A 937,531-nucleotide genomic window follows, 5' to 3' on the forward strand; every position below is an offset into this window, starting at 1 on the left:
GAAGATTGGGCTAAATGCCAAAGATGTTTGAAATCAGAGATCTGTCCCCCCAGCTTCCTGCATGGCTTGGACAAGTCATTTAACCACTCTGTATCCCTATTTCCCTATTTCTGATGGCTACAATCCTAACATTCACCTTCTACAGAACAGCAAAGCTTACTTCACTGATGTGCAGAGCTTTGCAAATGATGTATGCTAGGTATTGTGGCAGCATAATCAAAGGGACACAACAATGGCTGGATAAAAGAGTTCCTAGCTATGCAGGATTCTTGCTTACCGAGTGGAAGATGACATTCAGTTCCTTCCGATATCCTTTGCAGATTCCTCCTGAATGAATACCCTGTCTTCACTGAATTTTCTTATTACAGAGGATTATGCAACTCTATTACCTCTTGAAGTTTTGTAAGGAGATCCCTGCATAGTCTTTCATGTTAGGCACAAAAACATTCTGCTGCATTTTCCTTTGGCACCTGTTCTCTGTAGAAACCTGGAAGGTCAAGGCTGGTCTCACCAGTTTTGTCCACCAGTCACCACACCCACACAGTAAACAGGTTTCTTTCTGATTCTCCTAGCCTGCTTGTTTTTAGCTTACCAATCCATGGCTGTAGGTATCTGTTTAATTTATGACAAAGATTTATTAGTAGAAACCAGGCTAATGAGGCTGGTCGAGCAAATTAAAGGTGAAGAAACAGTGAATGAATACATCGGGTCCACTCCGCGCAGTAAAAGTCACATATTCTGATAGGCATTCAAGCATCATGACAGAAGACTTCCATGCTGTTTTGCCCCATCCTCAATCATCCAAACCAGGATGATTTTTTCTTTATAGTTAGTATTCCCTTAAGAATACAAGCCACGACCTGGCTGACTATACCCAGATAGGCCAGTACTATGTCTATGACCCTTATTTCTTTGTTGCTTTTATCCAGCTGAGCTACAAAGGAACATGATATCCACTGCAAAGACAGAACTCTGCACAGGGCTTGCCTTAAGAGTTAAAACAGCCTCCTCTATTATGCAAGATAATCTCTGCCTGAAGTCTCTCCTAACAAGGACAATGGGTGTGTGTGTGTGTGGGGGGGGTACACATACACATGTGAGCGTACCCATAGACATCCCTGGTTGTTACCCAGAATGTATTAATGCCAAAAGGCGTACCCATAGACATCCCTGGTTGTTTCCCAGAATGTATTAATGCCAAAAGCACGTTATTTCCATTAGTGTCCCTGGACTCTGTTCCTGTGAGGCAAGACTGAACTGATGCTGCTCAGTAGTGTCTCTGAAAGGTCAGCATACCAGCACAATTTCCCAAATGATCACTTCCACTCTTCCCCAAATATAGCTTAGGTGTTTTCACCTCCCCGTCTTTCTGTGTGTGCCTTTTTTCACACTCCCCTATAACCATCTCTCTCCTTGTTAAATAATGCCAGTTCCTGCTCAGTCAATCCCCTGTCACAAAGCATTAATGACACACTAGGCAATGAGATGGAGGAAGGTCTCCCCTAAAACTTCCCAATAAAATCATAAGTGCGTGGGATTTTAATGCTCTTGCTCCTTAGAGTTCACTCGAAGGTCTTCCCCCAACACACAGGGGACATATGGCAACGTTTCACGATCCCCCAAAGCCACATCTAAGTGCTTGCAAGAGAACTGTGAATAGCAGTTCTTTTTTAGGAGGAGTCTGTGAACAGCTTCTAATCCTGGTGATCCTGTTTGCATCAGTTTACATTCCCAGGGCTATCTGTGAACAGAAAAGACTGGAAACACACCTTTCAGCTCATCTGAATCAGAGATCTCATTTACATTACTTGGTTCCTCACTTCAGGAAACCCTTGCTATGGTGCAGGTTTTGCCGATCTGAAAAGGCAAAACAAGAGTAGTTTTACACTCAAAATCACCCACTTAAAAACAGTTGCTTTTTGTTCTGTGGCCTTACACCTTTTGGACACTCAGTCAAATCTACTGACATGCTGGCCTAAAATCAGGTCTGACTGCTCGTTACACCTCCTGGATCTTCAGCACCCACAGTGATTGGAAAGGAGACCTCTTTTTTACGCTTTATGGAAATCATCAAAATTGTTCATGGATCATAATAAACAGGAGTTTATTACCCTTAGCCAGGTTACTTATTGATAAATATAATAGAAAGCACACAGTTTCTCAGACCCAAGGTTGTAAGTTTGTGAACTCTTAAGGCAGTGGATGAGGAAGGGCAAGGGAAGGTTATTTTTGAGAAATTAAGAAAACCTGCACAGTGTCTAGCAGCAAAGGCCCCACCTGTCACTTCTCTGGTATTACATCCACAGCGCCCACACCCCCAGCAAAACTCCACAGTGAGTCCTAAGAACCTAAACCACACCAAAGACTCAGAGGAGTGATGAACTTGCAAGGAAGCAAGCAGGTTCCTCTAACATGCGTTTTCCTTTGTAAGTCCTTCCCTGGGGTTCAGAGTTCGCCCTGCCTTCTGCACGCTAACAAGGTAAGCAAAAACCAGGACCGTTATCAGCAGGGCAGCCAAAACCAGCCTCAATTATTCAAGTCACTTAAAAAAAAAAAAAAGAAATCACTAAGTCGCCCTGGGAAAAAAAAAAAAGGATAGCAACACCTAGAAGTGCCACTCGGGGCGGAGAGAAGAACGGGTGCTGGAGAGGCTGCGAAGGGCCCCGCAGGCGCTGCCGGCTCCCGCCCCTCCCCGAGGGCTCCCCTCAGCACCGGCCGCTCCGCAGCGGAGCGACGCGGCACCTCCCAGACGCGGCCGGAGCGGCGCCCGCCGCCTCGCTGAGGGGGGAGTGTGTGTGTGGGGGGGGCACGGCGGCGGCGCCCCGCCACGCCAGCTTTCCTCTCAGAAGCACCGGCCCGGCCCCCGCACCGGGACGGGACCCCCCGCCACCCTCCCGCGCCTGCGCGGCCCGGCCGGGGGGGTCGGGTGGGGGGCGGGGTCTCTGCGGCGGATCCCGCCCCGCTCCCCTTCCCCCGGCCTCGCCGTGCGTGGCGCGCGGGGGCCGAGCCGGGCGCGCGAGCCGCCTCGCCTCGCCTCGCCTCGCCTCGCCTCGCCTCGCTTCCCCTCCCCTCTCTCGCTCTCTCTCGCGCGCGCGAGCGGCCGTCGGTCGCGCGGGTGCGTGCGTGCGTGCGCGCGCGCGCGCGTGGGGCGGTGAGGCGCCTCCCCGCAGCCCGCGCCGCTCTCGCCGGAGCGCCGGCGGCCGGGCAGGGGGGCCCGGGCCGGCAGCCGGGGCATGGAGAGCCTGCTGGAGAACCCGGTGCGCGCCGTCCTCTACCTGAAGGAGCTCACCGCCATCGTGCAGAACCAGCAGAGCCTCATCCACACCCAGCGCCAGCGCATCGACGAGCTGGAGCGGCGGCTGGACGAGCTGAGCACCGAGAACCGCAACCTCCGCGGGCAGCAGCCGGCCCCCGCCGAGCCGCCGGCGGCCCCCGCGCCACCCCAGGGCCCCCCGCCCGAGCAGCCCCCGCCGCCGCCGCCGCCGCCGCCGCCGGGCCAGCCCGACCCGCTCCAGCACCACCAACAGCTCCCGGCGCAGCAGCCGCCGCCGCCGCCGCCGGCGGGCAAGCAGGCGCCGGCGGGCCCCGGCGGCAGCGGCCGGGCTCCCGGCCACCAGCACCCCCCTCTCCAGCCCCACCAGCACCCCGCGGAGAAGGACGGCAGGGAGAAGGGCTGCTGCGCCGCTCTGCTCCAGCACAAGACCCCCCAGGCCATCGGCAAAGGCGTCCTGAGCCGGAGACCGGAGTAAGTGAGAAGGGGGAAGGGGGCGGGCAGGGCTGGCGGGCGGTGCGGGGGGGGGACAGAAGATTAGCGGGCTCTTCCCGGGCCCGGATCCAAGAGGGAACTGGGTTATACCCCCCTGCAGCCTTGCACAGGGAGAGGCAGTGTGTGGGTGGGTGGGGAATCCCTCCCTCGATGCGTTCTCGGGGAGAGCAGGCGGAGTGCAAAGAGGAGCCGGGTTGCTGCTGCTTCCGAGAGGCGTTTGCCTCCTAGTTCACCGCTTTTATTTTAACGTACAAGTGTCCGTGACCCGTTTGAACCCGCTCGGGCCGCTCACCCGCGGTGCTCACACACAGCACCGTGCCCTCATTGTCTGTCATAAATAAATGAGTCTTTGATCGCAGATGAGTGCGGTTTAGCCCAGGCAGGGAGAAGCTTTGCAAAAGACAGCAGCGTTGTGGCAGCTTCTGTTTGCCTTAAGTCGCTGGTATCTGTAGAAAAACCCCATCATCCTTGGAGTGAGCCGGGATTTTCCTGCCCTCGCTGATGTAAGGTGTCTAGGGTATGCATTATATTGCACACGATGCTCGTAGAGATACAGATGCTGTACATATGTTTGACATTTAGGATGCTTATTGCACTTGTGTGTGGGTTGGGGTTTTTGGGGGGGGGGTTTTTTTTTGGTGAGTGGCACCTGATACTGATCCAGCTCTTCAAAAGGACAAAGTATTTTTTGCTGGTGTTTCCTCTTAAGTGAAAAAAGCGTGACTACTACTCCTGAATACTGATAATGGTTTATGTGCATGCATGTATGGTAAACAGGGATGAGCATTCCAGCACTAGAGGTGGTAGAAGAGGCTACTACTGAGAGTCACATTTTCTTGGATTACGTATCCAGTATACGCCATCAGTTTACCAGCTGGTAATTACAGCTGCGCTCAGTATTGTATTGTCCTTTGTTTAGGCACTTTGAAAGCAGGGGAATGTTTTCTGGTTGAAAGCCAGAGTTAGTGAAGTTAGGAAGAGAAGCATAGTTTCTGATGTGGCTTCTTTTATGTAAGAAAGAGGCTAATATAAGTAGTAAAACTAGATTGGAATTTCTTTCCTAGAACGAACTCTATTGTTTTGGTTATAGTAATGTCAAAACAAATGAAGTATGCAGCACACTGTATAGCCCCAAACATCTTCCTTGTCTGACACTTTAAATAAAAGGGCCCCTTCTCTCTCATGTTTGTTTTGAATACACAAGCATAGCTACAACATGGAGCTGGATTTTCAGCTCCAGCTTCTGCGGTGTAAGTAGAGTTACACCACTTCATAACAGCTAAGCATCTACCGTGATTCTGTGAAAATCAGTGGAGAAATTACTACTGAAAGGAATACTATCAAAGGAGTATGTATGGTCAAGGCATGCTTGAATCGAAAAAGACAGATCCATACTTCTAAAATACTGCACTGTAAGACACAATTTTGCAATCGCAACTTAATGGAAGTGAGTGGGCTACTTAGAGTATTAATACAGGTAGTAAGCATTTGCAGGATCTGGCCCTTATTCATCATGCAATAGATGGAGTTTTAAAAAGACATAGGCCCAGATCCTGAACTCATGCCAATTGGTGTAAATCCAGAATAGCATAGCTGATAAGTCACTGAAGTCAAAACAGTAAGAAACCCATCTAAAAATGCATAATCAACCTCTTTGTTTTTTCAATAGTGAACCCCTGCAGTGAAGGCTCTGTTAGAAACATCGTATTGGCAAGGGCTTTCCTTTCTTCTGAACAGAGTTTCTAACATACGTCATTACACAGATTGAAGAATCAATTTCTATGCATAAGTTTAAATACCTCTTTCTTATCTGAGCTTTTTTTGCAGTGGGGTTTGACTGGGGGAGGAATTGTAGATTTTTTTCTTCATACCAAAATGCACAAAGAGAAGTGCATTAAGAACACAGCTGATCGCTGGTATATCATATGATAATCTTTATATTTCAGATAGACAGATAGATAGACCGTTTTTGTGGAAAGTCAGGGCTGCTGCTGGGGATAACAGAGCAATCCCTGCAGCGTTCTTCACTCAGGAAGGTTAAAATAGACTGCTTCTATTTCCTTCTATAGCTTAGGCAAACCAAAATCTTTGTATAGAAAAGGAAATATGAGAGATGCAAAACAATCTACATTTCTGACTCCTGCAGGTTCTTTTTTTTCTCCCCATTGATTGTATATGCTGGGTTTCATCCCCTCTCATCTCTGGCTGTTAGAAGGAAATCAAAGAGACTGCAAAATCTAACTTAAAGACAACTTGGATGGAGGGTGAGGAATCTTTCACCACCTATTGACAGCATGCCCAATATCCCTTATGATCCAGCTGGCCAACCTGAGAGTTGTATTTTTGCTTTTGTGTGACAGCAGGGGATGTATACTTTAATACCTACACAGACTAGGTATCTGCACTCTCTTCCTTCCTCCCCACATCTAAACATGTTTTTCCCTCTATTATAAACCCTGAAATTCAATGTTATCTAAATTTTTTTCTCTTAGCCAAGAGCTTAGGAACTGACTGTTGGCTACAGAAAATGGCCACTCTAAACAGAACAGAAATGATATTTTAGCATGTCAGGATGCGGTGGCTGAAAGCAAGGGTTAAAGCAGCACCCAGGCAGTGCCTGGCTGTCACTGCTCAGTAATGGAATTTCCTCTGCCTCTCACAAAACAGGAGGTTCTGGCAGCATGTTTAAGTGTACTTGTGCTGGCCCTTCTCACCTCAGACACAGCCCAGGGATTTTGCTCATTTTGAGTCAGGATTGGGTTTTTTTTCAGCCCAGCTCACCTCAAGCCCTGGATAGAATTGAAGACCCGAGCTTTTGGACATGCTGGGGCAGTCTTCTGTAAGGGGCTTGGAAGAAAAAACAACTGAAGCATCTCTCTTATTTTAAGGAGAAGTTCAGTGTTATTTTCATTGTTTGCTTTTACCAGAAAACTGATAAGTTTTCTTTTTTTAAAAGCCATTAAAAAAAAAATAAAAGCCTACATTTTAAAAGAGTACAAAAACCAAGTCCATCTCTAGAAAGGAAAGAATTCCTGAGTTATGCAGAGGCCCGCTAATTGTTGCTGCATGTCATTGTGTGAGAAAGGTATCACTGGGCTTACCTATGAAAGGAGAGGCAAGGAGAAAGATTTTTGCAGAGATTCTCAGCAAGAATTAGGCTGATTATTATTCCGCGGCATCTGTCTCTTTCTACCTTAGGAGTCTATTGCATAAGTGCCTCAGAGCTTTAAAAACAAAAAAATAAGGTCATTCGTCATGGAATGTTTTGCTTCAAAAATACAGGTTGCCAAATTAGCATAGCTTAGATCACCCTTACTAGGCAGCCTCTTGTCTTAAGGGACCATCCCAAAGTATCGTGAAATCCTGTGAGTATAAATTTTCCTTCCCTTCTTTATCAGAATACTACCTTCTTTGCCAATCTCCAGTACCTTTCGTTGAGTATCAGGAAAATGCCACAGGGTTGAATTTAGCAGATTAAGTCTAAATGGCCCAAATCCTGCTGGTTTTTATCAGTTAAACTCTCAGTAGGAGCTCTGCCTATGGAAGGGCTTCAGATTTTGAGCCCCTGCATTAGCTGAAAAACTCACTTCCATAAATACAATTAGAATAATAGCTAATAATCTGTTATAGTTCCTTCCATCAAAAGACATGGGTGCAATTTACAAACATTCTGCATTAAAGTGGCATTAAAGTCTTCTTTTAACTGTGTCACCAACAGTGAAAACAAGGCATAGAAACAGTATTTGTCTAGCATGACATAAAGAATCTAAGTACTGCCTTTAATAAATTATTAGCCTGTGTTTGCTCAATGAGATATCTCCTCATGCAAAACAAACTCTTAGAACTCTTGGAAGAAATTTTCTAAAATCAGGTTTTCCCAGAGGTCTTAAAGCTAATCTAGATTTGCATTGGGCTGAAAACTATTTTATTTTATTTTATTTGGTATTGGTTTAGGATAGTATTTTTTATCTTAGTAAAGAGGCAAGTTTTAAAAGACAATGTTAGAGTCACTTAGTTGCTGTTGTGGTCTGAGGCTGTTTGCTATATTTTTGTTTAATTTCAAAAGCTCAATTATGTAACTTTAAAAAGAAGATATTGCATATGCAGAGGTGCTGTTTTCCATAATTCTTCTTTTTAACTATGCATTAATGTTCTATTCTATGGATTATCTCCAGGGTAAAGGCATTAGACAAAATCCCACTGATTTCAATGGATACTAACAATAACTGTAAATATTGTGGCTTACTATTAACATATTTTGCTATATTTGCGCATTGCACCAGCACAAAAAAAAAAAAAAAAAAAAAAAAAAAAGAAAACCAGAACAACTCTGAATGGCTTGTGTACCCCAGGTACCCATTCCTTTCACTTTGGGTGCACTAGGAATGCTACATTTGCCCTGTGCTTTCATTCTTTCAGGTTCAGATTTCTCCCAGCCTGTTTCAGGGTTTAACTCCCTTGAGCTTTCACACAGCAGAAGTAGTTGCATTGGTGCTGCTGTGGGTTCTGCAAATCCCTGCTAGCAATGTACCGTTTCAGCATCAAAAGTTATTTGGGGTAGAGTGCTGTAAGCTGGTTTCAAATGACAGAGGTCTGCATTGGCATAGGTACACAGATGCTAAAGCCCTGCTTAGATGATTTTGAAATGAAGAGCATAACGAGAGATAAAAAGAAAGTAGACTCTCTGCGACTATGTCCCATTTAAAGATACATCCATATTGGTTCCATTCACATTGTAATCAGCCTAAGACATACTTTCAGACATGAACACACCTGCGTCGTATCTACAGCAGGGCCTGTAAAATCCCAGGCAGAGGCATATGGAATTACTGATTCACAACAATATTTAAGAAATAACAGATAAGTGAGAGAAGGAAAAGGTCTCAGCTTAGGAAGGGCTCAGGGTGAAGTTCTAGGTATAAAATTGCTGAGTAAAGACGGCATAAGGAATTCCTTCCACAGGGACAGCACCTCAATATGATGCTGTATAAAGTCCTGTCCAGAGCAACACAGTGTCAAGGCTGAAAATACTGTTGCGGGAAATCTCACTGGCGGGATGGGAGCCTCAGGAAGTAATAACAAGGAAGGAATCTGTGTGAAATACTGTCTAGCGGTGCTTTGGACAGATACTACCTGTGTATCTGTGTCCTGAGCCCAGTTAGAGCAGTACCTGCAGTAACAAAGACTCATACCCATCTTTTAACAAGAGAAGCCAAGGGCTTAGCAAAAAAGGTGAATTTTTTAATGCTTAAATGAGGAAGGATGCAAATGCATTATTTTGTTTTTCTGATAAGACAGTGATATTTTTATGTCACTCAGCTATATGTTCTGTTGCAGCCAGGCTGCTCTTCCCTGGTGGCACGGGTACGTTTCTTCCACATGCTTTGTGTTGGCCCATTTGGTGTCACTTCCCAGGCAGATCCAAGGTAAGGCTTTATGAGAGGACTTTAGGAGCAATGGGCTCACATGACAACACTGTTAGCATTCAAAAGAATTCACGCATGGCCATTTGAAAGAGGTATAAATGGAAAAATGTCCCAAATTAATAGGTATTAACAATGCCCTTGAGAATTCCTGCCAGGGACTCAGTGCCAGGTGACTCCTGGACTGGCTGTCCCATTCTTTGCAGCACGTACAGTGTGGAAGGACACCCGTTGTTCTGAGATTGCAACAAGCAACTGATACTTCCATGTCCTTCATAAAATGATGCGCACACAGGCATATACAATTTAGGCATGATTCATACGGTTTATGCATGCAGCAAGTGGCTACTTATATGAGGCATAGACTGTACACATTCACACCTACACCATATTTGAAATTATTTGCACTTTTAGTCAGAGTAAGCCAGAGAAATCTAGCCTTGGGATGGTCTTCTAGTCCTTAGATGGTGCCAGACCAGAGCATGTCAGCTAGAAGTCTGGTCTTCTATTAATCATGGCTTCTACCTACTTATTCAAAAAAAGTGTTCACATGATAAAATGAACTACAATTCTGCAAGCAGAAACACCTCTAGACAAACAGCTGTGTTAGACTGTAGAAATTTCCCAGTTTTATTTTCTTTACTTCTGCATTGGAATCCAAGTAGAAACAGTAAAAAAGAGCTACTGTCTCTCTACCTTAATCTTTCTGTATGTAGGGTTTATTCATCTTCTGCTTTCCTGTTATTTTCCCTATAAATGCCTTGTTAGGTTGCTTGTTTTCTCCTTTCTTTCCTAGTTCAGGAGTGGTTTATTTCTCTTTTTCCATTGTCAGTTATGAAACCTTTTGTTGTTTCTCCCTTAGGAAAACATTATAGAAAGCCAGAAATATTCCTCTCTTTAACAGATGGAAAATATTTCATTTGTTGTAAAATTACCTGTACCCTGTGATTGATACTTGGTCCACACTCCATGGAACCATATAAGAGCAAATAAGGAGAAAAGAAAAGAGTCATTTATGAAGACAGAGCCTGAAATGTGACCATTTTCCCTTTCTTTTTCATATATTTTTTTAAATTATGTATAAATTTTTTCACTCAAAGAGGTGTATCTTGAAACAAACTAGTATTATTCTTGTATTCGTCTATTCTGGAGTTTGTAATTTCATTTAACTAAGCCCTAGGTGAGAAAATGAGAGTCTTGACTATTGGATTTGTTCTGCCCAATGAATCTGTTTAAGACCTCTTAGTTAGAGCATCAGACTAACAGTCTTAAGATCAAAGTTTAATTCCTCCTAAATGTATTTTTAACAGACTTGTGATGCTGGACAGTCCCTTTCATCTCTGTATTCTAAGATCTGTAGCAAACCAGTTGGAGATCTATTGTTACAGGTAAGAGTGGGCAGATAGATCAGGAACGATCCTTTTTATAAATTTCAGCATAGGAAGCAGCATAAAGCTCCTGTCATTACTCGCAATGTGTATTCCAAGGCGATATGTATATTTGCACATAGAAGAGAGAATGTATTTGCATGAGCATTTGTCTACAGTAAGTGTCTAAGAGAAAAGTTGAAACAGCACCTACTTTCTGTGCTTTTTACATACAGAAAAGCAAATCGCCTGCTGGAGGAAATCTATCTTTACTGACGTCAGTACAGCCACGACAATTTACATCACCTGAGGACCTGTACCAGATTTTGTGTATCTGTCCTCATACACAAATACACATACATCCACTAGTGTAAATGAGTGTTGACAATAGCAATAGATAGCAACTCATCACAGAAATAACAGTGAACAATGAGAAAACCATTAAGCAACATTCTGCTTCTTCATATAATAGGTTTGTAATGTTTTCTTATGGTATTTTAATATAAGGTGGTAGGAGTTTTGTTGCTGCAGGGTTATAAAGATGTGTTTGCTCTGTTTGATAATGTTTTTTCTTTTCTCTACGCTGTGCATGCACCCTCAGCCTGCTTCTCACACAGGTATTATTTTTATTGCTTTTGCTAAGATTATGGTCATTGATCAGCTGTTATTTTCATGTGCTCTCAAGTTGCACTTTCTGAGGGGGACAGAAAAGGATCAATATTTTCCATGATAAGTCACATCTAAGAGGGGACATTTTGGTGAAATTGAAGTGATTTTGAATAAGAAATAAAAAATGGCAAACCTTATCCTTCCTGCCATCTTCTAGCTGAAAACAAGAGGGTCTGTGAGCTGCAGAGCTAATGAAGCTTGACTTCCAGAAGATTTAAGTCATGGTTACATTTTCTGATGCCTAACAAGATGTGAGTTCTGATCTAAGCTTCTCCTGGTGTTGAGACTTTTATAACATCTCTCTCCAACATGGAGACTTCTGTGTAGAGTAATGGCTTCTGTTCACTCGGCAGCCTTTCACTCAGTGGAGAACCTACAGAGTTCTCTCTGTTACACCCCACAAGCTGTTTTCATGGAACTCATAAGAGGTTAGTATCTCTGAGATCAGTGTTACTCACTCAAATTTGGTTGAAACTCACAGTGGGATCTGCAGTTACAAAGTAGGAACCAACACAGACACCCACACCCACACAGAGACACACATGCACAGAAGGAAAAAGGAAAAGATATATGGTCACAGAAAACTTATTTTGCTTAGGAACCCAGGCAATAAAGACCAAGTCCTAGATGATTTTTTTAATTAGCTCACCAATACATCAAAATGGCTGAACAGTCCACTCTGGATCTGTGACCCTTTCTTGGAGCTGGTGTTCTATGTGTAATAGCCTCTTAAAAGTCTTGGAATATTAAAGTTATAAAGAATTGGGAAATTACTGTAGGAATTCAGGGGGTGAAACCTACTAGGTGTAGGTTTACCACTGGCAAATGAAGTCTGTTGCTCTTCCTTGCTTTGCATATGAAGTTGGTGGATCATCTTAATCCACCTGCCAACATTTGCATGGGCATGGGCTGCTGCTGAGACAGTTACTACTAGAGGGGTTAATTTATGTTTGCTGAAACACACTAAAGCATCTATGTCATTCTCAAGAGCAGCAGAAAATTGACACTGAAATTATTACAGATTTAAAGGATGCTTGGGATTTTCTTCAGGTTTTGCTGTACTTTGGATGTTTGTTCAAATTCTGACCTTTCTATTAAAATTCAGGACCTTGCTGTCAATCTGTTTGTCTCTGTGATGTTGATTTCCAGTCAGTCCTCCAAAGTGGTTCACACATACTATCCTGCTCCAGTGGGAGACTTGTTCTGACAGCACTTCCTTCAGCCTCAGCATCCAGCATCTTGGTGTTGCAGTGCCTGGGTGGGCACTACCTCCATGGAACATCCTCGGATCTGCCTCCTGGAGCAGTGTGGTTTTGGCCCTGAGGTTCTTAACAGACTTTATACGTGATAGCATTTTCCAAAAGAGAGGATACCTCTCCAAATTTATAGAGATTATCACCTTTCTTTCTACTTCCATTGTGGAACCAAGCTCAGACCTGTCTTTCCTTGCTTTTGCCCCTCTGTGAGTAATACTGTTTCTGTCTCTGTTGGGCTGTTCCAGGAAAAGTTTCAGCTCTGTAGTCAGTCCAGAATTCTCACAAATGTCCTTGTCTTTCATTTGCTGGTTTTTAATTTGCAAATCCATTCCCCGTAGGACACCAGTAAATTGCCTGTGTCTGCCTAGGTACTCACATGGCCCCCTTCACCATAGTAACTGAGTATCTGGATTTGTCCTGAGGGCCCATGCTGATATCCATGCACACTGGACCACTAACCTTCATCTGAACTAGCAAAGACTCTGAGGAATCTCCTCCCTTTTCTCTGAGCATTCCCTGGTTCTCCTGCCAAAGACCTCTCTTCAAGCAGTTTTCTTCTAGAATGTTTTTTATGCCAATAAATCTGTATCTAGTCAAACTCCTGGTGTAGAGAGTCTGCATGGCTCTGATCAGTAATTTACACTATTTTACCATCTAGGTAAGTCTAAAAGCCAGATTCTGTTACCACTTAACTGTAAACCTGAGTGGCTGAACTCGCTTAACTAAGTGGCGTCAAATTTGAAGAGACATGAGATAACACTCATACATAACTTCTGATGTTATGGATCTTCTTGAACTGACTTCTGTCCCACCACTGGAGCTAGTTAGTTTGAGTTAGCTATTAGCCTATTAGATTCTGTGCATACTTTCCATGGCAATCATTTGGGATGGCACAGCCAACTGCTGTAATGTTTCCCCCAAGAATTCTTTATTACTCATTTGGGAAAATACTGATCTCCATGTTAGCTGCAGCAACATCCGCTGCTGGTCCCTTGTTTCTGCCAAGAAAGGAGTGAGTTTCTCATCTTTGTCAAGCTGAATACATAAATATTGACTTCACTGGACATGCTCTGACTGGAACTATTATACCACCTTTATCACCTCATTTACTGTGGCTCTTACACAGCCAAGCAGATAAGGAATACCAGATTGTATCCTTGATGGATAAAAAGCATTGGCAGAGAGTTTCAGTCTCAGACATTCAAAGGTATTTAGCTTCCCAAAGGTGGAAGAAAGAATCTACTCGTTTTTAAGGGAAGGATCAGACTTCTGCCAAACTTCATTTGCTTTCAGCAAGTTATTTTACAGGTAGGCAGAAGAAAGGAAATACTGGTGACAGGGGAAGGGGGAAGAAGGGGATGAGAGGCATGTACAGTGTGTCTCTACTCTCTGCTAAGGGCAACCTTCAGGCTGGTTTTAAGTCTATATTAATCTGCTCTTCAAATCCCAAGCCTGAAAGCATGGCTGGAGCGTTGCCTCAGGACTACATCCCAGCGGTGTGCACATCTGCATGCTCTCCAAAGCCTCTGCAGCAGTCATAAGATAGGGTATACCATACTTCTGGGTTCTGCAGAGGTTGTCTGTGCAGGGAGGTGCAAGCTGGTGGAAGAGTGGACAGCAGTGAGGAGGAGTTACAAGGGAAAAGGGAAGGGGCCCAGTGGAACCTAGAGAATGCAGGAGGGCCAGGAGCCCCATAACCTTATCCTGCAGAGGCTGTGAAGTTTTTGAATGCCTGGCTCATTTACGTGTGCGACTGTAATGATGCTTTGATGTAGTTGCGGGGAGGGAAGGAATGACAGGGGTTTATGTTCTATTTTTATGAAGCCTCTTACACAGGAGAAATTAATAATAAACAGCACACACTGAACATTATCCTTAACAGATACTGACTGGTTGAAGCCACCTCCTCAGTAGGCAACTCCTGGGCTTAAGGAAGGAGCCCACTACTGTATGCCCAGAGTCTATGTGACTAGTTCTCACACTCATCAGTGTGGGATGGGAGGTTTATCAGATCTCATAAAGCAATGCAGTTTAACCTGGTCGGGCAGTGCCTGGGAGATCTCCCAGAAATACCCTGAGTGCTAGGAGAGGACAGTGGAGTATGTCTGCAGATAGCATCATTTTCAGGATATCTCTGCCTGGCATTAGCACCTGTTTTTTCAGATTAGATGTTGGGGGCCTTGATCAGCTGTGTTCGCTCAGAGGATATACACAGAGAGAGCAAATGTGTTATCCCTATTCACATGCTGGTGTAAATTTGTCATCACATTCCTCTCACTGTTTTGCTTAATTGACAACAGGCCCCATTCTTCATTGTCTTCCTCTTGTGAAGTTGTTTTCTTTTGTGTGACATGAGTTTGAGATGCTAGCAAATCCTCACTGAGCAATTTTCATCCCACTACCTCAAGCACAAATGATAATATGACTTATAAAGCATAAGGAATCAGGGCCATTTTTCTGCTGCATTTTTTTACAAGGCTTCATTGCAGGCTGCTATGGCCAACTCAGATCTAACACCAGAAACACCTGCTTTTCAGAGATGAGCACATATGCACAGTAATGTTACATTTTCTGAAGTCCTTTGGGAAGTAATGCGCTTATTCACAGGTGGAATATTGCTAGTGTATGTCCCTACCAATATCTAAAAGTGCAGCAAGTAGCAAGTATGTAAGCTTTTCTTCTAGTACACCCCTAACCATGGCGAGATCTCGCTGCTGGATGAATGATAGAAATACCATGCAAAAGTAGGTGGTAATAAATAATAATAATAATAATAATAATAATAATAATAATTCTGTCTCTTCTGCATTACTCTTTACCCGTAGACCCTTCAGTGCTTACAAGGGTGGTCCTCATTTTACAGAAGGGCATGAAGACATGGAAAATGTTTTGCTTGAGTTCACCAGCTAGTCAAAGCTGAGAGTAAAACCTGTGTCCCAGGGCTGTGATCTGTCAAGTAGGCTACAGTGCCTTGAAAGAAGGAGACAAACAGGACAAGAAGTGTTAAATGTTATGAGGTCACTTCTATGGCATAAATAACATTGGTCTAAATCCTGAAATCTGATTCACTCCCTGGACAGCTTGATATTGGGAAAACTTTCGGCCAATTAAAGATCTATAACTTGGCCAAAAATCCTTAACAGCCATTCATGATTGGTGTCAGTTACATACACTAGTAAGAGTGAGCAGTGGAGGCTGGAGATAAAATTGAATATTGAATTTGAGGACAAATTGAGACACGTGGTTTCAGGTTGGCAGGGCTGTGAACGTGTATTGCGTGCAAGTCCAGCAAGGTTTACAAAAGCAGCTAGTCCAGCAAAAAAATGTGTCAGAGTGAAAAAGTGGTGTAAATGTGTTGGAGTAAAAAAGTGCAAGAAACCACACATGTATGCTGGAGCATGTTTTGTTTCTTGCAACAATGAACCAGTTATGGATTGTACAGAATGATGAGGGGTAGCAAGAGAAGGTAGGTTAAGAGTCTATAGCCTCTGCTGTTTCAGTCTGGTTTGATGGGAGAAAGCTCTGCAAGCACATGGAAAACACCAAAAATATTCCTCTCGTGGGAGCAAAAGGAAAAGCCTCCTACGGAGGTAGGCACTGCATGTGAGCTAAGGAAGCGGAAAGTAATTATCACATCTGTGTATGTGAATGAGTTGACAGAGTACCTTCTCCAAAAAACGCTGCCTAGCAAGACGCAGTTTCTTATTAGCACAGCTATATTTTCCCTCCCCCTGTTCTCCTATTAAATACAGAGGCATACTGGGGTCTGCTGCCTCCATCCCCTCCTCCCCTGAGACAATCACAGCAGTACATGCAATCACCAAGTCATGCAGACAGTTTCAAAGTCTTGCTCTGTCAGATTTTTCCTGCCTCACCCAAGGAGAACTCTTGCATGACTGATATGTGTGGCTTAATGGATTCTGAGCTGAGGTTTTAATTTCCAGTAATAAGAGTGTTTGCATTCCCCCATCCCTCCTGCTTGTGGTACAGGGCTTGATGGTAAAAACATTTCATTAGCTCAGTCTGATTAGCTGTTACCTGGGGACATCACTTTGAGAGGGATCCTCCATCCTGCCTGTTTTTTTCATTTAGTATTGGGGCAGGCCCCAGTGTTTTACAAACCTGAAGGGTGCTCTCTGGCACACCCTTGTGCATGTATGAGAGGGGGGCACACTCTGGGAATTCTTATACAACTTGAATACATTTCCCACAGTCAAGGGGTGCATTCAGTACAGACCTAGGCTGCATTTGATAATGACAAAGGTGGCAAGGGACATCTGGAACAAGGGCAAGAATGCCTTCAGGATGTGAATGTGCATTGGATGTTTCTGGAATTCCTTTCTCTTACCAGCAAGGAGCTACTTATGTTGGTGACTTTTTCCTCTCAGCTTGTGCTGTAGGAGTATACTGATTTCCTCAATTTTAAAGGACTCAGCACCTCAGAGGATCAGGACCTCACTCTCCTTTATCTTCCAGCTCTATTTTTTATTTCTCCATTCTGCTTTTATTTGCTGCTGTTTTGAATTCCCTGAGGTGAACATTAACCAGAGGCACAATTAGTAACTGTTCCCTTGGGATCCAGTATGGCACTAGTTGGAGATATGTCACCAAAAATAGCTAAAATATGACCAATTTAATGACATTTCTCTATTACTACTCCTTTTATTGAAGTCATAAAGAAAGGTTAGGAACTGAGTGGCTCCTGATAGCACAGCGGCATTTGCAAAGTTGCCAACAAGAATGAAACTGGCCTTCAGGAAAAGAGCTTGGAGTCCCTCTCCAAACTTCACTGGCTCCTTCCAGACAGCACCTCCCTCCTGTTTATCTTTACTTAGCTCAACCTTGTTGCTCTTTCTCACTTGCAGTTACACCCTCTCTTTCCCCCAAAACCTCTATTCTACAGCTCTGCTGCGAGAGTAGTGTAGGTGGCAGCTACACCACAATGGCAGCATATGAATACAGCACTGCTGAGAACAAGGCTGTGATGAAGGTTTCTGTTGCTGGATTCCCAGATAGCTGTTGGGAGGATGAGGAGCATGGCATGACCGCATGTACTGAACTGTGAATGGGTAGGGTGAAGTGGCATGTGAATGATACATCTGCATCCCCATGAGAATACGTCTTCCTTTCCCTCTAGATATACATCTCTGTGTGGAGAAGTGAAGTCTGAAGGAATGAGGGGTTCAAAAGTATATAAACAAATATATTCACTCAACTGTCTGGGTGAACAGTCTAAGTGAGATGTGCTTTATGTCACATATATCCAGTTTTTATAACTGGTGGCTTACATGGGTTTCAGGAACCCACAGAATTAACAAAATCATCAATAAGGGAAGATGGAGGGGAAGATTTGCCCAATGGTTTTTTAAAAAACCTTAACATTTAATTGTTTTGTTTAGTGGTGTGGTGTGGTGAAACTACAGAAAAAAATCAGCTCTTTTGACCTGTGTTTTGTGCTTCAAATAGTGACTACATTCTGAACCTGGAACTAAGAAGGCTCCAGAGATAGCTTAGGCAAAGGTCTGAGTAAGCAAAAAAGAAGTCATGCTACAAGAAGGAAAGAGCTAAGTAGAGGCTTCTAAGCAAGAGGAAGTCAAGCTTGGGAAACTTGTGAAAGTGTGCAAAAAAACACAGGTGGGACTGCTCAGGAGGCAAGCAAAATGCTGACTGCCTACCTGTTACCCAGTTCCTGCTATACACTGAAACAAAGAGCCATAGTTACATATACTACTAAAATCAAGTGTAGCCTTCCTCAGTATTAGTTGCCAGACCACAGTCCATGGAGCTAAAAGATGTATCAACCTTTCTTGCCACTCCATTTCTGAGCTGTTGTAGCAGACAGTGTGGCAGGTGCTGTAAGATCATCAGCAGCCACAGCTTTGTTTTGACACAAACTTTAGAGATGTATTTATTGATACTGAAACAGTACATTTTGTCTACTACCACTACCCTCTGCTAGGTGGGGAGATCTCTGATGGCAAGCAGTCCATACAGTGGTTGTCATGCCAGTAGGCTACCATAGGTCTGCCTTAGGAGAAACTAGAGTGAGCTTAGTGATGTTTGTCTACCCTTTATGTAGGTATTTCCCCAGGTGGCAAACCCAGGTTTGCTCAGCAGAGCTGCTGTGCAAGTCCAGAACTGCATTTGTGAGGTAGGAGTTACTGGGCAGAGTTGAGATGAATGCGAGAGGTCTGCATTTTGAGGAAGAGACGTGGAGAACTGGAGGAAGTGATACTGCAGGACTCAGACAAAGACTGAGTGTTATGCAAAGGACTAGCAGATGCTGCATGTGGTGAGAGAGGTGAAGGAGCAAGACTGGAACAGCATGAGAAAGAGTAAGACAGGATTCTAATGCATCAGCAGAGCTTCATAGACAATTCACACTGGAATAACAAGCGATAACATAGGCAGCTTTCTGCATCAGCAGCAGAGCTATGTGGATGAACAGGTATGGGCTAGCAGTATTTGTGTGTACTGGCAGCTGCACGGGTGCTCAAGACTAAGATAATGGAGGTGCTGCAGGTGAGGAGAAGCTGCAGAGCTGCACAAAGGAAGCCTGCCTGTGCTCTGCTTGGCACCAGGCAGTTGCTGTTAACTTTTCACTTCCCCAAGCACTGATATTCATATAAATTATGAAGAAAAAAAAATTCCTCAAATGCAGCAGGAAAGGCTCTTTATAACTTCATATTTATGAACTTAGTTAAAAGATAACTTGATATGAATCTGGAAAAGTGATATCTCAGTTTTATCCTGCCCATCATGATGATGAGTGCAAGCGTGGGTTGATTACTTGCTACTGACCCCTCCCTTTCCCTTGTCCTTTGTAAAGTTCTGTTTCTCAGAGAATTACTTTTCACTTAACAGTTCAGGCTGTTCTTTGTCCTTACAGCCTTGTGATTTCCACTAGCACCAAGCCAGAAATTGCCTCATTTGCTAATAGGTATTCTAGTTAATAATAGCAAATCCATCCACTGAGGATATTTCTGGCCTGCTTTGCAAGACAGGAATGCTCTTTTAATGGCACAATGCTGGCACAAAAGTGGGAATGCTTGCACCCATTTGTGTAGCTGCATGTTGCACACAGTCTATGCACCCCTGAGAACTTGTGATGCCCCACACCGCTCACCAAACCATAATTACGATGGTGAAGAGAGCATAACAATTCCATAGATAGCTGAAAATCTCCTGGGTAGAAAGGCTTGCTGAATTTTCATGGCACAGGATTTCTGGGTATGCGTTCATTGGCTGTTTGGGGATTTGACTATGAAGAATTGAAACCAATTTTCTCAATCAGGCTTTTGATGTTGTTGTTTTAATTATTAATTACATAAGAATAGGTTTTCAAGAAAAGATAGATCAAGCCATCTCCCAAACAGCATTCAAACCAGTCTCCAAAACAGATTTTCTACAGAATGAACTATAGATATAAACAAGAAAATTACTCACATATTTTGTCTGTTCCCAATGTCTTCTAGATGCTTAGTGTATAATTCCTGTTTTGTTTACCTTGGCACAAATGGAGAGTAACCATTGAAGGCAATGAAACCAATGCAGTGGAAGCCCACAGCCATGATCAGACATAAGTGAGGAGAGAGCAGAGGCCCTTAGAGTTCTAATGGGCCCACAGGCAACAGATGCAGATTTAATTAAACTTTTAGTAGCTGGATTGAACAGTTAATAGGGGAGGCTGTTTCAGTCTTGGTAGAAATACAGGCTGCGCTGCTAACTAAAAAAATATCTTGAATAAGCAAACAAGAAAGGTAGCGCTGTAGTCAATAGTGGCTGTTGTCTGTAAGAGAACAATTGGCTGTAGTAATGGACATGGCTTGGGTCCCAATGCCACAGCAGCTGTTCCGTGCACTGCTGCATATCTCAAAGTTCATGCCCATCCTGGTTCTATCACGAGTGAGACAAAGATGCATCAAGAAACATGTTTTTCTTTTAACTTGCCTTTTTTCACCCCAACAGATTTTTATTTTCCAAACACTTAAAGTATGAAGTCTTCATTCCCCTATTTCCTCCTTTTTCTTGAATTCAGTAAAGGATATTGGAGAATCACAAACAGGAATGTCACATGAAGCCAAAACTGACAGTACTTCTTCATTTCCACACTCCAGTATTTAAATTAAAAAAAAAAACCTCAAAGAAAATCATCATCATCATCATCAAAACCCTCCTAAAATGGAATAAAAGTTACTGTACCTTTATGCCTCATCCCCTAGTTCTTCCCTGACAGACACTGTCAAGACCAAAAGCCCCAGGTTCCTTTAAGTAAGGATCTGACACAAAAGAAAAAGGAGGTAAGGCTGAATAAAATCTGTGAGAGGAAAGAAGGTATGAAATTAAAAATACAATGTCATATGAAGGCAGCCTTTATAAATGCTGAAGAAGCAAAAACCAAACCACTTTATTTTCTGTGGAAAGCATTTACAGGGGCACAGGAGTGCAACAGTCTGTCTGTTGTAATACATGCATAGTTTTTAGTACACTTACGCAGTTGCCTTCATTTTGCCTCCTCCTTTAACAGACTGAGGGTCTTGAGACAGGCTGCAGGCCTTCCCAAGGAGTGATAATAAAGAGAACATTGATACAAGAACTTGTTAAGATAAATGAGTTTCCAGAGAGTGATTTATTTAAAGGATCTTGTAATCACTCCAACCCCAACACTGCCTGACAGCAGTTGTTTTTATGAAGGAAGTTAAACACAAGAGTGACTGCTGCATAGCCTTCTCCTTCAGAAGGCTGGGTTAATTAAACAAAACAAAGCAAACCAACAGAGCTGGAAGGAGAAGATGAGGTAGTAGCTAATGCTATCAACTGATAAGATCTGCTACATTTCAGAGGCCCATGCCATCCAGGAGTCACAAAGCCTCAGCACATTCTGCAAGATGGCATTTGGTCATCAAAAGTTTCTGCTCCTGGGCCAGATGGCCTTATTGCTGTTGCATGTTGAGCAGTCTATTCTCAGATGCCAGCATTGTTGTTTTGTGGAGAGCTAAGGGTGATGTAGTAAGTTTCCCATTCTCAAAGGTGCTAGTATTGCTTGATCCCTCACAGCTTATTGTATTATATATGGAGCCCATCACTAGAGGAGCCTACAGATTTGTCTTTGAGGACCAACCTCCAGGTGCATTTGAATTTCAAATCTATAAGGTTGTACAATTCCATTTTTTTCTTTCTTCTTGACTGTATCCTCTATCTCCTTCCATTATTAACAATTCCTCATCTTATCTTCCATTATTAACAATTCCTCATCTTATTTTCATTGGAGCACTCCTTGGATTGATGTAAAAGCCCTAACTTAATTAGTCACCAAAGGAGAATTAGGATGCCCAAATCCCATGCTAACACTCCACATCTACCTCTTGTACTTCCATCACTCTCTGTTCCTTTCCTTTTTCTGTCTTGCTCCTTGTAGGTTTGTCTTCCTATGAATCTCCCATTGGTCAAAAACATCACATAACCAGAAAGATAGCAGATTTTTATTTTGTCTGAGGTCAAACAATAAATATAAGTGCCATCCCCTTGGTCTTTTTGAGATGCTGAGGCTGCCACAGTCTTTCTGAGTGATTATAAGCAAGAGAAAGGCTGAGGAAGGGGAATGAAGTGCAGGTACCTCCTGATTTCATCCTGACACTTGGAGCTCTCAGTACCAGCTGTTACAAAGTCACTGATTCTAGTTCCTTGCAGACAAAAGCAGCCATGCAGTAGATATCTAGTAACAAAACCACACAGCACTTTTATTCTATGTGCACTGCAGGCAGCAAACCACTTTCCAACAAATTTGCAGTCTCAAGCAAAAAAGCAAAAGAACAAAAGCCAAAACTAGAAAATGTCACAGAAAGAGAGCAAAGGACATCAAGAATATTACAGAAGTCTTAATTACTGTAGAAGTAAGGTGTGGTAAGTCAAAGTCAATGACCCTAGAAAGCAAGCCATGCTGTCTGCTGAAGAGAGGACAATCAGAAAATAATGATAGGCTGAGAAACGGCATGAAATAATATGACAATGCTTTTGGTTTAGAATCTCCCAGAAAAAAATGAAGGAGTGGCACTGACTTACATACACGTAATCAAACTCCTTCCTCCCCAAACATAACACCTCAGCAGCCCACAATTAAGGAACCTAAGTCTATTCCTAGGCACTCACAGAATTTTGTTCAGAGCACTTAGCACATGAAAAGACCAACCTGTTGAGTTGGACTAAGATGGCGTGCATCTCTCATGTCTATGTAGAGACTATGAAACTTTGGGTACTATATAAAGGAGAAAAAACCCAACCCAACAGAGATTCAAAACGCTATCACTCCTTCTCTGCTTGCTGGCATCTCATTAGCACCCTCTGGCCTCAGCTGTGTTTTAGCTTCTAAAAGTTGAGGAGTCAGTCTAGTTACAGACATACTTTCAGAGGTTTAAGAGTTCAGCTCTGGATTATGGAGAAGAGGGTGATAGGGAAGGACCCAAATAATTGTCTTTCCCATTTTAAGGATCATGAAGGAAAATGTAAGGCTATGACACTGAACTGCTGAGTAAAGAATATTGAGGAATATCCTGCCAACCTCTAGTATCTTACCCATTCCAGCTAACCACTGTTAGATTTCCAGTCAGATTTCCAGAATCAGTGTAATGTGGAATTGTACACACATGTGAAAGTTCAGCTTATCCCTTAGTCTCTTTGCTATTTAATTTTCCTAAGGAAAGTCTGGCATGCACTTCCCTTCTGCACATGGCCCTCAGCAGTGCCCAGCCCCACAGGTCATCCACAGAGCATCCCTTTGACACAACCATGCTATACCTTCTATTCCAAGCATGCTCTCAAGGTGCCCATGACCATTCCAATGGATTCCACTTCTCGTGCTCTACGATCCCAATTCTATGGTCTGCTAGAGGCTTTGGTGTGCATTTCACAGGGGTTCTTACACAGCAGTGCAATTGAATTTCCATTAGTTTCTGATAGTTGCATGAACTTTATCAGAGGAGTTCTTGGCATTCATACCCTGCACTGAAGCACTAGCTGAAGCAGTTAAGAAATTCTCTCCCTTCATACATAGCCTTAACGAGGCTTTTCAGAAGCATTATTCCCCTTAGAAAAGAAGAGTTTGTGAATTAAGGAGTTCAGAGGATATGTAATTGGAAACAGTTCCATCAAATAATGGCTGTAGACTGGAATTCCCTTCTTGCCCTGAGGGACATTATACTATGTTTCCAAGCCAGAACAATATTAATTTCCATTTACAGAACGCTGCTTCTTTCTAAGCACTGAAACTGACCATTACCTGCCACTGAGACACAGCTGCCTCTGGGACAGAAGGCAGCAGTCCCCTCTGATCACAATTGCCATTTCTTCCACAAAATCTGCTGTGCAGGTGTTAGGCTAACCAACTGAGACTAGGCCATTAGCTGGTGCATATGACCATAGCCCCAGTGATCTCTGTTAACCAAATGGAGTTTGACAGAAGACTCCAAGTTTAGACATGCAAGCATGGAACAACAACAACAACAACCACCATATATTTAGTCTTACTACAAGTTCAAGTGACTTCAGCATTACATCTTGCTAGGGACACTGAACCTTACAGCACCGTGCCATGGCAGTGGTGCAGTGATGTCTCAAAAGGAAGACTACCACTCACTGCAGCACCCCCTTCAGTTTTCCTTGGAAGTCTTCAATCCAACTTCACCCCTAGACTGACTCACTTAGCTTATAATAGCTGTCATGAGTGCAGCCTGAGGAAGCATAGCTGTGGGTCACTGAGTGTTGCTAAACAGGCTTTTTCAACTTGGTGAAGGAGGTCTAGCAACTGCAGCGAAAACTTGTCACAGTCTGTCTGCTTTGGAGTCACCCTGATTCTGACTTTGCTATGAATTTTGTCATCCTAAACACAAGGATCTCACTCCATTTCTTTTTAAAGGAGAGAAACATACCCTTGCATGTGGCAAGAATATGACACAAGCAATGCCTAGTCTTATTCCTAAAACATTTCTAACTGCCAGTCTTGAACTAGATGAGCCTCAATTTGTGCCTGTTGTCAGTATTTTCACATTTTTTCTTATATGAAGGCTCCTTATGCTGCAGTTTCTACTGGTGAGAGGAAACTAAGCTATCAAACACAAGCTAAAGGGTCATTTTCCTTTTTGTAATCCAATCAACTGCAACAATTTAGTCAGAAGTGCAGAAAGACTAGTGCAAAGTGATAAAGAATCACACAGAAGCTTATGGATGGTCTAAAAGCAGTAGAATGACATACTCTTCTGGGAACTCACATAATCCAGCCTGTACACTTGCTCTAGGACAGCAGAATAAGCTTAAGGAAACCAGTCATCTTTCAAGGAACGTTGGTTTCTGAGGACATGCTTCAGTCATATGTGGGATCTTCAGCTTACCTGCAATCTGTAGTCAAGCAGGACAGCTCTTAGTTCCTATCCAAAATGGCTTAGTGATCTAAGCATTTATTTTCAAAAGGGGTTCAGTTCAAAGGCGAAGAAACTGGCTTCTCAGGAGCTCATGGTGGAGCAGCAAACCTCAGATTTGAAATCTGAATGGTAGCGTTCCCATCTGCTCTGAATGACTTAAAAAGGCTGAGTCTTCCAAAGTCACCGAGAGATTTCAGGTGCTTAGTTTCCATTAACACTCACGGAAAAGGAGCAGTTATATCCTCCTGGGCAGCCTTGAATCCCTAAATGATCTTCCAGTATATTTTGCAAGAAAAAGGGTTTGTTTAGATATCCCTGGCTCAAACTCCTCCTTACACAGCTCTGCAGCATACTGACTGCCAAATCCCACCTAAGAGATGGCTAGACATCAATGGCGCTCTGTCTGTTTCTTTCTCCCCACTACCCCTTTTATAAAGCACTTAGGGGATTAGTGGAAGTATTTAAAAATTGCTTATTGTTCTTACTCCAAACAGCTGCTCTACCTTAATTTTACAAAAGATATTAGTAGTGGGACACAAGACACTAAAGTTTAGCATCAAAACATCAATTTTTATCTCTTCCACATCTTCTCCAGCAATCAGGTTTCTAACGTTTTCCCCTCCCCAATACGAATGCAAGCACATATGTATCCTTGGTCACTGCTACTGCATGAGAAAGAGCACATGATATGTCCCAGATCAATGAATAGCATTGCAATGTCTTTCTCACAGCTACAGCTTGAACAAAGACATCATAATGCCAGTAGATGGGGTGGATGGGGGAGAGGAGGTGAGTGTGTCTTCACAGGTAGTTTTGAACAGTACTAACACCAGTTTACAGGGCGGTAAACTTCACTTCTCAGGTGAAGTTCAGCCACCCTACACTGAGCTGGATCATGCTACCAAATGAGGGAGAAAACACTGCACTTAGTCCATGATGATGGAATTGTGCTACCAGAATAACAGCATCTAGCAGCTAATCTCCAAGAGGATAGGTTCTCCATGTTAAGAAGTAACACAGATTACTTAGAAATCAGAAGCCCTTTCCATTGAGCACAAGCATAAGGAGTTTTTGTAATCTCTCTCTGGCACCATTTGAGAATATTTATGAACACTAAAACTGGCTAAGAAACCACCCACACATTTTCAATGTATGATAAGGTCTCATGAGAGCCTGTATCTTTCAATAAAATGTGACGCTTAAGAATCAGCAAACTGTTTTTTTGTTCCTAGATTTTCCATTGGAAGGTTGTTAAAAAAAGTTAACCAACATTTAAAAATCTTTAAGTGTTCCTTCTGGGCCAGAAAAGCACTTCTTGTCAGAAGAATGTTTGGACTCTAGCAATTTTTGACCAGTTGTTGTTTAATAAATTGTCATTCAGACAGAAATTTGAATGCTTTGACTTCTTTTTCTTCAACCAGAAGTGATATGGGTCATGGCATCTTTGGAGCAAGCCGTCAGAAAACAACTCAACAATTTTGCCTCTAATTGTACCCATTAACAGAGCAAGGAAACTTCCTACTCATTATTCCAGGAATAGCAACAATGTCTTTTGAAAGTGGATTAGCTGAAGTTTCAAGTGTGCCAGTACTCCTCAACTCTGAAAGCTCTTCTATTGACACCAAGCAGCAAGATTAGTTTGCAGGAGGAGGGAGCCTGCACAGCAGTGATGTGGTGTTCAGGACTGATGGTGTAAGTTGGAATGTGCTGAAAACTCCTAGCTATTCTGTATCAGTAAGCACAGTTATAGCAAGATGGCCTTCCTACTGGCAGGCTCGGCAGAAGAACTCATGGGTGTGGGAATCTGCAAAGGCTAACAACCTTTTCAAACCTAAAACCAAAGACAAGGCACAATGCTAGAACAACATGGAAGGGGAAAAAAAGGCTGCTTTCCATTCTGTATGCATCATATGGCTGGTTGCTTTCATGTTCTTTCCTCATACTGGAAATTCCACATAAAGGAATATGTGTTGGGATCAGTCACAGAAGGGGATAAACCTCATTATGTGGGGGCTGCATTTTGTTTGTCTGTGTTGTTTGATAAGGAGAGAATGTCTCAAATGCTTATATGAAAGTTTGTTGGTATTTGTTCCTGTTAGCTGTCTGAGGCTTCCCTTTTGCTGGCTCTCCATTTTATTTTTTCCTTTGCTTGTAGTAGCTGCTAGTGACAATCAGTTAGTAAAAGAGATTTATAGTTCCCTCTTAGGGCATGTTGCAACTTTTCAGTCTGATTATTTTATTATATCAACCCAAATTAAGTATCTTGCTTATGCTGCACTTCCCACCTCCTGATAGACCTGCTGCCTGAATGGAAGCAGGCAAGGTGAGAGGACTCAAGTATATTGTTAATCTGTGCCCTGGGGAAAGTTAACATTTTTAATGATCCTGCGAAATAGACCCAAATTCTAGACATATCCTTTATCTCTAGTTGTCTTTGTGCATATGTGCCATCTGCTTTTTGCAGTGTAGTAGGAGAGATGGAGAATGTTTAGTTTAAGTAAGCCTGGAGACTGGAGGAAATAATCCCAATGACACCTACGCATTCTCACAGAAATCCTCTTTTAGCTCAAGCAGGAGAGGGTTCTTTCTCCATAAGAAGACATCAGGGGCTCCATTTCTCTACTGTCAACATACAAGCAGATGTTTAGCCAGGTGCTGCTGTGCCCATTTGTATGCTGCTGCAAGACTTTTATGAGCTTTAGTGGTGATTTCAACAGAAGGGTGTTGCTTATTTGGTGTACTGGCAAATAACTGGAGGTTCTCACTGTGTTATTGAGGCTTTATGTTCTCTTCTGGAGAGGGGGAGACTGGTTAAAATACCTGTAAAGCTAGCCTATTAGTAACAACTGAGCAGTACAGGTCAGCTTCATTCCTGTTCCTGTGGTTTATTAGTGATGTGAACCATTTCATTCCAGTTTATTTTATGTTGCCTTTGCTACTTGTAATGAATGGATTGGTTTGCTCAGCCTGGAAGGACGAGGTTTATACTACTCTGGTTCAAGGCCTTTTTCTGGTTATGTGAGCTCATTTGCTATTCCAGTGACAAGTTACATAGCATCTGCAGCCCTGTCAGAGCAAGGATAATACTTAATTCAGATAGGCACAGCATAGTGCTTCTGAGACAGACATATTCTTCTGGAACCACAATTTAGGCTATGTAGAAGAGCACCAGGATTCAAATGCCATTATTTTCAAGGAGAAGTGCCCAGTTCTGTTCCTTGGGGCTCCTATCCAGTAAAGAAACTTACAGTGACCTTTAGTGACCTTACCTGGCCAGGTGAGCTACTGGGCAGAAGTGACTTGCGCTCTGTTATCTAGAAAGTTTCTCCCTCATTCAAAGAGGCTTTTTGCTCTGCAAATTATCACAAATCAGGGCAGGGGGAAGCAGTATGGGAGGGCTAGATTTGAAAACTACAAGATTTAGCAGTTAAGCGTAGGTTGTTTCTGTCTCTTAATCAGTACTTGGGTTCTTCACCCCCCAACTTGTTGAATTCTTTGTGCTAGTTTCTTCCTCTCCTGTGAAATTAATTCTTTTGGCTCCTGTTCAATATGGTGTTAAGTACCTACTTAATCCTTTGCAGTAGTTTGAGCTGCTGAATAGAGAGGAAGCTTGGGCTATTGCTTAGAAACCAGGACTGAGGTGTTAGAAAGGTAGGAGCTTCATGCTACAAAGAGAGTGAGAGAGTGGGCAAATTGTATTGCCTCACTTTACTTTAGCATCCCCCTGTGTGACTAGATGAGTGTTACTCATTTCCCTTGCAGGGGGTAGCACAAGGTGTCTGCCAGTGGGGATTGTAAAGAGCTTTGAGAATGCTGCTGTTGAAAGATGAACAGTTTTGCTGCAGTGAGCACTGGATGACTGGACATGTTTGACAGCACTTTTGTGGAGCAAAGAAATTAGTGGGACTGTGCATTATTGTCACAAAGGGGAGACAGTTTCTGAGACAGCTTTTGAAGTTGAATTCTATGTATCATTTTAATGCAAGAATATATTTTAATTTAGACACAATACAAGGTGCCACAACTTCAAAAATTAGAGTAGAGGCTGAATCAGGCAGCCATACTGGAACATTCCTAGTGCTGCCCCAGAGCCAGCACTGAGCTTTGGATCTTGGGAGCTTCTGATGGAGAGAGTCACATACTATGCCTAACAACTCCATTTTCTCTTCGAGTCAGCTTAGGTGGAGCAGTTTGAGGTACAAACACTGTTTGGTGAGAGAGCTCTCAGGATGGAAGTTTTAAATGGCTTACCCAAATCCCTATTTTTCTAGCACCTCAAAGCAAGCATAATGGTTAAGACATATGGGTGACAACACAACTTCCTATCCCAACAGGTGGAAGATGGACCCTGAAAAGAGGCAAGAGTTGCCTGGGAAAGGTCAAGGAAAACAAAAACAGTGAGACTGTTCTGCTAGTCTCTGACAAAGATTAATAAAATTTTTGGTAGTTAAATATGTTTTGATTATTAAATCTGTAGATGGGTATGGCATTCCAAATGCAATGGTACAATTTGCCAGTGAGAATACTGAGAAAAAAATGTGGAGGCTGAAATTCAGATCCAGCTTAGCATTTTTGCAGGTAATTTTTTTGGATTCAGAGCTCATTTGGGAAGGGAGGGAGGCATGGGTTCAAGTCCCTGCAGATTCGGAGCAAAGGTTTTCCTCTCCAGTCACTCTGAATTAGGTAGAAGAGGAACACAGCTCACTCAGTCTTCCACGTGCTGTATCAACAACTGGAAAAGCCCATTATGCAGGTCGTACATGACAATCAGAGGTCTCCTTTTGGCCTTCTGGCACACTCATGAGAGGACGATGTAAGACAAGATATGAGATAACTAAACACAGAGATCATTCCTGCTGCTCTTTTCCCTTCAAACGGAATTTAGCCCTGGTGAGAAGTTCAGAATTGACGTTACTAAGGTCTGAGATTTCCTGTTTACCTCAGAAAACAAGCACAGCACAGGCCGTGATAGCTCAGGCTTCCATGGAGTGCCTCAACAAATCATCGTCACCCCTCACCCAAAGGGACGTGCCACAGGAGCACAGGGGTAGTATCCTTGCAGCCACCACTACTTTGCTCTTTCAAAGTGTCTTCAGCCCAAAGCTCAAAGGTCTTTCCAGACATTCCTGAATGATGTGCCTAGCACCCACAAGAGGTTCACTGATCTCAGTGAGGAGATGGGGCAGCTAAGAACTACTGCTTTTTTTTTCCTAAAAGTGAAGCATGCACTGCCTTTTACTGCAAGCTGTGCCTGCTCTCAGCATCAACTTAGTGGGACACAGTAAGTCATGTAGAACTTTGTAGTACTGGCATGCAGACTCTGCACAGATAAGTGGGACAGTTCACACCTCTCTTGCTGTTGCTTCAGTCTTTTTGTGGCTCATGCTGGATCATATGATGTGGATTATATGTGAGCCACAGATTTTTCAGAACTGCATGCATGCACACATAATGTCTCTCTAAACCCATGTGCAGGAAGTATTCAGCATGGAATCATTAGGGGCTCTTAAAATCAGGCTGTTGATTCTGCTACCCATAGAAAAATATTGCCATTTGAAAGTGTTTAGTTACAAATGTAAAAAGATTGAAGCCAGAGAGGACAACATAGGCATTGCTAGGGAAGGCTGCTGTGTGAGAGGCCATATTGTTTACTGATTCTCCTGCTTGAAATGGCAATAAATGACATTTCTCATGCAATAGACACAAGAATAAGATCTGTTCATAAGTAGGAAGAGCCTTCATTTGAATGCAGATAGCATTTGAGCCAGGACAACCCTTAAAAGCTGAATTGGCTAGGATTCACTGCATGGGACTTGAAATCAGATCATATACGAACTCAGTGGAAATACTGTTTTCGTGGGAGTTGGAGGAGATCCCAGATGAATAACAATCAGATTCCATTTCAACCCTTACTCTTGGCCAGCTGCTTCTTTTGTATGTGCTGGGAAAGATTAAAAAGTTTGGAAACAGGATTCATGTGGCGCCATATTGCAGTTCTGGGGCATTTTCTCTCTCTCTCACTGTACCAGAAGTGCTAACAGTTTAATAAGACCAGGGTCTGTGGTTTAACAGTGTAATGTTAAAGGATTGCATATAGCCAGTCAGGGTACATTCTGTTTCAATCAAACCCATCCTGCCTTGAGAAAACTTCAAGGACAAAGGATGATTAGATGTAGAACTGGTGCCTGCACAAGCAAGTAGGTAGTCAAAGACATTACAAACTTTGTTTACCCTTTTCTGGCTAGCGTATTGATAGCAGTTATATGTTTCCTCTGAAAAGAGTAAGAATTGCATAGAGGCCTCCAATCTCCTTCCTTGTGTTCTGTACCATGGACTCTATACAGAGGTCTCCCTGTCCATCATTGGAAACCTTTCGGTCTTCTGGAATCCTTCCAGTCTTTTTGCTTATGGGGAATCTCCTAGTACATTTATGTTTTGCTTATGTTTTATTTATGGGGTATCTTCTAATATGGTTATCCTTTGCCAGAATCTCTGATCCTGTCTTAGAACTGTTGATAAGTGGATTACATGAAAACATTACCATGGCACCTGTGAAGTTCTCCAACAGAGCTGGACAAACTGATTCTACAGTAAGAAATATCACAAATTACATTGAATATATTATTAATTGATTTTTACTTTATTCACACAGCTACACGGTGAATAAAAACAAATTATAAAATGACTCAGTCATTTGCCTAGCTACTATATAAGTACAGAATCCTGCTTCTCCTGATATCAAGCACTGCCATTCCCATTAAACTTGTTAATTAGATAGGAGCTACAAGTCTCCAAACCAGATCCATCTGTGCATAGGCTATGTAAATGCCATTGATGCCAGTAAATTTACAGTAGGGTTGTATTTTGCCTTAAGTGTCCTTTTAGATGATTCTTCTCCACAAAATCCAGTCTCCCATTGGTACTTTAATTTCACTGTAACACAAATTCACCCTCGGTTTGACTATTGATTTTTGTTTAAAAAGCCTCATATCTTGAAAACACACAAATAAGATAGGCATTTTCAGCTGTGTAAGCAGTGAAAGCTGACTATTCCAGACAACATCTTAACAATGGTACCTGAAACATGCAGTTGCATCATGGCATACAGTTACATCCTGTGCCTGAAGCAGCAAAGAAACCCTATTTTTTTCTCTATTGATGCCTTCTATACAATTCAGCATTGTTTTGCAAAGAGGCTTGAGCTGTCCTATGACAGTAATCACTATGAAATCTCAATAAATGTGGTCCATTCCAAGTGCAGCCTAACCATGAAACTCCAATCTGTAATGCAACCTTTTTTTCAAGATGGGAAATTCTGTCTCCGTCCAACTAAGAATGGGTCACTGTTTGGAAGTGAATTTGGGAACAGAATCCAAGTCCTGCTATCATAAGACCTGAAGAGAAAGACAGTCTCTTCTACTTAAGTTATTTGAAGAGCATTACTTTGGCAAGAAAAGAAAAAATATTGCTATTCTAAGACCTTGCAGGTTCCAAAATAACATCCCTCTGGAACATCCCAACATATTCTTCCAGTGAGCCTTGTCTGTGGTGGGTCAAAACTCTGGCAATATGATCTTCATTGTCTTAGTACTGTATAGTGCAGAGACCAGTGGTACACAAGAAGAAAATTGTTAAGGCAGTGGTTGTTCCTAGAGATACAGGAATTAAAGTGTCTAGTAACTGAGGACATAGAAACAGAGTCTGAAATGTCTTATGTATTCCAGTTATTCCATTAATTTACTTTGGAAAAAAGAGATGGTGGTCTTCAACATGCCTAAAAGGGTGGAAGAATTCAACTGTTCTGCACAAAGGTGAAAAACCCAAGCAAATGCACTCAAATGCACAGTGGCACCAATTACCCTCAACTTAGGAATTTGGAAGATATGCTTCAAATAATGGAGTGAAGCAGAAACAGACTAAATAAAACACAGCCAAGTATGACATTGCCCTTTACAGACAGAGAGTCATGGAGTGAAGTAGCAAAGCAGGAGATACCACGGTTAACCAGAGGATAATTTTGCAAGGGAAACAGAAAAGGCTTTAGAATCTGCCCTTTCCTTAAAGAGACAAACGTAAAGCTTTTTATGTACTTGCTGTCCCCAGCCCCCAAACTCCACTGTGCTTCTTTAAAAGAGGGAGCCTGGCACCAGCAGAGGGAATTCCACAGAAGCGCAATTAAAAAATGCCGTCAATGAGAGAAACTTCTGACTGCAAGAATCAACTTAACTTTATTTTTCGGTATTCATCTTTATACAAAATGCCTGTTACCTCAGGACTGTAATATACTGCTTCTTTCTACCACATACAGACACACACCAGTGCTTTTAATGACATCTCTTTGGTCATTTTGTAAAAGTCACATAATGCATCCTTGCTTGCAAAAGCAAAGTTCCTCCTGATAGAAACTGCCTATCAGAGTACCCCATCACATAATCTGTAGTGACCACTGTTATTGTCCTCTTGCCAAAGTATCTCCTGCTTATAATTATTCAGATCCCATCTGAATCTGTGCTGAGCCCCATCCCAGTTGTATGGTGGGCATAACTGCTGCCACACAGACCAGAGAGATTAATCTGTTAGCATCAAGCTTAATTTGAAAATATGGTGGGTAGAAGGAGAAACAAACACATCAATGAAGTGTGAGTTTATATGGCTTGAGTAAGCAGTGCCCAGAGTGGTGGTGAAAGCAATCAACGTTCAGCTGAGAAAGAACTGCTAGGAGAGGTGCAATGAGAAGGGGAAAAAAATGAAATGAGAGTCAAGTTTAGACTGAGCTGGGAGATCAGCTATTTGATGGAGAAGTCAGCCGAGAAACATGGAGCTATCAATACAACTGTTCTCATCTACGCAGGATATGATGTTGGCCATTGTATTGAAGTAATCATGATCAGGGAGGAGGCAGGGATAAGGAAAGTCCTGAGGAGATACCTTGCTAGTTAAAATAGAAAGCAAGTGTATAAAAGGTAGATTTGCCTCTCAGTGTTATTTACTTGTTGGTTTTGCAAGCAAGGCAGAACAACTTTTAGCTCAAAAATAAAGAGGATGCCCCTTTCTCACCCTATTTAGGTGTTTTTATCAGTTTGCTGCAAGGATGTTATTCAGTATTACTTGCCCTCCGCTATGAATCACTTCTGATCTTTTTTTTAATCAGGTGACTGCTGACTGTCTAGCAAGAATTTCACTTTACAGATGGTCCCCAGATCACTGTCCAAAATGACCCTTGGAGGCCTCAGCCTGTAGAGACTAAATAGTGGTCTGCAGCTGCAACTCAAATTCTGCTTTTCTCAGGGGCACACAGGCAGGAGCCCAGGACAGCATACCTGCTTCTTCATACATTTCAAGAGCATTTCTGCTGTGTGAGCGTGCTGGGCTCTGCTAACTGTGTAGAGAATCAGGTACTAGTTCTTTAGAAGAGGAAGTAGCAGCTGTGGGAAGACAGGAATTCTGGCAATCCAGAATCAAGACACAAGGCACGAAGAATTGTATCTCCCTGTAGATTAGGACTAGGGTGGAGCAGCAGAGCTGCATGTAAACAGCATTGAGCTAGATGACCCTGGAGACAGAGCACCCCTCCTAGCACAGGAGGGAAGGTATTTAGTCTCCATGGCACATTGACTGAGCTCTACTTCATTGCCATGAAAGAAATCCCGTGACTAATGAATCTCTCACAATTCTTTTCCTCTGGCGTCACCCTGAGAACAATTATTATATGTAGCTACTCCCTGGATGCAGGGGGCTGTGTTTCAGCTACAAGCAAGGCTGACCCTCCTAGACTAGGAGTGTGATAATTGCTCTTGCGTATTCATACCTGTGCTTAGAGAATAGGAAGATGGCTGTCGTTTCTAATCCAGAGTTCTACCTCTGTGCTTCTCACTGTTTGACACTTGTTTGATGAAAATCTTATTTTTACTAGGTTGCTTTTCCTGTGAGAGACTTCATTGTCTCTTCCCAACACCTTTTCTACAGCTCTGGGATCTCTTCATGCACTATACACTTTTTATGCAGAACAGCAGCTGCCAAAAGTGGAATTTCCCCCACCACACAGCTTCCAAGGCTGAACTAGGGTCTAGGCAGAATCTGTTCATCACAAGAATCAAGATTTCAACAGCTCCTATTGCTAAAGTAACCACAGATGCAGATACCGGCACTGCCGTTGCCTCTTCCCAAGATGGGAAGTATTGTCACATCTCAGCATCTAGGGTCTGGAACCATCACTGATGTGGCTTCACAGCTGAAGCGTGAAAGCACAAATAGCACTGCCAGCTTATGCTGAGCCACATGGTGTCAGCTTATGCTACAGCCCTGTTGCCACCAGGGTACTGAAGCAAACTTGTTAAATCTCAGTTGTTAAAGGAGATTGCCCAGCTGTAAGTACCACAAGGTTCAGAAGGTCTGCATCAGCCATCTTGTTTCAGGAGCAGAAACATAATCAGTCCCACAGCTCCTTGCTCTGATTTCTAGTAATTGTTTTTGCAACTTTCCTGAAATATCTTGTCAGAAATCAGGCTCCTATAATACAGGAAAATCTCTTATGTTTATGTTTCCAGAACTGCACCTTTTTTTTTTTTTTTTTTTTTTTCCCAAAATAAAGGGAAGGAAACAAAGGACTCCAGCACATGGTGGGAAGCTCAAAGCTTTATTAAGTAGAGAACAGTAAAGGATTTGTAAGTCAGATGCTTTAGCAAGTTAAGACTCCCCACAAGGCACAAGCTAGCTGCAATAAGGCACTACAGCGAGATCCAGTAGTGTAGACAGGCATAAGCAGCTCATGTAATTCAAGATAAGCTGTACATTTGGTTGCAGATGCATGCTATATAGGTTCCTATAGACATCACTGACTGAAGCACTGCTCTTTTGGCCAGGTATATGAGAGTAAGATGACATTTGTATCTCAGTTCTGAGATAGAGCATGAATGAACAATTAGTGTATGCAAGGCATCAGGTCAAGAAGTGATGCCTTCTCCATTTTTGTGGTGATTTTTTCCCAGTGCTGCCGCACCAGACAGGCAGTATAAAATAATCCAGCTCCTGGGACTAAGACTCACCTAAACTTTCATCGTCTTGATAAATTGACTTGGCAGTACATTCTATGTCCTACTGGTTTTAAATCCCAGGAATTACTGAGCAGTTAAGATGGGGAAAGGGAACAACTTTCATAGCTTTTCCAAATCTTAGAATACCTCATTAATTCCACCTGCTCTTCTGCTACCTTAGCAAGGTCAGGAGTTTATGAAGCCTCAAGAAACTGTGAAATCTCCTCTTAACCCAAAACTGAATATCCGTGATGGTCAAATTTTGAGCATAAAAGTCGCGTCCTCTCCCCACTTGCATTACTGCCAAATGATACTTTCCTTCCAGGGCAATTACATATGCAAATTCAGCTACTCCTGGTGTCACCAGCTGCTGTGTCCACAAGCAGTCTTGAACACTGCCTACTTTCCATATGTCAAGACCCTGGGGGTATGTGAAAAGGAAATGGGGAAATTAAATTTCCCCTGAAGCAATGGTGACTATGGCTACCTGTCACCTGAGGTGTTAGAGTCAGCTCTGCAACTGGTCCTGCCTTTTTCCTCTGCTCTTCCCCTTCCTACAGCAGAAGCAGCTCAGCTCTGAAGTATCAGAGAACAGCAAAATTTGGTCTTGTGTATGCCACCAAGCAGCCTATGTCCGGTTCTGCATTCCTAATTCTCCTTGTTGTCCTTCCCAGTTAGGAAACCACTTTCAGTTGTAGGTGTCATTGATGCAACAGCCCCAGATACCTGCAGGCTGGGTAGTAACTGGGTTTCCATAGCCAAGGTCCCAAACCAAGGACCTGAAGCAGCCTTCTGCAAGCTAAGCTGAGCCAAGCCAAGCGAAGCCATGATCTTTCTCACTGCATTCAACTGCACTCCTCTTACACTGTTTTGTGTCAAGCCTCAACATACAGTAGAGTCTAAGCAGCTCAGTACTAGGCAGCAGGACTTACCCCACAGAACAATCTTCATAATCTTTGGTGAGTATGCAGAATAAAACCAATACTTAAATTTAGTGCATCAACCCAATGTGGTAGTAGCAAGCTTTTAAGCTTGTCTTTAATAGCTGATGCATTTCACTGTCATGCTACACTGATATCTAGCATTGAATACGGAGCTGCCTGCAAGGGCACAGAACTGCAGTGATAAAAGTAGCAAATCTGGCCATCCTTTTCCATGCAGGGGCAAGTCTACAGAAGGCCGTGTTGCTACGGTGCTTGAAGCGCTCAGTGGTGAGCCATTTATGTGTATGCAGCTAATTTGCATGTGTCCTGGTTTTGGCTGGACAATTTTCTTTCTAGTAGCTGGTATAGTGTTATGTTTTGGTTTTAGTATGAGAATAATTTTGATAACACACTGATGGTTTTAGTTGTTGCTAAGTAGTGTTTATACTAAATCAGGGATTTTTTAGCTTCTCATGCCCTGCCAGCAAGAAGGCTGGAGGGGCATAAGAAGTTGGGAGGGGACACAGCCAGGACAGCTGACCCAAACTGGCCAAAGGAATATTCCATACCATGTGACATCATGCCTAGTATATAAACCGGGGGGTGTTGGCTGGGGGGGTGGATTGCTGCTCAGGAAATAACTGGGCATTGGTTGGCGAGTGGTGAGCAATTGCATTGTGCATCACTTGTTTTATATATTCCAATTCTTTTATTATTATTGTAATTTTATTATTGTTGTTGTTATTATTATTATTTTCTTCCTTTCTGTCCTATTAAACTGTCTTTATCTCAACCCACAAGTTTTACTTTTTTTTGATTCTCTCCCCCATCCCACTCTGGGGGGGGGGGGCAGGGAGTGAGCAAGCGGGTGTGTCGTGCTTAGTTGCCAGCTAGGGTTAAACCACAACAGTATGTTTATGGGATTCTGAATTATTGAACAGCACTGCTTCATATAGCTTTGTATCATTCTCCGGTGCTGAGGGACAGTTTGATTTTAGCCTCTGGAAAATTCCAGGGCTTTCTTCCGGTCCTAAGGGGTTAAACATGAGCCACATGAGTGAGAAGCCAGTAAGAAGTCTAAGCGTGATTAAAAACACATCTAATAGTCATAACAAAAATCCTTTTACTGAGTCCAATTCTGACACTTCCTCAAAAAGTAAAGATAATTTATTCTTACTGAGGAAGAGACCTAAATTCTGTTTATATCTCACAGTCCCAGTAATTATGAAAAGGGTTGCCAATTCCACTAACACAAGCCTTAGCTTTTTTATAGTGTTTATACATATTAGCCCAAAATAGGAGAGAAGAAAAAAGGTGTTTACTCTGCTAGCAGAGCATTCAGGCAGAGTGCTAGTTCTGGATCTCTGTAGGAGGACCACGTACTCATTGGTATTAGGCTGACAAACTATAATTATTATATGAAGAACTGGAGGGGATTTGGAGAACGCTCATCAGTGTAATTAAAAGTGAGGTTTTTGCCAGCTATTTCCATTTTATGTAGTTATAAATCTATTATTTGAACAAAGAAGAAAGGGCCTTTGTATAGTACAAAACAGAAGAGGTATGAAAAGATGTTTCAAAGCTACAGAAGGTTGCTATCAGCATGCATTTGCAGACGTGTAATTATTTCATTACATATATAACCTTTAAAAGAAATTATGATATTGAAGATAGTTGGAAGTGAGGGATGCTGTCACGGAATAGTAGTTTTGTATTAATATACCATCTTTCCATTAAGAAATTAATCGATACAACTTCTGTTTATGGTAATGCTTTAATTGAAATTATTTCAGGAACTTACACAAACTCCCCCTCACACATGCTTCAGATTTACATAGCAGCTTCCTAGTTGTGATATCTGATGTATAGTTTTGGCTACAATTTATTAAACCTCTGCTCAGTCCCAGAGAGTGTTGCATGTGTCACTGGAGGATCCCCTCCACATGATTAGCTGCGCACATACACTTAGAATATCGGATTGCTCTTTTATACAGTAGCTTTTTTCCCTGAGTACCACTATTCACCCTGTTAGCAAGTAGAGCAAATGATGTTGTGACTTGTCTATCACAATAAGTCATCAACTGTTTCTACCATTGACAGAGGATCTAAGCAAGACTGGTGGTGCACATTTGGCTATTGCATAGTCCAACATGCAGCATTTCCTCCCATCATGGCCACTTTGCCTTCTTCCTCTTAGTGCTTACAAAGCACCAGTCCAATTAGCAGACAGCCATGCTCTATGTGGCTGATGTTCCTCTGGAAGAGAGAAATCCAATTTAAATGGAGTGAATGGACTCCCCACTGACATGTGATTCAAAGACATTTCAGGAGAGGCAGCCTCCCCAACCCCTCTAGCAGGTGATGAGAAACTCTCTTCCACCCAGGAAGTTTATTCCTGGGAATTGCTTAGCAAGTACAACCATTTCCTTCATCCCTGTTCCTACTGTGCCTTAGGAAAGAAATTAATGGCAAGAAGAAAAGCTTCTGAGTGAATCATTTCCATTGGGCAAATACGAGAGCATGAGAAGCATCCCCCATAAACCCAAAGAGTATTTCCTCAACTAGTAATTCTGTAAGAGACACCAACATAGCTACATCAGAGATACAAGTACCCCCTACAGAGAGCTTTCAGCGATGCAAGCTTCTCCCAGGCCATCCACGTGTCCCAAGTCTGAATGTTTTGTTCCATCCAAGTTGAGTACTATTTCCAAATCTCTTCAAGCTGCTGCCTTTTATTAAGGCATTGCATGTTTATGCACTACATTATGTTTACTGCTTTAAGGACCAGACTTTCTTTGTACAGCAGATACTTGATCTTAAGTTTCCTCCTGTGGACAATTTCTGTGACCTAGACTGACTCTGGTTATAATGAAGTTAGTCCACAGATAATTGACAGTGAGTGTATCATCCTTAGTTCACCTTAAGTAAGTTATTTCATCCCACTGTAGCTGAAGCACCAAGAGCCACAAAACTGCACAAAGAGTAATGCACCACCTAGCATAAGAATTGCTGGAAATGCATCCAAAAGCTGGCCCCAGACATTGCTTCTGGCTGTGACAAGGAGATTATCTGGCAGACTGGACCCAGAAGCCAGTATGGATTCTCCCCCTCCAGTTGACTCCTGGGGCATGTTCCATTCCTTTTCTGCTCTTGCTCATTTCTAGCAAGTAGGGGAAATCTGGCAGTTAGCCCAGCCACTCCTTGTAGGCTTAACAAATGGATTAGATTTCCTTCAAGTGTTTCTGGGTAACAAAATGCACTTGTCAGCAGCAGTTTTCACTGAATACAGTGAATCCACAGGTGACATCTTTCCAATCTTCCTCACTCTTGCTAGTGATGTCTGGAGCCTAGATCCTTGGGTAAGGAAACTTCTGTCAAGTAGCCCGTCACCAACAAGAGAAAAGAGAGTGTCTAGGTCTATGGCAGAGGAGCAGATCCCACTGAGCCAGAACACGAGAGGCCACAGCTCATTTTCACCATCTCCCAGACACATTGGTGACTCTGACCCTATGCCCATGAATGCCAGCTCACATGATCCCTTCATGCTCAGACCCTCTTTAGTGCACATCCACACACATTTGTCCACCGGTCATGTTCTTCATACTGAAGTTGGTGCAAAACACCCCAAATTATTTCCAAAATCCATGCACTCATCTGCCAGTCATGCCCACACTTTTCTGCAAGAATTTCTTCAAGGTGAAAGTGAGGATGTACAGGAGAAATACCTGCCACATATATGGACTAAAGTAAGCTGAGAAACCAACTGTTCAGGAAGATATGGCATTAATATCTCCATCCCTAGGAGCAGATGGTGATAAATGAATGGCATATTTGACATAGCTGTTGTAGTCACCCAACTAGTTAACCAAAAAAAGATCAGATCACAGCAGCATTGGCTCAGATCTTCTTCCTCCAACACAGGAAATTCCATTTCCTCAGCACAGTGCCTTGTGCTTATCCTCCCAAGCTGTGCTGTTCTGAAGAACCCACAATAGCTCAAAGACACACATTTGCGTCAGCATGTCACATTGAATTTTCACTTTCCAAACAGTAGTGTATGCATATGGTATTTTATACTACCAAGGTGAATTTGTTTTAAGATATTTTATAGGGTCTCTAAAGCCAACAAATTCTTGTGAGAAAGTGGAAATACTCTGTCAATGGGAATACCATCTTCATCCCATGCCCTAGCACTTGAAAAAAAATTTATAGTAATGCTATACAAAGGATGTATGACTTAAAATGAATTTGTACCAAGAAAGAATATGATGATTAAGTAGGTGCCAGGTAGGTTTTGGAGGATGGGCTCTGATCTTTTGATCATTACATTTCTAGAGAAACATCATGGAAGAAGACATTCTCTCCAACACTGACGAGGTGTTCAAGGCAGGCCAAGTTCCAGACTACAAAACATATTTGATTTTTCATTTCTGGCAGGCAAGCAGAGAGAGTAGATGCTCCTGGTAAGTTCTCCCCTCTTCACCCCTCCCAGCATGACTTTAGGGGGTGGAGGAGGGAAGAAGGAAGAAAGCTTTGAGAATGCTAAAGAGCGAGCTGTGGAATGATAGGCACTCAAGGGACTGAAAGAAGAGCTACCATGCATCCTGGCAAGGCTGGGCATGTATGTGTATGTTATACACTCATCCATCATACTGACATTGCCAGGGGGTTTCTTCAGCAATTTGTTTTTGTAGACAGTAGTTATGTGCTGGCATCTAGACACATCTTCATTTTTTTCATACAATTAATTAGATATCTAAGCCTGTGAAGGGTTACAGGCAGAGCTAGACAGTCCCTGGTCTCAAATAAGTTAAGTTAAGAAAATCCTAGATCTGGCATTCTGCACATAGATACATTATGAACATCTACCCCTGTAGACAACAGATCAGAGAGTCAATGACAAGTATGTGGAACAGATATAAAGTGGTTCTGCATAGACTATAGTGGCATATGCAAGCCCTTTACAAATATGTCCCTGACCTTCCAGATAGCTAAAGGAATAAGGATAGTCACTGCCACTTGAGAGGATGTTTCTGATGAGGGAGTTGAGACAGTGATAACTTGGAGAGCAGAGTAAATCTATAGCCATAAACCCAACAGATGTGGAGTATAGGAAGAGGCAGAGGCTAAGAAGTTAGGAAAGGGGAAGTAAAACCAAAGTAGCCTGAAGGTGTCGGTAAGAGCTTGCTGGGTCAACACACACAAATTCCAAATCATCTTCCTATCATCTTTTGCTTAATTCTTCCCACTGCTTCTTTTGTTGTATTTTCATCCTCAGCAATCTACCATGCGAATCTGACTCCAGACTGCTTCAGTCTTGTTCTCCTCTTTGGGGTTTAATACTGGGACATTTTGTGACGGAACACAGAAGTCTCTGACAATTTAAAGATTACCAAATCAGTCCATTACTAAAATGCCTCCCAGGGACTCTCAGGTTGGGATTGTTGTAGTTACTGGGAATGTAAAATAAAATGACAGTTTCAGTCTTGTTGCACTCCTATATTTCAGTATCTTGGCTACTAAGCCCTTTAAGACAGGATTTCTCAGACAGTCAGATTTGTGAATCTCATTTGTGTAGCTGTTTTTCAGAGATAGTCAACATCAGATGGTCAAGAAGGAAGAGCAAGAAGAGTCACCGTAGATAGCTGTGGGACATCCACAAAAGCCTTCTTCTAATGCTGAAAAGTTTGAGTCCTATACATTGGCTTTGGGAAGAATCTGCATTAAGTATTCTCATAGGATAGTCTTTAAAATGTCCAGTTCCTCTCTGAATCTTGTCAAATTCTTGTCATCCACAGTATCCTATAACAATGAGGAGGCCATCAGACTTACAAGAAGTTAAGGAATGTAAATTCCAGATATTACCTTGAATTTATTTTTAATCATGTATGGTTTCCCTACAATATAAACTCTGCCCATACTCAATTCCCTCCAAAATACCAGTCTAATGACCTACATTTGAGATGAATAATTAAGACAGCTAGAATGTTTTAGTGAGGGTATTTTGGAATGAAGAATGAAGAACCGGGGGAGAAACAGCTAGTTGCTAGCAGGTGCTCTTTTGGAAACACTGCCTCTTTCAGATGTCACTTCAACTCTCAGTTCCAGATTGACTGGAGTCAGAAGTAGATCTAGCACAGGAGGGAGATGATAGAGCAAGTAAGTCCTGTAGCTAACCTTTGCTAGGTTGTGTCACAGCTCCCTTGGTAGGTAGAGGTAGCATTGAGCTATACATTCTGGGAGAGTTAGAGGACTGTGCAACTGGTCTTTCATAAACTTAGCATTGCTAAATGGTTCCTGTTTGTGGTTCTCCAGTCCTCACCTTAGGAAAGATAACGGACAGTAAAACTTATCTGAGATTAATTCAGTTCTCCTTTGAGTCTTTCTGCCTTTAATCTTCCCCTTCTAGGCCATGATTTTCTGTGACTCCATCTGTTCTCTTGGCAGCTATCCGAAAAAATGCAAGATAGAGACAAGTAGCAAAAGACTCCAGGAAAGCTGAGATATCCAGCATTACAAACAAATACTTTTGGCCAAAGCCTCTAGCATTTCTTCAAAAGGTGGAGTTTTAAAGAGAAACCAGAAAGGGTTGGACTAATTATTTACTGATAGAATACTGCTTGAGGAATCACCATTTGCCTTTCAGCATTGTCGAATTTCTAAGAACTGATGTGCACTTGGGCCAAGGGCAAGGCTACTGAATATGCAGGCCAGTAAGGCCCAAGTAAGTACCAGGCTACAGAGGTTAAGCAAGTACTGGCAGTTGGAGAACCCAGTAGTCTTCATTGTTCTTGGAGTAGGGGCCATTCCAGCTATCCTGCATAACTGACGAGGGCAGCAGTCATGGTGGGATACACAGGTGATGCAGCATGTTAGAGAAGCACGCTCTGTGTACTGGTAGTGAGAGCAATTTTCATTCTGTCTTATTTTGGCATTTCTTGTAGTCTAAAATCATTCATGCAGAAAAACACAGAGCTGCTCTTTGTCCATGCGAACAGGCCACACTGGATATTTGTTTAATTAAAGCTGACTGCTGGAGAGCAGGGAGCACCACCATTTTCCATATCCTGTCTGGGTTAGGGGTTTGCTTTTGTGAGGGGCAGGAGAAGAAGAAAAAGGGGTTAGAGTTGTTTGCTGTAATACAACTCTCAGCAGACAGGCATCTCTGTTTCAGGACAGCTATCATCAGTGCTATAATAGTGGGCACTGATGCTTAGGATGGGCAAAACCACTGAATGAACACAAAGCCCCAGGCACTTGTCCAAAGGGACGATACAGCATTAAGGCAATTTTAGGAAAGTTTGCACTCCCTGGCCCTGTGATATGCAATCTAGGTAGTTACAGAGACTTTAAATTTTTGGAGCTTAACTCTTGTACCCTCTGCAACACCAGTTTTTAAGAGAAAAGAGGCTTGGCTCTTTGGGATCCATAGCTGTAAAGACCAAGGCAACATGAGCCAGGGGGCCCCTTTGCAACACACTCCAACTTTCTAAGTCAGAAAGGTAGAGCTAACTCCTGAGCTGACTAGACAGCTTGTGCTAGCCAGGAGGTTTGGCACAGGCCTCTCTGAAGTTCATCACAGAGCAGGAATTGCTGTGGCCGGACAGTTCATTCACAGATACCACAGATGAGGCTGCAGGCAGCTGGCTGGAGGATACCTCTTGTCAGGAGCAATGTTACAAGACAACTGAATAAAATTCAGTCAGTTGTTTTCTCTCAGAGGAGAGGGGGCTAACATTTCAATTGACAGCATGGGTTACTACTGGGCCAAGTATAGCTTCCTCTGCATTTAAGATAGGTCTAGACTGTCAAATCCTGGCCTCCAGAGCATGCGTCCCAGCTAGAGGGAGCAAGGCACTGACAGGCTCAGGCTGTTCCCAGTCCTCCTTTTGCAACTGTGCTTGCCCTTGTCCTCTGCTGCTCCTCCACACACAACTCACATACTGCTGGCAACATTTACCTCCATAGGCCCTCCTCTCTGTTAGCCTGTTATCTCTTTTGTACCACCCAAATCCTCTTCACTCACCTAGAACACCTTTTCTTCTTGCTGGCTTTTCCCTTCCAAGCTTTCATCAGGGTGCAGCCCAAGAGATAATAATTTGCTTGTTTTTAAAGCAATAAATTGGAAACAGAACAGTTCAACAGTATCCTGACAGACGGGAGAAATCATCTCTCTTCACAATCACCTGCCTGATCTGCCCACAACGGTGTTTTTTTAGCTGCAGTCTCTACGATGGTTTGCAAGTCTGAGGAAGGCAAGGTCAAGGAGGTAGAGGAAGAGACAGAAAGGTGAAAATGCAAGCCCTGGACCTACCTTTTAAATTGGTAGACCATTGCCACCTACCTGAAGTATTTAAAAAGAAAAAAAATTACAGATCAGCACCCCAAAGTAATGAGTCTGAATCAGCTGTCACTGGATTGGAGGCACGTTGCCTTCCTCCCTGTTTTGCAAAGGCAAACCAAGCCTTATGCTTTCTGGTGTGTAACTCCTCAGAGGCTGCACATTCAAGTTTTCTGTAGCCTTTCTGACTTATGAAGTAAGATTTGTTTAAAAACGAAATAAAAAGAAAGAACAGAAATGAAAAAAAACCCACCATCAAAAGTCTTACACTGACTTCAGACAGATACTAAATATCTCAAGACTCACTTTAAAGCTGCAAAGGATGACAACACCATAGGGGAATGAAATCCAGGTAGCCACCAGCCATTACAACCCTGCCAGGCCTTCTTGAATCACAGCAACAAAAATAACATCTTACCTGAAGACTTCACACAGTTAAGAAGACAGCTGCTTTCCTAGAGCACTTACCTTAGGCTTAGAAGTGGTAGTAAGTCCCTAGGACACTTGCCTTTTGCACGCAAATGAGAACTGCTTTGTCCAGACAGCAACTAATACATCCTCTTCGGGGTGGGAACAGGTCCACTTCTTCCATAGCAAGTTAACCCTCTCCCACCTCCTGTCTGAGCTATGCATGCTATGCTGCAAAGGCGAGGGCATGGATTTGCAAAATATCAGATATATGCAGGATAAAGAGATGGAAAGAAAGAGGAAAAGGAACAGGGATAGTCTCCAAGATGGAACCCAGTCCCTGTGGTGTATGCCTGCATAGCACAAAAGAGAAAGAGAAGCAAGATGTAAAAGAAGAATGTAAGTAGACCCAGATCTCCAACTGCTCTTGGGCATTCAGGGAACTCAGATTTAATAGGAGTAATAAGATATCCTTCCCTGCCCCCAGTCAGGGGAAGGCATTTCAGCACAGTCTTGGAATACCCATTTACACCTCATATATTTACCTCTATCAGGCAGTGTCTGCTCCACCACCTCCCAGGTGGCTTCTCCATGGGAGGCATGGCCCCCAGAGTGGGACTCAAGGATCCCAAATGGCCTGGAGGCAGATTTCTGCCTGTGGGCATGGTCAACATCTGGTAGTAGTATATAAGGTGCACAACTACTCCAGAGATCTTGGGATCTCAGAGGTTCAAGAGGACTCTGGTTTGGGCAGAAAATACCCAAGGTTAGTATTAAACACACACGAAAGATCATAAGAACCAGAGTCAACAGCTGACTGCAGCTGCAGTGCTCAGAGCATACTGATTCTCTGAAGAGTATCTGTGAGGTGTTTTTTCTGAAAACACCCACAGGATACTGAGCCTCAAGTCCTGTAACTTCACATCACTCTTCCTTTCCCTGTTTCCCCTTTGCTTTTCTCTGTGTTTCTATCTGGATAATTAAGTAGCAAGGCATTTCATCTATATACAGGCTTCTATTCCTCAGTTTTTTGTCTGTCCTTGTTCCTTCCTCTTTTTACCTATGTTTTCTCTCCCTGTTGTTTGCTTTCTTCATGTGTAATTAGGAATTGGAGTGGTGCATCTGCTGGTCAAATAAAAGCAGAGAACAGTGTAGTTCATTTAGGGAAGCGCAGAGATTAGAAATGGCTGAAATTTGGGGTCCATTTTATGGAAGATTCCATTTGGAAGCTGGTGAAGCTGGTCTAGAGAACAAGTCTTCCGAGGAGCAGCTGAGGGAACTGGGGTTGTTTAGTCTGGAGAAAAGGAGGCTGAGGGGAGACCTTATTACTCTCTACAACTACCTGAAAGGAGGTAGTTGTAAGGTGGGTGTTGGTCCCTTTTCCCAAGTAACAAGTGATAGGAGGAGAGGAAAAAGCTCAAGTTTTGCCAGGGGACGTTTAGATTGAATATTAGGAAAAATTTCTTCACCAAAAGGGTTATCAAGCACTGAACAGGCTGCCCAGGGAAGTGGTTGAGTCACCATCCCTGGAGGTATTTAAAAGACATGTAGATGTGGCGCTTAGGGACATTATTTAGTGGTGGACTTGGCAGTGTGTCCTGGTTTTGGCTGGGATAGAGTTAATTTTCTTTCTAGTAGCTGGTATACTGTTACATTTTAGGTTCAGTATGATGGATCCTGATAGATTCTAGGTGGAAGCAGAATGACAAGATGTAGGAGCTGGAGTATTTGTGTGAACCTGTTTGAACATAGACTCAAATGTGATCCCACCACTTGTTTCAGTAAAAAGACAACACAAGTAATTTATGGACACACCAGTCAGATATGTACTTGCCACCTGAGAAGTTTAAATTAGAAACAACATACTGAGAACCAGCAATAACCAGGCTGGCAGGAGAGAAGGGATGTGAGCTGGGTAGTTACAGAAATGGAAGACCAGGAGGTGAATTTGGTATGCCAAACAAACATGTCCTCTCTTTTCCAGCAGGTTGCATGTCACAGGCAGGGACTGAGGGCATGGACAGAGGTCTGTGAGGTAAAGCTAATGCTTTCGTCTTTCCCCTGCTATATTGCTCCTGCCAATCCTGTTGTTTCTAAGGAAAGATTCCTTTGGAGAATGCATTGGAAGCCAAGGAAGCAGAAGAACTAAGCAGTTTGTTATATTAAGCTATCCGGGATGCCACAAGGAGGTGGCTGGGAACAGTATCATCATTGTCTGTAATTTAGCTATCTTTGTGGCCATGTCTGTCATATTTTGCGAAAGACAAAGGTGGTAAGCTTCATATTTCAGAGTGACGGAAAGTGTGGCAGGGCCTTTGGAAGAATCTGAGACACTATGACAAGTCAGGAGACTTAGCTTTACTGCTTATGTCTGGGTTAGAAGCTGCAAAAATATTTTTAAAAGGAGATGATCCTGTTTGAGCCCTAGGTCTCTGCAGCAGCACTGAGAACAGACCTCTAAGTGCTGTTCCACGGCCTTGGAGACAGGGTGATTTTATGCCATCTGAGGATTCAGCCTGCTTTACCTCCCCTGCTCTTCTTCTCCTGTTTTCGTCTTCTTTTCCATTCCCCTAGTGCTTTCCCTCCTTGGCACTGTGTCTCTTTTTAGTGACTCCTTTTCATTGATGAAGGTCAGTGTGTTCAAAATTGGCTGTTTATTTGTGCTACCTATGACAAGTCAAGGGCCTCCCTAGAGGTATCTTAAAAGGATATAATTTTCAGAGGTGCTGAGCAGCTCTTATTGGGTTCCAATGCTGTGTTAAGTGCCCAACACCCCTGAAAACCAGGCTCCTTACAAATGTTTCTGGGCAAGGGACCCAAGAACAAGTCACTCAAGATTAGTGAGCAGTTTTGGAAGTTTGATCTAGGATTTCTTCCTTTGGATGAATTCTTTTGCCTTTCTTATCTAATAAACACATTTTTAGCCTTTTGTTTTCCTGTTTTGCTCAGGTTTGTTGCTTCTTATGGTTTTGCTTTTCTTTGCTGTGATTTCTTCCTCTCATCATGATCTCAGCCTCCCTACTTGTGCTTGTCTTGTCAGTTTTCCGCTACTCTTTCTGGTGGTAATGCCCAGTGCTGATGTGCTGAGGCCGTTTCTGTGCTCTAGAGAGGTTTCAGGAGAAATGTCTGCAGAGTTAATTTAGCCAGTGTCAACAAAAAATCAACTTCTTTGCATTACAATGTATAGGAAACATATTTAAGGGAACACGTCTAAGGAGGTGTTTCTGTCCCAAAAGAAATAAAAGTTAAGAGACAGGCAAACCTGGTTTTCCTTAGATGTATGGGATCATGAGACAGATATTGATAGAAGGAAAACTTTTTATTTGGGTGCTTTTGTCCCCTTCTCTATAGCTTGACATCAGCAGCAGGACAGGTAAGGTAGGGGAATAGAATTGTCAGCCCCCTTCTCTCCTGCTCCCCACCACCTCGGAGTGCAAAACGTTCATGTGATAATCAGATTTCTCTTTCAGCATCACTGGAAGTCACTTTTCCCTTGGAACAGCCCTGGGAAAGGCATTCTCCCTTGAGATTTCTGCTGAGTGAGCTGAACACTGACCTGCTACGGTTTGTTTTTTCTTACAGGAATGAAACTGTTTTACACCAGTTCTGTTGCCCAGCAGCTGATGCAGAGCAGAAGCCTTCATCTCCGGACTCCTCACCAAGGTGGGAAATTGCTGCCAGCAAGACCTTTTCTTTTCCATCCCCTACTTCCTTATCATCCATCACTCAACTTACTGCCCCAGAAAAAGCTCATATATTATACACACCCATCCTCCTCCATTCTCCCTTATATCCCATGTCCCCAGCACAGCTGTCCCTCTTTTACCTCCCAGAGATTACTGTTCATACTGTTGTGCAATTACTCACAAACCCCCTCTGGCCTCCACTCACACACACCCATGCACCTCTAAAAACATATTTTCAGGCTCTCTTCAAACATCTACTTCCATCAATCCACATTCACGCTTGTACCTTTTTATACCCTTCTGCATCACTTTGACACCAACATGCTTCACTCTTCTCCTTCAAATTAGTTATCCCACTTTATAAGGTGCCTGGACACACACCAGTGTAGACCCATAACCTTTAAGCTACAGCAGAAGTCACCAAACAAACTCCGGGTTCAGTCCCACACCCTGAGACAGGGTGCGGGGCACAGTTTTACATGTGTTGAAATGGTCTCAGCTTGCCAATGAAGAAGAGTTGTAGACAGGTACTATTAACTATTACCAACTTGTATCCTGTGCAGCCAGGTGTGGGTATACCAGCAATTGTCATAGCTCTCCCTCATCAGTAAATGACTTCAGTGCCAAGACCAAGGGGTCCAAGGAACTTCAGAAATACTTGAGATGCACATACTGCGTATAGCTTCCATGCTCGGCCTTGTCCTTCTGTTCTTGCCATCTCCTTCTCTCACAAATTCTTACACCTCCATCTCACAGACCTACTCCTTTTTCTCACACGTCATCACCCTTCTGTCAACAGCAAACAGGTTTCTCTTTAAAGATTTCCCTCATCACACTGCTAGACTTTTACATCTGACCTTTGGCATCTGTATAAGAAGCTTGAGTTACTAGGGAGGGCTCTGGACAGAATTGGGCAGCTGAATTGCAGTAGTAAGGCTACAGCATTTTTAAAATTATAGTTCCTTTGTTTGTTCTGCTCGCTGGAGCAGACTGTGGTTTCTGATTTCCTTCCAAGGAAAAATGTGAGTGCTGGACAACTGTGAAGAGAACAGGGAGGGAGTGTGTGTGTATGTTCAAAAGTAGGGTTCAGCCACACTTGGAAACAGGGTAAAGAAGCAGGACCCCTCCTGCCCATTTGTGTATGAAGATGGAAGGGTTAACCCCCATGATGTCTGTGCTGAGGGCTTTCAAGTATTGGTGAAGTTTGCATGACAGCCCAGTGGAATATCTGCAGTGCACCTCCATGGCAGATGGGGAGATGCTGCAAGGAAGAGGAGGAGACAGCAGAGGTTTCTGTGGTAGGGACAGCCACCTCTCCCTTGCATTTCTGGAGAGAGAGAGTTTTGGTTATGTGCTATATTTTGTCTGAACCAAGGCTTAATTTTTCCATAGTGTTCTATCTTCATACCCTGATCCTTGACCCTGCCCCATTCTTGTCCCAGCTTCCATCTTATTTCTGATCAGTTCCCTTAGTTTCTAGCATTTTCTTATCCTACAAGGCTGTCACTCCTATAGTGTCTTAAGCTCTAGGGTCGTTTTTGTCATGCTCTTTGTCAGGCCCTGTCAGGCCTTCCTTTTGTCCCAGTGACCCCCAAGGGCCCTATCCATCCCTTGAGTCTCAGTTTGCCTGTCCTCCTTGTGCTGGGAACCACCAAATTTCTCACCTGGGGTTTGGCAAGTAAAGTGAAGAGGAAGCAATCATTTGTTTTAGTAGTTTAGCAACTTTGGCAAGTTGCATCCAAAGATGAGTCTGAGCCAGGAAAGTCAGAAGTGGGGATGAATGACAATGACCTCTACAGCATGTTACATCTGGGCTTCTTCTCATACTGATCTATGCCTGTCCATTTTATGTCTTTTGTAGCCTGTCCCACTCTGCAGGCATTCTGCTTTCGTTACTTTTTCCCAAGGCTTTCTCTTGTCCTCTCCATTTCTAATGACCCCAGACCCCCAATAGCAGTCTTGAATCTGTCTGTGTGTGACACAGTATTCTATGTAGAGATAGAGATGGTTGAAGCCACCATGGCTATTTGAAGGTGAGAAACAGGCACACAGAAATTTTGCTTATTGAAACAGAGCAGCTTTTATATGTGATCTCTCTATGTGACTGATTCAGGTGAGAAAAGCATCCCTACTTCCCACACTGTGCCAGAAGAAAGGCAAAGCACATGCAGGACTATTAACTCACTGGTCAGCTTTATGGTGGCCAGAAGACACCTCCTAGCCTCTGCCAGGTCTTACAGTCAGCCATGGGCTTCCTTCATATCTGAAGTTGCATATACAATGCAGTGAGGAGGGCAAAAAAATGGCAGAGGGAAAAACACAGGGTCACCGTGGAGCTATGTCTATAGCTAATAGCTATGCTGCTCTGGAATGGCTCAATACACTGCTGGGAGATGCTCGTCAGATCATTTACAGAGCCTGTCACCCTGTTCAAACCATGAACAGGCTCCCCATTGAACCAAAGCAGAACAAAAGTCAATCAAGACTGAAATGTGTGGGTCAGACAGCCTGAATAGGCAATCAGTTCCTGGGTGAGCCAGGCATATCCCTAAATAAGCTCATCAGGGCTTCTGATGGGAGAGCCTGGGACACAGGGGCTCCCTGCGCAGCTCTCCTGAGCCCTGCTGAATGGACAGCCAGTCATAAGTGGTGCTGTGGTGAATTTGATAAAACCAGCTCGGGTTTATTCTTTCTTTTCCCCCTCCATGATCAGGCGTTTCCCTAAATGAGATAAATCCTGTCAGAACTGATGCCACTAATAACCATCAGCCGTCTAGTTTTAATTAGAGTTTGCTTCATTAATGCCCCAACTCCTCTCTGCGCAGCAGATTAAATAATGTACTTGCAGCTCATTTACACAAACCCCCAAACTGCAGGGCTGAGCTGCAATCCTTTAATTAAACAGCCCGGCTGATCCCTACCGCTGCCTCGGCTCATCAGTCTAAGCCGATTAAAGAGAATAGGGACTAATAAAGAGCATAAACAGGGAAGTGACTCTCATCTCTTCAAGGGACTTGGAGACTCCAGTGGTGATCAACTGCTTTCTCCTCCTCTACCAGGAAACTTACCTCAGCCCACATCACTGCATTCTGGGACCTGCAAGAATGGTCCTGCTTTCAGCAGGAAACCAGCCTTATCTTGTGGGACAGAAATCCTTTGGGAGACTGAGGGAACATGGGCAGCAGGAGGGTAACGCAGCAGGGAAGGTGAAGGTAAAGAGGGGCATCAAGGCAGTAAGAAGAGTGACTGCCTGACTGCAGGAAAGACCAGCAAGAGCAGCCATATAGCTCAAGCGTGGGGCAGCAGAAGGAAACACAGGGTGTAACAGTAGGAGGTTGGCTGTCAGGAACAGTCTGGGACAAAAGTTTGTCTCTGCTTGTGGTTTGTGATGGCCATTGTTGCTTTTGTGTCGTCTCCCCTAATGTTTGTCCTGCAAGATTTCTGACTCTTTCTTTGCTACCTGTCCAGCTAAAAATGCCCTGGCTTTACCTGGGTGAGAATGATTAGGAACATGTCAGTGTCTAACCACTCAACAGAAGCCAACTTGATGAGGCGGTTGCGATTATTCCCACTTGTATTGTTCTGCTTTGCTTCACTGACTGCCACAAGCAATGTTAGCCCCCTTCTCTCCTCCAGCATGTGAATTCCTTGGGGGGGGGGTTACAGCTCCATGTGTTTATGTTTAGCAATGTGAATTTCCCACCTGGCTGCTTAGCTGGGTTGCACCAGCAATCATCAAGACTGGTGCTGTAGGCCATGAATATTAGGAGACAGATTTGATCCCAGCATCTGCCCTCAGTTAGCTCAGAGCCAAAGTAAAGTATGAGGTGATGGCAGCAGCAGGCAGATTTCTGTTCCTGAACTCTTAGGGCGTCCCCATTTCAAAGTACAGTGTAAATCCTGGACATGGACCACCATTGCCTCCATGGGACTTCTAAACCACTGGCTTCATGACCGTAACTCATCCTGCAAGTTGGGCGTCCACTGGGGAGGCCAAAGATCAGGTTGAGGGGAATGATGAGGTACCATGGATGGCAGTAGGAGCTAACCCTGCTCCTTTACTGAGGTGCTGATTAGAATCTGATTTAGCCAAACCCTGTAATTTCATAGAGCAACTGCTCTTTTTCTTGCTGGCTTCTGCCTGTTAACAGCAGGGTTTCATTCTAGGGATTTGAATAGCCTAGTAATTGCATTTCCCACTTCTCCCAGTCTCACACAGTGGAGACTGGCATCCCAGAACAATGACCTTAAAATGTGTCCAGCAGCAGCCCAGCTCTAACAGGATTACATACCATTTTCCTTTGTGTGAGGTAATAGGGCTGAGATGAGAAAGATTTGTTTCTATTAGAGTAATGAGGGGAAATGATGGAGTCACAATTGGAGGGAACAGTATATTCATTCAGTTGCCTTTCATAGACTTTTTGGAGCCTGCCTCTGGCTCGCCTGCAGTGCTGAATAGGAAATCAGCAGAAAATCACCTCTGCTTTAGTGATGGGAAAAGTTCTACATAAAACTTTAAGCGCCTGGGGCAGGTCCACTTTGGCAATGGACATGGGGATAGCACTGGAGGGCTGAAGGATCATGTCACAAAGGAGACTGGATGGGATCTGGGTACATTTGTGTGAAGGGCAGGATCAGATAGCCCTTTGGGAAGGGAGGATGTTCCACCTGCATTTGTGTGAGAGAGAAGGTCCTTCCTATCTGGAAGAAGTGCAAATGAGACCTGACCTGGTTTTAAGGCAAAGGAGGCAAAGAGTCCTCCCAGGAAGAGGAGAGGTTGGGGATCTGAACACAGTCTTCCGGAAGGGCTTGGATGTGTACTGAGCAGAATGGCTAGGGTCTGAAACATCTGTGGAAACATCTAAGGAAGAATAGGGCAAGCTCTGCTCATATTTTCCCATAACATTTTCTCACTTTCCAGTAGGGAGGCTGCTGCTTAGATCAGGGTTGAAACACGATTAGTGCAACTGGCAAGTGTTTACTTCATGATTATGGACCAATTAAATTGTAACTCAATATAGTTTAGACTTCAAACAGCTGTGTACTCATTTCTAAAGTGCCTGCTGGATTAGTCACCATCACAGATTGGTTACTGCCTGGCATCACAGCACCAATTAGTGGTGAGGAGACATGTAAGCCATTGGCTACATCTCCAAGCCAGCCTTCCTTGCAGTTTTGGTGAAATTCCTTCTTGCCCCACTTCTGACTTACCAAAATACTCAAATGGAAATATGTGTTCTTGGTAGAAGAGGTCCTTTGTGCTTGTTGCTCCATTTTTGTATGTGGAAGGGTGAAAAGTGGATGGACAGATTTTGGACAGTTCTTTGAAATCAAACCTTCAAAGCATTTGACACTGTCCCACATGACATCCTTGTCTCTAAATTGGAAAGACATGGATTTGACAGATGGAGCACTCAGTGGATAAGGAATTGGCTGGATGGTTGCCCTCAGAGAATTGCAGTCAATGGCTTGATGTCCAAGTGGAGAGCAGTGATGAGTGGCATTCCTCAGGGGTCAGTATTGGGACCGGCACTGTTTCACATCTTTGTTGGTGACATGGGCAGTGGGATTGAGTGCACCCTCAGCAAGTTTGCCAACAACACCAAGCTGTGCGGTGTGGTCAACACACTGGAGGGAAGGGATGCCATCCAGAGGGACCTTGACAGGCTTGAGAGGTGGGCCTCTGCGAACCTCATGAAGTTCAACAAGGCCAAGTGCAAGGTCCTGCACATGGGTCGGGGCAATCCCCAGTACAAATACAGGCTGGGTGGAGAATGGATTGAGAGCAGCCCTGAGGAGAAGGACTTGGGGGTGTTGGTTGATGAGAAGCTCAACATGACCTGGCAATGTGTGCTTGCAGCCCAGAAAGCCAACTGTATCCTGGGCTGCATCAAAAGAAGCATGACAAGCAGGTCAGGGGAGGTGATTCTCCCCCTCTACTCCACTCTCTTGAGATTCCACCTGGAGTACTGTGTTCAGCTCTGGGGCCCCCAACATAAGAAGGACATGGACCTGTTGGAGTGAGTCCAGAGGAGGGCCACCAAGATGATCAGAGGGCTGGAGCACCTGTCCTATGAGGAAAGGCTGAGAGAGTTGGGGTTGTTCAGCCTGGAGAAGAGAAAGCTCTGGGGGGACCTTACAGCAGCCTTCCAGTACCTAAAGGGGGCCTACAAGAAAGCTGGAGAGGGACTTTTTACAAGGGCATGTAGTGACAGGACAAGGGGTAATGGCTTTAAACTGAAAGAGAGTAGATTTAGATTATATGTAAGGAAGAAATTCTTCGCTGTGAGGGTGGTGAGGCACTGGAACAGATTGCCCAGAGAAGTTGTGGATGCCCCATCCCTGGAAGTGCTCAAGGCCAGGTTGGATGGGGCTTTGAGCAACCGGGTCTAGTGGAAGGTGTCCCTGCCCATGGCAGGGGGGTTGGAACTAGATGATCTTTGAGGTCCCTTCCAACCCAAACTATTCTGTGATTCTATGATCTTTCTTCCCAGCTCTCTGAGCTGCATAAGAGTATGCTACACCCTAAGGAGCGCATGGTTAAAAAACAAAATCTGATTTAATTTACTTCTGGAGGTCGGCTGTCTCTGACTCTCCATGTCTCTTTACCTGAACTCTCTGTTTCCATTGAACGTGCATTTGTTCATTGTTCTATGAAGTCATGCAGGAAGACATTGGCACAAAAGAGCCATGAATATTATTCACTGCACAGTCACAGCATCATGTCCCTCTTTGGCTCCCCACTGCTGTAGCCCAGGAGCATCCCTCCTCCCAGTCCAGCTCTCACTTTGCCCTTGGGTCACTCTAGGTCCTCTGACAGTTAGATCCTCCTGAGAAATCCACAAGACTTTGGATTGTGAATGCAATACCCTTTAAGGCTGAGGCCCATGAAGTTGATGAGAACTGAACCGCTCTCCAAGTTGATTCTCCTTTTAGATACCACTGAAGCATCTTGATAAACAGGTGGGGAATGATGATTTTCCACCAGTATCCATCACTCTAAGCATTACAGAAAAACAACTGAGCTACCCAACATGTTGTCTGAACTTGTAAAAGATTGACCTTGCCTGACAGAAAGAATGCAAATCTAGTTTATGAAATGGGAAATTAGCCTTTCTGTTTTAGGATTGCTGACAGGATACTGGATATATAATCTGGAGGTCAGTGCTTCCTCTCAGCTCAGAGGTACTCAGTGGCTCTGGCCCAGGTGTGAAACATGATAATGATTCTAGTCTGTATCAAATCGGATCTATAACCTACCACACAAAACAGCATAACAACTCTGACTAATTGGCCCCCAGCTGGCAGTGTCAAGTGCAAGCTCCTACAATTAGTGGACCATGGAGGCTGAATTCTTCTCTGATCTTAATGGAGAACACTCCAGGTCAGGCTTACAGCGCCTGGACATGCCAGTGCAAATCAAGCTTCTACGCTCATGGTCTGTGCCTTGTGTGCTCTAAGGATGAACGACTTCACATACAAAGCTCTTCAGTCTGACTTCTTTCATTTGTGCTAAAGTCCTCCACAGCACTGTTTTTGAAAACACACAGAAGTTTGAGCAACATTTCTGCTTTGTTAGCACATCCTGTTTGTACTTCTTTTCTCATTTCTTTTCCTTATTGAGGTCACAGGCATGAAGAGAGGATTTTTTCTGCTTAACAGCTCATCTACTTCTTATTCTTTCCTCCCTGTAGACTTAATAATCCTGTTCAAGATATTACCATTGGAGGTTGTGGGGATGCGGCAAACAGGCAGGGATGGGTCAGCAAAGTTCACATAAATATTCCTCAGGCTCACAGTTGTCAGAGTTTTGATTTTAGTCTGACACAGAGATGTGGGTGAGGAGTAATGTCTAGACCCAGATTTGAACTCTTCCTAAACTTGGGAGTGAGTAGATTCCTTGCTTTTTATGGGTGTTTTGTACAGTCAGGACTAGCAGCTTTCATTGCTTTGCAGGAGCCTAGGTCCAGAATCACAAAGGTACTTAGTGCATGTAGATTTAGGGGATATATGGGAACACTTACAATTATAAGCAAAAAATGTTTAGAGAACATCCATAACATCATAGTTGCCAACAACCTTGGGAATCTCTTGCAGGGAGGTATAGTTGGCAATTCTTCTGGTACTAGGACCTGGGAGGAATGGCTCTTTCTGGAAGCATCCAGAGAAACAGGAGGTGAGTTTCAGATGCAGTGTCTCAGTCCTGTAAAGGAGATCCACCAGGATATTTTGGCACTATCATCTCCCACACAGGCATTTCTCTGCTCCTTCTCTCCAACAGCTGGTGCAGCCACTTTCAGGCAAGTTTGGAGAACGTGAAGGTGGGGAAGTAAAGCAAGGAATAGATGGAAGCTATTCCTCTTCAACAGGAAAAAAAATTTCTGGCAGAAACTGGAGTCTCCCTGTCACATTGGTTGCTTTGTTTGCCTCTATCAACACCTTTCTTCAGGAAGGCAGAAGAAGGCTGGAGAGAAAGGCCAAAGAAAACCTGTCTGAAGTATCCTCTTTTGAAACTGCAAAGATACCCATCAGACACATGTTTTCTTAGAGCCTGAAGCTGTATCCAGCCGTTGCCTGGCCACATGTTCTTCCAGTCCTTCCTTTTCCCCGTTGCTTCTGTTGCTTACATGGGTCCTACCCTAGAGGAATTTGGACTTGGATTCAGGTACTCTTCTCCCACATGTGACAGTGCTTGCCATTTCTTGGGCCACAGCAACGGTAATGTCAGTGAAAGAGAATTGATCATAGGCAACCTTATAGTTGAGAGAGTCACTTTCAACAGCTATTGAGATCAGTTAGTTGCTTTAATACTAGGTAATTCCCTCATGGCTTGCAGATGATCCCCATGATCTCTTTCCTATATTGCAAAGAATTTCCTGCCCGTAACATGCTAACTTCTTGGTACCAGTGGAATGCAACATAAACACCTGCTGTATCCTGTGTTTTCTGTGTGATAACACCACAGAGGTGCATGAGAAGAGGCTATGACAGTTTTGGAAATAGTCCTGTATCTAGCACTGGAAAACAGGCACAGATGGTTAATAAAGTAATGGCAGAGGGACTGTGGTGGAGCTCACACCATTCATTCTAATCCTCTGCTGATATCATCTGACCTGATCTGCATCAGTCAAGATGCACCTACCCCCAAATTGGGCCATTCCAGATCTTTTGTACACTAAAGTGTGTTCTGTTGAACTTGACAGATAGTTTCTGGGGACCCTCTGTCCACACACTTGTTCATGGCTTACAAGGCAGAGACAGATGAGGCAAAGAGATGGAAAAAAAAGCCAGTGAGAAAGAAAGAGATACAGACTCACCCCAACAAAGATAACAGTGCTACTGCAAGGAAAATGGATGGCAAACATGCTATACAGAGAAGAATGACAGGAGGGAAGGAGCAGGAAAAGCAGGAAGTTAAAAAATAGTGTAAATGAAAGAAGAAACTGGAGGGAACAAGAACATAAGAACAGGAGATAAATGAGCAGGTCCCTTGGCTGGAATATTCCTGTTCATGCATGCATTCTTTGGCAATGACAGCAATGAGGCTGTGGCCTTTTATTACACATTTTCTTGTAGTGTGATGTCAATCCAAATGCCTTTTGTCTTTTCTGTGTGCTGCAACACTAACTCACTCCTATGCAGGTTTATCTTCTCACCACCCCCATGGGGCAAGCTCTGTGCTCAAATGCGATAAGCTCTCCTTTTGGAAAAACATGTCTGCTCCAAAGTTCCTTCTTCTGCATGTGGCCCTGGCAGGCTTTCATATGTTCCAGGAAGAACTGAAGAGTCTGAGATACTGAAGAGGAGCACACTGTACAGCTGCTCAGGCCAGGCCACTCTATTTGGGCTCTGCAAACAGCTAGATAGCTGAGGCAGAGGGTGTAAAAAAGTTGGGAGATTTTTGGGACTGTCACCTGGCCTGATCAAAAACGGCAGAAGAGCTGGAGACCACTCCATCTTCTGTGAGGAAACATCATAATGAAGAAAAGCATCAAGACAGGAGCTGAGTTCAGTGAGATTTTTCTTTTGAGTGAGGAACCTAACTCTGGCCACACCATTTGGAAGTGTGTTCTAATAGCTTTTAACAATCTCTGGTTGGCACCTTGGTTCTTTCCACACACAGATTGTACCATCATCCCACCAGGAACTGTATTTGCCTAGGGACTACAGCCATGTGTCACCTTTGTCATGTCCCACACTGGTATGTTGCTGCTTTCCTGTAAACAGGTTATGATGCTGTAATTATTGCCTGCGTATCTGGGTTGACTGCAATCTCTCTCATTCCATCTTTTGGGGAAAGAGGGAAGATGGGGATAGGCTGCCCTATGTGCACATTGCTGGTACTCTTTTGCACATGTCTTCTGGGGTGACTAGCAAAATATAACAGATGCCTGTAACTTCCCAGAATACACTAATGTGAGAGTGGTAGGTCAAGATGCACAAAAGTGGATGGTGCAGAATGGCATTGTGAAAAGGATTGCTGTGCTGTTACAGCACAACTGGATCTGATAAGCATGTTGCAGATTGTCTTAAAATACAGCATATTGGGCTAGATCCTCCACTGACTTTGGTGCAATCCACTGGCATAATGCCATTTAGCACCAGCCATAGTTCTGCTCAACAACACAGTAGGATTGGTTGTGTCAAGGCAAACTCCTATTTTTCTTAATGATCTTGCCCCAAAAGGTCTGTGTCTGAGTACAAAGTGTAGGGATGGGAATCATTTTCACTCCTCATAGGGAAGAAAAGTTTAAGTGGCCCTAGGGGAATATGAGCTTGTATGACCAAATGTGTAAGCTGCTAAGTCACCCCATTTTCCAAAAGGGAATGAAGAGAGATAGAAAAGGGAATAAGGCCTCAGTGATGAGAAGTGAGATGAAGTGGATCAGAGTGTGAGTGAAGCAGCAGTGACAAAATAGGTTAGAACTTGGAAAAGTGGAGCTTTATGCCTGCTGCATAAGGCCGTGGGGGTGGTCACTAGATTGGGAAAAGGAGGAAGGAATGCTAACCATGCTGTTTCTGTCTTGGTCTTCAGCCATAGGCCAACCCAACACCCTCGATCTGAACACGCTGGCAAAGTTAAAATCTGGATCATATCTGCTTTCCTAAAGCTGGTGAATGGTGTTTGGACTGTCTGTAACACTGGCTGTGTTACTCTTTATGTTGACCAGGCTTCCTTCTCCTTGGTTTGACACAAGCAGTGGCCTTCTACTGGGCTGCAGTGATCACAGGAGACGAAATAGCTGAGGTACTTGAGGACAGAAATAAAATTTATCTGGGTTACACAAAGATCTTCCTGTGAAGCAGCTCACTCACTGCCTTCAGAAATCAGTTACCCTGATCCCTTAGGAAGGAACCCAGAGGTGGCAGTCCAACCTAGGGTCTGTCACAACGGGTGGAAAAAGAAGACCACAGAAGCCCTTGCCTAGGTCTATAAACGCCAAGAGTTGCGTCCCTCACCCAGCTCACAGGCAAGCTGGAATAGGAGAGCAACGGGCTGAGGGATATGCAAGGTTTCCTTGCCTTGTAGAGGCTCTGCTGCCTCCCAGCCCTGAATTCATCTCATTTTAGCAGTGAAATTCTATCATCTTCTGCATGATTGCACCGGCAGGCTTTTGTCAGCGAATTTGGTGATGTTCAAACCTGCCTCAAGGCTGAGGAGCCAAGAGATCTGAGTCGAAGTGGCAGTAAGGCTGCTGCTGAGAAGCCAAGTTTCTCTTTCCCGGGGTGCTGAGCGGGCAGTTACACTAATGCAGGATGCCATCTGTTTATTCCTTCTCTAAAAGGTCGTGTTTACCAAACATTGCAGAGGCAAGAGAGGTCTGGGGTTAAAGTAAAAGAAATTAAACCCTGCAGAGCAGGGACCCCCTACGCCTTCACTGTCCACTTGGTGCTTTTCACACCTCAGTGATAAGCACAGGTGCCCTGTTTGACACAGCCACAAGTAACCCCCTCGGCAGTGACAGGGTGTGGGACCTCCTCCTAGTCTAACCTGCAGAGACAGCACAGCAACCAGCCTTCGGCATCAAGCACGGAGGTGTGACGGGCAGCTGAGAAAGGGGCTGTACTTCCTAAGCTGAGCCCTGTGCTCCTGCAGCTGGTGAAGCAGGAGGCATGGCTGGGAAGGGAGGAGGAAAGAGGGTTACAGCAGAGAGGTGGCCCAAGTGTCAGTCTGAGGTGTCACGCAGACACATATAGGAACTATAAGAAAAAAACTGTGACAGCCACACCACCCAGAACAGCCAGCCTTGCACCATAAACACCACTTCTCATACACTGGGAGCTGCCTTAGCTGTTCCAAGTAGCCTTCTGGACGAGCCTGTCTGTCTCCATGAAAAAGCAGAGTTCCTAGTCCTCAGATGGCTGAAGTTAGTCATTGAGAGCTGGCCCTCAGACAGGCAGCCAGCCCGGACTGACACCTGGACAATCATCTTTGTACCACAAGGGCATGGGGTGCATCAGAAAAGTTTAGCTCCTGCAATGCTATTCAGTAACAAAAGGCACAACAATACAACAACATGGGAATTACACAGCACATGGGGATCATGTTTAAATATGAAATCTGAAATGGAGCCCCCAACTTTGGCATGTTGGACCCTGTGGGACATGAGGCATTTGCTAGTATGATTACATTTTCTGTCTCCTTAATATACATCTCACCGAAACCACTTTAAGCAATGTTGAAAAGATGTTGCCTGGTTCAGTCTGTGCTAAAAGATGTTAAATTTAATTGATTTCCAATATATTTGCCATACTGTACTGTCAAATCTATTTTACAGGTGTGCGTGCCAGCCTTTTTATGAAAAAAGTAATATATTCTGGGATGGGTAATAAGCTTGGCTAATTATCATTAATTCCTCTTGGGTAAAACTAGCGTGAGAAGATGGCTTGATGCCGCTGCTTTGCAAGGTGCTATGTGAATGTAGACAAAATCAGAATCTTGTTCCTATATTTGTCTGTGTTGGGGGAGACTGTCTGAGAAAGCTGCAGCTCGGCTGGCAGGGGATGATTTGCCAAGATCAAGTTCCAAGTTCCCTGCCTCTCTGGCAGGAGAGACTTTTGCCTTCCATCATTTTCAGCATGCTCCCAGAGAGCATTGCCTCCAAGTCACCCTAAAACCTGAACTTAAAAGCAAATCAGAAGCAATTCTTTTGCGCTCAGACCCCCAGCATGTCAGAAATCTCTGAACTTTGAAAAGATCCCATAATATGTTACCAAGACTGTCTCAGCCATTTTTTTCACTGAATTCTGATCAATCCACTCACCATATGTTATGGGTGTCCTCAGGGAACACTGAAATGATGTAAACTGAAAAGGCACTTTGGACCCTGCTAACTCAGCAATTTATTTTTATATTTTTTTCTGACCAAGGAGAGGTGAGAGGACAGGGGAAATGCTGAAATGTCTTAAGACAGAGTGAGCACAGGTTCTTGCAGCCTTGGGGTCTGGACTCTGTTCTCTTGGCATTAGCTAGTGACCTCTTTTTCTAATTCTCCATATGGCACTTTGTAAGGGTTTTTTATTCTGACATCTCTGAAGCTTTGAAGTCTCATATGGCTCTCAGGCCATGATAATACTAATCGCTTACAGCACTTCAGAGCAGCATATATACAATAACCAACTGATCCTCATAAGGAGCTCTGTGAAATGGATTCATAAATTTTTGTGGTCCTTCACAACTAGTCCATGTAGTCTTTGCCTCAGTTACAGGTCACAATCCTGCACATTGACCTTTAGTACCACAAAGAAGGTGTTTGGTAAGTTACACACGGGAAACAGCAATGTGGTATTCTCCTGGAGTGACATAGGGACACAAAGAGGAGGTGAGATCAGTGTCCGTTGTACATTTGTAACACCTCACACCCATAGCTTCCTCCTATCCAATTAGCTAGATCTTTTTTGCATAACCACTATACCTGCCAACAGGGCATCTGAGCATCCTCTTCTTGAGTGACTGGTTTCTTACAGTGCCGTCCAAGTCCAGAAGAGCCATTGCTATTTTTGTTACTCTGTTATTGCTCTTATTTATCTGCAATAATTTTTCTTCTTGTAGGAGAGGAGCAAAGAGATGAATTTCATGTCTTGACCACCTGGGAGCTGTGTAGCTCTGGAGTCATCAGTGAGAAAGCTCAGTTTTAATTTCTTACAGGACTAACATTACCATCCTTGAGAAGAGTAGCTCTCCTGTCCCTAGAGCCCTGTTGAGTCACTCAGCTACCCTGTAAACACCTTTCTGAGAGCTCTGAAAATTACTCTTAGGCCATCAACTGTTTCTGATATTTGACAGGGGTGCAACGGAATGTAGTGTCTGGAGCATCCAACTTCTGTGTTCCTGCCTACAGGTCTAGATTGAAATTGTCTTGAAATATTTGGGGGGAATGGGCTGCATGTTCTTCCTCAAGTCATCAGGTATGGGAATGTTGAAGCCTGACAGTCAAGATCCAACAGATAACCATGGTTCAGCTCCACAGCTGGCAGTTAGAAGCACAGATCCTTGCCAAGCTGGAATGTATTTCCAGCAGCAAGGAGGTGGTGGGGAGTATGCAAGGAAGTGCACTATCTGGATGCTGTAGGAACTGAAAAGCAGTCAAATCTCTCCCAGGACAGAGTATGGTGCAACAACTCTGTACAGACATGGTGAGCTGATTCTACTAGGAATGGGCAGATGGGCTTCTCTGGTTTGATAATTTAGTATCACTGATTTGGGCTTTAGGTTTCCAAAATACCAGGATGGGAGAAAAAAGGAAGTCATAAAAAAATCTCTACATAATACCATTTTTCCTCTATCATCTCCCTACGTCCTTCCCTCGGTGTACTCCTTATAGAAAATCTTCCTGAGAAATCTCCACATAGAAGCTAAATATCATAAGTCTTGCTTACCCGTGCTAGACAAAAATATTTAAGGGTGCCCAGATGAATTGACTCAGTGAGAGCTTTTTCACCGTCCTGCTTTCTTGAAACAAACACCAGAACCCTGATATCCCTGTTTTGAAATGCTAGACTAGCTATAGTATTTCATATAAGCCCTGAGTCAGATTGTCTGTAGTCACCATCTTTGTTAACAAAACTGGTTTCTGTATGCAGCGGGCATATACAAGTCAGCAGTGCAAAAGTAGCAGGAGATACCTGAAAAATGAAAGCTGTTTTCTACAGCAGATGAAATCTATTTGTAATAATGACTAAGCTAGTTGCTATGGGTCATAAAAGTCACGTAGGAACATCGAGGAAGAACAGAACAGCTGAATTTGTAGTCTTCCTTTTTTATCTGATTGCAGGTGATTTACATTAATATTACAATTTTCAATCAAACAGAATTCAAAGACATTACAAACCTTCCCTACCTGATTGCATGACTAGCAGAAAATTGCTTCAATTATCATGCAAGAGTAGCTATAAAAACTGTGAAAGATAGTGGTATATGATACTTCAGGACAGCAAGTAAAGAACACTGATTACAGTTGAAACTGCAGGGGTGATGCTGGGATACAGAACTAAATTAACCTAGTTGGAGTTTGGCCAGGACATTGGGATTCACACCTTAGACTCTGCATGGGACTTTTAATTATTACAAGTGGTTAGAAAAATTTTCTCATCCAAGAAACAGAATATGCAATAGCTCCATTCCCTTCCTTCATCCCACAGCCAGCGAGGATGATTGCTCGCTGGCCAAGGGAAAGCAAGTAGATCCCCATAATGTACTTAATATTTTTCCCCAGAGATTTTCCATGGTGTAGTGTCTATCCTTGCCCTGCTTACTTTTCTTACTGTTGGGGTCTTTTGTTACTATGATTATAATAGCTCCTGAGCCTTCACTTACTAACAAAAACTGTGCTCTGTCAATGCAATCAACTGTGTCACTCAGGACAGAGGTAAAAAATCAGGATTGTTAAGGTTTTAGCCTATATTTCACTGCAGCATCAGCTTAGATCTTTAGCAGTGTGTTTTGTCTCTCATATGGGGCGTTCATCAGTCACTGCTACTGGACAACAGAGAATAGGCCTCCCCACAACACTTCCTCAGAAACAGGTTCAAGATGGGAGTAAACCTGGGAGGAATACAGGGTGGTAAGTGGAACCATAGGGCTGCAATGCTAACATTCAGGCTACTAAACAAACTCTGTCTTTACCCCTTTTTTCCATTGCTTATAAGTCATTGAAGTTTACCAGCTGAAGCTGAAATTTCCCAGGTTTGATCTCTTGCCCAAAGGTGAAGTAAGTTTGTCTTTTTTGGGGGAGAGATTTTTTTTTCCCACTAAGTAAAAGTGATTCAGCCATTTTTTTTCCACCAAAGAACATGTAGAAACTATTCCCACTTCGGCAAGAGTATTTGCTATTGCTTTCTGAACAGCACAACAGACAAACCAGCAGGGGGTTAAAAAGTTTATATTTAGCATAAAAACATCTAGCTGAAAAATGCCTTTGAGTGCTTCAGTGGAATCTGATTTTGATTTGACCGAGTTTTGACCCTCAGAAAATTCCACGCATAAGCACAATACATTCTGTATGGGTGTATTCACTGGGCTCAGAGCATGCATGGAGGAGGAAGGCAAGGTTATACGTGTAGTTAACTTACGTCCTTATCCTAGAACAGTGTCTTTAGGGGCTTCAGTTATGCACTGTGAGCAGGAGCACTGAGCTTGGTGGTGCTTCTCACACATCTGTGACTGAATGTGTGCACTCAGTGCTCAGTCTTAGGGCCCTCCTGTGTCTTTAGTAATAACCTAAATGCCTAATGAGGTTAAAGGGGGCTTCTGAGCATTTTGGGTTGGTCCAGTGCCCTCTGCCTCATTGGCCAGGGTAGGAATCAGGTCCAGTGATGGTACCTAGGGTCAGACACAGCCCAGTCATCAATGGGTAGGTCCATGGTGATGAGGCAGGTCCAAGGTCAAGCTGGGGAGTCAGTCTGCACGTCAGAGTCCAGCCCAAGTGGGTTCATGGCCATGGAAAGGCGAAGGCTGCGGCAGAGCTGGAGATTAGCACTCTTACAGTGTTGCTGGGGCAGCGACTGACTGCGCCGGGCTGGGCTGAAAAGGGACAACTGTGCAGGGGATATTTGAGGGGGCCCCCGGTGAGGCTGGTCAGGCCATTAAGGTCTACTAGTGCACTAAGGGCCCTGACGAGGCTCTCCAGAGAGCCTGGGGAATCTTCATGTCTGGAGATACTCAAGAGTTTACTGGAGAAGGCCCAGATCAACCTTCTCTGTCTTTGAAAACAGCCCTGCTTTAAGCAGAGAGTTGGAATAGAGACCTCCAGCCATCCCTCGCTGCCTAGCTTATTCTGTGATTCTACAAAGCCTGCTGGTTTTTCTTCTACATTAGCACTGCATGCAGGATATCCTGTCACTATGAATGTTACTCACTCAGACTCTAAACTGTGTGTGACAGAAAACCAAATAGGTAGCATGCACTAGAGATGATGTACAGCCTTACAGGGCAATGGGCCCGAATGCTGCAAACTCTTATGTGCACACTTCACGTTCTACCATGAGCAGTCAGTGGAAGTCCTCAGAAAAATAGAGTTAAGCATATGTGAGAGTGTTTAGAGGACCATCACGTCAGGGAATATTTGCTGGCATTTAGAGTCCATTCATGCTCCAAGGGAAGTCAACTAGCTCTCTGGTCTACTGCCTCGGGCCCTGATCTGCCCTAAAGAAAGTCTGCATAGCACACTGTGCACTGTGGCCTTGACTCAGCAGAGCAATTTGGGATATGTGTCTTGCTGAATCAGATCTTAGCGTCTAGCTGACATTGCTTTATTGGGCACAGTCCGGTTCCCACTGAAATACTTGTGAGGCTTTTGGCACACACTTCAATGAAAACGTGATCAAATCTATGTTCACCTAGTCATCCCTTGAGCTGAGGATAAAAATTACTGCTCTGCTGGTTAAAATGAGAATGGATAGAACAGAGGCTACCAATAAAAATGTTACAATGAGAGCTGTAAGGGAAAAGTCTTTTATTAATGTTTCCTGCAATGTGGATGGACATAGAACAGAAGCAGTTAAAATGGGTACATACTTTACATGTACATCTTTAGGTGTAGAAAAAAGAGTGTTCAATTATATAGTATCAGGAATAGAACAAGGAAAGATTTTATAAGGTGTACAACCTAAAAGGACAGTTTTATGCTTCATTTTAGTGGTGGTATTTCCTGATTGATGAATATGCAGATATGTCATTTTAATGTGCTTTGCCGAAGTTGGTTATATAGCATTTGTGTAAGAGACTGGTTTCTTCTGTGAATTTATTTTTTAAGTCTAACTGGTGACTACATGCATGTGTATAAAAGAAGAAAGTTTCTACCTTTAAATCCTTCATCGTTCTTAGTTCTGAAGTTGTGGTACTGTCTTTGGCTCATCAGATTTGGAGCCCTTTTAGAAACTGTGGGAATATTTCTAAATTTGATTGTTAAATCTACTGAACAGAAGAGCTGCCATTGGAGAGAATAAACTTCCTTCTAAAGCACTAGTAAGTATGCAAAAGTGCTCCGAGGCTTAGGAGGCAAAGTCTATTTACAGTTAGAAGACTTGGGCTCTTAAGTGCTTACAGCACTTTTGAAAATGAGACTTAAATGCTTCTAAGTAATTTGGGCACTACAGAAAATCATATCTAATTTCCCTGATTTTGCTCTGACATCAACACCAATCATAAAGTGATTTGTTATCTAGATGACAGCAGAACTGGTCGTATGTGGAGCAAATCCAAGAGAAAGAAATATGATTCAGAAGTGAATTAAATAATTTAATGGTGTTTAAATATGGGAGGCAGTACACATCCTTGGTTTCAATGGAATTAAATGCATTGGTTCTGTAGTAATTATTTCCAAACTAGATGTTGCTCTCAGCTAAATACTTGTCCCCTGGAAACCAGTGGAGCTGATGTACATGGTGCAGTAGAACCCAGAGTTCATGCGGACTGGCCTGCACACTCCTGGAAATCATAAATTATTCCTCTGTAGCCACTGGAAGGAGACTAATGTAGCAACAAACAAACACTCTCATGGTTCAAACAGTCCCCCAGAATACCAAAATCTTGTTTGAATTTGGATGATTTTGGAAAATATTTGGGAAAAGAGGTTAACAACAGACTTCCTCAGTACTTCAATGGATCAGACATATGCTAATCCCACCCTGTCTGGAGCAACACGTCAGGTCTCTTAGAGTTCACTGTTGTCAGCCCCTGGTTTCACACAATTACTGCTGTGGCTGACAGGAAAAAAGAGTGTTTCCCTTTCTCCACGAGATCTCAGTGGCACAGCAATCTGTGGGTCAGAAAAAAATGGCTTCTTTCATGGAAGCTCTGCAGTCTGCTATGGCTGTATTGCAGACATGCTGTAAAGAGTCAGGATCTCAGGGCTGGCTGGCTCTGTTGCATCTTTATACTCTCAACTCTCCAAGAGTTCCTCTGGAAACTCTGCAATATTCAGCTGCCCCTGCCCCATTTCCCACATGCCCTTAGAAACTCCAGCGGAAAACTGGATCCTTGGGATCCAGGCTCCATGCCAGATGGGACTCTGGGATGCTGAGCAACAGGCAGCAAGGGCACAGGGGTGACTGCCAGCTGCTAGCTGCTCCAGAGAGCGGTAGAGGTGTCCATAGGCCATGACACCCTCCTTGGCCCCTCACCTCCAACTGCAGCACCTCAAGCAGAGGCAGCGGGGCAGCTCCAGGAGTCACAGGACTGGTTCATACAGTGTATGCAGCACAGGTGCCTGCTCTTAGGGAGGGAGGGATCAGAGCTTTGGCTGCATCAACCTGAAGTCTTGATTCGTCACTGAGAGAGACCGCTCGCAGCCCAGGCTCCCTAAACATTTAAAAGGCAGCTCAGTGAATGAGTATAGCGAACAACAATAAACTTAATCATAAATAAAATATAATAAAAACAAATAAAAAAAGCGAAACGTTGCGTTTTGTTCACAGTGACGATCCCAGCGGTTCCACAAGCAAGAAAGCCGGGTGTGAAACGGAGGATCCGAAGGAGGCCGGCAGACAGAGTGGCCAGGAAGGCAGGTCCGACACCCTGACGCTAAAAGCCCAGCATGCGGAGCTCCAAGAAGAGCAGGCAGCGGGGTGTTCCCCTCTGGTGCAGAAGGCGAGCCTCCACCACACGGGCTCCCCAGTGAGAGTGCAGCGCAGCAAAGGGACGGCCTCGTGTTCCCATGCAGCTGCCTCCGATTATGAGCTCTCCCTTGACCTAAAGAATAAACAGGTACAGAGGCTTCCTCCTCAGGCTGTGGGAGAAGGGGACGGGGTGGGTGGGACTGCATTGGCACTGTGGTGGGACGTCTTTCAGCAAATACTTTAGCCTTTTGTTCACCTTGAGCTTTTGCCCTGCCTGAGCAGGCGTGGCCCTTTGGCTACGTGGGGCCGTGGGGCCGATGGAGGAAGTAGCTTCCCCACCTCTGACTGCAACACCCCTTCACCCAAACCTGCTGGGCTCTGCTCTTTGTTGCCTGGGTTCTGTGGTCCAAAATGGACCCAGATACTCAGTTCTGGCTGTAGGCTTTAGAGACGCGTTGCAGGCAGCCAAGAGCTGCGGCATCCAGAGATACTGCCTTGCTCACAAGCGTACAGTGCCTGTAGGGCTCGCAGCAGCTGATTGTCCCAAAAGACCTCCCTCATGGGAGAGGTCTCCAAGAGCCATCTTTCCCTCTTGGATCACGCTGGGCAGGCCCCCAGTGCATTTCCACATTAGCCTCTTCAAAGTGTCCTGCACAGTGTCTACCACGATGGTTGTGTATTGCTACCATCACTGCTTTCAATCCAGCGATGGATGCTGAAGAGGCAGGCAGGTTTACCAGGCTGAGAGAAAATGATTCAGTTCTTGAAGTTGCAAGCTTTGTCTCCTGTGCCCGAGGCTACAGCCTAGCTCCGGAGCACAAGTGTACCCATCTCTAGCTGCATCTCCTGATGGGCTCCCAGCAGGGGATAGCGGGACAGGGACTAATAGCAGCTGGCCTCCTTACTCAAAAGCAATGAGGTGGAACGTGCCCCCCTCTCCCTATGTCTCTGCAGATTACAGCCCAGGAGAGCTGTTGTGCAAAACAAAACCTAAGGTATCCTTTCTGACTTTTCCCTGGGAGGCAGCTCAACCAGAGGCTGTTTGATACGCAGACCCTGCGGTATGTGAGATGAGGAGGACAAGCAAACGCTAGTGAGTGTCCAGATCACCTTCAGTGGGAGAATTCAGTGGAAGCTGTGCTATTGCAGGTGAAGCATCTCAGCTAATGAGGTTCCCACAGAAGAAGCTGCTGCTTCTGGGCTGTCTCTCTGCCACTTCTCTCAAGGCGTTGCTGGTGTCCCTAAACATACATATCAGATCAATGGCCCAATAAATTCCTGAGCAGAAAAGAGACCTTGGCTCTTTAGCTCTGTCTTTCTCAAAATACTGCATAGTCAGACAGAATTCTTGCTTCACACCAGGAAAAGAAACAAGAGAGACTAATTAACTGGCTTCACAACATAATGTGACATATCCTCAGGGTGGGCCAGATCGTGGCTGCTATATATGGGCTTAGCCTCCTAGATGTCCTAGAGCTGCTCTGATTTGTCCTGGGGAGTGTCTGTCCTGTGTTATTGTAGCTTTAAGGTCATGTTGTGCTATCGCTGTTCTTGCAGCAGAGGCCAGAGCTGCCCTGGATCCATGTGAGACAGGGAGACATGTTAGCCACTCGTTCATTGGATTCTGGTGCCTCACAGTACTGACCTTGCAGGGACCTAGCTCATCTCATAGGTGAAACCACTTTTCTCACAGCGAAGGGGGCTTACAGTATGTGTGCTCCTCCACCCTGATGGATGTCCTCAGTGGATTGCCTCCAGTTCTGGAGGGGGAGATTTTTAGGGAGTGAAGAGTATTAATTCTTACAGTCTTGCACTCTAGTATGTGTTCTCATAGGTATTCCTATCAATTTACTTGTTGGGTAGTTCTCTTGAATGGGAATAAGGATGATAGGAACCTCACAGCACTGTCCCAGTAGTTCCCTAGTCATAGCACAAATTGTAATACATTAATAGAACTTACAGTAAGAAAAACAGGTGGAAGGAGACATTTTTAGTTTCACAGTGCAGTGGAAGTCACATTTACCTTTTGGGAGAGGACTGAGCGCTGGTAAGAAGGGACTGTAGCGTACAGCCTCCTCTGCAGGGCTTAGAGGTGCAGGTCATCTACCAGGTCTACCATCTGCAGGCCATTGCCCCTCAGCATCATACTACAGGGTTGGTGAGTGGGCTTATGGCTGTCCTTGCTCTCTATCCCGTGAAATAGAGCATGCTGACAGTGTGCAGAGCAGAAGTACACTATGCTGGGAGGTTGGAAAGGAAACCCAAGTGCTAAAGTTCCCCTATGTTTAGACTCTATTGTAACGTTGGGAAAATGGAGGGGATCACAGGAGAGAGGAACATGCTTTCAGTTGTACATACTCTTCCGCTGTGCTGAAGGGCAGCAGATGTCCTTTGGATAAAGGAAAACATCCCATTAACACATGTCTCTTATAGCAATGTCCTTCTACTGTGAAAGGTTGGTGGGAGGGAGAGGCATTAAGAATGGGTGATAGAGAACGTATGCTCTGTATGTCTTTTTTTTATTTTTTACAATGCATGCATTGACTTGAGTGACTCAGATTCTGTTACTGAGCCTGATTCTCTTCTTGCTAACGTGATGGCATATTGCCATGCTCAGTGGCAACCTGGGTGGAAAACCAGTGCTAACTGAGAATAAGATCAGGCCCGTTCTCCTGGCAGATTTATGAATTTTTGCCTATAGGCAACAAAGCCATGGGGTGTGCACCTCAAATGTTTGGCCATATCCAGGCCTGGCACTTTGGCTTGCCTTAGGCTGACCTTGTTAAAGCTCCCTTCATGTGCAATCCCTCATGGCAATGGATATTTCCCAGCATTTCTAATTCAGCCACAAGGCCTGAATTGCTCAGACTGAGTGTTCATATTGAGGCCCAGAAATGTATTACGCTAATTATTCTTTGAAATCCCCACCAACCCCCCTCCTGCTTTTCCCTTCCTTTGGCACCGGCTGTCGGATCATTCCCTAGAGAAGAGTAGCTTTAAGTAGGCAATTACTTGTGATTCATAGGGTTTATTAGGAGTGAGAGAAGGCCAATCATGTCTGGCCTTTCTCGCCTCTCAGATGGAAAGAGAAGGTTCCTTCAGCAAGCCAAACATACATCTCCATTACCTGTGACTGCTGTGGTGCTAATGGATGCCCTTTCCTCCTCTTGAGAGGGAGAAAACAGGCCACAGCTGCGTGAAATCCTTAATTCCTCTGAAGTGTCAGTTAGCTTGACCTGATAGCAAATGTGAATGTCTCAGACATCAGTAAACAGTAAATGACTGGGCTACATCAAGGAGAGAGACACAGAGACCCACTCCTACCAAGCAAGGGTGGGGACGGCACTTCTCTATGGGGGTGCTGCTTCTGGCTTTGCCAGTCTTCTAAAGCATCCTTTGGACCAGTCCTCTGTCCTTGTACCCCAGATGCCAGACACTGTAGGACCCCCCTTGCTTTGGGCAGGGCTGGATGGCAGTGGACCACATGCAGAACCTGTCCTTGCACACCTGGTATGAGCTGGAGAACAGACTAGGTTGGGAGTCCTCTCACTTTACATCTTGTTCTGCTCCTTAATGCCTTAGCCCTTTGGGAAGACTGAGATAATGGACTGCAAAAAGCTGGTGATGTTTTATCAAGGTACTGACAGCTTGCACCGTTCCTTTAAACTTTTAGAAGGATCTCTCTTCTTAGTAGTTGTTAAAGTCAGCCTTTTCGGGAACTGTCCTTGCATGAGATAAACTGGCCTTTTACTTCAGATGAGCAATGACATCGTGTCTTGGCCTCTAATAAGATCAGAGCATATGAATTTCATGTTTTCAGAGTTGCTGTCACCTCCTTGGAAACCTCAGATAATTGTAAGGCTCTTGCTTCTGCCTTATTTTGCATTTTACTATTATTCTGTCCCTCAGATAGCTGTGTCTGTCCTTCCCATGTGTTCCTCTTTCCCTCCCAACACAATTAGCTCTACATTTTCATTAACCAGACCATTATATTAAGTGCTCATGGTCAGTTGTCAGTAATAACTGTCTGGGTTGGGCCTGTGCAGGTTATTAGTTTAATTTGCATTTATCTGCATGAGCCTTCCTCCTGAAGGGAAGGGCCAAGGGATAGCTCAGTCTCTTTCCAGGGAGGCCAACTTTGAAGAGATGTGGCAGGAGTGCTGGTTTTATGGTGGGATTTAAGATGGTCATTTTGGAAAGAAGGACAAAGAACCCCAGCAAAACCTTTCTGCCTGCTACCCAGAATCTCTTTTTGTCCCTATATTCCTCTTTCCTGCCATATCAAACTCTGAGGGTAAGCAGAGACCTTGTTTATCCAAAAAGCCTACTGACAGGTCTTGGGGCAAATGAACCTGAATCCATGGTCATTGTGTGGGTGATTTTTAGCACCAGTTCTGCAGACCCTTTCTGGGAGGGCAGCAGGGCAAGTATTAGGCCAATGTTTTTTAAATCAGGGGTAAGCAGAACTCTGAGGCAGCTGCCTCTACAACTGCAGTGGCCAACCCCATTGCTAAGCAGCTAGTATTTCTCAGTGCTGGGCTTTGATGCTTGCTTTGGACAGATGTGAATTCAAGGGCAAGGCAAACAGAAAACAGAAGCCCACCTTATGTTTGAGCACAAGGCAAAGGGTCCTTACTTCATTTCCAGAGAGGGAAATATGAAAGGATGTGCCCCCCTCCCCCTGCTCCCTTGCAGAAATGGCAGCCTCCCATCCAGTGCAGCAGGATCCCTAGACCTGTTGCTGCCTGGGGTGCCAGTGGGCAAGGCCTTCCGTACTTAGTCCAGCGGCCAGGATACCAGTGCAGGGACAGAATGGCTGGGGTCATGTTGTTCCTCTCTTCCTGTCGTCTCCTCAGGTCATATTGTCTTCCCCTACTTCCAGAGTAATTAGTATTGGAAAGATGCCAGAGGTGATTTAGACTTCTCACAGCTGTCATTCCAGGCTTTCAGTTGTACCTAGATCAGTTACTGATGGTTTTATCTGCAACTTACGTAGTGTTACAAAAAGGAAAAGAAGAAGGAAGCAGATGACATGACATGACTCTGTGAGCTGAGGCTCATGCCTCAGTCTTGCTTTGAATACAAAACCAGTTTGCACTTAAACTCAGATCTTCTGTGAGCTCAGTCCTTCATCCTGTTAGTACTGGGCCAGCAAGGCATGGTGAGGGGCAAGTTGTATCTGTCTGGGGATAAGGATGCAGTCAGTAAAACTCATCCTTTGGATCTGCTAATAAGCTAATACTCACCACATGAATGATGTAGTGAATCCTCTGTTAATTCAGGACTGATTTTACCAGCTCTCCCAGTCCTGCACTTCACCTTTTTTTGGCTTTCCCACATGTGCAAAGACACATATAAACACTACAGTCTGCACTTGCACTCTGCCCTGTGAAATGCTGACAATGTAGAGTTTAGCTCATAGTTCAGCCAAAACCTCAGTGAAAGTAGTTCAAGTTCATCCTTTTTTCTTCAATCCCATCATCCACCATCATCTTCACACTATCCCACTTGTCGTCCATCAGTCACTCACTGGAACCAGGTGTTCTAACATTCTCCTGTATCATGTTAGTCAAGGCCCAGCTGCAGAGGAAGAGTGAGGGGATTACCAGGAAGTATAAATACTAGACTACAGAAGAGAAATTACCATACATACTTGCTTTGTTGAAGCCTGTTGAGATGCCACTTAGCTGTGTGTTTATGTATTTACAAGTGTGTTTGTTGTTACCAGCTCAGGAAGAAGTAAATCCTCCTTCTACTTGTTCTTAATATCTTGTCTCAACATTTAAAATCAGAATTTTTTACCTTTCAAAGCTGAGAGTCTTTCTTGTCTTGGGTAGTTTTCATTTCACTGCTGGCTGACACCTGAAAAACTCAGATATCAGGAAGGAAGACACTTTGGGATTCAGAGTGCTTTTTAAAAGACACTGAACAAACCCAGCCTCCACTAACTTCTGTGGAAGCTGATATTTCTCACTAGCTCCTATGATCAAACCAGCATTTTCTGCATTTAAAAATTAACTTTTCTTTCCTTTTTCTGAATTGTTTCTCCTTTCCCTGAGAGTATTTCCTAAGGTGACCAAGGAGGGAAGGAGCATTAGTAACACTCTGAGACAAGGGATGATGCTTGACATTACCAGAGCACTGCTGAGCAGGAAGACATATTGCTGGAACACTGTATTTGCCGTGATGAGCTTGCCCTAAAGGCCATCAGAAGTGGGTCTGCAAGGGAAGGGCACCCCCAGTTTGTATGGCTGGCAGTCTAGGAAGAGGCATGATCATGTTACAGCTGTGAGGAAGCTCACAGTACTGATGCTTCAGCCAGCCATACCCAAAGGCTGTTGAAATCAACTTCTGTTGAAATCAGGGGCACGGCAGTGCGGGAAAAAGCTAACTCAGTGTTAGAATTTCCTCTGACAGTCATTACAGACTAATCAGTGTAGAAACTGGAGTAACAGAAAGCCATCAGAAGTCAATTAGCAAAAGATAACGTCTCCTGTTTTTGTGTCTTTCAGATCGAAATGTTAGAGCACAAATATGGCGGTCACCTGGTATCTCGCAGGGCAGCCTGCACCATCCAGACTGCTTTCCGGCAGTACCAACTCAGCAAGAACTTCGAGAAGATCCGCAACTCACTGCTGGAGAGCCGCATGCCACGCCGCATCTCTCTGAGGAAAGTCCGTGTCCAGAACTCAGAGAGCTTCTCCGCTGAGAAAGCCCTGGTGGAGGGATACAACTTTGTGGGCATCCCATTGGTGAGGTCCCCATCTTTGCCAGCCACCATCAGTGGGGCTCTGACTGAGCTGGAAGACTCCTTCACGGAACAAGTTCAGTCCCTGGCCAAGTCTATTGATGATGCCCTGAGCACCTGGAGCCTGAAGACCATGTGCTCACTGCAAGATGGGGGCTCATACCAGATAAGGGAGACCTTCAGTGCTAGCTCAATGCAGCCAAACCAAGACTTAGAAGCTGAGCTGCAGGACAAGGAGAAGGAGGAAGGGCTCCTGCCAGATACCCTACCCAAGAGCAGCAGCACTCTCATGATGGCTTTTCGAGATGTCACAGTCCAGATCGACAACAAGAACATCTCTGTTTCATCGTCTACCTCGGTGTCCATGGCAAACTGCCTCAGCAGCAATGCCCAGGCTGGGCTCTCTCAAGCTACCAAGGCTGAAGAAAGCCCAGGAGAAGGGGAGGGAGAAGCCAGTGAACCACCGGCTGCCCCAGAGAGCTTACCTGAGTCCAGAGCTTTCCAGAACAGCCACACTTCCACCGAGGTGAATGTCAGTACTAATGGCACAGGAGACAGCGGTGCTGAGCCTGGGCAGATGGCAGTGCAGAAGCTCCAGTTTGATGCTAGCAATGAGACAGGGCAAAGCAAAGGCTCTGAGTCTGAGAATGCAGACAACTCAGAGCAGCTGAGCAGCAGCAGCACCTCCACTTCAGCCAAGTCAGCCTCTGAGGTGTCCTCGAAAGAAGCACTGCAGGCCATGATTCTCAGCCTCCCAAGGTACCACTGCGAGAACCCAGCTAGCTGCAAGTCCCCCACACTTTCCACAGACACCATGAGGAAGCGCCTCTACCGCATTGGGCTGAACCTCTTTAATATGTAAGTGACTTCCTCTTTTGTGTTTCCCAGCCTATTTCATGCCTCACGGGAACAGATGATGGCAGCCTCTTGGTCTAGATCCACCTCTGGCAAAGTTCTTTCATATTCAAGGGCATCTGGGTATGCAATGCAGACCACAGGTTGGCTGCCCAGAAGCTTTTTCCCTAAAGTCCCCCAAGTGCTGTCCTGATCTTCTGCCCAACAGAGGAACAAGCCTAGTGCCCCATGAGTAGTGCCCACGCTCTCCTGAATTCTAAACCTTCAGTCCCAGTCGCTGTCCATTTGGCATCCACCAGCTGAGCCTGCGATCTAGGCTCCTGCTCTACTCTGTTGCAAAGGAACAAGCACATCTGGGATTGTAAACCCAGCCCTGGTTACTTAACATGGGGCATTTCCAAGTAAAGAGAGAGGTATAGTTGAGCTTAGCTAGCCCAGTATGAGTGCTCTGGCTGTCATTTTCCGTCTGGTATTTGGGTGGATATTCACCTGACAGACCAGGTTTAGTCATCTCAGTCTCTCACACATCTGAGTGATATCCTATGAAAAGGCTGTAGGTGTGAAAGCAAAAGCAGAGCAGCCCAGAGATTACCATCAGAAGAGGTTAACTCAAGGGGTGACACATAGTCTATTTTGGATTGGCAGAAAGCAGCTGAGCTCCTATAAGGAGCTTTAGATTTGCTCGTTGCCTTTCGATGAGAGTTTTCTCATCAAAACAAGCCATGAGAAATACTGGGTTTTGCTCCATCATAACACTCTCATCTTATGCTGTCTTGGTTTCCATCTGAGTCCCCTGATGAAGATGCTGGGGATATAATGCACCCATACTAGAAGAATGTTTTGCCACACATTGGCATAGGCCTTCTGGTCAGAGCAAGGACTAAAGATTGTGCAGTCCTAGGCAGAAGTTTTGCACAGATAAGAGGGCAATGCACATGATTTATATATGTGTAGCATGGAGGCTGTGGACTCCAGGAGCGGGAACCTAGAAGAGGGGTTTTCAGGGCTGGGCTCAGAGCACATCCAGAACTGAAGTGATGTTAGAGCAGAGAGATTTGGGACTCTTACAGAACTGCGGAGGCCATTTTACTAGCTTTGAGATCAGGTTGTGAACAGGTGAGTCCATGTGTACATATCAAAGTCAGGCTCTAGGGACACACAGATTTGCCTGATGAACAAAAGCAGGCTGGAATGGGAGAAGGTAGGCACCAGACACAGGTGGGGGATGATTATGATGGAGATAGCTCCAGGTCCACACAGGTATTCTGGTGTTTGTGTTGGGATAGGTGTACTTCTGGAGGGGGACGTGGGGCTCACGTCTCTGCTACTAAGTGTTTCAGTATTCTCAGCCATGCTTGGCAGGAGTCCCTCCACCCAATGTGGTTTCCTTTGGTTCCTGCACAGTTGACATGAGCACTGATGTGAAGATAAAGCAGGAGGGAAAATGCTTTTTTGCACTCTCTCCTCCTCCCCCAATCTGCCTGGCACACATTCATATGACATATTAGCAGTGCCAGGTCTGTTCTGGGGAAGCAGCTTTGCTGTCCTCCTTCATTCAGTGACCTGGGTTCACTGCATCTTGCAGTTCCCTGTGGGATAGAAGACTTTCTGTGGAGCTCCGAAACACAACTTTCTAGCCAGGCCTCCCCTGCTCCCTTGAAACTAGCTGCTGAAATAATGTGTGGTAACCTGTAAGGCTCAGTTCTCTTGACAAAACATTGGAGGACAGGGAGGGAGGGAGGGAACTGATGTGTTAGCTCTGGGGTAGCTCTGGGGAGTGAAGCCTTTTTTTATGCTCTGCGTGGGACCTAAGGGACACCTGGCTCCCCTTGTGACACCGTAATGCACCTCCATCCAAGGGGCTGGGAAGGCCATTCAGCTTTCTGGAGTTATTTGGTTGGTGGTTTCCCTGTCAATTTCTAGCAAGGAGCCAGTTTACCATTGTAGGATTTACAATGTGGGCACCAATCTGTAGGGCATGGAGCTGAGGCCATGTGTGCGTGTGCGCGCATCCTTTTTGCTGACCGCTCCCCTGGACCAAGAGCTGAAAGCCTGCCGTTGCTAGCAGCACCTGCCATAGTCTATCTGGCCTTGCATTGCGTTTTCAGAAAGCAGCGCTCTGGCTTGGAGCAGGCCCCTGGGAACACACTGATGCTGCGCTGCTGTGGCACTTTCCCCATCCCCACTCCACAGTGAGGGGGTGGAATCCCTGGAATGGAGAATGCTTCATTATGCAGCGCTGCTGTAATAACTCAGTGTGTGTGGGCAGCTGGCTGCGTGGGCAGAGGGAAAGCCAGCAGGACGTGAGGAATCCCGCAGCATTTGCTGGCCGTGCTTAACACCCCTGCAACACTAAAGAAAATAGCAGGGACCAGGCTCAGGAGAGATGGAAGCGAAGTTGTCTGCTGCACATCTGGGTAAAAGCTGTATGCTGCAGTACATGGGATGCGCAGGCGTTCAGTGGCAGAGATGCTGTACTGCTAATCAGGATTTTGTAAAGAACAAATTGAATCTCGGGAAAAACTGATGAAAGGCTGCTGTTCATGGAAGAATAGTGTGTGCAAGTATATTTGCGTTACAGTCTAGGCAGTGCAGGAGGGCTGTCACAGCTGGACTGTTTTATCCTACATCCTCTTGCATTGTGTACGCCATCTCTACTGGAATCTGAACATCCATGCCAGTGTGTGAGCTGCATTTTTCTGGCCATATTCAGCTCCCACCTCCTCTGGAGTGAATCCAAAGTCAGTGCAGTGGCTTTCGAGTCATACCAGTGTAGCTGAGATCATCCTCGTCCTGTGAACATCATACTGTCCCTTGCCAGATACCAAAGTGTGCAGGTGGAGGTGCATTTTATGAATCTCTGTTGCTTAGCTTGACTTTAGTCCTGACCATATGACCTTTGCACTTAGCAGAGAACTTTGCCTGTGCTCTTCAAAGGTGAATCAGGAGATCTGTGTGATAATACAGAAGGTGCACTGTTGCTTTTCCCTGAAGAAGGCCCGTGTTTTTCAATATCAGATCTTGCAGCTTTCCAGTTCATAAACTTCATGGGCTGACTTGTTCTCCCAGCCACTCTCCCCAGGGATGCCACACTGCCCAGGATATTTTCTTTGTGACATTACAGAGTAAGCAGAACTATTTCAAGCCCATCTACTTTTTGTATACCCATGAGGGCCCTGTAAGGAGCCGGCCATTCTCCTGAATGCTGATCTCCTTGTAGCTAGACATATGTTGCTCACCCACATCCTTCACCACCTGACAGTGTCACAGTCTGTGCCTGTGCATATCATGCATTCACGTGCTCTGAAATCTCATCCTATCTTTTCCTTACCCCAGGAAACTGCCTGAGCAAATTCACTCCTTGAGCTTTGACAGAGATCTCTGAATTTGGGTTAATGATGGAAGCATGGCATCCTTTCATGAAGAAGCTACCCTCTTACCTCTCCCCACTCACCAGCTCAGAGAACCAAAGGAATGTGGAAGTCTTCCTGGCACTGCACTAATTCCTTTCAGCAAGAGTGCATCATGACAGACACCCTTCAGTGGGGCAGACTGAAATATAGAAAGAAAACCTCCTGCACAGTACACATAAACACACTCATTCCTGTCACCACATGGGCTCACAGCCGCTCCCAGGATACATAGAAGCATGTGTGCTTATAAGAGACATGAGGAGAAAGCCAAAATACGCAGACACATGGGCTCTGATGAGCATGTATGGTGCAAGAGAAATCTGCATGTACAGGACATGGACACACACTAACGTGTGCTTGTTGAGACATGCGCTATCCCCAAGAGCTGTGTATGTGGGCACAGACACTGGCACACTAACAAGCAGAAAATCACTCCCACAACCAGGCAGTCAGGCCCACTCAGAACCAGACCTGTTCTCAGAGAGGCACTCACAGCCACAGAGGGAGAAAAACCCTCCGTCTGGGAGCTGCACGCAGCTCTCTCCCAGCTCTGACAAGGCATTCTCCAGGTGTGTGCTCTCATCCACCCACACACGGAGATTTCTGCCTCAGGGGTTAAATCAGCAGAGGAGGGAAGAACAACACAGCTAAGGGTGGGGAAAGCGGAGGAAGAGATAGGCAAATCTGAGCATGGGATTTCTGTTCAGGCAGCCAGCACTAGGCTCAGGTGAGGAAGGTAGAAAGTGTCACTCAACACTGAGCACTAAAAATGTGTGAAAAAGAGAACTATTTTTTTTACAGAAAAAGTGCCCACCTTTGGTTATCCCCCTTTGTGTCTTGAGCCTCAATTGCCCGTAGACTGTGGCAGCAATGTTTCCCAAGTCTCTTCACAGCCGCGTTTTTTCCCTTTGCCTTTGTCTGCCCTATAGAGGGTGCAACCCCAGCTCCCCTAAAGCAGAGGGCCACGTGCCCAGCTCTCACCGCCGCTCCTTGGGGACAGCTCTCTGTGGGTTGCATTTGGAGCAGCTGAACGTACTAATATTTCCTGTGCTGTCTGTGTGGGACACACAGTCTAATCATGTCCTCACAGGGACCCTAAACAAACCAAGCTGGGGCAGGGAGGATACAAAAGCCTTTGACCCTGGAGCAGATGGATGGCAGAAGAGAGTCACTGATGAGGCTGTTATCGTGCAGCAGGATCCTTTGCGGCAGTGGGATGGCACTTGTGATCGCCAGGTGACAGCAGGTGCTGCAAGTGACACAGCAGGTCCCATGCCATCCTTTTGTCCTCAGTGGCAACTGGGGGGGACTCCTCCAAGTCGCTTTTCCTGGCCCTCACCAGTCCCATCCCTGTCACACACATGAACGCACAGGAGCCCATGCACATACTGAAGGCTGCATTGCTGCAAGCCATGAGGTGGGACAGAGGCAATAATGCCTCAGAGAGATCGTGCAAACTCACCGTGTCTCTGTCCTTCCCTTTCAGAAACCCAGACAAAGGGATCCAGTTCCTGATCTCCCGAGGCTTCATCCCGGACACCCCCATTGGGGTGGCACACTTCCTGCTCCAGCGGAAGGGCCTCAGCCGCCAGATGATTGGGGAGTTCCTGGGCAACAGCAAGAAGCAGTTCAACAGGGACGTCCTGGAGTAAGTGTGGAAACCTCTTCCCCTCCTCCCTGCTCTGTAAAAGGGTTGCCAGCCCCCTCTGCCCCTGACTGCACCAGCAAGCACCCCGTCCTCCATGCCCCTCCATCCGCGCTCTGCAGGAACTTCACCATTCCTACTCCCTCTCTGGCACCTCTCAGTACACTGCCCAGCAACGTGTTTCCCCCTTAATGTCAGCAGCCCTTTCATTTCAGTCTCTCCTCAGAGGGCCTGTGATCATCTAGCAGGAGCTCAGCACCGTCGGGTGGTAGAACTAGTGATGCTGGGAGGTTTTGTGGCTGGGAAACTCTGTGACTGGGGTCTTGCCCCATCCAGATAAAGCACCTCTGATGCTTTCTGGGAAGTACTAAAAGAAGCAGAGGAGGAAAAATAGCTGCTCCTTGCTGCAAGACCAGCAGGGAGCAGTGAATCCTGTCTCCACACCTGGTTCTCTTTCTGTCCAGTTTTGAGATGGGTGGCCTTTTCAGTTTGTCCAACTGCACTATGGGGATAATAAGAGGCAAGCTGGTCCTGTTTGTGGTAATGAAGAGGCCTGCATGAGGAAGCATGCTACTAAAGGTTTATCGTTACCACTGCAGTCGCAGAGCACTGAGGAACATCCCCACTCCAAAAACTTCAATGGGCTGAGCTGTCCCTTTTCTGAACAAGACCTCAGGTTTCCTCCCTGCTTCTCTTCAGTGGCTGCCTTTGCTGGATTGCTCCCTTGAATTCTCTCACCATGACCCTCTCCTGGTCACACAAGCCATGTATCTCTCAGCAAACACCTCTCTTCTCTTTCCAGTCTTGCAGTTTGGGCTGCAAAATCCTGTGAATGTACCTATACTACCTCAGTGCCTGCCTGTTGCTCTGCCTTCCACGTTGTAACCATTGCTAATTTGTGAGCCCCCAGCATCTCAGGAGCAGGGTCTGGAGCGTTGGGAAGAAAAGCATCTTACCTGTTGTTCTGAGCGTTGTCCAAGATGACAGGCTTTCTGCAAAGATAGGCCTGGGGAACTGAGATGAGCCTTTGTTTCCTGCTTGGTCCTGATCTACTTCAGATGAGGGAAGAGGAGAAAGCACAGCTCTCTGTATGATAAAAAGGGGACATCAGGAACAGGGGACACCACCTCTCCCACCCTGAGAACCGCTAGAGTGAAAGCAGAGCGAGTTTGCACGAGAGTGTGAATGTGAGGCCTGCCGTGCAGGGTGATGTGACCTGTGTAGTCAGGGGGCAGCAAGCTCATTCAGAGACCCATTTCAAGGGATGACCAGCACTCAGCTGGGTCTTTCTTTTATTAGGCAGAAGCACAGTTCTTAGTGAGAGCTGCCTTTCCGTTAGGCAGGAAGTCCTTTGCACTGGATCCTTTATTATATTCTCCCATTCTCCAAAATGTTCTCTATATCCCTTGAATTTTGCAGTGCTTTCTCTTGAACCAAGCCAAACAGAAACCCTAAATCCAATACACACACCACTTCTACTCCAGGGAAAGACTGGAGGATGCCAGTTCAAGCGACAAATCTGGGCCCAGATTTCAAAATTCATTCCTGCTGCACTTGCTGCTGCTTATTGCTGCAGGTACCTGACCTTTGGTCCAGCTCTTTTTTTAATATACTGTATTATATTGTATTGGTATTGATTTGGCCAGCAACGAGACACATGTTCTCTCCAGTCTCTTCATGCTGAGAGATACAATTAAAAGTAATTGCCTCTTTTTCTTCAGCAAGTGATGTGTGGGCTGCTTCCCCTGACAGATACTCTGCTGAAGTCCAAACCTAGCCTCTGCACAGACAGGGAAATATTGCAATAGCAATAGGCTGCACTTCCTTATAGTCCTAAATTTGGCATCATCCCTGCAAATGAGCATGTTCTTCTGCCTCACATGTGACTACAAACTCTGTGTCAGCAGCTCCTGGGAACAGGCCCTATTGCAAAGCTTGGTGTCTGCCTCCCAGCTTCAATGCCCAGGAGCTGCTATGTTGTGGTTGCCTGTCTTGTCTCTGCATGTTGCAGGAGGGCCATTAAAGCAGGTGGCCTTACTCCATCACGCTGATTACTCTCAGTTTCCACTGCACCTCTCAATGTAGTGCTCCAAATGTTCAATGAAGGAGTGACCCTGCCATCCTATTCACAGACGTATAAAGCAAGGCTCAAGATGGGAACTGAGCTGTTGAAGCTATGTGTACATGGACATATCTTAGACATGGACTGTGGGTACACGGACATATATCAAGCAACTGAGTCTAAATTCTGGGTTCAAACCTGTGTCTGATCTCTCCAGGCAACAGATGATGTTCTTACACTAACAATCTGTGCTGCCATCCCTTCTTCACAACAAATTGCTGATTCGTCTTCCTTAAAGGCAAAGATAAAAGTAGACATAAAATATACACAAAATGTTCTGAAACAGGAACGAAAAAACACATACATTCAGCTGGTTGTATCTGTGCAGTTTGCAGGTACTTTCACTTTCCTCCTGTGTCAGTTCTGAGCTTGGGGATAGCAATGGTTAGTGGGTTTTGCAAGCAAATTTTCATCAGCTGCTTGTGAGAGCTGGCTGGGCAATGGCTGCACACCCAGCAGTGTGACATACATGGAAACAAGGCATTGCCAGGAGAAATTCTGGCCCAGGATTATCATCCTGGATATTTTTCCTGTCCATGCTGCAGGAAGAAGAGGGCTGGCAGTGTAGTACAGTGTGCTGGCTTTTCCAGTGCACTATAGCTCAAGGGCTGGTCACAACTTCTGAGCTGTTTGTGTGGTAGCAAGAGGCAGCTCAAAGACCTTTTGGCATTTTAGAGCTGTCTAAGGCCTAGACTGGTTCTCATTCCCGATCCATTGCCAATCAAAATAGCTCGGGAACACGGGCGCAGGTTCCGAGAATGGACTCTGCAAGGGCTATCTCGCAGTCCCCACATCTACACACACCTAGCAAGCCAGTGTTAGGGTACATGGTATTCCCTGGAGAGCAGGTGGCAGACAGGATAGCTCCTACAGTAGCTTCTGCACAATTTGCCCAATGCCACAGTCATTTTTGTGGCCCAAGTGGGCAGAAGAAGAATAGGCACTGCTAGTCCTGGCAAACTCAAATGCCCAGGCAGGATGGCCATGAGCAGGCAGTAGTTGTTGGACAGACTCTGACCTGCAGTGAGCAAGATGGTATGCAGGGGGAGATGTCTCTGCTCTTTCACATCCCAGACCTGGCCCTGGAGCCTTCCTGGCCCATCCTCTCCCTCCTGAAAGCAATTTCAATTATTGATGCCACTTGCTGTGTTAGTTTAGCTTTTGCTCGATGTTAAAACTTGTGTTAGAATTGTGTATTGTAAGCATTGTTTCTATTGCAGCCAGGTTGAATTAACCCAACTGCATGAATAAATAATAGGACAGCTTTTAAAACATCTGCAGAAGTGTCAGCCTCCCTTGTGCATTTGGAGGTGGGGCAGAGTTGCCCAGGTTACATGCTAGCCAGAGGAACAAGGGAGAGAGCAGGGGATTTTCAACAGTATTTGACTATAATTGGCACACATCCTTTGGTAACACTAAACTGCTCAGGCCTGTCTGTTTAGGGAGATGCAGTACGTCATTTTCTCTTGCAGAAAACGCTTCAATCTTTAAAAGTAGGATTTATCTCACCTATTGTTAGCCACCACCAAGTTTAGTGTCTTCTATCAATTTATGAATTCCTTTAGTCAATGGAGAGACACAGGTCCCTCAAGAGTATTGTTTTTCTCAATGTGCTAGGCTGGACATCTAGCTTTTAGGCATTTTATGGTACATGGGATAAATCCCATCTGTAACCAATTTTGAGCATCCCATAGTAACAACCACTCAAAGTGATCCAGCACCCCACAGTAAGATCCAGCCTCTTCTGCTGGGAATCTGCTTCCACAACCTGCCCTGCAGCCAGCTCGAGGAGTTACTGGGGACCTGTTTACCAGTCCAGGGAATACAGCTGTAAAGAGGTAGCCTAGGCCATTAAAACACTGATCTGGTGCTGAGCAGTTTTGTAGAAAAATCATTTTGTTACTTTGAAAAAGTCAGGCCCAAGGCATTAACACATATTTTTAATAGGAGACACATCGTCATTCTTGCATCCTTTCTTCATTCCTTTCTTTTGTATTACATGCTCAGATGTATTGTTTATTTCTTTTTGTGCACTCTTCATTCTGTGTTTATTTGTTGCTTTTGTTCTCCTTCATTCATACGTCCCTTCCTTTTAGTTAATTCTTCCCCTCCACCTGTTTCTGACTCAGGAATTGCTTCCATTTACAGTTCATTCATGAACAAGATAATGTGAGTGATGCCGTGAATGGAGTTGGCTGTGCTGCTGGTACTGGATAGTTTGCGTTCAGGTCGCAGGACTTGGAAGTGCAGAAGTGGCTGTCCTGGTGCATTTGCTGCCAGAGGAGAAAGGGGCAGGGATTCAAGCAGAGGAGACATTGTGCTGAGTCAGGGGCTGGTTGGTGTTAGACTGTAAGTTGTTGTTAGACACACTCTCCCTGTGGGTGAGCAGCTCTTCTGTCTGTCAAGTCTGTATTGTCTTCTCTTTCTCTCATGGGAAGTCAGGGAGAGAAAAGCTGCTCTTAGGAGTGTAAGTGCAGAGCGGGGAGCCCAGCGAAGAGGCTATCTCTCAAAGAAGTATCCTCTTGGACTGGCAGAGTGAACTTGACAGGTTAGCCCAAACTAGCCTCCTTTCGCCTTCTCACTGAGGACATTACAGAAGATCAATAGGGGTCTTGCATTACAGGAGGGTTTGAGCAGCACAGTGCTGCAGCTTGTGCTGTGGAGCAACAGATAATGAAGTGATGGAAACAGGACAGAGGGAAGAATGTGTTAGGCAGTTCTGACCTCCTGCTGCAAGCAGAGCTGTGGCACAGATCAAACTTGTGAACAAGAGCAGCTTCTCCATGCCAGGCTTGCAAAGACTGAAAGTGCAGCTTGAACCTGCCTAGGTGCCCAGGGAAACAGTGATTTCCTTTGTCCCTTGGGGGACAAGGGTTCCCAGCATCTCTTGGAGGGGAAGATGAAGGCTGGACAGAACCCTCCCCTGCATGGCCAACGTGCCTAGAGTGGGAACAGCTCTCCATCTTGCAAGGCAGCTCTGGTGCAAGGCATGGTACACTAGGCAATTTCTTGTTTAGGAAGGAGTGGATGCCCAAGTGAGTAGCCATGTGACCTGCCAACGACCCTGGGAGGACAAGTAGGCATGATTCAGCCCCAGAAAAAAACAGGCAATACATGTAGTGCAACATCCCCCAGAAAGGGAAGACTGGTGTAGGCCATGGTCTCCATTGTAGAGACTACCCTCGCACAAAGAGGGCATAGAGGGCAGGATTGGGCCACATGCCTGTGCCCACTGGTGCAAGGAATCAGTGAGTCCTGCTCACTCTTCTTTCTGTGAGCCTCAGTTAACGTGCAGGGCAGCTTCCTCCCAGGGAGCTGAGCTCTTCCTCTGCAGTCCACCCTAAGCCTTGTTCAGCTTCAGAAAGCTTATAGGGTTAGGGAAGCTGAGATGAGGGATGTTTTTTATTAATATCTTTGTGCCTTGTGGTTTTAAACTTTCCACCTGGCTGCCTCCCCCCTTGCTCCCTCCCTGAGCATGGGCTGCAGGTTCATTACAGACGCTTTTAGTTGCAGCCCAGCTCCTGCTGCATTGTCACCTGAGTGGAAAAGCTTGAAAATAGGTCATTATGCTTGGGTGAACAGATCCCAGCCCCACACGATACAGCTGCTTCTTGCCTTCACTGAACCCTTTCACCACAAGGCTTTTTTGCCATGCTTAGCCCTGTGCTAAATCCTCACAGCTCTGATGCCACTATGTCCACCCCCTTTTGGGGGGATCTGTGCCCTGCAGCCTAGGAGGCAGTATGGCCACCACAGAGGTAATAGCTGAGCAAAATGATCCAACTAGGAGCCCACCCTTTGCTCCTGGCAACTGGCATGCAATTCTTTGTAGTTGTCAGGTGCCTGTCTGCCAAGTGCCTTGGGACAGACCAAGCTCCCCATGTATACAGGTGCCACAAGAGCCTGCAAACTCCACCACCTTGTTTATGAGGCAGGGTGTCCGCACTTTTCCTGCTCACTTCAGCAACATGATCCAAACAGCCAAAGTCCTGTCCCTGCGGGTACTGGGCTAAGTGCATCTCTGGATGCACTGTGAGCTCAATTCAGTGGCTTGGTACAAGTCTGTGAGAAGGAAGGAGTTGAAACAGGAGAAGTTTTTATAAGGTCATTACTCTGTCCCTGCTTCATTATCCTTCAGACATGCTGGTGGTCCTGGAATAGGCATCTCACAGGCATTCTGCTGTTTGTGCAAAAATGAACTCAGCACTGGTTTTGGCACATGCACATAAGCTGCTGGTTTATTCCTCGGACACAGAGAGCCTTCTGCTCTCAGCTCAACCTTTGTCTTTACATTGGCTAATCCAGTTCTGGGGAGAGACACTCCCCTTATGCATGCGGTTACACTGCCTTTCACATTGCAGCTCTGCAGGCTGATGAGATCAATGTACTTTTTGCAGTACACTTGACAAGGTATCTTATGTCAGCTTCCAGGGTCTCTACCTTGCAAAGAAAAGACTTCCTTGCTCTGTTTTCACAAAGAAAAGTTGCATTGCATTTCAGGGGAGCTCTGACATAGGCACCACCGTGCGTTTGGAAAGTTAACGGGAGTCTGTACAGGAATCTGAGGTCAGGCAAGACAGCAAAACTTGTAGCCACCTAGAAGAGGAGCAGGAACATGGCAGCCCCATGGCACAGAGCTCTTTGGCTCTTTGAATGGACTTTGCTGTGTCAAATTTACTCACAAAAAATATTAGACAGCTATGACAGACTTTCTGTCTGTCTAGCAGCAGAAAGTAGCAGCGTACCTGATGGCTCCTCTAGGAGCTATTCCTCAGGCCTTTGGCACAGGCTTTGTCAGATAAATCAAATGCAAGCTCAGGCTGACTTTGCTTGAGTCAAACTTTCTTCCTAACCTGTTCTTTCTGCCTGGTCAACTTTTCTCAGGAAGCAGGACAGGGAGCACCCTTCTTTGGGCTGAGAGACAAATGGAAGGGAGTCCCAGGAGTTCATCTTAGAATTGACAAAGTAAACCTGCATCTGTCAGTCTGTGAAAGAAAGTCTCAAAAGGAGAAGCTGAGCATAACTCATGTAGCAATGCCTGTTTGAGTTTGAAAAGAGCTATAAGCAGCTGCCTTGTCCTACTTGTGCTAATAAAGACTTGATGCTTTCTGTATCAAGGGCATTGACTTTATTATTTGAGATTTGTACACAAAGGGGAGGATGTGTTAGAGCAGCCTGTGTGGAGGGGAAAGGATTGATCAATGAGGGAAGAAGCAAAAGATACATGATTTAATGCTGGTGGATTGGGGTTACTAGGTTGACCTCAGCAGGTCTCACTGGTGTGTGCAAGGACTCTGCTTTCACATGTCTGGAAGCAGACAATAGCAGCAAAATCACTGGGGTCAGTGCTGAGAAACATCACACATTGGAAAGGATTAAAAAATAATAACAGAAGTCCAACTGCAGAGGTGGTTGCAGCTGTGAACACAGTAACGACCAACCACAGAAAAACTTTTCTTACTATCAAAGATAAATTCCAAGAAGCAGAATGCCTTGATGTCAACGCAAGGGACATGTGAGTATAAGTATGAGAAAAATAAAAATAACAAAGGAAAGAGGCAGTGGAGGAAGTTTTTGCTATTGCCAGAAACCATTTGTGAGTGTTTCTGCAGTCCACCTCTTGGAGAGGAAAAAAAAGATTTCATCTAAGATTTTCTATGAGAGCAGCCCCATTGATTCTCTGCCCTTGCTCCTCACCCGTTGTTCCTACATTTTGATTATATGGAGTTTGTGCAGGGAAAGACCCCACATTTCCTAGTTGAGGTTCCAACCTTTGAAGGTACTGAACACTGTGGTCAGCCAGAGCTCTTGGTAAGTTATTCTGTGGGATTCACTCCAGTTAAGCAATGATATCTCAACTCTTGAATCAATAGGGGAATGGAGGAATGGAGAGAGGTCTCTGAGCATTTGAACCCTGTCCCTCACCCATTTGAGACATCATGCAATAGATTTTTATTCTAGCAAGGCTGCACATGGCATTCAACAGCCTAGCTCACAAAAGACCTCCCAACAGCCTACAGCAAACTGCAGCACTGTATAAAATACCAACAGACACATCTCCAGTTTATCACAGAAAGGAAGAAGAAGAAACTGATGACAGCACAACCCTTTATTAACAGAGGTTTGTTTGGTAAAATTTCCAGATAATCCTAGGAAGTGGAAGGATCCAGAAGAGAGCTAATCCCCTCCCCCTCTATTTTCCTCATACAGTCCCAGACAACCTGTCTTCGGGAAAGTTTCCTCCTAACCTTAAATTTGGGGTCAGTTTATCCTTTACAACATGAGAAAGCAAACCAAACACAATACAGAGGATGAAATAAAAGTGGGGGGAGAGATAGAATTAGCACCCAAGGTATATAAATATGAAGTCCTTGAATTTTTAATATACTCGTAATGTCAAGGTGGTGCCATGTGACTGAAGATGAGCAAATTAGTAACTTTGTATTTAAGAAAGGCTTAAAGAAAATGGGATTTTGGCACCTGTGAATTTCTTGGTCTGTCAGATAGAATGTCAGCTTTGAGAATTTATTTATGGGAAAGAATAATGGCAGACAGGAAGGTAAATGGTACATACCAAAGCCAGTGGAGAGTAGATTAATTCGGTGTCTGTCTTTGTTAAAATAACTGGTTTTCTAGACAAGGCACATGCAGAAGGTAATTCTAGACTTCAACAAAGCATTTGACATGAGAAATTGTTACTTGAGAGTGGAGAAATTAGCAGAGGAATCATAAACGGGGGAGAGAATTGGCTGATGCAGACATTAGTGCCTACATACTCTGCTGAAATGGGAAGTTGGGCCTAAGGGAGGTTATGAGCAGTTTTCTGAGTCGTCTTGTGATTAATGCTTGCAGTAATGACCTGGACGCAAAAGGTAGGAATATGCTAGCAAAATGTGCTGAAGCCACATGGGGAAGGTGGTGTCATTACAAATGACCAAAATAGCATGCAGTAAGAATAAGAACAACTAGATTATTTGACTAATGCAGACAGCAAGAACTGTAGTAGTAGGTTTTGGAGACTAACAGTAGGACTTTTATAAGCTAAAAATGCTTCAGCAGGAAACAAGAGAGGTGGCATCCCCTTCTGTGGGTATCTAAATTGGCTCTGAATTACCAGTGTGCAATGCATCACTGTGAAAGGAAAAGTGATACCAGATGTATGAGGTGAAGGATTTCCAGCAGATAACAGGGAAGCATGGCACTGAAGTATGGTGGAAATGGAAAAGATTGTGTGGAATGGGTAGAAGTGTATAAAGTGAATAGGGGTTTGGACAGAGTGAATTGTTGGGGACTCCTGGTGTTTGTCTACATGGCAGAGTTTTACCTAGCCTTGATGTTACAAGCCAGCTGATCTTGCAATGTTAATTCTGTGCAGCAGCTTCCATTTCCTATTTTCTCTGAGCTGGCTCTGGTCTTTAAAGACATAATGAATGTTGTTGCTGCAGTGGTTGAATGGGAGTGAAGAGTGGCGAAGAATGGGGATGTGTACTGGACAGAATGGAAGGTGAGGAGAGGACAAGTGCAGGAACAGCCCAGTGAATAGAGCTAAGAGAAGGATGGATAAGCGGGTAGTGAACAAGTGGATGTGCTGAGAGGGAGGGAGGAATGGACAACATGTGAAGGATTACCACATGATAGGAAAAGCAGAAATATATGGATCTGTATCTATATTGATATTGGTTTGATAGAGGTGTCTAAATATCTATGTCAATATAGATGTCTAGATATCTGTATCTGTATAGGTACAGATAAATATCAATACATACATATTTTTTCTCTGTATATGTATATGTAAACATATATGCTGTATATGGTATGATATGATGTATATATATGTCATGGTGTATATACATACACACGCATATATATATATATATATAGTTAGGCACAAGAATTGCTCATCTGCTGTAGAATGCAGGAACCACTTGTCTGAAATTACTGCCCATTTTAAGTATATTCTGGGCAGCTGTAGTGATGTCTCGGGCCTCTCCCATGGTATTTCCTTTGGGGACTGAACCTTGGCACCGCAGTGAAGGAGCCTGCCTGGCGTCCTCCACGGTGGGAGGTGCTGATGGAGGCTGTGTCCCCCTCCCACAGCTGCGTGGTGGACGAGATGGACTTCTCAGGCATGGAGCTGGATGAAGCCCTGCGGAAATTCCAGGCCCACATCCGCGTGCAGGGGGAGGCGCAGAAGGTCGAGCGGCTAATTGAGGCTTTCAGGTAAGAGAATGGGCCCTGCAGCCCCGCTGCTGCAACCAGGTGGAAGCAGAGAACACATCCAAGGCAGAAAACATGCAGCAGCCATGGAGTGAATGGCCAGGGACCTCTCTTCCAAAGAAGGTGGTCACGGTGGGGCTTCTGAAGCACGGAGTCCTCTGTGCCACTGCTGTGGCAGAGCCATGTTCTTGTCAGATGTTCAGTGGCATGAAGAGTACCAAGGGCCAGAGTGAGGCCAGTCCTGACATGTCTGCCAGCAAGGGACTCCCTGTTCATTGGTGACTCACGGGAAGAGCAGCACTGGGGATTGCAGGGGTGCTGCGTTGCTCCTTTGGTGCATCCAGAGGAGTGCTTTGCCCTTAGCAAGGCAGGCTGGGGTAGACACCTCCTATATTAGCTTTACATAGTGACACCAGCCTGAGTAGTCCTCTAGTCTCACTTGCTCTTTGGGTTCTTGAGGACAAGAAGGCTGAAGTTTCAGTGGTCTACTTCAGCCATTGGTGGGTAAATTTGCCTTCAGAGAGCAGTCAGTTCCTTCTCATTTGCATGAGAGGTGGAGTTAAAGGAGGAATTTGATCCACCTGTGATGAAGCCATTGCCACCCTGGAGCAGAGGACTCCCGTGTTCCGTGTTAAGTGTGTGCATCCCTCCTGCTGCAGCCAGAGGTACTGCATGTGTAACCCAGATGTGGTCCAGCAGTTTCACAACCCGGACACCATCTTCATCCTGGCCTTTGCAATCATCCTCCTCAATACGGACATGTACAGCCCCAACATCAAGCCTGACAGGAAGATGATGCTGGAGGACTTCATTCGCAATCTGAGAGGTGAGGGTCCTGCTTTGATTTTTTTGCCCTCTTTCTGCTCTAAATTCTGCCTAGGTGAAGGTAGCAAAAACCTAGTGGAGCTGCCTTTCTCCTGGGCTGCTGTTGCTCCCTGTGAGCCAGACATGGAGGGCCCTTTGAGGTGTCTTCTAGGGTGCTGGGGAAGGGGAAAATTTAAGCTTTGTCTTCTGCAGAAATTTGTCCAGCCTTCTCAGAAACCAACCATTTTCCTTGAGAGATGGTTTCATCTTTTAATAGATCTCGCTGCTTGGAAGCAATCCATTGTATTACATTTTCCTATTGTTCAGCTCCATCCTTCTTAGACCCTGCTGGATTGTGCTAAACAAGCCCTTCCCCTCCTTGCTTCTTTGAATACATGAACACATTTTCCTTCTGTTCAGGCTAAATCTTCCCCTTCTTAATTGCTTGCAATTACTTATAGTAACTGTAGGTGTGACAGAGTTCATGCATACATTACCTCTTTGCAATTTCTGATACATCAGTTCCCCAAATCAATTTTCTTCTGTTTTTCAAGGTCAGTCCTTCCCGTCTTGGTAATAGGTTGCTAAAAGCACTTTTTCAGATGTGGTCACAACATACTCATATATAGAGCCACTGCTGCCTCCTTATTTTCAGATCTGCTAATGCAGTTTGGTATTGTTTGGCCTTTTTGACATTATGTCTAGACAAATCCTTGTCTAATTTCCAAGCCATGTTCACTCCTAAGGTCATCCAAGGTCAGCCATCTTCCAAGTGTCTCTTACTGCACATCTGCAATTCAGATGAAGCTCCCTCAAAGTTTTTCCAGTGTAAATCCCTGTCTAGATTTTGAACTTTTGTGGGTTCCTTTGACTTGTTTCTTTGTCCTGACTGCTGTTGAGAAAGTGTCATCTCAGCCTCCCACATCTTCCCCAATTTGTCATCCACTTCAGACTGGTATAATGTGACACTGAGGCCCTCTTTCAAGTTATTTCCTGAGATACTGAACGGGGCTGTTACCTGCCATCATCCCCTTTTGTATTACAGATGATAGCACTAACTCAAAAGGTTTTTTTATGTTAACTTACACTTAGAGTTGCTTGAAAATCTGCCAGTTCACATCACAATGAATTTGGCCAACGTGAGGATCACTCACCTCCAGTGTGTAACACACCACAACTCACTAGAGTGAGTGAATGTCACCCCATTACAGACAAGGGGAGACAGTTCATTCCAGACTCACCTGCAGGCCAGTGCCCAGGTCATTAGCTTCACCAGCCTGTGTTTGAAAAAAGACAGAGTATTCAGGCTACATTTGCAAGGACTTGGGTGAGGGAGCCAGGAGATGACAATGCCTCTCCATGCCTCAGCAGTTCCTCACCTGCATCACTCAGGGTAGTACATCTCAGACCAGGGAGCTGGAGGGAAAGCAGAGAAAATCAATATAAAATGACTGAAGGAATTCAAGAAAGAGGAAAGACTGGCAGTTTAATTTGTGGTGTTTGGCTTAGGGAAGGGTGAAACAAAACTTTTCTGCCAGGCTCTGCAAGGGTCAGACAGCAAAATTTGGAGAGTTATCTAAGATGTAAAAGAGGAGAGGGACAGGGCCAAGACAGAGGTATTGCAGACAGAGTAATAGGAAAGTATTACTCCTAGGAGACATCACAGAAGGAAAATGGAGGAGGCCACCAAGCAAACAGGAGAGCTGACGCTTGTATTGGCAGGAGGAGCAGCTGAATCCCATCATAGATCTCCTCCACATCTAGCACTTCTGATGATATGAAATCAATGCAGGGGTTGCTGCTGAGTGGCCCAAGATATATGAATGTGAAATTGTGGCTATAAAACCTTAGGGAACACATGGAAAGGAGCCACCATGCAGAGCAATGGAATAATGAAATCTTCTGCATTGGCCTCAGAAATGTCAGTCTCTTCTGCTGGTGCATTAGGTGTGTTAGAGCAAGAAAGAAGACAGCCTAAAGTGAAGCATTACTTTTTCCCTTCAGCCTTCCCAGCACTGCACAGTGCAGAGGCAGTAGTTGCCTGTCAGGGACCCCCAGTTCTTCCCTTTCTTTTTCTCCTTGTGTAGCCTGCCCAACATTTTCTGTGTTTGGCAGGGGTGGATGATGGTGCTGACATCCCACGGGAGCTGGTGGTGGGGATCTACGAGAGGATCCAGCAGAAAGAACTAAAATCCAATGAGGACCATGTGACTTATGTCACCAAAGTGGAGAAGTCCATAGTTGGAATGAAAACGGTGAGCACCCATAACCCCGCTGCCACCCACTCACCCCTCTCACCCCCACCTCCCTCACTGCCCTCTTTTCAGCCTTTTTCCTCTATGCCCCTCCTCCTCTTCTGTAATACTTTCCTTGCTTGTCTTGATGGATTCACTCCTTTTTCTCCAAACACTTTCTTCCTTGCTATCATCTCATTCATTCCTAATTTTGGGGGATCTTGGCCAGAGTTTACAGTATCTGGTGCGGTAATTGTTTGCCCAAGAATCTCATTGCAGGTTCTGCCTGCCAATGCAGGTCCTGCCTGCCAATGCTCCAGTGATAGCTCTGCGGTGTTTCAAACTTTCAGAACTTGTGAGGGCATAGGAAGCAGAAGGCAAAGTGATAGAGAACAATTTTACCCATCTGTCTCTAAGAAGTTCCCTAAGGATTGCTGGCATTAAGAGACCCCCAAATGCAGAGACAGCTTCTTTAGCAGTAACCAATCTGTAATGCAAAAACATATATACTGTTTACCCAAAATGAGCAGAATAATTTCTCAAAGACCAGGAAACCTGCAGATGTCCAGTGGCATAAGAGAGGATGAGCAGTCACCCAGTGATTGGAAGCCAGAGGTTTATGAAGATAGGATGTGTGAGCAAGAGCGTTGCCTATAGCCTGTCCCACTCCTCTGGTTTATCCAGATCACAGAGGCATAGCTTGCTCTGCTATTGCACCAGGAGAAAAAGTGGTGGTGAGGAGATGATTTGAGTGGGAAGAGCGGGCTGAATTGGCATGTGCTACTGTCACTGGGCAGGGCTGTGCAGACTGAGTGTGGGGGAGACCCACAGTGGCACCTCCGTCAGCCTCTGCATGCTCTTATCGGTCTTCTGCAGGTTCTGTCCGTGCCCCATCGCCGGCTGGTCTGCTGCAGCCGCTTGTACGAAGTGACTGATGTGAACAAAGTGCAGAAACAGGCAGCTCACCAGAGGGAAGTTTTTCTCTTCAATGACCTGCTGGTGGTGAGTGTGCTCTGGCAATTAGGCACTGCAATGATAAAACTTGCCCTGATTTCTTTATAGAAATCTAAAACCAGTCCACGACATCCATTTCCCCCCTGTCCTAAGGACAGACCATCTCCTGGTCCATCAACATTGTAAGACACAGCTCTGGATCCTTCACTGTTAAAAACCTACCAAATCTAAAACTCCTCTAACTCTTGAAAAAACAAACTGTCACATCCCACAGTCATCCAAGTAATGTCATTGCTCTCTCTCATGCCTTTGCCAGCAGGGAGGTTCATCTCATGAAAAGCTGGTTCATTTCTTTGTCTGTTTGTACTATAATAGACGGTGGCCTCCCATGCACTTTAAAATCTTTCCTGCCAGACACTTTAAAACCACTGCCTTCTAACATTGCAAAGGCTGTAGGAGAGTAGGTATTACTCACTGGAGCCCCATATGTGTATAGCACTTTTAAAAGTGTTCTGCCCTGGCAACCTTGCAACTGGGTTCAGACAGGTACAAGGGAAGGCAGAGGTGCACTGAGACTGGGAGGAGGCCAAACGAGATGGAAGTTCTGCTGAATTTAATGGCAAAATGAAACTGTGGATGTTGCAAAGGTAAGGCTAAAACCAAATCCTTTCGTAGGAGCAGAGGATGAGGGCTTTCCCCACCAATTCCTCTACACCCATTTATACAGTTGTGAACCTGGGGAGAGGGTCTGCTCCTTGCTATCCTTCTACTCCATGGGATAAATCAGATCTATAAGAACTAGTGCTGAGGGAGTGAGGGCAGCACAGCATTCACATATACTCTTGTTCCCAGCTCTGATGTATTTCTGACAGGCTTCCCTTTGCCTTTTGATCTGGCCCTCGGTGAAGAGAATTGCAAAGTCAGAAATGTGGGCATCAAAAAGCCAGCACCCCTGGGAGACAGGGAGCTGAGTGGGCCCCAGGGCTATGCATACAGAATTTCAGAATTGTTGTTAAAAGTGCAGCATGCCAGGCAGCTTTCTGGGCAAAGAGCCTGTCAGTCACCAAGAGTTACTCCCATGTACAATTAACAGAGCTTGCAAAAAGCTTTTTTGCTTTGAGCAGTTTGCATTGTTCTTGCCTCACTGTTCCACAGCACCCTGCCCAATGATGCATCTCTCCCTCCAACAGATCCTCAAGCTTTGCCCCAAGAAGAAAAGCTCCTCAACGTACACATTTTGCAAGTCAGTCGGCCTGCTAGGGATGCAGTTCCATCTCTTTGAGAATGAATGTAAGTTCATTGCTCCTTGGTTGCCTGGAGGGGTTTGGCAGGGAAAAGGAGGAGGGAGGGGGCTGTGTCCCCCAGTGTGAGTTTGCATCAGAAGAGAGATTCCATCAGGGTTACAAGTGTAGGGGAGAAAACTGACGCTTGGTGCTGAGGAGATCACTGTGCAGTTACAGTGTGATGAGAAGAGGCTCCTGGTACCTCTTGCTAGGTCTGAGCACCTGCAGAAGGGCTGAACTTTGAAGCTCATTGAAGGATCTGGCTTGTCATGGTGGCAGGGAGAGCACTAGTGGGGAGGAATGAGGGAATCAATCCCTGGATACATCTCACTGAGCCCTCAGGAGCCAACTGTAGGTGGAGAACCTTGTTGACAAAACTGCTGCTGCCAGCTTTAGCCCCTCTCCCCTCATGCCCAAAGTCACAATTCCCACCTCTACCTTCGACATTGATAAAGGCTCAGGTGCTGCTGCTGCCTCCCTGCACTCTGCCATGCTGTGCTGTGCTGAAAGCTTCCCAAGACAGAAGCAGAGCCCTTGGAACAGCACCCACCAAAGCATGGCAAGAGGCCAGCCCTAGCCAGCCTGACCTTGATGGTCTGGGAATAGAGCCATGATGTGTCATGATTGAGGCTGGTTGTGCAGTGGAGGAGTTCCAGAAACAGGCAGGCTTCCTGCTGGTGCAGGCAGAGGGGCTGCACAGCAGTCCCAGGCAAGCATGGCTGATGCCCACTGGGGTTTTTGTGAGCACCTGCAGAACATGCTGCAAGGAAGGACGACTGTAGCAGCATTGTGGCTATACTAAGTTTTTTACATCCTCCCTCTACCCTATTGGCAGCATGAGTCACTCTCTCAATACCCTACCCTCTGCAGCACGCAGAGGCTTTCACATCCCTGTATGTACAAAAGAGTCATTCATAACTGAGTATCCCCAGGAGGCACCATCAGAGGTGGGATCAGCTTTCAAGGGTATCGTGACTATCCTGTGAGTGCCCAAGGATCTTCTGGCAAAGGCATCCTGTTGTGTATCCCCTGCAGAGACAGAAAAGCAGATGTCCTAAAAGGCTTGTGATCTGAACAGATGAGACAGACACAGGGTGGGAAAAGGGGCCTGGGACACAAACGGGGGAGCTGAGGGCTGGCAGCAAATAGCAGGTTGGTCCTTTGACTTGTTTGGTAAAGATTGATAAAGGAAGCGGATGGGAAAGGCAGGCAGATGCAGGAGCAATGGAGGAGAATAGAAAGCAGGACAGCAGAAGAGAGAAATTAAATATAGAGGAAGGTGAGGTGGAAGGAGAAAAGGTATTGAAACCACTGGCCATTGAGCAAAAGGTAGAGACAGTCCAGTCACAAGTGTAGCAAGTTCTCTGCACGCTCTCGTTCTCCTGCTTCTGTTGGCTGAATCTCCAGCCACCACCCCCTTGCACCCAACCTGATCTTTAGAACACAAAGCCTTTTGTTGTGATATTTTCACTCTCTGGGCATGTCCTTTCATTTACATTCCTGTGTGTTTTGCCTGTTGGGGAGTACTAAGCAGAGACCTACAAACCTATGTCTTTCTCTTTGTAGTTCTCTCTGCACAGCACAATGAGCTCCCCACCCATGCTGTGCTAACACCCCTGCGATGTTCTCTGCTGATGGACGTAGAGACTGGGGAGAAGTCCTGCCACTGTGGATGTTAATGGCTGCTCTGGCTTTGACTCCAGGAGCCAACCTCTCCTGCTGCATCTTCCACAGGAGAAAAAGTGATGTTGGCCTCCTATGTATACTGTTTACTCCTCCACAGGTGCAGAAGGGCTTTACAGTCCTACCCCTGTGCTCAGGTTCCCAGAGCCAATGTTGCGCTAAGTGTAACTAAGAACTAGAGTTTTCTGGTTTTGGCAGCGCTGTGGTGCTGGTGGCACTTGGCTTGCTGCTGCAGCTTGGCTATTCTGTTCCCTTGGAGGGCTACAATGCTGCAGGTCCCCACAGTTTGCAGTGTGACAAACTCTAGGTATGCCATTCCTTTGGACTCATGTTGGATACTCTCTGTCCTGCAGAGGTACTAAAGCGGCCAACTACTCCAGCATGAATGCCTAATGCCTCTTTATTTTGTTGACATATCTTCTTTACAGATTACCCCCATGGCATCACCCTGGTGACTCCAGTTTCAGGCTCAGAGAAGAAACAAGTACTACACTTCTGTGCTCTGGGTGCTGAGGAAATGCAGAAGTTTGTGGAAGATCTGAAAGAGTCAATAGCAGAAGTGACAGAGCTGGAACAGATACGAATTGAATGTAAGGGCCTCTAATACAATTCACGCTCCAATGCCATCACACTGCATGTGTCTACAAGGGAGAAAGGGTAAAGGAAATGGGTTCTTCAGGAACAGGGGGAAAGAGGATGAGTAGCACAAGTCTGCACAGGATTGTTCTTGTGTTCACCAATAGGGTGAAAAAGCAGTCAGGCTCTGTGATCACCTGCCAGCAGGAGGAATGGAAGAACTTAACTACTTATGATGTTTATGAAACAGGGTGTATGATACAGTGGCCTGGAATAGTGAAGCTTAGACTGGCAGACCCAGAAGACTCTTCTTCATCCCACACTCCTTTGACTATGCAAATATGATCTGTAGATAGCTGGGAAGTACAAGACAGGTCTGGTAGCCTTAGCAGAGTTGTCCTTCACTCCAGGAATGTCTAGGGGACAAGCAGTATGTACTGTGTCCCTCTGTGGCCTGTCTTACACATATTAGATATCCATGTAGCCTTTGATGGCCTTTCCATGTATAAACTGATGAGCCAAAGTAGCTCAGCATCAGTGGTTCCTTCCTGTGCAGCAATAGCCTGTATAAATGCAGGTCATACATAGAAGGTCATGTGGAGATATGCAAGTTCCTCCATATGTCAACTCCTCTCCAGTTTCTGTTTTTTTCTTGGCTGTTCCTCTCTCCCTCCCTTCTTGACGCTCTTTTGTCATTTTCTTGCATTAATTCTCCTTGCTGACTTCCCATATTGCTCCTTCAATGTGCTGGTGTCACTCCCTCCCTCCGTCCCTCTCCTCATTCACTTCCGTCTGTCTGTCTTGCAGGGGAGCTAGAGAAACAACAAGGGGCAAAGACTCTCTCATTAAGGACCAATGGAGCCCAGATGGAACTGCAGGCTAAGCAAGGCTCTCCAACAGGTAAGAGGACACCCAACTTCTCTTGGTCAAGCAGTGCTGCCTTTGCAAATGTGTTCTTATTGATTCCTGTGAGAATAACTGCAAAAAGAAATGTTCAGTTTTGTATCCTTTAGCCTTGGGCAAATAGTGGAAATATGAGAACATATGCATTCTTCAAATACCCTAGAAAAGCCATTAAAGTCTCATTACGCAGTCTGTAGCTGTAACATATAGCAAAGAGACGTTACTGATGGAGCATAGGTAACTGCTGGAAAACCTGGCCCACTTTTTCTTCCCTGAACTGATGCAACACAGCAACTGCCCTTTTAACTTCCTCCAGCCTCCTCACCAACACTTTGGACCAGCCTCTTTGTATCAAAGGCTTTGTGTCCATTCATGCCTTGGCTTGTATGCCAGCAAAAATCAAGCAGAGATGTGAGTGGCTACCAACTCACTGAGTTGTGACAATGGCACTGAGTTCAAGACCTAAGGATAGGACCCCAAAGGGGCCTCCTCCTATGCCACTAAGCAGCTATCATCAGGTTGGAAGAAGGTCTGGATTTGTTCTTGCAGTCAAGAGTCTTGTTTGGACCTGCACCCCTCCCTTTAGCTTTCCAGTCCACAGTATGAGAGCCAGCTCTTGACTAGAGGTACAGACCTCATGAGTGAGATCTTTTGTTTTATTTCAAAGGCAAGAAGGATTTGGGAGAGAAGGTCTCAGACAGCACAGTGGAGGTAAGTAGAGTGCAGAGCAGCTGAGGTAAGTAATTCTCTCTCACTTCAGCTCTTCTCACATTCTCTGTTGTTTCTTTTCTCAGGTTTTAATCAATGCCTCCCCAGCCAGACTGACAATTTTACCAATTTCCAGAGATACAATTAAAAGTTACTGCTAGGACGGGTAATACAACTTTCAAATCCAAACTAAACTTCAAAGCATTTTCAATCCGTTTTTATAACTGTAACATCCCTCATGGACCAAGCTCCCAAACGCTGTAGACTAACCCACCCCACTGCTTATGGGGAGACTGAGAACCCCACTAAAGACTTCCCTGACATGCTAACTCCATGCAGCATCACATGCAGATTCCCCGCAGCCCAGCTTTCCTGCACAATCTCTGCAGCTCTGTCTCTCCATCCCCCCTTGAAGGGGATTAAGCATGGCCTTTGTATATCAGAGACTTTCCCTAGAGCTTCACCTTTCTAGGCAGGGAGCTTGGCTGTCCTGTGTACGTCTATCTTTGCAGGGATGTCTAGCATCCAGTGGGTTGCCTGTTTCTTCACAGACACCCATACTCCCACTGCCTGTGAGGAAACAGGAAAATGCAATCTTCACACTGAAAGTCTTATCTACTACTTCCTACTCTCTCCCTGTCTGGAATATCACAATTGTCCTGAATTTGCCCTTTTCCAGGGTAGTTCCTTCCCCTCTTGTCATAGTATATTCACTTGAAGAGTTCAGTTTCTCTGTGGGGAGTGGGTGCTGCTTCTTTTCCCTGAAGACCACCCCATTTCCCTGCAGACACCCCCTTCCTGGGGAAGGTGTCTCTCCGAGCCAATTTCCTACTCCTGTTGGGAGGAGTGTTTCCTTGTGGAGAATGGCTTCCATGTATCCTAATGTCATTAGCACTTCGTGGCCCAGCAACCAGTTTTTCCCATGGGATGTTCCACTGCCTGAATAAATATTGACACAATATTATGTCCTGCTGTGCAGTGAGTCTGAGCAACCTCCATGCTTGAGTAGGGACAGGCAGGTCATCCTTGTTCCAGCATGGTGGGAAACTTGGCCACTCCACAGCTTTTCCTTCCCAGTTGCTGGCGCTGCTGCCCAACATGCCAGACCCAGTCCCATCTGCCCATCTGTACCCCAGCCTAGCTGGAAGTGCCATGCCAACCTGCAAGCACTTGTTTCCTACCCAGGGTTTGTTATTTGACTGACGTTCTGTTTTGAGCCGGCAGCTTTGCTCTGGTTTGGGGTCTCCATTAGCCCATGACCTTGCCAGGAGGAACTATAACTTCATCCACCATTCGGGAAGCACCATTTTCCTGCTGCATTTCCCCTCTAGGGACCTCCAGTCCAGGACAGCTCCTCCTTTTCAAACTGGACTCAGTGAGCTCCCTTATTTGACTCCATTATCAGCATCTCTGTGGGAACCCTGATGACCTCCTGCTTCCCTTCCCCCTCTCAGCTGCCCAAGTAATACTCTGCCAGCAGAGGAGCATTTCCATTTCTTTGAGATTATCTAATCTGCTGCCATTTCATCATGAATTTCTTTTATCATTGTATGAGCTAGACGGGCATTTTTTCTTTCTTTTTTCTTTTTTTGAAAATCATTTCCTTTCACTGACAAACCATCAAATGGATCAGAGGGAGCTGCCTTTTGCTAGAGTATGTCAGATTTCTGCTTTTTCCTTTGTAAACAGATTAGCCAGTCATGTGGTATACCTTCCTACTCAGAAAGGCAGGGAGCTGGGAAAGGCTTGAGTCTCTCTGTCTCTCTCTATCTCAGATTCAGCTACTGTCATTTTGCTGAAACGTACAATCTCGATTATCTGAAACCTTGCTGTCTGGTTCCCCTCTCCTTTTTGCTGGTGGGGACAAGGGCATGACCTCCGAGGTCTGTTCGTTACCATGAGAATTCACGGATGCCTCCACTCCTAGGTTGATTTGCGTTCCCTGTGCCGTTTGGATAATCAAAGTCGCACTGCATTTGGGAATGCCGGCCCTGCTGCCTTTGATGTGATGGAAAGGACAGGGGCACTTAGGCCTAGATGGGGACAATGGGGCTATTGGGGGGGGGGCTGTGCAGCCTGGGGTTCTGCCTGTTCTGGTTTTTTTTGGGGGGGAGGATTTAATGCATGTGAGGCCAACTGGTGGTGGGGGTTCAGGGCAGCCAGTAGCAGCAGATGGGAAAAGTCTTGTAACATTTAATGCTTCTTTGGCTGTTTCTAAACTAGGTGTCAATTCACAACAGGCTTCAAACGTACCAGCACAACTCCGCCCTGGGGCCCGAGAGTGGAATGCAGCCCAGCACGCGTCTTAACATGCCACGGGAGCGGCTGGAGACAGCACTGGTGCCCTCGCACCCCGCCTCGGCGGGGACACTTGTACAGTGCCAGCAGATTGTCAAAGTCATTGTCTTGGACAAGCCGTGCCTCGCTCGAATGGAGCCGGCCCTCAACCAGACTCTGACACGCTACGTCACCTCTGATTCCTGCACCTCCACCCCCTGGCGCAGTGTGGGCAGTGGGCTCCCCGGGACCCCCATGAAGCTGGTCCATCAGCCTCCCCTCCCACCTCCACCACCTCCCTACAACCACCCCCACCAGTATTGCCCCCCTAGCTCCCTGCTTCAGAGGCGCAGGTACTCCAGTGGCTCACGCAGCCTCGTGTAGCCACACCACCAGCACCAAAACAGCACAGACTTCCCCGCTTCCCTTCCCCACCGCCTCCCGGGGACCCTTTCTGCCTACAGAGATCTAGTTTGTGATTTATTTTTTTGTAAAAGAAGAAGAAAAGAAAAAAAAAAAGCCGACTGACCTAACTCTTACCCTGTCTCCCTCAAGATGATGCTAATTGTGAGGAGCCATCTGTAGAAACTGCCAACCTACATGCTCACACATCCTCACACCCTGCCAGCCCAGCTGGCCTCCTGTGCTCGTGCCGTCCCCATGTAGCACTTTGCTGCCCTGTTCCTGAAAGACTTGATGACCTGCTGCTTTCTAGGCACTGTGTCTTCCGTTTGCTACTCCTCGACCTCCTCCCTGCCTTGCATTTACCTGGCCATAGGTTTGTACCCACCCCAAAACTTTGCCAGCCTCAGAGAGAAATGGACTCACCCGTGCCAAGGACCAACCTTGGGGCACTCCCGGGGGTGGAGTTCCCCCTGCCACTACTGCTGCTGCCTGCTAAGCTGGAGCTGAGAACTTGTACCACTTGCCATGCTTTCTCCTCATCGCTTTTCAAATATTATCTCCTTGCAGCAGCCGGTTCCAGGCAAAGAAGTGCACGAGTGAAAGAGAGCTCGAGAGGAGGAGAGACTGTCCTGAGCTGCAGTACGACACAAAGATGGCCTCACTCCGAACACCAAAACTCTTTCTGTTGTTATATTGGAGCATTGTACCAGAGACCTCTGCTGAGATCTAGCAGACCTCATCACATGTAAATACACCTGTATGGTAGCATATGTATGGCGCATGCTTACTAAAGGAAACACCAAGCAGTTCTGAGGGAGCAGAAGGGAGGGATTAAGCCCAGGGATCTTCCTGGAATGGATGAGTACTCTTCCAAAGAGACGGCACCAAGAGGTGCCCTCCCACCTCAACACAGACACAGACAGAGACACACACACACGAAGATTATCTTCTCTAGCATAAAACAGACCCACCTCTGCTTTCCTCCTTCTAGCTGGTTTTGTGTTTCCTGCCCACCTGCTTTTTTATATTCTGAAAGCAAAGCCAAGTGTTATGTCACCTTCTGGGGTGGATGTTCCCTTCACTTGGCTCTTCCTCCTGTGTTAGAGGGAAGGGGCTTTTTGGAGACCACCCACATGAGCTCCCATCTGTATCTCTTGCCTGGCTGTACTCATGCCTCCATCAGCCTTTCCTATAGGACAGCTGCCCAGATACCAGACTCTAAGGCCTCTTCTCCTCTCTCCCTCCCTATCCCAGCTTCAAAGTGAGGGGAGGGGAAGATCCTGAGAGAGAGATGACAGCTCAGCTCCTCTGCTTTATTGGGGACACTGATGTGAAGGAAGATGGCATTAAAAATGGGCTAGGGATGTATTTTTAGAAAAAAAAAATCTCTTTGAGCGGTAGGGAGGGAAGGTATTAATTAGCTTAAAGGCTTTGGTCTTGCTCACTCACTCTCTCTCCCTTCGAGGCTTAAGAAGATCAACTTTAGGATTTTAAAATAGCACAGAATGCCTTTTAGGGCCTTCATTTTATTTTAAGAGGGAAAGAAAGAAATGCTGTTCCTTCCTGTGCGAGGCTGAGATGTGAGCACTGGGTGCTGATGACACAGCCATTGGGTGAGGAGTGGCAGGAGTTGTTGGCAGTGGTGGGGATGTGTAAAATGTCAGGGAAAGGGAGACAGTGAAGACAGATGCAGGAAACACCTTTTTACCTTGTGGGGTAAAAGCCACGCAGCAATTTCCTTAGGGATTGTGCCAGTATGCTCATCTCTGGGGCTATTGCCAGTGACAAAAACCATTGTGCATCAGGGACTGGCTCCCCTCAGTGCTCTTTGCATGTCTTCTGGCTCTGCTGAAATGTTCAGATGAAAGAGTTCACGTATTTGACCTGGGCATAAGCCCAGCTGGGGTTAGGGGAGCGGACAGGGGCTGACGTGAAGGGTCTCCTGTGCTTGGCCAGCCCTCCAGGGCAGGAGACTGCTCGCTTCCAGATCCCCTTATTTCTGAGCCTGACCCATGTACACAGGTCTGTCTAAGTTGTTTGCTTCGCTGTCTGGAGCAGGGCACTAGGCTGCCACTTTTATACGCAATAGCAAATGTACTGACCAGGAACCAACAGCCACAGTCTCAGGGAGGACCACAGAAGCAGAAGACAGAAAAGATTGTAAGAAAATCCTGAATAGAAGCCCAGTCTCCCTCTGGACCAGAGAAGCTTTCTTCTAGCCAGCCCCTCAGGGCAGTGAGGATGCTCCACATCTCAAAGCCGGGCCCAGGGAGAGGTCCTCACCCCCAGCCAGGGCTCAGCTCCTCACCCTCCAGCCAGCTGTGAGGCACAGCTGGCCTGATCTGCCGCTGCCCCCTTCCAGGGTGACACGCTGCAGCCTCACAGCCGCTGGGATCTCAACCGACCTGCCTGTAGCTTCCTGGGAAAGCACACATGTGGCATCTGCCATTGTCCGGTCAACATAGTGTGTGGCTGCCATTTTCTTTTTACTCACTGCTGCAGTGAAAGGAGTGGTATCCAGGAGGCACTGGCACTGCCCTCCCTTCTCAGTGGTTACTTGCTGTCTGAGAGGAATGGCAGTCCTTGTTTGTTTGTTTGTTTTTTTCCCAGAGTGCAGTGAGCCACTGAAGGCCTGTGTGTGTGTTAAAATAAATAAATTAGATTTTACTTGACATTTAACACGAAGTGACAACAACAAAAACCTTAAAGTACTTGATAAAATGATTTTTTTTAGCTAAAATATTTATAACAATGTCTGTGAAGTTCCTACAAGAGAGGTTTGCTGCTTTAATAATTGATTGGGAGAGCTACATGAATTTAAAGAAGAAATAAGGAAGCTTCCGTGAGACTTCCTTCTTTGTGCTGGATGAAGGGCAGAAGCGAGTTAACTGAAGTGCTGAGGCACCTGAGGCACAGCAGTCTCTCAGGGCAAGTTGGCTCCAATTCCATGACCTTGCAAAGGCTAATGCCTTGAGCTTTGGACCGAGAAGCAAACGTAGATAACCCTTGCTGTCTTCTAGCCTGGTGGCAACAGCATCTTCTGTCGGGTTTAGCTGGAGAGACACCAAACTACTCTATTCCAGGTTGTTGTGGAACAGGTTGCTCTAAATTCTACTGTGTAGCTGAGCCCTTCGGAATTCACTTCAAATTATGGATTTTTTTGCCTTTGAAGGTCGGTCTCAAAGGATGACAAGCACTTTAAAGCATGTCTACACCTCATCTGATCTATTATATTGTCTGCTCCCACAGCCCTCCCACATGCAAGCAAGACGCACAGACTCAGTGTAGCTGTAGTACTGTGAATAGACACCCTTGCACACAGACTGATCGTTGGCAGGGTGCAGGCTAGAGAGAGCGTGTCAGTGACAGCCTAATGAAGGACAAAAATGTATACCACAGCTTGCCCACAGGGACCAACCCAAAGAAAATTCACTAGCTCTTGACAGCAGTGATTCTGATCATGAACCTAGCACAATCTTTCAGGTGGAGGAATCAGGCAGGAAGCTGCTGCAGAGATTAGATCGACCCAAATGAACCAGTGGCTTTTTGCTGCTGAATTCATATCCTTCTGTATTAAAAAAGGAAGGGAGGAAAGAGAAAAGAGAAACCAAGTAAAAAGTATTCTGCAGTGAGTGTCGGTTAGTCAGTGGCCAAACAAGAAGGTGGCTCTGCTGGACGGTGGAAGAGAACAAGGTGTTACAGAGATCTACAGAGATGCATTACACAAACCATCAGGTTCTGTCCTGATTCTCTTGGCTTATGCTAGTGCAGGTCCAGTGAAATTAATCTGTTTACACCGGTAGCAAAGGGATGGAAAAATGCAACAGGAGAATCAAGCTTAGTGCAAACAATTTGGGTTTAATGCACTGTTTGTCTGCTGTTGTAATACTTCTAATGCCATAGTCTGGGCCACTGTGGTAGCAACACTTAGTGCTTTCTGCAAGACCTTCAAAGTATCCCACTGTTCACGCTTTCTCTCCTCCCTGTAGATGAAAGGTGTGGGAATGGTCCACAACCAGAATTTCATCAATACTAAGACTTCTTCACGAAAAGGTACCACCAGATTTGGAAGTATTTGAGGGCCTCTGAGCTGTAAGAGTTTGAGTTTAGTTATATGTTTTTCAGAAGGCTCAACCTGCAACTATCTGCACGTTTGTGAGGTTTCCAAAACAAATCTGAGCCCTAAATCAAGGAAGCTGCTGCCTGGCAGAGTCTCTGCTTTGAAATGCAAGTTGCTGAGCAAGCTCCCCCATCTCCCACTCCACCAGCTGCCTCACTGTGCTAGTGTAGGCTCCAGGGACTGCCAGCAGTGTTTTGTGAGCTAGAGCTGTCCTTGTCCTGCCCGCTCTTTCACAGCCATGCCTGGGACAGCAGCTTTGAAGTCACCCAGCTCTTCAACACTAGTCACAACCCCATCTGAATGTGTCTTTTTAAAAAATTCACAACAGAAGTGTTAACTGTGTGTAGGCTTTTGAAAGCACCTGTCTGTCTGTACCTGTTTCCTGCTGTAAATATCACCAAGAAAAGCTTCCTTTGGGAAAAGTGGTGTGGTCACACCTAGCAAAGAGTCCAAATGGCTAATATTTTGTAACAAAATAACAAAAATAGATCAGAGGTATTTTATCTGTTCAATTAATAGAGTTTTAGAAATTATATTGAGATATGTCACTTGTGCGCTAATGTCTTCTTTGCCCCAGCCCCCCCCCCCCCCCCCCCGTGTCCCTGGGCTCCAGCGGCGCGCGCAGGCGCACGGGTGACACACCACGGGTGTGCTACCGAGGAGTGCTGAGCATCGTGGCTTCCTGCTGGCCTCAGGGGCAGCCCACTGCGGCTACTGCTGATTTTTCATCGAATGCAGCAGGAGCTAGCTCAATGCTCAGGCTCTCTGAGGATCAGATCCAGAGGAAACCAGGAAAAAATAATCTTGTCCAAGAGACAGCAACTCAATGTGAAATTCACCCCTGCAGTGAGGCAGAGGAAAATGGTGAGGGGGAAAGGCAAAGCCCTTCTGTGCTGCAGCTCCTTCCTTTCCATCTTGCTGGCACGCAGCAGAGCCAGCCCCAAACCCTCTGCTCACGTATGTGTAGCTCTGCACCTCTGGAGAAGGAGGTCCGCACACCCATGCAAAGTGCATGCTGCTGTGTGTGCATGCTGTGGCAAGGAGAGCAACTTTGCAAGCCGCATGTGCCAATGCATGTGTTGGACACCAGCTGGCCACAGAGAAACTCATGCACCCAGAGACATCAGCACATACTGTGTGTTAATGCACACACCATCTGCCAACATGTAGGACTATATGGCAGATAACATGTAGGCACCTCTACTATCCACACAGCTGAACATGCTGTACAAAAATATCAGGCATATGCAGCCATGTGCTGCTGCCTGAGCGGGACAGCTGTGCTGGCTGCAGTTACCATCGCAGCACATCTCACAAGCTACGTAGGCTCAGGCTTGGTTAACATTTGGATGGGAGACACGTAAGGAAAATGACATTTCCCATGCAAATCAGATATATATGCATATTTACACAAAGCATAACCCCAAGGTTAATGAAACTGACCTTTGTGAAGTTCTGCACAGGGATGAGAGAGATGATCAGAGACAAACACATGCACACAAAGCAAGTTCTCCTCTGCAATGGATGGGGAAAGGCAACCTACATCTTTGCAACTGAGTTGAATGGAAGCTGGGTTCAGATTGCACCTGCTAAAAAAACCTGTCTATAGGTTGCAAATTCTTTGCTGGCTTCAAAGAATCCCTTAGATCCCCAGGCCCATGGTGAAACACTTGGGAGGACAGAAATTCCTCTGAGACATAGACAGGAAATTTCCTAGGTATTCAGAGGCTTCCATTTATGTTTTTGTGTGCCACGGATATATTATAAATCAGCTCATCCCAAACAGTCATTTTCTAAGATGCTTTGAAACAGCAGATTATTGGAGAAGTTTCTGCCTGATGTTTAGATCACACACCTGGCTGTAAAGATGAAAGCAATAAAAACAGATTGTCTATATGTGAAATACTCCTAACTTACTCCAATGTGCACATACTATTATTAATTGGAAGAGGGAATGTCCCTTTGGGATAGATACTATGTAGACACATACAGGTAGTGCTGGTACAAAAAGATTACAATCCCAAAAGCATATACCACAACTGTCACATTGCATCTCTACACTGTTATATCTATACAGTACACATAATGTGCAATAACATATATATATAGTGCGTTCAGAGTTGATCAAAATACACCACTTGTTTCCACAGAGAATTTTGAGATGCAATTTTTCTCTGAAACTTTTAAGATGGACTTTATATCAAGCACATCCCTCAAGTGCTTTGCTGTAAGTGGGTTCCACCCACCCCTGTCAAGCAAGATGCGGAAGACTTGCCGCTGAACTCAACACTGCACAGCCTGCTGTCTCCTGTTTTGCAGATGTTGTCCCTGGGGACATCCCAAAGCCAACACAAAGAGTGGAGCCCTGAGGGAGCAGTGTGGTGGCGGGAAAGTTACCACAGACCCAAAGCTGCTGTGTCACAGTCCCTTACCAGGGACAGCGAGGGGACAGCGCCTGCAATGTCACTGTTGTGTGCGGGGGGGCCCTTTCCACCTCGTCTGGGGGACTCTGGAGAGATTGTGCGGGTGCCTTGGGGACAGCTGATCGCAGAGTCGGGCTCCACCATTCCCCACAGGTTCAGGTTTCCCATCACTGCCAGCTGCTGGGGAGAGGTGCCCCTCTGTAAAGTCACTGCCCAGATCCTGAGTCTAGCAACCCAGTCATGCGCGTACTCCTGTCTGACCTAAGAAAGGTGGCTGAAAGCAGGTGTCTCGAGGATGAGGATGACTGGTGAGTAGGGCTGTGGGATTTAACCAGTTTAGGAGCTCTGTCACACTTGGCTGGTCTTGGAGCGTCTTTCTTGCAGCTAATGAGTGCAACTGAGGTTAAAAGCTGGCTGAGGAGCTGTGTTTTCTGCCGTAATCCATACAATCCACAAGCTGGGATTGTTCTCAAGCATGTAGGGTAGGATCTTATTTTATGTAACACCCATGCTCTAGCCTTGGGGTCTGACAATATGGCATAGTCATCAGTGACTTCTTGAAAACAAGAGTCCTGTCTTCCTAAGCCTTCTTCCTTATGAAGGGTAGAGCCTCCCAAACAATCTCAAGTTCATTCAAAAAAAAAAAAGAGTGGAAGGAGAGAGGGAAGGCTCTTCCTCCACAGGGCTGTAAGGCCAAGGCTGTAGCAGCAAAAACACTCTAAGTGCCTCCTCACAGAGAAATGTGCCCATCCTGATATCCCATATACACCTTCCTATTCCCTCCCATTATGGAAGGCTTGATTTTTTCGGTATGTTTCAGCTCTTCATCTCAAATGTGCAGAAGCCTCATGCTGACTACTCATAGACTTGCTGATCGAACAGGAGTCACACAGTGCCAGCGACAGGAGCAATTGCCCCTCTCCTCCACTCACCCACCCGCACGCTCAGGTTTTCCCTGAGCTGGTGGGCGCCTCTTCGCTACCGTCACGAATTTCCTAACGCTAAATCAGACACAACAGGGCAGCCTCCTCCCACACGCTGCTGCAGACCGGTGTCCACCCAGAGGGTGCTAAAGCCGCCCCTGTGCTCCCATTGCCGCCCCGTGCCATTTGCACAGCTGGCTGGGAAAGAGCTGGGTCAGTCCAGGGCGCCGTGCGCCGAGAAGGCGACAACCTTGCAGGGCTCTGCGCTGGCAGCGGCCGCGGGTGCCCTGACGCTCCTCCGCACGACTCGCAGCCCCACGGCGGGGGGACGCCCGCTCCTCTCACGGCCGCCATCTCACCGCCGGTACTGCCCCACCGCAGCTGCCTCCGCGCCGCCATCCCGCCTCCCGCACCGCCTGCGGCAGGGGAAGCCTTTCCCCCTTCCTCCCCTCACCGCCTTTCTGAAACCAGCCGTTCGTTACGTTTCATGAAAAAACTTGGAGGAAAGTGTTTGGGCAGCACGGGAGAAGGAGGACAACGTGTTCCCTGCACGAAAACGCGAATCCATGTATTCTGAGCAGACATCTGGGTGCTGGCTCCAGCTAGGCCCAAAACAGCTAATGCTGGCGCAGGCAGGCAGGGCAGAGCGCGGGGGGCTGCCAGCCGGGCTCTGACGGCAGCTGGCTGGACACCGGCCCTCCTGGGACGCTACGAGCAGGGCTTTTTCCCCGCCAGGACAAGCGGTCCTGGCAAGAATAGGAGCGACCTGGGACAGCTGATGTTACAACTGTTGTAACTATCCAAGTGAAAGGCAAGAAAAGCCACCAAAACTCTCTTCAGCTTCCTAGGGAGGGGGAAATAAAAGCGGGGGGGGGGGGGGGAACAGCAAGTGGTGCCACAGCCCCACTGTGCAGGGAGCCCAGAGTTGTACTTACCCTCTCACTGGGGCAGGCATCGCCAAAGAGCTCGGTGGTAATGGTACCAAGTCCCCAGGACACTTGGCTTTGAAAACTATTTAGGAAAACCAAGTACAGAGAAAGCCTGCTAAAAACAGGGAAAACAGTCACTGAAGTGAGCCTGGCTGTGCCAGGGCCTGGTGCCGGTGCCTCCGCTGAGGCATTGCCACAAAGCGCTGGTGCCCAAAGCCCCCTCCTCTTTCCCTGGCCTTCGCTCTCATGCAAAGGGAAGCTTTCCCCTTGCTCCCGGAGCAGGTCCAGAAGGGTTTGGGTCCTTGTACATCCACTTCAGAGCCCAGGAGATAGCAACAGTGGAGAGAAATCCCAGCTTTAGCGTTCTGAAACAAAACCTGGTGCGTCCATCGAGCACACCAGGGCAGGAGGCTGCAGCGAGCCCTCCCTGTGCCCGCATGCGGGCTGCACCTGCTGCCCACCCTGCTCAGCTCCCCAGCGCTTGAGAGCTGCTTCTGCCCCAGTAATGATGAGATCCCAGCCGCTGTGCCCTGCTAAGATTTTGTCTCACACTTCAGCCACGTGGCTTTCAAGTACGATAGCCCAGGCAGACCAGCAGCCATCAGTCGTCGGCGGCAAATGTCACACGTGGCTCTGTGGAGTATCCCAGGCAGCCCCACTTACTGGCTGGCTGAGCCTGCCACTGTCAGCTCTCCCTGTCTTCCCAGTCACAGCCTGTGACCCTCTGCCTACAGAGGGAATTACCTCCTTTGCACCCAGTGGGCCACAGCAAAGCCGATGGCAGCATGAGACAGAGCACAGGTCAGTCCCTGCAAGCCAGATTTCAGCTGGCATGAGTGGGCAGCATGCTGGTTTCAGCATTTACATCAGCTTTCTGCACACTTAGGATCTGCCCTGTAGGACCCAGCATTTGACACAGCCCTTCTCACCTCCTTGTGGGGACTGGTTCTCCATCACGTCTTTTTGTAGGGAGGGATAGTGTTGCTCAGTAAGGGCCACATGCACCCAGGCAGAATTATCTTGTCTTTCTAAAGGGAAAGAAAAAACCACATCCCCTGGGATCTTGACCTCAGCCTTCAGCCTCAGCTCACATCTTCTGGCACCCCCAGTGAAAAGGACAACCCATCCAGCAGCTCAGGACATGCAGCCAGGAAAGAAATGTGCAAGGGAAAAACAGGAACCTTTATTAAATAGCTTGTTCAAAGATAAAACCCTGGCCATCTGTCGACTTGTCCTAGAAGAGGCACTGCTATAATAATTAGCAAAGAGAAAGGCAGCAGATATGCCAAAAAACCAGCAGTTTGCTAACATTTCACACAGGTCTGCCATGAACGCAGTGGGAGGAAGGAGCAGGGGGGAAAAGTGCAAAAGAGGAAAGAACACGGTGCCTCACCAGGGCAGACGGTGCAGGGCAGAAGCCTCCCAGGGGCTGCAGGACACTTAGGGCTGCTGCAGTTTGGCACTTGGCACCCCAGGAGCAGATGCTGCCACGGGGGACTGGCAGCAGCTCATCTCTCAGATCCCAGGGCTCTGCCCTGCAGAGTCCCCACAGCTGGGGGAAGGTCCTGGGGTCTGTGGCGCTGTCAGGGACCAGGGCAGCCCCAGTGGGGCTGGGTGCATGTGGCACCTCACCAGGCGGGGGCTGGGATGCTGCCACGGGGACCGTGCTGCCACACACCTCTCTCTGTGGCTGTGCTGCTCACCCAGCTCGCTCCCATTTAAACAGTGATGGCTAATACAGACTCACCCCCCCACCCCCAAAGGCAGACATCCCTCTTCCTTTCCAAAGCTGAAAGCATCCAGGAACCCCTGAAAATCCACTGGGGCAGCCCTATCGCAGCACCTACCCAGTGCTCAGACACAGTCCACAGTGCCCAGCCATGGGACACCCCCTGTACCCTGGGCTGCAGAGCACCCCCCCCCCCCCCCCCCCCCCGAAGTGTCACCCCACACAGCCACTGCTGGAGCCAGGAGGGCACCACCGAGGTTCAGCTGCCCAAGCGCCTGGGGTGGCTGGGGCTGTGACAGCTGCTCTGTCACCCAGCTCCCCTAGGAGCATCACACTGAAGTTGCCCTCGCAGAGCTGAAAAGCCGCTTTAAAATAAGAATCTTGGATTATAATTCCTAATCCCTTCATTTGCAGTAAGTGCAGAGAGGGGACAGAGATGCTAGCTCTCTTTCTCTCCTTCCCACAGGACGAGATACGCTCCAAAAACACATCGAAGCATTTGTGCCACGGGCTGGGCACACAGCGACCCGGAGTGGCCACTCAGCTGGGACGTTGTGGCACTGTCAGGAGAGGTGGAGGGGATGTTGTCCCCCTCCCACCAAGAGCACTCATCCCTCTCTGTCTCTCGTCCTTGTCCCCACCGAGGAGTTATTTTTAGAGGCGTGTCAGTCAGCTCTGGCATGTTCTGGAGGGGGATGCACAGATGAGGGGGTGGCGGGTGGTCGGGCTCAGCTACGCAGACAAGGGAGAGCTGCAGCCGAAAGGCACACGGGCTCTTCGGGGATGGGCAGGGAGCGGGGCGGGCGGCCAGTGCTGCCTGCATGCTGAGACACGAGGCACAGGTACCTCCGTGTCCTGCCCCTCGTCCCCCAGGGCCAGCCCGGGGGCTGATGTACCTCCAAGACTGTACGCAGCTTTGGAGCCATTGAGCAGACAGGAGGCAGCGTGCTTTAGGCTGATGGCAAGGGATGAGTTCACATTTGAAGAACCCCGTATCTGGACAGATATGGGCCAGGTTTTGTCTGGAGCCGGGTCAGCAGCATCAGCACAAAACTCAGGGGTGTTTTTCTTTACGGGGTCATTGCGAGGGTATTTGTGTTTTCCCAAACGGCATGATGCAACGCAAACTGGCCAAGAGCCTTCTCCAAGCCACGCAGCCTTCAAAGGAAGAAAAACATCCAGCTGGGCAGCCGGGCCCTGCTCTGCTGGTGGCCCCCGCGCTCACAGGAGATGTGGTGTCTGGGCAGGAGTGCCCCCCTGGGCAGGTTACCTGCCCCATGCTGTGGCTATGGGGCCGTCTGAGGCTGCTCCCCCCATCATTACACCAGTGACTAGGGCAAGTCCCTTCCTTCTGGGTTGGGTTTCCTTGTCTGGAAGCAGAAACACCTGGGCCCCCCCGGGGTCCCCTGGAGAAAGCTCCTGTGGTGCACTAATACAGCCAGGGTGAACCCCCCCCATGGTCACTCTGCATGGGGCTGCAGCTGTGGGGGTGAGGGCTGCTGGTCCCCAGCGGCCGCGGTGGGGACACGTGCCACCCCACAAGGAGCCATGGCTGGTCCCTGGGGTCCTGATGAAGGCTGGTGCCGTTTTCTTGGCAGCGCAGCGGCATCATGCTGGGCTGTCGGGAGGCATCTCCATCAGCGTCACAGCCGTCAGGTATCGGCACAGGGAGCACTAACCTCTCCTGAGCGTCTCCAGACACAGACACTTCCCAGCTGACAGCATCACTGGGATGATGGACATGTGCTTGACAGGAGGCCCACACTGCCCTTGGCGGTGCTGCCTCAGCCAGCGCTGCAGTGGGGACACCGGGATGCCACCCCGTCCCCTGCCACCCCCCGGGTGTCCGCCCCGGGGCCACCACCTGGGGCTCCCCCATGGGCATGGCCCGGGGGCTCAACAGCTGCACATGGGTCCCAGCCCCTTGGGACGTGCCAGGGCAAGCACTAAAGCCAGGGGAAATGCCACACAGCCCTGCAGGCAGCCCTCCTGACACGCCACCGGGGCACGGGAGGGGACATGTGAGGACCTATGCTGGATAGGGCACCCAGCGTGCTGGAGGGAGGGACGCCAGCCCCGGGGGTTCCTCCCTGTGGGTTGAACAAACCCTGAAGGCCAGAGTAGTAATGTCACTGCCACCACGCAGCTCTGAGCAAATCTGAATGCCTGCCTGGACCTCTGACCACAAGCACCACTTTAACATACTATTAAAGACGCAGATAATGGAGGAAAGCTGTTAAAACATATGGGGTGCACAGCGCTGCGGCTTTTGCTTTCACAGCACCCTTCTTCCCCTCCATCGAGGCTATGGAGGGCTGTCAATAGGGGAGGGGAAAACATCTGACACCCCCGTTAGATGTCAGTGAAACAGCACTGGCTTCCCGCACCAAGCAGAAGTGCTGCTAGCAGAGGCGGTGGGAAGCTCTGGGGAAGAAATGAGGCAGGGACCCTGCACAGGAGTGACTGGGTGAGCAGGGAAGGGACAGCACCCCAGCCTCTGTGCAGAGCCTGCCCCGCTGCTTGCTGCCAGACTGCCCGCCTCAGGCATCCCCTGGCCCAGCAACAGGCACACTTGTCCAGCGTTTTGGGCTGACAAGTCACTGGCACCAAGCAGGGCTGAGGAGGAGAGAAAAGCTGGCATGGGCTGGCAAGCCTCTCCCCAAAGAGGGACGGTGAGACAGGCAAGCAAGAGGATGAAAAGCAGAGAAGGGAGGAAGAAGAGACACGTACCCGACTCAAGGGCTGCTGCAGTAGCCAAGATGGTGGAGGGGGAGAAGGTAGCTAACCCCCATGGGAGGCCCCATCTTTCAACCCTCCCTTGACATCCTTTCTGTCCCCTTTCCTAGGGCATTGAAAGCGTGCAATGATCAGAATGGTCTTTGCACTCATTTTTAAGAGCTAGCTCCCAGGTGTCATCGGTAGGTTTCAGAATTTCCAGGCTTTTTCTTCCTACCCCTGAGCTGCTTAGGTGGACTCTGACTAATAGCTGGAGATGTACAGAGACAGGATCAGACATCAGGAGAGGAAAACCATGCTGTATGGGCACACTGCGTGGCCTCCAGTGCCAGTACTGGCATCCAATGCTGAGCACTGTGTTTCATGTGCTCAGTTCCTGAGAAAAGCAGGCAGCGTGCTTGGTGCAGGCTCCCTCACCATGGGTGGGCTGGTAGCCCTCAATACAAGCAAGACCACAGCGGACATGCCCCTTAGCGGCACAGACCCCCCTCCCCATTTGGCCATCACCACCAAATGCAACCAGGGTCCCCCAATCCAGAGAGAATCCCCCTGGGACAGGAGAGGGATAAGGACAAATTGTTCATCCAGAATGACACCGGCTTTAAGGGCACCCCCAATGCACAGCACAACTGCGCCCAACACGTCATTTAATAGAGCTGTGGAGAGACTACAAGCTACGCAGCAGTCGGCTAGCCGAAGCCTTACAGTGCCACATGGCATCGCTATCGTGTTGTGGATGTTGCACACGTGTTTTACAACCAGCTGCCAGCTGCTGGAGAACATCTGGGAGAATGGCAGCAGGAAGAGCTCCCCTCTCCTGGGGGAGAGGATCGCACTTGCATCTCCAGGGGGAGTGACACTTGCGCAGCAATGAAGCAGTCTTGCCTTTCCCATGGCCCCCTCAGCCCCCACTGCTGCGGCAGAGGGTGGGGGCAATGGCGTTTATTTTATATTTCACAGCCCTCAGGAAAAAGAGGATTTCAGGAGGATTTGAACACAGCTCCCTAAATAGCTCCTTAGAATTAAGAGGTTTCACGGGGGATTATTTTGAGTGGCTGCCTGTGGCGGGAGGGAGAGGCTGACGGGTGCTGGGGAGGCAAGGGGGCAGAGAAAGGGCAGGAGCGCTGTAGGTGAGCACAGGGGAGTGGGATTCCCTTCTGAACCGCAGCCTGGGGGAGAGGGGAGCATCCCACCCCCCGGCCATGCACGTATCCTCTCTGCTGGGTGAGCCAAAAGGAATGAGGAGCAGAGTGGTGGTCAGCAGAAGCGACGCACAGTGGGAACAGCACAAAAGCACTTCTTACAGAGGAGTCACTGGCACCGAGCACGGCACATGCCTTTCAGCTGGTATCCGAAGCCTGATGTCAAAAAGTCAACGCACAGATATGGCTGCTTCGCTGGACCTGCCTGTAGTGGCATTTCTGAGGCATGGGGTGAGCTCAAGGGGCTAGCCCCATCCCTGCCTTCTCACTAGATGGGAAACCCGCGTATGATGGAGGTGGGAAGGCTCTTCTAGCACTGAAGATGGGATGAGTTTGAAATGCTGGAGGAGGGGATCAGTCAATCAGACTGAGCTTGACTAAGGGCAAATTCCTCCCTGCAAGGCTACGAACGCCTGACTTTGCAGATCCAAACATTCATGGTGGAAATAAAATAGTGCAAAACCAGGAAAGGCCACAAAATCTTTCGGAACAGGCACAGCTCTGCAGAGACTGGTGGAATATGGGTTGAAATGTCTCTTCTAGTAATACCAAGAGATAGCATTGCTTGGCACAGCGCTTTCTGGTGCAAAGAGGAAGAGAGGATAGCTGGAACTTCATTATAATTTTGATATTGGGATGGAAATTGGTTCTTAGGGACCGGATCCTGCAAAAAGCTGAGCTCCTCCACGGGGTCCTGAGCTCCAACTTTCAGCAGGCAGAAGGGTTGAGCATGCGCACAAAGAGCAGCTGAGCCACAGGCATGAAGGGATAAGTAATAAGGCTGGAAGGAGAGCACATGAAAGAAGCAGAGAAGTGAGGTGGTAATAATAGAGATATAAATGAGGAAAGAATAGAAAGGAGAAGAAAAAGGAAGGAGAGATGTAATTTGACAGTAGTGGAAGCAAAAAAGCAGGAAGAAGCAAGCTGAGGTAGATAATTGCCACTGAATGGATAATAGTGGGGAAGAAGTGAGGCAAGAGAAAAAGAGCAGGGCAGGAGGGAGAGCGAAGGAGAGTGTCACAGGCAGGAAACTGAGCAAATGGTTAAATCTCATCAAATACTGCTATTATGGCAGCCCATGTGTGGGGTAGCCCCTGCTGCTACACCTGGAGTTATGTTCTGCATCTGCCACATGCAAGGCCACAAGTCAGAGAGATGCTAGGACTAAAATCCCAGCAGGAAGGATTTAGGGATTTCCTCAGCCACCAGGGAAGGGACTTTGTTTTCTGGACCCTCCCTTCTCCAGTCCCCTGGAGGAACAACCTGGATAGTACAACCCTTTGAACAGCTCTCTCAGCAACTGAGCTCTTTGGCTAACAGTTTCAAAAAATGACCACTGACACAGATTTGGTCTACCTCAGACCTGAGCTGCCCCAATGAAGCTGGAAAAATTGGGATCTTCCATGGTTTTAAGGCCTCGCTCAAGAATTGACTCCTTTGCCCATCACCCACCTGCACAACTCTCAGTCTGCATTTAAGGGGAGGGAGGTTACATGACCTGGATGCACAGGCAAAAGCAGGTTTCTAGTAAAGGTCATTACTGGAAAGCTTAGAGGTTAACATCTGTTTTCAACACAGATGTCCCTCTCAAAGGACATAGATGTATATAGTGATCTCCTTTATTCCCCAGTTTATAAAAATAGGTGAAAATGGAATAGAAAATTTCAGCTATGCTAGCGCTGGCAATTATGGCACAAGGAAAGATGACATGTGTGTGACTGGCTGAGATTAATTATGATGAACTATGATTGCAGCTTTCAGTGTTTGATGTTCGGCTTTACAAGACCAAGCCTGTAAATTCAGCGTTTCCTCATGTCTGTTTAACAGCTGCGATTTTTTTGACACAAACACCCTAATGATTAGGTGCGGGACAGGGCATGATCTCAGCTTGTGATGTTGGAGACTGCAAAACATGCACTCAAGAGCCAGGACACAGGACGTGCCACGTATAAATACAAATTGGTTACACATCTAAAGCAACATTAATCGAGATGCATTAGCGAGTTGGCAGGGGAACCAACCACAAAGGTGACTGACTTCAGCTTTAACCAGACAACTCCTTTCCTCTTTACATTACTGATCCTCAGGCTGGGAGACCAGTGGAAGAGCGGGCTGGCCCCATGCACCGGCTGGTCCCAGGGACAGGCAGCACAGGGCGACCCACATCCTTCCACAGCGCCTGTCGGAGTGCAGGGCAATTGTGCAAAGGCTCATCACTCAGCCGGCACCTGCGGTAGGACCCTCCGGGGACTTCAGCCTGTCACCTACAAGACCAGGCCCTTTGGTAGGAAGCGTGAGTGGGACGTACCTTTTCTTGGACATTCATTTATGAATTTGTTGATTCTGAACTGAACCTGGGAGTGCGAGCAGACCTGGGAACGCTGTCAGGGTGCTAAGGGAGGGGAGAGACGAATTTGCACTGTCACACTGTGCGTGCACATGTATGATGGGTGCTCGTCAAATGCTCCGAGTACATGGGTATCTCCACATGGGGTCATTGGGAGGCTGTCACAAATGGGAGCATCACTGTCACACCTGCACACGGTGCTATGATGAACCACCTCCTTTCTCAAGGCTTCATAACCAAGAAATATGCTGCTGCTTTAGGATTGCTCTGAAACACTTCCCAGCCTTCTCTGAGGTGTTATACATTCCTCCAGCATCATGTACAACAGCTCACGGCCTCCTGCGTTGTGTGTGCTAGGAGTCAGGATGTGCCAGCACCAGCAGCTGCCTGTACAGACACTTCACAAGGGAAATTAGCACTGGTTCACAGGGGCGGCTTTAAGCATGGTGGCTACATCCTATCAGCTCCCCTAGGAGCTCCTGCCTTCCACCGGCTGGGATTTAGGTGTTGGCACTTCCCAAAAAAGGCATGAGCTAAACCAGCCGTGGGCACTATGCTGCATGTTATTGCTTCCCACCCGGGGACACAGCCGGGGAGGGTGTTTGGCAGGAACCACCCTGTTCCAGCTGCGCGGGAGATTTGCACAGAGCTGGAAAGTCTCCTCGTCACACAGCAGACCTCTTGCCTCTGCACAAAGCTGATTGCAGCAGAGAGCGGTCAGTGTAGGAGACTCGGACAGCCTCTGGCAAAGAGCCCTCCACGTACCCTTTAAACTGCATTTTAGGATCAGGGAGTGGCTACTGCACACAGCTGCAGAGGGCAGGACGTTCCAGAAGAAAAAGGCTGCCTACTCTGCTAGGCTCTGGCTCACAGTGCCAGCCCCAATGGATGCGGTGAAAATGGCTGGAGACTGCACAGGGCTGAACCACAGCACCTGTGAGCAGCACACACTGTCCTGATGCCCTTCTCCAGTTTTGGCGCGATGTCCTACAGCTACTAGCACGCTGGACTCGTCAATGGAACGCCTCATTCTGCCACATCCCCTCCAGCTATGCATTTGCTAGTGTTGGTTTACGCTAGATCAATCGCCAGCCATCTGGGATTTGAACCTGGTGTCAGCTGGCTCTCTGGGGTGACAGCACAGCTGTGTGCTATGGGATGCTCTGCGGAGGTTCACATGGAAAGGCAAGAAGAACAATTGATCAGCGATCAGTCTAAGCTCTCTAGAAACACCACCTCTCGTCAGGAGGAGGAAGACCTGGGCACCGGCTGCTCCTCCCCGAGAGCCTGGACCAGGATGTTGCAGGATGAAGACGGTCACCGCACAACGCCCTGGTAGCAGCTCGTGCAGGGCCTTGGTAGGCTGGGCCAGGAGGAGGAGATGCGAGAGGGTTCCTCTGCCAGGTCCTCTCTTCAACAAGCGAAAGCCACCGTGGAGCCAGGGACAGCAAGCTGTGCCAGAGGAGCTGAAGGGACAACATGGTGTGAGCAGCTACGGGGCAGGGCGAGGAGGTCTGGGCTCTCCTCCTAGACGGTGGCATCCGAGACCCTCCCGTTCAAGGACATCTTCGGCTGGAGGCCGTTGTTCTGAGTGTGCACCTCTGGCTTGGGCTGTGTCATCTGCTGCAAACGCTGCCGGGGAATGAAGGGAGAGAGCGTGTCAGCCAGGGGCAGCAGCGGTGGGACAGCCGGCATGTGGCAGCAGCTGAGGGCTGGGACCCCTCGCCCCAAGCCTCAGAGGTGGCCCTAGTTACAGGGCGAGGGGACGGTGCACGCAGCAGGAGTTACTCCTCCAGCACCATTCAGCAGTCCACTGAAAGCCTCTGCAAGTCACCTTTGCTTTGGTGCTGCACACAGCACAGCAGCTCCTCCTTTTATCTGAAATACAGGGATCACCCTTATAACACAGGCAAACTGTTACCAGGCAATACCAGCTGCAAGTAGGAACAAGAGAGAGCTGCAGTCACAGGCATCGGAGAAGACCCATTTTCCCAGTTTCCATAATTTTTCAACTAGGGCTGATTATAAAGCATTACTAGCTAGCTACAGCAGGCTGACAAGGTTACCTACCGCCTGTGCCACTAATGCAGATCAGACCAGTCCACCTGCACAAACCTTTGCACCAGCAGCAGCAATTCCTGTCACCCTGAGTTGATCAAATGAAAATGACAGAGCCAAGCAAAGTGAAGCAAGAACCCAGGAAAATATGGTGGGGCAAGTCATTACTGGAGGCGTGTGGACTGAGCATCAGGAGTGATGCAGAAGAATGAATCACTTTTGTCTGTCAGGGAGGGACTAATGCTGTAAGTTGCAGAAGAGGCAGCAGAGGAGGATTGAGCCTGGCCTGAATAGACATCACTAAGTCAGGAAGAAGCTCTTTCCAGCAAAGGGAAATAAGCTCCTACTCTCCAATACCGCTGAAGTGGCTGTTGCTGGGTGAAGTCCCTGAAACATTCACTGAGCTGCTTCTGCCATTCATGGTCTTTTTTTTCCCCTCACATTCATGCTCAGGAGGATCAAAATGACTTGTAATCTTTCCTGTCTGTCAAAACCACTTTATTCAGCATTGGCATCTAATTTCCCTCCAGCGCCAGCTCTATTACAAGCTAATCCAGGATCTGTGCATATAAGAGGCCAAAAATTCTCTCTGTCTCTCTGATACCAACACACACACACACACACAAACACACGCACACAGAGAGAAACCGACTTTCTTCCTGCTGCCATCTGCTGCTCACTCCTGGATCTAGGAACAGTGGGGAGGAGGTCTGGGTCTCCTGATGTGTGTGGGTGCTGTTAGAGGGAGAGCAGGACAGAGAGGGTGCACACCAGCCACTCACGCTGCTGGCTGGCACTGCTGGTTTGCACGAGGTGCTGAGGGGATGGGTGGAAACGTGCTCATGAGCTGCCCCTGGATGCCAGGACATGCTTTCACCATCCCTAGTGGAAACAGGATTGAGCCTAAGCAAAGGGTTGAACCTGTATCTGTAGTTGCAGTCTTCACTTTTCCCTCCTGTCCAGCTCATATTATGAGGGGATAAGGAGCCCTTGAAACATCTGAGAAAGGACCTACTACTGGAGTTGCTGCTGGCCTTCAACACAAAATGCCAAGAACCTAAACTCAACCCCACATGAGAGACCAGAAACTGAAAGCAGATCTGAGACACCAAACCTGCCCAGTTCCCCCACCAGAGCCCATCCAAATGGAGAGCTGGGAAGAAGGAAAGTCAAATTCACCTGCAACTTGACCTCAGAGGTAGAGAGCCTGAAGCTGACCTCAGTACAGCAGTTCCAGCCAAAACATTTCTGAATTAAACATTATTCAAAATACAGTATCCATGAGGTAAACTCATGGGATTTAGATGGTGCCTGGTGGCTGTTGCAGCTGGGCTGGGAAAGCCATAAATCAGCACCCCTGTGATGACTTCTTACACCTGTAGCTTGCAGCAGACAGCATCGAGCCACGGACTTTGTACACAGTGCTCTCAAGACCGAATGTCAACACTGTAAATAAAACCTTAACAGTAATTACTAGGTATGACATACAGACTCATGATTCACTGCTACATAAAACCCTGCTCAAATTATTAAAAAAAATGTTTTAAACAAGATCAGAGTTGTGGGTATTGAGGGTCCTGCATAAAAGTCTGCATCAGTTCTTAACCCCTCATTCACTGAGTGCCCTTTACAGAGCACACGACAAACTACTGCTGTGCATGCTTGTCACTAGCAGGTCCTAGCCCTGAGCTATTTCAAGCTTCATGCTTGGAGGATGCTGATCTCTCTGCTGAGGCATGCCAGGTAACCATGCTCATAGCCATGGACTGCTAGGAATTGGGATTTCTCTGGGTTAAGAAACCTCAAAGATTTCTTCCCAATCCCTTCCAGGGCTCCAGTCCCCTGCACCAAAGTGCTATCCAGGGAAAGAGGGCTCCTTTTTTGTGATGGTGAAAGCACAAAGCTCAATGAAGGACAACAGACTGACCTAAGGACAGACTACCTGAAGGTCTATCCACTTGGCCGGACGCAGGCAGCCACGTGCTGCCCAGCAGTACTCCCAGCCATTTAGACACGTTAGTGCTCAGTTGTGCTAGTAACTCCTCTCCAGCGAGCCCGTGTTGCTGGAGGCCGTTCTTGTGTGCTGGGGCTGATTTGAGCCCTCCTGGAGGAGAGGGTACACAGAGCTCCTGCAGCACCAACCTGAAGTACTCTGACAGCTTTGTCAGAGCAGTCTGCTTGGTTCTTCTTAGGCTTAGTTCAGGGGAGGCTTACTCTAAGCAGAGAGCAGAAGAGGAGTGGTGAAGCTGTTCATACCTGCCGGAGACTCCCCGTTGAGGTGAAGAAACAGTACAGCATGTATCCTGGAATCAGTACCATGGAGGACAGAGCCATAAGCCAACCAATGCCTTGTCCCCATGCGGGATAGACGTATTTTCCCAGTGTCAGAGGGGTCATTTCCACCACACTGAAGAAGAACACACCCTGGGAAAAGAGCACCAGCCATTGCAGGTGAAGGTGTGCAAAATCAGGGTCCATCCTTCCATTCTTTCCTTTACTACCCTCTTAGCTCCCAACAGTCTTATAGCAACCCAACAGCTCCTTAAACTAGTCCAGATGCTCTCAGCCCACAAGATGGTAATTTTACATTATTTCTTATTATCCTATATAAAAAGCTGGAACTGGAATACTGCTGATTTCCTTCTCCACTGCACTACTCAGACAAGCAGTGCCCCCACACCAGCTCCTAAGCAAGTTAACAGCATTCTCAGAGCTGGCCTCAGGAGCCTGTATCTTCATGTTGTTGGTCTTCTCACACCATTCCCTGTACTATTCCTGCTGGAAGCACAGGAACCAGCAAAGGCAAAATTGCGCCACAGTTGGTTATACTGCATTTGCTGATGGCTTTTGCTCTGACAAGCCTATCAGGGGCTGAGGCTGGAGCTGGACTAGCTGAGAGCTTTCCACAGAACCAATAATAGCTCTTTAAAAGAGTAAATTATTTGCTTATCTTTTGGCATCTCAGAAAGAATGAAGAACTGAAGGCCTCATTTAGATTAAAACAATCATCTAGAGATTTTCTTACAAGTGATTCCCAGCGGGCAGAGTGAAAGATGCTCCTCTATTACTTCACCCATCTCAAGTCTGCATAGGCCCACCTTACACCAGACCTATACTGGATTGAGAACATCGTGTTTCCCCTACAGCCTATCCAAACTAAGAGGCCCTTCTGGATGCACTCCTGCAGATAGGATGCCCCAGGTCTTACCAGGCAGACAAGAGGAGTGAAGAAGGCCCAGCAGATCTTCCACCAGATGCAAGGTTTGTAGCCAATCATTTCTTCGATGTTCCTGTAAAACCTGTTCACACCTACAAGGAGAAATGAGCGTTGAAAAAAACATCCCATCTCAGCACCATGGTCATCATCTCTTCTTGTGACACAGGACAGGCCAGTCACAGCAAGAAGGTAACAATGCTGTGGCATGAGAAACAGTATCTGGAGGGGATGGGGTACAGGCACACAAAAGCAATTTGTGCTAGCAGCTTCCATGTTTCTGGTGTCCTCTTGAAGGACCAGAGGGGAGGACCCTAGGCATCTGCCAGTTTGTGCAGAGGTCTTTGTGGTGGCCTGGAGGAGTGAGATGACAGCCTTCCGCTCCCGATTTTTTGGAGTTATCAGCTTAAGCTATTGCTTAAGTTGCAAAGTTTTCATTGGCTTCACTGTGGGAGGCTTCTGAAATAACTCACTGTGCCCATGGAGAAAACAAACGAACAAGGTCTTTTGTGCTTACCATAACACCAAGAAATTGAGATGGTCTCAAAGAAGACAAGAAAGAGAAGACACATGCCACTGGCTGAGTAGTAATCAAACAGCTTGAAGACATAAATCCCACCCTTAGGAGACAAAACCAGGGTCAAGGAGTTTAGTTATAGATTATGATCAACAATATCAGCCAGCTGCTTGGATCGCTACTATCTGTATCTATTGGCTTTAATGTTAATTTCCTTGGACATAAAGCCAGCATTGCAATGTTTCCACTGGAGTCTGGTTCCCTGTAGCAAAACTGATGTACTCTTGCAGACAATTAGCCAGCGTCTTCAGGCATGGCCAAGGGTGAGGAGAAAAGCAGAGATTCACTAGGATTTCTTTCTTTTCCCTATTTTAGATGGAGTCACTTAATTTAGTCTGCTCTGCCCCTCCCAAGAGTTTTGCTGCCTTGCCTCCTCATGAACCTACAGTGCTCCACAAATGGTCTCCAGACCACTCAGCCCTAACCTCGACACACGTGAACCTTGGCTTCAGCCCCAGAGGTTCAGGGGCCCAACAGACTGGTCTTCTTTATGTTATCTTAACCCTTTGCACCAAGCATTCCCTCAGCTTGGCCTCTGTTGGCTTGAGCCCTTATTGCAAATTGCAAAATAACAAGCCAGACTGACAACAGGGTAGTGGTAAAAATTATGGAGGCATCCTAAGTCACTTGAGATGTAGCAGTGGTGAGCAAGCCCATTTATCCATCCTTAGGATGGCTCCTAGGGATGCTGTCACTTCTAAAGCTTTCAGTGCTGGTGTGCTATGCCAAAGTAGCTAGAAAGGTGCCATGAATGGAGGTACAAGCACGGCTCTCTATACCTGGGTGATGTTGGAGAATCCAATGAGATAAGAGATGAAACAGACTACTGCGATGAAGACCTTCTTCCTGGCTCTCAGAAGATGAGGATACTCATCCATCAGGGCTGTAATGAACCCTTCCACAGTGCAGAACTATAGGAAAATGTATACACCAAAGACATATATATAAGTATCTTAGCCTGACATCATCACCTCCTACATTTAACTCCAACGTTGAGAGCCTCATTGCTTTAAATGCTTTCTGCAGACACTAGAAAAGGAGGCACCTTTACACAAAGTTGGTCCAGACCATCTTCTGAAAATGCCTCTCTCCCTCCACTGAATATAGAGGGAGCTAAAAGCACCAGGTTTAAATACCTGAAATTAGCTGAGATAAATCTCTGCTTTCTGCATCCCATGGAAAGCCTCCTCTTTCTTCACCCAAACTCTCCAGAGCTTCCCCACCACTGCCCTGCTCCCCCCGCTGAGAGGCTCTCCGTCACAGCAATGCGTCTGTCTGCTGCTGGGACACGTGCAGGACCTTGCTTGCTCTTCTTTTTCCGTGTGTGCTCTTCTCAGTCTATTGCAATAGCACTTGTGCTGTTTAATGATCTAAAACACTCATTAAGGAGCTGCATTACCCACTTCCCAGTCTCACATGCATGTGCATAATAACAACATCTCTGACTACGCAGTCCTTGACTTTATTTCATTTTTTCAAGCACGCTATATTAAATGCATGTAGCACATTAAAAGCCCATCCTCACAGCACATGGTCTTTCTAGAGCTGAAAACACCTGAATGGCTTGTGTAGTGCTATACCAGGCACAGTATATTAATGGTGTCTGCACCATAACGTGTAAAGAAGTCCCCATGAGTGTTACCTTCAAATCAGGTTTCCTACTAGTTCTGCCCTATGGCATGAGGACAGTTTGACTGTATACATGTGAAGTGCATCCTTCCCTCCTATTTCTTGATAAATTGTGAGATTCACTTTTATATCTCACTCCCAGAAACCACTGGTAACATACAGCTGACAGAGAGCGCATCATGCCTCTAGCAAAAATCCTGGGAAGTTTATGAAAGCAGCAAGCTCCTAGCTTCCCTGGTCACCCTCAGTAAATGTACAAGCCAGGGCAATGAAAATGAAAGAGGTTTCATTGCTCTTGGATGTCAGGGACCCCCCTGTCCCTGGGACAGCACTCCAGAAAGTGCTGGCATTTGTCTTTGAATAGGGAGGCAAGAAGGAAAAAACCCTAGAGTAGGGGTGGAGGTAGAGGTACACAGACTAAAAAGAGCAGCAGAGGACTGGAGAGATGTATGGAAGAAAAGTGAGGAGTCTGAGCTGTGCCTACAGCTGGGCAGGGACGGTGGAAGAGCTTGCACATCGCTGGCTGCTGGGCCTGGCTTCCACCTGGGCACAGAGCGAGGCAAAGGGCGATGTTTCTGCCCAGGGTTTTATATCAGCATGGTGCAGTGCGGAAAGTTGATATTCCCAGAGCATCAAAGCTCAACTACTTCAACTCAAATTTTTAATGAGATAAGCCTTTTATGTTGGACACAAGTGCTATTAAAGCATCTTTTGCCATTCGGGCATGGGTTAAGTTGCGTTTATACTCATTGACAGCAAGCTCTTCACCCCATAACACCCGGCTCTTTGTCTGGAAGAGTCAGGACTGAGCTGGCACCACAGTGTGAAGAGCCGGCGTGACAAAAAAACCCACTGTCGAGAGCTATTCCTTCCACGTGGATGCGTGGCCAAGCACTGCTGGAGCCATGGGCAGGGCCAGGTGGTCTGGCACCACGCAAGGCAGAGAGGGAAAAGGGTTTGGAGGGTGGTCAGGGGCAGAGGGTGGATGTGAGGGTTGTCCATTGGAGAAGAAGCAAAGAACAAGATACCTCAGATAACGGGACGGAGTAAAACCGACAGCCCTTTGGTGCAGGAAGAGGGATCAAAGTCAGGGAAAGCAGAGAGGGAAAGACAGGGAGACGGGTGGTGGGGAACAGGGCTACAAAGTGAGTTGAAATCTCTTTGCCTCCTATGAAAATTAAGCTGGTCTGTAACGGATGAGGTGGGGAACCAAATGGTGGTATGCTGCTTTTTCTAGCCATAAAACAGGCAATGGCCTTCATACCATTTACTGAAAATTGCCTCATGCCAGCCTCAGGCTTCAGAGGTGATGCAGCCTGGAGGAGGCTCAGCTTTCCAACCCTGGGGACTGTGGCTCCCTGGCTGGCCTGGGGTCCACATTTGCCAGCCTGCATACCCAACCTTAGGTGCTCGCATGAGATAAGCAGGCACCTGAGTGAAAGCATGCTGCTTTCAGGAGTGATGAGGATCTGGTCATTGTGATGCCTTCTGGTCTCACCCTTGCCCTGTGTGCACACTTGTGCCTGTGGGTAGACAAGCACACACATACCCCCCCCCCCCAACCACCACACGCTTCAGTCTGCTTTCCAAAAGGTTTCATTTTTCTCAGCATCTCCAGCTACAATTTTTAGTACGTATTCTGTTCTTCCTCATGCCTCACCCCATGCTATTGTTTCTGTCCTAAAGATTTTATTTCCCTTCACCTTCCTCTTTTGCTTTTTTTCCCCTTCAGGGGCTTAATCATTACACAAGCTGCTGGGTCTGATAATCTGGGCTTGGGAGTCAATATAGATGGCACCTTGGTCTGAAGGAAAGTCTCTGTCCCACACTCTCCCAGTGTCAGGGGCTTGCTATTCCCTCCTTGTCCACGCAGAGCACCCTGACCGGGACCCATGGGCCCATGGGGGGGGTCCGACCACAGCTGCCAGATGTGCAGCAGAGAGCCACAAGAGTGGGTCTCACCGCTGTCAGCTGGAAATCCTCACGAATAACCTGTGAGAGGCAGCCTCACATGGGACAGACACAGGCTTGCAGTCACAAGGCTTGCTAGCTCCCCTGGGGAGAAAACGCCTGACCTGGAAACTGGTAGGTTAAAAGAAAGCATTAACATATTATGCAAGAGGGTCTAGACGCAAGAGAGCTAAAGTCCAGATGGATCAGAGGCAGAGCAAACATTAAGGCACACGAGCGGCAAGTGGGGGCATGGGAGGAAGGCGCGTGTCTATCAATATAGGTCATTCATCCATTCAAGTAACTGCAGATGGGATGAGCACCCTGGCAGAAAGAGGCAGATGTAGCGGTGCTGCATCTGCAGACTTGCTATCAAAGCTAATGGACACGGATCGACCTACTCCCACCATCGTTAAAGGGTTTGGGCTTGTCGCTGCATCACAAATGCAGATCTCAGCCCTACCTTCCTTCGCTAGCCGGGCTTCTGGGCACCTCCGCTGTGCCTACAGACCCGTGTCCAGCCGGTGACAAGGGGCAGCCCCAGCCCAGCAGCCCTGGGGGTGTAGGGTGCAAGAAATGCCCTATGGCCCTGCCGTGCCTCATGGACTGGGCTGCTGACCCAAATGAAAAATGAGTGCTCCCCATCTGCAAATACCACAGATGATATTTAATCAGCACATGGCAAAACTGTCTCTTTTTTGTTTGTTTGTTTTTAACTGGACGCTTCAAAATGCATGTGCAATTGCAGCTGTTGTTGCAGCCTGTGTTACTTGTTTTATACGCAGAAGCTGCCATGCTGTTAATGGTCTGTTTGATTGAATCAGAGCTCCAGCATGCAGACAGAAAGCTTCTTCACATGTATTTATCTGTGCTTTTTAAAAGGCTTGTTTTCCTTTTGATGCTTCGTTCCCACCCCCCCCCTCCAGGCAATGATAGCCCCCCACAGACTGCCTGCCCTCCGAACCTAGCTGTCAGAAGGGACTTGGAGAATTTCAAGTGGTATTTCAGAAGCAAATGCAGCAAATAAATTCCACACAGTGCTTAGAGGGCTTATTGTCATGTCTCAAACTATTTACCAGTGCTGAGTGAATAATCCATGGAGAGTAATTTTTTTTTCTGTAAATGTATCTTCTTTTGGAACATTTAGTCATTATTTGAAATTATTTGCCAAATAATGTCTGTGGTAATGCAGACGTGAGCTTTATGATGTATTTGTGGGAGTGTGCCATAACTGAAAACCAGATTTGATTGATTAGATTTTCCTGGAAACCAGGTGTGACATTTCAGGAATAGGTCTGAGTCTGATTATGAAGTAGACTTGGGTTTATGAACGCTACCTGTAATCCAAGAGAGCATCCATTTTATATTTGTGGTTTGCACTGCAAGGAAAGAGCACGCGGGCACAGGGGAGGATGTGACAGACCAAGCACAGGCTTTTGAAGGAGCCTTTGATTTTGATGCACTCAAAAGTGAGGCATGCTGCAATTCACTGCTTCACTAGGTAGCTACATTTCTGCTGAATTATCAGAAGAAAACCATCACAGCTTATAAAAACACAGAAACCATGATTTTTTTTTTGTTTGTTTTGTGAGGGCTCTGAGGGGGGGCAGGGTAGAGACCTTTGGCTACATCCAGCTGCTTCCCCCTCAAATATCTTGTAAGACTTAACTGATGGCAAAGCAGTCAGGGTACCCAGGCACCAGCCCTTCCCAAGGCATGGCTCCTTCCTTCTGCCAGGATCTACCCCTGCTTATCTACAAACCAGACCAGGGTGCTTCAGCTCCGCCTAGGGCCACTTTTGTTATCAACAACAATCCCAAAACGCTGCATCAAACCACCACCCTCACACCACAGGAGAGCCCTAATTCAAACACCGCATTGCTGCTTTTCTCGGTGCAACCTGTCGATGCTGTGCCAGAGCACTGGGTCTGGCACCTTGTGTAGAGATGCCCCTTCCAGCTCCTGGGAGTAGAGAAGATGAAGACTTTCTACACTAACCTATGAAAGTAAGCCAAAGTAATGACACTTTCTTGCCTCACAAGAAATGTAGTTTGGTCAAGGTGACACAGTAAGAAAATCCAAAGCATCCAAACTGAGCTTCTCACAAAATACCAAGTCAGCTGCGATGACCACAAACTATTATCATGCAGGCACGAAATGAAGCAGTTAATACTGAATTCCCTTATTTCACATACCTATTTTGGGGGTTGGTGGAATCATGTCTTACAAGAACAAAGCAGTTATTACTTGAAAGAAATCTTTTTCCTTTTTCCCTTGCCCCAAAAGTATTTTGGCAGGGATAGTTTCCCACTAGCTCTATTTAGAGGCTGTAAGCTCAGCTGCCAGGGTCACCCAGCAAGATGGGGACATGCTGTGCCCACGTAGCAGCACCAGCACTCCACTAGGGCCAAAAATTGATCTGAACAGAGAAAAGCTTTCCAGAGATCCTCTCCTCCTCCAGGGAAACGGTGATTGCCCTGTAAGGCTGACTGGTTCTGCTGGGCTACTGGAAACTGGTCATTATTCCTATTTTTAATTGGCAGCAAGACAAGGACTGGTGCATTGGGTAGTGGTCAGGTACCACCACACTTGCAGTATATGCCAACGTTAGGGAAGAGTGCAGAGGCGATGACCACACGGGAGGTTTTGTTTCATGCAGCTGCATCTCACCATGAAGAGTAAGAAAAGACCCTGCTCAGCACTGTCCCAAGGTGCAGATGAGGACACCACCACTGAATCCGAAGATATCTTCGTATCTTACCCCACTTTGTCCCTGGGTCATCTCACCTGACTATCCAGACCCAACATCATCAGCATGGAGAAGAAGAGGATCGACCAGAGCGGGGACAGGGGCAGCTGTGTGACAACCTGCGGGTAGGCGAGGAAAGCCAGTCCAGGGCCTGTGGTAATGAAAAGAGGGATGAGCCCATGTTTATAAAGCATTTGATGGAAAGTCTGAGCTAAGGAGCACAGCTGAACAGAGAGACAACCATCACAGTGAAGAATTGCAGGTATTTAATATAGGAGCTAGAAAAACCTGAGCCTTCACCCATGACACACCATCCCGGTGGGGTGCACAGGGGTAGGATGGGGAGGCAGGAATGACAGGAGAAACACTTTGCCTTTTCTTTTCCTGCAAGCAAGAAAGTCATCAAATTACTGCTGCCAAATGGAGCTAGAGCACTTTGCTAGAAAAATAAACTGATATTCAGAACTGGTTATAACTTTCCTGATATGTTTTTTTTTTCCATCACAAAATGCTGTTTCTTGAGATAAAAGCTTTCTCTGGGAAGACAGCAATTTCACAATATGTCTTTGTGCAAAAAGACACAGTCCCATATTGGTTAAAAATTATTCTGAGATTACAATTTCAAAATTTCTCGTGGAAAAGGGACTCCAAATTTTGATCACGTCTGCTGAAAACATAGACAGTATCTATTCTCCACAGGAAGGTTTCAGAAAGCAAATGGCCTAAATATTTCACTGCAGCAAAAGCACGTAAAAATTCAGCACTAAAAGAAGGTGAACATTAAAAGCAGGCGGAGATGTCCCTTGCAGCCAGAGTACAATGAATATCAGCCACAGGTGCCTGAGACCCATCGTGGTGGGAGGGTGTGCAAAAAGGGTTGCGTGCTTGGGTCCCGGTCAGGAAAGGCCTGTGAGCATCCCATGCTCACGGACAAATTGCTCTCAAAGGTTGCTGTTGCCTTTGAACTTGGGTTTCTGCTTACCTGAGGAGGCCAGCTCTGAGATCGACTTCTTCGTGATGTGCGACATGAAGCCAACAATAGAGAAAATAACAAATCCAGCAAATATGCTTGTGGTGGAGTTTATACAGCAGACAATAATGGAGTCTCTGGAAGAGAGAAAGAAAGAAAAGAAACCACCTGCTGGTCCTTACCAAGAGGCCAGGAGTGAAGGGTGGGGTAAACAAAAGACCAAGCCCTGCCGAGAGCTGTTCCTGTGCCTTGGAGAGGTAGCGCGGGTGATGTGTTAAGTGTCCTGCGGGCAGGAGAGCCCCACTACAATGATGGCAGCATGCCTTAGGCTGCACGTTGCCAGCGAGGGGACGTCGGAGATCAGGCACCCCAGACTCACCATGACCCCCTCCCTCACCCGCGAGCACTCCCTGCCATGCAGGAGGCTGGAAAAAACCCAACAGACCTGTAGACATTGTTGTGGAAAGTGTTGTAGCTCCCCAGAGCGATCAGGGACCCCAGACCCAGGCCGTAAGAGAAGAAGATCTGTGTGGCTGCGTCCATCCAGACCTGCGGAGAAGGAGCCGGGAGAGGAGTGCAGCGGGAGGGACTCCATGCTGCAGGCGCGTCTCCTGCAGCAGCTCAGTGCAGGGCTAGCGAGGGGGCTGGATGCAGACCGTGGGGCTGTGGACTTGGCCATACAGCCCACTGGGGTGGTCAGGACCTGAGGGCACCCTGTCACTAGGGCCACGGGTGCCTGCAATGCTGGCTGCTGACCCAAGCTCCAAGGAAATGCTTGGTTCGGCGGCTGGAAATGTCCCAGGAGCCACCTTGAAACCTGTAGCTGTGTTACTGCCAACCGGGCTGAACACGTCTGAAGAACAGACTTTTTTCCGTGCCTTTCTGAACACCTATCTCCAGGGCACGGTAGAACTCAGAGATGGTGGTGCAGGTGGAAAGGAGAGTAACTGAGATGGCTGGCGCAGCCCCGCTTTACCTGCGGGCTGGTGATGCTGTGCATTTGTGTCGCACAGATGTGACCAGGGCATGCCGCCTTCTGGAGCCACTGCACGTCCCACAGCGATGCGGGGTCAGCAGGGACCTTGTGCCTCCCACCCGGGGGAACAGGGCTGCCGGGTGTCTTTAAACCAGGGCACTGAGTCGGGGATGTGGCGTATGCCTCTCCTGCCTGCAGTGTCAGCAGGGAGCCTGCTAGAGAGCAATGCTCCCCGGGGAGGAGGAGCAGGGGGTCTGCATCCTTCCCACGTGGCAAGTGCATCAAGAATGCCGTCTGGCCTAGCACCAGACGTACGTCCCCAGCCCTCCGAAACCTGTGGCTCAAGGCTGCTTCCAGGGATGGATGGGAATGGAGGAAGGGTTGTGCATCCCATTTTCTGAACCGCGTCCCTCAGCCCCTGGTGCAGGTCAGAAAGGACTCGCGCATCATCTGAATTTGTGTGTGTGCTTGCTTTATCACAGCTGCTCCCTGAGGGGTGTTGCTCCCCTCGGAGACCCACGTCCCATGTTCAACCCCTCTATTCCTCTTCCACTAGCATGTCTTTGATTTTCCAACACGGAGTTTCTTGTGCAAACAACTGCAGAGGACAGCTTGCAAAGCTGGTCCCGGTGCCTTAAGGTCTTAAAGGCTAGAAGGCACAAGAAAAGGGGGCAGACTCTTTGTTTCTTAATTGCATAGTATTTAAATAACTCTTCTGGTCTTGAGAGCCCTGTTTCCAGCATTAGAGCCAATGTAGCTGGCAGTACAATTACAGTGAGTGTCTTGCGAGAGGGATCACTGGGACCCCTTGGGAAATGATGGGTGTCCAGTTGTCCCTGCTCACACGTGACTGGTGACTCTGGAGCCACAGGAGCATTGCTGCTGCAAAAGGCAGAGTATGTGTCTCCTGAAAAACCTTGCCTTTGCAAGCCTCCATACTCCTCCTGGGCTCCCTCTGTGCTTCCACTGACCAAGGCAATGCTACTGGCCACCACTCGTCATTTAAACACTCCCAAAAATTGCTGTTGTGTGTACTGTTGTGCTTGTGCTGCTTCTGAGACCCCCATGCCAGCAACACCACACAATCCTTTTTCTGGGACCACCAGATCAAGACCAAATCACCTGCCCTGGGATGGTCAGTGAAATGAGGCATTTCCAGCCCAGAAGGGATTTTCCTTCATTGGGGTAATTTCTGACCCCCCCCCCCCGCCCTATGGATAACACTGCTTGAGTACAACAGAGCTGCTGCACAGATTTCCACCCGCAAAGGTCCTGCCCTTCAGCTTTGTCTCAGCCTGTGAGGGCTGTGACTGCTTGAATAGGGAACAGTTCCAGCTTTTTTTTAATACTTAAAATATTCAAGGGAAGTGCCCAGGGAAGACTAATATGGAGACAACCGGGAGGTAGGAGCTTTCCTCACTAGGCTACAAACCTCGGAGTCAGAGAGCTTTCTGAAGTCAGGCGTGAGGTAGAAGAGGATCCCCTCCTTGGCTCCCGGCAGCGTGACTCCCCGGAAGAAGAGGATGAAAAGCATGAAGTAGGGGTAGGTGGCTGAGAAATACACCACCTGCGAAAGACATCGTGGGAGAGAAGCCATGAGCCCACCAGTGCCCAGCAGCTTTCCTGCCCGTGGTGGCATTGCATCCAGCGTGTCCCCCTGCGAAGGAGATGGGCTCCCCATGCACCGCTGGTTTTGGCAGCATTTCCTGGTGTTTTCTGTCTCCCGTTCCTATGCTAGTAATGTTTCTGGCTGTTTGAGGTTTCTCCCTGCCAATGACATGCAAGGACACACTGATCACGAAAGTAGCATGCTAAAGTCTGGATGAATTGCCCAAAGACAAGGGAATTGCACAGGGATAAATTTAGTCCACAAAAGTAATCCCTTTAAGTCATCACATCCTTATTTGCAGAGCAAAAGCTGGTGTTTCTCTAGTCCAATGCATCAAGCAACGTGAGTTGTCTTGACTCCGCCGCTTTCTTTTCAGCACTGTTTCAGGGACTTGCAGGTACATGCCATCCCTCATCACAAGGCCTGCACGGGCAATCACCAGGGCTTTGCTGCGGCTGCGTAGCTAAAACCTGTTTGAAAGCCGCTGCAGAAGTTAACAGCTTAGGTGACCTACACCTGAAGCGCTTCTTTCTGATCTCCCCTCTAGATTATTCCTTTCATAATAATGTCCCGCTACTTCACGCTGTGCTCTAAATAACACATCTCAGTATCTCAGCATCGCTGTTTCACTAAACTAACCAATTACCTTTCTGCTGTGCTAGTCTGAAATGCTACACAGTGAATAACAACGTGCTTCTGATCTGAAGGTCTCCCACCAATACCCAAAGGGCAACAGGAAAATTTTCAAAGGAGGTGGTGAGGTTTTTTTCCACCAGCAGCATTTTAAGAGACAATGATTTTCAAAAGGGGGAGCCCAGAAGAGGCCTCGCTCTCTCAAAGGGCTGTCCCAAGGTGGGAATTGTAAGTAATCTCTGAAAATCTCTTCCCAGAGAGACTAAGCGCTCAGACCCATGACTTTACAGGGAAGAGCTATTCTCTATGCTTAGAATGAAAATTACCATAAACACAGTAGCATTTTTTACGACCGTGAAAGGTAAATGTCAGGAATTTAATAGCATCTACTGCAATACTGCCTCAAAACACCATAACCTTAGTTATAGGCACTCAAAGAAAATTGAGTCCGGAGGACATTTCAACAGCCAAGACCCGAGCGTGGCAATGAGAGGCAGCACCGAAACAGGCGGTCCTCGCACCGTACCTTGCCCGTCCACTCCACGCCCTTCCAGATGGAGAAGTAGACCAGCAGCCAGGCCAGGGCCAGTGTGCCGGCCAGGGGCCAGCGGATGGTGCCGGGCTCCCCCAGGCCCCCAGACATCTGGTGCATGTTCCTCCTGGGGGGGAGAAGTTGTGTTAAGGGGATGTCCGACCCTTGGCGGCAGAGGGATCGGAGATGCTGGCGGCAGCTGGAGGGCGAAGCGCCAGGTGCAAAGCACGAGAGCCCACAAAACCCTCAAGGGACCTGAGGCTCGTCGTGATGGGATAAAGGAAGGAGAAGAGAGGCGCAGAGGCCGCTATCCTCTCTATCCATCTGACCTGCAGCTGCACAGCACGCTCCATGCCCATGCCCACCCTGGCCGATGGCCGGCTCTGACGCCCTCCTGCCAAGGCTGTCCGAGGAAAGGTGCCAGCGGGCACGGCCACAGCCCCGGCGAGCAGGCGTGATGGCCGCGGTGAGGGTGAGAAACCTGGTGTAGGCAGGCTGTGGACGTACTCCCAGAACTCGGTGACGGCGCTGGTGAGGTTGGTGGTGTCGCCCAGGGAGTAGTTGGAGAAGCAGCGGTCGGTGTTCCAGGCGTTTCCACAGCTCTGCCATGGCAGGTCCTGCACCAGCATAAGGACAGCAGGGTTATCATTAATGTGGCATCTCCCAAGGCCAGCGGCGAGAAGCGAAATTTGGCTTCTTTTAAACTGAAACCCCATTTTTTTTGTAAAGAGGATGGGCGGCTCCTCTGGATGGGCAGGGACCTTGCATCGAAAAGCCTGAAACAATTTTCCAGAATAATGATAAGTTGTGACACGGATTTTCCAGGAAACAATACCACGATGTGATTAGGGCAATGCTGTAGCAATAATAAATTGTTAGCAATTCCCCAGATAGAAAGCCATTTCGAATTAACTGTTGGTAATTAATAGCTACTAATTAAAATAGCTACTGGGGGATATTGTTTTTATAATCATTACAGCTTTTGGCTAGCTTCACTCAACAAGTGGTTGGAACTTAGTGCACAAAGAATAAACACTGATTTGTTTCCTATCTCTCATTTATACCAAGCTTCAATGCTTAAAAAGCAACATGGCATTGAGAATGGGGGCTAATGGTTTGTCTACACGAATAAACTACTGTAACATAAGCCCAGGAGTAAATTTAAAGCGTAGTAGTTATTTCATGCTGTCCCCTGCCCTGATTATAAGGAGCACAAAGGGATTCCTGGGAGATATTTACACTGTAGGTAGCAATGTGACGGCAGCACACTGCTACAGATTTAATACAATCAGCTCTGGTGCTGCAAGCGATGAAACCGCAGCGTCAGAGGCTGTGCGAGCACACAGGGCAACTCACCCATGCTGTGTAGTGCCACAGCCGAGGCAGCCCAACAAGAGCAGCTCAGATATGCCTCCATGTGCAGCAATCTCATTTCCCAAGTGCAGTGCATGTAGATAAATGCAGAACGGCTATTCTGGATTATTTTCCTCTGCAGACAAGACCTCAGGCTCCAGCTCAACAAAGCTTTAGGAAGATGTTTGTATCCATTCCTATTCATCCACGAACACAGACCCCTTTAGAAATATTATCTGTTTTAAGTGCTTTGTGGCATCACTGCCTTTAAGTGCTGCCTTCATCCCGCATCTAAATCAGTTCACTCCAGCAGATGATACCTCCTAACATGCGTGCTGGCTTGGCAGAAGAAGGGCTATGGGAGGGGCAGGTGGGGACAGGACAGCCAGGCTGTTTGCACCCACCCGGTGATTTCATTGTGGACTTGCTAATTGCACTGAAGCAAATGCAATGGCTCAAGCAGAGCAGCACAGCAGCCCTTCAACCAAGCAGTTTGCACATCAGAGACGCTGTGCAGCTCTTATAAGGAGGGCCAGGCAGGGGGATGGTTTGTTGGTGCTTCATTTCCTCCGAATTTCAGAGGACAGAAACTACAGAAGGCAAGCTGGGTTCCTGTTCAGGTTCAAAATACTTCTAGTCAAATTTAGGAGGAATAGGGGACAGGCATCAGCCGAGCTTTTTTATTTGTACTTTGGCTCCTTTGGGGAATCTGGAATTATCTCTGGAAAAAAAGAAGGCCTTGGGCCAAACATCTGGAGCTGCCTGTGTAGAGACGAGCACTGTCACCAGTCAGATGTGTGACACCTGACTGTACCAAAGCCTCATCCTGAGAAGCATCCTGCCCAGGGCAGAATGGGGATGTGTTCTTTTGGGGTAGACTTTTGTTCATTTGGGAATCCCCCAAGGGTGCACCTAATCATCCACGACTGACAATTTTATTCTGGACCCAGGAGCCTACAGTGAGTATTGATGGTAGAAACACAGGTGGGAATGCCAAACAGAATATTTTAGCAAAAGTCTTGATAGATACTTGAAATTTTTGATCAAACAAAAAGTGAAACTGGATGTACAATGTTCGTAACAGCATTTCAGGGTTATACCTAAATGAAAAAAATCCCATTTGAACCACAGAGTTGATGTCTTTAAGGCTGCAGGTGCTCAGAGAGTTAAGGGAGCTCTTCCCAGCTGCTAGGCTGAAATTAATCATTCAGCTACCAAGAAGTTAATGTGGGGTGTGATTCTGACCTTGTATGGTAGAAGACCCTGCTATGGAAGAGGAAGCCACTATAAACCACAACACTAAAGTACATGCTAAGGGACAGTCACAAGCAGATGTCTAAATGCTTTCTGAATCATTGTTCTCAGCAGAACCGCCCCCCCCCCAGGGATTTCATTTGTCAAGAGAAGCATAAATGAGGACTAATTAAGGTCAGGACTAGGTCCTGGGCAATAAGAACATGTTGTGACAAAAACAGTTGTGGAAATGTGCAGCTCTTAGATTCACACAGCTCTGGAAACCTGACAGAGACACAGGGTGGGTTTTAACGTCTGATGTAATTGGCAACAGGTGCCAGAGAGGGGCTGGGACCATCCCCTCCAGAGGACAAGCATCAGTACCCATCAGCACTACACGACTGCCTCCAGGGCTGATGAACCTCTTTGGGAAGGGTCCAGCAGGGTGCTGAAGAAGGCCCTTTGCACAAACTACAAGCGTGTTTTGTGGCATAAACAACTCTTCCACGAAAAGCAGGGAGTAAGGACCCATAGCACAGACAATGCCATGCTGTAGATATGTCTGTGACTCACCGTGGTGAAAGAGTTGAAGAGATAGTAGAGAGCCCAGGCAATGATGACAATGTAGTAGATGTTCAGCCAGAAGGAGAGAACCACAGCTGCCAGCCCCACTCCTGCGAATGAAGGCAGAGAGCAGCTTCAATCCAGGTCTCTGGTGCCCAACTGCACTCACGGACATCACAACAGGTTTTGTGGCAGAGAAAAATCGAACCAGCTTATCGACGCAGCACCTGATACAGCTACACTGAACTGGTCAGCAAGGGTGGCTTGTTCCCTCACATCTCTCACCCACCCATTTCCACTGGTACCTTTCAGTATGCTACAGGTACTTTAGGGACAGAGCTCCATGAAAACAACATCTGGTCACTTCCCCGGCAGAATTGCTCTCTCCCACATCCAAGGCATTTCTAAATCACCACTGGTTTCCAGAATGCTGCTGCTCCAGACACAGCAACAGGTTCGTGTCTCCTATCTACAGCTTTCCCATGCAATTAAAGTAAGCCCACATGGGAAGGCTTGGGGCAGGTCTTCTGCAACCAGAGCCCCTCCATCACAGTCCCTGCTGCTCATAAAGTGCCTTGTCACCACACAAGACTGTTTGAACAAAGCACAGTGATGATAGTGACTGCGGACATCAGGGTCAAGGACAGCTTGATAAAGACAGAGGGAAAAAAACTCCCCTCACCTGCCACCCCATCCCAGTCCCCAGGGATTTGCTGATTTGATTCCCAAACCATTAAAGGCTTTTTGTCTGTAGTTATGTGCCGTCGCCTTCACAAACTTGCAGTACAGTACCTTTAAACATGGGTGCTAATTTCCAGACTCCCAGTCCGCCGACAGAGGTATACTGGCCCAGAGCAGTTTCCAGCAGGAAGAGAGGAATCCCAGCAAACACCAGTGTCAGGAAATAGGGAATGAGGAAGGCCCCTGAAAGAAGGAGCAATGCTATCAGACGGCTCCCCCTTTTACCAAGAAGTAAATGCCTCCAGCTGTGGTTTCTTGTTCTGCAGCACCCACGTGATGAGGAGCAGACTTGCTCGGAGGTGACAGTTTGCAACTGGAGTTGGTGTGTTCAGTGAGTCTCCCATTAAGATCATCACTGCCTTGCCCTTATCTGCTCCTATCACTATGAATATATATGTATCATATATACATATATACTGGCATCACTAGCTATGTGATGCCAGTCTCACTTTGTTGTTAGATATTTAGGCAATGCTAAGCCCAATCTGACAAGAAACCCAAAAGCTTGGACACTGACATGGATAACTTGTTCTTGTTAATGTTTTCTGTCTTACCTGCAGCAGCTCCCAGTTCTTCACCTTGAGGGAAAAGAGCACAGGAATATCTGGCATTGGCCACTACTTACTTTGTTTATACCTATTTCAGTCTTTTAAGGAAACTGTGGCTAAGACTGTATTTGCTCTTGTAACAGCCCTATAGACCTCTCCACACTTGTTCTAGCTTTTAACCTTAAAATTCCCGGTGAAACCATTATTCTTCTTTATGGACCCTATGGAAATCATCTCATCACTAGAAATGAGGCAGTGCAGCTGTTCACTAGAGGTATTACTTGTACCCCATTATTAGAAGAGCAAACAGAATAGGAGAGTCTTGCCGTGTGTACATGTTCAGGTCATCCTGACTTCTAGGACCTGGGATAAAGCTCATTTTCCAGCTTCCTCATGCATGTGCTGGAGCATGCCATCATTCCTGAGGAGGACAAACTCTTGCAGAAGATGCTGGCTGGGGAGAGAGAGGGGACACTCAGTTTGCTCAGAAGCAGCTGGCCGTGTTCGGGACGGCACTGGTTTCTGCGCTAGCCGGAGGGCTGAGCTGTCAGTCTGAGTCTTCTTCTCCAGATATTAGTGGGAAAGCAAACACGGAGCTAGCAAGCAAAGCCACTCTGGAGAGCCGCAGCCCAGCTTGCACCTGGCAGAGCCAGGCTCCAGCAGCTGCTCTCCAAGGGCAGGGAAGCAGCAAGGCACAGCCAGGGATGCTGGCTCAGGGGACACCCAGCTGGGGACGCCTGCCTGCCAAGCGGGGAGCAGAGCCCAGCCGGGAGAGGCAGGCGCCAGCACCCGGTGTGGGGGTCCGTGGGAGGCAGCGTGCAAGAGGAGCTGGCGGCGGGTGGTGGGGAGGAAACGCGCTCCGGGCCAGCAGCTCAATGACCATAAGCCTGAATTGCAAGCTGGCGTGGAAGCACGGGCTCTTGGCTTCAGCAGCCGCCTGGCGTGGAGGAGCGAACGGCTTTGAGCATCACTGCAGGAGGAGCACTGCCTGCTCAGCATCCTCCCCTGCGCTCTCGCTAGCCGCCGCAGCCTGCAAGGTCCAGCCCCTGAGGAGCCCTGCAGGAAGCCAGGGTCTGCTCTGAGGACACAGATGCTGCCTTGCTACTGTTGTGCCTCATTGTAGAGTTTGGAGACTGAGCTTCTCAGCAGTCACACTGCCTTGCTCGCTTCTGTGCAAGCAGCTAAAGCAATTTGGCCACAGCCCTGATGATCCTGCATTTTTCATCTACAGCAGGCCAGGAAGGTTTGTGAGTGAAAGATTTTATTAGACTATTGAGAAAAAAACAGACAAACTTTTGGACCCAGGTCATTTATCCTGGCTTGACAAAAATCCCCTAGAATAGGGGAAAATCTACAAACCAGACAGCAACCTTGAACGGAGGGCTGTTGGCAATGACACTGCCACTCTGGAGGGTCAGGTCCCCCAGCAGGCACGGATAACATCCCTGGGTGCTCTACAGCTGGAGGGGAAATCAGTTCTGAAATTTGTACCTAAAGTTTGCATGCCTGTGACTAAATCCTTGGCACAGAGAGAAAGGGATCGTCTTTAATCTCTGGCCCTGGATGGGCTGCTGAAAGGTCTGGTTCAGTTCCTGGGCCTGCTACAAATGATCGTGTGTGACCTTGGGAGAGTCCAAACTTGTCTCCACTGTCCATGGGTCAAAGGGGTGATGGTGCTGGTCCTGCCCTGCCTGCTCAGGGCACTGGCCCTTGGAGGCAGGGAAGGATCACACAGTGCCTTGCACTCACTGTGCAGCCCCAAACCTGCCTGCCATCTCCAGCTCCTAATGCTGTACAGCAAGGAATAATAATTAATCCTTAAAATGGCGAACACTGCCCACGGATCAAAAGTTGAGCATTACAAGCTGTTACATGCCGTTGCTTGGAGTCTCAACGTGTAAATGAGAAATGCATGATGCTTATTTAAAGAAATGTTCTTCTCTCAAGTTATTCAAGCTCAGGATCTCACAGACAATTTTTAGCACCTACTGAGCTGCATTTAGAGTCAATTTAGAGTCCGGTAAAATCCTGTTGACATCAGAAGGACTGCATGAGGTTAGAAATCAGTGTAGAGGCTGGAGCGTTAGTCATAGCTGGGCACATTCAGCTGTGTGCAGAGCCAGCAGGGAGCCCAGGCATCACTTTGGGTTAAAGCCTGCTCCCTGCAGCAGATGGGCCTTGCGCTGGGCTGCTGTACCCTGGCTGAATATCCCCTAATTATGTGCCCGATTACAATGCTGAGGAAATCAGCCATGAGCTGATACAATGTGACAGCGGTAAGTGAGACGACAATATTTCCATTCAGTTCAATTTGCCTGTGCGTAATGGAAGCAGCCCACACGACCGTGCTCTGAGCAGCGCACATGCAGGACGCTAAAATTAGAGTCCCACCCACAGTCTGCTCTGCTCCGGAGGCACCTCCATTGGGACAGAGCCAAGATGGTGCCCACCCAATTGCAAATCAGATGCCTTGCGACCCTGCCTCGCTGCTCCGCATCGGCTCCCAGTGACGCTTTTGTGCGTCAGCTCTCCCGCCTGTCTCCGGCATCAGCAGCCTCCACTTGCTGCTCATTATTGCCGGCTGCGGGAACAGTCGTGCCTGTGAACAGCCAGACTGGGTAGGGGTGAGAGGAACAAGTGATACAGGCTGCCACGAACGGCATGAACAGACAAGCGAGGCAGGGCGTTTGAGAGGAGGCAGGCGCCGATTGCTGCACTTTATCTGTCCGGTGTTTTTGCTCGCAGCTGGCTGATCCTTCTGCGTGCCTGCAGCTGCCGGGGCAGAGATCACCCTGTGTGCCATTGCTAACGTTAATAGTTGCGCTCCACACCCCACAGCACCCTCCGTCCTAGGATCTCAGCTGACTTTATAAATAGGATTAATTTTAGCTTCAAAACACCCCTCATCTGATCATAGATATTGTCATCCCCACCTTTATGTTTGAGGAGACAGAGCCACAGGCAGCATGGATCTGGTGTGTTTGAGATGGCACAGCAATCACAGGGCAGAGACTGGGCTAAAAACCAGTGCTGGGACTTAGTCACGGGGCTAATGTCTTATGAGGAGGGCTAGCACAGTCAGGTGCCATAGTGTGGCTAGATAAAAATGGCAGACCGGCACCACAGCTCTGGCGATGGTGTCACAGGCTCCCCTAGGTAGACCTGGCTGATCCCCACAAACCTCACCTGGCTCAGCCACACACTCGCGCCTCTGCACAAAATGAAATACTGAATTAGAAATCATCTTGTCAGAGTGGATACTGTCCAGTCCCCCACTGGGACTCGCTCCATGTGCTTTAGAGAAAGGGCCAAGATCTCCCTAAATGCTGTGGAACTATATGGACAGACAGCTGCAGGGAGCCAGACCCTTCTCCTCTTTTCCAGGGTGGGAGAAGAACATCCTACACCACCTATAGCATGGGCAGCAGAAACGGGCTGGCAATATGAGGAGAAGTCATATTCATAAGCTCTCATAAGAGCCAGAGGCAAAGCAGGTTTTGAAAAGGGAATTCAAGGCAAAAGGAAAAGAAAAAAGGTGTGGAGAAGATGCATGAGAAGAAACCCTCAGAGCAGCATGAATGAATGTGGCACTGGGGACAGGGACTCTGGACAGTAAAGAGCTAAGAGGGAAGCAAAGAACAACATGGCAAGACTAGCAGGCGATACTAAAATTATATACACAGCCTTAAAGGTGAGGTGAAGGGGTTTGGACTTGTGCGGGAAGTCTGAGAAATGGTTCAAGGAGGTGAGCAGCACTTCAGGGGGGAGTGAAAGTTATTTCAGTAACAGGCACAAACAATGGGAGAGCTGGACATGGGGGAGGAGAAGAGCGAGCCTCTGCTCTACTGACATCAAAGCAGGCCATATTCCCCTCCACACAAGCACATCCCTACCAAGGCGGAAGAAATAGCACCATTTTAGAGGGGAGCTGAGGCACAAGGGTGTATTTTCTGACTGGGTCCAAGACATGCAGAAAGTCTGTAGCTGGGCAGGGAGCTGATCTCCCAGATCTCTTGATTTCTAGCCCAGCACTGTTTCCCCATCTGCTTGCCTTTCTCTAGCCTTGCAACGGTTTGGCAAAGTCTCAGCTGAGGAGTGGTAAGGAAAGGATGTAGTGGGGCAATAATAAAAAGAGTAAAAAAAGCTGGTGTTAACTGTCCACAGAGGAGGGCACTGCTACCAGCTGCATAACAGTTACTGTAAGTCCTTTGGCAGCTGCTGCCTTCTCTTGTGGCCTCTGTTTTCCAAACATTAGGATGGAAATGATAACTGTGACCTTTCTCACAGCACTGTAGTAAGTCAAAGCTAATTTCCTTCCATAGATGATGACACTTACTTGTGCCTGTGGACATGTACATATGTATGCATGCTTGAATATATGTCTACATGGCCCTGCTATGGCCCATGCAAAGCTTCTGATCAAAACTCCTCAGACATGTGACCCAAACTCAGATGCAAAACTGTTACCCCTTGAGAATACACTAGACTGAGGAGAACCCCACCATTAGCAGATATAAACTGATTTCCCTGGGAACGCCCCAGCAGCCAGCTGGGTACCTATGTGCATAGCCCTCCTTGTAAATAAATGAGGTCCCCAGACACCCTTTGTTGTAGCCCTGCAAATTTGGACTGCAGAAGCTTGACAAAAATCAAACTTTTTGTTATATTTCTTTGGGCTGCTTCTTCCCAACCTGCACTTGCTAGTAAAGGCCACAGACTGTGGAAACTAGCCTCCCGACAGCTTAATAACTCACATCATGAGGGAGCGCTCTCAGCCAGGGGACCAGCTGCTTGCCCAGACCCCCACCAAACTGAAGCCCATTCAGGGGACAAGGCTGCTTAGGGGTGAGAGCAGGTGCTGTGCGTTTCTCTCACCTCCTCCGTTCTTGCCGCAGAGATACGGGAAGCGCCAGACATTGCCCAGCCCAATGGCATAGCCCACACAGGACAGCAAGAAGTCAAATCTCCCCTTCCAGGAACCTCTGTCTGGGATCTCCTTCTTCTTCTTGGTGCTCACAGCCTCCGGGGCGATGGGCTCCGATTCCTCCAGGGCTGCCTGCTTCACCTCAGAGGGAGAGTTCAGCTCCACGGAGGTGTTGTCCATCTTGCCCATGGTGACTCAGAGGTACGGCCACTCTTGCTCAGGGGCTGGAGGAGCAGGAAGGGCAGCCTCTACCCTGGCCAAGCGTGGGTGAAGTGGGAAGCACTGGCAAAGCTCCTGATGAGAAAGTAGGGAAAGAAGGTATCCTGTGTTAGTGTAGCAGGCTTAGGGGAGGGCCTTGCTGGGTCTGAGGTGGACTCACTGGATAGACTGGTGCACATCAGGGCAGCCTGTCCATGCCTCCCTGCTTTCCCCAGACAGAAAAAGGGGGATGATTTTGCCTTGCTCCACAGCCGCCCTACTGAGGAGTGATGGTCATGCAAACTGCTAATGACAGGCTCAGATCTGGTTTTTACCAGCACATAGCAAACCCCTCAACTCTCATCCTATCTCCTCTTCATCCCAACACCTGCTCTGCAAAAAAAGCTCCAGGACCAGTATGCATGCAGGGAAGTCACAGCCTGTGGGTGACCCACCACAAAGCATTCCAGAAATATATCTGGCATGTCTGAGCGATGGTGGAGAAGGGCATGATGGAGGTGCCACATCCCCCAGGCCTGCGGCCCAAAACTGGCTGCACCAGCCACGGAGCCATCTGAGAGATCGTGTGGCCCAGCCAGCCATGCATGGCTGTGACAGCGTAGCTTCGCAACGGCACCTCTGCTACGGATGTGCCCCACATTGCAATCCTGTGCCCTAAGCCCCTGCCACTGCGGTGACACAGCCGTGATCACAGCTGTGCACCTACAATGCCTGGCAAGGAAATTGCTGATCTGCTCAGCACCTCCTTGTACACCATGTCACATGTGATACTGTAATTGCCAGGTGTATTCAGGTGATGCTTGCTAGTGACTACGGCCAGCCTGCGAACCACTGAAATCCCACTAAGGCAGGACTCCAAAGTCCTGAGGATTAATTGGACAAGTCTGACTAAAAGTTTAATGAATATTTCCATTGATTTTAGGCCCTAAGAGGTATATAACCAGCACACCAAAACAATTCAGAAAGAAAATGAGAACAGGCTACATTATTACACCATTGTCTAAACTGATATTGCACTCATGTCTTGAAAACTAAGTGCAGTCCTCCCTTCCCCTTACAGAAGCTATTGCAAAGTCAGAAAAAGGCATGGAGGAGAGCCAAAAGGATGTTCAAAAGTGTGGAACATCTTCCATGTGAGGAAAGGCTAAATGAACTAGGATCCATCATCCTGTGGAAGAGGTGACTGACAGGGGCCTATAAACTTATCAGTGTCATAGAATATGAGTATTCACCATTTCTGACACAAGAACTAGGGGGGATTAAATCAAGACAGCAGGTGGTAGGTTCAAAAAGAGCAAAAGGTGATACTCCACAAAATGTACACCTATGGAGCAACTCCCCACCGCAGAACATGCTGGATGTTAAGAGTTTACATGACTTCAAAAAGGAAATTAAGAGGAAAAATAATGGAAGGAAAATCCACCGGGACCTACCACTGCTGTTCAGAAAATCCCTGAGCTGCATGTTGTTGGAGGTTGAGGGATTCTTCCAAGGAAACATCACTCCCTACTTTTCCTGGTTTTACCCTCTCCCATCAGCATCTGCCCTCAGCCGGTGCAGAAGACAGGGTCTGGGACTGGCATGATGTTGACTCTTACCAGTTCTCAGCCCATTTTACACAGAGCCGAATTTAAGCCTCTACCAGGGTCTGTAAGGGCGACCAGTGCTACAGTCTCCCAGAGAAGTCTGTTGACAAAACCATTCCCAGATGCACACATTAAAAAAAAAAAAAAGAAAAACTGAGTGGGTATATCAGGAAACAAAGCAATGCTATGAAGAGGTTGGCATGCTCTAGCAGTTAAAGCTGGCCTTGCTTGAGTTGCTTACGCTTGGCAGTCTTGTCTTCCAAGCAAACAGTACCCATTTGCCCCATGGGATGCTTGGGGGACTCATTAACTAAGGTTTCTAAAGAGTCCTGAACAGAGATGGTATCCCAAGCCCAGGCTTAATGGCAGTATCAGCTCCTGCTTACTACAATTGACACCCCATGATTACAGCAGATGGATTTCCTTCCCCCCCAGAATTTGTCGCTGAGATTAGAAAAAGTGTGTCAACTGTGAAGGGAATGGTTGAACCAGAAAATAACTGTAATTCATTCTGGTATATCAGTGGAGAAGCCAGAAAACTCCTTGCTGCGAGATGAACGCTGTAACCAAAGCCCTCAGAGCTATGGAGCCAGCCCCAAGCCTCACAACTCCTCTCGCCCAAGGATGGTTGCGGGCAAGCCCAGAAGCATCAGCACAAAAAAGCCTTCTGGGGAGAAGAGACCATTTCACATAGCCCATGAGGCAGACACCAGAAGAAAAGCATTGCTGGACACACGAAGCAAAGGCTTTGGTTAACAGATCCCCTTTCTGTTGTACACCTTGCGATAGCACTGTCACACCAGCTCCTGTCTCCTCAGTAAGGCAGGGAGCAAAAAGATTATACAGAACATGTAGGAGGAAAGTAAAATAAAGACAATTTATAAATCAAAACAGAAGAAATAGCACCAAAACCCCTGGGAAGAATTCAGAGCTGGGCTAAGTCAGGATAATTAGCTATGCCTGGAGACATAACAAATTAGGCTTAGCAGAAGCCATTTTGACTCACTTTTTTTCTGAGACAAAAAACAGTAGGTAAGCTGCTATCTTAAAAAAGTATGTATATATCCTGCTCTCCCTGTGCTCTTTCCCCTGTTCTTGCTGCCACAGTTCTGCAGTGATACTGTAGCTAGATGATCACATCTCATATTTCATATACTTGGGGTAGGATGATAGAGGAGTAGCAGACCATACTGGCAGTTTCCTCTTACCTGACAAGTGAGGTCCTTCATCTCCAGCTCAGAAAGAATAAACTAGATTTATAGAGCTTTCTCCACAGTCAAGAAATAGAAAAACAGTCAAGAGGACCCAATGAAGGTTCATCCCACCTACTGTCTTGTCTCCTACAGTGATGGATGATTAGGGCAGAAGGGCTCACGCATGTCCCGCAGCCCGGCTGTGCCATGTCCTTCCCCGGACACGCAGCTCTGACCAGGAAAAATACAGGCATCGGTTGCTCCAGGCTAAGTGTTTGACTCCTATGTTTAGACATCGGCTCACATGCTGGACAAGTGGTCCTACTGGGAGAAAATGCACCAGCCCCTCCACTTATCCACATGGGTCTCCTCTAGCACAAGCACAGGGCTCTGCCCTGCGCTGACAGCCTAGAGAGAGTGGAGTCAGTTCAGCAGCTCTCTGTCATGTCACATTATTTGTTCTGAAAAGCATACAGCGCTTTGGGCACAGCAAAATGCCTGAAGGACTCAAAATGATAATCAATAAGAGCAGAGCTACAAGCTGGAGGTGAGTTCTGTTTTGCAAGGACTTGAAAACAAGGTCAAAGAGTTTAAACATGACACTATAGCAGGTTTCTCATTCAGCTTCTTCTAAATACATAATATTCTGAAGCGAAGACTTTCAAAACAATCACTAAAAGCTAGGGTCATAAATCCCTGGCAGTAAAGTAGTGACCCGAGTTCCACCGAGTCATGCAGAAGGCCTGGTCTTCTGCTGCTCAAGTCAATAAAAACAACTGTGTGGTCCCCAGCGGGTGCAGAGCCAGGCTGAAATGCATTCTGGGAAACAGTCCTTCCCCTCCTTTTTTTGAGGAATTTCACTTCAAACAGGAAAATAGCCCTGAAAAAGTATTACCTCCACTTGAAAAGTTGCCGCCTGAAACTGCTAACAACAGTGACCTTTTTGCTTTCCCCTGCTTCAGTGTGAAATATTAACAGTCTCCTCAAATTTGACAGAAACCAAAAATTTCAAGGGCATAAAATTGCCTGAAATGAAACAGCAAAATTACCTGTGGAAACGCATGTAAGAAATACTTTCACATCTCCCCACCTCTTATTTGTCAGTGCTTTAACAGCCACACAAATCACTTCTGACCCATGCAGGTAGACCCACAATTAGTCTAATTACATGGCGCAGGCTGTTGTTCAGTCAATTAGACTTTTCCTTCCATCCACACCATTTTAATGACAGCCAAGTAGCCCCAAGGCTCTTACGTCTTGTTTAGAGCCGTGACCGGCTGATCAGGGCACAGCAGACTCCCGGCCGATTTTCTGCTCGCTGCAGCAGCAGCATATGCTTGAGCTTTCCGCATCCATGAAAGCCGGAGGGTCCGTGGAAGAGCCCCCTGTGAGACCCTGAGGATGCTGGCGGGGCACTGGCCCCACGTGGAGCCCGCTCAGGGCTGGAGCATCGCTGTCCTGCCCAGCTGGGACAGGGCTCGTGTTTCACAGCCCTCTCCACGTGCTGCCCAAGAGGCAGCCACTGCAGCCACCCAACCTTTCATCTCCCTTCCCCTGAAGAGAGATTGCTTGGTTACAGGAGAAATCAGCACTCACAGAGGACGCGAGAAGAAAATGTCAGCTCTCCTGCGTGATGGAGCTGCAGGGTGGCCTCCACCTCCACCCCCTTTTTCCACCCTCCTGTATGAGATTTGGGTTGCTGATGTCCGTGTCTGACCTGCAGCTCTTGCCCAACCTCCTCCTCCACCAGCAGCCCCGGGTGACCGCGTTGCTCCCGATAACGTGGCAGGTGAGGTTGGCACCACACCTCAACCCTACCCAGATGAGCCAAGGGGGCAAGGGGGGCATGAGCCGTGTTTCGTAAACCATTAAACGAACAGGACGTCCACACGAGGCCAGAATACATCTCCCAGCCCCTGGCCGTGATCCTGGGAGGGCTGTGGCAGTACCTCAAGGCCCTGAAAAAACGGTGAAGAACTGCTGAGCTCCTGGCGCTGGCTGCAACCTACTGCATGGTCGCTTTACCAAGCAGCACCTTGATTTTTGCATTACACACACAAGAGGAATTGGGTCAGCTATCGCAACGCCCTCCCTGGCTCCGGATGCCCACTTGAATCTCTTCTGGCTCCTCATCCCGCAGGGGGAAGCGCGGTCGGATCCTGCTCCAGGCAGGCTGTGCTTCACCCACCACTGCTGCTCTTGCCTCAGTGGCTGGGGCCGCCTCATGTTGCCTCAAAGGAAAGTGGGGAGTTTGGGCCTTTTCTGAACGGTGCAAACGATGCAGCCTCTGACCTGTTTTAGTGCCCTCGTTTAAAGCTCATCCTTGCACCTGAGAAGCTTCCCCAGGGAGCGGAGAGCTGGCAGGGCTCTTCCTCAGCTCCCGCAGACTGCCCAGACCCAGCCCGAGCGACCGCAGCAGCGTGAGGGTCGAGGCCGGGCCACGTCCCGCTCCCCTCATGGCAGGCTCCGAGCAGACTGCAGGCAGCTCCCTGAGCCCCCGACGGCTTCGAAATTGGGCAAGACAGACAAGTGGCTTAAAGGCATCCCCGTCTCCATCCTCCTCAGCGAAACTACCACATTAAAAAGATTAAAGGCCTATTTCTTCCCATTATAAATGTGCTGATTAAATTAAGAAGTGTTTTCCTTTTCCTATATAGTGCAAGCTGGCATGCTGGGATGCCAGTTTCACGACAGTGGTAGTTTATACAGTTTTGCTATGTTATGCTTTTGCCTTGCCTGAAGCAATGCGGACATTTTTAGCCCAGCTTGCTTGTACAAAGACCCATTTGTCTGTTCCCAACCCCAGTTACTTTTTGAGCACGCTCACGAGTTTCACCCATACTTGAAAAAGGAGCACAGCCCTCAAAGACATCAAGTTCCTCAAGAAGTAGGGAATGGAGAGAGGGAAGAGACTCAGGCTAGGGCTTCTCCCGAGGAAGGGCTGTGGGGTGACCCCGGGAGTGCCCCGTTGTGCACCACGCACCAGGGAGGAGGGAGGCAGCTCCTGGGAGGGCAGCCTGGAGACATGGGAGACAGGCAGGAGCACTGAGGATGGGGTGGTTTGGGGGACTAGAGAGACAGTAAACACTGCCATAAGGGACCTGTCATGAGAGGTGGAGGGACAAAGGGCATAATGAAGAGAAAAGCAGGTATCATTAGTTCTGCTGAGCAAAAAAACCCAACTCACTATTCCTCCTCTAGGACAGAAGCTGCTGTTTTGCACATATGTCTCCACTTTTTTTGTATGCGCAACCCAGGAATAACAAACATTCAGGGGCCTCCTCTGCCTGCCTCGTTCCTTGCGAAGAGACAATCCCACTCCAGGGAGGCTAATGGAAAAAACCCTTCCAGTGACTTCAGCAAGAACATCGCTGGGACAGAAGTGCCTAAAAATGAACACAGAGGGCAATTTCAGCTGGAATTTGTCGCTTGCCTATACCTGCTGTTCCCTTTCATTGCAGCCCAGCATGGTGTTCAGGCACTGCCACCATGGTGCGGGTGGGCATCCCTGCTGCCCCTTCACTCTTTCCCCCAGAACGGCTGCAGTGCCACAGCTCAGCTGATGCAGCGTGAGCTAATGCTCCCACCAGCCGCTACCTTACCAAAACTGTGCCTCTGAGCTAAGATTCTAGCTCAAACCCTGAGCTGCAGCAACATCGTCAGTGAGACTGCAGCCTTCACAGGGGTAAATTTCCCCATCTCGCCGGGAATCATAAGTACTGTGCAAAAGGCACAGCTGTGCAATGTGTGAGGGGGGGGAAATAATAACTTCATACACGTAGAGCTGGATTTGATGCACCTCCAGAGATGCTGCAAATAATGTCAGTGGTTATTTGCTGTATTGGGCTTGATATGTTTTGGCGGAGGGGGGGTTTAGCTTTTTCTTTTTCTTTTTTTTATGAAGTCATTGAACAGAGCAAATTGTGCAACATTGGTCTTGCAATGGAAAGTGACGACCTTCACCTGAGAAAGTTACCTTGGACTTTGTTGCCACAATTTAATAATGAAAAAGTGAATAAAGAAAAAAAAAAATGACAAGGAAAGAGCAGAAAAAAGTGTGAGAATGATCCAGAGACTGACCTGAAGCATCCAGCATGGCAGGGGAGCGATCTCTCCTCTCCTTGTGTGGCAGAGGAGCAAAGGACTGGCCACTGTGTGTCCCCTGTGGCCTGGAAGCTCGCAGCTGGGAAAAACGACCCATCTGCTGGGCACAGACAAGTCCAGCGTGCTCCACACTGGCCAGCACCTGCTGCTCTTGGAGTAAGATAAGCAGGTAAAAACCCTGCACTGCCTCAAAAATCTCTGCTACTGCATTTGGCTGAAAGCACAAAGGGGAAGGTAGATGGGAGAAGGAGGAGACAAAACGCAGACCTTCCCCCTGCTCCTTCTGGGCAGGGTCCCAGCAGCTACCGAGCACTGGATCAAATCACCAAGAGCTCATTCAAAATGTGGCACCTGTGAAACTGCCCGGCGCGATTCTGGCACACGTATTCAGCTCCAAGAAAGACCGGAGCCTCACCATGCAGAGCACAACATCGCTTTCCTGCTGCAGCACAGCCAAGCCAGAGAGGAAATCTGTGTCCCACTTTCAGATGCCAAAATCTTTGTTCTCCTTCTCCATGAAACCAGAGAGATAATCATGCCTCAGAGCCCTGAGGCTGCTGCAAGGCGCCATTTGTTCGTATGCTTTTTTGGGGTGGAAAATAGAACATGGCAGAGCCAGCTCCCTCCACAGGAACCATGCATGAGCATTGTGAGCCAGCAGTCCCTTGGCTGAGGTTTTCCTCGAAAGAGCCCAGAAAACTTGCTCATTACCCAGTAAGGGCACCATCCCCCGCCATCTAGGATCAGCCTGCAACTAGTTGGGCATTATTATCTCTACTACTTTAACACCCAGATCTCCCTTCTCCTCTCCCTATTTCTGGTGCTAAGTGCAAAACAGCGGTGCAGAAGGAGCAGCTCTGCCCCCGGGGCCTGTGATATCAGGAGATAAGGCAGATGAAGGAAAGGCCGTTGTGCCTGTTGCCTTGGCTAGAGACCTGAGCCACAGCTCACACAGCCAGTCTGTACCAGGGTGCAGACTCTGGCCCGCCGGGGCCAGGCACAGCCTTTACTGCATGAGCATCTCCACAGGAGCCAGACATGGCACTCACTTGCTCTATCCCCAGCGAACAGAACCCAGTGTCATGGGGAGGTCCACCCCCAGTATAAGGACATTAGTCATTTGTTCCTTGTGCCCATTAAGTTTCCCCAGAAGAAAACACATTTCCAGCTGCATGTCTTTGGCCTGATTTTTGTTCTTCTCAGAACAAAATCTGAAACTGTCGCAGAGCTTCTCTTGGAGGGAGGAGAACCAAAATTAAATGTGCTGGAGGTCTCCACCAGGCGCTGGCAGAATCACAGCAAGGTCACCAGTGGACTGTGGAGCCTTTGGTAGCCAGGCTGCAGCTGTCTCTTCTTCCAAGCAGCACTCACAGGAGTTGGGGAGCAGGGAGAAGGTAGGAGGTGAGGGAGGGAGGGACGGGGGCGAATGAGTTTGGCCAGTTCTCCAGTGCTGTGGAGACAGAATAGGGATGGGGAGAGCTTCACCTAGGAGGTGAGGCACCTCCTTCAGGGTCAGAGTCTCTTGGAGATAGATAGATAGGAAGGAAGGGTACAGACATAGCCCCCTGAAACACCCCAGCAGCTGTACAGGCAGGGAAGCTCAGCTCCACTGTCAGAGACTGCCAGAGTTTGCAGGACCTCTGCAAAGGGGAGACAAGAGCCTGAAACACTGTGTTTCAGGTTGATCCTTGGGACTGCAGCACACAAGGCTGGTAAGGGCTGTCCCAGCCCCCGGGAGGGACAGCTGTACTGATCCCTCTTCTGTGCATATCACCTAGCCCATCCCCTGAGCCCTACCCACTGGACACCCTCCCCAGGGAAACGTGCGCGGGGTTTCACCTAAGTGCTGTTACAGCATCTTTACTGAGCCATCATTTAAGCTCACTACATCTCCCCCCAGCCCATAGGCACTGTGAGAAGCTTTCCACTTTTCAGGAGCCACATACCACTTTTGGGTGCTGCTCTGGGACTGCCATCCTCCCCCTCACCCTGCCTGGCAGCACCAGCTCCCCAGATGGGAGAGGGGTCCTGCTCACCCGGCAGTGCAGGGGGCAGCGCCCGCAGATCCTCCCCAGCCACCCCTGCTGCAGCATGTGGGGGATGATGGCTTGTGCCCTGCTTCTCCACTGCAGCAGAAACACCCTCCCCTGCCCTGGCTTTTGCTCAGGGTGAGGGGATTTTGAAGCGGAGGTTGGTTGCTGCAGCTGCCTGTTAGTACCGAGGGGAATCCTGCTAGCTCTGCGTGCAAGTGACAGATGGGAAAGACGCTGCCTTCCCAGCAACTGGTGTCTTTCTTGACCGAGAGAACATTGCAATGGCAATGGCAATAGCAACTGGCAGAAGAAATTTAGGCATAGCAGTGATGCAGCTGAGGGTAAATTGTAGACAACACCTGCTCCTACTTTGGGCAGCATGCCCGCTTCACACCGCCCCAGTTGAGCGCCAGGCAGGCAGGTCTGCCCCCATTTGCTCAGCTCTCCAGCACCATTTGGGAGGCAGAAACCATCCTTCAGCCTGCCTTGTCTTCAGGGTGCTTAGCCCCTCAGCCCCACATCCAACCCAGCGTGGATGGCGGAGAGCTCAGCACCTGCAGCAGCCCTTCCCCAGGAATACTTATGTGGGCAGGCGGCTCTTCCCCACCACCGCTGCGATGCTCCCTTCTCCAACCCCAGCACTCACGTCCCCAGGACCAGACACTGCTGTCCCAGTGGATGCACCTACCTCACGGTGCCCGCTGGCTGCAGGTCCTTGGGGTGCGCGGAGCTGCTCAGGGAGACACCAGCCCAGGGAGGCACATACTGACCTGCCTCTACACACAGAGGGGACCTATGAGCCCCTCCTGCCGCGGGGCCCCTCTCCCCCTGCCTCACCCCACGCAGCTCCTCATTGCCCATATTGATGAGCCCTTAATGAGCTTTGAGCTCACGTCCAGTCAAATCAACACCCTGCATGTCGCGGGTGTGGGGCGGGGGGGTACCCGGAGCCACTGGAAAAACACACGTCTCTGGGAGAGAAGAGGCTCCAAGGGCATCGGCAGGAGGGAGGGCAGGAGCACAGGCAAAGGGCCTGGCACCGAAAAATGGGGGAGGCAGCAGGTGAGCATGTTGCATGGGATTGGTTGCACCCATGTTGCTGCAGCAGTTTCTGCAAGGATGGCTGCAGCAGTACATAAGAGGCCATGCTAAAGGGACTGTGCACACCCCTTGCCCTCCATGTTTGCAGTTGGACGGTCTCCATCTTCTCTGCCAGCAGGGCTGGCTGCAGCCACACAGAGGATGCAGAGGTCCGGCACGCCATGCGTGGCAGGGAGGTTGGGTCTCTGTCCATGAGCCTCTCCTGCTTTCACACAGCCCTGTCCAACACAGCCTTTGCATAGGGCCAGGCTTGCAACAGCGCAGCCCTGCAAAGGGGGAACAGGGCAGGCAGGGCTCAGGAGGAATAGTCCCAAAGGACACAATGGTGTCACCGGTCAGGTGCACTACTGGCTGTGGCTCAGGCTTTTGGGGTGGAAGGGGAAGGCAGAGGAAGAGAGATACTCCTCACTGAAGTGTCAGGTACCGGCCACCAGCCAAGGAAAGGAGCCACATGCGAATGACCAGTTGCTTAGCATGTAAATCCTGTCATTGGCTCTAAAAGGGGTTGTGTGGAGCCTTTATTTCCCTTTTCTTTTTCTTTCTGGGGCCCAAGACAATTTGCATCCACTGGGAGCACGGAGAAGTCTCTCTCAAAGGCAGCATGCAGGAGCTGCCAGCTCTGTGAGCATCGCCTCGTTAGTGGCAGCATTTTCAGAGGTGCAGGGGAAGGAGCCCAACTGAATTAAAGTATAATTTTGCCCAGAGATCGCCGGTAAAAATGACACCTTCTCACTCACCAGCTCCTCTCTTTGTGTGAAAGGAGAGCTAGGTATGTTTAAATTAGTGACAAAGGTACACTTAGCATCTTTCAGTGCTGCGGAGACAACGCAGCCGGTGACCTGAATTCCCCCCATACCCCCCAGCCCGTACACAAGGGCTTGCTTCACCCCAGCCATGACCCCGCACCAGCTCCCTGGGTGCTCAGGTGGGCTGAGCGTACCCCAGCAATCCCACATGTTTTATTCCTCATTAGAAAAACTCACGTTCTTTAAAGGTCCCCCATGTCTCCTTAGAGCAGGCAATCACACCCATAACCCATCACAGCTAAACCTAACGCAGCTCATCTGCCAAAGCCCTCAATCCATATGGATGGGAGGGAAAACATGCTGCCTTACATCTTTGCTGGGGTTGCTGCTTGTGGTCCCATCTATGTCTGTGCTAATATCCTGCCAATGGGCTATGTTTAAAGATCACATTTCAGGCGAAGCGGGCACTAGAGGAGCATGGGGAAGGCAGTAAGACCCCACCAGTTATTTCGGCCATTAAAGGAGAAAGGCGGTGGTGCCAGGAGGGCTGGCAAGGCTGGCAAGAGGGAAAATGGAGAAAGAAAATTATTTTTGCTGGGTAAAACCAGCAGGGTTTCGGAGCTGAGTGGGAGGATCACATGCAGGCTGGAGGCATCCTGACAAAAAGGCATCTGCTCTGAGCTGAAGCAAATGCTGAGCTGGACTCCCTACTCCCTTCTGAGAGCGAGCCATGGGACTGACAGAGCACCCTGATCCCTCTCCTCTGCCAGGGAGCCTGTGTTCCCCACGCCACTCTGTGAGCTTGAGTACCTCTTATTTAGCAGCTAATAAAGTTAAAAGAGAGGTAAACCACAACTGTCTCAGAAATCTTTCCTTTAGACTTTTGTCTGGGATAAAAAACAACCAGTGAAAATGTTGTGCTGCCCTCGCTCCCTAGAAAACCCATTCTGCATTTATGCAAGGGAGCACAGCCTGCACTGGCCAGACCTGCAAGGACAGGGAGCATGTAGTGCAGAACAGGGGAATCATTATTGCCTGTCATGCCATGGAGCTCTGCTGGAATTGCTGCCGGCTGAGTCCCGCAGGAGCAAGGTCAAGTCCCTGCCCAGTGAGCCAAGGCTCGCAGTGTTTCGGAAAGCTTCTTCACAGCTGTTGGTGAAAGCAGGACTGGCAGAGGCGTGCTTCGCCCGTCTCCTGGGGAATGCACGGGCACAGCCCTGGATGTGCTGGACCATGTGGGAGGCTCAGCTCTCCCTCGTCTGCCAGGCTTGCTTTGCAGCCACGACAGGGCCCAAGCCAGGAAAGGGCTTCTTGAATGTAATGCTCTGTTACCAGGTCAGATTCGCTTCAGCTAAACAAACCAAATTAGAGCAGGTACCTGCAGATGGTAGTTTCAGTGGGGAGCCAGCAGCAAAACCCCTGGCCTCCTTTTGTCAAAAGGAATGAAACTTCAGCTACCGTGATATTATAACTCGCCCTTTCCTGAGCATGCCGTGCCTGGCGTTATCGTGTCCATCACTGTTCCCTCTTGGTCTTCAATCTCTCCTCAAGACCCAGTGCTGATGTGACACCTCCTAAAATAAAAAGACAGAGAAAGACAGTAGCAGTTTGCTTGCAGGGCAGGTGCAGATCTCACGCCTGAGGGAACCAGCCTGTTATATGCGTTTTGACCGCTGCCCACACAATCCTGGCTGAGGAACACCTGAGAACCACGGTGGGTCGACTGGAAACACCAGTTGTCATAGGCAAAGACATTCATTCCTTTCACTGGAAGCATGGCAAACCATCTCCCAGTCTCATGCACTGCTGGTCTGGAGAGAAAACAGGCCAGAAAGCAGCCATTTCCACTGAAGGGATAAAAACTCTAATTTGAAAGCAACAAGTGTTTTCTTGTTCGACTTAGAGGCAGAAGCAAGTTAGAGGCAGAAGCAGGCAATGACTATCAAAGGCACTGGGAAGCAAGAATGTCTCTCAGCATCAGTCTTAGCAACCCCTTCCCTTCCCAGAAGAATGGAAAATGGGACCAAGAAAAGAAGAGAGTACATGGGTATTTCATACTTGGCTAGAACTAGACACGGGCTGGTAAGCCCAAATGAATTTGGGAACATGCCTTAGGAGAGAAGCAGAGTTTGTTTGGAAGGGTGGGATTTGGAGCTGTTCTCTTGGTTGTTGTCCATAAACATTGATGAGACTAAATTTTGATTCACCAGCGTGTTCCCAGAAAATGGGAGCTTGGCAGATACTCAGACAAATACTCGCTGGCTTGAGTATTTGCATTTGAAGCGTTTGGGCTGCCACTTCCAAAGCTTTTGGTGGCTTGGGAAGTATCCAGCAAAAGAGCCCAACCCCACCATATAATCTGGGTGAGTAAACACAAGTGCAAAGAGTGTTCTCTGAATAACAGCTATTGGATGCGATGACAGCAGTAAAAGCAGCCAAATAATCAGGCTAGCCATCTCTTAGTTTAAAATTCATTTGCAAAAATCATTAGCACAATCACTGTAAAATAAGCAGAAGCATAATCACTCGAGGATAATTTGCAAAGAGGAATAGGGCTGCACTCACTGAAAAGAGCTGCTACTAGCTGTGAGGCTGCCTGGCTCTGACTAAGCCCACCAAGTCCGCCACCTCCAAAGGGAAGCAAAGCTGGCCAGCACAGCAGGTCTGGCAGGCGTTGCTTTTTTGAGCCCAGCCTAAGGCATGGCCTTCTCCTCCGCAACCTCAGCGATCCTGCCAACCTGCAGTGGGGGTCAAGCTGGCTTGCATCCTTCCTCCCTGAGCAGGCTCAGAGCTCAGGTCTGGTCTGACTCCTGCCACCCAAGCCATCCTCCCCCAAACGGTGGTCAGTAGGGTACAGACAGGGAAAACATGTAAGACCAGGGTAGGTAAGGCAGGACAATTCCTGGGCTCAATCCTCCCAGCTTCCACCTTCCACCCACAGGTGCTATACAGGACTCCCAACCCAGGTGGCCTGTTAAAAACTCCCCTGGTGGGGTCTAGGGTTGCTTCATCAGCAGTGGCTGGGCTGTTAATACCCAATAATGTAATCACTTCCCAGCCTCGCTGGCCTCTTCACCCCAGGAAAGCTGCCAGATCCTGGGCTCCTCCGGATCTTGGGCACCTTGTGCAATCGCTCCCAGGCAAGGTGGGACGAGCCAGTCCTACGGCATAGGGAGAGGTCTTGCCCCACACATTTATAGTTATCCACAGGCTGCCAACCACGCTCCCGGGGCACACAGCTTCTTTGAAATATCCTTCCCACGGAAACCTGCCTTCAAAGAGGTCACAGTGGCATTTTCCCTACTCTTTCTTTCAGTGAAGAGCCTTCACTTCCAGTTCGTTTGGGTAGAGTACTTCCAGGTGTGTGACCAATTCTTCCATTTGACTGAAATAAATAGGGCTGAAGTTTCTGAGAGAAGCGCACCGCTTCACATAGGGTTAGCATGCCTATGGCTTTTGTTAACAGCTAAAGCACAGCGAAAGCTCGGGTCTCTGCACTGTCACAACATCTCCTTCCCCGGCCGCAGCAAAGATGATGATGGTGCTTGAGGACGGCCCGTACCTGTGGGCAGCCCAGCCCGTTCATCTGATCATGCTGATAGCTGCAGCACCTCACTGTGACACAGATTCAGTTTCCTGCTGGGCAAAGCCAGACCTGATTTGCCCTTCCAAAGTGCGAGGTTTGATTACCAGCGCCTGCCTCCCAGGAGCTGCCAGAAAGCTCTTGAGCTGATTGCTGGTTAGTCTCTAAGCACTGGCAAGGGTACGGCACCTGCCTGTGGGCTTTCAGCTTTTTCCAGAGATGCTCCAAAGGCCGGAGTCCCCAGAGCGCAAGCGTGCCTGGGGTCCAGGTGACACAGGGACACTGGTGTTCCCAGGGGGCCCAGGAGGCCACGTACCACTGGTGTCCATGGTGGGATTGGGGAGCAGACTCTGAGCACAGCAGAGTCTCCCCTTGCCCCTCTCTTCGCAGCTATCTCCCCCCCCCGCAGGGGTATCTGAGTGAAACTGGGTGTCCAAAGTCCCTGTGATGTGCACCTCCTGGCCAGCACGCCAACAAGGGGCACAAGGCCCCAGGAACCAGAAGCGAGAGCTATCGCGGACACCAGCCACAGGATTTCTGCAGGGAGAAGGACTGCCAGCGGGATTTGTGTAACAGCAGGGTTACAGTACCTACCCACTGCAGGGAGCTCTCTTGCGTCTTGTCTATGCATATGCAACCAATGTGCCCATCTCAATCAAAACCAGTTAGTCTAAGTTAAACCAGAGCAGCCCACTTTGCAAGCATGATTATTCCAGTTTAAAGACCATTTGGGTGATAGGTGGACATAGTCACACTGCTGAAAGTGTGCCTGTGTCTGCAGGTTGTTTTGATAAATGTAGTTAAAAAACCTGAGCATCTTTGTATCAGTGAAACTGCTGTCACAAGGGACTGTGATAATTTAGCTCTATTGCTTCTAATCCATCCAAAACAGTGTGAAAAGTAACACTGTGTTCAACTTAGCTCAAACTTGATCCTGATGGACTTAATATAAATTAAAATTAGTTTGAATGGAACATAAATAGAAGTGTCCTCACATACTTTGGAAGATTTAACTGAAATCACATACTGTGTTAAACCAACCTAACTTTAAAGTAAATGTGCCCTTAGGCCTAGTTACACCATTGGTATAGCTCTGCCAGGAGAGCGTATGATTTTTTCCCTCTTTATTAAGAGGCTTATGCTGATAAAAGCTCCGAGGTAGACGCTTTAAATCAGCCTAAGTACAGTTATACTGATAGAGCTTATGCCACTTCCCAGTACAACTGTATGGCAACGCTCTCCTACAGGGAGAAGCAGCATTATTGCGCAGCTGCGTTTGACCTCAAAAGCACAGGGGTGTGGGGAAAAGCGTAATAGGTGTGGAAGAAAAAGAGGATAGATTTGGGTATGAGATGCAAGCCAGGACAAGTTAAGAACAGAGGTAGTATAACCACTGCCTACCACAGGTGCTCCATCACAGTAAGTACACGGGCCTTGGGGACAAGAGGAGGAGGAAGGGCAAAGGCCTGGCTCCCCTGCGAAGTGCCACGCAGGTGCAATCTCATTTATCACCCTGTAGGAAGGGACGGTACCGTGAGGAAAAACATCTCCAGCCTGCAGCCTTGCTGCTGCTTGCCCATGTGATGCACACAACCAAAACAAGCCCTTGTTTGCAGCAATCGCGTTTCACCCTCCAGGGGATTTGCTTCTATTGATAGAATCGGATGTTGGGAAATTACTTTGCTGTCGTTCGATGTGCCACATGTCAGCCCGTCCGAGGAACTTTGTCCAGAACAACCAGAAGGTGCTGCTGACACCTCTGCCTGGGGTCAGTAAAACACCCTTCCCTTGCTTCCAGAGAGGGAAGAAATTTTGGAAAGTTTTACAAAGATTACAAATTACCTCTACTTATAGTCAAGGTTTGGAGGCTCACAAACTTGAAATGCTGGCAGCAATGTATTTACGCACCGGTCTCTGTCACAACACGGACATCAGTGGTGTGATTAAGACACAAAAATACCAACGTGTAATTCTCCCCCTCAGATGCCCTGACACAGGATGTGTCTCCCGTGGAGATGCTCAACATCTCAGATCAGTATCTTTAACTCTCTGAAAAGTTTTGCATTTCTCCTCTTCACACGAGGCCCCGTGGGAGCCCAAGGATCCAACAGCAAAGGTTTTGCTGCTGCCTCCCCTGACGTCAGGCTGTGACAGCTGCTTGCAGGTACCCCCCAGAAGCAACTGCACAGGTCAGCACCCCCTGCCCTAATAAAGCCCAACCCAACTGACTGGAGAGCAGGAAAGCAGGAAAGTTGGACTGAGCTCGACCACCCCCAAATGCAAGGGAAATGCCACCCTTTTCTTGAACTGCAAAAGAGGCTGGTGTGAGGGTTATACTGAAAATTACATTATGTAAAATTTTAGGCACCAAATAACTTTTAAAAGCTGGATCTTTTAACTGCTGGCTAGGGCAGATAACTCATTTAAAAAAAAAAAAAAAAGGAAGGAAATTAATTCCTGGCATTTTCCCAACTTGTCACCGTAAAATCAATATGTTCTTAAAGCGTTCAAATATCCTCCACCCACAGGCTCTGAAAAAGCCAACTGTGCCTGACCAGCACCACTCGCCCACGTGGAGACATGCACTCCTGTGCTTGCGGTCCTGGACAAGGAGGTTTATGGGACAGGACAACTGGAGGTTGCCCCGGGGCTCCAGTTTTACTTAGCTGGTAACTTAAGCTTTAGCTAAGCAGCAAGTGTAAGGCTGAGCCCTACAAAAGCAGCTGGGAATGGGGGAGCCCTGTGTTGGTGATGGGACAGACACCCATGGGACAGGACTGCATGGGGCACGGGAGAGAGGACTCCACCGCCGTCTCTCTGTTACAGGACTGACGTACACATCATGCTGGTGCCAATGGAAGCCACAGTCCCCCGACCTGCCTGGGGAATTCATACCTCATCCAAAAGCGTAACACAGAAAGCTAACGCTGCCTGGACATGGTTTCCCCAAAGTTATGAGATTAAGCCTCAGCACTGGGCCAGTTCCCATTGCCAGGCTGCCTCCTGCCATCCTGAAGAGGTTAACCCAGGGTTTCCGATTTACACCGCCGTGCCTTGCCACTGGTGGGATTTCTCTTCAGCAGCTCCTGGGTCCACCTGTGCACTGCTTGCAGCATCCCAGCACAAAGCCCTTTGCTCCCGGAGAGCCTGGTCAAGAAACGCCGGGCTCCAGCTCTTAGGTCATCCCCACTTCAAACCTAGTGCATGGGGCAGGAGGCTCATGTTGCACAGTGTGGCAATGGCCCTTCTCCAGGATGTGGGAAAGTGACAGGTTGCTTTTTTGTTTGGGGCTGTGTTTATTGCTCCATAAGAAAAAGAAGATCGTTTTATCTCCTGTTAAAAAGTGAGGTCGAGAAAGGCACCAGACTCCCTGTAATCACTTATTCTTCTCCAGAGACCACTATCTACACCATGGCACAACAAAAGCCTCACACTTGATAAAGCATATTTTGGAAAAGTCTAGTGGCCACTGGCAAATAACGAACAAGCATGAGCATGCCTCCAGTCCAGAGCAGCTATCCTAGACAGCTAGCGGGGTGAAACTCCCCATCCTGGCTGTAACCCAGGCTGGGCAGGAAAGTATCCTACAGCCTGTAAAAAAAGGAGAAAAAAATCAAGAGACCGTTTCACAGCATGGTCTTGGCATGTCACCAAAAGCAAGACAGGACAGAGTCATCCACGAGTGGCTTTGCACAGCCATTGAAAGCATTTCTCCCTGGGAATCTCTTTCTTTTCCACATGGCTTTCCAAGCACAGGCTTGACAAACCAGAACAGACAGCTCCGAAAATACATGTCCTCCTTTGCAGAGACAGTCATGGGTTAGGGATTCAAAACAGAGCCAGGATCATGCTCCAAGAGCAGTTGAGGGGGCAGAGCTTATTCTGGGTTTCAAAACAAAACAAAGCAAAATAAACTCCCCACTGCCTCCCCCCCCCCCCCCCCCCCCCCAAGCACTGTTAGACACATTTCTTCTCTTCCCTTGGCCCCAGCAAGAGATTCAGGACTAAAGTCTCTGACTTTGATGCCCCAGCCCTTCCCTGCAGCCTTGCGGGGGCAACTGAATGGCAGCATATACACATCTCCTCATCCCCTCGGGTCTTAAACTTCAACCCTTACTTTTTGAAACCTTGTATTATTTTATCTTCTCCTTTGATGAACGTTACTCCCCTTTTACCCTGTTCAAACCCAACTTAGCTAATTAGTAAGAGGTTACTGTACATAAGTGCATGTAACCTAATAAATCAAAGAACAGCAAGATGACCTGACGGTCTCTATAGCCTCATGACTGCAGACTGCCTCTTTCCTGGCCCTTGTTGGCTGTGCAGCCAAGTCACTTGGCTACTGTCTCTTATTTCTAGCTGGGCAAGGCCCACCGCCCTTCAGGACCAGAAAAGCACCTTACCAAACCCCTCCTGCCACACACCAGGGAAGCTAAAGCTCAGGAAAGTCCCCAGATGCAAGCACAAACCACACAGCTGCTGCAGAGCACCCATAAATCACACAACACAAACATGACCCAAGGTCCCTGGCATCTGAGAAACCGGTCTCCCCTGCTCTTCTAAGGGTTTTCACAAACAAAAATGCCATTTCCTCCAGCTCAGTCCCTACTCCACTTTGTCCTCTACTGGCCCTTGGCAAGATGCAAAACATGCACAGGATCAAGGGAAAATCAAGAGCTTTGCTCAGGGTGGAGCTGTGGCTCCAACCCTTGGTAGCTAACCCCTGCGCTAGGGCTACTCTCCACCCAAAAATCTAAGATGAGGGCTGGAGGGAGAGCACAGCTGCATCTCCAGCTCATTGGGAGCTACAGCAGATTGCTGTCCTTTGCCTGAGGGCTACCAGGGTCACCTGGGGCAGGGGAAGGTTTGAGAGCCGAGCTCCAACCCAGATGAAACACCACTGCAATTCTCCTCCCCCAAAAAACTATATTGAGTGTTGGAGTCATGAAAATTGAAGATATCCTGACGATGAGAAGAAATACATATTACTTCATGCTGGACGAAGGTAGAAGTACAAGAATTGCTATAAGAGTCCTCCAGAGCCGGGATGCACCCTCCAGGGCCAGGATGGATAAGGCTTCCCAGCCGGCTGCAGCCCCAGGGCTGTGTGAGGGACACAACAGTGTCTCCCTACCTGACCAGGCAGCAGTCCAGCCAGACCAGGAATCACCTTCATTCAGATCAGGGAAGAGGCTCAAGAACAAAACGTTTCTCTTTGTGAAAAAGAAACTTGCCAGAAGGGCATGGGAAGGGGCTTGTTTGGTGTACGCAGGGGTGGACACAACCTCTCTGGCTGGGAGGGTGGATGAGCAGTGGGGGGAGCGTGGCAAGCAAATAACTCTTAACAACTTGTTTGGCTTGTTTGCCATTTGTTTTATCTTTCTTTTTTTAAACTTTGTCCAGTACAAGTTTTGAACTGTCATTTCCTTCTCCTTTTTTTTCCATTTGGCACTGTCGAAGGGAGAAGGGAGGGAAGGCTGAAGGGGACGGAACGGGAAAAATGGGAAGACAAGAAACAGAGAATGAAGAAAGGAGAAGGAAAACACAAGACCTTTTGGCTTGATTTCTTTTTTAACAAACTATTTTCTTGGCTTTCCTTTCTGGAGAGAGAGGTGAAAATGGTCTTTTAAAGAGAAAAAGAACCAAAACCTGAAAACCCAGAAGTGATAATTAGGTGCTTGATGGTCCTTTCTTCTATATACAGTGGTTTTCCTCCGACCAGGAGGAGCAGCACAGTATGGCCACCTTGTAACTTCCCTTGGCCTTCAGCTTCAAATACATCATGTCTTGGCCTTTTATCAACAGTTCCGGGGGGGTGGGGGAAATCTCTTCCTCCTTTCCACACCACTCCTTCTATAGTGTATTTACATGCTGATGGTGCACAGGAAAGGAGCAGTTTCCCATCAGATAGAGGTCTCCAGAAGTGCCTTCTTCCAGGGGCTGATGGAGACCTGTCAGATCTGTCATATGCGTGCAGCAAAGCCTGAGATGTTTGTAGCCGTTTAGCAAACCATTACCTGGTCTCTCACCACATCTGCATGCTGGGAGTCTCATAGCAAAAGACAGCCATTGGCGGCATTTTCCCCTGTTCCCCCAGCTGGGTGTACCTGGGTCACTGAGCTTTCCCTTAAACTTCCTGAGACTCTGTCAATCCCATCCAAAGTGTCTGGATGAATTTCCTGATCCTGGGAATTTTGTAATTGCTTTCAATGGGGACAGCAATACCTCCTCTGACTTTATTAAAATATGCTGCTTCGTGGCAGAGGTGGGATACTACTATCAGATTATACATAAGCAACAGAGGAACCAGTTCATGCAGTATTTATTTTCAATAACACAGCCCCATATTTGTGCTCAAAATTGAAAAGTGATTTATTTCTGTCTAGGATTTTTGCAGTGTTATTGGACTACCTCAGAAAAAGGAGTGAATACATCTCCATGACTAGTCTGGCAGTACACCACTACCTTACATCTTAAAGGCATGGCAGCAGGAGCAAAGGGGTTAAATGACCTACCAAGGGTCATACAAGAAACCCGTGCTAATGCCTAAGGCTGAATCTGTATGGCAAGTCCCAGTCCTTTAACTTTCTTTTCTGCTGCTTGAAGAAGAGAAGGCAGGTTTCCTTCTCAAAACCCATACCACCATTCTGACCACTGCCAAGGCAGCTGCAGCCCATGCCTGAAAACAAGCCTCTTGCGCACAGCCCTGCCGCAGCTCCGAGCGTGGGGAGGCAGCCACAGAGCAAGCAACCGGCGAACACCCGGCACCCCCCAGGTGCCGGTGATTCCTCCAGCTGATCGGGCTGTGCCACCGTGGCAGCCACTGGCTTTTGCTCCGGCTGCGTGTAGAGAGCTGCCGCAGGGAGCTGCTCCCCCCACCAAATCGTGAGCAACACTGCTGGGAGGGAGAGGAAAAACCACCAAAATACTTACCATGAGGCCTGACTGCAAGCCTCTGGATGTTAAGCTCTTCCCACGACCATTGCTGCAACGTGACGTTCAGTTCTTTGAAAAATAAAAATAAAATAAATGGTATCTGATGGGGTGCTGCAGTCCTTTGCAGGGAACAAGAATGAGGTTTGCCAGCTATCTCTACCTTTTACAGTAGATCATCTCCAATCAAACGATAATGTCACAGGTACAAATTTTGATACTTGACTTTTAGTGTTCATTTCACCAACAGTTTTTAGTTTTTAGTTTTTAAAGGGAAGGAAATTAAATGGGGAGAAGATTGCCCTGTGCTAATTCATCAGTTAAACTCACAGGAAACTGCAAAAGATAAGGTTCCCATAGCAATTGGAATAGGTACCGCATTGCACAGATGAGGCCCGATTTTCCCGCTTACTTTCAGTGCTGGTGGTTTATCTCCACATAGCACAGGGAAAAGCAATTACTTGGAACGAGGAACAAGGGAAAGGAGCCTGTGGCATCTCTGATTCTTTTTAATGGCCATTCTCCAGTGTGGTTTGATGCACCACTATTGCAACACAGCCGTGCACTGGCACGTATGCCCTCGACCACGGCAAAGCTCCTGCGGGGATCCTGCCACTGTCTTTTCTTGTGGTTTTAACTGTGAAATTCTGATAGGCATTCAAGTAAGTTTTGGCAGGGAGTTTTACAGCCCCAGCCTCCACAGGACAGAGCTGCGTGGCACCGCACCAAATGCCGCATCCGAGCACAATCCCTCCCAGCCATCGCCTCACATTCATGACTACTCTGGCAACAAGAGACCCTTCATTTGACACAATCTGCTTCCAAAGAACCCATCTTACCTATTAATTATTGCTTTATCTTGCCTGAGCTTATGATTATTGCGCCTGATTATGTCTTCCTTATCCCCTGAGCAGTCATCTGCAGCAAAGCCGAGAGAGCGCAGTCCTTCTCCCACCCTCACCCCAAAGCTTACTCTGCAGCACAGAATCAGGGCCATCAAATCCTTCATTAATTGCTCTACAAAATGCCCCAGCAGTGCAGTTAAATTTGTAGGCGTGCAGTCCCAGGGTCTCATTTCTCCCTGCTGTGCTGCAGCTCATTTTTTTTACCAACTGCTCTGGGACTTTTCCTGCACTCCATGAATTTTCTGAAAGAATTGTCAAATATTCAGCTGTTTCACTCTTGGATGCATTTTCATTGGGCCATGTAGTTTTGACCAAGAGTGAGTCCCCCAGATAGTTATTCCTCACCCCCTTTCCAGCCTGAGACTGCCTTGAGATCCATCATCAATAACTATGATTGCATTGAGCATCCTGCCACTCTCTTCCCTTTCAATGACAACTGAAGCTGTAACTACTGACGCTGCAGCCTCCTTTTATTATTGCCTATGATATGTTCCTGGCTCCCTCTCACTTGTACGTAGGTGACCTAGCAATGCACTTCCCTTTTGTCATTCTCCAGCTTTTTATGTACTTCTGAACCAACTTACTTATTCCCTGCGTTAACGCCCCATCATTTTGTGCCTCTGCATCCCTAACTTTGCTCCTGCACACCTTTATTCTCTGCTCTCTCTCACCACTGTGGTTTCCTTCCCTCCTCCAAACACGACTGCTTTCTTTTTTTTTCTTTTCTTTTTTTGTTAATACATTGTTTTTTTCTTCCCCACCAGTGTCAGTAGTGGAGGACGCTTCTGACAAAAGCGTGTTGCTCTCTCCCCAGCTGCTGACAGAGAGTTGTTCCCAGGGTGTCAAAAGAAATGCTGTCCCCAGTGGGTGCAACCAGCTGGCTGGAAGAAGAGAGTGTCCCAGATGCTTCTGTCTCAGATGTGAAGGAGAGAAGGGAAGAGCCCAGGAGAGAAAAGAAACCACTTCGGGAAGGAGAGAGCGAATCAGTCCGGGGTATGGAGGAGACATCCCCAGTGCCTTAGAAGTGGGTTTCTCTCTCTGTGATACTGAGCACCTCCTGGACCGGAGGGGACCATCCCTTCCGCTTCAGTTCGGACAGCCCCGGCACATGCTTCTTCGGCTGCGGCAGATCCTCCGCCGGGTAAATCAGCTGTGTTAGCCGCTGTGGAGAGGAAGTCTGTTAATTAACTTGATAAGCAAACTGACACCCAGTAGTGACCCACAACCATTGCAGGGGGCAAAGGCATCTAGAGAGCTAAGGCTCCCAGCTTCCTGCTGTCTCCTGCCGAATGGCTGTGATAGGGAGAGGAAGGAGAGCAGGCTTGCTTTAACTGCTCTTGGTGACAATTATTCCACCTCTGGGCTCAAACCCGGGCCGTGGACTGACAATCTGATGTACAGGGCTCCTCATAGACATGTGTCTGGGAGTAAGGGTGCTAGGGATTAACCCCACATACATTTTCTGCGGCCATGGAAAAAACGCCATAGAGCCCTTTTTTTCCCTGTGCCAAGTAGCCATGCTTCCCGTTGACTTTAGTGGGAGCTGTGGAGCCTTCCAAATGGTCTGACCATCAGAAAGTGCTGGGCATCTCCTGCTATGGTCCAAAACAGGGTGGCAGGTGATACCTACCTACCTCAGCGGCATTTCCCTGGTAAAGCCGTCCCTCCGCAGACTGGTTCCTGCCCCCAAGCCATCCTAGCTCCCCTCTTCCAGCCAGCCAGACCGCGATGGTGCAGGCAGGGGTTGTGGGGCAGCTGCCTGCCCTGAGCTCCCCCTGTCCTCTGCAACGCAGGTGGGCTGCAGGTTGTTCCACACACATACACTAGTGTTGTGTCAGCTTTGGGGAGTTTATTCTTAAAAAATGCAAAGAACTTGGAGCTCTTTGGGCAAAAGGTGCTGGCCCGCAGAGACAGCTGCTGTGAATTTCTGGTCTTTCTCACCCCGTTTTTGAAGCCCCTCTGGTATCGCACACCTTCCTGAGTGCCTGGGCTCCTCCCAAAGCCAAGTAACATGCAGCGTCCTGCAGCCACCTGCCTGGCTCCATGGGCCGGTGTATCACGTCTGTGCTGAATACCAACTTTCACAGTTACTAACTTTTTCTGTCACAAGTTGTTCAGACCAGTGCATGCTCCTCCCTTGCAGAGCACATCACAAGCAGAGCAGGCGATTCATTTGTCACTCGTTGGATTAATTTCAGTGCTTCCACTCCTTGTGAAGTGCCTGCCAGAATTCCATATTTTGCTCATTTATTCAAAAGTATTTGTCCCAAGATTTCCGAAATTGGCCTTGGCCTGCAGCTGCTCTGTGAGCAGTTCATTGCAAGTTTGCAGTCTTTGGAGCTTGAGCTGTCCTAATCAGACTCATTAGGAAACCACATTTGTGTTTCTTGGTCAGTCAAGTGTAAGAAGAGGAATCAGTTCGTTACAGTGACTGATCATGATTACCAATTACAAACTTGCTTTCACTGAATGCTTTGCAATACTAAGTTGAAAGGCACTGTTCCTGGAAGCATCTATGTCAGGAAATTAATTCACTGCATTTCTGGGGTGTGACTGGAAAAAGGGAACAGGTATATTTTGAGAAAACCAGTTGTCAAAACCAGAGCAACTACTCCAGGAGGTATTTATTGTGTGGTTGGCTTTGATTCTCCCCTGAATCAACCCAGGCTTAGCAGCTGATTCCTTCCTACATACCTAATCCACATCCTTGGAAGTTTCTTCATACTAATATAACTGAGAAGTCCCTGGAAATTACAACTAATGTCATCTAAACCAGGGCAAATAGAAAAACCCTCAATCTGAAATTGGCCAAATCAATTCCTTGGATGTGCTGCAAAATAAGCATTAACACTACTTACAGCAATGTTTCAGTCCAAAGGCTCAAAGCACTTTGCAACAGGTGAGAAATACTGCTTATTTAGCAGGCAGGACATTTGGGCAGTTACTTCACGGACAGCTCCAAGTCCTCATTCGGACATACGAACCTCTGAGCCTGTGGGGATTCAGCTGTTGTCAGCCACCTAGTCAAACTCTTCAAACCAGCCGTGGGAAAGGACAGATGCATTACCGCTAAATGGCCCAGAGCACAGGAGAGGCTGTAAGAGGCAGGACTCAACATCTGAACTTGGAGCAAATCTTATCATAGCACCCTGCCACAAGATTCACCTGGAGTTCCTCCTATTGGGACGTGTACAGTTTCTAGCTCCCTCCCAAGCTTGTCATCTCTTCATGGCCATCAGTGGCAACCAGGAGGGCCAAAGGTAGCTAAACAGGAACTATTTCATAGCATCGTACTTCTCCTCCACCTCCCTGCCTGCATGGCTTATGCCCCTCTCGCTGTGTCACTGAAGACTTTCATCACTACCGTTCTTCTCTGGGCAATGCACTGTATCCTCTCCTTAGCCTGAGATGGGCATTAGCCAGCTCTGCCACAACTCCTGTCACTCCCTATTAAGTCACATCTCCCAGCCAGCAAATAAGAGCCCCCATTGGCACAGATTCACCTTCCCTGAGGCAATGGAGCTGATGGGGACATCCTGCACCCAGCCCAAATCTGGCTGTGTTGGCAGTGCAGGTTCCTCCTCCCCATGACCCCACAATGTGACTGTCACACCTGCACCAGAGCCACAGGGATGCTCCTGTCACCTGTTCACCTGCTCTCCACCCCAGCCAGCTGCAGATGAGCCTACAGTCAGTGGGGTCAGGGAAGGACCAGAAAAGAAATTGTGCAGAAATTTATATGCACTGTACATCACTCAGGTCTTTCTTCATGGGACAGGTGGGGTGTCATCTCTATGACACCATCTTCCTACACACGCTTCTTCCTAGGACAAGGTGTCTACACTGAAAGAGGACAGGCTTGGGCAGGGCACAGGGTAGACATTTACAGCTTTGTGAGCATGACCTCTTTAATAGCTACGTGTCATTTCTTCAGAGAAAATAACACAGTCCTGACCCAGGACTAAAAGGGGAGCAGAGGCAAGGTACAAGAAGTAAAGGCAAAATAGATGCTGGTTTTGCACCTGGTTTGTGCTGGCAGTAGTCAGTAACAAAAGAGGAGGCAAAGGTGATGACATGCCAACCTTACTTACATGGCCAGCAGGACCGCCTGAACCATAAACCAAACCAATCAGCCTGTGGCCTCAGGTAGCCCACGCTGAGGGGGTCCTCTGCCATCCGGTGGAGCCAGTGTCAGAGATGCCCTGCATATGTCTACATATTGCTCTAAGCATGGTGGTACAACGTCTCATGGGAGACTCTGGACATTTGATGATCAATCTGGAAGCTGTGCTGAGACTCTCCAAGCCCTCCAAATTGCCAGCAAGAGCTACAGGGCATTCTGGGGAAGGACCACTCACTCCCCTTGTCTTCTCACAGGAGAAATGTGACATGTACATCTTCCCTGGAGCCCCTCCCGTTAGCTGTCTGGGAGAAGCAGCAGCAACTCACCCAGTGACCACAATCCCAGTACCTGCTTCAGGGATCCTTTGGTTTTCAGGAGGATGAAGATGGCGTAGAGAGGAATGCAGACCATGGAGGAGAGTGCCATCAGCCAGCCCACCACGTAGCCCCAGGGTGGGTACACGTAGGAATTGTTGTATTTCAAGGGTGTGTACTTGATCAGGGAAAACAGGAAGACAGCCTGAGGAGCAGAAAACACAGACATAGCCAGAGCAAAAGGAGCAGCAAAGCGAGCTGCAAGCATTGGCTGGGTGGCGATGAGCGTGATGTTTTGCACGAGCTAGCGCAGACCTTGCTAGCTGCAGCGAGGCAGGGCTTGGTGCATGCTGACTACTCAAGGAGTTATCTCAGAGCCAGGGCCAGGCTTCTCAACAGTGTAAAGCCTTCAGGCTTCTTAAGGGTTCAACCTAAGCAAAGTTGGCAGCAGCTTTGAGGGTCCAGCAACATTAAGACATCCATTTATTCATATCAAAGTCAGGAATTGTTGTTGTCCCTGGCAGAAGCCCTCCAAAAGTACCACACGGGCACAGATTTACCTGTCTTGGGGCTCTCTAGCCACAGAGCTCTCAGATGATTTGGGCTGGATCAGGCTTGCTTTGAAAATTTCCCTGATATTCAACTCCTGCTGGAGCCTGAGGACAAAGGACTAGAAATCTTTTGTAAGCTGTAGCTATAGATCCCATCTGTGTTCCCACTGAGGTCAAAGAAAACAACTCTCAACATCAGATGCAGGAGCAGAATTTGGGTGAGAAATCATGTAAAACTCAGTGGAGCAAGACTGGACATAAACTCAGAACAGGCAAGAACTTGCCTGTCTTAAGGTACATTTTCTTTAAACACAGTTGTCACAGAAGTTTTAAAAGAGATTTAATAACAGAAAGCAAATGCCCTGGCCGTGGAAAGATATTTCTGAACCATGGGAGGTCACAGGAACACGGCCTGAAGCAAGTATTTCAGAACAGGGTAATTCTCACTGGTCTTCTATTCAAAAGTAATTTGACCAAACCTCTCCAGACTTTGAGGACACATTTCCCTTTGCCTTCACAATAAACAAGTGGCTTTTCAGGCTCAATTAATTTTCTAAGAAAAAGAGAAGGCTTCACAAAGGAAATAAATTGCCACCTCAGCTATGGACAAGCTTCTGCTTCTCCATAGCAGTTTGAAAAAATTACAGCAGCACCTTGAAGACAAATCAACCTTTTCTACTGAGAACCCAGGGACCCAGAATAATATGCCATGCTGTCATAATGGCACTTACCAAGCACAGACCTGGGGTGAACACCAGCCAGCATATCTTGATCAAGGGCCACGGCCGGAAACCAATCATGTCCTCAATGTTGTCGTAGAAGCGGTTGGCACCTTGGCCACCAGCCAGCACAGAGACAAAGTCAGAGGTCAGATCATTGTTGTTTCCTTCAACCACTATTCACATCAGATCCCAACTTTCTTTATCCTCAGTGTTTACTCCTGGCAAAAACATGGCTATCCTAATAATATAGCAGCAGGTAACAGACTTTTCTGGCATTGAAAAGGCCCATCTGTGGCTAAATACAGATGGAGGTTTTTAACTTCAGCCATAAGTTATCAGAAAGCTTGACACAGAAGAAATGCCCTGTCCCTCAGACAGCAGCAGCTGTAAGTGAGAGGATGCATCCCACGTGCCACTAAGAGCTGGTAAGGACCAGCACAAGGCAAGGAGAGGTGCCTGGTTTATAGGTCAGCAAGGGAAAGCTCTTGCAGGTTGAGCACATGGGATTGTATGAGCCTAGAGTGCTAAAAGGAACAAAGAGAGTGGGGGACACCAAACAAAACCCTCTTTTTGTAACCAGATCGGCACACCAGGGAAGTCATGTCAAGAATCCCCACTGAGCTGGGCATTTCCTCTCTCATCAAGAGCCTGCTTTCCACAGAATATTTTATTTTTGGCATAAACCCAGAAGACCTGGCAATCCGAACTCTGCTGGAAACAAAATCTTCCATCTACAAGTGCTGCTGTACTGTCCAATGAGAGACGTCCTGTGGGTGCCTGATCTCCTTCTTTACCTCTCATTAGTTTCACTTACTAGATTATGTTGTTCACAGTATGTGGGACCCACCTGAATCTCGTGGTACACCAGAGTGGGATATACCTCTGAAGAGCATCTAAAAGTCCTGCCACTGGCCAGAGCCTATCCCTTGACTCTTCCCAACCCAAAGCACAAAGAGGAAATGTAGGCAATGGTATATAGAGGAGACGGCATAATGCAGATGGACTTCAGCAGACCTTGTAGCAAGCTCTAAGATGTCTTCAAGGAACAAGAGCCTAACATTGGCCAAAAAGAAATGTAAAATGAAGAAGAATAAAAAAGTAATTCGTAAGATGCCCTAACTTCTTCCTAACTAGAGCTAAGCAGAGGTACTAAATCAGGTAAAATAGAGTAACCTGCCTCAGATAAAATAGAGTAACAAAATTAGACAAAAAAATGGAGCTAGACTGCCCATAGAAAGGGTTACCAATTAAGCACCTCTGGGATAAAATAATACCGTGTTTGTCTTATTGAAGTTTAATCACAGTGCTTAGCTGATAAAGAAGGGCTGTGCCTTTAGGGGTGTTCATCCTGCTGTGAACTCAAGGTCATGCCACAGTTCCCACCTGCAAGCATGATGAGACCTTGCTTCTTTGCATCTTAACACCGGAAGGCTGGTCTGGGCAAAATATATGCCTAGAGGACTGGTGACACTTGCGAGTGTTTGGGGTTTGGCGAGTTTTATTTTGGTTTGTGTTTTTTATGTCTTAGAATTAAATTGCTGTATTATGTTTCCTTCAAATATATGAATTCTACAAAAGCACATTATGTGTGCTTTTCTTTTTTGTAATTCTTTGCATTATTTTCTATATCCCATGACTAATGTTTGCAGGAAAGCTCTTTTAAACCCAGCTTTTTGAAGCATTTAGGCTGGGGAGGGCAGGTTCCTTGAACAACTATGGTTCCCATATTGAGTTGGCAAGTTAACAAGTAGTCTCAAGCAAAGACAACAAGCTGTGGCTTATCAAGGGACACGCAGCCTTTTGTGGGAGCCCAGCCTACACCAAAAAGCAGAAGCCTAAAACTTTCAAGCTGTAAATATCATGAGACTTCAGATAGCATTTCTGAAAATATACTGGGGATGAAAGGAAAATGGTATAAAGAATTTATTTTGCCAAAAAGCCAAAATCTTCCACAGGGTGAAAAAAAAGGAGAGAGATATAAATGATGTGACTTGCAGTTTAAAATATGAGCTTAGCACAGTCTCTTATACCATACAGTGTTTCCACAGAAACACACTATGATGATAAAACACATATGACGGATAAATTCATTTGTAATACCACTTTGTGGAAGCTAAAGTTTCACTGCAAATTCAGATCTAGGATCTAGTGGAAGAGACATAGCAATTAAAGAAATACAAAAATGCCAAACAAAAAGAAAAATGCAAGAGACATCCATCCTCCACCAAGAAAACAACCCAAAACTTACACTGTTAGTTACAGTGTGCCTCCACCTGTCCTTACCCCTGTTCTCTGTAGTACAACCATCAGGTCCTGCACTTCCCCAGCCACTGTGGCAGTCAGTAGGTGATGTGATGAAACACAATGGGGACTGACATGAACATCCTCAGAGAGTATATGAACAGGAGGTTTTATATGTTCTACATTTTGCAGGCAGATGAAAAAGTAATCAAGCTTAAGAAGTCATCAGTTCAACGACTCAGTCTTGGCTTTTTGAGCAAATTAGAGGCTAGAGGACACGTGCAGTCCCCCTTCCTTCCCAGCACATTAGAAGGATTAAATAAAGCTCCTGCAGACAAAACCATAAAGATTTCCTCAAAGAGATTTTTGTTGGAATGAACAAAGATGTTTGTTGTTATCCCCCATATCCCAAGGCAGGAAGAATGGTATGCGGGCACAGGGTGGTTATCCGTGCATGCTGGTACCACTTCTCTTGTGCTGACCAATCCCATAAACCTTCAAATCTGTTGCATGCTTTTCTGGCAAATCATTTAATTTTGCTACATAAATTCATGGGAATAAATTTCACATGAACCCAACTAGAGATTTGTTTAGATCCTTATGTCTTGTCCTTATGGAGCCCTTCTCATTTTATGTAGCTTATAACAACTGCAAGTGATGCCCAAAGTAAAAGGGACAAAGATTTTATTTTATTTTTACAATATCCAGAAACAGTGAGTTTCACAGATCTGCTAGTTTGGAACCTATGAAAAAGCCCTCCCCTTTAAATCTTTTCTCCCAAGCTGCATTTATTTGCATTCATTGATATCGAATTTCATCCACAGGATTTCAATAGGTGATGACCCCGGCACTATGCCATAGTGCTAAGCTTGTATCTGCTCCCTCTCTGTCTCAAACCTGCGGCATCAACACCTGCACCAAACCTGTGCAAAATGCCAGCAGCAGAGGCCGTTGTGGCATTGCAACAACTGCGCACCCTTTGAGTACCAGGTGCACAGAGCAGGCCCCTTATGGTCCATAAATAAGCATGTAAGATTGCCTGTAGCCAGTGCATCCAAGAGGATAAAACACACACAGCCCGAGCAAGCCCGACAGGCAGGATCCAGGCAGAAGGAGGCTGCTGCTTCTGGTAGCCATGCTGCATGTGAGCAAGAGAGTGAGAGAAAGATTTATACCGGCACAACATGGGTTCACCCTAGGGCCACCCACAGGTACCTGCTGGCATCAGTTTGCTTTAGCTTTGTAAACAGTCCTAATGGTTTCAGCCCTGGCTCTCCTGCAGCGATGGAGGCACTCGCTTTCTCCTGGAACAGCTGATCCTAATGTGCATGCTGTGACTGCCTGGAAAATACCCTCCCTGCAGCACACTTTGGTGGCATCATGTTGTGAATCCCAGTGCTCAAAACCCATGCCATATAACCTTATATGAGGGCTGCCTGTCCCAACGGGGAAGGGAGAGAGACGAAGGGGGGGGAACCAAAACCCCTCCAGCACTCCCCTCTAGGGAACATGATCAGCAGGTCTGATTCCACACGATCCTTTCATAGGCAGAGAGCTGTACGTGAGGAAATCCTCAGATCTTTGCGAGAGCAGCTGCCTGGCAGCGGAGGGAAGCTGCCAAGTGGTGGGTGGCTGGTGTATGTGCTGGGAGAGGGGAAACTCAGAATGCATATTTGTGTTAGCAAAAACGCTGTAATTCTTCACAGTGTAAGCAAGAGGCTCAGTCCTGCCAAATCTGAGGCTGGGAAAAAAAAAAACAAACTGGCACCAGGCACTATTTTTCCACTAAGATGCCTCACCTTGGCCCTCTGACTACATTTCAGACCAGAATCAGCCCAATGGGTGCAAAGCAGAACATCAAGAGGGTAAAATCCCGATGTGTGGAGTGGGGCAAATGAATCCTTGGTGGTGAGGGAAAGGGCCATTTCTCAGTCCCCAGCTGCTCAGTCCCCTTCCAGGCTGCTGGGGCAGCATCACCTCTCCTGCTGCTCATTGTCTGCCATTGCTCCTCTCCATGGGTCATTGGAAAAGGCATGTGGCCTCTGTGACCATAAAATGGCAGGGGGGGTTCTACACATTAAAGCATAATTCAGCTTAATGTACCTGAGCATGGCCATGATGAAGCCCTGTCACAGATGGATGGGAATCTCCATCACCCTGTAAATCCCACAGGGACTGGGTAGAAGGCATCTCTAAATTAAAATCTGGTCAGGGTCTAGTATTGCAAGCTCTCAGGTGAGCTTCCCTTGCAGGAGATCTCTCTAAAATAAATCTCTCTTACAGATCTGCTTCTCTTGCATTCCACTGAGGCCAAGCCCAAGCAGCTGGACCTGCTACCATTTCAGTAAGAGAGGAGTCCATTCAGACTAGCAATTGGCTCCTGCTGTACATAAAATATTTGGAGAAACTGATAACCCCTTTGTCAGCAACTGCACTACAGCCAATGCAACCTCTATAAAACTGTAAGCACCAAAGACAGCACACAGGCACTGACTGTTCACTGTCTCTTCGAAAATAAGACAAAGGTGGCACCAAATGAAATTAGCAGGTGGCAGATTCAAAACAAGGAAGAGAGAGTGACTCCTCACACGCCTGACCAAGCCTTGGAGCTCCTTGCTGCAGCATTTTGTGGATGATAAATGCTTGCCTGAGTCAACTGGAAAAATTAACAGGAGAGAAATAAATAGATTTTACTTCTGCCTCTGGAAATCCCTGGGCAACAAGCTGAGCATTGCATCTGGCTCCGGGGCCCCCAGCACAAGAAAGACATGGACCTGTTAGAGTGGGTCCAGAGAAGGGCCATGAAAACAATCAGAGGGCTGGAACACCTCTCCTGTGAAGAAAGGCTGAGAGTTGGAGTTGTTCAGCCTGGAGAAGAGAAGGCTCCAGGGAGACCTTGTTGCAGCCTTTCAATATATAAAGGGGGCTTGTAAGAAAGACAGAAAGAGACTTTTTACTAGGGCTTGTAGTGACAGGACAAGGGGTAACAGTTTTAAACTGAAAGAGGGTAGATTTAGGTTGGATATGAGGAAGAAATGTTTTACTATGAGGGTGCTGAGACACTGGAACAGGTTGCCCAGAGAAGTAGTGGATGCACCATCATTGCAAGTGTTCGAGGTCAGGCTGGACAGGCCTTTGAGCAACCTGATCTAGTGAAAGATGTGCCTGCCCATGGCAGGGCAGGTGGACTAGATGACTGTCGTGGTTTAACACCAGCCAGCAGCTAAGCACCACGCAGCCGCTCACTCGCTCCCTGCCCCCCCCCCCCTCAGTGGGATGGGGGAGAAAATCGGGAAAAGAAGTAAAACTCATGGGTTGAGATAAGAATGGTTTAATAGAACAGAAAAGAAGAAACTAATAATGATAATGATAACACTAAGAAAATGACAGCAGTAATAACAAAAAGATTGGAATGTACAAATGATGCACAGTGCGATTGCTCACCACCCGCCGATCGACGCCCAGTTAGTCCCTGAGCGGTGATCCCTGCACCCACCCCCCCAGTTTATATACTAGAGGTAACATCACATGGTATGGACATTGGCCAGTTTGGGTCAGCTGTCCTGGCTGTGTCCTCTCCCAACTTCTTGTGCCCCTCCAGCCTTCTTGCTGGCTGGGCACGAGAAGCTGAAAAATCCTTGACTTTAGACTAAACATTACTTAGCAACAACTGAAAACATCAGTGTGTTATCAACATTCTTCTCATACTGAACTCAAAACATAGCACTGCACCAGCTACTAGGAAGACAATCAACTCTATCCCAGCCGAAACCAGGACAATGACCTTTAGAGGTCCCTTCCAACCCAAACCATTCTATGGTGCTGTAATAAGTTGTTAGAAGCTGGAAAAATATTCACAGGAAGTATCATTGCTAACTTTTCTGCTATTATACTCCTTCCTGAGCATCCACTCCCGGCCATTGAAAGACACACAACATGATGCTCATGCCTGCAACCTGTTCCTTAGGTTAGGATGGCCATGCTGCTTGGCATAGCTAGAAGCCAGCAGATGCGTGATTGGGGGATGTTGAGGGTCTGGTCTAAGCTGGCATCTGCTATAGTTTTGCATGATTCCTTACAGATACTGAGCTCCTGTAGCTCCATGAAGCTAAGAAGATAGAGCAGCTGCTCTGCATCACACACAACTAGACCCTTTGCCTGAAAACCACCAGCCTCGACACGAGCTTCAGGGAGATGAACTGCAGCCTGTGTGCTCAGGCACCTTTCAGCAGGGAAGAGATCTCCCGTAGGATATCACAGGATACTCTTCTTACTGCACAGACTAACAAGCAGTTGGTTTCCTTCTGATAGTTCGTGGAGCTCAGTTTAATCCTGCTCCTGAGTAGTTTAGTTAGAGACTTCACTGAGAGCCAAATCAATCCCTTCCATTCCTTTTAGAAGTGCCATCACAGCCCGTGCAAACAGGAAGCATGTATCATCGCAGAAGTAGCACACAGCAAGTCTGCATCCCAGCATTTTGTGTTAAATTAACTGACAGGGCTAAACTAAAGCCACAAGGTAAGCAGACGGTAACAGAGACCAAAGAACGGCAGTCACTCCTCTATAGCTCATTTTCCAATTCAAAGGGCAGATGGAAAGAGCAGCAAGGTAGTTCAACATGAGGAACCTTCAGAGAAGGAAAAACCATTCCTACTCTAAATGTGGAATAATTAAGAAATGTTGTGAGGAAACACGGTGGAAACCAGACAAGAAAGAGGGTAATTACAGCATTTCTTTGCCCCCTAAGGATCTTTTCTATCCACTCCCACTTCTCAACCCCACATCCTTGCCTTGAGAAAGAGCACCACAAGTTTTTGTCCTCCACTTACCATACACCCATCCTACACAGATGACTTCAAAAATGGCCAGGAATAGCAGGCAGGTGCCGCTGGCAGCATAGTAGTCAAAGAGCTGGAAGATGTACATCCCACCCTGTTGAAAAGGTAGAGAAGAGAGAGTCAGGGAAGGACTATTCCATGTGAGGGAAAAATAACTGAAACAAGCAGAATAGCAGCAGAAACACTGCACCTAGAGCAGGTAGGAGAAGAAAAGCCTTCTCTTGGGGCTGCCCCCACTCTGTCCCAAAAAGACAGTCAGGCCTGGTGGCAGGAGAGCATTTCATGCCCATTTTATGATACTGCTGGGCTAGGCTGGTTTCTATGTCCATAGGAGCAGGAGCCAGTTTGTTTGCTTGTTTTAAATCAGTTAGCAAGTTTCCAGCATAATTTCAAAGTACCATGTAGCAGTGCAGAGCTTTGCACCAAAGAAAATGCGATCCTGAGGATCAGGACATTCAGATACCTCATTTTAGCTGCCTCCATCTTTACATACTGCTCAAGGTCCAAGCCCTGCAATGGCAGAGGCATGTGGCTTCCCTGCTGCCTCTGCCTTCGAGCTGAGCCCTGCATAGTTGCCATCAGCTACCTCTCCAGGTCAGTGGATGACTCCTTTCTCATACTTCATGTGTTTTCTCAAAGAGAAAGCCCCTCCAACACAAGTCAAGCAGATGCTTTCAAATAGTGCTGAAGGACTCTATTCACTGCCAGAGTAGCAGAGCAGTTAGCCCTTCATCCCACCACATATGAGGTGACATCCTGCAATGATAGGAGTAGATGCCTCCTTGCAAAGGGGCATGCAAAAGCCATGAGAACCCTTAATGCAGTTTCACTCAAAGCTCTCTTGATCGCAGTGAGAGCTGCCTTCAACAAATCCTTAGCCAGGATCCTGTTGGAGGATCATTCAGCAGTGCCTAAGAGGTTTAGCAGGAATTAGCTGTCACTACACAGCACATGGAGGCAGCAGAGAGGAGTGCTAAGACCCCCACCCAAGCGTGCAGTATGCATGCACAGCACAGCACACCACTGTGCAGGAAGAGGTGCTTGGCTATTAGCTGCAGAGCAAGGCAAACACTGTGTGCATAGCATCGCACCAACACAGCTCTGCTCCTTCTGGTCCCAGGGATCATAGGCTTCCCACTGGCTTAGGCAGGGTTAAGGTGCAGCCATTACCCCCAGCCTCCTCTCCTGCTGCTCTGCTTCTTGGGGAAAGCAGCCAGCAAATGATTGCTGCCCTTAGAAGAGCTTCTGCTTGTGCAGCTCAGCTTGTTCTAGCCACCAGGCCTGGTATTTGCACAAAGCTATATGTCAGGCAGCCTCTCTCGGCTGTGGGACTGTCTCTCCGGAAGGCTCAGTTATGCAGCGAGTACACTAGCATCACACAGGGTAAAAGCAGCACCGGCTGTTAGACACACCAGCTAATGCATTAGAAATGAAGGATAATTAACAGCATCAAAGACAAGCTTGCTGTCTACCCACTCCTCCAGAACAGTCTAGCAGGGTTTCCAGTGCTTGGCTCTATACCCCAGCTACTCCTTTCTTACCTCAGTGACCAGCAATAATCCCAGCAGGTAGCATATGACTGCAATGGCCAGGATCAGCAGTTCCCGACGCCCCTTCTTCCGAAACACTCCCGGGAACATGTCAATAAGAGCTGTCACCATGCTTTCCACACAGACAAACTGCAGAAGACGACAGGTCAGAAAAATCAGTGTCTCCCCTTCCCCAAGCACACACTGCCTCTCACTGTCCTTTTTTCCTCCAGCCACCCAAACTCTTATTTTTTTGTTTTCTTTTTTTTGTCCACCAAGGGCCAGCTGCAGCTGCTAAGGACCCAAACACAGCTCGATATATCAGTGAGGTCTACTCTGGAGCTGCAGACCAAAGGGGTTAAAAGCACAGCCCCATGTTGGGAGGATGAACTGTGAGATGTACAAGGAATTGTGTCAAACCCAACAGAGCATGCTCCTGCACAGCAGGAATGACCAAGGGATGGGGATGCAAGGGGCAGACTGTGCCCCTCGAGCAGGGTGAGGAAGCACCTGAGATGGCACAAGGAACCCTTGTGACAGAGGGGAGCTTCCCCTGCCACCATGAAGCTAAGGGGAACCAGGTGACTGTGGGGGCACAGATCAGCCCTAACATGAAGCACACCCCTCATACCACAGGACTGACTGCAAAATATGCCACAACTGCCTGGGACAACCCAATAGAGTGTCTGGCCAGGGGTCCTGCAGGTGAATTGCTGGCTTTTGGGGATGACCGTGGGGCAGAATCCCTGCTCATCACCACGTGGCTCTCGGTCCCACAGCACACACCACCCATAGGGTACATAAAAGAACATCAGCCACTGCTAGGGCAGCCCAGCAAGCATGAAGCAGAGCCATAAGCTAATGAGGCAGGAGGGGACCTTGACCCAGAGAAACAGAGGAAAGAGACCCCATTCTCCAGGTGCAGGGGCTGAGGTGCTGCAAAGGGGAGCCCGAGCAGAGCACCCTGCCTGGCAGACATGCCAGGACATCCCCGCTTCCCTCATGCCAGCACACCACGGTTGCACACTGTGCACTGCAGGGTGCTCTGCTGGGTTTTGCTCCTGGCATAACAGGGGTATGGGAGGGTAAGAGATGGGCACACCAGTGAGGAGAGCACACAGGGACTGCTCTGGTGAGATGCAGCTGGGAGAAAACAGCCCCATTCCCCTTCCCAGACTGCCCTGCTCTGTGCCAGGCCTTACTCCGCAGTGTGCATGGTTCTGGTGCTGGCACAGAGGTGGGAGGGGATGTAGCTGGGACACTGTCACGTACACACAGGGAGAAGGATGCCAAACAGAGATGCCATCACACATAACCACTGACATCCCATCAGCCCTGGGTCTGAGCTCCCACAGTGTGAATGTGCTGTGGACAATGTGGAGAATGTATTTGAGGTACCAGCAAAGTACATAATGACCTTATTCTATCCCATGGCCTTCAAGAGTGCTTAGGGTAGGGACAGGCACCTGGGTGTTAGATGAGGAGAGGGCGTTTGCTGTACCTGGCTGTCCAGTCCCAAGAAGATCAGCATAAGGAAGAAGAGGCAGGACCAGAGCTGAGACACGGGCATCATCGTTACTGCTGTTGGATAGGCTATGAAAGCCAGACCAGGACCTGCCAACAGACCACAGGATGACCACATGTGCCCCCCACACCACTGCCTGCCACCACCACCCTGCAGCACAGAGTGAGCTCACATAGTGCTTCAAAGCTCATATCACCACGGCTCCTTGCCCACACAGGGCTGAAAGCTGTGTCAGGGAGCAGTGGTCCTGCAGACCTTGCTGCAGACACCCATAGCGATAGAGGATGTAGGTAACATCCTGGGCTCCCCTTCAGGCATTCTGTTTTGCCTTGGCTCTGACGTGTCCTGGAAAAACGTACCTGATTCAGCCACTTCTGCAATGGGTACACCCTGCTCTCGGGCCATGAAGCCCAGCACAGAGAAAATGGCAAAGCCAGCAATGAAGCTAGTGGCACTGTTCAGGAAGCAGAGCATGATGCAGTCCCTGCAGAGGGGGAGATCAGAGAGAAATCAGTGTTTCCCACTGCAGAATGCGTCCACTTGGGATCATGTCTGTACTCAGTTTCCCCAATCAGTCAGCATGGACCAAGGAACAGCAATGCTGCTCCTGAACTCCCTCAGAAGTAAAAAGCTCAGAAGAGAGCCAAAAATCAGCCTACCTACCTTGTACCCCACTGTTCAAGAGTTATAGGTCTATATGTGGCACAAAGAGAGACATCGGGCACCACCAGTAGCTTGAGAATAGGATGCCACAATGATATACGTAGGGACATGGCAACAAAAAAGTTGACAGGAGTCAAGAGAATAAGAAAAACAACAGTGAAAATGAGGAAAACAGCAAATTAGAAAAGGGAAGAGGTTGCAAAAGTAAACATAGTCAAGAAAGAGGAGCATCTGAAAGCATGAACACATACAGGTTCAGCAGATCTGGTAAAACAAGGACTAATGGTTTACCAAAAATCCTCACCTGACAAGGGTTGTGTCTGCACTGTCTTTATTAACTATGCTCAGATGGAGGCTCGAATGTACTACGCCACTTGTCCTGAAGTGTTTGTGCACTTGGTCCCTGTGAAAACTGGGCACCAGCCTGAGCTGGCTGGGCTGGAAACCCCACACCCTGGGATTCTGCCTGGGCAGCTGCCAGCACTGACCCACAGCATCAGCTGCTATGGGGCAGAGTGGGCACCCAGCACATTTGGGCCACCCAAAGCTAAGCTGCCAGTTCAAGGCACCTAAGGCATTAGAGGAAGGCGTCAGCACACTGCTCCAGTGGTGACAGATACATTTCAGGATACCCAGGGGAAAGTATTAATTGCCTGACCAACAGCCATGGCAGCACCTTTTGAAGAACAGAAAAAGAGGAGAAATAATTGATGTGTCCCAAGTACCATTACATTTCCCCATCCATGTTGGAGCAATACATGAAGGAATAACAAAGCCCCTGCTCCTCAGGGCTCTGTGGAAGGTGTCAGAAATTGTCCTGATGGCTTCACTGAGCAACGTGTCAGGCCATGGATAAAATAGATCTGTAATCCAAGGGCAAGGAGGAGGCCAGACAGACTTGATTAATCTCCTTGATAGGATAAAAATGCCACTGGCAGTACATTACCCTGATGGTAGTAAAGCACTGGAGGCAGGGAGCCCAGCCATCATCTTTGTACCATCTCCCCTGCCTAGCAAGTGACAGCAGAGCTGGCCGTGCCACCCCTGCTCACTCACCCTGTCAAAATAGCCTGTGGTGTCTCCACAGTGGCTGGAGGCACTCTCCATTTTCATTCCTCCCCCTCCTCCAGTCTCTCCTGTTTCCAAGCTGACTCACACAGGAGAGCACTACTAAAGCCATTTTCTGGAGCTCCTGTGTTCCCTCAGCCACTCTCCATCCCTACGCTGAGTCCTCTGCAGCTTCCACACTCTGAGCAGCTCGTTAGTCAAAGCAGCATGACCCAAGGTCTCCCCTGGGGACAGAGCCTGCCTCAGATGCGGCTCTGTGCTGTTTGCCTCTGAGCAAATTTCCAGAAGGATACAGGGAGTCCAGGCTCCTCTTACCTGTAACAGTTGTTGGTATATTTGTTGTAGCTGCCCAGAGCTGTCAGGCACCCCTGGCAGATGGCATAAGAGAAGAGGATCTGAGTGCCTGCATCCATCCACACCTGGAACAGAGAAGGTCAGTGGTCTCCAGACCTGGCAACAAAATAAACAAATGGCTGTGTCCTGTCTAGCAACAACCCCTCCATCCATGCAGAACAAACCCTGTGACGCAGAGAGGGGCTCGGTGGATGTAGAAACCAGGATACCACTCTGGGAAAACTGAGCTATAGGACTGAAAGTCCTCTAGGAATAGTCTCCTGAGGGGACCCTATTTTCACATCCCACTCAAGGTGACACCGGTTCTCAATCCTGGGCCTTTGCATTCTGGGTGGAGACAGCATCCCTGATAGCATGGCTCTGGCTGAAGTTGACACTGCAGATCTCTGTGGACCCTACATGGCTCAGGGTTCACAGAGCCACTGGTGAGTCATTCCAAATGAGGGCCAGTGAGTCCTTTGCATGATCAGTGTACTCCCCTCCCTGTTCCCCAGTCTAGTTTCCCACATCTCTGAGGCCACGGTGCAGGGTGAAGGGCAGAAAATTGCCAGGCTGAGAGATTTCAGGTTGGCGGGGTGTCGGGCGCCGAGGTTCCCCTTTGCTCTGGCATTGCATGGGAAAAGCTGGGTGGGCTTGTTCACCGCTGCTCCAGCCTTCCCCCGTGGAGAAGTCCCTTCACCCCGTGCGTTGTGGGCTGCACTGCAGCTCCGCTCTCACAACCCTCCCAGGGAAAGCCCTGAGCTGCGAGTTAGCAGGCAGGCAGGAAAACAGCCCACCTTGCTGTTTGTCTGTGTTCCCTCTCACTCTCTTTTCCCTCTAAGCAGCCCCCAGCTGCAAACATCCAGGCAGCTGCAATTTGGCAGCTTTCAAAGAATCCCAGCCCAGTCATTGCTGCTTAAATTCACGCAGATCTCTCACAGACAGGCGTGTACGTGTGGGCCCTTCAGGCACGGGCACAGGCACACATCCCGCTTTACACCAAAGCTCCACATTCTGCCTGAACTCAGTAGCAAGATCTCTCACTCCTGCTGTGCTGGGTTGCAGCAGCCTGGAAAGACCATGTCAGCTTTAGTTAGGCTGTGAAAGGTAGGGAGGTTTTCAGTGAATAGGCTCTGTCCATGAATAAAACACTCAGCCCCAGTCACCCCCTTGTTATTTATTTTGATATTAAAATGCCATTTACATTCAGCTGGCTCTTCGCGTTCAGCGCACCACAGGTTTTGTATTGACAACACATAATTGCATCTGAAAGCCATTTGGGGGAAGACAGTGTGTTTGGCAGCTGGTTTGGGAGCAGTTGGGGCTTTAGCCATCTGGGAAGATGCGGGAGGTAAACTGAGACTGTGGGCTAAGCATATTGCTTGGCTGCCTCCATGAAAAGATTCAGCGGTGCAGTGTCATTTAAATGCTCTTCTGGTATCGGGGAGGGGGGGTGTCTGCATTAACACCTCCCTGGGATGGCAGAAGCAGCCCGCACAGCGTTGCTGAGCCCACGTGGGGAAGGGAAGCAACCTGCTGTTACAGAAAGGTGCCGGAGCAGACACCCCGGGGGGATCCTCCAAGGGGTCCTGCTGCCTGCCCTCTGCAGCCCCCAAGGGTGCTGCCCACCTCCTGCGCACTTGGGCTACCTTGCAGGTCCTGGGTTTGGGCTGTACCCTCTGCCCTAATCTGGACTTGCCCTCCCTGGGTACACAGCATCCTCCCTGCCGGGGGGGGGGGCTTTCCATGAGCTCCAACGAGTAGTGGCAGGGGCTGACCCTTTAACCAGCCCCCAGGACAGGTGAAGGGAACCTGCTGCCCAGCTGGGGCACAGCCCGCGTTACCTGTGTGCATTTGGTCTCTGCAAACAGAGAGGACCTGCACTCCCTGGGAGGGCCCTGTTGGAGCCAAACAAACTGCTAACCAGGACAGAAAAAATGAAAAACGATAGATTATTTTCCCCCTCTCCTTCTTTAATTATTTGCATTTAAGACCCTGCAAAACCATCTGTTACATGCTGAATATTTCATATACTCTTCCGGTTTTGCTGAGCCCATGAGTGGAAATGACCTAATATGCCTATATGCTGCAGATGTATGAGCAAAAAGGCTGTGCTGTGCAGGGGGACTAGACCCCTCTCAGCTCTTTTAAGGAGGTCTCACTGGTTCACCGGTCTCCTTTCAGAGAAGACAGGTTAGATCCGCAGCTAGCAGCAGATTCAAGGGCCAGGGCCCTGGAAACCTTCCTGTGGCCAGCACTTGCCTGACCTCCACCCACCTGTGGGTCTGCCAGCCTGGAAATGTCCGGCTTCAGGTAGAAGATGATCCCCTCGGCAGCACCCGGCAGCGTGACTCCTCGCACCAGCAGGATGATAAGCATCACATACGGGAAGGTGGCAGTGAAGTAAACCACCTGCAGGTGCAGGGAGACAAGAGGAGAGAGGGTCAGCGGGGAGGGGGTGCAGGCATCATCTCATTTCATCTGCAGGCCCCCACCCTGGCAAACATCCCTGGACTCTGCTGTTGGCTACAGCTGCTACTGCTAGCATAGAAGAGGGGTGGGAAAGAAATTAATCAAGGTTACATCTCACCAGTGATTTAGTTAATCTACATTTTTTTCCTCACCCAAGACTCTTCCACTGGTTGCTCTGCTTTATTTTCTCTTTCCAGTCAGTGTAATTTCCCCGCTCTCCAGCTGTTCTCTTCATCTTTCTAGAGCTGCAGCAGAAACCCAGATCTCTTCCTGTCACTGAGTTTTAATGAGGAGTTATTAAAATGGTCCTGTTCCCAGCAAGAGTTTTCCAAATTAAATAGCAACTTCTGCTGCCCAATTTGAGACACCTCTTAGGGGTCTCATTTCCAGGAGTGCTCATGCAGCTCCCTCATCCCTTCAATGCCTCTGAGCTCACAGGTAAAAAATGGGGGGCACCTCAAAGCCTTTAAAGAAAATGTAGACCATTATTTTTGTAAAACCTTCTTTTCACCTCTTCTTGTGTGTGATGTAAATAAATATTACAGTAGAATTAATCATCTCTAATCCATTGTCTAATGTAAATTTTTTTTTCTATTTGCAAAATATCCATGAGCAAGCTGCAACTTTCTAACATTTATTCATTATTAAAATTCATCCAAGTAATGTGAAGTCTTGTTTACACTATGGATTCATAGTGAGGGGCTTAAAATGACATTTTTTCTGCTTGGTGATAATCGGTTGAATAAGTCACAGTAGGTGGTACTTTTGCTGTTCCCCGATTGAATGAGAATGCAAGCACTTTTGGCACAAGTACTAAAATCTACCTTCAGAAATCACTTCTGGGGAACACTTATACACATCAGCTGAATGCATAAGGAAAGGAAACATGGAAGGAGCACAAGAGTGGGCAAAATGAATAAAAGAAAAAGGCTTTTAAAGAAAATGAGTCTTCATGGAGTTATTTGAAATTATTTTCCTGAGGTCACTATTGTTTCTTTAAGTTTGGACTCCTTAAATCACAGAAGCATAAACACAAGGGTCTGGCAGGGTTATACGATTAGAGCAGCCTCTCAGTCAAGCACAACATCCTGTTTACTCTGCAGCTGTTAAACAAAATTATGCACCTACTCAGAATTCCTGGGACCTCCCTGCTGCTTATCCTAATACATAGTCAGCAAGGGAAAAGAAGGAAGGAGCTGATTTTTTTGACAGTGCTCCAGTAAAACTCGAAATGACTACCTGCAGAGAAGACAACTGGCCTGTCTGACCTGTGGTATGTCTCGGGACAGAAAAACCTATCCTGTATTGCTGCACCATGTCCGTAACATCTGGCTGGTAAAAAGTAAGCCCTGTATCCTACAACTTGTGATGGAAAAATCTTCTGTGGTCCGAGAAAAACCACTTCCAACTACTACATGCACTCACTGTTACCTCTCACTTTCTGGTCTGACTTTGCCAAACCCGATCAGCCCAACCAGCCTGACTGAACTTCTTTAGCTTTCTCCTTGTGCTGGCAAGCTCTGCACACCAGGGCAGCACCAGGCAAAGGAGAGACTCGGTGGAGAGGGCTGAGAGCTGAAGAGAGCCTGGGATGACTTAGTTACACTTCCATGTGGATCAAACACCTCTCAGACCCAGTCTCCCAAGATCAGAATGATACCTCTTGTGAAGATGGCACTGTGGCATTCAACCAGGGAGCATCAGAGAATTGAGATTTAAAATGTGGACCATTCCCTGTCCCCATAGATGTGGAGTCTGGCTCTCCCTTCTTGAGAAATAGTGGACAGCAGCTCAGCACCAGCAAGAGCCAGAGTCATCAGCAAAGACTGGGAGAAACCTAGTGAGCAGAACAAGCTATACTCTTGCTCTGTTAAAATGGGTGCCCGGTGCAGTTTTAAGGTGGGAAATGGGATCTGACACTGAAACATGGGTGTCCAGTACTACAGGGAACATGGGTGTCCAGTACTACAGGGAACATCTGCCAATACCAGGGATAGTGATTTGAAGGAAGAAGTCTGTTGCAGAAATTGCTTCCCCTCCCTTTGCTATTGGGACATCCACTGGACACCCACAAGACCCAACCATCATTAATCACCCACCCATCTCATTGCAGCTCCAGGAAGGAAGGAGTTCCTGAACAAGTCATGCCCATAGCAACATCCCTAACACCTACCCCAACGCATTACACACTCATTCACTCCAGAAGGATAACAAGTCTACCTGATCTATGGGATCAACATCAGGAGGGAGCACTGGCTCCAGCCTCACTAGCATAATGCAGAAAGTGACCTGCTGAGCCAAAAACTTCAGAGCCAGGGAGAGTACAAAGGAGAGAACAAAGACACCTCTCCCACCCCAAGCATTTTGCAGGATAAAGAAGCAGGAGAGATTCATTATCTATTCACTGAGCTGGTTACAAGCAGCAGCTTGTCTATTTTGCTCAAGTGTTTAATTATTGCCAGGGATAGGAAGTTTGCCACTGCAGAGGATCTTGTTAAAAACACCAGTAAGCCACACTAGGAAAACACACTGGTGAGTGGATGATTCCCAAGGGCACTTGGGGAGTATCCATCAGCCACTGTGGGTATCTGCAAGGGAAAAGGTGACCCAAGACTACCCTCAGTTCCCAGGTCTTTCCCTGTTCTCCCCTCCCTGTTTGACCTAGTCTTTTATTCTTCCTCTTATGGGTTAAACACAAGCAGTGTAAATCAGTATGGCCCCACCAGGTTGTAGGTTTGACTTTGATGCTGTGTGTCTACTGCCTCTACTTCATGAAGAAGGAAAAGAGATTGGGGAAGAAATGTAAGATGGGTACAAGGAGGCTTATGGACCAGGAGAACAATCTCCATTCCTACTTTGCCTGTGGACTTGACCCCTTTCCAGATGCAGAAGTAGCAGATGATCCACGCCAGCAGAAGACACAGAGCCAGCTCCCAGCGCACAGTGCCCAGTTTGTGAATACCATCCGTGAGCCCCAGGACTCGCTTCCTGCCAGTGTCCAGGGACAGGGAGAGAAGCATTAACACCCCAGACCCCACTCATCTGTACAGACCTTTCCCATATTATCCCATCCAAAGACTTAACAGACTATCTACAACACATCTGCCCAGGGCTCCCAGCCATGTGAATCACCCCAGCTCTGCCTAGGGCTTGCCTCTCTGTCATTCCTGCTGATGCTGGTCCGCCATGTCCTGTAGCTGGCCTGAGCCCTCCCACTCTCCAAGCCCACGGCACCATGCCCATGAGACCCTCACAACACAAAATCACCACCTGCTCCCCATTGCTCACCCACCCTGGCATCTGCCCAGCAGACACTACTTAATCCAAAGCAGACCACAAATGCCATCATCACCCCATGGCCACCGCTCTTCCTCCGACCTCCCCGTATACTATGGACATCCTAAATATAAGCATAAATAGCCTTTACGATTCCCATGCCTGTCCTTCAGCCTCATTCCTTGAAGACTCACCATCATGAAGGTGGGACACATGAGAGCTCAGCACTGCAGCTCATGCAGTCCCCAGAAGCCCAGCCACACACTTATGATTCCTCTGCACACCCTTCTCCAAACCTGTCCCCTCAGGGTCCCCTTGCCCTTGCAACCTCTGCAGAAAACCTGAACGATCATTTCAGAGGGGTCACAGCTCTCGCTAAATAGTATGTGCAAAGAATAGGGCAGGTGAGGGCCTCCAGCACTGTGCAGACTCTTTCTGCACCCATGGGCACATATCACCTTCTATGTGCCCTATGGTGGCTGGAAGGGGCAAAGGACACTCAACCCTCTCAGAGGCACTTTAGGAGCCATAAATGGGAAAAAAAAATACTGCTGAAGCTGACCCCCTGGCACCCCTCTTCTTTATGACACCTTCCTCAGTTGAGTGTGGAGAGGTAGTGTGGCTCCGGCGGCCATTTCAACCTCTCCAGGCTGCAGTGATGACCCTCTCTGGGACACTGTCTGGCCTGCTGCAGGACCGCTCCCTCAGAGGTGTTTTATTGCTTCCAGCCCCATGAACAAACCTCCCCGAGCCCCCCTCTGGCATCTCATGCATGCACCTCAGATCCCTGCTCTCCAGAGATGAGCCTGGGCAGCCTGATGGACAACTTCCCTTAGGCACCAAGCAAGACATGGTCAGAAGAAGGGAAAAGGCAGTTTTGTCCCTTTCTGTTTCACTGTAGAGGAATGTTCAGTCTGCCCTGGCCTCTCATGCTTGCCTGCCAACCGCAGCATGCAACACCCAATGCAAGTACCCCCTGCTTACAGCAAGTCCTCATCTTTTGGTGTCTCTTTCTGTGGCCACACTCACCCAGGCACCTCAGTGCCAGAAAGGGAACATGCCCGTGCATGTGTGCATATAAGAACCCTTGGGCAGGCACACTGCAAGCAGCCTTCGGGGCGTATCTTGTCCCCAAGCCCCTTGGCTCTGTGCTGATCTCTTTGGCAGCTCGGCGCATTGTGCTCCCCATGTTAGCGTCTGACATGTGGCACCTCACTTGGTCCTACAGAGACGCACAGCCCTCCGCCCCGATACTCCTACAGCTGCAGCCTTTGGATGAGAGAGGAGCCTGAACAGAGGGAAAGCGATCACGTACTCCCAAAACTCAATCATTGGGGAGGTGGCGTTCGCAGGCAAGGTCCTGTTGTCCAGGCTGGAGCTATTCAGAATGTCCACACAGAGATCTACCAAAAGAAAAGGAAGCTGATGAGCCAGAGAAATTCTCCAAGGCTCCTCCATGAAGGATGCTCCTTCCCCTCTGTACCCTAAAGCTCACTCTGGCAGCACACAGACCCTTCACCCTGTGCTATAGAGCATCTCATTAAACTCTTGCATCTCATTAAGCATCTTGTTAAACTCTGGCTCTCCCCAGTTACGAATCCCAATCCAGCAGTAGCCAGAGGGCTTCGGGAAGGGGAGAGGGGAAGGAGGGAGCAATTCCCTGCCAAATGGAAACCAGATGGCTGCAAAATATAGATTATTGAGGGATAGCCACTATGAGTAGCCAGGGTAGAAAAACGCATTCTCCTCCCACACAATGCACCATTCCCTGTCCACACATGCATGCATATGTTCACACACTCCGCAGATGCCTTCATGTTCCACACTGCCATCCACAACCCTGTCATATAGCATGGAATTACTAAAAACAGAGGAGATGCCACACATCCAAGAAAGGCACCTCATCTTGCATGTGGCAAGAAAAAGACAATCCACTGGAAAACTGAGGAAGCCCAGCTCTTGCTGGGAAGCTTCTGCCTGTTGAGAGAACATCTGTAGCTTTCCTCGCAAACAAACCCATGCTGGGAGAGCTGAAGGAATCAGATCAACTCTTTAAAAGGCTGGTTACCTCTGCTGGGATGAAGGGATAGAGGAAGCTGTGAGTGAATGGCCTATGGGGTGGAGAAATTTAACACATCACAGAAATGAATCATCTGACCCAAGAGAAAAAGTGAGGGAATGGAGCTGCTGCCAAAGCTCTTTCCAGCCTGGCTTTCCACTGAAAGCAAAACAACCTGTTCAACATGGTAAAAAAGGCCTGTCAAGGACATCAGATCCATGAGGATTACTTCACATCTACCCCATCTTCCCAGGAACAGCTCAAGTGCCTTGAATAAAACCAAGGCCAGGTCTTCTCTGCTGGGCACAGTTATGTGAGTTGTGGGCACAAGGAGATGAGACGCCTGGCCAATGTAATGATATAGAGGCTCATATGGATGTGATTAGACCAGAAAAACTGTGCCTTTAGAGTTTTGTGTTGCTGGTTCCTGCATTAGGAGACCTGTACTGGCAAAATTCTCCAGTGCAGGCTTGGCCTGATTTAGCCAAAAGCTAAGTGCACAAAGAAAACTGTTCAGTACGTGGCAGCAACTGCCCCAGTAACTCAGAAGGAGTGGGGTAGAGTGAGGGAACTGTAAGATAAATCATTGTAGCAGAGCTAATGAAAAGCTCCTGCCACGTGAGGAGGACTCTACATTGGCTTGAAAACTGTCCCAACCCACCTACCTCTCCTGCTTGCCAGAAAATGTGGATTTTTCAGTGAAATCTCAACGTCCGAAACATCTCCATGCAGAAATAGTTTTACTGTCCCCTGCTGCTAGGCATAGGGTCATACCACTCACCCTTTGTGACACTTGCCTATGGTAAATTAAGACGGTTGCCTTTGCAGGAGTCCCTAACCACAGTGCAGCTCATGAGAGCTCTTTATCTGAATAAAAAATATTTTCTACAAAACCCAAATAATTTCTGGGAATTGGGAAGGAGCTAGAAGCCGACCAAGGGAAAGTGTACCTGAGTTCCAGGGATTATTGCAGCTGGCCCATGGTAGCACTGCAGTGAAGGAGCTGAACAGGTAGAAGAGCGCCCAGGACAGGATGATGATGTAGTAGATATTCAGATAGCACTCAATGACTTGTGAGGCATACCCAATTCCTGTGAAGGAAAACAAAGGAGGTGAGGATGGGGCTGCCAACCAACTCCCAACACGTCAGGCTTAACCCCAAACAAAGACATAGACCCTGCCATGTTAAGAAGGGTGCAACACCAACCACGTGGCTCACTGGAGAATAGGGCAAGACATATTTCAGGGAAAGAGGAAGGATTTTGTGACTGTGCATGCAGACAGGAAACGTTGTTGGTATCTCTAGACAGGTCTATGGCGAAACAGAGAGAAAACCTTCCGCTGATGGGAAAACTTTTTTCTGATCACTACCGTGCCACCGCATTACACTGCCTCTCCTGCAGGAAAGCCAGCTCTAGCCTTTAAACAAAAGAAATGCAGGTGAGTTTCTTCCTTCTAGAAAGAGTCAGGAAAAAAGGGTTCTCACAGCTGATATATATCATGCGTAAAGTATGGTGTTGGGGCAAAAGTACAGACTTAGGAGCTGAGCTCTGGTCTTGGTTCCTGCTTGTGCCCATCGCCCACTGAGACATCAGAACGGTAATTGGGTCAGAAAGGCCCAATTAATTTGTTTAAAACTGGTTGTCAGTGCCCTTTGAGATGCCACTGCTGTCCACCCCCAGGCCCGTGCCAGAGCGCAGAGGCGTCCAGCGCAGGCGGTCCCGGGCTCCCCAGGGAGTTTCAAATATCCCTGCACACCTGTGCTGGAGCAAACTAACCAGGCCTTTAATCTGCCTGAGCACAGGTTTCTCTGCCTGCAAAACGTGGGTAATAAGCTCTCCTCTGGACAGGAGAATTGTGGATGTTGAACTCATTAATGTATTAATGCCATTAAATAACCTTCCCCAGGGCCCCAGGAGTCCTGGTTCTTATACCTGGGCCTGAGCCACAACCCCAGCCCATCTCCGGGCTGTCAGACCAGTGCGTGCAGTGTGATTCCCCCCAGTTTGCAGGACGACAGCCTGCAAATGCTGCCACAGCAGCCCCGGGCACAGCGACGGGCCGGGAAAGCGCCCTAAGCCGGCCAGCCTTCCTCACCCTCTTCTCTCTGCAGTATTTGCCCTGGACTACATGCCGGTATTTGTGTATTGACACTTCCATCCTCCAAGCAGGGCTTGCTGGCCACCCTGCTTCTCCTCTCTCCTGGGCTCTGAGCATCTCGAAGCAGAGGTGGTGGCTCGGCTGGACCAGCACGGCCCCCAGCCAGCACCACACACCCTCAGTCACCTACTGGGGGGTCAGGGCACTGCCCCTACACACACAGCAGTCACCAGGAGGGATAACACGGCTGGGAGAGAGAGGAAGGGAGGAAGAATAAGTGAGAAGAAAACAGAATAACATTTCAAAAAGAAGGCTCTGAGCCACTAACCGTTAGAAAGTGCTGTCGGTAATTCCCGTAACTTCACTGACCTTCAAAGATGGGACAGATCTTCCTCCAGGCTGTCACCCCTCCCTGGCTGGTGTACTGCCCCAGCGCCGTCTCCAGGAAGAACAGGGGGATCCCGCAAGTGAAGAGGAAGATGAGGTAAGGGATGAGGAAGGCTCCTGCAGAGAGGGGTAAGATGCTGCCTCAGAAACCTCTTTAAAACCTTATCCCCACCACCCCTTGCCAGGTACCTGGGGCCACAGCTGGAATCAGCTAGATAAACACAAATATTTCTCTGAATTAACTGTGGTGCAACCTCTGCTAAAAAACCAAGGTTTCCAACACCATCATTTCTTGGAAAAAAATACAAGTGTGGTCTGTCTTGTGCTACTGCAGTACTTCTGCATTTGGTCTTGGCCAAAACCTAGAGGTAAGGAGTACCCAGGCAAGGAGATAAAAAAAGATAGCAATGGAGAAGTTCTCCCTGCTTCACTCTCCTGACCTCATTCTAGCTTTCAGCAGGAGTCAGGCAAAGCAAAAGGAGTCCTTGTTTTACATAACCACATTTGTTCTGCCTTTCCCGGGAGTCACAGCAAAACTCCCACTTGCCCAGAGGATAGAAACCTGGAGGCTGGTGACATTTCCAGGTAAGTGATAAATTTGCCAGGATATAAATTTACTTGAGACATATTTCATATCAAATTTGAAAAGCAGTTTGCACCAAAAGAATGGAAATAGGGGAAAGGCAACAGAGTATCTTTCCAGCATTTTCAAAATGAAAAGGTTTAACTTTTCAAATTCAATTTTTTCGTTAAAATATAGAGAAATGTCTTAAGAGAAATCAGCCTGAAACAGCCCTCAGATTAACCCTTGATGAAATGGAAGAGGAAGGGGAGAGAGAACAGGTTTCTTTCCAGAAACACTGACCAACAAAAACAAAGCATCAGAAAAGAAAAAAAAAAAAAAAAAAAAAAAATTAATGCCCTGCTCAGCTGCCTGAACCTTTTTTTTCCTTCTTTTTGTTCTGCTGCCAAACTGAAACACCTGATATTTTCACTGTTCTGCTCAAAACTGCTCCTGAGATCTTAGTTTCACTGCTGACCTTCCTTCTATCACATCAGTCTTTCTCCCCATCATTAGTGTAGGTTTTCACATTTTTGCTCCCCTCCAAACAGGCCAAGGCGACTGCCTTCCTTGCTGGAACAACTGTCGAGGTCTTGCCATCCCATACAGTAAACTTTTGGTCATGGGTACCTCCCACTGCCAGTGCCTGGAGAGCATCTCAGCTGTTTGCAACCGAGATGAGGGCCCCTTTCTCAGCTGAGCCAGACATTGTCCCCCAGGCCCTCTCCTCCCCTGCCAGGACAGACATTCGCACTGAAATTCCTTCCCATGACAATTAGCAAGTAGGAACGCTTCCTCTTGTTTTTAAGCCAACAATGTTAGGATAACAAGCAACATCCAAATTTCCCCTAAACACAGCTGTGCTGTAGCCGCAGGGGACCTGGGGCCAGAGGGAGTGAGGCTGGTTCACAGCGTCAATCCAGGTTTGCAGAGCAGGGAATGGGAACTGCATATGCTGAACCAGAGGCAGCTGCTACTTTCGGTGCTGCAAGACATCTGTCTGTATGCCAAATCTGCAAGACCGTTTTATTATCCTGCACACAGATGAGCCTTTCAGCAGGTCCCAGGCCCTCTCCTCTGATACCATTTGTCCCAGAGGTTGATCCATTTTGGCCTGAGTAATGAGGGCTTTCTTACACCTCTATTGTCTTGTCTCTCTTAACCTTCCCAGAGCAGTTTCCAGCTGAAACTCCAGTTGTGATCTCCTCTCCAGTTTGCTGCTCCACTGGAGGAGACTCAGCCCTGAGAGGGGCCCCCAGAAACAGACGCTCTTTCCTTATGAGTCAGTAACGAGTTCAGGATGCTGAGCAATTAGATCAAATTTGAAAGTGCAACCATAGACAAGTTTACACTTGGTTGCTTTACAGCAAGTTACCACAATTGTTTTTATGACCTCTGTCTTTAAAGCTTTATAACCATCTCACTACATCCAAAGGTGGAGAAAGGTGACAGGACAGCAGTCTCCAGTTTGGGGGGGGTGGGGGGGATGGGGATGTGGAATTTATAGGTGGAAAATGTCTTTTTTTGCAATTTCAAGGACTTTTCCAGTGGTGAGAATATCTTTGAGTGTCATGGGAAAGACAGTGCCTTGTCCCATACTGGTTTGTCAGCCATATGGTCCCTAGAGCCCTAGAGAGAGGAATGTACCTTCTACAGTAGTAGCACACTTTCTGCAAAGGCAGTGTGTAAGCTGTGAGGGAATGACTGTCCCATCTTAATCTTTCTCAAGCCTAGCCTTGTTGGCCTCTGAATCACAGCCTTAGATATTCCAGAGTAGTTTAATTTAAAAAAAAAAAAAAATAAAGTTATTCAACAGATATCTAAAATGAACAAAAGTAGCCTTTTCACTTACACTAATTAGCATAGAAATTGCAAGGACTACTGAACTGGATACCATAGGCGTAAACTATGCAAAGATATCATCTGAGCTCAGGAAGAAATTTTCCATACAAACCCCATGACTTCTCTCTCAAAGCATCACTGCAGAATGGGCTGTTCAATCAGATGCACTGCTAGTGTTTACTAACCCATGCTGGTCTGACTTGCTTTTGGTGCCTCCAGTACCTACCATCAAAACCTCAGAGAAGGAGACTGGAGAATCTGCTAAAAACCATTCCAGGTTCAAGAAAAACTCAATTCCATTTTCTTTAACCATCCTTTTATCCAACCCCCATTTATTTCAGAGGAGACATTGTATTGACTCCTGCCTGATTTGGCTAAACTGCAGTAACAGCACAGGGGACAGGAATTCGGCAGTCCTGGGATGAACTACAGCTGAATCACTCATCCATTGGTGAAAGCTCACAGCACCTTGGGAAAGAAAGGCCTTCGTGGCAGAGAAAGGAAGTTTAAAGTGGGGGGGAACATGCAAGTCCCAAAGCATTATTTCAAAGGTGTCTCTAGAGAACAAGAACAAAAGACAAGTTATTGCTGTATTTGACGTGTAATTTATTATTCCTCCTTTTCTTTTATAAAGTTAGATTTTGATTCACAAAGAAAAGTTAGTGACAGTCAATTATTCCCTTCCTCTTTCCCAGTTTCATTTTAATGTTATGAGAAAGTTTAGTTTTTAACCATGTAATGATCTTACTGCAGTATTATTGGAAAAGGAGAGTCATGCAAGAAACAAAAGGGAAGGGGAACAAAATCTTCCTGGGAATGGGTTTCCCTAGCAGTGGGTTGACCACTGGGAGAACTGTTCCTGGGGAAGAGGTAGCAATGTCCTTCTAGGGTGTATCAGGCCATGGCAAGGATACCAGCACCATCAAAGCCTTTCCTCCTCTGTAACAAGGGCCTGAGAGAGGTGGGGGTAACACAGAGAGTGGGAAAAGGGAATTATGTAGAAGGACGTTGCTGATGGCTTTCTGACCACTCACAGCATTTGATGGTTTCGGAAGACCATCTTTTTCTTGAGTTGCCCAAGAGCCTTAAAGAGTTACTAAAGTTCAATTCAGCATCCAAACTTGGGAGGGCTGCTTTTGAGAAACAGTACCCACTGGGGAGCTGGATTCACCCCTCAGTTTTTATTCCTCCTGGTTTTGGCAGGAGATAACTTGCCGGAGGATAGAATAAGGAAATGCATGTGGGGGCACATGAGGCGTAGGAGAAATGGGTCCAGGCACATACGTATCTCTTGTCGTGCTTACAGACCTAGGACAACTCACGCGTGCTGTGAACTTACCACCACCATTCTTGTAGCAGAGGTATGGGAACCTCCACACGTTACCCAGACCAATGATCTCACCAGCCACAGACAGCACAAACTCCATTTTGCTACTCCACTGTCCTCTGTCTTCCATTTCCTCCTTTTTTATCTCTTCGGGAGCTGCAATGGCCCCATTGGGCTCTCCTTCCTTAGCCACAGCTCTCGTCATGGCTCTGTGGGACAGAGAAAAAAGAGAGCATGGGACGTACAGAGTTGCTGCAGGACACACTGGTGGGAAGAGGAGGGAGAGGACCAGTCACCACAACAGGTATGGTTCTAGTATCACTGTGAGGTTCCCTCATCCTCTGGAAAATGGCTTCTTTAGCATCAGCACAAGGCATTTTCCCCAAGTTATGTCTGTGGGACAGAAAGTCTGTGCTGAAGGGACAGAGGAAAGGTCACTGGTCAGGTGAGATGGGCCACCTGCACCACCCATTCACTGGACTCACCCCCAAATTCACCCCACCACCACCCCCAACCCCCTTCCTCATCCTTCCCAGATCACCAGCCTTAGTGTACCTCCATTTGCCCCTCCGCACCCTGACTAAATGCTCTGCATCTCCATCATTGCTGGAAACTTGGCTGGGACTTTGGAAACAGCAGTTCAGAGGAAGAGAAAAAGAGCTGGAGCTGAAGCAGGGCATGGGGGCAGAAGGAGTTTCCCTTCCCCATGTGCTATTTATACAGCAACTCTCTCCTTCTGCAGTAGTTTCAGAGAGCAGGACAGAAATGCTACGGATTAATAGTCTGAACAAAAATGGACAACCTACTGTCTTACTTCAAGGCATCGCTGTCTTTGAGCCCCTGAACACCATGTTACACCACCATACAGCCTGCCACCTCAGCAACATGCTTATTTGGTCTAGGGTGCCTTCAGTAACAAACAGGCACGAGCACCAAACCTCTGCCTTTGCCCAACCCTGCAAACAATACAGGGGAAGGAAACAAAGCCCCTGAGGTGAGCAAAAGGACCTCATACTCGTGAGGTGTTTCCGATCTGGGCAAGGGAGTACTGAGATCAGACAAATTCAATTATTGCAGTGAAAATGTTAGTAGGAAAAAAACCCAGTCATGGAATCATGGAGAAAAGTCACTGTTGGAGGAGGTACATTGAATGTGACTGGGCCTGTACGGTGGTACAAGGAAGACATTCTCCGGTCTATACTAAATCCTGAATTATGTTTAGCATCTTCTTAATTAAGCAAAGTTAGTGGCTGCTTGTTACAAGTTACAATTTTCTACCATACACAAAGTCCTTTAATTGGCTAGTTAATTTAAATCCAGCCCAAATTCACACAGACCAGACTGAATCTTCTTTTTGACAACATTTTCATATTGTTTACAGGCATTTGATTATGAGAAGAAACTAAAGGGTGACAAGAGAAAGCTCCCTTTGACTTAGCTAAAAAAATTCTCCTTGAAAGCTTGCTCTAATGAGTTACCTGAGGTAGGGATGCACATGTGAGTCCAGCCAGAAAGCACAGACCTAACATGAGCAAGGTAGCTGATGAACTATGCCAGGGAAGTCCTAACTCTAGCTACATCTCACTGGTGGCATTACTGAGCAGAAGCTGACCTTTGAAGGGGTGATTGGCATCAGCAAGGGATACACATTGCCATGTTGGGATTCGAAAACTACACTGGAAGCAAGCCTCTCCAAAGCAGCAGTATCTCTGCCTCCGTTCCCACCAGCTGAGAGCGGGAAAGAAATCAGGGCTTTGTTCCTCCACATTAACTTGCAGATTCAGTTTGCTGGTGGCTTGATAGGTTTTTTAATAGCACATCTATCATTCCTTCCATGCCTCCTAAGGGGACATCCCCAACTCCAGGGAGCAGCAGGGACAGAAATCTGCATCACCCACACTACTTATCTCTTCCGCTGCCCCCGGATCTGCTCTGGACTACTTCAGCTTGCTCTCTCCCAAGCAAAGTGCAAGCACGGCTCTGGAGTCAGCTCAAGCCAGGGACCTTTCCCAGTCAGCAAGTCACTGATGAGCAACACCTCATCACCCTTGATGTCCTCTACCTGATAGGACCACCAAACCTGTCCATCAACCTTTTGCACCAGGACCATGATGGCAAACTATTCCCTCCCTCCTTGTGCCTGGTCTCTCTCCAGTCATCTCCCTCTGGGCTAGCATAAGGGTATGAGCCGTATCATGAGGAGTAGTGACTACCAGGGAGTCTGACCTAACTGGGAGTAAGAGCAAGTGTAGTCCTAACACCAAACTGGCCCAGCAGCTTAGAAACACCATGGCACTTGTTTTGGTGTACTTTTCAATGAAGCAAGGGGGAAGCAGGAGCAGGAAGTGGTTGGCCATGCTTGCACTTACTCCACACAAAACAGCATCATTGTCACCGTGTCTCCTTTGCTTCTGTAAGTTGTCCAGTGCAAACGAAATTATTTCCTAAATGCTAACCCTCTGGATATATCAGGCTCTGGGGCAGAGAAAAATGCTTGCATATGAAAAGACAACTTCTACTGAACGTTCATAGCAAAGCAAGCAGTGTTTTGGTACAAGGCATGTTTCTTACCTCTGTCAGTCAAGTAAAGAAAGGAAACCAGATCTCACAGTGTAATACACCAATTGGTCTCTAAATGCCCAGGGCAACAAGAGTCTTTGTTCCCCATCTGCCTTCGTGCTTGTGCTGGTTTTGGCTGGGGTATACTTAAGTTTCTTCATAGTACTAATAAGGGACTATGGTTTGGATTTGTGCTGAAAACAGTGTTGATAATTCTGGCATGTTTTCATTACTGCTGAGCAGTGCTTACAGAGCGTCAAGGCCTTTTCTGCTTCTCACACCACCCCACCAGTGAGTAGGCTGGGGGGGCACAAGGAGTTGGGAGGGGACACAGCCAGGACAGCTGACCCCAACTGACCCAAGGGATATGCCAGACCATATGACGTCATGCTTAGCATATAAACTACAGGGAAGGCTGGCCAGGGGCCGCTGCTCGGGGACTGGCTGAGCATCATTCGGTTGGTGGTGAGCAGTTGTTTTCACTTGCATCACTTGTCTTTAGTTTTATTTGTCTCTCTTTCTTTTAATTTTCCTTTTCATTACCATTTTTTATTATTATTATTTTATTTCAATTATTAAACTGTTCTTATCTCAACCCACAATTTTTCTCACTTTTACACTTCTGATTCTCTCCCCCATCCCAGCAGGGGGGAGTGAGCAAGCGGCTGTGTGGGGCTTAGCTGCTGGTTGGGTTAAACCACGACAGTGCTGAAGGGCCCATCCTATTCCCTTTGAAATCAGCAGCAGATTTCCACGGACTCTGAAAGCAGAGGGCTGAATCCCATGCAAAGCATTAACACTGCCTTTGGTAAGAGGGGCTGCAGCAAGAACAGGGGAGCATAAACTACAGAGGAGGGCAGTCAGGGGTCAGTGAAGACCATCCTCCAGACTATATAGCTGCCTCTTCAAAAACATTGCGGAAAGATTCTGGTTCCCTATTAAATTTGAGAGATTTTTAGAGTTATTTCCAATAAGGGCTCATATAGGAGCAGTACCGCAGTGGGCACAACCAGTTCCAGTGCCAAATGCAGATGCAGCAGGGGACTAAGGAAGCAACCTCCCTTTTTTCCCCAGCTCTTGCCCTTTATGGTCCATATGTTGGAAAGCACCTATTTACTGGTATGGCTTACGCTGCCCCAAACCCACTAAGTACTACAACATGTGTGGATCTACACTTGAGTGCGAACCTGAATCAGTCCCCTAACAGGCTCATACAAACCTCTAACTGTACATTTAAAGAAGGTGGTGCAACCCAGAAATCAAGGCATGCACCCTAAATGCTGTCTGGTCCGGAGCTAGCAGCTCTGCAGCTCACCAGCACAGAGGTCATCCCGGCCCCAACTTTGCCCCCTTCACTTAGCTCGCCTGCTGGGTTAGATCGGGAGGTGGAAACATCAGGTCCTCCCACCAGTCTTTTCTCCGCTTCTGAAGCCCAGGCAAGGCCCCTTTCCCCACTGCCTGCCTGCAGCAAGGCCTGCCAGCTGGCTAATCAGTCCATTCAGATGCTGCAGCACAGCCTCCTCATCTCTGAGAGGAGCAGAGCTCCACGCACTGTCAAATGTGAGAGAAAAAATAACACATACTTAATGAAACGTGTTTGATCTGTCACAGTCCTTGGCACGTTCCAATTTGCTGCAGTCCAGGGCACATTATCAAGTACAATGATGCTTAAGTCTGGGTTTATTGAGGATGTCATGAGAAGCTGACAGGAGAGGACTTAGCTAATTCTTTGCTTTTATTCTTTTAATGCAAGGTGGCTCCAAGAGCCAGCCTATTTCTACTAGTATTTGTGTTTTACCTGTTTTTGTGTTAGACCGCTTTTATTCTTCTAATGCAAGGCGGCTCCAAGAGCCAGCCTATTTCTACTAGTATTTCTGTTAGACCTGTTTCACACATGGAGGCGGGGGAAGATCACAATCAGGGAGTCACCCCCTCTCACCTAACCCCAGGAAGGGAATGTCCTGAGTGCCAGCCCGCAGTCTCAACCCTGTCACCAGCCTCCACCTCAGGGATACCTAGACCAGGACTTTGATTCTGTACCTGTCCTCTGACTCCTGAATAGACCAACATGAAGGACAGAAGCTGGGACACTGCAACAGGAAACAGGGCTGGGACAAACACAGACCAGCAGGGAAGATGCGGCACTTGTGGTTTCATTTTCCTATTTTAAAAAGGGGGAAAGCACACTGGTTATGAAATCAAACCTTTTCAACTGGGAACAGGTGGTAGATTAAACTGGCACCCAAAGTTTTGGCCCTTTGTGCCACGAACTTCAGCTTCTCCCTTCCCAGAAAAAGCGATGCGCAGTATTTACACATCCCCACTACTTCTCTCTCTGCTTTGCCTGTTGTTTCTATGAGAAAGCCTATTCACACACCTCCTGGCTCTTTTCCTGAACATCTAATCCTACTGTGCCCCCGCCCTATATGTTCTCAGGCCAGATGGGGACTCAAATAACTTCTTGTTTCCAGCTAGGAACAATTTGGCTCTCCCACAGGAGCCACAGCCACCCACTGTGTTACATTCTCCCTGACAGGCAGACATTTTCCTCTCCCTTTGGATGCCCCTCTCCTTAATCCATGAGTTCAGAGAACTTTGCCCCTCGCTGCCTGCCTGCACTTTTTCTGCTGTTCCTTCACCAAAGGTTGGAGAAAAATCCTCTGACTCCTTCATTCCCAGCCTCTTTTTTCCCTCTGCCATAAAATTTTTCCAACTGTTAAGATGCCACCTGATGCAGTCCACAGTCTACCCCTCTCCAAGAACCACTCAGCCACCACCACCACCACCACCTTCCCTCCTCAGCTCCCTCTGACCTTGCCAGTCTCTTCTAGAGGTGCCCTGCTGTATTTCCAACCCTCAGCACTTTGAGGATGTGCCTTTTTCCAGGCCTGGAGTACCTTTTCCAGACATGGCCCCCAGCCTGTCGTCTTCCCACAGAGAGGAGGGGGCTTCCTCTGTTCCCAGTGCAACAGGCAGCTCCATATGAAATGATACCAAACTTGGTACTGGGCTTGGTGCATGGAGGCAGCCACATTTTCCCCCACAAGATTTATTGCCAAGAAAATGAGAATACACCCAGATTCCCCCAAGCACTCGAAAGAGAACAGGCAGCATGCAGGCAGTCATAAACAGAGACCACACCAAGAAGTTCCCTTCTTCCATATTTGAATGAGGTAGCCCAGTCTCCCCTTGGTCACGAATTTTGGGCTGTGTTTGTCCCACACCTACCATCATGGGATCCTTCAAGTACGGCCACAAAAGGCAAGGAAAGGCAAGGACACCTCTGAAGTGCTGTGGACACTCACCAGCTGGGTCCGACGTGCCAAACGCACGATGCAGAGATGCAGGAGAACAGATTTGTTGGCTTTATTTGGGAACAAGGTGCAACTAAAGAGGGGAGGCAGGAATCAGAAAAAGAGGAGAACAAAAGTGTCCTTTGAAAGCAAAACATGGTGGTATCCTCAGCTTCTCCCAGGGCAAAAAGGGCTTATTCAGGGCTGTTCAGGTGAGACAAGGAACAACAGAGACGAGAGAGACAAGACTGAAGCCACCTGGGGTTTTGGCACCAGAGGAAGAGGCCTTTAGAGATTCTCCTAAAGCCTTTCTTCCTGCAAACTTACTGCCTGTTTCCAACTGCCATCACACAGGAGCTCCTACTGGCGGGAAGTTAACATCCTCCGTTTGACCTCTTCTGCTGTTTTATCTTAAGGCAAGTGAGAGGAGGACAACCTCAAGAGTGAACAGTGAAACAGAGCGAACAGCGGACAGAGATGTTAAAAAGCAGCCGATAACACTTATTAGAGAAAGCAGTTTTAAAGCACCTTTGGACACTCCATAGGTGCAGCCTGAGCTGCAGAAGGCAGAATCACAGGTGACGCTGCAGACCGCTGCACCGCATTTTATTTCGTGGTTTCATTTTGAAACAAGCAGCAACCAAGCACGTAAACTGCAATTTAAGGTGCGGAGGGAGGAATCAGAAAGCGAGCAGTCTGGCCTGTGTTACAAAAGGAGGGGCAGGAGGACACAGAAAATTCTCTGGTTGCACAATATGAGCCAGCAGTTAGTCGGCAGCTGAAATCCTGCGTTGCATTTTGATGGCAGGAGGCGGGGGCGGTTGTGGGAGCAGAGACAGAAAATCAGGGCTCAGTGAGGAACAGCAGTGCCAAGGTACAGCTTAAGAACAAACCTAGTTAGATTAGTGCGTGGGGGCTGCTACTGGAATAGGTGGTATCTGCAAGATGGACAGGAAAATATTAGCAGAAGTGAGTGCTTTCCAGCCAATCTAAGAGGAGCTACGTGACTGGGGACAGCTGCTTCAACCATGGCTGCTTCCAAACCCAAATGCTGCTGGAGAATGGCTCACTCCAGCTGCAAAAAGGAGAAAAGCAAGGAAAGATGTCGCAAGAGAAAAACCGATCAACTCCAGGACAGCAGTCGAAATTAAAATGCCTTTCATTTCAAGCTGTTGAAAGCTAGTTGGCTTCTTTACACCTTCTAATTAACTTCCAGGTTGTGTGGGCTGTAGGGCATTCTCAAAGCATCTGTTCAGCAAGGTTCATGGGGCACCAGAGGCTGTCACAAGGATCAGATCCTGCTTACATTTTCTCGAACGTGAAACAGGAGCAACGCTTCTGCAGTCAGTGAGTTTGCTGCTTACTGACACCAGCAAGAGTAAGATAAGAAGCAGCTGTGAGTTTACTAATGACATGTATATCTGTGATACAAGCTGCAAGGATTATAGAGCATCACCCTTCAGAGCACACACCCCCCAGCTCAGGAGGGGACCAAACAGCTCCTGCCCTGTCCTCTGCTGCCAGGACAGGAGAGCCTCCCAAGTACCTAACAGTGGCTGGACTTTCCTGAGGATCAGTGGCAAATGCCTTGCTAAAACCAGTGTAGGCTGTTGTTCTCGGTGCCGGTTCAGTCTCTGCCGGTGTCTGTAGCTCACCATCCCTGCTCTGGGCTACAGAGACACAGAGGTGGTTTCTTACTTCAGCCTAGAAAAAAATCAAGACTAACTGATGAAGTCCATAAATAGGGTGTAAATATGATCAGAAACCAGCCTTTACCTTTGCATCACACCAGATGCTCTTGAGACCTCCACTCAGCCCATAGTCTTGTATCCACTGCCATATAGCAGGAGGCCCAGTAGCACGCAACCACGGCAGATCCTTCTTTCTTACAGAGCACCACAGTGACAGGTCTCCTGCAGACACGGAGCCAGGCTGGCCCCAGCCCGGCCGCGGGGGAGCCCCTAGAGCCACCCACCTGGCGGCCAGAGGTGTCTGGCCGAAGTCCTGCAGCTGCGTCAGGCTTGCTCAGAGGTCCTCGCGCACAGCTGAAGCGTGGGGACAGCATGGCTCCTGTCGCCGGCTGGAGGCGCGGAGCAGGTGAACGCCACAGAGGGTGAAAGCCACGCTGCTCCAGCACCCGCTCTGCAAACAGGCTCGGCAGGGGCATGGCAGGGCAGCGACCCGTGGTGCAGCCCGGAGGTGCCCCGCAGGGACGGGACAGAGTCCGCAGGAGGGGACACGGTGGCTACGGGGCTGCCGCCTAACCGGGGCGGCAAAGTCACGGAGCGAGGCGTGACGCCCGGCAGTCCTGGGTAGGTCCGGTGGAGGGGGGGAGGGAGGCTGCCAGCCCCCAGCGCCGCGGCTTAGCAGCCTGCTGCTCACCCAGGTCAGCCTGAGGCTGGAGGCCAAGGGGTTAGGGGAAGAGTGGGCAGCAAAGCAGCTACGCTCGGCAGGTTCGCGCAGGCCCGCACAAAAATCCTAACCTCTGCAGCGCCTAAAGTCTTAGCCTTGCAGCCGCTTCTCTGGGGCTGCTGCTTTGGGGCAGGAGAGCAGAGGAGCCAGCTCTGCGGGCAGCCAACATCTCCAAGGGTCCAAGTGGGTTGGAGGCAGGAGAGCAGCGCGGGGGATTTGGCATCACACTACTCTAGGCACTTCTAGCTAAACTCCCTCAGGCAGGCACACCCTAAGCACAGCCTGGGGGCATTTGCTATCCGGGTGATGAGAAACAGGGGACATGGAGGAAGAGTACTCAAGCGAAACTGTTCCGAAAGGCAGGTGAGGTCATGGCATGACACATTATATTTTGCCCTCCAGCCCAGAGGACGAGGAGAGCCAACAGCTTATTTGGCAGAGCCCGGTGCCTCGGCACAGATGCGTGCGCAGCCATCACAGAACAGCAGAGCAGTGCCGCGTGGGCTCCGCACCGTTATTGTCCCTGCACCGAGCTCCCTGTTCGGCCCTGCACAGGGAGCCCAGCACCCCACACCCTGCTTAGGTGCAGGCTGGGGATCTCCCTGGCTGAGCCTGGGCAGGCTCAGCCACCTCCAGTTGGTGCACAGGACAAGGCACGTCAGGTGAAATTGGGGCAGGCAGAGGCGTGTGGGATTACGACTCTAGCAGTGCCGTAACCCCTTCCTAGCGGTGCCTGCTGTAACGCTGTATTGCAATGCAATGGGACTGCATCCCACCTGCACCCTCCAAGAGTCGAGGTATCTGCTTTCCAACCTGGGGCACCAAGATTTTCCTATAGCCCTGCCCAGGAGCATGGGCAGGTAGAGATACGGCGCAGGGCTCATTAGCCTGCCCTCTGCAAGGACCACATCTGCACCCATGAATCCAGCAAAGGTAGGCTGTTGCAGAGCTGCAAAGGTCAGGTCCAAGGTTCAGCCTCTCGTATCAGCAGCTGTCAAAGAGGAAAAACTGGGGCAATGGCATTTCCAATGGCATTGGATGAAAGCCCTGATTGGCAGTGATTACTTTAAAAGCACTGTTGATTTAAGGAGACACAGATCAGGTGTTATGAAACCCCCATGTGTTCTGCCTGGGTTTGTTCACAAATATGCCCACAGATCCCCAGAGTTTAGCACATGCCCAAACTGTGCTGTCTCCCTGCCTCACCCCTACACGGCAACAAATTTGATGAAGCCTCTGAGGCAAAAAGGAAAAGGAGCACACTTCCAGGCACACCTTTTAGAGCTACAGCCCCCAAGTCAACGTGCCAGGGCCAGCACCTCTGCAGGGCAGCACACGAGGAGAGAGAGTCACTGCCTCGCGTTTGCAGGAGCTGAAATGCCTACAGCCTACCTCACTCCTAGCACCTTTCCTCCTGTACCTATTATCACCTAGCCATCGCTACCCTTCTTCCCCACCCCTGCCTGGCCCACTCTCATCTCTCTTCTCAATCTTTCTGCTGTTTGAGTCCTTTTCTTTCTCTCTCTCTACTGCCGCAACCTTCAGTACCAATTACCCATCCTTCAGGCATCCCTTTGCTCTGCAGCTTCCTGGCAGCCCCCCAGCAGCATCGCTGCCTGTCCTCTCCTATAAGAACCACTGAAAGAAAAACCTCTTCCCTGGGTTGATCCAAATTGATTATTTGCTCCCTATCCTGCAGCGCTCTCTTCCTTTCCTTAATGTTGGGAAGCTTTTCCCCTTTACAGTTTTGCTGGCCCACTCACCAGAGCACGGCAGGCAGCTGGCACGTAGCAGCTGGCTGCGGGAGGACCGGAGACAGGGGCACTCCCAGTGTGACACGCACATCCAGCCAGATTTGCTCAACGAGCAAACACCCAACTCACCTGAACCCAGCGCAGGTCTTCCCCAGGCAAGCCCGTCCTGTCCTGTCCCACTGGAGTCCAGGCAGGGAATCCACTGAGTGCCAAAGAGATACAGCAAGAATTAAGGCAGACTCCCCTCTCTCCTCCTCCCGTCCCTCCCCCTCACCAGCTCCCCCCACCAAGTTAACACCCAGCTCACGTGTGGGTGGTGGGATGGCAGAAAGGGAGGTGTATGGGGCGGGAGTACTTTCTCCCCAGCTCCCTTACAACATACGCCTCTCCAGACCTTGAACTGTGGCCCTGACAGGAAAGCAAGAAAAGAAAGCAACCACTGTCAGGCAGGGTGAAGGCCCAAAGTTTGCAAATATCAACGACAGCAGTCAGTAGAGCGACTCCAGGGCCTCTCAGCCTCAGCAGAAGGGAGGTCTCCGCTTGCAGACCCCACTGCACGGCCCAGGCTGGCTGCTACGTGTCCCCACTGCTCTGGGGCTTCAGCGCTTTAGTGGGATAGTGGCATCTCTTAAAATCATCCTGCAAATGTGCAGAATGAATCGTCTCCATCTCCAGGGACCACTATGCTGAACCTTTTACAGTGGCCAAGCTCAAGGTTCACCAACACCATCAGGTCGATGGAGCAAAAGGCAGAAAGCAGGTGGAGGGGGGACATTTGTCTCAGGCTCACACAGACCTCTCTGTGCCTGTGCCATACGCTGTGAATGCAAACACAGCTCATAGGAGAGAGCTCTGTCAGCAGGGAGACGTGCTGCTGGAGTCTTTATTTTTACAGTGTCTGTGTGCTCGCTAGAAGTGAGCAATCCCTCTGTGTCTTTGTCCTACCAGCTTGCTTTCTATCCACCTCAGCCCCAATGCACTTTTCCAGGGCTTCTTGTGACCAACACCAGCAGCAGGCATTCCAGTTATACCATTTTTCTCAAGATAGTTCAGCTCAGATATTTTTTTTAACATTACATTTAATGCTATTACTGTTTTGTCTTTTGCTTTGTCTGTTAATGTGCCTGCCAAATTCCTATTGACCTTTTCATGTACTCATGTGGTCAAACCACAGCAGTGCACAGGATGGAAGCTAGAACACATCCAGCACATGCTCCGATCTGCTTGCCTGTGTCAGAGCTCACCAGATGAGCATCCTCCAGCCCCCTCAGTGGGAAACCTGGGAACTGACAAAAGCCCTCACCACTGCAGAGTGGGGAAGCGGTAGGTTTACATGCCTGCACACTCTGTAGAGGTCGTTTGTAATGTTTTCTCAAAAAAATCCTCCACGGGTGTCAGAAGCCAGTGAATCAGATCGCATTAAAGCATGCTGGATTGCCCTGGGGACAAGGGATGCTGGAGACACGCGTGAAGGGAGTCACCCTTGTGCCTGGTGGGATCCTCAGGATAAACCACTGAGGCTAATACTGGAGGCAGTAGGGGAATATGTCTCCTTCTATTTTGGGGGTGTTTATTTACTACCTCAGCTGACACTGGGGGCAGCCAGTCTGAGCCTACGCTGCTGGGGAGTGCAAAGAGGGGGCAGAGCAGCTCATGGTGAGCTCTGGGGGATGTCCTGGGGCTGGGAAGCTCTGAGCCAACCCAGCCCTGTCCCAGAGGCCCCAGTCGGGCAATGGGGCCATGAAGGCAGAGGGCTGGGGTGGCAGCTGGAGCAGGCAATACCTCTTCACAAGCAGCCAAAGACAACGTGCAGTACCCTGTTTCCAGGATTAAACTTTCCAAGCGTGCCACTTTTTAAATCCCTGGCTTTCACCTACCATTTGGGCTGGTTGAGTGGATTGGTCCCATACCCAAAGAAATACAAGCTGATTCTTCCCTTGCATGGGTTGGGATCCGTATCAGAGGGGCCAGGATCCATCTTCTGCCTTTTGGGGGCTGTCTCTGAAGTCCTGAAAGACTGCAAGGTGAACATCGTGTGCTGGCTACACAACACAGGCACTGCACTGCCTCCACATCCCTCCTAATGAAGGACAGTGCCGCTGCCCATCCTGCCACAGGGGACTGGTGTGACCCAGCGCAGCTGGGGAAAAGGTGCAGTAGAGGTTATCCAGATATGAAAAGGGGATTGAGATAAGCCTAGGTAAGCAGAGCTGACCTAAAAACTTGATTTATCCACACTGAAGTGTTTCACAGGAACATCACAGTTTTTTGCAAAACCGTAGATGGCAAATGACCTGTGACATTAAGGTAAAACAAGAAGAAAGCCAACCTAAATGAGAACTTTATCCAGCAATGTGTGAAAATCATTCTTCAGAAGGAAAAAAGGCTGCTATTTCTGCTTTCCAGCCCAGAAGTTACACTCAGGCTTCAGAGTTTCTGACCAGGCAATAATTTACTGTGTTTTTAAAACCTGCTATGGGCATGGGGCACCTTTATCCCACCACAGCAGCCTCCACGTGAGGGATTGCACTAGTGTGACAGCCCAGACTGAAAACCAGAAATCACCTTCTGGCCTTCTCAGCTGTGGGGGTACGGACCGTGCTCAGCCCCATCCCGGGAGAGGGCAAGTGAAGGGGTGACGCACTCCCTGATCACTAATTGCCCCCTTCGCTGGCAGAGAGAGCCCCTGAGCAGGCACCCTGGGCTGCGCAGCTGTGTAGGTAGGGCAGGGCTGCTAAAGGACGCGGCAATCTGACTGCAGGTCTCCCCACCGCACGGGTTCCTCCTCCGCCATTTCCACAGGCAGAGGCAGCTTCCCACAGGGTCTACTAGAGGGATTATGTGGCAGGATGCAAATCTGCGAGCAAGGCCCAAGGAGAGGAGCCATAGCCAAGGCTCAGCCAGCACAGGGGACAGACACCGGCAGGGATGAGCCCTGGGAGCTTCTGGGGGGGATAAATGCCAGCCCCAGGGAAGGTGTCTTGACACAGGGATACAGAGGGAGCTGGGGGGGGAAGAAGCAGCCCTGCTGGCAGCAGGGATAGGGAGAGTATGGGTGAGGCTGCTCTTAAACTCTCCATCCCCAAAAGGGAAGCGCTGTTTGCAATAACTCCTGGAAACATTCAAAGCACCCCCCCTTCCCAGCCCCTCCCCAGGCAGCATGAACCCCTCTCAGAGCTGGGACCCCCGCTGTGTGCGGCTTTGACACCGGCAGCACCCAGCTCTCCATAGCCCTCCCCACCGTGCATCCCAAGGCATTTTGCGAAGGAAGGGATGGCAGCATCCAGTTTTGCGGGCAGGAACACCAAGACAAGAGGAAGCCCCGCTGCTGTGCCCGAGGGCGCATGGGAGGAATGGGAAAGCACTGCTGTCCCACCACACAGAAGGACCTGCTCCCTCTGCACCTGCCAGCCCAGAGCCTGCCGCATGGGTTTCCATCCCCTCCTGTCAGCAGAGGGGGAAAACTCTCCTCGAAATGACCCGATTCCCTCAACCTGCCAGGCCCAGGGCAGCTGGAGACCAGGACTCAGCCTGCCGCACTAGCCTTTGCCCTAATGGACAGCTAACCCCAACCTCAGAGATGTCCTGCACCTCCGCAAAGGTCTCCTCCTCCCCACCCCGCTCACTGCCTGCCAGCTGGCACTGCACCCTTGCCTCCCTTTTTACCTTCCCTTTTCTTTTCTCAGAGCACGTGTTGGCTTTTCCCATTATTTGGGTCTCCCCACCGTTCCCTCCCTTTTGGCTGGCTCTGACATGCCTGCCAAAGAGCCAGCCCAGAGCAGCAGGCTGCCAACATCAGCCCACACTGGGGCCACGCTCCCTGGCAGCAGCCAGCCCCAGGCCCCACAATGCTTCCCTCCTCCACAAGCCAGCAAGACACAGAGCTTTGAGCCAAAATTAACCCCTTCTCACCGCAGCCCAGCTGCTGGGAGAAGTCTGGCGGTGTGACACCCTATGGGCACATCCGAAACGTGCTCCTGCTTTCCAAACGTTAGGGGCTGGGGGAACCAGGCATCGGGTTTTGTGTGGGAGACAGAGGACCCTGCAGCCCTGGCTGCCCCCCTCGCTGGGCAGCCTGCAGGAGAAGCCACCACTGCCCTTGCTCGTCCAGACTAATCCCACCTCTTGACACCTTTGCTAATGACATGGGAAAAATACTGGTTTCCCCATGGGTACAGCACAGCTGCTTCTTTGGTCGGGAGCTTGCCTAGCTGACTGAATTCTGTGTTTGCAGAGGAGTTTCCCCTAGGCATTTGTATAATTTATTTTTTATGTTTATGGCTAATTTCTGCTTAAGTAAGCCTGTGACTTCCTGCAACAGTTTCACCATAACTAATCACAAGTGAACATAACCAAAGTAACGACTGCTAACGAGGCCCCACAGAACCGTGATGGGCTCCAGCAGCCGCAGCACCACTCCTATGCCAGGCTCCTGGAGAAGAGGAGCCTGTCAGGAGCCTCCACCTTTGGAAGTATGAGCAAGGTGAGACATTCCCTATTTTACAGCATCCCCAGTCTGGGAGAAGATGAGGCAAGGGCAAAAGGCTTCGGAGCCCAGTGTCAGCAATAAAAGTGATCAGGAGGGAGGATTAGCAATGCTGGGGAGACATCTGTGGTCTAACAGCCTCTCTGAGTCTAACAGCAATGCTCGCTGTTGATCAGGACCAAGGAGAACCACAGGAAAAAGGCAGGCAGAAAACAGGTGGGTACGTGCCTGCTTGCTCCTGCTCGCCCTCCCTGCTTCCTCAGGGCCGCTGAGCCTGTTGCCGTGGGACGTGTTGTGACAGCAAACACCTCTGATGCACAAGGGCACAAAGGACAAGGTCAGCCTGCGGGGACAGCGAAGCGCATGTCCCTGCCCAAAGCGATGTGACTCTGGACTGGTCAGATGGAGAAAGAGGTAACCGAGTCACTGGTAACTTCAAAAGTAACGACTTCCCGAATCTGTCTTTGTGCTCCCCCGTGCACGCTTCCCTTATCTGCGCTGTGCAGATCCCCATCCTGCAGGCTGCTAACCACATTAGCAGACAAGGACTCAGCCAAATACCCTGCTCTAAGGGATATGCTCATTTGCAATGGCTTGCAGGACACACTGAACAGATTATTTGGGGATCTCTGCTTCACAGGATTACATATCCCACATGTTAAGATGTCAATCTTACTCTGTTTTCTCCATTTATGCACCATGGCCTGTCTTCTCACCACACATCCACCTTTATTGTCACCTAAACACGCAACACAACTTACACTGCGTGATTCTTCAATAGCCACAGAAAACTGTCTTATGTATCACTAGCGGCAAATGGATAAGGACCCCTCAGGGGATCTGTTCAAACACGCTGGGAGCCCCAGGGTTTGGGCTGCTCCCCACGGGAATAGATGCATCCTGGTCCACAGGTCCGTCCCCAAGATCTGAAGTCACTGCCCTGCCCTATGTGGTCATCTCCATCCATGGAGGAGGACAGCAGCATCAACAGTATCTTGTTGCCCAATTAGGGGGCTGAGACTCTTCCCCAGGCACCACTGATGCAAGCACCACAGTGTGGGAAAAGCAGAGCCCGGTTTTCATAGACAGATGAACAGAAAGGTCAGTCATCCTCTTCAAGTACTAACAACCCAGGACAGGATCTCAGGGACTTCTTTATTTTTATGTGAACTTCTCATTTGAAACTGGGAGGGGGGGGGGGGAAGAACCAAACAAAAAAACACCATGAAAAAAAATGGGTCTTTAATCTCATCCCCATTTTTCTGAAACTAATGGGTTGAATTCTGAGGCTAAGTTGCAGATTTTGGATTCTGAAGGTGGAAAATTTCCAACAACCACACATTTCCTGTCTCAAGGGACGTCAGCATCTCCCCAGGTGGAGAAGGTATGAGTAGGAGTAAATTCCACAGACTGCAAGAAGAGCAGCACTGCGCTGATCTTGAATGCAATGAAAATCCCTTTCACCATATTCCAAATCATGAACAATCACCAAATTCTAAAATCGCCACGTTCTGAATTTCACCAAAATTCCCTCTAACCGAGGGGCCTTAAAAAGTAATGTGAAAAACGTCATGTCTGGAAGTTTAAAATATATTAATTTCAGATTTAGTCCAACAACCTTCTCAATGAGCAATACAGAATATACTCAATTCATATTTCAAGGCAGGTGTCATAGGTTCCAATAGTTTGTCCTGAAGTCCTACCAAAATAAGACATTTATTTAAGAATGTCTAGCAAAACCTTTGGTTTTCTTGCTTATCTGACCTGCCTAGCTCATCCAAAGCTTTACAGCAATTGGGTCATGTAGGAACACAGGCCTGGGAGGTTTCCTGGCTCATATATAACCAGATCAATAAACCACATGCCCAATTCACTGGACACCAGACTATTTTGAAACAAAGCAAGTCACAAGCCTTTCAGCAGAGTCCCGCTTTGCCTACATGCAGCTGAGCAGGCTTTCTACATCAGCCATATTTTGGAGATAGCTGTGGACAATTACTATTTTCTATTTGGTTTAAAATACTTTCCCAGTGGGCCAAACCTCTTATAGACATTACTGGAAAATGAAAGTATAAGTTTGTTTAAGATTAGAATGACATGAATAAAAATATCTGTTGCTGGAGCTTCTAGTATGATTGACTCAAAAAGCCAACAGAAAAAACACTTCTGTATTAAACTTCCATTCACTCATTTCCATGAGTAATTTCTACCAGCCAGTACCATATTCAAGTGGAATGGCAGCTGGGTGGCTCCATCCTCCATCACATTGTGGGTCTTTTCCAAAAGGGCCTAGATTTCTATGCTCTTTCCTACCTTCAGCTCCCACATGAGCACCATAAAGCACTGTGGCATCTGGGCAATCTGGAGCTTTGAGGCCGCCCAGGAAAACTATGACAGCCAGTTCAGCCCTGAGCTCCCGCTCCCCAGCCCTATACCTTCAGCATCACCAGCATCCTCCAGAGGCAGGGAGGGAGGCGTGCAGAAACCCAGCGGCTCAGCTTTTGACAGGGAAGGTGCAGGGCTGACCACGGGGCTTCACCCATGGTTGCACACGCAGCCTAGCAAAGGAACCCAGCTGCCCTCACGTTCTCCTGGAAAATGGACTGGCTAAAGGGAAAATGGGTTGGAAGTGAGATGACGTTTCCACAGGCATGCTGGAACAGAGCCAATGAAGCCCCAGAGGACCACAGACCAGTGGGCTCTCCCTCCTGGAGTTTCAATCTGCACTCTCAGAAACCCTCCCAGCAACAATCCCCCCGGTACTTGGTGCTCACCAGAGTTCCACAGCCTCCGTGAGTGAAAGCTCATGACCCCTTTCCATCATCGACCTATCTCCCATCTCAGGTCACCAGGCTCCAACAACACTAAACTGGGGAAAACCAAGCCCAAGAAAACCAAGCCAAATAACTTGCCATTGCCTATAGGTCCTCGGGAACCTAAACCAGTGTTTGCCACAGCTGAGGTCACCGTTCCCTGTGGGACGCAGCTCTCTGCAGAGAAAACCTCAACAGGCAACGAAGGGCGAAAACGCCCACCCAGGTCATCGTGACCCGGGAGAAAATCCCTCCCCAGCCCTACAGCCGGTGGCCAGGCTGCCACCGACCCTCAGAGCAAACAGCCCCCCAGCTCAGAGGATCTTCCGAAGCGGGGGGAGCGGGCGGTGCCGGCCCGGCTGCGGGGGTGCCCGCTGCCCCCCGCCCGCCCCGCGGGGACCCCGGCCGGCGCTGCGGCGGTGGGTGAGGTCCTGGGGCCACCTTGTGGCTAACGGCGCGGATTGCTTTCATTTGCGTCTTCCTCTCCCCGCGGCACCGGCAGCCTTGGCCGGAGCGCGGTACCCACCCGTGTCCGTGGGCGCTTCGGGAAGCCGAGAGCCTCCGGCCGCTCGCTCAGCTCTGCCCGGGCTCCGGCTTCCTCGGGGTTTCCTGGGAGCCATCCAGCTTCCCGGGGTTACGTGTCCTCTGGCTGCCCTCCTCGGACGCTGGGGCTACAGCACTTAAAACACAAGCTCTTTGATTTTTTTTTAATTTTTTTTTTTTTTTTTTTTTTTACCCAAACAGCCTGGAAACGAGGGGCCCCATTTGTTGACATAACATGCAGATCCCACTTCAGCCATGCAGCCCTTCTTCCATATGCAGGAAAACCAAAATGACGGGCTCTAGAGCACCTGGAAGGCAGTCAGCACAAAAAAGACACAGACCTGCAGAGACGAGGGAAAGTCTCCCATGATCCTTCACTTGCATGAAGAAAATGCAAACCCACGCACTTCTCTCAGACCCCGGGAATAGCCCAGTGACTCATCAGCCAGATGACTCTCTTGGCTGCGATCTGGCAATGGCTCCAGCGGGAGGTGGCATTGTGCTCTCTGCTTCACCTAGGTACCCCAGGCCTACCACTTATGGGGGCCTCCAAACCAGTGTTCCCTGTTTTCCTTCCTACCCCAACCAAGCTTCCTCTCCTCTGGCCGCCCTCCCATACCAATCTCCCAGTGCAACAGAGATCTGGACCTGAATGCCCAGCACAACTCCACTAACACACATCCCGCCTAACACGCTGTGAGCAAGGGATGCTGGTGAGACAAAACTGAGACAGAGCAGATCTAGAAGGGAAGAACAAGGATTTAATGGAATGAATGGAAACGCTCCCAAAGTCCACACTGGAGCCGCATCTCTGTGGCTCTCTGACACTCTCCACTCCAGGATCAGTCCTTCCTTTCTACCCACCAGAATGCTGGGGATGCTCAGGAACACCGGTGCTTGATCTGCCCATTCAGAGCCCTCTCCAGGGAGAGGATTAAGGTGCATTGCTAACTCCACGCAGACCATCTCCACGGCAGCCTCTTCCTCAGCCCTTCAAATCTTCCAGAGAAGGGAGCTCAGGCCCGAAATCCCTCTCTCCTTGGCGAGTGAAGAATCCTTGCATTATCCAACAGGTGGTAAAGGCTGTATAGAAACCGTCCTGGGGGGAGGGAGGGAGAGCCACACTGGTCCTAGCAGTGAGATTCGAGCTCTGTCAGCATCAGGAGGCCAGCTCTGGTGGAGGGAAGGGGATGTCCCATGCCTGGCCTGGAAGGCAAGTCCTCAAGTGGGCAGGTGAGTTGACGGAGCCTCTGGAAGGCAAAGGCAGGCATTGAACACAGCCACAAGGACAAAAGGTGACCCGGGCCCTCCCCTTCCAGTCATGGGTATCGTTTCAGCCAGCCAGGCAAGGCTGCAGGTCTGTTCCCTAAATTGCCAGCGATGTCCCAAATAAGGACAGTCAGCACTTCAGAAACTGAGGGAATAAACTCATCTTTCAACCACTTGTCCCAAGACAAGCACTGAGCACATGAGAGACCTGAGACACAGTAGGAAAGCTCTGTCCTCCATCTGCTCCATGCCAGGGCTAGAAAGCAGTCCAAGGAAAGGTTGGTGCCCAGGTGCCACCAGGTCATCCCCTCCACCGGCACAGACTGCAAAGGGAGAGCCCGTGCACACAGGTTTGGCTTTAACTGGGACAGCAAGTGCATAAGGAGCTACCCTCTACATCATGCAGTGTGATCCTTGCCGTGCTCCTGCAGCTGTGCCCCCTCCTCCCTGTCCATGCCGGACACGGTGATGAGGGGCCCTTTGCTGTCACAACCCATTCCTGAGCACTTGCTGGAGGCAGAGAACAAGTGGGATCCTGGGGTGTCAGGATGTCTGTGAAACTTCCAGTGAGCCATGGCAGGGACAAGATGCCTGTCTGGAGTAAGGTCTGCTTTGCCAGGTCCCTGGCTCTCCCAAGGCACATTCAGGGCAGCCAGCAATGGGTCACAGCAGCTCCAGGAGCTGGGCAGGCTCAGGCCACTGACACTCAGCTGCCTGCAACGCTCATGGGATCTGGAGCTTTCTAAAAGCAAGGCCCCAGGCCTTAGTCATGGGCAGCCTCCAAACTGACTCAAGGCACTGGAGATCATCTTTATCCTCTCCATCTAATGAACTTTTTCCTAATGGTGCTTGCAAAGAGACAGAAGCAATAAACAAAGGGCACCAAGAGGCAACAACCAGCTTGGAGCAGTCCTCCAGCCAGGCAGAACTTAATAAAACCAACAGTCAGTTACAGAAATAGACTCATTCAATCGATTTATTCTAGGCTCCCTGCTAATTAACCTGCAACACACAAATGATCCCCCTGCAAGGCTGGACTTCAACACAGAAGCACAGCCCATGCCCTGATCCCAGAGCACCAGCCTCACCTCTCTAAGGGAGCCTTTGATGGTGGAGAGTTTGTAGACTATCCAGAGAGGGATGCACACCATGGAGGAGAGGGCTAGCAGCCAGCCCAGGGTGTCTCCCCACCACGGGTACACATACTTCTTGTTGTAAGTCAGCGGGGTATATTTGATCAGAGAAAACAGGAAGGTTGCCTGGCAAGGTAGAAGAGACCAAAAGAAAAAGAGCAAAAAGATCAACAGCATTAGTCAAGAGAGGTCTTCCTTGTGAGTCCACGCCTGCGCAGAATCTCATGGTAACAAAGAGCTTCCCAGGACAGCAACAGAGGAGGCGCAAGTCAAGCAAGCTTTGCTGGGACCCATGTGCAGCACTGGGCATGGCAGCAATGAGCTCACCCCACCAGTAGACACCTCTGTCACTGCTGAGCCAGACCCCTCTCCCCGTTGTTTAGCCCCATGCCTGGCCCCCAAAGCCACAAACACACAGAACAGGCTCCCATAGTACAGGCCACATAAACCCCTATACATACACACATCTGCACATCCCTCTGTATATATGTAGGCATCTCTATCTCAGAGGCACCTAGGTCTGCCCATCTTCCCCCCCACAGCTCCTCTTCCTATGGGCCCTCACCATGCAAACTGCCGGGGTGATGAAAAGCCAACAGTATTTGATGATGGGCCATGGCCGGTAGCCGATCATATCTTCAATGTTATCGTAGAAGCGCTCGGCACCTGTGAAAGAGGAGAAGGATGCCTCGCTGTTACCAGGGAAGGAGAGCAGCAGGGTCTGTATGTCTGGGGTCCTGCTTCACAATTGTTTGGGTACTCCCCAGAAGATGAGGCAGTAACTCAGCATAGCTGACAGCCCTGTCGGGGAGCTCGCCAGGAGCGTGGCCAGCTTTAGTCTTTGTCCTGGACTAACATCCTCTTGCCCCAGAACAGCCCAGTGGGTCAACAGGTCCAGCCCCTCAGCACCTCCCAGGCTGGGACTTGAACTCAGGTTTTACCCACCCCTTGTGAATGTCAAGGCTGAGAGAGGGCTCTCAAAAACGTTTGAGGGTCTCAGACTCCTCTATACACAGGTTGGGAAAAGATTTCCCAGCCAGCTCCAAGTCCCCAGGGAAGAAGGACCTCAAAAGCAGGGTTGCATAGGAACATGCTGGGGATATCTGCCAAGCAGATCTCCCAGGGCGTTGCTGCGAGGAAGCCCCTGCCAACTGAGTCCAGGGGCACCAAAGCAAGGGTTTAGAGGTCTGCCTTGCACTGTGAAGCACTTGCCAAGATGAGCTATAGACCAGCGTTTTGAGGATGGACCAAGCAAGAGCCTGAGAGACCAGAGCTGGGGACATCCCTTGTTCATACTCACCATAGACCCAGGCGATGCAGAGAGTCTCGAAGATGGCCACAAAGAGCAGGCACATGCCACTGGCAGCATAGTAATCAAAGAGCTGGAAGACATACATCCCACCCTAGGAAGGGCCAAGTGGGCAGCAAGGCGAGGTGGGGAGGGAGAGAAGGGAGATGAATCAGGCACAGGCAAAGAGTATTGTGGGCCCAGAGGCTGGCAGCCTGGCTGTTTCACTGCCCAGGCTGCAAGACTGTCTACAAAATGGGCCTGAGAGTAAGTCCAGGCACAAAGCTGCAGATGCAACACTGAAGGCAGCTTTTTCAAAATTATGCCCAAATGAAAACAGAAGATGCAAAGAGCATCATGGCAGCGTCAATCCACACACACATACTGCTAGGAGAAGTTAAAGCTTTTAAACAAGTTTAACTCCCAGGCAATTAATCAAAACAAGGGAATATATGGGAAATCACTGTAATAGATATGGAGCGCACTCAGGCCCACCAAGTTTCCTTACACCAAGTGTTCATGTAGCTCTATCCAAGACGAAAGAGAAGGACAAAGGCACTCCCCTCACCATGCAACAGGCTACAGCTGTAAAGGTTTGGCTCACATAAAGATAAATCTGTAACCAAAATATGGGCTGTCCAGAGCTCCAATTATCAGTCTTGGCAGGAAAAGTGTCAGGACTCTGACCGGCATAAGGGGTGAGGGCTGGAAGGGAAAATGCGAACGACATGGGGAGGGAAAGGCAGCCTCCCCCAGGCACTGTGCACCATGATGGGCCTCACCAGCAAGCTCTCGGCCCCAGCACAGACCCCACCACCTGCCAGGCCCCCCCCCTGCAGGGGGGCACGCAGACCAAATAAGCACCGCGCAGATGGTCTAAGCCCAAAATACCTCTGTAAGCATCACCAACCCGACCAGATAGGAGAGGACGGAGACCAGCAGGATGAGGGTCTCCCGGCGGTTCTTCTTGCGGAAGATGGTGGGGTACATGTCCACAAGAGCTGTGACGAGGCTCTCCACGCAGACAAACTACAAAGAGCAGAGATCCCACCTCTGTCAGCCTGTCCTGACCGGCTCCCCAGCCCTGCTGCCCCCACCTCAGCCAAGTTCAAGCCTGTCCCAAAGGGACAGTGGCTTTTGTCTGGCAGGGAACCGCCCTGCACCTGCACCTTTACCTGGCTGTCCAGTCCCAGCAAAACAACCATCAGGAAGAAGAAGCATGCCCAGAGCGGGGAGAAAGGCAGCATGACCACAGCCCGAGGGTAGGCGATGAATGCCAGGCCAGGCCCTGCGGGGAGAAGGGCTTTCAGAGCAGGCAGCAGCATAGCAGCGGCATGGCACAGCTGGTGCAGACCTGCCCGAGGCAGCCACCCAGCCAAGGCACAACCTGCAGCCATGCAGCCTCTTGCTCCAGTTATACCAGCGCTGTGCACAAAACCCAGGATCCTCGCGGGGTGGAGGAGCCCAGCAGGAAGGGAGGGAAAGGGGGCACAGCAAGCTCTGGCTGCATCGCCATCGCCAGGGCTGGGAGTCAGGGAAAGCCTCTGAGCCCAGGGGAGCACAGCACAAACCCGGGCGTACGCCATGCAGGCACCTCACCCCCCCACTGAGAGACAGCAGCTGCCTAACCCTGACCCTTATAGGCAGCTTATATCGGCCTCGAGACATGGCCATTGCATCTTAATATTTCATGAGCGTGCATTTGTTTCTCCCTGGTTTTTGGAGGCAGAAAGCGGAGCTGCCCACCAGGATGGGAACCCGCAGCTGCAATACTGTTTGCCCCACGGTGGGTATCCTGTGGGCATGCTCCCCTTGCTGAGGGGGGGGGCCAAAGAGCAGCACCCCCGCGGCTCCATCCCACCGCAGCCCCACTCACCCGACTCGGCCACCTCGGCGATGGGCACGCCCTGCTCCCCCGCCATGAAGCCCAGGATGGAGAAGATGGCAAAGCCGGCCACGAAGCTAGTGCCGCTGTTGAGGAAGCAGAGGGCCACACAGTCCCTGGGAGGAGGGGGCACAGCGTCAGCCAGGTGGGGGTCCAGGTATGACCCACACCCCAGGGCAGCCCCCGTTCTCCCACCCCAGCCACTGTGCCCACAGCAGGGCCTCTCTCCCAGCACCCCCACAGCTCAGCACCAGGAGCTGCAGAAGGATGATGGCCCAGGGTGGGCAACAAAGCAGGATCTCCCCCTGGAAAAGCCTTCTCCAAGGACAGCATAAAGATGCATTCCTCACCTAAGCTCCTCGCTTATGAGATAGTCTTGCTACACATCTAAATGCGTGATTTTTTCCTCTCTCTCCCCTGGGCCTTCCTGTAGCAGAGACTACCAGAGATGCTTTTTGTCTGAGAAGGGGGCATGGTTTTTTTTCCTTAATAGATTTCTCAGACCAGTTACCATCTCCTTGGTTCTCAGCGCTACTAGATATCTCCTGGTCCTTGCATTATGAGAAAAAGATGAACAGAGCCATCCAATTTATTTTCTCTGATCTATTCCCTTTTGTCTCTGTTTCATCTCATTCTCATCCATCTACTCTTTAGACTAAACACCTCTTATCTATCCAATTCCTTTTCACGCTCCAGTCTCCCTAGTCCTCTTGTGACTGCAACCCTGGGGACAACAATAACATTTGCAGCATCTTTCAGAGATATTCTGAACCAAACTGAACGCACCCCTTCTGGGATTTCATGGCCCGCTCTGACGTTATTAAATGCTACTCTGCAAATCCAGTGTCATTTTCTGTATCAGTCTTCAGGTATCTAGCATTCTGGGGGCTTCATGCTCCTCCCTGCACATTAACTAAATCCATTCACAGTCTGCAACCATTTCCAGACAGTACAGTTCAGGCAGAGCCCTTGCGCTATACAAATTCAGATTATTCCTTCCAAAGCACAGCTCTTTGGATTGTCAAGGACTGCACAGCACCTAACACTACTGCTCTGCCTTTGCATGTGGTTTCTAAGGCAGGAGAGTGAAACAGGCCTGCAGGGTGAGCCCCTGCGAATCTCCTGGCTGGTAAGGAGGGTCACGCTCCACCAAGCTCAGCTAACCCGGTGGGAAGCCCATGCCAGAACCTTGTTTCTCTTGTTGCTATAAACCACCTTTTCTCCACTCAGATTGTGTTCTCCATCATTTTATACAAGTTCCCATTTATTTCAAATAGTTTCCCTTCCTTCCTGGTGTTTCTCCCTCTTTCCCCTGGAGGTACGCATGACAAGTCAAACGCTCCTTGGAAAGGCATGGGCTGGGAGGTGCTCTGCAGTGACCTGGCAGGTGGAAAGGGGTGTTGTGGTGGAGGGTAGCATGTGAGGAATGGCCAGAGCAAAGAGGTATCTCCAGATTTTCACCTGAAGGGGAGCCAGGGAGCCCTGATGATGTCCCTTACTGCCCCAGAAGGCGAGAAATGGTCTGTTCCATTTGGCACCATCTTGGACTGCTGCCATACAAACAGTGGTCCATCCTGCCCACGTCCTCGTCTCTTCCAGGTCACCAAAGGTTACACCTGGCCTGAGATAACTGAGTGGGGCACCACGCTGGTGTCCCTCTGCCCTGTTAAAGCTGGTTCCTGTCTTCCTATGCAAACCAAGGCTGCAGAGCACAGAACTGACTCATTAAAACTGGGGCCATGCCTGGGAACAGGCTGCTCAGATGTTTGACATCAAAACTAAGAACAATTTCCCTAGCAAAGCTGAATAGCATAAAGCATTTGCGTTGCAACAGACATGTCTCCCCTTTCTATAACGTCTCCCAGCTGCAGCTACAGAAGCTCTTTACAACCTTGCTGCTAAGCAGCTTGTGTCTTCCTCTCCATGTTAACACATCCAGGCTGGAGATGCAGAGGGCTAGTGCCCAAGGACATGCAGCAGGCCAAAGCCAAATCCATTATCTCTTCTTCTCCCAGAGCTTTTTCTCTCAAAACCTCATCTGGGAGAAGGGACACGAAAAGGAAGAGGAGTACCAACCCAGCTACTGTTGGAGAGGTATCTCCGCAGCAGGAGTGAACTTCTAAGGTGAAGAGAAAGATGCCAAGCAAGGACTGTGTAGCCAGTGGTCTGCCTGGACCTTCCATGGCAACAACCACAATTTTTAATTTAAAAGGTGGGGGGAGAACCCAGTGCCAGGAGCAACACAGTCAGCAGAGAAAGGGTGGGAAGGGAGGTGTGTAGTTTTACCTAGAGGTGGCCTCCTCCACTCACACTAGCCTTTTACCCCTGGGGATGTAGCTCCAGATGCTGGATACATCTACAGCAAAATTAGTTTATTTTCACCTGACCACTCCAACTTGACAGCCTGATTCTATTTGGCAACATGGCCCATCTCTATTCAAGGGCAGTCCAGCACAGGGAGAGTATGGAAGAAACAGAAGTTACATCTGCAGGCATATATGTAGACCATAGGCAGCACACAGGAACCCAGAGCACTGACAATTGTGCAAGACACTAGGTCCAAATGAACTTAGGAAGAATAAATCACAAGGTGAAAGGACTCCAGTCTACAGCCATTAGATCTCACAGCTCTGCTTCCCCTATGGCTACTCATGCACCCAGGTAATAGGGGAGGTTGTGATGTGGGCTGGGCTCACAAAGCTAGTGAAGAGGATCTGACTTTGCTGGGTCTCAGCTGGTGTGGAAGAGGGGATTTGTCATCCATGGCACAGACAGAAAGTTCCCTTGGGTAGAAAGAACAGTGAGCTGGATTTGGGAAGAAAACACGTGGAAAGAGTTTTCTTACATCTTGAGTAGAAACAGAAAACATGACACTTCAAAAGGCCAGTAACCTCCAGCAGTTCACCAGCCTATGTACACTGATGTTCAGGGAGGTGAAGGCTCTAGGCAGCAGAGCCGTGCTCCAGTTACCTGTAGCAGTTGTTATGGTATTTGTTATAGCTGCCCAGAGCTGTCAGGCATCCCAGACAAATTGCATAGGAAAAGAAGATTTGAGTGCCTGCATCCATCCAGACCTGCAAGGGAGATGCAAACACAGGTGAGAAGACAAGGCCAGCACAGAGCACAGACACTGCATGGATGCAAAGAGGCAGAGCCCCGGGGGCTGCCGTAACAAGCAGAAAGGCCAGTGATCGGGAGGTCAGCAATACCCAGCATTTACACAAGCCTTTTCTAGGGGCAGGTTATACAGTGCCAGGAATTACAGTGCTCAGTGAGGCACCCATGGGGTGCTAAGAGTGCCAAAGGGAAGGGATGCACCGGGAGCCTTGCAAACCCACAGCACTTATGGCTCTTCATCATTATCTTTTTCTTCCTTGGACAAATCTGCAGAACCCTGTGACTCTCCAGAGCCTCCCAGCAGCGAGAGACTGGATGAACATTTTCCACAAAAGCTGGAGGAGCCCTATGCTAGCAGAGGAGGGGGACTTGATTTGGGCAAGCCTGGTCTCCCTCTGGGTGGCACGGGTACATACAGCTTCTGGTGGTGGCCCTTCTCTCCAATACCTAATTTAAAGGCTCCAAAACTTAAAAGAAAATCAACTGGGGAGTAGAGGAGTACTAGAAATAAACAGAGTTGTTTGCAAAAGACAGCTCCAAAAAGAAAATACAAGAATGCTGTTAGTCCCACGAGGCACCTTTGAACTCTGCTTCACTCTCACTGTCAATAACACGTCCCAGTGCTCCGAGGCTGACATTTGTCAATGCCAAATTTGATCTGAAAGCCTAGCTGTGTGCAGTCACCAATGCAACCACTGCCTTCTGCAGAGAACAGCAAAAGCAGGAAGCAACAGTGAGAAATGAAGCGATGACAAAAATTATTAATTAAACCCTCTGTTTTCTAAGATCTTTCTTCCTAAGGGGTTTATAAAATAGAGATAAGACAATCACTCAGCCAATGCTGAAGGGTAGCCACATTCTAGAGACAAAAGAGAAGCTAGTCAGTAAAGAAAAGTGGAAGAAAAGTATTACTGGGACAACTTTAATGAGAAAAGTCTCCATTTGGCTATACCCTCCTTCCCCGGAGTAGCAGTGCCGGTGAGCCCTCAGGCAAATACCAGCCTTGCCCCAGGATCCCCTCTGAGAAGAACAGAATTCAATGGAAAGCACCACAGCGGTTTTGATGACCCCAAATCACACCTGTACCTGTCAGCCAAGACTTCATGTCCTGAGGCAATGGTCATCTGGGCAGCACCTGCCCAGCCACCCCTGTTGCTCAGGCCACCCTCACCAATGCGTGGTTCTGCCTTTCCTCTTCCATACTGGCCAAAGAGCAATCATGCAGCGAGAGGTTTTGTTTCTTATTTACCTCTTCTCCTTCCTAGGCTGATGGGCCTTATGAAGGGATATTATGATCCCATTAGCTGTGATTTTCCAGAGGAAATTCTGGTTTTGGCTCAAAGAACAGCTGCACAGAATGAATCCTCTCCCTGCCCACTGCTGCAAGACCCAGATGCTCAGTCCACAGGGAGAGAAAGCAAAGCACTGCTAGGGCTAGGTTCGGTGAAACTGCTCTCCCTGACTGTCCTGTGAGCAGTTCAGCTAATGTTCAGCCCAATCGCCTTCTCTTCAGTCTATTGAAACCCTGCTCACCATTTCACAAGGAGTCAGATCAAATCTCCGATTTGTAGAATGGGAAGGGACAGGTGATGAGGTAGGACTGTGACAGCTAGTTTGAGACACTGGGATGTTGAAAAAGTAATTAATTGACCTCAGTGTATTTTACTCTTTTTGGAGGAGCTGCATGGGGAGGTGGGTTTAAAAGAGCAGAGTATTAGTTCATTTTTGCATTTCAAAAAGATTAGAAAAAAATCAAAGCCCTTTTTATAATTGATTCCTAAAGCATCATCACTCTGTGGACTGTAAGGGCACAGCCTTCACTTTTCAGCTACTTTTTAGGCACAGCAAGGCACTGAGGCGAGCTGGACCAGCTGACACCTTTGCAGCAAGAATTTAAGCATCTTTGCACAGATTGGGGTGAAATGTTTTGTTAGGTTTGCTTTTTATTTTGCTGTTCATTGCTGGAGCTCTGGTTTTTCATCAAATTCGAGCTCAAATCGCACCCTCTCGTGGGCTTTGGAGCCCTTGTATTTCAATTTGTCAGGATAACAAGACTTTTGCCATCAAACTGCCTACCCCGCATTTGCCATAACATTGGACCCAGTTGACAAGTTTCAACCAGATTTAACAGTTGGTAGAAACCTCAAGGATATCAACTACCTACAAATTTCACAACAGCCAGGGAACAGGAAAAAGACAGGAACTCAGCATTCCCCACTGAGCAGAAAGCTACAGGGAGAAAGAGTCAACCAGTGTTAAATATCAGATAAATCACACAAGCAAGAAACATGAGAAATGTCCCAGTGTCAGGAAAAGAACTGGTGCTTTACCAGCCATGGCAGAAGCCAAATATCAAGACACCAAGTTTCATTAGCTCTGTGGCTTATGAAGTGGCTCATTACTAAAACTCAGTGATACCCTTGACTGTGTAACAGAGACCAGTGCAGAGTCTGTGGGCTCCCCTCTCCGCTGCCTGCTCTGCCCAGCACAACACCCATGGGGTGCACACTGGGCTGTGTGGGAGCCCGGCCCCAAAAGGATATCTTTAGGGAATACAGGACCTGCCTTAGCATTTGAAGCAAAGCAGCCTGTGGCTGAAACAGTAAATAAAGCTAAGCTTGGCTTGCAGAGCTTACGATCCTACTTAGTCAACATGACTGTGAGCACCAGCTCGGGCTGCATGCAGTTTATTTCCCATTTTAAAAGGTTACTGCAGCTCTTGGGCCAAAGAAGAAGCCACCTTTGCGTCCCTCCCAGTCCCCTGGCAGTTCCCAAATTGCTTGGGGGTCAATGGACTGCAACAAGACTGATGCCATAGGTACTGCTGACCCACTAGTGACAGAGCTGAGTAGCGGCAGCAAGTCCCAGGACTGCAGGAGCACTGGGGTCGGAAGGGGCCTCAGCCTGTCTGTGGTCCAGCCTCCTCCTCAAGCCTCTCACAAGCACCACCACTGCCCACCCGGCCCCGTGGGCTCAAGGGGGCTACACAGACTACTTGCTTCAGAAAACAGCAACCCAAATCTTCCCTCCCCAACCTGCTACCTGTGTTCATTTCCCTCCCTGCAGTGACTCAGAGAAATAGTTTTTTCAGCCCATCCAAGACCTCCCCTTTCCCTTCTGTGCTGCTGATCAACAGCGTCTCATTATTTTAATATTTCCACTCTGACTAAAGGGGCTCACTCGGGTCAGGCGGGGCTCACTAGGGTCAGTCAGGGCTCTCTTTCCCCTGCAGATAAAAGCATGCTGCTGTTCTCTGGCCACTGCTCCCAAAGAGACTGGTAAAATTTATCCTGTTCAGATTTCACCGGCACATCGGCAGCATGGGTATTTTGATTTGATTGTTGTCTGCAGTTTTCTAAGCCATCCAGTTTATTTAATTCATAATTCAATTTCCTTGAACAAGTTGTTTACTCCAGTTTGTAATAACCTCCTACTCTCTGTTTTTAGCCAAAGCCTTCACACCTGAGCTGCAGTTATCCAAGATGGTTATGGCCTGTGAGAGGACCTATTCCTTCACCCCTTAATTTTCTCAGCAATATTTGCTTTATTACATGTACTGAAATTTAATAGCCCCCTGTACTGAAAGAGACCCTTCCTTAGGAAGATCTCAAAGCACTTACAAATAACAGTAAAGACCATTTTCAAGCAAAATGTTATTGAACCCCAGTGTATGTCATACATCAAGTACAGGCGCCGTGCTGAGAAGTGCCAAACTGTCCCCATCAGCAAGGAGAGATGGTACATCACAGAGTGGGTACACGCTGCGTGGAGGGTCATGCTCAGTGTAATGCAGAGCAGAGAGTAAAAACCACTCAAGTCTTGAGCTGCAGTTCAACCAGCATTTCTTTTGCTCCTGGCATCACGGCTCACGAGTCATCCTGTGGCGCTACCCACCAGCCACCCGCTGCTGCACCATGCAAACACATCGCTTCGGCCCAGCCTTGAAAGGGGAGATCTTGATTCCTAAGATTTCACCTCAAGACGCCCAGGGCACCATTTCCAGATTATTGCCTTTCCCCCTTCATTCAGGACTGGCCCACAGGCCCCAGCCCAATGACCCAGTCCACATCCCACAGCACTGCAGCGGCACAGGGCTGTGCAGCCCTGGGGTCCTGCTGCAAAGAACCCACCGCTGTGCTGCACAGCCCAGGCCAATGCTTTTCCTCATCCACATTTACCCCAGGAGAGAGGAGGCAGGGAACGAGTCACTGCCATTTCTGTAAAGCATTCCCATTCCTTCTGTCCCATCCTACGCCCCCCACCAGGCATTATCTTCCCAGCACCAAGCCCTAGCTGCTCAGAAAAGACTTCCTTGGGCTCCTTGGGAGTGCAGGATGGGTGCTTTGTTCCCGATTAATCTCCCTGTGCCGGCACTAAAGGCCTCGCAATGCCTCGCCAGAGAGCACCGACCTCACGTAACCCCCACATCTCGGGGCACCTGCCTACCCACAGGGACGGTTTACACCCAGGAGGGCCCTCCTGCTGCTGGGGTTTCTTTAAACACCGCAAGAAAACAAACAAGTTTCTAGTTCCTCCCAAAGACCACAGCTGCCTGCCCCAGGGTGGTGTGGAGGGGCGAGGGATGCTCCAAGGGATGCTCCTTGCTGTCTGGGAGGCCGAGCTGTACGGTCCTCCCTGCCCTGCTGCCTGCAGGCGGACAGAATGTCGGCTTTATTCCTTCCTGCTATGTCAGCGCTGAGATCAGACTCAGCAGGGCTGCGTGGCAGTGGCCAGCCAGCCACCCGGGTCCACGCCGGCAGGGCTGGCGATAGGCATGGGAGGAGGAGGAGGAGGAAGCCCTGCAAGGTAAATACAGCTGCGGTTCACCCCACGAGGATGTATCGCTCCAGCAAGGCGGAGGAGAGGATGCCAGCCCCGAGCCCCTCCGGCACGCTGTGGGAGCCGCCAGCTCTCCCTCCCTGCTGCCCGGTGCCTGCCCTCTGCCCCCCAGGCAGGGCAGGCAGTGGTGCCTGGGCTTGCAGACCCTCCACAGACCCTCTGCCGGGGCTGGGGGGCACAGGGCCCCGGGCCGGGGCACGAGGACGCGTGGCGGGAGCAAGTGCACGGTGCCGGCGGCAGCCCCGCCGGCACATGCATCCACGCACAGGCGCAGCGGGTCGCCCTCCGGCACGAAAACAAACACGCTCGCCTTCAGAAAGGGGAAGCGGGGGGCCGGCAACAGCACAAACCGAGCGCACAGGGTCAAGTTAAAGGCTGCTGGGAAAAAAATAAATAAGGGGAACAAATAATATTTAGCAGGCCCACAGTTGCCCTCCCCTCTTGCTGGGAAGCAGCCGCTCTCGCTGGAGCAGCAGCAGGAGGGGCCTGAATTTGGAGAGGATCTGGGGGCTCTGACCCCTTCCCCAGGGTGGCTACAGAGGGCCCCGGTTAACCCGCAGGTCACAGCCCTGCAAGATGCACGCACGTCCTGTCCTCCCTGTGGTAGCCCGAGGGGCTTATCCTCAGCGCAGCCTCGGCAGCAAGAGCTGCTCTGGTGCAAACTGTAAGCCAGACACTGGCAGCCTCCCTCTCTGGCCACAGGCACAGCAAACAGCCCCCCAAAGAGCTGGGGGCATCTTCATCTCTTGCTTCCCCTTCCTGCCACATCCATTGGGAAACAGGAGCCCGTGGGGACTCTGCAGGGGCAAACACTCTCCAAAAAGCAACCGCCAGGGAAATGGGTGAGAGAAAATGAGAGGGACATAGGGAAGATTATTTGAAAAAATAGTGCAGATGAGAGAGGGAGAGACAACGAGAAGCAGAGGTTGGATGAAGGTAATGCTCTGAATTTGGCTGCACAGAGCAAGTCAGGGTGCCCCGGCACGGTGCTGCGCAGGGTCGGGTGTCCGGTGCGGCGGTGAGGACTGCTCGCAGGGGGTCTGCAGAGCTGCGGGTCCTCTGCTAGTCCTCAGCACCGCCAGCGCTTCCCTGCCCCCCGGACCAGGGGCACAGCCCCCACTGGGGCCTTCGGCACGTCTGGGCTGGATGGAAAGCAGCTCGTAACAGAAAGTTTTCCTTTATATAAAGACTGGACAAAGTACAAGCACATACAACAAGGTGGTGGGTTTTCTGGGAATTTCAGGAGGAAAACAAGAGTGGGAGGTTTTGAGAAACATTTGCTGCTTTTCCAGAGAGGGATATGCTCAGAGGCTGCTGAATTTAACTCCTCCTCTATTCTCACTCATTAAATCTAATGAAATTTAGCTAAAATCTCTTGAGACTTGATACCAGAGTGAAAGGAGACCATTACATTTCTTCTCTTTAAAGCAAACCCAAACACACAGCCGGCACTTTCTGCATCAAGCCCATCAGTCCTCTCTTTACATCTGTCTATTAAAAAGGTGTCTGATTGTGGTATGAAAGCATCAAGCAACGGAGAGCCTGCCAGCGCCTGAGAAAAGTTCTTCTAATGCAACTTTCCCACACTTAAACCTTATTTCTACTCGGAATTCCTCGCATTTCAGTTTCCCACTAGTGGATCACACTGTGCATCCCTCTCCTTAATCACATCCATAAATCCCCAGCGTTATCTACGGAAATAAACAATTGATAAAATTGCCGCAAAGATAACTGCAAAGGGAGGAGTGATCTAAAGTGGAAATAGTGAACAACTCTGAGACCCCCTTTTGGTTAAAAACACAATCCACGCTATGAAATAAAAATAGGAACCTTCTGGAGCATAGAAAATGCAATCAAGGAGGGGGAAAAAAATTTGGGCCTAGTAACAGCTGGCACGCTGACATCATAATACTAAATATTATACAAACAAAAAACAAACTATGGGGTTGCTTTTTTGGATTTTTTAGTTTGGGGGCATACAGTTCAAAATAGATGATCTCCTTGGCGGTTTTGCTCTTATCTGCTTGTATTTGAGCAGAACTGGACTTCATTATTCAAAACTTCTGTTTGGCAGTTTCTCTATATAGTCTGATCTACCTATCAAATGCATTTTATTTACCATTTTAATTATGAGTATTTCATAGATTTAGAAAATGAAGGTGCGGGAAGATTTAGAGCACTGTAGACTTCATGGCCAGAAGAGCCCACCATCAATCAGCTAGCCTGAGCTCTCATAGGCAGGATTTCCCAGTTCTGTCCAAGGTCATTTGGCAGGTGAAAAGCAATGATTTCCACACACCAGTTGGGTATTCTGACACTTAATCACATCTCGGCTGCTGCTGCTCCCCTGGTAGAATCTGCTAAATAATTCATCCCCTCTTTTCACCTAGTTTTTCATATACTTTAAAGGAGTTTTGATTTTGTCCCCTTGTATATTGTTTGCCCTTTGTTTAAACCTCCCCTCGAGATGCCTTACCATAACAGTCAGATTGGAGAGGGTATTTTTTAATTATTTTTTTATTTATTTCCAGAATTCCTTCCCAGGTACTAAAGAATCTTCCATTTTTCTGGACAGTACAGGATTGCGGATAAACAATTACAGCTTGCTGTCCTCTGAGCACAAATCAATTATAATTGACTTGGCTCTGATGGGCTGGCAGGACTCACCCTGTCCCTGCACAGAGAGAGGGGGGCACAGCCACACACGTGTGGGGCTTAGGGCACTAACACTTCCCTTCCCTCTCTGATGGGAAAATGCAAGAGAAACCTCAAGCCCTACTACTAGGTTCAGTAGGATGGTTAAAGCACGCTGGAGGAAGGCAACCGCTGCTACTGACTCCTGCTTTTCTCCCACAGAAGAGAAGCATTCATCAGGGCATGATGAAGTCAGGGAGGGAGGAGCAAGTTTTCCTCCCCTAGCCAAGGATAAGCCATCCTCTTGCTCTGAAGGGTCACTCTGCCTTTCCACCAGCACATTAGCATTTTCCAGGCTGGAAGGAAGCTGTGCTTCTAAAGCTCAGGCTGTAATTGGAAAAGTTTGCCAGGACAGACCTAATGAGATCACAGCTAGTACCAGCAAAACCATGCCACGCCTGAAGTGGTTTAATTCAGTCCCCTGGGCAACACAGCCACAGTAACAGGACTTTTCATAAGTGAATGAGCACCATTTGAAAATGTTATTTCATTTCAGAAGTCTCTTGCACCTCATCAGCACGAATGGAGCCACAAAGACTGCAAACACAGACCTGTCCTCACCCCCTTCCAAGCCTTGCTGCACCTTCACACCAAGGTAGCAGCTGTCCTACCCACCTCCTGTCCACAGGCAAACGGAGAGAGCAAGAGAGCAGCCGGCACTGTAAAACAAGGCTTTTCACCCCCTGCTCAGGCGCAGCCTTGACCAGAGAGCAACTTCCAGAAATCTGAGCAGGAGCTCTGAGTCCTTCCCATGATAAAAACCAGACCGCCTGGAGCTGGAAACCGGACACTCGTGTTTAGCTCCCTGAATCGGAAGCCATAAGTCAAACTGATTTGCACAGAGCCACACCGCACCAGTGGCACAGGCAGGACCCGCGGATGCCCTGCAGCCCCTGACACGCTGCTAGCCCCTACCCACAGGGAACAGGGATCCTCTCTCCTCCATCAGGGAGGGCAGGATCAGCCAGAGCCATTCCTCCCCCAGCACTTATGCCCCCGTTCGCAAAATTAATAACCAAGACAGCACTGGGGCTAGACCAGAAAGAGTTAATGGGGTTACGAAGGGTTTTGCTGGCCTATTTTCCAGGCAGGCACTCTTTAATCTCCTTTGGAAACACCTTCACACAAAGGCTGGTACAGCAGCTCAGCTGGAGCCAGGATTTAACGTGGAAGAACTTGTCCCAAAGAGATTAAAAGCAGCAGTCGGGCACTGACCCTCTCGTCAGGCAGGAATTTCTCACCAGGGATGGGGAGGCAAGGAGGGCGGCTGGGTCCCAGGGACTGCTGCTGCAGCATGCCATGGCTCCTGCCATCCATGCACCCGGCATGCTTCCCAGGGAAGCCGGAGCAAACATGCCAGGAGCAGGGCTCATCCTCATGAGCTGCCAGCATGCTGCAGAGTGGCACCCCATGCACCGGCTGCCTTCACAGCAGAGGAGTCTCCCCAAGAAAGGTGGGCAACAAAACCAGCTGGTGCCAGTCGTGATGAAGGGTTGAATCCCATTGCCCATACCCCTGGGCAACTCAGACTAGAAAATACGTAACAGCACAGGTGAAGGCCGAGGGCAAGAGAGCATGGGGATCATCAGAGTATGCACCAATATCACGGCCCTGCCTTATGCCCACAGAGGGGAAAAAGAGGAGACAGACAGAAGAAATTGGAAAAAAGAGAGTGAGAAAATGAAAAGGAAGGAGAGAGGACAGCCACAGGCGTCCGTGCAAGCACAGCTCAGCCATTCAGTCCCCCTTCCACCTTACCTGGGGGTCCCCAAGGCGACTGAGGTCTGGATAAAGGTAAAACAGGATTCCCTGGGACGCCCCAGGCAGGGAGACTCCCCTGATCAGCAGGACGACCAGCATGAGGTATGGGAACGTGGCCGTGAAATACACCACCTGGGAGGAGGATGAAGGGACAAGCGTGAGCGAGCAGCGCGGGTCAGAGCACACAGCGCTGGCCAGTGGCACAGCACCGACCCCCAGGCTGGGGGAGATGGGCAGCAGCAGGGGATGGGTCAGGCTGCCTCACCAACCACCTTGCTGTCACCTGCGGTAGAAGCAAATGCATTTTGAAATGCGCCCAGGAAACTTGTGACGTGCCATGGCACGTCTGGAGCCAGAGAAAACCTCTCTAGCCCTAAGAGCAATCCAGACCCTGAGTCAGGCTGTCACCAGGTTGGAGTCAGAGTAGCTCTACTGAAGCCGACGGTGTAATATCTACACGCATCAGAGAAGGAGCTGCCCCCAGTATCCATCTGCACATCCCTACCCCAAACAGAGGTCTGAGCCACACACAGAAAGTCTCTTCTCCTCAGCATTTAGTGGCAAGGGTAAAGGGCTGTGCAGATAAGAGATATGCTCTGAAACTCCCAGCCGAACCCAGGACAAATGTGATTGCTTCCGAAGGACCACCAAGGACAACACTGGGGCTCCCCCACTCAGGGCTGGCACGGACAACTGGCTTGTGCCCACCACTCCCCACTGCAGTGACCCACAGCCTCTGCCTCTGGCTGACGCCTGTTCAAATACCCAACATGGGCACTTCAGACAGAGCAGGGCAGCACATCTCAGACTGCCACCAAGGATGCAGACCCAAACAGGACCTTTAACCTGTGTCCTCTTGCTTTTTACACCCCTAGCCCCAAGAGCAATGCAGACATACTCAGGTAGGGTTGAAATCCCTTCCTCTAGCAAAGGACCCATGACCCTTTGGGGAATGCTGCAGGCCAGTATCAGCTAATCCTTTCAAGGACTCCATGTCTGGTAAATATAACATTCAATTTGGGGATTACCAGGGTACTTTGAGGACTGTTCAGGGTAATTGCTGTAGCATGCCACAACAACATGTTGTAGTCTGTGTTTCCCACACAAACAAACTGATACCAAGGGCTCATGAAGTCTTCCCAGCAATTCAAGTAGTGTCATTAATCCCTTTGCATTGCTTCCACACCTTCAAGACTTATTGACCACCTTGAAAAAAAATTGTTCAGTCTGTTGTATCATGCTAGGCCAAAAAAGAAATGTTGCTCCTTCAGGTTTTTCCTGTGTGGACATGCTGAGTGAGGATTCGCATCAGCATGCTTCACCTGAATGCTGCCCTACAGCAATTTTCTCAGCTTGGGCAGTTACGCACCAGAGAGCTAAAGCTCATCTCTGAAGGAACTGCAAAATGTAATGACGTGAAATGATCTATTTCTCACACCTACCCATTCATGCAGAATGAGTTGTTTCAAAATCCACCTAAAGCCCACCATCCCTGAGCGGGGGTTGCAGGCTCTGCCACAGCTATAGCAGTTTCTGCATTAGAAGAGGTCCTACTAAGAACAAGCATATGATTTCTCTGGATAGTATGACCACTTTCACTCTGCCCCTGGGTAATCCTTATGATCTGAGTAGTGATTAAAAAAGAGCTTTCTTCTGGATCCACCCTGATATACTCCATCTGAATAAAGCAATGGTCAAAGCACCTGACACTGCAACACAAGTCCTCCTTAAAGTCGAGATGTACACTCTCTGGTGATTCAGTTTTGTAATGCACAAGGATTTGAGAGATATCCCATCCGTGAAAAACCACACTACTGGATTATCATCTCTGCCTGCAGCTCCAGGTTTTCTATGCATTTCATGTGCCCTGCTCTATATATCATGGCAGTCTTGGGTAATGCCACAGAGGTCAGTGAAAAACACCTCCTTGCTGGGGCTCATGATTGCCTGAGATGTCTGTGTGAGCAGATCCATCCCTGTCTCTCTGAATCTGCATCCTGAACATTGAAGGAACTCAGGGACAGTCCTTCAACACAGGCAAACATCATCATTCATTTCATTCTCAAATGTTCAAGGAGTCTCTGATTTAGAGCTTTACAGTGACAGTTAATCAAATCTGCAGGTCCTGCAAGTTTAACAATCATCCCTGTATTTACCACACAACCAAATTCTTCCTTCAGGAAATGACAGGATGCAAGTCTAATCTTTCTTAGCTCATTAAAGCAAGATTAAAAACAAAAATCATAAAAACAACCCATTACCTTTGAACCCTAGTGCACGTTCTTCTGGGATGCCAGGTTGCACATTCTTGGCTGGATCCCTAAATAACATCAGTTTTAGGAGCTCAGAATACAAACTGGTAGCTGTCTGGCATATTATTTGGAGTCACATTTTGGTAACATCCTATGTGCTTTACAGCCTGCGTGAACTAGTGTGTTAAGCTTTTCACTCAACAGTTGCTCGCATCTGCATTGAGACCAGAGGCCTGAATTTGGAGAATGTTTTGCTGGATTAAGAGTGCCAAACTTCTATCTAACAACAGGAACATCTGGATCCAATGAGATATTACTCAGTGCTTGGCTCAGACCCAATCTTTTTATTTCTCGGGCATTGTTAGCACTAACTACATCACTAGGAACCTTGCCGGGATCAGTGTGATTGTCCTGTCACATGCTGGTCAACAACATCCAGGGTTTTATTTGAATCTGATCCACATGCCTTGGCAAAGTGGTTCCATCTGTTACAACCTCCTGCATCTGCGAACACTCCTTGGGGACAGGCAGTCCCCACGTCAGAGGATGCAAACCGCTGCTGCTGCTCTGAGTAGGGTGATTTCAGCTCATGGTGTTTGCCCCTCCACAGGCAAATCCCCAGAACTCTTCCCCAGTGTAACTGTATTCCCACAGCCATCATTTTAGCTGGATTATTAAATATGCGGAGGGTTGATAAACCTATGGACACTGTTGCTTTACTGAAAGAAGTTTTCTGTTTTCAAGAAGATAAGATCTCACCATCGCTAGTCCTTTTTGCTAAAAAGCACTTGCATTTAACCTAGAACTTGTATCTAAAATAGATTGAATTTGTTCTCAGCACTTCCCACACTATGTTTGCTGTATCTTAGTATCATATTTGCCGTTATTATACTGCCTCTGCATTCTTTTACCAGGCCACCACAGCAAGCAGTTGCTCTTTTCTTCTAATTTTACTCCATGGAAACCAGAAAACATCATCTCTGCAAGCTGCTTGATTTCCCCGTCATGTTTCATAATCCCAGACCATTCTGGAAGCAGGAGAAACTGCTAACATCCATGCCATCAACTTGATGGAAACGGATGCAGCTAAAATTTACATCCCATCACACATGATGTCTTGTTCAAAGCATGCAGAGAAGACACAATTTAGATAACATACTAAACCTTTTCATTTCCATCTGTTCTTGCTGGCTCCAGACAAAGCTGGCTGGGAATTGGTCAGGAGGCAGTAGCAGAAACTAAGTAATAGGGTTAGTGTAAATGAGAGTGGCACACTCTGCAACAGAGGGAGCACGAGATGGAGCTGGACAGTCACAACAACCCTTCCCAGAAGCATTCAAAGAAATACCTCTGCAGTGACCAGTGTGGGGAAAAAAAAAGATGACCTTTTCTGCTGGGCAATATGAGCAACTGTAGGAAGAGTTGGGACAAACAAAAAGGAAAAAAAAAAAAGAACCCCATAGTGATGAGGCAGAGAGAGCTTTGAGGCCATCAGAGTTACCTTCATTACTACATGTCTAATGAATCTGAAGATTTTCCAGCTGCACTTGTCAGCAGAGGCAAAAACTCGTTGCTTGCTCACAGTGCGGGGGGAGGGAAGGGAACACGCAACCACCCCATAAATAGGAAGACTGCAGGGTCCTCCGGGCCTGTGGATAGGGAGGGACCAGATGGTGATATACATCTTGGAAGTTAATGCTCTGAGATGTCTCAGCGCCCCCATCCTTTCCTACCCAAAACATAGGGCCTGGCTCACACTCCTGCTTTAAGTTGAGCCCCACAAGCTCCTGCCAGCTCATTTAGAGAGGGGCTCCCAGGGGATCCCTAGGACCTCTCTAAATGTACAAATGTGAGTAGATCAAGCACTCCAGCTGTGAGCAAGGGAAGAGGCTTGATCTGAACCAAGCACTCACCTTGCCTGTGGACTTGACCCCTTTCCAGATGCAGAAGTAACAGATGATCCACGCCAGCAGGAGACACAGAGCCAGCTCCCAGCGTAGGCTGCCCAGGTGCTGGATGCCATCAGATATCTTCAGTACTCTCCTCCTGCATTGGGGGAAAGCAAAGGAGCATCCAAGTGTCGCTGATGTTGGCCACCAATGTTTCCAACACCACGTTGTTTATCACCGCACCTCCACAGTGCCTGATGGCTTTGGGGAGAAGGGACGTCTTACTAGCAAGGCCCAGGTCTGAGCTGCAAGGATTCCTCAGAGGAATCAAGCAGTGCTCCCCTCTTAAAAGTACTACCAGCCTGGTGGATCACACATGGACACCTGCTTCTAAGCTCACTCCAGTGCTGGCCTGTTGGGCCAAGACATTTCTTCTCCTATCCTCCTCCTGCCCTTCATCTGTCTTGTCCTTTTTGGGGAAAGAACTCTCTCTCTGCAAGAACACGCAGCACATTGCACACACAAGCTCCACCTGGGCCTTCTTTTATGCACATTACAAAGGTCACCTACATTTCTGACATGCTTCAAACCTCAAAGTGAATGATATGTTGCACTTACCACGCAGAATTGATCAGGACCACCCAAGACGCAAGGTTCTCTAACCCCTTCTCCATAGCACTCTTCTTCTGTCTTTAGGAGAAGCTACATATTTCACTTCAGGGCTCAGAGCAGCAGAGCATCCCATGCCATGACAAAGACCCAGCCAGAACCACAACAATCTCCAGTGTGTGGATGCCCTGGGCGTCCTCTTTCAGCCAGTGTGGAGATAGGATCCTGGGCTAGATGGAACTTGGTTCAGCTAAGGTCTCATGGTCTCACCCTGGCCATATAGCACCTTTCCATGTCATGTGTATGTCAAATCTTCCTCATCACTTACAGAAGTAAGGACTCACCCTCCTCCATCTCCTACACCACACAGATGGATCTGGGTGTGAAACACTATGGTGCAGTCCCAAAACCCCAAGCCTGAGACAGGCAGAGAAGGACATGCACTACCCTGGAGCCCAGCAGCAATGCCTACCCTGCTGCAAAAGACAGAAATTATCTTAAAATAAAGGCTGCGCTGCTGGAGAACCGCAGTCTAAGACACACTGCCTCCCTTCCTCCCCCACAGCCTTGCAGCAAGCAGATTGAGAGGATGAGAGAGGGGTTGGAAAAATCACTCTGCTCCACCAGATACGTTTCATCATGTTGCTCTCCCTGCTTCTAAGGACACGGACCCTAAAACCAGTGGGGAGAGGGTGCCAGCAGAGCATACCTAACTGGGCACTGTACCACAGCCAGAAGAGGCAACGGAAGCGTGCCATCGGCCCACTGGCAGGTCAGTGCTTCTTGAGGAAATGGCGGCCTCCTACCTCCCCGCCCAGGGAGGGCAGGAACAGATGCTGCATCGGAACCAACGGACAGTGGAAATTTCCAGTCTCGTGTGCTGATTCCCCAGTAACACAGGGGTGGTCACAGCAGTGATGGGAACATCAACTTCTCCAGCAGTCAGCCTCAGGAAAAGTAGTCTAAGGCAGGCCACCATCGATTAGATGTGAGCAGCAGGCAGAGGGAGAGTGCGGGCTCAGGGAGCACACAGGAGACAAAGAAAATTTAAAGACTTTAAAGTCTAAAAACAGCGTCCTTGTGCTGAGCTGGGGATGCCCTGGAGGTACTGTGTGCTCCGTGCGCTGACAGCACCCAGCAGCGCTGCTGAGGGCAGCGAGGGCAGAGCCCTCCATCCATCTAAACGCACAAGGGAAATTCATGGTGGCAGCAGAGGGGTGACTTGCACAGTCTATTAGCCAGGGCTCAGTGCTTAACTGGGCCTGTTCTCCCAGGAGATGCTGAGGATCATCAAAGATCCCAAGCCAACAGGCCTATGCCTTTATGCCAGAAATAAAGCTACTCTGTACCTCAGGGTAACTAACACAAGGGGAGGAAACAATGAAAATGAGGGAGCAAATTTCAGCACGGATTAAGCTGACCCTAGCACTTCATTTTGATTTTGGTGAGCTTCTCTCCTCAGGATAGCTTGCATATTAGTCACTTTAAAGTGAAAACATCACCTCTTTTTCTATTTTTAAGATGAAGACTAGCCCACATACAAAAGTCACCACCCACCATGCCAGAGCCTCCTGGGAACATGCTGGTATCACACAGTAGCACATATTCAAAGGAAAGAGATCGCCTACTGCATCACTAGTAGGGACTCCTGCAGTATATCACAGGACTTTAAGGTCTCTTCTTCAACAGCTGAACACGCTACAGCTTGCAAAACATGCAGACAAAACCCCATCGCAGAGCTGCTGCTTTGTGGATCACCACAGATCTCACCCCACTCCCACCTATAGTCTTGGCACCCGTGTCCTGAGCACAGTTACACTGGATGCAGCTACCAGGCAGGTCAAGGACTTCATGGGGCAGACTTCTCCAAACAGAACAAGAGAAATGCATAATCCAGCAGATATATGAACTGTAATCCAAACCATAGGGTAATGGCCACTATACCCTGAGGGAGTGCCACTAATTTTATTGAGGTTTGCACCCTGGGTAAGTCTGAACCAAAACTTCAGGTTGGGGAACAGGCAGCCAATTTACCTACACTGCAGGAGGAAACAACTGTAAAGGAAGCTCACAGCTGGCAATGAAGAAGAAGGGAGGAGGCAGGGAGAGGAGCAGCACAAATGGAGAAAGGGAGAGTGCAACAGCAGAGGAGGAATAAGGGAGAAAAGGACAGTAAACAAAATATCAAGGACCAGAGGAGTCAAAGCATCGGTGAGGTAAGGTCTTGCACAGTCAGCTAGCCATCGCTGAGGTCAGTGAGACCAAGAAGCCCGAAAGGTCCAGAGGGACAGGAATATAGCGTCAAAGAAGGACAAAGTCAGACGGCTCTGAGGCATGCCAGCACAGCTCCAGACAAACACCACGAGCCCAGCGATGTTACCCTTGACTGATGGTGCTGCCCCTGATAACCTTCACTCTGACCTGCCTAGCTTCCTCTCTTGTGTCCTCTTCTGGCAAGGAGGGGTTAATAGGACATGCCGCTGCAGGGTTTGTTCCTTGCCCAGGGAAGGTATGTCCCGGAGGAAAGGGGGTACAGGCCTGTCCTTTACTTACTCCCAGAACTCGATGACAGGGGAGGTGGCATTTTCGCTGGTCACGTTGAGCGTCGAGTTTGCCTTCTGGAGCTCCACGCAGTTCCCTGCAGGAGAAGCCCAGGGAGAGAGGGAGCGTAAGTAGCAGTGGCTGAAGTACCAGAGGATCTGAAAAATCCCCACCTTTCCATCCACAGCGTCAAAAGTCACTGACATTAACTCTGAGACAAATTTTGTATAGTCCCAAAAATGCACAAGAGGAGTCACCTCCAGGGTAAGGCTGGCATGAAACCTAGGACAATTAAGATGATGGCACTTAATTTTTCCTTCCAGTGGGCACAGTCAGCAGTCCCGACGAGCACTGGGTCTATGGCTAACACACGGCTCAGGGTGACTGGAAGATGCCAAGAAAGAAGGTGCCCACAGTGCCTGGAACCCAGAGCAGGAGCCACTGGGGAGGCCACCACTGCACGGCACTGGCCGGCTGCTGCAAGTGGTTGGGCAGCGCCAGCACTGCTGCTATCTAGCAAAGACCCAGGTCAACCGAGCCTCTTCCCCAAAAGTGCCAGCAGCACTGCAGCGACCCAGCACTCCACACCCCTATGACCTGCGGTCCCACCCACGCAGGGGCCAGCCACTCTCCTGAGGTTTGGCCCTGGGTAGCAGCAGGTTTCCCTCAGCCAGGATCTGGTGGAGGATTGGGAGGGGGCTCCACACCCACCTGTGTTCCACTCGTGGTCGCAGCTGCCCCAGGGGAGGTCTATGGTGAACGAACTGAAGAGATAAAACAAGGCCCAGGCCAGGACAATGATGTAGTAGAAGTTCAGCAGTACGACGATGACCTGCGAGGCGTAGCCAATTCCTGCAGAAAGCGAGCCCCGAAGGCAAGTGACCCACGTGCCGGGGGAGGGGAACAGGAGTCCCCTTGGGAGGTGCTCACCCAACATTATCATCTGCTGCTCTGCATTTTGACTGCACTGCCGGACGAATGCCAGTGGGGCGGCTGCCAGAGCCATCATCCCCTCCCCAAAGCCCACCATGCTGCATCAGCGGTGGTCTAAGCAGGGGTCCCGGGGACCCCTCTTCCTTCCACCCCACTACAGCCTTCCCTGGTGAAAGGGTGGCAATGGGAAGGAGTCTGGGCAGGGGATGGGCAGCTTATGGTTGGAAAGCCACCCAAAGAGACAGAAACGTATGTCAGTGTTCCACCTGCTGAATAGCACCTCTTCTACCAAAATGCGCTTTTTATTTTGTTCACTCATCCCTTTTCACTTTTGTTTGGGAAGCTTTTGTATTAACACCACGCACCTTCTCTGGGAGGTGCTGGAGGAGCAGCTAAAGGTTTTAGTACGTGGGGAAGAAGCAACTGAGACTTTCAGAGAAATTACGGAAGGTGGCTTGAGGCTGGGTGACTGTGCTGAAAAAGTGCTACAAGTGGATCTGACTGCTAATGATTTATTAAGACAACCAACACCTTCCACCACTAAGGTTTTGAGCCATCTGCAAACTCAGGAAAATGACATAGCATTGACTTAAAGTAGTAGTATGTTTTAGGTTCCTCATAACAGTCAAAAGCATTTTTATCATTTAGCTCTTGGACAACCTTGACTGGGCACAAAGCTCCTGGCCAGAGCCGCAGCCATGAAGAAGGAAACCGGGATGCAACGTAACAATGGGAACTGTTTGGTGAGAAAGGCGATCAATTTTTCCAGCATGATTTTGGAAAGGAGGCAGCCAGTGGCAGCGGATGCATGGAGGCAGGTAACAATCCAGGCTGTGGGGAGGGGCATCACCGCTCGTCGCCCAGGGGCCCCACTGTCCCCCCCACTTCGCCATGCCCTCCTGGGCTCACCCGACTCACCTTCAAAGATGGGACAGATCTTCCTCCAAGCTGTCACCCCTCCCTGGCTGGTGTACTGCCCCAGCGCCGTCTCCAGGAAGAAGACAGGGATCCCACAGGTGAAGAGGAAGATGAGGTAGGGGATGAAGAAGGCACCTGGCAAATTCAAGCAGCAGATAGGAAAAATAAGCCCTGTGGGGTGACGAGGGTCAGGCCATCTCCAACCTGGCACCAGGCAGGTCCCTCCTGGCAGGGGACAGCGGGGGCGGGAAGACCATGGATGGGATGCCAGGAAAAAGGGATTTTCCTCACGTTTCATCTCCTGAAGTGATGTGATTGCATGAGAAACTCATCATTTAGAAAAGATGGAGAGGAAAGAAAAGCTTCTAGGCCTGATTTTTGTGCAGAAAAGAGTGAAACGAGTTCTCAATAGCTGTATAGAAATACAGGAGAACACCCTGCTGTAAAACCATTGTGACTTTTAATCAAGTTGGTGACTCCTTTCACATTGATTATTCTGACTGAATAAGCTGACAAGCCCATAGATGACAACACCAAGGCACTGAGGAGCACGTAAAGACTGACACCTTCATGCAGTCTGTGAGTTTGCTCAATCATTTGCTCACCAAAAAGCAGCAGATATAAACAAAAAAGAAGTAGTGCAGGAAAGTATGTACCTCGCACCAGCAGCCAGGGCTGCCCTCCTGGTCAAGCCCTGTCATGAAACCAGGCAGGGAGGGATAAAATGCATCAGGCTTTTGATTACCCCAGGCTTTTACCCCACAGAGCACAGAAGACAGCCCTGCAAGACGGTCTGTGCTTTCTGCTGCACTCATGTGCCACGGAAGCTGCTCAAGCCATGCTGCAAAGGCAGGGACACGGGGAGCTGGCGTGGAAAGGGGTCACCTCGAGCGGAGAGCAGCAGCCGGGCTGCAGTAGGCTCAGAGGGGCATGCAGGGTCAGAGGTGGCAACCCAGCCAGCCACTAACCACGTTTTCCATGCATAGTCCTTTTCTGTGCCGGTGAGATGCTAACTGGCTCTGGGGTCGGGTGGGCGGGGGTGTATGGGGAATAACAATCCTGGTGCACAAGTAAACTCAAAACCCAGGAGATTTCATTAAGAAGCTTATCTAGCATGCAGGGGCAGGGAGAGGGAAGGGGGACTTTGGGGACCAGCCATAAGTCCCACCCCGCACTCATCCCAGTGGGGTACAGAGCCAGAGTCCTCCCCTCCCTGCTAAAAAGCAATCAATGAAATAGACAGGGGGAGCATCTCCACAGCTCCCTGTGGGCAAACAGCAGCTGAAGGGCAGGATGCCGATACCTGGCAGCCATGGGGGAATGACAAGCATGCCCACATGCTCTCCCTCTACCAGTAAAAAGAAATCAGTGAAGGCAAAGGGCGGGGGTTGTATCAACACCATCCCCTCAACTCCCAACTTGTGTGCAATCATATTGTCGTAAAAGTGGTGCCTATTTTCAAGAGATATTATTCTTGTATAGAAGTTTGTATTTAACTAAACTGCAGCCAGGGGATCCCAGGGGAGGTGTCTGAGGTGGCAGGTCAAGCTCCCCAGCCTGGGTTTCCCTGATTTCCAGCCTGGGATCTGGCCTTTCCCCTTCCTCAGGTTTGCTGGCAGGTTTCACGCTTTGGTAGTCTAACTGGATGGTCCCGACACGCGGGCTGTGTAATGATGCAAAATTATGGCTGGGTAGAGGAATTTGCAGAGACATATTTGGGCCAGGGGCTGTGATATGCCCCCCTGCCCTCGCCCCCCAGGTAGAGGGACAGGCAAGGTGGGATGACCCTGACACCAGACCCACCACCACCCCCCTTTTCATTTCAGCTGGCAGAGGACTACTGCTTGCCCGCACAGGCAGGAAAGGCGGCAGGCAGGATGGCCTTCAGGCAGGGACTGCAAGGAGGAAAAGCCAAGGTGAGGTGCCCAGCAGAGCTGCCCCGCACAACCACTCTGGCCTGGGGGGTGGCAGGGAGGGCAGCCCGCAGGGGGGGGGGATCCAGCAGCACACCTGAGCAGCCCCCCAGCACTGGCTGATGTCCCTCCAGCCCAGCCCCATCCGCCCTTCCCACGGGTGAACCCCGACACCCGGCAGAGGTTTGCCCCGCCGAAGGGGAAGGGGAAAGCGCTGCCACGTGTGTCCCCTCCACTACGGCCCCTTCCCCTCTGCGCGTACAGGGACGGTGGCGGCGGTGGCCCTTGGGACCGGCCGGTTTGGGGAGCGCTGGGGAGGGGTTGTGGCACCGGCAGCCACACCACCAGACAGGCTTCCCCGGTATTTCCCAATCGGAGGGGCCAGCCTGCCTGGGGAGGGCCTGACACCACCATGGGAGGCGAAAGCAAGAGCAAACAAGAGCAAAAAGAACACTTTTTGTTCTCCACCCCCCCCCCCCTCCACTGTTTAGGACCTTGGTATCAGACACTGAGCCCTAAATATGTAAGGGACTACTCTTTCTTTGCTATGTGGAAATATCCCTAAAGAAAGGAAAAGTGACCGGCTGCCCCTCTTTGCATAGCTCAGATTTTGCAGATACCTTTTTTGCGAAGAGCCTCACTTATTTAGGGAAGCGAAGCACGAGCTGAGGGTGCTTATCACCACTGCCTACACACAATTCAGTGTGGGGGAGAAAAAGTCAGCCAGTGGGGCAGAGCTGTTTCAGCCAGACGGTAATGCTGGCACAAGAACAAATGGTTGTAGACTGGACATGATTGACCTAGAGCTGGAAATTAAATAAAGGTCCCGCACCTTTATTGAAGTAACAGGGAAGGAAGTGCCTGGACCAGCCTTCCCAAGGGAGTACAGGACAAAACCTCTAGCAGCCTTTAAAATTAATCTTAAGGCATTACAAGGGATTTGATGCAGCACCAGCTGGGGCAGGCCGGACTCCATAGTGGAGGAGGGAGCCTCAAGTCCTGCACAGCCTCGTCGCACTGCCCTGCCCCAGGAGAAGTCATACCCAAAACGCTTTTCTCTCTGCACGAGAGTCTCGTGCCCCATTCTTGCTCTAACCTCATGGGAAGGCGGCCAGAGATAAAAGATTTGCCTGAGACTTCAAACTCCTCATTGTCTCTGCCACTTCACAGGGCTTTGCTTCAGGCCCATTTCTTGGGGGAAAAAAAGGCTGAGAAATCCCTTCACATCTTGCCTCTGCTCTCCAGCCACACACCGTGGCTCCCCTTTCCCCAAAGCCCTCCCTCAGGTCTCCCCCAGCCCCAGTGGGGGGGCACGGCGGGGGGAGCAGCAGGGAAAAGGGTGACAGAACAGGGTCCTGGGTCCCGCTCCCCCTGGACAGGATGGCGCCCGGGAAGGGTGCAGCAGTGGGAGCAGACACAGCTCAGCAAGCAGCCAAGAAATGTTCCCTGTGGAAAGAGAGAACACGAAAAATCGTCCTTTTTCAACAGGGAAATAAAATGCCTGACCACCTGGTGAAAAGAAACAAGCGCTGAGCAAAGCATGGCGTGAAAGTAGCTAAACAGCAGTTAATCCTCTTTTATGCCACTGGGATGAAAGCAGTTTAGTGAGGCCCATGAGACTACCCCAAGCTCAAGCCAGGGGATTTCAGCCCCAGGTCCCCAGCACTCGCTCCCTGCCAGCTCCCAGCCAAACGCCGTTTCCCTTCTCCCCTGCTCTTCCAGAGAGCCCAATTAGCAACTAATCACTAGACAGGGAGAGCAACTCTCTCTCTCCACGTGCCACCGAGCCAAACCTAGGAAGAGCTTCGGGCTCTCGGTTTTTTAAACAATTTCTTCCCTTAAAAGGCAGCCACAAACTAAAAGCAGGCACAAACACCTGCAAAAGCAAGCCCAGCTCCACCGCCAAGCTGCGGGGCAGCCTGGCCTTACAGAGGATCGACCACCGGTCACTGCCGAGCACAGCCTGAGCAGCACCGGTGCCGGCACCTCGGTGGTAACAGCAACCCTCCGCTCCCTCTCTCTCCATCGAGCACGTCCACCCGCGCACCTCACAGCCCTGCCGTGTGGCTCAGAGGCAGGGGTCCCCTCTCCCACACGCTCGCAGCTCCGGCGGATGCCAGTGGGCACCGTGGAGCGCAGGAGGGGTGCTGTGCTTCTGCACCGAGGCGAGGAAAACCCCCTCACTCTGCCCTGTCCCTGCCACCCGAGTCCAGCACCCAGGGGCTATCCCTCCACAGTCAGACACCAGACCAGGACCCGTGGCCGTGAGCCCCTTGCAGGCCCCCCGAGAGCCCAGGAAATGCTGCAGCTCCTCACAGCGCCTGCAAAGGCATCGATGCCCCACGGCCTCCTGCACCGCTTCCCTGCTATGCTGCCGGCACCCGCCGTCTTATTTGCGCAGGGTGCCCAGCGCTCCTCAAGGAAGAGGTGCCTGGAGTGAGTCACAATGCTCAGGGAGCCGAGCCCCCACCCTGCTCCTCCTGCCTCCCCCTGCAGATGGCCACCCCACCTCACCAGCAGGACCAGGGAAACGTGGCTACAGCCACCAGAAACCCTGGGACACTGTCACTCAGTCACCCGCATCCCACCGGGTCAAAACAACCCTGGCTTGTGGCCCGGAAGGCAGCACTATGCCGGCAAGGTGGCACCCTCTCTTCAGACTCATGACTTGGGCATTGCTGAAAAGCGGCTGCCAGGGGCGAGCGGGGCCGGACACGGATGTCGCAGAGGCAGGAGGGACCGCGGAGGGACTCCGGTGACCAGGCACCCCTGGGGCTGGACGGGGCCAGGACCGCACTTACCTCCACCGTTCTTGTAGCAGAGGTAGGGGAAGCGCCAGACATTTCCCAGGCCGATGATCTCCCCAGCCACAGACAGGACGTACTCCAGCTTGTTGTTCCACTGCCCTCGCTCCAGGGTCTGGTCCTCCTCCTTCTCCTTTTCCATGCTAGGGTGTGCGGGCACCGTTTCGCCATTGCTGACGGCGCCGGGGACTCTGTAATCCATCCCACCTTCAGAAGGAGTTTCCTTTGTTATGTTCAGCACAAGCCATGCAACGAGGTAGAAATTTGGGCTACAGGAGGCAAGAGAGGGGAGAGGACACGCGCATGTCCTCTCTTGCCCCTTCGTACCGATTCTGGCTGGCAGCAAGGTGCTGAGAGCATGTGTGCGCTTTCACTGCTTAGTCCAAAACAAGTCCTTAAAAGCCGCTATCGGTTCCATTATTTTTAACTGACTCATCTCAAAACACTCCTGCTTCTGGAAGCCCATCCTCTAAGCACAGTGTTACACAGAACACCCAGCAGCTCAGCCAGGCTGGAGCTCCCACTGCGGCAGGTACAGGGAACAGACTTAGGGCTGGAGGGGGATGAGACTGGGATCAAATACTTGACAAGATATTTTATAAGGGTTTTTCTTCTCCCCTGTTGCTGCTTACCAAGGTCTGGTTTTACAGACCGTGCAATGAAAGCCACAAAACACGCAGAAGTCTTGGATGCGGGAAGAGGACAAACTGAAATAAGAAGGAAGCAAGTTTTTGCTTTTGGTGGTGGCAACCATTGCTGGCAAGCTACTAGGCTACAAGAAAAGATGATTTTTCAGAATGGTGCTGTCCTTCTAATAGCAGGAAAAGAAATGGTGCAGATCCACGGCCATCTGGGATCTCTCCTCTCCCAGGGTCTGCCCCTCCAAACATCTGCCCGTTGCCTGCAGAGGCTCCCCACAGTACTGTTCTCAGGAAGCTTTGGCACTGCAAGAGCTTCTCTCGTCTCTAAACAGATCTCTGCTAAGAGAAGTAGATCGGCACGGAGTAAGTGAACACCTCTCCCACTGTCCCACCTGCCTGCAAAAACGTCCGAGAGGACAACTCTCCTCCCATGAAAGCCAGGGCACAGCATAAGTGACTGTTGGTGCACAGCTGGTGCCTCAGGGCACAGCGAGGAGATAGGTATGGGCAGCACGGGTGGCATCAGCTCTGCTGCAGCCATTTAGGAGGCTCAAGGGGTGTTTGACCCTGCTCCTCATGGGCAGGACGCCCTCCTGGCTGACGAGCCCCGCACGGCAAAGGGTGAGGACTGCGGTTCCCACCAACACCCGGTGTCAAAGCTGGGATCGCTGAGGACCTCGTGCCAAGGAGGGCACCTTCCTTTGCACAGTGCCAGCCCTCGAGCCTGCTCGTGCCCTGCAGAGGCAGCTCCCCCAACCTCAGCCTAACATTGCCATTCATTCCCGCCTGCAAGTCCCTCGCCAGGAGAGCAGGAAAAGGCACTGGCAGCAAATGACACTCTCCCCCATCTGGGGAGAGAAAAAAAAAGGGCAAAGCAGCACTTCCAACCTCTCCCCTCCCCCAACATAGTCCCCTATAAAACACTTTGAGACGTGAAGAGGAGCAAGAAACACTGGCAGGCGTTTGACAGCGACTGCAAGGAAGGACTGGGAGGACCCCTCCACGCTAGAAAATTATTAAACAGGCAGAAAGCACACCGTGACCTCTCATCCAAGGCAGACCCGGGTGGGTGCGGGGTGCGGGGGGAGCAGGGCAGAAGAAAACAGGGGCAGAGGTGTTACCTTGTGGACGGCGCTGTTGGGGCGCGAGCCGACAGGAGACGCGAAGGCAGGACCGAAAGGTGCTGGCTATTTAAAGTGTGGAAAGAAAAAATTCGGCAGTGGTGTAATCCTAGACTTCGCCCAACCCACATTCCTTCCCCCACCCCCCAGGGCTGGACAAAAACCTACACATGACTGATTTCATGGCCAGTGCAAGGGGGCTCGTTCCCCCCCGCCTGTGAGAAGGACTCACGCCGCCTCCGCCAGTGCTCTCCCTCCCGGGCCGGGGACCGCTTGGCTCCCATTCTCCATCATCTCTCTGCCCAACGCCGTCCCCGGAGACGTGGGAGAAAGGGGAGACCACCGCACACAGGTACCTCCACAGCCCTGCCTGAGGGAGCCAAAGCCCTGAGACCTGCTGGGAAGAGGTAAGACAAAATACAAATTCACGGTGAATTCCCATCACGGGGTCTCTTCTTGGCAGGGAGGACGTGGGCACAGGGCAAGGTCCTGCATCGCAGCCCGACCCGCAGTGCCCAGGGGGGCAGCCAGGCTGTACGGTGACCAGGAGCAGTCGTGGGCAGCAGAGCTCTGAGCTGGAAATAAACTCTGCTAAACTCTCTGCTGTTTCTTACTAAGGGCCCAAAACAGCTTCATTTGGCAACTCAGCAGGTTGCAAACTCTCTTCCCTCACACACAGGGACTTTGCCAGCGGTCTTTCCCAGGAGCAGCACTGCCCCGTCCTAGGACATCACTCCAGAAGCCGCAATGGGAGCAGGCAATCAAGCAGTAGATGAAAAATCACACACAGCAGGGAGAAAAACAGCCCCAGTTGTGCATACCCAACACTGGGCTGCAAAATTAGCTGTGGCTGCTCGGGAAGGTGGTCTTGGGATTACTGCAGGTAGTTACCTGACAACAGCAGCTCCGCGCTTTGAGGCCATAAAAAAGGCAAACAGAACAGGATATTGTTCATGGTAGATGTGTTACAGCTGTGATGGTCCAAGGATGTAAGTGAGGCAAAGTTTTAAAGTATTTTTATTACATCTGTTGATGAATATCTGGGGCAAGAGAGAACAACAAAAAAAAAAAAAAAATCACGCTTTTGGGTTCAGTGTCCTTGTATCAGGCCTGCAAATCAACAGCAAAAGCTGAGCTACATACAGGCAGTTTGAGAAGGTATTATGAAAACAACAGGAACGAAGCAGCAACCACTGCGGTGTCACCACATTAATCTATGGTATACCCACACACCACCGGACGTCTTATAGGAGAAACAGGGAAAGGGAAGAGAGACAGGCAGAGGTAAAGAACAGACTCAACCAAGGAGTGATCAAATACACGACAACTCATCTTCTTGGGAAGAGATGCCTCGGATAAAAAGAGGTTGACAACAGAGGTCTAGGAAACAAGGAAAAGACAGAGAAGATGAATATATCATTCACAACATCTTATAGTGCAACAGCTAATGGTATCTGATGAACTATTCAGACTTAGAACAAAAGGAAATACTTTTTCCTCTCACTGTGCATAATTAATGAAATGTGGTACCCATGGCCATTGCCACAGAATATCGTTTGGAAAGGAACTAGGCAAATTCACAAACAGCTGCTCCTCAACAGCAGCGATTAAACAGGATTGTCCAAATAAAACAGTCAGCTCCAGTCCTCAAATCAGTGATTGCTGGAAACCAGGGATGATGTTCCAGAGGAGGAATTACACAAGACGGTGAGAAGCAGAGAATATCCCTGCATGGAAACCATCTCACTCTGAATAGTGTAGTTGTTAAATAGTTAGGGTAAGGATATAGGGATTAAAACACAACAGCAAAGCCAAATAATACCTTGCCTTGTGCAACAGACTGGGGTAAGGAGAGAGGAGATTTAATAAGGAAACATTTCTAGAGATTCTCAAAACTATTGTGTACATCAGAATTGCTGCTCAAATATTCCTGGATAACCACGATCACTACACGCACCGAAGGCAATAATCTTATCAACAAGAAGACAAGCTAATTGGCAGGAACTAATAGACTATGATAGGAAACTCTGTAATCGATTACAAGCTATGTGACTTCCGCCCAGCAAGATAAGACTGCGCTGAACACAACAATAAGTTGAAAATGAAAACAAATGTTCGGTGTAAACATAAGCAGCAAGGGGAAATATTAAATCTACAAGTGCAAAAGCAAGCTGGAAAATCCTGAGCGAAGCATATTTAAAGTAAAAAAATCACTTTACACATCTTCTGGGGTGAAACAAGAAAAAGTCCATATGGTTTTGGGAGATGTTACTTGAGAGATTAAAAAAAAAAAAAAAAAAAAAATCTTTTTACTGAAGATAGGAAGAGAACCAACAAATATTACAAAGGATCAGTTAAGACTACAGAAAAAGACATTTTCAATACACATTTTTGAAACTGCAGAAGGCAAAGAAACTGGGAGGGTTTTTAATCAGCCTGTCAGAAGTAATGAAAATCTAAAGGGAAAAACGCAAAGGATGAAATCTTGATGTCTAAGATTTTGAGTCTGTAACCATACCTAAGCCAAGTGGAAGAACAGGGACGGTTGGAAACAAAACCTTAGGAAACAGATTTGCAAGAAACAAATAAGAGAGATGGAAGAATGTGAATCTTTAAAAAAAAAAAAAAAAAAAAAGGAACAAGCCTAGATAACGTGCACACTGTAGTAGCAGAACAACAATTTCATCCTGAGATCTACTGAGATAATGCCATTTAAAAAGATTTGGATAGATACACATACATATATTTTATTTATATGAATAAGGAGAATATTTTATTTATATGAGTAAGGAGAACACCAGGGAAGGGCTTTTGCAGCAGCGTGTGCCACCTGGAGTTGTGCGAGCTGAACCTCACTGGGTGGCTGCAGCCTATCTTCCTCCCAACGCCGCGAGTGCTGGCACGTGGCAGCGCTGATGCTGGCGCCCGTCCCCCGTGCATCGCTCTCATGCCACCCCCCAGGATGGCACAAAGGGGTTATTTTGCAGGTGGTCTCCCCTGCCAGAGGTACGAAATGAGAGGCTGCCTATTTAGTAACCACCCAGAGCACAGGGCTGAAGACGGTGCCAGCCGGAGCAGCCGCGCTCCTCCCAGCCCAATCCCAGGCGGCCGGGCCATGACCCGCCGTTTCTTGGGACAGCCTGTGCTGGAGCGATGCCTCCCCGAGCAGGTCCTGAAGCAGCTTCCAGGTCCAGGCAGGCTGCCAAGCTGCCTTTGCTGGTGCAGAGCAGCACAGCGCTGCTGCACGGGGCACGAGTGGGCCACGGCGGGCTTAGCCACTTCTTCCCAACGCCCGTTTTGGAGAAGATCAAGAGTGTTGAACCAGGGGGCTCTCTGTCAGTGTACCTCCCACCTCAGCCAGGACGAAGGCTGGAAAATCCTGATCCTAAAGGCTATTGACTCATCTCTTGAAATTTATGTTGCATTTTGCTTATCTTTCTCTTTACCTTACAACATTTGCCAAGATTTCTGTCTTCAGCTTGGTCCCAGTCTTCTACCAGCAGCTGAAGCTGTGTTCCTGGGGAAGTGCTCATAGGCCAAACAAAGCAAGCCTGGAACGAGCTTCCTCTGGAGATAATGAGGTACTTCAACATTTTCTGGGTCAGACGTGCACAAGAACTGGCCCCAGCCCACCACATCCTGCACAGCCAGCACACAGGAGCTCTGGCCCTGCGTGCTCTAGTAGGAACCACACGACCTACTCCCAGGTCTGGTCTTGCTTCATGTCTATGTCCAGCTGAGCAGGGAACGAGTGTTAATTAGATTTCTCTCCTCCAGAGCACCCAGCCACCTCGAGAGGCAATTCAAACCTAAAAGGAGGAGACATTCAAAGCCACACACTTAGAGGGATGATGAGGGGAAAAGAGAAGGAAATGGTTACTGGGAGACAGGCACAATCTCTTACTGCTCCGCAAGTAGCAGCGACTTTTAAATGAACTTATGCTCCTAACCCACCAAAGCGCTTTTAAGAGAGCAGCCAGGGCACAATTGCTGCTGCTGCTTCAGCATTCCCAATGGGAAGAAGCCATCAGCCGCATCTGACCTCCGCTGAGCACCGAGAGCAGCTACGCTCCCCACTTCCACCTCCCCCTCTGCTCCTCTGTCACACGTGACAAACTGCCTCCATGCGTTTTGGGGCCGTGTAATCTTGCAAGCCACCTCCCAGCTTCCAGGAACACAATTCGCCGTTATATTATCTGGGAACCAAAGGCCAGAGCAAATACGATGCTTTTCCTCTATCTGATAACCACCCCGCTACTGGCCTTTTCAGCCTGAAAATGCTATTCAGCTTAAGTGACCATGGCTGTAGCAAGCAAAATTGTCACAAATACGCACTGAAAGGGGATAAATAGAGCCTGATACTGGCTGGCACGTTACAGGAACCTGGAGACTGCTCAGCAGAGAAAGAAGCCAAAGTAAGCACAAAGGATTGACTCCTGCTTGAGCCACTAAGTTCCCTCCCAGAAAGACACACATATTTTGAAACTACAGTGGCAGAAGCCAAAAGCCATTGCAAGAGCCTGCAGCCAGATGATCTTACTGCTGCCATTTGGACAGCCTCATTCAGACGCAGCCTCCCTAGCAAATACCCACTTCCAAATAACAACCCAAACGACCAGAATCCCAAGGCAAGAAAACCCCTGTCCCCACCAGATGCCTGCAGAGCAGCGGAGGCCTCACTTTTGTGCCCAGGCTGTTTGTGGGGCAAGATATGACTGTGGACACCATGCTCTGCATACAGGAGATAAACAGATGACGCTCCTGTGCTAGCCAGAGCTCAGAAACCAGCTTGAATGCAGGACGGCATGCTCACAGTGAGAACAGCACTGGAGAACCCTTGTCTGCAGATATCACTGCTGTACCCCCTGCTCCTCTGCCTGCATAAGCTAAGGGTGATGCTTGTACTGTGCTCAGTGCATAGGCTGACAGCATGCTGGCGAGTCCCTCTCTATGCACCTCCGATCAAAGGTCAAAAGTGGTAGAGCATATGGGAGATAAGTTGAGACCAAAAGGACTGTGCCCCCAGACCTGCTTTGGCCATAATGTGAATTCCCAGCCACGTAAGGGAGGGGCAGGAACAGAGCTGCTGATTCCCATCGCCACCGTCTCAGCTACGTCCAGTGCCAGCGGTTTCCTCCCCAGAACAGGATGGAAACAGCAGTTCTTCTTGGGTGTGCACTTGCCCGTCTGGAACAGCAAACCCAAGACTAAGGCAGGAATGTGCAGGCATTTTTATTGCACGCACAAGCGCAGTAGGAGTGCCCAGGCAGGCAGATCTGCAGTGCTTCGCATCTTACCTCTGCTTTCACTTCTGCTTAGTAGCTTCTCTCAACACTCTGGCCCTTTGCACAGATGAACAAGGAACAGGGTTTTTTCTGCTCAGAATTCAAAAGCATGTCCACTTCGTTTATGGACAAAAACAAAAGCACTGCAAGGTTATGCAGTTATAAGCACTTGCGTATGGATACCTATATATATGCTTATAATATAATACATAATATAAACAAGAGTCGAGCAACAAGCCAAGACTCCCAAGTCTGGAGTCTTCAATCCTTTTAGCATCTCCTTCTGCTTTCCTTCCAGCTCCATCAGATACTACCAGTTCCCTCAGGGCTCTTCCTAGTTCCACTTCGCCAGCAGCTGGGCAGCCTGAACATACCCTTGCAGAGTAACTGTGGGAATGGAGCCTGAGCACATTTTAGGGAGAGGGTAGGAACACCACCCTTCCGAAGACTAGTCGTCAGCAGCCTGATGTGAAAATTGGTAGTTTGTACCAAGAAAATAAAACTCACCAGTTTGTTCTTGCAGCCAAGGAGCTAATTAGAGGACATTTTCATATCAAGAATGATATGCCAAAAGAAATCATAATTTCAGGCTAGTAACAATAGCAGTACTGCTTAAGTGGCCCAGAAGTGAGAAGTATAAGATCAGCAGATTGATTAGGTACAGGGTAGATAGAGGGGTAGAGAAGAAACTGTACATTAGGACCATCGGGATGATGGTCTTTCCTTATGCTCTGCACACCTTACTCCTCTGAGGTGAAGATGATAAATCTGAAACAGACTCACCCGCACAATTAAGTCAAAGGCACTGATAAGACTGGGATTTTAGATGACCCTGTGCCCCATCTGCCTGGAAGAGGGATGCTCTGGCAGGAAAAAGAAAAGCTCTTCTCAGAGGTGAGACAGGGTTGCACCCACTTAACTGATTCTTGCACAGAAACCCCATAATCTGGTTTTAAACAGGGAAGGTCAGAGCATCTGTTCATGCTTATTTACATACTCTAAAAAAAAAGTAAAAGGATACTTTTAAATTCAGGAGACCTACTGTGCTGGTAACTACTCAGAATACAGAGTTTCCATTCTGGGAGAAAATCCAATAGATAGTCATGGGTGGACAGAATAAGAGAAAGTTTTAAAAAGTTTCTCAGAAATAAGTTTTCTAAGTAAGAGATGACAAAGTGAAAAACTTTGGCATTTCGAAAAATGTCAGTAAGAAATAAAACATGGCTTCAGTTTTTCCAGCCTCCAAAACTCAGAAATATAGCAGATTTTTAGAAAGCCCGAGCATTGCCAGGAGGCGTTACCTCTTCAATACATCCCAGTCAGCCCTCATCTCAGCATGAGGAGTGCCCCAGCTGAGCTCCTGGGCCAGCACAGTGTACAGGGACACTGTGCTTGGAGAAGCACCACCTGGGAGTCCAGAGCCCACCCCTGAAATGCCGCTCATTCCCAGGCACCCCCCAAGGCTCTGCAGAGCGTCGCTGCGATCACCACAGAGTGCAGCCGCTCCCAACTGCTGCTCATCGCAAGTGTCTCTTGCTTTGCTTCTGCAGGCGCCGGCAGCCTGAGGCAGGGAAGGAGGAAGCGGAGGGACCTGTGCTGCCCGTCTTCTCTAACCTTCCCCTTGGCTGCCCTGCAAGGTAGCATAGGTAGACACTCGGAGTACTGAGTTACTTCTGCAGACAGATTAATAAGGAGCTCACATACTGGAAAAGTGCTCCCTACCACTCATCTACTGAACTGGTTCAGTGTGTGGTGGGGATTTGAGACATAACATGAGCAAGACCTAGAGCCTTTAGACATCTTCCTAGACGGATGGGACTCTGCCTGAAGCAAGATTCACACCGAGGCTGATCTCCTGTCTACAAGTCATTCCTGTTCTGGTGGTCAGTTGCAACATATGATGGCACCGAGTCTCTCTCTTTCAGGCTTAGACATTTTTTCCTCAAAAATTTAGGTAAAGAGTCATTTTCGAGTTTTGATAACTTAAGGCAGATTGCCTTAAGTTTTTCTATTGATGAGTGCCAGAGATGAAAAAGCTAAGCCTCAAATTAGATCCAGCTGATGTCTGAAGAAAGCTAACCCTTCCCGTCAAGAGGAGGAATGGCAGTGGAGCAGGGGCTTTGTGCCCAGGCACTAGGCACAGAGATATTAGCAAAGCCACACGCTACATGGAGTAGGTAGCTTCTTGGCATTGCTTGAGAGCAGCCTTCTCCAGAGGGAATGAAAGGGGTGCTGCTGCTCATGTGCTTCACTCTGTCACTGTTGAATACCAATTCCAAGCCACATAACCCTCTTGCCACCATGAATTCAAATAATGATGGCCATCTGAAATAAAACATACGGGGGCTGACCTGACCAAGAGGTCAGAGAAAAACACAAAACCACAAGGTATTTCCATCATGAACATTAATTACTTTCCTTCAGCCACACAAGCTCAGAGCATCACCACTCTTTGATAGAAGACACTTCACTCCTGGCCACTGCAAGCTAAGGCAGAGGGTCAGGTACTGCTTGCCAATCGTCTGACAAGCATCCATGGTGATATGTCCAGATGGGGGAAATAATTAAAAATATGGAGCCAGTTATACCTTTAATCTTGGTATTCACCATAACTGGGTTCTTGGGGGAAAATGAGACTAGTCTTTGATATTATTTACCCTGCAAGTTTCCTACAGCAATGCTTGAACTGCGTAGCAGTACCAGCATACACCGTACTGCTAGAACAGAGGCTGTGGATTTACATCCGATCAAACCAGAAAACAGCCCTTTTTTATTGCAGTCCAAATCTGGTCCTAACGATGCTAATGGACATGGACATAGCACTCGGCTCACTGAGGAGGAAAGACAGAGGATAGCGGCACTTTGGGAGACAGGAACTTACTGGAGAGATAAAACTGGGTTCTGTCCATGCAGCCACAGTGAGGAACCCAACCAATGCTCCACACAACCCATTCCACTGTCAAAAGTAGTCTGAAGTTGCACGTGCCCCTGCACCACTCCCAAGCTCCCACAGAACCTTTCTGCTTCCAGCAACCGGCTGGTTGAGAACTGGAGGATCAGCCAGGGCTGACAGGACAGCAGCAAGGTGCTAACCTGCATGGAGGATGCTCTGGCTTGGAGGTGGAAAATGACAGCTCCACACTTCTCTGCAGTGGGGTAAGGAAATACTGAGCTGTAAGGTAGGAAAAGCTCCGGAGAGGCAGTTTGCAGTCTCACAGCTTCTCTGGAAGAAGACAGGCAGCCCGCAGCCCTAGAAGGGTGGGAAGTGAGGTCTCCCCTGCTGGGAAGGGAAAGCAGCTGGGGAGAAGCAAAAAGAGCCTGCAAAGGGAATTTGTCCAGATTTCCTTTGGCCTCACTTCCCTCAGAGCAGGGATTTCCCAAGGTATAATGGGAAGGCCCCAGGGAAGAAAGCAAAAAGCACATGAAACAGTTGTGTTTCTTTGAGATCACTGGAGCCAAGAGACAAACAGGGACTTAGAACAGCTGTTTCTTAGGACAAAGCAAGTTTCTTTTTGCAGAAATCTCAGGTGTTGCTTGTGCAGCAGCAGTCTCTGCACACTCTGTAAAGAGGAGCTACAAAAAAAAAAAAAAAAAAAAAGTGCCTGCTTTCTGCTCCAAACAGGAATCTGACACATCAGCTTCCTAGAATTGCCTTACTCAGCAAGAAAAAAAACCAAACCAACCTTTAACTTGTGAATAGCTTTTCTGTTGCTGTGTAATCTTCCATTATTTGTTATTTGTTCAGTTTTGTATATTCTCTAATTTTCTAACACCCCTAAATCCTGGGGTGTGACCATTCCAAATGTATTCCTACCAGAAGCCAGGGGAAATCAGTGTTCCAGCCTTCAATTTCCCTGTGCACACATGCACGTTCAGGAACAGGGCAGGATCCTTTCAGAGCACTGTATTGCATCTTTACTATCTAATTCATAACCTGCCATCCATTCCCTTCTAACAAAGGAAGCTTGCAAAAATACTGGAGAAAGGCCACTAAAGTATCATAAACATCATGGGCAGCACTCTCCTAAACCCCTTCATTCTTCTGAAAACCACTTAAAATCCACTTTCTTCTACACCTACATTCCCTGCAGCCACGGCAAGTGATAGTCCACGGATTAGGGCATCAGTGCCGGACTACATCAGCTTCTTCCCTCCACATTCAGTAGGCACTCCAAACATGCTGATTACAAGGAAGCCTGTCCACCCCTCAGTGCAAAGACTGGTTTCCCTCTGGCAAGCTACTCCACAGTCTCCTTTCATACAACAGTAACTGTGAAAAAGAGTAGCCAGGACTGACAATCCGCCAATCTTGGTTAAAATCTATAGAAAAGGCATGGTGTGAGGCAATGCCTAGAAAACAAGCAACCCAGCTGTCTTTAAACCTTACCAGTATGGATACAAACCTGGATAATGGTTTGCAGCTGCACCAGTAGATCACCACCTTCTAGCAACAGGTGAAGAGCAGAAGTACCACACACTCACCTGGGGGTTCCTCAGCATTAGGCAGGGTTGCTACCAGATGATTCCACTTCTTTATCAGGTATTCTCAGACACTGGTGAGCAGCAATTATGTCTCCCAAGAAAGTTTCTAGATAGAGCTAATTCATCTATCTCCTGCCTCCCTCCTGCATAAGAGACTATCAGGAAAGCTGGCAAGGAAATAATGGGATGCAACACTATCAATACACTGATAATATCCAGATTTTGATCTTTACAGTATTTTGCTCTGATAATGCCATTGTAGGGACACACACAACACCTGGCTAACTAAATTTCCAGCTGTATAAAGGGAAAAGTTAAACCATTAGCTGACAGAAGTAAACAGAATGTGCTACTCATCTCACATCCCACGAAAATCTGAGCTATTTCTCAAATTCGTAACTTGGTTTTGTGTAGGCACCACTGCTATTGTCATAGAACAGCAGTAGCAAACACCTTATTTCTCTACAGAGCAACACAGTGTGCCCATTGCCTGGTGGGTGACTTGAGTTGCTGCAAGACTGAGCACAGACTGCATCAACCTGGAAACGGATGCAGCAGTTCGATCTGCTGGCACATCACCCATCCATTAAAAGCAGATGCCAGGCTGGCTAGTGACAACAATGGTCTCAGGACCTGCATGTTCAGAGATGGCTGCTCTCCTCAGATATTAATACCCACAGCAGTTCCCTCTGGCACATGGCTTTAAACAGCCTTTTTTTGAAGGGTTGGGGGTAATACACAGACTGCCAAAAATTGGTCTCTGAAAAGCCTCCAATTGAGACACAATGCCCCATCTAGGACTAAAACTATTCACTGCAGCAGAACTTTTGTTTCAAAGGCATTCAGAGCATGTCTCCTTACAAATATTTCTGTTTTTCAATAAATCCTTGCTACTTTCATTGCCTTTACCTTGCAACTTAACATTCATTTGTACCAAGCCATCTCATTACATAAGGCTCAATGCTTTCAGTGTCTTGCTGTGCAGTTTCCAGCTGTCCTATACATTTATCACCCTCCCAAAGCCAGCGTGGCTAGAATTTTGATAAGGACTGGATTTATTGCATCTCCCCACTGCCTCGGTGGTCCAAGCAGAGTTCCTGTTTGGTTCAGGCAGGCTGACCAAACACATTCTTAGTAACCGCAGCTGGAGAGGATTTGAAGGAGTTCCCTGCTTTTCATTTTCATCTAACTCAAGGAAGCCTCAAATCTTGCTTTTAGCAGATGACAGTTCTCAACTTCTTACAGAGGCATTAACAGTGATTTCAGGAATTATTGCAAGAAACTTTTTCCACCTTTTTAAAATCCTTCATTCCCAACATACAGCGGTTCTTTAAATCAGTCATTATTTTTAAGGTATGCAACATGTACCTAGAATGACAGTAAGGCACATCTGATAAGCAATTGATGAATACCTGAATACTTTTTACATTACTTTGCTACAACTCTGTGCTGTGCTTATTCTAATAACTGTTATTAGAACAACCCAAAATAAAGGTGATAGCTATCCTTGGATGGCTGCCTAGTAAACAGACTACTGTTGAATGAACAAAGCTGTAGACTGTTCCATTTCTCCTAGAAGATTAGATGCCCCTGGTTCATGCTCATTCCTATGATGCCTTTCTTCCAGTGTGAAGAACTCTGTACCAAAGGACCATGCATCAATCACATCAAATTCAACCTGACCAGCTTAGACTTTTATCTGCATGTATGGGACTGACATAATTGCTCACTAGCCCACATGGAGTTTAGGTATGAGCAGCACTTGGAAGAAGCTTGGTTCTGCCATTTACTTTTCCATGCATCTTACAAACAGTAATTCAAACAGGTTGTTTTTTTCCTTCAAATCTTACACACCACAAGGATGAACAAAGCCTAGGAAAATGTCTGTATGGAAGATCGTTTTCTTGATGGATTCTGATGAACCCCTCTGCACATCATGCCCCATCATGCCCATTCAACAAAGAGGAGAAAACGAGGAGGGTGAGGGGAACTACAGGGCAGCTAGCCTCACCCTGGACCCTGGGAAGATTATGGAACAAATCTTCCTCAAAGCCACATCCAGGTCCATGAGGGATAAGGTGACTGGTAATAGTCATCACTATAATCTTAGCCCAGTCTGGTTGCCTTCTGTGATGCACCCTGCAGACAAGGGGAGAGCAGTGGCTGCTTACCCTGACTTACAGCAAAAGGACACTTACAGAGTAGATGGACAGCCTACAGTGGGGGTGAAAAATGGGGTGAATTGCTGTGCTCAGACTTTAGTAGTCAACGATTTGAAATCTAGAAGGTGGCCAGCTGCAAGTGCAGTACCTCAGGGGCTGGTACTGGACACTACTATTTTAAGTCTTACCCACCTGGGTGGTGGGATAGAGCACACTCAACTTTGCAGATGACACCAAACAATGTTGGTGGAGGACAGGAACGGGACAACCCAAAACATGGGAGGAGAGGGCTCCCATTCAGTTAGAACTTGAGTGATGTGCTGATGGAAAGTTTAAGTTCATCAGTCCTGCACTTGAGAAATAATAAACTAAGGGACCTGGGGCTAACAGCAGACACAATGAATAGGAGTCAGCTATGTGCCCCCTTGCAGCTATAAAGGCCAACCCCATACCAGGCTGCACAGTAAAAGCACAGCCAGCACACTCTTCAAGAAGCAACAGGCAAGCTACAGCAAGTGAATCTCTGACTGTACATTAGACCAAAGTTTGCACTGAAGATGCTACAAAACTGAAACAGGAAGACAGAGAGGTTGCCGAATGTCCATCCGTGGAAATACTTAAAACTTGATTGGACACAGCCCTGAAAAACTTGACCTACTTTCAAAGTCAGCCCTGCTTTGGTCAGGAGGTTGACACAGATGACCTCCAGAAGTCCCCCCAACCTAAATTACTCTATGATTCTAAAAACTGAAAAGATCAATGCAAACTTCACAGCGTGGCTAAGAACCACACAGACATCTGTTTGTTATCTTATGCTGTGTGACTGTATTCAAAGCCCTTAAGATAATTTCCATAATATCATCAGTCTTACCTTAAGCCCTCATTATCAAATAGTCCAGGCTGTACTAGCATTCAGCTACAGACGATCTGTCAAAAGCACAAATCCTAAATGTAACGATACTGAAGTTCAGGAGTGACATTTATCTCTATGCAAGTAAAGCTGCCCAATTCCAGGCCCTCATTCTCAAAAAAACACTTGAAACCTCATGGTTTGGATAAGATATACAACTCAAGTCCTGGCCATTTTTAGTTCCTCACAACAGCTCAGGTAATTTCTTTGACCTTTTGTGTCAGACACAGTAAGAGAAATAACATGAAGAGTGGCTAGTATCCTTTGTAGAATATAGCATTGAGACGTACCTTTCTAGATACACGAGCTAAGACTTTGTGTATACTGAGATTTTGTCCCCAAAGCTTGAGAGATTTTTTCCTACAGCTGTAGCAGACCCATAAGAAAATTAATTCCTTAGCTTAACTTGCTTGCTTCTTTGCATATGATTTTTATAAAAATTCAAAACCCTAAGATCTGGAGACAATACCACAGCTGTAGCTTTAGGTTTTTCAACCACTAACTACATATCTACAGATTTTTCCAAAAGTTAACATTTATTTGTAAGTTCATACTATTAGCAATCGTTTGATAGGAATTATGCTCTTAAAAAATAAGCTTGAACAGTAAGATGTAAAGCTAATAATGGTCTTTCGTTTATGAACGCCTTACCCAAAAGTAGATGAGACATCTGTAACTATAAAGTGTGGCAACCTCCTTTCGACAGTGTAATAAAGAGCCTCTCCATTTGATAATATGAAAAAGAGCTACTAAAAATGTGACATTTTGCACATAATTTGCACATTTTTCTGTTGTTTACTCTTTTCTATGCTTGTTATAAGCAGAATGATTGACCATTGCATCGTATAGCTGTTTGTTTCCTTCTCCTTCCAACTAGTGCTGCTTTTAACGCTCTCCACCACACCTTCTACTCAGAGAAACAGGAACATTCAATGCAGATTTACTAAAAGATCTCTTTTCCAGTTGATGGTAATTACATATAACAATGACTTTATCACAACAGAGAATGTAGGAATGGTTAAGAGGATACGCTCAGTGGCTAACAGGATGTGCTAACCATATTTTCCCTGTTGTGTCACGATTCTAGGAGTCAGGAAAGAATACAGAACACTGGGATTCTTTAAGAAATCTTGTACTAGTCTACTTCTGGAACGATTAAAACATCTGTGACAGATAGTCTATCCACTCCATATAGGGAAACATTTATGTAGTACCATCAGTTAAAGCTTGAAGGAAAGTAACATCTGTTCAAACCAGTTTACCAAAACTAAGCGTACATTGAGAAGAAAAAAATGTAACTGGAGGCAAAAGGAGGGTATGTCTAGCTATAGCATAGACTCCTTCATAAATAAGTAAACAAATAATACTCTTAAGCTTGCTAGGGTGCCCGTTCAGCCACATGCTTAACCACAGCTTGCTTTTGCTTTTAACACCATATCAGTCTTTAAGGAGCAGGAATTAGAAGTCTGTGCCCAATTTGGACTCAAAGCTCCCAAGACTCTTTATCTTCCGCCCTCCATCTTAGTTCTTTTTCTTTTGCACATCTTCCTCTTCCCAGGTAGCAGGCACAAATAAAACAAACCAATAAAGTTCGTCTACCTGAGCTGAATTTTTTTTTGGATGGATAATTCTGCCAGATAAATAAACTTCCAAATATTAGAGAACAAGAGAAGGGACACAGAACAGTCAAGACAGAACACTTTTGTTTTTGTCAATGTTTCTTTAAATCCCAATCCAGCTCCTAGTAAGACTGGACACTACTTACAACACTCCTAGAACTGCAGAAGAATGGAAACACAATAGGGAGCGAGTGGAGAGGGGGACAAGACAGCCCAGTGGCTGGCTTCAGACATTCACATACACAAAGCCAGCATCCACTGGAGTCATTAAGGCCCAGATGCCCCACTAATAGGAACAAACCCAAACACAAAGGTAGCACATGAAATGTATTTACCTATTTAAACACAGGCAGCTGGTCAAGCTAGAATGGGGAAGGTAACTGCTAATTCCTTGTACTACAAGGAAGGAATGGAGTAAAAAAACCCAAGCCCACGGGCAGGTTTTTGCTTTGTGAACCTCTGTCTGTGCTGCTGGTTAACAGTGGTAAGTATAAAAAAATCAAAGAAAAATAATCTATTTATAGAACAAGTCAGTAGTCTGAGACATTTAGAAAAAAGTAAAAACAAGTCCTTCTTTAAAAATGGATTTACTAAAACAACTGTCACCCAGGATGACCCCAAGCCCTCTGGTCCTCTGGCAAAGCCAGGGGCAACTTCAAACAAGAACTGTTGCTGATTGTACACTGGTACACATCCAGCAAAGCCAGCAGGGAGGGGGATTTGCGCTGCGAACAGTATCTGCAGACTGCTTGCTGGTATCGCTTGAGGCCATGCCCGTAGCCTGGTGATACTGGAAATAGTTGTGAGTGAAACTTTTCACAGAAGCACATGTCAGTGTAACCTCTGAGGTAAGTGGGCTGTCTTCTTTCCTTCCCATCCCTGGGTACAGATCACAGAAGCTGGTGCCCTGGGTGCTGTACCTCCTTGCCAGCTCCATCCTGCGTGAGACAACTTTAATGTGCAGGAGTGCAGAATTCTAAGCAAAGCCTAGAACAGGAGAGGGCAGCCCTGTGGAAAGGGAAGCACTCTGCTTTTCACAAGCTCTGGTCTAGCTAGACATCTTCATCAAGGTTTTCTGGCCCTCCTCAGGACAGGAAGATCAGCTGTTCCCCACTAAGGAAAAAATTTTGCCTAGTGGAGTAGAGTTGGGTTTCTTTTTTGGTAAACAGAACCTTTGCTGATTTCTGAGATCATGAGCTCCTCTGCCCTTTAGCTACAAAAGAGAAATTAAAAGAAATTCATCCACTTGCTCCCATCCTTATAGTGTAGTGTTAGCTGCCTGGATATGGAGGCAACTTAACTCTCCCAAGACATTGCCCTACTCACTGGGTTGGCATGGGGAGGCAAAAGATAACTTACAAAGTCACCTCCTTAGGGTAACCTGGTAGGCCTAAAAGCTGCAGCCTATGCCCACCAATTCCAGGCCAGCTCCACTGCCAACATGTACTTCTAACACCCTGAAGTGTCTAATCTAACAGCCTTGGGTTTGCTCAGTCTCCAAGAGCAACAGCCACACTCAGAGATGGAAATACTCGAGTCAAAAAACACTAGCTGGAACTCCTAATCAGGCGGTGGCTGCATAGATGAGTTGGTACCACTGTGCCTTGACGTCCCCATTGTATGAAGGAAGCCAGCTGTAAGGAAGGGACCAACTCTGCTGCAGGTCTGTACATCCTTGGAAGTGAAGCTCAGTGGCTACATTAGCTTCAAACCCTCTCTTTCTGAAGGGTTTCAGTGGTCCATTTCCCAAAAAGTTCCAAACATCGAGTAGCTGCTAACTTGTCTCCTTAAGATCTTCCATTGGTAGTTTGTAGCTCAATAAGAATGGAGGAGGTGGTGCATGAGCAGGGCTACTTGGTCCCTGCATTGGCTTCTTTGCACAGTTTATACAGATGTAATCCTCATTCTCAGCCATTTCTGGAGAGACACCAACACAAACTTGATGAAACCACTCATCGCAGCCACCATCACACTGCACCCAATCCACCTGCAAGAGATCAGATCAGCAACACATAGCACATTACAAGGAAAGACAGATAGGCATAGTTTCTATGAAGAAAATACCTTCTATTAAACCCACCTGATACACCTAGAACACAAAAGCTTTTGGGCACAAATTAAGGCCTTATAGAGCTTGTTTTAACAAGCTGCTTCAGTTTAATAAAAAATAACACTCTTCCAACAAACCTTGCTCCTCTTGCATCCTTAGACCACACCACCACAAACACACACTACTACTATTGAGGAAGATGACACTCAGCTCTCCTCAAATGAAAGACAGGTTATGCGAGAACACATTTAAAATAGGAGCATGCTCAGGGACAGTTACTTCAGCATAATTGAGAGTCTACAAATACACATCCTAAATTATATATATCCCCTTAGACCGCATTATCAAATAGTAGCTTTTGCAACTTAAAAAAATACAGAAAACAAAAGGACTTGATTACTGCTTTTGGCTAATAAAAAGCCACGTGACATCAGCAGCTTTAATACTTTTCTACCAGTTAGATATTGGGTATACAGCTGGCCACCAAATACCAAAAAAACGCACACAAACTCTAACTCCAAAGTGTCAGAACATTTAAGCTAAAGTATTTCAAACTTTGAGCTGAACTTGCTATAGAACAATTAAGAAAAGGCATAAAAAGTAAATTAAAGCCTAGGAAGGAAAAAAGATGAATTATTAGATTTCTGTAGTTCCCCGAGTAAAAGTACATGTTAATTTGAGACAGTGGGCAGAAACTGAGATCTGCAGGATAAGGAACACAGACTCTTAATTTTAATGGCATGCACTGGTACAGCTATAAAAATTGTTACTGCTGTAGTTCTGCCTTCACCTTGCAGGGGAATGTGACAATGAAAATATATTACAAAAATAACAGTAGTGGCAACCTATCTAAAATGAAGAAATATTATCAGCTCAAGATTTTACTTTAGTTTGTCAGAAAACTGCTCCTGAACAAATTTTTAAAAGTGACTAGTAATGGACACTAACAGCTGAAGCTTCAGTCATTACATTCCTGTATCTGCCATTTTTTACTTGTATGGCATTGACCTGTTGAATGTACAAAAATACATCCAACCTTATGGCAAGACAGTCATTCCGTTAAAAGCTTTGATTATACAACCAGTTTCACTTATGGCAGTTTGATAAATTTAGTACAACCTTCTTTATAATATGAATTTAAAGGCACTCTCCTCCTTCTTGCAATCTCAATTTCTGTAAAAATGTACTAATATGAGCTAATTATCATCTATGAAGTAAAGAGAACAGTGGTACAAAGATTGTATCATCTTTTGAGCGATTGAGTGTAATTTCTAACCTTGGTCTAAGTTTAAGACTTCAAAATTGGTCTTTTAACTGGTCTTTTTAAATGTTCTAATGAACACTTGAATTCTATGTTTCAATTTTGCAAAACAAGAAATAAAAGTTCTTGGTATTTGTAGCTGTCCCTACTCCCTCTTGTGCAAGCCAGTGCAGTACAGTGTCAATCCCACAGTTACTACTGGGAGTGGTTTTTTCCTTCTTTCTAAAAAGCAGAAAATAAACATTCTGAAAAAAAATTTTTTGATCATAAATTAGTCCATGTTAAAAGCTGACAATCAGGCAGTACCACAGAAAGAGGCAGATCAAGTTTCTTTTGTAATAATCCAATCAAGTCTAAAATCACTGATTATTTATCTCCAACAAGAAGTATGAAGCAATGCAGTTTGTAGATCCCCCAGCCTGCAGCATCACTGTTCACAGGCTGTAGGCAAGAAATACAGAAAATTTTTCATTTAGGAACCTTGCACATCCCACTTCTGTTCAGAAACACACTGAAGTCAGGAACATTTCTAGCTGAGTCAAAGAATTAATCCTCTGAATCAGCCAGTGCATGTTGCACATAGCTAGCAAAAAATTAAATAGCTTGAACAGGTTAAACTTCCTAACCAAGACAGAGGACCTTTTCCCAGATTCTAATTTTCCACCTTCTCCTGTTTTAAAGTACTTAAGAGAATAAGGAAGTTCTATAGTTTTATCTACTACATCTGTGTACCTAACGAAGTACTACTCAATCCTCTCTCACTTCTATCATACCACTTTTGTTGCTCATGCTGTTCAACCTAATTATTAAATTACACTGGGGTTTTCGACTTTGCATGGAATTGCCTATGACAGAACTAAGTGAAAACTCACTTTGTCCTTGCAGGGCCTCTGGCAGTTCTGTGCAGCACATACAGCATTCTCATCATCCGACTCTTCCGCTCCTGACCAGTCATACTTAGAAGGAATATCTAGAACCTTCTTCTCTCTTTTTTTCTCTGTGCTCTCCTTTGCTAGTTCCACCTTTGTGACAACTGTCTTCTCTCGCTTCTTCTTTCGCTCCTCTTCCTTAGCTAGTTTCTTTGCTAGCTTGTTTAGCTCCTTTGTCTTATCCATGGTGAGTTTTAGCTTCTTTTTCTTGGGTTTTTCCAGTTTTTTCAGCTCTTTAGATTTTTGCTTCATATCTCCAAAGAACTGCTCTGCTCTCTCCAGCTTTCGTTTCCGCTTCCTCTCAGAAGAGTCTCTCCCTCTCATTTTCAGTGGTTTCTCATCCATGCTGTCATCCTTCATAGAAAGAGTGAAAAGAGATTTTTTTTTTTTTCAAATGCAATTTTCCATATACTGCAAACCTGTGGTTTGAGAGGTGAACTTACCTCCACCATTACCCTGACACTGTATGAAGAAAGCTATTCAACAACATACTGTTACAGATTCTAAAGAAAAAGGGGCTCAACTTTCATTTCGCCATACTAGAAAAAAAATCGTAAGTGGTATCAACTGTGTCAAAGTACAATGAATCAAAAATGTCCAGTGCGAAAACTAAATCATCAGCAAGTGTAAGGAGGCAGAATAAGGAATAATTACAACTCCCTTCTCGCATTGCTTTTTAATAAAAGTTGAGAAGATTAATCATTTGTTACATGCTTTATTTTTCATCCTAGATCAGTCTTGTCTGTAATTATTTTTGAGAGAAAGCAATTGCTATTCTGGAGATTAAGAAAGAGCAATTGGTGAATTCTTACTCAAGCAAAAGAAGAAAGTTAACAGAACCATTATTTGAATAGCTTCCAAACTGGCACACATTGTAAATATCCTGGCATCATTAACAACTCTTAAATAGCAGATTCAGATCATAGTGAGGCTTAAAATTGGCAAACTCTGTCACACAGGTAGCATACACAGTGACAAGTTCTATTTATATCTAAAAGATTCACATGTATAGCTGTACAAACAGGACTGACAATTTCAGTTAATTCAACTATATACTTTAACCTTAATAATTAATAGATTAAGGACATACTATAAGCCAATAAAGACTCTGTTTTACTGTACATTACTTAATATAGCTACTCCACCCAAACCCAAATCCTCTGAAGATTATTTTACAAAAGTCTATTTACATGCAAAATAGGTAGACACAGAAAGGTATTCAATTCAAAATGAGCAGTTCCGGTCAAACAAGTATTCATAAGGGTTAAATAGAAAATGCCATAACACACACATCCTCTTAGCCCCCTCCCCCCCCCAAAAAAGCTGTGCTTAACTATTCATACAACAGTCTGGCATACTATTTATAAATTGTTATTTGCTGGCATTCAAACTGCTTCTTCAATCAGTTCCATGCCAAAACCATTACATTAAAAGAACATTAAGCTTATGAAGTGAAGTACTTGGGACAAAACATGGTAAAGCAGTACTTCTTTGGAGGCAGGGTCTGCTTTATACTACTGTCTTAAGTGATGGCAGTTTGGCAACACTTTGACTTATCCATTGTATACGGATGGCACTCAGAAAAGGAGACAACCCAACTAATATGCTCATCTAACCTCACTGTTCACAGCACGTAACCTTCCATCTTATATTACTGTACACTACCAAAAAGTCAAGAATGAACCATCTTCAATATATTTCCTGTGCAGTTCAGTAACCCAAAAAGCAATCATATACTCCATAACCACACATGGTCAAACTGACCCCTAACCTCAGCTGACAGACGATAAAGGAGGGGTTCCAGTACAGCTCCTCAACACAAGAGTTTACCTTCTCTTCCAGTGCACCCCTCATTCGCACACACCACTTACCTACTGCATGAATGAGGCTAAGTGATTTGGACTAGACCTCAGAATCAGCAGATAAGCCTGCCTCATTCATTGTCAGCTGAGCAGTGATCAGCACATCTTCACAGTATGTTAATAAAAAAATTGCTATGTCTATGTTATTCTGAGGAAGAATAGGAATCTTATTACCTGCATTACCAAACCATGTTTTATTAAAAAAAGTGTTCTTTCCCCAGTAACAAAAAAAGTTCAGCAACATACAAGTATCAAGTTGTATAAACTAAGTGCAGACTTTTCATCTTCCTAAATGTTTCTTGTAATTCTTTTGCAGATCAGTTTTGATTCCAAGAGTAATTGAGAACAGCATTTCCTTCCCTAACCTTGTATTTTCTAAAATAAGGTTTGCATATGGAACTGCCTGAGAAAACTGTTCTAAATATGGTTAATTGTGGAGGACAGTGCTACAGCATGAGTGATCAAGAATTGAATTTTTGGATCTCTTATTCTGTTATTTTCTGGAATCTACTATTCCCCAGTTGAAATCCAAACGTGTCAAGTAACTAAGCACTCAACTACCCAAGATTATATTTAAAAAAAAAAAAATACCAACACCAAAATAATGTGGGTTGTGGGGTTTTTTTGTACCAGAGTATTTCTTCAAGTTCCATACCTCCATGACATGAAGGAATCTGTCTTCAGAGGGTGGATGAGTAGCCTGTAAAATCCGCCAGATGTGCTGCGTCTCATCCAGTGATACCTCTAGTAGATCTCCTACCATCATTAGATCTTCTAGCTGAGCTTTCGCTCCAGGTGACAGCTCCAATACAGGGGGCTCCAAACTGCGAGGTACCAGTGGACTCTTCCGAGGCTGCTTCCTTGGAGTGCTAGAACCTTTCAGACAGAAAGGAAGTCATACAAGGATAAAAGGAAGAGATAAAAAACAAAAGAAATGACATAGTTTCTGCAACAACAATCTAAGGAGGGAGACAATCCCAAGCAAAAACATTGACATAGGTTTATATATCGGACTTCAGAAAACTAACTGCAATGTAACACTACCTTCTTCCAAACAACATATCCTTTACAACTAGCACAGGTAACAGAGCAGTTACCCTCCTTACTGACTGCTCATCCCAGCTGTCTGTTCAATTTTATCTCAATGTATACAAAAGCAAATACCTTGAGAGCAGCTTTTAGAAGCAGACGAATACGCATGTTCGGCACAGAATGAGGGAGCAGTCCACATGTGTGTCACCACTTCCTCTGATTTAATGGGGATTTCCTCATCACAAAACAAATTTGGCTCCAAGCTGCTAGAAGATTTTACACTGGCATTGTCCTGAAAAAGACCCACAGAAAACATGTAACATCTGGATCCAGAAAATACCTACTTTGAAGTAAATTCTACTAAGACTGACCAATCTGGTGTTCCTAAAACCCTACTTTGAAGCACCCCACCAGAGACACCAAGACCACGTAAAAGGTACAAGTTACATCCCTACTTAAATAGTGGATGAACACAGCAACTATGAAGATAGGTCAACAGATTTATAGCTAGTGCATGAGAAACACTGGAAAATTTCCCCCACTCAGCAGTTCCTCAAGCATGGTCTTCAGAAGTCAACATAATGAACAGAGGCTTACTCTTAGCCTATATAATTTTTTTTTTTTTTGCTTGAAAAATTTGACTGCAAGACCATCAAGACCAGCATCTTTAGTAAAGCAGGGGTATGCTGAGTAAATGATGTTTACTGTAGAAAGAAATTATTAAAGATCTTATAGGTGAGGAAAACCAGGGTGTTCCCAGCATAGCAACAACATCAACACAATGGCAAACAATCAAATGTTGCCCTGGGATCAGGACTTTTATGGCAGTCTTGAACCATTTTAAGATAGGGCCAAACACTGAAAGGAACAGGGCTGTCAAGACTGTTGTGAGTATTTCCATGAACAGAATATGATGGCATTGGCTTGTGCTCAGCTCAATGCATTGTGTAGGATGGCTGCTTGACTTTTTAGATGCATCACGCTCTGAAATGGGACACATGCCTTCAGGTGCAGGTGGATCCATTAAGAGAAAAGATACTAGGAATCTCTTAGCAGTGGGAGAAGCTTTGTTTGACTTTGCATTACATTAGGCAGAGAATCCAGAGAAGGCACAAGCCCATTTGAGTAGATTCCCTGATGCTCCCTATTACTAACTTCTCCCTCTTCTTACTCACCCCTGCAGGTGAAATTAATAATCTCCTCAACCAGCTATTTCCACAACAACTCCCAGAACTTAGCTACCCCATCACATTTGTGATGAAACTGGCCAACGCATTAAACATACTTAGCATCCCATGTAAGACTGAAATCTTTCAGAAAACAACAAAAACCAAGAAGCTGGCTTAAAAGAAGAGAAAGGCTGTAGAGCAGTTATTGACAATATTTACCTGAAGATTAGCCGTGTGGGTCCCAAAATGGCCAACTCAGGAAATTGTACCACCCAGACACTGTCATTTCATGACATAAAAAGGGAGTTTGAGAATGTAATCTCTCTCTGGCTTTCAGTTACACTCTTAAAAGGAAGTGAAGTGCACACTAATGATTTCAGTACAGAACCAGAAGTGGGAAATTCAGATTTAAGTTGCCCAGATGAAAAGGTAGAATAAATATATTCAGAAAGAGGAAGATATTTCTCCATAGTAAAGGTTTCTACATAGTAAAGGTTGTATATCTCATGTAATATCTTGTTCTGGATATCACATTATACTAAAGAAAGTTCAGGGCCAATAAGCAAATTAATAAAAAGGTATCACCATTTGGTGGCCATAGGCAACACAGGTGCAAAGGAATGAGAAAAAATACATGAGAAAAAAATGAAGGCAATTAAAGGTGAAATTTTACAGTAAATTTGACCAGTGAATTTGTCTGACTGTTTGGAATAAATCTTAAAACAAGTCTAGTTATTGCACTCATAATGAAGTATTTGCTGGCAAGAATCATGTTTTAATTAGAAGAAGCACAATATAATCAAACAGGCCTTTTCACATGTTTTTTAACCACTGCTGCACTTGAGATGTCTGAGACCGTGGTTTTGGAAATACAGTCTATGGACCCTTAGGGATCCAAGGATTACTTCTACAAGGTCCATAGGAAGTATTAAGAGCAAATTCATACATGATGCATCATAATCTATATACTTTTTTTTAACACATCACTCCACTGGAAAATGTTTATAGATCACAAACTGAAAAAACCCAACCCTTGAAAGCCAACAGTATAAAAATAATTAAACTCTGAGCAACTTTGCTAGCTCTTTTGAACTTTGCTGCTTCTAGTTCAGACCTGAAGAATTCGGTTGCCTGAAAATTTGTCTTCTATTCCTACTATGTTAGCTGACCTACCAAAAGACATTTTGGGCCCCTATCAGCTTTACTTCAACGGATCTTTATTTTTAGGTTTTTCCAATTACATATAGTGATGAACAGCCAAATCAAAAGGGCTAAGTAACAGACTTTGAAATCATGACAACAGAATCATTATACAAATGAAACTAGACTCCTGCAAAACCCTCAGATCCTGACAAGCATATGCCATTTTTCTTGACGTATGCTTTATCACAGCCTCAGAAAATGCCACATCTTTCAGAAATCCCTTATTATGACTCCTGATGCAAAGAACAGTTTGGAAATTATTATTTTTTTTTTATATAAAACTAATTTAATTAAAAGCTGTAACATCCAATTGCCATGTACTCTTGTTGGCATTTCACATAGGACTGTAAGACAAATGTGTTTATTTGCATAAAGCTGCCTAGAAACAAAATACTAAGAGACTGAGGCAAATCATACCTGGAAAATTTGCTGTCCCTTTATAAACCAGAAGAGCTGCCTCAGAAGAATTTAAGCTAGCATCTTTTAAGGTAGATATGACACTATCACTAAGAAGAAAACACTGCACAAGAAGAAACAGCGGCATTGATTTTGACTCTACATATATCAAAAGGACATTTCAGAAGTTCTGAAGTGAAACACTTGGCTATCTCTACAATTGCCTTTTCTCATGACACTTCTTCTCTAATTAATATATTTTAAAAATTTAACTGCAGTTACAATTTCTGAACTGAATCCAGACACTAATTTTACAACATGATCCAGACATCTAGTTCTGAGTATTTCCACACATCCAAAATTGAACAGATATACCTCCTTTATACGAGGGCTGAATGAAAAGAAAGGTATGGAAACGTGAAAGCAGCTCTGGCATCAGGAAACTTGGTACAGCATATGCAGTTTTCAAAGACTAATTTTTTGCTGTAGCAAAAACTGTTGAAGAACTCTCCACATAGACACTTATATGATGTTTATGATTCATGGTGTCTCTGAATGGGGCATAAAGACAACGTCCGTCCTCCATGGTATTATAAATACAAATCCCTTGAAAAGTGTATCTTTTTCCTTAGCACTAAAAAGCACCTTCTGAAACTCAATCACAGGACATTTGGAAATTTTGAATAAAAGCGTTACAAAAATTCCCCTTCTGCAACAGGAACCTGGGCAGAATGTATAGAGATAGCTTCAGATAAGAAAAATATTCTTAAATAAATTGAATTAATAAAAAACAGGTGTTCTAGATTAATTCCATGTAGACAAGCCAAACTGGACTACTTACCTTTATGTCATAGCCATACGTCTCCCTGATGTCTTCATCAGAGTCTGTCTCTTCATCATCATAATCTAAAGTCTGCCGTGGGGATGAGGACACACTCCCTATCACTCTGTTAAAGGCTGATTGCTGGAAACTAGTCAAGTGTCCCTAAGATAAAAATGGAATATAGGAATGAAACAATAAAATTTCCAGAAAAATCTATAAAAAAGCTGAGTTACTGACAAAGAAAACAGTGGTTCTTTTGGCCTGAGTGTAACTGCCTAGGCAGTCACAGAAAAGCCTAGTTATAGCCAGATGTGAAGAAAAATAGGCAAATATCCAAGGAAAAGGTTCTATTACATTTTATTTCCATGTTTGTGAATAATAGTGACTAGAAAGATCTAGATATTGCTGTTCAGTGCTACCAAATTATAGCCTGTGGTTGTACAAACTTCTTCACCACAGCATCATCTGATTACTGGTCTCAATCTCAAGATGAAGAGGTCAGCTGTAAAAGTACCAGTGTTTGCCTATAGTCCTCACTGGAATTTACTAACAGGACACCAACTGCCTGAGAATGACAACCCATGAGAAATTATAAATATTGAGACCTTCAATTCTGTCAAGAGGGAAATGGAATTTGGACACCAAAGCAGCCACTGCTTTACACATCTTCAGGCTCTCAGCCAGCTGTTACATCTGAACCAGGGTTTCTTACAAGCACCTTCAATGGTTGCTATTGACAGTGAGTACAAAGTACAGGCCTGTCCCCGGAGCACCCTGTAACTGACTGAAGCCAGCCATAGCCTGAGGAGCACTGAACTAGATAATTTTGGTATGTCTAATTCTCAGCCTTTAATTGCCCTCCCCTCTCCCCCAAGCTTCTCCAAGAAAGGTAAGGCATTTAGACACACCCCAGAAGGACAAGCATGGTAAAGAGCAAGATATCCACATCTCTACCTGCAGGTCTGGGTTAGCTGCTGCTTTCTGGAGCTCTGCACTGATTATTTTCTCTGTCTTCTCCCGTGCTGCCTGCTCCACCATTCGCTGGCTGAGCACAGAAAGCTTAGCCAAAGCAGAGGACAACTCGTCAGTGGCCAAAGCCTGCCGCGCTCGGTCCTGCCAACTCATGGCACGTTCTGTCAAGCACTGCAATGCTTCCCCTTCTGGCAGCCGTACAGGCAGCTTCTGCAGGGACACCAGCAGAGACAGTATTGTCTCAAGCCGTGGCCTTCGAGAACGCATGCAAAGTGGACACAGAAACTTTACTTCTTTGGCCTGCCAACTAGAGCCCTTCTTCTGAGAACTTGTTTTGGGAAGGGGCACGCAGCCACTATGAAACCAGTCTTTGCACAGCTCACACTGTAGCATGAATCCACTAGCTGTTTTGCGGCAGATACAGAATTTGACTTCTTCGATCCGATCCACCATAGTCATCTTGGCCAGGTTAGCTGCCCTGAGAGCATGCATGGCTTCAATCTCCTTCTGTTCCCGCTCCTTGAATATAGCCACCTACCCAGCAAAGACAAAACACAGTTCATGACCTTCACAGCTAAGAGAGATCACATTTATTAGCAATGTCAGAAAAGGGAAAAAAACCCAACTCCAAAACGTATGGAGATCTTCCCACTTAAACTAGCCCAAAATTTAGGAACTGTGTGACCTAATTAAAACTTTAGCTAAAATACCTCCCCCTCAATTACTCATTAGTCCCCTGAGTCCTTCTGACAGAGACTTTATGTAAACTTTAGATAATGTTCTCTGTATCTACAAAGTTTCTGAAGTTCATAATTAAATCTATCATAAGGCACCAGAAGAATAGGTTTTGACTCCAGGAAAGAAGTCAGAATCCATTCCACCCACCTGTCTACCGAGACAATGCAGCTGAGCATTGTTTCAATGTTGACTCAGCACCAGGAGTGTGAGACTGACCACCTATCTCCTGAAGCAACTTGCATTTCCTCAGTGTCTCCATTCAAGTAACTATTACAAAGCATACTAAGGTAAAATAGACTGTGTATATGGCACATCATTGAGCCTGCATATATTTTTTTTGTTCCTGGAGAAAGGGAAGCCAGATGACAGCAAACTCTTCTGATAAACTGCATCAATATCCTCCCAACAAGGAGGAATCAAATATAACATTCCCCCCAGCCCAGTTTCTATGACCAATAACTTCCAGGCTGCCCTCAAAATCAACCTAACCAAATATGTCTTGGTACTGTTCAAGGTAGAGCTGCACTTCATTCCACATTTTGACGGGATTTCAATAATTGTTAATAATACTAGATGAGCAGCCACAGATATTAACCCAAGAGCATTTAAGTCTTACACATAGCCCAACACATATTAAATACCAGCACTTACGCTCTGAATTGTGCTTCCCTCTACTTTCACTACAATTAAAGCTGAACTATATTCTTGTGTCAAACATATTATGAGATATAAGTTTCAGTGAGATTAATTTATCAGTTCTTCCATAAGATTTCTACACAGATTAGAGACAAATTAAACCCACGTATCAGGAGACACTACCTCTCATTGCTCCTTACCACAGCTGCAGTGTCCCTGGCCTCCTCCAGCCCATCTTCCAGTTCACTTAGGGATTCCAAGTCAAGATCTTTCTCCTTTTCCTTCTCCATCAATTCCTTTGCCCTCTTCCGCCTATTCTTACTGCTCCCATAAACACCAATATCAGTCCGAGGGCTCAGAACCTGTAAACACCAAGAAAACTTATACTGTCAGAGCCAAGGATGCCAAGAACAGAAAAAAGTTCTGATCTATAATGTTATGATTTCAGGGACACGTATGAGAACGTCTAATAAAGGAATTACAACAGAGTCATCAGAGAGCAAAAAATACTCGGTAATCTAACACCTTTGATATCTGTCAATTAATGCTAGGAAGAGGAGAAATGAACGGAAAAGGATACAAGTATTTCATACCATATGGAATTTGAATGTAATCAGCACCACAGTGATGTGGCAGGTCAACTTGAAAGCCACTGTGTTTTCATAATTAAATTACAAAATCTATTCAAATTAAGCTGTCATATATACAGTTAACTGAAATATTGTATGCAGTTAGATATCAGTAGTTCAACATTCACTTCAAGTGCCTTCATCAATTTCAAGTCTTAAAGATCTGCCATGATTTCCTATTTACATCAGCATTTAGTGGCTGAAACAAAACTAAAAAATATGCTATGAGCCTTTTAATATCAAACATGAGAGGCTGCAAAGCACTTTTAAGGACAAGAATTAAATTTTAAGTAATCTTGATTAGTTGGAAGGCATACTTAAATATAAAATCTATCAAATTAAATTCAATATAGTAAAGTTCAAATTGATACATTTAGGAAAACAAACAGTCAAATGCAAAACCAGTACACATTAAATAACTAGTTAGGCAGAAAAAATACAGAGAAAAAATTTGGACCTAGAGTGCATCATAAACTGAACAGAAATCAGTGTGGTTATGTTGCAATCGGGGCAGATCCCATTGGGAAACATTAAACAGCAGTATCCCCTTTGAGACACAAGATATAATTACTGCACTTCACATGGCACTAGGGAAGCTATAATGAGAAGATTCTGTCTGGTTTTGGACATCACACTAGCAGTGAGGACAAACTGCAGAGAATAGCAACAAGATAAGAGTATGAAAAATACAGCCTACAAGAAAGCATTGAAAGAACTGGAAATGTTTTCCCTAGAAAAAGGAAGCCTGTCAAGAAGATATAATAAATCTTCAAACACATGAATGATTTTTATAAAAAAAAAGACAATGACTACATTCATAGTGAAATAAAGAGTAGCTGACTGATTTTATAAGCTGTTTAACTATAAGAAAAATTATCTAATCCATTTTCTTAGAATTTAAGCAGTGGAACAAGGTAAACATCCATCAGTTAAAGACAGCTTCTACGTCCATTTCAGGCCTGCATTTCCACACTTACACAAAAAAAGAAATCCTCCTCTTTCCCTCCCAAAAAAGAGAGTTTTGTTTCTTCAAAAGTAACAGTTGAGGTTGTCTATACCTAAAACAAAACTAACCAAACATGGACTTTTTGCCTTTTCCAGTGTTTTCACCCAAGAACAGCTGAAGTTTTTTATTATATTCTATTATCAAAAGGAGCTGTAATCTACTGTAACTGAACCAGCTGTTCCCTCCAGACCACAGAGGGCCATCAAGATCAGTTTCTGAAGGCTGACAGAAGGGTCTGTTGCTCACCTGTAACAGACTGTAGCTTGAGTTCTTCTTCAGGAAGGTCCTTCCTGTGCGCTCTCTCCAGCCACGTGCTGCAGCTACTTGCGACTCCAGCTGTGGCAGGGCATCAAGACGCACTGGTATTGGTCGGCCTTTGGCAGACAAGCTCTCCAGTTGCTCCAAGTAGGCATAGTTGCTCCCATTCTGGGGTAAAAGAAATTTTTCTAAGCCAACGATTCCACCATTATATCAGTGGGCAGCTTAATTTCAAGCCATATACTATTTTGTCACCAGCTAAAATAGATTTCCATAAGAAAGGAAAGGAGGGCAATGTTTCAATCTTACTGGTATTTTAAAAAACTACCTCATACAGTTTTTATTTTAACAGTCATTCTGACTTGGCCAGCTGCCTTAGGGAGTAAGACAATCCATTTCTAGATGGTTGTCTTAAATGCTGTCTGCTTAACAGCAAGCTACTATATCTGAGAGTTGTACAGGGGCTGATGTGAAACCAACTGGGATTCTCACTTCAGTTCCCAACAAATACCTGATATAAGAATAGCAGTTGCAATCCAGAGATTAACACCCAGAAACATCACAGAAGCCATCTCCCTTTTGGATCAAGTTGCATGGGTAGACCAATAGAAGGGGAGGGTACTGACCTAACGATGTCATAACTTCATCTATTTCAGATTGAAAATTTTGGCCATCAGTGCCATTAAATCTTACACCATTTGGGGGAGAAAAAGCGAACAAAATAAAAAAACCATTTCCATAGCCAGCTCCAAAACTGAAGACCTGTGAGCAGAACATCTTCTGCTGCAGCTAAGTATTTCCAGTGACAGTATGCAGAATAGTTTCAATACCAAATACCCTTTGAGAGTTACATTTGTATCATAATGAATTTGCTGGCTTTTACATCCCCAATGAAATGCATAAAAGGAAGGGAAATAGAAATTGGATAGCCAACAGGGAAACACCAGCACAAAAAGAAAAAGAAATTCAAGCACATGAGCTATGATAAGCACATTTAACAGCTATAGCAAGGCTTCCCTTCAGGTCACCTTTGTGGGTAGAGGGGCTGGGAATAAAGAACATGTCTAAATAAAAGAATGGAAGCAGAAGATTCCAGTCCCTGCTGTAACCCCTACCTGAATGGCCTCCACTTTGGCTGTCCAGTCTCTAGCCCGCTGCAGGGCTTCTTTCAGTGCCAGCACATTGGGCAGGTAAGCAGGGATGTTCTTTGCTTCATTCACGATGCCCTCCAGAGCCATCATACTTTGGCGTGGTCTAGAGTAAGAAAAACCCAATTCCAGCCTTCTCTCAAAATGCCAGTCAACTAAAGCCATGAATTGGCCAGGCTAGTGATGCAACTTCATCACTACACTGCAGTGTGGGATACCATGGCTCAATTCTTGGAGGGCGCTACTGGCTACCAAAGAACAGGAGAGGTGAGAAAGCTGATGGACTTTGCACAATTAAGTTCAAAAGGGCATAGCATCAGAACTCCTTAACATCGAGGAAGCTGTCTCGTGTAGCATACTCGGTGTTTTTTGTTGAGGGGGATGAACAGCAAAGACAGCGGCAACACTCACAGCCTCCTGCCACTGTGCAACATGATAGGGAGTCAACTGTTCTGCAATTCATCAACAACCTCAAATCCAACTCTTGAGCAATCAAACTGCTAGGAGTTAAACAAAACCAAACCGCATTACAGCTTCAAAGCCCCTACTTTTCACCACACTCCTCAAAAGAGGCTGAGAATCCTGGAAGAGTGTAAGCTGTAAGAACAGTTTGCAAAGGAACACTCACCTGGCCTGGAGGCAGACCTTGGCCTTCTCCTCCCACCTCTCTGAGACTGTAAGCAGCTCCTGCAGCTCAGCCATGGCTTTCTCTACAGCATGGTGTGGTGCCAAGCCCACACCTGAGTCAATCAGCTTCTTCATCACATCTAGGGTGACCCTCTGGGGATCCAAGAGGGTGGACCTCACCTCATCCAGCCACCGTGCCTGCTGCAGTTCTTGCTTCAACCTTGGCAGTTCAGGAAGTTCTACATAAAGGCCAGAGCCCATGTCTATCAGCTCCTGCAGCTTGGAAGAGTCTGGGATCTCATCCATCATAGCTTCTTGAGCACGCTCATGAAATTCTTCCACATCATCAAGAAGATTCTGAAGTAGCATACAGTACAAATCAATTAGGAAAAAATGCCCATACAATCAAAAGGGAAAGTTGACTGAAGGATCATTCAGCTGTCAATTTGTATATGATCATCACATTATCAGTCAGAGCTTCTACACACAATGCCACCCAGTTGTCACAAGCCATCAAGTCTGATCCATATTAACTAACAGACCATCTAAACTCATTTGGTGGCCCAATGTTTCATCCACAAGGCATATTAGTTGCATCAAACTCTGCACCTAAAATAGTACAACTGCAACTGACCACAGCTCCCAGCAAAACAGAATATTAAGCATCGCCCGGACAACATTAATTTTAAAATAGTGGGGGGAAAGGGGACTTCTGCAAACAGGTCGTCCTTTCAATCTAGTGTCAGGGTCTTTACAGTAATGATCGTAATATACAATAGAACAAAACATGCTGAGGAGAAAGAACAAGCCAGAGTTGTACGAGGACACGAATACCAAAAGATCACTAAAATAACAGTGGTCAAGTATGAAATTACTATTTACTACAGCAGGCCCACCACTTAAACACATCGGGGTTTTATTGAAGAAAGGAAAGAAATGAAAATGCAAAATCCTCTAATGAAAGGAGACAGTTTCACAGAAATCCAACTGCACTGCTGCAGTTGTCCTCATCCTCATGTTTTGGCACTGCCAATGAAAAAAATCAGACAGCAAACAGACAGGAAAGAATGTCTGCAGGAAACTCATTCAAGGACATTCAACCAGTATACTCAATTGATTCACTCCTGAGTCTCTTACAAAGAGACAGGTATTTCTGATAGCAAGTCAATGGCACAATGAGGAGCAAAACCTGCCTTTCCTAACCCTTAGCTTACTGCCTGTTTTGTCTGATGCTGCTTTTCATGACTGTCTGGAAACCAGAAGGCATTTACAAAAAAGAACAAGACCTACATTATAAATGTTTTTATTTAGGGAACATATGCTGAATGCTTCATAGTGACAACAGTAAATTATTACAGTTTAATAATTATAATGCCTTTTGTGTTAGAAAATACTCATCGTGCAACATGCCAATTATTTTGCAATTCATTATGATGGATAATTGCATTCAAATGCCATGTTGAAAGTTAGTGAGTGCTTAGGCATAAATGATCATTATCTAACTTCATTCAGAAACTAAGAGACTATGGATAGTAACCAGTAAAATGATAATATTTATTTTATTGGCTAGTGATTATGTTGAAGCTTCAAGAACATACACATGCACAGAGTACTTTAACAGAACGAGTTTCGTAAGGCTGAGGGGCGGGGGGAAGAGAGACTAGTTGGGAGAAAATATTTAGACAAAAATACAAATTAAAACTATTAAGAGCTTATTATATGCCTGCAGCTCTGTCATCTATGACTTATATCTTAATTAGAAGCAGGTTTTAAATACATTAGAAACAAAAAACTCCTTTGAGAACAATCTTATAGGTCTATTAATAGATGATGATAAAATTTCATGAATATTAGTAAATGTTTCTGGTTTGTATGTGGAAAGAAGTGTAGTAAAATCATCCTGTCATATGAGGATGATAATATACTTTCCACTCGATTAGCTGCTGGGAAACACATTAAAGAACATCTCTGAAGGATAAAGACTAGCATCAACAGGCCTGGAAAATCTGCGTCCTAGAGTCCTATAGTTTTCTGAAGGTACTTGTTTTCAGCAACAACATGCCAATATCATAAAGACAAGAAGAAAGTCCAATACAAAGTCTCTCTGTGATATCAACTCTGAACTACCATGGAAAAGTTAATACAGAATTCATGAATGAAGAAGGACACAACTAACTAGTAAACACTTACGGAAAAGAGGCCTTCTCAAGCAAGACTAACTTATTTTTAAAGTATATGTTTGGTTATATAGTGGTAGCTGCACATACGGTAATGTTTAGAATTTTAGGCCCTCAATGTAGCACTACAGAACATTCTTAAAACTGTATCATCAGAGAACATGTGCATTAATAAACAGTTAACATACAACTCAAGAACCATTTCTCAAGGTGAAAAATCTATATTAAGGATGTCTCTTGAAAAGTTTTCTAGAAGTTGGTTAGTAGGCGAAACACTACTTAACATTTCATCATCAGTGACAGAGAAACAAATTAAGATTGCTGCTGAAAACACTTGCTATGATACAGACTGCCAGAGTGATAAACGATAATAGCAGCCAGGGGAATCAGTATGATCTGGATTACTTATTAGTCTAGATTCATTCAAAGACAGGTGCAAAGATATATATGAAGGACAAGAAATGCAGGCCATGCATACAGATTAAGGGGGCTGTAACCTGGAAAGCAAGGATGAGAAGTATTTACAGAACAATTGCTAATGTGGTACTGCTTTCCCTCTCCCCTAAAGAAGCACACCAATATAACCTTCAGAAGTTTCTATAAAAACACACAAAAGGTAGGATTTAACCAGAAATTCCACCACTATACATAGCATTAATGACACTGGAATAAGAGTAACTGGTTCAGAGAGATAAAACCGGGCCACCTGGACAGTGACAGGTGGGGGGGGATCTTTCATCTTGGTGTAGCTACAGTGAGACCACCACATCTGACAATGCCCATTGCAACAGACACCTTAAAAAGTGTACACAGTCACGTAAAGAGCTCTGTTTTTTTGCCTAAATGCTGACCGTCACGTGCAATACCCCACACTGTCTGAAACTGCTACACAAGAGCAAAGGTATTCTTCCAGAATGGCAAAGGAGGCCAGGTGGAATATTTTAGAGCACCTCACAGGGCACTAGATATCCACACTTAGGCTACCAAACTGAGCCCAACATATTCAGCTGCTATAACTACACTAGCATAAAAGTACAAACGCCATCATTGCTCACTTAGAGACATGCTTGCAAATGAGCAGAAAATATATGTTACCATTCCATTACAGAGAGATAGCAACATGTCATCAGCAAAACTTCAATGACAACAGCAAGATTACCCAGTAAAGCAGGGAAACACTGAGCTAGACGTATCCAGAGTCTTTTACGTCCTTTCTTGAGGCCACAAATATCATTGCAAAGCAGCTATTTGCTTTACATTAGAAGCTAGAAATGAAACACCCCATTAAATCCATCTCTGCCAGTGCAGGACTGATTCTTAAAGAAAAAAGCCTTTCATCCTTTACACCAGGCAACATTATCTGTTAAAAAAAAAAAACAACCAAACAACAAACCCACACCACAAAAACAAAACAAAGTAAAAAGCATGACATTATCTGAGGAGTAGATACAAACTTACCTTTACTTGTCGGGCCTGGCTGATAACACAGGGCAAGCTAAACAACTGCTGTACAAATGCTTTAAGCTCCTCCATAGTTAGCTTGGTCCGTGTCCTTCCACTATCTTGGCTCTGTCTGCTGTATGAATGGACATAATTAAACAGTATTAGGAAAGAGGTAAGATGATGATCCCTGGATTTACTCCCAGTGACAGAAAGCTATCAAGATTATGGAGAAGTTATGAAAAAAACTTCATCACTTGAGAACTCAAAAAACCCCAAACTCCACAAGAAGTCCAAAATCTTGAAAACTAAATTTAATATAATTCCTCTAAGCACCTTCAAGGGAATTTACCCTGCTCTTCAGAGGTAGGAGTGTCTAGATGACTTTCAAATTGAGTTTGCTCCAAACAGGTGAAAGAACAAAAAGCCTGCTTTAGGCAGCTCAAGAAGTTGACTGCCATGACAGGCACTGACAATAAGTCTGAGATATGTAACAGCAACAAGCTCTGAAAAGAAGTCTTATTTTCTAGAGCGCTCTCTTGTAACCAAAGAACTGCTGAAACTGGCCTTGCAACAGGAGAAGACTGCTATTGAGTAGGACATGTTCTGCAAAGACACTTCCATTAAATATCACTCGAAGCAAGTATAACAAGCCTGCTGAACGCAGTGAAAGACTTAAAAGCAATACACTGCACAAATTAAACTCTTGGTATAGGTATCACTGGCAGGCACAACAACTTCACAAGCAGGACAGATTTTAAACACTGAAGAGTTGTTCCTTGCTAACAAATCCACAGTTTATTACTAAAAAAAACATTAAAAAACCCAGAATTCGATCTTTCAACCTATGGACTTAAATATAATCGTAAAAGTAAAATTTTGATTAATGATCAAATATAATTACACATTATCTAAAACTCAGAGGGGAAAAAAAGAATACTGCTGGCTTTGACTTGCTACGACAGACAGTAAGAAGGAGCGGTGGCTGCATGGGACCTACCGTGCCTCCAATACTGCTGCGCGAGAGCAAACGGGGTGCAGTGCTCCAAGACACCACCGTGGGAGAGCACACTGTCTGAAACATTGCACTGGCGTTCTGTCCCTAGTCCAACCACAGAATGCCACAGCATGAGATGCTGCACAAAAAGATACAACTATCCCTGCTTATGGAAACTCACAACTTTCAATAGCAGGGAGAGATACGGGATTGGAATATTGGACACACCTTCACAGCTACACGTTACCTATTTTACAGGTTTATATATAATTAGATGCATAAGGGATAGATTTTCTTTTGCTACATTTGACCATGAGTTTATTGCTGCTTTAATCCCTGCCAAATTGTTCAGTTTGAACACTCACTTTTAATTTGCCTTTTCAATAACCTTATCCTTTGCGTAAATGTGATCCTTCTCAATGTATTAAATATGAAGATAAATGTTAAAGAAGCTGAACATGACCTCTATGTTTATATTTCCTAACACTGTTCATCAAAATATTTCTCGAACCTCAATTTTGTAACATATTGCTATTTAGCATACAACAGCCCTCAGACATATAAATAAGTCCTTTTTTTTGCCTCATGGAATTCTTTCAGCTTTAGATCAGACACACCATTGAAAGTTGTCAAATCTTTCTACCCCTTGTGTTTCTTGGGATAGTGCTGGTAATCCACCAAATAATTAACTGAAGGCAAGCCTGTTGAGAGCATGCTGACACACTCCAACAGCAGGAGGAGGAGGAAGCAGCAACAGACCAGGAACACCTGGGAGCTACTAAAATAATTAAACTTCACCAGGAACAGGGCAATGCAACCCCTGTAGCCTTGCTTTACTCACCCAGACCAGAGTTCTAAGTGACCATACCTCTGTGGTAGTGGGATCCCACAAGCAATAAAAACCAAACAGAAGAGCCTTCTTTCCCCTTCAAATACAGCAAAAATGCTTCTGTATTTAATAATAGCTTTCCAATTACATCAGGTATTATACTTCGGTCTGTGGTGTAACACTAATATCTCAGTGTTCAAATTCAAGCAATTATGACATGCATTATGTTCTGTGTAGCAAAGTTGGGTATTATAATTAACAAGGGATTTACGTTTTACTGCCTCCCTTGAAAAGTCTTAAGTAATACACAAAAACTACACATGCAAAAAACCCAACCAACTACAAAGCCAAATTTTATACTTGGCAGAGGAAATGCAAGCTACAGAAGTTTACCATACCACCTCTGGCACACTAATTACTGTCATCCGATCAAATGATTTTCTATGGGACTTTTATTCAGTGCACAGAATGCATAGTAGAGAAAGAAGAACATGTTGCTGAAGGTTCGTGACAACAGAACAAGGGGACACTTCCAGCAGAGTGCTGAGGTAGGGCCAGGGGACAGAGTTAACACTGAAGCAGCCACAGGCAAGCAGACAACACAGACAACTAAACTGCCAGAAGTCACTGAGGCAAGCCACTCCTTTTCAGCCACACATCACTGCCTCCCATGGTCCTTCCCAAGAAGGAAAAGACTGGCTCAAACTATTGCTCTCTGCACTGTTCTGCTCCCCAAGATCTTTTTGTCCCAGTCAGTGCCGGCAAGACACATTTCCTTTGCATCTTCCAGTAACTCCACCAGCATGACAACACATTCTGCAACTTGAGAACAGCTGGCAAAATTGTATTTTTGAGAAATGCTGTACCAGAAGATAAAATTGTGCTTGCCTCACCAATCGTAATTGGTATTTCCTACTTTTCAAGCATTTTGCTTTGCAATCCAATGTTTTAGCAGATTTTCTTTCCATAGCTTTAAGCTATGTACTTAGCCATGCCATCTAAAATACAAACATTCACGTCAAGACTTACTTTCATTACATTTTTTCCTCTTGTCTTTCCCTACAACTCTCCCACACGTTCAGAGAAATACCTGATCAGCAATCAAACAAGACAACTTCTCCAAAGGATTTCACATTTCAGTACGTAAGTCAGCTGAAAACAGTATGTTTAACACTTCCAACCAAGTCCACTTTTTTGGCCCTTTGTGTCACCATATCTGCCTCCCCTACCTCTCAATGAGTCACAGCACTAAGGACAGGAAACACTGAAAGAAGTTAGTAGGCAGTGAGACCTCAGCGTTCTGACATTTCCAGGTCCAATCAAGTAACAAAACAGACAGATGGAAACTTAAAAAAATGCCTGTCCTACCTGTGTTTTTGCTTTTTGCTCAGAAGCAGCTGTGCTACTGAAGCACAGGTCTCTGCTTCTTTCACAGCATCTCTGAGCCTGCGGAAAAGATCATTCTCTGGATATTTCCTGTCTTCAGCATCCTCCAACATTACCCTCAGCTCAATCACATCTGTAATAACAGTACATAAATAATTTGTATGCAAAAACAAAAGCAATTTTAGACTGCTTCAAAGGCCTTCAATCAAGGTTCCAACAGGCTAGTTCAATTTGAAATGCACAATTAAGAGTTGCATTACACTCTCAGATTAGCTCCTTTCTTTTTTCCACTAAACAATACACAGTGTTTCTCTCATTAAATGAGAGCACAGAACAAATGTAGGAGTTTCAGGACATCCTACTATGAACGATAGAAGTCTGACCTTTCTTGTGGTTGAGATTGGCAGACAGAGCCTCTGTAACTCTACTGACCCAAGTGTCATAAGACTGTGCTCTAACTTTCACTCCGTACAGCAAAGAAGGAAGGTCTTCTAGTGGGTACCGGTACCTGGAGATATGGAAGAAAAAGACAGAAAGAGTATCAATGCCCATACAAAAGCCAGGATATTGCTTATATCGAGTTTTTCCAGCTACAACAAGGCCAGAAAGACAGAACATATATAATACCTGTTGCCTTGGAACCAAGAAACAAGCAAAGAGGATAAAAATACTCCTTAAATAGAGGAAGAGAGAAGTGTAGCCAAATGTTATGTTTGGTCACTGGTCTCCAGCAAACTATTGGATATGGAAGAAAAGTTGGGGGAAAAAAAAAAAATCCTGTGTACCTTAGACACTTCTTCTGCATGGGACATGGACATAAATCAGATGGATGGTATAAGCATACCAGACGCTCAGGATTACAGGAACATGTAAGAGCTGACAAGAAGCACGTGGTTCTGCAAGCTGTGCACTGACGCTCATCATCTGGAACCAGTTCAAACACCTCTTCTTCAGACATCAACACTCCCTAACAAAAAAAAAATTAGACACTTGCTAAAAAACTCTAAGCCAGGCAGGGGGAGGGGGAAGCAAAAGTTCTTTTGCAAGCAAAGTAAGAGTTGTCTTTTATTACTCACCATCTGTACAACAGACTCCCTTAACCGTGTCTCCTCCTCTATCATTAGAGTCATCTCCTTGCAGACCATGGCAGCCAGCCCAACATCCAAGCACTCTGGATCTGCAGCCATCTTGAAGATCAGCTCTTCATGGGAGAAAACACAATGACGTCCTAGCCTTCGGTAATGGCTCACACACTGACGTCCAATGGGAAGCTACAAAAAACCAGCATCTGTCATTCTGGGAAAAGACGTTTCAAGATGATCTCTTAGCTCCCATTTTCCTTCCTTTGACAAAATCTGGGAAAAGACTGAGACTAAGAGTTGTATCTTATGGGACAGAGACAATTATAACAACCTTAAATCACATCACAGATGAGGACAAAGATGATATCCATGTTGGGGGGGCATAACCTTACATGCCTAACTTTCAGGCACAAGTTTAAGAGTTATCCTAAGCTCTTTTTACTTCCAGTGGAAAGAAACTGGCACCAAAAAGAAGTCATCTGGTCTATGCTAAGGTGAATGCATTGCCCTCTGGATATTACTATGCTTGGACATAGACATTTACCACAAGATGCCTAAAGTTAACCAAAATTGATATCACTCATTTTGTGCCTTTTAAAGCAAAAAATTTAAAATGCTAGATGAATTTGCTACAGATTTCTGGTTACATTTTGCATAAGCAAAGGAAATTTCACATGGTTGCTGTGAGTTTAGCAGTTTTTCGCAGAGGCTATACACAGATTACATCATGAGCACAGGAGAGAAAAAGAACACTGACACACTGTCAATTCTGCAGACAATTTTTCTGATGAATGAATAAAATTATCTGATTAAGTACTAAAATTCCTATTTGAAGGTAATAAGAAGTTAGAGATAGATAAACTACAAATGAGATGGTAAATTCCAACTGTAAACCCTGGATAGTGATAGGACACACTTTTGACAACTTACTGAAGAATCCGCGTAAGCTATGCTCTAGTGTGGCATGGCTATTAGAACAAGTACTAATATAATTTAAAAGGTACAAAATGAGCTGGCACAAAAAGAGAACAAAAGACTGTTATATGCCTATCTCCAACATTGAAATGACAACAGCTGTTTGAGACAGTACATTAATGTGTATTAAATTCAGAAAGAGGCATCACAGAAATACTAGCTAAAGGTACTGTGATATGTCACTTTTTGGTTAGATCAATACTTAAAAAGGAAGACCATGTGCCAAAATTTCAGTTTGAAGCTGCTTAAAATTATGTGCTCATCAAAATTATTTTGGGTAACAGAAACTCACATCAGTCTTTAACTGTTGTACCAGGAACTATAAACATAAAACAAACTATGTAACTTAAAAGACTATTCTTCAGATAATTAAGTTACTAACACGCTCCTTGCAAAGATCACCTAGCAAAGACATAGCAAACATATACAAAAGAACAGACCCAGTCAGCAGTGCAGAAGTTCACAGCTTCAGCAAAATTATATCCCTGGTTAAATCCAGAGTGATAGGCACGAGGAAAGGTCACAACAAATTCGCCAGCACACTGATTGGTTCTGTATACCTAATACAAGTGAGGATAAAAGGAAAAAAAAAAAAAAAAAAAAAAAAAAATATGAAACTTGCAAGAGAGTTTAACACAAGTAATTACAAGACATTTGAACACCACTTTCTTTACCTATAACACACCACATGCAAGGTAGCTACCCCAAAAGTGGTAAAGATGGGTTCTGTCTTCTTAAAGTGAATCCTCAATTTATAGACTTGCTCAAAAAAGCTGAATATATAAGCCAATGGTTGAAAATTCACTTTATGAATCACAAAAGCAATGTTTCTTTATCATTATTTAATCCATCCACCACAAAGGCAAAAGCTTCTGGAAACTGTTTATTGTTTGCTTTGTTGGGGTATTTGCTAGGGAAGCAATCTATCCTAAAACAAAAGCAAATGATAATGACTGCTGCTTAAAGGTCTACAGCCAATTATTTTTGGTCAAAAAAGCATTTTGTAATGCTGAGATTTCTACTGAACATAAGACAAGTATTTTACTGTCAAAAGATATTAAACACATTTCACAAACTTTCTGCTATGGCAGGGTGGGGATCTTCTTAATTAAAAATTACATGTAACACAATGTAGACTTGTTCTATAAGATTTTATGTAAAAAGCTTGGCACACTCACTTCTGATATAAGATAATTTAAATTTCACGGTGAGTCTAGGGAAGATTCTAGAAATTAGCTTTAAAAAAGCACCCCATAACTAATGAATTGAATATGTAAATGTCCACGACAAAAATTCTTCAGAGTTATGCCAAACCATTGTTACACAAATCTGGCACAGAATGAAAAAAAGAGAGCGCATAGGAGTACTTATGTAAAAAATGCTCATGTGCTACTCACTGGTACACCATGTTCCATCAGCACATTGGGGTTCATAATAGTGACCAGCTGATGCAGGAGGTCAGGCTGGGATTCAAATAGCTCAGGAGCCAATTCCTTCATCACATCTTCTAGCTGCTCTGCCGCATGAGAGGGCACGCCATACCATGTCTTTGGCTCTCCCCTAACAAAACACAACCACAGTAATAAACACATTGCTTAAAGGAAAGTAACAGTGCTACCCAACTGCAAAGTACACCTCAAATCTAGCACCACTGTCCACACAAGCCAAATATTTTGCACATAGACACAAAAATGTCTTTAATCAACAACCGTCGTCTTCAGGGTGTATCATTCTAATTTGAAAAATCAATTACACTACAACAGAATTCTGAACATACCTGACAGCAGATTTGCCATGACAAGCCTAACGTGGAAGATATTTATCATTTACCATGCTCTAAAGGGATAAAAATGGGCAATTATTTTCCTGTAGGAAGAATAAAGTAAGTTTAACAAACAAAACCTTGGCCGTCGCAGCTAATGTTTAAGAGAAAAGAGATCATGGTATTCCTTCACTCACTCAATTAGGCTTGGAGTAGTCGTATTCCTGAAATCAATGAAATAGTATACCAACTAAACAGAAGTGGAAAGAATAAAACACCAGACAGTGCAATGACATATAAGCAATCCTTCTAATATACATAACCAATTACTGAAAACCAGTGGTCCACTGGACTCTTAAGATAAAAAAAATGCCTGATAACATGAATTAGTTAAGTATGAGGAAAAAAAAGATTAACAAGACCAAAACTAAACAGAATATTACCTGAGAACATATTACTCCAGTCCTTCCAGTCCTGTCTTAACCAAAATAAACTGTAATGATCTAGTATCTATAGTGCTGAGGTTTATTTTTTTAATTTTATTTTATTACGAAGTACAAGCAGTAGTCTGCTGAAATATCTGAAACTGTTTACATAGCACAATTTAACTGTATTAATAATCTTGGCATCAACCATCCCAAAAGTTAGATAAGACACAATGCAGCATTTTCTGTCGTTCCTGCAGGCTTCAGTGACACCTGCTGGTAGGACACAGCTACTAAACCCTAGTAAACGACTACTACTCTGCATCTGGGCTGCTGGAATTCAACAGCTGACACAAAACCCTCACATGCTGATCTAGTTAATAGCATGCTGAGGACAATACCTGAACTCGAAACAAAATAATTAATTCAGATCTTACTAGCAAACATGTTTCTCCAGAAATATGCAATCACAGTCTAAAGGCTATCAACTCATCCTTACCAGATGTACAGTAAACTTTCTATTCTAAAGGGGTGCTTCCCACAGCTTTCCCCTCCTTCCCCCCAGTTCCATCCACCATGACTGAGCCTGATGAACTGGAAAGACTGCAATGCAAATAGTTAATCTGTCACAATTCTTCTTTTTGAACACGAAAGCTGAACACCAGAGCACTTCTAGGGTTGTTCTCAAAGTCAGAACTACTTTCAAATTTCTCTTGACTAGGAGTATTTCTGTGTATACATAGATCTGCTGCTGAACTGGCAACTCTGATGCCTGTGTAAGCCACTAGGCAGCAGCCTCCATTTCCAGCATAGGGGCATACCAACTTTAAATTATAAAGCGGTGAACCAGTGAACTGTAACTCAGTTCAAAACCAAAAGCTTTCTTAGAAAACACGTGAGCCTGTAAAGCATGATCTTACAGTGACACTGGATTTTTTGCAACACAAGAATATTTAATCTGTTAATGAAAAACACTGAAGCGCTTCAAACAGTATCTGTAGTCGCTTTTAATCAGCCTCAGCTAAGAATATGGACCGCTCAGCTAATTTAGCTTTTTGATTAAAAATGTCATCAGCATGCGTAGGCATTTTCAAGTAGAACTACAAATTTACTAACAGCAAACAGGGCAGTGTAAGGTAGATGCACAAAGGAAAGACCATACCAGTGCAGGTAGTTGATGGAATAGCTCCAGTGATCTTCAATATGCCAGCAAAATGAGGAGAAGCACATCCCTACATACAGCCAAGGTACCTTCATGCCAGAGATATCTGCATTGATGTGAGCAAGGACTGATTGTTCTAGAATTGGCATGTTATTCAAGTTCCAACCAGAAAGTGCATAATCCTGCCAAAAAGAGGAGAAAATTCTGAACAAATCAGAAGAACATAAAGACACCAACTCCAGAAAAGGAAAGAACAAAGGAAGAGATCGGCCTATCCATTTCTATAGTAGACAGTGGGTAATATTCTGCAACAATGAAGCACCAAAACTAGGAAATAATTTCTTAAATACCTTAGTCAGCAATTAATCAGACTAAGATTTAAGGCCAGTCCTGGTATTTCAACATATGTAACCCATCTTCTTTGGATCAAGGCTTACATACATAGGCTTTGATATTCTTCCCCCCAAGTTTATAGGTTTCATACTTTTCTAGTGAAACAAAATACCAGCAACACTAATAGAAGAACAAAAGATAGAAGTCTTCAATAAAATAGGATAACTTAAGATTGTAAACAATGCAGTGAATCTTATGTTGTTATTTCAGCTTTTTTAAAACCTGCTTTACTGCACTGCAGTTTATCTTGATCTTCTTTATATATTACTTCAGAAAGTTTTCTTAAGAGAAGAAATTCCTACACACTCATTTCTGAGAAGACAGCATCACTAGTTAAGCAATCCCACCTTTACTTTCAAATACACACAATTTGTACAAAAAATGAGAATCCAAACAGACTGCCTTAAAAGCTCACTACTGTGCTTTAACATTAGTCTACTTTCCACCTTAAAAAAAGCTGTTAACACAGATTCACATGTTATGTGAATGTCATTTTAGGCATATCCCATAGATGCTGAAAAGACTGGTCACACCCTCAGCTCAGCCACACATTCCTGCTGTTTCCTTTGCTCTGACACTATAAAGACAATGCAGTGAGTCAGATGACTTAAGTGACCTGGCTAGAAAATATTTTTTAAAATTACTACTTTCATACAGATAGATCAACAAGCAGTTCTGACTCATTAAGCAGCTACACAATCACTGCATAGCCAACAAAGGTACAGGTAGGAAGGTGCAGGTATGGGTGGAAGAAAATAGTGAGGAGGATTACCTCTTCCAGGGAGCAGTATAAATTGATTTGGGGCTGTGTAATCACGAAACCACACCTTTACTCTCATTTCGTTTGAATTTAAACATATAAGCACCAGAAAATTGACATGCTACAGTAAGGTCTGAGGGAAAATAGGTAATATACTTAGCAGATGTTCTTTATAAAATTTTCTATAGTAGGATGCTGTATGTACATGTTTTCATTCTTACAGTATGCACAGTCAGAGAAACAAGCTAAATCCAGTTAGTTTGTTTTACCTTTTACGAACCTCCCAAGGAGGTTAGAATCATGTTTCTGTAGCTAACTCTATAATGAAAAGGTTTGGAACAAGAAAAAAAAAAAAAAAAATCTTATCAGTGTCCTCATACTCGGACATACTGTTACAACTTGCACATCTTTGCCTGCTAAGATTAAGTGATACAAAACAGGTGTGACTTAAATCATGAAAAGCAGCTTAGCTATCAGCAACCAGATCTGTAAAAGAACCTAAAATATCAGATTAATGCCCTGCTCAAGAGGAATGTTAAGTGCCTGCAAAAGCCTTAAGCAGTTTCTTCATGAAAAAAATCCATGCTGATTTCTGACATAAATTCTTAATGTGAAATCCTATGCAGAGCAAAGAATGGGGTCAGTTTGCATATCCTGTTCCTCACCTCCTCCTCTGGCATCAGCTTTCGTCGGCCATCCTTCACTGGGAAGCCACTTCCAAAGTCCTTGGATGAGATATCAGCCCCATATTCCACAATGACGTCTTCTTCTATGCTGCTCACCAATCGCCAGAATTCTTTTTCTACGAGCTCAGTGGGAACCATCTGAAAGCGGAAAAGATATTAGGGTATGTGCAGATAAGACCCAACATAAAAGTTATCATTCCAGCAATAAATCATTACTAATCCCCCATGAATTTTCAAACGCCAAAGCCACTCCTTCTCTCCCCCCCACCTCTTCAAAGTCATACAGTTTGGTCTGTATTCCTTAGTAGCGGCTGCAGTGTAGCAGAAATAGAATGCCACATCATAGGGAATGGAATGAACAAAAAAGAAGATGGGGTTACCAGAAGTACAGCTAAAAAGAAGGGCAGAAGGAGAGCCAGCAGAAACCGAGCAGCAAGCAGAATGAACAGCATGCAAATTCCAAACTATTTCAAAGGACAATGACCAGAACTTCTGAGTAACAGGAAGGAAATTCAGATAAAGAATTGTGTTCAAGAGTGTAGTCTTCATATAGTTCATTACAACTCTTACTTGTACGCATTTATTTATGAAGCTTATTTGTAAAATAAGCTTTGTTCCTTGCTTTGCTCTGTGTCCCAAAGTTGCATCAGAAATTGGAGTCCTTAAAAGCTAGAGGCTTTAGCAAGAACGCACATAAATTACCAAAGAACCCTGAGAGGAGAAGGAGTTTGGTGCTGCATGCAGTCTACAGGACAGCGGAATTGCGGAAGTGTGCCAAAGCAGAAATGCTAGTTTTAAAAGTGCTGCTGAGATGCAGAACAAAAAAAAGTGATTATCAGACAGACTCAGTCTACTGACTTGTCTGCAAGAAAAGGCTGCAACAGGGAGGAAACCAATGATTTCTCCTCTGAACAAACTAAACCATGACAAAAGCCATAGGAAGGGCAGGAGAAAGACCCCTTTGCCAAACAAGAACAAGACACTTGGTTCAATTAATCAAAAAGGGCAAGAACTTCAAACTAGGGTACGGCCAATAAGGTATAACCTAACAAGTAATAAAGCTAGCTATCTGTCACAGGAGAAGGGTGAAATGAAGTTGAAATGAGACCAGATGCCAGAAAGCTATATCATTTGTTTACATGTTTGAAGCTTATGGTCCCTCTTTAAACAAAGCTAAGATGCCTCAGCAAAAAATCCAGTATCAGCTGAACCTCTTTTTCCCCTACAAGGAATCACAACAGAAGTTGAAACTCACATGGACTGGCATGTTGAAATAATCAGACTTGAAGTTATCAGCCATTTCACCAAAGCTCTGGAGAGTATATTCCCTGACAGCTTGTTCAAATCCAAAGGCCTCACGGGGTTTGTTGCATTCCTAGGAGATGGAACATAAAAATATTGTTCCCTGCAGCAGATTATTACACAGCTACATCTTTAGCAAAAAATCCTAGTGTCCATCAGAGTCCTTACCAAACACAATAAGCTATCAATTTTGAGTGCTTTTCTCAGCTGCGGAAGTCCTACCACAACAGAAACAGAACAGAATTAATTGTACAGGAGCTAATTTAACATGGTAAACCCCAATGCTACACGCTTCTGCTTTCCTGTCCAAAACTAAGTTTCAAAATCTACTGCTGCCAGCCAGAGTAAGACACTGCACAAGATGCTTAGACTGCCATAAGACATTTCTTAGACACATTGGATTCAAGCACTTGCATAATAACTGCACAGGAACAAACTCTGCAAGTGCTTCAGTTTTATCAAGTCAGCAAATCATCAACGGATTTGGTGCTGTGAAGGTATATAGGAGGAAAGAGGAAGAAGGAAATTAAAACAATGCAACACAGCTAACAACAGACATGGTCCATCTGACAGAAAACCTCCAAGTCTTCCACTGTTCTATCACCATTCATCCAAGAGGGCAAAAAGTATTAGTTCCCCACCCATTTCTACAGCGTCCTTTTCAGCATCCTTTGTATCTGACACAATGTTTATATATACACAAGACATATTTGAACACAAACATGACACAGAACTATCTGACAGTCAGCTGTTCAGTCATAAAGAAACAGGAATGGAAAGGAATTCAAAAGATCAGTAGTTTCTTTTTCTTTGAGAGGAACTATCCTTAGACTATGCCCAACACTTATCAAAGTAGTTCTTAAATGGAGCCTGCAACAGAGAATCTACAACTTCTGTAAACACTGTCAAACATTGACCTGAATACATATAAAGAGCCCTTACCCTATTCTTCCTAACTTCTGTTCCAGCACCCTGCTGTTAACATTACATTAAGCATCTGTGCACAATTAACATTTAAAGTAAAAACTGATGCAAAAAGCACTACTGAGCATTTCAAAGATCTTTCTGGCGTTACTTGTTTACTCTCCATTACATAATATAGCTATGTTTTTTTCCCTTCTTCCTCTTACTTCCAATGTATTTCCAGAATTTTTCAAGTACTTTCTGTATCATTTGCTACTAACAACTTATTTGGCACTTTAACTTTCCTGATTTTGTCCCTATATGCATATTTTTTTCCTTGGGAACAACATATCCCTGTTTTTACTAGCAGTAGTAGCAGTGAAATTTCTTGTGAGTTTCCACATTCCTAAACCACTGCAGTCACTATATTTACTACTATATTCTCTAAATTAACTCCACATTGGATTGCTGTAGTTTGCTAATACTCTCTTATTGCACTCTCTTAAGGGAACAATAAACAGGCAGCTTAATCCACTCTGTGAGCGGCAGCCCAAAGGGTTTGTTGCATCTTTTCCCTTGCCTGTAACTATGAACTTCCACCTCTCTCACAGCAGCATTTGCCCGAGTTGATCTGATAACCTTCTCTCTCTTGGTGAAGGGTTAGAGCTGATCCACCTTGTTATGTGGCTGCACAACTATTCATACACCACCACAAAAAAACCAGCAGAAGCCCACAGCTGCGAAGGGTGTGGCAGATGTAGGGGGAAATGGGCATATACATGTGTGTGTGCAACTGCCCCTTTGGATAAAACATGGTTTAAGAAGTTAAAGCCAGTCACAAAATTACAGATTTAGAAACAGTAAGCTTTTTTCTCTGAATCCTACATCTACCAATTTCCTGAGCTTGTGAAATTTGTTTTCTTAAGACAAATACCAAGCCAATCAAATGATATTAATTGCCCTTAGGGTGTTGACCAGTCATCTCTTGGAACTTGGTAGCTCTTCTTTTTTGAACAATGAAATTCAACTAGCTTCCACTTTCAGAGCCTCAACAGCTCTTTTTTCAGTCTAAACCAAATCTAAAATGGCTACAAATTTTTCAATTAGTTCTTCCACTTTCTGCCACAAGCTATTCTGAACAATGCCATAATGACTTGCCAATAATCAAAGCTCCCTGTTATGCCCAAATCACATACATTGATGACATCATAGTTTACAAAGTCTCATTGTTATGCTGAAACACCTATCACAACCCTACTTCTCACCCTAATTTCCCACTACCAATTTATCAAACTGAGTTTCAGCTCTTAGCATACAAAGGCCAAAGTTTTAGCTGTCATATGGCTGTTTAATAAACAAAGGTTACGCTGAAGCTCTAGAAGGAACATTTCTCTCTCCTTACGGCTCATCAAACAAGAACAGCTGGAGATTCACAGCTCATCTTGACAATATTCCAAACAAAACTATGCCTTCTACCCAGATGGAATGGCACTGAGCTGAACTGCCCTTCTGATCTTTCCAGGAACACAAGTATACACACAAAGCTAGAGTAGTTCTTGAACTGTACCTCAGCAACACACTTTGGACACCTCCAGTCACCCTTGGGTACATCAGGTAAAGGAGGAATCAAGCAAAAAGTGTGATAGCTGTCATCACATCCATCACACAGAAGCAGTTTGTCCTCGTTATTTCCTCTGCCACAAAATAAGCAAACATACAGATCAACCTGTGGAGAAAAAAGAAAAAATAGGGAAAAAAAGTTACAAAAAGTTTCCTCATCCAGAACCAGCCTTCTTTAAACTAAAGAACAAAGGATGTAATCCTAAAGTCCAATATATGAACATCAACGCAATCTCCTCTGGTTTTTGAGAAGCATTGATAATGAACAACTACACTTCATTTTCCCAAAGCAGTAATACATGGGGGGCAGGAGGACTTTGGGTACTGCAAAATAACTATCCAGTTCAGTTGGACAATTGTTTTCTATGTAACTCAAAGTAGCATCTCATTTACTTTATTCTAAGACAAAAGAGGAAGTTACAGTTTTTAGAACTTCATGCTCTCCCTCTCTTTGGGCCTATGGAAAACAATTCAAACTAAATCCCCACAAAGAGCACGACTGAGGAAAAACTCCAAAAACTATTTCAGACACATACATGCCATCACTTAGAACAGTACAGTGACTATCTTTGCAATGGAAAAGAAGAGGTAACAAAACCCACAAACCTACAGATTTCAATCTAAGAATCCAAGGGGAAGGGAAGGGAACTCCATGTAAAGGTACCAACTTCTTCCTCATTTTCTCCAAAATAGAGGATAAAAACTCCAAATGGTAAGAGACAAGTATTAATCCCAATGCAATAGCAAACAATTTTTGCAGGTGTCTGTCCAAGATAATCTCTCAACAAGAACAACACTGACTGGGAGATATTCTCAGAGGCTAAAGAGAAAACCTTATCAACAGGTTTGAAATTTTCTTTGCTGTTGCTTCCTGTGTTGTCCAAAGGACTTTCAATTTAATATAAACATTTACTATACTACTGAAGATCTGTAACATCATCTAAATGAGAAAACTGTGTATTACTTTATCACAGCTAAATAATTATCTTACATACAAATTTTTACCAAGAACATGAACTTCATGAATAATACTTGCTCCAAATTCTGCTACTACTCCCATCAGTCACTGGGCAACTCAGGCTATGCATATTTCCTTCACACAGCTCAAAATAACATCAGAAGCAGTGGGGTAGTTTTTTTGGTGTCTGTTATTTTCATGAAGATGTCACAAAAACATGTGCTTTTCAGCTGATTAGGTTCACACAGTTGTGTTAAATACCTGATGTCAACCCCATCTTAGTTACACCAGCCTAGTTAGGTATGCAATTTCCTACCTATGCAATAATACACTTAAGAAGATTGCTCAGGCTTCTTAAGAAATAGTTTTAAAAAAATAAAGCAGTTCTATTAAGAGACATATAATTTTCCCCTTTTTAAAAAAATCCACACATTTACCTTCATGGAATATCAAGTCTGTCTAAAACACCAAACTAGTTGCTTTTGTTGCAAGTATGTAGAAGGGAGGGAGAGTACCTTAGCAGACATTTCCAGGTTCTCTTCCCAAAACTAAACATGCATTAAAAAGGCGATCATAAGAGGAGGCTATTCTATGATACTCCATAGTTACCTATCACTGATAATACCTTCTCTCCAAATTCATATTAACATATGCAATCTTTATGCTAGCCCAAGTGATGATTTGTCAAATAAAAAGACTGCATTGAAATAGATATTCACAACAAGCAGATCAGTGATTATGCAATAACCACAAATAAGCCTTCTAGCCATGGAACAAAACAGAGTCAGATTATGATGATATATAACTATATGGATCAAGAGGAGGAGGGGATAAAAAGAAAAAAGTGTATTTTATTTCACAGTTAGCATTTCACAAAAAGATAAACGGATGAGGGAGAAGTATAAACAAAACTGCACCACAGTATTTTTCAGACAAAAGTTATATAAGGCTAATGTATCACCTGTGTACTTCAAAAACTGCCTTCCCTGAAGATCTCTCATCCAAGTATAAAAAAAAGTGTGGAATCAAAATAGTACTAAGTCACAGAAATTCACAAGATTACAGTTACAGCAATACAGTTCCAAAACTTTAGTTCTGTTACTACAGTATTTTCACTTTCTCTTATAAATAAGAGTTAATGGAAAGACTAAACATATATAATTTTCTATAAAGAAACAGAAACTAGATAAAATATTTTAAAATTAAAGCATACTTAAACAAAATGGTCACAACACTTACACAGCCTAGGACCACCATATACTCAGAAGTAGTAGCACAACTGAAAAAATTCAAGTCACACAAATTCTAACTTAACTGCAATGGCACAATGATCTGTTTTTTAAATATCCAACTTCTCCCACTTTTTTTCCCCCCAGGAGGCATTTCCACATATAAAAATGTCATTACTAGAGATTTTCAGTTGCCTTGGCCTTCAATGGTTGAAATTTAAAATAAGCTCTTGTAAGTGTTCTCAGGCTAAGATAAAAGAACAGCTGAATTATTAGTGAAGAGTCTAATTCTTAAGACATTAAAAGCAGGAATCTTCATTCATGGTTATGTACACATGCTGAATTATGACATTTTAAAAGTAAAAAGTCACATGCTATGAAAGACATTAAGAACAACCATATACTGCTTTTCCATGGTTAAACATCAGAGCGCTAAACATTTCATTTTTCCCCTTAGGGGTTTCTCTTGCATGGACTTGTATAATGACTAGTTTAAACTCAACAGAAAAGACATGAAAGCTGGAATTGCTAAAAAACAAACTCCTGAAGTACTGGAGCACCTCAAAATATCTTTTAAAGAAGACAAGTAGTATTATACTTGTCCTACAAAGGGGAGCTCAAATAGAAAGTGAGCAACTGAAGGCTTGCAAGAAGTATGTGGCAAAGCAAGCCCTCAAACCCATGATCAACAAGTACCTTCATGTTGCAACATCCTTCCTGTCCGAAAGATTAAAACAGAGACTTAGAGCATAGCATAAATTATTTTTCAAAATACTGTTCTTCCCATAACAGTATCACCTCCTGCAGTGTTCAACCATTCATCTTGGGGGGGTGGGGGGGAGGTTAGAAAAAAAATCATCTTAGTAAATCAATTAATTTCTTATTATGAGAAATCACTGCAAAGAATCAAACTTACGAAGTTGACAGAAAGAGTTCCTTTGCGTTGCCTCATCTGCATTCCAAATGCTTCTGATCTGGTTCCCTTGCGTCTTCGTGTCACCTCGTCTTGAAGTAAAATAAAAGTTAAATCTTATCAGTATCACATCAAGATAGACTTAACTTGCAAAAACAACACAGATATCCAGCCTGGAACCCTGCCTTTCATATCAGAAACTACCTGACAGTTCAAAGAAAGCAAAAATGCCTTGTTATACCTGGCCAATTTAAAATCAACAAGGATTCGGAAAACATATTTTGCTTACCCTCACAGGTGAACCCAATTGCCTCATGAAACAGAGTGAATTACACTCATAATTTGTGCACTTAGCTGGTAGAATCAGTTTCAGTATTGTCAAATCCTGTTTTCACTTCCAGTCACTCAGTTCATAGAACAGCTGCTTAATTGTTATTGTTACTATACAACACATAAAGAGCTGAAACTATGCCAAGTTACATGAAGCACCCTGTAAATCTTTCTCATGAATGAAACCCTAGAATACTTAAGCTTCCTTTTTCCAGTTACAATGATTTGCTTACTTCTTAATGTTGTCTCTAGAGACATTCAGAAAGATTTAACAGCTATGAGCCCAAGATTTAATTACCCTCTTTATCCTTTGCTCCCAATGCCAGTCCCATCATCTTGGGTCCAGCTCCAAAGATCTGCAGCTTCTTTAGTTCAGTATTTCTACTCATTTCTCCTGCCTCTGCCTAAAAACAAAAACAAGACCACATCAGCACAAAGCATCAGTATTTCCCCTCCAGGTCTCTTCATAATTTGTTTATATTCCACTCTCCCACAACATCTGCTCATCAAAAGAAAGGAAACAGAGGCATAAAAAGACACGATTTTCTGTTCCTAAAGCCAATGAACAAATGCAAATGGAATAAAAGACACCATTTTTGTCCCAACCTCCCAAATTATTTCCCATTTAGTATTACAGAAACTACGGAAAGTCAACCATACAGCAAATAAGAGAACTAGGTTTGACATTTAGCAAAAAATAAATAAGAATGCTGCCACAGCAGTATTTTCCAAAATAACCATGATTCAGTCAAGTGCCTGGATGTTAACACATACACTGTTTCAACAGATATTTTTTTTATCTGCTTCCTTGAGTAGACACATACACATGACACTAATGAGTTCCAACCTACTGCCTGAAGCTTGGCTGCTCCTGGGTTTATTTGTGATGAAATGTTATGAGTACCACTCTGAGATCACAGCTACTCCTGCTGCCCTTGCAATCTCAAAATCAGAGATGAAAAGACCGAATAGGTGACAACTCCATGCCCCTACCAGTGTTGTTCCCTGAAGTGTTCTCTTCAACTGAACTTCTTCCCATTTTCCATCACCGACCTACGTCATTTTCTTATATCATTGCCACTAACCTAACAATAAAAAGAACCTCCATATTCTGTTTTTATCTGTAACACAATCACCTTGGTATTTTTCTTTATGTTGCCTCCTTATACTTTGCAAACTCTTTCTCACCTGGTATAGTAGGCCACTAAACTCTCATCATTCACAATCTTCCTCCTGAAATTCACTGATTTTAAAAGATCTCAGAAAATCTATCAATTTTGAAGGTGGGTACCTAATCCTAAAGAGATCATTCTTCAAGTAACTTCCCGATGATACTTCATCTGTTATTTTCCACAGAGTTATGGCCTGATATATCATGCAGGAAACAAGCTCCCTTGGGGTGACATGCATTCACAGTTTTTAATCAAAAATCCCAAAAAACTCTTCCAAAAAAGTGCTTAAAATAAGTTCAAATGCATTTGCAATAAAGCTAAAAGAAATAAGATGATTTCCATTTATTCAGCCTAAATCAGTTGTTTTTCTTGCTTCTGAAACACATTAAAAGAGATATAATTTCCTAGGCATTACTCCTCTAAGGAATTTTTAGTGATAGAGTCCCTGTTCCCACTGAACTGTGTATGCAGTATGCTAACTGGCATCTTTCCAAACTGATTATTGCTGATATTCTGATTTTGAACATTTATGAATTCTATGTTGCTATTAAATTATTTTCAGTTTAGATATATGTTACCAACTTTGTAAGTCCACTCTGAAATTGCATGCTAACTGGCAAATTTCTCTCATAAATTCCTCACTTTTTGGCTAACAAGCCATAAGGAAACAGTGACTTTTTTGCTGTACAAGAGAGCCTACCACCTGGAGACTTCATAGTCCCTCAGTTGCAATTTGAAATTCATTGACAGCTCATCCATTCTCTCAACTAACAGAACCTGATAGAATCAACCCACATTACATTTCTCAGCACAGTACAATTTTCCATCATTTCACCAACATGTATGAATGGTCTCCACAATTCTCCTCTCCTGCTTTTGCGACCTAAGGTAATTTTCTCAATGCTACCTGAAAAATAAATTTACTATCATATTTACTAAAGGTAAATCATTAATGTGCAGCAACCTCTCTTCCGTTTTATAGCTTTGTTTAAAAATGCATTGCCTAAATATATTTTCAGAACTCCGTCGCCCAGATTTACTTGCATTCCACTAGACCTAAGTGGATGCAATCCATTCACACTCAGGTGGAAAAAAGCTATACAGTTTTCAAAAAGAACAGGTTGGATAGTGAAATGGAAATGTTTTTTAAAAATCAGATTCCTATATAACCTTATGAACACTGCCAGGATATTGATAGTTTAAGGCGTGAATACCAAAAGCATTCAGAAGCCTCAGTGAGTACTCTTTCTGTGGTGTCCTTTAAGACTGTATAAAAACACCAAACTCAAAACTGTGAGCGGATGGAAGCAGAAATCTTGCATTTCTTGCCATTTTCTCATTGCTCACAACGCAAAACTTCATCACACTTTTGCATTATATTTTTTCCATATAAGCAAAATGAACTTGATTAAACTGTGATTCTATGCTCAGTATTTTTCTTTTACCTTCTCAACTGCAAGCACAACCCAAAGGCTTTTCTTGTATATGGGCGAATCCAGTTACACTGGATTCACACACTATCTTCTTCTGTTGTCCTACCCTCATCAACATTTGCATCCCCACCCCTCCACCCCCCATATGCAAGACCAGAATAGTTACAACCAAGAATCAAAATATTTACGTGTTTTGGGCATTTGTCAGCATCTCCCAGAGTTCTCCTTTTTCACACGATTATTCCCATGGAAGGAAATCTTTCAAGTTAAAAAATGGAAGCTTATTTTATTAATTCTGTTATTCTGCAGTCATTTGTAAGAGAAACCTGAAAGCCGATATACTACTTTGAATTGGTTTTAACTTTTCAGAAAATTCTCTGGACGTTAAGTTAATATCCTTTGAAAAGACAGCACTTCATTGTCTTTTTTTTCCAGTACTGCATTTCTCTACCAGAAATCATCATGATGTAACCTCCTTAGACAAATCCCTTGCCAGTTAAAATACATCCTAACAGATCATCTATGAAGATATACTACCCTTTTCTAAGAAAGAAATATTCTCCTAAATTTAACCTTTCCTTAAGTGTATTCTCTTTTCCTAACCTGAATTCATTCTACCTTTTGTTGTCCTCTTCTTTACAATCCTTTAGTAATTCAGTTGCCCTTCTCCGGTTTTTATTTGTGATAGCTTTCTTCAGAGAAAAGGGAAAAAGAATGAAGCATTAAGTTTATTTTTGAGCAGAATCTCTCATCACCAAATTATCCTCTTCCTATTCAATGTATTCAGCTGACATTTGATTGTAGTATCCAAAGATTCCCAACGCATCTTTCACAACGGAGAATTCTCATTCCCTATTTTCTTTCATTTTTCACTTTGTTTGCTTTTTGAAAGTCTGCCACGCCCTTCTACCGCTGAGGATCTTTGTTTATTTCAGTAATTTCTGATTACTATCTTTATGCTTCCTTATTCATCACCCATTCTTAGGTAAGTTATCTGCAAGAAGAAGATGCAGAGCATTTTTGGAAAGTACTTTTAGCACTTGGAAGAAATCTACTGAGATGCAATGTCAGTGTAGTTATGCAAGCTCACTACCCAGGCACTGGACTACTCAGCACGCTACACAAAAATCATTCAGATGTTTCAGCTAGAGCAGAATGACATTTCTTATTTAGCAGGTTTTTACATTACTTGCATATTACCTGTTCTCTGAAGACTATCTAGACAATCTCTGGTACAATTCCAGGTAAGCACTTCAAACAATAAACAGAGTCCTGTCTACAATAAGGAGGTGCACTGAAATTTGGAAAAATTTCTCAGCATTCCCCAGATATTTACACCTCTACCATTTGGGGCCACTGAGGACAAATCTCTGTTTCTAAACACAGTTCCGGAGTTGACTTGATAGTTACACATAGCTTCCAACACAGCCAAAAAAATACTTCTCCTGACTATGCAAGTAGGTTGAGATTTTCCTGCATTAGAGAACTCCTTTCAGCCATTTTAATAACTATAATGCTTAAAAAACAGCGTGGCTACAGGCCTAGTAAAAGGCATTTAAAAAAATATATATATCTATATTTACTTTTTGCAGACGATCCAGATAAAATCACCTCTCTCATTTCTGAGATGCAGCCCCTTTAAATGAAATGAAGCAGCTGTACTGCACCAGAATCACTTTTTCCAACAAAGAGAAATGAGAAGTACCATTACTCTACCAAAATCAGCAGGAGAAAAGATCCCACAGAATCTTAATAACATAGTGACACTTTTATACCGTGTATGAGAAAAAGGTCATACTGGCATTATCCCATGAGATTTGTTCAAATCCAAAGCAGAATTCTACATAATGAATGACTGCTTCAGTTCCTGTGGCATTCTCAGTTTTTCTGGGTAGCTCACTAACAATACATGATTCGAGAGATCTGGTAAGATCACAGGCTGGGACTGCTTGTGTGATGCATTGTTATATGGCTAGGATAAATAACATCGAGTCAGCTTCAGTAAGTTAAGAAAACAGATAAAAAAGACAATTTAGTTGAAATCAATCGACATCAGAGAAAAAGATGAAAGTTCATAAAGGATACTCTATCTCAGTGACAAGAAAGATGCATTTGAAAAAAAGCAGTTTAAAAGCATCTGAAAAAACTTTATGGTGCTTAAAATAAGTCTAGAATGGCATCAAGCAAGTAGTAAGTTTGTTGCACATATATCCAGGTTTCACCCATGTTCCGCTGACTGGCCAGCAGGGAGCCACTAGACCTGCTGTAAAGGGCCTTAGGATACTGCCTGCAATAGATATCCTTCTCAAAAGGTGAAGGACTACTTTAAATAGTGCAATAGAAGCAATGAAGCCATCAGAACAAGCCTCCAAGCCTATTTCTAACGATACAGCATTTAAAGTGATGGCGCTTCAGTTTGAATTGAGATTTACTGGGGGGCATTCCCAGGATTTAATATCACCTAGTAGAATACCAGAAGTTCCTGTAACACCATTAATCCAGAATAAACTGCTTTTCAGTAGCAAAACTGTGGAAATACTCTTGAGTTCCAGTCATCGCTGAGCATCTCCCCACATATCTGTTTCATTTCTTCAGAAAAACAGTCTGTCCAGCTTGAGATAATTAGTCCCAAGTGCAATTTCCACAATTAACGAAGACTTATCTACACATATTTGCATTTGTGTAACTAAAGGGGATATTTGAAAAAGTTTTAAAAAACTTTTCAAACTTTGCACAAGCAGAAGCTTCAACATCATTTCACAAATGGCTTTTTATCTGTTTAGTTTTCACAGATATGTTCACTAGAAGGGTACCTAGGCCACCTGTCAATAAACAAAAAGCAGCTTTTAAAAGTTTTCAGATAAACAGCGCATCTACCATAAGCAAACCAGGCCTCAGACAGACATCCTTCTCTGGATTTTATTTAAATAAAGACTGCTTCCTAGTGGTGCTTTTAAGCAGGCTCCTACAGCCAGACAAAGGCTGTTGCACTGCCAATGCTGATGCGCTGGTGGAAAGAATAAGTGTTCTCTGTTCCTAAGAGCCAGTTAACAGGGGTACCTGGGATTTGACACGCCTGGTTCTCTTCAGCACGACATTCATTCTTGAAGCCTGCTTTGGGGAAGCCTGGGCATCTGAGCTGAGGTCCTCAGCCTCCACTTTTTCCTTAAGGTCCAAGTTTGGCTTTTGGATGCCCTAGAGGATCAGAGCACAGAACACCAGGTTGATTGATCAGGCAGCGCTAATCATTTCATGGTCTGTGAATCATTCTGTTTGCTAAGAAACAGGATGAGTGAAATCACACAGCATTACACATGCCATTTGGACAAGAGGACAATTAATCCACACACCCTTCAAATAAGGAAACTGAATCTTAACTGCCAGCTTATCAAAAGAGAGAGGAAGATATCTTTCCAATTAATCATATCATCTTTTGCTCTGTTTTCCTTCCAAATAGGGTTGGCCTCAGTCCTATAAAGAAATGGCTATCAGAAAATAACTACATAAGGACACATTACAACTTCTAGCACTATTCTGTCACAGGTAAGTATGAGGGTGGTTCTAGGTTTGTTTACATAGCTAAAGCTTCTAAAAGCACCCTAGTTTTGTACACAATAACAAGTAGCATTCTAAATGCAGTTTGGGTCCCCTCTTCATATCATGAAAGAGACACATCTCACCATAAGGCTGACCCCAGACTGGAAGAGCTCATAGGGGTATAAGATACGTTCATAGTGAGACTTCAGTAACGACCCTGTGCCTTTTCCTGGCAGGTAGCCAAGCCGACTTGCCACTTTAGACCACTTCTTCTCTTTAGTGACTACTTCAAAGCCTCCTTTGCTGGCAACAATCTGAAACACATAAATAAAAAAGTTAAGGGTTTTGAGCTGCTCTCACCACCTTGCATAAACCAAGAATCAATTAAACCAACCAAATGTTAAAAGACTCTATTAAGTGACAGAATCCTGAATTTAGATTTTGTTTCCTGAAGAACTAGTACTTAAATAACTAAGGTCTTATCCTCATTACTTAATACATTTAACATGACAATTTTCCTAGTAAATGGAAATTGTGTACTGTCCTAGACAGGAGGAGTCCAACAGTTAAGACTTATGACATGTTGGAAAGAATACAAACCCCACCATCAGAACAAACTGAAAAGTTAACTCTCATGAGACTTGTACTCTGATGCAAAACACAAGTCTGGCCAGAAGCGAAGCCCATTCTAACAGACCCCAAGCAGAAGGGAGCACTGGAGCTCACAACTTCAGAGTTACAGAAACTCTCACAAAAGCCTGAATGGCAGAGAGAGAACTGTAAAAAGAGGAAAAACTGAATTTACCTTCTAATTAACTCAGTCCAGTTTTTACACCTGCCTTCAAATTGGTCTGAGTCTAGTAATTCACATACAGAACTATCACTGCTTACATATAACTAACATGTACCTAGAATGAAAAACAAGAGACCATTTGCCTCCAAGCAATGATCCTAACAGCATATGAGTTGCTTCCTCAGAAACACTGGGCACATTTCCACTGCCTCCCTTCCCTTTACAGTTTCACTGCCAAGTAGCTTAAAACCCAAATGGATTGTAATTTCAATTATATTATTGCAAGACTAATAGCATTTCTACAACAGTGTAGTTTTGCATTACATTTCTTTACACAAGGACCAAATTTCACGCTTAATGTTTCACAGACTGTTAGAAACCTCAATGCAAAAACATTTTGTTACTGGAGTGAAATTTATGGTTTATTTTTGAGGCTGAGGTAAATTCAAAAGTCTAATTGTGACAGTGACAAATAAATTAGTTAATTCTGGTTCCTCCTATAATCAGAGATGGATACACTTAGATAAAACAATAATATTATTGATCATTATTTTTCCTCATATTTACAGCAAAGTACTAGAAAAGCCATTTTAAATGAAACCATTCCTAAATTTCAACTTATCTTCAAAATGTACATGAAAAATTGATTTCTAAAATTATCTATACATGAACAATGACTAGAGGAGCCACTAAGTAACTAAATAAGCTTAGACCTGCGTATCTGCAGTCAACTAAAATGTTCTAGCCTGTAACAGTGACCCAGATACTTCTCAGTACCACTATGATATTCTGCATACCCCAGCAAACCACCACAGACATGAAAAGAAATTAAAAAAAAAAATACTGAAAGACATTTTATGAGCTTTTCTCTGCATTTTATCAGCAATTCCAGACTGCCCAAAAGACTATGACTTCTTTCCTTAAAAATAAAATCTATTCAGATCTTTACATTTTTACTTACCAAAGAGAAAGAAATCTTGATGGGGAATGGAAACTGATGCTCCAACCTAGAAGCACTAGAACTACCTTGTTTTAATTCCTTACCTTGCAAGAAGAAATCTACCTATTTATAATAACAATCCATCCTTAGCAGGTAAGTTTATAACAGTACATATATTTTACCAATGCAAAAGCAAATTGCAACAGAGATTTTATTTGTGTGCAAACTTTGAAAAAAACACACCAAACACAACTACAGTAGTGTAAATTTCTAGCCAGCCTTAAGCCTAGCCTGTTTTGGAATTTAATTAAAATAATTATTCCAGAAGTTGACATTATAAACTCTCAAAAATGCATGTTTATGTCATGTGAAGAACCTCTATTGGGATAGAGGAGGAAGCAATTACAACAACAACTCATTACAGAATTGCTAGGTCAGGACCTGAACAGTGCACAAGTATACCGCTGCCTTCTCAAAAACCACCTCAAACTCCTGCAGCTCTACCACTTGTAAAAAGGAGAACTAAAAAGTGGCCAGCTGACGTCAGGATGTTCAAGCTGTATACAAGGTAACGAATACATGCTGTATAGAATCCAACCAAAGGCAATTGATTTAACTGTGCTTGACATGTCTGCCATAACCATTCAATTTAAAAATTCTCTTTCACTATTTTTTTTTCCAGTCTTTTCTTTAATCTCTGTATTAAAGAGATTAATGCTGTAAAACAAGTCCTCCCTGTTGCTTGGCTCGAATGAAAAACAAGGTCCCTATCTGACCAAGGTCTACAATTGCTTACTCACCTTGCTCAGACTGTAGAGATCCAGTATTTTTCTCTCCACCACAGGGATTTTTAAATTGGATCCTTGGAGTTCCCAAAATTTTGCTAACTGATCCAAGAAGTCCAGCTTCACTCTTGTCATTGCCTGCAATCAATAAAGGAAGACAAATGTATATGTCCCAAAACAAGCGTGACAATACCTTGCAGTCCTGAGAAAAAACATGACAAGTTTTTATAGAGTTTACATTTTCAAAGTGCAACTAGGCAAGTGAGGTATTTCTTAGTCATGTAAAAAACCCCTAGAAATAGAAATATTGATAAAAAGAAAGATCTTTACAAGCAGAAAATTGTATATGCTTTTCTCTCTGCATTCAAGAACCTATAAACCAAACTCCTACCCAGCAATTTCTTGGTTTGAAACCAAAATGCATACATATGAGAAGTCAGCATTCCAGGGAGAAACACAAGAGCAATTATTAAAATATATATTGGGGGGGGGGGGGGGGGGGGGGGGGGGGGAGGGGAGGGGAGTTATAAACAGTTTTAATATATGCCTTAACCATGCAGAAAGGCCTCCTCCCTTGAGTATTTTTGGAGTACTCAAATCACTTTCCATAAGGAGACCCATTTACAAGCCAAATGATACATGACGTTTTGGTATACGAACAGAGCAAGGCTTTGAGAAATATTGTAGAGAAAAGGAAAAACCAGGACAGAATGGAACTCATACTGCTTTCAAGAAAGCTCCCATACATTTTTGAATCATAAAATTAACTAACTATAATAAGCCTATAAAAAAATCAGTTCATTTTAAGGTTTAAAATGCATTATCAAGACAGTATAAGGTAACCAGAGGCTTCAGAACAGCAGTAAATATTTTAAGAAAAAAAAATTCATTGCCTGTAGATCTCTGAAGGCTAGACACTGGCTGCTCTTACTACACAACATGGTACTTGGCATTCATTTTAGACATTTCCAGTTGAATGTGAAAAACTCTTGTGGTTATTTTGGGTAATAAAATAAAAACCAGACTTTTCTCAAAGCCGTGGAGAGTTATTTTATATGAACTCTGCCACTGCCAAGTATAAACACTGATGTGGTCTATGGGTTTCTAAAGTCTCCCCCATCCAGAAACCTGCCAAGATGCAAATCTCAAGCAAGGAGACCTACTGCTTTCAGTGCAAACACAAAATTATATCAACAGTGGAAAAGCTCACCTCCAATTCATTCAGGCGCTGAATTCGCGGAGTGAAACGAAAACTTTGTACTTCACATGCAAATGGAGGCTGCCAGTCCTAAACAGACACAAAAAGATATTTTATTGCTTCAAGAAACTTCTCAAAAAAACTCATAAAAGAGAAGACCCTAACAATGTCTGCGTAAACAAGCTCCCAATAGTAAATGAGTTTCTCAGTACAACTGGTGATATCATTTTCCGTTTTTATGACATTCTTGTGCTTTTAAAATAATGTTCTTCCCACAGTATTTTAGTTTGGAGAAAGAGATCCTCACAGAATGAAAAATATAAAAGAAAATAAGGTTCAAAGCATTTCAGTATGCATTACCTCATACTGAGTTTAAATAAGAGACGTACCCAGTAGCTTGTTGGTTATTTATTTACTTTTAAAAAAAGTTCCCTATATCCTGCACATTGCAAAATTCTCACCATCAACAGTGACAAACACTAAATAAAGCACGTTATTATGCATCTAACTTTTCTCATGTTCGTCTAGAGTCATTTCAATAAAGATAAGACCACCGGTTGGGAGTCCAATTCTTTAACAGGAATGCAGCCTTAAATAATGACTTTCTCAACACAGTCAGCAGTTGGTTCAACCACAAGTGCCTCCTAGCCCCATCTCTCAAAACTGTATTATGACATCAAAACAAGTATAATTCAGCTTTTCAGTACTTTTTAAGAAAGCTTAAGTTACAGTACGTTGTCTACCTGGCAATAAATACAATAGAGTAAGGACACCTCATTGCAGGTGAACAAGCTACACTAAGTATTTATTATTTGCACTGCTCCAGCATATGAAGGCCTCAAGCACAATTGTAAAATATTTACAGCTTCTAATAATGGAAGAGAATAATAAATCAGTAAGGTTAGTATAAAGCCTCTGATTTAGTACTTATTGCAGGTTGCAAATCAACCTGACGCATGCATCCTGCAAAACCCTGCAATGCAAACAGCTAAGCAATCATGGAGAAATACAAATGCATTCAACGGCCAGGAAAGTTCTAGTTATTCTCAATGAACACGATCTGGATCAGTTTCTTGTGGCCTCTCAACCTAAGCCATTCTGCTTATTTTAGAAAGGGCAAGCCCTTAGAGGTCAAGTTTTCACCATGTCATTAAACCAACTAAACAGATTCCAGCAACCCGGACAGGTCAGAAGGAGAGGAAGGATCATGAAATCTAATCAGTAAACCCCGTATCTAAGTTGTTCTCAGTTACATGTTTTCTTTTCAGTTTTTCTCACCTTCTCTCTCAGTATTTTCAACTCTCTTGTTTTACAGCCATATTTAAAGTTTATTTGCACTTTTGCCAAATTGCCTGATGTTCTCATCTAAATGGTTTACCAGGTCACAGGGCAAGTCATCACAAAATAACGATCAAGTCATCGGAGAGATTAAGCTTCCACCTTTTAAACTGCTACGCATAAACATAATTCCCCTGCACAAGCAGGCTGGGGGCACTTCTTTTAACAGTTTAAAGATTATGTTTCTAAACAATGAGCCATTAAAGAGAAATACCCTTCCTCCTCCCTCTCCCCCTCCCGGAGCAAACGCCTGATTTCACCTACAATGCCTTCGCAGTTTTCACAAGTAGGCTGTTGGGGCGGTGGTTGTTTTTTTTTTTTTTTTTAAAAGTAAAAAGAGCGTGAAGTCCCGGACGCCGCCATGCGCTGCTAGCTTCTCACCTGCTCGAAAGCAACCTCTGCAAAAGCCAGGTCTGCGGTCAAAGACTATACAGGTTCCTTGGTGTCCCTGGCACGGGCACCGAGGCCTATGGAAGGCGACACACGAAACCCCCAGCGAGCAGCGGGAGCGGGGGAAAGGGCTCCCCGGGTGCCCGCGTCCGCCGCTCCGCCACCGAGACCCCGGGCCCGCTCAGACCTCCCGGTCCCCCCCCCCGGGCCCAGCCCGGTCCCCCGCCCCAGGCCCCAGGCGGGCGGTACCTTGGGGGGCCGGATCTTGCAGATGCCGGTTTTCTCGGCCAGGCCGCGGATGCGGCCGATGAAGCCGAGCGGGTCGCTGAACTCCTCCCAGCTGGGCTCAAACACGGGGCACTCGGGCGGGGGCACGAACTCGGCCGCATAGCGCGACCCACCGCCCCCCGACATGGCCGAAGGGGGAGAGCGCCGCCGACGCTGGGGAGCGCACCGAGGGCCGCGGCGGGGCAGGGCGGAGCGGTGCGGCCGGGGGGGGCCCTCAGGGGCGGCCGGCGGGGCTGGGCCGGTGGCCGAGGCGCATCCTCCGGCGGCGGCTGCCGCCGGGCGGGACGGCCGCCGGGGGGGGGGCGTGGCGGGGCGGCCGTGCGGGGCGGCGGGGGCAGCTGCTGCCGAGTGTCGTCGTCCCGTCCCCCGGGGCTGCCTCCCCCCGCGCCGAGCCCCTCTCGCTCGCGTTCCAGCTCGCCGGAAGTTACGCGGCTCGCTTTGAACCCTCCCCCGGAAGGAGCGGCAGCCGTTGCCTTCCGATCCAAAAAGTAGTCCCACCGCCACCCGTCTGGCGAAGCGGCTCCCAGCGCCGAGGAGCCGGCCGCCTCCCGGCCCCACCGCTCCCGGAGACGCGCCTCCGGCAGAACCGAGAGCGAAACTGCTCCGCCCGCAGCCCCTCCGGACACGCTACAGCGGGCGTCGGCGGGAGGGGGGGGGGGGCGAGGAGGGCGGGTCCGGATCCACTTCCGCCGCGGAGGAATGTGCGACGAAACTCGAGCCATTCACTTCCGGTGCTGAAGGGCCGTTTCGCCCATTGTCTGAGCCGGACGTCAGGAGGAGGGCCGGGAGCCCCGCCCCCTGGCGCAGGCCCCGCCCCCTGGCGCAGGCCCCGCCCCGCGGCGGCCGTTGGGCGCGGGGAGCGGGAGGGGTCGGGGGCGGCCTGCCCTCCCTCAGGGCCCGGGGAGCCGGGCGAGCCGGGGGGCCCGAGCGCTCGGGCCGCGTCTGCCGGCCGCTGGCGCCCAGCGTCTTGCGCGGGTTCTTATCTTCTGGTTTTTCACTTCTGCAGAAAGTGAGCCGGCAGCGCCCCGGCGCTGGGGGCGGCCGCCGTCAGGGCCTGCGCCTGTGGCCCTGCGGGGCTGCTGTTGGGGCAGCTCTTGAGCGTAATCAGAATGAGCCGGTGCTAACGGCAGTCGGCGCACGTTTCTGCTGGCACCTCCACCATCGCTGGCCCAGAGCGTCCCTCTCGCTGCTTCTCCATCAAGATCTCAGAAGCCCGGTCAGCGATGAGTACTCCACGAGCTACCCCCGCCCCCCGCGTTACCTATAGACAGATACTGTGCTGATCTCCTCCCCGTACAGAATCTTTTATTTCCAAAGTCAAGTACTCACAAGTTGGGACTGGCACGATACCTCTTTCACCTATGCATTACAACTTGGGTTTTCCAAAGAGAACTGCGTGTAGGGGGGTTTTTTTAACCAGAACCCTGCCTTCAGCGTTCACCATACTCCACATCTCACTTTATTCTTACTGTGTATTCCAGCCTTGGTCCTGGTGCACTATTTCAGTCTCAGAAAAAGTTAAGTTCCTCCCCCCGTTCACCATGAGGCTTGCAAGATCAGCTTCAGACAGGCAAATACATTTATCTGCATCGCTTCCCTGCCAGACTGAAGAGGCGTCACCCACATTTTACATACGGGAAACAAATGGCTCCAATGCGAATAGCTAATTTTGACAAAAGTTATACGTAAGAGCAAACTGATCTTACAAAACACTGAATGAATTTACCAATTGTTATTGTGTTGTTGCAATGTCTTCTTATATTTTGCAGGGGGTTCCTGACATGGATGCTTGATACATTTATGACTGTAAAAGCATGTGGAGCGCAGATGTTTCCTTAGCAGTATCGAGAAATTATATTTCTACATACTCCTGCCATTTTTTTCTTTTATTATTTGGTTGTGTCTCTCTTCTGATGAGCTGTACCAGATTTGTTTGAGGAAATGTATCTGTATGTATATTGTATTCCTAACAGGAGAATCAGAAGCAACATACCCGATTTCCAAGATAAGCAGCGATTTAGCCAGGAGTACTAGAGGGAAAAAACTCCATGCTAGAAAGCACCTAATCCATGCAAAAGCTTTGTTTTGAGAACCAGTCTTTTGCTGATGTCCTTCTAGACCGTTCAAGGTTGTTTTGGCTTTGTGTTAATATGTTTGGGGTCGTGGAGGGCTCTGGAAGGCGCTGCTGGGAAGGATGCGGGTTTTCCTAACAGAGTAAAAAGCTAAAAATCCCAAATAACCTGTGAGGGGGCATTTTTTCATTTTATCTGTTCTGCAAGATACCCTTTTTGAAACAGAATTTTACGCTTTTCTCAGTCACTGCCTCCGGTTTGGGGACCTCTGACACACTGGGCCACGCTGGGACTTGTGTACCCCACATCAATCCTTGTGTACCCCACATCAATCCTTATTCTTCTTGGTCATCTGGAAGCATTTATCACTTCCTCGAGAGAAGACTTCAGCCCCTTGTACAATATATTGCACTGCTTTATGAGAAACGGAGAGAGCAGCTAGCCTAACCAAGGATAATAGCAGCCTTTCTTCTAGACTTTGCCCAGAAAATGATCTACCCTCCTCTTTCCTCTATTTATTGAGAAAATTGATTTGATGGAGGACCTCATAGTTTTGTAAGTAAGCCTAGATATTTTTTTTTTTAAATACAGATAGTCCATTTCTTTAAAGAAATGGTTAAGAAAAAAAGCTGGCTTATTAGCATGCAGTTTTTTTCCACCACACTTAGTAAGTAAATTAGGAAAATGAGTAGTAAATTAGCGTACTGCGCAAATTGTGAGAAGAATACTAGGCACTGCTGGCTAAGGGAAGACACATGTGGGGACGAAGAGGCTAAAAAGCATCTAAACAATACGTGTGGATATTCAGCCAGAATTCGAACCGGTGACTGCTTCACAACCCCCGCGTTTCCTTCAGTCCATTTTCGAAGACAAACGGCTGTTCGGGTGGTTTGTGTGGCGCTGCCGACGACATAAGTCCCCACTGCAGGCTGCCTTTCTTCCGCCCGGAGCCCTAAGCCCCGCCATCATAAGGACGGGCTAACTCAGCCCGGGCCCCATCTTTCTTCCCCAAGTGAGCGCCCCGCCCACCGCGCCGGCCGCGCACGCGCACTGCCGCCCCCACCCCCAAGGACTACAACTCCCGGAGGCGCCGGCGCGGAGCTCCTGTCGCCCGTGTCGCGAGCGCTGATTGGTAGAGGCGGTCGGCGCCGCCTGGAAGGCTGCCCGTGATTGGAGGAGGAGGCGGGCGGCGGGTTGCCTCGCCGTTTGAGTTGTGGAGGGCCAGCGGCGGCGGTTGTTTTGCCGTTGGGGGCCTCTGGCGGTAGAGGCTCGTGAGGCGGCGGCGGCGGCGGGTGGTGCCGGCTTCCACCCGCGCTGCCTCGGGAGCTTGTCCCTGGGTTGTTCGGCAGGGGGTCCCCCAGGGCCCCTGCGGCCGTTCCCAGCGGGGCCTACGACGCGCCTTAGCTTGCGTTTCCGCCGGGCACCCCCACCTCCGCCAGCTTCCCGGGGTACCCGGCGCCGCAGGCGGCCCGGCTGACCCCCGGCTCGAAGCTTCTGTCCCCTACCCGCCGTCAGCCCGGCCCTTCCTCAGGGGCGCCATGAGCGCGACGGACTGCTCTCCGGGGAGCTCCCCTCGCTCCAGAAGGTAGTGTGGGGGCTGCCTCCACAGTCACCCCGCGCCGAAACTGCTCTGGGGGCTCTGGCCCCGCAGCTCTTCCCGTTCTGTCCGGTAGCCAGGCTTAACGGAAGGCACCGTTTTGTCCGCTCTTGTACCTGCTGTGCTTCCCTGTCCTTAGGCCTTTCCGTTTCTACTGTTCCTTAGTTCAGTAGTAAACTATTCACCTTGTGCCTATGTTACCTGTTTTCTTCTCGTACTGTTATTTATTTTTCCAAGTGTGTTGTTTAAGGCATTTCTGGGCACAGCTGGAGGGAGAGTTCCTATGTTAATTGATCGTGTTATTGTGCATTTAATACTTTCCTACAGTGCCAGGAGTTAAGGAGCTTGGCGTGTTTTCATGGATGTAGCACATTGGGGTTCTGATCTAAGCAGCTTTGGTGAGCTGGTCCTTAAAGGTCACCGCTGCCTCAGTGTCACCTGACAGATCATTTTATGATCAAAGTTCTGGCACTGGCTCCAGAATCAGATTCTGGACTGTGTTTTTGTTAAGCAGATCTTTAGTAAAGAGGCTTCTTAGCTGTAATTCTGTTACTCATGCTATCGTTAAAAAAAAAAGTGTTTGTCAGATCAACATAAATAACAAAAAGAACACTTCCCAAGGAATTTTGAACTCTGTGTGCAGCTCTATTTGCAAATTTGGTGCTTGTTTGAGCAGATTAACTCTTTGAATGCAGTAAACATTGTTTAAAAGAAAAATCAGATATGTAATTACACATACTTATTCTTGGTTTGACTTATGTAATATTGACATGCTTTCCATCTAGTACCTCAACATAAGATTCAAGAACTTGGAAGCTTCTATTTCACTATCAAGGGTGAACAAGTGATGTGGATAAGACCATCAAGTACACCAGAAAGGAAAGCATGTAGATTCCTAGACCTACACCTTAAATTCTGGCGGCTGGTGCATCAGCTAACCTGAATTATTGTGTTTATTCGACAGTCTTTCTTCTGAAAGTGTTTTTCTCTCTGGATATCAGATAGTGATTCCATCACAGATTATGTCTTCCTGTTTATCTCACAGTGGCTGCTGCTTCTAATTGCACAACAATGGACTTTTTGTCCCCTTTGTTTTCTCCTTTTCTTTCCTCCTCTTCCTTTCATGTTCACTCTCCCCAAATAACCTATGAGACTCTCCTTCAGTAACGTTTTTCTTTCTCCCTTTTCCATCAGTTGGCCCCATCTCCACAGTATATAGTAAGCCTGCAAGCTGTTCTATATCAAAGCTTTTGGTTCTCCATAATGCTGTGATCTCCTGTTAATACCCGGAGCACAGACAAGCTAATCTGTGTTTGAAATTGAATCTGAGTTAAAATTGAAAATCTTTTTTTAACTATTTTAGAAAGGTTTTTTCATTTTATTGTCTGAATCTTACATGTCATTAGAAACTGTTTCTGTCCAGGCTTGCAACCCCCCATGTCTCATCCAGATATGCTAGTTCTCAGTCTCCGAGTCAGCAGGACTTTACTCCTCTCCCTTCAATCAATGAGCGCTTGGCCTTTCTCCGGCCCTCCCGGGAGCTGCTGGAATACTACCGCAAGAAGATTGATGACTTTGATGAGGAACATGAGGATTTGGTGAAAAGGCTGGAGAGATACAAAGAAACGTATGATGAGCAGGTTAGGAAAAGTTTTTGAATTATGATGGACTATGTATCCTTAGAAAAACTTAATATTTTTCTTCAGTTGAAAACTCAGCACAGATGGTCTTAAGATTTACCAGTAACGTGGTAGAACTAAGCTAAGAAGTTGATTTGAGGGTTTGATTGTAAAATCTAGCTGTCTGTCCTCTGTCAAAGCAAACAAACATGCCTGGAGGATATTCTTCTATTCTTAAATTATTATAGTTTGGTTATATCTTCACAGTGGGTTGTTTGTTTCTGGTTTTTTAAAATTAAAGCCTGAGTTTAGACGTTCAGTTCCCATTTTGTCCAACTTCTTTCCCTTGTTTCTCACAGTGAAGAATGAGTGCTCTTTTGTCCAAATTTAATGGGCTTTGAGATACAGATATAATTTGTACTTACTGCAATGGAATTCATAAGCTTGGCTGTAGGCTATTAAGCAGTATACTACACAGCAAATAAATACGAATTTAAAAGAATCTCCAAAACCTAAAAAAAAAAAAAGCCTTTTAAGAGGAAGAAATCTTAGAGAATATCTGTAAGATATTCAGTGCTCTGATATGCCTTACAGCATACATCTGTCTAGCAGTCATATTTTTAATTGTGAATGGCACTTTGGGAATAGAATGATCACTTCTGAGGTGATTGAGGTGCCTCCGCAAGTACTGGCCATGCTTGAAGCAGCCTGAAAGCCCTCGGGAAATATGTGGCATACAACTTACTTTCATTCAACACATGGGAAAAAGAGGGGCAGGTTCCAAAATAGTGTCTTCTCTCCTACAGGAATGGTTTTCTGAAAGGTTTGTTAGTTTTCCGCACCAGGTAGAAAATCATTAATGAAACCTAGTAACTAGCCAGATTTCTTACTACTAAACCATACGGACATTTTAATGTTTATTCTTCAGTAATTTCTTTTAAGAGTAAGTGCTATTACAGAGGCTTTGCTAAGTTTTTGTTGACATCAGACTCCCCATACCTGTGCCACACTGACCGCCAGTGCAGAAGTGCAACCACTGGAAACTGGAGATCCTAGCTTAGGCCTTATTTGACTGTTGCATAGTGACAATGATTTTCAGGGCTCTGAAATCCCTGTTGAATCGTTTTTTAATAATTTTTCAATACTGCCCTCATCTGGTCGAATTTTGTAAGAGAATGAAATAATTCACTCGAACTAGCAGTTGCTCAATACCAGTTACAGGCTTGGGGCACAAGCAGTTTGAAGTTTCTAAGTGTTGCCCAATGCTGTGTATCATTTCAAGTACCTCCTTCTCTCTACCTAGCACAAATTGCAATGGGAAGTACATCAGCGAGAAGAGGAGATTGCAGAGTTGCAAAAGGCTTTGAGTGATATGCAAGTCTACCTCTTCCAGGAGAGGGAACAGGTCCTTCGTCTTTACTCAGAGAATGACCGGCTGAAAATCAGGTGTGCTGTCTTAGCTGGTGGGCTGGGTCACTGGCAGTAGCAACTGCATGCTTTATGTTCTAATTCTCATCCAGATCTGGAGTCTTCAGAGAAGCACTTATGCCGTGCTTCCCAGGGAGGGCTCCTATGAAATTGTACCAATCTTGGAGGTGGGATGCAATCTGTTGGGCTGCTAAATATGTTTCCACTTATTATTCCTCCTATTCCGATAGTAGAAGCAAGAGCAGAAGTTGAACATATTCAGATTTGAATTGTGAGTTGCCAGTTTGAATATGGAGGTTCTGATTTAAGCAGACTGTGGTGGGTTGACCTTGACTGGATGCCAGGTGCCCACCAAGCTGCTCTATCACTTCCCTTCTCAGCTGGACAGGGGGAGAAAAACTACAACAAAAGGCTTGTGGGTCAAGATCAGGGCAGGGAGAGATCATTCACCAATTACCATCACGGGCAAAACAGACTTGACTTGGGGAAATTCATTTATTACCAATCAAATCAGAGTAGGATAATGAGAAATAAAAACAAATCTTGAAACACCTTACTGCCACCCCCCTTTCTTCCCCGGCTCAACTTCACTCCCAGATTTTCTAACTCCTCCCACTGAGCGACACAAGGGGATGGGGAATGGGGGTTGCAGTCAGTTCATCACATGCTGTCTCTGCCGCTGCTTCCTCCTCACTCTCTTCCCCTGCTCCAGTGTGGGGTCTCACCCACGGGAGACAGTCCTTCATGAACTTCTCCACTGTGGGTCCTTTCTACAGCGTGCGGTCCTTCAGGAACAGACACCACGCCAGCATGGCTCGCGTGCAGGGTCACACGTCCTGCCAGCAAACCTGCTCCAGTGTGGGCTCCTTTCTCCGTGGGTCCCCAGGTCCTGCCAGGAGCCTGCTCCAGCACGGGCTTCCCATGGGGTCACAGCCTCCTTTGGGCATCCACCTGCTCTGGCGTGGGGTCCTCCACAGGCTGCAGGTGGATATCTGCTCCACTGTGGACCTCCATGGTCTGCAGGGGGACAGCCTGCCTCACCATGGTCTTCACCATGGGTTGCAGGGGAATCTCTGATATAGCCCTTAATGTAGTTTGCTTTAAAAACAATGGACACTTACAATCTGTTGAATGAAGTATCTGAAAGGATTTTAGGTAGTTCATAACTCTGGAATGCAAATTCTTTACCACCACGTGCTATTGCTGTATCAGCCTATGTAGTATCATATTTGAAAAGAGCAATGCTCCCCAGTGCCAGCAGAATTGGTGGTGTTCTTATTGTATTGGCAACATCAGTAATGTCTTTGGGAGTTTGTTTTTAAAGCAGTATTCTCAAGAACTGCAATAGCTTGGAAAACTTGTAAGCATTAACAAGTAAACTAGAAAGACAGTGTTCCACAATGTCTTGATGTACTTAAAAATAGCAATGTGCTGACCACTTTCTTTGAATTCCAGGGAACTGGAGGATAGAAAAAAAATTCAACATCTCCTGGCTTTAGTGGGAACAGACAGAGGAGAAGTTACATATTTTCACAAGGAGCCTCCGCATAAGGCAAGTTCCATTTGTCTGTAGAACTCTGCTTTTGATTGTAACTTGAAGATCTGTACCACAGAGGCTGACCACAGACCAGATCTGTCCCGCAAGTCAAAAGTTGCTAAATGAGTCCAAAGCAGGAGGTATCTGTAGCTCTGTAGCAACATCAGGTTTTAGTATAGCTGCTGACAGATAAGTAGCACACTGGAAGTAGGTCCTCTTAGCATCAGTCCCCTTCTACCTTCAAAGCATACTTCCAGATCAGCCTCCTAAATGTCAGATGGGAGTCTGAAGCCATCTGGCAAATGGTCATTGAGAAGTTGGAGAGAATACCACAAAGAGAAAAAGAAAAAAAGGAAGTGCAGAAAATGACCAGGTGCGGTGTTTGAAGATCAGCTATCTCAGAGTGCCTGTCTCTTAGGGCCTCGGTAAAGAGTAAAGCTGTGTTGAAGTTGCTGCAGTAGTTTCCTGGGCAAGAGACTGCAGAATAGCCATCCCCTCTAGGCAATATTGTATTGCATATTTCAGAAATAATGTCAAATTGATTAAATGGCAGTGGCTATGAAGTGCAGTGTAGTTGAACCTACTTAAAGTCAAGAATCACAAATGATTTGGACATACAGAGACTATGATGGAATATAGGATTTATCTTGGATTAAGGTGCAGAAGAGGCTGAAATATGCTGCATTGTTTGTGGTTGTTCTACACTGCCCAAGCAGTTAAAAAATCTTGCAGAAGCTTTAAAATTCCCTGATACAGGGTAGCTCTAAAATTAGGCCTATTATATAGCATCAACCTCAAGATAAGCATTGGGGTTATAACCTGCTCCCTCATGGCCTTCGTTTTTTTTTAAGTGGGTTTCAGTTCAACAGTTGAGTTGTTTCAATAGTTTTATTGGTTAGCTTTTATTCCAGGCTTGTTCAGTAGCTTGAGTGAATGTGCTGATAAATCAAGCTTCATGTTTCTCTGTCTTGCTAAGGCAAGAAGGAGCATGAAAGAAGGAAATAACGTAATCTTCATCTTCACCTTCCTCCTCTTCTCTCTGTCCCCAAAATGCTCCTTTTCCTGTTGAGGGTGCTGACTTTCATCCTAATGAAGCCAGCAAAGGCAGGATTACTTTCCAGTTACCTTTCAGTGAAAAAAAAATAGAGGCAGAAATGGCAAAACTCAGCCATGATAAACGAAACTTTTCAATGTGGACATTACACTTGTGAATGTCTTCCTTGTCTTGTGGTAGAAGTAAGGTAATGCTGTTCTTTTGGATATTTCATTTTACTCTTTAAGATTTGTTCTTGACCATTGCAACTTTGGAGAAGTCAGATGTTTAGCACAGATATCTAATCTTGTTTCTGTAGGTTACTGTTCTGCAAAGGCCAGCTAAATCCAGAGAGTCACATGAACGAAATGATACTTCTAGAACAGGTACCACACCAAGCTGATGAACAGCAGCTCAGCTATTGATACTTATTTCTCTGCGTGTTTGTGTCTGGTATACCGAAATAATTCCTTACTGTGAATACTTTAGTATACCTCCATTAAGCTCCCTAAATGTATCCATGTGTACATACACATATATATGCAGTACTCTTGGCTTCTCTTCGAAGTCTTTTAAAATAACCTGAGCTGGCTCTCACGTCCATGATCTGCTCAGCTAAGAAAGAGGCTGGTATGACTGTGGAATGGCTGTTATGGAACTATGCAGGTACCAACTGGACAAGCACCCTTAGCCACAGCCATTCCAAGGTGTGGGGTTCTGCCTGCCTTTAGTGTAGACAGCAGTGTGGGTCTGTATGCCTACTTACTGATTTTCTCTTTTGAAAGCACTGCCTCTTCCAAATTGACTGAAATTAGCTAACACTCAAAACTCATTCAAGGCTTCATGCTTGTGCAACTGTGTCATCTGCCTCTTCATCATTTATTTAAGAAAATTTAAGTTTGTTTTCTATATATGCCAAGAAAATTAGTAGGTTGCCTAAATATTGTGGTGTGATAGCATGGGATAAAGGTATAGGATCACCATAAGTTCTGAAACTCTTTTCTTCCAGCTAGCCCTGCTAGAAGTCCTTGTGACTGCAGCAGTGGCAAGTTTTCTCCTGTTCTTGTAGGCCTGCCAGAACATACAGTATTTCGTGCTTGGAAAGATACTGCAGGTAGATTGGAAAACCCTTTTCTACTTCTGTTACATTTCTGCAATAGGCACCAAGAGGAGCATTTCAAAACCAGCAGCAAAAGGAGAGAAACCAGAAGGTCCTGAGAGATATCAGAGAGATAATCAAACACTTCTACTTCAGGTAAAAACATTTGCTAAGTGATGGTCATAATTCCTGGCTGTCCAAGAAATTATGATAGACAAATATGCTGTCTGCTTAGATAAGATGTAGACATACCAATTTTATCAGTCCCCACGTCTTACTATAGATTCCCACCTTCTATCTGTTTACTTAGCTGTTTCTTTGCGATGAATGTAAGCTTAGATTTAAGAACTTGCATCTGATTCTGGAAGCTTTACGTAAGTAGATGTTCCAGTAATGTCAGCTGGAATATGTTGCCCTTAAATACAGAAGGTGTAATTGATATTATCTCCTGTAATTTGATTGTGCCTATGAATTTACATTAAACACACAGAAGATTCTGCAGGGTTGGATATTTTGTGGAAGTCTGACAAAAGCAATGTGTCTGAGATGGAATTGGGCAGCCCTGAGAAGATGCAGTAGTACAATGACATGTTCCCTTTGCTAGACTTCAGTGAAAGATAGGGTGTAGACAGCATGACAGAATGAAAGATAAAATGTACAGAATCATGAATTGGGGAAGATACCAGAAGCTGTGTGTAAAGCATGAGGAAGTATGAGTCAAGAAAAGCAAATTAAAGAGCAAATTTGTACAGCAGATAGTTTGGGTTTTTTTGTTTTTTTTTTTTTTTTTTTTAAAGTTTTGTTGTTGTTCGAGGGCAGTGGTGACTGACCTAGTAGCCAGTTAGCTGTCTAACAACATTTATTCTGGAGCAAGAGCATTATACAAAATTGTCATAAAAATAAGCTATCTAAATACATGCAAAGTTTTTTCAGATAGTTTCTTACACATAGGCCAGATGCATATTTTTCAATTGCTTGTTCCAATTTGTCTCCCTGACTATGTGCCCTAGATCAAGATTCTTTGCATCCCTCTCCTTCACTCATCTTGTTTACATTTAGTAATTCATTCTGGTTGAGTAATTTCTTTTGTTCAAGATATGTGGACTTGCTGCCTTCCTAGAATTTAGGGGGTATTTTTATATCACCGTTTCATCGGAAGATGGTAGCACAGGGACAGAAGTGTCTCTGCATATTCCAAAGGATTTGTCACATCCTTTGTGCAATTTAAATCTTTCCAATATCTTCGATCTATTGTTGCTGCTTATAATATGCCTGTCTTGCCTTTAGCATGATTTTTTTCTTAAAATGTTTTAGCTGTTTGAAATACTTAGCATTAAAACAAAAATAAAAATTTGAGAAATTAGAACTCTCAAAGGTATTATGGGGTAGAGTCTTTGAGCTGAATCTTGGAATTTAAGAGACTTGCAAGGACAGGAGCAGAGTTGCTGTGAGGTCTTATTCAGTAATGTGTTTGTTTACTTATTCAGGTGGAGGCCCTGCAAGCTCAGATAGAAGAACAGACACGATTATCCAAGGAACAGGTTGAGGCACTACTAGAGGACAGGCGGATTCACATGGAGGAAGCCCAGCTCCAGCATCAGAGGGACCAGGACAAGATCAAAACTATAACAGATAAGTGAGTGTGAGAGAATAACCATGATGTAGTCATGAGATGAGAAGAGAGGGGAACAATAGAAATATTTTGGCTTTCAGTATGTTGCTTCCTGCAGCAGGCAGAAAAGCAAATTGTGAGCCCTCTCTTTGGTAGCGTGTGTGGAAGAAGATGGAGTAATCTACATACTAAAAATCCTATTTCACATTGGAAGAATATCACTTCTTTCATTAGATAAGAAGAGCTAAACTCATTAGGAAAACACCTATCTTTCTTCCATGCTTCTTCCAACTTGCAATGATCACTGGGGAAATTAAGGTAGGAACTAGGAAAGAAGTTAATTAACTCCACTGCGATCCCTTTTTACAGACTCCATAAGACCCAAAATCTCTTATATGAGAGTACCCGTGACTTTCTTCAGCTCAAGTTTGATGCCCGAGCCAATGAGAAAGCATGGATGGCAGAGAAGGACAGTCTGCTGAGGAAACTTGACAAAGATCTGGATCAGCTTACTATCAGTAGGGAGCCAGGAAGGAAGAAGAAGCAGAGAGATACCAAGAAGATGCTTCGAGCAGATGATGGAGCTTGGAAACTCCAGAGCAGAGAAATAAAGGTAATTTGTTTTTGTCCTAGGTAGAGGCTCTTTAACAACAGTTTTTGACTAGAAAATTGGAAGCATCTGGGTTTTGCCTAGATAGGCAGTAGCTAGCAGCTGTTTCAAAGCTGTAGTGGCTTGCCATGACTTACGGTAGCACTTCACTGTCAGTTTCTCTTATGCCCAGGACAATTCCTTACTTCTGCAAGCTGTGTGATATGTGGGCCAACAGTTCTTAACCTGCTTGTTGCACATGCCTTTCTTTTAGTGTAAATGGTCTCAGCTAATGGACTTAGAATGCAGTGTCTATATGTTCCTTGCTGCTGTTGGGGGAGAATAAGTCCTTTCAATAGATGTGCCCCAGCTCTTCTACGGTAGTCAGGATTTTATTTCCACTTCAGGTATACTTCCAGTGAGAAGTTGGGAGATCTGAAGTGGGTAAACAGGCAATAAGGAATTGGAAAGTAAACAAGTAATAGGGAATTGTTTTCATCTACTACTGAATGAAATGCAGTACTGGGCAAGCAGCTGTGAAAAGTGGAATTACAGCATTAGTTGAATATTATTTTTAAGGGGAAGAGGAGAGAGTTCGTTGATGATGAGCAGTCAGGCAGAACCGATAATCTAATGAAAAGGTTTTGGTAATGGAAGTGGGTTTAGAATATTGTCCTTACCTGGTTATCTCCTTAGCTGTAGCTCCAGTTGTTAATTTTTATTTGCCTGTCATATTGTCAATCTATCACACTTGCTTTTCCAGAGCAGTTGAAATTTTGTGAGCACTGGCTTTTGAGTTGATTCTTTCTGTTCCTCCTATGTCCTAGTCACTGCAAGAACAGCTAATGCAGGAACAGCGCCTATCAAACATGTATAGAGAGCAGTGTGTCACCCTGGAAGGTGAGCTGGCTAGGATTCGTGAGGAGGGAGATGTTGGCAGAGAACTCTTTAAGGTAATTAGTCTGTAATCATCTGCTAGCTGTGTGATGATCTTGCAGGTTTTATTTTGTATACCCTATTGAGTTTTCATCTCCATAGGAACGCTCAGAAAAGATGGGGAAGCGCCTGAAGCTGATGACTCAGCGATATGAAGCCTTGGAAAAACGTCGTAATATGGAAGTGGAAGGCTTCAAGAATGACATTAAACAGCTTCGGCAGAAGTTGAAAGATGTAGAGAAGCAGCTTTTTATGGTAATTGCTAAGCATTTCTGAGGCAGACTATTATGAGCTTACCCTATAGAGGTGTATTCTCAGTATTTAAATGCAGTATTTCCCTAGAATTAAGGAAATAATTTCTTTCCTAAGTGTTCCTTTAGATATTAATATTGGAAAAAACTTGCCCTCTTGTGTATTTTATGAAGCAAAAAAGATTTGTCTTTGTTAATCAGGTATCAAGCTTGCCAGGAACTGTCCCAATTATACATTAGCTGTGTATTTTTGTTGCAACTCTGAGAGTTCTTATCTGATGCCTGTAGCTCACTTTACTGCTTTGCAATTTTGAGACAGCTAAGTGGTTTGTTTCAGAAGTATATCCTGCAAAGAAAATGCTGATTGGTTTTCTTTCTGGGGGCCATAGTGTTTGGTTTTGTTCCAGTAAGAGGTAGATCATTGACTTAAGTATTGTGAATATTCTATTTATTCCTTTGCTAATATCTCAGTTGTAACTGCAAAAATCGCTGCAGGAACAATGGCTGGAACTTGAAGCTGTGTACTCTCTAGTACCTTCCAGATGTGTAGATGAAGATCAGAACAGCTTAGAAGGGAAGTCACAGCCTTGATGTTGCTTTGAGTTTAGGATGAGATATTATCTAAGATATGCTTAGGAGGTTGATCTAGGCACAGTTTTTGTTCAACTGACTCTCCTTCAGGAGTCTGGCAGTGCCACCAATTCATTTGTTTTCTGTACTTTTGGCACACAGTTCAGTTTAGTTAGACTAATGCACTTGTCTTCCCTAATGACTTCAATTTTTTGTTTGTTTGTTTTTGTGTTGGGGGTTTTTTGTTTGTTTTTTTTTCTGTTTTTTTCTTGGGCTGTGAGTTTTTAAACTTTATTCTTTAAGGACTAAACAGCATATGTGAATGGGGGAAAAATTGCCTATGATACCTTTACTACAGACCTGTATGTTTTATAACTGTGTCCTCTTAATTGTATTCTTAATTTCTTTACACTTTTAACCACAAGAGGGCAGAGGAACAAAATACTTGCTAGAAGTCTTCAGAGTGATCTTTAAATCCTCCTCATCACTTGAGGTCAAAATGACTACAGATGACTAAATTTTCTGATTTGCATATTAAAGTCTTTGACCAAGAACTACATGATGACAATGAGATGCCCCAAAGGGTCGAGAGAAAAGAGGGCTTTGAGAGCAGCTTCCAAAGCTGTGCTGCTCTGCTGTTGAAAGTGACTGGGCTCGCATGCTATCTATCCAGTTCCAGGGTGACAGGAAATGGCAGCCCTGGCTAGCTTGCCATGACGAATTCTGATTATCCAGCAGCCTTTGTTCGGCTCAGTATGGGCCATATGGCATGGCCTGAGACTAAGCATTGTACTTGAACTGCTCTTGAATTGTATGCCGTTCAGAAGGCAGCAGGTTGGCCACAGCTGTTAAACCACCTCTAGTTCTAGTGGCAAAAGATGACAAAATGTCATCATATCAGGTGAGGTACTTAGAACCACATAAAGGTTAGCTGATAAATAATTTAACTTCCCTTTTTTTGTGGGTCTATAAATAATGCAGGAATTAGAAAAGAGTTGACAAGTTATGGGTAAACTTGATTATATTCTATCCGGATTTCTTTCTCACAAGTAATACAATACCATAATGTATCAAAGCTTTGTTCTTTATTTTTGGTTCTGGAGCACCTTTCTATTGGTGATATGTATTAGCCTAGTGATATTAGCTTAAGCATCCTCTTTGCTAGCTACAAAGGGTCTCCTTTAGCGTTCTCTCCCTCATATCCTCATCATAATACTCTCTAAATTGTATTCTGTACTGCTTTGTTTTCTTAATTTGTTTTTCTTTTCCTTTTTAGGTGACTCTGAATATTGGACCAGACCAGGATCTTGCAATTCTCCATGAGGTCCGCCAAGGAAACAGACTAACCCATAAAATTCAAGGAGAACTAAAAAACTTAAAAGCAAAAATCTATGGCTTAGAGAATGAACTACGGGTCTGCTGAAGCTGAGCTATTAGCTAGCATCCTAGTTTTAGGAATGGGACATTGCTAGACTGGAATAGTCATATGTGAGAGCAGCTCCTGCCTGTCTGTTTCCTGGCATTCAGTGACAGAAGGCTTGAGGAAATCTGCAGTTACTGTCATAACACTGTACATGAGCCGTTCTTAACATGCCAGATTATATTGCTGTTTCTGCTGAGAGATGGCACGTGATAAGACTGACATAGAAAGTACATGATGACTGATATATCAGGAATATGCTTATGACTTCATCTTACCTTCATATCTGTGGTAGGGGTCAGTGTATACTGGCCTTCACCTTTATTTGGAGCACATTATAAACCACATATATGGTTATAATGACATTAATAATCATGGAAGGATCTAGTTCAAGATCTGAATTGCTTGACTGACCTTTTCCTATGTGAGAAGCAGCTTTTAAAATGGTTTAAATGATTATTGTTTTGGTGCTTAGGCACATCAGGATGTAACTGGACATTTTCTTTGAAAAAGACCACGTATAGAAAGTACATACTAAAGTGTATTACATCTGACTCTCCCCTTGACAGTATAACTATTTTAAAATGGCTTCCCTTTGCTTGGTTCTAACCTCATTGGGACAAACCTGACTGATTTAATATGGTGGAAAAAGATAACCTGTTATAGAACTCATCTGCAAGAACCAGCAACACCTACACTTGTTTTGAATGTTTGGAGGGGAGGGAAATACTACACTATCGAGTGTTGTCACCTCGTCCCCTTCCTCCCATTTTATCTTAACACACAGAGAAAACCTATAATAAAAGGCATCTAGTATCTTCCTTAACCACCATATTATCTATCTTTGTAGCTTTAAACAATATCTTGGTTATGTACCAACAAATCATGGTCAACTTTTGCTACAGCAGTTGTTGCTACTGAACTGTAACTGAAATTGGGGTGGCAGAGCAGGTGCCTAGTTGCTGCATGATAAATATAACTCTATGATGATTATCTTCATACCAGACATCAGGACATCACAATTCTAGAAAACAGATGAAATCATGAAAAGGGTTACAGCATGGCTTCAGCCCACTTTATAATTGCAGGTATTCATGCTTTTACTGTAGCATCAGCAAATCTTGTCCACCTTGTAGGCTGAGAGCAGATCTGTGTTGGGAAAAGGATTTCAGTGCCTCTGTTTCCTACTGTACCTTGTTAAATGTGACAGAAGCAGAATAATGTCTTTCTGAAGTATACACCTATAGGCTACCAGTACTTCCTTTCCTGTTGAAAAGAATTTAGTGTGTGAAAGCAGGCAGTTTCTTTTGGACGTGGTAGTGGCCATGGAGATCCTCATTCAGTGTTTGGGAGAGGTAGATATGCAAAAGATGGTTTTGTACTGTCAAGATTTGGAGAAAGAATTGTTTTTATAGCACCAGCTAAAGCAATGCAGGATGGGAAATTCGCTCAAGAAGTCAAGGCCCACTTCAACTGTGTTTCCTTTTTGTGACAAACTTGCTGTCTCTCCCTTATGGTCCTGTACTGTGGCTTTTATTCTGTGTGTGTTCTTAACACCAAATTCATCACAGACGGACTGTAGTGTTGAGTGGCTGGTAGTCTGTATGTAAATGCTCAACTACTACTACAACTTAGGAGAGGCTGTTTTAAAGTATGTTGCACCGATTAGTTTAGCTGAAAATGCTGAACTGTTCAGAAACTGATTCATGAGCAACTTGGGTGCCAATGCTATGTGGACAGTTGAGGAAAGTTATTAAATAATGCTATCCATTATTCAGTCTCACTCTTTCTTTGTTGACTAGTACTTTCTCAGATAAGTCTTGCTAATTAAGGTGAGTTTGTATGTGAAATAACATGCTACTGGTTTAAAGATAAGATATCAAAGTTATCACACGTCCTGGAAGGCTGCTTCTGAAAATTGCTACATAATGAAGTATTAACCACTTATTCAGCAGGATCCATCTACTTAAATTCACCTGATGGGAAGCTAGCAAAAAGGTCTCTTGAACCTATAGAAATAAATGGGTTTCTGTTTATTTTCAACTCTTCCAAGCTAAAGAATTGCCTGTGAAATCACATTTTCCTCACTTGAAAGCCCTGAAGCGTGTCTGGATAAAGACTGTAGGCTTTGACATTCAGGTTTGTAAGACTGGGAGGAAGTATTGGGGGAAGAAGGATGTAAATGTTTAATTTCCTGTCTTCCTTACAGATATTCCTTATTACTTAAAAGACTGAACAGAATAAAATTACTACATTCCTAATATATCTGCTGGTGAGTGGTGGGGCTGGGGAAATTACGGTAGTGCTGATCTGTAAATCCATTTTATTTGGAAGCTTGAGTATTTGTCCAAGGGCAGGAAGTGCAAAGTATTGTACATGCTCTTTCTGCGTGACATCATGTGATCATGTGAAATTGAAATGTTGCTTTATATTGCCAAAAGAAATGTAGACCTTCAAGTCAAGAACTGCCTTAAAGACCCAAGTGCTTCCTACCACTGACAACTACCCTTTAAGATGTCAGTAAAGAATTACTGGCATTTCCAAAAGGGTTTCCTGGGAAAGGTTCCAAGACCTATATTAGTCAATTTTCTTCCACAATTTTTTGGGTAGAAAGCAAAAAATGGCATTTACTCCAGAGACTGATTAACTTTTTTTTGCTAATTTAAGTTAGTAACGTGTGACTTGTATCATTTCAATACAACTAAATGCCAGGTTATGTATGTAGGAGCACAGAATTTGAGAGATCTCCAAAATGGCTGATTCTAGGAATACAGAGACTATCCTGCAGGGGATTAAAGGTTAGAACTGGACAAATGTTCTTACTGTGAGCCAAGACACTAAAATGTTTCTTGTATAAATAGGAGAAAAGTGAGCGGTAGGGAAAAACTTTATTGTGGTGTAGCCTTATTTAGGTAAGGAAGGAATGCATACATTTCAGAAAGGATGTTGAAATATTGGGTAAGGCACAGAACCACAGATGATTCAGCAGAAGAGAAAAGGTTGTGCAAGAACTCATATTGTATTGCATTAAGAAGACTGATTAATATACACATATCTTGAAGATTAAAAACTACCAAAGGCCTCTATATCCCAGCAGAGATAGGCTGAGCAAGAACCAGTAGCCCAGACCTGAAGTTAATTAAAAAAAGCACACATTTTTAACAGGAAGATTGTGCTTTTTCCCTCATTACAACAAACTATTTGTGGAGGTAACAAATTCTCCACCTCTATCTTCAAATCAAAAAATGATTACACCTCTGGAGAAGGTAGCTTGCTTTAATAAGTTACTGGGTTTGGCACATTAGAACTTAATGAAATATAATTATGTGAACTAACAGGAAATCATTTAAAGGTTCCTTTTGGCTTTAAACCTATGATTTATTTATATGCAATATTTGTAGGAGTTTTTCAGCACTCATGCAGTTGCCTTAATTATAGGAATGTATGCTGTGTCAGCTCACCCTACACAGCAAAGTTACACAAGGTAAAAAAAAAAAAAAAAAAAACAAAAAGCAAAAAACCCCCAAAAATTCCCTCATGATCTTCCTATACCACAACTTGCAGTAATTCCCAAATTAATGGACGCTGTCACTGCACTTAGAAAGGCAGATTAACAGTAGCCACAGTTCTGATAGCTGTCAGAATAAATCTAAATAGTAGTATAGTATATAGTTGTATGCAATGGCTGTACTTGAATTGCTTATGTAAGTAGTAGTATCAATTCAGAAACATGCACGTTTTACCAGGATGGATGGATTCTGTGGGCAGCCTAATATTCTGGAATTGTGATGTCTCTGTATGTAGGCCAGGAAGTAATTCTTTGATAATTTGGTACTTTTCTGAGACTAGCTGGGAGCAACATCCCTGTTCTGGTAGGTGTTCATATTCATGAAAAGCTATGTCTTTCAGACTTTTAATTACAGCTCACAAACACATGTAATTCTGCTACACTAGAACGTATCTGTGCCTGCTCAGTCAAAATCCTAAAAAAGATGTCTCATTTGTACCCATTCAAAGTGGCATTGTAGGTCATTTGTATATAAGGGACATTTTAGGATTTTTCTTTCTAATTTTTCAGCAATATTTTGCTTTTATATTCCCAAGTTGCTTTGAATTATAAGAAAGATCCCCTTTACTCCCTAAACAGTTATTCTTAAATTTGCAAGTCTAGCTGTAGAAGTATACACGTTTTTTAGCATGTGGACTGGGATTATGTACCAAAACATACTTGGATACAGTCTAGAAGGTGTGAGAGGTGAAAGCTGCAATGATTCCTTTTGGCTGCTGTATTCATAGGGTTTAGGCACAAAGAACAAAGTTTGTTTTGATTCTTATGTTGCATCAAAAGTTTAGGACTTTGTCTGAAACAGGTAGTCAGAGGTAACTGGAATTTAACTCACTAGCAGGAAACATTTCTGCTATGACTGAAGTATTTGAGAAGAGTGGGGTGGACTTCTGATATTTCCCTTTTAACACCAAATGAACTGTTTGGAGAAATGGCATCTCTGAATACGAATTGAAGTGGCTGCCCTTCAAGTAAGGTCCAAAAATACAGTTTTACAGTATCAATGGGGTTGACTATTCACTTATACTGACTAAATTGCACGTTTTAAGAATTGCAATGCTGTTGGACTGTGGACAGATTACAAATGTGTAAATATGGATTATTTGGTTTTATTCAGAAAAGCCAGAGAGGCTTTCAACACATAAGTGTTTCAATGTTAAAGCAAGACAATGATTAACTACACAGGCATGAAGGGTTTCATTGTTGAATGGGTTCAATTTGAATAAAAAGCTCTGGATTTACTCTGGTGAAGCATGCCCAGGATGTGCTGGATTCTCCTGTATTGATTCGGAGATCAAATTGCCTTTCTTTCACTGTAAACACTTATCTGAGTATAGAGTCACTTCTAAACTGTCTGGCAAAGCAGTTTTTTTCCTCTTCAGTGCTAGCTTGGTTAGATAGAAGTCTGCTCTGTGTTGTCACAGGCAGAGCTGCTCAGCTTTGTGTTCTGTAGCATCCTTAATAAAATGACTGTGGCACATCTTTGGAACTTCTTGAAACATAAGGATGATGAGCACAGTCTGGTACTTTTAAGACAGGTGAAGGAGGAAATTTAGGCAAGACTTCAGTCAGATTCGAAAATATGGATTTCCACAATGATCAAATATGTAAATATATCTTTCATTAAGGTAAATGTCTAAACCCTGAAAAGTCTTTTGAAAGTTCTCAGCTTAAAGTCTATAAAAACTTTTTTCTGGAAGTGCAAACACGTGCTTTAGATATTGAGAGATTGTTCTGATGTGCAGAAAGCAATTCAGGCCAATTCATGGGACAGGAACTGCAATAAGGAGGTGCTCCTACAGGTGCTGGGTGAAGTTCATGTAAAAATGTGTCCTCTGTACAGCTGAAAAAGAAGGGCAGCCATTTCTATGTAATTTTATCTGGACAGCTAGGGCTTGAGACCTATGGAAAGAGAGTTACACAGTGAAAAGATAGAATCATGAATGAGGCTTTCCGCCCAGACAGGTAAGTTGTAGGAGAGCAATGGTGTGACTGATGCTGTCAGTCGAAGTCAGAACTGAGGGAGCATAGCCATGTGAACAGTGAAAGCAAGAGGAAGTCTCAAACCCCGGCTCAGGCCAGTTCATTCAAATGTTGGCAGCCTAACTGTATTGGTAGAAATCACATTGCTGATTAATATAACTGTTAGCAAAACCCACCATATCAGCACAGCTTAACTGGGCAAGAAGGTTCTTTTGTTAATAGTTTGTTAATTGCAGGACCACACTGATTCCCTTACTGTGATGTTAAACTGCAGCGTTGACAGGGATTTTTCTGGGATAGCTCCACCAGTAATGCCTTTTAGAGCCCAGTCCATTCCTGAGGAGCCAAAAAGGGAAATAATGGGGAACTGTGTCTTCAGAGACTGCCTTTTCCTCTTAGAAACACTTCTGCCTTTGAGCCGTTTTGATTATGAATGTTGAGATGAAGTCATTGTTTGTGCTTCAGAGCATAGCTGAGGTTAGGAAGAGGGGTGTGGAGCCACCAGGGTGGTGAAAGCTAGGGACAGTTGGGTATCTTTGGTATGGAGCTGGTAATTAGTGTTAAAATGAAAATTACACAAGAAGAAAAAAGAGAAGGAGCAAACGGCAGATAATTGAACCTTTGGGGAGCCTACAGAGAAAGGATGTTGGCACAGAGCTAAAAGTAATTTACAGAACAGAGAAACAGTTGTTAGATAACGAGAAGCAAAAGCATCATAACAAGAAGAGGCAGGGATGCACAGAGACAGAGCTAGAGAGGGGAGCCAGGAGGAACAGGAGATGTGTGTCGTTAAGTGCTGCACTCATATCAAAGGCTGCTTTTATCATGAGGAAACATAGCCAAAATAGAAAACAAACAAAGGCCCAAACAAAGCAGAAAACACTCCAGTTGGCTCATCTGGCAAATAGTTTCTTTGAAGTGGGTATTCAGGGTAGGCTAGGAGAGGTGTATCCCGAAGCAAGCAGCGATCTCTCCGATGTTCAAGGATGGTCCGTCAGGGCAGTCAGCAGTGTCAGCTCCCTGTCTGAGTCATCTAAATATGACACAGACCCTATTCCTGCATCACCTGCTTCCAGTTCACTTGCTGTTTCTTTCCCTCATGGGGTTGACCCCAGCGTATGGGACTGTTACGAGCTGTAGTTTCCACTGGTACCATATGGCACCCAGTGGAGGTGAGAGATGTGGAGGTCTGGGCACACGTGTGTGTGACTGGGGATGCGTGAGATACTGGGAATACAAGACTGCTGGTAGACTTGGGATAAAAACATTCACGTGAGGTGTCTTTAAAACATTACTGTAAGTGGTAATCTTATTCCTGGGCATCAGTGCTTTCCGCAATGAAAGTAAGTGGTCCAAAATAAGTTACTTTAAGTACAATGTAGGGCTATTCAAATTCTTCATTCCACTATTTATTACACATCCAGCTTAATTTTGTTCCTTAATATTGTTCTATTATAACTACATCATAACAGATAGACATCAACGTGTCACACTTACTTCTTTAAGCTTTTTCTCCAGAGACAAGAGCTTTTCTGTATCTTCATTATAGCATAGTTCTATCAGGAAAAAAAATTTGCTTCTTTACAAGTCAACAATACTACTGTTAGCCTATAATTTCACTTTTCCCTCCCCTCCATTTTAGTACCATGTTCAGAAGAGAAAAATGTGCTTACTTATTTTAATATTTTAATATGCAGCAAAGTTTCAACAAAGTGCAGTTGTCATTTTTCAAACTTAAGGTTGTTCATTTAAGAAATGCAGCCAAATTCCTGCTGAGAATCCATCATTCAATTCTCATTCTTTAAATGGTAAATCAAGTTTAATTTAGATCTGTATTTATTACACATTTTTTCCTAGTATTTTCCTCTCTTTTTTTTTAACAAATATGAAAATCTTGGTTTATTTCTTTCATGCTGGAAAAAAGCCAAACCAACACACCACCAAAAAATTTCAACAGTAAGTGTCATACCCTTACATGAGATTTCTGCCTTGAAATGATTAAACTGGCGCGCACCTTCAGGTTTTTAATCGTGTGGGTACTGGTGGTGGCTGGGTATTGGCAGCCTTTTCTGTTTGCACCGGAGGAAGTAGCACCATGATTCAAGCTTGGATCGGTGCCACGTGCATCTGTGGCCACTAGCAAGGTAGGAAGGATGAACGCAATTGTTGCACCCTCGAAAGCTGCAGAATGGACCTTGTCCCCAGGGAGGCAGGGGAGCCCAGGGACAGAGCTGCTCACTGGCCTCCCCCACTGCAGTTGTTTCCATCTTGAGAAACGTCATGTCTTTCTACCTCTACGATGAGGTATAAAACTCTCTGGATGCACTTTCCTGAAACAAGAAAAATCTCTCCAACACATTGCTGAGAGGAGATGGTTCTGAAACCTTTATGAGACGTTCAGAAAAAGGAAACTTATCATCTGTCTGTCCATCCCAGTGTGTGACAGCTAATAGCAGGGTCTCTAGGTGTTGCCTCGACTCTGGGAACATGGTGTTCCGCACTTGATGCCAGGGACTACAGATGCTGCTTCTGCCCCCAACCACTGCAATACTTGGGATGCTGGCACTCTGTCAATGTCAGCCTGTCCGTGCTGGGACTTACACTGCTCTTCTGTCGCCCTCCATGCCATTTAAAAGGGCTTTGGCACGTTTTCTAAGCCTTTCAGAAAGCTGCTGTGAAAGGAAGATGGACCCTCAAAAAAGGTCTGTCATTGCATGCATTTTAAAAATTAACTTCAGCCTGAGGGTTGCTCTTCATGGTTGCACAGGGGCTGCATCTGTGCAGGAGCAGCTCTGCAGCAGCAGAAACGTGAAGAGAAATGGTTGGTGCCCATGACCCAACACCCACACCATACATGTTTGGAAAGAGGTTTTTCTGGACTAGCTCCCCAGCTGGATGCATTATGTGCACCCCAGACAGCATCTTCCAGTTTAGTTTCACCCAGGAGGAATCCAGTTTGCATCCTCTGAGACCGCTTGGTGATGTGAACCAAATCAAGAGCATGAGGGGGACAGCTGGGAGAGTCACTTCAAAAGCGCGCTTGAGATGTGAAATGAAACACTAAGCACACCCGAGGAAGGTCCTGGTCTTCCTGTGGGCCTCCAGCGTCCTCCCTCTGGTGGGTCTGAACGGTGTAACATCGCACCTGATCAGCTGCTTCAGAAAGCAGATTTGGAGACTTAGTGAGTCCTGTTCCTCCTGACTGAGCAAAGCACTTTGAATTAAATACACTCGTCGCAGCAGGCGCAAGACACTTTCAAATGGATTCAGCTGTGTGTAACTGCGTGAATTTGAACGGCCCCGCTCTCGTCCTGCTTCCCTCCGGGCGGAGGAGTTACTATCTCCCGGCCCCCCTCTCTCGCCAGAGGGATCCAGCAACGCTCCCACCGGCACGAAAACCGGCTCTGAGGAGGATCTGCAGCCTCCTCCGCCACTGAAACAGCTCTCCCGTCGCCTTGGCAGGAGCGGAGACCTCCGGCAGCGCTGACCCCGCGGGGCCCCCGCGGCCCGGGCGGGGACGGTTGCGGCCCCGGCGCCCGCCAGCCCCCGGAGCGGCCGGGGGGCGATGACGGCTGCGGCCCCGGCGCCGCCGAGCCCCCGGCTCGGCCCCCGCGGGGCGGAGGCAGGTGCGGGGGGCGGCGGCAGAGCCCGGCCGGGAGCTGCGCCCGCGGGGGCGCGGCGCCGCCCCGCACCTGGGCCCGCCCCGCGGAGGAGGGGGGTCGGAGGCGGCGGCGCCGGGCCGGGCCGGGCCGGTGCGGCGCGGCGGCGGGAGCATGCCCCGGGGCGGCGGCGGGGGGCCGGGCGCCCTGAGCGGCGCCATGCGGGGCCGGCTGCTGGCGCGGCTGCGGCGGCGGCGGCGGCTGCTGCGGCTGCTGCTGGCCCTGGGCGCGCTGGCCCTGGGGCTCTGGGCCGCTTACCTGGAGCTGGTGGCGGCGGCGGCGGCCGGCGGCGGGGCTCCCCCGGACCGCGGTGAGTTACCGCGCGGGGCGCCGGGGGAGGGGAAGGGGGGGGCGGGGGGGTCCCGTCCCTCGCGGCCCGGCGCCGTCCCGGGCTCCCCCGGGCGCTGCGTCCCGCTCGGGAGCCCGGTGCAGTGCCCCCGTTTCCAGGCCGGCCGGGGAGGAGGGGGCGAGCGCAGCCCGCTGCAGCGGCGGGCGGCAGAGCGCTGCCGGCGATCGGGGAGCCGCTTCCTGGGGAGCCCTCGGGGCGGAGGTGGGTTTTGTTCCCCGGGAAGGAGATGGGTGTCGGGGGGTTTCGCTTTTCTGCCTTTGGCCTGTCGGCTCTCACCCTCCTCTCTGTCAGGAGACCTGTCAAAATGTGACCTTGCTGGAGTTGCAGAGCCCGGAGCCACGGCGTTGAGGTGGCTCTTGTTCTCGGGGCTCGGGTGCTAACCTGGAAGGCAGCAAAGATGCTTTGAATACTGCTTTGATGAGAGAAGAAGAGAATGCAAAGGAGGAGGGAATGCATACCCTGGAGATGCGCACCACTCGCCTAGTAACGGGTTCATTTTGTGCAAACTTTTAGGAGTACGGCGGGGCTGATACTAAGTGCAGTTAGCTGCTTTTTTTCCAAAGTAGAGGAAAACAGTTATTTCTATCAGTGTCGTGTGGGTTTTTATGCTTCTCATCTCTTTTACAGTTACAGGAAAGTTTTGAATGGCCCAAGGTTTTGTAAAAGCCTATGGTGTTGTTGCTGCTCTTTTTAAAATAATCTCAGTGCTTGGTGCCAATCTAATTCAATAGTAGTTTTTCAAGTATATCTGAGCTTTTAACTATTAATACTTTTCAGCGTCTTGGTCCCTTCGTTACACGTTATAAAAGACCTGATTCTTACTCCCATGAGTCAGGCTTGGTTTCAGTCTTAAAGCCTTAGACTGTGGCTGTGCAAGGAGTTGCATGAACATCTACTCCCACAAAATCCATTACAGGACTTCAGCTTGTCCATTTGTTCCATATTATATATGACGTTAAGGCTAAAAACACATATTTATTGTTCCAACGGCGTAAGAGATCTGATTTCTTTGGCTAGGATAAATCCTCTAGTTATAATCTGCTTTTTATGCCTGGTGGATTAGTTGGGACACGAGAAGATGGGTTGCACTATGAGTCTACTTCACATTACATCTTTCATGTAATCTAGCCAAGCCTCTTACTGTACACCGCTTTGCCAATAGCCCCCAAAGATCTTTAGAGGAGACTGTAGAGGTATGTAGAGGACTTCAGCGGTGCAGCAAGGGAGAAAACAAACTGCTTGGAGGTATTTTAAATAGTGGTTATAAGGAGAGGTGGGCTGAGTCAGGTATCTGGAGCCGTACAGCTGATGGTCATTTCGCTGATAGCAATGCAAAGGGAGAGGGAGGGAATGGGAGAAAGAGGCAGAGAGTGTAATGACAGAAGAGATGTGCAGGAGCAAACAACTTTTACGAATTGGGTTCTTCCTCTTTGCTTTTAGACAGGGTTATTTTTACATCTCTGTTACAAAAGTCATTCTGTTTTAAGACTGAAACTGGAAACAGTGACATGACTACAGTCACTACCAACTAAAACAGAAGGTGAGGAAAATTAATTACATTATATTGAAGTTCAATTACATAAAAGTTCGGATTCTCCCAAATCCACCAGAGACATTGCCGCTCATTGCATGCAGAAGACATTTAAACGCTGCTGGAAAGGGTGGGAGAGTGAAGCCCTCCAGCAGGCAGCTCCTCACGGCTCTGCAGCATCACGGAGGGAGAGCAGCTGTGCCTGGAGAGCCGAGGCCCTGCAGGCGTGCTGGGCGCTGGGCGTCATGTTTTCCTGGCCTCGTGGCCGGGATCCTGGAACCTGCTAACAGGAGGAAGGTTAATCTGTGACTGTCCCCACCCTTCCTCTTGCCCCAGTACCTCTAAAAGTATGTTTTGTTTTAAGAGAAATCAGAAGTCAGAGTGAAAGACAAATAGTATTTGTTTTCTTTTGGCTGTTAAAACTAAGTAATGTTTTCTTCTCTGGAGACTGGGGCGGCTGCGTTTGTGACTCCATGTGGTGACTTTCCAGAGATCCCAGGGAGCTGGTGTAGGAGGGAGTGACTCTCAGAGCAATTAATACTTTTCCCCTCTCATTTCTGCATTGTTTTCTGTTGCATGTCCCAGGTGGGAGCCCTACTGTAAGTCACGCCTGGGACCAACCAAGATCTACCACCTCAACTTATCTGATGCAACAGCCTCCCCAGTTATTAATGACAAAATACAAAGGCTGTTTATTGGGTAATTTTTCTAGACAAAAGGCTAAGAGGCTGCCTCCATTGGGGCCAGAAAGCTGAAGAGATGCTGGGCTTGGAAGGAGATCTGCAGGACATCACTGTTTCCATCTCCTATGCCTGTAACAGAGTTTCTTCTTGCGTCCCTAAGAGGCCTTGCAGAACAGCCTGTATATAGAAAGCCAAGTATGTTTTCTCTTTCCAGAGAGGTAAGCCCTCCTCTTGCAAGGCTGTAAGGAGTCACAGAAAATATTCCCTTTCCTCTTAGCCACGCATGGGATGGAGCACAAGCCACTGTGACGCCCTCACGCCGCCCCTGCTCCCAGGTCAGCGCCTTAGAGCAAGTCTTCAGACATGGTGGATCCTCCCCAGCTTTATGCTCCTCTCCTCCTCTTCCCCCACCAGATCAGTTTGTGGTGGAGGAAGTAAAGGTCAGATGGCCTGGGTGTGAGTGTTTGAGTAAGCAGTGCTTAAAAATTGAGGCCCTGACTGTCCTCCCTTGATGTATATGCAGCTCTGCTATGCAACAAAGTTAATCATATGAGTGAGTGAGTTTGGATGAAAGAGAATAAATGGCCTAGGAGAATATGCTGTAATCATCGGTACGCATTGGCTTCCATGGCACAGCATCACTGTACACTGGGAGAGGCTCTGGCTTTGAGGTTCATTTTGCTGTAATGTTAAAGTCAAAGGTTGAGGGACCAGCCTGAGGTGCAGAATTCATGCGCAGTATACCCCATAGGTTGGGATTCATGCATGCCTAAGTCGATCTGGGCCCTTTTCTAGCTGCCAGGGAGGTTTGGGATGGGCTGGACAGGGATGGATGATAGTATGGGCTCTCATGAGTGGTAGCTTTCCTTTGAAGGTGATACTGAAATGAGCAGTCAGTCTGGTAAAAAAAAATTATTTTTTTTCTTGTGATGTGGCTGCATCAAGGTATTCCTACATATTCTTCCTGGAGAGCCTTATTGGCAGGACTGTTGTCTCTCATGGGCAGGAGGGTGTTTCTGTTGTTGTTGTGGGGCTTGCCTTTTTTTCTTTTCTTCTCCTTTCTTCTCCTTTCTTCTCCTTTCTTCTCCTTTCTTCTCCTTTCTTCTCCTTTCTTCTCCTTTCTTCTCCTTTCTTCTCCTTTCTTCTCCTTTCTTCTCCTTTCTTCTCCTTTCTTCTCCTTTCTTCTCCTTTCTTCTCCTTTCTTCTCCTTTCTTCTCCTTTCTTCTCCTTTCTTCTCTTCAGCTGGTCTGGTGCCCAGTAGGTATTTATAGAAATCTTAAACATATTTACAGCTGACTGAAGAAAAACAAGCAGGCTGATGTGAGTTGAAGATGGGTACAACTCTCCTCACATGAAATGTGGCCTGTTGTCATCCAAAACAAGTTGTAACAGGCAGGACACTGCCTCCCTGCCAAGAAACCCGAGGAGCTGGAGACAGTCTGTTTACTCCTGCTGCTGACAGGCACTAACCTCTGTGGAGTGGGCTCTCCAGTAGGAATGTTTTTCTCATCTTTACTGGTTTGCTATACAGCACACTTTGCTCCCGCAAGTGAATGCTGGAGACAGGAAACTTTCTTATTTCAAGGTTGAATGAGGTGTTGGGGAGGGAGAAAATACCAGTAAAGCACAGAGCAGCCAGGTCTGGAGAGTGACTCCTGCACCCCGCCTTTACTCCTGTAATGCCATGGGCTTGGCAGAACGGCTGGAAGAGGCAGGGGCAGGGACAGGTCTTCCTCGGGGAAGATTCCACACCCCAAGACACTGCCTCTTCCCAGAGCTGCTGCGATGCTCTGTTTGGACGGAAAGGCTGGTGGGTCGGGGACCTCCTGCTACTTCTGTTTTTCTCTTCTGTGCCCAGCAGTGCCTCATCTCACCCGCCCATGCAGAAAGGTATGACTCTGAGGGAGCAAGGCTAGCATCAGCGAGCTGTGCTTGCAGGCAAGGAGGATGTGCAATGATCCCCCTTTGCTTTAAAACCTTGTGTCAACATAGTAAAAGCAAATCCTGATCCCTGAAGAAACTTGGAGGTGAGGTCGTTCCCAGCCGTTGCTGTGCAGACTTTTTCTGCTGCAAGGACCATGGTACCTCAGGAGACTATAAATCACTTGCACTGATTTCCTTTATTGCAGGTGTAAGCGTCACACTGGGCCAGGCACAAGCAGGGTGTGTAGCATTAGATTAGATTGCTGGGAGGTGTAGCTTGTAGGAAAAAGGGATCGGGGGGCCCTTCTTTAACCTTCCTCTCCTGGCTGCTTCAGCCTACCCCTGTTCCTCCACATTTTATTGTTGCGTGTAAATAACACTGGGAGTGTGTTATCTTCCTATCTTGGATTGTGACAAGTGGTTTCTGTCTCACTTCTAGTGTCTCAGACTGCTGCTTTTCTAACTCAGTAGCATGCAGTCCTACTCTCTGAAGTGGGAAATAGGAGGGGTTCAGAAGAAACAGTGGAGATATGCAAATAAAAAAGTCCTTGTGGCAAGAATTCCACCTCCCCAGTATGTACATCTTCAGTGTTCCTTTCCTTCCCCAGCAAATTGGTTTCTTACCCCCCCCCCCCCCCCGCCATGGTGAGCTCCCTGATGTTCAGGCATCCAGGCTACTACAAAGCCGTGCAAGTTGCTTAAAAACTGACCTTATTTCTGGGGTGACAGGGGGATCCCAACACCTAACTGTATTGGAGGCTGAAATAAGCCTAAATGGGAATGAGGGGCAGAAACACCCCATTGTGACTGGCCCAGAGGCTCCATGCATCCTTGGCACAGACTTTCTCAGGAGAGGGTATTTCAAGGACCCAAAAGGGTACTGGTGAGCCTTTGGTATAGCTGTCTTGGAGATGGAGGAAATGAAATGGCTGTCCGCCTTGCCCGGTCTTGTGGGGTTGCTGAGGGTTGAAGAACAACAGGTGCCAATTGCTACCACAATGGTGCACCGGTGGCAATATTGCACCGAGACTCCCTGATTCCCATCCATATGCTGATTCATCGACTGGTGTGAATGGGCAGGTTCATGTGTTTGTATGAGAAAAGTATCTGGCAGAAATCTGAAGTTGCTCATTTATTGTAATGCACCAACTTCCTTCTCTAGCCTCCCTGCCCAGGCACCCTCAGAAGCACCTATGCATAAGGGTAGGCACACCCACATATGCAGGTTCATTCACATGCACACGGGCTGACTTTTGCAATCGCTCACACGCAAGGTTACTTGCCTGTACGTGCACAGTATCGCTCTTTTGCATAGCTAATTGCAGCGAAGGTTACTGAGTGCCCATGGGGAGAGATTGGACCCTGTGGCTCTCCAGTGGTGGCTGAAGTACTATTTCCTTTCTGTGGAAACTGTTAACCCAGAGGAAAAATTAAACTAGGTATCACCCCCAAAGCACCTCATCCTGACTGAAGAAAAGTGTTGGCAGCAGGGAAGCATCTATATCATGAAGTTTGCATATGATACTTCTGTGCTTTTGAAGACACTAGTGAGACCTTCATTCATAGGGATCTGTGCCAAGCAACACCATTCCCCAAAGTACATCGTGGGCTGCTGTAGCTGTGGGGAGAAGGATGGGCACTGCAGGTGGGGCAGATTTTTCACATTCAGGTGGTCAGTTCAGTCCCCGTGGAGGATGATCAGAAGTGCTGTCACATCTTGCTTTGCACTGGTGTATGTAAAGTGGAGTCAGCATCCCCAGGCCTGTATTCACAGCATAGACTGCTATCACAGACTCAGCGGAGAAGTCAGGGCCACTGAGAGCGATTTGGATCATACTCTAGCTTAGTTGTGAGGTTCATTGACACAGCAGCCAGGGGATGCCTGGACCCCATGCTAGCTATGCCATACTTGTCCTGGGCCAGTGTATCCTTTCACTGCTGCTGGGACATGTACTGCAGGTAATTTGTGAACCTGGCTTTTTTCACCTCTTGACTTGAAGTCAGGTAGGAATTTGACTCTTAAATAACCTTTTTGTGAAGCAGCACTGAGTGCCTGGATCCTTGTGCGCCAAATGAGAATCGTGAGTGTTTGTTTTCTTGGAACCTGGCCCACAGTTGGTCTGGCCCCAGAAGATCCCCAGATCATTTGCAAAGATTACATATTATCATTATAAATAAACTCTTGTGACATCCCTTTATGTACACGTTATCTGTGACAGATTTGTGTAGTGGTGTGCCAGCACAGCACGTATTCCTGCACCACACCTTCCTCTCTTGAGTCAGATTGGATGACTTGGATCTCACAGAGTGGTGCCCTCCTGTGCATCTCCTCCATGCTGTGGGGTTGGCAGAGGAATGCTATTGTCATCTGGAGATGCGTTTCTGTGTATTGTATAATAACATGAAGGCTCTGCCTTCTCTTGCCTGCAAGCTCAGGCAGATGTGAAGGAAGAGCGGCACTGGGATAGATGATGGATGTCGTCTTTCATCTTGCAGTTTAGAATTACCAACATCTGCAATATGGTAAAAGGCAGGATGTTGTCCTGAAGGCAGAGGTTGCCTTGTAAGTCGTGGCAGTGGGGAACGGAGTGATGATGGGGTTCTTTCTCCAGTGCTTACAACAATAGCCTCGAGAATTGATGGGGTTATATATTTTGTTGTACTTTGAGTTTCCCTTCCCTATTTGTCTTGCTGTGCATTAGTGTTCCCTTTTCCAGTCACTTCCCAATGCAATTGCTTTTTTCAGGCTTGCAATAATAGCTGAGAAGGGCTTTCCAGAAAAGCAAAAAAGCTGTCTTTCTTAGATGTGGTGTGAGATTTAAGAAAGATTCATGTAATGCCTTGGGTGGAAACAGATATGAACCTGGTCCTTAGATACTTATGCTTTTCGTGATGTTAGAAATTCATTGTGTGTGTAATTAGCCAAACCAAAATGCACTGGCATCTTGACCAGAGCTCCTCTGTACTTCTGTTTTCCTGAGAAGACTTTCCCACACCAAAGCACAAAGGCTTTCATATTCCTGATCTGGAGAGAGTCCCCTACACTTTGAGATGCTAAGATGGTCTGGGGCAATGTTGCTGTTAAGTAAATCAGCCTTCTCCAAAGACATCTCAGAACAATAATTCATGTTGGCATAATAAGGAATTTAAATCAACTACACAGAATAATGAGATTCAATTAGTCTTTGAGATGCTGGATCATTTCAGACAGTCCAAAGATTGTCAGGTGGACCTGTGAGTCCCCCTGAAGCATTAGTGCCCCTCTCAAAAGGTCAGTAATTCTAATTTTATCATTTCCTAAGGCTTAGTTATTTCAGCATTCTGTGACTATTTCCCATTTGAGATTTTTTTGAGGGGAAGAGAGGTCAATGTGGCTTCTTATCCCCCTTGTTTTTAGAAGTTGGAAAAGCTGTCACCTATTACTTTACATTGTAGGTCTATCTGATACCCTTATGTGGCAACAGTATTGCATCTTGTACAATTCTTGCTTTTCTGTGTCACCGTTTTCCGTCAGAGATGCAAATGGTAAGTCCCAGACCTTTGCATCATCCATGGGGGTTTTCTTCCTTCCTGGTTTCCATCTTGGTTACCTTGATGTTGATTTCAGACAGTCTAAATATTCTTGGATTTTTTTCCCAGTCAAGCCAATATGAGCAATTGACAGCCAGTGCTACTCAGTAATGTAAAAAAAATGAATCCACATCACAGACTTGACTATGGGGCCTTCCATAACAGGCAAGTTTTATCTTTTTAACTTTCTTTTCCACTAGCCCTCTGGACTGTGAGTATTATGAACTAGTAGGCTTATATGGAAGCCCGTGTGTCACTGAAATTCTGTTAGTTCACACACACTAAACAGTAGTTCATTGTCAGATGCTGTTATATCCCATTTACCAGTAAAAATATTTGATCTGCATCATCACCTGTTAGGCTGCAGAATTGCCTAGTAGAGCTGTCTTGAAGTGAGGACAATCTACATTAATTATATGTGTATTTTTTCCTGGCATTCTAAATAAATCTGTTTCTGCCTTGCTTCAAGAGGCCACTTATTTCCATGTTATTAGTGTGGGCTGTTTGACTTGGCCCGTATATTTGGTGTTGGCAACTCCGACAGCTTCCTCCGTGCTGCTGTTCATTTCAGCCTGGTTAAGATATCTCCAGCCCTTCTCGTAAATACTTCACTTCCTAAATTAGTTTTATTTATATTTTGTAATGTTATTTTCTGTAAAATTGCAGTAGTCATGTCTGGGTGCTGTTAACCCCATCAAAGCTGCAGAACAATACTTACAATGGAAAGAGAATATCCTGTCCAGACCACTCTGTACTAATAGCCTCAATTACCTGCTGCAGCAGCTTGCTCAGCATTAGCCGGCACAGTCCATGTTTTGTTGTAAGCAGGCCAGTTGGGTTTTGTTTGTTTTCAATTAAAAATGCAAAATAAACCAACCATCTGCCAAAACCAAGTTTTCCTATCAAACCTGACTGAACTATAGTTTCCAGAGGTGTACCTTGAAAATAAATTGTCTGCCTAAGATAAGGACTAAATATAAGAAGTCTCATTTTGCAGTTGCTATGTCTTGAAAACATCAATGCATGCCTGTTTCAGAGGAAATCTTGTGAACGGCAATTATGACCCATAGTCTGTACTCTCATACCAATGGGAGGGAGTAATAGCATCTACTTAGAAATTCAAAATAACACCCGAGCCAAGGTGTTAAGAATGAACACATTATTAAAGTCTTTCCCAGGTCATATGTCACCCCTATCTTATTAGGAAAAAAAAAAAAAAGCAGTGAGAAAGTTTGTCCTTAAAACTAGAGATCGGAGCAAAGGTGAACCTTGGAGTGGAAAGAAACCCCGCCACCTCCAGGCCCCACGGACCTCGCTCACTACCCGCGGACAGACTCCTCGTGTTGTGCCGGCACCGTGGCCCCAAGGACGCTGGGCTCTCCCCTCTCCCTCGGGGCTCCGTGCAGAGGAGATGGCACCTCTCCAGGGGCAGGGACGGGGGACGGGAAAGAAGGGCCCGTGCAACACTTGGCAATCAACAGTGACTTTATGGAGCGCGGGGAGACCTTGCGCCGTTGTGGCTTGGAACGCCGTGGCCACCGTCTCATCCAGGGGACCCTGGGCACAGGATGAGGAGGGTGATGGAGCCTAGGGCGCACGGTGGGAGGCGGAGGGCAGTCCCTGTGCCCAAGGGGCAGCAGAATGGCGCAGGGGAGCGATCCCCAGGAAAGGGGCCCTTAGCCCCCCTGACCTTTCTCCTCCTCTCACAGTAGGACATGTTTCAGGCCACAGGCCCCCCAGCTCCCAGAACAGCTATCTCTGGCCACACGCGTTGCCATCGCAGTGGCCTCCTGATGTCACGAGCCATCTCGTTGCCTTCTGTTCTGGGCCCTATAAATACAGGGACCCTGGCCACTGGCCCACAATTTGCTGAGGCCCTTGGTTTCCAAGGCTGATTGAAAGGAGGTCCCACAGCAGCAAGGCAAGCGGCTGCCCACTTTTGTGTGGGAAGGCAGATAGGCGGTTGCAGGAGACGTGGAGGAAGAGGAGACAGCATCAGAGGGGGGACACCATCAGCCACATGATAGGGATGGCCATCGCTCATGTGGCTGATGGTGTGGAGCCCACAGAGGTGGATCAAGAAGAAACTGATGGAAGTGGATCTGCCCCCAGCATGGCTCACCTGGCACCACTACGCTGTCCCAGGGCTCCCCTCCGTGACACCATGGCAGCAGTGTTGCAGGAACACCCAGCCAGTGCCCCACCATGGGCCCAGCCTCCGAGCCCGGCATTAGCTGGGAGGCCCAGTCCCCGTGCCTGGCCATCCTGCGGGCTCACCTGTTCCATCTCCTGGCATCAACAATTATTTTGTTGATTGCCACGGGTTGTGTGAGCCCTTCTTTCCCATCCCCCACCCCTCCTGAAGGGGTGCCATCTCTTCTGCTCTGAGCCTCGAGGAAACGGGACGAGACAACCTGGCTTCTGCCAGGCTGCTGCGCTGGAGCGACACGAGTCGTCCCTCGGAGGACCACCGAGGTCCCTGGGGCCTGGGCATGGGGTTTCTTCAGTCTGAGGATGAGAAGGCTGCCTGATGGGTGGCTGAAGATGAAGCCAGACCCTCCGTGGTGGTGCCCAAAGAATAGCAACAGATCAAGCAAAGAAGTTAGAGGGACGGCTGTTCCTATGGAGAAGGAGACTGCAGTTCTGCCAGGAAGAAGTGCTGGCCTTCAGCATTAAGGCTCCTTCTAGCTGCTTCATTAGGAGATCTTTTCAAGATTGGCAATAAACAATTAAAAAACTAACCACAAAACAAGAAAGAGAGCAGTAAAAATGCTTTTGCCCTCTCCTATTTGGTACTTTGGTGACTGCATCTGGACTCCTCCGTCCCCTCCTTGTCTCCCTAGTTCAGGAGGGATGCTGGTGCGCGGTGTGGGCCCAGCCCAGGGCCTTCGAGATGGTGAGGGGCCAGGGCACACGGGGGCAGGCTGAGGGAGCCCTCTCTGGTCGTGCAGGTGGTGAGACACTGGAACAGGTTGCCTGGAGAAGTTGTGGATGCTCCACGCCTGGAACATTCAAGGCTACGTTGGAGGGGCCTTTGAGCAACCTGATCTAGCGATAGATGTCCCTGCCCACGGCAGGGGGGTTGGACTAGGTGATCTTTAAAGGTGCCTTCCCACCCAAACCATTCTATGAGTCTCTGAGACAGGCAATAGTATAATATGCTGCTGCACTCAGTTGCCCAGCAATTTTGTGCCCTGTGCTAGCAAGTGTCTGCAATCACCATCTCTCTCTTTGGCTTATATTCAGTTTGTAAAACAAGTGTGTACAGCAAAACCAACCAATGTGTCAGCTGTGAATCGCTGAATTACTGCTGCTTTGCAAAATACCAAGCCCACATATTTTCTTTTTCAGTTTCTTAGCTGAAACTCAAGCCCCATGCCTGTAGGATGCTTTAGCTCTGAAGGACATTTTTTCAAGCATTTATAATTTGTCTGATATAAGTCACTATTCCAAGAGTCGTTGTGTCCCTTCCTGCTGATTTTGACAGGCACCCTGACAGCAGCCTAGGTGTTACTGTTGCCAACCGCTTTACCTTTCAATTTTTATTTTTCTTTTTGCCACATAGGTTATATAGATGCTTTTGCTTAAACCCAGCAGGTCTAGCTTTTCTCAAGCCTCCAGTGATGATCCTCTAGGACCGTCCCCCTGCCCTGAGTAAACATCTGCGTGGATCTAAGTTCACATGCATCCTAGAAAGAGCTTCAGTGCCAAACACAGCCCGAATGCTGGTCTGTGGAAAAGGGTTTTGCCAAGTTGACGCTTAGTTTATCTCCACACGCTGGCCAGATCACCCACTGCAAGCACCTCAAGAACCAGAAGTGGTTTGGTACCATCATTCTTCTCTCCCCTCACAGATAGTGGCAAACCCCTCTTTATAAAGGTGTTTAATTCTTCAGGGCCTAAGCAATCAGGTTTGCGGCAGGGGTTGCTTCATCACCTCTTTCTGCCCAGGCACGTGGGCTGCTCCCACTCTGTCGCTGATGCCCAGGGCTGTTCCCAGTCCAGCTCTTTTGCAGCCGCTTCCTCAGGGCAGGAAGAGCTTTGTAAGGTGTGCGAGTTGAAGGACAGTTGTAGTGCTCTGGATTGTGCTATGTTGGGAGCTTATTTATTCTTGGATGGATGTATTCTAATTCTGTCTCTGCTGTTTTGATCTCCTGCCTCTTCAGGGAATTGGATGCACTTTGTGAGACCAGGGTTTGACAGACTTTAACCTTGGTAATGGGTGTTTTCCTTTCCCCGTAGTTACTGGCTGTAGCTGATTATGTGTATTTACTTGTTTGTGTTGTTCACCTGCTCCAGTAGTGGAGCTAAGATCGCCAGCATTCAGCCTGAATTTAATTTGCTTTTCCTGCCAGTGCCTTTTCATCCATTGGCAATTTCTCTGTTGCCGGCAAGGTGCTGCTCACTTGCGCTTGGTCTGCAGCTAATAAATGGCTCCACCTTCCATGTTGCTTTCCCCTCTCGCTAAGCCCTCATTTTCATCCCTGCTGCTCCTCTGAAGAAGTCCTGATGATGCTAATGTTGCTGCCACCCTGTAGTTGTGCTCTGCGCTTGCGATTCGTCTGAACGTGCTGCTGTTCCTTGCAGGTGTTGCAAGGTGTTTCCACGTGCATCTCACTGACTCGCACCACTTGCTGCAGTGGGGAAGAGGGTCTTTTGTGTGTGCTGGTGGTGCAGGGGAGGATGCAGTCCCTCTTTGAACTCCAACTGTCCCCCACCTCAGTCTAGCTAGTATTATTTCAGTTTGTCTGTACTGTCTGATCGCTGTCTGCATTCCATCAGCTTCAGCCATGTGGCCGATTTCCTTTGCATCGCAAATTGTAATTGCTTTGCCAATTAACTCTGGGTCTTCCAGTACTCTCTCTTGATTGCTTTGTCCCAAAACCCCGTGCTTCACCAATGGCATGATTAGTTGGGTTTTTTCCTAAACTTAGATCCTTCGTAAATTCTGTTTTCACCTTTTTCTTCTAACTCTGTGTTTGAATTAGATATCTGACATAGGTATATCAAGGAGAGGAAAGAAATATTTCAGCAAGTCTTGCAGCTCATGCAGAAGTAGAGGAAGAAAAAGTGAAAGACAAGACAAGCAGGAGAGAAGAGGTAGCATTTGGGAATAGAGATGACTGGGGTTATTTAACAAAAGTAAGAAGCAGCCAAAAATGGGGCATAGTAAGATGAGTGTCGGAGCAGAGTAATCAGAAAATGCCAATGGCCACTAAAAAGTTGTAAGGGGGAAGGAACTGAAGGCTAAATTAGAAGCAAATACTTGGCATTTCAGTAGAGCAGAGAAGCTGGAATCAAGACTCTTGGATGCAGAGACCAAAAGGAGGAGATGTAGAAAGGAGTCGGAGGCCACAGAGTAAACCACTGACTCAGTTTTAAAAGGAGTGGAAGAAAATGCAGGGATAATAATTACAGAAGCTGGTGGGGACCATAAGCAGCTCTACTGAGATGGTTAAGAACGTATTTGGTGTCATAAGGGTGTTTGGTGCCTTGTAAATTAGTACCATGGTGGCTTCTTACTGTAGTCGGTGTCTGCCAAGACATCTGGTTTTCCTGTGTAGAGCATTGTGCTCAGTGCTGCAGCTGCTCCACTTGATTTGCAGAGTGTGGTTACCTGTTTTGTCCTGGGTGTCTAGCAAATGCTCAGCACTTTGCCAGTTGTTTCTGTAGAAAAAGGATTTGCTAACGTAGTCAGGAATTTTTCACGTGTCTCAATTTACAAAAGATATAAAGTCCCTTTTCTCTAGATACAGTGACAATCAAAGAAAAGATGCTTGGTTTGTGCATAGTCCTATGGTCCGTGGTTGGGTAGCATTTAATCCAGAAACTCTCTGGATTTGCTGAGGTTCATGCTACCTCTGTTCCTTTCATAATCCTTGGAGCTCCCTTTCTGTCTTTCTTTCCATGCCCTTTTGGGATTTTTCCCTTACACAGAGGGGCAGGCATTGTTTGCTGGAACCAGCGCAAGTTTGCATGCAGGCACGGGGGAAAACTTGTCCCACTCGACTCCTACCCCAAGCACTGACTCCCACAGCACAGAGTGTGATGTTACAGCTATCAGCCTCAGCAGTGAGGGCATCCCGCCCCCAGGTAACCATTTTGTAGTAGGCAGCGTGGTGGAGAAAGGACTGTTACGGGAAGGGGCTGGACCAGGCTCTCGTATAAGCCATGTTTGCAAGTGGTGCTTGCTCAGCATGGCATACTGGAGTCCAAGGTGCACTGCCTCCAGATCTGTCCAAAAATATGTAAAATACATGGGATCCTGTTGTGAGTTTGCAGTCTAAATTGTCCCTCTGGGCAGAAAGTGAGTCCTGCAAGCACTGCCCAGGTCGAGGAGTAGATCCTTTTAGGAGCTGCAATTTGTCCTTGCTCTGTCTCTGGGCGATGAGGGAGGAATTTGCTTCAGCCCAAGCCAGGGTTGCTCCCCACTGCTTACCACTGGTGTATATTTAGCTGGCAGCATGTGGCCATGTGGGCCATTTGAAGGCAGTGTCTCCCAGCCCTCACCTTGGTGCTGCCCAGCTTTCCATAGCGGTTGAGCTGCTGCTGCCTGGGTGGAGAGCCGGAGGCTAAAATTAGCAGGGAGCTCTTCTCTTGCCAAATGCTGCGTCTGACCCTGCCGAGCCTGGCAAGGGGGAGAGGAAAATGGTCTTAAATCTCTCCATGCAGAGCACCCAGCATGCCTGCCAGCTTCTCGGGGGTCCCATTGTGAGGGGTGGGGATGCCCCACTGGGGGGTGCTTGGGGGGATGCTGAAGCAGCAGGGAGAATAAGACATTGCCAGGCTGGTCTTGGGATACGGTAGGAAATCCTGATTCTCAGAGCTCTGTTTCCTTCTCCGCCTCCCTTTGAATATCATATGAACAGTCAGGGAGGCCAATTCTTGCTCCTGGATGTCTTAAGAGCTGTAGGCGTCTCCCTGCTTAGGGAGAGGTTTTCTGGGTTGATGTGGGGTTTGGCTGCCATAAGAAAACTAGTGTATATTCACTGCTCCCACCCCACCAGAAAAAGCTGCTGAAGATTTCGCTGCCCCCAGCAGCTGCCCACCCTAAATGAGCAGTTGTTCACTCTGTAATAGAGTAGTCTCCCAGCAGAGCAGGCTCCAGGAGGGGCTGTGGTCTGGTGGTTACAGCACAAATTGGGTGAATGGGGATGCACGCCATCCCTGTGTCTGCTGTTGAGCAGCCAAGACTTCAGAACGAGCTGCTTCAGCAGCCTGTGCCTCAGTTAGCCTCTACAGCAAAGATGTTGATGATAATTGTTACTTATCCTTTCGAAATACTTAACGTCCATGAATGGAAAAGCATTAATTGGGCCCCAAATGACTTCAGTGCAAGGGGAAAGGATGTTGTTTCATTATTGACTATTCTGCCAGACCCAGCCTGCCCTGCTGGTACAGTCCTGCTGGTTTGGCTGCCCCAGGCATGCCGCTACCCTGTCTTTTGAGAACCAACTTTGCTAGTGTGTGTAACGCAGCGGCAGGAACTCGTCTGGGCCCTCAGAATAAAGGTCTCACCTCTGACCTTTCCCATTGATTGCACTTGCCTGAATTGCACAGCCTGGGGCAAGAAATGGGTGGAAGGATGCAGCTGAGGTGGGGACTTGGTCCCTAAACCCTATTCCTTTTACCCGTGGCCTTTGGAAAGACCCGGCTGCAGTGTTTGCAAGGGCAGCACAATAGCAAACTGTGACCATTGCAGACAGAACTGCTGTGGGTTTTGCACATTATCAGTCCTGACAGCTCAGGAGAAGGCAGTCTAAGGGACACCATGGGTGTGGTGGAGCAAAATGAGCACCCCCTGACAGCTTAATAAAGGCCAGAGTCAATGTAAACAAGGTTTGCATTGAGATTTCTGTTTTTTCAGCAAGGGTTGGTGGGCACTGCTCATGGGGAAAGCTGGGCCAACTGCAGGAAGAATTAAAAAACCAGGAAGGCACATTCACGGTCTGCCTGACCTGTTTCTGCTGAAAGGGAGGTGAAATTCCCCTTTTCCTGCAAACAGCAGAGAAACAAGAGCAGTTGGGATGGCTGCACTAACTGTGTCTTATGCATTTGACCAGCTAACTTGGAAAGTGGCTTCTCTTTGTGTCTGGAGGTGTGTACAGAGGATGCGTGCTAGCCCTCTGCCAGGTCTCCATTATGTTAGGTGTATGGGAAGGAGAGAGCTCCAGGAACTGGAGGGGTTGTAGTACTGGCAGGGTCCGTCCTTGCTCCTGTCTCAGCTCCAGGCACAGGTGCCTCCCTACTGCGAGCACTGCTCTGCAGTTTTATTCCGGTGAAGTAAAGGAAACAAAACTTTCAAGTGAGTCCCTGGCTTCCCTTTCCTTTTCCCTGCCGGAGGTAGCCGGAGGAGTGTCTATGTGAAGGACATCAAGGTATTTTTAGCAAGGGTAAAGAAAAGCAAAATACAAAATACATGGGAAAATATGCCTCCTGCAGCTGCAAGAGGAACTGCGCTATATGTCAGACCAGCTCAGGGCTACTGTTTTTGCTGGGAAGGATTTATTTGCCTGAAACCCAGCAAGGTGAAGAAAGCACCACCAGCTGCAGACTAACTGGGAGGCTGGGGGAGAATGCGGCTATGTCCTGCTCGTTCCCCTTCACACAAATCTGGTAAGTCCTCTAGTAAAAGATTTCTTCCTGACACTAGCACCCCGCACTCCTGGCAGCTCCTGGCTCTCTGTGCTGGCACCGGGAACGCACAAGGCTGGGGCTGGAGTGACCCTGCGGGGCACTGGCACTGCTGGGGCTGGGGGCTTAAGCCAGTTGTGTCACTTCAGCTCACAAGCCTGAGAGGATGGACTTGTCTTTTCCCAGCTGAATGCTGTTCTGTGATGGAAAAGTGGCTTTTTCCTGTACTTGCTGGTAACAATGAGAGGGACCTCCTTGCTCTTAATAATCAACATTTACTGAGGAGGGGGGGAAATTGTTCTTCCCCTCACTGAACTCTGTTCTGGTGTTGACTACTGGCAAAAATACTGATTTCTAACCAGACAGCCACTTGAAATGGCCTGCCTTTGCTGTCTGAGGCTATCCAGGAAGGGTCTGTCTTCCAGCTGCAGTGCTGGGCTCCTCTGTCCATGCCAGACAGGCTGTCAGCATCCCTGCCCAAGGCCCTGCAGAGCTGCTGCGAAGATGCTACATGACAGTAAGTAGCAGGCAGTACAAGTACGAGACAGTAAGTAGGTGCCATGCTGCATGGAGGCTCTCCCACCACCCTAGAGAAGGCATTGGGAAGGGGCTGGTGCTCCCCTGAAGCTGGGACAGCATGCATTGCCAGCACTTTGGCAAAGGAAGAAGGGCTGGAGTACAACTTGGAGGGTGGCCCCATGTCCCTGTGCTAAATTTACTTCTGCAACCAGCCTGTTTAAACTCCACCGTTGCGATATTCTGCTGCCTCCCCTCTGCAGAGCTGGACATTTGCAAGGTCTGCTAAGATGTATTCTCAGTCAAGCTGCTAAAATCCAGAGATACTTTTCTTGGGCTCTGCAGCTCTGAAGACTGCTTATAATTCTTCTCTCAGACCCTGAAACTGGAGCGGTTCGAGTGGGGTGACCTGCCACTATTTCCCCGAGGTGGTTCATTACCAGGCTGAGCAGGACCCCCACATCCTGTGGTGTTAGATCTGGGTGCATTTCCCTATTGCTGAGTGATCCAGTGCAAAGGCAGCTTAAGGCTTTAGTTAGTGGAAAGCTTTTTTCAGGAGAGTGGGGCTTCATACATTGCTTGGCTGAGGTAGAGGCCCCTGCAGGGAGGACAGCTTGGGTGAATGATACTGGGCTTGTCCTCGAACTGGGCATTCCCTGCGCAGGTCTCCCAGAGCAGCCATGTTCAAGTAAAAGAAAAAAAAAAAAACAAACAACAGAATGAAAGTGGTGATGGGAGGGAGGAAAGGATTTGAGCCACCTCTTGTGCTGGTAGCAAATGCTCAGGACAGCCCTTGTCCAGCCCTGGCCACCTCAGCAGTTCCAGAGGAGGTGCTCTGCTCCAAAGACAGGGCAGAGTCATGGGGCATTGGTGCTTTTTCTCATGAACGTAGTAGATACATTTGTACAGTTGCAGGCACATAGGCTATGATTCTTCTTTCACGCTTTTGGATTTTACCAGCTATGTCTGTTGTGGGTGCTTGGGATTTGTCATCTCCCTATATGGCTTAAATGAAACTGTACAAATCCCTGTGTGCATTTCTTTGCATTCCTTTGTAAATAATCTGATTTTTTTTAATTATTATTTAAAATATATGTGATAGTACTGTCTGGATCTGTAGCTTTGTAAAGAAATGGCTGTAACTTTACTCTCTGCAGGTGTGCGTATCTCAGATTCTAAAGGCATTTCCATGGGTAGCATTTTCCACATATAAAGGGTCTCTGCGTGCTCCAAGTGCTACCAAATCAGCCCAGAGTCCAGAAACTAGCAATTGAATCTCCCAAGAAAACAAAGGTCTCATCTAATTTTGCATTGTGTGCTAAGATAGACTCATGATAGCACCTTTTAAGTGTGCTGTGCTCCGAAGGCACCTGTGGTCCTCATGTTTGCTGAGCGCATCTAACCAAACCTGTTTGCTCCAGGTTAAGAACGGTTATTTCCCAGCAGAAGAATTGCAGCTCCTACACTTCATTTTGTGTTGTTTCAGGTGGCCAGGGAATTTGATGCTGTGCTCCATTGCACGGCAGACAGCTGGGCTAATGCTAGGGCCATTTTACATGCACTTAGTTGACCCAAGGTGGCCTGCATGGAGCTGGTGTGTAATGAACATCTAGTTGCAGCTCTTCCCCCCTCCCTCTGAGCCCAAGGAGGCCACAGTGTGAAGTGGAGGTGAGGTGAGGGTTTTCGCTGCTAAGCAGCATGCTGCTACTCTTAAATGACCTGCAGACGATGCTTGGTGCATTGTTTTATAGAGTAGAGGCATGTCTCCCATGCCAGCTTTACTATTCTGCGTAAAAGCCTTGCAGGCTGTAGAGGTTTCCTTTGTATAGAGCCAAGGTGTGGGACACTTCATTACACTCTACCCTAATGTTAAAACATTAGGGTTAATGTTAAGACCCAGCTTCGGATTTGTGAGATCACAGATTTGGATGCTGTGTTAAAACACCCTGAATGATGCAGGCTGCATTCTGCACTTGCTGTCAACCAGGGGAGCAAGTGGTTTCAGTCACTGTTAAAAGAGCTTTCTCTCCAGTGTTGGTCCCTTGTCGACATAGGATCTCTCTTATTGTCTTCCTTCATGCATGGTGATAGCCAAGGATCCTCTCTGTGTAGGATACTTATGCAGTGAAAGTGCCCCAGGTGAGAGACTTCAGTAAATAGTATTTGTCTAATGGGTGCTGCCGTCTCCCACATAAAAGTGTCCTAAGGAATCACTGTACCTATGTAGGCACATCACAGATGCGTACTGCAATTTCTATACCCGCTCCCTGCCAAGGGGAAGTGAGCAGCACCTGGATAACCCAAGCATGTGCATCAATGCTTGCAGCATGTGCTCATTCCTATATGCTGCCGCACCAGTTTTCCTCACCTCCTGGCTTCCCCACCTGCACCGGCATGGAGGCACACCCAAAGCCTTGCATCGCTCTGCTTCTCCCTGCAAAACATCTCTTCTCCCACCGATAAGCTCCATCTGTTCATCTCTGAGGCTGTCCATCTGCCTCATCTCACAGCTTCACACTCCTCTCTGTGCTCTCTGGGTGTGTAGATGTGCTCCCCGTGTATTCACTCCTCTTCATACATACCTGTCCACCCCTGCATGCAAGTACCTGCATGTTCCTGACCTCGCCTACTTAGTGCTCTTTTATAGTGTTCCCCTGCATGTTTTCATGACCTTGAAAGCCTTGCTCTCTCCTGCCAAGCTCCTGGGACTACACAGCTTGCTATGCATTACAGTGTTTTTCCCTTCTGGGGTCCTTTAAGGTGGAGAGCAATGTTCACGAATGTGGTAGGTCAGATCCTGGAATAAATAAGACATGACATGGCCATGGCACTTGCAAGTTTCCTTTCTAGGGTTGCAGCCGTGCATTTCCATTTCAAATTCTGACGCTATCCCACACCAGCTCCTCACCAACTTGGTCTGTGCACCAAGGAGGGGAGTCACAGCCTCCCCCAGCACGGCTCTGCCAGTGCATCTGAACGCAGACCAGCAGTCGGTCCCCCCAGCTGTTGCACACCTGCCCCCTCTCTTCCTCTGCACAGGCCACTCTCTCTAGTCCTGCCCTTTCCCACCAGGTACATAGCTAGCAACGCATGTGCCTCTTCGCACCTCAATGTGTGTTTCGGCTGCAGTGAGCTAACTGGGCTGAAGTAGCGGAGCTGGAACAGGGCGGGAGCCTCTGTGCCCCTAAGGAGAGTGCAGCAGCATGCAAGCAATGTATTGGCAGTATACAGTCACTTGCCTTTTTTTGTTTTTGTGACCCCTCTCAGCTGCTTGGTGCAGCTCACTCAGAGCTTTCATACGGCTTTTCCTTGCCTTGCCCTGCAGCATTCCTTGCTCTTCCCACCTTGGGTCTTTCTGCACAATGTATGGGCCTCTGCAGACCAGGAACTATACCCGGAGATGTGTATATTTAAAGCCTGTAGTCAATCAGGGACTGTACCCATGTTCTTTTTTAGCATCCTGTTCCACAGTTGTTTTACAAAGGCTTTCTTAATCTCATTTTGCTTAATCAAAGCTGCAAGATCTTCCTGTTTCTCTCCCCAGATGTTTCTTTAGTTTTCAAATGCTGGCAAGTATGCAAGTACCTGAAGGTGTTGGGCACCTTCATAAAGAAAACACAAAGAAACTATTGTTATCTGAGCAGGCAGAGATCTTAAGAGTAAAGGGTTGTCATTTGTAGCTCACTAGGATGAAAAGAATGTTGTTGCTGTAAAAAAAAAGTTTAAAATTCTGATAAATCGTTCTTAATTTCTGAGAGTGTTGTTTGTGCTCCCATTAGCGAGGATAACAGATACTATTACTAGTTGTCCGGTTACTGCAGGACCTTCTTAGAGGCTAACAGGGCACAGCAGCACACAAATGGCACCAAGGCAGTCTGTAGGAATCTTGAAATTTCAACCCTATAACAAATTCTCCCCACTTTTCTATATAAAACTTAACAACTTAGTTGTGTCCTTCTGCCTCAATGACACCCATGAGAGGGCCAGGTCTGCCTTGTCTGCATCTGAAGGGAACTCGTGCAGAGGGTCTCCTTGACAGCCCGCGTGCTTTGTGGCGTTTGCCAGATTTCCCATCCTGGCACAGCCCATGAGTGCCTGACTTGGTAGCTCTCCTGCAGGAAGGCTTTGATGTGAAGGTCTGTATGGGGAGTTGTTGTCAGTTACTGCGTGCTGCCTCTCCACTTGCCGGGGAAGGCTGTATTGGTTCCCAAGAGCAGGGTGTCACAGGGAGTCTGTCTGCATTCTCCCAGCTTTAGCTCATGGACCTTCTCTGCCTCACCTGAGAAATTTAGCTTTAGGAATTGAGGATAGAAAGAAGCAGGGGTGCTTGTGAATCGATCAAAATGCACGATGTCAAAACCCCTCTGCCTTTCATTGTGGTGCTGGAGGTGCTGCAGAGAGGAGGCTGAGAGGTCATGGCCAAGGGAAGTGGATGTGAAGTGGGTGACGCTGGCTGATGATGGGTGGAAACAGGGAAATTAGGGGGATGAAGCCAGACCCCAGCCATCCCCCTGGCTCAGGGTGGGTTGCTGATGGTCTCTGGGGACCTACCTAGGTCTCCTAATGACCCAGAGAGAAGTGCAAGTGAATGATAGACCTTGTTCCCACATGACCACTGTCACCTGCTCTTATCCAGTCCCCAGTTCGGTGCTGCCACTGTTCCCACCCAACTTGTCTTAGACAGAGCTGCCTCCTGGGCCAGCTGCACATGGAGTTGAGCTACTCCTGTCACAAATAACAATCACATGGGTAGTGCCACAGTTTAGGACACTTCCTTCTGGCCATGTGCACATGGTTATTTTTATCCGTCTACTCAATCCAAGGGCAGATGCTGGCTCTATCAGGTCATCTGGGCTTCTTGGCTTCTGGGCAACTCCTTGAAACCTCCTTATGCAGCTATGGGCTGCTGGTGGCAGTAAGCAACAGTAACTCTGAGGTACCCCACCACGAACGTGGCCTGAGCAAATCATTACCTGTGCCACAAGGCTGCTAGGCAAAGGTCTGCAGGGACTCAAGTAACAATCCTGTGCACTTTGCTTGGGGATCTGGCAATGGTGGAGTACGAAACTGGGTAATCAAGAAGGACTCAGTATAGATAGAGGCTAAACTGTGGTATGAGAAAGGGTTACAGCTGGACCGGGTGCCAGCATAAACCATAATATTTATGCATTTCCTATGCATATCTTTCAGCAAAAAGGTATAAGCCAAATGGTTTTCCTCTGGAGATCAGTGGCAAAAATCCTATTGACCTCAAGTAGAGCAAGATGCAGCTTACTGCAGCTGGTTCTTCAGTGCCTTGTGTGAAGGGGAGGTGGGCAGTAAAGCAAAATGGAGCTCTTTCCTTGCCCCAGGGTACACTTGGCTGCTGCTAGCACAGACCATCAAACCTGCAAAAGTCATGCCTGTCCACCATGCAAGCCTAGTAGGAGCATTTCAGTGCTGGTTACTTTGAATGAGACTTGTATTCAGACGCTTCAGTCTGACGCTGTTGGAGTTGCACAGTTTGGGGGAAAAGGCTGTAGGTGATACAGGCCTCAAACAAGTGAAATGGCTAGCAGCGCTGATAGGGAAGTCACAGAGGAGGAGGCTGCCGTGCTCGGACTGTGTCTCCTGGAAGGGTTGCAAAGGGAGCAAGAGACAGGGAGGCCAGGGTTCAATGGGAAATAGCCAGAGCATAGCTAGGATTAGGGTTACAGGTAAGCAACCAAGGAAACAACAGCAGAGTGGTCAGGATTAGCGGGTAATGGAAAAGACTAGAACTGGGGCAGGTGGGTGGGAATAGTCAGAGCCAGCAGGTCAACGCCATCCCCGAGGTGGATGAACTAACCCCTGGCACCCCTTTTGGGACGGGGAGCTGGTGAGGAACTGTCTGCAAACATGTTTGTACAAGTGTATTTCCTATATGAGTGGCCAAATGCTGTCGGTTGCTTCCAAGAACCTCATGTAGTTTCCAGACCTTCAGTAGGCCTGTACCTCAGCCAGGCTATTTGTGGTGCACAAGGACATGGTAACAGTCAAGCAGTCCACGCTGTTTGGATATCTGTATGAAGACAGCACTGGATTGGCAGGAAGATGTCCACGTAGGAGCAGCATTTGGCAGCATTGTGCACTGCAAGGACGAGAAGGTGCAGGGAGCTGCTCGTGGGTCCTGTGAAGCTGTGGGCCAAGCACAGCTCTCGTGTGAGCAGGTGAACCTCTGCTGAGATCCTCATCTACGGGGATCTGAACTGAACTGAACCTGGGAGGAGTAACACCCCTTGGCTGCATCCAGCTTCAGCTACTCCACAGCAGGACACTCTTTACCCTCCTGTCCTTTGCGCTGTTGTCAAGCCGGGCTGAAATGCCTGGGTTTCCCCAGGAGCTGGCTTTAGGCAAGCCAGTCTCTTCCCCAAGAGTTCCTACGGGAGGGGAGCATAGGATGCCACAGCAAAGTCGTGACTGGAAGAAGTGCCCTGCTTGACATGGATGAACTTGCTGGTTTTGGGGCAGCTGGGTTTGAAAGCTGGGCCCTGGAAGTCTGGTTTTGCCCAGAGCTGCTCTCATGGCCGTTTACTGATCAGGCCTCGCAGGAGTGTAAAAGAAGGTCAGAACTTCACCGCAGGGGCCCAAATGCTGTTCTCAAAACTCTGCTCCTCAGGGGAGTTGCTCCAGATTTACCATGGCGTTTCTGAGATCAAAACCAGGCCATAAGGAGCTAATTAAAGTCAGGCTAGTATGATATTTGATATGGTCAAACCAATACATCCTTCATCTGCATAACTGGATCCCTCTGAGTTACTGGAGTTGTCTGTAAAGGCCACAGTGAAACCAGACACCATTGACATGAAACTGAAAAATCCAAGCAAACGTCTTTCAAAAATTGTCACGCAGGGAGCTTCTTAGGAGGCTGAGCGACCCAGGAGTTACTCACTAGGCTGCATGGTAAAAATTGGCTAAGCAACAAAGCTGTCTGCTTTGCTTGCTGCAGCTAATCAAAACGTAAGTAGAGTGAGGGCCAAGGGCTGGATCTAAGCCCACAGAAGCCAGTAGAAGGGCTCCCACTGGGTTGAAGCCAATGTGGTCCAGAGCAGCTTTCTTTTAAAAATGGAAGAGAACATAAACAGGCATGACTGAGCTCTGATGTTCCCTTGAACCCATACACGTCTCTGGAGCAGAGCAGCGAGCTCTGTGTGCTTCAGTGCTCGGGGATATCATGAGGTCTGAGAAGGACCAAGGGGAAGGAATAGCAAAGGTGGCTGAGGCAGAAGAGATTTACTTGTGACAGGATTTACTCGTGTAAGATATCTAGATCTACTTTTTCTTTTTTTTTTTTTTTTCCCCATGCAGAGAGGAGAGTTAAAGCTGGTCCTACAGCAGAATTCAAAGTGGCTCTAGAAATGAAATCAGTCTCTTGGTTTCCTTCAGCTCCGTAGCATAGGGGAGTTACGCTATTAAATTAAAAAGCATTATTTGTAAAATAACTCTATTGTGTATGTGCTGGGTAATTTCAGCATAGTTAATTCAGTGCTGCAGGAGCCAATGATGCAAGTGGTGTGGCTGGATTTTTTTTTTTAAGGGTTGGATAATTTTATGACTAATAGTAACACTTGCAACTACACAAAGAGAAGAGTAATCACAATTTGTGCTGCAGGGCATAAGCTGACTGTTTGCATAGGTCATGAGGACATTTTTTTTTCTCTGTAAAGCTAAAGGTACTTTTGAAGGTTGTTTTCTTCTGCCTTTTAAACATTAGGTGTTGGCCACTGGTCAAAGGTAGATTATCTGATGGGATGCACCAAAGGTCTGATCTGCTAATTACTAAATTCCTACATAAGGCTTTTACTTCCTGCTCAGGGAAGTACTGTGCATACGCTGTGCCTTTTCAGAGAGACCTTTTTTTTGTAAGATGGAATTAAAGCACCAGCTCTGGTCCCTAATTGAAACCAGCAGCATTCAGTAAGTTTGGACCGCATCTGCGTGCTGAGTAGCCCTAGGCGGGCCTCTGTGGTTTCTGTTCCATGCACAGGAACTGTATTTCTGGCAGAAGCTCTTAGAGTTGAGTGAAGAAATTGCAATAAATAATCTACCATATTTATTTCACTTTGTGTGTTTTCTCATGGAACTTCCAGGAGCAAATCAAAATCTCCTCACATGTACTTGATGTTGTTTAGCAACAGTTCATTACATGGACATCTTTTTTTCCTCCTCCTGATTTGGCTAAGGCTAGCTCTTTGATAATCCAGGCCTGTCATGAATGCTTGTAAGAAGAGAATTAAAAATTGGCCCTCTCTGAGTAAACAAAAACACGGGTTGAAAATATGTTGGGGTTGATTCTTCCAGGGTGGTTCAATCACCCAGAAAACTGGGAGAAAGCTACCTTAATTACTGGGAAGATGAGTGGTAAAAAGAATCTTTTTAATGTTGTTGGTTGTGGCAATTTGATTTTGCTCTGTTCCTTCCGCTCTATAGCTGTACAGCTCCGTACAAATTGTATACAGCTGTGCACACAAATGAGCAGCTGGGCAGTTTTGACCATTGGGCAAGATCCCTGGTGGGTGGTGTTTTTTTTTTTAAAGAGCAAAAAATAACCTGGCTTGTTTTTTCAGCTTGTGGTTTGCAGCACCATCGGTTAGAAAACATCCCTTTGATTTAAACACTGAGCAAACTGTAGCAAGCTACTGAAAGAGAGAAAATACGGGATACTGAGATGCTGTCCTATATCACCTCTTTGACTGTAATTGCATTTTGGTGTCTCATGGGTCCCGATTAAAGCCTGCACGTCGGCTTGCTGAGCAAGTGTGCTCCATTGCGGCTCCTGCCTTGCTCATAGTGTTGAAGCAGTCAGGATTTCACTAGGGATTTAATATTCTGTCTCAGGTTCACAAGTACTGGGGTCTCCCCAAATCCTGCTCCCACCAATCCATTTGAGTTCAGTGCTGTGTTTTGTGAGACTGGGGAGGGGAAAGGACTTCCTTTGCTGTAAGAAATGTAAGGACATACATAAGGACATACATAAACCATAAGGACATTAGCACTAAGGGTTCCCCCCAGCCCTTGTAGCAGGTCAGGAGTCAGCAGGGCCGTTTGGTGGCCGTCACATGCAGCCCTTGCTGGGGCTCTGGGAGTCTGCTGAAATGGTTTAATTGGTGCTTTTCTCATGTCTGAGGTGGGGAAGTCCTGGGCAGGAAAAATAGCTTATAGATTTTTCTCATATGACAATTATTCTTTGTCTCATCTTTGCTTGTTTTCTTAGCTTTACCCTGGGGTGAGGGATGAGTCACAAAATCTAATGGGTTTTCATGAGAACAGCCTTGGGCACCGAGCAGGGAAGGACCAGGGAGTGGCGGCTGATTTCTTGGGGGCTATGACGGAGGCACGAGCTGTCCGCGGCCTCCAGACGAAATGTGGTGGTGCCTCGAGATCTGATGGCGTGGGAGGCTGCTGGGGAAGCCCCCTCAGTGGAGGTGTTCCCCAGGGGGTGCTGGGCTGGATGGGAGCCCTTGTTGTCCCTTAAACTGGACCCATCAGGTCTTCTCCACCCAAGGAGCCGGCAGGAGGCTGGGGTAGGTGAGGAGAGCAACGTCTTGGCTCGCTCACCAACCTGCTTAGATGGCGGCCTGGCCTGGAGTCAGCCCTGGGGCTTGACGTGGCAGCACCACAACCTGGCCCGGGCGGGTGCTTGCTCATTGCCTCGGCAGCAGGCGGATTGCTTACGGCCAGAGAAAAGGAGATGAAAGGGAGAGGAGGGACTAGCTATCATTTATTAATGCTATCGGATTGCGTTTCTTTCCAGTGCTGTAAGACTGGGGCAGGGCTTGCAGGCAGCTGATGAAAGAGGAGACAGAGCTCACCAGGAAACACGAGAGAACTTGAAGGAGGAGGGTCACTGGGAGATGGGAAGGTTTGGGTGTTCCCCCAAAACTGTCAGAGGCTCGAAGAGTCTGAGAGGGCAAGGGAATGACAGGGAGAAAGAAATTAAACAAAAAGCATGGGGAGGCCAACTGAGAAGGGATGGGAGAAACTGGACAGTCATTTTGTTATGGCAGAGCTGGTAGAAAAAAACATGATTTTTTTTCTCTTCTGTGGTGTTTCCTGTTGGCTAATAATTTTAAGACAGTGTTATGCCTGGAGTGTCTTTCCTGTCATTTGAGCTGTTGCTGGGTGAGAGCTTACCTATACAGAGACCCTACCACATTGCTAGCATAAGTGAACTCAGGTTTTATGAAGAAGACCCATAGGAGTTTCAAGGTTTAGCTACGGGGCTCAAATTTAGAAGCATGCTAAAAATTTCTGTAGAGTTTGGTGGAAAATTATGCATGCTCTGTGTGGTTTTTGTAACTTTCTTTAACAGCCTGTAGCAGGGATAAAGTTGCTAATTAAACTCTTCTTTCATTTGAGATGGCCCAAAATAGTTAGAGATGTTCATAAAGGGCATCCTTCCGCAAGGGTCGCTTACAGCAGCTGAATGCTTCAGCAACCAGATTTCACCAAGAGTCTGGGACATGCTGTGTCTCATCTGGTTTTGTGACAATCATGCTTTTGATCATATGCAAAGATGCATAAAAAATGTTGCTCTGACATTTCCCAATTATGCAAAGTTATAAGCATTTGAAGTTAAATCCAGTGAGGCTTACTTTGCCAGCTTCAGAGCTGCAGAGATGCGAAGATTCCTAGATGAGATTTTTTTTTTCTTTTCCTAGAAAGTTTTTTTTTCTTATTTCTGATGAGGATCAAAGTGCCCAGGGGCCTGATTTTTCCGATAGGACCAGCAGCATTTCTGTAACAAGTCCGTGTGAGCCTGAGTGCGCAGACCATGTGAATCAGACTCTCCATCCTTGTCACTTTTGGTGTTTTAGAAGGTGAGATAACCGAGCCCCCCAGTACTCCTGGGAAGCAAACAGATGTCTGTTATTCTTACCATCAAATGGCAACTGAAAAACAGTCAAGGTGAGCATGCCAGCATCCAGGACGTGCCAGAATTTCACCAACTGTGTGAATGCAGTTGCATTCGTGGGCTCATGCGTCCCTATTGACACTGGTGCAGTAGTGGCTTGTACTTGTTCCATATTTGCTCTTCATGATGTTTGTCCTGTTACTTCATCAGTGCTGCTGTTAGGATTACTGAATTTTCAAACATCAGCACAACTGCTTTTCAGACAGGGTGAAAGCCCCGTCTTCACAGTGATGAGATGTCAAAACCAGTGCTGAACGAACACCTAATATTTCAGTCAGTGTTGCCAAAAAAAGCATGGTAAAATTCAGTCAAGCAGCCCAGATCCTTAAAAGCAGGTAAAAATCAAGTGTGTGATATATGTTGTGTGAGTGTCACTCTTGGTGTCAGCTAAAAGAGTGAAGGCGCAAGAAAGCCTTGGTGGGCCGTTCTGAAGTGGTGCTGTCTCCATTTCATGCACTACACCAGGTCTTCCCCCTGGCTTAACTGTCGCCGAGACTCAGGGCAGAGCAGCAAAGAAATGAACTCGGCAGAGGTGAGCAATTTTTGTTTGTTTGCCGGTTTACCTGTTAGCGTATTGCATCACAGCAGGACTTCTTTGGAGGGATAAGATCCCAGACAATAGGCTGCTGACAATCCCATTGCATCATTTTGGCATCAGTTCTCCAAGTAGAAGAGCATGTCTGACAGTGGCAGTTACGTGTATTATAAAATATAATAGACAAAGCCCTAACATCCTGCAGCAAACAGGATTTACATTCTGCTCCAAGTTTTCTAAATCCTGTGAACTGCTGATGTGGTAGCATGGATATTATGCTGTAGTTGCTTTATTTGGATGAAAAAATCGGTATCTCATTAATATAGAAGGGACATGAATAATAGCTTACAAGACCTCTCATTATTCCTTCTAGCATTCAATCTCTTTTGTCCCTCCATTCTCATTTTTCAGAATCACAAACATTTTTGATCACAGACTTGAAACTTGCTGTGGAGAAGGTGGATTTCTAATGGGCAGGTCGAGGGCACAGAAAGACAGAGGAGGGCTCAGTGATTTTGCAAACTCTGAAGTAGTTACTTGTATTGCTGTTTTAGGTTGGGCTCTAAAAAGGCACATGTGTGGCTTGGCTCAAATCCTAGCACTTTCCCTTGGGACTTCTGCTTCCAAGGTACTTACAGGCAGATTTTTCAAAAGCAGTGAAGTTGTAAACTTTTGGGGCTCAGAGTTATCAATGTATTTAGATGACTGGTTGGTTTAAAACTACTTTCATAAATGATTTTTGCCTCGTGTGGTGAACAGACTGGAGTTAACTTGGAACAAGGCCAATAACAGTCGTGGACTTCAGGAGAGCAGACTTTGCCATGTTCAGGGACCTGCTTCAAAGAATCCCATGGGAGACAGTCTTAGGGAGCAGAAGAAGAACCTCATGCCCCAGTACAGGCAGCTTTGCAGGAAAGGACCTTGGGATCCTGGTGGACAACAAGTTGAACATGAGCCAACAATGTGCCATTGCAGCAAACACCAACATCCTCCTGGGCTGCATTAGGTCAGATTGAGGGAGATGATCTTTCCGCTCTGCTCAGCCCACGTGAGACATCTGTAGCACCATGTCCAGTTTTGGGCTCCCCAGATGAGAGACATGGACATGCTGGAGTGAGTCCTGCCAAGGGCCATGAAGATGATCACAGGACTGGAGCATCTGACATACAAGGAGAGGCTGAGAGAGCTGGGGCCGTTCAGCATGGGGACGAGAAGGCTCAGGGAGATCTTACCCATGTGTATAAATAGCTGATGGGAGCGGGTAAGGAATAAGGAGACAGACTCTTCTCAGTGGTATCTAGGGAGAGGACAGGAGGCAATGGACACAAAGCAAGACAGAAGAAATTCTGTTTAAACATAAGAAAACCTTTTTTTACTGTAAAGGTGGTCAGACATTGGAACAGGTTGCCCAAACAAGTTGTGGAGTCACTGTCCTTGGAGGTATTCAACACCTGCTTGGACGTGGCCCTGCACAACCTGCTCTAGGTGATGGTGACCGTGCTCTGAGCAGGGGTTCGGACTAGATGACTTCCAGAGGTGCCTTCCACCCTCAGCAATTCCATGTTTTTGTATTAGCATGCAGAAAAGATAGATTAAAAGAGTAATCAAGAATGGACTGCCCTGGGCTATTTGTGGAGCCTGGGAAGTCACAGGCACACACAGTCCTCATCTCCATCCCAGGAGACACCACATTAGGAACTTTTCCCATAAAATAGTGTGTAGCATATAAACTGTACTGTAGTGTTTCAGGGCACCAGACCTGAGGTCTGATGCTCTCCGAGCTATGTGAAACCTGGAGCTTTGTGAGTTACTGGGGTCAGAGGCACACAAAGGACAGATGATGAACAACTAGTCCTTTTGCAAAATGCAGTAGAGAGGCCAGCTGCTTTCACTGGCCTTCAGTTTTGGCAGAACATGCTAGAAATGGGTATTTTGACATATGTGATTAAGTTGTATAAGGCGGTACACTCATACCGTCATGGAAAGGGAATGAAATTGAACAGTCAGCGGAGCTCAGTAGGAATCACACCAGGAGGCTGTGGAAAAGGTCAGTAAAACTTAGCAAAGAGGCTGAGAACAGTTTGGATGAAATCTCAGGTCAGCATGTAAATAACCAATGTCAGATGGCATTTTCATTGGATATTTATTCTGGAGCCAGTGCAGGAATTACTGTGTGAGTTTCCTGTACTGAATTACACAAGAGGTGGACTGGACAGTCGTTAACAGTTTCATTTGTCCTTACATTCATTAGGCACTTGCTGGACAAGTGCTAGGCAGTAGGAACCCCTCTTCCTTGACTTACGGAAATTTCCAACGCGTTGGGAAGAAAACGATAATTTTGCGATCAGTCCTCGCAAGCCACCTTAAGCAGTTGGCAGGGCAATTTTAATGCTCTGGTAGAAAGCTGTAGCACGGTTAAACATTCTACTGAAACAGGATAGCTCTGTAAGGCACGCTGGCCCAGCTCCAAGGCGACTAACCCGGCCGTCTCCTTCTGGGTGAAGGATCACCTCCTGGAAGCCCTCAGGAATGCCTGCTGGTGCCAGGGATTGCTTGAGGAGAATGGGGGCCCCGCAGCAGCATTTGGCTGGCCCCTGCAGTCTGGGCTCCAAAAAGTTCAGCTGCGTCTCAGCTTATGAATGGCTCCAGGTTTGTTCTCTCTGGGACAAAGTGGTTTCTGTGATCTCCTCCTGTTTCCCACTTTCTTAGTGATATTTGTCAAGTGTGTTGCGCAGGCTGGTTTGACACCCAAAGCCGGACATTGACATAGGATTTAGTCAAGGAACAGGAGAAACAATATTTCAGAAGTTGGTATTTTGGAATTATGTCATTGGGTAAGAGCTCTATAAAGAGAGTTTACACAACCCTGATTCTTCCCCATGGCAACCCGTGTTGTGTAAATAAAGCCAGCCCAGAAGCAAGTGTCTGTGCTTTGCAGCCCTTCCCATTGCACAGGGTACATTTGCTTGGAGGCAGGATGCCCAAAGGGAGGACTGGCGGCTTGTTTTGTCCAGGTGGATCTTGAGCCTGTGTCATGGAGGAGCTCGAGCATGCTCTTGCCCCCTTAGTACTCTGAGGTTTGATAAAGTTTTTAAGACATAGGTATATAGGATTTTCCATCACATATCAAACCACTAGTCTATCTTGCATGTTTGTCTGCCCTGATTAGCAGTCGGTACTTGATGATGACTCAGAAGAAACTGGTGTTACAAATCACACCTTTGCTAAATAGACGTGGTGGTGTTGGGTTCCGAGGCATATGCACGGTTCCTCCACAAAGAGAGATGAAGGCTGGCATTTAGGGTTAGAAGCCAAATGAAGCTTTGGGCTTAGATTTGGTGTTGTCAGCATCTGATGAGAAATTTCAGATGTTCTTGAAGAATATCCTGAAATTCCTTTTTGCTGCCTTTTTAATCAACATTTGATCATATGTAAACCTGAACCAGAAGCTGTAGTTTTGAATTTTGAATTAGAATCATGGAAGTAAACTTGTACACAGGGATTGCATCCAAGTTCCTGAAATTCTTGGAGTAGTTTTAGAGCCTCATCCAAAACCCATTAACATTAATAGAAGGACTTCATCTGACTCAAAATTCAGTCATCAAATTGTTTCTAATCTGACGTACCTAGAAAGCAATACCAAAGCAGTACCTCAACCACTGCACTGTCAGTTCCTCTTTGTTATTTAGAAGACTTGTTATATTTCTCTGGTTTTGATATTCATCAGCATGCCTGCTTTTGTTTCCTCCTCAGCATAGCTGTCAGATAACTGCTGTGTTGCCCCACATTTACAGGTGTCTCTGTCTTCAGGGCTTTGTTCGGTGTCAGAGCAGGGCATCCCATGCAGAGCCCTGGGAAGACCAGTTGTTCTGCTACCCTCAAGAACACAGGCAAATGAAATAATTTAAACAAATCATAAGATATTTCTGGAGTGGCCTTCAAGAGTGTTGAGTTTAGCTCACTTCCTTGCCTCAAGGTCGGGTCAACCCTACCTGCACCATTTCTGTGGATATTTGTCCAGCCTGTTCTTTATCTTAATTCCTCTCTTCCTTTAGTCTCGTCCCTAGACTGCCTCCAGTCACCACTGAAACTGATAGGGTAAGGTAATAATTTTGTTGCAATGCTCACAGAGACCATGGAAACAATACATTTCAGTGGGAGTGGATTACTGCCTTTGAGGTGAATTCAGGGGAAGAAAATGACTACAGCAGCTTTGAGCAAAATGGCAGATAGAAACAGCAAGTAGAGAAATAAATAAGGTGTGAGGTTTTTTTCATGGAAACAGTGGATGACATTTTCTACCGCACAAAGTTCCACAGAACTTGACTGAAAATCAAGCTGCAGGCAGATATTTTGGGAATGCTGCATCTACATGGAAGTGGCAAGCTGTTGAAGCTTTAGGAAAATGCCCATCCAAGATAAAAGAAATAATGCGTTAGCTGTGTTTGGTAATGCAATAACAAATGCTGACTTGAAGGTCTATTGGCACAGTTGATGTTCACATCCTAGACAGCTCGTGTATAAAAAAATCTCTTGGAAAGCTCTTTGAGCAGTCTGTGTGCTGCAGTGTTTGGATCAGTTGAGAAAAATGCACTTACCAAAGCTTTCTGAAAGCTGCATGGATGACTTTGTTGAACTTTCTTGGGCACAGTCTTGTTGCAAAAAGAAAAACAGACGGCAAATATTGCTGAGCATTGATTTGCCATTTTCTTTCCTTCTTTATTTTTGCAGGTACCTCCCTGTGCTCGGGGGACGGAAGCCACATACATGTGTTGCTTCTTATTAATTGCATTTATTCAGATACCATGGACATCAAAGTAACACATCAGTTCATGGTTGAAAGCATTTAGAAACATGCTCCTTTTTGCAAGAAGTCCTTACTGCTGTTAATGATGCTGTACATATGAATAAAAGTGGGCAGGAAGCCTCCCAGGTCTGTCTCCGAGTGCAGTGCATATGATTTGCGGCACTGAGCTGGTGATATATGGAGGCAAATGTTAGCTTTAATTAACTTGTTACCACAGTAGGACAGGCCTTTATTGCCTCTTGTGTCTCTAAGGGCATGGCTTCATGGGTGCCTCCAGACGAAGGGGAGAGTGCCAGAAATACCACTTCCAGTGAACATAACCAGGTGGTACATCTGCTTTTCATGCCAGTCACCTTGAGAGCCAGATGGGAATTTTTTAAGTTGTTATTATTATTTTTACTTAAAAAAAAAAAAAGGCGGCAGACTGTGTGCAGAGCTGCAGAGCGTGAGTCAGCAGTTGAGGATGTGGTCACTGCCAGTGAATTGGTAGAAACCCACGTAGATGTTCCAGGTTTAAAGGTATTTTTGTTCCAAAAATAACGTCAGATGTTACCGTTTACCAAAAAAACGAGTGGGAGAAAAAAAAAGAAAAGCATGAAACTGGAGTCCACGAAATAGAAAGTTATTTTGATCTTAAAAGCAGGAATAAAAATCAAAACTTAGACTTGTATCAAAACACCTGATTCTGTGCTCTTCTGTCAACCTGCCAATTCTTCCAAGCGCTGCAAGTATTATAGTTCAAGCAAGTCAAACATCTTGATCTCCCATCAGTAAATGGTTTGATGCAAATCCCATGTTTTAAAGACAATGACTGGCAAAAGCCTGGCTTGGTAAGTGTGATACCGTGATGTGAACTACTCAAATGCTCTTAATCTTGGTATGACTGGAAGCAGCTCTTTTTAACACCGGCTGTGGCTGTTTTGGGAAATCTATTGCTGTGCATGAAGAATATAAAAAGTGAGAGACTGTTTGCTTTTGATGGCAGTATCTTACAAGGAGGCAGATACAGAGTCAGCCTGTGTGCAGCACAACACCTCGGGGACAAGCACACAGTAATTGCAGGACAACTGCCACGTGTTCTGTAAATTAAAGAGTTGAGCTTGCCAGCAGTTAATGATTTTAACTGCACAGCTATTATGGCCATAATGTTAAAAACATATTTTATTATTTAAAAGCTTCTACATGTGTTTTGTGTGGTTAAGATGAACTAGTGGATTACTGCGAAAGGGCAGCAGAATAGAAAGCATTTCTCCCCCCTTTGCTGTGGAAGTTAGCAGTGCCAAAATCACAGTCTTTATCTCCTCTTCCTAAAATCAGCAGGACGTGCTCTTCTTCTCAGGCTTCATTTGAGTCAATGTTGCCTCCTTACTCTGAAAAACAAGTGCCCTGCTCTTTCCCCTTCCCCAGTCTAATCCTTCAGGGCTCCTTAGTGCGACTTGCAGAAGAGAGAAAGGTGAGGAGGAATTAAGTTGCATGGTCGGAGAGGTGGGCATGGGCAGGAGAGGACATGTCTCCATTGCTCAGGGCCGCTGTTGGCTGTAATCGCCTCAGGCAGGGGATTACAGCTGCACAGCCAAAGCTGGGCCTCTGTGGCCAGGCACCTCAGCTGGCTGCAGGTCGTAGCCGCCCTTCCATGCTGGCATCGGCTCCTGAACCTCCTCTGCCTTCAGCTTGGCAAGTGCAGATAAGCAATAGTTTGCAGTTGTTTTACTGTAGCACACACTAGGTTGAAACAGAGGCATTCGTGGAGATGACTTAGGAGCTCAGCCCCATAATTTTGAAGGATAGTGCAACTGGCAGCAACATCGTGGGCTTTCTCACTCAAATCCAGCCATGCGTATCCACGTGGATATCCTTCCTCTCTGAGCTTTCAGGAGGCAGGCAATGTTTGCTAGATAATCTTGTGGCATAGGTGGATTTCATGATTTAACTAGGGCAATGGAAAATTTTAGTGGCAGAAGCAAGATTTGAATTTTATCTTCCACAAAACAGGTTAGTGCCCCAGCCATTGCTTATCAGTTCCTCCCTTCCTGTATGAAATACATTTCCTATACCTAGAGGGCAACAGCAGCAAGGTATTATTTGGTGCGTGAGTCTGGAAGTGAGGCTGCATGAGTGCCCTGAGTAGTTAGGTCTGCTCATTTTCCTCTCTCTCCTGAGTACAGTGCTCTGCCTTTTCCTCCATCATACTTCATGTACTTCTAATGTTCTGCAGCTTATTGTCAGAGTTTGCAAATTCACAGACAGCAAAGCTATGCAGTTTCACAAAGCAGTGAATCAGAGTTGTAACTGGAGGAAGAATGGAGTAATTTATGCCTGCAGACACAGTATCTAACTTGTGATTTATCCCTGGAGAAGGTCAGCAATCACATTTGCAGGGTTCTGCACTCACCAGAAATGAGAAGGTTTGCAGGGCTCCCTCTATAACACCAGGTTTCATAACTTCTTGAATCCTTTTAACTCCAAGAGTGTTGTTCTGATCTTGATCTGAGGGCAAGAAGTTCACCCTTTTCTGCCTATGCCTTTTATTGAGTTAAATAAGTAACCAGCGAGACTCTCTTGGCCCGGCTCTACCCTTGAATGATTTTTTAGGGAGTTTCTCTGGCCCCCCCGTCTGTGTTTCATGACTTGACCTAACTTTCATTCACCCCTATGGCCAGAAACCATTGGCTGTTCCTTTTCACTTTTATCATTCCTCCATATCTCTGTTTTTAGGAGGTTAGTTTACATCTCACATTTATGCTTTGTGCATTTACTGGTGTGGGGCTGCATACAGGGGTGTGTCGTAGACCAGGAGGTGGGTGTTGCTTCTCCTGGAGCGTGGCATTAACAGTAGGGGTTTGCCCTGGTCAGGGTGCATGAAAGGCATGTCAAACTCTCTAAATACTCTCTTCCCCAGAGCATGATGCAGTGCTGCCTTGGCCAGGTGACAAAGAGATGGTCACTATCAGGCTGTAGCTGTGAAACCATGCTGCCTGGGGTGCACAGCACGGCAGCTTGTCCCCATGATCTCACTGGCCAGAGGTATTTGGTTGCTGGACCACAACCTCACTGCCCGTGACACCCAGCGTCATGTGGCAGGGTGAAGGCACTCCTAGTGCACTGCCTGTGTGAGTGGGGTATAATCTAAATGAGAGTAACTGGGGCGGGAGGTTCGTGTTCAGGGCAGGAGGCTTGTTGCATATGTGTGTGAGAGACTGCAAATAGCTCCCTGAGTTGAGCTCCTACGTCATGTTCAATTTCAAGCAACCTTCCCCAGCATCTTTTGGACTAGTATGTTTGCAAGGCACCTAATGGTAATATTTGGGGGTATTGCCCGCATACCTGTTCAGCCAGGAATAATACTGGGAAAGACCTCAAATCACATTGAAGTTCTGTGGGATAACAGCAAGTTGAAAAAATTCAACCAGGATAAGAGGAGAAATAAGACCATCCAAGAGAGGGTTAAAACATCATGCCATCTTGAGGGGGCTGTGGGCACGGTGGGTAATGAAGAACAAAATCCTGCTTCATAACTGCCAGTTTTTTCTTGCCCCATCCCTGCAACAAAACAGGAGGAGGATGGTCTCAGATCAGAAGGAAAATACTGTTTGTGCCAACCAGCCTGTGGACCTGCTGTTTCCTGAGGCTGCTGAGTGAAATCATTTAGCAGGATTACAAAAGGGCTGGGTAGCATGTGGGTGTTAATAGCATTTGCAGCTATGTAAGCAGCAGTAACAACAGCAGAGTAATCAAATCTCATCCTTCAGAGGGGAAGCTGATCACCTGAGTGGGTCTGGGATTTCCCCCTTGCATAATTGCCAGGTACCTTCACAGGCTAATTGAAACGTCGAGTGCTGGCTGGGGCCAGGGGGCAGACAGTGGCTTGATGGATCTAATCTCCAAACAGACAGCAGCTCTGGTCACGCTCTTGCCCCGAGGCCTGATAGCTCCCCAGGTACTGCTATCTGTTATCTCTGGCTGCTGCTTTCTGCTTTTTTAATTATTTTTTTTTTTTCTTTTGAGCTGGTCTTCAAGTGCATTGCTCTGGCAGAGTCATAACTGCTGGATGAGATCTCCCCATCTCCACTTGCTATTCCTTCAGCTTCCTTCGCTGACTTTAAACCTGAGAGCAGTAAAAAGCACAGCTGAAAAGAGGCAAACATGGCCCTGGGCCCTGACTGGACCCAAGGCAAGAAAGATCTTCATCTTATTTCCTCTTGTTAAAGCTTTTCTGTCCCTTAACAGTTGGTCTGCTGGCTCTGCAGGCAACTGGATTCAGACCAGTTGCTTCTTGCGGGGGTTTCTGCTGTAGGATGCAGCATCTGTCTCAGCCTCCTCTTCAGGCTCTTTTCCTTTTCTCTGTGTCCACTTGCCTCTATTTCCAGAAGCAAGCTCAAGTCCTGAGGGCTTCCCATCTCCAATCCAGAGGGGCAGCAACCAGCCTGCCTGACAGGAAGAGGGAGAAAAAGGAGCCCTTTTCTCTCATGAACAACCTTCACATTTCTGGGCAGTGGCTGATCCCTATGAAGCTTGAACCTTGGTCCACTGGTGCAGAAAAGTAGAAAGAAAGGTGGATGTCTGCTTGTTGAAAGGAGGTCAGCCAAGTGTCTGGTTGCAGACATAGGGAAAATGTCCTGGAGGTTGGAGCGAGGATAAAAAATGCAGTTTGAGTGCACTCTGCGCAAACCCCTTGTCACTGCCATGAATCTGTCTGCCCTTCTGCCCCTCCACAGTGCTTTTGAGAACCTTGCTCATCAGGTCCCTCTCGGTGCAAAATCATACAAATCTCCCCATCCACCATGCTCTGGTGCTAGTAGCACCGTCGCAGGAAGCGATGGTGAAGGAGCAGGTCTGACATCACCCCGTGCATGGTATAAGTGCAGGTCGCTGGAAGCGTGGATGCTGCTCTACCCTGGCCACAGCGGCATTCCCCTCCCTGGGGTCTGCTGTGGTGCTCGCATGGCCACCAGCCAGCTCGGCTGGGCAGGCTGGCCCAGCAGAAAGCCATGTGCCTTTCTTTCCTCTGGGCAGGATTTTGGGTGAATCACTGCCCTGAACCATCCTTTGTGGCAGTGGGGAGGCTGGTCCTGATGCCAAGGAGGGGGAGTATGTGGTAGCAAGGCTGGCTGCTCCTTCTGGCAAGCTGTGCCTGCATCAGGGCTGCCTTCCTTGGAGGTGTTTGGGGTGAAAAAATAGCCTTGGAAATCAACCAGTGTGCTTCGGGAAGTGATGCCCAGAAGAGAGAAAGGCCAGGAGCTGGCTGGTGCATCTGTCTGACAGGCTAATGCCAGCAAAGCCTGGCCCAACATCTTCAGCTATTCACCTGGCTGTGGGACAGGCTCTTCACAAGCCTTTGATTTCTGCCTTTACAGTTTTTTGCCTTTTCCCATCCTAACAAGAACTGGTTTTGTAGAGGGGCTGGAGCAAAACCATCAAAGCTAATACTTCTGGCATTCCCTCTTAGTAATACTGAAGTGTTTGCTAAGGTGTTCTAGTTACTGCCTACTGCTTTTTTCCAGGCATATTCTTGTTTATTTTAAATAGCCATCATGAAAGTGCTCCAGCCAGCAGGGCTGCTGAGCAGTGCTCATGGAGAGCTTGAGGACAGGCTGAACCTGTGGTAGACCACCTTGCTCTGGTCCTCTTGAGACAGAGCAGTGGATGTAGCCTCAGGGCTCTGCTCTCCAGCTGTCATGCAGGAGAGGACACCTGCAAGGCAATGTCTTGAATCCTGTGGCCTGTGCTGGGGAGAAGACCTCGGTCAGCAGTTGGCCACAGGAGGTCTTCTGGCTGCAGGAGGCTGGAGCAGCTATGTCTCTTTTCTATAGCTCCCTCCCTCCTCCTAGCAAGGAAAGCATAGGCCAAGCCAGGCCCTTCTCCAGGGGTGCCCCATGGAGATCCCCAGGGAAAAGCCCATCTTCTGAGAAGGAACTGGAGCACCAAGAACTTTCTCCGAAGGGAGTGTTTATCCTACTATTTTCTGAAAATCATTTCCTACCATGTTGGGGAATTAGCCTGCCAAAGTACAAATTACCCAGCAAGGAAATCACTACCTCCAGATTAATTCCTAGCTGTTCGGTCTCTTCCATGTTTGGCTGATCTAACTGTTAGGTAAATACTTGTACAACACAGAGAATTAGCCCCCTTTCTTCTCTTTTCCAAGGGTCAGAGAAATGTCAGCCATTGGCACTTGTGTGCAGCCGGGCTTCTGTGTTTGCTGCGAGGCGGGCTCCGTGCCAGCCGCGCGCAGGATCCGAAGCGCAGACGAGCCCGGGAGTTGCCACAGTGGAGCAGCCAGGTGTGGTGGCCAACATCCTTTTCCCAGGAGTGGCAGGTTCCTGATGCTTTGTCCTGAGCTTATTCCAGAGAGCAGTGAAGTCCTGAGTTTAACAATGAAGCCAAATAATCTCTCGTCTCTGCACAAAAGAAAAAAACTGCTTCTGTTTGTGTCCTCCTTCAGTGAATCTCCAGGAGTGAACCGACTTTTGTTGCCATTTTTTAATTTTATTCCTGTTTTAATTGGTTCCTCTCTAATGTAGCCAGTCCTACTCTTCTAGGTGTCTCCTCTGAAAAAAAGTGTGCTCCCCTCTCCCACTAGTACAATGAACCCTCAAAGTAGTGAGTGCTGAATTTCATGTGAACTACAAAGTCTGTTTCAGCCCCATTGCAAGTGGGGCCATGTATCCAGCTGCAGGACACTCAGAAACAGTGGTTCCTGCTTCATTGCTCTGAACAAAGTGGAAGCTTACCAGTTATACATTATTTTATGTGAAGACGCAAGAATTTCTCCTTCTTTCCCATCACAGTTAGTCCCTGAAGCATGAGATGTGCTTAGCTCCATTAATCAGTAGTTTACTCACCCAAATCGTCTGACTGAAAAATCTTCTGCAGAAGATAAATATTGATGTTGATATTTTCAGTCATAGACTTAAATCCCTCGCTTCAGATCAGAATCTGGGGGTGGGAAACCTAGATCATAAATTTGTGGCTGTTCAGCATCTAACAGGGTCTGAATGAAACCCACACATCTAAGCCAACACTCATGTCAGGATAGCAGGACACTCTAGTTGCTTCTGACTCTTGTCTCTCAGTTGCATCTCTTACTTACTTTCACATTTTCCACATTTCTTGCACTTTCTTTTCATTAATTTTCCCCTTTTTTCACCACGTCATAGGAGGCAGCTTCAACATCTTCTCTTTCTGCTCTCCTCTGCCAGACCCCGCAGCACCCAGATTCAGAAGCGAGTACAGACAGAGTTTTGCAACCCTGTTCGTAGGTGCAGTAACAGGCCAAGAGCTTAGCACAGCCAGGGAGGGGGATCTGTCAAAGGGTCGTTTGTGAATTCTAGTTCCTGGGGTTGTTTTGGGTTTGCCTTGGCCTCTACATAGCTCAGAGATGTTTTGGAGCTGGTCTAGGTCATGTGGCTTGTAAATGCCCCCTCCAAAGCAAACTGATGGAAGATGCTCCTACTTAAGGCACAGCGAGTCTCTCATGCTGCTGGGTTGGGTGGGCAGGGTGAAGATGGGTGGGCAGGGTGAAGATGGGCATGCTGGCTCTGAAACAGTAGAGGTTTCCCCAGCACTGGGCTGTGCTGCCCTCTCAGAGCATGTTCCCTGCCTCTTCTGGCTGCAGGAGCAGTGCAGAGGGCTCAGACCATTCATCTCAACACTCAGACTTTAAGCTGGGGGGATGGTTCCCTTCATATACCAAGGCAGCCAACTTCTCTGGACCTCCTAGAGCTTTGGGGATGATTTCCATTTTTAAAGAAAATGGGCAGAGAGCCTGGCTCCGGTCCCTGGTATGTGGATTCGCCACGTATGGTGGTGGTCTGCCACCAGCCTGGGAGAAGCAAGTGCTTGCGGAGGTTTTGGCACTTGTGCTCTTCACAATTAAGCTATCGTGCAGCGTGGCCACAGCACTGAGCTGCTGGCAGGTTGGTTAGCTGCTGACTCAATGCCAAAATGTTTAGTCGATCTGAAAACTGCATGGTGTGAGCCACCATAACACTGCTGGGAGGCGTGAGCTCTGCTCACCAGCACTGTCTCGTTAGTGATATGCATAGCGGTTACGGAGAGCTACTAGGTTATGCTACATCTGTTCCTCTTTGTCCCTCCTAAGCCCAGGAGGCTAATGGAGTTGTAGGAGGAGACCAAAATTGATCCTGGCTCCTTGATCAAGCAGACTGGGAGAGGGGAGGGAGTGTCAAATGAAGTTGCTTTGAACCTGGAAGCTGACTTCACTGAAGTAGCGATGTCCTTAAACACATCACTGCTAATATTTAGGCATTACAGCTGAATGTCCCATCAGGTGCCATCATTTCCTTCAAGAAAACAAGATTGAAAGGTTTTATTGTGCAAATAGGTGCATATTCAGAAAAATATTCTCTTGATGGTTAAACTAATTAGTAATCTGGTTATTGTCCTATTTTTCTTTGGGATTGCTAGTTAAAAAAAATTGATGTTCTTTAGTTTGACCAATGGGATTATCTGAGGGATCTACAGAGAGGTTCCAGTCCTGTGGTGATTAATGAAATGTCTGACATGTATTTTAGAACTATGATGAATCTTTAATAAAACAAATTAATAAGGAGGGAAGAGCTTTTAATGAAGACAAAGGCAATTTCTGTCTCCGTGTCAGTCTGCCAACTCTGAGTAACGTAAACAACTCCTGGTCTCTGCTGGACTGTTCCAGCATGTTAGAGGTCTCTCAGCCTTGTGAAGGACCAGTTTATTCTGGTAACTGCTGCAGCTTCTTTTTTTAGCCTGTACTCTGACATCTCTTTCTGTTTCCTCTGTGCAGGATACGAAAGCTGGAGGGAGCTGGCTAAGGCTCTGGCAGACACAAATGTCCCAGGTGGGGACCCAAGTGTTCAGTTTTACTATCCGCAGAAGCTGGGACACCAGGTGAGGAGGCTTGGGATGTCTTCTGAATGTTTAGAAGGGCAGACCTTCCTTTCTGATGCTGGCCCCAAGAGACAGCTCTCTCTTCACGCAGGAAAGAGAGCATGCCACAGGGCAAAATCTGAGCTGACTCACGGCAATGTGAATGTACAATGACTCCACTGTAGTAAATTAAGTTATCTTAGATGTACTAAGCCACAGCGGTGGGCTGAAGATGGCTCGGTATGTGGCACAGGAAGGTAGCACTAAGCGAGATGGAAGCAGAAATGAAAGGTCAGGAGAGAGTTTGTAGCTCTCTAGTGAAGCACATCTCAGTGCTATTGCCTGAAGGAAGTGTTGGAAGAACTATTGTTTGGACCTTTTTGAAATAAGGATGGGGAAAAAGAAACAAAAAAAAAAAAAAAAAGGAGAATGACCTAAGTTTTAACTCTGTGCTAGCAAACAGTTATAAAGTGCTGGTATCTTTTCCCCTCAGTAGCCCACCATGGAAATTTGCTGTCAAAAAAGCCAAGGAGCATTTTCACCCCACTATGGCCATGATAGCTGGCCTGTCCTTTGGAAAGGGAGCTTGGGAGCTTGCTTTTTTCACACATGTTCTTGTGACCAGGTTTGAGCCCTCTTGTGTAGGTGTCAGTGCTAGGTCATTTATCAGGTTATTTTGACTTTCCTCTACTTGTATTTCAGAACCAAGAGCTGCAAAGAGGTGGGAGGAATAAATCAAATTATGCAGCTGCGGGCAAGCCTGTCCCATGGATGCCAGAGGTGGGTGCCTTTCTCCATCATTTTGTGTAAGGGATCTGTAGCTGGAGACCTGTGCAGAGAGAAAGGAAGGCAGGGACCTCTGCCTGGAAATTAATTTGCTTCACTAGAAGTCCATTCCCTATCACCCCCTCCTGGCTTAATGACACTTACAGACCTGAGTAATCATCTGGAAAGACAGGAGTGTCCAGATTCCTGATAATTTGGTGTCTCTACCAGCCATCAAGGCACCAAGCACCGACCCACAATTCCCTGAAAGCACGCAGCCCTCTACCTTCCTGAAAGGTGAAGTTTATTCAGGGCTGGGAGTATGTAGGGCCAAGCATTCAACAAACAAATACAAAGACTGTGGCATGCAGAAGTATCACACTCTGCTCTTGCTCTGGCATTTGCTTGCTGTTCACCCCCCGTGTGTCATATGTAGAGATTTCTCTACTTCAGTGACAATTCTGATGAACAGAGACCTTCTCTAGTGACCCCTGAAGACTGGGGTAAACATTCCCTTTGTTTCCTTCATGCTTCGTTTATTCTTTCCTCCCCTGTTCCCTTATCTCACCATTCCTCTTCAGATGAGGGAGCAATGCAGCCTGCTGATAATGAGGGGGACACCAGCCAGAGGGCATTTAGCTAATGGAGTTAGCTTACTAAATTCCTCAAGGTGATTAGAGACCTGCACAAATTAGGAGGACCGCTGCGACTCCCCTGGGGAGGGAGCAGGCTGCTGTCCCAGCTCTCAGGGCGCGAGATGATCTCCGGCCAGCGGAGGGAAAGTGCCTCCCTCCAGCCATTGCACTGAGCGGTTTAGGTCCCTGCAGCATGAGCTGAAGCTTTCCTGGAAGCAGCCAGCACCAGTCACCCTCCAGTGCCCAGAACCAGACCAGACCATCGATCTGTTCTGCTGCATCAGCTCTGGTGAGTGCCGGTCCCAGCTGGAGCCTGGAGGCTTCCTCCGGCCGCAGGGCCCTGCAGGCAGCATGCAGGCAGGGCTGCCTCCCAGATGAGCAGCTGCTGGCAAAGAGCCAGCGGAACTTCAGGGCCAGGGCTGCTGCTGCGCACAGAGATGACTGGGAGCATTTAGTGCTCCCTTCTCCCACGGCACCGGGCAGTACAGGCTCTGCGTGGCATCCCTGCCGCTTCTCTGAGGCTTTGCCTGGTGTCTCTGATCCCCTCTGTGGTGATTTCTCAAAAGCATGTTAGTCTTGAAACCTGCCGGCTGTGGTGCGCAATGAGCCTCTACTGGGTTAGAAATGCAACTGGTGGGTACTCGCTGTGGCTTGGGTGAAGGTATGTGTTTAGCACCGGGCTGATCTGCAAAGCCCTCTGCTTTGCTGGTGGGGCGACTTCACATCCCTGTGTGCCACGGCGCTGGGCAGGGCACCCACCAGCCTGCAAACCTGCCGCCCCGCTGTGGTGCTCCCAAGGGGGGAGCGAGCGGAGAAGTGTTCTGGCCGAGGGTAGGACTTGAGGTGCGCTGTACGGGATAGCCGCAGGCCTGGAAAGGTGCTGCGTGCCTCCTGCCTTGTCCTGCACTGCTCCCTGTTGGGGAGAAGAGCTCTGCCAGGTAGTAGGGCTGTTACCTCAGACTGGCTGCACTGGGAGTTTGTGGGTGTCCAAGTCCGTGGGGCCATGCACTGTGTCAGGTGGTGTGTGGCAGATGCGCCATGAGAAGAGTTTGAGTCCCAGGGTGTACAGATACCAGACTGGGGAGCTGGTTTGGGTGGCCTTGCCCCACTCACACGCCCTGCCATTCTCCCCCATCAGCCCTGCTCTCTAACGCTGCTCCTGTGAAGCACCTGCCTCCTTCACTAGTTTTCTCTTTGTCTCTATAAGGCAAAATTTCCTGCCCTTGCTGTGGCACTGTCTGTACCCAGAGGGTCAGGAGAACCATCCTGACTGCAAACAGAGGCCAGCGGTTCACCAGTACCAACTGCAGGAGATGGAGAGGGATCCACAGGCACCGCTCTGTATAGAGCTGCTTGCTGTCCTCTTAACCACCAGCTGAAATTTCTCCTAGCCTGGGGATTAAGTTTTTCTGTAATTCTGCCCAAATTAATTACCCAGCATCTATGATCCCATTGTGCCCTCCCTGCAGCATCTCTAAGAACTTAATTGCAGCCTGATTCCTGGGGCAAAGGGCAGCAGGTTGCCTCCCACAGGTCAGGGAGCTGGGCTTTGTTTGAATAGAGAGGTATATTCCTGACAAACGTAAATAATTAACAGGGTTGTAGGGTGAGCTGGCAGCCAGCATGGCCAAAAAAGGACAGGTTTCAATTTTCCTCTTTCAGTTTCAGGAGATGAAATCAGTGGTTTAAGTCTTCAGCCCTGGATAATGTGGTGGGAAAGTGTGCGCATAGAAAATCCCTAATGAAGTTATACCCTGCGTATGGGGGAAAGCAGGGTTCAGCCTCACTCCTGAGTTCCTCAAGGTGCTTGTGCACATGTTCCTGACCCTCATTGTCCCTTCCAGGCACCAGAGCAAAGTCTTCCAGCTCCCAGCATCACCCACTGCCTCCTCAGGCTGGAGAGATGTGGGTCGTTTTGTTTCATTAATTCAGAAAGGTGTCTGGCTATCGCCAGGGTGAACCTGCGCTGTGGGACCGTGTCACCATTTGGCACTGCTGTAGGTGTGGGGGGAGGATTTTCAGAAATGTGCCTGGTTAGCCTGATCGTTCTCATTTACTTCTGCAAAAGCCTCTGTTCAGCTCTGAGAGGAGAAAGGTCTGGGCAGCGCTGGGGGGCATTTAAAACGTTCCCCCTGCTTCATATCTGTGCAGCCTCAGGACTTCCTTCTCACTGGAAGGAGGTGTGAGGGACATCCAGGAGCACAGCCCCTTGCAGGCAGCACCTGTATAGGTGCATAGGTGCAGCACGAAACCAGAGCGTTGTGCTAGGGCATCCTCCTGCTACCAAACCTGCCCTAAGAGGAAGCATCCTTTCTTTAGAGGACTAAAAGACAAAGCTATTGCTGCTCGCTCTGTCCTCGCCCGTGTCCCTTCCTCGCCCGCTCGTGCCCGTCAGGTGTCAGGGCTCAGTGGAACAGTGAGGCTTTGTGGCTAACTTGTCTTGATGGATTCCTGCAAGTGCCCAGCCCGGCAGAGCTTGCAGCGAAGCCCAGCTGCTGGCTGCTGAATGTCACCCAGTCAGGGGAGCGGGGCCAGGCAGGAGGAGGGGCCGCGGCTGCTCTGCAAAGACAGAAGAGTCTTACAAACTCAGGAGTTTCGAGTTGGCAGCACAATGTCGCCTTTCTTCCCTGGCTCAGGCCCTCTCTGTGCCCCGTTTATCATCCCCAGCACTGTGCACTCCCCGGGCTGCATGCAGCTGATTTGCCTCCGTGATGCCAAAGCCGCCCGGGATTATATTAGGAAAGACCTCTCTTCTCCATCCTGCTCCAGTTACAGTGTGGGAGGTTGTGTCTCTGCTGCTGCAATCCTCCCAGCTTTGCTGCTTGGTCCAGCCTCTGCTACTGCTTTGCCTTTCTTCCTGGGGCTCCTTGCTCACCAGGAGCCGCTGGGTGTGTGGTGCCACCCCCCCGGGTGCTTTTGACACGATAGGGTTTGGGCTAGGAAGAGAGGTCTGTGCTCCTGATCCTCCTTTATGGTCTGTTTTCCTAGGAGGGGCTGATAATCTAAAATTCCTCGCTAGAAGGAAGCGGAAATACCAAAGTCTCTTAACACAAAGCCAGGGCTGCAGGCGGGTGTTAATTCAGCACACTCAGTGGGAAGGGTCGGTGCTGGGGCTTCGAGCCTAGCCGCACTCTCGAAGCCACGGAGGCTGACCAAAGCAAGGGCCTGTCCAAGCTCTCGCCTTCCTGCACTTGTTAAGGTTCAGCTCTCCCGTCCCTCGGGCAGCGCTGTCACTTTTTGCCTGTGGCATTGTGCTCGGGGAGGGTATCAGCCTGCCCAGACTTCCTTGGGAAGAACCGCTCTTGCATGCATGCTCCTGGGCATACTCGTGCTGTGCTGACGGTGCCCTTGGTGCATGACCTGTGCCCATTTTGGATCCCAGCTGAGTTCTTGCAATGCTGCTATTTCAGCAGGGTGGAGGTAAGCAACTGGGAGGTGGCGTTGGGACGGGGAGGGAGCCAAGGGGCAAGCGGAGCCCTCTAAATGGGAAAGCACAGACCACGTAATACTAGCTCCCGTTGAAAGCCCAGACCCTTGGCTTCTATTCCTGGTTCTGGCCAAAGCAGTCTATCCAAAACTTTCAAAGCAGATGTGTTTAAGGGGAGAAGGGGAACTTGTTGCTTACCAGGTCCTAAATTTCCAGCCCTTTGAAAACCAGGGCAAGGTAGTTCCAAGCTGGGAAGTCAAACTTAGTAGCCATGTTTTAGAAAGTCCATCGATATTTCTCAGGAGCTGTGTGCGTGAATTGGGAATGATGGTGCCATTTTTCTATTGCTGCAATCTGCAAAAGCCCCAAGCAGGAGATTTTTACTGCATGTTATAGAGGAGACCCAAATAGCAAATGTAGGAATTTCTCAGCTGCCTGCAATGGACAGCCATGAGTTGAGCTGGAGGGCCAGAGGTGATAGGGTTTCAAAACAGCTGCTGCACTTATGACTTGTGGGGGCCTAAATTTAAAGCTTAGCTCAGTTTTCAGTCCCAGAGCAGCGCTTTGAGCAGCCAGCACTTATCTGTCAATAATGTTCTTCTTTTCCCTTCCAGAGGAAGCAAAGAGTAAGTTAGGCTGCTGTAGCTCAGGAGAAAATCTGTTGCTTTAGAAAAGACTCTGAAACTGCATGCAAGAAATGCTTACTATCTACCAGTTAATTATTTCTAATAGCTGTGAGTGCAGGGAAGCAAAGCGATCTCATTAGCTCCTGCCAGAATCTCCTCTCAGGTGGCTTTGTAAAGACTTTGGAGACAGGGGTGTCAGGCTAGAAATCTCAAGGACCATCTCTTACAGCATTGGTGGAGCACCTAGTACAGTGGTGTCTGCCTTATTTTTTAGTAGGCTACCCTCTCTCTAATACTGCCAAACTCTGCAGTAAAGTATTGTATTAGAATGGGACTGGTCAAGTTTCCTCTGCAAACATTTTAGCAAGTCTAGCCACTCTTTTGGACTTACCTCATAAAGATCTGGTTTGGCATTTGGGTTACCCCATGCCAAAGCCAGCCCAGCTCCATTGCAGTTCTGAGCCTCAGGAGCATCCCCTGGGTCTGTCTTTGCCAGGAGGGGACTGCAGCACCAGCCTCTCCACGGTGTGGGAGTGTTGTGCTACATTTGATAGAGATCTGAGCCTGCTATCTGCAGTGTGCCGACAATTCTCTAAGAAGAAAAACCAGCATCACTTGTGAATAGCAGCAGACTGCCATAAGACTCAGTTTCTGGCAGTGACTCGCTGTGGGAGCCCAGCCTGTTCACCTCACTTCACGTTCAACAAGAAACAGCAATTGTCATTATTTGATTTGGCTGAGGAAAGTTGTGTAAGACCCTTGGGTGTGAACCTGGATTTGGCCAAGGGGCATGGGACTGCCCAGCAATTATGTTCCAGTTCACTGTTTGTCACGCTTGCAGTGATTTATTTGTATCACAAGCTCCTGCAGAGTCCCAGGTTTTTCTTGGCTGCACCCATTGCCCCAAGCCCTCTGTGTAGTTCCTCTCTGATTTTGTGCGGCATCACTCTGGGGAATTACATCTACTTTGTCTCGCTGCTTTTCGTGTTGCCTGATGGGCAGAATTCAGGCTGAAGGATGTCAGCAGAGGAGGAAAGAAGATGAGATAGTAGTGGGGGATGACACGGGCTTGCAGACATCAGTCAAGCCCTGGCAGTGCGGACACCAGTGAGAGAGGGCTGATGAGAGACCACTCAAGAACAGCAGTGGTTGTGAATGTGTTTTGCCTGGCACACAGAGACGGTTTCCACGTGCATCTCTAAAGCCCACAGCTTGCAAGGAGCATTACTGCATAAGCTGGTGTCAGGCCAAGTCTGCTCTGCGTCCTTCCTTCAAGCTACGGTTTCTTACAAAACGAAACTCCAACCCGCTATCCTGGGAAAAATAACTGTGAAGCGGTTTCTCTGCCAGGAGTGCATGGAGGGGTTGGGCCCTCCTCCACCATGCTGCTTCAGCCCCACTAGAGACTCCCCAGCGAAAACTAAGAATCTGCTGCCATCTGTAGACATTTGGGTGCTGTTCAGGCAGTTTCCCCAGCCCTGCTTGCACAGCCCTTATATAGGCAAGACAGCCGTGGCAAAACCTCCCCAGTCCCAAGGCAACCTATTCCTTTCTTCAGCATTTCCCCATCTAAGGTAGCTTCTACCGTCTCCAGCTTATTTATTCTCTGCTGTTGGATGCAGGTCCTGCGAGGAGGGTTTTCAGCATCCAGCTTCACTGGTTGCAGGCAGAGAGCTTGGACTTTGCTGGGGGACAGCCAGCTCCTCCTTTCTGAACGGCTCTGACAAAAAGAAAGTCTGTCCCTTGAGGAGCGTATCGCTGAAATTCCACAGCAGCCAGCAAGCTTTTCCCAGCAAACCTGTGCTCCAGGTCTCCGCTGGGCACTGACAGCCTCTCCCAGTGGGGCTGGCTGGGTAGCAGGGACAGCCACCTGTACCCACACTGCATACCTCCTACACTGTCTGGGAGGGGACCCCTGCTCCCCCCAGCGTCTCTGTGTCTCTGCAGGCACACAGAGGCCATGCTGCCCACTGACCCACCTGTGCTGCTGCTCCCCACCCAGCTGAGCCTTTGTCTCCCTGTCCCCGAGCTTTACCTTGCAGACGTGCTTTGAGAAGGGGATCTACTGTCTCCCCTCCCTAGGGTGTCCCCTCTTCCTTGGGACAGGAAACTAGCCCTGAAATGGTGAGGGAGTCCAACACACCTTCTTGGAGGACATAAGACCCTACACTCTCTTTTCTGGATCATGGGGGGCCATTGCCACCCTGCAGCGTGTCCCACACCATGGCCTCAGAGCACAGCCCTCTGGTTAAACACCTCCTTATTGGAGCAATATGGAGTGAACCCTAGCCACTTAACTGAGATGTCCTGGGCATTATTGCGGTTCCCTTGATGCCATTTAGATTGTCACCTGCACCAACCCCAAACCCTCAGTGGATGAGAAACAGGGATCTGGGCCCATGCCTCCTGCAGACCAGCCTGTTGCAGAAGCAGCATCTTCCTTCACTCTCACAAGCGCTCCAGTGCCAGGGACCGTGGCCGAGGTTGGCAGAACAGGGGAGGGACACGGGGGAGGGATGCAGCAATTCATGGTGCCCTCCTTCTGCCTCCCAGTTCCAGGGCCAGGCCAATCTGCACGTGTTCGAGGACTGGTGCGGCAGCTCCACTGAGCAGCTCAGGAAAAACCTCCACTTCCCCTTCTTTCCCCACGTGAGTAAGACCGAGACACCCTCTGTCCCATGCTTCCAAGCTCTGCTTCCCAGCTGGGTCGCCCCTGCTCCCTTCACATCCTGCCCCTCTCCTTCTCCCTCACCTCCTCCGTCCTCCTGCTGCAGGAGCAGGAAGCTTTCACAAGGGTTCAGCAGTGGCAGCTCTTCTGCTGCACAGGGGAGGCTCGTTTCACCCATGCTGGCCTGTCAGGCCTCAGACATGGGGTGAAGGAGCCCTGTATTTGGTGCTCTCCCTCCAAGTGGCTAGTGAATGCCATGTCCTGTCCCCACCATCTCACCAGCATCCCCTATGCAGCTCTCTCCTCTGCAGCAGCACTTGCTCCAGTTTGTCTCTCATCTGGCCTGCTCTATCCTGCTGCCTCTGTCACACATCATGCCCCATCCTTCTCCCAGAGCAAACCTCATACTTTCCTCTGCCCACCTGTCCCAGGGTTCTTGTGCCCTCCTCGTTCCTGTCACATCTAATTATTTTTATTATTTTTTTCTTCTTCCACTTCAGACGCGAACTACACTGAAGAAGCTGGCTGTGTCCCCAAAATGGACCAACTATGGTCTCCGGATATTTGGCTACCTGCATCCTTTCACTGATGGTGAGGGCTCTGAGGCTGCTGTGCCGCTGCTCGTGTCTTCTCTCACCTGCCTCTCCCTCCCCTCCTGGTGCTGAACACTGGTGCCCTCACCCCAGCAAGCCCAACGCCAGGTCCCTTAAGTGGGTGTCCCAGCTAGGTGTGTGTGACTGGCCGTGGCCTTGGCGTGGGTGAAACACATCTGCCTCCCCTGTAGGGTGGAAAGGAAAAGCACAGAAGAAAACAGATGGGAAGTGTTAGATAGAAAACAATGCTGTGGTGAATGCACAGCCCCATGGTGTGTACGTGGGCACGAGCAGTCCCTGAGCTTTTCCTCCCTCCCTTGCATGCACAGAACTGTACATGACATCATTTACGTTCCTGCTGCTCCCTGGGTGCATGAATACCATCGACAGCAGCTGACATCTGTATTGCCCAGCTGCATGCTTCTGCCCGGAGCAGCCTGCTAGCACTCACCCACATCTCATGGTCCCCTGGACCACAGCTGCCATCCCTGTAACCCCGGCCAGAACAGTGAGACTGAAGCCCCTCTGTCTCCCTTCGTGGCTCCACGTGCATATTCGTCCATCCAAACACAGCTTGTCACACAAAAATTTTCTCTGGAAACAAAAGGGGAGGCAGGAAGACTTTGCATGGACTTCTTAGCTTTCCAGGTTAGATGTCAGGTGAAGCCAATGCAGGAGGGATAGTGAACCAGTTGCATCTGTAAAGTTTTGTTTTCAATCACAGCAGAGTTAGAGAGTTCAGAGAGGTTCAAAGGGGTGGGGGTGGTAATATAAAAAGGGAAGGTATGGTCTTACCAGGAAAAAGGGTAAAAACATCATTTTAGAGGAGCAGAATCCATGCTGTGCACAAGCCCTTACCACAGAGCCCTACTTACTCCCTCCATCTCTTGACAGGGGAGTTTCAGTTTGCCATTGCTGCGGATGACAATGCTGAGTTCTGGCTGAGTCCAGATGAAAAGACCTCTGGTCTCCAGCTGCTGGCCAGTGTAGGCAAGGTACAGTGCATGCTGCATGGCTTCTTCCATCAAGGCTTTAAAGTTTCTGTGGGGATGGAGACCTTCCTGTCTTACATGCTTCCTTGGACTACCCAAGTTTCTTTTCCTGCCCAACTACAGCAACACCACCACAGATGCCAGATGGGTGTGACACGACACACCTTAAGCCAGTTACATATTGGCAGTGCTGTTGGGAGCCCCATGTTCATGATTAAGGGACTTACGTAAATCTGTCCACAGGTTATGGATCTCACAGACAACTTACCAGGAGGAGTAGCTCAATTTTCCCTCTTCATCACTCGCAGTGCAGTAACTAGGGAAGAAACTCATCTTAACTGGAGCATTTTCTGTCTCTTCACAGACAGGGAAGGAGTGGACCGCACCAGGGGAGTTTGGGAAATTTCACAGCCAGCAGTCAAAGATGGTGAGGTGAGTGAGCAGAGCCCCTCACTCCCAGCCACCTCTGCACGTGGCCAGGAAATCACAAGGACAAGGAAAACGAACCCAGGCTTGTTCTGAAGAATTTAGCAATATAGAGAAAGGGATTACTCTGGCGTGTTGCCAGAGCTGAAGTGACACATCCACACCTGTGCCAGTTGCTTTGCTGATTACTGCAGGAATGTAACACTGAATTTTTCTTCCCTGGAGGAAGCAGCCACCAGCAGATCCAGACTCCTCTATATGAACTGTATCCTGAGCTTCCTGCCTTGGAACTGGCTGGGTTTCCCAGAGGCCAAAACCCAGAAGGCAAGACTGAAAGGGATTTATTCAGAATTAACTGAGAAGGGTCTGGAGCGCTCCAGGTGCACAAGGGAAGCTACCTATCTCACTGTCAGCATCTGGATTTTCTTGGCAGTCCTAACCCTGCTCACCCTGAGAATTAGGTTGTTTCATGGGTGTGGTTGCTCTCCACTGATTGTCTGCTGACAAGCTAAGAAATGTTCCTTAATGCTCTTGGTGACAGACACGTTGTTCTTCACAGGTTGTCAGCTGCAGGCAGGTACTATTTTGAGGTGCTGCACAAGCAGGATGACAGAGGAACAGACCATGTGGAAGTAGCAGTGAGTCTGTGCAAATAGTTGTGCTGTATATGTGTCCCCACAGAGCATGGGAATGACATTTGTAATGATTTCCCCCCTTTCCCAAGCTCCAGCTTTGCATGAGATGTATCTAATCCCTTCCAGAGCCCTTACCTAATTCTATGTGGGATAGTCCTGAACACGTCAGGACCCTTTCCTCTGTTTGCTTGGGATAGTTCTGCCCTCTCCAGTCTCTGTTGCAGCTCTTTGTCCTTTCCTGCTTTGGATGTGTCCTGAGGGATCTCAGCTCATTCCCAGTCTTGCTGCTAGGTAAACTTGGTCATAGTAAGGAGAAAGAGGAAGCTGCGAGCCCATCTGGTGAAAAAACGTCTTGTGCCTGTTCCTTTTGTTCAGGCTTGTTTAACTCCATAAGCGCTTCATTTTAATGTGTTTCTCTGTTCCAGTGGAGACTGAATGACCCAGAAGCGAAGTTCAAAGTCATTGACTCCCAATACCTCTCCCTTTTTGCTAGTAAGTATCTTCACTACAGGTTTCCCTGAGCACCTCCCCATTCTTCCAAAACGTATCAGCGGTGTTTCACCATGAATCATAGTCTAGCCAGGCAAATACCATGCGTACAGATCATTACAAGAAAGAAGTGGAGACAGGTCAGGAGAGAGACCTCTGGACAAGAGTGTGACTTATTACTAAATATAGGAGAATTGGAAGTAGGATTGGAACATTATTTCAGGGAAATCTAGAGGCAGTAAGGGAGGGCAGAGAGGAGAGTCTGCAAGGGTGAGAACTGTTCCAGATGTGAGAGTAACATGGGATGGAGGTTGCCTCCTGCAGATGCAGAGAGCTAGGGGGAACATGAGGCCCGTAACTTGGGAGCTGGGGTTGTGCGCTGGCAGTTGGACATGACTGGGGAGAAGGGGCAGCTGTAGCACTTCCAGGAGACTTCACTCTGGGTGCTGGACACAATGGGATACACTAGCGATATCGGGTGATGCTGCTTTCTTCTATATCAGCCTCAAGTCTTTTCAAGTTGCTGCTGGATTGCAGCAAGTACATCAGCCCAGTCCCTCCTGTTTTGTAAACCCTTCTTAGCACATCAAGTGATGCCTTTATCAGTTAAGGAGCTCCTTAGTCCCGTTTACCCTTATCTAGCTTTGTCAGTATCGCTTTCCTCTGCCAGCATTCCCCCTTTCCATATCTACCACTGTTGCCTTCCAACATCTCTGGGCTTTTTTCCATACCAACACTTTTGCCCATGGAAGGCTCCCTGATGTAATCGAGACATCTGCTTGTTGTGTCTTGAATTGCAACCTGTTGCTGTATTCTCTGAAACCTGCCATTTGGCCAGGACTAGGCTTTCCGTTAGGTCTTCTGTCCCCATCCTTTTTCCTTCTGCTCTTTTCTTCTTATTAATTCCCAGTAGAAGCGAAGACTCACATCCCAGAATATTCCTTCATGGTTGGGCACAGTGCTGCAGTCTCATCTTTATCTGGCATCTTCTACCCATACAGTGTTTCCTTCCTCCATATCAGCCTTTGGCTGTATCACGTCATCCCATTCCTTCTGGGTTCCCATGTTATTCAGTACCCAAAAGTTGCTAACAGTAACCCCAGTGCCCTTGGCAGCATGTTGCCTTTCCCTCCTGGATATTTATTCAGTTCCCCTCATCTCAGAGTGAGATCCGTGGAGACACAAAGTCCTCTGGCAGTGGCACCCAAGACAAAATGTAACCAATACCCAGTCTTCAATTTAAGCTTCCCGTTGCTCCTGGCTTACTGTGGGTCTGCATTCCCCTGCTGGAGCATCATCCCCCTCAGCCACGGAAGGCCTCACCCCAGGGTCCTGCTCCTTTTCAAGCACAGGAGAAAGCTCCACTCCTCAATTTTCTCCTCCCTTTCATCTTTTCTATCTCCTTTTAAAATAAATTTAATGCTAATAATTCAGATGCGTCCAGTAATTCCTGCCAGCATGGGGCTTCTTTAGCTCATCACTGCTGGTGTGTCAAAGGCAGGAGGTCATTTTCCTCCATTACTCATCACTGTGTTTGTTTGCTTTCAGTGATAGCCATGTTCCTACCCCAAAGCTTCTGTATTTCCAGTTTTCTGAGTCAAAGCCTTTGCTTCCCACAGTGTCTTTGTGGTGAAGCTCCTGATCAGCACCATTTAGGCATTGCTATGCCAGAGACAGTGTTAGTGCCATGAATGTAATGCCATTTGGAAAGGGCTGACACTGGGGAAGGGCATTTTTGGGGCCAAGGGATGAATTAGCCCTTCCTCCCCCTTCCATTCTCTCTCTGGTTTCTAGATGAGACGCTTTTAAAGATGGATGAGGTTGGACATATCCCACAGACATTGGCCAGTCACACAAGCCGGCCTGCTGACAGCTCAGGCAGCAAGGCACACCCAGCTGACATGTTGAAGCCTGACCCCCGGGACACTCTTTACAAAGGTAAGACTTGCAAAGCAGTTGAGAAGGTAGCTGCAGCCTGTCACAGCACGTGCAGTAGCACAGCCGAGAAAGATTGTCCTCCTACACCACGGTTATCAAAGGCCACGCTTTTTTCTCCCCAGTGCAGAGGAGAGGGGCAGCATACAATATAAGCCACTGTAGGAGACAAAGCACAGACTAAACCCAGCTCCTCTTTCTTGGCATCCAGCTTCCACAACATCCCTGGGTGTAATATTTTAGTGTAAGTGCTGTAGAGCAATGTAAAGAGGTAAGCTGTGCAAGATAGTTTGCTTTATGTATCTGTTAGTATTTCACATGGATAAAGAGAAACCAGGCACAGAAGTAGCTAAGCTGGTGCATCGGTTGCAAGCAAGGCTCCTCCAGCAACACTCGCTTACATGTTTCTTCTTAGTGCCTCTGCTCAGCAAGTCTCGTGTGCGCCGAGCCTTGCCGGACTGCTCGTACAAGCCCAGCTACCTGGTGAATGGATTTCCTCTGCAGCGCTACCAGGGACTCCAGTTTGTAAGTTTTATTCCTTGAGCAGATACTTGCCTAGGGGAATGCAAGGAGGAAGGAGGGAGACGCCATTAACCATGGTCCCTCCACCAATCTGAAGCTCCTGGGCAGATTTGACCATCTGCTGTTCAAGTCTGTGCATCCCAGTACGTGCCAAAGGGCAACACCAAGAAAAGGGAGATGGGTGCTACTCACTGCTCATAGGTCTCACTGGGGTACAAGTGTGCGTGTCTTACAGAGCCCCTCGGACCTCAAACCAAAGAGCTGAGCTTGCCTTCACACGGAGCCTCAAAAGGGCCGAGGATTTTATTCTCCATGAGGTGAACTGTAGTCTGTGTGGACTACTAAAGCCCTGACAAGCTTAAAACTGGTCTTGAGGGGTAGCTCACATTTGAGGGGCATGCAACATAGCAGGGATTAATCCCCTGCATAGCAGAGCAGACTCTGAGGTCTGCTGGGGATGGGTCACCAGCACAGTTTGCCTCCCTGGATGTCAGTGCAAGCCTACGCTCCCTGGGGGACTCACATCCCGGGTGGCCCCGGCTTCCTCAGCCTTGCATGGTGGTCCCCACACACACTTTGTGGGCTCCTGTGATCCCCTGCATCTCTTCAGGAGGACTTGCCCACCTCTCTCCCAGCTAATTCTCACTCTGCTATAGGACAGTTACAGAGATAGACAGACGCCGAGAGAGAGAGAAAAAGGCCCACCTGTACACACATCCCAGCACACTTTCTTCTGTTTTCCATTCTCACAGCCTGCTGCTGGGTGCCTTGGAGAGGCAAATAGTTAGTGAGCAACCCCTGCTTCCTCTCAAAAGGGCCGGTCACCCTGCAACTGTGTCTGGGCCACCTTGTGAGTGGTATCTGGATTTATGAGGGTTTTACTTTATTTTCCTCCCTTCTTCCCAGGTTCATTTATCCTTTGTTTACCCAAATGATTACAGCCGCCTGAGCCACATGGAGAAAGACAACAAATGCTTCTATCAGGAAAACCCTTATTACTTGGAAAGGTAGGATGCCCCAAATGCAGATTTACTAGCAGGGAGTGAGGACATGGTTTAAAGGCTGGAATTGGGGTGGAATTTCATATTCACTTCTGTAGGACTCTCTTAATTCTTAAAGATCCCCTAAGTCCTGCAAAACATGAAAGCATTTATAGTTTCTTTCAATAACCTATGCTCCCTTTAAGTGAAAATATGTTTAGGTCTCAGGGGGAAAATGCCACTGCTTTTCTTGCTCTATTAACCTGGAAGCTGGGTCAGAGTGTGTTTGTTCCGCTACATCAGGGAGTGCATTTCCAGCAAACTTTACCTGCCAGCAGCTGGAGCCTCCTGATGGCTATCGCTGTGAAAGCCAAATCATGCTCACCACCAGGCATCTCTCTGGGGGAATAAATGCATGTCATTCATCGTCACTAGGGTCTGGCTCCCAGCAGTGGCCCTGCAAGGGAACCGCCACTTGCACGCTCCCTCCTGCCACAGGCAGACACCTTGTGTGAGGACCCCCCTCCATTCAAGAGGACTTTTTTTGCAGGATAAGGAGAGTCACTTTTCCGGTGAGATAACTGATGGTGGCCTCCCTGTGCGCAGGATCTTATTCCTCCCTACAGGACTGTTTTGAGGGCTGGAACAACAGAGCGTATTGTAGGTTTGGGAGGGAACTCCTGGGGCTGGGGTTCATAGTGTAAGGTGGAGAAGGTGGCTGCCATGGGCTGGAAGGTGCCACCCAGGTTTATTGCCTTCACAATTCATTTGTATTGTGACAGGATTTAGGAACTGTGGGCCCATTTTGCTTGGCATCAAGCACACATGGAGGGAAGCAGTCCTGGAAATCCCTCCCAAAAGCTTGAAGCACAGACATATGAGGACAGCATACAGACAGTGGTGGTATGAGAGAACAGAGAGGGAGGTCATTGCAATTACCTGCCTGAGCCACTTTTGCAGAATGATGACTTGCATTTATGAGCACTACATCATAAGTGAGCTTTAAGGAGCAGTAAGGGAGGGTAAAGCAGTGTTTCAGGGTACTTATATTGGGATTTCCTCCTGCGCTTATGAGAAAATGTCTGAGAGACTGGGATGATAGGCAAGGAAAGCTGACATCTTTGACAGTGCAGAGTAAGATCTGATTGCCCAAAGATTTAAAAGAGAGGGATGATGATAGTCTATGACTTGCTGGGAAAGGACAATCTAGAGATGCTGGGTAGATGTAATCAGAGTAATGGACCATCACCTCTGAAGCAGTGGCCATAATTTATTTGGAGATGGCAAAGTAACTTTCATCGAACTTGTGTTTTGCCCTTCCTTCTGCAGATTTGGATTCTACAAGTACATGAAAATGGATCGGCCAGAGAAGAGCCTGGACTCTGGAGAAAAGACAGAGCAGCCAGGTAGGGGCCCTAATGTCAAAGCCCAGAGGATCCTTTTATATGTCATTTTTGTGTGTGATCTTCCAGCACCAGCTGAAAGAAGCTGTTGACTCTCTGTACCAAGGAAGTCACAGCCCTTCCCTCCCAGATTGCTGTGGCTGGGAGGAGATTTTTGCTGCCACTTCTCTTAAGGGCAGGTTGGGAGGTCACCAAACAGTGGGCTGTAGTGGACAATGTGACAGCTACCTCTCAGGCCCGCAGCTTAGCTGAGGTGCAATTCCAGCAGAAGTGTGGGCAGAAGCAACAGAGCCAAAGGTGTGCAGCATGGCAACCTATGCCCACACCTGCCTTACAAAGCTGTGGCCAGACTGACAGCTAAAGGCAAAGCCAGACACCTCCGCAGCCTGGCATTTGGCAATGCTGGCTAATAGGTGCTGAGGAGCTTGGTACCAGCAAGAGCACAGCTCCCTTGTATGAGAGCATCCCTGTCGCTCTGAGCAGGAAAGACCGCTGGGATGAGGCAAGAAGTAGCTGCCCCCAGCGGGGCGGGTGCCTGGGTCACAACGGGGAAGTCAGCAGAAGGATGCCAGAGGTGTAACTGCAATTACTCCTGCAGGCTCCCAGGAGGGGAACCTGGACGATCTGCAGTATGCGGAGCAGGACACGGAGAGTACCAGTCACCCCAAGCGCCCTGGCGTGGGGAGGGCAGAGCTGGCAGGCAACGCTCCCAGCAGCGTGGTGGCCAGCGATAACGTTCACAAGGACTATTCCCTCCGGGAGCGTCGTCGGCTTCTCTCAGTGATGGGTGGTGACATAGGAGAGGGACTACAGAGGAGAAGGATGAAGAGGTCTGGTGTCAAATCAGCCACGCTGGCCTTTGCCAACCAAAGCCTCAGCCAGGCTGGCCTAGAGAGGAACCCAATAATGAAGAGACCCCGTTTAAAAGCTGGCGTCAAAGACAACTCCAGGAGCCCTCCGCAGCATGCCAGGGCTGTCCAGGTGAGAGCACCTGTCAAAAAGGTGAACCCTCCTTCTAGGACCGTGTCTCAAAGGCAGCAGCCTCTCGGTGGCCCTAGGGACTCAGGGGTCACAATTCCCGAAGGGATGAGACCTCGAGGAGACCTCAGCACCGCTAAGGAAGGGCTGCAGCCAGGAGGCACCGTGCCAGCCGGGAAAGGAAGCCCAGTCTCTGGCAAAGCCGGCGGACGCACTGTGAGCGCTGCCAGCCCCAGCCAGCAGCCTGGGCTGCCACAGTGGCTGAACCAAGTGGAGTCCTACATTGCTGAGCAGAAGGCGGCCAATGGTGGGGACGTGGGCAAGGGAGAGGCGCGGGTGGCATCTCCTGTGAAGGGCAAGTCTGGACCTGTGGCAGCAGAAGAGGAAGAGGAAGAGGCAGATGGGGAGCCAGAGGAGGAAGATGAGGAGGATTTCGATTACGTACCAGTGTTTGACCAGGCGGTGAACTGGGAGCAGACCTTCAGCACGAGCAACCTGGACTTCCATATGCTGCGCACAGACTGGATTGACCTGAAATGCAACACGTCAGGAAACTTACTGCTAAGAGAAAGGGAGGCCCTGGAAGTCACACGTGTCTTCCTGAAGAAGCTCAACCAGAGGAGTAAAGGGTAAGGCACAGTGTAAAAACCAAGGGGCAGTGTCCCGGAGCTGGTGTACCGTGCTGCACTGGGAATACCTGTCGTGTGAGGAGCTAGTGGGAATCAGAGAATAAACTAGATGTGGGAAATAAGACTTCAGGCAAGGAATCTGTGTAAAAAACTGGGCCTTAAATACCCAGTTGGCTGAGAGATGGGAATTGTTGGACACTAGACCATGTCTGGGGGCTGAATAAGGCCCTCCAACAGCTGGTGGCAGTAAACGTGAAAGATTGGAGGTTTCCATCCAGCTAGCATCACTGGCTTTTTGCTGGCTTCCTCCTTGTGCAGTGTAGGTATTGAGAAGACATATGAGCATTTTACGAGCTGAAGATTAAGAAATCCTGCTGATATGAAGTAGGACTGGAGCTCCTTGTGCTTGTGGTTTGACATCTGCCACATCTCAGCTTGTGAATCACTTAGGACATAGGACCAGAAGGGACCTAACAGATAATGTGGATCAGTACACTGACCTCAGAGACAGCCAAGTACCCTACACTGTTATCTGAATATGTGCACCTCCATCTTAAAACTAGCTAGATTTCTATATCCTAGTACTGATTTGGGAAGACATTTCAGCAACTCGCTTCTTTGATGACCCACTGGAGATCAGCTTTTGCTGGCACTCTGTTTTTACATCGTTTTGATATGGTTCTTTTTCTTCTCAAGACTTACCATCTTGATTGCCTTTCTGGCAAACAGACGTACCTCCTCTGAGCCTCTGTAAGCTAAACAATCCAACTCCTGACCCTTCTCTTGAGTTGGCCTCTATTTCCATAATTTTCCTATCTGTCTTTCACCATGTGGGTTTCAGTTTGGGTTAATTTTCCTGTACATAAGTGACCAGTATCCTGGATGTTTTATAGAATGGGTGTTATTAGTTCCCAATCCCTGCTGGAAGTAGCTCCAATGCTACATCTTAAGACCACATTTGTTTTTTCAGGGTCACATCAGTCACAGTCATGGTGTAACTGATCAGTACACACAAGCTTTTCTCAGCATTTTTAACTGATGAGCATCCATTTTACAGCAGAAACTCTTGTTATGATCTGAAAGGGCATGACCTGGCATTTCATCCTGTTTTGGCCATTCTGAACATACAGCTCACCCCAGTTTTTACTGTATGATTGTTCAGTCCTACTCCATGTTATTGGCTGATAAGCTGTCATCAGCCAATTTCACTAGCCCAAACATGCTCCTTGTGCCAAGATAGTTGTAGGAGGTGTTGAATACACTCACTAGTACCAGCCCTACAATCACTCAGACATATTTGTTATTTTCTGTGTCACCTTTATTTCATTTCCCTTGCCAACTATTTTCTTTTGGCTGGAATCCCAGATCTAAGCCCACATGCTTGTGGATTTAGGAAACAGGTGCTAAACCTTCCTAAGGGACTTCAGAAACAGTGCAGCAAAGCAAGGAGAAGCTGGGGACAAAAAGGGTTGTGCTAGCGAGGAGGAAAGAGCCTAGCAGAGCTTAACAGGCTGGAGGTGGGAGTGGGGCTGGTGTACGGGGGACATGCCCACCCCAGCTGTATCTCCTGCAGACGGTTCCAGCTGCAGCGTATTGTGAACATAGAGAAACGCCAGGACCGCATTCGGGGCGGCCGCTACCTGCTGGAGCTGGAGCTGCTGGAGCAGGGAGAGCGGCTCGTCCGCTTCTCCGAGTACGTCTTTGCGCAGGGCTGGCAGGGTGTTGGCGGCGATGAGGAGGAGGAGAGGAAGATGAGGAACCTGGCGTGGGGTCGCCGGCGGCACCTGATGGCCGTGGCGAACGAGCCAGAGCTGTGCTGGCCCCAGGGCTTTTCCTGGAACCACCGTGCAGTGGTTCACTTCGTGGTGCCAGGTAAGGGGGACCTGCCTCCCCGGGACATCAAGGGACGGCACGGTGGGCGATTCCCACAAGCGGTGGGTCTGGGCCAGCCTCAGCTGTCTTACTTGGGTCACTTCCAATTCCTGTCCCCTCCAAGTTAAACCCCCTCAGAAATATGGCAGGGCCCAAACTCAAAGTAAGCTCAGGGAAAACCTCTGTCACACACTGGGGAAGAACCCACACTGATTCCTGGGCTCTTTGGTCCAGGTTTTCAGCCTGGGCCTATTTCAGCATCCCTGCAAGGTTAGTGGGGTTTGAGGGGAGGCAAGAAGCCTTGCCTGTTGAGGAGCCACACCATCTTTGAAATCAGTTTTGCTTTGATTGTCTCCCTCTTGCAATACAACCAGTGAAAAACCAGGCACGTTGGGTGCTGCAGTTCATCTCCGACATGGAAGAGCTGTTCCGAGTCACTAAGGATCCGTACTTCAACATCATCATCACGGACTACAGCAGTGATGACATGGATGTAGAGAAGGCTCTGAAAAGGTCTACTTTGCCTAGGTGAGAGGTCACAAAAAACTGCTTGCATGCATATGCCTGCAAACACAGTGCATCTGTCAATCTCTGTGTATTGACTAGTCACAGCCTTCTGCGGCTGGTAACCCAAACATAACATCCATCCAGACCTTGCACATACACATGGATTTATTGTTGTTATAATGTACATACACGTATACTGCATATAATAGTGTTAGAAAACTGTAAGGCAATACCTATTGCAGTCATCCATCCAGATGCATCTCAGTTGTGGTTTAACCCCAGGCAGCAACTAAGCACCATGCAGCCGCTCACTCACTGCCCCCCAGCCAGGGGGAGAGAATCGGAAAAAAAGTAAAATTTGTGGGTTGAGATAAGAACACTTTAATAGAACAGAAAGGAAGAAAGTAATAATGATAATAATAACAGTAATAAAATGACAATAATAATAATAAAAGGATTGGAATATACAAAACAAGTGATGCACAATGCAAATGCTCACCTGCTGACCGACGCCCAGTTAGTTCCCGAGCGGCGATCCCTCTCAGCCCCACTCCCCCGAGTTTATTTACTAGACATGACATCACATGGTATGGAATACCCCTTTGGCCAGTTTGGGTCAGCTGCCCTGGCTTTGTCCCCTCCTAACTTCTTGTGCCCCTCCAGCCTTCTTGCTGGCTGGGCATGAGAAGCTGAAAAATCCTTGACTTTAGACTAAACATTACTTGGCAACAACTGAAAACATCAGTGTGTTATCAACATTCTTCTCATACTGAACCCAAAACACAGCACTATACCAGCTACTAGGAAGAAAGTTAACTCTATCCCAGCCAAAACCAGGACAACCTCTTTTCTCCTGGCTTTTGTTCAAGTTTGCAAGAGAGTAGAGAAAGCAAGTCTTGCAGTGATGACAAGGGGAGGACAGAGAAGAAAAGAAAGCTGTGAGAAATGGGACAGAGAGCTTGGAGACCTTTGGGGACTCTGCTTGCTGGAATAACTGTCTGGCTTACTCTACTCTGATCTGAACCAGCCTTGGCTGGTCATTTCCTTTACATGCCAGGGGTTCCCAGTAACAGGTCTAGTCCTAGGATATAGAGCTGGACTAGAGCTGAAAAGACTTGTGCTGGGGACTGCCCTATCCTTGCTGCACAAGGGGGAAGACCGTCAGGGCACGCTGGGACCTGGAGCAGCACTGAGCTTGTGCACTCACACAGCAAAGGCTTTTCTCCTCCTTGAGAGGGTGTGCAGGGGCGAGGGCAGCTCCACAGCACGATGCCTGCGGTGCACCACTGCTAGTGGTGCTTTCTGTGCTCGTCAGCATGCGCGCGCTGAAGTTCTCTTTCCTGTCTGACCCCCAGCTATCAGTACTTGAAGCTGACAGGGAATTTCGAGCGTTCTGCTGGGCTGCAGGCCGGGATAGACCTCGTGACGGTAAGCCTGGGGGCCCTTTGGGTGGACAGGGATGTTTCTAGTATGTGTCTGGTGCTACCTCTGCCTTTCATACTGAACGCGCTGGTTTTTAGGGAAGGGAATAGCCTAGCAGACCAGATCAAATGTAAATGTGTTTCCTGTCCCTCCAGAGTAAGAGTCTCACCCTTTATTCTGAGGAGCCTGTGGTCCATTCAGTTCTCAGTCCACCTACTAGGACTATCAGACAGGAGGGAAACCAGCAGTAGCAGCTTTGTGATATGGCTCTGCCAGGTTGTAGTCATAGTATTTCACACCCACCATTGAACAGCCACTCAATGGCCATTTTGCCAGCCTTTAGGAACTCAGTTTCTGATGTAGCAACGAATGGCTCTTTAATTCACTCCCATATCTTTGTCTTCCTGCCCCTCAAGAAAGACTTACTTAAAGTCAACCTATTTTTTTTTCCCAACCGGTGTGGTCGGTTCCAGGACCCACACAGCATCGTTTTCCTGTGCGACCTCCACATCCACTTCCCAGCTGGAGTTATTGATTCAATCCGGAAGCACTGCGTGGAAGGCAAGATGGCCTTCGCACCCATGGTCATGAGGCTGCACTGCGGCATGTCCCCACAGTGGCCTGATGGTAAGAGGGAGTGGAACCTCTTTGGCTCAGACCTTGGGGAGTGGGGAAAGAATGAGGGTGCCTGTCACCTCTAGATTTGTTCCTCTGGTGCTGTCGAGGTCTGGAGCTTAAGGTACTTCCAGGGCCACTAGGTGAGAGTGCATTAGACATAGGATGGGGTTTAACAGTGTCAGATACCTGAAATCTGGGATCAAAGAGCCAGCAGAGCCCTTTATATGACATTTCTCCTGGTCGTCTCCTAGGGCTGTCTATGGATTTGAGGACCTTGGAAAATGCTTCCTTGACTCCTTTCTGCCCATTTCTCTCTTTTCTTAGGGGGCACAGCCTGTCCTGAGGAGAGCTTGTAGCCCAGGGGTGAGGGAAACCAACCCAAGTCAAGGGGAGGAAAGTGGCACATATCATCTGAGCGTAGGATTTCCTTTAGACAGAGGTGGCCACCCTGAGCCATCCAGGCACAGGGACAGCCCTTTGTAGCTGGGACAGTCCAGGTACATTAGGTACTATGCTGCCAGACAGGAGATGTGAGAGGCTCTGCTAACAAGTTCATAGGACAGCCCATGCTGTCTGTCCGCAAGCCTTTCTCACTTCCCAAAGCTTTAATACGGTTGGCTCTGCCTTGGTGCCGAGTTGACTCTCTGGTGTCAACATTGTGCTAAAAGTAGCTTAAGTCTCACTTCAGCAGCCCTGCTGGAGTCATCAATGTTTCAAAGTGCCAACATACCTGTGCCTCTTTTGTGCTGTCCTCAGGCTACTGGGAGGTGAATGGGTTTGGTCTCTTGGGCATATACAAGTCTGACCTGGACAAGATCGGAGGCATGAACACAAAAGAGTTTCGGGACCGCTGGGGAGGAGAGGACTGGGAACTCCTGGACAGGTAGGCATCCATTGTCATCACCCATGCACTCAGGAGGGGAGACCCGTTAGATCCCGGAGGACCAATGACCAGGGGAGTGGGGATCTGAGGAGACTGAGGTGACTAATGCCACCATAAGCTTGGTCAGTGAGGGAGAGTCTTTGAGCATGTCCTGACCCCAAACCTAGTAGATAAGTGGACCCAAAATACACTACTACAGCCCCTGGTAAGAGAATAGAGGAGCTGTTTCCTGGTGCCTTCCAACCACACTGCTGGTTGGCCACGGGCAGATCAGGCACTGGTGAGCATGAAGACTTTGTCCTCTTCAAGCAGTGCAGTGCACAGTTGGACCAGTTTGGGTCTTTCAGACTTCCCATACTATGTATAGCAATTGCCCTGAAGAGCAGCTGTCAGAGAGGCATTTAAAGATCACAAGGTACAGTTACAATTTCTGAGAATTTTGTGATGAGGGGTCTCTGCTGTACAAATCCTAGGCCTCTGGGTTTGTAGTTCTAGGTTTTGGGGCCTGTCCTGTCTTTTCTGTCAGATGACTGCAGAAAAGACTACAATCCTGAGGAATCCCATGTTGCCAGCTGTCTTTCTTCCTAGCCTGGCATGTGCAGGCCACCCCTGACTAGTCCTGTTCTAGGGTCTGTAAACACTCAGCAAGTGTCATTAGATGCCTGCTTATGGATATGAGATACCTCTGAGCTATTCTGGACTCTTCAATTTGATTGCAGTCTCTTGACAACAGCACAACTTAAAAGATTTCCTGGGGCTGAGCCCCCCAGTATCTTTGTGATCAAGTTTTCCCTAAGTCTACCCTTCTCCTTTCTGCCAGGATCTTGCAGGCTGGGCTGGAAGTGGAGCGTCTCTCTCTGAGAAACTTTTTCCACTGGTTTCACTCAAAGCGGGGCATGTGGAACCGTCGCCAGCTGAAGACACCGTAGCCTTCAACCCCAAAGCTGCTCGGCAGCACCATCCACCGTCTCGTCTCGATGTGCACTTTATCGAGGCACACAGCCGAGCACACAAACTCTTCCTCTGCCTCCAGAGCCCTCCGATGGGACGGCAGAGCCGAGGAAGGGACCGTCAGGCTAGGGGAGTGGGAGCTTCTCTTGTGAGCCGTTGTATCCAAGGTGTGGGATCCGTGTCTTGCTGGGAAGGCATGCGGGGGAGATACCGACAAGTGAAGGACTCGTATTTCCTGCCATGCAGTCTGGCGGATGGTACAGTGGGAGAGGTGCCATATTTCCCGTTGAGTCTTGCATGGTGCAAACCAAACAAACACAAATCCCACCTAAGCCCAGAATGGTTTATTTAGAGTAATGCAGCTTCTCTTTCAATACTTGAATGAAAAAAAGAAAAAAACCAACCCTCTCCATTTCCCCTCCTTCCCCATCTCTCCGGTGTCCATGCTTTTGGACAGGGGACCAAAGTAAGTTCTCTGAACTGTATTGTGTCCACATGCCCATGTGCTGACCCAAGGAAATCTGGATGCGGAGGAGCTGATAGGCACTTTAGGCTGCTGGTGCTTAGACGTTTCTCTGTGCTTTTCACTTAGTCATTGTGAAAAACTGTGCTCATATTCAGCAAGTTATGAGCCATGGATGGAGGTGCAAGTACACTTCCCTTATAAGAGCCACATTTGTCTGCAGCTGGGCAAGGTGGCAGGGGTTGATGTTACAACTCCACCTAAATTATTGATCCACTGCCTGAGGATAGTGGAGGGGTTATACAGAGAAGCTAGGAGGGCATCTCAGGAGGAACTTTGCAGCCTTATCTGACAGACATGTGTGTTTGTCCTAACGATATCAGGGAAACCCTAGCAGGGAAGAAGTGGCAATATTTTATTAGTTGAAATATTGTGATTTTGTGAGAAAAAGAGAAGACAGAGTATTCTGCTCTCTAAATCCTGTACATTTATGCAGCATCTAAAGGTTAATTTAATAAGTTATGGCCTCACAGTTATATCTTGTCATAGTCTGACTTTTATGTAAAGAGCAGGCTTCTTGGTTGAAGAACCGTCACAGCTGTTGGTGCTTCATCTCTAGAACAGCCCTGGGAGCTCTGGCCCGGTATGGAGGAGGTGTCCTCAGGCCTTGGCATGTGCACTGGATGCAAAGAAAAGTGAGGACAGAAGAGGGTTGAGTGTATAAAAGGATGGGCAGACCCATGCTGCCATTGATCCAAGAACTGTGAAAAGAGCCCCTGTCCACAGCCGGCCTGATGCTACAGTGAATTCTCATCCCCTAAAACTCCTGTTAATGTAAGGCAAGATTTTTTACCCCTGTAACCTTTTTACAAGATTATAGAAACCCAGAAAACCCAGCACACTCAGTGCTCTACACTGGAGCTTTGGTGTCCCCATACCATGCTGAAAAGGCTGCTGCTGGTCTCAAGCTTCAGGGGAGAGCATCACATAGGATGAGCTGGGGCTCATGGTGCCCAGCTCTGTGGGGAGTTGTTGAGAAGTGAGTAATGGAGGTACGCAGGATACAAGCAATGCTGACATGGTTCTAGAGTTGTTTGCTTTTTACGCTGATGGAGTGGATGCCAATTCAGAATAGGCATTCATTTATTATTAATTCTGTGGTGCTTGACAAGCCCATCCAGTTCCACTATTGCAGTAGAAAACTGAACATGCAAGTTCTGGCACGTGAGACAGAAATCTTGTCAAATCATCTGCTTGCCTCAGTCCAGGTTTTGTGACTGATGGAGTCAGAAAAAGTCAACTAGATTTCAGAATGTTTTGCTGTGCAGTGTGCAGCTATGGTGAGAAGCAGACAAGAGACTTCTGTGCCTCTTGAGTCCACAGAGCCTTTGTCAGAATGCAGACACTGAATATCTTAGAAGGGGCAGCCTTAGCCTTCTGCCCGAGGCAGAGCAGTCTTTTTATTGAGGGAAAGTATTTTCCCAACGTAGAGACTAAGAAATGAAACACTGCCATTGGGACGAGAGGGAGGAGGCTGACAACAGTTAACACTTTTTTTTTTTTAATGTATTCCAGGAGTTTAGGAGGCCAGAGCCCTGTGATGCAATGTTGCAGTAAGTACTGTTTCTGCCTGGAATGTGCAGCGTCAGTCGTGCTCTCAGTGCATGTTGGAGCCTGTGTGCTTCACTCACACACAGGCACAACCCCGCGAGTGTGCAGGTGAGCTGCTCTCCAGGCTCCGGGACTGCGCCTCCGCAGCCTGTCTGGGCTGGCTCTGTCACGCAATCCCTGTGGAATGGGGAGAGGCTGGTGGGGAGGGCAAGCGCCAGGACACAGCAAGGTATTTAGCAGGACCCAGCTGTTTGGCCCCATCAAGCAGAGGATGGCATGATGCCCATTTTGCAGATGGAGAGCTGATGGATTCGGTGGCAACCCTTATGTCATGCACAGGGAGGAAGGGTTATTTGTACCATGTGCTTTCACATCTGGCTTAGATGTGGTCTGCAGCACCTGAAGTTAGCAACTGGTATTCATCTGCAGACACTGGCAAGAATTAGGTGCATCCAGGAGGTAACTCGCTTGGCTTACATGATATGAGTAACTCCTCTTCCTCACCAGAGAGGACAGTCAGCAAAGAGTGGACTGGAAAGTAGGGTGCAGCCCTGACTCCAACACTGCCAGCAGAATTTCAGGATTTCGTCCCCGTGCTTTAGCTGTGACTGTGCTCCTTCCTTCACACCTTGTAACCCAGGCCAATGGCAAGCAGAACTGTTTGGCTCATGAGGACTCCTTGTGGAGACGTAAGGAGTTAGGGGGTTTCAGTCCAGTTTCCTGATGGCCAGTACCCCCACTGTCAAAGTTGCCATCACAAATGTTCTTCCCTTTCTAGAACAGCGGGGATTCTTAGTTGGTATTTAAGCATTGCGGTAATAAACGTGATTAGTACTAATTGGCACTAGTTGGCAGCCTCCACGGAGGAGCTTGGAGAAAGCCCATGGGGACAAAAGCTATCTTCCAGCCCACATGCTCAGAGACGCCTGCAGGTTGTAGGGAGAGAAGGGGCTACATGCTGCCCGGCTTGCTGGCCAGCAGCAAATTTTGCAGGAGCGGCGCCGGGCATTGCTCTGAGGCTGCTGCCCCTCTTCCAAAACAACCTGCAGTTTTTCTCCCCAGAGTCATGAAAAGGGTGACAGCAGGGAGCATGGCAGGAGCAGGTAGTCCCACAGCCATGCAGTGAAAGGACCCAAGGCGGTGGCCAGGCCATCGTGGTCCCAGGTCAGCAGGTGGTTTGCCCCGTCACTAGCGTTGCACGGCGTGCACTGCCACTGCAAGGAGGGCTCGCCTCTGGGTCTGGCACAGCTCCCGCAGAGCAAGAGGGAACCTGGCTTCACCACAGCCGGGAAGCTGACTGCCCCCGACAGTCAATCTCGTTTCTGTTACCAGGATCTTTTTAGAAAGTTGTGCCTGAGTTTGCCTTGAAGTTTGCCCCAAGTTTCTGGCCTTCATGTGCATCCTGGCTGTGTCCTGCCTTGATGGCAGGAGGAAATCGGTTGCACGGGATCTCCTGTGCATCAGGCAGGCAGGCAGGAGGGAGCTGCTCAGGTAGCTCTCTGGCTGGGGACAGCTGGGGAGATGATGGGCCATGCTGCAGAAGAGACCTTCCGTGGGGCAGGATGTGGCCAGGCTGGGGACCCTGGGTCTCCAAGCATGGGGTGCACGGCAAGGAGGCTCTGCCCACAAATGCCGACTCCGTCTTCAGGACTGTGAATTGTGGGGCTGAGGCTTGTTTTGCAGGTCGGCGAAGGGAACAAAGAAGGGCTGGCTTTTATTCTGAGAGAAATGTATTGTGTGAAAACTATAATGTGGCTTGTTTTGTCATTGCCTTTAATGTTTGCCCAGTATGAACATCTTGCCTCTTCTCATTGCCTACAAATGTCTGAAGTTGATTGTTTTTTAGATACTGATGCCTTGTGTTAAAAATCTTAATTGTACCTTTGAATTATCTGCCTTAAAGTGGCTCTGTGCCTTCAAGACGACTCCTGGGCCACCTCTCTGTTAGAGCTGGGGGATGTACTGATTCTTCCTCACATTTTATAAATACATTGTCTTCCTACAAGAGCTCAGTTCTGTCCGTGTGTTACTCACACCCACATCGCCATGCAGCAGAGATTAGAACCCAGGTGTTGCTCCTCTGGCTTCATATAACCAACCAAAGGTGTAGGCAATACCAGAGAGACAGGTTACTCTCTGCCCAAGCCAGTGAGAGCTCTGCAGCAAGAGGCGGGTGGGAGATGCAGCGAGCAAGGTTAGCCAGGAGGAAGACCTGTTTCAGTCCCCTCTAGGCCTGTAGAAAATGGGATGGCAACAAAACAGTTTTTCTCTTGTCTTCCTGGGTTTATCATGTGAAACAAGGTAGAAACATTGGACAAATACATGTCCCAGCAAAGCACAAGTGCGATGTGATCATAGAGAGAGAATGCAGAGAACTAAGTGGTCCCTCTCGCAAGCAGGGGATGATTCCTGGAGCCAAGAGCAGGTGAGAACTTAGACCTGAGCTTGGTACTTGGCACAGCCTACGCAAATGGGCTGTCAGCTCTTTCACGGCAACTGCTTATTTAGATTCAAATTTGGCCCCTTTTCACTTTAACTGTCCCTCCTTTGAGTGTAAAAAGCTTGGCAGGAATGGGAGTCAGACATGGACAGGGAAAAAGGCAGCCAAGGTTGCTAATGAGTCTGATTCCATTATAATGAGAAATTATTACTAAAGGTGACGGGGTGAAAAGCATTCCAGCACGCTGCTGGTCTTCTGCTCACCTGGGCTGGGTGACGGGAAGCCCTCTCTGCTCGGGCAGGCGTCGCGCACCTCCGTACCTGACCTGGCAGCTCTCTGAGACGATGATGTTGAAGTTAAGATCTGGTAATGAAATTCCCCTCACTGCTTCATTCCCAGCTGAACCTTTTCTTTTTTTTTTTCCTCTCTTTTCATCCAGTCATCAATGCTAATTGCTTTGCCTCCTGCTCTGTGAAGCAATGAGTCACAGGATTTGGGATCTGCACACAGGATGCATAATTTTCTACCTTTTCATGAACCCAGCCGGCCAGTAGTGGCTGAAAGCCCTTAGCTGGTGGTTTTGCATTGGCTAGAACTAGTTTTCTGCCTCTACAGTGAAGCCTTTCAGGAGGAGAGCAGGGTAACAGAGGCTTCCCAGAAACATTCACCCCTGTTTGCTGTTGGTCTCAGCAGAGACCAAGGACCAAGATAAGCAGCAAACTCCATGTCACTCCAGACCTGCCACCCCCCAGACAACGCGGAGGACGAGTCTTTACCTGCTTCACCAGACAGATCCCAGACTGCGCTCAGCTTTGCTGATTTAAATTCTGGTAAATACATAACTGGCATTTGCCGCCCTACTCTTTCTATGCAACTTCCCTTCAGCTGCAAAAAAGCCACTGTCATTTGCAGGTACTAGCTGATGCTGGCCCGTAGCCTTACCCACCAGCCTTTGTGGGCAAGATCATTCACACCCTCTCCAGAAAAAAGCACCACCTGTGACTTAAACAGAAATTTAGTTCCATAAAGTCAAATATAGCGTACAAATGAAATCTGCCTGTATCTGTGTTTTTCAGGTGTCAGACACTCCCAGTAGCTCCTGAAGACCAATATGTGGACATTTTTGTGACATTTCTTTCTTAGTGGTGGCAAGAGTATGCAAAACGAAAAATCCATATTGAACTCTGATTCTGCCATACAATGAAAAAATCATTTAATAATCAGAAAAGCATGTCATTATTTAAATAGGCTTACACCAGGCTATCAAAATACCAATTTTTTTAGCATGTCTACAGAGTTACAAAATTTAGGATAAAAAATTTTTACTCTTTCAAAAAAAACTCTGAAAAATTATTAGTTCAAAGCCTTTTTTTGAAGTAAACAAATTGCTCTAGTGCAAGAGGATTTGCAGAATTGTCAATATAAAAATGATATATTTAAAAACAATTATGTTAGTGATAAGACCTTAAATGATAATGGTGATTTTTTTAATAAAGTAGTATACTATGCACCTGTCATTTCTCATTGTGGCAATAAGCCTAGAGTGTCTCCTTATGTATAATGTTTCTTCATTCTCTGCTAAATATTGTCAGGCTATTCTGACATCATTCCTCATAGGTTCCTGGCAATAACATCAGACCATAATATCTATTTTCTGTCAGTGTTAATTTTCCAACTCTGAAAATATCTGATTGTTTTCTTAACTGCGTCGCATTTAATTTTAAACAACTAGGAAAACGTTTGAACTGGTTTTAGCTACATTGACATGCACACACTTTTCTATCCTCCCATGAGAAGCTCTTTTTTTTTTTAGTTTGAGAAATCCATACCAACATTTGGGAGGTAAACTAGTAGATAGCATTGCTTTAAGTATAGCAACTTATGCTTGAGACAAAAAAGCTGGACTTTTCTTGTTTATTTAGCCTACAAAGTAAATCATTCAGTCTTCTCTACAAAATGAGCCAATATTGAATACGTGAAGCAGGCAACTAAAATAAGAGATGAGATTTACAGAACTGTGCTTTGAAATTGTCTACCCCCTGCTGTTCCTGCAGCTTTCTCTAGCAAAGTTTGCTCTAGCTTTGAAAGGCAATGTTTTCACCCCTTCAGAACTGCAAAATCATTGTGGTAAGGGGCCAGCATACCATGACACACACACAGTTTTGAAATTTTAACCCAGTTCTCTGGATTCATCGATGGGCTCCTGCTGAGGTCAGTGAAAACATAGAGGAGGAGATCTTTCCCCACCGTCCGCGCTGCTTGGGTCCTGCAGGGAAGACAAGAAACACCAGTAAGGTTGCAGCAGGCTACTGTGCGCTGCACAGGCAGAAAGGAGCAGTCACGGCATACTGGGTCACTCAGCACCACAGCCACCACCGGCACACACCCCCCTGCGGGTGTGGGGTGCCGCTCTTCGGTGCTCTCACCCTTCTGGATCCCAAGCCAGCAGTGTCTTTATAGAGGCTTTTGGCCTTTGCATCCTCCCTCATCATATCATGCATCTATCAAGCTTTCTTGCTGGTTGTTGCCCCAGTATATTGTATTTAAACTATGTTTACGTGTTGCAGGTCATGTAAGCAAGAGATGTGAACTTTGCTTCTTGACCTAAAGCACTTTTGACCTAAGAACATGTCATTCCCTCATTGACCTGACATGGGAACACAAGCATTTGGTTGGACTCTTTTTCACAAGACTCTCTCTTGAAAATGAGAGTTGGATTCTTAAAACAGCCCCTGCCAAACCACTCTGGCTGTTGAGAAGAGCTGTTTAACCCCTGCCTCACCAGTACCTTCTTTTTCTTCTGCTCAGATAATGCTGCCATCTTTGGATACCTCCCAGAACACACCTAGTTTTCTTTCCCAAATTTAGCTCCCATCCACAACTGCTATCTGTATCTAGCGTGAGGTCTGCAGCCTTCTGAAAACCACTTGCTGCTGCTAAATCCCAGCAGTTGGGACGTTTGGTGTTCTTGCTTTAAAGACCAAGCAAAGAGAAATCCTCCTTCTCCGAGGGAATTTGTTCAATGGCCCCAGATGCTCATGGGACAACAACCTGCCTCTGGAAAGGCTTTGTTAATTTGTGCAGCTTTGCCTTCTCCTTCTCCTTCTCCACCTTGCAATGGTGTTTTCTGAGACTGAGAGCCCTTCCAGGGGCTGGCCGTGACGGGAACTCACCCCTTTCTTACCTGACTCCATTGCCCCATGACTTAATAAGGTCGAAAATTCCTGGTAGGGTAGAGGCCAGTCTTCTGCACCCCAAAGGCTGTGATAAAGATGTTGAGGATGACTGTGATAAAGATGAGAGCTGTGGCAGCGTTGTTGAGTACATTCAGGCGGGGTTGCTTTGCAACATCATTCAGATTCAAACGAGCTGTGCGATACAATGCAAAAAGAAAGGGAGATCGGTAGCTTGACTCCAAGTCCCCCAGCCCCTGCAAGCCTTCCATGCCTGGTGAATGTTCACAGTGCATCTGGGCACTGTGGCCACAGAGCTGGGGGAATAGTCCCAGGAACTTTACAGGGGCCACTGCTTGCCCTAGGACGACATAGGAGGCTGGAGCAGAGGAAAAACATCTTTTTTCTTTATGTCATGTCTTTGTTTTGCCATGGAGGTGCCATGGCCCTCCAATGGGCCAACCCTAAATAGCCAATTACTGCTGCATGCTAGCCAGGCATGTGCCATGTGTCTCCCCCCACTGCATGGCTATGGGACATGGCAAGGGAAGGCCGGGTGACATGCGGAACAAGGTCAGCAATGTTGTGCTCAGGCTGGGAGGCCAGTTCCTCCTTGACACCCAGATCTCACATATGTGCTGACACAGATACCAACCCCCTTCTCGCACCCAGACCAAGAGGTATCTGGGTACCTGAATGGGGTCAGCCCTAGCCGATGGGCATTGATCAGTTCAGACACGGGAACGCCCCGGTTACTGGGGCTGTCTGGCCAATAAGCCATGCCAGCAGCAGCCTTGTGGCTCCCTGCCCTCAGTTGTGGTCCCCTGTCCCCCTTCTCCTCACAGCTGGCTCCAGCCACTGCGCCTGCCACTGGGAGAGGCTGTGCCATGTGGGACAGGGGAAGGAAGATGTCACAGGATTTCCTGTAGCCTCTGATCCAGTGTCCCACATAAAAAAACACATAGGATATACAGGAAAAGGCAGCGTTCTGCAGACTTTTCATACTGGGCATGTGTTGGAGGCTGAAATATAGCAACTCCTGTATAAGATGGAGCGCTGGGCAAGCCTGTCAAATGCTGGTGTTAAGGTACTGTCTACACTAGAACTGTGGGATTGGTTAAATCTGAGGTTAGTATAGGGAATACATCTGCCTAAATTGTTCTGTTAGGCCCCAGCTTGAGTTAGGCGAAAGATACAGCTAAAATGTAGTATCTGCAGGAGCTGCATGAAGGGGCACGTTACAGGATGGGCAGCAAGAGGCCCTAAACCCAGCTCTCCCCCTACAACAGGGTTTCAGCACTGGGGAAGTGAAGGAAGAGTAATGCTCAGAGCTGTTGTGCAAGAGAGAAAACCAACCCACTCGCCACTTTGAAAAGCAATAACACAGACCTCTCCACCACCTGCGTCAAGCTGTCTCCAACCCTCCTGCAGCCCTGGTTGGAGCCAGGGGTAATGATTTGGGGGCAGAGGCTTCTCCCTTCCACCCCCATGCCAGCCAAACCATGGGGTGCCCTGCCCCTGCAGCACCCTGTGAGGGTGCATGCGCCTCGGTGGCCACCTTACCGGTGATGATGAGGAGAATCCCGATCATCACCTGGAAGAAGAGGGAGACACTGATGAGCACGATGAGGGTGGCGTAGTACTGGAAGGAAGCCCCCTGCTCCAGCACCGCTTTGAGCTGGGTGACGTTCGCCATGAACAGTGCCACGTCCAGCATGCTCTCCGCCACGCTCTTCTTCGTCGCATAGTGGTTGATGTTCATTGGCCCGTTAATCCGGAGCTGAGGATTCACGCCCTGGGGAAACGGGAGAAACCGCGTGAACTGGTACAATTGCTAAGCCCACAGACCCGTCTGTATTGAACGGGCTGCTATCTCCCCACAGGCTTTATCTAGAAAGCCTGGGAAAGAGTCAAAGTTGTGTGTTTTAAATGTGTTGAGAGCACACAGTTTCCCATCACAGTCACCTCGTGATATTAATAAGCGCAAGATACTTGTGGTGATCAAAAGCTCAGCGAGGTTAGAAAAATACTGGGTATTTTTGTGGAAAACAAACTTGTCCAGAGTTACAATAATGTAGATTACCCACAGCCAGGGATTTTGCAAGGAATATTAAATTCTCTTCCTTCAGGGCACAGACAAGCCTCAAACTTACAGGGGATTAGAGAGAGATCTTCTCTTCGGGTCGGGTGTTCAAAAGACTGTCAGCAGCTGGACTTTATATCTCCTCTGAACACTTTGCTGGCTACTGTGCTAGACAAGATGCTAGAGCAGATAGGACAATCCATGTATTTGTTTCTGAAACCAGGGGCACTATTTCTTCAAAACATCAGGCACTGAAACACACCAAGACAAGGGGTGGGATCTATCACACCTAACTTTAACTAATCATTCAGGCACATTTTTTTGTCAGTGGAAAGAAACAGGTATTTACAAGGGGTAAATCACCTGCTTGCCCTTAACCTAATTACAAGCTGTGGGTCATTTGGCTGCTTTTAGCCATCCACCTGTTCTCCATCTTTCTTGTTAAGTGAGTTCCCCTGTTAGCTGTCTTGACCCAAATGATGGGAAAAAAAAAAAAGATAGAAAAGGGGACAGTAATTTTCAATTCACCCAGAGTGTCATCAGCTGGTAATAAACCATCAGCAGAGGCAACAAATACAAAAGATTTGGATATATCTGCAGCAAGCTATGATCTTTCTTAAAAAGAAAGAAAAGCAACACTTCCATGTAGCAGACAGGTTTCAGTTCTGCATAATCAGCCTCCTGTCAGCTGTAGTGAAGGCCATCAGGTGCATACTGGAAGTAGGACTGTGCCTACATCAAGTGGTGAGTCCTATTTTGGTCCTTTTGTACCAGATAAAGTAAAAAATGTAGTCTTTCCTCCGTGCTCTTGGCATGGCACTAGAGAAGGGTTATGGCTAGTGCTTCATGCTGCTGTCTCGGGTTTCTTTGTGCATCCATAGGCAAGAGTGGCTTTCTCTATGCCAGGGTGGGAGTGTGAGGAAAGCCAGTGATCCTTGGAGTGTGCTGCATGTGGTTGTGTGTCTGATACTGAATTTTGGAAGGGGGTTGAGGCCTGTGCCAGTGATCCCCTTATGTGAGAAAGATGGATAGCAAAAGGCAGGCAGGAAGGACTCTGTCCAGTCTGAACTATTGGTGAACTGTGATCCTTAAGAAGGGGCTGGCTTGGGGGTAGGAAAGTGCTTTTGGGGATTTTTTTTCTTTTTTTTTTTTTTTTTAATAGCTTAAAGCATGTAATTCTTGTGGTTTTTAACAGTAAAGTTGCTGTGGTTAAGCAGCTCCTTTGCAAAGCCTGTATTTCTTGCTGTGGAAGGTAGAAGTTAAAAGATACTGGAAGGAGATAAAAGTAGAAGTCTAGAGAGCCAGTAAGGACTCTAAGGCAGTGTGTAGGGGTTCAAGACTTCTTAAACATTACTGTGTGGGGCAGAATAGGGGCGTCTCAGGGAAAGGAGGCCCACAAAAGACCTGATCTTGGGAAGATGTCCTAAAAACCTGTATTTAGGTACTACTCCCTCTCAGCTGGCTTAGAAGCATGTGATCCTGTTGCAACAGTGGTACCCATACCAAGTGGTGCAAGGTTTGAAATTTGACTGCTTTCATGTGTTTCCTTCCTTATTTCTCCTGAAGAGTCAGCCCTCCTCCCTGTGGCGTCACAAGGCTGGGCATTGATAGTTTATCTCCATGTAATGATGAGTTAAGGGTGCGGGAACAAGGACGCTGTACAAACAAGACAGAGCTGTTGTTAAATGAGTGACTGGTACGAGGAGGCTGAGACATCTGTCCCTAGTTGCTTATGTGGAGACAAATAAAGCAAGTCAGGAGTTCTTGTTGAATGAAAACACGTCCTCCTTTTGAGCTGCCCCCATGCTCCTTTGCCCCATTTCACACTCCAGGTAGAGTTGCAATGTACTGTATCCTAGATGATAGAGCAATGAAATTAGACAACTTTCACACAGGCTCTTCTCGTGTGGATGAGTGCGATGGCATGGTCCCCTGTTTGGGACATGATACCACAGGCAGGGATGGCCACGCTCTCTGATGTGGAGTCACTGGATTTGGGAAACCCTTGCACTGAGTAATGAAAAACTGTGATTTCTGTTTCAAAGTTCTGTCAGCCCAGGTTTAGTAGATCCACAAAGGTGGCCAAAAGGTTGCTGGATAATGAAAGCCGGACACCAAGCTTTCATTTAGACAGCTAAACAATCAACCAGTTTTCAGGAGTCCTTATGATGCCAGCTAAAATTAGAGAAATCCAGTTCCTCTGAATTTGGCCCTTACAGAGTATTCTGTCTAGTCCAGCAGCTACAAATGCAAGCCTGAAGTCTCAAATAACAAGAGGCTTAAACAAACCAGGAGTCTTCAGAGACCTGGGATTTTGATTAATGCAGGAGGATGGCTTTACTTGGGATGCTTGGTGCTATAGCTGTCACCAGATAACCACTGCACCTGTGGAGTATGAACGCATGGCTATGACTCTTTTTTATTTTGAGCTGCCACAATGCATGTACAGCTTTTCAAAGTGGGACCTTTTCTGCTTTTACTTTGTCTTAAAGTTGAGTCCTGTAAACTGCTGCGGCTCAGGAGCTGATTCGCAAGCAACTCGGGTTTCCCTGCAGCAGGACTGCCAGACAAGCTGGGGGGGGGGGGGTTGCGTTATGTGGGATTACTAAGGAGATTAAATGATTCCCTTTTGGCAAACAGAGCCCGAAGTCAAGTCACAGGACATACCTGAAGGCTCATCAAAGTGACTTATGTTATCACGCTAGAGCTGGTGTCTTTCTAGTCACTTTGAAAATGTTCCCCTTCTGAGAGTGGGGACTGCTGCCTTTTCTTCTCCGTATTGTGTCAAAGAGAGGAAACCTGCATCTGGTAGTCAGACATCAAGTTCATCTTGCAAGCATTGTTGCAGAGCCAGCATGTCTGCTGGAAAACAGCACCTACTAGTATGCAGCACTTTCCCAAGGTGGGGATGTATCATTATTGCCCGCTTCTTAAGGGTACAGAAATTAGGACTTGAAAAAGTACAGCCCAGTCACATAACAGCGCTGGCTGAACTGGTGCTGGAGCTCTGCTCCTGTGTCCCATTTCCGGATGTTTTGGCTTTCCATATGAGACAGCCTCTTTCCCTGCAAAGAGTCTGCTGGCTTCAGTCTGACCTCAGGCAAATCCCCTCTCTGCTTCCTTCTGTGTAAACGTGGCACAGGGATACAGATCACTACAGGGGCTGAGTGAGGCACCCATCTATCTTTTATAAGTCAGAGGCTTTATTCTTACTCAAAGCACACACACAAATATTTAACTCTCACTTCTATTGTTATTTTTAATTTTTGTAGGAATTCTTATAGAAAGAAGGATGAATATCACCACAAGCATGGGATTTTTTTTTTTAATTTTTTTTTTTTTAAACTTGATCTCTGGTTTTGCTGTAGGGAGCTGGCAGGTCCCAGGGCCTGTGAAACCTGGCTCTGGCACCAGAGGGCATGCTGAGCTCCACAGCTCACTGAAGCTACCTGAAAAATTTCCACTGAAATTAGTTTTCAAGAGAAATTCTTTGCTTTTTATTACCCATTTATTTTTACAAGAAATAGCTACTTTCTTCTGAAAACTTTTGGAGGAGGTTCATCTAAATATTTGTTTCCAAAGCTTGCAGATTTTGGGCTGAGGGGAAGCACAGAGCTTGCTTAAAGCTACTTGGACACTTTCTACCTACAGTTTCTCTTGTATTTTTCAGGGCAGAAAAAAAAGATTACAGAGCAGATCTAATTGCAAATCTGTGTGCTTTGTGGGTTTTGTGACTCTATCCCCAGGGGAGAACAGCCTGAAAGATAGAGTGGGACAGCATGAGGCTCACAAGTATGAGAATGATAATCCTCTTCATGGGAGCGCTCTGGCAGAGGGGGATGTCTGAGGAGAAACTGTATTATTGGCCATTATTTCCAAAGGAAATGCTGGAGGATGCCAAAGAAAACAGAGATATGAATGCAGGCTGTGCACTCGGAGGGGTAGGTGCAGAGACTCTTTCCACGGGGATCCCGGCTGATAAACAGCCAGCCGCACACAGGCGAGCACACACACAGCATCAGGCACCAGGGAAAATCTGAGGTATTTCCACAATATTTGCCAGCTGGCATCTTTAGAAGTACTTTTGTAAACATCAGTTGATGAAGGTTAAAGCACACAGAGACTCATCATCTTGCAAGGTACAAGAGGAGCGCGGTTCCATTTCTATGGGCAGAAAGTGGAGAGATTAAAGGTCCTGCTCTCAATCAATACCTCTACTTTTAAATGCACAGTTATTAGCTACTCTACTTTTCCAGGGGAACTCACTCCCTGCAGCTCCTGACCCCTTCACTTGGGATGAAGGGAGCCAATTTTAGTATTTTTGGCCTCCGTGCCATGCCTAGGCACAGGCAGCATCAGCGGCAGCACCAGGAAGAGCAGCGATGACCAGACATCTGCCCACCCGGTGGGTCAGACTTCCCTCGCAGAGCTGCACGGCTCAGCTTGCAGGCGAGGAAGCAGGTTTGTGCACAGCCACATGTGTGCAAGAGAAGGGACACACAGGGAACACTGGTCAATACCAACTGTGGTGCGAACTCCGCAAGGCAAAGGCTGGTTTTCTCCAATTTGACACAACAGCAAGCATTTTGGCTGTGTTCCACGAACAAAAGTAATAGTAAACCTCATCGTGGCTGCTGCAGGCAAAAGGAAAACTGAGTGTTCAGGGCCAGTCCCCCTCTTTAGCCTCTGTGGAGGCTGTCAGCTAGTCCAGTTGTGCTTAGGGTTTTTTCCTTTTAATATAGCCATCTGTTCTGCTCACTAGGGGTCCTGTTCAGAGCCAAATGGTTGTGTTGCCTTCAATTCATATTGGATAAATTCCAGAAAATAAATCGTGGATGCTTTCCTGGTATCTCAGGCTCTTCCCATGTATGGGACTGGTCCTGATGAAGATCTTTTTCTGAGGTGTTCCTACACTTCTGTGACAGGTCCCTGCTCAGTGTAACAGAGGGCTCACTGACACTAACTGTTTGGACGAGAGCTCTCCAACCAAAAAGTAACTTCCAGGAGCTGAGAGCCAGTGCCTCTTCAGAAGTGGAAGCCGACACAAATGGCAGGCACAGATCCTGTGTGCTTGTTGAGCACCGTTCATGTTCTCTAGTCTCGCAAAACTCCCACTCTTCATTTGCTTTATCTGCCTCCTGTGTCTCCTCTCACACCTGCAAGCAAACCTGGTGAGCTCTCCTGGGCAGAGATGTCACCATGGTGCAGCACTTAGGATCTTCATCCTTGAGCTAAGCGGTGCCAAAGTAGGACGCTATCGCTCAAGGGATGAAAGTGCAGTTGGGTGAAACTGCCGGCAGAGCATCCCCAATTTACCGAGCTGAAAGGCTGGCCTCATATTCTCACTACAACTTCCCAAAATGAGGCCATGCAAGAGCAGGAGACTAACAGCAAACCCGAACACCGTGTAGAGCTGAAGGGTTGGAAGTGGGTAGGGAAGCCGGGCAGTCCCCTGGCTGTGGCTGGCAGGGGGAGCAGGGAGAGGAGTGGGGGTGAGTCACGAGGTAGCAGAGCCCCACGAGAGCCAGGGCACCTCTCCTCGCCCTTGCCCTCTGGCTGACACGGCAGTCGGTTCTGCTTCCCGGCTGGCTGAGGCACTCGTAGCCTGGAGAGACCCGCTTGTCGCATCAAGCGTGCATGCCCCGCTCTCCATTTCTCCCTTTCCATGCTTCTTCTCATCTCTTATTCATCCTGCAGACGCTCTCTGCCCTGACTGCATCTTCTGTTCAGCTCCTCCTCTCTCCTTTCATCCTCTTCTTCTATTCTCTCCTTCTCCATTCTTTTCTGGCCCTGTGCCTTTCACCTTGTCTTTCTTTCATACTTTTTCCTGCTATTGAGCTCTTCTTGTTCATGCACCCCCTTCCTCGGGTTGCTGTCTCCTTTTTCTCCCCCACTCTTTTCCCCCTTTGGCACTCTGCACTGCTGTATAGCGAGTTTCTTGAATGCGTTCACTTTCAGACACCACTCACGGCTTCCTATGCTACAGGGCAACATAAATTATGTATCACTCAAATAACTGTCTTACCAAATCTATATTAAACTCCCTCGTTAAGTGTATTTATGATACTGAATTGAAGGGATCCAGGAATTGACTGGCAGGCTGCAGGGCTGAGCTGGAATAGAAGATAATTTTACTTTTCCAGGTAGCTGAGATGAGGACAAGCCAGGAAGGGCAGTGACACTGGTGGAGGAGCCTCCATCCATAGCTCAGAAGCTCCATAGCCCGTAGGGGCTCAAGAACTGCTTGGCACCAGCAATTACAATGTGCTGATGCATGATCTCTGATTGTTGAACAGAAGCAATTGGGTGTGTATGTGTGATGGGGGGACAGCTCTTTGAATGTATGGAATTGGGAGTGCACTCAAAAGGATTAGTGGGAACAATTATTTCCAAAGCCAGGATATAGAAGCTGGAGCCTATTCAAGTCACTAGTGTTTAGCACCCAGAGCAGTTTTATCCCAGTGTTTTGGGGAGAGGAAAAAAAAAAAAAGCAAGGGAAGACTAAAAACAGCTTTACAAGGAAAAATTAAAAGTAGGTTAGCAGAGAAAATGAGTTTATAAAAAATGGAAGAGCAGCCGGGAGGCAGAACAGTAACTACTGCATTGTGCTTACAAAGCTAAACATGTTAAGATGAATAAATCCCCAAGCTGGATGGCTTATGGCCCAAAATATTAAGAAAAGCTGGGCCTGATCGCAGGCTGCTGCCAGATCCAAAGAGCAAATGTGTTCATATAAATCATTTTAATACAAAACATTCCTAAAGCAAGGTCCTAAATTTGAACTTCTTCCAAGTCTAAGAGTGTTTGCATCCAGTGCTGAGGGGTCAGGTTGATCTCTGAAACTGAGAGAACATAGTAACAGCTGTACCGGATCAGACCAAAGGTCCAGCTCCCCTCTGACTGTGGTTTGTAGCAGATGTGTAGGGTAAAAAAAAAAAAAAAAAATCTTAGAATGGGACAAGCATATAGCAGTGGTGCCTTATGCTCTGTTCATCTAGTGACCTTCAACTCTGTATACAGAACCATCCCAGCCCTGCTCTGATATTGCTTTTCATGTGAGGAAGCCCAAAGTGAATTTGTCATTTGCTGTGTGGCTTAGGGCATCCTACTTGCTCTCCCTGGATCTTAGTTTCCCCAACTGTAAAATAATAAGACTGCTCATACAGGTGACGTGGAGAGAGAGAGATGGCTAAGGTCTACTGCAGAAGTGCGATTCGTGCCTGTGTTTTGTATATAATACAGATGGACTGAATTCATCATGCAGGTAAGTCACTGAAGCTGACGAAATTAGGTAGGCGATTTTCTTATTCCCAGGGGACTTTACATCTTGCAGTATTTCCCAGGTAAACCTCAATCTAAGGCACTGGAGTTCAGGTGCATCTGCAGATTTTGACATGTATGTGTCCCTGGTCACCCTCTGAACGCTCAGGGCTCTCCACAGAAAGGAAGCTGTTAGACTCCAGGTGGAAAGAGCGGAGAACGTGACTGAGGGTTTCAACAGGCAGAGCTGATGAAATCACATCCATAAACAGTGATACTCAGGGGGTTTTGTCCCTCTATTATTTAGAAGGTCTTTCATCCACAAAGCATTTTTTCCAGTTTCCTGTGTACTAACACTCACAATGTCGTTGTCCTGCGGGTCAGTGTCTGTCTCCTATTGCAGTGCTCACCAGCATCTCCAAAGAGATGCTGATGATTGAGTCTTACCTGGGTGCATAGTATTCTCTTTCTTCAAAAACTGCCAGGCTTAGCTTCTTCCTCTGCCAGGAAATTGAGCCAATCTCTGGATCTAAAAAGGCTGAATCTGCTGATTTTGTTCAGAACTGGCACACTCTGAGTTGTGTCAGTTTGCAGCTGAGCATCTGGCCTCATGCCATCAGGAGAGGGGAAAAAAAAGAAAGAAAAAAAAAAAAGGTGCTGTTGCTGATCTAAACTTTCATAAGCCCTTAATCCCAATTGTTTGTGTGTTTGTTTTTGTTGGTTGTTTTTTTTTTTTTCTCAAAGCTGGCCAAACTCAGTATTGAATACAGAAACTAGTGAGGTAGGATCTGGGGTTACAAGGGCAGATACTTGTAGTCAGCAATGGACTTCAGGGTACGGAAGTCTGCAGAGCAGCATCTCGGGTCTGTGCTAGGCTGCTTGGGAATGTCACACTTAGAAACAACATCAGCTGTCACTGGAAAGATTTTAAACACATTAGGAGTGTTCTAACAAATGGCTATTGCATTTTAAGATGAGAAAATGCAAAGTGATGCATGGCTATGGCTGTTCAGATTCAATTAGTGTTAACGCCCTTCCATTAAGCTCTGGCTTGCGGGGCTGCCTCTTGCTTGGGAGCCTGCTGTGCCAAGGAAGGCTGCTCCAACCTCACCAGGGCTGGGGTGATGGGTAACCTGGAGAGGACGTGAGGTGCTGTGCTCGAAAGGAGCAGCGTGCGTTCTCAGCAGCGTGCGTGGGAGAACCTCTGAGCACCACTGAGCGCATCCATGGCATCTCTCTGTGCCTGGCTGAATAATTGTCATGTTTGTTTGTTCTGGGTTTAGTATTGCTTTGTGTGGGGTGACTACATTAGCATTTCTGCTTGTGGTTTGGTTATTGTCTGACTGAGGCTATTCCTCCTGTTCTTGGATTGATTATGGCAAGTCATTGAGCTGCATTTTAGAGGGTTTTGCTGCTGCTGTGGCTAAAATGGACAAGAATGGGACTGTATGGGTAAAGGCACTTCTAGGAGTTGGAGAGGTCTGAGCTTGGCTCTAAGCTGTTGTGTAATTTCTGTCTTGGATTCTTTGTAAAAATGGGGATAAAACTATTTTAATTCTCATGTTAAGAGCTTTCCAGCCCAAGAAAATGCCTGTTTTGTTTTTTTTTTTTTGTTTGGTTTGTTTTTGGTTTTGTTTTTGTTTTTTTTTAAATGTGTACAGTAACTAGCACAATGGAGCTCTGGTCTCAGTTACAGCCTCTTATCCTAACTCTGTTAGAGATAAAAAGGTAGGAGGTTCCTCAAAATTTAACTGAGTTTTTAATAGGATTTATTGTTAGCTTGTGCAGAGCATTTACACTTTTAACTATTACCCATGTTCTAATAAGTGAATCCTCTGAAGAGCCAAAAGGCATCATTGCAGATCAGTGAAGGATGGCAGAGTACAGAATGAGACTGGTGTCCTGCCCTTGAGTCTCTTGCTTTTGCTACAAAACTTCACCTACCTGACAGCAGTTATGGATGGCTACCAACAACTAGAAGAACTCTATTTTTTCAGGACAAGATATGAGCATAGCTAATTTCTAAAGTACCCAGTACAGGGCTTTTCTCTCTCCTACACTTGCTACATCAACCCTTCAAACTGTATATTCAGGTTTCTTAATTGAGTATGGTTTCACTGGCTCAAATTTCATTTATCCTTTGAGTGGCAGAGCATTGAGCAGTTTAGGCATGCATTGCTTCAAAAAGGGTCAGTATGAGGCAAGACTGAATCAAGAAGATACTTAAAACAAATTCTCACTAGAGAAGGCAGCTGGTTTTGACCTGTATCCTATGGGCTGTTGGAGATGTCTGCTTCTTAGGCATCCTCAAAAGGCAACTAAGAAAAGTGAGCTCATATATGCAAGACAGCTCTTGAACATATAAGTTATGTCTCTGAAATGGTCTGCCCATCTGGTGGGAAACATTTACAAGTTCAGAGTTTTAAAGCAGTGGGAAACACTCAGTGAAATGCTTTGGGTAGGCCTAGAGGTATTCCCTTCTAAGCAGCCAAGGTTAAGCTTTTGGCCCTCTGAAGCTTGTAAGCAGGTGAACTGTTGAATACAATGGCTCTTTGCTCCTCATTTTCTGGAAAAAATTGTCACTGTAGTTCAAGTCAGGAAGGAGATACCTCAACTGCAGAAGCAGGGGATATGTCCCACAAGGAGGGGATGCTATTATTTCCTGATACAAGTGGCACCCAGCAACCTCATCACATCAAGGGTGCCCTGTTATAACAGGCACAAATAAACTTGCTTAGGAGCACACAGGCAGCCTGCAACAGAAGTAACCCAGAATTTGATCTAGTTTTCTGACAGATGCAGCATTACCTCCCTTCCTTCAGACTGCAGCTTGCTGAGTCCTTGCCCACTGTTAGAACCAAATAATCCCACCCTTTGGCTCTTCCTCTCCAATTTTCCTCTTTCATTGGCACATCGAGTGTCTTTTGTTTAGGGGGACATAGACATTGTTTTGGGGAGGATAGTGCAAAGGAAATGCTCACTCAGGCTTCTCTGCAGTCTCGCTGCTGTTAGCTGAAGTTACATGAATCTGAACCAACAGGAAAATCCAGATGGGGTCAGGGTGAGTTTTGTGCCAGAACCTGTTTTTTTGGCCATATGTGACAGAAACCTGAAGCAGCCAGAACATTGAGGTGGAATTGCCTCACATCAAAAGGCAAAAAAAAAAAAGCCTCCAGTCTGTAAAACTGGAGTTATGAGAACAGTCTGTTAAGCTAAAAAAAGGGTAATTCTTTAATTGGAGAAATCATTGGGTGAGACACAATAACTTTTAAAACAAAGTGTCTTTGCATGGTGAGTCTATTCCTTCAGTCTTGGTTTCCCTCCCAGCAACTTCCATGGACTACCTGGTGTGTATAAACCTGCTGCTCTCCTTGAAGTCCCCAGGAGAGCCTTCCCCTTGATGCTTGCCGAGTTACCCTCTTTCACCTGTGTAGCCCTGTGGCATGTGTTCTGGGTGCTCTTCCCCCTCTTCTAGAGCCTTCTGGTGGTCCAGGGAACAACAGCTGGCACAGGGCAAATCTGCAGCCATCCTCCCACACGATCCCCAAGTAGGGAAGTGTGTCCCAGCCATGCCCTTTTTACTGGAGTATGCAACTTACAGTCCCTATACAGTAAATTGGAAGCAATCAAGCTAAGTGGTTATGCCATCTGCTGCAATTAATGTTTGTGGAACTTTGTTCTGGAAGAAACTAGCCCTGTGCAAGACCCAGCTCCCCTAGCCAAGCTTCCGTACCAGCCCACGTGGTGAGTCCCCTTGCAGAAAGGCAGCAGCAGCACTGGGCTCTGTGGGATGTTCTCATCTCCCATGCAAGTCCCTGGAGGCAGATGCTTCAGCAGACTGACTCTGACAGTGGGAGAGAGTGAAGGAGTGGGAGGCAGAAAAAAGATTGCAAGAGAGCAATTTTTTTTTTCTTTTTCTTTTTTTTTTTTTTTTTCCTCCTGGTGCAGATTTTTCCAAACCACGCAGACCCAATGTGATCTCAAACAATGTCACACAGAGGGTCCAAGCTCTGTAATTAAGTCCCTGCAGAGGCTCAGCTCTTGTAGGGGACCTGGCATTCCTGGGCAAGGTGTTCTTACTCAAGAGCACTGAGGCCCAGGGACACAGCTGACTGGGTCACCAAGGGAGCCCTTCCTATGTTCAGAACAAAGGAAAGGTCCAACACAACATCCTTACAAAACCCTGGGTACAGGAGGAAAATCTGAAAACAGCATATCTAGTGTTGTGTTGCTTTATATGTGTTTAATAACTTGAGGCATCTCAGTTGGGAAACTTTGACTTTATTGTTCCTATTAATAATTTAACTGAAAGCTGGGCCAAGGCCCTGCCTTAGGATGTACAGTAAAGCTCGGGGAGGAGGTTTAAGGTGGTTATAGAGCAGAAGGTTTTCCTTGGTAATCAGAAATATTAAGTTTGGCCTTCTCTTGTCTTCCTGGAGGAATTTCAAGGGTGGGGTCATCCTGTTGTTTGGGTTTATAGCTTGCTATGTTGACAGAAGGATTCATAGGATGGGGTTGATTTTCCTTTTTCTTTCCATCCTTCAGTGCAGCTTGATGGTGCTCTAACAGCTAGCCATACTAAATTCAGGGCAGTGATATAGTGGGCTATAAACATGGCCATTGGTATATCAGTATGTTAAACATAAATCGTCAATTACTGTTGGGCAGCAATCAAAAGTGAAACAGCTGGTGGCCAGTAATATCTTCTCTTTCTGAAAAATGGTACTGGGACTTCCCTGTCCAACTTCCACTGAGTTCAGTGGAAGTTAAACAATTAAAACACCTTTGGCCATCTCAGCTTAAGTTCACAATGTTAAATTAAATTATACTCCAACGGTGTGGCTCTGAAAGCATCTCCATTAAGATATTTTATAAGATCAAAGTGGCAGAATTGAAGTGCCAGGGTCAGAATTTTTTCATAATAGTAGGTAACAGGCCTGTTCCACTTGGCGAACTGGATTGAGTAGTTGATGTTAAACTGAGATCACCAGGTCACTGGCACAACAGAGGAACTAGGTGAGAAAATCAGCAACTTGCATTTCAACTAGGGGATGCTGGAGAGTAAGGCAAAATCACATGTTTCGGGAGAAGTCAATTAAAATGAGGACTATGAGGCACGCAGGAATTCCACAGAAAAGGAAAGGATCTCTGCTGCTTTTGCTTTTTATTTGTGAGTTGCTTGCTTTGTGTTGGTCTCTGAGGCTGAGTGGGGAGTAGATGCAGTGGGGAGGGCTATTGCCCCACTGCCGCCCCTGGTAGGGGCCCTGCAGAGTTTTGTCTCCCTCCGGTAACCACTCCGGCTGTGGCATCACAGCTGCCTCCACTTTCGTGTCTTGCTGAGTTCAGAAGCTCAGCTTTGAAATCTCAAGTCCCACGTTACAGCACCCAGCTGTAACATCTACATCAGTATGTCTTCCTAAAAATCTAGAATCTGCTCTGAGGATTTTCTGGGAGGAGGGTGGCGGGAGAAATAGCCAAACTAGATGAGATAACCAGCAGGTGGTGCTCAGTCGTAAATGCAAAGGGTTGCTCCATTGTTAAGGTGGTAGCAAGAATTCTTGCAGTGCAATGGGTTATCCTATGCCTCTGCCAATATACTAGCAATTTTTTCCAGTGGATTATGAATTTAGATATAACTATGACTAAAAAGGGTTATATGCTTTCTAGATAGAGTCCTGGGTTAGGAGGTATTGCAAAAGTGCATCGTATAATTTGGAAACTTCTCTGACCAGCTGCAGAGCAGGGATTGAAGTCTAAGGGCAAAGAGTTCAGAAAGCATAAATGTTTGGTCTTCAAAGATGCCTGATATAACTTATTTAAGACAGATTGCCACAGGAATCCACACAGTAAAAGAAGTACGCAGCAACTGTAGAGCGCTCTCTTCCTCCTTTTCCCTCTATTAATCACCTGTTTTAGAGTTAACTTTGTGCTTTTATGTTGTGTTAAAATAATGCACAAGATCCTGGGCTAAGCTGTGCCTGGAAGATAATAGAACAGTAATGTTTACAACAAAGCTCAGGAGGGCAGCTCTGTAAAAAGAGCTGCTTCAGAAGTGTCATGCATGTAAAACTGGCTCTTATCAAATTTGGTTTTTTTTTTTTTTTTTAATGGCCACCATAGCCCTAGACGGCATTCTTTTAAATATTGAATACCAACCACATGACACACATTCTTCCAATAAAATTTCTTGTCAGTTAAAACTGTCTCTCCTGCTTTAACACTACATACCCTTAATGTCAATAGTAGCCTCCTGAAGTCTTAAATTTCTCTTCCCTGCACCACAGGAAGGACACTGCAGTAGGATTGGAGAAGTATTATGTTTTGGGCTCAGTTCCTCAAACAGCTGTTGCTGTGGCTCTTCAGCTTTATGTAAAAGCAATACTAAAGGTCAAATTAGATAGCATTTTAGAAATAAAACTGGCCTTGACCTAAATCCTGTGCAACCTCACTTACTGATAATGCACAGAATGCAAGCAAGCATAGACTTCGTTCTCCTGTTTCAGTTTTTGAAACAGTGATTTAGAGCAATCATGCTCTGAAGGGAGTGCTCCTGTATAGCCTTAAATGGTGAAGGTCTACTTGTCTCAGCTCTGGCAGGAGAAGGAACACACACCATCACTTTCTATCCCAAGACATAGATGACAAAGCTTAGGGAACAGCATCTCAAAACCAGACTGTGTACGTGTCCCAGAGAATGGGGTTTGATGCTTCCAAAAGTGTTGAGGGCTTTCTAGATTATTTAATAGAAATGAGTTAGTAAGCGTTCATGGGCTACTAAGAAAGCTCATGCAGCTGAAGTTGTGCTTGTGAGAAGGCTTTGCAAACAGCAGGCGTGTGTGGGGAGGAAGATGAGATCGCTGGTTCCTGCCTAGCTAGTGGAGCCAAGGTGTCCTGTATGGGTTTGCCTCCAATCACAGCGGCAGCGCACATCAGACCTTGTTCTTGCTACCCACCCAGTCCAGCATTCTGTCTCAGACTCATGGAAGCAATAACTGATTTATAAATCCTCCGCTTCAAAATTAATAGTGGTCTCTCCTAACCATTAATCTAAGTGCTGTTCTTTTTAATGAGCCTAACAGGGCTGGAACTTCTAGTATAACCAGTGGGAACTTCTCAGCCACAATACTTTGCTTAGGCAGCTGTTCCAGGCAACAGTGCAGCAAAATACTGCTTTCTGAAAATTATACTGTCTGAGGTCTTTCTAGTCACTTGAAAGGAGGTGGATGGAAATAAACTCTGAGCTTCATTATGCTGATGCATCTAAAGTGTCACAGGAAGTGCTTTGCATCAGGGAAGCCAAAGCAACATTTAAGCAAATGGCTGTGGAACAGCCTTTTGGCTGCAGCTAGCATCAGCCAGGGACCTGTTTGGCATGTACCTGACTCAACGGCCAGCTGTGTTTCTACTGAAAGCTGTGGGGAAGAAAGCCTTCACTGACCTCCCAGGGGAAATAGGAGCAGGCATTCAGTGGGCAGTGCTGGAGTGTGGGTTTCTGTCCGAGGGCACTGATTAATAACTTATTGGCTTTGGTGGACTTGGCACACTCTCAGCATTTCTGTAAGTCAGATTGGGTTTATGTGCATTTGAGGCAATCTTCTCTAGTGTAATTAATTAATTAAGAAAGATGCATTTAATTAGGCTGCAGAAATAAATTAAGAATATCAGAGCCCAGTTCAGCTGAAGCTGTCCTTGCTTTCACAAACAAAACAATGCCTTTGAAACAGTTTCCTGTGAATTAATCTCATCAAGCAGTTTCCCTGTTAAGTATCCTTGCTGACAACAGAAATGTCATCTGTTGTTGAAGAGTGTTACATAGCTACACTGAAGGTGGTGGTGGGGGAAAAACAACCCAACACCACAAAAACCAAAACCCCCATGAGATTAGACAAATCTAGAACTGTAACTTGGTCACTGGACACACCTGGTAGTAATGGAAAGTTTAGTTAGTGATGTCTAAGATTATAGCAGCAACTATGGATGCTCAGACTGAATGAAATTATCATCGCTGACAAGCCAAGAGAACTCAGATGGACATCCAGATCTGTCATAGAGGTTGCATCACTCAGATGCGTCATATCTTAATGTGGAAAGTGAGATGAAAAATTCAAACCGTAGCCAGGAAAGAATTCAGGAATGGTCATTGTCTCTAGCTGTGCTGTCAGCTCCACTCTAGCTGCTGATATGGCACCTGCACTTTTGAATGTGTATTCTCTTATCACTGACGCACTCAAGGGTTTGGCAGGTGATTCATGTACACTGATTCACAATTCATCCTGGGTGAAGTTTGCAGCAGAAGGTATTATTTTTGGTGTTGTATACACGGGGAAAAAACACAACCTGTGATCAGATTCTTCCCTAGCATAAATTCTTCACTGTGACCTACAGACTTCTGCCTGTGAAGTTGGAATCGAGATTTTTGTTCTGGCAATTTATACACCATCATCTCTCACTTATCTCTGGGTAGTTTATTCAGGTTATGGATTAACTGAACAATCATTTAGGAACACCCTGCTCTCTACTGCTTCCAGTCCAACTTGGTACAGCTGCATGACGCTCTGTGGGGCTGCGCAGACTCACTGACTTGGCTCAGTGCTAATTTAGGAATCTCCACAGCCTGCTGTCTGCCATATTGCTGAGCTTTCCTTTCTCCTTTATCCTTTTGGTGCTTTCTCTTACAGCCTGGACACAGTAATACCCTGCCACAGCAAAATGTCAGTTATGACAATTACCTAGAAAATCATGAACTGAGTGTATCAGCAAATAGATGTATTTTTTTATACATCCTTTTTTTTTTTTGTGGTAAGCTTAACCAGGGCAGAAAATCCCAGCAGCTTCTCCCTTTTCAGTTACTTTTGGTGGAAGAACTGTGGAGTGACTGCACAGGAGGAGGAAATGGCCCACAATAATCATTGCCTGTTAATCCAAGGATTCCCGAGACCAAACCTAACAATGCTTCTCAGCAGTTCTCAGAGTGCCAGCACTGTTGGTGGCTTTGTAATGCCAGCAAGAGCTGTGCTGGGGCATCCTCTGTACTTTCTTACAGTCACCAGAATGAGAGCCGCGGACCTCTCTGAAGGGGCAAGAAGGTCCATGTATCAAAAGCACTAGTTCTGGAACTTAGGTTCTTCATGCAAGGAGATTGTCACAGAAGTGGTATTACTGTCCTGTTCTAAGCCTTGAGCTGCTGTGGGACTTGTACATGAAGGCTCAGGGCCCCAGCCAGACTCCACCGGCATTAATGGAACATGCAATTGATTTTGTGGTGAAGTAAAAAGATGCATCCCACAACCTTGTGAGTAAAGAAAGGTCTATTCAGTTAATGAGGCAGAATTCAGATGCACACACTGCTGGAGCACCTCAGAATGATCAGCCACTTTCCCAGAGCCAACTTATGCTATCATTCTGAATGTTTACCTTCACAGTACAAACAAAAAAGAGGTGTATTTATTGACGGGGTAAACAGGTACACTTCTCTCCAAAGAAACCAGTTTGGTAAGTCAGCCTGGGTGTTGACAAGAGATGGAAGGAAATCATTAAAAGAGACTGCATAGCAGGTATGATAATTAGCCATGTGGTTGGTACCAAACAATAGAGGCTTATGCGGAGCCTAGGGAATGTGGAGAGATAATTTTACCTTTCCAAACAGGAGGGCATCAAGCTGTGCTTCCCTGCCTGGGAAGTAGGTCAAAAGGAAGTGCATTTTCAATTCATATTCATCTCATAATTATTTCACATACTGAAGAACAGCATTTCTGTCAAGGGGAAGATGCCTCTGTGGCCAGTCTTATGGAAGAGCAATCCTCCACTCAAAGCAACAGCATGCATATTTGACGCTTTCAGCATCAGCGCCCATCAGCACTGCCTTCCACATGAACTCTCATTGCACTTCTGCTGTTAGTCCTGACCTTGCCAAGCTTCACAGTCACTCCAGACGTCACCACCAGTGGATCCAGAGTGTTGGATCCTAGCACGAGAGTGCACTGCTTCACATTTGCCAATGCAACTCAAATCAAGATGCGATATGCTGTTGCTCCTGGTACTTAAAGCCATTCGTCATCTTTCACTGGCACTATTGGAGAAGCAAATCCAACTGTCCTGCCAAAATGTTTGCATCAGGATGTGTATGTTAAACGGGAGATCATTAAAACTGTCCCTTTTTTTTATTCTTAAGAGGGGGAAAGAGAATACTTTAACATGTATTTGCTTATTCTCATGTGTGAGAGAGAATAACTTATGTTGGCAAGGACCTTTGGAGGTCATCTGGTCCAACCCTCTGCTCAAAGCTAGGCCAATTGTGAAGATACCTGAGATTTCTCAGGGTCATATCACTAAAGTGTTAAGTGGATGCAGTGTCCAAAACGTCTCCGAGCAACCTATTGGAATGTTTTACCACTATCATAGAGTTTTGGTTTTTTTTCTTAGAGGTTTCAAAAGTGTGTTTTAAAGATGGATGTCAAAGGTTAAGTAAGGATAAATCTATATTAGTCTAGGTAGAGAACAAGTGTTGTATAGTCATCTGCAGTACCTGTTCTTGGTTTTTTTTGGTATGTAAGAACTATGTTTCTGAAGTAGAAGAGAGCCTTTCCCAGAAAAAAAAAAATCAAATACTTAAGTTCAAAGTAGATTTTCCCATGATTGGAAGGAATGTGTAAAGGAACAGTGAAATAAAATAATAAAAAACCCAAGCAACAGTGTCTTAGAGAATGATGGCAACATGATGGCTCTAATTTAGCATTCAACTATAGACATATGTAAACAGAAGATTAAATACGGCCATTCCAATTTGACAAATCTGTTGTATGTTGAAAAACAACGTACATAGGATGTGAAATACTGTTAAAAAGCACATTGCTTTCAAGCTGCAGTGTATAATCTCCACATATGCCACTTACTAATGTTTCTTAAAAAAAAAAAAAAAAGAAATTACTTAATTTTAAAAAAAGAATTGCCAATAGCACAGAAAACCAAATCTGTTGCACCAAATTGTGTATGTTCCAGATCTTTTTCTGTAGGAAAATATTTAGCAGCTAGTTTTATTCTCTGTCTCAGTTAAACAATTTTTTTTTTTCATAACACTTTCTTGGTTTTGCCATAACTGAGAAATAGTTGCAGTGTTATTTCATCATCATGTTTTCAAGATAACTAAATGGAACTCTAGTGGAGATAGGACACTATGGGTTTTATTTTAGTCTGGGAAGTTGAGACTAATCCTTTACGTTAATTTTTGCTAGCTAAGGAAGCCAGTAAAGTCCAGAAATTTCTGAACCTCTTCTTATCCAAGATTTCAAACTTTAAAATGAGCTAATACGAGGAGGCTGGTTTGATGGAAAAAAATCCACTTTTAAATTCCTGTACTGGAATTACTTTTTCTGTAATATTATACATAAAACACAAAACTCAGCCCTTGCATCAGATATATTGCCTGAAGTAACAGTATAACTGCAGACATGCCTGGGATGAGTAAGTCTTTCCTTAAGGTTAACAACTGTCATTTCCCTTCTGACAGACCCCTGACTTCTGCGTACCCCAAAGCCCCGACTTTCCCCTGCTATATATTTAATTTTTCCCTGCTGCCAGCCATTTTAACCTGTTTTCTGGTGTAACAATTTTATTTTCCTCACAAATAGCAGTACTAAAATAAAGTAAGTAGCTATAATGTTGTAGCAAAGTTTGTATTATATTTATTAGGAAGACTATTTTCCCAAAACTCCCCCCCGCCCTTCCCTCTAGCTATTGCAGTACATCTGATTTAAGAAAAACACAGAAAAGCTATTTAGGAGTTCTGTTTATACATGGTTAGGTGCTCCTCTTGTGTGTTATCATACTTACCCTCAAACAAAAAAAAAGTCTACCAAGAATTAGCTTTATATTCATACCACATCTTTGCTAAATCAACGCTGAATTGTAATCAAGACTCTAACCTCATAATCATTAGCCCTTTCAGTTCTGGTAAACTTCTGTATCATCAGGAACACTTGCTCTTTGCTTCCCTATAATTCTCAAACAGCAGCATTTAACAGGAAGGAAAAGCATCAACTAGGCAACTTTATTCATCTCTTAGTTTTTTGGGTACACTACATATTTTGCATCCTTCACGAAGGTACTCCAAGAAATCTGACAAGTTAATGCTATGCCTTAGTGTTTTCCCCCAGGACTCCCCAGTCCAACACAGCTTGCTAACAGCACATTTAATCATCATTACTGTTAATAAAACACAAGCTTCTGAAAGGCTTAATAGGAGTAAGTGAGTACTCAGTATTTTAGTGCTGCTTTGAACTTCTAGTCTTTTTAATCTAATTTTCCCAGTAGTCTCTCATTTCTTTGGTAACAGTGCCTATAACAGATTTCCAATAATTTTCAAGCTGAGTAGAGCTGGTTAATTCCTAGAAAACAGACTGCCAGGGCAAGCTTAGTAACTCCTGCTAATGACTAAGTAATTAGACTAAATTAGAACAGGAACTGAAACCTAGTCCAGTATATTCTGAAGCGACGTTGAAAATAATCTCCTTTTTCCTTGTTAGGATGTTAAACCAAGAGCTTTCCAACCTGATTCTCACCTGCCCAAGCAAAGACACAAGATTTACTTTCTATTCTGGTTACTGTATCTCTGTCTAGTCATGTATTTGGTGCTCTCAAATGGCTTATTTCGCAAAGCAACCAGGAAAGTGATAAATTAAAGTGGTTGAGAAGAGAAACTTGGACAGAGCTAGTGAGATTTAAACAGGAAAATGTGAATGAAAACTGGAAATTATTCTAGGAAAGTTTACTAGATGACTAAACCCCACAATTTCATAATTGTGAATAAGGACATCTTCGGTAGCAGCACCTCCTTGTTAAGTGAGGAGGTAAAGGCAGCTATTAAAAATATATCACATAAATGGGGAAGAGGAGAAGAAAGAGGAAGGAGGCAGCAATTATGTAAATTAGAGACTTTGGAAATATAGAGGGGGAAAGACTTGAGAGGGAGTAAAAGAAACCTCTACCTCGCAGCCTAGGTACAGCAAGGCATTTTAAAGAATAACAGCAATAAAATAATTCCTAACACTAGTATAGCTTGCTTGCTAGCAGAAGATGGTGAAAGTCTTAATGATTCAGGAAAGGCAGAAATACTCAATAGTTCTCTTTTGTGTTTAGAAAGAAGCAGGATGATGTAATCAGGCATCATGGGAATGCAGAAGTACCTTCCAACCCTCTCAAGTAACTATGAAAGATGATAAACAGCAACCATAAAGAATTAAAAAATAAAACACAGCATGCCGAGATAAGCAAGAGAGTTGTGTGAGATGTGTAGCCTTCTCTTGCTAACTTGTAATAAGTCTTTGAGCAATAAGGAAACTTTTGAGTCTAGAGGAGAGTTAACTCAAAGAAAGGCAAAGCAAGATGACCTGGATAATCCTGGCCCAGTTTGTGTGATAGCAGAGGGCGAATATTGAGAAAACTTGATATGTGATTCAGGTAGTAGAGGAGGAAAGGGAATATACCATATCATGCCCAGTGTCAAGTGAGGTTTGGATTTTTTGGCATTTTTTTTTATTTCAGAAAACATTATTTGAAAATATTTGTTGTGTTATATGATACCATTTACAGCCCTTTTTCAGCCCCAGGGACATGCTCTGGTGGCCGGAATTAGTTGGTGCTATAGATGGATTTGGCACAGATGTTAAGTGCTAGAGCTGGAACTATCCAAACTAGGATCAACGTGTTGACTGTTGCTGAGACAGTTCAGTACTTTTATCTGTGTTATTTCTTAAGCCCAAAGCTGGCTTAAAATAAGTGTTATAAAAGACCCTTGCAAGCCTAGAGTATAGACTATGTGAGAGGTAACCTGTGACAGAAGGCATGTGGGCCATGATGCTACAAATATGGCTAAGGGACCATGTAAGACTAATATTTTTTAACAAGAATCTATTCATTTTTATTTGTGGAGATAGGGAAGGCAAGAGGAGATCACTTAACTTCATGTGTCACAAAGTGAAACCAGCCTGTTGAACTGATACAGGTAACTGGATTCTAATCAACATGGTCACATGCCAGGTAGATTTGTCAGGCCAGTTTGCATCGATTTGTCACGAAATAATAGATAAAGGTAACTGTAACCAGTTTCATATCTAGTCTTTTTATTAATCGCTAGGTACAATAAGAGTGAAGTACAGCTTATGAGCGTTAAGAACCATACAACTGGAAGGCAGTCATTCAGAAATGGATTTAAGGGTCCTTATGGAAATACAGCTGAACATGAGCTTGCTGTGGGACATGGCATTCTACAGTGATGACAGGAGCAGGGCTGTATTCATAAGATTCATTAATTTAATATCAGAATAACATGAGAAACTCTCTCACAGCTGAGAAACCCATAAACTCTGGAGAGTGCACAGGAAAAGAGCCATACAAATTATGAAAATACTAAAAAATGCCTTCCAATGGGAAACTGAAAGAGATCCAGATGTCCTGCTTAAAAGAAGACTTGATTCAGAATTAGTAAGTAGCACAGAGTCTAGCTGGTACTAAACCAACTTTGTATTATTGCTGGAGAAAGCATATAAAAAACCCTGGAACGGGAAGCTGAATTGAGATAAGTTTAAATTAGAGATGAAGACAGGGAGATAACTTGCCAAGAGTGGGGGTAAATTCTCCATCTTTTGAAACCTTCACATCAGGATATGACACCTTTATAAGCTCTAGTCAAATACCAGTTACTGGATTCAGTACAGAAGCAGCAAAGTGATACAGCATCAGCCTTACACAGAAGGTGACACTGAATAATTCGGTGATCTCTAAGGGCTCTGTATCTGTTACTCATCCTATACTTCAGAAATGTATTGCTGTACACCGGTAAACTTGAGTCAGCTTTGGTGCTGGTATAGCAGTTATTCTATCAATCTATTACACTGCGGGTAAAGTTAGACTTAGTCAATTCTTTGGTTAATCAAGTAACCTGTGTAACATCTTTGTTCAAACAGCTTTGTGGGATCAGGATATTGGTGCCAAAAAGTGTAAGTTTAATAGATTCCAAAACCAAGGATGCCCATAAGGACCTTGCCATGTGATGATGACAAAATACATTTCTCTTATTACTGGATTTTTTTTTTTTTTTTTTTTTTTTTTTTTTTTTTTAAGGAAGCTGTATTTTTCCTGAAGTGACGTCTCTGCTTTTGCTTAGCTTCCTGCCAGGGCATAGCCCACGTTCTAAGATCTCTCCCATATATCTGTATCTCTTATTATTTTCCTCACTATAAATAATCTAGTGTGACTTGGAAAGACAATAAATTGCAGAGTTAAATAGACAGTGAAGGCAGCGTATCATTCAGATCTGTTTATGTCCTGACATCAAAAGTTTCTTTTATTGAATTGATTCACCTAGCTTTAATGAAATCCCAAAGATGTAAATGGTTGGTCAGTAGGATTATGCAAGGCTTAAATAGATTTATGTCCCTTGAAAAGGCTGTGGAACTGCACTAATGCTATTGCAGTTGCATGACAAGCTGGATGGGTATTGAACCACCTGAAGGATCTTCCTGTTCTGTCTTTCTCTGTAATGGTTACTTCGACAGAACGCTACTATGGAACAGCACCTGAAGGTGTTGTTTTGTCCAGCTCTTGGCCTCAGGATTGCATGTTCTTCTGCAGGATCTGTCAAATACGTGAATAACCAAGAGCACCAGAGGGATGTCATATGTGTGGCTTCATGAGCATAATAATTTCATCATAAAATCAAGATAGTGATGAATTATGAAGATCTGAATAACTACTTAAAAGCCCATGGCATACCAGTACATGTGATATCCTCCTTTGGAGGGCAGACTTTAGCATACAAAATCCATCTGGCTGCTGTGCTGAAGCTAAGCCTGCCCTGTCAAACTGTAGATTACAAACATCTACAGAGGTATCTGCATATCTGGAAGTAACATAAAAACACAGCAGCCAGAGACATGGCCACTATCTGAGTCAAATCCTGAACCAAAACTTTCCTCTGCTTCACTCTTATACACCAAAGCCATGTGAAGCAACGCAGGAATAGGTTAACCTTTTGACAACAGATTAGAAAGGGGTTGATTCTTGGTATATGCTGGAACAGTGTGAGCACTAGCTGGTTTTGTCTGGTAAATTTCTAACTCTTTCCAGGGTTTACCTGTAACAACGTCAACTACATGCCCTAGCAACCATCATTCAATTTCTTGTAGTGTAGTTAAGATTTGTTGTATTCAGCTGGAGAAAACTTGCATCTCAACCAATAGTTATATATAATCGATAATTACATAGTGGATAACTGACTGCTTTCAGCTCTTCATCTGTTTTCCAAGATCAAGAAAGGGAAACATTTGATGCAGAAAATCTCGGTTCACCATGCAACAGTCTCATAAAACCTGAACTCTCCCATTTTATTAATTGGTGTATTATAAGTACAAAGTGTTTGTTCAAGATATCTTGCTACAGAGTTTGGAATTTGCTCTGTGTTTACTAAGACCACCCACTCAGTGAGTTTTACAGCACTAGGATTACAGAATCCAGTGAGTATTGATACTGTTGTGATAGCCAATGCTTTGACACTGAAGTCTTAACTAGAGAACGTCCAAAGCTGAACATGTGAGTCCCTGCAGCCTGAGGTGAAGAGCCAAGCTTTTCAGCAGAAAGCTGTAACTGATCCAGATCTTGTGTGGCTCAGATCCAGAGGAGAGTGCGTAATATGCACTGATTACTTGGTTACATTCAGTTTATTTTGTTTTGATCTGGAAGGATGGTGCTAAGTGTTTCAAAATTGTCTGGGAAAGAAAAGTCAAAGGGAAAAAAAGTATCTATATTATGTTGAGAGAAAATGGTTTAACTAATCCAACAATATTTTAAGTGTTTTGTAACATAAAATACCAGGACAATCAATCCAGAATAAAGAGCTATTTCAAAGGTGGAAAGCTTTCACAAACTTTCTTTCAATCAACACAGTTTTGAAAAGATTTATTAGAACTCTCTTTTTTTTTTCCAATCGAAAATAATTCGATATTGAGATTTTCTTCTCACTAAAACTTATGGCTAAGCTGTTAGATTGCTCCAACTAAATGTTAACAATGCTTGTTCAATATTTCATCATCAGCTCTTTCAGAACACTGAGCTGCCTGGGAAAAAAAAACCCAAACAAACCCAAAACTTTGCTGTGAAATATGCATATGTCACAGTTGTCAAACCAGCAATAGCAAAACCAGCATATATTTGGAAAGATGGACATTTTTTGTTTCAGGAGTATTCTTCATTCCAAAGAAGACTACAAAATCATTCCAGACTAGATTTTTAAACCTGGAGAGAGGAAGAAATAACTGCATATTACAATTTGCCTTGTAATGAACCCAGATTGTGCATAAGTGTAGCCCCACTTGATAATGTTAATGTTCAATGATTTACAGATCATAATCAAAAAAGAAAATGGAGAATCACTGAATAGCAGCTGCCCAGGAGAATATTCATTAAGTTTAGATCACGACTTAACAATGTGGTTCAGAAAACATAGCTCAGCAGTTGGAAACACATTGGAAATGGTTTACATTTTTTCTGGTTTTTCATCTTGGCAAATATATCCATAGAAAAAAAAACCTACTGGCCAATTGCATAAAGGCATTGCATGCGAGCCATTGGTGAATAACAGCATATATAGTGAACACTGATTCCAAAAGAAATTTTAATCAGTGCTCAGCTATCAAACTCTACTCTGGCAAAAGCTCAAGTGGTTAGTATCTTATATTTTGTGGTCAAATGATGTCAGCCTCTGTGGAGCAGCTGGGTCTACAGGATGAAGAATTAAGGGCTTGCTATCAAAAATACCCTGTCCCTGTGAACAGTCAGGTCACTGGAATGTTAGCAAAATCACTGCAGTTAGGTCTGAGCTTTTCCAGCTACAGCTAGGGTAAGAGACGGCTACTACTGCAAAGAGATCATAAGTGCTTTTAAAACTGCATTTAATCCCTTGGAGTGCATCTAGAAATGGAGAGGAAAACAGAGAAAGCACTTCTTACATCAGCTATATATTTGACAGTTAAATGAACAGGCAGCTCCATTTGGACTGCCTAGTGTTTCTGGACATCTTGCAAGTCTGTACTCTCTGGAATATATGCTTGAACTGACTGAGAAATCACTGCATTGTGGAAATGACATCTCCATATGAAAGAAATTATTGCAGCTACCTGGAAAATGCACAGAAAGGACCTTCCTGGCAATTGTTTTCTTTTGGGAATCCAGGATCCCATAGAAAGACCGACCATAATGAAATCTAATAGTAGTGTCCCGTACAAATGGTTTTCATTCTATTCACTTTTGTCCATTCCAAAGACCCCCCCAAACCATTCCTGCTACTGCAGCATGGGGCTATACAATGTGTATGCCTTGCAGATGCGCTTGAAAGGCTCTGAATAATAACATAGATGCTGCCCCACCACCGTTTTCCCCCCATCACCCCTACATACCACAATCATCCTTAGAACAACTTTTCAGTCAATGTGCTATTGTGCCTTGACACTGAGGAAGCAGAAAGAATATACCATTCCAGTGTGAATGTTTTACCCCGTATTGAAGATGTCCCAGCTGAAATGATTTAACTATCTACCTTCAGAATCCCTTCATCAAAGTCAATAGGAAAAGGGTCACGTGGTTCCCTGTGGAACCCCTCATGACGGGGACATGGTTGCCTAATTTGCGTAATGTCTGCCCCCAGGCCTGCCCCTACTGGTGCTGTGCTCCTGTGCATATGCTGCATTCTGCCACTGCCTCCAGGGTTATCATTCATCTCCTCTTACTCACATCTCCGCACATTTTCCATGCTGCCATGTATTCTTGAAAGCTTTGATTTGGTACAGCAAGTGATCTTGTGTGCTTTTAATCCTTTTTTTCTTTTTTTATAGAGAAATTCTGCAGCTACAAAGGGATTACCAAGTCTTGGTAGCATAAAGCACTGAACAAAGTGAAACTTTGGGGGAAAAAAGTCAAGGCTATTGATGAAACTGAATGAAAGTTGGCATCAAATTTCATAATTAAAAACTGCTATCAAATCCAGTTCAGGCTTAAAGGAATCAGGAAAATAAAAAATTTCTACAGACTACTGAAGTCAAAGTTAATCACACCTTTCTTAATAACATGCAATCAGAAGAAATGTTGTCTTAATCAAGCTGAGGTATCATCCCATGACCCCAGCCATTCAGAAGCACTCTTAAACTCCATCAAACTCCACCTGTAAGGGACTAGACTAACATCCAGCATATGTGGTGGACTGAACCTTGTGAATTATGTTCTTTGTACCACAAGAGTAGCTTTACTGGTACTGATAAATAAGTAGGGCTCATTGAAATCTACTTTGGAATTTGAAAGTGAAGTCTTATTTCTTTCTTAAGTAAGATGGAGAAACCATTTTCTTTTCTTTGCACTTCACAATAAATAGAGAGTGTCTTGGGATCTTTGGGAAAACCTGCATGAGCTGAAAAGCAGGGTACCTGTTAGGTACTCCAGTGAAAGACCAAGACAAGATTTCAAACGAGTTCAGAAAGACTTCACATATCTCCAGAGTACTGCTTGCTTTGTCTCATATACAAGTCATAGGAGGGAATGGATAACCTCAAGCTAAAGCTCCCGCAGTGACAACAAATGCAGTCAAAAGGTGAATCTGCTTTGTACCCACAGGAGAGGAGCCCCCCTTTCATAGAGGGGAGGTTGGTGTTGAAGAGTTCCAGATGTCCTCCAGGTTATAGGTTGAGGTATTGAATGTAAATCATGCCTTTCTTTCCAACCTCTGTGGGTTTGGCTGGAGATGCAAATGTCCTTGCTATTTCACACTTCAGATATTTAGAAATACTTCTCAGACTGAGAGAAGTTTTAAATCAGCAATTTAAGAACCTAAAAGAAGAAAGGCTAATACCCATGTTGTTCTTAATTAGCAAGCCACAGTTATAGTATATAACTAAATCAGAGCCTCGAGTGTGAATTTTGCAGGAGTTACAAAGTGATGATTACTCCCTAAATGAAGATTCCTCCCCTGGTCTTTAAACTCAGGGATTGTTCTCCCTGTTAACAGAGGAAAGGACTTTGCTAAATTATGTTTGCCAAATCTTACTGGCAAATATGCTGGCTAGTAAAGACAAAAGCTGTTGTGTTATTAATGCATCAAAATTAATTATGCTAGTATAACTGGTTATCTTTGGCACAAGTACAGAGCTTGAGGGACCAGACATGGCGCTGCCCTATTTGTTACCATGGTAGACAATTATGAAAGAAATACAGATCTGGACTTGCATAACTCAAAAGCAGTTCTGAGCAGATTGTAAATTTCCAGGTTAAGAGTAAAAAAAAGTATTCCTTTCTCAAAAGCTATCATTTTGGACCCAGAAGGAATCTGACCCACTTGCAGGGGAAAAAAAGTACAGTTTAAAGAGCTGTGATCAACATTGTACTGACTAATGGGTTTTCACAAACCTCTCTGGAAAATTCACCTGATGTGCACTTAATCTGGTACAAGGTGGTAAAAGCAATCTAGGTGTGGCACCAGTTTGATATTTTTAGCTTGGACTTCTCTGGGCATATCTTCTATAGTTGGGGCTGAATATGCAAGCAAAATGGTGAGCGGCTTCTGTGAGACTGCAATAGACTATTCAATCTGGGTAAAATGGTGTAACTACTTGCTGCTTTAGATAGCTGTTTTACTTGAAATTGGACCTTGGTCAAACTATGCAGTTAACTTACGAACTGTGATTGCTTGTAAGTGTTGCTCCGAACTTGTGCAGGGTAAACAAATAACACCTGGGGTATGGAGATAGCTTTTCTAGTTCCCAAGAATGAAAAGCACCTATTTTGATAATCCCACGGATCCAAGGCTGCAGAAGTTTCATCAGGAAATAACAGGCAACAGTGAGCATCTTTGATACATAAGAATATCAGCAAAATAGTAAGGTTTTGTGTCTCGTGACTGCAAAGAAACTTTTTCAAAATTATCTGCAGACCTGAATGCAGTCCAGTAGTTGAAGTACATTTAAACAGTGTGCCAAGCAGTGTGCTGTTTGCATGTGCCAGATGTAAGCAAGCTGTGATTTATGCGTGCAAATGCCTCTGTGCATACGTGCATATTAGCTCAGCCGGAATTTAACATGAGCACTTTTGAAAACTTGAATTCTGAGTTGCACTTCCCACATTGTTTGTTCTTTCATATTAGAACAGGCTCTGCTTCTGAAAAGATACAGAGTGGAACTTTACAAGAAGCTGAGGAGATAAAAGTTTTAGTTCAGTAACAAATGGAGGTGAGTGCTAGTGAGTCATCTGCTAAGTTTTGAGGGCAGATGGCTGGACAAGAAATTCCAAACCATTCTTTTAACACCACAAAAATCTCTCTAATCTCTGACCATAACTATGGGGTTGTTCAAAACCAAAATCTGGAAAGATGAGAAGAGTTCACTTTCTCAGAAATTAGCTTCCAAATACAGCTGCTAAGACCCATTTGTAAACTTTTAACCTATGTCCAATGATAGCAGTTACACATCTATTGTCTCTGTGCAGAAACTGAGGGCTGAAAGGAGCAAATGCACATGCATTTATGGGGAGGTGAAGACATTCTAGTGGGAGTGGTGTTGAAGCTTCTTTAAGGATTCTGACAAGGTGCCCTCCAAGTCCAGGGCAAGCAAAACTAGATGGAGAAAATGGACTTGAATTCTGCAGTGACTCATGGTGCTTGGTGTGCTTCTGTACATTTTAGCCTAGTGATAGATGCTGTTTCAAGCCACAGGGAAGACATGTGGGTATATCTGATAGTGAGTAAAGCGTTACATAGCTCTTAGTGGCTGTGATGCCTTGCCATCACGGTATGTTCAACCCATAAAAGCTATTCCAGTTGTGTGTCATCAGTTCTAATTGCCCCTCTTCGTTCTTTTGTGGTATTGTATGGTACAGCTCTAAGAGGCCAGAATTATTCTCTCTTCTGCATTGGTAGCCGAAGACAACTTCTGAATTACACCAATTATTCTGCTAATCCCCTTCCCGACGACCAAATTATCTCAGAAAGTAGCAATGCTCATCCATATGAAAAAGTGAAACTACCGGCAAGAGAGTATCTTCTGCATAACTCTGAGGGTTACACCTTGTAGCTATGGTGATCTAAGAGTCCAGAGCAAATGCTCCTGCTATGAGTCTTGTACTCTCTTGCACTCTTGCTTTCATAAGACCCGGTTCTGAGCCAATTCAGCTCATTAAGCCAAGCTAAATTAAAAAAAAAAAGAAAAGAAAAGAAAAGTAGACCATTTTCTCCACCCTTAATGAGCTGAATTGTTTGTGAGAAGTGTTTGGCAAATGCCACCACAAGGACAAGGTGGGATGTGTCTCTGGGAGCAGGAGATAAGGAGGGAGCAAAGGGTCATAGGCTGAAGAGGAGCAGGACCTCCCCCTTTTGGGAACAGCAGGCTATTAGATCATCCTGATATCTAATCTTTCTGGTTGTTAGTCATTGCCTTAGACTGGGGGTGTCATGACAAAACCTTCGTTGCTATTGTTGTTACCCTTATGACACAGAGGAAACATGACTTGTTTCGCGTAATTTCCTTCATGTAAACAGTGAGTAGGAATTTCGTGTGTCTGTGTGTTCGGGGCACAGACAGTGACTTCTCAACAGCTTTTGCTGTATGATTAGAGTGCTGGGCTGGGAAATAAGGGTAATGTTGACTCTGGAAATGGCTACAAAGAGCAAGATGTAATCCTCATGTGAAATACACACTGAGACACCCTGAGGAAAGGAACCACTTATCTCAATATGTGTAGTCCTCTTAATGTCACTTAGGTAAGGCCAGTGTAGCAACATTTGATAGTATACTTGTGCCAAAAAGTTGTAAGCAATCCAATTAAGCCATAAAAGCTGTTAATGATGCAGTAGAAGCTGTATTTCCACTGGAAATTTTGCCACTATAACACCACCAGCAACATCTTCACAGTATGGTTTATAAAGTATAGGCTGAGATTCATATGTGGCCCAGAGTGATGCAGCATCTTGGGTTTTGTGAAAGGTAGCCACACTGTGGAATGGTTCCCCCGAAGAGATAGGCTAACAGTGCAAAGTGTGGGTCTGGATCCAAAACTTCTAGCAGTTCACAAGTGGTCTACACCAATCTCTTATTTCTAGTCCCTAACTTTTCATGTACTTATATATGGTTATATATATTTTTAAAGTCCCAGACTGGTCTCAGAAAACTTACAAGAGCATGCCAAGCAGGAATTGCAAGCATAGTATATAGAATTTCACATTAGAGTCAAGTAGCTGTGCATGAACTCACCTACTACTTTGTGTATTTGCACAATGTAATCTTTGGTTACCTGATTTGTGTACAGGTGCTCAAATTGTGTATGTGGAATGTCAGCAGTTGATTTACTAAAAACATTAAAAAATAGGTTACCATGTTTATGCAAGTTCACTACAAAGAATGCTCCCAAGCTTGCCTATACATGTTAACTCTTTTCTTTCTGTACCCTCTAACACTCTGTACACAATAACCTATCTTCTAAATCGGTGAATCAGTGGCAACATCTATGGAGCATCAATTTCATTTACCACCCCTCAAGGAGCTTGTCCACCATTTGCAGAAGCCTTTTGTGGCCCTTAGATGAAAGACACTTCATCTGTGTAAAATAGTATTATTATTGTTGTTGTTAGTCTAGTGTTTTCAGTAGGTTTTATTGGAACCTGATGTCCTGCCAAAAGTAACACCCTGGGAATCTTTCAACAACTGTTCCTGGGTGTTCTGTAGATTACTGCTGTTTTCTCATACACTGTCCCTGGGAATTACATTCTCAGATTAGAAAAAATGTCACTCCTCCTCCCTCTGTGAAAAGAACTGCTGTTCGGGCTCTATATTAAAAGATTAGGCTGGTACTTTTTTCTGGTGACTGATTATACAGGTTGTGTTTTGTTTTCTCATTAACCCCTTTGCAAAAGAGGTTCAAAATGTTAAATAAGATTGATGTGAATGATCTTGTAGCATTATGCAAACACTTTGCATAGCTGAGAATGGCCAGTTAAAGGAGGACTGGTGGAAAATTGGACCCAGACATTCAGTCAGCAACTTTCAACCCTGGAGAGACAAAGAACCTTTAAGAGCTAACTTTATAATGAGGAGCTATAGTACAGCATGGCAGAAATTAAAGGGAGGCCCAACTCCCCTTAGTGACAATTGTTTTTTTCAGAGATCTCCTGGGTAGACATTGCTTTGAGAGACCTTTGGGAAGGGGTGTAGCAAATGAGGCCTTGCTAGGAGACTGTATTGGGGAAGCAAATGCCTCTGGGCCAGAATAGGAGTGGGAGGAGATTAAAGCAGAATAACCATTTCTCTGACAATTGAATGCCCAAATTCTGCAAATACAGTCTTCTTCTGAAACGCATTCACATTCAGCCACTGAACATGTAAGTTTCTGGAGCAGGAAACAAAATTTTGCAGGAACCGAAGTTTCTTATGATTTCTTTGTCACTGTATCTGGTGTTTATCCTGTAGTTTCTCACTTCAAGATGACCAAGGGACAAAAGAAGTGGGAACCAGTGATGCAGAACAAATGCTCTGGATTTCAAGTGGGGTTCACTCAGTATGCGTTTTGTACGGGAGCTGGATTGTTATAAGGGGGTAGCCAAAAAGCTGTGTCCAAATGAACTCCTGAATGTTTGAGGAGGGATGGAAGAGTTAGGGAGAAGGAGGGAAAAAAAACCTGAACCACGTGGGGCAGACTAGGCTCTGGGTGCCTGTGTTTGGAGCGCCATAGTGGTTGTGATGGTCATTAATTGGCGTGGGCTCAGAGAAGTAGCTCATATTAGCTCCCAGTTTTAGTTGTGCATTGAAACATTTACACATACCTAGCACAAAGTGATGGAGGAGTTTATCCTCATAGTTTATTCACTTTTGATCACACTGTTCCTTTTCTGGTTTCTGCCTCCCCCAGCAGAGCTCACTGTTGTTGGAGCAGCTCCGCTTTATTGTCAGTATGTTGTGCAGTAGCTTTATGAAGCGGTTTTGTGGTGCCTTTCTGTGCACTCACTCTTTTTTTCTGAAAAAAAACAAAACCAAATGCCAGTCTGCCCCTTTTTTCTTATTCACAGTTTCTCATATCCTGTTTGAACACCCTGACACTCTGATGCTGCTGCTGACATGACTAGAGAAGACGGGCAAAAGAAACTTCTTTCCACCTATTAATATGATTATCATGACCAGTGACTCTTAATCTGTATTTATCCCTACCTGAGAGGAAGATAAATGTTTAGTGAAAGCATTACAATTGTTCTCCTCAGTTCTTGACCCTGCCACCGAACAGTCTTGTTTTCGTTGGGCCTTTTGAAGACCTTTTACCTTGTAATCTACCTTCTGAAGAAATACTGCCTCAAAGGATACCTTTTCAATCTTCCATCTTGAAGGCCTTCACTCAGCTACACCTATTACATTTAAATGTAACTGCGAAGTCTGTCCTCTCCTTCCCTGCCCTCCCTACCTTAATTTCATACGTCCTCCTAACACCTCAGCTCCTGCAGCATTTGAGTACAGAATGTGAATTTCCCTCTGCTCGCAGGTATCAACATGTTAGCGTTGATTGTATACGTAATACAGGTGCCTTGGGCAAAAGGCAGACTGAATACTGCTTGGTAACAGATACAATATTCCCACAGTTTTGAGCCCACAGAATATTATCTATAGCACAACCAAGAGGAGTCACAGAGACCTACCTGCCCTTCACAATGCACCAGGAGGAGAAGAGGGCCTTCAAAGAACATAGATCTTTCCATACAAAGATTGTGATCAGTAAATCACAGCCTTCTCTTAGCCTGTGTATTTTGCTGGTCCTAAGACAAACTTCCCACAAGTGTTGCTCTCATTTCTGCTGAATCAACCTTACAATTATGCCTACTGAGAAGATGATAACAAATGAAGAAGTACTTTGTCATGTGCAGGGTACAAATGTATCGTGTGTATGGAAATGGCTGATATAGCTGGAGGAATTACTCTGCTAGATACTGCCCCTTATTTATCAGAGAGGTCAAGAATAGTGCTAGAGACAGTGTCTTCTGACTGAAGTATAGCCACTGGGAGCAGTATCCTTTCAGACTGCTCCAGCCAGATCTGCAAAAGTATATACCCACAACGTACTTCATAAACAGATTTATCAAGTCCATGGACATACATGGTTAACTGTACAGGGTGCATGGTACAGCTCAGTGCTACTTGCTCTTGCGTAACTCCTTTGATGTTTAGTTGGCTGAACTTTACTTTTCATAAGTCATTTGATAATATGTAAAATAAAAAAATGGGAGAAATATAAAAATTTTGTTAGGCACACCAATAATAGAAAGGCTGGGCTCCTAGCTGAGAAACAAGTTCTCATCAGATAGGAAAAAACAGGGAGGGGAACAAAGGAAGAAAAAAATTGCTTTTGGATCAGAATAGAGAGGAATGTATTGTTATCATTTGCAGCCACAGAGCGATGCATCTTTTTATTTTTCAGCTATTCTTTGCTGTTGGCGGCTACGGGGACACCTTTCCCTGCAGCTGGCCAAGCATCTGAGTCAGTCGCTCCCACAGGAGAGATAATGTCCCTGTTTGTACGTTGTGCAAGTGAGGCAAGAGGAAGCGCTTTAAAACGACCCTGCTCCACCCTGGCTGTAAACACCTGAGTTCACCAACACGCTGGCCCACATCCGAACCCCGAGCCCTTTCCCCCACCTGGGGATCCATAAGACAACTGCCATTTTGCCATGGCCCAAAAAAGTGAACACTGTAAACTACCTAGTTCAGTAACTCAGGGTGATGCCTGGAGGCTTGTGGCTGAAGGTAGCGCAGAGGGGGTTGGAAATGAATCAGAGGGCTACTCAGCTCAACATCACTAAAAGCTAACCTAATTAGTAGCCACCAAGACCTGTTACCATCTGCTCTTGAGTAGCCTGTCTGAGCCTGGTCCTGAGTTCAAATCTCTGCATAAAGATACAGATCTACAGCGTGCCTGCAATGCTGTCCACATCAGAGATGGCTTTAGTTATCTCTCTTTTTTCATGGTCTCAGCAGAATAATTGAGCATTAGATCAGCTCAGAGATGAAACACACCTCTTGCTATACTTAGTAGCTCAGGCTAGGATGAAGTGGGGAGCTCCATCTTCTCTTGTTTCTGGGGACAGAGACCACCAGGACTCTCAGTTCTCTGTATCTGTTCCCCCATTTGGCTTCCTAGCATTCATAATCTGTCATTTTGTGGACCACACCCCGCTGGAGCTTGCTTCTGGGGCTGTACTCCTCTTTTTTTTTTTTCTCTCTCTGTCATGATTTGTTTCCTATACTTAAGTAGCTGGGTTTTGGTGTGTGTGTTTTCTTTTTTTTTTTTTTTTTCTTTTTCTGGGATGCTGAAGATATTGCCTCCTCTGAGCATGTGTTAGCTTTTCTAATTTGGTAGGCCCAAAATAAGTTTTCTCCCTCAAACTCTGTTGCACCCTGGCTCCTCATCTGAGAAGGAGGGAAGAGGGGCTTTTATTGTGCTGGTGGACTTTGCCCATCCCTCTCTGGGTCTGAATAGGCCAGCATTATTTCACAAGTGCTAAATCCACTCACAATGGTTTTAAATGGTTGAGCTGCTGAGCCAGCTGAACAGCAAACACCAGAGGGGAAACCACATTTCGTGAGCGCTTCAGATTCCTTCAGACTGTACGTGGAGCCATTAAGAGCAAAGTAAAAGCCCTTTGACACAACTCCCTTCGGCAACTTTTTCACAGCCACATGCCAAAAATGGGGGCTGGCTAAGGAATTGGTCCAGAATCAGCTCCCAAGAATCTAGCACATGAAGATGGAGTTCAAATCTGTTTCTGTTAAAAGAAAACAGCAGCATATTATATTTTCTTGTAGCATATTAATCTCTTGCTGGATGTCTCTTTGATCAGTGTGGATTGCCAGTCAAGGTATCACCATGGGCAAAAGATGAAAAATACCCAGGTGCTTATGTTATGGAGGAATATTTTTATTGTATTTATGTTTGTATCTGTTTTCCTTATTCTTTACGTCTAAGTTAAGAAGAACCCAGATTGTATATCTCATGGTCTTCTGATCATCCCAGAAGAACTAGATCTTCAGCTAACATGACCAGCCAAGAAATATCCAAGAATGCAAACAATTATCCCATTGCAATAAGATGGATGAAGACCTATCTAAAGGAGCTGCTATTTCTGTCTCTGTCCAGACTTGTGAAGGCAGGGGACTTAATTCTTCCTTAGAAGGCATAATTGCATATTCCCTAAACAATTTCTTTCACAATGATCTAGGTTAGTTTAGACACTCAGTAATGGAGGTTTCCTAGCCCAGACAGTCTTGATAGAGTGATTACTTTGAGCAGTTGCATTGAGGCAGCAATAATAATTGATGGTGGTGATGAGAATGAACCTCCCCGCTTCAGTGCTTCAGCTCCAGTCAGCAAAAAATGTGTAGCCACAGCCTGAAATCACACAGCGACATGCAGAAACATTTCATCTTGAGTCAACTAAAAAAAGGTGCAAACCTGAAGTAAAATAGTTGCATCAAGAATGTGTATGGTCATTCTGAGTCAGAATTTATGTTTAGTATAATTTAGCTTGTTTCACTTTGGCTTTGGGGTTTGCTTCTTACACCAACATGGTTGAGCATGACTGTAGCTCTACCAAGAAAGAGGTGCAAACACAGCTGCGTGCCTGAACTTTTGAAAGGGTGTAGAAATTTGTTTCCAATTGATGTTGAAGTTACATTCAGCAGGGAAGGAATTGTGTTTGTTCTCTTATTGACAGCTTCAATTAATGTTCTTCTTTACATTGTGTGAAGTAACAGAGTGGTCTCTGATGGTTAAATAAAACAATCTTTAATGATTTCTTAAAAAAACCCAGAGATTAAGAATTTAGCCAGTGAGAAGTAGAAATGAAACCACAGAACACATTGCTGCTGCATGGTGATCCACCCATCCAAACAGAGATGCTGTCTTTCCTTCCTGCTTCTGTCACTTTTTACCTGTGTGTCCTCGGGTACACCAGTGGTCATTTAACCATCTCTGCCTTGACCTAGTATCTGTAAAATAGGCAGGAAAATACCTTTTGCTGCATATGGGGATTGTGAAATTAAACTCACTGATATTTACAAAATGCTTGGAGAACTAGGGGCAGCAGAACGTGTTTCTCACACAAGTCCTGTGAGACTACAAAGTATTGCTGTGTTGTTATTTTCTGCAGAAACATTCCTTCAGTAAAACATAGGCTAGAGATGAATGGTTGATTGCCCTTTGGCTCTTGTTATATTGGTAGGAGCAGTTATTTTTCTCACATAACTAAGGTCTGTGGTGAATTTGGGACTTTTTTTAAGACCCCCAAAATATCATTTGGAGTTGTGTGAGTGCAAAGACAAAACTCCTGCAAATATGCATAAATATTTGCAAAAATTAAAAACCTAAAGAAAAAAAAAAAAAGAGCCTGAACAATTCACAAACCAGTACATCATCTCATTTTCTTGTTCTCATTTCTCTAAACCTGCTGACAGGATTCCCCCAGAATTTCCAGCACTCGCTGAACCTTGACCTAAGCAGCTTCATGAGAAATTTCTTCCCCAAGGGTTATTTTGGATAGAAACTTCTAAGATCCTGAGTGTAATGGTTTTCACAGCTGTAATTATAGAGTCACACATCTGATTCATATAATTTGACAAGGAATTATAGCTTGCCTGGTTCAAAGGAGTGTGTCAAGGTGTATGGTAACTGGTGATGTGAATCTTGCAGCATCTGCACATGGGCTCTTCCATCATTCTGGTGTCCAATTCAAATGTTTCTGTTACATGTTTACATACCCGAGGCAGTCTAGATTACAATATTCTTGTATTGCCTTTTCTCAGAGAGAGTTTTATAAACATTTGACTCACAAGCCAGGGATGGAGAAATGGCAGTGAAAATGCCCGTGCACCCTTTTGTACTTGGAGAAGCTCACTACTTCTGTGTGTGGTTATTGTATGCATGCAGCATTGCCCATTTTTGGTTCTCAGAAGAGAAACATAACAAATGAATACATATTTTTCAGGAAGGGCTGAGAAATGGTAACTTGGGCTGAAGGCTTTCATTTTTAGCAGCTAAATGAGCAGAGGTGCTGTATGTTTGTTGGCTGAGGACAAACAGAGAAGCAAGTGTGTGGTTCAGCTCTCAGACATGGGCTGGAATGAAACCGAGGGAAGCAACTTTTTGACAAAAGACACAAAAATTGATTTAGCTGTGGTTTAACAGGTATTTCATGTGGCAGAGGACTCCCACTCACAAAGACGTCTCACTGGGAGGTTTCGCCGTTGGCCAGCCAGGAGAACCACGTGTTACCACCACCATAACCAGGTTTATGATTACTCACTAAATAAAACCCGCTCCTCATGCGCTCCAATCTGCAAGGTACAAGTGTGGGTGAGACGTATCTGTATTTCAATGTGTGAAACAGGTACATAGCGAGAGATGGTGCCCCTAAAGGTGGTGGCTGAGGAGGAGGTGGTGGAACGAGGGGAAAGGGGTCCCGCTGGTGGCTGATGCGTGGGTGCTGCAAGCAGGCCAAGCCGGGCTGGCAATGTGGCACAGGGGCGGCCGGAGGGTTGTCCTTGGCTGTCCTGGATGGGGTGCAGCCACGGTGACTTGCTGCTGCTCTCAGTGGGACATAGGGCCCCCACCACGCAAAGCCCTGAGCATCCCCTCGGCCCTCAGTGCTGCACCCGCGCCATCTTGTCACCCCAGGTCCTGTGCCACTTCACCCCCTTCCCACCCCCTCAGGGAGACCCCATGCCTCCTGGGCCTTGCTCCTTCTCTGCTCCCCCTGCTTCTGTTGTACGAGCTTTATAAAGTAGGCACAGAAATCTGTTATTATTGATAAGCTTTTGTAGCTGCCAACCTCCGGGGTCCTCTCTCTTTACCTGAGGGGAGGTGGCAGCACCCACCGATGCAAATGACTCCCTCTCTCCCTCCCAGTCTCCCCTTCAGAAATGTCTGGGCTTCCATAGATTGCTTTTACACAGCCCATTTCCCCTCCCTCGCAACTTTTGACAGTTTCTAGCTGTGACACGAGCTCTGGCTCTGCTATAGTTATCAGACATGGAGGTGAGGTGCTGTGTGCTCTGGTCTGGAATGAACCAACCCTACAAGGCAGTGGGAGAAAAAGTCCCATAATTTACTGTTACGGCAGCCCCAGCTCTGGGTGAAACTCATATGTCTTGTGCCACATGTTGTAGACCGGCATGCGTTGTCACTGTGGACGTATGTGCAATTGCAGGCGGAGCCCCTCATGGAGCCTGGGGAGGTCTGGGTATCCCTCGTCCCTGTGAGGCCGAAGAGGCAGCACCACTCGTACGGCACTCTGCCTCAGCGGGCCTGGGGTCTGAGTGCTCTGCGGTCAGTGTCCTCGGGCAGCGCGGCCTCCTTTCTGTAACCTATAGCACTGCCACGCAACTTTTTAGATACATCAGAGGAAATGACTGTTCTAACGGAACATCGTTGCCTTTTTCTTTCTGTTGCAGGGTTATCTTAATCCTACCCTAACCCTAAACACAGCGGAAGAATCCTATTTAACAACAGTCCCTTGTAGGCTTCTGTGGGAGGCCTCTGCATGCCTGTTGTTGGAGTGAGAGCGGATTCACTGACCGATGGGTCAGTCAGGCTAATTTACTATTTGATATGCTCTCTATCAACAGCCCCTTTGCCCCCTTTCCCTTCTCTGCCTTCACATGCAGGGCTTCGCAATGCACATGGCCTGCCCAGTGCACAGCATGGGACTAGGCTCCCTCTCTCAGAAAGATGCTGGTACTTTTCTTTCACCACCCCTCAACAAGGTGGAGCGCGAGGGACCAGGTCAGCCTCCGGTGTAAGGCTGCTGATTTCCATGGGATAACTCCAAGGGTATATTTGACTCCACATGTTCCTCATTCTCCCCAGATACCCTAAAACCTGGGGTCCAGTTTCTCAAGATAAGAAAATACCATCCCCGTGTTTGGGAAGGCGATAAGTGAATGTTCACTCTAAGTGGGAAGGCTGGCCGTGTCCAGGTAAAGCGGGCAGGAGGAATGTATAGAGGAGAGGAGAAATGCCACATCTGACTATAGAACAAAGGACCAATTAGCACTGGCTGTAAGAAAGTCTTCTTCTCAGCGTGTTTTGATCGTGCTGTCTGTCTTCTAGTATGAGTGTTATCAGTTTCTGGGACCAGCGTGGGTAATGCTACGCAGACTTGCACGTCCCTGCAGCTGGGGGAGAAAAGCATAGGATCATTCTCACTCCTAAGAGTGATATCCTATTTCACACCTGTCTTTTGACCAACTAGGGCATGGTGAATCTCTGCCTAACCCTATAGCTAGCCCTGTAAAGGCTTTACTCTCAAGTAGCAGTCCAAAATCTTGCAATCTGAGTGATGTCCACTAGTGAGAGCAATCATTTCTACATTTGGGTCTTCCATCCTTCTTCCACTGGCTACACCCAGACTTGGACCTTCAGCTAACTGATCTGAAGGAGAGATCCTGCTGCCTCTACATGCTCTCACGGCCACACAGTCTTAGTCATTGGCAGTTGTCTGATCCTCCCGAGAACCACTGCAGGACAGCAAACCAGGGCATTAACCCTGCCAAAAAGTGGTTAGCTTTCTCTGAGTTTAGCCCTCTGAACCAGGTTTACTAGGGTCAAATGAATGGCACAGGCAGTTCCAAGTGCATTCCTGGGAGTGGGGAGAGGGATCCTGTTTCAGGGGCTGCAGTAATTGGGTTACTTTAGTTAAAAACACAGTGAGATAAGTTCTTCAAACTCTTGATGGCTGAGTTGCACACACGATACAGGCATATCACAGGAATAGCTCTCTCTGAAGCACTTGTGATTTTCTTTCTGAAAGGCTCTTTCTCTCTCTCAGTGCAGATTGTCATTATCCAGGCCCAAATTACAGAACCCAGATAATGCTACTGAAGTCCACTGGAGCAGGGACACTGCTCAGTTGGCAATGTTAGATCGTCACTGTTATAGGAAATTGCTAAAGGAGAGCAAAGGTTTTACAGCACTAGAAAGCACAAGCTGGCTGTTGTTGCAGAAGCAGGCAAATACGTGCCCAAGCCAAGAACTTGTAAGCACATCACAGCCTCAAGGCACACGTTACAGCCACAAAAAAAAACACAAACCCAAAAGTCTAATTCAGTTGAGAACACACTCCCTGCATCGCCTCATCAGGCCTAGACTGAAAGTGGCATGTGGGAGATGGGATTTACAGTGGTAAGTGGGACTTTCCATTTGTTTTGTGGGCATTTTGGAAAAGTCCCCACTGTCAGGCCTATAGCTAATGCTATTTATCTGCCCGTCTAAAATCTTCCTGCTGTAGATCTGGTCAAAAACTGAGCACTGGAAGTAAATTATCCAATTATTTAAAATTTTTTTCCCTTGCAAGTTCCTTGTAAACCTGTCTTTATTTCCACAGATGTATTTTGCATTCAAAGTATTCACCAAATAGCTTCTGCCAAAAAATTTCAGTGTAGGGTCCATTTTCCAGAATTATTATTTTATGTTTACTCTTTTTACTTTTGATGTATGAGTGACTGCCTAAATGGTGAGGTATTATTTCTGCTACTCATCCCAGGGGATTGTAAATTTTTTAAACCAAAGAGTAAGAAACTATAAAAAGAAAGATGCAACATATAATATATAGCTTTTTTTGCGACACGAATATGGATGACATTCATCTGGTGCACATCCCTTAAACACCCATTTATACAGAACATAACAGCCATTCATGAATAAGAAAATATAAAAATCCAAACCTAATAAAACTCTGGAGCCATTTAGAACCAGCCCCAATCTTTGCTCCATTCTGCAATATTCATCTGGGGCTCTGACAGAATTAGCCATGGCAATAATGTGTGAGTGTTACTGATTTCAGCTGTCCACAGACTTTCCCCTGGTTACTGCCGCTGTGGTGGGAGTGGTGGAACGGATGTTGTCTCAGTTGCTCCCATTCAAAGTCTGGTACATTAGCTTAAATCACCGATGAAACAGGGTTGTGTTAAGATGCCAGATCGTGAACTGCAGCAGCTGAGGTACACAGCTAAACAGATGTAATGGGTCTTTTGCTGCTGAAAAGAACGGTCCTGTATGGCTCCCTCCTCCTCTCTGCCCCCTGCAAATCTGTATGGAAGGGTTGGAAGCGAGAGCCAGGGGGAATAATAGCATAAAGAAGTGCAGATAAATCAGCCAGAATGTGACTATCATCAAAGCCATACTTCCTATTCTAATTTATAAATCTTTGTTTCCTGAAGTAAGAAGAAATTGGTGATGGGATCTTGTTGGGTTGTTTTATTTGTTTCTATCCCAAACGTATTTTTCTGATCCCATTTGTCTCAGGATGTACTCTGTTATATCTCATCATGTTGCTGGTCTGCCTGCCTTGTTTCTCATCAATGGCAGATGCTTAATAGGGGAAGGTGAAAGTTTCACTTGGAAGCCACAAATAGAGATGTCTGGGAAGAAAAATGCATCATTCAAATTAATTCATGTTAAAGTTTTATCTTTTAATAGGTAAATTAATCTTTTTAATTAAAAGATTTTAATTCAAGTTTTATCTTTTGTCTTAGCACTTGGCTAGCTGGCACAGATCTGGTGAGGCTGCTCTACAGCCTTGTGGCTTTTTTTTCCATTTCAGTACCATTTCCTTTTAGCATCTCTGTGTGCACAGTTTGAGGTTTTGTTGGTCTTCCTAGAAGTCAGAACTGGAAAACAGACTCTTTTGAAACACACAGAACAAGAGAATTTTTGTGAGGGACAAAGTGGATTAATGGGAGATACTTCTTGCTCTTAAAAAGCAGTCCTTGGTCTCACTTATGGACAGTTGGTGTATAACTTCTCTAATTCAGGATACCGCTTGCAGTCAGCAATTGTGCCATTGCCTGTAGGGAACTGAAAAGTATATTTATTTTTATCCTGCTATTGGCTTATGGGATTTGAAAGTACCTTTTTTAGCTTGCATAACTGTAAATATTGTTACTGGACCTCCCGACCTCTTCTCAGTGCTTGCTCCAATATTTGACCTTCTAACCTGCTCCAGGAGATGGCAAATTCCACAGGCTGATGACACGCTGGCTGGGGGAGTCTCTTGTTAGGGAGACTTTCAATTTCACTGAGTGAGCTCCTGTTCTCATGATTTAGGATAAGCAAAAAAGTTGGGGCCCGAGCAGTTGTCCTTAGAGCCTTCTTAAATCTTGATTGCCTCTTCCAGCTCTCTCCTATGCTGGGCCAGAGGCTCACATTGTTTTCATTCTATTGTTACCTGTCTAGCCTGACCATGTAAATGTTGTAGAAGAAATGCTAGTAGGTACTGTGCAACTGCTTCAGGCACAGGACCCTCTCCCTATAAATAAAAATCCCTATTTCTCTATTGTATCATAGTTAACTTCCATGACTGTTTCTGCTACTCCATCCAGGAGCTCTTTGAGGAGAAGTGAGTCATGCATTACCACTCCAGAGCGTGCAGTGCACATTCCCACAAGCTCTTCATAAACCCACAGCTGGAAACTTTCAAGAAGACACCTGCTCTGCCTTCAGTGCTCAGAGCAGGAACTCAAAAGAGGCTTTTAAATGTACTTTCAACGGAAAGACTTCTTTTCTTTTCTCCACCACTGATCGCTCCTCCCTTCACCTCACACTTGTCAAGTCACGTCATTGCCAGGACCCTCTGCTTGTCTCAGCTCTGCGCCACAAATCCTGATTTAGGATCCTGCCGACTATGCCGATTTGTCGCGAATGGGTGATTTAGATCGCTTAAAGAATCACCATCAAAGCTATTACTGAAAGTGGTTTTAATATGATATTGTAAAAGTGTAACTTAACAAAGTTTGATGGCAAGGTTCACTCTATTACTGTACAGCACAATCATTTGAACAATGGTTCAAAACTACCAAGGCACAAATCAAAGTTACCAGGACAAAATAAAAGTTACCAAGGCACAAATCAAAGCTACCATACTACAAAGTTATGCATGATATCGGCCGCTTACCAAAGATCTGCTGTTGGTAAAAGGTCTCTCTGCCTTGAAGAGCAACCTCGAGAGGTGTCCCAGCTCAAAGGGAGATCACCACCATGCAGCCAGGCTGCTTAGCCGGGAGAGCTCAAAGAAGGCTAACTTAGCCTGTCATATTTATGGAATAAAGTGATTGGCTTGTAGTCAAATTCCATGCGATGGGAAAGGTATGCATGAGACTCCTTGTACCCACAACTTTCTTTGTTGCTCGGTAAATGAGTCTCGGAAAAGCCACCCGCTATTCATGGGTTACTCGCATGATCGGTGTTCCAAGCTCATATGCATCGATGCTCACTGTGTCACTCTGCTCCTTTGTGGGTTTTCAGAGAACAGACTGAAACTAGAGGAGTTCTTGGCCCATTTACGGCTTAGGCCTTTACTTCCTTTGGAGCCTGAACCAAACTACCACTAGTTTGTTAAAGGGTCGAGTGCATCTGTCATACTATGTGGTCGTATGTAATGCTCTTTCTCTCCCCTGCTAGCACTGTGTATTTCCCAGTCATAAGCATACAGGAATCTGTGTGCATTCACCTATATTTTGTACTGTCTGGTGGCTTCATGAAATCCCTGTAAGGTGTTGCAAAGAAAATCTCAGTAGCATGATTTTTCTTGTGGCAACCTGTGTAGAGGTGGATAGAAACACTCCACACCTTCCTGCTCTAGAAACAGATAGGTATGCTCTTCTCAATTTTGTAACTCAAGGAACCTTTGACCTTCTGGGCTTATTTATTTGAGTATTGTAAAGGCTGAAGATGCTGAGGATCACTTTTGGTCTTCACTTAATCTCAAGATGGGTTGAAAGAGAAAAAATCTAAACCCCAGATTTTTCAGAAGTTTATCAGTATTTTAATTGGTGAAGCTGATTTTTTTCATCTATGAAACCTGGGCTTCAAATACACAGTAGACCTGAAACTTTCCATTGGGTGGAATGATTTAATATACAAGGAGTTAATTTGACTTTTTATTTAGCATAATTTTCTTGTCCTCTTTGCCCTTTGCCCCCAGTTCCTGGCTCACTGATTTCTATATTTTTCCCCTTATTACCTAGTTCTAAGAAAGCCTAACCTCTCTCTTCCTCAGTTCTAAATAGAGTACATTTTCACAAACTGTGACAGCTACCTGTGTATCTTCCTCAGTTATCTTGTCCCTTATCTGAGCATAACTGTTCCCAGGTCTTAAAAATCTGCTCTGCACCTCGTATGTCAGTGGAGACACGTTCTGCACGATCAGGAAGTCTCGGTCCTTTTTTCTAGTTAAGGATAATTGTCCTGGTTATTTCCAAGGGCACAAATCTTTCCATTTTAGTTTCTCTGACATGGGCCAAAGAAATAAAAATTGAGATCCCAGATAGACTTCCCCACTTTCAAGTCTAAGGATGGTAAAGACCATTAAAGACAGAAAAATCGGCTGCAAAATTTGGACCCTGCTGCCTACCTACTCAGGGCTAGAAGCTGTGCCCTGGGCAATGCTTCATATTCTTCCCTTCTCCAGAGTTGTCTGAAGTGCGGATCTGGACTTGAACTTCTGAAGTTTGATGGGTGTTTGTGATCTGTGCTTTTGATTCCATTTAATCTCTAAAAGTTTCTTTTTCCAAACCCTTGGGTAGTTGCCCTTTCCTAGCACACACGCTGAGCACAAGAAACACCCTTCTTAAAAAAACACAAACACTCAGAAAAGGAACAGAGAGAACTGGGAGAGCTTCACCAAGAAGTTTTGTTTCTCTATAAACCCTACATAGGAAACCCTGGCCTCTGTGCTCCCTCAGCATTTGCTGTATTTATTTCTTTTCCTCCTCTCCAGATTGGGAGCACTTTCTGCCAAACAGAGCAAGGCTTTGTGAGATGAGGAATGGCTCAAGTTTTTGCAGCTTGTAAAGTATGTGCTGCCTCCTTCTGAGAGCTGAAGGCTAACTTCTGCCCCTGCTGCCCTTCCTTCCCCCCCAAAGCAGCTCTTTTTAGTAATATCCCTCTTCTTACCCTCACTCTTTTGGAAAAAGGCTCATAACAGCTCCTGGCAGAACAGGGCAGAGATCCTGCCACTAGCTTTTTGTCAAAGGGGAACAGAGGGAAAAAGCAGCACTGAGTTTTCAAGTGAAATTGGCTGCCAAAGCTAAGAAGCGAATGATAGGAGCAGTGGATATTTCCCCCAAACCGGGGATCTTCCCTCCCGCCTCTCCCTCCCACGGGTATTTCCCCGAGCTAGACTCACTTGAAGATTGATGCTCTCCCCTTCCGAGGCCATCCTTTTGCCCCCAGGTCTCTTCCTCTGCAGACGGCGCACGGAGCAGGGCACTCTGCGCTCCCAGAGACTCTCTCTTCGCTGGACCAGGACGCGCAGCTGCTGGAACAGACCTGCTATTCATCTGCCGGCGGCCGGCCGCCTGCCTTGGCATCAGCTGGGGGGAGAGAGAGGGGGTGGCACGCCAGTTCCTCATTGTCCGCGCAGTCCGTGGAACAAGTGTCCCTCTTAGACTTTCCGTGACAGTTGTGTTCATTACGTGTCTGTGTTACCTCTCCGAGTCCAGCTGAGCCTCGTGAGCTCACTTGGGCTGGGACGCGGTGATGCAGCCAGTGTACCAAGAGGTTCCTGGCATGGGCTGTGCAGCCGCAGCAGCGATCCCAATCTCCCCCTCTCTCACCAGCGCACAGCAGAGCATACGGATGAAAAACTAATGGTTGAAGAGATTAGGTCCAGAAAGTTGTGCCAGCTAACCGCTGCTGCTACTGCTGCAAAGATATTGTTACATCTCAGATAAAATTTGCCCTTTACTCTCTTTATAGTCCCTTCTTCTCGTTTTTCTCCCCAGCCAAAATGCCCTTCCTTTCCCCTCCCCAACGCTTTTTTTAGTTGAATTTGATATGTTTGGTCTTAGCTGAAATCGAATCTTGCTTTTTGCTTAAGTTAAAAGCAGTTACGAATGACACTGGAATGGAAATGTATGAAGCCAGAATCAAGTCACAGTGTAGAAAAATAAGTTGTCATTATTAGGTGGAATCCTCAGGCAGAAAAATCAGCGTAATTCTCTAGATTTTAGAGAAACTCTGCTACTCTGTACTACCTGCAGATCAGGTAAGCATTTTTGGCTTTTGAAGGACAATTTCCATAGTTACAGTAGCACAGAAAATTTATGTTAAGTAATATATTCTGTTTAAACAGTTTAGCCAAATGTATGTTGTAGTACTCCAACCTGACTAAAAGTGCTGACAAGTCTGTCAGCAGATGATCCTGTTGCATTGATGTTTCCCAGCAAAAGGCCTCCTTTTGCAATGAAAATACCAGTGCTTACTACTGCAAGTTCATTTCAAAGTGTTGATGAATTTAGCCTCTCTGCATTCCTCTCAAACAGCTTTTTTTTTTTTTTTAAACTTACAGATGTATGAGCTGAAGCAGTGAGATGTGTTTAGGGACTGGGCTAGTGTCATGCAGGAAAGCAGGGGCTAGGATACAGCTCATTTCATCCTTAGGGTTTGGCCTAAGGCTGAAAGCCCATCAGGAACCATGAGGCTGATTCTACAATTAAAAGCCACCCTCATGGTTCCTACTTCTGAATGAAAATTAATATCCCTGTGGGTGGTTATCACTGACATGATTGTTTGAATCCTACAGGGAAATGGAGGTGAGGGGAAAGAGGCTACTCATTGCTACTCTTCAGCACCTGTTGGCTTTTTCTGTTTTTTTAATGTAAGGAGCATTTAACCCAAAATGCAGCCATCTGCTGCTGCTGTTGACTTGCTCTCCTGATGGGAATCTGTATGTTAACTAAAAGCTCCCTGTAAGTATACTGTTGCACAGATGTTAATATAGATAATTACCTGTTTTAATTTACTTAGTGTAGTCTATAAAAAGATGCTGTGGTTGATCAGTTTATAAATAAATATCATTTATTAATAGATAATTTATACTGGCTAGTGTCTGCTGTGTTTGTTGAGGCGCTCCTGGGAGTTAAAAGGACTTTGTGTTGTGCAGGTTCTTTGTGAACAGGCTTCCAGCAAATGATGCATGAAGTCTGGCCAAAGTTTTTTGAGTTCCTATATGTGCCATAAGCATAAAAACAAGTCCAAAATATCTTCTAGTGGTCAGACAGGAATGAAGTATCTATCATTTCATTTAGTAGATAAACAAATATCACCAGTGTACAAATTTCAGGCAAGACTGCATGATATATAACAATGTGCCTTTTTAAAACTATTTTTTCTTAGTATATCTAAATGCTATGCTGGGGGCTTTTTTTTTTTTTTTTACACACTCTCCCGAGAAGTATTGCAAAGAGTAATAATCTTGCACTATGTCCTCAGAATACCTACAGAAATCAGTCAAAATTTACAGTAACCCTTGTGTCCTTGTAGACACTTCAGTTAAACCAGGTTCCCACTGCCTTCTCCCAGGATAACATGAAAGAGACTTTCTGCAAAGTGTATTAGTAATAATGGCTGTATCGGCCTCCCTTGAAGCCGATCCTCCCTTTGTCTGGAGCCAAACACATTAGAATGAGAAAACTTCAAAAAATAAAATTTCTCTTGGAAATTATTTGTCTGTGTCATTAATAGCAAAGCTCAGAGCCAAAAAACGTGAGAAGAGTGGGGAGTGGGTTTATTTTAACTTGAATTGTAATAGCTGCCCAAGAAAGGAGTGCCTCAGTGAACACAGTTATAATTAAGATTTACTTGTTACTAAATGCAATTACAAAGAACCACATTTTTCAAACTATCTTTCTAGTAACTGTTAATTATGATGCAAGAATGCACCATTGTAATGGTCCAAAGATTAAGGCATAGAAAATGCAGCCCAAATTCTAAAAGGGATTGTGTGACAAGAGTGGCAGCACTCACCAGTTTTAGACTCAACAGCCCCCAAACTTTCTTCCAGTCCTTTTTTATAATGCAAGACAAGTGGGAGACCTCCAAAACCTGGCTGTTCTAATGGATGTTGATTGCTTAGAGAGTCTTTCTGGTAATGCATACTAGAGACAGTTGGGGAAAGAGCAGTGTTCCTTGAAAGGAGGGTGGGGAGCATCTGGGGCATGACGAAGAACAAGTATGTGATTTTCCTTGCAAGATCAGCCCACGCTAGCTGAGAGTGGAGGGGAGGCTCTGTGGATCAGCCACATTCACTTGGGAGGAGCACGCATGGCAAAGTTGCTTATTTCCACCCCCATCCTCTTATGCCAGCCAAAGTGCTTGTGCAGCCACCCAAGAAACCAGACAGAAGAACTTCTTCCAGCCGGAAAAAAATACATTTGCCGGCTATTTTTTTGGCTGGGATCAGATCCCTGACCTGGTTCTGCACATAACTGCACAAACACTTAACGCTGGCAGCAGGGAGGGCGCCCGGCGGGAAATGGAAAAAGCAGCTGGGAGTGGAGAAGGGTGGGGACAAGCCGGTTCAAGCAGCATTGCTGCTGAATGCGTAACCAGAGCGTTGCGGTGCTGGTGCCACCAGCGGGGCTGGCCTCTGCAAAGGGGACATGGGAAGAAGAGCTGCAATTCTTGCGTTTCAGCACTAGCCAGTAGAGACTGCTGGCAGCAGAAAGTAGGCCATGCTGTGTGAAGACTGATGCAAGAATTGCTCTTCCCCACCACTCTTAGGTTTGTTGTGATACTCAAGAGAGAACCATAACCAAGACTGCAAGAATTTCTGTAGGATGACTACACTTCTGATAGAGCAAATAACCGGGCAACTTCACTTCTTAACCCTTCCCAGGCCTTGATTTTGTGTTACAAAAGTGGTTTGGTTTTGGGTTTGAGACACCCTTTCTCCACCCTGTAATTTTGGGCCACCTCTTCACTATATCAGGAAAGAAGTGTGCTACTGATCTGTTACGGGTGCATTCACCCGATTCTCTGAGAGGATGTGAAAAGAGCTTGACTTGTCTAGCCTTGCAGAGTGAAAACCAAGAGGGATACTGACACCAACTACAAATCCACTAAACTGGAAAACTCTAGGGAGATGGAAATGCAACATTAGCACAGGAACTAATTAATAAACTGGCCAAGAAAAATGCTAGGTTAGAAACTAGAGGAAGGTTCTTGGCTGCCTAAGTGCTGATGTTCTGGAGAATCCAGCCAGTGAGAGTAGCAAGGACAAGCAACCAAACTGGACTGGAGATGTAGCTTGCTGAGTTTACCAAAAGGATTACCTGCTATGGCTGCCTGTGACAGCCAGGGACTGACTCTGCTAACCAGTCTTGTCCCAGGTCCTGTCTTCTGTGTTTCACTGGTGGTTGTCTTTGAAGAGCAAAACTCAGCAATGCTGTAGTGCATGCTGCTGCAAAAGTGAAGGCAAGTGACTAGGTAGCCAAAGGCCCATTTTTTGTAATTTCTTTAAAAGCATTGGTCCCATTGTTTTCCAATTAATGGTAGGGGTATAGCTCCTGGCTGGCAGGACTAGCTTCACCTTTTATAGGAGAGAACCACAGAGCATAGCCTAGTGTTTGGAAGAGTAAAAATCTTAAGGAAGGCTCTGGAGACAAAGAACAAAAAGATGCAAGTAATACTTCTAAAATTCTCCCAGAGGGTGATAAATGATCATGTACTTATCCAATGAATCATTAAATTATATGAAAGCAAGGCTAGAAGGGATTTTAAGGAGTCACCAATTCCTTCTGCTCCAGGAGCACAGCGGGTCAGTGGTACCTGTCTCATTAGCACAGACATTGCTCCAGCCTGCTTTGAAAGTGTTCCAGATGTGGAGATTTCCAAAGCAGCCTATCCCAGTGCTTCAGTAACACCATCCTAACAGCTAGAAATGGTTTTGCTAATATCTAATCAAAAAATGTCCCTGCTGCAATTTTAGCCTGTTATTCTTATCCTCTCCACATGGGAGAGAAGAGATTATTTCCTTCCTCTTTGCTGCAGTCGTTTACATTTTTGAGGACTGCTATCATGTCTCTGTTCAGTCTTCTCTACATTTAGGAAAAAAAAATTCCTTTGCAGTTTCCTCATAGGTTATATTTCATAGATCTCTGAATGCTCTTGTTGCTCTCTGAACTCTTTCCCATTGAATTATTGGAGAGTTTTGAACTGTTGGCAGTCTGCGTTAGCACAGGTGAAAATGGTCATAGGGGTGCAAGTGAGAGAAATAATGGAGAAATAATCTTCTGTGTATTTGGATTGATAATAGGAGTCTGGAGCACAGACTGTAATTTTTGTGGGGTCTGACTAAGTGCGAATTTTCTGTCTGTCCTTGAGAGAAAATCACTACTTCCCACTAGAAGGCCAGGACAGATGCTAGACAAGAAAGATTCTTTTACCACTCTTCTACTTTTTAAAATGTTGTGGTAAGCCACAGTGAGAGTGAGAATAAAGTAAAGGTGGATCAGGCTGCAGAGAGTCCAAGGTCACCTCCTGAGCACCAGCTGAAGCTCATGTAACCAGCTACTGATAATTCCTAGAAATCTTAGCAGCCCAGACTTGCTTTGGCTCTCAAAGGAAGGATTTGGAGTAATGAAACCATGTCCCATTTGGAGAATAGTTTCTGAAGCCTGAACACTCCTTCCTGGGTACTAAACTCTTGGATTTTGTCTTCCTCAGTCAAACATCTGCACTGGAAAGGTAAATTAAGAACATTAATTAACCACAGGCCTGGCAGGAGAAGGTATCACTCAAGAAACAGGGAGCTCAGTCGGATTACAGCCTGACTGGCACTTCTTTGAGCATTTTGAGAGCTCAAGTGGACAAATAACTCCGATGTCAATCCTTATCTTCTACACGGGAACGTGTGAGAGGTTAGGAAAGGGTTATGTGCATTCCAGTATACACCCCCTCTCTTTAACACCTCAGCCACAGCCTACAGAAATTACAGGTTGCTTCATGCTCTCTTTTTGTCTCATTAGTTCAAGACAGTCTGATACTTTTAAAAACCTTTGAAGCTTTTTCAACACCAGTGGGTCAGGAGGCATGCACATGAGTGCCCCCACACACAGGCACACCCCCCATTACGTGATAGTTGTTAACACTGCATGGCCTTTAAAAGAGTCATGATACATACTTTTTTTCTGAGTCCTCCAGTGATTACCAAAACATCTTCCGTGATACTTCTGAACCTAAAACTTGCTGCTATCTAAATTTCCTTGTGGATATTTCTACTTACTTCAGTGCTTACGGCCTTGGTCCATATCTGACTTTGGCCTCAGCAGTATTTCCCAGCCTTGCTGTGCCTGGCAGTTTTGAAAGCCATTTTCCAGGGTAAAGCTTGGAAAGCTCATCTAATTAAGACTCTCTCTTACATGCTCCTTTGCTTTTCTTCTGGAAGTCTCCTCTGAACCTGGCCCTTGGGAACTGGGCAAAATAACGATCTCCCTTTCTTGCCCCTTTCTGTATTGGTACTTTTCCTGGTGTTCCTCTCTGCTTGAACTGAGTCTTTCCTGAATCTGACCCTGGCAGCAGATCTTGCCATGGGCGCATTTTGCATGCTGTGGACAAACACTGCGAAGTTCCCTATGTTGCATTTCACCTGTATGCCATTTTCCAAAAGACAGTTTTGCAGCTCGAACACAATCGTGGATTATTCATACAGACTGATTCATAATATTCAGATCACTCCCATTTCCTTCAGCTGGGGTTGAATACACTTTGCAGAAAGTGAACAAATCCTCTACGATGAACAACTCCCAAATTCCCTCTCTTGTACCCTCCCCCCTTCCAGTGTCCACCCCCATCTCCCCACCTACTGCTGCAGAGAACTGATCCAACAATAAGCCAAGGGGTAGATCTGGAAATGGTATGTTAATGGCATTCCCTCTGCCACCTTTGTTTATTCCCATCTTAATGCCACACACTAAATATAAAAGAAACCCTCAGCCTTGCTTACTCTCTCCCTTCCCCCATCTCTGCCTTCCTGACAAAGCTTCCAAATAAACCTTGAAACCCACTATCAGTTGGAAAATGTCTAATCAATGAAAGACACAGGAGCCAGTAATATGAAACCCTTTGCCTCAAGATCTTAGTGTTTCTTACTGAACTTCAGTCTTTAAGGTCAGGCATTCTAGCTGATGTTTGGCTTGATGTTCATTGAATACAAAGTCAAACAAGGGGCAAGCCTGAGTAGGTTATTCCTCTGTTTACAAAGCAAGCAGCTTACTGACTTCTGGCAAACTGGACGTTGAAAGGGCATCCTCACCTAAGGACACTGGAGAAAAATAGGGAGAGATTTGGTATGGCAGGACCTAGAGCATCATTCTCAGTGGGCTGCTTTGTCCCCGAGTATTGATGAACTGCAGAAAACTCAAGCAGCAATGACTGCAAGACCGTGAAAGACATAATTTGCAAAGAAGTGTTTTAAAAGCAAAGCATGTGGAGGATAGCTCAAGTCAGTACGTCCCACAAAGCCCCTTTAAATCCACAGAAAGTCCTCTTGTCTACAGTTAGCTTTACAGCAGCCCTGAAGGGAGACAGCAGGGGAGGGGGAGATTCCACCAATATTTGAAAGAGGAGGGAGGAGGGAAGTTATTTAAGGAGGTAAAAATACAAGTACAATGCGATGAAATTAAAACAGCAGCACCTGACAATCAGACAAAATTTACTGATGTTTTGGCATCATGTCTCCGGGAAAAGGAAGACCCATGTTTTTATGATGGTTCTAATTTGATGTGATTTAGCCCTGAGAAGTGTACAGCAACAAGACAAAATAATCGATTTTTGTAGTGGAAGGTAGGATTAGGAAATTTAATGCAGTTATTGGATCTGTGTCTTGAATGTACTTTTGCTTTCTTGCTGCGGGGTTCCAAGGGAAAGCAGAATTTTCAGGCTCAGAAATTATTCCTGTACAGACATTTATGGATACATTGTTCCTCCCTGCTGGGATCTCCCTACAACAAATGGGGACTAAGAGGTTTTAAAGTCTGGTGTCTTCAAGCAATTTTGTCAACAAGCAGCTGAGATCTGTTTACATTTTAAAGACAGTCTATTTAGTTAAATTGCCAAGCATTACAAGTGCTGTGGTTACAGCAATGCGTCAGGTCAAGACCAGAAATACAAAGTGCAATAATGTATATTACTCAGAAGGTCATGTTACTGGGGACAACCCACCTTGCAGTCAGTGGAAAGACTTTCTCTCTCTTTAAAGGGCTTAAGCAACCATGTACTAATCCCGTAACTATGTGCAAAATATATATTTATTTGCTGTCAAACTCCCTTTTTGTGTTGCAAATCGTAAATCAGAAACTCGTGCTTAATCTGGTTTGACGGGTATTTTACATTATGCTGTGCAGACACAAGAGCTACTAAAGCATTTTTGCTTTAGCTTTGTCACTTCCTCAGCATTTGTAATATCTGTGAGAAGCTCTTTTAAAGATCTTTTGCAGTAAAATTTCCCAGTGGAATGGGAGAATTTCAGGCCTGACAGTGAGTCTTACATGATGAAAATCAATCACTGGTCTCTACAGTTTTGATTCTGAATTAGACACAAGTATTTCACTGGTGTAGTTCCAAAGGCCTTGCTGGAATCCCTCTGATTTACACCCATATGAGATCAGCATTAGGCCCCAGTGTTTTCATTTTTCATTTGTTATTCTTGGCCCTAGTGTCCTTTTACCACTGTTGAATACAATGTTCCTAAAACACCAGATGTGCTTGTGAGATGGGAGAATACGGCAAAAAAAAAAAAAAAAAATAGATTGCAGGGATTCACTAAACAACACATGACCTTCTTTTGCCCTGTAGTCTGAATTCTGGGCTTTTACACCAGTATAACTGCATTTATTTCTACAGGACTGTTTCTGATTACCATTGGGAAATGAAGTTATAAATCCTTCCTAGTGTAAGTACTTTTGTTACAGTAGCTCCTTAACAGGATCATTGAGCTATGCTCAGTATTAGCTTGTATAATGACTGATGCTTACTATACAACATTGGCCACAGATTTTGTACAAATTCTGGGTTTCCAATCACTTTTATAATACTTCAATCACTCTATTACTTACTGGTTTCAAAGTATTATGGGCTTTGTTGCTCTTTCACTACAGGTTTACTCAGTCAGTGCTCATATTAAGTGCTTGGAGATCTTAAGTAGCATAGTTATTGCACATAGTTCATACCAGCTATCGCATAGTTTATACCGGTTAAAACTGGTGGGAGATCCAAATCTGCCCCAGTATCCAGATTCCTTTGATGTGGTAGGAAGAACAGGTTCAAATCTGCAGAGTGCTGGCCAGTCCAATCTTAAACAGCAAAGCATTAAACAAAGTGCTGAGCTTTAGCTGAATGAGTAATGTGACCAAAGGACCCATCTGCTCTTCAACACAGCCAAGCCCTGTGTGAACAGGGAAGCCAAGGCTGCGTGTGATCACCTGCATTATCTTATGCTTGAACCTGAGACCTGGCTACTATAGCCAGGCTACAGCGAGCTACTCACAAAGTCAGTCATCTGTTTAAAAGGTCTGAGACATCTTCACTGATTATGGAAGTTACAGGGAATTGTTTTCTTCCATCTTGAAGTCATTCATTCACTATTGCCATGAAGAGCAGGCTGCAGATAAGGGAAACGAATGAATGGAAAAAAACAACCAGAGAGCATCAACAGCATTCTACTGTGTATCCCATTAGAAATTAACTTTCAGTTTGTAAGGATGAGCTGCTGCTAAATTAGTCTTTTGGGATGATAAATGTTTTGAAACACTTCTTAAAGCATTGACAGTCACGCAGGCAGCAACAGTAAATTTAGCACTTGAGAGTCAGGTTTTGTTCTCATTTATACCACAGTATGTTTGGAGTTGATCACTTGATGTCAGGAATTTACCTCAAATTAACACTGGTACAAATGATGCCAGAATCTACTCCAGTGAGTATCCATTTTCTGCTGCACCCACTAAATCACACTGAAATCAAGCAACGGGAGCAAGATCCAACCCTTCCCTGCATGTGCATGAATAAAAGTATTGGTATTTCCAAAAGACAGTGTGTCCATCCTAGCTGAGCCATGAAGCAGGAGTCTGCCAAGATAGAAGAAAGGGAAAAAAGGTGCTACCTTTGATACCAGCCTTGTTTCCCGGGGATCCATAACTGACTCAGATTCTCTGGCAGAAAGCAGAGACCTTGGGGCAGACACCTACTGGTGGGATTACATCAGTATGGTCATTTATTTTGACTGTTTCTCCAGGCACAAATTCTTCTTATGAGGTACTCAAAATGCAGACAGGGTTAGTCCCTCTTCTCCTAAAAAATATTAGAAAACAGTGTTGGCAGTTCTTTCCTCTGAGCCAATCTCCAACACGTTTTTTAGCAGGCAGAGTGTTTTATACGGTGGTGGCTTTCAGCTCAGAAGTAAAACCAGGGACATAACTAATTGTGTCAGTTAAAATCCTGTATCACTTTCTTTGTAAATCTCTCTTATCCAGATAACATCCTCGATGGGTAATTAATTAATTTCTGTCTAAAATTCCCACTTAGTTTTATTGGGAACATGATATTCAGTACGTTATGCTTAGATCCCTCAGGTAATACATGCTTTCTGCCTAAAACAGTCTTTCATCCCAGAGGTGGCTGAATTGCAATGGTGAGCAAAATGCTCTTTCTGTATACAGTAAATAATCAGGTGGTAAATTTCGTTAGGTTCTTGAAGATCTTTCGATAGAGGATACAGCATAAAGTCAGTCAGTCCTCGGCAGGAGTATATGTGGGCTCTGCATAATGGGTAAAGTGAGAAGGCCAGGAGTGCTGAGAATCTAACAACATAAGCTGAAGGCTTACAGTGAGCCATCCTTTCTCTTCTTTTCATACTCAATTTTTCAGTGTTACAAAAGAAAGTGCATTTAAAAAGGATTTTCCATTGCATAAGTAAAAGGTGTCAAAGACATTAAAACCCAAAAATATTCTCTGTGGCTTTAAAAATACTTCCCCTTTCCGCTGTCTTACCCAGTGTATTTCACCTGGGATCTGAAGGGGTTGCTCAAGTAATAAGAGACAACATCATACCTATGTTCATGTTTAAAAAAGTCTACTAGGATGGTGGTTCTGTAACATGGATCTTAGTGACAGGTGACCAAAATACTTGTGCTCCAGAAGTGTTAAGGACTTGATCGAAACACACTGAAGGTAATGGAAACATCCCCAGTGACTATAATGTAGCCCCAGAACTTTTCACTCTGCTGCCATGCTTGTGCAATTTCAAATGTTTGCTCTTTATGCTGTAAAGCCTCCATTCCAGCAGGTTAATTATGTATCAGTATTCCTTTACAAAGTGATTGGAATGCTCCTTAAGGTAGTAAGCAAAGGAAAAATAAATATATGTTATTTTTCAGTCCACCATCCCATTCTTAGTTTTAAGTGAATTTCATGTCTTGAAAAGTGTCAGGTTGATGGCCCAGGCACAGGCATTCTCCTTTCATCTACAAACACTTACTCCAGCAGCAGAACAAAAGCCTTCTCCATACTGATCCCTGACAGTACATCTTCAAACTGAAGACTTCAAATGGCAGGGCCTCTAAGTCCTTGATCTGTCTGGCAGCCTCTGTAACAAAGGGGCAAATTTGTGATGGTGCTTTTTATGATATGCTTCTCTAGCAGGAACTCGACTGGGAGTCTCAAATTGTCTCAGAGATCAGTGCTGTCTAATATTATTATTCACTGGTGTTCTAAAAATAGTTCTGATTAGATTATAATAGATAGAAACCCACAGAAATGGCTTAGAATGCTAACAGTTTATTTTGGAATAAACAGAATTTTTTCCTAGTGAAATCTATCATTATGCTAGAAAAAAAGTTACTCCCAAAGGAAAATAGTTTTATTTTTTATATGCCCATTAACTAATATGAAGTGTGGTTTGTTTTGTTTTGTTATATTTTTTACAAAAAAGCCTGGACTGTGGAAGCCAAGAAATATGATAACAAAAGCATTTCTCACAAACATCACCAGTCTTGTAGAAATGCTGACCATGATACCTGATTATATCAGGCATCTGTGACTGCCCATCATGTAGGAGTTACAAGGTCACTGTGACCTAAACAGGCAAAGGAGAATCATAGTCTTTCCCAGTATGTAATCCATAGCAAATGCAAAGCGTATTGGGGATTATGTGTTAGCATGATAAGGTAACCTTCTTGCTTATAGATGCCTGAAACAGGACTTCCAAAATCCACTATTTATAACTATCAAACTGCATTGTGACTCACTTCTTTTCCTCTCTTTATAGTAGAATTACTGTTTCAGGAGCAGTTCTTCCTTGAAAACTGGTTTAGAAATTTTTCCTGTCAGACAGCACCAGCCATCTGAATTAAAACAGCATCCTTAGAAACCGGTATTTTATGCTGGTCACCTGCAGACAGAGGCTCTGAGGCTTCATTACCTCTTCCCTGATTTGAAACATCACAACCAGATGTTTTCCCTCATCACTGAGGGCTGCTGGCAGCATGCATCCCTCAGTCAGGAAGGAGAAAAGGGAGGGAAGAAAGTGGAATAACTCTACAGGCAGCTTGGATGGAGTGATGCTGATAGAGGAAAGTTCCTGCTCTTTACCATCACAGGACAGTCTTGCCTCCTGCCAGCTTATGATAATGAACACCACAGGCACTCGCCTGAAAGCGTCTCAATTTAAGCTTTTTTCCCGATAATGAATCAAAGGAAAGCAACAATTCAACCCATCAAATAGGAAAAATCCCTGTCGCGCTTCTGCCCAGGCAGAAGTGACTGTTGGATACCCTAGGGGAAGGGCTGCCTTTGTGTTGGACTGTTGGACGGGTCTCTGTGTCCATCCCCTACCAAAGCATTGCATCTACTCCTCCCTATTTGCATCTCTCATCTGGGACCCATGCCCTTAGGCGAATTCCCAGCACCTGTGCATTTTTCATTACAGAGCTGGACCAGCTGCTTCTGCCGGCTTCTTAGAGGGCCAGCATGCCTTGCTATGAGCAGCAGCAGGGGGAGAAGGACAGTGTGTCCTTCTGCCAGCCCCTACCTAAAAAAGAAAGTTTTGATTTATCTTTCAATAGCCCTAAAGTAGACATGAAGGGGCACTTCGTACCCAGGGGGAGATGGTGCTACCAGCAGCACTGGGAGATGGAGGAGCATCTTTGTTAGTATGGGCAGCCAGCTGTGTGCTGTCTCGTGTGTGGAGCAGGGTGTGACAACAATTAGCTTTTTTTTGGAAGCAATGGGGAGGAAAAGAGAAATTCTATTCACATCACAAGATTTTATTCTGAGGTTTTTTTGTCCCTGCCTAAATGTATCTGTCTATCTGAGGTGCTCCTGTATTCTAGCATAACAGAGATCCAATGGATAATAAAAACAATTAAAAAATTGAACTGCAGAAAAGGAATGTAAGGAAACAAAATAGAGCACAACTAAAAAAACAAATCATATTTTACACTTACAAATTTCCTCTCAGACTAAATGCTAGCCAGAAGTACTTTCAAGGAATAAGCAAAAGGAAAAGAAATTAATTGCTACGACCCACAAGCACACACCATGTTGTACTTTAAAGGTGAATAAAGACTGACCAACAGCACAGGGACAACCTAATTTTCTAAGGAAACTATACAGTAGTGATACCTTTGGTTTTGAAAATGCCTTTTCCCAGTTCTGTGCCCAGTGACCTGTGTGGATTTACTTCAGAGGGTTACACAAGCCTGAAAGCCTCTTGAGCTTTGGACTATCTGTACCACAGTTCTGAAAACTTCTGATTGTTTCAAAGATCCATTTGTTCGAAATTTTTTATACACTTTAACTGTTTTCTACCTGTATAAAATTTCTACTCTCTCCTCAGTTCTTTTAGAACAATTTAGGAGCAACTCCACAGAAGTCAGTGGTGCTTGTTGTAAAACCTGCCTCACTGAAACACTGGGGTTTTTTAAAAAAAATGTTTTTCCAGCAGCATCGGCATTTCCTCCTCCTCCCCAAACCACCTCACCTTTTTCCACTCATCTATTCTTCTGACTATTATTTTAAGTACACCAATAACAATATTGATGTAAGTTCAGTCCAGAGTGCTTAAAATAATAGAAAACCGCAGGCAAACCCTTTGGCTTCATTTTTGTACTCAGTGTGGAACTGTTAGCACAAAAGGCGATAGCTGACAATGAGCAACCCTATTGTGAAGGATGCTGGAACACTAAGCTGTTTTTGCGGGCTGATGCAAAGTATAAGGAAGTTAATGGATTGCTTTATAGTTTGGGCTCCAAGATGATGGGCTGGTATCAGGTTTTAAGAGGATAATAGGCTAATTGTTCTGAACAGATAACAGCAATTTGCAGCTGGATGGGTATAAGGCGGTATTCATTCTAGAATGTTTCTACATGCAGTGAAGCAATTTTTTTACTCTTTAGAAACCTATTTACCAAGGAATTTAATACAAGAGAAGATTAATAATTTTGGAAGGGCTGGATTTCTTAACTGGGATATCCTACCTTCACACTTGACAGCAAATTTATGTTCTGATTGGAAGAGTAGTTATAATCAAAATGGTTGCAGGATGTACTGTGGAGTGTTGTATGCTGCCTATGCTGCCTACGTTACCTGCAGAACTACCAGAAAAGGCAAATACAAATATAATCAGAATGGCATGACAATGAGAAAAAAAACCACATAACATGACAAAAAGAACAAAACTATTCTCAGTGACATATCCGCAGTCCAATTGATCTCTATGGGGATTGCATAGATTTAGTGCACAAGAGTGATGTTTGCCTCACAAGTTCTAAAATAAAAGTGGAAGGGAATAGCTGATGACTAATAGGGAAGTTCAAGGGAAAGACCCTATTATAATAAGAAGCATCTGTGGTCGTTGTACTTGGAAAACATAGAATGACCAAAAATGAAAGTAATTCGATAACTTTATGGAGAGAAGAACCTCAGATGTTTAAGTCATCACTGAAGCTGAAATGGCAAGCCTGAGCCCTGGCACTAGCTGCTGCCTGTGCTACTCTGCAGACAGCCAAAAGGGGAGCTCCAGCTGCAAGCCCAAGAGGCCAAGATAACAATCGTTTGGAAACATTTGTGCCAAGAAGTGTGGCTCCATTACTGCTCTCCCACTAATGCAAATGATAATAGAATCAGAAAGATGCAGGTCTGGAAGGGCCCTCAGTAGGTCCTTTAATCTGTTTCCTGCCCGAAGGCAGAATGAGCTGTACTTATGCTATTTCTGGTAAGTGTGTGTCTAACCTGTTCTTAAAGGTCTCCACTGACGAGGCTTTGCAGGCTCAGAGGAGAGGGCAGGTGGTGATGACACCCAAGGTGGGATGGCAGGATGGAAAGGCAGACAGAGGTGGAGAACCAGTTAACCGGGAGGAGCTGGGTGCAAGAGCAAGGGAATGTGATAAAAAGAAGCAAAAAAGTGAAAAATCTCAGCCATAACGTCTACAGGAAAAATCCAAAGAATGTGGGGCATAGGATACAAAAGCCAGAGCAAGGTTGTTTGTCAGGAATTAGTTGAGGAAAACTGGAGTTCACACGGGAGGAAGCTAGGCAAGAGAAGGAGGACTTGTGTAGCAGGAAAGGACTAGTGCTGGATTCCCTGCACATTTTGTTATTTGATTTTTTTAAAACATTATTCTTCTTGTTGCTTACCCAATGATCCTATGAACATTAATGCAATTGTTACCTTGAAGTCTGTGTAGAAACCCAGAGCACACTTTATGAATTGTTGTGATCTGGAGGTGGTTGCTGTAACCGGTAGGTCCACGACTAAGGGTCTCATGATCAGCAGTTAAGTGTTTCTGTATAAAGGCAAGAGCACATTACAGTCAAGTGTGAAAGCTTAGCTAGTGACATGAAGCTCTTTCCTGGACATCTGCCAAATAATGCTGCCACTGAGAGGCTGCTAGACCATTAGGGAGAACTTATTTCTAAGATAACCATTTTGATATATACATTTTTACGAGCAATTTGCTTCTACTGAAAACAGTAGACCAGTACCAGATGAGGAGAGGAACGTAAGAGAAAGAAGGAGAAAATGGAGGCTGAGCACTTCACCTGATATAAATTAACTTGCTCCTGTACTAGCTGACTTGACAACACCCATGGAGGGTTGGAGACAAATTGCAGAAGGGCATCCTCAGGACTTTGTTTAGATACTGATCACCTCTGTGATTCCAACGTGGTTCCGCCAGTTAGGCTTATCATATGGGAGTGAAAGAACAGGTGTCATTCTAGAGCTTGGGTTAAATAGGGTGTCCAGTCAGACTGTGGTGATGATCCCTTTTGGCCTTCAAGTTCATGTATCCTAGAAGCGTCCACAACCAGTTGGTAATCCTGTTCTCAGCCTATACCTGAAATGGAAATTTCCTCAGAAGAACAGTGCTACTTCAAACACTCGCATCTCACCTAACCAGTGCATAGGTGGCTCTGAAGAGCTGTATGGCCTTTCTTAGAACAGGAGGCAGATGGAAATCAGGAAGAAATTAAAAATCCCTAAAAGAAGCTTGAGTTATAGCACACAGTATGCAGCTATTCATTATCACCAGACATATTGTCTTGACACTGATTGCACACAGGGATGAAAATCCGTACAAGATAGGGTAAATTAAACAGGGTTTTACTTAGTAATATGCTTTTCAAACACACATCTCGGCAGAAACAGAGAAGCTGCATTTTAGAGAAACCCCCTCTGTCTGTCTCATAGGGACTGCACCATTAATCTAACTGTGCAGGAGTATGATGTGTTAAAGGTGCACCAGGTGAGACAGTCATGACAGAAGCTTGATAATAGTGCTTATCTTACTTCTAAGTAAAGAACAGTACTATACTACATCAGCAGCTCTGGGCCAAATCCCAGCTTCTTTGAAGGTGAGATGATGTAATGGCTCAAGCCTGGAATGACGCTGAGGAACTGTAAGTAAGAAAGGATGCTCTGGAGTATCTCTGTGCCGGGCCTTGCTGCCCCACATGCAAGAGGTTTCCTATAAAAAAGCTGTGCTCTGCATAGACAGCATAATAATGGTTGCTTTGTGGGGGTCAGGTTATGCTATAGAAAGCCACCCTCTGGCTCAAGTGTCAGGTGTTGAATACATTATACGAGTGCAGCAGAATTACGTGATTGCTCAGGAGAACATCCCTGAAGTAACAGAAAACTTTAAGAGTGAGGCAGGATCTCTAACAGCTCTGATGATAGAAGTATTGCTTTCCTGCCTCTTCTCCATGCAATGGTGAAATGTCACAGCACACTGGCCAGCAGGCAGCTACACCAGCACAGTTCAAGACCTTCTGGCCCTTTCTTTCCTAGAAAGTTTTAAGTTAGCCAGCTGAAGAGTATAATGCCTGGACTCTCATGAACTCAACCTAGCATGAAAACAGACAAAAGTGGTCATTCTGGCCACCACAAACAAGGGCAATATCTGTTTGCATAGCAGCCAGGGTGAACCTGCAGTCCCTGCTGATGAAACCCTGCCTGGATTCCACCCACGTGACTTCACTTGTGAGACGAGTAATGGTTGCATATATTGCTCTGAGGCCAAGTTTGAGGCAAGAGATTCCTCCTCTGTCTCCAGTGTTATTTTGGTATATTTTATTTGGCCCAGAATTCGGAAAAACAAGAGGGAGGTTTTCCGTAGGGAGTGGAATGAGGAGGCAGGAAGGGCTACCATATTTCTCCAGACGGAAACTCCTACAGCGTTAGAGTCCAGCACTGCTGCAAGTGTCAACAGATCAAATGTGATACAGAAGGCCCTCTGCCAACTCTTTGCTACTGCAGCAGCAAACTGGGAGGAAAGCAGAAACTAATATCCAGTACCACTGAGCTAGGTTCAGTCTCTGCTGCAGAGGGATGGAGCAGGAAGAAACTAGTAACAACCTTCTCCTTTCCATGCGGTACGACATGGGCTGGTCCAGGGCCCCCAGCAAGACAGGGCTGACCCGGAGAGGCTCAGAGCCAGGGTGTTCAGGCCATCTGCTGAGTCAGATATGGCGGCAGCAGCCTCTGTGATAGGATCTTAATATGTGGAGTCCTTGTCCCAGTTGCTGTCTCCCAAGGGAGACCCTGAAATTTAAGTTGCCTCTAGAGCACTGCACTGCACTGCAAACTGTGCCCCTCCATGCCAGCAGGTGTGATTCAGACCAATAACTGCTGAGGGCAACAGATTGAGCAGTAATTAGCTGCTGTTAGTCATCCTCTTCCCAGGTACAAGTGGTATAGCATTTGATTATTTCAACACAGTTGGATGTGGGAGGGAAGGTAGGCCTGGAAACATTTTCCTGACAGCATACTTCTCAGCTCTTTTAAAACACCTCTCATGTTGACACTCAGCACAGCATTTCAAATAAAATGCTATTTCCTCTTGTAGAGCCGCGAGGAAAAAATGCTGTCACAGGTTTTATAACAAACATTGGGTAAGCAGTAATCATGCCCATCATGCAATCTGGGATTCAGGTAGGAAAACAGGCCATAGATGACTGAGAGAGAGGTACTGGCTGTCTCAACAATCTGAATAAGAGGTGAACTGCTTGAGGACCACAGAGAAGGGACAGGGTTGAATGGGTTAGTGGGACAACTTTATGCTGGTAAGTGTGAAGAACAAAAAGGCATAGTTTTTAGACTGGAAGCTAAAAATTGACACTGCTGGAGGAAATGTGGGTTACTTGTTCTCAGCTAAGCCCTTCTTGTTCCTTTTGAGTCTCAAGACGTCATGAAAATGTGCAGTGGTCTGCCTTCAGCAATCTTCTGTCCTTCTGACAGAGAGCTCATCAACCATGTAGTGTCAGTGGTGATGTTTATTTGTTCTATGAAAACCACATTCTCTAAATAGAAAAAATACAAAACCTTTTGTAAGGGTTTCACTAACCTTTTTTTTTTTTTCCCCACCTGCTGCCTCAGTATTTCGTCCTCCTCCTGAATTCACAATGCTCCAGAAATTTGAGAGCTGTCTTTCTCCTACTTTCTTTTGGGCAGACATCTTTGAACTTCCTACTCATCTCTTGCTGCAGCACCTGGAACACTGTACCTCTCTCTGAAGGGCTTTGTGTTGGTCCTCTCAAAATCCTGGATCTACATAAGCCCCTTTGGAGGGAAGCATTTAGGGATATGGGACATCTACAGATCCTGAGCAAGTATAATGTTCTCAAAATCCCCAGAGTAAATTTCTGAGTGGTAACAGAGGAATTAACAAGGAGAGTTCCCATATATAATTTTTGGCTTACTTTGGGAGGGCTTAATGAAACTGAAGCAAAAAGTAGTTAGGATTATGTTAGGATTCTAGCATTCCCAATATCATGTGTCCAGACTAAGAGCGTCCTCTGCACAAGTAGAGCCTGCATTGCGTACTACAGGTTTAGATGAATGCTGTCTGTCTATGAACAGCTTTTTTAAGGCAAAATATTTCATTCTCACCAAGCAAACTTGAAAGAAAAAGGAATCAAGACAGTAAGCTAAATATGCACTCTGAAATTGCTTAGTCCAACATTTAGAGCATGTTGCTGTCAGCTTGCATTTTTAAAAACTCTGAACCAGCCAGCTGAGTTAGCTGAGCTGCTAACAAGCAGGTCAGAAACCACACCACAGTGGTGGTTACTTCTCTCTCCTGTACAAAGATCTCAACAGCATTGATAAAATGATATGAACAGCTTAATATCCTGGCATTGTGTACAGGTGTTACCAGTTTTACAGGCACTAAAGAGGGTGTATGTCTTGGTTTTGAAACAGGAGGGGTGGATGACCAAGAAAGTGTCCATATTCAGGGTGTGAAAATTAAGACATGTAAACCAATGTGTTGTTTTTTTTTTTTTCTCAACCAAATAATTCCAACTATACCATTTACTGACAATGATGAACTCATTAGTCTTAGTATCAGGGTGATGGACTCTGTTTATAGCAGTTTGCGCAAGTAATCAGTTTCATGTTCTAATGTGTCTCTCATCTTACATGTTTTAACTCAGTAGATTCTGAGTGCTTTTTTGGGATCATCACTGAAACAATGTCAAGTAATGCAGTATCATCTCTGTCTTATTGGGAGATTATTCCACATTCAAATATATTCAAACTTTTCCATTTTTTCATTCCACAATTCACCCTAGTAGTTCTAATGTTACTTTCCTATATTACATTAACCCTTTCTGGGGTTTAATGCTTTAAATATTTATAGACTGTTACAATGCCCAAATAATCACATTTCTAGTCCTCGATAATAACTGTATGGTAATAATACCTAGATTTTAACAGAACTTCAAGCCCTTTAAGTATGTAAATAATGGCTTCATAATGAAGAAATCATCACAGCACTGTAATTGTCCTCCTTTTTGTTGGTTTTAGGTTGCAATTGACTGTCAATAAGTGATCTATCATGTGCTATGTTACATATCCAGTGCAGTGTGGGGACACAAAAGATTCAGATTCAAGGAATAACCATAATTTGTCTGATGTGTCTGTTAATATATATGATGTTTGAATTTTAGGCAAAGAAACAAAGCTTCAGCTAGGATTTTTTTAGAGTTAGGAAGAAAGCTCGTGCAGATGCTGAGCACAGAATTTACACAAACTCAGACATTTGTGTTATTTGTGCCTCATGGTATCTTGGGCCGCGGCCAAAAGTGTAAGCTGCTCAGAGACTGGTTCCCCTGAGATTATATATTCCCTGTAATGCAAGATGTTTTTAAAAAGTAATTTACTCACTGTGATGTTAGAAGTCCTAATGAGTGGATCTATATTTCCTTCTGGGTCTTTTCTGCTTGAAAATCCTGGCAAACCTTGTAATGAATGTTGTGTAATCTCTGTCACTTGACTGTGGATCTAATTTTAGGTACCGATGTTTGATTTGGGGATTTTTAGTACTTTAGGAGAGACCAGAATGATTTGCATTTCCATGACCTGCATTGTTTTGATTCTTAACTGCTGTACCTGTAATAACATAATCACTGAGTCTGCTCCTTCAGACACTTACTGCTGTGTGCAATGTAAAATGTCAATAGGACTGTTCATAGGACTAAGTACTGTTTCGCAGCTGAAATGTTTGCAGATTTCGGTCCTGACAATGCACATTTGCGTGCCTGTCTCCAGCCACAGTGGAGAGGCTACTGATGGGGATACAAGGTGCTGGGAGTAAACAGCTCATGGTTCAGGTTGCAGGCACCAGGAGAAGTTAAGAACTGCATCCCCAAACGGGTGGAGCAAACTACAGGAAATGAGTTTCATTCATCAAAAATTTTTAATAATTTGTCCTTTATACTGATGTTGCTGTAGACAATATCTGTCTACTTAATCTTTGTGTAGCTGAAAGTTTTGAAGCCATGGCTGTATCTAAACATAACTGCTTTCTGAGGCTTTGTCCTACCTACCTAAGGCAGTTGAGGAGTTGTCTGAGCAGAAAGACATCACTCCTACTATACTTCATAGTCTGGTCTTTAGTGTGATGTTGCTTGTGTCCCCACAAGACAACATCTTTGCTTTCCAGCTATCGGTGGCAGTTAATAGTTTGTGGAGGGATGTATAAGAAGGGGAAGTTGTTTTCAAAGAACAAGAATACGAAACAGAAATATTTTAAAAGACTGATGTTTCAGGACTGAAATAGCAGAATCACTGTGTTGGTATCAGAGGTAGATGAATTGGGCAAGCTGTTTCTCAGACAAAGACATTAAAATAGAGGTGTCATATATATATATTTGAAATATTTCTAAAAACATTTTTGTCACATCTCAAGGACAGTTGAACTATTAATTTCCATTCTGCTTTATTTGAGGCTACTTGATGAGTCCTTGTGTACCTTGTTAGTTTTGAGAGGCTGGTGCTTTGTGATGGAGTTATTCATCAACAATTTCTGACAGTCCTATCAGGGTTGTCTGCATTTAGGTAGTATCACATGGATGTAAAGGAAACTGAGGCCTTGTCTAGTTTCTATCAGTTTTCAAATACACTTGGATCTCCCATCCCTTCTCACCTGGAGCTTTAAGACACTCATCAGCCTCCCGAGATCTCTGATAAACATGAAGTAGATCCCCTGGAGTGTTTCACTTAAGATCAAGCGCAGCAAAAGATCTAGCGCTATCTGCGAGGCAGCTACAGCTCCCTGATTCTCTGCCCAGCCTTGAACATGGATTTGAGCAACATGAGAGCTGCTCTGACCTGTGTCGTCTGGCAGTGGTCCCCAAGAGCTTGTTTACGCTGGATATTTTTTCGTTAGACTGTAATTACACCACTGAAACTACATGAGTGTAAAAACTTTGCACTCTGTGTAGCAGAGGTCATTCAGGTAAGGAGGTTTAAGTCACTTTTAATACCAGTGTGCTTATATCATCAATAAACACTTTCACTACTAACAAACCACTATGGTAGGCCATGCATCAGCTGCGAATTGCCACAATGTGTTACATTTCAACTTTGTGCCTTTGCTCCTGGTCCCCACAGACTGCAAGAGGAGCCAGCTGAGTCCACAAGCGGAGAGCTCTTTAACATGCACAACGTGCCAATCACTCCTCGCGCTAAGTATTTTGCAAGGAGAGAAGAGACCTGAGGAGGTTACTCCAGATTTATATTGCTCCCTTCAGCCAAATGATCACATGTTCCTTTTTTCTTCAGGACTCCTGCCTTATCAAGGGCTCAATTCTGCAAGGTGTTGAGCCCCACCGTGAGGGGCTGAGTGCTCTCGCTTTCCCTGCCGTCAGTAGCCGTGGAGAGCACTCATTATCCTTCAGGAATGCTCAAAAACACCTTTCAGAAATGACAAGCACCTTCCAGTACTGCAGCCAGGATAAACAACACAGGGACAGACCAATGCTTTGCATTTGGACCAGACTCTGCTTTTGAAGGACATGAGGAAGTTCTTCATGCTGGACTATAAGCCTGCTCCTGCTTTGACTGAAGTGAGTAGTATTTTGTTGTTGTACTTTGATGTAGAGAGGAGCAGAACTGGACCTGCTGTGAGAGTGACTGATTTTCATCAGCTTGTAAGCAGTGAACAGCAAGCAGGGCAGGCTGACTGCTGCACAGCATCACTAACAGATTCAGTCGCAAACCGTCTTTTTTCACACTTCCCTCTACCCACCTTCATCAAACAGCTCCTCTTGATTAAAGCAGTGCCCCTGCTTTTGTGCTTGCTTTAGAAGTGTTATGACACTGCTGTGAAGCACAGAATTCCCTAAAGCCTTAGAGAGAAAAAAGATAAATGAGGCATCCTGAGCAATGACTAAAGACACAGAAAAAGGAAGAATGCAATGCTGATTTCAGCAAATATCCATGCTTCCACAACACTTAGTCACTGTTAGACTACTTCACAAACTTTTGTAAAGAAACGTTGCAAGAATAGCCATGAAGATGACATAAAGAATGAAGTGAACAGTGATTTTCCTCTGCCCCCAATAGGAGTGACATTGAATTTGGCCACAGCACCTGCCATTATGGCTTGATACATTTTGAAATAGTGCATGAACAATAACTAAGTCTCATCTCTGATAAAATTCAGTGTTTGAGTTATTTTGAATGTCCTTTTCTCACATTCCTGTTTGACTTTATCTGAACGGATTATGTTTGGAGAATGTAAATAGATAAACAGATGTGCTAATAATAAATACAATAGTTGATTAGATACAAAAAACCAGGGAGCCAGCAGCATAGCCTACAATGAACTCTAGGCTAAAAATGGTTACTAATATAACTGAAAATAGTACTTTGGTCATTAAAAAACACAGGTAACAAACCAGTGATATATCTTTCTACTGGTTCTCTCACTGGTTTACTTTCATGTGGCCAGAATACGTTTGTTAATGTAGCTCAAGAGAATGGTGAAAGAAGGGAAAGAAAAAGAGTTATGCTTTCTATTCAAGTATCTAGGATGGGGGTGGATGGGTGGGTGAAAGGGAAACGTAGGTTTCAATCTGATGAAGAAGCACATGCTATGCTCCAGTTTTATGGTGCAGGGTTGTTGAGATTTTCTCAAGCAATAAATAAGAAATGTCACATAAATTCATCATCTCTGGATTCAGTCTTTCTTATACAGTCTGGCTGCCTCTTTCACTAGTCCTTTAGTTAGAGTTCATACTTTGCTCAGGTGTCCTGGCCATAGTGTGGACCTGTCTTCCTGCAGAACTAGCAGACTCTGTAAACCAGGAGAGCACAAAAAAGGATGTTTAGTTTTGAGCCCTGTAAGACTTGTAGTTCTTGCTCTTTTTCAATTCCCATGGTCCCTGCTTGTGGAAAGACTACCCATGTTCAGAGGTTTTGGCAGGACTCACTGTCCAACATCATCTGATGGATCACCTACTACAGAGTCTGAAGACTTAAACTGCCCATAGATCCTAGAGATGGTTACAATGATTTCATAATCGACCTGACTTCCAGAGCTACTTGCAAGTACAAAACCTCACTAAAGATAAAAGAATAAAAGAAATGTAAGGTTTTAGAAGAAGTTTGTAATTAAATTTGATCTGCTGGGGGGAAAACCAAAGCAAAACAGAATATCTGGAAAGTTAAATACTCTCATTTCTCAAGAATGCAGTCTTGAAACACTTTGTTTCACTAACTTCCAGCATTAAGAAACAAAAACGAACACTGTGGCAGAAGCCTAGATTCGAGAAAAGTCAAGGAAAAAGAAGAAACTGTGGTAGAAAAATTTGTATTGTCACTTGTTATATGGCACTGTAGCTGCAGCCTGGTAATGTGCAATAAAACTGAGACAAACAGTTTGCTTTGAAAAGCACTTAGGTTATGGAATAAAATCACATGCATCAAAATTATGGCATAGCCTTCCGTATTGCATAATGTATTGCATAAGAGAAAATAGAGAATAGCTGTTTCACATTAATACTTTGTCACATGGGCAGGTCATGAATGCCAACAGTGAATGAAATTTCACTGGAGAAAGCAAAACAGAAAAAAAGTTTCTGATTCCGTCAACTTCAAAATCACACTTCATTCAGAGTAATTTTTTCAACTATTACTGTTCCAAGCAAGATGACTGAAGCTAAAAGAGGCTTGACAGAAGGAGGATATTTTTACTATGTCAAGTGGCAGCCCTTTGGATTTAATCAAAAGATCGTTTAAGTCTCTTTGCCTGTAATTTCTCAAATAGAGTCAGGCTCCTTATTTCTGTGGATCTTTCTTACAGCAACGGGTGAAAGAAATATTTTTAATTGGCTGAGGAACTCTGGCACCAAAACTATTTTAATTACTTGTTTCTAAACATAGAATACATATAGAATTTACTTTAATGCTTTATTAAATCTCGCTGCAATACTGAAATTTTCCATTTAGCCTAAACACAGTTTGACAGATTAAAAGAAATAAAATTGAAGGGAAAGCAAGCCCACACTCTTTATTACATTCATCTTTTTTTAGAATGACAAAATTAAAACAACACCCACATAAAATATAATTGCCAATATCATTCCACTTCATTTTTCAGAGCCAAAGAAGACAAAATCCATCATTCCCACCTCCAGGTCAGCTGCTCAGGTTTTTTTTTTTTTCCACCGGGGTAACTGCTAAACCTATCTCTGCCCAGAAGAGGAGCCAGTGAGAAGAGCTGGGTGTTAGGGACCTCGCACTGAACACGCTGGACTCAGACTAACCTTCTTGAATTTCAAGTGTACTAAGGAATGTGCTGGATCAGACACTGGGGAGGTGCTTTTTTACATAATTACCACAATTTTTTAGTAGAAGACTGCCTCAGGCCCCCTGTGGCTATGCACTACTGGGCTGCAGGTCTCCTTTGTAAAGCTTTTACTTAATTAACTAAAGGAAAATATATTTAAGAACAATGGGTGAAAGGCACTTGAGTAAGAGAGGGGCTACACGTGAGGTCTCATTTAAACCACATGTGTAGGCCACAGGGCGGTGGTTCCCCAGCTGCAGCCCATCTACCTTTTGCAGTAGATCATACCGTACGTGGCTGGGCACAGACCTTGGAGCTGCTTGCCAAAGACTACTGATGATGCAAGTGGAATTCACCTAACAGCTCTGTAGGCTTACGCCACAAGGAATGATTTATCCCTGTATTATTTTAGGTGTAAGCTCATGAAGTTACATCAGGCATCAAGCTGGAGCAAGGTTTGCTATCTGCTCCTACTTATCCCATCCAAAGGGTCAGTAAAAATGCAGTGGGCAGTGGAGGAAAGCAGATCTCTGCTTTAATGTAGCTCCAGAAGGCAACAACAGTGGTGAAGATGGAGCGGCACAGACCAGGGTAGGTAATGGGGTGTTGGTTGCCAGCCCTTGCTGGAGCTCTGCTACTGTGTCCTAGTACTCTTAATAGTATAAAGCTAGCATGGATACGCCTGCTGATACTACAAATGAATCTTTGCTCTGGTGTCTAGAAAGATGCACAAATACCTGTAGCCAAGCGTTGAGTGAAGCTGAACCACGCTTGGTATTGGAGGAGATGTTGATGGTCAATGGCTGGTGCCGTTGGTCCTGGCAGTGCAGTGGGGATGTGGCAGGTTGAATTACAAGTTAATCAGTTTTGATCCCGTCACTCTTTGCTGCTAATCAAAATACTGTGTTCAGCTCAGCGTTGTTTTGGAGAGTGTCTACTCTTGTGCCAATGCAGTTCAAGTGGCACACTAACAAATATACTAACTAAATTAACTTTTTCAGTGAAGGCAAGCTCTAGAGCGTTTAAGCCACGCAGAAGCCTTTACTGATGTGTCGTACAACGAAGTGCGTTTTGTCATCTTTGTGAAGAATGTATCATCTTGTTTGTCGTTACAAAGAGAAGTAGTATGGAAAGATGTACAGAAAATAACAGTATTCCGATTACCCTGTGGTATTAGATTTTATATGTGAGGAATACAAGTATGTGAGAATTGCTCGGGTTGGTATTTTGTGGCTGAGGACTGTGGAGGTGTGAAAGGGCCATTTGTGTTACGTTGTGCACAGGGAGTTAAGGCCTCACATCAGCAACACACAACTTCCTCTAAACTGCTGGTTTAAAAGTAACTTTTAAAAAAGTATTTGAAATGCCAGTGTGTTTGCTGGGAACATATTATCTGCACAGGGAAATTTCCTAATTTATTTTTTTCCTTAACATAACTTTTGATTTGTAGTTGCCTGAAAGGCAATGGTACCAAATCGTTCGCTCCTCCTTCAGTACGTTCCTGCTGACTTCAAAAGACTGGTCTCACAAGAAGGAAAGTGCCTGGCTTTAGTTTATTAATACGAAAGAGGAACCTGGTAAAAATAAACTAGATGACTCGTGTATGCCAATGCTTTGTTAACCTGAAAGTTCCTGATTTGTGTCAGTGTTTGCATGGGCTGTCACTGCTCCTCTGGCCGCTGTACAGCCTTGATTCAACTGCACCAGCTGCACTCATGACTGAAATGGCCATAGGGCAATGATAATTTTCAGGGCAAAGGCTGCAAATCCTGCTTCTTTTAAATAATGGAGAGCACGCATCTACATGGCAGTTATTTGTGTTTTAGGTTGCCTGGACGATTGATGTCTCTTCAGGTGACCTAAACTGAGGAAAAACCCAAACCCTCCCTTGTCCATACAGTACTCATGTATACGGAGTTACCGTTGCCCACAGTTTTAAATAAATTTAAAGGCTGTTTGAAAACACGAAGCTAAATATTTAATATATTAAATAGGTGTAACAAAGGACTTGAAGAAACAAGCAACGGCAGCAGACTCGGCGCCTCTTGAACCTCCTGCGGCCCAGCCCGCCCCGGCCGGCGGCTCCCGCCCAGGCCGCCCCGAGGGCCGGGCGGGCGGAGGAGGGGGCGGCAGCGCGCCCGGCCACCGCCCCGGTTTAGGAAGAGCAGGAGTTGGGGTGCAGCCTCGCTCCCCCCGCACCACATCGGTTGCCCCGGCGCTACCGGGCACGCCGGGAGCCTCCTTCCTTCCCTCCTTCCCTGGTGGGAAGCCACGGGCAGCTGCCCCCCGCCAGGCGCCCGTCCGCCGGCGGAAACTACAACTCCCGTGATGCTCCGCGGGCGGCGCGGTGCACGACGGGAGCTGCCACCTCTCCGAGGCTGCGGGGGGGGGGGGAAGGCGAGCCGCTTCCCCAGCGCGGGCGGGCGCGCGTGCGCGCGCAGGGCGGGCGCGGAAGGGGGCGTGGCCGCGGCGCTGGCCCTCCCCCCTCCCCCCTCCTCCTGTGTGTCGGTTTCGGGCTCCCGTCGCCATTTAGCGCGGAGACGTCCCCGGGGCGGCCGCGGCGGCTCCCGCTCCCTCCTCCCCGCCGCGGCGCGGGGCGCCACCCGGACTCGGCTCACCTGTGGCGGTGGCGGGCGGCCCCCGGTGAGGAGAGGCTGCGAGCCGCGGGCGGGGGGCAGGAGGAGGGTTTCCGGCTCCGTGCGAGGCGGCGGCGGCCGCTGTTGGAGAGGAGCGCGGCCCGGCCCGGCCCGGCCGCGCGCGGGCGGTGGCTGCCTGCCGGGAGGTGGAGGCCGCGGCCGCCATGGGCGCCCCTGTGAGGCGGGGCTGAGCCCCCGGGCCCCCTTTCCTTGCCCCCTCAGCGGGGTGAGAGCGCTGGGGCCTGCCCAGGCCTCCCCCGCCCGGTGCGAGTGACTGAGCGCGGCAGCTTCCTCCGCGGCCGGCGTGCGGGGCCTGCCCCCCTCGCCCTACCTCGCCTCCCGGCTCCTTCCCTTCCCCTCCCTGCCGGCCCTCGCTCCGGGGGGCACCCGGACCTGCCCCGCTTTCTCTCCATCGCCGGGGAATAATTGCAGCGCGCTCCCCTCGCCTTAAAGCAGCCGGGCGAGGCACCGGCTTCTCCCCAGTCGGGGGCCTGCCTCGGGGCGCTTCCCTCCCCGGCCGGGCCCGGTGCTCGCGTTTTTCCGCCCCTCGCCGTCCCCATCCCCGCGCCCCGTCTCCGCTCCTGGTGCTCCATGTCGGCCCCGCTGCCCGGCTCCTTGCTGCAGGATGGATGCAGACACTGACCGGGGACCCACCCCGCCGGCCCAGCCTCCCCAGCAGCCGCCTCCCAGCTCCGCCGTAAGGAGCCCTTGGGACCCTCCTCTGTTGCAGCTGCAACGGCAGCCGCGGACAGGCGCGCTCCCCGCTCAGTGACCGGCCCCTTCCCTCGCCTCCCCCCCCATCCCCCGCCGCCGCCACCTCGCCCTAGCAGCGCTCCGCCGGGGCATGATGTCGGGGGGCGCCGCAGACAGCGGCACCCCGGCCCCTCGCTTCCTGGCTCCCCCGCCGCCGCCGCCGAAGAACGGTTCCAGCTCGGACAGCTCCATCGGGGAGAAGCTGGGAGCCGCCGCCGTCGCCGACCACGGAGCCTCCGGGACCGGTGGAGCAGGCGGCGGAGCAGGGAGCGGAGGCCGTAGCGAGGAGTACCGGCGCCGCCGCCATACGATGGACAAGGACAGCCGAGGGGCGGCAGCCACAGAGCACCGCTTCTTCCGCCGTAGCGTGATCTGCGACTCCAACGCTACGGCCTTGGAGCTACCCAGTCTGCAGCCCGCAGCGCCCTCGGCCCCTGTCTCGGGAGGCAGCGCCGCTCCCCTGGTCTCTCCTCCCGAGTGTGCCAGCCGGACCTCTTGCATCGCTGTCAGCGCCGCCCAGGCTCCCTCGCTGCTGCAGCAGCCGCCGCCGCCTGCCCCGCTTCCCCTCGAAGGACAGTCTGCTCAGGAGCCCCCTGCCGCGAAGGATGCCGCCCCGCTGCTGCCCAAGGAGGAGGAGGACGAGACAACCGCGCTACCCCCCACCAGTGCCGCTGGCAGCGCGTCAACTGCCAGCCGGGAATTTGAGGAGCGGAGAACACAGCAGGAGGACATCGAAGAGCTTGAGACGAAGGCAGTGGGCATCTCCCCGGATGGCCGCTTCCTGAAGTTTGACATCGAGATTGGAAGAGGCTCTTTCAAAACTGTGTATAAAGGACTGGATACGGATACCACTGTGGAAGTCGCGTGGTGCGAGCTGCAGGTAAAGTAAATAAATAAAAATGGTGAATTACCAAAGCATAGTCACTCCCCCAGGTGCTAGGCTGTGTGCCTGAAGGAGGTAAAATCCATCAACTCGAGGTCTGCTTTTTTCAGACAGGGAACTGCAGACCTTACCTGAGGCACTCCTTTGGAAGAAAGGTGCAGCCTTTCCTTGGAGTCAGTTTGCCTTTTAATTCTTTTAAATACTCTGCTCTCTGAAGAATTTTTTAGCTTTATCATCAGGAAATGTACTACAGTTCTGTTTCTTGTAGCGTCTTGCATTTTACACCTCCAAAAGGTAGCTTGGAGGATTGTAAAAATACTTGTACACAGCTTCAGGGAGGCTGAGGGAAAATGTGTAAGTGAAAGTCAACTTGAACTAGCCTTAATTTTTCAAAATACGTTCATTTGTTTTTCTTAGAAAAAAATACTGAAATGTTAATTTCACAGACATGTCATATGTTTGTGGCAGTGGATTCTTGTAGGAGATAACTCTAGAATATACACGAAGTCATGCAGTGCATCACATCGTTTAGTTTTTTGCAAAGCTGGTTTTGTCATTCTAAGTTTTAGGGTTCACACTTGACACAGGCACAAGTAAAGGAAGAAAGTAATTGTCTCCTTTCTGAAGCTTCAAAAAAAACCCCTGAAGTTTAACCTTTCCAAATGACTGGTGGATTAAACTGGACTAAGACACTACTCTTCTCCCAAGTTTCTAGCCTGAGCAGCACCAGAGTTTTGTAGAAGCCCAGTCTAATGATGGCAAGAACACCCATAGTTGCACACAAGTCAGAGCTTGTATAACCGAGGCGCAGGTTGCTGTGCAACAACATTAAAAGAAGTGGGAAGAGATTGGAGTACCAGGAACAAATACCTGGTGTACTAGTTTGTTTTCAAAGCCTCAGCGTGAAATTAAAAGGATAGTGCTTGTTTTTTAGTGTTGGGTTTTGGTGCAATTCGTAGAGGGGTTCATGTAGTATGGCTTTATTATTTTGTGTGTTCCCATCCAATTTCAGGCAGACAAAAGAGCATTGGGTCAACATCCCAGAAGTCTTTGTGGGGTTTTTAAGCAGTTAGCTGCTCACAAATGACTGATTGCAGTAACTGCACCAAAACTTTCTTTCCCACAAAAAGAAATTTTACATCTATTCCAGTCAAACTGAGAGAATTTATTAAGAGATTTCTCGATTTGTATTCATTTTTGGTTTTGGATGACTGCTCAAGCATTCTACCAGTATCTTGGTTCGTTATGTTAGTGCCATTATTCAGTGTTTACTGACTGTGGAAGTAAGCTTCCTATTTTCTTTGTGACCCTTAAGCATGACCTGTTCCTCTGTGCTAGCTATGTACTTGCTGTGGTGGTCTTTTGAGCATTAACTTTAAATTAAAAAAGTGAAATGATCTAGTGTTGGGCTCTGCTTAAGCTTCTTATGTGCAGTTTGAACTGAGAGGAGATTAATAATCCACAAAATTATATGACTTTTATTTGAAATTTTAATCTTTGTGATTTTGGAGTTACTTGACTTTTAACCCCTGAAATCTGTTTTAATCTTCACACTTTACTTACTGATCAGAAACTAATGTTAGCTTGGCATTAGGCACTTTTCGCTAATGTTGCCTCTGATGAAGTGTCTTAATCGTCATCAGTACCATGTGGACAAACTGTCTAAAGCAGCACCTTCTTTGAATTAATTTAATAAAGAAGCTTATTTATAAAGGGCATGTTTCTGAGCTTTCAATTGATTGAAGAATTGAATAAGTAGTATTTAAAATGACATATTGCAAAAAGCATGAATGAAAATATTTCTAAGGGGGAGATATTTGATGTTTTGCTTGGAGGCTAGCTACATTACAGGAGTGCCTTGTGGGTTAAATTATTCTGAAGGCTGTAGTTTTCCTCTCATAAGGAGACTGCATACAAAATGACAGGTTTGAAACAACAATATAAATTTTATAGTTGTTAAAAGTATTTGCTAAAGGAACTAGACTCTACAGCTAGTAGAATATTTTAAGATTAAGTCCTATTTTATTGTTTGTGTCTAGAAATAAAAGGAGGAACTTGGTATTTATTGGTATCATGGCTACATCCTCTTCTTTCTCTAGGAAAATATAATTGTTGACAGGTTAGTGGTATTCGTTACGCATGATTTGTATCAAAATACTATCTGGATGCACAAAGATGGACTGAGACGTAGATGTCATTGGTTTTCCAGAATGCCATGGTTTGAGGATTGGTGAACCTTCAAAACATAATTATTTTATTAGGGAAACATGAATGTTTTTCTTCCATGCTATATTACACTAACCATGACTAAGGGATGGTTACTTTTAACTGTCTTGAAATAATATTCCTTAGCAATAGCAGAACTTTTCTTCTCTGTATTCATGCTAGCAAGCATAGGTATCCTAGGTGTCCCACCTCTCTAGAGTCTTCTAAACAGTGCTACTGTAGTGCTGTTGGAATGAGGCTGCTTAGCATGGTTATGCAGACAAAGTTGTTCCTCTCATGGCTTGTCCAGAGTTGATAAAGGTGTATCACAGTTCCTCATTGCAAAATGTGTAATAGAATGGGGCGAGAACAGTTCGTACTTTTGCAGAGTTTTCGGGTGTATGTTCTTTTAAGGCTTTTCTAGCACACCTAGAATGCTTCAGTTTCTTTAAAATCTCTGCTGTTTGGAAGGAAGCTTTTTTTGCTGGCTGCTCTCAGCTCGGTTAAACTACAGTGTTTCAATATTGGAGTAAATTCTGTAGTAGGAATCTTGTGGATCAAGGGCAACACAGAAGACTTTGTGATGGTCTCTGGCAGAATGACTTTTTAATGCTGAATAAGGCAACTATACCTAATTTTTATGTATATGCTCTGTAGTGATAAAGTGTAAAATCTGAGAATATCAGTATGCTTCCTTTCAAAGGGAGTTTGGATGCTGCTTATCACATGCAGCTTAGGTTCCTAAGTTGCTGATGATACTATGGAGAATATTGCTCCATATCCTTAAGAAGGCTCTTGAACTGCCTTGTAATGCCCCTCATGCTTGATGTACTGAACTGTGGAGGAAATAGAAGGAGAAAGAGCTGAAATTCTGTGGATGACCTAATGGTGTTCTTAGTATCTCCAGCAAGGGAGGTCCTGGCCAAGACTCTAGTTTTTCTTGATCTGTGGAGGATGGGAAGATTTGATTTGAAGGAATTGAGTGTTTCAAGGTTGCTTATAGATGTGTAACAAAATCCTAACAAAAGTGTGACTGATGGACTATCCTAGTTTACTTTGTGGCCTGTCTATATGAAGCAAATTGTAACTGAACCTAGTTTAAATATTGAATGCAGGTATTTAAATGTGAAATATTTGCCCTGCTGTCAGCATAGTGGAGCTGTGAACAGCTCAGCAGCAACTGCTTGGGGCCAATGCTCAGCTTCAATAACTGCAAGAAAATTGTTAGTATAGTGTTAGTCTTCAAATACTTTTATTCCCATTGCATATATATTCATCTCGACTCTAGTTACTCTGAGTCAAGTGTGCCTCCTACTGTTGTCATTAGCACATCTCATAAATTGAGTGCAGTAGTAGTTAGGGTTACTGCTTTAATGGTTTTAAATAGGTCTAAGTCGGCAAAAGTGGTTACTGCTGCTGCTTTCTATTTTAATTTAAAAGAGCTTCCTGTACAATTGTGTTACTGCTTAGTCTTTTTAAATTACATTTCTGAGCAGTGAGGCTTTTGTCACTGCTGTAGAGTTCAGGTAACATTGTGGCTAAAATGTGATGCCTTTTCCTGTTGCATTAAGTTTATCTATGTGAAGTAACATTCTTATGCTGAAGGTAGCAAGAATCACGTAGTTGACTGTAGAAGCCAAATCTCAGGGATAACGTGTCATCCTCAGAGTCCCTGTTTCAGTTTGAGTTGGTTTTAAATCAAGACTGCCATTTAATTTCTGCTTCACAGAACAATACAGGCTGGTGCAGTCACTTGTTGGACTGCAAAATCTTGTATCTAGAATTATTGCTCTGGATTCTATCATTCAAATTAGTAACTTTTCAAATATGAAACTGTGCTTGATGATATGGAGGTCACTTGGGCTCTTTTTTGAACTGTGTGTTTGTCAGGCATTTGAAGACTTACCTTCTTTCATTTGGACAGTGTCTTCTCTTAAAGGAAGCATGATTTAGAAACTCATTAGAAAGATATTTGCATTAGTTGAAAACGCATTTCTGGTAAACTGCGTGCATTGGAGAACAGCACTGCTTGTCTGGTATGTGCTGTATCACTCCTGTCCTTTGTATTTCTTTGACAGAAAGGGTAGGTTGGTCAGTCAGCAGTTACAGTTCATGAACACATCTTCTTGCTGATATGTCACTTTGCCATTCTTACTCTGGCTTCAGTGCAATGTTAGTCAGGTTATTGTGCTTAACATGTGAGCTGCTGAAGGGGAAAAAGAGGTTATGGGCTGCCTCTAAGCGACCTGGAGTTTCTGGGGGTAAGGAATGAGTTTGAGAGGTGAAAGTCGTGCAAGAAGAGTATGTTGTACTCATTACTACTTTGAGGGGAAGCTGAATGTGAATTTGGTTACCTTTAGTTATAAATCATCTGAGTAATAAATTAATGTAGGTTACGTGTATGCAATTCTGTTGCAGACTGTTAACTATAGACCAAGTGTCTATAGTATATAGACTATACTCCAACTTACGAATGGATTTTTCTTTACATAGGCAGTAGCAATGAAAAAACAGTTGAGAACAAATGTAATGCCGTAACCAAATGCGAACCATGAGGTTCTGTAGTGCGCTCTGGTAAAAATAATGCAACTGGTTGTCACTTTATTACAGGAAGTAGTGAAGTGCTAAATAATATTTCCATATGTCAGAATTTTTCTGAGTGTAACAATGTATAGAAGTTAACTTAAAACTCACAGTACAGGAAGTTGCTTGGATATGATGTATATCTTCACTTTTAGTGACACTTCAGATTTAACTATACCTATCTTTATCTCGTAGACTTAAAGCTATATTTAATACTGATTTTTAGGTCAGCAGACAACAATGGAATGTAGTTTCTATACTCGAGTATAGAGTCCACTGCAGGCTCACCATGATAAGTAACAGCTTACTGAAGTCAAAGTATAATTCTTAAAACTCTCTTCGCTTTCTGGACTGACTGAGCTGGGAACGTTTCAGAAGCTGCACGTTCCAGTCCGACAACCAAAAAAGGTCTTGTATCACATAACTGTGGCATCCTGTAGTCTTTTTTTTTTAAAAGCTGGTTGCATATTGCTCACTAGGAGGCCTGACTGCAAAGGTGCTAGCTCTGATGTACAATTGTATAGCTACATTAAAGCAAAATGGAACACCAGATGAAAACCTTTGTGCAGTGAGAGGAAGCTGAGGAGTGTGGACCTGGAATGCATGTCTGTCAAGTGCTTTTGGAAAATGATTACATTCTGCTAGTTCTGGAGGAATAGTCAACATCTTGAAACAAACATAAGTTCTTTGAAAGCTCTAACTGTGGTTTAATCCTGAATATTTTAAGATATGTTTTATAAAACTTTTACTGAAAGATCAAGCTCAAGTCTGATGCAGTATGGTGACTCCCGTGCCTACCCTGTACTTCACATCAGTGTTTAAAATACTCCACTAGTCTGTGAGCATAACTATATGTGGCTACAGCCACTGTAACAGCAGCAGTGTGCCTCCTGTTCATGACTCCTTCTGGGTCAGATGCATAATTGTCACAAATGTAGATTAATAAAGCCATGTGACAATCTCTGTGAACATCATTCTATCCTTATTCGCTCTATTTCTGTTCTCAGCTCTACAAATTCCAAAATACTGGAAGCAAAAAGCTGTAAATCCGTAAGTGTGTAATCGGTTTATAGAACTTTGAGGTTACACTGCATTTCCAGGTGTCTTCAAGTGTGCACGCTTAGGGCGCTTGAAATTTTGTGCAGTGAAGTCTAAATTTTCTGTTGGTTTTCCATGTCATAGGGTAGAACAAGTTACTGGTACTCACTGGCTTCAAATGTCTTATGTGAAAATTGCTCCTTTGGCTAAAGAACAAAACCCAGCCATATTCCTGAGTGTTTGTGCTGTAATTGATACAATTGACAACTTGATAAATGACATGGGAAAGGAGCCAGACTAATTACCTGCAGAAGTATAAACAGTGGTCAGGTTCCCTCAGACTTTACAAAGGTGACCCTGAAAGAGAGAAGGGAGCTTTAAAGTACATTCTGGAGCTGCAGCTGTTAGGAGACCTCTACTTAGGAAAATAATCTTACCTCAAAGGGATATCACTTTTGGAGATAGCTGTGGTTCAATGTGTAACTGGCTGGTTGCGAGGCAATAAATATAATCGGATAAGTACATTCTGAAAATGCAGCATTTCTTATGGAAATAAACAGGTTCTTATTTGTCAGTTTGGGTGGGTTTGAGAGCTGCAGAATTAAATCTCTTAAATGAGATTTGTTTTGGGCTGTTGTGGTTTAAAATAAAAACACTTAGCTTCATAGCTAAACTTTTGAGGGCTAAGGAAAAGTATCAGAACTATAATCTTTCTTTGAAAGGGGGGAAAAACCCCACCTGATAAAACTCCATGGAGACATCCCGTATAGAGCTGTCTAGCAGAGTAATAAATAAAACAAGCAGTAATAGATCTGTGGTAGTCTCCATGGATGCAGTGCATGGGGCAGTGTAGATTCAGTACCTGTTGGTTAGCATTATGCCTCAGGGACACATGTTCTTTTCCTTATTTTGTTGTCTTTTTTGTTTTGTTTTGTTTCATACCAGCAGCTTGTTAAACAGCACAGCTCCGACCGTCACCCAGGTTCTTCATACTGCATGTGACAAAGTTGTGCTAAGCAGTGGCAGCCTTGATGCTTCCTGTCATGCCTCTCTTCAGAAACACTAATTTCCTGTGAAGATTAGCAACCTTTTTTTTGAGATCACTAGTTGGTTCTTCCAAATAATGGTTGAGTTGAAATAAAAGTTGAGTATTTCTCTGTTTCAGTCTTCAAGTTCCCATATTCAAGCATGTCTTAGTCTACATAATGGCTATAACATTTGGGCTATAAGAAAAATAATAAGTATCATGCAAGTTTGCAGTGCTTCTGCAGCTGGGCGTAGGACTTTCTTTTGGCAGAGCATGTGTGGTTTGTGTTTTTTTCTTTTTTTTTTAATAGCAGATGGTAGAAAGTTACTGGTTTTGACTCTTAAAACTTTGGATAATGATTCCATGGTTTTAACTTGATCATGACATGCGTATACCATGTCTGGAAAAATACTCTTCCAGTATACTTGAAACAATTACTGTTCTAAATGGCAGGATTTGTAGTGCTGCTTGAAAATCGATTTCTCAGAGTAATTGAAGGCTTTTATCTAACATGAGCCATCTGAAGATCTTTTCAAGTATGGTGTTAAAATTCTTGTCCTAACAAATGAGACTCAAATTTTATACTGGCTTCATAAGTATTTTTGTGGAAGCTGCTTACAGTCCTCAGGACTTTCTTGTAGCTGATTTTGAGAATCATTTGGGCTAAGTACTGAACCTTAAACAGTGTTAGAATGTCTCTGGTCAAGAGTCTACAGATGTCCTTCTTTCTACCTTATTTCCAGCTTCCTCAGCATATTTAGAAATTGTCATACCAGCACTTTTCAATGTGTGGTTTTGGTTGCCCTCATTACTCCCCTTGGGAGAGCTGGGGTAATTGAAGAAGTGACTAGGATTGAATCTGTGGCTCACTTGAAGTCATCTTTGAGAGGGGGAGCTTGCTCCCTACTTGTCTTATGCCCATAACCTGCAGAATACTCCTTAACTCCATGCTGCAAAGGGTAAACTTTGTGTTAATAATGTTCTGTGCTATGTGATGCTATCTTCTTAACCCAAAAGGAGATCCTTCCAACAAGATCACCGCAGATGTTGCCAGATCTTTTTTTCTAATAAGCCAGAGTAAAACTGGGATACAATAAAGTGACCAGAAGAATTCAGATTCAGTTCTCAAACATACTTCTGAACTTTATCCCAGTTATCTTTTTCACCTGGTGATGACAGGTGCATTCCACATACCCGGATTATTCTAAAGTGCTTCCAGATTTGCCTGGGTAATTCCATGCAGCACTGTGTATTACTTTGCCTGGATCACAAGCAATTTAACATGCTCTCAGTTTTCAGCAAAGGAAACTGCAACCTGCTAAAAATTGGACTGGTGTATTTTTTTTGTCTTCCAGAAGCTATTTAAGTATTAATATATATCTAAAGCAATACACAGTTTTTATGAGGATAACTCATTTTAAGTTACTCAGAGGGACAAACTTGCTAGTTTAGATTTATCATTTTAGGTCAACGCAGAATCTTTGGGAATGCTACCTACATACTTAGAATCTAGAAATCCTCCAAAAAGTATGTTTATACTTGATGGCCATGTACCTTGTAACTGAAATATCTGTGAGCTTTTAAGTGATATGTCAGTGACACTGGAATGAATGCTTTGCCCAGGGCTGTGTGTTTTAGTGTAGGGGATGCTGTTTCTTTTTGTACTCAGCATGCCTGAGAACATGATTCTGAAATCATGTGGTTCATCTATTGGCAATAGTCTGGGTACGGATTCTGTGGTGTATCTGTTCTCAGGACAGGATCACTATGGTGCTTTTCAAGTCTTCTAATTTCGCAAGTGGTTACTAGGACTCCTAGTACGTTACCAGTAAGATTAAAACAAAGAGGAAGCTTTGGCAGCTCTGATAACTTGTGATGTGGATTTTATGTTTTGAGCCATAGTCCAGAATGGTTCTGATCCTATCACCTCTGTTAATAAGCAGTCATTGACAGAAACTTTTAATAGGTATCCGCTGAACTGCTATTTTTCTGCTTTAGGATAGCAGATGGTGTGGAAAATAAGCTTTATTAGACCCCTTATATGAGGGAGAAGCTTTGTTGTTTCTGTTTAGCTGTTCTGGATCATCTTTTTTCATCTGGATGGTTGAATATAGTGGGTTCTGATAGCAGATTTGGGGTTAGCAACAGAAAGCAAAAAGCTACAAATGGAAAAACTCATTTAAGTGGTAGAGATTTTATTACCAACACTTAGAAGGATTTGAAAAGGATAGGAATACTGATCTCTTTGTATGTAATTGGGTTCAATCTGAAACAACTGTAGGAATGCTGAGCTAAATGGAAGGTAGAACAAAGCAGATACCAACAATTATGTGCATTTTATTTGGCCAATAAATATCGTCTCATGATAGCTTAAGACTATCCAACTGATGGTGTTACCCAGTTTTCCTTTGACATTTTCCTCTCTTAGAGTAACCCTGTGACTTGTTTCTGCTTTGCTGACTGTTGCTGGCAAGTTTATGACCTCAATCTGAATGTATTTTGACTGCTTCTATCCTGGCAAAGACTAATGACATACAAACAATAACCCACAAATATTGCTATTAAAAGCTTCAGCAATCCAGGCTGATTATCTTAAGGATCTGCAAATCTGTATACACTTACGTAATATGCATCTGTTAATGGCAATTTCTGAACTGTTAGCAGGTTTTGCTTAAATGTTGCAAAATGTTACCATGTCTGTTTTCAAAACTGCTTCTTTTAAGTGAGGCTTTTATTCTTACAGATATTTTCCAACATAAAACTATTTTTGGTTTGTCTCTTTCTTTATTCAGCTGCTTACAGTATGGTTTCATTTGGGAAATGTTGTGTATCTATATAAAAATGCAAGATACTAACTTAATGTGCTCTGTTTTGCTATAGCCGATTTGAACTCAAGAATCTTTGAGTCTTTCCTAAAGAAAAAATATAAGTGAGACTAAACTTGAATTGGAGAGCTCTTGAGAATCAGTCCATTTGGACAAGTACCCTAAGACAGTAAGAAATACTGTCTGAGAAGTAATTGAAATTTTTTTTTTTATATTGCCCTCTCTGGATATAGACAAGTAAAGATTGACAGTATGTAGAATGGCCTTTGAGGGCATGGTATTTATTTGCATTTAACATGATTTGGGGCTTAGTGAGTTGTTGGGTTTGCCAGGAACAGTGTGCTGAAAATGGAGAAACTGCAGGAATGTCTGATACAAAAATAAGACTTTAAGTTTAGTTTTAGCATGTTTTTTCTGTGGTTTTCTCTACTTCCTTTACATGCAGCTTGAGCTTTTTTCTGCAGACAAGCGGCTCAAAAGCAGAATGCATTTCAGGTTATCTGTACCTGGGGGGAAGAAAAAAATTACACGGGGCACTTGAATTTGAATTTTTTTGCCTCTTGATGGCAACTGTGAGCCAGTTCAGGTGATGCTATGATTTCTTTTGCTGATCTCATTATACAAGCCTGAACGTATCTGAGAGGTTCAGTATTTACCCTTAGGAACAACAACAAAAAAAAAAGTGAAGAGGTTGTAGGTTGCTGCTGAAGACTTAAATGCTGTAGTACATTAATAGATTGTGCATAGTCTATACCTGAAGATCTGTCATAAAAAGCTGTCTTTAATACTCAAGCTTCCTGTAGGAAAACATGCATATGTTTCCTGTGGACTCCTTTTGGTTTTGTAGACTGCCAGCTTGAATGTTCAGTGCTTTTCAGTGGTTGTGGCAACAAAAAAAAAATTGTGAGAAATCTGAGGAGGAAGAACAAGGAATTTTGGCCTTTCAAGTTGTAGTCGTCTTGTGTTTGCAGCAAGTGAAAAGATCCCAGAGAATTCTGGTTCAAGTTGCATTTGTGCTTGAAGTAAGTTTCATGTACAGAACAAATATAAGTAGTTAACATCCTGTTGTTTAGGGACTGCATTTTTTTTCTGTCTATGTAGGAGGACAAATCTTTCCAGTTGCTCTAGACTGTAAGGCAACTATTTAAGAATGGTCCTATAGTTTGTAATTTGTCCCTTCTATTTGGGTGTTAGTAATGAAAACAATTTTGTCCAAATGAGTTTCTTGATTTATTCCGGTAGTATGCCTGTAAAGCAAAACTTGCTACAGTCAGGTTAGATTATATATAGCTTAATATCTTATACTGTTCACTTCCTTTTTTGACAGACTGGTGATTTTTCTTATAGTTGGTGTCTCTAGAGTTTCCAAGGTGTTTGCATAGATGCATCAAATGGGATATAGGGCTTGTTGTGGAAGGGTAAAAAAAAAAAAAAAGTGCCAGCACACTAATACAGCACAAATTACAGTGTATCATTGCAACTGAACATGACTAAATGCATATGATAACACTTTGAATAGGAAAAATAGCCAGTTGTCTATATTTTGGGACTATTGTTCAGAACAAGTGGTTTTTTTCCTCCCATCCAGTATGAAATCTTCTCAAATTTGGGTGAATCCCAGAAAACTAAGCAGAATTGAAGTTTGATTCATTGCTGTTGGAGACTCTTAAATCTGTCATTACTGTTGACTTGAGTGGTTTCTTCTAAGGAACTTTGGGAGTTCAAAAGGCATCTACCAGACAAAGGTGAGGAATAGCAAAAAACTTGTTTCTTAGGATGTACATGACATGAATTTTAAAGTTTTAGGACCAGGCAGGTTTAAAACAATGAATTGATTCTGAAAATTCCCATTGCTATGAATGGCTAGTTCATGAAAGTATCATTAATATAATACTTGTACTGAAGTTTGTGGATTTCTTCACTGCTTTTTGCCAAAATATCTCCCTTTGTAGTCTTAGTTTAGTAATATCTTATTGAATAAGCTACCTACTGTTGACATGCCTCAGTTTTTTACAGACTTGTGGATTAAATATTTGTATAATTTACGTGAACATGTAAAGTAATTTTACGCAAGTATTCAGACTTTGAGCTGTATAAGGGCAGCAGCCAGTAATGATGAACATTTTGTTTCTATTCGTTCTGGGGTTTTTAGTATTTTGTAGTAGATTGTGAGCCTGCACATTTCATCTCTAAGGTAGAACTTTGTGCCCATAGTTTAGGAGTTTGATAGAGGTTTTTTTGGAACTGGAGAGACATCAATCCCAAACCAGCATCTGTGGCCTAGTTAGTGGTAGATGACTAGCTGTTACAGAAGGTTTTCTGGATCTGTTTTCTAAGATATATATAGATGAAGAGCTGTCAGGTGTTGAGTTGAACAAGAGTGAGAACAACTTCGCGGAGTATTGCTGTCCCAAGTGTAGAGATGTTGGGAAAACTCCTGATGTACCTGTGCTATAAGTGGTTTCTGCTTGATAAACCCATACTGTAAAATCCTGTTGTTCCTTGGCATCTAGGAGAAAGCATCCTTAGATTCTAAACCATGTTAAGTGATAGGGTTTTGAATTGGAGGTTGCTGATAAACTGATTCAGAAGAATCCGCAAGAACTCTAGTAGTCCTTTTTTCACATATGAAAACTAACACTAGTGCAAACAGTGATTATCTCAAATGGCGAAGCAAAGAAATGGTTTAGTTTTGTGAAGAAAGCTTAAGTAGCTTTAGATTAGGTCAGGTTAACCAAAGGAAGTAAGCCAGGATCTGCTGTGCTAAAGCAGCTAGCTGTACTTTCAACATCAGCAAAATAATTCCCAAAATTCTTTTTGTGGTAGCCTCTGTTATTTGCTATTATTGCAAATTGCTGGTTGGTGTTCTGAACTGTTTAACTGAAGGTTTGCTTCACTACAGTTCTTCAGTGGTTTGACCTCTGTCAGAAAACAGTTGTGGCTTCTAATGTGGCAGCTTATAAGATAATACTGAATTTCTAAAGTATGCTTGTATTGTGTGATTTTACTGTTGTATCACGTCCAAGACTATATGTTGCTCAACTTCTGATCTTGATAACTTTTTGCAACAAACCACGTGGTTTGGGTAAACTTGTAAAATTTGAAGGAGAGCAACTACTTTATCTAAAATCACTGATAAATACCAGGTAATGACGCAACTGATAGGCATGTTAACTAAGTTGGTGTGGATGAGTGCAGTTAAAAAGCAGTAGGCTGTAAGCGTAGTGATGTTTTAAGTATATTTTGTCACTTAAGAGGATTATGAAATCTGAGGAAGTTGGCATTGGAATTTAGAATGGAAAGAATGAGTTGGTTGATGATGTAGAAAACTATTTTCCACTTTCCCTTTGACTTCTGTCCTTATCTTCTCTGGCAATAATATGCAGGGAAATCGTATCTTTTGTTTTTCTTGTTCCTGTGTGGGAATGGTCATTGTTATTGCTTCTTACCTGTTCAGGAAATATTCTCATTCCTACCCCCCAACAAAACACTGTATCAGTCATTGCCAATGTTGGGGTTTTTTTGCTTTATTTTCTAACTTTGGCCTTCCTGAATCCTCCTGTGGTTCCTGTATAAGCCATCTGGCAAAACAAGGATTCCTTCCCCCACCCTCCCCGCTGGCCTCTTTGCACTCTGGAACGAAGCAGAATTTGTATCTGTGTCTGTGTTCGGCTACGCTGTGTAAAAGAATAATGAGCATGGCTAAAACCTGCATCTAAATTTTGACTCCTGGAGCTGCCTTCTTCCAAACTTAGATTTTCCAGCTGGTAAATCAATCTTATCCATGGAAATGTGCTTACGGTTCTCTTGGGGAATTTGCCTTATATTCTTGCCTTCTCCCTTCCCCCTTCTCAAGCCAAATCTCTTTCCAGGAAGGGAAAAAAATCCAGGGACTAGATTGAGCTTCAGCTGAATAGGGTGTCTCATTTCAGATGCACTTTCTGCTGCTTCTCAAATGACCAAAACATAAGTGACAGCTGAGTTGTCTGTTTGTTGTGGGTCAAGGGCAGTCCAACTCAGCAGTTTCCCTTTCCTCTTCCCTGAGTTTTGTTTGGAAGCAGTAGTGATTTGCCATTCTCTGTAGTCATCCTCTTGTCATGAAGACCAGATGGAAATACGTCAGTTGTTTCATGTATAAATACTCAGTCCAACAGCTGTGAGTTTATCAGGAGGGATCACAAGTTGGTGACCAAATTGTTAGTTTAGAGGGCCTTAAGCATTACTCTAACTTGAAATAAAGCTGTACTATGAAACTGTTGGAAACAGTCTAAGACTCACTGAAAGAAGGAGGAATAAAGTTGAACCACTTGAAAGCAAATTCCTTGTTCAGGTGAAGTTAAAATTATTTTTCTAGAGTATTGCAGAAGTCTTCTTATACTGATGATAATGTTTCAGCCACTGATGCTGGATTTTACTGATGCTGTTCCTAAAGTAGCTAAAAGGATTGCTCTGAAATCTTCTAATTGTCTCTTTTCCTTTTGTAGTTTTATTAGGTAAGAACATTTATCCAGACAATTACGCAGTGGTCTTTTGGCCAGTTGATAATCCTCAGTCTGTGTTTCAATATGGATTTCTAGCAAAAAAGCTGAGATACCTGATGTGATCCTAGCTAACAATGAATCAAATGTAATGAGATTCATAATAAATCTACTTGACAGTGATAATTAAGGGGGTTAACTTGACTTTGCAGGTTGCAGAGGGTTTTTGCTGCCATCCATGTGCAAATAAGCCTTGATTTATCCCAGTAATAATGAGAAAGGGGGGGTGGAAGTCTGCCAATGGCCATTGGCTATTTGGTTGCAAAATGCAATGTGTTGCATGGGCTGCTGAGCATAATGTGAAACAAAGTGCCATAAAAAAACTTGAGTGCTAAGTACATGACTGAAAAAACACTTTAATGGGAGAATGGGCATGGTCATTAACTTAAAATAGCTTCTCTGCAGAAAACTATCGTAAAGCGACATTGTAGTTCATCACTAGTGAAGACTGCAGTGTATGGGACAGAAACTGAATTAGAAATAAAACAAAAATTTGCAATACCTACAGACTTATGCTTAAAAAAATAATCCCAAACCACAGGGAAATTGGCCATGTTTTAGTTGAACCACCTGCTTCTCAAACCTTGAGAGGAGTTGTGCCTGTTACTCTAAAAAGCTTTCTAGTTCAAAGGGGTACTTGAGGTATTTTAAATGTCTATGGTTAACAATTCTAGACAATGGAACAATAAATGCACACTGTTAGCTCCTAGTTTCTGTAGGCCTCAACCCCCCCCCCCCCCCAAAAAAAAACCCCAACCCAACCAACCCCCCAAACCCCCCCAAAACCCAAACCAAACAACCCCAAATCTCAAAATAAAACCCCCAGACATTGTCTGGTTGAGTTGCTTTGTCTGCATAGATCTCACTTTTGCTTCCAGGTACGTTGTGTTTCAGAAATGGTTTTCTTCTGGCTTGCAGAACTCACTAATGGAGTGCCTGTGTGATAGAAGCCCTTGCAGCCAATATGAAAGAGGTGATTCTAGTGGGAATTAGGGAGGCTAAAGCTGTTCTGGAGTCCTTTAATGAGGATTTTGTGGCCTTTGAATTGCATGTGTCCTTCAGTGAAGACTTCTGTTGTGTTTGAATCCATGCAGTTGGTCTAGATAATGGGAACTGAGAGCATGCTTTTCATTGATGTATTGATGGTGTTTATGGATATATATTTTAAAAAGTTTGCAACTTACTTGCTTCAGAATCATGATGGACTTCAGTTCTCCCTGTTCTCTGACTTACTATAAAATGTGTTGTCTGGGATAGGTCATATTCTGAGAAATATTGGGGTTTTTTTTACTGTATATTGGTGTATGATCTCTTGCTTTGGTGTCAAAGCACTAGGAAGTCTTTCATCTGGAACCTTATCTGAGTCGCCATTTTCTAGTTTAGTGTCAGGTTTACGGTTTGAAGGTCTGGGAGTCATGAGTATGTGCTCTTGGAAATAGCAAGTATAGCTGTTAGCCTAGCTGTCTTTGTGGGTTTTGAACAGTCTGTTAGACATGGTAGGATAACAAAATATCTTGAGCCTTGAATGACAACTTCTGTCAAGCAGGGATCAAGGGTTGTGGTGCTATGCACTTTATCACATCTTGGGACACATTCATTAAAGATAAGAGGGGTCGACTGTATTATTGGAGAAACTGAGCTGAATTAATTTGCCTTTTTATCAGTTTAGTTTCACTTTTTTTGTAAGCATCCATGGCTATTACTTTGGTTTTTAGTTCTTCCTGAATGGTGGAAATGCAGAGGCTATTTGTGTCTAGCCACATGCCCACATTACCCCAGAGTATCTAATAGGACTATGACTGATGATGGTATAACTTGGAGACTCCAAATAATAGCACATTTTTTTTGGTTGTTTTTTTCCTGTTCCTCTTGAAATACTTGCCATGATTTTTTTTTTTTTCTTCAGTGTCAATACATGATTCCTGCTGTAGTGTCTATGGAAAAAAAGTTCAATTGGATGAGGAGTCTTGTTTTCATCTGTCTTGTATCTTGGCTTCTAATTCAATGTCTGACCAGCACTAACGATATTGTATAAGCTAACTATAGGGACCCAGATGGTTATTGCATGACAAGTATGCCACTTTCCCTGAAAAAAGTGGTACAGAAGAAACTTAAGGACAGAAGGTAGCTTACCGGTAGACTTGAGTGGCACTGCAGCTCCTTTCCATAGTTGTTACTGATGTGGGGTAATATTAGGTTATTGTGCCTTATAGGTTGTGGATGTCAGGTGTGGTTTTCTTTGATCCTGAGCGTCAAGAAGTGTATTGTCTAGTCTCCTATCTTGCTGTTTCTTCTTACCTTCTCCGAAGAAGTGAACTTTTCTGAAATCCCCACTGGATTACTTGTAGATCTAATTTGGATATTGCAGCTGTGGAGCTTTGGATAGAAAACACCTTCTGAAGTTACTAAACAGTAGTTTGAAGGACTGAGCTTCATGTGTTACGTTTGGAGTGGTGCTGCAGAAAACACAACCTGTAGAGCATTAATAGTTTTCTGATTTTATTCAGAAAAGGATCTTGTCATGAAATGGAGTGGTTTGGACCGCTTAAGGAATCACCTTCAAGGGTATCAGCAAAAAATTATTTAATAGTAATTTATATAAATGTGCGACTGCACAGAATTCGATGGCAAGGTTCACTCTATTACTTAATACATGGATGAAATGTACAAAGGAAAATTAAGTTAGAATCAAACTAAAACTATGAAACTGATGATGCAAAAGGTTAAGAGAGAAACATACAAAGGAAAATAGGGTTAGAATTGATTTAACATGATTGGTACAGAGATTGGGAAGGTAAAAAGGTAGGGGAGACCCTCCCATTGAGTCATGAGGTTCAGAGAAGACCTCCTTGCTTTCTAAACTCCTATCGGAGTCTAGGTGCGGCTGGACCAACTCCTAGTCCCAGACTTGGTCAGCGGTTTATATCTAACGGGATTATGAGTATAATAGCAGCCTGACATTCATTCACAGTTCAATGAAGTTCACAACAGTAACTTACGTATAGATTTGAAAAGCAGTATTTGTAATATTCTTGCTATAGAATATTCAGGTTAGTACACACACACATGCACAAAGGCACTAAGAGATATATATAAGCAAGTAAAAGAGGTATACCTGTTAAAAATTCCCCTCGAGTTCAGTGAAAATATTCAGATTGAATGCTTTGGCATCTTTCTTAATGGGTGAAGGGTTGAGCCTCAAGGAACGAAGAGTATCAGCCCAAGTCTTGTTGGCTTTTGGCAACAGACCTCCAATCTTAGCAAACTGAAGATTTTGTGAGCTTTGAGAGGTGTCCAGCTCGGAGGGGGATGCTCGTCGCAGCCCGCTGTGGTCCAAGAGAGCTCAAAGGGTCTCACTTAGTACTGCTGTTTATAGGTTTGTGAGATGATTGGCTTTACTCATCAGCAAATTACTGGGATTTCAGTAGCACTGGTACCGTTTCACATGAGTTATGATTCAGATAAGGAAGGCTCCAAGGCTGTTGGAGAATGAATTAAGATTCAGATATGGGATGCTCCAAGGCTGTCAGGAGAAGACTGAGATATGTCTCAAGGTTGTCAGGAAATGACTAATTATCCCTACTCCTGTCCCCAGCCTCAGCCAGGCAACAGGAGTCCTTGGTACGGTCAGTGCAGGTCCCTGTCTTAGCCATGCAAGAATTCCTGGTATGGTCAAGGGATGCTTAACTGTCCAACTCATTACACTCATGCTAAGGCCTAGAGACACTTCCTGAGTTTGTAGATCAGCCGAGAGAGGGGGAAGAAATGCACCACCACAGATCTGCAAATGGAGCAATAGTTGCTGTTAGCTCTTTTTAGTAACTCTATTCTAAAAGCATTAGAGGAGTATGCTCTCGTGCTGAATAAGTAAAAATCCAAGCATTGTAGTAGCAGTGAGATGCAGTTGCAAAAGAGAAGTTGTTTTGGGGACTTATTTGGGTGAAGTGACATGAAGAGACATCTTGCTTACTTTTGCAGCCCCTCTGGGCATTGCTGGCAAAAATCCTACCCCAACAATTTAATATTTGAACATTCAGTGCAAGATTTGGTAACAATGCTTAAAGTGATGGTTAAAATTATTATTAAGCTGTACATAACTGAATCTTTTTTTCATTACCGCCCATCAGTTGGCATAATGTGCAAGCTGATACCTGTTTCGCTTCTTCCGAAAGTATGGAAATTCACGTATTTGTCTTTCATGTTCATGATAGGCTGGATTCCTTCAGTAGAACTTCTGACCTTAATCTAAGGGACAACATGTATCTCTTTCCATAGGAGCTCTATCCTTGTCAGTCACTGGCAATACTCTTAAAATAAATTTTGTCTCATGCCATGAAACCTTTTGGTTTTAACCTGGGCTGTAATGAAATGAAAAGAGTCTGTGTGTCAGAGCCCAGAACTGAGAAATCAGTTGTATATATTGTTGTAATACTGTGAGTTAGTATAGTGCAGGTGATGCGTGTGCTTAACATGAATGTACATCAGGTGTTTTTTCCTCTTGGCAGCACGAATACAGTTCACTCATCCAGTGTTAAGATGCGGTTCCCTGAACTCAGTTACTGTACTTTTTGGACTGCACAGTCAATCAAGCAGATTGAGAGATCAACTTTATAGCATAAGTATGTAACTTTCCTGGAATTTGCATCTGTAATGGTCTGTAATTTTGCAAGTTGGTAATGCTTATATTTACATAGTGGTCATCTACTTCTTAAATTCTTTACCAGGACACATGGGACTAATACATTAGGTAGCAGACTTAAGTTTGATTCCTGTCATAAGATCCTGCTTTCAGTGGCCCAACTGGTGTGTACCTTAACCAGCTGGGCTGCAAGTTTTCAAGCCAAGTGTCTGTCTTGAGCTTAATTTTTTAAGAAGCTTTGGCCAAGATGCTTCAGAGAAAAGCACTTGCTTTGTTGCATCCATTGGCGCCTTAAGCTTTTGTACTTCAGAGTTGTGAAGCAGGGACCTAAAAGCAGTGTTGAGACAGGTGCGTTGTCTTTAGGCTGAGGAAGTATTTCCAAGTAAATAGTTTTCAGATAATAAAGCTTTAAAACAAGTGACACTTTCCAGATTAGACTTACTTGGAAACTATCTTTTTTAAACTCTAAAGACTTGATCCATGTTCTAGCCTGCCAGTAGTCCATGTTAGCATCCATATGATGCCATATGAAGCAGTTTGTTCAACTTACAATGTGTGTTGGCTTTATGTTTTAGAAATGTGTAATTACTTTTTGTACAGCAAGTTAAACCTTCAGGATGGGAAATGCAAGATAGAAAGCTATACAGTATAATTCAGTTCCCTTGTTTGTGTTGCAACTGTTTAAGCTAGTAAAGTTTAATATCCTCAGAAATGGCTTGCTTTATCAGGACATAAGTTTCTCTGGAGGAATATGAATTGAAGTTTTCAAGTAGAAGATCTTTTGTGGAACAGCAGCCTCTACTTTTACAGAAGCAGCAGACTTTACAGCTATTAACCTCAGTGTTCAGATCGTGGAGAACTAGCTTTGGTACAACCAGTATGTTGAAGTTGGTCTGATGCAAACATCTATGAAGATATACTGCTCAAATGGCTTTAGTTATAGTAAATTCAGATCTTGCAAAGTGAATTTTTTCATTATTTTAAAAGCAAATGCCTTTGTCAAAATCCATCTGCTTTTGCACAAGCTTTGAGGGAAAAACGATAGACATAGAATGGAATATATATATATATTTCTTTTTTTACTAGATTTGGCAATTATCTATACTTTTCTGTCTAATGTATTTTAAAATACAGGAGTTTGTATGTTTACAGTTTGGCCTTTTAAATACCTTTTGGATTTTTCACATCAAATTGGATTCTTGATGTTCAGGGTTTAAGTGAAATAGGGTCACCAGCAAACACTGTTGCTATATAGACTGCAGAGTTAGAGAAATGTTTGTGGTGTGGGTTGGTTGGTTGTTTTTTTTTTTTTTTTTGTTAGTTATAGTAGTGATGATTGTGCAGGGGGAGGGGAAAAATAAAAGTCCAAAGAAATGTATGTAAATGAAACAAGTGCAAAAAATCTAAACAGTCTAAACATAGCTATAATCAGAGTAGTACTTGACTACTTTTAGTTTTGTTCTAGTGTTTAGTATCTAGCATGCTGTACGGGAATTCTTTTTTAATTAGCTCAGAGCCGGGTCTGAGGTATATCTAATGTTGTTTGCCCCTACTGGGAAATGGAAACTTGAAAGCGCTTTGGAAGGGTTGGCAGGAGCTTATAATAGGAAAAGGCAGTTATCCCTTGGATTACGTGGAAATTGTTCCCTCCGATTTTCAAAATGAAATTCTGGGTACTTGTAGCCATAGTCTTTTCTGTGGTCTTAAGATTTCACCATGTTCTTAAGATGCCATCCAATTTCACTGTCTGTCTTTGGAAAGAACATGAATTTTAGAGAAGAGGATCCTATTTCTACGAAGCTGATCACTGCCAATAGATCTCTTGTCAAGTCCTTTATTTAGACACAAGCATACTGAAGTTGGTTGAGATAAGAAGAGTTAATAGTGGCACAAATTTCAGTTTCCACCTTACAGCCATATATGCATGACTAATTCCGAAATTGAGTCGTTTGGACAGAGTCAGCAATTTAGTACGTTGAAAGTGCTCAGGCTATCTCGGTTTGGTTTGTAATTGAGCATTAATTTGTTCTGCAGATGTAGAGCCAAACCAATTGGTTATGTGAACCTTCAACAGAAGGTGACTAAGTATGGACCAGGTCTATCTGAGAAAGCATACTTTGAAATAGGAAATTACAAGAAAGTTTCTGTAAGATTCAACGTGTGTTAGAAGCATAGGAAAGATTAAAATAGCATCAAAAAACTAGTAGCCTCTGTAGCCAAAGTGCTCAGGGCAAGAGCAAGTGGGGGGGAACTGGAGTTCTTTGTTTGCAATGCAGTCTGGATTTTATTACTTGCAAAGTGAAATCACAAGGGGGAATGTCTGTTTCTGATGGACAGATATGTTGCAACTCATTCTGAAGAAGTCTGTTAATAAATTTTTCAGTCTAACAGCTTTGAAGATACGACTGTAACTCTGAGACTGATTCATCTGTCCAGCTTCTGCTTATTGGACAGCCTGTTTGTCTCGTCCCTCTTTCACAACTGCAGGCTGTTAAGCATTGATGCTGGTGCAGTTAATCATAAAGTTTGAGTATTAAAACTTGCTACCCTGTACTTTAATATTATTGCTGGCTACTGAAGCCTTTTTCCAATATTTCTGAGGTGCTGCAGCAGCAGTTGCTTATGCTTGGCCCTCATTTTTCGTAACAATTAGAAAATGAGGAGTGGATAAAGTACGAATCTTCCCTCTCTGCCTTTTTCGTAATAATTCAATTTTGTGGCCAAAACTAAGAAACTTGAAATTCTAAGCACAAAACCCTGTGGTGGTAACAAGAAAACTGTCTAAAGAATTATCTCGTTTTGAGGATTTAAAACTATCTAATGACACTACCACCTTTTGATCCCCTAGAAAAAGAGGTCTTAGAATTGGACTCCCAAGAGACTATTTCACACAGCTGTCCATTGAAAGTACTGAGGTCTCTATTTGGGTCATAGTCATCCTGTGGAAAAATTATTTTATATTGTAGCGGTAGGGTCTTAAGGATCAAAAATTACAAAGCTACCTGAAACTCTTCAGAAGAAATTGGTGAGGTTCTCATCAATATCTCTATAGATACTAAGCATTCAAACATTAGAATTTTGATGGGAAAGTTTATCTTGGCACTTGGATTGTTTCTGAGTTAATTGAAGAAAATGTGGGAGTGGCAACAGGATGGGCAAAGGAACTGGTTCTCAGGTGCTTCCAGACTGCTGCTTATATGGACTTCGTCCTGCTTCTGCTCACATTCTGTTGCCTGGTAGTTGCACAGAAGGCTCTTATTCTGAAAACGAATATGGCTGCTCTGTGAGATATCTGTCCAAAGACCTGTCTGGGTCCTGTCTCTGCCTGGTGAAAAAGGGGTCTTGTGCAGCCTTGGTTGTCTGAAGAGTGGGGAAAGATAATTCTTGACTGACTTTTCTAGCAAGAGTAAGCCTGTGTACCTGTTAAAGTAGTAGTAACTAGTAGATCTGAGACTAAAACCAGGTCTGAGTGTCTGTTACCTTTATGATACTGTGTTTAGCTTAATTAAAATTGTTTTACTGGGATGTTGTTTGGGGTTGTGTTTAGGAATTCAGTTTAAACAGAAATACAGAATGTTTCAAATCTACTTACCCACTCTTAACCCCACAGAAATGTAGTTCTTGCCACTGAAGCAAGGGATGTAGTACCAGAACACTTGTGCAGCTTTTCTGACAAACCACTTTCATTTGAATTCCAGCTTCCATGGCTTCTTGTGTATGCAGACTTGCTGAACATGTAAGAGTGTGTTTCAGACTGAGCCATGGTGCTAAAAATATTTTCAGATAACTTTTTGGCTAAGGAAACTTTTTCAGTGTTAAATGTGATTAATAATTTTGGTATATGATGCACAGAACATGGGATGTTTTGCTGTATGGAAAGAGTATTTGAATCTTTTAAATTTTTTGGATGATGCTCTTTAGTTCACAACTAAAATTAATTATGAACTGCAGGTAGAGTTCTTCAGTGTGACAAAGTAGGTAAATTGAAAACAAGGAAGCCTGTTCACAGGTCATGATGACCCATTTAAGGTAGGCCCTTTGGATCATGACATCCTCAGGCATTACAGTTTGTCTTCAAGAAATTCCTTCAGTGTTCCTGTTCAAACAGTTGAAATAAAGTGGCACCAGACCAAGGACAGACACTACATGACTAAAGCACAATGTATTGAGAAAAAGACTTTTTGGATAAGCTGTAACAGTTTGAATAGTTGATTCATAGATAGGTTGTTGTGAGTATCTGAGGTCTTCTAGGTCATGGTTGGTCTTCTGGCAGTGCAAAATATTCCCAGTAGTATTCTTCAGAAAAAAACTTAGTTTAATACAGAATAGCCTTGCCAATGGCAGTACTACTATATGTAGTCCCCAGATTCCAAGAAGAAAATCCTGAATATTCATCTTAAGCTTCCTCTAGCACTTTTTCCTATCTGTCTGCTTTGAATCACCTTGGAGATTACTCTGTTGATAATCTTTCATCTCAGCTGTTTTACAACACTAAATTTTAGTTGTCAAAGCCTTTTCTTGCAGGTCAATCCAACACTTAAGGGTTTGGGTTTTTTTTTCAGCTTCTATAAAGATAGTCCTTTTATGTCCAAAGTGTGCATATTACTACCTTGATTTACCATACAGCAAAACATTTGCTGTTTTTATGTATTGTATCCTGTGTTGCTTTAGGTAATAGGAGCTGACTGGTCCCTTCATCTGCATTTCAATTACACTGTGTTTTCTCTTATATTTTAACACATTTTAAAATTATTCAGGGTTGAACTGTAAAGGCAATTGTGCTTCTGGATGCAGAGTATGCTTCGTCATGCCAGTATTCTTAGTTGTTCATCCTACCACTTGCCTACTGTTAAATATTTGTTTTCTTTCTCCTGACTCAACTATGCTCAATTTCCTTGCTCTGTGAAAGATAATGTGCATACTTCTAAATTTACATATTAGTGGTACATTTGATACTGTCTGAAATATTTCTGACTTTGTGAGTAGCTTTTTAGATCTACATCTTGTATGGTGTTTGCCAAGGAAGATGTACACAGTGTGTTGTAAACATAGGTGTCTAGAATGTATGTGGTATCATTAAGGAAGTCTACATCCAAGTGATGCAAGAACCTGATTTCGTAAGTCAACCTGTCAGGTAAGCATGGAAAAATTATTACTGTTTCCCTTTATGAGAAGCCTGAGATGAAGATGGGCATTCTGGTAGATCACAGGAAGACTGCATCATTGATGCAGTGAGGCTTAAAAAAATCAAGTGCTCTTCCAATGTGTTTTAGGACTTTCATATTTGTTAAATGCTAGTACTAATACTAGTATTTATGCAAGGTATTCTTGAGACCTCATCTAGAACGCAAAATTTGGTCACCCCATAAAACTCACTGTTTCTGGAACTCTTTAGTCTTTCCCTACAGGAGATCCCTTTTTGATTTTGTCTGTCTTGCAAGAACATGCAGAACACCTGGCAATTATTTGAGGGGTTTATTATGAATCCCTGAAGGATCACTGAATGAGAGGTATACCTCTGAATGAGATATGTCTGGCATAGAGTTCTCTAGTGATTATTGTAAGGATTTTCTGCCAGTACTTGGCCTACACTTCTTATGTCATCCTGTTATAACTGATAGTAATCCACAATTTTGTAAATTAAATGAAGTACTTTTTTCAGATGTGTTTGCAGAAAAAGAAGCAAAGCTGGGAAGGGTAACTCCTCTAGTGTAATCAGGCTGCATATGCAATATGTGTACCAATGTTGTATGTAAACTTGAAACTAATGTGTTCTATAGGCTGATGTGAGTTCATTTTGCAACTGGAGGAGTGCAGGGGGTAACCTTGCAGGGACTGCTGCTTAAATACTTGTGTAGGCAATTTGAGTTTATTGGCTCTAGGCTTTATGCTGGGATTTTTGCAAGGGAACTAGTCAGAGGCACAGGAATATTACTAGTTATTGTGTACCTCCTACTTTGATCATTATTAGTAAATATTTGGAGTCATCTTGACACTTCTGCATGGTTTCCAACCAGCATATTGATGCATCTTTTCAGCATACTGAAAAGTGGATATAGCTAACTCTTTCCCTTTGCCAATAGCTTTGTGAAGTATATAGGATGAAGAATTGTGATATGATTTTGATTCTCTAAATTGATTTGCCTTTTATCAGAATTGGTTAAGGGATCACCCTAATGTTCTAGACATGTACCTACTCATAAAAGGACTCTTACAGTCATACAGAAATATGTGAGACAAAAAGAGCTACAGTTGTTCTTTTGATGCAATGAGTTAATACATCTATAAGGTAACCAGAATGGATTGTGGAGGAGGCTTTTTTCCTGCAGTATTGTCATCTCCTGACTGGAGAATTGGATTTTCATAGTAAAATTAAACTGAGATGATTGGATGTACCTTTTCCCTCTTGCTGACAAAGCAATCAATTCAGTAGAAAATGAGAATTGACATGAGCTTCAAAACTTTTAATGAGATATCTGAGCCAAGTGACGAGATGGTCCAGCTGGTTAATAGCTCATCAAGAATTCAGTTCAGCTAACACTTCAATTCTGTAATAAGCTGTATGTAATAAACATAAGCCTTATTGTGAACTGGTATCAGAAAGCAAACTTATCCATTTATCTTCCATGGATCAAATAGCAATTTTAAAGTGAAAATAAATAGATGAGCTCTGTGTTCTAATACCGATTATTTTTGTACAGCCCAGCATTTTCATTACTGTCCCTTATGTTCAGCCTCTCAGGATGCATAAATTGAATAAAACTTTTAGCCATCTTTTTTTCCAGACTTCTGTGTAAGCAAACAGAAATGCTGCTTAGAGCAACCCTAGAATAGAAATGACTGAAGCCTAAACAGTTGCTTGCCATTCTTAGTCCAGATTCCTGAGGACATGAGAGATTCCAGAGGAGGTCATGTCTAAGCTGTAGGTTTCTTATCTACTGTTTAAAATTTTTCTCTTACTGATTGTGTGGAGAGCAAAGAAAAATATATAATTGATTTGATAAAGCATGAGTATAGTTCTTAATTTACTCTGAAACTGCTATGTAGTTTTCATGGCTGTATGCCGAAGAGTGCAAGTTTCCCAAAGGAAATTGTGGTATTAGGCAATGTACTGATTAGTCTTAGTCATTGTTTTCTTCGGAAGTGGAATTTGGTTCAGTTCTTCAGTTTGGCCTACTTGCGTTGCCTATGAATATTTGTGCTGATGTGAGAGAGTGGGGAGAGGAGTAGTAGTACAGGCTTGTATTAATGTGTATATTCACACACAACCCAGCTCTGGAAGACAAGCTAGTAATCCAGTAGAGACTCAGGTGGTACAATTTTGCTGATGTTTGATTTTCATGGGAAAAGTGAGGTGCTTTACTGCCAGGTGTGTCATATTCCTGCTTCTTAAAATTTAAGTGAAAACCTAAAAATCTACACTGGCTGAATTCTTTGGAAGCCTGTCAGCCAGACAGACTTTTTTAGCCCTTTTGGAGTTGTACAGGTTCTCTTCTCTTTCATTATCTTTTCAAGAGGGACTTGAGGTATATAGCTGGCTGCCCCAGTCTCTGAGCAGCATGCTTGCAGCTGTCTGTCTCTGGTAAGTACTGGGCATGAGCCTTCCATCTAGTATTGCACACGGTATTGAAGTGCATTAGTGTAGCAGTGTAGTCATCTTTGGCATTGCTGAAAATGAAAATTCCCGCAGTGCTACTGTGACAAAAGATAAACTTTGTTATTGGGAGTTGTACTTTAAGGTTTCTTGTTACCTTACATAAAGAAGAAACATCCTGATCTACTGTTGTCCTGCAGAGAAACAAAAAGTGTTTTTCTGCTGTTGTGTTCATGATGCATGTTGTATTTGCATGCCCCTTACACTTCTGATCCCACTTCTGCCATTTCTTCAATGTGAGGAAGTGAGGCAGAATGGCTTTGTATCTCACCAAGTTAGTGAGCTCATCTCTGATGCAGTGTTCCCAACTTCCTTTTTTTTTTTTTTTAAAAGCATCTTTGGTTTTGTGTGTTCTAGTTATTCCTTACTGCCTGCTTCCTGTAAGCAATAACAATATTAGCAGTAGGCTTGTTATGAATGATCTTGTGAATTATGGGATACTGGAAACTTCAGGGTTTAGCCAACTTTCTTTTTTTCTAGCTGAAGACCTGAAAGGACTGTGTAATTGTAACTAGTTACAGGTCAGCTGTGTTTAATGATGATAGAACTTGGTGCAAGCAAGCACAAACTTCAGTTCTGATGCCTTTTCTGTTAATCAGGAGACTCTCACTGAGGATGTCTCTTCAAGCATAAGTTAAGTCTATGACATTGCTGCCACCAGGTGTCTTAGATGCTGATACTACTACTGCTGGCACAGGTGCTACTGCATATTTAAAAGTGGGAAGTGACCACATCAGAGGAATATAATTATTGGTTGTGTTCTCCCCCCTTCCCCTGTGGTGATGAATCATAGCTTCATCAAAACTGACAAAACAATCGCAGGATAAAATGGGGAGCGGTGCTAGTATCCTTCAGTCACATAAAGCGTGTTTAGTTGCAGATACTCCCCCTTCATTGTTAAGACAAAGTTGTATTTCTTATTTTCTGAAGCTTACTTGAGTATCGATTGTTTCAGGATATGTATAATTGACTTATTCAGACAAAATCGTGACTGATGAAGACTTCTGTCTGTTTCCCTTCCGTCTAATCATTCAGAGTTTCATTTGCTGCCTCTTCTTCCTCCTGCCATCAGTTTACCCAAATATCATCTTTGTCAAGATATGTGTGATTTGTTTCTTTAATTCTAACCTTCGAGCAGCAGCAATAAACTTGCATACATTTGCTGTATCACTTATCTATATCAATAGAGAAGGAGAAGTAATAGGAGTAAGAGAAAGGACAAGAAGCAATTTTATTTTTTGGTGTGTTTTTAACAACCTAACTACATCTTCTGATGAATTTTGTGCTATGCTACTATTGCTGTGCATTCAAATGCCAGAAATGAAAATACAGAAGAGAGTGTACAGGTAGATGCTTTTCACTGTGAAACTGTACAACTAATGTGAGTAATCCCTCAACTTTTCACTTAAGTTGACTACTTCTGTACTTTCCTGAAAATTAAAGCATTTTTAATACCTTGTGTAAGAGGAAGCCCACAAAAAAATACGCACCCTGAATCAGGAACTTTAAAAAGTATAATAGATAACTGTTTTAAGCCTAGTCTTTTCCATTGTGTTAGATATGTATACCTTAGTGTTATTTGTCTCAAGGTTGTTTGCATACTCCACGAAGACTGTCTGTAGCTTATATAAAATTGATTCTTCTTGTGGACACTTGCCAAGCACCAATGTGAAATTGTGGTTTCAGTAAGTAGGTTTTGACTTGGCATTGTGTTTCATTCCATTACCCATCCTCAGGAACTTTGTCTTCTACCTTCAAACTAAGATGAGGAGGAAGGGGGCTGAAAAGTTCGGGACCCCTCACGGCAAGAAAGACACTGAGGTGCCGGAGTGTGTCCAAAGAAGAGCAACAAAGCTGGTGAAGGATCTAGAGAACAAGTCTTACGAGGAGTCGCTGAGGGAACTGGGTTGTTTAGCCTGTATGCATACTTCTGGAACCACAGCTGTTCAGCTCCATTTAATCAGTTTTTTGTGTTCAGTGGTTTGTAGAAAGGTATATTGGTGGATCTGTGCAGATCCTTGACCAATTTTCATATTTGTTGCTATACAGCGATGCATTTTGAACAGTCTCTTCCCCCTCCCTTCCTTTTTACTCTCTGTCTAGTGTTTAACACTGGGAAGTCTGAAGTGGTTTATGTGTTGACATGGATAGATGCAGTTCTTATGCACTCAGACTTGCATTTCTAGGTACCAACTGTGTAATGCTGGATGATTTTTAAGCTCAGTGGATTCTTTGTCGGTATTTTGTTAATCTAGCTCAATGGTCACTGTGCTCTTTTTTCCTCTTAACTGCTAAATTTTTTCTGGATGAGAACACTGCAGCCCACAAAGCCTCAGTTCCATTAACAGTGTTGAATATCAGAGCGCAGTCTTGCTAGCTTCTCCTCTGATGACCCCTCATTAACCTTGCCTAAAAGGCTTGCAAAGCCTTTCTCATATGCTGCAGAAGTGCACACAGAAGAACATTTGTCTCTTCTGTATACTACTTCTTCCTCTGAATAATAGGCTGGGAACAGCAGTGTCTTCCCCTCAAATTTTCAGACATTTGGAAAGCTTGATGAAATGCTGCTTGGTGTAACCTCAACACAGATAGATAATTTACTTTGGTTGTGATTCAGACTATCTATAATTCAACAGCACTTTGAAGTCTTGTCATGGCTGTACATTTTCAGATCACACCACTTGAAGACAGTTCATTGCTACTAGTTTTTCTAGTGTGCTTTCTAGTGCATTTCTTTGGATAAAAGCTACATGATGTTGCTCTAGTGTAGTTCAAAAAAACCAAACAATGACCCACTAACTATCCCTGCAATATAGCTATGTAGAATTTATGGATCTAGTGGTAGGATATGCAGAAATCTAGTAAACCTGTCTGTAGTATGTAAAATGTCCCGTCTTTCTCTCTTTCCTCTTTACTGGTTTTCTTCCTAATTTTGTGGAAGAGGTAACAGCTAAGTTGTGTAACAGCTCATGCATTGAGCTCTTTGTGTGTGTGTGTAAAATGATCCAGTTTAAAGTTGACCTCTGTCACCTGTGAGTCTGCTTATTTGTAGGAGATGGAGACTGTGGGAAGATTTCTCAGTCAGGTTTGTTTGGTTGTGTATAAAGGTTCCCTGGCACTTTGGCTACGTCAATTGTACTTGATATTAAGAAACAGAAAATCACCTTTGAGGATGTATGGCATGGGTTAGCAGATCTAGTTCCTTCAGTATAGGCTATTTCTCTTGTTACCCACTTGCTTGGTATCCTGTAGCATGTGTTTGAGAGTGAAGTGCACTGTGTCTCTTCTGCATAACTGTGTCCATTTAATGTCAGCTGAATTTTCCTAGAATGTAGCTCAGGCCATTTGGTATTGGTTAGTAAAAATGGACAGAGGAGGCGAGACCCTTAATTGAGCTCGGTCTGAATGAAGAACAGACTCAAATGGCCTGAGCGGAGTATGATGCCTTGCTAAGGCATCTCTCCTGCTGCTTCAGGTGTCTGAGCCAGGCTCTGCAACTGCTTGCGGTAGTGTGATGTGCTTTGCAGATGTGTGATTTCTTGTCATGACGTTAATAGGACAGAACTCAGAAGGACTGTGGGAAGTTAGAAAGGAAAACGTATGAGAAATTACTCGGTAGACTCAATGGCTATGTGAGCAACCTAGTTGAAATTTAGGATTATTTTAGGTGCCAGAAATGTATTTTCTTTCCTCATTAAGGCTGCTGAATAGATATTAAGCCTTTGCTTAAAAAAAATCACCAAAGGAATATAGGCATTTTTTGCTGATGAGCTTTGTTTTTTGTGGCTTGGTACAATAGCTAATCTTGGGGGTGGGGGGTTGTTTTGGTTTTGGGATGGGTTTCTTTGCATTTATATAAGGCATCTAGGTACAGGGATTGAAAGAGGGTTGTAACAGTTCTGTGTGTAATTCATACTGCTGTAAATGAACTCCATTAGTGAAAGAGTAAGCCTCTACCTGGTTTATCATGAATGACCAGGATCCCTGTTTTACATTGAATAGTGTAAACACCTCCAATAGGTCTTTCCTGACCAAAAGAAATCGGAGGGGAAGTACACAGATAAATGGAAACAGCCAAGAAAAGCTTATTGAATTGTTCTGAGCTGAACAATTGTTTCACTTGCTGCCTGTCTCTGTTCAGGCCCCTGGCACTGCAGAACTGCGGGTCACGTGCTGGAAGGCCTTGCTGTTTGTCCTGGCTTGTCAAAACAATTTAATGTAGGTGGAAAGGAATGAATGAAATGAACAGAGTGGGCTTGATGCATCTGTTTCAGTTTGTTCGAAGGGCAGCCCAGTGATTGGGATGTGACACTTAAGTCCTCCAGGGAAGCTATCAGTTCAGGAAGAACAATGCTGGCCATTTTATAGGATAGTTAAATCCATTTTAGGAAACAAGCTCTCCTACAGTTTAAGAGCTTTGTATATTTTTAAATATTTGGGCTGTATCTGCTCAGCATGTGCTGCTAACTGAGATACAAGAATGTGATTTGCAAACTTCTAGACTTAGGACTTTGTCTTGTCTGCCTAAGGTTGCTTCATTATGGTAAAGAAAAGACTGGGGGAGGAGACAGGGTGTCCATTTTTTAATTTTATTAGTAGGAATTCCAAAACAAATTGGTCTTTGAAGGATGGGATATCAAGCCGTATATTATTAACTGTTCTTAAAGTGGTGGCTTCTTTATAAAATTGTTCAAGTTTTCCAGGTTTATAAAAAAGCATCTTATGTGTCTTTCTATTTTGTTTAGTTTCTGGCTGTTTGATTTAAAAATAAAAATAAAATAAAAATCAAAGAAAACAGTAAACTTGTTTAACCAATCTTATACTTTGTGATACTGGAATGTTAAGTTACGAAATCTGTATTTTTGCTTCCAGATGAAAACAGCAAATACGTGCTGAAATGATCCATCTATATACCTATTTAGACTGTGAGTTACAGGAAAAAGGCTGCAGGGGATAGATCTGCTTATTTGATTCACCCTCGAGATAATTTAATCAAATGGAGCGCATATTTTGAATGATAGGCCACAAACTCTTTGCTACCTCTTTAGAGGTGGAGGTGGAGCCTGAGGGTCTTACATTCCTGCAGACTCCTGCTCAAAGGCCACTCTGGAATCTCGGTATTGCCCCAAGTAGCTGCCTTGTTGGGAAGACACATCTGGGGTTTTGAGCCTCTTGGAGTATATACTTATAACTGAGGATTTTGAAAGCTGCCCCCTTCCCAAATTCTTGAAAAATGCTCTTTTAAATTCTCATGAAGTGATGATGGCTTCTTTGCTACAGCTGTGCTGTACAGCAGCTTTGCATGTAGATTTCACGTGTTATGAAGATGTTCTCATTCCCCTGCCTTTCCCCAAGTATTCATACCTAATGTGGCTGGTAGTACCATTTCTCAGTCTCCCAAATTACATAGGGTGGTCTATTTTCTTGCTTATCTCAATATTGTAGTAGTTGCAGCTGCTTAAATTGCATCTTTGTACAAGAAAGAGCATGAAGTTGTCACATTTGCCCACACTAAGAGCTCAAAGGATGCCAAAATATATTATTTGGGATGGGCTTTGTTCTAGTTCATCTCTGTGCAGTCTGGGAGATCTTACTGTCTAACATGTTTTAAGGTTCTGGTGTATGGAATACTCAAGTTTTGAAAGTGTACTTGTCACTTTTAAATTACATGTAACCTTGTAGGCTAACTCTTTGCAGGTTGCATTAGAATGTAGTTTGTACAAGTATAACCAGTCATTGTGTATCCAGATTCACTTTCTTGGTATAATTGTACATGAGATCTAATATTTTCCTAAATGGTAGGGCTGTAGGTTTTTTTTAAATTATATTCACCCTTTTCTGTTACCTAGCATTAGTGTTCTTTTAGGGAAAGAATATAAAAAAAACTTACAGATGAGTGTATGGGTTGTGTATCCAAGGAAATGAGGGTAGTTAAAGGTAGCATGCATCACTAGTCTTATGAAACAAGTGGCCTCTCTGTCTTTTTCTTACAGCTCTGTTTAATGTTCACTTTTGCTGCTGCAGTATGCTACTGAAGGGTGAGATGTTTCCTTGGTTGCAACAATGTAGCTGTCTTCTCTGGGTGAAATTTGTTGGCCTGTGTTTGTGTCCAAACTTGCCCCAGATCATTAGGGCACTGTGACTTTCAAAGAAGTGTTGAATTACTTAGTATATTGTCACTGTCTTGGTGGTGTTTTTTTTTTTTTTAACGCCAGCATTGAAGTGTTGAGTGTCTGTTTTAAACGTCACAGATATGTTTGCAGGAACACCATGCTACCATTGATGTGACCAGAAAGAGAAATGAGTCAAAATATGCATGCATGGCCGTTAAGAGTCTGTTCATTGATAAGAGTGATTAGCACTTGTTAGTTTCTATTTGAGGCTAGTAGTACAGTGGTAGGGAAAACAGACTAGGTTTACACGGATTAAGATGAGACCTTAATGTCAAGTATAGTCTAAAACTGGTTAGTAGTGTTTGTGGTGGATAACTTGTTAGAATGCACAAAATAAAGGAAATTTAATCCAAATGTGTATCTAAAATCTAGGTTTTGGACAAAAATGAATGTAGGTGTTTATATTACGTAGCTAAATTTAAAAGTGGTATAAAAGTAGTTGTTGCAGCCTTGGTTTTTATAACGACCATATATAATAATTGGATTTACAGCTATACACTATTTTTAAAATGTGTATTGTATGGGTCAAATGCAGAGGCTGAGAAGACTCTGCTTTATTTTACTCTAAGAATGATTATATTATTGTGATTTTTCTATTGCTTGAAGCATTGAGTGTTTCTTAGAAGCATGTATGTATGGTCTGTTGACTGATGTACCTATTGCAGCTCACTGCTTTTCTGCATCACAGCTGTTTGTAGCAGTCAGGATTAACTGGTTTTGAACAGAACTTGTGCTGCCATCTTTATTGTAATGGAAGGAAAGCTATTAGATGGGTAAGATAGCTCAAATGGAAGTATTACTTCCATATTAAAAAAAGCCAAAAAAACCCACCTAAACAGACACGAATACTTAATGTTTGCTGAGTGTTTCTGCAGACATGTTATATTGAATTTTGTTTGTGCAAGTATGCTTATAAAGGAGTGAGAAGAGGTGGTAGTGCTAATTTCTGCAGAGTGAAATAGCTGCAGGGTTGAATGCTTTTGATGTCTATAGACTAAATTTGCGAGGATTAAGAATTTAGTATCTTCCTAAGGACTGTAAAAGTATGTGTGTGATTGACATTCATAGGCACTGGTAAGATAGTGATTCCTGAGGTAATTTCAAACCTGTTTTCAAACTTTCACCTGGAAGACTTTTACACTTCTGATAATTGGAGCTTCATCTGGAAATGAAGTTTGTCCATGCCCAAAGATACTCTGTGAACCTCTTAGAAAGGTTTAGTGATGTAAATGGTTTAGATACCAGCATGGCTGAATGGTGTTGAGAAAACACATTACCTGTAAACAAATGAAGAGGAATTACTGCCTGGAGGACAGTAGGGAGGTTGTGAGCAGTATAAGTAAACCCTGCATGTTTTTACTACCTCCTTTTAATTGAAAAGGAAATACGAAATGAAGTGACTTAAAATTATTATTCAGATTTCACAAAGAGGTCACTGGTTATTCCTAAATAAATGTCAGAAACAATGATTCTAAAATTCTGGGCTTTAAGTATATCCTGAAATTTTTTTTTTTTTTTAAAAATACAAATTGCATATGGATCCAATTTATGTCAGTTGATCAATCTGACTTGTGTACCAGTGCATTGGTAATGCATTGTTAAGCTGAGAACACTGAATGGCACAAAGAGGCTGTTTTCTCTTGAGATGTGCAGCTTATTCTGGTAATAGTTGCTCAGAGTCTTGACGATATCTGATAGCCAGTTGTTGGTAGATAATACAACAGTATTGTCCAAGAATGCTTTTTCATGATCTGTCTCTGGCCAAAAGCTTGCTGTCTCTAGTGTGAGTTATGTTTTTATTTTCCTTGATGCTAGATTACAGGAAACTTGCTCAATCATGAGGTCATGCTTTTAATCAAAGAAAATCCAACTCATTCACTTGTTCTACAGTTACAAGTACATACTATATGTTAGGTTTGATGCTCTACCCCCTATACAAAGGGTTAATCCCATCTGTTACCAGTGGTCTGGATATTATACACATAGGAATAACTAAAGATTTTTGTTATGTACAACATGAGAGATGCTTTAAATCATCCAATTTTGTCTACTCTTGAACACTTGAATATTTGAAGACATTATGTCTCCCTTCCACCTCAGGTCAGGCAATGACTAAATTTATTAGAGAAGGGGAGCAGGAAACAGGAAGAGGAGATCATCTACAGACTCACAATTCTTACCTCTGAGAGCAATCAGATTGTAAGGAAAAATATATGATAAAAAACACTGTAATAGAATGTCTTCTAAATAGAATATTTAAGGGTAATTGCAAACCAAATGGTGTTTAAGGCTGATGATTCTTACTTGTTCACTGAGTGTACCCAACTGTTTTTCAAGTTGCTGCTTCTCTGAGTAAGAAATAAAGCAAAGTGTTCTGATGTACCTTTTCTTTTTCATTAGGATCGGAAGCTGTCCAAGTCAGAGCGACAAAGATTTAAAGAGGAAGCTGGGATGCTGAAAGGGCTTCAGCATCCCAATATTGTCAGGTTCTATGATTCCTGGGAGTCTACAGTCAAAGGAAAAAAGTGTATTGTTCTTGTGACGGAACTCATGACATCTGGAACATTGAAAACGTAAGTAAATTAAGGCATGTCAAAGCATATAAGAATCATTAGCACAAAATCAGAGGACTAGAAATAGATCATATTTCAGAATAGATAAGAACAGAGCCCTTTTGCTGAGGGATAACCTTCTGTAGGGAAATTCTTGTTTAAGAGGAGTCTTACTAGCACTGCAGGGTATGGTAGAACATCCTTTAAGTTAGCAAGCTTGTCAGATTCTTCCTTGTGATGTCCTAGTAAGCACATGCATAAAGCTTTCAGATTTTCAGGGCTCAGGAAGACAATGCTCTATTTTCACTTATCAAAATTTTTCATTTTCTTCTCCAGCTGGTTTCTGTTTAGCATGAGCTGGTTTGTAAAGTTCAAAGCACAAATGAATTCACCTCTTGTGGGAGGCTTTGGGCGTTACTACAGTACAAATAATATGTAAAAAGAAAAAAACCTCTACCACCTACTTGTTTACCTGAAACTTCACGAAGTAGTACCTAACAAAAATCTGAAGGTATGCAGATGCCTGCAATTTCAACTTGTGAAGTAATTGAGTGAAACGAGGTCTATTTTTTTAAGCCAGAGTTAAAAGTAGACACCGGCAGATCAGACTGCTGCGAGGGCCCTCTAGTGGTGTGCGGAGCCTGCGGGGAGTTACACTGAAATCACGGCGTTGCCTTGCACAGTAGAAACTTGCAGAGCTGTGAGCCTGTTCCTGAGCATCCAGTCGCTGTTAATCTACTGGAAATAGAACTGCCAGCCTTTGAAATTCAGGGATTGTGGGTCCTTGTCTTAATTCAGTGCCCATTTAAGTCTTGGAGAGTCATTCAAATCCTAAATGTGTAAGCAGGCTGTAGGAGCTGGAAACAATTTGCAGTCTATTTGGTTAAATAGCCTGTGAACGTCTTGTGTTTTTACGATGCTTATTGATAGCCACAAATGGACATACTTAAAGAAGGAAAAAGTGGCTCTTTGGGAGTCTGGACTGCAATTACAGGGAAATGTTTGTCTCTTGAAATAGTATTGGAGGGCTAAAGGTACTGCAACTTTCTTTTTAGCCGTATGTCTAGGGAAGACTTTTCTGAGGTTGTTTAAGGTATTTCAGATAAAATAATAGATCTGTTGTTTCATGTGCTCTTTCAGAGCAGTATTAAAGTAAAGGTTTTACAGCTCTGTACAGATACCTTTAAATAAAGTTACCTAATTTTGTGCTAGAGTATGTAGTGTTAGATTTAACTTCTTTCTCCCTTTCTCACTCCTTTCTCCCCCCCCCCCCCCCCCCCCCCTCCGATTTTAATATTTGGATTGGCTTGTTATGTGGTGGCATAAGCAAGATAATAAAGTAATAATAGACAACTATAAAATAGCGTGTTGGTAGGAGAAATACCTCAGGTTTGCTGGCTATAGGATTATTTTGTACTCTGAAGTATGAAGGTCTTTTTTATTTTATCCAGAAAGAGCTAATGGGCTCTTTAATTGAAAATCTTTTAAACTGTAGACTTCTGTGTAGGTTTTTTCCCCACAATTGTATAGATTGTGTTATAATTGTGATGTAGTTTATTCTTACCCACTTCACTTGAGACTTGACAGGTAAACTCTATGGGAAATTTCTGATGTGCCAAATTTAATATCATTAAATAGTTCATGTGCCTCTGTCATATTCCTAGATTTAGACTGCACACTTGTGTTTGCTTATGATATTTGGCTGACAGTATTACTTCCATATCTTTTTTCAGTATGTTTACATTATCTCCATTTAATGCAAGTGTTACCTTCCTTGTTTTGAGACTTGGGACATAGACGTTGTTGTCACTTGATGTAAAAAAGTGAACAGAAGAAAAGTGTGGTGACATCTTAAAGTTCTTCCTCATGTTTTTTCATATTTGTATACATTTAGGTATATCTGCACACAAAAATAATGTTGAAATATTGTGGACTCATTCTTTTCAAATGCTGTCTAGGCAAATTGCTAATTTTGCACGAAGAAAAGTCCCTGAACTTCTGCACACCAATGGAAAAGTTTTACAACTCAATTGTTGTAAAGAATTAAACTGCTTTCTGATATTGTATGCTATCATGGAATTAAAATATTGGAACAAAAAATGGAGTTGTCTATTTTAAATTTTAATTATACTATTAATGAAGACAGCAATTTTTAATCTGACCTAGGTCTCAGCCACTAGTTTTGTCTAAGGCCGTTGTAGTGTGTGTTCCTGATCCACTTTAAATGAATGTGTCAGCTATCTGGTAAGACACATACCTTCATAACTACCTCTGCTAACTTAGTAGGGTTTCTATAGCTCCTCGAGCTGAGATGCTATAGGTCAGCAGCCTTCCTGCTTAAAAAAACCAAACAACAAACCCAACCTTGAGACAGAAAGCCAAACTCTAGTTCCTGTTTCTCTCTGTTCCTTGAAGCTAACTGTTGAGATAGCCTTGTGTGCAAAGGTCAAATATATATTTTTTTAAAATTGACTACTACCCTGTAAAATAGACAAGAACGATGTTGATTTAAGCAGGAACAAGTTCAGTGGAGGGCCACCAAGATGGTCAGGTGCTGGAGTACCTGCTCTGTGAGGAGGGGCTGAGGGAACTGGACTTGGTCATCCTGAAGAAGAGGATCTTTGGTGGAGACCTAACAGCAGCCTTCCAGGGCATATAAGGGAGTCAGTCAGGCTCTTTGCAGTGGTGTATGGTGGGAGAGTTAGAGACAACAGGCATAAATTGAAACAAAAGAGGTTCCGACTGATGTAAGGAGAAGCTATTTCAGCAGTGATAGTCAGGCAGTGGAGCAGGTTGCCCCAAGATGTTGTGCAGGCTCCATCCTTGGAGATACTAAAAACCTGGCTGAATACAGCCCAGAGTAACCATGTCTGACTTCATGGCTGACCCTACCTTGAGCAGAAACTTAGACTAGAAACCTCCTGAGGTCTCTTCAAGCCTGAGTTATCCTATGGTACTACGAAAATTGAAAACATACTAGCTAGTAGGGTTGTCTGTGTATTTTTATGTATTTATGGATGCTTCCATTTTAAAATGGTTTCTGCCTTAAGTGCTATGTGACTTAGTTCATGACAGTGTTACGGGAAAAATGACAGCAACACTGCAGGATGCTGGGTGATGGTTGGACCCAGGTCCTTTAACAGTGAGAAGCTGGCAGTAGACTAGCATATTTGAAACCAAGAATGTAATTAGGGATTCCAGATGCTGAACTGAAGTGCCCCTACCATGTGATCTTTGGAACAAGCTCAAGAGAGATGAATGAGGGTTGTGTCAATAGCAAGAATTCAAGTGGTAGCTGATGTGATTCAGAACCTCCTTCGGTTTGTCTCCTTTGTTGGCTTGGCTTTTTCACTGCCTGTCTTTACATTTTGTTTTGAGACTTGATTTCCTTCTGGAACTGGGTCCCGATTGCTTTTACAGATCTGTTTTCACAGCAGGGTTATTGCTAGCAATTTGATTTTTCCAGATCTTCTTTTGAACTGCAGAAATTAAAGTAAAAGGGATTAATATACTGCATTTTTATGTTGGCATTGATTCAAGTGATTTCATCAAGACTCTTTCTCCTGATTAAGTGGATATGCAGAAGAGACTGAATACTACCACGGAGTAATTGAACAAGACTTGGTTTTATTTTATGATTTTAGTTGCTAGACTCCGTGCTGGTCGTAGAATTTACTACCAGTCTTGCAGTAGTGTGAAACCGGTCTTTATCTGAGACTTTAACTGAGTAACATTGGTTGAATAAGAATAAAGTCCTTGCTCTACACAGCATGCTAGTTCCTTTCTCTAAATGTATTTCAGCCCATACTTTTTCAAAAGCAAGAAAACAACAACTGTTCACTTCAAATTGTTATACCCAAAGAGAGGTTGTGAGAATACACTGCTGGAAACTACGAGAATACACTGCTGGAAAGCACTTGAATACTGTCATAAGTTATTCACCTTGTGGCATCTCTAATCTGTTGAAGTTAAGGAGTAGAAGACCACCATAGTCTTAGGCCACAAGCATTAAAGAATATTTTTGGTATGAAATTTGACTCTTCTGACATGAGATTTTAAAAAGCAGCAATGTTAGAACAATTAAGGTTGGGTCACGTTCTACCTGCAAAGGGATACTGACTTTATGTATGAACTCTTCCTTGTCAGTTATTTACCAGAGCCTTTTTAAAGATTTCCCAGCCCTGTCCATATCTATCTGTAGTTCTGAAGTAGTGAGTAGTGCCAGTCAGGTTTAGGTGATCAAACCCTGTCCTGCACCAAGGAAGTGATCTTTAAGAATTTCTAATTTGCTTGAGAACTCAACAAGTAAATTTGAAGCAGACTTGAAGTGTAACCTGGAAACCTTGACCAGAGTGCTTGGACTAATATTGATAACTAAGGTATAACAACTTCAGAGCTCTTGCACAGTTTGCAACAGCTCTGTACTTAGTTGGTTGTTATTAGTGTTTTGGCTCCAGTGCCCCACCTTCCCACCCAGTTATATTTAATCAAGGAAAATGTTTTAACTATTTAAGCAGTTTCAGGATAAAAGGGAAGAAAAAACGCTCATAAATGAATAGATAAAGAATTGTTATAATGCATAAGCCTTTAACTCTTTGTCAAGGAAGCAGTTTCTTGAAACTTAGCAAGCCAACTCTCTAATTACCATAGGGTGACTTTGTATGCAAAAGAATTATTAGCTATAGATCAAGCATTTCACGTTTATCTTTCAGCATTATAGTCCCCTGGCTAGAAGAACGGGGGTAGGTTTTAGGAGGGGGTATTATCTTTAGCTCCTCTGAAGTCTTGAAATGCCCGGGTAGATTTTAAAATAGAAGGTGAAGTTGAAATTTGTGCATCTCTAATTACTGCTTTTTTTTACTTCAGAACAGCAAATGATACAGCATAATCTCCTACTTGTTAGCAGAACCTGTTTAACCTACTGTTACTTTTTTCATTAGGTATTTGAAAAGATTTAAAGTGATGAAAATTAAAGTACTACGAAGCTGGTGCCGTCAGATACTGAAAGGCTTACAATTTCTACACACGCGCACTCCTCCCATTATTCATAGAGACTTAAAATGTGACAACATCTTCATTACTGGCCCCACTGGATCAGTCAAGATTGGAGACCTCGGTCTGGCAACCCTGAAAAGAGCTTCTTTTGCCAAAAGTGTGATAGGTAAGCCTCTCCTGTTTTGGAGGCTGGCGAGCCAGTCTACCTATTCGGAAACTTGAGTCTTTTAAGAGCTTTCCTTAAAAATATGGTTTCAAAGGTACATTGTCAAAGCCTGAAAATGCGTCGGCTTTCTTTCTTGGCTGTTGAGGTCATTCTGTGTTCCTGATGAGATTACATGTTGAAATTTTGGTTGTGCTTTTGATATCTGTATATTATCATTAAGTATTTTGGAATATAGATTAATTGCCCTGCCCAACAGTTTAGTGCAACATTGTTGATAAAACCACTCTTGACTACATATAAATCTCAGCTTTAATATGATGCTTCTTCACGAACTGTACAAGTGCATTTTGGTGACCAAACAACATTTTAATATTTAGCGTAGCATTAATTTTACAGTTAATTTTTTTTGATTGTCACCAGGGGTTAATATTAAATCTCTTATACTTTGTGAGTAATCAGAAACTAAGGTATATCAAAGAAAGTCAATATATTTATATTATATCACAGTCAGACTGTGAAATAATGCCTTACTTGGGGAGTCTATAGAATATGCATTCGTGTAAGTTAGGAGGATACGTTGGGGAAGTATTGCCTTATCCTGGTTCTGTTCTTGTGTATCCACTAATAACCTTTTTCAGAAATTGATTTGATGGAACTAGTATAGTCTTTCTTGTGAATTTGTGAAAGAACTGGTTTTATCAGCTTTGTTTTTACAGTTGGGTAAATAGGCTGCAGGGAATGAAGTTGCTCTCACTCTCAGTATTTAGAGCTTGCTAAAATGCAGTATTACTCAACAGTCCTATACTAGATTCCTAGATGGGATCAATGGTGTATACCTGTAAACTGTCTTGCAAGCTGTCGCTGAAATATTTCCTGCTTCTTAACCAGGTCAAAATATTAATAGGAAAGAAAATTATACAATGTCAAAAAGAAATTATTTTCTTAAGCATAAGAAAATAAGCATTAATAAGCATTTCATAAGCATTATTTTCTTAAGTCTTATCCTCAAATTTATCATTGGAAAATGATCACTTCATATCTAGCTATCTGTTAACGGTTAACCTTTGGATAAACAATTGCAATCACATTCTCTTTTTTTGGTTTAGTGTGGTAAAAACAAGCAATGTGGCTATAGAATGATCTGTAAACTGTCTCGAATCTGGTGTCTGCAGGAAATAATTCTGAGCTTAAATTTACAAAAAGCAAACTTGCATCTCTGGCTTAAAGTAAATCTGATCATACAGTGCAGTCCCTTGGCTTACAGAGGGGCCACCGAGATGCTTCACTGGGCAATAATTTTCTGCACACTATTTAAATGGGACTTGTTGAATCTCACGCTCTATGCCTGTAACTCAATCTCTCTGTATTTCTGAGTATTTTTGACTGTAGGATGTCCCTCACTAATGCCTGTATCTGCAGTAGGCCTATAAATATACTGCAGGTGGGAAGGTAAGTATATGAAGAAAAGGGCTCTGGTGAGTGGCCTTTGCAGAAAATTACTTTTTATCCTTTTTTCCTGAAGATATATATTTGTAACAACAGAGTTTTTCATTGCAAGGCCTTTCCCGAACCATTCTACTTCAAAAAGTAGACAGAGAGCACCAGGTCAGAGACTAGCTGTGGGCTCTTACCAGTACTACTTCTTTTGCAGCAGAGGGCAGTCAGGTAATTTTTGAAACAAGGTTTAATGTGCCTCCTTTCTTACAGGGATAAAAGGTAAGTGTCTTAACTCTCCTTAGTATTTGGTTTGTAGCCTATGGCTAGTCTACAGTTTTCCCCTCTTCTTATCCCCTTCCCTCCGTTTGACTCCAGCCTGATCCAGTCTGTTTTGATACTTACATTAACTAACACGCATAAACCAGGAATTGCATCAGTCCTTTCACACCATTCTTACTCCATAAGGCCTTGCAATGGAAGACTCACGAAATACGTTGATGCAACAGAGTGACTAAGGGTTTCCTCCCTCTTCTTTTTGCTTCCACTTTCTCTTGTCTCACAGGTCTGCCCATCTGCTTCCTCCTGCGGTGAGTAACGCCAGCAGCCTCTGCTCGCTTTGAGACATTTAGAGTCTGAATCGTTCTTTTAATTTAAGGTACCCCAGAGTTCATGGCCCCCGAGATGTATGAGGAGAAATATGATGAATCCGTTGATGTATATGCTTTTGGGATGTGTATGCTAGAGATGGCTACGTCTGAGTATCCTTATTCTGAGTGCCAAAATGCTGCGCAGATCTACCGTCGAGTGACCAGTGTAAGTCCCTCCCCACTACTGATTCTGAAGCTACTACTATTAGCAGTAAAGGAGTACAGCTGGGTAGCATGGTATTGTGCAAGTGTGTGTGGAAAAAGAGAAGCTGACAATAGGTTTTTAGGGTATGGGCGGAAAGGTATAGGATGGTTCAACTTGTCAGTCAGAAGCCTGTAAAATATGTGAATGGAAAGAAAATTTCGCATGTGTTCATACTTTTCCTTCAGTATATAAGAAAGTATTGCATAGGGTTTAAAAAAAAAACCCAAACCAAAACCAAGCAACAAAACACATTAGAATAATAACAGATTATTTTCTAAGCCACTGGGGGGTGGTGGAAATATTTCAGTCTTGAAGATTAGCTGATAACTTTGTTCTCTGAAATGAAGCTGGATCACAAATTCAGAGCACTTTGGCTTAGCTGCCTGCCAAGGCAAATCATAAATTGTTACCTAGAGTGAATTTAATAGTTTACTGAATTCCAAATGGCCCTTAGCTACTGTGTGTCAGGTGCACTTCTTACCATTATGCAGTGGAAATACTTGATAAATGGCAGCAAGGTATTCCACCCTGAAAAGTGCTGGTAAGCGTAGTGGTGGTGGTGGAGGCATCATGACTGAAACCAAATAAGGCTGAGAAGGCAAGCAAGAGATTTGAGTTTGCCCATCTGACTAGACTAAGTGGAACCTACAGACCTTGAATGTAGGAAGCAGAACTGTAGTGCTAGAAATGTTCAGAATGGTTGTGGCTAGATTTGCTTTGTGATCTCTAAAACAGTGTTGTGAAGATTATACCAGTGCAGTAAAACAAACCGCACATGTTCAACCCTATGATCTAAGCATTCAGAAAGAATAGAGAGGTGGCCACTGGGGGAAGTAAAAACTTGCATTGGATTTCTCAGAATACCTGTGCAGATATGCAAAGGGCGGAAAGAAAACTTACCTCTTTTTCCGATGTGTAGACAAATTAATTCCTCTTAATCTTTTTGTGCATATTATCTTGGAGAAGTTGAGGATTTAATAAACAACTTGCTTAGCTTTGGAAAAATAAAATGCTCTCTTTATTCCTGATGCCTCACACTATAAAAGGCAGATGTAATTATTGACTTACAGGTGTGGAAGGAAGGGTCTTCATGTCAGAAGTAATGAATTCTGAAGGAAGGCATGGTGAAATAAAAGACTATCCCTTGTTGGAAGGGGAATATTGGAGAGGCACAGAAGGAGGAAGAAAGAAGGGATAAATGGCCATTTTGGGTTTTTTGAACAGATGTTAGAGTAAGTTTTTATAGATATATAGGCAGAGTCTTTTTTTTTTTTTTTTTTTTTTTTTTGCATGTTGGTGGACTTATCTGTAATTTTCTAAATAGAGGAAAAACAAGGGTAAACTCTAGCCTTTACTCTGCTTACAGCATAATCTGATCTGCAAGCTGTTTGGATCAGTGAAAGAAAACTAAGTATCTTACCAAAACAGTCTTAGTGGTGCCTTTTGGTATGCTTATGTATGTGTCTTGGCCAGAGCAAAAGGACCATAATTTGGATGGGCACTTTTTCTCAGAACAGACACCTGATGTAACTGCCCTGCGCATTCTTTAAAAAGTGCTAGGAACAGGGCCGTGGTATGAATCAGCTTTTGAGACAGTCTCAGGCTTGGAAATCCCCAGGTCTTAAAGAGCTGTCTTTTCCCTGGTCTGTGAAGTACTTAGGAAAGCCTTATATAGGGGCTTGTAGCAGACAAACTTATCTAGAGACGTAGGAAAATTCAACTTATCACTTGTTTATTGTGCTTGATGCTTTTTCTCCCCATTGTTTTTGGCTGACTGTTGAACTTCTAAGCAGATGAGAAACACTGGTAATTTTTTGGCTTGTCCAACACTACCACCTACTCTGCTGCTGATGGTTCACAGATTGAATTTAATTGTTGAACTTTTTTTTCTGCTGTTTCATCTACTGCTTGAGAGCTCTAAAATGTACTTTGATATGAAATCAAGGAAATCTTGTTTTCTTTCAGAAGGAGCAGAGGACAGGAAGGTAAATAAAATGAAATGTACATTTATCTGCTTCTAGGCAGAGAATGAAAGGCTGTGTGCTTCGGTATATTTCGGTTTGTTTATTTCATTGTAATTGTAAAGCAGTTTGTTTTTTAAAAAAAAAACAACAAAAAAACCCAAAGCAAAACAAAAAATGGAAAAACCCCAACCAAAACAACCACAAACAGAACTTGAATAACTTTTAAGGAAGGCTTTCAATGAAGAAAAGGCAGTATTATCTGGAAATAAAGCACAAACCTGTCTTAATGGAGAATTCAGTGTTTCTTCCATAATGTGGAAAGTAGAACTGTGTTATGAAAGTGAAATAAAATACTCTTTGTATTTTTACCACTCTGTGAAAGCTCTGTGAACCAATGTGATAGAGCCATGCGGTTTTCTGCCCTTGTCCTTTGCTTCTTGTTAAAGAAAATAAGATACTTTTTCATTTCAAAAGAGACTTTAGAAGTTTAGACAATGTTTGCAGTTGTGGGCGAGGGGTGAACCAGTTGAGAAATTCAGTACTTAAAAGGACAGTGCATGAACCATCAATAGCAGAGCAGAGTCAGAAAGCTTCCTGTGTAGGTGACTCCAACAGTACTTACCAACACATTTCCTTCTAATGTATGTTGGAAGGCGAACGGGGTTTGTGGAAGATGTTTAACATTTCCGTTTCAACCTCTTGGTTTGCTGCTTTCCTAGGCATGTGTAGGAATATTTTGAGGTAGCAGCTGTAGTCCTGCTGTGCCTTAAATGAAAGGATTATTTTATCTAGATGCATACACAGAGACCAGAGAGAAAGACAATACTGGTCTGCTGTTGACAGTCATGAGACATCATGCCATGCGGGAGCTTAAAAACCACTGAAACCCCAAAGGCAATAAGATCAAAATGTGTAGCCACTCAGTGCAGGCGATACATATTTAAATTAATTGATTTCCTTCACCCCCTTTGCAGTAACTATTAGAGTTGCCCCATTAGCTTAAATCCATGCTATTGCTTAGGACAGAAGCCTTTAAAAGGTGTCTTAATGCCCAGGGTGTCCTTTCAGGACCACACTTGGTATTACCAGCTAACATTATTTTCTCCCATTTTGGCTGTGCGTTGGTCTCTCTTAGGTTGGCCTTCACCTGCCCTGCGTTTTGACCTTACACCTTTTGTGATGAGGATTGCTCTAGCTGATGCCCTGATGCTGCAGCGTTGGGTTGGGGCATTTGCCAGGATTGCTCAGAGTACTCTATGTGTTCTACCTCTTCTGTTTAGGGTCTTCCCTCATGGTTGGAAGCAGTTTTCCGATTAAATAATACAGTTAGGTAAGCAAAGATCTAGATATCCGATCTAAAGGCTGAATTTCTTCCTAGAGATGAGACATTTTTTGGCCCAGTCAGTTATTGTTGCTTCACATCTTGGATAATAGCACTGCTGCATGAGTCTGCTGTTTGCAAGATGCTTGTCTATATTGTCTACATTGTCTCACTGGGAAGTTCCTGTTTTTCCTTAAAGCAGTGCTGGGGTAAAGTTCCCAAATTTTCTCTGATCCAAGAAATAGAAGTGCAATTAAATTGGTTTTCTGGCTCACTTCAACTAGAAGAATACTTCTTTCAATAGAAGAATCTGGGTAAATGTCTGACTTAAAATAACAATGGTCTACAATTTGTAGGGCTCAAGGTGTTATGCTGAACTTTGTTTTACGGTTTTGGTGAGGAAGTCAGCAGGAGTTTGAGACAGAGTATTGACCTCTGTTTGTACTTGCATCCTCTAGCATACTCAGTCCAGACCCTTTCACTAGCAGTTTCTTCAGAAAGGAAAATTGAGATCTGCACGTCTTGTCACTCAAGCATAAAGGAATCTAGCCTTCCACTTCGTTTTCTTTAAATCATAATGTTGCAATTTTGTCTCAAAACCCCCTGTTTTCTTCATTGAGGCTATCCTCTGTTCTTTGGAAATGGTTCAAAATAAATTAGTAATTAGTGCTTAAAGAAATTGCAACTCCTGGGATTTTTACCTTATTGGAGGGTGGGTGGGTGTGGGCAAATCTCCTCTGAGGCTTAAGCAGCATGTCTCTTCAGCTGGGACTGACTGCATCCAGTGGGCACTTATTGCTGCCTACTTGGCCTCGGAAAAAAAACCATCTAAGCCTGTAATTAATTGAAAATAAGCTGCACTATTAAGGTAATCTTGCCTGCTCCTGTGATTTATTTTTTTTCTCCTTTGCCTTCTTGTGCAGACACAACTGTCTGTGAGATATACTACTAGATTAAGGAATGGGTCGCCCCTTTTTCTTTTTTTTTTCCAATTTTGTACCATAGCACAGCAGTGCAGACAGTTCCAATACAAAATGTAATCAAGATACTTAATTCTGCTACATACTCATTTGCACAAAAAAGGAGTGTAAGATCTTGATAAAATTCAGGAAGGTTTCCCTGTCTGACTTCATTCCTCTCTGGAGACTGCTATTCTTTTTTTGACCTGTTCCATGCATATTTCAATTAAACAATTTGTTACAGGAGATATTTGAAGTGGGCTACATGTGCATTTAAATGAAAACAGAGATATTTATAGAACAGACATCTTAAGTATGATTTCTTAATTTAGTCTGTTTGTGAAGCAATGCAGTGAAGGCGTAACTAACAGCAGTAGTTTCAGCTGCTTTGTCTCAGCCTCAGGTTAGATGGATGTAACCCATGCAGTTGCCTCAAAAGCTGGCTTGGTTTTTTTCTTGCTCATGTTGCACTTACCACTCACAGATGTAGTATGGACCTTGATTACTTCTACACTGTATTTCCTTCAAGCTTTCTTTTTGCAGCACAGAGATTATTTTTATGAGTGTGTAAAGGTACTGATTATTCAATCTCTAATACTTGGATGTCCCAAGTCTTAAATTTTCTAGGTGATTGACTAGTCCCAAGACTAGTAAAAGACAATTAATGGGTTTATTACGCAGATTTGTCTCATTCTTGCGTATCTACCACTAACATAAAAATGCAAACATTTTCATTGCAAAAAAGTTAACACCACCCTCAGTTTCAAATGTACTAATCAGCTGAGTATGAGCAGAAAACTCCCTTTTCTCTTTTGCCCCCTCCCGTTATATAAACTTACCTTTTAAGTTCTCCTGATGGACTTGTGCTCTATACTTAATTTTCTCCACACTTACTTTGACAAAGTGAAGTTTTGCACTTGTCCTTGCTTTCACCGAGAGTCCAGTCTCTTCTCTGTAAACAAATGTCTGCCTTCTGAGCTGGCCTTGAGATGAGAAGGAAATAAAAAAAAATTCTGCATTTTGACTTTAAAAAAAAAAAAAAAAAGTTGTTGTACTGAAATGTTCCACAGAGTGGGCACATTTTTCTTCTCTGTTCTACAGAGCTTAAAAAAAGGCCCAAGGGAACAAGGTACATAATGAGTAACCTGACCAGGCGGTGTCTAACTGGTTTAAAAATCCTTAATTTCCCTAACTGGTGGGAACTGAAGCTCACTGGTTATAGTGAAGGTCATTCTCTTGGCTGGAAACGAGTCAGTTACAAAGTGCTGCAGTTTGATCAATTGAGTGAAATTAATCTCTTCTTTAGTGTCTGAAAAGTTAGGCATCATAATTGTCTAGACTAGTCAACTACTTCATTTTCACTAGAGGTGCAGTGGGCAAAGTATCCCAGCTCTTTCTTAATTCTTCTTCCTGAGGGGTCCTAGGCAGCAAAAATAAATGCTTAACCCTTAGACTTATGATTAATTTTACTTGCAGTGCTTAATGAATGTTGATGAATGTCCTCTTTTGCTTTCTGGAAGCAATGTGTGACTTTTTTTAGGCATACATAAAACTCTGTTTCTTTACCTTGAATAACTTGGTTTCTTGGCCTGGTTCAGGTAGATACAGACACACTCCTCCTATCAAGTTTTAAAGTGGAAAAAGCATTGGAAAAAAATCAATGGAAAAGTAGGGGGAGGTAACCTTCAAACAGAGCAAGTAGTCTTTTGTTAAAGCAGATACTGAAAGGCCATAAACCTTCAACCAAGCACAGGAAATAGATTAATTGTAAGAAAGGGCAAACTCTTCTAACTGTATTCGTTGAAAGAAGAAACTTCAAGTACTTAAGTATCAAATGGAAAAAAATTGCACATCAGATGCAATTCCTCTGCATCACACTGAATGGACTAAAGAATACTTAAGCTTCTATCATGTGCATCTTTTAGCTGTTCAACTCAGTTGCGAGCATTTTGCTGGAACGTCTTTAAGAGTGAAGAATCTTCCTGGGTGGAGGTTCAGTCACTGACTCATGAATTCAGAAATATGTAGACTTAAAAATGGAAGACAGGAATTGAAGGTTTTGAAGCATTAATATCTTAAGAAGCTTTACATGTTAGATTAGAAGTCCTGTTTAAGAAATTACATTGATCTAAGTAAGGAAAAGCAGGGATCAGCTTAAACACTGAGATAAGACATGCTATATGGTTTGCACAGCCAGGACAGATGATATCTGAAGTTGGAAGGAAAAAGGCTCATTCAACTGAATTCCTTTCTAAAAGTAGCTCACTTTTACAAGTTGATCTTAGAGGCATTTGTACTATTCAGCATCAAAAGCTTCTAGATTACAGCTAAAACTGTTTTGTCAATATTGGTGTTGTAAAACAAACTTGGTTTGAAGTGAAAGGAGGTTATTTCTTATTTACCTTGCTCACTGCTGAGTTTGGAATGCGTCTCTTAGCAATTTTGAATTGGATATGATTTTAAAATGATCAGGAATTAAAAGGAGGGGAGGGGCGTGAGCTTCAGTTGAGTTGCATAAAATCGAGATCTAATGTATTTTTAAAATCTGAAATTCTAAAATTTGGTTGTATTGCAGTTTCCAAATGTGTTTTTTAGAAACCTAAGTAAGTTCACAGAATAGTGAGTAAACAATGTATGTTTAAAAATTAAAAAAGTTCATTATCTGTTAAGGATCAGGCCTCTTAAAACTGTGATACTAAATCTATTTAGCTCTTACATTAACTGAGGTTAATTTAACTTAACAAGAGATGGGAAGGTGGCTCTTCTTAGGAACAGGGAGGTGATGTGTGTTTTTAAAATGCCTGGCTTTGCAGTCTGATGAGAACCATTAATGAATCACTGAAGTATTACTGTGGGGAGACCGATAGCTCAATGTTATTTGTCAGTATAGTGCTGCTAGTCAAAAATACTGACACTAAGAATGCATGGGCTACAATTTCTTGTCCTGCCAACTGTACTGCTATAGTTGCACAGGGGTAGGAATGGGGTAAGTCCAGGAAAGTTTTAGTCTTGTGGAAGCTCACAGGGGTGTTGAGCAATAATAAGTTATTTTGAGATTATTATGTGATTCATAAGCCAGAACTCCACCAGAATTTTACATAAACCCTTTATGGTTACCTCCAGGTTACTCAGAGCTATTGCCAGAGTAGGCAGTGATGTGGGGTATGTATGCCTGTTTGAATGCTTTTGTTTGTTCCTGTATTAAAAGAGTGGAAGTCACCAAAGTTGAATGTGATTTTGCAGATACAGTTTATTCCCCAAAATAGAGACACACAACATGCTAAAATGTATATATAAGAAACTCTGTTGCTTATTGCGCATAATGTTGCTATGCTAAAGAGAAAAAAGGCTGTTGCTTCTCTGTCCAGTCTAAGTATTTAGAAGCTTCCTAACACTATGAGCTTGTGACTCTGTTTTAAGGTAAACTTCTTTGAGATATATTTCTACCTTACCATTACCACTATCATAAAGTTCTCTGCATAGCAGGGATACTTTTTAAGACCACCCTCTGAAAATGTTGAATCTTTTGGTACACAAATAGATGTCCTTCACTCCTATTAGAATAGGTCATAAAATAAGAGACGATGACTTCTGGTGTATTGTCTGAATTGTGCACTATTTTTGGTGTTTGCAACGTTATCCTAGGCCTTTTAGTAGGTATCTTCTTCGAAGGGCTTGTTCTGGTACCAAATGTGTTTTGTGGCCCATGTTGGATCATTCTTTTAAATTCAGTTCAAAGTCTATTGGAACTAATCTGTGGCTTTTACATTACTGTTGCTGTACTTGAATTTAAAAATGAGTACTAGATGATGTTTTTCTATTGGAATGGTAGCTGATTAAAGCAGAGAATGCAACTAATATAATTTGATTTTTCAAAAATGTATTTTCCATACTGAAAATAGAAGAAAGACACTTTTAGTATTGTGTCACTGTGGCATTTCTAAATTTATAGCACTGAAATGTGTGTCTAGGCATGTCTGTATTTTTTTGAAAGCCATTTCTAAGCTGAAGTCCCAGTAAAGCAAAGGGTCATTCAGCTAGCTCAAAATGTTCACCACTGCATATTCTTGTTTGGATGATAAAGGCAGCATCCCTGCTTCCAAGTGTGAGGTTAAAGAACTGTGCACGATAGATTAAACTGATCTTACCTTTACACTCTTGTGCAAAATAAAAACTGAGAAGTTAGTGCCCAGTCTACTTGTCCAATCAGACTTTACTGTTGTTTCAGAAGAACTTCTGTCCTCATACTGTGTGTTTCTGAACAAGGCCCTTTTCACTGTTATATGCACCAATATCCTAATTGTTTGCCAACTATACACTAAGGAACTGTGTCCTGCCTTGTAGGTATAAAATCTCCTGTTCTAGAGTTTGAGTAATTTCTTCTGTTAATTAGAATTGCTGCAGTTACCATAGGTGCTATGATTAATTAATCTACTTTTTAACAAAAACCATCTGCTTAGCTAGTCATAAGGGCTTCAGATTCTTAGGACTTTTGAAATAGGTTGATATTTTTATTTACCTGGAGGTGCTGAAGTACAATGGACTTTCATGTCTAAAGTAAAAACTTAAAATGCCTTGCATGCTGCGCTAGATAATTAGTCAGTGGGGTAGTTGTAAGGTACGGTGTATACTCAGCAGTAGCGCATAGCATAAGTTGCACTTCAGTATTATCACAAATACGGTGGTTTTTTTGCTTTGTTACAGCCTTTTACTTGAGAGTGCTGGAAAGGATTGCAGCCAACGATTTCTAGGAAGAGTTATGACTAGTTCTTGTTCAAACTTAACTGTGTGGAAACAAAGCAACAGAACTGTAGCCTACTATATTGGTCTTGTAAGGCTTTTAATGCTGTAAATTCTCTGGCTTTAATAAGTAAAAATACAGTATGGAAACACCGGCAAAGAAGTTGGTTAAGCAGGCAATGTAGTGTCCTGTAGCTCCTGGGCTTGGATATCAGTTGTAGGATACAGATGTGGAGCTGATAGCAAGCAGTGATGGCTAGTCAAATGAGGAGTCTGTTTTATTCTTTTCACCAAAGATTATCTCACACAAATGACTAGCTGCTTCTTTTAAGCAACCTCACAAACTAGGAATAAGCAGTTAGTATGGGTGTGTCAATCAAAATACAAATATACTTTGTGTGTAACAACTTTAATCATGTGTGTTTGGGAATTTTTTTTTACTGTTGTGACTGGCCTCTTGTTTTTTATTAATGCCTCAGAAATTGTTTGAGAGTAGGTGGTAAATTGAGGAGGAAAAGAGTTTCTAAATTGTGGTCAGTCAGGTTGCAGCAAGCAGGCCTTGTATAAATACTATAGTGCCTCTATTGTCTTTACAATGTGTTTCTGAAGTCTGGGCATACATGGTTATCTGTTGCAAGTCATGAAGACAGCTGGTCTGGAGAAATTTAAGAAATATGGGACTTAGATTACTTACACACCTGCATCGCAGAGGGTGAAGACCAACTGGTTAAGCTATTTCAGTGACATAGAGCTCTCAAATAGCTGAGATATGAATCTTGATCTGGATGATGGTAGATCAGTCAAGCTCAAAATGTGCAATCGTTTCTGATCATAAGAGAACTAGGCCTGTTCTAGTCTAAATAGTGCCTCATGAGCTAACTAGCTTATTGGAAGCTTTCATCTGCTCCTACTGCTTGTATTGCAGTAATGCTATTTACTCTGTTAGAATACTGATTTGGTGCAGAGCTTATTCTGCAGGATCTACTGATTTAATTCTTGGCAGAATTATCAATTGTCCAGTATTAATTGCTATGAAAATACTGAAATCAGAGAAGCTAAATTTTCACTTGTTAAATGTGTTCCATTGTTGTAAATTTTTTTCCCTGCAGTCTCAATTACTCTACCTTGCTTTTTAACAAGAACAATAAAATCCGTCTTCTGTAGGCAACCCATATCTCTTTTGAACTGAGTAGATCTTAAACTGAAGTCTTCCTTTTCACAGTAGGTATTCGATTGGACTGGGATGAGAACTATCAAATAGTTTTAGGTGTACCCTGTGTGAAATAGGGAAAGAACTAAATCTGAAAGATTGTTTCTAGAACAGACAACAGGATTAAGATGAAGGATTAGAGGAAAAGGTGGTGAAATGGTTAAACATGTTGGTTTTGAGGGCCGGGTAAGTAACTAATAGCAGGTGGTGAAATTTAGAAGATCATGGGGTAAACCAATTTAAATGCCATATATACCATTGCCTGGAGGCTTCTTTGAGACTATGGGGAAGGAGGTAGGATCATTGGCTTGTTTTCCACTGGAATCATATGGTCTGTCTAAATTCCTGGAATTAATGGTTTGTGGCAGCCTGGGACTGGCTCAAACTAGAATGGTAATAACTTAGCAAAAAGAAAATATAGAGACTTTAATTACTTTGTTTGTGTGATTTGACTTTGCTACTGATTCTATTAGCCTCTGCAACATTAGAACATTTTGTTTGAGATTAATCAGTTACGGTAGAATTCCTTTTAAGCTCTGTAGTTACAGCACCTTTGAAAAGAGCCAAGCAAGAATTGTGGTTAGACTGGGACAGGTAGACTGTGTTTGTTAAAAGCTGAAACATTTAATGTTCTTTGCAGGTCATGCATTCTACCCCAGAAAAGTGTAGCCTTAATTAGGTATGCAAAATGTTTGATTTTTATTCCAGTGGAGTAGATTTGCTTTGACTGCAGAGTGTCTGTTTGGTTTGGGTTCAACTGTAACAACAAAAAAATTTATAAGCAATGGGGAGCAAAATTCCAATATGCTTTATTCATGATACCAGTAAGCACTGTTAAAACGGAGATGATAATCACCAGCTTTAGCAGTTGATTTTTGGGAGGTTATAAAAAGTCTAGCTAAGCAGTTGGAAGGCCAATCAACATAGCAGGATCTTTAATGATCCCTTTTCCCTTGACTCCTCTAAAGTTCCACAGCAGCTGGTGGAGAGAGTTTCTAAAATGCTCAATAAAGGATCAAAAAGTGTTGTTTTTGCAACATTGTTGTTGTACGGTATAACAACAACACTGGTATAATTGTGGTATACTTGAGGAACTAAGTATGCTATTTTGGGGTGAAAAGTGATCTTGATAATCTGAAGTTGAATTTTATCACAGTTTATCATCACTAGATGGTCAAAATCCATTTGCTCACTTCACACTTCAAAATAGTGCACGCGATCTTTCTTAGCATTGCTTCTCATGTCCTTCCAAAAAAACCCCAAAAGCCCTGAAGCTGTGGACAACTCATTTTATTAGTAAACAAGTTTTACAATGGCTGTTTGAAACTAGATACCAGGGGGGAAAAAAAAGATGTCAGACTTAGGTTTGGACTCTAGCAAGAGTTATTACAAAATATAACCCTGTGGATTATTTGTGTGCATGTGCCGTAAAACAAGCAACAGTGCGCTTTCTAACTTTGTCCAACAGTTTGAAAATCACCCTCAAATCCTTATTCCCTTAAATTAAGCACCCAGTAAAAGGAAAGCAGACTATGTTGCCAATGGTAGCAGAATGCGATTGTCAGGAAGGAGGGAGGTGGAATATATTACATTATCCTAGTGCTGACTTGTGTTTTGTTAGGATTAAATTTTAGTCAGCTGTATATATACTTCTGTAGCTTCATGGAAAGAAGAGGAGAAAGAGCAGCTGCCTTCATCCCCCCCTGTACAAAACTAGTGCCAGCAACCCTGGGTCAGAACAATATGCTGACTGACCTGTTCCCCTCTGTTTAACAGTGTCCTTCTGCAACAGCAGGAATGAACTGGGTGATGATCCTACATGCAGCCTTAAACTATTGCAGAAAATCTGGGTGGAGAATAGGCAGAGCAGCCAAGTGGGGGGGGCGGGGACATGCAGGAAGTAAAGGATCCCTGCGTTCTTCTTCCTCCTCCTTACAGCTAGCTGGGCAGGCAGAAAAGGACATGCTTACCTCTTGCTTACATTGATTCTTTCTATTCAGCATTTGAGTGGCAAAAGCAGATACTAAGCTCAAATCTCTGCAGCCTCATGTACTGGACTTGGAAAAGTACAAGAGGTGTCAAACAGAAAACAATGCTCCCTTCAAACTTTGATGTCTGCTTTCCTTCCGCTGTGCGTTAAGTCCACTGCCTAGTGGATTCCCATCGGAAACTAGCACCTAACTAACTCTTTGGTGTGTGCGGCTCTCTCTTCCTGATGGATTTTACAAAAAGAGAGCTCTGTCCCGTGTTTGTAATTGTTAATTCCCACTGCTGCTGCTCTCACAAGGATTGTGCTAAAGAGGTAAGTAAGAATTTCAGCTCTGTAATGTGTGTGTGTAGTCACAGGAAAGGATTTTGGGGGCAAATCAGAATTCTTGACAAATCTGCTGAACTGCTTTACATTTGCATAGCTTGGGTCTTCAGCTTTTAAACTTGACTGTACTTTTTTCCCCTGTAAATTTTAAATGTAGATTAAAATCCTGAACAGCAAGGCTGGAATGCTTATTGCTTCTGCTATTTTCTACCTGTGTTGTTACTCCAAATCTAACTTTTTTAAATTTAGGACTGCTGAGGGTATATAACACTTCCTCTGTCTTCGTTTTGGTTTGGTGTGAAAGTTATACAGCACTGATTGTATCTTCTCTTACGAAGTAAATGATATTTTCAGTATCTCTTGCATTAGAACAAGATGCTAAACCACTGACCCAGTAATGTAGTGATCTAACTAATGCAAAATACTATATGTTTCTAGGCAAAAATTGTGAAGAGGAGTTCTGAGTAGCTTCTACTTTGGTGTTTAAATTATCTTGAAAAATCTAGTGGTTTTAAGAGTACCTAACTTGCCTTTAATTGACCAAATAACTATATAAATGTGGATGTTGAATTTTGGAACACACTTTTTTTGCCTGATTAAAATCTGATAAAATCACAAACTTTACCACATCTAAGATAAGTGAAACATGAAATCTCTCCTCATGCCTAACATGAAGACTGTAAGTATTTAGTTTTGCATCAGTTGTGCTTTGTGCTACCTACATATATGCCTATATTTTAGAGGTGCTCTCAAAACATAAGTGTTCAGTGGGTTTTATTTTAAGCTGGCACTTCTTTCAAAAGAAGCAGTTCTGCCCTTGTTAGCTATTGCACTATCACTTTCCTCGTGTAAGCCTGAGACTGCAGCAGTGTAGGGAACCAGACTGGGGAGCTTCATCTCACTAGAAACTGCTGCAGGCTTTTTTGTTTGGATTTGTTTCAAGTCTGATAAACACTGATCTGGTTCATTATGCAGCTGTATAAGTGTGTGTGCTGGCAAAAGGGAGGAAATGACATGGGTGTAGGAATGGGAGATGGAGAATAGGAGGCTGTTGCTTTCAGCAGCACTGCCAGTTTATGCTATTTTAGATGGTAGCTTGAGAAAGTGTTGATGACTTCCATGAGTGCCTGTTATACCTATCTGCACTTGTTTTTTTTTCCTCTGCAAGAGCTCTTCCTTCTATTTCTTTAGCAAACTCAGAAAAAATGCTAGGGGGATTTGGGTGTTGAGTTCTTGTTAAACTGCCACTGGGGAATAGGACTAGTAGATTAAAAGATTTGAGTTGTCCTGTGATTCTTCTAAGGAGTTTGGGGACCAGGAGAGGCATATAAGAACGTGACCATCTTGCAGTACATGTGGTGAAACCCAGGAAATGCTGAATGGCTTAGTATGTTCTTTAGTGCCTTTGGGTTGAGGAACTAATGAATGCTTGGCTGCACAGCTCATGTGCTTTTAGGGACACATCAAGGTTATGTCTTTGCAGGGCCTGGCCTCCCTTTGGTTTCTCTGTGATGGCAGATTAAGGTCTATAGGCAGCTCTGGGTAGAAAAGGGTTCACTGATTTATTGATTTTTATCATTCATAGTATCTTCTGCCTTGTTACGTAAAATAGTTTGACACTTCTGTAGTGCTTGGAGGAGGAAAAAAAAATGTTTTTAAAAGCTGACAGTACTTAAGTGACCTGAACTTCAGTGTAAGGGGTGTTTGGTCAGCACTGTATACTAGGCTTAGGCAACCTTTCTCATGGACTGTGGAACACACTGAGAAATAGGTAGCTGCTTCAACACAGAATCCTCTGTTGGTTTTAGGCTCTAGTGTGAGGTTCTCCCAGATTTTCTGAGGAGCAGTTAGGAACATAGAAGCTATGCTGGAGGAGGCTGGCAGGAGCTTCTCTTTTTAACTGAACTCTTGGTTTGAAATTCACAAAATGGTGTGTTGTAAAATGGCCCTCATGGAAGGGCCTGAAGATTTTTGACAGGTATTTTAATCTCTTTCAGGGTAGAGAAACACAGGGTAGCAGACTGATTCACTGATTTTAGCTTTACCTTTTCAGGCTTCGTGCAGGAACAGAGCATGTGGTAAAATAGTTAACAAGAAAACTCATGCTCTGGCTTTGTTATGTTAATATTTTGCTGTACCAGTTGTTTTACCTTAGCTTTAGTTTTTCTGAAATGAGATTGTCACAGATCTGACATCTTCCTTCTGCTGCCGCAGTGTAAATGGACATACATGCAGGCTGCTGCTATGTCTGGGGCTTGCAGCTATTTAGGAGATTTAGATGTGTTAAACTTTTGCAAATTTAGATACAAATATGTACAATAAGCAGTTTAATTCTAACTATTGCATAGGTTATGTATGTATGTGTATATAGGAGAGCATTTAATTATGTACAGAAACATCTATCTCTACATATATGAGCCTGAAGTCCTGCGACCATTTTAAGCTTGGTCATAGTTAAAAGGTGGGTGTCTGTGACTAGCCCACTATATGAGCAGAGACACTTGTAAACAGGTACTTGATGCCAGTAGTAAACACTAGAACTAGTTTTATAAAGCCCTATGGGAGTGTAGGGCTCTGCTCCTGCTAGGAAGCTGATATGACCTGGTTACAGTATTAAACTTACCCATCCAAACTTCAGTCTGGTGTCTTATCAGCTGAGGCATTGATCTCCAAAAGTCTTTAATGTTCAGTGAAGCTTTAAAAAGCATTAAGCTAATGTTCACTGACAGACTGTGTTTTGGGGCTTATTCTAGTCACAATATACTCTTCAGTTCTGTGAATGTCAATTACTAGAATTTCATAAGAGCAAATTTTAGAGCAAAGAAATAAATAACCAGAATGCTGTTGTAACAAGAAGTTTTTATAAAGTGAAAAACTGTCTTTCTATAGTTTTTGTTTGTTTGTTTTCTTTTTGGTTTTGGGGTTGTTTTTTCCTTTGAAAAATTCCAGATCCAGCAACTTTGTAAAACATAGTAACAAATAGCACTGTTGTCCAGTGGAAGACTGGACTCTTGTGCTTCTCCCAGTTTTGTGTTTGCATCTGTTAAAGTTGATGTTGACTGTGCCCTCTCCTGGAAGAGTGCGGTAGAGAATATTTTAGGTAGTGAACATAAGTCAATAATATACTGCCATGTCTGGCCAAGGGGGGGGAAAAAAAGTATCTAAATGTAGACGAGAATCATTATCGTAAGTCTCCATGTTCAGTTAAATGAAGGTCTGTAGTTGCAAAGGCTCTGGTTCAGAGTCTCGAACCTTTCCGTTTCAAGGCTTGTTTCCTGCTGATGATAGAGGAAGGGGGAAGGATCATGTCTTGATGTCCCCATTGGGTGAGCAGCAGTATCATATAGGATATTGGGAGAAGTACTCTCTGGTTAGGACATGAATTATGATGCTTATACTACTACTTCATTTATGTCTTTATTTCAGATTCTATAGTTTTCACTTTTTGTTTAGTTGTGATTTACTAGTGACACAGGGTCAGATGTATCAAGTGTATGATTTCAGGATTGTTCGGCTTGAAAACACAGACTCTTCATATAACAGAACTTGAACGGGATGTATTCATCCTCTCTTATTCTGCTGTCTTAAATACAGAGTTTGCAGCTAAAAGCTGAATCAAGTAAAATTGAATGCCAGATTTTGCTGTTGTAGACAATTGTCCCCGAAATAGAGCTTCTGGCCATGATTAAGTGATGAAGTTTGGTGCTCTGCCTGCAATGTTTTGCAGAATTCCCAGATGGTCATATCTCATGGCTTATTTGCTTTACTGATTTGAGTAGCTGATCATACTTAGATTTTGTTTTGCTCTTCCTGTAATGGCTTTAGTGTGTATTGGAGAAAGAATTGCCTTGAGTCGTTGAAGGTCTGTATTGCTAAGCTCATGTTCCTCAACTTGCGACAGCAGTGATGCAGGAGCGTGGTTTGAGTATAGTAGATCTTCTGGGGAGAGCTAAGATACAGGAAAGTCTTTTTTTTTTTAAATTTCTTCTTCTTCTTCTTCTTCTTCTTCTTTCTCTCTCTCTCTCTCTCTCTCCCCCCCCCCCCCCCCCCCCCCCCCCCCCAAGCATTGGACAAGTTACTTAATGATCCAGTCAGATCATTCTGGGCTAATGTTTTTCCTGTAAAATCAATCTATGCTAAAATTACTTCATATAAAGGCATGTTGGAGACATTTTGGGAAGCAGCAGAATCCTTTGAAGACTGTTAAATTAACCATGTGGGTTTGTGCACTAGTGTTACATAGGAAACGTTTCCTTCCATTCTCAGTCCAGTCTGCATACTTGCCTCTAACCAGCATAGCTTCCATGGAAACTAGAGAGTTCTCCTATCTTAACTGAGAACGTAAATGCCAAAACCTTCTGTTAGGGAAGCGTAGCTGAGAAATAGTGGGGGGAAAAAAAAGCTTGCAAAAGTCACTGACAAACAGATGAACAATAAGATTGGGGTCAGATTTCTCTATAATTTGTACTAGTGGGGAATTCAGGCCAGTTATCTATTGAGTAAAAATAGTTGGTCTGTAAGCACAATCAAAACTTGTATCAAGTGGGCTTTCCAGTTTCTCTGTTGTTACTTGTATGTTCCAGGGTGTCAAGCCAGCCAGCTTTGATAAAGTAGCAATCCCTGAAGTGAAGGAGATTATTGAGGGATGCATTCGGCAAAACAAAGGCGAAAGGTAAGTACTTTCTTTTCACATAGAGGTATTACTTGCTGTCTGAGTCTCTTTGCTGTCTGAGTCTCTTATCTGTGATGATACCAGATCCAGTTAGTTCCTGGGGTCTTCTGTGTTCTGATGAAAGTTGGGAAGCCAGTATTACTTCTGCAGCTTCTATTCTTTGGTAGATTCTTATTCAATGACTGTTTTAGAGAAGTAACAGTGTCAAGAAAAGGGCAAATGCTATAGTAACCATCCATGCGCGTTTATTCAGAAATTCTACTGTTTTAATAAAAACTTTGACCTAGTCAGCAAAATAGTGGAGGACATCCTTCTGCGTTCCCAGGTATTTGCATTGTTTGGTTGGTTTGTTATTCTGTAATCCTTTTATTTTCCTGTCCCTTTGATTTTGTTGGCATTTTATGGCTGATTATTTTCTGCGCTCTTATTTTTTAAATTCTTGCTGCTCATTTTCATCCACATTTTCTGCAAGATGACTTCTACTTGAAGTGACTAACTTATACCATTACAGGAAATCTGTAACTGCTCTGATGGCTTATTTGTGGGGTTTGTTTTGTTTTCTGCTTTTACATAGTTGTTGCTTACTGAATGTCTGATTTAAGAATGCTTCAGCCTTTGCCCCTCCTCTAGCCTCCTGCTATTCTGTTCAGAGCTAGTTTTGTCAGTTTATGGATATTTATTCATCCCCTTCTATTAACTCAAAGTTTTATATCTGATGGCATTGCTATGTATTTTTAATCCCTGTTCTTAGTTTTAAACAATTTCCTATTTTTTCCTCATTGTAAGTTAGTTCTGTGGCTGCACATCACTTATTTCTTGCCATTTAGTTTAAGCAGTTAACTTTTAGACTACTACTGTTAACGCTGTGTGTGTATGAACATAGATCTTTTTTGTACCTTCAGGACAAAGCTTCTAATTGTGTCAAACAGAATGCAAGTTGAAGTGGTTCAAAATAGTATAAAATATGAAAGGAATAACATGGTGCTTATCTAGTGCTGAATTTACTAGATGAGGCTCTTGCTAAGATCTTGAAATAGACTGAAATACATACTTGGATTACTGTACTGATTTGAGGACTAAGGGTTGTGTGTTGGATCTTAATGTTCAGTAAAACCAAACTGTTTCTTCAAGGTTTCTTATTATTTTAGTTAACGTATATCCTCTTCAGTTGGCTTAAATCTGTTGGTACTTCTGCTGACCAATGTGTGATTTTTTTTTTTTTTTTTTTTTTTTTTTTTTTGTGTACATCTGTATTGTTGCATTTTGTTTTTCCACCATGCTTTTAAATAGAAATTTGATTGATGGGCTGTCACATAATTCATGGGAGAAGTGTGAAATGTAGAGAATAAATGCGGGGGATAATCAGGCAAGTATATTCCTTAATATTTTATGAAAACCTAATAACTGTATGTGCTTTCTACATTCTTCCCCAATATACTAGATATGCTATTAAGGACCTTTTGAATCATGCTTTCTTCCAAGAAGAGACTGGAGTACGGGTAGAACTAGCAGAGGAAGATGATGGAGAAAAAATTGCCATTAAACTCTGGCTGCGAATTGAAGACATCAAAAAACTCAAGGGCAAATATAAAGATAATGAGGCAATAGAGTTTTCCTTTGACTTGGAGAGAGATGTCCCAGAGGATGTGGCACAGGAAATGGTAAGTGTTGGTGGTCTTATAAAGCATTGGAAGTACTGGCGTTCTTTGACAGTGAAATGTAGTCTGTCAGCCTCTGCCTTTGCTGTTGTTACCGTCTAGAAATAAAACAGCTTCAGAAGTCTGTGAATGAGAAGTTAGTGCCAGAGAGCAGTAGCTTATATTGTAGCACTACAACAGTGGCTGTCTATGACAGTCTGAATTCTGTGAATATATCCTCCTTCAGGTGGAATCTGGCTATGTCTGTGAAGGGGATCACAAGACAATGGCGAAAGCTATCAAGGACAGGGTATCTTTGATAAAGCGAAAGCGAGAGCAGCGTCAGTTGGTGCGAGAAGAACAGGAGAAGAAGCTTCAGGAAGAAGGTAGTCAGAAGCAGCAGCTGGAGCAACAGCAACCATCAAGTGCTTCCCATGCAGGGTCAAAGCATCCCCTATCTGTCACTGGTACTACTCCTGTCCCCACTACTTCAGCATCTGTTTCTACACAAGTGGAGCCTGAAGAACCAGAAGCTGATCAACACCAACAACTGCAGTTCCAGCAACCCAGTATATCTATTCTTTGTAAGTGTGTTGGTTTATTTAGGAACTCTTGCACTTACACAGTTCCCCCCCTTAAGAGTCTTAAACTTTTGGTGGGTATAGCAGTAAATATCTTAAGATGTTGCTGTCTGCCATTGCTGTCTGCTGAAGAACATTGGCCCACTAGAAAGCACAGTAAAGTAAGATGCGTTCCTGTGCTTTAGCTGAGCCAAGTCTTGGCACAATTCACAGTCCAGTGTCAGCACAAAGTCATTTACTTTGTTTCAAGTTAATACACCAAACGAACTTGGGCACCTGAAGCATGAACACATGTCCTAGTTTTTGCTGCCTTCCTATATGGACAGTATATTCTGGCCATGCAGAAGGCTGTATACTCTTGCACTAGTGCGCAGTTAGAGCTATTAGAAACACTTATTTGAATCCCTGTTAACTTGCATTTAAGGTGGAAATGAGATTAATGTACAAGCAGTTCTGCTTATAATTTGCTTTCTGAAAAAAAGGTTTCATTTTCTTTTTTACATACTATACATGAAAAGATGAATTAACACTCCTAACTTTTCCTCTTCTGCCATCCCAATGTTTGAATCAGTATTTGAATAATGATGGTAGATGAGAACTTCCATATTAGAATGGTGAAGTTAGAAAGCAAATTACTGTCTGCTCTGTAGGTACTAGGGATTTTAAATTCACTACTATGCCTACATCAGGTGCATCTGCCAGCCAGCACAACAGACCTGTTTTATATATCTGTATAAAATTAAATAAAAAAAATAATTAAAACCCCCTGAAAGATCATTCATAACAATGTGGAATTTAAGTTTCTATTTCTGGTCTAGCCTTTTATAGGAAGCATAGTTTACTATTAAGTATCTTCATAAAGAACTCCTGAAATTACTGATTTCTTCAGAGGTTAGGGGAAGACATACTGGTAAGGATGCTGTATTAAGGAAGAAAAAATGTATTTTTAAACTAGCTTAAATATTACAAAACATAAAATGCTAAGGTCCATGTGACATGTCACAAACGTCAATCTAATATTTGATTGATTATAATATCTTTAAAGTTGTGAATCCACACTGCAGTTCTTGAAACACAGACTTTTATCTTTAACTTCTGCAGCTGATGGGACAGTTGACAGTGGCCAGGGGTCATCTGTTTATACCGAATCATGTGTGAGCAGTCAACAGACTGTGTCGTATGGTTCCCAGCATGACCAGTCAATCTCAACACCTGCAGTCCAGGGATATGGAGCTTCAGTTGGCCAAGTGCAGTCACAGCAGCATGGAGGATATCAGCCACCTGCAGCGGTAAGCCAGAATTTACAGTATGGCAAATGCATGGAATTACTTGATTTTGTATTTCTCTTGAAAGGTGAGAGAAAAGTCTGCCAGGCAATCTTCCATGTATGTTTTGTTTTGCATGTGATACAAATCCCACATGGGAGTAGTTAATGGGCTATTTTTGCGAGGTGACTGAGTCTAGGGGGGACTAAAATATGCAAGGGCATATTTGTCTTTAAAGCTTTTATTTTATAACTTGAGTGCACTTAAGCAGAATGATGGGTTAGGTTTTTTTTTATGGATGGAAGTAACATCCTCAGAACAAGACTATCTTATGGAAGTAAGCATTTAATCTCACTTGGGAAGGTGGTGTATGTATGTATATATGAAGTTACTAGGGATCAAGCTGTTGGTTTGATTTGAAGAAGGGATTAGAATAATTTGAGCTACTGTATAAGTATGAAATTGCTGTGTGTGTTCTGTGAGGCTTTGATTACAGATTTCTGCAGGTAAGATTTTTTTAACTGTTATAGAATGCTGCATGTGAGAACTCCAGACTGAAAAGACCCCACACCCTTGTTCCCAATTTTATTTCTAGCTTGTGTTGATTTGCTCATCAGTTGCCATGCGTATTCCTTTTCCCTGGAAAGTCTGCACTGGGCACAAATACTTTTCCTACTATGTTCATTTGTGTTGCCCTTTTATTTTGGTATGTTTTTTTCCTTGGTATGTTTTTAGATCCGAGTATGAGAGTATGCAGAAATCTATTCTAACTCTGGAGTAGAACTCTGCTACTGTTAATATTGTCTTCAGTGGTTCCCTTGTCGCTTGTTTTTTACACAAATAAAAATCTGAGCCTGAGGCAGAGACATTATGGTATAATGTAGTAATACCATAAGGGAGAAGATGTGACACTTAAGACTGAGGGTCCTCACTTTTTTTGGTGCCTGTGGATGTAGGCTTTTATTACAGAATTGTTGGTGTTACTAGCTTTTTCGAAAACGTGCTGGTTTCACTCACAAGCAAAGCGTCTCCATCTTTTTCAAAGACATTTAACTCGAAGCATGTGGTACTGCTAGTCCTTGATCAAATGAGCTTTTAATCCCTCTAAATAAGCTCTTGTTCTGGGTAAGCCATATTTTGATGTGTGGGCATATATTGGACCAGAAGCCATTTCACTGTCTTGGGATGGCTAGCTTCCACGTTGAAAGACCATTATCTTTTGAGAGGTGACGGAAGAACAAGCATATGATAGAGGTATAGTTAAGCTGCTTAGTTCACTGCTAAAATGTGCTCATGCTCTAGGACGACAGCAGTGGTACCAGGAGGTTGACAGAATGGAGTAGAACAGAATGGCAAGTCAAAATGATACTGACAACTGGAGAAATGGCCTTAAAAAGAAATAGAATACAGTTTAATCAGGGCAAGAACAAAGTTCATGCTTAAACAGGAATTATCACCTACACAAGTACAGGATGAACAACAACTGACTAGGCAGCAATTCTGCCAAAAAAAAAAAAGTCGGGGATTACATTGGACCACAAGCTGGACATGGTCAAAAACATCATGCTGTTGTGAAAAAGGCAAACTTTATATGAAATAGTTCTTCTGCTCTTGGCAATTGGTGAGTCTATCCTGGACACCCTGCTTGAGTGAATTTGAGGGTGAATTGGGAGAGAATTCAGAGGAGAGTGACAAAAAACCCCCACCAGAAATAAAGAAAACATGGTTTATGTGGGAAGACTGAAATGGTTAAGCTGAGCCTATGAAAGATAAGCTTGAGGAGAGAGAAGGCTGTAAAGGCTGCTGTAAAATAGGAGGAGGCTAATCAGACCACAGCATTGTTGTCAGATAGAATAAGAAATAATATGCCTAAATTGCAGCATGGAATTACTGTTTGGGAAGGTTTTTTTTTTTTTAACCAACAAGGGACAGTTAAGTACTGCAGTCTCCATCACTGGAGATGTTTCTGAACAGTTTAGATAAATTAGAGTTGGGCATAACATATATAACTAGTCCTGCCTTGGAACTGATGAAGATTTTGGGTAAAATATTTATTTAACCCTTTGAGTTCCCTTATGCCTCTCCCATTTTTTTGAGCAGTCTAGCAAGATTTCTCACATCAGAAATCTTTAAAATCAGATCTCCACTGGATATCTTGAGGTTTTTTTCCCTGGAGGTCTGTATTTGATTTCAGTTATTTTAAGGAACTGTGGATTACATCCATAAGAGGCATATACCATTAAGAGAAAGAAAACTTGCAGTTGAAGACTGCATCTTTAACACATCATCTTTTGATTCACTTAAAAAAAAACCACAACAAAACACACCACACCAAAAAAGCAATAACAAAAAAACCCCAACAAAAAATGCCCCACCCCAAAACCTAATTCTGATTCTTCCAGTTTGGTTGGATTTTGAGCTATGGCCTTCTGGATTGAGGCAAGATTACGAAATCCTGATGCTTTTATTGGCCAAGCACCTGGAAAATGCTTGTCTAAGACTAATTTTACTGAATTTTCCGCACATTAAACCAACTTTTTTTCTACAACTCATGTTGTAGAATGTGTAATGTTTAAATTTTTGTGGTAATATTTTAGTTAATAAAGAGCCAGCTGCATACAGTTAGTCCACTTAATTCAGGCAGGGAGGTGCCCAAGCAGAGAGACTGGGTGAGGTGATATGTGTAAACACACATCCACTCACTAAACTAAGAATGAATGTTTGAAAGCTCATCAGTATCTGTTTAGGTTTTTGTTATTTGTCAGACTACTAGATGCTGAGAGTACACACAGTATGAGCTGCATCAGTGGCCCCAGAGAAAATATTCTCTCCTGTCTGTTCTGCCCTCTACATGCTTCTTGTAATGGTACTAGGGAACTTCCCACACTGCTCAGTAACCTAAGGCAAACTTGGGTCCTCAGAGGTGCTCATAGCCTGTTCCCAGTGTGTGTTGGCATTCATTCAACATTCTCATATCTTCTTGCACGCATATTAGTCAGTATTGGGCCTCTCATTGTATGTCTGCATTTCTTTTCTACCTCATTACAGTTTTTGCTGGTTTTGTTATTCATTTTTTTTTTTTTTTAAGTGTTCAATTCTTAACTTTTGTTTTCCTCCTTTAGCCTCAACGTGGTCGTAGCATGTCAGTTTGTGTCCCCCACCTTCCTGCTCTTCCCTCTATGTCCTGCATCCCTCTCAGTGCTCCTTGCACCCCACCACCAGCGTTGTCTGCACCTCTCTCTCCTTTCTACCTTCGGACTGTCCCTGAAGAAACCTTTGCAGAAAAGCTTTCTAAAGCCCTGGAAAGTGTCCTGCCCATGCACTCTGCCTCTCCACGCAAGCATCGACGCTCCAGCCTGCCCTCCCTCTCTGTCAGTCCTGTATGTGTTACCATTTGCCTCCTGGCACAGTAAGATAAGTTATCATTAAATACATCCTGGGCTTTGGGCATTTTTAAAATGAGAAAATGAAGAAATGAAGAGTTGATTCCTTATACTGTCCTGCTGGAATGTTGATTTTTTTTTTTTTTTTTTTTTTTTTTGAGGGGGGAAAGCAGTACACTTAAACATTATCAAACAGTAGCTGACCATTTTTTTTATTTATTATAGTATAGTATAAATGTAAATTACCCATTTGTACCACAGAAGGTAAGGGGAAGACTAGTCCTTATCCCCTGAAGTCAGAAGACCAGCTTTTTATTTTCCAACTTCTAAGCAAGCATTGAATGTTAAGTAAGCTCCGCACAAAACAACCGGCTTTTAAAGCTTGGTTGCTGTGTCTGGTTATTCTAAAAGCTTTGGCTAGCTGTGCTAGTGATACTAGAAATTCAGAGTATGAATACTTTTGAGGATTTTTCTATAAGTTTTAATTGGAAATGCCACTTCAGCTGCTTCTTGATGGGAAGAAGCCATGGTTTCGTGTTTCTCAAAGTCAGATGCAAGATAGCTTGCAAGACAGGAGGTAGTGTCTTTTCAGTTTTGGGCTTCAATTTACACAAAATAAACCTTGAGAAACATTTCTCTATAAATTAAGTAAGTGGAACCAGTTTTCAGAACATAGGGAGAGTTCTTCATCCTGTAGGACCTTCTTGTTAGTATTGGTCAATATGGAAATTTGCTGCTGCTTTTCTGGAAAAAAGGGGTTGGGGAGAAAGAACAATGTGGAAACAGCAACTTGAAAAAGTCATAAATGCCATCTGTCTTTAAAGACAGTATATTTGCTACTGACTCTTGCAATTTTTTTTTCCCTTTAGGGTAGATAATACATTCTCTCTCGGCATACTGTAGGCAGAGATGAAAATATGCAGAATTACTAAATTGTTTGGTATTCTTACATAGAACTCTCTTTAGTGAAATTTTACCTATAAATCTTAAATAGGATGAGCCTCATCTGAAGTAGTACATCAGATGGAGTGGAATTGCTTGAGGCGTCTGCTGTTACTAAACCTGTGAATGTTTTATTGTCCAGGCAAGAGTTAGGTTTGTTTCAGTGAGTGCTAATTTTCCTTGTGAAAAGGTATGATCAAAAGTGACCAAAGGGATCAGAAGAGATGATCAACTTTGGCAGAATCCAGAGGCTCTGCAGTTTTATCGTACTTTTTTTTTTTTTTTTCCCAGCTGTGGGCTGGAATGGTTCAGTTTTGTCTCAAAAGGTTTCTCTTTAGCTCTTTGGATAGCATACAGGATGCTAGCACTGTGGTTTTTGTGTTGGATAATACTAAGATTTAACGTCATTTTATCTTCTAAGTGCAAACTAGAGGCTCTGCATTGTTGCTGCTATCAAGTTCTGAATTTTCGTATTCCCCATATGGCAGTAACCTCAGGGGTTTGATTGGATTTCAAGCCCTGATCACAATGGATAGCCCATGACAATAAACCTCATTCCATTGTCAGGAGCAAAACTGTTTTCTTCTTGTGAATTATTGAAATTGGACTGGAAAAGCAGCTCTAACACAAGCAAATGTTTCCATTTGTAGCTATGCCTGCCATGGATGTATTTAATGGATATTTGCGACTCACCTAAACTTCCTAAGTAATGTATGTTTTTGACCATGAATTGAGTAGTCATTCTATAAAGTTACTTCACAGAACTGCCTAGTGAACTGTGCATGTTGATGTGCTTTCACTTTTAATGTATGAATTACTTGTCTTGTTCATGTCAATACAGCCTCAGCATCCGCGTGGGGGAACACCAACGTTCCCAGATTCCCAGATATTTTTCCCCAACCGTTCATGAACGGCCGGTGTCTTTCTCGCCACCACCTGTCTGCCCGCCGAAGGTGGCAGTTGCTCAGCGGCGCAAGAGCACTTCATTTTTGGAAGCCCAAACTTGCCACTTGCAGCCATTGCTGAAGACTGGCCAGAGTTTAGTTCCACCTGGTGGTAGTCCCACCAATTGGACACCAGAGGCATTCGTTATGCTGGGCACAGCAGCTCAGAGAGTCGCTGGAGAGCCTCTGCATGTGCAAGTTAATCCCGTGTTTGAGCCAGCTCCTGTCCACAGTGACTATAGATCTGGACCAACACCTCCAGAGGATGCTCACTACAGAATGCATCCAGAAGCTGTATATTTGGTGGGCATGCACTATCCATCACAGGTATCGGAGCAGTATGATCAAGTAGCTTATAACTCTCATGCGACTGAACAACCTTTGAAGCAGGTCTCTGAGTCAAACCATGGGCAAGGTGGTCCTCCACAAAGCTCTGTGTTCGACTTTCAATTGGGGCAAACATACCTGGCAAGACATGTTCAGAACCTGAGGCTGGATTCTGGGATGGGTCCCCTTTCTCCATTATCCAGTGTTTCAGCTCCTCTGAGTGCAGATCCTGCTCAGATGACGTTCCACCAGGTATTTGTTCCACACTCTGCCCCGGCTGTGCTCTCTCACAGTAGTGATGGCAGAGCGAGCTGTGTCTTTGAGTTCCATGTGCACACACCGACTTCTGCTTCAGCAGAAGGGGCAGTTTTACCCCAGCGGGTCTACAGAAGTCGCCGGGGCTCTATGGAGACCAGTCAAGAGGAGTCCACTCAAGGCATAGGGTCGCACGGTCGGCTTCAGCCTGTGACAGAGGAGCAGTGTAACTATCTTGGTCCTGAGTTAGCAGGTCCCAGAGGGGGCTCTGCCAGGCGGAGCTGGCTGGAAGGAAGCCCGGAATACTCCAGTGATTCCTCACAGCTGACTTCCTCTGACACTGGCGACTTCCAGTCTCCTCCTCCTACAGGGGGGTCATCTTCTGCTTTTGGTTCAGACTTCTCATTGCCCATTGTTCAGCTGCCTCAGAAGGTATTGCAAGAGTCGCAGCTCTTCATCTGCTTCCCCCAGGGAGCCTCGACTCAGCAGGCCTTGTCCACCTCGCTTTCATCAGGACCACCTGCACTCTATCCTCAGGTTACAGGAGCAAACCCTTCCAGAATTTCTCTGCTTTTTATAAGTCATACCTTGCACTTAAAGGGGAGCCTTGCTCTTAGACTTGCTCCAAGTGGTTCAAAGTGTTAGCATTCATGGGGGTGTCTTTCCACCAAGTCGGTAGTATATTAGGAACTCTTTAACAAACCAGGTTGCGGTGAAATAATGAGGCATTGGCAACCATTTGGTCTGTGTTCAGCTTTGACTGAAATATTGGTAGGGCTTTTGTGTTAAGGGTAACAAATGGTCAGTGTACCTCCTGGGACTAGTTGTTCTTTTGGCAAGAGATAGCTGGAGTACCAAATTGGCTTTTAAACAATGGGTTTAATGAAATGTATCTTCTCCACAGTTTGAATCAGCAGCGGTAGTAAAACTTGCTTCGTATTTTTGTTGCTGCTCCTTAGCCATTTAATGAGAATGTGTTATTTGAAGTTGAACTTTTGTATGAATAATGTTTTATTAGACACCAACAAGGTTAATTTGGTGACTGCCCAAACTGCAAGAGCTTTTTCTAGGCTCAGGGGAAAGAAAGTGAGAAGAGAGGAATGCAAGGAGCTATATTATGTATGTGTACATGAATTTGGAAGTGTACTTGCAGGATCATTAAAGAAACTAAACAATCTCAGTAGTAAATTAGTGGCACAAACAACTGTTGCTAATAGGTATTGCTTCCTTATAAGCTTGGAATATGGTGTCCTTCTAAAAAGCAAAATTTGAGGCCTGAAGCTTAGCTTGGAGGTACATATTTTATCAGCACATATAGTATTTGCACTTGCGATAGTCAGTAACGCATTTGTATGCTGTGACTGTGAGGTGTATATGTATATACATTGTGCCTGCGCTTGTAGTCTGAAACTTCTTATAATTTTTTTGTGAAAAGAGAGGATTTACTTTAAGTAGACTTCTCTCTTACTCCTTCTGTTCTTGGAATTCGGGGTTCTCTGATACTTTAGTTATTGGAGTATTAGCAATTTTGGGATTTATGTGAAGGAACTGGAGGACAATCTTTGCTTTTTGTGGTGAGATCAAGAACTAAGTATTTCAGGCTTTCTATATGGGATAATGAAGGTGTTTTATTAAACCTGAAACAGCTTTAATCACTAGTCTACTAGATAGCAATTTCTGTGCTGTAGTTGAGAACTTGTGGAGTGAAGCTGCTATACAAGAAGTTTGAAAACTGTGGGGATTGTTTCTCCATAAACCACCTTTGTTAAACTTCAGGAACTGAATTCTGATGGATGTAAAATACATCTGGAAAACACAGTAAGGGATCATGATTATTTTACAGAATGTAAGTTCTGGGTTCTTTTATCTAATTCATTAAAAGAACAGAATTTGAAGCACAAACTGAGTCAATGTGAACAGATATTACAGCAGTGGGATATAGCATGTGTTTAGATCCTAGCCAATAAGGGCTTCAAGCTTCTAAAACAGCAAAGAAAAAAATGGTTCTTTTCATTGGCAGTCTGCTTTCTCCAAAGTTTCTATAATTAAAAAAGTATGTAATTTTAATAAACCTGTTCCTAATAAGGTTCTGCAAGCTGAATGATCACAGCATTAAGGAATTTTAGTAGGTATTTCTGATATGATACATATGCACCAGATATGTTTCTTACAAAGGCAGTTCACCAAAGTGGTGCAGGCTTAGGGAACTCATTTGGAGGTCTTTGTCTAGTTGTCTCCCAGGAGCTCATAAAGAAATATAACTGTCAGAAAAAAAATAATGAAAACCCTGGGATCTGATCAAAATGTCAGCCACAAAAATAATAATGAAAATCCATTCCATTTTCCTCTACATCTTCCACGTTCATTTCTATGCCACTCATCCATTTTTTTCGTTGCTTATTCAAAAATTCTGTCTTAGCTAGAACATGAACCCCCATATTCTTCAATATCCAATTCTTGGTAGACTTCGAATGGTAGTGAGTCTGGAAATTTCTAGCCTGTATTTTGACATGCCTCTCAAAGGGAACTCAAGACATGTATGTGTACCGAGTACCTTGTTATTGGTCTAGAATTCTGTATATCTTTGATTTATTTTTTTTTTTAACAGTTTTATTTCCTTCTAGCCTCCTTCTATGCCCCCACCTAACTGTGTTTAGAACACATGTAAAGGTAAAACTTAATGCATCTATTTCCAGTTATCATACCAAGGCATCCTGCTCTTAAAGCATCATCGGTGGAAGAAGCAGATGGTAGGCTGATCTGTCTTGTGTTGAGGGGCATGTGGGTTGCAATGACTTCTGTATTGGTTGTTTTGGAAGACTTAAAATGGAGTTTGGTACTTTTCCAGATTGCTCTGCTTTGTTCTGGTTGTCGCAATGGAATTTGGCCAAAAGGACTGCTTGTCCAAAAGGACAGCTAGAAACCTATTCTAACCAGATCATTCTAGGCAGAAAAGATTTTTTTTTTTAACTGCCTGCTGCAGAAACCACAGGGGTTTTTTAAGCTGATTCTCTGTCTTTTTTTTCTCCTCCAGACACAGGTGCAAGGCCAGTCAGCCTCAAGCAGTGCATCAGTGCCATCCCAGCCCACCCAACACACTCAGCAGGTAAGATCACAGTTCGTAAGCCCAGGATTAAAATACTTCTAGTATAGGATTCTGATGACTCTTTAAGACCAATTGACTACCTCTGTTCCCCTTCAACCCATGGTTTTGGACAAAAGCAAAGGAATCCTCTGGTTCTCACCAAATTTAACGTGCTATGAGATTAATTTCATTGACTTTCTGAAATTTATTTTTAGAATCATGTTAATGCTTGTTTTCATGTGTCTGTCCTTCCCAACTTCCACCTGAGCTTGCAGTGGTGGCCCCATTCAAGGGAAGGCATATCAGGATTTGCAAGTCTAGACAGGCAGACTTCATTCTCATGATTTCTTCTAACTGGAAATACTACCTTCTGCGACATTCTCTTCTCTTAACTGCCTTTTCTTCCTTCATAGAATCTTCATTCTTGTTTTCACAGGTGAAATAATTCTGTTGCAAGATTTGGGGCTGATAATGGAGTTGTATTAGTAATGCTAATAAGTAATTGCTAAAGCTTATTGACTCAGCATGTTCAGAAGAACCACTGATGTCACTTATGAAGGAGTAAAAAGTAGAATTTAAATAGGATATGCTTTAAAACCTTCTGTCGGGGGAAAAAATAGCTTCTGCCTCTTTTCCCTACTACAGAATGCACAGCAGCCAGCCTCTTCCCAACAGCCTGGACAATACCAGCTGCAGCAGTCGTCAGTTTCTGCTGGCGCCACTCCCACACAAACTGTCTCTCAAACTCAAACTTCACAGATTATGCCAATGCCTCAGGCAGCAGCTGGGACACAGGTAAACAAAATTCTTCTTTCTAGCAGAAGATACTTTTCTTCTTCACAGCTGGCAAATTCAACATGCTGCTACTTTCACTTTTGTCATCTTTTCTAATGGTTCCAAAACATTCATCCAGATAATAGTATTCTTAGTGTACTACAACTGTCAATTTTGTTGGAAGGTGTGTTGGAAACCCTTTCTTTCACACGTGGCCGTCATGAGTAATTTGAGGGAGGGATAGCACTTCCATGTACAAACATCATTAAATTGTCAAAAAATATAATGAGGCATATTGATGAATGGTACATTATGAATGGATTTTCAGGAACTTGTCATTTCTCTGCTTCCCATACAACGTCTATCTTCTGCACCATTATGTGGGTAAAACATGTTCACTTATTTAGGTAGTGAACCATAAGGACTGCCTTCTCCACTCTGTCATCTTTCTTATTCAGCTCTTCTCCTTTACTCCCTGGTCAAGAAGCTTCTGTTACTGAGTATTACTTCATTTGGCTCATATCTCTATCTTGAACATGTGAGCCTTGATTTTGTTTTTAAAATTGTTGTTTTGTTGCTTGTTCATCTAAACTGCCTTTCCAGTTGCATCGTTCGCTGGCTTTAATTGACATATCCCCTGCCATTCTCTGAATGCTGGCACAGTGGCTTTTCGTTCTCCGTTGCTGTAGTCCCCATATCCAAAGCTGGGAGATTTGTTGAGAGATTTGCACTTCTTTCCTGTAAGAAGGCAGGCTTGGCTCTGGGGACAGAGTTGAGGGGAATTGGATTCTGTTTAAGCACAAGTCAGTGCTTCAGGGTATTTGAATGTTGCTCTTTCACCCTCTGTGGGTGTCTGTTTCAAGAGCCTGTTGAGTTCTTCAGGGGAAGTGTTGCGAAGTGAGGACCTTTTGGAACTCCAGCCAACTTCCCAGCCACTCTGCCAACTGTGCTCCCTACCCACTTTAACAGAGTGCTGTAACTTGAATAATTCTTTCTTTGACTAATGTGTAAAAACTCTGCTTTCTGCAACCCTGCTTTAAAAAAAAAAAAATCTATCTCTATTTTCTTTACCTCCCCAGCTTCCTGTTTCCCAACCAGTGTCGATCATCCAAGGCGAGCCTCAATTACCTGTTGCAGCACCTTCTCTCCCTCAGCCTTCAGTTGCCCCATCAGTCCCCATTGGCTCTCATTTTCTACCCATGGGACAGCCCTTGCCAACTTCCATGGTTCCCCAGTTCTCAGTCTCTCAGTTGCCCGTAGCAGCTCCTCATGTGTCAGTGTCTCAGCCAGGTTTCCAGTCACTGCCCATTTCAATGGCAGCTGGCATGAATCAGCCATTGCTCACGCTGGCAACGTCTGCTGCGGCAACCGCTGTCCCTGTAGGATCAACTGTTGTCCCTAGCCAGCTTCCCACACTGATGCAGCCTGTGGCTCAGTTGCCCAGCCAGGTTCTCCCGCAGCTCCTACAGCCGGCTGTCCAGTCCGTGGGATTGCCGGTCAGCATTGGACAAGCTGCTGAAGCTTCACTTCCTGCTGGAGATGCTCTTTACCAGGTATTGTTGCAAGCCAGCAGAGCTCTTCTCCACATTTTTACCTGTTCCTCTAAGGTACCAGATCTGAACGGTGTACCCTGGCCAACTGACTTCTCATAAGAGAGCCATTAAGCCACCAAGATGAATTCTGTTGTGCTGTAAAGGACCATTTTAAGGAGGGGAAAAAAAAAAACCCTAACCACTCCTTGGACACCCTGGTGTTTTGAGCTTTTCATATTTGGCAATGGAATTTGTCTAAAATGACAGAATCATAGTGCAGGACTTTTGTTTGTCCAGTGTTTCAATCACTGTATGAAAGAGGACAGCTATATATCCAAGAGATCTGTCAACTTGAGGGGGGGGGAAATTGTAATTTTTAAAATGAGATGCGTGTTGGAAAGAAAATCAATGGCAGCATATTCAGTAATGTCAGTATTTCATTCCAAGTCTGGGAAGGGGTGGGTGGGATGATGGACATGGATTTTCTAGAAATACATCAGATGGCATGGATCTTGAACGTCACGTAAGTACCTGATGCTAGTCATGAAATGCTAGACTGGGCGCAGACTGCTTCAGCTACTTTGTGTGATCACTGTAAAAATGGCAATCTGAATAGTGACAAAAATAGTGACTGAGCATATGATTGTTCTTCTAGAACAAAAATTGTATAGATGTAGAAATATCTGTACTGGGATTATAAGGATGCTGTAGAACAGAAACAGTGTGTAGGAATGTTCCTTGGTTCCTGGGTCAGCTCATCACAAGAGGACAGGAAGAACACAGGAGTGTTTTTGCTATTAGTCTCAAGAATCAGCAGCAGTTGCATAACATCATCTGAGCAGTAGCTGTTCAGCCTGAAAATTCTTCAAACTCAGTTCAAGTCTCAGGCCTTAAAATACTAAGCCAAATAGGCAACCGCGAGAGTTGGGAGATGAAGATTGTTTTGCCTAAGACTTGGAACTTTGAGTGGGAATTTGCTTGTTCAAGCATGCTGACTTGCAAGTTGAGCTTTGGCTACGTGAGCGGTTTGCTCTGTTTCTCTGGGAAGATTTTGGGAATGCCTGAACAAGTACAGAAGGTTGGAACATGCCCCTGAAATGGATACTTTTTTTTTTTCGCTCTCATTACCTAATTAGCTCTGACATTCACTGACTTGATTCCCTTATTTCTATTACAGGGCTTCCCATCTCGGCTGCCGCCTCAGTACCCAGGGGACTCGAATGTTGCATCTTCCTCTGCTGTGGCCTCTGTTAGCATTCCTTCTGCTGTGCTGTCCCCTCCCTTACCCACAGATGCAATGGCTCAGCCAGGCTATCTTGCTCCTGTTGTGCAGCCGTATGTGGAGCAGAACGTTTTAGTCCCCATGGGCAGCCTAGGAGGACAGGTTCAAGTGCCCCAGCCTACAGTGAGTTTAGCACAACAGGCTTCATCTGCCTCCTCGCAGCAAGCAGTGTTGGAGGTAAAGATGTTGAATATAATGTAACAATACATTTAGGGTGTTTGAATTATGCAACAATGTATGTGTGTGGGGAACTAATCCCTTCCATGCTTGTCTTCAGTCTGAAATTAATATTTCAAATGACCTTTTTCTTACAGCAGAATGTCATGCCAATGTGGGGACCTTGTTGCCACTGGCTGTTCTGTTGGGAAGTGAGTGTGCATCCTGCAGGCAAAAACCTGTTAACACTTCACTTCTTGCTAGTACTGTAGAATATTTTTGCCATATCAAAGACAAACTGCAACCAATACCCTTTGAGAATCTGTTGTTATGCCTGTTCTCTGCAGCGTTGTTCTTGCTAGGGAGAATTTGAATTGTCTGTGTGCTGCATTGGCTTGCCTTTTTTGCACATTCTGTTATAAAGACTGTGGCTGCATGGCAAACTGTAGTGACACGTAGCAGTAGAAAGGATGGCTGATTTCCTCTCCCTGCCCCTCCCCAGGTGACGGGGAGTGCTTTTAGCTTTACAACTGATTTGGGAGGAAACATTGAAGACTACTGGGTTACTTGAAAAGGAATGGTGTTCTTTGTGGGGGTTTCTTGATGTAGGTTTCTATCCATAGGGTACTCAGGGAGTCTCGCAGACTGCTCCTTCAGAGACCCTTCCAGCAACACAGCCTGCTCAGTCTACCCCTTTGGCTTCCTCTATGGATAGGTAAGCATTGTTTTCTTTTCACCAAACTGAATTTCAATTTCATGTGTTAATTATTCTTCCTTGGATGATCTTTAGGTATCTTTTTTCACCAGGGATTTTTTTTTTTTCACTGAGTGTGTTCTTGGGGATGTGAGGAAATAAACTTCCTAGAGGAAAAATAGGCTTATGAGAGGTGGAGTAAGTTTTGATTTACAGCAGGGTATGGAGGGAGGAAATGATTTAACCTCTAATCCTTTTTTTGTCATGTCAAATGGATCATAAGGGATGTTTTTCTGTCCTTTTGGCACTTAAACAGAACTCAAACTCCAAATAGCTTAAAAACATATTCAGAAGATAAATTCGTACAACTCAGCTTGCAAGAGATATGTAGCTAAATAATTACTATTAGAATTGCTATTCAAGCAACCCTAAGTGTTGACAGGACTCTTCTCCCCTGCTCTGCAATTAACAGACATCTACTGCTATGCAGAAAAGAATACCACCTGGCAGGGTAAACTGTATTGTTTGCAGTTATGGAGTGCATGGATACTAATGTAAAGTTGCTTTTTTTTTTTTTTTTTTTAAGTGCACATTCTGATGTTGCTTCAGGATTGAGTGATGGCAATGAGAATGTTCCAGCTTCTAGCGGAAGGCATGAAGGGAGGACTACTAAACGTCATATGCGCAGATCTGTCCGCAGTCGCTCTCGCCATGAGAAGACTGCTAGGCCGAAACTGAGAATTCTAAATGTGAGTATTTTTTATTTTTATTAGCGACAGTTTGGTAGTGATGATGCCTTTTTTTAAGCTTCAAAAAGTTTCTCTTCCTTTGAGGAATGTGTGTGTTCTGTGGTCTTGTTCCATGCGCCCCTGCCCTGCCCAAAGCCTACAAGCTATCTTCTGTTTCTGGACTCAGCATTCAAAGCATCATCTATTAAGAGCTTTTTGGAGCATTAGATATGGCAAAATTGACTTGCTTAGCCACCAGTGATCCCACAGACTATTACAGAATATTTGATATATCCTCAGAAAAGATGATGCTGTATATGGCACCATTTATTAGGCTGGAAGGAGAGAATGTGTTTGTACTAGACCAGTACTGTTGGTTTGTCTCCATAAGCTTTAAAGCAAAAGTCTTAGATGCTCATGCTTTTGGTTTTGAACTATTGTTTTCTTTGCTTTAGGTTTCAAATAAAGGTGATCGGGTAGTGGAATGCCAGCTAGAGACACACAATCGGAAAATGGTTACTTTCAAATTTGATTTGGATGGTGACAATCCTGAGGAAATAGCTTCAATTATGGTAAGATACGTTTGAGAGATGAAGAATGGAATCCAGTCTTAATCGCAGTAGTAATATAAGCAGTCTTATTTTCTCATTTGTGTTTCAGAATTGCTCTTCCGTGTAGCATGGCATGTGCTCACCTTACTGGTATGCAAGCACAACTAGAAACTCTGGGCATAGTCGTATACCAAATTGGCAATTAATATTGCATGTTCAGTTCACGTGAAAATTTGTGTCAGCTTTTACCTTAGAATTGTGGTTTTATCAAGTAAACCTGCTTTTGGTTTTTTGCAGTCTAGTTTTTTGAAACACTGCAAACAACTTTCTGAAAGGGCCAGGTTAAACAAATTGTTTGCTTTTCTAAGAGCAAACAGTGCTAGATTTTTAAAATTTAAACTTCAGCTTTGAGTCTTTTGCTGTTGTTCTCAACTGAAATGTACATTACATTAGATAGGAGGAACTGCAGTAAGATAAGGCTGCTAATTTTAAATTTCACTGTGCTTAGGAAAGATTGAGGTGACAGTCTGATGAAGAAGTGAGATTGAATGTTGTTCCACAGCAAAGAATAAACCAGGGCAAATACTTCTGTGCTGGGGATAATTTTTAGAAACAATTCTTTTTCTCTGAGGTATTGCCATCTTTATCTTGTGCATAGGAACAGTAACACCAAGAGTAAATTATGGTTATTCAGTACATTGTTTTGAAATAATTTGTGGAAAATTATTGTTGCTTTCTTCTCTTTACAGGTGCAGAATGAGTTTATTTTAGCAACCGAGAGAGACTCATTCGTAGAACAGGTACGAGAGATTATTGAGAAAGCAGATGAAATGCTAAGTGAGGATGTAAGTGTGGAGCCAGAAGGTGATCAGGGTTTGGAGAGTATGCGGACAAAAGATGATGGCTTCTTTCCAGGATCGCAGGTATGTAAAGGACAGATTGCCTTAGCTATTTGTATTTTCCATTTTGGGTGGTATGGTTTTATGAGTAGAGCCAGCTAGAAATAGAAACTTCCTTTCATGAGAAATACCAAGCTTAATAATTAAATGAGAAGACAAACAGAGAAAGCTTTGTATCAGTGAGAGCCTAAAATTCATTTAGAAAGCTAAAAAACGTAGACCTCTTGCTTTTTGATGTGTTCTAACACTTCTGAAGCTGCTGAATCTCCTAACAGTCCACTAAACAGACAATCTTAAATGCTGAGGCTTCTTGGATTTGAGGTTATTGTGAGGTAGGACACTAAAACTGCCAGCCCCATGCTCTCACTAAACACAGAGAGCCTGGACTCAGGCCCTCTACCCAGTGAGCTACTAAGATATTGGATGGCTCAGTTAGGAACCACAGGTTTTGAAACTGGTTGCTGGGAATAAAAACATGACATTTCCTGAATCTCTGCCTTATTTCCACCCAGAACTAGTTTGAAACATCCATTTATCTGTGGAATGTTTAAGGAAATCAGTTGGACTTCCTATTAACAAAAGAGTGTTTAGATCCATTTGTTATATTGACAGTCACTAAGCTGAGCTGTAAAAGCACTGTAGCTGACATTTATGTGGGCAGAATTCCACTAGTTTGATAATGCTGCTTGGGTCCAAGGTACTGCTTACCTTAAATGCCCACATTTCAGTAAGCTAGCATTTTAAGAACTATCTTGTGGGTTTCTGTTTCAGAATAGAACTTTAAATTTTATCTTACTTTACAGAAATTAGAGTTCAAACAGCCAGATCCTACATCTTCCATGCCACAAAGAATAGGTAAGTCTCTTGTGATTTTTTTTCGGCAGTTACCTTTTTCTGTTTCAGCGGATGGGTGCAGCCAAGTTTTTATTTTGTATGATGGAGTGCACATTCCATATTGCAGGTTATGTATTTAGTTACAACTATGTATCACTAAACATCTAACTTCTTTCTGTTTAGGGGTTCCTCCTAGCTCCTTTACCCAGGTTGTCCATTCTGCAGGAAGACGGTTTATTGTCAGCCCTGTCCCTGAGAGTCGGTTAAAAGAACAGGGCTTTTTCACATCTGCTGTTCCTGGAGGAAAAGAAACTCCGGATATGGGTAAGTTATCTAAACTCTTAAAATCTGATGGCTAAGGCATGTTCATCAAAACTCCAAAGTTAGTTAACTAAACTGTTCCTAAAGACCTCTTAAAGTACTTGGGGAAGTAAGGAGCTGTCTGCGCTGGTAAGAAGTGATTATAATTTGGGTGATACTATGCAGGATTCATGGGGAAAAAAAATGCTGATGGGCTGTCTGCAAGACTCTGAAACCTTAATTCTGTATTTTAATGTAAGCCTGGATTTGTAATTTTTTTTTTTTATTATGCTGAGAGGTAAATGTGGTCTTAGTCTAGCAATAGATGATAATACTGTGATGAACTTTTCCAGGTGGACTCATATTTTTCTGTTCTTCCAGTTGCTGCATCTCCACTGCATGGTCCTGGAATGAATCTCTCCCACTCGGCATCATCACTGAGCTTGCAGCAAGCTTTCTCTGAGATGGGGCATGCTCAAATGACAGAAGGACCTAGTACAGCTCCTCCAGTGTTCAACCAAACAATACCCCCATTTCCACCTGCACTTTCTACCATGGCGGGCAGCAGTGCACCTCCTGTGTCTGTGGCTGCTTCTTCAATATCTGTTCCCTCCAGCACAGGTGTTTCTCTTCCAGGATCTGTTACTTTGCCTGCAGAAAGTGCAACGGTTGGAGTTGCACCAAGTGCAAGTGTGCCAAGCTCTGTTTCTCCACCTCCAGCCTCACAATCTGGACAACAATCGACAGGTGTCTCTTCCAGTGTGAGCGCCCCTGCTTCTTTCTCCTTACCTACCACATCCCAGCCTGCTCAGCCAGTAACTGGAGACATTGCCTCCGGTATCAGCACACCATCGTCTTTGGCACTGCCATCTACCCAGGTTCCTGGTGTCACTGGTCTTGGTGTCGGCGCACCAGCTGTGACATCTCAGTCTACTCCTCAGATTGTAAGTAGTATGGCAGCACCACAGACATCTGTTGCTCTGTCTCTGGCTCAGAATGTGGCTTTACAGCTTCCTCAGCTTAGTAGCAGTGGCTCTGTCTCCAGTCTGGCAGAAACAACAGTTGTAAGTGCTCCACAGTCACTACCTGAGAGTGGGCAGTCTATGGATAAATCACAGCTCTGCAATGCAGCTGGCTTATCTCTTCCAATCTCTGCACCTTTATCATCCTCAGTAGCAACAAGTGTATGTGGTTCAGTCACTCAGCCAGTGATACATCCCTTACTTGTCCCATCAGGAATTACATCAACACCTGTCCTACCCCAGATACCAGGTGGAACACCCATGTTGCCCCAAGTTCCCTTACCTGGTGTCTTACCACAACCAGTCACTAACTTGCCTGCAGTACAGCAAACTTTGATACACAGCCAGCCTCAACCAGCTCCGTTACCCAATCAGCCTCATATTCACTGTCTGGAAGCTGATGCTGATGCTCAGTCTAAAGCTCCTGGTATTGATGATATAAAGACCCTGGAAGAAAAGCTACGGTCTCTCTTCAGTGAACATGGTAACGTGGGAACAGTGCATCCATCAGTATCTCTGGAAACATCATTGGTAATGGAAACTACAGTTATTCCTGGGATACCAACCACTGTTGTTGCACCAACGAAACCCCTGACATCCATTAGCACTTGTATACCTCCAAGCAGTTTGCCTCTTGGACCAACTGGCTTGCCAGTACTGACGCCAGTTGCCACTCCTGGGCAAGTGATCACCCCAGTCAGCTATATTTCGGCATCAAGCAGCATTGCAACAGCAGTAGTGAAACCAGGGACCTCTCCTTCAAAGCCCCCTCTTAGCAGGGTACCGGTAAGAAATGTAACATTTGTGTGAATATTGAAATATTGTAGGAAACAGCCTTCTTGAGCAGAATCCCTTTTATAAAGCAAAATATTTATTCAGGCAGAGGTGTCTTCATTTAATACAATACTGAAAGTTTTATACTCTTGATTGTTTTTATCTGTCCCAAGAGGTGTTTTATTTTGTTCATTTTGGGAAAAAAAAGTCCAGCTCTATTATTGTGCCTCTGAGAGAGCTCTCTAGTGTTGTTAATTTTTCCTACTCCTAAACTACAGTGTGAAGCAACTGTGGTTTGGTTTTTTGTGGGTTTTGTTGTTGTTGTTTTTTCAAATAGAATTTGGAAGGCTTGCTTTAAAAAGCTTTTTATCTTGTACATGATCACAACAATGAGAAAGGGTGGTTGTATGTTTCACAAAGTCGTCAGGATAGCTTAGCTTTTCTTCTTATCGTTAGCCAGTTCCTCAAAGGCAAGGGTGATCCTGACTGAAAGGTTTTTTTGTTTTTTTTTTTTTCTTTTTTCTTTTTTTTTGTTTTTTTTTTTTAAAAGTCCTCTGCTGCTTATGTGGTGCCTGGATGCTCTTTTCCTTCCAAATGTTAGATTTGTGAAAGCAGAGTTTTGAGAAGTTTAAAAGATATCTTGATATCCAAAACCAAACTTTTTTGTTAACTGAATCGTGCTCTTGAAACAAACACTCTTTCATAATAGTCATGACTTCTAGTAACCATTTGAGATGTGTTGTGGAGGTTGTTACCTGCTCACTAACCAGATGTATCAATATATGTGAAATTAGACCACCTATTTTCTTTCAGATGGCTCCCCATCTTGGGAGACAGTGCATTTCAATATTTTAAACTATTGGTAGCCCTTTCCTTTTCAAAGTTAAATGGAAATAGGTTGAAGAAACTTTCAGGTGTTTAACAAACCAAAAACCTTAATACTCACTTCTTTTTGTTTCTCTAACATTCTTTTCCACTCACCAACACTTTGTGTTGGTCTTCTTTAGCCAGCCTTGCTATTAACCAGTTTCAGGCCAGTTGAATTGAGCTAATGTGCCTAGCATCTCCATTCATTAGTAGTCTTTCCCTTGTACTCTTTGTAGTCAAACAAAGTAGAAAATTTCTGCTATGGAGGAGCGGGGAATATGTGCAAAGGAAGTTGGGAAGGAAATCTAGACACAAAGGCATTCATTTATATTGGAATGAAGTTGAGAATTAGAAGAGAAAGATTAGAAAATGATAAAAACTGGTATTGATTCAGGAGCAGTTGGGGCAGTTAGAAACCTGCTAATTGCAAACTTGTAATTACAAAGGCTTAGGCTTAAATATAATAAATGTTTGAGGTTTTTGATTATCAGTTGTGGAAAAACTACCTCCTCTCTGAAGTTTTCACTTATCAATTAGTTTGGCTTTTTTCAAAGCTTCATTTTAGTTTCACTTTCTATGTTGGTTTTGAGCTTTAAGGAGCTTATTGCTTCAGTTTTCTGGGGTTTACTAAACTCTGTATTTTATTTTGTTTATGGCCAACCTGTTAAACCTAGACAGTTAAATGTGTTTTGACTTGTTTTATGAATTTATTTAAAGTATGTATTGCCTGTTATTTATAAACTAAATGATTAACTTACCACAGCTTAAAAATTCATCATGCCTCAGAACAGGTAATGTCCACGTGTATGTTCTTAGTGCACAAAAAAGCTGAGGTAATGCAACTTGGTGTATTTCCTGCTGAAACTTTTTTGGAAGGATAGATAACTATGGAGTGTATCTTCACTGGGCAGTTATCACTACAATTTGAACCATTAGTTAAGCTGTGGTAGCATGACTGCAAGCTAGAACTGGTTCTGCTTGTTGAGGACTGGAGTAGACTTTGGGCCTATTACCCATATCCAGCAGTGCTCACTGTTGTACAAGGGAAGCCAGCTGACCAATGCTATAACTCATAAGGCTATCATGTGTTTCTCAAACTTCAAAGTCATGGTCAAGCCTCAAGATTACAGTTGAGATGAAGAATTGCAAATTGTGTAATGGATCACTTATTTCCTAGAACTTCCCATTTGCCTAACAATGAAAATAACTAACTGGAATGTGCTGTCTGACCTGGCAGGGAGGCTTTGATGCTTCCTTCTAACCTTTCCAGTCTCTCTAACCTCTTCCACATAACCTGGGTGACTTCCCCCTACCCAGTTGCATGGCCTAGTCATCTTCTGTGGGTCATCAACACCCTTCAGGATCAAAAAAAGTGATGGATCAAGAGATTGGTGTGAGAGGTCTAGAAATCTGCTTCTCAACAAGTGCAGACATCCTCAGGCATGACAGTTCCTGTTCTCAAGTCATGTTGCTTGGAACAATTTGTCAGAAGCATGAAGCTTGCTGTTGCTAATGGGCAGTTAACATAGATCTGTTGTAAGGACATCGAGTGCATTCTTGGACCCTTCTTGGAAACTTAATTGCTTTTTGAAATAATTATCGTAGCATTTCTTGCAGACTTGAAAATAATAACCCCAAGATACTTTGCTTCTGGATGCAGCAGCTTGTTTAAACTGAAAATTGTGGCTGCTTAAAGATAATCTGGATTAAAAAATAAAACAGAAGCAAACAAACAACTTCTCCCAGCTTTGTTGCAAAAATCCCTAAAGACTCTATGCTAACTCTCCAAGAAGGAAGTCTCTACAGAAAAAAATGTTGAGGCTTCTGTTGTATGACATGACTGACTATAGCTTGGTATCTGATCCTTCTGTTGTTCCGTGTCTGATGGACTCGCGTTTCCTCTTCATTATCCATAGGTGCTACCAGTAGGTTCTGAACTTCCAGCTGGCACTCCATCCAGTGAGCCGCTGCCACCTTTTCCAGGACCTTCACTAACTCAGGTGCTACACAACTTGGCAGATTTTATCTGCTGCTTTTCCTTTCAAAGAGCATGTTTCGATTAAACTCTCCATTGCATGTTATTAATGCCTTTGTTTTTCTTTTCTTTTGACTGAGTAACCCCTTTTGTGTAACTGTAGCAGTAGCCAGAGTCACTTCAGCACTGGATATGTAGCTTGCCCTTCAGGATGCAGTACTCAGTGTCTGAAGTACAGGAACAATTAATCAGGCTTTGGGTTTTTCAGTGTGTTAACCTGAACTTTAGAGCGTTTTTAAAAACATAACACAGGTGAATGTGCATAAAACTTGAAACTGTTTTCTTCTTGAAAAGGGTATAGTAGCAAAATAATAGCTCTTTAGGGAAGCAATATATACTGCAATTAAGTGTTAATGAAAATGCAAAATTGCTGGCTTTGTGAATTTCTGTTCTGGTTTTTTTTGCGGCTTTTACTACGCTCTGATTTCACTAGGCTTTCAGATTTGCAAAAGGTATTTGAAGCTCCTGATCATAAACATGAGTTGAAATGTAACAGTGGCTTCCCTTGCTCAGATTCTGTCCTTGTATGCAATAGTTAGCTTGGATATTTTGTATGTAAATTGGATGGGTGATCAGCTCAAGACCATGAAGAATAAATTGGTCTTCATGTCTGTCTAAACAATAGACACGACCCCCCTGCCCCGTAATTGAAAGAACTGTATTAAGACAAAACTGTTTCATGGATCTTCTACATGCTGTGTAATGAGATGTAACATGGGAACACTACACTTCAATATGCAAAGAAAAGCTGAAAAAAATAACTGAACAAAACCCATGAGACCATGAGATAGAGTTGTGCTGCTTTTGAAAGAAGTTTGTGAATAAACACAAAGATGACTTTCTGTAGAGAATTGTATTAAAGTACACTTGGCACAGAATTATCACCCCAATTTTATATTCAAACCTGTAAAGAAGATATGATTCAAGTGAGTACGTAGTGGTGCCTGCTTAAGGCTCAGAGTACTTTTGTCTCAAATCTAGTGTTTCCAGTGTACATGTGCTTCCTCTACAGTATTAACCTCTTCTACCTGTGGCTTAAGTCTATAGTGAATAGTCTTAGAATATGTGTCCAAAAGCTTCACTTGAATTGGAGTCTGTCCTTTTATAGAAAGGAATTATTCACTTAAGTCTTAACTATAATTTTAAAGTAATTCCAGTAAAATAGCTGCAGTGTGAAAACTTGTACAATACTTATTAGCATTATGGCCTGATTTCTTTTTAATGCAGACTGAGCTAACCATGATCAAGTCTTCTCCATAACACTCTGGTAACATTCTCCCTCTCATCTCTTGCAATGGTAGTCTTGAATTCAAGTTTTACCTGTGGAAAGGAGTTTAAAATAAACTTTAGAAGTCATTTTAGTTCTTTGCAAGATGTTCCTTTTTTGGGATTTACAATAGCTTGATGAGAAAACTTCTATCTGAAAGGATTTAAGCTGACTCATACAAAAGAATAGTGTTAGAAAATTGCAAATTTAAACTGTGCTAAGGCAACTTTGGTTAATGAGCTGTCATGGCTCATGTTCTACAGCTAAAACTATAAAAACTGAATTACATGTATTAGGGTACTAATCTTCAAAGATACTATTGGAATAGTATTTCCTTTTCTTTCTTTCACATGTGAGAGCTATGGCATTGCCTGGTTCTGAAGACATGAGGAGAGTTGAGCAGCAGGGCATGTTAGCTGCTTTCGTGTAGTTTTATGTTGGTTATGATATTAATAGTCCCTTTTTAACTTTCCAGCTTTTTTCCTCCAGTGCTCTCTATGCAGAAGCTCTGTCTTTATTCAGCAGTTTCTCTTATTCTCCCAGTAAATGTGATCTCTCAGGAATCTCTCTTAGGCGGTCTAAGATTTACATAGAGTGTGTCCTGGAGGTTAGGATGGAAACAGTCTAGCGGTGCTGAAAGTTGATGTCTCATCCTGTCTATTGCTACTGTACCACCTTCTTGGTCTTCATCTGATGGAGCAAATGCTAATCAGTGACCTTAATCAAGGAGTCCTTGCAGATGGCCTCTGTGTCCAGGACTACTTCTTGGTTGTCTCTTCTTTTTAATTAAAGCATGTTTAAATGTTTTGTAAGCAATGAGAATCAGTCCACTACTTGGAAAGTATTATTCAGTGTGAAAAGGCAGAAACTTGTGCTTTCTATGTAAGAAAACTATGAAAGTGAATGTATGGCTCTTGAAACCTGTCATGAAAGGAGTGCTGCTGTATTTGGTTTTATGCAGTTTCTTTCTAGCAGGCTGGATGAGGACCATATTCCTGCCCTGTGTGTAATCAGGAAGTGCGTATCTTCTGCCTCCAAACTGAGCAAGAAGCTGAATGACTTATGTAGAGCTATAAGATGATAGTGTTAGCAAGCAACACGTTTTTTTTTCCTCCAAATTCTGGAGGCAGAAGCTGGTTTATGCCTTTCAACCAGTTCTTTCTGAAGCATGGTTTTGCTGAAGAAGAGACAACAATTTGGTGATAATTCTTATCTGTGTTCTTACCATGAGCAAGGGTAGCAAATGGATCTAGAGGCAGCTGGTTAAAATCAGTCATGCTAAATTCATAGTCCTTTCTATGGTCATTGCTTGGAACTGGGTATATTAGTAATATTTTCCCCCAAACTCAAAGCCCTTGTAGCCACTTACATGACTCAAGCCACTGTACCACTGCAAAAGGCTTCTTCCTGTTTGTCATAGGTATTTCTGGCAGGATTTGTCGTATGGAGGAGGCACAACTATAGGTCCCTTGCTGCTTCTCCTTTGCAAACAGCTTACCTAATTTTACTTCTCATTTGAACTCTAAAGCCTGTCTAGGAGTGAGACAAAATTGGAGAAGACCAACTGGATCAAATCTAATTGACTGTTAAGAGCATTTGCTGCTATCACATAATACTATCTGGAAAATTACTGGCTTGTCTTTAAGTAGATAGGCTTTCCTTCCTTACTGCTTCTGTCAGTAGCTCATTACACAACTTTTTTTTTTTTTTTTTTTTTTTTTTTTCTTCCTTTCCTTAGTATGAGACTCCTAATTTGCAGACAAAGTACATGTCATCTCAAGACCAGTTTTGGACAGTTTGTTCCTTAGTCTTAAATACCTGTTCTGTTAATTGCTTTTTAAAGTGTATTTAGATTAATTTTTCAAGCTTCATTTTGGTACCTGTGTTCCATAAGGAAATCTTTATTTCCTGATCATTCTGATGTCTCAGCTCTTTGACTACTTGAAGCAAATATCTTCTTGTGAGCATAAGTGATGAGAATTATATAGTATTTCAGGTGAAATGTTCTCTTTATTTTACAGTATTATGGAATTAAATTAGCTCACTTGTCTGCTAAGCATTTGGATTTCTGAATGGAGTCAGAAGTCTGCATCTTCTTGTGCTTTTTTTTTTTGATAGAATTGATACAGGGTTTATTGTTCTTAGATTTTTTTTGGTTGTGTTTTGAAATCCACGATTCAGGAAGACTGTCATCCTGGCAACCTGTTTGAAAGCATCTTTATGTTATTGTGTACCTCTAACTTTCAGTTTCTTGAAAGTGGAAGGTAATGTTTTTATGTTGCTGTGACCTCAGCTTCAGTTCTAAAAACAGATCTAGCTTTTTAATATGAAAGACATGGAAAGATTAGTGATGCTGAAGTTTGGATGGAAATTTCTACTCCATAGGATCAGAACTGTAACTTAGTGATATCTGCCAACACTTTCTTCTTCCTTATGTATCTTATGGATATGGCCCTAATTATTAAATTTGAGTGAATCCAAACTTTTCTTATCTTTAAGATATTTTTAGGTATTCTTCTTCTCTTCCCCTCACCAATTCAATTAGCCAAGTTTGAAAAATATCTTGGAATGCCTGCTCAAACAGCTGAAATCTAAGTAATAGAGATTCTGCCCTTCTCCCTTCCTCCTCTTCAAGTCAATCCATCCAGATAGCTTCTTTGAGGGAACTTGTAAGTGTTTGGTTGGGGTTTTTTGGTTTGGTTTGGTTTTTAATTTAAATTTGTGTTAGCCTCACTCTTGCTTTATCCATGCTTGCTTTTGAAATTATGGCATCTTTTTGATTTTTTTTTTTTCTTCTATTTGACTTACTTTCTTCAAGATTTTAGATATTCCATAATACAAATTATCTCCGTTATCCAACCAAAAAATGTAGAACTTGGAGGCTTGCAGCATATTTACTCAGTTCTTAAGAGCAGGAATGCAAATTTCATGCTAACTTTAGGAAAACCAGAAGTTCCAGTTAATGCTTCTTTTCTGTTTTTTACCAAATATGTTGCTTAAATTGCTTCCAATCTTACTGTGGTATACATGTTAAATGTAAACATGTAGGAAGGGAACATGGTAGAAATGTCAAAGCTGTACTGACTGCTTTAAATTTTAGTATTAAATATGGCTGTTTCTCAAATGTGATGTATTTCTCCTGAGCTGGGACAGCTGTTTACTCTTTCCTTTCTCAGTCCCAACAGCCACTGGAAGATCTGGATGCTAAGCTGAGAAGAACCCTTAGTCCAGAGACTGTTCCAGTGACATCTGCTCCTGCCTGTGTACGTTTGCAATGTTGGCAGTTTAGTAGTCTTGAAACACTGCAGTGTTTTCTCAAGGTCATGCTCTTAGGTCACTGCTTTTAATATCACTACACCAGTCTTTAGACTTTTAAAAATAAAAATGAAGAGTCATTTTCCAGTTCGTGGGACTGAGTCAACCAAAACAGGAAAAATCTGTATGTTGCAATAGATTACATATTTCCTGAGGCTGGTTTTGGTATTAGGTCTTAATCCAGCTTTTCTGGTGATGTCATTAATGTCACCAAACCAGAAGGAAAAGTGGCTATGGAATAAAGGGGAAGAGCACTAAACAAGCAGTATGTGATATGTCACTCTTAATTTGGGAGGGATGTTTAAAGTAGGGACCTGAAATTTTAGAAGACTATAATAATAAACTTTGTTACAGAATGAAAATAATAATTGACATTGTGATCTCCAAGTGGCTACTTATGCATTACTTTTGCAGAGGAGAAAGGGGTGTTCTGCTGACAGCCTCATGGTTGCAAGGCATGCAGAATGTCTTGCTGATACTGCTTGCTTTGGAGGTTAAAAACTCTGCATTTGTCTTGTCATGGGTCATACTTTGACCCTAGTGGATGTAGAAGATCGTGTGATATGCAGTATGGTGGATTTGTTGACATTCAATGAAATTGCCGATTCTTTTAATTTAATTTTATTTTGTTTTCCCCCTTGAACCTGTAGTCTGTGCCCTCAGTAGCATCTACAACGGTTACCGGGCTGGTGTCCACAGCAACGCAGTCTCTGAAGGATGGTAAGACAGCCTTGATTATTTTAGATGGTTTCTCAGTATGGAGATATAATCCAAAATTGAACAGACTAGTAACTTGGAAGGATAGAGCCTTTTTTACTAAGTCATACAATGACAATTCCTTAAGGATTGTATTAGTTTTTAGTAACTAGACTGAAAATTTCCACTGTAGCCCATGAGAAGGGAATGATGTATATGCATATTATAGTAACTCATTTAGGATTTAAAGCTGTCCAAAATGCTAAATTGAGACTTGCAAAGAATCTCCAGTATGCTGCTAAGGTACAGCTTCAGGATTTGAAGGAACTGTTTTCTGTCACATGTTATGTTCTCGGCAACAACAGTAAGCCTTCTTATCTTGCATCATCGTGTTGTGTTCAATGTGTAGGATACCTCTCCCTAACCTAAGAGTGTTTCCTTTCTATTTAAATAGAGAAATGAAGGTTAAACTACCAAAAATTTAAGAAAGGTAGTAGGAAAACCAGACTCCCTTCTGGGTGCCTTAGAACAACTGAAGGTTGACTGGATGATCAACAATTGAAGTCTGAATGATCAATGACTTTCAAATCTAAACGAGTTTAATTGTTGGGGGGAGGTGGGGGGGCCCCAACAGCTTGCAAAATAGTTGAGAGTTTCCTGTCAGTATTCTCCTAATTGTTTTAATTTTAAAAATCTTCTTTTTTAAAAAAACTGTTAATGTGGTACTAAAATTATTTCTGAGCTATCTAGTAAACATTATTTAACTTGCATGTGCCTCTGAAGTTCAATGACAAACCTTCAAAAGCTAATAAAACCAGTAGGAAAATAAAATATTCCCATTTTGGTATGTTGGTAGTGAACTATACTGTAGAACTCATTTGTCTGCTAGAAAATGAGTTGGGTTTTGCCTGCTGAAATTTTGAAGGTAAAAGTAAACAAACTGGGAAGTTGCTTAATAAGCACAGCAAGCTGTCCAATAGAACTGACTTAAAACCAGAATGTTATTTCTCAGCTTTGTAACCTTATACTGCCAGTGCATACAGCAACAAAATTAGGCACTGACACCTCAGAATCCAGCTCTGAAAGCTTCAGATAGACTGCTTTGAGTAAATGTGGTTTATAGCATTTCTTCAGCTTACCATTTTTATATTAATAATTTGTCCCCAGCATTTGTGAAAGTTAGGTAGTCATTGTGGGTATTGAATTAAAACAAACTTTTTCTTACATAAATTCCAGTTCTGTTTTTTATTCTTTGGCTATTTCACATCCTTGTTGGAATCAGTGTGCTTTTTTTACTGCTATCTAAAAGTGCACTTTTGGCAAGTATACTGTGCAGGGAAACTTTATAGAAAAATACTTGCAGTTTGATGTTCTATATGGTAAAATTGAAAAAAAGAGGTCAGGCTCCATGAATCCAAAGGCCTGTTAGGAGTTAACTGACAGTTGAGTTTGAAGTAGATAAAAAGAAATGGTTGGAGTTCAAATAATATATTGCTCATTTTCTTCTTAATACCATTCTCCTTTTCCTTAGCTTCAGCATCCTGTGGTGGAGAGAGCAGTGCTACAGCTACCACAGCAGGAGCAGGTGTTCTTAAAATGGGACGGTTTCAGGTAGGAGCTGTTAAACTGATTTGGTTGTTGGTACAGGATCTTGGAGCAGTTCCTGTGTAGTGCCTGCTCGGTGTGCCTCATGGTGGGCTTTTCTGTCTGGAGAAAATGTCCATGTTGAGCTTGTGAATGCAGTGCTTTGTGCAGATGGTGTTTTCATTCAGGGCAGAGATTGCACTAGATTATGTAGGTCTAGAGTTGTGAATACAGCATTTCATCATGTCAGGCCTTAGCTGTGTAACTGTTGGCCTTGATCTTTAGTGTTATCTGCTTTTAAGCTGACAATGCTGGGATGTTCACTGTATTATGTCCTGTTTGTGAAGGAGGTCCCCTCTGAATTTGCTATGTTTCTTGGAGTTAATCCTCCAGATTGCTTAGAAGTACTATTTTGTGTGGCAGCGTCTTACTTGGAGGGATGCAGTAGCTTGCTTTGTGGCATACCAAGGAAACAAGTTATTTTCCCTCTCTCACATGCATCTTACTGTTCAGGTAAATAAAAGCATCATGTTAAGGAAGAACTAAGGAAGTCTGCATGATTGCATTTCTATTCTAGGTATCCGTGGCAGTGGATGATGTGCTAAAAGAGGGTGACAAACCTGAAACTAAGCCGGTGCAATTTGAAACCACCTCCACTGATTCTTCATCTCTTTCTGGCAGTAGCCCAGAGAGTACACTGGTAAAGCAGGCTGGCAGTCGGAAAAGCGAGGCTGTCGCTGACTCTTCCTTGGATGTGGTAGATGGCATTCCTCAGACAGTTCCTGTGCTGCAATTACCAGTAGATGTTGGTCAGCCTACTAAGGTTGGGCGCTTTCAGGTAACAACAACAACGGATCAAGTGGGGCGCTTTTCGGTGTTAAAGACTCAGGATGAGGTCAGCTGTGCAGAGAAGGAGCCAATGACTCTTCCTCTCCCTGTGGGCTTGGAACAAGTTGCTTCTTCAGCTGCAGCTCCGAAGAAAGAGTTGGAGTCAAGGCAGTCCCCACACATGAATGGTCCGTCCTCTGAACCGGAGGCTGCTTTCTTAAGCGGGTTGGCTAAGGATTTGGATGATGGCTCGGGGAGCCCAGACTCTCTCCAGCCCCTGGGGTCGAAGATCAGCCTCCCTGTTCAGAGCCTTAGCAACTCATTCAACTCTTCCTACATGAGCAGTGACAATGAGTCGGATATTGAAGATGAAGACTTGAAATTGGAACTCCGTCGGTTACGAGAGAAGTAAGGCTTTTTTCCTTGTGTGGTCATGTATGAAATATATGTAATAGGATTAATATGAATTTCATCTATACTTTACTTTTCACAAAGAACAAAAGTGAACTTCTTTAAGAGCCTCAACCTTTGCTAAGTATCAGGACACTTTGTCAGTGTTTATGTGGGAAGTAAGATTCTTTAGTGGGAAAGTAGTATACAGTTATAACAAAAAAGGTATATACATGTTTGCTGTACTGAATTTTCTAACCTGTAACCTTGTTGTATGTGTTTATATGTAGATTGATTGCTGCACTGTGGATAAGACTCCAGATATGTAGAAGCTTTTGCGTATTACTGAAATTTAGTAGTTAGTGGGAAAAGTGGTGTCTCATTTGGAAATGACACACAGCTCTGCATTTCTAATGGTTCTCCTTTTCCTGAAGAATCCTTGTTGGCTTAGAAAAAAATTTAGAAGTCAAGCAATGTGACCTACTAATTTATTTATACTGGAAGTTGAACTTTTTTTAGGGCAGCTGGCAATTTTAAATCTTTGTATGCAACTGCTCTGAAAAAAAACCACTTAAGGTAATACAAAGGTAGACGTCTCCAAGGCCATATGTCTCAGAAAATGAGTAATCTAGCTATTCCTGTAGCATTTTGATGCTGAATGATTTGATCTTCTGCAGTAGGTGTATGTTCCTGTTTGTACTTCCATTTATCCTGGTTTTATGATTACAACATTGGGGCCTTTTTGTTGGAATTCTAGCCAGGGTTAGAGCACAGTGGAAAGTGGCAAGTGTTCTGCCATCTGCGTTCAGTGGTTATTTGTGGAAAAGATTTATTTCCACCTTTCTTAAATGTTAATGAGAGAGTGACCGAAGAAGCTGGTCAAGCTTGACTGGAGGGGAAGGATTGTATGCATGCATGTATATACATATAATTTTTGTAAGTCATACTCTTTGGTAACTTGTTAGGCACCTTAAAGAGATCCAGGAGCTGCAGAGTCGTCAGAAGCAGGAGATTGAGTCACTATACATGAAATTGGGAAAGGCCCCACCTGCAGTAATTATTCCCCCAGCTGCACCCCTTTCAGGAAGGAGGAGACGACCTACTAAAGGAAAAGGCAGCAAGTCCAGTCGTAGCAGCTCCCAGGGAAACAAAAGCCCTCAACTATCAGGTAAGACTTTATTCAATTTTCTGAGTAGATGAAACAGACAAGGTGCTGTCTCTGATTCTTAGATCTACATCTGTCCCTCTGTCCTGTCTTTTGGAGGGGGGTATGTGTGTCCCAGTTCCTCCACAGCCTGGATTACTAGATCATTTTTGAAATTGCTTTTGCTATTTGGTAGTCTTGCTTGTGACTTCTGGACTCTACTGAAAGATATGGTTACATTGTTCTGTAAGAGCAGTTCTAAAGTTGTGAATTGTATTTTTTAGAGATTACTCATGGGGCTCTGACTAGGAAGAAAAGTGTAAATTTACAGTATGGGGAAAAACTTCTGTTTTATTTATTAATTTATTTATTTTTAAGATAAACTGCTCTTGTTGCCTCCTGAAACTGATTTTGCAGAATGGGGCTGGTCTCTATAGTCATCTTCAGAGATTTTTTTTTTCTACTTTAGTAGCAATTAAGCATGGTATTACTAGTGTCCTTACACTTCAGAAACTCAGTCACAGTTGATGGATGTTAAAGTAGTGATTTTTTTTTTTTTTTTTTTAATGGAGTTGAAATTTTTTTGTACTTACAAACTGAGAAACAGTTTCAATTGTCAAGGCTTCCTTTCTTACTAAAACCATTCTTAGAATAAACAGGACTCAGAAAAGTAGTTCTGTTTACTGTTTGAATGACGTAGATGTCAGATGCTTGCTGGCTAATTGTAGATGTCTCTCAAATCCTGTAGCATTGAGTAAACCATACTGGAGGGCCAGCACTGCGAGCAGAAATATTTGTTACTGCTTCCTGCACATTCACTTTGGTAATTCCCTGTCATGCCACAGTTTCTGTATCCAGTCACCCTGGCTGCTCACTTCTGTTTTGTTATATGATAGGGGAGCTATGTGTGAGCATGTGACAGTGAGCTAGCACAGAGTTGCCTTCAAACTTAAGTGAATAAGAATTTTTCTAGTCTTACTGCTTTCTCAGAAACTGGAATAGTTCCTTCCCTCTGCCTCCCCCTCTCTTGCCTGGGTTGTCATGCTTGACCAGAGGATATCTGCGCCGCGCCCCCCCCCCCCAGCACTTCTTCCTGTATCACTAGCATAATACCTCAGCTGATCATTTGAGTGACTTCACTCCCTAGTAAATGTTCCAGTCAAATTTTACTCTGTTTTTAATCCTGTCCCTTGGGAACAATTACAGAAGCTTCGAAAATGATGTGGGGTAACCGAAATGTTGAATGACTTTTTGCCTTCCTTCTTCCTCTAGGCAATCTGTCAGCTCAAAGTGCACCATCAGTCTTGCCCCCACAGCAGACTCTTCATCCCCCTGGTAGTGTGCCAGAGACTGGGCAGAACCATTTGTTACAGCCCCTCAAACCTTCACCTTCTAGCGAAAATCTCTACTCTGCCTTTACCAGTGATGGTGCCCTTTCGGTACCAAGCCTTTCGGCACCAGGCCAAGGTAAGACTTGAAATGGAATTGGTGTCGAGTCTTGCACCTTTGTTACTGGTCAACGATCAACTGATGACACTTGATTTTTAATACATAGCATAAAGTAGATTGGTAGTCTCCAACCTATGCGTGGAGGCCGATAAGGATTATTTTTGCAACTAGATATCTACCTTCTCACACAGGTGAATTGTGAGGTTATTGAAGTAATGAATATATAGTGCATGGCCCTGTCTGCTGTAATGAAAGCACCAAGGAGAATATAAAAGTGTGCGGTATGGTGGTGGCAAGCAATGTTCTGCTGACCTGGGGGAAAGGTATTGGCCGAAAGGCTGAGGAGACAGATGAGAATGGGGGGTTGGAAATGCAAAGTGACACTAAGGAAGGGGCAGAGCAGCTTTGATGTTAACAGATAATTGAAATGGTAGGAAATTTCTGAAGACTTGAGTTCTTTTAGACTTCCGAACTGCTTTGGCTGTTTCTGTCAATGGAATTTTTAATGATAAAAGGTAAAAAAGGCTCATGTTCCGCAACTGTGAGTTAAAGAATTATCCTGGGAGGAAGAGTTAGGGTAGCAGGGTGGAATGGTAGGAACAATGAATTGTTCATTTACTCAAGTCACTCAAGTTGTGGATTGCTTGTTATTAGTTAGTATGTTATCAAATAATTTCTCAGACATAGCTCTGATTTATTTGAGAGGGAGGGCTTTTTTGCTTGCCAGTCATTAAGGGGATGATAGCTTTATTCCTTTACTTCTCTGAACTTATCTGTTCCAGTTTTTTTTCCCCTTGAACATCTTTTTGAAAAGCTTTGCCATAGACTGATTGAATACATCAATTCTAATGCATGTTTTTGCTGAAATTGGAGAAGTACAGACAGAAAATGGAAACAGACTTTTTGGAAGAATTTTCTATAGGGTTTTTTTTAATGAACTGTTTCAAGTGTTTTGGAGCTACTTGAATCATCTCCCTGTATCTAGAGTTGTGCAGTACCATTTTATAATTGGATACTTTTGCCAGGATTTGGCTTTCCTGTAGATTGCAACCTTATTGTCGAGTTATGTACTGGAGAGTAACATTGCAAACTTGGCCTAATGTCTGGAGGTGTTGGAGGGAGTTTTTTCACTCTGTATATTGTCTACACACTCTTTGGTCCACACTTTGAGGCTTATTCTTGTTTGCCATGTTAATGCATTTCACCCTTCCAACCTCAAGTTGCTAACATCTTGTAGTGGTGTTCTGTCTCTTCTCTCCTTTCTCTGTTATTCCCGTTTTTGTTTTCTCACAGGCTGTGCGAAGTTTAACTGTGCATCTGAGAGAGTGACGTTCAAGCCTGGTGGCAGGAGGACCCGATTTCTGAGTACGCCCTGCTTGGCTCTTTGTGTGTAACACCTTTACTCCTTCCTTGTCTGTTTTTTGTTTTGTCTTTTTGGTTTTATTCTGCTGCTTGGATCTGTTTCATGCAGCCCATTCTCATCTGCCACCTTGTATTCCCTCCCATCCCATGGCTCAGCTGAGCTGCTCTTAGCACACCTTTAGAAGTTTGGGTTCTCGTGTTAGGTATTCTCTGTTGTTAAACTCATAATAACAAGCACTCATTTTCTCTAAGCTTTTGGTGGAAACTTTCAGGACAGTTCAGTGAAATGACAGAAACTGGGGAGACTTAGCAAGTTGTGGGTGCATGGGCTTTTTCTTTTGGCCTGCCTTAGTAATTATGCTTCAGCATATGTTAGCTGACATCAGACTTGGAGGGGAGGTAGTCTTTATAGTGGAACAGTGCAGAAGACTTGTTTTCCAAATTATTCCTATGTTGGACACTACTGTAACTGATGGGGATGTGGTTTTGCATGTTCTCAGCAGTAGTGCTGATTACAGTGCGGAGTATTGATGCCACCTGTAGACAGTTAATAATGACTTCTTATGTTCATTAGCAGATGGATAGCTAAAGATTGAAGTCTTGAGGGTTTTAAAAATACTTAGAGAATATTTTCAGGCAAACTCAAAAGATCCTTACCTACTAATGGGCCCAGGTTTAGAAGTTTTTATCGTGAATTGGAGATACAAAATAGCAGTAAAGGTGGGTAAATAGACATCTTCAGACATCCTGTCAACCTTCATGAGTTACCTTGCAGCTCTTTTCAAAATCCTTTCATTTGTACTTGCGTTAGGCCAGACTTACAAGAGAGCCTCAAACTTCTGATGTGATTGAAGTAATGATACGCTTGAGCCGAGGCTGCTAATGTGATGCTTTTTATTGGGAGTGCTGCAACATCTCCCACGCTGCTTCTGCAGGCTGGGCTGTTTAAATGTCCGACATTTGTTTCCCACCCTCTGGAATGACTTGATATGAGAAAGCTTGAAGTGCTGTGAAGAGACCTTCAGTCGCTGCACTGCATGACAGTACCATGCATCTGTAGCATCTGTCTTGCTACAGTTGGCAGTAGCATAGCTGAGCCAGAGAGTTGTGTGCAGGAACTGGGCCTGGCCTTCTGCAGAGACAGCTGCAATGCAACCAGCTCCATCCTTTGAGAAAGGGAGTGAGTCAGAGTGAGGGGAAGTTTTTTCCTGGCTGTTCAGTTTTGCAGTGATACCTCTATCCCACTTCATGGGATTTGGGGATATAACGGTATTTAATTTTTCAAATTGAGCAGCTTTAAATGTTTTTCCTAGGTATATTAATGTGCAGCTCTGCACTAACTGACATCTGCAATCTCAAGATTTATGGCTCCTTTCTTGGAAGAAGTTAAACTCCTTCCAAAGCTAACTTTAAAAAAATCATCTTTAGTCTGGCCTGCCCTGTTTTGGGCTAGGGAATATAAAGAACAGCCATTCCGTTTCTAGAATTGACAATGAACTGAATATATGAGAGTATCATTTACTTACAAGGCCTTGGCTTGCTGCAAATTGACCATCATCTGTCTGTAAGAGTACTTTAGCATGTATATCTCTTGCTTATGGGACTGGTGCTAAGGGAAACGGATTCCTTTTGAAAAGTGTGTTGTAGCTGTCCTGTAAAAGCAGGTAATACTTGGCATGGCACAGCTTGGCCTGGCACTTGGCTTATTGCAGGTTGCTTGCTTCCTGGAGTCTTGTCCTTGAAACGCTATTGCAGACTGTGGTGGAGAGTGACAGCTGGAGAAGATGCTGGGTTAGAATCAGCGGTGTTGAGGAAACAGTGCAGTGATTGATGCTTTTAACTGTGCAGCTGAGAAACAGAGTGGTACAGCTTAGCAGGGAACATCTGAACTATTCCACGGATCTGAGAAAATAGGGTGACAAACTAAAAGCACTTGACCTATCAAATAAATCTTTCTTATGTTGTAAACCGGTCGAACTTTGATAGTTGTAAAATGCTTCCTACGTCCTGACAAAAATGGAAGATGTACTTGTTTTTCCTTTTGTGATAACAGCCAGTTGTGACGGTAACGTCTCCTGACATTGTTCACTCTTCACTATGGTTTGGGAATTCTGAAGAATAAATGTAGGAGGCTGGACCTCTTCCATTTCTGAAAGTACAACTGATTAAATTGTCAGACCAGTCTTTGGGTTTTTCCTAGAATGTCCCAGTAGTGACTACAAGAGCCCTGCTGTGCCATGTCCTCTGTTTCTCACCAAGCTTTTTGTACTGTTTGCTGATACTAAACATTTCTCACTGTTTCTCTTATCTTTAACAAATTACTCTCTCTTTGTGCTTCAGGGAAGATGGTGAAAAAAGTCTGTCCTTGCAACCAGCTCTGTAGTAATTATCTTATTTCTGTTATCTCCGATTCCTGATTGTAAAGCTATTCATCAGCTTTTTCTGGTCACTGAAGCCTTACCTCCCTGACTCTGTCTCCAGCACAGCATCTGTCTGTCTATGTTATGCCCTCTAATGTGTACCCTGTTGTTAGTATATTGAATCATCTGGCTATTACTCTTGCAGACAAGTGGAGGCAGGCAGAACCTCACCTTCACTGTGGAACTCTTTGCTCGTCGCTAACGAGAGCGAATTGAGCATCAGGGTCAGTTGCTCACTGTAATGTGCTAGAATGGTACCTCTGAGCAGCTGGTTTGTTTACAGATCTGATGGGGCTTGCCACGTCAGTGATGGATCCAATTGCAGACACTCCTTCAACATTTTAAAAGAGTAAGAGTAAGCCATCAGATATCTCCAGTGTGTCTCCCAAAGCAAGAGATGTTTAGAAAAGCCTGTGTGTGCTCATGGCATTTAAGACTGTTTTAAAGGTGTCTTTTGACTGCTAGTTTATGGGGGGAAAAATAAAAGGGCAGAATGAAGGCATTATAGGTAGCGGGCTGGAGAGAGAGAAGCCTGTTTCACTTCAGATCCTTCATGTCAGAGCAGAACTGGGGATGGCTGCTGTGACCGAGCAGGAATGTGGGGGGTTGTTTCCATTGGATGCTACAAGTTGAAGCACTTCCTTTTCAGACTCTTCTGGATGGCAGTTTCTGTAGGCGGTGACTACATCAGAGCTAAAATGTGAAATTCCTGAGAAGTAATTTTTTAAATTGACATTATGTGGGAGCTTTAGCAATTGTGTAGCTCACCTATAATGGTGTAGGCTGGTCTGTCTGTGACCTGAGATAGGAGCTCCCTAAAAAAATCACTTTTGGAGACAAAGCTCTCTCAACCTCCCATCTTTCCCACCCTGAACCAATCCAGTCCTTTTCAAAACACTTAAACTTTCCTAAATGATCTTTCACATCTTCAGCTGAATGCACTGTAGTATATACCTTGATTAATTCTCCCCTTTTCATGGCCTGAGGAAGCTCTCCAGCATAGGTCCATGATCCAGTGTGCTTACTGATTAAAGTGGAAATGTAAAATATCAAAAGCAGATACTGGCCATCATGAAGAAGATGAGAGCAAGTGTGTCAATCCCTGCATGAACCCTCATGGTGAAATGTGATTATTACTGGTTTTGGCAGCTCCCCCACAGTACCTCTTTCTTGCTTTTGCCTCATTTGTGTTCAATTTCACCTTTCACATCATTGCTCTTATTAAATAATTGTATTCTGAGCCCTTTCCACATGATGTATGCTTAAGGTTCTTGTTATTTTCACTGTAGATTTTCCTTGCCACCTTACAATGTGTTCCTATTACTCTTCATCTGTGCTGCAGCTGCACTCCCTGGTCAGGGAACCTTATTCTTTCCTTTTCGTGTGTACTGTTGCATGCATCTGCCTGCCTGTAACAACTTCTGCCCCACCTGTGGCCACCCAGACTGGGAGCCACTTCTATGCTTGAGCTGGAGCTGGTGGGAGGGATACATATCCTTTCCTCCTCAGCACTACTAGAGGCAGTAACACTTTGCTTATTTGTCCTGCATAGTAAGTACGTCACCTTCCTAATTCACTCCTCAATATGAAACATTCCTGCAGGGGTTGGAGCCAGTTCTTTGATGCGGTGGTTGCAAGGAATGTGGCCGATAGCCAGGGAAAGTGGAACAGATGAAGTAGCTGTCAGGCAAGAGACAGCGACTCAGTCATTTGGCGTTCGCAATAGAGAGATGATTTTCATTACTGGAACTTTTGATGCTCACTTTAATCAGTTTTTCTTCAGAAATGTCTGCCGTAGACTCTGGTTTTCTTGGATTTCCCAGTTGCAGTTTTCAGAGTGAGCAAGTAGAAATGTTTGAGGGACTTTGAGAACCAAGTAGGTAAGGATGTGGGCTTGCAAGGAGTGCTGGGTTTAGCACTGCAGCGGCCAGATACTGATTTTGTTGTTTGGTTTTGTACTAAATGGATTTGAAAAACCTAGATTAATTGTGCCTTTACTGTGTCCTTCAGAAAAAGTCTGCCCTAGTGGTTAACTGTCACTTCCACAACTGTAAATGAGGATACTTTGCAATACTGCTGGGAATTTAGGCTACTTGATAATATACACTTTCTTGTATTCCTGTTCTGAGGTCTGCCTTTGAGAAACCTAAATTCAAGTGCAGTTGCTTGTTTATAAGTGTGAGTGGGATAGTGAGGCTATCCAAAACAAAGCTAGACTTATTTCTTTCTACAGAATAATGTTCAGCAAGCTTTCTAGCAGAACCGAAACCTGGTATTTATGTGAAGGGGTTTTTGTGTTCTTGCAATCAACCCAGTGAATAGAAAAACTTGTCAAAGCACATCTGAGGAACTACTCTCATTTCTGCCTTCTTTAAGCTGTATTAGTTGTCTGCATCTGAAATGCTTGTTCTTCTGACATAGGAAATCTGAACATAATGGCAAAAAAATGCTTTCAGAGGCAAAAAGCAAAATTTAATGCAGTGCAGACTTCCCCTGCTGATCCTGGCTGTTTGGTGGATGAAGACAGTCCCATCTGGTTATCCTCAAGACCATAAGTATGGCAGCTATTGGAAACAACAGTTGCTGTTTCTCACTGTGGCTTTTTTGTGTAATCTGGGTGAATTTTTCTCTTCATTTTACCAAGTGGAGATAATTTGCTACAGAGCAGCTGGCGATGCTGATTGTACTGCTCCTTATTCAGCATCCAGCGTTGTCCTCCAAGGTGGAATTGACCCGTGCCAATAGTGGTTGCTGCTAATTAAAAGGCATAGGATGAGAATGACGTGGCTGTACTTGTCATTCAGTGTTGAAATCTAATCTCCTTTTTCCTCTACAAAGACCTGTAGGCTGCTACCATTCCCCTCTTAAGATGACTACTTGCAGCACTTCTTGAAAAGTAAACATATCTATGAAATACTCTTAATCTGAGAAAATGCCTGTAGGATTCCTTGTAGTTCCCACTTCAGTGTGTCCTGGAATTGAAACTTAAAATTAATCTGCATGGCATTTAAACTGGCGCTCTATTGATGTACCGTTACCACAATTATTAAATTTACTAGAGAAAGATGATCTTTAACCTCAGTTTTGATTCCTGTTTTTTGTATTTCTAGGGACCAGCAGCACTAACACAGTCGGGGCTACAGTGAACAGCCAAGCACCCCAGTCTCAGCCTACTGCTATTGCCTCAAGCCGGAAAGGGACTTTCACAGATGACCTGCACAAGCTGGTAGATAACTGGGCCCGAGATGCCATGAACCTGTCTGGCAAGAAAGTTGGCAAAGGGCATAGCAACTATGAGGTGAGATATAATCCGTGAACATTTATGGTAAGAAACTGTCAGTGTTGTTGCTATCTCATCAGGGTGTCAAACACAGAGTACAGTTGCCACATAGCTTGGACAACTGTTCCAGAAAACTGTTACCTATATCTTTTATGTGCAGGATGGTATTGCCTGCTATGGAAGGGAAGGGGATAACTAAAGAGGAGGGCCGTCACATGTTCTTCTAAGCATCTGTTGGGAACAGCTTGTGGACCAAGGGGTGAGCCTGTGGTTTTTAAGCACAGTTGTGTAACTGTTCTTGGGGGTTGGGTTTTCTTTCAGGGTCCTGGAATGGCAAGAAAATTCTCGGCACCAGGTCAGCTCTGTATCTCTATGACATCTTCCCTGGGTGCTACGCCCATCTCTGCAGCATCAGCTACCTCTTTAGGTCCCTTCACAAAGGCTATGTGCCCTCCGCAGCAGTACGGTTATCCAGCAGCGTCTTTTGCTGCTCCGTGGAGTGGGACGGGTGGTCCAGCACAGCCACCGCTCGGCCAGTTCCAGCCCGTAGGTGCCGCATCTTTGCAAAGCTTCAACATCAGCAATTTGCAAAAATCGATCAGCAACCCTCCAGGCTCCAACCTGCGGACCACTTAGCCGTGCTCAGAGACCGTGCTGGCTAGACCTTGGGACAGGACATGGGGAGGGAGATGGGGCCCTGTATCAACTACTAGTGCTGCAATGAACTGGTAGCTTGCCAGACTGGGAATGAATTTCTCTTTTCCAACCATTGCTGTCAACTCTCTGTAAAGGGAGTTTCCCTGCACACTTTCAAGGGGGAGGAGGATGATCAGCATCCTTATGATGGGACAGTGCTTTTGACCAAGGGGTTCTGCTCTTGCATGGAACAAGAGCTGTGAAGAGAAGTCATAGGGTCAGATAATGCAGTCTTGCTGTAAAATTTCTAGTTTGAGGCTGAATCCACACGTGTTGAGGTGGGAGAGCTGAATCCTAGCATGAGGCTTTAGCACGCTTCTCATCTCTCCCTGAAGAACCAAGACCAGGAGAAAAGCTGTCCAAATCCCCCTCCTCTCCCTCTCCCCAGTCAAGCGTATCTGGCTCCAAAGTGATGGGGCACACGAATGGACTTGCAGTGCAGCCCGTGCTTGATAGGTCATTACTGCTTTAAGTAAGATATTAACAGCTTTGACTGCAGCATTAGAGCAATTTAAATTGTTTAAAAATTTTTAAAAGTTCCCTGCGGACATGTACTTACCATCAGTTTTGATGTGGAAACACTGTGATATATAAATGTTGTTGGACAACAGTAGTTTAAAAATGAGTGGAATATAGAGGGTTAAAAAAGTTAAAAAGAAAAAAATGGGAAAAAAAGCTAGCTATATCCTTATACTTATTGGAGACACTTTAACTTTTTCCTTTGTATTTTCATTGTATTAGATAAATAAATGTGAATGTAAAATTGTATAAATTAATGTACTTGAATACTTGTCTGTTCTCCCAGTATGCTTGCTGGATATTTTAGTGCCTTGGACTTCTATTGCTTCTGCAGTTAGCATCATCTTCCCAGCAGACCCCCAGGTGGACAGAGGGCAAGTTCAGAGAAGGATGGATTATTTGTACCTAGTGACTGGGACATTGGAGTTTATTTAGTGATACCGTTACTGTTTAGAAGTAGGTGTATGGAGGGGGAAGTCATTGAGGCAGCGGGTTGGAACAGCGTTCTGTGTGTTGGGGAAACTTGTCCAGGCGGGCAGATCTGAAGTTGCTGGTGTGACAGGGGCCAGGTGGGGGTGGGATGGAGGGTTGTGGGTGAAGCTAAAACGAGACTAACCAATATTGTCTACGGAGGTGGGAGGTCTGGATCAGAAACGGAGAGAGGATGGGGAGAACGTGTATCTTTGGGAAAGGCCCAACTTAAGATGCAGTTTGACTCCACCTGCAAAGTGGTAAAGATGTTTGGTCAGGATGTGACTTGAGGGAGAGGTGCCATTGCTCGTTGGCATGGGCTTGTCTGCTGGGATTGCTTTTCTTACCTTTTTTTTGGTAAAATCCATTTAAGCCAGGAATAGACTGTCCTGGTGCAACGTCCATTGCCGGCAATGGATGTACTTGAAACAGCCGGCATCAAGAAGTTTCCTCTGTCTTACTTGGAGGATTTACGATTTTGTTCGCTCTAACAAATTTCAAGCTGGTACCAGGACTGTAACTATTTGTCACCTCTTAGTAACTGTACTGTACCTTCTGCTTTGGTCATTCTCCCTTCTCATATTTAGAAAATACTGGTTTCCTCCTCAAAGTAAAAATAATACCAGCCAGTATTTATGTAGTGCTGCAAAAAGCTGTGAAGGATGAGGGCACTGCTTCCTGGTCCTTGGGAGTAGCTGACGGGTGTCCTGGAGGCTGGCGCATCACGGAGATGTTACTTGCCTGAATTTTTTTCTAGGAGCGGTGTTCCCCCAGGGAGTTTTTCTGTCTGCGGATGTTCTCACTCTTTTATTTTTACAGAGAAACGCGCAAGATCAGTTCCTTTCCTGTCATTTTTTTTTTACAGCAGTTTTGGCAGCAAGGGCAGGTACGGGCTGGAGATGAACGCCTGAGGGCGAAAGCTAGTGGCGAGGTGGCTGGGCTCGAGTCCCTGAGATTTGGGGGTTTATTCTTTGTAACTGAAGTGCAGACTAGAGCTACAGAATGAGGGAGGAGGCTCATGGTGTGCGTGTGGTGGAAGAGGGGGCAGAAAGCAGGGGTCCCGGCGGCTGAAGTGAAACCGGGAACCTCTGCTCTTCCCTCTGAATGGATGCAGAGAAGTTTCCTGAACACGCCCAGTGCGAGGGGAGAGGTGTGCTCTGGAAACAGCAGTGACAAACCTGAGGCAGTCATGAAACAAGGGGAATATTCATGGCAGGGGAACCAATCGGCTGGATGCAGCACGTGGTTATTTGATTTTGATCTAATACGTTTGAGGTCGTTTCTTCACTTAAATGTTATGCAAGAACTGGTTTTATTTACCATTGATTTCCGCCCCCCCCTCCCCCCCCGCCTCCTGTGGATGAATAACTGAAGTCTAGAGGAATAAACTAATGCTACTGAACTGTTAAATTATTTTGTTTAATATTACACTTTGAGTATCTTTTTCCACATAAAATCTGTTTCTGAATTACAACCGTTTTCTTTACATTATTTAACAATGTACACTGTAAAAAATAAAAATAAAAAAAATAAAATGAATTGAAACTTTGGGCTTCCCTGGCCGTAGTTAGTTGTATGTTTTGCACTAAACCCAGGCACTGCGCTTCTTGTACGATTGCGCTTTGTGCTGCAATTTGTTACCTTTGTAGAATATTTAATGAAGTCATTCAAATAAACCAAACCTGCTTTTGTTGAGCTGTGGGTTTTCTTGTTGAACAGCAAGTTCCAACCTCTCCGTCCTCTTCCTGGAGTGATTTAACTGTTACCCAGTTTATCATTTTATCACAGGAAAGTGCAAGAAACCCATTTTAATGAGACCCTTAACTTCTCAAAAGCAGTGGTCAATAATGAGCCTTTGGCCTTTCAATAGAATACTCTGAAACAAGGTACTATAGAGAGTAACTCATAGAATGGATCCTCTTTATGAGAGGAGGGGCCTAAGGGAATGGGAGGGAGCAGGGGCGAAGGGTGATGTATAAGCAGTGCGATTACTTTTATGGCTGAGACTGTCAAGAAGTTACCGAATAGCAGAGAAACATGCTCGGCTATGACAGTCAGCAACTTGGCGGCTCTCCCTGTTTGAAATACAGGTGGAGCTTCACCAGCAGTGGTTCTGTGCTTGCCTTTTGGCAGTGAAGCTAGAGCAGGGCATGCTGCAAGGGCTGGGGAAGCCCCCGTCCCCAGCACAGAAGAGTCCGACCTCCTCGTTTTCTGTTGGGTCCCTCGCCCTCCTCTCTGGGGTGGAACGGAGCAGGGATGGGCACCTGCAGTGCTGGGGAGAAGAATCTTTTTAGTGTAGCTCTGTAATAGGAATTCCATTCCCAAATTTGCGACCATACTGGTAGAGTAGAAGAGTGGGACTACTTTACAGGGTCATTCTCAGACAACTGTGGACTTGCAGGAATTATTTGGTATTTCTAAACACTAATTGCTGCTGCATTTCTTTCCATTTTAAGAACAGCTTCTGTTATGAGTCATGCTGCGCAAGGCCTTGAAGGAAAAAAAAAGCTCCCAGTGTAAGTTTTACTGCCGTTTTCAAAGGGACCAATCCCGAGAGGCATATTGTGGCGATTTCTCTTAGAGGAGGCATGGCTACGTTTGCACTGTTTCCAGAAAGTCAAGAAAGCTGATGCAGTTGTGTTTATATGAGACTTTAAACTCTTCCGTTGTAAAAGTTTAGAGCGGCTTTGAATACAGTAATTCTGAATGTCTGCACATTCCCTTCCTAACAGGTATCCGATTTCAACAGTGAGTGCATGACTCAAACATGTGGTATGTATTTCTTCCCTGAGCCGTTCTGAACGCAGCACTGAATTGGAGAGAAACTAGTATGGTGAAATGTGAAACTACAGTTAATTATAATTTGTCCTATCTTTCCATACTGAAGTCAATCCTTGTTCTTTGTCCTGTTGAGGAGGTAGGTGGATAGTAGAGGATCTTTTAAGGAAAAAGGACCAATTAAGTGGTGAAGGTAAAGTATGAGGAACATGAATAAAGGCTGAATACTTCAAATGTATTTACATTTAGACAGCTTTAGGAGACTTGACCTGATAGAGCAGTGATGGCCAAGCACAGGAACAAGGTCCTGTTTCAAGTCTGACATTCATTTCAGGGTTGCACTAATAAAGAGTTTGTGTAAATGTTCCTGGTTGAGCTCTAACTTCCAGTCCTGCGGTAGCATCCTCCTTGTCTCCAGCACTGCACTTCTGAAAAATACTACTGTTACCCAGTTTGAAATACTGCTTAAAAATTCTTCCATTGACCTTCTTACGGGAAGGAACAGCTGTTGCTTTGCTCTAACCTTTAAAACCCACTTGAAGTTTTCTGTATCCCATCCCAAAGCAAATACAAGGTTGTACAGACATGGTGGTAGTCTCTTTAGCATTCTATTTGTAACTAGTCAGAATGTGTTCACTTCTTTGAGCTTGTTAAACAGGAAACAAGTTGTAACGGTTTGAAGGGTATTAGAGGCACAAACAGCTACAAGTGTGGTTTGTTGTTCAAATGTCATATTTATTTTTATATTGAAAAGGGTTGAAAGCTTATTTAAAAGCAAAAGTTCAGCTCCCATTCATTTTACGAAGAGTCCAAGCAAATACTGTCTGAGATGCTACATGCAGCTCTGGCAGCAGTCACAGTGCACTCCTGCCCCTGTGCTGCCCTCCTGGGCAGGCATGGCTCAATCCGCTGCTGCTGCTGCTGCATGGGAACCCGACAGAGCTGAGGAACAAGGTGAGGAGCAGCAATGGGCTCTGACCCTGTTTGTGCAGCCACGGGGCAAATGGCTGGGCTGCACATCAGGGGCAGACGCTGCCACAGCTTCACACCCTCAGCCTCACCAAATGGGCGACCACAGCTTGTGGGCTTTGTCACCTGACCATAACCCACCCTCTCCCCATTTTACTGAAAATCTCTTTTCTCTGTGCTGAAATGCAACACTGAGGGAGAAAAAAGCTATGAATTGCATCTCGTTTCAAAAATTCATTCTGTTACCATTTCAGGCAAGTTACGTCTAGCGTCAGCTTGTAATACAGCCACAAGTCTAGTGCTGCAGAAGCACAAATCATTGCTTTTCTTACAGAAAAAGGCATCTGAAACATGCAATAACCTAAAAGTACATTAAGTTCTTGCTGGCTGTATTAAACTCTTCTGTGTTGCTTCACCACAATATACAGGAAAATCCATTAATGCATTAGACTTCCTCGCATAATTTGAATAGCCAACTGCAGTCTTCTGATGTAATCCAGTATGGGGGTAATGATACCACCAGGTGTCTTACGTAGGTTCTAGTCTCCTTTTCTTCAAGCTTTGACTTCTCCTGTGGGGGTTACGCTCTGCCAAACAGGGAGATACATAGTGAGAAATGGAAGTTTCTTAAAGCTTTTTTCTGCTTCTAAAAGTGCTCCTCAATTCTTTTTCTAGCTCTTCCTCAATAGGAGTTGGATGGAAAAAAACAGATAGATAGTTTTCCTAGCCCACTATCGCAGCATCTGCAGCCAGGTCCAAGAAAAGAAGAAACGTTTCTCCCACTCCAATTTACTAACCTAACAGTGCTGCTTTTACAGCCGAGAGCCATTGTTAAGACAGAACTCAGTCGTCTTTTTGGTAGCACGTACCTGGGGTATGCTGGTTGGCACAGCTGCTGTTGCTCATGATTGTAGCAGATGGCTGCAATGGTGCAGTGGTAATGTGGTAATTCATTCTGTGAGGTGTCCTGCTGCGAGTAGTCATTTGATGGCTTCCACGGGGTGTTTCAGGTATCTGCTGTCCAGCTGATGGGTCTGCCATTTTATGGCCCATTATCTTAAGATCAGTGGTCTCCAAGGAAATGTCCCAAAGTTCAGGATCATCTAGAAGGAATGAAAAGGTGATCAAACCAAAGATGACAGTATTGTACTACAGGAATGACAGTAACGCCAGGACCAGCCCACTCTTTTCCTACGAGTGGTGGCCACTGTGAAAGTTAAACTGTAAAGCATCTTTTATGCCAGTGCACAGCAGGGAAACAGTACTACCCCTTGTGCTCTGGAGTTAAGCAATGTCCAGGCACTGTGGTGTAAGTGTGACCCAAATAGCCACGGTTATTTTAAGACGACACCTACCGCCCCAGGCCCTGCCAAATGTTCTGTTTCTATCCCTTCAGGAAAAGGGTTTACTGAACGGGTGTAACAACTCCACTGAAAAGCCTAAGTGTGAAACCCCTCATAGTAATGGACATAATTTCCCTGCCACTTAAGCAAAGTTTGTGTTGTTAAGATCAGACTCGTACTCACACTTCCATTATTGCAACCTCTTCAGAACTTTACCTTTACACTACTCTGAAGAGTTGATTTAAATTCTGATGATTTAACATCTTACTCATCACTTTTTGGCTGACCTGCAAAGAACTCCTCTTCTATTGCTAGCTCCTGTTGTACTGCTGCTGGAGTGCTGTGCTTTACTGGAGCATCGGATGTTGCTGGATGGAGGTAACGTAAGAAGAGATTAATACTAGAAATACAGAAGAACCCTTTTGCTCCTTAACAGAGCATAAGTCTGCAATGATAAGCAGCAGCTGCCACCAGGTACCCTGTTTTTTCCTAGAGCTGGTTATGTTTTGGTAGCAGTATGTGGAATGGTAAGATTCTGTACCTGATGATGGCTGACAAGAGCAACTGCACTACTTTAAAATGGTTGTTAGCCTGTGTACCCCATCCCCAAGTTTCTGCTCACCACACAGCTGTCCAGACTTCCCCATGAGTAAAGAGCAACATATTAGTAGCTAATGCAATGTCTATTTGCCTGCAACCACCTCAGTGAAGTGCTGCAGCCTCAGCTCGGGTGCAGCATGTTAATGGTACTGATAACAGCCGCTGTGCTGTATGAAGCTTTAGGGTGGTTGGAAAGTTGCAGTTTTAATGATTCAGTTTCAGAGCTGACATTCCTGCCACTTTAAGAATGTAGAGGGGGGAAAAAGTATGATAATACTCCTTCCTTTGGCCTCAAAGGTGTGTTGATAGTACAGTACAAAAGCAAATGAAACTGGTCAGGCTCCTGTATTGAGGGTAACACATGCCTGCCAGTAGCTATCGTTAAAACTGTCAATTTTTAATGCCAAGTCTTACCTTGTTTGCTGCTAGGAGTAACTACTGGAACCTGATGCTTTTTCTCCATCTGTTCCCAGAACTGCTGCTGTAGCTGCTTTTGTCGCAACTTCCGCTGGTAAGTGGCATCGCACTCAATAGCTAAGGAGTCTGTATTTCTGCCCCTCCCCCAAATAAGCACAAAGTTAAACAGTATTTCAGCAATTACATTTTATGAAGAAAAAAAATGCATAAAGAAATAACAGCAAGGAAAATGCACTAAACTAGCATTTTATGGAATCTTCCAAATTGGGCTGTCTCTGTGTTTTAAAAGGTACAGTAACTTCTAATATAGCTTATGGAATAAATTTATAATAGCAGTCTCACCTGGAACTATTTGGCTTTTTCTGATCTACTGTCACTACAGCAGCCTCTGTCTGACCAGGCTTACAATTAGATGCCATCTCACAATGTTGTCTCCCTCCTGTGTTCTGCCTTTCCAAACAGCTATTGTATCTTGCTTTCTCTATTTCAGGCTCATAGTCCTGTCTTTTAGCTTTGACCAAATCTAACTCAGGGGGCATCTAGTAAAGGAAGACAAGAAAACATAGTCAGAAATTTCCTTCATCAAGTTAATGAAACATTCACAGGCTTTTTCTGTACAGTACTGTTGAAAAATCTTTGTTTGCCCTAAGTGGAATAGCAATTTAGAAAACTGAAATGCATTTTCAGTTAGTTAATCATTTAATTCATGTGACTTTTTGTTAGTTTAATAGTTCAGTGCTTCAGGGCAGATAGCCCATGTCTCCCTGTAATGTGCTCTCTGCAAAGGAGAACAGATGCAGGTGATCGATGCAGAATTCTGCAGCTTCTCAGTCTCACAGTTTTGGCAGTTCCATTTTCACGCTTGTATTAAAGGGCATGGCAAACCTTTACTCAGTTCTGCAATCATGAGGTCACTGAGGAAGGTACACCATTCTCTTTTTATTAAAGATGGGATGGTTTGGCTCTGTCATTTTACAAATTTGTGGCAATGCCACTAATAGGCAATGACCCTGGCAAAGCAGAGATCTGTGCCATCGTTACTTGGCAAGGTGTCACTTTGGCTCTGCTCCTACAGTCTAAGTTAGCCAGATAGAACCACCTCGTAGCTCTAGGCTGGCTAGCAGAGTTTGGTAGATCCTAGCACGATGAAGGCAAGTTTACAATGAAACTCTGTGGATCAGTAGTACTTGTAAAAGGCTTACTTTTTCCTCCATCGGCAAGGTAGGTTACTGCCTAGAAGCCTACTGCCCCCAACTGGTACAGATCAGGAACTATCAAGATTAAAGTTCATTTCTGAGGTGCAACCTCCAGCCAGGACAACTTTAATACTGTAAAGACTGCTGTGTTAACATCACAGCATACTTATAAATTGTGACAGCTCTGAAACAACAGGGTTACAGTGTGGTTGTCACTGATGAAGATGTACATCAAAATTTATTGTCTCTCTCTGGACCAAAGACCTCCAAAAGAGGCATTTCTCCGTGGTGTTGGTTACCTCAGAAGGTTCACAGAGGGTAAAGCAACAGCAGCTCTTCTCTTGCAAACTGAAACCTAAGGAGGTAAGGAGTCTGAAAAGCAAAGCAAGATGTAACGTGGCTTCTTATTGTTTGGGAAGGATAAGAACCATACTTATGGCAAGGAAAATAAGTGTTCAAGTACACATCAGTTGTACGTGCTAATTCTTCATACATTCAAGAGCCACAGTTTGCCAGTAGTATCATATCAGGTATTTAAAACAAATTAATTGGAGTGTAGATCTTCCTAATGTTATTTCTCATCCTCCAGCAGCCAAGTCCAGAACATCCTGCTCACATAATTCCGTTGCAAAATTCAGGTACCAACACATTATTGAAGTGAAGCAGAAGACATTTGCAGGGCCATTTGTACACTCCTCATGCAGCAAAACAAAATAGTGTTACCTGTTTTGCTGTTCTGGGGTAAAACTTTGAAGAGACTGGCAACAGCTAGAAGTTGTCCAGTCTAAAAAGGTTGGTTCATCCTTTCTATCATAGATGCATCTAGTAGTTTGCAGTGTTCTTTTGGGAAGGATCCAATTTGGTTCACTGAAAGTTGAAACCACCTTTAGAAATTACCTTTGCTTGAGACCTCAGTATAAAAACACTGGTACAGAATAATTACTTGTTAACTATTCTAACAAGAACAATGAGGGGTGAAATACAGGTACACTGTAAATTTTGTTACAAGGACCATGCTGAGTATATTTTCTGTCTAGCTGCGATGTGCATTAGGGCCTAGTAGAGTTTGAATACCAGTTAGTAAAAGGACAAAGCAACTATCAATGCATATATTGACATTGCTACTGTATGGATTTTGCTTAAAATTAAGTGAAAGTTCCAACTACAACAAGCAGCTTTGGTATGTGACCCACCTGGTATTGTTTCTAGGATATCCTGGGTTATGCATATTAAAAACTTTATTTGAAGGAGGAAGTCTTTCTCACGGAAGAACTTCCTATTTTCTGCCAGAGCTCCCTAAAGTCTAAAGAACGCTCCTTTGTCTTGCTGCCCACTGGCTAACATATAGGCTGTCCGCTTGAGAGACTTCAGCACTAAACGAAATAGCCCCGATTTTGTAGGAATGCACGGAGAAGCTGTACCTGCTTTAGGGTAGGTTATGCAGATAATAGATACGCTGTCTGCCTACTCCTCCGCCCTGCCTGCAGCCTCTAGTTTTATGACATAATACAGCAATTTGCCATCCTTTTTTTTTTTTTTTTAATTCCTGAAAAAATCCAGTAATGAAAGGAATATGACAAGTAAGTTTGATTTTTAAAATTCATAACAGTAAACTGGATTGTGCAACCACTGACAATGAGAACAGACTGAGAGATGTGTTCTGGTTTTTGCCTTATACAGGGCAAAAACATACAGTAAAGAAACACACAGACAGCCTTGACAGACTCTATTCTCCCAAGGACTTCCATTTCATTTATGTAAGGAATATATACCTTGACACTGGTATCGTTGCTGATACACATTTAAAGCAGAAGTGGCTATATGAGAGCGATGAACTGAGTTGCTGCAACTACCAAAGCGTAAACAGCCTGAAGAACTGCAGCACATGGAGAAAATGGCACCTAGAAAAAGCTAGTTTAAACAGGTCAGTGATCCCTGTGGTAACACTTAACCTGCTATGAACATAGATGTATGCACTACTGGCACTGAACAGAGAAACTTAGACAACATGGCCATAAATGTCATGACATCTTGGGTAGGATACTATGGTTTCTTCACCATAGTAATCTTGCCTACTGCAAATAGTCAAAATTTAGAGTAGTTGTGGTAAAATGTCAGGGAAGAAATCTGTAACAAACAGTTCACACAAACTAGCAGGCAAAGGCCATTTGTCTCACAGCTGGCAACATTCAGGGATGAGATGCATTGATATCATTATTTATAATCTTTTTAATATGAAGGACCAGGAGCCGCAGACATCTTGCAGTCCCTGCTCTAACAGCCCATGTACTGCACCTGACGTGGAAGCTTATTCACGGCTCGTAGGTAGTCTTTGTCTAAGATGCAGTTCCCAAGAGCATTCCCAAAGCACCTGAGAAACAAGAGAGCTCACTGTGACTGAAAATAACACTTAATTCTCACTTAACTTCTGAAAATATACAAGTCTGATCTTCACTTACTTGAGTGCCCTCTTCAGTCCATCTGTTACTGCCTCCTTTCTTGCCTTTTCGAGGGACAAGGCCTTAGACTTTAGGCCTTCGCTGACTCCATACCCCACATCTTCATGGTATGACCCATCCTGCAGTAAAATTTTAAAACTACTAAGTATAAGGGAATTTCTGCACATACAGCATTTCTTTTTAGATGCTGTGCTTTCCTAAGCCTGATTACTCACTCTTAGCTGGTTGTTCTATAGCAAGGTCAATGTTTTGGACACCGCTAGGTTCTCTGGTGTAGTACAGTACTCAAGAACCACAGTCTGACCTGTGCATGAACTTTTATTCACAGCTTTAGACAATTGCTCAACTACAGATGGAGCAAACAAAAAAATCCACTTACCTTAAGCTGAACTTTCACAAATGCACAGACCCCCACATAGAACCTGCCATTGTTGAGGTCAACAAAGTCTGGGGGAGGGAAAAGTAACATCCTAAATAATACAAAAGACTTCTGATCTACATTTAGATCTTATTTTGTCCTTTGAGGGCATTCATAAACCTGTACCATACTTGCTGAATGTGCCCACGATACTGTATCATCTTCTATAAAATGGAGCATGACTTACAAAATATTAACTGTAGTTTGAGAATGCTGACTTGCATATATGCTCTGGGCATGTTACGTGATACTTTCTAGTTATTAGTGGCTAGACCTGCCAAACACTCACACCCTGCTACTGCATGTATAAACTTAGAAAGAAGGAAGAGTTGTAAATGTTACTTCTCATTCAGCTACATATCCTAAATGTTCAAAGCATAACAATTTTTTCAGCTGGAAGGAAAGATGTAAAGTATCGATTTATAAAAACAGCAATGGGAAAGAAACTGTTGTCTACAAAAGTACTTTCTTTCCTATTATATAGTATAAGTCTCCAGTTTGTGAAATTTTGTACATGGTTTTCTCCCAGACAGACTGCCTGAAGAGCTTAACAGGTTGCAATACAACTCTCAGTCCAGAATCTCTATCTAGCTTATTTACACCAAAAGCAATGCTATATAACATACATAGGGCACTCTAGTTGGCAGTCTTGCAAGTCCGATACAAACATGACACATGTCTGAAATGAAATGCTTTGAAATACAAGTAACTGTACTCTGGGATCCAAAAGTTCTTCTGTACTCATCTGGTCTACTTGTTTAATTGTTCTGTAAACCTGCTGGAGGTGCAAGCCCTTTTTCTACCCAGGAATTTAAAACCAAACATAACAGAATCCTCTGTCTCTGAATTTCTAAGGAATGACTTGTTATGGCATTATTTGAAAAAGATAGAAGTTTGAAGGATGTCAGTCCTTTCTTGACTAAAAGGGGGGAAAAAAAGTGGTACAGAATAGATGGTAAGCAATGAATTAACTTGTTTTATGTCTAGAATCTATCAGCCTGAGGTAAGAAAAGATTTCTGAAGGCAGGGTGGGGTGGAAGGACGTACATTTAAGCAGTTTTGTTGAGCTACTTCAACAAGCAGTCTTCAGTCTAAGCATAGCAGATCTGCAAACACGGACAATACTCCTCTGGTAGAAACTATTTTGGCTATCAAGATGGAAGAAGCTTAAGCTTTGAGATCACCTGAATACCATTTTCTAGAAGAATAACTTTTTCCAAAGCTTTCGACTGTAAAAAAACTCAGAACCAGGTATTGGGTAGCAGAGGAATCTGCAGGAAAAGATGGGTCCCTAAAGATTAGGAGAATATTAACCGATAATATAAAAATTACAGGTGAGTATGAAAGTTGGCTCAGGGCTGCTGGGTGTTAAATAGTTTAATTGTAATTACTCTTGACTGAGTGTTCCCATAGAAATCAGAAAACTTGATTAGAATAGCTCAAGAATAATCATAAACACACTTAGAATAATGACTATGATATATTCCAGTGCAAGATCTAAAAAGAAAACAGAAGCTCCATTATTATTCAATTTCTCTCATTCTTACCAACTGCTAAGACACCTGGAAATTCCACATGCCTCTCCCCAGGTTCTTTGAAGTGATCAAATTCTAGGATAGATACCCCGGTCCTTATCTGAGAGACTTTTCCTTCAGGACCTCACAGTGAAACAAAAGGAAAGACTACTTTACCCTCAAGAGATACTTACCAACGTTCTGCTGAGTGACTGAATGAGCCCAGCCATTGAAGCCAAACATCTCATTGGCCAGACTGATTACCCTGTGACCCTCAATGTAACAGACCTGAAAAGAAAAGCATATATATATATATATAAAAATACATACGCATGTGCACACATCTATACATGCTTTATTTTAAAGAGGGATTATACCCATTGTCTTACACTGAGGAAACCTAGCTAAGTTCAAGGTTCAGATAATGTGAATAAAAGGATGATAGTGCAGCTTTAGGTTTGCCTTCTTCCAGCACCTATGATGGGGGGTTAATATGACAACTAATATGACTTAATCAATGGAAGGCAGAGCTAGCGGGCACTAAAGAGGGCAGCCAATGTTATGTAATGCTTCATATAGTCCAGTTCTGCGAAAAAATAAGAAAAAGATCTCAATGTTCCACAAATAGATAAATATTGCCTTGTAAAAGAGGAAGCACTGAAAAGTTAAGTCTTTTTTTAAAGTGTAAAAGGAGCCTGTGGCTCAGTAAAAGCCACAATTTATGCTATGCTGACTTTGCTTTCATATCTGCGTATTAAACTACTAGTGGGAAATTAACTTCAAAAAAAATCAGGATTATTGTAACTTTTTTTACCCTAGTTTTCCTGGACAAAACTAAGTTGAAACATCTATGCATGTTTGTTCATACCTTTTGTCCTCCTCCAGCTTGCCGACTGCTGATATATTCTGGACCCAGTCTCTGACGAAGAGCATGCTGGATAGCTTGATATTCACTTGCTGTGTATTGATACTTGACAAAAACAAGGTAAGACAAATCTTCTCACTTTCCCTATTTTAGCTCCCTCTCTTCTCCTAATATCATTATTTTACCCCATTTTTCCACGTACAGTCCTTCCAAGAGGTGTATGATCCATTTTTAGAATCAGGATATAACAGATGAGGAAAGACCTCGGTGTGTGTGTGCATTACATTTGTGCATTATATTCTTTTTTTCTCTTACTCTTAAAGTATATGTATACAAGCATTAATTATTGAGCTGTAGCAATTATTTTTCATTTCTCAGAACCATCGCTTTTGCAGTAGAAAAACTGAGATGAGCCAGGCCTATTAGTATCCTATTGAAATCTTAATGTAGTCATAATCCTAGTCAAGGTTGCCAGAACACACATACAAGCTTATATTTTACTTCTCAAAAATAAAACATCGTATCACTGTGACCAACACGAAAAGTGTATGTAAAAACTTCAACAAAACCAAAGTTTAACTTTACTCTACCACCATATGCCATCAGGGCAGGGAGGACAGCCGCTCAGGCAAGCAGTCAAAATAGGAATTTCTTGAGGAGTGTTCAGCAAATTCCCCTCATGCAGGGAAGGTCCTTTGGATAACTCCAACATCACTGGTATCATTGGGTAACACCAGCACCACTGGAAGCCTAAAGTGTTGTAACTTTTGCTCCTGTCTTAGTAGAAATATAATTTACGATTTGTAAAGGTTAGAGAAGCCTAAATGCACGTTTAAGAATTCAAGCACTAAAAAGCTTGTGTTGCTATGCTCTGATATGGGACAGAACGGAGATCTCGCCACCTAAATCATAAGTATTGCATATGCATGTATTGGCTGCCCAATTCAGCAGAACACAGAATTCAATAGAGTGTGTGCCATGTAAGTTCCAACGCCTGCCAAACTTCTCCAATTTGTATTTGGTTCTATTTAAACTTAAAGGAATAACTTTGTCTCTTTCTGACACTAGAATGCAAGCCTGTAACCAAAAGGCATAAAGAAAAAGGGAGAATACACATGCCTACACCATATTCAGGAACTACGTATAAATGCCTATCATGGAGAAGAGAATTCATCACCAAAAGGTCTGTTCAGTCCAGATATGGTTTTCTTTTTTCCAAATTATTTTAATTTTTTTAAATTATTTTTTAATAGCTGAAAGTAGTTGACATTTCTGAACCAGTACTGAGAATGTGTGCAAGCATGATCCAGGCCATCTGGGAATAAGAGAGAATAAAATGAGCCCTATTTTTAAGGAACAAAATTAAAAACCTTTTGTGAAGAATCCAGAGCAATTTATTATAACTCGAGGCATGCCAAGGCTATCCTGGAGGAAAACACAATGTACAATTAGGTATAGCATAGCTAGGGTAATGGATATGACTCCAACCTTACTGTATCCAACTTCAAAAGGAGTAAATACACAGAGGAGATTTCCAGAAGCGTAAGCATAAAACTTCTAGTTTCCTCTCAGGCAAAAGGAACTGACCTGTCCGAAGCAAGCAACTGAATTGCTAGTGCTGGAACTATTGCTGCTGATGTAGCTTTCACTGTCTTTCCCTTGACTTTCAGGCATCCCTAAAGATAAGAGGAAAATATAAACACTGAAAATAACAGAACAGTCTGTATGAAGACATGCCAAAAAGCTGTTGAAGTCCATTGCCCGGTGAGTGTAACATTATTCTGTAATAGAGGTTTTGCACATTACAGTAATATTATAATTCTCACTCCATGGAACTGCTGCAGCCCCAATTGGAAATTTGTTTTCTGATGTTGTTTCAGAACAGTCAAAACTTTTCTTCTTAAATATGTTATACTATGTAGGCAGAAATGGCTAGTTTCATCCTAGAAGCAGAGGCACTGTTCTGGTCTTCCATCCATAAAACCAGTAAGGGTGAGCCTAAATTAAATTACATGACAACAGTGAAACAATTATTTTGTTTAACAAACAAATAAATTATTCTTGCTAGAAAAAAAAATTCAACAGCATTTGGATTGTGCATAAGACCAGAGACTAGAACAAAAAGTGAATAATGTCTTGAGCCCTTATTCTGAATATTACACTGGTAACAAATGATATCCCCCACCGCCCCCCTCGCTTTAGGTAAATGTTGATGTGTTGTACCATTCTAGGTAAGGAAAAACAAAATAATTCCCTCTTTCAGATTCTTCAGTACTGTCTTTCAATATCCATTAATACTGAGACTCTGACAAAAAGCAGAGGCAACTTTTTAAAATTTTACTCGTCTATACCCTGACTTGTCAGTCTTTATTTTAGATTATTATTTTGACTATAATCATACTGTCTTGTGTTATGATGGTATCATATAAACTATGCAGAGTTGAAAAAGATACAGAACCTGTAAGAATTTTAATAAGTTGTACCGATAATTCAGTAGATGGCACCCTTTTCCAAGCCAGTAAGTATCCAACAACTACCCAGTACTGCATTACCATTCCACCCTGCTGCTGGAAGTGTGTCTTGCTGAGACCTTATACAACAGGTGTGCAAAGGAGCTGCAGCAGCACTTCTATGTAAGCCCATAGAGGCAATCTGTTACTGTATTGGCACAAATACTGAGTACAACTGGTAGTCTATCACTAAGACTTTTGTATGCAACACAAATATAAGACAAATCAATATACATACAAGACAGCTGGACATGTCAAAACACTTTGAGAAAGTCTAAAATCCTCAGTAGATACCAGTATTTGACAGTCAGTCAGAACCTGGCTAGTATTATGCTTTGCTAATATACTCCATGTTCAGCACTTTTTAAAACAAGTTGTTTTTCTAGTCCCTAAACAAGGAAGCCAAAGTTTACTGAGAACTTGTGAAGCAATTTTCAGAAAAAGGATACTAGTTGTTTCCTTGGCAAATACGAGCACTGGTAATTATACCAGGTGAAGCTAAAATTCTCCTTAATTTTGGTTGGCTATAGTTATTCATCTTTGGCCCAAAAGTTGTATAATTGTACACTGTTTAAACATTTGAATGTGTTTCGATCAAAAGTTAGCTGCAATTTGTGGTAAATACATTTGGTTTTGGAAGAGAACAGATAGAAATTAATATTACCAGGAGAAACACTTGTGATTTAAGCAGGCTATTTCCCCTGTTAAACAAAGAGTTCATTGCATTGTGAGGGAGACAATTAGAGAGAAAAAATAGTATGTGTGGGGAGTGGCAGAGGCAATCAAAGTTTGAATGATACTCGTTTTTTTTTTTTCCTCTCCACTCTAAGCAGCCTAAATCAGATCTTAATCATTATAAACCCCTTGGGAAAAAACAATGAACAAAATGTGTGCATTTGCCTACATAACCCTATTACCAGTTTGCCACAAATCTTTCTGCACAGTAGGTGGGTGGCATTTTGAAGCAAAATTGCTTTAACTGAAACCAGTATTAAGTCCTTTAATTTTTTATATGGTGTGCACCATTATCAGTCTAAATTCTCTAAAGAGATACAGCTTTAATGAAGCTCTGAATAAGATACGGGAATTGATTCTGAATGAGAATAAGGAAGTACAGAATTCTGCTGAAAACAGCTTCACATCATATGGTTTTAATCCAACAGATCAGATGCTGCTAGAGAATACTAGCAATATACTTCTTTGCAATAAACAGTTTGAAAAATGTGAGTGGCTTGTATTCAAATTATGTATTATTCTACAGCTTGTGTGAAGGAGACAGATGATGCCAGTTTAGTTTCAGGCTTTGCCTGTAGGAACAGTTTGCTTGAGCTGCGAGCCTTGTTTAAACCAAACATTCTATTAGAGCAATGTGGTGGCGGTTTTTTTTCAGTCGGTGAAGTGCAGCACAGCAAAGCCCTATGTCTCAAGGCAATTGTCAGAGCGTTTCAAAGTGACAGAACTTCAATTTCAAAATTATTAGAGTAGGAGTTTGGAAGAGAGAAAAGTTAATTCTGCAAATGGAGTTATAAATCTACCCCAATACCAGAGCTAGGAGCTAGGGAAGGCAAGGCCCTTCCATTCCTCTGCAGAATATTGTTTCCTTACCCCCCACCCCCTCCCCACAACGTTTTTACTTGCATGAAACATTGATACTGAAGTAGGTAATGAGCTATTGACTAGAGTACAAAAGAGCCTCAAACACCCACCAGGGCCAGGACAGTGCTAGGAGACTGCCTGACTCATAAACCAGTGTTAAAAAAAAGCTGTATTTTCAAACCACCATTAAATAATAAAAATTAAAGTTCAAATATACTTGCTCTGCATGCAGGATGATAGAAGCAGTTTATCATCAGCTTAAAGACGCCTAGGAATTATAATTTATTACCTCTGTGACTGTGACCATTATTTATTATTGTCAGTTTAGCTGGTAATGTTCTCAGAAAGTTTTATCACTGAGAAAAAGCACACACAAGACTACAGGTGTCATACTGTGCTCCAAAACATTACCTTGATAACCTAGAACAGGCAAAGAATCTTAACAGCTTTTACTACTAACATATTTTGATCTTGTTTTTTTAAAAAAGTCAATAATACAAAAGCTTAAAATTTGAACAAATTAGGTACACAATCAGAAAAATTGCTGTTCTGGGAAACTGGATATGAAATACTAATTTTCAACAGCACTCTAGAAGCAGGTATTTATTTGTATGGTGGTACTGAACTGAGCCGCTGCTGAAAAAAATCTGGGAGTGTACACAAATTCCCAAGTAGGAAATAAACCCATCCTCTAGAATAGATAATCCTGAATTTAGTCTGTTCCAGTACAACTACTACTGTGGGTTACGGCAGCAACACCTTCAACTTTCATGATAGTGTGCACATAACTTCTAATTTTCTAAATGAACACATCCTCACACACCTGTCTACGCTACTGACCATTACTCCAAAAAGAGATTTTGGTCCTAAATCACCTATTCTCCTGTCAGTTCCCCTCTGTCTTGACAAACTCTGTTTTTGTGCCTTAATCCTGTGCTAGGAGTGTCAATTCCCAGTTCTCTTCACATGTAAGGTAGAAGCAGGCAGTTTTGCACCACTTTAAAATAGTTTGCATACCATGAATTGTCTAAGTACTACAACTTGTGAAACCCTCAGCTAGGACATGGCTGTTTCAAGAAATTAATTGTGGCTTCACACAATCTGTAAGATACAACTTTAACACACTGTGCACTTTTAGAGAGCTTTTTATTCAACCTCATCCTTCTTTATATGGTAAGTTTCCTTCACAGTGAAGCTTTAGTTTGCTGAGCAAAAATCTTTAACGTTCTTTCAATAAATGCAATTCTACTGAGCCCACCAAGAGCAAACAGCTATGCACGTAGCCAGTGAGTGATTTAGCAAGCACTAAAGATAATGCCACATATTTAACCTAAGGTTTGTATTGCTCTAACACAAAAAATACAAAAAACTTTAAAAATTGTGTATTTCTGTGGAATAGAATTCCACACTCTCCTCTAAAAACTCCAAACTGTAAGTTGATTAACCTGTTATGCAAAGGTTGCTTTATCCAACACTGACCTGAGGTGTGTATCTTTTAGGTATAAGATGTTCCTAATCAAAACAGGCCTGTGCTATACCACAGTTTAAAGAGTGGAAAACAGATTATGTAACTGCTGTGGGAAAACTGCATACAATGTAACTCTTCAGTTTTTACTTCTGATAATATCTCTAGGCAAACAACCTTGATGCCTTGAGAAAAGTGAGGTAATCTTCTGTTAACTTCAATGGAAGAAAAAGATATTCAGTGTTTTACAGGTTAAACAACGAAATGCACAGGAAAGTCATGAGACTGGATGTCTATTGTAGACTAAAGGTGGTCTCTGATGCTTGCCAATCCCATATCGGTATGGATGGATTCAGGCCGCATTCTGCAGTAAAACCACCCCAGCAAGAGAATAAAAAGGTATAATGTAGAAAGTTTGAGCTATCCGCAGTAGTTTAAATATATTTGTTTCCAAGGCATATAAATTCCAGTATATACCAATTTCTCCTCAGTCACAGCACATTTCAGATTTGACATACCTTCAAACAGTCCCACTTATTTCTGTGGAATCTATGTATGTAGCTCCAAACCCAAAATTTAACCCTTAGATTTATCAGGCAGTACTATGTTTACTTTTGGTATGTGTAGGATGATGATACCCTCCTGGCACAAAGCAGAGAACACTAATTCTGGTTACACTTTTTACTGATTAACATTTTAATGAGTATAATGTAAAGTTCTTTCTTCCTTATCTTTATACAATCTTAGCAGAATAACATAGTGCATTTGTGGGGGAGTGTTTCTATTTAGAATGTTTGAATACATCTAACATCTGAAATGAAGCCTATTCAGTTTGTTCCTGCATTTTTGGAACACAGGATGAGAAACTCATCTCCTTACTGCTCATGCTGACTTTTCTGTCATAACAGCCTTTATACATTTGTCATGAATTCATCGAACATCACTATACCTATTGAAAGTTGGTTTAGGATCCTACTTCCCCAGCAATTACAAATCTAATTCCAGTCCAAATGGGTTAGTTTAACACATGTGTTGCTGTAGTTTAGACTGCGTATTTTTCAAATTTTGCTGGTTACTCCTGCAAACATGTTCCTTAATAGTGGTGTAAATTACTTCTCTCCTACACAATTTTGTTCACTGTTTTAAAATTCAGCACCCATTGTGACTTCTGCCTTACAAAGGGTCCACAAAGTTTCACTAGTTAAAAATGCATCAATAGCACCTTATGAAACAGAACATTCCAAACAATTCTAGTTTTGAAATACATTTGCTTTCTAAGAATATAAATCCTAAATTTCTCACATTACTTAATTTCTTTGCATTTATCCACAATTCTGTATAGAAAATGTTTCATTAAAAGGATTAACTGGTATTCCTTCACAAATATAATCTTTCAATGATTTTATTAAATCCCTGTAACAACAAACAATGAGCTAGGTTTCTAGTAAGAGGTGCTCTGTTTTACTGCACCAAGGGGTAGAACTGAAGCGAAAGATAAACAACTTGTTTGGCGTACAAGCTCTTTTCTAGGTGTGAAACAGTAACACCTCACAGTTACAAAACCGAAAAATAAATAATCCACTCTGGAACAACTAGTTTCACATTTATAAAGACACAGTAAAAGAAAAGAGCTTGTTCTACCTTTGTCTACCTGGACTTCAGTAAGGCCTTTGACACTGTTTCTCACGGCATACTCCTTGAGAAGCTGGCGTCTCATGGCTTGGACAAGTGTACTCTTTGCTGGGTAAAAAACTGGCTGGCTGGATGAGCCCGGAGGGTTGTGGTGAACGGAGTTAAATCCAGTTAGCGATGGGTCACAAGTGGTGTTCCCCAGGGCTCAGTATTGGGGCCAGTTCTGTTTAATACCTTTATCAATGATCTGGATGAGGGGATCGAGTGCACCCTCAGCAAGTTTGCAGATGACACCAAGTTGGGAGGGAGGGTCCTACAGAGGGATCTGGACAGGCTGGATCGATGGGCCGAGGCCAATTGTATGAGGTTCAACAAGGCCGAGTGCCGGGTCCTGCACTTGGGTCACAACAACCCCACGCAGCGCTACAGGCTCGGGGAGGAGCGGCTGGAAAGCTGCCCAGCGGAAAAGGACCCGGGGGTGCTGGTTAACAGCCGGCTGAATGTGAGCTGCCAGTGTGCCCAGGTGGCCAAGAAGGCCAACGGCATCCTGGCCTGTATCAGAACTAGTGTGGCCAGCAGGAGCAGGGCAGTGATCGTCCCCTGTACTCGGCACTGGTGAGGCCGCACCTCGAGTCCTGTGTTCAGTTTTGGGCCCCTCACTACAGGAGAGACATGGAGGTGCTGGAGCGTGTCCAGAGAAGGGCAACAAAGGTGGTGAGGGGTGTGAAGCACAAGTTTTATGAGGACCAGCTGAGGGAACTGGGGTTGTTTAGCCTGGAGAAAAGGAGGCTGAGGGGAGACCTTATTGCCCTCTACAACTCCCTGAAAGGAGGTTGTAGCGAGGTGGGTGCTGGTCTCTTCTGTCAGGTGGCTGGAGATAGGACGAGAGGAAATGGCCTCAAGTTGCAGCAGGGGAGGTTTAGATTGGATATTAGGAAAAAATTATTTACTGAAAGGGTTGTCAGGCATTGGAACAGGCTGCCCAGGGAAGCGGTGGTGTCACCAACCCTGGAGGTATTAAAAAAACGCATAGACAAGGCGCTTCAGAACATGGTATAGTAGGCATGGTTGATGGTTGGACTCGATGATCTTGAAGGTCTTTTCCAACCTAAATGATTCTATAATTCTGGAGACCAGACCTGACAGAAATATTACTCAAATATTATAAATTATTTATGTGGGTACTTCTTTCTAAAAGCCTGTCAGATTGATTTATAACCACATCATTTATACATAAGCCACTTTAGTCATAGCAAGGAAAAGACAGCAGGCTTTTTAACTCAAGAGTGATGGTTTGGGACTTAAAGGGAAAAGCAGCCTGTCCAACTGTAACTGTAGAAAGCCTATAGTTTTGCCAAATGCAATTACTAGACGAGGAATTAATCCAGGCTGGAATCTAAAACATCTGAACTCTGTAAGAGCTGTGGGAGATCTGTCAAACTGCAGATCATAATAAACATTGCGATTACAGGCACAGATGACACTTCTGGCAGCAAGGCCATATTAAGCTGACACGCTAATTAAGTTACCATGAAAAATCTCAAGCTCTCTGTTCTTCCCCAGGTTGACACTGTTTATTTTTAAATGGAAAATCATTTACATTTGAAATTGACAAAATACTTCAGGTATGGGCAAGCGTATATCTATTTTCATCCTTCTGCTTTCTTAGACAGCAATGTAATCCCCTTTTTTGGGGATACTTTAGGCTTGACAGAAGGGCTTGTATATTATAGCATGCACTTACCTGCACTATATTATTCTTCAGAAAGTAATTTGAAATGGATTCTGTGCTTCTACAGTTGAAAAGAAAGTTCAGGTTATTGGGACCTCAATATATGTCAGCTATCATAATTGTGAGAGGTCTGAATTACCGTATTTTTTGCAACAAGATATTAATTTAAATAGTGATCATTTATATGTCAATAACTGGGTTGTTCCTTGTGTAGTCTTACAGATCTATCCAATTTACTATAACCTCTCACTTCAGCGTCCCCTGGGAATAACGGCTAAGGCAGTCAATGTTGGTTTTGGCTACTTACACCTCGAAATCACAAAAAATCGAACTAGAAAGACTCCTGAGCAGGTCATTTGCTCTATCTGCCTCGAGGAAGGTAGGGCTCGGTTGCAGCAGGCTGGAAGTCTTATAAGGAAGAAGCAGCCTTTATCAGGGAAACCGAGTTTGCCCACGGTAAGAGTGCCTAGGCAGCAGCGGGGCTGAGCGCACCAGCTTTGGCGTTGCCTTTGAGGGAAACACACGGGCTCAGGCGGAGCGTTTTTTTCGCGAGGGTCGCGCTGCCTCCCGCGGCCCCAGCCCCTTCGCGCTTATTCGGGCGGGGCTCCCAACGGCGACTCGCCGCAGCTCCGCGGCCAGGGGACCTCGAGCCTCGCCGCCGGCAGGCTGGGGGACCGGACCGGACGGGACCGGCAGGAGCCCCGCCGCCTCACCGCCGCGGAAGCGGGGCACCCGAGAAGCGGCGGGCAGCGGCCCGGCCCGGCCCGGCCCGGCCCGGCGCGGCGAGCCCCGCCTGGGGAGGCGCCGCCAGCGGCTTCCCCGGGCGCGCGGGCCCCTGAGGAAGCACCCGCACCCGCGCGCCCTTCGCCCACCATGGGGCTGTCCGCGGGAGGGGCCGGCTCTGCGCCCGGCCGCGGCCCCGCCGCCACCAGGGGAGGGGAAAGGAGAGGAGAGGAGCGTTTCCCGCCCAGCCGGCCCCGCGGCGGTGGGCCGCCGGCCGCAGTACCTGGGCCGAGGGGGGGGGGGGGTCTCCGTCCTCCAGCGGCGGTTCGCAGTTCCCGCCCGGGGAGGAGGAGGAGGCGAAAGGTGGGAGGGACGGCCGGAGCGGCCGCTACGGCACGGGAGAGGAGTCAAAACGCCTACGGCCGCGCTAGGCGGTGACGCAGCGCCGGGGCTGCTGAAGGCCACGCCCGCGCTGGCGGAGAGGGGGCGGGGCCCGGAGCAGCCCTCCCCCGGGGGGGGGGGGGGGAGAGGGAAACCCGGCTCGCGAGCGCGCGCCCTGGGCGCGCGGCCGTCGAAAGGCGGGGCTGCGGGGCGCTCGCGTTTCGGCGGCGGTGGTAGGGGCGGGGCTTGTGTGTCTCGCGCCGGGGGGCGCGGGAGGGAGCGGCGGAGCTCGCGCGCGAGGGGCGGAGGAGGCGGAGAGCGGCGGGCGCGTGAGCCGACCTCCCCGGGGGCGCCGCCGCCGCCCGCTCCCGCCGCCGCGCACCCGCTCCCCGCGGGCTGACAGGCAGGTGAGGGGCCTCGCTCGGTTGCGGGGGGTCGGGGGGCGGTTAACGCTTCTTACCGGCCGCTGGGGGGAGCCAGGGGCGGGGCGGGGCCTGCGGGAGCCGGTAGCTGCGGGCGGTCGCCGGGCTGGGCAGGGGCTGCGGCGGCGGCGGCGGCGGGGCAGGGGGCAGGCGGCGGCGGGGCCTGTCGCCGGGGAGGTGCCGCTCAGGTGGGTCCGGGTCCGGCGGCGGCTCCCCCGAGGGCTGCGTGGCCTGTCGGTCGGTCGGTCGGTCGGCCGGCCGGCCGGAGAGAGGGGGCGCCCGGGCGCGGCCGGGGGGGGGCGGCCGGGGAGGGGGGGGGTGCGGGGCCTCGCCCCTGCCGGGCCCCGCGCACGCTGTCACCGCCCGGGGGCTGGGCGGCGGCAGCCCGGCCCCGGCCCCGGCCAGCCCGCGGGGACGGCCACATCACCCTGCCCGCCGCCTCGCCGGCGGCAGGCGAGCGGGCCCGCGTCCTGCCGGGCATTGCTGGTGGTGGTGGTGGTGGTGGTGCGGCGGGGCGGGCTGTTGTGCGCCGGGTGGGGTCTGGTTTTGCCTCGTACTCTTAAGTCCGTCGTGCTCTTCCCGTTCGCGTTCCGAATCGTATTTTTCCGCCCCTATTTTCTCAGTCCGTCCTTGGGAAGCGCACGCTTTTGTTGTCTTAAGTCGCATCATCTAAGGTAATGGTGACCGGTGTCTTCTACCTAGACCTTGCAGCGTTGTTGGATTTTTTATTTTTTCCCCTGTGAGTGCTGAACGGTCGCGTTTCATTTATTTTTATTACATCTACTACAAAGTAAGCGCCAGCTGACACGATGCTTTGTTTCTGAATCTGCTGCCATCCCTAAGCATGTGTCAGGAATTGCTGTCTTTTCCACATCTGTCTCGTTTGTAATGTGGACTACAAATCTTAGTCATGAAGTATACAATTTATTTTATATGGAATGGTGCATGCATGCTGGAAGTTCACATTATGGTTCATGCTGACATCCTGTGAAATGGTTTAAAATTAAACCCCAGTGAAAATGGGAGAGATTAGGAGATATGAAGAAAAGACTTAAAGAGACACCTCTGGAGGTGGTGGTGAGGGAAAGCAGTACGGAAGCCAAGAGAGTGAAAGCAAATGGGTGGAAATATAATTGGTTTGAAGAACAATGTATGTTTAACACTTTATCCAAGCTCGTTTGGGGGGCACGTTGATGTATGCAGGATGGTTGTTGCTGGATAATATGTTACCTCAAATCCAACAGGTTGTAACCAAAAAAAGTTGTCTGGTTTGACTGAAGGGTTGTCATTTTTAAGCAACTCAGCTAGGAGCGGTAACCTCCACCAGCTGCCTGCCCTCCTTTTCTCCCAGAGGTTACTGCATCTATAGGAGTAGGTGGCTGAACATACAACTCCTGAGCTACTGTGATCCACAGCCTGTATTTTGTGTTGAAAACTGCAGCAGCTCAGATGTGTGCCCCAATTCAGGGTCACTTATGAGTCAGCACCCTTACAGCCATATCAAATAAGATGGAAAGAGAAAAATCACTACCTTGCCCGTGCTAGTATGAGCAGAGTTGGTAGTACATTAACTTATTTTTTTCAGTAATGAAATATTTGGACTAAACCAGTAGTTATTAAATAACTGAGGCAGCTGTACTGAATGTAGTTCAGTTCCGGAGGCATAGTTCAGAACTTTATCCCAGAACAGCAGTTCCCTGAATAGTCAAGTATTTGACTTTACTATATCATCCAGAAATTTGGAATTGTCTGAATCTACTAAGCTGCAAGAGGGGCTGCAGCTAGAAAAAGCTTGGGATCTGCTGGGTAAAACATGAGTTTGTCATAATGTTTGATATAATTTGAACTTTCTCCATGTTTTCTGGGAAACCAATTTAGCTGTAATCAAACCACTGTAAGGATGTTAGCAGGTTTTCTACAGTTTAGGTTTCTGTTATTTGGGATATATTAAAGCATCGTGTTTTTCATAAGTCTTAGCATTGTTTCTTTGATCCTGTCACAAGCTTTTATGAGATTCTGTTTGCATAACTTTTCATCTCTAACATCTGGCTAATGGCCTGACTGGCAAAAAAGCAGGTTTGGTATTTACATGGCCTGTACCTTTTTATTGAATTGCAAATCTTGGTCATGAAAGAAAGGTAGGGTTTTTTTCTGAATCTGCCACTTTCTCAGTTTCTGGTAGCGGTTATCTGTGTTGCTGTATGAATAGAAATACTTCACCATGCTATTGTAACCAGTGTGCGAGTTCTTTGCTAGTATTCCTTATTTTGTGAAGCAGGATTCTCTCCCGTTGTTACCCCTCCTCCCCTCACCCTTCACTGTTTTCAGGCCTATTCCCCCCAAAGCCTCTCTTGTGTGAGAGGTTTGTTACAACACTTACCTGGCGAAGCCACTTGAAAACTGTAGTACGTTTAGAAGGTCTGGCTTGTTTTATCCAAATATGGTGCGCTCAGAAGTGTATGGTACCCTCAGAAACATATGGATGGATGCATGCATGCATGCAGCTTTTTAAATAATCAGACCGATTGCTAGAATTAAGAAATGATAATATGTGTTCTTGAACCTTGCTGGCTACTCTGCTGTAAGAGCACTCTGGGTGATGAGGATGCTATGAATTAGTCCCTGTTTAAGCCAAGAGTTTAACTCTGTGGCATGCAGTGGGCTGCCTTATGGCAGTGGTAGAGCATGAGATCCTAGAAAATCCAATGCTGATTTAGAAAAAGTGATGTTTTCTAGTATGTGGGTTGTGTCAATATCGTTAATGCAATTTTGTTGTCAGGGCGAGATTATGATGGAAATCCTGTAGATGCAGCGTGCTTTGCTTCACATAGTGATGTTACCCGTGGTGACTGTAGGCTAGCTGTCTACATGGATTCAGTAGTGCTTCTAGGTATTTGAAATATCTTTACCACTTTTAGCATTGTGTTTCCACTATTGGGAAGTTGGTTGCGTGCCATCTGGGGGGAAGAGAGAAACAACTGCGCATACAAACACGGTATTTACTGACTGTATACTCTAAAAATCAGGTTATAAACTCTTTAGCCATGCAATGACAGAAAATTAATGTCCACAGGTCTTCAGTCTCCTAGGCAATTAGAAGAATGAGAGTTATTTTAATCAGTTCATCACTAGGAAGTTTATGTGCATGTTCTGACTCCTGTTGCTTTTTGTGTTTTGGACTTTTTTAAAAAGGAAAAAGACACATGATAATTTTTCCTGTGTATTTCCTATCTGCTTTAAATTTAGACTTCTAGTCAGCTCCCATTCTTTGCACAAAACAAATCCTGATGCACCTTCCTAGCCTGCCTACACATGTCAGTGTTAAGAATGTAGGACAGGGAGGGACCACATGGGTCATTGGGTCCAATCCCAGTAAAGCCAAGCAGGAACCAGGAATTGAGAAGGGTCCACAATATATCTGCACCGTGTGCTAATCACCTTTTAACAAATTCAATGCTGCCAGTGAAATACTTAAACCTATCAGAGAGAATCAGCACTGGAAGAGTATCCAAAACTTCTGCTATACCTGGGAAGCCTTTAAGTGTGATGTCCAAACAGTGTTAAGAAATATGTGCCCTGGTCTCTGGAGGAAGACAGAAAAATTTCTGTTTGTACACAGCAACCTGACAAAGGGAAAGAACTTGCTTGTGCACCCAGAGTTAGTGACCATCTTAACTCTTAGTATACTGTGAGCAGAACCATTTTAGTCTAACAAGTGAGATGAGGTAAGGCCTTTAGAAATATCAGTAGCACCTCATGTTCTCCCTTGAGTTGAGGCTGACCTCCACAGCTTTAGGAAACAATCCTTATGAGCAAATGGTGTATCACAAAGTTTATAAATATGAGTAAATAAAGATTTAGCTGAAATACATGCGTTTTTATAATAGTGAGCCTTTTTGGTTTTGTGGTGCTGTGTTCTGGCAAAGAAGATCTAAAGGAATGAAGCTGTGGTGATGGAAGTATACCCTTTATGCTGATATCAAGAATTATGGGAATTATAAGAAACAAAACCCAATGTCAGTTAAAACTGCTTTTGTAAAGAAGCTGCTATAGAGTAGAGCATGTTCTGTCATCTTCTGCGTTCCTTGTGGAGTAAGTAGATCTCATGAAAGGAAGTGTATGCTTGTGGGAGACAAATTAACTAGGAAGCTGATGAATATTTCTGCCTCTTGTTTAGAGACTCACAGGTAGTGTATTCTGGATGGGATATCTTGTAGGAATTGGAGAGAAGAATGGGAAACAGAATGGTATCTAAAAAGGACAGATAATCAAGATGTTTCTATGTTCTGTGGTGATTTGAAGTGTATGTGTACCATTTATGTTCACCTTTCAAATTTAAAAAGTGTGTAACAGGAGTGTCAATTTATGTTTAGAAACAAAACACTGCTTTGACAAATAACTGCTGGTTTTTTTCCTCAAAATGTTAGGATCGGGGTTGATGGCCTACCTTTTACAAAACGTAGTTTTCAATATGTCAGTCACCTAAAGATTATCAGGGACTTTTGAGATATTTTTCTGGGAAGATTTCTCTGTGTGTGGCGGGAGAACGTATCAGTTCCTGTCTTCACATGTTCAGTGAAACAGAACAAGGACACTGTTGCTTTCAGTGAACTTGCAGATGGTGAATTTACTTTAAACATCCCCCCGCCCCCAAACCTACCTTTAAAAAGGACTGGACATAAATAGATGTTGGTATTTGGGCCTCTATTCATGCACTATCTAGGAATGAGGATCGATCATAATATGAACAGTTCATTTTTTGTATTTTTTCCATCTTAATTTCATTCATCCCTTTTGCTTTCTTGCTGCCAAGGCCATGAGTATTAGCATATTTTGATATGGATAAACAACCCTGAATTCTGTGGGTTCAATGCCTTGTGTTCAGCATTGGCTGGCTTGCAAACAGTTTCCAAAGTAAACTTTATTCTGTTGTTTTCTTGTGTAATAGTCATTAATTTAACACGAAAAGTAGTGAGCTTTCTTACCTTCCAGAACTAGTCAAATCTAAAAATCTACATTATAGTCCTAAGATAGATACTTCACATTTTTTATGTAAAGTAGTATAGCAACCTTAGCTTTTGTAATTGTGGTGTGCACCAGAAAGTATTAGGAATTCAGGTTTTTTTGTCTTCCTCTTGGTTGACACACCTCTAAGTTGTGAATCCTGTCTATTTTCTCATCGTACCCATTATTTGAATTGCAGGGTAAAGATATTTGTCAGGGTTTTACTGGAATATAAGCTTTTCCTGTTTTGGAATGCTATCTTTCTTTTTTTCCTTGCTTCATCCTGGAGTCCAGGTCCCATTGTATAATCTAGTTGTTCTTATTTGTGATTAACTATTAAGGTATTAATTATGAAAATGTGAACAATTGCTACCTCTGTTAGTGAAGTCTAATGTGTCTGCTACACTGCTTTATCAGATTAAGACAGCTCTTGTAAAGGCTGACTTTCTGTTGCTATTATAGAACTGACATTCAAAGCTTTCCTTGTGCAGACAGGGATTGGTGCTACAAGAAAGTTCAGTCTTCTGGGAGCTGGGTGTGTGGCTTCCATTATGCTGATGGGAGGTACTAGAGGGGTCAGTGTGCTGCAAGATGTGCTTGCCTGCGTATTTTGTGATCAGACTGCCCTATTCCTGACTATCAGGCAGTGACGCTATTAAGGAGTTGACTCCGTAAATGTTGCTGTCTGTCAGCTGGTGTCGGTCCCAAACAGCAACTGCAAAAAAGAAATTCAGAGGAAATGGTACTTGCTGAAGGCTGCAGAATTTACTCCAAAACTCTTTGTTTTAACAAACACAAGCAGGGATTTTCCTGTATTTCTGCAGTATTTTTTTCTGTATTTGGTTTGCTTACTTACCTAGAAGTAGTTGCTGTGGTATTAGAATTTGTCCTGGAGTAGGGGGACATAGGAAAGGCATCATATATTTATATGACAGAGAGATCCTCCAGAGGTTAACAGAACTTTGTGTTAATGAACCTTCAATTTTCTGTCAGCTGTAGCCAGGAATGTCTGCTTTCTGAGCCATTGGTTCACATGAAATACTAGATATAGGGGCTGAGTGTGACAGTGTTGTTAAACACATCTCATTTTATTGGATTCTTTATCCTGAAGTTGATGTTAATGTTGTCCCTCCAGAATTTCTTACATTTCTACTATGCCTGAATACAACTCTATTGAAAACCACCAGATCTTTTGACAAGACAAGTGTACCTATTCCTGCTCTCTCTCACTTTATAATTGCCTTACAAGTAAATCTGCCTGAAGTCGTGCAGATTGCATTTTACTATTCTTTCAGCATGTTAAATTCTGATGCAGGAGTTACCAGCTTACATGCTGCTTTGAATTACCATTTTCATTTATGTATGGTTCTGGATATTGCTATACTTCTTGGAGTCGTAGCTGCTTTGCTGTTTTGAAGGAGGCTTGATTTTCCATTGCTTTTCACTGGCTATGACTAGGCTGTTGTAACGAAACAGATTCATTTTAGTTGCCAAAAGTTGCACTGTAGTACATTTAAATGTTTACTGTCAGATTATAAACTTTTTTCACAGTTCATGGTGTCTAAGTGTTTTTGGACAGTTACCGGTGATCTTAGAAGACGTTTTTTCTTAGCTGACACTTCAGGCAGGATGTACTGTTATCTATCTTACCATTTTCATACAGAAAATATGTTCATAAGTGTCTTTTTGTTCAAACCTTTTTCTACAGTATTGTGTAATTCTCATCTATTCCTTTGTATGCTTCTGATAGTCCTTCTTTCAAGCTTTTTTATAATTGCTAGATAGCATTTTCAACTAGTACTAAAGCAGTTTGATCGTTTGTCTCTGTACTTGCAAAGCTGTTATGCTAATCTAGATATCTATGTGAAGTTTTTACTTTGGCTGACGTTAATTTTGGGAGATTTTTTTTTTATTTGGCTTGCAGATAAGATGCTCTTTTGAAGTTTTTGTTCTCTTAGTGAACAAGACAGTTTTGTTAGTTTTGTTTCATAAATGTAAAGATATGCAAGCTACCTTGAGGAAAAATGGTTTAGCACTGGCTTCAGTGGTTTTGGTTTTTTAAACGCTTGCAGTTTATAGTCTCTTTCTTTGTAATCTTAGGTAGGGGTTCCTGTGTTGGCAGAAAGGACCAAAGGTTTTTTGAAACCTACAGGAGAGTTTGCAAAGGAAAAGTGGTCAATACATTCACGTCACAGCTGGACAGTGTTCCTTGTGGTTACCACCATCCTTGTAAGGTTAAGGGATGATTTGTTTGTGACTAAATTTAGGGTCACAGTAGAAGAAGAAAAAAGTAACAGTGCTGCATGTTGGCCTCATGGAGATAAGAGATTGTATTTCTGAGATTCCTGGTAAAATGCTAGTGTGGGTCAGAATATTGAATAACTTTTTTGGTATGTTGCTATCTGAAAGAAATCTTGCGTGTAATTTTGCTTGGACTCCTAGACAGAAACTAGAACTCTTTATTCTTTCTGATTAATTGGTATTGTGAATGAGAAAAGACATTTCTGTCACTGCCTTCACTTTGCTGTTTTCAGATGAAAGATGTTTTTCCTAGTGTGAATTGTCTTAATATCTACTTCTGTGTATGGATTCCTAATAGCAACAAAGTGAAATGACTGGCAATAAATGCTACTAGAAAAAAAGTGGGGAAAAAAAAAAGGTCAAGATTTATCTTGTAACATGGTTGGGTTTTTTTTTTTCTTGAACCATGACAAATCTCTGTGTCAGTGAAAATACTGAAGCTGGCTTCATGGTTGGAAGGGTGTATTTAGTTAATATTTGGAATATTCACAATTTTAAAGTCTAACAATGGTGTAATGAAAGTCCTCATTTCAAGAGAAATACTAGAGGGTTACGTTTGCTTGTTTCCAAAGACTTTTTCTTTTCTTAGTCTACTGTTTTTGTTTGGCTTTGCTTTTGAAAAGTGAGTGCAGTGTAATGTGTGGCAGTGATAGCAGTGATGTTGGAGTTGTTCTCACTGAGTTTCATGTGTGCCTGCTCCGGGAATCCTTTTTCTAACCCTAATCAACAGCTAGTTCTAGCAGTTGACTTTCATACCTTGAATTATTTGATTTTTTTCTGGAGTAACAGAGGGGATAGTGCCTACCTGTGAAACAAAGCTTAGAGCCGAATTAGCACAGGGCTGGTGTTTCCACTTCAGGTGGAGGAGAGCTAACCTGCCTGCCCGCTATATTAGAAGACAGCTACTGCACAGCACCTGCTGTGGTACCAGCTCCTTTCAGCTGCCTAGGAAGCTACTTTTCTGTTGAGGACATCAGTGACTTTCATTCTTTGAAAAGCTATTAATAGTTTAACAAAACGTTAGCTAAAGCAAGGAGAAAGCAATTCCATGAATTTAAATGACACTTTTTCCATTTCAGGGGTGATTAACTCATTAGAAACTATCTAAAATCTTTTGTGCACTTCTCGTACGTTGTTAAGCACTTTGCTAGGTGATACTTCGGCATGCAACAGTAATGTACTTCTAGCAACATTTAAACTTAATGTTTTGGGGGGAAAGTGCATTAACTAAATCGCACAGGGTAAAACGTCTAATCTTTTGGTTCAAGTTAAATTCATTTAAAGCTCTTAAGTGAATGAGCGTTTGCACTGATTTACTGTGGTGAGTTTCTAGCAAATGAATTAAGTGCTGTGATTTGGATTAATTTTCAAGAGAATCCTCATGAATGCAATCTTTCATTGAATGTACTTTATGTAGTGTCTAAGAAATCGTATCTGATGTGTTTTGAGTGTTCAAGTGGTGTCATAGCAGCATTTTTAGCATTTTGGTATCTCAAACAGTGAGATTAGTCTGAAATAGCTTTTCTATTTGGAAACAGTGTTTTTCTTCCAGATCTGGGGCACAGTGTCTTGCTTATTGAAGCAACTCCAGTGGAACACTGTAGACTTTGTTACATAGTTTATATTTCTGTACTGTTTTGCATAAGGATATGTAGCTGAAATAAAAGAAATGTCTTAGCTGTGACTTGTATTAAAAAAATAAATAAATCTGTAGGTGGTGTTTTGGTAGCTAACTTCAATTATTAATGCTGCTGGCTATCTTTCCTTGGCCTATTTTCCTTTACATATGTGTTTTAAAATATTCTGCAGCAATATTGTTGCTAGCTTTGGTTGCCATTTAAAAAAAAGAGAAAGTGAGAGTGAGCACTTGAACTTCTTGAGGACTGCTCACAAAACAGTATCAGCTTCCAGAAGCTTTGTAAAATTATGCTATTGTATCTTCTATGAAATAGTGTGAAAATGAAAAAAATGCTAGCTTAGTCTGATCTTGTTTTCCATTTAAAACTTGGGGTTAAACTAAACATTTTAAAATTATTTCTCATTGTATCTTTTCCTATACTAACTTGTTTCTGAAAGGAAAAACTTTGTAACTTTTCATAGGGCTTTTACTTTTTTCTTTCTAGCCTTTTCCAGTATTTTTTGCAATATTATGTTTTGGTCTCTTCCCCTTCACCCACTTTTACTATTTCTACAATTTCTTTTGTAAATGTATTCTTCTCTTAAGCCTAATCTTTCATCTGCTTGCCCAATTATTATCTCACAAACATGCCATAGAGTTTGGAAAAATTGATTCCTAATATCTGGCAAACCTAACTTCTGAGCAAAAGGTGAAGCTAGATGAAAGCTGATGTGAAAGGAAAGATGTTGGGATATATAAGATGCTGCTGCTCTTTGGACACTATCTGGTATTCTTTCATCTAATGGGGAGAGATCAGATAAGGAATGTTTCAGTGTTCTAGTTTTGATTTCATTTGAGCCCAACAGTGACTTGAAATAGTTTACACTGGAATAATTAGGAAAAAAAAAGTGAGAACTGTAGAGCGGGAGTAGTTCTACAGTGCAATAGTTGAGCCACAAGAGTGGATTTCATCCCTGTTTCTTGCTCCCCTACTAGATCTTGACTGCTAACAGTGGTCTCAGCCCAGTCCCCCTGTACTAAAGAGTTACCTGCTAGCACTTGTAGAACGGCATGATGTTATAGTGCAAAAATAAGGAATTTTATTGCATATGCTACCAGAGTTCTTGTTTAAAGAAAAGTAGAGGGGAGGAGGAACTGCAACATGAGGATGTCATACTGTTCTGTGTTTTAAGAGGTCCCTGCTGTTGGAATGGTATTATTTAATGGAATTTACCTGAGCTGGTTAATGAGAAGTATATTTTGATTGAAATCTTTGCTTAACCTAAACAAAGATTTAAGTCACATTTAGGACTGAATGCCAGTTTGAGAGAAAATAAGAGACTGCAACCATTTTTCAGTGCAGGTGTGATTCTCTTGTTCCTCTTAACCTCGTTGGTCCCATTACTGTGTGATTGCTGTTCTTTCGGAGTTGTATCTATACTTGCTTAAGCTTTGTGGCCAGTAATGATTTCATGATTCTTCTTAGTTTTGTTTCTGACTTCTGAGTTTGAAGGAGGGCTGATTGCAACACTAAAGGGACCTGCTAGTCGATATCATGATCGGAATCATTTCAGTCCATCCTACCTTCCCATTTGCAGGATTATTTTCCCAGCAACAGGGTTTAGAAACTGTGTCCTATGGAAGCTAGCAGTACTTGAAGGAAAAAAAATACTACTGAATGGGCTTTAAATTTTGATAGTCTCTCTTACTCAGAAAGCTAACAGGTAAAGAATTAGAGCCAGTTAGAAATAGGAAAAAAAGTTAGACGATTTTTGTAGAGTTCAGGTCATGACCAACAAAATTATGGCTTGAAAATTAATGGGTTCTTTTCTTCCTTTCTCTCTTTACTGTGATAATATAACAGCAGAAAAGCAAGAATAGAAGTTCCTTTTTAAGTTTAAATACTGGGGTTTAAATAAAAGATTGCTTTTTTGTGAGTGGGAATTGAAAAGATGCTGGAGAAGTATAAAGGTAGTAGAATACACTTTCCTGGGGGACAAAGTATTTGGTGATAAACAAAGTATTTAGTATGTTACTTTTATCAATACAGATTTTAATATGTTATTCTTATTGATACAGATACGGTCCTGAGCATCATGAGCACGTGACTTCAAAGATGGACAACTGGATCTGTTACAAGTTGTGATTGGCCTTAAGCTGACTTACAACCGTTGAAGTACTTAACACGATTTCTCTCATTCCTGATTTATGCCTATCTAATTGCCTCACACCACCAGCTTAATCATGTATGGAAGTGCTCGGTCAGTTGGTAAGGTTGAGCCAAGCAACCAGAGTCCAGGGCGTTCACCAAGGCTGCCACGGTCACCACGCTTGGGCCATCGTCGAACCAACAGTACAGGAGGCAGTTCTGGGAGTAGTACTGGGGGTGGCAGTGGGAAAACCCTTTCTATGGAAAATATTCAGTCCTTAAATGCTGCCTATGCTACATCTGGCCCTATGTATCTAAGTGACCATGAGAACGTGGGTGCAGACACCCCAAAAAGCACCATGACTTTGGGCCGATCTGGGGGGCGGCTGCCTTATGGTGTTAGGATGACTGCAATGGGTAGCAGCCCTAACATTGCCAGTAGTGGAGTTGCCAGTGATACTATTGCATTTGGAGAGCACCATCTCCCTCCGGTGAGCATGGCATCCACTGTGCCTCACTCACTGCGCCAGGCCAGGGATAACACGATAATGGATCTGCAGACACAACTCAAAGAAGTATTAAGGGAAAACGATCTGCTTCGTAAGGATGTGGAGGTGAAGGAAAGCAAGCTGAGTTCTTCCATGAACAGTATCAAGACCTTCTGGAGTCCTGAGCTAAAAAAGGAGAGAGCTCTGAGGAAAGATGAAGCTTCAAAAATCACCATTTGGAAGGAACAATATAGAGTTTTGCAAGAAGAAAACCAGGTTTGTCATCTAATGTCACTGTTGTGTTAGTGTAGTAGCATGATTAAATGAGTTAAATAAACTTGCATGTCACATTTAAGCAGCTAAATTATATTGGTGCTTTTCCCAGGTAATTGGTATGAATAAGATTTATTTTCAACTTGCAAGCCTCTTTTTAAATGTCTCTAGTCAGACTTGTAAGCCACCTCTTGAGTGCTCATTTCTCCTTGTGTGTGTCATGTTTCTTTTTCCTAGGACTGATGCTAACCACTCAGTTTCTTTTTGGAAGTATTTTACCCTGTTCATAATTAATATTTCTATGGTGCTTACCTCTTGAAGCATTCTCTGAGATGCAGAATGTACTAACTGCTGACCCCAAATACAACTGAACTGTTGCTGAATGTTGACGGATTGCCAGTAAAACAAAGTTCATGTTACATCGGTCTTATTTTAGAGCTCCACTTAAAACCTGCAGACCTGCAGTTTTCACAAACAGATATAAATTGTGTTCTTGCCTACGTTTTAAGTAACGCTGTTTAATACCTGCTCATCTATTCTTTTGTCATAAGTTGTGCATATCTTGTTATGCAACTATCATAAAGCACCCTACAGTTTTTTTTTGTAGTGTTCTGGCTAGTTAGAGAATAGGCAGAAGAAGAGAGAATCTTGGGTGTCTAGTTCTTTTGTCTTGTCCCTCTTAAAAGCATCCCTAAATTAGAATAAAACTGAGAGGTTGATTAAAATTGAGGTCTCTTTGTAGTCAGCTCTACTTATTAAAAGCTTTTTTAAAATTTTCCCACCTAGACCTTATTGCTAGCTTAATTCTGAAGTAGCTACTTGTCTTTGAGTTAGCGTCCTCCTGTTTAGTTGTTTGTGGCCAAATGCGAGTTGGGCATCTCTCTGGACTCTCTGGTAAGAAACCTCACCACTCTCATGGAAAACAGGCCCAGTGTCCAACTCTAAAAGTTACCTGGAATGTAAGTCAGCTTTCACCATGACAAAATTACTTCCCCTGTTGAGTTTTTTAAATATCCAGGGAAGTTAAATGAAATAGTTTCCATAATTCAAGCATGATCATGTTCTTGAAGCTCTTAAGGTGTACTTGCTATTTTAGGCAGCGCTTTTTTTAAGATTTGCTTTAGAAGGTGGAGGGGAGAGGAAAACTGCTGGAGGGAAAAAAAAGTGCTGGTAGTACTTGACGTGTTATACTCTGCGTTCAGGTGACCTGTCTTAAATAGTAGATTCCTTTTGGTTAGTCATAATGTACTACACTGAAGTGGTCTGTGATTTTCTTTTAGCTTTTTAAAGAACTGAGTTGAAGAAAGTAAGTTGCTTTTCCTGAGTCAGTACGAAATAATTTAATGAACTTGTCATGTGGTTTTATAGCTGTATTCTTACCAAAAGGTAAATATTACAACATGGGATTTGTTAATGTGTGCGACATTTCATATTCATTTTCATATGTCTTCTTGGAGTGAAGAAAACCTAAAGTTAAATAATTTTTATTACAAAATAGGATTTCCTTAGAAGGAGTAATCCAGTGAAAATTTTAGTTATAGTGGTACGGTACCAGAATAATGAATACATGGAATATCATTCACTCAACTCTCTGATGCTTTTTGTATTTCAGCTGCAGGTAAGTACTTTAATTCTCAAATTCTTTTAATTTTTAAGTTCTGTTTTCATACTGAAGAGAATATCTTGGACTTTTTCTGAAATCAGTTTTGACATTTGAGGATGCTGTGGAAATCTTGCAAGAAAAATGCAATGACTGTATGGTTTAGAATGGATTAAGCAGTTACTAAACATGTATAGATTGGAGAACAGTGATTCCTCTATTTCACACTTTTTTTTTCCCCTCGTCTTTCCTTTATCCCCTAATTAAACATTTACAGATGTTTCCAGGCCACTGTTCTCTAGGCAATCACTATAATTACTACCACACTGGTAGAATTGTATAACTTTGGTCCAAAAAAAGAAGGGTGCAATTTAAAAGTAAAAGGGTATTATTGCAATGAGCTGTAAAAACTAAGAATGCTAATTAATAGATTATAGTTAGCTAACAGTGTGTCCTAATTAAACTCCGAATTCATTATGTCTTCTATAGCCTTTTGGAGTTGGTCACTTCAGCCCTTTATAAGGAAGATCAGTTTAATAGGATTTACTGTAATTAAACAGACTTCTCTGTTTAGACACCGAACAAGGGATTTCTCTGATCTGTTGGGGGACCAGAAAAATCTCTTCGTTACCCCTCCACCCTCCCCATAAAATGAGTTCCAGTATAATTGCAGGAACTGTTGTTTTAGACCTCAATACAAGTATTTCAGCGCATCACTTTTAATAAAGACTTCTCGCATGTGCAGAACTTGTGCTTTATTTTAAGTTTAGCTAGGGCCAAATGCATTGTTAAAAATTGACTCAACTCATGGAGCCAAGATGCTGGCTGACTCATGCCATTATCTGATAGTCATCTCAATCTCTTTGCTGTGGTCTTGGCTCTTTATTCTTCTACAGGCACTTGATTGTCCCTGATTGTATTTTTTATATTGCTGTTCTTGTCACCTCAACTTTGAATGATTGGATTTCCTCGTAGTTTTGGAAGTTGTTAAAAAATATGTGAAAACGTGAGCTCTGTTTGATTGTTACCTCAGCCTCCTGTGAAAAATGCACTGGTGTCTTTGGGTTTCCTTTCCCATTTCTTGGGAACATGTGCAAATAAATCATAATTATTGATGTATTGCTTACTGATTTCCAGGGGATCTTCTGGATTCAATAAAGATCAGAGAATGAATAGGGAGATTAAAGAGTGTGCTACCTGTCCTGAAGCAGTCACATCTCTCTTTGTTTAGTTGCCTTCTTATGGCAACAGGTAGCAGGGATATCTTGGATATAATACTGACAGTGGTTGACAGTGGTTTAGTCTTGTCAGTTGTGGTGTTTTCACTAGTTGTGGTGCAGCACAGCTGTATTCATCAGCTACTTTGAGCAAATACTACAGCTGTGGAATGTAGCATATGCTGAACTTTATTTTCATCCTTTGTTACTGATATTGAGGAGCCAGAAAATCCTTTCTTTTCATAAATGGGGAATGTCATTGTCATCTCATTTTGAAGAGCTCAAAACTAAACATGGAAAGTATTCCTGTAGTTAACATAGGTTCTTGGAAAAATACAATTTTTCAGTGCAATTTGGATTAGTTAACGAATTATACTTTGCAAGAAGCCAGAAGGAGAGTGCAAATGGTTTCTCAAAGGTTAACAAACATATGCATATCCAAGGAGGAACTGATGGAGCCAATAAACAGGAGCTTGTTTTTGGCATGGTATCTCTCTCCTCAGCATGCTTTAGTAGGAACTGTATTTTTCTGAGTTGAAAAATAATTTTTTTTAGTGTGTGTGGTTTAAAGTTTCCCTGGAAACCTCTTCATCAGAAGAGGGAAGGAAAGACAGTGAGTATTTTTTGCACTTCAATAGAAATAATTTCCCTAAAAACTGCACCATGGTGCACTATGTGGAACTCAAGAACAAAGGAACTCCTGTCAGTTGAAACTTGCTCATAACAAGGTAATTGTCCCTTAAAATAAGTAGTGCAATGCAAATTTGATGTCTAATGCCCTGCATTGAAATTTCCCACATTTGACTGATCTACGTTTAAGATCTGATTTATGTTTCAGCTGAAGTAATGTGGTACTGCTGAAAACATCTTTTTACTTTGATGTATTTCTGTGGTCTTTTTGTGGTTAGAGGCCTTGGATGTCTGAGCGAGAGAGTTTAAACAAGGAAATATTTCTGAAAGGAATTTCACCTTGCTTGGGGTAAGCACTTGAAGAACACACTATTTTATTGTGATAGAGAAATATGTTGGGTGTACTCCAGCGTTTCATCAGCGTTCTTCTCCAGAGTCAGAAGTACTCTCCATTTCATAGTAGTATGGAATGAGCATCTCGCTTTTTAAAACATAGTTGTCCATGCGTTAGCCTCTTAAATGCATTGGGTGCTGCTGTTGTGAGACTGGCTGAGCTTCTAATGAATACATTCTTCCTCTTAAAATCAGATTAATTCTTACTTCTCCATTGATTTAATTTTTGTGGGGTTTTTTTGTTTTTTTTTTTTTTTAATAATTTTTTATATATATATATATATAAAAGTTTTTATTTGTCTTAGTACTGTGTCATTCTAATACTAGCACCATTCCTGAGTTGCTTATTAGTTGATAGAATGCTAAACTTTCTCCCATTATGGATGTTTAATTGTGCAATATGCAGTTCCACAGTCATTGCTTAAAGGCATTATCTGTATCCCACAGCATTACACTTAAATAATTCTTTCAATGGCAGATGTCTGTCGGCTCTCTAGAATGCTGCTATCTTTAAGGTTCCCTCTGTCTTTCCCCAGTTGCAGCATGAAATTATGACTTAATTGTCTTTTAGAATAACTCAAAACTATCTCCTCAAGAGTGCTTGATAACTGAGGCATTTATCAAGTTGCAGCACTTTGTAGTGACTTTAAAAATTGTCATGTAATTGCCCAATAGACAGGCCTTCTGTGTTCTGTCTTTCTGCAATTCTGTAAGGAAATAAAATTAGACTTTTTGTGCTTATCTAGGTTCCCCAATGCTCCTTTTCTCCCATGTTTCCTATTGAGGTAGAATCTAATACCTTGAGTTGCTTTGAACTGTAGCATAGGCTGAACAGCTGGTCTCTACTTGATCCATTAAATGTACAAGGGGAATACTACCAACTTAAAAGCAGCTTGTAATAAAATGGGTGACGTCAGTGGTACTGTTGAACTTAGTAGTTTTAACTGTGCTTTTTGCTATTAAGCTAGGGGAGGGATTACTTTAAATTCTGCAGAACTTGAAATAGCAGACTCTTTCTGCTATAATTCTTTGTCTGCTACGTATGGAGACTGTTCAGACATACACTCCTAACTAGGGTTGCAGTGGATTATTCCACCATTCAGTATTTATATTCCTTACAAGTCTTGTCTGTGTTACTGTATTTCTCTAGAAGCCATTGTCTCTTTCGGCATTATCATAATTCTGGTGTTTGAGTTGCTAACTTTTTCCCTTAAGTGTTCTTACTTTCTAAAGTACGAACTAGGTAGCTTGAAACTCTAAGGCTCTGGTTTGGAACAGGCTTCCTTTTAGTCACTCAGTGAACAGTTAAACAATAATAGATGATAGCAATAGCACAGAGGTACTCCTACATTATAGTTCATTTAGCAGCAGCTTTGTACTGATATTACAGCTTTCTAATACCAAATCCAGTATTCTCATGTGTCTGTCTTACTCTATGCGGTACTGATTTCAGTAGAAAGGAGAGGAACACTTTGATGGAACTACCAGTCCGTGGCAAAAGGATTGAAGTTGTACTAATAATACATATGCCAGTCTTTGTGTATGCTTCCAAGGCCAAAAACTGAAATAGAGCTTTTTTTTTAACTCTTTTCAATTCGGTGATATTAGGAAGCCTTATAGACTTGAAGATGATACAGCAGAGTTGGCTGCCATAACTAAACTGTTAGGTGAAAAAAAAAAATTTTTTTTTCAGCAAAGTAGGTATCTAAGATCCTGTTAACAGTCTGTATAACACTTAGGACATTAGTAAGACGGAGAAACTTTTGTATTTAGGATAAATATATATGTGTATATTCTGAGATAAGAGCTAGAGACCAAAAGAGTTTAGAGGAGACATTTCTGTACTCTGAAAGTGATTACTGTGTTGGATAACTTACCAAGAGCAGTCATGCCAGCTATCTGAATTAGTGATTGGAGAAAGAAACATTGTGAAATGCCACTTCAGCATCAGCTGGCAGGGAAAAAGAGAATGAACTTGGTAGTGCTCTAGATATTCCAGTGTACAACTCCCTTGAATTCATTTTACGTATATACACTTGTGTTTAGTGAACACAATAAAATACCAGTGTTTTCAGTAACGGTGATTTGTGGTCTTTTTTGCTCCTCGACAGAAAATCAGATTACAATGGTTTGTCAGCAGGTAGGCCTAGCTATTTGGGATTACACTATGGTTTTTTCCCTGCATGGGTAATGGTTTGGTGTTTTTCTGTATAATTTTTGGCATAATCTGATGAACAGAGGAAAGAATGACTGCATCTACTAAATGTAGCGGATCATAATTGTATCTCCATTTTTTTATCTGAAGATAACAATTACTAGACCTTGAAAAGAAAGTCTTTTCAGCAAAACTTAGTTTCATAACCCACAAGGTCTACATAAGTATATTTTAGCATAGTATTTGCAGATTTATATTGGGTCCTCTCAGAAAGACCAGAATCGCCTTTTGTAGTGGAAAAAATACGAGGACAAAGTGTAGTTAGTTTCCTTCTGTGTTGATACCAGTTGTTATATCTAGGTGATTTGCTTAGTGCTTGCAGTAGTAGTACCTTGGACTGCGAAGCAGAAATAGGGGTTTTGGTTATATTAGCAGCTTTGCGAAGCAGGTAGCAATGATCAGTTTTTGTAAAGCTCCATTCTAACTTGGAGATCATAGCAAATCACCAACGTAACCCTTGATTTAGTGATCATTCTTTTTACTGTTGAAATGCTTTGTAACTCAATCATACCCAGTCATGTTGTGTTTTCTACTCATAACCTTGGGCTATACACCAAAAACTTCTGTACTGATTGCAAGAAATTGGGGCATACCAATATACATCATGTTTTGCAATTGCAGAGTCAGTATTTACATTTAAACCATAAAGAAGAGGAAGAATCCATGGAAGGATTCATTATCAACATCTAGATCAGTATTTGAAGAGATCTCATGATAATTTGAATTTTTGTTAGTTGACCTCCATTAAGAAAAGTTGTCTTATGGATTCACCCTAGGAAGAGACTAGATTCTTGAGAACAAAACAAAACACCCCCCCCCCCCCCCAAAAAAAACCCAAACACAAAAACCCAACCAAGACAACCAACCAAAAAAACCCTCACCCAAATCCAAACTCCCAAAAGCATAAAATCGTTGTCTTATTGCATGTGTGCTCACTGATATGAGCATGATCAGATGCCAAAATACTGGCATAGAACACCATTAAGAGTGCTTCTAGTGATCGTTGCATTAGAAATTGGAGGAGTTAAACTTATGTATAACAGTTACAGGAATAAATAACATGTGACTGGCTTCTTCAGTTTAATTTTAGCAACTTCAGTTGCTAAGTATGTAATGTACTATCATTGGTAAACCTAAGATTTTGATGGCTGTTGCATTTAAAGTGTTTATTCATCTATATACAAGCTTTTAATTTTTTTTATTTATGCACTACTACTTTTTCCTATTGTTATTTAAAAGACACAAGTGTGTGCGCAGTGGGCTGCTTTTGCCCTTGCCTTGGTAGGGGCTACTGGTCCAGGATGCCTTTGCAACAGAAAAATGTTTTAGTCCTTGCTGCTCTATGCTGCCTGCAGTTCTTGCATGGATTGTTTTTAAAATCTAATGATTGTTGTCACTATTTCGGAAAATAAATACTTTAAGCCAACAAGGGTGAGCAATTGTTTGGAGGCAGTTAGATTCCTCCAGAATTTGACTCCACAACTTCAAAAGGAATTATGTAGTTTCCTAACAATCTTGGGCAGTTCATTGCAAGCACACAAAATAAGACCAGGTCATAGGGGTGATGGCTTTTCTAATCTCGTGCATAACACAGTGACAATACACTTTTTATTGAGGGAGGGAGAAAGGGATGGAGATCAACTGTCCACAAAAAGATCTTTTTTAATGCTCTGCAAATATAACAGAGAGGTGGAGAATAAACTCTTTCTTTTTTTAAAAGCGCTTTCTTTAATGCCTGTTGCTGTATGATATCTGCATTGTTACCAGATTCTGTAGTGTGTTGCTATGCATTTCTGTTTCTACAGTGGTACCCTTTCCTGCTTCTTCCCTTCTTTTCCTCCCCTTCACATCTCTGCTCCAATGGGCTGGGGAGAGAAACAGGGAGACAGCCTGGGTTTGGAAAAACAAGCAAGTAATAAATGGTAGTCCCAAATTAACAAAGCCTCACTGGTATCTGTATCAAAGCTAAGTATGGTTGCATTTTTTCCTAGCCAATACATACTACATCATCATCATGTTCTTATGAGCAGCACTGTCAAGGAGTAGGCACTTCTCTAAATACTCTTTTGCTGTCTAAACATTTCACAGATGCAGGCCTTATACATGAGAAAGTATGCTTGACATTAAGTTTATGGATTTTTCATCCTTCTTGTAAGATGATCAGGTACCAGCTACCTTGGGTTGTTAAATTTTGAGAACAAATGGTCTTCTAATTATGTGTTGATGTGGATTCTGAAGAATACAGGGCCATGCATTTCTTCTGATACTTTCTGTCACTTGTTTCTGAGATTAAAACAAGTCAGCACATGAACTACCGCCATTCAGAGATGAAAATCTTTTTTCTTCAGGTACTTTGTACAGGATCTGATTCTTCCATAGTTGTTGATTGCTCCTGGCATTATAAAAAAAAAAGATATGCAAATCCTTCCTTTTTTAATGCAGTGTGGTGAGGCTTACATACCTTTTTCCTTTACAGGAGTCATGAAATTGTCTAAGTAATGGTCTGTTTTTTAGTGGAATCATTGTCTCATGACAAATACTTATTTCTGACTGAGGGGAGGGAAAAACTTTCTGAACATACGTTTGTGTTGTATCATGTTGTCTTTGAGGACCTGTAAGTGCAAGAATGCTCATCTCGGGCTTAACCTATTGGTAGACTTGAGTCATTTTGGACCAGGAAGAAGTCCTGACACTGAAGACAGTGGTGTGTCCTACAGTAGACCTCCTGTCTTGCTGTGAGAAAACAAAGCTTTTCTTTTTTTTTTTTTTCTATTGGCATAATTTGTTGGACTTTCCACATTTTAAGTGGATATCAGGTCTCAGATGAACAGAAACAAACTGTGAAGCAAGAAAAGTAACTTGAGATAACTAGAGCTTTCCTCATTACAGAGGAAAGATACCCACGCAGCCTATTCCAGCATCTGATCTCACAGCTGTAAGCCTCCACAAGGCTTATTCTTATGGCTATGTCTCTTTTGAGAGATGGAAGCATTTAATACTAAACATTTGATTTGCTAAAGGATTCAGGGCATCATACCAAAGCTCTTAAGCTCTTACTAGAAATGTTCCAAATGTCAAAAGCAACACAGCTCAGAAACACCAACCTGCTTGAAAAGTAAAGCTTTACTGTAGAAGATGCTAATCCTCCATAGTCAGTTCATGCCTTGGATCTGATCTAAAGAAGCAGTAGATTGATGAGAAAGTATGACCACTCTTAAAAGACAATGTCTCCTACAACCTAGGCTCCTTTCAGTGGAGCTAGATGTTATGATTGAAGGTTTCTGTATCATGTCTATGCCAGTGTACTACAAAATGACATTACTTTTTCTGCTTTTCAGGAGCTTGGAAGGTGCATCTTATGCACACAAATGGGAAGCAACTGTGAGGTTTTTCTCTTCCACATAAGAAAAAAGTGGTCTTAGTTGCACTGTAGACTTAAAAAGAATGAAGGAAGGAGTGTGTAGGATAAGATTTGCTCCTATCTCTTTTTAGGTTAGGGTTTGTTTCATGGAAATCTTATGGGACACAGGTGTTTATCTGATCCACAAGAGATCCTTCAGTTCACAGTAAGACTTAATTATTGGTCTGGATTTTGCATCAACTAAAAATCTACATAAGAAGTTCCTGAAAGTGGCTTTGGCTTCTATGGCAGGAGGTTTCAGTATTTCTTTGCTGGATGAGAGAACTACATCCATGGAGAGGACAACAAAAGCTTTAGGCTGATGATTAGTGCTAATGGGTGAAACAATGAATCCCAGAATCCTAGAAAAAGGAAATGGGCAGAAAGAACAAGCATAGTAAAAGCTTTTAATTAGATTGTTAGGAAATGCTGTGCCCTGCACTGAAGACTTAGGAAGTAACTGCCTTATTTCCCTTGATTGGACAAATGTGGGGAATCACATTGTTCAATGATTCATTATTCATCTCTGTTCAGTTTAGGAGTACAAATGATAGTGTTCTGTTTACTAGGTAGAGCATAGTTAAACACCAGAATTTCAGTGTTTTTCTGATTCTGCTGCTCAGTAATCCTGATGAGGAAGGAAAACAACTTTGGGAGAGGGCACAGGTAAAACTCTAGATAATTCTTTGTTCTGACCAAGCAATCTTTGTGTGTTTTACATTAGCATAACAAATATATGTACTTTTCTGAAATCTTCCCTTTGCGTGGGTATATATTAAAATTAACAGATGTAGTTGCCTGTGGAGATTAACGGTTTATCCAGAGTAATTGTACAAAAGGCTACAACCATGGATGTGCTTTTTTTTTTGAGGGTTGAGTGTCGTGGTTTATTTCCCAGTCTTCATCAGCCTGTATATCAGTTGAGTAAAGTCAAATTATTCTGTCTATGGAAGCTTTGATTTGGAGGACAATTTTTAAAGCTTTCTCTTTCAGCCAGTATCTGATGGGTGAGGTTTGGCCATATGGTTATGATTCTGTTAATGTGTAACCATTTTAATAGATCTGTGAGCTTAGTTACTCAAAGGAGGGACCTTTCTAAGGAAGTATAGGTATACTTTCATATGAGAAAGTAAATAGTGTGCTATGTATGTGCAGTCAACAGCATTTTTTTTATGGGTGAAGAAAAATGAAAAACTCAACCATTTTGTGATCCTCTTTGCAGAGGGTGTTCGGACCTTCTGATCACTTCACCATGTCTGGCAGGTTCCAAAGAATGGAATTATCTGCAGTAAGTTATTTGTGGGGGGGAGGGGGTGTGGAACCTGAAGAAACACCTTGCAATAAAATGACTTCATCCAAACTTTTCTTAACACTGAATTAATTTTGGTTTGAACTAGCAGATGGGTTTGACAGTAAGAAAAGTTTTAATAAGTATGCTTTGGCCATGATTCATGGGAAGCTCTGCGCACACACTTGAGCAAACAGTTGCAGTAAGTGGGGGTATTACCGTGTGTGCTCAGGTTATGATTTGTAATACTTTTTGCAGTTGTGTAACATGGTAGTGAGATCCTACTAGTAGTTCCACAATTAATCCTTTATAAGACATTCTACTTGGAAGTAGTATACCTTCTAACTACTATTACAAAACCCATCTTACTTTTTTTGAACTTTTTTGTTTTAAGTCACTAAATGTGTTTACAATTTGAGTTTAAAATTGGGCTTGTCACTTAACATGTAACAGCTGAACAGATTTGGTCATACTGCTGTTACGTTCTCTCTCTCCCATCCTCCTAGAAGTAAGATGCAAAATCCAACATTTGCCATTTGAAGAAGGTTCCAAGTTACCGTTTCTATCCAGGAAAAGCTTTTACTTTTTTTTTTTTTGCTAAGGCTGGGAATGCATTCAAGACCAGCCTTCTAAAACTGCATGCTGTGTTTTCTCAAAGCAGAATCAATTTAGTGTGTACTTATTCAGAAATTATTCCTCTCCTTCTTTCCATTTGGCTGAATCAGCTCAAATCTGTATGCCTTTAAGAAGTCTGAGATCTGTCTCTTTTTTTTGACTGTGTGAGAATTGTCATTCATTCATACTTAGCGTCACTTTTTTGTTATTTAACTGTTTACAGTGTTTCATGTCAGACTTCTTTAATCTGAAAGACTGGGAACTTGTGGAAGAAATCATTAATTCACTTTCTTTTATGCTTAATACAGTTAATGTTTCTTTGTGAACTGCTGCATGCTAGATGGTCTTTGAAGACTGATCTGGAAAAAGCAGATCTGTGCTTCACAGGTTGAACTTGTTAGCAGGTTATTTGGTGCAGTAAGACCTGATTATAGATAGTAGTTGATGCTGGGACCCCTTCATATATGCTGTATATAATTTGGCTGTTTAACTCTTGACTAGATTTATTCTGGTCTATTGAACCAAGCATTTCCCTGCACGTGTGGTTTTATGCTATCCGAAGGAGTGATACTTGATTCACATCTTTATTTCTCCATTAGGGTTTGGGGTGTGTTTGGTGTGCACCTGGAGCAGAGCTTCTGTTTTAGTTTCCTCTGATTTCTATCTAGTTCACACACACCAAAACTGTTTTGTGAAACCAACCAACACACGACAAATAGGAACTATCTGAGGATCTTCCAAACAGTGCTGCTGCTGCAAAATAGAAGGCTGTTGGGTATGTAGTCATGTTTGTACAGCTTCTAATGCTTGAGCCTCTGAAGGAGTTTACATACTGATTAATTAAACATTTCAACACTCAGGAAGGTACATGTTACTTCTGTCAATGCATGTGCATTGTAAAATGTTTCCAAGCCAGTAAATTGGGTTAGAGACAATGTGATTATTCAAAATCATGCAGTTAGTGGTTGCTGTAGTTTGAGATATTGGAGAATTTTTGTCCTGTGTGTTAACCCTTAGAAAGCAAAATCACCTCCTACTTCAAAAAGTAATTGGATATATTAAGTGCTGTGAGCTCTTCAGACATGTATTCATGAGAGCTCTATAGTATGCTTAGGTTAGGCTTGCAGTAAGATATCATTTATTTTTTGTCACCTTTTCTTGAAGGTCGTTGAGCTTCAGCTGTCCTGCACAGTTCACATATATTTCTCTGTGATTAAACAACTCTGTCAGTTAATTTTGTTAACCATCGGTGGGTGAAGGTACTAATTTTAGTAATGTACCAATAACAAGAAGGGTCAATATGCCATATAGGCTTATATGTAACTGAAATGATGAGATGAGGTTTTCCTGCTGAGCACTTTAATTTTCTGGACTTCTAATCTGTTCAATTAGAAGTTCATGAATAGCAGACTTTACTACAAAAATGCAGAAGTAATATTTTTTCCATGAAAATGGGTCATTTTAACTCAATATTTCTATATTGTCACAGCTGTTTCATTTTAAGAGGGAATATACTATATTTTTCCTAATTTTTTCTTAATTCTCATTGGATGGACACTATTTCTGCCCCTAATTTTCCATTCAGTTAGGCTTCTTTTGTTCTTTTAAGCTATGAAAATCATTGGTTTCTACTTTTTTTATTCATATTTATGTATACTACAAACAGAAATGATTTACTTGCAAAACTTTTTACCATGTGAATGATTTCTTATAAATCTTCACATTTTTGGAACGATGGGAGGCCTGGTAAAAATCCCACCTTTTAATTTATGGAAGTCACTCTCTTGGCTGAATTGGGCAACAGATATGCACACAGTAGAGTAACTAGTAAGGTCTTTTGTAATTAAAAAGGCAGAACATGACTACTTGAATTTGGTGGCTTATGATCTCTATTAATCCTAAAGTAACTGGTCGAGGTTCTGTCAGGTGTAACTGATACTTTGCATCCCTTGTATAGTAGTACATCATAAACTTGAATTACAAGTAATGAGTGACACTGTGTTAGTACTTCATCAAGTTACAAAACTGCTATTACTGCCATAAACAGATTCTGTTTCTAGGAGGAAACTTCTTCCCTTTTAACTTGTTTTAACATGTTCTGAATTAAGATTTGAGTTGTTTTCAGAACTTTTGTCTATCATATCAGGTTTTTTGTCATTAAAGGGTGCTATTAAACAGTACAACATTAAATCAAGAGAATAAGAGCTTACATAAAACATGAAGTATAAGGCATTAGAAATGTATTGTTATTAGAAGTAAATGATTGTTAATTATTAACGGTACCCTCATATGCAATACCTAAGTTGGTACTAAAATGGATGTTTTTTCATCCCAGAGTCTTTTATCTCTTAATTTGTGTTCTTTCAGGCTGGTTTCCTCTTCCTTAAGCACAGTTCCTTTCTTTTCTCCCTTCAGTGTTGGGCTGGCTGTAGGGACATGAGTAGCATAATTGTTCTTCTGTCACTTTCAAGGTTGGAATCACTTAAATTGCACAAGTTCAGTTTTGTGCAACAGGTTATGCCCTAAGGCACACACACATATGTATCCAAGTAACTCATTTAGATGGCTAACATGGAAACAAGAAGGGCCCTGTTTTTCATGGAGTTCTTATAATACCTCATGTTCAAAGCACAGTTTATGTTGCCTTGATAGTTGGAAATGATTTGTGCATCTTCTGAATGGCCAACAGTCAGGTCAACAGCAGAGTGTAGACATCATAAATTGTAGGGAAACGTTTAACCAGTTTGATAACACCTGACAGAAGCTCTCTGGAAAAAAACATATAGCTGTTGTCTTAACTGTATTTTTCCACTAATATCGGTTTTCTGCTCATTGATGCATCTTTAATTTCTGCAATAGAATTCTAGATCTGTTGGGCAGTATCAGTAGTTACTATCACTATGGGTTTCTTTCCCCTCTAGTACCCATCAGTCTCTGCACAAAATGAGGCACAGTTGGTATTGTAATAACATGAGCACATATTCAGCATATGGTGAATAAAGCAGAATCAATTCAGTATGAATCCACCAAAATATTAGGAAGTCCTGAACTTTGCACATATTTTTAATGTAGTTCTTGGATGGAGTTTGCTTTAAAAATGCTTTATTTCCACTATCATTAATCTTGCGTAACTTGTCATTGTTGTCCCCTTTTGCTGGTACTAGTTTTAGTGAGTTGAGTGAATTCTTTGGGTGAACTGGGTGTCAGGGAACACTGGTTACAGAGGATTTGGCAAAAAGGCTAATTTTCACATGACTTTGTTCCTTAAACAGCAGTGCTGAGGGAAATAAGATTAAAAGATATAACCTTAGAACTGTAAAGATATTTTTATTACTGTAAAACATGTTTTGTAATGAACTCTAGAATGCAATCAGTCTTGCTTATGCTGACACTCATGAATCATTTATTTCCTGCTCAAAATGTCTATTTGCAGAACAGAGTTTGACAGAAGTAGTAAATGAGGATTGAATTTTACTTCCAATTTTATAAACTCACTAAAAATACGCTTCAGTTTCTGAAGATTCCCATTCTTGGGCAAGTATTAAGCAAAGGAATAAAGAAGGTTTTTTTTCAAATCCTGCCTGTGGGACTCAGGGATTTCTTCAAGAACTTTTAATGTGAAATGTAGAGTAGTGTTGATCCCCTAAACAGATTACTCAATTTCTTCAGCCTTTCCACTTGGCTTCCCACGTTCTCCCACAGAATGCAAATAGAGAGATAACATATCTGAACAAAATGTTGCATCTTCCTGTGCTATGCCAATCTGCTCAGGTACTTGAGAAGATCTCCCAGGCCTCTGTGATCAGAGGCAGGATTCAAGGAGAAGAACTACCAGTGGTAAACTGAATGAGGGTTGAGTCAGGGATTACTTGAAAGAACTCGATCCATATGAGACCGCAGGATGAATCTGAGGGTGCTGAGATTGCTGTTTGATGCCACTGGAAGGCTTATTTCTATCGTCTTTAAAAGACTAAAGAAACTGGGGAGGGGTCTCAATAAACTGTGGAAAGGTAAATGTTGCACAATCTTCAAAACAGGCCAAAGAACGAGCTGTGGAGCTGGTGCTCCTCCCTTCAGTCCCCAGAGATATTGTGGGGTGAGTCCTTTTGGAACACATTTCTGTGCATGTCAATGACAGACAATGATTGGGCACAGTCAGCATGGATTTATCAAGGATAAATCATGCCTGATCTCATTGCCTTCTGTGGTAAAATGTCTGGATTTGTGGATGAGGAAGGAGTGGTAGATATAATTTACCTTGCCTTTAGTAAGGCTTTCCTCACTGTCTCCTACAGTATTCTTGTCATTCTAGTTAGAATGCTATGGTCTAAGTGGTCGGGCAGCCAGATGGGTAAAAATCTGGTTGCGTGATCAGGCCTAGAGTGTAGTGATTAATGGGTTAATCGCTACCCAGCTGCCTGTAACAAGTTGTGTCCTGTTTGACATCTTTATCAATGACCTGGATGGAGGTGACAGGGTCCACATTCATTCAGATGGCAGATGACACCAAACTAAGGGGATCAGTTGATATGCTCAAGGGCAGAGCTGCCATGCAGAGGGACCTAGTCTGCAGGAATGAGGAGGCAGGAAGCTTATGAGATTCAACAAGGATGAATGGGAATAAAGAGCCCTTTGGAAAGATAGAGGCTAGGGTCTGACTGTTTGGGGAGCTGCTCTGCAGAAAAGGATTTGGGGATCCTGGTGGACAGCAAGTTGAACATGAGCCAGGGGTGCACCCTGGCAGTGGAGAAGTTTATTGTGAAGTGATTGTCTCCTTCAGCTTGGCACTTGTTAAACCATATGTAGAATACGCTACCCAGCTTTTGGCTGCCCAATACAAAAAAGACATCGATAGGCAAGCAAGTTCCTTGGAGGGTTACAAAAGTGGTTAGTGGGCTGAAGCACAGGCCCTGTGAGAAGAGGCTGAGGGAATGGGCCTTATTTAGCTTGGAGAAGAGGAGGCTTTGGGGGGACCTAATATCAGCCTTCCCATACTATTAGGCAGTTACTGAGAAAAGGAACCAGGCTCTTTGCATGCGGCATGGTGGGAGGATGAGAAATAATGGATATAAATAGAAATTAGACGTTTTGATCGAATGTAAGAAAAACCTTGGAGGTTTTCAAGATCTGACTGTATAAAGTCCTGAGCAAGTTGGTTTAATCTCATAGATGACTGTGCCTTGAGTAGGAGGTTAAACTAGATGACCTCCTGCTGTCCTTTTCAACCTGAATTATTCTGTCATAGTTCTGTTTTGAAACACTGGTTGGCATAATGTGTTATGGTTGCTTAGGCTTCTAGCCTAAATCATGACCTAAGTTTTCCAGTTCTCTAAGCCTTGATAGTAACCCAAGATCTTTTGTTCTTCCATTAGTGACTGGGCTTCCCGTGTATGTTTAGATGCAAAAATACTGCATAAAATACAGTAGTACTGAGTGGACTTTCAGACAACCAAAGCATTGTACCCCAAAACTATATTGAGTACATTGGCAGTGCCGAAACTGGAATCTGTCTGCTTTTATTTCCAGTATTACTGATGTGTTCTTGCTAGATGTACCAGTGCTGAGAGAGTATCAGCTACCCAGGCTTACACTCTCTGCATGTCAGTGACTAGACTGTTCTCTTCTGGCCTGACAGTCCATGACATCAATACTCACTTTGTCTGTTAAAACCAAAATGAAAGAGTGTCAGATATGGCAGTTGCTGTTGTACCATTGCTAGCACTATGTTCACTTTCTTCATCAAGCATGCAGGCTTTCCAGGGTGGAGTCATAGTCCAGGTGCATTAGATCCAGATTGACTTCAAGGCTTATGGTTGACAGTATTCCCACAAATCCAAGGTTATTTGTAAAAGTATAACTTATCTTTCCAAATCCTGGGTTCAGCACATAGATCTTTTTGATTTGTTTTGTCTCCCACATTTTCACTAGCTTTGATTCTATGGCAGATTTATTTTTAAATGTTGATTAGTTTCTTTACTATATGCGTTTTTCTTAAATTCTTTATAATTTTAATGTTAACACCTATGTACAAAGTTTTTGTGTTTCAAAGCACTGAACTAATGCCCATGACTATCATTTATTTTTAAATATGTTTCTGAGGGAGGAAGTTATTATATTACAGATGGTAATGGTACATTTAAAATATTAATCAACATGTAGGCATATCTGTATGAGAGTTTGTGGTGAGCCTTATGTTGTCACTTGATCTTTTTTTGACTTCAAGAAGAGTCTTGAAGTTAACTTCAAGAAGAGTCTTGGTCTGCATGACAGCTCTGTAGTTGCTCTGCCTTTGGCTTACTGTTCAATTTCAATTCAGGTCAGACCATCTTCATGTTAGCTTTTTCAATAGTCTTGCCATCCAGGTTTCCTGAGGGTTTTCTCTAGTCTTACAGTTTAATTTTTCAGAGTACAGTTAGCCATTTTATTTTGATCTACACTTTGTAGTTCTTCATGCACTATCTGTTTAATCAATTTGTAAAATGCATGCCTATGACCAGATTTCAAAAGTTAAAGACCTGATTTTTTTTTAAACTTTTTTATATTGGATATGTCTTACATGCTAAAACACCTAATTACATCTCATTAAAAATCAAAATTTTAACTCAGGTTTTTTATTTTGTGGTAAACTGATTTAGCTGAGTTATCACTACATTCTTTCTAACTGTTAGAAAATAAATATTTCTCAGTGCCCCTGAATGCACACAATGTGTCCAAACTGATAGCTTGTCCAATGCCACAGTCAATAGCCTTTAGACTTATTCTTGTCTAAATGATCTAATTTTCCCACTTATTTTCAGCAAATTTTATTTGCTTCTTTCTAATTTCACAGGCTTTCCATTCTAGTATTTGCCATCTTCATCATGTTTTGCTGTCTCTGGGCAGCATGGAAGGTATGAACTGGGTTTAACTTGTAGCAAATGGGATAAACCACACTGAGTCTGACTCGCCTTTAAGTTCTAATCAGTTTTCTCATTTCATCCCGATACTACTAGAAGAAGGAGAGTGAAAGAAGCTCTTTTTTCACAACTTCTTGTGATGGGCTGACCTCGGTCAGCTGCCAGATGCTCACCAAGCTACTCTCTTGTTCCCCCTCCTCAACAGGACAGGGGGGGAGAAAATAAGATGAAAAAGCTTGTGATTGAGATAAAGACAGGGAGATCACTTACCAATTACTGTCATGGGCAAAACGGACTCAACTTGGGAAAAACTGATTTAATTTTTTGCCAATTAAAAATGGAGTAAGCTGGTGAAACAAAGACAAAACCAAAAAACACCTTTCTGCCCCCCTTCTTCCCAGGCTTGACTTCAGTCATTCCTTCCTGGCTCTTCTACCTGTCTGATGTGGGTGCAACTCCTGATATCTTCTCACAGAGGCCACCCCTGCAGCCCCCCAGTACCAAAACTTTGCCATGTAAACCCAGTACACCTATGTATGCCTGAGAGAGAGTGCTGTCATTGACTTCTGAGTATTCAAGTTTATTACAGAAGACTTACGCATTAATAGGTTATTACAGATTTCAGCAGTCTCCCATTACTTTCCAGATAATTAAAGTACTCACGCTATCATAAACACTTTCAAAGTTTGTAAAGTAAATATGCAGCAAGCAATCTGATTTTTTTGCATCTTTCACCACTAATTTGGAATCCCCACTGATTCAGTTTCCTTATGACAGTCTTGTAAGATGTTAGTTTGCATAAGTACCTTGCAAATATTATACCTTTCCTGATTTTATGCTGTGAAGGATCTTTATTTGGTCACTTGACCTTCATTTATTTATATGGATATCTTCAGCTTCCCAAATCTAGCATTCAGCTGGATCTGGAAATCCTGGTGTTGATCAGGAACTGCTGTCCTGATAATCTTTTTTTTTTTTTTTTTTTTTTTTTTTCCCCCTCCTGTCTTATTTTCAGGCTTTAAAGGCATTTGGTGCCATCGTTTAACTTCCTTTGTGAGTCTGACTCCCAAACTTTGTCTTTGGGGTGTGTCAGGACATTCTTTTCTGTTTATTTTCTATTAAGTATGTTTATATGTGTGTGTATATGCATATCTGTATATATAAAAACATACATTTATTTTAAATACTTTAAATCTGTTTAGCATGTCTCTGTTAAATCAGTTGTATGTTTTCATCACTATCTGGCTTATTCATTTTGGATTTTCCCCTTTGTAGTTCCTCTGTGTGTTGGTAAAATTCGTTTGTAAGTAAGTGGTTTCAGATCCTATACTCAGCTTCTTCCCAACAAGTTTTGTTATTCTTTCTTGCATGTCTGAATTCCCTGTGCGTTCATAGTCTTTAATTTGTTCAAGTGATAGCTCACTTTTGTGTTGTTGATACTCATGTACTATTAGCACTTGGGTACAAACAGAGTGTTACAATCGCACCCCCCAGTCTGTATGTTGCCCATACCTGTCTGCACCTGCTTAAATAGTTATGTCTCTGAGATATTCTCAGCAGTTCAGCTTAGTGAATCTGTTCAAAGAGCCTACTTTCTCCCTTCCCTTCAGTACTGAGATCATACTGGTTTTTGACACTGAGGAACTTTGCTTATTTCTGCTGAGAATTTAACTTTTCGTGCCAGAAATTCTAATGGTAGAAGTGCTTGGTTTTCTAAGATTTTTGTATTAAAGTAGCAGGTTTTATGTATCCAGGAGGTACAATTCCTTCCTTCTCCCCCCCCTTGCAGCCCCCCCCCCCCCCCTTTTTTTTTTTCCTCCCAGTTATAATCCCTGTTTGGGAAAGAGGCTTTTGTTTCAAGAAATTAGACCATTTTTGTAAAGAATTTGCTCAATAGAGAGAGTGTATTTGTAAGTATTTGAAGCTACTGTGTAGTTTCAGACCCTTCAGTTGTCCACCCCCAGGGACTTTTCTCAAGAGATGAGATGGGATTTGAAAGGTTGTTTGTTTTTTTCTCAGCCATTGCTTGAGAAATTAAAACTTATTCCTCCACAACTTTTCGAAGGGAAGGGGTATTTATGGTGTTTTCAAATACTGGAAAGAAAATCCAAGATAGATTTCTGTCCTCATTTTAAGACGATTGACTACCTCTCACTTGCATTTCAAGTTCATAATGATAATATTGGCACTAATAGTACAGTCCCTGCAATTGAAGAATTAGTTCATCTCTCTCAGCTTGCAGGATGTTTATTCCTGCATAATGATCAAAGTTATGCTAAGACAGGAACTGCAATTATTTGTTGTTCAAGATTACCACTTACCAATTCAAAGTGTTTTCTCCCAGCCACTCTGTAACAAACAAATATCTTTACTGGGATTGCTGAGTTGCCAACCTGTCTTTGAAGGGGATGATACCCTTAATGGGATGACTTCCTAAAAGGCAAACTGCTGATTTTATTCCGCCTTCTGTGTTACTTTGCTATTGTTTTATTCTCCAGGGCCTTACAATTAAAAGTCAGTGACATAGGATGAGTAATCTTCTGCGTATCATTTGTGCTTGACTACTACTGTATGTAGACCTATCTGATGGTAGACATAAACACCACTGCCACTGCCACCATGTTTTATGTCAACAAATAAAGTGTAGAATCCCAGTCTCCTCTGTGGAGGGAGAATCAGTATTGGAACTAGTGCTTCTGACATTATATTTAAAAGTCAGATGTCTACCTGCCAAGACTTCTGATGTCTTATTTGCCAAGTCTTATCTGATGTGTATTGTTGTACAAGAAAGGGTCAGTGCCACATGAAAGACACTGGTGGCTGTTTTGACATTGATACTTATTTAATCGGTGTGAATGTGTGTGGGTTATCATTCAAAGCAGAAGAGAGATTCACTCATCTCTAAGTAGATGATGTGTATGTAGGCATTAGCTTCCCTTTGATCTTGGTTTGAGACTTTAAAATTCTGAGGTTTGGAATTGGGGAGTATATAGTATGTTGTACCCTATACCTCTTTCTAAATAATCTGTAACTTACGTGCATACCTGAATTCTATCCAACTGTATCCTATCTTGCCATCACCTTTTTTGCACTTTGAAATGAATGAGGGGGATAACTGGAACTGTCTGGTAACTGGAAAAAGGCAAATACCATGCCCATCTTCAAGGTGGGCAAGAAAGAGGAGATAGGGAACTATAGGTCAGTTAGCTTCTTGTGGAAGCCACATACAAGCATGTGAAGGACAAGAAGGCGACTGGGAGCACCTTGCATAGTTTTACCAAGGGCAAATCATGCCCCACCAACCTGATGACCTTCTATGATGAGATGACTGGCCTAGTGGATGAAGGGACTTCAGTGGATGTTTACCTGAACTTTAGCGAGGCCTTTGACATGGTCTCCAATAGTATCCTTATTGTCAAATTGGCAAAATATGCACCAGATAAGTGCACTTGTATGGCTGGACTGCCAGGCTCAAAGGGTGGTCAGCAGCAGCACAAAATCTAATTGATGTCTAGTTACTAGCAGTGTTCTTCATGGGCCATACTTGGGTCAGTATTGTTCAATGTCTATATTACTACACCTGGATAATAGGATGGAGTGCTCTTTCAGCACATTTGCAGATATCACATTGTGGGGAGCAGCTGATATGCCAAAGGGCAGGACAGCTATTTGCAAGAACCTCAACAGGCTGGAAAAATGGGATGATGGGAACCTCATGAAGTCCTGCACATGGAATAGGAAAAACCCCTCCACTCAGGCTGGGGTCTACTGGCTACAAAGCTTTCCAATAAGGGACCTATGGGTCCTGGTGCACACCAAAGCGAACGTGCATCAGCAGTGTGTGAGAGACTGAAAGAGTTAATGTCTCAAACATTGTGGTGGGGCAAGTTCTGCTTAAAGACACACCCTGCACAGCAAGGAACCAAGGTGAAAAGCCCATCAGCTCAGACATCAGCAACAGGAGGGGGAGGGTGTGCTGGAGGGTGCGCAGCTCCCTGTTCTGATAAGCTGTTCTGATACAAAGATCAAACAATGGCCAGGTCTGCAGGGAAGGAGAAGTTACGCCACAAAGGACCCCCAAACTCAAAGGCTCACAAACTGCTTATTAGCCTGATGAGTTCGGGTGCCCGCCCGAAGGAGGGGCAAGGATGATAAAAGGACACAAACTGAAGCCCTGGGTGCGCAAGCCCACTGGGACTGGACCCCTCAGCTGACTGAACCAACGCTGGATCCAGGACCAGTGAAATCTTTCTCTCTTCCTTTTTCTCTCTCTGTCTTCTCTCTTTTCCTTTTCCACAATTCCTACACCTCATCCCTTTAAGACATAAACCTGTTGACCAAGTCTGGGACTAAGAGTGGATCCAGCTGCCCCTGGGCCCTTCTCTGAGGAGGAGTCTAGAAAGCAAGGGGGTCTGCTCTGAACCTCGTGACTCAATGGGAGGGATCTCCTTATCCCCTGAATCGATGTATATGGTTACCACAGGTTTCCTGGTTTACTGAGGTAGTCTTATGCCAATTCCTGTTGTGAGAAACCCTGCCACCTACTACCACACCTTGCCAGTTCAGTTTGCTTCTGTCATGAATAAAATCTTTAACTGATTGTTTGGTGTCATTTCACCTTAATTTAGCCCAAGGGAATTTCGAATTAAACACGACTCCCTGGTCTGTCCAGTCTGGGTCGTGACACAATGTGCCCTTGTGGTGAAGAAGGCCAACTGTATTATGTTCTGCATTAGGAAGAGTATAGTCAGCTGATTAAGGGGAGCAATCATTCCTTCTGTTTAGCACTTGAGACCACATCTAGAATACTATATTGAGTTTTTGGCTTTGCAGTACAAGCTAGATACTGAGGTTGTGGAGTGAGTCTAGCAGGTAGCCAAAATGATTAGGGGATGGGAGCATATGGCATATGAGGAGAGGCTGAAAGAACTAGTTTTGCTTAGTCTGGAGAAAAGAAGGCTCAGGGCATCTTGCTGTGGTCCTCAGCTACCTAATGGGAAGGTGTGAAGAAGAGGGAGGTGGACTTCTCAGAGGTGTGCAGTAGAAGAGAATGGGCAATGATCACAAGTTGCAACAAGGGGAGGTCATTCTTATTAGGCACAAGGAACAACATTTTCTCCATTAGAGTAATTAAACACTCTAAGAGGTTTACCAGCATCTCCAGTCCTGGAGATGTTCAGAGCTTGATCGTGTAAGCTGCTGAGCAAACTGATTTTGTTGCCCCTACTTTGAGCGGGACATTGGATTAGATAAATTCCAGGTGTCCCTTCCAGCCTATATTGTTCTATGATTCTCCATATCTGTACTTGCAAAATATGTGTGTGTGCTTTCTAGATAGAATCCAGTAAGTCTTGACTTCCAGTTTTAGTGATGTATGCATACCCACAGTGTGCCTGGACATAAAGACCAATTCTGTCAAAAAAACCTAGTGGTAAACAGTATTTTTCTTTGACTTTATGTAAAAGTTGAATTCATCCTTACATTCCTAGTACTCTGTGTAGATGTTTAACAAGTGACACTTCAGTTTGCTGGAAGTTTGCTCTGGTGTAGTTATGGCTTTTTATTTCACAAACCATAAACCTATTAAAGAAAATTTAGAAATGAGGTACTTATATGTTTATGTCACTGGTTGAAGCCTGTGCCGAACTGGTGGAAATGTAAAGCTGCCCAATTACTGTTCATTATTTATACTAACTGGTCAGGTTAGACTAGTGAACAGATTTAGTTCACTAGTGGACAGGTGTCTTGAATGAATTTTGGAGATGTTTGTCATAGCACTTTTCCACATGCGTATCTTTTCTGTGCAGCTTATGCTCTGCATTTACTGTGAAGAAATTAGAATTTAAACGTTCAGGCCCCTGGAGTCATGTCTCAGGGAAATAAAGATTTCTTACTAAGTGAGTACAAGCATGCCTGGTTATCTGGTATTCAGTTTCCCTGCTGAAGAATCTCTCATCTTTAATGGTGACACTTTTGGTAATAACACAATTTTAAGGGTAGTAAGTTTCGCACGTGTGAAAGTTGGGTCGAATATAACAATGTCACTGCTGCGTTTTACCATTATAATGTTATAATGTCCCTGTGGTGGGTTGGCCCTGGCTAGCAGCCAGGCACCCACACAGCTGCTCCCTCTGTCCCTGCCCCAGCGGGATGGGGAGCAAATAGGGAGAACAGGGGCGAGAAATCTCCAGGGTTGAAATAAAGACAGGGAAATCACTAACCAGTTACTGTCATGGGTAAAGCAGACTCGACTTGGGGGAATTTAACTTAATTTATTGCAAATTAACATAAATATTTAATTAGTGGGAAACAAAGGCAAACATTAAAACAGTCGGGGAAAATCATCCCTCCTTCTTTCCCAGGCTCAGCTTCACTCCAGACACCTCTCCTCCCCCTTTGTTACCACCATGGGGTACGCTCAGTCCCTTCAGCGAGGCAAATGGTGGTGCAGGGGGTTGGAGTCAGGGTGTAGCACTTTTTCTGCTGCTCCTTGTTTTTCTCTTCCTTTCCTGCGGTGCAGGTCCTTCCCAGGGTGCTATCCCTTTGGCAGTGTACTTGCTTCCGTGTGGGGCATCTTCTCTTCCTCCTCCTTCTCTTCTTCCTCTGACCTTGTTATTCTCTCATTCCCTCTGTTGTTCCCTCCTTTTCTGGTGTTTTCACTAAAGCACCCCAGACATGGTGGAGGGGTTCAGCTGTGTCCTGCAGTGGATCTGTTGCGGAGCTGCTGGAGCTGGGTGTCTGGCGCGGGGTGGCCCCTGGCTTCCTGCCATAGAGAGCCCTGTAGCCCCCCACTGCCAACACCTCGGCATCTGCACCCAATACAGTTATAACTGCAATTTCATGTATTTCTCATTAGTTAATAATATTCTGAAAATGTGGAAAAAGGAGTGCTGGGCTAAATACTACTACTAACTGATGATGAGTACTTTACTGTTAGAAGCTAATGTTGCCTTCTGCTTTCTTGCAATTCCATGTAAGACTGGACTGTTTCCTCAGTCCAACATGTTTTTGATTAACTGCTTAGTGGCTGAACTTGTACAGATTCTGTTTCTAAAATGCTTTTGATGCTTTTTGTCTGCGTGAGTCAGGCTACATAGGAGTGATTTCATTGCAAACAATATTGTCAGGATGAAATCATGGAATAAGGTGATATGATCAAGGAAATGTGAAAAGGCAGAATTTGAAACTGTATAAAGAATAATGAATTAGTCTCATAATAGAATAGAATAATGAAAAGTAGCCCAGTACCTCCCTGCCCTGGAAAATAAACTAATAATTAATTTAATTGTTATCAATGAATGTAATGGAAATAATTTTTAAAAATAAATACATTAAAATAAGATGGAATTAAGTCATGTTAAGCCTGATCTGGATTTCTGTGTACCTTTCATGTTCACGCTTAATGAAGCGTTTGTTGTGTTAGTAAGGAACTGATTAATTGGTTTCTGATTTAACAAAAAATATTCTTCTGCTTTTTGTGCTAATGTCTTCTTTAGTTGATTTTAGTATAAGGGCTGTATCCCAACAACTGAAATGCATTTAACTACTGTCATCATTAGTCTTTTTCTTCTAATATGCTGTTAACCATTTAGATGATTCATTATGAACTTTAAAGAAAAAAACAATGCCTTAGATAATCAGGCTAGCAGACACTTTCTGTGTACTAGAGTTATTTTATCTTGGAAATTCTTGCTTTCTTATTACTTATGTAGCTTATTATTCTTAAAATTCTGTTGTGAGTTATGCTGGCAATAGATAGAAATGTTTATATGTAGCTTAAAAAGTTGACCCATTTTATCTTCATTTTGTGTATCTTGTATTCAGGTAGATATTGCTGTTACTGATTGTCATGAAAGAATTTGGGTAAATTTCGGGTGTCATCTTGTGACAATGTGTACCGCATTTGTTATTTCACCTGATCTGGTATTTTTTTGTAACATACTAGCTAATAATTTTATATGACGCTTGTTGATTCTTGTATTACAAAAACGAATTAATAGCTGTTCTCTATTCACCTTCTCCATGCCACTTCTGCTTTTATTGAGCCCATACAGAAACAGGAAAACATTTGAGAAGCAGTTGCAGAATCTTGTTGATAAATTAATGGTAGCCACAAGTAAAACATTTACTTTGTGAGCAGTTAATTGATCGGTCTGTAACTGGGCAAAATTAAACATTTTCTAAGGGATAGCACATCCGTACCGAGAAACTGCTCTGCAGTATTTTGTGATCTAGATGTTATATTCTAGAGTAGTAGCGACTTTATTGTTGTTACATTCATTTTTGACAGTTTGTCAGTGTAAATGAAATCTTATATGTTATATTTAGCTAGGTTGGGCAGCTTCGTGGTTTGAATTTGGAGATGTCTGAAATTTTAAAAGAAAAAAAAAAATTCCTTGGTAGAAATTGACCATCCTGAAAATAAACACTATACTACTGAATATTGCTTTGGATCTTTAAAATTATATTGCAAGAAGAAAGCGTTATTTAGCAAATAATTTTCAGGTATTATTTTAAGTCTCAAATGTACAGAGAACTTAGTTCCTTCTTTAATCTCCTCAGAGGCATATATGAGCTCTTAAAAAATAACAGTGATATCTTATTTACTAAATATTTCAAAGCGTTCAAGATACTAATTAAAAATTTAAAGCTTAAAGTATATTCTCTGCTCTATTATATTTGGAATATTATTCAGATACCTCTAAGGAGGTCAATCAGAGGCAACTTTGTGGATATACATTTCCCTTTGTCTAGCTCCTGCTGACTTATTAATTCTGTATTTCTTTAGCTTTAGGTATGAGTTTTGCTGTTCAAGACTTAAAAATTAAAGCTCTTCTATGTTAGCTTTATCAGCAATGAAAAATGCCTGACCTGCGTGTCTCAACTTATTGTATAAGGACATCAAACTTGAAGAGGTAAACTATTGTGGCAATGTATACTCAAAGTGGCAGAAAAAGTAAATGTGTGAGCTTTGAATGCCATTAAGTGTTTACCAGCTAATTCACAAAGCAACAGTAAAATTTCAATGACTACGTAGTCAGAGCAGAGGCTTTTCTAAGGATATTTGTTCATTGCAGTCTAGAAAATGGATTGCTCTGTTAGCCTGATGCTGGTATTTAATTGAAAAGGAGTGCTGCTTTCAGCAATTGCTTCTGTAATTATGTTCCATTGCTGTCAAATAATGCTGCACGCTGAAGCTCCATTTGAATTTTTAGCAGACACCCTTTTACCTTTATGAATATCTTTCTGTGGAAGGAACTCACAGTGGTAGAGTGGTAGAATGTAAGTTTTCATAACAACTTAATCAAAGCGTGTTCCACAGATATGGATGAGTCAGAGTGCTCTTCAGGTCTTGGTAAATGCAAGTACCCACTGAAAATGGACTAATGCACACCACTACGTCTTACTGGTGTTTCAGGGGCCTACCTGTGTTATTTTCATTTCTTAGTGTTCATACCATTACTTTTAACTGTTAAATATGACTGAGTGACCTAAAAGTTAATGTTTCTTTCATGTCATCCTTGCTCTACCAACTTGGTAGAAAACGAGAGAAAGAAGAGAGACATGCCTATGAACAGCAGTAATTAGCAAAAACCAGCAACAATTTAACGATTACTGGACATGCAGGTAATTATAACTGTTTGAGGATTAGATTTTACATGCTAGATACAGCTTTATGAATTATACAGATTTCAGAATATCCATGTGAATTTTAAATACATAATCTCATTACTGATGTGACACTTCAATTCCTATTACAGAACTAAATGTTAAACAAAATGTACAAGCTTTTCAGCTGTAACCTTGTTTCTTTGGTAAGTTAGAAATACACTGACCACATGTTAAAGAGTAGCTGCTGATGGGCAAGTTATCAATAGCTTTCCTTCCTATCCTGACTTGTGTGTGTCTAACCTGCTTAGACAACAGGAGCGAAATAGAGATATGTGTTGAGTTGTATGGCTTTTGAATGAGGTCTTTAGGGCACGTGGTCTCCCCTGAGTTTGTGTAATTTGGCTGTGAATTGCATTTTTAATTAATGAACAAATTAAATTTTGTTCCGCTTTTTAATGTACAGGCATTTTCCTAGTTTACCACTAAGTGGTAGTCTGAGTGGTAGGCTTTTCAGCTGGAACCTGCAATCCCAGGCAGTCTCAGTAACTGTATGTTTGAGAAGATCTATATGCAAAGAAACTGATAACACCAAGTTGGGAGGGAGGGTCGATCTGCTCGAGGGTAGGAAGCTCTACAGAGGGATCTGGACAGGCTGGATCGATGGGCCGAGGCCAACTGTATGAGGTTCAACAAGGCCGAGTGCCGGGTCCTGCACTTGGGTCACAGCAACCCCACGCAGCGCTACAGGCTCGGGGAGGAGCGGCTGGAAAGCTGCCCGGCAGAGAAAGACCTGGGGGTGCTGGTTAACAGCCGGCTGAATGTGAGCTGCCAGTGTGCCCAGGTGGCCAAGAAGGCCAACGGCATCCTGGCCTGTATCAGAACTAGTGTGGCCAGCAGGAGCAGGGCAGTGATCGTCCCCTGTACTCGGCACTGGTGAGGCCGCACCTCGAGTCCTGTGTTCAGTTTTGGGCCCCTCACTACAGGAGAGACATGGAGGTGCTGGAGCGTGTCCAGAGAAGGGCAACAAAGGTGGTGAGGGGTGTGAAGCACAAGTTTTATGAGGACCAGCTGAGGGAACTGGGGTTGTTTAGCCTGGAGAAAAGGAGGCTGAGGGGAGACCTTATCGCTCTCTACAGCTCCCTGAAAGGAGGTTGTAGCGAGGTGGGTGCTGGTCTCTTCTGTCAGGTGGCTGGAGATAGGACGAGAGGAAATGGCCTCAAGTTGCAGCAGGGGAGGTTTAGATTGGATATTAGGAAAAAATTCTTTACTGAAAGGGTTGTCAAACACTGGAACAGGCTGCCCAGGGAAGTGGCTGAGTCACCATCCCTGGAGGTATTCCAAAATTGCGTAGACAAGGCGCTTCAGAACATGGTTTAGTGGGCATGGTGGTGTTGGGTTGATGGTTGGACTCGAAGATCTTGAAAGTCTTTTCCAACCTAAACGATTGTATGCCCTTTTTTGTGTTTTGTAGGTGGGGAATATGCAGCTGCTAAAATTCAGGCACTAGCTTGCTGGGTTTAGAATTGAAGCTATGAGGTTGTTTTTAAAACATAAAAATACTAATACTAAAAAAATCACATCATCCAAGTACTTAATCTCACAGAATCAGCTTGACTCAAAAATACTGCAGGCAGTAATTCTAAGTTAGTGTTTATAAGCAAATGAGTCCCGGCAAAGTCCTCTTGTCATTTCTGTTCGTGGAAAAAAATGGGATATTTCTTGAACTGCTATTTCCTTTGCATAAACTGTGGAAGAAATAAAGCTTCATGCCTCATGGATGAGGTTAGGAGAAATTAAGGTTTTCGGTTTCTGTCTCGGCTTAGAAAAAATGCCTGAGGTATACCTGCCTAACAGAAGCACTGGAAATTTAACATGCATTGGAACATCATTTTCTTAGAAATAAAATTTCTCGAACATTGTTAATCTGCATATTTTTTTTTCTTCATGTATATATATGAATTTTGTTCTTATATATGTGTGTGAGAAATGGGTGAAGAGCTAAAGAACTTTTAAAAGGGATATATAGGAGAAGCAATAGATTGTGTAAAAAGACTAAGGAATCAGTAACAAATGCCTTATCTACATGGCATTACTCATAGCCATCACTGCTATGAATGTGCATTCACTGGATGGATCAGCTTCCTTGGGTACAAAGTGTCTCAGAAGAAATGTTCTGAACTTTTAAAAAGCAGTGTTGTTCTTCAGGGTCACAGTGATGGGGGGAGTCAGACCCTTCTCAGAATGGAACAGTATTTTGTATGTGTTTTTAATTGCTTATTGCTTACTAATTAACTTCTTCCTGATGGGATTTATGCAGAGAGAATATTCACCTTTGATTACTAAGCAGCTGCCTTGAGACCAGTTTCATCCCATTCGCACTCTTAGTTTGAGCTGCCAGATGTTTAAAAAAGTTAGTGGTATGAAGTATGCAGTCCTCAGTAGCTGCTGTAAATAGCTGTGTAGAGCCTGGCCTGCTAGATTTCATTTAAGTTAGTCTACTGTGCCACAATACAAACTCAGCTGGTTCACTTGCTGTATTAAAACATTTCTTGAAAAGCAGTTTGGGAGGAGAGAGAGGGAGCAGCAAGGTCTTAGGCACATATTAATCTGTTAACAAGAAGCCTAAGTTAGTTGAAGGAAAGCAAAGATCTTTTCTGATTTCTTGTAAAATTATTTGACTCTCGGTATTGAAGCTTCTATAACTTTCATTTTGTACTGCCTTCTTTATGGGTGCATACATTCCTACAAATCCCAACATTGCTTGCTGATCATTATTCTAGTAAACTAATGATTTTTATTTTTTTCTTTTCCTTTCAGCTCTTGCCTGTTAGGTTGGTCAAACCTGTCTTTTGCGAAGCTGGTTACTGTTTTCCATTGCATAGAAGTTGACCAGTATTCCGAACAGATAAAGAGAAAAGGAGATGAAGTTGCCTGAGGGGGTGCAGAACCCTTTCCAAAAGTAGGAGATGGTGCCTTGAAAGATGTGGTGCTATTGATCTTTGGTCAAAAGTGCAGTATTGTTGTGGTCTAGAAAGCATAAATCTTTATTAACTGATTTTTTTTTTTTCTAGTATTTTTACTTGGATACTGCTGTTGCTAGGATTTTATGAACATTGTTACATGTAGTATCTTTGCTCCTTTTTTCTTGCATTGGTTTAATTTTAATCAAGATAAATTGTGAAAAACACTGAGGTAGAAAAGTGAGTGCATCTGAATACTCGGTATTCTAATGTTTTGCTGCTTTCATAGTCTTTATGATCTGTGAGAATTCTTGCTTTTTTAAGATGGAGGCAGTTCTGCTATGTTATAGGCTTTTGTAATACAGGTCTTTTTGTCTATCTGTGCACAGATGCCATACAAGTTATTTTCTACTTAAATGAACTAAAAGGAAAATTGTATTGGCATATGTCAAAGCTTGAAATAGGTATGAAGTTGCTAATTCACAGGTTATGGCACAAGAATAAATATTTGAGAGAAGCTGACCTGATCTAGAGTTGCTACTAGCCGTGCTTTAAGTGGGAGGTTGGACTAGGTTCCGATCAAATTTTTTATGAATCTGTAAAGTATAAGAGAAATAGGTAGTGCATCTCTCAAGTACATAGGTGACATGGTGTCTTTAGTGGCACAGGGCTGAGCAACAGTTTGCATTGCATAGACTTTGTTTTTATGCCTTTTAGCTGGTTTTAAGTAATTCTTTATCTCTGCTTTTCTTTCATGTGTCTGTCTCATTTCCTGAAGCTGACATATTTTAAATGGCATCCATTATGTCCTTGCCCAGCAGGAGTGCCAAAGACTTATGTTTTCTTGGAGGACCAGATCCCTGAGGAAATGTTTGGTTTACAAAAGCTTCAAATCTAATGCCTTTCAAGGAAAGGAGGAGAGACTACTTAATTATTTGCTGGACACATCCATCAGCTTTGGCATTGAATCAGAGTGATCTTGAATGTTTGAGATCTACATAAACATTCAACTCTGATTTCTCCTCCAACCCATAGGCAACGAGTCTAGCATGAAGTTAGTCCTTTTACAGTCTCTCCATATGGTCCTGTTCCCAAGACTTGCACGCTTCCAGGGCATCAAGAGAAGATCCCTTCCATCTCGAAAGGCTTCAGCTCCATTTATGGCTGCTACAGTGGAAGGATGATAGAAAGTACAAAGCTGCCACTTTTGCCAAATAGTGGCTTCTCATTGCATGGGCGCTGCCTTCCATTTCTAGCTTGTGCTCTGCTCTGGAGCACTGGGGTGTTCCTTTCACAAAAGACAGATATTTCACCTGAGTCTCTCATTATCTTTTTTTACATCTTTTCTTCCAGTCATGAATGAAGTGATACAGGTGTTGTGCAGGTAGAAAATGACTGCCTGGTTGTACACCTCTACAAACAGCTGAACCTTCTCCCGTTCTGTTCTCGATGCTTTGGGTAGTGAGCTTGCTGCTTCAGCCATCAGTCTTAGACAAGTCTCGTATCTCTTCTTGTATACGAGCAAGCCCAAGAGGTGGATCAGAGAATATTACTCTGTCTGTGTCAGTTTTTCCTACCTGAGCTGATGACCTTATTAAATGATAAAGACCATTTTTCTTGTGCGTCCTGGACATGGGGGATGCCTGTATGCTCTATCATGTCTGTTTAGAGTACTTGATGGATCTGTTGTGGCAGGTGATCAGTAGACTCCAGTTACATCAAAATCTGTACAGAAACCTGCCTTCTGCTCCCTCTATAGTACTCTGACCTATTCTGCACATTTTCTTTAAATTGTGTGCTTTACCAGACAGTGCTGAAAACTGGCTTTTTCCCTGTGGAATATTCTTGCTTCCATATGGCCTTGAGTGGATCAGTGTGTTTAAATCTTGACATGGAAGCAAAACTTCTTTTTTCACATCTGTCCTTGAATTATTTTGTTGCAGTGGTGAAATTAAAGGGAGTTCACTAGGTTTACGAGTCTTACCAGTATGGATCATAAGAGATGTGATGTGTAAGTGGTAGAGGGGAAACCCTCTCTTCTAACATTATCCTGTGTAGGATTGTAAAACATATGAAGCTCTTCAGACCTGTTTATACTTAACTTTCAGTGGATCAACTCAAAGCCTTCCTGGATGATTTCCCTGCTGAGAAAGCTCTTCATAAATAAGCCCAAGCTGAAGGCTTGCTCTTGTGAAGCAGTTTTAGATGGGGCAGATACCGCTATGCAGCCCAACCTTGTCTGCTACTTTAGCCTCTTAAATGTTGGGCAGGCACCGCAGTTTATGTAAATGTCATGTTTTGATGGTCTTTATATGCAGGCTACCAGTGACAACTCAGTCACTTGCTCGGTTTGCGTTCTGTCATTGGCATGTTTTGAGTGTTCATTGAGAAGCATATGACTCATTTTGCCTCAATCTCTGTCCTCCTTCAGTAGTCACTTTTGGTAAGTCATGTTTCTGGCTGAAATGCCTTTATCTTGCATTCCTGTCTGCTGGATACTGAGAGTCATGCATATAACATCCTGCTTCTTTCTCACCCTCCCTTTTAATGGACCCCTCCTGTCAGTCTACAGAAGTACCATACAGTCAGAATCACATTGTACATCCTGTAAAACAAATACTACTTCTTACTGGTGTCAAAGAAACAGGCAATTTGACCTCCTGCCAGGTCAGGTCATATTACTTGGGACTTTTGGTCTGCTAAAGGTGCTTATCTTGCATAAATATTCTCAAGGTACAAGGAGTTTGGAAAACATGCCATGGGTTTCTCTCTGTCATAAGGCATCAATTGCAGGTGATGATTTAACATGACTAAAACAGTTTCAGTAAATAAAGGGAATTCAAATTCCCCCTCCTATAACACTTCGAGGTTCACTAGTTCCTGACATATCTATAATTGGAACTAGTGGTTGGCAGTCTGCTTGTGGGGAACACCGGCTATCCTAGTTGTATGATGAGACATTGTAGGTAATATGTCACGACTGAGGCATTCAGGATGCTGCTACTGGGTGGGTTTTTTGTTTTTCCATTTGACATTTGGGGAGGACCTGAGATCAGCTTTTTTGAGATCCAGGAGAATAATGTTAATTCCTCTGTTCCACAGCAGGTCTATTTCCAGGGCTGTCTGGAGTTTCTCTGTTCTGTGGGGCTGACCATCTAACGTGTCTATCTTCTCCAGGCCCCTAGGGTGTTGCAGAAGGTAATGCAGATTGTGTCTGATATGATTTCAGCTGGATTGGCATGACTGAGGTACTCACAGATTTGGAACCTTCATCTCTTCATGCAGAGGTCTTGACTATTGATTTTATGAACAGCTTTCCTGTTCAGGAACTTGAAGTACAGGAAATCTGGCCAAAGGTAGAACATCTGCATCTCATAGTGTGTTTACTCAAGATTATAGTAGGATTGTCTCAGAATTCCAGAGAGGCTCCTTCTTCCTTCTTTATGACTGATAGGAAAGCATACGTATGTTAGTGGTAACATGAAGTGGTAAGGTTTTCTTTGGGTTTCTGGGCCAGTCTGTTGTTATTCAGAAAGTCCTTCTCTGTATGATTTTAAAGTCGATCTAAAGAACATTAGTCTGTTAGCTTTATCCAGATTCTTTTAACAGCCCTTTTAGGACTTCGGTTTTCTTTCATTCCTGTGTAAAAGTGTGCTTTCACAGTCTTTCTGACCAGCTCTCAGGAAATTTCAGTGCCTATTTAGGTAGGTTCTTCAGTGCTGTGCTGCATGCTGGAGAGCCTTCATTGTTATCACTGCTTGTTGGAAGATTTTTCTTCCAGCCCTCTACCTTGTCCATGCATGTTCTGTGAGAGTAGTCGTCATTTGGATGCTCAAAGCAATGTGCTAAGGCCTGAACACAACTTCAATTCCTACACAAAATAGTGTTCTGTTTACCAATTTGTTACAGCCCTAAAGTGAGGAATGATCTGTAACTAAGCTACCTCTAAGACACACTTTGAAAATGCTTTGTTAAAAGTAAATAAATGTGTGGATAAATATGAAATAGCACCATTATAAGTGGCTTATGAAATAGCAAAGTACAGAATTAGAAGAGAAGTCTTAACCTGTTTATGCCAAAACTGAATCTCAAAGCTCTTCCACCCCACATCTCCTTTGCCAAGACACCCAGCTGGTACATTGAAGGCCTACCTCTTGGTGAGATGTGCTTCACTGGGTAGTTTGTGTCTGCATACGTGATGCTTCCATTTGTATGCACTAAGGAGAAATTAATCTTGGTGTAGCATTAGTTTTTATAATTGATTGCCTTGTTGAAGTCTTCTGTGGTGTCCAGACAGATTGAAATTTTCCCTTTGATGATTCTTTCATTCAGAAATTTATTTAGAACTTCTAAAGAAGTTCTACTGCTCTAACTAAAATAAGCAGCATTCATTTTACTGAGGATGTAAGTGTTGCTTTTTAGACCAGATGTTGTCTCTTGTTTTGGATTGGTTGATCAACTGATTGACTCAGTAAGAGGTACTCCTCCCTACATGTATTTTGGAGATTTAGCACCTGGTAAATGTCTCCGTGCCCTGAACCTTTTTTTTTTTTTTTTTTTTTTTTTTAATTTGAGCTATTCATTAGCAAATGTATTTGATACAAATATCTAAATCGTGCTAAATGAATGTAGCTGATTACTGATCTTGATTACCATCCAGATGGAATTCAGCTATGAAATACCAGTAGACTTGGAGTAAATAACTAACCTTTGATATTTTTCTTCTAAAGAAGTCATCATCTTGTGCTAGTAGTTGGTGGATACCACAAGTCAGTGACACAAACCCACAATGGATCATGAAACAAGTATTAACAATAGACGAACCATTTGAGGTTATGGTCTTCCTCTCTTTATCTGTCTACAGGAGTGGCTATCTTAATAGCTGTTATCTCAGCAGGCAGGACTGTAGAAATTCAGGTACTTGAGAACTAATCCTCTTTTCTGCACTGCCTCCTTCCTTCAGTATACAGTTGAACTTTGTACATATCTGAAGCCTGTAGCCCATGTGGTTTGAGTTGCATTTTTTGTGGAGGATTGTCCTTTGCCTGTTTTCAAAATATCCCATTCATCCTTACCAGAGACAGCATTACACAGGCTACCTTCTAATGAGCTACATCAAATTATATATACATAAGATGGCCTTTTTGAAAACATGCCTTTTCTTTTTGGTTGTTGTTTCCCTGATGGGAAGATTCTGTGTTTGACAGTTTCTCCTCAGAGTCTGTTCTTCTGGGTCACTAGGACGTGTTGTAACAGAGCAGAAGGGGAAATTTCTAATCTGAGGACAAGCTCTCTCTGTAGCATTTCAGAGAAATTATCCTTTGGGAGACCCACAGAGCTGCAAGTGGACTTCCATTCATACATATGTTAAGCATGACACTAATCAAAGTGTCCAGCCAACAGAAAAGCTTTTAACTATCCACAGTCTTTGCGTTCTCTGATAATCCATTCAATATGCAGGTACTGCATGCAGTCCTCTGTAGTGTGATGACACATATGGACAATCCTTTAAAGAAAACAGGAACATTATGAATGGAGATTATTTGAAAGGTGCAGTCTGTATTTATGTTCACCTCCTCTATGACTTATGTACTTCTACGGAGCCCTTATCTTATTTTTACAGTATCTCTTTAAAATAGGATATCCATGTGGTTGGGGAGAAAGTAGTGGCTGGGAGGAGTGTGGAGGTCCTTCATAAAACAAGTGGTGGAAATGGAGGGATTGGGCATGTACTTATGAGGTTCCGTTAGGGTTAACAGTCTCTGCCTTGAGTGCTTTAGACAGTGCTTCAGTACAAAAAAATTGCTAATAGTGATTAGTCATCTCTTAAACTTTACATGCAGAGCTGTGTTGGCAAGGAGCATAAGAAAGTTCCCACTAGTAAAAGGCGTCGCTATTAAATAAAAACTTTAGTTTTGATACAGTTTTCCTGGCAAGGAGTGGCAGGGTATTTTAGCCTTTACCTCTTCCCTGACAAAACAGAATCAGGTAGAGGAATTTTGAACTCATTGTGTCTTTATACTCATCAGACACTCAATTGGGGGTTCAGCTTTGAGAATTATGATGTTTCTTCTCTTAAACTACCTATAGGCAGTTTTCTTGGATCACTCTCCTGTAAATAGATGGAAACATATGATCTGGCTGTCTCTGTTCTTACTGACCACATTGTGTAGTTAGTACATTCATTGTAAGTAAAAGAGGGGTTACTGAAATCTCCTATGCAAGAGTGGTAGGGACTGAGGCTGAAGAGATTTCTTCAGGGAAGCTTCTACACAAGCCAGAATTGGGAAGTCCAGAGCGAGGCTAACATTTCTTGTTGATTTTCCAGTATAGTCAAGATCCTTGAAAAAAAAGGTAAGTTGGAAATACTATTTTAATACTTTCTGGACCTACATAGGAACTTCTTTCAGTACTTCCCATAAGAGAATGTTTCTGTTCTTTAAGGAGCTTTATCTGTGGTTTCTAGAGTTGATTTCGATACTGAAATCAAGAAACTGCTTCTAAACCTTTGGCTTTTTCTCTGCTTTTTTCTTCCTTTGAGTTACAGCCAGTCTTGCCAGTGAGGAGTACTGCTTATACATGGACAATGTGCTTATATTACAAATGCTTCTAAAATATATGATGAGGCTGAAACATATGTATGTAGGACTTTGTTTCTTAAGGTTTGGTAGGTATTTTGGTAGGTAGGAACTGAGGATATTGAAATACCTTTTCTCGTGTAAGACAACTGTTTCCAAAGCTTCACATTTTTGTCGAATGCATCTTTTAAATTTTTTAATTTTTTTTAACTTTTTTACTAAATCATTCGTTGCCAATGTATTTTTTTTCTACACTAATTTTAGAAAATTGCTTTATTTTTAAGTTATTTCTAGTTTTATTTGTATCTTGGGAAAGGAAATGCTTTCTTCATAAATTTTAGTGTTGCCTTCTGAACTCTGCTACGGAAGTGAATAAATGGATTCAGTGGATCAATGGAGTAATTGGTTCAGCTTTGGATTGATTACTTAGCTGTTATCTATTCATTTTACATAATTAAATCAACCGTCTGTTGGTTGTGAGTGAGTTGAGGTTCTTGTGTTACTGTTTTGTAAGAAATAAAGGGAATTTTTCCATTAGACTAATTTTGGATAATTGTATTTTTTGTCTCCTAAAATCACTTACCAAGAATAGTTGTTTTTTCATTTAAGACACTGTAGCAGCATAGTTGTTTATTTTTAGTAACTTATTGTTCATGATATATTCCTATCACTGAAAATATCTTTAGAGCAGACAAACAATAAAAAGTTGAAACTTCTCATTGAAAACAAATGCAGTTAGTTAAGACAAGTGTTTATCTTTTGAACTATGGTCCCTAATACAGATTTTGCTGTGGGGAAGGAGAGGAATAAAAGAATACATATATATCTTAGTCTTTTTGAAGATTTGAATCACATTTTCAATTTATTTTAGTAGTGTTAGAATGTAGCCAAAGCTTTTCTTTGGGTTGAACTGCTTTTATGTAACAGAGGCAAGATATGGTATATCACCTTTATTACCTGGCTGTGGATGTTGGATGTGTGAAACTGAGAGTGTAAGCAAGGCTGCTGAAGAAGTGGTGCACACAGAAGCCTGCATCACGGGAAATCTTGGCCTGAGTGAAGTTGCTGGTGAGTCACTGCCAGTCCTAGCAGTTGAGAAGCACAGGAAGGTTATTGTATCATGCCACTGCCTGGTGTCAACAGTGAGTCATGGATACTTCTGCTGCAAGGAGAATGATGCAAATAGATTTTGAGGGTTAAATTCTTCCTCAAAATAAATTATCAGATGTTCCAGTAAGGCTATTGGGCTATCTTCTGGGAAAATTAAGGTATGTTTAGTGTCTAGGTGCCATTATGCCTAAGTGTTACTTCATTATTATATCAGTAATACACAGATTTGTTTGAAAGACATTTTCTCTTTTTCAGAAGAGAACTCGGAAAGAAACCTCATCTTAGCAACAGCCTTGTTACTGTTGCCTTACTTTAAAGTAGATGCTAGAGATTGTCACAGAGTTGTACTACTCATGTCTGTGTTACCATAGTACAGCTTTTTTTGTGGTACAACAAAATATTCTGATAATCTGTATGACAATACCTTCTCCTTTTTTGAGGGAAAAAACTTTTCCAAGGAGAGGCTGATTATCACAGCAAGGCTTGTTGAGAAATAAAACATCTTGCTAGATTAAATGATGTAGCCAGGAGAAGAGCAAACAAACTTTTGGACTCAAACCTTCTTTTTTATGGGAAGAAAAGGGACAGAAGCAGCAACTTTCAAGTTGAGAACAAATTGAGAAATTTTGTGCTGAGTAACGCTACTCAGTTTCAGTAGAAAAAAATCTGGCTGGTAGGTGTAGATAAGGGAGGGAGGATGCTATGGAGGGAGTTCATTACAGTAACTAGCTCTTGTGAGATAGAATTGTCTGTGGGATAGTGAGGAGATAGCTGTGGGCTGTCTGACATGGGAAAAAATATAATATGTAGTAAACCAATACTGAATTCTAAAAATCATAGACTAGATAAAATATTGTTTTTAAAGTATATAATCAAGATCAATTCACCATATTTGCTATTTGCTTCTATATAGTTTCAAACATTTAATACAAAATCAGCAAAGCCTAAAGAAGGACTAGTGTGCTGAAAGCTGTTTTTTGTTTATCAGCTGGTAGAGTTATCACCTCTCCATACAAATCTTGTGCTCAGACCTTTAGACGTTGAAGAACAGTAATGGTTTCACGAAAGCTTTTATTCATTCATTATTTATTGCCTCAATCCTTTTCTGCTTTAACAGTTTGATTCACTATTTACATTGTGGTTGTTTTTAAGGGTTGATGTTGTATTATTCTGGTTGTTGTACCAGCACATACATCAAAATGACAGTTGCTGCCTGAAGGATTGATAATCTTGGTTTGAGGAAAGCAATGGTGGGAAAGTGATAAGATCATGATTTTTGACTAATGGAAATGTGATTGCATCATTTGCTTAGCTATTCTCCAGAGCTTTTTTAAAAAAATATTTTATTTTAATCTTGACTAAAGAAAGGTTACATTTTTATGGTTTTAGTCCTCTGTTATATATTCCATACTACTGACAATAGCTGTGGTTTGAGTTTATAAATCACTCTTCGCTAGTTCAAGTAGTGATTTTTTTTTTTACAAGCTTTTTTTTTCACCTGTTCTTTATAATCTAATAACTGGCTATTTTTTCAGCTGCTATCACTTAAATTAAAACTGTTAAATTGCCACTGATTTTTTTTTTTTTTTTCTTGAACTGTTTGTGGTAGGTTAATCAAGAGGAGCTGCTCTGTCCTCTCCTTGAAAAACTAATCAAATAATGGGGGTTTATTTTTAGAGTAGTATATCATGTTATCAGGTATCCTTTTACATTTATTGAATGTTGTATATCAGGATTTTTAATGAGGTTTTTCACAGAAAACAAAATCAGAATTAAAAAAATGAACACATTACTAACTGCGACCGAAATAAAATCAACCCTAAAACCATGCCTGCGATGGAATGCTGAACTTTAAAAGTGGCTTTTATTTTGTGATGTAGGGATACAGATGAGTTAAAAAGAACGATATGACTGATTGATATGATATGATTGAAATTTAAAGTACAGACATAAGAGGTGTTCTTTTGTGAAAATCGGACAAATTGAAATAATTGTTAGAAAAAGATAGAATTGTAGAAATCTTTTGTGTGCATAGCTAGAAACAGAGACAGATTTGGGGGCATGGTGGATTTCTGCTTTCCATTTGTTGGACTAGTGTGTAGTTCCTGCTTTTCTGAGAATGAGATTCTGGGGTTTTTATCCTAGACACCAAAGTGAAATTTTCCAGGTTCAGCCCTGCCTCCTCTACAATGTTAACTCCACTATTCTGGAAACTGATGAGAGAAATGTGGTTTCTGAGGAATGATTTTCCATCCAGCCTTACTGCTTCCCTCTCTGTAATAGGTAGGGACTGACTGGAAGATAATCCTAAAGCTATATAGATTAGCTTTTTGCCTTCTTGTCAGTTGGAGTTTGTCACTGATGCTAGCTATTATGTATGGAGTTATCAGTTTAGGAAGATATTCTAAATTTTTTTTGTTTGGGGATACAGACGTAAACAGTAATCAATTAGTCTGTGGCGGAACAAGGTGACAAATAGATGTCTGCTTTCAGTAGCAAAAAGCACAAAGCAAACCAAAGGTGGTTCTCTAATATCTTGTTCTCCAAGAAGAGTGTGTTTGTAAAGAGAAGTTTCTAAAAAGAAAAAAAGCAAACACCAGTTTTCCCCCAGCACCAATACTGACAGCCCTGAAAGCTTGGGTACGTATCTGGTCAGTGCTCATTAGTCAGAAATAGCTATTGGAAATTCTACATATGGACTCCAGCTGCATTAATGGGACTAAGAGGAAATCTGAGGTTTGTCCTACTAGGTTAGGACAGGTTTGTCCTAGCAGGTTAGGTTAGGTGGCTTGGGGGTCTGATCAGAGGGGAGAAACACATATGAATCTTCAGGAATTTGGGGCACTTCATCTTGGTCCTGAGCTTGTAAATTGTCTGTGGACAATCTCCATATCAAAAGTAGCTCAAAGCGGTGTTACCAACATACTGTTTTAATGATGAGTAAAACACACGTTAATGTTAGGTGAAATCTAAAAGGAGTGCAAGGATTATGAACTTCAGGATTGTGGGGTGGTTTCTTAGTAATGTGTTCAGGATTTCTGTGTTGATTAGGTGTTGTATTGGGTTTGTGTGGCAAGGTTTTGGTAGCGAGGGGATTACAGGGGTGGCTTCTGTGAGAAGCTGCTGGAAGCTTCCCCTATATCTGACAGAGCCAGTGCCAGCCGGCTCGAAGATGGACCTGCTGCCAGCAAAGGCTGAGGCCACCAGCGGCAGTGGTAGTGCCTCTGTGATAACAGATTTAAGAAGGAAAAAAGTTGCAGGGGACACAGAAACAGCAGCCAGAGAACAGAGTGAGAACATGTAAGAGAAACTGTCCCCCTGCAGCCCAGGGAGGTCCACGGTGGAGCAGATCTCCACCTGCAGCCCGGGGAGGATCCCACGCTGGAGCAGGTGGGTGCCCAAAGGAGGCTGTGACCCCATGGGAAGCCCACGCTGGAGCAGGCTCCTGGCAGGACCCATGGAGAGAGGAGCCCACGCTGGAGCAGGTTTTCTGGCAGGACTTGTGACCCTGCGGGGGACCCACGCCGGAGCAGTGTGCTCCCGAAGGACTGCACCCTGTGGAAGGGACCCACGCTGGAGCAGTTCTTGAAGAACTGCAGCCCATGGGAAGGACCCACGTTGGAGAAGTTCGTGGAGGACTGTCTCCTGTGGGAGGGACCCCACGGTGGAGCAGGGGAAGAGTGTGAGAAATCCTGCCCCTGAAGAGGATGAAGCGGCAGAGACAATGTGTGATGAACTGACTGTAAACCCCCATTCCGCATCCCTCTGCGCCACTGGGTGGGGGGGGTAGGTAGAGAATTTGGGAGTGAAGCTGTGCCCGGGAAGAAGGGACGGGTGGAGGGAGGGTGTTTTGAGATTTGGGTTTATTTCTCATTACCCTACTCTGGTTGATTGGCAATAAATTAAGTTAATTTTCCCCAAGTTGAGTCTGGTTTTGCCCATGACAGTAATTGGTTGACTGATCTCTCCCTGTCCTTATCTTGACCCACGAGCCCTTTGTTATATTTTCTCTCCCCTGTCCAGCTGAGGCAGGGGGGGACGACTGATAGAATGGCTTTGGTGGGCACCTGGCATCCAGCCAGGGTTAACCCACCACAGGTGTACAAGTCTTCTGTCTAGTAAAGCTCATCTAGGCATCAGTTTGAGTGAAAAAAGAGCTAAACTCTGCTGCATTTAACTTTTATTGAACTTTTGATCTGTTTCCTGGCTAATGAGTACTGTCTGCAAAAGCTACAAGAAAGTGGTGTGGGGATGGAGGAGCATATGGGGTTATTTCCCAGGGAAAGCACAGCAAGTTGTTCTGAAGTGTGCCTTAAACTTTGCATTTAAATAAGTATCACCATTGGCCCTTCAGTCCTTGCACTGAGATGGATTAGAAAGAGGGAGTCCCTTTCCTAATTCTTTCTAGGTCCCAGAATATACGGAACAGATGAAGAAAATTTGGGACTTCAGAAGCCACCTTGTTCTGTTTCTCTGAAATAAAACGCATACTAGATAAATGAGCTTTCAAGATTTTCAATGCTACGAGCCCTCTTCAATTTTTTTAGTCCTGAATTAACAGACTCTTATAAAACATGTAGCTCTGAGATTAATATCTGTATTCAGACACTTGTGCCATGCTTAAGCTCTTGCTAGAGTTTGGTGGATTGATGCCTCAAACTCACAACGGGGAATTCCATTCTCCTTTCTGTCTTGACAGTTGTTCATACAGATGTATCAACAGATTAAGATGCTTCTCTGAATAATTTTTAAATGCAGAGCACTTGGTTACAAGATGATTTGCATAAATGCACTTGAACCAGAACGAAAAGACTGTATTGTACAGCATTTCTATCCATTTTATCTCTATTTTTTCAGATCTTGAACAGTTATGTATTCTCAGTCTGGTATATAAAGAAGCAAGGGAATTCAGTCATTGCTCTGCAAGAAGCCTAACAGCATGACATACTGCTTGAATGACCATGTAGTAATGATTCATGAGTAAGTAGTTCCTGAAAAGATTTATTAAGAGCAAGTATTCATTCAGTGAGAGATTTACCCTAAATGATTTTACCAGCACAGTCAATACCAACTGTCCATTTTGATCTATGGGCAATGCAAGACTATTCTGTATTAGATAGTTTTATATTTATTACAATGAACTCAGATCTCCTTTATGTGCTTCTATCTATTCCCTTGATCCATAGAGCGATGTGCAAGGTTAGACAGGACAGTATTAAAGCTTTTCACTGACAAAAGTTGTTCTAGCTGTCAGTCCTGTTGCAGATACCCATTTTAGCTTGTCTGATTCACATGCTGATCAGATGCATTTCTGATGCATACTGAGAACCCAACTTACTGCACCTGATGGCTTGAGTGTTGGATGACTGAGCACTGCTGCCAGAGGGAATTGCCTCTTGCTTTGAAAATCCTCGTACCTAGCAGAAAGATGTCTGCAGGGAAGAACCGCTCTTCTGAATGGAAAAACTTTTCTGTTTAGGTTATCTTCGTCACATTCTAGGATCCAGTAAAGGTTTTCATAATGAAAATCCTTGACTTTATACTTCCAAAGCAGCATGTGAGCCTAGCATCTATCACTATCATGGTACATCTAGCAGAAATTTGAATGCCTCCTATTCAGGTAGGTTGTGCTAGGCCTCATCATTTCCAGAGCTAACCAAGTTCCTCTTCATGCTTTTCTGTCACTTATCTCTTGCACGTCCTCAAGGGGGTATTGTGTTGCCTCTTAAAGGTCACAGAATGCTCCTTTAGAAATTAGTGTAATGTGCTGTGTTCTGCTTTGCTGTCAAAGGTGCTGCTGTCATTTCCACATGAGAGTAAGTGCCAGAACATTTTGATCAGATTTTTTTTTTGTATGTTCTTTCACAGGGACAGTGTTTACTGCAGCCATATTCTAAATTTATCCTGAAATTCCAGTAACGCGTTTGAACTGCCTGTCTTCCCAAAACTATACTCAGCATAAGAGACTTGATGTATCCAGAAAAAAAAACATTTTCAAGTCTGTTCCTTTGTGAGTGTTGCCAATGCTTCATGGCAGAGAGCTGAGAAGATAACGTGTCATGTCAAAAAGCCACAGGTTGAAAAGGCTTAGTTAAGTCTCACTGATGGTTGCTGCAATTGTAAATTTTGTTAAAAATGAATTTCTGTTTTCTTCCTCCTTGCATTTCAAAGAAAATGAGAAAAGTTATGAAGATGGAAGGGATGCATATCTTCCATTTGGCAAGAACTTGACTTGCTTGTGAGAACTTCAAGCCCTAATCTTGCAAGATAGACTTAAAATGATTGCTGCCATTGTGGCTGAGTGCTGTGCACTGATAACTGTAAAAAAGCCCATACTTTTTTACTTCAAGAAGGGACAAGGAATGAGTTTTGGGTTTGTTTGGTTTTTTTTTTTTTTTTCCTCTGTATATAGCAGTGCACAAATTGTACTCATCTACAGTGGCTGATGATGTACCTGGATCCTACTGTTGTTTCAGCTATCATTTTAGGCCTTTTGGATTTTGGACCAATTGAGTATGAAAGTCTGCAGTTGTTCCTTATTGTGGCTTAAAACAAGAAAACCACATGCAAATGCTTTTCCAAGAAACTTGTTTTACTTTCCCTGAAGAACTGATATGACAAATGTGAGAAGATGCAATGCTTACAGTTATGTATGGGATAGAATAGCAGTAAGGAAGGCATATTGGAGAGACTATGAACAAGTAAAGCAAGAATTGAAAGTATTACCATAACATAGCCAAATTGGTCTCATCTTATTGTGAAACAGTGGGATGAGGTGTTGGGCATACAGGGCCTCTGTACTCTGTAGTGATATCCCTAAGATGACTTTTGCCTTGCAGGGTTACCATCTAATCAGCACAAGGAAAACTATAAACAGGCTGGCAAAGCCTCATTCTACACATGGTCTGTGCAGTTGAGAGGCAGGAGCTAGTTTTTGCTGATAGTTATCTCCCTATCTTGGTTGAACATTGTGCAAAGACTCCATTGGCAAGAACTTTCCATGTGTCACAGTACAGCCATATGTTGTTTATGCGATCCTGAATGTCACGTGTTCTATTAATTGACAGGATCAAGTCCTTCGTGCAGTCTTCTCACATTTATGGCCATATCTGGTCATCTGATGCTTTTCTTGCTCAAGAAAATGTCTTTAAAAAGCCAACAAATAAAACCCCAGTAAATTTCAGTGTTTTTAGATTGCTTGTGAGCCACTGTCCAGGTTTAATAGTTCAGTCTGATAGAGCTAGCAAGTATTTCATTTCTTCAGCTGAGCAGCTGAATATTGGGCTCTTGATATCTTATCTGGACAGTAACTCAATTTCTGGAGGCACAAATTTGGAAAGAACACTTACTGCTGTGGTCATCAATCCATAGTCTCCAAGCATCAGGTAGCTCATGAGGTCTTCCACTGTTGCTTGGCTTGCAGGTGAAGAATGCCACTATGCTGCGTTCCACATTGACAGGAAGAACAAAGTATTGTATTGCTGTGGGCAAGCAGAAGTTGAAAAGCTCACTGTTTTGTATTAAAACCAGTTCTTTGAAATATTACCAATTTATGTATCACAGCCTACCTTGAAATTGTTTCTTCAGTCCTCAACAGTCACAAGCTTGAAGTATTCAAAAAGCTTTAAAGATCAGGCCTACTTCATATTTTATACTGTTACATGAGAGGTGTAGGATTCAGATGCAGTTACTCAGAATACTTTGGTCAGAATATTCTTGTGGGACCTATGCATGTGTGTATTGAGATTTATACTGTAATCTCTCCAAACCAACTAGTATAGAAGAAGGTTTAAATTTTGGGGGTGGGGGGTACGGGGCTGGCAAGGGAAGGGTGATGTGAATAAAGTAGTCAACAGCTTTCTTGTGCATCGATTTTTTTCGTGTAATAATCTTTCATTATAAATCATCAGCTATTTTTCCTTTTTAGAGCATAGTGTTGGTGTATGCTCATATCTTGGAAAATACTGAACACAAGATCAAAGGTTGTGTAGCAGAGCACCTTTTATCTTGGATTGATTCTTTGCATCAGCTAATGGAAAGATATTTGCTGACCTTCCTAATAAAGGTGACTAATAAGAATATGTTTTAGAGAAGAGGTCCTAATCTATTAACAAAATGAGTCATGTTTTATATAGATGCTATTAATTTGAAAATTTTAGACATTGTAGATGTTAGACATGTAAATGTTAAAATTCTCTTTCCCTTAAGTACCATAATCATTTCTAATTATTTTTATGGGAAGAGAGGTTCACAAAAGCTGAATTTGGCACTTAAGCACCTATTCCACGGGTGCGACGTTTAGAAGTAATCTATACCATGGATGAAATTGGGTGTGTTGTATACACATGCAAAATGGCGTATGATTGAATTCTACAAGTTCTATCATGGCTAGCCTGAATATAGATCAGTCTAGTGTTTGTGAGTTGGCTTTTTTTTTTTTTTTTTCCTCCAGAAACCGCTTACATGAGGATCCATTTTATCAACACAGTTTGTGACAAAAGAAGTTTGTGCTTGCCAGACAGGGGAGACAGAAACTGTGAAGAATTAAGGACTCCTGTTTCTTTAGCAGCATAAGAACAAAAAGATCAAAGCTCATGTTTGTATACAAATAAAACATGGTATTTAAGTAGTATAATGCTAACCCAATTTGGACAGCCTAGCGGGAAATAGAGGTTAAAATCAGTATGGAAATTGTCAGTTCCGATGAGAGATTCTAAAAATTTGCCCTAATCCCAAAATGCCTGTTCTCAAGAAAGATTAGGGGCACTTGAAAGAATCCAGTTTCTTCGCTCCAGGATCGTAGCATGCTGACACTCGAAGCATGTGAAATGTAGATGCTGGGAAGATTTGCATGAGAAGAAGCTTCTGAGGCACACTAAACTAATGTAGATGTACCTTTGGAAATTTAAACACATGGTAGCTGGGACTAACTGGTATGACTTTAGAAATAATTTTTCTTTGAATTCTGTTGCCTACTAGACCATTTCTGATACCTGCCATAGAGCTCAAATTCTCTTAGGAAGCTAGAGAACTGTCAGAATTATATTCATAGTTCAAAACCTGACAGGTGTAAACTGATGTTTTTCAGAAGTTTACTAGGTTTGCCTATGCTTAATCAGAATTTTTATTCATGTCACATAGGTATGTGCATAAATTTCTTCAGAATAAGTTATACTTTTACTGTGCATCAGGTATTCTATAGAAACTGCCCATATACATGCTTTATCCATTGAAAATAGGAATAGCTTACCTTTTTTCGTTGTAAGATAAGCTGCTTCATATTTACCATAGGTAAAATCTTTCATGTGGGCCTTTACCACTGAATAACTGGTGTACTGCATTTATTCTGTTTTACCTTGCAGCCTTTTTAATGGATGTACCTGTACACTTAGTACGAGGTGATTGCATTGCAGTTTTGGTTCTTCTGTGGCTACAGGTTTATTAGGTTGTTTCTGATCTGCTTACTTTAGGAGTTTAAATTCATTCCTGCTGGTTTGCTTGTGGTTTGGTTTTTTGTTTTTTGGTTTTTTTTTTGTACAGACAGGGGTGAAGGAATTATGCTGTTGCACACTGCCCCCTTAAACCAAATGAGTCATTTTGTGTGAGTCTAGTTCAGCTGACAAATGTATTACTGACAACTTAAGCTCTTTATCTATAGCATTTTTTTACCATCTTGCCCTTCTGCTGTCTCAGAGATAATACAATGTATGGTTGTCTTTAAAATACAAGTCTCTTTCTTTGACTCTTACAAATTAAATCCTATTAAAATCATAGCTGTAACTTGTATCTAAGCTAAACATTATAAAAATCACCTATTTGTTTCCATTTAAATAAGGGGTTTGAAGCCCCTGATACATCTTACAGGGTATATGTAGCATTTCTGGAATCAGCAAGTTCTGTTTCATTACAGCCCTGCTGGACACCTGACATTAGCCCTTTTTTCAGTTTCTTTGCGTGGGCTGCAGCTGAATGTCAGCAGGGACTCCCTCAGACGGCCAGGCCTTTGCTTCTGCGGTGCATTCAGCAGAATCTATTTCCCAGAAATGCCGCCAAAACATTAACTCTTTGAGAATGGGAGAGAATGATTTCCCATAGTGACCAAATCCTATTCTAGCATTTGGCATGTGATCTCTTTTGAGCTGAATGTGGTTCATTCTCTTAAAAACGTTTGAAATGCTTTCATTGTAAAGAACATGAGAAGAATCGTCATAATGCAAAAGTTTGTGATTGTGCATGTGGATTTGCTGGCAACAAAAGCATCTTTAAATTCTGTCATTTTCTGGTGATGTACATTTGAGGGTAGACCTTACTGAATTGTCCTTCTGAAGTAAAATACATCGTAATAATTCTATCTTTTCTTTCCAAAGTAGTAGTATAGTAGTCATGATGATCTAAAGACAAAAGTAAGGCAGAGTTTGTAGGTTCTACAAGTACATCTATTTCAGACCTGGAAGGGCTTTTGTAGCTGAAAGTTTGTCTCTTTTTCCCAGCTGTAAAAATAGTTGGCTGAATAAGAGATTAGCTGTAAACTGGCATCTTCAGAAACCTAGTTTTTGGTCAATTAACAAATTACATCTGTCTCTTTTTTATTTTTTCTTTGTCGCTGTGTTGGATCCTGAAAAACAAATACAGAAATATGTGATATGTGATAAAAAATGCAAACCTGTGCTATGTCTTTCCAAGCACTTAATGTTTTCTGCATGAAGAACATCTTGATCACTGAGCAGATTTGCAGAAAACTGCCAAATACATGTACATCATAAAGCTGTCATTCAGTACAGGATGTACTGGCCTTGTGGGTTAACAGTAGAAGTAATCAGGAAGTTTTCAGTAGCTAAGTTTGTCAATAATATTTTTATAAGAAACTTTTATTGCAGATGCTGATTTCAGCAAAATGTTTGTTAGGAAAAAAATTTCTTCCCTGCAGAGTGGAATTTCTAATTAAAAATTAGTGAAGAGTGAGATGAGCTCAACCCCTGAGGAGGAAATAGACTTGGTCAGGGATGCTCACTAGAGTGTGGGAGATGCTGAGGGGTCTCTTGGCTAATTCAGACAAAGACCTTGAACCGAGATTCATCTTCTCTTTATGACACTGGGATGTGAGAGATGTAGGTTTAAATTCCGAAGTCAGTCATTCAGATATTTGCATAAAGCAGAATCTCTCTCAGTCCCTTCTGTAAGAATATCTTGTTAGAGATCCACCCAAGAATAGCTTATTGCCTACTGACTAGAGCCTCATTTGGGATGTATGAAGATGATGAGTAAGAGTTTGAACCTTTATCTCCCAGGTTGAAGCTTTTCTAACACACCACTAAGTATTCTGGTAGGACCTCTCTTTTTCTCCCCATCCTTTCCATCACCCTATATTCTCTTGCTCATGAATATGAGAGTCTTCAGTGTTTTCCCAGTGTAAGAGAATTTTAAATCCTTGAGTTTTGCAGAATGTAATAATGCTTCCTGCCTCGTGACATGTTTCTGTGACACAGTGTCGTATAATTGCATGTTATGTTTTCCCTTGTTGCTGGGAAAGAGTAGGTTCTTCTCTTCCTTTTTGCTGATTGTTGGCAGGCATCTCTTGAACATACTGAATTTTTTCTTGATATTCCAAAAATTACAGTAATTTCCCTGGTTAACCTACTTAGAATTTAAATCCAGGAGATTAAGGAGAACTTAACTACAGAAGTGTTCAGTGCCTAGGTGCCTCGTCTGTGTTGCGGAAACCACAGTTTTAATTTAGGCATTTAGACTTCTTGAATATAGCATGGGATGAGTTATGTATCTGATTGTAGTGATTACAAAGACAGTATCTGCAGTGTGAATAGCCTAAATCAGGCAACCAAAATGGACAAATGCGTATTGGAATCTTAAACACCGTAGCTTGGTAGGTCAAGCTCTGTCTTGCAAAGATGAATGTGGAAATCCTTTCTTTAAAAAGCATGTTACAATTTAATCCTTTCTTTCAAAATCATGCTAGTAGCAATGGCTGCCTCCTTTTGATCTAAAATGTAGGGTTAGAATACAGGTCTTGGCTGTAGAGTATCAATTAAATTCCTTTTTCTGTCTGTTACAATACACATCCCCCACTTCCTTTGGAATGGTAAGGTGATAAACATTTAAGTTAATTGGAAGTATTGCTATTCAGGTCTTTCTGTTCTTATGTTTTCTACCAATTAGAATAAGAAGCTGTGCTCTCTTTAGTATTTTCTGTCAGGCCTACTGAATCTTTAAATATTTCATGCAAAATGGAAAAGCTTCAACAGCGAGAGATGAAAAGAGCTGCCTGCAGCAAGGTTCTCAAACTCACCAGTATAGCAATAGGTACGTTGCATTATCCTGAGAGTGTAACAACAGGACTGCTTTGTGAACCAAATATAAGGAACCTCTATATCATTGGCTGTGGTCATACTGTAGGTTGGAAACTCTAACCAATCTGCCAAGGTGTGGGAAATGTGAATTTGAATCCTGTTAGGTGGAGGCGAAGATTGAATCATGTTCTGCTACTTACAGATGTAAATTTTGTGCTGCTGGATGAAAGGCAAACTCTGTCCCTGCATAGAGCCTGGTTAACAAACTTTTAAGTTTCTCCATGGAAGTAATATAGGCAGAAGAACACCTGGTAAGAGGTTTCGTTTGCACCTTGCCCTTTTAGGATTTACACTTGAGGTGGGCCTGAAGGGGCTTAGCTCTGTCAAGAGAAAAGTACATTGGGCATAACCAACAAGAGACTTACTAGAGAACTGTCCTCACCAAAGTATCTTTGTGATTTGCAGGTGTAGTTATAATTTGTAGTGGGGCTTAAAGACCAATTTTCGTTACTTGAAAAAACAGGGAATCCTCAAGGTCTGAAATAAGAGCAATAAGCTTCAAGCAAACTACAGCTTCAACGTAGTTGCTTTGACTTTAATTGTTACCTTTATTAAACTATTTAAGAAAAGCATGATTGGTACTTACTCAGCACAGTATGATGTAACCAAGCTCAGTGGTATTAAAAGTATTTTTACTTGTTTATTTCTAGATAAGACAATTTCAGCAGTATTTTTCAAGTTTGATTGAGGTCTCTAGTCAGGTAGTAGAAATAGGATTAAGCATCAGTGGATACTAATGCGTGAACTTGGAAAATATTTTGCCTTTCTGGTATAGTCACTGATTTAAAAATGAAGTCTGAGAAATAGATGGGAAGCTAGTAAGACTTGCCTGCTCCTTCAGAAGGAAAAGGATGTTTTCTTTGAAATTGTATAGAAGACAAGCTATGTTAACTGAAAAAGTAGTTTATTTATGATGCCAATTAATAAAGGGTATTACGGCATTATTCTGAAAATCATAAAAAATTTTTGGAAAGCAAAGCAAACAACCCATTTTGCATACATCTTGCATGTTGGCAAGGAGTGGGTGTCAAAAGCATAGAATAATTTTCTATGGCGTATTTTCCAGTTACCTTGCACATAATGAAGTTTGCTCTCAGCTGAGCAATTCAGAGAACAGTGACAGTAATTCATAAGCTTGGTGCTAACACTTCCTCTTGCCCCACCTCTTCATTTTTCCTGGGAAACTGAATTCAACGCAGTTGCTGACCATTCATGTCAAGTGTTCCAAACTTTTGTCCTTACTTAACAGACTGATGGATACCAATAAATACTGTTTGTCACTGGTATTAATTTTTCTTCACATCATGTTACTGAATCATATAATAGATTTCAGTTCTTTGACCCTAAAGTTGCATGGAGGCTTTTCCAACTTTGGGGGTGATAATTTCTGTGGGTCTGAGACACAGTTTTTGCATATGTAACCTGAAATGAGATTTCACAGCAGATCAAATGGTAAAAATGTGGGAGTTTGGTTGTGGTGATTTAGTCCATTGATGTTTATAAATACCCCTAGTTTGAGTCTGAGACAACACTGAATAGAGGAAGTAATTTCATTTAGTAGATATGTGGTTGTTCAGAAGCAGCTCTTTTCTCGCCTGGGAGAAAGGAAATGCTGAAGTGGCGGTATGTGGAGAGGCAGGTGGAAGCATGTGGGAATTTGTTCATTAGCTGGAGGAACAACACACAGCTGGGCTGTGGATAAGTAGGGCTTCTCACATACAAATGGAATTAACTCGTGTGTGGAATTGTGAAGTTCTATCCAGTGAGGTTATTTTTAAAGTTTAACGAAATTTAGGGATATTCTCTCACTACTGCTGTTGTAGTCCTACTGACTTTATTGGTATAGGTACAGATGAAGCAAACCTTTTCATGAATGCAGTGGGTTTTCTTTTACAGCTTGCGCAACATACATTAATTGAACAGACATAGTAGTTTCGATTGCCTATGTGAATGCTGGCATGTGTGGTAGTGCCTCAGTTTTAAGGCTTGGAGGTTGTCTGACATTCTCATTTTGACTGTGGTTTGGAGAAATGACAATAAATGAAAATTGAAATCTATAATTTTAAAAAAGTGATTTCTAAAAGTATTTTTTAAATCCATATTGATTCCCCTGAGATATTTCTTTTCTTCTCTTATACAGAGACATGGACTGTTCCTTTTAGTGGTAGTGTGGTCTTAGGTGAGCTGATTGTGAAACAGCACCTTCAGTTTTGAAAAGCTCTTAGGCCAGAACACAAAAGGAGGGGAAGTACTCAGTCTAAAGTACTGACCTTTGTACAGAAAATGGGTTTGGACTGCTTTTATGCACCTTTCTATACAACCAAACTAATCGTTGATGTTTCTAAAACAGGTTAAAGGTAGGTAACTGTGCTGCCAATACTGTCTTCTGTCTGTTGTCTTTTCATAGAATCACAGGATGGTTGAGGTTGGAAGGGACCTCTGGAGGTCAGCTGGTCCAAGCTCCCTGCTCAAGCAGGGCTACCTAGAGCCAGTTGCCCAGGAACATTTCCAGACAGGAAAGGAAATGACAGGATAAAAATATCCTTTTATTTCAGGGAAAAGATAGTTCTCCAAGGAATTTTACATAAGAATTGTGATAAATATATTCTTGAAGTAATATTTAAACCTAGATCTTTTTACATCTTCTCTTTTCACAAATATTTGAGTAAAATGAAGTACTTGGATTTATGTCAAACATATTAATTTGGTACCATCTTTACATTATAGACCTTAACAGTGTGTCTCCTGCATCAAGCTTGATAATAGGTTATTACTAATACTAACTAGTAATTTAGTCCTAGTGAATACTGGAAGTAGCTATGTTGCAGACACTGATTTTTGTAATATAAAGGTAGACCCCAGGGATCAGTCCATCTGACTTGTTCACATTCAGACCAAATTGTAAGCATGTCTGCCACTCTTAAGGGAGTAGAGATGTATCACTCGATGTTTATCTTATCCTAGGTAATCAGATCTTTTTTCAGTGTGTTAGTACTTCTCTGTTATTGTCTTAATATTTCTGTCTTGCAGAGAAGAAAACGAATGTTTATCTAAATATGAAGTGAGGATTTTTTGCTAGGCAAACTGTGCTTCTCCTATATTATCCCACTATATTAACCTACTGTATTCAGAGTCCTTGAGACAGCATTTATTGTCTTGCACAGCCACAAATTACTGCTGATCATTTGATTGACTTCACATTCCTCTTTGTAAGGTGGTAATTTCTGTTCTGTACTGAGATCCTCATGCATAAAATTGTATGATGTGACCCTTCCCTGCAGTCAGCATGTATCCAGTTTTCTATAGTTGTAGTTCTTCCTGATATGCTGAAGTTTCTTTTAAGTCAACTGGGAAATCTGTGCTACGTGCAGTGATAGTACTGAAGACCTTGGGAGCCTTCATGGCTGATTACGTTTTATTAGATGGTATGTAAATTCTAATAGTCATGTGTCTCACTGCTTTGTCAAGATAGTAATTCTATTTATTCGAGGACTTCTTATGCAGAATTCTTCTATAGGGTAGGCAAACATTTGGAAAAAAAATATTTAAGCTCTCAGCTTACTGACAAATGCCTACTGACATTTTCCCATTTGAAATAGTGGCTTACTCAAGTTGGTGGAAGTGGGAGAGTCACCTGAGTAAGAGGTTTGTAGTGTTAAGCAACCTCTACCAGGCATAGAAGGAGGGATGTGAAATTTCTGTAGTATAACTCAGTTCCACCTCAATTCTGCTTTCAGAAAACGATGTTTGTCTGTCAGTGTTGCAGTTTCCTCTTGGTTGGTAGTTCAGGAGGACTGACATGGCTCATACTGTTCTCTTTATTTCTCCAGTGGAGGGAATTCTCTGATTTTATTTATTTATTCTTTTAGCATATGCAGATGACTATCCAGGCTCTCCAAGATGAGCTTCGGATCCAGCGGGACCTGAACCAGCTGTTCCAGCAGGACAGCAACACTAGAACCAGTGAGCCCTTTGTGGCAGAGCTGACAGAGGAAAACTTCCAACGACTTCATGCAGAGCACGAACGCCAGGCCAAGGAACTCTTCCTGCTACGTAAAACCTTAGAAGAGATGGAACTGCGTATTGAGACACAGAAACAGACCTTAAATGCACGTGATGAGTCCATCAAAAAGCTGCTGGAGATGCTGCAGAGTAAAGGTCTGTCAGCAAAAGCCACTGAGGAAGATCATGAGCGAACAAGACGGTTGGCTGAGGCAGAGATGCATGTGCACCACTTGGAGAGCCTTCTCGAACAGAAGGAAAAAGAAAACAACATGCTGAGAGAGGTAAGTGACAAAGCTCTGGGTTCATCTCCAATCTTAAGCTCTTCTCTGTCTCCTCTCCATTTCACAGCTGTGAGGAAAGAATCTTCCATCCTCTCTATAACCTGTATTTTACATTGCAGACTTGACAGAATTTGTCTCCATTTTAAAACTTCTTTGTGGCTTCCTTGCATGTGCTTTCTGGGGTTTTGTGCTTTAGGCCCCACTTTCCCCGTAGTCTCCATATGAAGCTCTGGAGGTGAGTTGTCACACAGGCTGTAAAATTCATTCTTCCGTTCTATTTTAGTTTGAAAGAAAGTAGCTACCTGTATTTAGGAGAGAGCTGAGAGAAATCTTTGCAGGAGTAATGGATGATTGCTCTACAGTTTCCATGGAAACAGTCGTCTTGCTGTGAAGGGTATTTGATAAAACTATTAGCTGCCCTGGATGCACAGCCAAAAAAAAGATTACTTAAAGGGACACTGCTGCACACATAGTAACCCCTTCCCCCCATCCCTCTGAAAACAGAAAAGAAAAACCGTTGTTACATCTGTATTGCACCTTAGAGGAGTACAATAACAGGCATTCTTCACTATTGATCATCCTAAACTAATGATAATAAAATATGGGCTTCATATAAGTATCTTAGAAAAATAAAGGAAAATGAGTTGTTGTGTAGCCAGTGTCATTAAATTTCTTGATATTGTTAAATGCATTATGCTCTTGTCAACCAGCCTCCTAAAGTATTCTATTATTAACTTCTTAAAGGCTAGTAATTCAGCATGTGTTGTGTACATATACAGGTAGGTATGTATATGCAGGTATTCACTAATGATAAGATTTTCTGTAAAGGTTATTTTACATGTACCTGTAGATTGAATGCATTAATTGATAGCTATACATGTGTGTGTAATATGTGTGTGTGAATCTAATGACCTGTTTTGGGCCTTGTATGTCTACTTTGTGGTTCAGCATTTTTTTGAAAGCCTGATGCGTACACAAGATTTAAGCCCCCTCTCTAAGAAGCCAGGGAAGCAAGGTCTGGCACAGAGGTTTTTGAGATGAGTGTTTGCAGCAAATAGATACTTCTTAATACCTCTTATTCATATGTTTTCCATGGTCTGACCCATTGTACTTGTGCTCTTTCAAGCATTTATATAAGAAAGCTAGAGCCCATTGCATTTCTGAGCCAGATTTAGGCCAGATTTATTTTTTTAGAGCAGTAATCTCTTGAGTATCTGGAGTGAAGATAATATGATTCCAGAGCTTCTACACTACAGTTTTTCCTTTATTTAGCAACCCATGATAATTCTGTTCCAATTCTTGTATCTATTTCAGGAAGAGCCCCAAATGGCTTCCATTTGTTTCTGCTTTAAGTCCAGCAACACAAATGAAAAGCTGGCAGGAGCTGTGTAATTTTTTAGGAATGCGGTTACGTTTTGTTTCTGCTGCTGATGAGTAGATGTTGAGAGATAAGAATTCTTGCTTCATTCACACATATCTGGAAATTATCAATCATTTAAATCTTAGCCTTCATGGTAAAAGATTTCCTGGGGAAGGTAGAGATGACTTACTGATTTTGACAGTGCAGATGCTGTTTATCTAACTTTTAAAACTAATTACTCCTGCTGCACACCCAGCTCTAATACATTGAGAAGGGTAAGCTGGGTATACTGTAATTTGTAGCTCAAGCTATTGATATGGTGTTGGATCCAGCCTTGAAGCTGAGCACTCTAGTAGCCTTGGAAACATGGTGCCATGTGCAGAGATGCCAAATCATCTCCTTATGGAACTCGGTCACATCAGAAAGGGTTTTGTTAGTGTGTTGTCCTTGAGCTCTGAGCTAGACTGAGCTAACTGAACTCAGGCTTGTTTACATGAAACTCAGGTCTCATGCTTGGGGCTCCAGAAAGGTGGAGAAAATCAGGGGATGTTGCTGAACTGTAGCGGGCTGCATCTGACTTCCTGAGCACCAAGTTGCTCTGCTCTGCAGGATCTGGTTCAGAGTTGCTATCACTGTTCCACACTTGGAAGCTGGCTCTGTGCAGAACCTCTTAGGTTTATCTGCATCACCCTCCTCAGTTAATCTTCTATTATGTGTTTATCTATATTTCCATAGTTTTAGGTTATTTTAGCCCTTTGCTACCCCAGATACTAACTATGGAATTTTTGAGCTGCCTTGAAGAAATCAATCTACTTGCTTGATGATTCTATATCTAGCATTCCCAGTATCTGGAAAGGCATGCTAAACTCTTCTTTAAATACTGCTGTTAAGGGAAGCATTAGTAACTCAAAGGGATTTGCATGTGCATAGAAGGTTAGCATTTATACTTCATGTTCTAACACATTTGAAAAGCTGAGAAAAACTTTAATAGCAGCGTTGACCATCCGCTCAGAACTAAAGCAAGTTCTGAGATGTCAGAATCCACTAGTACTGTTTCTGATTTTACAAGTGTGTTAGACTCCTGGTAAAAATTTCTGCTGGGAATAACAATAAAGATCTGCATCTTGAAGCAAAAAGGTTTCCCTCCATTTTTCAACTTTGAAGCCTGCATGTAATTCGAAGCATGATGTTGAGACTCAAGGTCATCAGATGGTTTTTCAGACAGACAGTGCAGGTGCAGCGGCCAGCAGTTTGACCTTGAAAATTAAATGTGAATTCTTTGATTTCTTCAGCTATGGCAATTACTGCGATTGTACTAAAGATTACACTAATTTCCTAGGGAAAAGAAATTCTTAGAAAGTCTGGACTTGTGGTTCTGATAAGATCATAATGAAGGAATAGCTGTACTGGTTCAGGTCATTCATATAATGGCCATATGCAGACACCCAGGAAAGGGTAAGAACAAAGCAAACATGATACTTCTCTGTAATGCTGTCCCATCTTCCCAACTATTTACAGATGAGGGTTTTCTTGAACTTTTTGTGACTTGTCAGTTTAGTATCCTCCATGGATCTGCCATCTGAGTACATGGTCAGTGTCTTCTTGAGCTCGTGTAAACTTTTGCAGCCGTAACATCATTTGGTAAGTGGTTCTACAGGCCTACTCTCTGTTGCAGGAAGAACCTGCCTCATTTCTTCTGGGTTTGAACCTGTCTCCCAGTAGCTTCATTGACAGCCTCTTGCTCTTGCACTGGAAGACAGAGTGAACAGGTGATCGCTACCAAGACTGTGTGCCACTCACAATTTTAGATTTGTCATATCCCTTCCAAGTTCTGTCTTTTTCCAGGCTGGAAAGTCCAATACTACTTAATTGTACTTCATACAGAAGATACTGCATATCTTTGATCATCTCCCTGAGCACTGTCTCAGTCTCCCATATCCAAGTTATGAAATGGATTCTTCTGCAGATAGTGAGAGGTATCTCTGTAAGCAATTTGATTCTCTTGGGCTTTTCCCAAATGTTCTGAATTCTGGGGAACTCAAGCAATCTTTCCATACAAGTTCATAGGAAGGATCCTGTATCCAGCATAGGATGTATTTGGCAACTCACTGATACAGAGGACAGTCTCTCATTAACACAAAATTAATGAAAAATTAAATGTCTCATTGAACATCTGAACACAGACATGGATCTGGATGCTCTGACTTCTGCAGATGACTGTGGCTGTGTCACATTCCTCTACCCTAGAAAACAAGCCTGAGCTTCACAGCTTATAAAAAGATGGCTGCTATTTTGAATACCCCTTCTTAAGTCTTAGTGAAAATTATTCATATTATTGTTGGTATTCTAGACTTAACTTTCAGAAACAAGATTATTATCATACCAGCAAGAAATACTTGATGAAATCCAGCAGCCGGACTACAGCTTCCAGAATAGCTCCCAAGTTACGTTAACTGCCACCTCTTTATTCCAGACTCACCTGTTGTAGAATTATCAGTGATGGCAGTGACAGCACGTAGCTCTAAAGATAATGAAGCTTGCTGTGCTCTTTTTGACAACCTCCTTGCTTTTGCTACCCTCCCGCCCCAAATGCTAGATGCACTGAATAGAAACATGGTTTTTCTCAGCTACACAGAGTAATAGATACACCAAATATCGATGCAATTTATGGCAGAATATGATGTGATTGTATCTACATTTGGTGTTCTAGACACTTGGAGTACTTTGGGCAAACTATGATTTGTAAGGACAGTCCAACATCATTACACCGACTTGGTTAAACCTTTCTCTTTTGAATTGTTTATTGCTCTCTGTCTTTAGGAATGTGTATCTGAAGAAAGAACTGAAATCTTATACTTCTGGCGTCACAGTCAGTAAAGAGGTAACTTCTTGAGAGTTTTTAGAGAAAAAGGTTTAGGCCAAATTTCTCATCTACCTAGAAGAAAGGATAAAACCAAAACTATCCATATTAGTTCTACCCAGGGGCAACAAAAAGAAATTGCTCATTGTGTATTATTGTCAGATATTTGCCAAACAACTTCAGCAGTGTTGTCCCGTTTTCTTACTCCTTCACAAGGGATATCAGCACAGACTTGACAACAGTAGTTAATCTGATGACCTGTTTGTCTCTGGGTTGCTACTGGACATAAATACTCTGCAAGCCAAATACGTCTTTGTTCACAGCGGTGCTATGGCATATACTAATTGGAGTCTCCAGGATATACTGACATATCACTGCATTTCTCCTGCTCAGGTAGGGATATCCTTTGATGTCTCAAATCATAACTAAGGAGGATGTATGAGGAGAAATTCCCAAATGTATTCTATTCTTTTCATTGGCCAGTGTGCTTATTGGTATCTACTCAATATACCTGTGAAGCCATCAATCCCATCATGCCTTGTATAACATATATTCAGAGTCCTGATAATATACATGGCCCTAACCATTGGCTTTTCCTGAATAGGTGCAGTAGAAGTCATGCACAGTGCTAGTTCTTCCTTCGTAACAGTTTTAGCACATATTTATAATGAAGGATATGTAAGTCCTGCAAGTGACTTGTGATGGGCTGTATGTGGCTGTTGTCAGTACTTTCAGCAAGAGGCCAAAAACAAGTCTCCCTTTAAGTCAAACTGTGATGTTGTAGCCATAGCATTCTCCTGGGAAAAGAGAGTGGTTGGCTCAAACTTTAAGGCTAAGCAGGTACTGAATGTGGAGTGAGGTGTTCATTGAAATATCAGTGTAATAGAATGGCAACATAGTTCATCATAAAGAATGAAACAGTCATTTGATTTGATAGACAAAAATTAGACAGTTATTCCCTGAACTGTGAATCCAGGTCTGGGACAGATGGCTGACTACAGCCCTTTACTCGGAAACAGAAAGGTGCCTCTCTATCTAGAAGGTTTCTTCAGGAGTCAGTTCTAGGTTCAAGGTTTGCATGTTATTGTGGTGTGCAACAAGGAAACCAACAGTAGCTTTGCACTTTGTGACACAAAAAACTGTGTTTGGTAGTAAATTAAAGTTTTGATTTGGTTTTTTGTTTTGGTTTTTTTTTAAATAATTGGGCCCATTCAAACAAGGTGGATTTTTAATACAACTGAGTGCAAAAGTGAATTAAGGAGTTAGGGATATAGTGCTTAACAAATAAAGGGTAGGTTTGTATGTAAAGCAGTCACTGAAATGAGTCATTCATAAGGGCATTCATTTACAATGAACTTAAGGAAAGAGGCTATGGCAGAAAAAGCTATTATTTCTTTTCATTTTCAGTGTTTGTTGGAATGGCAACTGCACAAAGTCCTGTTTGTGAACTGTACTACAGTTATCTAGTATGGCCTTATTACAAGAACTGATCCCTGTTTGTAGCTATTTTGAATTGAACAGTGCTCACTTTATTCTAGGAAGTAACACCAAATTTCTGCGAGCACTCTATTACGTCTCCACTTAGGGTAGATGTCTGTCAGAGCAGCGAGCAGGCACACTAGGCTATAACATAAGTATACTTGACTTAGCTTTAGATTATCAAACTTGATAATGTGATGTTTAAAGAGCAGCAGCAAGGACCTTAGTGAGAAAGGATGGATGTGCTATGTAGACATACCATCGGAGCACTGCTGAACAATGCCCAGTGAAGAGAAAGGTTGTTTGCCTTATCTAAGCAGACTTTAATTAACTTTGACAAGTTTTGCAAAGAACTTCTTTTTCCATGTGTGTGTTAAAATTCTTACCCTTTTCTGCTCCAGGCATAGAGAAGGATTTAGAAATTTTAATTGGAGCAATTAGAGTTATCTCAAAGAACACTTTTGTCCTATTCTAAGATTTTGCAACATAAATAAGACACACTTTTAGAGTGAATTTTTGGTTTGCTGAAGTAGATAGATTGATTCAGTAACTGGAACTCTTACTACCATCATATTAGGGGACGTCTTTCTGATGAATTAAAAAAAAATTAAGTTTTTGCTTTTTCTGCTGCTGCTTCATTCTTTTGACCTTTCAGAAGAGGACAGCAGGGAGAAGTGATTTAAATCAAGATAATTTAAATAGTTGTGTCTTTATTAGAAACACTCGATCTGTCTAGAAGTACTTTTAAAACATGTAGAGCTTTTGTAGAACAAAATTTGAGAAATTGGGCTATTGCAACTTGAGAGCATGCATAATTTATTCTTTATACACTTTGCTTTTTTTAATGCCATTGCAGTTTGGAATGTCTTATGTGTCACTTTATAAAAGAATGACAGTAAGGCCTGAACTACATGTTGGAGAACGAAACCAAAGATTTTTTAGTTAACTAAAACTATCCAGTCCACTGAATGATGCAAAGATCCTGCACAGAACATCATATTTGATCATGTAAAGACGTGGGTAGGCCAGTTAAGATAAAAAAAGTCAGAATTACAGCTGTGTTTTTAATTGCACATGATATTTTTTTGTCAATTTTTTAAAAAAGAAATTAATGTATGAAAGAGCATATTTTCCTTATTTTCTATGTGATACGTGCTGTCTGATTATGTAGGTTCTGCAGGAAATGGAAGGCATGTCCTTTTTTGCTTTGGAAAGTGCTTAACTTGTGGTGCTACTGAAAGAGAAGTTGCTGTATTTTTAAGCATACAGCCTACTCCACTATAAAAACGTCATTGCTTAAAAGTGCACCTTCCCATTTTTTCCAAATACTATGCAAAATCAGAGGCAAGAGTAACAAAGGGAATAACAATGAATAGTATGGCCAGGTTATGAAGGAAGAAAAGGATCTGATTACATTCCTTCCTTCACTATTATGCACATGTGTGTAATTTATTAATATTTTAAAGACAGAGTGCTGATACTGCTCAGTATTGAGGACTCCTTCAATTCTAAACTATATTTTCTAATTTTCAATTATTTTGGCATTTCTTGGTCAAGAAAAAAACACAGAATTTTTCATTCTTTATGGTGTATTAAAATCACTTGATCACAGCTATTCTTTACATATTCAATGTTCTTAGTATGTCTGATGAGCTGTTCTATGTAATTATGCATTATGCTGACCAGAAAAATTACAGTATTGTTTCTCATAGGCGTACTGTGCTACCTTGCAGACCTACTTGGCAGACGTAAGGTAATATGATGCACACTTTTAGTTTCTATCTATTTTGAAGTAGATTTTTTTTTTTTAAAGGAAAATAGCTATTCTTAATTAAAAATTGGTAGTGATGAAGTACCACCCCCAACTCTGGTTAAGGTGGACACTTAAACACTGTTTAAAACTTCTGACTATTTTTAACCTTCAGTTTCCAGTTATTGAATTAATGCTTTTTGGACAGAACAACCCATTTTGAATTTTTTTTGCCTGTGAAGGTACTTTAAAGTTGTGATCGATTTGCATAATAATTTTTGTTTTGATATTTTTTCTAAAGAAAAATTATGCTCCTGCAGTTGTTGTTTTGAACTCCCTTCAATATAGCAATATTATTTTTAAATTGTAGACACACAAAATGGACACAGTATACCTGTTGTGGTAGCACTATTGCCAAACGGGTGATGAGGTGTCCCTCCACTTAAAGCTTTTCTTGTTTATGTGAAAGAATTGTAGAAACTCTACTAGCTTGTAATAATGGGGTATTAAACGTGAAAGGTGGAATAGAAATTGCATAATAGAGCATTCTTCAATATTCTTGGCAATGTTGTGCTGATACATGGTGGCTAGAAGTTCCCACTGGCTAAACTGAAATATGGTGTGTATTTTTAATAGTAATAATAATTAACAGTGAAAAGCATTGCTTGTTGCACAAAACTTGGGAACAAGTAGCTTCTTCTCCCTTTCTGTTATATTTTTTTAAAAGAAAGGAATCATCGAACATATAAAAACATTAAAAACACAAAACATATATATAAGAGCTATCCCTTGTTATAATAATTTAAGTTGCATTCAAAGGTAAGAAGGTGTTGAAGTTTACTTGTCTGTTATGGAACAGTATCAGTTACATGTGAAAGTCCTTTCTGTATAAAAGTAAAACAAAGGAATAAGGCTTTATTACTTTATCAGAATGGATAACTTGCAAGGAATGAAGGATTAGTTTTGTGTTTTTTCTGATCCTGATATCTGTGTGTGGCCCTATGCTTTTAATTATTGTGCAAAGTCTTGTTTTGAAGATGAAAATGTTTTCATTCATCTGTGGTGGTGTGTGTCCACAACAGATTCTGAATACGTCAGAGATGATATATTAATATTTCTCTATTCTGCCACTGAAAGATAAGTATGTAACCTGTATTTCACAATTAGGGATACCTGTGCACAACCTTCCTTCGGCAGCCACACTTAAATCTTAGGGAGGTTCGGCCTGCCTGTGGCCCTGTTCTCAGGCTCTTTAGAATTGTAGGCATGTTGCCAAAATTAAGTCTTTACTATGTAATCGAGAGGTGCGAGGTGTTGTTTTTCAGCAGGTCATGTCATCCAAATCACAGTGGAATTACTCAAGGTGATAGAAGTAGGACATTTCCTTTGCCAAAGTGCAAAAGCATCACTTCAGACAGTGGAGATACAGGCATTTCTAAAGAAAAAGCTTAGAAGAATTTTCTATTTGGGAAAATGCTGTGCAATGTAAAAAGCAGACACTGTATGTCAGCATCCCTTTAGTGACATGCTGTCCTCCTACTGTGTATTCCATCTATTTCCATTTCTATAGTAGTGGTTGCTTTTATGTTCTCAGGTCAGAGACCATGTCTCTGCACAACTGGAAATTATCTAGTATGTAATTGCACTACTAAAATAAAACTAATATATTGTTAGACTTTTGGCATATTATTTTTTGACCTTCCTATTTTTCATTTTCGCAGTTTCTAAAAGTTCACAAGAATTTGTTTTAATTTATTTTCTGTTATCAAGCTTAGTTTGGGTTTGTGTGGTGGCGTTTTGTTAGCAGGGGAGGGCCCGCAGGGGTGTCTCCTGTGAGAAGGTGCTGGAAGCTTCCCCGGCTCCAAGCCGGACCCGCCGCTGGCCCAGGCCGAGCCCCTCAGCGACGGCGGTAGCGGCTCCGGGAGAGCAGATTTCGGAAGGGGAACCTGCAGCGGAGAGGGGAGCGGGATGTGAGAGGAACCCCTCTGCAGACACCGAGGCCAGTGAGGAAGGAGGGGAGGAGGTGTGCCGGAGGAGGTTTTGATGCCCCCGCAGCCCGCGGTGAGGCGGCAGGCTGTCCCCCCAGCCCACGGAGGGGAGCGGGGGAGCAGATGCCCACCTGCAGCCCGGGGAGAGAGGAGCCCACGCTGAGCAGGGCTCAAGATGGCCCCCAAGACGGCTGTGACTCTTGGGAAAGCCCGCGCTGGAGCAGTCTGTGACTGAAGATCAGCCCGTGGAAAGGACCCGTGCCCAAGAAGGTTGTGAAGAACTGCAGCCCGTGGGAAGAACTCACGTTGGAGAAGTTCGTGGAGGACTGTCTCCCGTGGGAGGGACCCCACGGTGGAGCAGGGGAAGAGTGAGGAGTCCTCCCCCTGAGGAGGAAGGAGCGGCAGAGACAGCGTGTGATGAACTGACTGCAATCCCCATTCCGCAGGGGGAGGAGGGAGAGAAAACTGGGAGAGGAGTTGAGCTGGGAAGGAAGGAGGGGTGGGGGGAAGGTGTTATAAGATTTGGGTTTACTTCTCATTATCCTTGTTTTGGTTTGATTGGTAGTAAGTTCAATTGATTTTGTTTATCCCCAAGTTGAGTCTGTCTTGCCTGTGACCATAAGTGGTGAGTGATCCTTCCCTGGTCCATGTCTTGACCCACGAGCGTTCCTTTATGTTTTCTCCTCCTCATCCCACTGGGGCTGGGGCAGGGGAGGAGTGAGCAAGCGGGTTCGTGGTGCTTTGTTGGTGGCTGGGCTTAAACCATGACAAAGCTGTTTTATTTTATTCTACAGTAACAGTCCTTGGATGGTTGTACAACTGATGTGACAGGAACAGCTGGAGTTACAACATTCTGCATTTAGTAAAAGCTCATGCAATTCAGAGTAGGATACTTTTCACTCTTGGATCTTTCTTTACCTTTTTAAGCTCAAAGAATCATTTTCAGAATTATTCCCTTTTTCCCATACATGAGTTTTGAAGTTAGGAAAAGCAACTTCTTTTTAATTCTAAAATTTGGGGGATTCAAATCCTCTTCTTATCCCCCCATATAAATTTTTTCTTTTTTAAGCGGACATGAATTTGAGCATGCTGCCAAGATGTGACTGGGGTGTCTTCAGCAGTGGACTGTTTTTACTAGTCTCCTCTCAAAGGAGTTAAAAGACATTCTTGGAGTTGTGTTGTTTATATGTATATTCTTAGGTGCTCTCGTAGCCAAGCAGAGATTACAGAATATTTTGGTATTACAGCAATGTAGAATGTGTGATGCAACGAGTGTTCTCAAATACCACCTCACTTCATGTGCCACACATGAGTTTACAAAAAGGACAGTGTGTGTCTTACCCTCTTGCTTCCTCTCAGCCTGGGAATCTCAGGAAAAGACTTGAGAATACTCAGAAAGGGCTGGAGGGTGTGAGGCATGTATAAGCCTCTTGAGAGGGATAGTCAGAAGTCACATTTCTTTCTTATTCAGATGTTTGTGTACTTGCACAATGGATCACTTCAAGCAGTGCTGTTCACTTCAGCCAAATAGATACAGGCCTGCTCTTCCAGAGCAATAAAGGATCTGGATGCCTCTCCAGAAATATACTGTTTGGTGAATGCATGAATGCAGTCCCTAGCGTCCACTCTGCAAACTTCAGTTACGGAGATTTTTTCAGGAAGAAGCCATTCTTATCACTTGAGTTGTACAAAAGCATCCTTTGAAAATTTCTGAAGGCTTCAGTCTGGCTACAGAGCCATACCGGCTAAGATGTTGAAAAGGCGTCTGTAATAACATTGTGCCAGTGACAAGACAGAAACTCGCACTATCCAGAGCTCATGAGAAGGACTGACAGCTACAATATCTTGGAATTATTGTGCAATTCTTGAATCAAACACGTTAGAGCTGGCTGAGGTGGAAACAGGGAAAATATACCACAGCTACCTTAAGGCAGGCAGCTGAGATTATTTCCTGTGGAGGAAGACCAAGGACACTGAAGAACAGGTTTTTTTCATGACAGGTCCTGGTAAGGGTACTGAGAAACAGATGGAGGGTGTTGGATCTGCTCCTCGTGATATTTCTAAATGCTTAGGCTGGTCTTGAGTGTTAGAAGCTCATCATAACTTATTCTTATTAAGGCAATATGTAGCGCTATGATTTTTGTCTCTGGTCCTTGATTGAGGGTAGTAAGATAAGCTCTGAGTTTCTTATGGGCAGAGTATGCGGCAGACTGTCCTATGCTTAGTTGAAATGACATTTTTAAAGCAAATTCAGCCTCATGATGAACTTCTCTTCTAAGCAGGTATAGCAGCATAACCTAATGAATCTCTAAAATATTACCTCTGAAGAGGTGGCAACTTGAATAGTAAGTGGTGGAGACAGACTAGAAAAGTAGTTTCATTGATGTGTCTCAAGAAAAATGCTGAGGATGGAGTAGGTAATAAAAGTGACTTGATGATGTTGGTCCAGCTTGTACTGATGATATCCTGTATGCTGACAGCTTCTTTTTTCTTCTTTTGAGTGTGGGCACAGGAAACAGTAGAAAAAGATTCAGTTGGTTGGGCTGACTGCTGTTTGCTTCAAAAAAGCTTACAGCTCTACTAAGGAGATGATCCCAGAGATAATGCCTGCAGTCTTCAGATCACCCTATGATCAACCCCCCCCGCCCCGAAAAAGCATCTCAATGTAGTATGTTCCCCTCCTTAGATTTAACATCAGCATATTAAAGTGGCTGCCTCATTTGATTTAAAACCTGTTGAATAGGTAGAAGCTGTATCTCTTTAACTGTAGACAAAAAGAAGCATGCTCCTAACCCTGTAGGCAGATGGAAAAGTGGAAGAGTGCTAGAGACGAACAGTGTGGAGGGCTGGTGATGAGAAATTACTGATTATGCTGTGCTTCGGACATCAGTTGAGCAAAATAGCAGAGAGGAATGCACACTACCCTTTCTTCAGGCATGTACGTTACAGGCTGATAGAGGACATCTTGGGCCGGAAGAAAAGTCTGGTTAGACTGTTTCGATTTGAGTAAATCCATTATGTGAATGCAGGTACAGCTAAGTAGAAGAGTAATAATGGTATTGCTCCACTCTGGTGTCAGTTGATACATGACCAGAGGCTCTCAAGTTATCTGTTGACTATGGGAGAAACAAATACATGTAGAGGGGTTTTCTGGTTTGTTTTTTCAGGAGGTTTGTTTTTTTGTTTTGTTTTCTTTTTTCAGAAAATACCCTCCTACACTGTGAACATACTTGTAAAAAGAGCTTCTAAGGAAATGCACAAGTACAGTATTTAAAGACAGACAAACCTTCTACTGGATTTTCTTATTATTACCATTCACAGACATCAATTTATGCAAATGGCCTTGTGCCAAATTTACGCAAAATTCTTCTTGTGGCCCTTGTCATATCACTGCACATTTCTATCTTGCTTACTTCACAGCTATGTAAAAACACTTAACAATCTTACAAGTCTCATTCAAATAATTAATCTTATGGAGCCAGTTGCATGTATGACTACCATACAAAATGTTGTCTCTTCACCATGTCCATAGAAAATACAAGTTTGTGGATGGCTTTTTGGATTTGTCTTTTAGGTGTTTGAGGGGAGTGGGTGGCTAAGCTGTGTGTGTGTGTACATATACAATTTGTTGTTAGATTAACTGATACCACAGTTCATACTCTATGGGCACCAAAGTATTTTTATGTCATTTAATATTAACATTCTAACAGTATTCACATTCACATTCCTACATTTAACATTAGTGTGTGGTATAAGGACAATACTATTCTAAGACAAATAATGAAAAAGTGGAATAGATACTATATTGTTTCTCCTGTATTCCCTCTCGTTGGTTTGAAACCAACAACGTTGTATGGTAGAACAAGTTGTTTCAGCTTTCTATCATTTTATTGCTTAGCAAGCAGTTCGAAGCATGCTCGTTCTGTGAATTCTTGTCAACAGAAATACCATGTGGACTTTTGTGTCCTCCTGTCTGTGTACTCTGAGCTTCTAGAGCAATGTGCTATCCAGTCATATACTTCCAGCTATGTTCAAGGCCCAGTGGAGAAAGATTTTCATGATGCATAATTAAATGTTGCTACTCTGGGGTAAATAAGGTGGAAAAAGAGAGTTATCAACACAGCTGCACCCTACAACTTGTTGAAACAGAAACCACAGCATTATTGTTTTCAGTAAGCATCTAGTCAAATAAATTATGTGGATGTCTTCCATGAGAAACTAGTAATAGTTTAGATTAGTTTAGCAGGCAGGTGATAGGGGGTTTTACTAGACTCAGCTGTCAATTCAACAGTTGATTTTGAGTAAGTAGGTAGTCAAAGATGCAGTTGCTGTTGTGCCTTTTTAACTGAGGCTGTGATTCTGTTGAATGAACTTTCACCTACCCTTTCTTTGATATGAGAAATGATAAAACAAAATGTATGAACTGGTAACATCAGAAAGCAGCATTAAATTATGCTATGTATTAGAAAGAGAAGCTTACAGTAATTTTGTTTGTATTTGATAAGTGGGACAAAATGCTATTAGGATAACTCTTGCTTTCTTTTCTGCTGGTACAGGAGATCCATCGTCGATTTGAAAATGCTCCTGACACAGCCAAGACAAAGGCTCTGCAAACCGTTATTGAGATGAAGGTAAATGATTGCATTTAGGGAGCAGTAGGGTTTGCTCTCTGGAACATGGGTATTCACATGAGAGGTGACTCTACCAAATACTATATACTTCTGTCAGTCTTCTAATTTAAAATAACTGTATTTATTTTATACTATTTTATTATCTATTATTATTTTATTTTTTATTATTGATCAGTGAATAGACAGAGCCGCTTCATGATACAATAGAAACCTGCTTTCTGTCTGCCTGGAGCAGCATATACGGATTTCTTTCAGTTAATCGAGAGTCTGTTGTATTACAAGGATGGGAATGATGGATTAGTAGGTTTTTGTGATGATGTGGGTTATTTTCTTTTTACAGTATCAACATTTGAAATACCGCTTTGCATTCTGCATGTCAACAAAGTTAGCAATTTGCAAACTCAAAACCCACTTAAAGAACGGGTTATATAGCTAGGAAGATGTCTGTATGTCATTGTAAACCTAACTTTTCTAGATGAATTTGTGATTGAATTCTTAAACCATTAACTCAAGTATCTAATGGAACAATGGCAATTTGCCAAAAGCTCAGGAGCCACAAGTAGAGTGTGTGGTTTACACAGCTTTATGCAATCATATTTCCTATTGTATTGGGCCATAAAGTACATCAGACAGGGTTTGGATAAATGCAGTCAAAAAAATTGGAAACTCTCTTTGCAAACTATTGTCTTCCATTTTTGTATCCCCCTTTTCTCCCTCCTTCTTTATCTGTGCCTTTTTCTTTTATTTTCCTTCTTCTTTTCCCTTTCAACTCTTTCCATTCCATCTCAATGTTTTCCATAGTAATTTCCCATCTTTCTACTCTGGAGCTTTTCATTTACTGTCTTCCTTTTATTAGTCATCTTTGTGGTCCATAGTAATGAAAACTAATTGGACATCTGGTAACAATAAGCCATCTTCACTATCAAAAGAGAAACACCAGCATTTCTGGGAAATCATGTGAGTGCTAAAACAAAATACTGTTGTAAATTACAACATATCACTTCACCTTACTATCTCTCTAATATTTTGTTGCAAAAGTCCACTTTACCGACTTTAACTTAAGCATCAAAAATTAAGCAGGAGATCTGACTAGATCTTCATAATGGTCCTTTAGAAAAATCTTCTCATGAATGAAAACCTACATGTGAAAATCTGTCATGCTTTTTTTTCAGCTGTGCTTTAATTATCAGACACAAAAAAATTATGACGGATTGGCCTATGAAAGAATGGAGGATAGTTTCAAATCCTGTATTTCAGGAAAGACAAAATATTTTAGAGAAATGAAATAGAAAAAATAGGCCACTTTAAGAGATTACAATTCGTAAATACATACCCATGTTCATGAGTATGTATGAAGCTATGTGTGCTATATGAATCTGTTCTTGCTGTTCCTAACACATGAATCTTCTAAAGAAACAGTAAACCAAGTATATTGAAAACCTCTGATTGTCCTGTAAAACTGTGAGGATAATGGTAGAGTGACTTTTTTATTTTTGCAGATGCATATTTTTTAAGAATGGAAATGGTTTATATGTTGTATATGTGAGGCAGAATACTTGAAAGATCCTCTACTGCTTTATCCACTCAAAACTAGATTGTTGCATCTTCTCCTTGCTTATGGTGCTTTTTATGTTCTCCATTTGTGACCCCACTTAAATTACTAGTACCAACTCCCCATTTTTTTGCCATTCTTGCAGTCGCATTTTGCTATTCATTCAATTAGAATTAAATTTCTCTGTTTTTTTGCTGTCTTTGCATTACAAGGCAACCTTTTTTCATGTTCTTTATTTATTCATCATATACTGTGTCCCTGCACCTAGCCATATTTTCTTTCAGTACTAAACTTGCTTTCCTTGAAAGGTATAAAAAAATTGGAAAATGAGTACTTGAGCACTCAGCCAGATGCTATGTAAAGAGGTGTTAACTGATTTCTGTAGGAACTTCAGGAGTAAATTTCAAGGGCAGGTACATGTCCAACAAATTATTTCCTTTTTTTTTCACTCCAGTGGTATGTTAACAAATAATCTAATTGTGTATCTTTATCTGTCTCTTCTAATCATTTTCAGGATTCAAAAATTTCTTCCATGGAGCGTGGCCTCCGGGATTTGGAAGAGGAGATTCAGATGTTGAAGTCAAATGGAGCTCTGAGCACAGAGGAACGTGAAGAGGAAATGAAGCAAATGGAGGTGTACCGTAGTCATTCCAAATTCATGAAAAATAAGGTATCGAGAAAACAAATTACAGTAGTAAGATAAACAGCTTAGCGAACAGATGAGAGAAATTTTCATCCTTCAGTAAGGAGTTACGGTCTGGGTTCCCATTCAAGTGCTGGCAAACAGAATTTATTTGTATTCTGCCATGAAGCCACTAAAATAACTTAAAAATATTTAAGAGAATTTTAAATTCAAATTTGAAAATATTATAATGGTGGTTCAGTAAGGTCAATGGCCAAAATTCTGCTCTTACTGTCACACTTGACTTTATTTCAGAAGGATTTTGTTTTTATCCTTAGACAATTGCTAATCCATTACAGTTTTAGGTTATATTTGGTCTAGACTCTTTCCAAATGTAGTCTGTTGAAAAAAGAGTCTTTTTTTTGCAACTGTTGTACTATAACCAGTAGCTCTTTTTATTATGTAAAGGCTGAAAAGAGCATGAACTGTCACTGTAATGGCTTTCCATTACACTCTCCTTCAAGTCAGAATGAGAGTAGATTGTACAACACTGGTGGTGCCAACATTAATTTATACTGTTGGGAATACAGGACAAATACAGCAGTGAGATATGTTGATCCTCAGGTATAAAGATGGACACTGACTACTGAATTGTCTATAGCCAAAAAGTCAATTCATTCCTTGTTTCTGCCAAAAAAGTGTTTCTCAGTCTTTTAGTGGGCCTTAACATTTTCTAATAAAGATTCAGGCCACCTTGTACAGTAAATTTAAGTATATTGTGAGCAGTCCTGCTTTTATTAGTTAGCTTTTGCATACTCCCTGAAAGCAGTATACAAATCCCGGGAACAGAGGTTGAAAATTACTCTACTAGGTTGTCATGGTCTAACGTGCCAGGCGGCTAAACACCACACAGCCGCTCCCTCACTCCCCTCCAGAGTAACCTACTGCATTTGTCCTGCTTGAAATTATTTGTTGAAAAAAGAATGCTGGAGAAGGTTTCTTGGAGAGTGTTACTTGCCCTAAAGTAGAAACATGTAATAAGCATGTGTTTCTTCCACTTCCCTCACGCCAGCTCACTGGTTGACCTCAAGATAATCACATCTGTTCTTTTATACTTTTGCCCTTTATCCCACTGAGTTGCTTCTAGGAACTGAAGGATACCCCCTTCAAATTAAGAACGGAGAGACGGTTTTAGGACATCTTCCTTACATTCTTTCATCTTTCCTTCTTCCTTTGTTAACAACTCCTCGATTTCCCCTTCTCCTCTACCTCTGTGGGCCTATAGATCTGTTCAGCTACTCAGTTTCTGGAGCTCTTTGTCTATTGTGTCTGCTCATTTATTTTCCTGCAGAAAATTTGCTCCTTTTTGATAACTATTCACTCATGACTCATAGCCAGCTCCAATCTCAATATCTTGCTGTCCTCCTTGTTTTGTAATTACACAATGTTTATTTTTTTTCAGTATTGTATTGTATAGTCATCTATGGCTGTATCTTGACAATTAACTTTATTTCTCTTAAACTGAAAAATGTCCCTCTTCCTGTCCTAATTTCCTCACGAATTCCAGTTTCAAAACCATTGGGTGAAGTACCCCATACTTGACATATATGAACATAACCATAACTATACATCTTTGTTTCATAGTCAAATTCTTGTCTGACATTAAACTTTTGAGAAGACTTAACGAAGAATGGAAGAGAAAATGAGTGACCAGTCTTGATCTTTCTGTTCAGTTCTTTGTCACTTTTAGTTACTTGGATTGAAACAGGCTAACTAGAAGCTGACAAATGATAAATATTTAAAAGCATAACAATGTCGTGACAGGTAGAGCAACTGAAGGAAGAGCTAAGTGCCAAAGAGGCTCAAGGGGAGGACCTGAAAAAAAGAGTGGCTGGTCTCCAGGCCGAGGTCTCTGCAGTAAGATTTATCTTTTGTGTGCAGTGGCCATTCACTGGGGCTTGCTAGCTCTCTGGCTTTTGGGATAGCTTTTCTTCTCTTACCTTCTTTATGACTTGATATAACAGTAGAACTAACAGCCTGCTCAGCCTTGTAGCTGCCTTTTTGTTCACATGGTTTTCGTGTCCATAACATCACTCTTCAACTGAACATCTGTATTTGTTTTGTTACTGTTTTTTAATGGTATGAGCTGTTTTAGCAGTAACTTATTCTTCTCTGTTGAAGCAGATTTTCGAAAGTATTCAGCACCCATTTTGGGGCCAGACTTTGAAAGACATTTTCTTTCCCTAGTAGAACAAAAATAATTTGAAAACATGTGCTGAAACCTCTTAACGTTGTTTCACAAAAAATAACAAAAGCTGGATGCTGAACGCTTTTTAAAACTGATTAATTTTAGCAGCATGAATGCAGGTTATTCCTTTGCTGTGAAATTAGTGCATTTGCTGAGTGATCATAGTTTCTCACTGAGAAGAGAGATGTGAGCACTTAATGCTGTCTTAACTTCTCTTGCAACTGGGAATGGTATGCGCTGCATTCTTCCTGAAGAGCTTTAGCACATTGGCAGTGTGGGCTTACAGCTCTGAAATGGGGTTTTCTAGAGAGAATGATCTTAGGGTGCTACTTGGGAATTTTAATGTAATGAAATGTGTTTGTGTGTAGATGAGAGCGTTTCACCCAAACACAAGTATTTAGGATAAACATCTCTTCTGACATGACCCCAAAAAAGAATTAATCTTTTCAATGAAAGACCAAACTGGTTTGAGAAAGTTTTACTATAATTCAGCTACCTACTAGTTGAAAAAGTGAGTCATCTGAAATTTTTATGGAGGCTTTTTTGATTATATAACTAGCAGTAAACAGTTGATCTCTTCCCAGCTGTTCTGCTGTGCCTAGCAGTATTGTGCAACTGGTTGTATTGGCCAGTAGCTGACAGCAGAAATAGCGCTGCTAACATCCATACTTTTGTATCTAATTTAAATACGTGGTGAAATAATTCTGTGGACATACTTGCTTTTAGTGAAAATATGAGAGAAACAACCTAGTATTTTTTAAGTGAATAATAAACTACTGAATACTTCTATAAATTAAATTCTTCTTATACTCCTTCCCATTATTACATTTTAAAAAATTAGTTTGTGTGAGGTTTTTTTTGAGATACATGTCCTCCTTCTTCCAAACCATTTCTTCCTTATCTCCTCATGTACGCTGTTTCACACTGGAACACCGGAGTCCTTGATGATACACCTTTGATGCTATTTTAATACTCTTCAGTAAAGAGTTTTCTTTCTTTAAGTGCCCATTCTTGAAACAGTGTTGTCAAGATAAAACCACATTTACCCAAGCTTTTCCTCTGTTATTTCTACTAGTATGTGCATTTAGTCTAATTAAAAATAAAAATTAAAAATTTATAAATTATAGCTTATATCAATTTAATTTTGTTCTTGACACATTCCCAAAAATGGAGGATGACCTGGACAATTTTTTTAGTTTGTGATGTCCTTCAATTTCTGTTTTGAAGCACTGGACAACATACTTCTGGGATTGAGGGATTTGGGGTTTTTAATGTCCCAAACAAAATTGTTCAAGTTAAAAAAGGGAAAACTGTTTAGAGATATGTCCACCTCTGCTATATAATATGTAAAAGTAAATATTGCTATTTTATTCTGTGAGGTGTATCAGAGACAAACCAGAAGGTTGGTTATAAACTTGGACATAAGTCTACATTTAGACTTCCCTGTCCTCTACAATAAAAACAAGTTTTTTCTTCAGATTTACATCAAAATTTTCCTGGGTGATAATTGCACTTGGAATGAGATTTCATCTCATTTCAGTGCTTTGCTTTTAACATTTCTAACTGTTTGCCTTTTTAAATGATAATCCAACCTACATTTGTTAAAATAAATTGGCATTTCTGTGCTGATATAATTCACTAAATTAAGTCTAGGAAATTGCTCTCAACAAAGTGCAATTCCACAAATAGTTTTCATGTTGTTTTGATGTATATTTGCATCTGCTTTAAGAAGCTTTTATAAATTAAAAGGTATTTCTTAGAAGATTGAAATGCTGGTTTTGTAAATAGTGGGAAAAGTAAAGGTGTTTTTACGTACTCTGTGAGCGTGAAGCTGGATTGATAGATGGAGAGATGGACAGAAACTCGCTGGTTTGACATTTCAAAGCAAACGACATGCTTCTGAAAGAGACCAGTAGGTATATAATCTTTTCTGATATTGTAAGGTAAGGGTACTTTCTCATTACAGTTCTGCTTCATCTTCATTAAAAACTTATCCCTGCTAAGTAACTGGTTTTGGTCAGTCCTTTGAAAGATGACTAAGAATAGACTGACTCTGTTAAAAAGAACCTTTTTGAAAAATTGATGCTATTGCTCACCCCCCCACCTTTTTCCTTGTATCTTTTGCTCATGACACAAATTTTTGCTGGCCTTCTATTCAAGCTAACTGAAGGCTTCACAATTCTGTGGGTTAAGTGTAGAGTATCGTACTGTTTGTTGGTAGTTATGTGAATTTATAGTTATTTTTGTAAGGAAGCTATAAATTATTTTGTCCTTTGCCCATCTTTTCTTTCTTTTTCAGATTGGTCAGGTGAAACAGGAGCTGTCACGCAAAGACACTGAGTTGCTGGCCTTGCAGACTAAGCTGGAGACCCTCACAAATCAGTTCTCTGACAGCAAGCAGCATATTGAAGTTCTGAAAGAGTCTCTTACAGCTAAAGAGCAAAGAGCTGCCATCCTGCAGACAGAGGTGAAATAGGCAATTCTGTACTTACTGACTTTTCATAGAGAAAGAGATTAAAAGCGTTCTTTCTTTTCTTCTTGCTTAGGTTATACAATCCCACAGCCATTCAGTATTGCTTGTTGTGAGCACATTGTATCTTTGATTATATGTTTGATTCTCTAGGCCAGGGGACAAACGTGTGTGTATAATAAAGACAAATATGTGTGTATAAGTGCACGCATATTCCTGTGGATGAATACACACTTGTACGACATTCTCCACTAACATGCAGTCACTAATACTATTTTTCCTAGGCACAGATAAATTGATAGTTGCAATGCCTGAGCTGGGGGGATTTATTTTCAGTGACCTTGTAGCTAAAAGAGAGCAGAGAAAGGAAGAGCATTCCAGTAGTATACAACTCACTGAGGCTTCACTACTACTGTCAGCATGTACAGGCATTCTTGTCTGTAAGCCTGTGCTTACACCTGAAATATAGACTTTCATGTTTTATAATGCATATTCCAAGATAAAGGAAAAATACTTCCAAAACTGTGTTTTGATAACTAATGCTTAATAAATTCCCATATTATGCAAGACACAAGTGTATATCTGAACACCAAATGGATAATAAATATAGCATAAATTTATTACTTCTGGACATTCTTGCAGAACAAGCATGAAGTATGTGAAGACAGCCTTTCAATCCCCTGGCTTGGAAGATTGTAGTGTTAGTAGAAGTCCAAAAGATGGCGGTCATGCATCAAAAAATATTTGTGTTATTACAGCTAAAACAGCAAAAAGTCAAAGGAGCTGTGAAATAGGCATGCAGAAAATTTGTGGGTAACACTGGTAGAAAGATTCCATATTACAAAAGTGTAAGAGAATTTACTTGAACTTTTTAGTCTCATGTAGCTTTCCCTTAGCCATGTTCAGTGAATCTATGGGTGCACATGGCCTTGTCCACATGCAGAAATCAAGTTACATAAAAGAAATATCTTTTATTGTTGTAAGATGGCTTTTCTGATTATTTTCAGATTTATGTAGAAGTTGAAATTGCATTAGTTGGTATAACTGTGAAAGTGTGGTAGTTTACAATTATAAATTTCTTGTTAAATTTGTTCATTCTTTTTTGCTACTCAGAAATGTACCCTAGATTCGTACATGTTTATTTTAAAAAATATTTACATTTCAAAATATAATTGGAAGTAGGTATTAGGTAAATAAACATTTTAAAATGTAAATTGCAGGTTTTGATCCATTACAGTGATTGAAAAGAATATAGATATATTAAATCACTGTGCAGTATTGTGACAAACCTACGAAGCTAGAAACACATTTCTCTTCTTACTTTTGAATAATAAAAAGCAGTACTTTTCTGCCCATGAGAGATGAAGTTCTTGAAAGAATGTATTTATTAACAAGTTAAAAGACTTCAGTAGATGATCATAATTTCAGCTGTAATGGTAGGTAAACATTTATTCAAATAAAACAAAATACTTAAAACCAAAAAGACTTGGTTATATACCAGTGATAGATACTCTTGATAGTCATTCAGCACATTTTGATTTGATTTTAGCTGAAAGCCAAACTAGTTTTTAATACAGAAAATTATTCTACTCTCGAACTTGTAATATTACTAAATAATCATTGAGAATATTTGTTCTTCCGTGGGTTCTTCCAAATGCAAGTCTCATATAGCACCACAATACAAAACCACATTGGATTCTTCCTCCAAAATGTGCAAACTCTTTTTGACTAACAAAAAGTGGCTGAAAGGCAGGGGGTGCTGGGGAAGAGAGAGAGACAGAGATTTTCTACTTACTGCTTTTAGGTTATTCACATAGTTTGCTTCCAGATATTGTAAGTGAAACATAACAACTACGGTAACAGTGAAAGATGATTTTCTGTCTGTCTTTCAGTAAGGAGTTGCTGTGGAGCTAAAACATTAATGATACTGTTTTAGAATGCTGTTTGTATGATAGATTTAATGGATTCAATACAGTCTAGCATGTTCTCCACAGTAAGATGTAGCAATCTGGTATGGCTCTAACACAGAGAGTTGTTGACTGTCAGGCGATTCCATTATATCAGAGTAGATATTTAGAGTGATCCATTTATGTTCCTGAGAATTTTTATGTAATTCCAAGGAGAGATTTATACTTTTTGAGATAGTCACGTCTTTTTCATACTTGCTAATGTTTTTGACAGAAAGATCATAAATCATCATATACAGTTACCGTTCTTCTGTTTTCACAAGTGATCCTCTCAAGTAGAAGATTGAAACACATTGATAAAATACAGCACTGAGATGTTTGTCATTGCATCCTGTGATGTATTTGGTTTTTTTTAAGGAAAAGGTATCTTTCTATACAAGAATTTTCACTGGCAATAGGATAGGAATGTGAGATCCTGCCTGGCCTCACTTGTTGACAGCACTGGTCAATGTTAAAACATAACTAGCTTCTCTCAAGACACCTAGAGAGAGTTGTGAGGAGGAAGAGAGGTACATTTTCTGTCATATATTGGCAGACATCTTCATAGGGGATTGGTATTTTAAAGTCATATTTAAATAAACATTTTGAGAGAAAAGAGCATACCTTTATAAGCCTCTGCCTTTCAGTCTTCTGTTAAAGAGAACTGCAGGTAGGTGGGGAAAAGATGTTGGTATAGTATCTCAAAAATGGATTTGTCACCTGCCACGCTAGAACTGCAAAGAACAGTGAGCTGTTTGTGGGGTGTTTATCTTGAGGGCTATTGGGTGGAGAGGATATTATGGTTAATTTTTCAATTTGTGAAGGAACCTTTAAAAATAGCTCTAAAAATGTACAAACTTTTTGTAAACAAAACAAAAAATAAGTCAATATTTATTTTGGAATTAAGACCTCATCCATATAAAGTTTGTGTTTTGCCCAATGACCTCTTCAGCTTAGGTCAGTGCCAGAAGGTATGTGGCTTCAGTGGGAGGTTAAATTAATCAGTGAGAACATTCCCCTTCATTTTTGCATACTGCCCAAGCTGGCATGGTTCTGTAATTGGTCTGTTGTTCCTTGTGGTAAATTCAGGTTAATATTCAGTAGAAAAATTAATCCAGTCCTCTGGAAGTATTTTGTTTGCTCTGAATGTCTCAGTAAAACATAAAATTCTCTAAGGGTCTGTCTTTATTTGGGCTTATACTGGCACTTTGAAACTATAATAAGTAGAGTGTCCTGAATAAGAGATAGTTAGGGAGTGGATCATGTTTAGTGAGGAATGTGCAAATGGGAGCTGGGTGTCTCTAACAAGACTTCTTAGCACCAGCTACATGAAGACCTATGCTGACACCTGCAAACATTAAGCTCAGCTCACAGGAGTGAGTTCACCATGTTTAGGTATTTAATACCTTGTGCTAGGGATGGTGGAAGAACAGTTGAACTGATTTCTGACCTGAGCAGGCCCTGGAATCGGTACATCTGTCCTGCACTGAGTTTATAACCCCTAGCAAAAACCAAACAGGCTCTGCACAAAGCCAGGTGTGTGTGCCTCTGCCCTATGGCATAGTCATGTAATCTAAGTTGTCCAGATAACTGGGTGTTGTATGTTCATAAAGAATTCACTCTCAATTTTCTACAGACCATACTGGATATTGCTGCAATTTGTATAAGAAGGTGAAGAGTCAACTCTAATGTAATTAATAAGATAGGTCAATGTCAAAAATAGAGAATTAAGTCTTGTGCACTACCACTGCATTGAAAATCAGTCAGTAAACATAGCTTTTAAGTCTTAATTACAGACTATGCTATCAGGAAAACAGCTTAACTCTTTTTTGTGTTTATGATATGTTTGCAAGATAGTAATAGAACATCAGAAAACTGATCCTTTTTAAAATGTACTTATTTCAGGTACTTGGAGATTTCAGATGGCAATGTCTACAGTAGGATAAAAGCAACTTTCACCTCGCATACCAAATATAATTTTGCATCTTCCTCTGTGCATTTCTCAATTATCTTTGAATTCTGAGTGCTGACATAGATAGAATTACTTCAACATCTACTTTTAAAAGTAGCTGGCTCTTGTTAGAAACCATAGCAAGCTCTAAACACATATTTCAGGACTGATATTCTGTCTTTTCCTTTTGCTGCCATTAATGTAGTCATACCAACAGAGAATAAAAATTTTGAATTTTGCCATTACAGAGAAATCGGGGCTTGGATATAACACAAGGGAGATTGTACCTTCTGATATAATTGAATGGAGTATGGCTTGGTTCACTGATCTAAATCAATAGTTCAGCCATGGTTTGAACAGATGGCAGGTAGATAGGAAGAATCACTCAGTCTCAGGAAAAGAGTAGAGCACTTTTTTTTCCAGGCATCACTGACATCTTCTTAAACCGGAGTGGGAATCACCAGTGTCATAATACACTGACTGCTACTGTTCAGTGGAGATGATGGTAAAAATGAGAAGAAACATGTGTGCAACCTAAGTCCTACTGACTCAAGCTCCTGAGTCAGTTCTGCAACTCACTGTGGACTTGTGAGCATTTTAGTGATTTCCCTAAGCTATAAGTTGGGAATATTCTGAAAGCTAAGATTTTTAAAAAGGCTTAAGAATAAATTTAAATTAAATATTATGTCATTTATTGTGTTTTTTCTGGTAGTCATTGGAGCTACTAATGTACTAGTTTTTCTTAGAAATTTGGAATGGTACATGCTTAATGTGTGGCTATACATATTAGGAACAGAGTTATAGAGTATTATTTACTGCTACTGGAAAATTCTGTGAAGACAGATCAATGGTTCCCAGCACAGTTTTTCATACATCGTTCTTGCAGTGAAGAAATTTAAGTCTTTTGTATGGTACTCCACTGAAGAGAGGTACCTGTTGTACCTGTACCTAGGAAGGCTATTGTGTTGAAGGTGGCAACAAATGTGCTTATTTTGCTAAAGCTTTGTGGGAAATTGGATGGTATGTGCAGGTCAAGTTAGCAAGCCCATTGTTATACGAAGGACTAGCAGTTGCCTGAGCTGTACTGTAAGATTTTACTTGCCATGCATAATTAAAGACATGGCAGTCTATTACTGTGAAAGCAGTTAGGTTAACCCAGGGTTAAGACAACATCATCCAAGACACAGAAGTCAGGAGAAGGAGCGTCAGCACCTCAGTAGCTGTTTGCCTAGTCGTTTCCATGTGCAGAGAAAATCTTAAGCTGACTTTGTTGAAGCTGGCATCACCTGACTCCCACAGACCTCAATTCTTGTCACTGTGGGAGGATGCCATACATAAACTGAGCTGACATGAATAAACAAGTGCAGTGTTCTGCCAGGAATAGTGCTAAGGTGATGATTGTGTGTCCTGCCAGCCTTTGAAAATACTCTTGAAAGTGTTTTCTGTGGTTTCCTAGGCAGACACCTCACACAAATAAAACCAGGAACGCAGTTTACCCCAAACCATAAGCTAATACAGAGTTCAAAGAGAATAATCAATCAGAAAATGGAAGGCATTCTGTGGATAAATTTCTGTTTGCAGATGTTCTCTTTTCACTTAATACTGTGCTGTAGGCATCTAGCCTGTCTCAGATATTTTGCAACACAACTGTTGAGAGTATGTGGATTTTCTTGTGAGGGAGATTTTCAGTTTCCCTTCAAGAATTAATAAAAGTGACTCTTAGCTTTAATACTAGAGGTATCCCGAGAAGAACATGGCTAATCGAGCTATAAAACTGCATGGTTTTAAAAAGAAGACAAAGCTTTATCCACCTGCTAAACTTTCATTACAAACACTAGCAATCCTATAAATCATATTTGGGTAGTACCTGGTACTCTAATATCACTGCAGAACATACTCAGTGCCCCACTTGCTGGGTGAGAGGTCAGGAATGTGATTTTAATAACGTATGTGTAAGTGAGAAGGCTCCAGACATAGAGGTGGCAGTGGGATTGCAGTGCTGATGGGGAGAGCAGGGCAGTTCTTTTCCCTACTGACAAGTGCTTATTGCTCTGCGTAAAAGGAATCGGACAAAACAGCAAAGGATTTTATGGGTGTAACATACGGTAAATGTAGAGCCTTAGAGGCAGCTTTTCCATTAGCAAATCGAAATAAAGTGGAATTAGAATAACACATTAAAACTAAATGTTGCTCAAAATACCATAAGCATGATGACTACCTAAATTCTTTCCCTAGCTGGAGTTGTCCCAGTCATCTTTTCACTTCATGCCTCTGCTAGCCTATGTTGTGCAGAAGGACCAAGAAATTCATTGATCACCCTGTTTACTCTGTGTGACTGATGTTCTGTAATGGATTCAGCTAACAGGAACCAAATCTGATACTGTCAAATAAGATTAGCAGCCAAGCTGGCAGATTTGAGCTCTCTCTGAATGCTGAGGGGATAGGGGTCAGTGGGTTTCTTTTGGTCTCTTGAGCAGGTTGGTGGTGTTGGATTTCGTATTCCACAATGGTCTTTGAGATTAGTCTGTGCTCTGTGGTGACCTTATTCTTCTCATCAAATTTATATTCAGATAGCTCTGATTCCTTCTCCCGTTTCTTTTGTCTTGTGAGCTCTGTGTTTCATTTGTGTAGGGGAAATGCAGAAGGAAAAGCAAAAGCTTCTCAACATGCAGTTTTGAAGTCTGAGGATACCATAGAATTCCCAGAGTGTGTTTCTAAATTTATTGAGGCCATGGGACCTCTAAGTATGTTTATGTGTCCAAATTGCACCCATGATATGCTGTACTGTGTCATTTGTTTCATTTTATCTTTAATATAAAACTGCATGTGGCTGAAAACGCATGTTACATTTAAACTATTATGTTGCTATTTAAGCCAAAATATTCTTAGCCATCCTAAGGTAACCTTCTTTCCATGTTTTGATCTGCAGTGGCTGTAAAGACCTCTGCTTTTATTACCTCCAGGCTCAGCTAATACTCTGATTAAAACCTAGACAATAAAGTGACTGTTTGGTACTAAGAGTCAATGTTTAAATCTCTGAACATTAGTAATGTTTCAAATGAAGGGATCAGTTTTGCTATGTATGAGAGAACTTCTCAATAACACATTGTGTTGGCTTCTACTTTGAGGAAGCATATTCCAGACTTGCATCTTATAAGACTGAGTTATGTCAGAAGTATGATTTGAGATTTTCCAAGGAGCATTAGTTTCATATAATTTGGGAATAAAACATTTGATTATTTTTACTGTTGAGTCTCCTACCACTTGTGATAACTGTTTCATCACAAGCTTATGTATGTTGAAGCCTTAAAGTAAGGGATGTTAGTTTTCTGAATCTGTTTGTAATTTGACAGCACTCACTCCCTTGTGGAAGCGTAGTTTAACTTTTCTAAAATTTCTCTCCTATAGTGCTAAATAAACCCTGTTTCTGCACATCTGAATCTAGGTGGATGCGTTACGATTACGTCTAGAAGAGAAGGAGACTATGCTAAATAAGAAAACAAAGCAGATTCAGGAGATGGCAGAGGAGAAGGGCACTCAAGCAGGAGAGATCCATGACCTCAAGGACATGTTAGAGGTGAAGGAACGCAAAGTTAATGTTCTTCAGAAGAAGGTAAGGTTGTAGAGTTCTAAGTCAGATACACATCTCTGATGCATCTCGATTTCCAAGTCTCTCAAAAAGTCTGAACTAGAATTTACATCTTGGAGATTAATGATTGAGTCCATTCGTGAAATGGGAAGGTGGTGAATGATGAATTTCAGTTTGAAGTTTTGAAGAAAAAAATAGAATTCAAAGCAGAGGTTGTTGCCTTCCAGTGGTTGCATGTGCTGCTTCTGCTTCTGTTTCACTGTTGACAATGACTGAAGTGTTTGCAGGAGGGCACATCATCTGAAAAACCAACCCTTTCACACCCACCACCTTAACAAAGCCATGCTGATTGAAGCACAGGGCACTGGGTGACTATGACTTTAGTATGTGACTAAGTGAATGAGGGGTTGTATCAGTAGAAGCAATTAGGATGATTCCTCTGTAACTTACTGAGAAAAGTTCAGGAAGAACTTTGTATAACTTTCATTAGAAATGCTGTTTTATTGTACTTAATATTTCTTGGGAACTGCTAGAATAGGATAATCAGGGTTCAGACTGTCCTGCATATCTTTCTGGATAAGAAAATGTAAACCTTATCAGTGAAATGGGGGAGGTCTGGATAAGAAAAAGTAGACCCTGTCAGAGAAATTAGAGAGGTTTCCCAAAGGGCATTGAGTCCTAGGGCAATGAATGTCATTACGGATGATCGTGTGCAAATTGCACACAATACATCCCAAATTGCTGCTACACATGGTAAAAAGAGAGATATGCATATATTGCAATAAATTTTAATTTACAGAATATTGTTTCCTCTGTATCTTTAGAGAAGCTGATCTTGGAGCTCGTATTCAATTTATTAGGCTGTGAATGCATTGTTTTGTTTTTTTTTTCCCTAGACCTTTAAGCAATTCTGTGCAATTCTTGTGATTTTAACAGTTCAGAATACTGATTAATTTCTGATGCCTGGCCAATACCTTTTCTTCTAGTATATAGCTATGAATCATGAGGGTTTAGGCCATGTTCAGTTCTGTTACAGCAAACGTCATGCAGGAATGGAAGTTCGGGCATGGAGTTTAGCCATAAATAAGTCATTAATAATTCTAGAACAGAGCCCTAATTCCCAGTCTCATTTTTTGACTGTTCATCTTTTTAGAAACACTTACAGATTTCTAATTTTTGTGCTGTGCTTTCTGTTTGTTTTCAAAATTGGTTGTGCACACTCCAAACGTTGATTGAGATTGCAGCTGAATGTTTAACCAAGAAGTGGGGAATCTGACATTTGCGTAAAGTTAAATGTCAGTGAGGTTGTTTTACTTCCATTTACTCTTACACTGTTTTTTCACATTTTCTTTTTTGCTCTGTTTAACTCTTTAGGATGATCTTTCAGTGGTTCATTTATGGGCAGTGCTAAAGGTTCTCTTTTTACTCATTTTTTTATGCTTGTTTTCTTGAGACCACTGTAATCCATATTAAGACAGTTTCATCTTGTGTCTTCACGTGGCTAGCCTATTTTTTGAGGTTCATTTGCTGCTGCTTTCAAGTAAAAGTACCTCGTCACTTCAGATTGGAAAGTAAGGTCCCAAGCTTTTAGATGTAAAGGTTTTGAGGTCTTGTTCTCCTAGATAGCTCAACAGAGGATAACACTACCATAATAAACTGCAATTTGAGTTGTTTTGTAAACCTGTCTCTGAGCTTCTTAAACAAAAAAAGCATATAACCTACCTGTAGAAAAATATCTATTTCCTGCTGCTAACTAGAATCACATGTAGAGATTTGAATTTGCTTCAGCCTTGAAGTTGTTGGAACCATTTCCTTTAATGTGAACGTTTAAATTGTGAGTTTTTTAAATCCAAAGATTATTTTTTCAGTTTCTATAACTAGCAAATCTAAAATATTTTTATGGAGAATCCAGCTGACAGTACTTTTATCTGAGATTTGTGGTGCAATGTGGAATTTCTTTTTATTTTTTGTATAGCCTAGGGTAAATGAGCACAAATTCGGTCCTTTAAAGTTTTAGGATTGATGTCTTTAACTGAATTTTTTAATTGGTTCTCTAGACCTGGAATCTAAGACTAGGTTAGGATTTTCTATAGATTGGGCTTTGCGTTTTCTTGTTCTCTTAGCATTTTTCCACAGAAAAGCAGAGCTTGAGAAAATAGCTAAGGAAGGACAGGTCTGATTTTCTCTATATACTGTGGAAGTCATGAGAACTTGCATAAAATCTGGTTTGGGTGCCAGAGAAAATGATGAAGTCTCATTTTTATCTGATATATATGCCTGTTCTTTTTTAACTGTACAGATAGCTATTTCTGCCTTCTGCCTGGAAGTTTAGAAGCCTGTAGCTCCTCTCATGTAAATTTTTTCTCTTAAAGCTTGTGAACTGTGCTTTACTTTTTCTTTTTTGCATTTCTAGAATGCACCTTCTTATGAAAGTGCACAGCCTGTTTTCTGCTTTATCCAAGTACTGTCTTTCAGACCTTCCAGGACAGTTCAGAATTTTATTGTCATTTAAAAAAGAAGTGCAGCCTTTAAACTTTTGCCTTCATGCACAGTAGTCTTTTTATTCCTCTGATTATAAACTGGTATGTTCAGAAAGACCCAGGTTCTAATCTGTGTATTCTAATTGAAGATCTGGATGGTACAGTTTAAAGTATCGTCAGAGGTCATAGATAGTGTGTATATATATATATATTTTTTTTTTTTTTTAACTCGCTTAGTTATCTGATATTAAATGCTTGGTTTAAGTTTATCAACATGATTTAAGTGGTATTTGGGCATTTTAATTGAATACAGTGAAAGACTATGAAAGACGTGGTATGAAAAAAGCTTTTCCTCTGGTGTAGCATTAAGAAATATTTTTCTATGGATATTTGGAAGCAGCAGCAGCATTTAACTGCTGCTCGCAGTTGTGAGGAGGTACAGGGTACAGTTGTTGGCATGTTGAAGGAATTTAACCAAATTAAGAATTGGATTAGTAGATACTATTCAATCAGTTTTTACCAAGTACTCTTCCCTCAGCATATACTCAGATTTGAGGATATTTTTGAAGTGAGTACTCTAAAGAACTGAATTTTGAACACTAGGGTTTTTTTAATGTTAGGTAAAAAGAAAATTTGTAACAAAAGCTAAAATCATAAAGATGTTGAAAAGAGAAGAATTCACTGAAAAATCATTAACTTGCATAACTTACCCATTTAGGAGAAGTTGTTTACTTTTTTTTTGTAAGTAAAAAGTAGAGAGGAGAGAGATTGTCTTGACTAGTAATATAGCTATAACCAAATGATATATGGGTATGCTGGGCATTTGGACTTCTGTTCATAATTTCTTTTAATTTTTGTGACTGTTTTAGATGTCAGTGTCACCAGAATAAGTGATTACACAATAAATTGTTTGGTGTGGTGCCCAAAACTGTGCTATACTAAATTTCTGCACTTTCTGTTGTTGAAACAAAAACTATTTAAAATGCACCCTTTACTGTTGGGTCTCTGTTTGGATTCATTGATGCAGGCCACAGCATAGTTTGTTTTATGAACTATTAATATCATTGTTGTATTGATTAAAGGTGGTGAACTAGAAAGTGTACTTTCTGGTCATTCTAAAATACAGGTGAAGAAACTCATGAAAGTTTATTGGCCGATTCGAGATCAAATAAAAGACACAGAAGAAGATTATGAGCAACAAAGATCTGAAAAATTAATATGACAATTGGCATCACTACTGATATACAGTAGGTACGAAAATACATTTTCCAGGTGCTGAGGAAACCACAAGCTTCACATTTTAAATTCTGGAATCCTGCTAGTTCTAAGCTCCTACAGGAATGCTGCTTGGTAGCACCTTTATTTGAGACAATAGAAATAGGGCAAATGCTAGAGATTTGGAGACTACAGAAATGAGTTTTAGCTTTATGTCTGAAAATTTGATGCAAAAACTGTTTTATAGATAGAGCTTCAGGACTTTTTTTTTTTCCTCATTTCATTGAAAATAACTCTTGCATAAAATCTCATTTTAAGTTGTTAGAACTCCAGGCAAGGCTGAGAATGTCAGAAAATAAAACAGGGACCATGCTGGGCAAATTTGAAACCAGAACCTGAAAAACATTAAATTATGCTTCATTATTCTCTTTGCCACATCTGTCTCTCTGTGCTGGTAGACCAGGATGAAAAGGAATAGAAAAAAAAAAAAAAAATCAATACTTTGCAATCAAAGCATTTTAGAAAAATAGCATTTGGGACAAAAGGTAAGTAACAGTTACCCTGAAAGAAAGAAAAAAGCAGTGAATTGATCACCCTTGCTTTGGGGGAGGTCATATTTTGTCTTTGGAGGGGGGGTTAACACTCCCTTCATTGTGAAATGCAGCTGCAGGCAAATAAAATGCAATTTTTTAGTGTCTGAACATAGCAGTGTTTTTTGGCAGCTCCCCATGCACATGTGGTAATTGACCTGTGATAAAGTAAAGGAAGAACGGAGGTGTTGGTTGGGGTTTTTGTTGGGGTTTTTTTTGTTTCGTTGGTTGGTTTTTTGTGTGGCTGTGCTGACTTTGTTTAGCTAGTATTCAGGAAGACTCCAAATGCAATTTTCCTGCTCTTTTGGATAAGAAGCATTGCCTTTCTCCAGAGGAAATAAATACCCCCTGCTTTTCAAAAAGGTTAGAAATCAAAATAAATATCTTATGCTTAATGATAAGAAATACTGTATGGCAGGAGAGAGGGACTGCAAATGGAATTTATAACTCAGTTGTTTAAAATCAGTAGTGATCATAGTTACTACAAGAACAGTGTTGGTTTAGTATTCATAACTTTTAAAGTTCAGTGTTTGTACTTTAAAGATTATTTTCTTTCTGTTCCTTCATATGTGAAGTAGATTTACCTCCTCAGGCAGCTCTTCTGCTCCAACCTTGAAGAGACAAGAGAGCACAGAGAAGGAACTGCATTTTCAAACATTTAATTCAGTTTATGGTAGTTTTCATCTTCCCTGGTGTGACCTTGAACTTGCCTACCAGATGAATGAATATATGGGTTTTTAAGAATTAATAAAATGTGGGATGGACTTTTAGATATCCCTTTGAGACTCTCTATGATGACATTTAGTGCTTAAAAATCCACTGTAGGCGATGGCCCATTCAAACCTGCAGCATGTGTCTGAGTCTCTGTTTGTGCAAACTATACAGAAAAGAGCAAAGAAAGACTGTCCCAACAAAGATGGTCCATGTGTACATTTACAAAGTGGGTGAGCATGTGCTGCCTTAAGACTGGATAATTTTTCGCCTCTGTAATATACCTGTGGGCAAGCTTATTCTCTGCTTTTTATGTGCTCGATTATGAACATGTAAGGAGGAGCACCATACATATTAGTTTGCTCATCAGCCCACCTTCTGCAGAAGGAAGATATGCTGGGCTTTCTGCTGAGCTAGGACTGATGAAATAGCCACTTTTCTTCAGGAACTCTGTTGCTTAACAAGCAGTACAAATACAAGAATATTTCTGTAAATAACTCTCTCTCTCTCAGAAAAAGCCCTACTTTGCTCCTTTTACTCCAGGTCTCAAGGCATGCCACTGAACTGGTTCCAAACCCAGTTCAGACATTTCAAAGACCACAAAAAAGACCTAACATCCCCAGGCTTGTGCCAGCTTCTTTATTAAAACTGACAGACGTGACCTCAAAGATGTGTCCTGGAGGGTCATGGGGGACTTGTCCCTCTGTGTCCCTGAAGGGATATCAGACCTCTTCTGCTGCTGCTTTTCCTTTCATTCAAGCCTTTGTGTTATAGGCTTGCTAACTACCACTGAACATAACAACAAAGTTGAAAATTGTGGCTTTTAGAAATTTCCAGAAGCTGTTCTGTTCAATTTGTTACTCTGTGTCTCCAAGATGCTACAGACCCTTCTCTTTTCAGGAATATCCTCTCAGAATTGCTTTATCATGTGAGATGGGATTTTTAGATAGGGGTATTATCTTCAGTTAGAGTAATAACAGAAAAAATTAGACAAGCTTTTAATCCTTCATCTCTATCAAAATACCACTAGGTAAAATCTTGTGGTAGCAATGAAAGTGCCAAAGAAGACTGGAGAGGCTTCATTATGTGAGTTCAAATTCAACATAATTGTCCTGGGAGATTTTTTTCATTTCTGCCATTCAGGATGGAGACTAGTTGTTTAATTTCCACATGGGAAATGAGGACACAACACAGAATTTATTTTCATTTTACAGTGAGCCATGACCACTTTGAAAATTGGATCCTTACCCTTCCGTTTTGACTTTCCACTTCTCTGAGAATCCATTGAGACTTTTTAGAGCAATTGCAGCCCAGCTTAGATGGCACAGTGTGTCTTTTTTTTCTTCTGTGAATGTTCAACTAATAAGACACTATTAGGGCAGGGGAATACCTCAGTTTCTTCATACCATTTTTCAGCTCCTTGCAGTTTAGTTTTAAAGGTGACTGATTACCATACAGATCTTAAAGTTTATTACAGCAGCTTCAGGTTCAGTGTCAGTAAGATCCCTTCCCTCTCAGGAGAGGGTTTAGCTCATGAGATTTGATCTTTTTTGATTCTTCCTGAGCCATATAACAACATACATTTTTTCTGATTTGCAATATGGGTCCTAAAAGGTCCACAAGCTTAGCTTCAGACAGTATTTTCAATGGCAGATAGTCCATATTTTACAAGTGCTGGTAGAGGTGACAGTGTGTTCTCCAGGGACTGACCCAAGGAATATACTTTTGATCTTCTTGCCTAATCCAGATCAGTCATGGCAGATGCCCCGTAGCTTGAAGCGCACTCCAGTGTTCTCATTTTAAGGGCTTTTGGTTTCCAAAGGTACACACATTTCACGGCTCTAAGTTGGGTGCTGTTATGGTCCTCACCAGTAAGTTCATAGCCTATAGTAACAGGTATCTTGTTTAGGTTATAGTAAACAGTACATGATCACTTGTATTAATTGGTGAAGTTCCCTTTTGTCTGTTGGATACTTCATACTTGGTTATTGAAAACAATAAAATGCCTCCTGGGCATTCTTGGCAATACAGTGAAGAGTTTGAATCACTTTATGTCATTAAACCAGAAGTCAGAGACTTAGTATAGTTGTCCTAAGCACAGACTTCTACTGCTGAAGAACATTGCAAGATGCATTGAACATCAATAGAGGAAGCATGAGACTTTCTATTCCTAAGAGTCTTTGGTCAGTGCATTTATAGTTTTATGGCAAATTGTCTTCACAGAATCTGGTAATGGTTGAGGTTGGAAGAGATCTCTGGAGGTCATCTTGTCCAATGCTCAAGCAGGGCTACCCAGAGTCAGTTGCCTAGGACTATGTCCAGACAGCTTTTGAATAGGGTTGCATATGAATCACTTTTATTAAACTTCAGAGCACTGAAATCTGTGAGTGAATTTACTCATAGGTGCCTAACATGCACTTGAAGATTGGTTAGTAAATTATGTGGGACATTGAAACTAGTGGAGAAGGCATAAGTTAAATTTGAAAAAATGCTTTTACACAAAATACAGTAATTTTTAGTGCACAGTCATGGCTACCAATGCAGCACCTATATTAGAGGAACCTACTGCATTCAGAATAAATTTTTATGCCTGCCTGTATTATAAATCAGAATTTGTAAATGGAGAATATGTGGCTTTATTTTCATATAACCCCCTCTTTTGCTTGAAGCATTTTGTGATACCACAATAAAAATAAAAACATCTGGATCATATGTAGCATGTGTACCTATATTCCCAGATGTATAGTAATATTCTTTTTAAAAAATCAAATATTGTTTTGATATGTGCAAAAGATAGCGAGCCAGTTTCTTATTTTGAGATCTAATAATGTAAGGAACATTCTCTCAATTCATATTGATATTATTAAAGAATCTTGCCTGTTGCCTTTAGTAACTAAAGTACTTGATTTTTATTTTTTTTCTCCTGAAGAAATGATATCCACTCCTCCTTTTAGATAAGTAGGCTCAAACAAAGAAGGAAAATGGGACTGTAAGGTTAACAGTGTTAGTTGGTTCTGTAGTTCAGCTATTGTAGCTGGCTAATGTAGATTTTTAAAGTAATACACATTGCTGTAATAGTGTCACACAAGACTGATAGCAATTGTGAAGTTACAAGAAAACTCCACTGGAGCTTCTGGTATTATCTGTGCTCCAGTGTTCCAGAAAACTGAAACCACAATTCAGCAAATCTGTCATATATGGAAGGAATTTTTTTTTTTTTTTTTTTTTTTTTTTTTTAGTATCCCTCAAAGAGGGGCAGTCATTTTAATATTATGTCCTTCTTGTGCCTTGAGATAACCTCGATTGGCAAGACGGAACATTACTCATAGGTAGCGGGACTGACAAATTCTGGTTTCTTGAAGGGATCTGGGAAAACAGCCAACTGTGGGGCCTCTAGGCTTCATTATAAATTAAACGTGTAGTTTTTCTGGCAAGATAAAGCTAATAAGCTTTGTTGGTGTATTCACTGTCATACTAGACAAATACAAAGTTCCCCATGATTGAAGAGGCAGGAAAAGCAAGGGCGTATGCCATTTTTGAGGTTGCTTACATCAGTCTTCCTCAAACGGCTTTTCATTGCTCTCTGGGTTGCAAAACTTAATTTCCAATGCTTTGGTCACCAGGCGTTTTCTGCCCCCAGGGGGATTGTCTGAGCTGTGTCTGGAACAGACATTAGTGATTGTGTTAGCCTACTAAGGGATCTTCACTAGAACAAGGAAGGAGTAATTTTCAGTTTAAATCAATAATTTCCTGGATTCAAGAGTGAATTTTGAATCCAATAGGCTAGACAGTCTTCTAGGCTGAGTCTTTGCATGATATTTATACAGTCATTAGGAATGTCATAAGGCACAAGTATATGAATAGCTTTCAAGCCTGTGATTCCACTTATCCAAAGGATCAGAGAACTGGTCAGTATGGAGTAGTGTCACCAGGAGAAACTAAGATGACCTTGTCCCAGAGTAGCATGGGTTTGATAATTAGGATGCTCCTCTGCATGATGAAGGGCTTCCATCCTTCCGGCAAAGATGGGTGGAGGACAGTTTTAAACACAGAACTTCCGGATAAAGAGGACCACTCTCTGTCCCTTCCAGCCTTTATTTTCAGTAGAGATTGGAGCGTTGATTTTCCTAAAGCAGTCTGTGGAAATGGGAAAGAATATAACCAAATGATTGTACTAATTTAATATATTGGGTTCTTACATTCTTTTTTTTTTTCTTTTTTAAGTCCGGACCATGAAAGAATTTTATTTAAAAGTTTGATATTTTGTCACCTATCACTGTGTTCTGAAGTAATTCTGTAAGTGCATTGATAGCTAAATTCTGAAGAATACACACACACTCTCTCTCTCTTGTGTTTAGTATTTACAGTATGACTTCCTAATCCCTTCCTATTCATCATGCCATATGCTTTCTAGGGGAGTGAAATGAGACAATCACAGTTGACTGGGCATGTTTTACACTGGGATTAGAAGCATCCTTCCTTTCCTGAGCTCCCCCCTCTGGTTTAGGGCAGATTTACCTTACAGTATTTCTTTGATCATTTTAAAAAATCAGTGATTTGGACAAAGTAATTCAGTGTCTGAATCCAAATCTCATTTAAAATCTTTGTTCAAGTTGTACAGCCTTCTGCTTGAGTGATTCTAAATGATAATGTAAATGGAGTCTAGTTTGCTGTGAGGATTTCCTTTATAGTCAACATTAAATCCCGTGTTCCCATTGTATCCATTGGTCTACCTCAATGTTTGGTCTTTTCTGCTCCCTGATTTCCATTCTTGGTTATCTCAGTGCTGTGATGAGTTAAGCCTTTCCTTTATGTGTTTTTCTCGTCACGCTTTTTTCTGTAGTGAGAGTGTGATATGTAGCACTGTACTGTGTATGTATCTAAGCAGGGATGTGTCAGTAGTTATAGTATCCTCACTCTGTGTAGAACCAAAATCAAAATCTAAAGCAAGTCAGGAAAATAGCATCAGTATTCCTGAGTATATGAGATCAAGTTGCCATAGAATGAAAAGTGTTTGTTTCATAATAATAATCAGTGAAACACTGTACTTGTTTATCCAAGTAAAGAAGATTAATTCATAATGTAGTAAGTTTTTCACTTGATAGTTTTTAAAAGTTATATTATATAACCTTGTGAGCTTGAGCTTTTCTAAAAGCAATGTCATAACAACTTAGTTTTATTCTGCTTCTTACAAAACAGAGTATCAGATCTAAGGTGACATTTACTGGTTCCAATTTTTCCCCCTGTTTTGTTAGCCTTCCACAACGAAGTAGTTTTGGTTTTCCTTATTTTGAACGTTTGGGAACCATTAGTATGAAAATATTCCAAATTACAGTATTTGTATTTTTTCTGTAATGAACTTTCCTAAATCAAATCTGTGCACATTTATTGGCAAAGTCTTTTCTGGGATTTCAAACGGGAGTGAGCAAATGTCCCCAAAATAGTGGGGTTTTTAAATCCATTTGTATTTGGTAGGTCTTAGGAGTAAAACTGTAGAAAGCAAAGTCACAGAGATTGCTTCATAATGTCAGAACACAGCTGAAAGTAGAATTAGCATGATGTTATTCTGCATGATTAGGCCAGGATTTCAACAAAATGGATGTTATCCATAATTAGACTATGAAATAAATTATCAGATGATTTCAGTTATAGTTCTCAGTATAAGTGACATTTTAACATATATGAAATAAATGACTAATATATAAACTTAATGTTTCCTTGAAGAGGAGAAGCAGAGTCTAAATGAATTTGTTTTGCTATTTATGATAGCAGTGTTCTGTTTTGAATTACTTGGGTGAATGAAAGTATTGCACTCAAGTTGAAACCAACAAATTGTCTTAATGAACAACCCAGGTTGAAATCTTGTTGTTGGTGGGTAATGGATACATTCTCTTACCTGATGAATACCAGCAAAATTAAGGGGTCACCCAGTGAAGTTTTAAGACAAACCAGTGATAGAGATGTTTTTATGGATTGTGTAACTAACCATATGGACTTAGCCAACTGGCTCACATATTGCCAAAACAAATATCTTATAACCAGCTTTTATACTTTTTTATTTAATTGCATTTTACATAAAGTATTGTCCATTCACATTAAAACCTGTATGCTTTAAGATATAGCCAATATCTGTGGGTTGGAAAGAGTGCCTCCCCCTGCACCCCTCAATTCAAAACCCTCTCTTGTATTGGCCACTGTCCGTGATAGGATTTTACAATTCAAAGACTCCGCTTTTGACTAGGTTAGGCTATTGATATTATTGAACCTCCTCAGAATGAAGCAGTTTCTTAACTAAATTTAACTGTTTTACAGCTGTTTAAGGATGTGAGTCATTGCTAATGCGTAATTTTTTCTAGGCAAATGCTTTGGAACTGAGACAATGCTTAAGAACTTATACATTGGCTCCCCTGAAAATGTGAATTTCAGGTCATTTACCAACTCAAAAATCAGTCTTCACTCTTGTGGTCCTAATTTTTTTTTTTTTTTTTTTTTTTTTTTTTCTGACTTGAATTATGCTGGAGTCTCCTTAGAAGCTTGCAAGGAAAATGGCTCTCAGTATCAGTTTTCAGAAATAGCAAACTTTAGCGATAGGATTGTGTTAGAAGGTTTGAAGGAAATTCAAGCTATTTACTAGCAGGACAGAAGGATTGCAAACATTGATAGTAATATTCTCAGAATATGATTTGAAACATCTGGTTTAAATACTGTTTGTTATAGGGAATATGACAGTACAGAAAAAATTCTTTACTATTTGGAAGATACTGTAATTACAATTCAGTTTATGGTGACTGTTCCTGTTAGTTCTACTTTGCAGTGATCTGTCAGCAAACTGGTGCTACCAGGGGATGATTAGGTATGCAAAAGAAAGGAGGACAAAAGGAAACAAAGGGATGGAAATAAATGTCCTTAGAGATTATTTATGTAAACATAGATGAACTATTTTTCTGGCCGATATAAATCTACTTGCAAAGCACCTTTGTATGAAAGAGCACTGGAAAGAGAATAGTATTTTAGGTCAGTGTCAATTGTTTGTTGCTTCTTCACCAATGGTACAAAATAATTAACTGTCTATACAAGTTAAGTCAATTTTTGTTGTAGCAGCACTTCTTCCTGCATACTATTCTTTTCTCAAGTCAACATTATTGCGTAAGTGCGTGTACAAAGTTAGGTCAAGAATAAAGCATCAATTGCATTAGGTGTCCTGCAATTCCTAGATTATTTTTTTTTAAGCTTTGTTTTCTCTGTGTGCAAGTTTCTTCCTTTTAAAGCAGTAGCAATGTGCCTGTTTGTGGCCCATACATTTATTTGACAAGTAAGGTTTTATTTTAAGTAGAAATAACAAAAATAATTTCTTTGTGCTTTCTAAGCTGCATAGCAACAAAATGCTTTATTTGTAAAACTAAACACTGTAGAACTTCATGCTAATTTCAAAGGACTTCTACAGATTGGAGATGATGAGAGTAAAAATGACAAAAAGATTTTATCTTCTGAAAAAGCAAGCAACTTTGGGTTTTTTTGTTTGGTTTTTTTGTTTGTGGTTTTTTTGGTTGTTTTTTTTTTTTATGGGAGCTGTTCTGAATTTTAACTGGACCTGAGTAGCAGTAGATAAGGATGACTGTGTAAGACGTACCACTATGCTGGAGTTTTCCCATCTCAAATTCTCTTTTGTCCTGTCCTTCTCCATGCTCTCCCCACCCCCCTAGCCTTATTCTCTTTCTTAAGCCAACTGTATGTTCCTCTGTAGCCCATGGCCACTGGAGGAATCTCCTGGTGTAAGATTCTCCATACCTGTTCAAGGTGTTACAGAATCCCACTATGTTAAGTTCAGCAACATCAGGGCATTTCCGAAGTGCACAATGATATTCCAGTGTGATGTTGCAAAGATGGTAATGTTCCAGATAAGCACTGAAGTAGAGCAGCAGTAAAAAGAAGAAAACTTTCTTGGGAGGCAAAATAAAAATTAATCCTGTCTTCACTGGGTAGCAAAATTAATGTAAACTGAACAAATGTTTACCACTTAGCAGTTTGCCATCTCTACACTAAAGTGTTTAATGGTACTCCAGAATTTAAAGTTCTTTAAGAAGAGAGAGCGAGAGACCACGACTGGTATCTTGCATTTCATAGTGTCTTTAGTTTACTTTATGCTTAACAATCTTTACGAAATTAACTGATATGCAAACTACTTGAAGATGATTTTTAGTGTGATGATTCAAGAATAAGAATCTCTGAATATAACTTGACAACAGTTTAAGCATATTTATATCAATTGGTTGGATCATAAAGTAAAAAGAGCATACTGAATGCAGCTGAACTTTGGAAGGAACTCTGACTTGTGTTTGCCAAAATGTTACTGAAAAAAGGGAAATTGTTTTGATCTATCCTGAACTTCAAAACAAATTAAAAATCTCACCCTCACAACAAGCTTCAGCATTCATTCAGCTTCAGCACGTTGTTGCTAGTCATGGGAATTTAACCATTAAAATTAATAGCAAGAACATTACTTTCAGTCTGATTCAATACAGTAATATGAATGATATTCACTCATGTGACAGACCTTATTTCACTGCGGACTTTAAAAGCAACACCTTATATTGGAGATTCAAATGGAGCCAACACAAATACAAAAGATCAAATTTTGCTTCCATCCATGCAGTGGTGAGCTATACTTCCCCCCTTCCAGGAATTTGTTAATGCTAAACTAAACGTAGATGTTTCCAATTCATGTGGGACTGTTGTAGTGGTACTTTTGCAAGATCTGCAATAGAAAGACAGTTATAATGATGAGGTTTTCAGTGTGACACTTATAAAAATGGAGCTTAATCTTATAAAATGGACCATTAGTATCTGCTTATAGGCTTTCATTATGGTCTCCAAAAAATGATTTTCAGAAACACAGTAATATTTACAAATCCAGTAGTATAGCTTTCTTGAGCAGTCTCTGAGAGCTTAAGGTGATGTCTCATTAATACATTTTAGTTACAAAATTTCTTTAATTCAAATCCATCTCAATTTTCTAGAGTAAACATCTTATCCCTTCTTCTGAAGCAACAATTTTTTTATTATGTCAGATACAACAATGTGATCATGTCTATTGCAACTGTTATGTTCTCATCCTGATTTTGATGCAAGTCCACCTTTCTCAGCCTCTCAAATACTGTGGGATTCTAGCAAAATCAAGAATGACTGCAGGCTTTCAAATTTTTATCATGATTTTTTATTTATAGTATTCTTACATTGAAGGGAGTGGCACGTCTCCAACTAGACAGAGTTCTGTCATCACATACCTGCTTACTCGCCCATGCTCTCTTCCACCATAGCTTTTTTTGTCCTCACGTTAATATTCCTGACACGGAGAGAATCACCTCTGCGTATGATTGGTGAGAATCCGTCATCTCCTTGTAGTCGTTGACCCTGGAGCTGACATGACCCATAGTGTCTTTACAAAACCAAGGAAGAACTGTTTGGAAAGCTCACAGCTTATGTGAAGTTTTTGTTTATTAGGATGGCTATGCCACAGGAATAGAACAGAAAACCTTCTGTATATTCAGTGTATATTATGATGAAGACGTCATGTTACCGATCAAAACAATCTCTGCGGAGCTGCACTGGGGAAGTCAAGTGCAGAGTATAAGCAAAGGCATTTTCACCTCTTTTTAGAAAAAAGTACAGTGAAAGATTTGTCTGCAAGTAATATAGCTAGTTACCACATATTGGAGATACACACAAACAGTGGAATATGCAATTAAATTTCTCAAGTTGAAAAATATTTTGAATTTAAAATAGACATTTTGCATTTTTAAAATATTTCCAAACATTATTGGATCTTTATATTTCTAAAAGGATTATTTCACTTCTCTGTTATTGTCAAAGAATGAACTAAGTTAAAGGGCTTTTACCACTTTGAATTTTTTTCTTTTACCACTTTATTCCTTTTACAAGTCAAACAGAGTAGCAAGAAGAAAATTGAAAGTGGGAAATGAAACATAAATGCAGTTAATTCTGTTAAAACCCAGGTGATGAAAAAAGTTATCATTACATAGTGTCAATCTTTGATTAAAAATAAATATGTTGAAGGAGGAAAAAAACATTGTTTTCCAATAACAGGGTGGAGGGGAAAAAAGAGATTGAACGACCAGTTCACAAACTCCCTTAATTTATTCTAATTAGGAAGTCACTGGTACAATAGAAATTGTTTTCCAAGTGTTCGATTTCCACATACCCTAGGGATGATGATGGTTCTACAGAAGGATTTCTTGGTTGAAGTATCAACTAAGGATTTACTAATAACCTCTTATCTAGAGGAATTTGGGAATCTAGTGGCCTAGATGGGTATTAAACTAGATGCATCTCATTTAAATCCTTGGGCTGTTTTTAATTTGCATTTTCTTGGGTTTTTCAGTGAGATTGGAATTTGCAAAAAGTAGAATGCTTCTTTGCCTTTGGAACAGAATGCCAGAGGAAAATTCTCTTGCCTCTGCTCTTGTGCTTCAGTGCTGGAAGGCAAAATAATTAGTTCTACACAACTAGGACTAAATCACCTAGGTTGATACATGATAGTGCCTGACAACGGGTACTGTTGGAAAAAAAGATTTCAGTAAATCATTATTGATGAGGAAATTGGTATGCAGAGCAGATGATTCCAGTGTATGTACGTGTACCTTTGCAGTAAGCTTAGTGTTACTAAGTTATCCATAGATTGCTGTCTTTACCCTACAAATTAAGTATAAATGGCAAGAATAACGATTACTAATAATCTAATAATAGTATATTTTTTTTATTTTTCCTTTTTAGAAAGATGGTACAGTAATATATATATTCCTTAGGTTTGTAGAACATTTCAGAGGAGATTTGTCATCTTCTGAATATTTCAAAACTAAACAGTGCTGGTTCAATCCTTGTCCCTTTATGCTTTCCAGAGGGCTTGGAGATTCCATTTATGGTTGATTTCATCTTTTGTTGAGGAGAAAAGAAAGACCCTATTTTGGTTATCTGTTTTATTTTGATCAGTTATTTGAGAATTTGTTCAGAATTACATTTTGTTGTTGTTGTTTGGGTAGGAAAAAGGGATGGTAAAACAAATATCACATATTATGTATTTTTTTAAAAGGATTTCAAACTACTTGCAAGGACATAAGAGCAAAATTCTTCATTAATTAACTATATGGGCAAAGTGAAGGCTATTCTTTGCTTTCTTCTTCAGATTATATCATTTTGGAGAACCTATAGTTTAGTTATTATTTGTTACAATAGTGCAGGCTTGGGAGAAAAATGGAATAAAGGCAATTTTTTTATTGTTGATTGTGATTTCATAAGGAAATTTTGCATCTATTATTATACAAATGTTTCAGTTTTGCTACATTGTGCCAGTTCCAGTTTTCTGTAGGTTAAGGCTCACGTCCTTCTTTGGGGACTATCAATTATCTGACCCTGCAAAAGGTACAGTTGTACATAGAGTGGGTTTTTTAGGTAGTGCCTAGATACTAGTATGACTTAGAACATTTCAGTGTACATGCTGTTCCCCGGATGATAACGAAAACCACTTTTCAGTCCGGAGTAATGAATGATATGCATGTAGACTGGAAAGTATTCATGTAGACTGAAAGAATAGACAGGTTCACACTTTCTACACATTACATTATTATTTTTTTGTATAATGGAGAGTGCAGTTGCAATGGGAAGATGCAGCAGTCATACAGTACTGTTGTACAGCTGTCGCCTTACTCTGGTCACAGTAAACAGTGTTATTGAAACATGAAAATGCATGCTGTGCTTGTGTAAATGCTTGTGCTGCCTTGGCAAGCATCCTAATATATGCTGAAGCTGAATTATTTAGCTGTCTCTTGTGTGTGGTTTGCTCACAGCAGAGTCACTGCACTATCCCCTCTTCAGCCAGTTGGAGCCTTTGCGAGAGTGTTTTGCCTCCAGAAGTAAACACGAGTCTAAGAATAGCTCAGCCTTCTTTGTAGTATATTTTCATGGTTGGCTGTCTAAACAGCCAGCCTGTCTAGACAGCTGATGACACTGAAAGCTCGTAAGGTCAAAAGCAGCCACGTAGGCTACTCTTGGGGATGTTACCTCCTTGGTAGCTGTACATGTGGGTGCTAGGAGAACTTTTCAGTCGGAAATAGTAGGGTTCTTTCGGAAGCTCCATGGGCTACAAGCGTATGCTAATAAGGCATTAAATAATAGATACGAGTGTATGAAAAAGGATTTTTCAGTTCTTACAGTTATTTGTGACTCACGTGATATATCACCAGTTATGGCTTTTTGGTGCTCTTTAAAACTGTTTTGTAGTGTCATTTGTGTTGTGCCCAAATTTAGATTTTACACATAACTTGGAGGCCTAATACTTTTTTCTAATACAAATTAATGCCAAAGATAAATCAAAACTGATTTCAGTCAATTCTTTAAACAACAATACAAACACTTACATAGTTCTTCTGCTGTCAGTAATACATAGATTGTGTACCAAGCTGGATCGTAAGTTTACATGTGCTTGCATAAGAGAAACAAAAAAAACTGGTGTGAAGAATCTTACACCAGAAGACTCCTTCTGTGACTAGGGGTTACAGGGGAACATTAGCAAGGGTTTCCTTGAAGTAGGTTGTTCTTCCTCCTAGCTTCCACTTGTAACGCATCTACCATTATTTGTAACTAGATGTTCATCCCTCCTGCAAAATCTTTTACATTTATCATTACGGATCTAGACCATTTTCTAAACCTACGTTCCAGATGTAATTTTAATAGAGATAGCAAAGTAGTAGTGGATGTGCCGAAATAGCCATTTGCTCTGTAATCACAGCAGCTCAGTTTTTGCAGGGTTGAAGAGTAAAACCTGGGGATAGTTGCTGTATTTCCACTAACCGAGGAGCTGCTAACTGCTGTTGGACAGGTGAAGCAAAAAGGCTAGCTAATGCTTTCATTTAGTTTACTAAATAACTGGACTAGATAGCCTTTGGGGTTGTCTGGTTACATTATTTCTTACAAATGTCTTTGGAAGAGTATCTTGTTACAGGTGTTTTGGAGATAGGCACCTTACATGCCACGTGTCATTCACCAGTTTATGATATACGTTTGCTGATGCAAGAAGAACTTGTCAGCAACTAAACCAAAAAGGAAGCAACTCGGAAATCTGTACCCAGTTTAATCCTTTGCTGATAAATTTGTTTTCTGTGGGTAACCATAATGTTAACGTGTCTGTTTCTTGTGATGTGTGTGTATGTATAAAATGGGTTTAGCATTAGGTCTTCTCAGTCCATCAAAAGATATATTTGGAACTCATAAATTGATCAAATTCTACACCCGCAGAAAAGAAGACTGATGTAGTTTCTATCCAGGGAATGGCGCTTTGTGTTAGTCCGTCATATAGCAAACTACCATGAGATGAAAAAGCAACGTGCCAGTACAGTAAAGAATATGACAGTACCAAAGGAAATACTTAAAATAATACTTCTTCACAACTTCTCTAGTTATCAAGTGCCTTTTTTGGTTTACACATGCTGTAGTGTTTTTCTCAGCTTTTTTCCTTTCATACCGTTAATACATTGATCATCCTTCAGTCACACAGTACCCAACGTCCTCGGAAATTAGGAATAATACCCTTTCTTTATGGTGTTCTTGTAAATATTATTTAGACTTTCTTGCTTTGAATGCTTTCCTGATTATCAGAAAGGTTACTGATTCCTTGTTAATATTGGATGGTTTTGGTTGCATGGCTTGATGTTTTGATGTAGGATTATAGGAACTAGGCCCTTGCCTACTTCCTTTGCTTTAAGAATATTTTTAAGCATTTAATAGACTTCTAAGATGGTTTTGGATGGTTTTGCTTGCTGTTGTCTTAAAACCTCCTCCTCCTCCTCCTCTTTAAGATTGAAAATCTTCAAGAACAGTTAAGAGACAAGGAGAAGCAAATGAGCAGCTTAAAGGATCGCGTGAAATCCTTGCAGGCTGACACCACGAACACCGACACTGCCTTGACCACGCTGGAAGAAGCGCTTGCAGAAAAAGTGAGTAGGGGAAGCCTAAGCCCCTTCCTTCTAAAGGTCCTTCTACTCCTAACCCCTCTAAAGCCGGCTTTGCTTCTGGGGCCGCGTGTACCCGACGCTCGCTCGCCGCGCCACGGCGACCTCCTCCGCCCCCGAGGGCTGCGGAGAGCGCGGTTGCCGCCGCGGAGAGCGCGGTTGCCGCCGCGGAGAGCGCGGTTGCCGCCGCGGAGAGCGCGGTTGCCGCCGCGGCGCGTCCCTCGCTAGAGGGCGCTGCAGGACGCGCGGAGCGGGGCCGGGCGGGGCCGCGCTCCCCGGGAGCCGGCGGCGGGCTCGGCTTCGGCGCCGCGGGCTCGGCTCGGGCTGAGCCGCCGGCTGCTCCCCGGTCGTTAGCCTCTTGCCGCCGTTTTGCGTGGAGGACGCTGGCGATCTCGCCTCGCCCTCGCGTTACGGGCCGCGTCTTTGGTACGGTTGTGGGGTGCCTCACCTTGCAGCTGTGGATTCTGCTGCTTCTTGACCTTTTTTTTTCTTTTTCTTTTCCTTTTCTTTTCTTTTCTTTTTTCTTTTCTTTTCTTTTCTTTTCTTTTTTTTTAAGTCTAGCTAATATTTTATCTTCTTTGCTCAGATATTTTAATAACAAATCTGTTTTCAAAGTTTTGGGGTGTGAAATGGAGTTTTAGTTGCCAATATTGAATCAAAACAACTAGTTATCCTGATAACTAACTTTTTTTTCATGCTTGCCCAATTCTTGGGAGATAGATGACTGAGGGAACAGCCTTGTCTCTTCCATTTTGGTGGGGCAACTATTTGGAATTATTTTCTTCTTGATTCCCAGGGAACCGGGGTTACAGCTCCTTTAGTCTGTCAGATTCTATAAAGGTAAAGCTGTGGTAAAGTTTTGCCTGAGGTTGGGGAATTCACTTGCATACCTTCAACTTCTAAGATAACCAAAGCTCCATTGATACCTGGTGTACCAAAAAGTTGTTTTGTTGCCTTTTCTTACTGTATGTCGATCCTGGTGTCACATATGCACTACAACGCTTCCTCTCTGAAGGACCACAGACTTAACTCTACATGTTGGAAAAATAAAGTTTAAATAAGTAAGGAAGTAATATGTAATGTATCTTGGTCTAGGTTAATTTTTGATTATCAGAACCAGATAAATTGTGTTGCATTGTAACAGAATTTTCAGAGATACGGAATGCCTGGTATTTCTTAGCAATGAATCCATAGATTTCCCAAGTTTCCTCCTTCTTGAGGGTCCGTTTTACAGCTGTAAAGAAAAGAAAATGGCAATACCCTACACTTCTCCTCCTCCTCCTCATCTACAGTGTGTAAGAAGCATTGTGATAAGAAGTCTCAGAAGTTGAACTGACTAAGAGGGATTTTCTTCACAGAGTGCTTTCTTTTGTCAGGAAAGGACCATTGAGCGCCTAAAGGAGCAACGTGACAGAGATGAACGAGAAAAACAGGAAGAGATCGACAACTACAAAAAAGACATTAAGGACCTGAAAGAGAAAGTCAGCATTTTGCAAGGAGATCTCACAGAGAAAGAGGTTGACCAGCAGAATGAATCAGTTGTGTTAGAATTGTTTGTTGCATATGTATGTGTTATATTTGAGGTGAAGAATATTGTTCCTTTATAGTAATGGTCCTTAAACAAGTTTATCAAGTGAAGTATATTGTCTGAGAATTTTTCAAAGCATAAATATTTCAGAACCACCTTTTCATGGATAGCACTCAAGTCCCCTTATTTGCAGCAGTTAATCATATTAGTAGTGAATGACTGATGGTCAATGATAGCATTAACTGGAGCTATGCTGATAAACAGCTGAAGGCAGAGAACAAGCTTGTTCCTGTCTAAATACAGGGAGGAAAGGACAGAGGTTGATCAAAGCTGTGGGTGCCAAAAGCATGCAGATAATGTTTATTCCTTTATGCAAACAATACAGCTAGTTCCTTTGACTCTGAAGAGTCCCTTTTGATAATTGAGTTGGTTGTTGGTAATGAGCCCATTGGCTAGACAAATTAACTTAATTATATTAGAGAAAGATAAACGTTCCCTGTTCCTGTCTTGGAATTGTAACATTCAAGTCTACTTACAATCTTTTTTCAAAACTCTTTTTTCAAAACTGTCAAAGTAAAACAATACAAAAAATATGCACCAGGAAGGGCTAAGATTTTGTCTACATGGAAGTCAGCATTTGACAGGAAAAAAACCCACAAAAATGATTCAGAAAACAAGAAGTTGAGATGTCTTCTGGAGATAGGTAGCATGAATCAGTTTCACCCCATAGCAGCTGTATATAGAAAAGCTTTGAATGCTCTCAGTTTTAGATACAGTGGCCAAATCTACTAACCACATACGATTTTTAAATACGTTTTTATTTAAAACCAATTTTTCTTAAATGTGACTGTCACTGAAGCACAAGTTCCAGTTTACAGAATCTCCCATCTTTAAAAATGATTTAAAAATTAATTTGTTTTATTTTGATCCTGAAAACCTGAATTAAATCAAACTGTCTTAAGGCAGTGACATGAACATCCTGACAAAATGCCTTGTTCTAAGTTGGATCCTGAACATAGTGTGAAGGGATAGGAAGAAAATAAGACAAAAAAGAAACTAGCTATTGCACATAAGGAGTATTTACTTGATAGTTATTTTACATCTTTTATTTTAGTCATCCTTACTGGATCTGAAGGAACATGCTTCATCCTTAGCTTCATCAGGACTGAAGAAAGATTCAAGACTCAAGACACTGGAAATTGCACTGGAACAGAAAAAGGAAGAATGTTTGAAGATGGAAACTCAATTGAAGAAGGTAATTTTACTTCTTATCTATATATGTGGTGTAAACATTCATATGCTAGACAAATTGGCTGTGTCTACACAGAAAACTTTGGGTTCTGTGAGTTGCTTTTCAGCAAGAACTGTGAAGTTGTGTCCATGCAAACTATATTATAAGCTAAGCCCATCAGAAAGTAACATTCAGACCCTGGTGCTAATTTTGGACTTCATTTACTTGCAGCAACAGTGCTGTTGGCTTTTTTTTTTTTTAACAGGTACTGGGAATTAGAGACTTAGCCTGCTTCAGAATGGTTCATAGCAGTAATTGTGCCATTAAACTGGTGTAAAAGCTAAAAAATTAATGGCTAAACATTTCAAGTATCAATTACCAATGCTTGTAGGTGTTAATGTGATAAATTTAGATGCATGATTGGCCCGGCCCATAGGAATGCGTAAAAACAAATGAAAAGAATGTATCACCAGTGAAGTATGTGATCTTTTGTTTTAATCTCATTGCCAGTCACAGCTGATACATTGGTAGGAGTTTGCTGTTCAGAAGAATAATACTCTATTACAAGCAAGCTAATTTATTTGAACAGAATCTTTTGGTTATGTTTGCATTGCAAGCTTTTTTTATTTTAGCTGTGAGTAGCATAAACACTGCACTGTTTAGAGGATCATTGATTTGATTTTAACTTTTTGATTTTAAAAGAGCAGGTGATAGAGAAGCACAAAACATACTAACCGAAATAGTGATAATACTTCTATTTATAAAATTAGAACAAGACAAAAGGCAACATGATTTTTAAAAGAAATTCAAGTCTTGGGTTGTGGAGTTCTAGCTGTTTCTTTACATCTAACCAGGAAAAGAAGGAATGCCTCTCCTGTAGTTTGGAACTCTGTCCTAGTTCCTAGAATGTGAGATCAAGTTTTGAGTCATAAGATCTTTTAGGATTTCTGTTGCATGGGTGCAAGGTGGGTGTTAATGCACCCGAGAACTCTCTGTAAGTGAAACTCCATATACACATATCTAGACCCATGTTTGCCCTTCTTTTTAATTTTATTACACAAAAAAAACGGTTCTGTTATTCAGCATCAACAAAGCAAAATAGCAAGAAAAGATAATGTGCACATTTAATTGGTCTCATAGGCTGTTTTCAGTGTACCGTACAGTGGGTGAATATTTCAGAAGTCCTGAAGGACTCTTTCATTTGAATTCTCTGTCATGAATTGCAGTTTTACCCTTTATCAGTGTGTTACACATAATGAGGAATATATTGTAGCTAAGATTTGCCAGAGGTTGTTACAGGAATTGGATGATAGTATTAGTTTGTGGGTAGACAGCTGCAGTGGAGAACATTATTACAAGTACTTTAAGAAAAAAAAAAAGTACTGACTGGGAGAGCACATAAAAATAGTTAGGTTATGAAAAACCAGTTGTGGAAATCCAATTAATTAGGGAATGCATCTGTATATTTAACATTTGTAAATGTAGTGCTTTTCACTGCTTCCCTTGAGATCGCTTTCCTCACTATAAGCAGTGAGTGTATCAGTAGTATAAGTGGGCCTGGAGGTCGACCAAAATCTGGTGAAACACTGCTGGCTAAAAGACAAACACGCAGTTAATTTGCACTGCAATGACAGTGCTTCACTGCAATTGTTTCAGGCCTACCTCTGCTCCTTCCATTTTAGAGAGGATTCTGCTTAATAGCTGGTATCCAGGAACATCACATAAGGACACTGAGCCAGTTCATAAGACCATATATTTTTATAATCTAATCTCTTTTTTTCAGGAAATAATTAAGACAGTGGATTATTCACCTGTGGTCCTTTTCCTGAGGGTTAAAATGGGAAAATAGCTCAAATGTAAAGAGCACTATTAATTGTACAGGACAGCTATGGGACAAATAACTGTATTTTCAATTTGGTTCTGAGAAAAATAATGAATATAAATTTATTGTATTGTACACACAAATAGATTCACATCTTCCCATCCAAAGAAGCTACCTAAATCATTCAGTCAGTACGGTTTCAGTTCTACAAGTAAAGAAAATCAATAGCCTATCATTACCTATGAGCAGTATAAAGCCCTTCCATAATACTCTGGATATCTGCTCCTCTGCTTCAGGCGTTACTGCCTACTAAGGGCATTTGGACAATTGTTTCCTGTGCAGAGACCCTAAAGGAGTCTCTCAAGTTCTACTGAGACAAAATCATCAATACCTTGTTCCTTTTTTAAATACTGTGTCATGTTGGGCTACTGCATTCTTATTCAAGGGAAGATTCAAATTCAATGGAAATATTTTTTTGGTGATAAGAAGTCAGTCCACAATGGCTTTTTATAAAGGAATTGGAGCTCTAGGACGCAAGTATGCTTTCATGTAATTAACCATGCATTTGCTTTCCTCAAGCTGTACGAAAGAGCCCACTTCTACCACTGATTCTCCTTGCTTTCTAGAACTAAGTCATGGTTACTCATAGTTACTCAAGAAAATATAGTTAGCAACTGCTTGAATATGTTTTATATTTAAGAGTAAGTTTAGATATTTCTTTAATAACCTTTTTTCCAGCTGTTTTTAATTTTGCCAATGTTTTTTTGTCGCTTGCAGGAAAGTAGAAAAATGTATTTTTAAAAGGCTTTCTCTCTTTAAATGCATTGCAGATATTTATTCAGGCAGTTTGACATTCTCAAGGTGGATTAGTTCCTTGTCATCCTTAAAACAATCATGATAGATAATCCAGCTCCAATTTAAAGCTTCTAAAAACTGTTTTGCACACCTGCATTGTTAACCATTGCAAATAGCTGTCACAATTAACCTTAAAACTAATGGCTACATAAGAGCATTCAGTTTAGAACCAAATTAGAGGTTTATTATGTTGAGTTTTATTACATTATCTCAGTGCTGTTTTGCATAAGACACATGCAGGAAGGACTCTCTTGTGTAGCTCTTAACAGCAAATGGCAAAAAGCTTTTTCTTTTAGGTTGTTTCCCTTACAGTTTGAACAGAGATGTGTCTAACATCAATCTTGTTTCCCTTGCCTCTTATTTCCACTGAACAGTTTGAGTACTTTCCGTTAAATCTATTAGCCTTAAAAGTTAAGAAGCTGACAGAAGAGACTGAATTGGAGTACTGTTAAGCCATTAGATAAAAAAGATTTGGGCAGTCCTTGGAAAAAACTCTTGCTAATCTCTAAACAGTGGGCCTTTGAGAAATCATGAACGGTGCAAACTTCCACTTTTTCTGTAACAGGTATTTAACTTTACACTAAACTGAAATATTATTAACGAAGTGGAGTGCAGGGGTGCTGAAAAGTTGCTGGTATTATTTTTCTTTCCATGTAAGCAGTCTCCAGTGTCTGACTTAAGGTGTCCACTTCTCATTGTTACTATTCCTCTTCTTACTAATGACTGTTTTACATTGATCCCTGTCTTAGCAAATAAAACTGCAGTGTTTTTCATATTCAAGATTGGGTTTTTTTAATAATGATACTATGGTTATGCAAATCTCTGAGCTTAATGTTCTAATCATTCTACTGTCATTGCTTCTGTGCTCAGTTGTCAGCCTGCTGCCAGCAGGAGATACTATGGGAGATTCTGAATGCTGAAAGCAACCCACAAATCCCTGTTCAGTTTATATGGCCTGGTGTCCTGCCTTAAACAGTCTCCTTTTTGCTGAGATGGAATCATTAGAGGGAAATCACACACAGGGGGTTCTCTCCCTGTTTTGCTGTGAAGTGGTTTTATGCTGTGTGGCTTTTATTTGTTTGTTTGTTTTTTTCCCTTAGGAAACACTTTTTTCAAACTTCTGTTTTAATGTAATAGTTTTATAGTGAAAAAGTTTTCTTCTAGTTGTTTTTCTTCAGGATACTCTTTTCCTAGCTTTTTCTGTCTTGTCTTTCCCAGCCAATATGCTTTGTTTCATTTTGTTTTTCTAATCTGGGAGAGACCAACTAGTATTAGAATTTGTTCCAGCAAAGATGAGTGGATTTTTGTCTGTCTTCATTTCCAGTGCATAGTTTTTCTCCCTATAGATATTTTCCTTATTTGAAAGGGATCAAGGTTAGAGAAAAGAAAGAGTCCAAAACCATATGTTAACAAACTGCCCCTTGGTGCAGTTCTAGGAACTTTTCATCAGTGAATGTTAGCAGTGATTCCCTGCCAGGAAAATACCTCGAGATTCAACAGGCTCACTCAGAGGATGTTTTTTTTTTTTCTGCTGTGGTGTTCTTCCTTCAAGTTCAGGAGGATAGTATCTTTCAAAAGACAGGAAAAAATGACTGAATGAAGTGTTGACCCAAATTCTGTGTTTCCCAAGATTTAGCTCGGCTAGTCTAATACAGGGTCTGATGCTTTTTACTTTTGTGAACATGGATTTCCTGCCGCAACTGAAAATATTACTGATAATATTGGTAGATGAGAGAGAAATAGTCTTTTTTATTCTCAGCTGATGATTTGGTTTTTCAAAGAAGGGCTGATAAACGATGTATTCAGCATAGAAACTCAGAAAGAAAGAGGCTACCAGGAAAATCAGGATGTCTTGTAAAAATAAAAGTAAAAACCCAGCAATTGTGTTCAGTGTTCAGATAGTGTCAGTTACTGAATTAGTTTTCTAAACCATTTAGCTGTCTTGCAATTGATATAAGTGAAGCACTAGAAATTAAAGTCCTGCTCAACCTGTAAAACTGTCATCTGTAAACCCAAACACAGGACTACATTAAGTATTTGAGGACTGGACAAAACTATTAAACTGAGAAATCAAGATCAAGTTTGGAACTTGCACGAGGGTAACTCTCCATGTTTCTCATGTTTCAAAAGCTGGTAGTAATGCATGCTAAAACCACAAATTAAGATTCTGTTGTCTTAGTAAATTAATGTCGCAGCTATTATTTTAAATTCTTTTCTTGTTGCATCTTTTCTTTTTCTCTCACACTGTTCCTATCCCCGATTTTTCCCATCTTTTCCTATCTTCTTTCTCCCTTTAGCACCCTGAAGTTTTATTGAGTCATCCATCCAAGCCAGTAAGTGTCCTGGCAAACTGAGAGGCTATTGCCAACCCCATTTAATTTTCTGTTTTGCATGTGTATTCACCTGTGCTTTTATATCTGGGCCAACACACAGTATGTTGGTGAATTGCTTTAGTAGTGGGTATGGAAACAAACAAAATGCTATAGTATGTCTAACTAGTCATGCTCAAAAAAGCCTTCTAAGATGCTTTTACTTTTTGGCTGCATTGGTGTAACTTTGTTTTTGTTTGGACAGCTTAATATTGTGCCAATGTTTTTGTTTCCCTTTGTTGCTTGCTTGAAGTGTCCTGTGGCTTTTCTTTCATGTCCATTGTCCGTGCATTTTCAGAGCTAGAATGTAGAATTTCTATGCAAATCAAGCTTCTTGAGTGAAAGTATTCTGTAACACCATGTACAGCAGCGCATTAGAAATAATAATTAAGTTATGGCAAGTAAAAGATTGCTTAAAAACTTGTGTAACCATTAAGCTCACTGGTACTGTCAGTTTAATTTTAGATCCTATTACCAGTCTTCTGTTTGATGTCAAAGAGCACTCCTTTCAAGGAGCGTTTGTATAATAATATCTTGACACTGTAAATTATGTAATCCAAGGTGGTTTTCATCAGAGATTTCTCTTGTGACTGTGTGCATAAAAAAATCGTGTTACAAAACTTTCAGGAGTCTGATACCTATGTTACTCTTGTCAATGTTCAGGGTAAATGTAGCTGTCTAGCCTGACAATCATTGTCTGATGGTCAGAGAATTGCTGGTGCTTTTAATAGTTAAGTTTTTTTCCTATCGCATAGTAGAAATTATTTTAATAGAGCAGATAATACAATACATTTATGGGACTAGATTTGGGAAGAGAGTTGTGGGGTCCAATAGGGAAAAGCGTTTTGTTAGGACTATCAGAAATAACAACAAATAGTCAACTAGGGCATAAAAACTCCTACACTGCATTTTGAGTTATTTATTATATGTAAAAACAGTCATTAATAAATATTCTAAGGTATTTGGTGCATAAAGATCAGGAAAAAATAACATAATCTTCTTAAAGAATATAAGATTAGTGGATATGGCATTTGAAGGATTTCATTATTTTCTTTCATGACAGAGAATATTTTTTTCCCCAAAGGTTTTGTGTGTTCAGGTATGAATAGCAGACTCAAGACTTTTCTGGTACATTGACACTTTCCCCCACTTTAAAATAATTTGCCAGCCTCCTAACCTATAGATTGGACTGGTACAGTCCATAACTAAACTTGTTTAATGCATCCTATTAAATAGATTCTTTTATCAATTGTTTATGGTTTTGTAAAACCTTTTAAATCTTTTAGCTGAAGTTTCTTATGTTGTTTGATTCAGTCTGAGATTTTGTCTGGTTTTGTGTCTTTTTGAAAGAAACTCTCGGCCGCTGTTTTCAGGGAAAAATATAGAAATATGTTGGTTTTAATCTTTTTTTTAGCACTAGTAATTTTTTATTAAAAGATTTGGTCCTTGTACTGGATATTTTTGATGCCCCTGTTTAAATCTATCTAAATTGGTTAAAGGTTAAATGCATTGTCTATTTGTACATGCTCAGTAGAAAGATAGATTTAGCAATGAAACTTCCCAAAGGTTCCACCTGAACTGGTTATACCTTAACCTGAAGAGGGAGGAAGACCTTCCCATTGTGTCTCTGTATTGCCACAGCCTCTTCTAGGTCTGGTCATTTGAGCAGGCAGCAGCAATACTAAGTAGACTATTCACCAAATACCGTGCTGGTTCCAAGCAGCTGCTTGATACAAATAGAGCAGAAGCAAGAATCAGCATCTCAGTGTGCAGAACGGATCAGGACAAATAATCTGTTGGGAATGGAAGTCAGTACTGAAAGTTAACCACTGGGAGGAGAAAAACAGGTTGGATTTTGCTGGGGGTATGAGTGGCTCGGATTACCAGGAAAATTGTACTGAACCTGGGACTCGGGGAAGACATGGTATGAGGAGGGGGTTGCATATGAGCAGAAGACATGGGACTACAGGTGCTGTTGGATAGAGCTAACTGTGAAAAAAAAAAAATCCCCCAAACCTGAAAAAAAAGTGGCAGGAAAAGGATGAGGAGAACTGGTAGATTAGTGGAATCTGCCTGAATAAAAGGAGTGGTATTTGAATCTGTCTAAATAATGTTGATAGAAGGTTGGGGAGACGAGATATAGTATAAAAGGATTGTACTTGGTGCAAATAGGCAGGAGAATTTGTGCCCAGGAGAACATATTCTCTATGAAATTTCTACTAGCATGCAAAATTTCTGAGACTCCCCATTACTCTGAAGTCAGAAAATATGAAATGTGGGAACAAACTCTGTTTTATTCCCCAGTATGATATAATCAACATATAGGATAAGGTACAAGAGGCGGTGTGGTGGCTTTTAAGTCCCAGTCCTGTTGATGTTTCATGACAATGTCAGCATCATCTCATGCAGTGGAAGGTTGGAGGGGTTTTCTCCCTGATTTTCTTATACCTAAAAAATTAAACTTACCCACTCTACCCCTCCCAGAAACCTTGTTAAGGTAACTTTCATTCTGAAAAATTAAATATCCAAAAGCTAGGAAATGGCCAATGCAACATTGTGTGGCCTTTCTTGGTTTTCGTTGTGAGCTAGTTGTTATAACATTTTATAACTAGATTACTGTCTGCAGACTCTTGCAGTCTTCAATATTGCTTGACAAATGCTCCAAGAATGAGCCAGAGATATATAAGGAAGATGATAATCATCTAGAGAAATCAGATGATAAAATATTTTTTTTTAAATAGTAGGAAAGCATTGAGTGAATAAGGCAGGATATTTTTGCATCTCCATTTTTCACCTGCACAACAGATATAATAATGCGTCCTCATTTCCAATTGGTGGTGTTATGAAGTGGTTAGTTACCATTTGCCAAGAAATAGCCTACAGTCATGATTAGCATGATAGAAAGAAAATCGGGAAAATACTCTTTTTTCAGTGTCATTTTGTAATTTAGAGTAAACGAGGCATAGAACCATACACTGAATATCAAAAAACAAGTACTGAGTATCTGATCATTACTTTAGTAAATCCTTTCTGTGCATTGAATGAAGCTCTGTTTCTGTAAAATAGTAGCTTCTGGTCAGCTGAATAAAGCCTGGTTCAGAGGAGGCATGGGTAGGGGGGGTTGAAGTATGCTCACAAAGACAGCCGTCACCTTGGCATTTCCCCCATCTTTGTACACTTTTTGTGTTGGTGTGCATCCAAAGAGAGCAAATTGTTAATGTTTAATAACAACTATAGGAACTCACATCTTTCTGAAGAGACCACTTTTTTTCAGTAATGGCTTCTCTCAAGGCATCTTACTCTTATTTAGACTTTCAGCTGCCTTTATGAAATTATTCCAACCAAATATTTGCTTATTCAGTGACAAAAATTCACAGTCATGTTAACAGAGACTAACCATTTAAAAGATTTTGTCAATAATAAGATAACAAACAACTCTTTGTGACAGACTCAATTTTTCTGGTACATAGTATATCAGAGAATTCACTGAGCCTTTTACTTCCAGTACAGCCTTTTTGAAAAGTTCTGTTACCGTACATGGTGTTTAGAGAACTGGAACTAAAAGAGGAACAAGTCTGGTTGTTTTTCAAATTTACAATTTTGTTGAAACTAATAAAGACACAATATAAGGCAGCAAGCATGTTTTATCATTTGAATCCCTGCTTTTACAATAGGGAAAATAAGGAAAATGGTTATATGTGTTTGTCTTTTGCAGTAAATAGTCATATATTTTTGTATTTGTGTGTGCATTTACTATTTTTAAGAGATGTGAGGCATACTTGGAGGTAGGAGGGTGGATTAAAATGGGATTTCATATTCTTGGGAACTTCTACTTTGTGGCCAAAAGTTCTTGGCAACATTTGTATGTGAAATGTTAAACTGAATTTACTGTCTCAATTCATAGGTAAAAGTAGAAAGCGTTTGCTGTGAATTATTCGCTGTTTGATTTAGTTAATCTTTTAGGAATATTGATTTGGAATCTTCGTCATAATGTTTGGAATTTTTATTTACATTTTAGAAGTTTTAAATTAGATTTGTGCTATTGTTTTCTCCCCTGCCTCTGGCATGCGTTAAGCTGCATAAGATTACCTTTTCTCTTAGTAAAGAGTTTTTTGGCATGAGAAATATCAGCTTAGAAAATTCTTTTTAATGCGTTTTGTCTTCCTCTCCTCTCCATCTGTAAATAGTGGTTATTTCTGTGAAACATTGGTCAGCTTTATTTTAGTTGTAGAAGTTGCCTTTGTCATCTGATTTTCTGTGAAAGCAATAGAAGTTATAGTACATTTATTTGAGGAACAATCACTCTTTCTTTTATTCTCTAGGTACCTGAAGCACTCACCCCATCACTTACCACATTCCAGATGGGAAATGATGGCTAAGAGCAGAAAAGCAGAAAGCTGTTAAACCACCTCTTAGTTTATAGTCCCTCTTAAGAACTTTGAGAGCATATCCAGAGTAGTAAGCTTAAACTACTCTTGGTCCTGAACCACTTAGAATTTGAAATTGAATGCACTCTAGCAAAGATTAATACTGATCAGATGAGCTGTGCTAAAAAACACAGCTTGAGAAGATGCTGCTTTCTAGCTAAAATGTGATTGTGTTTCTTATGCAGATCAATGCAGAACTAAACATGCAAGTTTGTGCTCTTGAAAGTAGCTTAAATGGACCTATTTGAGTCCACACTGGAACAGACATGGAGAGCTAATGACAGGGTCAGTAGTAACACTTAAGAGGTTTAAAATAGTCTGTAATCAGTTAAACTCAATGGTCCATGTCAACATACCTTTTCTTATTTCTCATTTGTCAGAGGAGAAATGCAATGTTCCCTTCACCCTAAGCAAGCTGCTTTTTTAATTTATTTAATTTTTATCATACTTTTATACATTTTCACATTTGTTTGTAACTATATTAAGAGGTTGCAGGTTTAGGAATACTGTCTCAGGCAGAGCTAAGAGTTGAACCTATCAAAATGCACTTCTTATAGGCTCTTAATACAGCAGAAACTGTCTTAGTGCATTTGTCACCTTACGTGTCAATTCTGTTTCGACAATGAAATTACTGCCTTATTTTGGATATTTTGTACACCTTTGGTGAGTGGGGGAAGTTGTATGTGGCTTTTTTACTGTGAATATAGGAATTCATTATTTGTGTTTAACTTTCTTTTCGATTAAAAAAAACCAAAAACAACCAAACCACTGCTGAATTATTTTGCACAATGTTGCATTGGGAAGGTAGCCAGTTTTGTCTGTTCCAGATCTTGATGTGAGTTTGTGGGAAACCTCTAAATGCATTGGTTTTCTCTCCTATACAATAAATGAATCCGGCAGGATTTTAGATATGGTCATGCAGCACGTATTTTGTACACAACCCACTAAATGGACCAAAGTCACTCAGTAATTCACAACTCAGGAAGTGGTCTCCAGTTTACACCATATCACATAACGTTCTCTTTGTGTTAGGTGAAAGTATCCATGCTTATGTGCATTATATACAAATAACATGTGTTACATGTCTTAACTAATAATTTATGTCGTGTAAATAGCCCTTTTGTTCTATAAGAACCAGACACACTGACTTGTTGGCTAATTTTCTAAAAAAGAAAATTGATTTCCTCTTCTCAGTAGTGTCTCTTGGGTTGTTGTGGAGATGCTTTTATTAGCACAGAGTAATATAAATCAGGATGGTCCTGACAGTAGAATTGCATTAGGTCTTATAACTTACTTTGAATTAGAGACTTTAGTAATCCAGGCTAGCAGCCTAACTTTGGTTTAGGTTTTTTTAAAGAAGTTTCTTGATTATCTGATTATGTATTTTGGATGACTTTAAAGAGCCTGGAGGAGTATTTGTTAAAACAAACAATTTTAGATGTTGGAAACATATCTAAATCCAGTGCTGAAGAATTCAGGTTCTGTGTCTGGTAAAAACCGGACTTAACTCTATACATAGTGTCTCTTAGGAAAATATAGATGCCCCCCTGTAGATTTATAGATGTCCCCTGAAAACAGTATTCCCAGTTCCTGCAAAACAGTATGTGGGAAGGAAGGATGGCATTTTGTTTGAAGTTTAGGTATAGTTGAAAAGGAAATGAAATCAAGTATTTCAGATTTCCTGCAGGCTGGAAATCCCAATAAGGCATTTCAGGAACACCCACCACCACTCTCCTTCCAAAGCAAAGTATGTTCCCTGATGCTTGTAGCTGTTCATGACACCGACATGCTTGTCAGTCTCATCGCTGCAAGGTCCTCCTGGAGTCTGCGTCATCTTAGCAACATATTAATTAGACTTCTACTTGCTGTAGAGAGCCCTTTCCAAGGGTATGTAATTCGAAGTGCTTACGGGGCAGTAAGGAATCTGGAAGCATTGACAGCCCTAACTCCAAAAAGCTTCTCAGAGCTTCCAGGCTCACCAGGGATGCACTCAGAGCTGGGTCTCAGAAGCTCAGGAGCAGGATTTTCAGACTTACAGCTCAGTGACAGAGTAGTGGCGGGGTTTGACTTGACAGTCACTCAGAAGTAGGGAGCATTTTAAGTCTTCCTAAATGCGTGGCCTCAGGAAAGGGTTCTGTTCTTCCAGGATCTATGGTTGTCAGGCACTCCTGCTGAGATCTGCCTGGGAGACCTGGGGATTGCCAGGCATTTTTTTCTAGGATAAAATACTGCGCAGGTTATCCAGCTTTCTGGAATCTATGCTTTAAAAAAAAACAAAACCGAAACAGTTTCGCATCAACCCTCAGGCAGAACCTGCAGGGCCAAGGCCCTGGAACATGATGTGTTCCAGTATTTGGGAAACCCAGATCCATCCCAAGGTCATAGTCCCAGTAAAGACAGGCATCAAGATGTTCTTCAGTCCTAGAATATTCTGCTCTGAGATTCTCCTGGGTTTCACTAGAACGTGGCCTTGGCTTTAACACAGCTAATTAAAACCAAGAGACTTCAAGGCAAAAATGTTGGGGTCAATGAGCGGATATTTTCCTCCAGTCTTATTTTACTGAATAACTAAACAGATTTAGCCAAGTGTATTTTTGCTGTTTGGTTCTTTGGAAGCAGCAGCTTCTAACCCTGAGTTTTATGCTGCTGCAGTTCTGTCCAATTGCCTTTAAAATCAACAGAGTCCTGTAGTATTGGATTTAGACTTACTGAGCTTTGGAGCAGAATATTGGCAGATTGTAAAACAACTTTCCGCAGCTTGTACACATGGGGGGAAAAAAGTCTGTAGTCTTATCTTCTGTTTTAGGTTTGTTTCAGAGAAGAGAAAGGCCCTGAGTTTGCAGGCAGTCTTGGTCAGCAGAATAACTCCACCAAACCTGCTATTCACTGACGCAAATTTGAGCAATTCTGAAATAGCTTTAATTGATATCAAATAGCAGTTCAAGATCCAAGAGCAGAGGGGCAGGGGGAGAATGAAAAGATAATACTTAGTCTGCTGGTTTAAATTCCAGCATAAATACTGCCTCTTCTTTGTCTTGGGACAAAGCACATGTGTGTCCTGTTGTTCCTTTCCATGCTTGGGAACAGTTGAATTAATTTTACGAAAAAATTAGTGATTTTTATAACAAACCAAGCCATTTAAAAAAAACAAACCCCAAACCAACACCTTCTTCGTTAGTCATTTATACTCAGTCCTGTGATGTTTTTGTCCCCATAGCCTGAAAAATCGTATTTCCTAGATAACCAGGCAAAAATAATTTCAGTAGGTAGCCATACTCATGTTAGTCCTAGTCTGTACAGCTCAGATAACTAGCAAGGATTTCAGTACATCAGCACCATCTGTGCAAATCTGACACTTTGCATACTGATGTAGTTATTGAAGGCTATTAACCTGTGATTTGTTTTTCTAGATTATCTACGTTAAAAATACCTCAGATAACTAATTCTACACTGTTTCAGAAGCATATTTTAGGAATTTTTATACCCACTCACACTTACTTTTCTTTTTCTTTACTTTCAAAGAAGTTTAACTTTTTTAATATTTTTACTTCTTTCTTCTGTTGATTGTTTCAGACCAAAAAATCACCTAAATTTTTTAGACTGAATTAAAAATATTAAATTTGTTTCTGAATTTTTATTTTCCTAGAAAGTATTTTCCCATACTTAAAAGTAGCATATGCACTGTATATTTATTTCTGCGTAGTAATTAATATTGCCATTTTGAAATAGATATCTAGATAGCGTTTTGCCGTTGTCATAGTATCTGTAAAATACACACATGTGAATGAAGTGTTTTTTCTTGAACCTTTTTCTTACAGGCTCATGAGGCAACACTGGAGGCTAGGGCCAGCCCAGAGCTGAGTGATCGTATGCAGCAGCTGGAAAGGGAGGTAACACGGTATCGGGAAGAATCTAGCAAGGCTCAAGCTGAAGTGGATCGTCTTCTGGAAATCTTGAAAGAGATGGAAAATGAGAAGAATGATAAGGATAAGAAGATAGCAGAACTGGAGAGGTGAGAATGGTATAAAGTTACTAGAGGAGCAAAAGAGCTGGTTAAAGTTAGAGATAACAGTCCATTTTTCTTGTCTTAACCTTAGAGTGCCTGTTTTGGGAAAGTCTGTTTAGAGTTTTTCTGCCTTCATTCCTTTATTTTGGTAGATTGTAAGCAAAAAGGTGTCTTACTGTGTGCTTTCATTACCTGGCTGCTCAAAAACAGGGCTGATACAGATAGAACTAGAAGGGTAGATAGAGCTGTAGGGAAACGGAGATGGTGGGAAAAGTTGCTGATGCTGTGGTGTGTTTGGAGAACAATTTGTTCTTTTGATTTAATAAATTCCTCAGGCATGGTTCTCCAAAAAACAAATAAGAAAAATGACTTTTAAGAGCTTGTGATACTAGTTACTCAGGTTCTTCTGACAAGTGGCATTGAAAGTCTTTGTACTGGTAGGGACACAGGTAAAGTTTGGCTTATGTGAAGCCAAATGAACAGATTTGCTTTTGTCTAAATGAAATGTGTTTCAGCACTTTTCAGCATTTTTGATCTTTCTGTTGGAGCCAGGGTGCTCAAATAATTTTTTCTAGACCTCAATGTCCCAAACAAAAATTATAATTTATTATGATTCCATGACATTTGTATCACAATTATAAATAGTAGATCTTGGGAAAGACCTGAAACAGATTCTGTTTTCTGTCATTTTCTTACCTTACAGTGGGCCAAGAGAGAAGTTTCTAGGCAGTAATACCTGTTTGGATTTTTTTGTTTACTTCACCATTTGCAGTGAAGAATCCCTAACTTGGAACAGCAAAATGGAAATTTTATTACTCCCATTTTCCTTGTGCCAGAATAGTCTTTCTAATTCTATCTTATCACTATTTAACTGCTCTGCATTTAGTGTCAGGAAGATTAGGGCAATTAAGTAGAGGACATTTCAGGTACTGCGTGCTGGCAATGGTTATTGTTCATTGACTTGGTCATAGGCAAATTATGAACCCCTCTGAATGATTTGAAAAACTCTTTTCTAAGAAGTCCATTCTTGTTTGCTTGAAAGTGACAGAGCTCTGAAACAGTTCAGCTTGTCATCTGGGTTTCTTCTTTCTTTGTGACTGTAGGCAGCATCGTGTTAGTTTTCTTTAAGTTGTTTTATTTAACCAAAATTCTCTACACCTGTGGTGTAAGCCTGAAGACCCAAAAGTGAGGATATGTCCTTTTTAACCATCTTCCCTTTTTTTCTAAGTGATATAACTTTCAGCCCATTGATACATGATGTATTCAGCAGAACATTCAGACAATAGGTTGATAGAGTAGATACATTAAGTATAGACATGAAAAAGCTAAATAGCAGTTACAAGTCATGTTTGTCCATGTGATTTTTTTCAGTCCCTTAGAGGCGCCCATCTTGGGCGTGAAGTTTACCACATCACCATCTTAGGGCATGCAAGTTGACTAGGGATCAGGGTATAAGCATCAAAAGTCTATTAGAAGTAAGGTATGGGAAAGAAATATGTTCATAGTGCCTTAATTTTTTCTGTGTACAGAAGTATTTACTGTTTAGGAAAAGCAAGTCAGAAATATTCATTCCTCAGCCTGATTCCTGGAGAAGATTGGAATGGAAGGAAGAGAATTTTCTTATGCACGCTTTTAATTCAAGTCTGATTTTTTTATTACATTAGCGTTCAGAAACTCTAATCAAGACTGGGACTTGTGGTGTCAAACCCATAAACACATATAAATGGCCTATAAAAGAGTTTATAGTCTATAAAGCAAAAATAACAAAGAAGAGAAATGAAGATGCTCCTCCATCTCTTTTACAGATAAAAGCATTGGCACCCAGTCTTCAAAGAGTTAGAAAGGAACTTTGTCTTTGAAAAGACACAGTTCCAGAGATCTGCAAAGCAATTATTGGTTTTCATGTTACTGTGGTAGATTCTTGCTGTTTCAGTCACAGGCCAAACTCTTACTATATCAATGAAAGCATAAAACCCCCAAATGACTGGACATCATTCTGTAACAATTTGGTGAATACTTTGACTACTCAGTATTATCCATTCCTTCTTACCACCTAATCTTCGCTCTTATAAAAAAATAGAGCGGTGGTCTTCTTTTTTTTAACTTGTCATCTTTTCAACCAGTACTGAGATAACATAGAATATGTCTTCTTTTATTTCTAGTAATTAGAATAATTATTTCAGCTATGTCAAAGAAAAGACTACTTTTGTTGTTATGTGATTGCCAGCAGCTCTGTAAATCAAGGGGGGGGGAATATCTAAGAATATTCATGTTCTCTAACCACTGTAAGTGGAAATGGAAAAGGTTGTCAAGATCTAGAGACCTAAGGTGCATACTGTTAGTGTGGTGAATTAGCAAAGTATCAACATCTGAAATTATTTTTCAGGTGGAATTGTAATATAATCACAGCACTGGAGAAAAAGGTAGAAGGTTTCAGATACTTTGTAGTGAGGTTTTAACTAGTAATTTCTCTTTTTCTGAATAATTGTTGAAATTGCTATTTGGCCTTAGTTGTTTTCAGCTGCTCACCCAAACCCCTATTCTCTGGAAGCTTGCTTTCTCCTTGTGAGTTTTTACACAAAGCAGAGATTTTAACATGCCTATTAAATGTATAGGTTGGTCCTGGTTTTATCTATCATGCTTGTTTATAAAGTATTCTTTCATGGCTGAAGTGATATATCCAGGCACACTACATGGATATTTTAGAGCTAGAGTCTTGGTTTCCTGAAAAGAATAGATAATTTTGCCTTGTAAAAGTCCTTCCTAAACTGTGGTCCATGCAGAGTGAGATAGAAATTATCTTGACTTCTAATGCTTCTACAGCTGTGCAAATTCTTCTGCACGAAGAAGAACCCTAGTGCTTGCAGAAGCATTTGTCAGCAAGCAAAAAAGTGAATATTTCTGTGCCTATCAGGAACTGTTATTATTCCATGTAGAGCAAGATGAGAAGAAATAAGTCATATTCAGAAAATAACTGTACTAAGAAAAATGGGATTTTTCAAAAGAGAGAGTCTCTCCCTGGAGTTTTCCCTTACGCTAGTTATATGTGACAACTAGACCATACGTCGTCAGGAGAAGAGAAATAGTAACACGGTTTCATCCATAGAAGAGAAGAAATGAGTCACCTATTAGGGAGGTATGTATAGGGGAACAGAGAAGGAGAAAAGGTAGGAGGAGAGGAAGATGAAATGAAAAGCAGAAAACTGTTTCAATGATGGCAAAGCTGCCTTCAGTTCAAATTAAAATAAAGAGGGAAATGCTTCCACTCTTCAGTAACTGGTGCAATTACTGGGTGGGGAGTGTTGTTTTTCAGCTGTGAATGGGTGGAAAGATATCAAAAAATAATGTGTTAAATATGGTGCATGCTATGCAAAAGTTTGAAAAATACTCTGGAGTCAACATGAGATTGAAAGCACAACCTCATTAATTTATATTCTCTGTGGGCAGGATTTTGCTTTTTCTCATGGGAAGGCGGGCCATAAGTTCACATTTCTTCCATGGGTGAACAGCCCTATAAGTTTTGTTTCTGTCCCCAAATTGTGGTGGTGTAGAGGGTTTTGTAGCTGTCTGGTTATTCACTTTCTTTATAACTAACTGTTTGCTTTTTGTATTGCCATTCCATAATCTCCTGTCTCTCTGTAACTTTTCGTTTTGTGTTTTGTTTCCTTCCTTGCTTTTTCTTTCCATTTATACTGTCACGTCCTGGTTCCACGAGTTGTTTTGTTTTGTACGTGCGGGGGTTTTTTTGACTATGCCTTTTCTCAGAAAGCACGCCTCCCGCAAATTGCACCCTCCCTACCAGGTGTCGGTCCCTGCACCGCAACATGTAGGGGGGTTTGTGTGGGACTTCCTGGGAAAGTGAGTGCTCTATAAGGCTTCTGTTTTCTACGGGGTGGAATGTCACTGCTGGCTGCCCGGCTGCTGCTGCTGCTGCTGTTTGGGTCTGCTGCAATTACGCTTTTTTTCTTAGGTCAAACAGGAACTAGTTATGTCAAGTACAAGCTCTAACAGTTTCTGTGTTCAACTCATGTCGCAGTGGTTATGACCACAGTCCAAAGGAGGTTTGCTGCTATTCTCCCTGATTTAAACTCGACAGAAGCTGTTGCTTTTTATTCTAATTCTCTTGCTGGGTTTTATCTTTGGTTCTAATTTCCGCTATCAATTTTGCCTGAACCAGCTAAAACTCAAGTGGTCTAAAATATGTCATTGATAGAGGTCAGTATTGACTTATTCTTGAGTTTTATTGTGATTATTACCCTGTAATAAGAAAAAGAAAAAGAAAAAAAGAAGAGAAAAGAAAGAAAAATAATGCTAATCATCTGGGACATGGCCATCACAGCCTTCAGATGGGTAGTTTACACACAGAGGCATTTGTGTGCATGTATTCTGCAACTAAGAACTGACTTTGTACTTGAGAGGTGGCAGTAAATATGTATGTGTATGTTGCTTCAGAAGTAAGCACTGAGTGAATATATATAGAAGTCCTGGTTCCAGTTACAGACTTGAAATTTATTTTAATTTGTCATGCTCACTATATATCATAGGTAGTCCTTGTAAGGACATAAGGCACTATCATTTTTTTTCTGATGGGAACTTGACTTTGATTTGGGAACAAAGGAGGATAGTACTCAGCTTTGGAATGCCAGCAGTCCCCTTAAGGACAGCTGGAAATGATGGCTATTTTGAGAGAGAGATTTTGGGGCGTTTTTCTAAAAAGAATTTAAGGATGCCCTGTTCAAGAAGAAACTTTCAAATATTTGATGTGGAACAGCCGAAAGGTATACTCCTCATCTTATATATTTCTTCTCAACAGTAAATAAAAATAAAAGTTTAAAAAACATAGGGTGATCTCAAAGGAGTGCTGAAAAATGCGGACAGTAGAAGGAAGTATCTTACTCTGTATATCTTTAAGACGGTAATATGTTTGTGTAGTGGTCTGTGAAGGATAGATGGAGAGAGAAATTAACTGCATGTTCCATCAACTTTATGGTTTCCTAGAATAGTGTAAAGGAAACTGTACTATGCCCTAAGCTTAAGTCAACAATTTGAAGTTGAAATACATATTTTCAAACCACTACTTGTATCTTACAATAACTGTCTTTGGTTTTCAAGTTGGTCGTTTCTGTGAATTTTTAAATAATTGTTTTTAGAGAATTCCTACACAAGAACCACATCAGGGCATATAAGTAATTTAAAGTAAGAGGGTCATTGTCAAATTAAAGAACAAAAGGTTTTTTATAAAGTCATCATCATCACCATTAAAGTTAACCTTGAGAGATGGTATGACTATAATTCTGTGTTATCATAACTCATTAAAGTCCTCCAAAAATAAATTGAACTCTGATTCAGGCATAGGAAGAACTGAAATAATTAAATATTACTTTAAAATACTTTAATCCATTTTGGTACCATAAATCATAAAAGCAAATTGAATATATTTATCTCATGGTATTATTACAAGGCAGAATTTGTTGTTGTTGTGTTTGTCATCCACTTCCCTTAAAAATCCATAGCTTAAGTGAATATAAAGATTCTAAGTTTAATCACTCAAAACTTAGGACATCCCAAAATGAAGATTGTCATGTAATTTTAATTCACCTCTTATGTGAGCCTATGTATCACAGTAAAGTGATACAGTCTTTAACCATATAAACAAATTTTTTCCACAAGAATGCTGCCTTTGGTGTGTGAAGGACATAGCTGAAATTGTCCCCAGAAGATCCTGGGTGAGGCTGACACCTGCCATGGAAAATTTCAGCACAATTTGTTAATATTTGGCAAGCAACTGAGAACAAGGTTTTGTAATGGAAAGAAGTGGTCAGGCCTGTAGTTAGTCCAGCTCCACCTCTGAGCACACAGATCTATTGAATATTAAGATTTTCAGAATTTCCAAGCTGGGAATGAAGAAGTCCTTTCTTCTCAGTCTTGCTTTATCTTCATACAAAATGAACATTACACCTGAAGTCCCACATCACGTTTGACAGAGGGAAAAAAAAACACATTTTCTATCAACATAACTGCTCTAAACAGATAAGAATGTAAGATGCAGGCACCTTTGCTTTACAGGTATTTAACTTCAGACATTTGAAAGCATGCCGATTATCAGAAGGCAAGTGTCTGCCCTCTGAAAGTCAACCTTTGTTGAAGTGTCTTAAGATCAACACTCAAACTCACTAATCACTTTTGAAACCTACTTCTAAGAAAAGAAAAGAGAGAGAAAGACACTGCCAGTAATTGCAGATCCATCTGTTGAAAGCACCAGATAAAAAAGCCATCATAGTGCTTTTATGGTGACTTCTCAATCCATCCTCACCTTTTTCATATAATGGAATATCCTTTTTCCATTTGTTCTTTATTTCACTGTCCTTTATTTCCCATTCTCTCCCTTTTCCTGTGTTTTGGGAGAAACTGAAACTTTGTGATATTGCAGAAACAGCTGTTCTAAAAAACAAGGTTAAAGAACCTCAGTTCCAGCCCTTGACATGGTGAGAGGTCAGGGCTGGTGCAGGCCTTGGCTGAAGGAGCTTGCTGTGCTATCCCATCGTTGAACCACCTAAGCCTGGGTATTTGCCCTAGTATTGTTTCCATGTTCAAGCAGGCAGAACTGACACTATCAAAGAGAGCAATTCATCTCTACAGAACTGAGTACAGACCATCTCCTTTTGTTAAATTCAGCAGTGGGCTGAAAGCTTGGTTTGTCTACTAATCCAAGACTAAGGATCTAATATTGGATCCTCCAAGAATGACCCTACACTAGAGAAATACTTATGAGTAATGAGAAGCACCGATTGTGAACTTTTTTGAAGGCTTCTTTTCCTGCCAAATTTCCTGTAGTCTTAAAGTCCTGTTTGTTTTTATCATTAAATCAAGGTGGTTATCAAGCATTCCCTCTCATGCCTAAGCCTATTATCTGTAATGAATATAGGACTTGTCATCTGATGATTTGTACTCTGCCTGCATTGTAGCAATGATGGGTTTTATTTAGTAAATATCTCCTAATCCCAACTGCTAGATCAGTAGAGTGTAAGAGCTATGATATAGTTAAAATAATTATAAAACCAGAGGAGAAAGAACATCATGTAAATAATGAGCCTAGTTTGCGTATCAGGGTTGCATTGGTACCTGCCTTGACTACATCTCTTCAAAGCTGTTTTGTGGCTTTGTTTCAGTCAACATCTTTGAGCGATATGAGGGTATCCATACTCACAAACTAAACTCCTTACATTGTCTTGGAATACAGAAAGAACAAAAGGAAAATCCAATAATCGCCAGTAGGCCAGTGAAACTGCAACATTAGTGCTCCATGGCCATGGTCGTGTTTGTGCTCTCAGATCCATGCATGCATGTGCACATGGATGCACACACAAATCTCTCTCTCCTTTCTCCATCTCTTCCCATCCCTCTAAATATCAACTAAAAAGAAAGGAAAAGACCAGCCATCATTCTTTTTATCAAGAAAAGGTGTCAAAAGTGGTAAACATGAATAGCCTTTCTGCTTTGACTGACACAAGGACGATCAAGTGCGTATTATTCTGTCAGACTGCTTTGAAGGAACAACAAAGTAGTAAATATACACAATCACTCACTGTCAAACAAGTGGAATTCAAAGGTTGACTAGAAATCATTACATAAAATTCTTCCTAAGTACGTCTGAGACTAATGTAACAGACTCATTCCACTCCCTATAATATACAAGCATGTGGAAACAATTATAGCTGGAATAATCAACAGCTCTTTATATGTATATATATTTCTTAATTAAAATACTGAAGTGTTCCCATGTCACCAACTTTTTTGATCTGCACCCAGCAATCAGATTTAAGTTGGCGATATTTTAAAATTAATGAGATGGCATTTTAAAAGAAAATGGATTTCTGCGAGACTACCATTTGGTGTTAACAATTGTATTGTCTCCCTGTGTGACTGTTGCATCGAAGTAGACAGTTAATGGGGCTGGGCAGAAACGCTGCTACTGGATCTTGTAAGGAATGCTGCAAGTGTGTGTTCTTGGTCGAAGGGAAATAGCGCAAACTAAAAACTATTATTTTGCTCTGTAATGAGCATGTCTTGGTATGTATCTGATCCTGCTTGCTTGGGGCTGCTTCCTGGGGCAGATGCTTGCTCGCTCTTCTGCTCAATTTCACTGATGTAGCCCTGTGCACTGAGGCTTCACCTCCAGTCTGTAGCAGATCTCCATTGACTTCCTAATAGCTGGCAATTTCAGGTGTCTGCCTTGTTTTTAGTTTGAGTCATAGCACAATTCCAGATTTTTTCTAATTTTAATGTGCTTTTGGACATCTTCCTCATTTTTGTGTGGATAAATATTATGATTATTCTAAAAATCCACATTTTTAAAAAATATTTTGAACCCCTGTAAAAAAAAAAAAAAATCAAAAAAGGGGCTAGCAATTACACAAAATGTATTTTTCTTTGGAAGAAAGAATTTATTCCATAACAAAATGAAGATGTAGCAGTAATTATTTTCCATTCAAATCCTGTGCAGCTGGCTAAATAATACTTCTGTAGCATACAGAAAATTGCAAGTGACCTCAGCATAGCATTTCAGGTACTGTTTTGCCTTCATCTTGTGCCAGCAAAAGATGCTACCTTTAATAGCAGTTGAAAGAACAGTATGGTTTATTGAAATTCTACAGGGCTATTCTGAATTCTGGCCTGTACTTTTTTTCACTGTTAATTTCAAGAAACAATATCACAACATCATTAAAATAGAACCAGGAACTACAAAGGGTCCTGAAACACAAAATGAGAAGTCTTAAACTTTCATAATCTAAATTCAATAACAGTCATTAAAAAGTCAAGCTTTTTTCCCCCCTACCTTATTTATTCCCATATCTAACCAAGTGTTTATGTTCACTTTTTTGTTCCCTTTTGTTAAATTGTTTGACCAGTCATAGCTCTGCAGCTCAGCTTAGAGAGTGTACTCTTGGATTTCAGTCAGAATTGTTAGTTACACGCTTTTCTATATGAATTAACTGAGACTTTTGGAACATTATAACTTCAAGATCCAAAACTGAGATGTGGTATTTGGCATTTTGCAAGTCTCATCTTTCCTAAAATCCCCAAATAACACAGCCTTTACAACAGCTGTCCTTGAAGAACTTGATTTGAAGAATGTTAGTTTAAAAGCCAAGGAAAAGTATCTTTACACTAGTTTATCTGTTACAGACCAACAATACACTTCTCAGCTGTACCTCACCCTGAAACTCCTGCTTGTACAAATTCAGTATCCTACATTGTTGTTTGTAAAATTTATGCCAGAAATAAAGACTTCATTTACATGGTTCCATATACCAAGAGTAATAAAGCATATAGTAGTTAGCCTATCCTATAGAAATATTTTTCTCCAGACCATATCCTGCCTTTTTAGAGTGAAATTTTGCCATGAGAGAAGTACAACGTGTTGTAGAAGCCAAATTGCCACTTTGGACAGAAGAACATTTACTTTTTCTCTCTTCTATTGACTGAAAAAGAATGAAGTTTAAAATCAGATGAAAAAGATCTGTATTTATGGCTCCTTGTTGACTTACCTTGCTGTTATCAGTGAAATTGACAGCAGATGCCTATGAAAAGGTATTGGAGTTATTTGAGAAAAAAAAAAGCAATAATGAACCTATGGGACCTCATGTTATACAGGGAACTCCAGCATTTTGTCTTGGTCAGTGCTGCTGTTGAATGATGTTGGAGAGAACTGTCAAAAATATGCCTGTTTGGTCATTATTGTTTTTAGATTGCACCTTATATGGGAGAATTAAGACAGCAACACTGCAGGAAGAAGAGGCAGATGCTTTTTTTGTTTGTCTTTGGAAGGGTGGCTTCAATGTCAAAATTAAGAAAGATGAACTTTTAGTTTTGACAGGTCTTCAGGTCTGGAAGACTTTACTCCATGGTTGGGGTTTTTCTCCCTTCTATTTATTCCCTTTTGACAAGTCTGGGTCATCTGCAGGAAAAGTGAAAAAAAAGTGTCTTGCTCCTGGAGGGAAGATAAGTCCCTAGAATATGGCATAAAGGAACACATTAGGGTTCATCTCAGACAATCAAACTCTACATTTTCAAAATGTTAGTTAGAATTCTGGAGGAAGGATACTTGCTAGTGATGTGATGTAAATCCAGAGTTTGCTACAGTTGGCTTATTTCCCTTTTCCAAGAACTGTTACGTATTGGAGACTATTTTCTCTACAGAAAGTTGCCTCTAAGTGAAATGGTGTAATCTAATGTAAAGGTCTGTTTTTCTTTTTTTTTTTTTATTAGATGTGTCTAAAACACGCAGCTCTGTGTTTGTGAAGGATTGTGTGTCTGTGTGTCATTACCTGATTTAGATCTGCTTGTTTTGTCCTGTATTCTTGATCTGCCTTATCTCTGGACACTGTTTTCACAAACTCTAACTCTTTTTCTTTCGCATCTCCTTCCTGGATTTGCTGCTTCCTTCAGCCTCACCTCAAGGTCAGTATGCACTTTTAATAAGGCTGTTTACAAGACTATTGTCTATTCAGCTAAAATTGAGATCTCACAGAAGATTGCACATCAAATGACATGATCTACAAAATAAAAGATCAGAGATTTGGTTAAGTCTGTGTAGGAGGATGGGTTGGATAAGGTACACATTTAGAATAAACTTGTACTTGAAGGAAAGAATTTATATCAAACCACTGTAAATCAATGTTGTAGTGCACTGGGAAGAAGGGGGAAGTCCTACCAATGAACCCTTTCAAGGAAAAAAACTACAGGAACAGGAAGCTGAAGCAAGACAGTTTTAATATTACTGGTTTTATCTGTTACTTCAAGAAGAAAAAAGATTGAACATTAGCCATATTCTTTGATACACGCGGTTGAGTGCAAAACTAGTTCCTTTAAAATACTAGTCATACATACTTTAACTGTTGGATTTTTATCATTGCATCTGTGTCTGAAACCTTGCAGTGATATTGCAGAACTAGTTTTGGCGCAGTTTGAGTGTGTTGTGCTGTCAGAAAGAACCAAGGGCAGAGGGTTATAGGTAAGTAAATTAGCAAGAGGATAAATTTGTTGAAAGCACAAAGTGATAAACTACTGAAAAAAACCTACCAAGAGACAGCATGTTTTGAAGTCTTTCAGCCATGGATCTGGGGTTTTTTTGTATTTTGAAAGCAGTTGCTAAACATAGATTTGGGGATTTTAGTAGAGTAGCTAGGAGTAAATGTCTATGGCCTATGCAATACAAGTCAGAGTACATTATCTAATGACCCCCAGTTGCCTTTGAAAGGCTCTGAAACCATTTTGGATTCTAGTCTTTGCTGATAAAGTCTGTTTGGTAGAAAGTGTCCATGACTCCTGACGAAGGAATGATTATAATTGTTTCAGGCAGTGTCTTTGGCCAGAAAGCCACTACTTAATGACTAAAGTTCTGAGTTATCGACCAACATCCAACTTTTCTATTCTTGATTAACACTGTGAAAAATGTGGTGGCGTGTGGAATCCCACGATGCTGCGATGCTGCTGACGCCTTTAAATTGTGTCAGTGTTCTGACCTTGGTTTGGCACAGACGTTGCACTTGTGGCCTTGGCTATGTATTTTCCTTCCTCCCACAAACTGGATAAAGATTGGAAGTTAATCATGTTGTTGTCCATCAATACCTTCTGTATTCAGTGTGTCGTACTGGCATACTTGTAATTGCTGGGGAGAGAAGGGCTGTCCTTGAATGACCCTCTTTCTTCAGATCCCAAAGAACAGAACTGCCAGGAAGTGTTTCTGCCCTGTGAGCATTCTCTTCTGAAATACACATAGTGTCTTGCATGAACAGGACTTCTGCTGGGGAGACTGTATTTGCTGGTCGCCACCATGACTGAAGTTTGATGTGCTTTGTCTGGCAGATAAAGTCCTAAATGTTATAGAATCCATCTGTCAAAGATACTTCTGCTTCAATCCATATGGCTATAGATTTTTATCAATACTTGCACCTATGCTGGAATTTGTGATGAACAAGAGGGGGAACTATTTCTAGGTTGTGGTTTGGATGTGTTTTTTCTGAGACCTGGCATGATTTCTCTTTCCCCAAACAATGTAACCATAACTTTTATTTCTCTCATTTAAAGCGTATTGTAAAATTTGGCTAGAGAAGTTACGATTGTGGTTTGAGGTGGCCAAGTGTTAGGATCTTTGAAATGTTTTCTGATAAGATGTTAAAGAGACTTTCCATTCTGTCCTCATAGCTTCTCAGTGGGTTTACTGATTTTTTTTTTTAACTTTTTCCATTTTTTTAAAATTGATTGCTATGATGGCTAGTTGCTGAGGTTTTCATATATTTGTTAAAATAAATCAAGAGCGTAAGGGAATAGGTGGAATAAGTGCTCTTGGAACTACAAAATCCCTGCTGGCCAGAAACATAATGAAAAGATTCTCCTAAGGACAAGCAGGAAAGTTACAGGGGTTGCAGTACTGCTCATTTTCTTTCCTATGCATTTCAGTGTTTGCCTGATAACTGTTAACTGCAACATATGAAGAATGTGTTAGGTATGCCTGTCTTCTAGAAACAGGAAGAAATACTCTGAATTATATCTGTTCTCATCAAGAACAGCTTTGCTTACTGTAATCAGTGCAAAACCTCTGAATTTTCCGATCTGTCTATTAAGCTTTCATCATCTCTCTCCTTTTGATAAACTCAGTGAATCAGAACATAGTAGCATAATCTGCATCACTGTTGCTGTTATTACATGTACTGGCTGCTCAGAAGTCTTAAGAGCCTGGAGTGGATGTCATACTGATTCATAGTAAATAAAATAATCTTGGAAGGCATGGGGATTAAAGCAATTTTCCATAAGGCGTTTTTGCTAAGTATCTGTTGATGACAGCTTTGAATAAAGAACTATCCAATGCTGAGTTCAAGAGTAACAAGCCAAATAACACTCTTCTGGTGTCATTACCTGCAGCAGTGGAAAAAAAAATAGAAAAATACCATGAAGTCATATGCTACAGTTCTTTTCAGTGGTTCTTATGTATACATGTCACAAAAGTTGAGATGGAAAAAGATAACAAGACTGACAAAACCAGGTGCTGTTGTGAGCAACTGCATACTTTCAAGGAAAGAATGAGCTATATTGATAAAGCAAAAGGAACATTTCTAGCTTCAAATTGGATAACAAACAGCTTAACTGCTTCAATTTTTTCTTTTTTTTGCATCATGTCTGCTGAATAACGTTGAACATGCTATTTATCAACAATTTATCTTTGTAGCATAGCACTGGAATAGAAAAATAGCTGGAAAGTAGTACAGGAGGCCTACAGCAGGCAGCTTGTCTTTCGGTGTCCTGCTTTCTACTGTCAGGTTTTCTAATAGTCTACATCACATGGTTAATTGTACTGTCTGTCATCTTTGAAGCAAGTAATCCAGATCTTAAGAGAAAGAAGTTTTCTCGATTTTTTTTGCTATACCAAAGAGAATATGATGCAATAGGAAGTAATAAAAAAATACTGTAAACCTTATTTCCACATAGCAAAGTGGCTTGGTGATTAGATGAGTGCAGGCTGGTGGCATGAATCCAGATAAAAGTCTGCTATGAGTGTCCATGTAAAATTAAATGTCAGTGTAGCAACTCAAGTGTAGCCTTATAAAATCAAAGTAAAAACAAAAAAGTAAAGCTGAGGGGATTATTTCAGTCAATTTTCCAGAGTCCTAAATTTACGTTAAATGGAACATGTCTAACTACCAAAGAAATATTTAAAACATATCATCCTTCTGTAAGAAAATTATAGATAATATTGCATAGAAAGTTAAGCAAATACAGGAAACTCAGGATACTATTCAGTAATTGTTAAAAAAAAAAAAAGCAGAGTACTTAGTTACAGGCGTATAGTCTATGGTACATGTGGGTTTTTCATTGTGATGGAAATACCTTTATACACTGCATTATATACTATATCTCCAGGCAGCTGTGTATCTGAGCACTGAGAAAAGTGCCTGGGCAGTCAGGAGAAATTTCACTGGAAGCGTGGCTGGCTCTTTAGTTTTATACCTTCAGAAGACTCAGGTCTTGATTCTGCCACCATGCTGGTCATTAACCACATCAGGAAATGGTAAAAATTTCAAGCATGTCAAGTCAGCAATGGTTAGTTTTAGGTCAGCAGAGCCAGATACATTGTGTTCAAAGAAGTTTCCGTTTAAATTTCCGTGGTCATCTCTAAAAGATAGCAACCTCTAAGAGTTTTTGTCTATTTAATATATGTTTCCTTTAATTCTACTTAGAGCAAAAATGGCTTTATGGAATTCTTTACACTAAGAAGTACTCTGCTTGTAAGAGTTGTCTATTCCTTATGAGTAAGGAGAAGTAAGGCATCTTAGAGATGATAGTGGGGAAAGGAAGAAATGAAGCATCAGACTTTTTGGCTGTGAGGATTGGGTGGTGATGAGTAGGGCACAAAATAGAACTCTGGTGTTCTTTAAAACAGGTCACCAGCATAGTTTTTTGAGTTTGCTTTAGGTATAGTGATTATCAGAGCTTTCTTCCTCTGTTTGAAGTGGAATCTCTAGCTTTTCTGTCAAAGTTCCTCTTTTCTTGCCTCATTTCACTGCATCTTAAAGCAAAATTATTCACAGTGGTACATCATCTCAGAATTCTCACTTTTCTGCAGTTTCACATGATCAGATTTTTTTCCTATTACCTGCTGAAATTAATTTAATTACATGAAACACTGATGAGTTGGTTTTCTTTTTGTATTATTGCTCTGTTTTCAGTACATGTATTCACAAAGTGTGCAGCTTTCCTATGGGGATTCGAAATGAGGTAGCATTAGAAAGACACGTGACTGGATATGGCACCAGGGAGGATGTTTGTATGTCAACAGTATGCTGTGAATTTTGAAGAGCTCCAAGTCAAATGCTCTGAGAGATTAGAGGAATCCTTCACAATTTGCTTTTTTCAGGTGTAACTAAAAAGATGGCTTTTTACCATACTGTTTGAAACATCAAAATACAACATTATTTCTAGAAGACATTTTAAAACATGTCTTTGTGTTCACATATCCCAAAGTTAACAAATTAGCTAGCACGTCATCATCAGAAGATTAAGTGAAATTATCATTCAAACTTCATGCAACATTAAACATTTTGATTAACCCATATGTGTCACATCACATTTAGTCAAAGGAATAAAATCTGAAGGTTATTTTTTCTTCTTTAATGGCTAACTTCTGTGCAAAAATTTATCCCTCCCAAATAGCTAGATTTTTATTTCTATTAAAACTCTTAAAAGCCAGGTAAGTATATGGACAGACAGTGAATTTATGTGTCTATGGTAAAATAGTCTTGGTGCAAATGTTCCCATAATCGACAGTACTAAAAGCTTTAACAGACCCTGGATTCAGCAATAATATGGTAGTTACAGAGAACTAAGCTGGGCAGGAGATCTTTTTAAAAGGTTGCTGAGAAGAATGAGGAGCTCAGTGGCTTCTTTTCCTCCTTTTTTACTGATAAGGACTCCTTTCAGATCCCTGAGCATAGTGGCAGAGTCTGTGGGAGTGAAGCATTACCCACAGAAGTGGAAGACGAAGTTACAGACCATTTAAAGAAATTAGAAATCTGCAGGTTGATGGAATCAGATCAGATGCATACAAGGCTGCTGAGGGAGCCAGCTGATGTAACAGCGAGGACTCCTTCAATCATCTTCAAAAGCTCATGGCTGTCAGGACAAGTTCCTCATGACTGACAAACATCACACCCATCTTCAAGAAGGTTGAGAAGGAGGATCCAGGGAATTGCAGGCCAGTCAGTATAACTTCATGCCCTGGGAAGTTTTTGGAGCAGATCCTCCTGAAAGCCATCTCCAAGCACCTGAAGGATGAGAAGGTGATAGGGAACAGCCAGTATGGATTTAGAAGGGCAAATCATGCCTGACCAGTCTTCTTTCAGTGATGAGATGACTGGCTCAGAGGGGAATCAGCACTGTTTAATGTCTTTTTAATGATGTAATGATGAAACATAATACACCTTCAAAAATTTCATGGATGATAGCAAGCTGAGGGGAGTGGTTATGGGGAGTATATGCTGGAGGGCAGGGCTCCTGTTTAGGGTGACCTTGGCAGGGTGGAGAAATTAACTGGCAGAAACCTTATGAAGTTCATTAAAGGCAAGTGCAAAGTTCTGCACCTGGGGCTGAAGAACCCCTCCATCTGTACTGGCCTAGGGCCAACTGGTTAGAAGGCTGGTTCATAGAGAAGGACCAAGGGGTGGCTGAGGACAAGTTGAACTTGAGTCAACAGTGTAACGCTACTGTGAAAAAAGTCAAATGCATACTGGGCCGTATTAGCAGAAGCACAGCTAGCAGGTCAAGAGAAGTGGTGTTTCCCTCTGCTTGGCACTTGCGAGGCTGCACCTGGAATACTATGTCTAGTTTGGGGCTTCCAGGTACAAGAAAGACATTGGGATAATAGAGCGAGTCCAGCAGGCAGGCCGGCGAGATGACTAAGTGCTACAGCACACAACATACGAAGGAGGGGCAGAGAGAACTGGGTGTGTTCAAGCCTAGGAAGAGGAGCCTCGTGGGAGATCATGCTGTGGTCTTTCAGCTATCTAATGGAAAGGTCCAGAGAAGACAGAGCCAGACTCTTCTCAGAGGTGTTCAGTAAAAGCTTGAGAGGCAACAGACACAAATTGCAACACGTTCCAATCTAAGTTCCAATGAGATAATCGGCAGAAAATTCACAGTGATGGAGTCAGATACTGAAACAGGTGCCCAGAGAGGCTGAGGAGTCTTCATCACTGGAGATATTCAAAACTCATCTGAACAAAGCTATGAGCAACCTGCTCTAATTTGGCCTTGTTTTGAGCAGGGGATTGAACCAGGTGACCTTCAGAGATCCCTCCAACCAAAATTACTCCAAACTTACTATGGTAAGTTAATCTGAATTAACTAATAATAGGACAAACTCTAAAATTTTTGTTTAGTTTTGGTAAGAATTTGCTGCATAATATTGACTTTGAAAAACAGGATAAACAATAATTGCCTTGTTATTTCATAGCACTACAGCTGTAAGAAAAGAAAGAACTAAGAAAAAAGTATGGTGTTGGGGTCCACTGCACTTTTATTTCTTGCAAATTTCTACTTGTATTCTCAGTTTTTAAACAATTTTAAAAACTCCCAAGAATTGCTGCTTTCTGGGATAATGCATCACTCTGATATGTGTCAGTGTGGTATTAATAGGCTTGTTCTTTCATAAATAATATTTTACCCAGATGTTTTTCTTTCAAGATTTCTAATGTAGCTCGTCCTACTTCTGTCCTCTTCTTCCCCATCTCTGAACACAGATACTCTCAAACCTTATTGCTGTTAATAGAATCAGAGAAGATAAAATTGGAAATTATCTCTGTTTCCCATGTTTTTTATATGTTCTCTGTAAGCTTCTCATGCTGGATGAGAGCTTATACTGGGACAGTGACCTTAGATCTGACAGCATAGGGGTTTACTAGTCTGCATCTGTAGTTACCAGCTATGCTGTTACGCCTTGTCATTTGGGTTGAAAGAACTGTTTTCCATTTGCAGTATTCACATCCCTTTTTGTCACATCCTTTCTCTTGCTCAGCTTGTGGGCAAATAAAATAGAGCACAGTTGACCCTGCATCTTCGTCTCAGCTGCCTTGTTGAACAGCATTTTTCTGCTGTGAGAGTTTCAGCTGGCTAGGAAGTTACACCTCATGTGTTTAGTGTGCACCTGTGACTAAATTGAAATGTTACCTTTTGTTCTTGTGTTCCTTGTGAAGATCAAGTTCCATTGTTGACCTGCACACAAGGTGACTCACTGCCTCAGATGAGGGCATTGGAACCCTTGTACTTCAGATGTGCCTTTCAGTACTTTACTCATCAGCTGAGGGCATTTCTTATTACCACTGCTAACTAGCTAATATTTTTCATTCTAATTCCTGTGAAACCAGCTTTCCTAACTGGCCTGTACATCATCTCTGCAAATGATTTCTCATCTTTTCGTTGAAAAATATGCTAGATAAGTGTAGATATTTATTACAGTCACACAGTTTATAGATTCAATGCACACTGCTATTGCTATCACTTAATTAATTTGAAATGTCTTAATCACATTACTGTAAAATGAAAATAAAATCACTTATCCATAAAATCCCAAGTAGGCTATTACAGATATTGCAAGATAAAAACATGCCTAACATTCTCACGCTAAGATTAAATTGGTAAACTCTTTTTTTTTTTCCCCATTTTCCTTTCTGTTCTATGGCTGTCTTCCATTTCATTGTCCTGACAGGGTGGTGTAGTCAAGTATTCACTCCTGCATAACATGTTCTTCGTTTGCAAACAATAGAAGGCCCCTTTCATGCTGGAGTATATCAGCTTTTCTAGCCAGTCGTCTTCTTGAAGTACCCCAGGTAATTCAGATAGATTTAATCATGCTCTCAGAAACTTCATTTCTGTCTTATCCAGCAGATAGGCCATTCTTCTTAATTGAAAGAAATGGTTTTTCACTTCCTTGGAGAATAAAATATTTCCAGTTGTCGCTTTCTGTTTGTGACTGACTAATTAACTCCAAGCTGTAAGGGGAAAAGTGCCACCTATCCCTTTAGTGACTCAGCATACTCAGTTCAAAGTAAAGTGGTTTTACATGGAAAGTTATTATCTATCTGTTTACAATATTGAACAGATTTGATAGAAATTGGGACCAAGCATGAGGGTAGTTTTGGAGTGACAGTGGGGTTGGAGTCACACAGTTCCGGCATTCTTTCAAGCATTCTGGAATGAACTTGATCATACAAGTAACCTATCTCCTTTTTTAAAAAACAAGAGTGAGAAAGAATTAGAAATTTGAGTTGCAAAATACTCTCTATAGATAGACCAGAGGAGCCTCATTTGATCCTAGAAATTACAACTGCCCACAACTGGCAGTTGCCAGGCCGGTGTGCTCAGTGCCACCCTTGACAAAAGATGGCAGAAGGTGCCAATCCAACAGAAAATTGAGGCTCCTTTCTTACTAGTTCCTACTCCCCTGTGTTGCTCAGCTCCCTCCTAGCATGTAAACTTGTGACTTCTCAAAGCCATGGATTTACTGTAGCTCACCAGATGGTAGCTCTGAAAAGCATATGTTGTCTTCCTTAGCTTTCAGCATCAGTCCAACTTTTAGCTTTATCAGTCCCACTGGCACTAATAGCACTGACCGGATTGTTTCCATTCTGAATGCCAGCAAAACTCAGATTGTCTGCAAACCTCCCCTTGCATTTTTAATGTCTTGAGTTGATCATGCCATGCTCGATGGAAGTCCTACATGCTGGAAACTAAAAGAGAGGTGACGTATGCAACTTTATCCTGCAAGTATGTGCAAGGGTAAGGAATCTTAACCATGCAGGCTTCAGTGGGGATGCTGTATCTTTGAAAATACATTCTTTTGGGGTCACCTCCTGTCATACATTTTCTCTTTTACCAATATTGTGTTTAGTGTTGTTTGTTTCTTTCTCTAGGCCTGCCTTGCTCTGCAATAACCTGCATTATATGCTCACTTAGTTCCTTTAGTCTGCAATGTTTAAAAAAAAAAAAGAAAGCGTGTTCTGTTTAATTTTTGAGTTTTCAGCTAGTAGGATTCTTGGTTTTGCTGGATATGCCTGAGTTCCTCACATAATCATACCAAATAAATAACGGCATTAATGTTGTTAACTTGAAACCAACTACTAGATGGATATACACATTTACTTCACTTTTCAGTGTGTAATTTTTCACTTTACATAGATAATACCAGCAGAATATGTTAGGAGTATGTCACATAGAGACCTGAATAAACAGTTTAGAACTAGATCTTTTTTTTTTATTGTTACTAACTCCTTCTAGCAATATATATAACGGATATAAGAGCAAACACTTTTTCAGTATTTGACATGTCAACATATTTTAAAGGGTTGATATGTCATTAATCAACATAAGGTGTCTTTTCTTTTAGCATTGCTTGCATGCTCCCTGTTCTCTTGCACCTTGCACAGAAAATCTTTTTTTCTTTTTCATCATTTGCTTTTAGGCCATCCTGTATGAAAAAAACTGGGAGAGAGCATTAAATGAAGTTACTAGTAAATACTTTACTTGGCTACTGCAAAATAACACTCTATACTGCAAAAGCGACCACTGACTTGGAATGCGAAAAAAATGGATTTTTCCGGTGCATTTGGAGTACAACACTTATGCAATAACTGCAACATTTTATGTAATTTCTTCTTAAAGGAAATGTTTCATGTTCATATCTCCCAATCAAAGGGACTGTTCACTACATTATAAGCAATAGGCATAGTTTTTGTAGAGACTGTGCAGTGGCATTATATAAAGGTTATCAGTGACATGCAAATAACTGTTGTTCTTTTACTCCTTAGTTTACTACGTGCCTTCTTCCCTTTCTCGTATCTCTTGCTTTCAGCACAGATTTCACATTTTAATATGGAATATGCAGATGTCTTTGCTCAAAGAGATGGGGCATGGCACACAGCTTTTGACAGTTTGTTTCCTTTGACTGCTTATTTCCATATTGGTTTTGAGTATGCTTGCATCACATGAAAAAATGACAGCTGAAATGTAGCTGAAGGAGTCTGCTTTGTATTTTTAAATGCTTAAAGCTTCAAATGTTATTGTAACTTGGGCAAAAACCTTATAGTGTGAACAAAAGCCAAACATTTGCAAGATCATTTTAAAGTATTACTGTGTTGGTTAATGTTAAATAGAAGGGGTAAGTACATGCTATTCCCAGCTTATTCTAATTTTTGTCTTAAATTATGTTGTGAAGCTTCCAATAGCGTTGTCTGTTTTGGTTGAATTTCCCACCCTTACTTCTACAGGTAAATCACACTCCTGTTGAATGCATTAAGTTTTCCTAAAAATTACTTGCTTTCTGTGTCTATAAAGAAACAGCAGATCCCCAAACTCAGAACTAGTCTCACTATCAAGTTTAAGTTTATTCTCCTCAGAAGAAACACCTGCTGAGGCAAAAAAAATTTGCCTTGTAGTAGCTGCAGTTTAGATCCCATCCAAACCAGACTGCTGCCTTTGCTCAGTCTTCTCATGCACCCTGATCGGAACCAAAGACCACTTCAGTGCCTCTAAAACTGAAACATAGCACCACCCATGAAGGTTTCTTGATGTCCTTGTGCCCTTATTTTGGGAAGTCCAGAAGGAGCCTTGGGTATCAGTGCTGCATAACCTATAAAAACACAGCAATTCATGCCACTGGCTGGTCTCAGTAGTGTGTCTTGTGCATAGTTTTCCAAAGCTTAAGGCTTTATTCCTGAGTAAGTTGGATGTTTTGCTAGTGCATGTGGTGCTCTGTTAATTTCTTTCCGTGGGAAAGAAGAACTTAAAAGATTTTAAAGGTTTTATTTTTAAAGATACTATTGTTCTGAAGATTCGGGAGGAGTGGGTTGTGCATGGAGACCTGGAAGGCCAGCTCTGAGGAAGGCTGCAGTTTACTGTGGAAGAGTGTCAGGGGTACATTCTTGGCAGATCAGCTTGGTTGTCTTCTCTCCTTCAGAGGGACTGAAACAGTTTTGGGAGCACATATGAATTGCTAGTACTTTTCCGTTATGGATGTAATCTTCCGCAGGCGCATTTTTATCTTTTTATCTTTTTTTTAATGGACAGAAATACGTCTTATTACTTTGCAGATATCTGCAATGAAAATCTGATCTTGAGCTAAGAGATACTGAGTTTGATTAAAGCAACATGGCTTTTTAATTTTTTTAATTAGTATAAAGGGTCTGTACACTGCCACCCTCATCCTTGCTTGTCTGCACAAGCAGAAAGCAATCAACCATAAAAAAACAACCAAAACCTTTAAAGGAATTTTGATTGATTTCTTGAAAATTCCCAAGACGAGGGAGTGCGTTTTCTTCTGCATCTTGGAATAGTGGAGGATGCTTTTTGAATTATAGGTAGAGAAATTTTATTTCAAAGTAGAAAGGGAGTGGAACTCTCCATTTGTCTTTCTGTATCATGCCTTGACCATAGCCTCAGTAATTCTTTATTAGATTTTCAACACTGCTTATCTCTCTCAACCTGCAATGTATGTCTTCATATAAAAAACCAGATAATTTATAGAAAACATATGAGAATCCTGTTAGGAATATTTTTCTTGACAGCAAAGCAAAGTTGTTTGTTGATCTTTCCTAATGATTATGAGTGTTCCCCAATTACTTGAAAGAGTAATTCATTGAAGGGAGGTAGAAAATATCTCAGTGACAGGCTACATCAAGGCAGTTGCCCTGGTAAGGGGATCAGCTCAATTAAAATCTTAATTTTGCCTCATTTGTCTCAAGGTCACCAAACAAAAGTAGTTCACTGGAGTAGTATAATTGTCTAGATAAAGAATTTATTTTCCTCAGTAGATACTCCAAACTAGAGATAATTTAATTAACAAACTTTGTGATCACTGAGGGTATCAGTGAGAGTATATTTCAGATGTCTGAAACGTAGGGCATCTTGTCATCAGATTATTTTTTTTTTCTGTACTTGTTCAGAATATATTTAAAAAAAATGTATTTCTTCAAAACACTAATGGACATACTTACAAGTTCCGTCGCAGATCCACTTACTGTGAAATGGTAGAAATCCCTCCTCAAATGCGTAAGCCAGTAACCTTGTCCATGCACATTACCAAGGCTACTACAGAAACCTCCGATGAAGAGATACTCATGAATGTTGCTTGCAACACTCACTGAGTTCTCCAGAAAGCCAGTGGCATTTGCTCAACTTGCAAAGTATTCCTATCTGTATTTTGGAATCCTACAGCTGACAGACTGAGAAGACAATATTACAGCTGTACCAGAGAAGGTGGCACTAAGCCATCTGCACTATTTAGATAGGCTGGTCAGCCCTGTACGTGGTATATTTATTACAAATAATGCTGCTGTCCCCCATTTTCCAGGCAGCCAAAAGTCTGTAACAAATCATCTCAGTAGGCACTCTTCTTATTAACCTGATGTGAGCTGTCAAAGCCAGTGCTACAGAATGTATTTCATAAGAGGAGATACCTCTTAATAAATCTGTTTGCTAAGCACCCAAAAGAAATATGCCAAACATGCCATTCTGAGAGACATTGTGGTTTGCATTCATTACCAGAAATTGGTCTCACCCAGTGGGTACCAAAATAGAACTGTATACTTCTCATCTCAGATTCTCATGATAATGAAGACGCTGTAGCAAGGTAAAGTTTGATAAGCGTGACAGCATTGCTTTTCAATCAGCCCCATCCTTTTGCATACTTTTCCTGGTATAGTCTCTGGGAATGGCCAACTTTGGATCAGATTTGGTACAGCTTCTTTATAGCTAACAGGGTAAACACTTTTCCATTCACATCTATAGGGAGAATCTGTTTGAAAGATTCTTCTTGAAAACAGTTTTGTTTTTAAGGAGATAAGCTGAGTAATATAAGATTTTTATTTGGGCGCCTCAGCGACATAAAATCATCAGGCTTTTAGCCCTGAAATGGACCGGTTTACGGTTTTTTCAGAATGGTCCTGCTAGCATCACTGTCCTCACATCCTTTTCTTAGAGCAAGACTCTGAATGTTCTCATGGATGTTTTTCTTTTATATCAGAAATTTTCTTCCACTGAGTTGATACATTCACTGTGCTTCCTTTTGTGTCCTTAGCAACTGATCGGTTTAATACCTTTTGCTGAAGACTGGATTTTCAGTAGTTGTCAGCTTGAAAGCGTAAGACGTACCTTGATTCTTTAATATACACTATTTCAAAATGACAGGATAATACTCAACTGTTATCCCAAATTTCTGCAAATTTTTAGAAGAGGACTTTTCTCTCTTGATAGTTCGGTATATGCTGCAAGGCAAACATAAGTTACTCCAGCATAGTTCTTAAATGCTTTGCGTTTAAAATTTTCTACTCCTTACATTATATTTAATTTTTGGTTTTGTTTCGATGGCTGATTTTTACATTCGATTTTTCTTTTAATTATTGATTGTATCAGGTATTATTCTGGAAGGAATGAAAAGATGGCATACCCGTATGAAAGAAAACAACTGCTGTATTGTGATCTGTTTTCTTTTCTGGCTAGTGGGACTGCAGTTAAGAGACATGTGTGATCTTAGATCACAAAAATACCCTCTCGAAACCTCAATAAAATGCCATTCATAAGGAAGATTTTATTGCTGTTTAGAAAATACTTTTTTTAGCCAAATGGTGAAGGTCTCTTGAGCAGAGAGTTACTGGCTGCGTGTGATCTGTTCACAGGGCGGTTGGCCTGTGCACTGGAGTTAAAGGTAAAAAGAACAGCACCTTTGGGACTTCCTCCCACACTGTTAGGGCCAAATTCAACTAACCCAGCGTGCTGCAGGGAGAAGGAACCCACATTGAGGCCTAATCAGCCATTTTATAAATGTCATTTTTGGCTTTGCATCTGTTTGCTCAATTAACAAAAGCAGAAGAAAAAATACAACAGAACAAACTTCAGAACTACTGAATGCTTTTATTAAGGTCCTTAAAGCATTAGTATTTTTCTTAACAAAGGAACACCCATATCATTATCTTACAGATTCATTTCAGAGTTCACCTTGAGTTTGTATTTGTAATGCTCTTAGCTTCAATAAAAACTAAAGGTTGAAATGTTTTAAGGTTAAAGGTTTCTTTTCTAGTTCAACTGTTGTCAGCTTTCAAAAATAATTTTAGAACTTGACATATAATTAACTTGATATTTAATCTCTGAAGCCTGATTTTGAATTTGACATGAGTTATGAAATTATGGTAATGTATTCATTACTTTCATCACAAAACTTGCTTCCTAGGAAATGGATGCTGAGAATGTAAATAGTTGGGAAGCTGCACATTAGTTTTATGAGGGGTTCTTTGCCTGCACATGAGTGGGGCAAATAGGTGTAGTGGATTATAGCTACAAAAGTAGAATTCTAGATTAGTGAAAACATGAGGTGCTGTAGATGTATTCCTGAGGTTTTTAGAGTGTCTTGGTTTTAGTATGTTGTATCTGGCCATGTCTGAAAGCAAACCTTTGGTTTGCTTAATTTGATATGGACTTGTTGCACTAAAACTAAGACACTTCTGTTAATTTCTGCTGTTAATCCCTCAATTTTAGCCAGTTGGTTAAGGCACCTTTTTCTTTTATTCCTTTTTTTTTTTTGAGAATACCGAGACAACAGCATTTGACTTCACCATTGTTTGTGTGTAATTGGGCTACTGCCTCAAGACTGGAGAGTAGCCTAATTTATCCTAGTTTTGTTCAATCAAGGGATTGAAGGAAAAGGTTAGTGTTTTCCCTGAAATAGATTAGTTTGGTATTGCTTAGTGCATGCATTTGAGACATGTGCTTCTCATCTTTAGTTAGGTTTCTCTTTCTGTTAATGTATTTATTATGTACCTTTCTATAAATTCACTGACTGTTGATGCTGCATCATTTCACTCTATCATGAGGAAAATTGTTTCCATAAATGCGTGTTCCCTGCTGATGGCTGAGAAATAATATTTCACAGGGGAAGCACCTGTAGCATTCAGGTTTAGTGAGTGTGGTTTTGATTATATTTCTTGGTCTTCTGCTAGACAGAATCAGAGAGATTAATGTGAGAAGAGGAAAACTTCAAAAAATTGCATTAACCTATAATTACATATTGTATGGCCAAATGTGGGAGGTGGTTGTGTTTGACAGTTGATGCATTTCACATCAGACAAGCTTGGGCTCGAGTCTGAAGGCCTTTAGTTACTCCTAAAGAATTAATGTTTAAAGGTAGTGTGTTAGTGCAGTTATCTCTAGTGCAGGCTGATGATAGCTGTTTCTGGTTAGGACTTGCTAATATCCTCTCATGAAACATGCCATGTAGCATTAATGACTTGTGCCACCTCACTACTTGAAATACGTTATCTATAAACTTCATGTATTGCTAACAGATCAGGAGATGGGGTTTCTTTCTGAGGTGTTTCTAAATGACAGGAGGGTTTGGGTTATGTATTTATCATGTTGAGTTTCTAGATTCATATGCCATGTGCTCCCCTTTCTCGTATCTTCCCATCAGCTGTTTCTGGAAGAAAATCTTAATGTTGTTTTAGCTAGAGTGAGAAATGTGCTGGCTAATGTGCTGACTGCATCAGGAAGTGTGCATTGATATCATGCAGATAATTCTTAATGGAAAGACAATGACCAGTCTGGAGTTGAGATCTGCTTCTAGTCTTTGACATCCACAGCTCTTGATTCAGGCACTGTTAGGCTCTGGTTCATAAAATCCAGGGCAAGCTGGTTTCCCATAGCCTTTCTAGTCTTCGTCCCTTACCCCCTCCAGTGCTGATCTGAACACACACTTTGTTTTCAAAAATCAAATTTTCCTAGTTTCAGGAAATGAAGTCCACCCTGCCCATCTCTTAAAGCCACTGTGGGACTTCTTAACTCACATACAGCAGACCAGTTAAATTTTCAGGGTCTGTTAATATTTTCATTGGCATATGTTACCTTGTCATATAAATGGCACAGAACAGTGAGGAACAGTGTAACAAAGCGATGAGAGATTGTGGGAGGAGAGGCTCACAAGCAGAAGAGGTAACAGTGCTAGAATTTGCCAGCTGTGCATCTGAACAATAGCAACTCATTGAAAGTATGTTGATTGGTCTTTTAGCTTGGTTGCAGTGTGCAACGGAGGCGGTGATATTAAACGAAGCTGTTTGAAAAGCGTAATGAAATTATTGTTTCTTTTACTTTGTAATTTAATGCACCATTTTTTGACCTTAGTATAATGTTGAAGAATAGTGACAAGCTACTTAAGAAGCTGAGATTGCTATGGACAGCCCAACAAAGCAAAGGAAGAGGCCCAGATAATGCTTACTGTTCAAAAAAAAAAAAAAAAAAAATCCAGCCATACTAAATTCCATGTAGATCTTCAGCAGTGTGTAACTCCCCTGATCCTAATTTTTCAACGCGTAAGATAGGGAACTTTGTTCAACTTTTGGCAACTTTCCTTTGACTGTCAATCAGACACCCAGCTGTGGTGATGGGACTATGTGATGTGGCCAGTCCTGTTTCCTTCATCACTTATTTTGCTTCCTTTCATCACTTTCTTTCTTGAGGTTAAGCAATTAGGCTTTCCAAATGCTGCCATTACTCTCTGTGGTTTGGTGATCAACCACTGGTAAGGTGAAGTGAGTTTTGAGCAACTAAAAGCTAAAGCAAAACCTTTCAGAACGGGGGTTTTTCTTATTTTCAAAACAAAGTAGCATTTTGGGGAAGAGTTTCTCCTTGGCTTCCTTCTGTTACACATCTCAGAATGTAAATGTTTTTCTTTGTGTACCAAAACTACAAAAAACCAAATCAAAACAAAACCCAACAACTCAGCTATGTCACTATGTTTGTGATCTTTTAAATTCATAAGTTAAGGTTAAGGATATGGCCAGCTAAAATATTTGGTGGGGCAGACCTTAAAAACAAAGAAGTGATGAAGGAAATGGTGGGTGTAATGTAGTAAGTTGGACACTTTCCTGTGAGTTTTAAATCAATCCAACTCGGATCACTAGCATCCCATTATGTTGATGTTGTTGATTTTTTTTCAGTAAAAATTTCCTTTTTTTCTCAACCACCTAATCATTGAACAAGACTGCTAATAAAGGTCTGGACAACTTAGCTGATTGTTTCCTGCCTTCCTGTTTTGCGCTCTGACCTAAATTGCTGTAGTATTATAGTCTTTCAGATGGCTTCTCCGTTTCATTCCACAAGTGAGTAAACATAGTCCTCTGTGTCTCTTAGGACTACGAAGTGCTTTGAGGTCTTATGCAATGATATCAACTTCCTCAAGGAGGGCAGCAGAGGAGGAGGTGCTGATCTCTCTCTGGTGACTGGGGATAGGACACAAGGAAATGGAATGAAGCTGCGTCAAGGGAGGTTCAGGCTGGACGTTAGGAAAAGGTTCTTCGCTGAGAGGGTGGTTGGTCACTGGAACAGGCTCCCCAGGGAAGTGGTCATGGCGCCAAGCCTGTCAGAGTTCAAGGAGCATCTGGACAATGCTGTTAGTCATATGGTTTAGTTTTAGGTAGTTCTGCGAAGAGCAGGGAGTTGGACTTGATGATCCTTATGGGTCCCTTCCAACTTGAGATATTCTATGATTCTGTATTATACATTGTAGAATCTAATATTTCATAATAGAAGGTACATTGGCAATTTTAAACTAAATAATATATTACTTCATTGCATACAGTTTTCTTTGCAGGTTTTTTTGATAATGTTGACTATTGCATCAGTTGAACTTCTGTTGAGCAGCAAGGTGTGCTTTAAAGCAAATGAAGTTCATCTGTCCATCAGGATTAGTAGCTGCAGCAACAGTGGACTGTCCTGTGGGTGGTGGTAATGCTACGTCAATGAAGGCTTGAACTAAACAATCTTTCTGACATGGCTGACTGACACATAGAAATATTTTCTGAGTACCTTAGTCAGATGAATAAAACAGGCTGTTTCTATAGCTGTGCCCAAGGTCTGTATATTTTTTCCCTAGTGTGTGTATTCATGAGGTGAAGTATAGTACGTGTGCATGCATTTTATATTGAAGGTAAGCTTCTGTGGTGGTTCAAAAGCATTGTGCATGTATACTTATACTTGGATTATTGTAAAAACACTGTTGTGTGTTAGGCACATAACTGTGAAGGAAAAATATATTAAAAGGTAATTATACAATTTAAATTAACTTATGCATATTTTCAGTTAACATTTGTCACCTTTTATTTTACAAGAAGAACATCTGAAATTATGCCAAAAAAGATAACCAGATGGGGATAATAGCGTACGTTACATTAACATGTAGCATGAAAATCCATATGATGAAAGAATTAACAGCTGTATATGCTGATGTGCATTACAGTAAAAGATAATGAGGTTAGTATTAAAATGCAAAAAATATTCACTTTAGTACAAAAAATTATATATTTTATTAAAGCCTTAATAAAGAATAGGAACTATAAAGCAATTAATCTTATTAGGGAGGAAAACTCTTCCAAAGGACTCACAGGTAACAAAGTGACTTTCCACTTTTCAGGAATGCTTGATGGTCCACTGGTTTTCTATTGCTTATATTCGTCTTCCTGTTTTAAAATTATTTTAAAATGTGAAATCTTTTAATTTGAAAGTCTTTATTGCTTATTGTGATTATTTTAATTTCTTCCCCGTGAGGTTCAGCTATACCTCACCACTGGAATTCAAGAATTTCATAGAGAAGTTGAAAGGTGTGGGTTTTTTTAAGTGATGCAGCTTTGTTTCATTAAAAAAATGATAAAGTCACAGAAATGAATAGTTATTTTCAGTGTCCAGATTGAGAAATCTTATGTTTTTTTTCAGCAGGCATATGGCTTAAATTGGGCACCCAAAATCGAAGGATGTGAAATGATTAATTCTAAAATCCTGGCCCGTCTTTAGTTGAAAGACTTTGGGGTTTATTTTTTTAAATTGAAAGACTGATTTTGATTCTACTTCCTTTTCGCTGATATATTCCATTTTAACAGCACTTGGCATGACATATTGTGAAATGGAGAAAAATTCTAAGCAATGGAAAAGATTTTTCACTTTTGAGTACTAAATTTTTTAGGAGCCATACCTCAAAAATAGTAATTATCTGAAAATTGCTATTAAAACCCACAAAAGTAATTGTTATTTCCAAAATGAGTGGGATTCTTCACTGTAATTCAACATATTAAACATTTTCATTAGAATTTTCTTCTTTTATATGTGACTGGAACATTTTTTTTTTTAAATTCGATTTGAGAGTGACTTTTAAAAATAAACGTCTTCTGAGATGAGGTAAATTTGCTTTTGTTAGTTTGTTATTGTTTCTGTTGGTTCCAGTGATATCCTTCTTTAAAGCATTATCTCACTGAATGTGAACTGGCTCTCCAATTTTTGTTAGAATCACCAGCATTTCTTCTCTCTCTAGTCCCATTTTTAAAAGATGTTTCAGTAGGAATATGTACTTACAGTAATATTTAATGCTCTGTATCTCTCAGAAATTCATGTGCTTTTTATTTTATGATGAGAATTCCACATGCACATTGCAAATTGCTGTTTACTCAGTTGCTGTACATGCTAACACTCATGCTTTTTAGAAAACACTCACAAATCTCTAAGCTGTTGCCATCATTGTAATTCATTCATTTTCTTTTTGCTATCTTTAATCTTGTGCAATTTTTTCAGTTTTAATAAATACACTCTTACAGGTGAAGGATGTCTTTAAAACTTTACTGTCCCTTTGACAGGTCATGTGCTATATATATGTGTAATTGCATTCAAAAGAGTTAAAGAACATTAAGTTTACAAAATGAAGCTCTCAAACTCAGGGAATTCCAGAGCTCTGTTTCCTTCTGCAGTCCTAATGAGCTTCCTTGTGCACATATATTAGGACAAATCTTTATTTTCCTCTTGACTGTCTTCTCATAGAATGTACCACCAGTTGCAGTGTGCTCGCTTAAGATGCATACTTTCTGTATTTTATTTTATTGTTCCAGTTCAGTATGTGGTCCAATTCTGCACATTGTTCAGTGGTGGTGTGAAGATGAAATTGTTCTATAACAATCATCAGTAGTGTTTCAGTGTTCAAAATAGCAACAGAACTGTCCTATTGAGCAGTGAATTGGGTGATTCCTACTAATCAAGCTTCTGAGGTCTGTTGATATTAAAAATATGTGTGTGTGTTTGTGTATTTAAATATTTTTTAGATATTGTTTTTGTATCTAAAAACACGATTCTGACTTTGGCTTTGAAGACAAAGTTATCTGACAGAGAAGAAAGAGGATTCTTTACAGAATCACAGTATGGATTCTTTACAGTTTCACAGAACTTTCACAGTACAAATGTTCAATGGCTCTGGGCTTGTATATTCTAAACCTGTTACACAATTGTCTGCGTGAAGTATTGTAAAAATGAGAATTATCATTTGGTACCATGGGCATTGAGATAAGATGAGATGTGTTTTCATGCATCAAATGACTACAAGCCTTTTAGATTTATAGATTTCAAGTTTCATGTGACCTTCTCGGTTTATATAGTTAAATAGTTGAGGAAATTTTAGGTAATGCTATAGATGCCTGTATCATTTGAAAGGTTTATTGCCCAACTTTTGTTGCTTTTTGACATCAAAGGTATAGAGCGATAGTTGTATCCTGCACATGAATTCAAGTTTCCAAACAGTATGACAGCTATGAGGATTGATCTGAGTATTACAAGCACTAGGTAATTTCATTCCATCTTTTGAACTGCTTTAGGAAAGCTTGAGTTTGTCTCAAAATATCTACCTAATATATTAGGAAGACATTAATTTTTGTTCAGACTTGAGAAGGTGGATGTCAATAGTATATAACCTCATAATCACTCCTTTCTTGGAAATACATACTTTGAAAACGTTTTGGACCATGTGGGAGATTATCTACTTCAGACATATTTTGAGGAGGGTTGTGGCTTTATTAATATTGTTGTCTCTTATCTAACAACTAGATTACAGTAACACAGACCAGTTCCCCAACAGGTGAATCTAGGTTTGCAAGTTTATAAAAAATAATTAATTCCCCTAATTTTAATTTAGAAGTTGAATGAGAATTCTCATATGGAATTGAATGTGTTGGGCTGACATATTTTCATTTTCTGTGTTGACTTAGCTGTACTTTCTGTGTTTATTTTGTTGGACAGATAGAACTGTGTATTGTACAAGCTGAGTTGGTGCCAACATAATATTTCCAATAAGTCGTTTAATCACTGAACAAGTCTGCTTTCGAACTGGGCAATGTGCCCATTGCCAGTGTGCAGTGTGCTGGGTTAGAATAACGTAACAATTATACTGGTTGTGTTTAAAAAGCATCCTGACTCAAATCAGCTGTAACTGTTGAACAAGGTAGTTAAGTATGCCAATAATTTTTTAACATCATCAGAAAAGGACTTTCCTTTTTTGCTTTGGTCTCTGGAGGCCATCAGCACTTTTTCACACTAGTAGAAGTTTGTTTAGCACCAAGGACAATTTGCTGTCTTTGCAATTTTCCCAGATCCAGTTGGCTTATATTGCAAAAAGCAGAGCTCGGTGTTGAACCTATGTTTTTTTGGAAGAACTCAAAGCACTGACTAGCTATATGCCACATAATTTGAACATATATATCGCAAAGAGATATGTTCTTGATCATACTTTTGTTATGAGTTCTGAAGAAAATATTAAAGCAGGGTTGTTTGTGATCTGTTCTAAAAGTATTTCTGAAATACAGAAGAAACATTCTTCCCTCTCTGTGTGGACAACATACCAGATATGAAGCTAGTATATCATTCTGCTTTCTAAACAGTAAATTAAAGAGCCGTCTCTACTACTTGCATGATGTTTTGGGGAAATCTTGCAACCAAAAAATCTGTCTTTTATTCCAAAATCCAAACTCCAGATATAATTATGGAGAAAAGGGCTGAGGAAGCAAAGCTAGCCTGTTTTGTTTTGATTGGACTAAAAGTTTAGACTTAAGTTCTCTGTGGTCAGGAGGCTGAGATTAAAGGGTCTGTAATTAGATTCAATACTCCTTGTGTCTTAATGCCCAGAAAAGGCCAAACTCTATCTGCAGGCAATAGTAGTTGCCAGGATCATCAAAAATAATTCATAGATGCAAGTGAAAAGGAAGTTATGCACACTTTCTGAAATATTTTGTTCTTACTTGCTCTGTCTTGTTTCTGTAGAAAGAAAGGATAGGAAATCCCTAAAAATATCTACTAAACAAGTAGAACTTGAGGTTGAAAAGACATAGTTTTACTTCTGGAAACAGATTACCTAGATCTTGTAGGTAGTCCTCTATATTCAAGTCATGTTTCATTAGTTTTTCCTTTTGATCCTATTTTCCTTACATTAGATATAGTGGTACCCAAATCAAAACAGGCTATTAGATGTCTGTGGTTTTTATGTACATGTGTGTAGGAACAGAGAAGAGATTTCTGCCACATAGTCACAAGAGGGCAAGTGCATCTTTTGATTAATAGTTTATACCAAATAATAATTAAGGGGGGGGGGGGGGGGTGTCAGAAATTTCCACATTTAGGTTACTAGTAAGGGCCAAAACGAAGTGTTCTTTTGGCTGAATTAAGAGTTGAGGGTAACGCTTGAGAATGATTTTGGTGTTGGTGACCTTCTGCAAATGAAGTGGTGGTACTTGAGGGTTCCACTCTTCCCCAGTACAGCTGCCCAGCACTGGGGCTGATGGGAAGTGTGCTCTGGACTGCACTCTGAGTGCTCTTCTCTTTTACAGGCAAGTTAAAGATCAAAATAAGAAAGTAGCAAATCTGAAGCACAAAGAGCAAGTGGAGAAAAAGAAGAGTGCACAGATGCTGGAGGAGGCCAGGAGACGAGAGGATAATCTTAATGACAGCTCCCAACAGCTTCAGGTAACATGGGAATTGAATTAAAGCAATTTGGCCAATCAGCCAGGCTTAGCTACCTCGCTCTTCACTGTACCTCCTGATCCATTTTCATAGCTGTTACCTAAGAAATTTGTTACTGATTTTTTTAAAAGGACACATCTATCCCAGAGCACTTCAGAGAAAGCAGCCTCTCTCAGTTGCTTTCCTAGCTTACTCCATTTTCATAAAAGTGAAAAATAGTTTTAACTGTCAATTCAGCTATGAAGTGCATTATTGAAATAATTTTATCATTTCGGTATTGAGCTTGGTGTGGCATTTCTTTCTTCGCTGCTCTTCTAACAGCCTTTTTCTTTAGCTGTTCTGTGTATTTTCCTAGCTGGTTTTACCTTATACTGGTGCCTTTTCTTCAGTAAATGAAAGATAACCAAGTAAGTATTATAGTAAATTGGAATTATTGTGGGGTAACTGGAGGACCACGTTTTCGGTGTTTACTCATCTTTGTTTGACAGTGAAACCCTACTCTATCTCATGAATTCTTGGTATGCTTACTAGTCAGTTTGCTTTACTTCTGAAATGATAACATGCTGCTGCCCCACAGAATTATCTGGTTACCTCAAATCTGCCTAGGCATATGAAAGTCACCGGGTATGAAAGCCAGTCAAATATTTCTCAGTGTGCTATATGTTGATATTAGCTGTAGATGGTTTATCAAATGGTAAGTTTTTAAGTGCTGTCATAAAAATGTTAAACTATTGCCATGAAATAAAGCAAAGATACCATGATGCTAAGTGAGGAGATAATAGCTATTTTGCCTGTGTTTTCTTTAATTTGCAAAAATAACTTTCCTTTTGGTGAGTGAAAATAAACATGGAAACAGTAATATACCCTTGAGGTCTTTTTAAATTATTTTTTAAATCTTTAGAGAGCAAGCCTTCTCCTAGGTGTTTTCCTTTGTTATCCTAGGTTAAATCCTGTTTCTTGTTACCAGCTACATATCTTAATACATCTACAATGAAGACACAGAATAAATTCTAATAGTTCACTAGCAAAGATAAATCCCCTCCTTAATTTAAACAGATACTTCTTTACTCTGTTCTGTTGAATTCCAAGGCGATGGTTTCAACTCTATAAGAACTTTTGAAAGAACCACAGAAACATGTGTCCATGTGGAATGCTCTCAGATGCACCATTTTGTAGTTTTCCCCCTCAATTCTCGACCTATATATGCAAGGCACTGAAATAGTTAAGTTCCAAGTGTATGAAAATGATTTCATAACTGTAGACTTTTATAAAAGGCGGGGATGTGGGATTTCTACATCTGCTAATGGGTTTTGTGGCTGTAATGCTATGGCAATCCACAAGGCTCTCGTTATGTGGCAGCTTAAGTTTAAATAACACAATCCTCCTTGTATTAGTGAAATGTCTTTAAAAATTCCTAAAACTAATGCAATATTTGGTTAGATTTCTAATCTGCATTTGAGTAAATCTATATTTTAAGTTTGAAAAGGTAAGTGGTACTTGACATTTGCCTTGCAATTATGTTCATGGTGTATTTATCAAATGACACCAATCCACAAGACCATCATTTTGTTTTTATGTAGCACTTGCAGATTTTAAAAGGTATGGCTTTCTTTTCTGGCTTTTTGCCCCACAATTATTCTTTCTCTTTTCACATTTCTTTCTTTTACACAAACAGAAGGCATTGGAAAAAGCCTGAGATTTGTTTTCTCTCAACTATTGCACTCTTTTTTTTAAGAAACAGTAAGTTATGTAATGTGTTTGTACAACTACACATAGCAATGGACAGCCAGTGATATTCTGGTTACTGATAACTTTAAGTCATGTTAAAACTATTTAACACCAATTTCTGATATTTCAAAGAGATTCTACAGCTTTGGTGGCAGCAGTGAGGCAGCTTTTGCTCAGAAATTATGTGGCAAAAAATGGTGTTGCTTTGTATCAGAGTTCTTTAAGAATGTATAGCTGTCCTTGCAATGTCCTATCCAATTCTTTACTTACAAAGTGTTTTAGCAGTAGAGGGGTCACAGATATAAAACTATGAATAGCATAGTTAACATAATTTTACTCTAAATATTTCCTCTTTTTTAATTTCAAAGTAACCAACTTACATCTAGGAACAAGAAACAAATAAGCAATTGTCTTTTTTGAGGAAGCCAAGTTGTTTGATATTTTTCTGGTTTTCTCCAGTGTTACTCTGTTGTAGGTTGGTGGTCTAATAGGGAAGCTAAAATAGGGAACAAAGATGTCAAAGTATATAATTTTATTATCTTTACCTTTTTACATTCAGGTTTTCCAGTTAGAGATGTCTATACAGTAGTACATACTTTTTTCCACTTTGCTTACGTTGTGTTTTATTCTGCACTGGTGTCTGTTGCTTTTTGTATAATTATATGCAAGTATTTCTGAGATTAAAAATAGACATTATTAAATGCATGTAAGAATTTAAGGTTAAAGCGGGATATGATAGTCAACATTGAAATGTGTAAGTTGTCATAGTATTAATATTACTTGATTTTCCCTAGTGCCTTTCCTGCTTTTGTGAACCTAATTGTCCTGTTTGGGTGGGCTCGATTTTAGAGAGTCTTTTCCCATATTCAACACAAGGCTGAAGGGAATGCTTTCATTCACAGATGAAAAAGGTCTGTATGCTCTAATGAAAATATCAGGCTAAGGTAAAATATGGAGTGTTTAATGATAAGTGACAGGTTCAATAAAAACTCTTTCCTTTAGAAGAGCCCTCTGCTTATAGCCTCTCTCTCACAAGGACTGCAACGTTTTGGTTTCCTGGAAGTAAAATTTACCTCGGACCACATTTCAATTTGTTAGTTATGGAGACCTGTCTTCTCCATAGGCTCTAAAGGGCACTGCCTTCTAATCAATTAAAAAAAAAATTAAACCTGAGAGGAACGTAGATTTTTTTGACTACTTTTTTTTTTTTTTTTTTTTTTTTAATGCAACCATTGTTGGCTTTGGGGTCAGGACACACAAGCACCAATTTTAGATAATTTTGGTCTTGGCGGTTTTGGCTGGAATTAATAATAAGACATTATGAAATGCTTAAAAATACATGATCTGCATGTTCTTTGGTTGACCGTCTGCAATCCAGTCAAATAAACACGCTCCCAAGCACATACTCCACTCCTCCTTTCTCTGTCCCTAACAGGCATGTGGTTTCTTTCTTCCTGAGGCCAGTAACAAAATGTTCGTTTATTCAGAGAGCTCTGATGATGGAAATTTGGTATTTTGGGGAGTGGGGGAAGAATGAAAACCATAATGTCTCAATTCTAGTGAGATGGATAAATGGCTTTCCAAATTTGTCTTTTCCTCCTGGGTTCCCTTAAACCACAACTCTCCAGAGATCTGAGAGGTTAACGAGTGTCTGGTCTATACGCAGGATAAAAAAACAAGCTGTCAGGCTGGAGTAGAAAATTTTTGCTTCAAGTAACTAAAGCTTGGCTATTGTGAAAAGGAATTGATATGCTGTCTTGTCCTAGAAAGGTAACATTTACTGAAATTTCATGATATTTGAATGGCTTCTTGGAACTGACATCTGGAAGGTAGTATGTATATTTTGTTGTTCTATGACTCCAGCATCTGCCAGATTTTTTAGGAGGAATTTTCAGACTATCTTGTGGCATGAAGTCATGTACTGTTGGATCTGTATTGCAGCAGCTGTCCATCAATCTCTAATTGCTGCTGACAAACTATATGTCTGGAAGCTGTGTAAAATATATTTGAATGCTTTAATGAACAACTGTAAAACCAAGTAAATTTATTAATTTTGCTCTTCTTTTTCCAAACCCAAGTTTAGATAATTTAATGTATAATTCTAATCCATGAATTATATGTGCAAGTATATGTCATTTGTTCCTTGCGATTATATAATTCTGTTATCATATTGAGCATTAAATAGGAAAAATATCCTTCTCATGGAAAGAACTGAATTTTCAGTCTAAACAAATGTGCAGTTTTTTGTTCAATAATGCTTTTATTGGGATCCAGACAAAGCTTGATGAAGTGGATAGATAGCCAAATACTTTCTCATCAAATGAACCTTCTAAATTCGTTAAATATCAACCTTGATGCCCCAAGCCTCTCAGTGTTTAAGAATTCTTTGGACAATGCCCTTAACAACATGCTTTAACTTTCTGTCAGCCCTGAATTGGTCAGGCAGTTGCACTAGATGATCATTGGGCGTCCCTTCCAACTGAAACAGTCTATTCTCATTAACTATTTGTTATGAGGCATCATAACATGTACACCCAGTCAATATCAACATTCAAAAATCTGAAAACCCAAGTGAAGCTCAGGACATCTGGTCTTAAATTACTGAAGGATTTCCTCCTGACATGCTATGATTGGTTCTTGAGAGTAGGGTGGCTGAAGTTTTTTCATCTGATCTGTTGATGGTAATACCATGCCATGATGAAAATAATGGTTTGTCGTCTTTCTGCTGTTAGTAAAGAGAGATCGTGCTTCCCTAATTAATCTGTGAACTTGCTTTTGGACAGTGTGTACAAAGCTTCTGAAGAAATGGTTAGATTTAAAGAAAAGCTTTCCAAACTTAAAAGTTCAAGATTTCCTTCATAACTTTCTAGGCATCATCAGCTTTGAAGCAAATTGGTTATGCTAGTTAAACGTTAAATGTTTTCCTGGGATAAGTGAATTTCAAGTGCTGAGTTCCTGGCTAATTCCTCTTCCATATAGACTGCTACCATATCAGATTCCAGCTTGCCTGCCAGCTGAGTGGAGTGTACTTTCTTTATCCCTTGGATAGCACAGCTCAACATGGTAAGGCCCATGAAACTGTCAGCTACTTCATTTCAGCCTGGTAGAAATCTGTTCTTCAATGCCATCTTGCATCTGCAGGACTTATTCCAGAGAACGGTCTGACATACCAGACTTGTATTTTCTCATTGAGCTCAGATCCATCTTTGGGAATTATTCAGATCAAAATGTTCTTTTTCTCTCCCTTCCTCTCCCAGTACTTTTTAGACAGTAATTACATTAGGGAGAAGGTTTGGCCTCCCTGTCCCTGGATAATTCTCTGTGCTGCCCAGCCTTGTAGGTGTTAGTGTTCCTTGGGCCATTAGCACCTACACAGATGGCTATAATTTCACTAAGTTCTAAGTCATCTTCCTGTCCTTTAGGACAGAACTCATGACCTAAAGCACTGAAAGGATATGAATTCACTTTGCAATTCAGTTTTTAAGAAATTTGTTAGCATTTTTTTGAAGGGATAAGTTTTTCTTGTCAGTCGCCATAAAGGATGAAAATTAACAGTTACATGATCTTGATAATTAAGCTAGATGTGATTCTGAATTCAGAGATGATGTGCATCAGTTTTGTACTGTCTGTCTCTCAGTATTCCATAGGACTTTTGCTAATGAAAATGCAGCAGGTATGAACAAATACAGGCTCTAAACAGTCATATCTCCTAAAAAACCTAAATGGAATAAATGTATGCAAATTATTCCTCCTATTTTATTTGGGCTAAACGCAATGGTAGCCAGTAGATACTTTTGGGATCAACTGACCCTCCAACCCTTTCTCTGAGAGATTCTGTGACAGCTGGCTATGCATTAGAAAACAGGATATACATATATAGTAGAAACTTCAACAGCTTTTACAATATGTTACAAAAAATATGGTGTTCCACAAATGTTGCATTCTATACTTACGTGGAGGGTTGTGATTTTCAGCACAGTGTGTGCAGTCACTGTAGACACAAGCAAATACTTAACCCTGGCAGATGCTTTGAGAAAAATTAGCTCTTGTTCTTATCATGTCATAACTCTCCCTGTCAAGAGAGCTTTTCCTGACTTTCCTGGATGTCTGGGAGAATGTCCTGGTTTCAGCTGGAATAAAGTTAATTTTCTTCTTAGTAGCTGGTATAGTGCTGTGTTTTGGATTCAGGATGAGGATAATGTCAGTAACATACTGATGTTTTAGTTGTTGCTGAGCAGGGCTTACAGTAAGTCAAGGACTTCTCAGCCTCTCATACTGCCCAGCCAGCAGAGGCTGGGAGTGCACAAGGAACTGGGAGGGGACACAGCCAGGACAGCTGACCCAAACGAGCCAAAAGGGTATTCCATATCATATTACATCATGCCCAGTATATAAACTGGGGGGGAGTTGGCTGGGGGGGCACTGTGGCTCAGGGATTGACTGGGCATCGGTCAGTGGGTGGTGAGCAATTGTATTGTGCAGCACTTGTTTTGCATATTCTATTATTATTATTTTTATTTATTCATTTGGTTGGTTTTTTGTTTTCCCTTCCTTTTCTGTCCTATAAAACTGTCTTTATCTTAACCTACGAGTTTTACTTCCCCCCCGCAATTCTCTCCCTCATCCACTGGGGAGGAGTGAGCGAGCGGCTGCATGCTACTTAATTGCCAGCTAGGATTAAACCACTGCAGAGAAGTTCCAAAAATGATGACCTTTTAGCTAGGCTTTTTCTGACTTATAGTGAGGGGAAGTTTCTCTGGGGGTGGGGGTGGGGTGTAATTTGAATTTTAGCCTTTTTTGGGGGAATTAAAAATTCATAATTAAGCATTCCTGGATAAATCTACTTTTATGACATAGAGTATGGATGATGAATAGACAGCCTCACTTCATATTTTGTTATATCTGTGCCAATATAGTAGTTATGGACAATACTCAGGTATTCTTTATTCATAATGCTCTCTAATGGAAAAAAGACTTAGGCATTTTCGCAGTGTTAATACCTTAATTTTTATCATTTAACATCACAGAAACAGTACTGGAAGGAAATGGTAGTTCATTGGACAGTGGAGGAATACTGCACAGTACCAAAAATCAGTGCATACTGTGAAATAGCAATATCATGAAATCATGTTTTCATGTAAGGATTACACTGTTGGATTTCCATTTCTGCAAGACAGTAGTGCACATAAAAATGAGCTTCTAGCTAAAAAGGAGGGTTTCTTCCCTTTTCTCTACTGAAGTCATAAAGTACAACTTTATTGTGAGGAAGGGTGTGAAGAATTGCGAACAGATAGCTAGAAAGTAAACATGACAAGGTAGGAAAAATATCTTGACAAACAAGAAGGAATGAAGTCAAGCCCTGCAGCATCTGCTCAGATGAGGTCCTCTTCTTAGGAATATTAGTCCTTTTCATCTCTTATCCTTTCACATGTGGATCTGATGGACTTCGCAAGACAGTAATTCCCGATTTACTTAGAGGAAGCTGATCAAGACAAGCTTTCATACACATTAAGCGTTAAGAGTATTTACCTGGGTCTCTTTCTAATACCAGTTTTCCCGATTTTCCATACAGAAATCTGATACCTGTTTCTCCAAACAGCTGCATACAGACAGGGTATATAGTAGTATGGGTGACCATTAAAAAAGTGTAAATTTACCTCTCCCATTTCTTAATTTTCTTGAATTTGTGAGATTTTGGTGTTTTAACATTCTTACAATGTGAGCTGTGAGCCATAAGCAAAATGTGAGGACAGCCCTATCTCCCGTTTTAGTAAAGCCATTTTTTCTGATGAACGTTTATAAGGTCTGACTAACTTCATTGTTGCTCATGTGTGCAGTGTTGCATGTTGAAGCAACAACAAAAATGATGGATTTTTGAACACGAAAAGGATTTGTCTCAGTTTGTTGCTATATGAATTGTTCAGTTGTGTTACTAAAGAAGGAAGATGCAGGTTTTTCCTCCATGTAAAATATCATATACATTTCTGATTATCAGAATACATGTATGACCTTGTTCTTAGATTTGATATGGCAGTTCTTATAGAGACAGAATCTGTCATTCTACATAATCGATGTTTATGACATTTAATACGTTGTTGAGGAATTACCTTCTCCTGTGTCTGACCAGAAGAGAGCACTCCTTACAGAATACTTGTTACCATAACATGTGCAGAAACTAAGCTTGAAGAGACTTGACATTTGGAACGGATAAGCATATCCCTGGATAGACACTTAGCCATCTGCTCTATTTGTTTTCACTTTATGGTGTAGTTTACCATACACTTACTATGTTCAGGTTAGATGTATTCACTGCCTTCACATCTTTAATAAAGATGAACCATTTGACTCTGTCTTCTTATATAATGTAAAAATGCTCACAGTTTTGAACAGACAGCTGGAAAAATTTCGTGAAAGTCGCTATTTACAACTAGCATTAGGCAGTCTCCCAATTATCCCAGTATTTCCTGAACTGCAAATTGAGATTTGTAGTGAGAGAAAGCCATTATATGGCTTGAGAGTTTTTAATAGAGGAAAGAGGACTCCCTACATCCTAACATTTCTCTGTGATCCATCAGGAATATTATTCTCCAGACACACTTTCACCCAGTCTTTTCTGCAGAAACATTAGGTGTCAGTGGAAGATGAAACCTGCTATTTGTACTCTCTTGCCTGTTTGGCAAAGAGCAGGGTTGGTACCCTTTATGATATGCCAGAAACTAAGTACAGTGAAGCTGAATGTGTGCCAGCAACCTTAACCACTAGATGTTTTTTGCATGTTTTTTTTTTTTTTCCAAGATTAGTATCTGAGTTCAAACTCCTTTCCTAAAAACTGTCAGAGAGATTAATGTAACTGTTGACAACATGGTGTGGTTCCTGTGAGGAGGTCTCTCCTGAGAGTAGAAAGCACTGAGGGCCAGATTTAAGCAAAACAATAGGACTACATTCAAGGGGAAGAACAGCTCTCTTTTCATTTTGGTGTATTATTTCATGAGCCTGAGAAATGGCAATAAATTTGCATTTTTTCCCTCTTCTGATTTTCTTTCTCTCTCTCTTTCAGAAGCTTTTTTTTTTATTTGCTGTGTTGAAAATGGTTTCTAACTCATCTCTCCCCAAGAATAAAAATGCCCAATTGCTGTGGCTCATTTCATAGTCTCATTGTTTAATAAAATTGCTATTTTGTCTTATTCTTCTTTTGCTCAATAGAAAAGGAAAGGGGATGGGGTGATGACGGGGACCTAAAGACAGACAGAATTCAGAATTTTATGTAAAAAAAAAAAAAACAAACCAACATGTTCTATACCTGTGGCAACAAATGCTTCAGTATTTCCTTTAAAACATTTCCTCTGATTCATTTCAAGTAGCAATAAAGCTAATTCACCTCATTCTAATTCAGTAGTATTCCTTAATCTTGCTTACTAAGCTGCCCAGATTGCTGTCACCCTTAAACTACTTCCCCCCCCCCGCCCCGAAACAAGCCTATTCTGTCTTTAATTAGAACTTTTCCTATTAAATTTTTCTCTTTGGCTAAAATTTACACACTCTTAGAATATATCAGAACACCTACTCTTACTGTGATGTGCAAGTATTAGCTGGGATTGAGGCTTAGGCTGCAAATCATGTATTCATAACTGACAGAAGGTTGTAAAATACTAAAAGTCAGTACCAGTGCTTTCAGCTGTTTATTTTTGTTTGAGGTACACTCAGATGTGAATGCAGGGCTAAAATTCATCAACAGGTTCAGTTTAGGACATTGTGTCATTTTTGTTGCTGGTGTTTGAATTCTACCTAAGTCTTGATATCTTTGAAGTCAGATGGTTTTCCAAAGCAGGGCATGAAAAGCAAGGGAATAAAAGCTAAAGGAATTTAGTGTCTCAACAACAGTTATCTATGCCTTCCTAGGGCACAGCTATCTTCTCCATGCCAGTCACCACCCATGTACTTTTCTCTTCCTCCTTTTGAAGAACCATTGAGTATTCTTAAACTGTAAATATTTTTTGCATTATAAATGCATATGTCTATGTCCTGGTGCTATGGAATAATTATTGTTTTATGCTGAGGTAATGTATCTGGTTAAAGATAGCAAATTTAATATTTTCTGTAAATGAGACTAAATTTCTCTAAATTTCTGAATTATGTTTATGACTTATTCAGGATATTTAAATGAAAGATAACATATATAGCTCCACAAGTATATCATAACTCTAACTTATGGATAAAATAGCAGATGAAATTCAGTATAAGTACATATTAATATATGTCAGGAGAAACAATCTTAAATATATGTACACAATGATGGATTCTGATCTAGCTATATTAGCATGACAACAATCTTGGAATTAGAATAAACATTTCCATGAATATATTATTGGTTAGCAGAACTATTAAAAAAAACAATGTTGAGAAATATTAAATGACAAAACAGAAAATACTACTATGCCACTGTATATATCAGCAGTGCATTCACTTCTTAAATAATGTGCAATGATGTGGGCCATGCACAACAGAAAGGATATGGCAAAAGTAGAAGAGGTAAAGTGAAGGAAAAAGATAGTAAACATAAGGATGGGCTTCTGTTCAAACAGATATTAAATAAATTTAAACACTTGAACATGGAAAACAAGTGAGTGAAGACAAGAGCCGGGGAGTACTTTTTCCAGCTTTGCAGGCTGAGAACAATAGATGATCATTTTGGAATATTTAGGGCTAAAGAAAAACAATAACTATTTTTCTCTTTCCTCTGAACTAGTTCAGGCTTTTATAGAAACAATTGGAATTTCATACAAAGTGAGTATCTCTCAGAACGTGAAAAGTTTCCACTTTCTCATCCTTTTTGGTTTTTATGCCAGTGAATTTAAGTGGTAATTTTTAAGAATGTTGTGATGCTATGTTGCGAGTTTAAATGCTGCTATCAGTATAACACTGAAAATACACCAACAAGAAGCTTTTCTTTTCAAATACTTCATTTCAGTATTTTTAAACTCATTATTTTCTGATGATGTTATTATCTAAATGTCCAATTTTTACTTTTTTCTTTTCAGTATTCTGTTCTTATCAATTGTATCTAATAGGTTTCGTTTTCCATATGAATTGACTGCTGCTGCACATCTAAGTTATTCCGTTCTTCCTGATTCTTTCTTGCTGAAATTTTTTTAAGTTTCTGTTACTGTATCCAAGTGATAAGTATGTTTATTTCCTGTCTTCAAATGTACCCTTAGACTTAGATACAGTGGTAAAGCTGACCTATGCATTTACTGGTAAGGGTATGGAGAGCAGAAACCAGTTTTTAATACTTTAAGCAAGACATTTCCCTAAATTAGTATGTGTATATTTGGCTAGTAGCTGAATTCAGGTTGTACTAAGACAGATCTTTTCCTTGAAATTAACTTCACTTGATGCATCTGGCTTCCAGAGGGATTGTGGGTGGGTTGGGGTGTTCCCAGGTGGTGTGAGAAACGGTGATAATTTAATTCTGATGTGAAATTGTTTTGTTGATCTCTAGTTTGAAGTTGGGGAGATAGGAGAACATCTGCATGTAGTGAAACTAATAATGCTGGGGATTTTTTACATAAAGTAAAATGAATAGTGGTTAGCAATAGCATCTTGCTAGTCTGTTAGTCTTATCCTGGAACTGATGGCTGCTTTAAAGGAAGCAGTTCCTAGCACAAATATATTAGCTACTCTACTATGATGAAAATCAGGAAGGAGGCATCAGAGGCTGAAATGAATGTATGAGACCAGAGGTGATTGCAGGAATTCCCTTCGAAATTGAGAGGGTGGGAGAAATTCAGTGGCATCAACTGCTGAGTAAACATTTCCTCGGTGGTGGTGTATCACTAGTGATTTTTGCCATATGTTCAGCAATGAAAAAGAGGAAAGACAAGAGAAGTGAACTTTTATAGCTGGTTGTCCATGTGTGCCACTTCTGCTGCTCTTTTTTGCTGAATGATTGAAAATGAGCAAAGAAAGGTAGGTGTTACAACTACTGTGATGTATTAGTACAATGATGATGACAGGACTGACATTGGCAAGGAGAGTTCAGAGGAATAGGTATGTATCAAGGGAATAACGTATGGGTTCAAGCCTCATATTAATAGTGCAGTTAGTTAAAACTGCCACTGTTTCTTGCTGTAATCCCATATCAATTTAGGAGTCTTGAATCATAATATTGATTTATGTGTGAAGAAGAAATCTTTTTACAGTAGCATTTCCCCAGTTAGCCTCTCAAAAACCAAACACCACCACCCACCCCCCCCCCCCCCCCCAAAAAAAAAAACAAACACACAAACCCCCATACAATTACAGATACCTCTTGCTTTTGCTCACTTCAGAACATTTTCACAGCTGTATTGTCAGCCTTGGGTCTGATTCCAATAGTCGGTGCAGTTGACCCACTGTGGTTACATGGAAGCATAGTCCCTGTAAGTTCTAAAAAATACAGATGTGGTAATCTGCAACAGCTGAAGCAAAATGTTAAAGCTGTTGGCACCCTGAGTGAGCTGCTGAATGGTAAACCTGGTTGTTACTATTGGCAAGGTATTTAGTCTGTCTAGGTTGTTGCTAATGAAGTGCCTATACAAAACCAACAGAATTAACTGATTGCTGTGTTGGGAGCGCCAAGCTTAATGTAACAGGAAAGACGCATCAAAAACATGGCAGCTATCAAGAAGAGACGTTGCCAGTTTCTTATAGGAATAATCAGTTCTGCCTTTCCCTTTTAGGCCTGTGTAACGGTGTCTATAACTGTCCTTTTCTTGTCCTTCCTCTCCATTCTTCTTCAAGAAATGTATAAATAATCTAGATTGCAATGGAATTCCTCTTCAGTAGCAGAGAAGGATATTGGAATTACAGAGCTTTACATTGGACGTAATTCAACTAGTACTGATTAGGATCCTTTCTTATCATTACTGCAAGCTCATTGTATTTCAGATGGCTCCTGATGTTGAACAAAACTGCTGTATATTTTGGAAATACTTTGAAAGTAACATACTTGAGTGGTAACACATTAAATATCTTGGAAGAAAAAAAAATATGAATGGCTGGAGTTGTTCACACATTTTTGTAGACATAATGTTGAGAAACATTATACAATGTTACAAGGTATACAAGTGTATACAATACATTTGTAGCAATTTTCAGGTGGTAATAGCAATATGCACAAGTTTTGTTAGGGACTTTATATGTGTTCAAGAAATAGACAATGTGAAAAATTAAGCATTTCTCTTCATTAAGTTTTCACTAAATTTTTTTTTCCCTTTCACTTTCCTTCAATTTAAATTAGAGCCATTAAGAGTAATATATATGTATCTGAATAGTATCTGTTATGGTCTGTCTTTAGAGTTGATATATTTCTTTTCCAATTTTCATGGATTTGGCGGGGGGGGGGCGATGTAAACATGTTTTAGGGACAAATGCATGCATGTTTTGCCCTTAGGATTATACGTGTGTCACATATGGAACATTATTTATATCTTGATATAGCTCAAAATTATTTCTTTTAGTGATAGCTATCATTCAGTGCTGATGTCATTGTATAGCATTGCCATTTCGTCTGTATTTTTTTGCCGCTTCTTTGTGACCTGTATGTTTAAGAACAGAAATGAGTTCACATAACTTCGGATGGATGAATTAGCTCTGTATTTATTTTCTTAGCATGTAGAGAAGAGCTTTTTTTTTTTTAATAGATACTTACCACTTCAGTAAGCTTCTATATAAGTAATCTTGATACCAACATGTTTCCCATCATAAATTTGTCATGTTATTTTACAGACATATTTTACTATCTGGGTGGGTTTTTTTCTTTCTTCCTTAATGAGGTGGGTAGCCACGAGGACTTTGTGCAGGGTAGAGCAGCGACCTGACTCTTTTTATTCTTTGTATTGTATTAACTTCTGTCATTGAGCATGTTTTATGATTTTCTTTCAAGTGATTGTCTATATGTATAACTTTTAAAGTGCGCATCCTTCCGGTGTACACAAGAGCAGATATTTTTGTCAGTGGCATCATTTATAGTCCTGCATCACTCTTGGGTGTTGTCCTACACTGCAGCAATGATACTCAGGGGACAATGCTGTCCAAACACCACTCCATTTTCTACCTTTCTATTTCAAACTGGCCATTTATTATAAACTGTTGGGTTCCTTATGTTTTTTTTTCACTGTGCTAATTTAATTGCACTGGTTCAATTATATTTATCATGTTTGGAAATAATTTTTATCCATTTTTTCTTTTCACTATAAATACATTTTTGTTCTTTCTGCAGCTGATGATCCACAAGTGCACGTGTATTCTGGATGTACACGTCTTCTCTTTTTCCATAGTGGTACTCTTAGGAGAATGTACTCATCACCTTCTGCTGTCCCTTGTGTTTTCAGTGTGGCATATGCAGTGCTGTGGCCAGCTTTGTTGCACTTCCCTCTCAACCCCTAGTGGAGTGAAATTCTTCTATTGCAGTTTTTCTCCTTTTATCTCCTGTAGTTATTTTTCTGCATTTATGCAACTTGTCAGGCTTGAATTCTCATCCATGTGTCTTATTTGGCAGATGCAATTTTCCAGATGTTGACATACATTGTCCTAATGAGATAGTCATCGTGCATCTCAGGTCTGATCTCTCCAAAGATGAGGAAACACTGGTCAAGGAGCTCCTGCTTGGCAGTTTCTGTCTCTTCAGCTCTCAGATTGTTCCTTTCATTCAGGAACTCATGATAATTACATATGCTGTTGCTGTACTTATAAAAAAGCCCTCTTCAGCTCACTCTGTGAGAAACAGGGACTTCATATAAACCTAATATTTGGATATACTCAGCTTCTGCCTAGACAGACAGAGGTTTCCCCATCACAGGTAACCCCCGATATGTCAGTTCTTTTACCAATTGAGGGAATCAAGACAGCTGTATGCAACATTGACGATACTAGCATTAGCATTTGTAGTTATTCTATAAACTCCACTGTTTGTTCATGCCCAGCAATATATATATAGTAGCAACTGTTTACATGGTAGTCTGCCTCTCAGTTACTTTATTTTTATTTTCAGAATCTTCATTTTTGGATCTATGTTTATTTGTGGTTCATGCTACATCTTGGTACCAAGCTGTACACTACCCTAAAGATATTTCCTTCTTCAGGAGTTTATAAAGTCTTCTTTTATTCCACTCTTCAAGACAGCATGCTTTGCTTTTTTTTTTTTTTCTTTTTTTATTGCCATGTTCTTCAGCAAATGGTAATGAATACAGAGAGAGAGAAATGATTCACCATGGACATCTCCTGCTTTGGATGAGTTGCACAGCAACCCCAAACACTCTTTTTGAGCTAGATTCTATGGTAACTACCATTCAGGTTATGTACCATGGCGTTCTGGCCTTCAGCATTTACCCAATGTGTATTCTTGAAAACCCATTAAGTCAAAGTATTGTCTCATCGGTGTAAGAGGTATTTTTCTATTTATGAGTGACAATTTTGTATGCTTTTCTTGTTCAGAGACTTCAAGTAGTTGATCAGCATGTGGAACCAAATGAAGGAGATCCACCATTCTCACCTGAGCTTTAAGGCCCTATGATTTTTTGTTTCTGAAATCAAATGAAACTGTAATACCATCTTCTGGTACCGCCGCATTCTATATTCCCTTAAAGTTTCAGAACCTTCTTAAAAAGGTCTGCAGGTTTTGACAAGTATTTCTCAGAGAAAAGCAGAGATTAATTAACAAATCAATTCATTTAAGTAGTACTTGAGGCAGCTGACAGTCCTGAGTTCCCAGGTTCCACTTACCTAGTGGAAAGTCAGTTCACAAAGGAGGATTTTTCTTTCTAGGAAGGGTTTTATTCAATCTAGAATTGACTGAGATCATTATCATTAGGTTCTTTATCTAAGTTATGGCTTCTCAGGGAAATACGTGATAAGAAAGAGCAATAGTTCACAGGAATAAGTGCTTGTAATGGTGTAATGATTTCACTGTTTAAGAAATAATTGATTCCTACTTCAAAACACTTCCAGTACTGTGTTCTTCCCTTTTGGTCTATGAAAGCACACGGGTAAAAATGTGCTATTGCATTCATTACAGGGTTATATGAAAATTATTTTTCCCTACCTAGGTGATTGACTAGTCCTAGAAATATTTTTAACAGTTCAAAGAAGCATTTTATTGCCTTCTCAAACTGTTAACTAATATTTCCCAAGAGTTAACTAGAGAGAAATTCACCATAATTCCCATTCAAAGAGTGAAATGAGGCCATAAAGACCTTTGTGAGTCTAGTTCAAGACACAGTTATGAAGAATTTTGCCAGGATACCTCAGATTTAACTGAACTTAAATGCCTTAGTGAAAATATATATCCTATTTCATGCAGTTTCATAAAACTTCGTGGCAGACTACACATCACATGAATGCAGGATACATTAAATTGATACGTCCTCTTTACATGCATCCCTTGGACATCCTACCACTTCCTTCCTGCACTGAAAGAAAAAGCCCGGAAATGTGTGTCAGTCGCACCTCCTTTTCCTTTCAGGCTTTCAGACAGACATGTATTGGAATGAGTTTTGCATACGAATCAGCTACAGGTTCATAGTATAGGTAGCAAAAATTTTTGTTGTGCCTGAACTCTTGGCACTCCCGCAGTGTCGAATGGGTTTTTCATTTTCTTTGTGCTGCCACCAGTGAGCATAAAGGCAGAGCTATCTCCTCTATCCCAGTTTAATTCCATCTCTGCCATGGAATCTTGTGCATAAGGGACTCAGGAGGAGAGGGAGGGAGGGTCACAGAGATATTTGGGTAGATAATACATCTTGAAGAATCCAATTACTGTACAGGTAAGTAATTTTTTTTTTTCTCTTTCTGAATAGTCATCTAAGCTTCACGAAAGGAGACTTGCCATTGTTTATCATTCTGAAATTTTATCAAAATACAGGAAGATAAATTTGCCCTCAGTGTCACATTCTAATGTATGTATGAAGCAACTCAAGTTGTCCTCTAGTCCACTGCTTCAGAGGATCAGTCACTGCAAGAAAAAAGTTATAACTGTAGTTATAATTAACAGAAGTTTTCCTCCAGAGTTTAATGCTTATCACAATAAAGACAGGATACTTCATGTAACTAAAAAGAGGAAAGCAGCAGCAGCACAGGTTGAAAGTCAGCATGAGCCTGTCATGTTTCAGAGTTTAGAGGCAAACAATTGGAAAAACATGCTGGTATGTTAAAAGGCAAATGCTGGTTCACTTTTATTTACTTTTTCTCTATTAGTATGTTTTGTTTGAAATAGCAGCTAATAAATAATAATTCAAATGCTAATCAATTAGTCACAAATCAAAGAGCTAGAAACAAAATAATTATTTAAAAGTGTCTTGAGACTGTACTGCACTAGTGGAGGTGCTCTCTGGCTAAGCAACAATCTGCTACTCCTGCCAGGCATGAGTATGGTTTTGTAAAATGGTTACACACATTGTGACACCGTTATAAGAGTAAACTTGCACATCTTTTAACTACGTTTGTCTGAGACAGAAAGTGAAAACTTGTAACTAACCTCTCCTTACTGGATGGCTTATTAGTATTAGACTAAAGTTAAAAAATGATCATTTCTAGGCAGTTGGTTGTAAGTCAACACTGGATTTTTTTTAACTTGCAACCCTCTAGCATATATGTAAAAGTTTGCATATTATTTTAGGAAAAGTAATTATATATGAATATAGATTTTTCAAGTGCAAGTAGTGTGGCACTGTCTTGATCAGTTTTGGTACCACCAATTGCTCTTCCTCCTGTTCCTCAAGAGTTCATCTGTCTGAATAGAGCACTATATGGTGTCAGGGTTAATACGGTGTTGAATTCAGCTCTTAAATGTTTGCCTGGGATGAAGAGTGGACATACCTTATGTGTTAGAATGTTTTATTCTGCATTCTTATTTTAAAGCAGTTTCCATTTTACATGCAGCCATACAAATGAACCATTCCCACTTCTTTTGTTTGAAATGGAGAGCTGCACTTCCACACTTCCTTGGCTGTCCATGAGTAATAGATTGAGAAGTACAGTCGATATTTATTGTGTAATGCAGATAGGCAAGTAAATATTTTTCATGTCTGGCACAGTTAATATTCTGTGCTGAGTTTTTTGTAAACTTGTTATTCATCTTTTTGATGAGTCTTTGGTTAGGCTAATCATAATCATAAAGTAGTTTTGGAAGATATTATCGGAGTTTCAGAAAGATTCAAAAAGTATGAAGACATGTTCTGCAACTCCCTATTTTTGAAGTGTAGATCTCTCCATTTGTTTCTTTAGAAATCAGCAATTACTTGCCCTGTGAATCCACTTTGGAAAGTAACCATCAGCAGAAAGCTCCTCTGCCTGCAAAGCCTGACAAATACTGTTGCCTGTGATAGTGGTTGAATACTAGCCTTTCTCTACACAAGGGCAGTGGTGCCAGTGGTCTTGCACTGATCTAATACAAAGCTTTCCATCTCTGCTGGAACACTCTCATTGAAAGTGGCAGTTGTGAGACTACCAGAAATGGTGTTCATATAACAAGTATCCTTGGTGATGTATCCCAAGTCCTAGAAAGCAGGAATTAAGGATAAAGCAAGGTTCATTCTTTAAACTCCAATGACTAATTTTTGCATTTATGAAGGTTGCAAGGTCAAATTTTTTCCAAGTCAGTCACCTTTTTCCTTATTCTTTATATGGTGTGAAAAACTTTCAGAAAAACAGTGGAAAATTTTAGTCCTAAATACAAAAGGACACAAGACAAAAGGGTAAATCCAACAAAAAGCAAAATGCTAAAAACAAAGGGAAACATTTTTCATTCTTCCACTACTGCTGAGATGGCTAAAAAGCCCATGTGGTAAATTAAATGTGCATTAATATCTCGTCTGAACCCTATGATCTAAACCAATCTGCAAGACAAGAAATGCAGAAATCTTCCATCAAGTTGCTCATGTCTGATGGATTTGTTAAGCAGCCATGGTCCAAGACGTTCATATATACCTGTCAGGACAACCTGCTTTGCAGTCTTTTGTCCAAGCTGCTACAGCGGAAGCAGGAGATACACATTTATTTTCCTAGTAATACTGAAGTCAGGAGGGTCTCCTTCACAAAGAACAATACCATTAATTTTGTATATAATTTTTCTAAGTTATACTGTTTGTGTAAACCAATAAAACGGTATATTTTCTGAAGAGCAATACGGTTTTCTTCAATGGTCTTTGAATATATGTGGGACATCTGAATTTGCAACTTTGAAGATGCTCTTAATTGAAGAATAAATTTTAAGGGAGTCTTGGTACTTGAACGTCTGAGATTCAGACAGCCCAGATGAACCCTTCATAATTCCTAGAGAGTTTTTGATGAAAAACTTCCTTAAAAACTTAATCTGAACAATGGAAAACTCTGTTGGGTTCATGTTTGCTTTTCTTCCCCTTAACCTGGAAATGCCAAATTCCAAACTGCAGCACTATGTTTCCCTTCTTACCACACCTGCTGATGAATGTGTGAGGAAATGGGCAGTGCTGAATGCCCGCTACCTTCCCACCAATTCTGGCTTCTATGCTTCTTTGGAACTGCTTACTAATCTTTATTTACCAACAACCCTTGCTTATCTGTGCTGTATAATCTGACAGGACTGTGGTATGTCCAACATGGAGGGCAAGCACTCTTGCTTTGAGGTCCTGCTTTGCTAGCTTTCTCCTTCTCTATACTGTAATCTTCCTCCTACTCTTGCATCACTTCATCTTTCTTTCCTTTGTGTGAAGATAATTTCCCTGCAGTTGCACCTTGGGAGGGAGAAACACGTTTTGGTTGGCATAAAACTTGGTTGATGAAAAGGCTGTGGTTCCAAACAAGTCGTCTTCACCTAGTCTCCCGTCATTTTCCAGGACAATCTACGTAAAAAGGATGATCGGATTGAAGAATTGGAAGAGGCACTCAGAGAAAGTGTTCAGATAACTGCAGAGCGGGAAATGGTGCTAGCACAAGAGGAGTCAGCCAGGATCAATGCTGAGAAACAGGTCTGCAATCTTATAAAGTCACTGGTAGTCCTCTTAGGAAAGTAACCAGACAGTAAAGTACTATTTTCCCTGCTTTACTGTGATCGCAGCTGGGTTTGCTTGATGATGCTGTATCTCTGTTCCAACATTAGGTAACAGAACTCATAAAGTCTGCAAAGCCTTCATGATAAGTTGTACTTCATAGGTAAGATTTTCTTGAAATTAAAAAGAAATATAAAAGATATCCTGAGCTTTAAAATACTATTTTAAGTAGTAACTCTTCTGATCTGTCTTGCCTGTCAAAGCTATCTTCCTATGAGTAAGCACACTTAGGTTTACCGTGTTGTTCATGGCATGTATTTAAAGATGATTTTTATTAGCATAGTTGTGTTATGGACCACAGTCTCATTGCACTTGCAAAACAACTGGATAAAGAGACAAATCCCTTGGCTTAAGCCAAGCATACACACAGAAACAAGTGTAAACTTTTATGTGTGAATTGATTCTGTGCCACTGATGAGATACTCTGAAGGATCATATATGTGCCTGATTGTAACTCATTAAGTAATCACCAAGAAAACATACCATAAGTAGTGAATAAAATTCCACGAGATTTTGATAAAGCTTTTGAAGCAGAAGCTGAACCTGGCATTCTTGCTTTTTGTGAGCCTCTTCAGTGTTTTTCACTGTTCCTTACTTGACTGTAATTAGCGAACAGGAGCATTTGGTCAGTTGCATTGCAATGGAGTGATTTCCTTCTCTTTGTTATTTAAATTAAAAAAGTTCTGACTGAGTGCACTTTAAAACATTTTAAGAGGTTTTTTGCAACATGTATTCTTATATCACATACTTTAATGAAAAAGAAGATATAAATATCTTAGTAATAATCCAAGTTTTCAGGAAGAAAGCAACTCTTTCTCTTTAGGCTAGAGTCAAGCTCAGCTGTTTGCTGATAGACGTATTGAGGATAATTCTGGTTGCTGTACCCTAAGGTCCTAGACAATGTTATGGAATTCACTTTCAAGAATGCCTTCTTGTAGCCTTTAAAAAAATTGCATGAAATAGAAATGTTAGCTAGGTAGTGAATACCACATCAAAGATTAGATCTCCTTAAAAGGAAAATATATATCTCACAAAGGAGCAGGTTCTGTGCTGAGATGCAAAAGTAAACAAAATAGTATGTGATTTGATGCCTAGGATGTCATAATGTTTTAATTTCTTTGTTACAAGACAAAGCGACCATTTTTATATTCTTTGGGCACCTAGAAGCCCATAGAACTCATGCTTTTGTGATGTCTGTGCTCAAAATACAGAATGAGATGCATAAGGCTAAGTGAATTTTTTGAGGGAAGGTTTTGAAGAAGGTAGAGTGTGTTAATTTTGTAGGGGTTAGAAGTATCTGAAGCTAGGGAAGTAAGCATAAACATGAACAGTTACAAATTTTATGCATGCATAATGTAGGCTTGTATTAGAGGATGACCACAGGTCATCTTAGTATTGAAAGTGAAAGGTGGGTGGAGTACAGTTTGCAAAGGAGGAGTAGCTTACATTTGATTCATTAGCGAAGAGGCATGCTAGTAGCATTAACTTGATCAAAGCTACAGACAAGGAGATTACTGCACAAATGGGCACAGCCTGCGCAAGAAAGACTTTTGCCATAGATCCAGACACAGAAGAAATCCTACCAAAGAACTTCAGTTATATAGATGCAGTCAGAAAAGTCTTACAGATAGTCCATAAAAGAAATTCTGCAAGTTTTTAAAAATAATCTTTTAAAGGAGGTTTGAGTCAAAGATACTATCAAGATTAACAAAAATATGGAAGTTCTGTCCTAGGTGAAAAGAAGTTCAGTCACAGGATGGAAAGGAGGACTCTTTTTCAGCATGTTGAGCATGAGCTCCTCATAGATGTCTCTCCACTGTGAGCTGTTAGCAGCAGATTTATTATGGAGAGGAGAAGAGATAAGTCTGGATTAGTAAAATAGGGAACTGTTGTCATAGAAGTGAAGTTTTATTCATACATAAGGCATCCTAAAACAAGAATATGGAAAGAGAGTAGTGCTTTGGGAATATGCACAAATTTCAGGTTTGGCCGTAAGGAGGCTTTTCAAAAGAATTCACCAGCACAGCCTGATGAGAGGCATACAATGAGATCAGACGGTCAAGCTTGGTGAAAAAGGGAAATAGTTGGTGAACAGAGAGTTGGAATTCGGTGTACAATCTGAAAGATGAGGCAAGGCAGGGAAATGTGCAGTCTGAGGGTCAATAAGCCATACAGATCAGTGAGAGAGATTGAGAGGAGAGGAAGATTGCTGAGACAAGTAAGATTTGTGGGAAAAGATTAGTGGAATATGGTGGGCAACAGCACCATGAAAAAGAAATTAATTTGGATGTAGTATTGTGTACAGAAGTGAGGAGGAGAAAAAAGGATGGATTAGAAAGCAGCAGGATCCAAAGAGGGAAAAGTCAACGTCTATACTGTCACTGATTGACAGCAGTGTCTTACTCCAACAGAAGAACTAAACTGCTGGCTCTGACCAATTACAGTTTTTAAAATATGACCAACAAGACAGCACGGAGGAAAAGCATCTAGAGTGTCTTGTTCCAGTCAGCGCTGGGAGAGCTGCTGTGCCCCATTTTGTCCAATAGGATTTTGTTTTGGTATCAATTAAATACACTCAAGGAATAGAGTGATGGCAGGTAGCTGCTTTTCCAAGGTGAGGAGAAGACTTTCCTTCAAATGTTTTTCAGTTCATATTCCTTCAGTTGCTTTAAAAGAATCCCTCTTTGTTTTATTATGTTTTGTGGAGGTTCTTTGTAGAATTGTGAAAGACACCCTTAGATAGCTTTAGAGTTTTAAAATGCAAGGCTCTGTTTTCTATACAATATTAATGGCAAATCCTGTGATTCTTACAAACAATAATAGGTTAGGGTCATTCTTAGATCAAGTATGAGTGATATGTGTGATTTTTAAAATGTTAATGTGGTCCAAGCTGATTGCAATTTGCTTTTAATTGCATGCTTTTTCTTTCCTCTCTTCTGTTTATCTTGTTTTCTACCATTCTGCCACTTCACTGCCTGTCTGAAGCTGTTCAATGAATCAGTGCATGAGGTCAACCATTTTGGCTTTAAATGGTTCAAGGTATGAGGACATCTCATTTGTGTGTACCTCTGCCCCAATATTTAATGTTTTTGTAGCCCTGTGTTGTGTAATCCTACCCTCCATCATCTCATGAAGTATGGTTTCCTGCTATTTTACAGGCTTCAGATTTGAATTACAGTGTCCATGAAGCTACTTAGGATTTCATGGTTCTCAGGTACCCATTTCCCACTAAAGTCTTGCTCTCTTTAATCCAGTGTTTGAAAGTATCCTGACAGTGTCTATTAACTGTGGCAGTGGGTTAACTGTGTTAATACACAATATATACATGGCAAGATGTCTCCAGCTGACTAAAGCTTTCTGTTTATTTCAGGATCTTAGACCAGTTCTTTCTTTCATCTATGACAAAAATAAAACCAGGCATTTCCTGCTGGGAGCAGTGCATCCATTGAATAGGGCATAGTTTTATTAACCTTATTGTTCTGTATAACAGAAATCCTGCCATACAGAAAGCAGATGAGGGAGTCTTAGTAGATATAAAGACTTGAAAGTTCTTCAAGTTCTTTCTTTCTAACATATTCACCTGGTTTTGTTGGTGCACTTGCTGAATCCTGTATGTAAATATTATTGTAAATTCCTAACAGCTGTGGGGTTATGTACTACTGTGGCTGATCCCACTAGTTCAGCCCTCTAGGTGGAAGGTCAGAAGGTGTATGGAGACTTCTTCTTAAGTACTTGCCGTAAGGCTGAAGGTAGGATTTCTCGGTTAAACACTTCTGTCAAAGTTCTTTCTATTAGAGATGGCAAAAACAAATGTGGATCCAGGCACTTTTTCTGAATTAACCAAATCTGAGTTTACTTTAGTAAAGCTATCGTTACGTTCCTCAAGAAAAAAAAGAATTAAATACAAGGTTTTCTCTGCTCAGAAATACAGTGGTCGTTTTACTTGCCTAGGAAAAACTGCTGGAGGTCGTCTTTGACAAAAGGCCCTGTCTTGCTCACAAACGTTCTTTCACTGTCCTGGTGCATCTTACCATCCTTTCTCCTGCAGTGGGAAGCAGGAGGTTATCTTCTATATCAACTTAGTCATAATCAGCACCATTCCCAGGACAATGCTGGAAAAGTTTTTCGATCTTCATGAAAGAATTGTCGAATAAAGTGAAACAGAAGTTCAGTTTCTGTGATTCGGTGTCAATCGATAATTAGCATCAGGTCCTTGGCTCAAGGAGCACAATATTAGAATTGCATTTTAAGCCTTCATTATTGGATGACATAGTTCACAAATGTGTACTGACCTAAGATACTTACACCCTCCCTCTCTTAGCTCACTGTCATCCCCATACTTCAGTGCACATCCCTTCCATTTTCCCAGCCTGGGTCTTTGTGGGGCCATGCTGTGAAATGGAGCAGTGACCTAATTCATAATAAGAGTTACCGTATTTTTTGAAGGAATTTTTTCATGTGAACCAATTCACTGATCTGGTTCACGGATCCCCATACAGAACTTGAGGCATATCTGAGGAAGCATTGAACTGTGGGGGCAGGACTGAGAAGCGGAGGCAAGAATTGCTTAGTATTATTACTAAAAATATTTTTACCAGAAAGTGTTATTGTGGCCTTTACAATAGGCTACTATTTCTACGAGTGAGACTGTGTGCTGCCTGACTGCAATATATGTTTCTCTATCTTATTTTATTTCCTTCAAATTTGAAAAGCAGTAGGTTTTAGAAACGTAAATAGTATTTCTGCTGATAGTAGTGCAGCTCTGTTCTCTCATTAATATCAACTCCTGCTTAAATGCACTCTCTATATAGTATTAGCTAACATCTAACTCCTTGGCGTAAAATGTTATGGCAAATAAACGCATGAAATACTGGCCATTACCTGTTCATTCTTTCCTTCCTTAATTAGTTACTTAAACTGAAATTTCTGACATAGCAGTCTGGTCTTGACACCTTCCATCAACTGTTTTTTGAAGTTATGGTTCTCAGTGGGAAATTTTAAATGAGGTTAAGTATATAGACCTATAAATAGCTATATCTGTGTTCATACACTGTATCTTTTTATCGTACACAGGGCAGGTTTCTCTGCTTTGCTTTTTGAGAAAAAGTAAAAGACTGAATATTGTAATAGTAATGTATTGTTTAAATATATTTTCTTACGCTAATTCCTTTCTCCCACTGTCTCTGGAATTTATTTCAGCAGGATTTAATATTCTTTCAGGTACATATTACATGGAAAATATGTTGATAACAAGACTCCTTAAATTCTTTATCATATATGCCTACTTCAAAATTCATATCTGTTTATTAAAGAAAAATAAATATGAAATAGGTTAATAACTCAACTAGAACCTCCTTCACAGTTCTCTCATTTTTCGCCATCTCCTGTTCACCAGGATTTCCCTATTGTAAGTACAAGGTCTGCAGAGATTTGAATGTAGAGTACAGCCTCCAAGAGCCTTTTCTCTCTTACCTGTAAGTTACTGTACAGAAATTTTAGCCAGGTTTTGAATGATACCTCTCATTTGCGCTTCCATCAGACCACCATTCTGGTCCTGTTTTGACTTTCTAGCATATATTACTTAGACTACATTTTCCTGTAAGAATGGAAACTACATTTACAACAGAATTACTATATATTGGACCCTATCCTATCAAGTTCCTTCTGAAAATGCAATATAAATTAAAACACATACCCTTTTTGCTGACTGGTCTGTTACAGAAATAGATCTAAAATATTTTCTAAAATATGTTGAGTGTTGGAATTATTTCACAGCACAAATTCCGACACATCAAGTTACTTCCTACAGGTCCCTGTAAATGGAAAATATAAAGCGGAATTTCTCATGAACCACTTACCTATAGCTGTTTTCAGAGCACTGTAGAAATGTTGGAATTCTGACTGCTGTGTTACAGATGCTGGACAGTTTGCTTTTAATGAATGTTTTTGTCTCTTCTTCTGTATCTCCTAATGAGAAGTTAGATAAACAAAGTGATTGGAGATCAAAGCAGTAATCCAAGGTACGGTTTGGGGCTGAAGGTGCTGGAACCTCAGTGCTTCCCACTGATTTTTCTAAACAGTTTACATTCTCTTTGGCTGAGCTTCTCTTGAATATTTTCTGCAAAGCTCCTTTCTATAAAAGTCTGCCAAACTCATTTTGGGGTTTGAGTGTATGTATATATGTACATGTACGAAGTCAATTGTGTATTCATAGTAAATAAAAAATCTGTGCTGAAAACTTTAATTTCTTTTACTGATACGAATTTTTAAGAGCTTTTTAAGTCAGTTGTCAGTACAGTACTGAAGTACAGTATTGCCATTGTTTCTCAAGAGATGTATTTTTTTCATTCTTTTGTCTGATTCTTTTCCTTTGGTTAGAGAAAGCATTTTGGCTAGGAAAACTTGATTGTGCACTGTGTTCTTGTCAGTGAATATGTTTGTAGTCATTTTTAGAAGCACTGCTTCCTAAAGTTACTACTTCTCCCCAGGTATTTAAATGGATTACATAGCCTCTTCCTTTAAAAATACACAGATTTGTACTGAGTTACACTCCTTACCTGGGAAGAATGATGTGGTATATAATTCCTTCTGTATTCAATAATGTACCTTTTAAGAGGTGTAACAGAGTGGAATTTTTATTCTTTTCTGTCTTAGATGTGTTCAGCTGTGCCAAGTTAGGGGCTTGGGAATTTTTTTTTTTTTTTTTTTTTTTTTGCTTCCAGTAGAGAAGAATGAATAGGGAAAAAAATTATGAGTAGAAAATCATGCCCAAAGACTTTGAGACAGAGATCTTTTTCTAACATTATAGGGGGAAAAAACTTCTAAACCTTTTAGAATCATAGAATCGTTTAGGTTGGAAAAGACGTTTAAGATCATCAAGTCCAACCGTTAACCTAGCACTGCCAAGTCCACGACTAAACCACATCCCTAAGCACCACATCTACAAGTCTTTTAAATACCTCCAGGGATGGTGACTTTGTTTGTGTTTAATTTGTTGCACTCATTTAAGGTTGCAAAGTGGTCAGAATTTGATGACTTTTAGGAGAATTGGGGACACTGAAAGGATAATTAACCTCTGTTCCAAATATACATTGAGCATTTCTCCATATAAGTCACCTTTTCATTTAATGAAATGAGAAATACTGATGGAAACTGTTATATAGAAATTTGGTGCAAATGCTTATTTTAAGATCATTTTGTCTGGATTTTTATCCCTTTTTATTGTTTAATGGATAAATACTGATTTCACATTATGCCTTTTATTATAGTCAAGTATTCCAGACAAAGCTCTGTCTTGGCATCTCTCTACCTGTTATATTATTTTGTCAAGTACCTACCTCTAGACAGTATTTTATTTGTTGTGGCTTAAGAGAAAATCAAAGTCTTGCAGATTTGGTTACATTAATGCTTACTTGGAATTGGAAGGACCCAAGCAAATACTTGTGTTAATATTTGTTTAAAGCTAATCCTGTGCTTTTTTCATTTGGAATTTCTTTTCCATTTTCCAGTTGGGTTCTTTAACTGTGATGTTTGACGCAAGTGTGATACAGCAATATGTAGATTAGAGAATCAGGAAAGTTCATTAGACTTGTACATTAGTTTCATAAATTTAAAAATGTATACTCTTTTTCTGACATAATCGATTTTTCCCCCCAAATCCATGAAGTGCAAGAAAAAAATTGTATTCCTTTCCAGACCATTCGAAAAACACAGAAGAGTGACAAACTTGTGGTTCATTAAATTGAGGATGCCTCTTAATGAAACATCTCCTACTGAACAAAAGCTTCCAGACTTTGCTGTACTCCTGTTTACCATCAGATTCCTTCAAACCCTTCACTGAATTTCAGCCTGAGTTCAGCTGGCTCAGTACAGTGGGATTACTTTTTAGTTATTGTGGTTAGGTTCTGCTGTTCGCTTTCTGTTAACTACAATGCTAAAGATTTGCTTCCACAAGTTAGTAGAGGTGGAAACCTTCCTGAGCTTGCCAGTGAGACTGTAATTCTTCAGTTAGCCACATGTTCAACCTTCATGTGGCAATGCATGTGCTTTCACATAATAACTGTGCTTTCATGTATTTATGTTCATGATCCTTAATGTCTTTTGGGAAAAGAGTGTTAAAGTTGTATGTGGAATTAGCATACCATTTTTTCACTGCTTCTAGTGAGTTAATACATCATCCCAGAATTTTTCTCTTTGGAAAATCAATCTATGCTATATAAATTGACAACCTATGCTATGCTGTGTAGCACAGCATTAAATATTTACTGTGAATACTATTCAGTTAGGTCTAAACTGTCTGCCATGGTGACATATCCTAGCTAACCTGAAACTGTCTGAAGTGCAGCAAAATGGAAATCAGCATGGTCTACAGAAGGCTTGTAAAAAACCTGCTGAAATCCTTGGGCAATTAGTCTGAGCTGAAAGGCTTCCTTTGGCCCAATTGCTACTGCTACCTTAGCAGCAGTCACAGAGTAGATGTACCCTAAGAAAGGTCAAGTTGTTTTGAAGATGTCCATGTTTAGAGTTGTGGCTGGAGTATCATGATTTAACCGTAGTTCTAGAGAATTTTGTTTGGATGTAACAAATTGTGCTAAATGAGTGTGTGCAAAAATGTGCAGAATGCGCCAAATGTGCTATATTCTAGTCTCTCTGCCTCTGTAGAGATTTTTAAAAGGTGACCAAAATCCAGATTTTTGCAAGATTGTTATCCCTAGTGATTGCTGCTGTATTCCCAGGGGACTAGAGAGATTCACTGCTAGCCACAGAAGATAAACACAGGACGGTTTCCTAAGACTATAGATCCATTTAAAGTAAAACAGGACAGCTTCCTTTGGTATGGTTGCAAAGGTTAAAAAGCATAATGAGAATACTTCATTGGATAATGGCTCCACCTGAGGGAAATGCAAAAATAAAATTGTAACTTGCTATAGTCTTCAGATACCAGAGACTACAGCAGGTTGCTGTCCTCAATAGAAATCAGAATTCAGTTTTTCACTTATTTTTTCCAGGCCTTCCTCAAATGTTTTTTATGTGTTAAGCAGAGACAATGATAGCTTCCTTCTCAGCAACTCTTGTCCCAGCAGTAGGCCGTTGCTTATTTGTATGGCTTATGGCCCTCATTTAGGAGATACAACTGTCAAAGCTACCTCCAAACATCCTAACAGGACACAGCTGTGACTTATTCAGTCCTGAAGTCTGGTGGCTCAGGAGTTTTCCCTTTCCCAAACATCTGTGAATTTTGATTCTTCCTCCTTCATACAAGAGCTCAGTGCTCTCAGAGTGTGAGCAAAAAGCACTCTTGATTGATACTCAAGTAACGTACTCCTTGACAAAGACTCCTAGATTTCTATTTCTGTGGGTTCTGCAGGAGTAACATGGTAATGTCAGATATCTGATCAGCCTAATATTAGTGCTTTTCATTGCCTAGAGCCATCAGTGGAGACAGTAAGGAGCAATACAGAGCATTAACTCCTCTTCATTATCAGATGCTTTTTTTATAATGAAAGTTTTTGTTGAGACACCAACTCATGGAAACAAGAGACATCAGCTGTCTAAGTATCTCACTTTCACAGTGATAAGAAAATTTGCATTCAACTACAGTATCCTGCAGCTTTTCAGACCATAGTCTTTTGTTCCCTCTCTGTATTGTTCTCCTCTCCCTCTTCCCAATTAATCATGTAAGAATGGGACAGTGGCACCAGTTCTATCAAGCCACCAAAACATTGTATTTTATCAGGGATGCTGAATGTACAAAATCCTAACAACCTGAAAAACAAAGGCACAAAGACTTAAGAAAGTTGCACACTAGTGTGGAGAAACACGAAGTTCATCCCTAAAATTACTGCTGTATATTACAGATGATTAGAAGATCCTGCCTTTTCTCTGGAGAACTGATAATCCGCCAGCCATTTTCACAGCTTTGTCACTAACTCCCCTCTTTATTGTGAACTAAACAGAACTCCTCTTCTCTGTGTGCAGTTTGCCACAGTCCTCTAATACTATACACAGTTGACCTTGGTAAAGGAGGTGCTGTAAATCTTGCATCCTCTTTGAGATGGAGGTAAATGTGTATAGAGACATCTTAATTGTTGCACAATATTCTGCTGTGTTTATTTCCGAGTGTCTTTAGATAGGATCTTCAACTAAGGAGTTCCAGCTTGTGAAGAAAAAAAGAGTTTTTCACTCATCTGCATAGGATCTTATGGCAATGTTCATTAACAGTGACCGCAGAACAAGTGAAGCAGTTATATAGGGTGATATGTATAGTGTAGGGAAGAACATGCTCTTTAGGTGAACAGATGTTCACCTTAGTGTATCTTTATAGTGCCTACAATTACAGAATAAAAATGAAGGTAAAGGATCTTAACCCCTTATGTATCTGCTTCAAAAGGATTGATGGTGGTCACATTGTCATAGTGGAGAAGCCAGTAGCCGTGATGCATTCCTCAGTCCACCTACAGGCATGTGCATACTCATGCACTGGTGGTGAATAAGAGGGGCTTGAATTGGAGCCAGAGGTCCAGCCTGTGTGGTGGGGCAGAGCCATTCTGGTTTATACCCTTCTGCTGTCAGCGTGGCAGAGCTTTCAGCTGTTCTCCTAGTTGAGGCCTGTCCTTACCTTACAAACCAGAATTTACTTTTTAACTTTATTGATGGCAGGGGGGGATTTTTCTTGTTACTGCTTACTTATTTCTCTCATTTTCCTCTGATATTTTTAGCTCTCAAAAAGCTATGCCTAACAGCTTTCCCAATATCTGTAAGAATTTGAAAGTTGTTCCCTTAATTCAGAATAGCCAGTAATTTAGTTAAGTGTCTTGAATATAGTCTTTAGGAGTACCTAAAGCCATCCTACTGCTTTAACGAAAATGGGGCTATGATGAAACCATAATTCATTTCCCTCTTATTTTGTGTAAAGGTTTATTAGCTCGTGATTTAAGCAAACCATCTGGTCCTGCTGGCAATCCAAGTTATGTCAGACTCAATGCTTTCTCCCTGTAATATGTTACTTGAGGCAGTTAAATTACATACTTAAGTCCCAAGTCTGGCCTGTGCTTTTTCCATGTCCTAACATCTGTTCTGGGAAATTTTTCTGGGATCCAAACAAGTTTGCATGGAGCCAGAACTCTTGTCTTTCTTTCTTTTCATGTCTATTTCTTTTCCTTCTCTCTGTCTTGCAGTCTAATCAGTTCAACTAAGTAAAAGGTAATGCAGAAATTAGCAGTCCCTTTATCATTTCATTAATGTACACAGTGAAATGAAAAATAGTTTAAAAACTCAAGAGCTGTAGAAAAGTAGGAGACTGTCCTCTGAGAGAGTGAGTGACACTTAGAGAAATGTTAATTATTTTTTTTAGTCCTTGTAGTGTTCTTACTACTGACTTGTAATTGCAAGACTTTTTTTTTTTTTTTTGCTGGCCTAATTAATTTTGGGCAAAAGTACAGACTTCTAGTACACTTTGTCTTGTAATGCTGATTTCTTGTTTGTACAAGAAGGGTCTATGTTTAGAAAGCCAATAATTTTAAATACACAAGTTAGCCTGCTGAGGTGGTTTTGAAAATAAGATCTCTAGTGATTGATTTATACAATGATGATGGAAAATGACTTGTTTGTGTTGGTATTTGTATCTGTATTCTCTAAAATTTCATCATTTGGTATTCTGCCTGGAACTTTTGGGACACAATAATGAATATAAACAGCTATCCCATAGCCCACTGTGTCTGTATGTGTATTGAAAGAAATATAATTTCTTTCCTTCAATCAGAAACATAAAAATGTGTCTGTCTTCAGGCATGTAATTAAACATTAAGCTGTAAGTTTCCTATGTTCTGCTGCACCTGAAGTACTGTATCTCCACTTTAGCAGTAGGGTTCTTAGTGTAGTAGTCAAGTCCCTTTGTCATGCTCTTTGAGACTTTTAATTATGGACTGATGTGCAGTCTTTTGTGCTTGATCAAAAGAAAAAAAAGAATGTGGAGGGAAAAATAACAAGACCAACAGATACCTTGGACCATCTGGATGGTTAAAACTTTAGCTGAATCAGTGAAAAACCTCATGAAGTTCAACAAGACCAAGTGTAAGGCCCTGCACTTGGTTCAAGGCAATACCCAATATCAGTACAGACTGGGGTTTGAATCGATTGAGAGCAGTCTTGTGGAGAATGACTTGGGGATACTTGGGGATGAAAAATCAGACATAAGCTGCCAATGTGTGCTTGCAGCCCAGAAAGCTAACCGTGTCCCGGGCTGCATAAAAAGCATGGCCAGCAGGTCGAGGGAGGTGATTCTCCCCCTCTACTCTGCTCTGGTGAGACCCCACCTGGAGTACTGCATCCAGCTCCGGGGCCCCCAACATAAGAAGGACACGGACCTGTTGCAGCGAGTCCAGAGGAGGACCACAAAGATGATCAGAGGGCTGGAGCACTTCTCCTGTGAGGAAAGGCTGAGAATTTGAGTTGGTCAGCCTGAAGAGACTTTATTGCAACCTTTCAATACATAAAGGGACTTACAAGAAAGACAGACTTTTTACCAAGGCCTGTAGTGACAAGACATGGGGCAAAGGTTTTAAACTGAAAGAGGGGTAAGTTTAGACTGGACATAAGGAAGAAATTCTTTATGATGAGTATGGTGAGACACTGGAACAGGTTGCCCTAAGAAGTTCTGGATGCCCCATCCCTGGAAGTGTTCAAGGTCAGGTTGGATGGGGCTTTGAGCAACCTGATCTAGTGAAAGATGTCCCTCCCCTTGGCAGGAGAGTTGGGCTAGGTGATACTGAAAGGTCCTTTCCGACACAAAACATTCTATGAAAAAACAAATAACAGAGAGAAATACAGTCTCTTCTGCAAAGATTGTTAATCTACACATTATTTATATAGTGTACCACTGATTTGCTATCCTTAATAAATACTATTTAAGCCAGTCATATACATTTGAACTATGGATGCATTCATATCCTGTCACTTGAGACTGGAAAATTTTCCTTTGCAGTGTCTGTGGAGGGTGTTCTTTAGCCTTTTCCTCATTCTTTATATGCACATATCGTATAAATGTGGATTTCACGGGTCACCATTTCAGAATAGATCCTCTGCCCCTGTAAGTGTTTTTTCAAGTGCATAGCATCTTGCTCTTTTTTTTTTTGCCATATCGATGACTCCATTGCCTCTTTATATTTGCACAGTACCACTGTAGTGAATTACATCATGTTACCAGCATTCATCATGCATTTGTTGCTTGGATGATGACCCAGAATTGCTGTGCTTCTCTGAGAAGGTGTAAGCAGAAAATTAAGCTCCAGAACTATCTTCCAGAGAGGGCTATGGAGGCCTTTTTTAATTTTCTGTCCAATAGAAAAGTTCTCTTCAGGTGATCCTTAATCACTGAGGAAGAAGTTCACAATGGGAAGAAAAGGTAGCTGCCACTACATTGTAATTTAAACACACTGAAGCGTTTGGGGATCCTGAGGCTGCTTTAGTTAGCCTGTCTGTCTGGATTGACCTTAGGTATTAAGAGTCTTTGGGCTCTCATTTTAAGAGGCAACCAATACCAACCACATCTGCTGATGTAGCCTTCTTCCTGGCCTGAAATGTCTACTGTGTTTCAGAAATTTTCAGTAATGCATTAGTTCTCCTCACATAAGAGGTGGGAATTTGAGCTTGCCTATCCTGATCATCAGTGATCTTTCCAGGAGCTAGTACGGAGGTTCATTAAGATGCCCAGCCTCATTAATATTTTGCATATCCAGTCCCTTTCTCAATTTTACTGTCTTTTTACTGACTTTGCGGGGAAGTTGACCAAGCTCTTTGGAAGTTTCTGGCTTCACGTTACCCAATGGCCACAAAAGCTTGCTGGAAACACCACATACTTGGAGATAATGTGGCAACCGTATGTCTATGCAACAGCTGTTTTCTGATTTACAGTTGAGTTACAGGTGCCTGAAATTAGAGTTTGCGGGAGCAGGGAGGTTAAGATGGTAGATAGGCTCCTGAAAAGGGCTTCATTCTTTTGGTATTACATCATTTCTTCTATTTCTTTACAGGCTGCCACTGACATGGTAGATAAACTTCTCCTGTTATATTGCCTTTTCTTTCCACCATGCTTTCTAAGGAGATGTACTACTATGTAAAAAATTTGTCCTGTGTTGACATTTCCCTTTGCTGCTGCTGTGAATCCCATACTGATCTAATTGACATAGTTTGTCCTCTTTCACATAGTTTGTTCAGTTTCTCAGGAACTCTCTCCTCTAATGGAAACTTGACTCAGCTTCCTGTTCTTCCTTAAAGATAAGCTGTCACCTGGTCAGGTCACTTAAGGCCTAAAAACAGTGAAAAAAATAGTCTCCATTTAAGTTCTCTGCAGATCCATCCTGCTCAGAATACACGAAGACCTTTCAGGCCTGTATACAGAGAACTGGGTCATGGGTAAGTCATAGATAGTCAAAGATATACTCTGCTTTATATACTATCGTCTGAGCAGAGAGAAAAGAGGAGCGAGAGTACACTCTTTACACCTTCTGAAATGGAAACTTTCTAGTTATAACTGACAGGGCACAAGCTTACCTGCAGTTAAATTGAAAATGTCAACAGCATGTCTCTGAAAATGTCTCAGCGTGCCGAGAACTCTGATTCTTGGCAAATATTTTTTCTTTATTATATAATTAGCTGCTCTTGGGGGGGAAAAAATCAAGGGTGGATTTGAAGTTTTTTGTATAGGCTAAATTAGATGTGCTTTGCAAGCAGTTTGCTTCCAGTGAATATTCCTGTATTGCTTCTCACAGGACTGCTTACTGGGATGTATACAGACGGGTCTGCACTAAGATTCATAAGCAGCAAAATAAAATGTTATGTTTTGTAGAATTTTAATTGAAATGGTCCCATGGAGTATCTGTAACTTGATGAATCTGAACAGTGAAATCTTTATTGTGAATACAGTCATCACAACTTTAGTGAGTTTTGTCTTTAGTAAATCACATGACAAATGGTACTTGCTGGAGAGGATGGAAGGTAATGACAGTTCCGTAAACTATGTTGTTGGCACAGTTTAAAAGCCACTTGCGTTCCAGCCATTCCTAGTATGTTATTAGATCAATCTTCTATTAACCTGCAATAGTACAGAATATAACCTTAAAATTAGAAGAATTAGCAAACAGAGCAATGAGAAAAAGGTTAAGTACCTGCAATAACCACTACTACAAATTACTCTTGCAGAGTTAGATCTTGCCACCTGGCACTAGGAGCCTTGGCCTAGATATCGGCCTCTAGCCTTGTTGTGTCTTCTTAACAGCACAGAGTTGTTATGCTACAGATCTGCATCAAGCAAACCAGTCCTTCAGTGTTAGCGTCACAAATCTTGATGATGGGAATGGAATGGAGGATGTCAGAAATCTTTCAAACCTGATTATGGAAAAGGTGTTTCTTCAAAGATTGTTTTATCTTGGCAGCTGACAGATTGACACAAGCCATTTTGATTGTTGCAGTTGGCTGGGGCCTTGTTTATTTGAGGTTGTTTTCTGTTATAAGCAGAAGGTTTTGTAGTTGGCATGCCTCTTTTCTCCTCAGTTTAAGGGAAAGCGTTTATTATGTCAGTAATTCTGGTCCACCCAAAGGAAATAGAAGCTGATATACTAGAAGCTGATATACTAGCACACCTTCACTTCCTCAGCATGTTGCTATTCTTCTCTTTCAAGGCATCAGTTTCCATCCTAGTAGTATTTTTGCTATTCATCGTTTCTGCAGTTTTTCTTTCCACTCTCTACTGATATATTTCTCTATTTCATTTTATGGAGTTTTCACTTTGTTTTAAAAATTGACAGACTTTCTGATCTTGTTTGCACACTAAACACTAGTAAGACAGGAAAAGTTTGGTCATTACATGCATGCTAGCCAGTTTGGACTATGTGTCACCGAAATTCTCCTTCAGTCTGTTGATTACTAGATGAATTCTTGGCTGTACATTTTGAATAGTTTTTGATAATTGCATATATTTTAAATTTTTCTTAATTTGCTGGGCATAAGAAGGTTTGTTGTCAGCTGCATTTGAGTGGTAGTAGATAGGCTTTCTGCAGTAAACACTGCACGATGTCTATGCTTGATTTTTATAAATGTGCTAATTCTGAATTGCAACGTTTCTTGCTCTATCACTGATTGAGGATGAAAACCAATCTCGTTATCCGTGTTTGTCCTGAGTCATTAGCTCTGCCTTTAGGAGTACAGGATTTGTTAAAGCAAGGGGTGGTATGTTCCATACCTTCCATCCTCCAGCACCTATATAGTGAGTGATGTGACCAACTGTCATTGTAAAAACATGTAAGTAGAAATTGAGCTTAATATAGTTTCAGTAATTCACTTCCAGGATGGAGCACAAGTTGGTTGTTATGCAGGGATATAAATGCAATGCAGTGCTGTATTGTCATGCTAAATTTATAAAAATGTTTGATTATGTGCAACAGTAGCATCTGAGTTTCTCCTGTTTGAAGCACATTATAAAATTGTTTATGAACAGTTGGTTGTGAAAGAAAGAGAAAATCTATATGGAAGAAGTCAGTGAAAGTAATGTGTGCCGTCGAGCATTATTGTAAAATTATTAAAAGAACATCCAGAGGTTTTTGTATGTTACATGTAGCTATACTTGAGCATTTATTGTGGTTTTGCATGTTAATTAGTGATAAATTTTAGCTGAGACAGAACCTGCTCCAAGTACAAAATAAAATATGACTATGTTCATCTGTGTAATATCTATGCTAGAATTTAGTCTTGTTAATTCTGAACCTTTCCCATTTGCCGAAGATATGAGCATTGCTCTGCTGTAGTCTGCTATCAGCAACTTTTTTAATGTCTTTTATGTTGCTAAATCACAAAACATGCCTGTAAGCATTGTTAAACAGATACTTTGAGGAGAATTGCCTTATAGCTTGTTCTTCACGGGAACCCAGTCCTCTCCCTGTTTCGGAAACTTTATCTTTGTTCTTAAAGTGCATATGTAGTTTCTCTGTAGGCATCATTTACAGAGACAGTTTTTTTATCCTTTTGGTATTTTATTGATGTATTCCATTTAATACCTAGCATTTTTGTGGGATGATTTTAATATATACAGGCCATCCTTTTATCCTCGTGGTACATTATCTAAAATAGAAATACTGAAGAGTTGAAGATTTGTAATTTGGTATTGTAATGGTAACATTCCAGTGACCAGACTATGTTAATTCCCAGACTGTAATGTTGCTTCAGTCAAGTGTAGATGTACTGTCCACAGCACTAGATGATGCTTCCAGTCTACAGAAGTGTTACACAGTGTACACGCACTGGTAACCTTTGTGTTCCAACTTAGTTGTGACATTTAGTAAGTTCCAGTTGATCACATTACACTGTTTTTCTCTCCTCTTGTCCTCCCCAAAAATGTTTCAGGTAGAAGAGTTGATGATGGCCATGGAGAAGGTTAAGCAAGAGCTGGAGTCAATGAAAGCAAAATTGTCCTCTACACAACAGTCTTTGGCTGAGAAGGAAACTCATTTGACCAACCTACGAGCTGAGAGAAGGAAACATTTGGAGGAAGTCTTGGAAATGAAGTAAGTGTTCCTTTTCATTGTCTGTAGGCATATTTTACTGATATCTCTGAATTCTCCTCTGATCCCCGGTGTTCTAAAGCCAGCCATTGAATGAATATGTCTCTGTACATAGCAGCTATCTCTGTAATCAGTCAAGCCTTCAGAAGTGACTTCTGACCAGGGATTACCTACATGACTTTCACACTTTTGTTAGAGCTGAAAAACATTTCTTCCTTCTGATTGTTTGCAGTAGACTACTGTTATTTGCACAATAGCATCTTCAAAGATCCTAAACAATTATTGGGACCCAATTATTTTGTGTGTCTTATGAATGTGCCATCTGGCTTTGAGTAGCATATAATCTACTTTAAGGTAAGATGCAAGTCAGTGTAACAAATGACAAAAAAAAAAAAACAGGGAAGAGCTAAACATAATGTCAGGTGGTTGTAATGCTAAAATCAGACTGCAGATGTCTGGTCTGCTAAAGTATTTCTCAAACTCATGTGGATGATTCATAAGCACTGGAACAGAGTTTGAAGTTCTCTATCAGTCAGGCTTCTCTCATCATCTTTACATAAGGAGGTTTGAATAAAACCAAGCTTTGAGGAGGTGGGGAGAAGTGAGGAATTAGACTTCTAAGGCTTAAATACTTCCTAATTTCTGACTGTGCATTATAGATAAATAGTTATCCTTAGTTTAGGGAGACATGAATCCATTTAGTGCAATGATGGATAGTGCTGCCAGCAGTTCATTAGAAACACTTTCAGTTGTTTAGCCAGCCCTGAAGAGAAGGAACATTTTTATTGGCAGGACCAGCAGTGGTTCCTCCACTGTGGTTTTGTGAGCCATTATTTATTTATTTAACTTTTCTACGCTAGTCTCTTTCCTTTTTTTTTTTTTTTTAATGAAAGGATAGAAAAACAGCTGTTACAAAATGGAAAGAGAGGTGGCTTAGATCTTGAAATTCTAACTTAGGAGGGCTGTATAAAGTGGATCAAGCCTCCCCAGCTTCATATTCAGCTACAACACTCTGATCTAGACCTGGCATAAGGACACTGGAAGAGAGCAGTACTTAAAAGCCACACTTTTTATTTTTAATAAAAAATTTTATTGAGCTATAAATTTGACTGCCTTGAGAGTTGGTGTATTGGGGGATGGGAAGAATAGCTCTTAAGGTGATGTGGGAATCCAAAGCAACTGGAGATATATCCCATATCCAATCACTTGGCAGTACTTTCTTCTGCCAAACTGCTCTGCCAAACCTTCTCATTAAAATGTACACGTAGTGTACAGTATATCCTGAAATGTATTTGGAATTGTGTAGGTCTACAGCCTTTAATATAACTACTCACTTCTTCTAAATGATGACCTCTCTTAGCTAAGTAAGTTATTGTTGGAAAGTTGTTGTACTGAAATGTAGTATCAGGAACTGCATAAACTGGTAGATCCATTGTACCTCAGAAGGAAGAAGAACACTGGAGAGAATGGTAATGCTGTCAGCACATGGAGAGAAACATGGAAAAAACATCACGTTTGTATAGTTAACTAGCTGAGCATGTTTTAGTCATAGCTGGTCTGTCTTAAAGTTCTATAAAGCTGCCAAAAGCATCCAAACTTCAAAAACTCACCCTCACCGTGAGGGTCTGTTGCAAACAAGTCTCTACTGAGGACTCACAGTCAATTAAATATCTCATATTTATATACAGAAACTCCAGTATATTCTTCATTGCCCTACTTTCCCAGCCTGTGCCTTTTATGAAAAGCACTCTTGTCATCTGTTTTCTAGTTTCTCAAAGAGTTTCTAGTGTTGTTAAAACGTTTCCTACTATTTTGACTCAAAAATAACTGTAATTGAATGAGTGCTCAATTTTGTGAAGCAGCTAGCTGGTTTTGGTATTCTTAATGGAAAACAATAGCTGTTGTACAGATGCTGTTCGAAGACACAGTAAAGCAATATTGTTTCCCAAGTTTTAGGGCATGCTTCACTAGGAAAAGTTTGAGGTGATCAAAAGCAGCACTGATTAAATTTGAGATTTGATAGAGGTGTAAGTTTAACAGCCTGGCCCCTGCAGTCAGCTAATGGGGTGGGGGAGCATACAAGAAAAATAGCTTATGAAATGCTGCTTTTGGAGATTCTAGATGTGGACTGAAAGAAAGTGTTAAAGCAACAAGAGGACTCCAGAAAGTTGCCTCTGGGTTTTAATAGGAAGTTGTTAGCTATTATGTATGGGAAAATATATATTTAAAATACTGTTTCTTAGAGTAGAACTTGTGTTTACTACTGACTCTGTAACCCTGAGAAGATCGTTTCACACTCCTTAGGGAATACTGTGGTACTAGAATAGCTCAAGTGTGAATTATTCCAAGGAAGAAATTTCACTTCTTAAAGAAATACTATGTATTTTGAAGCCCTCTTCCTTTAAGTCTAATATTTTCATTTTCTTTTTTAAAAAACTTAGTTGTAAATAATTATGAGAGAGGTAGATAATGGTGTCTCTATTTATATCACCAAACCTGATCTACTGTAAAAAATTACTAGTGAACTGCTAGGATTTTTGTTTTGTTATGTTTTCTTTTAGAAGTTCTAATGTTTCCATCATTCACAGCAAATCTTTTAAATTAGGCAGGAATAAAGTGCTGTCTACAGAGAAATCTCTGTTCTTTGTCCCATAAAAACCTGCTTAGGCTGAGCTGAGTTATAAACTGTTGAAAATCACCAGTTTTCCTTTCCTTTTTTTTTCTCCTGGTGTTGTCAGCAAATTTTGGCAGTGTGTGAAAATAACCGAGCACAAACAGTCTAATCTGGGGCCGCGCTCATGCAGTTGCCAAAACTGTAGCAGCGGACACTGCACTTACAGGGAAGGGGAACAGACACTGTGTCTGCATGTAAAGAAGAGACCTTTTTTTTTTTTTTTTTTTTTTTTACAAGGCAGGCCTTTTGTTATGGTCAGAAGGACCAGAAGGTTCTTCCTAGTCATCTGCTTTGGGGTTGAAAAGTCCCAGTTGGAGCATTTCTCAATCTGTTCTTTGAGACCTGGAAAACTGTCCAACAGCCCTTTCCTGAATTATGCCTTCTCCTGCTAATTGCGGTTGCTGCCAGCCCTATAATTCAAGGGATGCAGACTTACATAATGTAGTTGGTGCTTCAGAGTTGAATCCTTCATCCTGCTGGCACACAACAGAAAGATTATTACTTGTCCAAGAATAATTTACTATCCTCTTTCTTCTTTAAAAATAACCAAGCATATTACAGACTAATGAATTGTTAAAATAGAACATAATTTATATTTCAAAATCAAGCTGTCAAAAAATGTCTTTTGATTTCTTATGTGACTTTACATGAGTGGTCTTTTGAATGTTTATCACAGTAGTCTCTAATTACATGAATACATCCCACAGATAGTGTTTCATTTGATACAGAGTGTAGGAAGTGATCAGAGATGAACCAGGCCTGTGTAGCTTAATGAACCTGTTTATTGTATTCCTTCCTTATTTCATCTCGGAGTTGGAAGGCCTGCTGAGAGCTATGTGAGGGCTACTACGAAAAATAAGATGCCAGCCTAGGCGGTGCTATGCAGGAAGACTGTTCGTCCTTATCTCTGCTAAAGTTTTCCTGCATGATGTGCAAGTCACTTAAAAATATTTGGTAGATGGTTGATAAGTCCATGTGTTCATTTTCTGGCTATCAGATAAGAAAAATACGAACACATGCACACAAACACTCACAACTGAAAATTAAGTCAGTGGAAGCTGAGGTTGTTTATCTTCTGAAAAGTTCATCCTCTCAGCAATAAAGCAATATTGTCTGGAGGTATGAGTATGAGGTTGAAATTGAAAGTAGTCCAAAAGAAACTGATTAATTGGCACATAGTTTATTTGCCAGAAAAGTAATTTCAGTTGATCCAAAATGAGGTGTGAAGTAATTTCAAACGCAGCAAACAGTTTAACCAAACAAAAATATTTCAGGTTATGTGCACCCGTGGTGAACAGAACCAGGGAAAAAAAAAAAATATCAATGTCCATCCAATGATAACTTGTCAGCTCATCAGAAATTGTCTTTCTGGAAATTAAATTTTTTTTTTTTTTGGTCGTTAGAGAAATTATGGTTTATGCCTATAGGAGGAGAAGTGATTCCTAGTTGCCGAAGTATGTATATGTTCTACGTGTATAAACAGTTGTCTCTATAGTTTGAAGTCACTTCATATTTGTTGTCAGTGCTACAAAGCATTAATATGTTAACCTTGCATCTGCAAGGTATGGCTTTCTAGGCCCAACGCAAACTCTTCATCATCTTGAACTGGAGTATAAGGTCTATGGGCCACTTGGTGTATCAGGCCATCATGTGATTGCAGCAATGGTACCAAAGCACCTCCTATAATTACTTTGTGTGAAATTAAATAAGCTAAAATCCCACAGGGGGCACTCCATGTCTGTAGGATTTACTGTCTGGGGCAAAGCTGAACATATGCATCTGTGTCAGTCCCTTTTATTCTTCTATAAGCTCAGATATTTTTTTTCTTTAAAATGTCTTTTTCAGGGCACGCAGTGAAAATGAACCCAACAATATCCTGTTACCATTGTTTTGTCCTTTATAACTGTCAAGCATAAAATATATAATTATATGTGTTTATTTTAATTATATATGGTCACCCAGTTAGATTTTGAGATTTAAGTTGCAAAAAGTTCAGTTGCAGTAGTCTGAAATGTGAAAAATTATCCATTTCTAATTACTGAACAATACAGACATTATGTTTAAATACTTGGAAATAAACTGAGCTTGGAACTATTTTTAATCTCTAAGTGAATCACACAGAATCCAATAGGAAGGCTGAAATACAGCGCGTAGATATGTTGTGTGTCTTTTAAGGCTAAAGTTTATTGAAAGGCCAGAATTTTTTTTTTCTTTTTTAACTGCACAGTTCTCCTCACTGTAATGAAACATTAGGCTTTTCCTAAATGTAATTGTAGATCTTGGTTACCTTCAAGTTTGGTGGCTTCTGCTATTATTTTTTTAATTCAGGTGAAAGCTTGAGAGAAAACATAATCTCTTTTGCACATTTTTTCTCTTGGCAATTAAGGAATGAAGCCTGTTATCCTTTCTGTCCTCCTACGTTGTCAATGAGCCTTTGAGCACTCTGAGACACTCAGTGTTGTGGCAGCACTAGAGACAGCCTGCCGCTTCGTTTTCAGTGCAACGGATACTAGATGTCCCGAATCATGGAAATAAGCAGAAAAGCTTAAGCCGTTTATGGGCAGCAGTACAAAACTGGTCGGTCAAATGATTCACCTAGGGTGAGAGAGCTATTAAACTCGAATCTCAAAGTTTCACAGGAAGATAAACTGCCAAGCAAAGAAGTGATCCTTTAGCAAAGCTATGTAAATAAGGTGCCCCATATGAGCACACACAGAATTAGATTGTTGTGGTTTACTCTGTTTCTTTAAGTATTCGGAAGTTATGTTTATCTTTTGTAACTGGCTTGTTTTTACTCTTCACCTGCCTTGAAAACTTTTTCTTGTGTGGCTTTTTCAGATACTAAAATCTTGGCATGGTATGTCACAGTCCTGTTCTGTCTTGTCATAAAACCTCCGTATCTCATTTTATCTTGAATTCTATGGTCCCTGAGAAGAGTCTTGCAGAGAGAAAGTACTATACTATCTTAATGAGCCATGACAGGCCTGGAAGCAAGACCAACTGCTGAAAAGTGCACCAGGTTGTGTTAAAGGGGTTTGTTCCACTTGGTAATTTCTAAGACTATTAATGTTGTAGGGACGAGTTGGGAAAAGGAGGTCCAGTCATTAACTTGCTGAGAATTTAGCTACACTGTACTTTTGTTTCCGTGCCTTTCCATGGGAGATTATTTTTTCTTCTGGATATGTTTTCCGGGGACTGGGTTTAGTGTAAGTGATCCCTTCAGTAGTTCTTGGAACATAGTTTTCTAGATGGTGAAAGGAAATTAGACCTCTTTTAAGTGAAAATGTGAAAAACATAGCATATAGCTTCACTGTTAAGAACACACAGGTTTTGTTATGTTTTTCTTTTCTATTAATAGATTACAGCATTCTTACAGAAATTGCTGTGAAAGATCTCATCAGTAGAGATCTTGGCATACATATACAGAGTACTAAAATGTATACTTTTTTTAGGCTTACACAATCCTAGCACTAGTGAATGAATACCCTTCTTGTCTTTTCTCAGGTTGCTAGTTCATTATTGCAAACACACTTAGCAGGTGCAGCACAAGATTATTTCTTGGAAGTCATTACTGCCCCCATGTACTTCCTGCCCAAAGGGTGTTGCTTTGGGAAAAGTTTGTTTTCACCATAACCTGCATGCAGATCATCTTATATAAAAGAATTACAAGAATTGTGCTTTTTTCTAGAAATAATTACTCAGCTAACCCAATGTTAAACTGGTAGAGGAATGGAGAGAGTGATGGTTTTATTTTGGCTAACATATAGAACAGATGGCTTGTAAGATAGCTCTAAGGGTACCAATATACCGCCTTCTGCTAGCTAATTCTGTATGCCTTTTCCAGTACAAAACACTGTTCTTCTACTATATTGTAACATACTCTTTGTATACATTCAGAAGTTCTGTCAGAACTGAAGGGTTATCTGTTCAATAGAATCTGTGTAATTTCCCTGTGGGTGTATGAATCCTCCACTCCACTTATTTCTAGAACAACACTGACAAAAATAGATTTCCAGGTCTTCAGCATGCCTTTTTTATTGTTTCTATATACTTCTATACATGACAAACACAAATATGACTGTGATTTTTGTTTTAAAATATGCAGGAGTGTTTTCGCTCAGGATTGGTAGCAATAGTACATTTCCTATGCTAGCTGTTTCAGCTGCATCAGTGATTCCTGTCGCCATCCCTAATCCAGCTATAAGATTCTGGGGCTTCCAGGGGTGTTACTGAGCTAAACCAAATCAGGCACTTTTTACTTTCTGTTAAAGTCAAAAGAACCGTGAGTTCCTTAGGGTGCTTTTTCCTCTTTTATAAATGTGCACTGTAAATAGTGACGCATATAAATCAACTCTGTGAGCACTACATATTTCATTAAATACAGTCAAGTTGTGGGTTAATAGAAGTTCCAAGTGAAAATATTATGGTATCTCATTGCATATATTGTAGATTTAATGTAGTGTGAACAATAGTAGCTTTGAGCCATTGTAAATCCCATCCGGAAATCGTCAACGTAGTTCAAAATACAAGGAGGGAAATCTCAAAGGTTAGATGTGCTCATATGGCCACTGTGCATATGCAAGTCATTCTTTTATTGTTTTTAAAATCACACTGTAGCTTTGCGGGGTGTAGGTAAGGCAAAGTCTAACTTCAGACAGTTTTCTGGAGTTGAACAGAAATTCCTTTTTGAAAGTCAGGTCAATTTGCTTTAATTACAGAAATAACCTCTGAAGCAAGTAATTGCTTCCCTACAATCCTGGAGGACAACAAGTAGGAGTTGTGTAAGAAAAATTGGAGAAATGAGTCAAGTCGTTGGCAGTCCCTACAGTCTTTGTCTTTATACTGTATGGGAATATTCAGTGTATCTTTTTGGTTTCCTCCCTTCCCAAACAATACTTTTGGATTCTTTTAGGCAAAACAAAAAGCACCATTTGCAAGTCTATGGAATTTCTGAGAAAACTCCACGGTGAGAGGATTTGGGAGTTGTTGGGTTGTCTGGTGGTACGTTGTGTGCAGAGCAAGTGACTACATGTAACAGGAGTTAAAAACATGAAAATTGACCAGAACTGTTCATTTAGAAATCCTAAAAGATGACACTAAGCACTGTAAAAGTGTCTTTCTTTAAGGTCTTTAAGTGTCTTTCTTTTTAATAGCAGTGCTGTCATTGCTATTGAGTCACTTCTCCCCAGTCCAATATCCAGTGTTATAGTTTAGGCAGATTACAGGATAGAGAACTATCTTCCCTGGTACTAGGAACTATGTTACATGGTTTCCTTAGAGGTCTCTCCCAAGTCTGCCACTGTTCAGAATGTCCATTAATGAAGCGGCTGACAAGCCAAAGGGTATGTATTGCCAAAATGCCATGGTGGGTGTTCAGGTATTTTGGAGAACAAGATGAGGATTCAAAGTGATCTCAATAAGGTGAAGAGGGGTTCTAGGAAAGCTGTAGAATACTGTTCCCTGGAGGTTTTTACAGACAAATTACACCAACATATCACAAATAGCTTAAATATAGTTGAACGTGCTTTCGGGGTAGACTAGATGAACTTGAGGATAGAGAGGGTGTTATCTTGCAGGTTTTCGTGATTCTTCAGCACAGGTCATATACTTCCCTTAATGAATGTCTGTAAGAACCAAAAATGTATCTTGTAAAATATGTGTATCATATGTATTAGCTTGTTCTACACATTATGTGGGCTCGGTTCTCTCTGTTAATACTGACTTTGGCTAGCAGATTCAATTTCTAAAAAGAAATTTTGCTCTTGTAGGTAATCAATTTTGAGTATTCTTCATGCAAAGGAAACTTTTTTTTTTTAATTGAAAGAATTAAACGTCATTCAATTTGTTGGTTCAAGGTAGCTGCAAAATTCTTGCTGCCTTTCAAGGCCTCAATAGGCAGGAAATCTGAAAGGGTTAGGTCTGGTTAGGTTATAAAGAATGCCAAGGATATCATCTGATATTTGGAAAAGCCTTTATGACCTCAGCTAGCCACATTTTCTTCAAAAATATTAATAATGCAACTATTAATAAGAGCGCTTTGCAGTTTAGTTCTTTTCATTGACACATCTTACATGTCAAAGTCTTCCTTTTTATAAAAACAGAGAAATACTATCATTGTTCCTTAAAGGAGCAAACTGAAAACAAAAACATGAAGTGACTTGTTCACCCGTGGCCGCAGAACTTTAGTGATGTCAGGAATGAAAATCTGAAGATACTAGGTTTGTAGGGTTTTAAATATCTCAATGTTTGAGACACAAATGTTTAATAGGAAATATTGTACATATAAGATACATACTTCTTCATTTTTTTTTTCTCTCTTCTAGCATGTTCTCATACAGATGCTTTCTACATCCTCATTTTTCCTTTATGATATGTCTATACCTAAAATTGAGTATGCTTATCTTGCCACTTTAGTGCTGTAATTGGAGAGAAGCAATCTGTTCTCTTTTGCTAAGCTGATCTTTGGATTTGTCTCACTTGCTAGATTCGCATTGTTAGTGAGGGCTTTGGTTTGGAGTTTGAAAAACTAGATTAATTTAGCCAGGAGATGTTAATTTAAAACAAAAACAAATACATTTTTGCCTTGCCTTGAAAAATATGAAGCTGGCTTTGGACTATAATTTCATAGGTTTTGTGACAAATGAGGCATGAAACAAATTGGCAAACCCACAGTGTCCAAAGTACAGTGGTACAGTGTGCTCTCTAATTCCCAGCCCTAAAGATCTCAGCAAAGGTCGCAAATTAAACAAAGTCAGAATTAATCAACTCTGCAAAATACAATTATTAAGGCTTTCGTTTACTACAAAGAAGGTGTTGTGAAAGATGCACTGGAGCAAGTTCTTTTGTGCAGTAAGGGAAGATCAACAGCAAGGTGTCTAATAGAAAAATGAAACCCTGCAGGTGAAGCTGCCTTTGGAGCCAAAAGAAACCAGCACGTATGCAGAAATGCAAGTAAACTGTTGGAGAATGGAGAAGGTGTTTGGTGCTGAGCTGCAGAGTGTGTCAACGTCACATTTGGCCCAAACAGAAGAAGCCTGTGTACTAGAGTCATGCACTGTAGTCATGTGCAGCCCCTTCAAGCAGCCTCTCACCAAGGCTTCACTCCAGCAGTCTCAGCTGCTGTAGCTTTTGCCTCCTTTACAACATGGAGCATGGGAGTAGCACTTCCTCTGTGTGGGAAGTTGAAAAGTACAGTCAGGGATGCCTAGAGACACCGTAGCTGACAAAACCTTTCTTTATACGTTTTGTGCCCTCATTTTGGGGAGACAGAGTGCTCCAGATGCCTTTGTGATCTATATGAATACATGTCCATTGTCTCAAGTACATTATTTATACAAATACTGAATTTCTTGTTGCATATTATGGACAAATATGCTCTCAATGCAACTTAAATACAACTAAGTGTAAGAAATTCTTCTTTGTTACCTGCTTCTGAAGCAGAACTTGAAGACCTTTAATGAAAATAGTTTTAGAGGGACAGAAATTACACTGGGCAACTATCTGGTTTTCATCTCAGTGATATGAATAACATCAAAGCTTTATTCCCATACATGGGAGATGCATTATCTTTTAATAGATATCTGTTCTGGTTTCATTTTCTGTTTTACTAACTGATAAAATAGCAATGTGGAACTAATATGTAAATAGTGTAGTAAGTTATGCTTTATTCACACCAGTGAGTCCTAATAATGAAATACATGGTTTTTAGCGTACACCTACCTTAGCCCAATTGCTGTTACACTTTTTCCGGGTGCAGAAGCTTATGTGTGCAATGTGCATGCACCACCTGTGTTTTGTTTGACCTGCCTAGAGTATGAGTGATTTTTATTTTATAAAGTAAGTACAGTTAATTTTTTGTAGATTCTGATAAGCTCTGTAAGTTTCTTTGCAGATGAGTGATTTAATGATAACAATGTATTTGCAAGGTAGGAATACTTGTTTAAGAACTGTCAAGTTATAGTATGAGGCATGGAGTAAAACCCTCAACTCTTCTTTCAGAGTTGCTCTACCCCGTTCCCACTGCCAAGTCATTTTTGAAGCAGTTGTACATAAATCAGCAGACCATCAGCAGGAAATGCCTGCTTGGAAAAGATGGAAAATTTGACTCCTCATGACCAACCGTCACAGATTTTCAGTTACACTTTCATCCCCATTCTATATACTGATATGGCTGGTCTGGAGCATGCATTGTGAAGTACAAAATCTACCTTTTCAGTTGCTCTATTCCCAAGGAAACCCTACAACTCTTAGAAGAAGTCTTTTAAAAATATTAACTGACGGAACACACCAAAAAAAGGTCACATTCCTCTTTGCAATTCATGTGCTGCACATTTTTCTAGTTTATGTCTTAACTATGTGTTTTGATTTGAGGTAAGAGTTAGGATAGTCTAGTGGAAGTATTTCATTACCTTCTCAGCTCTTCCAGCTGAACTTGGTGGCAGTCTGCTGGGACTTCGAAATACACACCTTCACCTTCAATGAGCAAGAGGAGTTTGCTCATCAAATTGGGATGCAGTAACTTGTCTCCACATGACCTTAAAAAACTTCTAGGAATAGATTTTTTATTTTTTTTTAATTATTCAGCCTTCTATAGTTTCAATTTATGCTGTCGTATTCAGTTCTCATCATGATACTTCACATTATATAGCACTTTCCATCTGTGAATGTTAAAGCAGTTACAAATGCCATGTTAATTCTCAAAATACTCCTTTGAAAAAAACTCAAGTATTTATCTTATTTAAGGATAAGGAAAACTCACCACAGATAAATTTAAATGGCATGAAAAAATCATCTGGGTTGCTTGTAGCAGAGTGACCTCCAGACAAAGCTCAAGTTGTTTAACTGTATCTTGCACTGCAATATAAGATTTCATTTGCTGGGAAATGAGATTTTTTTTTTTTTTTTTTTGCCATACATACAGTTTATATTCCATTGCAAATGAATAAAGGACAGTTATTAAAGTATTGTTTAAAGGGCAATATTAAAATCAGTTTTCTTGTTCATGATAGAAAATTGTTTTGAATAGGACAGAGACCAGGAGATAAACAGCTAGGTTCTTTCCCATCTTTTGTGTTCCTCAAGTCTTCACTTTCTCCTCTTTGTTTGGTTGGCCTTCAGAACCTTGTTCTTTGCCTACCAGTGACCATCTCTGATTTATGTTTGACTCCAAGAAACATTTTCAAGACTTCTACCATTCTACACACAAGATATACATTGGATGAGAAAGGAGCTCATTCCTAGCTCTGAGACACCTGTTCATGGCTTAATTGTTGGTTCTAAGGAGAACAGCACTGCATTGTCTGAACCTAGGAGTCTATTGCCATTTCAGGTGCAATAGCTTATCCCACTGGATCTCCAAGTGCCTTTTCAGAAAGGCATGGATCTTCCATATATTGTGTCGCATTGCTGGCCTCTTGTCTCTTGTATCCTAGGACAATTGATGAGGCATTTGATACCATTATTTGGTCAATGAAATCCCAGAGCAGGCGCCAAGAACAACTGAATCATCACAATTCCCATCAGCATCAGTTAGAGAGATAAGACTGCAGTCTGGTCAGACAGCTTCTCAGCGCTGACAGAGGTCATCTTGAAGTGATGCCGAATGTGTTAATATCCCCAAACGTGGCATCGTAAACATATTCTATGCTGCGAGACCTCATCGTTTCAGTTGAACTTGTATCATCTCTTTTGGCCCCTCTAAAGAGTCATGTTCTCAGTCAAGGTCCTCTGCTGCTTATTCAGGAACACAGTGCTTCCCAGGCTCATTGGGATTAGGAGTCATTGTTCTCGTGATGTTTCAGATCACATTCTTTCCTAAAAGCTTTGGAACGGTTAGTTCCAAAACACTCACAGTCAAGCCACTTCCACACCGTAGGCTAGTCATAATCACTGAGGCTGAAAGGGTCTTTTAATAAATTGTTTCTTTTTCATATTGTGGAAGAATAATTTATTCCTAAAATATTGCTAGTAGCTGACTCTTAACTTTCACCTTCTACTTTGCGGATGCTACAGTGTATTTGATAGCTTGTTCCATGACTGAACTGCATTACTTAAAAAAAAAAAAAATAAAAAAAATTACTCTATGTAATTTAAGTACGTTATTATTTAACAAAGAATGAACAGTAGATTTTTAAATGCCATTCTAACATTTTTTTTCTGGTTTTGCTAGATAATTTTGCTGTCCTTGATTATCTTTTGAGTGAAAATACACAGAATTATAACAGGCACATGCACAAATATTTTCCCACTCTATCTCACAGTTAGAATAAACTCATCTATGTTTTTTGTCTTTTTGACTGACTGTAGTCATACTTAAGAAAAACCTAGCTTTGAATGAGTTTTCCTTTAGTTACTAAGCTTTGCAGTTGTCCTTAAAGGTGTTTGGGAGTTCTGGTTTCATTGGCCAACTGCCGAAACAGTCTTTCTCCTGCTCACACAAGGCTGGTTGTTCTGTTATTCCAGAACCACCTTCTAATCCTGCAAATTTTGGTCAGTGTTAGCTAAGGAGCAAAATTATGAATTTTAACAAATGATATGTGGAAAGCCATTTTTGTGAATGAAGATGTGCACTAAATTCATTGCATTAGTGAATAAAACTAACAGATTTAGCTTAAAATTTGAGTGCATGGCTTATAATGGAAAAATTAAATTGCTAAGAGAAGGGCACAATTTTCTTATGAAAGATGCAGGGACAGGATGGTCTTTATACTGTTTAATAATATTTGTAGAAGTGGTGAAATTAATTACTTTTTTTTTTAAAGCTTTTTTTTCCACATCATGCTTATCAACCTCTTCTGGGTTCAGGAAACTGGTTTCAGTTAGGCCTTTAGGTAAACAGGAGGTATTGTTTACATGATACAGGGCAAGATGCTAACTGACTCTTGCGTTTCTCTTCTTTATCTAGCTCCTTACAACAGGATTTCATATACATGTAGAAAAGGTACAAAAGAGAGAAGCTCTGATCACACAAGTAAGACTGCTGAAGTTAAAAAGCAGCCTGATTGAGAGAAGGATGATTAAGCTGCGTCATTGCTCCTAATAATTCATGCCATGTGCTGATCTATATTCAGAGCCACCACTTTGGAATTTTCCCGGGACTTAGACTTTGGTTTTACAAATACACTATCATTTTGTTACTACTCTTTGAATTTTTTCCTTTTTGTCTTTTCTTTTTTATAAATAAGATGCTCCAGAATGGCAAGACTGAAATATAGTCATTCTAAATGGCATTCATAAATTGTTCTAGGTGTGCAATTTTACCTTAGCCAAGTCACTTTATAAAGTTTCCAAGCTCTAAACGGAATATACAGCTACTTTTTCTCCTATATGTTTCTCATAACTCAGTGAAGGTTTTCTTTAAGCCTTTAAGTATGTAAAACTATTTGAGATGCCAGAGGACTGTAATACTGTTTCTTCATTCATGTCTTCTGCAGCAGGTCAAGGAAAACAAAATCATACAGAGAATCTTAAAGAAAAAAAAATTCTTTCTCTCTGAATATTGTAATTAGCCATGTTCTCCACACAGTTGTTTAGGCCTTGTTGAAATACAGGAATATGAAAATAAAGAGAAGAGCTCCTCTTGATGTTATGATTCAGTAAAATCCCCTTTAAGAAGCATTTTAAACTTAACATGCAATTTCTGATTCTACCTTATTGTATGAATGAAGCTGTGCTCTGCAGCGTACAAGCAAAGACTGAAAATACGTTCTCAGGAACATGAGGAGTTGTGTTCCAACTGCACAGCAGGCTGAGGTACTGACCCATCTGGTCCTGCTCCCCGCTCCCAGTTCCTCCTTTACACTGTATCTGGCACTCATGAAACTCCACTGAACTAATTCAGCATACTAACCTAGCAATAAAATGTTCACATTTTTCTGGAGTTAGTTTTCTGCTGGCTTGGTGCACTGAAATGGCAATCCATTAAGTCTCAGACAACACAAGGTAAGGTTTGAAACTTACGTCTTGTGTCCTGGGAAAGAAAAGACTGTGACGGCAAGCTGTTAGATTGCCTTGAACTGCAACTTCAGTTGCAAAACCAAAAGCTGCCTTTGCAGGAGTAAATGCCTTGTGGTCTTCATTCATAGCTTGTGTAATGGGATGAGATCCTTGTGGTGAGGTCTTAATGTTTAATAATCTTCTGCTGCTTCATAATCCCTTCCTCTACTGCTTTCTCCTCTTCGATAGAAGGTCTGTCCTACTCTCGACCTGGTAGGCCTGCTGCCTTTGGCCAGCTGCCTCCCTTACCAGCAGAGCATTGGAGATGGAGTGGTGTTTTCTGTTATGGGTCTGAGCTGCAACAGTTCGGTCCCTCCGTCATTCTGTGTCTGTTAGTCATTCCTTGTTCTGAGTTGAGTGCGTTGATTAGACTGATTAAAGTAGGTGTCTGGATTGAGAGGGTTAAAGAGCATCCATCTGTTCTGGATTTACTGCTGCTTCGGTGGAGGTGGGAAGGCCAGGAATTAGTGAGTGGCTTAGTCCTTTCTCACTGCTGGCAGCTGACAGGAGCACTGATGAGGTGATAATGAACTAAAAAGTCTGCCCTGTTGGCTGGGTGGGAAAGGGACCCAGACAGTGGGCAAGTCTCGCCCCTGTTCTTGCCAAGATTTTCACGTTTTAATAGAATCCATCTAAAGCAAAATTAACAGGTATACTTTCCTGGACGAATTTCAGTAATGTAACCTATCACTGGCGGATACAAAAGAAATATGTATCGTGTTGCTTGCAGCATGGCAGCTCTGTAGGGTTCAGGCACCAGACAGCCCAATCAAATAGGAGCAATGGCAGAAATGAGAACATTTATCAAATGCAAAATAAAATGTAACTTCTTTTAAAATACCATCTGAAGTTCTGCAGAAGATAACTCCTCCATTTTAGTTCTGATTTTTGGCGGCACTTCGTAACATTTCTTGACCCTAACAATTAATCCTTAAAGTATTCAAATCAGGATTTGCAGATGCATCGTAAAGGCATTGTTTTGTCTTTTCCCCGTATTGCTTTAGGTGCTACAAAGTGTTATTTTTCTTACTTTAAACCTCCGTCTTTCATCAAAATGTATTCCAAATTCCCTGTAACCTCACAATATTTTACGTTTGACACAAGTCCAGCTAATGCCAAGCATAAGCGTTCGTTATATGTATATGCTAACACAGTAGGGATATACTAGCATATCGAGGTGTAAGAAGCACTTTAAGCAAGCCAGATAGCTGAGAAATACAAGGTAGGTACTCAATGGGCTTCTTAAATTAACATATAGTGTTCTTCTCAACTTACTTGTTGCTGACAGACTTAATAAAGGTTCAAGATTTTACAGGCCTTTAATTTGTAAAGAGTCTACAGAGAGTATGAATATGAAATCTCTTAGTAAGAGTTTGTCTTTTTCTTAGAAAACAATGCTAAGAGTTTTGCAAGCTGGGTTAGAAACTGTTTATTCCGTAGTCAAAGTGTTTGGAAGGCAACTTCATTCGTAGAGGGTAAACCTCTCTGACCTTTGTGCAGAACACTGAGGGAGCTGCGTACAGGGAAGATCATGACCCCAGAGTCTCCGGTGGCTGTTGATTGAAACCTTGTGTTTCAAGAAATAAATGTTTAAGAACACTTCCTTGTAAGACCTGGGCTACATACACAGACTTTTTTTATAGCATTTTAACTATTTTGGTAAAAGGTGTTTCTTCACCTACCACTCTTCTGGTCCGAACAGAAAGGGCTAAATCATCACAGTCATTAGTACAACCCTTAGACTGAATGCAATTTTGTCATTATAAATATAACTTAAATTGATATAGCTTCTTTTCCTAAGCCCATAGGCCCAAACTGTCTCTGCATAAGTATGTCTATGTGACTATAACAATGTCTGCATTCATGGGGTTGCATATGTCAATTGCAGTAATACATTTTGTAGGTACAAACCAGTCCAAAAAGGAAAAATAAGTAACTTCAACCTTGAGAAAAGACAACAACTCATAATGGGTGGGATTGGATGTGAGGGTTGTTGGGAAACATGTAAAGACCTTTTAAAAACCTAATTTGCTTGTTTAATTGTTAGCAGTCAGATTGAAGCAAATATTTTCATACAATTTATTTGATGTCTTTATATGCCCCTCCATTCACAGGAAGAAATTCAGGAATTTCAGAAATTCTTACTTCATTAGCCTTGTTCACATAGACCTTTAGCAATGTTAGGAAAACATGGGGATGCAAATAGTCCTGCTTATACAGTCAGAGCAACTAACCACTTTTGGATTAGATCTGTCCTTTCTTAATTGGTGAACTATTCTGCTTTATTAGCTGTACCAGTGCACAACATACCGTATACAGTCAGGGCTCTTAACTTTCATCGCTACCGAAGGAATGCGTCTTTTCATGGTGCCTCATTTGTAACGTGAATGTCACGATTCAGAAGAGGAAGGAATTATTTTTAACCTGATATATTTGGAAGAGGTAGCAAGGAGTTAGCATCATGGACTGTTATTTATGACTAGCAGAAACCAGTCCCTTTCATGCATGTTATAGTTGTTGTTCATAGTTTTCAAATTAATTATGTTAATATATCTGTTTTCTCATTCTTTTATTTTGGAGGGGCAGGATATTTGTTCTAAAGCTACCCCATTTCGGGTAAAATGAGATGTGGTTGATAACTGCCCACTAATGAATCTCAGAAAGTAGTCTGTCCACTTGTAACTCTTTCTCAAGAGTCTCCCTCAAATAAAGCCAGCAGTGGTGTTGAGTACAGTTGCTAATAATCTTCTAGCCATACTATCTTTAAATGTTCCTTTTCTTCTAATAGAATGGATGGAAGGTTATCAAATGGCATTCTTGCATCTGTCACAGTAATGGGCTTTTTTGTTTGTTTTGATCAGATCAGTATTGTCAGAATTTCTCCCAAAATAATTTAGAGCAACAGGTTCAAACTTGCTTGTCTGAACAGAATTAAAATTTTCTTATCTGTACTGTAATTACATAATAAGGACATACTACTGCTGTTTTATTTTGTATTATGACCATTCACTCATTTGTGATATGTGCCTATTATTCATGCCTAAAATATAAACCATTTTGATACAGAGAACACAAAAGAAATTTTTTCCATAGAAAAACAGCTATTCATGTACACTTCAGAATGATACTGATGTCCTCTTCATCACGTTATCTTTATGAGTCTTGTCTTCTCCCTCCTCTCTCTTTGTACAATGTCTGTGAGGAAGCAGACTCTGGAAATGGGAGCCACTGCATAAAAAATCAAGTCATCTCCAGATTTCTTCTATGCAAGACTTGGCCATAAAGACAATCAGCTTTATCTTCTATTTAATGTCTCTTTCAGTTTTCAATATTTCGTGGGTTTATAGCCTCCAGGTAAGGTCTTCTAATTCTTGGGAGAATTAGGAGAGCTATATATATTATAACAAAAAATTAAGTAGAAAAAACAGGTCTTCATTAGAAGTATTTCTTAGTGCTCTAGGTAGCAACATATATTGATGAATGTCACCAGACTTTCACAGCCCATTCATATTTAGCTTCCCATATTTTTTCTCTCAAGGAAACCAGAGTGCACTGTTTTTAAACTTGATGATGGGTTAGAAAATACCGAGTAATTATCTGCCCAGAAATCATTTTTCATTCACTCCTTTTTGGTTTTTTCTTCCCCCCCTTTCTCTTTTTTGATTATACTGACGAGTCAGGGTGTGTCAAAGTTGGCTGATCCTGCCCAGTAACCATTCTAATCTGCTCTAGTTTCTTACTGCTGTTTAATGAATGTTTCTCTCCTTCTGGAAGATCGTCCTCAGAAACCAAGGTGGCTGCTTGTCTGCAGGAAGCATGTGAATAGTGTGAGAGCATGTTTTATAGCATTGTGTAGAGCTAAAGAGAAGCACTTTAGCCTAGGAAGCATTTCCTTTTGAATAACGCTGTACAGAAACTTCTTTGGCTTCTTCCAGGGCTTTATTGACATTGCTGCCATTGTGATTAAGTTTCTTGGTATCGCTGATTATAGTGATGGCATAGAGCCAAAATCACTGTTGCTTTTGGCTGAGTAGGAAGAAAGACAGCATGAAAATGTTTTTGGCAAAAAAAAAAATGGAGTACTTGTTAAGACTGAGAAGTTGATTGTTCTATCTTTCTATCATATTAGAAATAAAGCTAAGTTTTTAACACTGTAATTTTTAGTATATTTCATGGAAGAGGTGCTGGGTGAGGCAGCATTTAAAGAATAACATTTCCTTGCTGAATACATAGAGTGGGTAAAAAGTAAACTGACTGAGTGCACTTCCCTGCTGTGGTTCATTGCTTCTTGGGAGTTTCATTTTGGAGAGCAGGTGCCCCTGATCTTTCCTGCTGGCACAGCTGCATCTTGCTTGATCCAACGCAGTTTTCTTTGTGCCAGGGTGCACGCTGACAGTTCTTTCATTTCTTCACATTTCATGATACCCATGACTGCAATCGGCCTCTTTTTATAAAAGCTGATCTTTTTCTCCTCCAGCCTGAAAAGTTAAGCCATTCCACTTCTGAGCCCTGATTCATAGCTAGAACTTTACCTACAGCTTTAAAAGCCACCTCTGGAATGTGAATCTGCAGGCTTACTTCCAATGAGACTTTACCTTCTCGTGTTAAAAGTATGTCTCTAAGCTAGTGTTTGAACATAAAAATATGTCTATGGTGGGTTAACTTTGGCTAAGGGCCAAACTCCCACCCAGCTGCTTGCTCTGTCCCCCTCCTCAACACAACAGAGGGAGAAAATAGGATGAGAAGGTTCATGTGTCATGATAAAGACAGGGAGATTGCATATTCGTTCTGTCACAGGCAAAACAAACTTGGTTTGGGGAAAACTAATTTATTGCCAATTAAAATAGATTTGGGTAGTGAGAAAAAAAGAATAAAACAACACCTTTCCTCCCCCATTTCCTATGCTCAACTTCACTCAGTCACTCCGGACTCTTCTACTCAACTCTCTGAGCGATGCAGTGAGGGATGGGATGGGGTATGGTCAGTACACAGTTTCTCTCTGCCGCTCCTTCCCTCTCACCCATTTTCTTTGCTCCAGCATGGGCTCTTCCCATGCGGCTACAGTCCTTCAGGAAAAAATCTGCTCCAGCGTGGGCTCTCAGGACTGCAGTGGATATCTGCTCCATCATGGGCTGTCCACAGGCTGCAGTAGATGTGTGCTTCGGCACCTGGAGCACCTCTTCCCCCTTCTCCTTCTCTGACCTTGGTGTTCCCACTGCTGTTTCTCACTCTCTTACCACTACCCCGCACTGCTTTCTCTGCCTGTGTGGCAGGTTTTGCCCTTTCTAAAATATATTTTCCCAGAGGTGCCACCAGCTTGGCCGAGGGGCTCAGCTGTGCCCTGCAGTGGGTCCATTGGAGCCACCGGGAACCAGCTGTGTCCAGCACAGGGCAGCCCCAGTCTCTTCTCACAGAGGCTCCTGCAATCCCCCTGCTGCCAACACCTCGCCATGGACACCCAATAGAGTGTCAAATGATTTTTAAGATTTTATTTATAGGGGAAGTTATGACAGTATAACAATGCTTACTAATGCAGTACTGTGCCACTTGCTGAGTGAAACAGAATATTTTCTTCATGGGAAGAAGGAATTTATTTATCATGTTGGGCTTTAACTCTTGCACAGATATAGACAAGGCTGCTTGTACAGGAGAACAGGGCTACGGTGGGGAGGCTGTACTACTCTGCTAAGTGGAGGACTGAGGTGAAGGTCAGCATTGCCTGTTTTCAGCTCAGATAATCTTTCTTGTGGGATGACTACATTTCTTTGCGATAGAATTGGGCTTTACTCAGTGAAACTAGAGATTGGTTTAAAACATGTAAAAGCACTTCTTTATGCAGCAGGTAGTGAGGCTTTGTGGCCACAGAGTGCTGTAGAGACAGTGTCAGCAGGATCAAACATGGCTTAGATTCATGGACAATAGGTCCATAAGTGGATATTAGAATGAGATTAGACAGGGATGTGCTCTATAATATCCTTAATACTGTAATTCTCAATATTGGCAGAATACGTTATAGATTATACTAGAACTGAAAATGTGCGACCAAGAGAAAAGTATGACAGTGAGGTCTGAAAGATTGCAATTACAAAAAGTATTCTGGAGAACATAGGGATTTCAAAAGATTGTGTGAAAAAAATAAAATGATTGTATGCATTTCTCTTTTTGGTACCCAGATTAACTAATGTCAATACAAAGAATGCCAAGAAGATCTAAAGAGGAATATAGCAAATGGGAAGAGAACCAGAGATACAGGCAATGAGGGAAGATTAGTCTGTTTAAGGAGCAGGAACTGAATATTAGTCAGAACAATAGTTTTAGACTGCAAAAGAAAAGTTTGTGTCACGTAATGTGAAGTTAACAAATAGAAAGAGACCAAGTTCACGGGAAAGCTGGAGTAGATCCCTGTAGGTACTAAAATTAAGGAGACAACACTGAGACCAAATAAATTTGGAATCAGTGGCATGGAGCAGGGAAGATGCTGAGGAAATCATGGCGTTTTTGCCTGAAAAGACAAGCAGCAGAATATGTTTCTCTGATAGGTGGGTGTGGTATAACACTAAAAATGTGCGGATCTTTTTGTCACATGGCTTTAATCCTGTTTCTCTTAAGAATGCCTCTTTCTACAATGCTCCTGTATATTATCAAGTGCCAAAGTGGCTCAGACCTAAGTGGTTAGTTAGAGTTGAGATCACTTCAATTACCCTGATCGTTAGTAAAAACAGCAAGACTTGATGGGAGGAAGCAGATTTGGAGTTTCTTCAGAAGTGGCTACAAATAGCTTTTAAGCAGTTTGATCACACAGTGATTCTTTTTAACCTGAAAATTAAGTTTGCTTTAGGTTTGCCTATAATGGAAATATCTATCTGATTCCCTTTTGCTACAATTGCAATCACTGTTTTCATTCCTCCTTATTGTAACTTTATCTTGCTTTACCTCAGATTTTTCCATTAATTTCAGGAAATAAGAGCCTGACATGGTAATGCTTGTGAGTGAAGCCTGGTCCTTGGCATCCTGATGTTTGAACTTTATGGATTAGAATTGTTGACTCACAGCAATCAGGTTCACTCTTGTTGTGTCTGACAGGGAACAGAGGGGACTAAGCCAAAACCAGAGCCCCCAGAGTAAGCGCAATAGTCCTGTCTTTTCCAAAGTGAATGGTTTCCCTTCTAAACAGACTCTGGAAAGAAGCTTAGTAATTCCTTAGGGAGGCAAGTTATAAAACTTGAGATGCAGATATTTAAATCCTATGAGCCAGCCAGCAGTAGTGGAATTGGCCATCAGAACTTGTAAAAATCTCAACCAATCTCTTTTATTGTCTTGTGGCTGCAGCAATGAGACATCTCAGCTTTTGCAGGGTGAACTTTCCCCACTATATCCTGTTTGCTGCTGTTTATGTGTATACAAAAAGCAATGTGAGTTGTATCTATAAGAAACATCTTTAGGGTAGGAACAGTTATCACAGAGGTCCTTTCATCTGCTGAAGTATAAGCACATGAGAATTTATACCCATGGTACTAGAGGGGCTACAGAATTGACTGGACCCCAATCCTGGATTTATTCAATTTTAGTACTTAAAATTAGTGGTGCTGCAGGCAGTATTTCAGATTCTTGTATACAATATTTTGAGCTGTGTAATTTTCACTGGAGGTTGACGAACATGTGGAGGAATTGCCATTTGCACACCAGTTAAGAGTTCTGGAGTTTTGGGGAGGTATTACCTTTCCGCTGGCATATGAATCTAGATTTATTCAGGGAATTTCATAAGAAAAATTATCCTACCTGCTGCTCCCCTTGTTATGTATGATGCTACCACAACTTGCAATATAATGTGACTCTAACGAGAAATATCCTTCCTAATCATAAGCTGAAACTCAGAGAGAGTAGTTCTGAATGGTAAACCTCTCCATCTTGTGCATCAAGCCTCAGAAAATCTTTTCCTATTCCAGCTATGGGCCCCAGTCTGGTTCTAGTTAGAATTCTGTTGTCTTAGACAGCAGACCGATGTCATTTCTGGAAGTCTTCTGATAGCCATAGTGGGTTGAAGAGGAAATTGTACTGCACTTAAAAGTGATTATATGGTATGGTTGTCTGTGATGGCAAGGGATTGAACTTGGTGAACTTACTAAAATAGGAATAGGCAGAAAAATCAATGTGGGTGGCAGCCATTTAGATGATAAGACATTAATTCAGTCATTCCTGTGTTCCTCCTTATTATGCACTAACCTGTGATTTAGACAAAGGATATCCGTAGAGAGCCACAGGAAGTGTCTGTTAGTTGTTTCTTTTGACACATAAAAATCATGAATACTGTAGCTTCTTAGCATGTAATATAAGGTCTTGATCTGATTAACATTTTGTCTGCATTATGTAAATGTATTTGATGCTGGAACATTGCTATGTTAAAGCTGTAGTCCTCAGGTCCTTTGCCAGTTCAGGAATCAGCTGTAGACTTTCAATTTCAGACATACTGGTATTATCATTGATTATGCAAATGATGCTGCGCTGGTAACTTTGGTTGATTTTGGAACTTTATATAGAAGGAAACAGAATAATAAATTTTCATTGGTGTGGTTGCCCCTTGATTCAAAGAGAGAAATGTTTGCATGCAAGTTAGCTGGAAGAAAAACAAATTCTAGAATGGAAATCAGCATGTTAGACTATTGCTCTTCAAAACTTGCTAGAATCTATCTTATACAATTCTGTATTTATAACTGGATCCTTTTTTTCTATTGAGTTGCATTTGCAGTACAGAATCTCCTATCCTGTTACAGATACATTCTTTGGCATTTATAAAGTCCACTACAGTGGCTGATAACTTGACTACTCCTCAGGCGTTCCATCTTTTCAGTGGCATTGGCTCCAACTTTTGTTGGTGCTTGGTTTGCTACATCACAGCAGTTCAGACTCACCTATGTGGTATTTCAGAGGCCATTTGTGATCCTTCTGGAGCTGGGTGGAAGAGCTTTCATTATACATTTGTGGTCACTATGGTTTGAAGCGAAGTGGGGAAGTTGAAGGCTTAATCCTTAAGAATTAGTCAATAAAACAATGTTTAATCTAGAAAATAACCCCGAGGAACAGAATCTTTCCAGTGGCAATTCCTTATATCTGGTGCATTTATTTTCAGAGTGCAGAGGACTGACTTTCAAATTTCACCTTTGGTTGGATGTGCAAAGGACACTTTGCAAAGTCTACCTGTGCTTTTACCATTCTTAAATGCAAAACTGTCTTCTACACTTTCTTAAAGAGGACATTCTGTTTACCTGGTATGCGCTTGTTTAACAAGTGCACCATCAAAAGAATAAAAAAATAAAATACCATTTAAAATAGCTTAATATGAAGCGAGGAACCTTGTTGAGTATTGCCAGTAAAGATCCCCAGTTTTGTATTTCCTTCTGCATAAGAAATGAAAAATCATCCTAGAATACATTATATAGCCTGGTTACTCCAGTAGCTGTCCTACAGTGTGGGTTTGAACTTTCAGAGACTGAAAATTTCACAGTTCCTGGGCAGTGTTATAAAAAACAGATTGCTGTAGAGAAGGTGGTCACTACTGTATCCTTCCTCTGTCATCATTCAGTTCTCACTTATATGCTGTAAAAGAAGTTGATGCAGTCAGTTGTATGCAAATGCCTGTTTTAGATGTGTATCCTCAGGAGCACTTCTGGGCTGTGGATCCCTTTTACAGATAGATCCTTCCATGGCAATAGTTTTAATTCCTAAAACTAGGAACGAAACAAATTCTCTCTCTTGTTGATTAAAGTGTTTCCTCTGTTTTGTTGCCTGACATTAATTCCACTATGAGGTGCGTGACTTTTCCTCATTAGCTGTGAAGGCAACCTGTGCATGTAATTCTGGGTGGCAAACTCTACTTGTGGAGCAAGTGCCTGGTTTGATGCAATGCTGAGAGTGATAACATAAATAAATGCCTTTTTAAGTGGGCCAGAGAGCTTGCTGAAGGCCTTTGGCATGATGTCTGCTTCACAGGTGCATTCCCAGAGTGCTGTATAATGACCATTATCTTGAAAAAAATCTAGTAATAATATTAGCTTAATATTTCTCAAGGTGTTGTTAAATATTATTAGTTAATCAGTATTAAATCTCAGAAATTGTTAAATCAGTCCATTGCATTATTAGAATTTTTATTAAAATTACTGCAATGCCTAAGCATTGTTACCAATTCAGTATTTTTTCTAAATAATCATAAAATGTTATTACTTATTGCCTGTACTATTTGAGCTACCCTTGTAATTATTGTCATGCCCTCTGTAGTCTTTAGATATATCAACTATTGCTAAAATAAGGAGGTGTACTCTAGTAGGCACACATGCTGCACTGGATTTAACAAGGTGTTTGTTTTTAATTAAAACTTTTAATGTACATTTTGAGACTTCACAATTAACCTTTGTCAAATGTAATAATTGAAGACATTTCTAGTTTGAGAAAAACAAAAATATCTTAAATGCTTGCAGAGGGTTTTTTTGTAAAAATCCTTATATGAAACTGCCTGGGAAATGAGGAAGGGCAGAGCCCCACTTTGCCACGTTTCAGCCTGAAGTGAATTTTGATGGCAAAATTCCAAACCCCTAAAACCCTGGGACTTCAAGTAAGCGTTGACATTGATGTAACCTGAGCAGTACAAATGAAGTTGCTTTAATCCTGTGGATGTTCAGGAGCACTGATTAACTGATGGAAAATACAGAAGTGCAGATAATGTACAGGAAGAGCCATTATGAATTTGCTTCACCAAGTCCTTCCTAGAGGGGTTTGTAAGGGGCTGCTATGGTTGTCGATGACTTACATCTGCATTGCCTTTCTTAACCATGCTATAGAGGTAGGAAGTTGTAAGTCACAGCCTAAACGCACAACTAATGCCTTCTGCCACTTTAAGGGTCTGTGAAGAGTTTCTTTAATTGCAAAAGATGGCTGAAGCCTCGCTCTGTTATATGCTCCTAATTTCCTTCCTTTTTCCCTTGTGCCAACTCCGCCTGCTATCCCCCTTTCCCAGCCCTGACATTTCTGTGTGCGGCTTCATGCAATAAGTGTTTTTTATAGAGTTCACATACTCAGGTGTCTGGGACCTGCACAGGCTCAGCCTGTGTACAAATCCAGTAGATGATCTCATGATGTGGTTTGAATAGGCTCTGTGTGGTCAGCACTGCTGCCAGCACCTGAGGGAACCGGGTCTGTCTTTGCACATTACCAACACAGAGCGGGCTGGATTTGAAATAGGCTTGCTGTGAAGATGAAGGTTCTCAAAGCTCTTGTGCACAGGAGAAGCCTCAGAAACTTGCCGAGAGAGAGACCTTTCGGCGCTGGGTGCAGGGTGTACTGAAAGGGGGCCATCTCTGCGACATGGGAATCGTTCCGCTGCATGAACAACTATGCTCAAGGGGCAGCTGAGCCAGCTTCTGTACCGATAACACCTCTCTGTTTGGTTCTTGAACTGATTCGTATTTCTTACGGTGGGAATTGGACATTATTGGTGATAACTCCTTCCTACTGCCTGCTTTTCTTCCCTTCCAAGGACAGGAATTCGCCTTTAGCTGAGAAATTAAACGCTCTCTGGAGCGTTTTAATGAAATCAAAGTTTTGTCTCCGAGTCATCAATTTTACTCTGTCTCTCAGCCATCATCCTTATACTCCTCCCCAGAAAACCCCAAACTAATCAACTTAGCATTGGGCATTCTGAAATGTTTGCTAAGAAAACAGCTCTGTTTTGACAGACAGCAATTATAGCACTTGGGCTATAGGCAGACTTTACAGCTCTTTTGGGGATCTCTTATGAATAGTCACCATGAGGCCAGCACAGCCCTGTGCAAACAAGCTTTGTAACCAAATTGCACTGAAAAACCTCCTTCTTCTCTACCCACACCCTCCCCTCCCAAAATTACTGAGTAGCATGGATGTTCTTCCTTTACCTGTTCTGAATCTGAAAAAATTCTCAGACTCTCTGAGAAAATGCTGTTTAGAATTAGGGAGAGTTACTGTCTTATTCCAATGTGCTTGTTTGAAGTCCCATATATGTGTGGGTGGGTGTCACACACGCTCATTTTACGTTGTTGGATTTGAATTTGTTTTTTCATGATTATGAGAACTCTGCAGAATGTATGCGGGCTTGGAGTGATTCAACTGCATGGAAAATTGAGGAGAGGATGTCAATTAATATAAACACAGCTTTTGACTGTGTCCTTTGGGGAGGCAAATTGTCTGATCTTGTTTCTCATGGTTAAATTGCTCATTGGTCATAAATTGCATTTCTTTTGAGAGGAAGCAATGCACTGTCTGAGGTCATGCAGTCCTCTGCTACCCATTCAAGTCTGTCTTGGAGAACCTTCTCAGCTGCCATTTTTTATTTCTGCGGCTTTGGTTTATGCCTACATCACTGCTTGCTCTGAAGGGCTTTAACAGAAACTAAAATTTCTCCTGTGGGTAGCATTCTTTCACTCTTTTCAGTAGTCTCTACTAGAGGAAAAGGAAAAGAAAATGTCTACAATTAGGTAGCTAACTCGAGACATCAAAAAATGGTAAAATGCTAATTTAAACAAAATAATATTGACTAGCCATATTAATGAAAAACTGCCATAAACTTTAATGTTGCAAAGCTGTTACAGTGTGATAGCCTTCTTGTTCTAAAACATTCTTTTTCCCAGAGAGTCTTTGAGGCCATTACTCTCAGCAGTATTTTCTATAGGCTGGAATAGGTTATATTTAGTGTGTGTACTTTATTTCTGCTTCGAGAGCAGACTCCCTGCCTGCTCTATTTTTAAATGAACTACTTCAAAATCTTTTGCAGTGAGGTGTACAAGACTGAAAACGTAAATGACTGACTTTTCTGTGAAGAAGGTGTCTGTTCCAGTCAGGTTGTTATTGCTTTCCTCCCCTCAGAGTGACCTCTGCTATGAACATGCAGTGGCCTCTGTCAGCGTCTTGACGGGGAAGAGGGGCTTTCATACACCTCTGAACACACTGTTCCCTTTGCAGCCAGACGAAAAGGCGCTGATCTCTCTGAGGAGTGCAGTGACGGCTCTGGAGCCACATGAAAGTTAGCGGTGTTAATCCCCTTGCTATGGCTTGTGGTAGACTTTGGTTACCACGCTACGCCATGGGTAACACTTTCATAGGACATGCTCGTCTGGAGGGGAGGAAAAAAAAGTTCCCTTGGTATTTGCTGTAACCTAAAAAAATTACTTGGAAAAGCTAGAGAGTTTGGCACATTAGTGGGCTTTTCATGGCATCTCTGGCATGTTTGCTATTGTTGCACAAATGAGCTCTCAGGTCTAAACACCACAAACGGATGTCTTGATTGACACAGACGTGATACCATTACATTTGAATAGAAGATTATATAGAGTACCGCCATCAAGTGGAGAGGGCAGAGGAGATCGTTCTCATTTCTACCATTTATTCTACTTAGTTACCAGTGTCTTCCCTTTGTCCCCGTCACACCAGTAACTAAAAAAGCAAGACGGGGCGGGGGGGGAATAGCTTGTATTTCCTTTTGCTTGTCTACTTCGTTTTGCATTGAAATCATGTTAATAATAAAACATTACCTGTCAGAGTTTTTGAAAATAGGATTGGGGATTACACATTCTAGATAAAACCTAAAAATCAAAACTTGCTTTTTCACTCCACCCTTGAAGCCATTCTGTATGTCACAGTTAAGCACTTTGCTGCAAATGATTAGCTAAAAAATTCTTAGGGATCTGCCGGTGCTAGTTTCTATTTTAGCTGAAGATGATTTTGCTAAGCAGCTTAAGGTGCTTTCCTGCCATAGTCCCTGAATGTATTACTATCATGCGTAAATAAGCTTTTAAAGATGAAATGTTATATAGGTCCTTTGGTCAAACCTATATGTGTTCATTTAATAAAAGACTAAGACAGCATAAAGCATCCCCACAAGGAGATAGGGTTATGATTACATTTCTCAACCTCTGCAAATTTCACTTCGCAACCTTAAAATGTTGTTTTATTAACTATGATTCTAGGTGTATTTTTAAATAGATAGATGGAATGCTGAAAGTTTTTCAGGAATGTTTAATGAATATTTAAAGCCATTTAGAAGGCACAGGGAATCCTGTCCCTTAATACAGCTCTTGCTATATGAAGTCAATGGGAATTTTGTCTTTGGTTTCAGAGAGAACACCATCCGTGTTTGCTGTGGTGATGAAATGATCGCTTTTTTCTTAATGCTAGCATTCAAATTATTAAAAACCTGTTCAGTTATAAAAATCTGCTGTTTTCTGTTGGTAGTAAAATAGCCAGCGTAATTAGAATTACTGGAAAAACAAAGTCAAGAAAGATCTATTCTTTTTTTTTCTTCAGTTCATTAAGCCATTTGAGGTATTTGCACTATGCCTAAAATATTATTTTACTGGTTTGTGACATCCTTTATTATTGATTTGGCTCACACAGGAATTGAACAGAAATGTTTTTACATCTCTTCTTAGAAGGGTACTGTGGCATTCCATATCTCTTTCTTTTCAATATAAGAAACTGCTGAAGATGTTACACATGTGATCGGGATGGCACGCCAAGATTTCTGGTATCTAACAACACTAAGAGAAGTTGGCTGAAGGGAATTTTGGCTCCTTGAAAGTTTAATAAATATTGGAATTCTGGTGAAATTCTAGAAGTTATGGAAATGCTAAAGTTCTGGAAGTGTTGCAGAAGAGCAGGCAGGGTGAATAACTTGCTATGAATTGAGTAACTGTTACAATTTGTGAGCAAAGTAATGAATAAGCTGATAAAAGATTCTGATAATGTAAAGAATTAAAGAATAAGCTTTTAATTAATACCAGTCAACTTGATTTGTGTAAGATGTGTAATGTCAAAAAAATGTGATATGATTCCTTGATTATCTCCAAAGTTTGGTTAAAAAAAAATTAGCTTGTTTAATAGAAATAACTTTTTGCATTAAATATAATTAGACTTCTGTAAACAACCAATTCCCAACATTATGTATTAACGCTCTATAGACAATATGCTTACAGTGAGCATTATCTGTCAGCATTTACCAATTACAGTTAAAACTGAACAGTGGTATTTATATTTGAGCTTCATAGATTTTGGTACTAGGCTTGATGCTAATAATCATTTTATCAGTGAGCTGGAAGTAAGTGTAAAATGACGGTCAATGGAACCTGCAGGTGATAAAGACAATGGCATAGTGTTACCTAGTGCTGAGAACAGACATGTAGGGCAATTTAAATTGCTTCTTAATGTGAACTCATTTACACAAAGTGCATCTGAACATTAGGCATATAAATTAGAACAATATGGAGTCTACTGTACACTGTTTTGAAAGAATCACTTGGAAAAGTTCTAGCGATGTTAAGGAAAAAAGCAGTGTGACATTGGCAGCAGAAGGACTTCCACTACATAAAAGTAGGATTAATGAGTACGAATAGAATGAGGATTTCACTTCTGTTTTATAGGATAGTTGATACAGTTGTCAAATACTCTGTATAGTTCTAATATCTAGAAAATGAAATAATAGTGATATTAAAACACTGTTTATTCCAGGAGAGACAGTCAAAACATAGATCATTATCCAGAAACTGAGGACAGAAAAGTTAGGATTAGAAAGACGTATGACTTTCTGACAGTGAAAATTATTAACCACCAGGACAAACTCACAAGGATATGAGCCAGTTCCTCATGGCTTTCAGTCACAAGTGGATGTCCTTTTCCTACCCCCCCCCCCCCCCAGCGTAAGTTATTGGCTTCAATGGGAGCAACTGGATACGATCTAAGTATTTGTTCTGTACAGGAAATCAGAATGGATAAAATCAATGAATAAGCCTTGATTCTGTTTACTGTAAGCTCTGAAACAATCCACCAAAGTGAAGGAAATCCTTTAAGTAGGATAAAACAAAGTAAAATAAGCAGGTGAAAGAAGTAGTTTTCCACACAACTGTTTTTGCTTGTAGGAAAAGTAATCATGAAACAAATAGCTTCAGGAGGGTTCAGTCTTGGACAATCTGATGTGTTTAGCATTACTTACATCTGTTTTATTAATCCTTCTCTTTTCCTCTTTCCTTATCTAGATTTTTTTTTTCACTTTGACAAGTTCAGTAGTATTCTTGGCTTTCAGTGTTTGATGAATTCTCCCCTAATTTTCCCCCAAACTTCCCCTCCTCTATGACTTTCTCTTACATCCTTGCCCTCTGAAAGTCTTTCAGGTGTGTCTCAGTATATGTAAGCTTCTTATTCCCTACCTATGTTTTTAATGAAATAGCTTCCCAGGGACATGTTACCTTGTTATGTCTATAGTTTTAAGATTTGAAAGAACTTTGAAGAGTGAAAATAGTCAGGATCTCTTCCACTATTTGCAGGGTGATTGTACAGAATGTCGGCAAAGCCATGGGAAAGTCTTGCCTTTTGTCAATAAATGCTCAAAGGGAAGCTTCCTTCTCTTTTCTTATTCATTCTCCTCATTGTTGAATGATGCATACTGAAAAAATATACCTGAGTGAAACTCATTCCAGTGATCCATTATGGATCTGAAGGAGGCAAAGCAAGTTTTTCTTCTGTACCATTTTGTGTGAACATGGGAAGCCTCTATTTGAAGAGTGTCCTGTTGCTTTCAAGGAGAACAGCAGAAGTGCAGTCATGGCAGGTTGCTCCTCTACAGCCCAGAAGGTTTATATGATTTAAGAGTTTAGAGATAAGGTTCCCCGGAATATTTAGAGCAGAAAATACCAACTGCTTTGTTTCGTGGCTTAAAACGAGTTTTCGGTTGTTCTTTCTCCTGAAAATGTAACCTGTGGCGTAAGAGCAACATTACTCTTAGCTGAGAGTGAGTTGTCAGGAGTCGAACAATACTGTCATCTCTGTCACCACCTTAGTTTCTTTCCAGATGCCAAACCCAAAACTCAGATCACAGTCTTTGATCACAGTGGGAACATCCTTATTACAACCTAAATTGCATGGCAGGCTCTTCAGCTTGGAAAAAAAAAAACCTCTCGGTGAAGGATCTGCTCGCAAACAGAGAAACCAATGAGTTACCTTTCAATTCCTTTGTTGCCTTAACAAATTTTCACAGCGCGGAAGACACCTAAAAGCTAAAATGGAATGAAAGATAATGGATGGAGAATATTTATTTCTTGGGTGGGGAGCTATGGCTGAAGAATAGGATTATATCAGTGCATTGACTCCATGGTCTTGTCACCACAGTAATCTGTTGCAGAAGGAGGCAGTTTCTAAAGGCGGTATTTAGCATTAAACGCAGCAGGCCTCGGGCAGTGCAGGCCAGCAAGGAGAGGCAGCGGTGGGGCTGAGACCTATTGTTTCTGTAAGTGGTTCAGGGCTGTCCAGGTGTCCTGATTTAAAGGCTGCTCCTTGAGACAGGAAATTGTATCTTGTTCTGAGGTTTACTGTAATAAAGTACATAGTCCTGGGGGAATGTGCTGCTGGGCCCATGAATCACTTTATGGGCTGGCTGCTCTGACCTCAGCCCTGTGATTTATTCACGCCATACCGCAGCAGGAATGGCAAAAATGCAACCGGCGCATGGTCTTCCCAGCCTCCCCCCCCCTCCAACCCAGATGGGCCTGTAACTGGGAGGCTGCCATAAATCCATAAATGCAGGTTTGCGCAGAGCTGGCAGTTCAGCTTGTCTTGCCCAAGAGCTCTCTGCTGTGTGTGTCTGTTGGGGATTTGGTGGTAGGGGAATCCTCTTGCTTCTCAGGTGTTTCCTTCATAGCTTTGTGGCCCTGTAACTCCTTGAGTTTCTTGTGTGAAGGAGTGAAAAATCTCAGTGCAATCGTGGTACCCTTAGCAAAAATAAGGCAGCTAGAAGTGTGCAAGATTTTGGTAATCCCCTTTTTCCTTTAAGCTAACAATAAATAAAAAAAGGAGACCAACTGTTTTCAGCTCAGGATGTCACTGTTTTCCAGATGTTACCAGATGTACTCATACAATTCTTCTCTTAAGTAAATAGTAGTATTTGCATTTACAGAGGTAGTTAAATGATGTGCTTTTGGTCAAACCACAAGTGACAGGCATGAAGAGTAGATCCTGACTCTCAGCTCCACTAAGCCATGTTTCTATTTCAATTGACTATGTTTGTTTACATGTTTTGCAGTTAGCAGATGTTAGTTTTTAAAATCTAACACTTTTCTTTGTTGGTGGTCTTCCCATCTCAGTTTATAAAATATTTATTCTGCATGAAGCATCCTTGTATTTTCCTGTAAATTCATTGGCCCATACACTTCAGAAAATGCTCAGAATTTTTGTTGATGTTGTGCAAAATACTTATTTCTTAAGGATAGTTTCAGGATTAAAAGTTGCCCAATTCATTCCTGTTCACCCTGCCTCGCAGTTATTTTCTACCCCTGTCCCCTGTGAATCTCCATACAATTCAGTGTAAATCTCCACTGTATATTCTTGCCATGAATTTGTCTGTTTTAATCTAATAATTTTAAATAGTTTAGACATTATATGGAACTGACAGAAAGAGCCATTTTTCTTCTAATAGTTTGTAAATAATACTGTTAGAATGAAGAAGCTGTAACCCGTAAGGCCATCCTCTTCTTTGCAACATACTTGAATTTCTGCCTTGACCTTCTCATCCTGAAGTCAGCCTTGGAAAATATGCACAATTTTTCCATAAAGTAGATAAAATTTAAACATCTTGAAATTTAGCAAGAAATTAACCTTGCCACAAGTCTCAGTACCTAAGTAGATGCCAAATTATACTTCTTAGCAATGGCAAAAACAAATTAAAGGGCAAATATATCAAAACAAGCAAGAGGTTACCTACAAGAAGGTATGGGAACTTCCATTTGTCTACAGTGTAGACAGGTTTTCGTGAGAGCCAGTATCTCTGTGTGATACAAGCTGCTTTACATTTGTTTCTTCTATTTCATATCCTTGAAATTGGAGTTTTTTACTTTTTCTAAGATACTGGAGTTATATCTGTAAATTTACATGTGATAATGTTTCCTCAATGAGGGCACTTTTCATGGGAGTTTCATTTAAACTACATTTAAACTACAGGATAAACACAGCTTCAGATTTGTTCAATGGCAAAGGTGTTGGTACCTGGAATTTGCTAAAATGAGGTTTTTCCAATTCCCTCACATATTAATTACTTGCTCTCTCACTTTCAACACATTGCTTAAGTTTCATGTACTTGTGTCTCATTACAAAACATAGACAATAACAACTTAATTTGAGATTGTTGATCTTCATTAGTTTGTTTATGAAAACTCTTTAAATTTGTACATGAAAAAAGGCTTTGCATAACGGAATGTATCATTATGTTTAGCAGGGATCTGATGATGAAGGGTTGTCAAGGGTCCGTTTCCACGGTTTAGATCAGGCTTAACAGTGCTTGTTCTAGAGCAGAGTATGCATGCTCAGTCTCCTAAACTCTTTTTACAGCATGCAGCTCCAGTTTCTTCTCATTCTTCCCATGAAGAACAGGGACTGGATAGAGATAAAAACAGAAAAAATGGTAGGATGCTCCCTACTTACTGTGGAATACCAGTTGCTTTAAGCACCTGGAAAGTTGTTTCTCTTCAGAGCTCATCAGAACATACTGTAGTGCCAATTCAAACAAATCTTCTGCACTAAGAGACTGCAAGAAGCTACACCTAATTTCAGACCCAGATCTGAAAAAGGAAATGAAATGAAACCTCTCAGGCAGGCCCCTTCTACTGCAATAACGGAACTACATATATCCAAATTTTATCCATAGTCCCTGGCACCTGCTCCATTCCTGTCCTCCACCCTTTCAACAACTTCTGTTTGCTTAGAAACACTTTTTTGGCACTGCTGAAGCAGCGGTCATTGAAGATACAAGGAGCAGGAGGCAAAGTGATGCCTCAGTGCTGAATGAAACTGCTTCTATCCTCTTTTTCTCCTGATGCTGCTATTCCTGGCGTTATCCAGACATTTGATGTTTCTTGTGCTCCCTTTCCAATCCATCTCCTGGGCGGCAGCAGCAGCAACCAGAAAAGACTGAAATTCAGGTAGTAAGCATTAAAATGAGGATGGAACAGGTCAGCATTAGCGCTGCTGCTGTTACTACCACCAAACGCTAAGACATCCTTTGCAGAGTTAATGTAGGCAGCCCAATATACTGTGTCTGACCTTAGAGGAAATATACCTTTTTAGAAACCAGACAAGGTGGTTCTGGAAGAGAGGATTGGACTATTGTAGAAAAGAATCCTCAGAGAAGAGGGAGGAGGGAGTTAGGTGAGACACATCCAGGTTGGTAGTCAGATAGACAGTAAATAATGAAAGCAATCTGTAACTCCAGCAAGAAAATTTGTTGAAACACAGATGAAAATTGAGACGTTTGTAAAAGAACAACAAAATTAAGTATCTCTACACATCTGGTACGTAACGTGAAACCAGATGTCACAGGGATAATGGCAATTAATGGGAAATAGAAAAATAGTCACAGCTGGAATGTGGGTACAAGTTGTTCAGGAAAGCTGGAAATGAAAGTACAGGTGGCGTATATTAATGATACTGGAGATTCTGAGGAAATAGAAAAGTGATAGCATGAATGAAATAGCATTACTTTGAGTCAAAATAACCTAAGGACCATAAAAGGAATTATACAAAGAGAGTGGATGGTAGCCTGCTATGGCTTTTAGGTGTAGAGTTGTGGTAGATGTAAATAACAATGGAGAAATGTGTTTTTATGGGAGACATCTATTTATTGGATACAAATCAGAGAAACTGCTGGACTTCTGAACTCAATATTTACTAGATCACCAAGAAGTAATGTTGATTTAAGACTTCAGGATTGTAATAAGTGTTGATACTAGAGAAAAAATCATCACCAAAACCAACTCTAGTGACCACGAATTGAGTACACTTATATTTAAATTAAAAAACTATGCTAAACAAGTCAAGTTTTCAATTTCAAACTAGTAAACTGAAAAATTAAAAATACTAGGTAGCAAGTAAATTGGACAGAAGGACTCAGAGATTCGAGTGTAGAGGAAGCAGGGAATTTATTTAAATCAATAGTCCAAAACTACGACATCTTTGCATCCCAAACAAAGAGGAAAAGTATAAGGAAGAGTTACAAACCTAACTGGCTGTGTATCTGCATCCAAAAGGAAATTAGCAGCAGCCTTAAAAATCGGTTGAGAGAGATGTTTCTGGGAGGCATAAATTACAGGAATAAAGTGAGAATTATGAAAACTCATCCTGAATTAGACCTTCCAAAGGAAATCAAAGCAAATAATAAAACATTCTATAGCCACAGATATAAAAAGATCAGGAAAAAAAGCGGAACCGCAATGCACTGAGGACATGGCTAGGACTAGTGACGGTATGCATATGGTCCCAAAATCAAATTAACTCCTTTGCCTTGGTTTCCAGTGAGCAGACAGATAAAATATAAAGAAAGGAAGGTATGATGACCTATCAGAATGAGTATGTCAAGCATGGAAACAAGACAGATGCAGAAAGAAGTGAGATGCATTATACTAACCAGAAATACTTGATTCGAGTCTAAAGTTTGGATAGTTTTCTTAAAACAGCTATGTTATAAATCATGACTTGGGTTTTTCACATGATCAGAAACCACGCTAAGACTGCAGTATTGCTATCATTGTTTGACTGATATAGCTGAAATTGTTTTCTACCATCTTTCACCTGGGGTCTGATTCACAAAGACATAATTAAAGAACAGTTATGTTCTCTTTAGTAATTGTGGTTGTTTGAAGTGTTATATCAATGTGAATTCCATGATTTACTTTCCATTCTGATGTTTTGGCAGCACTGGCTTTGGCAACTAAGGGTTTGACACTGTCACAGCATCTTGAAGAGCTGCAGTTCCTCTAGGGATAAGGAACCTGTGGCCAGATATAGGTTCCTCCTGTTTATTCTGGGCTAGGTTTTAACTGGATTGCCAGGCTGCAGGGTTACACAGTCACTGGTGCTGACACCAGGGAGGGGGCAGGAACCTGAAAATGGGAGGGCAGAACCATCTCTTTCAGCAAGAGCCCTGTCTTGTGTCAGCTTAAGCCGATTGTGAAACCACATGCTAAACTAAAGCTCAACCTGTACTTGACTGTGTCACAGGAAACGAAACCAGAGCTGCTTTTCTTATAAGGTCATTTTTTAAATTCTGGTGGATGTATTCTGGTGGCCTGTATTGCCTGGATGAAAATTATACCTTAAGTTTGTGCTCTATTTGCACTGCTGTTAAACTGCAGGTGAAGAAAGACAGCACAAGTTTCAGGACTTTCTTCTCAGAAAAGCCAGCTCTGTGGAACTCAAGAGCCTTGTGAGTACTTCTGTCTCTCATCCAGCTTCTGCACTGAAGGCTGGTAAAACAAGGGTAGCTGTGTTAGAAAAAAATACTACCCTTTATAGGGACAAATCTCCCATAACATCAGGTGCCAGGATTGAAGGTTCCTTCTAAAATGTGCCATCTTCAAGAACTCCCACTCTTCACAGGCAAGTAGGTAAGGCTCATGTACTATCAGTTTAACAGCTGTGGTGTGCAACAGCCACTTTTTCGCTGGAGGAATTAATCAATAAAAATAGCTCAGGAAATTAGTAGTGGGTTGGAATGTCCCTCTGCAAAAGCTTTAGATTTTTTTCTGGACATGCTGGCAGACACAGTCTAGAGCTGTACTGCAATTCTGAGTGCTCAGAGCTCAGACGCAAGCAGGACTAGGAACTGCAAATCTTTGCCTCAAGTGCCAAGGTGGTAAAAGATGGAAAGCTTAAGTAAAAGAAGGGCTAAAATATTGATGGGAAAAGTAATATAAAATATTTATAGGATTACCTGTGACTATATCAAATATGTTCAGGGAAAGGACTTTGAAAAGCATTGCTTATCAATCCTAGTAAAGAATGATGCTTCTGTGGTTCTAGACATTTAGGATGTTAGAGGAAATGTATATAGGAAAGTCTAAATATGTTATCAGTATCTTTTTTTTTTTTTTTTTTTTAAACAAGGACAGCAGAAATGGTAATGATTCCTGTGTCTAAAATTAACATTGTTTATTATCACACCATTCATACAATGGAAAATTAAAGGGGCATCTCTTTTGTGACCAGACCACTCTTTTCACAAACAATTTATATTTTTATCTCTTGTTTTCCAGTTGTGGTCACTTGTATGTAATGACATTGAAAAGAACAGTAAAAAGGTGTAAATTCAAGAGGCTTCAATTTGCTGATGACAAGCAACTTTTTATTTTCTTCTCACTTGGTTTGCTTAAATTTGCAATTTCTTTTTTGGTAGCTGTGAGGGTGTAGATCAGGGGTGAGAAAGACTGCTGACGTGCCATCCAGACAAGGCAAAGGTAACTTGCTGATTCAGGGAACAAGTACAGGAATGGAAGGAGTGGTATTATCCCTTTAGACTGAGGGTGTAAGGCTGTGTTTGGGAAATTTGCAGCCTGAGGTTTGATGATTCCCACATGTAATTAAAAAAGCAGGTAGCACATATTGCCAAGTTACATTTTTTTCCCACCTTCTTGCAGCAAGAGGTTGCTACTGTTTCTCTTGGATAAATGTTTTGCTCACTTTGGGATACTTTGTGCTTTTCATATAGCTGTATCTTAAATACTGCAGAAAGTGTAGCTGGTGCAGAATTTGGCAACTGGTGTATTAAGTAAGGTCCTGGTCTGTTAGCATTTTGAAATGGTGTTCTCTGGTATGACTGCCAGTATCTTTCAAGATTACCTTTAAGAACTAAATTCTGATACCCAGAGCTCTGTGAGGACTGCCTCCTCCCTGCGAGGTACTGCAGGTTCAGTAACCACACTGCCAGGATGGTGGCTGTTAATTGCCAGGCTCTCAGGGTGTGAAACTGGAATTTACTCTCCACATGGTTCAGAGCAGTCAAAGTTTCTTAATTTTTGGATGATGTTCTATAACCAGCAAAAAAAAGCAGAAAAAAATGTTGAGTTTGGAACTACCAATGTAGATGTGTTGATGCAGTTTATGATGAAAAGGGTGACGTTAGCACCAGGAGAACTGTCCTATTGGATCGGCTGTTTGGTGTATTGTATTACTAATTACTTTTTAAGAGTTTATCAAATGTGACCCACCCAAACAGTGTCATTCTACCAAACCCATAAAATTACTACATACTGTGTCCTAACGCCTTTATGTTCTAAGCTGTCTCCTAAGTGTCTGTCTAGCTCTCATAATACTGCAATACTTTATACGAATCTCTTTGCCTACTAGTTCTTTATGTTGTTGTCACTTCATGGGTGGGGTTTTTTAAATTCATATGCAAATAATACAGTTCTGTAATGATGATTTGCCATGGTAAGTCTTACAAATGCCTGTGACAGAAAAGCATTAAAAGCTTGATCAGCATTTTCTGTAGGCTTTGAGTAAATGCAGTGGACAAAAATCAGACAACTGAAGCAAGTACTGCACAGGCAGCAGCTCTTTCCTTCTGTGGCGACTGATGCCCTTACCACTGGAGTGAGTAAACAGTTTATGAAACAGCAGAACCTTTCCCATTTTAAGCCTTGTGTATTAAAGGCATAACAGCCATAATTACAGTTTATCTTAATATGCCAGGTTGAAAACTCTGGCAGGTCAGTTACCCCTCGTGGAAGAGCAACAGTCTCTGTTGAAGGAACTGACTGGATTGCTATAAGCTTGTAGCTACCTGAGGTCTGCAAATTTGTCAGACCCTTAAGTGTTGTGGTTTAATGCCAGTTGGAAGGAAAACAGATATGATCCCTATAATGAAACTAGGCGTGATGGAATTATCCCAGTTCCTCGGTGACATTAAAATCAAAGGTGCTGCTGATCTCAATATTGCTTTTATATTATCTCATTCACACTTTCAGAAATCTCATAATTGAAATGAAATTATATCGAACAATCTATAACATTTCTATGTGGAATTTGTGTTCTTTCTGACATATGTAAACGTATTCTTTTAATGAATATGTATAGTTGTTATGTTTTAAAACATCATTAATTCAGCACTGTTTGCAGCCTGTTATTCTTTCTAATTATACAGCTGATAAATATTCCTGCGTTATGACCCTGAGAACTATGCTGCAAAGTACAAAACTGCTTTTTAAAATTCACTTTCTGTTATGTTTTACTGAAAGGATTCCTCTCCTTTACTAGGAAGAAGCTGTGAAGGAATTACAAAGTCTCCTGAAACCAAGTCCTGTAGAGAACCATTTAAAGACATCTTGATTCTATTAGTATTTGTAAGCCAGAGGACAAGCTTGGCTACTCTGGTAGTTAAAACATTTTTAGTGTTGTGGATGAACCTTTTTTATTACTACTTATTGGACTTGTCCTGCTACAGCTTATTATCCAGGAATACAGCATATTAGTCCTCCAGTGCTGAAGGTTTCTGAGTAGTTAGAAAGTCTCATGTCCCCATTTGCAAAAATATGCTGTGGTTCACCAAAGAGGAAAAAGAGAAATGAAATAAGACTGGTATCTACAGTGGTCCAGGGAGACGTGTTACCGTTTTGACTACACTGGACCCTAGAGTGATTTAGTGCTAATGGGACTGGGAAACTGAATCTGTATGAGCTGTAGTTCCTTATTTTCTAGGTTCATTCAAATACTTGGTCACTCAAACTACCAAATCACTTATTTATCCTCACCCAAGCCTATACAAGAAATCTCATCTACGCTGTGTATGTCTTTTTCTAGGGCCTCTGTAAGCACGTGTATGACATGCTAGCGCCTGCCATTTTTACTAAAGTCACTGCAGCTGAAGTATTCTCTAAGAAAAAATATTGTTCAGCCTCTGAAGTTGAATGCTGTACAATTCTTTAAGGCCTTTCTTCTCTGCTACAGAAAGATTTAGAAAATACTGCTTTGCTGGATGCCTTTTATATCTACAGCTTGTAGTATTAGTAGTATGTAGTATATAATAGTACATTGTTCTGATTTTTAAGCTTTCATTCAAAAAAAAGACTGTTTCTGTGGTTGAGGGGTGTTCTTCAAGCTTTGCCTCGATTCAAGGCCTGTACTGAAAACCAAGCTGCAATTTAAACTGTTGCCATCTTGCCCAGCTATCTTCTCAAAATCAAACATTTCCATTCAAGGTCTGAAGGAGATGTGCCTTTGCACACTATTCTTTGTTGTGTTTTTACAAAAGTATTAGGATGGCCAGTAAATTCAACAGGACAACCTCATCAGGAATGCTTCAAGGGCTTACAATATTTGGCATCAGAAGAATTCAGTCATGACAATTTTCAGTGGTTTCTCAGCTCTGCAGTCATTGCTGCCTTCCATAAGACATTTCAGTCCTCTGGATCCATCAGTATCTTGGAGTTGGAGTCATTCATTATCACTATGTCCTTGGCATCAGCTATAAGAATTCTCAGTCCCAGCTGAACTGCAAACAGAATGGAGACTGTGCGTCAATCAGAAGTACTCCAGAGACAGCTGTACTGCCATATTACTATTCTGTAGCTACACTACTACCACTGTCTGAAATACCTGAACTAACTTAAATGAGCTATGTTTATGTAGTGACTCTGGCATTAGCTAGCATTTTAAAAAATCAACCATCTCGAGTTGTGCAGCAATTACATACTTCGCCTGCCTACTAGAACATTTCAGGACCTCTGATGTTATGAACTGAAGACACGCAGTTTGCTGAAGAAGCTAAGCCTGTACCACTGATGTTACCTAAACTAAAGCTGAGCTTCTATGACTGACGGCAGCACTCCTGACAGATAGGTTTTTTCATGTGCTACTAGCACCATTCACACAGCAGCCCATTTTCTCCTTGCCACCTCCCCTGTCTTTCTTACAGCATGTTCTTCTGGTCTCCCTGGGGATAACAGCTCTCAAGAAGGGAAAGAAGTCAGTTTTGTAGTGCTCTTCAGTCACAAACCTTGTCTTTTGCTTGGTGATATTTGCTTTTTCTGGTCTTTTAGAATCATTTTAGCAATTCCAAGCTCTGTTGAGAACAGCAGTGCACCTTCACAGGCATGTCTCCTTTCAGCAGAACCAACAGTGACACCTGCACTTCTCCCATATGAAACAGTACACATTTAGCTTGCAGAATTCAAAAATGCAGCCACAATGCATGTATCACATCTTTTCTTACTTTGGTTCAAACTTCATCTTGTTTCAGTTCCAGAAAACAGTCAGGAAGCCACAATGCCTTTCACCCCACTTCTTGGCCAGCACCCATCTCACACATGATGTAGCACTGAAGTTTTTGGCCAGTAGGATGTTTTTTTCTAAGGTGTGGTAGCAAAGACTATTCAGCAAAAAATAAGTAGTGGACTGCTGTCCATATCTTGTTGTCCTGGTCCTGGAGTTTTCACTTAAGTAGAGATGGGCAACAAAGGATTTGATTGCAGAAGGTATGCTTTATGTGCTATTTGAGGCACCTCCAATTTCCATACCAGTGTAATGGCTATATAGATACTGTTACAGAGATATTCTTGGCTCTGGTCCTGAATCATTAGCGAGGATTGTGGGTTTACTATTAAAAGAGTAAGTGTTTCTTTAGAATCAAAACAGATTACTCTAAAGAAAGTGAAAATGACCAGAGCTCCAAGCCAGCCTGTCTTTCCCATGATACCCATAGCTAGAAAAAAGCAGAGGTCATGGATCATATTCTGTCACTTCACTCTATTGATATTTTTCATGTTTCAGGCAGACATCCAAAATGGAATACTTTTCCATAAAGCAAAAGTAACAGAAAAGAGGTGGCAATAATAATGCACCCATTATCGGTCGTTCCCACAGCTACAATCTTGACACCACAACAGGGAATCTGATGTGCACCTTTTCCTTTCTTCTACTCTTTGCCTCCATTAAGTCATCAGAATATTTGTATTTCTTCATAGCGTAAATGTATTTAGAGTATCTTTCGGTTATCCTAAAGTGTCTAAAAAAATTGCCAAACTTTGTGGTATCATCTCTTGAAAGACAAAGAATAATTTAAGGCACTAGTTTTTCTAGATATGATCTAGGCAGGATCCAAGTACTATCTAAACTGGATCTGTCAGATTTTTGGTGTGCTGGTAGTCCACTTAGAGCAAGCGTAGTCTCTTAGCATGTACGAGAAACACCTGTATAAATCCAGACATAAATTCCCCCCACAGAAAGTCCATTGTGTAAGTCCATTCTGCTGTCAGATGGTGAACAATTTTGTCTGTTGAAACACAGGTTTTCCTCTTGAAATATATAGTTCTTTCACATTTTTTGATACAGGATATATGGCTTCAGCTGAGATCCTGATAATAGCAAACTTCTGTATAAGGGTAGCTTCAGCAAAACTCCAGCAATCGTTGGAGTGACTGAGGGGATGAGCAGAGATCACATCTTAGCAGTGGGGGTTTTATGCTCCAGTTTCTTCTGCTGTGCAGCAATAGAGGTCTTAAGCTTTCACTGACATAAGTATTTCTAAGAGTTCTGTCACTGACTGGGATCAGAAGGAAGCCAGGTCATATATCAGTCACCCTCTTCTCACCTAAACCCGTAATGTGTAAGAAAAAGTTGTTCTTCTATTCCAGCTATCACTCATCTGAAAGCAGTCATGGGCTTTCTCATCATTGAGTCAATTTTCACCCATTGTCTTGGCAAAACTTCTCACCTTTCAAGTGAGAGCAGTATGGGTTTTTTTCCACCTGTAAAAAATAACAAGAGCTTTTTAAATGTGGTGTCTCACCCATACAACTACCGTCTTCTCAGATCTGTCAGCAGGACTGCACGTGTAGTCGCTTCCTGGTCCCATTCTATTAAAATAATGTGTTGAGGGTTTTTTTTAAGGGGCAAAACAGTATTGTTGAGACTTTTTAGAGCAAAGTCAAGAAGAAAATAAAAACACAGTTGTTCTTACAGATTGGAGGAGGGATTACTAAGTATCCAGGACAGTAAGTTCTTTGTCCAGCTGAGCTGCAGCCAATGCAAGCTATCTGATTACATCCTACATATTTAGGTGTGCATCTCCCTGCACCCTTGATCTAAGCACTGAAGTAACTGATGAAGCTATTTCACTCTCTGTCCTCAGAAACATTACAATATTAAATACATCTTTTTGTGCTCACCAAGGTCATAAAATTTGTAAAGTTTTCAGCATTTTAACAGGTAAAAATTTTGGTACTCCAGTAGTACCAGTCCTTTCCCTTTTCAAGCCTTCCGTCTAAAATTCCAGTATGTTGGATACATATGTTTGAAACATCAATATTAAATTAAAGCATTGTCCATTTTTCCTGTTCTTCTCAAATTTTCTCAGTTGTGTTCATTCACATGGAGCTCAATGAGTACTTTTTGGAGCAAGTATTTTTGTTTTAGCCACAATTACAAATTCCTAACTAAGATTAAGTTAAGTTGTTTAGAAAGAAGATACAGGAAGAAAAAGAGAAAGCTATTTTACTACAAATAAAGTCTGCTCAAGGAGTGGTAACAGGTGAATTAGAAAAAGCAGATTTAGTGTCACTGCTACCCTCAACACTTTGCCAGTGTGATCCTAAGTCACCAGATTGTGCTGGGTCTTTTTTAAAAAAGATCTTGACAACAAACAGAAAGATATAATAGTATAATTAAAGGAAATCTTAATAGTTTATATTAAGCTTCTATAAATTCTCTTACATCTTTAATAAAAGACTAAGTGTTGCGGCAATGTTATTAGCATAATAATTGCTATTGACATGATTAGCAGAATAGTTTTAACACATTTGATTATTTTTAAAAAATCATTCTCTAAAATTAGCAATATTAATAATCTTTTCTTTATAAACTAGAGCAGGTAGAGATTTGGATTATTTGGGAATTTGGAATTTTTACTACTTTATTTAACTGCAGTTGCAACTGAATTTTTAGATGAAAGGTAGGTAGGAAATCTGTAGTATTCAGAGCTTGTTTTTCATCATCACTCATGCATGATGCCATCTTTCACACCACCAGAAATGCTTAGGACCTCATTTTATTCCTTCTTTGTGAGGTGATGAGAGGTGGGACAAGCCACCCTATTGGGCAATAAGGCCAAAGTTTTCTTTTATGTCCTGTTGCACATCCTGATTTGACCACACCAGTTAAAGGTGAGAATTAAGGTCAAAGGATGGAAATAGTTGTTTTCCCTAACATAGAGCGATCCTTTGAGTTCATTTGAGAACTGCCGTTTTATGATCAGGGCTATTGTCTTTGTCTCCTCTCTTCCCAGTATCTATAAAATGTTTCTGAGCTCTATTTGTAAGAGTTTTTTGGTATTGGGAAAAAGTATGGCAAGGTTGTGTTTCTATATCTAGTTATTACAGTGCTTGAGCCTCAAGATCTTGCTACAGAATATTCTTGCTTGCACCATTTCTGTGAGGCTATAAAGGGTTTGTGATGAGGGCAGGCCTACCTTTGTCTTAAATTACCCAGGACATACATCCAACAAGCTCATTATGTTGGTTACTCACAAGAAAAGCCAAAGAATAGCTCAAGCATCCTTGAAGGCATCTATTTCAACATCTGTCATGTAGCACAAAAGTGTCTGTCTTCATTTCCTTCTGGGAATACACTGTATTGTTCAAGTGATTTCAATAAACTTGTCACATGCCACCTTCCTTCTAAAATAGCTGCATGAATAGGCAGTATAACCTAACGTAATTTAACACAGAAGTCTTATAATTAGTCCAGTATTTGTGTATTCTCAAAATCTGTTCTGGAAATGTTTAGAACATTATAAAGGATGAAAATGTTCAGCCAAAGTAATAATAAATGGTAGTTATTAAAAACTAAGAAGCTGAGTGCAGAATAACAACATATTATTATGTATTTTTCTTATCCTATAAGCAACAATTTGGTATCAGCACAGTCATTTAGGGGAAGGCAGGTGGGTCTTGACTTTCTGCTCTACCAATGGACATATAACCGTGACAAACATATTTATTGCTTCTCTTCAGAGTTGCATGCTGCTACAGCATTTATGGTATGTTCAACTCTTTATAGAGGCTTCCTCTAAGTTTTGCAGGATAATAATGTATTTATATGGTTTTTTCAGACAAGAAGCCCTTCTTGCTGCCATTAGTGAAAAAGATGCCAATATTGCTCTGCTAGAACTTTCATCCTCTAAGAAGAAGACCCAAGATGAAGTGGCTGCACTGAAACGAGAGAAAGACCGTCTTGTGCAACAGCTTAAGCAGCAGGTGAGTAGAGGAGAGCTAGGAAAGGAACTGATTAATAATCTGATGTGAGATTATTATCTTGATTTATGGAACTAATAATGTATAATTCTGTCATATGTTGGGATAGAAAGTACATAAATAACAATTTCAAACTAGCTACCAGTCATGAAGCCTGTAAAACATGGTGGGGAAAAAAGAAGTCTCAGTGTTGACGTAAGTTTCTTTGTGTCACTGCCTGAGAAACAAATGTGTGATAGAATGTATAGGAAACTGTGAATGAAAAGGACATTGGTTATTATCTTCTACAGGCACAAATAACCACAGCTTCAGGGAAATGTAGTGATGCTTCTCTTGGTGGTCTGTATTTGCGTTGTCAGGGAAGAAGTGTACATGGAAGAAAATTCTCCTTGCTGTAAAGCTCAAATATGAATGTGTTACACCATACAGTCTCTACTGTGATTTCTAATCTGTGACAAGAGCACCATATGGGAATGCCAGCTACTAGAGTACAATTTGGGAGGTCTCATACTTGTGAGGTGATTGGTCCTTTCCTATTTCTGGCCTCTCCCATTTCCAAGATCTTTTCCTGTTGGCATAACAATCAGAAAAAGTGTGTTTCTATTCAAGCATTTAATATTGTGTTTCAGTATTGAATGCAATGTGAAAAATACATTGCTAATAAAACACAGAGGAAGCAAAAGACATCCCTGGCAATAAGAGATTTAGGATCTGAAAAATATGTGTAGATTTTTCACTTCAGCACTTCTGGTGGGTTTTTCTGAGTTATTCCCTTGCCACATTCCCTGTAATAGCACATGTGCTGCTGCCAATCCAGAATCAACTTCTTCAGTGCCACCGCTTCCATCTTCATAAAGTTTTATGTGCAACATTTCATCTGTCAACCAGATGATTTCTGTTGCTGTCAAAGACAGTAAGACAAAACCAGGTCTGCTTTCTGACAAGGGATTTCTCTGCTTCTTCCTGAGGAAACACAAGCAGATTATTGGCCATGTATTTTTAAGATAACAATTATTTAAGGTTTAATTTAAGAACAGTAGTTTTGTTATACCAGCTTCAAAACAAGCAAGAAGTATAGTTTACAGTCTTGTATTATTTACTTTCAAGCAACAGTTGTAATTACTTTCTGTTGTCAGCCAGATGACCTCCTACTCGAACAGGATTCAGAAGTGGTCACAGCATGTAAAGTATTTCTTTTCTTCATGTAATTGTCTGTAGGTGTAAGCAGCCTTAATATACGTTACCACTCATTCCATGAGAAATTGGAACTTTATTGTCAGTTCTTGTTGTCCTAAGTTTAATTCTAGCCCTTCCCCTTCCATTTCCTTCTGATTCTCTCTTGTGGGTAGATGGAATGACCTTTAGTGTTTTGTGGTGGGTTTTTTCCTGCTGAAAATTTGTGTATATTTGATTTATGTATTAAGGTTTTGATTATCTGTAATGACTTAGGTTTCAGTTAGGTGATTTTTTTAACATTGTTGTAGTTCATATCATTATTTTTCAGTGCTGATAAGTCTTACAATATCATATACTGTTTCTAAAAAGACATGGCCATTTCCCTTAAGGATGCCCATTCTAGGTGCTTTTCTGTATAGGTGTGGGATACTTAATTTCGCAGATAAAATACAATTGCAAAGGAGATTAATATGAAATTGTTCTTGCTATGAAGTGAGACCAATTCTGAGCTGATGTTGGAGCAATAGTCCTTTTTCAAAAAATTCATTGGAATATCCAAATGCCTTTGAAGTTTCTGGTTCCAAAATTCCAAAACTGCCATCAGCTGTAAAGACTTATAGTTGTTTAAGATTGTCATCTTAAAAAAAAAATGAAGAAAGCAGAAAGTAATCTCCTCAACACATCTATGCTATGAGTAGTATAAATACAAGCTACATATAAGTAGTATAAGTATAAAATCACAGGTAATGGGGCTACAAGGTATTCTCCAGTGCATCCCCAATCCCCAAGGCAGAATATATGTTTATATATAAACAATCTAAACTATATTTAAACCATACCTGAGAAATACTTATTTGACCTAATAGAGATTTGACACATCCTCCTTAAAATCTATCCTACATCTTAAGGATGTATCATATTTTATCCTTTTTTGTGTGCAGCTTTCAACACATTGAAAGAAAAGTTCCTCAAAGTTACTTATCATGGGGCAGTAATACTCACCACCTCTGTAAGTTGCAGGGGATCTGAAATCAGATTATTTTTTTTTTCAGTACCAAGAGTTTCAGTGTGTAATTTTTCTGCATCAATTCAAATCATACTAACTTTGACAGCTCCAGAAATAGGAGATGGGTCAGAAGAGAAGGCTATGAGATTTTACGGGATCCTCATTACTTATATAGTCAAAGGGAATCTCATTTTTCCACATGCTTTGCAAATAATCTGTGTACTTGGCCCTTGTGGTCCTCTTCCGCTTTTACAGGTCACTAGCCTCATATTTACCAACAAGACAACTGTGCTGCTTCATCAATTTAAGCTTTGTCTGCATGGACCCTTTTCTACATCTTGAAACAAGGGTCCATCTGTGTTTGCCAGCTCCATAGGACCATTTCAGGAACTTCTGAAAAGTTTAGCTGTAATTCCTAAATTTACAGTAGAAATTGTGAATGAAACATCTTTCAGACTTGCACATGTATTGAACACAGCTGTTCAAGAAAAGCAAGGGATGCCAGTTAATCAAGATCTTCTGGAAGACTTTGAAAAGTAGTTCTGGAGCCTAAAAAGTTTATTCAACCCTTCAGATTCAGAGCTGGGATCCTGACCTCAGTAATTCCTTCCTTCTGCCTTTAACATTGTTTCAGAACTGGTTTGCTCCGTGATAAGTATTTGGTATTTCAGTCCATCCCATTTCTAGGAAATGCTTAGACTTTGTGGTGGGAAAGCAGCTCTTTCAGTTGGTTGGCATGCACAGTTGACTAAACATGACGTTTCCATGTACGTAGGATGCAAATAGAAATGCTGAGCAATATCAGGAGTGGGTGGTTTGTGTGAAGTTATGCATGCTGTGGTAGGTACCATAGGCCTGATTGGTGAACCTCACTGTGAACTGGAAGGAGCCTCTGACAGAGGTAACACTTTAGGAAAGCAGTTTTCTGACTACACTGCAATAGTGAGTGTGAATGGATCCAAGCGTGTATGATAAGATTCAGATTATGCCTTTTCATTGTTCGTGCTGGTTATCATTGAGTTGCTACAATAGCAACCACTGTTAGCAGACTGACTTACTGTTAATTGGCCTTTCTCAGAGTGTAGAAAGAAACAATTCTCTCCCAAAACAAGAAGTCATCCTACTGATGAGCCTCAATTTACTACTTAAAAAATTCCAACTTCTTCAGCCCTGCAATTTTAGATGATTTTTATTTATTTCAAAATATTGGTGAAGACACATAGATTCATCAAGGAAAGGTTATACAGATTCTGGAGGACTATGTGGTTATTCCTTGCTTTAACTCTCCTTTCTCCCTTCCCGACACTGTCCCATTCCTGGTCGCTCGCACAGGAAGGGTATTACTGTGAAAGAGAGGGAAGGAGTCCTGCCAAAGACATTTTGGTTCTTTAATTTCTTTAACTATGTGTATTAAAGTTTGGATGAAGAGAGGCATTTTGGAAAGAGGATATGGCATCAATGTTGTTTTAATTTAGAGTTTCTAGGCTCTGAATTGCAGGAATGTGCCTCAATATAGAGACAATTTCCTAATGAGGCACTCGGCATTGACCAGGCTTTCCAGTAAATGGAGCTGCCTGTTTCATATTGGTTGTCAGTTTGTATGAGGGATTTCCTCTATCATCGGAAAGGCAGGCCAATTGCAGGGTGAGGGTCACCAAGCTAATGTGGTCCCAATTTACTTCCTCCTGGAGTACTTTGTCTCCGTGAGTAGTTCATGGAGAAGCAGTGGTTGGGAGGCTGCTTCACCAGAGGGGGCCGGGGCTGATGCAAGAGAACAGAGCTGAAGGTTGTCTAACACGGTCCAGATGTAGCGTGGCGAGCGCCAGCCAGCGTGCTTGGCTTATACGCCATGCAGAAGCCCCCGCGATGTGTGTCACACTGGAACTGACGGAGACCCAAGGAGCTTTGGCCCGGTTTGTGGCCGCACATACACCTCTCATCTCTTAGAAAGTAGCCTGTTTGCCATTTATTCCTTTCCTTGTCAAGCTAAGTTTTAACTATCGGGGTACATTTATTGTAACAGGGTGAAGTGCTACTCTCTGCAGCTTTGAGTTGTAAAGAGAAGGCATATCTGAATGGGCTGAGGTTTTCCTGTCTGTGGGCTTTGAGTCTTAAACGCTTGGGGTTTTCTACTAGGAGCTGTTTGGAGCAAAGATTGTCATTTTCTGTGTTTGTACAGTGTCTAGCACAGTGGGGGCCCGACTTGACCAACATCTCTAAGCACTACTGTGCTATAAATGTTAAGTAATAGTGGTGAAATTTTTAGGAGGCTCTGAACTGTATCAGTCTCTGTTTTCTGAGAGCTTGGAGTATTATTCAATTGAATTGTTTGTGAGTCGCTGTATTCACTTGTATAATTATATAATGTTTCATAATTATTCCCAATTCTTTTAAATATACTGTAGCAAAAGTTACCAGGAACTAGCTTGATTCAGTGTATTGATGACGGGATCTCAAAATTTTCATTTTAAGTGGTGTGACTCCAGGTTAGATTAATACTGGATACATTTTTATTATGCTGCCTTTTCCTAAATAAAAGTAACTTTCAGATCAGTTCCTCAGTCTTTTAAGAACATGTCGAGTTTTGATCCTATACTTTAGCATGCTCGCAGAACCACCCACCTTAAGTTTAAACTTTCTCCACATATTTCATAAAAAATTTATTTTCTTCTATCACACAGATTGTTAATGACAAATACTGAATAGTACTGGGCTCAGGACAGAACTCCATGTAACCCACTTGATTTATTCAGTTATACCTGTAATCTATTCTTAAAGACTATTAGTGAAGGAGACCTTCAGTCCTGGGAAGTCTTTTCTATGGCTCATCTGTCTTTATCATTATAATGTCATTCTGCATCTGTAATGTCCCTTACTGCAATTTAAGCTCATTACTACTTTTTCTGTCTGTTATGGGCATAGAAAAAAAGACTATTTCTTTGCACTTTTTAGCAGCCGTTCTCATTTACACAGAGATATCTCCTCTGTGTTATTCTCTAAACCGGGCAGTCTCAGTTCTTCCAGTTTTCATGTGTCTTGTTTTCTAGATATCTTATCATTCCAGTTGTTCTTTCTTAGATTTTATTTGATCTTTTTCTTCCTCCAAGTGTGGTATCCAAAACTAGACAAAGCTCAAAATAAGGCCTTTCCTTAGCTGAACTTGTTCATGAGTGTGTCATGTGAGACAGTGTCAGAAACCTTAATGGAGTCTTCCAAAACCTCACCAGTTCCCACAGGTTCCCAAAAATAGCCATTAATAGCTTTCATTATAGTAGATAAACTCTTTCCGAGTATAGTATAATCAGAGCTAGAAAATTTTAAGGCCTCTGGGTTTTTTTGAGTACCATCTCATTTGTTCTTTTCCTTTTCTGACCTAAAATTATATTCTCAGAGTATTGAAATAGATTTCGTTAGTCACCTGAGTACAGTGTTTAGTGAAGACTGACACAGAAAAGGCATGAGTAGTTTGAGCTTCCTGGCTCTATTTTTTGATGGCTTTCGCTTTTGACTGAGTAGAAGATCAACCTTTGTCTTCAGCTTCCTTTCATTCTAATGTATATTTCTAATGTCTACTTTTTCTCCCTTAGTACTTCCATTTCATATGGTCCCTTGCCTTTCCTGTTCTTGCTGTATACACTCTTGCTGTTTGCTTATACTTAACTTAGTGAAAAGAGCTCCTTTCTGTTTTAGTGAAGGAAGATAAGAAACCTCATGCTATTAAAAGTATGGGTTATGTAGTCAGGTTGCTTGCCATTCAGAGGAATCTTTAATACCTGTTGTTCCCTTCTACTTCTATATCCTCATCATGACCATTCCTTCCTCTGTGGGCCAGCATGAATTTGAGGGGCTGTTATTTATCATTCCTATAAATTGAGAGGAATTCTTTGGCGATCACTAGTAGTATTAATATTTAGCATTTATGCAATATTTAATATCTATTTTATCTAGCCATGCAAGTCCCAAAGCTGTTTTCTCTGTGCTACTTTGTGCTTCTTCCCTGCAATGATTTTGGCTGGCTTTCCTTATGAGGCCAAGGTACTGCAAAGATTTGTTTCTCAAGTAAATGTGGTACATGGGATCATGAGGAAAAGGAAAGAATTTTAGATTCCAGAATAGCTTCTCCCCCCAAAAATGCTATTTTTCCACTGTTACTTGTTTCCCTGGAAACCCTGCACACTGACACCTGACACTCCTCTGCTGTGAACTTTTCCAAAGTGAAGTTCCACTGGTTGGAGTCATTTCTCCTTGTAACAGGAGAACGTAAAACAGGTCAAAGGAGACTGACAGGCAGGCATTTTCCCCTTACTGCCTTAGAGCTGTATCAGCATGACCACACTTCTGGCAGTTTTTATTACCACCCTGCCTGATGAAATAATACAGATTCTGTGAGGCATGCAGTTAGTCTTTGCTTTGCCTTAACTGCCCTGATTTGAAACCATGTCTGATGAGAGTGATTACCCTATTAGCAAATGAATTTCTTCTTCAGGTGACATGGATACAATCACTGCAGGTAATTGCTGAATGTAGTGTTGTTTCTGTGACAGAACTACCGTTGTTTTCTGAGAGTGTCTGCAAGGTCCCCGTGGCGTGACGGTGCCCATTGGAGTTTAATGAGTGGAGGTACCTCTCTAACCACTGTCAGGGACTTGGAAGTCTAGGAAGATGTATTTAAGTTGTCTGAGTGTGGTGGTGGTCGTGGCTTCTTTATAGCTGAGAAAACAAAGTAAAAGTTAACGTTTGAAACAAGTGATGAGATTCAGGGTACTTGGATCCATCTTTGTTTATTGATCTCTTCACCGCAGTACCTACATACTTGCACTAGCAAGAGTGGAAATAGATGCAAAAGTGGGGAAAGGAAACCTATGTGACATGCAAGTTAAGAACAGACAGACAAATTTGAAGGGGACTTGCATGTCAGAGGTTCCTGCATGTATTGGGCAGAACAGAAGGTGCTCTGTGAATCCTCTGAATGCCAAGTTAACCTATTCAAAACAGCAACAGACAGATTAATGTACTTTGCCAGGAAATTTTCAAGGAATAGTGAAGCATTTTGAGAACTATTGTCATTTGTAGTGGACTTGCTACCTAAATGGTGCAGTCGCAGCCTCATTTACACACTGTGTGGTATGTAGAGTCAGTGTAAAGTCATCTTTTTTCACGTTCTTGTACCACCACTATTTGTAGGGTCAAATGCAGCTTTACAAAATCTGAATTTACTGGCTTTAATATACGAAGGTGCCAAAATATGTAGGTTTTATAGTATATTCTTAACTGTACTGACAGTGTAGCTGGCATACATGTGAGCAGGCAGAGGTGGGGGAAATCACTCTGTACACTTCCTATCGAGGAAGCTATTGGACTAGAAACAGAAGAAACTTCTGGCTGAAGTGAATATATATCCACTAATTGGCTCTCATCAGGCATTGCCAGCTGTCAAATTTAAGCATCGTGGCTTTTGTCGAAGGCCTGTAATCCACCCAGATTATCAATCACAGCGCTGCTTGTTTTGCCAGGCTTTGCTCCTCAGTAATTGTTTCTGTCAAGGGGGGATCTCTGCCAGGAGCAGACCCCAGCATCCTGACAGCAGCCGAGCAGGCACAGAAAGCGAGGCTTTGTCATGCCCTTGAACACCGCTTCCTGAAGCACAGCACAAGAAGCCCTCGCAGATTAAAAGAAAGCACCTTCTCCCTGCCATGTGCTCCAGACTTTTTTCCCATCATTTTTAATCATCGGTTACCACAGTAACAGCACTCAGTGCAGCATCAGCAGTCTTTTCTGGGGCAGTATTTCATCTTCCTGTGGTATTACTTACACTCTCGTTCCCCTCTCCCTCCTCCTTTTACCTTTACCCTCTGCCTCTTGTATTACTAAATAATAATGTATGTTCAAGTGAGCTCCTTACTGTCGCTGGCCTCACGGTTGCGGAGAAGGGAGCTGCCTGTTGGCCCCGCTGTAAATAGCCACGTCTGCTTTCTGTTTGTGCCTTTGCTCATGTCTCGGCCGGTAATTTCTAGGCCATTGCAATGGTGGCTTTGTAGGTTTGCTTGAAGGGGAAGGTTCTTTGCCTCACTGAGGAATAGAGCTTTAAGGTTCATAAAAGTACTCTGGAACTTGGATGACAATACAGTACTTGCTACCCTTTCTTTCTAGACATTTGTAACATTTAAAAAAATACTCTATGGACTAATATTTGCCAAGTTCAATCTCAGTTTTCAAAAACCTGTATCAGTCTATTAGAAATATTCCTCCGTTTATTGATTATATTAAGATTTTCATATTATATTTTTACAGCTTTTTAATTCACTAAAATTTTGCACAAATAAATGTATATTAATTGGATAGTTGCTGACAGCATCTACTACCACACTTACAGTATCTCTCATTCAAGGATTATGAACTCCTACACTAAGTTATTTAAGCAACATTGTCCCTGACTAGAAAACCAGGACTGCTGGACGTGTCTAGGTTAGCAGTTGAGACACCCTGTATCCATTTCTGTAAGTGAGAACCAACCTGCTGGTGTTTGATATCAGTTAAAATTGTTAAGCCTACACTGGGAGGACCAGGCTTGTTAGTGGTATTGAAGAGTTAAGAACACTGGGTGAGCTTGGTTTCTCCAAAAGACTGCACTTAGGAAATCTCATTTTGGGCCTAAAAAATAATAATTCCTTGGTCTGTGACTAATATTTCTGGACATTAGTACAGCGTAAATATAGTCACTGTCATTTCACATGGCAATTGTACCGTATGGTGGTTTTCTGTAGTTACCATGGCACAAACCACTGGTCTGATAGGCACTGTTTTTCAGTTAAATGAAGAGAATATATTAGAACAGGTTTTTTTAATACATACATCCAACAGAGCATTTATGTATTTATTTCTACGAGAACAGAAATGTTGAGAACAGTTACCCTCCCTCAGTTTCTAACAGTCTTTGTGTTAGCTGATGAGTTCATGAGATAGATGCAAAATCTCAGGAGAGGTTTAGAAAAGGCCAAGATTGCCAGTAGTTGTTCATTCAAGGAATAAAATTATGGGTGCATCTTCTTTTGCTTAACTTCTGCAGTTTGTGGGGTAGTTGGGAAGGACCTGTACACGACTACTCCCTGTTTGTTGTCCAGCAGCAGGATGTGCCTCAGGGATAAAATATTTGAGATTTTCCGACAATCAGTTCTTGTGGCTGGATTGGTTTGGCATCACTCTTTTGGTATTTGAATTGATGATGTTTGAAGGCTGACCGGAAAATACAGTGAGTTTATGATTACATTTAAATCTTGTCATTTAAACACATTGTTTAGGAAACGCTGAAGTTTTGGTGACAGAGAGGATTCCGCTTAAACATGTAAATAATCTTGATGAGATAAACCTGTGATTGGATTTTTTGTGAAAAAACAGGAACTTCACACTGAAATTTCAGATACAGGAAGATTTTGAATGACTTGTTTGAACTCAGTAAAAATACTGTTATTTTCCAAGATGAGTGTGTAACCATCCTTACTGATATTTCATTGATTGGATACAGCTTTTTCTATACTAAATTATTGCTGTTTGTTTGGGCTGCTTTACCTGGCACTGGCAATTGTCTAGAAGACACACGTGTCCCTTTACCTCATCTCCATTCAAAATGTGCTAAGTTGGTACATTATGCTTATCTGCTCCTACATTTACTGGTATTATTTCCCAGGGAACACACAACACACTGAACAGTTTCACACTAAAGCTATAAAGTAAGACTTTATTTGTGGTTACTTCTCTTTGGATGAAAAGCCTAACGAACCTGTGACTTTAATGACTATCTTATATAAAAAGCAATTCACATATTGATAGTCGGTAGAAAGGTAGTAGCAGAAAGCTGAAAAGCATTTTACCAGCTTTAATATTGGTTTTAATTTGTGTAAGATCTGTAACTGGTGAGGTGATAGGTGATGCAAGGTGTGTTCCAAAAACGTGTAAGGAGAAGGTGAAGTCAGAGATATGAGGTGACTGATTGGTTTCATAAACTAAGTATGTAGAATGTTTCAAGTAGATTACAGATTAACGGTTGTATGACTTAATATGTCAGTGATATGTTCTTTACTTGAAGGAGGAATGATGGAAAGAATTGTGCACCTAGAAATATGTAATAAAAATTAATGATCTATAAGATAGAATATATGGCATGTTTGGGATTTTACTGTGTTATTTTGGGAGTAATGTAATAAATCAGTGCTTTTTTTGCTTGAGAAGAGAAAAATACATAGTCTGCAATAGAGAATTTTAATCCCCACCATCTTAAAAATGGATAATGGAAAAATGTAAGTCTCAACTGTACAGAATGAACTTCAGCTTCTGTAAATAGTGGGCTGTTGATGAACAGTGGTCTCGGGTATTTTTGAGCCTATGCACCAAAATACCTCTCAGTCTACAGATTTTTTTTCTCATCCACTGTATTAAGCTCCTTAGAATTCTGAAAAGAATTTCCCTTTTTGAAACAATCTGATTGAGCCTAGTCCAGTACACCATATCTCAGGCTAATGAATAGGTAATGCAGGGGAAAATAGGAGTTTCATGTTGCAGTTGGAAATCTAAGATATATGCTGTCAGTTAGGACTAGTTTCTTGATACTAACCCATCACTAATTTACATACCAAGTTGTGGAAATTGATAGGATAGTGTATCAGGTTTATCAAAAGGAGACATAGATTTATGAAATTAGGCATCAGTTACTTATGATAGCTTCTGCAAATGGACGGGTGCTGATGGCTGCAGATTCCCCTCAGTTCTGTTAAATTCATGGTGTTATGTTGTAAAGAATGCAAGTCTTAAAAAAAATTACTGTTCATGTTTTGGTGCTGAATAAATTATGCATTTTACTCCTTAATAACTACATGCTGTTTTCTACACCCCTTTTCTAAGATGAAAAAATATTCACAACCAAAGACAAGGTGTGTAGTTTTTCCCTAGAGGTAAGTTTTTGCCACTTGACATTTGTGAATATGTGTAGGGAGGGGATGGAGATTTTTCTGCTGGCTGCTAACTTGGAAAGCCGTGAGGAGTCTGGTAACAGCTGCCAACTCCAAAAGATAAAGATGAGAAAGTTGATATTGATGGAAATCCTGCTTCCAGTCCCTCCCTTGAATGGGGATATGCAGACGATGCTGTCAAATACAAAGTAGTGATTCTGGCAGATCATCTTTAGGGCAGTTGTATTCCGCTGTCTCTGAGCGGACCTGTATTGAACACAAAATAAAGGAATGGTTTCTGTCTGCCCTTCTTTGCCTTAAATGTGGTACCAAAGGTTTGAGCCTTTTCAGTACCAAGAAATACTTTTAGGGAATAGTCCAAGATTGTGCATAAAGACATAATAAGTCTCAAACTCAGTCATCAAAAGATCGCTCTCTGATTTTACTTGGCATAATCAAACATTTACCATGTGGATATAAGATCCATTTGCTGGTCAAGCACCCTCAGTTTCAAGTATGAGGAAATTTACCTTTGCAATAACATGTTGCACAATTTTAGGTTGTCAATAGTATAGGTGAGTGTTAGTCTCTCAACTTCCATAAAGCGTTAGTCTCCAAATATATAATAAACTCTGATCACAGTACTGGTGCCCGGGGGAAGTAATGGTGTTTTATCTTGAATACAGCCCTGGTTAAGGGGTAGCCATTTTATTAGGGGTTTTGTTCTCTTTGAGCACAACTTTACAGTCACAAAACTTAGTCTTTTGTTCTCTTTCTTTCTGTTTACCACCAATTCCTGTCTGTCTTCGTGTGAATACAAATATTTCCTGTAGTTGAGTAAACAAGAAATAAATGGAGCTCTCACAGATGACTCCAGCCAAGTTGTTCTTAGGGTCTGAACAACCCAGATATCTCTTGTTTTTACAGTGGATTTCTATTTGGGGGTGGGGGGTGGGGGGAACACTTAACTTTTTTAAACATTCAATTTCACTGTTGTACCACACTTAATCCTTTTAATAGTTTAAGAAATGACTCTTCTCACTTTTTCACATTAACCTGAAATGTAACTGTAATTTCTGATACCAAGCCAGTGTGCCCTCCATCTCCAAAACACTAGTAGCTATAACCTTGGCTTCGCCTCCTTTATTACAGCTAGCAACCCAAACTTCTGCCAACTGCTGACATTAATGGTGTTGAAAAAATAATAAAAGCAATATAGTGATCCTTAAGAACACACACATACATAAGTTGTTTAAAACTTGAAAGACTGCATGGGTTTATTTGCTCTGTGGAAGTAATAAGTACTGTACCTCCTCATTCTAGTTTTTTTTTTTTTCTTTTTTTTTTTTTTAAGAGGAAATATATTTATTTATACGTACAGATCTTCATTTTGTGCACCTTTCAAGTCTCTTCCATATCTCATAGAGAGACAGGCAAGATATCAGTATGTTCTTCTGGATGGGAAAAAGAAGGATTCACAGATTTGGTGGAAAGGATCCACAGATTGGGAAGTGCAGACTAAGACTAGTTCCTTATTGTCCATCTCTATCCTTTTCATCACTATCAGATGATGAAAAGATTTCTTGATGTCTCTTCCTCCTCTCTTCCCCCCTTTCCTGATTACCAAAGCAAGCTAGTCCTTCTCCATTGTCAGCCAGCAATCTGTTTTATGATAAAAAGAGGGCTTAAAAAATATGAAGGCTTCCTTGTTTCCTCTGAAGTCTTCTAGTTGCAAATAAATCAGTTGAGGTTGCCCCTGTCCTTCTATTCATTCATCTCTACTTCTTCCTCTGCTTTGTCAGGGCTCTTTAACATGTGGCATCACCTGTCTAAGTTTAATGACTTTGCAGTAAATGGATTGTTAGGGAAAAAACACTGGAGGTATGACTGGCTTTTTTTTCATCCTGTTGCACAAACCTTTTTCTTTTGGTGCTTCTATAGCAGAGACGGAATTTTCTAAGATTTTTTTCTAAGCTTTACGGTGTGCTTTATGGTGCCCATTGGGTGGGCCTCTACTCATATGTAAAGGCGTAATATAATGTAAATCACAGAAGGACAACAGATTAGGAATAGAGCAGGCAATGACGGGAGTACTGGCTGAAATGCAGACACCTTAGAGAAATTCATCTGACCAAACTGGCACATCTCGACACATTGTGTGCCATGAATTTTGTAGAAAGGAAGAGAACTTCTTTCCTTGGTAAGAATAATTTTGGCACAAATACAGTAGAAAACCTGAATGTTTCTTCAGTCTTTCCAGCTAGTACTGTTATCTAAGCTTTGACGCAGACTTAATAGGAAAAAATCAACTTCTGCAGTAAGAAAAAGAAAGAAAAAAAGCATTGGTTTATTGTGATTCTCCTTGCTTGTGTACTGTGTGCAAGAGCAGGGCAAATGGACAGGAATCATCTGTCCAGCTCTATACTGCACATGTGCTGCTGTCTGCTCAGGCAGGAATCCTGCCTCTGTGGACCAAACACAGGGACAGTGTGGATGGACAGGAATCCTGTGTCTGCAGACCACACGCACAGATGGTGTGGAGAGACAAGAATGTAACGTCTGTGTGTTTGTATGGACCTTATGAGGCAGGGCTCTTCTACGTGGATGTCAACCCTAATAATTGGCCATATAGAGAAAATTCTTAGCTTTAATTTAGTTTGGGGTAGCAAAGCTCTGTTGGTTGTCAAAGGAAATGCCCTTTCAACTCTTCCCTCCAGCAGTTACCGCAGAGGATTTTGCATAGATTCAAAGATGAAAGTGAGGCAGAAAAAGAACAATATTGGTTTTCTTTTTCTTTTATATGCAACAGCTTTTAAAATTAATTTCAGAAGAAGCATAAATAGTCTTCTGGGTTGGGTTTTTTTTTTTAAAGTTGCTATCAACACTGTTTATATCATGTAGACACAGACACATTTGTGTATATACCCAGAGCTGGGTTCTGGGCAGTTACAGACAGCCTGTGTTGAGATGATACTAAGCAGCTCACATCACTTTAGCATCTAGGAATTTGTATCTGTACATAACTACTTTTTTTGCCAAGAACAGCATGTATAGAGGGGGGCTGCTATTAACAACTCTTTGAAGCTGCAGGCAAATGCAATTGAAGTGGTGAGTCATATAACAATAAAAATATGTAAGGCTAAAAGAGCTGTGGTAAAAACACTGGTATATAACTTCCAGAAATAAAAATACCTGGATAAAGGAACGCTTTTACTATATTTATTTTAAAGACGCAGTTGCAATAGACAAGGATTTGAAAACTTCCAAATTACATCAGCTAGGAAAGGTGTATGTAGATATACATGAGCAGATGGCCTACAAATTATTTTGTTGAAGCAGGGGATCACGACTAGGTTTTAAGATTTTACAGTAGGATGCATCTTGTATATAAATTCCTAGATGAGATTTTGCCATTCAGTTTTCATAGGCATCACTGGACTGAGAAACTCTCTGATTTCAAACTAGGAGAAAAACTTAAGAAACAAAAGCAGAGTGACTAAGGCAGTTGTGTTATACAGGCAGCTTTGTGAAGTTGAGCATATGCAAGTGGATTTATTTTGGAAAGGAGAACCAAATAGCATAACAAAGGAAAGAGGAACAGAGTAAGGTAGATGAGAGTAAGATGAGCAGGGTGTAGAGTGAAGCTGAAGTGAAAAGGGAAAAGGAGAAATTTCAAGTAAATAGTCGTAACAAAACAGGAGTCCTGTCAACTATGTCAAACAAAGCTTGTTCTATTTTTGATAGAAATACTTGCCTGATCTATGCGATATGATGTAGGTAATGTAGGGGTTTTGCCTTCAGATATTTATAGATTTTGTAAGACTAACCTTATTTCTGGCGCTTAATGTTGGTGCTTAAATTCCACAAGTTTAAAGTAATCACAGGACTGTTACAGTGTTGGAATGTATTTCCAGCCTTAGCATAACCTGAGATATCTTTTACATTTTGCTTTGTAAAATACATGTATCACCAACTTATCAAAGATTTTAGGGAGTTTTTATGCTCCAAAGTACATTTCAGCTTGTTTTTCTCGCTGCTTTTTTGTCTTTGTTTTTTCTCTCAATTGATAAAATATAAGATGAAATTTTTAGCTTGGACCCACAAACACACTGTGAGAGGGGAAAAATGAGCAAGGGGAGAAGTACAATCAGGAGTCTGCAACAGTTTGAATAATGAGGGCCATGACAAAGACTGGTATTTCCTTTCACATTATTACAGAAGTAGCATTTCACTTTTTTGTTCAAGTGAGTGATCCTTAGTGGTATGTATCAAAGTAGGTTAAAGAAGCAGACACATGAACTAAACATGAGAGGCTGGCTGCTGTTCACTTGACAATTTCTAGCAATTCAGCCTCCCATTGTCCCAAGATCTTAAAGGCATGAAGCCCAGTATCAGAAAACTCCACTTCTATGCAACATTTAATGCAAGGATATATTGAGAGACTACATCCAAACTCTTACAACTTGAACAAAACATGCTAGTTTGGACCAGCTTTTATTGTAAAGTCCTCACAAGAAGAGTTTAAATGAGAGGGCTATCCATCTGCTCAGCTGAGCTGTAGTTCCCACCAAGTAACTTTTCAATTTATTGACCATTTTCAACCAAATTTGACAGAGGGAAAGAAGTCTCAAAGATTGTGTAACTTATAGGAACTTAATTAACATCCACAGCTGGGTAGAGGCAAAAAAAGCCTGAAGTAGTGCTCCCACACAGGGAAAGGCAAGAAGAATTGAGCTGTAATATATTTTGTTTGGCTGTAGCATACGCATATGGCTGGCCATTCAGAACATACATACTTTCACACTGGTCCCAGCTGACTCTCGCCTGGAGACACCATGGGGGAGGCAGGCTGGAGAAAGAGATTATTTTAGGGTTGAAGGCCATGCCTAGAAGATGTAGAATACAAATCCAAAGCACGCAGATTTCATTAGCCAACATAAAATGAGTAATAAAGTGGACTCCTATACTCTTCAAGGGTAGCCATGCTGTCTGCAAAAGAAATCAGTTCTTAACTGATGAAAGAAGTAATGAAGATGCGACAATAGATGGAGAGTGGATGTAGCAGCATGATTTAGCAAAAAAACAGTTGCTGTTGAGCTAATTTAAATAAATGAGTCTTTTCTGCTTTCAGGGGATGTGGCAGCAAAGGATACGGATCTTATATTCTCTGGCAGGAAATTCTGCAGTAAGGCCCTTCTCTGCTGTGGTGTGGAATTGAGATCAGACTTGCCCTAACAAACTGCACCATAGGGCAGGCTCATAATACAAAAACTACTTACCTGCTTACTTTAATCCTGGAATATAGAGGTTTTATATGCTCACTACTGGAAGGTGAATATAACCAGTTCTCTTATTTCATCTTAAGAATTAGAACAGCAGCTCATTTTGCTTGCTGTTGCTGTCTTCAGATCAATTACAGTAAATAATTTTTTTGGTTTTGTGTAGTGTGAGGGATCCAGGATTCTCTAAGGCTGTTGTCACAGGATACCATTTGTCCTTTTGATCTTGCGTGAAAGTTTTTTTGATGCATAGGCCACCCAGTCAGTATAAATTAGGTTTACAATATGGTGGTAAACGTTCTCAGAGTCCAGCCCTTGCTCAGGCATCTTTGAGATACAGGAAAACACACCTTGCTGAGCTTTCTTGACGAAGACCCTTACATGTGGTGGGAAAGATGCCAAAGAACTAACATAGCTGGTTTGCTTCTGGGTAGTTAGCCATGAGAGAAGGAAGGATTTTTTTAAATTTTTTTTTTTTTTTTTTTTTATCTTTTAAATCTGGGACTGGGCAGATTCTAGCTCTTGTGAAAGAAATAAGAGAAAGGCAGTTCTATTACCACTGATCAGTCAGTGTTGAACACAGCTTGATGTGTCTCTAAAGAGAGTACAAGAGAGCTAAAGGAACACATGCTATAATGTTCATGTGGTATAACACAATAAGGAATCCCAAACACAACATCTGATTAGGGTTGTCTTTTGTGTCACTAGTTTTCTCTATACAGGATTCAGAGCAATAGATTTTATCTAAACAATCTGCCTCCTTTAGTTTAGTTAAAAGGTTTTTTAATATGAATTCTCCAGAATGAAGTTTCTCTGTAATTATCACATCTGAGGAGATGAACAGAAAAATGAAATCATTAAAGACAGAAATTAAGTGGGCTGATAAGTCTTTTACTTTATAATGTAACATTGTTATAACATTGCCAACAGTGGATGCAGAAGGCGGTATCTCGGGTAGAATCTGTGTTAAATCCTGCAGGCTATGACAAACCCGAGCAGCTGTGTGCTGCACGTGCTCTTTGTTGGGCTCACAGAAACACAGGCTCCAGGATGTACAGAACTGTAGTAACTGGAACAGTTTTCATACGTATGCAGCTGAACATTGTGTGTGTTTGCTGCTAACAGAGGAATCTCAGTTGCTAATCTTAAACATAGCCAAAAGGAAAGCCAAACCTAACTAATGATGTATCTTTTAAACTTTACAAACAAAACCAACAACTCAGCGTGTACTATCTCTTGACAAATTTGAAAAATGTCTCCCGGATCATTAAATATCATGAATAGGAAGGGGGCAGAGGGTAAAATACTTGAAACAATCTTTCAGAGACCCTGTGCTCAAGGTAGGTATACACTCAAGGTAGGCGTATATTCAAAGTAGGTATAGATATACTCCAGGTGGTTATGCAGGGCATCACATTCTAGTAACAGGCAAGGAGGGATTATTCTCTCTGTGTTTCTGACAGCCAGATTCCAGCAGGGAGCCGGTTGGATGTTTACAGGGAGTATGGCTCACTGCGTGTTTTCAGCAAATAGAAAAGGACTGTCTGAAAGTCTTTGCAAGAACATAATTTTCAGAGATACTGAATTTGGCACACAACTTAGGAAAAAAAAATCACCTGGTTTCTTCATTATATTTCTATGTTATTAGTGGTGACAAGGTTTTTAAACTGTTGCATTTGCATGTGTGTGCTTCCAGTGAAACATTCAACTCGGACTGAAATGGGATGACTCTGTTAACTGACTGACACACTGTCTCCACCACCTATCCATTTGTCACAAGTACAGTCATTATATTAATGTTTACTTAATGTGGGGCTTTTTAAACTCTACATTAAAGGATTAATAAAGCTTGTTTAGACTGGTTAGCCACGCCAGAAATTACCCTACTCAAATATTTTACAAAAAATGAGAAAGCAATCACTGATGTCATGGTTTCTGCTGTGTTGCACAGTGGAGAAACAGATTTGATGCGAACTCTTTGAATAAGTTACTGCAATGAGAGTATGAAGCAGACTAGATTAATACAGAGAATGCAGAGCTTATGAGCTAGTATCTGCTGTTTATTAGAGGTCCTGTCTAGAGATACAGAAATGTGCGATTCCTATGAATAAAATTTGGTTTCAAAAACTTGCCAGGGTAATGGTTACCAGAACACTAGCTATCCTGCAGAAATCCTTAAGAAAGGTATGTATTCTCATTATAACATCCAACAGTGCAAGCTTTCAAATAAAAACATTCTCTAAAATACATTATAAACAATGTCTGTAGTTAAATCTGGGGGTTTCAAATTTATATGTGGAATTCCACTATAAAGAGCTTGTCAGACCTGTGCAGGACTCCTTTAGATTTTACCAGCTATATTCCAGAATATGTCTCTGACTTTCCCCTACACTTTGTGCATCAGCATCAGTTCTGTTTTTTCTCATGTAATAATTTAACTGTGATAAAATCTATTAATTTGGTCTTTAGGGTAGAGGTGTACAAACAAGCTACCACTGTAGCCTGGAGTGAACATAAAATAACTTACTCTTAGGAACCTACAGATGTGAGTGTGCTTTGAAGCAGTACATCCATGGAGGAGGACCTTAGTGATTCTTAAACAAGATTCACCATGGCTACAGTTTTGGCAGCTAAAATATTACACATGTGCTGTTTGGAATGAAAGTTTTCAGGTGTTGGCTGTGTTAGAAATAGTCTACTCTGTGGTAATTTCCTTGTTTACCCAAGCATTTAGTGATTATAGAATACAGGTAGAAGTAAACTATATGATAACCAGAAAAAACATGGTGAAAATGTTGTGAAATCCCAGCAGGACCACAAAACAACAAAAGAAAAGAGAACACATTTAAATGAAGTGCTGATGCTGACCATACACGTTATGATTAAAACAAGTTTATCTCATATTTTCTCCTGGTGCTTTTTTCTTTAAATTTAGCTGCCTGCTGTAGCAGGGGATAGGGAAGAGGCCAGGGTTAAATAACGACAAGAAGCAAGAAGGGCATTAAGAATAAGTGTATCAGAGAGGCAGAAGGACAATTGCAGAAGTTCCAGGGGACAAAAAAGGGAGGGTGGGCAAGATCTGATAGTACTGGAGTATAGTCTAATATACAACTGGAGGAAGTTGGGGGTTTTTTAGATACAATACCCTTGCAAATGTTATGCTTTAGGCCTGTGGTTCACAGACTCTGGTCTGCAGACATCTTGTGGCAAGTTCTCCAGTCATTCCTGGCTTTCAGTTAGGAGCTTGAGAGAGTGCGATGGCTCTTTAGTAATTTTGAGGATTGACACTGGTCTAAAGGGTTTGGGACTGTTCTTTTGCACGGTGGTTGTTGGAAGATTAAAGAGCGTTGTTAAGGGCTTTGACAAGGTGTGGGGTTTTGGTGGGGGGTGTGATTGGAGGGCAAGGAATAAGGTTACAAAATCTGTTCTGTCAAAAAAAAAAAAAACTTCTGGAAAAAAATCAAGAAACCTATTAAGTTGTGGAGTTTTGTCCTGTTTTTTTCATTCTAGCATTTTATCTGCACATGCATGAAGAAGGTACCTGTAAAGGCGCATGGTATTTTTTCAGCAAAATTTGGATCTGACATCCGGTTCTTATCATCACTAGTTCTGCTTACAAGCTCTGGAGGTTTTAGACAAAAGCACTTCTGACACAGTTGATTTGTCTGCACTGCTCATTTATTTTCTCACAGGACACAGTGGTTAAACCACTTTGTTGTTCATACTTTTTACAGTGATGTAGAAATGTTTGCCCTAGGATCTGAGCCATAACCTCATAAGGTGGGAGCAGATTGTATAATAGCACCATGACAAAGCAGTTCAGGACTGCAGGATGTTGGAGTGGTTCCCCACAGTAAAGTAAACAGTTTGGTTTTAAATCATTGCAACAGTCATACGCTCTAGAAATTTCCATCCTTTTGAACATTTTTTTCTGGAGAGGAGCAATAGGAGAGAAACTGAGTTCATGTATTTCCAGTTATTTCAAAAATTTCCAATTAGAAGTTCATCTGTTAGTATTCCAGTCCTAAGCAGAAGCTTTTTATTTCCATGTTTGACATAAAGAGAATTAGAAAACTATTATATTATATATTATATTTGCAACACTGCTTGGAATGTTAATGTTGGAAAATAATTTTTAGTGGTATCTATCAGGAAATAAACTGCTTTTCTTCCATCTCTTGATTTTTGCCTAATTCCAATGATAAATGTGTAAATTAGTTCCTGTAGTGAAATCACAATACTGATTTTGGTGTTTTCTTGCCATGACTTGTATATCACAAACATGCACTCTTAGATTAACAGCAGAAGCAGTGGTAGGTCAGGCTGGATTAAAGGGGGAGCATAGAAAATGTCCGTCTAGGTGAACTGATCCTCTATGATTGTCATCATTGGGATGCTGCAGAGATTGTTCTGGGTTAAAATGTTCAAATGGCAACCAAGTTGGTGAAGGGTCTAGAGCACAAGTCTTAGGAGCAGCTGAGGGAGCTGGGGTTGTTTAGTCTGGAGAAAAGGAGACTGAGGGGAGACCTTATCGCTCTCTACAGCTCCCTGAAAGGAGGTTGTAGCGAGGTGGGTGCTGGTCTCTTCTGTCAGGTGGCTGGAGATGTGAGGCCATTTCCTCTCGTCCTGTTGTGCCAGGGGAGGTTTAGATTGGATATTAGGAAAAATTTCTTTACTGAAAGGGTTGCCTGGTATTGGAACAGGCTGCCCAGGGAAGTGGTTGAGTCACCATCCCTGGAGGTATTCCAAAAATGCATAGACAAGGCACTTCAGAACATGGTTTAGTGGGCATGGTTGATGGTTGGACTGGATGATCTTAAAGGTTTTTTCCAACCTAAATGATTCTATGATTCTATGGAGCTAAGCAGCTAAATCGTATTTAGCAACTAGGAGGAATTTTGGAACTTAGCTCCCTCTTTTTTTGAAAACTCCAGCCTTGATAACTATAAAATTATCTGAAGATGAAAAGCCCAAATAACAAGAATTGCAACGTATTTTAGATTGCAGTGGACCTCTGCGTCCAACCACCTGCTGAGAGCATCGCTAACTAGAGCAGCTTGCTCAAGGTCTTGTCCAGTCGCGTTTTCAGTATCTGCAAGGATGGAGATGCCGCAGCCTCTTGGCAGCCTGTTCTGGTGTTTGATCAGCCTCATTATGAAATTAATTTTCCTGATCTCTAACGAGAATGTTCTGTGTTCCGATTTACACCCATCATCTCTGGTCCTGTCCGCTTCTGGAAGAGTGTAGCTTCATCTTCTCTATTTCCTCCTATCAAGTAATTAAAGAAGCCTCCTCTTTCAGGCTAAACCAGGCCAATTCTCTCAGCCTCTTCTCATACCTCTTGCCAAGTATTAATAGTAGGTTATTCTACTTGAAGTTAAGTGACAGAAGTAAGTAACCTCTTCAATTCCACTTCAAAATTTTCTTTGAGGGATACTGTGCTTTAACTGTTTAGATCTTTATATTCTTCTCTTCCTGTATTACCACTAACATAGTTTTTTCATGCAATATCATGAAACATGCTGCCTCTCTCTGGGAAGAGCTACTTTTTCTCTCGGAAAAGATAATGTGCTGTACTAACATTCTGCTAAACTTCTGCTTTTTAATAGAATTCTTTCCACATACATGCTGAAACTCATGTAAGAAGTTATTATTTATTATCAAAACCAAAAATTTCCAAAGAAATATGAAATCATTTAAAATCAATAGCTCTCATTGCAAATAAGAAATTGTAAAAGAGCCAACCTTAAATATAATAAAATAATAAATATGGAGAAAGCGCCTTCACAATAAACTAGTTGTTTAACTATTAATGTTGCATGTTTCAAGTAGTGATTTATGAATGATGAGTCAGACTTGGAATTCAAAACTTGTTTGACAAAACAGAGCAAACAATATAAAGGTTTTGTATGATTAAATAGCTTATTGCTTAAGCTCAATTTACTATTAGCTTTTGTTAAATTAATCCAAAATAAAATCAAATCCAGATTCAAACCCTGGACCTTCTCTATAATGATCTGAGTACAGTCAAGTAGAATCTGCGTTCTCTAGCCTCGAGATGCTCATTAAAATTAGAGTTTCCAGTGAGAAACCATGCAGTTATGAAGGGATTGAATCAACAGCTGGCATTTTTACAGTAAGCCTTGAGCCTTCATTTAAGACATTTAATTTTAGTGCATCTCTGATGATTTAATATGTCTAGCTGTACATAATTTACTGTGCGTCATATCTAACATAGGTCTGGCTAGCCTTTTTATTTTTTTGGAATACAAAGATTTCACAAAGCTCAAAATGGGTCTTTGTCTACCTTATGAGCTGGGAGAAGAAATGCCATCACTCCATTTTGGGTCTGCTCCAGGTGTGTGGGGTGGGTAGGTGTAAGTGTAGGTGTAGGTGCTTGGGGACCTCATTTCAGGATAGTATGTTAAAAGAGCTTTATCTCACTAACACTGTCCTTTGCAGACACAGTCGTGTAGTATATTTTAATGTTTATTGCAATTGCTTACCTAGACTAGTAATGTTAAGGTAAGGTATTCCATTTATTCTTACACAATTTATTTTATATTTTGTGTTTTTAAAAATTATATATCCTCTGGAACTTGAAATTTCCTGAGAAGTTGAAGAAAAACTAAGAATCTTGTTTCATATTTTGTTAATTCCTTGTTTGACTGTACTTAGTTTTTAATTTTATACATCTTTACGATGTTACCTTTTCTTCCTAAAGACTTATTTATTAACTTCTTAATTTCCTCACAGGAAGGCTTTTCTATAATTCACATTTTTCTGACCAGTCTCAGAATTTTCCTACTCTTTGGTATATCAGTTGAAAACTGATTTGCATATTGAAACCGGATGGACTTCTTAAGTAATAACCTGTTTTCAGCTTTTTTACACTTTTTTTAAAACTGATTTCTTTTTTGTCTTTTTTTTTAACTGACTTAGGGAAATCTAACTGATGTTTTCATTGAATTGTTCTCCAAATTGGTGTTCGAACCGTAATCTCAAGGGTCCATAGGAATAATTTAGTTTCTTTGTACACACATGTACAGCACAAGTTTTAGTAGGTACAAGTCAGGTGAGCCACTTAATTGCAAAACTACTTTAGCCTCCAAGTGAAGTGGTTGGAATGTGTGTGTCAGTTTTTACCAGTTCTCTACAGTAATACCTGCTAATGTTTTATGCATGTGTCTTATTTTTTTCCATGTATGGATTTGGGAATATACAGGATAGCATAAATACCCTATTCCCTTGAGTCCCTATGATCACCTTGGAAGGTAGACTGAGATGATTCTTTTTTTTTTTAATAGACTCAGAACCGTATGAAGCTGATGGCTGACAACTATGAGGATGACCACCTCAAATCCTCATCCCATTCCAACCAAACCAACCACAAGCCCTCCCCTGACCAGGTAACGTGTGTCTCTTTTTTGCCTTGAAAGTAATTTTTACAGTGGGGGCTGATTATTGTGAATCGTATGTAATTTTCCCTGACATGTTTGCAGTACCTTGGAACAAAAATAGCATTCCAGTGTGCAGTTATAAACCAGAAATGGATGTTGCTGTTGTGTCGGCTTCGTTAAAAACTCTTGAAATGTGAACAAACGGTTCCTGGTACCAAGCTGTTATTAAGTGGGTGGAGAAGAGGGGGCAGACAATGAAAGGGAAGAAAGAAACATTACTCTCTTAAAATGCAAGACTGGAGTCCTGTCTGGCATATTCAGATTTTAGTAACTCAGGTTTACTGCTTGAGTGTGTGGAGTGTCCAGGACTGTTTCTTGTCTCCAGTAGCAGGAAATCATGCTCCAGGATCAGCTTTCTGATCTATGGATTGCATACGAGCAGTTCCCTTCATTTCCCATGAGGAAATCCCGGCCTCTGTGCCAAATGAGCACAGACTGCTCCCTCACAAACTCAATGGACCATAAACTGAAGGAAAATCAATTTACAATCTCCAAGGCAGTGAGGAGCCTCCTGTGTCATTTACAAAGCACAGCCGAGTGCTTGATAACTATCAGAGAGATCACCTATCCCTTGGGTAGCACGGAAAATGCCAAGATAATTGCATATCCCATGTTGTAATCACATCCATTCCAGTTTAATTAAAATATTAGCAATCATTAATCACTGCCTTGACAAAGTGAAGGAATGTTTGGCGCTCCTCTTTGCCCTCTGGCTCATTTAGGAATTGTTGAGATCTGAAGGAAGGCATCTCACTCTGGACCTTTAAGCACCAACCTAGTGATATGCAGAAATTATGAGTAAGGTACAAGAGGAAAATGGCAAAAAACAAATACATATTCACCTTGCAAAATGTTGGTCTTACCTTCTTCACGAAAGTGCAGTTGTTAATACTGCAAATTAAATGGCTCTCCTAATCTTAATTTGGAAGGAACATTAGAATATCTGTTGTTTTTACACTGCAAGTCTATAGAGAAATGAAGCCATTTCCAGACTGTTACTGTAGTACATGCTTGCAAATGAATGCAGCGTAGCATTCACGGCTGAAATGAAAAGATAAAATGTAAAGAAAAGATAAAATTTAAAAATTTAAGGAAATTCTAGTAAAGACCTTGCAGGGGAGGGCAATAGGGAGGAGGGGGTGGGAGGAGGGTCTGATTGCACTTTCCCTTTGCGTAGGGGCATTTTAAAAGCTGACAAAGCCTACAAGAGAGCAAAGCAAGCTGTACCTCAAGGTGGCTCAGAATATTGCCTAAGGAATTAAACACTTCGTACTACTATTTGTACTTACATATGTGCTTTAAATACTAACCAACTCTTTATTTCATTCCCATGCTGCTCTGGGGCTTTTCTCCCATTGCCACCTCTGCACCACTAGGATGAGGAGGAGGGTATTTGGGCATAACCAGTCAGATGCTCTTAGTTCAGCCATTTTGTTCAGAACGGTGAGAATCAACTTTTCTTGCCAATAGAAAAGTTTCCAACAGTCACTCTCGCATCTCGCTCGCTGTGCTTTGTGAAACCTGGTTGTGCTCCTTCCCCCTTGCTTGCGTAGTCTCTGCATGAGGGTGTTTCTTGTGTGTTTATGTGTAGTTTGTGATTTTCTTCTTCTAATCATCATGTCATTGTTTCATGATGTTGTGGGGAGAACTTTCCAGGGCATGTAATTGAGTTTCTATGCAAAGCAAACTCTTAATGCGTACGAGAGAACAGGAAATGTCTCTCATATCATTTGTCATTGACTTCATGGAGGAAATGTTTTCAGTCAGATTCTTTTTCAAAGCAGTTTGCACTGTAGCCAAATCTATGTATGCTTTTTCGATTCTGGTTAGAAAAGAATTTGTTCAGAGATAATGTTCCTCCTGAAGATAAAGTTCCTCCTGAAGGTTTTAAGCATGTTGAGATCTGCTGCCGAGATTGCTGCCGTGCACGCCGACCTGACTAGCCACAGCTATTTATCAGCTCAGAATAGATGATTCTTGATATGCACTAGGAATATAAATTTTCTGTAAATTTGAAGGCAAAGAGGAATATCCCCTTAACCTTTCCCCCTCCCTTCCATCTCCCTCATTCTCTCAATACAATGGGGGAGAAATTGGTAGCTATTTGTCATTTAAAGTACATTTTGTTTCTCTATGTCTGCATCCACAATTTTCTCTTTTCTGCTGTCAAATTGTCTCCACAACAACCCCCATTTCCAGAAGAGAAGGCAGTACACAGGACAGAGCCCTTCTCCTCATGCCTGTTCTCTAGCAAAGAAGAAAATATCCTTTACTGACCAGGAGCCTTGATATAGAGCTACAGAAGTCAAATATCGATTATTAGGCCTCGGTACATAGGATTCATTTATGCCTTGTAGTATCAGTTTTAAAGCAGAATAAATTTATTTGAAGTACAAGTATTTTAAAAGATTGAGATGCGGTGACAGTTTTTTAAAAATTTATATGAAACTTTTTCTTTCTTCACTTATCCTTTTAAGAAAAAATATTTCACATGAGTTCCCTGGCAGTTTTTCTCAGAATTTGATTTTTCCATATCAATTATTTGAAAGAAAACTCTTCTGAAAAATTCTGTGGAAATTTGGGACCCTCACATTTCTGACAATTATTACTTGATATTAGATTTGTAAAACATTCATGAAAGAATAAGCTACCCTCTCATCTCTTTGCACTTGCTCAATTAACTGCAGACTTACATGTCTCTCTGAGATCTGATCTCTGTATAGATCAGATCCTTCTTTTCAAGTCAACCATCTGAAAAATTTAATCCAACTGTGGCAGTGTCAAACTTGAATTTCATGCCTTGGGGTTTGAACTCAGAAAATCTCTTTACTGGAAAAATTGATAAAGTGCTTCATTAATTTACACTCGCTGTTGATTTCACATTCTTTTTGAATCGCCTCTCTTGCAATGGTTGTGTGTTAGAATGTGATATTAATAGTTTTGGAGATAATGCTTGTAAAGATCTGCTGAAGCACAGCAATTAAACAGGAAAGATCAGGTAAGTAAATTATGAAAAGGAAGAAAATCAATACTCGCTATGAAGGTAGGAATAATCCTGATTTTCATTCTAGAGCAAACATAGAGGTTGTGTAGAAAACACTGATAGCAAGATCTTTCTCTTTTCCTCTCCTATCTGCTGATACATTTATGAATGCAACTGTGCTAAGAGTATGGTTTCTCTTAGTTTACCAAATTAATGGGTGGTTCACATTAAATACAGCATATCTCTCTACTTTGTACTTCAGGCATTTTCCACAGGAAAGCATATTACAGAATATCCTAGTCAAAACAATGAGGCAGCCAGCATCCTTGCCTTACATGCATCTCCTCTGAGAAATGCGTCAGCCTCAAGATTGTCTTGCATACATCACCAGGGAAAGTATAAAGGTGATTGATGCTTCCCAAGCCAGTTACTCCCAACAAAGTACATGTTTTTACCATGATATTCCATATACATTCAAAAAAAAAGTCCTTATTCTCTTTGTAAAAGCAAAGATGTTGTAAGTCACAGAGCTCCTAACCTGCATGTGTTAAATTAAATGTATGTATTACAATGATAAAAATGTGACTAATAGCATAGGACTTGGCGATAACTTTGGTTTTTGAAGTTCCTTTAGGTGTGAGGATGTATTCATCTCTGGTCAATACTGAAGATAAAATGGAGACCATCAAAATATTTACAGCAGCAAACGACATTATTTTATTTTTTGTTTTGGCGTTTAGGCCTTTTCCCCTCCAGCATTCTGGAATTGACTGAATTTAATATTTAATTATGCCAGTTCTATACATGACAGCATGATCAGATATAGCTCCCCTGAAATGGGGCACTGTTTCTAAACATATGCGCCCTTCCTGTAGTTTCAGAAAATGGTAGTTTACAGTTCAACGTAAATACTATCTTTCATCCAGAAATGGTCTTTCCTAGCCTTTTTCTTGAGGCTCGTTGCCTTGCTGTCTGAATTTCTTATGACTGCTTTTATTCCCCAGATAAAACTCTATCCTCCTCTATATCCAAGCATATTCCAATGTGTTTTCTCATGAGGACGCCCCTTCATCTTTCTCAAATGCTAAAATAGTCTGGCCAATGGCTTAATTAGTTATTATTCACTTTTATAAAAAATAATATGAATTTACACTTTATGATATCTAATATACATGAAAAGATATGTGTGTGTGTCATCTTGTAAATATGTACCAGGTACGTGCTCTGTGGGGGAAAGAAGCAGCAAAGCTTCCATACGTAAGCTCCCCAAGCTGCTCAATTCACCTAGTTTTCTTGAGAAGCACAGCCATGCTACCTACAATGTGAGAAAGTGTGCATGCGGTTCAGAAATCTGCTTGTGTCACCTCTGCCCATCAGAAATGAGGAGGACTGCTTTTGTTGAATGGGTGTAGTGGGCACGGGATCACAAAAAACTGTTGGAAGGGTGAAAGACAATCAAATTAAAGGACACAGGGAAAAGCAGGAACAGAATAAAAGTGCTAAGGGCAAGAACAGAGGAAGAGCAAAATTGAAACTCTGAGAACCAAGAGACTTATCCTAGTATGTAATTTATACATATTGTATGTGCGTTTTTAAGTATGCATGCTGTTGTAGAGCATTTTTCTTCCCATCTTCCATGGCTCTGGCTTGCAGCAGGAGTTGGAGCCTAGTAGATGCTGTCACTATACAAGCTTTTTGAACTCATTCTGTGGAAGCATTTTCTATTAATGGTTGCCAACAAATCCTGAAGTCATGGATATGTCTGCTAAGGAGAAAAACATTTGGTTTTGCTGTGTTTGAATTCCAGGAACAAAATCTGAAAATTAATTTTATGCTTATTAGAGTAACAGTGGAATGGTCAAAGAGCTAGCATTGAACTGGAGTGCATAAAAATGGGATGTCTCAAGATGATGAAAATATTGGCAAGTTCCTATTACGGTAAAAATATTGCAAGACAAAAAGCCTCTTATTTGTGACATTTTTCTTTAATGTCTAAACTTGAGTTTGACAAATTTTAACACAGAAGCAGTAAGTATTGTGAGTTGACTGCTGAAGACACTAGCATAATTTAATACATCTCTTAAGATTTCAGAGGTGATGTCTGTGGTGGAAACGGGGTAAGTCATAACAGGAAAATATTTGAATCATTTTTAAGAACTGAAAAACAATCAATTCAAGTAAATTTCCTAGACTTCTTGTCAAAATCAGTATAAATTATAATTTGCAACATCACCAGATTACAAGTGTGCATTGTGTACCAAAGGCTACCTTTTTAATGTTGTAATTTGACTTTGCCAAGAGTTTTTCTGTAGACGAAAGCTATTCAAACCTAACAACTTAAATAGAGGGAAAGTCATCAATATGAAGAATGTTTAATGAATTCAGTTTGAATTTTTTAACTATAGTTTTTAATCAAGAGCTTATAATATTCTAAAGGATATCTTTGATGAATATAGTGTTTCCAAAACCAGTCTCATTCTAAATAGCCATTTGTGATTATTAAAGGGTAATGGAGCTTGAATGACATTTCTGTATTACATTTATTAGGACAAAGGTATTAAACAGGATTACAGTAAGAATGATAGAAACAGTTAAATCTCACAGAGAAGTTGATGCTAGGAGACGTAGGCAAAAACGAACTGAATGCTCAAGGTTGTAAGCCATGTGTTTCTAACTTGTGTCTGCGGAGCAATTTTGTCTCACCCCTAGGAATGCCCAGGATGAGCATTCACAATTTCCTTTTTGTTGTGGAGGGGTTATTTATTATTCCATTTTAGAGCTAAAAGGAAATGCACCACGAATGGGCACCTAGTCAGCCAGCATACATAGCTATTCAAACAGAATTAGAGGAAAGTGGCAGAAGTAGGTGCAAGGCAACAGTGAAGAACTGTGACAATTACGATGGTAGACTAGGAGGGATAGAAATAATGGTATTGAGGGCAGGACACCTCAGGACTTAATTTAACCTTTGCCACAGCTGTCAAACTCCATGAAGTTTTCACTGAGATCAGAACTAAAAGTGTCTATACTTTGGGAAGTTTGAGAAGAATATTGATTTTTTTCTACATTATTCGGTGCTTGGGTTAATATACTGATTTCTTTTAGCAAAGTAAATATCTTACTCGTGGTGAGTTCCATTTTCAAATGATTACACAGGCATTCCTTCACTGCATAAATGTGATCTTTCTCTCCACAAGACACATTTTATGCTTGCAGCAGGTAGAGAGCTGCTCATCCTACTGTCACACTTTTTTAAGGTTCTCAGTATTGTCACTTATTATACTGTGACCTCATAAGCCTTTTAAATAAATTTATTTTCAATATGGTCTTTTTAATTGTTAGATCATGCAGAATGGTCAAAACCACGAAGCCTTCATGTCTGACTCGTATTACAAAGTAATTTACTGGACACAGTACTAGACCACGATTCAGAAGATAAATTCTTTCCTGGCATCGTCTCCAACCACTCACTTGTTCTCTTTCTCCCTGTCTCAAATTCTCTAATTGTAAAATGAGCTGAAGTTTTTGTAAAGTGGAAGTTCTGCTTGGGAAAAGTGCTATATAAGTGCTAGGTAATATTATTACACAATATTCTAAAATAGTGTTGTTACAGTGATATGATTTTGAATTTGTTCCCAAAATTGTTAGATTTGTATTTGACTCAATTTATTAATACTTCTCATTTTTCCTTCCAAGATCCTATTTCTTCCCAAAAAAGGGAAAATAACCCGCATGTTAAACATTTCAAGGAGCTGCCACTCCAGCATGCTGAACAAAGCTCTTTAGACCGCTGCTTCTTCTTTTTCATTGTCATCTTTTGTCCTCTGAAGGGTCATTTCTTCCACTCTCTAAAAATCTACAAACTAATTGTGTAGTATATAATAATCTATTATAATATGTCTGTTACAGTTCTTCATTCATATGTTTAAAAACACTGTGAAAAAATGAGTTTTATGCTTGCCTGAGAGACATACCCTGTGCAAAATTTGAAGGCAGCTACATGAAATAATCTTACTTTACTTAAAAATTGTCACTTGGCCTGACTGAGAGATAAGATGCCAGATTTGTTTTGTCATATCGGTGTCAGACAGGGCTCCTCACTCCTACTTTCCAGAAGGGCAACCCTTTAGTAAGAACCCTAATGTGATGCACTCAAATAGGGTGATGTAACTAATTAATTGTTATGAGGACAGCACTTTGAATACAATTGTCCTGGTTAATCACAGGACCTGCTTTCCATCCCTACTTTTCTAAAGCCCTGCTTGTGTGGGCATTGTGGTTAATTATGAAACCGAAAAACTCCTGTGCTGTCAAGTTCGGGCAAGGAGACACGAAGAGTTCATGGACTGACAATTTCTGCTCTGAGGAAGCACAATTCAAAATCCTGGTTTAGCTATCATACAATTATCTATTCTTTCCAAGCCTTTTCAAGCTTTGCCTTTTTTCAGAGAATAACCTTTTTTCCTTTGGCTGTAGTAACTCTGAATAATGGAGAGCCTTTTGTAGTGACCTTCTCACTTCAGTGTAAGTAACAATCCTGTTATGGTGAACAACTTAAGTAATGCTTAATATTTTGTTTTATGATTAATCTTCTACCATTCCAATTTGGAAACCATGCCTTTCTACCTTCTCTCTTATTCTATACCCATACTGGCCTGTGATCTTTTACCCAGTAAGTACTGTTGTACTGGGATGGGCCAACCTAGAGAAGAATGCTGTCCTTAAAATGATGTCAACTTCTGCTTTTGGTCCTTTCCCTGTTCCTGGGAACAGTTCTTTTGCTAGCAAACTCTATTATTTTGTTATCTTAGTAACTTTTTTATGTTTGAAGAATATATTCTCTGTCCAAGAATGTTGTATCTATGAGCACAAAAGAACTGATCTTGATACACTGCTCGTCTTCTTTCTGATCCCAGAATGATAAGACTCAAGATTTGCAGATGGAATTTTGTAATCTGCAGCTCTGGGATGAATTAAGCACTCACAACAGAGGTGTAACTGGATTGTATCACTGTCTTCCTATTATTCTTACAGATCAAAGAAGAGCACAAGTAGATACTTATGTTCTAAAACATCCAAACCAGATGGCTGGTTTCTTTTTGTAGAGATTTGTGCTTTTCAGCAAAACAATTGCAAAAAGGCCATCATTCATTTCTCCCAAATGAGATTATTCCAGGTCTGTGTCTTATTTTCTTTTTTGTTTTGCAGCTGAATATGATCTTCTACTAGTGGCTTGGTCTTTGTAACAAGTAGGAATTCTGTCCTCAAACATTTTTGTTTCTGGCCACTTCCAGGAGGGTTGTTGCTTAGAGCTTGTGTGACAGTCTGTACTATTTCCCAATTACTCTGCCATTTAGATTTCTTATAGCACTCCTCCACACCCCAGAACACAATCATCCAAGGCCAGAAGCTTCTGCAAACTATGAGTATGCTGTTGGTGACATAAAGGAGAGGGGAGCTGAGCCCTGGCACTCACAGACAGGATAGAGACAGAAGAGGAATAGCTGCAGCCAGGCTGGAGGTGTCGCTGCCAGCACCTTTTAGTTGTCAGTCAGGAGGAAGGAAACTGAGGGAGAGGGGACATGAACAGTATTAGAGTAGAGAAAGAATCAAACCCAAACCTGCTTTCCAACAGATTAACTATGAAAATAAGCTCAAGAGAAATATGAATAAAATAAAAACTGGTAAGGGCATGTAGCCAACCTAGACGCTATATTTTCCTGGCTGGTAAAGTTCATAATTACTGATGGAGATGTCAAGATTTACAGTTCCAGCTCATAGTAAGCTCACTGCAGGCAGTCCAACTACATCTGATTGTTTAATGCAACATATAGATAAGAATTACTATATGTATATCTGTATAAATAGCTGTATTTATTAATAGGATTTTGCATTTGAAGGTAGAGCAAACAACTCTAAAAAGAACTCCTAAAGATGGATAAACCAGGTGTTTGGTGGCTTCATGTGGCTTTGCTTTGAAAGTGTCATGTAGCAGGTAGAGAGCTGGAACAGCAGAATGAAGACCCAGTGTTAGAGAAGGACGAGACAAAGATTCCTATCACCTGCGGACAGGGAGGTTATAGTTCATCTGAACAGGAAAAGCACTGATTGTGTTCTCTGGTAGACTACTTAAGAAATACCTTCTGTTTTCCATTAGCAATGGAACAGACAGCAGAGAGACAGAAAAATGCAGCCACTGATACATAAGCATTCCCATGGACACACTCTCCCAGTGTATGTGCTGCAATGTTCTGCTTTCAAACAAAAGCATATTAGCCACTGTTTCTTTTTATCCCTTGTAACAGGAAGAAGCAATAGACAAAATATAGTACAGCAAGGAATGTGTGTGCTTTCTTGTTCACTGTTATATAGATAACAAGTGCTAGAAAGCTTGAATGGATTAAAAATATAAGCAGGTTGTTCTTACTTATTCTCAAGCTGCTATGTGCTTGTAGAGAAGGAATCAGCATAAAATCTAATGGATTCTGTGAAATCAAAACTTGCCTAATTACACCTACGAAAGTTTGATCAGGAGGATGCTATTTAAATCCATAGTGTCATGTACAAGCTGCAAACAGTTGTTAAACTATTTTCACTTGCTGTGGGAATACTTTTTTTTCTTGATGATATTCTAATTGTCAATATCATAAGTCTGACTACCCAGTTTCACAGCTTTCTATAATTTAATTTATTATTCAAAAATTTTAACCTGATAACTAACACAGCTTATAGGAATGAAATTCTCAAATGAAGGAGATTTTAATATATTGAAGTGGAAGATTTTAGGTTCTCTGTAGATCTCACCCTACTTTGGTGATCCTGTTTTGCTCCAGAACTAAGCTGCTGGTTTCCCAAGAAATCTTGAAGACAAAAGAAAACTTAGACAAATAAAACAGCATTTCAATTTGTATATTCTGATCTCATCTTGTAATTAAGGCACAGATTTCTCTCCTCTGCGTCAGCTAGGAAAGAGGCATATGGACTGTTACAGAAGAACGAGGTGCAATGTGTGCACGGTGCAGTTAGTTGTATTTAGGGGTGAGGGTTTGGGCAAATGCTCTTGCTTTTGAAAGTAAGGGATTGATGAAACGGGTAAAATTCAAGCTGTATGTAGACACCCCCTTCAGCTGTGCTGAGGTACCTTATTCCTGAATGTTCATATCCACCCATGGTCCAGTTACAAGCTTCTCACAGTCCTGCCAGTGTATTTCAGTTCTGATCTACAGTAGTCCCTGCTATTCCACACACAGTTCCCCACAAGCTTTTGCTCCACAGCCCGTAAGCAAAATGGGCTGCCAGTGTCATGAAAAAGTACTTCTGGATTTGTTACATAGAAAAATATTTTTTAACTACTTGCTCATTTTCAGTGCTTTAGGAATCCTACCAACCCACTGCAATTTTTTGCTTCACCTACATTATGGGGAAAAGATTTTATTTAAACAGAGGGAACTAATGACAAAACTACTTTCCCTGTTTTGTGTTTTCTCTGTTCTTTTTTTCTGCTCTGGATTTTTCCCAAGGTGAAGAGGGTGAACTCTGGAAATCATTAATCCATGGGCTTTGCTCATGGTGTATAAAAATTTCAAAAAGAATTTGCTATATAAAAATGATTTCCTAATTGATTCTGTCAGAAATGAACTAAGACAGCTCTGTCAAAATAGCCAGAATCTCTTTCAACTCCTCACGCGTGTTGTTTTGTTTTGGTTTGGTTTATGAGGAGAAAATGATGAAGGTTAGATTTAAATCCATTTTTTTGTCTTTAAAACAAATCTAAAGAAAATTGAGCCTGTCCCTGAGCTTTTGTGTTGTGGTCTTCTGAAGAAACCAAGTATCTCTGTGCAGCAGTGAACTGAGCTGAACTGAACTGAGGTCAGGCTGTGTCTTTTTGAGAACTTTCTTCTGTTTCCATTTAAAATAATGAAGGGAAGACATCAGTGATAAATCGTGCTGAATTTGGGAGAGCTTTGCACTTTCTGAGCCAAATTCATGCCTCATAAAACTCCATTGCATTCAATGGTTACAAGATGATTGTAGTTGAACCCTTGCGTTTGTTGCCAAACAAACACAAATGATCTGAGCAAGAAGGCATAATTCAATTTGCCATGCAAATACTTCCAGACTATATCGTTTGGTATCTTAGTTTATTTCCATATCTCCCAATATAAGATATTTTGCTATATAGGCAAAATTTTCTTGTCTGGTAGTATCTATAATAAAACCCAGGTACAGGGAGGCATCTGAGGACCCACTATGCTCCACTCCATCTTTTGTTAGATTTGTCAGGTCCTCCTTGGAATAATTTCTTTTTAACAAACATATGTATTTACTCAGACTTTGAGCCCATCTTCTCCTGTGTAATGGTAGTTTGGGAAGGAGGTTTTGTTGGATAGCATAGTTGCCTCTGAATGTAACAAGGTTGAAAATAATTTCCCATGCTCACAGGAAAAATGTGATTGATAGGAGATAAAGGGCTACCTCTGTTTAACTTGTTTTCCAAGCATATTTGTTATGTCCAGTCTGAAGTTTTGAGAGGTGTCTCGGGTAGTGTTTGGGGGTTTTGGTTGGTTTCTTTTCAGAATTCCTTATCTTTTTCTGCCTTTGCAGGCTCTACAAAGAACACTCAAGGTCCATAGACCAGGCTAGCAAGCTAGAGGATTTCTCAAATTAGTTAATTCCTTGGAAACGTTCAGATTCATTCCATCTACGCTTTTTTGTAACACTTTTGATACAAAAACAGTGACATTTTGACCTCATGTTATTTACTTTGACCCCGAGATTACTTGTCAATTCTATTTTATTTTCTTCTTGATATAGCTGTTCTTCCAGGGATTTTTCTCAAATATTTAAAGATTTATGCATAAGTTGAGAAAAATCTACTGAATTATTTGATTGCAAAATGAAGACCACTTATCTGCATTACTCTGCCTTTTAGCATTCTGTAGTGAATATATAAATGCAGCATACGTGCAAGCAGGGTAGTCAAGCTAATAGGGGAGTATGACAGCAGTCATGCCAGTGCCAAGTGTACGTATGGCGCTATGTATTGGCATTGCAGTGTCAAGAAGATGCTGTTTTCTCCTTTTTTTTTTTGCTTGCTCAGAGAAATCATAGGCATATATCTGTAAAAAAAAGATTACTGCTGTCAGTCCACAATCAACATGCATGTTGATGCATGATTCTAATGAGTAAGGCAAGGTGTGTAAGGAGATAACTTTTACAAGATCAACTGATGTAGCTGGAAAAACAGACAAGCTTTTAGGGGTGCATATAAGACTTTCTTCAAAATGGGAGCTGCAGATTTATTGCTAAGTAGAAATTTAGATGGTATTCTCTGAAATTAACTAAGTAAAGTTAATTACTTGGTTCTGCAAAAGAAAAGTGGTTGCTTCCTTCAGAGAAGAAGGGAATGTTAGCAGGGAGAAAGGTGACCAGATCATTAGCCCTTCTGCCTGGAGAACTCAGAATTTAAAGCTGGTGGTTGTGGTGAATGAGTCCTATTACACATTGATTAAAACCGTACTTTATTCGACAGACATCTATGGATAGTCAATATCGCATTTGTCTCGAATTGACACTGCTGCACTTATACCACCCATTCACTGGTTTTCTTTTTCATATAACCACCTACGTGTTTTTGCATATTTACATCAGACACTGCTCAGACAAACTTTTAGACACCACAGTCTCTGTATGGGAGGTGTATTCATCTTTCACAGTAAAAGTGACCAAATATTAAGATAGGTCTCTCCAGCCACATTCAGTTACAACTACCTTTTCTTATCTGTGCAGCATATATATATGTATTTAAATGCAGACTCTTATCATAAAAAAACTTTTAAATACAGTTATTCATATTTCAGCTGACCGTTGTACAGTAGCAGTAGGACTACCACTGAAGAAGCAGTAATAATTTCATTCTAAAGCATTTTTTTTGCCCCAATGACTTGCAAAACTACAATTAGATTCACATTTGTCATGCTCAAAGATAAAAACAAATCTGCGAAATCTCAGAAAACCTGAACATGTTGTTTCCAAGTTGAATTTGTTTTGAAATATGTTCCCAAATGTGTTTATCAGTTGGTAGAGATGGTTTGGGTTTGTATCAGAGATTTGTCAGGCATTTCATGTTTCTGCTTCAGAGTTGTAGTGATTGCCTTTTTTAGTGAAACACGTTGTCAAACTTAGCTGGCCATTAAGAATATTCTGAACTTGAGGGTACATTAAGCAGGCTTCATTCCGTGCATTGATGAGGATGGCCTAGACCTATCAGGGCAATTAATGAATCAGGGCTGCTTTAGAAGATATTCCTGGGTTTGGTCTGTTCTTTTCCTAGAAAGCTCTGTAGCTCTGAGCTGATCATGAGAACACGATGTGGTTTATGAATCCAGCACTGCCCTGCCTTTCCACTTAGCAAATGCTCTTACACCCTCTTGAGATAAGGCAGTGGCAGCTCTGCTGTGTGGGAAGCACAGTGCCTCTTGCTAAGTGGCTAGTTCAAATTAGATATGGCAGGAACGCAGATATAAGGGCATTTCCTACTTGACTGGCAGGGTTTAATGGATCCCAAGTGAGAGGAATGATTGCTCTGTGAACAGCTTTGGGAGGGCTGCTAGTTAAGAACTTTCACACGCCTCATTTGGCCTGTTTCCAGCTTGAGGTAAGGGGGAAGGGTACAGGAGGAATGTGCTCCGAAAGGGGACTTGTCCGCAAGTAATCAAATTTGTCCGTTGTATGAAAATCTTCCATTGTTACTTGCTACACGGCTCTGCTTTCACTTTATCAGTGAAGGTTTCTGTTCACAAAGAATAGCGGTGAAGGTTGGCAAGTCGGTTTCTTTTCAGACTGAAATCTGCACATCTGATAGATGTTCAATAGACTGCAGTATCTGGAAAGAATGCAAGGCAGCTACTACATTGATTGGACAGCTAGTTATTAGACATTGACTACTTAATTTTCACATTTTTATAAAACAGCATTATTTTAAGATGTGCTTGATATTCCATCACTCTACCCTCTGTGGGCAAACCGAATAGTAAGAAAGGTGGGAAAGACATCAGTTAAATTAGAAGCATCAGGTTTTTTTCACTTGCACAGGCAGTACACTTTTAGATCATAATCTAGGTAACCCAAATTATAAGAAATTGGGGTAAATAGCACAAATTCAGCAAACAACAAAAGCTGATGGATATAATGGGCTAAATACAGTTGTGCTTGGTGATGGAAGTGAAATGTAACTGTGTCGATGCTACTAAAATATCCTTTCCTATTCTGTCCTGCTGCAGTTTGCTGTCATGATACATCAAACCATTATTCTTATATGTGTGTTTATATCTGTGAACAGATGTTGCCCCAAGGCTGCACATAGCAGTAGGGTTTTTAATAAAGCACAGGAGCTCATTCTCTCTGCAGGTTTCTTGTCTGTCTCCTCTGCCACAGCTGCCGTGTCGCTGTGGCTTTTCGTAGCTGCTGCCACCCTGATGTTCTGGCATAGGCTGCTGAGTGCAGCTACACTCTGCAGAACAAGGAGCCTGCCATTAGTTACTGCTTAGCCATGGCTCTCAGATCCTCTCACTCTACAGAAATTAATCCATGTAGAACAGTGTTAGAAGCAAAATAAGTGAGCCCTGACAGCCTTATTAAAAGGGGTCAAAGCCAGAGTCTTTGTTGAAAGTAGTGCCAGCACCCTGTTCCTGTTGACTCGGAGATTATCTCACTCCTTATTCATTAGCAGGGTCAGAGGTGTCCTATTGAAAAGATATCCCTGGCCTGCTAACAAACAGCAGGTGCAGCCCCTGCCTGGGAACACAAAGACAAGTTGCCAGCATCGTGGCAAGGCTTTTTAGCTCTCCTAGCTGGTGTACATCAGTGCCTGTAGCTTCAGCATCTCATTTTATAGCTTGGAGGCACTAAGCCCAATTCTTCTTTGGTTTTTCATCAGCTGCAAACCTTAGAGTTTTGTATTACTGCAGTTTTGAGTATATGCCCACAAACACCTAGAACAGTATGAAGCCGTATTCTTGTGGGAGGGCATTTGAGGCATTCCCTGTATGTAGCTATGCACTTGAGCTCTATATTTTAGTAAAACAAATGAAAAATAGCTCTTCAAATACTTTTTATGGGAACTGGATGACTCCGGTTTGGATTGCATTGAGGAACAAGGATTAGATTCAGATTGGGTAAAGTATAATGAAATAAAATAGCACTTATTAAAGTCCTTTGATTTTAGTTTTTTAGTCTATTGTATAGAGTCTGGCTTGCATAATAAATGAAAGTCATTGCCTTTTCAAAACTATAGAAACTATATCTTAACTATAGAAAAGATCATAGAAAACTATATCTTAATTTTCTGGTTAAGATGGGTCTCTATCCAGTTTCTACACCAGAGAGACGTTCATCTTAGAAACAAACATCTTGGCATCATTTGAAACTATTCTCTTTAGAACACGTTTATTGCATACTTGAGTTACACTGAAATGTTTGGCTAAACAATTTAAAATCTACATTGTCATTGCCTCAGTTGTGGACAGACACCTTTTATAAGAAAAACTAATTTTCCTTAAAGCAGGGAGCTGATACAGTTGACTGAAGCACTGCTGGATAATCAGTAGAGTTAATGCATTCCATTTAATACTGTTTCATTTTTCACCCATATTGTCATTATTTCCTATATTAATCAGACAGCTATCATCACCACATCCCCATCCCCCAGTGTACTTGGTTTTGTTCTGCTTCACCTGGATGGTTGCTGGGTTATGGCATAGGAGTACTGGGGGGGAGAGGGTGTTCAGGTCTCTTCCAGTATGAAGCTGAACAAGGTTGTAACGTAGAAGTTAATCTTTGCCTTCACCACTGCTTGGGTCTCAGGCTGTTCCTCACTGCCTCTGTTCTCTTATTTCAGATAATTCAGCCCCTCTTAGAACTTGATCAGAATCGCAGCAAGTTGAAGTTGTACATTGGACATCTGACAGCCCTCTGCCATGACCGTGACCCCCTGATTCTGCGTGGACTCACCCCACCTGCTTCCTACCACCTGGATGATGACCGGGCAGCTTGGGAGAAAGAGCTGCAGAAGATGACCCAGGAGCAGGTGAGTTTGTGGTCTGAAGCTCTGAAAAAGGGCCTAAACTGTTCATGTAGGTCTTACTGATGTGCCACACCAAAACGTTGGGAAACCATTCTGTAAGTGGTGAAAACAGGTGGCAAAGATCCACTCTTCAGCTGATAGGAGGAGTCAATGATTTTTTGCATCGTTGCTGTTTAATATTTATTATGGAATTTCATCTGTTCTTTTATCTGTATTTGAGGCCATACATCGACACACTCACCGGAAATCAAACTGCAAGATACCACTTTTGCCATGTTTTACTCATTAACAAATTTTAGCTGCCCTTTATAACTTAATGTAGTCATAGGGTTCTTAAATCTTTTTTTAATTATACTAATCATTTATATTTTAATTGGCACATTTTTATGAGTCACTTTATGTAAATGTATACAATGTCCTTACTTTCTGTTACAGTATGTTCTGCCAATAATTTTTTTCTGCTTACCACCTTACCTGGATACCTAAATTGAGATTTGGACCCAGTGTGCTGGATGCAATACACCCATGCTTATGCACACACACGGAGTGATTTCAGAAGTCTTAACAGTGTATTTCCAGGAGTTTTGGAATACAGAATTGAAAGGGTTTAATAACAGCTTGTCTGATAAAGTGTCTACAGAGACTGTCAATCTAGCTATAATTCAACTACTGAAATAATCTTCCTTTCTCCCAGCTCTGGTGATGTCTTGCCTTTCTTAATCCCTTCACTGGCAGTTTTTATCTCTTGTTTTCATGCTATAATTCATCATTCCCTATAACCCTTTTTTCTCATTCCTTCCTATTTCTCTTTTCAACTTCTTAATTTTACTCCTATATTACAGAATGCTTTTTTTTTTAGTTAAACTAATATAAAGAACTTGTACCAGAAATAAATGTGACTAATTCTGTCATTTTGACCCTGACTTTGGATTATAATGCCAATTCTTTCACTAAATTACTCATTTTCATATGTCTATACCAAAGTCTGTCCAGAATGCACACAAACTAGTGTAAGGCCTGTGTAGTTAAAAGAGGATTTGCAGGTCAGTGAACACTATCTTGAGCCCATCCTGAACACTTCAGCTCTGGTTTTCTTCTTTTGTGATGTTTAAGCTCATTTCCTTGCACTTTCAACTCAAGGCTGAATTTTGATCCAAAACTTGGAGAGCAGCTCAGCAGCCAAATTACAGGAAGCCAACAGAAGCATGTCTAACAATTCAGAAAGAAGAGCAGACCTCTGGAGATAAATATGCCTGTAACAGGGCCTAGATGGTACAGGACAGTTGTTCTGTCTTTGTACTTGGCTTCATGTATTTATTTGATTCAGCGTGTGCTGTCTGCCTCACTCGATATCTACATCTGCCTCTATAGGCTTGACACATTCCTTTTTCCTGCAGAGCCTGCTAGCCCCTACGCACCCAGAGTCAGCCTTTTATTTACCTCTTGGGTTCTGTAATCGCTGATACAGGATTAAAAGTTTTTCAGTATAATGCATGCCATCCTCATATATTAAAGAGGTATGGCTCCTATGTTATAGATCAAAACATGAAGCATACCATTTTGAACCACCTTGTCTGTCAGATTGGGATGAAGCATCGGATGACAAAACCTGTAGCACGTACGGGAGGCATCTCTGAAACCAAAAGTAAAGGCTGGATGTGGGCAAAGTTTGGACATCCCTGAAGTAAACTGACTAGTCTGTTATAGCTGTGATGGTCTTTGAATATAATCAGGATCTGTGGGGATAGATGATATCTTCTATTTGATCAAGAGAATATAGGTAAAGAAAATAGAAAAGGCTTTCTTGGTGAGGCCGTACCTTGAGTACTGTGTTCAGTTTTGGGCCCCTCACTACAGGAAAGACATTGAGGTGCTGGAGCGTGTCCAGAGAAGGGCAACCAAGTTGGTGAGGGGCCTGGAGCACAAGTCTTATGAGCAGCAGCTGAGGGAGCTGGGGCTGTTTAGTCTGGAGAGGAGGAGGCTGAGGGGAGACCTTATTGCTCTCTACAACTCCCTGAAAGGAGGTTGTAGCGAGGTGGGTGCTGGTCTCTTCTGTCAGGTGGCTGGAGATAGGACGAGAGGAAATCACCTCAAGTTGAGGAAAGGGAGATTTAGGTTAGATATTAGGAAAAATTTTTTTACTGAGAGGGTTGTCAGACATTGGAATAGGCTGCCCAGGGAAGTGGTTGAGTCACCATCCCTGGAGGTATTCAAAAAGCGAGTGGATGGGGTACTTCAGGACATGGTTTAGTGGGCATGGTTGATGGTTGGGCTCGATGATCTTGAAGGTCTTTTCCAACCTAAATGATTCTATGATTCTATGATTCTCTGGCAAGTTCTTCTGAATAGACAGTTGGCCCAAAACAGCATCTGCTTTTTCCAGTTCTGTGTACTGGTCTAATAAAAGATAGTATTTCTCATTCAAACTGTGCTAGTTCATTAGCAACATTTATGGGTTATACAGTAAAGAAAGCATTTAAGTATAAATTGTGAGAAAAAGCGCTAAGTTGTCCTGGAGAAGAGAAAAAAATGTATTTTTCTATCCTCTCCCATTATTGTCTTAATTCTGCGTTGCTATTGCCACAGTTGTTTAAAGTTACTACTCCATTTGTGATTCCCATGAGTAACTAACATCTGCTAAAATAAAATGTAGCACTCTCTTCTGCTTTCCCATACTCAATTAGATTGTATTTAACAAGCTTCAGTTGAAAAATACAAACTAATGATATATTTCAATTTACAAAGCACATTTTTCATTTAACTGAGAGCTTTTCTGTTTCTAACTGCAGAATTTCCTTTGTGTTTGAAGTATTCCCATGGGGGGTGGGAATCAATTCTCCAGATTCGCAGAAGCCCATCACAGAATACCCATTTTGCATCTTTGGAATTTTAATGAGTTTTGTAAATTGCTTCAAATCCAGTGCATTAAATTCATTCCTGTCCCTTCTAATATGATCTTCTGTAGATAATGCTTCACAAGCCTCAGTGGGAAAAAATTAATCCTCTTGAATGTTAAGAAGTGCTAACATGATTAGGGAGGACACATTTAACTGAACACCAGTAATATTTAAGAATGATGCCAATGTATCTCCTTCTCACCAATGAGATTATTTACTTTGTTTGGGTTTTTTTTTAATAAATAGTTGAGAATTCATTTTCATACTGCTGCTTTTGGAACTGTGATTTCCCACTGCAGCAACTATTATTGGCGAAGGTTGGTCTTGCTGTGTTTCATCGTAGCCAATATAACCTGTAGGTGTCTCATACCTGCTGGGGAGGCTCGGATACAAAGAGTAGGAGTTTTCTGTGGCTTCTTCTGTTAGGTAAAACTAGTATATGAAGTGGATGTAAGCTTTTCACTCTTCCAGCACATCCACAGTGACCCACAGAAACTATTGTACAAGTCATTGTCGGAGAAGCTTCTGCCAGCATCAACACCATGGTTCTAAGGGGAATTTGTTGCCGCATAAATAATTTTGTGGACTCTCAAAGTCTGATAATTAGTACCTCTCATGTATAATAGTTTCTTTATGTTACCATTAAGTTCAGCTATATTCCTTAGTGACTTCAATTGATTTTAATCAAAATATGGGACCAAACTGCTATATCATTCTTTGCTGGCATTTTATCAAAGATATTTTGTAAAGCTGACTTACTGTAGAAAAATTTTGGTCCATTTGTAATGAAGGCCTGAAGCCAGTACTTTTGAGTATATGGTATCTCAAAACCTAATCTAAACTAGTATACTAGACTAAGTTGTGGATGATAAAGAACCTACGGTGCTTGGAACCATGTCATTAAGTTATTCATGTGGTGGAAAATATTCCTTTGAGTCAGTTCTGACCTAACGCCCCCAAAGAAGTTAACCAGCACTGTTTCTGGAACTGTCCTCTTTCAACCGGTTCATGTCCTGTTCAACTTTTCTTATTAAAAAACTGAAGTTACCAGAAGGAAGGAAGAATGTTCCAAGTCTCGACACTGAGAAATAAAAATTCCATTCATTCATTATAAATAATTGCATTATCCTAGCAATTTCTATTAAATACAGTATCCTCTTTCACTTTGTCCTAAACGTATCATTACGTTAATATTCTTGGGCTCTGTAGAACTACTGCTACGTTTCACATTTCAGATGGTTGCCTTTAAGTGAGGGATTTTATTCCTATATGAAGGGAAATGACATTAAGAACATAATTATATGGTCCACATTTTTATTTATAGTTTGTTTTTTGTTTTTCTCTTATCTTTACAAAAGGAAAGAATGGAGTAGAAACAGGAACTTGCTGAAAATCATCATTTAAATATGTTCGTGGTAGTGTGCTGCGCCATGGTTGGAAGGCAGCAGTGCGAGAAAGTAAAACAAGACAACCAAAGAGAGCAACCAGATATTAGTAGTAGGCAGCAGTGTTTGTTCCATCAATAGCTTAAGCACTATTATAAATGTTTCTTACGGCTTCAAATCCAGCTCTAAAATGTGTGGAACTTCATATTATGGAGACCTTCTTATTTTCAATAGGTCCTACAGTGACAGTCGTTCTGAAAAAATATTTTTTCCAACAGAAGAGGACCTATCTGATTAAAATAAGTTCCTTAACCCTAGGAGGAGGGGGAGAAGGCGTTTTGCTCCCTGGCTCCCTGCCATTGGCGGCTTTTTCCAGCCATGTCCGACACATCCTGGCTTTGTCCAGGCTGCTGAGGGTCCTGCCTATTCCTGCTGGTCCCCAGGCACCATTTTCTTCCCACACAATCGACCTGTTCCTCTTTCCCCAGAGGTGTTTTCGGCAGCATTTGCGTTGTTACCTGGGCATCAACAGCAGCCTTTAATACCTGGGCAGACGTGTTTCCATGAGATACTCTCTCAGAAAACACCTGCTATGGGAGTTTGTCTCACCCCACTACTAAGGTGGTGTTGTACCTATGGCTGCTTCAGCTGTGAGTTACAGAGAGAGGCGCTTTTGAAAAAATCTTCATGGTCATAGAAGAGCCTTTTTAGTGAAGAAAGGTTGTCTTCCCTCTCCCTGTGTACCAGCTTCAGCCAAAGCACAGAGCATCTAGGGACTCCTACTTACTAATTCTCTCCCAGGAAATCAGGAATGTCTTTTCTGCTCAGCTGCTCGAAGCAGAGGAAGGAAAAAGGTGATAATGTTGCTTCACTGTATCAGTCACAACCTGCTGTATCAGCTAAATAGTCATGGCTTGGTTCCAAGGAGCATAATTTACATTGCACATAATTCACATTTCACTCTCAGCAAAGTTAATGTTAAGCTTTTCATACAAAATTACACCAGACTGCATGTGTGTAGCTTTCAAATTCCATTTTTAAATTGCATATATGCTTGCTGAATTTTGAAAGTATTAAACACACATTTTGATTTGTTACACAAATAATATTGTAAGTGGGATAAACTTTACTCTAAATTACAAATAGCTATTTTATAAACATCCTGTGTATTTCTTTGTTCAGATTCCGCTTGCTTTCTTACTTCTGTATCATCTATGAGAAATTAGTCAACTAACTTAGTTTCTGTAAAGAAATTACTCTGCTGTGTTTTGCATTTAGTCATTCTAAATTACACTATTACTTCAGAGTTTACCCTGTCTTTCTTCTCTGACTGCTCTTCCATTAGCTTGTTATCTTCCCCACCTGATTTATGTCATTTATTTTTAATTTGTAATCTTATGGGAATGCATAATGTACTTTAAAGTTAAACAGCCCACTTCTGGTCTCTGTTAGAAATTAGAAGTAATAATTGCAACAATTTATATCCTTCTTTGTGTGCAAGTGTATTTCTTGACTCTAGTTGAGAAAGTAATGGATATAGGAACTCTCTAAAATTATTACATTTTATAGCGTTTTAAGCCTCTATATTAAATTAATATTTTGGGTGAGGATGAGAACTTGGGATCAGTGTCATTGTTCTTAAATACTTGTTCAAGTCACAAATATTATCCAGAAGTTGACCATATCCATAATGCCATAACATTACCCTTTTTTATTTGCTCATGGAATTGCTAATTTTAATTGAAATACATACTAACAATCAGTAACGTTAACTATTCCTAACTTGAAACGAGATATAAAGGGAAAAACATTGCTTTCAGGACATGGTCAAGTGTTTTGTGCATGTGGTGTGTCTAAAATTTACTGTGCTCTCATTTCAAGCAGTTCCTACAAGCAGATGGTGTACCAACCTGAGCTATTGCCTTATTTTTTCAAGGGCAGCTCACCTCTCTGTACATTTTGCTATTAGTAACAAGTTCTGTCATCCTGTGCTTTGCTCGGACACTGTGGTCCTTGTGGAAGCTTTTTGCAGCATCTCCTGGTATGAGCTACTGCTGTGGATTCTGCTTGGCTGTGCAGGGGTAGCTGGGCCTGCCTGGGTGGGCAACCTTCCTGGATAAAAGGAACCACGTGCAGGAGCAGCTCGGTCCTCTCTTGGCTTGTTGGGCTCACTGAGTTGTACAGACCAAAATACTCCATGGACATTTCTTTCTTGGAATACCTATCAGAGCTAATAGGATTCTCCATGACTTCGTAATAAACGAAATGAACTTCCTCTTAAAGAGGAAATAAATAACATGGAAGGAATAGAAGGGGCTCCAGTTCTGATCCTGAAATAACTGGATGTGTATAACTTCATCATTTCATTTAAGTACTTCCTGCTTTGTCCTTTCTTCTCTTTTTTTGCGCTGTGCACGTACAAAACTGTAACTGCCCGTTAAACCTCCGTCCTAACAGTATAAAAGTTTTCCCAAAACTCATCAGCTAGGACCTATAGGAGAGGTGTTTAAGATTTGCCTTGTAGACAGGTGAATTTTCCCTGTGGTTCTGACTAAAGAGGCAGAGCCCCTGTGGGGACGCAGAGGCCTCATTCATCAGCAGAGAAGGCAAGGGGCAAGGTACAAGCCCAGCATGAAGAGTGCATCACAGACTAATTCTGGTAGTGGCTAGCAATCCAGCTTCAAGAGAGTAAACTGACACCTAAGGTAATGCGTTGCAACTGAAATTAGGAGAAGTAGCCACCTAACTCTTTTTCACAGTCCCTTTAATGTGCAGAATTGCGAGTTGTTAGGGATTAGGGTTGTGGGGTTTGCCTGCATTATGCATGCTTAGGTCAGCAGGGCCTGGCCCTAGCAGATAGCTCTGTGGTACAGGTAATAATTATCGTTTGTCCTGCTTACCCACAGAATAACAACTTCCTGTACACTATAGCAGCATTAATTTTCAGTGTATAATGTACCCCAGAATTTACACAAACAGAAAATTGTCCTCGGACTGTGAAATGATTGCTGCTGGTGGTGGAGGATGGACATATTACCTGCAAGTGCAGGATTTGCAGGAAAACTTCTTCAGTCAAATGCAAAGTATAACTTACAGGCATTTATTTTATTCCTTCTGACCATTTATACAATTTTGAATTCCATTCATTACCAAGGAAATAATAATATGTCTGCTATTCACAAAGCTTAGAGATGCTCAGGAATGCAGGATGAATCCCATATGCAAAGTTATTTCAAATATATGGTGCAAGATCCCTCAACAAATTTTTTCAGGGTTTTTTGTCAAAATTGGTTGTAAAATCTATTCACATGTATTTAAATATATTTGAAACATATTTTTAAAGTTTACATGATTTTAAAAGACAAGACATAATGTTTAATTTGAAATCTTACTTTAATTTTTAACTGCATATGTTTTAAATATTTTGAAAAAGGTAACATAAAAACAAAATTTCCAGGTAGAGCAAAAATATTTAAGGGTCTGCGTAACAAATTTCTTTTTTCTTTTTTTCTTTTTTTTTAAACTTTGGCAGATTGGGATTTCCATATTCCTAACCCTTTCTTGTGGCCCTTTTACAGGTCTATAGTTGAGAAATAAAGGTTTGTATGCAATTGGCTCTCACTACTTCAAACATACATATTTACACTGGTTGGTCTGGGAAGATGGCAAAAGCTCTTGACCATTTGCCTGAGATACAGTGTAGTTTAACTTATTTTGAGACAAAACAAAGGTTAAGATTAAATCACTTGAATTTCTTTTTTATGCTTATTTCTGTTACTTTAAGCTTTAAACATATTTTTTGGGCTAACCATAGCCTGATGCAGAAATACCTAAACTTTGGAGAAACATGATTCCAGATTCCCGTATTGTAGCCTTATAGAAGTCCTGCAGTTAATTTTGGGTTTGTGCTGCCCTAGAAGCACCTCATATTCTGTATTGAGGTTTACTGTCCATAGCTTGAGATACTACTTTATTTTTGTTTGCCTTTTTTCATCAGTTTTTTTGTGGAATTGTTAATGAGAGGAAAATAACACTTTGGGGAGTAAGCCTCCCCCATAAAAATAAATTTTGAAGGATCTTAGCTTAATGTTGCCTTGTTTACGTTATGGGATAAGCAAAGGCCACAAAGGTTCTGCGGAGCAGCACCACAATTCACTTAGGGTGCATATAAAACCATAGCATCCTATTTCTTAACTATGAAGTTATCTTCCCTCTGAATGTCAATTAATCTTTAAATAAGTTCTGGAATATCTTGGACCAGAGAAGCACAATGCAAGCTAAATTCATGGCGAATTGTTTGGGATTTTTTTCACTGATGGAGTTTAACTATAAATGGAAAAGTATTCCTGTCATGACTTGCTTTAAACTCAGGAAGGAAGGCAGCAGTGGTGAAAAGTGTCTGAATCTGTTCCAGATTATCTGCAAGCTTCCATTCCCCTGAGATGCTGAAGGTCCTTTCTGTTCTTCTCTCCAAAGATAAAGTATAAATACTATGAAGCACTTCTGGGGTCCTTGCTATCCTTTTCTTTCTGAGCTGTCTATTTTTACTTGTCATCAACTAGGCAAATATATCTGGCCTTGCCTTCTCTTCTTTGATCATTTCTATGAAGAAAGTGTATGAATCTCCTCATATCCTCAGCTGAAAATGCCAACAAAAAAGGACTGTTAACGCTCCTTTATTTTCATAGAAAAATGGCATGGGGAAGATAACACCATTTCCGTTTGCATTCACAAGAAGAAAATCTAGGAAACCAGGAGCAGAATTGATAGTAATACTTTTAGAGAAACTTCCCTAAAATTTGGACTGCCAAACATCTAGGTGAATCAAGTTATACCATGGAGAACTGGATGTTCCCCATTAAGGAGCTTGTCTGAATGAGGAGTGACGTATGCTGCTCACAGCTGTTTCTGAAAGGAATGATGTAAACGGAGATGACATACATGATACAGAAATGCTGCAACCAGCCACATAGTCAATTAAGATGTCTTTGTTTAAGTAGAAATCACATTATTAAACCTAGATGTTCTGAAGCTAGCAAACTCAACGCATGGCTATCATTGCTACTTTTTTCAAAGACGTTTCATCACAGACATCTGCCAGCCAGCTGTGTAGACTTTCTGTCTGCACTGATTTGCAAAGTATTATGCTGGCCTTAGCATTCAGAGCCGTCTCCTTTTGGGCTCTTGATGGTCAAAAAACTTATTTCTTGGAAATATTTTCTTCATCTGGTGAAGTTGGTTACTTTTGTTTGGTCGCATTTAATTTATTTTAGCTTTGGCATGGGCTTATTTTGTTGGGCTTACCTTGATTTTATAAGGAGTCTTATTAATACATAAAAGCTGACCAGTACAGCAAGAAACTGAGACATCACTGACTTAGCAGTACTGCCCCGCTGAAGACAAGATCCTGCAGGATTCTCCCTTGTCCACCAACCTCCTTTCAGTTTTGAAGGTTAATCTCTCTGAGGTGCTTTTATATTTGATTATTTAATTGCTTTGTCCTCTCCCGAAGCTTCAGCTGGCGGATTTGGCTGGGATGCCCGGAGGAGGGAGGCTGGCTGGGCAGTGGTGGTGCAGGACGGCCGGGAGCCGGCCCTGCTTTCCCTGCTAACACTGCCCTCTCCTGGCTCTCCTCCTGCGGACCCAGAGCCGGGGCCCCTTGCAGGAGCCAGATAAAGAAAAGGGAATTACATCGTTGGCTTCTTCTCCCGTTACTTGCTGTCTCTCCCGACCTCCCCGACCTCCCACCCTTCCGACAAATGGCACGGTGCAATCTTTGCGCTGGCCCGAGAAGCCACGGCAGCCCCGTCTCGGAGTTCAACATTCAAACCAGTCCAGTGAATTTACCAGCGGTTAGGTGGTTTGCAGGCTGCTGTGACTGGGGCCGCCGGAGTCGCCGGGGTTTCACTAGGCTGAGCAACCTGAGACTCGGAGGTAGTCCCTGAAACCCAGTCTCCCGGCTTTTAATATTCAGCACTGCTCCTAGCTGGCTGTGCTGACCCTTTCAATCCTGCTTGCTGACTGGACCTCTCCTAGGCTTACCCATCCATTGCAAGTTTCCGACTAATAACTCTGCCAGGCTGTTGGAACCAGGCTAATCGCCTATCCACAGTGTGCTGGTTTTGAGCCATTATGGGTTACTGCTGAATTCCCCCCCTTCTCCCCCGAGAGCCCTTAGAGAGCGCGGAGTGCTCCCCTCCCTCTCGTTTTCCCCACTTCCCCGGCTCATGTCACTCCGCAGAGCAGGATCAGGTTGCTTTTGCATTGTGATTCTTGGCATGAGCCCCTTTCGGATTCGTATAGCTGTTCTGTGAGTACGGCAGCCAGTAGGAACAAAGCACATAAGAACACATTAAACTAACATTCAGCACGCAAAGCCCAAATAATTTACTATATGCTACCCTGCCTAGTAAAGGGAATAGTGTAGCAGGCTTACCCTTTTAATTTCCTTTCTCACTTTTGTCTATAGAAGTCTATACTGTAACTTCCTTAAAAAGCATTTATATTTACTCTATAGTCATTCTTAGGCTGTTTGTTTTTATGCAGTATTTCTTGCAGTAACAATCTCCTGTGCTTTGCTTGATACCGTCACTAAACAGAGACGTACTGTTGTATCTGATTAGAATTTTAATTGTAGAAATATAACCTTTCCCACTGCATTGTGCTCTTACAGTGGTAAAATGATCCCTGTTATCCTGCTGCCTGATAGTTCTCTTTTTTTAAAAACGTACAACGAGCAGTGTTACAGAAGTACAAAATATAGATCAAGAAACGTATATACTGATGACCAGCTATCCCTTCAGGGATGAAAAATGCCAATTTGCCACTCTTTCCATGTCATGTATTAACACAGTAGAGTTCCAATTAAAATATTAATCACTTAGGAGTAAGAAATATTACAGGACTGACACATAATATTAGAAAAAAAAACAAATGTAAAAGAAGGTTCAAATATAGATAATCTAGTTGTTACAGCTGCTCAAAATGACAAAGAACTTTGGATGCAGAAGTTTGCAATAAACTTCAGAATCCATCTAAGTGTATGTACCTCCTACAAATATGCTTGTCATATTCATAGAGGATATACTTCATTAGAAGAAAATCATGGCACAGAAAAAACAGAAGAGTTTTTTGGATGTATACTATATGAAAGAGCTATCTGCTTGAAAGCTTATCCAGTCTATCTGTATCATCCAGTCTAGTAAGAGACACTGCTTCTCCTTGTCCTGTTAGATCCTTAGACCACTGTGAGTACAGTAATCCCTAAAATGCTTGCACAAATTACAGCCTTACTTGGGATTCTGCACAGTTCGCAGGCTAGCATGGGCTTTATCAATTGCTGGGCAGATAAAACAGGTTACTGAAGGCAGATGTTTCCTGCTCTTCATTAAGACTCTGTGGGCCCCTAATTCTGGCAATGGCATTAGGTTCGGAGCTGAAAACTATGTTTGCGTATACTCCAATATATTGGGTGGTGTGGTTTTTAACACTGCTTGTTGGAAAAACGGTTTATAGACTGTAGACAGAGTAAATGAGATAAAGTTTTGAAGTTCCATATCCCATTCTGAGCTGATTATAGTAATCTGAACAGTGAATGATCCAACAGGAAATGCAGTTAGTAAACAAAAATCATTTATGTTCCACCACAATTGCGTATAGTCATCTTATGACAGAGTTAGGAAACACAATCTCTGAAAATTGTTAATTTCACAGAAAAATTAGAATTCTGGTTAGCTCTGAGTGTATTATGTATAATTATGTAACATTCCTATTGTTTTCATATAGGAAAAATTCTGAAGTAATGACCTATGAAACATCCTGTTGTTCATGAATAAAAGTCAAACTATTTAAAAAAATATGCTAGCAAAATGCTGTATTGCTTCTGGAATACAGCTGCTTTCAGAAAAACATTCTACAGCAGAAGTTTTTCTGATATTTATCATAGAACAATTTATTGAGGAGTAGTTAAGCCAGTTAGTTTTCCCATGTGGACATGGCCTTAACTGGGAAGGGTATAAGCCTGGTCTTGTAGAATGAAAAAGTGAAATGAAGAGCAGGGAGAGCATCCAGTTTTTAGTGAGGGAGTCACCAAGGGAAGATGCTGATCCTGGAAGTGCCCAGCATGTTACACCTCTGCTAGCTCCCTTTCTAAAAGTGTTGGTTTAGCTTAGAGCTGAGCCTGCTGGGCAGGTGTTGTTATACAGCGAACACGTTTAATAGCAGAGAATAACCATGCCTCTGTGTGTTTCTTGCAGCTTCATGACGAGTTAGAAAAGGGCGAGAAGGAAAGCGCAGAGCTGCAGGAGTTTGCCAATGCCATCTTACAGCAGATAGCGGATCACTGCCCTGACATCCTGGAGCAAGTCGTCAATGCACTTGAGGAGTCGTCATGACCTCAGCCACTAGCCCCACTGGAGCAGCACACCAGTGGCAAAGCCCAGTCAGTCCAAGGAGCCATGAGAATGGAGAGGAATGTGAAAGACAGAAAATGGAATAGAAACTTCTGGTGCACCTTTTACAAAGAAAACAAAAGAAAAAAAAAACCTCTAAAAACTACGTGCTCTACATGCTCTCTAGGTTCTTCCAGTCTATGATTAATCAGTCATGTTTGCATTCATCTTCCCACTGCCTTTCTACTTTAGAATTCGATTCCCCATTGACTTTGTTGATGGTGACTTTTGGATACAGCTAAGCAGAGCTCTTCCAAGTCTACTGAGCAAAGAAGAGGGGATCCACTGAATACAAGCAGCTCTAGTTCTCCATGAGGTTGCAGAAGGATAGCCCTTGCCTTGCCTTTCATTCATTTATTGCTTCTTTCTTTTTTCTTTCTTTCTCTTTCTTTTTTTTTTTTTTTTCATAAAAGCTGAAAGCCTGAATTTTACAGTGCTAAAACCAAACCTGAGTGTGCTCTGATTATGGCTCGTGACTGGCCAGCATCAGCTAGCTAGCTCAGGTCTTGCTGCCTGTCTTCAATGTTTCTTACGTTCTTAAATAACAGAGAGAGGAAAGGAAAGTTTCCCTATTTGTTCCTGTTAGTCACTTCATCTAGCAGCTGGGAAACAAGGTAGGCATACTGGTACTTTCTGTTTACTTAACTTTGATTTTTGTTGTTCACTGATCTGACTCTGAAGTGCTGAGTGGGGCATTTTTTCGGGTAACTGTTTTCATCTGTTGATTTCTTGGGTTTTTTAGCTGAGGTTTCTCATCATAGGTCTGTTCTAAGTCCTTATTTTATAGAGAGCTCTCTCCCTTCGAGCAGGTGTGGTCAACAGGTCAGCTCCCAATTTTAACTTGTATTGTTTGTCCATTGCCAATTTTTCAGGCCATAGCTTTGCGAACACTAGCTGCCATCAGAATAGTCTTAGGTGTTTTGTAAATGAGAAAATTGTGTCATTTAGCTTGAAAGTATAATTTTAAAGCTAAGTTAGGTAAATCGGTAACATAGTTCTTACTATAATTATAATTTAATTTATTTTGGTTTAGCTTAGGTTGACGAGGAATGAGTTTGAGTTCAGAGCAATAACCCATTCTTATAAAGAGGAGCATCTCTGCTGGAGTTGGCACCCAGCTGAGTAGATAGGTATAAAATCACAGCTTTAGTTAAACCAGTGCAATTCTTATATGTATATGAGAGGCCTTAGTCTTGTTCCCATCCATCTTTGACACTTGTTAAAGCCCCTGCTGATAGGTAATACGACCTGAAACAGCAGGTCAGTTTGTCGTTGTGGTAGCAAGTCAGAATCCTATTTTATGAGTAGGACTTGGGTGTTCTTTCTTGGACTATGCATTAATGGGGAGACACGTTTTTTCCTGGCTACCAGTGGTTATGTGTGTCTGGGGGCATCTGCAGGACAGAACCCTTTAACACGTCCCCATGTGCTCCTTAAAGGAGTTGTTCCCCTTTAGCTTTCTCATATTACTTCAGAGAATGAGGGGAGGATGAAAGGAGACCAAATATCAACACAGCAGTGGAAGAAATTTTGGTTTTCTAGTCACTAGCTAATTATGAATCCTCTCAGTAAACCTCCCATTCAGAGCCTGCAGTTTAATTCCATATGACTGACTACATTTTGAGCTTAATCACTAAACTGTTATGCTAAGGAAAATGTTCCAAGCCCTTTCAGGAAAACTTCATTTCTTAGGCCTTTCAAATCCACAGCACAGCTCCCCTGTAGGTCTTTCACACCTTATTTTTATCTTTACAATAAAGACCGATTGCTTCCAATAGAAAGGAGATCAGCAAAAGTTTGAGTAAGAGAAGATGTATCCTGTCTTTTTTTCAAACAAGAAAATTTAGCTAAATTTTCTTGATTTAGCTAAAACCTCCTGGAGAACAAACATGCTTCTCACAGAAGGCCATGCACCAGAGAGCAGAGGAGAAACAGAAAATTGGGCAAAACTGAAACCTTATATACATGTAGACTCTATTGAAAACTAACTGATTTAAAATAAATCACATCCCAATTCATTCTGTTGTAATGATTCAGCAGAAGGAACTGGATCCATAACCATGGTGTCCACTAGGAAGAAATATGTAAGTCTCCAAAGAAGAGGTGATTCACACCTTTTCCATGTTTTGAACTGCCAGTGCTTTGCAAATCAAAACTGTGTCTGAAGCTTTTTTTGTCATGGATGAGGAGTGTAATGGGAACCTGAATGCGTGCAATGGGGGAACACCGGAAGGCATGTAGACAGTGACTGTACATACCACTGAGCCGTGCCTCATCCCAGAACCACCCCTTTGGTCCCATTATTTGAGTCAGCATGTTTCGATAGGAGCTGTTGTTTTGAAATCTTTCCTCTTGCTTTTTCTTCGTCACCCCTAATTACTCACTCAAGGAATTTAATGCCGCCTGTAAAAGCATCAGAGCCATCAGCCCAACATCATCGTGCCACCGCCACCACTCTTGACTATCTCATTAACTTATATGGTCAAATCTCCAGCTGCCCTGGTTCCCTGCTGTAAAACAATCCCTCCTCTGTGAGAAGCTGTGGAATTTCCCTTATCGATGGTTCAAATGACTCCTGCTTGTAAACCTCTTACTGAGATGTTCCTTGATAGCGTTTCTGCTGCAGGCAGGGACAGGGGGAGGGGATGGGAATGAGGGGTGGTCACTTCGGGCTGTCATTTCAATTCCCTTGGTTTCCTGCGTTGCCCACACATCACAGGACAGTGCTAGTTCTTCTGCATCTTTAACTCAGCCTGTGGCTGCATTTCTAGCATTGAAAGTGCCCAAGCCAAAGGCATGGTGCTGTCCTGACAGCATCTGCAGGATCCATGCGTTGGCAGCCAGGTGAATCTCACTGTTTACACATCTCCCTGCCTCTTCCCTGGGAGGATTTGTCAAGCCTGGCTAGTTTTCACGCTGGCCATTTGGTCTTTTATCTCCCAGCCACACACCTGCTGTTCCTCCCGTCTGGATTGTTGGGCCTTTGCAATTTTTCTCGTTAACCGCTGTTATCTTCTAGGTCTTCTAGGCTTCCCATCTTAAACATTGATCTTAGACCTCAGTAAACTGCTTTCAGGGAGAGAGCAGATCTCATTTAGGAACAGACTTGATCCGACTTGATCTCCATTGAACTATTTCAGGTAATCTCTCTGATCCTGTGTTGACAGAGATCTTGTCATGGTGAATAGCTTGAAGAACTATGTGATTTGGGAGGTACTGCCGCCCACGATTTAATGCTGAATGTGACCAGTGAAAGCTTTTTCTTTTTGCTTGTATGGAGTGCCACACCATTTGGCCTTAGGGCAACGAAGGGATTTTGTTACTGTAATCCATCATGAAATTGCGTATCGGGCACATGGCAGAAGGGCCGTGTGTGCACATACTGCAGTGCTCATCCAGTTGCCTAACCCACCACTGCTCTTTTAAAATCTTATACCCAAGTGGCAGCAGCCAGGCAGATGTAGACAGTTTCCTAGCACAGCGGTCCTGCAACACAGCAGCTCTAGGAAATCAGGGGCCCTTCCCAGGGAGCCTGGGGAAACTTGCTTTTTCTTCTCCTGTTGAACAAAGTTCCGTTTGCTACGGGAGCTGTGAAAGTTTTAATTGCTTTAATATTACTTTTTTTTCTTGCAAGCTGTCATTTGTAGAGAAACTAAGAGATGTAAGGACTTAAGGAGCTGTCTGTAGAAAATTAAATAGGTCGTTTTACTTGGGTTTGGGCTAAAAAATAATTCAAGCCTGAAGCCCAAGTACAGTGTAAAAGCTGACACCCCGACCATGCTTGTTCATGGTATCCACGAGTCCAAGTACGTATTTTCCTCTGAATCCAGCCTCATGTAAAACACTAAAAGGACATTGCAACACTAGAATTGAAGAGTGAGGACGTGAGCACTGTTTGCAATTGGAAGAAGAATTGCCTGGTGTGCTCCCAAACGAAGCTCTAAGCTTCTAGCGTTCTCTCTCTCGTTTTGACTGCCTTTAACCAGTTTTCCCTCTAGAAAATGCCCTTTTGGAGTATCCGATTTTTGCCAAGCCTGAGGGAGAGAAGGTGAAGGTCTGATGTGATGCACAAAACTGTGTGCCGTTTCTGGTTGCACGGCTGGAATATCCCTTCTCTAGCAAATTTTCTGGTACTTTGGGGCTCTCAGTATTTTGCACAAGGGAGCATTAATGTCATAAATCTTGTAGACATAACCCTGTTTTTTGAACAAAAGGGCACCTCTTTTCATTTGCCCTGTAATTCCCACCCATTCTGCTGCTGGCACTCAATTTGTTGGGAAATTTCTACATCTGATAAAGGTTGACAGGGTTGAGTCCCCACTCCTGTACCAATTGCCGATCGTTGTCACTGAAGGGGTCTTTACAGAGGATGTAGAGAGTCACACACTGATACCATTTTAAAGCAAAAATTTCACTACATAAGTAATGCATATATTCCTCAAATTACTCTGATGAAATGCAAAAGAGAAATAGTACAATCAAGGCATCTGATACTTAAAGGAAGCCTCTACTCGGCTCAACACTCACACTGAAAGAGGGAACCGGAGAGGATGCAGAAGGCTGTGGATAACTAACACTGCCCCAGCGAAGTCGGCGGGGTGGGAGGGTTGGGCACGGGGCATCGTGGGGCATCGCGCCTGGCAAGGCCAACTCTGCTAACCCCTCTTGTCAGCGTGGCGAGGAAAAGGAGTGTCAGGGGGGCAGGGGTTAAACAAAATAACGTTTTTAATTGTTTTTTCCACATAAATGGAAGGAACCTTACGCAACAGCAAATCCTTCTGAACAAAATGGCTGTGTCCGCTGACTATTTTTAAAAAAAAAAAGAAAAACTGTTTCAAAACTTTTTAGTGTCAAAAGCATAAACACAGAAATCCTGACTTTTTCCAGTGTGTGTGGTGAGTGCTGTAACCCTGTCATCAGTATCTCTCCTGACTTTTTCAGGGGTGTTCTTTCCTGTTTTGTTTTCTGCTTGTCGATATTGTCTGTGTGGTCCTAAGGCTGGGGCAGTTACCAACAATGTGTGTCTGTTGTCGGATTAAAAAAAGATAGTAGTAGAACTGAAAAAGATGTGTTTTAAAAAATATATAAAAATAAATTTCATCAAAAGGAATTCAAGTAAAGAAGCAACAAAGCCATGACTCCTCCTCTCGGGATTGTACGGAAAAGGATTTGTGGGCTTATAATTATAACCAGTTGCCTTTCACAGGCTTTTGAGGTCCAAGGCAGCTTGGCCTCTTAGGAAATGTTACAAACCCTGTATAAATTCCTGCTTTCCCAGGTTTATACTGTACACGTGTAATACAGAAATGGGCAGAATGAAACAGTATTTTGGAAATCAATCTTTTCCGGTAATGGTTATCAACACCATGTGTCCCTTAAGATAGGAACCACTGGTGTAAATGGGCCAAATGCTTTGGCCAAATTTTCCCTGTCTTCTCAATTGCACCTGTCAATACCAGGGACACGTGCAAGCGCAGATCGGCTGGTGCAGGTAGTCGTGTGTAGGTCCATTATCAAAGTTGGATTTCTTTGCAGCTGGTATTGGTCACATAGCCGCAGCGGGCTATGGTACAGCAAAGGACTAGTAGCCGCCTTCTGCTGCGGTTGCATCAAAGACTTGCACTGCTTAAAAGGAACAATGTGAGGCTAAACTGGCATGTAACGTAAACAAAAAAACCCAAACTGCTTTACCTATGAGACTAGGTAAAGAATTTCATTAAATGAGTATATTTTTTGTATCAAACTTACTGTATGCTGTTTGTCCCCGTTTTGCACTTCTAGTTTGGATTTTGAAAATCCAAGTCAATCAGTTTTGCTTTTAAGTAGATATTTCCACTTTAGGTTCTCAGTGCTTTGGTGGCGTTTTTTGTTCAAAACATTGTTTTTCTATTTGGAAACTGGCAAAAAAATGGATCTAACACGTGTACTCTTTATTTGTTATAAAATGTGGCTATCTAAAAGCCAAATTTGAAGCCAAATTTTATGAGTAGACATTGTTCCTTTAATCTACCCCATCTTCCCAGCTCTCTGTGGACATGGCCGAGTCTCTGTCCTCCCTGCCCGCCCAGGGACGGCTACGTTTGGCCCTTACTGACAAGCTCATTACAGTATATCTGGGGAGGCTTTAGTGGCAAATGTTAAGATGCTGAAGGATGATGACTCAAACGGGACCATGAGCAGGGGAATAATTTCTGTGCTAGCCCAACATGCTGCTCCAAGCCCACTAAAACAGTATATTGCCGTTTCCCTCCAAGACAGTAAATGAGGAGAGCCGCACACCAGCTTCACAAATCGTTTGTGGGGTTAAAAAAAAAAATCTGTGGGAAGCTCCATCCACTCCACAGACACGGATCCCTCATTTGCTTTGGAAGAGACGTGTTGCACTTTAGCAGAGGCAGAGACAGGCTTTGGGGATGGGATCTAGTGTACTTGAATTCCTTTTTTGAAATAACAGCAGCGGGAGACATTGATGTCTGTGATGCAAGTGCGCACGCTGCCTTCAACTTGTATGTGTTTTATTGCTGGAGTCATGTTACTGACAGGATAATGAAATTGCAAAGAAAATGTGTTATATTCAACTTTGCCTTGATAATATAAACACTTTGTTCATTTTTTTTCTTCTTTTTTTATTCACAGACTAAGTTCATCAGGAAATTATAAAATTATTTAAAAATTCTGTGCCGTGTCTTCATTTCAGTGAATTTCTCTGTGTCTTGCTCAGTGTCCTCTCCTGCGTGCCCAGGATCGGAGGGCAGGTAGGAGGGCCGAGCGGCTGTGTGGCAGTTCCCGGAGACCAGGCTTGAGGTCCCGTTTGTTGCCCACCCGCACCACTGGAACGACCCCACCGGGGGTCTCGGCTGCACCACGTGCCTGGCAGTGCTCATGGGCATAAGTGGGGCTGCCTACAAGGTGAAGGTGAGGGACTGGCAGTCACAGGCGTGTCCCAGTTACCCCGGGACCTCACAGGTCAGGTAAGTGGAGATATAGCAACTGCGTTTACAGTCAGCTGCTTCCTTTGCCTCTCTCGTGCCTGTTTTCCAAGTAAATGTGACTTAAACGTTGTCAGGATCACATCTTACAGAGTAACGCACCTGGAAGGCCTTGCTGTGCGAAGGCCGGCGAGACCGTCCTGCGGCACGCGTTCCTGGTGAGACCCAGCCACAGGTCCCGTCCCCACGGGAGCGGAGGAGAGTCGCTGCTCCGTGACGTAGGACGAGCCACGGCCCCCTGCAACGCCGGGGGAAATGGCCGCTACCCGGCGTCCGGGCCCCAGCCGCCTTTTGAGGACATGGGGAATTGCCTGAGTAATGTCACTACAAAAATCTCATTTTTCTGGCGTTTTTAACTGTTCTAAAGAGAATAGCATTGCAACACGGGGTCCCACTGGTAGAACAATGCCCATGTTAAACACACTTCACCAGATTCTCCGCAGCTATCCTGAAGCCCTGGCAGAGCAGACCTCCCCAAGTCAGGACACGTCCTAACCAATTTCTCTCTCAAAGCCTCTCTGTTTCTTTCTCGTTTTGTTTATCTGTGCAGCCGATTTTTCTCTGGGCTTTCTTGCTGGCCTTGTCACTTCTGCTTTCTGTAGATTTATCATTTCAAGGGGCTCTTAAGATCCCGACTCGCTGTTTCCATACAAGTGACTTCATGTGTGACAGGAACAGGCATCCTGATCTCAGTGCCTGGACATTCCCCTCCCTCTGCTAATTGGGTTTCAATCACTTGGGCTTCAATCAGGCACGTAAAGCAGCGTGTGGAAAAAGGATATGCGGGGATTAAGGGTCTCGTGAGCTTTGAAAGGACGAGTCCATCGGCCTTTTGGTTCCCAGTCTGTTTTATGTTCGCTTGAGCGTCTTTGGCTGAGAAGGGGATTCGTGATTCCCGTCAGGCCAGGGTGTGCCTGACTTGTGCAGCGCAGTCCAGATCAGCTGAATGAAACCACATGCCACATAAATTTAACCGATTACTGTACAACGGGGTATCCGTCAGTCTGAAAGTGGTACAAATGCCATTTCTGAACGGCTTGTCCTTTCGAAAGAGGAGGACAAGTGAAAGGCAAGAGTCGCAGCCACCGCCAGCGGGAGAGCACATCTGCAGGGAGAGCAGCACATCTGCAGGCAGAGCCGAGCTGAGCCCAGCCGAGCTGCCGCAGCCCACGCCGGCTCTGCCTGCTTGGTGTGTTGCACCGCTGTATCCCCGCAGGCTGACTCATATTTTGGATGGCCCATAACAATAACACTGCACTACAAAGCGAAGATGCCAGATCCCTTTTGTGCATTATCAGGTTACATTTTATGCGTCGTGCAGTAAAACACAACAAGGCATCTGAATAAAATTGTGCGTGTTGACTGCTGCTACTGTGACACAGAACAGGCAAGGCAGCAGTGGAAACGGCAAATGGTCAGCCCTGGGATCAAACACACAAATTTAAAACGTTTTCCTTTGCATATATTGCAAAGATAGGTTCATAGGGGTGTGCGGACCCCCTGTGTTACCCAGGCTCCCGATTAAACGTGGGCCTTCTGCAGTGTTCTAGCCATGATGTCTTTGTAAAACCTGCTTTTCTAAATTACAGCAGTCAGGGAAACTGCTGAAACCACGTCAGCGATCCACTGGGAAGAGCAAGGTATTTAGGATCTCCTATTTCTGACAGGATCTGCTGCACTTGTGCTGCACAGATGCCTTCTGCTTATGTGGATTGGTGCTGTAGGGACGCATCAGCTGTACCACTCAATATTACCCAAAACGCTAATTACAAAATAATTGCCTGTGCTAACGAAGTGATCTGCACATGACTAGTGATCTTTAGACTGGGACTTTGAGATATCCAGTAGCCACTCTTCTTACTGGGCTTCAGGATGTTTAGAAATCTTGGGCAAATGGCCAAAGTCCTCTTTTTTTTACCGTCTTCAAAAACACTCAAACTCAAGAACGGGCATGTGCCCTGGAAAACTAAATGTATTGCAGCTGTATGTAATAAAATTAATTGCAAACAATTTTTTTGCTTATCAAGCAGAGCCATACACTTTGTCTTGGTAGACTTTATTTCTGAATATACTGATGATGTATTATAAAATGTAAGTGGAATGGCTGGGACCAGCTTGGGTGTAGCCGTGGGGTTATGGCAAGCAATTCTCTGCGTGTAGGCTTTAAATCGGCTGGTTTTAAGTACGTGATCCTTAGCTTTTCCCAGTGGTTACAATTGCAAACATTAAAACTGTTCTAAATGAATGACTAAGAAGTTAAATATTTAGGCCCAGGTTCTGCAGCCTGTTTCTGTGAAGATGTCACTTACTTCAGCAGGAATTCAGCTCCAGCAACGTCTATGGACACAAACCTTGTGACAAGGCAAGTTAAAAACCATTTGGTTTATTTATGTATTGGGAAAAAGGATGGTTGCTGCTGTAGCTCAAAACCCCTCCTAGAAGGATTTTTGTTCAGCTTGAGTAAACCCTTCATTTTCTGTAAGGGCGCACCATTTTGGGGAACCACAAGTCTTGGAATGTATATGAACACTCTTAAACTCTCTTATATAACGCATAGAAACTGTTTTTAGCTTTAAACAGTATATCGTCTTGCAGCCCAATGTATTGAAGTGCACGTGTGCATATATCTCTATGTGTCTGTGCCCATCTGTGTGATAATATATAAATATATAGAGCTGCACACTGAAAACCGTGTTTCAAGAATACTAAGCTTGCAATGCCAAAGGTCTGGAAATTAGAAAATGTACATGACTTCATGCCTAATAGGTCCATGATGCAATTTTCAATGATGTATTTATGTAACTATTTTTTTGCTGGACCTTTCCTTCATTAAGTGTGCAGGATGAATTGATTTCTTCAAATCAGTAATTGCGTAAGCCCTAGCATTGCTGCCATCCATGCTTCTTCCAAGACCACCAGTTCTCTGCTGCAAGCCTCTCGTCACTTTGATTCTGTAAATTGTCCCTCACGTTAGTGACCGCTTAGACATCAAGAGGGCTGCTCCTAAAAAGAAGGAATTGCCTCAAAGTCCTTCCATATTTTTCAAGAGACACAAGCTCATATCTGCTCTAACATGACTCTAAAATGAAGTAAATCCTGACATATGGGAAGACCCAGACCTCAAATTCCACGGCCCACAAGTGCCCGGAGCAGGGGATTTGGTCTAGCACAGCATATATACACATCATCCACATCCAGAGCTAAATTTGGGTTCATCTCTTCTATCTGTACATGTGTTCCTTTGTTTAGGTCGACAAGAAAAATCTTGTTATTCCAGGGATGAGTGCATCAAGCACGTATTTGTGTACTCAGCTCAGTTTAGTTTTGCAAGTGTAAAAATGCAATCGAATTCCCTTTAACCATACACCTGCATTTGCCCAAACCTTCAGTTTGTTTCTGTGCTTGTCCCCGTCTCTTGACAAAGGTATCTGACCCTTCTCCACAAAACATCTGCCAAAGGTGCTTAAGGCCGCAAAGCACCTGCAATTCAACACTGCTTGTGAGCAGACCTCCGCTTCTACCTTCACACCTGCACCAAACACAGACCGGCACCACACTGACACCAGCTTGTGCTGTTGCTCCCTGGGCATGCCGACACTTCCCCGTGCGACGCATCTTTGAACTTTAATTGCCCCCACTTATTTCTAATGGGTTTGATAGTGGAAATCGTCATCTAGCAAAGATGACTCTTGTTTCTTCAGACACACAGCTGGTCGTTAACTATGATCAGACACCATACGCAGCAAAGACTGCCTGAGGCTCGTTAGGGAGTCAAAGAGCGAGAGGAAGATGTGGTTTGACATTAAAATGGAGATAGCGATGTGCTTCCTCTATTCTTCCTTATTGTCCACAAAATGCATTGCCTTTCTCAGCCAGGTCATTCCTGGCAGCAGCACAAGTCTCCCACAAGGTCCTGTTTAAAATATTTGAGACTCCACCTGACAGCTAGAGAGACTGACATCACAGAAGGGGCACATGTTTGCAGACGCTTGTAGACTGCAGTTGCTAAGAACTGCAAGATGCTATGTCAGATACTTAATGACTTGGAGGACATGTGAAATACATGCACTTGGGATTTAAAGACTAAGTGCAAAGTGCAGAAGGAGGCAAGTTTGATTTCAGCATCTCATTTTTTCGTCCCCATGTGACTTCAATCAGCAGTTCATGCCATTCTTCTATTAATTAATTAATTTAGTATTAATAGTTACTATTGGTATTTTGGTGGTGGTGGTGATTAAAGTTTGAGAAAGCAAAGGGTGTGACTATTAAGGTTATTCTGAACTATTGCCACTTTTGCTGAGATCCTTCATTGCTGTAAAGTAGCATATCTTGGCTTCAGGTATGTTTTCCCAATCCAAGTGGTACCTGTCAGGTTGTTTTCAGAGGGAGCTGGGGCTCAGCAGCAGCCAGAGCACGAGCAGCTGGGGAGCTCTGTAGGGCCGTGGCACCCACCAAAGCCAAGGAAGCTCAGCTGTTTGTAGGGAAGGTGCTTTATGCATTGCTTACCGTGGATAAGATCAAACATGCAAGTACAATAAAACTGTCACTTCACCTGGTCCAGGCAGCTTACAACCTGAGCGTTATCAGCAATTGCTTGATATTAAATGTTGAGTCCTCTTGGAGGCACTTTCACCCCAAGCAGAAAACACCATGGTTTTTACCAGAAACTGTAAAAACTGCCCTTATTTCTCCTCCTAGGAAACGTGGCTTTGTGTTAGATTACTGTGGGTGGGGATCAATGTAAAGTTCTGGCCAAAGAGAGCAGTTGGTGGCTGCCTTTGCCAGTGCAGTACAGAGCATACCCAGCTCAGGCTGGGCTTTGTCAAAGGCTGCTGTTCAGTAGAAACTGGGAGTTAGATCGCTTGGTTCTCCTTCTGCAGTACCAGACATGGGTGTCTTCCTTGCTGCTTTCTCACCTGATCTGATGCAGAGGCAAAAAAACCTGCAGTACTGAGTGGCTTTTTCTGTACAATTTGGATTCTACTGAGGAATTTATTTGGGGGACTAATCTCTTATGCATAAATCCAGCACAATGATGCTTGTCCTGAAGATCCTCTTTTCTCCTTTTTTTTTTTTTTTTTACATTTTTAGCAGAATGCAGCTGAAGTGGTAACAAAGATATTAATGGGTTTGTGCAGAGCTTGGCTCTATTTCCAAGATGTCCTCTTCACTGTGCCTGGCGCGACTGCTGAATACTTGTGTTTTTACAGACTCTCGGGGCTCCAGAGGTGTAAAATGAACCAGGATAACTGGGAATTCATGCTGTTATCTTGATTGTCTGCATAAGAGGAGGCCCTACAACAGGGGATTGTATGGAAAACCAAGAATCTCCACTGAGGATGATATATGACTGTGGCAAGGTCTTTCTACTAGTCGGCAAGGAAGGAGAGGACAATGGTAGCTGGCAGCTACTGTTTCAGCTGACATACTTGACTTAGACGTGCACTGGGCTAAGAGCATGCATACTGCCAATTGCTAAAGCTCAGCTAACTTGCAGCAATTTGTTAAGCGGTGGCAACTTGATGGCTTGCATTGTCTCTTCAGAAGACAAACTAGCAAAATGCTTTAAGGCAACAGCGCCCAATTTTTCACTACTGTCAATTTTCTGTGTGTCTCAGAAAGCAGCACTCATTTTTGTTATCTTCATTTTTTTAATTAAAAATTGTTACACACGAGGATTTTGCTGGTTACTTTGGATGGCCTGCAAAGTTATCCAACGGGCATGGCAAGCGCAAGAACCACTGCCCCCGAGCACATGGTGCTGCTCGCCCTTCAAGAGAAGATGGTGGGAACTAAGTTGCTCAATCCACTCTGGCTTCTGCAAACTCCTTTGTGACAATTTCTAATACAATACTGTAAGGTCCCTATTTTTCCTGCCCCAATGACATGAGAAATGTGAAACACTGGTTTGAGCACAGATAAAAGAAACTCCTTCCCCTTGTGCATTTAGGCCAGCATTCAAAATCCTCCATCACTGTGATGACATTGCACACCACAAACTGTGCTTCCTACCAGTGCCCTCTGAAGGGTCCTCTCCTGTTACTTTGGCAGCAACACGACACCTTGAATCCAGAATGGATCCCTCGCTTGACCCAGGGCAGGAGAGGTACAACAGCCTGGAGGAACCCCGAGGAAATGACAGAACTGGGATTTGTCAGCAAAATATAACACAAGTTTGCAGCTTCCATCAGGAATCCATGTCCACAGCCGTCCCTGGGGTGGCAGGGAGAGATTAATGTCTTCAAACACACACCCTGTTTGTAACCCACAGTTCCTCGTGGGCTCAAGGCCGGTGTGCCAGGGAGAGAGAGCGGCTGCTGGCTTCGCACCGAGCTGCAGGAATGAGCACTTTGCCAAACTTTGGATGTCAGCGATGTAGTGCACCTAACGCACCACCAGTCCTTACAGTCTCCCCCGAGTAGCCCAAGTTAGGCACAATGACTTCAAGGTGACAGTGAAAGGCTGCTCCTCGCCCTTATAGTTGGACGCTTTAATTTGATCCCTTTGTTAATGAAGTGATGACTCTTGAAAACAAGAGTGGTAACACAATTATTTATGCTCATCTGTCAGAAGAGTAGATCAAAGCTATCTATACAGCTGCAGGCAAATATCACCATGGATGACCCAGAGGCTTCCTTCGTGCAAAGTGACAGACGGGAGCATGACTTCATTGGGAAACCAGTCTTAGATCCATACAGCAAAGTCACCCAGCCTAACGCTGACCCAGAGCTTCCTCTGCATTTACTTACAGCTGAGTAGTGACAGGGGTTAGAGACGATGACGCCAACTTTCCCTGTTTTTGTTTTTCTGGTAAGAGACCTTATTCAGCACAACAGTATCGCTTATGCTCATCATTACGTGTGCAATCTTAAGATGATATCTCGGCAAGTTCAGACGCGATGGAGGCCTTTGGGTTGTGTCGCTGCGAGGTGTGTTGCAGCCTGGCACTATGCAGCAAGGGTGTCGTGGATCATTTGGGAACCTCTGTGGACGTGTGAGGAGTCAGTGGTGTAGCAATCACTTCATGCCCAGTTTGGAGCCAAACCTGAGCGGATCCCTGCCGTCCGGGTGTCTGGAAGCACATCCTCACCGTAGCGCTGACACCATTAACTATTAACATCTTCTCAACAAGGAAGAGCTAAGGAAATGTAAGAAAAGATAGAGAGCAAATCAACCAAAGACAATGTTGAAGGCCAGCTCCCCCCTTGCCTTCGGTAGAGCTCTGTCAGCACGTACCAGCTGCAGTTCAGGCCTCTAAAAGGACTGCTGATGCCTAGAGGTTTAGCTGCTGTGTGCTTGGGAAGGTTCCTGTAACTCACTGACAATGACTGATGTGGTCACCCCTAAAGCCCAGTTTTGTATACTCGTTAAAGATCAAGAGAGGCAAATCTGAGCCCTCTGCACCACACAAAAGCTCATTCGCTCTCTGTGCACAACGTTATTCATGTTTACTGTAAAAGGGATTATATACAAGCTGTATCTTGAAGGGTGTTGAACATAACGTTACAATCTTCCATGACATTTGGTTCTTCCAAACACGGCCCCTGAAGCCCTGTGATGGAAAGAGGGTCCCCATCTGCATTTACAAAAAAAGAATTCCAGCTCTCCTTGCTGGAGGGAAATGAAGAAAAATGTAGCTTCAGTGAACACTAAAGGCTCAGAAACAAGAATCAAATCCACCAAAAAAAAAGCTTCCCTGAGTAAAAAACAAGATCTAATGCATGTGAGCAAGTATGTTTTGGGACATGAATCACAGTGTCTTCAGTTTTTGCTGGGTTTTTTTTGGTTTGGATTTTTTGGGGAGTTTTTCTTTCATTTTTTGCAGGTGTGTATAATTACAGTCCCAGGATGTGTTGAAGCATTTAGTGATTTGGCTTAACTTCACATGCCACAAGTGGTGTTAGCAGGTAGGTGCTCTGCGCATCCTGGAAAATCAGTGTCTCAAGCTGAAAATTCAGAGTCATGACTTAAGGATGACACAGAAAGTACAGAACACATACGCAATTAGACTTAAATTATATGGGGGAACTCTATGTCTTTAATTTCACGTTTGCAAGAGTACGTGACAGCAATCTGAACTAGAACTCATTGCTTTATATGTCTTTAGTTTCTTCCATGTGTAAATACTTACACACACAATTTTTTTCATGAGCAAGCGCTTGAAATGCGCCAAGGGCTGCTTGTGCCACGGGAGCACCAGTATCCCTGTGCATCCCTTTGTCTGGTGGCTGAGCACCAAGACCATATTCAACACAACATCCGAGTGCCTTGGAAGAAAACTGTCTGTTGCCATGTGGTTTCTTCCTTCTTCGTATCTTGTGACTGCACCGGTGCTTCAGTTATAGTTTCTTTCGCTGCCTACTTTGCATGCTTTAATGCTGATGTTTACATAAGCCCATATATTACCTGTGCTATACATATTTGTTTAGAAGCCACAGTGTCTAGGGATTGTATTTATGTTCCCTTCAGGTTGCACTGTGAAGGTGAGACTATTAAGCAAAAGCATTTGTCATCAAAGGACACTTTGGAGACTACGAAACACAGTGGTTTTCATACAAAGGCTTTATTGTCATCGGGTTGGTTTGCAGAAGGACTTGTGAGTGGCACAGCCAGGAGCTGCAGAGCCCATCCTAAGCCTCGCTGACGCTCTTCAGTTTGTCCCTGGGCTTTGTGGGACCCAGAAATAAAAGCAGGAAATGCGCTGTGGTTTCACTAGCTGTAAATAGCGACCGTCCCCGGGCTGCGCGAGATCCATCCCAGGGCAGCGTCTGCCTCTGGGCAGCGGCACCAGCAATCACACGCCTGGCAGACGTACATTATGTCATATATATTATCCCTCCCTGTGCCTCCCTCTGCAGCCCTGCAGTCCCAGCAGCTCTGTCCCACCCTCCAGTTCTGCGCCGTGACATTCCCGACCCCGTCCAGCCTCTGCCCGCTGTCCCAGCTGCCTGGTGGCAGGGTGGCACTGGTCGCACCCTCCTGGCTTGGCATCTCAGCACATTTCATTCCCTTCCCTCGCTGCGGAGCGTGTGCCACCCGCCCCAGAAGCCAGCTGGGTCACCTGTGTGCCCCCGGGGCCACCCAAGCAGGGCGTCGGGCTGGCCCCGCAGCCGGGAGTGCCCAAGCCAGCGGTGACGCAGAGAGGCACCGAGCAAGCCCAGGGAGAGGCTCTCACGTCGGGTTTGGGTTTTGGGGGATTCTGCCCCCCATGCCCACCCGCAACAGTGCCTGTGGGGCCAGGCAAGGGTGAGGGGGCTCGACCCTGTTAGCCCATCCTCTGCCTCTCCCCATGGGCGTGAGCCCACCCGTCTGCACGGTCTATGGGAAAGCTGGATGTGACATGTGAGCTGTGTTTGTTTCCTCCTTTAGCTGAAGTTGCTCTGCAGTATTAATCCCAGTGATTATCAGGAGAATAATCCCCTTTCATTTCATCAGTGCCAGATCCAGCCAGAGGCCTGTCTTGCTTTCGAAGAAAGAAATTACAGAAGAACTTTTGAGCAAGTGCAGAAAGAAATTACAAAGGGAGATGATTGGGGCAGGGGGGGAGAAAAAGAAAGACAAAGACAAAGAAAAAAGGAAGGAAAGAAGGAAGGAAGGGAGGGAGAGAGAGAGGGAGGAAGGAAGGAAGGAAGGAAGGAAAAGAGAAAGAAAGAGATTACATGGAAAAATTAGGGAGCATGTAGTGGAGCAAAGTAAACCCTTAGCATTGGCCAGGATTCCCCTGGTGCCATCCTGGGGACGGGGCTGTGCTGCAGTAAGGAGCAGAGCGCAGAGCGGCACGCATCCCTCCCATCCCAGCTGCAGCCCCTGAGCAGCTGCAGACCGCAGGAGAGGGGGATGCCGGGGCTCGTCTGTTTCCGACAGATCCCAGCTAGAGCCTTGCGTGCACTTTCCCCAAAACCACCCGTGGATGCTCAGCTGTTCGGGGATATCTTCTTGCCAGATTTGTGGGACTTCGGCATCGTTTCACTAATCCGGAGGGAGGGGGCTGGCGAGGTGAACGCTCCCTTCTGACTGCGCGGGGCAGGAATTTGGGTTTCGTCGTTCCCCGACAGTCAGGCGTTGGGGGGAGCCCTCTGTCACAGCACCCGGGGTGAACAGCCCCAGCGCTGTGGCCTCAGTGCCCCCGTGCCCCAGCCCGGCTGCACCCTGGGGTTGCTCCTGTCCTCGCAAGGCGATGCTTGCCCTGCCTGCAGGCGGGCAGGGGTGCAGTGTCACCTCCCGTGCACCCCAGCCTGCACACACGCACGCACTCAGAGACACGCGCGTGCACACCCGTGCACTGCTGCCGCTGGTGAAGCCCATCACATGGTTGCTATCACAGACCATGTTTAATTACGCTTTGGAGCTCATTACCACAGCAAGCAGCCGAGGCCAAGAATTAAGTAAGACTTTAGAACGGGATCGGCCATTTGAACAGACAATAAGAGTATCCAGAGTTGTCATAATTCATGCCGATAAAAATTTTGGAAAGGATGTACAACTCTTTGCCTTGG

The 937,531-nt window shown here is 42.7% G+C and overlaps 11 protein-coding genes and 2 long non-coding RNA genes across 51 annotated transcripts; 5 read left to right on the plus strand and 8 right to left on the minus strand.

Annotated features, from left to right (window-relative positions):
* The first annotated feature begins 3,114 nt into the window (after positions 1-3,114).
* IQSEC3 (IQ motif and Sec7 domain ArfGEF 3) lies at positions 3,115-110,193 on the plus strand. 4 transcript variants are annotated; one of them, XM_030040595.1, is made up of 15 exons: positions 3,115-3,745; positions 49,182-49,262; positions 69,203-69,491; positions 75,856-76,949; positions 81,846-82,007; positions 92,224-92,346; positions 93,003-93,169; positions 95,263-95,402; positions 96,258-96,383; positions 97,526-97,625; positions 99,730-99,891; positions 100,685-100,777; positions 101,448-101,491; positions 101,575-101,654; positions 103,729-103,839. In XM_030040595.1, the coding sequence occupies exons 1-14, from the start codon at positions 3,234-3,236 to the stop codon at positions 101,647-101,649; spliced, it is 3,168 nt and encodes a 1,055-aa protein (XP_029896455.1). In that variant the 5' UTR covers positions 3,115-3,233; the 3' UTR covers positions 101,650-101,654; positions 103,729-103,839. The 4 variants fall into 4 exon arrangements, with proteins under 4 accessions (XP_029896455.1, XP_029896454.1, XP_029896456.1 ...); XM_030040594.1 differs by having other exon boundaries at positions 103,712-103,824; XM_030040596.1 differs by lacking the exon at positions 101,575-101,654 and having other exon boundaries at positions 103,729-104,046.
* A 7,718-nt stretch (positions 110,194-117,911) lies between these two features.
* Positions 117,912-156,829, minus strand: LOC115352440 (sodium- and chloride-dependent GABA transporter 1-like). 3 transcript variants are annotated; one of them, XM_030040607.1, is made up of 16 exons: positions 156,663-156,829; positions 153,025-153,223; positions 146,791-147,133; positions 141,419-141,550; positions 140,636-140,736; positions 137,984-138,093; positions 137,471-137,603; positions 136,135-136,269; positions 134,172-134,275; positions 133,739-133,863; positions 132,795-132,907; positions 127,208-127,339; positions 126,369-126,471; positions 125,846-125,946; positions 124,894-125,061; positions 117,912-122,211 (listed from the first exon to the last, which is right to left on the minus strand). In XM_030040607.1, the coding sequence occupies exons 3-16, from the start codon at positions 147,026-147,028 to the stop codon at positions 122,107-122,109; spliced, it is 1,800 nt and encodes a 599-aa protein (XP_029896467.1). In that variant the 5' UTR covers positions 147,029-147,133; positions 153,025-153,223; positions 156,663-156,829; the 3' UTR covers positions 117,912-122,106. The 3 variants fall into 3 exon arrangements, with proteins under 3 accessions (XP_029896467.1, XP_029896465.1, XP_029896468.1); XM_030040605.1 differs by lacking the exon at positions 153,025-153,223; XM_030040608.1 differs by lacking the exons at positions 153,025-153,223; positions 156,663-156,829 and adding an exon at positions 149,853-150,188.
* A 10,880-nt stretch (positions 156,830-167,709) lies between these two features.
* SLC6A12 (solute carrier family 6 member 12) lies at positions 167,710-211,586 on the minus strand. 5 transcript variants are annotated; one of them, XM_030040601.2, is made up of 17 exons: positions 211,500-211,586; positions 211,322-211,394; positions 208,803-210,429; positions 201,187-201,383; positions 197,426-197,560; positions 195,907-196,047; positions 194,213-194,300; positions 192,477-192,609; positions 189,427-189,561; positions 187,132-187,235; positions 185,445-185,569; positions 185,062-185,174; positions 183,573-183,710; positions 182,023-182,125; positions 174,962-175,062; positions 173,692-173,884; positions 167,710-170,404 (listed from the first exon to the last, which is right to left on the minus strand). In XM_030040601.2, exons 3-17 carry the CDS (start codon positions 208,808-208,810, stop codon positions 170,226-170,228), a joined length of 1,893 nt encoding a protein of 630 aa, XP_029896461.1. In that variant the 5' UTR covers positions 208,811-210,429; positions 211,322-211,394; positions 211,500-211,586; the 3' UTR covers positions 167,710-170,225. The 5 variants fall into 5 exon arrangements, with proteins under 5 accessions (XP_029896461.1, XP_040985572.1, XP_040985571.1 ...); XM_041129638.1 differs by having other exon boundaries at positions 201,250-201,383; positions 208,803-211,394; XM_041129637.1 differs by having other exon boundaries at positions 173,714-173,884; positions 208,803-211,394.
* Positions 211,587-219,775: 8,189 nt separating this feature from the next.
* On the minus strand, positions 219,776-252,707 carry SLC6A13 (solute carrier family 6 member 13). Of its 6 annotated transcripts, none has more exons than XM_030040599.1 (15): positions 252,642-252,707; positions 250,877-251,086; positions 246,163-246,297; positions 245,023-245,163; positions 244,324-244,408; positions 241,186-241,318; positions 237,018-237,152; positions 227,580-227,683; positions 224,601-224,725; positions 223,900-224,012; positions 223,616-223,753; positions 222,737-222,839; positions 222,002-222,102; positions 221,392-221,562; positions 219,776-220,284 (listed from the first exon to the last, which is right to left on the minus strand). In XM_030040599.1, the coding sequence occupies exons 2-15, from the start codon at positions 251,079-251,081 to the stop codon at positions 220,165-220,167; spliced, it is 1,809 nt and encodes a 602-aa protein (XP_029896459.1). In that variant the 5' UTR covers positions 251,082-251,086; positions 252,642-252,707; the 3' UTR covers positions 219,776-220,164. The 6 variants fall into 6 exon arrangements, with proteins under 6 accessions (XP_029896459.1, XP_040985569.1, XP_029896457.1 ...); XM_041129635.1 differs by having other exon boundaries at positions 224,601-224,695; positions 250,877-251,148; XM_030040597.2 differs by having other exon boundaries at positions 222,737-222,818; positions 250,877-251,148.
* A 935-nt stretch (positions 252,708-253,642) lies between these two features.
* LOC115352442 lies at positions 253,643-260,872 on the minus strand. Its single transcript, XR_005934255.1, has 2 exons — positions 257,939-260,872; positions 253,643-257,828 (listed from the first exon to the last, which is right to left on the minus strand). It is a non-coding gene; the product is annotated as an uncharacterized LOC115352442 (long non-coding RNA).
* A 5,532-nt stretch (positions 260,873-266,404) lies between these two features.
* KDM5A (lysine demethylase 5A) lies at positions 266,405-317,544 on the minus strand. 3 transcript variants are annotated; one of them, XM_030040590.2, is made up of 28 exons: positions 317,003-317,544; positions 315,038-315,115; positions 313,843-313,965; positions 311,453-311,623; positions 310,833-310,967; positions 305,466-305,571; positions 304,841-304,929; positions 301,685-301,843; positions 299,168-299,287; positions 297,892-298,050; positions 296,074-296,255; positions 294,122-294,284; positions 293,165-293,284; positions 291,744-291,938; positions 291,453-291,634; positions 291,051-291,175; positions 290,650-290,800; positions 287,474-287,588; positions 283,840-284,195; positions 283,179-283,317; positions 282,052-282,231; positions 280,371-280,532; positions 278,779-279,330; positions 277,843-277,986; positions 274,366-274,525; positions 273,857-274,077; positions 271,283-271,693; positions 266,405-269,086 (listed from the first exon to the last, which is right to left on the minus strand). In XM_030040590.2, exons 1-28 carry the CDS (start codon positions 317,165-317,167, stop codon positions 268,874-268,876), a joined length of 5,076 nt encoding a protein of 1,691 aa, XP_029896450.1. In that variant the 5' UTR covers positions 317,168-317,544; the 3' UTR covers positions 266,405-268,873. The 3 variants fall into 3 exon arrangements, with proteins under 3 accessions (XP_029896450.1, XP_029896449.1, XP_029896451.1); XM_030040589.2 differs by having other exon boundaries at positions 287,474-287,591; positions 317,003-317,539; XM_030040591.2 differs by lacking the exons at positions 266,405-269,086; positions 271,283-271,693; positions 273,857-274,077 and adding an exon at positions 275,622-275,681 and having other exon boundaries at positions 287,474-287,591; positions 317,003-317,269.
* Positions 317,545-320,307: 2,763 nt separating this feature from the next.
* Positions 320,308-334,577, plus strand: CCDC77 (coiled-coil domain containing 77). Its single transcript, XM_030041363.2, has 11 exons — positions 320,308-320,698; positions 322,134-322,350; positions 323,633-323,775; positions 325,213-325,309; positions 326,647-326,713; positions 327,488-327,582; positions 328,914-329,062; positions 329,408-329,651; positions 330,455-330,580; positions 330,666-330,818; positions 332,661-334,577. The coding sequence occupies exons 1-11, from the start codon at positions 320,652-320,654 to the stop codon at positions 332,805-332,807; spliced, it is 1,485 nt and encodes a 494-aa protein (XP_029897223.1). The 5' UTR covers positions 320,308-320,651; the 3' UTR covers positions 332,808-334,577.
* A 7,593-nt stretch (positions 334,578-342,170) lies between these two features.
* B4GALNT3 (beta-1,4-N-acetyl-galactosaminyltransferase 3) lies at positions 342,171-412,394 on the plus strand. Its single transcript, XM_030041386.2, has 20 exons — positions 342,171-342,321; positions 384,275-384,378; positions 385,060-385,137; positions 392,364-392,459; positions 392,979-393,069; positions 393,966-394,066; positions 394,428-394,495; positions 395,049-395,127; positions 395,550-395,616; positions 397,408-397,551; positions 397,964-398,073; positions 398,977-399,077; positions 400,380-400,456; positions 401,052-402,060; positions 403,634-403,932; positions 404,307-404,460; positions 405,795-405,867; positions 406,335-406,488; positions 407,236-407,362; positions 408,183-412,394. Exons 1-20 carry the CDS (start codon positions 342,171-342,173, stop codon positions 408,289-408,291), a joined length of 3,192 nt encoding a protein of 1,063 aa, XP_029897246.1. The 3' UTR covers positions 408,292-412,394.
* A 2,333-nt stretch (positions 412,395-414,727) lies between these two features.
* Positions 414,728-479,008, minus strand: NINJ2 (ninjurin 2). The gene is given in 6 exon segments (XM_030040902.2): positions 414,728-415,093; positions 416,012-416,196; positions 417,564-417,795; positions 463,580-463,636; positions 463,638-463,766; positions 478,898-479,008. Coding segments are annotated over 5 exon segments (678 nt in total). The 5' UTR covers positions 478,994-479,008; the 3' UTR covers positions 414,728-415,093; positions 416,012-416,032.
* A 12,309-nt stretch (positions 479,009-491,317) lies between these two features.
* On the plus strand, positions 491,318-598,923 carry WNK1 (WNK lysine deficient protein kinase 1). The gene is given in 31 exon segments (XM_030040611.2): positions 491,318-493,073; positions 528,159-528,331; positions 533,251-533,471; positions 535,564-535,721; positions 552,852-552,940; positions 554,382-554,601; positions 554,825-555,161; positions 556,260-556,447; positions 559,546-559,803; positions 561,590-561,643; positions 561,645-562,019; positions 565,309-565,380; positions 566,005-566,154; positions 567,213-567,686; positions 568,843-569,124; positions 569,727-569,818; positions 570,384-570,546; positions 570,981-571,097; positions 571,826-571,999; positions 572,779-572,830; positions 572,993-573,133; positions 573,491-574,917; positions 577,689-577,772; positions 582,251-582,337; positions 583,040-583,109; positions 584,617-584,696; positions 585,247-585,905; positions 586,853-587,055; positions 588,304-588,498; positions 595,373-595,560; positions 595,864-598,923. Coding segments are annotated over 31 exon segments (7,887 nt in total). The 5' UTR covers positions 491,318-492,284; the 3' UTR covers positions 596,179-598,923.
* LOC121233890 lies at positions 539,951-541,255 on the minus strand. The gene is made up of 2 exons (XR_005934233.1): positions 540,844-541,255; positions 539,951-540,210 (listed from the first exon to the last, which is right to left on the minus strand). It is a non-coding gene; the product is annotated as an uncharacterized LOC121233890 (long non-coding RNA).
* Positions 598,924-600,720: 1,797 nt separating the features above from the next.
* Positions 600,721-619,896, minus strand: RAD52 (RAD52 homolog, DNA repair protein). 6 transcript variants are annotated; one of them, XM_030040632.2, is made up of 12 exons: positions 619,729-619,896; positions 611,375-611,463; positions 609,791-609,892; positions 609,117-609,210; positions 607,370-607,437; positions 606,991-607,109; positions 606,827-606,902; positions 603,678-603,874; positions 603,333-603,475; positions 602,606-602,686; positions 601,845-602,078; positions 600,721-601,562 (listed from the first exon to the last, which is right to left on the minus strand). In XM_030040632.2, the coding sequence occupies exons 2-12, from the start codon at positions 611,459-611,461 to the stop codon at positions 601,504-601,506; spliced, it is 1,260 nt and encodes a 419-aa protein (XP_029896492.1). In that variant the 5' UTR covers positions 611,462-611,463; positions 619,729-619,896; the 3' UTR covers positions 600,721-601,503. The 6 variants fall into 6 exon arrangements, with proteins under 6 accessions (XP_029896492.1, XP_029896494.1, XP_040985515.1 ...); XM_030040634.2 differs by lacking the exon at positions 619,729-619,896 and adding an exon at positions 618,735-619,395; XM_041129581.1 differs by lacking the exon at positions 619,729-619,896 and adding an exon at positions 619,030-619,394 and having other exon boundaries at positions 603,333-603,469.
* A 237-nt stretch (positions 619,897-620,133) lies between these two features.
* ERC1 (ELKS/RAB6-interacting/CAST family member 1) lies at positions 620,134-921,970 on the plus strand. 18 transcript variants are annotated; one of them, XM_030040612.2, is made up of 22 exons: positions 620,134-620,233; positions 631,251-632,084; positions 686,830-687,246; positions 701,240-701,314; positions 703,381-703,536; positions 705,313-705,396; positions 708,036-708,203; positions 715,549-715,716; positions 734,557-734,694; positions 736,086-736,226; positions 737,352-737,492; positions 742,443-742,478; positions 750,760-750,953; positions 761,397-761,408; positions 784,166-784,301; positions 803,876-804,007; positions 807,074-807,127; positions 821,483-821,643; positions 867,243-867,387; positions 891,095-891,196; positions 907,129-907,317; positions 919,852-921,970. In XM_030040612.2, exons 2-22 carry the CDS (start codon positions 631,416-631,418, stop codon positions 919,987-919,989), a joined length of 3,456 nt encoding a protein of 1,151 aa, XP_029896472.1. In that variant the 5' UTR covers positions 620,134-620,233; positions 631,251-631,415; the 3' UTR covers positions 919,990-921,970. The 18 variants fall into 18 exon arrangements, with proteins under 18 accessions (XP_029896472.1, XP_029896486.1, XP_040985507.1 ...); XM_030040626.1 differs by lacking the exon at positions 919,852-921,970 and adding an exon at positions 892,624-892,690 and having other exon boundaries at positions 907,129-907,242; XM_030040613.2 differs by lacking the exon at positions 620,134-620,233 and adding an exon at positions 620,309-620,436.
* Positions 921,971-937,531: the final 15,561 nt, after the last annotated feature.

The sequence above is a fragment of the Aquila chrysaetos genome, chromosome 17 (assembly GCF_900496995.4).
Source record: "Aquila chrysaetos chrysaetos chromosome 17, bAquChr1.4, whole genome shotgun sequence".
Lineage (NCBI taxonomy): Eukaryota > Metazoa > Chordata > Aves > Accipitriformes > Accipitridae > Aquila > Aquila chrysaetos.

What these genes read in the sequence shown, in the direction of transcription:
- IQSEC3 (XM_030040593.1), top strand. Translation starts at nt 3,234, where the DNA reads ATGGAGAGCCTGCTGGAGAACCCGGTGCGCGCCGTCCTCTACCTGAAG. An exon ending in GTCCTGAGCCGGAGACCGGA is followed by an intron (nt 3,746 to 49,181) that starts GTAAGTGAGAAG and finishes TTTTTCTTACAG; the next exon opens with GAATGAAACTGTTTTACACC. An exon ending in TAAGCAAGGCTCTCCAACAG is followed by an intron (nt 100,778 to 101,447) that starts GTAAGAGGACAC and finishes TTTATTTCAAAG; the next exon opens with GCAAGAAGGATTTGGGAGAG.
- LOC115352440 (XM_030040605.1), bottom strand. Translation starts at nt 147,028, where the DNA reads ATGGGCAAGATGGACAACACCTCCGTGGAGCTGAACTCTCCCTCTGAG. An exon ending in GCGTGGAGTGGACGGGCAAG is followed by an intron (nt 136,270 to 137,470) that starts GTACGGTGCGAG and finishes TGTCTTTCGCAG; the next exon opens with GTGGTGTATTTCTCAGCCAC. An exon ending in TTCCACAACAATGTCTACAG is followed by an intron (nt 133,864 to 134,171) that starts GTCTGTTGGGTT and finishes TCTCTCTTCCAG; the next exon opens with AGACTCCATTATTGTCTGCT.
- SLC6A12 (XM_030040601.2), bottom strand. An exon ending in GATCTGTCCCATCTTTGAAG is followed by an intron (nt 196,048 to 197,425) that starts GTCAGTGAAGTT and finishes TTTCCTTCACAG; the next exon opens with GAATTGGGTATGCCTCACAA. An exon ending in GATTATTGCTGGTCACTGAG is followed by an intron (nt 182,126 to 183,572) that starts GTAAGAAAGGAG and finishes CCTTTTCAACAG; the next exon opens with GGTGGGATGTACATCTTCCA.
- SLC6A13 (XM_030040599.1), bottom strand. Translation starts at nt 251,081, where the DNA reads ATGGATTACAGAGTCCCCGGCGCCGTCAGCAATGGCGAAACGGTGCCC. An exon ending in CCTGTCATCGAGTTCTGGGA is followed by an intron (nt 241,319 to 244,323) that starts GTAAGTAAAGGA and finishes CCCCCAATGCAG; the next exon opens with GAGGAGAGTACTGAAGATAT. An exon ending in TCACCCCGGCAGTTTGCATG is followed by an intron (nt 221,563 to 222,001) that starts GTGAGGGCCCAT and finishes CTACCTTGCCAG; the next exon opens with GCAACCTTCCTGTTTTCTCT.
- KDM5A (XM_030040589.2), bottom strand. Translation starts at nt 317,167, where the DNA reads ATGTCGGGGGGCGGTGGGTCGCGCTATGCGGCCGAGTTCGTGCCCCCG. An exon ending in ACTTCTGCACTGCTGACTGG is followed by an intron (nt 291,939 to 293,164) that starts GTCTGTTCTTTT and finishes GGTTTTTTGTAG; the next exon opens with CTTCCCATTGGACGTCAGTG. An exon ending in GATTCCTTCATGTCATGGAG is followed by an intron (nt 271,694 to 273,856) that starts GTATGGAACTTG and finishes CTTTCTATGAAG; the next exon opens with GATGACAGCATGGATGAGAA.
- CCDC77 (XM_030041363.2), top strand. Translation starts at nt 320,652, where the DNA reads ATGAGCGCGACGGACTGCTCTCCGGGGAGCTCCCCTCGCTCCAGAAG. An exon ending in AATGACCGGCTGAAAATCAG is followed by an intron (nt 323,776 to 325,212) that starts GTGTGCTGTCTT and finishes TTTGAATTCCAG; the next exon opens with GGAACTGGAGGATAGAAAAA. An exon ending in ACAAGGAGCCTCCGCATAAG is followed by an intron (nt 325,310 to 326,646) that starts GCAAGTTCCATT and finishes TTGTTTCTGTAG; the next exon opens with GTTACTGTTCTGCAAAGGCC.
- B4GALNT3 (XM_030041386.2), top strand. Translation starts at nt 342,171, where the DNA reads ATGCGGGGCCGGCTGCTGGCGCGGCTGCGGCGGCGGCGGCGGCTGCTG. An exon ending in ACTTCCCCTTCTTTCCCCAC is followed by an intron (nt 392,460 to 392,978) that starts GTGAGTAAGACC and finishes CTTCCACTTCAG; the next exon opens with ACGCGAACTACACTGAAGAA. An exon ending in GCTACCAGGGACTCCAGTTT is followed by an intron (nt 398,074 to 398,976) that starts GTAAGTTTTATT and finishes CCTTCTTCCCAG; the next exon opens with GTTCATTTATCCTTTGTTTA.
- RAD52 (XM_041129581.1), bottom strand. Translation starts at nt 619,078, where the DNA reads ATGACCTGCTCAGGAGTCTTTCTAGTTCGATTTTTTGTGATTTCGAGG. An exon ending in ATTTTTTGTGATTTCGAGGT is followed by an intron (nt 611,464 to 619,029) that starts GTAAGTAGCCAA and finishes TCTTATCTTTAG; the next exon opens with GGATGCCTGAAAGTCAAGGG. An exon ending in AAAAAGCCAAATAGTTCCAG is followed by an intron (nt 603,470 to 603,677) that starts GTGAGACTGCTA and finishes GGGGAGGGGCAG; the next exon opens with AAATACAGACTCCTTAGCTA.
- ERC1 (XM_030040612.2), top strand. Translation starts at nt 631,416, where the DNA reads ATGTATGGAAGTGCTCGGTCAGTTGGTAAGGTTGAGCCAAGCAACCAG. An exon ending in TGGCTGGTCTCCAGGCCGAG is followed by an intron (nt 705,397 to 708,035) that starts GTCTCTGCAGTA and finishes TTTCTTTTTCAG; the next exon opens with ATTGGTCAGGTGAAACAGGA. An exon ending in GGATCAATGCTGAGAAACAG is followed by an intron (nt 804,008 to 807,073) that starts GTCTGCAATCTT and finishes GCCTGTCTGAAG; the next exon opens with CTGTTCAATGAATCAGTGCA.